The 1,096,932-nt window shown below is 42.2% G+C and overlaps 4 protein-coding genes, 1 long non-coding RNA gene and 2 other non-coding genes across 9 annotated transcripts; 5 read left to right on the forward strand and 2 right to left on the reverse strand.

Annotated features, from left to right (window-relative positions):
* Positions 1 to 543: 543 nt before the first annotated feature.
* LOC126419183 (putative fatty acyl-CoA reductase CG5065) lies at positions 544 to 275,035 on the forward strand. Of its 2 annotated transcripts, XM_050086314.1 has the most exons (10): positions 544 to 641; positions 72,935 to 73,006; positions 199,408 to 199,618; positions 202,202 to 202,450; positions 205,019 to 205,164; positions 212,585 to 212,694; positions 220,702 to 220,894; positions 229,006 to 229,245; positions 240,792 to 241,049; positions 273,307 to 275,035. In XM_050086314.1, exons 3-10 carry the CDS (start codon positions 199,418 to 199,420, stop codon positions 273,464 to 273,466), a joined length of 1,557 nt encoding a protein of 518 aa, XP_049942271.1. In that variant the 5' UTR covers positions 544 to 641; positions 72,935 to 73,006; positions 199,408 to 199,417; the 3' UTR covers positions 273,467 to 275,035. The 2 variants fall into 2 exon arrangements, with proteins under 2 accessions (XP_049942271.1, XP_049942272.1); XM_050086315.1 differs by lacking the exons at positions 544 to 641; positions 72,935 to 73,006 and adding an exon at positions 179,949 to 179,980.
* Positions 275,036 to 304,433: 29,398 nt separating this feature from the next.
* On the forward strand, positions 304,434 to 791,552 carry LOC126418705 (putative fatty acyl-CoA reductase CG5065). Of its 2 annotated transcripts, XM_050085603.1 has the most exons (11): positions 304,434 to 304,603; positions 556,688 to 556,724; positions 723,474 to 723,611; positions 743,651 to 743,951; positions 748,011 to 748,259; positions 753,080 to 753,225; positions 772,633 to 772,742; positions 777,088 to 777,280; positions 777,544 to 777,783; positions 783,717 to 783,974; positions 789,492 to 791,552. In XM_050085603.1, the coding sequence occupies exons 4-11, from the start codon at positions 743,664 to 743,666 to the stop codon at positions 789,637 to 789,639; spliced, it is 1,632 nt and encodes a 543-aa protein (XP_049941560.1). In that variant the 5' UTR covers positions 304,434 to 304,603; positions 556,688 to 556,724; positions 723,474 to 723,611; positions 743,651 to 743,663; the 3' UTR covers positions 789,640 to 791,552. The 2 variants fall into 2 exon arrangements, with proteins under 2 accessions (XP_049941560.1, XP_049941561.1); XM_050085604.1 differs by lacking the exons at positions 304,434 to 304,603; positions 556,688 to 556,724 and adding an exon at positions 660,120 to 660,366.
* Positions 466,109 to 466,183, reverse strand: Trnat-ugu (transfer RNA threonine (anticodon UGU)). Its single transcript has one exon. It is a non-coding gene; the product is annotated as a tRNA-Thr (tRNA).
* Positions 468,440 to 468,514, forward strand: Trnal-caa (transfer RNA leucine (anticodon CAA)). The gene has a single exon. It is a non-coding gene; the product is annotated as a tRNA-Leu (tRNA).
* Positions 791,553 to 883,364: 91,812 nt separating the features above from the next.
* LOC126418516 (uncharacterized) lies at positions 883,365 to 963,973 on the reverse strand. The gene is made up of 4 exons (XM_050085317.1): positions 963,815 to 963,973; positions 910,618 to 911,482; positions 910,319 to 910,481; positions 883,365 to 884,434 (listed from the first exon to the last, which is right to left on the reverse strand). Exons 1-4 carry the CDS (start codon positions 963,952 to 963,954, stop codon positions 883,602 to 883,604), a joined length of 2,001 nt encoding a protein of 666 aa, XP_049941274.1. The 5' UTR covers positions 963,955 to 963,973; the 3' UTR covers positions 883,365 to 883,601.
* A 380-nt stretch (positions 963,974 to 964,353) lies between these two features.
* LOC126418518 (gastrula zinc finger protein XlCGF48.2-like) lies at positions 964,354 to 1,053,684 on the forward strand. The gene is made up of 4 exons (XM_050085318.1): positions 964,354 to 965,203; positions 988,553 to 988,797; positions 1,021,683 to 1,021,949; positions 1,053,262 to 1,053,684. The coding sequence occupies exons 1-4, from the start codon at positions 964,648 to 964,650 to the stop codon at positions 1,053,592 to 1,053,594; spliced, it is 1,401 nt and encodes a 466-aa protein (XP_049941275.1). The 5' UTR covers positions 964,354 to 964,647; the 3' UTR covers positions 1,053,595 to 1,053,684.
* A 7,999-nt stretch (positions 1,053,685 to 1,061,683) lies between these two features.
* On the forward strand, positions 1,061,684 to 1,065,560 carry LOC126418519 (uncharacterized). Its single transcript, XR_007575857.1, has 2 exons — positions 1,061,684 to 1,065,049; positions 1,065,129 to 1,065,560. It is a non-coding gene; the product is annotated as an uncharacterized LOC126418519 (long non-coding RNA).
* The last annotated feature ends 31,372 nt before the right edge of the window (positions 1,065,561 to 1,096,932 follow it).

A 1,096,932-nucleotide genomic window follows, 5' to 3' on the forward strand; every position in this document is an offset into this window, starting at 1 on the left:
GATATTCACTGTGGTTTCCTTTTCGCGATCAATCGTAACTTACTTTCTGGACAGGCCTCGTATAATACCATGCTGATCCGTGGACATAACCTTCTCGGTCTCAAAAAATTTATTAAATTCGAAGTGAGAATATGTTCAAAGATTCTTTGTTCTACAAAGCGTAAATTTTTCTGTCAAAATATTGTAAAAATTTCAGAGCCATATTTGAGGACAAGTCACACAGAGCGTGCGTTTGACGAGTAATTGTGCCAGTGGAATCCTCAATAGATCGACAAGAGTCGAGAGCGAACGGGAAGAGGAATCAAAACAACAGCGGTCTGTCACACCACACTGTTGTCCTGTGGCATCGAGTGTTTGGTAATTGGTGCTGAGAAAGCAGCGAGGCAGATCCTCCGGGGTAAGCGGGACCGCGCTCTGACCTCGGGCGTCGCGCGCCCGCCCCCTCCCCGGCGCCACCTTCCTCCCCCTCCCCCCACCCCCGCCCCCACCGCCCGGGCACCGGCAGCGGCGGACGGCGCTTCGCGGCCGACAGTCGGCGACGCAGTTGTGCTCTCGAAGGCAGCCCGCAGCGCGTCCTGCCTCAACAATCGCCTGCGAGCCTCCCGTCGGCTGCGGCCCGCAACACGTGACCCGTCCCGCAGGTAAGCCGCGCTCGCGTGTCTCTGTGGCTCACAAGGGGAGGCCACTACGTTTGGAACGCGGATTTTCTGTAAACTCCGTACACTCGTAGTACTCCATGAGGACAACAAAATGTGTAAGCAGTAGCGCGTACTTCTCAAGTGTTACTGAGAAAATCGCAAGATAATTTCGCTCTTCAAATATATATCTGTACGTGGCCATTTATACCATGGAGCGGCTGTGTGTTGCCGGCACGGTAGCTCAGCGTATTCGATCAGAGCGCTAGCAACCCTTTCTAACAAAAAAAAAAAAAACTGAGCGAACGGATCAACGAACAAACTGAACGGGTGACATCGGACGTCCGTCCTGAACAAATTCAACGAACAATATAGAACAAAATGTTTCCTAAAAAACTTTTATTAAATTGACAATGTTATTTGGCAGTCTACTAATTTTTATTATCACAAATAATATAATATTCGTAGCTATCGACTAGTAAATGACCAAACGCATAATGTGATACTGAAAATGTATGCTTGTCCGTGTCTTCAAAACTGTTCGTATTTAATCGAAGGAGAACGAGAAATTGCTTCTCGGAAGACGCTATTAAAATACACTCGATACTGCATAACCAATTATCAGTGCCGATTTTTAGGGAAATATTGCGTTATGCATGGTATGCTTCGAAATTATCGTCTGAAAGAGAAGTTTTGAAAATCTTAACGAGGTTTGTTTTTCCACGGAAAACAAGAAAAGACCTTGCATATGCGGAAACATAGCATTTATTCAATGCAGCTGCTGCCGTTTAACTTTGTTTTTCCATGTTTTTACGAAAAATACCATCCTGCAACTTGTAAAGTCGAAAGCGACGATTAATTGCACATCTTTCGAAAGCCGTCTGTGCCGGTCAAAACTTGGAGGTAACAAGTCGTTGCGGGCTCCTCCCAGGTATAAGGGATTTCTCAAATCACGGACAAGGATACATTTTCAGTATTACTTTATGCGTTTGGTTGTTTACTAGTCGATAGTTATGAATATTACATTATAATCATATCAATTGTAATATAAATAGTAAAGAAAACGACTTTGTTGAAAATAAAAAAAAACTGACGAACGGAACACGATCCAGCAGCTTTGACGCCAACCACACAAAAAAAAAAAATTCTATATTGTTCGCTGTATTTGTTCAGGACGGACGTCCGATGTCACCCGTTCAGATTGTTCGTTGATCCGTTCGCTATGATCGAACACGCTGAGCTACCGTGCCGTCACCACACAGCCGCTCCATGGTATAAATGATATATATTTGAAGAGCGAAATTATTTTGCGATTTTCTCAGTAACGCTTGAGAAGTACGTGCTACTGCTTACACATTTTGTTGTACTCACGGAGTACTACGAGTGTACGAAGTTTGCAGTAAATCTGCGTTCCAAACGTCGTGGCCTCCCCTTGTCAGATAATGTTCTGTCTTCTCTTCCTCGTCTTATGTTAATTCGTCTTTTTTAAAGTTCCGTACCTCAGTCGGTGAAAACGGAACCCTAAATAGTAGCACCTCGTTGTCCGTCGGTCTATCTGTCTGTCCGACTGTTAAAAAACCTTTATTCTCACTAAAGGGTAGGCTTATCAAGCTGATATATATGTCAAAATATTAAACATGGCTGCGAAACAGCAACTGTGTAAATCTGAAGAGGTTGAAAAATACGCCAACCAGTTGCAAATAAAGGTTTATTAGCCCTTGACCTAGGTTTCGAAATTTGTAAAAATATCTTTTCCGAGGTAGTGGTATATGATATAACAGAGCCCACTAGTTCTCAAAAGATATTTTTACAAATTTTGAAACCTAGGTCAAGGGCTAATAAACCTTTATTTGCAACTGGTTGGCTGATTTTTCAACCTCTCTATATCTATGTCCCATACTAAGGAGTTCGGTGCCTTGGCGATGTAATCAACTCAAGTTTGTAAGGAAATGCAAATAAAAGATACGGCCATTCATGTCACACATTTTGATACTCGCAAACCCTTTGAACAAAGCAAGTAGAGTACTTCCCATTAACCTTATGAAATCATGAAATTTGGCAAGCAAAAAGATCTCACATGCTGATAAAGGAAAAAAAATCCGAAAAGTGTTAATATGTAATTATACCACACGAGAAACATTTTTTTATCTGACTGTCTACCCGTCTGTTAAGACTTCTATTCTCAGGAACGAGTAGACGCATCAAGTTGAAATTTATACCACACACTAAGATCTGTGGTCCCTTGGTGCTGTAAAAATGTTTCGTTTCTAAGTTAGTGCAATCAAAGAATACCACCATTTATGTCTCATATTTTGATAACTGGAACTCCTGGGACCGCTATCTTTCCACTATCAAAGTTTCTGACAGGTAAAAATCGTCGAGATTCCTGACTCTCTGGGTATATCCACTGTCAACGGAACCTTCAGGGCGCCAGTACTGCTCGTACCTGACCCTTCTTTTTTCTAAATCTACACTAGCACGTTTTATTGAAGATTCGAAGCCCACTATTTCATCTTAGTGTTTATAAATTATTATACTGCAAAGTGAATCGATGACCTGATAGGGGTGGCAGCACCATATAGCATGTGGCCCGTTTTTTATCCGTAAATGGTGAGAATTTCCTTCCCCTTAAGTCCAGGAACAAGAAACGATGATGTATTTGCCGTTGCGTAGCCCAGCACCAAGTTCCTCTGAAGTTAGCACATTGCGAAAGGTCCCGAGTTTGCACGTGTTTCTCACGCCATCCGTAACTCACGGATTCGAGATAACTAGTGTTTTGTGTGCTGTGATATATTTGAACTGCTTCTCCTATTTCAGAGTTTACACCAGTATTCATTTATAAAATTTGATAGCCTTTCATGTACTTTTTGCGTATTTAGTATTTTGACTATATTTTGATATTTCAAATAGTTACTACTTTCGCCTTCAAGTTTCTCCTGCGTTTAGAGATGGTCCTATTCAGAAAACGGGAGGTAATGAATGAATCTTAAATATTTTCGGATGTTTTTGACGGTGGTGGCTCAAATGGTTCAAATGGCTCTGAGCACTATGGAACTTAACATCTGAGGTCATCAGTCGCCTAGAACTTAGACTACTTAAACAAAAGTAACCTAAGGACATCGCACACATCCATGCCCGAGGCAGGATTCGAACCTGCCACCGTAGCAGTTGCGCGGTTCCAGACTGTAGCACCTAGAACCGCTCGGCCACTCCGGCCGGGTGACGATGATGATTCACATGTTCCTAATGAGAATGGAGATCCGGATGACTGCATGAATGAATGTTTTTATGGTTCTGAGCACAATTCCGATGACAGTGACATCATCAGACCTCTAAACAAGTGTAAGTTAGCGGTGTTTTCAAGTTATTTAGATAATAAGGGTGAAGCCAAATGATATGCCAGTTGCACGAGCGAGTCTCGGGCGCAGTCCCGAATATATTAACATAAAGTGGAGAGCTGTCAGATGCTACATGTCTAAACATGAAGGTCCTGCGTACAACAGCAATTAGTCATTGACCTACACTGTATGCTGACAATACTTCTCGGACACGTTATCACTTTGTCAGAAATTATATATTCATTATTTATGAATTCAGGTTTCGTCTAAATATATCACCGTCCGTTTTAATACTGATATTTTCTAAAAATCTAATATAGTTTGCTTTATTTGATACTATGTCGTCTGCTCCGCACTCGTTCATTCTGATACCATCTTAAACCAAACCCCAAAGACAAAGTAATTCACTCTTTTTTGGGCAAAAAAATATAATTCCAAAAATGATAAATGAGATAGTATGACTCTCTAACAAGAGCTAGTGACAACTTTGTTTGAGCAGAAGGGTACAAGCGTGCTTTGAACACTTTATTTAATCGTATTAGAAGCATGAAAATATTGTATGTAACAACAAACTACATTCTATGCGTGAACAAACATGTCACATGTCATATTATATACCTAGGTAATCTTAGACCAAAAGCTAGCCACATCTAACTCATTTGGGATAGCCTTCACGTGTTCCTCAACACTGCAGGTGCTTGGGCATAGTTCACACTTTATGAGATGGATAGTGCCTGCTCTTGTCCACAATCTCACAGCACCGATTCGTCTAATAATCGCCGTTTATTAACGATGCTTCTCCAACTCCGGAACTTAGTCTGTCCAACAAGCTCCAAATGTTCCACTACTCTATATGTCCCTAGGGTGATTTTTCCCTTTATACTATATTCCAATCTCGGAGGTGGACATTCTTTTCTTGTCACATGCTACTCCTTTTTTGTGGTGACTCGGCATGGTCCATTGAGTGGTATATCCACTTGTTCGGCGTGTTCGGAGTTATACCACACAGGGTATGTGCACTCCGCAGCTGAGTAACATAAGGCTCTAGCTGTAGTCCTTACCGTCCTGGGTTGTGCATCCCATGTAGTGCCAGCTATTTCATGCATGGTGTTGTTTCAAGCAGCTACTCTATGTTTCGTATTCATGCAATGTTTCCTATGTGAGTGCTCTATCTAACGTGACAGCAAAGTATTTTGGTGTTGGGCAATGCTGTATTAGTTTTCCCTCCCATGATACTTGTAGCGTCTTTGACTCCTATCTATTTCTCTGGTGAAAAACACACCGAGAACTTTTTTCATTATCTGGTTAAAATGCACAAATATGAGGGATGGAACTTTAATCATGGCAACTATTTATTTGCAGTAATTCTTCATTTTTTGCAGGTCGTACAAAATACATACGTGTTTCAAAGTTTTACTGACTTTCAAAGTAGTCACCAGCATTGTGTATAGCCCCATTGCCAGCGATGTGGAAGTCGTAGGATACTCTTAGCTGTGCCAGTTGTGTTGACAGTTGGAGCGGCGCGGTCTATTGCCCGACGAATTTGTAGCAGTTCTGAAGCGAATGCCGTGAAGTGTTTCCTTCAGTTAAGAAATCGAGTTGAACTCACGAGGACTTAAGTCAGGGGAGCGCAGTAGGTGGTATAGCACTTAGCAGCCCCATCAGTCAAACAAATCAGTAACAGCTTGCACTGAATGTGCTTGAGAATTGTTCTGCAAAATGATGGTCAGGTCCTCCAGAAAGTGTCATCACTTCTGTCTCTATGCTGTTTATTTTTGCAACACAACCTACGAGCAGCTTAAAGACAGAAGTGATGACACTTTCTGCAGGAGCTGACCATCATTTTGCGGGACAATGCTCAAGCACGTGCAGTGCAAGCTGTTACTGATTTGTTTGACTGATTGGGCTGCTAAGTGCTATACCACCTACTGCACTCCCCTGACTTAAGCCCTCGTGAGTTCAGCTCGATTTCTGAACTCTAGGAAACACTTCACGGCATTCGCTTCAGAACTGCTACAAATTCGTCGGGCAATAGACCGCGCCGCTCCAACTGTCAACACAACTGGCACAGCTAAGAGTATCCTACGACTTCCACATCGCTGACAACGGGTTATGCACAATGCTGGTGACTTTTTCGAGGGTCAGTAAAACTTTGAAACACGCATCTACTTTGTGGGAGCTGTAAATAAATAGTTCCAAACGTCGTACAAATAACCTTCAGGGAGAGTGAATGTCGCCTGTTAAATTCTAGGAATTCGAATCATGGCCTTCTTGCCAAACAAGGCCTTCTTTGCTAGCTTTGAAGTCTTGTGCTGTGCGACAAAAGCTGTGAAGTTTACGCAAACTTAACATTTTCTTGTATTTATAATCTGGTGTAAATTGGTGCCTAATACATTTATCCACATCGTCAGTGTGATAATTATTTGTGCACAAAGGTTCTCTCTCTTCTTCTTCTTCTTTGGGGTAGATGCACCAGCTCCATTCATCCCAACGTTATGTCCCTTCCTGCCATAATTTGTACATAATCGACTTATTAAACTCAATGTTTTGCTAGCAGCCGGCTGCAATGGCCGAGCGGTTCTAGGCACTTCAGTCTGGAACCGCGCGACCACTACGGTCACAGGTTCGAATCCTGCCTCGGGCATTGATGTGTGTGATGTCCTTAGGTTAGTTAGGTTTAAGTAGTTCTAAGTTCTAGGGGCCTGATGACCTGTTATGTTAAGTCCCATAGTGCTTAGAGCCATTTGAACCATTTTGCTAGCACGTTTACCGTCAACACCCTCACTCAATTCTCCCCGTCATCGTCAATGAATTTAATAACGTTAGCTACAAACCGCCGCGGCCGCCCGCGAAGTCTGCCCCCGCTCTCGCTTTCCATGCTTGCCTAGGCCTCGGTGCTGCATTGTGACGTAACATCACGCACTACTTTGAACTGGAACGTGGTGTACCTATTGAGGTGACCAATATAAATCATGCTACAACTGCGGCTACGGTTCGTTCTTTCTAGAATTAATACAGCCATCAGAATGCACCGTCTTAGGGTAAAAAGATTTCTGTTTTTCAGGTCTGTCTGGAGCAAGAAATGGCTGACGAAACGCTGAGAAAAATGACTTGCTGCTCTCTATATAAAACGTATGATGCTGCCTTTAGAAAAGATATGGCCTGAAATGCGAAACAGCGACATTTGATGATACTATGGCTGGTCGGAATATTTTCTCATTGTTCTACTGCTGTAGGGTCACTAAGCCCTTAGGCTATCATGATCAGAGCGGGGTCTCGTCATTACAGATGTGAAAGTCGTCAGAAACGGAGCAGCAGTTCATTTGAATGATGGGGAAGGATACATACATCAGGCTCGTGAAGGGAATTGAAATGTGTGTGTGTGAAATCGTATGGGACTTAACTGGTAAGGTCATCAGTCCCTAAACGTACGCACTACTTAAGCTAAATTATCCTAAGGAAAAACATACACACCCACGCCCGACGGAGGGCCTGAACTTCCGCCGGGACCAGCCGCACAGTCCCTGACTGCAGCGCCCTAGACCGCTCGGCTAATCCCGCACGGCAGGAATTGAGATAACAACATTCATTTGTAGTAATTTGGCGAAACCTTAGGAAACCTATGCCCTTCGAAGATTCGAACTCCACACGTCCTGAATACGAATCTTCATTACTACGTGTCAGCTATCAACATTTTATACCGACCGATATGATCTCACAAAATTCAAGGCCACACGTACTTATCTTTGTACTCATGATGGCCAACAGCTGAAAACCGGTTAGTTAAATAATAAATATTGTAGAATATTACGCAAGTGTTGTGTGTTTACCATTCATGACTTCTTATTGTCCTACATGGCCCTTACGGCATACTTTCGTATGTTTTGGCCTCCGAAAGATTTCTCCTGAGCTAAGCGAGAAGAATTAGTCTGGAAACCAAACGACGTCGGCTTCTTGACTCAAAGTTGGCAGCAGTCGTTTACAGACAGATGAGGATCTCGAAAATGAAAACTTGTACTGAAGGTCACGAGTATGACACTGCTCAAATTGTATCAACAACTACTGGAAAATGCAAGATAGCTGGAAGTATCTACGACGACAGTGGCTGACCATTTCGCCGTTGGTTTGTCGTATCCTTACCGGTACCTCCCGCAAGTTACTGCGATTCAAGTGAATTCACGATCAGTTGCTTGGAAACACGCAGAACGTACTTCTCCCGAACGTTTCGTACAAAGATTACCGAAAAAATAAATACCAAGTTCTTTTGGAAGTAAAATACGAAAATAAGTTATCATAATTGTGAGTGGCTTGTTACAACAGCATTAATTTTTGCTTTTTGCACAACCATCTTCTTGCGATTTTCTGAGTCCATGTAAAGCTTGTTTCCGTACTACGCATTTTGTCACATTTCATTATCTTATAGCACACAAAATCAACACAGAAAATTGAATAATAAGTACAGGAACATGAACCAACAAAATTTTCCATACACAAACGATGGGGGAAACATACAATACAGTAAAATAGGTATCGTAGGAAGCTATCACGTACCAATCGAAAAACAAACGACGCTAAATGAGACGAACAAAGATATTATGAAAACAATTCAAAGTGTCCAAGGTAGATAATGTACTGCATATAAATTGAATGTAAAACGGGGACAACAGCTATAGCTCGATTAGATTCCACAGGGAAAACACTTGTGCCCAGCGACTGTATTCATTTCAAGCAGTGACGGGTACAGCAATCAGCCACAGCTGATATTCATTGCATACCTTGATTTCTCTCACTGCGTGGCTATCTTTAAAATGCAGCAAATGTAATTTAAAATATTAAAACCATTTGTTTATGCACATAGTCCCAACTGGGCTGTTAATATCAGACTCAGAGTTGACACTGCGGTCGCTGTTTAGAATTGCAACGCAGTTGGCTGTAGTGTACGTCATACCAATCAACAGCTTTAACTCTGCTAATAAGAGAACAACACACGACGCAAATGTCGATTACTTCTGCATGCTGCTGTGAGTGAAATCAGTAATGAACAGTAGGACATGATATGGACCGAGAATAATTGCGTGTATTTCTATAGTAATACAAAACCTAGGAAAAGTGGACTGCTCTTAATACTCAATTTGTGAGATGCAAAATGAAAAGATATTACAGTTAGATATCAGAAGTTGATTTTTTAAATAAACAAAATAAAGAACTAAAAACTGCTTGAATAGTAAATTAATTTGTTGAAGCATCCATTAGGCAGTATATTCTCTAATAAAGAAGAAGAAACGTACAATATATTCCCTAATAAAATAGAAAGAAAGTAAAATTTCAACATTTGTGTTTGGAAGATGGCCCATCTATTAAATTTTACATACATTGTTTAATTTACACGTGTACCGCCCCTACATGTGGTATTATAGGGTACATATTTTCGCAAATAGTTGTATACAACGTTCTTTGTGCAAATACACCTCAATAAATCTCCATCGTAAGTACAATATATCGTGCCAAGTTACTGCAGAAACATGAAGAAAGTGATGCATCGGCATGACACTAAAAACAAAAAATATTCACATAAAATACCATGCATGTCACACCGACTGCACAAACTCATATTCACACAACAGATGAAAGAAGACTAAGGATCCAAAGTCAAAATCAAATATGTTAGCAACTACCAGAGGGTAGCGTTGCAGTGGTAGACACACAGAAATACAATCGTCACTAACAAAGCATAAGGCAGAAGTTAAATGCAGGAGTTCACAAAACAATGCAATATGTACAGTTTTGTACGTCATTTTATCAACTAGTAATCCAAACCAGAGTATACTGCAATAAAAAAAATCCACTCACACACATTTCAAGTATTTCGCTTATTGTTTCTGTATTTTTATCACCCAGACCTCGAGTGATCTTCTGTAAGATTGTTTAATGGCGATATAAGTTCCACATTGTACTTATAACTGTTGTGAATATATATGCAGTAGATTAGTACCATTGATGTACAGTACTGTCTTTCACATTTTTATAAGATTTTTAATTGTAAAGAAATTTTTAGAGAGAGTTAAAAAATTCTATAAGAATTTGTATAAAAAATTAAAAAGAAGGAATTTTTTGTTCCAATATACTCTGGTTTGGATAATTAGTTGATATAATAACATACAAAAATGTATACATTGCATTGTTTTGTGTATTCCTTGACTTTAACTTCTTCCCTATGTTTTATTTGTGACGATTATATACATCTATGTTTACTACTTCACTGTCATCTGGTGGTAGTTTCCAACATCTTTCCTTTGACTTGTGATCTTCTGTCTTCTTTCATACGTTGTGTGAATATGAGCTTGTGCAGTTAGTGCAATATGCATTATATTTTATATAAATGTTATTTTATTATTGGCATATCGCTGTATCACTGTCTTCATGTTCCTGGAATGACGTGTTACGACTTGACACGATACATTATACATATCGTGGAGATTTACTGAAGTGTATTTGCGTAAGGTATGTTGAATACATCCATTCGTGAAAGTATGTTTCAGAACTTATTATATCGAACCTGATTATGCTTGTATTTCCGATCTATATGTTTTGTAGATCAGATGAGGGCAACTTAGATTTGCCGAAACCGGTAATCATAAATAAAATTATAAATAGCAATCTTGCCTGTTGAAGTTTTTACTTCGGAATTCCATATTACTCTAGATCAGTATTTCCCAACCTTTCTTAGATCTTTACCCCTGAATGAAATCAGACATCAGCTAGTACCCACGTCCTCCCCCCTCCCCCTGTCGTCTGTTCCCCCCCCCCCCCCCCATTTCCCTACATTATCACCAACTTTAGCATCTAACTAAACTGTGGAATGAAAGACTTTTCTTGGTACACTTTTATTTTGAAAATGATGAAAGATAAATGTACTTTATATATATATGTGTTTGTGTGTGTGTGTGTGGGAGGGGAGGGGGAGGGGGGAGGGCGCAGTGGTGTTAGAACGAATGACGAAGGAATTCGTGGTGCATCGCAAGTGCTATCCACAACTCTTTGTCAGATAACAAAGCTAACTATCCACAGTGAGGATAGTCACTTGTTACAAAACATACTCCTCCTGCATTACTACTCTCCATTGTAGCACTTGTTTGACCCGCACATTGCAACCCCATTTAAAATCAACCAAACTACAATGTGTGCATGGTACTTACTGTTCAAAAATCACTTGATTGCTCTACTTCTTACTTCTGAAGTGGCAGAAACTGGAAGTCTTCAGGCTCTTACTGTTTTTTGTCTGACAACAGCCAGTAATAGTAATAATAATAATAATAATAATAACAATAATACTGTGTACAACACTATAGTAGCCGTTACGTAGGTACTGCTGTGTCGTGCTGTCGATTAATTCGTTTCTCTGTTTCGAAGCGAGTAATGAAGAAATTTCCGGACTACTGTGGGTACTATCTACAACTTGGAGAAGAAATTTTCTTGAGATACTTAGCATTTGTTACGTATGTGTCTCATTTTTATCATCAGAGATGTACGGGACATACTGCAACATATGTGTGTAGTGGGTGGACTATGTGAGGAATCTGTAACGTCCACCGCACTAATGCTACTAATTGAGAAAAAGTTCAAATGGTTCAAATGGCTCTGAGCACTATAGGACTTAACTTCTGAGGTCATCAGTCCCCTAGGACTTAGAACTACTTAAACCTAACTAACCGAAGGACATCACACACATCCATGCCCGGGGCAGGATTCGAACCTGCGGTCGTAGCGGTCGCGCGGCTCCAGACTGTAGCGTCTAGAACTACTCGGCCACCCAGACCGGCTGAGAAAAAGTGATTATTGACAACTTATATAATCAGCATTAGATTCTTACAAAATTTCGATAATAGTAATAATCTTCTGAAAATAATTTAGTTTCTTGACTGAAACTGAATCGAATCGTTTATTTTTACCCCTTAGAAAATTACATTTTACCCCTCACGGTATAATTACCCCCAGGCTGGAAACCACTGCTGTAGATCGTCTCTGTCTTTCGGCGATGCCACGCAAATGCAATACCGGAAAACATCCTTTTAGATGCTTCAGATATGATGTTTTTTCCGCGTGCGTGCAAAGTTTCGAACAATTCTAACAGATGGCAGAGCGGCGCTGAACCATCAAGTTGCGCCTACCCAAGACGCTCGTTATAAGCGTCGTGCTGCAATTTTTGGTGAAGAGAGTTACTGTTGTGTTGCCAGAAGAGCCAATAGTTACAGCGTCAGGAAGTGCAGAAACTGCCTTCATGTTCCAAGGGCGCACGTACGGTTGTTTGTAGGGGAGAGGCTGGACCTGGGGGGGATGGAGTACTTTTAATGTTTTGGAAGACGAATGGCCACTTGTAAGTAGCCATAATAAAGTTCCAGTTCCTATCCTGTTAAAAACCTATGTAATATCCATTTTTTGCTCATTTTCTTGAAAGAAAAATCCCGGATTACACCATATTTCTTCCATTCTGTAGAAGTATGGAGGGGGTACGTGCTCACCACCCCCCTCCTCTCCCCTCCCCTTTCCACCAGGAAGGAGCGCCCTTGTCATGATCGGCCACACTCAGGACATCCTATCACCCACTGTTCCCGACATGGCGAATGGCGCGAATTCCATTATTCGTGCAGTTCCGCGTTCGCATCAACTACCTGTGAGCACTCTAAGCGCGTGTGAATGATTGAGACTCTTGAAAATTCACAGATGTGCTGAAGATGCGTTCCACGAATGCTCACAACAGACCACAAGGTTAAAAGAAAAGCCATTTCTGTCACGGATCGTTATGTGGCAAAACATGAGTGCAGTACTTTGAGCGGAAATGAAAGTACAATCTCTGGCGTGGCACCTTCCGCAATCACCTAAAATGGAGAAATTCAAAGCAGCTCCCTCTGCCGTAAAAATCGTGATGAACTTTTTTGGGATAATGGGACACACGTTGAAGATGATGAGGGCGTAATTCACGCAGTGAAAACATGGCTACACTAACCAGGACAAGAGATTTTACCAACATGGCATAATGCTATAACACAAAACTGGCGTAATGCCATAGATTATGATGGAAACTATGAAAAAGAATACTAAATGCACAAGAAATATTGACTGATATTGTCAGCAAATTCGAATTCTTAAGAATAAATATGTCCTGAGAAAAAGATTGTGGGGCATTACTTATTGAATGACGCTAGTACAGTAACGTAAGATTCATACTGTACAAATATATGGTTCTAATTTTAAGATTTTATCACATACTTGTAACACGTTCAGTCAACATAACAGAGGGAACATATTATGAAACGTCCCCTTAGAAAAATTTATGAATTACTGTGCTGATAAACCTCTTACATTATTTGATTTTCAAAGAGCTGAGCAGAACTGAACGTACTCAGACATTTCGCTCTTTACCTATTCTGATCAACACTAAACTGATACACAATATTTTTAGCGCAACGCAATCTGACTTTGAAAAATCCCTACAAAAGAATGGCCCTGACTAACAATAACCTATACCTTCATGAATCACTTACCTCACAAAAATCTTCGTTACTCGAACTACTGAAATATAGCGAGCGCCACTATTGCCAGCTAAATAAAAGATTCGAACCACTGAAGGCACTAGCTACTGATAGGCATAGTTAGCAAATGAAATATTTTGATAGAGAACAAACAATGTATTTACCTTAATAGTGTTCCAAAGTCATAATATATATAGCAGTTCATGACATCCAGTCTTACAAATTTACTGTCTCTGATGGACGCACGTCCAGATCATCCGCTCTCAAAACTCCGCCATTTCTCCCCCCACGTCCACCACTGCTGGCGGCTCACCTCCAACTGCGCAACGCTACGCGCTGTTCACATCCAGCTGCCCACCACTACAATAGCAAATTCCAACAATGCCACCCAGCCACAGACTGCACACAGCACAGCCAGTGATTTTCATACAGAGCGCTACGTGGCGGTGGCGTTACCAATATAAGAACCTAAACAGCCTACTTACAATATTAATACGTTTCTGATACGTTTCATTTGATACATTATTGGCACTCTCTACAAATCACAGTTTCAGATCACATGCCTTGGGGATTTAAAGAGAATTTGTTAACAGCTATTGAACATGAATTATGTATCATAAAATTTAACGTCTGAGAACATTGTTAACGAAAGGTAAATCCTCCCCCAGTTTTCTTACGACTCCAATATACAATTCTCTTGTTCCTATTTTACACAAAGGTTTCGGTAAATATCATCAAACGGTCTGTATCAGTGTACTTTCATGGATTACCTACCGAAAATCATCACTGATTAACTGTGAGAAAATCCATAGTGACTGAGCACAAAATCCAGGCCTTGAATACCTCTCACATGGATGAATCCATATGATCTTCATACATAAAAGTATAGCTTCAAGCAGACTGTTTATATTATAAAATAGATTACGTTTTATTATTTTCTCTTGGTAACACTGCGAAACAATATAAAATGCTTGTTACGACAGCCAAATGATAGTGTTGTTTGTATTGTTTACTGACATTGGGCAACATACGCAAGAATCACGAACGACGTGTTCTGGAGTGTTGTTCCAGACTTTGGACTACAGAAAGAGAGGAGCAATTCATAACTTCGCTGCTAGGGTATAATTTACTGGTTCAGTTTACATAAAAATTATATAGGAATTCTCAGCATACACTCATGGGAATCGCTGGAAAAACGATGACATTGCTTCGAACATGTACAGTAGTAAGTAATACATGCAGCTCGGTTTTGACTTTGGGATAATTAAAGACCATATATGGGGGTATTCTTTTTGGTACGTTATTCAAAACTAGACAAGGGCATCAGCTAACGAAACAGGAAGGTGAGGCACATCCCGATCGAATCCGGACGGCAGTTTAACGCCCTTTGCTCTGGGACACCGGCCAGCTCGAGCGTGGTTTTTACGCGGTTTTCAACGCTGGGGTGGTTCCCAGTGTCCCACCTCAGAAAATAGGTACACAAACAATTAAAATACGATAACACATAGCAAAAAGCTTACGCAGTTCAGAGACAGATCTGCATACATACTGCCCTCATACTATGGAAGACAGGAAGGGCATTCAGTTACAAAATTGAAGGAAAAAATATCAAAATAATGAAAACATCTGCCCCGTATGACTGGATGAAACGCTTGGAAAGAGACATTCACCAGTGGAACAGGACAGGGAACGACTAATATATTTGCACGGACTTCGACGCCACTCGTTACGGACATGCGAAAGGCAGAAATAGTGTTTGAGAGGCCTCGGTCGTAAATTTACAATAGAGGACGACCATATATGGGACTTTTCTTTTCACATCACGTCATTCATAAAGGAAACAGAGAAGATAGCGAATATTATACCTACATTTCTAAAACTGTACGCTAAACATCGATTTAGAGACAGTCAGTTTACATTTAGGAAAATGTGGGAAAATGTGTGGGCAGGGCGGTGATAACGAACCCTTGGCCTCCCCAGTAGTCATGGCATTGACTTCTACTGGACCGTGTCATTCTGCCCACGTATTCCTGCCACATGTTTCTTCCATCCAGTACAGGGCCACTTAATATCCAGACGCGTCCCGTTCTGCGCACTTTGCTTGGCAATGGCTGTATTACAACCGCTATGGAATCCTCTGCTACTCTCCAGTTGTAACTGGCGTCGCTTCCTTCTCTTCGTATATCTTTTCCAGCGGAGCACTCCCGTTTGTTGAGTTTTCAATAGAATTTGCAGCAACGGCTTATTCTGTATCTTGGTAAATATGTCTACCACTGAGTACCTGCAACCGAAACATGACTCGTGTTGAAAAGAAACTACGTTCATTTACGTTTCTTGTTAGGTTCCGTATAACTTTAAGTGAGATACCAATATGCATAGATCGAAAAGGCTACAGCCGATTCGCGATTTCATTGCTGCATGGAGGAATTTCTCACGTCCACGAACCATCAATAGCAGAAAAATAACATCCGTGTTCTTTCATATGGAGAATCATATACGAGGTCCTTCAAGTTCTAAGGCCTCCGATTTTTTTTCTCCGGACTGGAAAGAGATAGAAACATGCGCATTGTTTTAAAATGAGGCCGCATTCATTGTCAATACATCCCAGAGATGGCAGCACCGTACGGCAGATGGAATTTTACCGCCAGCGGCGAGAATGAGAACTGTTTCAAATACTTAAAATGGCGACGTTTTCCTTACATGAACAGCGTGCAATCATTCGTTTTCTGAATTTGCGTGGTCTGAAACCAATTGAAATTCATCGACAGTTGAAGGAGATATGTGGTGATGGAGTTATGGATCTGTTGAAAGTGCGTTCGTGGGTGCGACAGTTTAATGAAGACAGAGCATCGTGTGACAACAAACCGAAACAACCTCTGGCTCGCACAAGCCGGTCTGACAACATAATCGAGAAAGTGGAGAGAATTGTTTTGGGGGATCGCCGAATGACTGCTGAACAGATCGCCTCCAGAGTTGGCATTTCTGTGGGTTCTGTGCACACAATCCTGCATGTCGACCTGAAAATGCGAAAAGTGTCATCCAGGTGGGTGCCACGAATGCTGACGGACGACCACATGGCTGCCCGTGTAGCATGTTGCCAAGCAATGTCGACGCGCAACGACAGCACGAATGGGACTTTCTTTTCGTCGGTTGTGACAATGGATGAGACGTAGATGCCATTTTTCAATCCAGAAACAAAGCGCCAGTCAGCTCAATGGAAGCACACAGATTCACCGCCACCAAAAAAATTTCGGGTAACCGCCAGTGCTGAAAAAATGACGGTGTCCATGTTCTGGGACAGCGAGGGCATAATCTTTACCCATTGCGTTCCAAAGGGCACTACGGTAACAGGTGCATCCTACGAAAATGTTTTGAAGAACAAATTCCTTCCTGCACTGCAACAAAAACGTCCGGGAAGGGCTGCGCGTGTGCTGTTTGACCAAGACAACGCACCCGCACATCGAGCAACAGTTTCTTCGTGATAACAACTTTGAAGTGATTCCTCATGCTCTCTACTCACCTGACCTGGCTCCTAGTGACTTTTGGCTTTTTCCAACAATGAAAGACACTCTCCGTGGACGCACATTCACCAGCCGTGCTGCTATTGCCTCAGCGATTTTCCAGTGGTCAAAACAGACTCCTAAAGAAGCCTTCGCCGCTGCCATGGAATCATGGCGTCAGCGTTGTGAAAAATGTGTACGTCTGCAGGGCGATTACGTCGAGAAGTAACGCCAGTTTCATCGATTTCGGGTGAGTAGTTAATTAGAAAAAAAAATCGGAGGCCTTAGAACTTGAATGCAACTCGTACGAAACAGGCAATCCATCTTCGCCCTTTAAGCATACCAACGTCAATCGTTGATAAGCTTCTAAGAACCTAGAGATATGACATGTTCACGGTAAAAATCTGATCAGAATGATAACAAATGTTCCTTCTGGAATTTATCGGGCGCTGAAGTAAGACTCCATGCTGTATAAGTACTGCTGATACCAAAAATGTTCAGCTAGAGAGGCGTAAACTCTCTTACCATAGGCATCGACACACGTCCATACTTAACGAAATAATATGACTGCGTTAGTGGGAAGGGTCTTTTCGTACGGGGGCGTGCTGAAAAGTATTACCTCTGATTTTTATTCTGTTCTTAACATCTACTAAGGTATTAAAGGTTGTAGATAGTACACGGTCAACTTTCCCGCTTCGCTGACCAAGCTGGACCCTCTGGCGCTAAAGGGCTCTGAATTGTAGTGTTTAACATGGCGGAGTGTAACATGTCTACGTAAGTTGGTGCGTGAGAAGCCCTTAGAAAACTGAAAGAAAGAATTCGAATAGTTTGTCCACAAATGGAACACCCTCTCCCTCAGCAAGACAATGGCACACCACTCACGTGCCCTGCGACATCTGCAATAATCTGACGTCTTTGGTCCACTGCCATGGATCATTCTCAATACAGTCCCCAGTTGCCCCCATCCGATATTCATCTGTCTCCGAGGATTAAAGAACATCTTTGAGGACTTCACTTTGATAGTGATGAGGCCTTGCAAGCAGAGGTGTAGTTGTGGCTCCGTCAACAAAGTGAAACACATCTACGAATTGGTCTCTCGTTGGTAGAAATGTGATCGTCGCCACGGTGACTAAGTTGAGAAATAAATACGTAGATATGAAGAATAAAGATGTTGAATGTTAATAATGTTTGTTTCATTTAAATGGCTTTAGGAGTTTTCACATTAAAAAATTGGAGGCATTACTTTTAGGCACGCCCTCGTACAATGATGATCAACGATATTTTGAGTGTTGTTGAAACGAAAGCGTGCAGAACTGGAATTATAACGTGGTCCTACATTATGTGAAAATGCTTGTGAATTGTCGTTGTCCTACTCACGTGCTGTCGAATTGTAGAAAACGCGGTGTTCGGCTGTCAATACTCTTTACATGTTGATGCGGACATTACGAGTAGTTTCTTCACGTGCTTCCAAGACTGATTTCGTTACCAAATGAAGGACCAGCTACAGACAGCCCGCTCAGAGTTCACGTTTGAGATAATGGATAATTACTTCTTATTCGGTAGTTCGTTTATAGTATTTAACAATATTGTCTGGAATACACTCACTGAAATTTTGAAGGGAATAGGGATAAGAGTGAAAAGTTTTCTGCAACTCATACAGAAATAAGACTATAACAATAAGAGTTGAAAAGCATCAGAGGGAAGCAGTAGTTGAGAAGGGAGTGAGACATTTTTATAGCCAACCCCGGTGTTATTTAGTCTGCACGTTGAGGAAGTAGTAAACGAAACGAAGGATAAATTTGCAAAGGAATTAAAGTTGAGGTGTTGTGACCAGACGAAATTACAATTGCCTGGTCATAACTGTGGGTTCTTTGAGTGCTTGGTGAGATGGCACATAGGAACTAGGATGCATGGAATATTAGTTCGCTATATTACATAAATGATAAAAAGTTTTACTTAACTTGACACAGTTGTTTCCACAGGAGTGCTTAATGATTTACAATTGTTAGTGATTGTTAAAACATCACTTGATGCACTAATTACAAACTGTTCTCTTGATATACATTTACGAAACTACAAGTCCATCTGAAACTGTGAACGGCTCATGTCCTAGTAGAACCCGTAATACCGGTACGTCAGGTGTGTTGCATACGTATTGGGCGTTATCTTATAACGATCGCGCCCTTTACGTATGCGATCAGTGTCTTACTGCAATCCACTAAAAACCAGAAGCAGTGAGTCGTCTAGAACCTGCGTGACGATACACAAAGAGCTAGGTAAGCTACAGAATGTTTTGTTGTACGTAGTTATCCTACTGCCTGTTACTTCGGAGCAAACAGTATGTATAGCAAAATTGAAATTGTCAGTGTGTAATAGAGATTTTATTCGAAAATTGTTTATTTGTAATGTGAAACAGGAGGATGTTTTAGCAAGAATTAAAAAAACAGTAAAGATTTACCACATAGGGATAGAATACTCCATTTCCTCAACAAAAAGGTAAAATAAAAGGAAAACGCAAATTACAAATATGGCAGACATCGCTTCAATACTTCGTCGAACTTATACATGCCTCAGTTACCCATAAACAACTTCAGCGTTTCTCAGTAACGACAGGAAACTCTTCCTGTTTAACCGACTGCTATTTATACTACTCGTAATCTCGCCGTTTATTATCTCGTTTATGTAGTGTAGCAAAACTACCATCCCGTAGCTTTGGTAGAGCGCAACTCTAGGTTCGCACCTTAATACCTCCATGTGATGACTTTTGTCATGAAGCAGACGCTTGTATCACGAGTTTCGGCATTAACATAGCCTTACAAATAACTGTTTAACAGCAATTAACACCGTCGGTCGAGACTAGTTTCGAATAATTGTTTATGTCCATTTCAAGTCTGTGATTCTGTTCTTGTGTCTTGGGTCCGAAGACTGGTTTTCATGCAGCTTTCAACGCCAGCCTACACTGTAGCAAACCTCTTCATCTCTGAATGACTACCGCGTACTCAAGCGTTGGTCTGCCTCCATAATTTTTACTCCCACACTTCCTTTCACTGCGAAACTGACGATTTCCCTCATGCTTCAGCATGTGCTGTCAGGCGATCTCTTTTTTGAGTCAAGATGTACCACAAACGTCTTCTTTGCTTCATTTCTACCCAGTTTACCGTTTATTAGTTACATTGCTAATATTTGCAGCCATTCTTACTCAGTTGCAACTCAAATTATATTTATCATACCGATACGGACAACCTGCGTTAGTCACATTCGTTGTTACCTACCCGATAAACATAGTCTTCACTACTTCTTTGGTCTACTCCTCGAATCCTCAGCATTGTTCTGCGGCAATTACTTCGAAAGCTCGTAGTCTCTTCTATCGTCAACGTTTAACTTCCGTACTAGACTGCACTCTACACAAGTACCTTCAGAAAAGACTTCCTAATATCTAAATTTATATCCTACCCTGTAATATATCACAGAAATGCTATGCTTCCCTGATGCTTTCCACCTATCGGCTGGGTACACACGCTATTTTTCTGGGAGAGGTTTGGAGCTGAGAGGACAGGTACAGAGCCAGCTGGCGACCCGAGAAAGAACTATAGTTTACCCCAGTGGCCTCATTTTGCCTGAGGTCGCAGTATCGGGAGAGCGGGAAACAGCAGCCGCCTCCTACCACAAATTTCGAGGCCAAGGTCCCGTAACGTGCTGGTCCATAATCTGCCATCTCACCTCTCTTTCGAGACTACCGTTGAGCACTCGTTACCGCTGATACTTCTTCGAATTTTGACAGGTTCAGGCAGCTGAGGCAGGTCACCCCAAATGCATTCATGTGCAGAAAAACAGAACACCTTGAACGACTAGAGATAGGACGTTCTAATTCACAGGACATGTACATGCGCGTGTTCTGCAGAAATGATTAGCATTTCAGTCACGTCGGTTCAGCATGCGTCCTGTTGCCTATTAGGTAGAGGACTCGCCATGGGCCCTGATAACTTGTTCCATACGTTATGGCATCGACGCGTATAAGGCGCGAATGATGTCCTGTTGTATAGCCGGCCACGCTGCGTTCACCTTGTTCCAAATTCATCTGTGGTGGTTGGCAATGGGTGACAACGCTCCATCCGTCGTTTCACCATGTCCCACACATTTTCGATTGGTTCGATTGGCTACAAGTCTGGTGGCCTGTCGGGTCAGGGCAAAAGGCTGATATCCTGTAACACCAAGAAGGCACGTGTTCATGCAGCAGTATATGGTCGTGCGTTGTCTCGCTGAAAAATGGCGTGTGGCGTGTGGCATGTTGTGCAGAAAGGGTATGAAGAGCGGTCGTGGGATGTCATTCACGTACGTCACACCTCTCACAGTACCCTGGACACGCAACAACTGTGATTTGAGGTTGTACCCAATAGCGTCCCACACCACAAGGCCTTGAATTGGCGATGTATGCTTGTGCGAATGCAGTCACTGTGATGCCGCGCCACCAGTCTTCGGTGATTCGTCTGAAAACACTGTTTGATATCATTCCTGTCCGCAGTAACGTCGTTCCATATACCATTGCCGTCTAGCATGTTTCTGCACATTCGTCAAAGACAGGGGGCGAAGTGGACGACGCGCACGTAAAAAATGGTTCAAATGGCTCTGAGCACTATGAGACTTAACTTCTGAGGTCATCAGTCCCCTAGAACTTAGAACTACTTAAACCTAACTAACCTAAGGACATCACCCACATCCATGTCCGAGGCAGGATTCGAACCTCCGACCGTAGCGGTCGCGCGGTTCCAGACTGTAGCGCCTAGAACCGCTCGGTCACTTCGGCCGGCAACGCTCACGTAACCCATACCGTAATAAACGGCGACGGACTGTCACTCCCGATAGTGGTCGATGTGTTACATTGTTGCGCCAGAGACGACGAAGACACAGATCTGTCCTGCAGTGCCATTCAGATGAAGTGTCTATGTTCTCGGGAGGGGGTGGTGGGGGGTGACCTGACCCATCTCGTGCTACCGAAACACTTCGTCTCACACGAGCAAGAATTTCCAGGATAGGTGCATCACATTCTCTCATGCCAATAATGCGCCCTCTTTCAAACTGACGTTCGCAACGACCAAACACAACGATCAACAACGACAACAACAAAAAATGGTCAGCGCGAAGGAATGTCATACCTAACGGCCCGGGTTCGATTCCCGGCGGGGTTGGAGATTTTTTTCCGCACAGGGACTGGGTGTTGTGTTGTTATTATCATCATCATTTCATCCCCATCGACACACAAATCGCCAAAGTGGCGCTAACCTGAAAGACTTGCACCAGGCGAACGGTCTACCCGACGGGAGGCCCTAGCCACACGGCATTTTTTTTTTATCTTCGGTGTAGGTCTACGACAGCGGGAGCCGCAGGCATATTTTACCCGTGGTTGGTGTTGCGCCGCAATATCGATGTTGATCTTGAACCCGCGGGCCGACATGGTTCAAATGTTAATCATTTCTGCAGAAACATGCTAATGTAGATGTTCTGTGAGTATGAACGTCCTATCTCTGGTCGTTCAACGTGGTCTGTTTTTGTCCGAACATGAGTGTACAAGGGTTGAACAAAAATGTGGAAACACCAAAAACAGAACCATTCCCGTGCCTACAAAAGCTTCCAGTCGTCTCAGAATGCATATGTATGAGTACTATGAACTTTTCAAGTGAGTCTTATACCATCCTTCCCGCAAAGTAATGGCAAGTTTTCCAAAGTAAACCATAAAAGTTGAAAAAGATTGAGATCTACTGACTGTGGTGGTCAAGGGACAAGCAACAGTTCATCCTCGTGCTCACAAAAGCAGTCCTGCACGATGCGAGCTGTCCGGACAGCGACTCTGTCGTTTTAGAATACAGCATCGCCATTAGGGAAGAAACATGGCACCATGGGATCAGCCAAAATCGTCAAATTATCATTGACAGTAATGCGACCTTGTAGAGTAATCTTCGGGACCATGAAATACCACGATATAGCTGCCCTAATCATCACCGAAGCGATGTCGTGTTTCACTCGTGTGAGGTACGTCGGTCGGTAGTTGCAAACAGTGTGAAACAAGTCTCATCTGACCAAATGAGTTTCTTCCATTGGTGCGTAGTGGTGGTTTTATAGCTTCAGCACCACATTTTATGTTACGGCCATTAGCATCAATGACGTGTGATGTTGGAATTACGGCTCGCCCTACTGCTCGCTGCTTATGGAGCTCCCTTCGTGTTGTTTTGGCGCTGAAAGGCTTCACGAGTGCGGCATCGGTTCTGCAGTGACTTTTGCTGCTGTCGTCCTCTTACTTTCCGTCACAATGTTCTTGAATGAGGGTCCGTCGCGATCGCTCAACACAATCTTTCGTCTGTGGTGTAACCTACCGGATGATGTTTTTCCGTTTCCCAATATATGCTGCAAATCTTCAAGACGTTGCCTCTTGAAGCATCAAATACTTCGCCTAGGTTGGTTACGGAAGCACGCACCATACGAGAACAAGCAATTTGCCCACCTTCTGATTCACTTTGCTTCGACACAGTGCACTCACAGCTACAAAGAACACTGTTCTGACCACGGCTGACACTTCCTACTTGTTGACGACATTGCACAAATGCCCTTCGTGGTCAAATACAACAGCGCGGCCGGGAAGCTTGACTAGCATCTGCATTTATGTCCAAGCATCCATTTCTATCGGTGTTACAATATTTTTGTCTAAACCTGTAACCTGTATATACTTCGCAAACAACGTCACGTCACGTGGCGGAGAATACATCTGGTACATCATTGCCGCGCGGGATTAGCCGAGCGGTCTGTTGCGCTGAAGTCATGGACTGTGCGGCTGATCCCGGCGGAGGTTCGAATCCTCCCTCGGGCATGGGTGTGTGTGTTTGTCTTTAGGATAATTTAGGTTAAGTAGTGTGTAAGCTTAGGGACTGGTGACTTAGCAGTTAAGTCCCATAAGATTTCACACACATTTGAACATTTTTGGTACATCAGTTTTCCCGTCTCTGTTCCACTGGCGAATGCTCCGAGTGGTGAACAATTGTCGATAAACATCCTTATGTGCTCTCATGTCTCTCATTTTCTAGTCATGGTCATTTCACGAGACATAAATGGGAGGAAGCAATATGTTGCCCAACTCTTTGTCGGCTGGGTCGGTGATTTTCTCCGCTCAGGAACTGGGAGTTGTAGTGTCTTAATCATCATTTCATCCCCGTCCGGCGCACAGGTCGCCCAATGTGGCGTCGAATGTAAAAAGACCTGCACCAAGGCGGCCGGACCTGCCCCGTAAGGAACCTCCCGGTCAATGGTGCCAAACGCTCATTTCCATTTCCATCGTGATTCTCAACCGCGCTCTTATAGAAACTGATATTCCCGTTGGGTGAGCACTTCAGCAACGCTCTCAGGATTACCAGACAAACATGTGACGAAATGTGCCGTTCTTCGTTGGATCTCCTTAATCTCTTCTAATTTTACCTGGTAAGAGTCCCTGGCTGATGAACAATACTCAGCAATCGGTCAAAGAAGTCTTTTGTAAGCCATTCCTTTAGTGAATGAATTACGTTTCCGTAAGATTCTCCCAATTAATAGCCTTAAATATATTATAGGTCGCTTCGGACAGTTACTCCTAGGTATTTTACGGTTGTTTACTTTTCCACCGACTTTTCATTAATAACGTAATTGGAAAGCAATGGACCTCTTCACCTATTTACGCCCAATATGTAACATATGTTTACGTTCGGGGTCAACTGTCATTTCCTGTGCCAATCGTCTATACTCTACAGATGACTGAGTTTCGCTACAGCCTTGCTGTGGAAAACGGTATCGTCTCCAGAAAGCATCACACGGCTTCCGCTGTCATCCACTAGCTCACTTACACGTATCGTAAACAGTAGCGGCCCCACAATTGTTCATTGGGGTTCTCCAGTAATTATCTCCACATCTGTCGACTTCATTCCATTATGAAAAACGTATTGAGTCATTGATGAATTCTTCTCGGGTTATCAGCCGAGTGGTGGCGTCGTCTTGTCGCAAAGTTTCAATGAGTTTCGTACCCATCATCTTCTGGCGAAGTCAGATGATGGGTACGAAACTCATTGAAACATTGGGACAAGACGACGCCACCACTCGGCTGATAACCCGAGAAGAATTCATCAGTGGAATACGCCGAGAAAGACTGCAGAGCGCATACGTATTGAGTCATGTCCTTGCTCTAGTCATAAATCTGGTCCGACACTCGGTAGGCTCGTACCTCGTTCGCTAAACGGCACTGGGGAAATGTATCGAACGTCTTCCGTAAGTCAGGGAGCCTTTCTTTATGATGCTCTAGATTTAGTGGACGGAGAAAGTGTGTTGTTTCTCGAAAGACCTCTGTTTACGAAATAGATGTTGGTTTTTATGCAGAATATTTTCTTTCTCCAGCAAAGTTCTAATGCGTGAGCACAGAACGTGTTCCACGATTTTACAGCAGATTTTCGTCAATGATATAGGCCTATAATTAAGTGTATCAGTTCGGCGACCCTTCTTGAAAAGGGAAATGACCTGTGACTTTTTTTCCAGTCGCTAGATATATGGGGTCCTGCCCACTCGTCTCGTATAGGAAGCCTAAAGGGTGCTGCCTTCTCGGAATGCTATACAACAATTCAAGCAAATCACATTAATAGTTCGTTTCATTAAAGCAGATTGACAATACCGAACTTTGTATTTATAGGAAAGTGTAGCAAGCGATGGGCGACACGCAAACAGTGCTGTATACAAGGTCCATGTAAGCAATTGATATGGATCACACGTCACTGCTGTCGTAGTGCTCTCTGCTAGAACTGTGCTAATATTGTGCTAATACGCAGTGGGGTAGACACTGGACTCGCATTCGGGAGGACGACGGTTCAATCCCGCGTCCGACCATCCTGATTTGGGTTTCCCGTGATTTCCCTAAATCGCTCCAGGCAAATGCCGGGATGGTTCCCTTCAAAGGGCACGGCCGACTTCCTTCCCCGTCTTTCCCTAATCCGATGAGACCGATGACCTCGCTGTCTGGTCCCCTTCCCAAAAACAACCCAACCCAACTGTGCTAATTCTGTTCTCGTCTGCGGGTTCCGGTCTGGAAGGGACGGCGCTTATATTCTCTTCGGCTAGAGAGCGCACCTGTCGTGGTGCGGTCTTTGTCAGCGGGCTTTTGGCTGATGTCTCAACGCCTTCTTTGCTCTTGCGATCTTCGTCTTCGTGCTGGCGCTTGACGATACCCCGGAACAAGATACCTTCGTTGCTCTAACAACCTGTGAAACATATTGTTGAAAGGGGAACACGTTCTTTCGCATAATCTCTGTACGATCTTCTAGGCACTTCATCCTGTCCAATTGCCTTTCCACTATCGAACGATTTTATTTGCTTTCGTATTCCGCGATAAACTATCCGAATATCTGTCATTTAGACATTCGTGCCATGACTTGAAAGCAGGAAGTAAATCACGATCTTTCGCGGTGAAACAAGTTTGGAATACTGAATTCAGTACTTCGGCAGTCCCCTTGTCTTCCGTTACGGAGCAATTAAGAGTGCTGAATAACTGTATAGATTATTTCTATCCACTTACGGACTATATGTAAGATCAAAACTTTTTATGATTTTCAGTTAGAACGGTTGGCAAAATTTTATTTTCGAATTCATTGGATGCTTCACGCTATGCTCCCCTTACACTTAATTTGGTTTCGTTCAGTTCTCACTTATGTACAAGACTTTGGTTTCGTTTAAATCTACACCGCTGGAAAAAAAATGCAGCACCCGCAAGGACAACTTCGTTTTATTGACAACTGATAGTACATGTAGTTCATCATTGTAGGAGTATATGATACCAAATTCAGTCCAAAAGAAACATATCTGTCACAGCAAAGGATGCCTAAACAGTCGCATCAAATGGCTCTAAGCACTATCCGACTTTTTTAACACATGAGGTCATCAGTCCCCTAGACTTAGAACTACTTAAACCTAACTAACCTAAGGACACCATATACATCCATGCCCGAGGCAGGATTCGAAGCTGCGACCGGAGTAGCAGCGCGGTTCCCGACTGAAGGGCCTAGAACCGCTTGGCCACAGCGGCCTGCACAGTCGCATCCATACACAGGATACCCACCTTCTGGTGCCAACGTAGGCGTGTATTCCCGCATGCGAACGATCATAAATGTGTTGAATGGCATTCTGTGATAAACTGTCCTAAGCTTCTTGCGCGTCTTGTAGTAATTCTGCGATTTCCGGGCGGGAAGGAGCGCCTGGTCCCCGGCACGAATCCGCCCGGCGGATTTGTGTCGAGGTCCGGTGAACCGGCCAGTCTGTGGATGGTTTTTAAGCGGTTTTCCATCTGCCTCGGCGAATACGGGCTGGTTCTCCTTCTTCCGCCTCAGTTACACTATGTCGGCGATTGCTACGCAAACAAGTTCACCACGTACGCGTACACCACCGTTACTCTACCACGCAAACATAGGGCGTTACACTCGTCTGGCGTGAGACGTTTCCTGGGGGGTCCACTGGAGGTCGAACCGCACAATAACCCTGGGTTCGGTGTGGGCGGCGGAGGGGTGAAGTGGACTGCGATAGTCATCGTGGGGTTGTGGACTATTGCGGCTGCAGCGGGGTCGGAGCCTCTCCGTCGTTTCTAGAACCCCGGTTAACATACAATACAATACAATTCTGCGATGGTTCTTGGAGGCTCTGGATAGCCAGTAAGTTCCCGCTTCATCGTGTCACATACATGTTCAATTGGCGGGACGTCTAGCGATATTGCTGGCCAAGGCAGTTCCTGTATAGCATGAAGAGCATGTTGCGTCGGATCAGGCGTATGTGGATCTGCATTTTCCTGCTGAAAAAGCACATTACCTTCCTGTCAAAGAAATGCAATAGCACTGGGATAATGATCTATGCAATGTAGCGGGCACTGGATACTTTACCCCGCACAATGTGACCACGAGTGGTAACTGACTGAAGGCTTCCAGACACCATGACGGTTGCTAATGGGAGTGGAGGGGGGACCTGTGTGTCGTGGGCGTAAGCACACCGGAATAGGCAGCTCACCAGCTCCATGCCATAAACGTGTACGTCCGTCACTCGCATACAGGCAGAACCTACTCTCATCACTGGAGACAACAGAATGCCTTTCCACTTTCCAATGACGTCTTTCACGACACCAGAGTAGCCGCGCTTGGCGATGTCGTAGTGCCAGTCATATCTCGGCCAGAGACAAGCTTGATCTTAATCCTGCTGTATGCAGACTGTTCCCAATGGCCCCTGATGAACAACAGGTGCAACATGTGGCCGGGTTGCGTCCCTGGATCATATTCAGCCGGCCACCGCTGCTCGCACAATGCGCCGATCTTGACGTGTGTCTGTATTATGCGGACAGCCAGAACCTCGTTTACAGTAGTGGGAATGTTCCAGAGATCACTGGTGACAGCAGCGACACAAAACCGATATATTGTGTACAACACGTGCAGCAGTCCATCGATACGTCTATCCAGCTTCTCGCAGGCCCACAGTGCCATCCCGTTCAAAAACCTAAAACTGTTCAGCAGGAGCACGTACTAGTAGGTGGGGCACGGTTGTCCCTAGAATGAATGTTGGAAACAGTGTTCACCTCTAAACTCAGCACAGCAACTGCTTGCACAGTCACAAGACAGGGTGCACATACAGGCTTCCTGAGCGCCGTCTGCTCGCCGATGACTCTCACAAATGAATCACTAGCACTACAACCCCTAAGTATGCACATACACTATGTGATCAAAAGTATCCGGACACCCCCAAAAAGCCGGCCGTGGTGGCCGAGCGGTTCTAGGCGCTTCAGTCTGGAACCGCACTACCGCTACAGTCACAGGTTCGAATCCTGCCTCGGCCATGGATGTGTGTCATGTCCTTAGGTTAGTTAGGTTTAAATAGTTCTAAGTTCTAGGGGACTAATGACCTCAGATGTTAAGTCTCATAGTGCTCAGAGCCATTGGAACCATTTGAAGCCCCAAAACCATACGTTGTTCATATAAGGTGTATTGTGCCGCCACCTACTGCCAGGTACTCCATATCGGCGGCCTCAGTATTCATTACACATCGTGAGAGAGCAGAATGGGGCGCTCCGAGGAACTCACGGACTTCGAACGTGGTCAGCTGATTGGATGTCACTTGTGTCATACGTCTGCACGCGAGATTTCTACACTCTTAAACATCCCTAGGTCCACTGTTTCCGATGTGATCGTGAAGTGGAAACGTGAAGGTACACGTACAGCACAAAAGCGTATAGGCCGACCTCGACTGTTGACAGAGACCACCGACAGTTGAAGAGGGTCGTAATGTGTAATAGGCAGACATCTATCCAGACCATCACACAGGAATTCCAAACTGCATCATAATCCACTGCAAGTACTATGACGGTTAGGCGGGAGGTGAGAAAACTTGGTTCTCATGGTCGAGCGGCTGCTCATAAGCCACACATCACTCCGGTAAATGCCAAACGACGCCTCACTTGGTGTAAGGAGCTTAAACATTGGACGATTGAACAGTGGAAAAACGTTGTGTGGAGCAACGAATCATAATGTGGCGATCCTATGGCAGAGTGAGGGTATGGCGAATGCCCGGTGAACGTCATCTGCCAGTGTGTGTAGTGCCAACAGTAAAATTCAGAGGCGGTGCTGTTATGGTGTGGTGTCTCTTTTTTCGTGGAAAAGGGTTGTTGTTTAGCGTGGCACTACCACAGCACAGGCCTACACTGATGTTTTAAGCACCTTCTTGCTTCCCATTGTTGAGGAACAATTCGGGGATGGCGATTGCATCTTTCATCACGGTCGAGCACCTGTTCATGATGCACGGCCTGTGGTGGAGTGGTTATACGACAAAAACATCCCTGTAATGGACTGGCCTCACAGAGTCCTGACCTGAATCCTATAGAACACCTTTGGGATATATTTGATCGCCGACTTAATGCCAGGCCTCACCGACCGACATCGATACCTCTCCTCAGTGCAGCACTCCATGAAGAATGGGCTGCCATTCCCCAAGAATCCTTCCATCACCTGATTGACAGTATGCCTGCGAGAGTGGAAGCTGTCATCAAGGCTGATGATGGGGCAACACCATATTGAATTCCAGCATTATCGATGGAGGGCGCCGCGAACTTGTAAGTCATTTTCACCAGGTGTCCGGATACTTTTGATCACTTAGTGTAATATGTCTTTTTGCAACTAAACGTAGTCCTTGAGGCTGTTGCATTTTTTTCTGCCAGTTACGATAAAGCTCTTCCTGGCTGGTCAGTAAGCTGCCGGCTTAGACAGGAGGTGAGCGCGCTTCGGTGAAAAACTCGAGGGGTCGAGAGACGAGTGATTTCGGCGAAGTGAGCGTCCGGGTGTTGCACGACCCTCGGCACGTACTGGGGCTGTCCCGGCGCAGGCACGACGCCCGCAGTTGCGACATCCGGCGACGGGCCGTCTGCAAGCCGATCACCGCGCCCCGATACACTTTACGTTTCCCTCTCTGACTCACGCACACACACGTATGTACGTACACATTAGCGGCTGCAATAAAGACAGTAGGAACATATATGGATCCCCAAGCCATGCCGCCAGAAGTAACACCACAATGCCACTTCAAAAAACATGGAAAACGGGATCCCTCCTCAGATTGCAGCCATACTCCCCAACGACTGTAATTGAGCAGCAGTGCAGAAACGCGATTCATCGCTGAACACAATACGGCGTCATTCATCAGCAGTCCACGTTTTCCCACTAACAGCACCACTCCAAATGCAGCCCATTGTGATGTGGTGTTAATGGCAGCGTACGCGTGTAACAGTAATTCCCTGCTCCGGCTTCTGCTAGTCTCTGACCAATGGTACGGGATGACACAGAGCGTTGTAGAGATTCCATTACATCATAGAATGAAAACTTTCACAAGCGGATGACATAGCTTCTGGTATGCCTTTCGGGATGTGGGGTCGTGATCCAAGAAACTCTTCTGTTCCTGACGTTTCGTCAAGGACTGCACTGGACATCCTCAGAGGCGCTCCTCCGCTGAGTCTTGCCGACTGACCGGTCGGACGCCCGAAAGTGACGTAAATACTGTAGGAGAGGAGGGGGGTGGGCGTGGTCAAAGTAACACGTGATTAGCAGAGGTAATCCATGTTAGAGATAATATGAAAGAGGAGGTAATGAAACTTAGCGACATATGGACAGTAGCTCTGGAGAATCACTACACAGTTTTATCTTTGACAAGGCGACAATCTATAGTTAAGTTTTATTTCTGACAAGGATTATCTCTGCTCATCACGTGTTACTTTGACCACGCCCCCTTTCCTACTGTATTTATGTCGCTCTCGGACGTCCGACCGGTCAGTCGGCAAGACGCAGCGGAGAACCGCCTCTGAGGATGTCCGCTGCAGCCCTGGACGAAACGTCAGGAACGGAAGAGTTTCTTGGACCACGACCTCACATCCCGGAAGGTTTACCAGCAGCTATTCCATTACTTGTTCTCCGGTGGCAGGCCAAATGCATAATCGGTTGGGCTCGGTGTACAATACGGTAAACCTAACTTGCGGTGGTCAGACGACAAGATGGTTCAAATGGCTCTGAGCACTATGGGACTCAACATCTGTGGTCATCAGTCCCCTAGAACTTAGAACTACTTAAACCTAACTAACCTAAGGACATCACACACATCCATGCCCGAGGCAGGATTCGAACCTGCGACCGTAGTGGTCACGCGGTTCCAGACTGACGCGCCTAGAACCGCACGGCCACACCGGCCGGCTTCAGACGACAAGAGCGTGTGATATTGTGCCCTTGCCAAATTCGAATGCCGCTCTGCATGTTCCTCGATTCGACCAGCCTGCCATACGAATATCCTCTATGAGACCCCTTCCGAACTCTGTCAGGTACTGATAACGCTGTCTCATACGAGTCTGTGGCTTCTCCGTATTCCTCACCGTGATCATTCAACATCTGACGCACTCGCGTCGCTTATACACCTACCAGGGCTGGTAACAACACTAAAAGCGAACAACACTAATGCACTCTGGCGGCCGTTCCGCCTATCACAGAGAATTGCAACTCTAATCTACTCTCTTTCAAATTCTGAAGGTGGCAGGGGTAAAATACAGGAAGATGCTATTTACAATTTGTACACGAACCAAATGGCAGTTACAAGAGTCGAGGGGCACAGAAGGGAGTGAGACAGGGTTGTAGCATGTCCCCGATGTTGTTCAATCTATATATTGAACAAGCAGTAAAGGAAACAAAACAAAAATTTGGAGTATGAATTAAAATCCATGGAGAAGAAATAAAAAATTTGAGGTTTGCAGATGACATTGTAATTCTGTCAGAGACAGCAAAGGACCTGGAAGAGCAGTTGAACAGAATGTGCAGTGTCTTGAAAGGAGGATATAAGATGAACATCAACAAAAGCAAAACGAGTGTAACGGAATGTAGTCGAATTAAATCATGTGATGCTGAGCGAATTAGATTAGGAAATGAGACACTTAAAGTAGTAGATGAGTCTTGCTATTTGGAGAGCAAAATAAATGATGATGGTGGATGTAGAGAGGATATAAAGTGTAGACTGGCAATGGAAAGCGCTTCTGAAGAAGAGAAATTTGTTAACATCGACTATAATTTTAAGTGTCAAGAAGTCTTTTCTAAAAGTATTTGTATGGAGTGTAACCATGTATGGAAGTGAAACATGGACGATACATAGTTTAGACAAGAAGAGAATAGAAGCTTTTGAAATGTGGTGCTACAGAAGAATGCTGAAGATTAGATGGGTAGATCACGTAACTAATGAGGAGGTACTGAATAGAATCGGGGAGAAGAGGAATTTGTGGCACAATGTGACTAGAAGAAGGGATCGGCTGGTAGGACACGTTCTGAGGCATCAAGGGATCATCAGTTTGGTATTGGAAGGAAGCACGGAGGGTAAAAATCGTAGAGGGAGGCCAAGGCACGAATACACTAATCAAATTAAGAAGGATGTAGGTTACAGTAGTTACTCGGAGATGAAGACGCTTGCACAAGATAGAGTTGCATGGAGAGCTGCATCAAACCAGTCTCTGGACTGAAGACCACAACAACAACAATCACTTACATGCCCGCCGATCGTGTGTACGTGTACGAAGTTATATTGACCTCAGGCTGTATCTTCAGGGTGCTTCATTTTTTTGTGTATGCGTCCATATAAAATGTCACCAGTCTCCCTTTCTTCCCGCCTAGTGCTAATCTCCTACAGCAGTACATTCACTACACCCAATATCCCAGACACAATGTTTATCTCTTCTTCCTAAGTAACCGTCTTCTGTGGACTGTTCTCTGCTGCCTTAGCACCTACCCCACTACTCCGTCACTTATTTTTCCCAAAATCTCGGCACAGACTTCTTTTTTACCTTGTCCTTTCCCCTCATCTTAGTTGCTAGTTTCGCAGGAGAACTTCTGTGAAGTTTGGAAGGTAGAAGACGAGGTACCGGCGGAAGGAAAGCTATGAGGACGGGGTGTGAGTCGTGCTTGGATAGTTCACTTGGTAGAGCACTTAGCCGCGAGAGACAAAGGTCTCGATTTAGAATCTCGATATGGCACAGTTTTAATGTACCAGGAAGTTTCATATCGGGGCATAATCCTCCGCAGAGCGAAAATTTCATTCTGGGTACGTGAGTAGTGTTTCCAAGACGTCTTCCTCAGTTCCATGTCAATATTTTGCACCAGTAGAGCTATATTGTCGAAGGAAACTGACTTAGTCACCGAAGACCTATATTTGGTATCTTCCTTGCTTCGCTCATGACGTGTCATCTTCCAGCATGATGGAATCCTTTCTTCTTCTGTGTCGTCCCATTCTTAGCAATTAGCGAGTCTCCTTTCTAACACTCTTCATCACTTCCGTCTTTGTTCACATTGAAGTCGATATCTGCGATAATGCTCTTTTCATTTAGCAGTTTGACAATCTTCTTTCGTTCTATTAGGTCCAACAGGAGCCTCAATCCGTATCAAATCAACATTTAGATGCTTAGCTTTGACAATCCATATTTCATTTAAAATATTTATTATTTTTTGCTTGACTAAAGTTATTGCGATGTTCCATCTGTTGTATCGTTCTTCTACAATGTAAAAGCACTAACAATTGTTAAATCTTTTATTTTCCGCATTTTACATTGGCCGCAAGACCTCTTAAGACCATACTAGTACCTTTCCCTAAGAAGTGCGACGCAAAAAATGAAAGAACCATTAGTCAGTCATGTTACAAAGTCATACAACGGAGAATTGAAAAGAAAATTGAAGAAAATACTAGGGGAAAATAGTTCGAGCTTAGAAAGGGTAAAAGAACAAGAAATGCAGTAGGACATCTGTAGAAAGACTGATATAAAGGAACAAGGATGTGTTTTGGCGACTGGGAGAAGGCATTCCATAAAGTAATCTGGAGCATACTGCCGAGAATTTTAAAATATGTTGATGCCGACTGGAAAAATAGAAGGTTTATAAAGGAGATGAACACAAAGCAGGAAGATACAGAGTAGCGAACGAGGAGACAGGAGAGATCAGCAGTGGAACGGTTGTAAGTCAAGGATGCTCACTGCATCCAAGCTTTTCAACATATATAGAGAAGAACTGGTAGCTAAGGCCATAGAGGACAAAAGAGGCGTTGTAATTGGAGAAGAAAGGATAAAAGCTATAAAATACACGGATGATCAAGCAGTGCTGATGGAATCAGGAGAGGAGCTGCAGATGTTGTTCAACCGTACTGCAATACGAGGGCGAGAAGTATGCAAGGAAGATAAAAACAGTAGAGACAAAAATGATGAAAATAAGCGAGACGTAAGCGCCGTATTCGCAGACGGAAAATGATGAAAGAAGTGAAATCTTTCTGTACCTGGGAATTTTACTGACATGAAACGGAAAATGTACCGAAGAAATAAGGAGGAAGATAGCTACGGGAAAAAGAACAATTGAAAAGGTGAAGCAGTTACTAACAGCTAGAAGAATTTCAGAGGAGCTGAGGAAAAGATTTGCTAAATGTTATGTCTGAAGTGTAGTATTATACACCAGTGAACCATGGACAGTTAAAAATGCAGAAGAAGACTATTTAGACTTTTTTAAAGTGTGGTTGTGGACAAGAATGCTTGGGTTGATTTGGATCCGCGTACTTCATAATGGAGGAATAATGAAGAAAATAGGGAAAGAAAGAAGATTATTGGAAGTAATAAGAAAGAAAAATCTTAGTTGGAACGTATAGTGCGTAGAAATTGACTGCAACAAAGAATTATAGAGGGAAAAGTAGAAGGTTTGGGAAGAAGCTGTAGGAAGAGAATTCGAATGTTGGGCGACATCATACTCGTAAATGGATGAACATACAAACAGATGAAGGAAGATGCTCAGGACATGACAGGACTGATAGCCTCCACTTGAAGATTATAGCTTCTTAACAGCTAAATCCTCAGCTGTCTATATGGAGATTCCCTGAGGAAGAGCAAACGTATCGTAAGCTTCAGTAGGTGGCATACCTTATTCAGTTTTGGGTATTAGATCCATCTGTATAAATTTCGATACGTTCAGATCATCTGGGATGTATGAAACTCATATCTGAACTACTGCAGGCGATAGCTGAACGTCTCGAAGAGCACATTGTTCCGAGTCGTGTCAACGTGTTTGGATCGCCATTACCTGTCTTGAGGAGTAATCGGGGTAGATGAGGCTGTCGGTATACAACTTTTCTCGGACGCATCCCAGCGGTCGTACTCAAACAGTTCAAAGATCACGCGCACGTTGTTTCGTAAATGCTCAAGGGCCGCAATGTACTAGACCCACGTGTAGCTGAGTTCCTTGACTCGCCGTGCGCCGCGAGCGCCACGGAACAGGTGCTGTGGGTAATGGTGTCCACCGCGCAGCTGGCTGGCTCTGCCTCTCCGGTACGGATGCCGCGCTTTCACGCGTGTTGCACCGGTGACGCCAACGGCACGTGAGTCTGCTGCTAACAGCGAAGTGAGCACACGCATTCTGCCCGTGTCGCGCTGTGCTGCAACACACCCAGCTTCTGTTTTCGCAGCTCACTCCGATCTTGGGCTCCCGCCTCGTCGCACTTCTCGTCCACCCCTATCTCTCTGCGATAACCTTGCTTAAATAATCAACATCCTCGCTAAAATAATTTAGAATACAGAGGGGTCCAAAAAAATGTATCCACTGTTTAAAAGTCCATAACTTGCGAACTAGCTGACGGGGTTGTCTCATTTTGGTGCAAGTGTAGCTCAAAGTCTAACTTAAATATATCACTGTTGGTATTCGAAATGGTCACCAGTAACAATCACACACAAACTATGCCGCCGAACTGCAGCACGAACTACTGACTGCAACGTGTTCAGTTGGATATTTGCACATGAATGTAAGATCGATTCTCGAAGTTCATCCAATGTGCGTGGCTTTTGTCGATAAACGACGTCCTTTAGTGTTCCCCGCAGGTAAAAGTCCAGAGGAGTTTGGTCTGGGTAACGTGGTGGATACTCCACAGCACCTCTACGGCCTATCCATCTTCCTAGTAGATTTTCGTCGAGATACGCCCTAACACGATTTTGGTAGTAGGCTGGGGCACCATCTTGTTGAAAGGAAACTCTTCCGTCTCCATACAAGTCTCGGATGGCAGATGAAATGGAAGTCTGAAGCTTCTGAAGGTACACCTTGCAACATCCCCTTAGAAAAATTAGTGAATTTCTATGCTGTTAAACCCCTTACGTTATTTGATTTTCAAACAGCTGAGCAAAACTGAACGTACTCAGACATTTCTCTCTTTACTTACTTTGATTAACACTAAACTGACACACAATATTTTTAGCGCAACGCAATCTGACTTTCAATAATCCCTACAAGAATGGCCCTGACTAACAATAACCTATACCTTTCATGAATCACTTCCCTCACAAAAATCTTCGTTACTCTAACTACTGCAGTACAGCGAGCGCCAATACTGCCAGCTAAATAAAAGATTCTAACTACTGAAGACACTAACTACTGATAGGCATAGTTAGCAAATGAAAGATTCTGATAGAGAACAAACAATGTATTTATCTTAATAATGTTCAAAAATCATCATATGTATATCAGTTCATGATATACAGTATTACAAATTTCGTTTTTCTGACGGACACACGTCCCGATCGTACGCTCTCAAGGTTCTGCCATCTCTCCCCCCATATCCACCACTGCTCGCGGCTCACCTCCAACTGCGCAACGCTACACGCTGTTCACATCCAACTGCCCAACACTACAATAACGAATATTTCAACAATGCCAACCAGCCACAGACTGCACACAGCACAGCCAGTGATTTTCATACAGAGCGCTTCGTGGTGTTACCAACATAAAAATCTACTTACAACCTCACCGGTAACTCTGCCGTCAAAGACGAATGGCCCAATCAAGCCCCGGTAAGACAACCCACACCGCACATTCAGTCCTGGCAAATTCACGGCTTTGTCTACATGGACGTTCGGATTTTCGGCGGCCCAGTAGATGAAATTGTGGCGATTTACTGTACCATTGAGTTTGAATTGTGCCTCATCAGACCACACAATCATCTCTGCAAATTCTTCATCGTATCGCACCACGTTAGTAAACGACTCGCAGTACTCCATTCTGCGACCTGGGTCGTTCTCGGTCATTGCGAGTAGCAATCGCAAGATGTAGCACTTCCATTTCGCTGTCTTCAAAATTCGCCGAATACTTGAGCGACTCACTCCAGTTTCAAGGGCGCACTGTCTCACAGACTTCTGTGGTGAGCGAGTGAATTGTTGTAACACACGACGGCAGTTAGATGGACTTATTACTGTTACAGGTCGTCCAGATCGTTGTTAGTGTACAGCTTTAACACAACCTTCGGCTTCAAATTTGTCTCGAATGCGACGAATTGTTAAACGTGTCAGTGGCTCTGTTTGATACTCATTTCGCATTACCGTTGAACCTCATTAATACTTTCGTACTTAAAATACCACTTCAAAACTGACTTCCTTTCATTGAATGTAAGCCTTGCACCAGCCATGTTTGCCCGCATCTCGTGGTCGTGCGGTAGCGTTCTCGCTTCCCACGCCCGGGTTCCCGGTTTCGATTCCCGGCGGGGTCAGGGATTTTCTCTGCCTCGTGATGGCTGGGTGTTGTGTGATGTCCTTAGGTTAGTTAGGTTTAAGTAGTTCTAAGTTCTATGGGACTGATGACCATAGATGTTAAGTCCCATAGTGCTCAGAGCCATTTGAACCATTTTGAACCAGCCATGTTTACTCGAGTAACTAGGTGTAACTAAGAACAAAACACTACCTGGTGACTGTAATCTGACAAAACAAAACAACGCAATACAACGCTTTTGTGGCGACTGCCGGAACTACAAACTATTACACTACCAAAGATGAGACAACTCCGTCAATTAGTTTGCCAGTTATGGACTTTTAAACAGTGGATACATTTTTTGGACCCCTCTGTATGTTGCATGGGGGCTTAATTAATAATATGAATGCAAATACTTTTTATTTTTTTAGTAGCTGTCTGTCAGGTTACGCAGTCTCGTAACCGGTTGGCCCTGACCAGTATTAGTACGCAATCTGACTGCTTAGAATAACAACAAAGAATGAAAGGAAATTTCCGTTAACACAATTAATTAATTAAGTCCCCAGCAACTATAAAACCTACGAAACAACAAGGCACAAGTGTCACTGTTCTGTGTGTGGAAGTGTGATTCAACGTACACATCTGGCACGGTTCTTCCTCAATACGACAAGATATTTTAAATACCATTTATACTGAACTAATTAAAAAAAACAGAAATACTATAATTGCTCATAGAAACCAGAAATACAGTCTAATACAAGAACACGAGCCAGATGCTTTGTTGACTGAACCTGTGACCAAGAGGCATTATTGTTTAAGACATTGAAATAAATTTAAAAAAAGGAATTTTTTTACCTTCATATATATTGACGAAAAGCACATTACAGCATCCCCAATCCAACAACATCTGGTGTCTAGCCCATCAAAACAATACTACAAGTTCTGAACAAGCACTCTCCATGGTAACTTCTCAATAACGACTCACCACCGCTACATCTCAACAAGCACTCTCCACCACGAATTCTCGACAAGAACTGCCTACTACGACTTCTCGACAAGTACTGCCAGTGGAAGCGGCTGAATAATACTCTTTGGCGCAATCTCTGGCGCTGTGGCTCAGTGTAGCCACCTTTCATATGCCCCTCCTCCACGGGCCAGAATTTGATGGTATTTTTGCCAGCATTGGTGGTGAAAATACCACCAAATTCGTCCAAAAAACACAAACAAAAATAAAAGATAATATTAATAATTAAATATCACATAACTAGCTAAAATTTTGGCTTTGCACTGACCATTCCATAATCTAATATATAAAATACAGTAAGGAATACAAATGCTTTCATACATGTGATTTTACATAATAGTTTACACAAGTATTATTCAATCAATGGCACCAGCAATGTCAAATAGGTGTAGGTAAGAGTCTCATAACATCTTATAAACAGTAAACACACTAAAAATCAGTTCTTACAAATATTCACATAAAACCCTTTCAATATATCAATAAACAAGTAGTTGACAGTTCCAGCAGTAGCACCCAGCAATGGTCAACAGGTGCAAACACCAACGAGTGACATTATTTCAGTAGAAACAGTTCTAACAGTGGCACCCAGTAATGTTGAACAGGTGCAAACACCAACAAGTGACATTATGTCAGTAGAAACAGTTCCACCAGTGGCACCCAGCAATGTTGAGCAGGTGCAGACAGCAACAAGTAACATCATTTCAGTAGAAGCAGTCCACCAGTGGCACCCAGTAATGTTGAGCAGGTGCAGACACCAACAAGTGACATCATTTCAGTAGAAGCAGTCCATCAGTGGCACCCAGTAATGTTGAGCAGGTGCAGACACCTATAAGTGACATTATCTCAGTAGAAGCAGTCCATCAGTAGCACCCAGTAATGTTGAACAGCTGCAGACACCAACAAGTTTGAAGGCACACACAATTGCTTTTACAAAATAATTATCAATGCTCTTACACTAAACATACAAAATATAATAAACACACAAATGACATCAGATAATTGTCATATTACACATTACAAATACACAAATATCAGTAAACCTATAATATTTATGGGTGTCAGTGCAAGCCACAACAAACAAGTAAAATAATATTTAGGAGATAGGTCGGTACCAATTATTTGGGATTAGGAAAGGAAAACACACAAAACACACTCACTCATCTTTCATCCACATTAAGTACTACTGTGTAATTGAATAGTGTTAACTGTGTAAATGCAATTCTGTCCAAAATTTTATGTTCAACTTGTGTATCAAGTAGTAGTGGCAACAATGTGTAACAGTCAATAATATTTAGTCAACGTCATAATCATCATGTCAAGCCCAATGTTTGCCAAGCCAAATCAAATGTACGGTTGCTGAACAACTGTCAGTGTGCCAAGATGTGCAAATACTTCCTCTCTCTAAAAAAAGTATATACTGCTTAGTGATTTAACAAAGTGTGTGTGTCGACAATCTTCCTTCCACTTGAGTGTTCTAGTCTGCCATCTTCATCCTACTTGTTCCATATAAATCAACAAAAGAATATGCTCCTCACTTACTTTACCTCTTATTCACCAAAACTCCAATAATCATCAGCATCACATAATCTTAATGCTTCAATAATACCTCTTACGTCGATACATATAAACCTTATCATCAATATCATTTACCTTACCTCTTGTCCACCAGAACTCCAATAATCATCAACTTCACACAATCTCAATACCTCAATAATACCTCTTCAATACGTCGACACATATAAACCTTATCGCCAATATCATTTCACTTCCGTAACAACTCTTTCCTCTAGTCAGTCTCCTCGAACAAGTACAGATAAAATCCTAGTGCAAACATCAATTCATCATCCCATGCAATCCGAAGACACAATGTCCACGCACAACCTCTGTGTAGTCCACCTGAGCCAAATCTTCTACTCATTATGAATTATAAAATACATTTTGGTTACTTTGTCCATCATAAAATAAAGGAAATGCATACATGACCTCTAACAGCATTTAGTTTCAATAACTCTCAGTAAGTAAGTACGAGTACGGAGTGTTAATGATAGTAATAATTCACAGTGTGTACACCACTTCAAGAAACATGGCAAAACAGAAGCAAACATGTGGAGTATTTCTTGTGACAAGTGTCACTTGCTATTTCAATTGCTCACGAAGAATGCAGTGTAATAACTGTCAATGATCTAAACCTTGTGTTGGTATTTCATGTCGTTAGCTTCCTTTCTCTTAGCATAAATTTATACAGCTTCCATAAAACCTCCAGCTCATGTGACTTCAACGAAGTTTCTTGTACCAATGTCGTTCGTAGAATAATAGCAAATCATTTTCTTATCTTAAAATATAAGGCACTGAGCGTAAGCAAAACATGCAATAGCGAGTAAATATACCAGTGGAGAACAGAATGTCAGCAAGTGGATGCAGCACAATTCCTACAACGAAGCTCTGCCAAACTATCAATCTATAATTAATACCATAGTGTGACCTAAACTCTATGTTCGTGCACAGTATATCAGCATTTCTATATACCAAATTAAAGAGTAGTTATGACAACAAAACAGAAATGTGTAAATATGTAATCCATACGCAAAGCAGCAAATATATATCTTACATAATAAACAGGTCATTAGCATCATATCAGCATAAGCAAATAAATGTTCATATGTAATCTTAAGAAGGCGCAAGCAGATAAATCACAAAGTATAACTTACATACATAACCATATCAGCACAATTAATCAGGTGACAATTATAATTTAAATAAATAAGCACAGCAGGCACATAATCAAAAAAATGTGACATCAGTAAAAAAGCAGTGCAGCCAAGCGATGCATAATATACATAATTAACAACCCTGTTCATTAATCAATCATTGTCAAAATCAGTTAATGTACGCAAGCACGTCGCTTCACAAGTAAATTCATAGAACATGAAATTTAGCACGAAGTATAAATCACGTAATCGCGAGCAACAAATTACGTCTAAAGTACGTACCTAAGCGGAAATATGTTACCTGAAAAATAAACTCAATTAATAGTTACCTTTTAGTTTATTAGTTTCTTCTTCGAAATTACATTCTTCCTGAAATTTTCTCGATAGCAAGTTCTCTTAACGTCGGACACACGCAGAATTTACCTGAAGTTCTTAAATATTTTATACAACCGTATCCTGAAAAATACTGAACGTTAAAACATAATTTATCAAGTCACTATAGCTTTGTACTGAATTTAATCGGAGAAATTCGACTGTGTATTTGTTTACGGCTGTCAGTGCATTCGCACTGAGCGCTCGATCAGTTGTAGGTACGCGTGACGTAGTAAGTAATTGTTTGCGGTCAACGACTGCCTCGTGCGCCGCGCAGACTTGACTGTTGCTTTGAGCATGTGCCGCCGCCGGAACACGGCGCGGTATCCTTGTATTCTCTGCGTGTTTACATGTAACTGTTAGTCTCTCAAAAGTATGTCATTCCACAAAAATTTTAACGTTCGATATATGATGTACTCTCTTAGAGCGCCGAGATTTAAGAGTTTCTACTTCGACAGTGTTATCATGAATAATTTTGCGAACTCTATATGGACCGTTATATAGCAGAAAAAATTTGCGACATAAACCTTTTCCTTTGTGAGACAAACGATGAGATTTAATTAACACCTTTTGACCAACTGACAAGGTTCTTAAACGACCAGGACGCTTAGCTGATTTCTCTCTTCTCGCAGCCGCAGATGCAATATTTTGTAGAGCCAGATTCACAACTTGAGAATGCCGCAGTTTCCGTGTAGGCGGAAAAGGAACGATTTCAGAAATGCGATTTGTCGGTGCATTATTTTTTAATATCAATATAGGCGGTAAAGAAGTTGAATCATTAGGGAGTTCATTCAGAATGTTTTGGAAAATATGAAGATACTGATCCCACGATCTGTGATTCTGATGACAATAAAGTCGACACAATTTATTGATTTCCTTCATCCATCTCTCTGAAGCATTAGATTGAGGGTGAAAAAGTGAAATGAAAATTGGTTTAATTTTACGACGCCGTAGAGTATGAAGCCAAATTTTAGAGCGAAACTGTGATCCATTATGTGATACAACCTTATCAACATGACCCACTTCTTTAAGAAAATGTTTGATGAAAGCATTAGATACTGAACGAGCTGTTGCTTTGCGTAAAGGTGTAAAACACACATATTTTGATGTCAATTCCACTGCTACCAAAATGTACGCAAAACCATTAGTAGAACGAACCACTGGACCGAACAAATCGACTGCAGCCATGTCCTTTAATTTCGCTGGAATGATAGGAAACAACGGTGCTCTGTGAGAAATAGTTGGCGGCTTAGCCTTTTGACATAATTTGCATTTGGCAAGAACAGATCGAATACGTTTTTCCATATTACTGAAGTAGCAATTTTCTCGTAATTTATGAAAGCATTTTCTGGGACCAAAGTGCGCATAACTGAAATGTATATACCAAATCAATTTATTGACCCACTCATCAGGAATACAAACAAACCAAACAGAGTTGTCAACCGATTTTCGTTTAAAAAGAACTTTCCAGATAGTTCGCAAAAACGAGGTGTGGCCAAATTGTCCAATCTAACAAAGCGTCTAAGAAAATTACAGACACCAAGGAAACTACGAACATCACGTTTTGTGGTAGGAACAGCATAATTACGAATAGCGTCTAGTTTCTCTGGATCAGGAAGAATACCTTCTGTAGAAATAATATGACCAAGAAATTTCACCTGAGAACGACCAAATTCAGATTTTTCCAAGTTCACTGTAATGCCAACTCTTGCAAAAATACGTAATAATGAATCCAAAATTTTGTTATGCTCACTCCAAGAACGTTTAGCAATAAGAATATCGTCAACATATGAAGTAATATTGTCACGAAGATAAACAGGTAAAATTTCGTTTAAACTACGAATGAAAAGTCCAAACGGTAATTTCCGAAATCTCTTTTGGGTAAAATAGTCATATCCGGTTATTCTTTACCGACTCTCTAGATAGATTGATAGTAGAAGAGTTGTTTTGATAGATGCAAAGAATAGTAAAAGAGTAGGCAACAGTGCAGAAAACTAAAAGGGAAATAGCACTACTACAGCTCGGGGCCCTGTGCACGCTACGGCACATATTCACTTAGTGTAGTGAATCCCCTGAGGACATTAATAGCTGCACATAAATTCCAGTTTGTGACTTAGTGGCCAATTTGGTGGAAGTGCGTACATAAATTGATCTAACCATGAACATGGATGTATGTCATTCTTAAAATTGCGAAAGATCTTAAATTTCCGAACAGTTGAGAAGTGTTTATAGTCAAAGTTTTCTCCTCGTGGCGACAAAGACCTACCACGTCAGTCCCAGTCCGAACGTCGATTGTCAAGTTCGCGCGCCTGGCGCTCTCTTGTTGCTTCTCGTAAATGAAATAAATTACTTTCTTCAAACCCCTCTGCTATCTGTGATTCTAAATTTCTTCTGCTGTCTTTTCCTACGATTTCGCCTTCAATTTGATTGACTTGCTTTCGTAATGCCTCAAATTCCCTTTTAACGCGTTCATTAAATTTTCCCTGATTTTCAACACGTTTATTAATGCTCTGGTACTCTTCGGTTTCTGCAAATGGCAATGGGGCTGTATCATCTGAATCCCTGTCCCCATTTAAACTAAGACTTGTCAGTTTACCTGAAATCTCCTCAACTCTTTCCGATGAGTCACCTATTTTTTCTTTCTGTTTATTTACGTCTTCCGTAAGTGTCGCGACTCGGGTTTCGGTATTGTCACATTTAGTAGTTAACTGCTCATATTGTTGTGTTAGGTTATTTATTCTGTCATTTGGTAAGGATTCCTCGATTCTCTCAAATATTTCTTCCTTATCGTGTGCACATTGTAAATTTAACTCTGAAAATTTTTGTACAATCACGCGATCTCTTTCTTCCTGTTCTCTGTCCTGTTCCTCTTGTCTAATTTCTATTGAAATTAAACTATTATTGTGAGCATCCAAAATCGGTTGTACTTCTTCTCTAATTTCTTTCTTTGATTCATCTTTCATGTTTTTGAAACATGTCCCTATTCGTGAGCTTAACCGTGTTGCCATTGCTTCCATCTCAGTTTTAATTGTTCCTATCTCAGTTTTAATTGTTCCTATTTGTGAGTCTAACCGTGTTTCCATTCGTGATCCCAAATTTAATATAACACCCATCAACTGCTCCATATTAACTGGTTCGAAATCCTTTTCGCCCCTAACATTTCCCGCAAAACTAACTTCCTTCGGCATAGCCATAAAGCTATCTGTGTTCGATACTATTCCAGAGTCTTCTGTCGTTATCTCGTATTCTGAAAATTTTTTGATTGTGAAAAATTTTGAATTGGTTCCGGACTATTTTCCCTGCTTATTAAATTGTTTTCAACTCCATTATTCACCATCCTGTTCTCCTGTGTTGGCGAGTTCGCCATGTTAACAATTTCGTCATTCTCACTATTCATCATTTATGCCTTTTTCATCGATCGCGTAATCATTTACAAAACATACAAAACTCGTCACTATACGAAAATTACACACAATGACACTTTATCACCAACAATATCATTCACATGAAATGCTTCCCTCAAACACGATTAACGAACAGTTGAAATCTTCATAATTGCACAAAATTGTCAACCCGTATACAAGACAACAAAAATTAAATTCTGTGCAAAAAATACCATTAGAAGAATGACAATTATCAAATCTACACATGCAATATAGACTACAATTACTACACTACACATTACTACAACAATATTACTGTCTGCTATTTTTACAATCAGAAGAATTCCGAGGGACGATCCGAAGCAGCGGTCGCGACGTGCATGGGGGCTTAATTAAATATAATGCAAATAATTTTAATTTTTAGATTTAGTAGCTGTCTGTCCGGTTACGCAGTCTCATAACCGGTTGGCCCTGACCAGTAATAGTACGCAATCTGACTGCTTAGAATAACAACAAAGAATGAAAGGAAATTTCCGTTAACACAGTTAATTAATTAAGTCCCCAGCAACTATAAAACCTACGAAACAACAAGGCACAAGTGTCGCTGTTCTGTGTGTGGAAGTGTGATTCAACGTACACATCTGGCACGGTTCTTCCTCAATACGACAAGATATTTTAAATACCATTTATACTGAACTAATTAAAAAAAACAGAAATACTATAATTGCTCATAGAAACCAGAAATACAGTCTAATACAAGAACACGAGCCAGATGCTTTGTTGACTGAACCTGTGACCAAGAGGCATTATTGTTTAAGACATTGAAATAAATTTAAAAAAAGGAATTTTTTTACCTTCATATATATTGATGAAAAGCACAATACAGCATCCCCAATCCAACAACATCTGGTGTCTAGCCCATCAAAACAATACTACAAGTTCTGAACAAGCACTCTCCATGGGAACTTCTCAACAACGACTCACCACTGCTACATCTCAACAAGCACTCTCCACCACGAATTCTCGACAAGAACTGCCTACTACGACTTTTCGACAAGCACTGCCAGTGGAGGCGGCTGAATAATACTCTTTGGCGCAATCTCTGGCGCTGTGGCTCAGTGTAGCCACCTTTCAATGTTTCTTTCTTTCCGTCTATAATCACAAACTTCTTTCGTCCTCAGACTACCGGTTTCGCTCAGCAATTACCAGCTTTAGACCTGTTTTAAAAACATGTCCTAATGTATAATGGAGCCATAGTGGCATCGTCAGAAATAAAACACAATATCAGCTTTTGACGATGCCGCTATGATTCCATTATATTAGGACATGTTTTTAAGACAGGTCTGAAGAAGGTCGTTGCTGACCTAAACCGGTAATGTGAGGACCTAACAAGTCTCTGATCATAGAGGGAAATAAATTTATTCTACACTTTCTGGATCACTGTTCGACCATGGCGCAGCTTGTAAAATAATTTACTTATCATTCATTACAACCTGGCAAGTTACCCATTTCATTCTATACAGCGTGTTCTAAAAAATTTCACGTATGCCGACGGGAGGTAGTTTGTTCAAAACGATTAGATTGGTGCATAAGTTGGTAACGTTTTTGTTTTGCATGTTATACTCCGATTGCTTTGTGTTTATTCATCGATAGCTATTTTTTACTGGTTGCTCACTGTTGCTATTTGAGTTAACATATTATCATTTGGAGATAATGAGTGGAGCTGTGGAAGTTATAAAATGGATACGAAGTGGAGAAAACGGAACATTTCCGACATATTCGCTGTTTGAATTCAACAGAGGGGCGACAGTAGCGAAGAGAGCGCCGTGTACGGGATTAATCCCATCGGGCAGAGCACGGCAAGAAAATGTTTTTCTCGTTTCAAATGGCTTGGTGGACAGGATGGGCAGCAATCTGCGGTTGTTTGCTGACGGTGCCGTGGTGCACGGTAAGGTGTCAAAGTTGAGTGACTGTAGGAAGATACAAGATGACTTAGACAAAATTTCTAGTTGGTGCGATGAATGGCAACTAGCTCTAAACGTGGCAAAATGTAAGTTAATGCGGATGAGAAGGGAAAACAAACCCACAATGTTCGGACACAGCATCAGTAGTGTCCTGCTTGACACAGTCACGTCGTTTAAATGTCTGGACGCAACGTTGCAAAGCGGTGTGAAAGGAACGAGCATGTGAGAACTGTGGTAGGAAAGGCCAAGGATCGTGATGTGTTGGCAAATGTGCCAACACCTTGTAGATAGAGGAGGCCGAAATGCACGCTATCCAACGCAGACGGGCGTGAATTCTGGAACAGGATAAGTATTGAATGCTAATAAGAAAAGTATGCAGCTCCTCGAATACTTAACTTTTATTTATCCTTGTTGTGAATACAACGTTCTTGATGAGACATTTCATACGATCACTATCAAACTATGTAAGGCTAATGGCGCCTTGCTAGGTTGTAGCCATGGACTTAGCTGAAGGCTATTCTAACTGTCTCTCGGCAAATGAGAGAAAGGCTTCGTCAGTGTAGTCGCTAGCAAAGGCATCGTACAACTGGGCGAGTGCTAGCCTGTATCTCGAGACCTGCCTTGTGGTGGCGCTCGGTCTGCGATCACACAGTGGCGACACGCGGGTCCGACATGTACTAAATGGACCGCGGCCGATTTAAGCTACCACCTAGCAGGTGTGGTATCTGGCGGTGACACCACAGATCTTCGCTTTATTGCGGGAATTCTATGAGATTGTGGTTCATCTGTAAATGAGACCTTATACAGGACACTATTCATGAGTACTGGCTCTGAGCACTATGGGACTTAACTTCTGGGGTCATCAGTCCCCTAGAACTTAGAACTACTTAAACCTAGCTAACCTAAGGACATCACACACATCCATACCCGAGGCAGGATTCGAACCTGCGACCGTAGCGGTCGCGCAGTTCCAGACTGTAGCACCTAGAACCGCTCGGCCACCCCGGTCGGCATTCTTGAGTACTCCTCGAGTGTATGGGATCCGTGCAGGGGCGGATTAAAGGAAGACATCGAAGCAATTCAGAGGCGGGCTGATAGGTTTGTTACCGGTAGTTTCGAACAACTCTAAAGTGTTCGGAGATGCTACGGGAATTTCACTGGGAGTGCCTGGAGAAAACGCGACGTTCTTTTCGAGAAACACAACAGAAAATTTAGAGAACGAGCAATTGAAGCTGACTGCCGAGCGATTCTACTGTCGCCAACATACATTGCGCGTAAGGACCACGAAAATAAGATACGTAAAATTAGGTCTGAAAGCGAGGCATATAGACAGCCACTTTTCCCTCGCTCTATTTGCGAGTGGAACAGTAAAGGAAATGACTAGTAGTGGTATAGGGTACCCTCCGCCACGCACCGCGGTGGCTTGCGCAGCATCTATGTAGATGTACATTTTTTGACACTAGTGACTGTACACGTTCAGGAAGACCTTCGGGGTGTGATGAAGATCGTTTAAACTCATTAATCCGCAATACTTCACGTGAGTGTAATCGCGAACTGGCATATGTGATGAAATGTGTTCATTACACCATCGTGCAAGATTTGCATGCAATGGGTAATGTTTAAAAATGGGATGTATGGGTACTGCATGCTCTATGCTAAAACCACAAAAATTAGGGGTTGGCCAAATGTCCATGAAATGTTTCAAATAGCTCTGAGCACAATGGGACTTAACATCTGAGGTCATCAGTCTCCTAGAACTTAGAGCTACTTAAACCTAACTAACGTAAGGACATCACACACATCGAGGCACGATTCGAACCTGCGACCGTAACGGTCACGCGGTTCCAGACTGAAGCGCCTAGAACCGCTCGGACACTCCGGCCGGCATATGTGCATCTCTGCTTGCTCGTCGGTAATTGGTTCGTGAACGACACCGACCATTCCTGTCCTGTATCGTAACTGGTGACGAGAAACTGTGTCTTTCTGCTACGATAACGAAAAGAAAGAAACGGTTGAGTCCAAACAAAGCAGCAACTACCCGTACAAACATCTGCACGCATCCACAAGAAATATTTTTCTTTATTAACAATGAAACTCCTCCAGCTGTACTTTAAGATTTCATATTTATTTGGCTACTAGTTTCGACGTTGCGTCAGTGCCATCTTCAAGCCCGTACACTTTGATGATATCAGTTGTGTGTGGCTGAGTACTAGACGTCCGCAGTGGGACCAATACGTATCACGTATTGGTCTCACCGCAGACTTCTAATACTCAGCCACACACAATTGATATCATCAAAGTGTACGGGCCTGAAGATGGCGTTGACGCAACGTCGATACTAGTAGCCAAATAAATATGAAATCTTATGTACAGCTGGAGAACTTTCATTTTTAATAAAAATTATACCAGCTGATTTCCCATCGTCATCCAATTTAAATATGGATGTACTAAGACAAAAAATAATGTTCTGAATCTCGTGCAACAACGTCGCTGTGGTGCACTGCGAATTGCTTTCCCGAGGTGTAAGCATCGTTACTGACATTTATTGTAAACAACTGAGAGGTCTTGCAGACGCAATCCAGGAACAACGACAAGGAAGACTGCGTGAAGTGACGTCACTCCACGATAAGACCCGCCCGCGTCTGCTAGACTGACAAAAAAACTACACAGGAGTTGCGTTGGGGCGTCATTCCGCTCCCAGCTTCTTCATCTGATTTTCCGCCCTCAGATTTTCACCTTCCTCGCTCTCTATCGGACAACCTCCATGGAACGTCCTTTTCGGGTGAAAATGCTCGACGAGTCCTTCGCCTCAAATCCACGTGCTTTCAACAATAGCGGCATCAAATGGCTCTGAGCACTATGGGACTTAACATCTGAGGTCATCAGTCCCCTAGAACTTAGAACTACTTAAACCTAACTAACCTAACGACATCGCACACATCAATGCCCGAGGCTGGATTCGAACCTGCGACCTTAGCGGTCGCGCGGTTCCAGACAGAAGCGCCTAGAACCGCTCAGCCACTCCGGCCGGCATAGCGGTATCAAACAGTTGTAAATACTGAAGGAGACTATGTTACTGATGATTAAAGTCTCTGTTACGTGTATCAGTTGCGTTTACTAAATTTATGGAAAAACGCTAAGAAGTTACGCACCAACACAATAGAAGATTACTTCATATACTTATATGTCCGGTAAGCAATATCTCTTGAGATTTGAGCCATTTTATTTGTGACGAGTAATCTGTATAGAGCATAGTAAGTTATCACAGTATTCATGGGCATGTAGATGCAAATCCTCTATTGTAGAAGTGAGGCATCGGGATCGCCTCAGTAACAATGTATGGGCAGGAATGGCCGGTAAAAGTTCCGGGGGCCATAAATTTTACCAGATTAAAGGCGCTGTGTATCATCGACTTACGCGCGATGAATTACCACCACTATTGGAGAAAGTTGCCCTCGCGGAAACACAACGACTGTGGTGTATGCACGACGGGAAACCAGCCCATTTTCTACGGATCTTGAACATTACGTCACAGAGTGTTTCGTAGGCGGCGGGTTCTTCGCGGAGGTGCGGTAGCATGGCCTTCCCCTTCACCGGGCTTGAATCCATTGTATTTCCGTCTATGGCGACATTCAAAGGAGATGGTGTATGCCCAACCCACCGACAATGTTCAGACGTTACAGGAATGTATGACCGGTGTATGTGACGAAATCCGAATGGCACCAGGTGCATTTGAAAGAGAGCGTGACTCATTGCGAATAAAGGGCGAATAATGGATCAGAGAGCGTGGTAAACGCATGTAGCACTGTATGTAGTGAAAGATTTTAGTTTCCATGCAGATCATTATAGGAACTTTGTTCCTTGTTTTAGCTAATACTACTTCCTGTAGTAATGTGATACTTTTCTTTAAACACTCTGCATTTTTTGTAACTCACGATTCGTCTTAGCTGAAGGACTGTGCGTACTGAAGTGATATTCAGCAATAAATAAATATCAAAATGGCTCTGAGCACTATGTGACTTAACTTCTGAGGTCATCAGTCGCCTAGAACTTAGAACTAATTAAACCTAACTAACCTAAGGACAACAGGCACATCCATGCCCGAGGAAGGATTCGAACCTGCGACCGTAGCGGTCGCTCGGCTCCAGACTGCAGCGCCTAGAACCGCACGGCCACTCCGGCCGGCAAATAAATATCGTAGGAATTTTTGTTTCGTCGAGATGCGTCTCTTTAAGAGTTAATTAAGCAGCAGGTGATCATAAAGTCTCGATACATTTATTATAACAATAGTATCGTCTGCAAAAAGTACCAGTTTTACTTGTTGAATGTTAAGTGGAAGAATATTCACATGAGCAATATAAGGAACGGGAGTGGACCCAAAATTGAAACCTGCAGGACTCCCTTTGTGATTTCTCCTCTGTCACTAAAATTTCCCATCTTTGCGGCTAGAAGCAGCGTTTGGGTAGTGGATAGAAACGATACACGATACCTGAGCAACTTGTGACAGTCATGTGGAGGGGAGGGGCGTGGGGGGGGGGGGCAACATGACGCGAGATAAACGATTTTGAATGTGGCATAATGACCGTGGGTCGCATCATATCGGACATTATACACAATATCTCGTGTTTCCGACGTATACAATATCTATGATCGTCTTGCAATGTCGCAGAAACAATGTTTCTGCAAGTATAAGCCACACCACAGGGCGACCTCAAGTTCTGACGAACTGATGTCAGGCCACTTGTGCAGAGCCACACGGAACAATCGGTTGTTTTCTGCGATTCAGATCGCCGTCTCTTTCAGTGTGGAACATCAGGAAGACATTTCTAGGAGGGTCGCACAGCATATGCATCAGCAGGCGACGATCGATTCCCATGGCTTTTGGCCTGACAGGCCAAGCACTTTATTGTCTCATTTGATTACCAACATTTGCTCGTAATCTTGTGATTACCTATGACTGAGACTCTACATTCGCTTGCGGAGTTCAAATCGTCGCCCAGCCATTTGGATTTAGGTTCTCTACGGTTTTTCTAAATCACTATGGTAAATCACTTAAGGCTAATAATGGGCTGGCTTCTTTGAAGAAGGCACGACTTCCTTGTGCTACCCGAACATTTACTTCTTCTGTATTAACCTCATGCTCGGCAAGACGTCATCCTTTAATCTCCCTTCCTTTCCTTTTGCAATATTGTAGTCTATCAGAAAATTCCACAGTTGTATTTAACAGCTACTTAATCGACACTAAATGACAGAGCGAAATTCAGTAACCTTAGCGACGACTTGCATGTAATGATAACGGTTTCAAACACGTAACTTTTTTCTCGCCACAATAAATCGTAACTGACCAGCCTGCCATGAAAATAAAAAACCTGTTCTGGAGGCGCCGTATGTTTTATCTTTTATCTTTTCTCATTGTTACCGTTAGCACGCCATCTATATCTCACTTCGCAACCGTCTCTGTCCGCCACGCTACTGTGAAAACTTAAAATCCGTGTCTGTGTGTTTTACTTACACCTGCTGAAGGCTCTTGCCACCGATCTTATATTCACTGACAACAAATCATACCAATACTGAAGATAGATAACATCAGTATTTGAAATAGTAAACTGAAAAGCCAAAGAAACTGGTACACCTTCACATTGTGGTGTAGGGCCCCCGTGAGCACAGAGAAGTACCGCAACACGTTGTGACATGGACTCGACTAATGTTTGAAGTAGTCGTGGAGGGAACTGACACCATGAATCGTGCAGGGCTGTCCATAAATCCGCAGGAGTACGAGAGGGTGCAGATCTCTTCTGAACAGCACGTTGCAAGGCACCCCAGATATGCTCATATCTGGGGAGTTTGGTGCCCAGCGGAAATGTTTAAACCCACAAGAGTGTTCCTGGAGCCACTCTCTAGCAATTCTGGACGTGTGAGGTGTCACATTGTCCTGCTGGTATTGCCCAAGTCCGTCGGAATGCACATTGGACGTGAATGGATGCAGGTAAGCAGACAGGATGCTTACATACGTGCCACCTGTCAGAGTCGTATCTAGACGCATCAGGGGTGCCATATCACTCCAACTGCACGTGCCCCACACTATTACAGAGCCTCCACTAGTTTGAACAGTTCCCTGGTGACTTTCGGGGTTCATGGATTCATGATGTTGTCTCCATGCCCGTACACGTCCATTCGCCAGATACAATCTGAAACGAGACTCCTCCGACCAGGCAATATGTTTCCAATCATCAACAGCCGAATGACGGCGTTGACGAGTCCAGGCAAGGCGTAAAGCTTTGTGTCCTGCAGTCATCAAGGGTAAACGAGTGGACCTTCAGCTCTTTAAGCTCATATTGATGATGTTTCGTTGAATGGTTTGGACACTGACAGTTGTTAATGGCCCAGCATTGAAATCTGCGACAATTTGCGTAAGGTTTGCTCTTCTGTCACGTTCAACGAATCTCTTCAGTCGTCGTTGGTCCGGTTCTTGTAGGATCTTTTTCCGGTCGCAGCCATGACGGAGATTTGAAGTTTGACCGGATTCCGTATCTCCACGGTACACTCGTGAAATGGTCGTACGGGAAAATCTCCTCTTCATCACTCTCTCGGAGATTCCGTGTCCCATCGGTCGTGCGCCGATTGAAACACCACGTTCAAACTCGCTTAAATCTTGATAACCTGCTATTGTAGCAGCATTAACCGATCTAATAACTGCACCAGACACTTCTTGTCTTATATAGGCGTTGCCGGCTGTGGCGCCGTATTATGCCTCTTTACATATCTCTGTATTTGGATACGCATGCCTATACCAATTTTTTTTGGCGCTTCAGTGTATATTCATAGCACATACGTTATAATATGAAACACACAATTACAAACTGCAACTGAAGCAACGAAATCCAGTATGGCGCCTCTTCAGAACTCGATACGACCACGAAGGTCGACAGGCTTTCAGAAGATTTACATTATGTGATCAAAAGTATCCGGACACTCCCAAAAACATACGTTTTTCATCTTAGGTGCATTGTACTGCCACCTGCTGCCAGCTAGACCATATCAACGATCTCAGTAGTCATGAAACATCGTGAGAGAGCAGAATATGGTGCTCCGCTGAACTCACGGACTTCGAACGTGGTCAGATGATTGGGTGTCACTTGTGTCATACGTCAGTACTCGAAATTTTCACACTCCTAAACATCCCTATGTCCACTGTTTCCCATATGATATTGAAGTAGAAACGTGAAGGGACACGTACAGTACAATAGCGTACAGGCCGACCTCCTCTGTTGACTGACAGAGACCGCCGACAGTTGAAGAGGGTTGTAATGTGTAAAAGGCAGACATCTATCCTGACCATCGCTCAGGAAATCCAAACTGCATCAGGATCCAAAAAAATGGCTCTGAGCACTATGGGACTCAACTGCTGAGGTCATTAGTCCCCTAGAACTTAGAACTAGTTAAACCTAACTAACCTAAGGACATCACAAACATCCATGCCCGAGGCAGGATTCGAACCTGCGACCGTAGCGGTCTTGCGGTTCCAGACTGCAGCGCCTTTAACCGCACGGCCACTTCGGCCGGCGCATCAGGATCCACTGCAAGTACTACGACAGTTAGGCGGGAGGTGTGAAAACTTGGATTTCATGGTCGAGCGGCTGCTCATAAGCCACACACCACGTTGGTAAATGCCAAACAACGCTTCGTTTGGTGTAAGGAGCGTAAACATTGGATGACTGAACAGTGGAAAAACGTACACAATGTGGCCATACGATGGGAGGATGTGGATATGGCGAATGCCTGGTGAACGTCATCTTCCAGCATGTGTAGTGCCAACAGTAAAATTCGAAGGCGATGGTGTTATGGTGTGGTCGTGTTTTTCATGGAGGGGGCTTGTACCCCTTGTTGTTTTGCGTGGCACTATCACAACACAGACCCACATTGATCTTTTAAGCACCTTCTTGCTTCCCTCTGTTGAAGAGCAATTCGGGAATGGCGACTGCACCTTTCAACATGATCGAGCATCTGTTCGTATTGCACGACCTCTGGCGGAGTGGTTGTACGACAGTAACATCCCTATAATGGACTGACCTGCACAGAGTCCTGACCTGAATCTTATAGAACACCTTTGGGATGTTTTGGGACGCTGACTTCCTGCCAGGCCTCACCGATCGACATCGATACCTCTCCTCAGTGCAGCACTCCGTGAAGAATGGGCTGTCATTCCCAAGAAACCTTCCATCATCTGACTGAACGTATGCCTGTGAGAGTGGAAGCTGTCATCAAGGCTAAGGATGGGCCAACACCATATTGAATTCCAGCATTACCGATGGAGGGCGCCACGAACTTGTAAGTCATTTTCGGCCAGGTGTCCGGATACTTTTTATCACATAGTGCAAACTTGTCCTGTACACGTCATAGTGACATCACGTAGATGTATCACCGTGATATGCTCTCAAAAGGAAAGATGTATCGACTGATTTGAAGAGAGTGACGCCTTGTAAATATCTACAAAAACAAGTATGTGTTGTTTGCAATAACATATTGAGAGTGGCATTAGTGGTAAGGCTCTGAAGGTAAAACACTTGCCCAATTTCCCCAGTACAGAGTTTTCTTCCCCAAAAATTTCCCCAAGATTTCTGTTTCCCTAAAGGTTCCCGCAAATAATATTTTTCCCCAGCACTGCGAAACAAAAACCAAATTGGAGTCACTGATTTTGACTACGCTAGGAGAGATAAGAAGAATACGCTTCTAGAACCTAAGTCCTTGTTATGGATTGACGTCATAATACGCAAGTCGCCAGGTGTTGCGAGTTGTTTACATTCTTTACCCTCAACTCATAATTGGTGTTGTTTATGAAGGGATTGTGGTGGTTCATGGTGTTTGCAAAAAGCCATTCGTATATCAGCTCTTTTTTTTCTTTTTAATCATTAGTATGTTGACTGCTCACATGGCTGTCACCATTTTCCTTTATGATGTGGCGTTCATTAATTCTATACTGTGTTGTGTACGAAAATAAGCGTTGCAGGAACTACATCCTCAGTTATAGTGTTCTTTTATTGGAAAAGGTAACCGATTCGGACAGATAACATTTTCATCACCAGTATTTGGCCGGAAACAGCAGCGGAGGGTTTGCATAAAAGTGCCTGGTTGTCAAACGTTCAGCCTAACAAACTTTCTGGGCTACAACGCAATGCTCTCCGGAGAAGGAGTAAGGATATACAACACATGTAGTAGTGATCCGGTCGTTGGAGGGGGACGTTAAGCCTAAAAGCCCCTTTGCGGCTAATCGAGAGGAGTAGGCTTTGTGCTGGCCCTTGGCTTCAACACTTCCCTTGGCAGCGTGGGATTAGGCGAGATGTCTGAGGCGCTGTAGTCATAGACTGTGCGGCTGGTCCCGGCGGAGGTTCGAGTCCTCCCTCGGGCATGGTGTGTGTGTTTGTCCTTAGGGTAATTTAGGTTAAGTAGTGTGTAAGCTTAGGGACTGATGACCTTAGCAGTTAAGTCCCATAAGATTTGACACACGTTTGAACATTTTTTTCACCACTTCCCTTACTTTCTTCACTTCCTAACCATCATCCACAGAAACATAACTCAGTATTGGCACTCACCACAATGGTACACGTTATACGTATTCACGTAGTAGGTATAATGAGGGCACCTCCTGTAGGAACCATCACGCAGTGACACGCACAGCTGTGTTACCGGTTCCAGTATCTATTCACATGAAAAGGCGCTTTAACTGGACAAGCGTCTCTTTGTAAATAACACAGCTGTACCGGAATGCAATCATCGCTCAATCCCAATTTACTTTCATCCACCATTGTCTGAGAGAACCACTTTGGGACAAGAGGGCAGGGATACACTGGACAATATCTGCGCGCTCACAGACTTCCAATGTCCGGCTGGCGCCTGACGCCTTCAGTAACAACATTGGCTGGTGTTCATTTCTATGCACTCCACCCCAGCCAGAGCTCTACGTGAGAAGCACCTCACGACAGGCTGTCTGCAGCTGCGCAGGGCGTGACCTAATCGCCAGCGAACACACCTGCCGGCTCATTTGCAAAACACCGAGTTTCCCCCTGTCCAGGATGTGGAGCGCCCGAGTATCTCTTCCGGCTTCATTTGTATCACTCTGCTCATTTTCGTCCATACTAGAACCGGATAAATCACTGCGATTCTGCCTTGCTGGGGAAGCCGAAGGTACAATAAAGCAAAAGAAAAACAGAAACAACGATTGATGCAATTCTGCTAGAGAGTTGTAACATCATATCCCCATACAGATAATGCAACATATTTATATATTTGCTAGTCGTCGTCATCAGCAACATCTGCAATTTCACATGAAATTTGGATAAAATTCTCCTCTAGATTTCTAATCAGCTACATGCACCCATGTTGGTCTTTCATCTTTTCTGACGTCGTCTACACAAATTCGTGTAGGTCTTCTCTTATCTTGGCTCTGAGCACTATGTCCCTCCTCTGGTTGATTTTCTTTACAGCCATAATTTTGTTTTCCATTCTAGTTTACTCCACTGCCTATTTTCTTATTTTCTTGCCCCCGTAGTAAATCCCAACATGCATATAAACGGCTTCTACGTTGAAAATCCACCATCATAAGACGGAGTGGAAGAAAAAGAGTACGAGAATAGTGTTTATTCTCCATAAAACAACAGGCCGTAGTTTCTTTTGTCATGTCACGACTGTGTCTTTCAAATGCGCAGCTCATATTCAGCCTACTGTCACACAGCCGACTTTGATCCGACACGGTGGGCTTTGTCAGCGAGAGGCGGTGTGAGGTGCCAGTAACCCCGCGCGCTCGTTCGTCACCTCATAGCCTCGGCTTTCCTACGGCTCCCGGCAGCGCGCCCTACCTTGACCTGTCTAGCTTTCACCTTGCTCCTCCGAGAAGGCTGACGCACGCGTACTTGTCTCAGTTGCGGCCGGTTCTAAGCCCTGCACCGCTGACACACTTTTCCGCAATTGCTCTTCCGCGAGAGATGGAAAGCGCGAAGTAAGTAACGAGGAGGTGACGTCTCGCGGACGTCGAGGTCATCAGAAACAGCGCGCATGCTGAGACAAGGATGGAATAGGAGTCACCACGTATACACAGGGCCTATCAAAATTAGTAGTGACAGGGATCGGTTGGGAGGACATGTTCCGAGTCATCAAGGGATCAGCAATTTAGTATTGGAGGGCAGCGTGGAGGGTAAAAATCGTAGAGGGAGACCAAGATATTAATACACTAAGCAGATTCAGAAGCATGTAGGCTGAAGTACATACTGGGAGATGAAGCAGCTTGCACAGGATAGAGTAGCATGGAGAGCTGCATCAAACCAGTCTCAGGACTGAAGTCCACAACAACTGACACGGGCGACACTATATTATAATACAAGCATAAACCTTCCAGTACACATCGGTTCGTAAACGATCCGTTTGATAGATAATTTCCCATGCGTGGTAGTACAAATGTATTCGAAATGTAAACGAAATAACAAGTATTTTTCTGTTTTCTACTGCACACTGATTTTATTAGGTCGTTGTTTATGTACGGCAAAACTCACTTCATCTATTTGCTATGTACAATTAATCTTGCAATGTACAATATATATTTTTTGTATAAAATTATAAAAAATATAAGTTGGATGGCTTACGTCAATATTGTAAGATATTTACCTTTTATGTGTCACAATATAGTGTTTTGAAGTGTCTGAAGTGTTGTACATCTCAGTTTCCGTGAAGTTTGTCAGAACTCTATATTGAATGGTGTGCACTTTTCGTGGGGGAGCACAATCCAACCCAATCAGAGATATATCTTTTCAATGCACTTAAAATTAATATTCGTGGAATTTCAGTGATAACAGCTATATAAAAAGACAGTGTTATTTTATGACATCACGTATTAAGCAAAGATATAGTTTGTGTTGAAAGTTCTCCTGTTTTGATTTATTTCTTGTCGTCGTGAGGCGCTGAAATGTATCCTTTTTCTTTGAGAAAGTCAGTTAAGTTTTCTACATATTGCTTGTACTTTAGATCTGTCTGTTCATTGAGAATTTTGACTGAACGTTAGTCTCTGAGGATATAAATCTCGAATTCCTCCAAGATATTCAGTATGGCTCCTTTTGGTACATGATATAGCATCTCACGATCTTGCAGTGTCTGTGTTGTTAGTAAGAATAATGCAGTGGTCCTTCGAACATGTATGCGTGTCCAAACAAAAAGGCACTGCGGGGACTAAAGCCGTCCGCAGTTGCGAATACAAACAGCCATGAGCTGTATAAGAGAATGACGACAGTGAAAATTTGTGTATGACAGGACCCGAAATCGGATTTTATGCTTCACGCGAGCGGTCGCTTAATCGCTTTGGCTGTCTCTAACGACTCGCCGCCAATACCCTATTTATCCGCCGACATTATGCAGCGACTTCAATTAAAATATCCTCCGCTGTAAGGGAATTACATAATGTGTGTACGAGTGCGGTTTATGATGCAGGAATGACGACGTATGGAAGTTTGGAGCTGGCAGTGGCCGTGCAGTATAGCCAAAGTGGTTAAAGCGACCGCTCGCGTAAAGTGGAAAATCCGGTTTCGCATCCCGATCCGGTACAAATTCAATACAGCAGGTGGTTGTTCGTATTCACAACTGTGAAAACATTTCATACTTAGAATTTTCATTGAATTTTCTATTTCTTGTGCCTTGTATTTATGCTTGCGTAAGTGTATGTAAAATGTGGAGTGACTTCTTTTACAATTTCGCGTGTGTTCTTTAAATCTAACTGAGAAGTACCTACGTGACTGTTCGATGCAAAATTGATTAAAATCGTCGTACGAGAGTTTATAAATTCTGGTGTTTGAGAAAATTGGGATTTTTGCTTTCTCTGACTGTACTGTCGTTTGTATAGTGTTACTGTTGTGGACGCCATTTTCACTTTCGTCTCTGAATATGGCTGTTATCATTGAAATTCCGCGAATATGAATTACAAATTCATTGTAAACGTATATACACTCCTGGAAATGGAAAAAAGAACACATTGACACCGGTGTGTCAGACCCACCATACTTGCTCCGGACACTGCGAGAGGGCTGTACAAGCAATGATCACACGCACGGCACAGCGGACACACTAGGAACCGCGGTGTTGGCCGTCGAATGGCGCTAGCTGCGCAGCATTTGTGCACCGCCGCCGTCAGTGTCAGCCAGTTTGCCGTGGCATACGGAGCTCCATCGCAGTCTTTAACACTGGTAGCATGCCGCGACAGCGTGGACGTGAACCGTATGTGCAGTTGACGGACTTTGAGCGAGGGCGTATAGTGGGCATGCGGGAGGCCGGGTGGACGTACCGCCGAATTGCTCAACACGTGGGGCGTGAGGTCTCCACAGTACATCGATGCTGTCGCCAGTGGTCGGCGGAAGGTGAACGTGCCCGTCGACCTGGGACCGGACCGCAGCGACGCACGGATGCACGCCAAGACCGTAGGATCCTACGCAGTGCCGTAGGGGACCGCACCGCCACTTCCCAGCAAATTAGGGACACTGTTGCTCCTGGGGTATCGGCGAGGACCATTCGCAACCGTCTCCATGAAGCTGGGCTACGGTCCCGCACACCGTTAGGCCGTCTTCCGCTCACGCCCCAACATCGTGCAGCCCGCCTCCAGTGGTGTCGCGACAGGCGTGAATGGAGGGACGAATGGAGACGTGTCGTCTTCAGCGATGAGAGTCGCTTCTGCCTTGGTGCCAATGATGGTCGTATGCGTGTTTGGCGCCGTGCAGGTGAGCGCCACAATCAGGACTGCATACGATCGAGGCACACAGGGCCAACACCCGGCATCATGGTGTGGGGAGCGATCTCCTACACTGGCCGTACACCACTGGTGGTCGTCGAGGGGACACTGAATAGTGCACGGTACATCCAAACCGTCATCGAACCCATCGTTCTACCATTCCTAGACCGGCAAGGGAACTTGCTGTTCCAACAGGACAATGCACGTCCGCATGTATCCCGTGCCACCCAACGTGCCCTGGCCAGCAAGATCTCCGGATCTGTCCCCCATTGAGCATGTTTGGGACTGGATGAAGCGTCGTCTCACGCGATCTGCACGTCCAGCACGAACGCTGGTCCAACTGAGGCGCCAGGTGGAAATGGCATGGCAAGCCGTTCCACAGGACTACATCCAGCATCTCTACGATCGTCTCCATGGGAGAATAGCAGCCTGCATTGCTGCGAAAGGTGGATATACACTGTACTAGTGCCGACATTGTGCATGCTCTGTTGCCTGTGTCTATGTGCCTGTGGTTCTGTCAGTGTGATCATGTGATGTATCTGACCCCAGGAATGTGTCAATAGAGTTTCCCCTTCCTGGGACAATGAATTCACGGTGTTCTTATTTCAATTTCCAGGAGTGTATGTCACTGGAGTGGATTGTGGCACCAAACGAACGTAAGTTAAGTTCTGCCAAACTTCAACAGACACTCCAAGGCATTACACAGTGACACGTAAAACGTAAATACCTACCGAAATAGATGTAAGACATTAAACCTAAATTTTTATAATTTTATACGAAAAACAGTATATTGTATACCCAAGGATTATTTGAAAATTGCAAATTGCTGAAACGAGACTCGTCGTATGTAAACGACGAGCTAGCAAAATCAGTATCCAACAGAAAACGGAAAAACACTCAATGTCATTCAATGACGTGATACATGTTGCTGAAGCATCTAAAAAAAAGCTTTGAAAATGTAAACTTTCATATTAAGCCCCCATCTAACTGAACTTAAATTTCACGCACGACTTACCTTAATAATAAATATAACACTGTTTCAGTACGTTACATGTTAAATTTACTGTGCACTCGCACCTATGAAAGGATGTGTTCTAGGTGTCACCCTCACATTTGGATACATCACTGCACTTGTCTCAGCAGTAACTTACGAGTTCTTTCAAATGCCCCTGGATCATCTCGTAAGTCTTGACAAGACTGTACAGTTCCTAGCTCCAATTTTGCAGCTTCACCAACGGTAGCACTGTCCGTTTCACCTCTGAAATGGCCCGGGCAGCAAAATCGAGAAGACTGAGGTCAGGTAATCTTGAAGGGAAATGTACAGGCCCCGCTCCATCAGTCCATCTTGGGCAATATTGTCACGTTACCATGTTGTCTCATGCGGCGGTGGTGATATAACGGGTGGGGCAGTAGATTCCGTCGCTGGAGGCCCTAGGTTCGGCCTCGGATAGCAGAGATTTTTCCTCGTTCCAGACCCTGCATGAAGGCCCAAGATCCACTCAGCCTGTTGTAAAATTAGTACCGGGGGTTTGTTCCCGGGGTAAAAAGCGGCAAGCTGCTGGTTTCGTCACCCGCCCCCACCTAGTGCCACGCCACGCGGGGTAGCCACGCTGTCTGAGGTGTTTTGTCGCGGTTCGCGCCGCTCGGCCCCGTCGGAGGTTCGAGTCCTCCCTAGAGTATGGGTGTGTGTGGTGTCCGTAGCGTAAGTTAGCTTAAATTAGGTTAAGTAGTGTGTAAGGTTGGGGACCGATGACCTCAGCAGTTTGGTCCCGTAAGATATTACTACAAATTTCCAAATTCCTAGTGCCACGGTGAAGAAAGGCTGTTCTCTACCTACATTTAAGCAGTGTCACAGATTTGTGCAACGAATATGTCGTCGTACATCAGCAAGAAAAATGTGCTGTTCCCCCGTTACGCATCTGCCATGAGTCACAGGTGAAATTTGAGCTCAGTTAGATAGGGACTAAATCGAAAAGCTAGTATGTTTAAAACTGTGTAGAAAAACCTTTGTCACTCAAAATATCTTCTAGTGGCCTCGGAATAGATAAATACAGTTTTCTTATGGTTTCCAAACGAATTTTGTACCATTCTACCATCAAAATAGTGGCGACTTCGTGGAACGGTGACATAGATGGGTAGCGATCACGCACCCAAAGAAGACCACAGAGGCTTAATAACTGTAGTGGCCAGGGGAGAAGCGGCAATTCATCCTCGTGTTCATAGAACAACTCTTGGACGACGCGAGACGTGTGAACAGGGCTCTGTCGTCCTGGAGTGCAGCATAAGCACTCGGGAACAAGCTGTCTCTCACGTGGTGGATCAGCCGAAAAGGTCACATAATCCTTGGCAGCATGCGATCTTTCAAAGTGCCGTTGGAGCCCATTTCATCAGAAGAGGCCAGCCACGTTTCACTCTTGGGGCGTAAACTCGGCCAGATGTTGGCAACTCTGTGAAAAGAGACTCATCTGACCAAATGACTTTCTTCCATTCTCAAACAATAGATCATCCGGAATGGAATGTAACAATATTGTGAAAAGGAAGTTGCTACTCACCGTATAGCGGAGATGCTGAGTCGCAGATAGGCGCGACAAAAAGACTGTCACAAATAATAGCTTTCGGCCACAGTCTTCTAGAATTTGAATGACTTATTTTGTACTTTAATATTGATTTTATACAAATTTTCGTCTACTGGTCGAAAGCTATTATTTGTGACAGTATTTTTGTTGTGCCTATCTGCGACTCAGCATCTCCGCTATTTGGTGAGTAGCAACTTACCTTTCCACAATATTGTTTCTTCCATTCTCCATAGTCTAAGTTTTGTGGCTTCGGCAGCACGTTTTTCTGTTACACGCCTTTGCATCACTGATATGTGGTTTTTAGACTCCAGCTCCACCTTCAGTTCCCACCTTACGGAGCTCCCTACGTGTTGGTTTGGTGCTGACAGGGTTCATGCGTTCGACATTCAGTTCTCCAGTGACATATGCATCTGCCGTCCTCTTTATTTTTCCTCCCAATCCTCTTCAATGACTGTCACGATCCCTCAACAAACAATTGAGTCCTCGTTGTGGCTTAGCGGACGATGTTTTTCGGCTTTCCCTGTTTGCGTTTAAACCTTCGATTTTTGGTGCCCCTTGAAAAAACCAAACTCTTGGGTTGCCTTGGTTGCGGCAGACCCCACCATATGAGCAGCAACAATTTACACACGTTGAAAGTCACGACACTCCGACGTAATGCACTCGTAACTACAAAGTTCTGAAAACGACTGTCACTTGCAACGTACGGAGAAAATCGCGCGGTTGCTATTCGTGGCCAAATAAAACAGCACAGCCTGCAGGCTGGCTCGCACCTGCACTTATGTTCAATCATCCATTTACCGCGTGGTTCCCACATTTTTGTCCAGCCCCTATACCTCGCAAATGAGTTGTTTGCGGATCCATGTTTACTGGGCCGTTCTTGCTCCTGTTATTTCACCCATGTCGGTCACGCTATTAATTGTGATACAACCTATATAAATGATCTGTTGGATAAAGCAGGAAGCTCTCTCTGTCCTTTCAGTATAGGATGTCGCAGCGGCAGAAAACTGTAGCTAAATCCAGGAAGAATAGCGGATGATTGACAGTTGACCGTCAACGTAAATGTAAAGCACTGTGCAAAGATAGTTGGTAGGACGCATTATTGTTTGAATTGACGGAGCTGTCTATCAAAATGACGCTTACATGTCGCAGAGTTGACCAAAAAAAAGCGAAACTTTGTATCCCTGATCCAGTCTCTGTAGTCGAAGTCTTTAAACAACACTGACGTGCTAATGTGCCGTTCAGAGGTAACCGGGTAGCACTCAGGAGCTGATAAATATTTCTGACAGTGACGGGTGTGTTAGCGGCGTACAGTGCATTAACCGTTGGAACAGTAATTGCGCATATCGATCGACTTGACGCCGAGGAAACTCTACTGGACTAGTGTTTAGCAGGAGTTGCGATGACACTGCTATTCGGGCATCCTCATTTATGTCGAATGAAATTAGAACCTCCGTAGCACATCAGTGAACTCATAAATAAGATCTCAGCAGAGCGGCCGATACATCGAGTTTGTAGGAAAAAAAGAAAGAAAAAAAAAACAGAAAGAAGGATAAGATTTAGTCAACAAGCAGTCCTTGACTATGGAACACGTCATTTTGATCATCCGGAGACGGTTGTGTGTCTTGTAATTATCGGAATGACTTACTTTTCGTCAGAATCATAGTTTCGCAACCCCCACGAAAACCTGCAGAGACACAAAAATTTCATTTACGCCTTCAGTAGTTTAAATCGTTTCGGGCTCTATATTAAAATTTAAAACAGTCTTGATCGCAATTTTAACAAATTTTAAAATCACTGACTATGTTTTCCAAAATTTCCAAAAAAATTCGGGCGATATACATTTGCAGCTACATTCCGCAAACTACCTTATGGTATACTGTGAAGATTACTTCACGTGTGCTTATCTTTTCCGCCTTTCTTGTCGGTAAACCTCATCGTAAGATTAAATATTATGGCCCTGGTCACATCGCGGCATACACACTACTTTTTGTGAGAACTGCAACACCAGGAAGAAGTCATGTGATTACAATGAAATTTATACTGTTGATTAGTAACATTACGATACACAAACGATTAGAATTACAGAACTACACATGCGCTTTGACGATGAGAGTCAATAAGTACCTGCACACGTTACTGGGGAATGCACTGCCATGCGATTGGTGGGCGCGTCCACAAGGCACCGACAGTGATTGCTTTAGGAGCAGAAGAACATGTTGGCAACCGACCATATCCCAGAATGTTCCAAGGGTGATGCCAGGCAAACGTAGAGGCTAGGGAAGTAGCGGTACCCCTCGTTCTTCGAAGAAGGCTTGCAGATTCCTCGCCGCTGGGCGTTTTCCAGCTGGAATATGCCATGTGGAGTTGCCACCAGAAGGGGCAGTGCTCAAGGTTCTAAAACGTCCACCGATCGTGGTGGTGTAGTGGTTAGCACACTGGACTCGTATACGGGAGGACGACGGCTCAAACCCGCGTTCGACCTTCCACATTTAGGTTTTACTTGATTTCCCTTAACCGCTTCAGGAATGCTGGGATAGTTTCTTTGAAAGGGCACGTCCGATTTCCTTCCCCATCCTTGACACAATCAGAGCTTGTGCTCCGTCTCTAATGACCTCGATGTCAACGGGGCGTTAAATCCAGTTTTCCTTCTTTCCTTCTAAAACCTCTCGGATGTAGCGGTTGCTGTTCACACTGCCTTCAATAGCTAGGGAGCGAAATCTCAACTTATATCCAATGGCGCCCCGAAACATCACACTAAGCGTCTGACCGCTATACCACTCTACAATGCACTCTGCCCGATTGCGTTCACCAAGGTAGTGTCTAATACGCACAGGTCCTTAATTGTAGGTCAAGTGGACATGGAACTCGTCCGGAAACACTCCTCCACTTTGCCCCACTTTGCCATTCAGCAGCCAGTGACGGCGTCCATACTTCCAGTGCAGTCTGAAGCAATGATGGTTTTTGGTCACTGGAAACCGACACGGTACCTTGCGTGGCCCTAGTACATCCCTCAGTAGATGGTGTCAAACCATCGAGACAGACACGTCCACATTCGTTGCCATAGTCCAACGTCGAGCCAACACTGTGCACGAAGCTGATTTTTGGGTTACGGCTATGCGGATAAGAGGGAACCATCCTGTGATGTGATCACAAAGTCTATTCCACTACCCGCTCGTTGCTGTATAATGATCCCCCTCTGTCCACTGTGTCCACACATGCATCACTATCGTAGCTTCATGCCCTGTGCCAGTTGCAATGTCTCTGTTTCCCTGAGTCCATTCAACCTCCCCTGTTCGAACCAACTGACAGGCTGATATTGCTCCCTTTGACGTCGAAGAGTTATCTCTACCTTGGTCAGCAAGGTTACCGGATCTCTCCACAACCCAGAACGTCCGGAGCATTATGGGCAGGGCTCTCCAATAACCTCGGGATTTTGGTGTAACGCGCCATTTGGACAGAATTTCGCACGATATTCCTCAGGATATGAGACTGTCAATGACAAGCCGAATAACTACTTGCATAAATGCTAGAGGTGGATCAGTGCGTTACTTACTTCGTCAATTTGTGAAGCTCTATCTCTTGAACAAATTATCCAATTTTTCTGCAGTTGTAATCATTTGTTTGTCTGTACATGTCAATCACATCTACCTTTCCGCCCCATTCGGTTAATTCCTTCGTGGTGCATTTTCTTTTCCCCTTAAGAGTGTATTTGCTCAGTATGCCTGCAATCGTACCCACCAGAGACCGAATTCCTCCATGTTATAATAATTACATACTACAGGCTTTTTAATAGTTGTAAAGGCATACTCATAGGTAAAAATATTATTGGGGGAACAAACCGAGTAATTCATAATCATATTATTCCACTGTAACAAGCGACAGAAGACCACCGTCGCCTTATACCAAAATACTAAGAAAATAGCCCTAAACGAACTCCTCCAGAACCTTGACTGTTCAGGCCAATGTCATATAGTTCTGTCGGTCAGACATACTCCAGGATCACACACATTGCTTCAGCCGGCGTTGTCTTGAAATCCTCTATGAGTATTTGGATCACACGTTATTGTGTTCGCCTCAGTGCGTCTTGCATCTATTCAGTCGCATCCGATAAATTAGGTCCAAACCTGGTTCGAGCATTAAATGGGGTGCTGTGATCCACATGCGCAACGTAGACAATATTTTACAACCTCCAGTGCTGACACCTGCAAACCCAACGTTTTTGGGCAACTCTTCTCAGTATATGAATAAAAGTTCATATAACGGTGTGGAGGCCAAGCTAAACTATTCACAGAGTTTACCGAACGGTTGAATAACGTTCACTCGGTTACCACTGGTGGACGGACTCCAGAGCACATTAATAACTTGAGGACAAAGAGCTTTTTAATACCAGAGAGGTCTGAGAAACAAGTCATGAACTGTAGTAAATGTAAAGACACACCTGAAACTAGCTAAAGAAAACAGAGAGGAACGAAGTTATTGATTTGTGAACGGTACGTTTATTATTAGATATACCAATATACAACAACATTGAGGAGAATAAACGAAAATGTTCCTCGTCTTCTATACCTGTATATACTTATCTTGAGCAGTTGTTAATGCCCATTTACGTCTTAGGTTCATACAGGCACATGTTTTGAGCAGCACAGTAAATTGGTTCGTTTACGAAACGCGGAAGCCATCGACCTGGAACGTGGTCACATTCGATTTGCTTCTGGTATATGGGTAGTGAAGTTGGTAACAATAATTCTCAACGTTCTTAGAATTTTGATAAGTACAATAGTTTTATATGTAAAACATGCTGTCGAGGAAGTAAAATGCGACCACAAAAAACCGTTACATCAGTCACGCGAAGACGCGCTCGAGTGCTCGCACACACACACACACACACACACATACACACACACACACACACATACACACACGCGCGCGCGCGCGCTTGCGCTTGCGCTTGCGCGTCCGCAGGCACGCACACACACTGTAAAATTATGCAAACAGCTCGGACAAACTGTAAACGAGCGGTTTCGCGGTTTCGAGGTTTCGCGTGTCGCATATTCCGAACACACAGAGACAGCAAATACAAAGGCGCTAACACATCTGTACACACAGGAAGACTCCACAAGAGGTCGACTCAGGGTTGTCACAAACCTCAAGTCGTTGCCTTGACTTTGCAGCCGTTGTTTTTCTATGGACGTATCGCATGTTTCAAGTTCTCTTCTGTCATGACTATTTGCTACAGTATCAGGTGTAAAGAGAGTCCAGTAACCATTATAACAGCCAAACACAATTACACGAGCCCAGTTTCCATCTGAAAAGCCTCTTCCTATTGACAGTTTGTTTCTACATTAGTAAACACGTTTATTTCCTTTTATACGCGGACCTATCGACTAGTGTGTGGGTAAATTACTGTTACTGGTTGTACGACAATGTCAGCATTGTACTGTTCATAAAGTGCTCTGAGGATTTATAGTATCGACAGTAATTTTGTACGTCACAACATTAACTTCATTAGTAAATGTAGAATATCCACCATAAATTAGTCAACAGGGTTGATTCATGTTAGTTATTATTATTATTTTTTTTTTTTATATTATATTTTTTTTTTTTTTTTTTTTTTTTTTTTTGCAACAGTATTATCCTTTCACAACTGACCCGTTCCGATCATCACCGGTAATCTTCAGATCATGGACTTTTCCCTAGAGAACCTGTCATTCATTCACTAGTTCATACATGCTACTCGATAAATACGGTCATTGGTCAAAGCAGAAAGTACAAATAAAAGTGATTTAGTGTCGTAGTTTAGTAAAGACTCTGTTTCTTGTAAAAGAACATTTGTTGCAGCCAGTCGCGATTTTTTACTATACATATTTTTTATATATTTCCCGCAGTTGATGCCTCGCAAATATAAAGCCTACGGATGTTATAGTTCCCGAAAAACCCACTTTATAATGCGAAATTCTCCCTAAATGCATCATGAGGAAAATAAACAAAGAAAAATCGTGAGTGGCAGCAGCAAATGTTATTTTACAATCAAAACCATTATTAAAATAGGGTAAAACGTAAAATCTGCCCGATCAGGCCGTCAGGGCACAAGGGGTACCGACCGGCCGCCGTGTCATCCTCAGCCCACTGGCGCCATTGGATGCGGATATGGAGGGACATGTGATCAGCACACCGCTCTCCCTGCAGTATGTCAGTTTCCGAGACCGAAGCCGCTACTTCTCAGCCAAGTAGCTGCTCAGTTTTCCTCACAAGGGCTGAGTGCACCCCGCTCGTCAACAGCGCTCGGTGATCTGACGGGAACCGGTGTTTCCACTGGCTATTAAAACAGGATAATAAATCAATATTCGTTGTACTTACTGTTTTCAGTTACACAAAATTTCCGAACTGTAGATGGAACGCATAGCCATACGCGCACAAAAACGAAGGGCACGATGTGAAATGATATTAAATGAGTGTCATAGCAGACAGCTACTTGGTATTGTGTCGAGCGCTCTGGCTATATCTATCAACAGCTGTGACCGCACACTGCAGCAACTGAGTCACAAATCATACACTTGGACGGACTGTAAAGTGGATGAAGAACAGTTTATGCCACAAGGGCATTCGTCCCAGGAAGGAAGACGGAACGTGCCTGTGTTTCAGTCACATCTCTGACCGGAGGTGTAGCTTCAACTTTCGTCACAGTTTTCATGGTAAAAAAAACTGATATTAGAAAAAGTAAATTCTCACTTTCACTAGTTTTCGAGGTGGTGCAGTCTTAACGAGATGGACACGCAGCGGGAGAACAGTGAAGTTTAGATTCCTGTCTGATTATTCTGATTAACAACATGTTAATGCTTATACTCTGTGCAGGGTATTTATGCGATAATTCTGTTTGACAAACTTATCTTCTTGTTGGGGATTCGAGCCTGTTTGTATGCAGTTCTCGGGCGTCTGTTTGTAATGCCCCATCTCTGTTCCTCTGGGTATAAACATCCCTCCCACGATCGCCGTCCGGAGTGGCCAAGCGGTCTTAGGCGCTACAGTCTGGAACCGCGCGACCGCTACGGTCGCAGGTTCGAATCCTGCCTCGGGCATGGATGTGTGTGATGTCCTTAGGTTAGTTAGGTTTAAGTAGTTCTAAGTTCTAGGGGACTGATGACCTCAGAAGTAAAGTCCCATAGTGCTCAGAGCCATTTGAACCTCCCACGATCAACTGAGGTGTGATGCTCCACACACTGAACCAAAATATACTTCTCCCTCTGCATCACCAATCTGCTTTCTTTCCGCTATTTTCCTATTATTCTACAAACTACTAGTTTTCCCCTAGGGGAATACGTAACTGTAGCGGAATTCGTCTGTGTAAAGCAAGTTCATTGTGCACCAGCTGAGGAGTGAAGGTCCTTATGCCTGAACAAACTACACATCTTTGCAGCAGAATCACGCCACTAAGTTGGACTCTTTCCACGATCTTCATGTTGCTATACCGAACACCATCCCTCCCCAGTCCCATAAGAATTTGCGACCAGAATCAGCCTGAAAACTGTTGTGATGTTGGTCAACTTGTTTACTATTGACGAGTTAGTAATAATACTGTAACTTACTTAGGGACGGGTTCTTTAGTAAGCATGACCTGAGTTACACGTAGTAACGATGGTGTTGCGGCCAACATTGCACATAGATACTGACTCTGTAGTAATCATGATGTGAGAGTGGTTATTAGTCAACTTCAATCGGTAATCAGCAAATCGTAATTTTATTTTTAGTGTAATCACGATTATTAATATTTTTAACAAGTGATATTGATCGCTGTTATCTCTTGTACCCGACAGTGTCAGATCTTACAACTAAAATGTGCCTCTCCGCACCAGAACCGCCAAAAAACCAAATTGGTCACTTTCCGCGATGTTTCTGTTGCTGTACCGGACGCCATTTTCCCTCGAGACGAAAATTTGATCTTGGGAGCTAACAACGGAATTCATCTGCTAAGAGAGAGTTCGCCCATTCACTAATGATCCAATACATGCACTGCTGACGAAACTGCTACCTCTCCCACCTCCACCCTACTGTATGCTGACAAATCCATACATACTACAAAAACGGATGTACGTGTATATATATATATATATATATATATATATATATATATATATATATATATATATGTGTGTGTGTGTGTGTGTGCGTGTGTTTGTGTGTGTGTATGCAGGTTCCACATCTCCTCCTAAGCTATTGGACCAATTTCAACCAAACTTAGTACCCATATACCTTACAGTCAGGCAACAGTAGCTGTGGGGGCAAGAACCACCTATGTGTCAAAGGGGTGTATGTTGAAAATGAAGCGCATTCTCAGACATTATTTACCCAGTATTTGAGAGTGAGAGCATTTAGCGATTGGCAACAAACTTTTCAAATAATTTCACACCTTTGCGAAATTTTCTCTCGTTGACAACCACTACAAAATTCTCATTACTTTTCCGCTGTTCATGCAGTAAGCGTACCGCATTAGGCATTACGTTATAACTTATTACTTCTTTACTACTAACAGTATTCGCGACACATTTTGAAGACGGTATACATGCATAGCATAGACTGAAACTGCAAAGTTATATCACAGTACGATACGTAGCTCAGGAGATATGACGCCGTAAACAGTGAGATGCGTGGAAAACTGCCGCATCGTGCATGATGTTTCAGTTTATTATTTGTGTGCAACGAGCTCCATTCACAATACATGTTGCAAACAGTATCCATATACACCGCTAAATGTACCTACAAAATTATAACATTGTCTGGCACATAATACAGGATATATCACGTCATGAACATTAAGCACAAGGCTGGTACGGGCGTGGACGCACAGATATAAATGAATACCTGGACAACACTGGATTTCTCTGCTACTACCTAATAAAAGGAAATAGTTTATTTTCTGTTTCCTAATAAATTGATACAGGTTTCAGAGTAAGTTTAAAATTAAATTTAAGAAAAACGTAACTCACAGTGATAAGTACTGATTGTTGTACAAACTGCTCAAAAATTGATTAGACATGCTACTTTCACATCTGACTCCTGGACTTTTGTTTCTGCAGGACCAGCTGGAGAGCGGCCGCTGACAACAGCACCGGTGCTGGAGGACTCAGCTGCAGACACACGTGTCACAGGTAGGTGGCTCCGGATTTTAAATCATCGCCGCCTCGTATGAAGCCGTGAAGTTGGCAGACATCATCACCGTGTAATCAGTAGTCCTGTGCTGAACATGACTGCAAGAGTGAGCATCGTTCCACCCCGTCCACTCTGATCCTCAAGCGAGCCTCATATGCAAACGTTAACGTGGTTTCAGATTTTTTTAATGAAATCTAGAGAACCCAGAGTGACAATGAGCGCTTAAATGTGATCGGATAAGTGGAAACCTAGAGCATAGAAAGCCAATACGGAAATTAACAGGCCTCTTGACACAGCCAAGCATCGTTGCATGCAAAAAGCTAAACTCTGCCCGAACAGGTCATGAAGGTCCAACGGTACCGACCTGCCGCCGTGTCATCCTAAGCCGAGAGGTGTCACAGGATGCGGAGATGGAGACGCGTGGGGTCAGCCCACCGCTCTCGCGGTCGTATGTCAGTTTACGAGACCGTCGTTACATACAAGGGGAAGCGCATTTCATTGATGAAAAAATGCGTTCCATTTCCATACAAGGCTGGGCCCCATATGTATAGTTTATGATATGATATTGCTATAAAATGTTATTCCTTATTACATCCGAGTACTGTGAGGTCGTTAGCCAAATAGTCATGACACAATTAACTTATAATTCTAGGGGAAACTAACACAGCTCTCCCTAGTCAATAAATAGATTTATAAGCAAACAAGACGAGTGAGTGCAATGCTCGTTACCTTCACTGAATAATAAGAGAAGGAGCCATAAGTTTGGTGACTGTGTATAACCGTAACGCCGTCACGATGAGACTAGCAAGCTTAGGTGTGCAACAGGTCCTATTTATTATCAGCAGGTCTAGCAGATGAAATAGACAGCCAACCAGTTGCAATAAATGGTGGTTTTCAATTAACCTTTACCATCGTTTCAACAGGTTTAAACCCGTCTTCCTCAAAAGGACAAGAAACTTGTATACAATGCAATGGTTGGCTGTCTGTTTCACTTGCTATTCTGTAGCCGTTACTGAAGTGCATCCATGTTCAAAATATCAGTGGGCCTCCTAGTTGTAGGACAATTTAAACGATATTGTAATTTAAATCAAGTCTGAGTATAATGAATATTTATTTGTTATAATTATTGGGCACTATACACAAGCCCGCATCTCGTGGTCGTGCGGTAGCGTTCTCGCTTCCCACGCCCGGGTTCTCGGGTTCGATTCCCGGCGGGGTCAGGGATTTTCTCTGCCTCGTGATGGCTGGGTGTTGTGTGCTGTCCTTAGGTTAGTTAGGTTTAAGTAGTTCTAAGTTCTAGGGGACTTATGACCACAGCAGTTGAGTCCCATAGTGCTCAGAGCCATTTGAACCACTATACACAAGTAGTTAAGAGATAGCAAAGTTTTCCAAAAGTATGTATCGAATTCACACAAAAACGACGCTAACACTGTGAAGACGTATCAACTCATATGGCACACTGCATGGAAAAAGCGCAACAAGTTATCCTTATCTTGACAGCTTGCGAGTCCATCACTAATGAGACAGAAAGCACAAATCATAATAATATGGGCAACTCAAGTTTCGTGCCAGAACAAATAAGTAGGGAGCTGCTCAGAGGACGAATCGTGCTGGTTAATTTCCGCAATATTTGCATAACGTGCGCCCCTCAGTACCAGATGGCGACTAGGAGACCAGTCGACGGTGTCCAGAACACGAATGCCACGTAACTTACTTCTCCTTCCTCAACTCTCTACTTTCAAAAAACTCTATATGGAGGGGACGACTCACTGCTATTGCCAATGGAAAGACGAGAGTATTGCTTATTTCATGAAAAAAAACCAGGGAAACACAGCAAAACCTTCCTCCCTTTTTCATAAAAAACGCACATTAATGAATTCGAGATTCGTACTGGCCTAGAGCAGCGTCTCCTTAATTCGTGGACCTCTTAGCGGCAGGGTGACTCATTTCGATTGGGTGACCAAAATTTTGGAGTGAAAGCACTGTCTGTCTCACACTGACCTAGCAGTAACGCTGTGTCTCGACGTTTGATGTTTGTGCAGGAATGCTATAAACGTCGTACTCAGTTATTGTCTGGGGATGGCAGTGGCGGCACAGCATCCCCAGCCCACGGCTAGCCCAAAAGCACAAAGCAAGCTGCAGCCTCGCTTCCGTGAAAACTGCCCATCTCTCTGGGGAAGCTCGCCTCTCCTAATGAGGTTCACTGTCTGTCTTCTGCCGACAACAGGACTCTGACACCACACCAGGAATGCGCCTTCCCCGTGCCAAATATGCAAAGCCTTCCTCCCAGGCCCAAATGTGACAAAATTAAACAACATCACTTAGCAATATTTGACATAATGTCTCAAGTTTTATAACCCTCTTAATGAATTCTGTGTCAACATTTGAGACAAGTGTATACAGTCTGCCATCTTTCCCTCTAAAGATGGCGAATGTCTTACGCTGCTACATTCGAGAACTTACGCATTTTAGTCATTCCAGCTACTTTTTGGACTTTTTTTGTACTATCATACCTGTAGCGATGCAAGGTTTATTTGAAGACTTCCTAGTTTTGTATTTAACTCTGAGAAAAATACTTTCAAATATGAATACTGTTATATTCACGAAATACTCCTGGTGTCAAACATACCGGGTGATCAAAAAGTCAGTATAAATTTGAAAACTGAATAAATCACGGAATAATGTAGATAGAGAGGTACAAATTGACACACATGCTTGGGATGACATGGGATTTTATTAGAACCAAAAAAAAAGTTCAAAAATGTCCGACAGATAGCGCTTCATCTCATCAGAATAGCAATAATTAGCATAACAAAGTAAGGCAAAGCAAAGATGATGTTCTTTACAGGAAATGCTCAATATGTCCACCATCATTCGTCAACAATAGCTGCAGTCGAGGAATAATGTTGTGAACAGCACTGTAAAGCATGTACGGAGTTATGGTGAGGCATTGTCGTCGGATGTTGTCTTTCAGCATCCCTAGAGATGTCGATCGATCACGATACACTTGCGACTTCAGGTAACCCCAAAGTCAATAATCCCACTGACTGAGGTCTGGGGACCTGGGAGGCCAAGCATGACGAAAGTGGCGGCTGAGCACACGATCACCACCAAACGACGCGCGCAAGAGATCTTTCACGCGTCTAGCAATATGGGGTGAATGGCTCTGAGCACTATGGGACTTAACATCTGTGGTCATCAGTCCCCTAGAACTTAGAACTACTTAAACCTAACTAACCTAAGGACATCACACACATCCATGCCCGAGGTAGGATTCGAACCTGCGACCGTAGCAGTCCCGCGGTTCCGGACTGAGCGCCTGAACCGCTAGACCACCGCGGCCGGCACGCGTCTAGGAATATGGGGTGATTCTAATAAAAACTCATGTCATTCCAAGCATGTGTGTCAATTTTTACCTCTCTATCTACATTATTCCGTCGTTTATTACGTTTTCAAATTTATACTGACTTTTTGATCACCCAGTAAGTGTGGTAGGAGGAGTAGTTGCTGTAATTGAAGTGGCTCGCTTCCACCCAGCAAGTATAGAGCCTCGTCACAAGGTCAATCAGGTTTAGGCTAACCCCGCCCAAATAATGACAACATATGCTAGAAACGATTTACAGTCCTTTACTTAATAAAGTTAACATTACGTAAATGGGGTGTGAGGATGATGTATGGCAATGTAGTTAAATGTTAACTTGCACTGATCTGTTATTGACCACTGGTCTAATCATGAATACAGCAAACGATGACTAATATAACTAGTAAAATATCTAGTTGAACCCTTTTGAGCGCCAATTGTAGGTAGGTGCTGAGGCACGAAGTTGATACTGTGGAACTAACCATTGACACTGTTTGAGAGAACCTGTACATCTGCTTACATCCGCATTTGGCGGATTGATGTCCACGTGGGAACTATTTGTGTGACATTATGCGGAAGTATGAAGAAGTCCGTGTTGTGTGCAGGCCCACATGCAGGGGGAAGGGTGGGCGGGGCAGGGGTCGGTACTCCCACACCGTTCTAGGCGCTTCAGTCCGGAACCGCGCGACTGATACGGTCGCAGGTTCGAATCCTGCCTCGGGCATGGATGTGTGTGATGTCCTTGGGTTAGTTAAGTTTAATTAGTTCTAAGTTCTAGGCGACTGATGACCTCAGAAGTTAAGTCCCATAGTGCTTAGAGCCATTTGAACCATTTTTTGAACTCCCACACCCCATCCCCGAAATGTTTGGGCTTATACTAGATACAATGGAAATTTTCTACTACCTAAATGCTTTCTGAATATTAGTCATTCTTGATTGTGACTGAAAGTCAAGTGAAAAGAGTTTCAGGTGTAAGGAAATTGATGAAAAACAGCAGAGGAAGATTCACAAAACTATATGAGGCTTCAACTCTTGTAAAGCAGAGTAAGTGGTGAACAGTTTCATAACATTACTAAATCTGTATTTGCTTAACACCCAAGGACGGATCTGAGCTAATAAGCTTCTTTTGTCTCCATCTCAGCGCCATATTTAACCATACAAGGAAAAACTTAGGTGCAGCATGGCTGCATCTGGGCAATTTCGGAACAGAACATATCCCCTCGCTGACCTGACTTTACTTTGTAACATTCTGTTAGTTTCCTTGAATTTCTCGAGGTATTTGTTTTTCTACTGCGTACAATACTTGAGGAACACTGCAGTAAATTAAACATTTATCGAGTAGTTTCGAGAAAATGTAAGCTATTGGCGCGTATATGAAAACAGAAAATCAACTCTTATTCGCTTGTCTGATTTGTCAAAAGGCTTAAGCGAATCCGTATTTATATTATAATATAAAAAGTCACACTAGGTAAAATTAGCCTTGCCCCCTCCCCTCCCCCAGAAAAATAATTCTGTGTGCGAACCTGGTTGTGTGCATCATGTGTGGTGTTTGACCACAACTACGTCGTGTTTTTCTGGAGGCTGGCTCCGCTGTGTGGCGCCCTCTCTTTGCATGACTGTGTCTCGTCTCTTCTGGAGGACACAGCAGATGCAAGCACAGTAAGATGTATGTTGAATTTAGAGCTGGCTCTACGTTCTTTGTAATTCACCTTAGTCAACGACATTTAAGGTTTGTTTAAAATGTCCCAGTCCTCTGTCATTAATCAACATCATTATTTTCTTCAAGTGTATTTAGACTATTGTGTTTAACCTCGTCTTAGAGACTTGCATACAGAGGTAATGTAGTATTAATAAGTAGCTCCAAACATAACTAATCAATATGACGTAAAGTAATAAAAAGTAGCTGAGGAAACAGAATTACATATTAAGTAAAGATATAATAGCTGGTCATAAGTAAGAAAATCATAAGGTTAGTGTTGCACTTTTGGTTCTAGATGGACTCACTTTCGATATAGTTGACCGCTTCAAGTGTGAATACTTATGGAGTCTTTTTAGTAACAACAATAGAACGGATATAGAAAGCGATGTCCTTCTAGCAACAGCGAACGAAACACATTTTAGTTTCATAAAAATTCTAAAGAAAAGATCACGTAGTACTATCATCAAAATCCGTTTCAATTAGTTCACTATTATACCGGCAACACTATACGGATGTGAAGCATAAATACTTAGAAAGCAAAGGTGAAGAAAAACTGTTTATACGCGAAACAAAAATACTAAGTAAAATTTTAGGAACTGTATATGACGAAAATAACATCTAATACGGGATGAGAAAAAAATGGAGAAGTAGGAGAGCTGTAGAAACACCGTAACATTGTCGATGAGCTAAAGAAGAGGAGAGTGAACTGAGTTGATCATTTTGCAAGAATGACGGAGAATAAACTACCTAGAACAGCATTGCGCGGAACAGTACACTGAACGAGAAGTGGCGAGATAACATCCGAGAGGGCACAGCTAGCATGAACATCAACAACCAGTTGTCAAACAGAGCACTCGACAGAAAGAAATGGAAGATACTCGCAGGGCAGCTCCTTGCCACATGTAAAGTAAAATAAGTTACGTAATGTGACTAACTGTGCGACATGAGGCAGCCAAACTTGGAACAGCGAGCTTCTTTCATTAGTGAAAGACGGTCTTCGTTCATTTTCATCAATTTCGTGTTCCTTTATACAAATTCCATGTCGATATTTGAAACCAAAAAGAGCAATCTGTTCTTTGTACTTTTCAAGATTTCAAAGATTACGCACTTTTATCTAGATAACGCAGTAGGATGTTTCGTTTTAGTGAACGATCGTCCTGAAAGTATCCTATTTTCTTTTATTCATCCTTTGGTTATTTAATCTAAGTTGAGAATAGTTTCTCTGACAGATTTATTGGTAATTTCAAAGAAGTGCCGCGTATCTAACGCGCGGGTCCTGAACTATATATATATCGAACGACGAAATACATCAAATGCACGGCTATCGTGGCGTGAGATGTGGGAAGTGTGTAGTGCGGTGCTAAGGAAACACCGTGAAACGTTCAGCGTTGCGAATAGCAATGAGTATAGTCTCGAGTCTCGATACTCTCACCTTGCGAAACTTAAATTCTATATTGTGTTGAGTGCAGTCTTGTTTGGATTTCTGTTGGGAATACGGATTGCTGCCAAATGACGATTTCAGAAATTGTGTGAAATGTCATGGAGACAGCTGTGTGAAACTTCGTAAGAAAAGCGCCGATGCTGATTTCCCATTTCAATTATAAATGTGCGGCGTGTCGGAAAAGGACATTGATAACGAAAATCACATCGTTCGATAATTTTAAGTTTATCATCGAAAATAGTATTATTCTATTCTCGTGTTAGGTGAGAGACTACAGCTACAAGCGACCGTTTCCGAAACTGAGTTATCGACAAACATCGTTTGTGAGTACTACAGATTCTTTCGAGAAGTCTGCTACATGATTATCATGAATGACAGTGTTCCTGTTGGTGTACAAAACAAGAGAGTTGGAATCGGATGATCACATACAGCCACTCGGAAATACAAGAAAGAAAGACAATTAAAAATGAGATTGAAGACATATGGATCTTCGGAGGGGCTGAAAGGGGGTCGCGTTAGTGCTTCATAGTTAGAGTACATTAGACGGGCAAGAAAACATTATTGTCTCTCACAAAGCACTTCATTTTACCAGGGACCAAAGCTACAACAGACGGCTTTACGCCCTACAGCACCTTGAAGAAATAAGAATCCCAATACGAATTTGTAAATCATTGTGTGCAATTTGTCTCTTCAGACGATCCATCCGTCCGCACATAGAATATAGAGCGATTGTGCAAACCTGTCAAATTGTCGATTAAAAGAGAGAGCTGACCGAAAGACAGGGACCAACTGTATCTATTCCCGCACTTGTATTTCCACAATCTGCGGCTGCGTCGGAAAATTGAACCTCCTGAGACTCTCGCAATATTCCTCAGAGACATATTTAGAGTACAGCACGGTTACGGAGCACAAGGACTGCTTCCGGTGGCGTATACAACCCGCGGTATAGTCCTTGAAGAACACGTGGCTGACAAATAAAGTAAGTGAAATGACTAGTTTCCTTTGTAATTAACGTTCGTCTTTTGTCGTCGCTCTAGTCACCAAAATAAACGATATCCATATTTGCCGCCACGAGAGTCTCGCTGTCGATACATAGCGTTCGGACCCGCGCGTTCGATAGGCAACACGTCTTGGAAATTGCCGTTTTATTTGTCCAGAAAACATGCTCAGGGGGGACTGCCCAGTAACTATGCGAAGAGAAGTCGGCACTTGCAATTTTCCGAGCGCCAGTAGAAAGTGAGCTGAGTCAGGCTGCGGCCTCGATACGGCTGGAGGCTGGAGCCGGTTGCGGCGGTCACGACCACGCTGGAGCCTCCGGTTCTCCAGCAGCTTAGGCTGCGTCACGGTCAGGGTCTGCTCGCCACGCCGCAGCGCGAGACGCCAGCCGAGGAGACTGGACACAAGTCGTCCCGTGCCACAAACTCCGCTGCGCTTAGCTTTCTTGGACAAATGTAGGTCTTATCGTTAGGTGAGTTACTATGTTACGCTAAATATAAATGCCGTATGACATTGTTGGCTGGGATACCCCACGGGATATGTTGCCGGTCGGAAAATGTGTTCTTCCTCCGCACTTATTGGTCCCTTTCCTTGAAGACATGTTCGCACATATCCTGTCGTGTAGTATGTGCATTTGTAGAGCGTAGGTAAAACTTTAATGGATTTGTGTGTAGTATAGTGTTATATATGGGATGTGTGATGATGATTAGAGAACGGAGAGAGTGTAACCTAGTGCCGGAAAATAGCATGCTCCTTTCAAACAGCACCAAGGGGGCGCCGAAGATAATTCAATAGTGTCACATGCCCTCACTTAATGAGGGACAGCGGAGAGGTTCGGAATTTAATCCAAGACGTTGGCGCAAAGATTGGCGATCAGGAACTTTACAGCACCACCTTTCCTCCCCTTGCCGGTTAATACTTGTAGCGAAATTTTCATCCACCGCCAGGATACGAACCAGCTTACCTCCAAGTCGAGCGCCACCACATAGGCGTGCGTTAGGGAACTTTTGTATTTGTGATAATTACAATTAGTAAACAGGTAAATAACACCGTAAATTGAATACAAGATCATGCAAATACACGTGTTTCCCATAACATTACATTTCAAACTTTAGGAAATGATATGACCTGTGTTCAAAAATATGTATGTATGAAATGGATGAGCGGAATCGATCAACAGATTAGGGAGGTCTTTTTTATGTATGTAGACTGAAGCATCTAGTGAAAAGTTTGTACCAAGGCCGCGAATAGAACCTGGGTCTCCTGCTTGCTAGGCAGGTGCGTCACCCACTAATCCACGTTGGTACAGTGGTTTTCAAAACTCCACAGATTATCCCGGCACGCGATTCCCGGCCTTGGTACAAATTCTCACACGCTGCATCAGTCTATATACAGTACATAAAATCGTATCTGAAACCCGAGGCCTAACTACGATTTCTCCCCCTTCCTGAAGTGCCCCTTCCTAATTTTTTTTAACATTTTATTTTTATTTTCTCCCTTCAGCTCCAAAAATCGCGATATAATTTTAATACAAGTTGTTTCTGTTACAGAGAAGATATTGCAAACAGTTGAAATAAAATAAACCACATCGGCATGAAATAAAAGTTAAGTATATTTACTTAATACGTCCGTCTTCCATCACACGGGAGAACTCAAAACAACCAAAAACATATAAGAGAATGGAAACTGCTGCAGTTATATTGCTTAGAAGACGACCACACGGTCGAAGAAAACCAGAATAATGTTGTAAACAAATTCTGCACGCCGTCCCACGTGTGTTTCCCATCTGCGGACAGCGTTCATAGGTAACAAGTCGATAATCACTTCGTCTCGTGTCAAGATACACGACGGGGGTCGTCCCCTACCCGGTGCTCCCCAACTGTGAGGGCGGGGGCGGGAGCGGAGGGGGAGGGGGATGGGGGGAGGGGAGATACGAAGACACTGCGCATATAATTTGCGAAGAGTTGTTGATAGTGACGTCGCCTTCAGAGACATGTGCCAGGCTACGCATCACGTCCAACATAACAGTCTGTCAACCGGTGAAGAAAAATTGCTAGATACAGAACACAATGTTTTTTTTTTTCAAAGAAAACGCCAGGTGATTGCTAAATCAAATGCTCCAGAAATCCAGAAGAAGATCAATCTGTCATACAAAGGAGACGATGTAGTACGCCATATGGAATTTGGAACGCCGTGGTTGGATTCTGCTTAATGAAGTCACTACGAGGCCTTGTGCAAAGTGGCTTAATACAGCTTGCTTCCAAGCTAACGTCCTGACACACAGCTTGCAAAGTAACTAGGTGGTAAGATATGAAAGACAAAAATATGCGAAGAATATAGGCCAAAAAACAGGGACTAAACGAACAAAGACGTTCAGGCATAGCATATCAAAATTTCAGTGAATACACAGCGTGTCGGAGCTAGAAGTGCACACACACAAATCCATATTACGAAAGAACTCCACATTTTAGTATGGTTAAAAAGGTAGTCGATAGAGACACATTCCAGGATGTGATCCCCTCCATTTCAGGAACAGCGCTAAGTCGCATGTCGCCTGTGCACCGATGAATTGGCACACCTATCTTGACATGTTGGCGAACTACGTACTTCCACAGATGCCTAATGCCTCCCGACGTCATTTTGCAACAGGATGGTGCCCCCCACTCTCCAGTATCATGGGAAGGCACCACATTTCTCCATCAGACGTTTCCAGAGCGTTGAACCGGAATGCGGGGTCCCACTGCCTCGCCTCCTCCGTCTCCCAATCTGGTCCACTGGATTTCAGTGCATGGGGATTTATAAAGGGCACTGTTTACAGAACGAGAGTTCCAGATCTCGTAGATTTGAGGCAACGGACCTATGACGCATCAAAGGACATAATACATGTCTCGCTTATGAACACGTGGCGAGAATAGAGAATCTTTTAAACTGAACCAATGTGCATGAAAAGGTATGCGCTCCTGTGCACAGTGTTAGACAAATAAACTTATAAACCCTAACAGATACTCAAATACCATCAAATGATTTTGTGTACCTCTAGCCCGGACATGCTGTATTTAAATTATCGGTGACATCACAATACTCTCTAAGAACTGAACTTCGAGAATTTTCTGTTAACCAGAGGAAAAAGTTCCTTCTGGAAGCCACTTAGTAATAACTCAGGCCGAAACGTAATTTTGAATTATCAAATAACATTAATTTTGAAACTATGCCAGGCTGTCACAAAAAAGAAATAAAACTCAGCTAAAATTAAAGAACTGAACAGATTAAGTGAAAAATTTCACTACTTAAAATCAATAATGTACTGGCTTACACTATACGAAAGTATCTTTTTAATATTATCCACAGTCATTCTCCACGGCTGAGATGCATATACGTAAGTACAAAAACAGTCTCATTAACTATAGCGTTTATGTGCTGCGCCATTTAGGATCCTACTCCCGTAACTTTAGAAGCAGGTATTTATGATTTGCTTTCAGTATTTTTGTTACATTGTTACCTCCGCAAGCATGAAACAACATATACAATAAAACAGCAGTTAACTATATGAACGAATAAACGAAAATAGTACGTTACAAACTCACGATTGCAAAATGCAGTGTCAGTGACTGCATTGTTTGCATATCATATCCAAAAGTAACTGTAAGACAGGCCACAAAAGACAAATGCACAATCCTGTGTTTATGTTTACACACAATAAAATGCACCTGAAAATTCTCTGTGTCAAAAGGCACCTAAAAAGCCATCCTACTTAACGTTCTATAAACCGAATTTAAAGCATACGCCCCTGATTTCTAATTAAACTAACCAAATTAAAAAAATTTCACCGCGGCACTAGTAGGGGAAGGGTGGTAAGCCGATAGTTCTGATCGCCTTTCGCTCCCGTCAAGAATCCCCGGCACTCATTCTGATAGCACGCTGAGGGGACCTGGGGCCGCCCTGGAGTGACAGGAACGAGGAAAAGTTCCCGAGGAGGAAGGGGAGGATATTAGTGTTTAACGCCCCGCCAACAACGAGGTCTTTAGAGACGGAGCACAAGCTCGGATTAGGGAAGGAAGGAGAAAGAAGTCGGCCGCGCCCTTTCGAAGGAATCCCCCTTGCAATTGCCGTAATTGTCTTAGGGAAATCATGGAAAACCTAAATCGGGATGGCTGACGCGAGTTTGAACCGTCGTCCTCCCGAATGCGAGTCCAGTGTGCTAACCATTGTACTGTGCAGCTCGGTAAATGGGATGGAACCGGCGCCCTTCAGCGGGGGAGTCTAACGCGCTACCCGTAGACTACGAAGTCACATTTCAGCGTCAGCAACTTCTTAGAATTGCATTGTTTCGCATGTTGTGAGATGTTGTAGGGGGCCTCTATAAAATTAACTATATATTATTTTAATGGAATCCCGAAGTAAATTTTAATTGCAATGTCGATATAAGTAATGAAAATGAATAGATCGCAACTTTCATTTACAATTTTTTTGCTGAATCGAGCTTATCCTGAAACAGTATTTCATATAGTCTAAGATTTCAATCGGTGCGCCTTTCTTGTACTATCCTTCTCCTCCTTTTCCTGTCTTTTACGGTCAATTTCAAGTGCGACCAGTTGCCAGTAGGTACGATAAAATTACCTTAACTGGCATATTCTTGATCTTTCCCCCCGTAATATTTATATCGCCAGTCCTCGATGCCTAAGCAGATCAACACACTTTCCAAGAAACAATCACAAATAGGTTTCACCTTGACCGACAGCTGGACAGACATTAAACGGCTCAGAAATATACGCCAGTGCATAAAATACTTGTTAAGTGCCTTTGAAAACCTGTAGTGAAAACTAAGTAAAAAACTCATGTCAGAAATTGCACCGCTTCGGTGATACTGCAGTGTACATTGCATCATAACACAGGGCGGTCTAAGGCGCTACAGTCATGGACTGTGCGGCTGGTCCCGGCGGAGGTTCGAGTCCTCCCTCGGGCATGGGTCCGTGTGTTTGTCCTTAGGATAATTTAGGTTAAGTAGTGTGTCAGCTTAGGGACTGATGACCATAGCAGTTAAGTCCCATAAGATTTCACATTCATTTGAACATTTTTGAACACAGGGCGGTTAAAAATAATCTCAGGTACTTGAGCCAGTGCAGGTGGAAACCTACTTACCATATGGGTGCCCAGCTTTATAGGAATGATGTTCAGGATGTGTGCTGCAAGATTTGCGTTGTTGGTAGTGTTAGTGTCACGATTTGCCATTAGGCGCAGGAACTGGTACTGCGACGTAGGGTTGGAACGTAAGCTTCAGTGTGCACTGCAGTTGCAGAACTCAACATGAGTAAGGACAAGGTGAGCTGAGCTTTTTGCGTAAAGCTGTTTTATCAAAGCAACAGCCATAATTCTGCTGCTCTTCGAGAGTATTGACGCATTAAAGGGGTACGAAGAGGTCCTCCTTCCACACAGTGATCGAAGAATATGTATCGGCAGTTCGAATTTACTGGCAATTTGGGAATTGCTCCTGGGAGAGGCCGACGCCCAGTTGAGCTACAATATGTCGAGGAAGCTACTGTTGCCGTAGATAAGAATGCTGGACATGTACTAGCTGTGTCACGACAGCTGAACATTCCGTGGTCCACGGTTCGAAAGTGCTGCGAGTAACTGTGAAATGATATCGGTAAAAACTTACAGGCTGTCATGGATGCGGATGGTTGTCATATTAACCAATTTTTGTAACCCGGCGTGTAAACATGGTACACAATTAACAATTGTTTCCATCTCATGTGGAAACTGAAATATTTTTCTTTCAGTGGTTTATTCGTTATTACTCTTCCGCATCTCCTTACAAATGATTCGGCGAAGTTTCATTGGCCCAACGATCACTCGCTTTTCTAGGAGGCCCTCTCAGGCAATTGAACATACCATGGTCCACCGTTCAAAAAGTGCTGCGAACAAGTGCGAAACGGTACCCTTACAAATTTCCACGCTGTGGTGGAACCAGATGGTTGTCACACTGAGCAACGTTTGTAGCCTGGAAAGTAAACTTGGTACGCAGTTAACAAATGTTACCCTCTCATGCGGAAATTAAAACGTGTTTCTTTCAATGGTTATTCGTTATTTCTCTTCATCATGTCCTTACAAATGTTTCCACATAGCGCCATTCTCCTAAGATAACTCATTTTAGATGGGGCCTTCTCAAGTGCCGAAAGTTTAGTTATTACCACGCTGTACATATCAAATCAACTAGCTGGTCATTAGAAATATGGAATTTATAAGATTATTTATGGCAACTGCCCTATCTTTCGATGATATCAGACTGCTACAAATTTTGTTTTAAGATACAGAGAGCATACTGAGGAAATAGCCCTCGCTACTACGATGGTGAGTCAAATGAAAACCTTAAATATTTTTTTAAATATTATTTATTGTGCAGAAGCGGTACAAAGCTGTATCACTTTTCAACATAATCTCCCCCCCCCCCCCCCCCGCTTAATGCAAGTCCTCCAGCGCTTACAAAGTGCATGAATTCCTTTAGAAAAAAAATTCTTTTGGTAGACCGCGCAACCACTCATGCACCACGTGACGTACCTCTTCATCATAACGGAACTTCTTTCCTCCCATTGCGTCTTTGAGTGGTCCAAACATATGGAAATCAATTGGGGTAAGGTCTGGTGAGTACGGTAGATGAGGAAGACACTCAAAATGCAGGTCTCTGATTGTTGCAACTGTTGTACGGGCAGTGTGGGGCCTTGCATTTTTATGTTGCAAAAGGACACCTGCTGAAAGCAGTCCACATCGCTTTGATTTGATTGCAGGCCGCAGATGATTTTTTAGGAGATCTGATGCACTGGTGACAGTGGTCCCTCTAGGCTTGTAATGCTCCAAAATGACGCCTTTTTCGTCCCAAAAGAGAATCAGCATAACCTTCCCTGGTTGGTTCTGTTGGAAACTTCTTTGGTTTTGGTAATGAGGAATGGCGCCATTCCTTGCTCGCATCCAGTTGCTGGAAGTGAACTCAGGTTTCGTCCCCAGTAACGATTCTTGCAAGGAAGCCACCACATTCTCGTTCAAAGCGCCGAAGAAGTTCTTCACAAGCATCAACACGTCGTTCTCTCATTTGAGGAGTCAGCTGCCGTGGCACCCATCTTGCAGACACTTTGTGAAACTGGAGCACATCATGCACAATGTGGTGTGCTGACCCATGACTAATCTGTAAACATGCTGCAATGTCATTCAGCGTCACTCGGCGATTTTCCTTCACTATGGCTTCAACTGCTGCAATGTTCTGTGGAGTCACAACTCGTTGTGCCTGACTCGGACGAGGAGCATCTTCCACTGAAGTCACACCATTTGCGAACTTCCTACTCATAGACTTGCTGCTGTGACAAACATGCATCATCGTACCGAACCTTCATTCGTCGATGAATTTCAATAGGTTTCACACCTTCACTACTCAAAAACCGAATAACAGAACGCTGTTCTTCCCTGGTGCAAGTCGCAAGTGGGGCGGCCATCTTTTACTGATACTGCAACGGTATGTGTGCATCTGAACTATGCTGCCACCCACAAGCCATTCTGCATGCTGTTTGTAGCACGCTTAGCAACTTACAGGATAACGGCGAGAAATTTCGATTTGTTATCACAAATTTAAGGTTTTCATTTGACTCACCATCGTAACACGGATATGTACGGCATTACATACATAAAACTAGGTCACATGAGGTTAGTGTACGTAGTTTCCTCGGCACGTGTCTTCCCAACGTTCTCTCGGTAAGTCTAAATCGACCATTTGTCCTCGGCACTAACGATTTTCTGTTCGTTTCACGTCATACAATTTCCTAAGGCTGCGCTCGGATATTTAATCAATGTGAGGAATCCACCGGCACACTACAAGCTTAGTACCTTAGCTTCCGCAATAGGAACGTTACATGCAATATAATGAATTTAGTACGAAGTCATTACCAATACTCCCTGTCCAGTTAATTTAGCAATCTGTCTCTAGCAATTTCCATAGCTGCTTCAATTAAATGCTCAACAATAAAAAAAAGAAAACACATCCTTTGACCAAGGAGCTATACAAACAAAGGTCTATACATCTTTTACACAACTAATAAGGTTCTTTTATCGACGTCGCTCACGAAAATTATTACAGTCCTTTTTCCTGGCCTTGGCAATGTTAGTGGTAACAGGTAGCCTGTTACCCTTCCTGTCTCCACCCCTTTCGCCACCTCTCCCTCCCCCCTACACCCCTCCCCCCCTCCACCTGAAAGGAATTCGTGCACTACAGCTGTATGCGTCTATTGCTATCCATGTGAAAGTGTGCAAACGGTTTCCAAATGTTACACAATTTATTACATTAATGCTCATAATTTATTATACAACGATACATATAAGATGGACTACATTGATGAAATTCAGGACAGCTCATTTAAGGAAATTAATACATGATAACTCTTTGAGTAAGTTACTGAGAACTCTGTGTAACAACTAGTTCTTTTCTCTGTCCTGTTTGGACATTCAGTGACGTTTTGTTGATGAAGTTATTTTATAGAAAATATAACTGATCCACCCCTGCAAAAATATCTGTTTGACTGTTTCCCCAATCCCTACATGTGAAATAAATACAACAGACAACTTTTAATTTTAATGCACCTGTTCACGTCACACGTAACTACGTTCTTCTATAAGGCAGAACTGACTAGCGATTTAAATGTAGAGCTTATTGCTGTCATTAACAAATTGAGCATAGTGGGAGTATATATACCTGTTCTTTGAATCTCTGGTGGGGAAGTGGCAGCCCATTATTGTCAAGAGTCGAAACCATAGTAGGCAGTAATGATGTTGGACGCTGGGGTATGCAGCGATGTCTGATTGACTGATTCCAAAGATTTTCCATTGGGTTCAAGTCGGACTCTGAGCAGACCAATCCATTTCGGGAACATTGTTGTCCACAAACCACTGCCGCGGCAGATAATGCTTTATGACAAGATTCATTGTCGAGCTGACGGAAACAATCATCGTCTCCGAGCTGTTCCTCTACTGCGCGCAGTACTCACTCCCGCCAAATGTTCTCAGATCATTCCATCACAGCCGGCCGCTGTGGCCGAGCGGTTCTATGGGTTTCATTCCAGAACCACATGGGTGCTACGGTAGCACGTTCGAATCCTGCCTTGGGCATGGATGTGTGTGATGTCCTTAGGTTGGTTAGGTTTAAGTAGTTCTAAGTCTAGGGGACTGATGACCTCTGATGTTAAGACCCATAGTGCTTAAAGCCATTTTTTTTCATTCCATCAGAACAGGTGGTATACAGGAGTCTTGATTTAGCTGTGGCTGTTCCTTCACGTTTCCAGTTCACAATCACGTCACCAACAATAGACCTGGGTAGCTTTAGAAGGGCTGAAATGCCCCAGATGGATTTGTCAGTCACCGATCGAGATGGGGCACTGGTTAGCCTTGCAGACGTCGTAGGACGACGGTTCAAATCCGCGTACGTCCGTTCTGATTTAGGTTTTCGGTGATTTCCCTAAATCGCTCCATGCAAATGCCGGGAAGGGTCCTTTGAACATCACGATCGATTTCATTCCGCATCCATTCTTAATCCGAGCTTGTCCTCCGGTTCTAAATACCTCGTTGTCGACGAGACGTTAAACCCTAATCTTGCTTATTTGTTTCCTTTTATACTGGCGGGTTCGCCTGTGGTAACATCTGTTGTTCAATACCGCATTACATAGAAGTGTACGGATACTTTTGATCAGATAGCATATTAATCTACGTATTTAAAATCTGTGCAAACCGAAATCTCTCTCTAATAGATTTTAGAAACAGAGTTGAAGAGACTAAAGTCAGCCGACACGGTAGCTCAGCGTGTTCGGTCAGCGAGCTGGTTGGCTTCTGTAATAAAAAAACTGAGTGGAAGGATCAACAAACGAACTATAACGGATGTCATGTGACGTCCGCAACGACCAAACACAACGAAAAAAAAAAAAAAAAATGTGGTCAGTGCGACAGAATGTCAAACCTAAGGACCCGGGTTCGATTCCCGGCTGGGTCAGAGATTTTCTCCGCTCTGGGACTGGGTGTTGTGTTGTCTTAATCATCATCATTTCATCCCCATCTATGCGCAAGTCGCCAAAGTGGCGTCAAATGGAGAGACTTGCACACGGCGAACGGTCTACCAGAAGGGAGGCCCTAGTCACATGACAAAAATGGTTCAAATGGCTCTGAGCACTATGGGACTTAACTTCTGAGGTCATCAGTCCCCTAGAACTTAGAACTACTTAAACCTAACCAACCTAAGGACATCACACACATCCATGCCTGAGGCAGGATTCGAACCTGCGACCCTAGCGATCGCGCGGCTCCAGACTGTAGCGCCTAGAACCATTCGGTCACACCGTCCGGCAGTCGCATGACATTTACATTTATTTACTCTAATATTTTTATCGACGATAAGTATCGATATCTCAAGGTATCGACACCTCTATAAGTCAGACACTTTTCTTCCTGCACTGGTGTGCAAATCTTAAGGACTAAAGTAACTTTCGCGTGATGTATCATTGCCAACTAAAATAATCGATGAAACTTGGATCATATGTAGAAAGAGCTACTGAAGTATACTGCAGAAGGCAGCTGAAGTAAATACGCAAGGAGATCAACAAAAATGACACTTTTATTCAAAGACAACAATTACACTGAAGTCACCGCGACTTATGATGGTCCCTGGACATTACAGATGGCCGGACATGGCCCTTAATACAATGTGTGATCAACATGGACAGCAGTGCATGCTCTGCAACGCGCGCCCATCCTGGCCACAAGGTTGATTAGGAGTTCTTGTAGTAGGGCGTTCCACACTTCCACCAGCGCGGTTAACAACTGCTGCAAGTGGACGTACTGTAGCACGTATCCCCAACGCACCCAGACGTGCTCGATGGGATTCGAGCCGGGAGAATGGGCAGGCCAGCCCATTCGCCGAATATCCTCTCGTTCCAAGAGCTCATCCGCCTTAGCTATTCGACGTGGTGGCGCCTTGTTATTCATAAAAATAAAAATGGGGAAGTAGTACAGTATCATAATAACGTTGGCCGATGCCTGTACTGTGTTCAAAGAGTTGGATATCAGTAAGCCCGTGCCGTATTATGACTCCCACACCTTAACACTTGGACTACCAAAACGATCATGTTCGACGATGTTCCTGGGTGCATTATGTGTTTTCATCTCTCTTCAGCCGGCCGCTGTTGTCGAGCGGTGCCAGGCGCTTCAGTCCGGAACCGCGCTGCTGCTACGGTCGCAAGTTCCAATCCTGCCCCGGGCATGGATGTGTGTGACGTCCTAAGGTTAGTTAGCTTTAAGTAGTTCTAAGGCTAGGGGACTGATGACCTCACATGTTACCTACCATAGTGCTCAGAGCCATTTGAACCATTTGAACCATCTCTCTTCATAGGCGGGTACCTCCGGAATCACTACTCAGCCTGAATCTGCTCTCATCTGACAAGAACACGCGATGCCTCTCCTCGCTGTTCTAGTCTCTATGCTGACGTACGAGTGTCGGGGAAAGTGACCACCCCATGAAGTCGCTGTGCCAGTGAGGAGCGCGAGATTGTGCGTCCTTCAGTCCTGGTCAATTTGGTTGGAATTACACTCTTGGTTGATGTGGGTTCCTTCTTGCCTGTTGCACACTGTAGCAATAATTTGCTGCCGTAGCAGACTGTGGCCGAGCACGTCCTCTCGTTCGGGCAGCAGAAGTGTGGTTCGGAACACTACCCTTGCACGTGAAACAGTGCTGTTGGGTATAACAACTCCTAGACTATACTAGTCCCACTTCGATCTTCTTCCAGTTTCCCTATGATTTTTCCCTGGGGCATATTGTAGTGCTTACGGCCTTGACGCAGTGGTAACACCAGTTCCCGTCAGATCACCGAAGTTAAGCGCTGTCGGGCTGGGCTAGCACTTGGATGAGTGACCATCCGGTCTGCCAAGCGCTGTTGACAAGCGGGGTGCACTCAGCCCTTGTGAGCCAAACTGAGGAGCTACTTGATTCAGAAGTAGCGGCTCCGGTCACGGGAACTGACATACGACCGGGAGAGCGGTGTGCTGACCACATGCCCCTCCATATCCGCATCCAGTGATGCCTTTGGGATGAGGATGACACGGCAGCCGATCGCTGCAATTGGGCCTTCATGGCCTGTTCGGGAGGAGTTTACTTTTAGTTTAGTTTTTACATATTGTAGTCAAGAACACCAGTGCAGTACATGTAACTTCTCCCGTTCCTTCAACTTCCTCGTGTTGTGAGACCAGCCCCGTTTGATGCTACTGTCACACTGACCTCACAAAGTGTGACGCCCAGCTTTCTGTGCACGACTGGGAGACCTGTTGTAATATGTTCCCTCACTTCCGTTCATTTCCACCGATTTGTTAATATGTTGTGTTACTTTATCCACCGCGTCCTTAAATTTTGCAGGGCAGTGTCTACTACTCATTACTGAAGTTTCGACGCTTTTCATTCGGTACCGCGTCCCTACAAGCACCAGCAGGAATCTCGAATCAGAGTGCTGCTGGCTGTAAGACGAGAAGGAGCCGCTCGCGCAGTCAAGACGCCACCCAGCACCTGTCGAGGTCGCAGAAGGAGCCCTTGCGAGGGTTAGGAAGGCCAGAACGGAGCGGGTGCCGTTGCATTGCGAGAGCAGCGTGTTTGTTGCCAGAGCGCGGCACGCAATGCGTGGCCACGCATTCCGGCGCGACGCACACCGCGGGGCTTTGCGTCACGCGAGCGGAGTCCTGGCACACCTGCCGATGCTATGAATGGACCGCCAGCCCAAATATCCAGCTCCCTTCGCATTTCCACGGAAGCCTTCCAGGCCACTTGCTGGCGAGAAAGTCGTCATCCATCCAGAAAAATACGAAAATGTCTTCATAATTCGTCCCTAAATATGCGTCGCATTGTTGGTTCACGAACGACGGTGACGACTTTGTGCTCTACTGTATAGAAACGTCATTGTCGTACCATGATGGAAGGAGAGGATTTGTTGATGTTTGTCATTGTTGAAGCAGCTATCGACCCCATCTCTCATCCAGTTGTCATTCTCGAGAGCGTTCTTTCCAAAATCTACGCTGGTTCTTTCTTTCGAAAGCGTTAGAACATGAGTATGACGAAACAGCACCTATTGAGATCAGAAGATTTGATGCTGTGGTATATCGAGAGGTTGTAACAATGGAAAATTGTACTGAAATGCAGAAGGATCTGCAGCGAATTGACGCATGGTGCAGGGAATGGCAATTGAATCTCAATGTAGACAAGTGTAATGTGCTGCGAATACATAGAAAGAAAGATCCCTTATCATTTAGCTACATTGTAGCAGGTCAGCAACTGGAAGCAGTTAATTCCATAAATTATCTGGGAGTACGCATTAGGAGTGATTTAAAATGGAATGATCATATAAAGTTGATCGTCGGTAAAGCAGATGCCAGACTGAGATTCATTGGAAGAATCCTAAGGAAATGCAATCCGAAAACAAAGGAAGTAGGTTACAGTACGCTTGTTCGCCCACTGCTTGAATACTGCTCAGCAGTGTGGGATCCGTACCAGACAGGGTTGATAGAAGAGATAGAGAAGATCCAACGGAGAGCAGCGCGCTTCGTTACAGGATCATTTAGTAATCGCGAAAGCGTTACGGAGGTGACAGATAAACTCCAGTGGAAGACTCTGCAGGAGAGACGCTCAGTAGCTCGGTACGGGCTTTTGTTGAAGTTTCGAGAACATACCTTCACCGAGGAGTTGGGGTTGGGGTTGGGTTGTTTGGGGAAGGAGACCAGACAGCGAGGTCATCGGTGTCATCGGATTAGGGAAGGACGGGGAAGGAAGTCGGCCGTGCCCTTTGAAAGGAACCATCCAGGCATTTGCCTGGAGCGATTTAGGGAAATCACGGAAAACCTAAAGCAGGGTGGCCGGCCGAGGAGTCAAGCAGTATATTGCTCCCTCCTACGTATATCTCGCGAAGAGACCATGCGGATAAAATCAGAGAGATTAGAGTCACACAGAGGCATACTGACAATCCTTCTTTCCACGGACAATACGAGACTGGAATAGAAATGAGAACCGATAGAGGTACTCAACGTACCCTCCGCCACACACCGTCAGGTGGCTTGCGGAGAATGGATGTAGATGTAGATGTAGATGTAGAAGTACTGGAAAATATCAAGCGGCACTTTGGAACTACAAGTATATCCAGCGAATATGTTCTGCGTGGTTAAATCAGTTCAGTGACCTGCAAACGTTCCTGCTGTTGCGTGATACGTTCATGTCAGTCTATGGTCGGCCACTGAGTTGGAAAACAAATTCAGCCGCTCAGTGCCTTACTTGGAACTCCATACGTGGTGTAAAACGTTATGAACGACACTAGCATTCTTGACATTACAGGAGAAGGTCTCGAAGTTCATCGCAACACCAAGAAGAAGTTGTGCGATGTAAACGAAAGTTGGTAGGCGTGTTTCTACATCTGCAAGATGATGTTTATTCAAATTACGTGCCACTGGAATGCCAGCAGCGCTAGTGGCCACGCAGAGAGCATGCTAATCAGGTTTGGTTTAAATACATGCTGTAACGGTCGTGAGCGTTAGTTACCTTTGAGGCTGGGCATGGAGAGTTGATGTTCGTCAAAAATGCCTTTAAGACGACGAAGATGCCATTATCAATACCTTATTGAATTTGAAAGAGATCGTGTAAAGCGTTACGAGCAGCAACGACACTGCAGAAAGACATGACAAGGATGTAGCCACTGAACATCATTGCAGGCAGCGGTGGTCGCGACAATGTACAGTCGCAAGATGACTGGGCTCATGCCGGCCAAGTGGCATTACCGACAGGAAAGACCATCGTGTTCGGCTCATGGCCCTGACGCATCGTACGAGGTGCATTCAAGTTCTAAGGCCTCCGATTTTTTTTTCTAGTTAACTACTCACCCGAAATCGATGAAACTGGCGTTACTTCTCAACGTAATCGCCCTACAGACGTACACGTTTTTCACAACGCTGACGTCATGATTCCATGGCAGCGGCGAAGGCTTCTTTAGGAGTCTGTTTCGACCACTGGAAAATCGCTGAGGCAATAGCAGCACGGCTGGTGAATGTGCGGCCACGGAGAGTGTCATTCATTGTTGGAAAATGCCAAAAGTCACCATGAGCCAGGTCAGGTGAGCAGGGAGCATGAGGAATCACTTCAAAGTTGTTATCACGAAGAAACTGTTGCGTAACGTTAGCTCGATGTGCGGGTGCGTTGTCTTGGTGAAACAGCACACGTGCAGCCCTTCCCGGACGTTTTTGTTGCAGTGCAGGAAGGAATTTGTTCTTCAAAACATTTTCGTAGGATGCACATGTTGCCGTAGTGCCCTTTGGAACGCAATGGGTAAGGATTACGCCCTCGCTGTCCCAGAACATGGACACCATCATTTTTTCAGCACTGGCGGTTACCCGAAATTTTTTTGGTGGCGGTGAATCTGTGTGCTTCCATTGAGCTGACTGGCGCTTTGTTTCTGGATTGAATAATGGCATCTACGTCTCATCCATTGTCACAACCGACGAAAAGAAAGTCCCATTCATGCTGTCGTCAACATTGCTTGGCAACATGGCACACGGGTAGCCATGTGGTCGTCCGTCAACATTCGTGGCACCCACCTGGATGACACTTTTCGCATTTTCAGGTCGTCATGCAGGATTGCGTGCACAGAACCCACAGAAATGCCACAACAGTCATTCGGCGATCCCCCAAAACAATTCTCTCCACTTTCTCGATCATGTCGTCAGACCAGCTTGTGCGAGCCCGAGGTTGTTTCGGTTTGTTGTCACACGATGTTCTGCCTTCATTAAACTGTCGCACCCACGAACGCACTTTCGACACATCCATAACTCCATCACCACATGTCTCCTTCAACTGTCGATGAATTTCAATTGGTTTCACACCACGCAAATTCAGAAAACGAATGATTGCACGCTGTTCAAGTAAGGAAAACGTCGCCATTTTAAGTATTTAAAACAGTTCTCATTCTCGCCGCTGACGGTAAAATTCCATCTGCCGTACGGTGCTGCCATCTCTGGGACCTATTGACAATGAACGCGGCCTCATTTTAAAACAATGCGCATGTTTCTATCTCTTTCCAGTCCGGAGAAAAAAAATCGGAGGCCTTAGAACTTGAATGCACCTCGTACAACATCTGCAGCAGCCTGAGCAGCAGTTGACGCCACAGTCACACAACGAACTGTTACAAATGGGTTACTTCAAGGACAGCTCCGAACCACACGCTCTGCAGCGTGCATTCTACTGACCCCAAACCACCGCCACATGCGACTACAGCGGTGTCAAGCGAGAGCTCATTGGAGGGCAGCGTCAAGGTCTGTTGTGTTTTTTGATGAAAATTGGTTCTGTGTCGGTACCAATGATGCCCGTGTGTTGGTCAGAAGGAGACCAGTGAGAGCCTGTCACTAACCTCTCTGCATGCTAGACACATTGGACCTACACCCGGTGTTATGGTCTGAGGTGAGATTTCGTATGACAGCAGGAGCACTCTCGATGTTATCCTAAGCACACTGACTGGAAATCTGTACCACAATCTGCTGATCCGACGTGCTGTGCTGCCATTCATGAACAGCATCCCAGGGGGTGTTTTCCAACAGGATAACACTCAGCCACATACCGCCGTTGTCTACCGAGTGTCGACATATTGACATAGCCTTCTCGATCACCAGATCTGTATGCAATCGAGCACATATGAGACATCATCGGACGACAACTCCAGCATCATCCACGAACAGCAATAACCATCCCTTTATTGACTGACCAAGTGCAACATGCATGGCACTCTATCCCACAAACTGACATCCGACACCTGTACAACACAATGCATGCACGCTTGCAAACTTGCATTCAACATGCTGCCGGGCACTTCAGTTCTTAATCTACCAGCATTTCGCATTTGTAATGGCTTATCTCGCGCTTGCATTAACCTGTGATCTTGCACTGTTAATCACTTAAATATATTATCTAGACAAATGCATCCATGAAATTTCATTACTCTACATTAATTATCCTTTGGTGTTGCGATGTTTTCTGTCAGTGTATTTTACAGTTTCCTTTACGAGTCCCACATTGAAATCATTCAGTTCTGTTGATGTGTTGCGATCTGGTATATTACACAATTTACATGGATATTCGCAAAATAGCTAGCGATAAAACTGCATATTCGATTTCTACTCTCGAGAGTACTGTCAGTCTTTTCCAAAAAAATTCCTGTGACAGGCCTTCATTTGAGTCAAATCATTAGTTTGATTTCTTACCTGACTACTCGGTTAAATATAGTTACCATCCTTGATTTACGAAAGGAAGTGTCTCAACAGTAGTCACTGTTACTATGGTACTCACTGTCGACGAAAGGTTAAACTCTGCTGCATAAATGACAGACAAGACGGGATCGCCTTTGTCGAGGCCGGCCGAGAGAAAGCTCTAGTTTTAAGCGAGGAAGGAATGAAACAGCTTTGGCCTCTTTGTGACACCATTCCAGCAAGAACATGGTCTTTCTTTGTCCGATCTGGCCAACGAGGTGTCACGTACAACAATTACATGTGGCTTTTTACTTCCAATGATGTTTCTTTTTTCCTTCTTCCCGATTTTTTTTTTCAAAAAATCGTAATTTGGCGCAATAGCTATATATACCTCTGTTCAACTACCACTTTCGGTCCAGCAACAGACCATCTTCAAGTAAAGAACAACATTAAATACATCTCATGCGTCCAAACATGATAGTTAGCACAGAGCTACTGTGACAGATAATGATTTTCCAAAAATTTTTGAAAGCTATAAATCCTAAAAGATATTTTTTCGTTATTTCACTTTGCTGTTTACCTTGATCCTCGTTGAGGTTTCTTCTGCATTTGCTGTTTTTATTTCTCTCGCCAGCCTTTAACTTAAGTTCTCAAGTGTTCTCTGTTGATGATATTTTCTTCATATATATATTCATTTTTAGTAGGTATTTCTGAGTTTCATTGAGCTTCTTATTGTAGTTCTTTTCATTGTCGAAATATTAGAATGTTAGTTTAGTTCGTGTGCTTTCCCTCATTGTTTTTATACAGGGTGTATCATAATTAATGGCGTAAACGCATCCAGTTGAAAGTACACGATACTAGAAATAAAAAAGTCTGAGTAAACATGGGGTCAAAAATGGATACCTTAAGAGCTACGAGCAATTTTTCATCTTCGATACTGTGAAGCAAATCTCTTCTACTGCAAGTTCTTTGCTTTCCATATTTTGGGAACTGGTAGTATGATCTAAAACAAGAAAAAAAAGTGCAGTAAACATGTGCTCTAAAATGCATTCCTTAAGAGCTATGAGCACTTGTTCATCTTTGCTACTTTGAAACACAAGTCTTCTAATGATCAAGTGCTCGTAACTTTTAAGGTATGCGTTTTAGAGCATATGTTTACTGGACTTCTTTTCTTGGTTTGGTCCATACTACCAGTTCCCAAAATAGGGAAAGCAAAGAGCTTGCAGTAGAAGAGATTTGTTTCACAGTATCGAAGATGAAAAATTGCTCGTACCTCTTAAGGTATGCATTTTCGACCCTATGATTACTGAGACCATCTTGCTTCTAATATCGTGTACTTTCAACTGTATGCATTTACGTCATTAATTATGATACACCCTGTATGTGGAAAACAGTGGCTCTTTTTTTCCGAATAGGTCTGAAAGGTACTGGGAGTATCCTACGTTTTTCTTTGTTGCTCCCGAGTATCTATTTCCCATATTCATCTCTCGGCCTGAGTATCTTTCTAAGGACTTTTCTCTCTTCTTCGCACATTCTCTCCATTTCTTCCATTTTGGATAAAGAGATGCATTCTGCTGCGTGGAGTGCTCGGCAACTCATTACAGTGGAATAATACCTGATTTTAGTGATTACAGAGATTGATTTTTTATTGTAGAAGTCATTGGATAGTTAGGTATGCAATCTCAATCTTTCAGACTCTAATGTCATTTGTTTCTTTTTTAATCCATCTGTTTCTATAATTTCTCCAAGACATATGAATTTCCTAATTTTGTTCATCCTTCAAGACTATTTCCGAGGAGTTCGGAGCATCCAACTGTGAGTCACATATTTCGTTTTAGATGTGAATAACTGTACACTAGTTTTCTCAGCAATTTTTCCAATAAGATTTATTTCAATCGAGGATGAAATTATCTCTAGAAAAGATCGCTGTCCCATTTGCGAAAAGAAGTTGATTCCTTTATTTCTTGTTCTAGTTTTGTTGGATGTGGGTCTTGTAGTGCTTTTCCCATTCGTTAAACATCACGGGTTACAGTCCGTCTTCCGCTTAATTCCTGATTTCGAACGGTTGCTAAATTTCATTGACGAACGTCACTTTACATGTAGTGTTTGTGAGAGGTTGTTTGATTAAATTTGATTACATTCACCTGCTGTCATGTGAATGTACAAGGAGTTTGTTATTCTCCTTTCCATGCTCACTTTTCTTTACAGCTCTGCATTTAACGACTAGAAAAAGATAAGGGTATTAATTGTTAATTTTTGTGGAGCCAAAATGACAGTAACACTCGTTTCGCTGCCATCTGTTAAGTAAAAGTAAGCACGCCACTCCCTGTTTTCCCAGTGAAAGACTCCACACTTTTTTCAGAGTGGACACGCCTTCGGTCGCTTCCGAGAAGGAAAGGAAGAGAAACTGGCTAGAGAGGGAAGTCAGTAGGTCTGTCGTGCCCCTGGAAAGTAGGCCAGGCGTTGGAGGACACGGCCGGTGGTCGATGCTGACACCATGTAACGTCACGCAACGAACAGAAGGATACAACAGCTGTTTACTTCTCATACCTAGACGACTGACTAAGCAGCGTTTCAAAACGTCGATGTACGAAATATACAAGAAAGCCTGGATACAGCCAGTTCATGTACTAGCCACGAGAATGAAAACGTATAGCTCACGTGACGGGCACGGTGTCAAGGAAACGGCGAGGTATTTCCGTGCTACCGTCATTAGTACGAATCGAAACTGGGCAAATGAAGGGTAAAATGTTTAGCAGACACGGCTTTGTGACTACATGCCTCTTGCAAGAGTGCGGACATAAGACACTTGCCCTTTCTGCAAATCCGAAAAAAGTACGATGTGTTGCGTGTCCAGTAATAGATTACAATGTCGGGGTGGGCACAAGTAGTTTGGGGTGCACCATCCGTCGCACGTTGCTACAGAAGAGATCAGCAGTAGATGAAATTGACCTCATTCATTCAACAATATAATAAAGTTCGATTAGAACTGTTCCGACAAAGCGATTGGACCATGCAACTCGTCAAGTTGCTTAACCAGATACAAGGAATTAATAATTTTATATCGAGTTGGTGGGGCATGCTGTTATGGAGAACGTCACTTGCTATCCTTAGACCTTGTCGATGTTACATAACTTGACGTGAAAGCTGTGAACTAGACCAGTATTACTGCTGAACCATTTCATACCTTGCTGGTTAATGTCATATGGAACAGAAACTGCATTGCCAATGGGGACAGCTATCCATTCCGAGAGGATACCTATGCTGCACAGCAAATATAATAGTACAGTGACTTCACGAGCATTCACACCACTAGAGGCTACCTATGCTGCATAGCAAATATAATAGTACAGTGACTTTACGTGCATTCACACCTCTACCTGCTCGGCTGATCACTACAAATTGCATCGCAGGGGGTACTTTTCATCGATCCGTTTGTTTATATTCCACTTCCATTCAAAAATGAAGGGTTAGAAGAATTATTGGATATACAGCTCTGTGCGAAGTGCTATTACTCTAATTATTTTTCGTTCGTCCTGAAAGCCGGTTCATGGAGTTTTAGCAGCATCCTTCGATTCTCTTCCAGTTAAGATTTTTCTGTTTCTCTTGTTCAAAATGGTTCAAATGGCTCTGAGCACTATGGGATTTAACATCGGAGGTCATCGGTCCCCTAGAACTTAGAACTACTTAAACCTAAATAGCCTAAGGACATCACACACATCCATGCCCGAGGCAGGATTCGAACCTGCGACCGTAGCGGTCGCGCGGTTCCAAACTGAAGCGCCTAGAACCGCACGGCCACTCCGGCCGGCGTTTCTCTTGTCATCCTAGCCAACCTGTGATCATTTTCTACACCTCGTTTCTTCGAGAACGTTATATATTATTTGTCTGTGCGATCTGATGAAGATTCCACTCACTTGAGCAGTAGTCCAGTACAAACCAAACAGAAGTTTTGCACGATACTACTCATCACAATCATCATCACCACCACCTCCTTCAAGGATTAGTTGTTGTAGCCACCTGTTCTGGTCTCTATCATCCATCCACCCCTTACGAGGTCTACCGAGTTCTCTCTTTCCAATCGGCCGTTAATTCTTTATTTTTCTGCAGTCTATTTCTACCATTTTTGAACATGATCGTTCCATTTCCTCCTATTCTCTTCTATCCTGTCACTAACTGAAATTATTTTTAAATCTGATCCCGTTTTTTTTTATTATTTCATCCATTTTATTACAGCTCCTTATACATCTCATGAACTCCATCTCTGCTGTCAATATATGTGATTTTTCTTTCTTTGTTATTGTCCATGATATTGCAGACAATCTGTTGTTTCCTGCTATCCTACCAGTTGATTGGAATGTGCTTAGCTTGATGCTAGGTGCTAGTTGATGTCGTAATAACCTCTCAACCCTCATCAAACTGTTTCGCATATCGATGACCATGAACGACATATAGACCGTAGTACAGTGGTTCCTAACCTTTATTAGACCATTATCCCTGAGTGGAATTAGACATTAGCTAGTACTACACCTCCTCCCCCCCCCACTTCCATCTGCCCCTCCCCCCCCCCTCCTCCTCCACATTATCATCAACTTTAGCACCTAACCAAAGTGTACAATGAAAGACACCTCTTGGAACACCTTTATTTTTAAAAGATAAAGGACGAATGATATTTAGTTTGTGTGTCTGTGTATGCGTGTGCGTGTGTGTGTGTGTGTGTGTGTGTGTGTGTGTGTGTGTGTGTGTGTGTGCGTGTGTGTGTGTGTGTGTGTGTGTAAGTGTGTGTAACAATGAATGACGAAGGAATTCGTGGTGCATAGCAAGTGTTACTCACAACCCGTTCTCTGATAAGTACTATCCACAGTGGGAGGACAGACACGTGTTACAAAATGTACGTAACCTGCACTACTCCTCTCCATTGCGGCACTTGCTTGGCCAGCACACAGCAACCCCATTTAAAATGAACCAAGTTAAAATGTGTAGACGATACATACTGCTCGTAAGTCACTTGATTGCTGCACTCCTTATTTTTGAACTGGCAGAAATGGGAAGACTCCAGGCTGCTAATACTTGGTGTCTGACCAGAGTCACTAATGGCAATAATAATAATAATAATGATACTGTGTAGCCCTTAAGTAGTTACTGCTGTGTAGCCCTGTCAATTAATTCATTTATCTGTTTCGAAGCGAGTAATGAAGCAATTTCTGGACCACTGCAGGTACTATCTACGACCTGGAGAAGTGATTTTCTTAAGATACTTAGCATTTGTTACGTATGTATCTCACTCTTATCATGAGCGATGTACTGGACAAAGCATAACATATGTGTGTAGTGGCTGGACTATGTGAGCCTTCATTGCAACTGCATTGCAACATTGAGACTGTAACCTCCATTGCATTAATGCTGCTTTTTGAGAAAAATTAATTATTGATAACTTAAGTAATCAGTATTACAATCTTACAAAATTGTGATAATAGTAATGATCTTTCGAAAATAATTTAGTTTCCTGTCTGAAACAGAGTCGAATCGTTTAGTTTTTACAACTCAAAAAATTTCATTTTGTCTTTCATGGGATCATTGCCCCCAGGTTGGGAATCACTGCTGTTGTACGTGAACTTTTTCCTCGTCATCTACTGAGGTTGAACGACCTGCATTTTGGCAGGCCATGCACTAGGATCTCCTACAGTTCACGTGACAGTGAATTGCAGCTGTTTTGAAATCTGTGGACAAACTCGCTAATATGTTTTATATTATTCTTGTTTGGCAATTCTTGTGAATTTCAATAGATATTAAAGGACTCGTAAAAGGACCGCACACGGTCATTGACGCATGTGGCTCGATACTTTTTTTTATATTTTTTTTTATTTTTTTGACTGGTTTGATGCGGCTCGCCACGAATTCCCCTCCTGTGCCAACTTCTTCATATCAGAGCAGCACCTGCCACCTACGTCCTCAATTATTTGCTGGATTTACGAAATATTAACGTCATCAGCAATCAGTTATAATCTGATTAAACGCAGCTCCAATGGCACGAAACCAAAGTGAAGTATAACCCGAGCACTCACGGATTTACAGCCTACCCCTGTTGTGGTAACTAATTACTGATCATTCGAGAATCGCCCATATGTTGAAATTGATGGTGACAATAAATACTGACAATGCTATTTAATCAAGCTGGTAACAGGAGTTGCGGGTGTCCATCTCCAAGATGAGAAGTGTTACTAAACGATATGAAGGACGATGCTGATTAAAATAAAACAGACTTTTCCAATCCTCGTCCCTCTGACCTTAGGCGACTTACCTTAATGAGTAATACTTAGTGCAAGGAAAAAGAGACGGAAATCATTGTTTAATATCTAGTCATTAGCGGTGAAGCACAGGCTCGGATTACGGAAGAAAGGGAGGTTCAAATGGTTCAAATGGCTCTGAGCACTATGCGACTTAACTTCTGAGGTCATCAGCCGCCTAGAACTTAGAACTATTTAAACCTAACTAACCTAAGGACATCACACACATCCATGCCCGAGGCAGGATTGGAACCTGCGACCGTAGCGGTCGCGCGGTTCCAGACTTTAGCGCCTACAACCGCAGGCCACTCTGGCCGGCGAAGAAATGGAGGAAGATACAGGCCATGTCGATTCTGAAAGAAACATTAGCCGTAACCGATTGAAACGAAAGGCAGAAAATTTAATTTTGGATGGCTGGACTCGGATTTGATCCTCTATAATGTGAATCCAGTATGTTACCACTGTGCCATCTCGAAGGGTGCTACTGGTGACGTTGAGCATTTAACTACGTTGGCCAAGTGTAAAAGCTGACAACAGAGTTTGTCGTGGATCTGATGTTCGCGTTATCTAATAGTGTTAGCTGAGGTTTCGATTACAGCCGTACAACGCAACACATCTTTTATTCTGAAGAAAGGACACGACACCGGTAAGCCGGCCGGTGTGGCGACCGCTACGGTCGCAGGTTGGAATCCTGCCTCGGGCATAGATGTGATGTCCTTAGGTTAGTTAGGTTTAAGTAGTTCTAATTTCTAGGGGACTGATGACCTCAGATGTTAAATCCCACAGTGCTCAGAGCTATTTGAACCATTTTTGACACCGCTAAGATGAGCAAGGCGGATCACGACCAATCATCCTGAGCACTGCACACTATACACGAAATTTTCAATCTGACCTCTATCCTAACTCAGAAGAATATCCGACTGATTCTCCACACCCCATCCAAATGCACCGTAGACAAACAATTTGGTGCGAAAACCTTTTTAAATGCTAAAATACTTACTAGCTAGATCTCTTGAAATTACATGTTTACAGGATTTCCTTTTCCCTTGTTTACATCTACACTGCCGCCTATCAAAATTCCGAAAGCAAGAGCTTAGATTAGCATAGATTTGTTTCACAGTATCGAAAATGAAGAAGTGCTAATAGCTCTCAAGGTACGCATTTCAGAGGCCGTGTCTTCTAGATTTCGTTGTTTCGAATGATAATACCTGCCTTGCTCCTGAATACGGAACATTCCTCCTGCGACTCTCTGTGTAGCGTAATGTAAAGGCTGAAGAGCGCCTGTTTGGTCACTGTCAGCTCGCCCAGTGGGGGAATGTAAAAATCTTTCGAATAAGAATGATAAGTACCGATAAAAAAATTTCCTAGACTATAGCTTCGTAGAGCCTGAGGTCATTCCTATCATCACTCTCGTGCAGGGCGCTAAGTGGTGCAGTTTGCCGTGGTAGCGGTGGACAAGAGCGTAGCGTACACCCGGTGCGGAGCTGTTGCGCCGCCTGCGAGCTGCCCCGGCGGGTCCCTCGCTGGGAATTAGCGGCCAGGTCGTTTCTGTGCCGGCACGTGCTGGCTGGCGCTGGTGTATGCAGGCCGCGGCGGCGTCCTTGCAGACGCGCCTTCGCCGCCGCCGCCGCCGCCGCCGCCGCGGCTGCCGCCTTCGCCGTCGCTTCTTGCGCAGGAAGTTGGGCACGGGCGCGGGCGCGGGCCCCGGGGTTACGCCACGGCCGCCGGAGAAAGCTGCTCGGCTGCTTTCTCGCTGGCCGCCCGCGGCTTACGCAACCTTGCGTCACAGCCGCCGGCAGCGGCGCGCCCGCGGAAGAGCACAGTGGCCCGGCCGGCCGTCAGGGCCGGAATGCGGCGCGCTTCCTGGACACCGGCGCCGCCACTTGCTCCCGTCGCCTGCCGACTTGCGTCGTTTTCGTTATCTTCTCTGCTGGTAGAAAACTACAATTTCTATGATGGACTGAGAAATTTACCTACTCCACATTAGGGCTGCTGAGAAAATGTCAGTATATTGACGCTTTACTAGAAAGTGTCGATTTATGGATACAATGATGGAAATATCGAGAGCTGATATTTTTATATTATATTTTTTCACATATTTCGGTAACTACTTTGAGTTGCTTTTTAGAAATTGTAGTAAACATAATTTTATTTTCACTGTGTGGAGAAGTCTTACCAGTTGCGCTTAAAAAAGAAAAATCGCAGCTACCATGCTATTTCTTCACGTCGGCATTCTTCAACAGTTGCTAAGAATGATGAACAAAATCTAAATGACGAAATTGGTTTACTGTGGACTGAGACGTTTGAAAGGACATGCCGACGTAGTCGCCGCTCGGCGATCCCTGCAGAAACTGCAACGCTCAGCTCCTCCATATAATTTTAACATTACAGGTGCTAGGTCCCTGGCCTTGGCAGAGAAGTCGGCACGAAGTGATTCGCACAAATCCAATATGTGACGAGCCGAACGACGGACCCATCGGGCACCTTCTAATTGCGCCACCTACATGCTGTTGCCATTGTTAGCAAAGTAGGTATTGCCAAGCGTGAACGTGCATCGTTTTCTTTTCAGTTCCTGCTCTAAAGCGGATAAGCAGACTGTTAGCTTGTTGATGTACAGAATTACTTATAATAAATCGGTACTTAAATATACGGCACAAAAAATGCCAGTATATTTACAATGTACTGCCGATATTTCTATAGACCGATACGTCGATATTTTTTCCGATACTTTTTTCGACATATCGCAGGTCTGTAATGATACATTTTTCAATATATAGACGTATCGGATTCCCAATTTTTTTTTAAATATCAAAAGTCAAATGGTTCAAATGGCTCAAATGGCTCTGAGCACTATGAGACTTAACATCTGATGTCATTAGTCCCCTAGAACTCTGAACTACTTGAACCTAACTAACCTAATGACATCACACACATCCATGCCCGAAGCAGGATTCGAACCTACGACCGTAGCAGTCTCGCAGTTCCGGCCTGCAGCGCCTAGAACCGCTCGGTCACCATAACCGGCTATCAACAGTCCTATTCCAGATATAGCCTAAATAATGACAGTTGTGAGGTCATCCACATGAGTACTAAAAGGAATTCGTTAAACTTCCCTTAGACGATAAATCAATCAAATGTAAAGGCCCTAATACCTAGGAATTACAATTACGAACACCTTCAATTCGAAAGAACACACAGAAAATATCGTGGGGACTGCGAAGCAAACACTGAGTTTTGTCGGCAGAACACTTAGAAGATTCAACACCTCTATTAAAGAGACTGCCTACACTGCGCTTGTCCGTCGTCTTTTGGAATAAAAAAAAATGGCTCTGAGCACTATGGGACTTAACTTCTGAGGTCATCAGTCGGCTAGAACTTAGAACTACTTAAACCTAACTAACCTAAGGACATCACACACATCCATGCCCGAGGCAGGATTCGAACCTGCGACCGTAGCGGTCGCGCGGTTCCAGACTGTCGCGCCTAGAACCGCTCGGCCACTCTGGTCGGCTTCTTTTGGAATACTGCTGCGCGGTGTGGGATCCTTACCAGGTGGGATTAACTGAATGCATAGAGAAGTTCGAAAAGGGACAGCATTTTTAGTGTTGTCGAGAAGCAGGGAGGGAGTGTCACGGACATGATACAGGATTTGGGATGGACATCAATAAAACAAAGGCATTTCTCATTGCGGCGGGTCTTCTCACGAAGTTTCAATCACCAACTTTGTCCTTCGAATGTGAAAATATTTTGTTGACACCGCCCTACATAGAGAGAAATGGTCATCATAATAAAGTAGCGGAAATCAGAGCTCGCACCGAAAGATAAAGGTGTTCGAGAGTGGAATAACGGAGAATTACTATAAACGTGATTCCATGAAACCTCTGCCAGACACTTAAGTGTGATTTGCAGAGTGGCCATGTAGATGAAGATGTAGATTACCCAATCCTGTATATTATTTAACCCTCCTAGTGCCACTGGTGTCAATATGACGTCCTGAGCACATTGGAAATATATATTTCCCGTTTTCAGAACTATTATTTTCAAAATTTATGAACTTCTCCGTCTGAGTAAATTGTATCCAATGATGCTTCATTCCTTTTTATATCTACAACACATTAAAATTCATTCATAATTTTTGCACTGAGTACCAGAGGGATCAATATGACCCCAACTTAAATTGTTTGTCAGCCGCACAGTCCATGACTGCAGCGCCTAAGACCGCTCGGCTAATCCCGCGCGGCTTACTTTAGTCGATTTGTTCCATCTTCTAACTGTTCTGCCAATGAAACGCACCATTTCGTTCAGCATCCCCACATTTCTATGAAATCACTTCAGTTTTTGTTGTTTGTAAGTGTACTCCCTGAACTGAGGCCATTAAATTGTGTGATTTATCGTGTAACGGAAATTTAACCGATTCTTTTTACCGCTCATGTGAATGATGTCACACTTTTCGTTCTTTAGAGTCAATTGCCACTATGCGCACAATAAATATGTCTTGTCTAAATCATCTTGCAATTGGTTTTGATCCTCAGATGACTTCACTAGGCGGTAAACAATCTAAGAGGGTTGTTCAGATTGTCTCCAAGTCGTTTTTATAGCTTTCGAATTATGGCTGTCAGTATGGTCGTGGAACCAAGACCCAATAAATAAATAAAAATACGAGGGCAGTTCAATAAGTAATGCAACACATTTTTTTCTGAAACAGGGGTTGTTTTATTCAGCATTGAAATACACCAGGTTATTCCCCAATCTTTTAGCTACACAACACTATTTTTCAACGTAATCTCTATTCAATGCTACGGCCTTACGCCACCTTGAAATGAGGGCCTGTATGCTTGCACGGTACCATTCCACTGGTCGATGTCGGAGCCAACGTCGTACTGCATCAATAACTTCTTCATCATCCGCGTAGTGCCTCCCACGGATTGCGTCCTTCATTGGGCCAAACATATGGAAATCCGACGGTGCGAGATCGGGGCTGTAGGGTGCATGAGGAAGAACAGTCCACTGAAGTTTTGTGAGCTCCTCTCAGGTGCGAAGACTTGTGTGAGGTCTTGCATTGTCATGAAGAAGGAGAAGTTCGTGCAGATTTTTGTGCCTACGAACACGCTGAAGTCGTTTCTTCAATTTCTGAAGAGTAGCACAATACACTTCAGAGTTGATCGTTTGACCATGGGGAAGGACATCGAACAGAATAACCCCTTCAGCGTCCCAGAAGACTGTAACCATGACTTTACCGGCTGGGGGTATGGCTTTAAACTTTTTCTTGGTAGGGGAGTGGGTGTGGCGCCACTCCATTGATTGCCGTTTTGTTTCAGGTTCGAAGTGATGAACCCATGTTTCATCGCCTGTAACAATCTTTGACAAGAAATTGTCACCCTCAGCCACATGACGAGCAAGCAATTCCGCACAGATGGTTCTCCTTTGCTCTTTATGGTGTTCGGTTGGACAACAAGGGACCCAGCGGGAACAAACCTTTGAATATCCCACCTGGTGAACAATTGTGACAGTACTACCAACAGAGATGTCAAGTTGAGCTCTGAGTTGTTTGATGGTGATCCGTCGATCATCTCGAACGAGTGTGTTCGCACGCTCCGCCATTGCAGGAGTCACGGCTGTGCACGGCCGGCCCACACGCGGGAGATCAGACAGTCTTGCTTGACCTTGCGGCGATGATGACACACGCTTTGCCCAACGACTCACCGTGCTTTTGTCCACTGCCAGATCACCGTAGACATTCTGCAAGCGCCTATGAATATCTGAGATGCCCTGGTTTTCCGCCAAAAGAAACTCGATCACTGCCCGTTGTTTGCAACGCACATCCGTTACAGACGCCATTTTAACAGCTCCGTACAGCGCTGCCACCTGTCGGAAGTCAATGAAACTATACGAGACGAAGCGGGAATGTTTGAAAATATTCCACAAGAAATTTCCGGTTTTTTCAACCAAAATTGGCCGAGGAAAAAAATGTGTTGCATTACTTATTGAACTGCCCTCGTAGATTAGCAACAGCGAAGGCCAGATATCAATTCTGTTTTACTCAACAACTTTCCCTTTATTACTACCAAATGAGACCTTCGTGGCAGGAAATCACGAATCCAAGTTCACAACTGAGATGATACTTCAAAGACACGTAATTTGGTTAGAAGTAGCTTATGAGGAACAGTGTAAAAAACCTCTAGCAATATAAAAGTATGGAATCAATTCGAGATCATCTGTCGATAGCACTTAGTACTTCGGGTGTATAAAGAGCTAACTGCGTTTCACAAGAATGATATTTTCTGAATCCGTGCTGGCTATGTGTAAAAAGGTCATTTTCTTCGAAGCAGTTCATTATGCTCGAACACAGTACTCTAAGTTCCAAAAAGCTACCGCAGATCGAAGTCAGTGATATTAGCCAGTGGTTCAAATGGCTCTGAGCACTATGCGACTTAACTTCGGAGGTCATCAGTCGCCTAGAACTTAGAACTACTTAAACCTAACTAACCTAAGGACATCACACACATCCATGCCCGAGGCAGGATTCGAACCTGCGACCGTAGCGGTCGCTCGGTTCCAGACTGTAGCGCCTAGAACCGCACGGCCACTCCGGCCGGCTGTTAGCCAGTAGTTCAGCGGATTGTTGCTATTTTCTTTATTAAGCACTGGTATGACCTGTGCAATTTTCCAGTATTTAGATATGGATCTTACGTCGAGCGAGAGGTTGTATATGATTGCTGAGTGTGGAGCTATCATATCAGCATGCTCTGAAAGGAACCTAACTGATAAGCAGTCTGGATCGGAAGACTTACCTTTATTAAGTGGTTGAACCTTCTTCGCTACTCCGAAGATATCTACTGGTAAGTTACTTACGTTGGCAGCTGGTCTAGTATCTAATTCTAGAATACTTCTCAGACTTCTTTGGTGAAGGAATTTCGGAAACACATGTTTAGTGGCAGTGTCATAGGTAACATTATCATTATTATTTTCAGTCATAATGGCTAAGTTTGTGGACCGTGACTGTGTGGGATAATTATTTATTTAAAGTTTCTGTTACCAGTCACTTTCCTTTTATTTTATGCTTAATCTAACATAATGCAACGCGTTTCGAACATGTTCTGTTCATTTTCAAGCTTTAATACATACATAGAGAAATGTTACTTAAAAATAAAATTTCATATCAGCGCACACTCCGCTGCAGAGTGAAAATCTCATTCTGGACCTTGTCCATTGTTTTTTAATTTTTTAATGTAGCTGCTGGTGTAGCATTTGGGGGGAAGGAGGGGGGCAGTGTATATCTAGAAATCGAAATCACTGATTTTGGCAGCGAATTCAGTCGTCCTTTGCCTAAGATTCAGCTCGTATAATAATTCAAGAAACAAAATCCACAATAATTCGCGTTGTTTTCTGGCGATTTGAAGCTTTTAATACTTCTTTCATCATTACTCATAGACCTAGAGTTCTGTTTATTGTACTTTCTGCATTTGTTTACTTCTCTCTGTGTTCCCGGTTGAAAAAGATTTTTCTTACTGCGAAGCTTTTCCAGGTTTTCATCTGAAGTGAATCGAATTGACGTCATGTTTTCCTTTTCCGAGACGATACTTTCTTCCCTGGAGTGGGCAAAATATCTTTGACAGCATCGTGTTGAGAAAAGGTACTGGATGCTGCTGTTACGGATTTACCGTGCTCTTCACTCACATCTTTAAAAGATATGCGCCCTTCGCCAGAATACTGGTAATATCCTGATTGGTGGGGGTTGAAGGAGCAGGAGCTTCGAATAACGTTGCAGGTACAAATTTCTGCTCGGCAACAACGTCTTTGCAAAAGTGCATTATTCCTGTGCGCTGGAACCCCTTGGCTGCACACCCAAAAGATGCAGTTTTGCTCCAGGCATCACAGAAAATAGTACAGGATCTTTGTTTTGTAACACTTTCGTTGGTGTTACGATGAATCAATCCACTCACTTTCATTTATGTGATATCGAGACTTTAGACACTTGAAAAAAGTTCTGTCTAATGGCTGCAGTACATAGGTACTGCGTGGAGCCAATCCCAGAAGCTTTATCCCATATTCCCGACAGTACGCTACAACATTCAAGCTGGTATGGCTGCTATGGTTGTCAATAATAAGAACTGTAATACTACCTACTGTTCTGCATTTCTTGAAGTGTCGAAGCCAGACCATGAACAGTTCTTCATTAATGTACCTCGATTCATCCATCTCCGTAGTGGAACCAGGAGGTAACTTTACAATGTTTAAAGGAATGTCCTATACTGCTGATGCATCTCGAAGGCTCAAATGTCCACCCACTACAATCTTTATTGCCTAATGTAAGGCAGTTGTGGATTTTTTCTTTTCTGGTCGTTTTCGGAGAATCTAAGAGAAAAAAATTAGCGTTTGCTTTAACAACTCGTAAGAGAAAATTTGTTTAAATATACAGAACTTTTGTGTAGTAACTGTATATAACATACCTAGAGATTGTACATTTTTCTGATCGAAAATGTACTATTGGCAAGGGTGAAATCATGACTAAATAGTACTGAAATGTGCCAAGAGATGACGGCACATGTACACAGTCTTCCTCAATAGATGCCTCAGAACACACAGGAGCAAAAAAACAAGTCTCTAACCTCACTAATATAGAATTTACAAACACATGGAAACTAGTCAGTTTATAAGAGCGCAGAAAACTAAGTAACTTCACTTACCTGTGAACAAGAAAACGTTTATACCTCTGTAGCACGAAGTGGTCTATTGAGGGAAAAGACAGGAGGAGCTGCAGAAACCTTCTGCACTGCAACGCACACAAAGCAAGTGCTACCACCACTACCACGGGACTCGCATTCGGGAGGACGACGGTTCAATCCCGTCTCCGGCCATCCTGATTTAGGTTTTCCGTGATTTCCCTAAATCGTTTCAGGCAAATGCCGGGATGGTTCCTTTGAAAGGGCACGGCCGATTTCCTTCCCAATCCTTCCCTAACCCGAGCTTGCGCTCCGTCTCTAATGACCTCGTTGTCGACGGGACGTTAAACACTAACCACCACCACTACCACCACTACGAAACTGGAAAATGGCGCGAAACCTTACGTTGATCGGCACTCTACCTATATCGAAACTATACCACCAAATTGTGTTTCTAACACGGCGTGCAAAATTAAGAAGTCGCGAGGCTAACCCCTGTGCCACTTCTTCAGCTGACGCTACAGTGCGGTAAAAGGCACATGCAGTACCTGCAAAAAAAACCTTTAAAACTTTGACCGTCTTTTTTAGATTGTCTATGGATAAGCAAAGAGATGGATTCACTTGTTTGGACCCCTCTCCCACTGAGCGAAGTTTCTGGGAATTCGTGTTATGGCTTTTTCCGTGTTCTCCTCGAAAGTGGACCACACCTTTCAGTATAGACTAACCGTTTTGAGTCCATGCGTCCACACTTCAACACCTGACTTGCTGCCCACGGGAAAATAACTATTAATGGCACGCTCTTGCCACAGGTACTTGGAGGTACTACTCAACCTAAACACATAGGACTTGTAGTAGCTACAATTACAGACCTTCAAATGACGTACACTCAAGCTCATAAATTAAGGATAATTGAAGAATGTGAGGCCACACAACGTGGCACTACACACAACTGGCGATAGTAGCATAGGCACATAGGGAACACACACGACACAGATCTTTAAGATCACAGTATTGGTGATAAGTGAGGAAACCGTCCCGAAACAAATGTGCCACAGAACGCCACTGTTTCCTGCGCATGTACCCCAAATCAATATGGGATATGATCACCATGCACACGTATACAGGCCGCACAACGGGTTGGCATACTCTGGATCAGGTGGTCGAGCAGCTGCTGGGGTATAGCCTCCCAATCTTGAACCAGTGGCTGTCGGAGCTCCTGAATTGTCCTAGGGGTTTGACGACGTGCAGCGATACGTCGACCGAGGGCATCCCAGACGTGCTCGATGGGGTTTAGCTCTGGAGAACAGGCAGGCCACTTAATTCGCCTGATATCTTCTGTTTCAAGGCACTCCTCCACAGTGGCAGCTCGATGGGGCCGTGCGTTATCGTCCATCAAGAGGAAGGTGAGGCCCACTGCACCCCTGGAAAGGCGGACATACTGATGCAACATGAAGCCCCGATACACCTGACCTGTTACGGTTCTTCTGTCAAAGACATGCAGGTGTGTACGTGCACCAGTCATAATCCCACCCTACACCATCAACCACGACCTCCATACAGGTCCCGTTCAAGGAGTTTAAGGGGCTGGTATCTGATTGCTGGTTCACGCCAGATGAAAACCCTGCGAGAATCACTGTTCAGACTATACCTAGACTCGTCCGTGAACGTAACCTGGGACCACTGTTCCAATGACCATGTTCTGTGTTCTTGGCGTCAGGATTTACGGGCTCTCCTGTGACCAGGGAACAGTGGAATGTACCTTGCAGGTTTCCGGCGAATAAACCATGTCTGTTCAGTCGTCAGTAGACTGTGTGTCTGGAGACAACTGTTCCAGTGGCTGCGGTAAAGTCCCGAGCAAGGCTACCTGAAATACTCCGTGGTCATCTGCGGGCACTGATGGTGAGATATCGATCTTCTTGTGGTGTTGTACTCTGTGGACGTCCCGTCCTGTAGCGCCTAGACACGTTTCCCGCCTGCTGGAATCGTTGCCATAATCTTGAGATCACACTTTGTGGCACACGGAGGACCTGTGCTACGACCTGCTGTGTTTGACCAGCCTCCAGTCGCCCTAGTCTGCTACCCCTCATAACGTCATCAATATGTGTTCTTTGAGCCATTTTCAACACACAGTCACCATTAGCACGCCTGAAAACGTCTGCGCACTTACTCGCTTCACCGTACTCTGACCCGCACCAACTGACCTCTGCATATGTGGACTGCTGCCAACACCACCGTCCGACGGTCGCAGGTCAAATGCAGCGCATCGTCATACCCCGAAGTGGTTTAAACCCGCAAACCGTCCACCAGAGCCTTGTTTCACCATGTATCAGCATTATCCTTAATTTATGAGCATGAGTGTAAATACTGACGTAACCTTGTTCAGTACACCGTCCTCAGTCACCAGCAGAAATATGTACGTGTATACCAATTACATCCTGTATAAGAGAGGATCAAAAACTATTCGTTCGAAGGCCGAACAGTCCAGAATCGATATGCCAATCAAGCAACATCGCAGTCAGCATTGAGGCAATCACCCAACCGATGCAGCAGTGTGAAGATACACGTTTGGTAAAAGACCGTGTCCAGCTGCAGCAGTAAGTCCGTAAATGTCTGCTGCACATCCTTGTCGAACAGGAACCGTCGATTAATCAAGGTTTTTTTAAAGGACCGAAGGCGTGATAATCGCATGAGGAGAGATTAGGACTATAGGCGGGAGGGGGGGGGGGGGGGGGAGGCACTCGAGTGTCTCACACTTGAGTCGGATAACTCCTGGTTTTCCGATATTTGCGATGTGGGTGTGGGGACGTGCGTCATTATGAAGCAGGAGCACCCCTGGTGCACCAGTTCACAACGGCGGTTTTCGACAGACACGCTGCCTATACATATTCTTCGTTCTCCGATGGATGTCTAACTGTTTGTACTTCGGCAGTCAACAAAAGAGTAACAGCACGTCGGCTCTGTCCGGACTCACTTGGTAATATCGTCGCCATGGTTCACGTTTTCTCATGCAGCGCACGTTTCGTCGGTAAGATACGAATGCCACATTAATTCCTTGCCTACCTGTCGGTGCTTATGTACCCCCATCGGAGTCGCGCTACATTACATACACGGTACAGCAACGCCCACAAACGGAAACTTTTTGATCGCCCCTTATATATTCCTCCATCTCATACAATCTCAGAACATCTCATTCAATAACTGTCTGCCGCTATGATTTAGTAATTACATAAAAATTTAACAAATTTACAGACAGCTCAAAGCCAACAGTCTATCAGACCTCAGAGCTGAGCAGGCACAGACGCAGCTGTACGAAGTAATCGGCAAAGTAAGGGCCGCAAGGCATGACCGCACTGCTAGCGTCGCCCCGTCTTGCAGAAAAAAAGGTTCAAATGGCTCTGAGCACTATGGGACCTAACATCTGAGGTCATCAGTCCCCTAAAACCTACAACTACTCAAACCAAAATAACCTAAGGACATCACACACATCCATGCCCCAGGCAGGATTCGAACCTGCGACCGTAGCGGTCACGCGGTTCCAGACTGAAGCGCCTAGAACCGCACGGCCACAACGGCCGGACGTCTTGCAGAAACTCTACGTTCATCCGCACTCAGTTACTTGCATAGATAATACGAAATCTCCAAGCAATATACGTGTTTAGTCGTAGTAGATCAACTAATAACAATTAATTGCATGTTTGGTCGTCATTATAAGTCGTTACTACAAATGTTATTCAGCACATCACTTCGCCGTACATGAATTCAGTCAAATGATGCCCTAAACGTGTAACAGTCACAACAAAATAGAAATAGTATTGAAGAAAACTATTTGTATAATCGAGTTAAAATAGTAAACCCTTAGTTCCACCACATGCTCATTTCCTTAAACTTCAAAAAAATAAAACTTTAAATCATGAACATGGTCTATTTGTACTAAGTACTCATTCACGAAGGTTCATTCTAAAACTTTTCCTTATATTTCAGACTATTAATATCAGCGCTCCAGGATAGCTGATAGTAATTACATATTTTATACACCATATTCATTAAAGCTTGCTATGAAACTGTCACTGAGCACCTTTATCGAACGTTTAGATTTTTGGTATTACTCCAGTTAGTTTCTTAAATTTGAGATGTAGCAATGATTTCTGCTTACATCAGTTGTACACCATTCCTACATTTCGATACGTGTTTGAACTAAGTACCCAGAAAGCTTGTAAATCATTTGCTTTTCTGGCTTCATGAGCTGTCGTGTACTTTTACGTTAACTCAACTTTCTTCGGTTAGCGCGAGTGCATGCGCTACGCCATTTTACCAGCCATTTTACCAGAAAACTAAACAGTTACGAGTAAACTACACTAATTACATAGACAAAATAAACCAAACCCGCCCCCCTAAGAAAGACTTATAAGCCCAGCTATGTAGTTCGACATAGCCACAAACTGTATAAACCTTCCCTGTATCAAACAATTAACAAGTGGGCCTCTTATTCATTATATGAAAAACATACAAAACACCGCCGTGCGGCCTAACGCACTGCTTTCCGGGCGCGAAGGCGTGCAAGTCCCCGGCACGAATCTGCCCGTCGGATTAGTGTCGAGATCCGATGTGCCGGCCAGCATGTGGATGGTTTTTAATGCGGTTTTCCATCTGCCTCGGCGAACGCGCGCTGGCTCCCCTTATTCCGCCTCAGTTACACTAAGTCGGCGATTGCTGCGCTAACACTTGCTCCACGTACTCGTACACTATAATTACGCTATCACGCTAACATTTGGGGTTACACTCGCCTGTCGTCTGGTTTGAGACGCCCCCTTTGGGGCCGAACCGCACAATAACCTTAGGTTCGGTGCGGGGCGGCGGTGGGGTGAGTGAACTGCTGTAGCCTGTTGTGGGGTTGTGTACCTCTGAGGGCTACGGCGGGGACGAAGCCTCTCCGTCGTTTCTAGGTCCCCAGTTCCATACAGCACAATACAATACAAATACAAAGCACCACGAATTGCAAAGAAATCTTCCCTGGCTATGCTCAAAGACTTGGTTACAATTTTTTGTCAAACCCAAATTTTTCAGGTAATTTCAAGTATACAGAACAGTGCGTAAAGTTTCGTTTGTCATATTTTTATTATGCTATGGCTCACCCATTCACTAGAGGAGTTACATGCTCGAAACCACTTGCAACCATTTCGTTGCTGTGAGACGTTTCATTGCTTACTTAACATTCCTTACACTATGGTACACCCATACACGCCATCAAATTACCATCTATATATATTTGACTACAGTAGCTCGGTCAATATGAAGCATCTTTCTACATCACACTCCATCTATCTATTTCTGAGGTTATCCTTTTAATGTTTAAAGTCCTACCTGAATTCTGAGCTTTGTAAGCAACCACTTCTGAGCTGTATTCCTCTATACTGGATATCTATCACCATTTATTACTATTGCTGCTAATATCGCTATTGATTTTAGCACTAAATCTAGGCTGGATTTTAGTGCATCATGCCTCATATCGGTGCGCCTTTACTGGAGCTCATACCTCATGTTCTGTTGGAGACAGACTCGTATATAACAGAAGGATTGTGTTACTGTAACTGTCCTACAGTACACAGTCAAAGTTTGAATGTTACAGTCTTGTTGCAGATTCGGCAAATGGAGCAGATCGGTTGGTCAATTGTCTTCTGATATGTTAAAGACAGATGAAATATATTTTTAATCTATTTTAACCTCAACGAGTAGTCTCAAGTGGGACATAAAGTATTGATTATCATATTTTTATAACCTTACTATCCACAGGGACACAGGCACTAAATTTCTAATATCTTTCAGAACAATGAAACTGTTTCGCGTCTCGGATGCTGTGAACACACTGACGATTTACATAATGTTGCCAATTATTCTCCAGAGTCAATCTACATCTACATCTACATCTACATGATTACTCTGATATTCACATTTAAGTGCTTGGCAGAGGGTTCATCGAACCACATTCATACTATCTCCCTGCCATTCCACTCCCGAACAGCACGCGGGAAAAACGAACACCTAAACCTTTCTGTTCGAGCTCTGATTTCTCTTATTTTATTTTGATGATCATTCCTACCTATGTAGGTTGGGCTCAACAAAATATTTTCGCATTCGGAAGAGAAAGTTGGTGTCTGAAATTTCGAAAATAGATCTCGCCGCGACGAAAAACGTCTTTGCTTTAATGACTTCCATCCCAACTCGCGTACCATATCTGCCACACTCTCTTCTCTATTACGTGATAATACAAAACGAGCTGCCCTTTTTGCACCCTTTCGATGTCCTCCGTCAATCCCACCTGGTAAGGATCCCACACCGCGCAGCAATATTCTAACAGAGGACGAACGAGTGTAGTGTAAGCTGTCTCTTTAGTGGACTTGTTGCATCTTCTAAGTGTCCTGCCAATGCAACCCAACCTTTGGCTCGCCTTCCCCACAATATTATCTATGTGGTCTTTCCAACTGAAGTTGTTCCTAATTTTTACACCCAGGTGCTTAGTTGAATTGACGGCCTTGAGAATGGTACTATTTATCGAGTAATCGAATTCCAACGGATTTATTTTGGAACTCATGTGGATCACCTCACACTTTTCGTTATTTAGCGTCAACTGCCACCTGCCACACCATACAGCAATCTTTTCTAAATCGCTTTGCAACTGATACTGGTCTTCGGATGACCTTACTACACGGTAAATTACAGCATCATCTGCGAACAACCTAAGAGAACTGCTGAGAATGTCACCCAGGTCATTTACATAGAACAGGAACAGCAGAGGTCCCAGGACGCTTCCCTGTGGAACACCTGATTTCACTTCAGTTTTACTCGATGATTTACCGTCTATTATTACGAACTGCGACCTTCCTGACAGGAAATCACGAATCCAGTCGCACAACTGAGTCGATACCCCATAGGCCCGCAGCTTGATTAGAAGTCGCTTGTGAGGAACGGTGTCAAAAGCTTTCCGGAAATCTAGAAATACGGAATCAACTTGAGATCCCCTGTCGATAGCGGCCATTACTTCGTGCGAATAAAGAGCTAGCTGCGTTGCACAAGAACGATGTTTTCTGAAACCATGCTGATTACGTATCAATAGATCGTTCCCTTCGAGGTAATTCATAATGTTTGAATACAGTATATGCTCCAAAACCCTACTGCAAACGTCAGTGATATAGGTTCGATGGATTACTCCTACTACCCTTCTTAAACACTGGTGCGACTTGCGCAATTTTCCAATCTGTAGGTACAGATCTACCGGTGAGCGAGCGGTTGTATATGATTGCTAAGTAGGGAGCTATTGTATCAGCGTAATCTGAAAGGAACCTAATCGGTATACAATCTGGACCTGAAGACTTGCCCGTATCAAGCGATTTGAGTTGCTTTGCAACCCCTAAGGTATCTACTTCTAAGAAACTCATGCTAGCAGCTGTTCGTGTTTCAAATTCTGGAATGTTCCATTCGTCTTCCCTGGTGAAGGAATTTCGGAAAACTGCGTTCAATAACTCCGCTTTAGCGGCACAGTCGTCGGTAACAGTACCATCGGCACTGCGCAGCGAAGGTATTGACTGCTTCTTGCCGCTTGTGTACTTTACATACGTTTCATGACCACTTCTCCCAGAGCACTGTCGAAATTCTTTACCTTGCGTGGACTGGTGTGTGACTCGGGAATTGGCGTCTTTCTCACGATTTCACATTGTTCCAGTGTTTTTCTGCATTCCGAAGTTGTTGTGAAAGCAGCCATACAACACCTCTTTGCAACTGCTGTCCCGCCGTGAGGCCTGGATAGACTCATGTTTGGGCCTCGTCTCAGAGTCTGCTGGCGTCTGTGATTTACGAGGGTCGTTCAGTAAGTAATGCCCCACACTTTTTTTCTCAGTACATTTGCATTGTTAAGAGTCAGAATTTGGTGACAATGTACATCAACATGTCTTGTCCATGTCCTACTTTTCTACGTAGTCTCCATGGTGTCCTATGGCTGTACGCCAACGTTGTGAAAGAGCATGTATTCCCTGCTGGTAAAAGCTCTTGTCCTGTAGGCGTAGCCATGTTTTCACTGCATGACTGACACTCTCGTCTTCTTCGAAGTGTGTTGCCATAGACAATTTTTAAGTGGCCCAAAGAGATGGAAGTCCCAGAATGCCAGGTCGGGACTGTAGTGTGAATGAGGCAATGATGTCCAACCCAGTTTGTCGATGTGTCCCCGGGTTCTCGAATTTGTGCGTGGGCGTGCGTTATCGTGTTGAACCAAGATTTCTGCTGGATTTTTGTCCGATCGAACGCTTTGGAAATGGTTCTTGAGTTTACTCAGAGTCTTCACGTATGCCTCTGAATTGATGGTTGACCCTTTCGGCATCACATCCACGAGAATGACGCCATCACAATCCCATAAGATTGTCACCAAGACTTTTCCGGCAAACTGTAGCAAGAATGGTTGCAGGTACACTATCCAATCAAAGGTGTCCGAACACCTCTGTGTAATGCGGAACTGACCAGTGGATGTCACGAGAGGCGGACCAGCCAATATAAAAAGGAGGGGAATTTTTTGTTGTCAGTAGTGAAGCAGTAACAACTGAACAGATCGATCAGGAGACTTCGAACGTGGACTAGTCATTGGATGTCACCTGAGCTACAAATGCATCAGCGACTTTTCATCCCTTCTAAAGCTGCCCAAGTCGATTGTCACTGACGTAATTGTGAAATGGAAACGCGAAGGAACAGCCACAGATGAACCAATACCAGACAGACCTCACGTATTGACGCACGGAGACCGTCGAACACGACGGACGATGGTATAAAAAGTCGCATGAAACCAGCGGAAAGAAACACTCGTGAGTTCCAAAGCGGTACAACAGATCAACTAGCGCAGTGACTGTGCATATAGAGTTTAAAAAAGGAGCACACTGGTCAAGCAGCTCCTCATAAGCCACATACATCAGTAGCCAACGCTAATTGACGGCTGACGTGGAGTAAAGAGCGACGACATTGGTCAGTGGATGACTGACAACGAGTGATTTGGAGTGATGACTCACGCTATACCATGTGGCTGTCCAATGAGAGGGTTTGAGAGAACAGCTCGAGAACATTACCTGCCATCAATGAGTAGTGGCAAGAGCAGGATACGGAGGAGGTGATATTACAGTGTAGGGGGATTCGTGATTGGGGTGTGGTTGCCACATTGCCCATGCGGAAGAATATGAACACATTGTATAGCATTAAGTATTGCGTACAGTAGAGGAACACTTCTGAGACGATTAATGGATCAGCATGAGAAAACACCCTATCATAAAGTAGTATATGAGTAACAATGGTTTGTGGACAGCAAAGGACTTGTAAGAGCAGCTGAACGGAATGGACAGTGTCTTGAAAGGAGGGTATAAGATGAACATCAACAAAAGCGAAACGAGGATAATGGAATGCAGTCGAATTAAGTCGGGTGATGCTGAGGGAATTAGATTAGGAAATGAGACACTTAAAGTAGTAAAGGAGTTTTGCTATTTGGGGAGCAAAATAACGGATGATGCTCGAAGTAGAGAGGATATAAAATGTAGAATGGCAATGGCAAGGAAAGTGTTTCTGAAGAAGAAAAATTTGTTAACATCGAGTATAGATTTAAATGTCAGGAAGTGGTTTCTGAAAGTATTTGTGTGGAGTGTAGCCATGTATGGAAGTGAAACGTGGACGATAAATAGTTTAGACAAGAAGAGAATAGAAGCTTTCGAAATGTGGTGCTACAGAAGAATGCTGAAGATTAGCTGGGTAGATCACAGAACTAATGAGGAGGTATTGAATAGAATTGGGGAGAAGAGGAGCTAGTGGCACAACTTGACTAGAAGAAGGGATCGGTTGGTAGGACATGTTCTGAGAAATCGAGGGATCACCAATTTAGTACTGGAGGACAGCCTGGAGGGTAAAAATCGTAGAGGGAGACCAAGAGATGAATACACTAAGCAGATTCAGAAGGATGTAGGCTGCAGTAAGTACTGGGGGATGAAGAAGCTTGCACAGGATAGAGTAGCATGGAGAGCTGCATCAAACCAGTCTCAGGACTGAAGACCACAACAACAACAACATTCCTGAAATGGACTGGCATGCCCGGAGTCCCGATCTGAACCCAACAGAATACCTTTCGGATGAGTAGGAAGGTCGACTGTGCTCCAGACACCAGCCTCCAACGTCAGTACCGTCGCCGTTTTCGGCTCTTGAGGAAAAGTGGACAACCATTCCTCCGCAAATATTCAGACACCTCATTGAAAGCATCCCTAGCAAAGTTCACGCAGTCATAAAGGCGAAGGACCGACAAACCCTACGTTAATGTCCACTAACACTTTTCTAGATACTTTTTGTGGGATCGTATATGTTTGACAGAAGAGAGTGCCACGGAAATGCTGAGTAATTTCAACCGACGGGCGCTTGAAAACAGACGCCAACCATTCCACGAAAGCCTAGCTACAAAATTTTCAAAAACCTGTATTTAGTGAGGAAACTAGGACTGTACTAAAAACTCCCTCAGTATCGCTCCCGTAGGGACTACAGAGACGAGATTAATTACAGCGTGCATTTTTTAGCGCCCTTCGTTATTTTTCGCACGTACACACAACTTGCAGCAAAAAATCACTGTTGCACGGTTGCTGCCCGTAATCTAAGAAAGTGCCATTAAAAGAGCACTCTTGAGTAAAGTGCAAGAAGCAACAGTAAAACGTCCGTGAATTGCAAATTCGTGCGCTAAGATTGCTTACTGGTGAATTTCAAAGAGTAGTGAATTATACATGGCGAGGTACGACGTCTTGCGCATGAGAAATCAGGTTTAGCCTTGAGAATGTTCGTGTCCCATGAGAGCACGCTTTGAAATGCAACGTACTTGATGAAACACTTTTAATCAGCTAGAAGGGTGGGATCTACAAATCTGAGCCGTCCAGCCAGTCAGAAAGCGTATAGACAATCATTGCCGACTGACATGCTGTTCCTCTTGATCCATGTGGGAGAGCCTTTGGTTTTGGAATCTACAGAGGGCGGAGAAAGTGAAGATTTTTGCACTTTTTTTTTATAGGACAGTTACCAAGGATGAAGATGAATCGCTTAGTGTTCAGTTCTTTTGCCTTCGGCGAGAGGACCCTGTAATATGTGGTGCTTGTGGCGTACAGATCACAGGGCCCCACATTTTACTAGACTGTGTTTTGTTTTCAGTTCAAAGGGCGGCAGCTCATTTGCCAACAGATTTGCCCTCTATTTTAACTAATGATCAGACGAATGTGACACGACTTTAAAAATTTTATGAACTGTCCGACTCTTTGCCTAAAATTTCAGGGCGACAAATTAATGTGTTATCAGGGTGGCTGTCACATCCGTATTTTTTTGTAAGTGGTCAGCGAGCGACATATTCCTGTGAATGTGTTTTGTATGTCGTATGTTAACCGGGGACCTAGAAACGACGGAGAGGCTCCGTCCCTGCCGCAGCCGCAGTGGTCCACAACCCCACGACGACTGCCGCAGTCCACTTCACCCCTCCGCCGTCCCACATCGAACCCAGGGTTACTGTGCGGTTCGGCCCCCGGTTGGACCCCCCCAGGGAACGTCTCACGCCAGACGAGTGTAACCCTATGTTTGCGTGGTAGAGTAATGGTGGTGTACGTGTACGTGGAGAACTTGTTAGCGCAGCAATCGCTGACATAGTGTAGCTGAGGCGGAATAAGGGGAACCAGCCCGCATTCGCCGAGGCAGATGCAAAACCGCCTAAAACCCATCCACAGACTGGCCGGCTCACCGGACCTCGCATTCGGGAGGACGGCGGTTCAATCCCGCGTCCGGCCACCCTGATTTAGGTTTTCCGTGATTTCCCTAAATCGCTCCAGGCAAATGCCGGGATGGTTCCTTTCAAAGGGCACGGCCGACTTCCTTCGCCGTCCTTCACTAATCCGATGAGACCGATGACCTCGCTGTCTGGTCTCCTTCCCCAAACCAACCAACCAACCATCACCGGACCTCGACACAAGTCCGCCGGGCGGATTCGTGCCGGGGACCAGGCGCTCCTTCCCGCTCCGGAATGCCGTGCGTTAGACCGATCGGCTAACCGGGCGGGCGAATGTGTTTTACTTTTCCTCTTCTTTTATTCAGTATCACCTGACAGGTTTAAAATCTCTGAATTATTTAACGCAATGTTCCATGGTATGAGCTATTGCGATTGTGCAGGTGATCATGGGTGAGACTGTGAAGGAGTGAGTGCGATTTTATCTCAGATTGCAGTTTACCTCTTCTCTCGCATTTTCTTCTTTTTTACCAAGTTCATTTCCGTTAGTAATGTATGACCCTGGTACCTTCGTTGTTGAGCACCTGTAACCCACTAAAACACACACACACGGTTGTAGTCGTCAAGTAATAAATCATCTAGAGAGTAATGACGCCTCATACTTATTTCATTGTATTCCAACTTCCATTCAATAGAAAATACACTCAGCATTAATCCTTACATTCGTCACGTCATCTTTATGTTGGACACAGCATCGCTTGTAGAAACTATAGTGTCCCAGTTTCCTAAATTTCTTTTACTCGTAGATTTCCTTTTTTATATTTATAAAGTCATTAGCTTGGTCAGTGAACGAATGTACAAAGATTTATGTCTCCTGTCCTCAGTGTCTCACAAACCGGATTCTGAATGCAGTGAAAATTACGAACGTGCTATTTCGGCTTCGTCTGCGATGAGTACAACTGCAATTCCAGTTAGCACAGTAAATGGAATTTCGTGTTTCGCAGTCAAACTTCAGACGACAGAACAAACTTCTGTTCCAAGTTCTCCGCTTCTGGCAAAGGGATTATGAATTAGTTGACTTCTGATGACATTCGGCATTCTGGACCAAAGAAATTCCTCAGCATTGTTCCTAATTAGGCCTACTGCTTAGTTGGCAAATCTCTACCTCATCGAAAATGATTGCAACACTTTAGAACCAGTTATCTGCTGGCAAGTAATGTCTTGATTGTATTAGATGTAAACGAGTCTCACAGAACTAACAGTGTAGTTTCTGTTCTGTTTTCTTACCGCACGTGACTTCGTGTTGTAATGAAGTATTCAAATGCCACGTCTGGTGAAACAAACGATTTCACAAGTATTACTCTCAGAAAAGTTTTCGTAGTTCAACCAGGTTGAAATACAATGAGTGAATATTAATTAATAGCAGTAGCGCCTGAATGAACAGTAAACATTACCTCCTGGAATTTAACGTCCTATCATCCTTTATAATGATCTATATTTTATGAAGTATGGCTGCTCCTTTTGCAACTTTTGTTGTTGAACACCAGAGCGAAAACAATACGACGCGGTTTTTCCAAGAATACACAATAAACCTAGTTATGTGACTGGAGTTTTAAGTCAGAAAATTACTGAGCAGAGTTCAGTCAGTAGCATTATACCTCTCACAGTACTTAGATCCACGGTTGCTCGCTTCCCTCTGTTCTAGAGTACTTTGTATGCTTGTCCACACAGCTGAGCCCAAAGGACGCGTCACTAGTCCTGATAATTCTAACCTGTCACAACATGATACGCTCATTTTCTGCGTTATATCCAAAACATCCGCTACACTGTAGCAAAATTTGCATGATACGATGACGAGTCGTAGCATTCTGTTCATGCTTCGACCTCTAACCTCCATTTTTCTGCACTCCAGACTACTGTAAGGCACTTAAAGAACATCAGCTTCATATCACTACAGAATTAGACGTCTTACATTCAACAACCTAGCAATTATTATATCTCTGCTTCTGAGAATAAAGTTGCCAGTACCTCTTTTTCTGACAACAAGTTACATCGGTATTTGAAGAAATGATGGCGCTCATTTTTTGTTTCATTTTTCTAATGATGATGAAATTTTCATCAACATCTTAGCTCGACTCCTTGATACGGTAACAGGTCACCCTAACAGGCTCCATCCTCCCATACTCCAAAGAATACTTCAGAGCGATGTCATACTGGATAATGCTCTACGCCTCCCGCCTGAAACCTCACAGACTCCTCTGGGAAGATTATGACCTGTTACCGCATCAACCCTTTCTTCTAGCAAGAGAACTGTAAGTCGAACAAAGACATCCACAGGAAACGCTACGAAGATATCCCCATACCATCTCCAGAATTCGCAGTTGTCGAGTAAGATTTGGTGACACATAAACAGGATTCGACCAGGACACGCCAGAACTACGGATGCAGTAAATATCGTCATTAGGCGTGAATGTGACAGTGGAGTGACAGAACGAACCGTTAGCCACATAATCCAAATTTGCTCACAGAGAAGGTGACGTGAGAAGTGGAATGAATCCTGGAAGTTACACTTGATGCTATTAACTGGATGTCTAACACTCATATAGATTTGTGAACGAGCGTCAAGTAGAATGTGTAATATTGACTTGTTATTTGTTGCTATTTTTAAATTGGAAATTGTAGATCTTATTTTACTATAAAACAAATAAATACAGGGTGTTTATAAATTAGTTATACAAAAGTAAACTTTAATTGTGAAAAGGGTAAATAAAATACAGAAATGATTGATACAGCACTGAATGCGGTATAGCTTCAAGTTTTATTCCAGCCTAACACTGTTAGTTCCCGCTAGGTGGCATGCGTGAATGAGTTATTCTAACAGTCATCATGGAGTCGCATAGCGCGCGTGCGCAGTGTTTTTTGTAGTTTCATGAACCCATATCCGCTACTACAGTTCAGACACATTTCGGGAAAAAATGATCGGATATGGGGTGAGCAGAAACCACGTCACATAATCGAACATAAGGTAAATGTTATTTGCGCTGTAAGCTGTAACAAGATTTACGGTCCTTTCTTTCTTACCTAGTCAGCTGTAACTGACATACCTTACATAGAAATGTTTGAAAATTATCGAATGCCTCAGTTACAGTAGGCTGTAGGCACAGAATTTGTTCAAAATTGTTAAGGCTTTCGCGGCCAGAATTTGTTTTCCAGCAAGATGGTGTGGTATCGTAGGAATGGAAAATTTGGAAATTTGTGATAAGTTCCTACTTAATCTAACGTAATTTAACTTACGCTAAGGCCAACACATACAACCATGTCAGAGGGAGGACTCGAAATTCCGACGGGAGGGAGCGTGAATCGTGGCAAGGCGTTCCAGACCACGCGGCTACCCCGCACTGCCCGAAGGAATGTGCAGAATTGCACTGGACGTGGTGGAATAACATCCTGGCCATCAAGGTCATCTGATGTAACGCCAATGGACTTATTTTTTCCTTTATTGAATTTCGATTCCCCCGAAGGGGGCGGGCTGACAGCAGCTTAGTACGCCGCTCTTCAGCCTACAGAATTTTTAAAACATAAGAAGAAGATAAGAAACAGTAAAAGCAGGCGATAAAACGGTGACTTGAATTATAAAACGGCGGAAAATTGTGGAAAGTTAAAACATAAAACAAAGGGTTGGCGATGCTAATAAAATACACAGGAAGCTGGCAGGTAAAATAGTAGACAGACAATTAAAAAAACAAGGCGACAGTGGATTTCTGTTCGCAAGAGATATAAAATTCATACCCAGCGAAAGTATGATTCCCGTTCGCAACATTTTGGAAAAAGACACACAACACTTAACACTCACTGGAAACACTGCACTAAAAAGTCGGCACGAAGATGGCACACCACAGCCAAGGGCAGATGGGGGGGGGGGGAACTGGACAGATGAGAGGAGCCAAAGGACTTATGTGTATTGGGTTTCATTAAAGACAGACTGTTTGTTCCTCCGCTTCCGGGAAACGTCGACGAGCTCTGACCAAGGATAACACAAGCAGATGCCACCACACGTTGCGAGTTGCTGTATAGAATTTGACAGGAAACTGATTAGAGACGAGACATTTGCTGTATTTCAAAATATAGCCACGTTCAACATTTATAAGTAAGACTTGATGATATACTGTGAGGTATCGTGGAATATTCCTGATTCAGCCCCTACAGTTTCACGAAGTTCCGACAGGTGGCAGCGCTATACCTAGACTTCAAAATGGCATCTGTAATGGAGGTGAGTTCCAACCAAAGGGCTAAGATTCTTTTTGCAGAAAACCAGAGCATCGCACATATCCATAGGGACTTGAAGAATGTCTACGGAGACCTAGCGACGAACAAAAGCACGGTGAATCGCTGGGCGAGGAGAGGTGTTTGTCATCATCGCAACAAGGTCGTGCAAACCTGTACGATCTCCCGAGTGCCGGCCGGCCTGCAATGTTGGAACGTGAGGACACTCTCATTCGAGGTGACCGAGGGCTCACAATCGAACACCTAACTGCTCATCTGGGCGTCTGTGTTGGTAGTGCTGACACACTCGTCCACCAATTGAGGTGTGTGCCCGCTATGTTCCACGTCGCGTACGGGAAGACCATAAAAAGCAACAAACCAACATATGTGCGGAATTGCTTGCGCGTTACGAGCCTGATCGTGACAATTTGTCGTCTATCATCGTCACAGGTGATGAAACGTGGGTTAATCACTTCGAATCGGAAACAAAACGGCAATGCCTGGAGTGGAACCACACTACCTCTCCCCCGAATCAAAAGTTTGATGCCGTACCCTTAGCCGGTAAAGCCATGGCGACGCTCTTCAGGAAATCTGGAGGGGTTATTCTGTTCGATTCCTTCTCCCACGGTGCAACGATCAACTCTGAAGCGTATTATGCTCCCCTCAGGAGATTGAAGAAATGACGTCATGGTGTTAATCGGCACAAAAACGCAATCGGACTTCTCCTTCTCCATGACGACGCCTCATACAAATCTGCGCACCAGAGACGAGCTCGCAAAACTGCATTGGACTGTCATTCCTCAGCCACCCTACAGCCCGGATCTCGCACCTTCCGACTTCCATCTGTTTGGCCTAATAAGGATATGTCCGCGGGAAGCAGTACGTGTGTGATAGGGAGGCTATTGAGACAGCGAGAGGTTGCTTCCGAAATCGACGAGTAGAGTGGTACCATACTGGAATACAGGCCCGCACTGTAAGGTGGTGTAAGACCGTCACATTGAATGGAGATTATGTTGGAAAATAGGGTTTTGTACCCAAGGGATTGGGGTATAATATGACGTATTGGAATCCGCTATAAAACCAACCTGCTTTCAAAAAAGGTGTCGCATTTCTAATTGAACGCCCCTCGTGCATACGCAGCCCTTAAATATATATATTGGAATTTATGGCGTTTCGGGAACTGTCAGGTACATACCCATGACACAAATTAATACTGGTTTCTGTTAATATGTAAACATTCAAAACGATTTTCTGTCCGACACTCGGCATGCATTTTCCAGAGAAGAGTGTGACGTGTAAACGCACCTAAATGACCTAGCTCCCTCCGTTACACGTCCTTACAGAAAAGTTATTTCAGAAGGTAAAAAGGAAGTTCTGCACTGTCCGTTCGTTTCTGAACACCGGTCACTGCGCACACTAGACAAACATTAATGTAAAAAGCTGGTGTTACACTATTCATTCATTTCTCGACACCACTGAATAGTTACACCTCTGTCTACGCCCACACTGCGAAGTGTATGGTGGACGGCACTTCTCATTGTACCACATGCTGTGTTTCTTTCCTTTTCTTTGAGCACGGGAAGAAGGCTTGCTTAAATGCCTCTGCACTCGGCGGGTTAGACAAATCTTGCCTTCTCGTGCCGGCCGCGGTGGTCTAGCGGTTCTAGGCGCTCAGTCCGGAACCGCGGGACTGCTACGGTCGCAGGTTCGAATCCTGCCTCGGGCATGGATGTGTGTGATGTCCTTAGGTTAGTTAGGTTTAAGTAGTTCTAAGTTCTAGGGGACTGATGACCTCAGATGTTAAGTCCCATAGTGCTCAGAGCCTTCTCGTGCCATACGGGAACGATACGTAGAGTATACTTTTGTGTTCGCAGAAGGGCCAACACCGTGTTACGAGTGGAGGCCGAAATGCACGCGTTTTAGCTCACGCAGGATGGCGTGAGGAGGGAAGAACTATACTGACGTGAGGTCTGGAACATGACAAGGAATGAGAATTCAAAAAGCGGACGTAATTAGTTTGATACTTAACTTTAATCCATTAATGATGAATGTCGCTCTTGGCGGTACATGAGTCACAATATTATCTGTTCAGAATACATTCTTGAAGTAATTATAGTAACTGAATATGGCGCCTTGCTAGGTCGTAGCAAATGACGTAGCTGAAGGCTATACTAAACTGTCGTCGCTGCAAATGAGAGCGTATTTTGTCAGTGAACCATCGCTAGCAAAATCGGCTGTACAACTGGGGCGAGTGCTAAGAAGTCTCTCTAGACCTGCCGTGTGGCGCCGCTCGGTCTGCAATCACTGATAGTGGCGACACGCGGGTCCGACGTATACTAACGGACCGCGGCCGATTTAAAGGCTACCACCTAGCCTGTGTGGTGTCTGGCGGTGACACCATAGATACCTTAAATAAAGATGGTTCTTGAATCTTTGTAAGTAAACTTTCATTTCGCGAGACAGTTGGTGTTTATCTTCAAGTGTATAATTTAAATATGAAAACAGATAATGCTATGGGAGAAGCGAACCGACTGCGTTTTACTGGCAAATTATTACAAGATGCAACAGGTCTACTAAAGAGTCTACCAACACTACGCTTGTCCGTCCTCTTCTAGAGTACTGCAGTGCGGTATGGGAGCTGTATGAGACAGGATTGAAATAGGACATCAAAAAAGGGCAGCCCGTTTTCTGTTATTGCGAAATATGGCCCAAAGTGTCATGGATAGGATGCGGCCATTGTGGTGTCGATCTTTAAAACGAAGGAGTTCTTCGTTGTGACGCAGTCTTCTCAAGAAATTTCAGTTACCAGCTTTCTCCTTCGAATGCGATTATATTTTACTGACGCCCACCTGCAAAGCGAAAACTGGTCGTCTTAGTAAAATAAAAGAGATCAGAGCTAGCACGGAAGGGTATAAGTGTTCGTTTTTCCAGCTTGCTGTTTGAGAATGGAACGGTAGACAAATAGCTTGAAGGTGGTTCAGTGAACCCTCTGCCAGACACTTACGTGTGAATTGCAGAGTAGTCATATAAATACAGATGTATTCGAATAACAAATCGAAGTAAGTCACCTGTTCCACCCACAATTTAACCCATTTGATCATTCCAGTTCATATCCCCATAAATTGTTACATCTAATCTTTGGACAAGTAGAGCCGTAATGTTACGTTTGCACTAGTGATTTGGTAGTTAAGTTTGAGATGCCCTCGGCTTAGAACTTTACATGATGGTCGTGCTACATTATATTTGTATAATTGGTGTACGCATGGATACCGCTGACACCACAGGTTTCATCAGTGAGTGGATTGTACAGGTCAGATGTACAAGGACTGTCACAACACGTAGGATATCCCTCTACTACTATTGATGTAGTGCAACACGGCATAAGCGCTGGAAATCGGATGTATTTTGTAGACTGACTTCAAAGTATCCAAGGATCACAGAGCATCGTGTGAAGAGTGAGCGTCTTGTCAGCAGCCTGTCCGCCGTCATGTAGAACTGCCGCAGAGAAGAGAGATTTCTTTTTATATTTTTGCCTGAATCCCATTGAGCCGTCTCTCAGTGTTTTGGAATTTTCTAGGATTTTACGGGGTAATGTTACAATTACTTAAAAATTTTGTAATTGATTTTAAAATGAATAGATTTATTATTTTTACGAACGAGAGGTACTATATTGGTAACGGTTGATGAGATCTGGTTAACTGTTCTATGAAATCAAATTACACGAAGTTTACATTCAAAAAAATTGATTGATAACTGCTGTTGTTATTCCCTCCCGTACACAATAAAGATTCGCAGACGTATATTTGGTGAAGATGGCCGGAGAATGATCCATGAGTAAATTTGCGAATTATGGAACTTAAAAACTTTTTAGTCGCCTTAACTGCTTGTAACCAGTGTTTCGACAGAACGTTTGCCTGTATTTGTCCTTAATATTTCCCTTTTCTGCGATCAGTGATTGATGTTCTTATTCCCATTGGCGCCTTGTTCTTCAATATAATGTAGCCCTTCAGGTCTAATGGCAGTAATAATATATTAATAAAAACAGTCATTGACTATTTCATTACATTTAATATTAATGTGTCCTTTGGTCAACATAAATTTTAACTTCCTTACAAGATTTTAGATTTCGTTAGTAGCTTTCGTAACGTCCATTGCAGTGGGTAAGTTTTCTTGGTAAGGTGTGGTATCTGCATATCTTGGAAGAAGCCTTTACAATCCGGTAAGATCAAAATGTTTTTTACGGTGAAGTTCTACAAGTAATTTAAAGCTGCGATTGCAGCTGTGGATTCTACAAAAAAAATTTAAAGTTTTACTCGAAAGTGAACTCAGTTCCTTGTAAGTTGTGCCTGGACTTAGAAGCGCGCAGCCCACCGTTCCATTAACTAGGGTTTTGGAGCGGTCAGTATATATCTGAAAAGACTCCGGAAAATTATCAGCAATGCAGATTTTCACTAGTTGCTCTACTCCGGTGTTTGTCTTTTGTCTGAAAGTAACAAGCTTCGTCTGCTGAAGTTTTTTCGATATACTGGTAACCGGAATTAGGACACGTTGGCGTTGCCCGGAGGTAAGGTAAAATGTCTTTTCGATGTGTGAAGCTTGTACCTAATTCTAAATCTTGGACAGTGTGTATTTTCTGTCTGTTGGTCGAGCACAGCCTTCCGACCCTACCTTCCCTGGGAGGAGACAGGCCTAAGGTTAGGTTAGGCAAGAGGCGCTGCTCGACGCATCGCCGTGGCGCGTGCTGACCACATTACACACTCCGAGGCGCCGTACCGGGCGAGGCAAAACAAACACCGGCCTACGTGGAAAGTTCCGGGCGCGTGTTTGCCTGCTAAAACAACCCCCCATTGCTTTTCTTGGAGAACCGCAGCGAGACGTCACCGCCGTGATGCAACCCTGAAGCGAAACTGTTGCGGGCCGTTCCTTCCTAATAAAGGACGGTCTCAATCGGCTGAGCGTACAGTATAACGCGCAGAGTGTCAGATTGCGAAACGCAAGGTGAACCGAAGCACAACCTAATCCTTATGCCTTATTAACTAGTCTCTGCTGGTACGCCGTCTGGCCTTAAGTTGACTTTCATGAGGTTTTCCGCATTCGATAGGTGAACGTTTCAATCATTTTCTCACTTCCACATCGGAAACAAAATCTCTTACACCAAGAGCGCGGGAAAACTTCATTGTTTTTATGAGCAGTATCATGATAATAGAAGATGGACTCTCGGAATCGATCTTCTGTGAGTCTATTGCGAAACAGATAGACTATGAATGCAGTCAGAGTAGAGTGATGAATGTTCATTGGCCGTTGCAAACTGTGTAGACCAGTATAGTTACTTCAACAAGACACCTCGTAGCTCATTATCTCTACAGTCCAAGTTCAAAAACTGCCTATGAGCACTATGGGACTTAACATCTGAGGTCATCAGTCCCCTAGAACTTAGAACTACTTAAACCTAACTAACCTAAGGACATCACACACATCCATGCCCGAGGCAGAATCCGAACCTGCGACCGTAGCAGCAGCGCGGCTCCGGACTGAAACGCCTAGAACCGTTCTACATGTAAATATATACAGCGCGGACCATCGTATAAATCTTTACATTAGCTATTTTCTTTCCCATTTACTTCGAACATTTAACGAGAGAAATTATCAGCATGTCTCTGCATGCGACCTTGTCTCTCATCTCATGATCCCTGCTCGTGGTAATACTTTACGGTAACGGCAGTACTGCAGCACGGCCTTTGCTAAAGATGCTTTCACGACAACACTACTTTTCTCGCCCGCAGCTCGTGGTGTAGTGGATGGCGTTGCTGCCTCGGGATCACGAGGTCCCGGGTGTGTTTCCCGACCGGGTCGGGGAATTTCTCTGCCCAGGGTCTGGGTGTTTGCGTTGTCTCCACCATTATTCGGGGTAGTGGCGAGACTGGAAGTGGGATGATTAGAACTTGTACGGGCGCTAATGACCACGATGTTGAGCGCCCCACAAACCACCATTATCAGTATCTTTCTACCGAAGATTCCCACAAAAATTCCCCGAAAATCACTGTGACACAGCCGTATGGGCTACGTCTATACCGAACTGTTATAATGATAGTAGTCCATCTCTGAATTCTTTCGCTTTCTGTTGTCATGCTTACTTGGTAAGGACCACAAATTATAAATTTACTCGTGGTAGCGTACTTAATACTTTTTTTAGATAGCTTTCCCTGAAACCTTGCAACAAATCCGTTTTCCATAGCCGCACCTATAACAGATCAACCCCTTTCGTATGACTTCTTAATATTAGTCCTCAGTATTTAAACCATATGACGTCGTCCAGATGTTCTTCTCTGGCCTTGTAATTGATCTTCGGTTCTACCTGTTCTATTCGTCTCCAGTTTAACCTAACTGTTAAAACTGCGCAAAATAACTGGTTTGTGAAATAGCCGATTTTCTGTTTTCTTATTGTCGTTGCTTCCAGTAATAATCGCGGACTTCGAGCAAAGATTGAAAAATTCTATGAGGGTGTAGGAACTGGAGGTCACAGTCGATATGGGGTTGACGCTGCGGCAGAAATCGGTCTCATTGCCTGCAGCAAAGACTGCGAAGGTGAAGGAGACGGGCGCGGCGACTGCGAGACTTAATGTGGATGTTCAAAATGTGCAAATGTGTGTGAAATCTTATGGGACTTAACTGCTAAGGTCATCAGTCCCTAAGCTTACACACTACTTAACCTAAATTATCCTAAAGACAAACACACACACCCATGCCCGAGGGAGAACTCGAACCTCCGCCGGGACCAGCCGCACAGTCCATGACTGCAGCGCCTAAAACCGCTCGGCAAATCCCGCGCGGCACTTAATGTGGACAAGTTGATGACTTCATCATGCAACACAAACAAAACACAACACTATTGTGCATCCATTCCACTTACTTACACTCCACAAATATACGTACGACACAACTCACACATCCGCAAGGGAAGTGGCCGTTGTGTGTGGAAGAAGACCACCCCTTACGACAGCCGGCTCAACCCCGTGGGACATGCCAGCCAACAATGCCTTACGTCATTTACATTGTCAAAGTCTCTTATGATAAGGGGATACTCCATTTGGGGCCCGTATCGTCGCATTGTCCATTCCTCTTTGGTCTACTTATATACTTTCCCTGCCACGTCAAGTGCCCACAATGCTACCAGTTGGTGATCATGGCTGGTTATTTAAGGGAGGGTACCAAACAGCGAGGTCATCGGTCCCATCGGATTAGGAAAGGAACCATCCCGGAATTTGCCTGAAATGATTTAAGGAAATCACGGAAAATCTAAATCAGCGGGTTTGAACTGTTGTCCTCCCGAATGCGAGTCCAGTGTGCTAACCACTGCGCCACCTCGCTTGGTAATTAGTGTTCAGTATCGCGGTGTACAGTGCTCATAATGTATGGGTCCGTAAGTGTATTGCCGGCCGGAGTGGCCGTGCGGTTCTAGGCGCTACAGTCTGGAACCGCGTGACCGCTACGGTCGCAGGGTCGAATCCTGCGTCGGGCATGGATGTGTGTGATGTCCTTAGGTTGGTTAGGCTTAAGTAGTTCTGAGTTCTAGGGGACTGATGACCTTAGAAGCTAAGTCCCTTAGTGCTCGGAGCGATTTCGTTCGTAAGTGTATTTCACTCCTTTTCGTCAAAAATAGTACATTCTAGATATCTAAATTAGCCATTCACAGTCGAATCGTTAGCTCAATTTCGACGTAGTCAAACGGTAGCACACTGACTCTAAGCATGTTATCAAATCTCGTAGTCTCCCTTTTCATTGATTACAAACGAGAGGAGAAAAATTGGGTTTTAACATACCGTCGACGACCATGACGTTAGAGGCGTGTTACTACCTTGGACTGTGGAAAGATAACGAAGGAAATCGGTCATGCCCCAAAAAAAAAAAAAAAAAAAAAAAAAAAAAAAAAAAAAAAAATCTTACCACTGCGCCGCCTTTTGCGATAATGTAGTTTTGGTATAATAGCTAGTGTCATTTACAAATACGAAACCACGTGCATTACTTTATACACGTGTATACTTTTCACTGTTACTAAAATTCGTAATTTTGTCACCAATAAATAATCGAGACGGCGTAACTTAGTACTTACACTTGATTATCGATCATTCAGAACGATACTCTTCGCTTGAGTATTGGTCACCACCAACATCAGATAGGGGGACGTCCATTAATTACGTGAGCTCAAAATAGGGGAGGGTCCGGCAAAATCTTACCAAATATCATGTAAAAGGGGGCCAATGAAACTCTCACGTCAACTTTTTAAGTCAGAGAATATACACTATTGTAATGGATAACATTTTGTTTAGTAAAATTAATTGCGAGCATAGACAATATTAGTATCCACCAGTCTTTATGGCCTCTTCGAACCGAACTGAATCCTTTACGCGAATACATACCTGGTACTCCCCGATTCGAAAAAAGTGCCTCACAAATGTCGCGTTTCATTTGGGAAGCTCCCTGTCTCACCGGTTGAAATCGCTGCGTCTCAGTCAGTGAGTAAGTAATGATTTTCTGCAACTTAGATGAGCCGATATTATTGTGTTCATCATGAATTTTAATAAAAAGATTTTACAGGGCATACATTAAGCGGCATGCTGACAAGTCGAAATACGCGTGCGAGGAATAAGTTAATCGTTTGTGGAAGGAAGCTAAGCTGAGTTCGCGACAAAAATTCCGTTAGCTATAATATGAATGAAGAGATTGAAAAGCAACGTAATCATATCGTTCAAAGGAAGGTACAAACAATTTTGTGTTTCATCTGTAAAGCAAGTAAATGTTCAGTGACATTTGATGTATGCCGGGTGTTCGGAAATTCCCGTTACAAACTTTTAGAACTTGTGGAGGCGAGTGAGTTCGTAACATTTTGGACAGGAACCCATGACTGGAAACGTACCGTTTCCGTTCTACGACAGTTTCAGTTCAGATGTTTAACTCATCCGCTTCTGCTTGATGAATTCAATTAGGCGTGATGCAGTTCAGTTATTAGATAGAAATTCAAAAGGAAAGCCTCACGGGATTAGCCGAGCGGTCTAACGTGCTGCAGTCATGGACTGTGCCGCTGATCCCAGCGGAGGTTCGAGTCCTCCCTTGGGCATGGGTGTGTGTGTGTTTGTCCTTAGGATAACTTAGGTTAAGTAGTGTGTAAGCTGAGGGACTGATGACCTTAGCAGTTAAGCCCCATAAGATTTCACACACATTTGAACATTTTTTTTTCAAAAGGAAACATAACGAAACATTAATTTATCTCTGAAGCATATTTGTTCGTATTAATACTTACACACTGCTTGTTTATAGTATCTCCCAAAAAACAAAAGAATCCAGCATACTGTACGTCTGTACGTACAAAACAGTACAGATGCATTACAACAGCGACTCGGTGTGGCGACCACCTCTGGTACACACTCTCTATCCCACCTGGTGCAGCGGCCAGAATTCTTCCCAGCAGATCTTCCGCGGTCTCTTCAGGAGTCTCGTAAATTTAACTTTGCACACGACCACACAAGAAGTAGTTCATAGGAGTTGAAGCCGGCGTTCGCGACGGCCACTCGGTTGGACTACCTCGGCCTATCCATCTTTCGCAATATTGTCTCTTGAGACGTCTCCGATCCTCACATGAGAAATGTAGTGGTGCAGCATAAGCACATTCAGTGGTGCCAGGTGACCGTCTGATGTTGTTCTCTTCATCCAGTCCACCTTACTGCATACCAGGAGAAGCAACTCTGAGACTTTTCTCCTTTCAAAAATGGCTCTGAGCACTATGGGACTCAACTGCTGTGGTCATAAGTCCCCTAGAACAAAGAAATACTTAAACCAAACTAACCTAATGACATCACACACATCCATGCCCGAGGCAGGATTCGAACCTGCGACCGTAGCGGTCGTGCGGTTCCAGACTGTAGCGCCTTTAACCGCTCGGCCACTCCGGCCGGCTCTTTTCTCCTTCCGTCAGCAGATGTCGACCCGTTACACATCTCAACTGAAACTGCCGTAGAACGGAAACGATGCGTTGCAGGCCACGGGTTCCTATTCAAAATATTATGTACTCACTATGTATACAAGTGCTAGAAGTTTGTAATGGGAATATCCTAAAACCCTGTATAATATATCAATAAAATCACAGTTTTTTTGGAATCCATCAAATCATTGAATACTATTGTCGTGCAATCGTTTTGACCGTGCCTCTGTCTGTCTGTCCAAACGAATAATACTCAGAATTGCCCGCCCAGAAAGCCGCTCGGTCTAAAAGCGCTGCTTACCGAGCGGGAAGGCGTGCCGGTCCCCAGCACGAATCAGCCCGGCGGATTAGTGTCGAGGTCCGGTGTGCCGGCCAGCCTGGGGATGGTTTTAAGGCGGTTTTCCATCTACCTCGGCGATTGGATTGCGGGCTGGTTCCCCTATTCCGCCTCAGTTACACTATGTCGGCAATTGCTGCACAAACACTGTTTCCATGTACGCTTACACCATACTTATTGTACCACGCAAACATTGGAGTTACCCTTGTCTGGTGTGAGATGTTCCCGGGGGGTCCACTAGGGACCGAACCGCACAATAACCCTAGGTTCGGTGTGGGGCGGCGGTGGGATGGGTGGACTGCTGTGGTCTGTTGTGGGGTTGTGTACCACTGAGGGCTACGTCGGGGACGAAGCCTCTCCGTCGTTTCTAGGTCCCCAGTTTAATACACACACACACACACACACACACACACAATGCACACACTAAGGATTAGCCTGTTTAAAATTAAGTGTTTTAATCACATGTAAAAACACTCCTTAATATACTTTCTAAATAAAACATGTTTTATTGAAATGTCTCAATGTTTGAAACAGAAAGATTTAATTTTTACGTGTTTTTGCCCGATTATGGGGTAAACCTCACAAGAAGAGAAAGAAGAGAGAGGGGTCCCACCCCAGCTCATCAAACCAAATCTCACCAAGGGGAAGGGGCAGGTTAAAAACTTTAAAAAATGGCTCTTGTGAGTAATGGACGTCCCCTAAAGTGACGCACACTCAAACAAACCCTAGTAAAAGAATGTTTGAGTGTGTTCCAGTTCACCCATACCCAGCACCACTTACGGAATGTCCCTGGTTTGTTTTACTTCCGTCTGTCCTTGGCTGCTATGAAAGAAACGGAAGCGCGAATCCCAGCTATGTCGTAATGCACGTGACAGTGCAGTGTCACAACACGAATGTAGCAATGTATACTGACCCACTTTGAAAAGTAGCGTAATACCACACGGTTTTACCGTCACTTTGGGAATCTGATACAAAGTGGTGAACCATACGCATTGCTCGGCTCTACAGTGTCCCAGGAGAGATAGCCATGGTCAGTAATCAGGGATATGGCAGGAACGACCATTCCGGGCACAATAAAGTCTAGCACACATGGGCTTTAAAATACATACCTTAACAGCTACGAGTATATGCACTTGTTCAGTAGAAGAGAAGTGCTTCACAGTAGCGAAGATGGACAAGTGCTCATATTTCTTTAAGATATGCGTTATAGAGCGCCTGTTTACTAGACGTTTTTGCGTCGAATAATCGTTTCTGTCATATCGATGAATACTGACCGCTCTTCCCGTGATACCGTGTGTAGTTTCGCTCACGACTTGCTTATAAAGCCCCCTTGTCGATTTTCTTGTTTAAAATATGTTTTTTAAACGAAATAACGCAATAAAATCTGCACTCTTGCCACTCTTGTACTGATGAAGATAGAATGCTTGCATACTTGGTGTGTGTGTGTTGGGGTTTATGGGCGCTCAACTTGCATACTTGGTTAATGTTTCTGATCTTAACGGGCCTGTTGTAGTGACCGAGCGGTTCAAAAAATGGTTCAAATGGCTCTGAGAACTATGGGACTCAACTGCAAAGGTCATTAGTCCCCTAGAACTTAGAACTAGTTAAACCTAACTAACCTAAGGACAGCACAAACATCCATGCCCGAGGCAGGATTCGAACCTGCGACCGTAGCGGTCTTGCGGTTCCAGACTGCAGCGCCTTTAACCGCACGGCCACTTCGGCCGGCGAGCGGTTCTAGGCGCTACAGTCTGGAACCGCGCGACCGCTACGGTCGCAGGTTCGAATCCTGCCTCTTGCATGGATGTGTGTGATGTCCTTAGGTTAGTTTGCTTTAAGTAGTTCTAGGGGACTGATGACCTCAGAAGTTACGTCCCATAGTGCTCAGAGCCATTTCTGACCTTAACCGAAGGGGTTCAATAATAGTGCGAAAATCCGATGTACTTGAATGAATTGCTCATCTCGTTGAGGTTTTTACTTACCTATTGTGACCGAGCGAGGTGGCGCAGTGGCTAGCACACTGGACTCGCGTTCGGGAGGATGACGGTTCGAACCCGCGTCCGGCCATCCTGATTTAGGTTTTCTGTGATTTCCTTTAATCGCTTCAGGCAACTATTGGGGTGGTTCCTTTGAAAGGGTACGGCCGCTCTCCTTTTCCATCCTTCCCCAATCTGAGCTTGCGCTCCGTCTCTAGTGGCCTCGTTATCGACGGGACGTTAAACAACTAATCTCCTGCTTCTCCTTACCTGTTGTACAGTTTATTGTCAGAAAATTGTTTTCTCGTTAGTATAATAGACATCGTAGTAGTAATGGGTAAAAGCGACCGGTAAAATATAACAGACATCGTAGTAGTAACGGGAAAAAGCGACCGGTAAAACCGATACCGGTATTTTAGTTCTGAATAACCGGCATTTTTCGGTATTTGTTTGGTCTCGGATATAAAAGGTTTTTCCATTTTTTATTGATAACTGTGTAAAAAACCGGTAAGTCAATCTGCCATAAGAGCAGTGGTAAAACTTTTGGTTTTGAAATAAAATTTCTTTTTTAAAAACGAGTAATGTTTATTTGTCGAATTTCCATTGCTTTGAAGTTCAAAAATGGCTCTGAGCACTATGGGACTTAACTTCTGAGGTCATCAGTCCCCTAGAACTTAGAACTACTTAAACCTAACTAACCTAAGGACATCACACACATCCATGCCCGAGGTAGGATTCGAACCTGCGACCGTAGCGGTAGCACGGTTCCAGACTGCAGCGCCTAGAACCGCTCGGCCACCATATTGCTTTGAAGTATTCGATTATTATAGAAATCGGGGAATGCAGCAGTACCTATATTTTAATAACAACGTCTGAAGATAGAAATTAGCAACGAACACGTAACAATCGGTGCAGCATTGCAGTGACGGTAATGCACCTGTTGCCGTGTGGCGTGGTGTCGCAGCAGTTAGCATGTCGGCCTCGCATTCTGGAGGGCGACTGCTCAAATCTGCGTCAATACATCCAGATTTAGGTGTTCAGCGACTCTCCTAAGTCGCTCCAGGCAAATTCCATGATCATTCCTTTGAAAAGACACGGTCGATTTCTTTCACCATCCTTAAAACATTCAGAGCTTGTGCTCTGTCTGTAATGACCTCTTTGTTGTCTGTACGTTGAATCTTAACGTTCTTTCCTTAATTTTGCCCCCATACGAACTATACTGTAGTTTCTTGCTGTCGTCGTTGGATATCGGTTATATTTCAGAATGGTGCCATATATAGTTTGGAAGTATTATACGGAATTCGGTAGCAACGAAATACGATGCTCCATTTGGTTTAAAAGATTAAAACCAAAGGAGGAACAGCTCACTTGCGACACAATGTTCCTTGGAAAAGAAAGTCTGCAATAAATTCGGAGTAGTAACTGTCCCCTTCGAAGTGAAAAATTGACACCATCCAGGGACGACATCAACTACTTGTCACATTTCGCTCTCGCTGTCGTGGCGCCCGTCTCCTTCACCTTACCTGTCCTTTCTGAAGGCAATTTCTCCGCAGTCTCAGCAAAATATCGACTGTGACCTCCGGTTCCTATCCCCTCACTAGATTTTTTCAATCTTTGTTCGAAGTCCGCGTTTATTAGTTGAAGTAACGACAATAAAAAAACAGAAAATCGGTTACTTCACAAACCGGTTATTTTGAGCAGTTTTAACAGTTCGGTTAAACTAGAGACGACAAGAACCGGTAGAAACCAAAACTGATTGTTTCTGCTACAACCGTCATCCCTACACCGTATCGTGACTGCTTTTTACAGCCCATAAACCTAGTTGAAGGATGTTGTGAGGTAATGTAACCCTGTTCCATCAGTAAGCAGATAATGAGAATCCATAAGAGCGAAAATAAGTAGAGACTGATAATTACCATGAACACTTTTTATTTAGCAGCCTGATATCGTCATTTTCCCATATTTGATCTTTTTCAAATTTACAAACAAGCTAGCCGTAGGTCTATCACTACATCAATTTATGAGCTAATGCACTCCATAAGTCAAAAGAATTTGGCAATCGTAGACTACTAAATAAAAAAGTGTCATTAATACAATGGTTGCTGTTACGTGCTGCTAAGTATAGGTTTAAGGAGACTAAACGTCTCACTTCATCAGTCTCCTACTCACCCCCCCCCCCTCCCTGCCCCCCCCCCCTCGACCACCCGAACGGAATCAGTGTACCCCAGCTATCTGGGTCAAAGGTAAATTCTGTGTGCAAGTGTGAGAAAGTATTTTAAATTTTTGCGTAACGTTTATCTTAGGCGGGACGTGGGTACCACCCCAGCATTCACCTAGCGGGATGTGGGAAATCGCCTAATAACCACATCCAGGTTGGCTGGCACACCGACCCTCGCCGTTAATCAGCCGGGCGGATTCGAAGCTAGGTCGGCGCACCTTAAGACGTATTTCTCTTGACATGATACGCCACAGTTACGTATACACCTGTGTGCAGTTTGCGAGCTTGACCTTCTAAGTGAGTTTCAAGTTGTGTAAACTGTTTTTCGCTTCATGCCTCATCCAACTGTAAAACTTGTTAGATGTTACACGAGATTTTACGAAGACAAGATCCGCCGAAAGACACACTTACAATCAACGGTAGACACATAAGCCAAATTTTCAAAACATGTTTACTACGCGAGGAGAATAACAAGAGTAATTAAGTGTTCCTACAAATCAGAAACTTATTATTACAGACAAACAGCGTTCTTTCTGCTAGACACAACATCCCTGCTTCTTACAAATGGCATTGGTTTATTTTTTGGATGCTGCTATTGTATCCTTGTGCTAATACTGCAAACTAGTTTTAAAATAACAATTAAATAGTTTTAATAAACATATTCAAATAATTAAATCATCCTCAGTGTCAGTAAAGCATGGTTCCTGATTCTCTTCATAGGACTGTGTACCTTATGGTTTTTTCCATCAATAAATTCGTTCCTCTCGGTACTACTGTACCTTATGACGTAATCTCCAACTGGTAGCAATGTTGACCCTTCACAACTTCTCACTCGGTTGTTATCTGCGTCATCATCGTTGCTTCTGTTAGACCGTGCATAACCATTTTACGATATTTACATCTCTCTCTCTCTCTCTCTCTCTCTCTCTCTCTCTCTCTCTCCCTCTCCCTCTCCCTCCCTCTCTCTCAGAAACATGAGCTGGTAGAATTGTAAAGATTACCCTGCACTGACGATCTCCACTTTGCATTTGAAGTTTATTTGCCCCGTAGCACTTTGAACACGGTCTCAACGCATCCGTGTTTTCACTGTACGTCGCACCGGTACGCGAAAGACTGTGCACCGTCAGCCTGCCGTTCGGATGCACGGTGTCAAGTATCGCCTGATTCGCGCTAAGCTTGCGTCAGCTACGACGCAGGCTCGGAGTATTTTGCATAACCGTCCACATTTCTATTACGTCGCGTAAGAACCTTAAAAAAGTCATATGATACACAAGATCAGTGAAACCATTTTACGTGCATTCTCCGAGCACCCCCGCAACTAACTCGTAAAGGCCGAATATGGAAAGCATACTACCCAAAGTCCACTCCACAGATGGGATGGAACCTAGTTATAGACAGTGTTCTACGATTATTTAACTGTATTAATTCGTTTTACTGTCGACTGTGTTAATGCATTTTACTACTGGTGGTACTTTCTGTAACATACCAGATCTATTTATTTGCTTATTTTTATGCCACAATAAGAACATTACCATACATGGTGATGTAAATTATTTTGTGTTACCTGATGATGGTGGGTTGATTCAAATCGGTGGTGAATACTACATCTACAGCTCTTGCTGATTGTTAAATATGATTTCCCGCAAATATTTGCAAGGTATGTAGCGCCACCTGCTCAAAAAAGAGTATATAATAGTAAGACAGAAATTTCAGAATCACATTTTAGGCAGAATAACATATACAGGGAGAGGACTGAATACAGCCATAATTTATTGGTTATGAACTGCTGATTAGAGCTGAAGAAATTCCAGAGAAGTAGGAAAATAAGATGGGACCTGGGTAAGCTGAAGAGAACTAGAGGTAGTTGAGAGTTTCAAAGGAAGCATTAGGCAACTATTGACGGAAACAGTGGCAAGAAACACAGCAAAAGACAAATGGTTAATTTTGAGAGAAGTAGTGAAGGCAGCTGGAAAAGAACTAGTGTTGTATCCAGTCCTTGGATAACACACGAGACACTGAATTTAACTAAAAATGAAACTGACATATAGTGCTAAAGAGTGAAGCAGGAATGGCTACAGGAAAAATGCAAAGCTTCACAAACACGAATGACTATGAAAGATAGATGCCGCTATTGTAAAATTAAAGAGACCATTAGTGAAAGCAGAAGCACCTGTATAGATTTCAAGAGGTCGGTTAGTAAGTCGGTAATAAGCAAAGACGATAAAGCTGGAAAGTGAAACAGGTATGTCGAAGGGATACAAAAATAAAAAAAATGAAGACGATGTAATGGAAAGGAAAGAATTGGACGAAGGTTACATGAGTAGTACGATACTGCCACATGAATTTGATACAGCGTTGACAGACCTGAGCAGAAACAAGGCTTCCGGAGTAGACGACATTCACTCGCAATTACACTCCTGGAAATTGAAATAAGAACACCGTGAATTCATTGTCCCAGGAAGGGGAAACCTTATTGACACATTCCTGGGGTCAGATACATCACATGATCACACTGACAGAACCACAGGCACATAGACGCAGGCAACAGAGCATGCACAATGTCGGCACTAGTACAGTGTATATCCACCTTTCGCAGCAATGCAGGCTGCTATTCTCCCATGGAGACGATCGTAGAGATGCTAGATGTAGTCCTGTGGAACGGCTTGCCATGCCATTTCCACCTGGCGCCTCAGTTGGACCAGCGTTCGTGCTGGACGTGCAGACCGCGTGAGACGACGCTTCATCCAGTCCCAAACATGCTCAATGGGGGACAGATCCGGAGATCTTGCTGGCCAGGGTAGTTGACTTACACCTTCTAGAGCACGTTGGGTGGCACGGGATACATGCGGACGTGCATTGTCCTGTTGAACAGCAAGTTCCCTTGCCGGTCTAGGAATGGTAGAACGATGGGTTCGATGACGGTTTGGATGTACCGTGCACTATTCAGTGTCCCCTCGACGATCACCAGTGGTGTACGGCCAGTGTAGGAGATCGCTCCCCACACCATGATGCCGGGTGTTGGCCCTGTGTGCCTCGGTCGCGTGCAGTCCTGATTGTGGCGCTCACCTGCACGGCGCCAAACACGCATACGACCATCATTGGCACCAAGGCAGAAGCGACTCTCATCGCTGAAGACGACACGTCTCCATTCGTCCCTCCATTCACGCCTGTCGCGACACCACTGGAGGCGGGCTGCACGATGTTGGGGCGTGAGCGGAAGACGGCCTAACGGTGTGCGGGACCGTAGCCCAGCTTCATGGAGACGGTTGCGAATGGTCCTCGCCGATACCCCAGGAGCAACAGTGTCCCTAATTTGCTGGGAAGTGGCGGTGTGGTCCCCTACGGCACTGCGTAGGATCCTACGGTCTTGGCGTGCATCCGTGCGTCGCTGCGGTCCGGTCCCAGGTCGACCGGCACGTGCACCTTCCGCCGACCACTGGCGACAACATCGATGTACTGTGGAGACCTCACGCCCCACGTGTTGAGCAATTCGGCGGTACGTCCACCTGGCCTCCCGCATGCCCACTATACGCCCTCGCTCAAAGTCCGTCAACTGCACATACGGTTCACGTCCACGCTGTCGCGGCATGCTACCAGTGTTAAAGACTGCGATGGAGCTCCGTATGCCACGGCAAACTGGCTGACACTGACGGCGGCGGTGCACAAATGCTGCGCAGCTAGCGCCATTCGACGGCCAACACCGCGGTTCCTGGTGTGTCCGCTGTGCCGTGCGTGTGATCATTGCTTGTACAGCCCTCTCGCAGTGTCCGGAGCAAGTATGGTGGGTCTGACTCACTGGTGTCAATGTGTTCTTTTTTCCATTTCCAGGAGTGTATTTACATGCTTGCGAGGACTAAGCATGACAAATCTGTCCAATCCGGTACGCAAGGTATGTGAGGAGAATCTAATGGTCCGCATTCCAAAGAAGACGTGTGCTGACAGGTGTGAATATTACTCAACCATCGATTTAACAGTTTATAGTTCCAAAATACTAACGCGAATTTTCACAGACGAATGGAAAGACTGACAAAAGCTGAGTTCGAAGATCAGTTGGTTTCCGGAGAACTGTAGGAACAGAAGAGGGAATGCCACCCCTTGCATTTATCTTAGAAAGTAGATTTCAAAGAGGCAGACCTACGCTTATAGCATTTGTAGATTTGGGAAAAGCTTTTACAGTGACAATTTATCTGCAACTTGTACAGAAAGCAGACTACTGTTCTACATGTAAAAATGCGTAAAATGGAGGAAGTTACTGAGAGGTGTGTGAGACAGGTTTAAAGCCTACCTTACATGTTATTCAGTCTGTACATTCAGCAAGATGAGAAACAAACCGAAGGGATATCCGGAAAGGGGATTAAAGTTTAGGTAGAAGAAATAAATGCATTAATCCTAGTAGTGTATACCTCTGAAACTGTCACACAAACTGTACACCAGTGGTACAGTGAGCCTCAATTATTTAATGGATAAATTGCCAGAAGATAGAATATTTTAAGTACTGGACTTATTCAGTCAATATTGGGTATTAATGCATCTAAAATTCGAGACAAAGGAAAAACTGTCATGGGTGCTTTTCAATGATGAAACTTGAAAGTGATCTGGATCGAAAGATTTTACTTGCAGTTTAGTTAGGTGAACATACAAGTATGTAATGAAATGAATGTAATGAAATGCAGATACGAGTATTACACGATTTTTTTAGATGTTCTCAGTTCTTAACAAATCCATTCATTCATTATTTCCACACTCTTGGAATGCGGACTGCGATGCTATCGACAACAGCCCAGCCTCTTCTATTAGGGACAGCTGTGTTCCAACAATGAGCATTCTTATCGTGGATGACTATATTTTTCTCATCGCGGTCTGAAGATTCGGGAGACCGATCAGTTTCTGCAGTGTCCATAAATGCAGCAGGAGCGTCAACTTCAGAAGTACTTTCATCAGAAAAATCACTTAAGTTACTTTCACAGTTGATTTCTTCTAACAACCTCGGGGAAGATCAGTTTGGATTCCGTAGAAATATGGGAACACGTGAGGCAATACTGACACCACGACTTATCTTAGGAGCTAAATTAAGAAAAGGCAAACCTACGTTTCTAGCATTTGTAGACTTGGAGAAAGCTTTTGACAATGTTAACTGGAATAATCTCTTTCAAATTCTGAAGGAGGCAGGCGTAATATACAGGGAGCGAAAGGCTATTTACAATTTGTACAGAAACCAGATGGCAGTTATAAGAGTCGAGGGACATGAAAGGAAGCAGTGGTTGGGAAGGGAGTGAGATTGGGTTGTAGCCTCTCCCCGATGTTATTCAATCTGTATATTGAGCAAGCCGTAAAGGAAACAAAAGAAAAATTCGGAGTAGGCATTAAAATCCATGGAGAGGAAATAAAAACTTTAAGGTTCGCCAATGACATTGTAATTCTGTCAGAGACAGCAAAGGACTTGGAAGAGCAGTTGAACGGAATGGACAGTGTCTTGAAAGGAGGATATAAGATGAACATCAACAAAAGCAAAACGAGGTTAATGGAATGTAGTCGAATTAAGTCGGGCGATGCTGAGAGAATTAGATTAGGAAATGAGACACTTAAAGCAGTAAAGGAGTTTTGCTATTTGGGGAGCAAAGTAACTGATGATGGTCGAAGTAGAGGGGATATAAAATGTAGACTGGCAATGGCAAGGAAAGCGTTTCTGAAGAAGAGAAATTTGTTAACATCGAGTATAGATTTAAATGTCAGGAAGTCGTTTCTGAAAGTATTTGTATGGAGTCCATGTATGGAAGTGAAACATGGACGATAAATAGTTTGGACAAGAAGAGAATAGAAGCTTTCGAAATGTGGTGCTATAGAAGAATGCTGAAGATTAGATGGGTAGATCACGTAACTAATGAGGAAGTATTGAATAGGATTGGGGAGAAGAGGAGTTTGTGGCACAACTTAACAAGAAGAAGGGATCGGTTGGTAGGACATGTTCTGAGGCATCAAGGGATCACCAATTTAGTATTGGAGGGCAGCGTGGAGGGTAAAAATCGTAGAGGGGAACCAAGAGATAAATACACTAAACAGATTCGGAAGGATGTAGGCTGTAGCACGTATTGGGAGATGAAGAAGCTTGCACAGGATAGAGTATCATGGAGAGCTGCATTAAACCAGTCTCAGGACTGAAGACCACAACAACAACGTTTCCCATATAACAACTTCGTTAGTAAAATGTCATTTATACATGCCATTTGCACGTAAGTGTACTTCACACTCAGCGACACAGTGGTTGCACAGTGTGTACTCCAGGGTCACAGTTATTCTTCAAAAATACTTTTGACAAATTAATTAAACAACAATGTTTCACAGCTTCGAACGTCCGTCCTCTAGTAGGTCTCACTTAACGCTGAACTTATATTGGTGGCAGCGGGCTGTGTTTGTCTGGTGGCGCATGCGCAGTAATAAACAAGACAACTCCTGGGTCAGACTGGCCCTGGCGTACACTTCCAGGGTTAAGGTAAGGGGATGCAGTCAAATTAATAATTAATGTATTTCATTTAAATCGTCTGATGCTGTTTAATAAACGAGGCACTCAAAGTATTAGACGAGTTTTTTCGTTTGGTGAGAAAAATAACTGACGAGAAGGAGATAGAGAGGACATACCAAATGCAGATATGAAAAAAAAGAAAACTTTTCCTTCACTGGTTCACGAGCGTCGCGTCGGATAATGATGTGGAAGCTGAACAATATTTCAAAGAGACAGCTAGTCGTCATCTTCACGTGCTTACTGACGTGTTGCTGCAATGGTTTGCCAGTATACACGCCGACTCGCTAGAAAAGTGCAGGCGCCAAGGGATGTGGTTATAACGTCATCGTAGATGAATCCTAGAGCACGGCAACATCTAACACTCCCAGCCGGAGAAACGGGCCGCGGTCTTGGCATTCACGACGCAGGAAAAAGCGCGGTCGCAAATCGCTGTCCAGCGCGCGCGCGGGCTGGGTGTTGGCGCCCAGTTTAAGTGTGCGGACTGCGATTCTCCGTCTGTGTTGACTCGGATTCGTTTGTCTTCAGCCGACGATGCCTTTGTACTGCCATTGCTGGTTCCCATGACTTGCTGAGTTGAAATTCCGTGTCTCTGTTGATTAGGTCATTACTTACGCGTACAGCGACTGCTTCTTTAATGATGGAGTCCCAATAAGTGGAAGCGGACAAAAGAATCGTTGTCTCTCCGTAGTTCATGCTCTGTCCCGTGTCAATACAGTGTTGAGCCGCAGTAGACTTTACTGGCTGACCCAGTCTAGTGTGGCGACTGTGTTCAGAGCGTCTATCCTTGACAGTGCGACACTTCTGGGCAATGTATGATTTCCCACACTGCGGTGGGTTTTTATATATCCCTGGTCTGCTTAGACCTAGGTTGTCTTTAACAGAACCCAGCATAGTTTGCATTCACGTTGGAGGGCGGAAGAAAAAAAATGCTTCAAATGGCACTAAGCACTATGGGACTTAACATCTGTGGTCATCAGTCCCCTAGACTTAGAACTACTTAAACCTAACTAACCTAAGGACATCACACACATGCATGCCCGAGGCAGGATTCGAACCTGCGACAGTAGTAGTGGCGTGGTTCAGGACTCAAGCGCCTGCAACCGCTCGGCCACCGCGGCCGGCGAGGTCAGAAGACAACATTTTCCTTTATGTTTCTTGAACAGCCTGTCAATCTTAAAGGACTCGCGACCAACATAGGTTAGAAAAACCATTCTCGTTGAATTCTCCGGTTCTTCTGGCTGTTCTTGAGCATTAGTGCGTGCAGGTTGAAATGCATTACGGATCTATTCATCCAAATACCGGTGTTGTACAAACACAGAGCGAAAATGGCTAAGTTCTACTGATAAGGTCCCTGCATCTGAGATAACTCTAGCCCTATGAACAGGAGTCCGTAATGCATCACTGCGTTGAGATGAGTGATGGCAGCTCGTAGCTCGTAGGTACAGGTCATTGTGAGTCAGTTTACGAAACGCGCTGTGACCTAAGGAACCATCTTCTTTTCTGCGGACCATGACATCTAAGAACGGGAGGTCTCCTTTTTTCTCCTCTTCCATGGTGAATGAAATGCTCGGATGGAGGAAGTTAAGGTGTTCCAGATATGCAGGAAGCCTTGCTGCTCGATGTTGCCGTACTACAAAGGTCCCGCTGACTGAAATGCTTTTTCTTCGAAGTCTACCATAAAAAGGTTAGCTACTATGGTAGACAGAGGGCTACCCCAACCAACACCGTCAGTTTGCTTAAAATATTGTTCATTAAGTAAAAAGTAAGTTGAGGTAAGCACATGTCTGAATAGGTGTAAGATGTCCTTCTCAAACTTAGTTCAGATAAGTTGTAATGAACCCACCGGAGGTACTGCTGTGAACAATATTTGTGAGCAATCTGACAGCGTCACTGTGGGTAACTCTTTGTCTTTCATAGTTGTCCTTCGTGGCGAGCCGCCTTGGGCTTACATTTCAGCAAGATAATGCTTGCGCGAACACGACGAGTTTCTACTGCTTGTCTTCGTTCTTTTCCAAACCACCTTTCTCGAGCAAGGTCACTGGATCTCTCCCCAGTGGAGAACGTTTGGAGCATTATGTGCAGTGCCGTCCAACCAGCGCCGGATTCCAACGATCTAACGCGCCGTTTGGACAGAATTTGGCACGATAGTCCACAGGAGGACTTCCAAGAACTCTGTCAGTCAACGCCCAGCCGAATAACTGCTTGCATAAGGACCAGAGGTGGACTAGTTAAATTTGTGAATCTCTTTCTCTTGAATAAACCATCCATTTTTTATGAAATTGTCATCTGTTTGTCCGTTCATGTACACCACATCTACCGATTTCCGACCCAGTCGGAAAATTATTGCTTGGTGCGGGGCGTAAAACATCATCGACGTATCGCAATGGTGGAGGAGGACATTAGTGTTTACGATCGCGTCGACAACGAGGTCATTAGAGACGGAGCACAAGCTCGGGTTAGGAAAGGATGGAGAAGGAAGTCGGCCGTGTCCTTTGAAAGGAACCATCCCGGCATTTACCTGAAGCGATTTAGGGAAATCACAGAAAACCTAAATTTGGAGGGCTGGACTCGGGTATGAACCGTCGTCCTCCCGAATACGAGGCCAGTGTGTTACCACTACGCCACCTAGCTCGGTGTACCGCAATGGTGTAAGGGTGCAGCGCATGGCAACCAACGGGATCGTGTTATGAAAAGAAATGGCACCTACTACTATCAGTCCTGGTTATCGGGCCGTATGACGAGCTACAGTTTAGTATGCCTTCGCTGTCCACGGCGTCTTCGGACACGGCTTCGCTGGCCATCGGGGCTCAGTTCAAAAAGGAACTCATCACTGAAGACAATTCTACTTCAGCCAGTGAGATTCCAAGCCGAAGTCATGTCTGTAGAAGGCCGGCCGCTGAGGCCGAGCGGTTCTAGGCGCTCCAGTCCGGAACCGCGCTGCTGCTACGGTCGCAGGTTCGAATCCTGCCTCGGGCATGGATGTGTGTGATGTCTTTAGGTTAGTTAGGTTTCAGTAGTTCTAAGTCCTAGGGGACTGATGACCTCAGATGTTAAGTCCCATAGTGCTCAGAGCCATTTGAACCATTTGTCTGTAGACGCCCTATACGCCTGACTGTCGCCCGCCTTAAGGCCCGACAGCCAGAAGTGTCAGTCTGTGGAGCCATTTCTTTTCATAGCAGGTTCCCTTTGGTTCTCATCTACAGCACCCTTGCAGCACAGCGGTACGTCGACGATATTCTACGTCCCGTTTTGCTGGTTTCCGTGGCAAGCCATTCTGGGCTTACACTTCAACAAGATAACGCCCACCCGCGCGTGCCGAAAGTTTCTACTTCTTGTCTTCGTGCTTGCCAAACGCAATCAAAGTCACGATCATCTACGACCAGCTTTGCGAAAGAAGCGGCGACACTTTCTGCGCAACCCACCCATCATTTTGCACGACAATGCGCGGGCGCATACAGCGCAAGCTGTGGCTGCTCTGTTCGGTCGATGGGTTTGGGAAGTTCTGTGCCATCCACCATATTCCCCGGACTTAAGTCCTTGTGACTTTGATTTGATTCCGAAGATGAAAGAACCACTTCGTGGAATTCACTTCAGAAGTGTTCCAGAGATTCGACGGGCAGTAGACCGCTCCACTCGCACCATCAACATAACAGGCTCTGCTAATGGTATACTACGCCTTCCACATAGCTGGCAACGGGTTCTACACAACGCTGGTGACTACTTTGAAGGACAGTATCAGGTGCAAACATGTAACTGTTCTGTATCGGTTGTGAATAAGTAGTTGCCACCATTTAAGTTTCAACCCTCGTAGGTCGGCGTCAAAAACATATTTGCGCATTCGGAAGAGAAAATTGGTGATTGAAGTTTCGTGAAAAGATTCTGTCGCAACGAAAAACGCCTTTGTGCATCATGTCCGTGATATTCTCTCACCTGTTTCGGAATAATACAAAACTTGCTGCTCTTCTTTGAACTTTCTAGACGTTCGGTTAATCGTATCCAGTAAGGATTCTAGACCGCGCAGCAGTATTCCGAAACAGGACGGACAAGCGTAGTGAGACAGTCTTTCTAGTAGATCTGTTACATTTTGTAAAATCAGCAATTCTTTCGTCAACTGAACGCGCACGTTTTGGTTGCTACCAGAGCATTGATGCGACTGTTTGTACTCCCTTCATTGTGACTTGTGTGCTTCATTTCCTCCGAATTTATTTTCGTATACTCCTACATTGATGAAATGCCCGTCATCTCGCTTGCCAATAAAATTACCTTATCCTCGAGGGTGTTGCTTTTTCTTCCGGCAGTGTAGTGCAGTGACCATTCTTCCTCCTGTGGCAGTTCAGCCTTTCTAAGTGAATGAGGAATCCATTGAGCTTCCGTGGCTGAAGAGAATATTTATTAGTCGCCGAAGCAAACTTTTCATAAAAACTGCCAAAAGCTGAAGATAAAAAAACTGAATTCTCCGACGACAAAAGCAAGTCAGAGCCATTATGCCATTTATGTAGAGACGCCAGAAACACAAACGACGACTGAACATTGTCGTTCGACGTAAAACACAGAAAACATAACTTCTTTCTCTTACAGCGTTTATCAAGTCACAAGGCGTCCACTGTTTTTCATGATTTGGCAAATCTATTTTTCATTTGATTTTAAGGTATGATACGCTGACAGTCGCTGCAGTCTAGCGTTAATTTAAGCAAGGGCAGTCGTGAGCGTCACCTATCGGTGAACATTGTAAGCTTTTGTTCGATGTTTTACAGTGTTTCAGTTATACATGTTTCGTATTTTTTGAGACAGATGATAACCAGTCCAAGCGAGCGTGGAAAAGCACGTAAGAGTGGCATTCAGGCTGGCGGGTTTATCGGAGCAGCTGTCGTCAGTAAACTGCGCGGAATCTATCCGAGTTTGCCTCGCCTCAGTCTGTCGAAAGCTTGTGCATCGCGGGTTACGTTTAACGTGCAGGTCTACGGAACGCACAAACAACTTACGTAAATAAAAACAAACTTTGTCGAAGGAGTTGGCAGAATATCTCGTACAGTGCATTTCCGAGTACCAGCCGAATTTTCCGCTACCGTTAACCGGGTTTCTAAGAAAATTGCCTGAAAACGTCAGTCTGACCAGGATCGGAGGAGCTCAGCGTGACACGGTGCTAACGATGCGCACGTTATCGCCGTCATTTTTTGTGTAAACTGCGTCAGCAGCTGCTTCAAAAGCACACATCAACACAGGTGCCCCATCGCCTTTCGCGGCAAACATGTACAAGTCATGTCAACAAGCAGATTTTAAAGAATGTACAGGATCCCTCTGCCTTCTGAAGATGACGTAGAGACCACTAACACCAATGTTTGTTTTGCCTGCTTTTCTCACTAGGTTGTTAGCACCTGTTTAGATCATTAAGGTGGGCATCACACGGATGTGACGTGCTCGTCCTGGTCACGACGACATTGCATTATTCTCAGATACACGTTTCTGACGTGAGATTGTCTGAATTGAAAAATGCTTTCATGTGGCGGACGTCGCAACTTCTTCCGCGAGGTCTTCCAGTGCTTTTTCATTGCGTTGCAGGTTCTTTTCCTACAAATCCTAACTGTGTTGTTGCTCTCGTAGTCCATTATGGAAGTGGAGTGCCCTTGCTACATTCCTCGTCACAGTCCCAAGTTTTACAAATTTCAGCTTCATTCGTCCCCTGTACACCAACTAAATAGCAGCTAAAACAAGGAACCGGAGATCTTAGTGCGCTTGTCATAGGTTTACTTACACCTGTAGTCGGAAGATGGATAACAACTTCGGTTGTTCCTGACAAGTGTTATGCAAGGGATATACAGTGAGGTGACAATAGTCATGGTACAGCGATATACAGATACACAGATGGCGATAGTATCGCGTACTTACAGTACAAAAGGGCAGTGCGTTGGCGGAGCTGTTATTTGTACTCGGGTAATTTATGTGGGATGATTTCCGACGTGATTATGACCGCACGATAAGAATTAACAGACTCTGAACGTGAAATTGTTGTATGAGCTAGACGCATGGGACATTCCATAGTTACGGAATTCAGTATTCCGACATCCACACCGTCAAGAGCGTGCAGAGAATACCACATTTCAGGCGTTACCTCTCACCACGGACAACGCAGGTGCTCGATCGTGTTGAAAGATGCAATCGCCTTCCCCGAATTGCTCCTTCAACAGTGGGAAGCAAGAAGGTGCTTAAAACATCAATGTAGGCCTGTGCTGTGATAGTGCCACGCAAAACTATAAGGGGTGTAAGCCCCTTCCATGAAAAACACGACTACACCGTAACACTACCGCCTCCGAATTTTACTGTTGCCACTAATCACGCTGGCAGATGACGTTCACCAGGCATTCGCCATACACACAGCATGCCATCGTATCGCCACATTGTGTACCGTGATTCGTCACTCCACACAACGTTTTTCCACTGTTCAATCGTCTGATGTTTACGCTCCTTACAGCAAGCGAGGCGTCGTTTTGCATTTAGTGGCGTGATGTGTGGCTTACGAGCAGCCGCTCGACCATGAAATCCAAGTTTTCTCATCTCCCACCTAACTGTCGTAGTACTTTTAGTGGATCCTGATGCAGTTTGGAATTCCTGTGTGATGGTCTGGATAGATGTCTGCCTATTACACATTACGACCCTCTTCAACTGTCGGCGGTCTCTGTCAGTCAACAGACGAGGTCGGCCTGTACGCTTTTGTGCTGTACGTGTCCCTTCACGTTTCCACTTCACCATCACATCGGAAACACCGGACCTAGGATGTTTAGGAAGGTGGAAATTTCGCGTACACACGTATGACAAAAGTGACACCCAATCACCTGACCATGTTCGAAGTCCGTGAGTTCCGCGGAGCGCCCCATTCTGCTCTCTCACGATGTCTAATGATTACTGAGGTCGCTGATATGGAGTAGCTGGCAGTAGGTGGCAGTACAATGCACCTAATATGAAAAACGTGTGTTTTTGGGGGTGTCCGGATACTTTTGATCACACAGTGTACCTCACACAGTGCCAACGACGCTACAAGCAGCGATATCCCGGTTGTAGAGAGGGGTAATGCCAGTCTTTCTTTTCGCGTAACATTCACAAATGCATCATGTAAGACAGTAGGGATACTATGTAACCTCTGCAAAACAAGGCATCGTGGTTTGCGGCGTACAGATATAGACATGGACCTTGGAGGGAAACCTTAACCGGAGCCATCCACATCATGAGCATCAGTTTGTACACCGATCCCCCCGGGCCTATTCCCAAACTTCTTATTGCCTTGTGGATATAAATGTGTGCCGCTATTGCTAGTAATCTGTCCGCTAGATGGCAGCATTATCCCCGTCTTGGTGTCATGCGAGAATAATGATGTCCCGACACAGAATATCGTCGTTTTCGTGTCTTTTCTTACTCATCCATGGGTGTCCGTAGAAATTTTTCCGGGGAGGGGTCAGGAGGGGCGGAGAGTGGAGGGAAAGGCTCTAAAATTACCATTTTTATATAAATAATTTGGTCAGATTCGAGAAATGTCAAGCCATAACGACTTAATTTTATAAATGACACAAAAATTTATTATATCCCAGATAAATGATGACTATCTACTCATTTGTAGAAATGTATGAGAATTCCGAAATGAATAAAAACTTTGTACTCCTACATGTGGGAAGGGTTGCGCTTCTTCACCCTCCTTTCCATCTTGTTGCCACCTACGTACTGGTCGATAATACCCTAATTAAAACACATCACTATATTTCATAAGCATGCGTTGTCCTTCACATAAATATTCGGTGCACTCGTATCAAGAAAATCCCTCGAGGAGCCACAAATTAGGTCACAACGTTCGACCCATCTCGGATCCTGACAGTCTAAGGTATGTAAATCGCTGGGCTTTGACCCATGAGAGGATGTGGTAGAGTGTAGATCCATCACTAGATCGGCCACTAACGTCTTGGCTTGAGTTGTGAAACTGTCTGCAATGTCTAACAGAATGTTCACTCGTTGCGCATCTTTGCATCCTGTCTGCCACCAATATCGGAATTATCAGATGATGCATAATTGTTTGGAAGCACGGCAGTGCTGCAGTACTGTTACCAAGGATACAGCGTAACATAGAAATTAAAACAGTGATTTAATTACAAAAATTGAAGATAATAATAAATACGATGTGAATACCACGGATGAAGTCGAAAATCCGGCTTCCGAATCGGGAAGAATGGTGAAAGTCAAAAATATTGTACTCTTGTTCACTGTCTTTAAAAACTCTCCGAGTTAGTGGAAAGAATGGTTCAAATGGCTCTGAGCACTATGCGACTTATCTTCTGAGGTCATCAGTCGCCTAGATCTTAGAAATAATTAAACCTAACTAAGGACATCACACACATCCATGCCCGAGGCAGGATTCGAACCTGCGACCGTAGCGGTCGCTCGGCTCCAGACTGTAGCGGCTAGAACCGCACGCCCACTCCGGCCGGCTAGTGGAAAGAGATGGAGTGGGTCATCAGAGACTTAAGAATGGAAACCAAGCTAGGCATTACAACCAGGCACTCAGAAACACAACCTCCAGAGTTATCTTAAAGTTGTAAATCTCACAACCGTTAGAAATTCAGACGGGAGTAAGATATGAGGTTGACTATCATCACTTGGGTTGCGTCCTGTAGAAGACCGTGAGAATTTGGAACTCGGAACATGACAATTAAGGAAAGAAAACTGAGTCTAGAAAGAAAGTCAGGAGAGTTGAAAGTGAACTGCGAAGCTGTTCTTAATAACGTTGCGGTGTAATCAGAAATCACAGAAGAAGCGACCGTACAAATCAGTCTCCTGGGCGAAAAACCAGAGCTCAAGATCTCAAAGAAAAGACCAAAGTAATGTTAGTACTACTGCCCGCAATGCCATTATTCTGTTACTTTTGTACTTTCCTGAAGGTTTCTGCTTTTTACATTAGATTAAATCAGTGTTCGTTCCATAGTCCCAAAAGTGAGATGATTCTCATAGATGTGGAATATGTCAGAAACTATAACATAAACAACATAGAACATTTGAATATGATACTCACTTTCCCGGTCATTTGTCAGGAGATTGGCAAGATATGTGAATACATTGCAGTAAACTGGAACTGATAAAATTTACTGTATTAACACTCTGTCAGAACGAAGCATAGTCAAGAACTTTTAATAAATTTATCATATACAGTATACCTAATCTTGATTGTCGTGACCAAGTGCTGTCAAAACTGAAATCTAACAGACATTTTTACTTAAGCTGGTCTAACAGTCCCTGTTGAGATGTTCATCTGTAGAATAGAAGGAGTTGCCTACCAATAGGTGGAGGAGGAGGAGATTACTGTTTAACGTCCCGTCGACAACGAGGTAATTAGAGACGGAGCACAAGCTCGGATTACGGAAGGATGAGGAGGGAAATCGGCCGTGCCCTTTCTAACGATCCATCCCGGCATTTGCCTGAAGCGATTTAGGGAAATCACGGAAAACCTAAATCAGGATGGCCGGACGCGGGATTGAACCGTCGTCCTCCCGAATTACCAATAGGTCTTCCAGCCTCTGTTTATACTGTGCTTCATCTGAAATCAAATTTTAATTGTTGCTGGCAATTTATTGAAAATGTGTGTTCCTGAATATGGGTCCCCTTTTAGGACCAAGTAAGTGATTGTAGGTCTTTATGTAGGTTGTTCTTATTCCTAGTATACATTATGTATGTCCTAGTAGACACTATGTATTGAGTTATTGGTTGGAAATAGAAACATATTATTTCCAACAAAGTTCATTAAGGAGAAATATACGTAGAAGCAATGGTTATAATACAATGATAACGTCAGAGCTGTTCCTAGATAGTAGACACAGTTTCCTTTTTGTCCCATATGACACCTTCATTGCTTGTGTAATCCACGTCTTATTTTTATACTTCTGTTTGATTTTAGTTATCTTTAGGGGAAAACAATCTTCAAATGAGAAAATAACTTTATTAATGAATGCATTGTATTTTCCATTTGAGTCTGAAGTATAGTAAACATCTATCCAGTTCGTATCGTTCAGTAATCTCCTAAAATTCCAAATTTTTGTCTGGTTTATTACCCTCCTATAAGTAGATGTTATATCCTGACAAGCTTCAACATTTAACATAATACGCTGCAAGTCAGGATCATATAGTCCATTTACTAATGGTTTTGTGATATGACTTGTTCCCTAGATTTGTCTTCAAAGATATTATCAATAGCAGTCTCAGAATTGGAATTCAATTGAATGGCAATGTTACTGATTGCAATAATTGTTCACTGACCAAGCTTTTCAATAAATCCACATTAAAATCACCAGCAACCATTATTTCCTTGTTTTTTACTGTGAGATGAGACAACAGAGCTTCCAGATTTTTTATGGAAAGGTTAGTTTCCTGAAGATGATGTGTACATAAGAGTACTTGATATTAAGAATGACTTATGAATTACTACTTCTGTTGTACAAGCTTCTAAGTGATTTTCTGAGAAAAATTTGTTAATATCAATATTCTTGAAATTAAAATAGTTTTTGACAAACGTGACAACTCCTCCTTTCTCCATGTTTTCTCTACAGAAGTAAGAGACTAACTTAAATCCTGTAACATTTAACATATCTATACCAGTGGTTACATGATGTTCAGAGAGGTAGATTATATCAACTGGTTTTCTCAAGCCTAATTCTTCAGCACACTCATTAAGCTTGCCTCTCAGTTCTCGGATATTCTAATGCAGTAAGAATAACCGATTTTGTACGCTGGCTAATTACAACCGTATATAACTAATGTGTTAGATGACGCTCAGTTCGCCTTTAGGAAAGATAAAGGCACCAGAGAGACAATTCTGACGTTGCGGCTGATAATGGAAGCAAGACTAAAGAAAAATCAAGCCACGCTCATAGAATTAGTCGACCTGGGAAAAGCGTTCAACAATGTAAAATGGTGCAAAATGTTCGAAATTCCGAGAAAAATAGGGGTAAGCTACAGGGAGAGATGGGTAATATACAATACATACAAGATCCAAGAGGGAATAATAAGAGTGAACGACCAAGAAGGAAGTGCTCGGATTAAAAAGTGTATAAGACAGGGATGTATGTAGTCTTTCCCCCCTACTGTTCAATCTGTACATCGAAGAAACAATGATGGAAATAAAAGAAAGGTTCAGGAATCGAATTAAAATTCATGGTGAAAGGATATCAATAGTAACATTCGCTGTTAACATTATCATCCTAAGTGAAAGTGAAGGAGAATTACATGAACCGCTGAATGGAATGAATAGCCTAATGAGTACAGAATATGGATTGAGAATAAATCGAAGAAAGACGAAAGTAATGAGAAGTATCAGAAATGAGAACAGCGAGAAACTAAACATCAGGATTGGTGGTCACAAAATAGATGAAATTAAGGAATTCTACTACCTATGCAGCAAAACAACCAATGACGGACGGAGCAAGGAGGATATCAAAACCAGATTAGCACTGGAAAAAAGGACATTTCTGGCCAAGAGAAATCTACTAGTATCTAATTATAGGCCTTAATTTGAGGAAAAAAATTCTGAGAATGTACATTTGTAGTACAGCATTGTATAATAGTGAAACATGGGCTGTGGGAAAACCGGAACAGAAGAGGTTCGAAGCATTTGAGATGTGGTGCTACAGACGAATGCTGAAAATTGGGTGGACTGTTTAGGTAAGGAATAAAAAGGTTCTGCGCAGAATCGAAGGGGAAATGAATATGTGAAAAACACTGACGAGGAGAAGGGACAGGATGATAGGACATCTGTTAAGATATTAGGGAATGACTTCCATGGTACTAGAGGGAGCTGAAGATGGCAAAAACTATAAAAGAAGACAGAAATTGGAATATATTCAGCAAATAGTTAGAGACATAGGTTGCAAATGCTTCTCTGATATGAAGAGGTTGGCACAGGACAGGAATTCGTGGCAGGCCGTATAAAACCAGTCAGAAGACTGCTGACTCAGAAAAAAGACCTAATTTTTCTGTCAATTTCTGAACACCTGTAGTTTCAATTAGGGGTGTTTTCATGAATTGTGGATATTAAAATTTGCTTTCTGGCTGCCTGTTTCATCAGTGTGAATGTCATTTTCAACCCGCCTCTGGACATCTATTGTTTCTACCCTCCCTACCCTAAAATGCTTTTCTGTCACTTGTAACAACTGGTACTTTACCGCATGTGATATTTCCCCCCCCCCCCTTTTCAAAATGGTTCAAATGGCTCTAAGCACTATGAGACTTAACATCTGAGGTCAGCAGTCCCCTAGAACTTAGACCTACTTAAACCTAACTAACCTAAGGACATCACACACATCCATGCCCGAGGCACGATTCGAATCTGCGACCGTAGCAAGAGCGCGGTTCCGGACTGAAGCGCCTAGAACCGCTCAGCCACGGCGCCCCCCCCCCCCCTTAAAATATCTGCTATTAGCCCAGACATGTTTCCCTTCCTTTTCCTGTTGAGGTGAAAGCCATGCCTAGTATACTAGATAGTCAACAGGAGCCACACCAGTATGAGACCCGTACCTGATCCAAGCAGCCGTTCCATCTCTAAATGAATACTCCTAGCAGAAGAGTTTAAATAAGACCGGCCATGGCTCCTCAGAACAGACACAAGCCCAACATCAGTATGTGTCGTTGCTGATGCTATCTTCATCAGGTCACCCTCTGTTAGGGTCCCTGTCTATGCTGTTGCCTGCTGCACCCACTATTACCATGGTATCTTCCTTTGTGAAGTCTTTTCACAGTGAACCTATATATTCTACCAGCTGGTCCAGACCCTCACTAGGTTTTAAAAAACTTGTGATCTGGTATCATGACCCTAGTTCATTATGCAACAGTTGGTCAACACCTCTACTGTGTGAACTACCTAATAACAAAACTTTCATTTTCTTCACAACTTTTTTCTGACATCTTACTTCTCAAACACTTTTTGAAGGTTTATTGTGTCCTGTCTACTACTACATATACTTGTGGTTCGTCAGTTCCAACTGTGACAACGGATTTAAATTTATTTTCCACATTAACCACAAAACTGTCTGATAAAGTCATGATCCTATTTCTTCTATCAACTGTTTCCTTTTCTCACTTCTCTTTTCCCTTCTCCCCCCCTTAACCTCTCTAGATCTTGTTTCGCCTTACTTAGTTCCAGCTGCAGGGCAAAAATCTACTCCTCCGTCATCTTCCTATCTCCTTAGAAAATCGTACAAAATATATGAGCCTTGTTAATTTCCCCATTTCCCACGTCACTACTGTCAGCCTTACGAAAGAAATTACAACAAACCTCACAGCACACCCCAGAACTGACAACCCTACGGCAAGTCATACACTTCTCACTCATGGCAAACCAATTAAACAAGAATAACTTCCTAGACTACTCTATTAATCTATTAACTTTCTTAGAAAGTTTAGGCCTAATGTTCGGATACTAAACCTTTAAATCTCTATTGTTTATGTGATGAAACAAAAGTAAACAAAGAACTGAGCCTTCGCTACACGAACTATTCACTTATTTCCGAACTTTTTCACTTTGGCTACTTACTAGAGAGTCAAATGGTTAGCATGTACGAAGACACTAACAACACAAACTGTACTTTATTGAAATAACAACGGAACGTATAGTATACGGAAATGTAAACAAAACCTAGACCAAATTCGCGCCTATGAAATGATTTTTAATCATCTTCTTGTTACAGAAGATCGTTGCTCCAAATGGTTTTTGCATGCATTTCTAAGATTAGTCTTTCAAGGAATTTTGTGTAAATATCAGGAGCAGCCTTAAATTATACGTTCAGGAAACAAATTTGGAGATCAGGTCTTCTCTGTATTTTGCGTGCTTGTATATGCCCCACCTGTGGAGTTGAAAATAATAGACCGCAAACAGAAAACTGTTAACAAAGCGACAGTGAGAGAGGTGACAAAACGCCGAGCGTCAGAAAACACTGGTCCCTACGCCTCACATTATCGCCTCGCCGAGTACAAATAGAAATTTGCATGTGTAAAGATATGTGCAGCAAAACAATAGGAGAAATCTCCTTGTGATGTACCTAAGAAATATCACTTCAACACTTTTCAAGGAAGCGACAAACGAAAACTGTACCCCTATTCGACACTAACAGCACGGTTATAGAGATATCATATAAATATAAGTCTGGCAATAACTACGTATGTGTTAGGCAGTAACTACGTACGTTATGTACATGTAATTGTGAAGAGAAGTTTTTAAGCTTTTCTTATTTAATGGTAATCAGAAGAAGTCTTCCGAATGTACAACAATCTAGCTTTTTCCATAGATTTCCGATTATAGTCTCGTCCCTGGTCGCGGAACTACAAATTCAAATACCGATTTGTCGCTAAAAACTAAACTTCCCGTGAACTCATCGTGCACTTCCGTCAGTCGTTGCAACTGACAAACTCTAGATGATTTACCCTCTTGTCTTCATACACCAAATGCATTTGCTGCAGTTGGAATTGATCCGTTGCTAACTGAGAGGCTTTGAAGTTTTTGGGACACTCGGTGCTGTTTCTTCTCAGGTTCGTACTGAATTTCTCCATCTAGCAGGGCGCCATAGTGCTTAATACAATGGACTCCTGTTCAGAAGGATCATATGATTATTCTCCAACCAATCACCATGTTTAAAATTTGTCAAGGTTCCCGTAAATTACTTGTAGCGAGTGTCAAGGTGCTTTTATAAAGTCATCGTGGGTATTTCGTCCCAGAGAGTACATTAATTGGGTTGGTATACTTCACTTCTGTATTGTCTACATTCTAGATGAGACGTTAAGCTGAATCCGATTGGTTCATTTATTTCGGTTAAATGGCCTAGGATGACCGCTTGAATGTGTCCTAAAAACTCACAGATAATTACTTATACTAAACAAGTCCCATTAGTTCTCCATCTCCGTTACCCTCGAAGTCGAAGTGGCACTAAACTCCCTCCTTCCGTTCCCCGTCCTCTTGCTCAGACTTCCTGTCGAGCTCCTGTTCACCAAAATTAAGCGCTTGTTAATTCGAACTTCTTATGTTGGCAGTAAACTGACTTTTCAGTAAGAAGATACGTCTCATACTTCGTAACTTTCCGTTCCATACCTGAGACTCACTCGCTTTCATCAAACACCTTTACGCAGAAAATCTGTACTTTGGTCCACAGAAATGAGGTTAAGGGGGGGACGTTGATGAAACTGACAAAAAATGTCAATTTTCGATTTATTTTTTATCTGTTAGTACAACTCATGGACAATAAGTTCCCAAAGTTTCAATGTTGAAATAGCATCCGAGAAACGCCTGAACATTAATTAAAAGTGTGACACGGCCTCCCTGGTACGCCAAGCTCAGAGGGATAATAACCCCTACATTCACAAGGAGAGGCTTCCAAACTGTATCTTGGATCTTGTCAAGCCCACTTACAGGTTTATGGACGACCCTGCACTTCTCAAAAAGTGTGTTCAGGGCAAAACCCAAAATCCAAATGAGTCTCTAAATTCTCTCGTATGGAAACGATGCCCTAAAAACACATTTGCATCTGCTACAGCTGTCAGAATTGCAACTTATGAAGCAGTTATTGTATTTAATACTGGGAATGTCGGGAGGACGAAGGTATTAGAAAGAATGGGCTTGAAGATAGGAAAATCCTGAGAAAAATAAATTTACAGCACGTCTCTGCAGCTGAAAAGTCAGTTTAAGACCTGGAAAAGGAAAGAAGACAGACAACAATAAACCAGAAGAGAAGCCTTGAAGGGAAAGACGACCGACAGTACAAATGTGGTGCCTCTAAAGAAGTGACATAAGGAAAAAAGTTACGTTCAATTTCAAATTGCGTTTTCCTGAAAAGCTTGATTTTTAAAGTTTATGTACCTTTTCCTCAGATGCTATAAATGCTAGAATTATGAAATTTTGCACCCATATTTCTGTAAACCTAATAGACGCTGTCTCAAGAGCAAATTTTGAAATTCTGATTGTAAGCTGAGATATTGGGCAAAGTGCGTGGAATTTTGCATGAATTTAAAATTGTACTTGTGGAATTATAATAAAAAAATTATGAAAATTCTCCTACTTGACCTATTTCAAAAACCTCATGAGAGAAGCTTACAACATATAAAGAGATGAAACAGAGAAATTTTTGTAGAAATATCTTGAATACTTTCTGAGAAAAAGGAACATACATTATTTTTTGAAAATAAAATTTCAAATTTCATTAAAAAAAATTGAATTTTTTTTAATGAAATTTGAAACAAAGGATTTTATATGTAAATGTGTTACTTTCCTGTAAAGCGTGGTACAAAATTTCATTGCCTTATCTCCAAAACTATGGATTCGTGCATTTTTGAGATAGTGTGTATTTTCCATCAACGTTCCCCCCTAAATTACATTTGTACAAATCCTTCGTGGAACCAATAACAAGCTATGCGAATGAGTGCTGGGAACTCACAGAAAGACATAACAAGAGACTTAGAGCATACAAAACTTCCTGACTTTACCAATTAAGAAATGAGGAAATAAGAGAAAGGACACGGTCTCATCACGGTATTACGGATACAATAGAAGAAAGACAGCTGGGATGGTTTGGGCCCTTCGAAAGAATGGATGAAGACAGATGGCCCAAGAGAGTACTTTCATGATAACCTCCTGGAAGTAGAAGAAGAAGAGGAAGTGTGACTAAGTGGTATACTAAAACATGGAGAGAAGAGGACTAGAAATGGTTGAGAAAGAATGCAGAGATCGAGACGATTGGCAACAAATATGCGGGTTGCGACGACAGCTGTAGGACCCCCACAATAAGAAGAAGAAGAAGAAGAAGAAGAAGGAAATCTTGTGTCTACAACTCTTAATACCATACACTGGGAAATGGCATGACATTGGTCACACGATCCAGCTCTGGCAGTTCAAACATACGTTGGCACAACCATATTTCAAACGTCAGACTATTTACGCACCAGATCAGTAGTGTCGAGGCATTCCGTCCATATCTGTAATAATTTGGAATACTTGTCTTAGAACTGGTAGCCGGCCGAAGTGGCCGTGCGGTTCTAGGCGCTGCAGTCTGGAACCGCGAGACCGCTACGGTCGCAGGTTCGAATCCTGCCTCGGGCATGGATGTGTGTGATGTCCTTAGGTTAGTTAGGTTTAACTAGTTCTAAGTTCTAGGGGACTAATGACCTCAGCAGTTGAGTCCCATAGTGCTCAGAACCACTTGAACCATTTTAGAGCTGGTATCGACTGGACGCTCCCCATTTTCCTGTGCAATTTGCTCCTTCCTTAATCTACTGAAAATTTTCTTCTTTTTTAATGTCATCCAGGATTTATTTCTTCCCTGTAATCTTCATTTTAACGACTGTTTTTAGCAGACAGTTTCTTCGCTGTGTATGTCCCAGCCAGGATGTTTTCCTCCTTCTTAACACTTTCTCTAGTTTTCTTTCCACTCATGTTGTTGGGAGTATTTATTCATTCGTCATTCTGTGAATCCATTTCACTTTCAGCATTTTTCTCCACAAACACATTTTAAGTCAATCAAAGGTTTTTTCCTCTTTCTTTTAATCTGACCACAATTCGCTGTCATACAATACTACAGTATAATAGTAACACTTTGCGAATCTCTATTTTAGTTCTACGGGATTTCTTTTTACTGTCAGCAAACTTTTCGGATTTTCCAAAGCACTTTTGCGCACAGCTATTCTACTTCTTGTTTCCTCCACACAGATCCCATTTTCTATCTCCAAACGTCGTAAGTCTCATACAGTGGTACTGCTAAAGCAAAGAGCTTCTCGACTAGCTCGCTTCCGCACTAATAAGGCACTTAATTCGCATTTGCGAGGACGGTGGTTCAGGTTTGGTTCACGGTGATTCGCCGCTTAAGGTGAATGCCGCAGTAGTTCCTTTGAAATGACATGGTCGATTTCCTTCCTCATTCTCCCATAATCCGAGATTGTACTCTGTTTCTAATGATGTAGCCGTCTACGGGACGTTAAACCCTAACCGTCTTTCCTTTTATGATTGTAAGTGAAATAGCTTAGTTATTTAAATCTTATCAGAAAAGAGTCAATTTCGTTTCGATACGAAATTTCTAACTAAAATAATTTATGGGAAAGTGATGGTCGTAATTTAATTCTGATACTGGCAGGCGACTGCAGAAACGCAGTGTTATAAAGCGCCGGGAGGAATTCCCAAGTCTGAGTGGTGGGATGGGAATGTAGCGGGGTGGATGGGGGGAGAAGGAGAGAGCAGAAGTTGGACTGCAGAGCCCACCACTTAAAAGTTTTGACAACCAGTTGGAGGGACCTTCCTGCAGACGCTTTCCAAACTGCACTAGCAGTCAGCAGCTGCAGAAACTATCCACTCCACTGAGATCACCGCCTTCATTACATTTCTTGTCACTCATTCGATTCTCCATGCCTTAGTCTAACGAATATTGAGGATTTTATTCAAGAAAAACGGGTTTCATTCCAGTGTTTGACTACACTGTGGCTACACAGGAGTGTTAGAATAACTTTGCATCCTATCACGGTTGCCAAATTTAAAATTAAGTAAACAGAGAAAATTAATATCGTAGTTACAATACAGTTTGCATCTACTTTCACCGAGTGATGTGGTAGGATGGCGAAAACCCTGTACTTCTAATTGGGAAGAGATTTAAGTCACCGTCCAGCCTCCCAGATTAGAGTTTACCACAATTTCCCTAAACGACTTCAAGACATTAGATTTTCTTTTCCATTTTTGTTCAACTGAGTTGGCGCTTCATCATCAATAGTAGTGCTACAGACGACATATTAAATCCTTCGTTCTTACCGTTATTTCTGTCCCCTTATAGGTAAATTAATATTACAAGTCCTCAGAGTAAAGGACTATGATGTACACTCTGAACAGGACGGTCGATCATTTGCACATAATCTAAATGAAGAGAGACTTAATATATACAAAGGCAGTATGTTCTGCAGACGAAGTCCGACACTTACTTCAAAAATTCGATACATGCTATATTAAGGCTTGTTTCATGTTTGATTATTTCGCGAGACTCTTAACTTTTAATCAGTGTTTACATCTTGTTGTTCTTCCCCTCTCTGTCTCCCACTCCCCCCCCCCCCCCTCTCTCTCACACACACACACACACACACACACACACACACACACACACACACACACACACACATTTCAGGATCTACGAAGAAAAATAAATTAATGTAATGGAATTATTCATTCTGGGACATGTGAACTGGCTTTCAACGAATAACCACATCGTTTTATTTTTCTGATCTTGTGAAGAACAGGACGAATTTTCCAGAGATGAAGGCTGCGACTATGGTCTCAAAATCTTACAGTGACGGAAAATCGAGGTACTAATTTTCAACAAAGCAAGGCTCAACCGCTCTTTAAAACCTGTGCCAAGCACATTAAGCAGTTTTCAAAGTAACGGCAATGCATTTTCATGTTGCAGAAAATGTTCTATGTAGTATGTGTGCTCCAGAATGTATGAGATGTTCTTTAAAGGGGGTGCAGAAAAGTATTACAGGCCTGAAACATGCCCAGCATCTATGCTACAAATTACTTATTTGGTATTTTGACAAAGAAGGGGGACACTTCATATGTTATGTAAATCTGTTCATACGTACTTTCGGTCTTTTACGATCAACCCACCTATTTCCTAAAGACCGCTGTCTAAATTTCACATTGAGATTACAGCGTTACAAGCAGTGAGTGACACTTTGCATTTAATGCAGCATTCTTAAGAAATTTCTAGTATCTTCGTAACCAATACGTCTAGTTGTGTAATTTAAAGAGCTGAACTTTGCAGTTCCATTTCCTTGTGAATATGCATTTCACAACTCGTTTGCTCTAGTGTCCCAGCATTGAAAGAACGAGCATGCATTTATAAGTGGGTATTTGGCAGACGCCAATGTTCATATCTACACATTACGGAAATTCATAGCAAAGAAGCTGAGGATGTAATGCAATTCATATTTGTAACAGGTTTTAAGCAAAACGGGTATCAGCTAAGCGTGCGAATCCACAACCTGCTACCTCGTCAAAGACCACCGCTTCCAAAGACTTTTGCCATTATGCTTCCTCTTCAGTTTCTATGTCTTCTGGGTCGTTATTTACATGGCACCCTCAGCTGCGTGTTAACTAAATCGATATCTATTTTAATTTTCATCCCACAAAGCTTTTACGAGCCATAGATAACGGTAGTATTACTTCGATACGAATTAATTTTCATTTAAATAGTGTCAAAAGTCTTCTGCTTATCTTCATTCTGGTGAAGCCGTTCTGGGAGGTAAGTCTTAAGCAAGCTTCACTGCTAAGTTCTGCTTTTCCGTTACACGAACTATATTTTCTTGTTTAGCTCATCCGAAAATGAAATATTTTCTCTTTGTGGTTTTCATGAGCTCACAGCCATCTTTTTTGTGTGGAGTTCAACAGAAGTACTTACATAGTCTAATGCAGCTGTTCCTCTAAGTTCTTTCTCTTTTGCCGACAGCAGAGGGACCGAGCGAAGTGGTGTAATGTTTAGCACACTGAGCTCTCATTTGAGAGGACGATGGTTCAAATCCCCTTCCGGCCATCCAGATGTAGGTTTTTCCGTGATTCCCCTAAATTTCTTAAGGCAAGTGCCGGGATGGTTCGTTTGACAAGGGCACGTCCGATTTCCTTCCCCAATTCGAACTTGTGCTCCCTCTTTATGGCCTAGTCAACAGAATGTAAAACTCTTCATCTATTTTTTTCCCAACAATCGAGACACTGGTCGCGTACACGGTAGACAGACGCGCAGATCTCAGTCCGAACATATTGATTTAGGTTTGCAGTTGCCTACGGAACCATGATTGTACCCAGGTTGCACCTCTTCGTCCTAAGCAAATCGTCGCCCACGAACGTCACTCTTCAGGACTCCAAAAATATGGAAATCGCATGGGAAGAGACTAGGACTGTATGGAAGATGTGTAACGGCTTTCCAGGTAAACTTCTGCAGCACAGTCGAAACAGTCTTGGCAACATGTCCGTTGGCATTATCCTACACATACGCCAGGTGTCAAGAGAACAGTGATTTTTTTTTTTTTCATTTATCACGAATGACGAAAGAGTTTCAAGCTCGTTCTGTAAGTTCGTTTTTATAAATAATACACAAGAACATTTCCATAAAAATTTAATTAATACTTTGGCGCCCGCATCTCGTGGTCGTGCGGTAGCGTTCTCGCTTCCCACGCCCGGGTACCCGGGTTCGATTCCCGGCGGGGTCAGGGATTTTCTCTGCCTCGTGATGGCTGGGTGTTGTGTGATGTCCTTAGGTTAGTTAGGTTTAAGTAGTTCTAAGTTCTAGGGGACTGATGACCATAGCTGTTAAGTCCCATAGTGCTCCGAGCCATTTGAACCAATACTTTGGCACTGGAAATACTTAATTGCTTGAAACAACATCCAACTTTCTTTTTGAAGTAAACAAAAATAAATTTATAAACACACTTCATCACACTGGGAAGCGCCCATCTACTCAAATAGACTATGAAATAATCATTTCTTAAAATTTTAAGATATTGCCAAATAAAGGGTTAAGAGCGTGTTCAGAAACACAGCGTTGCTGTAATCTCATGTAAACTTATTGCCAAAACGAGTGGTTCCACTATGTTTACGTCCATATGTATGAGAACAGACGTACTTTCACATATCTATGTGTAATAATTAGCTAACAATGACGTCATCGTAACTCCCCAGTCGTCGAAATGTTTGCGTAAGAACTTGGTCAAGGACTTAGGTCAAGAAGTATCGAAGCATATAACGCTGCTAAATGAGTCAGAGATTACCGACATTGGGGTGCACTACAATATCACTCTCGGAGTGATTTCAGGGTGTCGACAGTGGTATGTTCTGAACTGGAGGTTTAGTTTTTGAAGTTGAGCTGTTCTCAGAATAAAACTTTTGATCATAGCCTTGCTACATGGTATTTGAATAATGTGTGTACACTAGGATCTAGTCACCACTACATATGAAGGGCTTATTTCAATAGTGGTACAAGTCCATTTTTGTTCATTCTGAGATGCAGAGTCCTCAAGTTAAATGAGCGCTGAAAAATCTGCAGTTGACATACCAGAAATATTCAAGTACATGTACTTGACTATTTCTAGTATCTCAACTGTAGATTTTTCAGCGCTCATTTAACTTTAGGACTCTGCATCTCAGAATGAACAAAAATGGACTTGTACCACTATTGAAATAAGCCCTTCATATTTAACTGCTGGTAAATATTCTAAGACAGCTTCTTCAAGGATATAATGATAGACATTTGGATTATAGGGATCAGATATTCATAAACTGTCACATAACACAAGAAACATCTGTCGCAGTTCAAAGATATATTTTTAAAAAATCCACTTGAAATAAAACAAAAACTAGTCCGTTGTTAGTCTTGTCGAGTCTCTACTTCTGGGATATAATTCAACACGCCACAAACTCTGAGAAAACTTCAGACGACTTGAAGTACACATAAATGGTTGCGTAAGATACGTAGAAGGGGCAGTCTAATGTAAACCGATCATCGACCACAACGAGACAGTGGAATGGTTCCTTTCAAAAATAATCATCGTACGCATTAAGACATTTATCCCACTGGGCGACGAGACGATCAATTACTGTTTCATAGAGCGCGGTCGGTTGTCGGTGCATCCACAACCGAATTCACTCCTGCATTTCCTCGTCCGACCGAAACAGATGACCACGAATGTCTTTGTTCAGGTCGCCAAAGACGTGAAAGTCACACGCCGAAAGAGTAGGCTATACGGAGAATGTAACACTGTTTCCCAAGTGAAGTGCAGCCTTCGTCCGATGGGCAGTATGGTGGCGGATGTTATCATACAACAGGATGATTCCGCCCGACAGCATTCCTGGGTGTTTTAACTTGATGCCGCGTCGCAGTTTCTGCAAGGTGTCTTCATAGCACTGCCCATTGACTGTGGCTCCACGCACCAGGAACTCGATGAGCAGAGGAAGCTTCCTGTTGCACAATAACGCCCGTCCCCACACTGCCAATTGGTCGAAGGCTACACTAGCGCGATATGGTTAGGAAACACTGCAACATCCTCCGTACAGTCCGGATCTTCCACTGTTTTATTTTCACTTCTTTGGCGACTTGAACAAAGACATGGGTGGACGTCGGTTTCAGTCGGACAAGGAAGTGCAAGAGTGGGTTCGATTGTGGATCCGTCAGCAGCTGATCGTATTCTACGAAACACGAATTAATCGTTTCGTCTCCCAGTGGGATAAATGTCTTGACGCGTGCGTTGATTACTTTTGAATGGAACCATTCCATGGTCCCGTTGTGGTGGATGTTCCATTTTCATTTGACTGCCTGATATATATACCTCTCAGTTGTTTCATCCTGTTAAGACCCCTTACGCTCAGTTCTTATGGATGCGAACAAGCAAGGGGCTGAGTGTCACACATTCTTCATCGCTTCCTTAGACATTGGATTGTTCAGTGTCTCTTCTCGCATTTCATGTATCTACAATCATTCAGTAACTTCCGTTTATCTGATTTTCACCTCTTTCTGTACCTGTGCATAAATATCAATATTTTTCCAACTTCTATACCGTACACTTGTGGATCAGATCACCTAGTAAGGTGCATTTGATGGCAAATCATGCAAAATTCAAGGTGTTCCTCTTGTTACTGGTGCAGCTTTCATTTCAGCAGTTTTCAACTCTCTTTCTCCTTTCCAACAGCAAACCAGTGTCTCTTTCCCATAGTCATTACACTCCCAGCTTTCTCTTCTCTATTTTTATATTTTTCTTTTTCTTTTAACTTCTTCTGCAGATGTGGGTCTCCCAGTAACACTTCCATTATTGTAATAATTAATTTACTTACTCCATTTCAAGTTTCCTCATATGAGGGATGTAACAGTGATTAGTCTTCATTGGGATGAATGCGTCAAGCATTTCTGGTTGTGATCCATCAGACGGAGATTCCTCCTCAAGTTACAGCTGAATGTCATGTTGGCGCAAACCAGTTCGATGGAAACGTGTGAAAAAAAAATCGACCATGCTCATTAAAACCATCATCATAGAGTTCTCCTGGATGGATTTATGAAAATCCACTGACGATTCTAAATAAGAGTGTAGGACAGGGACTTTAACCGGCGTCTTTCAAATGTGAGATCCATGTAATAAACGCATTGACACCTCACCAGGTACGTCCAGCAGACATCAGGTGGGGAACAGCTCGTCAAAATAATTCAAGCTTCACTTCCTTCGCGTAAGACGAAGTCCGCTGTGTCAACAGCAACACCATGATAACTGTGTCAGTGTCACTTTGACACTTTTGTGCCTTCATCGTTCTTATAGATATTATTTCCAACAGTCCCCAATTACTTATACAAAATCACTCTCGGCAGATAAAGGATTTACGGATAGAGTAGTTGTCAAATACACAAGTGACAGTGCGAAGCCTTATAGGAATTAAAGCGGTGGACCCTAATCTGCGTAAGCTACATTAAAAAAAGGAACATGGTACTTAAAGCACGCGAAAAATAGGTAAGTTCATCAATCGAAATCACGGTAAATTCTCTTCAGCTACGAAAGTCAGTAATAATTTTACTGCAGAAGAGAGCTACGAAGAAAAAGAAAAAAAAAATAAACATTGACTTCCGATATGCACCTTATGTATACAACACATAACTTCTGCGAAAACTGTATTAACAGAATTCGGTCTTCCCAAACCATTTCACCGCGGACTATCGTACGAACCACGGAATAGAAAAACCACTACAGTCGCATAGTAGTGGAAAGGCGTTAGGACCAGACGAGATACCTGTAAGATTCTATAAAGATTATGCGAAGTAGGTTGCTCCTCTTCTAGCAGCAGTTTATCGTAGGTCGCTGGAGCAACGAAGGGTACCTAACGACTGGAAAAAAGTGCAGGCCATTCTCGTTTCCAAGAAGGCCTGTGGGACAGATACACACTGTTATAGACATATAACGTTGACTCTGTGTAAAATTATGGAACACGTTTTATGCTCAGTAATTATGCGTTTTTGGAGAACGAAAACATCCTCTATGAAAAACATGTAATTCGTAGACAAATGTCTTCCGAAACTCTTCTCGCGCTGTTCTTCTATGAGATCCATATCGCTGTCGAAAACGGCGCTCAGGTTGATGCCCTGTTCCTTGGCTCCAAGTAGGCCCTATCGTTTGGTGAAAATTACTAGCTTATCGAATATCGGGCCAGATTTGCGACTGAATTCAATACTTCCTTTCAGACAGAAATTAACAAGTCGCCTCCTAATGGAACAAAATCATTAGATGTAAACGTAATTCCCGAAGTACTGAGTCAGTGTGATAAGACCATTACTGTTTATAATGTATATAAATTATCTAGAAGAAAGCGCCGGATGCTCTCTAAGGCTGTTCACAGGTGATGCGGTTGTCTACAACAGAGTAGCAACGCCAGAAGACAGTGTCAATACGTAGAATGACCTGCAGAGGTTTGACGAATGGTGCAGGCTCTGGCAGTTGACCCTGAACGTAAATAAATGTGACATATTGCGCGTACATAGGAAAAGAAATTAATTACTGTACAACTAATCTACTGGTGAGAAATTGCTGCAAACAGTATTACCGTGAAGTATCTAGGAATAACTATCCGGAGCGACCTAAAGTGAAATGACACCATAAAACAAACAGTAGGAAAAGCAGATACCATACAGAGGTTCATTGGAAGAATCTTAAAGAAACGTAATTCATCCAGGAAGGCTTATAAGGCGCTTGTTCGGCCAATTCTAGAGTATTGTTCGTCAACCTGAAACCCTTACCAGGTAGGATTAAGAGGTGGGAAAGATCCAACGAAGAGCGGCGCGTTTCTTCACGGGATCGTTTAGTCGGTGCGAGACGCCCAACAAAGCCTGCTGGCAGACGTACGAAGAGAGGCGTTGTGCATCACCAAGATGTTTACCACTGAAATTTCGAGGGAGCGCTTTCCAGGGTTATGCCGACAATACATTATTTCCTCCCACACACATCACGCGTAACGACCACGACAAGAAATTGGAGCCAATACAGAGGCTTACCGACAAACATTCTTCCCACGCGCCGTTCGCGACTGGGTAGGAAGGATCAGTTAGTGGTACCACAAGCACCCTCCGCCACACACCATCGGGTGACTTGGCGGAGTTTGATGTGGGTTTATAATCACTCAGTGGAACGCAAATGCGCAAAACTATGAAGCACGAGCACAGTCATCCTCGCGACGAGTTACACATCTGGTGCGTCATTCTCTTGTCAGGGGAAGACAAAGGCATCTTTACTCCACTTTCAGCACGCCAAGTATACAACCAAGGTATGCAGCACGTTATGTGAGGACTATATTGGTCAGTTATATTTGTCATACGGTGTCTGTTTCTATCACTAAACGTTCCTCACCACTGAATTACTGCCGCTTCCAATTGAACATCGCTATACAATTTTCAGTCTCTTACAGACAGGATGCTCCACTGAGACAATGGAAAGTCCAGAAATGTATTTATACCACAAGCTGCTTCGTGAGACTGGAGAACTTTGAGAACTGGTAACTTCCACGAAATAAGAACAGATTATATTTCTTGTGTATCTTCAGAAGTGACGATTTCCAGCTCTTGTAAGGTTTTGAAACGTGCCCTTTGAAATATTAATGAATTACTGTGCTGGAAAACCTCTTACGTTATTTCCTTTTCAAACAGTTGAGCAAAACTGAACGTACTCAGACATTACTCTCTTTACTTATTCTGATCAACACTAAACTGACACACAATATTTTTAGCGCAACGCAATCTGACTTTCAACAATCCCAAAAAAAGAATGGCCCTGACTAACAATAACCTATAAGTTTCATGAATCACTTACCTCACAAAAATCTTCGTTACTCGAACTACTGCAATACAGCGAGCGCCAATACTGCCAGCTAAATAAAAGATTCTAACTACTGAAGGCACTAACTACTGATAGGCATAGTCAGCAAATGAAAGATTTTGGTAGAGAACAAGCAATGTATTTGCCTTAATAATGTTCAAAAGTCATCCTATATATATATCAGTTCATGATATCCGGTATAACAAATTTACTCTCTCTGGCGGACACACGTCCAGATCGTCCGCTCTTTAAATTCTGCCATCTCTCTCCCCACATCCACCACTGCTGGCGGTTCACCTCCAAATGCGCAACGCTACGCGCTGTTCACATCCAACTGCCCAACGCTACAATGGCGAATATTCCAACAATGCCAACCAGCCACAGACTGCACACAGCACAGCCAGTGATTTTCATACAGAGCGCTAGGTGACGATACCAACACAAAAATCTAAACAGGCTGCTTACAGTTTCTCAAGGTGTAACATGCAATTATTACGTTGGTACACAAGTCGGTAGCGTTTTTGTTTTGCAAAATGTTATTTTGGTTGCTATTGGTTTATTTTTCGATTTTCATTTTATTTGCAGTTTAATTTTGCTATTTGAGTTTGCATATTGTTTTTTTGTCATTTGAAGGAAGTGAGTGAACCCGTAGACGCTAGAAAAAGGAGAGGTAAGTAGATAAATATGAACATTTGCGACATATTCTACCATTTGAGCTCAATAGAGGAGTAACAGCGGCCAGAAACATTTGCGCCATGTATAGGGATAACAACATTGGACACAGCACGGCAAGAAAATGGTTTTTTCATCTTAAGGAGAATCGTTTTGTAATTAGTGAATCTCCACGTTCAGGAAGACAATCGGGTTTTGATGATGATCGTTTCAACGCATTAATCCACAATGATCCACGTCACTGTACTTCAGAACTGGCAGATGTCATGAACTGTGATCATCCCACGATGTCCGCCCCCGGTAGCTGTCTGGTCAGCGCGACAGAATGTCAGTCCTAAGGGCCGGGCTTCGATTCCCGGCTGGGTCGAAGATTTTCTCCGGTCAGGGACTGGGTGTTGTGTTGTCCTAATCATCATTATTTCATCCCCAACGACGCACAAGTCGCCGAAATTGCGACAAATCGAAAGACTTGCACCCTGCGAACGGTCTACCCGACGGAAGGCCCTAGTCACACGACATTTATTTATTTATCCCACGATCGTGCGACATTTGCATTTAGTAGGGAAGATTAAAAAATGTAGGTAAAGCATGCTCTAAACCAAAATCACAAAAATCTGCGAGTGAGCATGTTTGCATCTCTGCTTGCTCGTCATTAATTGGCTCGTGAACAACACCAACTATTCCTATCTTGTTTCATTACTGGTGAAGAGAAATGGTGTCTTAATGTTAACATAAGGAAAGAAAGGAATGGTTGAGCTCAAACAAAGCAGCAACTCCCCGTACAAATGTTGTTGTTGTTGTGGTCTTAAGTTCTGAGACTGGTTTGATGCAGCTCTCCATGCTATCCTATCCTGTGCAAGCTTCTTCATCTCCCAGTACTTACTGCAACCTACATCCTTCTGAATCTGCTTAGTGTATTCATCTCTTGGTCTCCCTCTACGATTTTTACCCTTCACGCTGCCCTCCAATGCTAAATTGGTGATCCCTCGATGTCTCAGAACATGTCCTACCAACCGATCCCTTCTCCTAGTCAAGTTGTGCCACAAGCTCCTCTTCTCCCCAATTCTATTCAATACATCCTCATTAGTTATGCGATCTACCCATCTAATATTAAGCATTCTTTTGTAGCACCACATTTCGAAAGCTTCTATTCTCTTCTTGTCCAAACTATTTATCGTCCATGTTTCACTTCCATACATGGCTACACTCCATACAAATACTTTCAGAAACGACCTCCTGACACCCAAATCTATACTCGATGTTAACAAATTTCTCTTCTTCAGAAATGCTTTCCTTGCCATTGCGAGTCTACATTTTATATCTTCTCTACTTCAACCACCATCAGTTATTTTGCTCCGCAAATAGCAAAACTCCTTTACTACTTTAAGTGTCTCATTTCCTAATCTAATTCCCTCAGCATCACCCGAGTTAATTCGACTACATTCCATTATCCTAGTTTTGCTTTTGTTGATGTTCATCTTATATCCCCCTTTCAAGACACTGTCCATTCCGTTGAACTGCTCTTCCAAGTCCTTTGCTGTCTCTGACAGAATTACAATGTCATCGGCGAACCTCAAAGTTTTTATTTCTTCTCCCTGGATTTTAAGACCTACTCCGAATTTTTCTTTTGTTTCCTTTACTGCTTGCTCAATATACAGATTGAATAGCATCGGGGAGAGGCTACAACCCTGTCTCGCTCCCTTCCCAACCACTGCTTCCCTTTCATGCTCCTCGACTCTTATAACTGCCACATATACAAAACATAGTGTTATGCTTCTAGTGGAACGGCGACGGTGAAGTATTCTACGAATTGCTTCCCCGAGGTGTAACTATCACCGCCGATATTTATTGTCAGTAACCGAGACGCTTTGCGGTCGCAGTCCAGGAACAACGACGAGGAAGACTGCGTGAAATTATGCTACTCGACAATAACGCCCGCCCACATTCTGCTACACTAACAAGAAAGATTATATAGGAGTTGGGTTGGGAAGTCATTCCGCACCCAGCTTATTCGCCTGATCTTGTGCCTTCAGGTTTTCACCTTTTACACTCTCTATCGAACAACCTGATGAAAATGCGCTTCGAACACGGCTCGACGAGTTCTTCGCCTAAAAACGACGTGATATCTACAGTAGCGGATTCGAAAACTTACCCCAGCGTTGGTAGACTGTTGTAAATAATGAAGGATAAAACTCATTGCTAAAGTCTCTGTTGTGTTTGTTACACTTATGGATAAACGCTACGAACGTATGCACCAACCCAATACTACGTGGATGAAAGTGTTTCCATCCTAGTAAAAGCTAGCTCTTTGTGTCGATGGAGGAAATTTTGTGACAGTAACGTGGCACGGGAGACACCAAGAATCACCAAAAAAACCTATCGTACTCCTCTTTTACTGGCGCCTTCTTTGAACACAAACGTGGCGACGACATCGAATACGATGACGGCGACAAATGTATGTTAGCTCAGGGCGCCTAAAAAATAAAAAAGTAACGGCGCGGCTGCAGGTAATAGGTCCCGCGCGGCGCAGGAGGTGACGTCACTGGTGCTAGAGACTTCCCCCACCCGCGGGTGATGTATAAATTGCGAGTACACATAGGCTCTGCCAGTTCACGTTCCGCTCGTGATGGATTCAGAGTGCACTCCGTCAGTGTCAGACAGGTAAGTTACAAGTTTGAAATACTTATCGGTACGTCAATTTCGCCCGTTTTGAAAACGATTTTGTACAATAACACACAACCAATCGACGAACCACATCCTCCGTTCCCTGGGTAAGGTCCAAAGCATACGGAATGACGAAGAAAGCATCGATACGAACGTTAGGTCGTAAACTACAAGAAAATGAACTGTTTGAGATAAGAAAGTGGAGGTGGCGATTTACCTTTTTTTTTTTAATCTAAAGTCGAAAGTATTAGAAGAAATTGAACTAATTTCGCTAGCTATAAGATTTGTAGCACTTTACATCATTGACGCATTGCAACAACAGCAACGGCTCATTTACGTCTTCGGCATTCAAACAGAACGTGCTTCTGTTGAGTCAGGACTGACAGACTTCAACAAAAATTCGTGGCATTTAAATGACAATTTCGGAAGCTTGTGAAACGTTAACAAGGTCTCCACATGTTTAGAATACATCAGTTTCTTTGCACGAGTCTACAGTGGAGACACACGTGGAAATTTTGGCTGGCCGTCAAACAAGTTATTCTCTTCGAAGCATCGTCTCATCAAATGGTGCCCTCAGGTCGTCTCGAACGTTATTATATTAACGTACTAGCTGACAAACTCGGCACTGTCCGGATGTTGATTTTGCCAATTTTCTATTGGTTGCGCATCTTAGTGTTTATGAAGTCATTTATGCTGAACTACGATAGGTAGGTGGTTCTTACCCCCACAGCGATTGTTGCCAGACAGTCACGGATATGTGTATCAGCTTTGTTTGGAATCGGTACAGTGGTATAGGAGGAGACGTGGAACATACATACATCCATTTTTATAATATCTGTGGCTTTTGGTAGTAGCACATGTTACAGAAGAATCAAGCAGTTATCTTTAGTCAGTCTGGTTGGAAGCATATACCGGATAATCAGATAATCGTGTACATTGCCTTGCCCAAACGTTCGCATTAAACCGATGCTTAATGGCACAGGAGAGTATCTTGCGTCGAAACATGACTGTTACTGTTGTAATATCCTTGTCTAGCGTCTTGTCTACTAAATAAACAGTATTAATTGCGTAAAAAATACTTATTCAGACACATTTGCAATCAGAACTGAGAAAACTGTTATCTGACAAGTGAGAGGAAAAGCTTCTGTGGCGCTGTTCTTGCAGGCAGCTAGGGTGCAACTGGTTCTAATTATTCTGTCAACGTGCGAAGAAGTTCGTGTTCAACATGCTGGGTCCTGTTCAGAGTCTGGAGAACTTGCTTACCGAATCAAGAAGTAGGTATCGTTCGCCACCTTCTAGTGTCATACCGCCATTTTCTCGCAGTTTTCTTTGTGTCGCAGCAGACGTTGGTTGCTCCAGAATGAGCAATCTTCGTAAATTATTATGGGCTGACGTTAAATGTGTCGTGCGGCACCAAAGACAAGTTGCACGTCTGAAATTTCTTGCCGGATAAGCAGTTCCAAGTTGACACTAAATAAAAATGTTGGTCGATAACAAAAAGTGATGATCTGCGTTGTAATTGATTGATAAATAGGGTACTACCACTGCGCTATGGAAAGAATCAAGTGGATTAGCCAATTTTCAGCGACTCTCGTGTAAGCAGGTCTATCTCTCAGGCGCTACTAACATCAAAGAAGTACGGTCTCTAAACAAATAACTAAGTTGTTCCCATCTGTGCTTTCGTTATCTAAAGTAGTTCGTTTTGGCATCCAGTACTTAGAATCTACCTTGCAGAAACCTGAGTGCTTGTCGGATATACTCGTACATCGCAGTTGAGTTACGCGGGTCAGACGCTAAAAGCATAGTATTATGCATCTGTCGTTTCTTCAGCTGAGCCTAAGTGTCTGTCAATGCGATTGTAAATTTTTAAGTGGTACATTTTTCTATTAAAATTTAGTCATCTGTTGTGTCAGTAATTATTCTATCTGCAAGAGAAAATGGGAATTTACGAAGTGACTGGTGTACTGAACTTTTCAACTCTAAAATTTTGATTATCGACTCCACCAGATTGGGATGACTGATCTGTACGTTCATATGAACCCTATCTGCGTGCGTGTTCATTCACTTTAAGAAAGGTATCCTTCATCCTCGTGGTTACGATGGGTTTTAATCGAACGGCAATCAAATAAGAAACGAAAAATGTTACTCTGTAAAGGGAACCTATATTACAAAAACACTAAACGACTGAAATGGACACACGGGAGAAAGGTCCCAAAAGTTGGTTGCCTATCCAACGACACCCAGGGCAAAAAAATTATTTTTCTCTCTATGTTATATAAAAGGAAATGTCCTGGTTGACTGAATCATCATCGCCTAACCCAAACCGCTGATACAAACATTAATTTCGAGAGGGTGTTGATCTTATACCGTAAGCATCGCTTAAGAAGGGATTTTTCTAAATTCCACCCCGGAGGGGGTGAAACACGAGACGAAAGATTTTTCAAAATATGTCGCTATTGAGCCAATTTTGAAGCTGGAACAAAGAAAAATGGTATTTCGTTTCTTAGTCAGAAATAAAGGAACATGAATTTCAGAATGTTTGGAAATTTAACCCCTCCTGGGGTGAAATAGTGGGTAAAAGTTTTTTTCAATAAATCATTATTAAAGAATTACTACAGCATTTTTAAAGCTAAGGCTATGAAAATTAGTATTTGACCCCTCGGCTAGAAATAAAACAACTCGTGTTTCTGGAAATTCAACCGCTAAGGGAGTGAAACAGAGGATGAACACTTCTATGAAAATGTTTCGTTATTTGAAAACATTTTAAAGCTAAATCTATGAAAATTGATATCTGACTCCTCGGTTAAAAATAAAGAAATATGTATTAGGGGATGAAAGTTTCTACGTAAATATCACCATTTGAACTCAAAAGGCAGGATTAACGAAAACTTCCGACTCCAGCTATCAGAATGTCTTTTTGGTCAGAAGCACATTCAGAAAATACCGTATGTCTATTTCCTCAATCAGCGTGAAAAGTGTAGGTGTTGCAGTTTGTAAACTAAACCAAAGGAAGCTAATTAACAAACACCATGACAAATCGGCTTTGTCAGCTCAGCATAGAAAACGAAGCGGCTCTTTAATACACTAATTATTCAGGCCTAATGTAAGTATATAAAGTTATTTTTGTTGTAGTTACTACGTTAATGCAAGCGAAACAGCGAGCGCTAAGCTAGTATTTCATATAGTAATTGACCAAATTTATACATTTAAAATGCTGTGTAAATCTGCTAATTACGTGGTATAATCTTACGACAAAGGTGAAACACAATAAAATCGAGTACTGGAGCTAAAAACTTTGTATAAGACTTAAGGCAGTGTGACTCTAGACCCGCAAATTCCACACTATATTCGGCCAGTATTTGAGAATGAGAGCACTTAGCAACTTCCAACAACCTTTGCATTTAATTTCAAACAATTTCGAATCTTTTTCTTGCAGACACCTCCCACAAAATAACGGAAGGAAAAAAGTTAATCAAATTGCTCTGAGCACTACTGGACTTAACATCTGAGATCATCAGTCCCATAGAACTTAGAACTACTTAACCTAATTAACCTAAGGACATCACACACATGCATACCCGAGGCAGGATTCGAACCTGCGACCGTAGCGGTCGCACGGTTCCAGACTGAAAAAGTTAATCACTTATTACACTTTCGCTATTCGTGAAGTAAAATTTCAGCATCAAGCATGACGTTTAATTTTGTTACATCTTCACTACTAACTCTATTTGCAAAACATTTTGCAGACATTATCCACATATGCCATTGAATGTACCTGTAAACTTATATCCTCATGCGATCATATACCTCAGAAGCTCTGACGTCATTGGCATTGAGTTACGTTTCATATTTGGGAGCTCGTTTCTTTAAGGAACGGTTAGTGGAGAGTTACTGGCGAACGTTAGAATGCACGGCCGCCATTGACATCATTAGACAAAACGATCATACTGATCAGTAATGTAAATTATTAAAACTCGTTTAACACTGAGTTTAAAACGTATTTTTTCGCGATAGCATATGAACTAACACTTTTCAGAAATATTCCAAAACCATAAATCGCCAAACAAAACCATTAAACTATGCGTTACACTATATAACCTCCAATGATTTAAGTGCTACTGAAGACAAATCATTATTGGTGGAAAATTAGCACCAAAATTCTAGAAGTAACTGTACAACCAAATCACCCCTTTCTCAGACTAAATCGAGGGTGCCTCTTTTCCCTCGGAATAGGGCAAGCAAACGATAGGACCCGCGACTGCCAAAGTTTTTCTCTCTCTGCCGCAGAAAGGATCTTAAAACTACTCAATCAGCAGAAGTTACTGTTCCTGGCTTACTACCGCACTTTCGTCCATCACGGTATAACTTGATACATGAGTTATTAAGAGAGTCATAAAGCTGCAGTTTCCTGGCCCGAAGCAGAGAAAACGAACATACCGGCGCAACTGTATTATGTATTGCAGCCAGGAAAGAGGTTGCAGGTCGGCTTCGTGCTCTGGACATCGCGCCGTTTCCGTGGAGCCGTGTTTTTGCAAGAGGCGAAAGAAATGAGGAAGGGGAAAAGATGGAAGAGAAGCAAGAGGACGGACGAAGAATTGCAGGAGAACGAGGGGAAGAAGAAGGAGACAAAGAAGAAGAAGTAGGGTAAAAATTGGAGATGTATGAAACAGAATCTTGACATGATACGGATTGGACTGTGGTGAGCAATAGTTCCATAAGATCTACTTTTCTCTGGCACAGAGACTATTGTTTCTTGTCCGCATCTCGTGGTCGTGCGGTAGCGTTCTCGCTTCCCACGCCCGGGTTCCCGGGTTCGATTCCCGGCGGGGTCAGGGATTTTCTCTGCCTCGTGATGACTGGTTGTTGTGTGCTGTCCTTAGGTTAGTTAGGTTTAAGTAGTTCGAAGTTCTAGGGGACTGATGACCATAGATGTCAAGTCCCATAGTGCTCAGAGCCATTTGAACCATATTTTTTTTATTTTTTTTTTATTGTTTCTTGTCTTCAGTTACTAGAGGGAGACTCTTGGTGCGCCAAGTAATCCAACACAACGAAAGGGTAAAAAGAAGATTTTGCGTCTGATGCTCTGATGGACAATGAATCAATAAATAAAACTTGCTTTTTGGGCATCAGGCCGTGGTCCGAAGCCTATTTCTCCGCGTAACGTTTCGTTTTCCAATGCTGGAGACATCATCAGAGCCTACAACTACTCCGAAAGCAGTTACAGTCTTCACCAAACTCAGCAAGGCGAACAGTTTATATGTATCAAAGCAACGACCGGTTCGCTGATGTCAGTTTATTGCGTAAGACCGCAGAGTCGCCCGGACGGAACTTTTTGTTTGGAAGAGTCGGTGCTGTTTGCTTTATTTGCTGTTCCGTAGATGCACATAAAAAGGACAGCTTGTTGAGCTTGCTTATAACTACTTTCTGGGTCGTTATAGCGTCTGAGGAGGTCTCTAGCGTTGGACCATGGCCAAATGCCCATAAAATAAAAATCGCCAAGGACACAAATACTGGTAGAAGCCTGCAGTGCCGAATAAAAAAATTTAGTAAGTGTGAGTACAGCCCGCGCACTGAGCGTTCCGTACAAACTTAGTTATGTACACTGACAGGTCATCCATGGGGGAATGGAGATTCTCGACGATTTTTTTCCTGCTATCGACATTGATACTGGCATCATACTGATCCCGGGAATTAAGACTGTCGGCAACGTTTTAATTTTAATTTTGAACTCGGATAACAAATGACGAAAGATATTTATACAGTGAAATTTTCACTCTGCAGCGGTGTGTGCACTGATATGAAACTTACTGGCAGATTAAAACTGTGTGCCGGGCCAAGACTCGAACTCGGGACCTTTATCTTCCGCGGGCAAGTGCTCTACCGACTGAGCTATCCAAGCACCACTCAAGACGCGTCCCAACAGCCTTAAGTCCGGCAGTACTTTGTCTCCTACCTTCCAAACTTCACAGCAGCTCTCCTGCGAACCTTGCAGTACTAGCACTTCTGGAAGAAAGGATATTGCGGAGACATGGCTTAGCCACAACTGTGAAATGTTTTCAGAATGAAATGTTCACCCTGCAGCGGAGTGTGCGCTGATATGAATTTTCCTGGCAGATTAAAACTGTGTGCCGGACCGAGAGTCGAACTCGTGAGTTCGCGTCCGGTCCGACACACAGTTTTAATCTGCCACGAAGTGACAATAGATATTACACTTCCGATGTTATAATTACAAATTAACCATTTTCTGTTTTTTCTTCTACTTTGGAACCTTGCTTCTTGCCAAATTTCATGACTCTTGGTGAATGGGAAGTACCGTACACCTTTAAATGAGTGAACTTGCCAGTATCAATATATGTGACATAAATGGCCGTATCTTTCGATTACATTGACTTAAAAGATTATACTTTTTGCACTGCCAAAAGACCATATACGTTAGTAATCGACAAATTTGAACCTGACATGTCCATCCGTTCCTGAGAAAAGGGTTCTTAACAGTCGGACAGACAGACAGACAGACAGACTGCAAAGTGATCATATAAGAGGTACGTTTTTACCGACTGAGGCTAATGCCACACTAGGCGATTTTGTCCTCTCGATAATAATCTTGGCTGAAATAGTCGCCTAGATTATAATCGCGGTGGATGAAGTCGTTCCGGCGAAACTGGGTGCCGCACTAGCGACAAAAATCGGGGTCTCCTGAAGTTGTGTTGCAACTAGCCACGAGAGACACCATGCATGATGACCTGTCATTCAAAATTGAAATATTAAGCTGCAGTAGCATTATATGAAGTTCGGCATTGCAGAAAGCGTAACCGCTAACGAAAATGGCGGATTCATCCAAATATTATGAATCGTCGAAGTGAAGGAAAGTTTGCGTTGTTACACAAGAAACTTAGGAGTTAACCGGAGAAATCCTTTGATTATTACCACATGTCCGTAGCATCTTTCGACTTACTGTTCTCGAATATAGATACTAACTTACAAAAGAAGGATACCAATTTATTTGACTGTGTTGGTGCGGAAGAAAAACTTGCAGTAACATTGAGGTACACTTTTAATTAAATAGAGTAAGTAATTTAAGGACATGAACTCACACTTAACATAACGTTAACATAAAGTAGGTTACAATGAAAGAGTATACATTACTAGTTCATGTCAGCTGCCTAATCACTTATAATATTCTTCAAATGACAAGATCGAGTCTTCATCCGGCAGTCCAGTAACTGGTGAAAAATAAGTGATCGGACTCTCAGGTGTAGGGCTTGTCGATGTCGACGAACCTGACGGCACAGTATTTATGAAGGAGTCACTGCTGCTCCCTACAGCCTTTCGGCTGTAAGATTTTATTAACTGTAATGTTTTTCAAATGTTCAAATGTGTGGGAATTCCTATGGGACCAAACTGTTGAGGTCATCGGTCCCTAGACCTACACACTACTTAAACTAATTTATGCTAAGAACAACACACACACCCATGCCAGAGGGAGGACTCGAACCTCCGGCGGGAGGGGCCGTGTAATGTTTTTATTTGAATGTCTAGTCATTTCTTTTAAGTAATGCAAAAGAGATGTAAAGAACAACTCATCAGGATCCTTTTGTGGTACAGCACAAGTTGAACTATGTGTCGAAACTCTTATCAACTCTCTTTCAAATGGGTCCTGAAGTTTCCTTTTATTTGCTTTAGCAGTGGAAGGCTTAGCAGAAGTGTTAGGTGGCGGTGCACTGTCTTCATGATGCTTTTCCCTTCATCATCCTCAACAATAGAGGCATCATTCATATCTCCTGAGGTCCTGAAATAAAAAGAAACGTTTTGAAAAAACCCACATGCCACTTTGTACTGTGCAAATGTGTGTGTGTCGGTATCCTCATAACTGTTTTATTTTACCTTTGGTAATATTGGAGTAAGATATTACTAAGAAAAAATTGTACAAATTCAGAGTATTTATTTTTCTGACTTTTTTTAAAATATTGAAAATAGTCTGAAAATACCTCTAAAAACATTATAGTAAATCATGCAAAGTTTCAACACAATTAATTAAATTATCTTGGAGCAACAGGTTTGTATGCATGTCAAACTATCAGAGAAAGATGGAAAAATAAAAATTAAATTACTGAGTTAATAGTTGTCTAGGCGAAAGTTAGGTCGATTGTCATGCATGAAACTTTGCATGCACCTATATACAATCCTAAGAAATTTTGGTCTTATGTCAAAGCGGTAGGTGGATCAAAACAAAATGTCCAGACACTCTGTGACCAAAATGGTACTGAAACAGAGGATGACAGCCGAAATACTAAATGTCTCTTTCCAAAGCTGTTTCACAGAGGAAGACTGCACTGTAGATATCGAAATAGACGACAGAGGGATAGAGAAACAATTAAAATCGCTCAAAAGAGGAAAGGCCGCTGGACCTGATGGGATACCAGTTCGATTTTACACAGAGTACGCCAAAGAACTTGCCCCCCTTCTTGCAGCGGTGTACCGTAGGTTTCTAGAAGAGCGTAGCGTTCCAAAGGATTGGAAAAGGGCACAGGTCATCCCCCAAAGAACTTGCCCCCCTTCTTGCAGCGGTGTACCGTAGGTTTCTAGAAGAGCGTAGCGTTCCAAAGGATTGGAAAAGGGCACAGGTCATCCCCGTTTTCAAGAAGGGACGTCGAACAGATGTGCAGAACTATAGACCTATATCTCTAACGTCGATCAGTTGTAGAATTTTGGAACACGTGTTATGTTCGAATATAATGACTTTTCTGGAGACTAGAGATCTACTCTGTAGGAATCAGCATGGGTTTCGAAAAAGACGGTCGTGTGAAACCCAGCTCGCGCTATTCGTCCACGAGACTCAGAGGGCCATAGACACGGGTTCACAGGTAGATGCCGTGTTTCTTGACTTCTACAAGGCGTTCGATACAGTTCCCCACAGTCATTTAATGAACAAAGTAAGAGCATATGGACTATCAGACCAATTGTGTTATTGGATTGAGGAGTTCCTAGATAACAGAACGCAGCATGTCATTCTCAATGGAGAGGAGCCTTCCGAAGTAATAGTGATCTCAGGTGTGCCGCACGGTAGTGTCATAGGACCGTTGCTATTCACAATATACATAAATGACCTTGTGGATGACATCAGAAGTTCACTGAGGCTTTTTGCAGATGATGCTGTGGTGTATCGAGAGGTTGTAACAACGGAAAATTGTACTGAAATGCAGGAGGATCTGCAGCGAATTGACGCATGGTGCACGGAATGGCAATTGAATCACAATGTAGACAAGTGTAATGTGCTGCGAATACATAGAAAGATAGATCCCTTATCATTTAGCTACAAAATAGCAGGACAGCAACTGGAAGCAGTTAATTCCATAAATTATCTGGGAGTAGGCATTAGGAGTGATTTAAAATGGAATGATCATATAAAGTCGATCGTCGGTAAAGCAGATGCCAGACTGAGATTCATTGGAAGAATCCTAAGGAAATGTAATCCGAAAACGGAGGAAGTAGGTTACAGTACGCTTGTTCGGCCATTGCTTGAATACTGTTCAGCAGTGTGGGATCCGTACCAGATAGGGTTGATAGAAGAGATACAGAAGATCCAACGGAGAGCAGCGCGCTTCGTTACAGGATCATTTAGTAATCGCGAAAGCGTTACGGAGATGATAGATAAACTCCAGTGGAAGACTGCAGGAGAGACGCTCAGTAGCTCGGTACGGGCTTTTGTTAAAGTTTCGAGAACATACCTTCACCGAAGAGTCAAGCAGTATATTGCTGCCTCCTACGTATATCTCGCGAAGAGACCATGAGGATAAAATCAGAGAGATTAGAGCCCACACAGAAGCATACCGACAATCCTCCTTTCCACGAACAATACGAGACTGGAATAGAAGGGAGAATCGATAGAGGTACTTAGGTACCCTCCGCCACACACCGTCAAGTGGCTCGCGGAGTATGGATGTAGATGTAGATGTAGATGTATGAACGCCTATCATCTTAACTACTGCATTTTGTGCATCCAGTGATAACGAGTTCCTCTTCTCGACCCCAACAACATCTGCACGCACCTTCGTCCATGCTTGTGTCTTCAGCAGACGATCTTTATAATCTTTTGATTTTATGGTGTAGAGACAGGCATATCAATTATTATCAGTTCACTGTCCAAATGATCTACTGGCACGACATTTACAGAGTTTTCGGACATTGCCACACACAGACGAAACAGAACTGATTGCAGTATCCTTGTGGCTGCTGCTCGACTGGCGATAATAACAGCCCAGTGTGGCAGGGAAGCCGACGATTATTGCCGCATGAACCTGTGTTCAGTGTATGCCGCCTTTAGCATCTTAAGATGGTCATTGTATGGCCGAAACCGGTTATGACTGTGTCATAAAAATGTGATTGTGTCTATAAATGGTCAAAAAATTTCTACAAGAGAACCAATCACGCACTCCATAGACAAAATGTCGTTTATTTCGAGATTATTGCCGCGCCGAGAACAGGCCCGGGCCCACTCGACAGCGACAGTCGCGCGCGCAAACTTAACGGAGCAACAATTACAGCCCATTGTGGAACCTACCATTTGCAACATGAAGTTCCATTTCCGGCGCGACAAAAATCGTTGACCTTCAGAGGATAAAATAGCCTAGTGTGGCATTAGCTTGAGGTGCAGAGTGGAAAGAAACGTAGGAAAATATTTTTCCTTAACGACAGTGACAGGACACAAATTGCAGTGTGTCTGAGTAGTTAACAACAAATATTCAGTGCAGAGCACTAAGATGTGGACTACAAATGAAAAAAATTCAAAAGCCACGTTCAATATGTCTTTGACAAGCATGTTCCGAGCAAGGTCTTAAGGTATGGAAAAGATCCACTATGGTTTAATAACCGTGTTAGAAAACTGCTATGTACACTAAGTGAGCTTCATCAAAAATTCAAGAGAAGCCCAAATCTAACAGACAAACAAAATCCTAAAGAAGCGAAAACGAGCGTAACTAGTTACTGCCCGCCATCCATGTGGAGCACGTATTGGTCTCACCGCGGATTTCTAGTACTCAGCACACACAATTGATATCATCAAAGTGTACTGGCCTGAAGATGGCGTTGGCGCAACGTCGAAACTAGTAACCAAATAAATATGAAATCTTAAGTACAGCTGAAGGAGTTCCATTTTTAATGAGAACTAGGGGAAGATCAGCTTGAATCCGGGGAAATGTAGAAACACGGCTTGACTTAGTAGATGCGTTAAGGAAATGCTAACCTATGCTTTTAGCATTTGTAGACTTAGAGAAAGATTTTGACAATGTCGACTGGAATACATTCTTTAAAATTTTGAAGGTAGCAGGGGTAAAATACAGCGAGCGGAAGGCTATTTACAATTTGTAATGAAACCTGACGGTATTTATAAGAGCCGAAGGTCATGAAAGGGAAGCAGTGATTGAGAAGGGAATGAGACAAGGTTGTAGCCTATCCATGACGTTATTCGATTTGTACATTGAGCAAGCAGTAAAGGAAACAGAAGAAAAAACTATTGAAGAAATTGAAGTTCAGGGAGAAGAAATAAAAGTTTTGAGGTTTGCCGATGACATTGTAATTATGTCTGAGACAGTAACGAACTTGGAAGAGCAGTTGAACAGAATGGAGGGGTCATGGAAGGAGGGTACAAGATGAACATCAACAAAAGCAAAACAACAGTAAAGAGATGTAGTCGAATTAAATTAAGCGATGCTGGGGGGATTACATTAGGAAACCATATACTAAAAGTTGTAAATGAGTTTTGCTATTTGGGCAGTAAAATAACTGATGGTACCCGAAGTAGGTAGGACATAAAAAGTACACTGAGAATGCCAAGAAAAGCTTTTGTGAAGGAGAGAAATTTGCTGTCATCGAATATAGATATAAGTGTTAGGAAGTGTTTTCTGAAGATAGTTGCCTGGAATGCAGCCTTGTATGGAAGTGAAACGTGGACGATGAACAGTTCACACAAGAGGAGAAAAGAGGCTTTTGAAATGTGGTGCTACAGAAGAATGCTGAAATTATATGGATGGATCATATGAGGGGATATTGAATAGAATTGGGCAGAAAAGAAATTTATGCCAAAACTTGACTAAAAGAAGGGATCGGTTGACAGGACACATTCTGGGACAGCGAGGTATCGTCAGTTTGGTACTGGAGAAAAGTTTGGGAGGACTAGGAGATGGAGACAGTAACCAGGTACAAAAGGATATGGGTTGTAGCAGTTATTCGGACATGAAGAAGCTTGTACACGGTAGAGTAGCGTGGAGGGCTGCATCAAACCACTTTTCGGACTGAAGACCATAACAACAACATGATTAATTAAAGTCCCCTGCCTCTTCTGTCAATATGGGAAGAGTAATCTCAGGAGCTGCTAAAGGGATTTTGGTATGGTCCTCACAAACAGACAGACTGATCCAAGACGGTGGTTTCTGTACATAATTTAAAAATCGTCCAGCTGTCCCGTGCGAAGCCCGGATTGGTCGCTAGTTTCAAGTAAATTTCACTTCATGTAACACAGTGCGATTTGTCGGAATGCGATTGTGAATGATCTGAGCGCAGTGACCGTGAAGTGGTCGGTACTAATAAAACTGGCACGGCCTGCGCCAGATGTTGTCTTTAGAAGTCGGCGTTATTGGGAAACCCAGGCCGCGTTCAGCTGCTAATCCAATTGTCACCAGGCGCGTGGTGGAAGTGAATTGGACTTCACGTTCTACGGAAAGTTTTACCGTTTCGCGCACCGAAGCCAACCGATGGATACAGTTTGTGAAGTGAATAATTGGTGTCTTCATTAGGTCACGCGACATTTCGAAGACCTTACAAGAGTACTTGTCAATCCATATCATCGTAAGAATCTATACAGTAACTGGAGTAGAACAAGACAATTATGTTACCTGCAGTGCAGTAGAAAGTAGAGCGCGCTTATAGACCACACGTCAGAGACGGGTAAGACTAAACTCTGTGTAAAACAATATTTAAGTCGAAAATGTAACACAAAGATAATTTTTTACAGTAGCAAACAAATACAAAGTGTTCTACAGAATAAAATTTAGTTGTCAGCTGCAAATACAGGGTGCTTCACGACGATATGCAAATATGTTAATATGTTACTCTACAAGTAAAACTGAAGAGAAAAGTTCAGATAAACATAGGTCCGCAAATGTTTGGTTACGGAGCTACGGCTAATAAAAGATTTTGCCTGAAATTTAGCAACTTCGCTAATATGAAGCCATCGCAAAACTGCACGAGGTTAAAGTAAAGCACGATTTCCATTTATTTTGTTGTTATTGGTCTGGTGAATCTAATAAAATATGTCCCAAACATGTATCTCTAGTAGTTTTCCAGAACATCCAGGGAAGCAACTGATCATCATGTTTTCGTGCGTGCTAATAACGAAAAAACTAATGAAAATGCAAGATTAGCTCTCGTTTTGAAGTTATGATAACTTCACGTTATTGCCTGTATAAGCTTATGCGTGTATTTACGTTGGTGTTACCCCTCGGAGGAAGGACACTACAAGCGCAAACGCTCTGCCTTGCTTTTGTAGTTTTCTGATGGTGATTCCCTGATTAGTGTCCAGCAGTAATCGGCTAGCATTGACGTACGCCACTTTCCCTTGTATCTCATTTTCATGTCTGAAATTTGCTTGTGGAAGCGTTCTCCGTGCTCGTCGGCTACAACAACATATATGTCAGGAAAGAAGTCCAAGTAGAAATCTAGCAAATGTAACTTTAAAGACAGATTGCACCCCAGTATACCGTAGCAGTGCAGAAGATTTGCCGCAAGAGCCTTATCGTTTTCTGCCCTCTTATTTCCTGAAAAGTTTTTGACACTCGAACAAAGGCATCCCAAGCTAATTTTTCGTCACCTGTCGGGATGATGTTGAAATGCTCATGTTTGTATCTGGGGACCCACGTAAACCCCTTTTTTATATTCACCTCACTAAGAAGTGGAAATTTCTCGCGTAAATAACGAAATGCTTCCCCAGTTTCGTCCTTGGCCCCAACGAAGTTTTGCATTAGGCCCAACTTTATATGAACAGCAGGGAGAATTACGTTCTTGGATTCGACAAGTGCTTCTTGCACAACATTATGAGATCCAGGTTCAAGTGATTGACGGTTAGGTCAATCTTTCTTTTAATAATGAGGTACATGGCGCGGCTATCCCAGAAGCCTAAGAAGCAAAAGAATTTGGTGTAGTCGGTTTGTAGCCCAAGTAATACGCCTATGACTTTCAGATTCTCGGCAATTTGTCATTTAAACTCGTCACTGTTCAATCGGAATAACAATTGTTTCATGTTACCATATGTTTCATTCATGTAAGGTGCATACCCAGTCGGAATCGATGGTAACACGTTATCATTATGTAACAGCACACACTTGAGACTTACATCGGAGGAGTCGATGAACAACCTCCGCTGATTACTTTTTTACTTAATACCCATAGCTGCCATTAGTCCCTGTACATCACTTTAAAATACAAAGTTCTTTTCGCTTTCGAAAAATGGAAGGCATGGCATATGGCTGTTACGGAACGCAGTCACATTTGTCGTATTATCAAGACAATCCCACTGTTGAAGTCTTGACTCCAACAGTTCTGCTTCACCTTTCTTCAATTTCAGACCTCTCATTAGGTCGTTAAGTTCACGCTGTGTTATTTAGTCAATCTCTTTACACTCGTCGTTACACATAATCTCAGAATCTTTCGAAGAACTGCGTTTTGAATGGAAATGGAAATGAGCGTTTGGCGTCATTGGCTGGGAGGCCCCTTGCGGGTCAGGTCCGGCCGCCTTGGTGCAGGTCTCATTACATTCGACGCCACATTGGGCGATCTGTGCGCCGGATGGGGACGAAATGATGATGAAGACAGCACAACACCCCGTCCCTGAGCGGAGAAAATCCCCGACCCAGCTGGGAATCGAACCCGGGCCACTAGGACGGCAATCCGTCAGTTTTGAAGGTGATGGTGCAGCACTAGTTTCACTCCCGCCTAAAGTCACTATCACAGTCAGGTGGAAGAGGAACAGGCAGCCCGTCTTCGTGAGGCATTGGTCGCGTGTCATACGGTATATTATGACATGTCACGGAAGACTTTTTCTTCTTTGAAATACCATGTGTTAATCGAAGTGCGATACAGAAGTAACAATCAATCACGTGGTTTGATGATTCTCGCCAGATAACGGGTATAGCAGAGCCCAAGCAAGATCTTTTGCGATTTAACCACGAATGAATGGTTCAAATGGCTCTGAGCGCTATGGGACTTAACATCTGAGGTCATCAGCCCCCTGAACTTAGAACTACTTAAACCTAACTAACATAAGAACATCACACACATCCATGTCCGAGGGAAGATTCGAACCCGCGATCGTAGCGGTCGTGCAGTTCCAGACTGCAGCGCCTAGAACCGCTCGGCCACTTCGCCACGAATGAATACTCGAGGCATAAGAGGCGCAACATACCTGAGTAGCCCAGAGCTTGTCCTGGTCCCCGATTTAATAGCCAAAGTACAGTCTGTACGCCTTCCAAATATACGGCGTTGTTGACCTCCTTTGCGATTTCATTGTTGCTTGTCCGGAAATGTAGCAAAAATTGTCAACACTATTTACGCATTTGCGATGTACATTGAATCACAGAAATTACGAGTACAATGACCACATTCACTGACTTCACTCCAGTAACATGTTCTTCCAGCGCACGATCAGAACAAAGCATACAACAGACTGAAACTACGCTTAAACGAAACATGCTCCGCTCCTCCCTCCTTCCTCTTCCCCTTCCCAGCGTCGCTAAGAGTTCGGGCTAAAAACAGTGATAAAATGGTTCAAATGGCTCTGAGCACTATGGGACTTAACATCTGAGGTCATCAATCCCCTAGACTTAGAACTACTTAAACCTGACTAAACTAAGGACATCACGCACATCCATGTCCGAGGCAGGATTTGAACCTGCGACCGTAGCAGCAGCGCGGTACCAGACTGAAGCGCCTAGAACCGCTCGGCCACAGCGACCGGCTAGCGATAAAATATACACAGCTATTTTTCATTGTCGTTTTGGTTGTTATCGTGGTCGATATAGTCAACAAACAGTTACTTCATCACATTTACATTTTCATAGTTTGCTAGTGTAGCTGCTATACTAAATATATAACCGGCAACACTTAAATCAAATTTACGTGCTCTTTACTGAAAAGCAGACCCGTATTTTCCTACAGTCAAACAGCTGCAACTACTCTTCGGAAACGGAACTACGTCACAGCTTGATCTTCTGTGGCGAGAGGAACATGCAGCTTAAGAAGACGTTGGGTGATCTATAGAACCCCGTGATGTGTACCTGAAGATGAACACACGTAACTACAACCTCACGTGTATGGCCACGGATCTACGCCCATCCAGCAGGGCACGGTTTTGAAAGTGGAGTTGTTGTAATTTAAATAAACGGTTGTGGTGTTCTCGCGACATGATCAAACGACTACAGAATGATAGCAACACAATACAAAATAACGCGCACCATTATCTATCTCCGACAATGGACAGACCTTAGCATGCCAACATTCTGTCGAAGGAAGGGATATTTCCTTTCCGACAGACCAGAGGAAAGACGCAGGTGGTAGCTCCGCAGAACTCATGTGGATTCCACGTATGTCAGCACAGCGATATGCTGAAGTTCCTGCGTGTTTGCAGAAATCGTCCTCGGGTGATTTCAAACGACTCGTTTACGATTTGCTTTACGTAAGCGACACTTGTCGCTTACTCGTACTCAAATTCCCTATGGAGACGCAAGATAAATATCTCATATAAGGGAATGATTCCACGAGCAAAATACCGAGGAAACACACTGAGCTGAAAAACACGCTGCGAAAACTATTTTGTCCTTTGGCAGCAACATGACGTAGGAAAAACCAAATACAACACAGGGGAAGATATTACATAGAATAAGATTATGTAAAATGAGGTGGAAGGGAATGAATACATTAAGTAATATTCGCGAACAGTGTAAAAGTTACCGACAGAGAACAGAAGGCAGGAAAAAACAACAGAAGTGAAATGTAATGATACGTGAACATGCGTCAGTAGCAGCTCAAATTCAATTGAAGAAAGAGAACTGAGAAGAGATGCAATATCTCAGATTATGTAAACAGTGTTACATTAATCTATTACATCAGAGTCGATAAACTGTGAGCCGGCCGCTGTGACAGAGCGGTCGTAGGTTCGAATCCTGCCTCGGGCATGGATGTGTGTGATGTCCTTAGGTTAGTTATGTTTAAGTAGTTCTAAGTCTAGGGACTGATGACCTCAGATGTTAAGTGCTAAGAGCCATTTGATGAACTGTGAACATTATAAGGGTATAATCAAAGAAATCTATCTCATTTTCTGTAATACTCCGTTGATAAAATAAACAAAGCATATGTAAAACACTTTACTTGTGACAATTATAAGACTTCGTACAGAAATTTATCATTTTCGGCTACATATCTGATAATTTGTCTTGTAATGGATAGAAAATAAAGGTTTGGCGTAGATGATGATGATGGTAATGATAATGTTGATAATGGTAATAGCGATAATTGTCACGTTTTGGGACTATGACGAAATGTAATTTAGTGTTCGTATAACGCAGTCGGCCGCTGATGGCTCCACATCCGTGCCCACACTTGCACTTCTTATCCAGTTGAAACCGACGTCCAAGCGTGACTATCTTCAAGTCTCCAAGGACATGGAAATCACACGGTGAAACATCCGGGCCGTATGGAGGATGTTGCACTGTTTACCAATCAAATCGCTAACGGGTAGCCTTCATCCAGTTGGTAGTGTTGGGATGTAAGTTATAGTGCAATATGATGCTTCCTCTGCTCGTCGAGTTCCTCGAGAGAAAAAATAAAGCATGTATTAAGACAAATTACACCTGATGATGGAAGTGTATAGTGTGATTAATAAAACACGAAAACTTGTGACTGAAGGCAATTTTTAATTCATACCTCCAGTGGAAAGGCTACACTTCAGCTGAGACAACTGTAGTGCACCACGGGCCATCGATGACAGAGGTGTGCGACTGCTGCGGAGATGTGTATTGGGGAACAGATATGCAATTGTTGAGCAACTAAAGGCCCAGATGAACCGAGGGGCTACCGACAGAACCTGCTCAACGACCGTCTAACCAAAGTCTCTGCGTATGAGCCTCCACATCAGTCGTCTCGTTCATGCACCCATGCTGACTGCTGTTCATCAACAACGAAGGCTGGAATTTGCACGCCACTATCGCAACTGTACGTCTGCTGAGTGATGAGAGGTAACTTTACAGATGAATCACGTTTTATGCTCCATCGGATGGATGGGAGGTTCTGCGTCTGGCGTGAAATGTCTGAAAGCAAAAAGCTTGCAACAGTTGTCGGAATGGGGGTTGGGTTGGGGTTGTTTTGGGGGGGGGGGAGACCAGACAACGAGGTCATCGGTCTCATCGGATTAGGAAAGGAAGTCGGCCGTGCCCTTTCGAAGGAACCATCCCGACATTTGCCTGGAGAGATTCACAGAAATCACGGAAAACCTAAATCAGGATAGCCGGACACGGGATTGAACAGTCGTCCTCCCGAATGCGAGTCCCGTGTTGTCGGAATGTTCCAGGTCGGAGGAGGAAGCGTTGTGTTGCGGGAAACGTTTCCTTGGCATTCCCTGAGTGATCCATCATTTTTAAAGGTACTGTGGATCAACACAAGTATGTACATGAAGGGCTTATTTCAATAGTGGTACAAGTCCATTACCTCCACTTTTCTGCCTATAATGCTTCTGAAATTAATGATCAAAACAAACAGAAAGAAATGTTCATCTCTAGCAAGAAGCCATATGCTTTAATATTTCTGGTATCTCAACTGCAGATTTTTCAGCGCTCGTTTAACTTTAGGATTCTGTATCTCCAGATGAACAAAAATGGACTTGTACCACTATTGGAATAAGCCCTTCATATATCCTTCGCGACCATTCAGTTTGTTTTTCCTCGGGTTGTTGGCATCTACCAGCAGGACAATGCAACGTATGACAGCTCGGAGTGGACATACTTGATTCGAATATCTCCAGAATGAGTTTAAAGTATTCTCCTGGCCACCAAACTTCCCAGATTTAAACCCAATCGAGAACCTGTGGGAAACACATAGCGAAACTGGCCATGGTACTGGGGTCTCCAGTTCCTGTCGGTACCTTCCAGAACCTCACTGACTCTTCCTGCGCATCACACAGGAGTCCGCGCTGAAAAAAATGGTTATTCAGGCTTTTGACAGGTGGTCACATTAATTGACTGGACAGTGTACCATTGCGAAGCGATTTCAGCTATGAACAAATAATTCCACAGCCACCACGAATAGAATATTCTATGCGTAGCAGCATTGCTCCTGCGTCTAGGACAGTGTTGTGACTGGTGTTTCTGTTGTCCTCGTTGCAGGTCCGGCAATATGAGCGAGGCGGCGGGCGCCATCCCGGATTTCTTCCGCGGACGGCATCTCTTGGTGACGGGCGCCACCGGCTTCATGGGCAAGGTGCTGGTGGAGAAGCTGCTGCGCTCCTGCCCCGAGATCAGCACCATCTACCTGCTGATGCGGCCAAAGCGCGGGACTGACGTCCGCACGCGACTCGACGAGCTGCTCAATGCCACCGTGAGTATTGTGCGATACTGTAGTGCCACTTGCAAAGTAGGTTAGAAATCAGATTAATAATGTTGCTCAAGCAGCTTTATCGGGCAACAAAAAAGTTATTGACTGTGGATGGTATCGTCAGAAAAGAAATAATGAAGTCACTGTAAAAAAAAGTCATTAATTTTGGCACTTATCTTGAATGGATTCCCACGTAGATTTCGTCGAAGTTGTTATGGCTCATCTTGTTGATTCTAGGGTGATTCCACTTTGACTGCTAGAAGGTCCAGATCTGTATTTTAGCAATATTTGAGGACCTAACAAACGCGTTTTTCAGGAAATTCTTAATGATCAAACAATCCCAGATCAGAACAATGGTATGGTAGAAATAATTTTTGACTTGGTGTTCACGATCAACATTTTTATTAAACTTCTTGTAAATTCACATATACTTCTTCTTAATTGTCACATCATCAAGAAAACAGTTTTGTATCAACCTTCATATATTTAATTTCCACTTTAACCAAACACAAGACTTGATTGTTCTTTTACAAAGCGAGAAAACAACTTAACTTCTGCAAAGTGAAACAAAGTCTGCCCTGTGCGCATTCGTCCCAAAACGGTTACAAGTAAGTCAAAGATTATGACAGTCTCACAGACATGATTACACACAAGAACCATATCACTGTAATATATCGATACAACGGAGTATCTATACATTAACAAAACCAGATGTGAATATTGTCACAAAAATGTGTCTGTTACTTTGCAGAAAAGTAGTACGATATTATTGGTATCGAGAACTGGCGTTGGAGTGCCGCAATGGTCACGTAAATAAAGAACCATCACAAGTGCATGCATGGCAAAAGGGACAGGCACTGCGGCCACTACAGCTGCGAATGTACCGGCGCAGGTAGAGGACACACGGACGACGAAGTTAGGGTCTGGTCGTGAAGTGTGCTCGGATAGCCGAAGTTGTTAAGGCGACCGCTTGTAACTGGTGGAAAATCCAGGTTCGACTCCCGGTCGGGAGCAAATTTTCAGTGTCGTCATTCCATTATACAGCTGAAAGTTGTCCGTAATCGCAAGTGCGAATACATCCATGCACAGTGAGTACTGTACGCAGCTCACGTGGAGACCACACAGCAATAGGAATTTCGTATGTTTTTATATTTATGGTGACCGAAGTTCAGAACTCAAATATCAATCCACCAAAGCAATCGATGCAACTCTCATTACTCTAGAGCAATTTTTTTTCCAATGGGCTGCGTGGCTGTGTGGCAGTATGCTCGCAAACCACTTTGGTGGCATGGGTTCGATTCCCAGGTGTGGCAAATTTTTAAATAAAGTTGCATGTTCCATGAGCTTTTCTATGAAGCATAAAATATATATGGATGAAGGTTTCAGGAATTACTGCAACCAATAGCCGTTTTTTCTTCAAGTTTTATTTATTCATAACCGGTTTCGAATCGCCTGGCGATTCATCATCAGATGAGGCAATTTAGTTTGGAGTATTGTGGGGGTCTTGCATCTGTGGAAAATATGGAGACGAAAAAGTGAGCACCGTATGTGGGAAGAATATTAAGATTGCAAGATTAATTTGATGGTATTACTCACTGTTTTTATTCATGTTGCAAACGCTGCTCTGAAACACACTATGTATGGTTTCCAGCATCGTTAAATATCAATTGAAACAGGCACTTTTCCACCGATAGCGACTCCCACATACTTAACAAAATATAAACAAACCGAAGAGTGTGGCTGTTGTTTTCGCCAAAGAGTTTTGTGGAGGCAGAAATTTTCTTTGCTCATTTTTCGTTTTGTGTGGCATTCGTAATAAAACATATGTTTATTACATTACTTTCTTTATAAAAATATGTTAACTATTTTACAGAAACACAGTAGAATATTGTTGGTATCGAGAGGTTGAGGTGAGGTGCCGTAATGGTTACGTAATTCAAGTACCATTACACCAGGCCACGGTTTACCAGACGTCTGCCAGGCGCTGCAGGCGATGTCGTACTGTTGGCAAAGAGAGTCGCGTTGGTCTGCTGCCATAGCCAACTAACGCCATATTTCGCCCCACTGTCCTAACGGATTCGTTCGTAGTAGGCCCCTCATTGATTTCTGCAGTTATTTCACGCAGTGTTGCTTGTCTGATGCCATTGACAACTCTATGCCAACACTGCTGTTCTCGGCCGTTAAGTGAAGGCCGTCGGTCACTGTGTTGCCTGTAAGTTGGTTTCCTCGGCACTCCATTCTCCCTGCGGATCTCGAAATACTGAATTTCCTAATGATTTACCAAATGAAATGTGCCATACATCTGGTTCCAACTACCATTCCGTGTTCGAGGTATGTTAATTCCCATCTTGGGACCATAATCACGTCCGGAGCCTTTTCACACGGATCACCTGCGTACAAATTACAGTTCCGTCAATGCACTGCCCTTTTATGCATGATACTACCGCCGTCAACATCTGCGCATACCGCTATCCCACGGCATATGTGTCTACGACCAAATCAAAGACGATCTTAGAGACGCCCTCTGGATACCTGCTACTGACGGTGTAATCTCCGAGTCTCACCGCCGTGTTGTGGTGCCCACAGCTGTTCGACCAGCTGCGGCGCGAGCGCCCGGACGCGCTGAACAAGCTGGTGCCGGTGTGCGGCGACATCACGAGCCCTCACCTCGGACTCAGCGCCACCGACCAGAAGATCCTCGCCGACAACGTCTCCGTCGTCTTCCACTCGGCCGCCACCGTCAAGTTCGACGAGAAGCTCAAGCTGTCCGTCGCCATGAACATCGTCGGCACCAAGCGCCTAGTCCAACTCTGCCACAAGATGGACAAGCTCGAGGTGAGTCCCTCGTTTAAACTTCTACGAGTGCAAATCTCCACTACAAGTTCCTGTCTCATTCGAGTTGTTTCCTGTGGCATATTCGTGCGGACAATCACTTTGACAATAAATGATCTGGTAGAGCAGGGATTCCCCAAGGGGTCGATATCGGTTTCCTAGGGGTCGACATAAACCAATGCTGATTTTGGAGGTCGACGAGGTCTAAAATCGACCCCTATTAAACTAACACAAGTTTTTATTTAAAACTTTCAAGGTAGGAAAAAACTAAAGATAGGCCCCCTTATTCATAATAGTCTGCTAACTTAAAGCATTGATAATTCTCAATCTGTCTTCTTCCATTGACCTAAGTCAGAATGAAAAATAACACTCTGTAGCAGGACCATTATGAATACGGGGGTTGATCTTAAAAGTAGGTAATTTGGCCATGGGGGTCTGAGGTAACAGTTCATTTTGGAAAAGGGGTCACTTGTCCAAAATAGTTTGGGGATCCCTGTGCTAGAGCGTCTGCCTGTTGATAATTACAGAGCTTTTCATATAGGGTGATTCAGCTGTCCTACCCCTGTCGCTTTATACAACCCGGAGTGTTAGGTCTGGCCTTCACAGAAACCACGCGCAAGATTTTCATCTCTCGCTCGCTACTCGCAAACTATTTGTCCTAGAGCAAAATTGAACAGGACGGTTTTGTAGGAAATCTGATGTAGTGCGTTTTCGCCAGCGGCCAAAGTTTTCTAGTTACTCGAGAAAAAAGTACAAAAGTGATCATCAAACGTACCCTCTCCTCTCCGTCCCCCACCTCCACTTCCACACTCAACCTCCACTGCTCAGTATTTCTAGCATATTTCTACCACTGTACAAAAATTTGCGACTGCACCACATTCGAACTTTTTGGTCTTTACTGATTGACCTCATTACGTCGCCGTCTTAGCTGAGGAATTACAAATTATGAAACTGACCTCTTTGTAAACTTTACCTAGATCTTTTGTGGATTTTAGCAGCGTAAAATGAACAATTACATCGTTGTATTGCTCAAGCCTTCTGACTATGAAACTAGTAAGGCTTAAGTTTGGATCGCATTGTCAACGTCATTAGCTTTAGCGTAATGTTTACAAATACCGTTTTTATTTCATTGCCCTCACAGGCACGTTTAAATCAGTAATGTTAAGGAAATAGTTGATTATGGTGGTGGCGTAACAGTCCAAGCGATAGAGACTAAATGTGATCGAATATCGGGAATAGTTGTTGAAGTCGTAAATTTTTGTGCAGTGGTAGGACGGAGCGTCACGAACAGTACTAGAAAGCCTGACTTACGAGGTATGAGTGTAGGAGTGGACGTGAGTTTGAAGGTCACTTTCGTAAATTTGTCTTGAATAACTTGGAAACCATGGCCCAGCCAAAACTTATCCCAGTACAAAATCTAACTAAATTGAATTTCCTTCAAAAATGTCCTGCCATTTTTTTTTTCTGTAGAGCTAATAATTTACGAGTAGCGAACGAGAGAATATGAAAATCTCGCGCCTGGTTTTTGGAGGCGAAGTGTAACGTTGTGGGTACATAAAACGACATCGCTAGGGGCAGTTGAATCACGGTGTATAGTATCACACAATTTCTTTAGCAATGGATATTATTGTTTGACTCTAATACAAGAACGTTACACAGTATCAGAAGTGGTAATGCAAGATACACTCCTTGGCCAAAAAAGTAATGTGCCAAAAAGGGGAGGAGCAACCGAAATGAAACTTCACGGGTTCAGAGGGAATGTGATATTGTTTCAATGATTACAATGTCGAGTCAGATTTACGAAGAACTTGGCAGTAGGAGTCAACTTATCAGTACGGCAGTGCACTCCCTCTGGTCTGCATGCACGCACTGATTCGCTTGGGGAGGGTTTAACAAAGCCATGACCTGTGTATCCTTGATACTGGGAAGGAGTTGACGTCCCAGTTGGTCTTACACATATTCCAGCAGGCACAGATCGGGGGAGCTTCCTGGCCGCGGGAGTACCTCAGCATCACAGAGACAATTCATAGACACACGGTCCATGTGTGGAGAGTATTGTCCTGCTGGTAAATGACACCACAGTACTGTCGCGTGAGAGGTAACGCACAAGGACACAAGATGCCCGTGATGTACCTTTGTATCACCAGAATTCCCTCAGTCACTACCAGCCAATACCTGATGTAGCCGATGACTCTCCGCACCATAACAGGACTTAACTATGCGGTTACTCTCCAAGACGTTGGATGAACGAGACCTTTGCCAGGGTGGCCAGTGTAGTCGCCGACGATGGCTGTCCGGGGTAGTGTTGAACCACCATTCACTGGTGAACACAACGCGACGCCATTCGTCAGTATTCCACGCTTCCCAGTCACGGCGTCACTGCAAAGGCAGCCGCTTGTGTTATCAGCGTGTTGGCGACCTCGCCTACGGAGGCAGGTGCCTGTGCATTGTTGCCGCTTCGCAGTGGCCAGACGCCGCACAATCACCATAGGGAAACACCCCACCGTTTCCAGGAGTGATGACGTGGAAGTGGCGGCGTTGTTGAGACGCTAGACGGGCGTCATGTTGCAGGCGCTGGTGCACGTGTCGACTGCGTACTGCAACTGTGACCGCAGCGAGGTGTCGGAGATGGTGTACCCGCCGCCCGCAGATCCCGAGAAGATCGTCGAGTGCGTCGAGTGGATGGACGAGGACCTGCTGGACGCAATCACGCCCAAGTCAGTACCGCTGCGCACCTCCCGCCTTATTTCGCTATAACTGCATTTGTCCATTGCACCGTCAATGCTACAGTGTTAAACAAGTTGCAGCCATTGTGTGGCGTCATCTTAAAAGCTTCCAGTTGTTGGTTACAGCGATGTTATCCGGCATGGTCTTTCTCAGAAAAGCTCACTGCGCCTGGAACTAGTTACGAACGCCTGTGTTCCATATGAAGGGCTTATTTCAATAGCGGTACAAGTCCATTACCTCCACTTTTCTGCCTATAATACTTCTGCAATTAATGATCCAAACAAACAGAAAGAAAGATTCATATCTAGCAAGAAGCCATATGTTTGGATATTTCTGGTATCTCAACTGCAGATTTTTCAGCGCTCATTTAACTTTAGGACTCTGTATCTCACAATGAACAAAAATGGACTTGTGCCACTATTGAAATAAGCCCTTCATATATTGTATCTGCGACGTTCGATTCTGGCTGCGTACAGACAAGCGCAGTGATTTTCATTCAGTCTATCTCCTCTGTTATCCTATCAACGTACACTGTCCATCATACCTCTCCTCGATCTTAACGCTCTTGTCTCAAGAACAAGGCAGAAACACCCTTTGCCAACAGACCAAATTCCTTTGTGTCGTGCTCCATCACTCAGTTGCTTTCTCAAAGTTCTTTTCAGTAGCAGGAATCCGACTCTGGGATGCGCTCCCTCATTGCATTAGAGAACTGAGTAAGATATCCTACTTCAAAAGATATGACATATCTTCTGAAGCAATAATAATATCATTGTCCTTGTACGCACTAGTTACCCCTTTACATCCTTCTTTCCAAAAATATTTTCATTTCTCAATATTCTTAGCTCGTGCAGTCTACCTATATTTCCCTTCCTATTAACTTGCTATATCGTTTCTATACACGTATAAATATTATTTGTATCTGCCACTATCTATTTTATATTATTACTGTTAATGACAGTAGCAGCAGCAGTAGTAGAAGTACTGCTCGTATTAGCTATCTATATTAGTTCTTAATACTATTTATTTACATTGTCCCTACATACCGGATGATCAAAATGTCAGTATAAATTTGAAAACTTAATAAACCACGGAATAATGTAGATTGAGAGGTAAAAATTGACACACATGCTTGGAATGAGATGAGGTGTTATTAGAACAAAAAAAAAAAAAACACCCCATATTGCTAGACGCGTGAAAGATCTCTTGCGCGCGTCGTTTGGTGATGATCGTGTGCTCAGCCGCCACTTTCGTCATGCTTGGTCTCCCAGGTCCCCAGACCTCAGTCCGTGCGATTATTGGCTTTGGGGTTACCTGAAGTCGCAAGTGTATCGTGATCGACCGATATCTCTAGGGATGCTGAAAGACAACATCCGACGCCAGTGCTTCACCATAACTCCGGACATGCTTTACAGTGCTGTTTATAACATTATTCCTCGACTACAGCTATTGTCGATGAATGATGGTGGACATATTGAGGATTTCCTGTGAAGAACATCATTTTTGCTTTGTCTTACTTTGTTATGCTAATTATTGCTGATCTGATCAGATGAAGCGCCATCTATCGGACATTTTTTGAACGTTTGTGTTTTTTTGGTTCTAATAAAACCCCATGTCATTCCAAGCATGTGTGTCAATTTGTACCTCTCTATCTACATTATTCCGTGATTTATTCGGTTTTCAAATTTATACTGACTTTTTGATCACCCGGTACATTCAAATCACTTTAATTCTATTAACACTCGTTTATAACTATTTGTCATATTAAAATTATTGTTATGTATCAGGTAAATAAGATGAAAATATATAGCATGTGTGAAAGCATGGTCTGATGTAAGAGAGAGCTTAAGGTAAGGGAGGGCCAAGACCCTAATCTGATCAGGTTAAATAAATAACAAAGTTAAGTAACTGTAGAAGAACACTAATAAACTCTGGCGCAAGAAGCAGTGACAGTGGAACGTGGCTGGACGTTGTGTGTATGTACACACTTAATGAAACCTTTAATAAGCATACACTACCCACAGCGTATACAGAAGAAGACACAACCAATTAACAAAACATCACTTAAGGCCTTATACAAGATAATACGCATTTACTTAAATTGCGCCACTGGAATCTACCAGCTTTACAATAAATGGGGCACAGATTAACGTAGCAAAATGACAACAGGACAGACCACAAATAAATCAGTCCCTCTTAACTCATTCAGCTTTTTGGTAAAAGGGGCGTGAATTAGCAGACACAAATAACAACACACAGTAAATCTTAAATTCCATCCAACCAAAAGCAACACATTACTTCCTATTATACAGGCAATACATGAGAGACAAAACCCGCAGTAAAATCTACCATGTGTACATTCTGCTTCATGCAGAAGATAAGACCTGTAAGACACTAAATACAGCAGCAATTGCAAATAAAATCATACTATACACACATCGACGAATTAGAATTTTTTCGACTGAATACAGTAGATCCATCAATGGCCTCGTTGTGTTTAATAGGCGGCCTAAGGAGGCCAGTTGTGACTCAGTTGCATGCACTACTAGCCAACACTGATCAAACCACACACACTCTCCTCTGGCTGTCGTACCTGAAAACAAGCCACATTAACGAAGCCTTCAGTCCCAGCTGCACCGTGTTCCCTAGCACTGTGAAGCCAAGTGTCGTTCGCTGCCCTAGCCGGAACGATGCTCAGTGTTCACAGAAAGACACCACCGCCCTCGTCCGCCCATCCACGAGGTAGGGGGGGGGGGGGTTGTTTCGGTAAGGAGGCCAGACAACGAACACACACTCTCCTCTGGCTGTCGTACCTGAAAACAAGCCACATTAACGAAGCCTTCAGTCCCAGCTGCACCGTGTTCCCTAGCACTGTGAAGCCAAGTGTCGTTCGCTGCCCTAGCCGGAACGATGCTCAGTGTTCACAGAAAGACACCACCGCCCTCGTCCGCCCATCCACGAGGTAGGGGGGGGGGGGTGTTGTTTCGGTAAGGAGGCCAGACAACGAGGTCATCGGTCGGGGGGGGGGGGAGGGGCAGGGGAGTTAGTGGTACCAGATATACCCGCCACCAGACACTGTCAGGTTACTTAAGCAGTATGGTGTAGTTGTGGATGTATCAATAATGAAGTACTGTCAGGAAAAAAGCTGAACAAATGTTCAGAGAGATCTTGATCAATTTTGAAAGTGGTGCAAAGACTGGCAACTTGCTTTAAGCATTCATAAATGTAAAACTGTGCACTTCACAAAACGAAAAAACGTGATATTCTCTTGATTACAATATGAATACGTCACAGTTCGAGCCGGTCAATTGACACAAATATCTGAGTGTAACAACATGTTGGGATATGAAACGGAGCGATCACATAGGCTCAGTCTTAGGTAAAGCAGGTGGCAGACGCCGGTTTATTGCTAGAAAACTGGAGAAATGCATACAGTCTACAAAGGAAAATGCTTGTAAAACACTCGGGCAACGCGTCTTAGGTTACTGCTAGAGTGTGTAATGCCCAGACGAAAGAAATGAAGTGGTGGAAGCTTGAAGACAGACGCAAACCATTCCGTGAGAGATTACTTCGTAAGCTTCAAGAACCAACTTTAATTGAGGAATCTCTTAATATACCAGAGCCCCTACGCACCGCTCCCATAGAGATCGCGCAAACATGATTAGGCTACTTAAAGAGGTGGTTAAGCAATCATTCTCCCCGCGCTCCACAACTGGCGCAGAGGGAAGTACCCGCAGCCATCCACTTACAGTGTTTTGCAGAGTATGGATGTAGATGCAAATGTAGACGTAGACAGCCCAGTATTCTTTCAGCAACCAATCAGAAGGCATGTGAGAGAGGGCGTATCACATCTCCCGTAACTGTAGAAGCATTATGAATGTCGCCTTCTTTATACTGGGTGGTAGTACATAAAGTGCAGTTACTCTATGAGACCCAGTGGGGGCTGTAATTATCGTATGGCAGCGAAACGTGGTAGATACGCTAATGCGTTAATGCAGAACCTATATATGCTGGAAAAAATTAGTTCCAATTTTTTAACACCAGGTGCAAATCTGGCGCTGTACACTGTTTGTATGACGGCATGACATTCATGCTGTCATTTGACAAGCCATATAGTGAGTGAACAGCACGGCTATCGCGAAGGGGCCATGCACTGTGAACGCCAGCCGTTGCGGTGCTCCATTGAGATAGTATCGCCGACTGAAAGGTCTGAGGAGAGGTCCAAATGTCATTATATGGTTTACAGAAGATGATAATGAAACATTGGTGAGTTCGGAGTGGCATCCCAGTGGATGTTATTGTCGATGTTGCTGTTGCTGTAACTGCCCCAGGTAATGCTAGTGCTTGTGCAATGTTACGAGAGTTATCCATCCCACGGCCAACAGTAAAGAAAGCTTTGCACTCTATATTACATTGGTACCCGTACAAGATTCAGACAGTGTAGCAACTGAAACCTCATGATCTGCAGCAACGTTCTGAATTTGCTCTTTTGCTTGTGGCATGAATCGAAATTGATGATGTGTGGCCGGGCAAGAGTCTATGGAGTGACAATGCCCATTTTACACTAGAGGGTGCAGTGAATACACATAACTGCCGAATATGGGGTACTATTAAATGACGTATTTCGCACAAAGAGCCATTGCACTCGCTTTGTTACTGTGTGGTGTGGATTCACAAGCACCTTCATTCTTGGTCCGTTCCTCAGAAGAGAATACATCCAGAGGGTCTTTCAGGTGTACTGTGATATCTGCACGTTATCAAGACCTTCTCGTATAGCATCTGATTCCTGCTTTCAAACAGCGCAACTCTGTGGAAACCACTCGTTTCGTGCAAGATGGTTAATAATAAAAATCATCATTATGCCTTTTCATTTGTTTGACCTTCTCTGTCCATGCCCCATTCCCATTCAACTGAGTATGGAAATATATATATACAGGGTGGTCCATTGATAGTGACCGGGCCACGAAAGAAGCGTCAGACGAAAAAACAACAAAGAACGAAACTCGTCTAGCTTGAAAGGTGAAACCAGATGGCGCTATGGTTGGCCCGCTAGATAGCGCTGCATAGGTCAAACGGATATCAACTGCGTCTTTTTAAATAGGAACCCTCATTTTTTATTACATATTCGTGTAGTACGTAAAGAAATAGGAATGTTAGTTCGACCACTTTTTTCGCTTTGTGATAGATGGCACTGTAATAGTCACAAACGTGTAAGTACGTGGTATCACGTAACATTCCGCCAGTGCGCACGGTATTTGCTTCTTGTTAAAATGGACCGTTAACAATTGCTGAAAAGGTCAATATCGTGTTGATGTATGGCTATTGTGATCAAAATGCCCAACGGGCGTGTGCTATGTATGCTGCTCGGTATCCTGGACGACATCATCCAAGTGTCCGGACCGTTCGCCGGATAGTTACGTTATTTAAGGAAACAGAAAGTGTTCAGCCACATGTGAAACGTCAACCACGACCTGCAACAAGTGATGATCCCCAAGTAGGTGTTTTAGCTGCTGTCGCGGATAATCCGCACATCAGCAGCAGACAAACTGCGCGAGAATCGGGAATCTCAAAAACGTCGGTGTTGAGAATGCTGCATCAACATCGATTGCACCCGTACCATATTTCTATGCACCAGGAATTGCATGGCGACGACTTTGAACATCGTGTACAGTTCTGCCACAGTGCACAAGAGAAATTACGGGACGATGACAGATTTTTTGCACACGTTCTATTTAGCGACGAAGCGTCATTCACAAACTGCGGTAACGTAAACCGGCATAATATGCACTATTGGGCAACGGAAAATCCAAGATGGCTACGACAAGTGGAACATCATCGACCTTGGCGGGTTAATGTATGGTGCGGCATTATGGGAGGAAGGATAATTTGCCCCAATTTTATCGATGACAATCTAAATGGTGCAATTTATACTGATTTCCTATGTAATGTTCTACCGATGTTACTACAAGATGTTTCACTGCGTGACAGAATGGCGATGTACTTCCAACATCATGGATGTCTGGCATATAGCTCGCATGCGGCTGAAGTGGTACTGAATAGCATATTTCATTATAGGTGGATTGGTCGTCGAAGCACCATACCATGGGCCGCACGTTCACCGGATCTGACGTCCCCGGATTTCTTTCTGTGGGGAAAACTGACGGATATTTGCTATTGTGATCCACCGACAACGTCTGACGACATGCGTCAGCACATTGTCAATGCATGTGCGAACATTACGGAAGGTGAACTACTCGCTGTTGAGAGCGATGTCGTTACACATATTGCCAAATGCATTGAGGTTGACGGGCATCATTTTGAGCATTTATTGCATTAATGTGGTATTTACAGGTAATCACCCTGTACCAGCATGCGTTCTCAGAAATGATAAGTTCACAAAGGTTACTACAAGACATTGGAACAACCGAAATAAAATGTTCAAACGTACCTACGTTCTGTATTTTAATTTAAAAAACCTACCTGATACCAACTGTTCGTCTAAAATTGTGAGCCATACGTTTGTGACTATTACAGCGCCATCTATCACAAAGCGAAAAAAGTGGTCCAACTAAAACATTCATATTTCTTTACGTACTACACGAATATGTAATAAAAATGGGGTTCCTAGTTTAAAAAAAAAAAAAAAAACAGTTGATATCCGTCTGACTTATGGCAGCGCCATCTAGCGGGCCAACCATAGCGCATCTGGATTCCCCCTTTAAGCTAGACAAGTTTCGTCCTTTGTAGTTTTTTCGTTTGATGCTTATTTCGTGAGATATTTGGCCCAGTCATGATCAATGCACCACCCTGTATATATGTGTCTTTCTTGCATTCACAGCGCCAGATTTTCACCTGATGGCTAAAAGTCGAATTAATTTACTTTCAAACTTGAATCGGTTCTGTGTTAAAGCATTAGCATATGTACCAAGTTTCGCTGCCATATGACAATTAAACCCCACAATGGACCTCTATGTGTATCTGCAATTTAACTACCCAGTACTTAGCATCTCCTCCAGAGGAGACGGCGTTAGGACATCTGCTCTTGTCTCTCCTGTAACTTGTGTCTGCCTCTGCCTCTCTCTATTAGTGTGCATGCGCCGTGTAATCTTCTCTAAAATCTTATAACTTCTGGCCACCCATCGCTCTCGCTTATGCAACTGGCATATGATAAAACTACACCCTTTGTAGATTGACTCAGTGTGAATGGTTGCCTGTAATAGATACAGAGAATGTCATTGTATTTAGCTCCCTGTCGTGCCTGACGGAAGCACCTCTTCCATCCACCCACATCCCATTCGCTGTCCTGTGCACTTGGCTAGTGTGTAAGAGACAGTTGCATTTCCTTCGCCACTACCGGTGAGTGTGCGCAGATCGGGATATGTGTGGGCTAACGAAGCGTTGCCGTGTGCGCAGGATCATCGGCAACCGGCCCAACACGTACACCTTCACTAAGGCGCTGGCGGAGCACATGCTGGTGGAGCAGAGCGGCGGCCTGCCCGTCGCCATCGTCCGGCCCTCCATTGGTGAGTCACAGCATACGTCACAACATGGCCGCCAGGCATCGAGCGCAGCGCCTCAGCCGTGGGCTTTAGTGGTACTCGAAATTCACGAAGTAGGACATCTTATACGTTGACTTTTTCTGTTCTTCACTTCTGTATTAGCAGTTTCACAAGTAATAAGGGAGCTACTTGATCTTCAGCGCCCGTAATAATGTCTTATGCCGGTCACATGCGTTTCACTTTTAATTAAAGTGTCGTAAATGGTCACAACAACAATTGCGATTTTGCTTACAAATCGATTTAACGAGATAATAAACAGTACCCATGTTTAGAAATACTTTCACTGGTCCCACTTTTATTGCTTCTACTTCAGTTCCTGATTAGCAATTAATGAGGAGGTACTGAACAGAATTGGGGAGAAAAGAAATTTGTGTCACAACTTGACTAGAAGACGGGATCGGTTGATAGGACACATTCTGAGACATCAAGGGATCATTAATTTAGTATTGGAGGGAAGTGTGTGTGGGGCGGGGGAGGGGGAAACAACGTTTAGGGAGACCAAGAGATAAATACAGCAAGCAGATTTAGAGGGATATAGGTTGCGGTAGTTACTCGGAGACGAAGAAGCTTGCACAAGATAGAATACTACGGTGAACAGCATCAAACCATTCCTTCGACTGAAGACAATAGCAGCAACCTCAATTACAAATGTTCTTCTACTCATAGGCATTACACTTTTTAGCACACTGCAACGCACTGTCACACTACATTTTCTGATTTTCATGTTATTATCTATTCACCTTATTTAAGTTCCCCTGTTTTCATCGCTCGGAATGCAAACGTCTTTTCTTTCGCTTTTGTTGCTGTAACAGCGCCTGATATCCATATATGTGTTTCTATGTATCCAATTTACCCTCCCCCCCGCTTTCTCTCTCTCTCTCTATGTGTGTGTTTGTGTGTGTGTGTGTGTGTGTGTGTTTGTGTATGCACACACAAACCAAATAACATACACAGTCCAACCATGTTATTGTGACCACCAGCTATGTTCGACATCAACGTGCAATAATCAATCACAGACAGCAGGTTGCGGTAGTAGCAGTGAAGGGTATATGAAGCGTGTCGGGGGATGCGGAAAACAATCCAATCGTTGTCGTAGTGTGGAAACGGAGAGATTTACCTGGCGTCAAAAGCGGCATGATCATTGGATTTCGGGTCAAGGGTGGAGGCATATTCGATACGGCCAGGTTTGTAAACTGTTCACACGCTGCCACGATTAAAGTATACCGTGCGCGGCAAAACGACACTATCCTAAAACGCCGCCTAGGCAATTGTTGTACACCACGGGCCATAGATGACAGAGGTGATGTGTGGGTGCGTACAGGAGAATAGACGTGCAACTGATAAGCGACTGGCGCCCAGACCAACCAAGGCGCTACCAGCAGTGTCTCCTCAACGACCGTTCAGCAAATGATTCTGCGTACGGGTCTCCACAGCAACGCCTTGTTCATGCTCCCATGTTCACTGCTGCGGGTCAGCGACGAAGGCTGGAGTTCGCACACCGATACCGCAACTGGATGTATAGTGAGTGACGACCGGTGGCCTTTCCAGATAAATCACGTTTTGTGCTCCAGTGGACAGATAGTCATTGGTGTGTACGGCGTGCAACATCCGAAAGCAAACACTCTGCAACAATCGTCGGAAGGTTCCAGACTGGAGGAATGCTTTAGTGGCATTTCCTGGGTGATCTCGTTATTTTGAAAGGGACACTGCTTCAACACAATTATGCATCTGTCCTTGGGTACCATCTCTACCCCGTAAATGGAGTTTGTTTATCCTCGACACGATGACATCTACCAACAGGACAACGCATCATGTCACATGGCTCACGATGTACGTGAGTGGTTCGAAGAGCACCAGGATGAGTTCACCATACTCCGCTCACCACCAAACTCCCCGACTTTAAACCTAGTCGAGAATCTGTGGGATCTCCTCGATCGGGCAGTTTGCGCCATGGATCCTCATCCGAGAAACCTACAGCAGCTGGCTACGGCACTAGAGTCGGCATGATACCATATCCCTACTGGTACCATGTAGAACCTCATTGACTCTCTTCTTGAAGGTCTCGCAGCAAGTTTGTTCATGTAGTGTGGCTGGGCAGTGTACATATAAGCTGTCCCTCCTACCAGAGGAAATGCGGAATGCGTCTGATGACTCTCAGCAAGAAGAGGGAGGGCGAGAGAGAGAGAGGGAGAGAGAGACTTCCATGGACAACAGACGCTTGCACAGCTACAAAAGTAAACAAAAGGCAATCGGATTCTGTGCGGTAGAAAACAAAGAAAACGAGATGAATGTGGATTGTTAATAACGTCAAAATGATAAAGTATTGTGTGTCAATGCAGTACGCTAAAAACAATCTAATACCTGTGTCTAGAAGAAAACACTGAAATAAATCGCAGTCAAAAAACCTGAGAAGTAAATGTAATTTTAAACATGGGAGTTGTTTATGATCTCGTTTAACAGACTTGTAAGCAAAACCACAATTGTTACCGTGATCACCAAAGGTGGTTTAAATAAAAAGCGAAACATGTCTGTTCCAAATAAGACTATTACTGTCACAAATGACGGAATAACACTCATATTACTGGAAAACATCTTGTCCGTTACGTCAATGATCTTATTATTAACTTCCACCGTTTTATTTTTACAGAGCTTCAACCACAACTAAAAGTTTTGCAGGACTGCCGGTTTCGTCTAATTGTAGCCGTCATCAGAACTATTTATTTCAGCATGTTGTCCATATCACCAATAAGTAAACTGGTCGTTGTCTTACGGCAAGGTAATCGTGCAAATATGATTGCTGCAGATCGTATTAACTAACAGGTGCAATGCCAAAAACACGCTCCTTGCGCATTAGCAAGCGACCCACGAAAAATACGGCAGTTAAACCACTGCAATAACCCATAGGCGCTTTCAGAAAAATTGCAGCATTATGACGAATCATTAATGTATTTGGAAGCATTTATGGGACATTACGGTGGTTTAACTACCGTATTATTCTTGGTTCGCTTGCTATTACGCAGCAAGCATGTTTTTGGTATTGCACCTATCACTTAATATGATATAAAACACCCATATTTTCAGGGTTATCTTGCCGTAAGACAACAGTAACATAATTTATTATGTGTTGTGCACAACAGTCTAGAAATATTAAAAATAAATTTGAAAAGTTTTAACACCTTCCTTCGTGCCACCTCCCAGACTTAAACATCATGGCACGCTGGTTTCTTGTGTACTACTGGTTCTATCATAAGTGGAATATTATTACACAAGTCCGCTAGATTTTTAATGGTCCGCTCATAGTGTACTATACCTCATCATCTTTGAACAATAATTTGCATTTTATGCGTTACAACAAGATTTGGCAAATGCTAATTTTTCACTATTTATCTTGAGCTGCATATTAAATACACACTCGTCTGTTGTATTCCTGTCCTTCTACTAGTATGTACTGCATGTTGTATATTATTTTATGTACTGATGATTATCTCTGCAAAACCGGCACATGCAAAATACCCTTCCTAGCATTTAGCGTGTACCTCTGTAAATTTTGTTTTTTCTTATCGTTGGAATACCAGTATACCGATTTCAACGCTTTTACACATGGATTTCTGGACATTAAACTACGCATATGTTGTAATTTATTATTTTATTGAACAGCTTTATGTTCACTTGCTTCAATTAATTTTGTATGCATTGGTGACATCTTGCGGTGATAATTTTCGCCAATCTCCTTGTACTAGATGGATATCTGTTAGATAATAAACTGAGTGAGTATTAGATATAATATAAAATAATTTGTGACTTAAAACTACATTCTATCAGTCGTTGTGTCAGTACTTCGGCATTTCAGAACATATAATTTTCATAAACGCCGTATAGTACTGCCATCTGGCGGCCTTTGTACGTAATACAAAGTACTTCGATGTGTACAGTGAATCAGTTTGCGCTCAAATGTCATCAGGTAATGTAGACCAGATACTTTGTATCTGTGTTTGACGAATTCATTTTCGTTTTACCTCAGAATGATATAGATGTTTTAGTGAGTCCTACACCCCTTCGTTGTTTTTACAGTGATCATTCTATGTACTTTATAAAGGTTTTTTCACCGAGTGCTTGCCTCTTCTGTTTTTACGGACAAATGGGAGACATTAGAGCACACGTACTATAGTCCTGGTCTCTCTCCATGCGAGTATCACGCCTTCGGTGCCTTAAAAAAGACCTTCAAGGGTCGACGATTACCCTCGGAGATTGTACGGCATTCGAACGGAAACTTTTTGATCGCCCTTACAATTAAAAGGGGGGGGGGGGCTGACACAGCCACAAATTCAGTAAAGAATCTGATGGCTATTGCATCGGCACTTGTAGCTATGTTCAGTTTTAACAATTTAAGCTGTCACTCAACACCCCTGACCCTAATATCTATTTCACTCATCTTTTCAGTGGAACAAGGATTAAATTGGGTCCTGGGTTTCCCTTTGGAAACGAACATTTGAAAACGGAACGAAGGGCGTAGTCCTATTTGAACGCATGTAAGATAGGGGATTTTCGTCAATTTTTCAAGTGAAATAAAAGGTAATGTTTAAACGGATCTTATAATTTTATTCACTACACTTTTATCTTTAATAACTCATTTTTGTTTCAACATCGGACGCTCCCTGTAACCGCTGCACCAGGCGGAAGAACCCCTTGCAACCGGAGCACTGGTCATCGGCGGGAATTGCCGAAGCCCTACTTTTGGATCTAACAAATTAATTTTGTATAAGTCATTTTCCAACATAATGTTTGTTTTCGAAATATGTCATTTTCTTCGCATACAATATCGAGACAAAAGCACGCACCGAAAATAGCTTTGAAAATATTGCAAACTGGATACGTAAGCAGACGGAAAATTAAGTTTAGAATGTCGTCATCAAGTGCGAATCAATATCAAATGTACTGTCAAATTGAAAAATATAATTTCGAGAAAACGCGTTTAGACTCGGGTTACATTTTTATATATAAGCTGAACATATCTCCACTCAGCTATACAGTAATCCCTTCAGATCCAAAAGGAGGTCCTCCTCCAACCATCTTCGCGGCCACGGTGGTCCTGCCGTTCTCTTTGGCAGCCTTTTTTCCCCGTAATCCAACAACGTCGTTGAAATCGTGTGTTGCAGCATTGGTCATGGTGTCGACTATTTTTTTCTCCCATTGTGAATGGTTTTCGGAGACGCTTTTTCACAAATCGGCTCACAGAGTGCAAAACGGGTAATGTCTTCGCTTCTTTTGTTCCAAAACCCACATCATTTCTCGTTTCACCAGCTCTCGATAGTCCTTAAAAATTACGTTCTTCCGTTGAAAAAGTATGAAATTAGTGGTTTAACATGGTAGACAATATAATAATCATATGGAAAAACACTCTCCTCTTTGTGGGCTATCATTTGTCAAAATCTCATTACGATATCTCAAACCATTTATGGAAGTACATGACAAGAGTGTTGTGGATTCTGTCTGCTCGCTGGCGCACGGAATCGCAAATGAGTGTGCTACGTCACATCAGTTTTCTCGAGACTGGTGGCAGATAGAGACCTTCACCGAAGTCTAAAGAGAAGTTGAGTATGTTAACTATCCTGCCCGGCTAGCCGCTCGGTCTAACGCGCTGCTTCCCTAGCGGGTAGGTGTGCGATCCCCGGCACGAATCCTCCCGGCGGATTAGTGTCGAGGTCCAGGATGCCGGCCAGCCTGTGGATGATTTTTAAGGCGTTTTTCCATCTGCCTCGGCGAATGCAGGCTGGTTCCCTTTATTCCGCCTCAGTTACAATATGTCGCCGATTGCTGCGCAAACACTGTCTCCTCGCACGCGTACACCATAATTACTCTACCACACAAACATTTGGGGTTACACTCATCTGATATGAGACGTTCCCGGGGGAGGGGGGGAGGGAGGGGGAGAGGGGAATGAACCGCACAATAACCCTGGGTTCGGTGTGGGGCGGCGGTAGGGTGGGTGGACTGCTGTGGCCTGTTGTGGGGTTGTAAATGACTGAGGGCTACGGCGGGACGAAGCCTCTCAGTCGTTTCTAGGTCCCCGGTTTAATACATACATGTTAACTAAATTTCTTATGCAGCAAAATCGATCTTTTTCGCATTTCGCGTAGTGTCTTACTTAAACGGAAACATGACAGTAACTATGACCACTAACGAAATTACGGTCATGTCGTCACGTAGCTGACATAAAAGCTACACTACTGGCCATTAAAATTGCTACACCACGAAGATGACGTGCTAGAAACGCGAAATTTAACCGACAGGAAGAAGATGCTGTGATATGCAAATGATTAGCTTTTCAGAGCATCAACACAAGGTTGCCGCCGGTGGCGACATCTACAACGTGCTGACATGAGGAAAGTTTCCAACCGATTTCTCATACACAAACGGCAGTTGACCGGCATTGACAGGTGAAACGTTGTTGTGATGCCTCGTGTAAGGAGGAGAAATGCGTACCATCACGTCTCCGACTTTCATAAAGGTCAGATTGTACCCTATCGCGATTGCGGTTTATCGTATCGCGACATTGCCGCTCGCATTGGTCGAGATCCAATGACTGTTAGCAGAATATGGAATTGGTGGGTTCAGGAGGGTAATACGGAACGCCGTTCTGGATCCCAACGGGCTCGTATCAGTAGCAGTCGAGATAACAGGCATCTTATCCGCAGGGCTGTAACGGATCGTGCAGCCACGCCTCGATCCCTGAGTCAACAGATGGGGACGTTTGCAAGACAACAACCATCTGCATGAACAGTTGGACGACATTTGCAGCAGCATGGACTATCAGATCGGAGACCATGGCTGCGGTTACCCTTGACGCCGCATCACAGACAGGAGGGCCTGCGATTGTGTACTCAACGACGAACCTGGGTGCACGAATGGCAAAATGTTATTTTTTCGGATTAATCCAGGTTCTGTTTACAGCATCATCATGGTCGCATCCGTGTTTGGCGACATCGCGGTGAACGCACATTGGAAGCGTGTATTCGTCATCGCCATACTGGCGTATCACCCGGCGTGATGGTATGGGGTGTCATGGGTTACACGTCTCTGTCACCTATTGTTCGCATTGACCGCACTTTGAACAGTGGACGTTACATTTCAGATGTGTTACGACCCGTGGCTCTACCCTTCATTCGATCCCTGCGAAACCCTACATTTCAGCAAGATAATGCACGACCGCCTGTTGCAGGTCCTGTACGGGCCTTTCTGGATACAGAAAATGTTCGACTGCTGCCCTGGTCAGCACATTCTCCAGATCTCTCACCAATTGAAAACGTCTGGTCAATGGTGGCCGAGCAGCTGGCTCGTCACAATACGTCAGTCACTACTCTTGATGAGCTGTGGTATCGAGTTGAAGTTGCATGGGCAGCTGTACCTGTACGCGCCATCCAAGGTCTGTTTGACTCAGTGCCCAGGCGTATCAAGGCCTTTTTTACAGCCAGAGGTGGTTGTTCTGGGTACTGATTCCTCAGGATCTATGTATCCAAACTGCGTGAAAATGTAATCACATGTCAGTTCTAGCATAATATATTTGTCCAATGAATACCCGTTTATCATCTGCATTTCTTCTTGGTGTAGGAATTTTAATGGCCAGTAGTGTATAAGCAACGCAAACAAATTTTTTTTTACCAAATTGTTTCTGTAAAATCGTCTGAGAATGACTGCAGAGTGCGCGCCTCGATTATATCGTCGCCGACCGGCCGAAAGCGTGCAAACGATGTCGGCCTCCCCTTCCGAACAAAGGAAAACTGGTCATTGCGTATCGGCGACCGTATCCTGCGCGGACTCCTAACTCGATAACGCGGTTACTGGCGAACTTGGGATGAACACTACAATAAAGTGGACATCAATGGGAATAGTTTGAGCGAAAAAAAAATCAGTTTTTCGACATTTTCAGAGAGGGCTATAGCTGAGGTGTGTTGTCGGTGCTTGTGTGCGCAGTGACGGCGGCGTGGAAGGAGCCGATCCCCGGCTGGGTGGACAACCTGAACGGGCCGACGGGCCTACTGGCGGGCGCGGGCAAGGGCGTGCTGCGCACCATCCTGTGCCACCGCGACATGGTGGCTGACCTGGTGCCCGTCGACGTCGCCATCAACCTGCTCATCGCCGTCGCCTGGTACACCGCCACGCAGAGGTAACGCACGCCCGCCGGTCGGCCTCAGCGCCTGGCACTGCGGTGGTTTTCATAAGAAACTAAAACTTAACAGACCATGAGGGCCCAAAGGTGCTGGCCCGCCGCAGTGTCATCCTCAGCCCACAGGTGTCACTGGATTCGGATACGGAGAGGTATGAGGTCAGCACCCCGCTCTCACGGCAATATGTCAGACCGGAGCCGCTAATTCTCAATCAAGTAGCTCCTCAATTTGCCTCACAGGGGCTGAGTGCACCCCGCTTGCCAACAGCGCTCGGCAGACCGGACGGTCACCCATCCAAGTGCTAGCCCAACCCGATAGCGCTTAACTTCGGTGATCTGACGGGGTACAGGCCTACCTCAAATCAGCAACGTCATCCCTTTAGGGATTAGCCTCTTCGGCCTGATCCGGCCTCAATCCACTTTTGTTCAAAAAATTGGTTGAAATGGCTCTAAGCACTATGGGTCTTAACATCTGAGGTCATCAGTCCCATAGACTTAGAACTACTTAAACCTAACTAACCTAAGGACATCACACACATCCATGCCCGAGGCAGGATTCGAACCGGCGACTGCAGCAGACTGAAGTGCCTAGAACCGCTCGGCCACCACGGCCGGCTAATCCATTTTTGTCTTGGTCTTTCTGGTTTTCTTCAGTCAATGGGTCTCTACTGTTTACTTCATCCTTCGTTCTCAAATCAGAGAATGTAAATAATATCGAATATTCATAACAAAGTCCCAGAACGTGTTAACAACGCTAACATGAAAAAAAAAATTTGCATGTGACAGGGTGCGAACCCACATTGAGGGCTTATATAGTCGAGGCATTATTAAACGACATTTAATTATAGTGGTGACGTGTTTGTGATGTTTTTTCAATGCCTTAAAACGACATGCTGCAAATTTTAAAACAAGCCTATTTCATGTTTAATTTGTAAATTATTGACGATAACAGCTCAGTCCTGAGAGAGCACTCTTATATTATGAAGGCATTAACCGTCGGTAAATCATTATGTTACATTTTTACACTGAAGAGCCAAACAAACTGGTACACGTACCTAATGCCGTGTAGGGACCCAGAGAGCACTCGGAAGTGCCGAATCCAGGTAGCGAGTATGCGTAACAGCACAGGTCGCAACGCACGAAAGCATACAACTATTTATTGTTAAACAGATGAAGAGTGTAAAATTAAACGGTCTACGTGACATTTTTTTCACAAAACGAATTTTCAGTTCCGTGGTGTCGGGTGTCCATAAACCATTCCTAAGTACGAAATCATAGAGAAAACGTTTCAGATATTCATCACTAGATGGCGCATGGTCTTTGCACTAGACAGTGCCTCCCTTTGGAGTTCGAGGGCCAAGTCGTTGTTCCGCCAGACTGAAACTAAATTATTGAGGCAGCTAAACCTGTGAACCCATTTCGCGTAATTCCACCGCATACAACAGACCTCTTTGAATTTAAAGATGCTGCTGAAACATTGTTCTCAGTCTAGTCGTGTAATCTCCAAATGCAGTATGATCAAAGAATTTACTACTCATCCGTATTAAATAGCTATTGAAAATTGTTGCTCTGAAACATGAGATTTAAAAATCGGATGATGTATGGTGTGCTTCATAAGACCAGCCACATCCATCGCTTACAAAATAGAAAGACATGTTGACAATGTTGCTAGTTATTCCTCTACAGCGTATGGAGTTCTACATTAAAATTTGAAACACGTGATCCGAAGAATAGACTGATGTAAGACAGATTTTTGCCTTAAGTTTACATAGTGTCTCAGTATTAATGACCTTTTTTTGTGGTTTTCAGTCCTGAGACTGGTTTGATGCAGCTCTCCATGCTACTCTATCCTGTGCAAGCTCCTTCATCTCCCAGTACCTACTGCAACCTACATCCTTCTGAATCTGCTTAGTGTATTCATCTCTTGGTCTCCCTCTACGATTTCTATCCTCCACGCTGCCCTCCAATACTAAATTTGTGATCCTTGATGCCTCAGGAAATGTCCTACCAACCGATCCCTCCTTCTTGACAAGTTGTGCCACAAACTTCTCTTCTCCCCAATCCTATTCAATACCTCGTCAATAGTTACGTGATCTACCCACCTAATCTTCAACATTCTTCTGTAGCACCACATTTCGAAAGCTTCTATTCTCTTCTTGTCCAGTAGTTCTAATGGAATGTTGTCTACTCCCGGGGCCTTGTTTCGACTCAGGTCTTTCAGTGTTCTGTCAAACTCTTCTCGCAAACCTTCCATACATGGCTACACTCCATACAAATACTTTCAGAAACGACTCCCTGACATTTAAATCTATACTCGATGTTAACAAATTTCTCTTCTTCAGAAACGCTTTCCTTGCCATTGCCAGTCTACATTTTATATCCTCTCTACTTCGACCAACATCAGTTATTTTGTTCCCCAAATAGCAAAACTCCTTTATTAATTTAAGTGTCTCATTTCCTAATCTAATTCCCTCAGCATCATCCGACTTAATTCGACTACATTCCATTATCCTCGTTTTACTTTTGTTGATGTTCATCTTATATCCTCCTTTCAAGACACTGTCCATTCCATTCAACTGCTCTTCCAAGTCCTTTGCTGTCTCTGACAGAATTACAATGTCATCGGCGAACCTCAAAGTTTTTATTTCTTCTCCCTGGATTTTAACACCTACTCCGAATTTTTCTTTTGTTTCCTTTACTGCTTGCTCAGTATACAGATTGAATAACATCGGCGATAGGCTACAACCCTGTCTCACTCCCTTCCCAACCACTTTCATGTCCCTCGACTCTCGTAACTGCCATCTGGTTTCTGTACAAATTGTAAATAGCCTTTCGCTCCCTGTATTTTACCCCTGCCACCTTTAGAATTTGGAAGAGAGTATTCCAGCCAACATTGTCAAAAGCTTTCTCTAAGTCTACAAATGCTAGAAACGTAGGTTTGCCTTTCCTTAATCTTTCTTCTAAGATAAGTCGTAAGGTCAGTATTGCCTCACGTGTTCCAACATTTCTACGGTATCCAAACTGATCTTCCCCGAGGTCAGCTTCTACCAGTTTTTCCATTCGTCTGTAAATAATTCGCGTTAGTATTTTGCAGCTGTGGCTTATTAAACTGATAGTTCGGTAATTTTCACATCTGTCAACACCTGCTTTCTTTGGGATTGGAATTATTATATTCTTCTTGATGTCTGAGGGTATTTCGCCTGTCTCATACATCTTGCTCACCAGATGATAGAGTTTTGTCAGGACTGGCTCTCCCAAGGCCGTCAGTAGTTCTAATGGAATGTTGTCTACTCCCGGGGCCTCGTTTCGACTCAGGTCCTTCAGTGCTCTGTCAAACTCTTCTCGCAGTATCGTATCTCCCATTTCATCTTCATCTACATCCTCTTCCATTTCCATAACATTGTCCTCAAGTACATCGCCCTTGTGTAGACCCTCTATATACTCCTTCCACCTTTCTGCTTTCCCCTCTTTGCTTAGAACTGGGTTTCCATCTGAGCTCTTGATATTCATACAAGTGGCTCTCTTTTTTTTCCAAAGGTCTCTTTAATTTTCCTGTAGGCTGTATCTATCTTATCCCTGGTGAGACAAGCCTCTACATCCTTACATTTGTCCTCTAGCCATCCCTGCTTAGCCATTTTGCACTTCCTGTCGATCTCATTTTTGCCTGCTTCATTTACTGCATTTTTATATTTTCTCCTTTCATAAATTAAATTCAGTATCTCTTCTGTTACCCAAGGATTTCTACTAGCTCTCGTCTTTTTACCTACTTGATCCTCTGCTGCCTTCACTATTTCATTCCTCAAAGCTACCCATTCTTCTTCTACTGTATTTCTTTCCCCCATTCCTGTCAATTGTTCCCTTATGCTGTCCCTGAAACTCTGTACAACCTCTGGTTTAGTCAGTTTATCCAGGTCCCATCTCCTTAAATTCCCACCTTTTTGCAATTTCTTCAGTTTTAATCTACAGTTCATAACCAATAGATTGTGGTCAGAGTCCACATCTGCCCCTGGAAATGTCCTACAATTTAAAACCTGGTTCCTAAATCTCTGTCTAACCATTATATAATCTATCTGATACCTTTTAGTATCCCCAGGAATCTCCCATGTATACAACCTTCTTTTATAATTCTTGAACCAAGTGTTAGCTATGATTAAGTTATGCTCTGTGCAAAATTCTACCAGACGGCTTCCTCTTTCATTTCTTACCCCCAATCCACATTCACCTACTATGTTTCCTTCTCTCCCTTTTCCTACTGTCGAATTCCAGCCACCCATGACTATTAAATTTTCGTCTCCCTTCACTACCTGAATAATTTCTTTTATCTCATCATACATTTCTTCAATTTCTTCGTCATCTGCAGAGCTAGTTGGCATATAAACTTGTACTACTGTAGTAGGCATGGGCTTCGTGTCTATCTTGGCCACTATAATACGTTCACTATGCTGTTTGTAGTATCTAACCCGCACTCCTGTTTTTTTATTCATTATTAAACCTACTCCTGCATTACCCCTATTTGATTTTGTATTTATAAGCCTGTATTCACCTGACCAGAAGTCTTGTTCCTCCTGCCACCGAACTGCACTAATTCCCACTATATCTAACTTTAACCTATCCATTTCCCTTTTTAAATTTTCTAACCTACCTGCCCGATTAAGGGATCTGACATTCCACGCTCCGATCCGTAGAATGCCAGTTTTCTTTTTCCTGATAACGACGTCCTCTTGAGTAGTCCCCACCCGGAGATCCGAATGGGGGACTATTTTACCTCCGGAATATTTTACCCAAGAGGTCGCCATCATCATTTAACCATACAGTAAAGCTGCATGCCCTCGGGAAAAATTACGGCTGTAGTTTCCCCTTGCTTTCAGCCGTTCGCAGTACCACAACAGCAAGGCCGTTTTGGTTAGTATTACAAGGCCAGATCGGTCAATCATCCAGACTGTTGCCCCTGCAACTACTGAAAAGGCTGCTGCCTCTCTTCAGGAACCACAAGTTTGTCTGGCCTCTCAACAGATACCCCTCCATTGTGGTTGCACCTACGGTACGGCTATCTGTATCGTTGAGGCACGCAAGCCTCCCCACCAACGGCAAGGTCCATGGTTCATGGGGGGAGCATGAAACAAAAACTTTCTGATTGGCACTTAGAATCAGTCAGGCCACTAGTATGACACCTAGAACGTTTTTAATAAATTATTTATTTCCTAATTTGTATCATTGTTTTTTGCAGTTATGAAATAAGCAACGCAATTCTATGGTATCAGAATACCTTCACATTTTATTTGGATGCGAGTAAGTTATACGTAGAAGGAAATATATTGTTTTTTTTTTTCATTCTGACAAATATGAGATTTGGCACTTAGAACGTATGACATTTCCACTCCTCAGTTACCTCCCATTTCTTTGTAGATCACTGAAGGTGCCTGCTACGATTATGTGAATCTTGTGTCACGAAAACAAAAACAATAATTTATTTTCAAAAGACGGATAATATTTATTATTATCTTCACTGTTGAAACAAAAATGGAGCATCCTAAAGCACAAGTCCATTTTATTGACAAGCATAGTGACAGGTAGTTCATCATTGTAGGAGAGTAAGACAACAAATTCAGAGCAAATAAAACAGACGTCACAGTATAAGGTGCCCAAACAGTCTTGTCAGTGGACAGTTACGGCAACGTAGGCGTGTATTCTCGCATGCAAAGGATAGGTGCCGAATGCGACAAGTTGTACCAAGCATCTTGCACCTTCTGTTGCAGTTCGAGAATGGTTCTTGCTGGCTCTGGAGAGCGAATAAGTTCCCGCTTCACCATGTCCCATACCTGTTCAGTTGGAGAAAGATCGAATAGTCTTACTGGCCAGTGCCGTTGTTGTTGACCATTAAGTTGTGTCTCGGCAACCGTATGTGGACGTGCATTGTCCTGCTGAAAAACCACATCAATGTACTGTCGAAGAAATGGCTGTAGCACGGGAACTACTTTTGCAATGTAGCGGGCCGCGGTTACTTTACTTTACAAAAACATCAAATGTGATCACGAGTTGTAACTGATGGGCCCCCACACTATGAGGCCTTCACTGAGACGTGTGTGTCGTAGGTGAATACACTCCAGAATAATCCGCTCATGAGATTTTCGCAATAGACTTATATGTCCATTATTCGCGTACAGAGAAAAGCTTCTCTGATCACTGAAGACAACAGAGCATCATTCCGCTCTCCGGTTAACCCTTTCAGGACATCAGAGTAACTGTGCTTGACGGTCTTGTGGTAGCAGTGATAACCTGGCCACAGGAACGTGTGACGTTAGTCCTGCTGCAAGCCGACGGTTTCCAGTAGTCCTTGGTGACAGGTCAGGTGCAACATGCGCCCAGATTTCATCCCTGGGTGATTTTTGGACGCCTCGGACAATGCGTCTATACTACAGGGATGTCCAGAACATAGTGTATGGGCATGGGAATGATCCAAAGACCATTGCTGAAGGCAGCGACACACCACCGATACATGTACAGCAGTCCACCGATATGTCCTCCAGCTTCTTGCAGACCTGCAATGCGACGCTGCTCAAATGGCTGAAGTTGTTCAACAGGAATACGTACTCGTCGTCGTACCCTAGAATGAATGCTGCAAGCACTGTTCGCCTCTAAACTCTGCACAGGGGGCGCACGGATAAGGCTCCTGAGTGCAATCCGATGGCCAATAACCGTGACAGAAAAGTCATTAACATCACTTGGTACGAGGTGTGTGAGAAAAGGAGTGAGGCTGATTTCTTACCTATCAAAGTTTTTATTTTTTTCAAAGAACAATATTGTCCTATTCAAAGTAGTTCCCTTCGCAGCTATACACGGGCGGAGTCGTTGTTCCCAATGTTAGTAGCAGCGCTGAAAGGCTGTAGGTGGTAGGGCCTTTAACATGTCGGCCATTTTCTTTTCAATGTTCTCCAGAGTCGCAAAATGACGTCCTTTTAAGGCATTTTTCCAATTTCGGGAAAAGAAAAAAGCCACAAGCACACAGGTCAGATGAATAGGCGAGATGCAGAACAACAGGAATGCCTTCAGAGGCCAAAAATTCCATGATGGAAGTGACCATGTGACATGGGACAATGTCACGATGGAGCATCCACTTGTCAGCAACGTCCGACCTCCGTCGATTTACACTTTTCCTGAACCTTTCAAGAACATCTTTGTGAAACACTTGGTTGGCGGTGTGTACTGGAGGAACGAATTCTTCGTGCACACTACGCCTACTGTCAGAAAGTAAATCAGCATTGTTCTAATATTTGATTTCCTCATTCGAGCTTTTTTCGGTCGGGGAGATGTCTCAGTGTTCCACCCCTCACTTTGCTACTTTGTCCCAGGATCGCATTCAAAAATCCAGGATCACACGACTGATCCATTCATGGTCAAATCTGATGTACGGTGAAAGTGGTTAACAGCTCACCTATCAGCCGTATTATTTAAACATCGGTCTGCCTTCACAAGATCATGCACACTTTCTATGTTTTCGCTGGTTTTTGAAGTTGAATGTCTACTGGGCGAAGTTCATCTTCACAGCGTTGTCGCCTTTCCAAAAATTATTTGTGCCAACGAAAAACTGGTGCTCTTGATAAAAGATGTTCCTCATAGGCATGTTTCAACTTTTCAGAAGTCACATTCGCGGATTTCCCGAGCTTAACACAAAACCTGATAGCATAACTCTGCTCCAAATTCCACTGTTCCATTTTCGTCACACACATAAATAACACAACTTCACGGATGGCGCACTCAAAAATCACGTGAACATACCGATATACACAATTAGAACAACACAGCGTCGCCAGATCGTTCGCAGTGTTGTCAGTCTTATTGTTTTTCTCACACACCTCGTATGCACATATTACACCCAGGTGCCATTGATCACAGTCCTTGAGGATGTTGCATTTTTTTTTTTTCAGGGTGTACAAGATGAACATATTTGAAGTAGCAACTGAAAAAGAATGGTTGCGGAAGGAAACACTAGTCGCATTATTAGACTGTAGACTGAATAACTCTCAGTTCTCGGCATCTGATACGAACTGGAACGAATCTCAATGTAGAAGATGTAGTACTTGTCCTGTGACGGTCCCTTGTGCTGTGCGCAGGCCAAACAGCATCCTGGTCTACAACTGCACCTCGGGCAGCACGAACCCGATCCGGTGGCGAGACGTCGAGGAGATCGGCCACGAGAACCTGCTGAAGAACCCGTTCAGCGACGTGCTCTGGTACCCCGGCGGCAGCTTCAAGAGCTCCAGGCTCGTCAACAACTTCTGCGTGTTCGCCTTCCACTTGCTGCCCGCCTACATGCTCGACATCGCAGCACGCCTCTCCGGGAAGAAGCCCATGTGAGTATAAAGCCTCCCTCCGCCTCTCACTTGTCATCTCTTCTTTTACGTCGTATACAGTTAGCAATGGTTAGCCGCAAGAATAACGTCGTTCGTTACTTGAAAACAAGTATTGCCTTTAAACCACGCGAACTTGAAGGAAAATGAAAGCAGGAAGACTGGGGAGAAACAACATTTTTGAATAGAGAGAGTTTAAAAAAAAGTGTCACATACACAGTCCGCCCCACAAGAAAGGTGACTGCTGTGAAATAAAATGCAAGACGTTGTTTATTTTTAGTTTACATGAGTTTTTATTCAAACTATGCTCCAGGTGAGTCAATGAACATCTGAAAGTTTTGGAAAAATTGTTCGAAACAATTCTGACACTCAACCTTTGGAATTGCCTACAGTTCAATGATCGTAGCCTTCTGGATACCTGAAATCGTGTCCAAACGCTTTCATTTCAGTGATATTTTCAGTTTTGAAACTAAACAGAACTCACATGGAGACAAGTCAGGTGAACAAGGAGGGCGCTCAAGCAGCACGATACAGTTTTGAGCCAAGAAATCGCGTACGACCTTGCTTTTGTACACTGGTGCAGTGTCCTGCAGTAAATACCATATTCCTTGATTCCGGTAAGAAAAATGGAAATGAGCGTATGACATCGTTGGCCGGTATTCCCCTAGTCGGGGAAGTGCGGCCGCCAAGTGCAAGTCTTATTTCATTCGACGCCACATTGGGCGACTTGCGCGCCGGTGATGAGGATGAAATGATGATGAGGACAACACAACACCCATCCCAGTGTGGAGAAAATCTCCATGCCGGCCGGGAATCGAACCCGAACCCGCTTCTTTGGGAGGCGAGCACGTTACCACCCAGCTAAGCAGGCACACTCTTGATACCGATATTCATGTCGAACTCGAAGAATCCTCGCCCACAAACGATTGAAAACAGACAGGTAGTAATCTGCATTTACCAGCTTTGGTGCTTAGTAAGTGGCTCATTCTGAAAACACTGTCTTTCATCACCTGTTACGATGCGAGATCCACAAGAAAGAAAGGCCTTGGCGCGTACGTCACAACATGTGACACTGCAGGTCTTGCGAGTGCCAGGAGCCGTCTCCGACAGGGAGCGAGTAACTGTTTCAGCCGAGTTTAATAATTCTTGGCCACGCGGGATTAGCCGAGCGCTCTAAGGCGCTGCAGTCATGGACTGTGCGGCTAGTCCTGGCGGAGGTTCGAGTCCTCCCTCGGGTGTGTGTGTTTGTCCTTAGGATAATTTAGGTTAAGTAGTGTGTAAGCTTAGGGATTGATGACCTTAGCAGTTAAGTCCCATAGGATTTCACACACATTTGAACATTTGAACAACAACTCTTGAGTGTGCGTTTAAATGCGTTCAAGCTCTCGATAGCACACGACGATGTTAAGACCTTTAGTGGGTACATTTTCAATTCAGTTTTGATTTCCAATGGACCCAGCATGGAGCCGAACATTTGTTTAGTGTGGCGGACTAGTCGGCTACTGTGACCTCACAAGTTTGTTGCGGGGCCCGTATTTCTCGTCGGCCCCGTTACGACGTAAGACATGAAGTTTCGGTCCATGACGGATGATCTTTTCATATCTCCGCTGTGTTCCGCTCAGTAATCCTTTTGATCGTCAGTGAGTGAATGGGACGCAAAACGACAACAGATCTTCTTTTTGGTTGGAAATTTTTATTTAGAATGCCTCGCATAGTTGTTTTAGAGGTTCCAGTGAGCTCCTCAATTAATCTGGCTGATGTACAACGATCATTTCAAAGAATTTCAGCCACGTTTGGAACATTTTCTTCGACTGTAACTGTCAATGATGCACTTCGACGTAGACCATCTACAGTGCTGTCTCTCCCATCACGAAACCTTGCGTACCACTTAAAAACGTTTTTACAATCATTACTTCACTATCATAAACAGACCGTACGAGATCAAAACTGTTATTGGCACTTTTACCCGATTTAAAACAAAACTTAATGTTCGCACTTTGTTCCAGTCCATTTTAACGACCTAAGTTCAAATCATATTAATTATTTCGGTTGTTATGAGCAGTATGTGATGCCAGATCTGTTAAATTTAAAACGGAAGGTAGTCGAAATACAACGCTAGTTAATTCGTGCATCCGTTCACAGATGACATTAGTTGTTACGCAAATATAAAATCAGTCCCCATTCCGGTGGGAAGAATTGTATTCCCCTACAGGAACTAGTATTGGTCAAAACTGAAAGAAAAGTTCCGATAATTATATGTCTGGAATGCAATACGTGTTGAGATATGGGCCGTTTTACTTGTGACGAGTAATGTGTAATATTCTGTGGTGTAAGCTCTCTCTAACTGTTGCAGTAGGTTGCTAGACGAATTACCAACGCCACTGGAGAACGCTGATCTTGCAGAAAGACGACTGTGAGTTATGCAGGATGAGACACCACGCCATTTTCTACGAATCGTGCGACAATACCTCTCCGCAACGTTCCGTGAGTGATGGCTTGGTCGACAAGGTCCGGTAACATAACCAGACTTAAATTTGTTGGATTTCCGGCTATGGCGATAATTAAAGGCATTGGTAAAGCCAAACCCATCTACAATCTACAGCCTTTGCAGGTGCATGTGGCTAATGTATGTGACACAGTCCCAATGGAGGCATATGTACATGAAACGGTGCCTAATTCACTGCCAAAAATCAATGAAAGATGTCCCTTTACGCGTGGTAACCACATGCACCACTGACTATAATGTCTCCTCGACATAATAGACACATAGGAATGAGAGGACAGACTGGCCCCTATTGTGAACATACTTTTGTTTCCGGACATACCGTTATTGGAGCTTTTCTTCTAGTTCTGACCAACACTACATCCTGCAGGAATACTTGACGTACACTGAGGTGACAAAAGTCCTATGACTTCATACGTCCTAAAACCGTGTAGGACCTCCTTTTTCCCAGTGTAGTGCAGCGACTCGAAGTGGCATGGACAGGATTTTCTGCACAAAATGACCTCTCGATTATCCCCCATGAATGTTAGATGGGATTCATGTCGGACGATATGGGCGGCTAAATCATTCGTTCGAATTGTCCAGAAAGTTCGTAAACCATTCGCAAACAGTTGTGGCCTGGTAACATGGTGCAATGTATGGGAACATGAAGTCCATAAATGGCTGCAAATGGTCTCCAACTAGCCGAAAATAACCATCTTCAGTCAATCTAGGTCCAGTTGGACCAGAGGACCCAGTCCATTCCTAATAAACTCAGCCCACACGATTAAGGAGCCGCCAGCAGCTTTCGCAGTGCCTTGTTGACAGTTTGGGTCCATGGCTGGGTTGGGTCTCCGACACACTGAACCCTACCACCAGCTCCTACCAGCTCAAATCGAGGCCCCTCTGACCAGACCACCGTTTTCCAGTCTCTAGAGGCCAACCAATTTCGTAACGAGCCCAGGAGAGCAGCTGCAGCCGATGTCATGCTGTTAACAAAGCCACTCGCATCGGCCGTCTGCTGACATTGCCCATTAAAGTCACATTTCACTGCCCTGCGCTAACGGAACGTTCGTCGTAGCCCCACGCTGATTTCTGCGGATATTTCACGCAGTGCTGCTTGTTTGTTAGCACTGGCAACTCTACGCAACCGCCCCTGCTCTCGGTGGTTAATTGACGGCCGTCGGCCACTACGTTGTTCGTGGTGAGAGGTAGTGCCTGAAATCTGGTATTCCCGACACAGTCATGACAATGCGCATCTCGGAATATTGAATTCCCTAACGATTTCCGAAATGAAATGACCCATGCTTCTAGCTCCAATTACCATTCTGCGTCAAAGTCTGTTACTTACCGTCGCGCGTCTATAGTCGCGTCGGAAGCCTTTTCCCATGAATCACCTGGGTACAAATGACAGCTCCGCCAATCCACTACCATTTCTTACCTTGTGTATGCGACAGTACCGTCATCTGAATATATGCATGTCTCTATCCAGTGACTTTTGTAGCTTCCGTGTACATTGTTAAACACCTCGTAGGTCCCACACTCGGGCAATCACAAACTTTCACACAACAGGCGCACTGCTTTAGTCTCCAGCCCCAGATCACACAGATGGAATTTTTCACAATACAGGCACTATGTTTCCCTAAGTCAGTATGCCTAGACTCTGTGAATTAGGGACTAACTTCCCGTCGAAGACTTTTGGTCTTTAGAGAAGACCAGAATATTAGACTGGGGAGCAGGCCGGGATGGCCGAGCGGTTCTAGGCGCTACAGCCTGGAACCGCGCGACCACTACGGTCGCAGGTTCGAATCCTGCCACGGGCATGGATGTGTGTGATGTCCTTGGGTTAGTTAGGGGACTGATGACCTCACAAGTTAAGTCCCATAGTGCTCAGAGCCATTTAAACCATTTTTAGATTGGGGAAGGATGGGAAAGGAAATCCACCGTGACATTTTCAAAGAAACAATCGCAGCATTTATCTATGGCTATTTCTGGAAATCACGAAAAACTTAAATCAGAATATCCTTGTCATGATTTGAGCCACTACGAATTCGAATACGAATCCAGTGACATCCGGTTTTGTCATAGTGACAAGGTATGTAATTCAGTGTCTACATTCCGGGATAACCCTTAAACCATATGGAGACACTACGAAGAAGGCGCATCTACACTGCACAACACAATTGGAGGATCGCCTTGTTGAAACCCCGTACATGTTTCCCATTGCGATGCGGAAGTTTGATATTTGGCACAAGCGTGCCGACAATCTTCTCCTATAATGCTGCGAAAGGAAGTCGCCCTGCGAGCTAACGACTTGGCGACGCTTTAAAAAGCAGGGTGCCGACAGATGCGAAAGAAAGGCTACAACTCAGAAGTTCATGTGAGGTGTAGGGTGGCTTAGAGATGTCACATTGGCACCACATTTCACCGCAATTCTGCCCAACGTGCCAGTAGGTGTGTCACATGAGAGCAACTTAGGCACACTTCCTCTAACACACATTTCACCCCTTCTTTCGCCGCCTCTGCGACAGAGGTCAGAACGGCGACGCCCAGCGTTGAAATCATGCGGTCTTCCTCCGGGTGGCCGAGGAAAGTATTCCAGTCACACCGCCGCTCAGAATCCTCATGAAAAGCTCTCAGGAGGTGGCATAAACAGCGTCAGTGAAACCAGCCGTTCCCTTGCGGAGTTGATTCCCACACATTTCTCAGACGAAAACGACAGTTCGCAGTGCTATGAGTAGCAGGACGGCATCCTCGACAACGTTCGGAACTGGTGACACCCCCTCCCAGGAAGGTTCAGCCTTTCTCTAAGGACATCGTGAACCAGCAACCCCATCGAAAGCGATCTGACTCCTTTGGAGTGTGTGCTGTCGTGTACAGGTTAGAACCACTGAACCATTCAAAACCATTCGACGACATCTGACCGTGATCCGAAGCAGCAAAGGGTGTTCATGCTTTTTCAATCCTCCTGTTTCACACCCTGCTGGCCGGCCGGAGTGGCCGTGCGGTCCTGGGCGCTACAGTCTGGAACCGAGCGACCGCTACGGTCGCAGGTTCGAATCCTGCCTCGGGCATGGATGTGTGTGATGTCCTTAGGTTAGTTAGGTTTAAGTAGTTCTAAGTTCTAGGCGACTGATGACCTCAGAAGTTAAGTCGCATAGTGCTCAGAGCCATTGAACCTTTGAACACCCTGCTGTGATGAGATCACGCTGAGGAGTAATACTGACAAATGCATGAATATAGCGGCAAAGAGTTCCTCTAACGCCCCCCCCCCCCCTCCCCCAGTTCAGCAACACCGTTGGTTCCCCTGCGCGCATCTGCTGAGCACTTCAAAAATGTACCTGTACAGTGGCAGACTCCCAATCAACTCACAGGCTCTCTACTGCTGTTCTAGCGCCTCAACGCACGCAATCCCTTCGATATTCCTCACATTCCACATGCCTGCAATCAGGCTTACAATTTGTCCGTTAAGAAGAGTGGATTATATTCATCTACATTCGAAGTAACCTATACCTACATTAATTAACCAATATGCGTAAACAAACACAAACATTTGTATTAAAAACGACTTAGTGGTAAACGTTGTAAGTAAAAAATTACTGATTTAAAAAAATTATTTATTAGCAGTTTCAATTCACTAAGAAGATAATTTAGTTCTTTTCAGGCCCAAAAATTTAATTCTCTTCTATCTGTGCGCCAGAATTCCGGAAAGCAATCATTTCCTGTCGTAAGAAAACTTACTTTTGATGGATGCCAATGAACTCTCCACTGTTTGAAGCTAACGAATGGTCAGCTGCCAGAACGCTGACCAGTCACATTGTTGTTTACTCCTGCAGATAACCATTTTCGATGGGCTGAACTAACTATATCACATTTGGTGACAATGGTTTTTATCTAACAAACAAATCGTAGGAAATGCTGAAAGTACAAGATGTGTAGCAGGGTTCTTTCCACACAAGTAGCAACATTGCGATCGCTGAGGGCGTTATCTGCTCACACATCACTGAACAGAACGATTATTGGCATGTAGTTACCTTCAACGTTATCTTTGACTCGTATTCTCTAGAATTGTAACTAGTGGCGGTTCTCCCCAGTTCAGTACGTCAGAGCCATTGACATTATCATTTATACATCTAGACATAACGTTCAACAAACCATCTCTCACCATTCGAAAACTGTCGAGCACACTACCGTGACTTGGAGCAAGTCATAATTTCGGATTACTACCTAACATTCTTTCCTATTATATAGGCTTCATTTGCCGATGCTAAAAAATAACACTCATCTGGAACAGATGAGTTACCTCCGAATCTTTTCATTTTATTCATTCTTAGATTATAAATTACAGAAGAAAAAAGAACAAGTTTGAATGTTGATGCATTGTAAAATGTTTCAATCTTCATGACCACTATCAATTCTCCAATTACACACAGCAGGAATATAAGGCATATACATCGTTATCACTTGCGGACATAACTACTTGTTTTAAAGATTATAATTAATAATTAATCTTTTGACGTGATGTATCTGTTTTCTAGAAATTTCTGGAAAGTTTTTCAGATACTTCTACGTTTCAGCAACTGACCAGACCGTATGGTAATGGTTGAGCTCTGGTTTATAATGATAGTACTGAAGATCCCACTATAATAGATGAATAACCTTGTGTTTTCATGAAAGGCGACAGATATATGTCTAGGCTGTATATATGCTATTACTGGTAGACTGAGTTTCTCAGTGCCTGTCACAAATAATTGACCTAACAGAAATCAGACAACACACTAACGTAAGTGCTGAACTGTGAAGACTTCATGTGAATCCATTCATCGGATACTGCAATAAAGTTCATTCATTAAATATGAAGTCAGGGATGAATGCACAGCTGAGATGATGCATGTGCAGGAGTACAGTGTACAATAATGTTGGCCATTGAATGCACCATGTTCAAAGATTTGGATATTAGTACACCCATGCAACATTATGCACCCCTAATTATCAATATATTTACAAATACCAACCCTGGACGGTTACGGGACAACTCACTCACGATGTAGAGGGAAAAAGCTCAATACTATTCCTGTACGTATCAGACAGCTAGGAATTCTTTATTTGTTGTAGGGGCTTCATTCCAGAAGAAAGGCTACTTTCAAAAGGTGGTGAAGTGATTTCTGGCCGGAGAATTATATTAAAAGCAGCACATACCAACAAATTAACTTTTTGAAGTTCTTCAGTCAATAAGTTTTGGAACTGATAATTTTTTCATTCATGTTATCTGAAAGAGTGAATGTTAAACAGCACTAAAGTCACTTTCTCATAGTTTTGAGAAAAGACAAACAAACTTTTTCCCTTGTGTGTTTACTTAATATTATTTGGTAAAGTTACATATTAAAATATACACATAGCCCTACAATTAGGTACACATTTCCACACTTAATACCTAATAGGAAGTCGGACAAAAATTATTTTATCTTGTTGATTTAGGTGCCCTTTAACATTCAATACAATTTAAAGTGTGGTTTTGCTTTAAATAATGCAGGTTTTTATTAAATAATGAGTACGATCTGTTAGCTCATATTGGAGCCACAAATCTTTAATGTTTAATGAATATTATTACATTATAAAGGCTTGTTTTTCTGAACCTTATGCATTATCATTGAGAGAAACAGAAGCTACTGACCACTGTAAAAGTTGATCGTCAAAGCCTTTCTGGTTTTTTTTTTTTTTTTTTTTTTTTTTACAATGTACAGGTTAATTTTCTTTAAGTCTTCAGTTTCTTAACTTTTGATATATTTTTTCGTTGTTGATAAGCTTCTTGACTAGGTGAAGATACTTCATTAGTTTTCTTGAAGATAAATGTATTAAGTCTTTGAAAACCACCTGGTCATGTATGACATATGTATTCAATCGTTTTTACAATACCTTTGTGTTCGTGAGAGAACTCAAAAATAGTGATAATTGGAAATACTAAAATGGGCTCTTTCATTTCTTGGCAGGTGTCTGATTTCAAGAGAGAGATTGACGACTTCTTGTAATAAGTAGGCCACCAAGTAGAACACCGATGATTATGTCGGTCTCGACCCGCATAACTGCCGCAGTATATTTTTTCTCAGCATTAGCTATAAACTCACAGAATTCACTTGGAGCGTAGAAACAGTGACGTTTCCAAGTGGAACGTTTTATTACCCTGAATTTTCTGTCGCATGGATTGCATGAATGTCCACGTAAAGGGACAAAAATGTTTAATCGTTTTAAACTTGCACGTATCAGTTAGAGCTAGACAAACTCTAGACAGTGCATGGTTCTTGCTTAGCTGGGAAAATTATCTGGAAACAGGTATAACTCGGCAACTCTCTCGGGTACATGGTTTTTAGTGTAGTCCAACGGGAACGAAGTAGCTTCATCGGGTCCTTTATGGGCCTGACTTTCATGGTAGATGTAATGGGCTCAATCTGTTTTAGTGTTGAAAATACAAAAAACGTTCACTGTGATATCCCTCAAGTAATAAATTTCCTGCCCGCATCTCGTGGTCGTGCGGTAGCGTTCTCGCTTCCCACGCCCGGATTCCCGGGTTCGATTCCCGGCGGGGTCAGGGATTTTCTCTGCCTCGTGATGGCTGGGTGTCGTGTGATGTCCTTAGGTTAGTTAGGTTTAAGTAGTTCTAAGTTCTAGGGGACTGATGACCATAGCTGTTAAGTCCCATAGTGCGCAGAGCCATTTGAACCTTTTTTTAATAAATTTCCTGAACAGAAATCTCTGGTAAACTTACATTTTGTTTTGTATAGCGTCAAATACAGGTCCTAAGGTGTTTTCATTTACTGTACTCTTTTTTAGTCGTTTCATAAAGAGCAGACGTGAACCGTTCAGCTCGCCTGATGTGCATCATCAATCACGAGTCTTTTCGCAGCATCCTTTAAGCGAGGATCACGTATTCGCATCTTCTCTTCCTCATAAAAGCAACAGGCGCCAATTTGTGGTTTCCGAACTTAAACCTGTCTTTGAAATGTGTATTAAAATACTCATACTTCGTATTTATACCAGGGCATTTTATATTATTCAACTCATACATTTTTTGATGGACAGTTCAGATGGCAAGGCAAATATGTGAGGCCTGTATCAGATGCACAGCGCATTTTGTACACAGGAAATGAGCTCATACATCCATGTCTCTTTAAATTTTGCAGTGTTGCCAACGTTTGAGTGTTAAAAGGGACCATAATTACTGACGTAGGTACCTTTTGACATTCACTTCAGTAAAAACCCTGCCTGTAACACGTAGAAATAAAGCTTGATAGACGCACTTTTTGACACTCAAACGTGCGTAAATCCCTATAGATAGCGAAAATGCAATTATCTCAAAAAGTGACAAATAGGACTTAGGTACCTTTTAACAATCACCTTTTCATCTCTGTTTTGAGTGATTTTACCTGTCTATTTTTTCGTATGCGTAGTATAACTTTTTTTAATTTTTTCCTAATTTTTTCTCTTTATATGTAAAATAATATATAATTAAGTCTGGCTTTTCTTGACTTTTTATTAAGTCATAAAACTCACTCCTCAAAGCTTAAAATAACATGGGCAGTTATAATTAACATGCATTTTAAAAGTGTATAACTGGCACGAATATGTCGAAATGTCAATATTTTAAATTCGATTAATTGTCTATATCGATATTCAGTACAGCGAAACGCGATTATATCGAATATAGATTGGTGGTTATAATTAAAGTGCAGCTACTCACTGATGTCCATTGAGGGCTGTAATTATCGTATGGCAGCGAAACTTGGTAGATTTTCTAATGTGGTAATGAAGAATCTAATTACACTGGAAAAAAATCAGTTTCAATTTTAGCCACCACGTACAAGTCTGGCGCTGTGAAAGCAAGAAAAAATGCAGAAATGTTTCCATATGTAATACATTAAGAACAGGACATGAATAGAAAAGGCCAAGCAAGTGAGAAAAGCATAATGCTGATATTATTATTACCTTCACTTACACAATTTGTTCAATATGAACACCGGAGACGTCTACGAGATGTTGTATGACGCCAGATTTTCACCTGGTGGCCGAAGGTGGAACTAATTTTTTTACCAGCGTAAATCGGCTTCGCATTAATGCAAAAGTATATCTACCAAGTTTCGCTGCCATACGATAATTACAGTCCACACTGAACTCCCGTGCGTAGCTGCACCCAGTATTTCGTTGCCCAATCCCTAGTGCATGCACCCTGCTGTAAACAGGAGAATAATATACACGGTGTTGTGAACATAGTTCCGCGTAGTCAGCACGTACACAACTTTCCCACTAGAACGCGCCCCAGTAAGCACAACAGCGCAGTCGCGGCGCTCGTCCGTCTCTGCACTATGAGATGGGGCTGCCATAGGGACGGACCAAATTCTGCTTCCGCCGATCCGCGTATTAATATGTAACGCAGCCAATGAAATTGCTGCTAACGTAGAACCTTTTCTCCTCGCGAATCACACTCGCGCAGCGATACATGAACGCACGAGGTATTATAACGAGTGTACAGACCTCCGATTAGTCAGTCTGCATTTGTCTGTACCAGTCGATAGTCAAGTTTCAGTCTGCGCCTAATAAGATTACCATATTCCTGTACATAGCCATGAAGATACTTTTGTCAAGTATCAGAGATATATGTGAGAATAAGATTAACGTACCAATACCAAAGGAACTTCAGAATGTCAATTGTAAATAGCATCCAGAAACAAGTTAAGTAATTTTTATGCTTGTTATTATTTTAAAAAATGTGTGTGAAAATTAATCAAGCTCTGTTTAAAGTTGGCCACCGTCAATCTGCTACTCCAAGCGTGCTAGTGGCATTTCTATCGTTTGACCTAACGGCAGAAGATAAAGACCACGAGACATATAGTGACACTCGCCTACTTCGTTAGAGTGACAATTCAAATAATCTGATTGTGTGTGTACCGAAGGTCTTACAGTACGCACACCACACACGGCCACCCGATTAGAAACACAGGGAAGCGGACTGGTTGTGACCCCGTTCACCAGTGAGGTCCGGCGTCAGAGCGTGACGGCTGTCGGTCTGTTGCAGCATGGTGCGCGTGCAGAAGAAGCTGTCGCGCGCCGTCTCGTGCCTGGAGTACTTCACGACGCGCGAGTGGCGCTTCTCGTGCGAGAACGTGCGCCAGCTGCTGGGCAAGCTGCGCGGCGCCGACGCCACCAACTTCGCCTTCGACGTGTCCGCCGTCGACTGGCGCCACTACTTCGAGCAGTACGTGCTGGGCACCCGCCGCTTCATCCTCAAGGAAGACCCCAGCACCTTCCCCACAGCCCGCAGCCACCTCAGGAGGTGCGTACCCACAAAACACTTACCGTATTTTACGGACTATAAGACGCTCTAAGCTAACACTTGGTTCAAGTTAGCTATTTACAATTTGTACAGAAAGCAGATGGCAGTTATAAGAGTCGAGGGACATGAAAGGGAAGCAGCGGTTGGGAAGGGAGTGAGACAGGGTTGTAGCCTGTCCCCGATGTTATTCAATCTCTATATTGAGCAAGCCGTAAAGGAAACAAAAGAAAAATTCGGAGTAGGTATTAAACTCCATGCAGAAGAAATAAAAACGTTGAGGTTCGCCGATGACATTGTAATTCTGTCAGAGACAGCAAAGGGCTTGGAAGAGCAGTTGAACGGAATGGACAGTGTCTTGAAAGGAGGATATAAGATGAACATCAACAAAAGCAAAACGAAGACAATGGAATGTAGTCGAATTAAGTCGGGTGATGCTGAGGGAATTAGATTAGGAAATGAGACACTTAAAGTAGTAACGGAGTTTTGCTATTTGGGTAACAAAATAACTGATGATGGTCGAAGTAGAGAGGCTATAAAATGTAGACTGGCAATGGCGAGGAAAGCGTTTCTGAAGAAGAGAAATTTGTTAACATCGAGTATTGATTTAAATGCTAGGAAGTCGTTTCTGAAAGTATTTGTATGGAGTGTAGCCATGTATGGAAGTGAAACATGGACGATAAATAGTTTGGTCAAGAAGAGAATAGAAGCTTTCGAAATGTGGTACTACAGAAGAATGCTGAAGATTAAATGGGTAGCTCACATAACTAATGAGGAGGTATTGAACAGAATTGGGGAGAAGAGGAGTTTGTGCCACAACTTGTCAAGAAGAAGGGACCGGTTGGTAGGACATGTTCTGAGGCACCAAGGGATCACAAATTTAGCATTGGAGAGCAGTGTGGAGGGTAAAAATCGTAGAGGGAGACCAAGAGATGAATACACTAAGCAGATTCAGAAGGACGTAGGTTGCAGTAAGTACTGGGAGATGAAGAAGCTTGCACAGGATAGAGTAGCATGGAGAGCTGCATCAAACCAGTCTCAGGACTGAAGACCACAACAACAACAACAACAAGGCGATCCTTCTTCTTTGAAAAATAGCCTCCAAAATTCAGGTGCGTCTTATACTCTAAATTAATACAAAAATGTCCAGAGTGCTATTTAAAATTCGCGCCAGTCTTAAAAACGGCCATATATTTGACACCGCGGTAAACATGTCTCCATCTGGCAACATTGGATTCAACTAGCAACAGCAGTGCACCGACGAGACAAACATGAGATGCGGAAGTTCACAAGCTTGCTAACACTGTTTCCCTTCCGCCCCACCATCGCAAACCCAGAACATTGGGTAGCGTGTGATACGTCATTGCCGGCCGGGGTGGCCGAGCGGTTCTAGGCGCTACAGTCTGTAACCAAAAAATGGCTCTGAGCACTATGCGACTTAACTTCTGAGGTCATCAGTCGCCTAGAACTTAGAACTAATTAAACCTAACTAACCTAAGAACATCACACACACCCATGCCCGAGGCAGGATTCGAACTTGCGACCGGAGGGGTCGCTCGGCTCCAGACTGGAGCGCCTAGAACCGCACGGCCATTCCGGCCGGCTAACAGTCTGGAACCGCGTGACCGCTACGGTCGCAGGTTCGAATCCTACCACGGGCATGGATGTGTGTAATGTCCTTAGGTTAGGTAGGTTTAAGTTGGTCTACGTTCTAGGGGACTGATGACTTCAGAGGTTAAGTCCCATAATGCTCAGAGCCATTTGAACCATTTGATGCGTCATTGCAGCCTACGGTGCCAGTGAACTTAAACTGAAAGTGATATACGTTATCGGTAACAGTACAATATTTTTGTTAGTAGCTAGTTCTGTAATGGAAAAAAATAAAAAGTATTCATATGATGCGGGCTATAAATTGAAAGTAATAGCATATGCAGAAGAAAGTGGAAACAGACCAGCTCAGCAGCATTTCGTCCCTCCACCAACAGGAAAAGCCAATCGCAATTAGCCGGCTACTAAAAAAGAAGTGAAGAAAAAATGAGAAAGACTAAATGTGCAAATAGAGGACTTCATGCAAGATGGCCAAAACTAGAAGATGATGAATTGAAATGGATACAAAGACGGCATCAAAATGGAAACTGAATTAATAAAAAGAGGTTCAAACATAGGTTCGTAAGCTAGCGCTACAGTGGAACTTAACAGACTTACTAAACTTAATACAGTGATCCTTTTCAAGCTCAAAACAATGAAAAAGCCTTCGGAAATACCGTCAAGTGTCGTTGTTCACGTACATGACAGTTATTGGATGCACGAGGCTGGTATGAGATTATGGATTTACCAAGCTGCGGGAGAGAAGGAAAGGTGCTAGATCATTTGAAAAATTCCGTAAAAGAGAAATTGGCACAGAAAAATACAGAGCTGCTTCTTATTCCCGCAGCACTTATTTCAAAATTGCAATCTCTTGAACTCTCGATGAATAAAACATTTAAGGTGTATATAAGAAAGAAATAAAACAAATGGATGATGGACAAAATCCAACATGAATAAATGCCGAGGGGAGCTTTAAAATGTCCTACAATCAAACACGTGTGTCAGTGGATAGAACAGTCGTGGTCTAGAGTAAGAGAAGACGTTATTATTAAATCTTTCAAGAAGTGGGGCATAAGTAACGCTCTCGATGGCAGTGAACAGTGAGTGAAGAGGACAACGATGACAATAGAGAGTAAGAAGAAAAAGAAGAAGGAAGCTCAGATGGCAATTTTCAGGGATTTTAAACTAAGAATGTTTTTTGAGTCTGGCTTTGTAATCTAACAATAAAAATTATAAAACGTTATTTCTTTAAAAAGAATTGCTTAAAAATTAAGGTACATGTTAAAGTCTGTAGCATCTTACTGTCCGTCAAATATGGTAAGGCGACCATCAGTCCTATTAATCACGGATTTTGATGTTTGTCTTTGATATTTTGTAGAGCGATCTGTCCCGAGTAAATGGATAGCGGATTTTCACGCTCCTGTCCCTAGTTTCGGAGAACATCGATGTCGAAATTTTATTCGTACCTCGTTGACTGAGGGATAAAAGTCATAGTATACCTCGTATCTCGTCGCACCTCTTTTTGACCGGCGTAGTGCAGCAACTCGATCGGACACGGACTCAACAAGTCCCCTGTAGAAATACTGAGCTATGCTGCCTCTATAGCGTCCATAATTGCGAAAGTATTTTATGTACGAACTGACCGCTCAGTTATATCCCATAAATGTTGAATGGCACTCATGTCGGACGATCTGAGTGACCAAATCATTCGCTCAAATTGTCCAGAATGTTCTTCAAACCAATCGCGAACAATTATGGCCCGCTGGCGAATTATTATACATAAAAATTCCATCGTCACTGGGAACATGAAGTCCAAGAATGGCTGCAAATGGTCTCAGAGGAGCTGAACATAAACATTTCCAGTCAACGATCGGTTCTGTTGGCCCAGAGGACCAAGTACATTCCATGTAAACACAGCCCACACAATTACGGAGCCACCACCAGGTAATACAGTGTCTTGTTAACAACTTGGGTCCATGGCTGCATGGGGTCCGCGCCGCACTCGAACCCAGCCATTAATTCTTACCAACTTAAACCTGGACTCAGCAGGCCGCGGTCTTCCAGGGGAGGCGCTGCAATCAATGTCGTGAAGTTAGGAAAGGTACTCGCGTCGGTTATCTGCTGATATAGCCAATTAACATCAAAATTCAGCGCACTGTCCTAACGGATACGTTCGTCGTACATCCCACATTGTGGTTATTTCACGCATTATTGACTGTCTGTCAGCACTGACAACTCTGTGCAGACGCCACTGCTCTCGGTGGTTTGATGTAGGCCGTCGGCGCTATGTCACGAACTGCGTGGCCCCTCCCGCCGGAGGTTCGAGTCCTCCCTTGGGCATGGGTGTGTGTGTTGTTCTCAGCATAAGTTAGTTTAAGTAGTGTGTAAACTTAGGGACCAACGTAAAAAAAAAAGTCTTGTCACTAGAGCCTCCCGTCGGGTAGACCGTTCGCCGGGTGCGTCTTTCGATTTCACACCACTTCGGCGACTTGCGCGTCGATGAGGATGAAATGATGATGATTAGGACAACACAACACCCAGTCCCTGAGCGGAGAAAATCTGCAACCCAGTCGGTAATCGAACCCGGGCTCTTAGGATTGTCATACTGTCGCGCTGACCACTTACTCATTTTGTTCTATATTGTTTGTCGACTTTGTTCGTGGCGGACGTCTAATGACACTCGTTCAGGTTGTTCGTTGATCCGTTCACTCAGTTTTTTATTACAGAGGGTAGCTAAACGCTGAGCTAGCGTTGCGGCACCACTCAACTACCGGGGGCGGACTAGGGACCGATGACCTCAGCAGTTTGGTCCCTTAGGAATTCACACACATTTGTACAGTTGAAGGCCGTCGGCCGCTGCGTTGTCCGTGGTGGGAGGTAATGGTTGGGTGTTCTCGGCACACTCTCGACACTGCGGATCTCGGAATATTGAACTCCCTAACTATTTCCGAAATTGTATTCCCATGCGCCTAACTCCACCTCCCATCCCGCGTTCAAAGTCTGTTAATTCGAGTCGTGCGGTGATAATCGCGTCAGAATGCCTTTTACATGAATCCGGTGACTACAAATGGCAGCTCCACCAATGCACTGCCCTTTTACGCAATGCGTACGCGATACTAGTGGTATCTCTATATGTGCACATCCCTATCCCGTGACTCTTGTCATCTCATTCTATACCTCTAACGTTAATCACGATTCTACCAAACAAGTGTAGCGCTGTCTTTAAAGTTCAGAGCTACCACGCAGTAGGTACGACTTCAAATAATGCCCCGTGTACATCTTTTTTTTTTCAGTTTCATCATACAAGATACCATTAAATAATATACGTCATGCAAAATTATCTAGAAACAATCGTTTTCGCCGTAGTAATTTCGTTAATAAATCAACTATAACAGCACACTTTCTTCAAATGTGTTTTCCGTTTGTGGTTCGTAGTTAAAATTCCAAATATTTTGACAACGTCGCTTTCTGCATTTCCTAGACTTGACTCCACTTTCTGTAGTCCCTTCTGCCGTTACGGAATTCCCAGTCGCTATAAAGCGCCAACTGGCTTTAGTCACTAGCATCAGTTGTGTTCCAGTGTGTGTCAAAAGAGCGCAGTGAAATGGATGAAGGAAGAGCTTGTACAGAGGGACAGCTGAAAGAAGATCCCTCAGGAAGTATAGTGCGCTGAGTAATCAAGGGCAAATTCACTACCGTCATCAAACAGCATGAAAAGCCGCTAGCCAGGTATTCAGGAGAGCTCCCTCTACATTGTACCTAAGCCTCATCAAAATCCGTCATTAGCAGATTTGGTGGTCCTCTTGTTAATTATTTACTCATCCGTGGATCATTTACGTTAGCAAATGAGAAGCTGACACTGGTGAGATGCCAAGCCACAAAAACAATAATACTTCATTCACAAGGAGAACGCATGCAATCAGATTTTTGTGATTTTTTTGTATATTTATACTGTGTGACGCTTAGAACTCATATATCAGTCCCACAAAGAAGTTCGATGCAACTCTAAAGTTCTCGATAAAATCGACTGTGAAATTTTCCGAGCGTCTTTAATTCTGTAATTCCCTGCCTATTTTGTCGTTCGGTCATTACAGCATTGGTGGTGGTGGTGGTGGTGGTTAGTGTTTAACGTCCCGTCGACAACGAGGCCATTAGAGACGGAGCTTATGCTCGGGTTAGGGAAGGATTGGGAAGGAAATCGGCCGTGCCCTTTCAAAGGAACCATCCCGGCATTTGCCTGAAGCGATTTAGGGAAATCACGGAAAACCTAAATCAGGATGGCTGGAGACGGGATTGAACCGTCGTCCTCCCGAATGCGAGTCCAGTGTGCTAACCACTGCGCCACGTCGCTCGGTACAGCATTGGTGGCCTGGGTTCGTTTCGTAAAATATATAAAGATGAAAAAAAACGGTAGCGCTCGAGAATGGTAACGGGAGTGTCGTTTCGGTCTCTCTTTGTGTTCAGATGTAATACTTCCGTCATTTAAATTTAAAACTAGCTGAAAAACCTGGTATTGCGCTGGTTTTCATTTTTCCAATTTTCTATTGGAAACAAAAACAAAACAAAAAATGATCCGTGTTTGTAGTGTAATACGGAAAACATTTCATTTCCATATTGCGTAAAAATACATTTAAAATTATGAAACAGTCATACAAAGAAATATGCATATGTACAAATTTGTTAGTACAGTATGCAAATCAAAAGATATGCTATGCAAAAAACGAATTCTCTGTAATGTTTATTTAAATGAGAACTTCATTACAAACTTTATTTCTAGAAACAAGTCCTGGCATCTGGGCGCAGCTGTTTCGCGATTCTACAAAACGATTTTGTTAACATCTGTGTGGCAATCCTCTTCAGCCGGCCAGGGTGGCCGAGCGGTTCTAGGCGCTACAGTCTGGAACTGCGCGACCGCTACGGTCGCAGGTTCGAATCCTGCCTCGGGCATGGATGTGTGTGATGTCCTTAGGTTTGTTAGGTTTAAGTAGTTCTAAGTTCTAGGGGACTGATGACCTAAGATGTTAAGTCCCATAGTGCTCAGAACCATTTGAACCATTTTTGAATCCTCTTCATAACACCATTGACGGCTATTGTTTACGCCTACAGTCCTTTGCGCTTCGCAGTTGAAAGCTGTCAAAAGCGCTGCCAGGTATCAGGGGTTTCCTTAAGTTGACTTGGTAGTAGTAGGGTTTCAGAAGTAAAGAATAAATGTGTTAAATTTTATGCATGTCGCGGCATTTTTTCCCGCATTTCGATATTTATGATGTCATGTCTCTTGAACTATGAACCGTGCAATGATATATTTTGTGCAGGTACATTCAGTGGCATATGTGGATACTTCTGACAAATTTACTGCGAATAGAACGAGTAGCACAGAAGTAATAAATTTAAACGTCACGCATGATGCCTCAGTTTTTGACGCATCTCACTGTTTATGACGTTATATCTTAAAAATGTTCAAATGTGTGTGAAATCTTATGGGACTTAACTGCTAAGGTCATCAGTCCCTAAGCGTACACACTACTTAACCTAAATTATCCCAAGGACAAACACACACACCCATGCCCGAGGGAGGACTCGAACCTCCGCCGGGACCAGCCGCACAGTCCATGACTGCAGCGCCTGAGACCGCTCGGCTAAACCCGCGCGGCTGACGTTATATCTCCTTAACTATGATAGGTAGGTGTTTTTACACTCAAAGTGATCGTTGCCTGATAGCAAGGGACGTGTGTACCAAGTCTGGTCGAAATCGGTCTAGTGTGTGTTAAGGGGCGTGTGGAAAGTTTGGTTGAAATCGGTCCAAAGGCGCACGCACACACATACACACACACTTTCGGCTGGCATTAGGAGCTAAACTACTATACTTTCAATCGAATCAGTCGTCGTCGTCGTCGTCGTCTCCCCCCCCCCCTGGCCCCACCCACGATTATTTGAAGAATCGAACTCTCATGTGTAAAACAGCTTAAAACATCTGATTACAAATCAGTTAATGTGTTAAATATTTGACGTTAAATATGTAAACGCGTTATGGTCGAAGACGCAAAACGCTAATTATGTTGGTTTTATTAGTTTAGGATGAGTGTAGTCTGGGTAAACTGCGCTCCGTTTAAGAAAGGCTAGTTTTACACGCATGTCAATGTTCATGGGCATCATATCTCCTTAGGTACGTGTCGTTCAACGATATAATCCCGCAGGTACATCCAGTACTCTCGAACACGGTACCAGTATGTTCCAAAATGCTGCGCACGAAAATGCGTTCTTCAGGGAGTCATGTCCTGGGTTCTATTAATCACAGAGATAAGGGATCAAGTGCTTTGAGTATCCCTTGATCCAGCGACAATTTGTATACGTATCGGAAGAACAAGCATACTATAGCTATGCTACAGTACAGGTTCTAAATTTAAACATTGCACTCTTCCTCCAACCGAGGAAAATTGGTTGCTTTGCGTTAAGTGTGGTCTAGGGTGGAGCTTAGGTGGCTTATAAAAGCATCATTTCTTCATGGACGACTCTGACAGAAAGTGAAATTTTGGAAAAACTTTCAAATTATGCGTAACATTTGTTGGGCGTCACCAAGTACTCTCTTCCTTAAATTATGGCTGAATATAATCTAGGTAATTCTAAATTCTTTTAGACTCTGTCCGGCTTATGTAAACAGATGTGCTGCTGTGTACTGTGTTTTTGTGATGTAACAATCATCTATGAGCGATATATTTTGGACATGATTTACGTTTTTAAATATTTTAATTATGATAAACCTTTTATAACGTGCTGATTGTTATCCACATGACAACTTGACGTGACGTTCATCTTAAAGTGAAACGTTTTCAGAACAAAAAGAATTTTATGGTCTGTAAAAATACAGTTCCGTTTCCGATTTTTCTAATGCTAAACTAAAGCTTTTATCTTAAATGTTACGTCTTACCTCATGTTGTGAGACATATTCCATGTATATGCATTTTGTTACAGACCTAAAAATGAAAGCACAGTCTATGGAAACCGGCTGTCTCAAATAAAGAGATATTTTATGCGATCTAGGCTGTTGAATGTTTTTAGATGAATTTGTAGCTGTCTTAAGTTTGACGTGAGATCATTGGTGCACTGGCACACCATGTTCAGTGGTACGAGATTGCTTCGGAGTTGTAATGCGATCCTTGACATTGTTTTCGGCTGTAATTGCCAGGGTAGTGTGTAGTTTGCGGATTTCGGTGGGGTCCGCATCAGATAGCATGCAGGGACCCAAAATGCTATGTACTGACAAGTACGACTCAGAAAGATGACTCACTTTGTGCATTTTGTTTCCAATTCATCATCCTGCAAAACAATTTTTATTCAGCTGAATTTTCTAAAATATCGTTAGTGCGTTTTCTAATCATTCTGCTTCACTGGTGTTTGGCTACCATTGAACCGAGGTCTGTCGTTTGCTTTAACTGCAAATGAAACTATGAGACGTTCCATTTTATATTCTCAAATACTGTTTATGTCACTGCTTCTACCCATGTTGTCAGGATCAAAGGCACGCTCCTGACAGGACGAACTTCCCGTTCGGTGTTAGCTTTAATCGCAGATGCAAGATGAATAAAACAGGCGGTACACGTCCTTCCCTAATAACATTGAAATGAGCGCAGCAATAATCTATTCCGCCCAATGCTATCAAGAAAGTCATTGGCGACACGCGAATAGCAGCATACTGAATATTTCGCATGATTTACTGAATTTTTTTGGAGATTCGCTCCGCTTTCGAGAGAATGATATATGTGTGCATCTTAACAATATGATCATTGTTCACGAATCTCGACGTGCATTTGACTTTCATGCTCTAGTTTTTCATACTGCTACCACATATCGGCTTCTAAAAAAACAGGCGCTCGCAAGAAATCGTTCCTACCTCCATAACTCAATCTATACTCCGTAAGCTGCGAGTGGCGTTCAATAAGTAATGCAACACATTTTCTCTGAAAGCAGGTTAGTTTTATTCAGGATTCCAATACATCATATCATTCCCTACTCTTTTGGTTACAATTCCCTATTTTTCAACATAATCTCTTCAATGCGACGGCCTTACGCTACATTACTGGGAGAGCGTGCATACCCGTACGGTCGACGTCGGAGCCAAAGCCTTGCTGCATAAGTAGCTTCCCCGTCACCCACGTACTGCTTCTCGCGGAGTGCGTCCATCATTGGCCAAAGAGATGGAAGTCGGAAGGTGCGAGATCCGGGCTGTACGGTGGACGTGGAAGAACAGTCCAATGAAGTTTTGTGAGCTCCTCTCGGACGCGCAGATTTGCGTGAGGCTTTGCTTTGTAATGGAGAAGAATTTCGTTTGCACTTTTGTGGCAGCGAACACGTTGCTGTCGTTTCTTCCATATCCTAAGGACACTAGAATACACTACAGAGTTGATCCTAGCACCAGGAGGGAGAACATCAAACAAAATAACCCTTTCAAAATCCCAGAAGACCGTCGCCAAACTTTACCTGCTGAGTGTACGCCTTTAAACTTTTTCTTCGGAGGAGAGATGGTGTGGCGCAACTCCATGGATTGGCGTTTAGTTTCCAGTGAGAAGGTGATGAGAAACACAAACCTTCTGAACAGAGGAACGATCTTCTATAAATCGGTGCAGATACTGGCCTACGCAGATTACATAAATATAATTGCAAGAACCCAAAAAGCAATGGAAGAGACATTTACAGCTCTTGAACAGGCCAGTAGGAACATGGAGTTAATTATTAATGAACAAAAAACAAAATATATGTCAGCTGGAAAAGCACATAGAGAAAATATGCCAAATGCAATAACAATGGGCAATTATACATTTGAGAGAGTTGAACATTTCAAGTATCTGGGCTCGACAGTTACACATCTAAATGATACCTCCTTTGAAATTAAGTAGAGATTAATACTGGCCAACAGAGCCTATTTTGCTCTAACAAGACTTCTATCCTCAAGGCTCCTAATTCGTACCACGAAATTAACTATGTATAAATCACTTATACGACCAGTGCTTACATATGCCTCTGAAGCCTGGACATTAACATCTAAAGATATTGAAACACTGGATGCATTTGACGGAAACGTACTTAGACGAATTATCGGCCCAATCTGTGAAAGAGTAAGATGGAGGAGGAGATACAACCATGAGTTGTATACGATATACAAAGACCAACCCATCAGGAGGATAGTGAAATCATTCAGACTGAGGTGGGTGGGATATGTGGCTCGCATGAATGATACAGAAGTACCAAAAAGAATATTACAAGGAGAGCCAGGGGGGCAGAGAGGACGTGGTCGACCAAGAGCCAGATGGGAAGGTGGAGTAATCGAAGATCTTAGGAAGATCGGCTATAGAAACTGGAGAGTATTGGCAAAGGACCGAAAGAGATGGAAGGAAATTGTAGAAGGGGCCAAGGCTCATCATGTGCTGCAGAGCCAAGAAAGAAGAAGAAGAAGTGATGAATCCATGTTTCACCGCCTGTGACGATGTTTGATAAGAAAAATATCACGATCAGCCTGGTAGTGCTCAAGCAACTTCGCACAGACGGTCCTTCGTTGCTGTTACGTTAGGCAGCGCGGAACCCAGCGGACAGACACCCAAGTGGTGGACGAGTGTGTCCGCACTACCAACTGAGACGTCCAGTTGAGCAGCGAAGTGTTTGGTTGTGGTTCGTCGATCACCTCGAATAAGGCTGTCCGCAGGATCCAACATTCCAGGAGTCACAGCTGAGATGAGAAAGGTTTGCGCTACCTTATTGCGATCATGACGGACGCCTCGCCCAGTGACTCACCGTGCTTTTGCTCAACTGCCAAATCTTCGTAGATAATCGCAAGCGCCTGTGAATATCTGCGATGCTCTGGTTTTCTGCCAAAAGATACCCAATGAAGGCTCTCTGCTTGGAACGCATCTCCGTTACAGACGCCATTTTGAAGGCTATGTATAGTGATGCCACGTACTGGTACTATGTGGACCAAAGCAGGAAAATGGGACGATGTCCCATAGCAAATTCTGCATTTTTTAGAGAACTTTCCGAGAAAAAAATGTGTTGCATAACTTACTGAACGCCCCTCGTACCTTAATGTGTACATTGTGCAGCGTACCAGAATCATATACTCCACTTTCCTGTTGTATTCGTGGTTGTTAAGCAGCCAGGACTGTCGGTACCACTCTGAAAACGCCAGAATTTCACGGTGATGTTCATTGTGTCTTGGAATACACTCTTTGAAATTCTTAAGGTTGCAGAGATGAAATGCAGAGAGCGAAAGGTTATCTACAACCGAAAACATTCTGTAGTTGTAAGAATCGAAGAATATGAGTCCAATAGTTAATAAGGGAGTGGGAAAGGGTTGTAGCCTATCCACCTGGTTATTCAGTCTATACACTGAACAAATGGTAAAGGAAACCAAAGACAAATTGGGAAAGGGAATTAAAATTCATAGGGATGAAAATAAAATCGTTATTTTTCCCAGTGACAATGTTCTTTAGTCGGAGACTGCGAAACAATTGAAAGATTAGTTGAACGGAATGGACGTGTCTTGCAAAGAGATTATAAAATAAGTATGAACGAAAACAAAAAAAAGTAATGCAATGTAGTAAAATTAAATCAGGTGATGCTGAGGAAACTAGATTATCAAATGAGACACTGAAAGTAGTGGACGTGTTGGGGAGCAAAATGACAAGATGGCAGAAACAAAAAGGGCTTAAAATACCAAGAAAACCCTCCGCAAGAAAGAGAAAAGAAAGCTTAGATCTCTCTCCTGTCAACTGGACTTGATAATGGTCGCAGATCGACGAATAGTATTTAGGAACAGATGGAACGAGAGTAAGCCATCACTTTCGTCGCTGAATTGCAGTTTTTAAGGATTCTACCAGTAAACCTGTGTCTGGTACATGTCTGCCTGCCCGTTGCTAGATTGAAGTGCCACCCCTAGCTCAGACGGGTACTCCTAGATACTTGACTGTTGTGACTGATAGCCGATGGAGCAATCAAACGATATGGGATCTCGATTATAGTCTTACAGTGTCTGTAGCCGAATCAAACAGTCGTCTTGACAAAATATTTCAGTGGTGCGTCTGGCCGTCGTCCTCGGGTGCGAACGCTGCTTACTAAATCTTACCGGAATTCATTCGTATTCACTCACTCACTCAACAGGTCTTGTTTATCCACATCTATTATTATGCATTGCATGCATCCTTGAGGTATTTGCTTGTTTTGACACCTCATGTGTTTGGAAAGTAACTTCTGACAAATACGAGGATTGGAACTTTAATAGTGGCAAGAATTTATTTACAGCTCGTACAAAATAGATACGTGTTTCAAAGTTTTACTGACCTTAAAAGTAGTCACCAGCGTTGTGTTTAACCCGTTGCCAGCGATGTGGAAGTCGTAGGACACTCCTAGCAGCGCCAGTTGTGTTGACAATTCGAGCGGCGCGGTCTATTGCCCGACGAATTTGTAACAGTTCTGAAGCGAATGCCGTGAAGTGTATCCTTTTTTTTAGAAATTGAGTTGAACTCACGAGGGCTTAAGTGAGGGGAGTGCAGTAGATGGTAAAGCACTTGCAGCCCCATCAGTCAAACAAATCAGTAACAGCTTGCACTGTACGTGCTTGAGCATTGACCTGCAAAATGATGGTCATGTCCTGCAGAAAATGTCATCACTTCTGTCTCTATGCTGTTCATTTTTGGAACACAACCTACGACAGAAGTGATGAAACTTTCTGCAGGACCTGGCTATCATTTTGGAGGCCAATACTCAAGCACGTAGAGTGCAAGCTGTTACTAATTTGTTTGACTGATGGGGCAGGTAAGTGCTATACCATCCACTGCACTCCCCTGACTTCACGGTATTCGCTTCAGAACTGCTACAAATTCGTCCGGCAATGGACCGAGCCGCTCGAACTGTCAACACAACTGGCACTGCTAAGAGTATCCTACGACGTCCACATCGCTGGCAACGGGTTATACACAATGCTGGTGACTACTTTGAAGGTCAGTAAAACTTTGAAACACGTATCTATTTTCTACGAGCTGTGAATAAATAGTTGCCACTATTAAATTTCCAACCCTTGTATCTTTCTAAAACCCCCGAAATTTTATGCAGAGGTTGTCAACCTACCTTAAATTACCAACAACTGCCGTCTACGGTAACGGTTTCATCTGTAACAGAGAATCAAAGAACCTGCGAAAGAAATTGTCACTGGTGGCCCATAACGTGACGTAGCTCCCGTAGTGAAAGCTGACAGAAACGATGAATCACTATAGGGTGTGCGCCCAAGCCGGGAAAGTCAAAAACAGTTTTTTTTTTAATCAGATAAAACAAGACCACATTTTATTTATAGGATAGCCCTTGTCGCTGTTTGTAAAACTATCCGCTAGCCCAATTTCAATCGCTTCCGTTAACACGCAGAGACAAATGCGAGACGCAGGAACAGCTGTCTATTTTAGTGTAATTCTTCAGACTTTCCGGCAAACTGTTGAGATCTTGAGGTGTCGGGTATGATGAAGCTAACAAGTCACGTTGTCGAAATACCGTGCCTGGACGACGCCGATATCAGGCAGGATACCCAGCACCCCAACACTTCAACTGTCTAGTGAAAGAGCGGCCCGAATCAAGTATTCGTGCGGCCCGCGGTTCTCAGCCATACTTTATAGAAACAATCATCAAGCAACTAACAGCCGAGTCCAAGAACGTCAACCAGTGTTAACAGCTTCTTAAGAGTGTAGCGCCGGCCGAAGTGGCCGAGCGGTTCTAGGCGCTACAGTCTGGAACCGCGCGACCACTACGGTCGCAGGTTCGAATCCTGCCTCGGACATGGATGTGTGTGATGTCCTTAGGTTAGTTAGGTTTAAGTAGTTCTAAGTTCTAGGGGACTGATGACCTCAGAAGTTAAGTCCCATAGTGCTCAGAGCCATTTGAACCAAGAGTGTAGCTTTGCTGTCGAGAACAAACAAAAATAGTTACAGGGGCAGCAAAATTTTAAGATATGATTAATTTTACTTGTCGTTGCTGAATTCGGTCATGAATTGAGCAAAGCTGGCCGCATATGTCGGGGGCAGAGTTGTAAGAAACGCGACCGCTGCGGGGTTAAAGGGTGTGAGAGGGGGAATGTCTCACTGTTTGACTTTCAGTACTGACATCTCACGGTCAAGGGAGCTTCGTACTAGGGCTGTTCATAAAGTATTGATATATCGATATTTCTTTAAGTAGATATTGATATTCGACGCTGACATTTTTCACACGATATATCAATATCAAATTGGCAAATATCGAATGCTGAAATTTTTATTGTATATTATTTTTTCACAATTTTCGGCAAATATTTAAAGTTGTTCTTTTGAAACTGTAGTAGCACGGAGCTTTCATCACGTTCAGTCTTTCTCTTTGACTGTGTGAAGCAAGTACATGTGGCACAAAAGAAGAAATCCAATTGGACAGGAACAGGGGATGAATGGAATAACAGTATTTCCAATGTGAAGAAATAGCACACCTGTGCGTTAAAAAACAATTTGTAACGCAACTAGTGTGCTATTTCATCACATCGGCGTTCTTCAACAACAGTTGCTGAATTTGATGAACAAAACTTTGAATGACGAGACTGGTCTTTGCGGTGGGCAGTGACGTGTGAGGGGAAAATGCTGACGTAATCTGCGCTCGGCGCTACCAACAGAAACTGCAACGTTTAGCTTCAGCACGCAATTTTGACACTACAGCTGCTAGCTCGTTGACGATGGCAGAAATGAGAAAACAGGGAAGACGACATGAAGTATTCCGGACAAACCCGATATATGACAAAACCGTCGACCGACCAATCGGACCTTTTATTGTGCCACTTACTCGTACATGCAGTTACCAAAAAATGGCTCTGAGCACTATGGGACTCAACTGCTGAGGTCATTAGTCCCCTAGAACTTAGAACTAGTTAAACCTAACTAACCTAAGGACATCACAAACATCCATGCCCGAGGCAGGATTCGAACCTGCGACCGTAGCGGTCTTGCGGTTCCAGACTGCAGCGCCTTTAACCGCACGGCCACTTCGGCCGGCCATGCAGTTACCAAAGCGGTTCTGCCCAAGCGTGAACGTGCATGGTTTTCCTTTCAATTGTTGCTCTAAGGGGGCCTGGGGGGTGGGAAGAGGCAGGCTGCTAGCTTGTTGATGTACAGAATATCTAAAAATAAGTCAATACTTAAATATACATTTCTAAAACCGGCAGCATATTTACAATGTTCAGCGGATATTTTAATGGGCAGATAAGTCAATAATTTTTCAGTCGATACATCAATATGTCTATACTTTTAACGATAAATCGAATCCGATAATTATGTTTTTTAAATATCGACATATCGGATTCCTGATATTTTTAAAAACATCTTCGTACCATTCAGATACATTTTGACACAGAAGAAACATGGATTCGTTAATGTACATTATAGAGACGGTGATCTCCAAAAAAGAATTGATTATGTCTGATGCTGCATAATACATTTAAATATAGTTACAATTACTGTTATTAATTAATCATCTGCGCACACAGGGAAAACAACATTTCGTCAGGCAATTACAGCCAGAACGAAATTTTCACTCTGCAGCGGAGTGTGCGCTGATATGAAACTTCCTGGCAGATTAAAACTGTGTGCCGGATAGAGATTCGAACTCGGGACCTTTGTCTTTCACGGGCAAGTGCTCTACCATATGACCTACCCAAGCACGACTCACGACACTTTCCCGCGAAAGGTAAAGGTCCCGATTTCGAGTCTTGGTCCGGCACACAGTTTTAATTTGCCAGGAAGTTTCAGGAAATTACAGAGTTACGGCTTCCGAGACGCTGACGGATGCGGCAATTTGAAACAAAACAGCCGACACGAAGTGTTCCGATCGATGAATTGGGGGCAGACGACCAACTTCCGGCTCCCTTACTGTAACTAGTCTGTTGGGGGCTCATAATGTACTAATTTATATAGCTTACTAATTAATATGTCAGTCCGGAACCGCGCTGCTGCTACGGTCGCAGGTCCGAATCCTTACTCGGGCATGGATGTGTGTGATGTCCTTAGGTTCGTTAGGTTTAAGTAGTTCTAAGTTCTTGGGGACTGATGACCTCAGATGTTAAGTCCTATAGTGCTCAGAGCCATTTGAACCATTTTTAATTAATATGGAGATCGGTACATACGAGGCCCACAGTCCCGCCTCACAATGTCAGTGCTGGCTTTTGAGCAAAGAAGTTTGACGACCACTGATCTAGCACCACGCCATACGTCAGTCTGTGTCACTTGGTTAGTAAGTGCTCTGCCACCGAAGGGTCTTTGGATTCTAGTGACTATGGTGTGGTGATCTTGAACACATCTTTTGTGAACAATGCGAATCGTCTGGCCATGTTTTGACACAGTGGCAAAGAATCCAGTAAATGCCGGACTTCTTTGGTGCTAGATCCAAGAGAAAGCCAAGGAGAGTTTTAATCTTGGCTGCTGGACAGAACAGACATCTAATATTCGTTCCTCGACAAAAGTTTGGAATATTATCGTTATAAGTGGTCTACGATACCAGAGGTCTCATTGATCCATGCACTTCATGCATTATCCAGTTTGAGCCCAAATATTGGACGGGTTTGCTACTGCCATGCTTTTTGGCTGTTTCCCAGTCATGTAAACGTACTGCTGCCGCAGCGGAACACGGCGAGCAGTCCAGTATCAACAACAGTCTCGTTCAGTTTGTGTTCAGCACTGCAGTAACATGTCACGTAGAGGTATACAGCACTTCTATAGAGCCAGAATACTGACTTCATTTTCATCAGATCATAGACGGCAAGATGTTGCCGATGGGTTGTATGTCACTCAAAGTGGTGTGTCTAAGGTGTGGAGAAAGTACAGAGACAAGGTAAATGTGACCGATAGACCTCGCAGTGGTCGTTTTCGTACGACAACACCAACGAAGGATCGTTTCCTCCAACTGTCGGCTCACGGACGCCCAACATCAACTGCCAGAAATATTGGAAATGACTTCTCCCGGTCTCCTCAGACCAAAAACAGTGAGTTGAGGATTGCAGCACAGTGGTCATCATTCGAGAAGACCAATGAGAAGTTTTGAACTGAACCAACGGAACCGATGCAGTCGAAGGAGCTGTGCTCTTGCACATCAACATTGGACCGTTGCAGAATGGAATAATGTCATGTTTGCTAATGAGACCAGGATTGCTTTGCGACCGGACGCTAGGCGTGTTAGGGTGTGGAGAAGCGCTAGACGGAACCAGGAACGCCGATACGATTTTGAAGTCCGTCCGTTTGCAGGAGAAAGTATAATGTTCTGGGAGGCAATAATGATGGGACGGCGGACCCCTCTAATTCCCATCTACGGTAATTTGACTGGTCCTGACATCTCCAAGAGGTCCTACAAACGATTGAAAGGCTCTACGGACGTGACGTCGCTGACAACTTCATCCTAGTCCACGACAATGCAGTACCGCACAGTACTCTTGCAGTGTCTCGGTGTCTTCAAAGATGCAATCAACCGAATGCATTGATTAACACAGTCCTCAGACATGAATGCAATTGAGCACGCGTGGGACCTGTGCAATGTGGCCATTGCACAGAGTCCGAATGGACCTGACAATCTTCAAGACTGGAACGAAATTTTCACTCTGCAGCGGACTGCGCGCTGATATGAAACTTCCTGGCAGATCAAAACTGTCTGCCAGGGCCGAGACTCGAACTCGGTACCTTTGCCTTTCGCGGGCAAGTGCCCTACCACTGAGCTACCCAAGCACGACTCACGACCCGTCCTCAAGTTTGGAAGGTAGGAGATGAAGTACCGGCGGAAGTAAAATTTTGAGGACGGGTCGTGAATGGTGCTTGGGTAGCTCAGTGGTAGAGCACTTGCCCGCGAAAAACAAATGTCCCTAGTTCGAGTTTTGATCTCCCAGGAAGCTTCAATCTTTAAGACCTCGCTGAAGCTGCCATTGACGGGTGGGACCTCATACCACAAGAGAAACTTGATGGTCTCATCCAGAGCATGCCTCACAGAGTGGAAGAACTCATCCGTTTGCGGGTAGGACGTACTCACTACTAAAGACTGCGAATCATAATCATGATAGAAAGATTTTCACCGTTTTTCTTTTCAAGATGTACACTTAGGAGAGAGCCTGCTTTGTTTCGTAATGATTTCTTGTAACTAACCAAAGTCGTTCTTGTTTTCAGAAGTAATTATGTTTATTTTGTTAGTAAAGTGTTGCACAAACCTCAACTGGTGTACTGTAAGAAGTCCTTGTGGTAAGCTCTATGATATTCCAAACATCCGTTGAAGTGTGTATATTTTAAAATCATTCCTATCGTTGAAGATACGCTTCCAGTTATATGGCAGGAAAACAACAGATATACAGGGAAACCCAAAAGTCCTTTAACATCCGAAAATACACTAATTCACAGAATAATGTAGTTAGAGAGGTAAATCTTGACGCACTTGCTTGAAATGACATGCGGTTTTATTGAAACCAAAAACGAGTGCAAAAACCAGTAACAGATGGCGCTGGACAACAACACGTCATTGACGTCGCATGAGAACCGTGTACAAAATGATCTATAGTGAGAGAGGGAATCAGAAGCACCAATAGTTGCGGCATGTTGACTTCACCAGAAAAGGCAAGCTGTGAAGCTTCACTTTGAGAACGCAGAATCCGCTACTGCACCTTTATTATCCTGTAGCCATAAGAAGGGTATTCGAACGGGTAAAGGTCCTGTGATAAAGTCTGTGTGAAGAAATTGATCTGTAAGTTCGAAGCCACGGGTTGTTTAGGTGATGAGAACCTACTGGCCACCAGACACTAGTGCCACTGCTGCTCAGGCAGTTCAGGAAGGAATGAAGGCGTTAGCGGGTTCATTTTCGCGTGGTGAAGTAAGTGCTCGTGAAGAAGCACGTCGCACCGGCATTCTACGCACTACTGTTTGGAGAGCACTGAGGGGTATACTCCGATCCTGTCCGCAAAAAATCCAGAGTCATTATGAACCGTCAGCTTTAGTTCTTGTGGCCGCGAAGATCTTTGCGGTGTGGGTCCATCAAAAAATGTGGGAAGATGACGTGTGGTTGTCTAAATTTTTGTGGACCAACGAAGTCCATTTCACACTCTGAAGGTCTGTCAACATCCACAACTACAGAATTTGGACTAACGAAAATCCTAGAACTATCATGGAAACCCCACTATATGACGAGAATGTCACGGTATGTTCTGAATATGTCACATCAGTTGTGATCTGACACGTTTCCTACGAGGAAATGCGGGGTGCTGCTTTTCAAATTGTCAGCGTGACGGGTGCGAGGTACGCCTATGTGTAGCAGAATCGCATCGTCCATAGGCCGGTTGATAAACACCTGCTGGAAGGTACGACTTTTGTGGAGGATGGCGCTCCACCCCATAATGCTACATGTGTGAAAGATCTCTTGCGAAAATCAACAAGCCGGCCGGAGTGGCCGTGCGGTTCTAGGCCCTACAGTCTGGAGCCGAGCGACCGCTACGGTCGCAGGTTCGAATCCTGCCTCGGGCATGGATGTGTGTGACGTCCTTAGGTTGGTTCTAGGCGACTGATGACCTCAGAAGTTAAGTCGCATAGTGCTCAGAGCCATTTGAAAATCAACAGGTGAGGATCGCGGGCTGAGCCGCCACTTCCGCCATGCTTGGCCTCACAGGTCCCCAGGCCTCAATCCGTGTGATTATTAGTTGTGGGTTTGCCTGATGTCTACCGCGATTGTCCGACTTCATTAGAGGCGCTAAAAGACAACACCCGACGGCAGTTATCAGTTTCTCGCAGTACCTACTGATGTGCTGTACAGTACATTGCCCCTCGTCTACAGGTATTGTTGAGGAAGGACGATCGACATGTTGAGCATTTGTTATAAAGAACATCGTCTTTCCTAGAATTCAGTTGTTACACTAACTACTGCTTTTGTATCTTATGAAGCGCCATCTGCTGCTCTTTAGTGCATTTTTTGTTTAAATAAAGCCCCATGTCATTTCAGGCATTTGTGTCAATTTTTACCTCTCTAACTACATTATTCTGTGAAGTATCAGTTTTTCAAATGTTAACAGGTTTTTAATCCTGTACATGTCTTCTACTGGTTCTGTTGAAGATACAAACTCTAAGGCATGATGGATCTGTCATCGATAAATTGCGCTCGAACACAAGCTTAAGGCGTTCTGGTTCTTGTGTCAACGTTTCCATGGCCCGAGGACTCCTTACTATTGCCCTCAGGACTACTGCGTGTTGATACGGTGTACGACAACTCATCGCATTTTTGTATCGGTCCATATGCGTTGGTTTTCTACAAGCACAGTGTCCCAGAGTCCCATCACCCTTCCTGCAGACCAGTACGTCCAGAAAAGGAAGTTTTTCATCCCATTCCACTTCCATTATAACCGTGATGCTGGGCTGAAGGCAGCTAAAAAGAAATGGTTGACAGCGTCTAGTCCACCTGGGCACACCACGACTGTATCGTTGACGTCCCCCTCTCCCCCCCCCCCCCCCCCCAAATAGGTAGGTTTTAAAAGAAGCCATCCTCAGAGCCCTGCATAAATAAGTTGGCAACCTTCGTGGATAGTGTACTGCCCATAGCCACTCATTTTGTTCGCAGAATACTAATCATTATTAAATAAAAAACTGGACAAGTCCAAGTAGGTCACTCGCTCTGAGGGTTCCGTAAAAATTTAATTATGTGTGTAGGTAGTCCAGCTAGAGGTTCTGATGAGTGCCAGATATGCCACATAAATGACCATACCTTTTGATCGCATTGAATTGGAAGCTTAAATTTTTTCGCGCGCAAAGAGAGCGAATATCTTAGCATTTTATATAAATTTCAGTTTGATACCTCTATCCGTTCTTGAGAAAAAGAGGTCTTAGCAGGCGGGTAGACAGATGAACAACAAAGTGAGGTACAGAACCCTAAAAACATGCCGACGTCAGCACATTATGTCAAAGCTCGTCATTTCCATATGCAGTTTTACACGAACTAGGATCAAGAACTATTCAAGAAGAACCCGGTTAAAAAAAAGACAGTGCATCAAATTTCATAAGCAAATCCAAGGGACCAAGACGTAAAGACTTCAAGCGCTGGATAAAAAGCTTTGAAATATGGTTCTGATAGTTCGCGGTGGGTGGGATACTAGATATTTCGCCAAATTGCACGTGGGCGCACCCAAATTACTGTCTATGGATCGTAGCAGTACCCCTTAATTGTGGATGTTTGGCACACTGTATAATCTCGGTGGAACGGCAGCATTAGGACGAAATTTTCTGAGGCACGTTTACCGAAAACGATCTCTTTCTCAAAAGCGAAAGTGTCTTCCGGTTTATTCCTTCAGTGGGATTGTTCTGCAACGTTCGGTAAGTCGAGTCCTTAAGTAAATTACCCATTTTGTCCACATAAACGTCCCATGAACGAAGAGCCGTGGCGTTACCTATGTCCTTTGGTATCCTCCGTATTATCGAAACCACTTTCTACCATTCCACGCAGTATAATTCCAGTCGATCTGTGTCAGGCCACAGGAGTAATTAACGCAATGACTGTTTTAGTAAGCGAGGTGGAGCAGCTGTGAGACAATGGACGAAAATACTGGTGGAAGGTGGATCAAATTTCCGCCCGGTCATCCATATTTACGTTTTACGTTTTCCGAGGATTCCCTAAATAAATTAAGGCAATTCCGGAATGATCCGTTTGGAAAGGTCACGGTTGTTTTCCTTCCCCATCCTTCCCCATCCCGAACATGTCTCTGTCTATAATGAAAGCGTCGTAGATGGGATGTTAGACCCTAATATTCATTCCTGTTTTAGATTGACTGTTTTCATTTGTACGGCAAAAGTAAATAATACACCACCTGATCAAAAGTATCGGGACACCTACTAGTGGACATTAAAATTGGGAGCGTCCATCCTTCGCCATTATGAAGGCGTGAACTCTGTTATTGACACTTTCAATGCTGTGTCTCAATGTCTGTGGAGAAGTTGTAGCCCATCCTTCTTCAAGAGCCGAAATCAGAGAAGGTATTAATTTTGGACGCTGGGGTCTGGAGTGAAGTCGACGTTCTAACTCATCCTTTGTCCACTGGGATCAGGTCGAGACTCAGAGTAGGCATGTGCACTTCAGGAACATTATTGCGCACAAACCATTGCCTCACAGATGCTGTTAAATCAAGAACAGCTGCCAACATTAGTAACTTTCAAGGAGCTACCCACAATGTAGCGAAGCAGCTTAAACCCCTTAATAAAGGTAAAGCCTCAGGTCCAGACTGCGTACTAGTCAGGTTCCTTTCACAGTATGCTGACACAATAGCTCCACTCTTAACAATCACATAAAACAGCTCGCTCGTCGAATGATTCTTACCTAAAGACTGGAAAATTGCACATGTCACACCAAAACCCAAGAAAGGAAATACGGGTAATCTGCTGAATTACGGACCGACATCAGAAATGTCGATATGCTGTGTTCGACCATTATGTATTACCTCGAAAAAAAACGATTTATTGACAAATAGTCAGCACGGATTCAGAAAATATCGTTCTTGAGAAACATAACTAGTTCTTTATTCTAACGAAGAATGAATGCTATCGACAAGGGATGTCAAATTAATTTTAGATTTCCAGAAGGCTTTTGACACCTTTCCTCAAAAGCTTCTTGTAATCAAAATCCGTGCGTATAGGGTATTGCCTCAGTTGCGCAAGTTGATTCGTGAGTTCTTACTAGAAAGGTCACAGTTCGTAGAAACTAACAGAAAGTCATCGAGTAAAACAGAAGTAATATCTGGTGCTCCCCAAGGAAGTGCTATAGGCCCCAGCTGCTCCTAATCTACATAAATGACATAGGAGGCAATCTGATGGATGTTTGTAGATGATGCTGTCATTTACCGTTTTGCAAAGTCATCAGATGATCAATTGAATCGCAAAATGTTTTGGACAAGATATCTGCATTGTGCCAAAAGTGGCAATCGACTCTAAATAATGAAAAGTGTGAAGTCATTCACATCAGTACTTAAAAAAATTTGTGGTTACACGATAAATCAACAAATCTAAACACTGTAGAATCAGTTAAAATACTTAGGGATTACAGTTACGAATACTTTAAATTGGAACTATCACATAGATAATATTGTGGAGAAAACAAACCAAAGACTGCGATTTATTGGCAGAACTCTTAGAGAATGTAACGGGTCCACTAAACAGACTGCTTACACTACGCCTGTTCGCCCTCTTCTGGAGTACTCACGTGCGGTGTGGGATCCGCATCGGATGGCACTGACGGAGGACATTAAAATGTTCAAAGGAAGGTAGCTCTTTTGGTCTTATCGCGGAATAGGGGAGAGAGAGCCACGGACATGATACGTGAATTGGGGGGAGGGGGGGGGGGCAATCATTAAAACAAAAGCTTTTTTCGTTGCGACATGACCTTCTCGTGAAATTTCGATCATAGACTTTCACGTCCGATTGCGAAAATATTCTTTTGGTGCCCACCTGCATAGGGAGAAATGATCATCATGATAAAATAAGAGTAATCAGAGCTCGCACGGTAAGATTTATGCTCTCGTTTTTTCCGCGCGCCTTTCGAGACTGGAACGGTAGAGAAATAGCTTAAAGGTGGTCCGATGAACCCTCTGCCAGGCACTTAATTGTGAATCGCAGAGTAATCTTGTAGATGTAGATGACGGAGTGCACTGCTATTCTGGCACAATCAATCATCGTTGCCGCGAGGGATTAGCCGAGCGGTCTCAGGCGCTGCAGTCATGGACTGTGCGGCTGGTCCCGGCGGAAGTTCGAGTCCTCCCTCGCGCATGGGTGTGTGTGTTTGTCCTTAGGATAATTTAGGTTAAGTAGTGTGTAAGATTAGGGACTGATGACCTTAGCAGTGAAGTCCCATAAGATTTCACACACATTTCAATCATCGTTCCCGAACTGTTTCTCTACTGTACGCAGTGCACTATGCTTCCAAATGTGTTCATGTCCTCCACATTTAGCGCTTTCCTAAGCACAATGAAGGGACTACAGCGTAACCATGAAAACCACCTCCTCCGTACTTGACCGTTGACATCATACATTATGTTCAAATGGCTCTGAGCACTATGGGACTTGACATCGGAGGTTCAAAAATGGTTCAAATGGCTCTGAGCACTATGGGACTCAACTGCTGTGGTCATCAGTCCCCTAGAACTTAGAACTACTTAAACCTAACTAACCTAAGGACATCACACACATCCATGCCCGAGGCAGGATTCGAAACTGCGACCGTAGCGGTCGCGCAGTTCCAGACTGAAGCGCCTAGAACCGCTCGGCCACACCAGCCGGCACACATTATGTCAGGTAACATTTACGTATTAGCCAAACCCAAAATGTTCCATCTGATAGCCACAGGGGATAACGTTATTCGTCACTCGTTTCCGGTCATCCACTGTCCATTGGCGTCACTCGAGTGGCGGAAACATATGGATGCGCGCGGGGCACGCGCCTCCCCCTCTCACCCACCCCCCTTGAGGGGCCTCACGCACTGCCACCTGCGCCGCCCTCGCCACTCAGTCCGTACGCTGTTCGTTCGTTTCTTTCGTCAGTCGGCTCGAATGAATCGTGTTATCGAATAGTTATACTTTCCTACGCAGCACGCGCGTCAGCGTCATCGTATTTTATACGTTCCTGTCTGGCACATAGGAGGTTTTTCCGTATCCACCACTCTTCACGCCTCCTCAAGCGTCGATTAAGAACTGACAAAAGAAATGTGTGGCTTATGATTAGCTGCTCCATCACTGTTCTTCATTCTTTCTGCTCCCTACCCACGATCGTTGTGCTAACTGGACATCTAGTAGAACTCACAAGCGATCCCTTCCGCCTGTTTCGTGCAATTTTTTTTATAGCCACCTTCCTCAATGATCGAAGCTCCCTGTCCATCTGCACAAGAGATCTGGCTGATCTTAGTTTAGCTGAGGTTGTTCCTTTGTGTTCCCCCTTCATAGCTGAAACGCCCGCTAAACCCGCAGGGCAGAACAGGTGATTAGGATTGTGGAAAGGGCCAAATAAGGTTTGGGTCAGTTTCACCTTAAAATTTTGATTTATTGCAATTTAATAACACATTTACAACCAAAGCGGCACATAGCCGAACTTTTACAACTACGAGTTTCCAAAATGCAATTCTTTCACGGCTGAAGGCCTTCAAACAAGAAATTTTAAAAATCAACAAGATAAAAAATGCAGTTAAAATAGCAAATAATATAATTAAAATACTTGGAAGAGTAGCTGAACGGAATGGACAGTGTCTTGAAAGGAGGATATAAGATGAACATCAACAAAAGTAAAACGAGGATAATGGAATGTAGTCGAATTAAATCTGGTGATGCTGAGGGAATTAGATTAGGAAATGAGACACTTAAAGTAGTAACGGAGTTTTGCTATTTGGGGAGCAGTAGAGTAGAGAGGATATAAAATGTAGACTGGCAATAGCAAGGAAAGCGTTTCTGAAGAAGAGAAATTTGTTAACATCGAGCATAGATTTGTCAGGAAGTCGTTTCTGAAAGTATTTGTATGGAGTGCAGCCATGTATGGAAGAGAAACATGGACGGTAAATAGTTTGGACAAGAAGACAATAGAAGCTTTCGAAATGTGGTGCTACAGAAGAATGCTTAAGATTAGATGGGTGGATCACATAACTAATGAAGAGGTATTGAATAGAATTGGTGAGAAGAGAAGTTTGTGGTACAACTTGACTAGAAGAAGGGAACGGTTGGTAGGACATGTTCTGAGGCATCAAGGGATTACCAATTTAGTATTGTAGGGCAGCGTGGAGGGTAAAAATCTTAGAGGGAGACCTAGAGATGAATACACTAAGCAGATTCAGAAGGATGTAGGCTGCAGTACATACTAGGAGATGAAGCAGCTTGCACAGGATAGAGTAGCAAGGAGAGCTGCATCAAACCAGTCTCAGGACTGATGACCACAACAACAACCACACAATTAAAACATGTTTTTATTACAGCTAGGCTGAAAGCCTCAAGACAAAAGTGGATAGACAAACATAAACAAGACGCAATACAAAGGCCGAAGGCCCACAATAAAATTTTGATGATTTTAAAATAAATTAGCATAACCTTTCAAAGGCAGAAGGCCGCAAAGTTTTGCTTAAATGGTAATTTTAAGAATAAGGTTCCAAGCGGCTGTGATAGGTTATAAACAGACAATTAAACACCGGTGAGAAAACAGTAAAGGAAACGGTACTCAGAAGCCTCCAGGGAGGTCGGTCTGCCCTCGTTCACTTGGGTGAGACAGGTGATGAGCCCAACTACACTTAATCCGTCGGAACCCAACCAGGGGTTAACTACGGACCGACCGACACCAATCAGTACCTGAGAACTCAAACACAAAAGGTTAGGAACGTGATTATCCACAATAAAATATGTATTATCTGTGAAAACTACACACCATGTCGGGCAGCGACAACAGGTGAGGAATGGACGCTGCCTGAAATTACGTTAGTGGCCAGGGCAGGTAACCAGAACACTAACGGCCACAATGCAGAAAATTCTGCTGGTACACTTGAATTGTAGTCAACCAGTATAGTTAATTCCACCGCATGGCGGCTAAATTTCACCAATAGAAGCACTCGGTGTTGCTCACAGGAAAACCTCCCCAACAGCGAACCACCGAAACGAACCACACAACATGAATGCACGTGGCTTGGGTAGTTGAAACCACTACTCAACTTTGTTGTCCTGGGTCGATGAATCACGAAGCTCGTAGCGATCGGACAGCTCCACACACGCTCCGACACTGCGCAGGGACCGCCAACGGACCCAGCCGATTGCACTGCGCGGAGATAACTTGCCTGGTCCGCAGCAACCGACCGACGACCCGCTGGTCCGTCAGCGACTGCTGCTCCGTGGCGACTGCACTGCTGGTGCGTCTCCCACTCACTTCCAGACACACGACGGCGGTAAAATACTGGCTCGGACCCAACCATGCAGAGGAAACACGCTCACTGGCTAAGAGACATCCCTGCACCAGGAAGGGATCGACCCAAGTTCCACAAGATGGTGATTGAAGGGGCCCAGAAGCGCTCGGAGAACCAGTTACCCGTCGCCCGACCTCTCAGAGGCAGTACGCCGACAAATTTTAAAATAACTTGCCAAAGGAAATAACGGCAACTACACACACAATCTGACAAACACTTGCCCGAAGACCTGAACGATACCCAATAGTAACCAAGCACGCACGAAGACAAGTCGGGAGTCGATGCACACACACACAGCCGACTCATGAACGATCGGCGAGCCAAAACGCGTCGATAGGACGACCGACCGACGATCCACCAAGACCGTGGCCTGGCTCTAGTGATGCGTGGGGGCAATGGTCGTGTGAGCCATGTCGACACAGACCTCACTGCTCCAACCAGACTACACTAGTGCCACATTACAACTTCCCGATTGGCAGGTCCGGACTGCGCTCCAGACGCGTTCCAACTGACTGGCAGACCCGAACTCGCTTACGACAGACAACGACCGGGAAGTAACAGCAGTCGAGCAAAGATACTACGAGAGGGGATATATCGATACGCGCTGATAGCGCCAGTCACTGTCTGGCAAAGCAGCAACTCAGTGTCAGTAGTAATTTAAATTAACGTAGTGAGGTGGAAGTAGGTTAAAACCAGGGTGTAAAATACATTATGGTGGGAACACGAGCCACGCACGGCTCAATAGTCACATCATCAACAGACCCCTTTAGAAGGGTTGTGAAGGGTCCCTGACGTATTTGTTACTTAGGTGACATTCAGTGACTAGTCCACTTTCGAAGTCGCTGAGCTTTCCTGATCTTTGCATTCTGCTATGGCTGCTTCCCCGCTGACGACTCAGTATCTCCGCCTCCTTTTATACTGGCGGATCCGCTTCTCATGACATCTGCTGGTCAGTTCCGCGTTTAAATACGGATATCGGGATGTTTTTCACAAGATAGTGTAAATTACATAGACTAACAAATGGACATCTTGTGTTCTAAACCTCTCGGTATTTTGACGATATATAGTCTAGCACGACTCAACTACTGTTATCCGATAACATCGACTGAGATACTGAATCTCCGATCGACTGCGCGCTGAGTGATGTCTCGAACACTGTCGATCTGCTCTGCTTGCGCACCAGTCACCTTGCGCGGCGCGCTGTTGGTAAACACTTTCACAACCGCCCGTCCAGACGGATCTCACACATGGCCGTCTCGAGTGTCGCGCCGTAAGCGAGAACTGACTCGACAATAGCTGCAGCGGCGCCCCAGTCAGGCTATTCTGCGAATGTGGCAGCTTGCGCAAGGCAAGCACTGGGAGGCGGCGCCCCTGACTCGTGCGCAGCGCGTCCTTCAGGTCACGTGTTTGCGTCAGGGGGAGCGTCTACTTCGAGGCTAATCAGAATTCCCGTAACATTACAAAGAGCTTCTGTAACTGCAATAGACAGCCGATGGGAAAATTCTACAGTAACTTTAAATCTTTCGTTCGGTATGCAGTTGGTACGTACTACGTGATATCGATAGAGCTGAAAACATCTAGATCAGTACTTCGCTAGCCACTTGACGATGTGTGGCGGAGGGTATTTCTGGTACCATTATCTGATCCGTCTTCCCTTTTCTACTTGCGAGTGACGCTAGAAAAGAATGATTGTCGGTAAGCGTCTGCATTAACTCCAATTTCTCGAATTTTCTCCTTGTGGTCATTTCGCGAGACGTATGTGAGAGGAAGTAATATGTTGTCCGACTCTTGTCCGGAAATATTCTCTCCAAATTTCAGTAGGAAACCTCCCTGCGATGCACAACGCCTTTCTTCTAGCGTCTGCCGTTGAATGTTGTTGGGCATCTCTGTAACGCAGTCGCGTCTCCTAAACGGTTCCGAGACGAAAACGCGTCGTTCCTCGTTGGACCCTCTCAACCTTTTCTATCAGTCCTACCTGGTAAGTGTCCCGGGTTTATAAACAATAATAAAGAATCTGTAGAACAGGCGCCTTGTAAGCCACTTCTTTAGTGGATGACTTTCATTTCTTTAAGATTCTTCCTATGTATCTCAGTCTGACATCTGCTTTTTCTTCTATTTCTTTTGTGTGCCATCATTACACATAAGGACGCTCTGAATAGTTACTCCTAGATATTTTACGGTTTCCGGCAGTTTCTCATCAAAGATGTAATTGTACAATAGTGGACTTCTTCTCCTATGTCTGTGCAAAATGTCACATTTATTTACGTTCAGTGTGAACTGTCAGAGCCTGCGCCATTCTTCAATCCTCTACAGGTCACGCTGCAAATATTGTCTTCTGGCGTTGCTATTTTCTTATCGACAACCTCATCATCTGCGAATAGCCTTACATAGCTCCAGACATTTTCTAGATCATCATTTACAGACACTATAAACAGTAACGGTCCTACCACACTTCTCGGGGGTAAATCAGATTGTAACGTTTAGAGTATCACAAACTGTTTCTGTAAAACATTTAAGTGTCACAATGCTTGTTCATAGAGAGGACTTGGGTTCTAATTAAAACAGGTGTCATGCGTCAGTAAGTAGTATTAGAGTCTTTGACATCCCAACCAGATTTTACACTTAGGAGAAAGTAATAACTCTAAAAAGACAGGATATGACAGCAACGATGTTACATGTAAGAGCACGTGACGATGGCAATATGCCGAAATAGGCTCATCGTGAATGATATAAAATATAAACAATTTACATAGTAGTGTAGCTGATTATTATTCATAATAATCATGTCATTAAAAGACATATTTTGCACTGCCGGCCCCAAAGAACAGAAGTTAAACATTTTCCCTTTGCGTGCAGTGACCTGTCCAGGAGCTTTCTTCAACATCACGAATTTTTTTGTTAAATATTCGGGCAGTTCATCTTATTTCGGACACCCTATAATGATGTCGTGTATTGCGTTCATTACCAGCTTATATGTCTCCCTTCTTTTTTCAAAGTCGATCTTTCTTGTACTTGTCTGTCGTTGAAGGTCTTCTGATTTTTCAAGGTAATACTATTCCTGTGTTGAAAACTAAATTTCAGTGCAGCGCAGCTGTAAACGCATTCCAGTGCAACGCAGAGAACTAGCATGCATTGTCGTCTAGTCGCAACGTTTCAATGGATCTTCGCCTGAAGATGACGGGTACACAATCCATTGAAACGTTGCGACTAGAAGACGACGCCACTCGGCTGACAACCCGTGAAGATTTCGTAGCTGAAATACGCCGAGAGAGCCTGCAATCGCATTTAATAGTGATTTCCAACCAAGCTGATTATTCCCTTTTTGTGCACAGTATTTCTAAGACCCTTCTAGTTGTCTTCATTGGGTGCCACCAGCTATGGTTTTAAATACGGTTTTTGTATGGGGCTCCACCCAGACTGGTAGCATACGTGAGGTCACTTACAAATAAAGAGACGGCTGACTCTGTCGCTGAAACGTAATGCGCAAAAGAGAGAACTTCAGCTAGTTTGGAAACCGTACTAGCATGCATTTTTTCTCTAACACAGTATCGCTCTGTGTGCTGTGACACACGGGTTGGCTGAGAGGATATGTACCATGCGTGCATAGTTGTATCTCGAGGATAGAATCCTTTGTCGGGCGTAGAATTTGAATAACGAGGCTCTGCACAAATGCAAATATAAACTCTGTAATGTCAAAATGCAGTGTAATTTTTCCCAAATACGGTGTTGTTTTTGCTAAATTTGGCGTTATTTTCTATTAAATTCGGTGTTATTTTCTGCCAAAGTCGGTATTACGTTTTTGCCTTACTTTTTGCCAAATATGATGTTATTTTTTGCCAAATTTATTGTTATTTTTTCCCAAGTTCGATGTACATTTTTGCTTGGTTGGATGTTATTTTTGCCAAATTAGACATTCCTTTCTAGGCAAATTCGATTTTATTTTTTAGCAAGTTTACAGGTACTTTTTAGTCAAATTCGGCGTTATTTTTTGCCGTATGTGGTGCCATTGTTTGCCATATTCGGTGGATTTTTTCGCCAAATTCGATGTTATCTTTTTGCCAAATTTGATGTCACTTATTTGGAAAACTCGACGTTACTTTTTATCCAAATTCTGTGTTAGTTTTTGCCAAATTCGATTATCATTTTTGCACAAATTCGGTATTTTTTCCAATTCATGTTTTCTGTAAAATTCAGTATTGTTTTATCTAAATTCTGTGCTTTTTTGCCAAATGTCTCGTTAGTTTTGCATACTATTGTGCTATTTTTGTCACCACATCAAAGTACTTTAGGCGGAAAATGAACTATCCGTTTACAACCGTGCGCAAACCTAAGCCTTCTGGAGCTTAGAAGTCAATACGCTGTTTTAACATTCAGTAACTTATCAGTTACGAGTATTAGTAAACTGCGGCCCTGAGGTTTATAACATTTTTATATGGCAGAATCAAACATATTGCGATATTTCGTAAAAATCGTAGATTTCGCGTTATTTCTCTAAAAACCGCTTATTTCCAGTCATTTTTCGCTTTATCGTTTTTCGGAAATTATCTTGTCCCTTCCAATAAAACTTAGGCTTGACTGATTTCGGGACTTTCGACAGCATGCTCCCTTCCTGAGGGTCTACTTCTGTTAATAAATGTGAATGAAGCAGAAAAAGTTTCCAACGCTTATCTTCCTTGTTTGTGCTCACAGTGTAACACGTGTGTGTCTGTGTGTGCAGGATGTACTGGGTCCATCGCGCGACGCAGGTGGCGCTGTTCGTGCTGCTGTGGCGGGTGCTCATGATGCGGTCCGAGGCGGCGCGCCAGTTGTGGCGAATGGCGTTCGCGCTCGTGCTTCGCCTCGCTCAGGCCGTGCCCGTCGTCGTCCGGCACCAGTGACCACTCGCGTGCCATCTATCGGCCGCGTGCCTCACCGTCGCCCCTCCAATGCCCTCTGCCGCCCGCCTCGCGAAATTGTCGGAGACAGAGGACAGTCTGGCCGTTGAGAGCGGCTCCCGACTCACACTTCGGGACTTCTGCGGACAACGTTTGCGTTCCTGAGAGATTGTTCGCCTTATTTGTGGTACTAGTGCCAATGTGAGCCTGTGAGGTTCCGGTTAAGTACGTTAAACTTCACACTACCACCTCCAACATCAATGAGCAACTGTAACATTACCAGATACACAATATGAGACGAGACATTCGCAGCTACTCTTCATCCTATATTCATAAAATTCCCATACATTTTAAAAATAATTAGAGCGATACATCAGAAACAATCTACCAAAAAAATTGAAACATCTTAAAATCCATTTTACTAATGTGCTACTTTTTGCTACTTTATGATTTTGACCATGCTTGTTTGACCATCTTACAAGCGAGGAGTTTCAGATCGCACGAATGTAGACACAATAGCAAACACAGATGATATCATAAAGATAGGCTCTGATAACAACTGTTACACACCTATAGTCACATGGCATAGGGAATAAAAATGTTAAATCCTAGCACTACACAAGTAACTGCCGTCTTTCAAATATCATTTTCATTGTGATGTTTAAAGCTTTCCCGGCGTACTGATTGTTCCATAAAAACACGGGAGAACTGCTGGATATCAGTAACGTCCTGCCACGATATTTCGGCGCAGAGTCTTCTGGCCATCTTCAGGTGAGTGCCGAAATATCGTGGCAGGACGTTACTGATATCCGGCAGTTTTCCCGTGTTTTTATGGAACAATCATTTTCATTTTTTCAAATATTTCGGAAGATACTGGCCGTGAGAGTTCACATGTTACAAGTGCGAGCACGCGAACTTGTTTTATTGGAACTGGAACGTTGACATGCAGTGCCTAAGGTGATCTTTTATTCACAGTATAATTCTCAATATTAGAATACACATAACGGACATCCGTACTACAGAAAAAATTTCACTGACGACAGCTGTTTAGCTTTCTGTGGTTCTTTTTTCTGTCAGCAATGAGCAGAAACTGTCAGCAGAAAACCCATCTTCATATGGCCATTTCAGACGCCGTACGAGACTTAAACAGCCAACGTTCACAACGGTATTCTCCATTCATATTTTTTCCTGAACGTCTTTCTTGCTTAAAGACGCATATCAGGATCAGCAGTCATGCAACTCCAAGTAGATGAATGTCTCCCTCTCACTGGACACAGTAACCAACGCTGCAATCGTTGTAACACGTGTTTTCATAGAGTGAAGAAGTCTTATTGCAGTCTAAGAGCTGCATTATGCATTTTGTATGGGGGCGTGGATTGTTTTTGGCACTGTTGGCTTAATTCAGTGTCATCGCCTCTCTATATATTCAAAAGGACTACGTAGAAATCGTTTCGATGTTATTTACAAACACATGTTTTATATTTTGTATAAGATGTTTTTATTGTACCTATTGTAAGTAATGCTAACTATGTTAAGAAAAAAAATGTAACTTAAATTTGTATCCACGTTTAATAAAACGATATATATTGTAAAAACTTACTAGTTGGGTTCTGTCAATGTAGCACCTGTTTGTTTTGTGAATAACACTTTACAGCTTAAAAGAAACAGCTGGAGCACTGGAATTGTCAGACTCCTCAAAAGTACCTCCAGCAATGGAGAGAAAGCTCACAATCGGAAGCGCTACAGGCAATTTGAAGATATTTTGAATGGAAAGTATTGTTTGGTGACACGCTATTAGACTCATTTCTGATGTTCTTTAACAAATAACCGCCAGAGTTCTTTAGTAGCCATAGTGTAACTGAAGGTGGTACTGTGTTGCCTTTCTCCAACTTACGAACTGATTTGCTCAACCGATTATAGGTGGACCTACGTTGTAGCATAGAAACCTAACTTCTTTTAGTCAAACTTTCCCCAACACGAACGATCGTCGGATGTCAAAGAGGCAATAAGTGATAGAAGAAGGCGTAGGAACGACGAGGAATCGAACGATGAATCTTTGAAATTTGACAACCATCCACTTCTGTCCCCTGTACTTTATTGTAATTCTAGTTCCTTTTTATATATACAGATATGTCGCAGATAGCGAGGTTCACAAGTCCATGAATATTTCTGTAAGCTGCATTTACACTGTGACAAAAGTCATGGGATACCTCCTAATGTGTAGGACCTCCTTTCGATCCGCGTAGTGCAGCAGCTCGGCAAGGCATGGACTCAATAAATCGTTGGAAGCTTCCTGCAGAAATATTGAGCCACGCTTTCTCTACAGACATCCATAATTACGAAAGAGTTACCGGTGCAGGACTTGTGCACGAACTGACCTCTCTCCCATTATGTCCCATAAATGTTCGATAGGATTCATGTCGGTGATCTGGGTGGCCAAATCGCTCGATCGACTTGTCCAGAATGTTCTTCATACAAATCGCGAACAGTTGTGGCCCGGTGACATGGCGCAATGTCATCCATAAAAAAATCCATCCTTGACTGGGAACCTAAAGTTCATGAGTGGCTGCATATTGTCTCCAAGTAGCCGAGCATAGCCATTTCCTTGCAAAGACCGGTTCCTTTGTACCAGGGGACCCAGTCCATTCACATGTAAATATGACCCACAACATATGGAGCCACCATCAGCATGCACACAGTACCTTGTTGACAATTTGGGTCCATGGTTTCATGGTGTCTTCGCCACACTCGAACCATACCATCGGCTCTTACAACAGAAGTAGGAACTCATCCAACTAGCCCATCGTCTTCCAGTCGTCTAGAGTACAAGCGGCATGGTCATAAGCCCAGGAAAGGCTCTGCAGGCGATCTCGTGCAATTAGCAAGGCACTCGCATCGATCACTGCTGCCATGCCGGCCGGAGTGGCCGAGCGGTTCTAGGCGCTACAGTCTGCAACCGCGCGACCGCTGTGGTCGCAGGTTCGAATCCTGCCTCGGGCATGGATGTGTGTGATGTCCTTAGGTTAGTTAGGTTTAAGTAGTTCTAAGTTCTAGGGGACTGATGACCTCAGAAGTTAAGTCCCATAGTGCTCAGAGCCATTTTTGAACTGCTGCCATAGACCATTAACGCCAAATTTGGCGGCACTGTCTTAACGGGTGCGTTCTCGCAAGTCTCACTTTGATTTCTTCGGATATATCACACAGTGTTGTTTTCCTGCTAGCGCTAACAACTGTATGCAAACGCCGCTGCTCTCGGTCGTTAAGTGAACGCCGTCGGCCACTGTGTTGTCCGTGGGAGAGGTAATGCATGAAATTTGGTATTCTCGGCACACTCTTGACGCAGTGGATCTCGAAATATTGAATTCCCCATCGATTTCCCAAATGGAAGTCCCATGTGACTAGCTCCAACTACCATTCCGCTTTCAGAGAGTGTTAATCCTCAACGTGCGGCCTTACTCACCTCAAAAACCTTTTCAGATGAATCACGTACGTACAAATGACAGCTCCCCCAATGCACTGCCCTTTTATACCCTGCGTACGCAATATCACCGCCATCTGTGTAAGTACATATTGCGATTCCATAGCTTCTGTCACCTCATTGCATATCAAATAAGAAACATTCATATAATTTATAACGTGAAATTAGGAAAGAATGGAAGTAACGGAAGTCATATAACCTAGCCCTGCTCACAATGATGACATGTGCCGCCTTAAGTACACAAATGTCTCAGGATTACAGCCTATCTTCAAGTGTTCAAACTTTTGGTTACAAAATTTGTATTCTGCTTTAATTCCAGAAAATGTTGTCCCTTAGCTTACTTCTGAAGTCTGACTTCTCATAGATTCCTGAATTGTGATTTTTAGGTTGTGTATGTTGTTTTGATTTGCAGTCCGAAGACTGGTTTGATGCAGCTCTCCACGCCAATCTGCACTGTGCGCGCATCTTCTTCTCCGAATAACTACTGCAACCCACATTCATTTGAGCTTGTTTACTGTCTCATCCCTTCGCCTCCCTCTACAGTTTTTAATACCCACACTTCCATCCAATAGCAGACTGACAATTTCTTGATGACTCAGAATGTGCCCTATCAATGTAGTCCTTTCTTATAGTCAAGTTGTGTCATAAATTTCTTTTCTTCCCAATTAGATCCAGTACCTCTTTATTTATTACGCAGTCTGCTCTATGTTCTTTTATACTACCACATTTCAAAAGCTTCTACAAGTACGAGCGGAGTTCAGTAAGTAATGAACCACATTTTTTTCCGAAAGCCGGTTGGTTTTACTTACGATTCTAATAAGTCATGTTGTCCTCTACTCTCTTGGCCGCAAAACACTATTTTTCAACATAATCTCCGTTCAATGAGACGGCCTTACGTCACCTTACTGGGAGTGCCTCTATGTCCGCATGTTACCACTCTGCTGGACTACTCTGGAGCTAAGGTCTTACTACATCGATAGTCTTCCTACCATCCACGTACTGCTTCCCGCGGAGTGCGTCCTTCATTGGACCAAACAGGTGAAAGACAGAAGGTGCGAGATCCGAGCTGGATGACGAAGAACAGTCCAAAGAAGTTTTGTGAGCTCCTACCGGGTGCCCAGACGTCAGTGATGCCTCGCGTTGCCATGGAAAAGAAGAAGTTCGTTTGCATTTTTTGTATCGGTGAAGAGGCTGAAATCGTTTCTTCAGTTTCCTGAGGGGAGCACAATACACTTCCGAGTTGACCATTACCTCGTTCGGTTCTCTGCCCTCAAAGAACCATCAGACAAGATCAACCACAGAGCGATGTGGCGCAGTGGATAGTACACTGATTCTCTGCGCTCAAAGAACTAACAGATAAGATCAACCACCCATCGAGCTGGCGCAGTGGTTAGCACACTGGACTCGCATTCGGAAGGATGACGGTTTAAACCCGAGCCTGGCCATCCCGATTTAGGTTTTCCGTGATTTCCCTAAATGGCTTAAGGTGAATGCCGGGATGGTTCCTTTGAAAAGGGACGGCCGACTTCCTTCCCCATCCTTCCCTAGTCTCCCTCCGATGGAACTGATGACCTTGCTGTTTGGTTTCCTCCCCCATATAAACCAACCAAACAAAATCAACCTTTATACACACCGACACACACGAAACTAAATAATTAAACAAAACCCTCAAACCTTCAGCTACACAAAGACACACACACAATAGAGATTCACCTCATAACGATTCAAAGCTTCCGCCCAGAACACATTCAGCTGTTCCAATTTCCGCTAATTTTTCGCAGTTTGTAAACACTGACAGTGAAAGTTACATAGTGCAGTTTTTCACAGTGAAAGTAATGGAGAAACCAGAAAGAATAAGTGAAATATATTGTCAACACAGCCACAAACACACACACACACACACACACACACACACACACACACACACACACATACACACAAATCATCCATAGGAAACTAAGTGATGTTCGGCCTAAGCAAAACATTCTGAGTCATAAAATTTCGAAGTAAATAACTTTTCTACATTAAGTTCTATGTTATTGTAGATGACAGACTGTAAAATGAAAGCAAATATAACGCAAAACATAGGAAACCAGGAAAACCACAGCATGTGGTAACAAGGTATGTATGTGTAAAACATTTTTTTTTATTTTTTTATTTTCAAAATACTTATAAATCCATATTGATATGTGTACAAGTAGTAAAGAGCATTTTTTTCTGTTTAATAGAAAGAAAATAAAAACACACTGATGACGCTGAAACGTTAGTGAAACGTTTCTGGGTAATAGGAGAAAATGAAAAAAATCGTGTTTTGCTCAAGACGGACCCCCTCCAAAAACAACATGTATCTGTGCGTATTTATTAGGTTACACTCTCGCATTAATGGACATTTCCTTTGTCTGAAACGATTGTGGTATCCTACCATCGATATGTTGCACTCGAAAGACGCCGAACGGTATGTTTACATGTTTACTTCTTTCGTTGAGCAGCCTAACGTGGACAGTGCAGTATATCAGGTAATCTGAATATAACGCAACATGTAACGTTCCCTGCATGTACTGTTGGCTGTGCTTATGTCAAGCGGGCGGCGAATTGTTCCATTGTGCTCGCCGTATTCCAGAATGTGCATTTTAGCGTTGTATATGGCGTGTAGACATTTTTTGGGCTAGAACTGATGTGTTGGTAAATGTGCCAACACCTTGTAGATAGAGGAGGCCGAAATCTAACGCAGACGGGCGTGAATTCTGGAACAGGATAAGTAGTGAATTCTAATAAGAAAAGTATGCAGCTCCTCGAATACTTAACTTTTATCTATCCTTGTTGGTACATCGCTCTTGATAATACAAATAAGACTATCTTCAGATACGGTTAATGGCGCCTTGCTAGGTAGTAGCCATGGACTTAGCTGAAGGCTATTCTAACTGTCTCTCGGCAAATGAGAGAAAGGCTTCGTCAGTGTAGTCGCTAGCAAAGTCGTCGTACAACTGGGGCGAGTGCTATTCCGTATCTCGAGACCTGCCTTGTGGTGGCGCTCGGTCTGCGATCACACAGTGGCGACACGCGGGTCCGACATGTACTAAATGGACCGCGGCCGATTTAAGCTACCACCTAGCAAGTGTGGTGTCTGGCGGTGACACCACAAGAACACCGGCACATTTCTGCCAATTTGAGAAAATTAGTTATGAAGACTGTTGTTGAACTTCAAATGGTTGAAATGGCTCTGAGCACTATGGGACTTAACATCTATGGTCATCAGTCCCCTAGAACTTAGAACTACGTAAACCTAACTAACCTAAGGACATCACACAACACCCAGCCATCACGAGGCAGAGAAAATCCCTGACCCCGCCGGGAATCGAACCCGGGAACCCGGGCGTGGGAAGCGAGAACGCTACCGCACGACCACGAGATGCGGGCTGTTGTTGAACTTTCGGCATGAGTTATATAGCTTACGAGTAAAAACAACTTACGGAAAAATAGACGGGTAACGTCGACGACAAATGTCATCCACTGCATTCCACTGAATTATCTGAAAATTGTATACACCAGGAAACAATAAGGTCTCACCATACGAGTATATTATGTGCACATTGGTGAGCCAAAACATTATGACTACCTGCTTAATACCTTGTTTTCCGTCTTTTGAACGACGTACATCACTGGCTCTGCGTATCAGGCATCAGACAGTTTGTTGGTAGGTTTGTGGAGATAGGTGGCATTAGATGTCTAGGCACGGGTCATTTAATTCGCGTAAATAACGGGCCGATGATTTGCGTACACGGTGATGGCGCCTGATAGCGGCCCAGATGGGTTCGATAGGATTTCCGTAAAGCAAATTTGGTGGCCGAGGCATGAACGTGAGTTCACCATAACGGTCCTCACACCACTGTAACTGGGTTCTGGTTCCGAGGTAAGGATCATTATAAAATTATAAAGAATGTAGCAACCAATCGCGGAAACATAATTTATTTATGTTGTTGCAAATCGATTTCAACTGATATCAGTCATCATCGATGCTAAAACAAATGCAAGAGACAGGGCATAAACAACAACTGCTTTAACAAACGAAAAAAATTGACAATAAAACATAGTTACATCAATTACAACATATACAGATGTCTGAAATTAAAATTCAGTCATAACATACCATTTTTCTAAACGATACATGCCACAAGTAGAAGTACTGTTCCTGGCAGATTTCTGTTGTGAAGTGACACATCATACGTCAACACTACAACAAGACAACGTGAGGTGGCGCCACGTTTCAATAAGTAAAATATTGAAGTAAAATATTGAAGTAATGTGAAATAGAAGCAATAAGGACCAGATCACATTTTAAAAAATTATACTGAAGGTAACTGATAATACAAATTTAAATAATCAAACAAGTGAAAATGTCTGAAGCAGTGTTTGTCAGATTATAATAACGAATTAAATATATACGTCAAAATTACGATCGTCAAAATTGTAAGAAGAGATAAACTCGCTAAAAATATGATTCCATTCATACAAATTTAGGAAATGAAACTTATTTGTCATAATGACTAAACCGAGTAGTGGTATCAATGGCCATCTGCCGTTCTAAATACGAACCACAGGTGCATCAAAAGGGACATTTACACTAATGGCCATTAAAATTGCTACACCAAGAAGAAATGCAGATGATAAACGGGTATTCATTGGACAAATATATTATACTAGGTCTGACATGTGATTACATTTTCACGCAATTTGGGTAGATAGATCCTGAGAAATCAGTACCCAGAACAACCACCTCTGGTCGTAATAACGCCCTTGATACGCCTGGGCTTAGAGTCAAACAGACCTTGGATGGCGTGTACAGGTACAGCTGCCCATGCAGCTTCAACACGATAACACAGTTCATCAAGAGTAGTGACTGTCGTATTGTGACGAGCCAGTTGCTTGGCCACCATTGACCTGACGTTTTCAGTTGGAGAGAGATCTGGAGAATGTGCTGGCCAGGGCAGCAGTCGAACATTTTCTGTATCCAGAAAGGCCCGTACAGGACCTGCAACATGCGGTCCTGCATTATCCTGGTGAAATGTAGGGTTTCGCAGGGATCGAATGAAGGGTAAAGCCACGGGTCGTAACACATCTGAAATGGAACGTCCACTGTTCAAAGAGCCGTCAATGCGAACAAGAGGTGACCGAGACGTGTAACCAATGCCACCCCATACCATCACGCCAGGTGATACGCCAGTATGGCGATGACGAATACACGCTTGCAATGTGCGTTCACACGGATGCGACCATCATGATGCTGTAAACAGAACCTGGATTCATCCGAAAAAATTACGTTTTGCCATTCGTGTACCCAGGTTCGTCGTTGAGTACGCCATCGCAGGCGCCCCTGTCTGTGATGCAGCGTCAAGGGTAACCGCAGCCATTGTCTCCGAGCTGATAGTCCATGCTGCTACAAACGTCGTCGAACTGTTCGTGCAGATGGTTGTTGTCTTGCAAACGTCCCCATCTGTTGACTCAGGGATCGAGGCGTGGCTGCAAGACCCGTTACAGCCATGTGAATAACATGCCTGTCATCTCGACTGCTAGTGATACGAGGCCGTTGGGATCCAGCACGGCGTTCCGTATTACCCTCCTGAACCCACCGATTCCATATTCTGCTAACAATCATTGGATCTCGACCAACGCGAGCAGGAATATCGCGGTACGATAAACCGCAATCGCGATAGGCTACAAAATGGCTCTGAGCACTATGGGACTTAACTACTGAGGTCATCAGTCCCCTAGAACTTAGAACTACTTAAACCTAACTAACCTAAGGACATCACACACATCCATGCCCGAGGCAGGATTCGAACCTGCGACCGTAGCGGTCACGCGGTTCCAAACTGACGCGCTTAGAACCGCACGGCCACACCGGCCGGCGATAGGCTACAATCCGACCTTTATCAAAGTCGGAAACTTGATGGTACGCACTTTTCCTCCTTACACGAGGCATCACAACAACATTTCACCAAGTAACGCTGGTCAACTGCTGTTTGTGTATGAGAAGTCGGTTGGAAACTTTCCTCGTGTTAGCACGTTGTAGGTGTCGCCACCGGCGCCAACCTTGTGTGAATGCTCTGAAAAGCTAATCATTTGCATAACACAGCATCTTCTTCCTGTCGGTTAAATTTCGCGTCTGTGGCACGTCATCTTCGTGGTGTAGGAATTTTAATGACCAGTAGTGTATGTTACTTCCAACAGATGACGCTACATTACTGAATGCAGAAATCCAAAATTGACAGAGTTCAGGTAAAAATGACAGAACAAGATAAACAATCGTATTACTTGAATAATGCGATTAACAAAGTGTTGCGCATGTAAAGAACCGTATATGTGGATAACGACTTAGATCTACTATGCGACTATAGCCCCATGTACAAATGTAGAATAAATAGACGTCACTCGATGTAAGGTGACATAGATAATCATCAGAAAGAGAACAACACAACATACTGTATTATATCGTTCTAATGTGAACAAATGTGGACCATCTTGTGATCACAGATCATCTGCTCAATGCAGCAAACGTATATTCTATTAGCCTAAAATATTCGTTGAAACAACGATTAACTACGTAAGTTCGCCCGAAAAATATAAAGGCCGCCATACATCGAGTAAGGAGATACTGATAACGGCATGTCAACCATTAGAAAATGGAAAAACAGTAACGACATAATCTGTTAATCTACTCATTCAGCGAACTAGATCGAACCACTGAGCCGGCTGCTGTGGCCGAGCGGTTCTAGGCGCTTCAGGCCGGAACCATGCTGCTGCTGCGGTTGCAGGTTCGAATCCTGCCTCGGGCATGGGTGTGTGTGATGTCCTTAGGTTAGTTAGGTTTAAGTAGTTCTAAGTCTAGGGGACTGATGACCTCAGATGTTAAGTCCATTAGTGCTTAGAGCCATTTTTTTCGAACCACTGAGGTCATCTAAGGGAAAAAGCGGATCATTATATTGCTGATAGATGACATCGCCATAGGGGAAGACATAAAGCATGAAGGGATGAGGTAGATCGCAGCTGTCACCGTGTGTTAGATTACTAACACAGGTCCCATGCAAGCGCAGATGAATGTCTCTCATAATACTGCTCCCGCCAGCCTGTGTCCGTGGTGCGCTGCACATTTTGAGCCGCTGTTCACCTCGGTGACGGCGTTTGTGGAGACGACCAGCGACTTAGTGTAGCAAAAATATGATTCAACTGAAGAGACGACACATTTCCATCGATCGACGGTCGAATGGCTATGATCTGATGCCATCTGCAATCGCAATTGATGATGTAGTTGGGTCAACATTTGAACACTTAGAGGTGGTCTGCTACTTAACTCCATGTTCAACAATGTAAATGAACGGCGTGCTCAGAAACACTTGTGCGTGCACCAGTATTTTCCTTTTTCGGCAGAGATGTCACAGATCACCATCTGTCCTCCTTTACAGAGCAGACAGGCTTCCAAACCGCAAGTTCTGTGAAGAGAGTGGACGCCCAACCATTTAGCGCCCACTGGCAGTTTCACTGTCCTACCTCTTCCCGTAGATGCTCACGACAGTAGCACGTGAACATTCGATGAGCTTTGCCGTTTTCGAGAAACTCATTCACAGGCTCTGCGTAATAATGATCCGCGCATTGTCGAAGTCGCTTATCTCAATGGACTGCCCACTTACAGCCCATATCGTCGCTATAGTGATGCCCCGTCCTTGTCTGCTCCGCTTATATTTTTGTTACCGCTTCACGCGCCGGCAACGGCACCAGGTGGCATCCAAAGTCGCGGTGGGCAGTGGTCATAATGTTTTGGCTTATCAGTGTACGTTATACCGGTTATCCCCCCCCCCTATGAATCGTCAGGTGCATTTTGGTTCAAGTGGCTTTGAGCACTATGGGACTTAACATCTGAGGTCATCAGTCCGCTAGACTTAGAACTACTTAAACCTAACTAACGTAAGGACATCACATACATCCATACCGGAGGCAGGATTCGAACCTGCGACCGTAGCAGCAGCGCGGTTCCGGACTGAAGTGCCTAGAACCGCTCGGCCACAAAGGCCGGCCAGGTGCATTTTCTTTAGTGTTTCTGCAGATATCTGCAATTTCCTTTTCTGCAAGCTAGAGTCAGCCCAAACAAACCACTTCTTTCATGATATGCCCAGCGTCGACGGAAAGCATCGATATGTTTCCCTTTCAAACAAAGCAATTTTTAAAGCGAAATTTTACATGCTCAGTCGTTAGAGCGCTCCCAAATTAGTCTAGTCCGAAATCCGTTTTATCGATATGTATTGACAGGGACAGTAAAACATGAAGAATAACAGTGCATCAGCAGCGACTCGTGTGCTACCCTGATCCGCGTTGGCTCAACAGCACCTGGACTATGTAGAAGCTGCCTCCTTGCAGCAGCGCTGTTCTGGCTATTCATCGTCTTTTAATGTTCCTCTTGACACATATCGATAAAAGGAATTCGTGGTAATTTGGGACCACTTTATCCAATGGGCGCGTAAAATTCCGCTTTAAAAATCGTTTTGTTTCTAATGGGAAGCAAACCTGCGCTTTCCTTCGACGCTGGGCGTCACATGATAGACAGCATGATCTGTATTTGAGCTGACTCAAGCTACGTACTGCAAATGCGAAATTGAAAATATTTATCGAAACATCAGATAAAAAGCGCCTGACTACTCTTAATACGGGCAGCCTGTTTAATGTGTAAATCTTAGTGGCTTTTAGCCTAAACTTTGTCTTGTTGAACTGCAGGTCTCCTGAAGATATTCATTTATAAGTAAACCAGTTGTGACGTAAGAAACGTTCCTGAAACAAAGGCGACGTGTTTATTGTTGATATTTAACTGTATGATTCTTTTCCTTTGTAAAATGGTTCAAATGGCTTTGAGCACTATGGGACTTAACTGCTGAGGTCATCAGTCCCCTAGAACTTAGAACTACTTAAACCTAACTAACCTAAGGACATCACACACATCCATGCCCGAGGCAGGATTCGAACCTGCGATCGTAGCGGTCTCGCGGTTTCAGACTGTAGCGCCTAGAACCGCTCGGCCACTCCAGCTGGCCCTTTGTAAAGTAAATAACATCCAGAGTAGTTTATTCCGTTGCGGTGGTGTATCTCTCTTAGTTTCTTCTGCAAAAAGCAAACGAGCAGAGGGACAGTATGCACTTCAGTTCACGTAATGGTATTGAGAACATAGTTTGACGTTTCGTCTCCGTCTATATCACTTTGAACAGAGCCCTTCTCCTATTGGGGGTGGATGGGGAAGTATCTGTCATGTCGTGTTAACGAAACGAAACGGCATTCGCCTAAAGTGATTTAGGGAAGTTGCAGGAAACCCAAAATCAGAATGCTATTCCTTCAGTTCACGAATGTACCTGCGACGTCCACGCCCTAATCTTGGTCCACTCGCTACAGTACCTTGTCTTGTATCGAGTGAAGCTGTATTCGGCAGTAAGAAAGAATGAGATTTAACGTCTCGTGGGCGAAGAGGTCATGGTAGATTAGGTAAAATCTCGGATTGAGGAAGGATTCTGAAAGGGATCGACCGTTTCGTTTCCAAGGCCATCTTCCTCGTATTTGCCTCAAGTGACATCACGGCAAACCAAAATCTGGATATATATGGTGATATGAACAGTCTTCCTCCGGAACCCCAGTCCGTTATCTTACCACTAGGTCGCCCCACACAGAGGATGCATTCAGTTCGTAGCCACAGGTCGCGACCATGAGATGAGCAGTTTATCAGTCGCTGACACTCACTGGTACTGACCAGTACTCAGCCCGCTGCAGCTGCCTCACCTCGGCTGCTACTTTTCGACTGACGTTCCTCCAATACGTGTTGCAAGTGTTCGCCTTAATTGTGTCTGATCGTTTTAAAAGACAAGGTCCGAGATGAAAATTTCAACCGCTATATAATGAACCTAATGATGTGTTCGTAGGCTTTCCCAGCGTAAACGCCGCATGTAAGTCTTTCGAGCCTCTGGCGTATTAACTGGTCATTGTGGAACGAATTTTCTGTGGCGTAACGCTTCATCATAAACAGCTTACTCCTGCTGACTGACGTCCTGAGCCTGAAAATAAGATATCCATTGCCTGACAAGAAAAGTGAAGCTCCCAAAAGGGAAGGTGGAAACTAACAGTAACTTCATAGGTTGATGGCGTAAGTGATGTTATTTGAGTTATTACAAAATCTAATCAGATCTGTAAAGAACTTGCCAGTATGAGCCCACTTATCAGTAAGGCGTTGGACCCCTTCAAACGTGGATGCATCTACTGCTTCGGTTCGGGAGGGTGTCACACATCCGTTGTATCCCCTCCTGTGGCAAGCTGGCTCACAGCTGTTGTAACGTGCCATTGACATTCTGGGTACTGACACTGGCATGGAGTTGATGTCCGAGGTGATCGCACACATTTTCTGTCTGGGACAGATCTAAGGATCTTGCTAGCCATAGGAGTATCTCTGGTTCACTCAGACAGTTCATTGAGACACATGCAGAGGAGCATTGTCCTGTTGAAAAATGCCACCATGATATTGTCACCTGAGGAGGCAGGATGTCCATAACGTACCGTTAGACCATCTGAGTCCCTTCAGCCAGCCATTACTTGAAATTATGCTTAATGGATTCCCGCATGATGGCACCAGAAATAACACCACTGTGCCTCTTCAAAGCATAGAAAGAATGGAACCTCTTCCCATGTAGCCGCCGCACTCGCAGATGATGGCACAGTACTGAACCTTGTTTCATCACTGAACACAATACAACGCCAGTCATCAGCATCCCATGCCGTCCGGTCATGGCACCACTCTAAGTGCGTCCATTTGTGTAAATGGTAGCCGGTTCACGAGCTGGTAATTCCCTAATCCGGCTGCTGCTAGTCTCTGAACAATGGAGCGAGATGAGACAGAATGTTCCAAGGAGTCCATTGACTTGTTCTCGGATGAAAGATGCAAATGTGAGAGGTTCATGATGTTCCTGGGTCACCCCTTGTGGTGGTCAGATGTGGTCAACCGGAACCTTGACTATGCTTGTGCATTCCATCACGTTCCCATGCAGTCCAACATTGGACCATTGCAATTTCCAAATGCCTGCAAATATGGGTACTGCACGATTCGACCAGCTACCCAACTGGAGACAAACAATGAGGCAGCTTTCAAACTCTGTCAAGTGCCAACAACGCTGTCTCACACTAGTGTGCGGCATCTGTATGTCCTTCACAATGATCCCACATCTGATGCTGTTCATACCACTTATGTACCCTACCAGGTCTGGTAACAACACTAAATACGAACGACACTTTGACAGCCAGTCTACCTGTCAAAGAGAACTGCAACTCTAAACCATTTATACAGGGTGGTCCATTGATAGTGACCGGGCCAAATATCTCACGAAATAAGCGTCAAACGAAAAAACTACAAAGAACGAAACTCGTCTAGCTTGAAGGGGGAAACTAGATGGAGCTATGGTTGGCCTGCTAGATCGCGCTGCCTTAGGTCAAACGGATATCAACTGCGTTTTTTAAAATAGGAACCCCCATCTTTATTACATATTCGTGTAGTACGTAAAGAAATATGAATGTATTAGTTGGACCACTTTTTTCGCTTTGTGATAGATGGCGCTATAATAGTCACAAACGTATAAGTACGTGGTGTCACGTAACATTCCGCCAGTGCGGACGGTATTTGCTTCGTGATACACTACTCGTATTAAAATGGACCGTTTACCAATTGCGGAAAAGGTCGATATCGTGTTGATGTATGGCTATGGTGATCGAAGTACCCAACGAGCGTGTGCTATGTATGCTGCTCGGTATCCTGGACAACATCATCCAAGTGTCCGCACCGTTCGCCGGATAGTTACGTTATTTAAGGAAACGGGAAGTCTTCAGCCACATGTGAAACGTCAACCACGACCTGCAACAAGTGGTAATCCCCAAGTAGGTGTTTTAGCTGCTGTCGCGGCTAATCCGCACATCAGTAGCAGACAAATTGCGCGAGAATCGGGAATCACAAAAACGTCGGTGTTGAGAATGCTACATCAACATCGATTGCACCCGTACCATATTTCTATGCACCAGGAATTGCATGGCGACGACTTTGAACATCGCGTACAGTTTTGCCAATGGGCACAAGAGAAATTAGGGGACGATGACAGATTTTTTGCACGCATTCTATTTAGCGACGAAGCGTCGTTTACCAACAGCGGTAACGTCAACCGGCATAATATGCACTATTGGGCAACGGAAAATCCACGATGGCTGAGACAAGTGGAACATCAGCGACCTTGGTTGGGTTAATGTATGGCGCTGCATTAAGGGAGGAAGGATAATTGGCCCCCATTTTATCGATGGCAATCTAAATGGTGCAATGTATGCTCATTTCCTACGTAATGTTCTACCGATGTTACTACAAGATGTTTCACTGCATGACAGAATGGCGATGGATGTCCGGCACATAGCTCGCGTGCGGTTGAAGCGGTATTAAATAGCATATTTCATGACAGGTGGATTGGCCGTCGAAGCATACCATGGCCCGCACGTTCACCGCATCTGACGTCCCCGGATTTCTTTCTGTGGCGAAAGTTGAAGGATATTTGCCATCGTGATCCGCCGACAACGCCTGACAACATGCCTCAGCGCATTGTCAATGCATGTGCGAACATTACGGAAGGCGAACTACACGCTGTTGAGAGGAATGTCGTTACACGTATTGTCAAATGCATTGAGGTTGACGGACATCATTTTGAGCATTTATAGCATTAATGTGGTACTTGCAGGTAATCACGCTGTAACAGCTTGCGTTCTCAGAAATGATAAGTTCACAAAGGTACATGTATCGCAGTGGAACAACCGAAATAAAATGTTCAAACGTACCTACGTTCTGTATTTTAATTTAAAAAACCTACCTGTTACCAACTGTTCGTCTAAAATTGTGAGCCATATGTTTGTGACAATTACAGCTCCATCTATCACAAAGCGAAAAAAGTGGTCCAACTAAAACATTAATATTTCTTTATGTACTACACGAACGCAGTTGAAATCCGTTTGACCTATGGCAGCGCCATCTAGCGGGCCAACCATAGTGCCATCAGGTTTCCCCCTTCTAGCTAGAAAAGTTTCGTTCTTTGTAGTTTTTTCGTTTGACGCTTATTTCGTGAGATATTTGGCCCGGTCACGATCAATAGACCACCCTGTATACCCGCCGATGGTGCGTGCGTAAAGAAAAAGTTAATGTAATGCTGCTCCGTTGCACATTGGCGTCAAGACCTTGTCAGACAGGGCAATGAGAAGCGACCAGATCTAGAACTGCAGCCGCCCTCTCGTGGTATCCATATCCAGTTCCGAAAGGATCCTGTTGCCTACCAACAAACTGCATCCTGTGTGGCTTCCCGAGATTGCATAGGTGGCATTCGCCTCGATTCCTGCAAAACGCCAACGTGTCATAGTTTTTCCAAATGTTCTCAGAGAAATTCGTGATGGTACACCTCGCCTGCCCATCGCTTCAACTAACGAATGGAATCCACAGAAGGCAATGCTGTACCGAGTTGAATTTGAAGCATCTGACTCAATCCTACTTAAGGGCACGAGTCAAACATTCAGTTTGAGCATCAGGTAATGAAAGCTTCTAGTGATTATAGGTGAACAAGAAGGACCATACTCTAGTCATAACCGTGGGATAAGACAGGGTTTGACTCATCAACTGAAATGCATTCTGCATTGAACATTTAAATAGAAACAGGAAAAAGAGTATCAATCACTGAAATCGAGAGGAAGAAGTACATTAGTATTCAATACAAGTTCCGTATGCGATCAGTGTCAGTTAAAAATAAAAGTTGAAAATGATACCAAGGGAGCCACAGTTGGCTTGAGATGAGCGACACAAAGGAATAGGAGATGAGGAGCAATAGTATAGCATGATGTCTTGTTATCCATCTGTAGGGTATGTACGCCAAGAATTCTGGACGCGTGCAGTGCTCTTGCAGGCCTGCAGAATCATGGCGTCTAGATGCACACTTACCTCACCGCTACGCCACGCTGTCGAAGCTGGGTGATTGTTGGGGGAAGGGGGGAAATTGCGAACACGTAGCATTTAGATGGCAATGTAGTTGTGCAAGTAAGATGGAATAGCTTGCATGAGACTTGACTTCATATTTCTCAACAATGTAGATCACAAACAAAACAAATTTTCGAAATTTTTAGTTATTTTTGGCGCGCCGAAGACATAATAAAATTTTTATCTCATATAAACTGTCGACGTATGGACAGATGCACACAATTTCGCGTATTTTCGTCACACAGGCTGCCATGTATTAGTGACTTATTGAGTTTCATAATCGAAAAAATCCTTTCACGCACATATCTTAATCTAAATATTGTATCAGGTTCGCAACCTCATCATGGAGTCGTGAAAGCTCTTCCCAAGGAATACAACGCAGGACTCCTGCACGGTTGTAACGTAAAAGAATTTGTCTTTTAAACGGGATTGCAGATCTCTTACGGCTGGTCCCGGCGGAGGTTCGAGTCCTCTCTCGGACATGGGTGTGTGTGTTTGTCCTTAGGATAATTTAGGTTACGTAGTGTGTAAGCTTAGGGACTGATGACCTTGGCAGTTAAGTCCCATAAGATTTCACACAATTTTTTTTTTTTTTTTTTTTTTTTTTTTTTTTTTTTTTTTTTTTTTTTTTTTGAGATCTCTTAGCTCCAACTGAAGCAACAAAAGGTCTAGAAAACTGCTCAGAAACAGATGTAAGATTGCCAGTGTCCTCAAAACGTTTAGGAAACTATCCTTGTAATTCTTTCCACGCCACAACGAATTCTTTAAATTCATGTTTACTTTAACGCCCGTGATCTTAGGGAAATGGACTGTATTTTTTTGTCAGAATTTGTCCCTTCCGCAACGCAATTTTCTTTTTAAATGCATCCCCATCAGATCAGAAATAAGTTGTTCTTGATCCTGTTTCGAACCAAGTCTTATTGTGGGCAGTCAGGTCAATTTAAATGCGAGTTCTGCAATTCTGCTGCTGGTTTCTTTTTCCTTCATAAATTCAACAATACCAGGTTTTAAATGAAAAAATCGTTCCTGGCATGCCCCTTGACTTAACCAGCGTACTTTGCAGTAATGTACATAGTCTCCATACTCATCGTTCAATTCCGTCAAAAACTGTTTCATTCAACTGTGTAACAATGCGTATGACATCAGAAAATTTTCTATTCGTACCATCAATTTCATCACGCCCTCCATGCCTGTAGATTTAGCCAAAGTGTTTCTTGATATACAAGACAATGAACCCCGTATAAATCGTGTGTCAGTCGTTGTAATTTTTTGCTTTTTCGTTGCGAAGTAAATGTTGCGAGTCAATCTTTGTAAATTTACGCTCTTTCATTGTTATATAAATACACTGCTGGCCACCGTAAATGCAACACCCTGAAGGAAGCATCCGAATCAAGTGAAATTTACACGATGGGTTTGCAGCGATGAGATATGCAATGGATTAGAATTTCAGCGCAGACGCACATCACGCGCGCCTGTGGCGCCACCTCATAGCGCCATTTAAGGCTTGGCGATTTCGACGAGTGTACGTTCGGCACGTGTGTTTACCTTGTGGTTGTTTCACAAGACGATCAGTTATGCCTCGTAGACAACAGCGAACATCGTTTGATCAAGTATCCGAGTTCGACAGAGGAAGGATAGTGGCTTACCGAGATTGTGAATTATCATACAGAGAAATCGCTAGTCTTGTTGGACGAAACCAAACAACTGTAATGCGGATATGTGACCGTTGGATGCAGGAGGGTACGACGGACCGACGTGGTCGATCGCATTCACCTCGGTGCACCACTGCACGTGCTGATAGGCAAATTGTGCGCATGGCAGTGGCGGATCGCTCAGTGACATCCCGAACCATAGCACAGCACATTGCGTCTGTAACGCATCATCCAGTGTCTGCGCGTACCATTCGACGCCGTTTACAGCAGAGTGGTCTGTCCGCAAGACGTCCATTGCTTCGTCTACCATTGACGCAGAACCACAGACGTCTCCGTCGCCAATGGTGTGATGACAGACGGATGTGGACGGCAGAATGGAATGACGTTGTCTTTACTGACGAGGCACGCTTCTGTCTGCAGCACCACGATGGTCGGATTCGAGTGTGGAGACACCGTGGAGAGAGGATGCTGGACAGCTGCATTATGCACCGCCACACTGGTCTTGCACCGGGTATTATGGTATGGGGCGGTATTGGATATTACTCTCGCACGCCTCTAGTACGCATTGCCGGTACTTTAAATAGCCGGCGCTACATATCCGAGGTGCTGGAGCCAGTTGTCCTTCCTTACCTTCAGGGCTCGGCCACAGCCATATTTCAACAGGATAATGCGCGACCACACGTGGCACGCATTGTCCAAAGGTTCTTCGTCAATGACCAGATTGATGTGCTTCCCTGGCCGGCTCGCTCTCCGGATCTTTCGCCGATAGAAAACATGTGGTCCATGGTTGCTCAACGAGTGACCCAGATTACATCCCCAGCTTCCACACCAGATGATCTTTGGCAACGTGTGGAAGCTGCTTGGGCTGCTGTACCCCAGGAACACATCCAACGTCTCTTTGACTCAACGCCGAGACGTGTGGCAGCGGTGATCTCCAACAATGGCGGCTACTCTGGCTACTGATTCTGGCAGGAACCACATGTCACAGACGTCTGTAAACGTAATCATTTGATACTTGGTCAACATGTTATCTACAAAATAAATTTTGTTGTGCTACCTCTTGTCTTTCTTGGTGTTGCATTTACGGTGGCCAGCAGCGTATTTAAATTGTTTCTGCATGGTGTTATAAAGTCCTCCATAGCCGATTGTTCCACTGCATAATAGGTATTGAGAATTCTCATCTTTCTCTTCCGTGATACATTTTTAAAGGCTTGTGACGATAGATCGCTAGGCTATTTTTGTATGTGCGACCTACCAGCTGTTTTAGGTTCTTTTAATAATTCTATTGAAAATGATTTCATTCCTCTATAATGACTTTGTCACATTTTTAAAAAATATATGTTTACTTTGTTCACTGCACCGAGAGCTGAGCACCAAAAAATAATTAATCCATTGAGAAACAATTTAAAACAAAACGCTTTCAGCTTTCCTGCGTACCACACCAGAATGACTTGTATGTTTCCATGGATGATCGGTGGAAGACTGACCTTAACTGACATTTGCTATAGTTGCAGAGCTGTCTGGCTCTCGTGTTTTCCATTATAATGGTTATAGCTCCCTTGCCAGAATGCTATAAAACATTGCGTGTTAAATTGTGACTGGTTTCGCGTAGTTGTGTTAAACCTGACAGCAATAAACTTGCGTAAATTTTATTACTATATGTAGAGAGCAGTACTGACCAAGGGTTAAATAAAATAATTTCGTTTTTTGTTGGGTAAATGGGTTTTTATTGACAGGTCCACTTCCAGTTGCTCGCTCCCTACCTTTCCTGGTGTATTTGACGGAGTTACTCTTCCGTACAAGTGTGTTACCCAGTGGTATCGTAATGGGTGCATCTCTGATGTTTGTGATGAACTCGATTTTGTTGATGGCGATCTTCAGTGCTACGATATGGCTGAGGAAGAGGAGATGGTTAGTATCCTCTCCACACAGGAAGAGAGAAGTGTTCAAATGTTCAAATGTGTGTGAATTGCGAAGGTCCCTAGACTTACACACTACTTAAACTAACTTACTCTAAGGAAAACACACATCCATGTACGAGGGAGGATTCGAATCGCCGGTGGGATGGGCCGCGTGAAATCCTAAATCCAGTCACAAATTTCGCCTGATATCCCATACGATCGTACTTTTGTTAATAAGCGGTGGTGTGGTACTGCGCCAAATGCTTTTCGGAAATCGAGAAATACTGCACCTACCTGAATGCTTTGATCCGTGGCTTTCAGGATGTAAAGTGAAAAAAGTGCGAGTTAGGTTGCACGTGTTCTGTGTTTTCGGAATTTTTGCTTGTTGGCGTGGAAGAGTCATTGACACTTATATATCTATTGACACTAATATCTATTTCATTCATCTTTTCAGTGGTACGAGAATTAAACTGGGGCAATAATCATGGCTTTTCCTTACTGAATAAATGTTTGAAAACAGAGTTAAGCATCTCTGCTTTTGCTTTTCTGCTCTCAATTTCAGTTCTGTCTTGTCCATCAGCGATTAGACGCTAACTTTGGTTCCTCTAACAGCCTAGACATACGACCAGAGTTTCTCTGGGTTTGGTGAATGATCTTTCACAATAATCTACTAAGGTAATCAGTGAAGACTTCACGCATTGTTCTCCTGACTGCCACGCTCGTTTCATTCAGCATCTCTCTATCTACAGTCCTATGCTTTGTTTTATACGTATTACGCAGTAGTCTCTATTTCTTTAGAAGCTTCCTTACAGCGACTGTATACGGTGGATGATCTCACATCATGAAATGTTCTACTGGGTACATATCTATCCATTTCCTGGTCAACTATGCTTTTAAACTTGTGCGATAGTTTTTTACATGCTCCTGTCCTGAGATAAAAGTTAAAATTTCCTAACTGAGATTTGACGCTACTGCATCTTTGTCTACTTTGCTGAATAAATAAATCTTTCTATTCGTTTTAATTACCTTTTGTACTTTGGTATACATTATTGCTACAATTGTCTTATGGTTCAAAAATGGCTCTGAGCACTATGGGACTTAACATCTGAGGTCATCAGTCCCCTAGAACTTAGAACTACGTAAGCCTAACTAACCTAAGGACATCACACACATCCATGCCCGAGGCAGGATTCGAACCTGCGACCGTAGCGGTCACGCGGTTCCAGACTGAAGCGCCTAGAACCGCTCGGCCACATCGGCCGGCTTGCCTTATGGTCACTGATACGTGTCGGTGTGCACATCCCCGAAGAGGTCAGGTCTGCGTGTTGTCATTAGATCTACTTGCATCATGAGTTGCGTAAAAACTATCTGTTCTAGGCGGTTTACAGAGAAGGCAATTAGTAATGTTTCACAGGATGTCTTCTCATGCCCGCCACTAACAAATCTACGAGTACAATCATCCCAATTTATTGTTGGATGATTAAAGTGTCTTCCAATGATTACATTATGATTGGGGAGCTTACGTGCACGCGAATTGAGGTTTTCTCTTAAGTTTTCGGTCACATCAGGACGACAGAAGAATCGTCTTATAACTCTGTTCCCACTCTTGATACTGAGTCTTGCCAAACAATCTGAAGTGCAGCTTCAGTTTTTCTGTGCCTAATGCTACGTGAGCTTCATTGTTTACCAGGTGCCCTTCAAACTCTGGCACTTTGTTGCGAAAGCTTCGACATTTAACCACTAGGATTTTAATACTCCCATCTGCAAGGTGGGGGGGGGGGGGTGGAGGGCTCTTTGGATCTTACACTGATACTTCTGGCTTTCCTACAGGTACCTGGATTGGATGGAGGGCCGCCTAAAAAAAATTTTTAAAAAAATTAAAAACAGTCTTTGATGTATAGTATACTCGTCACCCCATTTAGGGGGACCCTACAACTCTTAACCCTATGGTGCAACTGTACTGGTTATAACCTTGCTTGTCACAAAATCTTCGGAGCTCAAGCCTTACACTCGACTCAGAACTAGTAGGCCACGAATTGTTCTCGGACAATGCTGCCGATTGTTAGCTCCGATGAATCTCCGGGAGCAAGGCTGCTATTCTCAACCTTCGCTGCTAATCGCTGGAATGACCCAATAATTACCTCGAAACCCAGAAGACAGGCTCCAATGTGTGCCACAGGACCAACAGAATGCACATTCATCAGCGATGACATTTCTCGTTACATAGGTGAAACAATTTCACACCTCTTACGCTATTTTATTTATTTTTTCCTCGAAGTAGATTTATGTGTTCACGATAAAACATACATTGGCTGCATCTATAAACTTTGAGAATGTTCATACATTTTCGAGTCCAAATATATTAGTGCTTTTAGCTGTTCCACAGCTAAACTTTACAAAAAAAGAATTGCTTGAAAATTTCTTGTAATGTTCTCTTTTTCATCGTGACGACTGGCAATAATTTTCTTTCGGAAAGAATTGCCGTTACTTTAGACTAAAAATTTAAATGTGTGACAGTTTTCGGGATTTTTACTGACATTTGAAACTATCACCAAATGGAAATACCGCAAGACGGCGAGAAGACCTTGATCTGCCTGCTTTTGTGACGGCCACTGTCACTGCCGTGTAATCCTGATTATTAAGTTTCATGCTGCTATGTGGTCTTTGGAGGAGAAGTGTCTGCGTTGACTAGGGAAAGAGCATGCTGCAATTTGATAGTTCGATAAAAGTCTCTGGTGTTCTTCCTCTGGAAATTCCTCTCCACTTGGTCGTAGATGACCTTTTTTTACGTTCTATTGGTGTTTATGATGATCTTATATGTGGTTTTCCTTGTCTTTAGGGAGTCTGTGTAATTAGTCACACTCTTGTTACTGTTCTAGCTGAGGCAAGCTTGCCTTGAGAGTATTGTTATCGTTAGACACAGGAGTTGGACAGAAATATAGAAACAGCGCTATAAATGCATGCTCCAATAGAAATGCAGACCCCAGTCAGGACCGCAGGTTGCGCTGTTGCATTTGGCCATGTACAGCGCCTGTGCAACGTCCTCGATACGTTGCAGGCGTCAGTCGCGGTCAGAACATCGTGCTCCGTAGTTGTGAGGGCATTATGTCGGGGCTGTATGAATTCGAACGTGGGCAAATTGTTGCTGCTCGAATGGTGGGAGCTTCCGAAACCAAGGTAGCCGAAGTGTTTGGTGTTGCAAGAGGCACCGTATCGACTATTTTTACCGTATGCACGGAAAGCTGAGAAACATCGTGCTCTGTGTCACAACGCGGACGGTAACTGAAGAGCATTGTGACGAAAAATAAGAAGATGACAGCTTCAAAAGTCACCGCAGAAGTGAATGTCCCATTGGTATTCCCCCGTCGGCACCAAAACAAGACGAAGGGAGCTATATAAGCAGGGAACCGCGGAGTGAACTGAATTCCAGAACCACTCATCACTGACGTAAATGCCTGTACCCGGAAAATGTGGTGCTGAAGCTATAAAACCTGGATTATGGAGCAACTGGAGGAGTTTAGTCCCAATAGTGAATCATGGCGGGCCTTTGGTGATGATTTGGGCAGCCATAACGTGGTATTCCATGAGCACCATGGTTACTGTGCAAGGTCGCATTACTGCCAGGGATTACGTAATGGTTTTGGCTAAACAGGTCTGTTCCATGGTACAGCGTTTGTCTCCCAGTAGTGATGCAGTGTTTCAAGACGGCACAGTTTGCATCGTCCAGGACTGCTTTTGTGAGCATGAAGATATACTGTCGCGTCTCTCCTGACCAGCACAATCACCAGATCTCAATATTATACTACTGGACATTAAAATTGCTACACCACGAAGATGATGTGCTACAGACGCGAAATTTAAGCGACAGGAAGAAGATGCTGTCATATGCAAATGATAAGCTTGTCAGAGCATTCACACAAGGTTGGTGCCTGTGGCGACACCTACAACGTGCTGACATGAGGAAAGTTTCCAACCGATTTCTCATACACAAACAGCAGTTGACCGGCGTTGCCTGGTGAAACGTTGTCGTGATGCCTCGTGTAAGGAGGAAAAATGCGTAACATCACGTTTCCGACTTTGATAAAGGTCGGATTGTAGCCTATCGCGATTTCGGTTTATCGTATCGCGACATTGTTGGTCGCGTTCATCGAGATCCAATGACTGTTAGCAGAATATGGAATCGGTGGGTTCAGGAGGGTAATACGGAACGCCCTGCTGGATCCCAACGGCCTTGTATCACTAGCAGTCGAGATGACAGGCATCATATCCGCATGGCTGTAACGGATCGTGCAGCCACGTCTCGATCCCTGAGTCAACATATGGGGACGTTTGCAAGACAACAACCATCTGCACGAACAGTTCGACAACGTTTGCAGCAGCATGAACTATCAGCTCTGAGACCATGGCTGCGGTTACCCTTGACGCTCCATCACAGACAGGAGCGCCTGCAATGATGTACTCAACGACGAACCTGGGTGCACGAATGGGAAAACGTCATTTTTTCGGATGAATCCAGGTTTTGTTTACAGCATCATGATGGTCGCATCCATGGTTGGCGTCATCGCGGTGAACACACATTGGAGGCGTGTATTCGTCATCGCCATACTGGCGTATCACCCTCGTGATGGTATGGGGTGCCATTGATTACACGACTCGGTCGCCTCTTGTTCGCACTGACGGCACTTTGAACAGTGGACGTTACATTTCAGATGTGTTACGACCCATGGCTCTACCCTTCATTCGATCCCTGCGTAACCCTACATTTCAGCAGGATAATGCACTATCGCATGTTGCAGGTCCCGTGCGGGCCTTCCTGGATACAGAAAATGTTCGACTGCCGCCCTGGCCAGCACATTCTCTAGATATCTCACCAATTGAAAACGTCTGGTCAGTGGTGGCCGAGCAACTGGCTCGTCACAATACGCCAGTCACTACTCTTGACGAAATGCGGTATTGTGTTCAAGCTGCATGGGCAGCTGTACGTGTACACGCCGTCCAAGCTCTATTTGACTAAATGCCCAGACGTATCAAGGGCGTTATTACGGCTAGAGCTGGTTGTTCTGGGTACTGATTTCTCAGGATCTATGCACCCAAATTTAGTGAAAATGCAATCAAATGTCAGTTCTAGTACAATATATTTGTCCAATGAATACCCGTTTATCATCTGCGTTTCTTCTTGGTGTAGCAATTTTAATGGCCAGTTGTGTATTTAGCCTTTGTGGTCTGCTTTGGAGAGAAGGGTGCGTGCTCGCTATCTACGTCCAGCACTGTTACCTGAACTTGTCACTATTTTGCAGGAAGAAGGGTATAAGATTTCCTTAAAAACCATACAGTACCAGCATTTATCCATTCCGAGGTGACTGGAAGCTGTTTTGAATGGCATCGGCTTTCCTACACCGTACTCGGCATGGCATTGTGAGACTGGTATTTCCATATTTTTGTACAAACACTGTATGTACGGATGGAAGTGGCCGGACGCACAACGTTAGCGGTGTGAAGCCTGCCAACATCTACCGATTCTGAACAAAGGACCAGAGCGGCCCGGAAAAGATCGACAAATACAGTGTGTCCCATATAAAACCTGTCCGTAAAACCAGTACGCTTCAAGCCCGAGATACAAGTAATAATGAACTAACTGGAAAAGAATAGATAATGGTAACGTTAGAAAAATGTAGTTACGTGTTAATAAAATGTGCTGTAAGTGGTGGCCATGAGCATCCAGGAACCTCTGACTTTGTGAGATGGCAACAAGCTGTTCTCTCTGCAGGTTTGGCTTTGTTAATTTCTCTAGTAATGTTCTGTTTAAGTTAGTCTATTGAGCGAGGATTGTCAGCATACAGTTAGCTTCGTAGTAAGTCCCACAAGTAAAAAGCATTCCGTCTTCAGGCCACGAGTGACCTACCGGGACCATCCGACCGCCGTATCATCCTCATGGAGGATGAAGATAGGAGGGATGTGGGGGTCAGCATACTGCTCTCCCGGTCGTTATGATGGTATTCTTGACCGAAGCCGCTACTATTCGGTCGAGTAGCTCCTCAATTGGCATCACAAGGCTGAGTGCGCCCCGAAAAATGGCAACAGCGCATGGCGGCCTGGATGGTCACCCATCCAAGCGCCGACCACGCCCGACAGCGCTTAACTTCGGTGATCTAACGGGAGCCGGTGCATCCACTACTGCGGTAAGGCCGTTGCCACAAGTAAAAAGCACAGCATGTTAAGTTCAGAGACCTTGGGGGCCAGAGGCCTCTTCTGACAACTCTGTCTTCAGGGGCCACGTTGGTGACGGTGGCCATACTTTGGTTGGATGTGTGAGCGGTTGCTCCATCTTGCTGGAATGCTGCGTACAGCTTCTCTGCATCTGTTAATTGTGTAAAGGAAGTGTCAAAAATCTCTAGATATGTGGCACTGGTTAAGGAGTGATTGAAAAATATAGAGCCAAAAATGCTCAAGTAGGAAAAATATACAGCTCAGTGGATATTATAAACCCCATTCTGGTGGTACACAGCGTAGTGCGAAGAGAGCTGAGTATGGAAGAAGACACGTATCTACTTTTCAGATTAACGGGATTTGAAGAAACGAACTTCGTTTTTGCTGATATGTTGGGGAATTCAGAGTGAGCTTCGATAAGAATAGAAGCTGAAAAAATTAACTATTTTGGCCACTAAATTCAGCGAACCCGCAATACATATCCCAGAAAATGTAATTAAAATTGTTATAACTGGGTTTATATTTGGCTGAAACACATTAAAGTTATAGAAAAGAGACTTCCAAAACCATACTTTAGTTAGCGTTCCACTATAATAGACGTCTTCAGGTTCTTAATGCAAAGGTTGTCAGCTTTCAGAGATGGGTCTGCTTCTTATAGGAAACATGTATTAATGGTAACCTTGCGATGGTTCGAACTGAGAATGGCTAGTATTAGTCGAAAGAGGGTGAAGTTGCAGAGAAAAGCGTTCAATGGAAGTAAAGAAATAAGCCCGAAATATGCCGTAAACGAAAATAAAAGATAAATAAAATCCACAATTTTTTGGGCTACTATGACTCAAAATGAATGTATACAGTATATTGCGCATCGTCTTGCGATACTTGGGTAAAAAACGTTCGAACCATACTCGTAACATTATGCTGAAAGCGTGCACAAGCGTAACATAGCACCGTGGGAAGGCGGGCAGGCAAGCAAGATGCCTTTAGCCAGCGTGGGTTGGGCGCACCTTGGATTGGGAGTACAGCTGATAACGTCCCTGCCTGGCTAACAGGCAATCACGGGCACGTTGAAAGCGGAATGTGTACACCTCTGTGTTCCAATTCTACATCGGTTTAGTCTGAAGATGAATGAGCGGGTTGTAAAAATTAGCTTTGTACGGTTAACATTATAAACAACTACAAACTTCCAGGTTGCTGCAGGACAGATTTGATGGAAAAGCAGGGTGTCAAGTAGGAAAAGAATTTCATATGACATGTGTAGTGTACTGTATACCTATCGTTTAACGTGAAATTAACTGTGTGTCAATGAAAGCAAATGTACAAAAATTGTGTCATAGCGACAATACTTTTTGGTGTGAGTAGTGGGTCTTTGTTGTTCTGTGAGCTTACACTGTCAAGCGGAAACGAACAGTGAAAAGCCACAAATCTCCGGTATGTGTAAATACAATGATGATCACATACATATGAGTTAACGAGCACAAACTATCACCATCTCATTTCCATGTACGTACCTCTCAAGATATTTGGATTTTCAAAACAGAAGTAACGATGTGTTATGCAGAAGAAATCAATTATTTAATCGTTCTGTAAAAAGCTATGAAATTCGAATCTTAGCTGTTACAGCTTCTGGCTGCTACGAACAGCCTGCAGTTTGCATTTCTTTGGATGGAGGAATGAATTCACAATTTTCTTCGTTTTCTTATTCGTTTGTAACAATAATAGACAACCACTTCTTCCTCTGGGCTTGAATCTTTGCTCGACATGCCGATTGTAACTGAAAGATAGTCTAGTGCGACAAACAGTACTCCCTCTTCTCCAGGCTCGCATACGGCAACTGCAGTTTCTCGGTTCGGAGTGGCCCCGTGTGCGGAACTGCGTTGCCAGGTATTCGGCAACCAGTTGCCGATGTAAACCGCCTGCTCGTTGCCCTCCTCTTCAGTCGCTCCCCGTGCGAACAGCCGAAGACTGCCGAGCTTGTTTCTGGTTGCCTTGTTTGCCGTGGGGAGCAAAACACAGGTGGGAGGGAACACAGTACTTGTGCAACAGCTACGTGCATTTTTAATCTCAAAGCATCAATAACGGAAGTAGAAAACACATACACGTAACTAACTATTAAATGTTTCTTGAAAGACACTTAGTGGCATGTTCGTTTAAGTAACTCAGCTTATTTGCTGCAATTTTCGGATCACCTCTCGAAATGCAACATTCAGCGCCATGGTTAATTATTTTTCTTGCTTCATAACTTTTGTTAACAGAGTCTCTCCGAGGATTAGTTGGTGGCTTCCACGATGTATCCAGTATTACTTAAACACGCATTTCGCAACAAAGTACTACAGACTAACCCGAATGCACTGGCTTTTGCAGTGGCTACTACAACGCTGCAAATAGTACTGTTACATCTGCAATGGCAGTGCCTGTTGTCAGACACAGAACACCAGCGGTCCGAAGTCTTCCAACGCCTATCGTTTCAGAACTAGGAAGCCCAGTGATCAGAAAACAGTTGGTTTTCGTTTTTTTCTTTTTTTACATTCATGATGCTTAGTACCAAACAGGGTAGCGTAGTGTTACAAATATCGTCGATATCAATTAGAAGAGAGTTAAACAACGCGGGCTACAAAGCGATGAGTCCGCATAAGAAATTTATATCACAAAATCTGTGGGCTCCAGACCACTTTAATGCACAAAGAACGTTGAAAATGTGATCTGCTGATAATAATTGTGTAGTACTTAAGCTTGCAAATTTTTCGAAGCTAAATTCACTTTTACATACTTTATATCAGAAGAGATGATGTAGACTGCTATTATCGGCGACATATGACACGATACCATGCAAATATTAATGATTATAGCAGAAAATTTCCATCCCCTTTCAGAAATGTTTCAGGAAAGAGCGTAATTTTTCGCGTGGCCGTTGTTTAACTCCATCCTCTACTGGTTGAAGGTATTAATACTTCGCTTACACTAAAATTATTGTTTCATAAATTTTACTAAATGTTGTCGTTAAAGTACCGAAATCATCTTCATTCATTCACAAGGAAAGATAATGATTTATGACGGTTCTATTACATCGACACTGACTTCACAAAACGCATCAGCAACACAAAAATAGCCGTACTGCTACGTTTCGGAAGTTAAATTATCGCTAAAAAATATTTTCTTTTGCTATTACTTCGCACAATGCCAGTTTCATTCATTACACTCAAACAAACCGAAATTATTGGTCACGTAATAGATAATACTCACTATAAGTTCATTTTTTACCTTGGCTATGCAGCTCTCCCGATTTAAATCTGGCTCCAACTAGTTTCAACGCATGGTAGTTCAAGGACCTGCCACGAGAGGCCGACCAGAACGCGGCAGTGTCGTTGGCGCCCGCAGATTGGTTGTGACATCTAGCGGTCAAAGTTTGAAGCATTTGCGTCCGTTAAGATAGGTGACAAGGGTGTACAGATGTGCTTTATTTAGACCACGCCGACTCAAAAGCTTTTTATATCACTATTTCAGTTTTTATATAAAGCTTCCAATGCACTGTAATTCTATATATTCAAATATAGCGGTGAAAAATAATTCGAGGGTGTAGCAAAACATTGACTGGTGCTCGGATATCCTTGGAGAGCTGTAAGCATTACTTTCTTTGGATGTTCCGGGAAAATTGATCCCAACGCAGCGCGATGTGTGGTTGTCTCAGAGAGTGCGAAACATGGCTGACAGTGGTTTGGTGCAGTTTGGATTTAGGGACTTCTCATTGATTTGTTGTGTGTTATAGCGCTTCTGTGATACCAGTGTTAATTAGACTGCAGACTTAAGGAGTTTTGTATGCATAATAAGACGGAACCGCAAATCGTAAGTCTCTACTTGACATTAATTTTGAGTATCTTGCGGCTGTGCATCCGGCTTTTCAAAATTCTCTGCGGTAGTTCATCAGATCTCTCTATGTTAAAATGTGTAACAAAAAATCTACGTTGGGAAAAACCTAACCACTGCACCAACTTTCGTCATATGCTAGGGTTTTGCTTGTATTTTGTTTGTAGGTACCGGTACCACAGCTCTGCATATTTGCGGCAAAGGCACGCCCATTTTTGGTAGCCTTTCTATCAGGAAATGTCATTTACAAAATGCACTGTTACGACATACAAATTTTAACTACATTGATCGTACTGGTACCTATTTTTATTAATGAAAGGAGTAGGAACAGTTTCATTCTTGGAAGTAAATACAGTGTACGTGATTGAACAAGGCGAAATAAGGAAACCTGAACTCCATAGCAAGATTTAAACTTGTTTTCCGTCAGCTAATTGAATAGCTGTTTCTTTCTGTTGACAGTTACTTTTAAACCTGCTTGGCAAATTTTGAAACGGGAACAGTAGCTCTATCGAATTAGATAGAATAGTTTTTATAAAACTCATTTTGTTTCGCTTATTCTGACAGTTGCATTGTAGCTACGCGGTACTCAAGACCAGAGATAAAGATAATGAAGTAGAATATTCATCGTGTCTCTCTGGCTACGACATTGTTACAGAAGCCTCAAGCTTCAATTGGAGTTCACTACATTATGCTGAAAAATTGACTGTCGATGCGATTTTTTAAGTTTTTTGCAGTAAATGTGACTTACTATTTTACTTTAATTATTCATTTTGACATGTGGCAAAGTGATAACTTTGCCCAATATTAGGTTTAGCTTTTGTTTTTACTGCGTGTTCCGCTCTCCTTAAAGTAAACTTGTGGATTCGTGCCGTAATGCAGTACGCAAAATAACATTGGGAACGAACACAAGTAGGTGTTATTTTTCTGCGATCTGTGCATGCGGCGTATGTCCAATTAATAACGAACACTCAAATGCTTGACTGGCACGGTAGTTGTCGAAAGTAAGAACACGTTAGTTTTTCCGTCAACCGTTGTTCAAGTTTTAATGATGAAAGAGAGGTTCCGGATAAATGTAACCTTGTAACCAGTCTCGAGATTAAATTGTCTAGGGAATACAGGCTAATCATAATACGCATAGGTTTTATTTATTTATTTATGCATTTATTTTACCTGGCAAGATTAGGGCCTTCAGGCCCTCTCTTACATCTTACTCATCTCTTCTGCAATGAATATCAGTTAAGACTACTTGAGTGTGTTGTAGCAAAGAAAAACGCACTTTCACTGAGGCACCTCATTACTCAAATCAGCAGATCAGAATTTCTCCGTTATGGAATGGCGAATAATATGGTATATACAATGACAGGTCATATCTAAAGCAGAACCTATCGGCTGTCTTGTAACTGGCGTTGTAACACTTGTAGAGTAAAAGTCGAGAAATATTCATGTTCTAAAATCGTGCCTTATAATCAGGCACGTTACTGGTTAGAGGATACGCATTATAGCCAGGACAGAAAGGTAGCATTATAAACTGTCTATGCATTAATGTATACCGCCAGCCAAATCGGGCAACGAACTAAATTTAGCCGCGCTGCGAGGAACAGCCTTCTTTCTCACTGTTTCGGAAATGTTTGCAGCTCAGTAGTAGAATTGCTGAACAGATTTTTTGTTCTTTTTCATTTGGTTTTACGAGTACAATCCGCTGTCTGCAGCGTGGCGACCCATCGGCGGTGTTCGGTTATCGACCAACATGGGGAACTGTGTCGTCTGTCCCTTGAAGATTGTTTCATCGACTGTGTGCTCCGAGAGATGTAGTTTAACTATAGCCTACCTACCCTCTTTTCCCACCACCGCCGTCGCCCTGCTACCGTCCCATCTCTTTCTAGTAAAATAAAACGTACATAACAGCACGCCGGAAAGCCGAACGGACCCAGGACCTAACCTTTAAAAGCATGCAGGTTTCTAATCAGTATTCAGTTTTGTGTGTCCTTTGACTCGATTGACCGATTTGTTGGCAATGAACATACGAAAATTCTTGGCTCTGCCAATAATACGGTACGGTTACGAGATTGATACCCAACAAGGCATTTCAAGCGAAATATGTTAAGCGTCACCGATTAATTCTGCAAGTGGTCTCGGAGGTGGTCTTAATAATGCTTGTTTGAAAATGGTCAAATGAATGAAAGAGATACGAAATGCTTAGTTTACAGAGACTGTGTATACTAGCAACGGGTTTTTCATTTCGATTTTGAAGGGACTTGAAATGGTCTTGCTGCGTCTTCATTGAAAAATGGGACGTTTCCGTTGAGAATTATTGTAGGCAAAAACCCCAGCCTTCGGTATCGCTATCCCCAATCCCCATATCGTGCAGATAATTATTGTAAATCTAAGGACGCAAAGCTATTTTTTTTAAAGAGTAACAATGGCGGCACTATAATTTCTTTAGATATACTGAATTCTCAAAACACACTGCCTCGTATTATGCGGGAGATCTCTATGGGGCTGCTGCACGATACTGCCATATTGTTGTACAATGAGTCATTTGGAAGTGATCACCATAGCACGTCCCGTGAAGTTGAATACTCCGCAAAAATGAATTGAAATACGCAATCGCAACATAGTCATAATGATATTTTCGTATTTTATAATGAATTATTCTATTTACAGTATATGTAAAGCCGTTAGCTTACAGTTATTTTTTTTAAGTCAAGGATACTAAAAGAATATAAAAATATGAAACCTAAATTACCGAAAAAACTGAACTTGATTTAATTTTAATCATGTCCCCTCCTGAGCTTTCCGCATTTAAGCAGTAAGTGAATGAAATTTTCTGCTTCATGTTTTGTGCAGTCTCAATGTCAGTTCACGTGCAGTGGGAAATCACATTGATAATCAGTGTGACTAATCAACTCACTATTGGGTTGGAAATCTAGAGGCGATGTGAATATCTGTTTAAACTGAGGCGTAGAATTGCCTTAAGATTTGGTTATTGTAATGATTGCAACCAAATAAATTAACTTTGTTCGCTGAATGTTGGCAAAATTTATCGATGTACTGGTGTAATGGATGTGAACGTTGATATAGCGTATTTACACTGAGGTAAATAAAGTTATGGGATAACGATATGCACATATACAGATGGCTACAGAATCGCGTACACAAGCTATGAAAGGGCAGTGCATTGGCAGAGCTGTAATTTGTACTGGGGTGATTTATGTGAAAAGTGCCCTGACGTGGTTATGGCCGCACGACAGGAATTAAAACTTTGAACACGCAATGGTAGTTAGAGATAGACGCATGAGAAATTCTTTTTCGGAGATCGTTGGCGAATTCAGTACTCAGAGATCCAGTGTCAAGCGTGTGCCGAGAGTTGTTAGTGCTAAAAGACAAGCAACACTTCCTGAAATAACCACAGAAATCAATGTGGAACGTACGACGAACGTGTCTCTTAGGACAGTGCGGCGAAATTTGAAATGAAATGGCTATGGCAGCAGACGAGCGACGCGAGTGATTTTGCTGTCTGCACGACGTCGCTTGCAGCGCCTCTACTGGTCTCGTGACCAGATCGGTTGGACCCTAAACGACCGGTAAACCGTGGCCCGGTCAGATGAGTCCCAAATTCAGTTGGAAAAAGCTGGTGGTAGGGTTAGTGCGGCGCAGATCCCATGACATCATGGACGCAGGTTGTCTACAAAGCACTGTGCAAACTGGTGGTGTCTCCATAATGGTGTAGGCTGTGTTTACATGTAATGGACTTTGTCCTCTAGTCGAACTGGACCGATCTTTGACTGGAAATGGCTATGCTCGTCTACTAGGAGACCACTTGCCATGGAATTTTTATGGATGACAATGCGCCATAATAGCGAATAGTTTGCCCACCCAGATCGCCTACACGAATCCCATCGAACGTTTACGGGGCATAATCGAGGGGTCAGTTCGTAAACCGGTAACACTTCCGTAAGTTTGGACGGCTGTAGAGACAAGAAGGCTCAATGTTTCTGCAGAGGGCTTCCAACGATTTGTTGAGTCCATATCACGTAGAGTTGCTGCACTACGCCGGGGGAAAGGTGGGCGAACACTCCTTGAGGTATCCCACGACTTTTGACACTTCGGTATACGTTAGAGAACCGCTCTTACCCTTTCAGTCGAAGCAGTGTATTATATATCAGAGTACCGGTACTTACATAATATAAAATACCTTATGTGTCCAGCGTATCTGTATGTGCACCATCGTGTGTTTCATAAGAGATTTATGTCGCTTCATGTCAGCCTTTGAATCTTGCAGAGCATCTCAAGAGTTATTTAGAAAGGCTTCTTCGTTACTGTTGTACCGACGTTGAGCCGCGTGGGACTTCATTATTCCCAATAATATTTTGTATGGAGTAGTAAGGTCCGGGAATCGTTTGGGTCTTTTGAGTAAGACTGGAGACGTTGCTAAACCAGTTTAATCTAGCAGCTTCGTAATTATTCATCAAGTAACCCACACACCTGAATCGCAAAACGTGCTTTATCTCCTGTATCCACACGTGGTACACGATTACTATCCTTCTAGCTGACGTGTTAACCATGTTTGCAACATGTACAAACAAGAATTTCTATCGACGTATCTATCCACGCATGATACATGATTCCCTAGCCTTCTAGCTGAGATACTAACGTTTGCAACATGTCCAAATAAGAATTTCTGTTCACGTATCCTGTATAAAAAAAGAGTCCAGGTCATATCGTGAGAAGGGCACTTCTCCAGCTCTTGCATGTAATTGTGGTTTTAGTTTGATCAGCAAACATTCTTCCCGTCCGAACTGCGATGAGACATTCTTCGGAAAATACCGCTTCCGCGAGGAGGCATGTGGAACTGCAGCCAACAAAGCAAAGCATATTGCAATTCACGGCTCCATGTCGTCTGGTAATGCGTTCTGGAACATCAGTCTAAATCCTTTCATTTTAAAAACAATTTTTAATCTGCACATATATTGTTAACCGCGGTACTTGAATTTCAGCTGCTCTTTTATGAATGGATTTCTTTGGAGACTGCTAAACTGATTGAGCGACTGTAGCTCACGTGACTTCGGCTTGAGATACTGAGTAGGAAACTCGTGAAACGTTCCGACAATACGTCATAATCTAGCTGATAATTAGAGGTGCTTTCATCAGTGAAATTCACCGAGAAATCCTGCTTTTCCTTAGAGGACGCGTGTCCTCTCGTGGTTCCGTAATTTTGTTACGTCTACTACGCGGCATGTCTTTGGCACTGCCATAACGAAAGCACATTTCTCCTAATCAGGTTGGGTTGCTTTCCAAGGCGAGGCCTCCATAAAGCGACTAATAAAAGAACTCATTATCTTTGTCATTGTTTGCCCTGTCGGTGGACGGAATTCAGGTTCTCAGCAGCGTAGCCCTGAACGCCGCTCACATTAGTCATGGATTCACAAGTTAAACAATACGGTGCAGTACCGACAGCAGTGCTTTTCGTCAGCTTCAGGCAGGGATACCAATAAAACAACTATTTTTCTCCAATCGTGCAAAGTCAAGGGAATTACGGGGACAGGTTGATTAACAGACTTTACTCCATTCGACATTCGAACGTTTTCTTTTTTTATATGTAGATCCAGACGTTTTCGCAAATAATTGTTAATTCTGTCTAATTTTAGCACACGAGAGTTGAAAACGCCTTAGGCTGGTTGCAATAAGGGCGCTGCGATATTAGACTACTGGCCATTAAAATTGCTACACCAAGAAGAAATGCAGATGATAAAAGGGTATTCATTGGACAAATATATTATACTAGAACTGACATGTGATTACATTTTCACGCAATTTGGGTGCATAGATCCTGAGAAATCAGTACCCAGAATAACCACCTCTGACCGTAATTATAGGCCTTGATACGCCTGGGCATTGGGTCAAACAGAGCTTGGATGGCGTGTACAGGTACAGCTGTCCATGCAGCTTCAACACGATACCACAGTTCATCAAGGATAGTGACTGGCGTATTGCGACGAGCCAGTTGCTCGGCCACCATTAACCAGACGTTTTCAATTGGTGAGAGATCTGGAGAATGTGCTGACCAGGGCAGCAGTCGAACATTTTCTGTATCCAGAAAGGCCCCTACAGGACCTGCAACATGCGGTCCTGCATTATCATGCTGAAATGTAAGGTTTCGCAGGGATCTAATGAAGGGCAGAGCCACGGATCGTAACTCATCTGAAATGTGACGTCCACTGTTCAAAGTGCCGTCAATGCGAACAAGAGGTGACCGAGACGTGTAACCAGTGGCACCCCATACCATCACGCCGGGTCATACGCCTGTATGGCGATGACGAATACACGCTTCCAATGTGCGTTCACCGCGATGTCGCCAAACACGGATGCGACCATCATGATGCTGTAAACAGAACCTGGATTCATCCGAAAAAAATGACGTTTTGCCTTTCGTGCACCCAGGTTCGTTGTTGAGTACACCATCGCAGGCGCTTCTGTCTGTGTCCATGCTGCTGCAAACGTCGTCGAACTGTTCGTGCAGATGGTTGTTGTCTTGCAAACGTCCCCATCTGTTGACTCAGGGATCGAGACGTGGCTGCACGATCCGTTACAGCCATGCGGATAAGATGCCTGTCATCTCGACTGCTGGTGATACAAGGCCGTTGGGATCCAGCACGGCGTTCCTTATTACCCTCATGAACCCACCGATTCCATATTCTGCTAACAGTCATTGGATCTCGACCAACGCGAGCAGCAATGTCGCGATACGATAAACCGCAATCGCGATAGGCTACAATCTGACCTTTATCAAAGTCGGAAACGTGATGGTACGCATTTCTCCTCCTTACACGAGGCATCACAACAACGTTTCACCAGGCAACGACGGTCAACTGCTGTTTGTGTATGAGAAATCGGTTGGAAACTTTCCTCGTGTCAGCACGTTGTAGGGGTCGTCACCGGCGCCAACCTTGTGAGAATGCTCTGAATAGCTAATCATTTGCATATCACAGCATCGTCTTCCTGTCGGTTTGATTTCGCTTCTGTAGCACGTCATCTTCGTGGTGTAGCAATTTTAATGGCCAGCAGTGTATAAAGGTTCGTAAAATTTTAAAACTCGATTTCTCGTAAACGCTGGAGAAGCGCACTGTGCAAGAGAAGCATTTGTTACATCTAAATTCGTATTGAAATCTTGCGGAAAATGAGAAAAATTGGGACCTGTTGGGTAGATGCATTCCATGTCAGCAGTAAGTTTGCGTTAGGTCGTGCTCGGTTGTTCTACTCAACAAGTACTGCCCGCGGCACGCTGGTGTCCACGTTAGTCTTATTTCGGTAGTCAGTCTGAATCTGCCCGAATTGTGATAAGTAAACCAGCTGATGTCAGTTGTAGATTTGAATACTGCTTAACCTCTCCGAGGAAATAAGTTGTCGTGAGCATTTATTCTTAAGCTATCGAACCTAGCAAGAAATGTCAACACTGAAACTCAATTAGCAGATGAGAATGAAGTCAAAAGAGTAGCTTCACTTGAACTGCTTGTTCTCGAAAAGAGCGCACGTGTTATTTTTGGAGCTTTCATCTTTCCTGCGATGAACAAACTCTTGATCCAGACTCCCACTTTGGAAAGCCAGCGAGCCGTGCCAAGACGAGTGGATTCATTAATAAGTCTCTGCTTAGTCTCGGAAGCCTTGTCGAGTTTTCTCATCCTGGACGAATTTAGCCATGCAGCCTTTATCACTTGGGGTGTGAATACTTCGATAATCGAAACGCTTCAGTTCAAAATGTGCTTATTTTCTAACAGGGATAGTTGTTTAGGTCGCTTCGTGGCCCTCTAAAATGTTCTAATTTGTAGGGAATGCAGACGTTTTTAGTTAGTTCGAGGCCCAAACATAGAACATTGTTCATTTGATATATCTGCAGTGCAATGAAAGACTTCGTGTTGCTTGACAGATGGCGTAACTCGAGTTTGTAGAAAAGGCTATTTGATCCTCTCAGATTTGAACACTCTTCTTCTTCTTATCCTCCTCCTCCTACTCCTCGTCCTCTGCCTTCTTTAGTATTAAAATCCGAAACAGCTCCATCCAGTTTCACCAGCTTGTTCCGGCGTATGCATGACATGTTCTTCCACATAGTGTGATTCTATGAAATTTTAACTATCGTTACTGCTAGAACATCTTTCCTTGTACAACCATGTCTAATATATTTCAATCTTTTACTCATTAGACAAGCATCTTAGAGTTTTGCGTAAGCTTCATCATTTTTCCTTGTTACCACATATAAATTCATCTGGTTCTCTTTCGCTGCTTTCCATTTTAGAGTTTTGTGATTCGTATAATATACCTTTGGGAAGGTTATTAATCTTATATCTTTGCCATCTTAAGCTGTTGGAGATGACATCTGCTCCACAGACGGCGATCTTAGACTGAATGGCATCATTGTACGTGAAAGCTGTTACTTTACTTGTTGTGCTAACCATAGGACGCTTCACCAGTTTTTAAACCCTTCGCTTAATGAAGATTATGTAATATTTCGCTGATACCAGACGCTAAAACTTACACTGCAGATTAAAACAACTGAGTTACGCGTGTGTCGGCTCAAAACTTTTGGCAATGAAATTCAACAGAAGCTCCTCTGTAGACCTTGCTGAACTAGTTTCCTGTATAAAACTTTCTCTTAGCCGTTAAATGTACACTTTAAGGAATTTTCTTGCACACTAAAAGCGTGGGTAACAATGTTACATGAGCCGTCCCATCGCACTTCACGGCCCAGTTAAATGTTGGGACTGGCAGTAGGCTTTATTACCGCGCATCATCCACTGCAGAATGGAAGAATCATTGCCAAAGGTCGAGAATTACCGCCCTCTCTACTTTACGGCGCTAAGGTTTTTTCGTGTAGTCGCATTAATTTTTCGCATCGCGAGACGTAGTATAACTAATGACAAACCATCGTGGTACTGAAAAATATCAGAGATGGTCACTGGGGAAACTATATTTGAACCACTGCGTCAATAGTTAGCGACGATAATCGCTAGAAAACTGGCTTACGCGTTGTGTGATGTCCCAGATGCCTCATGCAAACCAAATGTGCACACAACAAAGGCCGCCGGTCCATCTAAAACTTCCATCCTCAACCCCCACCACGCACATTAGGTCATCAGGTTTAAATAAACCTATCACAGGGATGATTGCTATTACAATCCTGAAAGTTTATGTTCCGAGAAGTTGAGCCACATGCTACTTCCTCCCACATACGTGTCGCGTAACGACCACTACAGGAAAGTACACTGAAGGAAAAAAATCGCAACTTCAAAAAATAGTTCATGTAGAGTAATATAACTTCAGGAATACGTTTGTCTGGGTAATATATTGAAGTGATAGACGTTGCAAGTTCACAGGTTAATCTGAGCGCTAGATAAACTAGCTAACGCAAATGTGAAACGCTGGTACATTAATAACCGTTGTAACCGTCAGAATGCTGAATGGAAGCATACAAACGTACATGCATTATGATTTACAGATGCCAGATGTCACTTGGTGGGTTTTCCATGTCTGTCGCACTTGGTCAGTACAGGGGCGGTTAATGCTGATTGTGGATGCCGCTAAAGTTGTCGTTCGATAAGGTTCCTTACGTGCTCGATTGAAGACAGATCTGGTGATCGACCAGGCCAAGGCAACATATCGGCCATCTATAGAGCGTGGTAAGTTACAACAGCGTTATGTGAGCGAGCGTTATACTTTTGGAAAACACCCCCAGGAATGCTGCTCATGAATGAATGGCAGCACAACAGATAGAATCAACAGATTGATATACACATCGACAATCAGGATGCATGGGATTACCAGGAGAATCGTCCAGCTGCCATACGAAATCGCACCCCAGATCTAGGTGCAGAATGTTTACCACATAAACAGATTGGTTGGAGGCCCTCAACTGGCCTCCTCCAAACCAACACATGGCCATCACTGGCACCGTACCAACTCGTGGTCTAGTGGCTAGCGTTGCTGCCCCTGGATCATGGGGTCCCGGGCCACTCCATTCGCCGAACAATCATATTCGACAATGCTAGACGTACCCTTATACAGTGTGAAAAGTATTTAAACCGACAAACTCTGGGAGGTTGTAGGGGACATCAAAACAAATATTTTTCCCTAATGTCATTTTTTCCTATGAGGAGTATTTAAACCAGTACAGGTAGATTTTTCTGGCGGCAAATCAATTAAACCAACAAACACTTTTCCATTTTTTTATGACCAAGAAACAACAGATTAACACAACCCAGTTTCAATTACAGTAGATTTTCTAAAATGCCTCCTTTGGCACGTAAACAAAGGTTACACCGTCCGATCATGTTCTGTCTGACACGGGCTAAAGCCCCAGGAGTATCGTGAATTGTTCCTGCTGCTGCTACTATCCGGGCAACCAGATCCTCTTCTGATGCAACAGGAGTTGCAGAAACAAGGTTGCGCATCTCTCCCCACACAAAAAGTTCAGAGGGGACATATCTGGGGATCGTGCAGGCCATGGTACAGGACTACCTCTGCCAATCCACGTTTCTGGGAACCGTCGGTCCAGGAATCGACGCACACGACGGCTGAAATGTGCCGGCGCCCCGTCATGTTGGAACCACATGCGTTTCTTGTAGGGAGCGGAACATCTTCCAGAAATTCTGGCAATGCTCTGGCGAGGAAATTGTAATAGTGCCTGTCATTTAATGGCCTAGGTAGCAGATACGGCCCAATTAAACAGTCCCCAGTAACACCGACCCACATATTAACGAAGAACCGCACTTGATGAGCGCTGATAACTGTGGCATGTGGGTTATCCCCACTCCAAACATGTGAATTGTGGATGTTGAAGACTCCATCACGCCCGAACGTTGCTTCATCGGTAAACAACACAGAGAATGGAAATGTAGAATGCATTTCACACTGTTCCAGGTACCACTGCGAAAACTGTGCTCTGGGTGGATAATCAACTGGTTCCAGGTTGTGGGCACGCTGTAAGTGAAGTGGACGTAACAATTGCTCTCCAAGGACTGTTATTACGTTCGTCTGATTCGCCCCCATGTTTCGTGCAATTTTACGAATGCTGATTGAAGGCTCCCGCTCCACATGTTGCAAGGCAGCTTCCTCAAATTGCAGCGTTCTTACCGTGCGACGGCGTCTCTGTCCAGGTAATCTGCTAGATGACGCAGTCTCACGCAGACGTTGGTACACAGCAGCAAGGATCGTATGATGCGGGATACTGCGAATAGGATATTGTTGATAAACCCGCTGTGCCGCTCGTCCGTTGTGGTGCGATACGTAGTACGCACCAACCATATCAGTGTACTCACTCCAGGTGTATCGCTCCACTAGTAAACAGAGACAATGCACTACTACACTGGTGGATAGCAGTTGACCACAACCGAAGATCGTAATACGACCTCTAACAACTGAAGAGCGTAATACGGCCTCCAGCGGTTTAAATAATCCTCATAGGAAATAATGACATTAGGGGAAATATTTGTTTTTTGTCCCCTACAACCTCCCAGAGTTTGTCGGTTTAAATACTTTCCACCATGTATGGCGAGAGGTGAGAATGCGTAATGCAATCAGTACCATTGTCTAACATGATCGTTTTGTTGGTCCATTTGTTACGGTGTCGGGAGACATAATGTTACATGGGGGTACTGACCTCCAAATCTTTGAACGAGGTACACTCGGCGGACAATGTTATTGTGACACTGTACTCGTTCCCCACGTGCCTCTTTTCAGAGGTGCATTGGGCTCTTTCATTTTTATAGATGACAAATGCGCGTCCGGATCGAATTGCGCAAGTGGAATAGTTCTTGCAGTGAAAGGATGTATGGGGAGTGGGATGGCCTGCCCGTTCCTCCGACTTAAATCCCATCAACCACGTGTGGGATGTGTTCGGCAGGTGTCCTGCTGCACGTCCACATGCATCATCACACATCCAGCGGTTGTCAACCGCGCGTGTTGGAGGAGTGGAATGCCCTAGCGCAAGAACTCCTTACCAATCTTGTGGCCAGCCGTGGTGATCACGCACGCAATTCAGAATCATGTCCCACTGTTGGTAATGTCCAGGGGACTATAACGAATGTTTGTGACTTCAATGTAATTATTGTCTTTGAATAAAAGTGTCATTTCTGTTCGTCTAGTTGCTTATTTTTATGTTACCTTCTGTACTATGCTGTAGCAGTTCTATGTATGGCCCAAGTTTCATCGAGCTATGTTATTCAGCACTGACACATCATGCGAAAGTTACTTTCATCCATGAGTTTCGCACACCAGTGTAGTTGACCTACTAGTCTATAGCGGAGCGTACTATGCATCACAAATCACTGGTGATATATTCATTAGAGATGACAAAAAGTTTCCAGTTGAGGACGTTGCTGCAGCGCAACGTAGCGCGGCTCGGATGCGGCTTTGTAAGCACTGACATGTAGGTAAGCGATTAGTGTGCCAGCCGGGTCTTTCCGAAGTGCGTGGGGGAAATGCAGAAACGTGAACTATGGCGACGTCATTACCAAATGCGTCCAAACAGGACCAACATTCTGTTGTTGTTTTCTTGGCTGGCGAAAAACAAACACCGATAGACATTCATCGGGTAATGAAGCATGTACATGGGGCAGCCTGGCTGCCCAAAACCACCGTTGTGGAATGTTGTGCCAAGTTCCGTGTTGGTCGCGATTCGACACAAGACGCTTTCATATCGCGAATTTCGTAAATCAGAAGTTAAGCGATCTCAAGCGGGATACACTCTAAAAAAGGAAGTTAGGAAGACTGGGTTTAACGCCCCGCCGACGTTGAGGTCATCAGAGACGGAGCACAGGCTTGTATTGTGTCAGTCCGCAGCTCGTGGTCGTGCGGTAGCGTTCTCGTTTCCCACACCCGGGTTCCCGGGTTCGATTCCCGGCGGGGTCAGGGATTTTCTCTGCCTCGTGATGACTGGGTGTTGTTTGCTGTCCTTAGGTTAGTTAGGTTTAAGTAGTTCTAAGTTCTAGGGGACTGATGACCATAGATGTTAAGTCCCATAGTGCTCAGAGCCATTTGAACCATTGTATTGTGTCAACTATTGGGAAGGAAATCGATTGTGCCCTTTGAATGGAACCATCCCTGCATTTGCCTGGAGCGATTTAGTGAAATCACGGAGAACCTAAATCTGAATGGCTGGATGCTGGTTTGTACCGTCGTCCTCCAGAATGAGCGTACAGTATGCTAACCACTGCGGAGACAGTCCTGATATCTCCCCATGCATTATCATGCCTTCCTTCCCTGAAGGAAAAAAAAAAAGGCCTAGAAGGGTCGAAGATTCCTGTCGGACGAAAAGGACACGGTGTTCTACCAAATGGGTATCTTCAAACATGTGCAGATGATTGCCTTAATGCTCACGACGAATATGCCTGATTGGCGTGCCGATTCTGGACTGTACGGTCTTTGAAAGGAACTTTTCGGTCGTTCCTTAATATATTAATTTTAACTTGCTCCACAGTAGGGACAGTGTCTGTGATCTAGTACGATATTACAGGAAATTACCAAAATGTAGATCTGTAAGGAAATACTCGTACAAGACACGTATTATACACTCCTGGAAATGGAAAAAAGAACACATTGACACCGGTGTGTCAGACCCACCATACTTGCTCCGGACACTGCGAGAGGGCTGTACAAGCAATGATCACACGCACGGCACAGCGGACACACCAGGAACCGCGGTGTTGGCCGTCGAATGGCGCTAGCTGCGCAGCATTTGTGCACCGCCGCCGTCAGTGTCAGCCAGTTTGCCGTGGCATACGGAGCTCCATCGCAGTCTTTAACACTGGTAGCATGCCGCGACAGCGTGGACGTGAACCGTATGTGCAGTTGACGGACTTTGAGCGAGGGCGTATAGTGGGCATGCGGGAGGCCGGGTGGACGTACCGCCGAATTGCTCAACACGTGGGGCGTGAGGTCTCCACAGTACATCGATGTTGTCGCCAGTGGTCGGCGGAAGGTGCACGTGCCCGTCGACCTGGGACCGGACCGCAGCGACGCACGGATGCACGCCAAGACCGTAGGTCCTACGCAGTGCCGCAGGGGACCGCACCGCCACTTCCCAGCAAATTAGGGACACTGTTGCTCCTGGGGTATCGGCGAGGACCATTCGGAACCGTCTCCATGAAGCTGGGCTACGGTCCCGCACACCGTTAGGCCGTCTTCCACTCACGCCCCAACATCGTGCAGCCCGCCTCCAGTGGTGTCGCGACAGGCGTGAATGGAGGGACGAATGGATACGTGTCGTCTTCAGCGATGAGAGTCGCTTCTGCCTTGGTGCCAATGATGGTCGTATGCGTGTTTGGCGCCGTGCAGGTGAGCGCCACAATCAGGACTCCATACGACCGAGGCACACAGGGCCAACACCCGGCATCATGGTGTGGGGAGCGATCTCCTACACTGGCCGTACACCACTGGTGATCGTCGAGGGGACACTGAATAGTGCACGGTACATCCAAACCGTCATCGAACCCATCGTTCTACCATTCCTAGACCGGCAAGGGAACTTGCTGTTCCAACAGGACAATGCACGTCCGCATGTATCCCGTGCCACCCAACGTGCTCTGGAAGGTGTAAGTCAACTACCCTGGCCAGCAAGATCTCCGGATCTGTCCCCCATTGAGCATGTTTGGGACTGGATGAAGCGTCGTCTCACGCGGTCTGCACGTCCAGCACGAACGCTGGTCCAACTGAGGCGCCAGGTGGAAATGGCATGGCAAGCCGTTCCACAGGACTACATCCAGCATCTCTACGATCGTCTCCATGGGAGAATAGCAGCCTGCATTGCTGCGAAAGGTGGATATACACTGTACTAGTGCCGACATTGTGCATGCTCTGTTGCCTGTGTCTATGTGCCTGTGGTTCTGTCAGTGTGATCATGTGATGTATCTGACCCCAGGAATGTGTCAATAAAGTTTCCCCTTCCTGGGACAATGAATTCACGGTGTTCTTATTTCAATTTCCAGGAGTGTAGATCATTGTTAGTGTATTTTGATACACGGCATTTTCGGAAGGACGGTGAAAGGAGTTTAGAACTGTCAGTTGCTATTCTCGTAGCGAAGTTACTCGATGCTCTGACTAGTCTTTGCATCCGTGATTTCTGATTTCTTCAGTAACATACTGTTATGCCTAGTCATCATATACAATTTGTCTCCTCTGCAATAACAATATCTGCTCAGTGACTTTCCCACGTATGCACTTCGATACACGATGTACGTCACTCAGAACATTGCCTCTGTTCTTGGATTTTTGAAGTTGCTGTCATACACACATTCCCCATGTGTTGGCTCAGAAGAGTTTAAAGCTTAAACCTCCTCAGAACGGCATGGTCATTAGAGAAAGAAGACACAGACTTGTGAGAGAGAATTTTTCGTTGCCTTATCAAGCGTAACCATCTTGTCAGTCTCATGAAGTTGTTTTGGAAGACTACGGAAAATCTAAATCTGGACGGCCATACGGAGTCTATTGTAACCACGTAACGTGCTTCATGATAACGCACGTTCCCATATCGCAACTGTCGCAAAGCAGACATTACGCATACTCCTGTTAGAGACACTAGAGTTCCTAACCTACGTTTTGCTACAAGTAATAAACACAGTAAATATTACATAAACCCGAAGGTAGGTTTGAACACATTTGGTTTACTAGGCATGGTCCTATTCGAGGTGGTATGTCTTCGGCTTCCCGTGACTTCTGAAATGACTCACCCAGCTAGTCAAAGGGGGACCTGTAGCAACGTGGGCTCTGAACCATGGCGCTGCTCGGTATTTTTCCACATGAACAAACGTTGTCAGATGCGAAAGAAGTGATACGTGACATCTGAAACTCCTAAACTGAGTTGGTTTCGAATCCAAGACCACTCAGTTCGTAATCTGAGTTACCGAGCCCTGGGAAAAACTTCTCTCTCTCTCTCTCTCTCTCTCTCTCTCTCTCTCTCTCTCTCTGTGTCAAAAACTATATGATTTTTCACTTGGGCCTCGACTCTGTGCATCTAGGTGTGACGAGATCCACGTCCGTTGAAAGCTTTTCAGCTGCTCTGAAACGATTATCTGGCAAAATAGGTAAATTAAACCCAGATGTTCCGATAATGCACAGACGTTCCACGTACCAGTTGAAGAGCTCCAAGATCTCTGGAACGCCCGTACGTATTGCGAATCCTACCACCTTCTGACACGGACTGAAGTGAAATGGAAATCAGTCATCAGAAGGGCTAGTTGGTGAGGACGGGTGATTGGCACCACAACGCTTTATACACTGAAGCGCCGAAGAAACTGGTGTAGGCATGCGCATTTAAATACAGATATATGTATACAGGCAGAATAAAACACTGCGATCGGCAACGGCTGTATAAGACAACAAGTGACTGCGCAGTTGTTGATCGGTTATAGCTATTACAATGGCAGTTATCAAGATGTGAGATAGTCTGAACGTGGTGTTATAGTCGGCGCACGAGCGACGGGACACAGTATTTTCGAGGAAGCGATGAAGTGGGGGAATTTCCCGTACGACCATTTTACGAGTCCACCGTGAATATCAGGAATCCGGTAAAACATCAAACATCCGACATCGCTGCGGTCGAAAAAGATCCTGCAAGAACTGGACCGACGACGATTGAGGAGAATCGTTCAAACTGACAGAAGTGCAACCCTTCTGCCCTTCCTCAAATTGCTGCAGGTTTCAGTGCTGGGCCATCGAGTGTCAGCGTTGCGAACCATTCAACGAAACATCGACATGGGCTGTCGGAGCCGAAGGTCCACTCGTGTACTCTTGATGGCTGCACGACACATAGCTGTACACCACGCCTGGGGCCGTCAACACCGACATTGGACTGTTGATGTCTGGAAACATGTTGCCTGGTCGGACGAACCTCGTTTAAAATTGTATCGAGCAGATTGACGTGTACGGGTATGGAGACACCATGAATCCATGGACCCTGCATACACCATGAATCCATGGACCCTGCATGTCAGCAGGGGACTGTTCAAGCTGGTGGAGGCTCTGTAATGGTGTGGGGTGTGTGCAGTTGTAGTGATATGGGACCTCAACTAAGCCTAGACACGACTCTGATAGGTGACACGTATGTAAGCGTCCTGTCTGATCACTTGCATCCATTAATGTCCATTGTGGATTCCAACGGATATGGGCAATTCCAGCAGGGCAATGCGACACCCCACGTGTCTAGAATTGCTACAAAGTGGCTCCAGGAACATTCTGAGTTTAAACACTTTAAACACTTCCGCTGACCACCGAACTCCCCAGACATGAACATTAATGGGAATGCCTTGCAACGTGCTGTTCAGAAGGGAACTCCACCCCCCACGTAATCTTACGGATTTATGGACAGCCCTGCAGGATTCATGGTGTCAGTTCCCTCCAGCACTACTTCAGACATTAGTCAAGTCCATGCCACGTCGTGTTGCGGCACATCTGCGTGCTCATGGGGACCTACACGATATTAGGCAGGTGTACGGGTTTCTTTGGCTCTTTAGTGTATAATGAAGATATTACACAAATCAGGTTTGCTTTTTTAAATACTCGTTACAACGATATGGAGCGTAAGTTATCGTTGAGATTGAACATAATGAGTTGATGTTTGTCGAGAATGCCTTTAAGACGACGAAGACACCATTATCAACAGCTCACCAAGTTTGAAGGAGATCGGGCAATAGTGATACCTGATGCTGGATGAACCTTCCGCGATAGTGAAGAAACACTTACACCACTGACCATTAAAATTGCTACACCAAGAAGAAATGCAGATGATAAACGGGTATTCATTGGACAAATATATTATACTAGAACTGGCATGTGATTACATTTTCACGCAATTTGGGTGCATAGATCCTGAGAAATCAGTACCCAGAACAACCACCTCTGGCCGTAATAACGGCCTTGATATGCCTGGGCATTGAGTCAAATAGAGCTTGGATGGCTTGTACAGGTACAGCTGCCCATGTAGCTTCAATACGATACCACAGTTCATCTAGAGTAGTGACTGGCGTATTGTGACGAGCCAGTTGCTCGGCCACCACTGACTAGACATTTTCAGTTGGTGAGAGATCTGGAGAATGTGTTGAACAGGGCAGCAGTCGACCATTTTGTGTATTTAGAAAGGCCCGTATAGGACCTGCAACATGCGGTCGTGCATTATCCTGCTGAAGTGTAGGGTTTCGCAGGGATCGAATGAAGGGTAGAGCCACGGGTAAATATAACGTCCACTGTTCAAAGTGCCGTCAATGCGAACAAGTGGTGACCGAGACGTGTAACCAATGGCACCCCATACCATCACAATGGGTGATACGCCAGTATGGCGATGACGAATACACGCTTCCAATGTGCCTTCACCGCGATGTCGCCAAACATGGATGCGACCATCATGATGCTGTAAACAGAACCTGGATTCATCCGAAAAAATGAAGTTTTGCCATTCGTGCACCCAGGTTCGTCGTTGAGTACACCATCGCAGGCGCTCCTGTCTGTGATGCAGCGTCATCTCGACTGCTAGTGATACGAGGCCGTTGGGATCGCGGCCAGCGTTCCATATTACCCTCCTGAACCCACCGATTCCATATTCTGCTAACAGTCATTGGATCTCGATGAACGCGAGCAATAATGTCGCGATACGTTAAACCTCAATCGCGATAGGCTACAATCCGACCTTTATCAAAGTCAGAAACGTGATGGTACGCTTTCCTCCTCCTTACACGAGGCATCACAACAACGTTTCACCAGGCAACGCCGATCAACTGCTGTTTGCGTATGAGAAATCGGTTGGAAACTTTCCTCATGTCAGTACGTTGTAGGTGTCGCCACCGGCGCCAACCTTGTGTGAATGCTCTGAAAAGCTAATCATTTGCATATCACAGCATCTTCTTCCTGTCGGTTAATTTGGCGTCTGTAGCACGTCATCTTCGTGGTGTAGCAATTTTAATGGCCAGTAGTGTAGAAAGAATGTAGCCACTGTACATAGTTGCTGGCAGCGGTTGTCACGAGAATGTAGCTACGGTCGCAAAAGACGGACCCTGGACGGCTACGTGACGCTACCGATAGGATCGTGTTTGGTGTTTGGCTGTGGCGCATCGTACTGCGCCTGCAACAGAAATTAGATCAGCAGTTCGCACCACGATGACATGACGAACTGTTACAAATCGGTTACTTCAAGGACACCTCTGAATCAGATGCCCTGTAGCATGCATTTCCACTGACCCCAAACCACCGCCGTTTGTTACTTCGGAGGTGTCAGGTAAGACCTCACTGGAGGGCGGAGTGGGACGTCTGTTTTGTTTTCTGATGAAAGCTGGTTCTGCCTCGGTGCCAGTGATGGCCATGTGTTGGTTAGGAGGCGGCCAGGCGAGCGCCTGTAACCAACCTGTCTGCAGCCTAGATACAATGGATCTCCTGTTGCAATTACGGTCTGCGGTGCGGTTTCGTGTGACAGGAGGAGCAATCTCGTGATTATTCTGCGCAGCCCGACTGTAAACCGTAAATTTGTCATCAGTGTGATGATACGATCTGTTGAGGCCATTTGTGAACAGCATTCCAGGTGGTGTTTTCCAACAGGATTACACTCAACCAAATACCACCATTGTAACCCAACATGCTCTACAGATCTCTTCAGATTGTCGACATGTTGTCTCGGCGTGTACGGTCATCAGATCTGTCTCCAATCGAGCACTTGTGGAACATCATAGGTCGACAACTCCAGCGTCATCCAAAGCCTGCATTAACGTCCCTGAGCTTTTCCTCCACGATAACTGTGTTTACATTTTAGATGGACTAGATTTTAATCTGTCAAAAAGGTTCATGTGTGTGTGTGAATTTCTAAGGAACCAAACTGCTGAGGTCATCGGTCCCTAGTCTAAGACACTACTTAAACTAACTTATACTACGAACAACACACAGACTCATGCCCTAGGGAGGACTCGAACCTCCGGCGGGAGGTTTAATCTCTCAAGTAATGCCTTGTAACTCACGTCTGACATTGAGAATGGAAGGAAGATTTGGGGTCTACGTCCCGTCGACGGCGGGTTTTTAGAGACGGGCTGACATTGGTGTTCACAGAAAAATTGCTTGAGCAAAGAGAACCGTTAGCGCAGTATCACTCGTGCCTTCGTGTCTAAAAGGCGAAGGGGGTGGGAAAGGGCGAAGAATACGTGCTGAAGAATAGAGATAACAGAGCCTCAAAATAGTTCGGTATTCTTGGGGTGTTTATGCGATTTTATGCTCACCTAGCCGGAAGCCAAAACTTAGTTACTTCGTTCACTTTTCGGTTACTCCCTCAGTTAGACGGTCAAAATATAGCGCATAATAAAGAATTCAAATGTTTATTAATAGTTAGACAGCCCGCCTTGTTAGCCGTGCGAACTAACGCACGGCTTTCCGGATTGGGAAGGAGCGCCTGGTCTCCGAGACGAATCCGCCTGGCGAACTTGTCGAGGTCCGGTGAGGTGGCCAGTCTGTGGATAGTTTTTAGGTGATTTTCCATCTGCCTCGGCGAATGCGGGCTGCTTCCCTGTATTCCGCCTCAGCTACACTATGTCGGCGATTGCTGCGCAAACAAGTTCTCCACGTACGCGTACACCACCATTACTCTACCACGCAAACGTAAGGGGTTACACTCGTCTGGTGTGAGATGTTCCCGGAGAGGGGGGGGAGGGGGGGGGGGGAAGTCCACTGGGGGCTGAACCGCACAATAACCCTGAAAGAGTGGTTCGGTGTGGGGCGGCGGAGGGGTGAAGTGGACCACTGCGGCTGTGGTGGGGGCGGAGCCTCTCCGTCGTTTCTAGGCCCCCGGTTAAAATACAATACAGTACGTTAGGCATATGTTAAATAGGGAGAGAAGTTTCGCAGCTTTTGTCACGTATACGATACCAAAATACTGTTCCTCGCGGTTTGTCATTGTTACCTGTATATTATTAGTATTATTGTTATTATTATTATTTTAAAGGTATGCAGTTTGTTAGATTTCCGGTCCCTAGTGTTACAGATACTCATGTTTCTGCTGCAACCTTCAATTCATAGTGTATCCGGTCTGGGGCATTCGTTATGAAAGGATGGTTTGCAGTTGTAACTCACATCTCATGTTTAAAGACGTGGTGGTTATAGTCGCTTCGCTAATAAAAATGAAGTAATGTGTCTAATGACGGAAATTGGAATTGCTGCATGAAATCAGTATATCTTCTTATAACGCAGTAAGGGTTTTCAGAAGGCAGTTGCTTGTTACTTTTCCGCTGGTCTGGCATTTTAAAAAGTTTGGTGTATGACTGAATCACGAAATTTTGCTGTTGACGTCCTGATATTTACTAGCATGTCATTATACAAACGCATTATTTTTCCTTCTTCCTATTCAGTTTGCTTGTGGTGCGTGAGTAGTAGTCCTACCAGTAGTTACATCCGAACGTAGTTTAAAATTGGAATAAGTTTACGGTCAGCATTATTACGAGAAATGTGTGGGTGAGGGAGTAGTATCTTGCTCAATTGATACAGCAAGGAATTTTAAGCCGATATTTCGAAGTGATCAGCGTCCTTTCCCCTAGTTTCTTACCGGGGATAGTGAGCATTCTCGTCACGCTCCAGCGCCATCTTAACAAAGCAATCATGAATTTGAATCCAGCCCTTCCAACGTCTATCGCTCGCTCTCAGGAAGGCCAGCGGAGAAGCGATGCAGGGATTGGCAGTTTGTGTTGAAAAGAAATAAATGTTAACGTATCATGATTAGGCGAAAACAAGAACTTCTGTTCGGTTACGGTAGTGAAGGAAAATCGCTGGAAATAGTAACAGTCATAGAAACGTAAAACAGACCATTCCAAACGATCTAAGTGAAACGTAGTTATAGTAAAAGCAGATACCTGGCTGAGATTTACGGGGAGTGTCTTGAGAAATTATTTGTCCACAAAAAAAGTAACTAACAGATTACATCTTTGACCGAATCTTGAATGTTGCTTGTTGTAATGAGACCCTTACCACATCAGTTTCAAGGTAGAGAAGTTCCAACAAAGAGGGCGCCTTTCGCCACGGGATCGTATAGTAGGCGAAACTAGTTGTGAAGATACACTACTCTACAGACCGCAAACCATGGTGAAACCACCTCCTGACGTACTGGTGTTGGTCGGCCACCCCCTCATGACAGATGTCGGACGTCGTAGGCTGGGCCGACTAGCAAAACAGTACAGTCGGCGAATTATGGCGGTATTGACATCAGACTGGAATGCTGGACAGAGTGAATGTGTGTCTGAACATACAGGGTACCGAACACTCCTAACGATGGGCCTCCGCAGCCAACGAACCATGCATGTGCCAATGTCAACACCACGACACCGGCAACTATGACCGAAATGGGAACGTGACCATCAACACTGGACGTTGGCGCAGTGGCAGAGCGTTGCATGGTCTGATGACTCGCGATGCCTTCTTCATCATGCCGATGAGAGAGCGCGAATCCGTCGTCTTCCAGGGAAATAACTCCTTGCACTTGTACTGCGGGGCGGAGACGAGGTGGCGGTGGATGCATTACGTTCTGGGGAACATTCACATGGGCATCCATGGGTCCATTGGAGCTCGTCCAAGGCACCATGACGGCCAAAGAGTATCGTACGCTGGTTGCAGACCACGTGACGATCATGTTTCCCGACGGCTGTGGCATTTTTTAACAATATACTGCGCCATGTCACAAGGCCACGAATGTGTTGGAATGGTTCGAGGAACACAGTGTAGAGTTCCAATGATGTGCTGGCCCCTCAGACGTATGTCATTGCTCGGTTACAGGTAACATCAAGAGTTCCCAGTGATCAACACGGTGTTGCAAGCACACTTGTTACTACGTGGATTAATCGCTGACTTGGCTCATGCAGTTGCACTGTACGCAAATGCTGAGATGAAAGATTCGCATTTGATGTATGGATTATCTGACGGCAATGGCGCTCGCGTTCAACTTTTGTATCGGGAGGGAGTTCCAGGACGAAGGTTCCCCGATAGGAAAACGTTTAAAGCCATTGATCGTCGAATTAGGGAACATGGGGTATTTAAGCCTGATACTTGCGACCGGCGGAAGTTTAGAAGGCCGGTGACACAGCCACGAGAGGCGGCAATTCTTCATGAAGTTGACGACGATGCTTATGTCCGTACGAGACATGTAGATGCAACATTGAATATTGACGACAAGACTTTATGGCGAGTGTTATGAGGACAAACTGTATCCATACCATCTACAGCGTTTTCAGGCACTATTAGCAGCTGATTTCCCTGCATGGGTACTCTTCTGCGAATGAATTATTCAACAAAGTGTCAACCCTAATTTTAGTGCGACGGTGCTGTTCACAGATAGGCGTCGTTTCGACGATATCAGATTGTGAATTTTCACAATCGACATGTACGGGCAGACGTCAATCCTCACGCAACTGTTGGAAGCAAGTCATCAACAAAGATTTTCTGTCAGTGTTTGGGCCGGCGTTGTTGCTGACTTGTTTGGTAGGGCCTCAGTTTCTTCCACCCAGGCTCAACGGGCAAAGTTATCATAATTTCATAGAGAATGTTGTAACTGATCTGTTAGCGGAGATGCCGTTATCCGTGTGACAAAACATATATTTCATGCACGATGGAAATTAATGTCCATCGGCTTCTAAATAACAGATTCGGTGACATGTGCATAGGTAGAGATGGACCAACTGTCTGGCCTCCACGCTCTCCGGACCTAAACCCACTGGACTTTTATTTGTGGGTACATTTGAAAGCTCTCGTATATCGAAGCTAGAATTGCCACTTTTTTTAATAAGAAAAAAGGGACATTAGTCTAAAAATATGGGATTTTTCACAAAAATAAGGGACAGTTCATAAAATCTCGGAATTCAGTTACATTATGATTGGTTTCATTAACAGAATGAGATAATTACTGAAATACGCAAAAGAAACTTACACCCTTTTAACAGGACACACAGTACAGTGCATCAGGTACGACACAACATGCAGATAATACTCCATCTAGCTGACTTCAAAATTGCATTCTCTAACTGTATCATTCGACAGAACTCCCTACAAAACACGGTCATGTTTATAGTAATTAGTAGTATCTACTGAACCTCTTTCCGCTGTCTGACTATTTGTTAGGCATTCAGGAGAAAATGCGCTCAAGTGGCGGTAGTAAGTTCCTATGGGACCAAATTGCTGAGGTCATCGGTCCATAGGCTTACACACTACTTAATCTAACTTAAACTAATTTACGCTAAGGACAAGACACACACCCATGCCCGAGGGAGGACTCTAACCTCCGACGTGGAAGCCACACGAACCATGGTCAGACCGCGCGGCTACCCCGCGCGGCAATGAGTTCAACAAATGCATTTGACCCAGGAACGCTCATGGAAAAAACAAGTTTTTTCTAATTTTGTTAATTTCTGTTGTCCGTCATGTCTTGTAATCACTGACAACGGCTTGTTTGAGACATCTTCTGTTGTGTTGTCCGTCATGTCTTGTAATCACTGACAACGGCTTGTTTGAGACATCTTCTGTTGTTCCCGAGACGAAACTCTTCATATCAATTATTTCAGTTAATTGGAGGGATTTCACACCAGCTTCCAGGGAAGAATCTATGCTTCTGTTTAAAGCAGAAAATTGTAGCTTCGCTGCAACATCCTACGATTTTTGAACGTAGTTTAAGGCTCCTTGATAGAACTGCTTAAAACTTCCCTCCAGCTTGGTTCTTTCTGAAGGGGGAAGAGCTTCCATGGCTTTCTTACCTAGGCTTTTTTCCTTTGTTCCAGTTTTCTCTTTGGTAAGTACATTTCGTCATAAGATTCAGTCATAGAAATAGTGTCTCTTCCTAAGATCTTAAGGCACTGAACAAAAATCTTAGCTATATTGCTGAAGAATAGTAAATGGATGTCTAGAAATAGATCCTTAAGCTTCTCTTCTGTATCAAAGTACTTCTTCAGATATTTGGAATAGTCCTCTACCCGTGATCTGAACTAGCATGTGATGGCAAGCCAGTTGTGGATTAATCTTTCCACATCACGATATAGAGAAACCCAGCGAGTTATAACGTGTCTCAGTCTTTACCTAATCAGCATCTACAAAACTTCTTCGCATCTTCGTGGCGCTTCGCAGGCGTGGAAAAATGACACTGTATTTTCAGAATAACGTTTTCTATGTCTGTCAAGGCAATCAGTTGCATGCATTATTGTATTATGGACAACATAAGCTGAGCAATTTCATTTCAGAATTCTGCTATGTTCATCATGAAGCGGCTTAGAAACAGAATTGTGCCTACCGTAATTGATGTCACTGTTGTCTGCAGTTCAAGCAGTAACCTTGTCTAAAGGGAGGCTACTTTCACTAACTGCCTTAATGACGCACTCATGAATTGAACTTGAGGTTTCGTTGGCACGTTCATAAAAGTGCAGCAACTTCTTTTGTACAGTACCTCACACAGAGAGAGACATTTTGCGATTACTTTTATTGCTGGTATCTATTGCAATTGAAAAGAAACAGTTTTTAGAAACAAGTTCGATCACAACACCGTTTAGAGACTTTGGAGCCAATATATCATGCACCAAACTTTCTCTCTTCGTAATCCCATACGAAACTATGTTAGCAAAATTGGAATCCCAAAAAATGAGGCAACAGTTTATTAGAGCAATTCATGCTGGCGTAACTGTGGTTATGTTTTACAGTGTGAAACACGGTAGTTAGTTCTGATGCAGTCACTTCATCTTGCTGTGTTCGAGGACACTTGATTAGAAAAATACGAATCCAGATTTTTCGTTTTATTTTGTGATGTTATACTTCCTATATGGGTTTCAGTTCTAGCATTTCGCCTAAGATGAGATGCAGAGAATTCGCGCGCACAGATGGAACATCGGACTTTACAGCATTGTTTCACTCACGTGTGATGACGATTCCCAACTATTTTGATAGGACGTTATTCGTTTAAGTTTCTTCGTACGAGCTGTATTGATTGAATTTTCATCAGAAGCTGACATCTTAACACGGATGTCTTCGATAAGCTTTGATAGCTTCACAATTTGCGTAGAATGTCTCAAACAGCGTGAAAAATTACGTGGGAAACTGGAAGGGAAGACAACGGAAGTGCGCCACAGAAGACGAGATATATAACCCAGCATACTCAGCTTTACCAAAGAATGGCGAGACATCACGAGATTTCCTTCTTCTGAGGCCCCAAATATAAAAAAAAAGTACTGGAGCTACTTTGAACTTCAACGGCGTTCAAATCAAATATAGATTTTAAATTATTTGGAGACAAAATTGACAAACGCTAGTTTTTACGGGAGGGCATTTCATAAAATGGGACGCAAAATTTTCACCTCAAATGCGGGATGTCCCGTGCAGTACGGAACAGGTGGGAACCCTAATGGAAACCCTTTACAATATGTCCAGAGTTCGTGGCCGTATTATGGAAGGCTCCGAAACCATACGCAATGCTCCAGGAATACTCAGCGCATCCGAGTTTCAATACGAAGGCGGGTTCATACATGCACCAATGCCCACGGAGGGCATACTGAATACCTCCTGTCAGAAAGAGTTGCTGGTGCATTCTGTTATATTTCTCCCAACCCCTCAGTTCATCTTTTCTTCTCCCCCTCTCTAACCTTGGCCTTGTTTATTGCCATTGCAAACGAAACCATGATTGGCAATTGAAGTCACTTAAAATAAGGGGTAAATTGGCTCTGAGACATCTCCAGCTACTGGATGAGAGTATTTCGAATAGTTTTAATCTGTATACGGGTAGGATTACAAAGTTTCGGACGATTCCTATTCCGTAATTATTATTCTAATAATAGGCCGATAAGCAATAAATACCATCTGCAAGGAAGAAAACAGAATAGCTCATTGTTGTATACAAATTTTTGTTTAAACCTGTGTATCAGGGGAGAGAATATATTTGGGAGAAAAATTTTATCTAGTGGCTTAAATGCTATGCTATCGTAGTTACAACTGACTGCGAGGAAAAAAACTAAACTTCACATTTTCACAGCCCGTCGTTTCCTTTCTCGCAGTCACGTGTAACAGAAAACCTGTACATTGTTGTTCAATACAATATGCAGCCTATGACGTCTAAATATTTATTAGTGTCCTGTAAAAATTGGACAATAAATTTTCAAGGTTCCTACTACCAACGTTTGTTTAATAAACAGTATTATATACAGGGTGATAAGAAATACTCTATACCGCTTGTAAGGGTGTTGCGGGGGTAGCTTGTGACGAAAAATAATTGCTAAGAGAAAAATTTGATGCGTTGCGCCGTTTGAGTCACTTAGCATTGAAGTTAGTCTGCCAGTCAGGCCGTTGCCGGCGAAATTTCAAGCGGCTCGCCGTGTACAATATTAGTGTCAGTTGTTCTCATAGCTTAGACGATAGCGCACGAGACTGCTTACCCTTTGACACGGGTTCGATCCTTACCAACGTCCCATGTCCAACTTTTGTATCGCTATCTTGTTAGGTTTTAGGAAACCAAATGAAGGACATGTTTGGCGACGTCGTCTCTGTTGGGCCGCTTGAATTTGCGCGCGCCAAGGCCTCATTGGATAGCTTCAGTGCTAATTAGCGAGGAAGCGGCGTAACGTGTCGAATTTTTTTGTTAACACAACCTATCCTGCGACACCCTACCACGCTTTTCGCGCTATTTCTGACCACCTTATGCATGTTCATATGTTCCATATTTCAAAAGATAGGTAGCCTATGACTGTCTGAATGTTTATAAAAGTATTTCATTGAATTTGAAGTAAATCTCTCAACTTTAGAGATTTTCCGTAACAATGTTAAACAAAAACTGGTCTTCTTACAGTAGTATACAGTATAGATCACGTTGTATGTTCCATAGCTCTTGTGTACATCATGGTTGTCTCGTTTGCCCACTTCTACATTCTTATAAACAACAAACAAACCGAGTGCTTCTAAGCACACGCGCCGTCTTTCGAATTGAAGTGAAACAATATTGTTTCACAAAGTACATGACTTGGCACTGCAGTGCTATCGGCGTGGGAAAGAGGAAACAAGGCTGAGAGTGAGTGAAGCATTTATATGCAACGACAGAGGTGTGTGAGACTAGGCCATACTAAATATTCTCTACCGTTGGTAGACAAGACCTCAGCCACTCTTTGGCAATTCTGCAACAGTCTGCTCAAACAGCAATATCGCTGGACCACCGCGATATTGTCGTGCATTGCAGCCATATTGCAGGATGTTGACGGCAACCCTGTCGCGGCCACACGTTACCTTAAAACAGAGCCCGTGTAAACGCACCTTTATGTGCTAATGTGCTACAGCACACTGCAAATATCGCACTAAAATTACTTCGTTCCTCTTCGAATGAGTGCTGGTATGGAAACAAAGCTGATGAGCACATGTTTTGTAGAGTTCTTTCCACGATAATTAGAACCCATTGTGGAGTGCTGAAATTGTCAGCCGCACTACGATGATATCGGAGAAGGGACGCAGCCGTCAGTTTTCGACTGCGCATACTGTGATGTCACGTCATCCCTTCCGGCACTAGGAGTTCTACGTTGTTTACTGCACAAGGTCAGTATTTTTCTTTGAAAGTGCGTGTAACGTATTAGACGAGCGAAGAGTGCGAGAGAATCTTGAGGAGCGGTTGACATAACGGCGCCGCGCCCTTGTGGTCATTGCACTGACTGGCATTTCACTGGCTCTGGTTATATTCTCACTGCTACCATAATTTCTTTTTCATTTTATTTTATTTCTTCCAGTAGAAAGCGATTAATTTTAAAATTTAAATATATTTAAACAGTTCATTTTATGTACATAAAATTAATACATTAAATTTAGTTATGATTATGTGTAAGTCCAAAGGCGATAGGCTACCACATTGTAGAACACCGACAAAGTTCTGCACAAGCCACCACTGCCTCTTCCGACGACGGTTCAATCCCGTCTCCGGCCATCCTGATTTAGGTTTTCCGTGATTTCCCTAAATCGCTTCAGGCAAATGCCGGGATGGTTCCTTTGAAAGGGCACGGCCGATTTCCTTCCCTCACCCGAGCTTGCGCTCCGTCTCTAATGACCTCGTTGTCGACGGGACGTTAAACACTAATATCCTCCTCCTCCTCTTCCGACAGTGGTTCCTCCTGTGTACCACTTGCGAATAAAATAGGAAAAGGGTGAAATGATGGTGGTACTTCACGCTTCAGTTAGTGCGGAGTGTCGTAGATATAATCCTGCCTGGCTCTGAATGACAAATGTTGCCTTTTTAAGAACTAGCTTTATACGGAATCCACCATTTATTGATGTGGATGTATACTCTTTGATGCTTGACGGACGTAACTTAGTCCAGTGAATGCTGCGTGATAGTGTAGTTGAACTGTCTCGTCGCTTATTTACGCAAATTGAATTCTTTTATTATGTTGATAATCATTTGGCAGTACTTCGATCACGAATCTATCCTTCAGGTCTTCCTGCACTTCGCAACAATTGGACCTGCCTGCAGAGAACCATTTAAATTTTTGATGCTGATGCTGTTATGTGCTCGATGAACAGAGTTCTGAAGAGTCATATCAGAGTTCTTTTTGCTAAGTAGTCTTCCAACGACTTTATTTATGGTCATGTATTCATCAGCTAAGTGTTTTATTTATTCAGAGGCAAAGGAGAACTGCATTAAAGCTTTTCAGGTAGTAAGATAACTCCACCGACAAAGTTTCAGAGGCGGTACTATGGACAAAAACGAGTAACTAATGTCTGGTAAACTCTAAAATGCGTACCCTGAGAGCTATGAGCAGTTATTCAGTAAAGGAGATGTTGCACGTTACCGAAGATGAAAAAGTGCTCATAACTCTTACTACGGTATGCATTTTAGAGACTAGACTTTTCTGTTGTTTTGGACCATACTACCACCTCTGAAAGTTTGTTGTTGGAGCTCTGGTTCATCCTGTATACAGCCTTCTTGTTATCATTAACGACAGTAACAAGCTGGGCATCGCACAGCATTTGGTACAATAATATATATGGATTCCCGCAGAAGAGTTGATTGATCTAAAGAATGTCACACACGGGCATAATCAGCGCTCTATAGTTCTACACGAAATTGGTTTCAGTAATATAGATATTAAGTCTTAAAATCTCCAACCACCTGTTACTTTCCCTGATCATATGGGAATCTCCCTTGTTCCAGATAACTAATATAAACTACCGCTAAAACATAATAAACACAGGCAAAAAATCAAAGAGCACCTCAATAGGTCCAATGGCCGATCCCTTATCGTCTGACTATAGTTGCTCCTCATTTCTGCTTCCGTGCGACAATGGAAGTTCTCCAATGGACCTGCTTCAGACGAGAATTCTGTGCTTCGATCATCACTTTGTTGTCTTCTGTTTCGGTACCAGTATGGCAAACTAGTGGCTGGATGGGCGATTTCAGTCCATTGGCTGACTTTACCGTAGACAAAAACTTCTTCGGGCACTTAGACGGTTAGACCCACAATATTGTGCCTGAAAATTTAGTGAACGTATCTCGTGTTAATTGTGGTTAATCTCATTTTGGCATCTTTAGATTTTTGTTTGTTTTTCTAAGAAAAGTAGAAGAAATGAATATCACTTTTCAAACCAAATGACAATGGCTCAACAGGAGGAAGGAATTGTCTTGGTTTCTGAGACGCTGGCTTTATCATCAGCGTAGACCCCTACAGACTGCAGCTGTTTAGCCTAGCTAACACCGCTGCAAGTTATTTCCACAAGATAACTGTAAAATTATCTCGCGATCATAGAAACAGCCGTAATATCTAAATAAATTGAAGGTTGTCCGTATCGTTTACATCCCATACTGTAAAGTACATCAAAAAGTTTCCGTTTGAAGGGGTCGCTGCAGCAAATATGCAATGTTACGCGACTCCGATGCGGATGTGGAAGCACCGACATGTATGCGGGCGAAGTTATTACCAGATACGCTCGAACAGGACCAAAGTTTGTTGTTCTTTTCTTCCTGCCGAAGGATGAACACCGTAGATATCTATCGGCGAGTGAAGGCTGTGTATTGGGCAGCATATCTGTCAAAAACCACCGTTGTGGAGTGGTACGCCGAGTTCCGTGCTGATCAAAATTCAACACAAGACGCTGGTCGATCTGGAAAGCCAGCCTCATCCATTACGCCATCGAGCACCCGCCTTGTAGTCTGATCTGTCCCCATGCGATTATCTCACCTCCGGTCCATTAAAAAAGGGTCAAGGATTCCTGTCTGACGAGGATGTGCGGAAGGCTGTTACAGACCTCTTCAGGCAGCAGGACACGGCGTTTTACCAAAACGGTATCTTCAATCTGGTGCATCGGTGGGATGATTCAGTGCTCACGGCGATTCTGCCTGATTGCCAACCGGTTCTCGGCTGTACGGTCTTCGAACGGTAACTTTTTGATCGCCCTTGTATAATTCCTGGATGTCAATTTTGTAGCAAATACATTCAAGCAGGTAGAATACCTTTAGGCTAGAAAAGTCACTAGGTCCATAAGGGTGTTAACTGATGAAGTTCGTGTTGACCTTCGACCTTCCTCGACTCTGGACTGGATTCTTTCTTTGGTATTTATAGTTGACGACATATCTTGCTGGAGGGGAAAAAAAACGTTCGCATTAATTAATTCACTGAACACACAAGAGTTTTCTGTCTCCTAACACATCCTTAAATACAGAGAAAACAATGTCCATACCGTGTTCAGTAGGCTTTCACAAGAGTTGAATAGTTTTAGCGACAAGATGCTTTTTTTATATCCAAGTTGAAAACTTCCTTCAGGATAAGCAGCTGTATTCCTGTTACGCAATACTTTGTTTATGTTGTGGCAACGCTATCTACGGAAATTACAAATACAGACCTGTTGATGAGTTCAGAATAAGTTGGCTGTAATGTTGCTGTGTGATCATTTCCGCCCTCTCCTCCTCCTCCTCCATCGTGTAGCTATAGTCACTGTCGTTTGTTCAAAAAAATGTGTGTGAAATCTTATGGGACTTAACTGCTAAGGTCATCAGTCCCTAAGCTTACACACTACTTAACCTAAATTATCCTAAGAACAAACACACACACCTATGCCAGAGGGAGGACTCGAACCTCCGCTGGCACCAGCCGCACAGTCCATGACTGCAGCGCCGAAGACCGCTCGGCTAATCCCGCGCGGCCACTGTCGTTTGTCTATTTGCCATAGGTTGACGTTTATGCTGTTAACATTTGGGCATGCACATTTGCTCTTCCAAGCATTTATAAAGTTATGTAATTTGTTAAATTACCGTCAGCCACTTGAAAGAACTTTAGCTTGCCTATTCTTTCGTGGAAAAATAATTTTTCCTATAACTTCATTTCTACGGAAGTGTTGCCTAAAACGGAACCGCAAACGTCAATCACAGAATCAAGCTTTTGATTTTCGAAAATGGGTATGCGTCGAAGATTAAGTATATTATCGACCTGAAACAGTGTTCAACAGCTAGGCAGGTGCTTTTTTTTTTTTTATCTTGCCCCCGCATTCATGCCGCTGCGATATAAGGAGCAGCCCCCCTCTCAACATTACAGCAAAACACATTTTGCTTCGAGAATGATGTCCCACTTCTGAAGTTTTACTTCAGCATTTGTCACCGGCGGAAATCTGAGATTATCCCCGTTCCTAAAATGCAAAGTGGGAGACCGTGTACACGACTCGCGCAAACAGCAGGGAAAAATTTTTTGCCCGTGTGACTGTTTTACACATCTTTCCCAACGCGACAGTCCTGTGTTTGTGGGTCTCTGCAGAGAGATAGTTGTTTTCCAGACTTGTTTACCGCAAGTATTTTCAACGGGAACATCCGGGACAAGTTTACGTGGATCGTGTCTTGCTGGTGTAACGGTATTTCTACCATCAAGGGAGTCCTAAGCGTTTAGGCTCAATATTCTACATATGGCAGAGGATCCTTAACTGAATACGTTGTAATTAGAAACAAATAATTTAGGCGGTACAAGTCTTGAGGAAAGCGTGTGATGCACTTTTCTGTAAACTGCATATGTTTTCTTGACAAACTGCTTCTTGCTGCATCGATATTGCTGGTAGTACCCCAAAAAATCATATAGTCGTCTGTTGCATGTCCACGGAGGTGTTCACAACAGATTATAGTTTTTAACTAGTTGTCGAAGACACGGGATTACTTGTTTCAGTAACTTGGAGGAATTAAAGAAATAACCACCCTCTCCTCCACATTTTTCTTTTATCATCAATCTTCTGACTGGTGCCATGCGGCCCGCCACGAATTCCTCTCCTGTACCGACCACTTCATCTCATAGTAGGACTTGAGCCCTACGTCCTCAAATATTTGTTGGATGTACAGTACTCCAATCTGTCTTCCTCTACAGTATCCTCTAGTCCCTTGGAAACTATTCTCTGGTGTCTTAACACGTGTCCTATCATCCTGTCCCCTTTTCTCGTCGGTGCTTTCAATATGTTCCATTCGTCGCCGATTCGAAGAAGCTCTTCACTCCTTACCTCATCAGTCCACCTAATTTTCAGCACTCTTCTGAAGCATCGCGTCTCAGACTGTTCGAATCTCTGCTGTTCCGGTTTCCCTACAGTCCATTATTCATTACTATACCATACAATGCTATTCTCAGAAATTTCTTCCTCAAATAAGACATATGTTTGAGACTAGTAGATTTCTTTTGGCGAGGAATGCCCTCTTTGCCTGTTCTGCTCTCCTTCTCCATGCTGTCCTTGCTTCGTCCTCATGGATTATTTTGCTTCCGAGGTAGCAACATATCTTAACTTCTACTTCTTGATGATCAATTTTGGTAAGTTTCTCGCTATTCCAATTTTTGCTACTTCTCGTTACTGTAGTCTTTCTTCGGTTTACACTCTATTATCCGTACTCATTAGACTGTTCATTCCATTCATTGAGGGTAGCCGTGGCTTCCCTATACTTACTATCTCATTCTTGAATGTTTTATATTGCTGTATTCCTGTCTCTTCCTGAAAATTTTTGTACTTCGTTCTTTCGTCGATCAGTTAAAACATTTCTTTCAGTGTTTCTTTGTAGTTACCTTCCCAGTAACTATGTTTGACTTATCAACCTCTGTGGTTGCTGTTTTTATAGACATCCATTCCTCTTCAACTGGACAGCCTACTGTGGTATTCCTTACCGCAGTATCCACATCTTTGGCGAACTTCAAACGAGCCTGTCATTCCTTAGTATTTTAGTACCCCACTTCCAAACTGATTCTTTGGGTTCACTACACTCAGCTGGCGGCTACACGGTTAGCGGAGGCTGTGTGGCGTGGACTGGGCGGTTTTTTTAGGTTAGAAGGCCTCGGGAAAGTACGGGGTGGGCTGCAATCTCAAAGGGTGCATGGCAAATACAGGACGTGCTTGGATCAAGGAACAGTCGGAATTGTAGTTGTAAATTGTTGTAGTTGTGCTGGGAAAGTCCCTGAGCTTCAAGCGCTAATAGAAAGCACAGAAGCTGAAATCGTTATAGGTACAGAAAGCTGGCTAAAGCCTGAAATAAATTCTGCAGAAATTTTTACGAAGTCTCAGACGGTGTTCAGGAAAGATAGATTAGGCAGAATTGGTGGACGAGTGTTTGTATCTGTTAGTAGTGGTTTATCTTGTAGTGAAGTCGAAGTAGATACTCTGTGCGAATTGGTATGGGTGGAGGTTATACTTAACAGCCGAACTAAGTTAATAATTGGCTCCTTCTACCGACCCCCAGACTCCGATGATACAGTTGCTGAACGATTCAGAGAAAATTTGAGTCTCGTAACAAATAAACACCCCACTCATACTGTTATAGTTGGTGGGGACTTCAACCTTCCCTCGATATGTTGGCAAAAATACTTGTTCAAAACCAATGGTAGGCAGAAAACATCTTCCGAGATTGTCCTAAATGCTTTCTCCGAAAACTATTTCGAGCAGTTAGTCCACGAACGAAATGATTGCGAAAACACACTTGACCTCTTAGCCACAAACAATCCAGAGCTAATAGAGAGCATCATGACTGATACATGGATTAGTGATCACAAGGTCGTTGTAGCTAGGCTCAATACCGTTTCTTCCAAATCCACCAGAAACAAACGCAAATTAATTTTATTTAAAAAAGCTGATAAAGTGTCACTAGAAGCCTTTCTAAGAGACAATCTCCATTCCTTCCGAACTGACTATGCAAATGTAGACGAGATGTGGCTCAAATTCAAAGATATAGTAGCAACAGCAATTGAGAGATTCATACCTCATAAATTGGTAAGAGATGGAACTGATCCCCCATGGTACACAAAACAGGTCCGAACGCTGTTGCAGAGGCAACGGAAAAAGCATGCAAAGTTCAGAAGAACGCGAAATCCCGAAGATTTGGCTAAAATTTACAGACGCGCGAAATTTGGCACGGACTTCAATGCGAGATGCCTTTAATAGGTTCCACAACGAAACATTTTCTCGAAATTTGGTAGAAAATCCGAAGAAATTCTGGTCGTATGTAAAGTACACAAGCGGCAAGAAGCAGTCAATACCTTCGCTGCGCAGTGCCGATGGTACTGTTACCAATGATTGTGCCGCTAAAGCGGAGTTATTGAACGCAGTTTTCCGAATTTGCGAAGCAACTCAAATCGCATGATACGGGCAAGTCTTCAGGTCCAGATTGTATACCGATTAGGTTCCTTTCAGATTACGCTGATACAATAGCTCCCTACTTAGCAATCGTATACAACCGCTCGCTCACCGGTAGATCTGTACCTACAGATTGTAAAATTGCGCAAGTCGCACCAGTGTTTAAGAAGGGTAGTAGGAGTAATCCATCGAACCTATATCATTGACGTTTGCAGTAGGGTTTTGGAGCATATACTGTATTCAAACATTATGAATCACCTCGAAGGGAACGATCTATTGATACGTAATCAGCATGGTTTCAGAAAACATCGTTCTTGTGCAACGCAGCTAGCTCTTTATTCGCACGAAGTAATGGCCGCTATCGACAGGGGATCTCAAGTTGATTCCGTATTTCTAGATTTCCGGAAAGCTTTTGACACCGTTCCTCCCAAGCGACTTCTAATCAAGCTGCGGGCCTATGGGGTATCGTCTCAGTTGTGCGACTGGATTCGTGATTTCCTGTCAGGAAGGTCGCAGTTCGTAGTAATAGACGGTAAATCATCGAGTAAAACTGAAGTGAAATCAGGTGTTCCACAGGGAAGCGTCCTGGGACCTCTGCTGTTCCTGATCTATGTAAATGACCTGGGTGACATTCTGAGCAGTTCTCTTAGGTTGTTCGCAGATGATGCTGTAATTTACCGTCTAGTAAGGTCATCCGAAGACCAGTATCAGTTGCAAAGCCATTTAGAAAAGATTGCTGTATGGTGTGGCAGGTGGCAGTTGACGCTAAATAACGAATAGTGTGAGGTGATCCACATGAGTTCCAAAAGAAATCCGTTGGAATTCGATTACTCGATAAATAGTACAATTCTCAAGGCTGTCAATTCAACTAAGTACCTGGGTGTTAAAATTACAAACAACTTCAGTTGCAAAGACCACATAGATAATATTGTGGGGAAGGCAAGCCAAAGGTTGCGTTTCATTGGCAGGACACTTGGAAGATGCAACAAGTCCACTAAAGTGACAGCTTACACTACACTCGTTCGTCCTGTGTTAGAATATTGCTGCGCGGTGTGGGATCCTTACCAGGTGGGATTGACGGAGGACATCGAGAGGGTGCAAAAATGGGCAGCTCGTTTTGTATTATCACGTAATAGGGGAGAGAGTGTGGCAGATATGATACGCGAGTTGGGATGGAAGTCATTAAAGCAAAGACGTTTTTCGTCGCGGCGAGATCTATTTACGAAATTTCTGTCACCAACTTTCTCTTCCGAATGCGAAAATATTTTGTTGAGCCCAGCCTACATAGGTAGTAATGATCATCAAAATGAAGTAAGAGCCCGCATCTCGTGGTCGTGCGGTAGCGTTCTCGCTTCCCACGCCGGGGTTCCCGGGTTCGATTCCCGGCGGGGTCAGGGATTTTCTCTGCCTCGTGATGGCTGGGTGTTCTGTGCTGTCCTTAGGTTAGTTAGGTTTAAGTGGTTCTAAGTACTAGGGGACTTATGACCACAGCAGTTGAGTCCCATAGTGCTCAGAGCCATTTTTGAAAATGAAGTAAGAGAAATCAGAGCTCGAACAGAAAGGTTTAGGTGTTCGTCTTTCCCGCGCGCTGTTCGGGAGTGGACTGGTATAGAGATAGTATGATTGTGGTTCGATGAACCCTCTGCCAAGCACTTAAATGTGAATTGCAGAGTAATCATGTAGATGTAGCCTTCAGAATGGCGTCTGTAACGGAGGTGCGTTGCAAGCAGAGAACCGTCAGTGAGTTTCTTTTGGCGGAAAACCACAGCATCACAGATATTCGTGTTCACTTGCAGAGTGTCTACGAGGGCCTGGTAGTGAACAAAAGGACGCTGAGTCGTTGGGCGAGTTGTTTGTCGCCATCACAAAAAGTCTGCGCAAGCGTGTCCGATCTCCCTCGTGCCGGCCGGCCGCAAACGACTGTGACTCCTCCAACGGTGGCTGTGGTGGCCGTGCGGTTCTAGGCGCTTCAGTCAGGTACCGCGCTGCCGCTACGGTCAGAGGTTCCAATCTTGCCTCGGCCATGGCTGTGTGTGACGTCCTTAGGTTCATCTACATCTACATTTATACTCCGCAAGCCACCCAACGGTGTGTGGCGGAGGGCACTTTACGTGCCACTGTCATTACCTCCCTTTCCTGTTCCAGTCGCGTATGGTTCGCGGGAAGAACGACTGCCGGAAAGCCTCCGTGCGCGCTCGAATCTCTCTAAATTTACATTCGTGACCTCCTCTGGAGGTATAAGTAGGGGGAAGCAACATATTCGATACCTCATCCAGAAACGCACCGTCTGGAAACCTGGACAGCAAGCTATATCGCGATTCAGAGCGCCTCTCTTGCAGAGTCTGCCACTTGAGTTTCCTAAACATCTCCGTAATGCTATCACGGTTACCAAATAACCCTGTGACGAAACGCGCCGCTCTTCTTTGGATCTTCTCTATCTCCTCTGTCAACCCGATCTGGTACGGATCCCACACTGATGAGCAATACTCAAGTATAGTTCGAACGAGTGTTTTGTAAGCCATCTCCTTTGTTGATGGACTACATCTTCTAAGGACTCTCCCAATGAACCTCAACCTGGCACCCGGATAACCAACAATTAATTTTATATGATCATTCCACTAAAATTCGTTCTGTTCGCATACTCCCAGATATTTTACAGAAGTAACTGGTACCAGTGTTTGTACCGCTATCATATAATCATACAATAAAGGATCCTTCTTTCTATGTATTCGTAATACATTACGTTTGTCTACGTTAAGGGTCAGTTGTCACTCCCTGCACCAAGTGCCTATCCGCTGCAGATCTTCCTGTATTTCGCTGCAATATTGTAATGCTGCAACTTCTCTGTATACTACTACATCATCCGCGAAAAGCCGCATGCAACTTCCGACACTATCTACTGGGTTAGTTAGGTTTAAGTAGTTCTAAGTTCTAGGGGAGTGATGACCTCAGATGTTAAGTCCCATAGTGCTCAGAGCCATTTGAACTCCTGCAACGTTGGAACGTGCGGCTCCTCTCATTGGAGGTTATCTACGAAAGCAAACGAACTTCTCCTTCTCCATGTCACGGAAGGCCTCACACAAATCTGTACACGTGAGAGCAGCTCACAAAACTTCATTGGACTGTGCTTCCTCGTCTACCCTACAGCCCTGATCTCGCACCTTCCGACTTCCATCTGTTTCGCTCAATGAAGGACGTCGACCATGCAGGCATACAGGCCTTCCCAGTAAGGTGGCGTAAGGCCGTCGCATTCAACGGAAGTAAGTTGAAAAATAGCGATTTGTAGTCCAAAGAGTGGGGAACAATGTGGTGTATTATAATCCTGAATAAAACCAGCCTGCTTTAAGAAAGTGCTGTTCTACTTACTGATAAGTGCGTGTGTGGCGTTTGTTTTGGGACGTGTCCGAGCGAAGTCACCACTGTTTTTGGTACAACGGCCGTAATTAACAATATTTCGAAGGAGGTGCCGACGGCAGCCGCAATTGGGAATTGAAATAATTCAATGGCGAAAGTTGAAAATTTGTGACTGACCGCGACTCTAAGGTGGATTTTTGCTTTACGCTAGCGCTCGCATTAACCACTTCGGCTACCCGCCAGAACAGAATTCACATATATATGGTGTATCTGTAAACTTGGCAGCTCAGTGCGGATGCACAGTAGGGTCCGACCCTCAAGCGAGAATGCAGGAGATGCTGCGAACAAATTAGGTAAATGGACAGGGTCGTTACATAGTAGTGGGTAATAAGTTGAGAATTTGGGTTGGACAGTAAGCATACTCGGATAGCCGCGATTAAAACTGGACATACGAGTTAGAGACCCGGTCCGGCACAAATTTTCGGCTTTCACCGTTGAATTATTTCAGTGCCAAGTTGCGGCTGACGTCGATAACTCCTTCGAAATATCTTATTATTAAGGGTAACGACGAGCAATAATTACTGGTACAAGGATTTTGTAAGTGACTTCTTTAGTTTGTGAACCACACTTTCCTTTACCTCAGCCTGGTATCTGCATTCCCCACGCCTGTTGCCAGTCGTCATTAAATCGGCCCGGACAGATAATCCGAGGTACTTGAAGGTTATGACTTATTCCGAGGACTGGGTGCATGATCGGCGATCAAAAGATATCCGATACTTTCTCCTATTTACGCATAACACGTTACTTTTACTTATTATGGTTACCTCACATGACGATCAGTCAGTGCAGGAGGCGAAAACCAATTTATTTATTTGCCAGTATCGCTATGTTAACACAATTACTGGATTACTGGTTTCGGCAATATGTGTTGCCACCCTCAGATCCAGGAAAAACAGGTAGTGGTACTTGTATCATAGTGCTTAAACCACTCTTGTCGCATCAGGATTAGACAATGTGCATAAAAAAGTCGAGGAATTACATGTCAATTTCCGAGGGCGTGGTTATCAGGAGCCAAAGAACACAGCTTAAAGTGCTGTGAATGAAACGAGCAGCAGTCATATTAATCATATTGGATCTCACATATACAGGGTGAATCCCCTAAAACTTGCACTGCAAATATTGCGGAAATGGATAGCGTTGTTCATTCGCGGTTTTCAAACAGTGGATTGGTACCCAGGGGCTCGTATTGTTAGCCAATAATACTTACAAAGTGTATTTTTTGTGCAAACATACACGTTTTAACTGGGTCAGTGCCTATTGACATTACCAAACCAAGAGTGTGGTAAACTAGAATGTCAGTCGTCTTTGTTACAGGCTTCTAGTGACAGTCGTTTTCGAGATATCGTATTTTAAAAAATTTCCACTCTGTCACTTGTTCCTGCCATTCAACATGCATAGTTGCTAGGTACGATGTTATGGTTGCTTACTTATAGTGTGCTTGTGCGTTCCTTGAGTGCATTGCGCTTGGTAGTTAGTGGGTGAACGTCCAAACAGTACGTCGTGAGTGGACAATGGGATTTACAAGTGCAGAAAAAGCCGACTTGCTCGTAGTGAATGGAGTGTAGGAAGAACGCAGTCCGTCCTTGTACGGTGTATGTGGCAAGTCAACCAGTTACATGAAGGTCACAGAAAGAAACAAGTGACTACAGAAGAGGGGGAAATTAATGTTCGTGCTGCTGTTGCAGTTGATCCGCACGTTAGCTGCCGCGCAGTCACAGGAAGTGGCATGAGTCAGGCAAGTGTCCTACATATTCTCCATTGACGTAGGTTAGTCACATCTCTCTCGATCAAAATCTACATGGAAACGATTATGAGAATGGTGTTAACTTCAGTAAATGGGCATTAAGACAGGACATTCCAGATGTATCACGTATCTTGTTTAGTGATGAAGCTACATTTACCGTTCGTGCCCAGGTAAACTGTCGAGACACACTATTGGTGTGTTGACAGTCCCCCTTGGTTCCGTCACGTCGAACGTCCAGCGTCCATAGAGCGTAAACATGTGGCGTGGGATAGTGAACCACCATCTCATAGCCCCGTTTTTTATAGACAGAACACTGAACGCGCACAAGTATTGCAGCCTCTTAAATGACCACCTTCCACGGATGCTAAATGACGTTCGTCTGCAGACTAAGCAGTCAGTGGTACCAACATGATGACTGTACAGCCCATAGTGCACGAGGTACTACAGCATGTCCTCACGAATTGCTTGCAGATCGTTGAACTGGAGACAGGGAATCCGTACTTTGTCAGCTCCGTTCCCTGCATTTGACACCTGTAGACTTTTTCTGTGGAGAAAGCTGAAAGACGCCGTCTACGAGGACAAACCAACTACACCCGATGATATGCAGCGACGTATTACTGCAGCCTGCTCGGACTTCTCCGCCGAAATGCTAGCACGTGTGCAGCAGTCGTTCCATACCAAACTGGAAGCGTGTATTGCCGCTGCCGATGGTCATTTGGAACACAACCTGGGATGATCAGTTGTCTCCTTATTGATCAGAATCCACATGACTAGTGTATACACCTGTATCGCTCTTTAATGTGTACTACTACAGGTGTCATACAAATGTCAGTTGCGAACTTTTGAAAATACATCTCGTAAACTACTCGCAGTAGAATCCTGCAACAAACACCAGTGACATTCTAATTTACCCTACTTTAGTTTGGCAATGTCAATAGGCATTGTACCATTTGAAAAGTGTGTGTTTGCACAAAAATACTTTATAGGCGTAGGACTTTACAACCTGCGTAATAATACGTGCCCGTGACTATCAATCCATTCTGTGAAAACCGAACGTCAATAGCACTTTCCGATAATGCGATATTTGCGGCGCAAGTTTTACGCGATTCACTTTGTATTTGGCTGTTTCTTCCGAATGTGACAAGATTTCCAAGGGTGAGATTAGGCAGGAATCTATGAGGACATAGAGCGATACCAGAAATGAAAATCCTAAAGGAAAGAATTGTACAAATGTGCTACAAAAATGTGAAAAATAACAAACCATGAAATCTGCAACTAGAATTGACCCATGAAGGCGATTTGTTGCTGTCGAGTCCATATTTCTCTACTTTTGTGAATTTTCGTTGCGTGTATAATGAGATTTTTTAGGATTTCTGTCTTGATTTCCCGCTATTTTGCGTTATAATGTTATTACTACCTATTCCTGGCGGCTGTGCTCGCACATCAGTAGTTCTGTTGAAGGTGAGTGATGGTGAGTAAGTGAGCTATTGTAAGTGCAATAACGCCAGTTGCCCTCAGGTATTTGCCAGTTCGGATAAGCGTTTCACTCCTCTCTGCGTCTTCAACTGCCCAACGCAGGACGCATCTTCACCCACAGTGTCATTGCAAAGCAGTGCGTGCGGATGGGTGTGTATCTACACATCGCGCTATTGACGTAGCTGTATATTAGTTTTTTTATTTTCTAAAGTAGTGTACGTTCTTCCTCACGGTTCACGTGATATCCATACAGAATTTCATCGAAATCGCTTCAGCGGTTTAGTCGTGGAAACGTAAGACGAGTTACTTTCTCATTTATAACATTAGATTTATTCAGTTTTGCGGTTGCTGTTAGATTTTAATTCGTCCCCGCCCAAAAATACCACTTTCCCGCGGAAGTCCCTTCATATTCAGCATTTAGTGAATCGCAGTATTTCTTACTAATAATGTCATGAGTTTACGATAGCGAGTATTATAGTAGACATTCAAGGTTATCTACAGCTGTCATTCGCTTAAACTATGATTCTAATTTATTTGAAGTATGCACATTTCCTTTTCTTTCTGTCGTAATTTATCGATTTTGTGTGCGACATAATTCGTGTTAGTTACTTGCGTGATCTATGATAGTAATATGCAATATATTTGTGTATTACCTTTTGATACTGTGGTATATTCGTTTTTTTTTTTTACGAATAATCGTTGTCGTTTTCAAATCTTGCCTGTATATGAAATACCCTTGGGTTCGACATGACGTTACGCGTCAAAGCTGACGGGCGGAGTAGTACGCTAGAACTTATCCCACGTTCTCTTAAAAGACAAACTTCTACGCACTCTTCGCTGTCTGGCTATCGTTTTATGACCGTAGCTCTACAGCGGTATATTTCCGACCTATGGTTATCCGGAAAATCTTAGATTCCAAGTCCCCATACGTTGCTCTGAACTTATCAGGTTGTTCTTTTCCCATTCCGTGTACTAAAGCCCCGTAACTACCGCTTCCGTGTGGACCTCGAAGACAAGATTGCACTGATTACAGCGCGTGCAGATACATTGGAGTAGTCATGCTTCCCAGGCTCTTTACACAATTGGACCAGGGAGGAACCTTAATACGCGTTACAGTGGGAATTACCCTCTGCCGTGCACTTCCATGATTTTCAGAATACAGACGTAGATGGAGGAGCCCCCAGCGGAGCGTGCATGCCGCAAACGCAGTCACGACGCCGCCGAGTAGTTGTACGGCTGGCTGCATCGCTCGCGCTGGAAAACCCGCAGTGGCTGCGTATCGACTGGCGATAGGTCGACTTGGGCGGTTGCCAGGCAGCTGCAGCAGGCGCCGCGCTGCGACCCGGGCTCATCTCCAACCGCGTATCTACGCATTCCGCACCATAGCCGCCGGCGACGTACGCTGCTCTGCCGCGCAACTTCTCTCATTCTTCCTCTTCTGCATTCAGCCTCGCCCCCCTCCATTCCTTCTTTTCACACCAACTGCATAAGGCGCTTCAGCTCCGCGATACTATCTGATTTATGTTTCCCCGTGCCTACAGGTCGCTCTGCGCTTAAGCACAGCGTTATCCTGTTAACATAAATCAAGCGACCGGAAATACATTGGAGCTCTAATTCTTACATGGGCTGCAACCGCACAGCAACTAATTTCTCACCTTTCTAGGGTCTTCCTGAATGCTTCCTGTGTAACCAATGGAATAGCTTTTTGAAGCTCCCATTAAGCAGCGAATCTCCGTCCACCTATATAACCTTCAAATGTTCCAGGTTATAATCCAGGGTGCTAAATGAGTTGCTCACTTACTGCCTAGTCCTCTCCCAAGGTGTCCTTATCAGTTCAGTGACATTAATTTTAATTTCGTGCCCGCATCTCGTGGTCGTGCGGTAGCGTTCTCGCTTCCCACGCCCGGGTTCCCGGGTTCGATTCCCGGCGGGGTCAGGGATTTTCTCTGCCTCGTGATGGCTGGGTGTTGTGTGATGTCCTTAGGTTAGTTAGGTTTAAGTAGTTCTAAGTTCTAGGGGACTCATGACCATAGATGTTAAGTCCTATAGTGCTCAGAGCCATTTTTTAATTTCGTATTGACGATCTAGAAATGCGTCTATTTATTTGTTGTTCAATACGTTTCCAATATACTTTCATGTTCTTCCGGAGTTTTTCTTTCTTCCGTGCGTCTTACCTTTCATTATAGGATTCCGTGGCTCAATCTGTAAAACCGGAACCCTTAGAGGATAGCTTTCTTGCCATTTGTCCGTCCGACTGTTAAAACCCTTTTTCTCAGAAACGGGTAGGCGTAAAAAGTTCAAATTTGTCACACATTAAGACCTATGGGCCCTTGGCAGTGTAAATATAATTTTAATTAATATTGTGTTTATACTGGTTGCTGGTGAGGAGGAAAGTTAGTTATTAGTATTTTATTAATGACCTCATTCATAAGCACCCATATCACAGTCATCACAATCGCTCAAGAAAGTTATAATCAAGCTTTACTTGTTTAATCAGAATCGTACGATGACTCTCCTTGTCCGAAGTCTCGATAATTCGAAACGATCTGCAATCCTGTGTAAATAAAATGTCTTGGTTTTCTTGCGTTGCGTAGTCAGTCTGGAAACCTCAGATCGAGCGGAAAGTTTGCTTTGATAGAGTTTAATTATCCGATGAAATAATGGAGCTCTTGGACCTAATAATTGAAGGTTCGTTTCCAATTCATCGGAAGTTCCCTTCTGATTACCAACGAATCGACACCTCCGTGCAAATTTCCAATTACAGAATACATATATAATGAAATTCCTTACGCACCTTTGATGTAAATGCTCGTGTATATTTTCTTGAGTAGCATACAATATATTTTCAATTTCTTTCTTCCAGTAATCTCGATAGCAAAATCACAATTATTCAATGCGGCTATTCGGCACGGAGAAGATCCTAGAAGTCCTCTCAACACACCAGAGAGAATATTACAAAGAGTAATGATGCGCTCATGGAATAGTAGTAGTACTGTACTACTTTGCGCATCGATTCTGCGATTATATACACTCCTGGAAATTGAAATAAGAACACCGTGAATTCATTGTCCCAGGAAGGGGAAACTTTATTGACACATTCCTGGGGTCAGATACATCACATGATCACACTGACAGAACCACAGGCACATAGACACAGGCAACAGAGCATGCACAATGTCGGCACTAGTACAGTGTATATCCACCTTTCGCAGCAATGCAGGCTGCTATTCTCCCATGGAGACGATCGTAGAGATGCTGGATGTAGTCCTGTGGAACGGCTTGCCATGCCATTTCCACCTGGCGCCTCAATTGGACCAGCGTTCGTGCTGGACGTGCAGACCGCTTGAGACGACGCTTCATCCAGTCCCAAACATGCTCAATGGGGGACAGATCCGGAGATCTTGCTGGCCAGGGTAGTTGACTTACACCTTCTAGAGCACGTTGGGTGGCACGGGATACATGCGGACGTGCATTGTCCTGTTGGAACAGCAAGTTCCCTTGCCGGTCTAGGAATGGTAGAACGATGGGTTCGATGACGGTTTGGATGTACCGTGCACTATTCAGTGTCCCCTCGACGATCACCAGTGGTGTACGGCCAGTGTAGGAGATCGCTCCCCACACCATGATGCCGGGTGTTGGCCCTGTGTGCCTCGGTCGTATGCAGTCCTGATTGTGGCGCTCACCTGCACGGCGCCAAACACGCATACGACCATCATTGGCACCAAGGCAGAAGCGACTCTCATCGCTGAAGACGACACGTCTCCATTCGTCCCTCCATTCACGCCTGTCGCGACACCACTGGAGGCGGGCTGCACGATGTTGGGGCGTGAGCGGAAGACGGCCTAACGGTGTGCGGGACCGTAGCCCAGCTTCATGGAGACGGTTGCGAATGGTCCTCGCCGATACCCCAGGGGCAACAGTGTCCCTAATTTGCTGGGAAGTGGCGGTGCGGTCCCCTACGGCACTGCGTAGGATCCTACGGTCTTGGCGTGCATCCGTGCGTCGCTGCGGTCCGGTCCCAGGTCGACGGGCACGTGCACCTTCCGCCGACCACTGGCGACACCATCGATGTACTGTGGAGACCTCACGCCCCACGTGTTGAGCAATTCGGCGGTACGTCCACCCGGCCTCCCGCATGCCCACTATACGCCCTCGCTCAAAGTCCGTCAACTGCACATACGGTTCACGTCCACGCTGTCGCGGCATGCTACCAGTGTTAAAGACTGCGATGGAGCTCCGTATGCCACGGCAAACTGACTGACACTGACGGCGGCGGTGCACAAATGCTGCGCAGCTAGCGCCATTCGACGGCCAACACCGCGGTTCCTGGTGTGTCCGCTGTGCCGTGCGTGTGATCATTGCTTGTACAGCCCTCTCGCAGTGTCCGGAGCAAGTATGGTGGGTCTGACACACCGGTGTCAATGTGTTCTTTTTTCCATTTCCAGGAGTGTACATACAGCAAAACCCCAGATACCTGAGCCAACGCTAAATAAAGTAAGAGATGCAATTAACAAATTGAAAAACCATAAAGCACCAGGATCAGATTGCGTAACTGCAGAATTAGTTCAAAATGGGGGACAGAAATTGGTGGAAGTAGTTCACAAAGTTGTAACTAAAGTATGGAACTCAGAGATGATACCTGAAGAGTGGCAGGAGTCGATTCTGATCCCAATTTTTAAGAAGGGCGACAAAATGGATTGTAGTAATTACAGAGGGATACCGCTATTACCAGTATGTTCCAAAATTATCTCGAATATTCTGCTAAGCAGGCTTACACCATATGCAGATGAAATTGTGCGGGATTACCAAGGAACAGATCAACTATAGACCAAATATTCACCCTGCGTCAAATTTTGGAAAAGAAATGTGAATACAATAAACCAGTTCATAATCCTTTCATAGATTTTACAAAAGCATATGACTCAGTATTGCAATCAAAATTGTACAGAATTCTTTTGGAACTTGGAATGCCAAAGAAGTATGTTAGACTTATAGAAGCGAGTTTGAAAAACACAAAAGGTAGAGTACGCGTGGGGAAATTGGAGTCAGAAGAATTTGTAATAAAGAACGGACTTAAGCAGGGAGATGCCCTTTCTCCGCTACTTTTTAATTTAGTTTTAGAATATATTGTACGAATGGCAGCAGGTAACTCAGATGGTGTGGAGTTAAATGGAAATATTGAGATATTAGGGTATGCAGATGATCTAAAAATCATTGGCGATAGGAAAGAATCTGTAACAGCAAATGCGAATGCGTTAATCAAGGCTAGTGAAGATGTAGGTCTGACAAGGGAACCTCCCCATCGCACCCCCCTCAGATTTAGTTATAAGTTGGCACAATGGATAGGCCTTGAAAAACTGAACACAAATCAATCGAGAAAACAGGAAGAAGTTGTATGGAACTATGAAAAAATAAGCAAAATATACAAACTGAGTTGTCTATGTGCAAGATAGGCAACATCTAGGATAATCTGAGTTCACGAGCGCCGTGGTCCCGTGGTTAGCGTGAGCAGCTGTGGAACGAAAGGTCAACTGTTCAAGTCCGCCCTCGAGTTAAAATTTTAATTTCTTATTTTCGCAAAGTTATGATCTCTCCGTTCGTTCATTGAAATCTCTGTTCACTGTAATAAGTTTAGTGTCTGTGTTTTGCGACCGCACCGCAAAACCGTGCGATTAGTAGACGAAAGGACGTGCCTCTCCAATGGGAACCGAAAACATTTGATCGCAAGGTCATAGGTCAACCGATTCCTCCACAGGAAAACACGTCTGATATATTCTATACGACACTGGTGAAGGCATGTGCGTCACATGACAGGAATATGTTGTCGACCCACCTAACTTGTACACTTGGCAAATGGGTAAAAAGATTCTTCTACCTTGCCCGATTTAGGTTTTCTTGTGGATGTGATAATCACTCCAAAAAAACTGATGAAAACATAAGAGTCTGTCACATAAACTGACTTCCCCCATGAACCATGGACCTTGCCGTTGGTGGGGAGGCTTGCGTGCCTCAGCGATACAGATGGCCGTACCGTAGGTGCAACCACAACGGAGGGGTATCTGTTGAGAGGCCAGACAAACATGTGGTTCCTGAAGAGGGGCAGCAGCCTTTTCAGTAGTTGCAGGGGCAACAGTGTGGATAACTGACTGATCTGGCCTTGTAACGTTAACCAAAACGGCCTTGCTGTGCTGGTACTGCGAACGGCTGAAAGCAAGGGGAAACTACAGCCGTAATTTTTCCCGAGGACATGCAGCTTTACTGTATGATTAAATGATGATGGCGTCCACTTGGGTAAAATATTCCGGAGGTAAAATAGTCCCCAATTCGGATCTCCGGGCGGGGACTACTCAAGAGGACGTCGTTATCAGGAGAAAGAAAACTGGCGTTCTACGGATCGGAGCGTGGACTGTCAGATCCCTTAATCGGGCAGGTAGGTTAGAAAATTTAAAAAGGGAAATGGATAGGTTAAAGTTAGGTATAGTGGGAATTAGTGAAGTTCGGTGGCAGGAGGAACAAGACTTTTGGTCAGGTGATTACAGGGTTATAAATACAAAATCAAATAGGGGTAATGCAGGAGTAGGTTTAATAATGAATAAAAAAATAGGAGTGCGGGTTAGCTACTACAAACAGCATAGTGAACGCATTATTGTGGCCAAGATAGACACAAAGCCCATGCCTACTACAGTAGTACAAGTTTATATGCCAACTAGCTCTGCAGATGATGAAGAAATTGATGAAATGTATGACGAGATAAAAGAAATTATTCAGGTAGTGAAGGGAGACGAAAATTTAATACTCATGGGTGACTGGAATTCGTCAGTAGGAAAAGGGAGAGAAGGAAACATAGTAGGTGAATATGGATTGGGGGGAAGAAATGAAAGAGGAAGCCACCTTGTAGAATTTTGCACAGAGCATAATTTAATCATAGCTAACACTTGGTTCAAGAATCATAAAAGAAGGTTGTATACCTGGAAGAATCCTGGAGATACTAAAAGGTATCAGATAGATTATATAATGGTAAGACAGAGATTTAGGAACCAGGTTTTAAATTGTAAGACATTTCCAGGGGCAGATGTGGATTCTGACCACAATCTATTGGTCATGAACTGCAGATTGAAACTGAAGAAACTGCAAAAAGGTGGGAATTTAAGGAGATGGGACCTGGATAAACTGAAAGAACCAGAGGTTGTAGAGAGTTTCAGGGAGAGCATAAGGGAACAATTGACAGGAATGGGGGAAAGAAATACAGTAGAAGAAGAATGGGTAGCTCTGAGGGATGAAGTAGTGAAGGCAGCAGAGGATCAAGTAGGTAAAAAGACGAGGGCTAATAGAAACCCTTGGGTAACAGAAGAAATAGTGAATTTCATTGATGAAAGGAGAAAATATAAAAATGCAGTAAATGAAGCAGGCAAAAAGGAATACAAACGTCTCAAAAATGAGATCGACAGGAAGTGCAAAATGGCTAAGCAGGGATGGCTAGAGGACAAATGTAAGGATGTAGAGGCTTGTCTCACTAGGGGTAAGATAGATACTGCCTACAGGAAAATTAAAGAGACCTTTGGATAGAAGAGAACCACTTGTGTGAATATCAAGAGCTCATATGGAAACCCAGTTCTAAGCAAAGAAGGGAAGGCAGAAAGGTGGAAGGAGTATATAGAGGGTTTATACAAGGGCGATGTACTTGAGGACAATATTATGGAAATGGAAGGATATGTAGATGAAGATGAAATGGGAGATAAGATACTGCGTGAAGAGTTTGACAAAGCACTGAAAGACCTGAGTCGAAACAAGGCCCCGGGAGTAGACAACATTCCTTTAGAACTACTGATGGCCTTGGGAGAGCCAGTCATGACAAAACTCTACCATCTGGTGAGCAAGATGTATGAGACAGGCGAAATACCCACAGACATCAAGAAGAATATAATAATTCCAATCCCAAAGAAAGCAGGTGTTGACAGATGTGAAAATTACCGAACTATCAGTTTAATAAGTCACAGCTGCAAAATACTAACGCGAATTCTTTACAGACGAATGGAAAAACTGGTAGAAGCGGACCTCGGGGAAGATCAGTTTGGATTCCGTAGAAATGTTGGAACACGTGAGGCAATACTAACCTTGCGACTTATCTTAGAAGAAAGATTAAGAAAAGGCAAACCTACGTTTCTAGCATTTGTAGACTTAGAGAAAGCTTTTGACAACGTTAACTGGAATACTCTCTTTCAAATTCTGAAGGTGGCAGGGGTAAAATACAAGGAGCGAAAGGCTATTTACAATTTGTACAGAAACCACTTGGCAGTTATAAGAGTCGAGGGACATGAAAGGGAAGCAGCGGTTGGGAAGGGAGTGAGACAGGGTTGTAGCCTCTCCCCGATGTTATTCAATCTGTATATTGAGGAAGCAGTAAAGGAAACAAAAGAAAAATTCGGAGTAGGTATTAAAATCCAGGGAGAAGAAATAAAAACTTTGAGGTTCGCCGATGACATTGTAATTCTGTCAGAGACAGCAAAGGACTTGGAAGAGCAGTTGAACGGAATGGGCAGTGTCTTGAAAGGAGGATATAAGATGAACATCAACAAAAGCAAAACGAGAATAATGGAAAGTAGTCAAATTAAGTCGAGTGATGCGAGGGAATTAGATTAGGAAATGAGACACTTAAAGTAGTAAAGGAGTTTTGCTATTTAGGGAGTAAAATAACTGGTGATGGTCGAAGTAGAGAGGATATAAAATGTAGACTGGCAATGGCAAGGAAAGATTTTCTGAAGAAGAGAAATTTGTTAACATCGAGAATAGATTTAAGTGTCAGGAAGTCGTTTCTGAAAGTATTTGTATGGAGTGTATAGCCATGTATGGAAGTGAAACATGGACGATAACCAGTTTGGACAAGAAGGGAATAGAAGCTTTCGAAATGTGGTGCTACAGAATAATGCTGAAGATAAGGTGGGTAAATCACGTAACTAATGAGGAGGTATTGAATAGGATTGGGGAGAAGAGAAGTTTGTGGCACAACTTGACTGGAAGAAGGGATCGGTTGGTAGGACATGTTTTGAGGCATCAAGGGATCACAAATTTAGCATTGGAGGGCAGCGTGGAGGGTAAAAATCGTAGAGGGAGACCAAGAGATGAATACACTAAGCAGATTCAGAAGGATGTAGGTTGCAGTAGGTACTGGAAGATGAAGAAGCTTGCGCAGGATAGAGTAGCATGGAGAGCTGCATCAAACCAGTCTCAGGACTGAAGACCACAACAACAACATAAACTGAAAATAAAATATTAAACTTTTCACTGGAGGCAGGACTTGAACCAAGGACCTCTCGTTCCGTAGCTGCTCACGCTAACCACGGGACCACTGCGCTCCTGAGATCACGCTATCCTTAATGTTGCCTATCTTGCATATGGACTACTCAAATTGTATATTTTACTTATTTTTTCATAGTTCCACACACCTTCTTCCTGTTTTCTCGATTGATCTGTGTTCAGTTTTTCAAGGCCTATCCACTGTGCCAACTTATTATAACTAAATCTGAGGGGGGGGGGGGGTGCGATGGGGAGGTTCCCTTGTGAGGATAAGTGAAGACAAAACTAAATACCTGGTTACTACTAGAATGCCAACAGCAGTAGATCAGGAAATGTTAAGAGTTGGAGACAAGCAGTTTGAAAAAGTGAATGCATTTAAGTATCTAGGCGTGGACATCACTTCGAGAAATGAGATTGAATCCGAACTGAAGAAGAGATTACGGGCGGGAAATGCGTGCTACTTCTCACTAAATAGATTACTTTCATTGCGGATATTGTCTAGGAATTTAAAGATTAGAATATACAGAACTATTATTCTACCAGTTATGCTGTATTGGTGTGAGACCTGGCCTCTCACTGTGCAAAATGAAAAGCCGTTTCGAGTATTTGAAAACAAAATTTTTGAGGAAAATTTTCGGAGCTAAAAGGAATGACATTAGCGGAGAGTGGCGAAAACTGCATGACGAAGAGGTTTACGAACTCTATTCAAGCCCTGACATAATCAGTATTATTAAATCATGTAGGCTGCGATGGGTGGGTCACGTAGCTCGAATGGATGAGGGCAGGGCAGCGCGCAGAGTACTCGTAGGGCACTTAGAGGGAAAACGTCCTGTGGGGAGACCGAGGCGTAGATGGGAAGACAATGTGAAGGCTGATTTGAGGAGCCTAGTTATTGAAGGTGAATGGAAGGAAATAGCCCAAGACAGGGACAGATGGCGAAAATACGTTGCTGCGGTAATGGACTCTCGAGTCCGGTATGAGCAGTGAGAAAGAAAGAAAGAAAAAGCTAAGCATGCAGGTTATGCTGTTGTATTTAACCACAAATGACACCTGCAAACCGTTCTCAGTATGTTGCAAGCATCAGTCGTGCAAATGAGTGTTCTGTGTAGCTGTGAGTGCATTATGTCGGAGCTAAGTGAATTTGAGATTGCGCTTATTGTTGGTGCTTCTGTAACCAGGGTAAAAGGAGTGTTCGGTGTTTCATGAGGCACCGTATCGAAGGTTTATACCGCATGTGGAGAATCCAGAAAGTCATAACCGCTAAGTCACAACGTGAACGAAAGTGTGTATTGTGTGACGTGACAATTGAACATTAAAGGGCATTATGATGAACACGAAGAGTAAGACAGCTGCAAGTCACTGCGGAACTGAATATCGCACTCGCAAATCTTGTCAGCACCAAAATGCGACGGGAGTTTTATAAGCAGGGAAATGCAGGGTGAATGGTTCAAATGGCTCTGAGCATTGTGGGACCTAACTTCTGAGGTCATTATTCCCCTAGAACTTAGAACTGGTTAAACCGAACTAACCTAAGGACATCACACACATCAATACCCGAGGCAGAATTCGAACCTGCGACCGTAGCGGTCTCGCGGTTCCAGACTGCAGCGCCTAGAACCGCACGGCAACTTCGGCCGGCTAAATGCAGGGTGAGCTGGGATTTCAAAATCACTCATCAGTGATGCAAATGTCCGTAACAGAAATTCGTGGTGCCAAAGTTATTACATCTGGACTGTGGAGCAATGGAAGAAAGTTATTTGATTGGAAGAATCTTGTTTCACACAGTTTCCAGCTCCTGGTCGAGTTCATATGCCAAGAGTGAAACTTGTCAGGGGTTAGGTGATTCTGGCAGCCATATCGTGGTACTCCATGGCCCCATGGTTAGTCTGTAAGATCGCATGACTGCCAGGGATTGTGTTACCATTTTGGGTGATCAGGTCCATCTCATTGTACGATGTTTGTTTCCCAGTCGTGGTGCTGTATACCAAGACGATAGGACCCCTGCTAACACAGTTCACAGCGTTCATGACTAGTTTTGTGAACACGAGGATGAACTGTCGCAGCTCTCCTGGTCACCATTCACCAGATCTCAAAATTGTGAGCTATTGTTGTGTACTTTGGATAGAAGGATATGTGATAGCTGACCACCTCCGTCATAGTTACCAATACTTACCACAATTTTGCAGGAAGAATAGTATAGGATTCCCTTGAAAAGCATGCAGGACTTTTACTTATCCCTTCTGGGACGACTGGAAGCTGCTTTGAATGCCAACGGTTTTCTTAATCGTATTGGGCATGGTAATGTTGTGCTTTTGGTACTTCTGTATTTTTGTCCAACCCGTGCATATCCGTCTCGAAAAGAAAGCGTCGAGTACTAGAGCTCAGAAACGAAGTATTAGTCGAATGTTGAGGTTTGCATACAGTTGAACTCAAGACGCTGCTTTTACATCCGCGACAGACTGTCGGGATGAGATGATACCTAAGGAAGCTTTGTTTTGTGAGGCTGTGAGTAGTGTAAGGCGAAAATTGATGCAGTATATGCAGTTACAAATTTGTTCCGTAAGAGCAACAGTTAGTTCTACGAAAATATCCATGTTATAATCCACGCTTCTCACGAAAAGTAATCGAAGTTCGTTCAGTGCCAACAAAATGTTTTTATTCTTGTTTATTGCAAGTCCATCATGAGAAAACTTCTGTCCCGCAGAGGAACGTCAGTGTTATGTCCTCGCGACCAAAAAGAATGGCATTGCGTGCTTATGGAATATCGTCTCAGTTATGTGACTCGATTTGTGAATGTCCTGTCATAGAGGTGACAGTTCGTAGTAATTGACGGAAAGTCATCGAGTAAAACGGAAGTGATTTCTGGCGTTCCCCAAGGTAGTGTAATAGGCCCTTTGCTATTCCTTATCTATATAAACGATATGGGAGACAATCTGAGCAGCCGTCTTTGGTTGTTTTCAGATGACGCTGTCGTTTATCGACTAATAAAGTCATCAGAAGATCAAAACAAACTGCAAAACGATTTAGAAAAGATATCTGAATGGTGCGAAAAGTGGCAGTTGACCCTAAATAACGAAAAGTGAGGTCATCCACATGAGTGCTAAAAGGAATTCGTTAAACTTCGGTTACACGATAAATCAGTCTAATCTAAATTCAACAAATTACCTAGGTATTAAAATTACGAACAGCTTAAATTGGAAGGAAACATAGAAAATGTTTTGGGGAAGGCTAACCAAAGACTGCGCTTTAGTGACAGGACACTCAGAAAATTTAACAGATCTACTAAGGAGACTGCCTACACTACGCTTGTCCGTCCTCTTTTAGAATACTGTTGCGCGGTCTGGGATCCTTACCAGATAGGACTGACGGAGTGCATCGAAAAAGTTCAAAGGCAGAACGTTTTTTATTATCACAAAATATGGGAGAGAGTGTCAAAGAAATGATTTAGGGTGGACATCATTAAAAGAAAGGCGTTTTTCGTTGCGACGGAATCTTCTCACGAAATTCAAATCACCCGCTTTCTCTTTAGAATGCAAAAATATTTTATTTACACCGACCTAGATAGGGAGAAACGATCACCACGATAAAATAAAGGAAATCAGAGCTCGTACGGAAAGATATAGGTGTTCATTCTTTCCGCGCGCTATGCGAGATTGGAATAATAGAGAATTGTGAAGGTGGTTCGATGAAACCTCTCCCAGGCACTTGAATGTGATTTGCAGAGTATCCCTGTAGATGCAGATGTATTGTTCTGTCATAGCAACTTGCATTGTGGGCTAATAGCGAGATGTGTAGCTTAGCGTTTATTTCTGTAACTTTGTCTAAGACTGCTGTAAATTTATTTTAAGAGTTAACCACCATTTAGAGAACACACTAATTAACTGTGCCCAGTTTCTTCTAGTGTCGTCACCGTCTCAGCAATGTGTCGAGACTGTGTATCTATAAAAGTAATTATTGCATTCACTGAATAGAATTTACAGTAGTCTTAAAAACAATGATATACCAGATATACTATGTGAATATACTGGATGTATAAACAGAACAATATTCACTATTAACAGATCAGTCATTATATTGGTATATAATAATCGTCATGCCCAACAGTTGCGTATGTAGCGGGAATGCCAGCGAGGTTCCGTTGTGCTTGCGAATTCCTGTACTCGCTCTCTTTTCGGAGGGGGTATAGGCTACTTGTATTCGACGCCAGAATCAAGTGACGAATTCTCAATTAAATTGGCAACGCCAGAGACTGGCGACTGGTCTCAGAGCATATGGAAACGGCAATTTCGGCGATGACGTCACAGGACTGGCTGGCGAGTTTAAAGCGAGTATACGGGGCTCATTTCTGATCTCTGGCGAGTGCTGTACACTCTTTCCTCATTTATCGGTATAACCAGGCAAGTTTTACGAATATATGAAATGCACGTTTTGTTTGTACTAGAGGTGACTGTGCTGACGTTGAGAATCACTATTACAAACTATGGTTAACTTGAAATTAATTCAGCAAAACTTAAGTCAATGAATCTTCGGTGACTGATCATCCAGCCGATCTGTGGAACACAATCTTAAATTTTAGAATAACATACTCTGAATACCTAAAGCACTGAACAGTGGAAACACAGACACAAACACAACCCAAAGAAGAGCCTCTACAGTAACTTTAAGCATCAAAATTGACATACCCCACCTTTCTCATTTGAACACACAATTGTTTGAAGTTATAATATATGCTTAAAATTTTAGATACAGATTTGCCTGTGTTGCGCATGACACGTTGCATAAAGTACAGAACGGGGGCTGAAATTGATTGAAAACCACAGAACATGCGTAATGTATTACAAGGAAACGTTCAGTTAATTATATTAAATTGTGAAGTTATTTGAAATTGTGGTTTTCAGTAAAATAGCGATTTTACACCTCATATTCAGAGAACTACCTCTGTAATAGTATTTCTCGCCCTCAGGATGCTAGAAACTCCTTCTTTCTGGTACTAAACTTATAAAGTTTCTCGCAGTTCGTGTTTTGCTTGTGGGAACGTCTCCCGATTCGACTAAAGAAAAAATTCTACCCACCGTGGTCCGAAGTTTGTAGTTCCGGACGTTGAGATCTCTTGTACTGAGACCGCGCTCGTTCTGGTGTACTCTTTCGAAAGGATCGGCCGTCTTTGGCCGATGTCGGTCGTCGGTAAAATGCCCCGATGTCCTAGAGTCATCATTTAAAGCGGTTCTTGAAACTTTCTAAGTTGAGTTTCTCCGGAATCGTTTGCTTTCGAAATTTGCTAGTAACACGTCTATACTGCGAAATTTCTGCCCGGAAGCAAGAAACGATAAGATAATCAGCGCAACAACTGGCGTGACACTTTACTTCCTTGGAGTTAACAGCCCCTCCAGAGCACAACTTTGGTTATACAGGTGAGGCACCGACAAGTCAAGAGATCTTTTTTCTTCTGTTGGATACTTGGGGGTCCTATTTGTACTATAGCTTTCTTCTAGCCTAATCACTTAGGACATTGGAGTAGGATCATCCAACTGATTCTATACTCGATAAAAAAAAATAATAAACTGACTGACAGTAGACCAGCGGGGGTGGGAGGGGGAGGCGTGAAGGCGATGTCGATTTACGTTCGTCTGCGCATACAATGTGGATGCTGAAGCAACAGCTGAGCGTTATCGTTCAGGATACATTCACAAGCTGCCCGTTAAAGTGCAGTACTGGATTTGATAAACAGGGTGTTTGTCTTATTATGGGCAGCTTTAGTATATAGTGGCCGTCACGAAAACAGGCATGTCAGGGTCATCGCACCGTCTAACAGCGTTTCCAGGTAGTGATAATTTCAGATGTTAGTAAAATTTCGTAGAAATATATTACAAGTCTCTAGTTTTAGTCTTTCATATGAGAGAGTAATTTTCAAAAGAATTCTAGCCAGTCATAACGAAAACAAAAGACTAAAATCTCGTATTTTCAAGAAAAATGAGTCTTTACTTCGTGAAGAAAAAATAGAAGCACTAACATACTTGGTCGGAAAAACATTAACGTTCACAAAGTTTATAGATGCACATCACACGTTTTGTATTGTGAAAACAAAAGAATTTTGTGATAAAATAAAATAGCTTAAGAGGTGTGAAACCGTTTCATATGTGTAATGAAAAATGTCACGGCTGATGAATTTGCGTTCTGTTGGACCTCGTAGAAACCGACAGCGAGAATGTTGTTAAGGAAACCTTTTTTTAATCACACGCTGACATCTGACACCTGAGGAGTTGAGCGATACGCGAACGGTGGACAAAATAGGTGTGTGAAAGTTCGTTCTATAATTGATTGTTGCAATGCTAAAAGTCTGGTAGCTAACTGACAATCACCTTGTTATTATGATCTACGTCTAGGTATTTAGGGTCCAACGTTTAGTTACTCATTGCCACGATCCAAGGCCAGACATCATTTCAGACTTAATTATTTATTTTTAAAAGTAGCTTAAAAGATTACTTTCTGTTAATTATGAATTTCAGAATGGCTCCTTTAATTTTACATTTATATTTTACATTAAATTTTTGCTTTCTATACTTAACGTTGCTTAATTTTCTTAGGAAAATCAATTCGTATAGACATAATTTCTGCGATTTCCTTACAGCCTGCATGTTTACAGCATAACGAGAGAAACAGCTTTGCAGCACATGCATATGTGCGCATTATTATATTGTGGGGCTAGATTCAAGCGGAGCAGAGAATGAAAGAACAAGCAGTATGAAAAGAAAACTGTCGTTGTGAGTTAGACAAACCAACAAGCAAAATGAGGGCAGTCTGTTCGAAACTGCATATATTTGTACAACTCAATATTTCAATGTTTGCTGCTGAGTAACATTCAGTACCGTGTTGCTGCATCCCGTCCGTAGTAATAGGTTGGATCCTCCTTGGTGTGCTGTCCTGAAGTGATAGAGACGTTCCTGCTCACGCGAGTCTCGTCTTTAGACGGTGGCCTCAACCAGTAAGAGGACAATTCGTGCGAAGACTCGCCGCAATATCAACTGATCCCAAGCATGCTCAATCAGATTTGTGTCAGCACGTACAGCAGGCTGCTCCGTTCAACTTATTCCAGCTTTCTGGAGGACGTACATCCGTACTTGATACCGGCCCTAAACGCGACTGACTCACCTTCCTGTTGGATGTGTGGGAAATGATGATTTTCTGAACTCGTCAACGCCCTCGCCTGTTGCGTGTGGTTTGTAGGACCTAGGAATTTGAATCGGATAATTTACTGTGATGGTTTCTGAAGGATAGTTTGATGTAATGAAATAATAATTATTCAAACTATGCGCAAAATTGCATAGGACACAAACAACGAGTTTATAAAACAATTTCAGAAAGAATTTACGTAATTCAAATTGAATACTCATTAGATTACGATGGTGCCCAGATATATCAAGAACACAAATAACACTTTCAACCGTGATTGCTAAAGTATGCAATTACACAAAAAAGGAGTATGAAATCGAACAGAGCACACAACAGATCAATGAATAAAGGGCGAATCCGAAAGAATAAACACTAGGAGGATGAGCGTCAGCGAAACAAAAACTTAAGTGGTTACAAAAAAGATCACATTTGAAGCAAGAATTAAATCGCCGATAAACCTCCACGCCAGTGCGTAAGCGCTTAGATCGAGTTGGGAAGACTAAAAATAGGGACCAGGAATGAACTCCTCTTCCCTCAATGTATCGCGATTTCAGAAGTCGGAACTGCGCATTGCAAATGTGGTCTTACCGTGACTGCCGTCGAGGAGGTTGCGGAAGTCGCGGTGCACCGAACTGCGACCGTTGCTAACTGTTGCTGGACTGAGCCGATCTGATGTGACTGCGAATCGCGGATCTCATCCTCTGATTACTGGTCGCGGATGCGTGTAAGTTCCAAAGTGAAACTTCAAAGACTTTTCAGGAGAGCAAAGTCAAGAAAAACACGTACGGGCGCCGCGCGGGATTAGCCGAGCGTTCTAAGGCGCTGCAGTCATGGACTGTGCGGCTGGTACCGGCGGAGGTTAAAGTCCTCCCTCGGGCATGGGTGTGTGTGTTTGTCCTTAAGATAATTTAGGTTAAGTTCAAAATGGCTCTGAGCACTATGGGACTTAACTGCAGTGGTCATCAGTCCACTAGAACTTAGAACTACTTAAACCTAACTAACCTAAGGACATCACACACATCCATGCTCTAGGCAGGATTCGAACCTGCGACCGTAGCGGTCGCGCGGTTCCAGACTGTAGCGCCTAGAACCGCTCGGCCACTCCGGCCGGCTTAGGTTAAGTAGTGTGTAAGCTTAGGGACTGAAGACTTTAGCAGTTAAGTCCCATAAGATTTCACACACGTACGGGCACGTAGTCCAGAGTAGAATCACCAAGTAAAATTTCGAATCAGAATGCCTCTCTGTTTTGATAGCCTTGCGTCAGACATCGGAAAGGATCCGGCACAGTTTCTTCTGTCTAATCCCAGAAGGGGCCTAAGTGCTCTTCCAATCAGGGATCTCGACGTCCTTTCACTAACCCCTCCCCCCTCCCCATACAGTTAGATGTATCCACCAGTGAGGTACATGTATATGGAAACGGAAAAAGTGCTGCTCCGTTCCCTCATCCAGACTTGTTTGTCGGGAATTCTAGAAATTTTGTTGGGCGTCGCACAGCGTTCCTACTGGATGTGCAAAGATTGGAAATTTGCAGAAGCAAGAGTGGCTACATATTCTGCTTGAGGAAACGTGTCTGGAGATCACACACAGCAGGATGACTGCAAGTGGACAGCTGAGGACTCCACCGTAAATTTACTAATTAGTTGTCATCCCTTCCACCAGCGGTTTCCCGCTCTGCTGTTGAGGGCACCGGCCTTCTGTTTCACTGTTCACTGTCCGCGGAAGCTGAACCAGGAGGATAATCTTTAAAATGTTTGCCCGACAGTGAAAGCGGCCCGCTAGCGTGACACGCTGCACTCTAAATGCTAGGAAACTCTCCCAGAACGCGCATAAGTTCTGTCTGTTATCGGCCCAGCGAAACGGAATTACTCTGGTCGAGACTAGATGCTTTTAAGGGGAAAACTACTACAAGAAAGAGATGTTAGATTAGGTACAAAGCGGTGGGTGACTTACGTTACTCCAAGATATCCCCCAACCACTCATGTAACCAGCGCGCAATACGGGTCGAAATTCGACAAGCAGATACCGAATCGGTAAGTAAATAAACCAAGACAATCTCGTATGCAAATTCTGCCTGCACATAGGATAAAGTGTGAGGAGAAATGCCTCACAAACCCTCTACATATCTCTCCCACAAGGATCGTGTGGACAAGATTAGATTAATTACAGAGGCGTTTAAATATATTTTCCTAAGTGGCTTCATTCTACTGTCAGCTGTATTCGCTTCAGAGTTGTGACGAACAGCCTTTCTTTGTCCAGTCTCAAAATGGCTCTGAGCACTATTGGACTTAACTTTTGAGATCATCAGTCCCCTAGAACTTAGAACTACTTAAACCTAACTAACCTAAGGACATCACACACAGCCATGCCCGAGGCAGGATTCGAACCTGCGACCGTAGTGGTCGCGCGGCTCCAGACTGTAGCGCCTAGAAACGCTCGGCCATCCCGGCCGGCTGCCAGCCTCAATGCAGTTAGACATACATGTAAACAGGAAACATATATGTTCAGTTTTCTATAGGTAAAGCCAAACTGTAATCCTCTCTGGTGGCAGCATCGTTGCTTTCTATTAAATATTTGATATTAAGCGAGAAAAAGCTAAGAAAATGTTTGAAATTGTTTAAAGTTTGTTCTTAGTCGCTAAGTGCCCTCGTTTTGAAATACGACATGAGTACAGAAAGTTTAAAAAGGACTTTCCAACTTTAAAAATTCATATACATTTATTGAAAGAAGATATAGAGCTGAGTTTAGTGTTATTTTGTAGGGAAACACACAAAGCTGTTTGTCTTAAACTAAAGATGTTGTATGTGGCTTCCTTTGGTTATCCTGCACATATCCCATCTGAAATAAATTTCTTCCCATACTGGCTGTAGCATTGCAGGTGTAACTTAATCAGTGGTAGCGTAAATTCTTGCTCTAAGTTCAGGTAGAGAAGCCGGCCCAGCAGGTACGAACACGATATCCTGGATGAATCCCCATTTAAAAAAATCGAATGGTGTCAGGTCTGGGGAACGTGGGGGCCATGCAATTGGCCCATCACGGCCAGTTGCATGGCCCCCAACACTCGCCAATCCATTGACCTGGAAAGCGTCCACTGAGAAAATCCCGGACGTCAGCCAGCCAGCGAGATGCACGCCGGGTCGATTTCGTAGGGCTGTTGACAAAACGTTGAGTCCCATAGTGCTCAGAGCCATTTGAACCATTTTTTTGTTGACAAAAGTTTTCACTCGCTCAACGACGGCGTCAGACGTGCTTGGACGACCTGATGATTTCCCATGTCTTACCGAGGCCTACTAGATGGATGTTCAGCGTACTTGGCACGGAAATTACGCTAATCAGTTGTCGCCGACTTCAATTCTTGAAACCGAAACACGCAGCTAGCACATTTGGGTCCATTGAAGGCAGCCATCTTTAACGCAACTACCGCTAGCGGGCCTTATGGTGCGATTTGGCACTAGCAAACTACGCAAGACAAAAATTGGTGTACTTCCCTACTAATTGACACTACAATCACCTCTGTAGGTACTATGAATTAATTTATATGAATTTTTCAAGTTGTAAAGTCCTTTTTGAAACACACTGTAGTTTCCGCCCCGTTTCAAGCAGAAGCTAGTTTTTCACGCGTCTCATTATTTATGAAGTCATATCTCCTGAACTACGTGTCGTACATAGATACAGTCTTGCAGACACACTTAGTGGTATATGTCGATACTGTCTATAAAATGTGTTGCGAATAGTTAGTAGCAAAGAAGTAATAAAGAAAAACGTTACGCCTGATGCTGAAGTTTTACTGCGAGAGCAGTGAATATAAGCAGTCAGATTTTTTCCTTTCCTCATTGTGTGGGGGAACGTCAGCGAGACTGTTGCGTAAAGGTTTGTAATTGTGTGTAAAGTTGGTTCGAAATCACGAAGTACTCTCGTTCTCAAATACTGGATGAATGTAATCTGCGTTACTTGCACATCATGAGCTACGCTACCTTAAGACATATAAATAGTTTCTACCGTAATATTTGTCTTAGTGTGTTAAAGGTTTGCCGCGCGGGGTAGCCGTGCGGTTTGAGGCCTCTTGTCACGGTTCGTGCGGCTTCCCCCGTCGGAGGTTCGAGTCCTCCCTCGGGCATGTGTGTGTGTGTGTGTGTGTGTGTGTGTGTGTGTGTGTGTGTTGTCCTTAGCGTAAGTTAGTTTAATTAGTGTGTATGCCTAGGGACCGATGACCTCAGCAGTTTGGTCCCATAGTCCTTACCACAAATTTCCATATTTTGTTAAAGGTTTACAGTATTATACCCTTTAACAAATGACTGACAGCACGTGAAATTTTTAAATTGGGTCAGTAATTATATAGTAATATGGAACATTAAATTTTCGTTGCTCCTGAAATTCATTTGATAGGCAATCCGCAACTGAAGTTGGATGACCGTGTTCCCGGTTAGTGGTTCAGTACTATAAATGGGCGGAACAATATTTTCAAAGATGATTTTCGTTACTGATGTGTAGGTATCCCAAGTTTTGTAAATGTTGAGCATGTGCGTGTTGCCATAAAATACAAAATTGTGTGTGTTCTAGCAGTTCACCGGGGATTAAACATCACTGGTATATTGCATGTGCAAAAATGTTTTTATTTTATAACGCATACCTCAAATACAGGACGAATTCTCGTACAGAAACATCCTCTGCGTAAGTTTTCGACACATTTCATGTTTTATGAACGTGAATATCATTTGATGAGTGTGTCTGTGAAGGTCAAAAAGTCTCAACTTTACCGAACTACGATCGAAAAATGTTTTGTCATAGTGCATCACGCCAGTAACGAGTACAAAACGAGATCCCAGCATAAAAGAAAGGAAAACTGTAAGAGTCATCCGAAGCTAGATTTGTAATAAATTTGAAACATTTAATGATTTGAGTGAAATGAACTTTTGTAAACCATAGTTGGGGCTGGCAGCTGCTTGAATTATAAACCTTATAACTGTACTACAGCCACGTTTCTCAATATTTTTTTCCTATTTATGTGGCCTCGGGCTGCGCAGCTGTTTAGCCAATTACATTGTTATTAAATATATTTACGAGTATTCCATATCCTTTTTTTATATTAACAATGAATTTTCGATACACCTACTTCTTAATTACATATTATCACTACAAATAATTGGCACCTGAATAAATTTTGTGGGGTTTGCCATTCATAATTAACGGAGTAGTCACAAATATTGCGATTACTGTGGCTCGGTATCTTCTCATCTGGAAATTTAGAGATGAATGTCCGTCTCTTGACTGTATCTTGCATTGCGGACTTAGATTTTTGGCTGCCGGGTATTCTCAAATTTATTCGTCGTTTGCCGTTATTGACAATTAGCGTACGCAGCGAACGCCACGCGTCCCGATTATGGGAAACTTCTCATGAGAGGACGAAACTTTGAGAATACTGCCTTACACAGTTCGGTCTACTGACTTCGTAGTGTAGAATGGTCAGAACTTTCATTCTGACTGAGCGAGGTGGAGCAGTGGTTAGCACACTGGACTCGCATTCGGGAGGACGACGGTTCAATCCCGCGTGCGGCCATCCTGATTTAGGTTTTCCGTGACTTCCCTAAATCGCTCCGGGCAAATGCCGGGATGGTTCCTTTGAAAGGACACAGCCGACTTCCTTTCCCATCCTTCCCTATTCCGATGAGACCGATGACCTCGCTGTCTGGTCTCTTCCCCCAAACAACCAACCAACCTTTCATTCTGTAGAGACGTACAGGGTAACACTCGTGTCCATTTCACATTCTTATTTTTGATCTTTTTTGTCGTCTTTAAAGTGTTTAACTATGAATACGATTTTTTTAGGAATGAATGATTGTAAGTATTCAAAGTTTCGTCCTCTCATGAGAAGTTTCCCAGAATCGGGACGAGTGGCGTTCGCTACGTACGCTAGTTGTCAGTAACGGCAAAAGACGAATACATTTCACAATTCCGATCACCTTGTCGGTCGGCAAAACGTCCCGTTTGGCGACGTATATGTCTGAATACACAGAAATAATATTACATAAGATATTTATGTCTTTTAGCAAGTCTTTGTCTCATACCGGCCGGCCGGTATGGCCGAGCGGTTCTAGGCGCTACAGTCTGGAACCGCGCGACCGCTACGGTCGCAGGTTCGAATCCTGCCTCGGGCATGGATGTGTGTGGTGTCCTTAGGTTAAAGTAGTTCTAAGTTCTAGGGGACTGATGGCCTCAGAAGTTAAGTCCCATAGTGCTCAGAGCCATTTTGTCCCATACCGCGTGTTTATGCCCACTAACCGTAATTCAAATCTGACTCTTATTTAGGAGAAATGTGTCCAGCCTTCGTAATTATGATTTTCGAGGATTCCCTGATTGATCACGTAAGCGAATTGTTGGATATACCACTTCCTACTGCCCCTTCCCCCCCCCCCCCCCCCCTCCTCCTTCCCAAATATCGATCTCTCAATGTTAGTACTCAGTCTCTAACGACGTCAAATTCGACGCGAATCTTCCTTGTGTTCTACGCAGATGGTTGTGCAATGTTCGTGATATAAGCGTGAAACCATGCTAAGCATTGTCTCCAAGAGTTGGTGTTGCGAATACCGCGCCGACGCACGCCTCTGCGCTCGTCCTTGTAGCTGAGCGCCGAGCGCCCTCTCACTCGCGGCGAAGCTCTCAAGGAACGCTGGCGGAAGCGGTGACGTCACCGTCGCCATCCCACAGCCTGTCTGGCTTCTGTAGGACGCGCCGCCACTTGGCGGCACGCACGTGCGTGGGTGGCGTCGAGTTCTCTGGCCTGCTCGTGTGCCTACATCTGCATACGTGCCCAGTGCTCCAACATGCATGTGCGTAAACTGCCTGGCAAGTAACGTCTGCGTGGACATTACGGGTGACTGTTGAAGTAAGTGTATCGTCCTCAAGTCCTGTTGCTCTCCGGTAAGCGTGCACAGAATTTCTGTTCAAAAAGAAATTCAGTATTTCTTTAGCATAACGAATTGAAACTAATCTGCATTAGTAATGGGTTGGGCTCTCAAATAGAATCGTGCGTACGCTACCCACTCGTCACCGCATTAAACAGCTTTGCATGTTACGAAACATTCCATAAGTAATTTGGCCACTACATACCACATTCAAACACCACCTTAGTGCATTCCTAACTATATTCATTAAATAAGGATCATCTAATTACGGAAAGTTGGGTTTGTAAATGGAAGTCTATTTCACAAGTTATTAAACTTTTATTAAAATTTAAAAACCGCATGGAATGATAGTCTAATGTTATTCTTGGAAAACAGAAACACTGAAAATTAACATGAAAAATCGAAGCTAATAATTCGGAACTTCGTTAGGAAGACTGAAAGAACAAGAAGTGAAGAATTCATCTCTACAACTCACGTTTTCACGTAAATTCGGGAAATAACCCAGTGAACTTAGCGTGGGACGACTCCCAGGAATTGAATGATAAGAATGCGTTTTATACTCTGAACCGGAGCTCCGTTTGGAGGGGCGGCAGAAAACTTATAGCCAATGTGACGAATTTAAATGTGAGCAAGCATGAAAATAGAGGGGGCTCTACAAGTTTCCTCTGTTCCGGTGTCCATATACGCGTAAACAATTTACTTAGTTGGTAGCGATTTTGGATGGTCTTCCACTATTGGAGGACGTAGCACATAATGCCTAGAAGAGGAGGCAATACACTGGATTACCCAAACAGAAATATTGTTGAATTTGAGCTAAATTCTTCACGTATATTGAACGGAAAGACAGGATTCTTGTTGACACCCATTCCCTCCCTCCCCCCCCCCCTCCCGAATAAATATTTGATATATCACAAGTAGGCACTCGGGAGCTAAGAAACCGATACAGCCATGCGTCAGGGATTAACAATTTCATAATATGCCGAGTAGGGCCTTTGAATCACTCCAGGATCCCACCGAACTTAAAGCCTTCTTACTGCAACTGCACGGTAGGCTACGGCTATCTCTGAATTCGCAGTTTCGCGTGAGAACCCTTCAGCCACCTCACAAGTCATTACTGCCCACTTTGTTTATGAAATAAAATGTGATTGAACTTATATTCGAGAAGCGATCTGCACCAGTCATATTACAACATATGTGCGCTTCTGTGCTATGTTTCGTACACCTCTTTCATATTTCAGTGTAACACAAGTTTTCAATGAAAATAGTATTTATGCGACCTGAAAATTGTAATAGATACTATAAAAATCAGTCTTGATCACAATTTTTTTTTATTCTAGTAACCGGTTGCGACCACGCCTGTGATCATCTTCAGACCTAAAAGTCAAATACAACGTCTGATCAGAGGGCTACATACATTGAAGAAAATTATGTAAAACTGGAATGGCGTCTATACTTATAATGGCAACCAATAGCTTCCCAACAACAAGCCCAGAGAGGGCAACCCATGTACTGTCGAAACGATTTTTGTTTATCTCATATGTTTAATATTTTTACATACTTTATTTAACAATAGCTGTTGAACCAGCTAAGTTCCATGTTTTTCTCTTTTTCGTTCTTGTCATTGTTCTTTTAATTACGAAATTTTTAAGTTATGTGACTTTTAACCCGTTGGTTAGCGATTATATCATTCTGTCAAAAGTGCTCTATCTAGCAGTGATTTACCACCAGAAGAAGGCTACTGCTCATACAGCATTTTGGTAATTCATAGTTTTATAACTTTGTAGTTTTATATAATTTTCTTCAATGTATGTAGCCCTCTGATCAGACGTTGTATTTGACTTGTAGGTCTGAATATGACCACAGGCGTGGTCGAAACCGGTTACCAGAATAAAATAAATTTGTGATCAAGACTGATTTTTAATAGTAACTATTAGTAATAACATTGATCACTGTCTGCTCCCACGATATATTCAAAAGTAATTGAAAATTGTAAACCTAGTGCAGTGCAGAATGTGACTTATTCGACGGCTGTCTATAAAAATATTTGTCATGAGTGTACTTGTTATTATGTTTACACACGGATACATAGTAAGCAAAGCAAACCTCCGCCTTGTGGCTCTAATGGGCCGCCGTATCATCCTTAGTGGTGTCATCAAATGCCGTATGCGGTGTGGAGAGGCGAGAGGCGAGAGGTCAGTGCACTCCTCTGCCGGCCGTTGGCGGCTTTATTGACCTTGAAGCCACTACTTCTAAATCAGTTAGCTCCCGCTAGGTTGTGTTCACCCCGGTCCAGTCCTCACACCAAGGAAAATATCCGACAATACCGGGAATCGAACGGGGTCTCCTGCATAGCAGCCAGACCACTTAACTACAAAGGCGGAATATGTACTCAAAGACAAAAAAAAAGGCGCACCACGAAGGAATGAACAGAATGGGATGGAAATCGATAAATCTGATGTACATATACAGACAAACAAATGATTACAATGAAACTTCCTGGCAGATTAAAACTGTGTGCCGGACCGAGACTCGGACTCGGGACCTTTGCCTTTCGCGGGCAAGTGCTCTACCATCTGAGCTACCTAAGCACGACTCAGGACCCGTCCTCACAGCTTCAATTCTGCCAGTACCTCTTCTCCTACCTTCCAAACATCACAGAAGTTCTTCTTTCTTTCAGTAGTGCTAGTTCTGCAAGGTTCGCAGAAGAGCTTCTGTGAAGTTTGGAAGGTGCGAGACGAGGTACTGGCAGAATTGAAGCTGTGAGGACGGGTCGGGAGTCGTGCTTCGGTAGCTCAGATGGTAGAGCACTTGCCCGTGATAGGCAAAGGTCCCGAGCTCGAGTCTCGGTCCGGCACACAGTTTTAATCTGACAGGAAATTTCATATCAGCGCACACTCCGTTGCAGAGTGAAAATCTCATTCTGGAAATGATTACAGTTTCACAAAAATTAGATGAATTATTCGAGAGAAACAGTTCCACGAATTGTGCAGGTCTGTAGAGCGTAGGTCCACATCTGGCCCTTATCCAAGGAGTTATTCGGTTTGGAATTGGTTTATAGTTGTCCGATGTCCACCTGAGGGATATCGTGGCAAATTCTGTCCAATTACCGCGTTAGATCGTCAAAATCCCAAGATGGCTTGAAAATGTAAGTCCAGAATGACTTACCATGGAAAATGGAAATGAGCATATGGCGTCATTGGCCGGGAGGCCCCTTGCGGGCCAGGTCCGGCCGCCTTGGTGCAGGTCTTATTACATTCGACGCCACATTGGGTACCTGCACGCCGGATGGGGATGAAATAATGATGAAGACAGCACAACACTCAGTCCCTGAGCGGAGAAAATCCCCGCCCCAGCCGGGAACCGAACCCGGGCCCGTTGGACGGCAATCCGTCACCCTGACCACTCAACTATCGGGGCGGACGTGGCTTACCATGAAAGGTAACAAAGCGGGTCGTAGAATATCGTCGATGTACAGCTATGCTATAAGAGTGCCGGTGATAACCAAAGGGGTCGTGCTGTGAAATGAAATGGCACACCAAACTATCACTCCTAGTTGTCAGGCCGTATGGCGGGCGATAGTCGCTGTAGTATCACACCGCTGTCTGGGGCGTCTCAAGACACACCTTCGGCCTGCAATCACTAGGGCAGGAGTACAATTCTGTTCACTGATGAGTCCCACTTCAAACTGAGGCCCGGTGACTAGTGAAGAAGTGTCTGGAGACGCCCCGGACAGTGGTGGGATACGAACCTGACCGTCGCCCACCATACGGCTGGACAACCAGGAGTGATGGTTTGGGGCGTCATTTCTTTTCATAGCAGGAACCAATTGGTTGCCATAAGCAGCACCCTTACAGCACAGTGGTAGGTAGACGACATTTTACGTCCCGTTTTATTGCCCTTCACGGCAAGCTAACCTGGGCTTACATTTCAGCAAGATGATGCCCACCCGCAAACAGAGTTTCTGCTGCTTGTTTTCGTTCATCCCAAACCCTACCTTGGCCAGTAAGATGGCAGATCTCTCCCCAGTTCAGAACGTTTCAGCATTATGGGCTCGGTATATTGACGATATAACGCGGCAATAGGACATAATTTGGCGCGATATCCTCAGGAGGACATCCAACAACTCTCTTACCAATCAGTGCCAAGCCAAATAACTGCTGGCATAAGGGCCAGAAGTGGACCAACGCATTACTGATTTGCTCAATTTATGAAGTCTTTCTCTTGAATAAAGCATCCAAGTTTTTCTGAAATTGTAATCATTTGTTTGTCTGTATATGTACATCTTACTTACCGATTTCTGTCCCATTTGGATAATTCTTTCGTGGTGCTTTCTTATTAGTGTTATTTTAGATCTGCACTTTTCTTCCGCCGTTTTCCAGTAGATGATAGTAACGGCAAGTGGTGGTGCAAATGATAGATCGTGTCATCCAATACGCTTAGACATTTGTTAACATAACGCCATCAAAATATTAGTAGATTTGTGATTGCATCATAAAGTTATTTTCGAATTGAATATGTCAGCTTCCGAGCCAGATTCTCGTAATTTGCGAGAATATATAATTTTCTGGTTAAACGTGAAGAAATCTGCAGCTGAGACTTACAAAATGCTGCGTAGGACCTATGATAAGGCACCTATTAGCGGAAGAACGTGCAGAGAATGGTTTCCATGTTTCAAGAACGGTGATGTTGACGACAAAGACCGACATGGCGGTGGAAGAGAGATTTTCAGAGCTACTGAAAACGGCAGAAGTAATAACAGGAGATAGTTCTCGAAAGTGATTGATGCGTTTGAGCCTAGCACTGACAAACGGCCACAATATAGCCATATACATGAAAAGGTGATTTTGCAACATGACAGTGGTCGAGCCCACGTCGCAAAACCCGTCAAAAACTATTTGGAAACTTTGAAACGGCAAATCCTACCCCAGGACACTGCTCCTTCTGAATACCATCTTTTTCAATCAGTGGCACACGGCCTGGCCGACCAGCACTTCCGATAATACGAACAACTGCAAGGTGTTCAGTTCTTCCGTCGCGGGATTCATATGTTGTCCGAAAGATGGGGGAACGGAGTTGCCAGCGGTGGCCAATATTTGGAATCGTATTTTTTGTAAGCTTTTCACAGTAAAGCCTCAACCTTAGAGAACAAAAACGGCAGAAGCAAAGTTTTAGGTTTATTATGAGGTGTACATCAAGGGAATGTTATAGAGCAGTTACCGTTTGCAGTATAAATGATGCGTTTGATAACGTCGAAAGCTCCATGAGGATGTTCGCAGGTCATGCAGTTGTCTGAAGGAAGGTCGAAACGCCGTTTAAGACTGCAGGAAGCTGTGCGGAGGATCGATGATTAGTGCAGGAACAGGCAGTTGACCCTGAACGTAATTAAATATAACATATTGCTCATAAATAGACGAAAAGACCCGCTATTGTGTAAATTGAAAGGGGGAGGCGGGAGAAAGGAAAGGAATGGAAAGAACTGATGGTATCAGCTACATCAGGACTTTGTACGGTATCAGCGGCGACGAGTGAAACAGTGTGTTGGATCGAGACTAAAACCTGGGATCTCGTGCTTACTGGGCAGCTGCGTTAACCACTGAGCCACTCGGGCACAGTTTTTATCGCAAATGCGCGAACTATCTAGGCACGCTCCCGGCGGACTCACAATCCCACCTAGGGACTAGCATGTCATCCATGCTCGTTAATTTTAGATTCCCGATGGAGATCTAACGTAAATGTGCATCCTCACTGAAGTTTATGGATCCGTTGCCTATCGAGGCGAATCAATAGTATGAGTTAGTGGTGTCTGTTATTTCGGACAGACAAAAGACTCATTACTCTGACACTACTGGTGACAAACCACTCGGGAAACACTTCGTAACTTGCACTCACCGCACTTCTTACATACCACAGATGTGTATGATTCTAAGGGGAGTTTGTAGGGCCCCTGTGGTCAATGTTAAATAACCCAAGTTTATGTACGTTTATGTCTGGGACCAATGAAGATAACAATCTAATATATTTACGGGTAACTTATCGTTGTTATTTAAGTCTACTGAAGCAAAATTAAGAGAAGATACAAAAAATCAGAGATAGAATTTTTTATAATTATGCAATTTTTACCATGAATATTTGTACATGTAACCCTTAGATGCTTACCTATTAAAACCACTACCATGATTGTGCTCCAGTAGGTGTAGGATGTACAAAATTCTATGCAGCTGTCGCAAATACTCGCAGTTTTTGATATGTTGGTACATAAGGTGTTGAAAAAGTCATTTTGACAAAATCACATTTAAAGTTTAAAATGATGAAAACTCTCCAGCATAGTCCGCATCATCTTTATCAACGTCCATCTTCCTTGTGGATGACCTCTCTTCCTTGGTGGTGAACACGGCTGCACACTATGCTTTCGCAAGTCTCAATTTTTCTAATAATTTCAACCCCTTTACAGCATGATAGACTGTGGCGATGCTAAGCTGGATTAGAACTCTTTCTCCCCATATTTCCACTATTAAATGTTAATAAAGTACTACTATCTCCCCTTTTCAGTGTATTCAATCCTACAAACACATTTTTGGGTACTTGTCCAGTTGATATTACTGAAAGACTCATTGGGATTATGAGTCCGCCCACTTCCGGGACTCTAGGTGAGCGAGGTCCCTGTGAACTGGATTGATGACTTCAACAGCTTCAGGATAGAGTTCCTGTGTTCAAAACGCACTCCTGAAAACTAAAGCTTTCGGAATTTACATCATGTTTCAGGTCGAGGTGGGCAAAGTGAACGTATCGGTTTTCTGTCAGTTGCGTGTTTGTGCACGCATGAGGCCCAGATTGCTTTCTTCATACTTTCTAAATCATTTTCGCCATTCCCGATGGCCATTTCATTACAGTGAAATTTATCTATTGTGTTATCAGTCAGTCCACGCCTCGTTGGCTTACCTGCTGACCTTGTCGTGGTGAGAAGGTTTGTTTTCAATTTCTGAGCATGTGACCGTCCTCCTTTACACATGTTCAGCCTGTCTTTTCTATCGATTGGTGAAATCACAGCCTTCTATATGACAGCTTCCAGGATATCCACATATAGAGATGCACCTCTGGAATTATGTAGTTTGAGATAAGCAAGTAACATAATAAAATTAAAAATAAAATACTTCTGAACGTCGCTCAAAGATAATTTGTATGCCATTTTTTGCAGGGAATAAAGAATATTGTAAGACTTTTTTTGTAAAAGGTCAAAAATTTAAATTTTTGCCTGCAAACTTCCTTAAGTAAAAATATGAATAAATATTATAAAACGTATTATAAACACTTAAGTACAATAAAATATAGCCGGCCGTGGTGGCCAAGCGGTCAGTCGGCTCTCAGCCGTGCTAGCGTGCGGAGCCGCTCTCGGTGGTGTTTACTTCCGCGTCGCGGTGTTTGTGTCTATCGAGTCCAGTACTAACGTACACCATGGCGCACTCGTACCGCCGTGCAACGATCAAAGTAACGTTTCAGGCCGAACATCCACAACCCAGAGCTTTCGAAGTCGAGCAGTTCCCACGTGAGGAACTACGTTTGAACCCCCAGGACGTAATCGACATACATTTTTCCATCACTGGAAGTGTTGTCTACATCAATATGTCGACGTAGGAAATTTGCAATGACATAATTCACCGTCATGCCACCGGACTGAAATTTAAACACTCTGATGGACATATGGGTGCTGTGACGGTCGCCCATGCTGGATTCGGTCTCCGGACATTGCGGGTGTTTGAGCTTCCGTTCGAGGTGCCTCAGGATGTGGTCATTCCCGCTTTCCAACCATATAGCACCGTCTTGGGTCACGTCGCGGAGAAGTGGCAAACATTTACGGCCTACCCCGTATTAAATGGCGTCCGGCAAATAAAAATTGAGCTGACGAAACATGTCCCATCATACCTGCTGATTGGCGGTGTGAGGGCCATCGTCATGTATGATGGACAGCCACGAACGTGCGCAGGATGTGGCCAGGAGGGACATGTACGTTCCGAATGCTTACACCGCCGTTTAATACAGACGCCGTTACGTGAAGAGACCCAGGCTTCGACGGTCACGTCCTTACCCATCACCTACGCCAAGGTTGCACAAGACCCCGTCGTACCAATCTCGATTGCGCCAGCAGCATCGTCAACGCCACTCGCCGCAGCACAACGCGCCGAGGACACAAGCACGGCGTCACCTCCAGTGCTCGCTTCAGGACCGTCCGGTTTGCAGACCGAAACCGATGTTCCTGTTGGAACCATGGACGTCGACTTCGGTGTCGTGCCGACGTCTGCCTTTGTCCAGACGAGTTCGGCGTCAGACGACGGGCGACCACATTCTGATTCAGAAGGCCACATCAGAAAACAGCGGTCGCCTCGCAAACACAGGAAACGACGACGAACGCCTTCCGATGACGCCCTTTCTCAGACGGCCCCACGAGATGTCGACCTGATGTCTGACGGTGATCTCCCACATTGCGTCCAGTCACGCGATGTGGCAGCAACAGGCGCCCCTCCTGTGACGCCTACTCTCCCAGCCAGGGACGTGTCCTCGCCGTTGTCAACGAATGATGACGGCGGTCCCCCTGCCACTCATGTTGCGGAATCCACAACACCCGTTCCGGAAGTACGTGACCGTCACATGTCCACGTCGTCAGCTTCCTGGGCCGATGACGTTGAAGAAGAAGTGGAACAGACTCCCAGCGTGTCTGCACAGGAGTCTACCTCGGCGACACTGGGGCTGGCGCCCCGCCAGTAATTATCACCACGGCGGGACCACCGGCGGGTCTCTACCTGCCGGCTACATCTACCGCACGTTCTGCAAATACTGAGGGTGGCCGTACGCAGCAATATCGTATCGCCACGATGAATCTTGCCACCATTCGTGCCCCCCATAAACTGGCCATGTTCAGAGACACTATTTACTCTGCGGATGTGGATATAGCACTCTTACAAGAGGTGTTTGTGGCTGACTTCCTAGTTCCCACCGGGTACAACGCCCATGTTTCCCCCGCATCCGATACCGGTAGCGGCGTCGCCATCCTGCTACACGACGGACTCCCTGCAGAGGACGTCATCTACCTCCCCACTGCGCGAGGTATGGCCCTTACACTGTTCGGCGTGCGTATTATTAATATCTACGCTCCGTCCGGCACTGGCCGCCGTCATGACCGACAAACATTTTTAGCCGAAAGCGTCACACCCCTCTTCACCGGTCCGCAGGACGATTTGGTACTCGGTGGGGATTTTAACTCGACACAAGAGCCCGCGGACCAACTCCCGCGACATTCCCCTTGTGCATCTCTCTCAGTGGTCATCGACCGTCTCCGACTTGTTGACACATGGAAGAAGCTCCACGGAATTCAACCGGGCTATACATTCTACACCTCTCACTCGTCAAGCCGCATAGATCGCATCTACGTTACCCGCTCCCTTGCTGATGGCACACATCATGCGGAAGTCCGGCCCTTGGCCTTTTCAGACCATGATGCGTACCTCTGTGACGTCACGCTCGCCCGACAGCAAGTGTGGCATAGTCGTGGTCTGTGGATACTCAATATCGCTCACCTGACCTCCTCAGACTGTCGCCGTATGGTCGAAGAAGCTTGGGCACGCTGCCACCATCGTCGAGAAGCCTATGATTCCACCTTATCATGGTGGCTCTCCTGTGCAAAGCCGACCCTCAGGAAGACTCTGACGAGTTATGGGAAGGAATTAAAGGCGTGGCAAACTAATACCCTGCACTTCTACTACACCATTCTACGTGACTGTACGACGATGCCTTTCTCGCCAGCCCGGCAGTCGATAGTCCATCGCACGAAGGCGCAGATCTCTTTGATCATGCGGCGTAACTTGGAAGGCACTGTAGTCCGTTCTCGAGCTTCTAATCGAATCCCTCAAGAACGTCCGTCGATGTACCACCTCCTTCAGGAAAGACAACGACGACGACGACGACGAGCTCTGATCCAAGTTCTCACTGATGTGGAAGGGCGCCGGCACGACACCCAACAAAGCATCGGTCGTGCTCTCCATGCTCATTTTGCCGGGCTCTACGCGGCCGTACCGCATTCTGCAGCACTGGTCACAGAGGATGCCCTCTTTCCACGATTTTGTATCCTTTCGCCTTGGAACCCCTGCTCCAGGGCATGCGCCAACGTTTGGAAGGCATGGCTGTGCAAGGCCACCGTTTTTGTTGTACAGCCTACGCAGACGACATAGTACTATATCTGCGCAGTGAAGATGAAGTACGAGCAGCACTGACATGGGTGGCGACTTACGGAGAAGCGTCGGGGAGCTGCCTCAACGTGTCAAAATCCAAGGTCCTGCTCATTGGTGAGGGCTTGCCGGAGAGATGCGCTGCCCCCCTTAGTGTCGCCGCCACCATACGGTGTCTTGGACTTGATTCCACAGCAGACCTGCGCCGCTCAGCGACTATCAATGGTAGACGCTTGCTACAGACAATCAGAGCAAATCTCGCAGATCACCGGCTACGAGCTCTCGACGTTATCCAAACCCGCGCAATACGTGAACATGTATCATGCTTCCCGAATACCACACGTGGCTCAAGTACTACCAGTCCCAAATCTCCTGGCGCGACGACTGTTGATGGCTTTCGGCTCCTTCGTCAGCTCGGGGATGTTATTCAAGGTGCAGTATGAATCCCTTGCACTGCCACGAGATCGTGGCGGGGTGGGACTCATCCACGTGCCGACTCGTGTCAAGGCACTATACGTCAGCTCCCAACTAAAACTTTGGCATCGTTGCCCGCAGAGCCTTACTAGCCTCCTGCTTCACAACTTTGCACCGGCCTCCTTGTCCGCCCCAGTACTGGTATCGACCATTCCAACCCCCTTTTATTACATCCAACGATTTTTCCTGGAGTTCAGTTATATCTACCGGTCCTTACCACTTACACGTTTCTACCTCACGAAAACAGTCTCCGAATTGTTAAAACAGTGCCGCCCGTCCAACCCCATCGAACGTAAGTATCCACAGTACGTGTGGTGACACATATGGAAGGCGATCCATGCGCGTTTTCTCGAATCAGACGTTCAATCAGCGTGGTACATCACCGTGAATGGCAAACAAGTTAACCGAGATTGTCTGCACCGCATCCATCTCGCCGATTCATCCCTCAGCACCCACTGTGGAGTGGATGACACGGATGTCCACCGGTTCCACTGTGGCACAGCGCTAGACGTCTGGACACTTGCGCGGCGAATTTTGGCATTTCTTACTCGGCAGACACCGGCTCAGATCGACGTCCACATGCTTTTGTATCCCGATAAGACTTTCTACCCCTCCGCCAAAACTAACTCTGTGAATTGGATCAGTGGCCACACGATCCGCTATCTTTTTACTTCTGGCGACAAGTCTACGCTACGATATTGGACTTATCTCAACGAACGACACTGCGTCCTGATACGCAACCCACGCTATAAACAATATTTTTCCAAATTCTTACGGAGCAATTTCGATGATCCACCTAGTAGCTGGAACGTCCGAGCCCTGAGAAGCTGAAAACTGTATAAACCGAACCGAACTGAATAGATCTGCTACCCAGAACCCACGCCTACGCCATGAGAAGACACGTTTGGACGAGCTGGCATGCTGTAGGCGGATACACTTCAGGAGCTCCTGTAAGAACTGGACTTTAACTACAAGTCGCACGACGACTTAAAAAGCTTTTCCTTATTTATTCCTCATAATTTGTTCTTAAAGGAAAAAGAAATTTGATTTTGGCTTTCAGAAACTTTTTTTTGTTCCAAAAGATTGATACTTCGCCAACAAGACGAAGGAGACTCATTTTTGTTTACTGGACGGAGACACCAGTAGAATTGGAGTCTGTTTTCTTTTGGAAAAAAAACCTTTTCCTCATTTATTCCTCACAATTTGTTCTTAAAGGAAAAAGAAATTTGAGTTTGGCTTTGGAAAAAAAAAATTGTTAATGAAAAAAAAAATGGTCCCGTGGTTAGCGTGAGCAGCAGCGGAACGAGAGGTTTTTGGTCCAACTCAAACAAAAAAAAACAAAAAAAAAAGGCGGTTAAAGGCGCTACAGTCTGGAACCGCGCGACCGCTACGGTCGCAGGTTCGAATCCTGCCTCGGGCATGGATGTTTGTGATGTCCTTATGTTAGTTAGGTTTAAGTAGTTCTAAGTTCTAGGGGACTGATGACCTTAGAAGTTAAGTCCCATATTAAAAATAAATAAATAAAATATAAAAATTAGAGTTCTATATTAATACCTTCAGCTGCTGACGGGCGTTGATATATATCAGCGGGGACAGGTGAAAATATGTGCCCCTACCGGGACTCGAACCCGGGATCTTCTGCTTACATGGTTGAATGTAATAAATGCTACAAAGCCTTAAATGCCCGCATCTCGTGGTCGTGCGGTAGCGTTCTCGCTTCCCACGCCCGGGTTCCCGGGTTCGATTCCCGGCGGGGTCAGGGATTTTCTCTGCCTCGTGATGGCTGGGTGTTGTGTGCTGTCCTTAGGTTAGTTAGGTTTAAGTAGTTCTAAGTTCTAGGGGACTTATGACCACAGCAGTTGAGTCCCATAGTGCTCAGAGCCATTTGAACCATTTTTGAAAGCCTTAAATCCCGTGTATTCATTTTGAAACACCGTGTACTTCATTTAAAATATATATCAAGGCCCGTCAGTAGCTGAAGGTATAATATACAATTCTAACGTCATTCTAGACGGCTGCCGGTCATCAATGGTGTCTGCTCCTTCGGAACAGACACCATATCCACATAAGTATATAAATATAAAAATATTGGCATATAATAATTTCCTTGCAACAACTGACAGTATACTGCATTAGCACAATAGAGAAATTACACCTCCCAAAAATGTTGCATTCGAAATCCACATGTCCGAAAATACATTCATATAATTAATATAAAAAATATAATAGCAATAAAAACTCACAACTTTAACCAAAAAATTAACACAACAATATCAAAGTGTTCCCTTACCATTATTTCACTAGGTACGGAAATTGCAAACACTGGTACGTATACTATGACTAAACGATCTCGTAAATGAAGTACAGGGTGTTTCAAAATGAATATACGGGTATTAAGGCTTTGTAGCATTTATTACACTCAACTTGCAGTTATAAATAATACATAAAATGAAAGAACAATTCAACCACTTTTTCATGTGAGTGTTCAATATGAGCACCATTCGTCATACGGGACACAATCGATAGGCGAAGTCTTCCAAATCTTGATCAGTGTGTCTGGAATAATTGTTGCAACAACTGCTTTAATCCTGTTTCTTAAATCGAGTAGATCAGCTGTTAGCGGAAGCACACACACGATCCCTTATGGGCCACCATAGGTAAAAGTTGCAAGGCGTCGGATTGGGTGAACGTGCAGGCCATGCGAAACAAGCAGTCATGCGGCCCTTGAGGCCAATCCAGCGGTCGGATACAACGGTGTTTAACCATTCGCATACTGAGTTACGCCAGTGAGGCGGCGCTCCATATTACTGCCTAGTAAAGTTCTGTGGTTCAGCTTTCTTCCTACTGAGGAAAGAGCCAGAGTTCTAGCACATCAACATAAGAAACACTACTAACAGAGAAATGAAAGGCCCGTAAAAGTTTCGCCGGTACTGCCCAAGAAATATTCAGTTTGGGGCAGACTCGTTGCAACTGCTTTATCTTGTGGGGATTTGCTGACCCTCGATGCCCACATTGCTTGTGTTCACATTTTCGCTTACATGAAGTGTTCATCCAGAAAAATCTTCGTCATGCACCAACATTTCGTTTGCAAAGTTTTCACGTTAACTGTAGTGTGTTGGCTTTAGAGCTTGTAACTGTTGCGAACGATAAGGACGTAGTTGTTAGCTTCCACTTAAGTCTCAGCTTAGACGGCACTGGGATTGGTAATTAACGACTAGCCTTCCGAACTGATTTCATGGGGCTAATCTTGAAAGACTGTACTAGTTCAGCACGTTCTTCTGACACTATTGGTCGCTCCGGGCTCTTCCCTTTGCGCACAAGTATACAAACAAAACTGTATGAGTTGTATTATTCATAATTGTAAGTTGAATGTAATAATTGCTATAAAGCCTTAAAACCCGTACATTCATTTTGAAACACCATTAAAAAAGGTTTGAAACGTCAATAGACAGAAACTTTGGGAAATAATGACGAATCGCGGATATCCAAAGCATCTAGTAAATGCGATGAAAAGTTTATATCAAGACACAAATATCACACTAGATCTCAATGGAAAAACAACTAATGAGGTACCAACTAACAAAGGGGTGCGACAAGGCTGCTGCATCTCTCCAACTTCGTTCAACATCTACATTAATGAAATAATACATTATGGAAATCAGAATTTCAGAAAGGCGTCTACCTAGATGGGAACATACTTTTAAATAATTTACTGTATGCTGATGATGCAGTGATCCTAGCAGATAAGGAAGATGACCTTCAGAAAGGAATATACTTTCTAAAACAAATAAGTCCAAAATTTAACATGGAAATTTCAAAAGAAAAAACTAAGTCAACGGCCTTCATGGGGAAAGAACCAATCAGAACCAAAATAGTGATAGATCAGAAGATTTTAGAGCAAGTAAACCATTTCATGTACCTCGGATGTGAAATGACATATGGCTGCAGCAGAGGTTCTGAAATTAAGCTTAGCAAATTCAGTCAGGTATATGGAACAATCAACAGAAACGTAAATAACAGAACCAAGAAAAATACTAAAATTTAATTTTACAAAACTGTTTTAGTTCCCACACTGCTCTATGAAGTGAGACATGGGTGATTACCAAGAACCAAGAAAGCCGGATTCAGGCACAAGAAATGAAATTCCTTAGAGGTGTTAAAGGTTGCACAAGAAAAGACAGGCTAAGAAATCAAGATCTTAGAGAAGAACTGCAAATCTTTAACCTCAATGATAAAATTCGAGATTACAGAAGAAAATGGAATGAACATCTACAAACAATGGCGAGTGAGAGACTTCCCTTAAAGGCAAGAAATTATAAGTGCCATAGGAGAAGAGTCAGAGGAAGTCCGCGACAGAGATGGGTGCCGTAATAGGCAATTCCTGCCTAATACCTGTAGAGAAGATGAACACCATGTAATGCTGCTGTTTCTTTAAGTCGCTTCGGGCTACTTTCGGGAAGAAATTTTTGTTATTTTCTTCTCAGTGGAAGGTCTTTACCTTTCTGTTTTCCCTTCCTTAACATTTTGTGGTTTGGCGGTTATGCCTGTGGAATCGCGAACCGTGTTGAATTTGTTGTTGGCCGCAGGAACGGTCAAGCCACGAATGGGCAATTTTGCCGGGCTGGAATGATAACAGCAATTAAACGTCGCTTCTAAGTTACAGATTTCCTTGCCATTTGAGATACTTAGTTTCATGCCTCTATATTCTCTGAAAGTAGTCCGCAGCTCATGGTCTTGCGGTAGCGTTCTCGCTTTCCGCGCACGGGCAATTCCCGGCGGGGTCAGGGATTTTCTCTGCCTCGTGATGACTGTGTGTTCTTCATCATCATTGACTCGCAAGTCGCCGAAGTGGCGTCAACTAAGAAGGGTTTGCCATACGATTATTTCATTTCCTCTGAAATATGGAAATAGATGTATGTAAAAATATAAACACTTCTTTTAAAAAACAATTGCGGAAGGGGAGGAGGTCGGTGACCCGCACTATACCCCCCCCCCCTCCTTTCCCCGTCCTCCCTTAGATCCACATCTGTTCACAATCGAAGTTTGTGCTCAGTCATGTCGTCGATAGGCCGTTAAATCCTGAATGCGTGAGTGCGTGTGCGTGTGCGTGTAATTTCCGCTGTATGACGCCCGCGTCATCTGCTCCAGAATGCAGAGTTGGATAGCATTTAGTGCTGTGATAGCGAGACGAGACTGCTAGGTCGAATTAGAGACGAATGTACGGTGAACGACCAGTGGCAGAATCTATCCATGTGAAACTAATATACATCTGGATAGCTGTGCTTCTTTCTGTTGTTTGATGATGATATGTCAGCCGGCCGCGGTAGCCGGGCGGTTCTAGGCGCATCAGTCTGGAACCGCGCGACTGCTACGGTCGCAGGTTCGAATCCTGCCACGGGCATGGATGTGTGTGATGTCCTTCGTTAGGTTTAAGTAGTTCTAAGTTCTAGGGGACCGATGGCCTCAGATGTTAAGTCCCATAGTGCACAGAACCATCTGATATCTGTCGACAGGTTGGTCAAGGACAGCGAAGTATTGCCACGCTTCTTACTGTCATACATTCTAAGGCAGTGGTCGTCAAACTTATTTTGCTCATGAGCCAATACTGACACTGTAGGCGGCACCTCGGGTCGCATATGTACTGATATTATTAATTCTTAACGGACGTAAATTCGTACATTATGAACCCCAAATATACTACGTGTAACGAGGGCGTGATAAGTGGGCCGCTGGCCCCCAACTATTGATCGTTAAAAGTCTACACTATTCGGAACATTTTCTATCCACTGTTCTGTTTCAGATTGCTGCCACTCTCAGCAACCGCAACGTTGTTACACTGGAATAACCTGTCGAAGTGGTGTTGTGTCTGTGTGAGCGGATAATTACTTGATTAATAACAGTTATTGTACTTGTAATTAAATGCATTATGCAAGATGAGCGACGATTACAAATATTTACTAAATGTTTTGAATGTCATTGTGATTACCTGGCATTGTCAGCTATATTGGAGGCGAACTCATAATCTAACATGTTTGTTCTTCTTTACAGAAATTTATTCGCTGACATCGCACGAAAATACAGTGATTACTAGTTTGAGCGAAATTAAATCGCCATCTTCAGATCATCTGTATAGGAAAAAAAAAATTACAGGGCCAGTCCATTTCGTCGACTGCTCACATTAATGGGACACAACTTCATGTATATAAAGCTACAATTAGGGAAATTTCTAATGTCAAACCAGCATAAAATAAAAATTCAAAGTAAACATACCTTATGGCGATATTCCATAGTACTGTCTCTCGTCATAAAATAAAAGAACAGATGGGCAAACAACGCACAGTAGTTATACATAAAACACGTAAGGCGTGTATAAAATATTCTCATGTGTCCTTGTTGACATCTGAAAGGAAACTGTTATGGCGCTATCAACGGAATACAGCCTGTTCAAATGCGCCACCAGATGGCAGCAGTTTTTTACAAGATCATGTCTTCGCAATACAGTGTGAGTAGTTATACATTCTATTAATTTTTCAAGTATATAAAATCCATAAAAGTAAAAGGATTATATACCTAGTTTTCCAAATACATACGTCAAAAAATTGTTACAAAAATATTATTACTGTATCTTAAAGGGAAGAAAAGAAAAATTTGGAGTAGGAATTTAAGTCCAGGGAGAAGAAATAAAAACTTTGAGATTTGCCGATGACATTGTAATTCTGTCAGAGGACTTGAAAGAGCAGTTGAACGGAATGGGTAGTATCTTGAAAGGATGATATAAGATGAACATCAACAAAAGCAAAACGGGGATAATGGGATGTAATCCAATTAAAAACAGGTTTTACTATTTGGGAAGCAAAATAACTGATGATGGTCGAATTAGGGAGGATATAAAATGTAGATAGGCAACGGGAAGAAAAGCATATCTGAAAAAGAGAAATATGTTAACAGCGAGTATAGATTCAAGTGTCAGAAAGTCCTTTCTGAAAGTATTTGTATGGAGAGTGTAGCCATGTACGGAAGTGAAACGTGTACTATTAACAGATTAGACAAGAAGAGAATAGAAGCTTTTGAAATGTGGTGCTACAGAAGAATGCTGAGGATTGGAGGAGGTTGTGAATAGAATTGGGGAGAAGATGAATTCGTGACAACCTGACTAGAAGCGTGTGGGGGGGGGAGGGGGGCAAAAATCGTAGAGGGGGACCAAGAGATAACTATAGTAAGCATATTCAGAGGGTTGTAGGTTGCAGTAGTTACTCGAAGATGAAGAGGCTTGCACAGGATAGAGTAGTATGGAGAGCTGCATCAAATACTTTATTGTTGTGGTCTTCAGTGCAAAGACATCTTATCAGTGTTATGATCATTGTTACAACATACATAAATTAGAGCTATTAACATTACAATTAAAGAGAGAGAGTGAGATTAAAAATATGAAAACGGTGTTGTGCGACTTTACTATATGCGTGTGTATAATAATGTATCTTCAATGATCAGCTGATGTGTGCTGAGTAGCTCGAGATCTGGCTTATGGTCCAGTGTGTTAAGTCCTTTATCTGAGTCAACTCATGGCGTCGTGTTACGATAGCCTTAATATAATTTCACATTCTTTGCTACATCTGTGTATAACATTTGAAGATGATCGTCCCTAACGCGCATTCCGAATCCCTGTTACTTCCGTCTCAAAACTTATACCATAGCAGCTTATTGGTACGAGTCCCTCACCTCGGTGAGTTGTCAGCATTAGCAGACAGTGAAACGTGTCTTCTAACCATGCACTGATCGCGCCACTTACCGCTCTGTCCCTGAGGTAAGCGACCGATTTTACATAGCTCACTGTCGATTTCATCAACGTCAATTAAAATTAACCACATCTTAAAATATTACTGTGTTCGTAAGTATTTTTGTTTGTGACGGAGCAGGAAAACTACTCTCTTCAGAAGCTATGAACGTTAGTTGGCGTTTTTGGATTCGGCTGCTGCCAGATGCATGTTGTTAGAACATACTGCTCAGAACGGCGACCTGCTCAAATACTGTTTCGAACGTGGGTCACGACCACTGCTCTAAGGAACAGGACTGCCATTGTCACGAAGTTGAAGGCCGGACATTGTCCGTGCATACACCAGTGCACTTCGCATTAATATGCGCATATGAAAATTCCCACAGGCTAAACAATGGCGTCTGTGTACGGTGATAGAATATTGCACGCTCGAAAGCAGTTCCATTACGCTTAAAGTGAAGGATTGCAACTGCAAAAAAAAAAAAAAAAAAAGGAATACCATATTTAATTAAAACTATCTCTGTCCCACGTATTATAATTTCGCCTTATTCGTGCACTTAAAGACAAGATATCTCAAACCCAGAAGGGGGGGGGGGGCTAAACACGTCCATGGAAGGCTGCACTGGTGGTCCTAGTGTGTTATTGGGACGGAGGGGAAAGGCTTCAGGATGTAGATCTTAAAACATCTCTACGTGTACGATGATAGGAAGCAATAAAATTATAACTTTCCATTACTTTGAGCAGACAAACGCAAGTCGGACATATTAGTAATACTTGCTGTAAACAGAAAACGCTAACAGCTGACTTTCTTATAAGGTCAATGTCCACTTTCTAAATACGGTGACAGCGTTATTTTAATAAACATGTTCCAGCGACGAAGCGTCGAAGGGGGGGACTACGCGGACATTGTACGACCTTGATAATAGGTACGAAGTAAATAGGCCTACATTTCTGAGCCCTGCCTTGTCGCGAATGCGTTTTGATCGTGTCTCCCAAAGAGACCTTGTCTAAATCACCGTAAATGATGATTTTACTTCCATCTCCTAGCTGATTATTGTATTGCTATCGTATTTGTTGTACTCCCATCTCCTAGCTGATTCTGGTCGTACTATAGTATTGGGATGTATAATGACATAGTTATCTGTCATAATGGACTCCGCTCTTATAAGATATTCATTGCATTGAATAATCATTTTCGTTACTGACAGTTTTCTGTGACTTTCATTATGGAGGTATTGTATATATAAATTTTCTGTAAACAATCACAATGTTTCTTACTATTTACATTGGTTTCTTCTCGGCGGGAACTTAATATTGATGCTCATCAGGCATCAAATGTGTGAAAATTACTAAATAATAATTTTGATAATAAAGTACTGGAAAGTGAATTAATCTCAGAGCTGTACCTCAGTTGCGAAGGTTTCGTTGGAGTTTAGGATAACACCACACTGGATATAAATGGAAATTGTATGTACAATCTTTCTTATCACAGAAGATGTACTGATGCGTGTATGTTTGAAACTTCTTCTGGTGTGTCTTCTAACTTTTCCGTAGGTACTCCTTTGCTTCGAATTTTCAATACCTTCTTGGGGCCTTTATTAAAATAAGAAATACGCCAATTATCTTTTTTGCCGTTACCACTGTCGCCTTAGAAGTGTTCTTCGGAAGTAGATATTCTGGAACTGAGCGATTCAGCATAGCTCATTCAACATAGCTATATTCTTATAGATTATGCAAACGTATCATATCCGCCAATACTGACGGTACTTTCTTTAGAGCTTTATCGTGGTTCGACAGTATTCAGTATTACTTCTCTGTAACGTTGTTTGCTTGGTTACAACTATTAATATTTCGGTTAAGCGATTTTGCATAAAGCAGGTCGGCAACTTCTCTAGCCTCTTTAAGTAATATCTCATTTATGTGCTGTAAAGCATTTGATGGTATCGGTTAAACACTAGAAGTCTTTAGCTAATGCTTATTGCGTTTCTCTATTCGTTAGATTATTACTGCCTCGCCTCAGAATATATTTGATTTCGTTTTAACAAAACTGCTCTGTCTGAGAATAGCTTTCTGTAATTCATGGTAATGTTATCGCTGTGAGCAAAAGGCTTAATCCTCAGCAAGGACAATTCCATAAGTCTGCATTCTAATTTTTTAAATTTATTCTTTTACTGCAGGTTATAAGACATTCGTGCTTATAAAGGATGGTAATGGAGTTTGACACAAGAGAAAGAACTGCGGCGCTACAAAGAAGGAGACGAGTTCTTAAAAAGAATTGTGTTCTGGGTTATGCGCAGTGTCTTGCAGTAAAACGCGAATAAGAGAGAACAGTTTGCGCATCTCTGGCTGCAGCAGGTTATTGCCAAGTACGTACTGTAGCAGAGAGCACAGATGATAATAATCCGTAGACAGAGGGGCCGTGTGCCTGTAGCTCGAGAATAGTGCGGAAGAAAATTGACCTCGCTAATTCAAAGGAACGATTCCGACAATCTCTTGGTGGAATTTTATTTTTACGCATACCATATACGAGTCTGGTAACCTAACTACTACACGATCTCATTGATAGTGGTGAACGTTATCCTGTATGAATAAAAGATGCAAAAGAACTTTTCTTTCAGGAATCTTCCTCCCACCACAGTCCTATACTCAAGTGTGTGTACCTTCGACAGATAAAATAAGAAGAAAAGGTTGGATGTGGTATTACATTCGCTAAAATTGGAATCTCAATCGAAGGGATCTCGTTTTAAACCCTGGTCCGTTCTTCCATGTTAAAGACACCGTGGAATTCCCTAAATTTGTTCAGGCAAACTCCAGTTGATACCAGTTGGAATTTTTACTGAAGATTAATTGGTGTAACAGTGGCGACTTAAGATTCTAGAGACTATTGTTTACGTAGTTGACAACTTTCTAAATAACTGCAGTGGGTGTTCAGTGACTGTCACGTGATGACATAGTAAAATGCTGACAGCTTACTCTCATCTCTTCCTGCCGTCTGCATAATTTACAGAACTGCAACATACAAATTTTTGTGGTGGTTAGATATTCAGCCTGTGAAAAACTGGTATCGTTATATCCTCAAAAAATAAAATATACAATATTTCAATTTATAGAAAGGATACAGCCGATGAGTACAGGGGAACAGATTTGAAAATCTGTGTTCGGAATCAGTTTGTGTTCAGAAGCTCTCAAAACGAACTTGATAAGAGGGCGACACGTATTTCGCTCGCCTTCTCTGCTCATAAATTAGTTCTATTTTATTTTGAATATCATGAGAACCGATTAGTTTTTCTTCTGCTAATGTGATTTAGCGTCTCAAGAACTACTATGGACCATAAACGGAAGTTATGAGAGTAAACGATACAATAGTTTCATTACTGAGAAGAGATGTTGTGTCTTTCGTTCCACAACGATTAAAAATCGCACTGTACTCACAGTATTCTCGCCTGAATTAGCCGCATCAACAAACCTCTGCAGTGCGTACTGCGACAAGAGCCTTCGTCGCGTGACTGAATTCCTTGCGCCGACTTGTGTTTGCAGTAATCCAATTGTTACCTGTCGCCTACCTGAAACGAGGCAGCGCACTTCGTTGCGTGTCTGTTCCGCACTCCCTGCTTCGCTTGGATGAACTTCTAGTTTCAATAAACTTGAAAGAATGCAGCGCTAGAGGCAGTGGAATCGCGTTCTGAAATTGGTAACAAAGTAAGACTGTCGTTTTCTTCAGCTATCTGTACTTCAACTTCTAACGAATATCAATGGAGCTTCTGTAAATGAAACAGGTATCGAAATAATAATTTTCCTGTTACAGGTTGCCCATAAAAGCAATATCGTCTTAAAGTAGTCGGATTATTCTACCTGGTGTCTAAGAACTCATTCCCCACATTCAGTTTTGTGTTGAAACATGATATAATGGTTATCTACTCATCAGGCAGTTCAACCGCCCCTTAATGTTTCTCCAATAACGGATGCTCTGATAAGTGGCGGGGTGATAGGGGGGGGGGGGGGGAAGATGTATGTTCCCTCATTGGACTCTGCTGCTCCCTGCATGGGGCACATTGCCTGGCTTTCCTCTTGTGTCTTCCTTCCTTCCTTCTTTTTTCTCTCTTATCTCGCCTTCGTTGGTCTTTGATAGGTCTTGGGGTTTTCTTCCGATGGTTTTCGCGCCGTAGGCTGCCTCTGATGTACAGTCATGTAGACCTGTCTGTTCGAGGAAAAAGGAACTGATGACCTCGTAGTTTGGTCCCTTCAATCATCAACCAACCGATAACGGATACGTTAATTTTGTCAGCACTCTGGTTTTATGTGTCATCTGTTTCCAAGCAAAATGATTCTGAAAAGTCACTTCTCGGGTTTGAAGATCAGTTGATGCGCCCTATTTACTAAAATATTTCTTTACTACTATCACTGTCGAGTGATTTGGAACGTTCACCTTTTTGCTGAAGTCAGTTATTTTTAATCAAACCAGTGGTGAACAATGGCTGAGCTTCAAGGAAAAAATAAAAAGCTTTTCCTTGCAGTCAGTCAAATATGTCGATGCGGCAGACCATGTGATGTTGAATTCCCAACGCCTTTGTGGAGCAGCTTTTATCTCAGACGAAAGTAATGCACCCGTTGTAGAAAAACTTTAAAAGGTGGCTTGACTGCCTGAGAATGTGATTGCTCTTGTCGTTACGATGATTACAATACCCAGATAGCAAAATTTACCCTCCCGATATTATGAAATGTCGCAACACACGTACGAAGTTTTGTGATGCCATTGTGAACAGAATGTGGATGGTAATGTTACTAAAGTACAATAAAACGTGAATCACATGCCACTGTGTAAACACAATTCACGCAGAGCAAATATTGGGGGAAAGGTGTCATGGGAGGACGAGGAGGGGGGTGGGGAGAGGAGTTAAAAGAAACTAAATTCCTTTCCTTCAGTTCGAGGGGCGGTAGAGATGGGTTCTTCCCCTTGATGTCTCCAGTGCACACTGTTTTGAATTGTGTGTCCAACCGTAGTTCGTGGAAAAACGACAGTTATCCTGGAAAATGCCTTCGCACGGAGCTGCTGCGCTGCAGCTCACTGTTAGTGTCATTACATTTATTGACAATGCGAAGGAGAAAGGAGGCGTGGAATTAACGAGTTGGACTTGCGCTCTGAACGGGAGGTGGCGGGGTGTGGTTATGTGACATAAATGGCAGTATCTTTTGATTAATTGACTTAGAAGTTTGCATTTTTTTACACTGGCAGGGGTCCGTATGTGACACAAATTTGAACTTGGCGCCTCTACCTGTTCCTGGGAAAATGAGGCCGTAACAGACGGACAACAAAGTGATCCTATAAGTGTTCTGTTTTTATCAAAAACTCTGAGAAAATTTGTTCAATCCATTTTATTTATTGTTAAAATGTGCCTTTGTAAAGGAGCCATCACGTGTGAACAAGACGACTTAATTACAAATAGACATTAGAATTTTTCGACCAGGTGTGGCATCTGTATAAATGTAGATTCATACAGTTTTTGTGAATAACTCACAATCTGACAGACAGTCGCGACACTAGCGCACCTAGTGGCGAAAAAGCCAGCCATAAGATAGTTTATTTCAGTTACGTGATTTATGAAACATAACATATTTTTGTGGCACAAGCATTAGTAAGTAATCAAGAAACGGGAATGTTAGCGAAATAAATGGAAAAAGAGCAGAATCTCTGAATCAGTAAGCTAAAACATATTCGTGAAGAAATACTTTCGAATTTGTGTATAGTTTCAGCGTACTTTGTTAAAAGCAAGAAAATGTAAACACAATATTTCATGCATGATAAGCGTGCATTTCTGTTGCTATCTGTTCTTATTACGATAGGCATTTTCCTTGATACATAACAACTTTGCATTTAGTCTACGGATTTACGGATTCATATATTTTTACAGCTCACTAGACTTTCCAATACAGAATATTTTTGTGAAGTTACTTTTTTTTCCCAAAAGACGACTTCGTTGAAGACTCTTGCCGTTCGTGGTGCAGATTTAGCAGCACTTGCGAAATTGGTTTCTTCTGTGCGGAGAAAGTCTTTTATTGCTTATGACGTTCGTCACGTTTGTGTGAATTTTATCTCCACTTTCAGTTATAGTGATTTCTTTGATTCTTTAAGTAATGTAGGTATTGCATCCTTATAAGTTTCCTGTGTTCTACATTCACTGATTTGGCTGCAATTGTAGCGAACAAAACTTCACATTGTTACGTAGATACGTCTTTTTGCAAAAGATCAGGCCTTCGACTGCATACTAACCATTTTTTGTTCTTAAAAAAAGACGACGCTCTTAAGTGAATGCCTGCAGATTACAGGAGCATCGTAAATAAACTGTCAGTGTACCGTGTAATACTTCTGAGGGCCCTTAGAAAACCAGAGAAAGACAAATGTCGTGACATTTTTCTATTATTACCTTTACTAATTGCATTGCATACTCCCCCGTCCTTAAAAAAGTATGTTGGCAATCAATGTAAACGATACGATTCGCACTCATCCGGTTCTGTATTCAAAAGTATAGCTAACTGTCCGCTTGGAGCGCTGCTATCGTATTCTATAACAGTAATGAGCAGAAGTGTCCTGACTGTATGTTAGACTATGTGTACCACCGTACTCTTGCCAACCCTGTTTCTCTAGCGTAAGCTCGACGGCGCTGCCGGCCAATAAGTCGCAGTGCTTGTTTTCGTAAATACTGTTTCACTTTTTCCGCGATTATGAAACTGCGAACGTGGCAAATCAACATGATAACTCAAAGTTATGTTTCCTGTTAAGCAAATTACCTGCGATAATCGCCGTTCCGCCCCGCAGGTGTACAAGGAAGAATTATTGAGGGGTTGACACGTAGCTTACTAGTTTCAAAAGTTGATCGGGGTATCCGTTAAAGATGAACAGCGACCGTTATGTCCCTTGATTTCCAGAGTGAACGAGAGAACTGAAAAATCCTTGTTGCGTGTTAAGTAGTATTCGGTCAGAAATGGGTGAATTGTATAATATTCTTACGTTTGAATGTCATTTATTAAGTTGGTGGAATATAGATGCGGATACACACAACCCTGTATACTTCAGATAATACGTTGTTCAGTAAAGTGAGCTACACCGACTGTAGTTCGTTGTGGAAGCAACAGACCCCTTTTATAGTCACATTCATTAGATTCAAAGATGACGTGAAAATAGCTATACTCCCTCTAACTGTGTCTCACTAATCTCTTTCATGAATAGTTGTTGACGGAAAAAGCAAAATAGTCCTAAGATTACAGTTAAGACTGCACAAAGTTTAGAATATTTTTTCCGTATGAGAATTGGTGCACTTGCAGCAATTTCTGCTATTTGAAAATGACAAAACCCGTTCTAATTTTTGCTGTTCTTCAAACATACTTCAATTAGTCTGATGTGGCTGGCATGAGGAGTACAGCTGCACTGTTGCTGATTGGTGTGCTCGCGGGTGTAAAGCTCAGTTGTTGATACCATTTTATGCGCAACCTGGACTGTTAAGAGGTTGGCTTTCCGTTCTTTGTGCCCAGATTTTCTAGAACACGAATTTGTGACTAACCTCAGAAGTCGGATTTACAATAAATGAGCTAACTCAACTTCCATGTCATGGGGAATGACGCTGTTCTGGGGAAATCGTAAATGGCATTCACAGCTGAATTCATTGTTATTCGCCAATGAAAGCCACTGAAGTAATTACGTCATTAGCACACTAGCAACTCGCAATAAATAGACAGAGCTCAAAGGCCTGAGTATAAGTGGGGCCAGGCCTGCCTCAGCGCGCCCTCCACGTGACACAAGACGTTTCGAATAATATTCCACATTGTCCCGCACGGGGAAGTGTGTCGGCAACTGTAGAACCTGTAAGGAGTGTAGCTGTGCGGTGGAAATGCGTGTTCTTTCGAATGACGTTTGATTTCACAACGATAAGTACCGGGTGATGAAAAAGTCAGTATAAATTTGAAAACTTAATAAACCACGGAATAATGTAGATAGAGAGGTAAAAATTGACACACATGCTTGGAATGACATCGGGTTTTATTAGAAAAAAAAAGTTCAGAAAATGTCCGACAGATGGCGCTGGACAGCAAAACGTCAGTGACTGCGCATGACAATCGTGTATAAAAGGAGCTGTAATGAGAGAGAATCAGATGCGCCAGCAGTCGCAGCATGTTGACGCTACCTGAAAAGGCGCATTTAGTGAAGCTGTATTATCAGAATTGGGAATGCGCTAGTTCAGCGTTACGATCCTATCGCCATAGGAAGGGGATTCGAACGGGTAAAGGTCCGTTGACAAATGCAGCTGTGGCGAGAATGATTTCGAAGTTCGCAGCCACGGGTTCTTTAGACGATAGACCCCGTAGCGGCCGACCGAGCACGAGGCGTAATGCTGCTAAGACAGTTCAGGAAGAAATGGAGACTGTAGCGGGTTCGTCTATGCACGGGGACGTCAGCGCTCGTGCAGTCGCACGTCGCACCGGCATTCCATACACTACTGTTTGGTTGGCACTTAGGCGTACCCTCCGATGCTATCCGTACAAAATCCATCGGCATCATGAACTATTACCTGGCGATTTAGTGAAGCGGAGGGTATTTGCGGTGTGGGCGTTTCAAAAGATGGCTGAGCCTATTGGTTGAGAAGCATAGACTGTTCCTATTCATTGGTAATATTTCTAAGATTACTGTGATTCTCATTATCGAGAAGTAGCTGCACATAAATTCTACATTCGACAATACTAATCGTGTTCTGTTTCCCTCTGGTTTATCGTGTCCCTTACGTTCATAAGATTACTATACTGTGGAGTCTTTCTTTTTTTCCCTCCCGATGAAACTGTTTTTCCAAAAATGTTATTCTATGTTCCTGCTGATTATCGTTTCATATTTCTTATTAATGTGCTGTTAATGATGCTCCAGTTATCTATTAACTAATAATCCTTTCAGATATAAAGTAATTATTTTGGTACGTTGTGTAGTGCTTCATTTAAGTCTTTCCGGGTTTTTAGCCGGATGTCCGTATCTGACAAAAACTCTGTCCCAGACTTAAAGGTTCGAGGACAATATCATTAAGTTCTGTTGTATGTTAGAAATGTTTCCTCCAATTTTCAGAGTTTAATTCGCGCTATAAACGATGCACAAATATCCTGTTCAGCCAATGCGTTGTGCCACGCCGCCTTTTCTACGCGATTCTGTCACTGTTTGCGATATTGTATTATTTACTGCTATCAGAGAAGACACCTGTAGAGTATAGAAAGCTGTGAACCCATGTACGATGCGATTAATTTTTTTTAAAGAAATGCACACTAGTGGAACATAAAACCCGAACGAAATCTTTAATAACCACATTTAGAAGAGACGTCCATAGACAACATTTCACTCGTCTGCTATTGTTAAGGCAAACCTACATTTCTAGCATTTGTAGACTTAGAGAAAGCTTTTGACAATGTTGACTGGAATACTATCTTTCAAATTCTAAAGGTGGCAGGGGTAAAATACAGGGAGCGAAAGGCTATTTACAATTTGTATAGAAACCAGATGGCAGTTATAAGAGTCGAGGGGTATGAAAGGGAAGCAGCGGTTCGGAAGGGACTGAGACAGGGTTGTAGCCTGTCCCCGATGTTATTCAATCTGTATATTGAGCAAGCAGTAAAGGAAACAAAAGAAAAGTTCGGAGTACGTATTAAAATCCATGGAGAAGAAATAAAAGCTTTGAGGTTCGCCTATGACATTGTAATTCTGTCAGAGACAGCAAAGGACTTTGAAGAGCAGTTGAAAGGAATGGACAGTGTCTTGAAAGGAGGATATAAGATGAACATCAACAAAAGCAAAACGAGTGTAATGGAATGTAGTCGAATTAAGTCGGGTGATGCTGAGGGAATGAATTAGGAAATGAGACACTTAGGGAAGAAGAGGAGTTTGTGGCACGACTTGACCAGAAGAAGGGACCGGTTGGTAGGACATGTTCTGAGGCATCAAGGGATCACCAATTTAGTACTGGAGGGCAGCGTGGAGGGTAAAAATCGTAGAGGGAGACCAAGAGATGAATACACTAAGCAGATTCAGAAGGATGTAGGTTGCAGTAAATACAGGGAGATGTAGAAGCTTGCTCAGGATAAAGTAGCATGAAGAGCTGCATCAAACCAGTCTCAGGACTGAAGACAACAACAACAACTATTGTTAAAATTTCCTCGTATGGTGCTTATCTGTTGCTCAGTGATGGTAACACTGGAAGAATCAGGACCCGTACGAGACTAGTATTTGATGCGGGTTACTTCACTGAAAACCTATTGAAGGAGACTGATGATATTTTTATTCCTAATTATGAAATGTCTGGGAAGGATGTTACCAAAACTATACACCGGAAGGATCGGATTAGAAAAAAAAGAGGAACACCAAAATAACCAAATGTATGGTAAAGGCAAACATTAAGGTACTTGTTTCTGGCACAAATTCTAATAAAATCTTTTTATTGCATTTCTCGTAACTTTTATAATTCAGTATGCGAGGATAATTTTCGGGCGAATCATTGGAGATAAAGAGGTGCAGTTTGCTAAGAACTTTGTACATACTGTAACACAACCTCTTGTTGTACAAAATTTTCCAGTTGAATTACTGTCAAATTTATTTAAATGTTTGTGGAACTAAACTTACTATGTATCATAAACATAAATTACGCGAGAGTTTAAAGACTGATATTACGAAAACTGATACACAGATTTGTTTATCTAATTATTAACAAGCTACCAAATTTTGAAAGTGATAAGTACAGTAATCTTTGAGAAAATTTTCCCCATGTGATAGTATGTGTTGTTAAAGTATGCATCATCGTCCCGATAAAATTATTTGACAAGAAAATTGAAAAAAATACCGATTATATATGAAAACGTAGTGACATGTGCAAAGTTTGGTTCAATTATCTCTCAAACAGTAAAAGTTTCAAAATGGCTCTGAGCACTATGGGACTTAACTTCTGTGTTCCTCAGTCCCCTAGAACTTAGAACTACTTAAACCTACCTAACCTAAGGACATCACACACATCCATGCCCGAGGCAGGATTCGAATCTGCGACCGTAGCGGTCACGCGGTTCCAGACTGTAGCGCCTAGAACCGCACGGCCACACTGGCCGGCTGTAAAAGTTTCCTTAGCTTACATGTACCCTGTGTTTTCTCGTACCCCCGCCCCTCCCCCCTCCCCGTAAGGAGGTCATTGAAGTAAAGTTGCCGTATTATCTGATAAACAGGGACGCTGGCTATGGCTACCAACTCAGCAAGGCGTGGGATGTCATGCTCAGCTCGCCGAAGGAACAACGGAATCTGTACGCAGCAATCAGTCTGCGACCGTGAAAATGATACTAGAGCATTATTCTTTGCCAAAGAAAACATTTATCCGCTTAAAATGTTCCATAGCGAAAATATTTTTAATGTTCATCCATATTAAATGTCCCAGAAATGTTAAAAATATTTACTACTTGGGAGTTTGGCGCATCCGAGCACTCGAATACAACCGATGTAATAATTAAATAGTAACCGACGGAATAGGGATCTACGATAATGATCGAAACAGAAGAAATGAATTAAAATTTGTGCTGCGGCAAGTACTCATTTCTTCTGCTTCGATCATTATCGTAGATAACGAAGAGACTTAAATGTGTCAGGGAAACATTTAATTATAAGGAATAGGGATCCATTCAGTTTCAAATAGTATCGCAGAGGGCATTGGTATCAGTTAAAATATTATTCAAGGCACAAATGAATTAAAGACATTAGCTGCCAGTGGGCACCGAGTTATTGATATGGGGCAAACCGAAAATTGTGCCCGTCCAGGATTCGGACAGATCTGAAAGAACACGCATCACATATATGAAACATTATTCACAACAATATTAGTTTTCGTAAGATGATTCGTTTATGGTAAGCAGTCTGAAAGCATGAGCTTGTCTCATGTCTGCTTATCTTGTCATTTCGCTTGTTTTTTATGCGAAGTAAAACGTGAGAGCTCTAAAATGACAAATGTATTTATACGGATAAATGGTTCAAATGGCTCTGAGCACTATGGGACTTAACATCTGTGGTCATCAGTCCCCTATAACTTAGAACTACTTAAACCTAACTAACCTAAGGACATCACACAACACCCAGTCATCACGAGGCAGGAAAAATCCCTGACCCCGCCGGGAATCGAACCCGGGAACATTTATACGGATACTACAGGCTGGAAAAGTAACCCCAATCGTGCAAAAAACGCCTGGATTGGTAAATGGAAGCCAGTTAATCGATAAACAAAATTTCTGTTTCGATATAAGCGAAAATGCCAACTGTACGGTGCCGGCATTGTCGATTAAAAGTTTATTCAATTTTAGTATTATAAAACCCAAGTGGAAACTTAAAACGCTTGTTTTTTTCTTCTAAACAACATTTTTAAAGTTGGCGAGAGCTGTAAGTCATAAAATATACATGCAATTAATTATACCTTTTTGTAACTTCTGACTCGGCGTTTTTTCTACGTTAGTTCATAGATTTTTGCGATATTTTTTAATTTCGATTTTTGGTGTACGTTTTTGTAACGACTTCATGTCGAAAAAATGACTTCTATTTCAGTGTGCCGCCATTTTATCAAAAACATTTTTTAGATATCCGTACGTACTACGTCACACAGTATCAGTAGTTCCTGAAATTTTGTTCTAGGCTGAAAATTGAGGCGTTCAGACCTCCCAACAACAACGCAGTTTCTAGGATGTAAATTCTGACTTTCAGAGCTCTCACCAATCGCCCGCGCACTACACGAAGGCCTTTCGTCGATGTTGTTAGTGTCCTCTGGATGCAAGTATTTTTACTTAAAAAAATACATGATACAATATTAAGGGTGTACTATAAAGGTCTAAAGACAGTTTCGTAATTCGTTTGTTATTTTATTGAAAAAAATCTCGAATATCGGAAAACCGAGCGTCCCCAAGGTCTACACATCATTTGCCTTTAGTGGAACAAAAAAATATTTCAAATAGTTTAAATAGGTCCTAATTTTTTGCGTTTAAAAATGACAATCATCTAATTTGGTCTAGATCAAAGGTGGCTAGTCATAGGACTGAGAGTATTGGTACAAAAATAGAACGTTATAAGGTGTTTACTGATTTGCATTACAAAAACATTACATAATTTTTTACCTTATTGCTTTGGCTTTTTGGTTCTTGAAATGGCATTTAAAAACACTCCAGTATAAATCAGACAACTTACGACTAATAGAAGGCAACTGTACCACAACACTTCCAGAGGGTTAAAAAAAAATCAGTTTCTGTTGTTAACGTATCCAGGCAAGATATTCAAAAATCATTAGAAAAATACTAAAATCAGAAAAAAATTTTTTTCTAAGAACCACAACAATGCAAATTCATTTCATTGTAAACACTTAAGTGTAGTATTTTTGTACTATAACTTAGTCGTGTGATGATTCACATTTGAGCTAGATCGTTTTCGTCCATAAAATTAGGTGAAAATTTTTTTGTGATTCGTTTTGCAAAATGTTTCGCCAAGGATGCAGAATAACACAAATTTGATAGCAGCATTGTATCGTACTGGCAGAGTCGCGCTGTTACTCATTTAGATCGCTGGTGGGCAACCAGCGGCCCGCAGAAGTTTGTGGGAGTAAGAGCGAGGCGCTACCGATTTTTGCAACGAACGTTTGCAAGACAACTCTTGTCATACATCTTAAGCAAATAAACAACGATCAAGAGGCGTAAATAAATCTGAAGATAGTTGAACATAAAATGAATGTTATGTACTCTCAAAAATGCATATTTTTAGGCATACGTTGTCGCCGTGTCTTTTCGGAGAAGAGGTGCCATTCATATCGGTGGATTACCCCATAAACATTGTCACGGACGGTGTAGTTTCGTCTTTATGCATTAGGAACGCTGCTGTCGCGTAGCCACATGACGAAATGGCCCACGAGCTCAACTAAGTACGTCATTAAGGACCGCAGGTCACCAGAGGTCGCCATGCCTGGTTTATATACTTGCTATATATTTCAGTCTGCAATGTTAGTTATCAACGATACATTAAACTCTTATAATGTTCCTCTATTTACGTCGTAATCCAGATTACCCTTCACCACTGCCACAAAGTTATTTGTATTAAATTGTTAGTCCGGATTCTATCCTGCTGTGCTACAAAGTAATACATGCTTGACCGAAGCAACACTCTACTTTGAGTTGAAAATAGCTGGAGAATTACTGTCGACTCAAGATGCAAATGGGCACATTCTTTAGATACTATCCTACTACAGTCGAGCCATGTCGCAGATTTGTGCTAAACAAAAAGACTACTAAATTTCTTATTTGCAAAGACGTCCAGCCCCTCGCGTTACTAGTTTCTTTTTGAGCAATGTTCGGATAGAAAAAAAATGGCTCTGAGCACTATGGGACTTAACTGCTGTGGTCATCAGTCCCCTAGAACTTAGAACTACTTAAACCTAACTAACCTATGGACGTCACACACATCCATGCCTGAGGCAGGATTCGAACCTGCGACCGTAGTGGTCGCGCGGCTCCAGACTGCAGCGCCTAGAACCGCACGGCCACACCGGCCGGCTGTTCGGATAGAGAAGCCCTGCCTTGTTGGTTGCAATTTTACTGTTACCGCCCCTGTTAATTTCGCGTCTGTTGCAGTAGACTGAGGAAACACATAAGTGTGGATACTGAATTAACATTTTGCTATTACAGCATTACACTTATTGTTCATACAACTCACAGATTTAAAGCTCAAGCACTGTCCTTCCCAGTTTATGTCTCTAGACAGATGTCATTAAAAACCGATGACCAAGAGATTTAATGCATTTCGCACTTTGAGAACCCTTAGTAATAGTAAACAAAATATCTGTCTTAATGTTGCTCTACCAAGAACCGATGGAAGAGTCTTTTAACATAAAATTTTTGTCATTCATTGGTGTGAAAGCCTTCCATGTCAAGCCTTCGCAACAGTGTGAACTTCACACAGAGGTCAGTCCCACATAGAAAACTCTTTCGCAGCAACACCGTCTGTGCATTTGGGATATAGAGTGGAAATCAGTAAAGGGCTAAGTGCTATTTTTGTAGTAAGACTAAAAAAACCAAGTTCATTTCTAGTAGTGTATACGAGCCCCGGAAGATAGCATGAGCGGTATGTGTCGGCCCACTGTTGAGGCTAAGGCCGGTTAAGAGCCAGAAAGCTATGCAGTTGTTTGGAGAGTGTGGAAGATATTTTGCCTAGATTGAAAGATGTAGGAGGCTGGAAGAATGTCAGAGTGACAAGTATTTAAAAATGGTTCAAATGGCTCTGAGCGCTATGGGTCTTAACTTCTGAGGTCATCAGTCCCCTAGAACTTAGAACTACTTAAACCTAAGGACATCACACACATCCATGCCGCCAAGTATCTCATGACCTAGTAAAACTTACTGAGAATGTGGCACCTAACAGTCCATTTGTGGTTACCGTGCTCTAGCCTGAGAACCTCTTAAAAAAGGAAGAAGAGGCAGCCAGTAGCCATATTAACACAACGGTAAATGTATCCAAATTTACTTGGATTCAAGTGAACAAAAATGCACCTCGTAATGTCGAGACGAGAACAATGTTCAGTGAACTTTAAGACAGGAGCGCCTACACGATTTTCAAGAAAAGGTTACCACGGACATAATAAAGAACTTCATTTTACCGTTACAACAAAGTAAAAACCATTTTCAGCTGAATAAAAAAAAGAATCTGCAACTGATGAGGCCTTATTTGAAAGTAGGTAATATAACATTTTTGAACAATTAATCATTTAAAATTGTGTTTTGTGCACCAAAAAAGTAAAATAGGAATAAAAGTAGTGTAATTACAGGGTTGTGTATCTGTAAAATTTTTATTATTAAAAAACTGATAAATGCTTACCTAGTTTTTGCCGATATCGGTATCGCATGTAACATGTTCTGCGTTTTTTAGGATGAAATTTTTTCATTGATAAAAAGAAGGGAACTTAAAGAAACTTTTGCAGGAGAAATAAGTGACTTACTGTCGACAATAAATAAAAAAAAATTTTTAAGTTTTTCGTTAAAATACTTTTGTAAAAACTTGGAATCAGTGTATTGGCACTTAGTCGGTTATTGATTTTTCACTCTACAATTGTGCTGCCCACCGAAATGTTATTGACATCGGAAAGCATTAGCAGTATGTAGAAATACTATAAAAACTGCATCGACACCATAGGATCATCAGAATAGAATTTATTGTTCAGTTATAGAAGCAGAATCTTTTTCGAATTGTTTTCAGCATGTGACAACTCATAAAGGTATGTTTCCTCGTTCACACACATCGGTGTGTGCACCCTTAGTGGCACCGATGATGTCTAGTCGGAATTCCTTTTCTTTACACGTACAATTCAACATCTCCACGGTAACGTGTTCAAATCCATTGCATCTGCTTGCACTCGAGTCCTATAGGTCTCTCACCGTGGTTCGGTACACCAGATTCTTTGCAAAACCGCACAGAAAGAAGTATACTGGTGTGAGCCCAGGGGATCGTGGCGGCCATCGAATTGGACCATCTCGTCCAATCTACCTATCGCTAAAGCAGCTGCACCTTGCAAGGATATAACCGTAACATGTTATGCAAGACATTGTGCACTGTTGATCGTCTCATTTCCAACTCTCTGGCCGCCGTACGCACCGTTTCTAGAACACTACCTATTTCCATAAATGACGTGTGCCAATCCTGAAGAGTTGGTCGGGACGGTGGTTGCCTTCCACACCGTGTTCGAAACTTTCGCTGTACTTGGGTATCGGACGTCATCTGTATGAAGCAGGCCACATACTGAGGTTTCTCCTGTGGGTCCACATTTTATCAGGTTTTAAAGTTCACATCCGCTTCAAAAATTGCATCACCTGGAAGGTTAAAAAAAGAACTGAGTTATCTTATCACATATTGAAAACCATTTGTTAATATCTAGTCCAGTTTTAAAGTTATTGAAGTCTTAAGTGGTAAAGATAAGTTTTGGTCACCCTGTATTTCAGGGAACTAATTAGGAATGCTTACATTCAGTTCGCTCTACTCGTGACGAATAACTACAGAGTTCGCAGGCCATCTGCTGACGCCGCTGTCGCTAAAGAGAGAATAATGTAGGTGTTCGTTTTACAAGTCAGCACACGTGAATCGAATAGCTAGAGCAATTCTCATCTCAGACTGACGAAGGCTGTCCTTGTCGTAGATCGTACGATCACTTCTTGAGTGTGAAAAAGACGAGGTGATCAAGAATATGGGTAACCGTCACACTTGCAGATTTGCTTTCGAAAGAGCGACAGAATTCAACACAGTTAAGTGTTCTTGTGCGACGTCACTTATCATGCAGAGACAAATTTTTATTTCACTCTGACATTCTTAGTCCACTGTTGGCTGAAATATTTATGGACCATTTTAAGCAAAATTTTCTAAAAACAGAACCTTTGAGTGCAAACATCAAATACTGGTTTAGATATGTAGATGACGTCCTGTGTATGTGGACTGGTACTGCAAGACAACTCAACACATTCTTGAAAAACCTAAACAGTCAACATAAAAATATCTAGTTCACTATGGAAATTGGCAACAAATCCATAAACTTCTTAGATCTCACCATTGACATCAGTACACGCACATTGTTTCAAAATTTACAGAAAAACAACTACTACAGATACAGTAATACCTTCTTGCTCACAACACCCCATAGCTCACAAACATGCAGCTTTCCACTCAATGGTACACCGTCTCATATCTATCCCCATGTCCAGAGATGATTGTAAAGCAGAGTTAGATACAATAGAATTTATTGCCACAGCCAATGGCTACAATCCAGCTCTTATTGACCACATCTTGCACAGGAAACAAAAACGGAAAATTATACCCCTCCTCTATGCCCCACCTGCTTCCCCATCCACTGTCTGCAAGAAATGGTGTACACTACCATTTCTAGGTCAGGTATCACAGATTGTAGCCAAAGCACTGAAATCCTGCAAGTATAGGGTTTCCTACTATGTGTGGAACACGACAGCCCAGTGTGTTTTTAATAGCAAAGACAAGATCCAGTTATCAGCCAACAGTGGGGTATACAAAATCACCTGTTCTGATTGTGACAAATTTTACATTGGTCAGTCAGGCACACACACATCAACTAGGCTGGCTGAACACGAACGCAGCTGGAGGATGCATAATTCAGACTCTGCATTTGCTGAGCATGTACTGAGTGAGGGTCACAACTACCAGCCAGTGTCCCATGTACTTCACTTAGCAAACAAAGGCCATAAACTCAACCTGCTGGAAGCCCTGGAAATTAACAAACATCTTGCTCACAGTTCAGATCTCATCCTAAATGACCAGACACAACTCAACATTTCCCCTCTCCTAAACTTCATATAATCATCTTTGTTGTTCATTACTTCCCACACTCTCTCTTCCTACATATTCCCATTTTCCTGTATTCATTAAGTTGTTTTATTTGTTGCAATTGTCTTTGTATTCCACATAGGCTGTAGTTTCAATAGTTGAGGGTTTCCTTTTAAATTGTACTTGTATTACTGTCCATGTTTAACTCCCCTTGTAGTTGTCTCATCAAATACTGTTCATACTTTTACTTTGCTCATTTATTTAATGAAAACTGGTACACAGCCACTGCTTTGATTATAATGTTAATGTTAAAATGCAGTACCACTACACTCTCAAACTGTAGGTTCCCTCAAACACCTCAATTTTCCTGCATTTATTAATTTCTGTTTATCTTATTGATATTGCTTAAGTTCCTTCTGTACTCTGTATTTACACTGACAACTGTCTCTTCTTTTTTAAATGGTTGTGTATCACTCTCCATGTTTCGTACCTCTTGATGCAGCCTTGTCTATCTTATTTTATTAGTTTTGTTTATTAATAGAAACTGTTATGTAGGCATGCTATTCCTATTTTGTGCTAAAGGTTTTCCTGTCAACTCCATTGTTGTTTATGTACTGTTCAGTTTTTACTTTTTCATTGCAAAGATATTACTTACTGTATGTTTCTACTTCAGTCTCGATGTGTTACTTCTCTTCCTATGTTGTTCTGCTAACATTTAACTTCTTTGGTGATAATACTCAGTAAATGTCTGAAGATGGCCTTGTAAGCCGAAAGCCGGTTAGCAATAAAAATAATATTGTAGAACGAAAGCAAACTGGTGCTTTTCATTTATTATAATGTTGTTCCACCAAGAACCGACGGAAGATTATGTTAATATACTAGAAATTGCTGGATTATGCTTATCAAATTGCTCTATAATTATTCTCTGAAATATAACACTTGAAATGGAGCGCTTTTATTGTATTCAGCCATCATTAGTCGCGAAATAAGATACGTAATGATGACTAGCTGATGTGGCGCGATCTCGTGCGTTTTCTGTGTGTGTGAAATCTTATGGGACTTAACTGCTAAGGTCATCAGTCCCTAAACTTACACACTACTTAACCTAAATTATCCTAAGGTCAAACACACACACCCATGCCCGAGGGAGGACTCGAACCTCCGCCGGGATCAGCCGCACTGTCCATGACTGCAGCGCCTTCGACCGCTTGGCTAATCCCGCGCGGCAATGCGTTTTCTGTTAATGTCGTAATTACCCTGGTGACTTCTTCAGAAGCACAGCCTGTCCTGAAGTGACGTATAATGTTCTTCAATTGAGTGAAATTATAACTAGCTGCAGCATACGTGTCAACAGAGTGCATAGACTTAACTATCTTATCCCTGTAAATTTCGTTTATTGCATTAGGTCTGGCTGTAACTACTAAATAAAGATTTTCGAGTAAAAGACGAGGGGTGTTGGTAAGTATAACGCAGAAATTTTTTTTTCTCGGGCAACTTTGATTGAAAAAATGCGGAATTTGTTGTGGATCATCGCGAAACATTCCCGCTTTAGCCGGTATAATTCCATGAAGTTCCGTTACCTGTCGGCGCTCTATGTAGCCTCCTTAATGGCGAGTGTAAAAGGAGTGCATTCCAAGCAGAGAGCTCTCATGGAGTTTCTTTTTGCGGAAAACCAAAGCATCGCACATATTCATAGGCGCTTGCGGGATGTCTACGGAGACCTTGCAGCAACAAACGCGCGGTGAGACGTGAGAGGCTGGGCGAGGCGTCTGTGCAACAAGGTCGCGCAAACCTGTCCGATCTCCAGCGTACTGGCCGGCCGCGCACAGCTGTGGCTACTGCAATGTTGGATAGTGCGGACGCTCTCATTAGAGGTGATCGACGGATCACAAATACCTCGCTGATGAAATGGACGTCTCCGTTGGTAGTGCTGACATGGTTTTCCAGCAGTTGTGATCAAAGTTGTGTGCTCTCCGTCTAACAGAAGACCATAAAGAGCAACAAAGAACCGTCTGTGCAAAACTGCTTCCGCGTTACGAGGCTAATCGTGACAATTTTTTGTTGAACATCGTCACAGGCGATGAAGCAAGGGTTCATCACTTCGAACTCGAAACAAAACGGCAGTCCATGGAGTGGCACCGCACACTCTCTCCTCTGAAGTAAAAGTTCAAAGCTGCACCCTCAGACGGTTATGTCATGGCGACGGTCTTCTGGTACTCTGAAGCCATTATTCTGTTTGACGTCCTCTCTCATGGAGCAACGCTGAACTGTATTGTGTTACCGTCAGGAAAAAATGGTTCAAATGGCTCTGAGCACTATGGGACTTAACATCTGAGGTCATCAGTCCCCTAGAACTTAGAACTACTTAAACCTAACTAACCAAAGGACATCACACACATCCATGCCCGAGGCAGGATTCGAACCTGCGACCGTAGCGGTCGCGCGGTTCCAGACTGAAGCGCCTAGAACCACTCAGCCATATTGGCCGGCACCGTCAGGAAACTGAAGAAACAAATACAGCGTGTTCGTCGCCACGAAGATGCAAACGAACGTCTCCTCCATGATAACGCAAGGCCTCACACAAGTCCGCGCATCTTCTCATCCACCCTGCGCTCGGATCTCGCAAGTTCCGACTTCTGCACTCTGCGGGAAGCAGTACTTGGATGATGGGGACTAATTGAGGCAGCAAAACATGGGCCCCGACATCGACCAATAAAGTGATACCATGTGGAGCATACAGGCTCTCCCGGTAAGGTGGCGCAAGGTCGTCGCATTAACGGAGATTATGTTGAAAAAATAGGGTTTTGTAGTCAAGAGTGGGGAATAATATGGTGTATTGGAATCCTGAGTAAACATACCTGTTTCCAGAAGAAAAGTTTCATTACTTACTGAATGCACCTGTTTCAGAAACAAAAGTACGATTATAGTCCGTTTGTAATAATTAAGTCATGCGCAAGTGGACATATTTAAAGCTCCATCCAGAGTTTGAAACAAAATATACTATATCTCGTAGATTTGAACTTACGACTTATTATATAAACAACCAGACTTTTCATGAGTTAATAAGCAGCTTGGAAAACCATACGATGCTTAATGGTTTCGGATGCTCGTTCAGATCATCATTCGTCAAGTTTTTGGAATCGGAAAGTTCACAGTTACGACTGTAAAGCACGCCACACGGAACTTTCATCCTTCTAAAGGAAGTTTCACTTTTCACTAAAACATTAGAAATTCTGTAAGCGTCGTCGACAACTAATCAAATTTTCGCAGATTAACCGAATTCTTCATAAAAATCTTGTACAATCTTAAAAAATTGACTAGAGCTCCAGAGAACATGAACTCGCATCACCAAAGCTAGCCACGACTCGTCCGTCGAGTTACCGTAGCGGTATCAAAACGCATGAAAGAAATCCTCTTTGATTTCCCGTATAATACAGTAGCCACTCGCTTCCTTCTTCATTTCATACAACACGACAGTCTCTGTCTTTTGATCAATCTCAGTTCCAGAATCAGTTTACACAAAAATCCAAACTAATAAATGCCAAAAAGCAATAAAAATAATCCCTCTTTACTGATCTGCAGGACTGAAATAAACATTGCTGTACTATAGCACCGAAAGCTGATTACTTCACACTCACCATATTTCCACATGTCAAAAAAATGGTTCACATGGCTCTGAGCACTACGGGACTTAACTTCTAAGGTCATCAGTCCCTTAGAACTTAGACCTACTTAAACCTAACTAACCTAAGGACATCACACACAACCATGCCCGAGGCAGGATTCGAACCTGCGACCGTAGCGGTCGCACGGTTCCATATTGTAGCGCCTAGAACCGCTCGGCCACCCCGGCCGGCCCACATCTGTCATTCACATCAAGGTTGTAAAATGTTTTCTACGGTAACTCGCCGTTAATGTTCAACAATTCGTAATTTACATGCATGCCGCATTCATCCCGTCAGTCACTCAGATAATCCAACATATAAAGTAAAAGTTGCTGTCAGAAACTGAAAGTAATACCTAAATTTTAGACATTTACCCAAATTTCTGTTTACTTGGTTATTTAATGATGTACTTAACTTAAATTCTTCGCTAACTTACATAAAACATTAGCGTGTTCGCAAGTCATTTATTATGGAAAATCATAAATTCTGTGTTTCAGGCCATATGTATTTCAAAAGTTAAATATTAAAGTGAAATTAATATTATCATTAAAAAAGGCCAAAGTTTCATAATAATTGGGTTACTATAACTGTCTTTACAGTTCATAGATGTGTACATAATATCTGCTTTCTGTAAAGTACACGGCAGTGTGGTTTGACGAACCAACAAGTAGTTCATGTGTCGTATGGTACACCCGAAGTGCGAAACCGTTCTGGAGAGTAATGAGTCACTGTGTGTGGCAAGAGAGTTTTGGACAGATTCCCCTTTCGCTGATGTGTATTACTACGCCTCTTGACGTCCAACACTGCTGCAGGAAATGGATTCAGCGTCATTGCAGAGGAAAATTTTGCCATCCGACAGTCTCAAAAATATTTCATAGGACTGAAGTCCAGGACCACTAATTTATCCACCAACTGACTTCCATGGGAATGATAATCAGTACAACCACCGTGAAAAAAAAGACACGATACGTATCCCTATACGTTATTTATCGAACTTCTTCTGACATGGGCCGGCCGTAGTGGCCATGCGGTTCTAGGCGCTACAGTCTGGAGCCGCGTGACCGCTACGGTCGCAGGTTCGATTCCTGCCTCGGGCATGGATGTGTGTGATGTCCTTAGGTTAGTTAGGTTTAAGTATTTCTAAGTTCTAGGGGACTGATAACCACAGCAGTTAAGTCCCATAGTGCTCAGAGCCATTTGAACCATCTTCAGACATGCGGGTGCACAGGTTTGGCTGTTGTTCGCTTTCCATTGATGAGACTTCACTGTATTGACTCATTTGCCGACAAATGAGTGGTTGTTTTGTGTGCTACGCTCTCTTTAGATGTGATTACGCCAGTCGTGTGGCTTCACACTAAATATACTTCTCAAAGAAGAAACTTGTGTTGGTGCATAAGTTCGTACCGTTTTTTCCATAAGTTTCAGAGACTTTAGTCATCAATATAATGTATTCTCCTTCACTATTCACAACAGGTTGCCAACGGTGGCATAACTTTTCGATTCCGCGACTGTAGAAATCACTTGATTTTGATGCGAAGAACATGTGGAGCCATGTTCGGAGCCCTTTCGCTGGGAAGGAAGTTGCTTGAAGGTTGTTGGAGAGCGGAAAAGGTGAAAATCTGAGGCGCAAGATCAAGTGAATAAGGTGGGTGTGGAATAAATTCCCAACCCAACTCCTGTATAATGTTTTTTTGGTCAATCTAGCACAACGCGGACGAGTAGCATCTTTTCACGCTCTCTTCCTGGTAGTCGTTCTTTGATTGCGTCTGCAAGACGTCTTAGTTTTTGACAGTGTCAGCAGTGATAATACACCTTGGGGAAGCAATCGTAGTACACCATACCGTCGCTGTTTCACCAGATGCATAACATCATAAAACACCCTCCTTTTCAACTTTCCACATTGCAAGGAAATGTCGCACAACCTTGCACATTGTATGCAAATGGCCGGCCGCCGTGGAAGAGCGGTTCTAGGCGCTTCAGTCTGGAACCGCGCGACCACTACGGTCGCAGGTTCGAATCCTGCCTTGGGCATGGATGTGTGTGACGAACTTAGGTTTTTTTTAGGTTTAAGCAGTTCTAAGTTCTAGGGAACTGATGACCTCTGATGTTGAGTCCCATGGTGCTTAGAGCCATTTGAACCATTTTTGAGCACATCGTGGTCTTCGCTCTCAACTTGCCGATAGCATATTTTTGTACACTGATCGTTCCAAGTCCGCCCACGGTGTTGGCTGTGCTTTTGTCGTCGGGGATGATAAGTTTCAATACCGGCTTCTCGACCAGTGCACAATTTTTACCGCAGAGCTTTTTGCCCTCAATCAGGCTGTTCACTACGTCCGGAGGCACCAGCTCACTCGCTGCGTGATCTGCTCTGTGACTCCCTCAGTGCCCTTCAGAGGCTGGTTGATTCAGGTCCAGTCCACCCCTTCGTTCAGCGGATCCAGGACTGCGTGCGTTTGTTCCCGGATGGGGGAGCCCAGGTGATGTTCATGTGGGTTCCTGGCCATGTTGGTGTGCCAGGGAATGACGCTGCCGATGCTGCAGCCAAGGCCGCATCCATCTCCGTCGGCCCGCCTCTTACTCTGTTCCCTCGCAAGATATTCGTACTTTTCTCTATCGGCGTATCACGTCACTTTGGCATGACCATTGGTGCTCCCTTCATGAGAACAAACTCCGAGTAGTCAAACCTCTCCAAACAGCCTGGTCGACTTCCTCCCGGCCGTCTCGCCGTGAGGAAGTAATGTTAGCTCGGTTGTGAATGGAGCACTGCCGCTTTAGTCACCGCCACTTGTTGAGTGACGACCCTGCACCCAGCTGCCCCTTCTGTAGCCAGCCATTAACAGTCAGACATTTACTGATTGTCTGCCCCGATTTTAGCCACTTACGTCTCAGGGTCGGGCTGCCGCCTGCTTTGCCGGACAATTTAACGCATGTGCGAGCTGTGGGTCGCGTTTTAAGTTTTTTTTTTAAATCAGTAATATGACAAAAGAGATTTGATTTCTACTTGGTGACTCCGGTGTCTTGTCGACGTCCTTTAGATACTCTTCCGTGACGTCTTGATGTTTTAGATTAGTTTTTCCTCCCTTTCTGTATTGGACCTCGAAACGGTCCCAGCATTCTATGATTCTATACTGGGCGCCTATGACCTTAGATGTTTTGGGCCCTAAAATAAAAAAAAGCACATCGTGGTAGTACGTGCTTAGAGTTCACCTTCACGACGGTGACCACGAATAATTCCTGCTTCTGCTCTGCGTTCGTGTGCTACTTTCAAGACGCGCTCCAACTATGTTGCAGTCTGCAGCATAATTCGATGGCCAGAGCCAGAGTTATCGATCGGCTGATGGTGCCTGCTCGTGGACGACCTCTCATAATCTTCTATTATTTACAGTTGCTTTAAAGCACATCCATTGTCATGAAATTTCGAAGCACTTCCGTAAAATTTGCTGTCTAGTTCTGTGAGTGACCATCTGCTTTCCTACTGACTACGATTCACAGTGCAACACATTGCGGGAGAACAAAAATCAGCGTCACTCGAGTCTGAGTGAGCACGAGTACCCAATACCGCCGAATAACGACCGCAGTTGCGGTCTCCGTTTTGTTAGTCGCTTGCATAGTTTACAAATGTGTAGATGGGTGGACCCAGTCTTGTTCCTGTAATAATATTGAGCACATACATTGGACGGTATCGGGCACCAAAATTAGCCGCCTCCCTCACCCTCTCGTACAGGCTGCATCAGGATATCTCGACAGATCCCGTAATCGTTTCGGCGAGTGTAGATATTTTGCAGCGCAAGTCGATGTTTGCTGAAGAGGTGACGCAAACCAGCACTAGCACCGTGTCGCAGGAAGTAACGCGGCACGCTCCGTGGCACTCAGCGCTTCCGGCGGATGACGATCAGCCACAGGATCTGTACTCGGCCGCGTAGCCGCAGAGCGTCCAGCAGCTAGGCTCAAAGACGCTAATCACCAAACTGACTGCGGAGGCCATGCAAAGCAAGCCCTGTCATTGGGCTCCTTGCGGCCTGTCCAGCGCTTGGGTACCGTGAAGTTCAACCAGTCGCTCACATTGAACATTTATAAGGTTCTCGGTAAAACTGTTTGAGTTGCTCTTTCATTTGACATATAATTTATAACTAAGTTTAATGTAATAAATATTATAAATAGTTAAAACCCCGATATTTATAAACACCCTGTACCGTTTATTTACTGAACTCTGAAGTATATGGTGGTCCGGCCTAGAGCAGAAGAAGAAATGTGATACTGCATTCTGTGGGTTCGCAGTCTTATTAAAAGCTAGTTGTAATTTGGAAATTTGTGGTAAGGTCCTATGGCGCGCGCGCGCGCACACACACACACACACACACACACACACACACACACACACACACACACACACACACACACACACACACACGGGGGACACGAACCTCCGAAGGGGGGGGGGGGGGGGAGGGGGAGTCGCGCGAACCGTGACAAGGCGCCGACTACCGCGCGGCGAAAGCTAGTTAATCAGTGTAGGACAAAAGATAAGTTTTATGATACTACATCAGTAGTGCTCGGTTTTGTTTTCCCGGCATGTTGTACGTTAACAGTGAGTGATATACAACAGTACGGATGGGTCTGCTGGTACGAGGTGGCCGATATGCACCTCGTGTATGGGTTCATTGTACGCAGTGAAAGTGCGGCACAAAGACGCTGTGCTGACTGTTTCCACAGCGATGGCAACTCCATCACAATATTTTTGCACCTGTACATACATTGGGGGCCTACGAGAAACTGCATCTATATTAGTTTGGAAGATACTGACCGTGTTCCGTTCGCCTGAATTCCCGGTCTGGAAGACAGTGTTACACCCTGTTGGTAACAGTCGTGTCATAGTAGTCGGCACGTTTTAAGAGCTGTGAAGACAATCCAAAAAACTTATCTGAGAATCTTACGTGAACAAAAATCGGAACTGTATCATCCACAGTAGGTGCAGCCAACAGATTTCTCGAGTGTGGCTTGCTAATTGGTTTCTACATCAATGTGCTTTCATGTTCATAAACATATCCATGTTTATAAGAGGAGCATGTTCAAAAGCACATTTGGCATGTAAGTATTACGTAAACGTACAGCCACTGGTCTGTCGATACGTTCAATAAACGTTTGCTTTGAATGTACTGGCTGTTATTGTCAACCATTAAGTGGCCAAATCTTATGTACTTTTAGATAAATAGAACGAAGTCCTGTGCAGAACATTCCTCCAATATGAATATGTTCTCCCACATTTCCTAGAAGTAGTGTCGTTCAGAATTAGCTTACATAGTTTCAACATTACGGGGCGCCAACCCACTGCTCCGGTAAACATATTTTAGAGAGAGGACGCACAAATTCATCATGTGTATCGTCGTCAGCACTGATTTGTGGAGGTGACTGTAATACCACTGTATATTTTATTGTTTTGCTACGTGCGTGTTCTCGCTTAAATGTTAAACAGATCGGAATGGCTCAGGATTTTATACCATGACATAGGTGTATTGTTTCTGGGCCACGATCTGTTTAATTCAGAAAGATCGTATTTGAACACTAAGGACGTCTTTTATGGGTTGAGTTTCTGATAAATGCTGGTAAGTTCTGTATTTATCAGTGTGTGCCAAACGCAAGGCGGAGTAAACAACATGCCCCTCTTCCTTAACGTGATGCTGTAACTCCAAAAATTATGTACCTGATACAGTGGTTCTTACGTGAATAATAGTTTTTGTAGTAGTGCAGACGAATATGTGTTAGTTGATGTTTGGCCACGGTTCGCGCTTACCACAGCGCTATGCTCTCTAGCACTGTCACAGCACAGAGCGTTCAGTTGTATCTGGCGTGTGTAGTGTTAGCTGTAATCAAATGGTTCAAATGGCTCCAATCACTATGGGATTTAACATTGGAGATCATCAGTCCCCTAGACTTAAAACTACTTAAACCTAACTAACCTAAGGACATCACACACATCTGTGCCCGAGGCAGGATTCGAACCTGCGACCGGACTGAAGCGCCTAGAACCGCTCGGCCACAGCGGCTGGCTAGCTGTAATTCCTGTTTTTAATTCGCACCCGGTCTTACGATGGGACGACTATTATGTATGTTCACATATGGCGTGTAATATTTCGAAGATATGTCGTTCGGACGTGTCTGATATCTACGGGCATTGTAAGTAATGCTCCTTAAATTGCTCATAAAATATTATCATATTCCGTGCATTTTGTACTCGTACGTTTTATTGATTTCGGTCTTCTCCTTGCACTTGAAAATGGCTTTACAACCGAAATCACGATTGTAAAATAAATAAATAATAAAAAAGTGGCAGATGGCGATATTGATTTCATTTAAAGAGTATACGAGTATTATGACTGTGTTCTCCAACAAAGGAAAAATACTAGGGAATGTCAAAGATCCAGCAGCTCTCCTTCTTATACAACAAAAATATATTTGTTGCTTGACATTGGAGAACCGCTGTGCGTACTTCGTAATTTTTAGTGCGAGTGTGTATCTTGGCTGCAGGTAGAAAAACACAAATATACTCTTAGTGCTGCTTGGCAAGCCTTGGCCGGCTTGTTGGTCCGTGGTATGTAATGTACTCTTTCACGCCTGAATTTCAAACATTTCAGCCGAAATAAAGATTACTAGGGCGTATGTACACATGCAGACAATGTGATATGTAAGTAGCCAAATATTTTACGGTGACCTTGCGGAAGTCACTTTTGTACCTGTAGCTATTTACACAATTGTGGGAAAAGTTGAATTATTCTCGTATCTACGACGCAAAGTTATAGAAGTCCGAAGCAAGAAAGAAATCAGAAATATATTGGCGCAGGCGACGAAAACGTTTCTTCTACAAAAGAGATCTACAGGTATCACATAGTGACATGGAAAAAAGTTCTAGAAAGTGTACGTCTGGAGCACACCACTATGTGGACGTGAAACGTGGACCATCGGAAACCGGCAAAGGATGAAGCCATTATGGTGTGGTGCTGTCAAAATATGGTAAAAATTAATTGCGAAATGAATTGCTAATATGTGAGAAAATAAGTCCGTGGAAGACTGGAAAAGACGGTCAGCACTAAGCAAGTCGAATGCGTAAAGAATTTAAATAAAAGAAATTACAATATACTTAAAATTGCATATAATGCTTTTTCTGTACATGGTGGTTTCGCGGTGGTAGCAACAATTGTCTGTCTGGTAACGTAACAGGAAACAAATTTCCGGTTTGTATCAACAGCTATTACTAAATTCTGTGAGATAATGCCATATTTTGGAAAATAATGAGGAGGGGAACATTAACTTCGGTGCGACCGCAGACGTGTAATCCGACCCACACATAACGTAGACTCAACAAAGGTTTACCTATGTCCTTCGACGGAGTGTACAAATTGGTTTACAGGACCATTTTATTTACACTTGCTGTTCCTGTGACCGGTCTCTATATGCAGATGGTAGGTTTGTGCTTTGCCGCATTTATGACTACGAAAAAAAAGACATGTCGTCAACGATGAGGACGTCAGAAACTGAGCACAAACTCTGGTTCTAAAAGGATGGGGAACGATGTTCGGTGTGTCCTTTCAGGGATACTATCTCGACTTTTTCCTCCGGCGAACCACTTTTTCCGAATTAAAGTCCATTGTTTTAAGTACTATACCATTTCTCGCTTATAGTTGACGATGTGAAGAAGGTGGTACAGATGGAAACTCGATTTTACTCTTACTACCTAGACAGTTAAGATTACCGAAACATCGCAGTTTGACATCTGTTGTCTTGTACTTAGCACATAAATTGGGCGGATATTTGTCTGATATACCATTAGACATCGGGTCATATTTTTCAGATTTCTGGGCTATTTTTGCCAAATGTTTCACAGCTAACATTGGCGTCATTTGTATCACGACCTGTTGACGATGTAGAGAATTTTGTTAAAAGGGTACTATGGTTCGATTTGGAAACAACAGATTTAGGCATTACCATTCGTAAATTTAATAAAACTGAACGCTTGATAGTGTATTGCAATAGTATGAGTACTAGTAAAAGTAAAGAAAAAATGCCGAGTATTGTGATTTCTTGGACCGTTTATTAAATAATTGGTGTACACACGTTTGTTACATACTTGTAAATGTTGCAAATATCACAACAACAAAATGCAGCTATAATGCGTAGCATCTGGCGACACGGATTATGTTGTACAGGTAGCTCCGCCTAATGTGTAAGCACAGAACCTCGTAAGCCATATGTTAGCATGCGCGTTATCTGCATAAGACTACTTCCGGCAAGAGCTTTTGGGAAGGACGCTCTGTAATGGTACGCTGTGCACGGTCTTCGATCGAGTCCAGGGTTGCATCGTGGTCCTACGTGTCTCCGCCCTTGGCGAGGGTCTCAGGTTTAACTAAAAGGCGCTCCTTGAGGTAGCCCTCAAGTGCTCTCCAGCAGGTAGCAACTCGTGAGTCGACGTGATCGTTCAGAAGAACTTCCATGCGACGAACGGAGTAAAACCGTCATGCATGTAGTTCCATGGAGCATCTCACAAAATTTCTCTGAAGTTCGGGGGTGAGTCAAATGAAAACCTTAAATATTTTTTAAGTATTATTTATTGTGCAGAAGTGGTACAAAGCTGTATCACTTCTCAACATAATCTGCCCCACGCTCAATGGAAGTCCTCCAGCGCTTACAAAGTGCATAAATTCCTTTAGAAAAAAATTCTTTTGGTAGTCCGCGCAAGTACTCATGCACCGCGTGGCATACCTCTTCATCAGAACGGAACTTCTTTCCTCCCATTGCGTCTTTGAGTGGTCCAAACATATGGAAATCATTCGGAGTGAGATCTGGTGAGTATGATGCATGAGGAAGACACTCAAAACGCAGGTCTGTGATTGTTGCAACTGTTGTGGGGGCAGTGTGGGGCCTCGCATTGTCATGTTGCAAAAGGACACCTGCTGACAGCAATCCACGTCGCTTTGATTTGATTGCAGGCCGAAGATGATTTTTTAGGAGATCTGTGTATGATGCACTGGTGACAGTGGTCCCTCTAGGTATGTAATGCACCAAAATGACGCCTTCTCCCCTTAAGAGTCAGCATAGCCTTCACTGCTGACGGTTCTGCTCGAAACTTCTTTGGTTTTGGTGATAAGGAATGGCGCCATTCCTTGTTCGCTCTCTTCGTTTCCGGTTGGTGGAAGTGAACCCATGTTTCGTCCCCAGTAACGATTCTTGAAAGGAAGCCATCACCTTCTCGTTCAAAGCGATGGAGAAGTTCTTCACAAGCATCAACAAGTCGTTCTCTCATTTTAGGAGTCAGCTGCCGTGGCACCCATCTCTCTGACACTTCGTGAAACTGGAGCACATCATGCACAATGTGGTGTGCTGACCCATGACTAATCTGTAAACATGCTATCACCGTACTGAACCTTCATTCGTCGGTGAATTTAAATAGGTTTCACACTTTCACTACGCAAAAACCGAATAACAGAACGCTGCAAGTCGCAAGTGGGGCGGCCATCTTTATACTGATACTGCGACGGTGTGTGTGCTTCTGCACTATGCTGCCACCTACAGACCATTCTACACGCTGTTTGTAGCACGCTTCCGACTTACAAGATAACGGCGCGAAATTTCGAGTTGTTTTTACAAGTTCAAGGTTTTCATTTGACTCACCCTAGTATTAGCCCACAGTCACAAATCGTTTCATAGGGACTAGATCCTCTGACCCATCGATTCCTACGTGCTTCGGCATACCAGTCGGGACCCACTCGAAAGTAACTCCTGTGATAGAATTTACGTTACTACGCTTGCTTTCCCCAAAACTCCGATTTCCTCAGATGGGAAACATAGTTACCTCAACTTAGTAAGTCGTATTTAACTACACATACATACACAAGGGGTCCTATTTATCTTTACCACACTAAATAACTGTTTTTCCAGATGCGAATTACAAAATATTTCAAGCAAATGTTCTTTAGCCGTTAGGGGGACATCAATCAGCATGATTGCCTTCGTTGTAGCTTTGTTTTTTACAAAGATATGAACAGCGGTATGACTCTTTTAAATGGCACCCTGTATTTTTTATTCGGTAATTCATTTCCTCTCCTAAAGACCTATTCAAAAATGTATCACAGTGCACCATTCACTGGAACACAACATTATTAATTACATAACACAACACTGACGTTGAAGCTCCCAGCGCTTAGTGCAGGTACTCGGGGTAATGGAACACATCCACGTACTGACGTTGACAGAGGACAAATGTAAATATAAGTAGAATGCACACCCGTCATTCCGTCAACCATCGTCAGTTGAAGAGTTGTGTGAGTAGAATGTACACCAACGAAGAGAAGGTAGAAACGATAATCATCTGTGGGGAATGTATGTTAGCAAAACAGGCATTGCATTACTGTTTTCTTATGTATGGGTACATTAAGTACAGTAGTTAAGTCCTTTTAAATACTGTTGTGTAGAGCAGGCATACAGTAAAGGCTGTCCTTCCTACAAACTGCATCGAATAACGTTTCTTTTATTGTTGTTGTTGTTGTTGTTGTTGTTGAAGGCGAAATGCTATGCAGGCAGCGGAACTGTACAGAGAGCGATATCCTGACAAGACCCCACCTTCCCGACGGATGTTTCCTCGTCTTGTTGCGACGCTTCAGGAAACTGGAAGTTTCAATCCACGACAACGCAGTTGTCTTAGCACTCGCACAGACGAAGCTACCAAAGTTACTGTTCTCGCTTCCATTGCTGTGAATCCACATGTGAACACACGACAGCTTGAACAGGAGATTGGCATCCCTAAAACCAGTGTACATCGTATTCTTACACGTCAGCGGTTCCATCCTTACTATGTACACCTACATCAAGAATTGCATGGGAATAATTTCCAGCATCGTGTACCGTTCTGTCAGTGGACACAGTAGCAAATCCTCGCCAACCCGAACTTCTTCTCCAATGTTCTTTTTACCGATGAATGTTCCTTCTCAAACAAAGGACAGGTAAATACAAGGAACATGCATTATTGGTCCAGTTACAACACACGATGTCTTAGGTGGAACATCATCGTCAATGGAGAGTTAACGTCTGGTGTGGGATGCTTGATGCTACAATTATTGGCCCCTATTTCATCAGTGGTAGTCCAAACAGCACAGCTAAGCCAACTTCCTCAGACGAATTCTTCCCCCACTTCTGGATGAAGTGCCGCTAAGAACCAGAATGCTTATGTGGTGTCAACACGATGAATGTCCAGCGCATAATGCCTTGCGTGCACGTCTTGTTCTGAACCGAAGGTATCCTGCCAGATGGATTGGTCGAGGAGGAACAGTTACTTGGCCTGCTAGGACTCCTGATTTAAATCCTCTGAACTTTTTTCTTTGGGGATGCATTAAAGACGTCGTCTATCACGATATTCGAACAACTCCAGAGGACATGCAGGAACGTATCGTGCTTGCTTGTAATTCTCTTCAGCAGGCAACACTAGAAGCAGTAAATAATTCATTCAACGAGTGCACCAGTGTATCGTTGTGCAGGGTCACCCCTTTGAGCACCTTTGAATGTTATACTCCTGGGCAATGGTACAGGAGGGTCAGTCAATTTTGTGTTATGTTTTTACTTGGTTTTCATTTGTTTCCTGACAACTCCAGCAAGTGGACGAGTTTTGTGATCCTGGGCTCAAAGTCAGTGTTGTGTTACGTAATTAATTACGTTGTGTTTCAGTGAATGGTACACTGTGATGCATTTTAAAATAGGTCTTTAGGAGAGGAAATGAATTACCCAATAAAAAATACAGGGTGCCATTTAAAAAAGTCATACCGCTGTTTATATCTCTGTAAAAAAAAACAAAGCTGCAACGAAGGCAATCATGCTGATTGTTGTCCCCCTGATGGCTAAAGAACATTTGCTTGAAACATTTTGTAATTTGTACGTAGACAAACAGTTATTTAGGGTGGTCAAGATAAATGGGAGAACATATATACAGGGTGTTACAAAAAGGTACGGCCAAACTTTCAGGAAACATTCCTCGCACACAAATTAAGAAAAGATGTTATGTGGACATGTGTCCGGAAACGCTTAATTTCCATGTTAGAGCTCATTTTAGTTTCGTCAGTATGTACTGTACTTTCTCGATTCACCGCCAATTGGCCCAACTGAAAGAAGGTAATGTTGACTTCGGTGCTTGTGTTGACATGCGACTCATTGCTTTACAGTATTAGCATCAAGCACATCAGTACGTAGCATCAACAGGTTAGTGTTCATCACGAACGTGGTTTTGCAGTCAGTGCAATGTTTACAAATGCGGAGTTGGCAGATGCCCATTTGATCTATGGATTAGCACGGGGCAATAGCCGTGGCGCGGTACGTTTGTATCGAGACAGATTTCCAGAACGAAGGTGTCCCGACAGGAAGACGTTCGAAGCAATTGATCGGCGTCTTAGGGAGCACGGAACATTCCAGCCTATGACACGCGACTGGGGAAGACCTAGAACGACGAGGAGACCTGCAATGGACGAGGCAATTCTTCGTGCAGTTGACGATAACCCTATTGTCAGCGTCAGAGAAGTTTCTGCTGTACAAGGTAACGTTGACCACGTCGCTGTATGGAGAGTGCTACGGGAGAACCAGTTGTTTCCGTACCATGTACAGCGTGTGCAGGCACTATCAGCAGCTGATTGGCCTCCACGGATATACTTCTGCGAATGGTTCATCCAACAATGTGTCAATCCTCATTTCAGTGCAAATGTTCTCTTTACGGATGAGGCTTCATTCCAACGTGATCAAATTGTAAATTTTCACAATCAACATGTGTGGGCTGACGAGAATCCGCACGCAATTGTGCAATCACGTCATCAACACAGATTTTTTGTGAACGTTTGGGCAGGCATTGTTGGCGATGCCTTGATTGGGCCCCATGTTCTTCCACCTACGCTCAATGAAGCACGTTATCATGATTTCATACGGGACACTCTACCTGTGCTGCTAGAACATGTGGCTTTACAAGTACGACACAACATGTGGTTCGTGCACGATGGAGCTCCTGCACATTTCAGTCGAAGTGTTCGTACGCTTCTCAACAACAGATTCGGTGACCGATGGATTGGTAGAGGCGGACCAATTCCATGGCCTCCACGCTCTCCTGACCTCAACCCTCTTGACTTTCATTTATGGGGGCATTTGAAAGCTCTTGTCTACGCAACCCCGGTACCAAATGTAGAGACTCTTCGTGCTCGTATTGTGGACGGCTGTGATACAATACGCCATTCTCCAGGGCTGCATCAGCGCATCAGGGATTCCATGCGACGGAGGGTGGATGCATGTATCCTCGCCAACGGAGGATATTTTGAACATTTCCTGTAACAAAGTGTTTGAAGTCACGCTGGTACGTTCTGTTGCTGTGTGTTTCCATTCCATGATTAATGTGATTTGAAGAGAAGTAATAAAATGAACTATAACATGGAAAGTAAGCGTTTCCGGACACATGTCCACATAACATATTTTCTTTCTTTGTGTGTGAAGAATGTTTCCTGAAAGTTTGGCCATACCTTTTTGTAAGACCCTGTATAATATATTGTGTGTGTGTGTGTGTGTGTGTGTGTGTGTGTGTGTGTGTGTGTGTGTGTGATGCGCACACACGTTCCCTTCCAGCAATTTCAGGTGAAAAAAGACTCCGCATAGTAACAGCAGTGGATGCAGTTAACTCCACACGCGCTCGCAAAAGTATGGGAAGAAAATGTTTATCGTATGGGAGGTTTGTCATGCGTCCGATGGTGAGCTCTTGGAACGTCCAGTGCTGCGGTGGTATTCTAGTATCAAGTCGATGGGATACGTGCCGTAACAGTTGCCGGTAAAACAGTGAATCGGGCGAGGACATATACTTTTCAAATATTGCTTGAATATCGTATTGAATACCCTGCACAGTCGTTGGAAAAATAACATGGGTAGCACTCCAAAAGGTACGTTTATGTTATTTTTAACCGCTCTAATGACATATATAGCCATAAAACTGAACTAGTACCAATATAGTCCGAAATCGTTGGCTATAAAATTTCCTCTGCATGGCTCCAGTTATGTAAAATGATTTACGCGTCTTTTGTAGATGTTCATAATTTTTCCACCGTGCGGCAGTGCGGCACGGTAGACTATTATTTTGTAGTAATGCACAATTCTTTGCAGTAATGCCTAAAATTTTGGAAATTATTGTATATTAATGCGCAGTATTGTGAAACCTACAGTGCAATAAAGTACTGTAATTAATAGATTAACAACCAACTAAACAATTGCTTAATTACTGAATCGAAAATTAATCGATAAACAATGTATTGTGGATAATTCTGCGATAAACACTGTGAATGATTTCTTTTTCAGCAGCTACTTCCTATGCGAAAATCTGCACACATAAGCAAACATTCGACTTTCTGCGAGATGTATGTATGGCCAGCAAGTAGTAACAGTCGAGTCCCGGCTATACAGTCAAAATTGTCTAAGGCAGTCCTTTTCAGCTGACTGCTCTCGATGAAAACCGATTGCGATTAATTTTGTCGAAATTTTGGATGGGGTAGAATCAGGCTGAAGCGAAACACGACTGAATTGACGTAGCCAGTAAATAGTGGCTCGACGGATCATTTAAATTTGTAGCAAGTACGATCCGTGTTCGTGTTATTGTTCGTTGTAACACTTCGTGCGTTGTAGCGATAATGCCGCAAGCGCCAAATGTGACTACGATTTTGTTTGGAAACTGTAAAATATCGAGTAAAAAATATAAAGAAGGGCATTCCGACTTCTAATTCGTTATCAGCAACCTCGAATCCACAATTTTTTTTTTCTAACGAAATAACAGTGTCTGTGTTTGAAGAAGTACGGTGCCATGTTCCTTCGGACAAGACCGGGAGTGCATTTAACGCACGAGTGCAGGTTGTCGACACATGGTTGACTACATATGGAAGTTTGGGTCTCGCTGTGATTAAAGTGACCGCTCGTTCTAAGCGGGAAATTCCGGTTCGAGTCCCGGTCCGTTTCAAATTTTGATTGTCTTCATTCCAGCGCACAACTGATGGTGGTTCATATTCGCAATTTCCTGTAGAATTTGAATTTTGTAATCCTGACGTCGGATTCGTAATGAGCGACGCCAAAAACCATATAAGTACTTTGTCAGATTTTATACACTGCTGGCCATTAAAATTTCTACACGAAGAAGTAGTGCAGATGATAAACGGATATTCAGTGGACAAATATATTATACTAGAACTGACATGTGATTACATTTTCACGCAATTTGAGTGCATAGATCCTGAGAAATCAGTACCCAGAACAACCACTTCCGGCCGTAATAACGGCTTTGAAACGCCTGGGCATTGAGTCAAACAGAGCTTGGATGGCGTGTACAGGTACAGCTGCCCATGCAGCTTCAACACGATACCACAGTTCATCAAGAGTAGTGACTGGCGTATTGTGACGAGCCAGCTGCTCGGCCACCATTGACCAGACGTTTTCAATTGGCGAGAGATCCGGAGAATGTGCTGGCCAGGGCAGCAGTCGAACATTTTCTGTATCCAGAAAGGCCCGTACAGGACCTGCAACATGCAGTCGTGCGTTATCCTGCTGAAATGTAGGGTTTCGCAGGGATCGAATGAAGTGTAGAGCCACCGGTCGTAACACATCTGAACTGTAACGTACGCTGTTCAAAGTGCCGTCAGTGCGAACAAGAGGTGACCGAGACGTGTAACCAATGGCACCCCATACCGTCACGCCGGGTGATACGCCAGTATGGCGATGATGAATACACGCTTCCAATGTGCGTTCACCGCGATGTCGCCAAACACGGATGCGACCATAATGATCCTGTAAACAGAACCTGGATTCATGCGAAAAAATGACGTTTTGCCATTCGTGCAGCCAGGTTCGTCGTTGAGTACACCATCGCAGGCGCTCCTGTCTGTGATGCAGCGTCAAGGGTAACCGCAGCCATGGTCTCAGAGCTGATAGTCCATGCTGCTGCAAACGTCGTCGAACTGTTTGTGCAGATGGTTATTGTCTTGCAAACGTACCCATCTGTTGACTCAGGGTTCGAGACGTGGCTGCACGATCCGTTACAGCCATGTGAATAACATGCCTGTCATCTCGACTGTTAGTGATACGAGGCCGTTGGGATCCAGCACGGCGTTACGTATTACCCACCTGAACCCACAGATTCCATGTTCTGCTAACAGCCAATGGATATCGACCAATGCGAGCAGCAATGTCGCGATACGATAAACCGCAATCGCGATAGGCTACATTCCGACCTTTATCAAAGTCGGAAACGTGATGGTACGCATTTCTCCTCCTTACACGAGGCATCACAATAACGTTTCACCAGGCAACGCCGGTTAACTGCTGTTTGTGTATGATAAATCGGTTGGAATCTTTCCTCATGTCAGCACGTTGTAGGTGTCGGCACCGGCGCCAACCTTGTGTCAATGTTCTGAAAAGCTAATCATTTGTATATCACAGCATGTTCTTCCTGTCGGTTAAATTTCGCGTCTGTAGCACGTCATCTTCGTGGTGTAGCAATTTTAATGGCCAGTAGTGTATTCATTTTTCTGCTACGTGGAGGTTTCGAAACGAGTTGGCCCACTGTGCGTCGTCACGAGAGACTGGCAAACGCAGTGAACACGTGGCCAGGCGTGAGTCGTTTAGCGCGCCGTATAATGCCCCGACAGCCCCCACCCCCGGCCGGAAGGAGGCCTGTGGAGCCGTGGCGGCCAATTTGACGCCGTGGGGGGAAGCGCGTGGTAGTGGTAGTGCGTGTGCGTGCGCAGCCGCAGCTATCGATCGGGCTGCTGCTGTTGGGACGACAGGCGCCGCCGCTGTAGCCGCCGCCGCCGCCGCCACTTCATGGACTCTCCCTCCGGTAGCTGACCTGTCGCCACGTCGGCTCACTGGTCGCGTCCGCGAGCTGTACTACTCGCGCCGTGTAATGTCCTCGGCGTCGTGGCAGTTCTGTTGCGAATTACAGGATCGATAGAACTCGAACCAACTCGACTAGTATTCACCATTTTCTTATCACTTCCAACTTCAGCTAGCAAACGACTCTGTTTTAATGCGTCTACGACTCTACGTCCACGAAAGCAAAAGGGACACGCAGAATTAACTAGTGCTGAATTATGTGTAATTGTCTTGTATATTGGCGTATTACATTTAAGGGGGGTAGGACGTCAAACGGGCCGACTTGGAGCAGGAGAGGCACCACAGGACACTTTAATTTCCACTGTCTATACTTTCACAAGTAAATTCATAAAACTTTGTCAGCATGAGCAGGAAGGATTCAGGATTCACATTCATAGCAGTGGAAGGTAAAAAACATAACAAAATAATTTGTTTTTACATGTGACATTTCATCATTTTTTCACTTTTCATTAGCTGCATTTGTCGCTATTGGTACACTTTTCTTCATAAGTGAAAGAGATTCTTCGAGGAATTTTGCACAGCATACACACCATACTTACAGGTGTATGAAACTCTAGAGTTTACTTAGTTTACGAAAAAATGAATGAGCTCTTACATTTTAAATTTCGTATTTCGAAAAAACTCAAATTTTATAGTTAATTATCTCAGTTTTTACCATAGTTTTCAGTAGATTCGGAAAATTCTATAGCTTCATACACCTGTTGTTATGGTTTGTATGCTGTGCAAAATTCATCGAAGAATCTCTCTTACTTATGAAGAAAAGTGTACCTATAGCAACAAATGCAGCCAAGTAAGGGAAACAATGATGAAATTCCACAAGTAAAAGAAAATTGTTTGTTATTTTTGACCTTTCACTGCTATGAGTGTCAATCCTGAATCCTCCTTGGTCATGCTGACAAAGTTTTATGAATTTACTTCTAAAAGTATACAGAGTAGACATTAAAATGTCCTGTGGCGCCTCTCCTGCTCCAAGTTGGCCCGTTTGACGTCCTAACCCCCCCCCCCCCTTAAAAGGAGAGGTCCCCGGCGGTGGGATAGAGTTTTTGAAATCAAATACAGTATCTGGTGATGTAGGTTAAGATCCCAGGTATCATATCCTGCAGCGATTCACCCTCATTGGCCTTCCGTGCGAGTAACTGACGAAAAAAAAAAAAAAAACTCCGAATTTTGTATGGTGCTCAATACCGCTAAAAAAAAAAAGAAGAATTATGTAATGTGGCTGTGCGGTGTAGTGGATAATCGCGTCACATGGAATAGGATGCGGGTTCGATTCTCATCATGGGGAATAATATTTTTTAATCTTTCTCGAAATGACTTTCGTCATTATTTTTATTCAGTTAATTGGTTTAAATGCAACTTTTTACTTCTGTTCCTTTGTCACATTATTTTAATCATCCCACGAATTTTTTCATTTTTTCTTTATATCATTCCTTTTCCAGTCGGAATTTTTGTGAATATGAATGTAACTGTATCTATTGTAATATTTTCAGTTATTTGAAAATTCTGGTCTATCAGTTAAACAAAGGACCATATAATTTATTCATGTTGATTATGCAGTGATGTAAAAAACGTATTTTCGTTACCAGATCTACAAATTTTTTTGCATGGTAATCATCATGCAAACATTTAAAACATAAGCCAAATACTTATTGCACTATGAAAAAATAACGCAGATGAGGACTTGAATGAAAGAAGGGTTTACAAGTATAACGAAACCCAAAGGAAATGAGGAAAAAGATATAATGAACGCAATTGTGTGAACAAAAAAAACAGGGTGATAAAACAAAAGAAATTAAATCGAAATTAATACCTAAAATTAATTAAAAACACATGAACAAAGATTTCAAGTGAAAAAAGGACGAGAGCACTTGAAAATGTTGATATGAATAAAATGATGTGACAAAGGAATGGAAATAAAAAAAGTACATTTAAATCAGTTGAGTGAATAAAAATGATTATCAAAGTCATGTCGATAAAGATTTAAAAATAAAAAAATTACGGCAACTGGCGAGATTCGAATGCCACAACCTCCTGCATGTGACGCTACAATCATAGCCATAATACCACACAACTTACTGTACCTTTTTTAACGCTGTTGCGTGTCACACAAAATTCCAATTTTTTTCGTAACCAGGGTGAATGGCTGCAGAGTATGATACCTGTGATCTTAACTTACGTAACAGTGTAGATGGTTTTACGAAGTAGAGCCCACTCTAAAAAATGGCTCTGAGCACTATGGGACTCAACTGCTGAGGTCATTAGTCCCCTAGAACTTAGAACTAGTTAAACCTAACTAACCTAAGGACATCACAAACATCCATGCCCGAGGCAGGATTCTAACCTGCGACCGTAGCGGTCTTGCGGTTCCAGACTGCAGCGCCTTTAACCGCACGGCCACTTTGGCCGGCAGAGCCCACTCTCCTTGTTAGTAAACAACGTTGTCTGCTACTGAAATGTGACAGCAGTCGGAAAGCAGTCAATACCGACAAACTCAATCGATTTCAGCAACCTCCCAGAAAATCTTCTTACAGTGTGCATAAAGTTCAAGGAAAGCGTGCATAATGTAATGCGCAAGTTCTGTCCTGCAAGCATATCAGGATGGGAGCTGACCCTCTCTCTTGAGAATACGAGCTGGAATATTTTCAGATAAGGAAACTCGGCGGGGAAAAGGACGAGGAACTCTGAATAATAATTGAGACTGAACAACGAAGTAGGACTGGAAACTGCTGTCGAATCCTACGAGGCACTAACACATTGACTGTGTTGTGCTATCCTGTATGTACCCTGTGTCACGAGAAAATAAGGTCCGTCCCGGGGGCAGAGTAAAGCAGGTTCTGCGTTTGAGGAAGACTGAGATCTGAATCTGAATCTCCCCCGCTGTCCTCCTGACCTCGGCTCTTTCAGAAGCTTCTAAGCTGATGGTCACGTAGCTCACACTACCCTTATCACAGAAACACAGTTCCCCCTCCTGTCTAGCGTCCCTGCTCACGTTGGGTTACTCATTTACTGGCACACTTTGAGCAACTTATAACCTTGGCTATACACTCACAGTACTTCACGCTACTTATTTGCGAGGCATACGCGACAAAGTTCGGAAATTTAATGTGAAACCTGTGTATAGTTTCATTGGTCTGCGCAGGTTAGGTACATGCGCGGCAAATGCAATTCGTCACAGATGTTACACCGGTCAGAAATTTCTTAGGAGAGGTCCCTAGCTGTGGGATCAACTTTTTGAAGCCGTCTATATAGTAATGTAGATTAAGGACCCAAGTATCACATCCTGCAGCCATTCACGCGGGCGGGCCCTCGTTTGCTAGTACTCAACGGAATTTCGCCTGATGCTCTACAGTTATAAAAAAAGTAATGTTATACTGATATTTTCATTTTCAAACCTTTATTGAAATGACGGTGAAAATTTTGTGTTCGATTAGTTATTCGAAATATAACTCTGTTTTATTTGTATTTCATTGTCACACTTTTATCACAGTACTAAATTTTCATTTGCTCTCTTTTTTTCTTTCCTCTGATTCTTTTTCCAAGTGGAATCTCTGTTCGTGTGATTTTAATTATTTACATCTGTTAATTTCAGTATAACTTGCTCTGTTTTATCGTCCTACAATTTCGTCCATCTTATTGCGTTAATTATTTCTATACTATTTTCCCTGAATTATCTTTACTTATAAATCGTTTCCTTCTTTTAAATCGTCTTCTGCGTTATTTTGTTCATAGTAGAATAAGTAGTTGCCTTTTATATGAATGTATGATTATTGCCACCCAGAAAATGTACATCTCGTAATGGAAAACATGTTTCTGACAGCATTGCGCAGTCATTACAGATTACTTCGTCTTTTTTTTTCTTTTTCTTTTTTCTTTTTTTTTTTTTAACTGATAGATCGTCATTTTCAAGTATTTAAATTTATAATAGACAAATAAAATAATGAAATTCAATTCTCAAATATTCCAAATGGAAAAAGAATGACAGCAGAAAAATTAAAGCAAATGAAAAAGTCACTGTGGTGATCAAAATCTGTGAAAGGAATAGAAATAAAAAGTATTTAAACCAACTAATTGAATAAAAATAATGATCGAAGTCATTTCGATAAAGACTGAAAAATAAAAATAAAATTAATAGTCCCTGACAGGATTTGAACATGTAACCTTTTGTACATAAGGACTAAAGCTTAACCATTGCGCTACGTAGTCGCTCAGTGTAAAAATACTTTTTTTAAAGCTGAAGAGTATCACATGAAATTCCAAAATTTTTTCGTCAATTTCTCGCAAACGAGGGCTCACCAAGGTCAATGGCTGAAGGATGTGGTACCTAGGACCTTAACCTACATCACAGTGTAGATGGGTTCAAAAACTTGATTCCACCGGTGGGTACCTCTCCTTGTTAGTTGGATTTTTGTCTGTAGGGCATGTAAAAAAAAAAGTTACGCAACTGCAGTAGGATAACGTAATGGACTGATATGAGGGATGGATTCCTGACCGGAAATGTAGGAAAAAAGGATCTTATGAACAATTGTCGGACGGTGTGCGTGCAAAGACAACAAAAGATTCGGGTACACATTACAGAGCTGCATCACATCCAGGTCGCAATAAATGTTCAGAGTGGCCTCCACCGGATTCCAGGTGATAGGGATAATAGCAGTTGTCATACAGGGTACAGATAATCATACTTTAGCTTGCACCATGTTGGCGGGCCGCTTGCATGTAGCTTGTACTAGGGTTCGTCTCAATATCCTGTAGAACCCGGTCCTCCAAATATGGTGCACTCACAGCCCGCCGCCACCCTGCACGTTCGTCTGCCTGGAAAGACCTAACGCCCAAAAAGGGCTTGAAATGTTGTCTGATACGGTTGGTGTCTGTGAGGGTACTTGTTTTGGTGTAGCCGTGTTGTCTCGACCTTTCCCATCTGCCTGGCCGTACACAAACACCATCTCGAGTTGTTCCCTACATGTATACCGGACCATTCTGCTGCTTGCAGTACGCTGGCTTAGGCAACCAGTGACAGACCGCAGAACGCTTCTAAGACATCTTCGTAAGGTGAAGAAACAAATTTTAGGTTGGTTGGTTGGTTGGTTTGGGGAAGGAGACCAGACAGCGTGGTCATCGGTCTCATCGGATTAGGGAAGGATGGGGAAGGAAATCGGCCGTGCCCTTTCAGAGGAGCCATCCCGGCATTTGCCTGGAATGATTTAGGGAAATCACGGAAAACCTAAATCAGGATGGCCGGACGCGGGATTGAACCGTTGTCCTTCCGAATGCGAGTCCAGTGTCAAACCACTGCGCCACCTCGCTCGGTCAAATTTTAGGTCTCGTTCAAATACATCCAGGCAGAATGTTTTCCCCTCTCCCCATTTTCAAGTGGAACACGACAGCGAAAGACAGGAAACGATTTGAAGTACTCTCCGCTATGCACTTCATATTGGTAGTTGGGTAGTATGTAGGAGTATGTAGATGCACATGTCGCTGAACGGACGGAAGTTTGCAAACCACTCCTCGCCAATAAAAGTCCAATGTGTCGTTCTACGCACTCGGTACGCGGCCCACTCTTCTAATCTGCTTAAATGATCTTCCAATAATTTTCTCAAACCCCACACCCATGCAGTCAATCTCCAAATGTCTAATCATCGTAGACCAGGGGAAGGATAAATGTCAGAAAGCTAAAATATCTTTTTTTTTCTGCGCGTGTAATTTGAAACAAATACTGCAGAGAGTAAAAAGTCCATGTAATAGTGTTCATCGTCTTACTTTACCATTAAATAAAATAACGACGTTTACTCTTGTCTTCCTGCTTGTTTCGTATTTAACAGTAATCTCTTCACTTGCATGAGGAAACGTGTAGAATGTCATATAGTAAATGTGTGTGACCGTCAGATACTTGAAATAATATCGAAAATATAATAATAGATCTGTGCCTGTGTGTTCTGACACGTCACTCAGGTGACGCGCGATCACTAGTTTCAGTGAAATTCCACAGTTCATGACTCAAGTAATGTTTGTAGATCCGAACCTTCTCTACAACTGGAACAGGAGAAAGACACGGATTCGAAATTAAAGCGTGCGATGAAGCACTGAGTCGGATTACAATGGTATAGCGTTGCCTACCAAATGCAAGTATCTCGTTCTGCAACACAACTTGATTTGCCAGGAAGGTTCACCGTAATTGCAATGTTTTAAAATGAAATAACGTTATTTTGCTCAAAAATAGTACTGAAGGCACAAGTTTAAACACTGCAACCTGATGTGCAAGTCCAAGTGGCGCACATATCAAATGGTTCAAATGGCTCTGAGCGCTATGGCACTTAACTTCTAAGGCCATCAGTCCCCTAGAACTTAGAACTACTTAAACCTAACTAACCTAAGGACATCACACACATCCATGCCCGAGGCAGGATTCGAACCTGCGACGTAGCGGTCGCGCGGTTCCAGATCGTAGCGCCTAGAACCGCTCGGCCACTTCGGCCGGCGCCGCACATATCCCATCTGTTCAAAGATATCGTAATATTAATGATAAGCCTTCCTGATGCGTGTAATAGATGGTTATACGTTTTTTATTGTGTTAGCAAGTAGTCTTCCGGTAGTCTGTTTCAGTACATGTGGGAGAAAAAGAAAGAAAAATTATGACAGCAAAAATGTCACAGTGCTGTACGTATAATTCAATGTTTTCTTATGAATAGTATAACGAATCTAAATTTCTTATTAATTTCGAGAGGAACTGTTTCGTGATGCATTAAATAGGGGATTAAAACTGTTCTTGCGAGATAGTGGCATATTAGTTGTTTCATAACATCAGTAGTCCAGCACAACCTCCAAAAATATAACTGTGCCAACTACCTGAAAAAGGCGTGCTTCGCTTGATCTTATTTTTCATTTGTTTTCTGAATTGGTGAAAAATGGCTACATAGTCGTCTCATTTGTATAGCATCAAACTTATTCAAATTATATTCTTATACGCGATATTTGGTGTTTTGCTTACGGATACAAAGACGAGCAAGCTTTGTTGTTGTCCAGCACGGAAACACACTTCGTATAATTTTCCATGCGAGAACACAGTTCTTTTAAATTCACTCTGCAGCACTGGGATATTTGCCATTGTACTTAATTGATAGTTATTGTACGCTCAAATTAATACAATTTGTGCCTTTTAAAACAATGTGGTTATGTTAGTTAAAATGAGTGGAATCCATGATACGAATACTAACCTATCTTTCTTTTCGGCTTAATTTTCCGTTTCTGTGCTGCTTAGAAGCTTCTATTTTGCGACGGCAAGCCGAGAACATTGAATGAACTTAGTAATTCTGCTGGGAAGTTAACACTTTCATCTTCATTATTGTGTCAGTGAATTTAAATATTTTTTCTTCCTCTTGTATCCTATTCTGTATTCGTTGCTTTGTTTGTTGAGCTATGTCTGTTTTGTTCCTAAAATTGTTCGCTCACACAGTAATTATACTTTCTTTGCAGCCGGCCGGAGTGGCCGAGCGGTTAAAGGCGCTACAGTCTGGAACCGCACGACCGCTACGGTCGCAGGTTCGAATCCTGCCTCGGGCATGGATGTGAGTGATGTCCTTAGGTTAGTTAGGTTTAAGTAGTTCTAAGTTCTAGGGGACTTATGACCACAGCAGTTGAGTCCCATAGTGCTCAGAGCCATTTGAACCATTTGAACTTTCTTTGCGTAGTTTCTCTCCACAAGCGGGACACTTTTTGAACGAACTGTCCATTTGCCTTTACTACGTTCCACAACTCATTGGTTCGGACGATTTTGCTGGAGTGTGAGATATGTTCAGATACCATGTTGTATTCTAGAACATTCGAGAATATTGTAAAACATTGTAAAAGCATTTATTATCGCTTGAGAACATTCTTAAAGGGTCAAGAACGTTTTACTTTCGAATTTTTCCCTCTTGGAAAATGCATTGCCGGCCGCGGTGGTCTAGCAGTTCTAGGCGCGCAGTCCGAAACCGCGCGACTGCTACGGTCGCAGGTTCGAATCCTGCCTCGGGCATGGATGTGTGTGATGTCCTTAGGTTAGTTAGGTTTAAGTAGTTCTAAGTTCTAGGGGACTGATGACCTCAGATGTTGAGTCCCATAGTGCTCCGAGCCATTTGAAAAATGCATTGAAGCGAAGGAGAGAGAAATTTGGAAATTTGTGGTAAGATCTTATGGGACCAAACTGCTGAGGTCATTGGTCCCTAAAGGAGAGAGATGATGATGATGATCATCATCATCATCTAGTAACCACGTGGCACTTTCTGATGGCAACCAATTCAGACATTGTCTCCATATAGCCACAACCACATAATAGGGGAACCAAGCGTAGCACAATACACAAAAAGCGATAATGATGGTGGGTGGTGGTGGAGATATCAACAACGTGGCCCACAAATCGTGGGCCGATAAATTTGCTACGCTGTCAGCGTGACAGTTTTATGGGATTTTGTGGAGAATGAAGGGTTCCGTTATGTCTTTATGTATTTCACAAAAATGAAAGGGAATGTACTCATTACTTAAATACCCGGCGCCGCGCATTAGCAAATAGGGCAGTTAGTACAAGGTTTTGAGAGTTAATGCTCTCTTCCTCTTTGACATGCCACGATCATCATCAGTAAAGTTACGCAATCTCTGTCACTGCTTGATACTTTCTCATCAGTATTGTTATTTCGTGAACGTGGTGTCGATGTTCTTCCTATAACGAGAGAAAAGCACCACGCCACGGTAAAGTATCGGTTTCAGAATGGGGACAACGTGTCAAAAACGTCTACACCATCAGAGCTCATATGGGGGGGGGGGGGGTCCGGTTACAGATTTTTTGCTTGGAAAAACTGTTCTGAATTAGCTATCGATCAATTGAAAACAACGGTTCTGGGGACTCGGGGTTCTGTTTCCGTCCTGCTATCGTGATGTAGGTCCCATGCCGTATTTCAGAATCACCAGAGGCATTAGCTGGAATGTTCCATTCAAAACTACGACCAATTTTTTTTACCCCTTATTAATTTCCAAATATTGTTCCGTTTCAGATTACTTGTTCTTCGACGGGTCGTTAATTTGTAGCCTTCCTTTCATTTAAAAACAATTAGCAGGCTTTATGGAAAACATTGTCACAGTCAGCGAAACAGGCGTTAAGGGTAAGCCCATCCCCCCAAAACCTATGACAGTGCGTGGGATCAAATTTTCCGCGAAAAAAGAAGTCGCGTACGAAACAATTCAGAGAGAATGCAACCCTCATCGCGTTCTTTCAACGCGCTGCGCGTGGCCCGAGGGCAGACGCTCAATAGACTCTTGTGCAGAGATGTCATGGATCGATTACTGCTGCGCAGTGAAGGTTTTAGACCCGAATTTTTTTCGCGACCCTGTGATTAGTTTCCAACGTACGACACCGCTCGCTCGCAAACGGCAACTGAATTTTCGCAGATTCTGGCTGAAATCGGGTACTGCTTTGGCTACCCACTCTATTTAAACGTAATATCGTACCAGTAGTTTTCCTGGTCTGTCTGATCCTCGGGGCAAAAAGCTCAGCTATGGGCTCCACAATGAAAGACATTCAACGCAGTATCAGGTAACAACTAAATACTTGCAAAATAGGTTTTGCTAAAAAGTTACCGTCGCTGCATGCCCATTTTGTTGCCTGTAAGACGAGAGTAATTACTTTAAAGGGTGAAAAATAAAACTTACTTTTTTTTGTTAAATTGCTTTTTTATTACACAAATTTCCCATATCTACATCTACGAGATTGCTCTGCTTTTCACAATAAAGTGCCTGGCACAAGGTTCAATTAACCACCTTCAAGCTGTCTCTCTACCGTCCCAGTCTCGAACAGCACGCCGGAAAAACGAGCACTGAAATTTTTCTGTGCGAGCCCTGACTTCTCTTATTTTATCGTGATGATCATTTCTCCCTATTTAGGTGAATGCCAACAGAATGTTTTCGCAATCGGAGGTGAAAACTGGTGATTGAAATTTCATGAGAAGGTCCCGTCGCAACGAAAAACGCCTTTGTTTTAATAATTGCCACTCCAAATCACGTAACGTGTCTGTGGCACTATCTCCCCTACTTTGCGATAATAAAAAACGAACTGCCCTTGTTTGTATTTTTTCGATGTCATCCGTCAGTCCCATCTGATGCGGATCCCACACCGCGCAGCAATACTCCAGAATAGTGCGGACAAGCGTGGTGTAAGCAATTTCTTTAGTAGACCTGTTGCACCTTCTAAGTGCTCTGCCAATGAACCGCAGTCTTTGGTTTGCTCTACCCACAATATTATCTATGTGATCGTTCAAATTTAGGTTATTTGTAATTGTAATCCATAAGTATTTAGTTGAATTTACTGTCTTATCGAACACATTGTGTTAACTGTCGTGGCACTGTCAGGTGGGTTGTGCTACAGAGTACCGAGCGGAAACACCTGCGCGTGAAGCCAGGACAACTGTTGGGAATCTGTGAAGCATCGACGAAGATAGTAAAACGCTGTTAGAGTTCAGTTATTTATTCACAATGTTTACAAGTCGTCGTTCTATCGCACCAGCCTCGGCTGTTGCTCGAACTGCTGATTCTAGAATTAATAGAAGTATTTGTCCAATAATTAATAATGAAATTAAATTTATTTCTATGCAGTTACGTGATTGATTCTGACATCCGTTAGTCACCTTAGCGATAGCTCCCTGGAGATATCAGCAACCGTGGTGCCGTGACGGACTGCCGGCCAACAGGAGCGGCCGTTTCGGGTTGGCTGCTGGAATGTAGTCGGTCTCACTCCGAATTCTACGATGACCCTTGATGAAGCATCCGCGATGTAGCTGGTGTCAGTAGTCGTATGGTCGGTTGCTGTCCTCCCTACCTTGGTAGGTGTCAGCACCCTAAGGAGCCTGAGTGTTGAACAGGAACGGTGACCACACGGGGTCCTGTTGCTAGCTTTTGCGTTCAAGTCTGGTCTTGACAGCACTCTGCAAGGTGGTGGTGTCAGCAGACAGCTCCTCCACCAGTAGATGGTAGGCCGCGAGCAGCATGTACACTACTGGCCATTAAAATTACTAAACCAAGAAGAAGTGCAGATGATAAACGGCTATTCATTGGACAAATATATTATACTAGAACTGACATGTGATACATTTTCACTCAATTTGGCTGCATAGATCCTGAGAAATCAGTACCCAGAACAACCACCTCTGGCCATAATATCGGGCTTGATACGCCTGGGCATTGAGTCAAACAGAGCTTGGATGGCGTGTACAGGTACAGCTGCCCATGCAGCTTCAACACGATACCACAGTTCATCAAGAGTAGTGACTGGCGTATTGTGACGAGCCAGTTGCTCGGCCACCACTGACCAAACGTTTTCAATTGGTGAGAGATCTGGAGAATGTGCTGGCCAGGGCAGCAGTCGAACATTTTCTGTATCCAGAAAGGCCCGTACAGGACCTGCAACATGCGGTCGTGCATTATCCTGCTGAAATGTAGGGTTTAACAGGGATCGAATGAACGGTAGAGCCACGGGTCGTAACACATCTGAAATGTAACGTCCACTGTTCAAAGTGCCGTCAATGCGAACAAGAGGTGACCGAGACGTGTAACCAATGGCACCGCATACCATCACGTCGGGTGATACGCCAGTATGGCGATGACGAATACACGCTTCCAATGTGCGTTCACCGTGATGTCGCCAAACACGGATGCGACCATCATGATGCTGTAAACAGAACCTGGATTAATCCGAAAACATGACGTTTTGCCATTCGTGCACCCAGGTTCGTCGTTGAGTACACCATCGCAGGCGCTCTTGTCTGTGATGCAGCGTCAAGGGTAACCGCAGCCATGATAGTCCATGCTGCTGCAAACGTCGTCGAACTGTTCGTGCAGATGGTTATTGTCTTGCAAACGTCCCCATCTGTTGACTCAGGGATCGAGACGTGGCTGCACGATCCGTTACAGCCATGCGGATAAGATGCCTGACATCTCGACTGCTAGTGATACGAGGCCGTTGGGATCCAGCACGGCGTTCCGTATTACCCTCCTGAACCCACCGATTCCATATTCTGCTAACAGTCATTGGATCTCGACCAACGCGAGCAGCAATGTCGCGATACGATAAAATGCAATCGCGATAGGCTACAATCTGACCTTTATCAAAGTCGGAAACGTGATGGTACGCATTTCTCCTCCTTACACGAGGCGTCACAACAACGTTTCACAAGGCAACGCCGGTCAACTGCTGTTTGTGTATGAGAAATCGGTTGGAAACTTTCCTCATGTCAGCACGTTCTAGGTGTCGCCACCAGCGCCAACCTTATGTGAATGCTCTTAAATGCTAATCATTTGCATATCACCGCATTTTCTTCCTGTCGGTTAAATTTCGCGAGTGTAGCACGTCATCTTCGTGGTGTAGCAATTGTAATGGCCAGTAGTGGAGTACATCAGGTGAAGGCCGACATCTTGAGTACATCTACGGCTAATTCATAGACTGTGCTGGAGTATCTGCGACATAGATTCACTATAGTATCGTAATCATGGAATAGAGTGCTATTACTATGAATGCCATCGATCCCAATGATAAATTTATGATGAGAGCTGGAGTATTTGAAGGGAGCTAGCGTGTGGCTATGATGCAAGGCTTCGTGCGTAATGACCTAATGCATTCTCCTTGTTCTGCTATTTTCATTTAACAGGCTGTCAAATGTTGTGTCGTTCCCTTACTATGTGCTCTTATGAAACATTCTCTTGAAACGTGTCCCATGAGCTAACGAATATGCTGGTCGCTAGCCTTTAGATTTTCTGTCGCAGTCTACTTTCTGCTGAATGAGTATTCTTATTCGGCAGATAGTGTCATCGACCTGACACGTAAATTTCTTATATCGAAACAGTTGAACACATCTCCCTGTCTGTGTTGCTCTTTATTAAATCTACTTTGCGTTTCCACGTTACGTCATACATATTACTCAAAGAGCAGATAAAATTAGGGTGTGGCATTCGCATATTCATGGTCTGGCCATCTTCTTCCTTGAACTGACCAAGTGATATTCGTTGAATTGGTCTACATTATCTTCCTTGAATGGGAAAACTCCTGATCATAGTTAAAATGTAGGTTGGCTAAATTCACACACGTCTGTTAATATGATAGGAAAACGAACATTACGACCCCTTGGCATTGATTCGTGTTGACGTATACAGAACTCATCGGGCTGCTGGACCCTTGTCACACAGGTCTACATGCCACCTCTGAAGTTGCAGCGAATATCTTGAGAGGTCTGGTGTTCTTCCTACGTTGGTACTGGTATTGAGTAAATAAAAATCGACAACCGGAGGAAATCCAGACATAGAAGAGTCTGGGCGCAGTGCCAAGCAAAGCGTCAGTGATGAGATGCAGTCCTTCTGGGCCGCTACCTGTAAGCTCGATAAACTGTGTATGTATCGTTCATTACGCCGACCGTGAATATGCTTCAGCACATACGTTAATTGAGCTCGGTCCAACTCGTTATCAATTATTTTGACGTCGACTGTAGAAGTCTCTTGTGAGATCAGACTGAGGGAATTGTGAGGGTATGTGGGAAGATGACTATTAAATACCAATTTTTCGAAATTATGCAGGGTGACTCTTATTAACATTTAAAAAACTCCCAAGCGACGTAGATGAAATTGAGACATTTAACTAAACATAGTGCAGCAAAAAGGTGTTCGAAAAAAGAGTAACCTAATAGAGCGATGTGCGACACTCACCTATCGGCGAGGGAAGGATCGACAAGTCAACCTCTGCAGGGGTGTGGCAAGGAACGTCATCTGGTGACATCACATGTTCAACAGTTGTCATCCGCTTTTGAGGTATTTCCCGAAATTTGCATCCCTTTGTGTCTTACATCAAGTTATTTGTCTCACCTTTAGCTACGTGGCTTTGGTTTTTTTTAAACGTTAATATGAATCACCCTGTATATTATCGTACCACTTATTTCGGTTTATTCCTTTCACATACACAGGTACAGCGTGGGAAGTAAACTGCTTGTACGCCTCTGCAACTCCGTTCACAGGCCCTACTGGATCCATTGGTATCGACCGAAGGGGCCGTGTCTCCCTCCGCCAGGAGCGTCATTGGATGTGGTATAGAGAGGCGTGGGGTTCAGCACACCGCTCTCCCGGCTGTTGTCACGTTTTCGTGACCTGGAGCCACTACTACTCAGTGAAGTAGCTCCTCAGTTGGCACCGCGAGACTCTATGCACTCCGTTCCAGTCCCCTCACCGAGGAAACATACCTTGGCAGTACCGGGATCAAACCCGGATACTCTGTATTTTAGACAATCGCGCTGACCATTCAATTACGGATTGTACGCCTCTCTGCGGGCTGTTACTTGCACGAGCTAAAGAATATTAGAAGCTTCTGCTCTGAAAGATGAATCTTGCGGGCTTTCGTGAATTTCACTGCGTTTTTCTTAAAGTGTGTAGCGCCCCCCCCCCCCCTCTCTCTCTCTCTCTCTCTCTCTCTCTCTCTCTCTCTCTCTCTCTCTCTCTCTCTCTGCCCGTCCCCCTCACCCCATCTCCCTCTCCCCTCCTATTGTATACGCTAGACATCCTCTATTAGTCCAAGCATATATGGGTCCACATACTTTAACGCCTCTAAGCTGAATACTGTTAAAGTGTTTGCATGTAGTCTCTTTCATAGACTAACTGCAGTTTCTCAGTTTTCTATCCGCGTCGCGCAACTTGCAGTTCTCTTTATCTCCGACTGGGTCTATACAATCGTCACAATTCGTATCTCTGCACATTATCGTTCTCATATATTTGTATGCTCTGCATTAAGAACTGCTTAACAGTTTCTTTGAACTGGGCTGATATTTTTTGGGATGTAATTTGGTATTACTTATTGCAAAGGAAGAGAGAGAAACTCGATTCTGGCACTCACCTTATTCCTCTCAAAATATACCAACGAGTATGAAAAAGTTTTTCAGAGATCGGATCGTTACCAGTCACAGTTTTTTTTTAATTATTTAATAAACCAACAGGTTTCGAGGTACCAACCTCGTCTTAAGGCTACGGTGGCAATCTACAAAAAAATATATTTAACAGAAGTACGTATACATATTAACAATAGATTACTAAACCCTAGTGTAATTTACGATTGCGGTAGAGTATAAAATAGGATATTTTGTACTTAATTTTGTACTTAACATACTATTCGAGATATAATAATTGAAATTAACTAATGAATAACCTACAGATTATGACTGCCTTTGAATAAAGAATGGAGGAGTAAACTTCACGATGGTTCAGTGGCAGTGTAACATTTTCCCAGCTGTAGTGTTCTAGGGTTAAAGTTGTTCTTTACAGCCTTCGCATGTGGTGTGCTCATCCTGCAGAAAAAGAGGAGAATAACATTTTTCATATGAAATGGGGTTGTAAACACTCCCGATTCTTGACCACCGAAACTGTTCATTGCAGTATGGAGGCAGCCTAAACTTAGTTTAAAAAAATGGTTCAAATGGCTCTGAGCACTATGGGACTCAACTGCTGAGGTCATTAGTCCCCTAGAACTTAGAACTAGTTAAACCTAACTAACCTAAGGACATCACAGACATCCATGCCCGAGGCAGGATTCGAACCCGCGACCGTAGCGGTCTTGCGGTTCCAGACTGCAGCGCCTTTAACCGCACGGCCACTTCGGCCGGCAAACTTAGTTTGTGACCGTAGCTAGTGGATAAGTATTTGAAAATTGAAAATTTGAGGTAAGTTCCTATGGGACCAAACTGCTGAGGTCATCGGTCCCTAGGCTTACACATTACTTAAGGGGCTCCGGAAAGGCTCAAAATCATTAAAAGTTCAATTTTTACTTTTTTGCGTTTCCTGAATCTGCAGACTATTACCTTTTAATAGATATATAATTTATTCAATTCCGAAGACTACAACTATTTTTAAATTTTTTTTGAAATGTGTTCTACATGGGCGTGACCCACTGTGGCGCTGTTAAACTGCTGTCAAATGGTATTAATAATAACATCCGTGTTCATCAGGTACATTTTAGTGATGTGAGATAAAGTATGTGTTGTGGCTACCCTGTGATGGTTCAATATATATCACTGGTGTGATTGTCGATTGTTTCATGTTTATTTATTCTGTCGTTATCTCGAAAATATTCGTAATTAATTCTGTTTCTTGAGTCTCTGTTTTGTTGAAGTATAATAATGAGTAAAAGTAAAGTTATTAGAAATCCTCTGAAGGCTTTTAAGAAAGGGAGAAATGTTGGAAAGCCAAAGGTATGTGTTATTATTGTAAACAATAAAGACGATAACCAAGTGAGTGAACCTAACCTCTCAAGTACACCTGCCCATAGCAATCAAAGTAGGAAAGAAAATACCTCACAGAAGAAGCTTGGTTCAATGAGTGAAAACTATGAATGTTTTATGGGCGAATCGGATGTGAATGAAATATTTGATATGTCGGTTCTCAAAGGAATTTTTTTCAAACTGTGTAAGATGTATTCATTGTAGTGAAGTTGGTCTGGAACTCTCCATAATAAAGCACGCAGGACTTGCTAGTGAAATACAACTGAAATGTGATAAGTGTTCATACATGACCACCTTTTGGAACAGTGTTACAGTAACTGCAACTGAAGAAAATGGTAGCAAAATCTACGAACACAACAACGAGCGATGCTTGCTTTAGACAAGGAACGCCTTCGGGCTGCAGACAGGGCTGTAAAGAGTCTAGAAATACAAGCAAGAGTAAACAGGAGGAGGAACAAGAGGAAGCTGGAGGAGGAGTTTGCAGAGGATGAAGATAATCCGTCCTATGGACCTGGAATGCACTAAAAAGTTAATCCAATCTTTGTCGCTCGATTCCCAAAACTTTTATTTTCTCATACTAATTACATGTTTTCTAAGGATCTTCCAAACATATTTGTTTCAAACTTTCAGTAAATGTTACACAGTACCTTCTGCATAATTTAACACAGCCTTTTTCCAAAAAACTGTATATTTTTGAATATATAAATAAAAAATTGCAAAAAATGTTGTGAATTTTCATTACAATTGAAAAAAAATCATCTTTAATGACTGAACTAAAATTTTGTAAAATCCCTGTGTTAAGTTGTAGCCCATATTCCAATAAATAATCTGTAAAAAGTTCAACTTCCTACCTCAAATACTTTGTGAGGAAAGATGTAATTTATAAGCGTTATTTTAACATTGCAAGTATAGGGCGTTCCGGAGCCCCTTAATCCAACTTAAACTGACTTACGCTAAGGTCATCACACACACACACACACACACACACACACACACACACACACACACGCCCGAGGGAGGACTCTAACCTCCGATGGGGGGGGCGCCGCGCGAACCGTTGCAAGGCGCAACAGACCGAGCGGCTTGATAGGTATAACTGGCTTGGCACATTATTTTTGAATTAAATTTTAGGTTTCGTTGTAGTCATCGTTGAGTTTTCAATATAATCCAATATATTCCTTTTAAGGTATGTTTAAACGGTCCATAAAATTGCATTGCCCTGACAATATATCCCGACACTATTGTCCGGCAACATTACATACAGGCGAATTGGAGCCACATGTAGTACAAGGAAACTGGCCACTATTGCCCAGAAATTTTTATGGCAATAAATTTCCGGTACAGAAGTGTGTAAACAAAGCCTCACTATCGTCACAAAACGAACAAACGTGAGCTAGTGGAAGTGAATGCTGCTCTCCAGCTTCTACACACCACAGAGAATGAATTTAGAAATGGCCAGAGGAATCGGGCTTTGTGGTTACATTCTTTTTTAACTAAGCGATATGTTTTAGCTAATTTAGCTCGTTAACCGATGTTGGATGCATACCTTTTCCAGAACTTTATCAGAATGTTGAAACAAGATTTCGTTAACCTCGAACAAGCAATTGACCCAAGAATCGCCAAAACCGATACAAATAGGAGAGACTGTACCAGCTGCAACCCGATTTCTGGTCACCTACCGGTTCTTAGCTACTGTTAATTGGCACAGAAGTATAATGTACTTCTTGAAAGTGCAGTTTTCGTCAATAACTTTGATACCAGAAGTCTGAAACGCTTTAGTAGGACTAAAGAATTTCATAAAGATGAGGTTTAAATAAGAATCAATTTTTGTTTATAATTTATTTTTTTGCTCACCAGCAGACGGAGACACACGCGATTACGTCACAACAGTCAAGCGTGATTTCAGCCTCATCGCCAACAGCTTGTCAAGCGATACATTACTTTCGACGTGCCGTAGATCTTGCCGTAGATGAATCGCATTTACGAAATTCATTAGGTTTTCTCGTTTGTTCACTTCTCTACTGCTGTACACAACAAACTCTCTACAACAGACTACTAACAAAACAGGTGGCTACATGCACACGTGACTGCAACGCTTTCGGAGAGAGAAGTAGGAAACAAAGATGAGAGCGAGAGGGAAATTTACAGACAAGGGCAGATATACATATTGCCCTGCAGTAATGTTGAAAGCAACGCAACTGCGGTCAAATATTGCCGTGAAATATGGCCCCTGTAAACGCGGCTTTAGACACAAAAACTGAGACACGCTGGAATTTAAATACGGTTTTGTCAGTTGCCATTCTGATAGATACATACGTACATACATACATACATAAGGCTGTCATCCAGTCGCAATTGCAGTCCAATAACGACCGGAGCGGCAGACGCAAACACTGCCATAACTTTGGTTTATTCATGGTGGTCAGAAATAGTCTGAAAAGCTTGAAAGATTGTTGCAGGTTAGGTTGTGCTCAGAAATAATTGTTAACGTTGGCCGTTACCAATTCTTTCTCAGGACAACCTACTATGGAACACCCTTCTTAGCTTCCCAGACTACTTCTAACCACCCGGTGTACTATTCACACAACTGTTGTATTAACTCCTAACAGAAAATACTGTCTCACCAGTTACTGTAACGATAGCTATTGTTGAGGTTCTGTTCGCGCCAAAGGTTACACGCTCGACTGCTACTACCACCACCACCACCACCACCACCACTGGTTTCTACCATAACTCCTATAGGCGAAGAACTAAACGTCACTGACAGAGCTCTCGGCGCTTCGACCTCGATAATCGATATTTGTACGCACTCGTGACCTATGCAAATGCCTAGTTAATAACGCTGAGTAAGGAATGTGTATCCATTTCGGCTTATGGTGTGATAAACGGTGGAGTCCCGCTTCCGTAGCCTACGTCGTTAACACACGAATGTGCAGTAGCGCTCGACTCGCAGGTAAACCAGTTCGAATTTTTAGTGGTGGATAAAATTTTCACTGCAAGTAATTGATCAGAAAGTGGAGGGGGGGTCGTTGAGCCAATGTCCTGGTTTAAATTCCAAACCTCTCCGCGGTGCCTCATGATGTGAGGACATGTGACACTTCATGATTAGCCGTCCGTCGGATGGGGACTTTGAGCTCGGAGCCCTCTTAGTCTGGTTCAAGAGGATTAGGCTGTGTACCGGCACCAGGTTTCCCCCTCTCCCTTCTATCGCCATCGTCATCCTATACGAATATGACACTGGACTCTGATCCTTAGTCACAAACACTTAACAGATAGACTTAACATACACAGCTTTCACACTTACCGACGGAAACGTGCGTGCGGGCGCGTGTGGTAGGGAAAACCTTTGCAATTAGGTGGCTGTAATTGCCCACCTGTATCTCCCATCCATTCACGCCATACGACATACAGTAGAAAGGAGGGCCACCTCGTCTTCCGGCAGTAAAGCAGTAGTCTGCGTGTTACTTTATTCTTAACTCAAATCCAATTACACAGAATACCTATGGATTCGTTTCTTCAGTTGTCGCTGTATTAAGGATTTCGGTTATCGCTGAAACAACGTGTTTTTCGTCATATCGCTTTTCTTCGACTTCAATTTAACCTGACTGGTAAAAAAGCTCAAAATAATCAGTTTCTGATACTTTTATTTCCTGTAATAAATGTTTAAATCAAACATTGAAAATTTTGACCCTCTTATATTCAGGATACACGGATTCGAAGCATTAAATCACGTAGGTTCAAATGGCTCTGAGCACTATGGGACTTAACTTCTGAGGTCATCAGTCCCCTAGAACTTAAAACTAACTAAACCTAACTAACCTAAGGACACAAACATCCATGTCCGAGGCAGGATTCGAACCTGCGACCGTAGCGGTCGCGCGGTTCCAGACTGTAGCGCCTAGAACCGCTCGGTCACCCAGGCCGGCTAAATCACGTAGGCAAATAAAAGAAAACCTAGTACGTCCATCGTTCGCTGCTTTTGTTGAAAAGTGATTAAGTGGTTGAATGCTACAAGAAATCACCAGCATTTTCCTGTTGATTCTAATTTTTTGAAACTCTGCTAAAAATAATGTTGTAATTGGGATCATATCACTATTTTGGCGTTACGAATAGTCAGTGCTGAACGGTCAAGAACTCAGTTTTTCATGTTAATTTGTCCGTTTTCAAGAGCTACAAGCAGATAAAAGCATTTTGAGAAAAACGACATTTTGTCTATGGAGTGCGTGGTTTTTTTTTTTTTTTTTTTTTTTTTTTTTTTTTTTTTTTTTTTTTTGTCTATAGACACAATCACATGTTTGACACAGTCATAACCGCTTGACAACGCATGAACCTGTATTCAGTGTATGCCGCCTTTAGAATCTGAAGATGGTCATTGTATGGCCAAAACCGGTTATGACTGTGTCATAAACATGATGGTGTGTGTTTTTTTTTTTTTTTTTTTTTTTTTTTTTTTTTTTACCCCGTCTTAGTATCATGATCAGAGAAGAATTATTATAAACATTAGTTAAGTGATCTTAATTACGATATTGTAATTAATTTTTGTTCCCCAACAACGCTAATACGTGACTGTGTACTTTAATTGCGGGTCATGCGCATAATTAGATTAGTTCTCAATTACCGCGGATATTCGATATTCTACTGTACAGCCGAGGCCCAAAAAAGTACCGAAAAATGCCTGTTGTTCGGAACTAAAGTACCGGTATCTGTTTTAACCGTTAGGTTTTTCCCTTGCTGTGTTACGGGACCACAAGAACTTTGGGAAGCACTAGGTTGTACGTAATGTTTGTGTGGTGGCATTCTTTCTGTGTTCCGTTGGGGTTGCTGCGACAACCCACGCGAGCGATAATGTGTGTGAGCTGTGAGCGGCGAGGGTGCGCGCGTTTGAGGCGTCGTTACAAAGCGGCGCCGTGGGCGGCTGTGTCGGCGCCGGCGTGGCGTGGCAGCCGTTTAACAGCAGCAGGGGGGGGGGGGGGGGGGGGGGCGAATGAGTCGCTGGCACGCGACGGCCCGGCCAGCCACGCGAGCCGCCAGTCTCGCCCACAGATGCTGCCTTTGAGCGGCCGTAGAAAGGATGGTGCCAAAGTACACATCCTGTTCATACCTTGAATACGAAATATTAATGTTCCACAATAATATTTATTTAACACTTCGTTGTTGTGGTCTTCAGTCCTGAGACTGGTTTGATGCAGCTCTCCACGCTATTCTATCCTGTGCAAGCTTCTTCATCTCCCAGTACGTACTGAAGCCTACATCCCTCTGAATCTGCTTAGTATATTCATCTCTTGGTCTCCCTCTACTATTTTTACCCTCCACGCTGCCTTCCAATACTAAATTGGTGATCCCTTGATGTCTCAGAATATGTCCTACCAACCGATCCCTTCTTCTAGTAAAGTTGTGCCACAAACTCCTCCCCAATCCTATTCAGTACCTCCACATTAGTTATGTGATCTACCCATCTAATCTTCAGCATTCTTCTGTAGCACCACATCTCGAAAGCTTCTATTCTCTTCTTGTCCAAACTAGTTATCGTCCATGTTTCAATTCCATACATGGCTACACTCCATATGTATACTCGATGTTAACAAATTTCTCTTCTTCAGAAACGCTTTCCTTCGTAATGATACTAATTTTAGCTTACAAAAACCATCGTCAGATAAATTAATACTAAGCAGATAGTCCACGCAATTTAGCGAGAAGTCACAGCTGCACAAAGATTTCTTTACAAAGATGTGACACTTTAGGACTATAATGATATAAAACACAAGAATAATGTAATACGTAGAGAGACTGGACAAATAAATCGTACATTACAGCATATTCAGATATTAAAACTGTGTGAATGTATAAGTCAAAAATGTTCTACAAGTGAGCAATGGCACAGGCTGCTATGTCATATGGGGTCAAAGTGGTGAATGTGACGAACAGATCGAATAAAGGGAGGGGGAGAAAGAAGTCTATGGAATCTATGGAATATCATCTGGAGTGCCCCAGGGAAGTGTGGAAGGTCCGCTGTTGTTTTCTATCTACATAAATAATCTTTTGGATAGGGTGGATAGCAATGTGCGGCTGTTTGCTAATGATGCTGTGGTGTACGGGAAGGTGTCGTCGTTGAGTGACTGTAGGAGGATACAAGACGACTTGGACAGGATTTGCGATTGGTGTAAAGAATGGCAGCTAACTCTAAATATAGATGCATGTAAATTAAAGGAAAAAGAATCCCGTAATGTTTGAATACTCCATTAGCAGTGTAGCGCTTGACACAGTCACGTCGATTAAATATTTGGGCGTAACATTGCAGAGCGATATGAAGTGGGACAAGCATGTAATGGCAGTTGTGGGGAAGGCGGATAATCGTCTTCGGTTCATTGGTAGAATTTTGGGAAGATGGGTTCATCTGTAAAGGAGACCGCTTATAAAACACTAATACGACCTATTCTTGAGTGCTGCTCGAGCGTTTGGGATCCCTGTCAGGTCGGATCGAGGAGGACATAGAAGCAATTCAGAGGCGGGCTGCTATATTTGTTACTGGTAGGTTTGATCATCACGCGAGTGTTACGATAGTGCTTCAGGAACTCGGGTGGGAGTCTCTAGAGGAAAGGAGGCGTTCTTTTCGTGAATCGCTAGTGAGGAAATTTAGAGAACCAGCGTTTGAGGCTGACTGCAGTACAATTTTACTGCCGCCAACTTACATTTCGCGGAAAGACCAGAAAGATAAGATAAGAGAGATTAGGGCTCGTATAGAGGCATATAATATAGGCAGTCATTTTTCCCTCGTTCTGTTTGGGAGTGGAAAAGGGAGAGAAGATGCTGGTTGTGGTACGAGGTACCCTCCGCCACGCACCGTATGGTGGATTGCGGAGTATGTATGTAGATGTAGAATATAGAATGTAGGTGTGGAACTGTTATAACAAGTTTATTATGTAATGGTGAGAGGAATTATAACTGTCTGCTACTTAAATAGGGGTGAGTAATGAAAGTGTGTTTGGTCATTAAGGACCAGCCGAGGATTCTTTGATTGGTGTTTATTAATGGCTAGAATTTCAAGTAATGTTAGTTTCCTGCCTTCAGTTCGTTTATGGAGAACATCACATTTCACATCATATGAATGACATTCATTCATAGTTAGTTTCCAGGAAACTAAAATCCAGAAAACATACTCTAGCCTTTTTAAACCAGGAATACTGTTGCCCGCCTTCTGTTCAATAGTAAAGACATGATTCCACATTTAGAACAGAGTAGTATTTATAGAATTTGCTGCAATCTCTATGACAAATTGTATGTAAGTCAATCAGGTAGGGCTATAACTACTAGGCTGACTGAGCATGAAAGGAGCTGGAGACGAAAAGGAAAGAGTCCACCTTTGCCGAACTTGCTCCGAATGAATGTCATTCATATGATGTGGAGTGTGATGTCCTCCATAAAGGAACTAAAGGGAGAAAACTAACATTACGCCGGCCGGAATGGCCGTGCGGTTCTAGGCGCTACAGTCTGGAGCCGAGACCGCTACGGTCGCAGGTTCGAATCCTGCCTCGGCCATGGATGTGTGTGATGTCCATAGGATAGTTAGGTTTAATTAGTTCTAAGTTGTAGGCGACTAATGACCTCAGAAGTTAAGTCGCGTAGTGCTCAGAGCCATTTAGCCAACTAACATTACTTGAAATTCTGGCCATTAATAAACATCAGTCAGGACCCTGATCTGGTCCTTAATGACCAAACACTGTTCGAATACTCCCTCTTATTAAAGTAGAAGCCAGTTATTATTCCTCTCACCATTGGCTAATAAGCATCTTAGCACAACAATCTTTGTACAGCTATGAATTCTCGTTGAAGTTGTGTGGACTATCTGTTTAGTATTAAGTTATTTGATGATGGACTAAGAAGCGGAAAGCCTGTTCATAATGACTTATTTAATAAATGTTATTGTGGAACATTAATATTTGGTGTTTAAGCTATTAATATTTGTGAGTTCCTTCAAGAACAGACGGAATATTCTATAAATACACATCCAGAGTTCCTTACCAAAACAACGTCCTGGTCGCTAAACATACGCAATAATACACAAACTCTACAAGTTTCTCCAAAAGTTTAAGCTATGTCGTGTGTGGTTACCGAACTCGCGGTTAGAGAAATGGTTTGATGTGATGGAATTTTCACGAACACTTTGTTACAGTAGAGAGATACATAATGTGGACAAAAACATTTGAAACCAAATAACGCATTACCATGCGTAAAGGTCCGGTCACATGTATTCGGGCCGTACCAGGAGCGAGCGCGGGAAGAGTGACGTCTGTTCTGGCTTCCACAAGAACCGAGGGTGGTCCGCGCTTCTGTACTTCCTTGTAGTGACTTGGAAGTGGTGGCCTGTGTTTCTATTTTTGAAGGTTGTAACTATTTTCCCTAAGTTTTAGAAGAAAAAGAAAGAAAGCAAGGGGAAAACAAGACCAGTACAGGGAGAGTTCCGAACATTATTTCCTTATCTCATGAGTGATGAGACGAAATTTTATGAATATTTTAAGATGGCGCAGCACACCTACCAACTTTTAAACAAATTAGAACCAAAGTTGAGGCAAAGTGACTGTTCTTTATTTTTGCAAAGGTATTTTCTAAAAAGAGTAAACAGAAGATAAACAAAATGATCCGAAGAAGCATCAAATCTTCGAAACCTACCTCGACTTCTTGGGAGACTAGCAGATGCTCCATTTGCTTTACGAAACTAACTAAAAAAACCGAATTCTCCACAAGGAAGTGTGTAGTGCCAAAAACACGTCGCCTTGGCGATATCACTATGACAAAGCAAAAGATCCTATTTGTTTGCAAAATAAAAAATAAGTAAATATCTTTCTGGTATTAAAATTTAAATTTGCAGGCTCTTACAAATTTAAATTTTAATACCAGGAAGATATTTATTATAGGACAAGATTATTATGACCTTGAGTTCATGATACGACGATTATATCAGGAAAACAGATGGGGACTACAAATGAGTAATAAAAACAAAGTAGTCTATCTGGTGGAGAATAGTGATGCTAAATTTGAAGTACACATCTATGAAAACGCAGTTATGAGACAGGTAGAGAAATTTAAATATCTCTGGGCACATACTGATAAAAAGGAATTGGGCCATACAGAACTAAAATATAGAATACAGCAAAGCAGAAAAGTGTTAGGATGTATGAATTATTTTTGCTGGAATAAGAATACTTCAAACAGCAGTAAAAAAAGAGTAGGTAAGCAAATGGTCGAATCAGTGCTATGCTATGGATCAGAACTATGGATCTTAAATGCGGATCTCAAAAGAAGACTGATAACTGTGGAAACGCATTATTTGCGTAGGAGTGCCAGAATATCAAGAATCGAAAGGAAAACTAATGATGAAGTAAGAGCTAGAATGAAGGCAAATGATACAGTGATCGATAGAATTGAAAGAAAATCATTAAAATGGCACGGACAAATGATGTGAATTCGAGATCGGTGGCCAACGGTGGTTTATGAATGGAAACCACCCGGCAGACGTAAGCGCAGAAGACAACGACGTTCTTGAACAGACCACATAAATGGAGTGATGGAACATCGCAGCATCAGCAAGGAAGAAGCGCTGGATAAAGAGGCTTGGCGGAGGATAACAGGAATACAAGATGTTATTAATTAATCTTTGTATTGATTAATTTTGTAATAATAATAATAATAATAATAATAATAAAATTTTAATCTGAACTTTGGCTTTCAAATCTGTTGCAATTTTATTCCATACTCTGCAAAAAAAATAGTATTGTTTTGCAAATAAAGAGCTTTTCCTTTGTCATCGCCATGACGACGTGTTTTGCTATTCCGCACTCGGCTGTGGAGAATTTAATAAGTTATGTAGTTGGTCTCGTACAACAAACGCAGCATCTGCAGACTTTGTACTCGGCATTCCGGTATTTTTCATTTGTCTGTTCGTAAAGCACAGGAAACTTACGGACATCTTCTATTAGTCTTTCCACATCCATATTTTGTATACAAGTCGTACACATTTGTACGGCCTACAAAACGTTTCTACCGTCACGTGAAAATTAAACAGAACAAATTCCGCCCGGCACGCTCTCGGCTCGCTAACGCTCCTCGAACACGGCTGGACCATGTCTGGACCGCTACATTGATTTTAATGGTATATTTATTTGGTCCTCTGTGTGACGGTCTATACCCGGACGTGTCTCGGCACGGACACGGCGTGGACATGGGCTACCGGACCCTAATATGGTGTAGGAAAATAAAAGCATTCAAAACAGCTTACAGGTGTCTCAGAATTGATAAATATTGGTACTGCGTGGTTTTCAAGGGAGTCTTATACCTTCATGTAAAACAGTTGCAAGCTCAGGCAACGATAATGGAGGTGGATAGCGACCACGCGTTTCTCTCTCCAAGGTAGACCACAAAGGCTCAGTAATATTGAGACAGGTAGACTGTGATGACCAGGGGAGACGCGACCATTCATCCTCGTGCTCACAAAACCAGTCCTGAACGATGCGAGCCGTTGGGGGAACAAACATTGTATCATGGTATGGGCCTGACCAGCCGAAGTGGTCATACAATCCTCGGCAGTAATGCGACCGTGGGGCGTGAGGAATGCCGCGATTTGGCTACCCAAATCATCCCGAAACCCCCACCATGTTTCACTCTTCCAGCAAGCAATCAGCATCGCACGCTTGGGACGGCGTACGCCAGACGTGAACTCGGTCAGAAGTTGGATATAGTTTGAAAAGGGACTCGTACGACCAAAATATATTATTTAGTTCGGCCATTGTCGAGGTTTTATGGCATCGGCACCACGTTTTCGTGCTAAGGGCATTTGCATAACTGATCAGTGGATTGGAATTCCAACTTGCCCTGCAATTTTTTGGCTATGGACCTCCCTTAGTGTTGTTTTGGTGCTGACAAGGTCCGCAATTGCAAGATTCAGCTCTGTAGTGAATGTTGCAGCTGTCATTACTTTCCTTTTCGTCTCGGCCCTTTCCAATGACCGTTCCTCATGATGACTCAACACACACTTTCATCCTCATTGTGACTTAGCGCATGGTTGTTTCAGCTTTCCCTTATTATGTTCTTTCCACTTTCCGTGTATTCGGTATCTCTTGAAACACCAAACACTTCAGCTACCTTTGTTACGGAAGCACCCACCATACGAGCGCCAAAAATTTACCCACGTTCCAACAACTCCGATATAATGCACTCACAACGACACAGAACACTATACTGGCCACGACTGACGCTTACAGCGTATTGAGGTCATTGCACAGGTGCCGCTCGAGGTAAAATGAAACAGAGCAATTTGCGGTCTTGACTAGAATCTGCGTTTATGTTCAAGCAAGCATTTGTCGTGTTGTTTCCATAACTTTTGCTCAACCCCTGTAGGTTGACAACGCGTCAATTTCACGTAGACATTGTGTTGATACTTCGACGTAACTAATGAGAGGCCGAGCGGTTCTAGGCGCTTCAGTCCGGAACCGCGCGACCGCTACGGTCGCAGGTTCGAATCCTGCCTCGAGCATGGATGTGTTAGATGACTTAGGTTAGTTAGGTTTAAGTAGTTCAAAGTTCTAGCGGACTGATGACCTCAGATGTTAAGTCCCATAGTGCTCAGAGCCATTTGAACCATTTGAACTAATGAGGCGGGGAAAGAGGTAATTACAAAGTGGTTATAGCTAAACTTGAGATAGTATAGACGAAAAACTAATTACCATATCAGTACCCAAATTTATAGAAATAATGACCACACTGTGCGCCGCAATATTTCCGTCGTTAGGTAGTGTTCGTGTCATGATTTGCTGTTAGGCGCCGGTACTCGCACCACGATGTTGGTTTGAAACGCAATCATCAGTGCGCATTACAGTGGCACACGGTCAATATGATTCTGGACAAGGTGAGGTGGGCTTTACTCGTAAAGCTGTTTTATCATAACAGCAGCAATATTGCTGTTGTTCTTTGCGAGTGTCGACAAGCTAAATGAATCCGGACAGGTCGTCCTTCCGCACCGGGGTTGAAGAACATGATGCGGAAGTTCGAATTAACTGGAGATTTGGGGATTGCTCCTGGGGAAGACGGGCGGTCAATTCCGCCGCAAATTGTTGAAGTTAATGTTGTCTTGGCTAAGAACGCGGGACACAATGTGCGATCTTCAAGCAGTACACGAGCTGTGCACGACTACTGAACATTTCATGGTCCACCTTTCGAAAAGTGCTGCGAACAATTATGAAATGGTACCTCTAGTACGGTTCCGGGCTGTCGTCGATGCATATGGTCGTTACATTGAGCAACGTTTGTAACCCGGAACGTACTTATCGTACACCACTAACAAATGTTACCCAATGATGTGAAAATTAAAATGTGTTTCTTTCAATGGTTTATTCGTTATTTCTCTTCCGCACGTCCTTAAAAATGTTTTCAAGTAGTTGCATTTACCTACCATCACTCGTTTTTCGTAGGAGCCTCCTCAAGTAGCTAAATTATAAGCACCCAGTAATTATAGCGCCGACACTGAAATCATTCTTTTGTTCGCTGTTGATTCATGATTTTCTTCGTATCGAATATGAAAGCTAAAAGACATATTTGGGGTGGCAGACTGACCTGTAGCGTAGCCAGAGGTCTGTGATAGTTTGGAATGTAAAAGTTTCACTCGCAAAAAATGATGTATTTTTTCGTCAGTTAACTGTGTTTTCCTGTTATGTCACGAATTTCGAGGCTGTGGTTAAGTTGGGATCTAGCAGCAGAACTTAAATGTTGATAAACTTCGTTGTTAAAATGTTGGCGTCTTTCTTCGGAATGTGTTTAGAAAGATGGTTATATACGTGGAATAGGCCTGGAGACACTGGAAGATTTCAGATAGACTATATTATGGTAAGACAGAGATTTAGGAACCAGGTGTTAAATTGTAAGACATCTCCAGCGGCATATGTGGATTCTGATGACAATTTATTGTTTATGAACTGTAGATAAAAACTGAAGAAACTGCAAAAAGGTAAGAATTTAAGGAGATGGGACTTGGATAAACTGAAAGAACCAGAGAGTGTAGAAAGTTCCAGAGAGAGCATTAGGGGACGATTGACAAATACAAGGGAAAGAAATGCAGTAGAAGAAGAATGGGTAGCTTTGAGAGGTGAATAGTGAAGGCCCCAGTGGGACTGGTAGAAATCCTTGGGTAACAGAATAGATATTGAATTTAATTGATGAAACGAGCAAATATAAAAATGCAGTAAATGAAGCAGGCGAAAAGGAATACAAACATCTCAAAAATGAGATCAACAGAAGTGCAAAATGGCTAAGCAAGGATGGCTAGAGGACAGATGTAAGGAGGTAGAAGTATATATCACTACAGGTAAGATAGATACTGCCTACAGGAAAATTAAGAGACCTTTGGAGAAAAGAGAACTACCTGTATGAATATCAAAAGCTCAGATGGAAAACCTGTCCTAAGCAAAGACAGGAAAGCAGAAAGATGGAAAGAGGGCAATATTATTGAAGTGGAAGAGGACGAAGATGAAGAGATGTGAGGTATGATACTGCGTGAAGAATTTGACAGAGCACTGAAAGACCTAAGTCAAAACATGCTCCATGAATAGACAACATTCCGTTAGAGCTACTGATAGCCTTGGGAGAGCCAGCCATGACAAAACTGTACCATCTGGTGAGCAAGATGTATGAGACAGGCGAAATACCCTCAGACGTCAATCCCAAACTGTTCCCCAACTCGGTCGTTCATCTTCTAGAACAGTAGCCCCGGTCAGGGTGTACGATCGCGGTTCGCGTTCGGACTCTTCTCTCTGGGCTTGAGGTTTTCCCTCTCCCACCTCTTTTCCGGGCCCATATACGTTTACCCCCGGTGTTCTGTGCCCTGCCCTTGCCTTCGGCTGGATTAGGCACAGGGCCCGAAGGACTCAGTCCCTCCTGAGGCCCTCCGCCGCCGCTTTCTTTCCATCCTTCCCGCGTTTCACAGCTCTGACGTGGTCTATACCGACGGTTCGATGGTTGCTGGAAGCGTTGGTTATGCTCTTGCTCTTGGGGATCATTCTGAACAACGCTCATTGTCGGCTGGCAGCAGTGTTTTCACTGCCGAGCTGGTCGCCATCTCTCGCGCCCTAGAGTATATCCGCTCCTGCTCAAGCGAGTCCTTCGTTATCTATAGTGACTCCGTGAGTGATTTACGAGCTATCGACCAGTGTTTTCCTCGCTCTCGTCTGGTGATGGCCATCCAGAAGTCCATCCATACTCTTGCTCGTTGCGGCCGCTCCGTGGTTTTTGTGTGGACCCTAGGTCATGTCGGCATCTTGGGTAATGAACGTGTTGACACACTGGCCAAACAGGCTGTCGATGCACCGGCTTTGGAGATTGGCCTTTCGGAGTTGATCTCCGTTCAGTTTTGCGACAGAAGGTCCTTGGTACCTGGGGCGATGAATGGCGCACTCTGCCTTCACCCAACAAACTTCGGATCGTCAAGGAGACTACCGGTGTGTGGCGCTGCTCCTTGCGGGCCTCTCGCAAGGACTCTGTTGTACTCTGCCGGCTGCGCATTGGCCACACCTGGATGACACACGGTTATTTATTGCGCCGCGGGGACCCACCTCTCTGTCGCTGTGGTTCTTCATTGACAGTGGTCCACTTTTTGTTGGACTGTCCGCTTTTAACTGCGCTCAGGCAGACGTTTGCGCTGCCTAATATGCACCCTGCACTTTTAACGGATGACGCTGCCATGGCAGGCTTAGTTTTGAGTTTTATTCGTGCAGGGGGCTTTTATCGCTCGATCTCAGGGTTTGTCTCTTTCTTTTGTGTTGAGCCTGGCATTTGGCCTACGGTTTTAGATTGGGCTTATAGTGTGTGTCTTGGTGGTTGGCTTTCCCTTACTCCTTGTCATCTCCGTTGCTTGTTTTTGTTCCTTGTGGGTGTTACATGAACGTGGAAAAAGGGACCGATGGCCTTTGCAGTCTGGTCCCTTCAACAACCACAAACAAACCAACCATCTAATCCCACAGAATGCAGGTGTCGACAGGTGTGAAAATTACCGAACTATTAGTTTAGTAAGTCATGGCTGCAAAATACTAACACTAATTTTTCACAGAAGAATGGAAATACTGGTAGAAGCCGAACTTGGGGAAGATCAGTTTGGGTTCTGTAGAAATGTTGGAACAAGCGAGGCAATACTGACCCTACGAATTATCGTAGAAGATAGATTAAGGAAAGGCAAACCTCTTTTTAGCATTTGTAGACGTGGAGAAAGGTTTCGGCAGTGTTGACTGGAATACTCTCTTAAAAATGCTGAATATGGCAGGAGTAAAACACAGGGAGCAAAAGGCTGTTTACAATTTGTACAGAAACCAGATGGCCGTTGTAAGAGTGTAGGGGCGTGAAAGGTTCAAAAATGGTTCAAATGGCTCTGAGCACTATGGGACTCAACTGCTGAGGTCATTAGTCCCCTAGAACTTAGAACTAGTTAAACCTAACTAACCTAAGGACATCACAAACATCCATGCCCGAGGCAGGATTCGAACCTGCGACCGCAGCGGTCTTGCGGTTCCAGACTGCAGCGCCTTTAACCGCACGGCCACTTCGGCCGGCGGGCGTGAAAGGAAAGCAGTGGTTGACAAGTGGGTGAGACAGGGTTGAAACCTATCCCCGATGTTATTCAATCTGTATATTTAGTAAGCAGTAAAAGAAACAAAAGAAAAATTTGGTGTAGGAATTAAAAACCAGGGAGAAGAAAAAAAAACCTTTAGGTGTGCCGACGACATTGTGATTCTATCAGAGACAGCAACGGACTTGGAAGAGCAGTTGAACGGAATGGACAGTATCTTGAAAGGAGGATATAAGATGAACATCAACAAAAGCAAAACGAGGATAATGGAATACAGATGACTTAAATCAGGTGAGGAAATGAGACACAAAGTAGTGGATGAGTTTTGCTATTTGGGTAGTAAACTAACTGATGACGGTTGAACTAGACGAGATATAAAATGTGGACTGGCAATGATAAGTAAAGCGTTTCTGAAGAAGAGAAATTTGTTAACAACGAGTATAAGTATCAGGAAATCTGTTCTGGAAGGATTTGTGTGGAGTGTAGCCATGTATGGAAGTGAAACATGGTCAGTAAATGGTTTATCAAGAACAGAATAGAAGCTTTTAAAACGTGTTGCTACAGAGGAATGCTGAAGATTACGTGGGTAGATCACATAACTAATGAGGAGGTACCGAACAGAATTGGGGAGAAAAGAAATCTGTGGTACAAACTGACTAAAAGAAGGGACTGGATAGTAGGACACGTTCTGAGGCACCAAGGGATCAGCGGTTTAGTACTGGAGGGAAACGTGGAGGGTAAAAATCGTAGAGGTAGACCAAGAGACGCACACACTAAGCAGATTCAGAAGGACGTAGGTTGCAGTAGGTACTGGGAGATGATGAAGCTTGCACAGGGTAGAGTAGCATGGAGAGCTGCATCAAACCAGTCTCTGGACTGAAGACCGTAACAACAACAACATGTTCAGACTTAGGCGTTTGGGGTATACTAACGTGCGAATGTGACAATATTGGTTTGTTCTTGGTTCGAAATAGGTCGTCCGCCGCTGTTCTTTCACTGGCTGTTGTGTAGAGCAGATTATAACACGCTCCGTTTAGTTCCTATCATACCTCACATCGAGCGCTGACAACACTGCTGCACAAAACAAAGTACGCCACTTGCGCTTATCTAGACTTCAGTGTATCATATTGTAAAAGAAACTGTCGCTGAATAAAACACATGTTTCAGCCACGGTTGTAGAGATCGGTTCAGGGCCCATTAAATTTCGTCAGGACTTCTTTATCTGCATGACATAATGTCGCAATTTGAAAAACTAGATACTATAGGTCAGTGTCGTGGAGGGGGTGGTCATCTACTGTTGTCTATTGCCCCTTACAGCAGGTGTCATGGTAAGCTCATGATAAGTACGCGGCAGTTTTTCGCTGGTAACGTTCGCGTCTAAATTGTGGGAAGTGTTGGTGACGCGAAACTGCCGCTGTGCAACCCATGTCCCACCTGGGGAAAACAGGAATCTACACTCAGTTTGCCGATGACTCAATCATGACGCTTACTTCAATGCCAACCTGCTTCGTGCGACTGTACCTAACTTTTACTGCTGTGCGTAGTTGTTCTTCCTAAACAGCATCTCAATACGAGCAGACCAGTTGTATCTCTGCCTGCGGTTACTCGTACTTTAGGTACTGGGGCTATGCACGGCTTTGTTAAACAGACTAGCGCTATGTAATCATAGGCTCAAGCCACGCAAGTCTGCTTTCATGCCCTGCAGTTAATTCCCTCCAGATAATAACCTGTTGCCGTGATCCTGCAGTCAAGTAGCATTACTAGAATAACAAATTACTAAAATATGCAGAAATATAAGATAAAAGATAAATGAATAATTTAATAACAAGACAGACGACAGAGAAGTATGTTGAATAATGTTTATTCAAAAAGGGACATCCGAAAAAATGGGAAGTAGTCCTACGATATACAATTAAAATACAAATAGAAAACACCCTTATTAATTGCAGTAAAGTTACGTTGAGAGCAAACAAGGAATAGTAACTTATAATGTCTCTATTCTCGGTTCCGTAAATCAAGCGGCAAAATTTGAGTCCTACTGTCGAGCACATGCAGCCATATCGAAATATACACTACTGGCCATTAAAATTGCTACACCAAGAAGAAATGCAGATAATAAACAGGTATTCATTGGACAAATATATTATGCGAGAACTGACATGTGATTCCATTTTCACGCAATTTGGGTGCATAGATCCTGAGAAATCAGTACCCAGAACAACAACCTCTGGCCGTAATAACGACCTTGATACGCCTGGGCATTGAGTCAAACAGATCTTGGATGGCGTGTACAGGTACAGCGACCCATGTAGCTTCAACACGATACCACAGTTCGTCAAGAGTAGTGACTGGCGTATTGTGACGAGCCAGTTGCTCGGCCACCATTGACCAGACGTATTCAATTGGTGAGAAATCTGGAGAATGTGCTGGCCAGAGCAGCAGCCCGAACATTTTCTGTATCAAGAAAGGCTAATACAGGACATGCAACATGCGGTCGTGCATTATCCTGCTGAAATGTAGGGTTTCGCTGGGATCGAATGAAGGGTAGAGCCACGGGTCGTAACACATCTGAAATGTCACGTCCACTGTTCAAAGTGCCGTCAATGCGAACAAGAAGTCACAGAGACGTGTAACCAATGGCACTCCATATCATCACGCCAGGTGATATGCCAGTATGGCGATGACGAATACAAGCTTCCAATGTGCGTTCACCGCGATGACGCCAAACACGGATGCGACCATCATGATGCTGTAAACAGAACCTGGATTCATCCGAAAAAGGCGCTCCTGTCTGTGATGGAGCTTGAAGGGTAACCGCAGTCATGATCTCCGAGCTGATAGTCCATGCAGCTGCAAACGTCGTCGAACTTTTCGTGCAGATGGTTGTTGTCTTGCAAGCGTCCCCATCTGTTGACTCAGGGATCGAGACGTGGCTGCACGATTCGTTACAGCCTTGCGGATAGGATGCCTGTCATCTCGACTGCTAGTGATACGAGGCCGTTGGGATCCAGCACGGTGTTCCATATTACCCTCCTGAACCCACCGATTCCATATTCTGCTAACAATCATTGGATCTCTACCAAACGCGAGCAGCAATGTCGCGATACGATAAACCGCAATCGCGATAGGCTACAATCCGACCTTTATCAAAGTCGGAAACGTGATGGTACACAGTTCTCCTCCTTACACGAGGCATCACAACAACATTTCACCAGACAACGCCGGTCAACTGCTGTTTGTGTATGAGAAATCGGTTGGAAACTTTCCTCATGTCAGCACGTTGTAGGTGTCGCCACCGGCGCCAATCTTATGTGAATGCTCTGAAAAGCTAATCATTTGCATATCAGAGCATCTCCTTCCTGTCGGTTAAATTTCGCGTCTGTAGCACGTCATCTTCGTGGTGTAGCCATTTTAATAGCCAGTAGTGTAAAATCCCTTTAGAAGTTAGAGTGTGGTAGCAGCCGTTCACCGCCTAAGATCAAACACCTGCATGATCGAATATATTTCGTTATTACAGACATGTCTGTCTCCTTCCCAAACTCGACATAAAATGTCCAGAATCGCGTTCTTGATTTCTCCACTGGAAAAGTCCCAGTTTTCACTTGACTCCAACAGTATTCCACCACAGTCCAATTCTCATTGGCTGAAGGCCATCCCCATCCAAAATACATAGTTCTCAAGCTCTACAAACATGATTTGACTCACGTGAACGCTTCGCGGACTAAACTAATATATTACATCAATATTTAAATAAAGAAATGTTATAAACATTGTCACACTCAGATACCTTTCAGTAGTAATAAAGAAAGGTTCGTCCATAAGTAAATACACCAGTATTCTTGGGCAAGGTTGGTCATAATGAATAACAAGATATTGTCACGAGATATCGTTTAAACAATTATTTATGCCTTCTGGACAAAAGCCTATTTTGATTCTCTTTTCAGTTTTGGATTCCGATAACACATGCGATTGACCACTTTTAAATTAGCATAGTTTTTTATGGTACTTGCATCCAAAATTTAAATAAAGTTAACGGTACAATAGTAAACTATTCATGAATTGCATGAAGCAATTAAAAGTTGTTGGTTCACAGTGGTCATTGTAAAAATGTTTATTCGTTGTGAGATATTGACTGCTGTAGTTTTAAAGATATTGAGATATCGTTGTCTCACTGGATGCGCCTCATCTTTCTGAGATCGCAAATGTATTCAGATTGCATTAATATTTGATGTGAGTTATTATCAAATCTCAAAGAGCTGTAACTTGGCCATCTTTAAGATTGGCTGACACCACCATTTCTTGAAGCATATTCCGCACAAAAGCAATGCGAGCATCAGCCGTCCAAATTCCCAACTGTGGGATCTACCCGTCTCCGGCGACGCGCTCATTCGCTCTGCACCTGAGCTCTTCTAGGGGCGGCGGCCTGGGTGGTCGAGTGGTTCTAGGCGCTACAGTCTGGAACCGCGTGACCTCTACGGTCGCAGGTTCGAATCCTACCTCGGGCATGGATGTGTGTGATGTCCGTAGGTTAGTTACGTTTAAGTAGTTCTAAGTTCTAGGGGACTGATGACCTCAGAATTTAAGTCCCATAATGCTCAGAGCCATTTGAATCATTTCTTCCAGGGATGGCCGTGTGATGCCCTCGTCCGGCCACGAAGTACTCTCGGCAGTAGGGCCGCACAGCTGCGCAAATAAATTCACCTTACCGTGAATCAGTTCTAGGCGTCTGATTGCCTCGCCTACATACTCGTAACGTTACGTACGAAACCAGGTTTTCCGGTACCCTTCCGTCTGTCTCCGCCTGAGGCTTGTTAATAGCCCAACGCACATTACTTTCGCCTAGTGTGTTCATATCGTCCGTTGAGATAAATGGAAGATAGTCACCAAACTGAGACTTGATAGCTGATCAACAAGAGCAACCAGTTTTATCAAATACTAACTGTAATGTCTCTTGCAGCGCTCTCTCCGCGATATTTTCAGAAATTTTATAAATTATATAACTCAGTACATATCTCGAAATATCTCTTCTTATCTTAGCGTTTCCTAAACTTCAATATACGATGATTATCAATGCAAAGTAGTTTCAAGCCCTATTATTCCTTGGAGCGTCCATTTACTCCATGGAATAGCTTCTCTGCTATCTGTTTTCTCTTATGAAAAGAATGAGGCAATGCTTGCCGATTAGCCGTGAAAGGAGGAGGATGTATATGTATGTATTGTTGAGCTAGTTGCCATGTTGATGAGGTTCTGTATGTGAAGGAATTTAATACATGAACTAAACAAAAGTAAGTGTGTTCGCGTATTATTTAACTGATTATTGTTGACAGTGTCTGCTTACTACGCTGTGTTGCACGGGATCAGTGGGGAACGTCTGATTTACACTGGACGAACCTGCCGTTTTGTATGCTCAAGATATCCAGTTTCTTCAAATAAATAGGCTAACACGGTCTTACCAGCAGATCTCCCGTCTTCCCCATGTGATCACCGAAAGTTAATAATTATTACAAATGTTTTCAGGAGATCGACTGACAATTTTCGTCGCACCGAGACTTCGAAATTGCTTCACTGCCTTATGGAATTTAAGTTAAGCTCAATTTAATCAGGATAGAACAGTATTGAACTGAACTGTGTGAATGTGATAAGCCTGCTTTGTGAATGAAAATTCCCTTAACATACGCATGTTTTTACTATCCTGATCAGTGAAGCTAAATCAGGCCGGTGTGAGAGAGGTTTTTAACTTTTTTGAATACCACAAAAAAATATTAAATAACCACAGACTGACTCCTGAATCAAGGGCATCGGTTCGATCTTAAGTGCAAGGTTAAGCTGCAAATATTGATCGTTGATAGATTTCATAACCGTAAGAACGGTGACGATACCGGTATACATTCTGTTATTTGGGCTAGCGATGGAGAAAAAGTTGGGAACACTCGATGCCTGGAAAAAACTACATAATTGTTGATGAAAGAGCTTTTTATTAAAGGATGTTTCTATACACCATGAACCGCACTAGAAATGTTTATTTGCCACAACCCGTTTTCGGGTTTACAGCCCATTATCAGTGGCATCTGATACAGAGGAACAAACAATTGTATGTACGTAGATTTCTACACGATGATAACCGTACATATAGTAGCAGTAATATGTCTACATTCTATATCTGTGTAGCAGTGACATGCGCGTAAGTTAATGATATGATCTGAAATCTGTCCAGTAACAGAGTATTGAATTTTTCGTATACGTTACTGCTGTCAAATCTTAGGCAGTGACAATTTTTGATAACATTTGACGTAACTGTCTTACAGAGTAAACATGGAACAGACAGGTCAAAAAGGCTACATTACATGTCTTTTGTTATTTCTAAGATCATACTTATATATGTGACATACCTTGGTATAAGTAAACTACTGTTTTTTCAATGATTGGGATGTGAAGGTAGAGTACGTATATGAAGGCATGTCACAGATATATCTAATTATGATCTTAGAAATAACAAAAGGTAACCTAGACTCTCTTTCCTCTCAGTTTCATTTTTAGTCTGTGACAGTTACGTCGACGTTATCCAGAATGAAATTAGAATTCCATTAATACCTTCAGCTGCTGACGGGCGTTGATATATATCAACTGGGACAGGTATGCCCCGACCGGGACTCGAACCCGAGATCTCCTGCTTACATGGCAGACGCTCTATCCATCTGAGCCACCGAGGGCACAGAGGATAGTGCGACTGCGGGGACTGTCTCACGCACTCCTCCCGCGAGACCCACATTATCACCTTGTATGTCCACACACTACATTCGTAGTGTCCCACCCCAACACACTCATTACTACTGGAAGGCATTCTTACCGAGTCCCGTAAGAGTTCGGGTAATATGTGTGCATCCGCACAGAAGGTCATGGCCGGTATTGCCAGAACTATATATTTATATGGATTTGGTGTCTGTTCTTTCAGACATGCACGAAAGAACAGACACTATGTAAGTTATCAAGAATTGTCACTGCCTAAGATTGGCAGCAGTTACGTACATATTGCAGATCCTATCATATTATCTGAAGCGCAAGTCACTGTTACAGAGGTACATAATCTAAGTAGACTTATGTCACTGCTACTATATACACAGTTGTCATTTTGTAAAAATGGATGTAAATATAACTGTCTGTTCCTCTCTATGAGATGCCGCTGATGATGGACTCTAAACCTGAAAACCGGTTCTGGCAAATAAACATTTCTAGTGCAGCTCACGGTGTATTGAAAAAGCCTGCAAGCTGCGGAGCACCAAGAATTCCAGATTTGCACGAGCTGTGATTTGAAAAACTGCAGAAATCCGTTGGGCGTGAGAGGAACCAATGTGCCATGGTTTTAATACGCTCGGAGAGTTGCATACTGCAACTTGGACTGCAGCACAGTCAATCACGTCAGTGTTGCGTGGACTGCAGAGTCGGGTGCGGCATGAATGCTGGAATGACAAAGTGCGTGTGGTTTTTCACGAACTGTCACGAAAACGTAATTCTTTCGCTTTGCAGCTAAAATTTACTTTCATAATCAGGGGATCGTATTTGTCAGGTGTATTCTGCTCCCTAACTGCCTGTCTAGAAGTGACTTTGTTCAAATATGAAAGCCGTTGGCAATTTTCGAGTAGCCCGCATCAAAGTGTGCCCGGCGGAGCGTTCCATTCTACACTTAAGCTAGATGTGGATTTCAGCGGTCTCGTTGATCAGTCAGATCCATTAAATACCAATTTCCTCATCTGAAAGAAGAAAGCGTAACTTTTGTCCCAAATAATAGCGACAATAGAGTTGGAGAGCTCTCAGTTTGTTGTATGTGTGTGTATGCTTTTAGCTGATTGCTTCGTTTTGTGGATGAAGCACTCCAGCTTGCACATTTACTTGATGACAGCACTAAAGTTCGACTTCTCTTGTATCATATACAGGTTAGTATACTAATGGTGAGCCAGGGATACAGGTCCGTGATTACGTCCATGAAAAGTTCATTTACCCGTAAATGAGACTCATGTGAGATAGTTGTCAGGCGCGTCCGAAAAAAGGTGAAACGAAAGAAAAATCTCAGGGAATTTTTTTTAGATTAGTTACTAGTGAAAAGAGTACACCGGTGGCAGTAATGCTTTAAGCTTGTGTTACAGTATTATTAATTTTTGTGAGCTCGCTTCTGTGGGGTAGTGGTGACTTCGTTGCTTTTGTCTCGTAATGGATCGAATCCCGATGACCAACCCAACTTTTTATTTTGTGAAAATATATGGAATGAGATCAGCTTAACCACGCTGAGAAGCTGCTTCAATCGGGGATATAAACGTTGACTAACCAAGTGGCGAAGAGACGTCTCTCGGAAAAGCTTGGACCACGGTGTGTGTCATACGAGTGTGTTGAAACTTCCTGGCAGATTGAAACTGTGTGCCCGACCGAGACTTGAACTCGGGACCTTTGCCTTTCGCGGGCAAGTGCTCTACCAACTGAGCTACCGAATCACGACTCACGCCCGGTACTCACAGCTTTACTTCTGCCAGTACCTCGTCTCCTACCTTCCAAACTTTACAGAAGCTCTCCTGCGAACCTAGCAGAACTAGCACTCCTGAAAGAAAGGATATTGCGGAGACATGGCTTAGCCGCAGCCTGGGGGATGTTTCCAGAATGAGATTTTCACTCTGCAGCGGAGTGTGCGCTGATATGAAACTTCCTGGCAGATTAAAACTGTGTGCCCGACCGAGACTCGAACTCGGGACCTTTGCCTTTCGCGGGCAAGTGCTCTACCAACTGAGCTACCGAAGCACGACTCACGCCCGGTACTCACAGCTTTACATCCCCCAGGCTGTGGATAAGCCATGTCTCCGCAATATCCTTTCTTTCAGGAGTGCTAGTTCTGCTAGGTTCGCAGGAGAGCTTCTGTAAAGTTTGGAAGGTAGGAGACGAGGTACTGGCAGAAGTAAAGCTGTGAATACCGGGCGTGAGTCGTGCTTCGATAGCTCAGTTGGTAGAGCACTTGCCCGCAAAAGGCAAAGGTCCCGAGTTCGAGTCTCGGTCGGGCACACAGTTTTAATTTGCCAGGAAGTTTCATATCAGCGCACACTCCGCTGCAGAGTGAAAATCTCATTCTGGATGCGAGTGTGTTGTTAGTTTGTAGTCAGCATGCGACATAAGCTGGCGGTTAAAATAGCACTGAATATCTCTATGGGCCAAACAGCAAGTCTTTGGATTCCACATTAGGTCACCACACTACCTCCCCCACAGCATCCTCCACTCGCTACTGCCTGATGTAATATCATACTATATCATGAAAGAAACGATTTCTATATCATGATTTAATGCAAAATTGTGTTCGAATCACGTGTAAGATTGGACAAAGTACTGCACTGATGGTGGCACGAAACTCTTATTATGACTAGCAGAACGTGCACATCCCCATCCATGCAATTTCCGTTTTCCGTGCTGCTTTTTTTCCGAATTGCTTCAGGAAATTTATGAATGGGTTCCAGCAACAAGACAACGGCTAATGCATCCCTATCGGCATTCAGTGAACTTAGTGCTCTATTCATAAGTGCCATTACATCAACGGGACGTTAAAATCTTTTAAACTCGGAGCTCTGTCATTTCTTGTGTACATCTTCTTCTTCTCCTTCTTCCTTTACATCTTTCTCTTCATCTTTTTCTTCCTCTTCCTCTCTCTCCTGCTGTACGTGTACCTCTTCCTCCTCCTCTTCCTGTACCCTTCCTGTACCTCTACCTTTCGCCCTTTCTCCAGCTCCACCTATTCTCCCTCCACCTCTTCACCGTCCTTCTCCAGCTCCACCTATTCTCCAGCTCTTCTCCTTGCTTCCCCCTCGACTTTAAGATTCACTTCCAGTCATCCTGATTTAGGTTTTTAGTTCCCTTAATAACCATCAGGGAAATGCTCGGATGTTCCTGTAAACAAAGGCACAGCCGATTCCTTATCGTATCATTGTAGACCTGAGCTTGTGCCGTACCTCTGTAGTTATAGATGGGGCGTGAAACTCTGATGTGGATTCTCTCTCTCTCTCTCTCTCTCTCTCTCTCTCTCTTTCTTTCTTTCTTTCTCTCTGCCCCTCCCCGCCTCCCCTTCTCTCTTTTAAAACTTCCTCAAAAAATATTTATTGGATCATCGTGACGTGTGATAGGTTATAGCGACACGCCAGTGCGATTAACGTGGATACGATGTCGTGCCTGGGGCTTGCGACGCACGCTGGCCGTTTGCCGGGCCTCGGCCTGGGCTGGTGGCCCACGCGGTTCAATATACCCGCAGTGTCGTGAGAAGCGTTCATTCGCCTCGCCTCTGCTAGGCAACTGGGTTGCAAAAGCTGTTCCCCCTACCCGCCGGGCCAGCTCAAAGCCGCTTTTCAGCTTTGCAGTGCTTACGAACTCGGTTATGAGTGAGGTAGAGCGCTCTGTGGGAGCAGGAAATGCAAACAAGAAGGGGCAGTATACTCCAGAATAATACGAATCATAACAAGAACGCCTAAGTCAGATTCTATGACAGTAAAAAGGACTTCCGCAAGACGTTTGACACAGTTCCCCACAGTTGTTTAATCAACAAAGTAAGAGCATATCGACTATCAGACCAATTGTGTGATTGGATTGAAGGTTTCCTAGATAACAGAGCGCAGCATGTCATTCTCAATGGAGAGAAGTCTTCCGAAGTAAGAGTGATTTCAGGTGTGCCGCTGGGGAGTGTCGTGGGACCGTTGCTGTTCACAATATATATAAATTACCTTCTTGATAACATCGGAAGTTCACTGAGGCTTTTTGCGGATGATGCTGTAGTATATGGAGTTGTTGTAACAATGGAAAATTGTACTGAAATGCAGGAGGATCTGCAACGAATTGACACTTGGCGCAGGGAATGGCAATTGAGTCTCAATGTAGACAAGTGTAATGTGCTGCGAATACATAGAAAGATCCTTTATCATTTAGCTACAATATAGCAGGTTAGCAACTGGAAGCAGTTAATTCCATAAATTATCTGGGAGTAGGCATTCGGAGTGATTTAAAATGGAATGACCATATAAAATTAGTCGTCGGTAAAGCGGATGCCAGACTGAGATTCATTCGAAGAATCCTGAGGAAATGCAATCCGAAAACAAGGGAAGTAGGTTACAGTACACTTGTTCGCCCACTGCTTGAATACTGCTCACCGGTGTGGGATCCGTACCAGGGTTGATAGAAGAGATAGAAAAGGTCCAATGGAGAGCAGCGCGCTTCGTTACAGGATCATTTAGTAATCGCGAAAGCGTTACGGAGATGATAGATAAACTCCAGTGGAAGACTCTGCAGGAGAGACGCTCTGTAGCTCGGTACGGGCTTTCGTTGAAGTTTCGATAGTATACCTTCACCGAGGAGTCAACCAGTATATTGCTCCCTCCTACCTATATCTCGCGAAGAGACCATGAGGATAAAATCAGAGAGATTAGAGCCCACGCAGAAACGTACCGACAAGCTTTCTTTCCACGTACAATACGAGACTGGAAAAGAAGGGAGAACCGATAGAGGTACTCAAAGCACCCTCCGCCACACACCGTCAGGTGGCTTGCGGAGTATGGATGTAGATGTAGATGTACTATGTTATCCAAAGAAACCGAAAAAAATCTCAAAGAAATAACGATTGCTCAAAAAGTTGGAAGTCCAACGTTACGGAGCTTTGCCTGAAAGATCACATGTGACACGAATAAAACATTAAACATAATTCCAAACAAAGAACGTATGTTCATTTTTAAAACGTGAAAACTTATTTTTGTGAGAGATCACACAAATGTGACTATGGTGGTTTTTCTATGTTGGTTTAGTGTTCATAGGAACTGGTTATCATTTTAAGTGCACTGATTTTCTGACAGCGACAAGGGTCTGGAGAGGAGGATCGCGACCTTTAAGAGATCTAACATACATGTTAGTTAGATACCCCAGGCGCTGAATTTATTGGCGTTTAAAGATATTCGTGTTTGTGCTCAGCGTCTCCACCTAACATGGAGCTATATTCTCCTGTTGTTCACGGCTAAGGAAGTTCTTAAATATCAAGAAAATCATATCCGTAGTTCTTCAGTCAGTTATCTGCTGTAAGACCTGGAGCTCAGTGCACCCATCTTGTTACAGCCACTGAATCCTACTAAAGCATTTTCAGGGATGTTTCTGTGGTAACTTGTTCCTCCTCATCGACAGATACAAAATTTTTACTGTACCTTACCGCAACTCGGCTATGGAGAGACTAGTTCACATTGCTCTGCAGTCCTCATTAAGCACTGATGTGCATATCGAATAACCTTTCTGTGTTGAGGAGTGAACTGTATACGAAGACTATTAGGAAAGTAACGTGCGATCGGACGTGAAATGGAAACCACAGTGAAGATCCGATGAAGCTTTACACAGATATGCTAGGTAGTTTCTTTAGTATGCCCGTCGGTCGCGTCACGTCACTCTCTTCAGTTCTGAGCACATAGTGAGCACGTAACGATATCTGGGTAAATAGTGTCTCGCGAGGGATATGAGCGCCTGCTGAGATATTTCGCCTGATTTCATACAGTTCATACAACGCAACTGTCGTGCGTTTCCTTCGTCATCACAATTTTCGACCGCACTCTGCAGCGGCAATGACGATGCTCCTGCAGCGTTTTCGACGGGAATTGTTTGATCACCCGCGATAAAGCCCGTAATTGGTTCCCCTAGAGTTTCATCTCTGCTCACATGAATGGCTGGCAATAAAGATAACATTTTGGCGTAGTCAACGAGCTTAAGACCAGCGTAGAGTATTGGCGAAAAAGACAGGCGGCTGCCTTCTATGACGAGGGAACTGGAAATTTGGTACAACGCTTCGACAATTGTTAAGTCGGAGCGGCGACTATGTAGAGAAGAGGCTGGAAGGTGTAGCTAACTGTTGCAAATAAAACGTTTTTGCTTTTCACATTGATTTCCATTTCGCGACCGATCGGACCTTAGTTTCCGAATAGCCCTCGTTACATAGTGTCCTCCTCCGGCTTTATGACGTAATGCAGCCTTCTGCTTATTGTTCATGGTAAGACCCGCTCAGTGGTTTCAGCGAGAGCGATCCAATTCCTTCCAGTTTGTCACATTAAATACCCGTCACTGAAGCGCGGTGTGCCATACGCTGTTAGTGCTTGAATCTCGTAATTACCAAACCTGTATTTAGTAATTGATGTCGTAGCCTGTGAACAAGAGAACGCAGAACAGTTAACCAGTCCGCAGCTCGTGGTCGTGCGGTAGCGTTCTCGCTTCCCGCGCCCGGGTTCCCGGGTTCGATTTCCGGCGGGGTCAGGGATTTTCTCTGCCTCGTGATGACTGGGTGTTGTGTGATGTCCTTAAGTTAGTTAGGTTTAAGTAGTTCTAAGTTCTAGGGGACTGATGACCATAGATGTTAAGTCCCATAGTGCTCAGAGCCATTTGAACCATTTGAACAGTTAACCAACAGCTACCCTTCCCGGAATTTTACTTGCATCCAATCTGCCATAGACTCTGCGAATGGTTGTTAGCCCACAGAATGTGTCTGCGGTATTGGACCAAGTGGTTGTCAGATGCCTTCTCTTACTTTCGCACCATCAGCTACCATCCTACTCTCAGCCGTGCTGTTTTCTGCTCTCTACACATGATACAAATGCATTACACCAGCGCTTGTTTGTATATATAGTACTGAGCAGCAGAGCTGTAGTAATAAAATACTCCACATACCTATCAGTTTCTTAGTTTCTTTCCAAGTTACTCCCGTTTTTGTGACTTTCACCCCCTCATTTAGGAACGCCTTAGTAATTACTAGGTATACATTTAAAACGAGAATAATTTTGAAGACGTTAGTGTGTTACATGTTTAAAATGGAATGATTCGGTTGAAAATGACGTTCTTCGCGTTTGGGAAGCTGCAAACCCGAAGCTCTCAGTACTTTCCATCTTGTAAATATGCAATTAAACGTCCAGAAATGATGCAGATCTGCTGTAAACATGAACCTTGATGTGTCTTGAGGTGCTGAGACATGAGTAAAGGATAAAAGCGATATCTGTAGTAGTCGAATATGTAGCGCTGCTCGGCAAAAGTTGGCACCGATTGTATATTTCATGTCCAAACCGAGAGTGAGTGCTACAGCAATCTAGCAAGAAAGAAGACAAATGCGCCTTTATGCAATAGTTAGAAGGTTTTATAGCATTTCTGTCGGGCACGTTGAGTATTTTCGCCGAGCGAGGTGGCGCGTTGGTTAAGCACACCGTATTTGTTTTTCCAGCAAATTGGACTTCTTGAATTTAATGAAGAATTTATATAAATTTATTTTTTGTGGGTATTTTAAAGTATAGTATATTACTCGTGAGCGATTAAGTCCTTCCAGAGTCTGAGATACCAATAAGTGTTCGTATAAATGCATGTAAATGTATCTCTATATATTCTTTACAAGAGTGAAATGACGAGGCCTGCGTGGAGGTCGTTAATAGTTCTTTATCAAACTAACAAAAAGAGAAATCACGTGCCGTTCGGCAATACAGAGTTCTCGTGCAACCCGCCATCTACAGCCAATGAATGCATTAGAACTCTTAGCACTCGCACAGTGTTGTTATGAATCAAATTTTTCTTGGAAGCTACATTGTCAGTTACTAGCATTCGATAGCAACTGAGTTGAAATCCTCGTCTGGCGATCTCGGTTTAGGGTTACAATATATCCATCTCTGGATATGTAGTAAAACTGAAACACTCAGTAATCTGTTTCACATATTCTAATCTAAACACTTTTACCTTGACTTTTCCACTCGGTGGACGGATCACCATCAACAGTGTCACATGACATTACTCGGGGAAATACTGCAGGGATGTTTCTGTTATAAAGCCGGAGGTTGACGCACCTTTGTGTTTAGGAATTACGCCTTTGTCGACCAAATTCCAGTGATACTAAATGTATCCTATACGCATAATTCTCGATCTGCCTAATCTCCATATGGAGTAGATGTTCAATGTGAGTATTAAAAGCGCACAAAGATGAAAAACAGTTTCATCTCGAAGATTTGTTAGTACGCCACAGTGTATTTACGGAACATCCTCCAATTGGAGCCGGCCGCTATGGCCGAGCGGTTCTAGGCGCTTCAGTCTGGGACCGCACGCTTGCTGCGGACGCAGGTTCGAATCCTGCCTCGGGCATGGATGTGTGTGATGTCCTTAGGTTAATTAGGTTTAAGTAGTTCTAATTCTAGGGGACTGATGACCTCTGATGTTAAGCCCCATTGCTTAGAGCCATTTCAACCTCCAATTGGGGATGACATGCCCCAGCCTAGTTCCAACGTCAAAACAGGCTGCCACAGGGGGCTAAGAGTTTAGCATGCAACACGAAACAAGGTGCAACTTGACGTTTTTTTACGTAGATTACTGGCAGAGGTGAAAGTGAGATCACTCCGTAATGGGAGAAACAAATCTTACACCCAAACCCAAATGGGTTTAGCTTTAGATTACAATGGAGCGGCGCTGCTGAGCATTGGGTGTCATTTCGTATACTGGTACATATATTGTGGGTCGAGAGAACTATGCGACGCTTGTGTTCAAAGGTCACTGAAATTCCACGACAAAATGTTGTGTAGACTACCTTCATTTCCCCCTCAGTTCCGTTCTCTGTTATGGCTTTCCGGGAATTATTTATGACGATAAAGTGATACTGAGTGACAGAAAAAGGAGAAACTCAGTTTTTTTCTGTGATTCCAACAGTTCGTTGAAGTATGGGAGACTCGGAACGTAATCTCCCCACTCTTGATCTCAATGATTTTTTTTACCCTTCTTTTAAATCTTTCGAAAAGAGGATGGAAGGTTATTCATTTTATTGCATACACTCTGAGTCGCGTCTGGCTCCAAAAACGTCAGTTTTTCTATGAAGACAACGCTTGAATTCACACGATTCGTATATGAAGTTTGTTCTGTACTCTAAAGTTCGGCACGATTCTAGATGATGGCAAGAGCCTGAGGTTCAGGTGGCTGGAGACAAGAGTGTGTGAACAGCAAGGGGCCTAAAATTACAGGCATAAGTCCCCTCTTTACTCTCACAAAAGAAGCCTCTCACGCACAGGCGAGCGGCCCACCAGAACTAGGCAGTTGCTCCACTAATTGTACAGTTCATCGCTCAGACAAGACGTCACGTAGAAAGAATGGTGTGCCGGCCCTCTTTTGTCACACTGCAGCAGAGACTAAATTCCGTTATATCAGGTTGTCATGGTCAGCCTATGTCCTTGATAGTAATTCCCTGTTTTTCCTTTATTCTTTATTTTTTATTGATTCCTTTTCTGTCAGTAAATGACGTCAAAGCATTTGTACATAGAACGAAGACTAATGCAAGCTAATGTGTGTCTGTTATCCACAGATTACAAAGTACTTGCACTCGCAGTCGAGAGCCTGCTAGCCAGTTTAACCTGTTGCAATCTTCCGAGCTAGTCCAGCAACACGGAAATCGTAAGAGCTCTGTTACTGCGGATGCCCTTGAACTTGTAGAAGCGGCGACCTCTGTGAGAGGAAAGGTTGTGATCATTACTGGAGAAATTTTAGCTGCAGTGTTGCCGCACATGGCATGTTAAACATGGCTGGCGTCTGCAGTTCAAATGAGACAACGTTCTTTTATTCCTCTTATATTGGAGTTAAATGCTACGTGAAAGCAATTCTGTGCCCGTTATCAAAGCAGATAAGACACCTGTATAGGTAACTACACCTGTATATTCATGAAATATGCTGTTCCACAAGTGTGCTTCAAAGATAGGTTATTTCAAGAGGTAGAGTCAATTATCTTTGTCTAGTTTTTGATCGAATGTAAATTTCAGTATAAATGATTAGTGCAGATATTCTTATAGTTATTTTATTGATTGAGTTTGTTAGCTGAAATCTTGTCAACATTTAAAAAAGTTTGGTCGTTTTGCTTTCCATGTTTGATATGGGCAGCATACTTCCTATTAGTAACGTTCTGAGACAGAATTTTAAAGAAAAGTGATGAACATGTTTTACCAGAGTGCGACAACATCCAACTTCCATGTCAAAAATAATTTATTTCATTATACACGTTCACACACACGATAGCTAAAAACATGTGAGGGATACGAGCCTATTAAATGAATGAATTTTGAATGAAGTCTGTCTCGGAGTTTGCGGGGTCAGCGCAGCAGCCTGCTAACCGAAGGGGCCCGGGTTCGATTCCCGGCCGGGTCGGAAATTTTCTCCGCTCGGGGACTGGGTGTTGCGTTGTCTGGTCTGTATCTTAGTATTGTCATAACCTTTCCCATGTTAAGATGACTGATGGTTACGACCCGAAAGCCAGTAAATGAGGGGGAGAGGGAAGAGGGAGAGAGGGAGGGAGGGAAATAAATTTGTTTCAGCAATAAGAAGAAAGTGTAGGAGATTGAGCTTCCTTAACGTTCTAAAGATAATATTGGCATGAGGGTACTTCTTTTTTCTGTTAAACTCCCATGTCGTCGCTATGGGAAGCTGTAGGCATTAACTGTCAACGTGTCTGCTCGAACATTCATTTTCAAGGCGCAAGTTTTGTTTTGTGGTAGGACTGTTTTTCCTTCCCTGCACTGCATCAAATCCTGGCTGTACAGTTACAGGCGATTAGACACATTTAAATATTCATTAAACCAGAAAAAAGAGTAGTTCTGATACTTACTCTCTTGAAATTGTTACCAACTAGTTATCGGAAGCATGAAATGAATTCGTAAAGATCCACTCCACATAAAGCGTCTAGTTTATAAAGACTTAAGCTGCATATTTCCATTCGCTACCAGACGGTGCTGGTATTAAGAAAGTGGCTGTACAGGGTGTTTAACAATTCCTCTTACCGGCTTCTGGGTGTTTCTTAGTAGATGAAGTTTTCATAAGGAACCCATTTCTGGAAACGTATCGTATGGATATAAAATACGTTTGAAGATCGTATCACTTTCAAATTTCCCTCTTGACGGTACGCACGCAGCGGAGTCGGTGAGCCCTGACTTGTCAGCTACCCTTTGGCATGGGCATTGTTCGTAGTATTCGCCGTGGGTTTCTCTTCTACGTGACGAAGGCTGTCCTCTTCAGAATCAAGAGTGCAGCGCGTCCGTGGAACACCACAGTCAACCTTCCTAGAAGCGAACGTAGCTGTTTCTTGCAGCCATTATTGTAGTCGAACGAAAATGGTACGGGACGTAAAAATTACAATAGGGACCCACGGCGGTGCCGTTTTCTCATCCTCATTACTGTGAAGTGGGATATTTGAAATGATACCCTTCAAATTTATTTTATGTGCGAACGGTACGTTCCTAGACATGGGTTCGTTACCGAAAATTTGTCTACTAAGTCACCTCTACAAGGCCAAGAAGCCTGTAATAGGAATTCTAAAACATTATAGGAGGTCTGTTCAAAAAATTCCAGAACATTCGTCATTTCGCGCCAATGCTTCGTTGGAGCGAAATGCGGTTGGCATCCCTGTACATTCTTGCGTTTAATGTGTAACTGCTGGAAGTTTCATTGTCGTAATTTTGTTAGTTATTGTTCAGTACTGTATTGAGTAGAACGTTGTGTTGCAAAGTTTGCGAATTTCGAGATGCCAGATTTAATGGAGCAACGCGACTGCAGTAAATTCTGGTGAAACTCAAGAAAACATTTACAGATACAAACCAAATGATGCCGGAAGTCTACGGTGCTGAGTGCTTAAGCCGTACTCGTTGTTACGGATAGTTGACACGGTTTAAAAATGGACGGACGGAAGTTAAAGATGACCCGCGTTCAGGACGCCCTTCGACGTCTACCGACGACGCTCATGTCAGGAACGTCAGTGGAATTGTGCGTGCCATTGAAGACTTACTGTCCGAGAGATTGCGGAAGAATGTAACTTTCAGCGAGAAAATGTGAGAATGGAACGGCCTGAAATGTGGCGAGATAATTCGTGGTTCTTACATCACGATAACGCATACGCCCATTCATCCCTATTGGTGCTTAACTGTTGCACGAAAAACAAAATCACTGTGCTGCTTCGTCTTCCGTGCTCTCCAGACCTTGCCCCTCTTCCCGTTGAAAGGGTCAAGGTTTACAACGACAGACGAGATAAGTGTCCCTTCAAGAAAGTACTACCCAAGCAGATAATGTGATGTCACTGCCCATCCCATTACGTGAGGAGAATACCCTTCTAACTCCACTGTGTAATGGGAATTTTCTTGGGCCGAAACGACAATATTTCTAGCAATGAGCTGCAATAAATGGCACATTCTTCTGAAAATGCGTTTGGGAATTAAGTTAACAAAGCAAGGCCTGGTAAAATCCACTAATTCCGTTTTTCACCAGAAAAGTCGTTTATGAACTTCGGTCGAAAAGGTCTGACCTTAAAGGTCTTTTTTTTATGTGATCTGGCATTGTTGTTCTCGATATACGGAGTTCCGGAGCATATTAACGTGTCGACTTGTTTATTCGAAGCGAAGACTCCGGCACATGTTCTCCTGTCTTCTTCCTCCCTCTCCGCGGCCTGTCTTCAACAGTGCCAAAAGCAGAAGCACGTCTTTCCCAATCCAGAAGTCTTGCCTTTCGTCGCGGAGCCTTATTAAATCTTTCTCGGAATGCTCTCATAATCCACCTCATTGTCTGCCCCGTGTGTTGTTCGTGCACCCATACACTTGTTACTGAGTGCTCCTCAGTAGTGCAACTATGACCTACAAAACTAAAACTCGATTTCGTCTGCGTGAAAACATGAGTTCCAACAACAGATTCCAAGAACTGATAAGAAATTACGTTGCTACCAACATTTGATACTAAACAGAGTACGGAGACTTTTAACTCACCCTGTACAGGGTGGTCCATTGATAGTGACCGGGCCAAATATCTCACGAAATAAGCATCAAACGAAAAAACTACAAAGAACCGAAACTTGTCTTGCTTCAAGGGGCAAACCAGATGGCGCTATGGTTGGCCCGCTAGATGGCGCTGCCATAGGTCAAACGGATATCGACTGTGTTTTTTTTTAAATAGGAACCCTCATTTTTTATTACATATTCGTGTAGTACGTAAAGAAATATGAATATTTTAGTTGGACCACTTTTTTCGCTTTGTGATAGATGGCGCTGTAATAATCACAAAGGTATAAGTACGTTTTATAACATTCCGCCAGTGCGGACGGTATTTGCTTCGTGATACATTACATGTGTTAAAATGGACCGTTTACCAATTGCGGGAAAGGTCGATATCGTGTTGATGTATGGCTATTGTGATCAAAATGCCCAACGGGCGTGTGCTATGTATGCTGCTCGGTATTCTGGACGACATAATCCAAGTGTCCAGACCGTTCGCCGGATAGTTATGTTATTTAAGGACACAGAAAGTGTTCAGCCACATGTGAAACGTCAACCACGACCTGCAACAAATGATGATGCCCAAGTAGGTGTTTTAGCTGCTGTCGCGGCTAATCCGCACATCAGTAGCAGACAAATTGCGCGAGAGTCGGGAATCTCAAAAACGTCGGTGTTGAGAATGCTACATCAACATCGATTGCACCCGTACCGTCTTTCTATGCACCAGGAATTGCATGGCGACGACTTTGAACGTCGTGTACAGTTCTGCCACTGGGCACAAGAGAAATTACGGGACGATGACAGATTGTTTGCACGCGTTCTATTTAGCGACGAAGCGTCATTCACCAACAGCGGTAACATAAACCGGCATAATACGCACTATTGGGCAACAGAAAATCCACGATGGCTGCGACAAGTGGAACATCAGCAACCTTGGCGGGTTAATGTATGGCGCTGCATTATGGGAGGAAGTATAATTGGTCCCCATTTTATCAATAGCAATTTAAATGGTGCAATGTATGCTGATTTCCTACGTAATGTTCTACCGATGTTACTACAAGATGTTTCACTGCATGACAGAATAGCGATGCACTTGACGGATGTCCGGCACATAGCTCGCGTGCGGTTGAAGCGGTACTGAATAGCATATTTCATGACTGGTGGACTGGTCGTCGAAGCACCATACCATGTCCCGCACGTTCACCGGATCTGACGTCCCCGCATTTCTTTCTATGGGGAAAGTTGAAGGATATTTGCTATCGTGATCCACCGACAACGCCTGACAACATGCGTCAGCGCATTGTCAATGCATGTGCAAACATTACGGAAGGCGAACTACTCGCTGTTGAGGGGAATGTCGTTACACGTATTGCCAAATGCATTGAGGTTGACGGACATCATTTTGAGCATTTATTGCATTAATGTGGTATTTATAGGTAATCACGCTGTAACAATATGCGTTCTCAAAGATGATATGTTCACGAAGGTACATGTTTCACAATGGAACAACCGAAATAAAATGTTCAAACATACCTACGTTCTGTATTTTAATTTAAAAAACCTACCTGTTACCAACGGTTCGTCTAAAATTGTGAGCCATATTTTTGTGACTATTACACCGCCATCTATCACAAAGCGAAAAAGTGGTCCAACTAAAACATTCATATTTCTTTACGTACTACACGAATATGTAATAAAAAATGGGGGTTCCTATTTAAGAAAACGCAGATGATATCCGTTTGACCTATTGCAGCGCCATCTCGCGGGCCAACCATAACGCCATCTGGTTTCCCCCTTGAAGCTAGACAAATTTCGTTCTTTGTAGTTTTTTCGTTTGATGCTTACTTCGTGAGATATTTGGCTCGGTTACGATCAGTGGACCACCCTGTGTATTAGGTTATAATATGAAGCGCAAATGTATCTGCATAGTGTGCATTTGATACGTGCGTTATTTGTTTCAAAAAGCTGGTAGTATTTGTGCAAGTGATTCGGATAGTGTGCGCTTGTGTGTCCATCCGTTGCACGCGGACACACAGACCCAGACAAGGCGGTCTACACGGGACACACGGTTTCTGAGTGACACAAATAGTGGTAACGAGGCGTGCTAAGAGCCGCCGCAAAGGCGTGTGGCGGCAACGGGCTGCGAACAGCGGCTTGCGTGGCTTCCTGTCTGAAGTAATCGAGTTAGCGAGCATCCGAAGGCGCCGCTCTGTGCCGCTTGCAGGCGGGCTCTCCACCCGCTCTCCCGCCGGCCTCACCACGTGGTCTGCGGCGCCCTCATTCAGTAACGCCCACGCCTCAACCACTCTAGCTCTGGAATCGTTTATAACGATACTAGCTTAGCGCCAGCTCCTTCGCTCACATAGAATGTATAGTCAGCACAGTTTTCTTTTTCCTTTTTCTTTAGCCGAATTTTTGTGTTGTTCACAAATTGCAACACCTTCTAAATCTTTCACGTTAATTAAGGCCGCAGAAGCATGGTCTTTTTCGAATGTACCAAAAAACGATTCTGGTAGCTAAAGTCGGAGGTGTTTGTTAATTCTGCATCTTGAGTTCTTGTGGTAATACTCGCATAGAAACTATCATTCCCTAACATACATTTCTTTAGAGGCCAAATACCAGGTTTCATGGACGTAGATTAAAACGCTTTAGTAGAACTTTAATAATGGTTTATTTTCAAAAAAATATTTCAGCCACTATTTCATCACCTTAGTGGTTGGTTTTCCAGAAATTCTGAAACATGAATTTCTTTATTTTTGGCCAAGAAACCGGGTACCAATTTTCATAGTTCTATCTTAAAAATTATCTTAATAGCGACATATTTTTAAGAAAACCTTTCATGCCCAATTTCACCCCTTTAAGGGTGTAATTTAGAGCAATGCCGTATTAAACGATTCCTACAGTACATAAGGTCAACGCCCTCCCCGAATATCAAGTTCCTATCCTTAGTGGTTTAGGCTGGGCAGTGATGAGTCAGTAAATCATTCAGGCTATAGTTCACCCCCTTGGTGTTTGAATCTCCAAAAACACTGAAATACACAATTTTTTATTTCTAACAGGGAGGGCAAATATAAATATTCGCAAATATGGCTTCAAAAATACTGTAGTAGAATTTTAAGAATGGTTTATTTTCAGAAAAACTTTAACCCTCTGTTTCACCGCTATAGGGGTGAAACTTCCAAAAATGCTTTGCATCTGACTGAGAAACCAAATACCATTTTTCGTAGTTCTAGCGTCAAAAATTGCCTTAATAGCAAAATATTTCCAAAAAATTTATAAATCGTAAATGGGGAAATTTATGTTCTCAAACAAACATAAAGCGTTCGGGTATGTGCTTGCAGTTACCTGCACGTATTTCAGTTGTTTGTTGAGTAAGTAAACATAGTGATCACCGGCTATAATTAAAGTTAGAAATATTCTTCAAAGCAACCTTCGTCAGGCAGAAGACATATCGTTGCATTTTAGATAGTGCTGGACTTAACCTAATGGCAAAGTGTGAGAACAAGCAATGCATTCTGGGATATTATCGAACATGATCGTTTTGTCGGTCCAGGTGATACGCTGTGGGGAGGCATAATTTTGCAGGGGGGGGGGGGGGGGGAGGGAGGGAATGACCTTCAAATCTTTGAACACTCAACGATCAACGTTATTGTGACACTATAATCCTTCGCCGTGTGTGTCTTTTCGGGGCTGCATTTGGGCCTGACTTCATTATTATTGATGACAATGCTCGACGGCATCGAACGGCTTAGGTGGAAGAGCTCATGGCACGAGAGGATATTCGGCGAATGGGCTGGTCCATCCGTTCTCCCGACTTAAATCCTATCGAGCACGTATCCAGCAATTGTCAACCGCACTAGTGAGGAAATGGATGCCCTGCCACGAGAATCCACCGACCACGAGACCAGCGTGGGAGCACGTTGCAGAGCGTGCACTACCATCCACATAATACCACGAGTCACACTCGTGGAAACAAACGGATCTAAACGTAAACATTACGAGTCACACTCTGGGGGAAGGATGGTAGCGTCGAACTTATTTTTTTAATGTCGGATGTGTCTATGTTCAATACGTGCATTATCTATAAAAATATTCGATAAGAGAAAGAAAATATGTGTTGACTACACTACGAAACGCTTATTAAGACTCCAGGAGCAATATTGGGTTCATTCGATTCATATCGATCCGACTCGAAATGTGCATAAAGCACGAAGGACGAAGTGAAACGATATGGGAACACATGTACGTAATTGTTTCGCTCTACCACATTGATTTCAAAACAATTGTGCCAAGCAGGACTACTAACAAGTAAACCTACCCAACGGACGCATTTCGATTTTTGTCGGATTTCAGTAAAAGTGTAGAGAAAAGCAAGAGAGACACGGCAGCTGTTGTGTAAGAGCACACGAGCATGTGAACACCGTAACGTTTGACACTTTGCGAATTTGTTGGTTATATTTCTTTGAATGCTGTTAAATGTAATGCAGATGTAACCTGAAATACACGGCACTAAATCTTTTGCGCTATGCTACATTGCTACTCCTCTAAACTACGTGAAACTTTGGCATCAGAATCGCGAGCACACCTTCAGTTGGGCGCAGCTCGTGTGACGTAATTGCCTTACATGTCAAATACATGCGGATTTGATACACAAGGTGCACTTTCGCGTTGTGCACTGCTAGCCCTTATCATTAAACTACATATTTACGTCATGGCACCAGTTGATAGCACACTGCAACAGATTATATCTCCGTTTTCTTGGCGTAAATCTGGCTGAACGATAGCACACTCGTCGGATATGCCAATTCAATCACTATATACTAGAATTAGATCGAACATCAGTATATGTTATAGTTATACTGATAGAAAAACCTATTTTGTGGAATTCTGAATGAGATACAGTATATTAAGTTTTGAATTTTATCATACAACAACCCATTAGAGGCGCTGAGAACCGAAAAGCGCATCATCATCGACTATGAGACTCTGGCATTTATTCATGCTCCTGATATTTGTTGATCTTATGGTGGGTCAGATTTGTCTGTGCTGTAGGCCCACATTGTATATATGAACATTAACGTAATGTTGTCTCACTGGTTTCTCTGATATTCCCTTAAATGTGGGATCGAAGACGGTGTGCTTTTGGCTCTTTTAGTTCCCAGTGCTTCATTTGTATTCTAGTAAAGCGACCATCTTGGTAGACAGTTGTTTTTGTTGTTGTTGTTGCTGTTGTGGTCTTCAGTCCTGAGACTGGTATGATGCAGCTCTCCATGCTACTCTATCCTGTGCAAGCTTCATCATCTCCCAGTACTTACTGCAACCTACATCCTTCTGAATCTGCTTAGTGTATTCATCTCTTGGTCTCCCTCTACGATTTTTACCCTCCACGCTGCCCTCCAATGTTAAATTTGTGATCCGTTGATGCCTCAGAACATGTCCTACAAACCGGTCCCTTCTTCTTGTCAAGTTGTGCCACAATCTCCTTTTCTCCCCAATTCTATTCAATACTTCCTCATTAGTTATGTGATCTACCCATCTAATCTTCAGCATTCTTCTGTAGCACCACATTTCGAAAGCTTCTATCCTCTTCTTGTCCAAACTATTTATAGTCCACGTTTCACTTCCATACATGGCTACACCCCATACAAATACTTTCAGAAACTACTTCCTGGCACTTAAATCTATACTCGATGTTAACAAATTTCTCTTCTTCAGAAACGCTTTCCTTGCCATTACCAGTCTGCATTTTATATCCTCTCTACTTCGACCATCATCAGTTATTTTGCTCCCCAAATAGCAAAACTCCTTTACTACTTTAAGTGTCTCATTTCCTAATCTAATTCGCTCAGCATGACCCGACTTAATTCGCCTACATTCCATTATCCTCGTTTTGCTTTTGTTGATGTTCATCCCATATCCTCCTTTCAAGACACTGTCCATTCCGCTCAACTGCTCTTCCGGGTCCTTTGCTGTCTCTGACAGAATTGCAATGTCATCGGCGAACCTCAAAGTTTTTATTTCTTCTCCATGGATTTCAATACCTACTCCGAATTTTTCTTTTGTTTCCTTTACTGCTTGCTCAATATACAGATTGAATAACATCGGGGAGAGGCTACAACCCTGTCTCACTCCCTTCCCAACCGCTGCTTCCCTTTCATGTCCCTCGACTCTCGTAACTGCCATCTGGTTTCTGTACAAATTGTAAATAGCCTTTCGCTCCCTGTATTTTACCCCTGCCACCTTTAGAATTTGAAAGAGAGTATTCCAGTCAACATTGTCAGAAGCTTTCTCTAAGTCTACAAATGCTAGAAACTTAGGTTTGCCTTTCCTTAATCTATTTTCTAAGATAAGTCGTAGGGTCAGTATTGCCTCACGTGTTCCCATCATTTCTACGGAATCCAAACTGATCTTCCCCGAGGTCGGCTTCTACAAGTTTTTCCATTCGTCTGTAAAGAATTCGCGGTAGTACTTTTGCAGCTGTGACTTATTAAACTGATAGTTCGGTAATTTTCACATCTGTCAACACCTGCTTGCTTTGGGATTGGAATTATTATATTCTTTTTGAGGTCTGAGGGTATTTCGCCTGTCTCATACATCTTGCTCACCAGATGGTAGAGTTTTGTCAAGACTGGCTCTTACAAGGCCGTCAGTAGTTCCAATGGAATGTAGACAGTACTACTCGAATTTAATCATTTCCACAAACGGCAGTTTTTGTTTGGAGTTGGTTGTGTACTGTGCAGGAGTCGGCTTTTCTGTGCAGTGTCAGCATGAACTCTGTTGAATCTGTTTTAAATGCTAACAGAAAAGAAAATTTCAGGAAAAGTAGGCGCAAAGGAACTAGGGCCTCTCAGACCAGATACGTAGATTGAGAAAGTGACGAAATCAAATACGATTGACTACAAGCGAACATTTAACATAGAAGTGTATAATAAGCGCAAGTTGCTGTGTGGGTGCAACGTAAGAATGTCTGATTTTCAGCCCGGAAGTTAATTCGTTAACTGAAACGTGTATTGGGGCTCTTGTAAATTTGTTCGAAAGAATAAAAAGCACAAAACGCCCACTTAAACAAAAATGCGAAACGGAGAGTAGTGAAAGCTTAAACATTATTTCGTGCTTGCCCTTAATCGTACTTAATAATGAACAAGACAACAAAATCCCACAAAAAAATTCTGTTTTCAGACAAGTTATACATATTATTAATATTATTGTTAGTATTGCTGTTATTATTCGCTATGGCTCTAGTTGTGTAAATATGTTGATAAGCATAACTATCATGCAGCAGATGCTATTAATCTCAAAGTCTCATATTATCTGAATCTAAAAATTTGTGAACACCGAGAATGTGAACTCCTGATCTGCCACTGAAAAAATGAGTTTAATATTTCTGGATGAATATCGTTGAAACGATGACGATATATAGAAAACTTCGAACAAAAGTTCTAACAAATGATAGAGCACAGCAATCAGTCGTCCTTCTCTTTCAGGTTTTATTAGGCAAATCTAGATTTCGGCTAGAGCCTAGCCATTATCAGTGCACTATTTTCGTGGTATCAGTGCATGTCCCAGTACGTCAGTCCCCCGTTGTTCGGGCTTCTGTCACAGTTCGTTCAGGACTGTTTAACGAAACGTGACAGAAGCCCGAACAACGGGGGACTGACGTACTGGGACATGCACTGATACCATGGAAATAGTGCACTGATAATGGCTAGGCTCTAGCCGAAATCTAGATTTGCTTAATAAAACCAGAAAGGGGACGACGACTGATTGCTGAGCTCTATCATTTGAAAGCCACATCAGTCATTCGGTGCACCCACGTTCCTAATGGAAGGTAACTTGATAAATGTTCTGTGGTTTTTAATGTAAACGATGGTGTACCCATGTTTGTCAAAGAAGTCATTTTTCGAAATCCCCTCCCATTCAGCATTTTTTTGAACTAAACAGTTCCGCACATCCTCATTATTTCACAGATTTATAGCAATCTTACAACAATAAGGTACAAATGATTTCAAATACAACAAAATTAAAGGTTGAAAATAAAAAGTACCCAATGTAAAAAAAAAAAAACGCGAATACAAGATATTTTATATGCCATAAAATCAAAAGCAATATATACATTTTTTTTATCGAGTTGAGACTCTATGGACTGCATGGTAACAACCAATTTCATTTCAGTGTGTAGTCTTGTTCTAGTTCCAGCTTTTACTTCCTGCCGGTATCTTTTGAGCCCACCAAGAAGTGCCTGTTTATGCTCTTCAGACAAAGGTCCTCTTCGTCTTTTGGACGTTGATGTCATTTTAAAACCTTGGTAATTGTTCACCAATGTTCTAAATTTGTTCCTGTCAGGATTTCTCTGAGATACCAATTTGCCTAAGATCTTTTTACATTTTTTCGAACCGTCTCGGCCTTGTTTTCTTAAATTGGATGAAACTCCATGTTCTTTTTGTTAGTCGGTCACCATCCATCCTCATGAGATGACCGTAAAATAACAATCGTCTCTTCTTAATGGGTGCTGTGATAGGTTCTGTCTTGCTGTACAAGTCCTCATTTGCTCTCATTCGCCATTGTCCATCAACCCATCTATTACCTAGGATTTCCCTTAATATCCTACACTCTCGCTTTTCCAGGCGCTCAACTTGACCTTGGCTATTCATGGTCAAAGTTTCGCATGCATATAAGCCCTCAGGTTTTACAACACTATTATCATGTCGAAACTTGGCCCCTGTACGCACACACTTTTTGTTATAAGCATTCTTTGTCTTTTGGTATGCATGGTCTAACTTCCCCATCCTGACATTAATTGCGGCTTCTTCTAATCCATTGTCGGCAATTTCTGACAGCCTATTGATCTTGTTGACTGCTGACTCTGTTGTTAGCAAAAAATGGCCAGTTCATCCGCAAAGGCCAATCAGTTTTTATGACCAAGTCTGAACCGCTCTTCATGTGTTTTTTCTTGGGCTAACAACTTTCTCCACTCTCGAATGACCTTCCCCAAGACGCAGTTGAAAAGAAGTGGGGAAAGTCCATCTCCTTGTCTTACTCCCGTTCTGATTGTAAAGGGTTCTGAAATCTCACCCATATATTTTATTTTTGACGCTGTGTTACTGAGAGTTCGTTTGATCTGCTTTCTTCAGGTGTCATCCACCCCAAAGTCTTCCAAAATATTCATTAATTCCTCTCGGTCGATGCATTCATATGCCTTCTGAAAATAAAGAAACACATCAATATATATTTATAATATATTTTTCTGGGAAAGACTTATTAAATAGCCCATGATGTACTGGCATTGAAGAGGACACCTCGTGAGCATGTACAGCGATATAGAGATATTTCTTTGAACATCACTTCATCGTATATGATTGAATTTGGTATTAACCATGCTATGCGTTTTGTCATTACAATAATGTCCAAATGAAAAGCAAAATAGTGTGAGGAAGGAACTTAAAAAAAAAAGATTCCTGCGATAAATGTGGGTGAACCGTTGCTACCTGCATTAAAAACAATTGTAATTTTATCTGTAGTTTTTTAAAGTATGTTACCGTATCGAAGGTATTAATTGAGAAATGAATTTTTTTCAATGGCATGTTTCACCATCTAACTGCCGTATGGGCAGATTTAAAAATTACGCCTTTCTTATTTTGGTCTGTACTAGAACTTATTCAAAGCTGATAAAAATCAAGGTGTATACCTTCGGTAGGTTTACTTCTAAGTTGTAGGAATTTTCCCCTTAGTAATTCGTTAAAAGGGATCATTTATTATTGTAATTCAATCTTTTGTTGACAATATCTACTTTCGGGCGTTCCTTCTGAAGAAGTCACACTGGAACACGCCCTAGATTATAATTTACGAGTACATTAAAATAGTGTTTATGTAAAAAAATGTATTGTTTGAAATATTATATGTGAGGAACAAGAATTAAATTAGTGTTGATATCCGTGCCGGCCTGAGTGGCCGAGCGGTTCTAGGCGCTACAGTCTGGAACCGAGCGACCGCTACGGTCGCAGGTTCGAATCCTGCCTCGGGCATGGATGTGTGTGATGTCCTTAGGTTAGTTAGGTTTAAGTAGTTCTAAGTTCTAGGGGACTGATGACCTCAGAAGTTAAGTCCCATAGTGTTCAGAGCCATTTTTTTGTGTTGATATCCGCAAGAGCGGTATCGTGTGAAACAAATAAGCCCATAGCTACATAACAGGTATCCGATGTCGGCTTGTATTGCGATTTTCTCGCACATCACGCTGGGCCGGTTAGCACGCGCCGTCTCCAGCCGCTTGGCCACAGATTTCGTCGAACTAAATGGTGCGGCAAGGGGTTAAGAACCATGTCTCATATTTTTTAATGTTCAGGGAACCACCATAAATTGCGGCGACTTCTGTGTAATTCTTGTCTTTGGATAGAAGTGTCATTTCTGTCCGTCTCATTGCGTATTTCTTTCAGTCACCTTCTGTGCGATACTGTAGCATTTCCATGTATGGTCCAAGTTTCGTCTAGCTGTGTTATTTGACACTCAGACGCTGCGCGAAAGTTACGTGTGTGTGTGTAAACAAGGACTGAGTACGTATGTGTCCCGTGGTGCCTTGCCTGGTCTGAATGTGGCTCGTTGAAAGTGCATTCTCTGCATTGTTGGCGCATCAGTTGTTTGCTAACCTGTATGCAACTGGTCGTGAAAGTCCACCAGCATGTGCACTTTCCAGCATGCGTCTCAGCCTTTACGCTTAGGCATACCCGCCTTTGCCAGTGCAGTTTGGGCTGTATACATGTCAGGGGAAGCCAGTACTGGTCTCTTGACTGTCGCGATGTGCTAGACAACTAAAATGACTCGCGTAACCTTGGTGATGTAAACGAACTGGTCGTCAGCCTACCAGTAGTCTTCGAGATTGTTTCTCATAATGTTGCCTGATTTTTATCTAATACTGAGCCACTGCGGAACATCATTGTCATAAAAGTTGAAAGCTCATGCTTTCGTTGCTGTATTGCTGTGCTTCGTACTTATAGGATATGTTTCCTGCGCTTTCAATAAATCGCGTAGGGCGAATGTCAGGATTGATTTCTAAAAAGGAAACAGGCGATTTCTTTGTTAATCCCTGGTCCAGTTGGAGCATATCCACCGACTCTAACGATCTTGTCGTCGACGCAACGTTACTGTTAACTTCCTATCTTAAGAACCGTTGGCATTTGTAATTGGTCTTATAACACTACTTTAAGACAGGTTAATAATAATAATAATAATAATAATAATAATAATAATAATAATAATAATAATGCTGGTTTCACTTGTTCCTTGAGGCTAAATTTGAATGATTTTCCGAACAGTGGCGTTATATCTGTAAGACTGACGGAAATGACTGATCTCTGATGTCGCTGGAAAGGAATTTCCTTTTATTTTTCAATTTGAACCGATTGCCTGGTTATTCATTCGTCTCATCATATTTTCTAACTTCGGATATTAGTTTTTGCAGTTTTTTCTAAGTCCATGCATTCATGATTCAGTACCGGCAGGTCGAAAATATAAATAGAACGAATGATATTAAATGTGAAAAAATAATGAAAGCGAAAGGAGACTACAGATTATGCGTCACTTTCTAAGATATAAAATAGTTTTACGAGGTGCATTTGAGCCAGTGGCTGGAAACTGTCCAAGATGATGATGATGATGATGATGATGATGATGATGATGATGATGATGATGATGATGATGATGATGATGATTTGAGAAGTAAGGGCCTTTTGCTTATATTTAAATATTGGTAGCTGGTAAAGCACGAAAGCATCATCCATTGATAGTTTACTAAACCACAAAAGTCATTGTTTTGTTGCTGTGGTAGTCTGGCTCTGAGCGAAACCAAATAATAGCTTGCCACTTGTCATTACAAAATGAGTGCTACACTTATATTTTTGGGTTTATATTTATCAAGACCTGTGCGCGTGGTTTGTGGGCCTGAATGAGAAATGAAAGAAAGAGTAGACATTGGTGTCGAACCTTTAATAGTAGCCATTGAAAGGTCCTCGATGGAGATCGGAATGGCACGCCCAGGAGACAAGACGAACTGTTATGATCTGTGGTCTACATAACGGTAGGTTGCATTTACTCGCTAGTAATAAAGTTGTTTCAAAGTTACTGGTTTGTTTCGTAATACCGTTGGAGGCAGAAAATAGAGATATTGCAAGAAACTATGCAATGTTACGAAAAGTGCTTGGAAATGAAGGGAAATGACGTGAAGTTGGTAGGTTACCTAACAAAAGCTTTTTGCAACTAATAAATGTATTTCACTATCGAACGGCCTTTTTCCTATAATACGCCTTTTAATTGTGGTGCAGAAGGTTTTAACAGGTTGTCGCCAGACAGTTGCGAAATTAATTTGAAGTAACACTTCACTTCTCGAACTTATTAAACAGGTGTTAACTTTAGCAGTACACAGATAGTTGAAAGCGTTGTAAGTAGTCAGATGAACGCTTAGTATCAAATTTTCGGTAGATACAGTAGTTAAGTGGTGTAGCGGAGGAGCAGGAGTTTTTTCAAAGTACCTGCCTTCCTGCTAGAATACAGGATGTCCCAGAAGAAATGGTCGGTATTCAGAGATGTGAGAGGAACGATCTTTCGAAAGAAAGAAAAAATAGGAAACATGGGCTCTAAAATGTTTACGTTAAGAGCTGTGAGCACTGTTCAGGAGGAGGGATGTGTTTCACAATAGGAAGATGAAATAGTACTTTTACCTATTTAAAATATGCGTTTTAGAGGTCATGTTTACTAGACTTTTTGCTTCCAATGATCGTTTCTGTTACATCCCTGAACACTGACAGTTACTCCTGGAACATCCTGTATATAGTAACAAAATAGTTAAGAAGTAATTTGCATAGTTCTCAATGTAAGTGGTCAATAGCTGTCACAGGCCGTTTGTATAATGCACGCAAGTTACCTGCAGTTATTCTTATACCATTTAATATAATTTGACTCATCCCACAGCACTGAAGCCTCTGCTTCATGGCTGGTTTAGTGAAACGATGTAAAGAAAGACAAACTCACTTGCATTATAGGCAGCATTCTGGAGGACTAGAGTTCCCCGAACAGCCGTCCAGATTTAGGTTTTCTGCTGTTTCCCAGAATCGCATAACGTAAATGCTGGGCTAGTTCCTTTGAATAACAGCATGGTCTGTTCTTTCTCCTATCCTATTCAAACAGAGGTTGTGCTCCTTTCCTAATGACCATATCGTTATGAAACCTGTTTCTAATGTTGATTTCTGCTATTTCGTAAAATAAACTTCAAAGGGAAGCAAGCACTCAGAGGGTCACAGATTTTTCTCGTCTTTCGCACGATTGTAGTTTTGATCTGGTAGGATGCTCTTCTCACGTATCCTCTAGATATCTAGGTTCAAAGACTGTTCTGTGCAATATGCGAACAACAGTAGTCGAGCAGCAACAATGGCGCAACCCGCTAAGGCGGCGGGTGAGAGTTCTGGCTGTAGTGCTTTAGCCTCGACGTTTTCTTACCTCTTTGTAACCTTCTGCCAAACACTTGTATAACTGCAATAATAGTCGTAGTGATGGCGTATTGAGGAATAGTCATGAAATTATCGTTTATTTATTGATGCTTCATGTGCGTGTCAAAAATATTATGTACTTTATATTACAAACGTATAGCCTGGTTTCATTTCACTGCGATACACATCTGAATGTATTGATAAATAAGAGATCATTTCGTCACGAGTTCTTATTCTATCTTGAATATACCTCGCCACGAATGTACGCTAGGGTCATCATTATTATCGTTGGACCTTTCAGGAGAAGCATGATTCGTTCTAGCGATACAAGTATTTGGCGAAAGGATAGGGAAAAATAACAATTACGAAACCCCAGCGTACTACAGGCCATTTTTTTTCTATTCTGTCACCTGAGCCAGTTGCGCTAACGCCGCAGCATGACATCTGGCGCCTCAAATTAAAAAAAAAATGGTTCAAATGGCTCTGAGCACTATGGGACGTAACATCTGAGGTCATCAATCCCCTAGAACTTAGAACTACTTAAACCTAAATAACCTAAGGACATCACACACATCCATGCCCGAGGCAGGATTCGAACCTGCGACCGTAGCGGTCGCACGGTTCCAGACTGAAGCGCCTAGAACCGCTCGGCCACATCGGCCGGCTCCTCAAATTCCTGAGAGTAGTATATACAGGGGCTATACAAGGGAAATGACCATGAGGGCAATTTTATAGCAAGAGAAGAGGACGTAGATGAATACGAGAGATATGATACAGCGAGGAGAATCTGATGGAGCATTAAAAGACGTAAATCGAAACAAGCCCCTGGAGTAGTTGACATTCCCCCCAAATTACTGATATCCTCGCGAGAGCCAGCCATGACAAAACTATTCCACCTCGCGTTTAAAATATAGGAGACAGGCGACGTATCCTCAGGCTTCAAGAAGAACGTCATAATTCCAATTCCAAAGAAAGCAGGTGCTGACATGTGTGAGTTTTACCAAACGATCAGTTTAATAACTCATGGTTGCAAACTACTAATACGAATATCTTACAGAAGAATGGAAAAACTGGCAGAAGCCGACCTCGGCGAAGATCAGTTTGGATTCCAGAGAAATTAGGACCATTCCAGGAACTACTGACGCAATGACTTGACTTAGAAGAGATGTTAAGGAAAGGCAAACCGACTTTTATAGATTTAGTAATTTTAGTGAAAGCTTTTGACAACGTGTACTGGAATACTCTCTTTGAAATTTTGAAGGTTCAGGGGTAAAATACAGGGAGCGAAGGCTGTTTACAACTTGTACAGAAATCAGACGGCAGTTAAGACTTTGAAGGGCATGAAAGGGATGCAGTGGCTGAGGAGGAGTGAGAGAGACCGGGTTGTAGCGTAACCCGGTGTTATTCAATCTGTAAATTGAGCAAGCTGTGAAGGAAATCAAGGAGAAATTTTGAAGGGGTGTTACACTTCAGGGAGAAGAAATTTAAACCTTGAGGTTTGCCAGTGACGTAATACTGAGAGACACACGAAAGGACTTGAAAGGGCAACGGAGTGACAGTGTCTTGAAAGGAGGATATAAGATGAACATCAACAAAAGCAAAACAACAATAACGAAATGTAGTCGAATTAAATTAGGTGATGCTGAGGGAATGAGATTACGAAACGACACACTAAAAGTAGTAGATAAGTTTCACTATTTGGGCAGTAAAGTAGCTGATGGTGGTCGAAGTAGAGGATATAAAATGTAGGCTGCCAGTGGCAATAAAAGCGTTTCTGAAGAAGAGAATTTTGTTAACATCGGGTATAGATTTAAGCGTCAGGAAATCTTTTCTGAGATTATTCATCCGTAGTGTAACCGTATGCGAAAATGAAACGTGGACAGTAAAAAGTTAAGAAGAGAAAAGAAGCTTTTGAAATACAGTGCCACAGAAGAATGATGAAAATTAGATGGGCACATCACGTAACTAATGAGGTGGTACTGAATAGATTTGGGGGAAAAAAAGAAATCTGTGGTAACCATGACTAGAGACACGAAGTTATCCTAATTTAATATTGGAGTGAAGTGTTGGGGGCGGGGGATAAAGATTGTAGGGGAGACCAAGAGATAAGTACGGCAAGCAGGTTCAAAAGAATATGGATTACAATAGTTATTCGGAGATGGAGAATTGCACAGGATAGAGTATTATCGAGAGCTGCATCAAACCATTCTTCGGACTGAAGACCAAGACCAGCATTGCAGCAAGAAGTATGTACTACAGCTATGTGAAATATGAGGAAAATTGGTAACCCGATGGTTGTATGCTTCCCCAGTCAGTAATGAGGCATTAAAACCCAACCGATACCGGTGTCGGAAGCTAGGATCGGTCGCGCAAAAAATAAATAAATAGATAAATAAACAAGCTGATCAGGCACAGTGTAGTGCGTTTTCACTAGACCCGTAACAATGCCTGATAAACTCGGTAAGCTTTGGCAACAGAATTCTACCGCGTGGATAGGGAGAGCGACCCAAAAGCAATACGAATTTCACTGTGAGTGTAAAATCCACTCACGTCGGAATCGCGGCAAAAGGGATACCAGTTCACAGAATACATAATTAAGCGACACAGTTGGCACGGGGTCGAGGTCATGACGCGGGCAGGCGAGCACGAGTAGCGTAACGAAAGCGCGCACGCGTGAAGAGGGCGTGCCCGACCCAGTCACACGTGGCGGCGGCGGCTCGGCAGACGTCTGCCCGAGACGGGCCGAGCGCGGTGGCGACGGGAGCCGAGCGCGTATGGATCGGTGTGCCGGCGGCGCGTGACGTCACAGCGAGGAGCGGGCCAGCCCGGCGGCGGCGGGCAACTGGCAGCAGGCTGTCGCGGGCGAGCGACCGAGATAAGCCGCGCTGGCCGCGCACCGGGCAGGCCCTCGCGTGACGCCTGCTCTAGTCGGTTGCAGTACAAAAAGCGAAGTGCCGCCCCGCGTTTTCACACCGCCGAGTTGGCAGGCTTCAGCCCCTTTCTTCCTCTGCAACTTAATGGCCCTGAATGCAATCGCTTCCTTTTAAAATTCTCGGTCAAGTGCTATATTTTGGGTGTAGAGGTTTGGAGATGCAGATACATGATTTTTCTTGTCTGATGATGCTTTGAAATCAGGTCCGGTCTTATATGAGGAGACCCATTTCTCCAATATTGTTGAATTCAGTTTTAGGTCAGGTAGACAAGGAATACCAAAAATTAAACCCAACTCGAATAAGACTGGGTAATAACACAATAAATCGGCTTGCATATGTGGACGATATTGTTTAAAAACGTGATAGGAAACAGGACTTGCAGCTCATAAACAGTTTTTACGGAAATACTCTAAGGAAAGCAGGGTTACAAATTAAAGTGGGAAAAAACTGAGCGCATCATCGTGAGCAGTGGCGGCTCGTGCAAAATATTACAATGTGGTGGCCTATAGCCTGTTCACGTACAAGAGTAGCTATCGTGAGTTGAATGTATTAATTTTATGCATTTAAATATATTTAATATTTAATAAGTAATAATAATAAATGTATTTGTGTTTAAATATACACTACTGGCCATTAAAATTGCTACACCCAGAATAAATGCAGATAATAAGCGGGTATTCAATGGACAAATATATTATACTAGAAGTGACATGTGATTGCATTTTCACGCAATTTGGGTGCATAGATCCTGAGAAATCAGTACCCAGAACAACCACCTCTGGCCGTAATAACGACCTTGACACGCCTGGGCATTGAGTCAAACAGAGCTTGGATGGCGTGTACAGGAACAGCTGCCCATGCAGCTTCAACACGATACCACAGTTCATCAAGAGTACTGACTGATTGCGAAGAGCCAGTTGCTCGGCCACCATTGACCAGACGTTTTCAATTGGTGAGGGATCTGGAGAATGTGCTGGTCAGGGCAGCAGTCGAACATTTTCTGTATCCAGAAAGACCCGTACAGGACCTGCAACGTGCGGTCGTGCATTATCCTGCTGAAATGTAGGGTTTCGCAGGGATCGAATGAAGTGTAGAGCCACGGGTCGTAACACATCTGAAATGTAACGTCCACTGTTCAAAGTGTCGTCAATGCGAACAAGAGGTGACCGAGACGTGTAACCAGTAGCACCCCATACCATCACGCCGGGTGATACGCCAGTATGGCGATGACGAATACAAGCTTCCAATGTGCGTTCACCGCGATGTCGCCAAACACGGAAGCGACCATCATGATACTGTACACAGAACCTGGATTCATCCTAAAAAATGACGTTTTGCCATTCGTGCACCCAGGTTCGTCGTTGAGTACACCATCGCAGGCGCTCCTGTCTGTGATGCAGCGTCAAGGATGACCGCAGCCATGGTCTCCGAGCTGATAGTCCATGCTGCTGCAAACGTCGTCGAATTGTTCGTCCAGATGGTTGTTGTCTTGCAACATCTGTTGACTCAGCCATGCGGATAAGATGCCTGTCATCTCGACTGCTAGTGATAAGAGGCCGTTGAGATCCAGCGCGGCGTTCCGTATTACCCTCCTGAACCCACCGATTCCATAGTCTGCTAACAGTCATTGGATCTCGACCAACGAGAGCGGCAATGTCGCACGCGATACGATAAACCGCAATCGCGATAGGCTACAATCCGACCTCTATCAAAGTTGGAAACGTGATGGTACGCATTTCTCCTCCCGTCACGAGGCCTCACAACAACTTTTCACCAGGAAAGCCGGTCAACTGCTGTTTGTGTACGAGAAATCGGTAGGAAACTTTCCTCATGTCAGCAAGTTGTAGGTGTCGCCACCGGCGCCAACGTTGTGTGAATGCTCTGAAAAGCTAATCATTTGCACATCGCAGCATCTTCTTCCTGTCGGTTAAATTTCGCGTCTGTAGCACGTCATTTTCGTGGTGTAGCAATTTTAATGGCTAGTAGTGTATTTAAGTTTCATAATCAGTAATTTAATATTGTGGGGAATAAAATAAAATAAAGTGGAAAAAGTTTGTGAAGCACGAATCGAACCCGAGTTGACTAATTACCAGTCCTTGTGCTAGACCACTCAGTCACGGCGCCGTTACAACGCGGCTCCTAAACGCAGTTTCAAGGAAAAATACAGCCCTGGTGGGGAAGCAACGTCAGCATTCGTAGTGCCGGAAGGGATGATGTGAAATCTGAGCACAGTCGGAAACGGGCAACTGCGTCCCTTCTCAGAGTTCATCGTAGTGCTGCTGACGACCATTTCAGCACTCGTCACTGGTTTCTATTTATTGCAAAAAGAGTGCTACAAAATAGGTTTTTGTCCGTTTTATTTGCATACCAGCACGCATTCCAAGACAGGTGGCGTAACATCACTGCGATTTCCGGGTCGCATTCAAAGAGAAACGGCATAATTGTAGTGTGATGTTTATAGCGTTACGTAGCACATTAGCGCATAATCGACCGCCACTGGTTGTCAATAAGGCACCCAGTGATTCAACATCGACAGTTCATGAAGTAACTTTTAAAAGAAAAGACATTTCAGTTTTGCGAAGCATTTTAGTGAGCAGAATGGAATGGGAACTGAGATTAAGTCAAGGGTTGCAGCGGCAAATAGCGCATATTTGTGCGAAAGAGACGTGCTGTGCAATAGAGCAGGGTCGAGAAGTTCTAAAATCAGACTATACCACAGTGCAATTCTCCTGTTAGCTCTGTGTGGGCCTGAGACATTTACATTAAGGAAAACATTATCAAAAACTGCTAGTCTCCAAAAGAAAAATATTAAGGAAAATATTTTGCCCCATGAGGGACACCCAGTCACAATATTAAAAAAAAAAAAAATAAATAAAAACAAGCCGATACTGAATAAATGATGAAGAAAAAATTAAAAATTTGCGTGTCCAGGACGCCTAATTATCGCTCGCAAGAGGGAAGACTACCAAGGGTGACACTCTAAGGATACCTGAAGTGCAGAAAGGGCTGAGTAATGCCACAGACTAGATTGAAAGATTGTGTACATGGGAATACGGAAGCGACGGGGCTGAGAAAAATGGAATAGATCACGAAAGTCAGGAGTAGAAATGATTAGTGGAGAAATGCAGAGAACGCATATCGTCTCCCAGGCAAAAATAACACTGGAGAGTAAAGTTGTCGTCAGCACGAAGGGTCGTCCATAATAACCAGACCGCCGGAGAGAACGACGAGCTAGATGATGCGTTCCTCGCAGGCCGGAAGGCATTCGACACATACAGTGTGGGCTTCCACAGCCAGTATTTGCGATATTGCCGACATTTAGTTTACGGGCATAAGGCCATGGTCCAAAGCGTAACGTTTCGTCTTCCACTGCTGGAGACGTCATCACATACTACGACTCGGAGAGCCGTTACAGATTCAAATCAAGCTTAGCAAGCCGAACTGTTTGTATGTATCCACGAAACGGTCCGTTCTTGACGTCATCGCCGGCCGTGGTGGCCGAGCGGCTCTAGGCACTACAGTCTGGAACCGCGCGACCGCTACGGTCGCAGGTTCGAGTCCTGCCTCGGGCATGGATGTGTGTGATGTCCTTCGGTTAGTTAGGTTTAAGTAGTTCTAAGTTCTCGGGGACTGATGACCTTAGAAGTTAAGTCCCATAGTGCTCAGAGCCATTTGAACCATTTGACGTCATCAGACCGCTGCCTAAGTCGCAGTATCGCGCCGACGTATACTCTGGAGGTTGTAGAGGGGCAGGTGCGCCCCCCCCCCCCCTTCCTTCAGGCAGAGAATTATACTTTGGACCATTGCTCCAGTAAATCAAAAAACAGCAATATTGTATTCGATAGAGTTTCGTACTGTCGTTTGGTGAATAAAATACGAGCTTTGAGAGTATCGAACCAAATTCTTCACTGGGTCAGGGTTTCCTAGCGATAGAACTCAGAACCTCATTGAGAACGAGACGAATTCGACAAATGAAAATATAGCTTCTGAGGTACCCGAATGTAGCGTTAGATAGCCGTTAAATTTTTCCATATACAGGGTCATTCTGTGATGTTACACACTTTCAGGGACGATGGAGAAGGATGAGTGTATGAATTTTGAGGTAGGAGACCCTGGTCCGGAAACTACATAGTCGAAAGTTAAAAGCGAAAATCGTTCTGATATGTACCGGTATTGTTGCTGCTAAGATTGCAGGGTAGGCAACTTTCAGAGATGGCAGTATATGCCAAGACAAGAAAAACGTGTCCAGTAAACATGGACATTAAAGTGTTCAAATGTGTGTGAAATGTTATGGGACTTAACTGCTGAGGTCATCAGTCCCTAAGCTTACACACTACTTAACCTAAATTATCCTAAGAACAAACACACACATACACACCTATGGCCGAGGGAAGACTCGGACCTCCGCCGGGACCAGCCCGCGCGGCTAAAGTGCATACCTTAAGAGCTATGAGCACCTGTTATTCTTTTCTACTATAGACACATCTCTTCTATTGAACAAGTATGAATTTTAGAGCCCATGTTTACTAGACATTTTTTCCTTGATTTGGTCAATATTACCGCACCAGAAAACTGTCTACCCTTCAGTCTTAGAAACAACAGTTCCGGTGCTGTATTCCATTGTCAGAGGTATCAGGACGAGTTTAGATTATAACTGTCGACTCAGTTGTTTGCCGACGAAGGTCCCACACTCTACATCGATACATTTACCCTTCTCCATCATTTTTGAATGTTTATATCATCACGGAGAGTCATCCTGTATAGGGAGAACCGGAACTCTGCCAACAAAATTTCTAAGCCTGTTCAGGGATGTTTAGTGAGTTCTGTGGTATAAGCTATCCGTCGCCTCCGGTGGCTCGTCACAGAATAATAATAATGTAAATATTATTTATTCTATTTGTTACCCAACTGCCTGCTTTTCTGTGAAAATATTCACAAAATTGAAAAATAGACAATCACAGAAACCTACAACGCCACACACAGAGTAATACAGTAACCCTCAGATGCAGAAGTACAATGATGAGGTCGTCGATATTGCGGGAACAGCTCAGCATCGAGTCGTTGTGTCGCCCTTCCACTGGATTCAGTAACCCATACTATTAATCAGTAAATCTATTCATATTGCTAATTATCATTGGTAACTCACGACGAACAACGTCAGTAAAACAAATACGGGAGAAAACCGAGCAATACTGAATGCAAGCTTGAGGGCGAAGAGTAAAGTGGGCGTCACTATTGCCAACAAGATACTGTGGGTGAATGGAACAAGTTTGTTTACGAACAAGAATGAATTTTCACTCTGCAGCGGAGTGTGCCCTGATTTGAAACTTTTTGGCAAGTTAAAACGGTGTGCCGGCCGGGAACTCCAACCTGGAAATCAAATCAGCCCACACTCCGCTTCAGAGAGAAAATTTCATTCTGGAAATATTCCCCAGACTGCGGCTTCGCCTTGTCTCCGCAATATCCTTTCTTTCAGGAGTCCTAGTCCCGCAGCGTACTCAGAAGAACGTCGGTGAAGTTTAGAAGGTAGGAGATGAGATTCTGGCGGAAGTAATGCTGTCAGGGCGATTTGGATTACTCTGCAACAAACCACGGTTAAAAAGGAGTCTCTTACACCAAAATAATCAGAACGTATTCCTGAGCAACCCCTGAAATGCAGTCCGTCGAGTTTAGGATAATCGTGTATATGACAAACGTAGCTGATAATTTCGTTGACTATGGGAAAGCTGCAACGCCATAAAACTGTGGCGAAATGTACAGGGTGTTTAAAAAAGAATGACCTTAATTTGGACGGTAATAATTATGAAACATGGTATGTGCTACCAAGCAAACAAGTATAGTTTGAATTGGCGTGGCCTAGAGTTTCAAAAAATCGCAGTAAGATGTCCGTCAGGGGCCTTGCCAGTTTGCAGTCGGTCAGAAATAAGATGGCGCCTACCCAAAAGGCATTTTGTGTGCTGCAGTTTGCAAATGGTAAGGCAGTGATTGCCATCGACCGTGCCTTTCGTCGGCGTTTTGGCATTGATCCGCCTGTACCCAAAAATATTCGTCGTTGGTATCTCCAGTCTGAAGAGACAGGATGCGTGTGCGAAGGTAAGAGTACAGGTCGACCTCGCACTTCTGATGACATGGTGCAAAGAATTCGACAAACGTTTGAGCGGAGTTCACGAAAGTCTACTCGCCACGCAAGCAGAGAACTGGCAATGTTACGTCGTCGGTTGGTCTATAAACAAACTGACTATTATTAGTGAAAGCTCTTCGGGTTGGTGATAAAAGGAAACTGGTTGACTTCAGCAGTGCTCTGCTAGAGGACATGGAAGACGATACATTTTACCACTTTCCGATCTTCCTGTCCCTCCGTCAGCGTTGCTCCCCCTGGAAGCTCGCCCAGGTGGGTTCAACTCTGCTGTCGTCCTTAGCCCACCATCGTAAGGCAGTATCGATGCACCTGTTCAGCATACAACGGCAGTCATTCTTTTGGCAGCCAATCTTCCTCGGCATCCACCGGTCGGAAGACTGTACCCTGCTAGACCCCAGAGATTGCTGCAGCCATTAGAGATCGTAGGCGGGCTCTCCGTCGCCATAAGTGGCACCCTTCACTGGGCCACATCATTGCCTTAAACAGCTCCGTGCCCACGTTCGCTGCGTCATAAGACGACGAAAGCAAAAATCCTGGGAACGGTACGTTTCCGCCGTTGGGTCACGTACGGGTATGGGCAAATACCAGACTACTCTACAGCTTGCAGCCCCCTGCAGGTGCAGCGGGTTTTTTCTTAGACAGTGTCGTCTCTACTGATCCAGTTGCTGCCGGCAAACGTTGTGCTGAGCATTACGCACGCGCTTCTGCCTCTGAGAACTACCATCCCCCTTTCGGCTCATAAAACAGCGAGTGGAGCGAATGCGCTTACCTTTTACTACACACCACCTGGAACCATATAAAGCTCCACTAAGTGAATGGGAACTCTCCAGTACCGTAGGCCATTACCCTGAAACGGCCTCAGAACCAGACCACATCCACGACCAAGTGCAGTAACATCTCGCAGTAGATTGTCAGCAGCATATCCTTGCCCTCTTTAATCGGATATGGATCAAGGGTCAGTTCCCATCTCAGTAGCGAGAAAGCGAGATAGTTCCGGTACTGAAACCGGGTAAGAACCCCCTCAAGACGGACAGTTATCGCCCAATCAGCCTTACTGTTGTTCTCTGCAAGCTGCTGGAACACGTAGATAGCAGGTGTTGGCTCCTTGAGTCTGAGTCTTCTGACCGCATCTCAGGACGGTTTTCGCGAAGTCCGCTCCCCTGCTGATAATTTGGTTCACCAGGAGTCCGCCACCCAGACAGCCTTTGCACATCGCTGTCTTTTTCGACCTACTTATGGCATGACATGGTGTCACCACATCCTTACTACGATATATGAGTGGGGTCTCCGGAGTCCACTATCGATTTTTGTCAAGAACTTTGTCACACCATACATTCAGGTTAAAGTGGGCACTTTACTGAGTAACCCCCATAACCAAGACAACAGGGTCCCGCAGGACTCTGTACTGACTGTCCACCTCTTTCTGGTGACCAACAGTGGTCTACCGGTGCCTGTGGGGTCTTCGTTATCGGGCTCCTTATATGCTGACGATTTTTGCTTTTATTATTGTTCCGCTAGTATGGTTGTTGCTGAGCGTCGCCTACAGGGCGCCATACAAAAGGCGCAGTCATGGACTCTCACCCACGGCTTTCGGTTTTCAGCCGCCAAGAGTCGCGTCATGCACTTCTGTCGGCGTCGTACTGCCCACCCACACCCAGAAATTTACCTAGATGATCACTTACTTCTTGTGGTTGAGACGCACCACTTTCTGGGACTAGTTTTAGATTCCCAGATGATGTGGCTTCCCCACCTTTGCCGTTTTAAGGAAAAGTGCTAGTGACTCGTCAGTATACTTTGCTGCATCGGTAACATGAGCTGGGGTGCAGATCGCTCTACCCTTTTGCGCCTCTACAAAGCCCTGATTCAGTCCGATCTTGACTATGAAAGTCTTGCGTATGGTTCAGCATCACCCTCAGCATTGCGGGTACGACACCGCATTCATTATTGTGGGGTGTGACTAGCGACCGGAATCTTCCGAAACTAGACCTGTGAACAGCCTACTAGACGAGGCTAGAGTCTGTGCATTCTCTCTCAGGCGCCAACAACAGGTGCTGAATTGTGCTATATACGTTCGTAGCTTCCATGAATGTCCTTTTGCCCTATAACGGAGCTGCACGTCCCACAGAAGTGACCCAGAACTAGGTCCACAATTCCTGCATGCCTCTAGTGTCTCTGGTCAGAGAGACATCGCATCTGCCCCCATGGCTTGTACACCGACCTCCGATTTAACTCGAAGTCTCTTTTGGTCCAAAAGATTCCGCAGAGTCCACGATTTTTCGCCGCCTCTTCTTGTGAATATTGCGGTTCGGAAGTTGTATTCATAGATGTCTACGGTGCACCGCTGAACTGATGGCCCTTAAATTAGTCCTTAGCCATGTTCGTTATTGTTCTGTGAAGAGTATCGTAAACTGTAGTGACGCCCTTAGCAGCCTTTAGGCTATAAACCAGTGCTACTCTCCTCACCCACTGGTTACCCAGGATCTTGCCTCTAAGCTCCATCAAGTTGGTCGGCCAGACGTTTTCTTTTGGACTTCCGGTCATGTTGGGATTTCAGTTAGTGGTCTAGCTGATCGGTTGGTCAAGCTGACCACCAGGATGCCGATTCTGGAAGTGGGGTTTCGAGAACCAGACCTCTGATTGTTTATATGCCACCAATTGCTAGAATTTTGGGACTCAGAATGGTCTGCTCTGATCTCCACAAATAAACTGAGGACATTTAAGGAGCCTGGGCAATATGGCAGTGTTCCCTGCATGCTTCTTGCAGGGAATCCACCGTCCTCTGTAGACTCCGCATTAGCCACACTTGGTTGACCCATGACCACATTCTCAGACGTGAGGATCACCACCAGTGACGATGTGGAGCCCGTCTGACGGTGGCCCACTTACTCACAGAGGCGGCATCTTAATTTTTCTGACACGCTGCCTCTGGTGCTAGCAGATGACACCAACCCAGCTGACGTGGTGTTACATTTCGCCTGCAAAGGTGGTTTATATTCATCCCTGTAAGGTAGGGCTTTTTGGCGTCATTTACTACCTATGGGGTTAGTGGGGATCCCTCCCCAGCTGTCCCCCCCCCCCCCCCCCCCCCACCCCACACCACCACGGTCCACTTGGCGGCCCTTATGGGCGGCCCGGCCTGAGCTCTGCCTTTTCCACCTTTTTATTCTCTTTATTCTTTTTCGTTTCTTGGTTTTTATTCCTTGTCTTGACTGATCTTTTAACGACACGACCTGCCTGTGCTGTCTTTCTTGTGGACTTTATCTGTTTTTTATTGTCTTATTTACTTGTAGGCTTTCCAGGATTTGCTTTTCGCCTCCTGCCTTTGACGACTACTCCTGGTTTGCCACTTAATGGGTGAAGGGACTGATAACTTTGCAGCTTAGTCCCTTTCACTCCAAAGAAACCAACCAACCCATGATAAATTTTTACTATGGTTAATTTTCAGTGATGAAGCAAAATTCCATGTTAGCGGTAAAGCAGACCGACCTAACGTGCACAAATGGGAACTTTACAACCATCATGACATTACTGAGCACGAAAGAGACTCGCCTAAAATGAACTTTTTTGTCCCATTTCTCGTGAATAAGTGTACAGTCCCTTCTTTATTGTGAAAACACGACGATCAGAATGAGCTGTCTTCAAATTCTGCTGAACTCCCTTTTTTTAATTTTTTTTTTACAACTTCAGGACGACTCCGATAAATTCATTTTCCAACAGGATGGAACTCCATCACGCCGGCACATCAACGTACATCAGTTTCTCAGTGACACTCTGCCTCAACGCTGGACAGGGCCCACAGGACCCCTGAACAATGCCCTGCATCTGTGGCTTCCAAGATCGCCAGACATGTCGCCATGTGATTTCTGTGGAGGAAATTATGTTCATCTCATGACTTAGAAGTGAAAAACTTCTGCTGGTGGACACATGGAACACATGCTCGTAATAGCATAGCTGAGAATTTTAAGATTTTGTATTTTCCGAAGTATCCCACGTTTATATTATATTTTTATTAATAAACATGGAGTTTTGAAATCATGTGATTTTCTATGATACACACTGTACAAAGACCAGCAGAGTACTGACGACTAGTCAGTGAACTGACTCTTGACAATGAACGTAAATAAAAATGGTTCAAATGGCTCTGAGCACTATGGGACTTAACTTCTGAGGTAATCAGTCCCCTAGAACTTAGAACTACTTAAACCTAAGTAACCTAGGACATCACAAAAATCCATGCCCGAAGCAGGATTCGAACCAGCGGCCGTAGCGGTCGCGCGGATCCAGACTGTAGCACCTAGAACCGCTCGGCCACGCCGGCCAGCGAACTTGAATAAATGTAACTTATTGCGCAGAAGTAGACGAAGAGATCCATTATAGTTAGATTACTCTGCTGATGACTCATTAACAGAAACAGTTGTTGTTGTTGTTGTGGTCTTCAGTCCTGAGACTGGCTTGATGCAGCTCTCCATGCTACTCTATCCTGTGAAAGTTTCTTCATCTCCCAGTATCTACTGCAGCCTACATCCCTCTGAATCTGTTTAGTGTATTCATCTCTTGGTCTCCCTCTACGATTTTTACCCTCCACGCTGCCCTCCAGTACCAAATTGGTGATCCCTTGATGCCTCAGAACATGTCCTACCAACTGATCCCTTCTTCTAGTCAAGTTGTGCCACAAACTCCTCTTCTCCCCAATTCTATTCAATACCTCCTAATTAGTTATGTGATCTACCCATCTAATCTTCAGCATTCTTCTGTAGCACCACATTTCGAAAGCTTCTATTCTCTTCTTGTCCAAACTATTTATCGTCCATGTTTCACTTCCATACATGGCCACACTCCATACAAATACTTTCAGAAACGACTTCCTGGCACTTAAATCAATACTCGATGTTAACAAATTTCTCTTCTTCAGAAACGCTTTCCTTGCCATTGCCAGTCTACATTTTATATCCTCTCTACTTCGACCATCATCAGTTATTTTGCTCCCCAAATAGCAAAACTCCTTTACTACTTTAAGTGTCTCATTTCCTAATCTAATACCCTCAGCATCACCCGATTTAATTCGACTACATTCCCTTATCCTCGTTTTGCTTTTGTTGATGTTTATCTTATACCCTCCTTTCAAGACACTGTCCATTCCGTTCAACTGCCCTTCCAAGTCGTTTGCTGTCTCTGACAGAATTACAATGTCATCGGCAAACCTCAAAGTTTTTATTTCTTCTCCTTGGATTTTAATGCCTACTCCGAACTTTTCTTTTGTTTCCTTTACTGCTTGCTAAATATGCAGATTGAATAGCATCGGGGAGAGGCTACAACTCCCTTCCCAACCGCTGCTTCCCTTTCATGCCCCTCGACTCTTATAACTGCCATCTGGTTTCTAAATGGCTCTGAGCACTATGGGACTTAACAGCTATGGTCATCAGTCCCCTAGAACTTAGAACTACTTAAACCTAACTAACCTAAGGACAGCACACAACACCCAGCCATCACGAGGCAGAGAAAATCCCTGACCCCGCCGGGAATCGAACCCGGGAATCCGGGCGTGGGAAGCTAGAACGCTACCGCACGACCACGAGATGCGGGCACCATCTGGTTTCTGTACAAATTGTAAATAGCCTTTCGCTCCCTGTATTTTACCCCTGCCAACTTCAGAATTTGAAAGAGAGTATTCCAGTCAACATTGTCGAAAGCTTTCTCTAAGTGTACAAATGCTAGAAGCGTAGGTTTGCCTTTCCTTAATCTTTCTTCTAAGATACGTCGTAGGGTCAGTATTGCCTCACGTGTTCCAACATTTCTACGGAATCGAAACTGATCTTCCCCGAGGTCGGCTTCTACCAGTTTTTCCTTTCGTCTGTAAATAATTCGCGTTAGTATTTTGCATCTGTGACTTATTAAACTGATAGTTCGGTATTTTTCACATCTGTCAACACCTACTTTCTTTGGGATTGGAATTACTACATTCTTCTTGAAGTCTGAGGGAATTTCGCCTGTCTCATACATCTTACGCACCAGATGGTACAGTTTTGTCAGTACTGGCTCTCCAAAGGCTGTCAGTAGTTCTAATGGAATGTTGTCTACTCCCGGGGCCTTGTTTCGACTTAGGTCTTTCAGTGCTCTGTCAGACTCTTCACGCAGTATCATATCTCCCATTTCATCTTCATCTACCTCCTCTTCCATTTCCATAATATTGTCCTCAAGAACATCGCCCCTGTATAGACCCTCTATATACTCCTTCCATCTTTCTGTTTTCCCTTCTTTGCTGAGAACTGGGTTTCCATCTGAGCTCTTGATATTCATGCAAGTGGTTCTCTTTTCTCCAAAGGTCTCTTTGATTTTCCTGTAGGCAGTAGCTATCTTACCCCTCGTGAGATAAGCCTCTACATCCTTAAATTTGTCCTCTGGCAATCCCTGCTTAGCCATTTTGCATTTCCTGTTGATCTCATTTTTGAGATGTTTGTATTCCTTTTTGCCTACTTCACTTACTGCATTTTTGTATTTTCTTCTTTCATCAAGTAAATTCAGTATCTCTTCTGTTACCCAAGGATTTCTACTAGCCCTCGTCTTTTTACCTACTTGATCCTCTGCTGCCTTCACTATTTCATTCCTCAAAGCTACCCATTCTTCTTCTACTGTGTTTCTTTCCCTCATTCCTGTCAATTGTTCCCTTATGCTCTCCCTGAAACTCTGTACAACCTCTGGTTCTTTCAGTTTATCCAGGTCCCATCTCCTTAAGTTCCCACCTTTTTGCAGTTTCTTCAGTTTTGATCTACAGTTCATAACCAATAGATTGTGGTCAGAGTCCACATCTGCCCCTGGAAATGTGTTCCAAGTTAAAACCTAATTCCTAAATCTCTGTCTTACCATTATATAATCTATCTGAAACCTTTTAGAATCTCCAGGGTTCTTACATTTATACAACCTTCTTTCATGATTCTTGAACCAAGTGTTAGCTATGATTAAGTTATGCTCTGTGCAAAATCCTACCAGGCGGCTTCCTCTTTCATTTCTTAGCCCCAATCCATATTCACCTACTACGTTTCCTTCTCTTCCTTTTCCTAATATCGAATTCCAGTCACCCGTGACTATTAAATTTTCGTCTCCCTTCACTACCTGAATAATTTCTTTTATCTCATAATACATTTCCTCAATTTCTTCATCATCTGCAGAGCTAGTTGGCATATAAACTTGTACTACTGTAGTAGGCATGGGCTTCGTGTCTATCTTGGCCACAACAATGTGTTCGCTGTGCTGTTTGTAGAAGCTTACCCGCATTCCTATTGTTTTATTCATTATTAAACCTACTCCTGCATTCCCCCTATTTGATTTTGTATTTATAACCCTGTATTCGGCTGACCAAAAGTCTTGTTCCTCGTGCCACCGAACTACACTAATTCCCACTATATCTAACTTTAACGTATCCATTTCCCTTTTTTATATTTTCTAACCAACCTGCCCGATTAAGGGATCTGACATTCCACGCTCCGATCCGTAGAACGCCAGTTTTCTTTCTCTTGATAAAGACGTCCTTTTGAGTAGTCCCCGCCCGGAGATCCAAATGGTAGACTATTTTACCTCCGGAATATTTTACCCAAGAGGACGCCATCATCATTTACTCATACAGTAAAGCTGCATGCCCTCGGGAAAAATTACGGCTGTAGTTTCCCTTTGCTTTCAGCCGTTCGCAGTACCAAAACAGCAAGGCCGTTTTGGTTAGTGTTACAGGGCCAGATCAGGCAATCATCCAGACTGTTGCCCTTGCAACTACTGAAAAGGCTGCTGCCCCTCTTCAGGAACCACACGTTTGTCTGACCTCTCAACAGATACCCCTCCGTTGTGGTTGCACCTACGGTACGGCTATCTGTATCGTAGAGGCACGCAAGCCTCCCCACCAACGGCAAGGTCCATGGTTCAGTAACAGCTGTAAAATACGTAGAAGCAACCATCTGGAGGGACTTAAGATCACATAAAGCTGTTTGCAGAAAAATCTGATACCAAGCTGGTATTCACTCCTCAGGATAGCCAGTTTATGCATGACAGAAATGGCTTACAGAACACTTGTTCGATTCTTGAATATTTCTTGTTAGTCTGAATACCTTACCAGGTCGGGTTAATAGAGAAGGATACAAAGAAGAGGGGTCCCCTTTTTGCCACAGGTCCGTGTAACAAGTGTGAGAGCTATAAGATATGCTCATCAAACTCCAGTGGTAGCCGCTGTAAGATAGGCGTTGTGCGTCACGAAGTAGTTCACTGCATAAATTCACAGTGCGTAAGTTCCAAGAAGAGTCGGGCAACATATTTCATAGGGTGTATATGAGAGGAAGTAATAACTTCGGCGATAAAGAAAACGGCTTATTAGGGGGTTAGCGGTAGTCATTCAAAAATGACTATGGGACTTAACATCTGAAGTCATCAGTCTCCTAGAACTCAGAACTACTTAAACCTAACTAACCTAAGGACATCACACACATCCATGCCCGAGGCAGGATTCGTAGCAGTCGCGCGGTTTCGGACTGAAGCGCCTAGAACCGCTCGGCCACTCTGGCCGGAGGTAGTCATTCATTGCACATATCGTTTGCAAGGGTGTGCCAAGTACAAATGTTGATAATTGTTTCAACAGTTCTGTTTTTTGGAAGTGGCTACGATGTTTCAACTCACTTACCCAGCCAGTTACACGGAGATTTCTCAGGTACACATTATGATTAGTGGAACTGAAAGTAGTGACAGAAAAATCCTCTGAACGACTTATCATTGTAGTCTGACACTCACTCAGCCACCAAGCCACAAACTCAAATGCTTTTTGAAGAAGATGAATGTCTCGTGTTTCCTTGATTTTTTTGAGTAATCAGTCCTCTGACCGGTTTGGTGCGCCTCTCCACGCATTGCTCTCCTGTGCCAACCTCTTTATCTCAGAGCAGCACTTGCAACCTACATCCTCAGTTATTTGCTGGATGTCCAGTCTCTATCTTTCTCACTGTTTTTTGCCCTCTACAGTTCCTTCTAGTACCATGAAAGTTGTTCCGTGACGTCTTAATTGATGTCCTACCACCCTATTCCTTCTTGTCAATGTTTTCCATATAGTCCTCGCCTCGCAGATTCTGCGGAGAACCACCTCATTCTTTACCTTATCAGTCCACCTAATTTTCAAAATTCTTCTGTAGCACCACACCTCAAATGCTTGTATTCTCTTCCGTTCATATTTTTCCTACAGTCCATGTCTCACACAGCCATACAATGCTGTGCTCCATACGTACATTTTCAGATATTTTTTCCTATAATTAAGACCAATGTTTGATACTAGTAGACTTCTCGTGGCTATGAATGCCCTTTTTGCCATTGCTAGTCTGCTTTTGATGGCCTCGTTGCTGCATCCGTCATGGTTTATTTTGCTGCCTAAGTAGCAGAATTCCTTAACTTCATCTACTTCATGATAACCAATCCTGATGTTAAGTTTCTCGCTTTTCTCATTTCTTCTACTTCTCGTTACTTTATTTTTTCGATTTATTCTGTCAATATTCTGTATTTATTAAACCGTTCATTCCATTCAGCAGATGCTGTAATTTCCTTCACTTTAATTAAGGATAGCAAATTCATCAGCGAATCTTATCAGTGATATTCTTCACCTTCAATTTTAATCCCACTGTTGAACATTTCTTTTATTTCCGTCATTGCTTCTTCGATGTATGCATTTAACAGAAGGGGTGAAAGACTAGATCCCTATCGTACACCCTATTTAATCCGAACACTTCGTTCTTGGTCTTCCACTCTTATTGTTCCCTCTTGGATCTTGCACACAATGTATGTTACCCTTTTTTCCCTCTATCTTACCCCAATTTTTCTCAGAATTTCGAACATTTTGGAACATTTTACATTGTCGAACGCTTTTTCCAGGTCGACAAACCCTATGATCGTGTCTCGATTTTTCTTTAGTCTTATTTCCATTATCAGCCGCAACGTGAGAATTGCCCTCTGGCTGATATGAATTCCTTATTTGTTGCAAGTACCTTGCTAAACTGAGTGGCTAGGTACTCAAATCAGGCTTAGCTTCTTGACCTGTAAAGTAGTACCTTCTCCTATGTGTGCTATCACTGCATTTAGCTAGATACATGGACAAATTTAATGCATAGTAAATCATAAAATGTATAAACACACTAGAGTTAATAGAAATGACAGTTAGTAGATTTCTTTAGTGTTGAATTTGCTATGTTGCCTGCACTTTTCCTTACAAATGTTGAACCCAGTGTGCCGTATTTGCAAATTCGTTTACCGGCTGTAATTAAAACTGTGAAGTTTTCGGAAGTCTACAACGGCAAATGTGTGCCAGGTGCTGATCATGAGCGAAGTGCAGCTGGTATTAAAAGAATTGAAGAATATGACGAACGAGGTCGCGCTGTGGTTAAGACACCGATCTTGTATTCGGTAGTAGGATGGGATTCATATACTCGCATAGGCACCCAGTTTAGATTTTATCTACTTTCTCTAATACGCCTTACATATACCAGGTTGTTTCCATTATAAAATCGCCTTTCGTTACTTTCCCTCGTCCATGGCAGAATGTGATAGTTTTCCTTCTCTGACAAGAGAAATGTCGACAGCAGTCACTTTTCTTTGCTTCTGACATTCGAAAACTGTTGTTGGATCCCAACTTCGAATACGAAGTTGCTGCGAGTGAGATCGGGGAGGTTTTGGGGTATCATCCACGGAGGATGTTTATTTCCAAGTTCTTCATCGATGAAAAGGATTAGAATTATATTTATATTGTATCCATTATGTTAATAACTTTTTAACGACGAAACTATAGTCGATAAAAGAAACTGACCGTACACAATAGGAAAAACTGAGGCCGAGTATGAATTCAGTGTCCACAAAAGCACATGATTAAACTGTTGCTGAACAAAAGGAATCATATTGTTTCTTACGCTTGTGTTTTTAACTAATGCCAGAGAAACAGTGTCAGTCCACTATAGCATTCACTTGGATACATTGTCAGTCGGGATACGGTGCACTGAAGGACACTTTACCATTTGTACCCGTATCAGTAGGGAAGATGTTTACAGTGTTTTATTTAATCCCTCCTTCCCTGTAAAGCTTATATGGCACTTGTACGAATGACAAAAGAATAACTTCTGAATGAAGTTATACAACTTGTGTACACTTTTCGCATGGAAATGGTCTTCCGCTATTCTGATCGAATCGTACAATATGAATTCAATAAATGAGTTAAAATCTCATTGGACGAAGTGTATCAGCATTGAGAATGACTACTGAGAAAACCAAAGACGATTTATCACATAAAGAGTATTGATATCAAGAATCCCTTTCTTGCCTGTGTAATTAACGACCTGCAAACTGCATTTAATTGAACCTAGGGAAAACTTAGGGATGTATAGAAACTAGCAGAAATTTTGTTACGAGTTAGAGATCACGGTGATATTATGTGAGAAGATGAGCGATGATTGGATGGTTCGTGCTCGCGTCAGATAGCGAGGGGGGAGGAGGAGGGAGAGCAAACACCAGAGGTCGAAAGTGCTTGCCGTTAAGTGGCAAGAACAGAGCAATCCACTTAGCTACCCCCTATCTTCTGTCGCAGCTCTCTCGCTCAAACCCTGAGACACAGATAGTTATTTCGCTTTTTAGCGTGTAACTGTAAAGGTCCTAAACGTTCGTCATTTGTTCTGACGAACCAGTCAAGATACGAACGTTGTCAAAGGCAGCGGTCTTCGTAATCAGACAAGAAGGCTCTTTATTCTGGTAACAATAACACTCCAGCAATAAGAACAACTTCAGAAGCTGAAGTCGTCTAGATACACCGAATGTTTATTGTACATTGCACGTCCCTGACATTCGAGTACAATGTCGAAGATTCGATCATGAAAGTGTACATGTCGTTCAGTAATCTCTCACTAACAGCTGCTGGACATAACAAAAGTTACTCAACACGTTCTTGAAATGCGCTGAACGTGTAGCCTAAATACTTAGGAATTACGAGTAACTTAAATTGGAACAACTATACAGAAAACGTTGTGTGGAAAGCAAACCAAAGACTGCGATTTGTTGGCAGAACAGATAGAAAACGCAACAGGTCTACTAAAGAGACTGCTTACATTACGCTTGTCCGCCCTCTTCTGAATATCGCTGTGCGGTGTGGACGCCTCATGAGATAGGATTGACGGAGAACATCGAAAAAGTTCAAAGACGGCAGCTCGTTTTGTAGTATCGCGAAATAGAGGAGAGCGTGCCACGGATATGATACGCGAATTGTGCTAGCAATTATTAAAACAAGACATTTTTCTTTGCGGCAGGATCTTCTCATGAAATTTCAGTCACCTACTTTACCAGTGTTTGCGTGCCTACATAGGGAGAAATGAGCGTTACAATAAAAGAAGAGAAATCAGAGCTCGCACGGAAAGAATTAAGTGTTCGTTTCTCTCGTGCACTGTTAGAGAGTGGAACAATAAAGACGTAGCTTGTAGGTGGATCGGTGAAACCTCTATCAGGCACTTAGTTGTGAATTGGAGAGTAATTGTATTATTTTAGTAACGTTTCCGAAATTTTTCCGCCACAGAAGACAAATTATTCCGGAATTCGAATCTATACCAGCTGCCAACAGGAATACTTAGAAGAAGATATCCTCGGTGTAGCCAAGCAGCTTGAATCACTTAATGAAGGCAAGCCTTCCGATCCAGATAGTATTTCAGTTAGGTTTCTTTCATAGTATGCTGACACAGTTGCTCCATACTTAGCAGTCATTTACAGCCGCTCACTCAAGGAAACATTTCATTCACACGAAATGATAAGTACTGCTGATGGGGGATCTCAGAATGCTTCCATATTTCTAGATTTCCGGAAGGATTTTGACACAATTCCTCACAAGAGGCTCCAATTGAAGTTAAGCGCCTGTGGCATAAAGTCCCAGTTCTGCGACTGGATTCGTTATTTCCTGTCAGGAAGGTGACAGTTCGTAGTAATAAACGGAAAGTCATGGAGTAAAACAGAAGTGATACCTGGCGTTCCCCAAGGAAGCGTTCTGGGCCCTCTGCTGTTCTTGATTTGCGCAGACGATTTAGGAGAGAATATAAGCAGCCCTCTCAGATTGTCTGCAGGTGAGGCTTTTATTTACCGTATAGTAAGGTCACCAGAAGATCGAAACAATTGCAGAATGATTTAGACAAGATATCTGTATGGTGTGATATGTGGCAGGTGACTCTTATAAGGAAAAGTGAGAGTTCATCCACATGAATACTAAAAGGAATCCGTTACCGAATAGGACTGAGGGAGGAGATGGTAAAAGGCCGTTTTTTTACTATCACGAAATAGCGGAGAGAGTTACGGATATGATAAGCGATTTGGGGTTGCAATCATTAAAACAAAGATGTTGTTCGTTGCGGCGAGTTGTTTTCATGAATACATAATTGATTAACAACTCATACAGTACAGCATATTTATAAATACAGGTGTTAAAACTGTTAAAATATAAAATTGAACGAAAAGTCCAATTGTCCGCTGTAGCTGTATTTATTTAAGTCGATTAAAGACCCACTCAACCGGTTTCCCAACTTTAAAGTTGCGTCTTCTGATGCGTATGAATGCTGGTTAATATGGTATAGGGAGTTACAGAATGCCGCGTTGCTAGGCAAAGTTCTCAGCCCTCCTCAATTGATAAAAACCATCAATGATGAATGTCCGGTCCGTGCTAAAATCACGAACTGTCATCACTTTACTCATTAAAATATGTCCCTATCGGCCTGTGTCAAGCAACAGACAATGCCCCTCGTGAATGAATCCAAGAAAGTGTTGGCTCCCAAAGTTACCAACATAAAAAAATCGTAGCAGCTGACAACACAAGCTACGAAGTGTCCTGTGTGTTGTCGGAGCTTGTGCAGTGGCTGTCGTCCGGGTACGTTTTCGCGAAATTTCGATTACCAACTTCCTCCTCTGCATGCAAAAATACGTCATTGATCCCATCCTACATAAGATGAAATGATCTTCGTAATAAATTAAATCGGAGCTCGTACGGAAAGATGTAAGTGTTCAATTTTTCCACGCGCTTTTCGAGAGTGAAACTGTAGAGAAATAGTCTGAAATGTTTCGATAATCCAGGTGCTTAAGTGTGGTTCATTATAATATATTGGTTATTAGACGAGGTAAGATAAATTATCCTCAAAAATGTAGCACAATCTATTCCTTTTACCTGTAGGAAAGCATCTTAGATTTACTTGGTGGTACCATATCTTCCACTTAGGATCTGTTTACCTCTTTTTGACAATCCTGAAACATTTTGAACAATCTATGACCTTGTGCAATAATCTACAACCAAAAACCTACCTTTTAATGTGAAACTCCAGTTTACCAATGTTAATGTTAAAACATCTTCCGGGAACGTACCAGGCTGATGTCTTCGACAATTGTCGAACAAGACACCCGGATATATTCCAGTAAGTTGTTTAAACATATACTTTTTATATATGTGGTGTCTGTTCTAGCGGACATGTCCGGAAGAACAGACACCATACATATAATTAAGGCGAGGCTGCCAATAACTCCATTAGTGTAGATGCACAACAGGCTCGAACTCTTACGGGAATGGACGAAACGCCATGAGTAATGAGGATCATGGACAGTCAGAAATGTGTGGTTAAGTTGAGAATTTGGTTGTAAAGGGAGGCGTGCCAAAATAATCCGTGCAGTTGCGATGATCATCGTGTCGGGATGGCTTCGTGGTCAGTCCGCCTTTAGCCGTGGAGCAGCTCGGACTTGTTTACGTCCCGGCTGCGAACGTTCGCGGAAGAAGCGGTGTTTACACCGTCGTCACTCGCGTGTGTTACTGTTTGAATCGAACGCAATGGCACACAATTTCCGAAAAACCACAATACAGTTCATGTTCTGTAACGAGTATGGACGACCGAAGGCTTTCGAAATCGAACGTTTCTTGAGGGACGAAGTGCAACTTAATTACACGGAGATTATTGGAATTCATTTATAAATCGTGAGCAGCACTCTTTACGTAAAGATGATTGACGACGCAGCATGCGATAGGATCATTGAAGCCGCCAAACGAGGATTCCAGTTCCGACACTCCGATGGTCATATTGGAGAAGTTTTAGTCGCTCATTCGGGCCTGGGCGTGCGTACGATTCGAGTCTTCGAGCTGCCTTTCGAGGTACCAGAATCATTGGTCACTGAATCGCTCCAGCCATATGGCAGAGTTATCAGTCATACGGCCGAACGTTGGGCAAGTTTAAGCACGTATCCAGTGCTCAATGGTGTCCGACAGGTGCGAATTGCCCTTACGAAACATGTGCCATCGTACATCAACATCGGCGGCTGTCGAGCTATTATCATCTATGATGGACAGCCCCGGACATGCTCCGGGTGTGGTCGTGAAGGACATCTTCGATCTGCGTGTATGCAGAGGGGACTCGTGCAACTCCCCAGCGGAGACCTCCAGAATCCGACTACACCAACGTCACTGCCGATGACTTACGTGGCGGCGCTTCGCGGGGAGGTGACGCCGAGGTCGGAACGCACTATCGAACCGACGCCGCAGTTGATTGAGGCGCCTTCGGACCCCACTGAAGAAGGAATGGCAGCGACCAACCTCCAATCCCAGACATTACAGGTGGTGCAGAAAGAGGATGACAGCATCACAACAGGCATGGAAGCTGAAGTGGAACGGCCCCAGGGCGTTGTGGCGGCGGCGAGAACGCAGGTGATGCAAGATTCGCCAACACCAGAGGCCGAGGTTATGGCCCGCAAACAGCCTCGCCAAAGCGCCGCAAGAAGCGCCGACTAAACTCTGCGGAGACGCTCCCTTCTCTTCTTGGGAGCCCAGATGAGTCTAACACTATGGACCTGTCTGATTTGGAACCACAAGCTTCGGATGTCGCAGACCATATGAACTCGGACAGTGAAAAGATGTCATGTCGTTCAGACGACGCATCCGCTCAGGGGCCTGCTATCCCTTCTGCGGTGGAGTCTAAAGCTGCGAAAGAACAACAGATGTCACACATCAATGCCGCACAGGAAAATTTGGAGCACCCCAATAATATCAGCTGGTATGAGCAGCACGACGAAATCACTGATGCGGACCATTCTACTGGTGGGGACTCGCATCCGTCCGCATCTCAAGAAACCTAATGCCGCAGGGACACGTCCGTCGGGCGACCCTCTGCGGATGTGCAAAGGGACTATCGATACGGTGAAACTTTATCATTTTAACATCATGTGGAGATGACAGCTACTCGACCCCAGGCATACAGAATAGGGACAGTGAATGTAAATACCATTAGATCGCCCGTGAAACAGCAGTTGTTTATGGACATGATATACGCGTCGGATGTGGATATACTGATGGTGCAGGAAATTTACATTCCTGAGTTCCAGGACGTCCATGGATACATCTGCTACACCTCACCGCACTTGAACAACGACAGTGGAACGGGGATATTGGTCCGGGACGGGATTCCGGTTCGCGATCTGACTTATCTACCTTCGGCACGAGGACTGGCGTTAACTGTTAATGGAATTCGCATTCTCAATGTTTATGCCCCTTCCGGCACAGACAACAGACGGGCGCGTGCGAGATATTATTCGGAAGAGATTGTGCCCTTATTTACCGGCAGATTAGATCATTTCATTATAGGTGGTGACTTCAATTGTGTTTTAGCCCAAGAAGACCAGACTCCACATTACAATACCTGTCGTGAATTGCATGTGCTATGCCGGGATCTGAAGTTACGCGACACCTGGGACATGATTCATAGGAACCGTGAGGGATATACTTTTTATACCAGTCACTCGGCGAGCAGACTCGATCGAATATATGTTTCGGTTGGCCTACAGGATAAGGTGGTCGACGCGGAACGATGGCCTGCGGCATTTACTGATCATCTGGCTTACATTTGTACCATATCACTCCCTAGGCAAAGTGTGTGGAGAAGCCGCGGGACATGGAAGCTCAATTCGTCACTTTTGGCGGACCCCGAATGTCGTCAGAGAGTCGAGGAGGTGTGGGCCACATGTCAACGCAGTCTACCAACATATACCTCCGTGCTTCAATGGTGGCTCGAGTGTACTAAGCCGCCAATAAGGAGAGCTCTCATACAGTATGGTAGGGATAAGACGAGATGGCAAAGAGGCACTCTTGATTATTATTACACCATGCTTCGTGAGCTGTCCTTCCAGGTGCCGTCTGCAGAACATCATGCGGAAGTTCATCGTGTCAAGGCACAAATCCTATCGATCACGCGACGACGACTGGGTGGCATCCCAATACGGGCAAGATGTCTCGACACCATCACTGGGGAACGCACCTTGATGCACCATGTGTCGCGGGAGCATAAACGTTACCGCCGGGCATTGGTAACAGTGCTCCACGGTTTAGATGGTCGTCAACTGACAACATAACAGGACATTGCAAATGAATTTTTAGAGCATTTCCGCCACCTCTATGCCGGTACACCGACGGACCGTCTTGTGGGGGAAGAGATACTGCAACATCTGCAAACGACACTGACAGAGACGGATAATGCAGCGCTTATGGAGCCACTCACAGAAGACGATATAAAGGTGGCTCTCACAAAAAGAGCGGCCCATAAATCACCAGGGCCAGATGGGATTACGCTAGAGTTTTATCGAGAATTCGTGGACATGATGATGCCACAGTTGGTGTCGATGTACAATGAGGCGATGCGTCCGGACGTGCGCCTACCGTCGGATTTTGTGACGGGCTTTCTTCTTCCCATGCCGAAGATGGCGGGGATTCGCAGTGTTAATCAATATCGGCCTCTCACTATGCTAAACACCGACTATAAAATTATAAAATCTTTGCACGACTACTAGCGTCTCGTCTCAAGCTGGCGATATCCAGGACAATATCCCCTGATCAGGCTTGCCTAGGGGTGCGAAGCAACATCTCCTCGGCGTTAAGTGAATACCGTGACGTTATCGCCCTTGCGAAAACGTGTAAAATGCGAGCAGCGATGATATCTGTGGACTTCGATCGTGCGTTCGACAGGATCAACCATGACTTCTTGGCGTCAGTCATGAGCCGAATGGCGATTCCACCTGTTTTCATCTCCATCGTTATGAGGCTAATACGAGGGGCTACATCGAAGGTGATTGTAAACGGTCGGGAAGCGGCTCGATTCCTATTAACAGCTCAGTCCGACAAGGGTGCCCACTCTCCATAATGCTGTTTGCGATAGCGCTTGAGCCGCTGATGTGTGTTATGAGGCGCTCAGTTACTGGGATAGCGCTTAATGAGAACTCTTTCGTTTGTCGCGCATATGCGGACGACCTGATCCTTCTTGTCAGATCAGGACATGAAGTGCGTCAGGCTGTTGAACATCTAGACTCTTACGGGACGGCGGCAGGCAGTGTCGTTAACATGGCGAAATCCAAAATTATGCACATTGGACGGGGTCTGGAAGACGTACCGGGACCGTTTCAGACGGTGGAATCGCTGAGATGTCTGGGGATTACATTTACCCGTTCACTACGGCGGTCAACGGCGGCGAGTTCTCGGTGGCTTCTGCAGAATGTTCGTCTGATGATACGCAACAACTCACTGAGAGCCTTTGACATGATCCAACGTGTGGCATTCACCAACGTACACATAGCGTCACGACTGCCCCATTTAGCGCAGATCCTACCAATACCGAAGGGTACTGCCGACCGCCTCATGGCTGCCTTTGGTTACTATGTTAGTACTGGGATTTTATTTAAGATCAAATATGATACGTTAACGCTACAGTTCCGGAACGGTGGCCTCAACCTCACAAACGTCCGAAACAAAGCTCTGGCGCTTTACATGCGAGCGATGATACGAAATTGGCAACAAAGAAAGCATACCATAACGTCAGCTCTGATAGAAGTACTTGTTCCGCCTTCGTACGAACCCCCTATTGCGGTGGGCAATATTTCGCCTTCTCTTGCACACATTGCCTCATTTCTTGTTGATTACAGTTATGTTCGTCTGAAAGTACCTTCGACGAGAATACCCACGACTCGGGAGATCTATAGATGCTTGATGGATCACCATGGCCGCACCATAATGGAATTCAAATACCCGTCGAGAGCGTGGAACCACATTTGGTGTGCAGTGCATACTCCATTACTGTCAACAGCAGCGAGATCGATGTGGTACATTCTTATAAACCGTAAACTTGTGACCAGGAGTCGATTACATACAATTCATATGGTCGATTCTCCTCTTTGCACAAACTGTGGGCTGTTAGCAACGGAAGAACATGGTTTAGTGTGTGGCGCAGCGAGTGACGTCTGTATGCTGACGCGTCGAATACTGGCCTTCCTTCGGCGCACTAACTACACAGAAATCACATCAGATGTACTTTTTCTACCGGACAAGACCTTTTTTCCCAAACAAAAGACGTATGCGGTCAATTGGATCGCTGGACATGCGACGAAATATTTGTATTCGTACGATAATAAGTCCGTGATGGATTATTGGATGTATTTACAAGAACAACAGGAGCTCATACGGAATCATACGAAATACAGGACTTACTTTTCCAATTTTTTAGGAAGTGTTTTTCACAATCCGCCCGACAGCTGGGGTGTCCCAGAACTGAGAAGACTCCTGCAGCAGAACGACTAGAAACAGTACTGCACGGTTCAATTATATTGGCATATAGCACACTGACAAGAAAACTGGCCCCTACCTGTTGGCGCCAATTATGACTGGATTACGTTAACGTGAAAAAAAAAACACAACGATGGTAAACACCGAAACCGCCTCAGATAATGGTCCTTCGAATGGTCGACGCAGGAGAAATACATACCGCCCACACTGGCAGAAATGGTCAAGATTATATGGCTTTCTGCCAGATTTATGATGCGACACCGCGTGCTGCAGGGATTGTAATGCAGATGATAACTTCATTTTCACTCCTGCCCGTGACTAGGATTGTCATTTACTTTATTCCTGTTAAAAAAAAAAGTGGTCAGAGCATCTACCTAATGAGCAGAAGACCTGAGTTCGAATCCTGGTCTGTCAAAAATTATGAACTTTGCTCATTGATGTATATCGATGACCACTAGCAGCTAAGTGACATTATTTCTTGAACTAACTGTAGTGTGATGTTCTGTAATTTTGCGTTTGAAATTGTATGTATTTTTCTTTATCGGCTTCTTCGGTTAATTATTTCGACTGCTAGCAGTAATTTACAGAAACGTGTGGTAAGGTCAAGTGAATGTAATGCGGTTTGAAAAACCGCTGAAAAAAGACCTAAGCGGCAAGAATCAGAACAGGTTTTTTGTAGAAAACCATACAGGTATTATTTACCGCACAAGATTATAAAAGTAACTTTGTAATAGTTATTTAGAATGAAGGATGTATTCTGGGTCATTCGAACTTATTCTGTCGGATGTAGTGTTGTTGCTCGTTGCTCGTGGTCGGTGATGCACACTGACGGGAAAAATTCGCAACACAAAAAATAATTAATGTAGAGTAATGAAATTTCGGGAATACATTGTCTAGGTAACATATTTAAGTGAGTAACATTTCAAGATCACAGGTTAACGTAAGTACGAGATAAGCCATTGTAAATGTGAAATGCCGGTGCATTAATAACTGGTGTAACCGCCGTAATGTTGAATACAAGCATGCAAAAGTGCATTAATTGTGTTGTACAGGTGCCGGATGCTAGTTTGTGGCACAGAGTTGCATGCCAGTTGCACTTGGTCGGTCAATACAGGGGTGGTTAATGCTGTTTGTGGATGACGCTGCAGTTGTCGTCCGATGATATTCCGTACGTGTCCCATTGGAGACAGATCTGGTGATGGAGCAGGCCAAGACAACATGCCGACACTCTGCAGAGCATGTTGGATTAAATTAGCGGTATGTGGGCGAGCGTTATCCTATTGGAAAACAGACCCTGGAATGCTGAATCACCAGATTGACGAACAAATTTAGTCAGGGTGCGTGAGATAGTGAAAAGAACGCTGTTCCTGTCATACGAAGTCGCGGCCGAGAGCATAACTCCAGGTGTAGGTACAGTGCGTCTTAGCATGCAGACAGGCTGGTCGCAGCCCTCAACTGGTCTTCCCCTAACCAACACATGGCCATCACTGGCAACAAGGCGAAACCAGCTTGCATCAGAAAACACAACAGACCTCCACCCTGCACACCCCCCAGTTAGTTCTCACTTGACACCACTGAAGTCGCAAATGAGTTAGGGCTCTGTGGAATGCCCACTACAGGCCATCTGGTTGGGAGCTGTCCTTGAAGTGACAGGTTTGTAACAATTCGTTGTGTCACTGTGGTGCCAGCTGCTGCTCAAACTGCTGCTGCAGATGCCAGTGTGATGCACCGGAGCCACACACCGAACACGATGGTCTTCCCTCTGGGTACTGCCACGTGGCTGTCCGGAGTCTGGTCTTCTTACGACCTTGTGTTCTCGTGACCACTGCTGCCAGCAGTCCACGTATAAGTGGTTACATTCCTGCCAAATCTTTCTGCAATATCGCAGAAGGAACATCCAGCTCTCGTAGCCTTATTACTTATCACACGACCTCGCCCAAACTCAGTGAGGTGTTGATAATGACGTCTGTGTTGCCTTAGAGGCACTCTTCGCTAAGATCAACTCACCACGTCTAATCTCAAAGGTAACTAACGCTCACGACCGTTGAAGTGTGTATTTAAAGCAAATCTGATTTGCGTCCTCATAGTGGCTTACTAGCGCCTCTCTTATGCGGCTGGCGCAAAATTTTAATAGACCTCATCTTTCAGATGTAGAAACGCGCCTACCAACTTTCTTTTACGTCTCTCAATTCCTCCGTGGTGCAGAATTTTTTTCCGTTTTTGTGTTCAGTGTCACAAGAGGAGATGTAATATCGTTGTTCGTGATCGGTAATTGATTTCCTAATGTAGTCTAATTCGTTGGATGTACTGCATGTTCGCAGTTGGCCATAATATGTAGTGTGTTCCGCATTGCTGTTTGCCTCCCGCATTATCATTACAATAGCCATTAAGGAAGCGAGTGATAACGTCTATCCAAAGAACTCTGGAAACACTGGTGGCAAAATGAACTCCCAGCAATGCAACCGTCGCTGCTCAGAATGTAGGTTAATATACACTGCCGCGAGCGGTCGTTAGTGAGCTCTGGCTAAATCACCGTGCTGGCAAGCCCTTGGCTCCCGTGCCAAGAGGATTGGCATATGGTGTAAATAGACTGCCCGGCCAGTGTTTGGCACGTCCCGCCAACAGCGCCTAGTCTTTAGATGCCTGCTTAAGAAATTGAGAGTCGGAAGAGACTTGTCACGCTTGCAGTTCTCAAACAAATATGCAGATTGAAGTAGAACGCAGGAGTAATCTGACTTTTCACGATTAAAACTATAATTTTAATTGAGCCCGTTTAATTGATTATTTAGAGCAAGTAAAACAAATTGAAGAAAGGAGGAAACATAAAAACGCAGTAAATGAAGCAGGCAAAAAGGAATACAAACCTCTCAAAAATGAGATCGACAGGAAGTGCAAAACGGCTAAGCAGGGATGGCTAGAGGACAAATGTAAGGATATAGAGGCTTATCTCACTAGGGGTAACATAGATACTGCCTACAGGAAAATTAAAGAGACCTTTGGAGAAAAGAGAACCAGTTGTATGAATATCAAGAACTCAGATGGAAACCCAGTCCTAACCAAAGAAGGGAAGGCAGAAAGGTGGAAGGAGTATATAGAGGGTTTATACAAGGGCAACGTACATGAGGACAATATTATGGAAATGGAAGAGGATGTAGATGAAGACGAAATGGGAGATAAGATACTGCATGAAGAGTTTGACAGAGCACTGAAAGACCTGAGCCGAAACAAGGCCCCGGGAGTAGACAACATTCCATTAGAACTAATGACGGCCTTGGGAGAGCCAGTCCTGACGAAAGTCTACCATCTGGCGAGCAAGATGTATGAAACAGGCGAAATACCCTCAGACTTCAAGAAGAATATAATAATTCCAATCCCAAAGAAAGCAGGTGTTGACAGATGTGAAAATTACCGAACTATCAGTTTAATAAGTCACAGCTGCAAAATACTAACGCGAATTCTTTACAGACGAATGGAAAAGCTGGTAGAAGCCGACCTCGGGGAAGATCAGTTTGGATTCCGTAGAAATATTGGAACACGTGAGGCAATACTGACCTTACGACTTATCTTCAAAGAAAGATTAAGGAAAGGCAAACCTACGTTTCTAGCATTTGTAGACTTAGAGAAAGCTTTTGACAATGTTGACTGGAATACTCTCTTTCAAATTCTAAAGGTGGCAGGGGTAAAATACAGGGAGCGAAAGGCTATTTGCAATTTGTACAGAAACCAGATGGCAGTTATAAGAGTCGAGGGGCATGAAAGGGAAGCAGTGGTTGCGAAGGGAGTGAGACAGGGTTGTAGCCTCTCCCCAATGTTATTCAATCTGTATATTGAGCAAGCAGTAAAGGAAACAAAAGAGAAATTCGGAGTAGGTATTAAAATCCATGGAGAAGAAATAAAAACTTTGAGGTTCGTCGATGACATTGTAATTCTGTCAGAGACAGCAAAGGACTTGGAAGAGCAGTTGAACGGAATGGCTAGGGTCTCGAAAGGAGGATATGAGATGAACATCAACAAAAGCAAAACGAGGATAATGGAATGTAGTCGAATTAAGTCGGTTGATGCTGAGGGAATTAGATTAGGAAATGACTCAAATTAGTAAAGAAATTTTGCTATTTGGGGAGCAAAATAACTGATGATGGTCGAAGTAGAGACGATGTAAAATGTAGACTGGCAATGGCAAGGAAAGCGTTTCTGAAGAAGAGAAATTTGTTAACATCGAGTATAGATTTAAGTGTCGGAAGTCGTTTCTGAAAGTATTTGTACCGAGTGTAGCCATGTATGGAAGTGAAAAATGGACGATAAATAGTTTGGACAGGAAGAGAATAGAAGCTTTCGCAATGTGGTGCTACAGAAGAATGCTGAAGATTAGATGGGTAGATCACATAACTAATTAGGAGGTATTGAATAGAATTGGGGAGAAGAGGAGTTTGTGGCACAACTTAACGAGAAGAAGGGACCGGTTGTTAGGACATGTTCTGAGGCATCAACGGATCACCAATTTGGTACTGGAGGGCAGCGTGGAGGGTAAAAATCGTAGAGGGAGACCAAGAGATGAATACACTAAACAGATTCAGAAGGATGTAGGTTGCAGTAGGTACTGGGAGATGAAGAAGCTTGCACAGGATAGAGTAGCATGGAGAGCGGCATCAAACCAGTCTCAGGACTGAAGACCGCAACAACAACAACAAGAAAACAAAAGCTTAGGTTGCTTGGAAGTGTTATGGTCGTGTTACCTAGAATAAAATCTTTAATGTCTACGAAACTTTTATTTTAACCCCGAAACGTATTACAAGGAAATTTAGAACACTACTAAAATTGAAAGACATAAGTTACTTATTTTTTAACAATACAATAATATTTTCTTTTTTCCTTTATGTCAGCTGCACTACTAGTAAAATATGCTTTAAAGATTAAACGTGCATGAAATCTATAATACTTATCTCAAACTTTAAGTGACTCGAATTCACATGCACTGAGTATAAAGTCCAGGATGACCTGGCACAGTGTGAGGATTTAATGTTGAGTGATTTTTTTTTTTACGACAACTCTCAAGTAGTAAGTTTCAAAAAACAGCGCACATACGATAAAATTTCAAAACAAATCTTAATCTCTACGTTCGATTCAAGCAGTACAAAAAAGGAACAAACGTAAAGGCTCATAGACACTGGGCAGGTCAGCAATTGCTGACACCCGTAGTTAGGTCACGATAGTGTGAGAACGACCAGGAGTTAACGAGGAATCGCTGGCTCACACTGTTATACCCTTTAAGCAGAAATCTTCACCGTAAGTAACGACCGTGGTGCAGTTCAACCGGTGCCGCTCAAAGCATCTCGTTTGACGGCACCCTTACACAGACTAAACGATGGACTCGAGACCCTCAAGGGCGTCTTCAGCAGAAAATTTCCTATGCAGAACTCCACAGCCAAAGTACTGGCCATATATGCGTTGCCGTGTCTATCTGGTCGCGCCCTGACTCTCGCAGGACAGAACTGGACAGTCGTGTGCTCTTCCTCGTGCAGTCCCGGAAGGTGCTTTAGTTTCTCCCGACCACCTTACTGCTCTTCTCGGTGAGTAAGGAACAGCGCCTCAAGGCCCAATGAAAGCTCTTCGATGTCACAAGATCGACTCGAGTCGACCACGGCTCTTCGTGTTGGGATGTTACTGTAACATTTGCTGCTGTTGAGTCCGAAGGCCCGTCTGATGCAGCCCTCCATGCTAGTCTATCCTACGCAGGCATCTCCATCACTGCATAACTACTGAAACCTAAATCCATGTGAACATTCTTCCTGTATTTGAGCCTTGGGCCTCGCCTACAACGTTCACCCCCTCATCCTTTCCTCCATTAGCAAACTGGTGATTGCCGGCCAGGGTGACCGAGCGGTTCTAGGCGCTACAGTCTGGAACCGCGCGACCGCTACGGTCGCAGGATCGAATCCTGCCTCGGGCATGGATGTGTGTGATGTACGTAGGTTAGTTAGGTTTAAGTAGTTCCAAGTTCTAGGGGACTGGTGACCTCAGAAGTTAAGTCCCATAGTGCTCAGAGCCAAACTGGTGATTACTTGAAGCCTTAGGATGTGTTATTCAACTGATTTATTCTTTTAGTCAAGTTCTGCCGTATATTTATTTTTCCCCCAGATCTTCTCTAGGACAACATATCAAAAGCTTCTGCTCTGTGTTTCTCTGAACTGCTTATCGTCCGCGTTTCACTTCTGTACAAAGTTACTCAATACATACACTTTCAGACTTGACTTCGTAAAACTTAAATTTACATTTGATGTTAAAATATTTTGTCTCTATTCCACAAACTCTGTTCGTGCCGTTACTTTTTATTATGCTTTTTTTTTTAATTTCATTCCCTCAGCATAATCTGAAGTAAATAAACCACACTCCATCACTCTTGTTTTATTTTCGTTCATTATGTTGTAAGGCCTTTTTAAGACACTGGCGTGAGTCCTATGACAATTGCAATTCCATTGGCAATATAAAGTTAGAGTAAATTTTTCTCTGTTATGAAGCTCGCCCTTAAAAATATCTTAGGGAACTATAAATTACAAGACAGAGTTAAGAAACAAAAGTCTCTTAAAAACAGAATATATGCTCCCTTTCCATTATTTTTAGGTAGCTGAAATTGGCCAATAGTGATTTGACACTGTTGCGAGAAAATCTATAGGATATACGAAAGTAACATCTTTCAAAACAAATTCTATGCTGTGCAAAAGTTGCAAGACTACCACTTACTTGGTAATACCCTGATACCCTGGAGCAGGGGTGGACAGACTTGCTAGACCCGCGGGCTGCAAATCGTCACTGTGAATAAAGTAAGTGCTGCAAAATCTCAAAACCAAGCAGGAGCTATGCGACATAAACGAAAGTTGGTAAGCGTGTTTCTACATCTGAAAGAGGTCTATTAAAATTTCGCGTCTGTCGCCCAAGAGTGGCTCTAGTGGCGCAATTATGGGAATAAAAGTCTGGTTTGCTTTAAATACACACTGCAACGGTCATGTGAGTTAGTTACCTTTGCGATTGAACGTGGTGGGTTGATGTTAGTCAAGAATGCCTGTAAAGCGAAAAAGACGCCATTATCAACACGTCACTGAACAAGGTCGTGTAACAGGGCAACGAGAGCTGTGTGTTTCTTCTGCAATATTGTAGAAAGACTTGGCAGCAATGTAGGTACTGTACATGATTGCTGGCAGCGGTGGCCCTTAGAAAATACGGTCGCAACAAAATGGGCTACGGATGGTCACGTGGCGCTAACGAGAGGGAAGACCGTCGTGTTCGTTGTATGGCTGTGGCGCATACTGCATCTGCAGTAGCAATTTGAGCAGCAGTTGGCACTGCGGTGACACAACGAACTGTAACAAATCAGTTGCTCGAAGGACAGTAACGAGCCTGACCTTGTTTTTTCCACAGTTGTACATTTACAAGTTGTACGGGTTAGTTGTCGTCTTTAGTAACTGTAATAAGTCTTATTCAGACCAGACGTGTTTCTCGTCAAAATAAAGCATCTTCGGTGGTCCTGGTTTTTTGTTGTTTATTCCAGTCTTTGTCGTCTTTCCCGTGTAAGTGTTGAGTATTTGCATTTGCTCACAGTACTTCCACTGCACGTAACACATTTTCACTTCTGTGCACTGTCCTCTCGTCATTTTGCGTGGTTTCTTTTGCTACTGCGGAATGCGTTCGTGTTGTGTTTGTTTTGATAGTGGTGGAGGTATGTGCTATCCATTATATTTTAGTGTTTATATTTTCCGACGTAAATTGACAGTGCAGAGAAGTGTAAATGTGTAAAGTGTAGTGAAAGTGCTGTGTGCAGATGCAAATACTCGACACATACACGTGGAAGACGTAGAAGAATTGAAAAACAACAAAAAACTTGACCACTAAAGATGTTCTATTTTAAATCGAAACGCGTCTGGCCTCTATAAGACTTTTATTACAGTTGCTAAACACGGCAATTAATCTATGAGACTTGTTACCTACACAAAATAATCATCGTAATTTGATCACTTTACATTAGTTATTTTTTTGTGTTGAGATTTTTTTTCCTTAGAGTATCTTTAATGATACATTATTGAGACAATCTGAAACGTGATACACCACGATTTGGTAATTACTTAATGTTTGGCTCAGTTTTTTCCTTCACTAAGCGAAAAATTGGTTCTGAATTGTTAAAAGAATGAGGCGCCTCGCGGGTCGCGTTCTGTGTGTCCCTGCCCCAGACGATTCATTTAGTAACGCTGTGGAGAGATGGAACTCTAGTAGGTTATTTTACGTGAACGTTTGATCTAGTGTCAGTTAAGAACTGCTATTTTTGTTATGGTAATATTCATAGACAATGGTGGCTCCAACTTTTCTACTGCAGTTTCCTTTTCTTTTTTATTGTGCTTATCGTTTCGGATATTGGGGTACATTGAAGCAAAGAACCCACTGCATTTATGAGTTGGTGCGTTCACAAAGAAATGTGGGTGACATGATCCATACGGTGACAGTGTGACATCCTTGTCCATGGAGTGACCTCGCTGTTGAGGCACAGCTTCGTTTATCCGTGGAAGAAAGAGTTGCTGACAGCTAGTGATAAGTTGTGGTTTGCGGAACAGACTACAGTCGTAGGGGGCATGTTCTATTTAGGGTCTGATAAACTGCTGTTAAAAAATCTGTTAGGCTCTGCTCTCTTCCATTCATTACTCCTCTGGCGAGAAGATCTACCAGTATACGGTGCTTCAGATGCAAAATCACTGTGCCGCGAGAGGATGCCCCTTAATTTAGTTAATAAACTGGGTCTATTGTAGGTGTTGACGCGAAATGTGAGGCAGTTTATTGTTGGCCGCTTCGTATTATGCATACGGCTTGACGCAAACATCGATAACATCGAAACTTATTTTAAAATAGTAGTGATAGATTTGTAGATCGTTGGAGGACGAGTATTTCGGTTCATGAAAGATTTTTGTTGTGGCGCTATTGTTTGTAATTTTATAAAAATAAAATATTTCACAAGCAAGTCGTTACTGTCGAGGTAATGAGCGGGAGAGCTGACTGTGTTCGTCAGTCAGAAATTTAAATTTCTGAATGTGTGCTGCTTACGCCTGGCAGTTAGGTGACCGGCTGAACGCAGAAGTGTGCTGGGTGTACTACACAGCCGTGAGCAGGCGCAGTCCAGGAGCAACCTACAGCGAACATGAACCGCGTTAGAGTATTTTCTGTCAGGAAGTAACGCTTCACAGAGCACTTGCGTTCTACTGTAAAGTTTTTGTTCTTTTGTAATGTTTTTGTGTCATCAGTCTACAGACGGGTCTGATGTTATCTGCTACAGCATCCTCTTTTGTGTCAGTTTCATCTCAGAGAAGCACTTATTTCCAACGCCCACAATTATTTGTGGACAGACAACTCAAATCAGATGTGAAGATCTTAAATAAATTTCTGAAGAAAGTAAACAAATACTAATGTAGTACAATAACCTATGGCAACGGGAGTCTGATACACGTTAAAATAACAATCGCAATGGCCGAAAAAACAATCAGAACTGAAAGTCATTTGTTAACAAACAAAAAATTAATACAGAAATTGGGAAGACATCTGAGAAGACACTTAGCTGGAGTGTTTACAGATGTGGTTGATGGGTTTGTGATCTACATACGTCTTTATTTTTGGCAAATAAACGAGACGCCATGAATACGCATTTGCAGATCCCGATGTCCACAAATTCCATGGATGTTTGTGTATTTTTTGTGCCAGCATTTTTGTCCAGAGATGCAGGTCCACGGGTTCTTGACATCTAATGTTATTTTGCCAATTAATGACAAGAAAAACTTTACTTAATGTTTATTTTACACTTGCATTAAAAACACATGAACAACAACAGGGTTAAAATTCAAGAATGGCTAATAGTGTTGCCACCATTAAGTCGTTGACATACGAAACTACTGACGCAACACATGTAGCACACGTTTCATACCATTTTCTCCCTGACGATTACCCCTATCAGTAACTAATCTCTCGCCGCCGACCTCCCCCCCCCCTCTTCCACCCCCTTCCTCCCCCCCCCCCCCCCTCCCCCCCCCCCGCTGACCACCAGTACGAGTCTGTCATCAGACTTCATAAAAACAATGCATTTCAAAAGTAAACGGCGTATCCTTGTTCATATTTTAATTCTTATTTATACAGAAACATCGTCTGTTACGTGGAACTTGTCAGTATCGTTTTAGCTGACCTCTTGTTTCGATAGACTGCTCAGTTCTTTCTAAAGACCTCATTTAAAAACTGTCAAACAAGAGTGGTATTACTTTCATATCAAGTTTAGTGGAATTAACTCAAGGAAAATTCTCCCCAAAAATTTGATCTCAGTCCCAATAAAAGTAGGCTCTGACTTTCTATAAATGTTTACGATCTTAGGCATAATTTCTAAAAAGCTAAATTTTAAATCGCACAATGATGTCTGATAGTGATCATATGGGTAAAATGATTGATAAGAAATTATTGATAAGAAAAGATACGGATATTGTCAAGCGACATCATGTTGAATCAGAAAGTGTCTGCTAGGTTACTTCAAAAGTGTCTTGTAATAAATTAAAATTTAGATTGAAAGGTACAGAGGCATTTGACAGGGTGAACCACAATATTCTCCTAGATAAACTGCTGAGAAGGGGTATACTTTCAGTAGGCCATTAAAACAACAAAATGTGCAAATTGTCAGGTGCACTACCGTGACAGTTTCGAGAAAATCGCAAGAGAAGTATAGGGTGTTTAAAAATGAATATCGGGGTTTTAACGCTTTACAATATTTTATTATATTAAACTTACAGTTATAAATGATATGTCAAATGAAAGAGCAACTCAAACAGTTTTATCAAGAACCTTGTAAATGTTCAAAGTGAGCACCATTTGTCACACACCACACACAAAGCCTATAGCGGAGTTCTTCCCAAACGTTGATGAGTGTGTCTTCAGTGATTGTAGCAACAGCTGCTTCAATTCGGTTTCTTAATTCAGGGAGGTCTGCTGGTAGCGGAGGCACGTACACACGATCCTTGACGAAGCCCCAAAGGAAAAAATCGCCTGGCGTTAGGAGAGGTGAACGTGAAGGGCACGCTTTCTGTTCACTAGTCGCCATCTTCGCTGCTACCGCTGTCTAGCGGATTGCGGCGGAAACATTGCGCGCTGCACATGCGCACTGGTGCCAAACACAACTGTTTTGAGTTGCTCTTTCATTTGACATATCATTTGTAACTTGAAGTTTAATATAACATTATAAATCGTTAAAACCCCCATATTCATTTATAAACACTGTGTATTACCCGTCTATTATGTAACGGATGTATCTGTGTGTAGGAGCTGAAAGTTTGAGTTCACGATGGTGAAGTGGTTAGCGTTAGAGTTCCGTAAGACGAACGTGTGTGAGGCGATGGTTCGTCTCCTGCTCAAATTTAATTTTTAATATTTTTTCCATCACTGTTCATATTATTTACTTTATATGACATTTGAGAGGTGATTTAATTAAAAAAACCTCGCGTATTTGCATGAAGTCTTAGTGAATTTCATGTTATTTGAATGCTTACTATTTTTAATTAAATTTAATTATTGGGATTATTAGAACAAACATATTTATAACTACCGACAAGGAAATGAAGAAACGCAATGAGTTTTCCTGAAAATGTATGTATGCCTGTCGTGATTTACGAAATCCCTTTTACTATGTACAATCAGGTAAGGTACACGGAACTACTTTGCACCTCGATGGTTAGAGCTGCAGACACACAGGCAGGCCCCGTTTGGCAGTTAACATGCTCAGCGATGAGACGTTGCTGATGTACGAGTAGCAAGAACGAATCGGGAAGTTGCAATTTTTTGAATGTCACAGATTTTACACTTGTACTACAAAAACTAAAGTGTGATCGGGAGTCGAACCGTCGCCTCATACACGTTCGTTTTACGAAGCTCGATCGCTAACAATTGACCACCACGAACTCTTGAAGTGCAGCACCTACGCACAGATACATCAGTTACATAATAGATGCGTAAAACTTCTCTTGCGGTTTTCTCAGAAATGCCAGAGAAGTACGCCTTAACACTTGCACATTATGTTGTTTGTAATGGCCTTCTAGAGGTGTACAGAGTGTGAAGTAAATCTGTGATCCCAATATCTTGGCCTCCCCTTGTGAGATTTTATGAAATTCATGATATAACCAACCAATGGGTAATGTTACATCTAATCAAAAGAATGCATCAAGCTGTTCTCAATAATTCAACCAATGTAAATCACGGAAATTCTTGTGATTGACGAGAAATCACTTCTGGGATTCCACAAGGCTCATTCCAAAGTCAACTAATGTTTCTCATTTAAGTTAATAACCATCAGTTTAGTAAACAAGCAGAATTAGGTATTTTTGCGTGTTACACTAGTATTGTAAACAGTACAAACATACGTACAGCAAGATAAGAAATGGTAAATAACGTTCCAAAAGTACAGGATGGGGCAACTAAACGGCCCAGAGAAGAATTCTAGGGTACAAAGAAACGCAGTAGAGGAAAGGAAATACAGCACTGCCCTGACTATAGCAGATGTTGAAAGTGACCCCCATTCAGCTCTTGGCATTTCCGGGCCCTGGTCAGCAAGTTGATGAAGGCGGATCGAAGCTGAACTGCTGGAATTGCTGCAGTCTCAGCCGAAATGTTCTGCTGCAGTTCTTAAAGATACATTTTGGACCAGAGGGCTCCCCACACAAAATAATCGCTCACTGACAGGCCAGCAGACATTGGTGGCGATCTAGGGCCTCGACCAGATTAACCTCTGCTAATAGCTGTGTCAGGCGTGAAGATTGTGTAAATGTGCTCCAAAATTCGACCTACCGTTTGGGCAGTTGCTCCATCCTTTCGGAAGTAACTGTTGATCTTTTCCTCCTCCGTTACTGCTGCCACTAACGGTTTCAAAATGTTGGCAATGTGACGCGGCGAAGTCAGCATCTGATGAAAGAAGTGTTGTTGTTGTTGTGGTCTTCAGTCCTGAGACTGGTTTGATGCAGCTCTCCATGCTACTCTATCCTGTGCAAGCTTTTTCATCTCCCAGTACCTACTGCAACCTACATCCTTCTGAATCTGCTTAGTGTATTCATCTCTTGGTCTCCCTCTACGATTTTTACCCTCCACGCTGCCCTCCAATACTAAATTGGTGATCCCTTGATGCCTCAGAACATGTCCTACCAACCGATCCCTTCTTCTGGTCAAGTTGTGCCACAAACATCTCTTCTCCCCGATCCTATTCAATACTTCCTCATTAGTTATGTGATCTACCCATCTAATCTTCAGCATTCTTCTGTAGCACCACATTTCAAAAGCTTCTATTCTCTTCTTGTCCAAACTATTTATCGTCCATGTTTCACTTCCATACATGGCTACACTCCATACGAATACTTTCAGAAATGACTTCCTGACACTTAAATCAATACTGGATGTTAACAAATTTCTCTTCTTCAGAAACGCTTTCCTTGCCATTGCCAGCCTACATTTTATATCCTCTCTACTTCGACCATCATCAGTTATTTTGCTCCCCAAATAGCAAAACTCCTTTACTACTTTAAGTGCCTCACTTCCTAATCTAATTCCCTCAGCATCACCCGACTTAATTAGACTACATTCCATTACCCTTGTTTTGCTTTTGTTGATGTTCATCTTATATCCTCCTTTCAAGACACTGTCCATTCCATTCAACTGCTCTTGCAAGTCCTTTGCTGTCTCTGACAGAATTACAATGTCATCGGCGAACCTCAAAGTTTTTATTTCTTCTCCATGAATTTTAATACCTACTCCGAATTTTTCTTTTGTTTCCTTTACTGCTTGCTCAATATACAGATTGAACAACATCGGGGAGAGGCTACAACCCTGTCTTACTCCCTTCCCAACCACTGCTTCCCTTTCATGTCCCTCGACTCTTATAACTGCCATCTGGTTTCTGTACAAATTGTAAATAGCCTTTCGCTCCCTGTATTTTACCCCTGCCACCTTCAGAATTTGAAAGAGAGTATTCCAGTCAACACTGTCAAAAGCTTTCTCTAAGTCTACAAATGCTAGAAACGTAGGTTTGCCTTTCCTTAATCTTTCTTCTAAGATAAGTCGTAAGGTCAGTATTGCCTCACGTGTTCCAGTGTTTCTACGGATGAAAGAAGATGGGACCCATAATGCGGCGTGCAGACACTGCACCTCCAAACGCCGACCTTCTGCCCATCTAACGGTGTTTCGTGGAAGCTATGCGGATTCTGCGCTGCCCACTACCTGTGATTCTGTGAGTTGACATAACCAGGCTTCATCAGACATACAGGAGAGATCCAAGTCCAAACCGTTCATTGTTGTCTCAGTAACAGCCACTCACAAAACTGGAGGCACTGAGGAGCATCTGCTGGTTTTAATGCATGAACAACAGACATTAGGTAGCGATGAATGTGCAGGTCAGGGTGGAGTATTCATCCACGTGATAGACGTGATATGCCAGTCTCTTGCGACAGGCGTCGAGTTGATTTGGTAGGACTCTCAAGCATTTTCTGGTGAACTGCAGCCTCATTTTCTGCTGTGCGGGCACGTTTCGGAATGTTTTTGACTAGTTCAAAACAAATCCTGTCTGACGCCATTTTTGGATAAAGCTACGCATGGCACTCTTTGCTGGCACTCTGACACCATTAAACTTCTCAGCAAACAACTGACCACACCATTTCCACGACGTTGTTGTCACGTAAATTTCCACAATGAACACCCACTGTTCCACTGTGAGTACCGTCGTCCCCTTTACACTGCTACATTCTCACTGACACAGAGCGCTCTGCGCTCTGAACCAATATGGATACGTGGCGGCCGTACACGTGATGTGCGCGTCACGGGCTATGGCTATATGTATACATTCACGTCCAATTGGATTCACACTTCTTTGCGACCCCCTGTATCATCAAGTTGTTTTCTAGCATCTTTAGTTTGTAGTGCACCCGTTATTTTTCTAATAATCAGTCTAATAAGTATCTCTATTGTGTCGAGCGTATAGTTCATCGTTAAACATTCAGAGCCATATAAACATTCTGACCGTGTAACTGTAGAATAGTGTGTGTTCTCTGGGGATGGACTTCTTGTTGTAGTTATCTTTTGTCGAACCATATGCTCTCTTATTTTATTAGCAGTTACATCTACTGTAATTTTTCCGCTCCATTCTGCTCTATAGTTTCTCTGAGATATTTAAATTTATTAAAAAAATGGTTCAAATAGCTCTAAGCCCTATGGGACTTAACATCTGAGATCATCAGTCCCATAGAACTTGGAACTACTTAAACCTAACTAACCTAAGGACATCACACACATCCATGCCCAAGAGAGGATTCGAACCTGTGAACTGAAGCGCCTAGAACCGCTCGGGCACACTGGCCGGCTAAATTTATTAACTCGCTGTATTGTACCTATTTGTGTTTCTATGCATTTTGATGATATTTTTTTTTTTTTTACATGGATTTTGTGCTTTCAGATTTTTGTATTTTCAGCTGAAATTTTGAGGCCAGTTCTAATCACTGTTTTTTTTTTTTGTTTCTTCAGACTATTTTAGTAACAGCTTATGTCAGGTTTCTGATCTCGTCTGCGAAGGTCTTATCTTAATTTCATTTGTTTTCCTTACCAGAATTATTGGTTCAATTTTGTGATTGTTTTTTAGCTCCAAATTCCAGAGCGTTATATTTATTTTCTAAAATGCTTTTAAACAGTAAAGGTCCTCTGGCCTATTGCCAGTATTAATTTCAAATAGCAGAGATACTTCTCCCATAAATTTAGCTTTGCACATCGTATTTGTTATAACTTCACGAATTATGTTTGCCAATTTTGCTTTATCACCAAATTCGCTAATGATTTTATCTATGTTTATTATCACTGTATGTGTTGTTATATTAGTTTCCTAATCGACTGGATAAAAGAAAACAAATTTTAGTAACAGTTCGGTTTCAAATGTCACGCTAACTCGAAAATTAAGACATTACAATGGAATGGACTGATCCTTCTCTTTCGTGTAGGATTGGGTAGTGACGCACTTTTTAAATTACGAACGTCATCTTCAAGGCGAATGCTATACTAGCAAGGAATTGTGAAAACATGTATAAACAATAAAAATTGTGTCAAACATAGGATTTAAATCCTTGTAATGCTAGACAAGATAATGTACAAAAAATGGTTCAAATGGCTCTGAGCACTATGCGGCTTAACTTCTGAGGTCATCAGTCGCCTAGAACTTAGAAATAATTAAACCTAACTAACCGAAGGACATCACACACATCCATGCCCGAGGCAGGACTCGAACCTGCGACCGTAGCGGTCGCTCGGTTCCAGACTGTAGCGCCTAGAACCGCACGGCCACTCCGGCCGGCTGATAATGTACAAAGTCCCCCTAATTCACAGCTCTCTGGTTGGTGAAAGTGTTCCGTATTCTAGTTGGCGACAAGGAAGCTCCGCAGCTCGTGGTCGTGCGGTAGCGTTCTCGCTTCCCACGCCCGGGTTCCCGGGTTCGATTCCCGGCGGGGTCAGGGATTTTCTCTGCCTCGTGATGACTGGGTGTTGTGTGATGTCCTTAGGTTAGTTAGGTTTAAGTAGTTCTAAGTTCTAGGGGACTGATGACCATAGCTGTTAAGTTCCATAGTGCTCAGAGCCATTTGAACCATTTTTGACAAGGAAGGAAAAAAATGTTAAAATTAATGCCGCCGTGCGCATACGAAATAAGTTCATTTAATGTGGTTGCCAGCAACAGGAAAAAAGGAATTAGCTCTCCTGGACGCTGCATTGTTATGTACATTAAGCAGCCAGTTTCTGTTTGAAGTAGTTACTTGCACTGGATTGAAAATAGTTCATGAGGTAGTTGTTGTTTCAGAGTGAGTAATTCGAGCTTTCTTATTACTTCACCGACGTGTTTAATAGTTCATTTAATGCTGAAAGTACGTAGCAGCATGTGTAGTATAAAAGCATTTGCTTTTGCACTAGCGTACTAACGTTGATTCTGCGTTTGGGAAAGGGGCTGTAATGATGGCAGGTCCGTGGAAACTAACAAAGTGGCCCACAATTCGCCGCTGAATCAGGGCAGAGCAAACTGAAGTGAACTGAACTGCATCACTGAGCGAATGCGCTGCCTCTGCAGGAATTGCGATGCCAGTAATTGGAACAACATCGTTAGCCACAAAGGGCGTGCTGCGCTGCGGGGATCCACCACTGGAGAAAGCGCCAGCCTCCACTAGTATGTAGGCCGGCGGGGATAAGTTCCCGTGGTTGCGCTGTACCGCTATATCCGATTGCATCGCGGGCCGCTGATGCATTCTGTTACTAGAATCATGCGGGGCACCCCCGTGGAACTTCGGTCTGAGCCGGCGCACCGTAGTAGCTCTATCCCTGTTAGGCCTTGTACGGCAGCTACTATTGCAGACGTACTGTCCGCCATGCAGTGAATGTGTAACAGAGAAAGGTATTTCATTGAAGTGGGGGAGATTTTATGGGCTCCAGCAGTGATGCATATCTTCCTCCGCCTCTCCTCCTTTCAGTACCTCCAGAGTCCGTCAGCACTCAGTGGCCTCTGGAAACATTGTCTGTCTGGCAACGTTCGAAATGATTCTTGACGAAGAGAGAGAGAGAAAAAAGAGTTAAAGACTCGTAAATGAGGAAATGTATTAGGCCTTCAATAAAATTGGGAAACTGATGCACCCGATTTATTTATTTAATTCTTGGTTTTTTTAACCTGACCACTTCACGGCTTTATAGGGACACGCCCCTGAACTGGCTGCATTTTTAGCATCACCTTCACCCTCATAGTGCAACTAATCTATAAATGAGAAATAGCTCAAAATATTTCCACACAATTAGTCAAAGCATTTTCCATAAAATCATTGAGATGTTTGTTGTATTTTGGTACAGACAACAACGAACACTTCGACTGCGGTACCAGTTTCTTTGGAACCACTAACTGCACAGCTTGGAAAAAGAGAGTATAGACAACATTCACTTAAGTGTTTTACGCCTCCAATTTCCTTCCCTGATTGTGATCAGTGAAAAAGACAAGTAATTTATTTTACTACAACAAAAATATTTAAAAATGTAGCTCAAATATCATCGACATCATCTAGCTATAAATTTTTCAGGAAGTAGTAGGCAAGCGAGTTAGAGGAGGTCATTCTAAATATCTGTACCAATTTTTGTGAGTTTAACTTCCGTCATTTAGGAGAAAAGTGTACCTGAATTATGAAAATTCAAGTTTTCGGTAGATAGCAAAAGAAGATTTACAGATTTATTAACTTACCACTGTGCTCGTTTAGAACATTCCAGCTGCATACTCCATGTGTCCTCCTGTTTCCTTATCCTCCATACTCTTTCTCTTCATTCTCTTCTTTACCCTTCACTCCTTGGTAGCAGCTTCTGCAGCTGTCCCTGCTTCTGTTACCTGCCGCTTATCAATAGCAGTTAGAGCTGAAGCCATATTCCTTCGCTTCTAGATGTTAAATTTCTTCATGAGATTGATCCTTTCAATTGCGCCATCATCGAATGTTATTTCTGCATCCATTACACCAATCTTCAGCACTGTCAGCCCAACAAATACAGTTTTGGGTATTCTCTCAGATATACAGCTGCTGAAGCTTTCATGTGCATTCTTAGACAGACCATGCATACATTTCCTAAGTAGATTTTTATTTGCCAGATGCCTATATATAGGCCTAATTGCCTCCATTACAGCAAGTGGCAAGGAATGCTTGTGGGTACATAGTATGCCTGTAGCATTGCTCATCCAGTACTTGCACCACGAATCTTCCCCTTTTGGACACACACCATGCTGTGGGGTTTCATCTGTTGACACTCTGTGAAACCATGTTGCCCAAACAGTTCGTCTCATGTTCTCCAAATCTCCTACATTTCTCCTTATTTCTTGTCCATAATATTGAGTCAAAGAATCAATTTCACTTTTTGTAAGACGACCTGGAACACATGTGTTTTCCGTCTGACAGTTTTTTCCACTGAAGTCTTTACATAATTTTCTCAGCCGAGCTCCCATTCTTTTTTGTACTTGCCTAACACAGTCAGACTTTTCTATCAGTGTGTCCTCATATGGTCTGTCATTAACAACAGTAGTGTGTTCTTTACAGTCTCCATCCCCAAGGTCGCCTACATTCCTCACACCACGACTAACCTCTGATCTTCTAAAATTGTTTAGAACTCCTTTTGTTTCCATGTTTCCACTTGGGCCATCAAAGTTCTTTACATAAACATGGGTGTCAATAAATTTACTTGAACAACCCTGGCAGTGACTTTGTTAGACATTTATAATCTAGTATCTTACCAGTTTCAATAAATGTGACAGTTACAACCCCAGTCACAGGAGTATGACTTCTCTTCTGACAAGATCCATCAAATGCTACTACAATGTCTGTATTCTCAGACAAGGCTACTACTTCCTCTGCTGCTCTTTTCACTGAATGTTCACATACACCATATAAAGCGTTATGTATTAATTTGTTGCGTCTGTCAAACCTCGGTGGAGGTGGAGGCAAATCCATCACTGCACTAAAAGTCTGTGCAGCTCTCCTTCCCCTTCCAATACATCGCATTGCATAAGCAAGTTGAATACAGGGTGGTCCCGAATTCATGGTACAAACTTTAATGGTAGGTGCAGGACATTGTAACAAGGATATATTGTATAGGAATGTATAGTCCCAGGTGACGCGGTGAGGCGTAAACAGGGGAAATAACGGCCGAAAGGAAAACGAAAGATTTTATTGAAATCGTTGTTGACAAGTGTCATGTTTACAGTAAGTGTTCAAAATTGTGTCCACCATGAGCGATACATGCTTGACAGCGTCGGTGCAGCGATTGGCGTACACGTTCAAAGATGCCTGGTATTTCACGCACACCTGCAGCAGCTACAGATATGCGAGCAACGAGATCCTCATCTGAGTCAACTGGAGTCTCATAAACAAGACTCTTAAGATGTCCCCATAAAAAGTAATCGAGGCAAGAGAAATCAGGAGATCGGGGTGGCCAAGGGACTGGTCCACCACGCCCAATCCATCTAGCACCAAACGTGGCATTCAGGTAATTCCGTACAGCAGTGCTGAAGTGTGCTGGCGCTCCATCGTGCTGAAACCACATGCGGTTACGAATGGCGAGCGGAACATCTTGCAGCAGTTCTGGTAACACTTCTTGCAGAAAAATAAGATAGCTTTCGCCACAGAGTCGCGTGGGTAGTAAGTATGGCCCAATCAAAAAGTCGGTCACAATACCAGCCCACACATTAATACCGAAACGTTGTTGATACGCATGTGGACGCGTTGCATGTGGATTATCTGTTGCCCACACATGGGAATTGTGCGCATTAAAGACACCCTCGCGTGAAAATGTCGCTTCATCTGTAAATAGCACATGACCTACGAAATCCGGCTGCAACGCACATTGCTGCAACAACCACTGGCAGAAGTTCACGCGAAGAGGATAATCTGCCGGATTCAATGCTTGTACTTTTTGAAAATGGAAGGGGTGTAAGCGATTTTCATTTAACACTCTGCATACAGTCTGATGACTCACATGTACGTCACGCGCAACAGTTCTTGTGCTTGACTCGGGTCTATCAGCCACTATGTTCAAGATGCGTTCTTCCAGTCTTGGAGTGCGTACAGCTCTTAATCGACCAGCGTCATGTCTGTTGACGTCGAACGTACCTGTTTCACAAAGTTGACGATGTAACCGTTGAAAAATTCTATGATCCGGCATTCGTCGATTAGGATACTCCGCGCGATACATTCGTAACGCAGCTCTGGCGTTACCATTTGCACGGCCGTACATGTAATGCATGTCTGCTTTTTCTGCATACGTAAAGTCACCCATCGTCTACGGCAGCACAATTGTGAATGGCGCTTGTCCCTACTGCGATACATCATGTTCATCTACTGCCCTCTACCGGCAGTGGCACCAACCGATCACTCCATTTCTCTTTCCCCTGTTTACGCCTCACCGCGTCACCTGCGACTATACATTCCTATACAATAAATCCTTGTTACAATGTCCTGTACCTACCATTAAAGTTTGTACCATGAATTCGGGACCACCCTGTATTTATACTGTAATTTCGACTATCAGTTACTGGCGATGTCATAGTATCACTGTGCATCTTACACGTACAGGCAATCTCTGACCGTCTTGAAAGACCCTTCCTTGCTGAAATGTCCTCAGAAACGTCAATTCTATCTTCACAATTCAGAACTTACATTTCACAGCACTCTTCAAAAGTCTTGACAGCATATTTAGGTTCACAATAACTTTTCCGTCGTTATTGCTGCTCACAGTACTGCTAGTCTTGTTCTTGTTACATTCAGAAAGCGGAAGTTTACGTCTAGAAGCACTGCCTGTAGACACAGTTTCCGCGGGCGACTTTTGAAGCAACTGATGTGTATTATTCGGCTGTTTGGAACTGGTTGCCGCGAAACTTTCGTTTGTGGCTAAATTTCTTTACTCTCGGCATTTGTATCACAGGAAACTCACACACAGAAACAAAACAAAACAACACACAAGAAGTACAAAACTACACGCGTATGAAATTCCGAAATCATATATTCTCAAATCTTTGTTTACGTTCGAACCATAGCCTTCTAGACATGCCTGTACTTCGGTTCCGGGAGTCAGTGCCTTTTAGAATACTGCTGTGTTAACGATTCGTAACTAACGATGGAAAAAACGGAAGAACAAAATAAAGAATCAAGTATTCTGACGCACTTCAAACTGACAGATGGGCGTGGCCCCTGTGCAACATTACGTACAACCTCAATTTTAGAACGAACGGAAAATGAAAATGCCCATATGCTATACATTTTTGTAATCAGCGTGAAATGCTCATTTCTAAAGACTAAGAAATTTTTTCAGATTTATGGTCATTTTCACGAGCATTTCCCTTAAGGCACTTTCTCAAATCTGAGCAGGCACAACACATACAAAAAATACTACGTAACAAGCACAATAATAATTCGCCGCGCGGGTTAGCCGAGCGGTGTCGGGCGCCTTGTCACGGTCCACGCGACTCCCCCCGTCGGAGGTTCGAGTCCCCCCTCGGGCCTGGGTGTGTGTGTTGTCTTCAGCGTAAATTAGTTTAGGTTAGTTTAAGTTAAAGTAGTGTGTAGGCTTAGGGACCGATGACCTCAGCAGTTTGATCCCATAAGACCTTACAACAAATTTCAATTTTTTCAACAATAATTCGCATTATTAATAAAAATAAGAGTTGATATGAATAATAATAATAAATGGAGGAATTAAGAATGATATTAATTAGTTTGGCACTTTTGAAGCCTTGTTTTGTATTAAAAGTGGAAGGAATAGTGAATTAGGAGAGGACTGAAATTAAAATGACTGTGGCTGCTAGGAAAGAAGCGAATTTAGCTAGAGAATTTCCTAGACAAGTGGAGGAAAAGTGAAGGGGGAGGTATGATTGACGAGAGTGAGCTGCAAGAAGATAGCTAATTTAATAGAGGGTGGGCCATTAGCTGTCTTCTGAAATTTGAAACAATTTAAATTTCTCTAATATTTTAGGGAAGATTGTTCCAAAGTGGGGTTCCTGATACAGAAAATGAATAGTATGGCAGTGTTGTGTAGCGGAACAGAGAGGATTTTACTTCGTTAAAACGAATGTTTCTGCTCTGTTTTTCAGATAGTAGTGTAAGGGTTGAAGATATATAGGAAGAAGTGTAAGGGTTGAAAAGACGACACAGCAAACACCGGGTATGATGATTTCTAGCTTATCGACACGGAGCCATGATAATTGTTCATAGGCAGGCGTGATATGATCGAAATAGCTTGCATCACAAATGGTATCTACGAAGCATGTTCTGGTACACACACTCCACCCCACCTGGCCTCTCTTCGATTTCTAGTGCAGCGGCCGGAACCCGTGCCAGCAGATTTTCCTCTGTCGTAGAACGGAAACAATACGTTCCTATTCAAAATAGTATATACCTACTTCCCTCTACAACACCTAGAAGTTTGTAGCGGGATTTTCGAACACCTTGTATTTCTGTAGTGAATGAAATGATTCTGAAACCACCTTATAGACTGCAGTTGGAGTTCAGTGCAGTCTAAGTGATGGTCCACAACTGTCCCCAAATGAATGGCAGCTCTCTTTAAATGTCGGTAAATTCAAGGTAATGCCTGTAACAAAGAGAATGAACCCGATAGTATCTGATTACAAAATTCGTAACGAACATTGTGAGCACGTCGCATCTTGTAAGTATTAAAAGTTTTCGAGTAATACCAACAAATGTTAAGAAATAGGACACTCACCTATAATTAGTGTTTAGAAAGGCGAAAGAATTCCTTCAGTTTATTGGCAGGTATCTGGGAATTGCATACAAGAAGTTAGTGCGACCAATTCTAAAGTAGTGTTCTGGTGTTTCACAGCCCTTATCAAGTAGGCATGACAATAGACATTAAACAGTTCAGAAACGTGTTGTTAGGCTCGTAAAAGTACGGAATGGTCCTTAAGAAAGTGTAGCAGAAATGCTCAGGCAACAAAGTGGGAATCCTTGGAAGAAAGACGACGTACCTTTCGCGAAACGCTAGTAGGTAAATTTAGAGAACCAGTGGTCGACGGCTCCATTCTCTCGCTACAGCCGAATATCTTGCGGTGGGAATCACTAGCATATAATGAGAGAGGGCGCTTGCAGAGGTATACTACTCGCATGCGGTCACTTTTCCCATGCTCAGTGCGCGAATGGGGTAGGTCGGACAGCGACTAATATTGGTAAGGAGTACCCTCCGCAATGCACTACACGATGACTTGCCGAGTATACAGTTGATCCAGCTAAGCAGTTACTCAGCTGTTTCATGAACCTTTCTAAGATACGGTGATTCCGTTTTCACTAAATGAATTGTGAAAACGTCCTCATTAAATCACTTAGTCTCTTTTGGGGTATATTAAGTACAGAGATACCGTCAACAACGATTTTTCGAATGATAATATAGTAATATCTGCTGCTAATATCGTAGTTCTAAAGAGACGAATTCAACGCCATTTCACTCCTCAAAATTCGATTAGTAGTTTCGAAGAAATTGCACCATATAGAAATTCAGATATACCTGTTTTGAACATGAAACATTGCTTATGCGGAAGTGCGTGTTATATACGCAACTGTCGCCTCAGGCTGATGGGGTGCCCTAGCTTGATGCAGTTATCAGACTAATTACAAAAGCTGAACAGTGGTCTACTGATGCTAATCATACTAGGCACATGCGGCTGGGCCGACACACCAACTCAGTCAAATGGCTTGACGTCTAAGTAAGATTCACCAGTTAACTACGATAACATTCTGTTCTTATTTCTGACAGAACCTTGGCAAGATGCAACTCAGCTACAGAATGGATCTGTAAACCTGGATTTGAGGTATAAAATTGTCAAATAATAACTTTGCGGCATGATTTTAATGTCAAAATACACACTTTTATTCCAAAATTACATCGGCAACATCAACAAAAAGAAAATCACACAAGAATGTTGTCATAAACACTTCTTACAATCCTGTTAATATTATCAAGTGTTAGAAATAGCCGGCCGCGATGGCCGAGCGGTTCTAGGCGCTACAGTCTGGAACCGCGCGACCGCTACGGTCCCAGGTTCGATTCCAGCCTCGGGCATGGATGTGTGTGATGTCCTTAGATTAGTTAGGTTGAAGTAGTTCTAAGTTGTAGGGGACTGATGACCTTAGAAGTTAAGTCCCATAGTGCTCAGAGCCATTTGAACCATTTTTGTTAGAAATACCCACCGTCTACTGCAATACATGTTCGCAATCGTACTGTCGTCAGGGTGAAGAGATTCCTTAGGTAACATTGCTCATGCTGCAACAATGCGGAGTTTTAAATCTTCTTGGGTCGTCGGAACTAGTACACAGAGTTCATCTTTAGAAGTACGATTCTAGCTGCAGAAATTATTGTGGTTCCATCTGGGGGGGGGGGGGGGGGGGGAAAGAGATCGATACCGATGTACGTGTAATTAATGTAGTTGTGAAAAGGGGGTATACTTAGTTTGGGGAAGACTGTCTTCGAATTAATCTGGGTGAAAACAGAATTACAATGCCTTAAACTCTTCCAGAAACATGTTAGGTGAACAGCTTAGTTGAATCGCGCTACATATACGTATGTGTCTACAGTAGATGGAGGAAAAATATGGAAACACCAAAGAGACATCCCGTCTTCTCAGAGTGGATAAGTACAAGTCCTGTGTGGGTTCCAAGGGATTGTTGTGCCGTTCTTTCTGCAAAATAGTGGCAAGGTCGTCAAAGTAGACCACAAAGCCTCCATAACATTGAGATCTGGTGACTGTGGTAGCCGGCCGGGGTGGCCAAGCGGTTAAAGGCGCTACAGTCTGAAACCGCGCGACCGCTACGCTCGCAGGTTCGAATCCTGCCTCGGGAATGGATGTGTGTGATGTCCTTAGGTTAGTTAGGTTTAAGTAGTTCTAAGTTCTAGGGGACTAATGACCTTAGAAGTCAAGTCCCATAGTGCTCAGAGCCATTTTTGACTGTGGTATCCAGGGGAAATGAGGCATTCATCTTCGTGCTCATAAAACTAATTCGGGATGATGCGTGCTGTGTGAACAGCGGCCTGTCGTCATTGAACACGGCATCACCATTTGGGAACAAATATTGTACAATGGGGTTGACATGGTCAGCCAAAATGGTCATATAAGCCTTGGCAGTAATGCGACTTTACAGAGTAACTATGGGGCCCATGGAATATCACAGTAAGGCTGCCAAAATGATGATCGAACCCCCGCCGTGTTAAACTCTTGGAACGTAAACTAGATTAGAAGTTGGGAACAATGTGAAACAACGCTCGTCCGGCTAAATAACATTCTTGCATTGTTCCATAGCCCACGTTTTATGGCGTGGGCACCATGTTTTTCTGTTGCGGGTATTTGCGTCACTGATGAGTGGTTTTAGAATTCCGGTTCGCCTCGCGATTCCCTTCGTTTTGTTTTGGAGCTCATAGGATTCGCAATTGCAGCATTCAGTTTCGCAGTGACTTTTGCATCTGTCGTCAATGACCGCGTGTCACTTTGACTCAACACATACTTTCGTCCATCATTGGGCGGACTGTGTTTTTTCTTCCGCCTTCGCTATATGAGTATAAATCCTCGATATGATGCTTCTTGAAACACTATACCTGCAACATCAGTTTGCGCACTTTCGAATTCACTTAGCTCCTACAAAATTTACTCACAACGGGACAGAACACTCCTCTGACCACGAGTGACACTTTCAACGTACTGAGGACATTGCACAGATGCCGTTCGTCGTCAGATAGAACAGCGCTACCTGCGGACTTAGCTGCCATCTGCATCTACGTTCAAGCAAGCCTCTTGCGGTGTTCTTATATTTTTGTCCAACCCCTGTATGTCCTCCTGCGGAAGTGTGGTGCGCAAAATTGGAGAACACTGGAAGCCATTTAACAGCAGTTGACAATATGGTCTCACTGATGAAATTCGAAGCTTTATTTTTACGCCTGCCAAATCTATACAATACGTGCTTCCTGTAGCCTAGTGGTGAATAAGAGTCCAGAAAGAGAAAAGGAGCAAGTGAACTTCCCCAAAGCGTGGATGTACGTTTCCAGAGGCATATCCGACAGCTGCTTGACAGCGTAAACTACCTCTAGGAGTTGTCTTGCAATGTTACTGAAGTGATAACAGAGTATTAGTCTTCGATCTAGAAAGACTCCCAGAGATTCTGGGGTCTCATTGCGCTTCACTGATTCGATTGGCCTAAAACTTTGCCGTGTTTGATGGGTTGTCTGTTGGTTTGACAAATAAAAACAGCATACTTACGTTATATTAGGACTGAGTTTGAGTGGATATTTTGGTAATTAGACAATCTGTTCGAACTCGTTAGCTCATTTCTGCGGTTATGAAAATGCATGTTTGCGTATTCGAACTTGTTACTGACTCTCTCTCTCTCTCTCTCTCTCTCTCTCTCTCTCTGTGTGTGTGTGTGTGTGTGTGTGTGTGTGTGTGTTCCCAAAACATCTCTCCCCTTACCACCTAGGTTTTCCGTGGAGTTCAATGTTTTCATGATTTATTTTTATTGCACTTAGTGTCCAGACGCCCTTACTGTTGCCATGGTCGTCAGTTAACCTAGAGGAGAGATGTTATGTGAGATATTTGTTTGTGAATCGTGTATGTTTTGTTCTGAGTGTTCAAACCGTCTTTGTATCTTCTGAGGCAGCGAGTGAAGACCAGCCCAAGCATTTGCGCAAATGTTCGTGGAGAATCGCTTGGAGACCACTGTTGGGTTGGCCAGTGTTCCAGCCAAAAATTCAAATCCGGCCTTGCTCGTATTCCCGTCCTGTAAACTAGCGTCCTGCACTTTCAGCTGTACGAGCGGTTCAAACTTGCGGCAAGAGTAAGTTACTTAAAGGTAGACTGTTACAAAAAGACACAGGCAATACGCGCTCCAAAAGTGACTAAAAACCAGAAAAAAATGGTCAGTGGTCAAACTTCAAATCTGTTCTTTTTTTGGCTGAAACTAAGTTAGTACGCCACCAAGTCACGCACACATTTCAGTTAAAACGCGCATTCAAAGTAGAGGGGCCGACATTTTTTTTTAATATCTCGTTTTGCTCTGAAGAAGGATAGTAGATTGATTATGGCGGGATGGTGGAGAGGGGGGAGGGGGGGGGGGTGGGAGACGGGCGTCGCGTTGGTACGGCGTTGCCCTCGTGGTGCATATCCTCCCGAAACAGCCGTGGAATTTCATTAGAAGGAGGCGCAAAACACTGGATTGGCCCTTCAGCAGCAGTGCCTCCCCAATTTCACTGCGCTATAGTTCGCCATTGAAAGCAAAATAGTTGTATTTTACTACTATCCTTAGCAGACGAATTAGGTCAGTTGCTCGCTCATCAGAAATGCCTTTTTTAAAAGTACTTTCTTTATTTTTTTCAGCAATGTCAGTGGTTGTTTGGACTGGTAATTTAGTGTATAGATCCGTAATATTTAATAAAATAAATTTAATATCACACTGCAGACCTTTGATTTTACTGAGTAGATTTTGACTATTTACGGAAGAATAATTATTTCGAAAAATAAAGGATTTTTGTATTTTATCTTGAAGAAACCTTGCCAACTTACGATATGCACTGTTCATACTGTTCACAATCGGACGGATCGGATGGTGACTTTTATGTACTTCAAACTGTTTGAAAATAATTTCAGTGTGTTAGGATAGTTCAGCACGTTAGGTTTAGAATACCAAGCTTGACACCTGTCAGCGCTCAAAGCTGAGTGTTACTTCTGTACATAAAGCTGATAAATGTTTATTAGTTTACTCATTTCGTGTTGCTCATCTTGTGTGTTTTAGAGCCCTCTGTTTGCATAAAGTAACGGAGCGTCCAGGCCACCCTCCTTGCCCAGCAACAAGATGTCTGCTGAAAGTTCGCTTCCTGCTTCCTGCTACCCGTGATGTTGGACATCATAACGTTGTGATAATAAAACAAAAAAACTGGAATTACTTGAGAAGGAAAGAACAATTTTAAGGATGATTTTCGTGCCGGAAAAAAAGAAATGATTGTGCATTGAAAACTAGGGAAAAGAGCCACATAAACATGTGAAGAAGATCAGAGACATTGTATGCAGGAGAAGGCTGAAGTTTTATGGGCATTTCTTCAAAATGACTAATGCAGGTTGACAAAAAAATCTTTACCAAACTAAAGACGACGCCAAAATGGGGCGAAGAAATAAGAAAGGATATGCAGTAAGATATTTAGGACAAAGATATTTCGATCGAAGTTTGACAGATTCAGGGGGTTGCAGGAAAAAGCCAAGTACAAGGACCAGCGTCATTTGAACAGTGGAAAACAGATGAGGAACCTCAGTGAAAGAATGAAGAGTTTCTGGGAAGCGAAGAAGACTAACAAGCCAATTGTTTCGCGTGGTCCAAAGTAGGTCGAAGTCGAAATCAAAGAACATAAAAAAAATCCTAAGCCTGTGCACAACCATACTCTTATTGCTGCTATCTTTTTTCCTTGATAATTTTGCCTTTTCTTACCGCTAGAATGTGTTGTTCTATTTTCTACTGTGAAAGTTTGTCTTTGTTTTACCCAAAAATTTCCTTCAAGCATAGTTATTAAGGAGCTGATACATGTGGAGAAATGAGGTTTGTCCACATCTCGCCTTCATTAATCTTAATAGAGTTCATTCGAGTGTGCGACTAGTTGTTTTCCTTAAGGTGTCAGTAAACGTAACAAACACGAACGGTGGTTTCAATTTAAATAACGCTTGCGGGCCTGTATTCAATTTATTATAAACTCACCGGCTTGTCACGTCCATCAGAGTTGGTAAACCCTGAGAGAATTTGCGTTTCACGGAATATCAATGCGAGTTGTAAAAACCGAAAGAGCATCAGAGGCGTAATGGGCGTCGGGAATCGAGCTCAGCTATAAATAGTCGCGTGAGACCAACAATACTTCAGTCTGGTTGGAATCCAGGCAGAGTGTACTCACAACCTGTAGAACTTGGAGCAGCTGAAGACGACCACTGAGCAGGTCGTCCAAAAATTGTGCAAACAACAACTCAGGAGGACACTGAGAAGCACGCTATTAATCAGTTGCGCCGAGAAAACGTGAGAGTTCGCTTCAGTGATCTTCTTCACAGATAATATGAAATTAAAAATAGTAATGCAGTGAGACAGAAAGAATGAAGTGAATCTTGAAATTTTCCAGTCATACTGAACACACCCTGTTTCGGGAGAGTAGCACGTCGTCGTTCATTACCACAGACGATATCTGAGATGGTGACACGCAAAGGCGAAGATGTCCCCAGTATATATAAAAAAAGGGGTGCGGAATAGAATGGTGTATTTAGGATAAGCAGACGCCAAATAATTCGCGCAATTTAAGTGAAATCGAACGTGTGCCATGATAAGCTATATGACCAAAAGTATTCGGACACCCGGCTGAAAATAACTTACAAGTTAATGGCGCCCTCCATCGGTAATTCTGGAATTCAGTATGGTGTTGGCCCACCCTTAGCCTTGATAACAGCTTCCACTCTCGCAGGCATACGTTCAATCAGGTGCTAGAAGGTTTCTTGGGGAATGGCAGTCCATTCTTCACGGAGTGCTTCTCGAGGAGAGGTATCGATGCCGGTTGGTGAGGCTTGGCACCAAGTCGGCGTTCCAAAACATCCCAAAGGCGTCCTATAGGATTCAGGTCAGGACTCTGTGCAGGCCAGTCCATTACAGGGATCTTATTGTCCTGAACCACTCCGACACAGGCCGTGTATTATGAACAAGTGCTCCGTCCTGTTGAAAGATGCAATCGGCATCCCCGAATTGCTCTTCAACAGTGGGAAGCAAGAAGGTGCTTTAAAACATTAATGTAGGTCTGTGCTGTGATAGACCCATGCAAAACGACAAGGAGTTCAAGCCAATTTCCATCAAAAACACAACCACATCATACCACCACCACCTCCGAGTTTTACTGTTGGCACTACACACGCTGGCAGATGGTGCTCGGCGGGCATTCGGCATACCCACACCCTGCCGTCGGATCGCCAAATTGTGTACCGTGATTCGCCTCTACACACAACGTTTTTACATTGTTCAATCGCTCAATGTTTACGCTCCTTACACCAATCGAAGCGTTGTTTGCCACTTACCGGCGTGATGTGTAGCTTATGAGCAACCGCTCGACCATGAAATCCAAGTCTTCTCACCTCCCGCCTAACTGTCATAGTACTTGCACTGGATCCTGATGCAGTCTGGAATTCCTGTGTGATGGTCCGGATAGATGACTGCCTATTACACATTACGACTCTCTTCAACTGTCGGCGGTCTGTCAGTCCACAGACGAGGTCGGCCTGTACGCTTTTATGCTGCACGTGTCCCTTCACGTTTCCACTTCACTATCACATCGGAAACAGTGGACCTAGGGATGTTTAGGAGTGTGGAAATCTCGCGTACAGACGTATGACACAAGCGACACCCTATCACCTAGCCAAGTCCGAAGTCCGTGAGTTCCGCGAGCGCTCCCTTCTGCTCTCTCACGATGTCTAATGACTACTGCGGCTGCTGATATGGAGTACCTGGCAGTAGGTGGCAGCACAATGCACCTAATATGAAAAACGTATATTTTTGGGGGTGTCCGGATACTTTTGATCACAAAGTGTACATGGTTCAGAGCAAACACGAATTCCAGTCTCGGTCAGAAGTTCTCCCCCAGAAGAGCTGTTAGCATCAGTTTGCGCTTTTGTGCTCCCTCGTAATAACATTGCATAGTACTAATAATTATTATTAAGAGGGCACAGGTACTTACCTGCTGACTGTATTTTCGGCACAGTAGAGAAACTTCTACGGAAAAGTCCAACAATTGTAAGAAAAGTGGAATATAATGAGTTGTACCAGTCTGTGGGTGAAGTAAGAACCTTGGTGAAGACTGGAGAGTGAGAGATGTGAAATTATTATCCAAATGCAATTGGAATTTAGATCACATAAGTGAAATGAAACTAATTTCAATATCAAAGGACGAAGCTATGGGAAACTCTCTCACCGATATGGAGGCAACTGGATTCTAGAGGTCCCAGCAAGATGTATGAGACCGGCAGTCTTAAAAAAGAAACGCGAATGGACCATTACAAAACTCTTTCCTTAACCCCGTGCTGAAGTACTTCTCGGCTATCCAGTTTCATATGACAAGAAATAAGAAGTTGACGGTTTATTGTAAACTATTTACGGAGAACACTGACAAAATCGAGATTACTAAAGTTGGTATACCTCAGTCATTGACGGTACACCCATGTTGTTCACCACGGAGGTAGAGGAAATTGCTTGTGATTGTTCAGAAGATACTTCTGGTTTGTATGTTTAAATATAACAGTTACCTCAAAGAATGATCCTAATTATAAATAATGCCATTGTTAAATCACTGTGTTCTGTTATGATAATTCGAAATTTTTTAAGTAATTGTGAAGCAACAATAGGATCACAACTTTCGGTAAAGCCCTGCATATCAATGTTAGAGATGTCGATTTATAATTTCTTTTATGATACCTCATACTAAATTGTGAAAAATATGTAATATGATGTAGTATAACAAGCATTATACAGTAGGATGTTTGTTGTCTTCAGTAAACAAGATTTGCTTTTAAAAATCATTCAAAGCCGAACACGTCCAAATGGTTCATGCAAATGAGAACATGTCCATATTTAAATGTGCTTTTTAAAGGAATACTTTCATTGTAGATTTGATTTACAGACATGAACTGCCTCTGGCACAATAGTAAAGGCGTTTGCATTGCAGTATGTTGTTTTCATTCGTATGTAAGCCTGAAATAAGTTTTATGTTCATTGTGAAGAACTGCATTTAGTAGAGTAGTTCATCGTAGCTTGTTATCACCCCATTTCACCTGGGTACGTCGGAAACATCTGCAGATGAGTCGTCGAAAACGTGCGTTGCACTAAACAACGGCCAGTTGGACTTCCGAAACATTATTGAGTAGAAAGAACGAAATTACATAGTACGATGGCTCGAAACCGAAGAATGTACCGTTGGATTTTTCCCTTCGATGTTTTGTTATTGGCATCACACTTACTACGAGGGAAGCGTAAATATCGTGTCATTGGGTTGATCCACTATCTCAAACGTTGTTTGATAATATATTCGTCAGCGGTGTTTAATCTTGCTGCACTGGAGAAATGCCGCAGCTGTAATAATTGTAATCCGAATTAAGCTCTCGGCGTGCTGCGTTGTGCAGTATTAATTTACACAGTCACTCTAATTTTGCTGTGGATTGCATAATTTCAAGTAGAGCAAATAGTCATACACCTACGTCTGCATCTACATGAATACCCTGCATATCACTTAAATGCCTGGCAGAGGATTCATTGAACCACCTTCACAATTCTCTATTATTCCAGTACCCTACAGCGCGCGGTAATAACTAATACCTATATCTTTCCTTACCAACTCTGATTTCCCTTATTTCATCATGATGAACGTTTCTCCGTATGTAGGTCGCCGTCGACAAAATATTTTCTCTTTCGGAGGATAAAGTTGGTGATTGGAATTTCGTGAGAAGATTTCTGCGCATTGAAAAACGCCTTTATTTTAATGATGTCCATCCCAAATCATTGTGTCATGTAAGTGACACTGTCTCCCCTATTTCGCGATAATACAAAATCCTGTCATTCCTTCAACTTTTTCAATGTACTCCGTCAGTCCTATCTGCTAAGGATCCTACACCGCGCAGCGGTATTCCAAAACAGGACGGACAAGCGTAGTGTAGGTAGTCTCCTTAGTAGCTCTGCTACATTTCCCAAGTGTCCTGCCAATAAAGCGCAGTCTTTGGTTATCCTTCTCAACAACTTTTTCTGTGTGTTTCTTCCAATTTAAGTTATTAGTAATTGTAATTCCTAGGTATTTAGTTGAATTTACGGCATTTATATTTGACTAATTTATCGTGTAATCGAGGTATATCGGATTCCTTTTAGCACTCGTGTGGATGACCTCACACTTTTCGTTATTTAGGTTCAATTGCCAAATTTCGCACCGTACATATATATTTTCTAAATAGTTTTGCAGTTTGTTTTGATCTTCTGATGACTTTACTGGTCGATAAACGATAGCGTCATCAGCAAACAACCTAAGACGGCTGCTCAGATTGTCTCCCAAATCGTTTATATAGGGCCTATAACACTACCTCGGGGAACGCCAGAAAACACTTTCGTTTTACTCGATGACTTTCTGTCAATTACTACGAACTGTGACCTCTCTGACAGGAAATAACAAATCCAGTCACATACCTGAGACGATATTCCATAGACACGCTATTTCACTTCAAGCAGCTTGTGAGGTACAGTGTCAAAAGCCATCCACAAAGCCAGAAATACGGAATCAATTTGAACTCCCTTTTCAATAGCACTCAACACTTCGTGCGAGTAAAGAGGTAGTTGTGTCTCACAAGAACGATGTTTTCTAAATCCGTTCAAATGGTTCAAATGGCTCTGAGCACTATGGGACTCAACTGCTGAGGTCATTAGTCCCCTAGAACTTAGACACTGAACTCGCATTCGGGAGGATGACGGTTCAATCCCGCGTCCGGCCATCCTAATTTAGGTTTTCCGTGATTTCAATCACTCCAGGCAAATGCCGGGATGGTTCCTCTGAAAGGGCACGGCCAACTTCCTTCCCCATCCTTCCCTAATCCGATGAGACCGATGACCTCGCTGTCTGGTCTCCTTCCCCAAACAACCCAACCCATCCTACTACCTTTCTTGAATATTGGTATGACCTGTCCAACTTCCCAGTCTTTGGGTACGGATCTTACGTCGAGCGAACGGTTGTATATGATGGTTAAGTATGGAGCTATTGAATCAGCATACTCTCAAAGGAACCTACTTGGTATACAGTGTGGACCAGCAGACTTGCTTTTATTAAATGATTTGAATTGCTTCACTAACCCGAGGATATCCACTTCTACGTTACACCTGTTGGCAGCTGTTCTTGATTCGAATTCTTGAATATTGTCGCAGCAGAAGCTGAGTAGCACAGTCGCCGAGTGTAATGGTTATGGAACTACACTGTTGCATGGAAGGTCGTGAGTTCAAAACTCACCTGAACCGTAAAATTTTAATTTCTATATTCGGTTCGAGTACATTTTAGAAGTATCCACAAATGGCAAGAATCATTGTACTGGAATGTTCTGTAGTTGTATATATACCGTATGTTTTCTGGCCGGAGGCAGTTCGTTTCGCACTCTTGTATGTGCAAGTGCCGAATAAACCTTTAAGTGAAGTTAGTGTTCGTCATTCATCTACTTACACCTTCCTCTACGTGACAGTATTTATTTCGTCTTCTTTCGTGATGCCATTTCGGAAGGCTGTGTTTAGTAACTCTGTTTTGAAGGCACAGTCGTCGATAGTATCTCCATTGCTATCGCGCAGAGAAGGCACTGATTGTGTCTTGGCGCTAGCATACTTCACATACGACCAGAATCTCTTTGGATTTTCTGCCAGGTTTCGAGACAAACTTTCGTTGTGGAAACTGTTATAGGCGTCTCGCACTGAAGCCCGTGCTAAATTTCGAGCTTCTGTAGAAGAATGCCAATTTGGAAATCTTGCATCCTTTTAAATTTGGCGGGTTTTTGTTGAAAATGAAGTGCGTGTTCACTACAGCTCTTTTTTTACATTTTTGATTGAATTTACAATTACATGTGCAAATGAGCCTTCATATTGCTCTACATGCGTGTTGGATTTATCCCGTGCGTAATTGATGTGTTTGTTTGCAGGAGAGCGGCTACTTGCGAAGGACGAGTTAACCGGGAAGTGAGTACCCTTCAACGTACTTGTTTCTGCAAAAAGGTTGATTATCATTCACCTGACTAATCTTTCACTCAGTAGCAGATTGTGCGCTGTTTTGAAATTTCTTGGCAGTACCGGACCGAGATTCAAACCCAGAATCTTGTCGAACGCCAAGTTCTGTGTTAAGAGTCCCGTCCGACACACAGCTTTAATCTACCAGGAAGTTTCACCAGTGGCCTAATATATGGAATTTCATTTAGTAGCTAAAGTTTGAGTGTCTTGTGCGCGTCAGCATATTAAGAACAGGAGCATCGCATTACATTACTTGCAGTCTATCGATCTTTAGCTCGTAGAATGAAGTCCACCACGTCTATTTTATTAAAGGGCAATACAGTGACGTGACTTGACACTACGAATGACTATTGTAGTACAAAGCTAATTATAAAATAAATTAAAAGATTTAAGTGTTCCAGTGAATGAATATAAGAGTTCAGTGGATTACGGGGAGTTGTCCTATGTAAGTTCTGTAATCCAGTCGTATTCGACAACATGTCTGATGTTGAGTCCAGCTTTTAACCTTCGTATATGCCTTTTTTTCCTGTACTAATGAGAAGCGGTTGCAGTCTTCCCAAAGTTATTCGGTCCTAAGTATTTATCAGGACACAAAGTTTTGTTAAGAGGTCTCTGCAAATTGTCCTAAAGCTAGTACCAGATATAATGATTACAACACGCTTCTGTGTTTCGAGAATAATGCTCCTGCATGTTGCGTTTCACAAAAAAAAGTTACGTAACCCATAAGTGAATGGAAGTGAGCAAAATAAAGTTCCTTCATTTTTAAACCACCTGTAGCAGTAATATTGCGTAGTGCAAACTTAGCTGAATTGAGGCGCTTTATTAATTTTCTGAGTGATATTAATTCTAATGTAAAATCAAAAACAGAAACAATGTCAGATTTAGTTTTTGTATGTACAGAAACTTACAAAACCCGTCGGAACTTTATAGTACAAAGTGTACAGAAAGCCCACTCACCCGGATACATACCGTCAAAGAAATTCCAATCACAGTCTGAAGCAGAAAAGAGGAGTGATCGGAACGTTGGTGGAGCGGGCTAAAAGAATCTGTCAACCAGTGTAACTTTAGCTCCAAGCATTTAAAAACTGCCGACAGAAGAAAAGGCCACACTGTTAAACAGGTAAATAAAGCACTACGGCATAAAAGACCTGTTGTTATAATGAAATGAACCAACTATAGGAAAAGTTTTGCTCCCTTTCGTAAAAACAGTTACAGATCGCATCAGTGGAGTACTCAGACAGTATTAACGGTGTTTAAAGTAACAAGAAAGGTGCGTGAATCTTTCAACACAGCAAAGGACATACGCCTGCCTGTTGCCACAGCAGACGTATATAAAATTCCTTCCATATGCGGTCAGGTGGGCGTTCGAACTACGAAAAGAATCATAACACCCGCCTTAAGGAAAAAAAAGAGGAATTGTCGGCTCGGCAACACTGATAAATCAACAGTAGCGCCGGGACTGGGAACCACAAAAATCGTTTCTCCAATACTGTTGTTCAAAAAATAGCTCTGACCACTATGGGACTTATCATCTAAGGTCATCAGTCCCCTAAAACTTTGAACTACTTAAACCTAACTAACCTAAGGACATCACACAACACACATCCATGCCCGAGGCAGGATTCGAACCTGCGACCGTAGCAGTCGCGCGGTTCCGGACTGAAGCGCCTAGAACCGCTTGGCCACCGCGGCCGGCCATACTGTTGTTATGACAGGATCCAATCATAACTATGCTAGGATGTTTAGAGGCCATAGAAATTCAGAAGCACTAAAACAATTTAAACAGAAAAGGAGGATTGAAATTAGAGAAGTTGTGGGACTTGGCGCCGTTTGCTTTATTCAGCACTAACTCTTTCTCAATAAAAGCTACAGGAGACAAGCAGACACGACTCAGCTGTCTTAGGCAGCTGGCTGATGATGCCATGAACAGATCATTGCGTGGATACATGTAAACAGTTCGGCCTGTGTAGTTCGTTCCAGATTGTAACTCTTTTCTAAGTGGTTATAGCCTCTAATGTCTCCAGTCTTTAACATGCTCGGCAGAGAAATATGCCTAGGACCACGGTCTAATGCCCAGAAAACAAAAATTGTCGTGTCCGGTTAACAATCAGAAAAAGATAATTTAGAATTCTTGGCAGAATTAACGCCAAATTCAAACAATGCGTATAGACATGCACTGTGGTGATAAGTCATGGGATAGCTATATCTACACACAAAAATGGCGGTGGTATAGCATCCACGAGGGCTGCGCTTTGGCGGGGCTGTCATTTGTACTCAGGTCATTAATCTGAAAAGGTTTCCGACAGGATTAAGGCCGCACGACGGAAATTAACAGCCTTTGATTGTGGAACGCTAGTTGGCGGTAGATTGGTAGATGCATACGACATTGCATTTCGGAATTCGTTAGAGAATTCAGTATTCCATGATCCATAGTGTCATGCGTGTGCCGAGAATACCACTCTTCAGGCATTGCCTCTCACCACGCACAACGCAGTGACCGTCGACCTTCACTTAACGACCGAGAGCAGCGGCGTTTGCGTGAAGTTGAGAGTTGTCGGTGTTAACAGACAAGCAACACTGCGTGAAATAACCGCAGGAGTTAATGTGGGACGTACGACGAACGTATCCGTCTGGATAGTGCGGCGAAATTTGGCGTTAATGGATTAAGGCAGCACACGATCGACGCGAGTGCCTTTGCTAACAGCACGATATCGCCTGCAGCATCTCTCCTGGGCTCTTGATCATACCGGTTGGATCCTAGACGACATGATAACAGTGGTTTAGTCAGATGAGTCCCGATGTCAGTTGGTTGGTAAAAAGAACTGATTGTAGTGTTAGAATGTGACGCAGACCCCACGAAGCCACGGACCCAAGTTGCCAACAAGGCACTGTGCAAGCTGGTGGTGGCTCCATAATGGTTTGAGCTCTGTTCATATGGAATGGACTGGGTCCTCTGATCCAACTGAATCGTTCACTGACTGGAGTTGCTTATGTTCGGCTACTTGGAGACCATTTGCAGCTATTCGTGGACTTCATGTTCCTAAACAACGATGGAATTTTTATGGGCGACAATAGGCCGTTCACATGTCGTGGGGCCGCAGTTGTTTGCGATTGGTTTGAAGAACATTCCGGACAGTTCAAGCGAATGATTTGGTCACCGAGGTTGCCCCACATGAGTGTCATCAAACATTTATGGGACGTAATATAGAGGTCAGTTCCTGCACAAAATTCTGTGCCAGCAAAACTTTCGCAGTTATGGACGGCTATAGGGCCAACATGGCTCAGTACATCTGCAGGAGACTTCTAACGACTTGTTGAGTCCATGCCTCATCGAGTTGGTGCACAACACCGGACAAGGAGGTCCGATGCGATTATTAGGAGGTATCCCATGACTTTTGTCACCTTAGTGTACTTAAATGGTGGTGGTGGTTGCTTGGGTTGGATAATGCTTCGTTTGAGCTGTTACAAACGATTAGGGTTTGGAAGGAAGGGAAGTGCTGCCGTTATTGAGGTTACTCCTCTAGAATATGACGTAGGAAGCCATCGAGCTAAACGCCTTTGTCTACCGGACAGTTCGCAGGTAGTGTCATATGCGTCTGAAATGGGAAATTAAAAATTGGTACAAAGAATACTGGAACATGAAATTCTAACTTTCCTTGAGCAGTCCTTTTACCATTAGGCTATCCGTAGAAATATGCTCAGCAAAATTAAAACTCTTCTTAACGGCTTGGGCGACTTCGTGTCGCCCATCTCATGGCTAGGAGATAATTTTTACTAAATTTCGTACTGGGTACTGTCTTTTGAACCATCGTCATTTGTCAAGCCCACGATCCCGCACCACTTCACTGTCATTGTAACGAACTGCTGACTATACACCACTTTCTGAACCAGTGTCAACTTTTTAACTCATTACATTTTAATGTTCGTTTGTCATCTAAGCTATCAAAGGTTTTGTCAGATTTAGCCCATGCTGTAGACATGGCGAAGGAGGTCTACTTTCTTAAAAACTCTTACCGAAAGGCCTCTAATGAAGCGGGTCGTTTAGGTTGTTCATTTTACCTTTGCACTATGTTGATTGCTTTTTGACTAACGGTCAGTGTTCATTGTCACTCTTCGCTAAAGTTTTATCCACCCACTACCCGTTCAGACTCCTGTATGTCAACTAACTTTAGGAACCATTGGTGGTTTCTCTAGAATGTGACCCTTTTTAAGTCTTGTTTATGACCTGAGCTTATTTGATCCGTTAAGTCCGAAAAAAACTAAAAAACATCGCCTGGTCCGTCTTACATTCTCAATCTCACTCAATTTTTTACGTTGTGTTTCATACGCATTACCATATACTCTACTTTCGTGTGACACTACGGAGAGATTCGGCGTTCAAATGTCGTTATTAGTGAATATTATTATAACCGTAGGCTGTTGACAACCACATTTCTCCCTGTGCTGGCCACGCACTAGTGATGAAAATTTCTCCCTTCGCAAGAACTCAACATTATACCTCACAGCCGAGCATCGTCGCTCTGTCTTGCATTTTCAGCGATGGCTTCACAGGTGAGCTTGAGTCTTAGAATGACTTTTAACTTTTACGATTTATCTTTCTCAAGCTTATCATTTACGTAAATGTCGAATGTTGTCATATGATAACATTGTCTGAAGTGGGTATTCTCCGAAATGTAGCTTCTGTATACTTCTTAGACTTCCGGTGAATATGCCTGACTTCCTTCAGTTTTCTTACTTCTAATGTTTATCTATTATAATTGATACAGGTGTTAAAATAAGTGTCAGTTTTTCTGAGTACCCATGTCGTCCGGCCTACGCATATTTTGAACAGTCACTCGTTGCATAAGAGATTTATCGCGGTGTGCCGATTACTTCAGACTTTCAACATGATTCGTGCAAAGTTCACATCTGAAGATAATCTGTAATCAAATGGGTGTGCTAATTGAAAATTATGTATAGACTGAGTCGCGTGAAAGAAATGAGTTTTCGATGACATGACTTCGAGGTGTCGCATCGGTTTGAGAAACTGTGTATTTACTGGTACCGTTGGGTCCTCGTAAATACTTCAGTCAATTTCATGTTTTAAAGCTCTTACAAGTAAAACGGTACACTGCGGATTGAACCAGCCGCCAGTTTGCTATTTTGGTCTTGTCTTAACAATTTTTTGGTTCGCAGTGTAGCTTTCACCGTAGTTCCAAGAAATGATAATAGCAGTAATTTGATGTGAAGCATTCAGGTGAAGTGGAGACTGGCAGCAGATAGAACTTTTTTTTTTTCGATGAACGCGTGAATGATAGTAATACAAGCTGAGATGTTAGCAATACCTGCCTTTTCAAACTGTTTGTTTACTACAAAATAATTCAGTGACGTTAGTATTACTGATTGCGTCAGGGGCAAATGGGTGTCGCAGGTAAAACAAGATTTCCATCTATTAAAATCATGTACCCAGTATATCACCGAAGATCTCCAAATACTCTCATTTCAGCGAATTAGGTGCCCATTGGCGAGAGAGCGTGATGGTGATAAGCGATCTCTGTTGCCAGTATTTAGGCTAAGAGCGAAGTTACGTCTTACAGCCGTAGTTATCAGACAGCGACACCTGTTGCTCGCAAGTAGCAAAGGTCAGGAGAAGCTTTAGATGAAGCGGGCAGCATGGATTGCTGTTCGACGGGAACATCACTTTTTCACCTAGGCAGAATCACTCCAGACGATAGAGTACAGCCATTGTCCATCCGCCCATAACTTTGCTAAACACAGTGACCATTCCTCTAAGGCAGTGGTTCCAAACCCGGGGGTAATTAACCCTGAACGTTACAGTGAAATTTTCTGAGGGATTAAAAAGAAAACGATTCGATTGTGTATCGGTCGGTTCGTAATACTGTAAAACATTTATTTTTAAATACAGTACTTGTATTAAGATGTGAACCTGTGTGGTGGAGGTTACAGCTTCTGTAAAGAATTGTGAACGTCGTCTCCGCATAGTCCACTCACTATACACATTCTTTGTACCTTGTATCGCGCATCTGTGGCGCTAAAATTGACACACATATGTCTCATACGCAAAAATATCTCATGAATACGCCATTTTCGAGTGTTAAGTAGATCTCACAATGGATCAGAAATTGCTTGCGTGCGTATTTACTTCGCAACTGAAAGCACAACACAACAGTAACTACAAGTATACTACTGTACGGCTCACACATTATTATTGTTATTATTATTATTATTATTATTATTACTATTATTATTTTTATTATTAGTAGTAGTAGTAGTAGTAGTAGTAGAACTTCCTGAGAGATTAAAACTATGTGCCGGACCGAGGCTCGAACCCAGGACCTCTGCCTTTCGTGGGCAAGTGCTCTACCATCTGAGCTACCCAAGCACGACTCACGACCCGTGCCTGACAGCTTCAGTTCTGCCAGTACCTTTTCTCCTACTTTCCAAACTTCACAGAAGCTCTTCTGCGAACCTTGCAGAACTAGCACTCCTGGAAGAAAGGATATGGCGTAGACATGGCTTAGCCACAACCTGGAGGATGTTTCCAGAATGAGATTTTCACTCTCCAGTGGAGTGTGCGCTGATATGAAACTTCCTGCAGAGTGAAAATCTCATTCTGGAAACCTCCCCCAGGCTGTGGCTAAGCCATGTTTCCGCAATATCCTTTCTTCCAGGAGTGATAGTTCTGCAAGGTTCGCAGGAGAGCTTCTATGAAGTTTGGAAGGTAGGAGACGAGGTACTGGCAGAAGTAAAGCTGTGAGGACGGGGCGTGAGTTGTGGTTGGATAGCTCAGATGGTACAGCACTTGCCCACGAAAGGTAAAGGTCCTGAGTTCGAGTCTTGGTCCGGCACACAGTTTTAATCTGCCAGGAAGTTTCATATCAACGCACACTCCGCTGGAGAGTGAAAATCTCATTCTAGTAGCAGCAGCAGTGGTCGGAAATAAAGCATTGGCAGTCTGAAGTCTCCCAATTTCTGCCAGATCAGAAGTAAGGAGTATAGCAATCATATAATTTACAAACAGCATCTTTAGCGCACACATTTTAAATTGGTTGATTTTAACTGACGGTGCTAGCGTGTGTGTGAAGCACGTGTCGATAAGGAGAAGAGGGCTGCAGAGAAATCAGTTTCTGCAACAAGCCTCTACTCTCAATATGGATAGTTAGCTTCCTTTTCTGAGGAGTCGTCGTAGGTACCACTCGAGATTCACTGACAGTTGCTTCATCATTCTCCAAAAAAAAAGATGTTAGAACAAGTTTGTGGTTTAATTAGACACGTACAAACTGTTAATATCATATATCTTTCATCATTTTAAAAATAAACTTTTCCGAAGAAAATTTTTTCTTTCTAAAATTTAAGTGCTAACGCTGATGGTGGCGGGTGGAGAGGGATCGATGGAGCGGGGGGTACCAGCTAATATCGATCGGATTGCACTCTGGGGCTATGATCTCAGTAAGGCTGGGAACCACTGCTCTAAAAGGATACACACTTAAGGGGGGGGGGGGGGACTGAACCGTATTAATGTATCGCGTTTACTTCCTTAAATGCTGCTCATAGTCTAGACGGAGACTGTGAGGTGAGACAAGAAAATATAGCTCCTGCAGAAATCATGCACGTGTTGAAGCCGTCTTATCGTATTAAAACACATTACTTCACCAGTGCTCAAGCTTGGTTTTCCATCAGCGGCAAATACTCCGTCCGTTGAAACGTTAAGAGCTACGTGATTGTTGTTTACTCTCCTAATAAAGTAGTGATGGAACCGAAACCTTGTTTGGGCATGACTGTGTTGTACTATGCATTGTCGTATTGGAGCAGTTGTACACTAGCCTTCCTATAAATCGAGAAATTAATAATTAATTCAATATGGTATCCGAAACACAATTTAATAAATATTTTTCACTTGCGCAAAGCATTGTCAGAAGTAAGGCAGCTCGAGTAGAAAGCTACGAGGTAAACTGGATCTAAAAATATGATATCTTTTTGTTACTATACGAATACTTTGTCCTCAGTTAGCCTTTTGAGTCACCTTTATAAACTGTTCGAACGTATGATTCTGAATAGAATCCTACCAGTAATAGACCTTCTCCTCATAGCCGAACAAGCAGGATTTCGACCAAATAGAAGCTGCACAGGGCAACTTCTGAATTTCACTCAGTTTATAGAGGATGGTTTTGAAACCCGTCAAGTAACGGGCGTGGTCTTCGTGGATCTCACAGCAGCGTACGATACTGTCCATCATCGGTTACTCCATGCAAAACTATACAATATGATCAACAACGCCCACCTCGTTAGACTACTTAGCACCCTCCTCTAAAACCGCAGGTTTTTTGTTGAATTTCAAGGACAACGCAGTCGCTGGAGAGCGCAGAAAAATGGACTACCTCAGGGAAGCGTCTTGGCTCCACTTCTTTTCAACATCTATACCAACGACCAGCCATTGACCCCAGGCACAAGGAGATTCTTATATGCAGATGACATAGCCCTTGCTACACAAAGCTAATGCTTTGAAAGAGTGGAAAGAAACCTGACAACAGCACTTAGAACACTGTCAAGCTACTACAATCGGAACCAACTCAGACCAAACCCTTCGAAGACACAAGTGTGTGCCTTTCATTTAAGGAACAGGGAAGCTAATCGTGAGCTACATATTGCATGGTCAGGCATCCAACTCCAGCATCATCACGCACCTAAATACTTGGGAGTCACTCTGGACAGAACTCTATTCAAAACTCACTGCAAGAACACCAAAATGAAAATCTCCGCTCGAAACAACCTAATTCGCAAACTAGCGGGGACACAGTGGGGATCACATCCACAAACTATTTGCAGTTCTGCAATGGCACTGTGCTTTTCTACTGCTGAATATGCTTCTCCAGTCTGGTACAGGTCATCTCATGCCAGACAAGTAGACATTGCTCTCAACGAAACCTGCAGGTTGATCACAAGTTGCTTAAGACCTACCCCAACTGCCTGGCTAGAATAGCGCCACCATGGATACGCAGAACAATGGCTGCCAACAAGGGGAGACTGAAAGTGGAACAGGACAGTGCCCATCCACTGCACGGGCATAATCCACCACAGCAAAGGCTGAGATGGCGAAAGAGCTTCCTGAGAACATCCGAGAAGCTCACCATTTGACCAGAGAAGGCAAGGCTGGAGTTATGGAAGAAGTCGACGCCTCACTTGCAGACGCCAGAAGCTGAAGAACTACCACCTGGGCACAACGAGAGCTGGCTGGTGTGGAAATCTTTAAACAGATTACGATCAGGAGTTGGACGATCCAGAGACAACCTGAAGAGATGGGGCTTCATAACAGAAGATACGTCCTGTGATTGTGGAGAAGAACAAACCACAAGCCACGTGCTCCAGTGTCTTTTGTGCCCTACATCCTGCATGAAGATTGATCTCGGGCAAGCCACTCCAAGCGCCTTGGAGGTTGCAAAGTACTGGGCACATGTAATATAAATACAATTTGTGTGTATGTATTTATTGATGTGTATGACAACTGTAAATTTGTATGTTTCTGATTCGAGAATAAAGTCCTCAGCTCGTACATTTGGCGTTAAGCACCAAACATGTTTAAAACACACACACACACACACACACACACACACACACACACACACATACAGGGGTAGGGGGGGGGGGGGGGGAGGCGCGAATGATGTTAAATACTGTGCACGTAAAGCGTTTATACAGTGTTTACCGTAGTAAAAAAACTAATCAATGCTATTAACAAGTGTCCCTCTCCAGTTTTCTGCATACTTAGAGGAATTTGAGGGTCAGTACGCAGACCTTAGTTTCATAAATATTGTAATGCAGTGCGGTGAGATTGGAAAAACAAACAGAACTAATCGTTTTGCAAGATTTCATGATTTCAGAGTGCTGTTAAGTACGAAACACTTGAAGTTTATTAATACAATTCATCAGTAGCTCAGTGCGCAACGTAAGCGGATTGTAATTATGACGTCGATTGTTCAACACTCGCTAGTAACATTTTTTTATAATTTTTTATTTGCCTATTTATTTAAAAATGGAAATGTTAAGTATGGAAATGTAATTTTTTAGAGCAGGAAATTTTTAATTACTATTCGCTTGACAATTCGAGTATTAACGATAAATTGAAGTTCAGTACAAAAGTGCCAAACATCAAACAGAAAAATCAATTTTTTTTTAGAAACAACAGTTTTATTGAAGCGAATAATTTTTTTCTTTTAACAGAATGACATTTCTCGTGTATGTATCAAATTATAATTTATTTTCGTACAACCAGCAATTAAAAAAGTTATTTTTATTAAATAATGATGATTCAGTATTTGTTAATTATCGTTTCTGTTTTTTAATAAACACAGAATTTAAAAATGAGTTCAAAGAAAGTTAGCTTCTAACAAGATTCGAACCAGCGAATTCGATTACAATCTGATTACACTACTCTCTGAGCTGCGGACGATTTCGTTAAAAATAAATGTTTCATACTTAACAGCGCTTAGAAACTATCAAATCTCCAACGGCGATTTTGTCGTCTGGTTTTGAGAATTCGTAGTATTGCTTCAGGAATTCGATGTCCGGCGCCATTCGTCACATCCTGTTAAGTATCAAGAAAGTTAAAGCAGGGCAGTTCTTAAGGTCACCTTGTAAGATCCTCCAAACGTTAACAGTTGGCCCAAGAAAACAGTGTTGTAACTTTATCACTTATCACTTCGTGTATTGCAGACGGAGAGATAAAACATCACGCGAATAGGTCAAAGATTAGAAAGAAACTGATTGTAAGTCTGGGCGGCAAAGTGTTGTGCCATTATGTTTTACAGTAATTACCGAAAGCCACTTAAAAATGCTAAATCGTATGGGTCTTGCTGCGTTACAATTTTTGTTGTCCGTAGGCGGCACAATTTTCTTCTGTCAGTACTGTTTGATTACAGCACTTGAAGTTATGCTTGAAATTTTGTCACTCATTTCTCAAGGAAACTGATGTATATTTTGTTAACATCCTTTTTAACTTTCTATTCTTTTTGTAACAAGTTGCTTTGCTGCTTGAGAAGCAGATGTATGTGTGTTACTTATTGCGAATTTAAAAGCCCCCAAGAATCCGCCTCTACGGCATGTGCAGTCGCTTTGCAGTGATTTTGTAAACGGCGGTAACTGTGATGTCCTAGCGGACCTATTACATCGCCATGTGAGCCACTATTATCCACATCGTGTACAACTACCACCACCTCCACAACGTGCTACTCTTCTTCTGATAACAGTAGTTTCCGCTAGTTTCGTATCGTATTTTCTGCCTTCACAATGTATGTAGAACTGTCATCCTTTAAATCGCCTCAAGGTGACGAGTTACCCGTGCACAAATCGCTTCAAGAGTAGTCAACATCAACAGAGTGATTCGCATTCACGTTTAAAAACACCCGAAGCGACGTAGATGAAGCTGAGACAAGTATTTTAATGTAATACATATGGGGTTGCAAATGTCGATAAATACTACAAAAGGGATGACAGATTTGAACATGTGACGTCACCAGATGACGTACCTCGCCGAACGTGCAGCGGTTGAGGCTGTCGGTCTGATCATCCCAATCAAAGTGAAGTATTCAAGTCGGTGTGGATTCCGGCCTACGTGCGCGACTTCTACGTACGGGGCTCAGTGTTAGTCTTGCGTCTGGCAAGCAGTATATATTTTTTTTCCTTCATTGAATGCGACAGTTGCGTGCTTACATTGCAGTTTGGATTTATTAATTCATTTACTCGTCTCACGGTCTCCGCTGGTTTATTGCAAAGTATAGCACAGCAAAAACCTGCCGTATTACGTCACAAGTAACTCTGTGTAAGATGCGTCGTTACCAGTAAAGGACGCATGTTTTCCTTATTTACTAGATAAGGTCAGTGAATAAAAAAAGAAGGGACAAAAGGAAAGAAACACAAAATAAGAACAGGTTTTCCTTGATGACAGAGAGAACAATACTTTCGCAACTTCTACGTTTACAACAGATCGTTTTTACGAAAGGTGGTCGTAATTTGCACCGTTTGTTTGAATGCAATTATTGCACATCGCACAGTTGTCCCTTCATGCACGCTCTCGAAAAACCCTCTGTATTTTGGATGTGACGTCACATGTTGAACATTCATATCCACTCTTCGGGTATTTCACGAAATTTGCGGCCCCCATGTTTCTTATATGAAATTACGTGTCTCAGTGTCATCCACATCGCTTCTGGAGAAGGGGGGCGGGGGGGGGGGGGGGTTGATCGTTCATAGCTATGTACTACGCCCTACGGTGTGTGGCGGGGAATATTTCGGGTAAACTGTTATTTCCGTGTGCGAATGCGTCGTGGAAAGAACAGCAGTCGGTAAGATTTCCCGGAATTCGAATTTCTCTGATATTACGCCAAATATTTGTGGAGGGATGTAATGTATTGCAGGACTCTTGGTGGAAAGTACGCTCACTGAATATGACAGTAATCCTCTGTCCGGTGTATAACGCTGGTCTTGCGGCGGCTACCAGTGGAGTTTGATTAGCTCTTTCTATCTACTCGGTTTATCCTATCCGGTAAGTTTTCCAGAAAAATAACAGTCGAGAATCGATCGAAAGAGTCTTGTAAGCCACTTCTCTCGCGGGTAAAATACATAGTCTTGTTTCTTCCAATGAATCTCGTCCTGGCATCTTTTGTTGTTATAACTACTTGACATTGACTTCCCAGATTGTCGCTTCGTAGGGATACTGCTATATTTTTATGGTTGTTAGTTTCCAGTGATTGATAGACAGTCGTGTAATTGAACAATAATTGATCTTCCAGCTTATTTATACGCAATATGTTACCTTCTCGGCACCAAATGTAGGTCCTCTGCGGACCATCCCGCATTTCTATACAGTGACAATAACTTCTGACATACATAAATTGTGTGTGTGTGTGTGTGTGTGTGTGTGTGTGTGTGTGTGTGTGCGCGCCATCAGTCTTCTGACTGGTTAGATGCCGCCCGAAACGAAATCCTCTCATCCTCTTCACCTCACAAGGGGATCGCGCCTAATCGTATCACCTACTTCGTCCAGATTTATGATATGTTAAGGGCTTGACCAGAAAATAAAGCGAAAGAAGTGGGAGCTCCAGATGGCCAAGTGTGTAAAATAGAGTTTTTGCCGTGGGTCGCGTGAGACATGAGCCATTTGTACTAGGTGATTAAAAAAAGAAAGCACAACTATCGGTTGTTTATTACCGGCAAACTATAAAAGAAACACATTGCGCGTGTCACTCCGTTGAGGAAAATTCGACGGTTCTACACAGCTCCCCTATTGTTTGTAGCAACATGGCGACTACACCACAAGAGAAATCATTTTGTGTGCTGGAATTTGCGTGAAGTCAATCCATTTTTCAAGTGCAACGTGCATTCCGCCTTCGATTCAGCAAGAAGTTGCCTCCGCACAAGCAGATTTGTGATTGGTATACTAAATTCTTGGGGGGTGGTTGCATATCCGAAGGGAAGAGCACTGGACGTCTTGCACGTCTGATGAAAATGTCGAGCTTATCCGAAATGCATTCACACGAAGTCCTCGGAAATCTAAAAGACGGGCAGGCCAGGAACTTCAACTCCCTTAAACAACGGTGTGACGTGTTCTGAAACGACGCTTGTGTATGGAGCCTTACAAGTTGCAGTTATCTGGTGACTGCCTCCCGGCGATTAGAGCAGAAGGTACACAAATTTCGCATTTCAGTTCTTTAGGATGTAACAGAGATCATCTTCCCGAACGACTCATCTTTACGGGCGAATTGACGATTCATCCATCGGGTTAAGTTAACAGCCAAAACGTAAGAATTTGGAGGGTCACAAAATCCTGGCGTCGTCGTCGAACGTGAAAAAGACTCGCCGAAACTGAACGTGTTTTCTGCCATTTCTGTTCACAGTGTTTATGGACCTTTCATTTTTGCGGAGGAAACTGTGATGGGTATGTTGTACCTGGACATGCTGCAGAACTGTTTATTCCTCAACTTCGCGAAGATTCCAGTAGCTGCATTTTTATGGATGACGGCGCCCCGCCTCACTTTACGTTGAGACTTGGCTTTATCTTAACAACATCCCACAACGTTGGATTGGGAAAGGTGCACAACAAGATCTTGTTTATTGCTTTTGGCCTCCCATGTCACCAGACTCCACGAACTATTTCTTGGGGCTACATAAGACAGTCTCTGTCCCACCTGTGGCAGCTACTCTTAAAGAGCTGAGAAACAGGATAGTTGAACCTGTCGATACAATAAACAATACATATCTCTGTATTTGAATACGCATGCCTATACCAGTTTCTTTGGCGCTTCAGTGTATAATGGTGAGACAGAGATTTCGGAACCAGGTTTTAAATTGTAAGACACTTCCAGGAACAGATGTGGACTCAGATTACATTTTATTGGTTATGAACTGTAGATTAAAATTGAAGTACGACATGAATTTAAGGAGATGGGATCTGGATAAATGGAAAGAACCAGAGGTTGTAGAGTGTTTGAGGGAGCATTAGGCAAAAACGAGGGAAAAGAATACAGTAGAAGTAGTATGGTTACTAATAGTGAAAGCAGCAGAGGATGAAGTAGGTAAAGAGAGGAGGGCTAGTAGAAATCCTTTGGTAACACAAGATACAGAACTTAATTGATCAAAGGAGAAAACATAAAAATGTTGTAAATGAAGCAGGCGAAAGAGAATTCACGCATTAAAAAATGAGATTGATAGGAAGTGCAAAATGGCTAAGTAGGAATGGCTGCAGGACAAATGTAAGGATTTAGAAGCATATATCCCAAGGGGAAAGACAGATGCCGCCTACAGGAAAATTAGAGACCTTTGGAGAAAAGAGAGCCACCTGTATGTATATCAAGAACTCGGATGGAAAACAAATCTTAAGCAAAGAAGGGAAAGCAGAAAGTTGGAAGGAGTATATAGGAGGGTCTGTACAAGGGAGATGTACTTCAGGGCAACATTATGGAAATGGAAGAGGATGTAGAGGAAGATGAGAAGGGAGATAAGATACTGCGTGAAGAATTCGACAAAACACTGAAAGACTTAAGTCGGAGGAAGACCACGGGAGTAGATAACATTCCGTCAGAGCTACTGACAGTCTTTGGAGAGCCAGCCATTGCAAAACTCTTCCATCTGGTGAGCAAGATGTATGAGACAGGCGAAATACCCTCATACTTCAAGAATAATATAATAATCACAGTAGTGAAGATTATCGAACTATCAGTTTCATAAGTCGCAGCAGCAAAATACTAACACGAATCCTTTCCAGAAGGATGGAAAAACTGGTAGAAGCCGCCCTTGGGGGAAGATAAGTTTGGGTTCCTGAGACATGTAGGCACACGCGAGGCAATACTGACCCTACGACTTATCTTAGAAGATACATTAAAGAAAGGCAAACCTACGATAATAGCGTTTATAGACTTAGAGAAAATTTTTGACAATGTTGACTGGAATAGTATCATTCAAATTTTAAAGGTGGAAGGGGAAATACAGGGAGCGATAGGCTATTTACAATTTGTACAGAAACCAAATGAGTTACAAGAATCGAGGGGCAAATAATGAAAGCAATGGTCCAGAAGGGAGTGAGACAGGATTGTAGCCTGTCCCTGCTGTTATTCAATATGTACATTGAACAAGCAGTAAAGGAAACCAAAGAAAAATTTGGAGTAGAGCTTAAAGTTCAGGGACAAGAAATAAAAACTCTGACAGAATTACAATGTTATCGGCAAACCTCAGAGACAGCAAAGGACTTGAAAAGCAGTTGGACGGTGTCTTGAAAGCAGAATAGAAGATGAACATAAAAAAAGCAAAGCGAGGATGCTTGAATGTAGTCGAATCAAATTAGGCGATGCTGAGGGAATTTGATTAGGAAACGAAACACTTAAAGTTGTAAATAAGTTCTCCTATTTGTGCAGCAAAATAACTGATGATGGCCGAAGTAGAGAGGATATAAAATGTAGACTGTCAATGGCAAGGAAAGCGTTTCTGTAGAAGAGAAATTTGTTAACATCGAGTATTGATTTAAGTGTCAGGAAGTCGTTTCTGAAAGTATTTGTATGGAGTGTGACCATGTATGGAAGTGAAACATGGACGATAAATAGTTTAGACTAGAATAGAATAGAAGCTTTCGAAATGTGGTGCTACAGAAGAATGCTGAGGATTAGATGGGCAGAACACACAACTAATGAGGAGGTATTGAGTAGAATTGGGGAGAAGAGGAGTTTGTGGCACAACTTGACTAGAAGAAGGGATCGGTTGGTAGGACATGTTCTGAGACATCAAGGGATCACTAATTTAGTACTGGAGGGCAGCGTAGAGGGTAAAAATCGTAGAGGGAGACCAAGAGATGAATACACTAAGCAGATTCAGAAGGATGTAGGCTGCAGAAGGTTCTGGGAGATGAAGAAGCTTGCACAGGATAGAGTAGTATGGAGAGCTGCATCAAACCAGTCTCGGGACTAAAGACCACAACAACAACAACAACATTTTATATTCGCGAAGATGTAAAGCTGGTACTTTTCGCCGACGATACAGATATAGCTATCACACCCAGCAGGCAAGAATTAACTGATGAAATTGTAAACGATGTTTTTCAGAAAATCATTAAGTGGTTCTCTGCAAATGGGCTCTCATTAAACTTTGACAAAACACAGTATATACAGTTCCACACAGTAAATGGAATGACACCATTAATAAATATAGACTTCGATCAGAAATCGGTAACTAAGGTAGAATATTCAAAATTTCTAGGTGTATGCATTGATGAGCGGTTGAACTGGAAAAAACACACTGAAGATCTGCTTAAACGTTTGAGTTCAGCTACTTATGCTATTAGGGTCATTGCAAATTTTGGCGATATACGTATCAGTAAATTAGCTTACCACGCCTATTTTCATTCTCTGCTCTCGTATGGCATCATATTCTGGGGTAACTCATCATTGAGTAAAAGAGTGTTCATTGCACAAAAGCGTGTAATCAGAAAAATTGCTGGAGCTCACCCAAGATCATCCTGCAGACACTTATTTGAAGAGCTAGGGATCTTCACTGTAGCCTCACTATATATATCTCCACTTACGAAATTTGTTATTAACAATCCGAACGAATTCAAAAGTAATAGCAGTGTACGTGGCTAGAACACTAGAAGAAAGGATGATCTTCACTACTCAAGGTTAGATCTAACTTTGACTCAGAAGAGCTGCCACAAAAGTCTTTGATCACTAACCTAATAGCATCAAAAGTCTGACAGATAGCCATTTCGCATTTTAAAGGAAATTAAAAGAATTTCTGAATGGCAACTCCTGCTACTCATTAGATGAATTTTTGGATATAGTAAGTGGGTAATTTCCCCACCCCCACAAAAAAAAAATGTCATGTAATTTTTTGTGTAATGTAATATGTTGTATAGACACCTTTTATTAACCTGACACGTTCCACATCATTACGAAATGTCGTATTCATTATCTATGGAACAAGTACTAATCTAATCTAGACAGAAGGAAACTGCGAGACAGGTAGATACTATAAAAAAATCTTACCTCAATGTAAACGCACAATCGTCTAAGGCATTGCAAAAAAAAAAAAAAAAAAAAAAAAATATACTGCCTGCCAGCTGCAAGAATCGAACCATGAGCCCCCGTACGCAAAAGTCACACACGTGGGCCCAAGCCACACAGACGTGAATAATTGACTAGTGTTGGGATGACCAGTGTGACGGACTGAGATTCAACCACTGCACATTCGGCGAGGTATGTTATCTGTTGACGTCACATGTTCAACATTTCTCATCCACTTCTGAAGTACTTCCCGAGTGGCTTGTATTAACTTACGTGTCGTCTTGGCGTCACCTACGTCGCTTCAAAGGTTTTTAAACGTTAATAAGACTCGTTCTGTACAGAATATCGAGTCTGCCATATCCACAATAAATACTATTTCTTTCACGGTTCGCTGTTTGATCAGAAATGTTCTCAAACTGGACGTAAACCGGGCGAGGTAGAGTAGTGGCTAATACAATAGATTCGTATTCAAGAGGAGTGGAACTCAAACCCCGTCTGACAATCCGTGTATAGGTTTCCTGTGGTTTCCGTAATCCATTAAGATGAATGGTGGAAAGATTCTATTGGAACGTCCACGGCTGATCCTCCATGGCTTTGTTTTCAGGCTTTAATTACCTCGTCGTATATGTAAAAAAATTTTCTTCCCTCCTTCCTTCGGTCGAACATTCGCTCAGCTACAGAACAATACGGAAAGTTTTGAAATATTTTAAAACTGTCATATTACCACCTTGAGCTGCTGGTTAAATATTTTATTTGTAAAACCAGTTCTGTCTTCTGATAATTATCAGGTTACTGTATACCAAATAAAATAACACATATGTAACATTAAAAGCTTAAATTGTACAATCTGTTAACCAATGTAAATGTTAACGACACACACTAAATGGAATGTCATGTACTGATATAAAGGTATTCGTAGCATCACTTTGTACGAAAGATAAAATCGTTATCGTCAGATGATAAAACCTTGAATAATACACTGAAAATAAAAGTATACCGTAACACAGTGATGCGATTTATTGCGAAAGTCACATATCATACATACGTAAATGGTTCATTTGTACAGAGTTACCAGTTATCATATCGTAATAAAATTTACGTCTCAATCTGTAAAAAAACTGTGCTAGGGTGTGCACTCATTCATGTTAAAACCGTAATCGGCGTTAACGCTGGGAACAGATCCATACTTCAGAGGCAACTGAACCGCCGATCACTGTTTACTAACAGAGCCAAAGATGGCCTTAGACGTCCACATACACCAATAGTGACTAGAATCTCAAGATGTGCGTCGTCTACGACGGTAAGGAAATGTGGAAGTCAAAACAGGTGTTGTATATGTTGCAGCTAATAGATGTGGTGACAGAAAATAAAATGCATAGAAGTAATGGTTTATTTGTACTCATAGGCACTAGAGTGAAACGAGTTATATTCACATTGACATGTACGAGGCCTGTTCAAAAAATTCCGTAACTTAGTTCACAACATTTTTCTACGCTTACCTTTTACTTATTGTACATAGTCTCCTTCGAAATACATCTACGTGATTACTCTGCTATTCACAATTGTCTGGCAGAGGGTTCAATGAAACACCTTCAGGCTGTCCCTACCGTGCCACTCTCGAACGGCGCGCGATAAAAACGAGCACTTAAATTTTTCTGTGCGAGCCCTGATTTATTTTGTCGTGATGATCATTTCTCCCTAAGTAGGTAGGTGCCAACAGAATGTTTTCGCAATCGGAGGAGAAAACTGGTAATCGAAATTTTAAGAGAAAATCCCGTCGTAAAGAAAAACGCCTATGTTTTTATGATTGCCACTCCAATTCACGTATCACGTCTGTGGCACTATCTCTCCCATTTCGCGATAATACAAAACGAGCCGCCCTTCTTTGAACTTTTTCGATGTCATCAGTTAGTCCCACCGGATGCGGATCCCACACAGCACAGCAATACTCCAGAATAGCGCGGACGAGTTTTGTGTAAGCAGTCTCTTTAGTAGACCTGTTGCACCTTCTAAGTGTTCTGCCAATGAATCGCAGTCTTCGATTTGCTCTACCTACATCATCTATGTGATTGTAATACCTAAGGATTTAGCTAAATTTACAGCCTTCAGATTTGTGTGACTTATCGCGTAACCGAAATTTAGTATATTTCTTTTAGTACTCCTGTGAATAAGTTCACACTTTTCTATATTCAGGGTCAATTGCCTCTTTTCGCACCATACAGATATCTTACCTAAACCGTTTTTGCAATTCGTTTTCGTCATCTGATGACTTTACAAGACGGTAAATGACAGCATCATCTGCAAAAACTCTAAGACGGCTACTGAGATTGTCTCCTATGTCGTTAATATAGATCAATTAATAGAGGGCCTAAAACACTTCCTTGGGGAACGCCGGATATTATTTCTGTTTTACTCGACAACTTTCCGTCTATTACTACGAACTGTGACGTTTCTGACAGGACATCACGAATCCAGTCGCAAAACTAAGGCGATACTCCATACGCACGCAGTTTTCTACACCGAAGATATCTACTTCTGTGTTTCTCATCTTGGCAGTTGTTCTTGATTTGAATTCAGGAATATTAACTTCGTCTTCGTTGGTGAAGGAGTTTCGGGAGAGCATGTTTAATAACTCTGCTTTAGTGGCACTGTCATCAGTGACTTCACCGTTGTTATCGTCCAGTGAAGGTAGTACTGATTGCGTCTTGCAACTGATGTACTTTATGTATGACCAGAATGGCTTTGGATTTTCTGCCAGATTCCGAGACAGAGTTTCGTTGTGGAAGTTATTAAAAGTATCTCGTATTGAAGTACGCGCTATATATTTCGAATTTCTGCAAAACATTGCCTCTCCTGGAGATTTTGCGTTCTTTTAAATTTGGTAAGCTTTTTTCGTTGCTTGTGCAACAGCGATTTGACTCGTTTTGTGTACCATGGGGGATCAGTAACGCCACTTATTAATTTATGTGGTATATATCTCTTATCTACCGTCGATACTATCTCTTTGAAATCATTCCACATTTTTTCTAAGCTTACGTGATCAGATCGGAAGGAGTGGAGACTGTTTCTTAAAAAGCATTAAGGGCATTTTTAGCAGCTTTTTTAAATAAATGTACTTTGCGTTTCTTTTTGATAGTTGTGGGTGTCACGGTATTCAGCCTAACAGCAACTGCCTTGTGATCGCTAATCCCTATATTCGCCATGATACTCCATATTTGTCCAGGATTATTTGTTACTGAGAGGCCAAGTATGCTTTTGCAACCATTCACGCTTAGAGCGGGCTCATGAACTAATTGTTGAAAATAATTTTCTGAGAAAGCATTAAGTACAATTTCGGATGACGTTTTATCCCTGCCGCCGGCTTTAAATGTATAATTTTTCCAGCATATCGAGGGTAGATTGAAGTCGCCACCGACTATAATTGTATGAGTGGGGTACCTATTTGAAATGACTCATGTTTTCTTCGAACTATTCAGCAGCTATATAACTATTGCATGGAGGCTTAATTAAAATGCAATAATTATAGTTGCTGTGTGTCCGGTTACGAAGTCTCGTAACCGGTTGGCCATTAGTAGTATTACTACGTAATCTGATTGCATAAAATAACAATAAAGAATGAAAAGAAATTTGCGTTAACACAATCGATTAATTAAGTCCCCTGCAACTATAAAAGCTACGAAACAACAAAGCACAAGTGTAACTGTTCTGTGTGTGGTAGTGTGGTTCAACGTACATGTATCTGGCACGGTTCTTCCTCAATACGACAAGATATTTTAAACACTATTTACAATTAACTAATTGAAAACCATAAATACTATAATTGCACATAGAAACCAGAATTACAAGTCTAATACATGAACACGAGCCAGATGCTTTGCTGACTGAACCTGTGACCAAGAGGCATTGTCATTAAAGAAATGTGAAATAATTTTTTTTACCTCAATATATATTGACGAAAAATACACTGTGATCATTGCAACATCTTCCATCTATACATTACACCAACCGAACAGCATCTACTCGCTCGCCCAACAGAACAACAACTGCACTCTACATCCTCTGAACTAGTACTTCTCGCGACATCCTCTCAACAAGTACAGCCCACGGCAACCTCTGAACTACTACTGCATCAGTGGAGGCGGCGGAATAATGACCTTTGGCGCAGTCTCTGGCGCTGTGACTCAGTGTAGCCACCTTTCACTATATCTACTGAGTCGGGGGGGGGGGGGGGGGGGGGGTTCCGGTAAAACGATCCAGTTAACAGTTTAGTCCGATTGTCAAGTATTACCTCTACCCATACTATTTCCCAGGAACTATCTACTTCAAATTCACTACAAGGTAAACTACTTCTGACAGCAATAAATACCCCACCACCAACTGTATTTAATCTATCCTTCGGAACACTGTTAAGTCGTTTGAAAAAATTTCGGATGAACCTATTTCGGACTGGCCGAGCGGTTCTAGGCGCTGCAGTCTGGAACCGCGCGAGCGCTACGGTCGCAGGTTCGAATCCTGCCTCTGCATGGATGTGTGTGATGTCCTTAGGTTAGTTAGGTTTAAGTAGTTCTAAGCTCAAGGGGACTGATGACATCAGAAGTTAAGTCCCATAGTGTTCAGAGCCATTTGAACCATTTTTGAACCTATTTCCGGCTGTAGCCAGCTTTCCGTACACCTATAACTATTTGAGTTTCAGCGCTTTCTACTAGGGCTTGGAGCTCTGGTTCTTTCCCAAAACAGCTACGAAAATTTACCACTACAATACCGATCGTTTCTACTGCTAATTTTCTGTATTTTTATCTGCCCCCTTTGTAGACGGACGCCCTTTGTGTGAAACTTCCTGGCAGATTAAAACTGTGTCCCCGACCGAGACTCGAACTCAGGACCTTTGCCTTTCGCGGGCAAGTGCTCTACCATCTGAGCTACCGAAGCACGACTCACGCCCGGTACTCACAGCTTTACTTCTGCCCGCGAAAGGCAAAGGTCCCGTGTTCGAGTCTCGGTCGGGCACACAGTTTTAATCTGCCAGGAAGTTTCATATCAGCGCACACTCCGCTGCAGAGTGAAAGTCTCATTCGCCCTTTGTGTGGTTTCCTGAGACCCTCTAACCTAAAAAACCGCCCAGTCCCTTCCACACAGCCCCCGCTGCTCGTGTAGCCGCCTGCTGTGTGTAGTGGACTCCTGACCTATTAAGCGGAATTCGGAAACCCACCACCCGATGGCGCAAGTCAAGGCCTCTCTCCTCCAAAATTGTTACACCGCTCCAGCGCCATCTGCGAATTCTCTTTTATTCCTTCTATCTTTGCAAATCTTCATCCATTCAATGGAATTTTTAACTTTGGGAATAAAAAAGAAGTCCGCAGGGACCAGGTAACGAGAGTACGGAGGATGACGCAGCACAGTGATTAAGTCACCCACCAACAAGCATGAATATGCGGGTGCGTTTCCGTGATGGAAGGGTCATGGATTGTCTCGGCACATTTCAGACCGTTCCCTTCCCACATTTTGATGGAGGCGTCACAACACGTCCCGATAGTATCTTCGATTAACAGTTTGTTCCTGTAGCGCGAATTCATGATGAACTAATCCTTCAAAGTCAAAGAAAGCTACCAGCATGGCTTTGACATTTGACCTGACCTGGCGATCTTTTTTTTTTTTTTTTTTTTTTTTCTCTCTTGGAGAACCTTTCCCGACTGATTGTGAGGACTGAACCTTGGTCTCAACATCGTAACCGTAGACCCACGTCTCATCACCAGTTATGATTCTCTTAAGGAACATATCGCTCTCATCTGCGCGATCCAAAAGCTCTTCACAGATTGCGAGGCGAAGATCTTTCTGGTCTTAACTCATGAGTCGTGGGACGAACTTGGCGGCAACACGATGCATTCCAAGAAGCTGTGACAGGATTTCATGATATGATTGAACTGAAATGTTACATTCTTCTGAAATCTCTCGGAGAGTCAGTCTTGAACGGCACGCATAATTTCGTCGACGTTCCTGACGTGAGTGTCGTCGGTAGACGTCGAGGAGCGTCCTGAACGAAGGTCATCTTTAACTTCCGGTCGGCCATTTTTAAACCGTCTGAACCATATATAAACTGAGTACGGCTTAAGCACTTATCACCATAGGCTTTCTGCATCATTTGGCGTGTCTCTGTAAATGTTTTCCTAAGTTTCACGCAAAGTTTACTACAAACGAGCTGCTGTTCGAACTCTGCCCTCTCGAAATTCGCAAACTGTGCGACACAGCGTTCTACTCAATACAGCACGGACGAGTAACTAAGATACGTACAACAGTTACACATTAAACACAGGCGTGCGCAGAGATGCCAACCGCATTTCGCTCCAACACAGCACTAGCGCGAAATTAAGCATTTTCCAGAATTTTTGAACAGACCTCGTATACTGCTTCCATCGTAGTTAGTTTGATGAGACAAGCCGTATAGAAAGATACATTGTACGCCTAGAAAAATTGTCTAAACATATACGGCGTAACAGACGGAACACGCTCAGTTTCAAGGGCAAATAATTCCAACGACTTAAACCTGTTGTGTAAATAAAGTATTTTGCCAGCAGCTCAAGACGGTAATAAGATTTCTTACACAGGAGCTATAGGGCACCTCCTCCTGAAAATACTTTTGAAATAACCTTGTGGCAACCGTATGTGCATGGCGGCGCTGCCGGCCTCTGTGACCGAGCGGTTCTAGGCGCTTCAGTCTAGAACCGCACGACCGCTACGGTCGCAGGTTCGAATTCTGCCTCGGGCATAGATGTGTGTGATGTCCTAAGGTTAGTTAGGTTTAAGTACTTCTAAGTTTTAGGGGACTAATGACCTCAGATGTTAAGTCCCATAGTGCTCAGAGCAATTTGAACCATGGCGGCGCTGGGGATCTGAGGCTGTAAGCTATTGCCGACATGGTCATTCAGTAACCTCAAAAATCGGTTTCTTTTATGGCGTGTTAGTGCGTGAAATAACTGTTTTCCGGCACTAGCGAAAATTCGTTTCTTAAACGAGGACACTAGACGAGGTAAAACAATGAACTGAACGCGGAATCTGTGACACCTCAGGTGAGATGCTGCAGTAAACAATTAGGAACCAGAACTACCAGTGCGATTCTTGTAGATATAGAGGAAATCACGATTTATTGACAAAATTTTCAGCCATTGATAAATTGGATAATTGTTTCTTAAAAGCAAGTCGTAATGTTCATGAGCTGAAAAACACACAATTTATTCCACTGGCACTTGTTGGTTACAAACTGGTTTTCGTCTTTTTAGACCACAGACGCAGTGTGCAAGAAAGATAAACTTTTAAAACTAAATACTTAACAAAGTGCGTGTTCTTATGTCGTAGCATATGCAGGACATTAGTCGAAATGCCTTAAGTAGGGCTTTTTAAACATGTTAAAAATAATCTTCACACACCTATATTTAGCATATGCTTACTACAGTGAGATATTTAAAAGAGAGAAAAATAAAAATTGAGGACATATATATTGAAAAGTAGCAGCTCATGGTCTGTTGTTCCTACCTCTAGTACGCGAAGATTCCAATTTTGAGGACAATGGAAACGCAAATAACTTTTATTTCCCATATAGCATTATGGTAACCTAATGACATTGTTGGAACATATGGGTATTAAATTAAAAGTGTCTCATTGAATCGGAACTGTAATAATAATGTATACACTTCATTACAGTACACAGAAACATGAAAACTAAAATTTTAGTGAAAGGAAAGGCTGAACTTTACAAAAAAATACAAGTATAAAGAATTATAGAACAAAAAAATTAAATGAAAAAGAATACAAAGTATAATGGTTTCTGTAAGTAAGTGTTGTTGATGGTTTTCTGCTTTAATTGGGCACTGTAGTCTGTTTTTTCCGCCATGTATAAGATGATCTGTTAAGTGGCCTGTAGCGTGTAGCATAGGTAGCATAAATTTAAAGTCTGCAATGATTCTTTTGATATTTCAGTCTTTATAATCACGATCCTTTGTACTTATGATAGATTATTTGTTACATTATTCTACACTTTTCAAGATGTATGTAAACCTGCATTAGCACCTTCATTTAAGTGGGCTTTTAACGTATGCATTCAAGTGTTTTAATCACATTCGCAAATGTCAATAAATCCATCAGAAGCAACTGTTCACAATTCACTGACCGATTTCTTTCCCTCGCGCCAATTCTTGTGTTTCTAGCGAATAGCTGATGGAGTTCATTATACCTTTCAGGGATTGTCGTTAGCAAATCTTCCTCCTATGACTAACTTTACCCGTCATATCATGACATAATTCGCGCCACACTGCCAATCGAAGCTGACAAGTCTGCGGGAAACCACGTCAGTACGTTAGCTGAATGATGGTCGAGGGAAGTGTGAGACAGTAAATAACTAGCAGACGTTCACGTGCGGTTCTCTTCAGACACATATTTGGACAGACCCATGTGTCGCATCCTCGCTAATAGGCACTGTGTGCCGCTCCTATTATCCAGCCCGTTGTTTTCTTTCACGACTTTAGGTAGATATTCCAAGGCTGCTCCAGTGCAGCTTGCTCAACTAGATGCTCTTTCAGAAAAGTAACTCACGAAAAGAATCGACAGCGGGGGGGTGGACTGGTCCATTTGGTCGCTCGCACCATCATGGTGTTATCACATCACGCATAATAGAATAGTTAAGATCAAATTATTGGCTACTATAAAAATTCATTAATATTTTCCTTGACCAAGCCCTTTATGAGCGCTGCATAGGACAGTTACAATAGTGGGAGGCGAAACTTGTAATGAGCCTAACAAGAAAAGGACTCTTCGGTTTCCCTCCATACCTCTAATGGCGTCCTTTTTGCGAAGGCAATACTTATAAATAACTACTGGTTTCAAAGATAAGCGCTCATCCAACTCATTACATGGCCTGTGTTTAAGAGAAGATTGGCAGAGATTCCGCTCTTGTTATAGCGGCGTAGAGATTCTGAACTTTCGTTACAAGGTGCTCTCTAAGCTGAATTAGAACATACTAGTGCCACTTACAGTTATCTGTAAAAAATAAAAAAATAAAAAGTGGTTCAAATGGCTCTAAGCACTACGGGACTCAACATCTGAGGTCATCAGTCCCCTAGAACTTAGAACTACTTAAACCTAACTAATCTAAGGACATCATACACATCCATGCCTGAGGCAGGATTCGAACCTGTGACCTTAGCGGTTGCGCGGTTCCAGACTGAAGCGCGTAGAACCGCTCGGTCACACCGGCCGGCGACTGTAAAATCTTCTGACTAAGATATACACTGCAAAATATAGTAACAGTACATGCTATACCACCACATACTATTAAAGCGACAAAACCACTGAACGGAGTGAATGTTATTAAAATAAGTTCACTAAAACTGTCACAATAGCGAACACAGTACAAGCAAATGGGCTGATGCAAAGCAGCAGATGAAGCTAAAATATTCATGTGTAGTATGTGAAAACACCAACGGAAAAAGTTAAAAAGAGACCTTCAATGACTGAAACGTCTAATTCAGTAAAGTAATTGTTCACAATTAGATCATTGACACTTTCCATGTTCGTACTTCGGGATACCTCTCCGTGGGTCATCGCCTGATCATAGTACTGACAGTGCGGGCAGAGAGGTTTACGAGTTCACGTGAAGCTGGGAGCTATCCTGCTGTAGGATATCCTCACAAGCTGGACGAAACCCAGCAGATGAATCAAAATATGTCCCACACTGCCCTCTCAGTCCTACGACCCGTACTGTGTGTCCTCTGATGCTGCAGGCTCACATGAGCGATCTCTTAGCCCTCTGCAACGTCAACCCCAGTGAAACTGTGACTTGTATCACACACACAAGCTCGGTTTACTGCAAATTTTAATTTAACCAAAGTTAATAACGGTTTCAAGGAGTCGACCTTTCTGTTTCAACGGGTACGTCAGTGTGTGTGGGACGTCTAACCTGAGACGTCGAGACACAGTTTTTACATTGTATCTGTAAAGAGTAATACGTATTATCAGATAGAAATTATAACCGTGCGTATAGCACCATAATCCAAAACGCGCACACAAGCTTTATATGTTCCACCTTTTTCTCATTCTTTCCTTTCCTAACCCCTTTAATAAACATGAAGAATATTAAATGATAGAAAGTTCAATTTCACCTTTGTTTTAATTTTAACTTGTTTAACTATTTTAACTTTTTACTTAGCTTTCAATTGTTATTAATATTTTTATGTATTATCGTAAAGTTCAGGATCCGCTCCCATACGTAAAGCGTTGGCTTGCGAGATCCGGATTGAATCGGCGCGACGGATTAACGACCTAGACTGGTATGCCGGCCTGTCTCATTGCGGTCTTTAGGCGTTGTCTTTCGCTCATTCAGGCAAATGCTGGACATGTCTCCCAACTTGCACCTCAGAGAAAACGACACACAAACAGAACAAAATTTACAAGATTCAGGGAAATGACGCACTCGACTTCCCTCCCTTAGGTTACCTCGACAAATGTGGCGTCAAGAAGGGAATCCGGTCACAAAATTAAATAATAAAAATAAAATTTGCCATAAATGCGGGCAACGTACCAGATGATAAAAACGCTATGGAAAACAAGTAGTAGAAGTAGAAGAAAAAATAAGAATATTATGTAGAAGTTTAGCTGTCCTCGATAGGAAATTGGTTTGAACGCAGCAAACATTTACTAGATATGGCCCTATTGGAGATCAATGCCATTTCCTTTTCAAGCCTCTCTCAACTGCCTTAAACAGTTATTATCGGGAGACATTTAATTAAGTGTTGACCCTGAACCATGGTGAACTTAGCATTTTCCACATTTACATATAACTGTGAGTTGTGAAAAAAGTGGTGACAGAAATTATCTTAGGACCTGTCGAACATTGAACCCAGTACCTTGTATCTGTAATTGACATCCCATTAATCTTAACAAGTAATGTAGTGTTGGGACATATTCACCAAACTGTGATACACAAAATTCCGAACTGGGGTGAATGAACGCGAAGCAGGGTACCCATGAACATAAAAACCAGTACCCTAGATACGCACATAATAAATTTTTTGTCTGTGGTTTCAGTTTTGATAATCATTGCTTCAAAAGAAAAACATTTGATCCGATCATTTGTAAGCTGTTGACTCCGCTCATCTCTGAAGTGTTGAAAGAGAAAAGTCAACCGTTATTAACTTTGTTGAATTAAATTTCGCAATAAACCGTCCAAATTAAAGTTTTGTAACAATGTGGTATTTCATTTCATCTGCTTGAACAAACATTAAGCTTACATTAAAAAGATCTGTAAACAAAACTATCTCGTAGGTCAAACTCGCTATTAAATAATTGTGCGATGTGCACCAGCGTAAGGAAAGCACAGATGCATTAATATTAATAACATTTCTGTACCTGTTCGTGAACTTTCCACTTAGCCATTTCTGGGCTCAACAAATCTTTTCCCGAATGGTTAGGTTACACTCGCTAAAAAGTAAGCCCATACGAGGAAACTCTTCCTCCACCTCATTCCTGGATCCGTATTGCACCAGGGCGATGCCCGCCTGCAAGTTGCAGTGAATGGTCAAGACTAGTACTTTTGTATAACATCAGCCGTTTCTTCGCTGGCATACCCAGTCGTCTGACGTGATAGTGGAACTCGATTCAAAGTTTTTCTTTCAGCTTTTCTCCTGACTCTAAGAAACATTTCTTTAATCTCATTTCTCTGTAACCTTGTCAAAACGTGATTGTTTCTTATCCTTATCGTTTTGATACCGTAATCGAACAGCGCCGTGACTTCACTAAATACACTGTGGGCGTTTAACACCATTGTGGATGTTACGCTTCCCTGGCAACATAGCGTTGACACTTGCGAAAATGGTACTGTCTTCTCCCATGGTGAGCGATGGCAGCATTGGTAGTTCAGCCGTACTGCTTCAAGATTACGTGGCTCTTCAAAGCATCGTTAAGGGCGGAAGACTGAAGAGCTGACGTAAGCTCTTTATGACAACTGTTATAAAAGGATTAAATAGTCTCCTGTGTAAATTTCCGGTGACTTAGAAGATATTTTCACGCAAGTGACAATTAATAATACTTGTAAGCCTTAGTGACGGAGCCGCCGTCCCTCCCCCCCCCCCCCTTCCCACCTTCCCCCAACTCCCCCCCCCCTTCCCCCAACTCCCCTCCCTACCCCTCCGCCCCCTCACCTTCCGCTTAATAGTGTACATTTAAAAACGTAACTTTGCCGAAAGTACGCTTGCCTGCTTTGTGTTACTCCAGAAAAGAGCATACTTCTGTAAATAAAAAAAAAACTTGTAATCATTTTATAAATCATTCATTCTTCGGAATGCAAGCGTATCTCCTTGGTAATTACGAGCATGTGTTTACGATGGATGTTCTTTTCAAATGTAGCCATCTATACATGAGAACTGTATTTAAACATATAATATCCTTAGTTTAGAGTGTGCGACTACTTATTGATTTCAGAATGATGTTAATTCGTGCAGATTTCTGCGTAGATTCACGGATTGATCGACTTAGAGACGTTCACACTTTCCAAGCTGCTCTGCCAAGATGCGGTAGGTCACACCCAGAACAAAAATTCGCCATCTTCTGCAACGTACGGTCACATAGGAAAGTATGCAGTACACGTTGCAATTTGTGGCCCACTTCTGCAATCAAGGCTAATGTGTTTGTAACAATAGGGCCGTATTATCTGCCTAGTCTCACGGGCTACGAATGTCTAATCAGGCTTACTGTGATAATGGCTGCTCATTTAAATTCTTTGCCCTCGAAAGGTGCTTGACCTACTGGGGTCACCAGTAACGGCCCTCTCTAAAGAAACCACCCTAAATTCCCCTGGATGATTTGTGAGAGCCAGAAAATTCAGGGTACTGATTGGAACGGATTCTCAAATAGTTTCCATATTAGCAGTCAATCGTTTAGTTGTAGCAATTCGCATGTTACCGTCGTGTGACGTGTGATCGGCACCATGTGAGCCCTCGTGTGTTGGTACTCAGCAGTTGGACACTCAAGACTTTCCCATCTAATCGGGCTGGCGTACGTTCTCGAGGACCAACGCCGAGAACTCGAAAAGCACAACCGAGAACACCACCTCGGTTTTCGTTGCGTTTTGACTCGTGACGGCAGCAATAGGGATCAGAACGAGAACCATTTTTGGGAAACTCAAAATTCTATGTTCTCGGCTCGTAGACGTGCATTCGCTTCCTTATCACGGGACCCTGAGTAACACTTTCACTTGTTATACAAATTAGGGTCATGCATTAAAAGATGTATAGACCATTAATATTGGACACAGGTGCTTTATATCTACTTGAACACAAATCTATGGAATTCCGCTACGAATTGCTAAATTAACTATTAAAGAGAGTCATGTATCTATCATAAAACATAAAAGAATTTGCTAACTACAATGCAATTAATAAAGGTTCTGATCGTAATGCAGCTCTTGAACTAATTTCTCGAAAATTTCTGAACTTATATCGCAACAGATTGGATTATACGATTATAACGGGGCACGAGTGCTAATTTAACAAGGATGTGTAAAGATATCGGCCATGTCCTTTTCAAGGGAAACGTCCAGAAATTCGGCCTAATAGATTTACCGGGGGAACCTTGAAATTTCCCGTAATAGATGTACGGGGAAACTATGTTCTCGATGGCCTGACTGTATCTCTACCCCATGCCACGGAATTTTACTCCACGTACCAAACCATTGCACCATCCTAGTACAGTCAGTACCCGAAGATTGTAAAGCTGTCCTATTTGTCACAAGTATTGCTTGGTACCTAAGTTCTACAAAAAGTTTGTTTCTGCTTTCTCATTGGCAGGAATAAATCCATTTACTGACGAACTTCACTTCGATATATTCAGTTAATGAATAAGACTTACATGTGACCTCCTACCTTGTATTCACTGAATTTTTGTTCTGGGGAAAATTTACAGCAACTTAGTTTATATTATTAAATATCTGTTTTAACAAAATGTAAAACTAATCTAAGGAATTTTCATTCGACTTCTGTTCTTCCTTCAGAGGACGAAAGCCTTATGTATATCAGTTTCTTTCGTGGATTAATAAAGCAAACTAGATACAGAATCGATACACGTGGTCTAAAATACAGATTTTGTTCCTACTCAGTGGGAGTGATTCTCGGGGAACTCAATTAAATGTGCCTTTTCATGGATTCCCGCTAATGCATGATTTCAGGAATGAATTGGTGTACTGATAACTATTAACGACGGAAGGTAATCATAAGAGACTCTTTCCTTGTAACCGTTGCTAGGAAAACACCTTACACAATGTCGTCCTAATCCTAATATGACTCGCGTGCCTAGAGTACCGAACTTCTATATGTGTGTGAGTAGCAGCAGGTGCTGCACTGTAGAGACACGCATCCTGTTTCATATTGCATAACGCAGGTTCAAAACTTATGTCTTTATACCGCAACCACTCCCATTGTTTGTGGGTTATGACTTTGTAACTGATGTATTTGCGATGCTTTTCAAGTCACTGGTGCTCATTTTCAGGCATCAAGCAGTACAAAACACATGAGTACAACTTACATGACGCAGACCCTTATTAACTAAACTATCGCTGGTTTATTGTCCAGCTGCAAGTGTCACGATTACTTGGAGATCGTATCCATCCTCATACGGAAGGAGAATATATTGATATATGTATCTCTCTCTCTCTCTCTCTCTCTCTCTCTCTCTCTCTCTCTCTCTCTGTGTGTGTGTGTGTGTGTGTGTGTGTGTGTGTGTGTGTGTGTGTGTTTTAAATAAAATATTTCCGATCAGTTACTCAACGCATTAGAGTAACGATAGCAGTATAACTAAATGTCTGTTTAATGTTCATATTGTACCGGTGCTGCTGCGAAAATTGCTTGAAGGAAAAAAAGCAGCAGTCTTAGATTGGTACTGTTAAATGCAAGTTGCTCTCGCGGTGAACCCGAACGCAGTGTTAGCGACCAGAGCGTTAAGAATAAAAGCTAATAACGTCGTTCACAACTTCTGTCCACAGTCGCTTCGGTTTCTGAGAATGCTGACAACGAGATTTCCGGTCGGGAAAAAAATATTTAGGAGAACTGCGCGAACACTGGTTACTCGCCTCATTCACGGGAGGGTAAGACCGAGAAGCACCAAGGCTCGTTCTGCACTTTGATACTGCGTCGTCGACGGTCCCCAGAGGTACGTAGAACACAGTGCTTCTGTTTCAAGGTGCGGCAGTCCAACAAAATGCTTTCTATTATCGTGAGGTTGAGCATTGACTAAGGTTTCAAAAAAAAGGCGCATAGCGAGTTGCTACATTAAAAGCATACGTAATGTACTTCAGTTTCAATAAATACAGGGTGAACCAGAACTCCACCGACAAACTTCGAGGCCGTTCAGGGTTACCTTCAGAGTATTTTGGTACAATGGGCGCACAGTCCACAGCGTATAATTACTGGGTACTAATGTATTTATGATTTATTCGGTTTGTTCAAAATGGTTCAAATGGCTCTGAGCACTATGGGACTTAACATCTTAGGTCATCAGTCCCCTAGAACTTAGAACTACTTAAACCTAACTAACCTAACGACATCACCCACATCCATGCCCGAGGTAGGATTCGAACCTGCGACCGTAGCAGTCGCGCGGTTCCGGACTGAAGCGCCTAGAACCGCTCGGTCACCGCGACTGGCTCGGTTTGTTACCCCAGTCACCTTTGTTTCTGTGAAAATAACTTCATCCAATGAAAATGTCTGTACAATGCAATCATTCTAACACGAAAGGATGTTGTTTCTCGTAGGCGCATATGTGCAGATGCAAAAGTACTGTATTGAGGTCCCGCCTTGGTAGGAACAGCTCAGCATGGCTCCTTGTGCCGTTGTTCCACTGCTTGCAGAGAACCAACGCACGGGGGCTATTCATCACCACCACAGCTATCCGTACTGGTGTGTATCACTGTTAACGTACAACTAACACTGCCGGAAAAACGAATTGAAGTGGGCGTTACTGTTGTTACAGCAAGTACCTGAGGGAATCAAACAACTTTGTTTCCAAACAAGAAAAATAACATATCGTCGACATTTGCTCTGTTGTGCACCATTTTAAGAGCAATAGAAGTACTAAGCCACTTGGGGATATAAACCAAACGAAATGCAATAACACTGTAACGAGCCGCCGCATGCGATGGGTCTCTTATACCAAAATACTCACAAGGTATTCCTGAACATCCTCTGAAAGTTAGTTCTGGTTTACCGTGTATTCCTCTCATGTACTCATAGCAATAGCGCAGCTTTAGAGAAGCTGGACTCTTGAAAAGTGGAGTTATGTCTCAGTCAAGCCGTCTAGATCTAGCTTTGCCGCGGATTCTTGAAATTTATCAAGACGTGGCTTCTGTAATAAGGCTATGATCGGTTCCCATCCCCACTCTTGCCGAGTATCAGACTGTTCTCCATGTGGAATCTACCACATGTAAGCTCCAGCCTTTATTTCTCATGCACACATCAACTTCCTTTTTTTACACTCGGAGTTCAAACTTTGTGTACGAGGTCTGTTCAAAAAATTCCGGAACATTCGTAATTTCGCGCCAGTGGTGTGTTGAAGCGAAGTGCGGTTGACATACCTGCACAATGCCTGTGTTGAAAGTGTGGCTGCCGAAACTTTCATTGTTGTATGTCTGTTATTTTTCAGTGCTGTATTGGGTAGGACGTTGTGTTGCACAGTTTGTGAATTTAGATAGGGCAGACTTAAAGGAGCAACGTGTCTGCAGTATATTTTGCGTGGAAGAAGAAAACCTGTACAGACGCACACCAAACGACGCAGGAAGCCTATAGTGAAGAGTGCTTAAGTTGTGCTCAGTGGTGGTTCACACGGTTTAAAATAGCCGGACGGTGGTTAGATGACCCTGGTTCAGGACGCTCTTCGACGCCTACCGACGATGCTCATGTCAGGAACGTCAACGAAATTGTGCGTGCCAATCGAAGGCTGGCTGACTGCGAGAACGTAACATTTCAGTTGGAACATGTCGTGAAGTCCTGACACAGCATCTTGGAATGCATCGTGTTGCCGCCAAGTTCGTCCCACGGCTCATGAGTCAAGACCAGAAAGACGTTCGCCTCACAGTCCGTGAAGAGCTTTTGGGTCGCGCAAATAAGAACTAGATGTTCTTTAAGAGAATCATAACTGATGTTGAGACATGAGTCTACATCTACATCTACATGATTACTCCGCAATTCACATTTAAGTGCTTGGCAGAGGGTTCATCGAACCACAATCATACTATCTCTCTACCATTCCACTCCCGAACAGCGCGCGGGAAAAACGAACACCTAAACCTTTCTGTTCGAGCTCTGATTTCTCTTATCTTATTTTGATGATCATTCCTACCTATGTAGGTTGGGCTCAACGAAATATTTTCGCATTCGGAAGAGAATGTTGGTGACTGAAATTTCGTAAATAGATTCGCCGCGACGAAAAACGCCTTTGCTTTAATGACTTCCATCCCAACTCGCGTATCTCATCTGCCACACTCTCTCCCCTATTACGTGATAATACAAAACGAGCTGCCCTTTTTTGCACCCTTTCGATGTCCTCCGTCAATCCCACCTGGTACGGATCCCACACCGTGCAGCAATATTCTAACACAGGACGAACGAGTGTAGTGTAAGCTGTCTCTTTAGTGGACTTGTTGCATCTTCCAAGTGTCCTGCCAATGAAACGCAACCTTTGGCTCGCCTTCCCCACAATATTATCTAAGTGGTCTTTCCAACTGAAGTTGTTCGTAATTTTAACACCCAGGTACTTAGTTGAATTGACAGCCTTGAGAATTGTACTATTTATAGAGTAATCGGATTCCAACAGATTTCTTTTGTAACTGATGTGGATCACCTCACACTTTTCGTTATTTAGCGTCAACTGCCACCTGCCACACAATACAGCAATCTTTTCTAAATCGCTTTGCGTCCGCAGCTCGTGGTCGTGCGGTAGCGTTCTCGCTTCCCGCGCCCGGGTTCCCGGGTTCGATTCCCGGCGGGGTCAGGGATTTTCTCTGCCTCGTGATGACTGGGTGTTGTGTGATGTCCTTAGGTTAGTTAGGTTTAAGTAGTTCTAAGTTCTAGGGGACTGATGACCATAGATGTTAAGTCCCATAGTGCTCAGAGCCATTTTTTTTAAATCGCTTTGCAACTGATACTGGTCTTTGGATGACCTTACTAGACGGTGAATTACAGCATCATCTGCGAACAATATAAGAGAACTGCTCAGATTGTCACCCAGGTCATTTATACAGATCAGGAACAGCAGAGGTCCCAGGACGCTTCCCTGGGGAACACCTGATACCACTTCAGTTTTACTCGATGATGTTACGGTTATGGTGTTGAGACCAAGGTTCAGTGTGCACAGTGGGTCGGGAAAGGTTCTCAAAGAGCAAAACAAGGTCAAACGTCAGAGCCATGCTGGTAGCTTTCTTTCACTTTGAAGGATTAGTTCATCATGAATTCGTATAACAGGGACAATCTGTTAGTCGATGGTACAATCGGGCCGTGTTGCGACACCTGCGAGAAAATGTAAGAAGGAAACGGCCTGAAATGTGGCGACGCAATTCATGACTCTTCTATCACGGTAACGCACCCGTACATCCATGCCTCTTGGCGCTTGACTATTGCACAGAAAACCTAATCACTGTGCTCTCTCGTCCTCTGTACTCTCCAGACCAGGCCCCTGCAGACTTTCTTTATTTCCAAAGTTGAAAACTGCGTTGAAAGGACGGAGATAGGCAGGTAGACCAGATAAAAGAAAATTCACAGACGGTGTTTGGTGCGATCCAGCAAGAGGCGTACCAAGACTGCTTCGGGAAGTGGAAATGGCGTTGGGAGCGGTGTATCAATTGCGGGGAGAAAGTTTCGAATAAGACTTTTCACAATAAGTAAAAGGTAAACGTAGACAACTTTTGTGGACAAATTTCCGGAATTTTTTGAACAGACCTCGTATTCTTCAGAATATTTTACTTCCTAATACCTCCTTGTAATTGTCGTCGTCCGAAGACTGGTTTGCTACAGCTCTGCGCACTAGTCTGTCCAATGCAACAGCCTCATCTCTTTGACTACTGCACTCTACGAGGTGCATTCAAGTTCTAAGGCCTCCGATTTTTTTCTCCGGACTGGAAAGAGATAGAAACATGCGCATTGTTTTAAAATGAGGCCGCATTTATTGTCAATACGTCCCAGAGATGGCAGCACCGTAAGGCAGATGGAATTTTACCGCCAGCGGCGAGAATGAGAACTGTTTTAAATACTTAAAACGGCGACGTTTTCCTTACCTGAACAGCGTGCAATCATTCGTTTTCTGAATTTGCGTGGTGTGAAACCAATTGAAATTCATCGACAGTTGAAGGAGACAAGTGGTGACGGAGTTATGGAGGTGTCGAAAGTGCGTTAGTGGGTGCGACAGTTGAATGAAGGCAGAACATCGTGTGACAACAAACCGAAACAACCTCGGGCTCACACAAGCTGGTCTGACGACATGATCGAGAAAGTGGAGAGAATTGTTTTGGGGGATCGCCGAATGGCTGTTGAACAAATCGCTTCCAGAGTTGGCATTTCTGTGGCTTCTGTGCACACAATCCTGCATGACAACCTGAAAATGCGAAAAGTGTCATCCAGGTGGGTGCCACGAATGCTGACGGACGACCACATAGCTGCCCGTGTGGCATGTTGCCAAGCAATGTTGACGCACAACGACAGCATGAATGGGACTTTCTTTTCGTCGGTTGTGACAATGGATGAGACATGGATGCCATTTTTCAATCCAGAAATAAAGTGCCAGTCAGCTCAATGGAAGCACACAGATTCACCGCCACCAAAAAAATCTCGGGTAACCGCCAGTGCTGAAAAAATGATGGTGTCCATGTTCTGGGACAGCGAGGGCGTAATCCTTACTCATTGCATTCCAAAGGGCACTACGGTAACAGGTGCATCCTACGAAATTGTTTTGAAGAACAAATTCCTTCCTGCACTGCAACAAAAACGTCCGGGAAGGGCTGCGCGTGTGCTGTTTCACCAAGACAACGCACCCGCACATCGAGCTATCGTTACGCAACAGTTTCTTCGTGATAACAACTTTGAAGTGATTCCTCATGCTCCCTACTCACCTGACCTGGCTCCTAGTGACTTTTGGCTTTTTCCAACAATGAAAGACACTCTTCGTGGCCGCACATTCACCAGCCGTGCTGCTGTTGCCTCAGCGATTTTCCAGTGATCAAAACAGACTCCTAAAGAAGCCTTCGCTGCTGCCATGGAATCATGGCGTCAGCGTTGTGAAAAATGTGTATGTCTGCAGGGCGATTACGTCGAGAAGTAACGCCAGTTTCATCGATTTCGGGTGAGTAGTTAATTAGAAAAAAAAATCGGAGGCCTTAGAACTTGAATGCACCTCGTACATCGACTTTGAACCCGCTTACTGTAGTAAATTTCAATCCCTATCGCCCCGGCCACACTCATTTCCCTTCATTAGGGAATTACCTATTCCTTGATGCTTCTGGCTGTATGCTATCAGTCATCCCTTCTCTCTCAAGTTGTACTGTATATTTCTTCCCTATATGATTAGAGGCAGTATCTCCTTTTTAGTTACCCAAAGTACCCATATAATCTTCAACATTATTCTCGAAGTCCTCATTTCAAAATTTGTTTTCTTGTTTGTGCTGTTCCACGCTTAACTCCCATGTAAGGCTACACTCAACACTATCAGGAGGACTTCCTGACATTTACATTTATATTTAATGTTAACGAATTTCTGTTCTTCAGAAACGTTTCTCTTGCTACTGCCAGTTCGCATTTTATATCCTCTTTGCTTCGCAAATCTTGACTTACCCCCTTTTGCAAACCCCATCTACTACTTTCAATATCTCATTTTCTAATTTAAATCCTTACCAGCGATCTGATTTAGTGTAGCTACACTCCATTAGTACAGTTTTACTTTTGCTAACGTTCATCTTACAATCCCTTTTTTGTACATTTCCTGTTCCATTCAACTTTTCTTCGAAGTTCCGTAGAATTTCCAATGATATTGTGATTTAAAGATGTTTTTGCTTTCCTCTGAACTTCAGTTACCTTTCAAAATGACGTCTTTGTTTCCCTTTCTTCTTTTCTATACAGATTTAATAATGTGAGCCATTGGCGACGAACCCTCTTATGTCCCAATTACTGACTTCCTTGCAAATGGACTTTGCTTTCTGTACTAGTTGAAGATATGGAACGAAGGCCAAATTTTACCTCCTGAAAATTTCAGAATTTCAGAGTGTATTCTTCACAATGTCAAAAGCTATTCCTAAATCTACAATGGTTGTAATGTGGGTTTGTCTCTTTGTCCTCTGTTCATCAGCCCTACTCCTGCATTACCCCTATTCGATTGTGTTGATGTCCCTGTAAACACCTGACAAGAAGTCATGTTCCTCCTGCCACTGCACTTCATTACAATGTATCTAACATCAACGTATCCATTTCTCTTTTTACATTCTCTAATGCACTAACACGATTCATGGAACTAACATTCCACGGTAAGGGTTAGAGAATGCCAGATCTCTCTCTCTCTCTCTCTCTCTCTCTCTCTCTCTCTCTAATCACAGCATACTCCTGAGTAGTTCCCGGAGATAAGCAAAGGAACTATTTTACCCACGAAGATATCAAATAATACAACAGAACTGCATGTTCTCGGACGCTGTAGTTTCACTTTGCAGTCGGCCTTTTGCTGTACCAAGATATCAAGACCATGAAATGACATTATCATGTGGCATTATAGGCCGGCAGACGGCATCTGGAGTTGTTCAACCGCCTAATGGATGTCTTTGACGACTTGGGCGTCTATGATTATGATCTTGATGATAAAACAGCACCCAGTCTCTGGGCAGATAAAATATGACCCGGTTGGGAATCTAACCCGGGACAGCGTGATCTAGAAGCAGCGGCGCTAACCATTTGACCGCGGACATGAAGACCATGTAGACTATTATTAAAGGCCAGATCTGTTAATAGTTCAGACTGTTGCCCCTGCAACTACTGCTTCTCTTTAAGAACCATGTTCGTCTAGCCTCTCCACAGATACCCATCCGATGTGGTTGCACCTACGATATTGCTCCCTTCTTTTGAAGTTCAAATGGTTCAAATGGCTCTGAACACTATGGGACTTAACATCTGAAGTCATCAGTCCCCTAGACTTAGAACTACTTAAACCTAACTAAGCTAAGGACATCACGTTTATCCATGCCCGAGGCAGGATTCGAACCTGCGAGCGTAGCAGCAGCGCCGTTCCGTACTGAAGCGCCTAGAACCGCTCCGTCACAGCGGCCAGCTCCATCAGAACAGCGTGGCGAAATTTGGCGTTAATGGTCCATGACAGCACATGACCGACGCGAGTGCGTTTGTTACAGATTCCTAAGCCCGTTCAGTAGACCTGAAAATTTAGTGTGAATTTTTAATAGCTATGAAAATACTTGTAAGATTTAGAACGGAAAACGTGGGGCACATGCATGAGATAATAGCAAGAAGGCGAAATATCCATGCATCTATTACGTATTGCAAGCTTCCCACGTCTTTCGTTTTAAACCTTACAAGTATTTTCATAGCTATCATAATCTGTATAGGGCAGGAGAAATTAATTTATACGTTTTAGTCCGATTTAAAAACGTGGTATATTAAAACTTGATTTTTATTTCAATAATTATTTTCTGATCTATAGTTTAGGGTGTACCATGTTTTTCAATCGATTTTAAACATTTTGATGAGATTACAAAAGAGGCATGTGTAATAAATTTCAGGTTCATTCCAGTTTCCCTTCAGCTGAGTCAATCAGTATATCGCTTCCTCTTATGTATATCACACGAAAAGACCGTGAAAGTAAAAATTACAGAGATCAGAGCTCAGACGAAGGCTTACAGCAATCGTTCTTCCCGCGAACCAGTCGCGACTGCAAATGGAAAAATGGGAAACGGCAGTGGTAGGCGGAGTACCCTCCGCCACTCACCAGACAAGGAAGTGATTTGATAGTGTCTTGTCATCCAGTTCTGATCTATGTTGAATGTTTGGTCTATGTCCCTCATCGGTTAGTACGTAACAAACACAGATAAGATAATGACCTAATGAAAACGTGGTAAAAATTTCAGCTGTCTGCCTCAGAGCTTTTTGGGTGGAAATTCCATTTTCTAAAAAATTGTATAGTATGTATTTGTTTCACATCTTAAACAAAATAACTTTTTTAATCAAATAGTAACCGACATAAAATTCTTGAATACGGCGAGTTTAATAAAAAAAAAAAGGCGGGAAGTGTTAGGGGATGTTTCCAGAATGGATTAGGTACATTTAATTGTGACGAAAGAAAATGGTAGGTTTTGTTTAATACGGTGAATATTGGGAGAAGTGCGGGTTGTCTGAAAGGACTTGGTTGTCAAGTGCTTGGACGGCCTAGGAAATTTATTCAGCGCGCAGAGGATTTCGTCGCCATGAGGCACTAAATATCAGAGCATATACGAGTAAATTTATTGTCCGTCGCTGTTCTGTTGTTTGAAGGATACTTAGTAGCCGCTCCTTAACATAGGGCAAATCAAGTACGCTTTTATTTTTAGTATTTTCTTTTCACAGAAGCTGCCTACGTACGTCTAGAACAAATCTTTGACACATTCGCATGCTCAGGGAGAGACGTGTTGAGAACCCACCGATAGGACACAGAATATTAAGTTGAAGCTGATAGGTCTACGTCGGCCTGTCTAACGAAGTGAGTGAGAGTGTGAGTGTGTTTGAGCAACATGTTAAGGGAACAAGGGTACTTGAATCTGACTCCCTTGGCCATCTCGCGTCTCTGGTGTTCTTGCGTCAAACATCATAAGAAATAAAAACAACATACTTGCTGAAAAAGGTATCGAAGGATTTACTGCACAAAGTGAGATAATTGCAAGGCACTTAAATGCAATGGTGTATCAAGAACGTAGTTCGTAAAGTTCTTAGACCGAAGAAATACATTTAAAACAGTATCAAAACGGAAAACCACTTCGAAAACAATAATACAGTTAGTAACAGCTATACTATACGTCTGGTGACGATGTGGAAGGCTCTCTATGAAGTCGTTCCAGAGAACTGCTTCGTAATTCTGAAACAGCTTAGCGAAAGTGTAGAAGAGTTCCAGCTGCTGTGCAGCCTTCCATCTCCTCAGTGTATGCCCTACAGGATTAAGGTAGAGGCCTCGTTGGCCGCTCCATGTGATCGATATTTTTAATCGTGATTAATTCATCTACAAGAGTAGCTCTATGTGAACAGGGTTTATCGCGGCGGAAATGGGAGTCTGCACCAAATGCGCCTGTTGAAAACTTTCGCAGATGGCGGCAGTACCCTTTCCCTGGGTCTTAACAGTATTGTGATTACCAACGAAGGTGAAGCCCGTAAATCCATCCAATATGGTACCTCTCCATGAAAGGATCCCACCTAAGTTGGACGTTCCATTGGAGAGAAGAAGTGGTCTTACTTTGTGAGCAGCTCGTTTCCTTTGGCTTGACCCCCCTCCCCGCATGATTTTTGTTCTTAGTTGGTTGGGAGAAGAGGGAGAGGTTTTTCGGAGAGGGAAGGGACATAACCTTATGGAAAGACGTGTATACGAGAAGTGTGGCGATCTTAACTTGATCTCCTTGCAAGAAATCTCTGTGCCTTGACCGTATACGAACAACGCCGAGGGTTTTCGAATGGTTACAACAGATGTTTCTGCGGTGTTGTTACAACTGTGTGAACCTGAGGTACACCACTTCAAACGACTGTTGTGGAATTAGTACATTGCGCAGGCTGTGTTTGTGTAATTCATCAGCTGAACAACAGTAATTTTGGAATATTCTCGTTGTCCCTTATAACTTGTGTGTGTGTTTCGCGACTGGGTTTCCCTATCTGCAGTTGATAAATCTCCACCATACCTGAAATTTGGACCATCACGGAAACTGCCAGTAAAAGAATAACATGTTGTTCGCGAGACATTACTCAAAGTCTCCCACAGGCTATGACTGTAAGTTCTAATAATTTACGAGTATATGTCTTCACACTATGTGGAACTAAATGTCTCATTGTCGTACCATCTGCTGCAGGTTTTCTTCATGCTGTTACTGTGTACCTTGACTACGCTGACAAGTGCAGGGAAGTACCGTGATGATTCTAATGAGTTTGTGAGTGAGGGAGAGAGATTCACTGGACGACCATAGTGCTCTCCTTGTCATTAGTTTCGGATTTCGAAACAGAGGTAACTCTCCTGGAAATACACTCCTGGAAATTGAAATAAGAACACCGTGAATTCATTGTCCCAGGAAGGGGAAACTTTATTGACACATTCCTGGGGTCAGATACATCACATGATCACACTGACAGAACCTCAGGCACATAGACACAGGCAACAGAGCATGCACAATGTCGGCACTAGTACAGTGTATATCCACCTTTCGCAGCAATGCAGGCTGCTATTCTCCCATGGAGACGATCGTAGAGATGCTGGATGTAGTCCTGTGGAACGGCTTGCCATGCCATTTCCACCTGGCGCCTCAGTTGGACCAGCGTTCGTGCTGGACGTGCAGACAGCGTGAGACGACGCTTCATCCAGTCCCAAACATGCTCAATGGGGGACAGATCCGGAGATCTTGCTGGCCAGGGTAGTTGACTTACACCTTCTAGAGCACGTTGGCTGGCACGGGATACATGCGGACGTGCATTGTCCTGTTGGAACAGCAAGTTCCCTTGCCGGTCTAGGAATGGTAGAACGATGGCTTCGATGACGGTTTTGATGTACCGTGCACTATTCAGTGTCCCCTCGACGATCACCAGTGGTGTACGGCCAGTGTAGGAGATCGCTCCCCACACCATGATGCCGGGTGTTGGCCCTGTGAGCCTCGGTAGTATGCAGTCCTGATTGTGGCGCTCACCTGCACGGCGCCAAACACGCATACGACCATCATTGGCACCAAGGCAGAAGCGACTCTCATCGCTGAAGACGACACGTCTCCATTCGTCCCTCCATACACGCCTGTCGCGACACCACTGGAGGCGGGCTGCACGATGTTGGGGCGTGAGCGGAAGACGGCCTAACGGTGTGCGGGACCGTAGCCCAGCTTCATGGAGACGGTTGCGAATGGTCCTCGCCGATACCCCAGGAGCAACAGTGTCCCTAATTTGCTGGGAAGTGGCGGTGCGGTCCCCTACGGCACTGCGTAGGATCCTACGGTCTTGGCGTGCATCCGTGCGTCGCTGCGGTCCGGTCCCAGGTCGACGGGCACGTGCACCTTCCGCCGACCACTGGCGACAACATCGATGTACTGTGGAGACCTCACGCCCCACGTGTTGAGCAATTCGGCGGTACGTCCACCCGGCCTCCCGCATGCCCACTATACGCCCTCGCTCAAAGTCCGTCAACTGCACATACGGTTCACGTCCACGCTGTCGCGGCATGCTACCAGTGTTAAAGACTGCGATGGAGCTCCGTATGCCACGGCAAACTGGCTGACACTGACGGCGGCGGTGCACAAATGCTGCGCAGCTAGCGCCATTCGACGGCCAACACCGCGGTTCCTGGTGTGTCCGCTGTGCCGTGCGTGTGATCATTGCTTGTACAGCCCTCTCGCAGTGTCCGGAGCAAGTATGGTGGGTCTGACACACCGGTGTCAATGTGTTCCTTTTTCCATTTCCAGGAGTGTAGATCCTCACAAGGACCATTCTCTATTCCCTCCCACGTAGGAAGGGATCAAACGCAGCATCTCACGTGGTTTCCGGCAGCCTTGCCATCGCAGCCACGGATACAGACTAAACGACGCACAGCGTTACGAACCTTAGAAGATTTCACCGAGATTCATCAAATGGAATCTGGAAGGCTGCCCAGACTTGTCTGGACAGATGCCTCGCAGACGTGCAACGCATCTTGAGTAATCTGGCAGCTCCTGGCGGAGTCGACTTTCTTGGCAGTCCTGAACGTTGGTTCGGCCCAAGGCTTTTGCCTCTGCCACTGCATTCACGTCAGGGTTTGCCACGAGCTACGTAGGCCACTTTTTAATGCACGCGAAAGAATGGTTTCTTGACTGAGACTGAAATAAGATGCACCTGCATTAATTTGAAGCAAACAACGTGCAATTAGCTCGGGAGCAAGATCTCGCGGCTACACCAGTATATACACTATTGGCCATTAACATTGCTACACCAAGAAGAAATGCAGATGATAAACGGGTATTCATTGGACAAATATATTATACTAGAACTGACATGTGATTATATTTTCACGCAAATTGGGTGCATAGACCCTGAGAAATCAGTACCCAGAACAACCACCTCTGGCCGTAATAACGGCCTTGATACGCCTGGGCATTGAGTCGAACAGGGCTTGGATCGCGTGTACAGGTACATCTGCCCATGCAGCTTCAACACGATACCACAGTTCATCAAGAGTAGTGACTGACGTATTGTGACTAGCCAGTTGCTCGGCCACCATTGACCAGACGTTTTCAATTGGTGAGACATCTGGAGAATGTGATGGCCAGAGCAGCAGTAGACATTTTCTGTATCCAGAAAGGCCCGTACAGGACCTGCAACATGCGGTCGTGCATTATCCTGCTGAAATGTAGGGTTTCGCAGGGATCGAATGAAGGGTAGAGCCACGGGTCGTAACACATCTGAAATGTAACGTCCACTGTTCAAAGTGCCGTCAATGCGAACAAGAAGTCACAGAGACGTGTAACCAATGGCACCCCATATCATCACGCCAGGTGATATGCCAGTATGGCGATGACGAATACAAGTTTCCAATGTGCGTTCACCACGATGTCGCCAAACACGGATGCGACCATCATGATGCTGTAAACAGAACCTGGATTCATCCGAAAAATGACGTTTTGCAATTCGTGCACCCAGGTTCGTCGTTGAGTACACCATCGCAGGCGCTCCTGTCTATGATGCTGCGTCAAGGGTAACCGCAGCCATGGTCACCGAGCTGATAGTCCATGCTGCTGCAAACGTCGTCGAACTGTTCGTGTAGATGGTTATTGTCTTGCAAACGTCCCCATCTGTTGACTCAGGGATCGAGACGTGGCTGCACGGTCCGTTACAGCCATGCGGATAAGATGCCTAACATCTCGACTGCTAGTGATACGAGGCCGTTGGGATCCAGCACAGCGTTCTGTATTATCCTACTGAATCCACCGATTCCATATTCTGCTAACAGTCATTGGATCGCGACCAACGCGAGCAGCAATGTCGTGATACGATAAACCTCAATCGCGGTAGGCTGCAATCCGACCTTTATCAAAGTCGGAAACGTGATGGTACGCATTTCTCCTCCTTACACGAGGCATCACAACGACGTTTCACCAGGCAGCACCGGTCAACTGCTGATTGTGTATGAGAAATCGGTTGGAAACTTTTCTCATGTCAGCACGTTGTAGGTGTCGCCACCGGCGCCAACCTTATGTGAATGCTCTGAAAAGCTCATCATTTGCGGATCACAGCATCTTCTTCCGGTCGGTTAAATTTCGCGTCTGTAGCACGTCATCTTCGTGGTGTAGCAATTTTAATGGCCAGTAGTGTATGTGATGGAGTATATCGTGTCAATATTATCGAATTACTATCGTACTCGATTGGCGTATTTAGCGAGGAAAAAATTACTGTCTATATGGCCCTCTTATTCTCATGACCCCTACACGAAATAAAAATCGTGGCATTAGAATGGTCGCGTCATCTTCCTCGAATACACGTTGTCTAAATTCATCAAACGGGGTTTCAGGAAATTTATATCGTCTTTTTACCAAAGATTATCATTTAAGTTCCCTGGGCATTTGTGTTACACTTTCGTATGGATTATACCGGCCTGTTATGATTCTAACAGCGCGAGTCTGAATCCGTTCGAGGTGTGTTGTCATACCTTCTTGATAATGACTGATCAACGCTCTAGAATTGGTTGCATTACTGTCTTGTATGCGATTTCCTTTACAGATGCATTCCATTTTCGTAATGTTTGTGTGCCGACAGTCTCTCACGTAATGCATTCTTCACTAACGTCAGCTCGCCACGTCCAATCTCGAAGGTAACTAACTTTCACGACCGTTACAGTCTGTATTTGAAGCAAACCTGATTTACATCCTCTTAGTGGCACTGCTAACGCCACTCTTATGCGACTGGCGTGAAATGTGAATAGACGTCATCTTTCAGATGAAGAAATACGCCTGCCAACTTTCGTTTATGTCGCACAACTCCTGCTTGGTATTGGGATTTTCTTTTACCGTCGGTGTATATTGAGGGCTTGTCTCGAGGGCCGTCCGGTAGGCGGCTCGCGGGCAGGTCTGTCGCCGCGGGAGCCCGATACATGGGCGGCCCGTCATGTTCTGCAGAGACTTCAGTTGCCTTACCTATTACAATAAGGTAGTACAGTGTCCGTGTTATTCCGAAATACGATGCATGCATGTCCAAAGAAACTTCCTATCGTAATTCGTAATAACTCCGATATCGTATTTATCCGCTCACACCGGGCAGGCGACTCTAAAGTACGAGGGTGAGTCAAATGAAAACCTTAAATATTTTTTTAAATATTATTTATCGTGCAGAAGTGGTACAAAGCTGTATCACTTTTCAACATAATCTCCCCCACGCTCGATGCAAGTTCTCCAGCGCTTACAAAGTGCATAAATTCCATTAGATAAGATTCTTTTGGTAGTCCGCGCAACAACTCATGCACCGTGTGGCGTACCTCTTCATCAGAACGGAACTTCTTTCCTCCCATTGCGTCTTTGAGTGGTCCAAACATATGGAAATCACTTGGGGCAAGGTCTCCTGAGTATGGTGGATGAGGAAGACACTCAAAATGCTGGTCTGTGATTGTTGCAACTGTTGTACGAGCAGTGAGGGGCCTTGCATTGTAATGTTGTAAAAGGACACCTGCTGACGGCAATCCACGTCGCTTTGCTTTGATTGCAGGCCGCAGATGATTTTTTAGGAGATCTGTGTATGATGCACCGGTGACAGTGCCCCCTGTAGGCATGTAATGCTCCAAAATGGCGCCTTTTTCGTCCCAAAACAGGGTCAGCATAATCTTCCCTGCTAATGGTTCTGTTCGAAACCTCTTTGGTTTTGGTGATGATGAATGGCGCCATTCCTTGCTCGCTCTCTTTGTTTTCGATTGGTGGAAGTGAACCCAGGTTTCGTCTCCAGTAACGATTTTTGCAAGGAAGCCATCGCATTCTCGTTCAAAGCGCCGAAGAAGTTCTTCACAAGCATCAACGCGTCGTTATCTCATTTCAGGAGTCAGCTGCCGTGGCACCCATCTTGTAGACACTTCGTGAAACTGGAGCACATCATGCACAGTGTGGTGTGCTGACCCATGACTGATCTGTAAACATGCTGCAATGTCATTCAGTGTCACACGGCGGTTTTCCTTCTCTATGGCTTCAACTGCTGCAATGTTCTGTGGAGTCACAACTCGTTGTGCGTGACCTGGACGAGGAGCATCTTCCACTGAAGTCACACCATTTGCGAACTTCCTACTCCATTCGTAGACTTGCTGCTGTGACAAACATGCATACCGTACTGAACCTTCATTCGTCGATGAATTTCAATAGGTTTCACACCTTCACTACGCAAAAGCCGAATAACAGAACGCTGTTCTTCCCTGGTGCAAGTCGCAAGTGAGGCGGCCATATTTATATTGGTACTGCGACGGTATGTGTGTATCTGCGCTATGCTGCCACCTACAGGCCATTCTGCACGCTGTTTGTAGCATGCTTACCAACTTACAGGATAACGGCGCGAAATTTCGATTTGTTATTACAAATTTAGGATTTTCATTTGACTCACCCTCGTGCACGGAAACATACAAAATGGTTGTACGTGTACAGGTTGTAGACGCATGCTTGACGACATAGGGAAGTTCGGGTCTGGCCGTGAGATGTGCTCGGATCGTCGAATTAAAAGGCGACCGCTAAGGTAGTTAGATTAGGTAGTGTGTAAGCCTAGGGACCGATGACGTCAGCAGTTTGGTTCCACAGCATGGGATATCATCACAAATTTAAAATTTAATATATTTAATGCCTGTCTGTTACTACCTGTAGTTTTAGCACACTCATTTTCGAAGCGTTCTCATACTTTTTTAATTTAATCATCACAAATAGAACATTACATGTCAAACAACAAACAAAGAACGTATCATATTCATTAATCATCTGTTAACATGTGCACCCTGATATTTTCAGGGTGTAATAATTGATCCTTTAAATTTTGAGAGTGCAGTCGTATAAACTGTTTCTCTTCTAATATTTCGGCAGCATTTCTTGCGGCCATCTTCAGAGTCAGCAGACTGACTAGAGCGACGAGTACACTACCCATTTCGTCGTTTCAGACTCAAATTGAATCTGTGGGTCGGCGGGCGATCCATTCTCAGCTGTCCTATGTATCATCATTAGCTGCACTGTAGCGATGTCTTTCAGAGTTTATTTAAAAAAAACGCATTCCACAGTTTATCCAGGTTGAAACCGCTGTCTCTGTTCATTCAATTCTTCGCTAAATGAATTTAAACTGCTTCTTTCACCACAGAGTTCCAAAAAGGTTACGTCGACGCTAGAATTTCGAAGTTTTCGTACCTTAAAGATCAGTGGTGCTCAAACTGCCATCCGCGGACCATATCAAGTATTGGGGCGGCCCGCGGTTCTCTGTCATATTTTATAACAATATGAATCTAGGAACTAACAGCTGAATGCAGAGACGTCAACTAACATTAAGAGCTTCGAAAGTGTGTTATTTCCTGCTCACTAAGAAACAAAAAAATGGTTCAAATGGCTCTGAGCACTATGGGACTTAACATCTGAGGTCATCAGTCCCCTAGACTTACTTAGAACGACTTAAACCTAACTAACCTAAGGACATCACACACATCCATGCCCGAGACAGGATTCGAACCTGCGACCGTGACGGTCACGCGATTCCAGACTGAAGTGCCTAGAACCGCACGGCCACTAGCGGCCGGCAGTAATAAACAAAAATACTCACAGAGACAGAAATAATTCCAGATGTGCTTAATATTAATTCACTTTGGTGAAACCGTCCGTGAGCGGAATTAAGTTGGCTACTTGCCTCAGGGGTAGCGGGGTAAATACACTCCTGGAAATGGAAAAAAGAACACATTGACACCGGTGTGTCAGACCCACCATACTTGCTCCGGACACTGCGAGAGGGCTGTACAAGCAATGATCACACGCACGGCACAGCGGACACACCAGGAACCGCGGTGTTGGCCGTAGAATGGCGCTAGCCGCGCAGCATTTGTGCACCGCCGCCGTCAGTGTCAGCCAGTTTGCCGTGGCATTCGGAGCTCCATCGCCTGGTAGCATGCCGCGACAGCTTGGACGTGAACCGTATGTGCAGTTGACGGACTTTGAGCGAGGGCGTATAGTGGGCATGCGGGAGGCCGGGTGGACGTACCGCCGAATTGCTCAACACGTGGGGCGTGAGGTCTCCACAGTACATCGATGTTGTCGCCAGTGGTCGGCGGAAGGTGCACGTGCCCGTCGACCTGGGACCGGACCGCAGCGACGCACGGATGCACGCCAAGACCGTAGGATCCTACGCAGTGCCGTAGGGGACCGCACCGCCACTTCCCAGCAAATTAGGGACACTGTTGCTCCTGGGGTATCGGCGAGGACCATTCGCAACCGTCTCCATGAAGCTGGGCTACGGTCCCGCACACCGTTAGGCCGTCTTCCGCTCACGCCCCAACATCGTGCAGCCCGCCTCCAGTGGTGTCGCGACAGGCGTGAATGGAGGGACGAATGGAGACGTGTCGTCTTCAGCGATGAGAGTCGCTTCTGCCTTGGTGCCAATGATGGTCGTATGCGTGTTTGGCGCCGTGCAGGTGAGCGCCACAATCAGGACTGCATACGACCGAGGCACACAGGGCCAACACCCGGCATCATGGTGTGGGGAGCGATCTCCTACACTGGCCGTACACCACTGGTGATCGTCGAGGGGACACTGAATAGTGCACGGTACATCCAAACCGTCATCGAACCCATCGTTCTACCATTCCTAGACCGGCAAGGGAACTTGCTGTTCCAACAGGACAATGCACGTCCGCATGTATCCCGTGCCACCCAACGTGCTCTAGAAGGTGTAAGTCAACTACCCTGGCCAGCAAGATCTCCGGATCTGTCCCCCATTGAGCATGTTTGGGACTGGATGAAGCGTCGACTCACGTGGTCTGCACGTCCAGCACGAACGCTGGTCCAACTGAGGCGCCAGGTGGAAATGGCATGGCAAGCCGTTCCACAGGACTACATCCAGCATCTCTACGATCGTCTCCATGGGAGAATAGCAGCCTGCATTGCTGCGAAAGGTGGATATACACTGTACTAGTGCCGACATTGTGCATGCTCTGTTGCCTGTGTCTATGTGCCTGTGGTTCTGTCAGTGTGATCATGTGATGTATCTGACCCCAGGAATGTGTCAATAAATTTTCCCCTTCCTGGGACAATGAATTCACGGTGTTCTTATTTCAATTTCCAGGAGTGTAGCTCAACCATTGCGGTATTAGAGGATGTGATACAGGGAATGTTTTATTATTTGCGACTCATACCGATTAGCTGCTATTGTGGAAGTAACGTGGATTCATGAACGCGCATTACGGAGATGGTCATCTTCAAATGCGGTATATATTTGTAGCAGTGCACATTAAATTAATTAAGGCTGTTACAACTCAGTGAGTGGACGAAAAGTGACATTTACATCGCTTAGCAAGTTTTAGTGTTGGTGTCTCATATTCAATAGTACATTTAAATAAAAGCACAAATATTATTAATAGTCAAGGTAGTTCGCAAATGTAGTAAATCAAAAAGCTTCACTTGCTACTACAGTGTTAGATAGGTTTGATCGCTGAAATTTGCAGAAAACTAAAACAGGCCACAGTCAACAGGAAGTGTTCTGAATTCCGCCGACATGTAGCGATCAGTATTTAACGGCCCCCGGCGACATTCTTGCATGTCAACTATAGAAGGAATATAGGCCTACAGAGAAATGAAGGCTAATGTAATGTAACGCGGTGCGTAGAAGAAAAGTGACATTCACATTAGTTAGTAGCCTAAAACTTTGTGATCGTGTGTCGAAATAATCAGCAACCAGTTGCATAAAAGAAATTTTATTTCCTTACACGATTTCAGGTACTTAGTGCCCTTCTTCAGAAGATTATAACTATCATATTATTTGCGAGTGCATCATATTGCTGTGCTCATGTGGTTCATAGTGCCTGTACAACAGTGGTGTAAAGAAGCCAAACAGGAAGCGATTGATTCTGATGATGTCTCATACTGCATAATGCATTTAAATATATGTACAATTACGGTTTTTAATCAGTTAAATGATTCGCTTGCACAGACAACAGAGCAACACTTCTTCCGTAACCAGAAACAGGAAACAGTCAACAAGAAGTGCTGGCCAACTTAAGTCACCCACCACTGCCCCTTACTACATCTAGTCTGTGGCGTGCTGGCAATATACTAATATATAATATAAAGATCGGTACATATGCGGCCCAAAGTGCCGCCCCACAATGTCGGCATTGGCTGATGAGCAAAAAATTTTGGCGACAACTGGCATACAGTACCCGTGCCGATTCAGTGTTCTGCCCCAGCTGATTTATTGGGCTGCAAGAGCCTGGTGTACCTATGGCGTTCCATACATTTTTCATGGAGTGTACAAGTTGTCTGCTCGATGTACGAGAGGCCACACTTGGAGGGGCTCCTGTAAACCCCAGCCATGCGGAGAATAAAGTCATCTCTGACGGAATCCAGAACTACTGATTTCTTCGATGGATGTCGAAAAATTACTTTAACTTTATGTTTGGTGAGAATTCGATCAATTTTTAACTAAAGGTTTCTCGTATATAACAGAAAAGCAATGTATTTAAATCTGTTCCTTCCTTATTCCTTATATCCACTTTAGATTTTATTTGTAGCTCCTTAATATGGTTTGCGGAAAATGCTCGTTTGCTTCGAAAAGTCCCTTTAACTATAGAAGCTCATAATGATTGACGATAGCTTGGATCGCCCGCTTAGCCAGAGATTGCAATTACGCATAGAGTCTGTTGCCGATCAAAGTCTCTGGCGCTTGTATATCCGTGGTTTGCAACGACGTAACGAGTAGTGTAGTTTGTGTATCAGCTCACTCTAAGGTGGCCGAAAAGTATGCGGCCAAAATATTATTATTATCTTCTTTCCTTTCTCAGACCTTACGTCTGGTTAAAAATGGAAAGTGACGCGGACCTTGATCAAGTGTGACTTCCTTTTAACTGTACGGTATATGTTACATTGTATTTAGGAACTTTCGGGTTATTGAACACGTATCAATAATAACAGATTTCTGTTGTTGTATATATACATTTGGATGTAGCTCTATTGCATTGATGTACTGGTGGATATTGTGTGATATGACTCCTGTAGCCGGCCGCGGTGGTCTCGCGGTTAAGGCGCTCAGTCCGAAACCGCGCGACTGCTACGGTCGCAGGTTCGAATCCTGCCTCGGGCATGGATGTGTGTGATGTCCTTAGGTTAGTTAGGTTTAAGTAGTTCTAAGTTCTAGGGGACTGATGACCACAGATGTTAAGTCCCATAGTGCTCAGAGTCATTTGAACCATTTTGACTCCTGTAGTTGATAGTATAATCGGTATAATGTCAACTTTATCCTGATGATACATGTCCTTGACTTCCTCAGCCAGTTGGATGTATTTTTCAATTTTTTCTCCTGTTTTCTTCTGTATAGTTGTTCTATTGGGTATGGATATTTCGATTAGTTGTGTCAATTTCTTCTTTTTATTGGTGAGTATGATGTCAGGTTTGTTATGTGGTGTTGTTTTATCTGTTATAATGGTCCTGTTCCAGTATAATTTGTATTCATCATTCTCCAGTACATTTTGTGGTGCATACTTGTATGTGGGAACGTGTTGTTTTATTAGTTTATGTTGTATGGCAAGTTGTTGATGTATTATTTTTGCTACATTGTCATGTCTTCTGGGGTATTCTGTATTTGCTAGTATTGTACATCCACTTGTGATGTGATCTACTGTTTCTATTTGTTGTTTGCAAAGTCTGCATTTATGTGTTGTGGTATTGGGATCTTTAATAATATGCTTGCTGTAATATCTGGTGTTTAATGTTTGATCCTGTATTGCAATCATGAATCCTTCCGTCTCACTGTATATATTGCCTTTTCTTAGCCATGTGTTGGATGCGTCTTGGTCGATGTGTGGCTGTGTTTGATGATACGGGTGCTTACCATGTAGTGTTTTCTTTTTCCAATTTACTTTCTTCATATCTGTTGATGTTGTGATCTAAAGGGTTGTAGAAGTGGTTATGCAATTGCAGTGGTGTAGCCGATCTATTTATATGAGTGATTGCTTTGTGTATTTTGCTAGTTTCTGCTCGTTCTATAAAGAATTTTCTTAAATTGTCTACCTGTCCATAATGTAGGTTTTTTATTTCGATGAATCCCCTCCCTCCTTCCTTTCTGCTTAATGTGAATCTTTCTGTTGCTGAATGTATGTGATGTATACTATATTTGTGGCATTGTGATCGTGTGAGTGTATTGAGTGCTTCTAGGTCTGTGTTACTCCATTTCACTACTCCAAATGAGTAGGTCAATATTGGTATAGCATAAGTATGTATAGCTTTTGTCTTGTTTCTTGCTGTCAATTCTGTTTTCAGTATTTTTGTTAGTCTTTGTCTATATTTTTCTTTTAGTTCTTCTTTAATATTTGTATTATCTATTCCTATTTTTTGTCTGTATCCTAGATATTTATAGGCATCTGTTTTTTCCATCGCTTCTATGCAGTCGCTGTGGTTATCCAATATGTAATCTTCCTGTTTAGTGTGTTTTCCCTTGACTATGCTATTTTTCTTACATTTGTCTGTTCCAAAAGCCATATTTATATCATTGCTGAATACTTCTGTTATCTTTAGTAATTGGTTGAGTTGTTGATTGGTTGCTGCCAGTAGTTTTAGGTCATCCATGTATAGCAAATGTGTGATTTTGTGTTGGTATGTCCCAGTAATATTATATCCATAATTTGTATTATTTAGGATGTTGGATAGTGGGTTCAGAGCAAGGCAGAACCAGAAAGGACTTAATGAGTCTCCTTGGTATATTCCACACTTAATCTGTATTGGCTGTGATGTGATATTATTTGAATTTGTTTGGATATTAAGTGAGGTTTTCCAATTTTTCATTACTATGTTTAGGAACTGTATCAATTTAGGATCTACTTTGTATATTTCCAATATTTGTAGTAACCATGAGTGGGGTACACTATCAAAAGCTGTTTGGTAATCAATGTATGCGTAGTGTAGCGACCTTTGTTTAGTTTTAGCTTGATATATCACCTCTGCATCTATTGTCAGTTGCTCTTCACATCCTCGTGTCCCTTTGCAACAGCCTTTTTGTTCTTCACTTATAATTTTGTTCTGTGTTGTATGTGTCATTAATTTCTGTGTAATGACTGAAGTTAATATTTTGTATATTGTTGGTAGGCATGTTATCTGGCGATATTTAGCTGGGTTTGCTGTGTCTGCTTGATCTTTAGGTTTCAGATAAGTTATTCCATGTGTAAGTGTATCAGGGACTGTGTATGGGTCTGCAATGTAACTGTTAAATAATTTAGTTAGATGTGAATGTGTTGAGGTGAACTTCTTTAGCCAGAAATATGCTATTTTATCTTTTCCAGGGGCTTTCCAATTGTGCGTAGAATTAATTGTTCGGGTGACTTCATGTTGCAAAATTATCACTTCAGGCATAGGTGGTATCATCTTGTATGTATCTGTTTCTGCTTGTATCCACTGTGCATGTCTGTTATGTTGTACCGGGTTTGACTATATGTTGCTCCAGAAGTGTTCCATGTCTGTTATCTTTGGTGGATTGTCTGTTTTAATGTGTGTGTTATCTATTGTCTGGTAAAATTTCTTTTGGTTTGTGTTGAATGTTTGGTTTTGTTTCCTTCTATTTTCACTTGTTTTGTATCTTCTAAGTCGTTTGGCCAATGATTGTAATTTCTGCTTCTTTTCATCTAATTGCTCTATCGCTTCTTGTTGTTGAGATTTTACCTAACCTTTTTCGTTTTTTTTCTGACGTTTCATTTCCTATAAATTGTGTTAGCTGTCCGATGTCTTTTCTCAGTTTTTCTATTCTGATCTGTAGCCTGCGTTGCCATGCTGGTTTTGTGGGTTTCTTCTGTGTGTGTGTTGGTTCTGATCTCTGCCTAGTGTGTACATTTAGTGTAGCGAGTGCTCCTATATAAACCAGTAGTTGTAACTCTTCCATAGTTGTGTTTTCATTTATTTTGTTGTGTATGATTGTGTTGATAGTTGTTATTGTTGTTTCGACTTGTGGGTTATTTGGGGGTCTATGCAAGAATGGTCTAATGTCTGTATTTGTGTCTTTGTATTCTATATATGTCAGCTGAAATTTCTCTTCTATATCTAACATGTGTGTCACTTCGTGTTCTATTTGTGCTTGTTCTGGTGACTGTGTTAAGATTTCGTTTTCCTCTGATTGTTTAATTGATGCGTGTTGTTCTTTGTTTGTTTGCTCTGGGATTTTTGAGTCCATTACTGTATTTTCTTCTTCTGATTTCACATTATTTTGTTCCAGTATTTGTTGTACTTGTTATTTGATGTTTTCTAATTCTGACTGGGGTATCCTGTTATTTTTGATTATTACACGGATCTGATCAGCTAGTCGTTGTTCTGTTAAAAATTTTAATTCTGGGTATCTGGTAGTAAGTGTTGTGTATACTTGTGATCTGTATCCTGTTGTGTTGGTTCCTAAGTTTGTTGCTTGGTAATAACAGAACAAGAGGTGCTGGTTAACTTCATCTGAGCATCTCATCCTCTGTCTTTGTTTTCCTTCTAGGGTTGTTGCAGGAAGCATATCCTGCAAAACACCTCTATTTGGATTTAAATCATTTTCCAGTTGGCTAGCAGTGTCGTTACCATTGTGGGCGGGCATAGTGTTCAAACGTCGTCCCCGACCATGACGGCGCTTGTCCGAGGCTTCTTTAGTTCTGTCCTGAACCAACTAATCACACTATAAGGGGGGTTAGCCCTATTAGTGGTTTGTTCTTTTCGTCGCCTTTTACGACTGGCAGAACATACCGGAGACCTATTCTTTTCCCGGGCCTCCACGGGGTTTATTATTATTATTATTATTATTATTATTATTATTACTAGGCAGGAGAAGAAGAAACATTTTATTTAATCTCGCACCGAAGTGTAAAGTTCTCAGCAGAAAAAGATATCATTTTTTGAAGAGTCATCACTTTGACGCTTCTAAGTCAGTGCAATCAAGATGCAGCCATTTTTGTCATATATTTTCGTACTCGGAAATTCAATGATTAAAACATCTAGGGTGCTTCCCGTTAATGTAGAATTAAGAAATTTGGCAAGAAGAAAGGATTCACAGTAAAAGTAAAGGGAAGAAACCAGAAAACTGTTCATAAATTTTTGTCATATGTTGTCCGACTTCAGACTTCAAATTAAAACCTTTTCCTGGAACCCAGTATCCATCTCGATAACTATTAGTGTGTTGATCGAAGTTCAACCGTCGATGTTCCCATTCTCGCAAGTGTATCTACTACAGAAAGTAATATCTTACACCGAACGTACAGCATAAGTCGATCTCATCTGCGAAGTAGACTAGCCGGTTACAGAAGGAACAATGGTGTCTGACGCTTGATACCAGCCGGCTAGAGACAGCAATAAGACGTCACATGCCAACCACAGTGAGTTAAGACTAGGTCCTGACGAAATATGTAGTAGCAGAAGATTGGTGATAAGATTACTAAAGCGCGTTAGCAGAGCCTTTTCATCTTCATGCACAAACCTTCGTTGCTCTGAGGCCCAAATGCAAGCAGGGATCTGACCTGAAACTTCCAGTTAGATTAAAACTGTGTGCCGAACCGAGGCTCGAACTCGGTACTGTGGCCTTTCGCGGACCGGACAAGTGCCTTACCGACTGGGTTTTAATCTGCCAGGAAGTTTCATCTCAGCGCACTCTCCGATACAAAGTAAAATTCATTCAAGGATCCGAGTGATCGCAAAGGTACAGGCGCACAGCGGGGCGCAGCCGACGAAGAGCGGGTCAAGGCAGCGCAGAACAGCGAAACGAAGGAAATACTTCGCAACACACTGTGTGCGAAAAGTGCGAGGCAGTTCAGCCATTGGTGCGAAATTTTTCCCTGTTTACCCAGGGCACAGTCTTTCCTTGTGAAGGTGTGGCTGAACTCATGGATCTTGGTTCAGAGTCGGATTCTGATGGTGAAAAAGACATGCTGATGATATATAATCACATAAAAACAGAGGATGTCAGAATGGAAAAGAGGATACATGAACGAGAGAAATATTCATGGCGATTTCGCTTTCTCACCACAGTTTTCTGATAAACAGTTCACGAATTACTTACGTGCTGACCGCAGTGAATTCCACTATATTCACGAGCTTGCGTGGAAATCTATATTTTCTAATGGCTTTAATGCCCAAAAAACCGACTAGAAGAGAAGAAAAACTCTATTGTTCATATAAGTTGTATTGAAATTCTTACAAAGTAAAGAAATAAACAAATGTTCCATAGATTAATTCGGAAAATTGGGAAAATTGTTGTTAGTATTCACGAGTTGAGAGTAAGGTCCAGCACCTGTAATTAAAGGCACGTCCACTGAGACCTGTCAAAGACATACCGCTGGCTTTCGACTAGTATGATGATTATGTAGCACTTGCAGCGTCGTAGTTTCGGCGTGGTTCGAGCTCTTGTGCTGGAAGCTGCGAATTCCTAGAAGAGATGCCGCAGCTTGCGAAACCACTTCAAATATTTTACCTCTGGTGAAATGTTGACTTGTTATTGGCATAGTTTTAGTAGCTTGGTACATCGGCGTGAAGAAATGGTAGTGTGTCATTGGCAGATTTTGAGTCTTGACTCTTTTTTACGTTCAACGGCCCTTTCCTTTATTTGCTCTATGCACGCTGCGCAGTGGAATGTTGTATAGTCTTGGAAACATAGTTTCTTCATTTTCTTTGGCTAATCTTTATAACATCGATGCTTGATTAATGAGGAGATGCCCAAATCTGCAGACCTTCAATTTGAGATGTAACTTCTCCTTAACTATCAATACTTCAAATAGTTTCACATTCGTTGTCATTTTGAGAGACCACTTTATTATATGTCATCGCTTTCCTGATAACTGGCCCAGTTTTGGTTTGTCATATATGGCAATAAAAATTGAATTTCTTTTTGAAATTGTCATTGCTTCATTTCCTTAATTGGATCTCCAGTTTTGTAACACTTGCTTTGTCAGCTGTGTGCAACTCTGTCACAGTTCCTTAAACTAATTGACTTCGGCATCTGAACTATAATAATTTGTAACTTCATAACGATTTAACATTCATTGTGACCTTCTCTGTAAAGGTCACAGAAAAATCGCTTCCAACGTAACGAGCCACGGATAGGAATTGAAAGTTTGCTTAGCTTCAACCGTCCCACCCTTTCCTGACCTTATCAGTTTTCTTTTCTGCAGCCTGTATACAGTGAGGTGACAAAAGTCATGGGTTACCACGTAATATCGTGTCTGACCTGCCTTTGCCCAACGTAGTGCAGCGACTCGACGTGGCATGGACTCAGAAAGTCGCTGGAAGTCTCCTACCGAAATATTGAGCCATCCTTCCTTTATAGCCGTCCATAATTGCGGAAGTGTTGCTCATGCAGGATTTTGCGCACGAACTAACCCCTCGATTATGTCCCATAAATTTCCGTGGGATTCATGTCGGGCGATCTGGGTGGCCAAATCTTCGCTCGAATTGTCCAGAATTTTCTTGAAACTAATCGCGAACAGTTGTGGCCCTATGACGTGTTTGGGAACGTGAAGTCTATAAATGGCTGCAGATGGCCTCCAAGTAGCCGAACATAGCCAGCTCCAGTCATTGATCGGTTCAGTTGGACCAAAGGGCCCAATCCATTCCATTTAATCACAGCCCACACCATTGTGGAGCACCGCCACCTTGCACAGTGTCTTGTTGACAAAGTGTTGTCAATGAAAATATTTAGTCATGGGAATATCTTTTCAAGTAGTTCGTTGGCTAAGAAGTTAAAGAACCAGTTTACATGTACCTCCACTGTCTGATTCTGAAAAACGGCTCCCGTACGTCTATGTGGCAGATAAGGCCTTTCCTTTATTAGACAGTTTAGTTATGTCGTGTTCCGTAGATCATATTCACGATTATTTTATTGATATGATATGGAACAAGTCAGATTACAATATATATATATATATATATATATATATATATATATATATATATATATATATATATATATATATTGTAATCTGACTTGTTCCATATCATATCAATAAAATAATCGTGAATTTTTTTTACCAGTTCTGAAACAGAAACTCGTCCATGGAACAGAAGTTGTCCAAAAGAAATGATTTTAAGCTAGATTTAAAACTTTATCTGCTACCTGCCAGACACTTTATGTTGTTGGGCAAATGATTTTGGCTACTGAATAGTGTACTTGTTTTTGAGCAACTGACAGCTTCAATGACAATTTAATGAGACCATACCTAAACAGAAGCGTTACAGATAATTATGAATACAAAGTTTTCAGCTACAGAATTTCGTGAGCCAGGCAAGTAGCTGTGGTTCATGGTGTGGGTTCCTGTAGTCATGTCCTAGTTCATGAACCACGGGCAACGTATGAGTGGCCAAGTAAGTGGTCCCGACAGTCGGGATACCAGTTACTTTGGAATAAGGCCGGGCATCTCGGACATATTCTGAGGCGTGGTCACCTTTGTGCTCATACGGCAAAGACTACCAAATCCACCGGTTAGTCCCTCAGCCGTTAGGGGTAAAACCCAATGGGACTCGGGGCAAGTAAGGCTAGCAACCTGCTTCCCTGGTACTTTAAATATGATGCTGGCAACAATCAGAACAATCAGGCAAGTAGCTGAATGCTCCTTTGGAATACTAGCATCACGATTCTCGTTATCGGAAAACTATTTGACATTAAAATTGACAGTGTTATCATTGTGTTTAGTTGGCGTGTCTGCTACACCACTACTTCAGAACTAATCTTAATGTTAATAGCAATGGACATGATGATGATGATGATGATGATGATGATGCAGTGTTGCCCAATAATCGACTGCTTCCATTGATCCAAAACAATAGGAGTGCCGTAAGTGCTTTCGTTGTAAGGGAGAAGTTTACACTACTTGAAGGCAGTTGAATGTGTGCCTTGGCAAGCAGACAGTGCTTCAAAAGAAAAATACTTGAGAAACAATTACCATTATTTCGACAGAAATTTAAAAAAGTTGTCGTTACTCTTTCTTTGATGTTTAACATGATAAATTTGAACTAAACAAAAGTAATAAAGCGTGATACTTATTATGTAGGCTGAGGTGACAAAAGTCATGGTACAGCGATGTGCATATGTATGGATGGCAGTGGTATCGATAAAAGAACAGTACACTGGAGGAACTGTCATTTGTACTGCCTTCACTTAACAACTGAGAGCAGCGGCGTTTGCGCAGAGTTGTCAGTGCTAACAGACAAGCATCACTGCGTGAAAAAACAGCAGAAATCAATGTTGGACGTACGACGAAAACTGTTAGGACAATGATCGAAGCAAACGAAATGAATTAAAATTTGTGCTGCGGTCAAGTCTCGAACCCATTACACTACCACAGCACGACGGTCAACATTGCTGCACGAAATACCTAAGCTTAGTGCCCTCCCCAACACAAACTTCAATTCATTTTTCATTCATTCATTTAGTTCGTGCAGCAATGTTGACCAACGTGCTGTGGTAGTGTAATGGTTAGCATTTCTGCCTAGCAAACAAGAAGACTCGAGTTCGAGTCCTGGTCGCAGCACAAATTTTAATTAATTTAGTCTGTTTCGATCTTAAATGTCTCAGGGTAACATTTAATTATAAGATTGTTAGGACAGTGCCACGAAATCTGCCGTTAATGCGCTGGGGCAGCAGACGACCGACGTTAGTGCCTTTGCTATCAACCTGACATCACCTGAGCGTCTTTTCTGGGATCTTGACCATGTCAGTTGGACCCTAGGTGATTGGCATTCCGTGGCCTGGCCAGACGAGTCTTGATTTCGGTTGGTAAGAGCTGATGGTAGGGTCAGAGTGTGTCGCAGATCCCACGAAGCCATGCACCCAAGTTATCAACAGGACACTATGCAGGCTGGTCGTGGACTGTATTTATATTGAATGGACCGGGTCCTGGATATGTTCGGCTACTTGGAGACCATTTGCAGCCGTTCAGGGACTTCACGTCCCCAAACAGCGACGGAATTCTTATGGACGACAATGTGCAATGTTACCGGGCCACAATAATTATTGTTCGCGATTGGTTCGAAGAACATTCTGGGCACTTCGTGCGATTGATTTGGCCACCGAGATCGCTAGACGTGGATCCAATTAAACATCTATGGGACGCAATCGAGAGGCTACTTCCTGCACAAAATCCTGCGGCAACACTTTCGCAATTATGGACGCCTATAGAGGCAGCATGGACCAATATTTCTGCAGGGGACTTCCAACGACTTGTTGAGTCCATGACACGTCGAGTTGCTGCGCTACGCCGGGCAAAAGGAGATGAGACACGATATTAGGAGATATCACATGGCTTTTGTCACCCCACTGTGTATTCAGATCTTTCGCGGTAGCATCCCAAATTTCTTGTTTTAATTTAATTTTTATGTAGTCACAATTATTGGTATCATACAAAACCAAGGAACACGTGAGGCAATACTGACCCAACGACTTATCTTAGAAAATAGATTAAGGAAAGGCAAACCTACGTTTCTAGCATTTGTAAACTTGGAGAAAGCTTTAGACAATTTTGACTGGAATACTCTCTTTCAAATTCTGAAGGTGGCAGGGTAAAATACATGGAGCGAAAGGCTATTTACAATTTACACAGAAACCAGATGGTAGTTATAAGACTCGCGGGGCATAAAAATGAAGCAGTGGTTTGGAGTGAGACAGGATTGTAGCCTATCCTCGATGTTATTCAATCTGTATATTGAGCAAGCAGTAAAGGAAACAAAAGAAAAAATTTGGAGTAGGAACTAAAATCCATGGAGAAGAAATAAAAACTTTGAGGTTTGCCGATGGCATTGTAATTCTGTCAGACACAGCAAAGGACCTGGAAGAGCAGCTGAACGGAATGGGCCGTGCCTTGAAAGGAGGATATAAGATGAACATCAACAAAATCAAAACTAGGATAATGGAATGTAGTCGAATTAAATCGGGTGATGCAGAGGGTATTGGACTAGGAAATGAGACGCTTAAAGTAGTAAATGAGTTTTGCTATTTGGGGAGCAAAATAACTGATGATGATCGAAGTAGAGAGGATATAAAATGTAGACTGGCAATCGCAAGGAAAGCGTTTCTGATGAAGAGAAATTTGTTAACATCGAGTATAGATTTAAGTGTCAGGAAGTCATTTCTGAAAGTATTTGTATGGAGTGTAGCCATGTGTGGAAGTGAAACATGGACGATAAATAGTTTAGACAAGAAGAGAATAGAAGCTTTCGAAATGTGGTGCTACAGAATAATGCTGAAGATTAGATGGGTCGATCACATAACTAACGAGGAGGTATTGCATAGAATTGGGGAGAAGAGGAGTTTGTGGCACAACTTGACAAGAAGAAGGGGCCGGTTGGTAGGGCATATTCTGAGGCATCAAGGGATCACCAATTTAGTATTGGAGGGCAGCGTGGAGGGTAAAAATCGTAGAGGGAGAACAAGAGAGGAATGCCCTAAACAGATTCAGAAGGATGTAGGTTGCAGTAGGTACTGGGAGATGAAGAACCTTGCACAGGATAGAGTAGCATGGAGAGCTGCATCAAACCAGTCTCAGGACTGAAGACCACAACAAATGTTTCAAATGGCTCTGAGCACTATGGGACTTAACTTCTGAGGTCATCAGTCCCCTAGAACTTAGAACTACTTGAACCTAACTAACCTAAGGACATCGCACACATCCATGCCCGAGGCAGGATTCGAACCTGCGACCGAAGCGGTCGCGCGGCTCCAGACTGTAGCGCCTAGAACCGCTCGGCCACCCGGCCGGCGAAGACCACAACAACAAACAAAACCATGTACGGTCGAATTGCTTCAGTTATATTGTCCTTCATTTTCAGCTCAGACTGCTGAGATTGCGCGATAAGTAGCTGGAAAGGATTTGCAGCCAGCGGACAATGGGCCAACAATCCGACCGTTCCCACGCCGCTGGAGCAGGGTCTGTTATGCCGGCCGCCAGCTTCGTGGCGCTCGCGCAGTAATCTTGTGTCCCGGACACTCCGCGGCGAAGGCGGAAGCAGGCACTGTGCTTCTCTGACGTGCCCCTCAATTTGCGTTCTTGTATTTACATCTATGAGTCACAAAACTTTGGCTGCCCTGCCCTTCGTCAGCCTGGCCTAAACGTGTAAGACACTTTTCGTGGCAGAGGTGTGATTTCGTACGTTCACAGAAGTTCTCCTGCGTACCTAGCGGGACTATCAGTACTGGAAGAGAATCTGTTGCCAAAAGATTGTGTAGCCTCAGCCACGTGGATTGTTACCACAGTCAAGTTTCAATCAGCAGTTGAGAGTGCGTTGTTTTGAAACTTCGTTGCAAAACAGCGCACGCTCCATTGCAGAGGAAAGGTAGTTCGTTCTGGAAACAACCTCCTAGGCTGAGGCTAAGCCATTTCTCCGCGATATCCCGGGAGTGTTATCTCCACGAGGTATGCAGGAGAAATTCTGCAAAGCATGGAAGACGAGAGGTGAGGTACTGGCGAAAGTAAAGCTCTGAGAACGGGTCGTGAGTCTTGTTTGCACAGCGCGCTAGGTAGAGCACTTGCTCAAAAAAAGCTCCAGTCCCATGTTCGAGTCCCCATCTGCCACACAGTTGTAATTTAACAGCAGGTTTCAAATCTTCGCATACTCGGCTGCAAAGTGAAAATTCATTATGGAACGAATTTATTGTTAAAAATAGTTCTGGATTCAAAATGTAGACAGATGTTGTCACCTACATTGACGGAAAATAAAATACTAGCACCAAGTAATAACTAATGTAGAACAATGAAATTTCGGCAATTAATTTGTCTACGTAATATAATCTGAAAGGAAAGCAATATGTGGAAAACACTGATAAGGAGAAGGGACAGGATGATAGGACATCTGCTAAGACATGAGGGAATGACTTCCATGGTACTAGAGGGAGCTGTAGAGGGCAAAAACTGTAGAGGAAGACAGAGATTGGAATACGTCAAGCAAATAATTGAGGACGTAGGTTGCAAGTGCTACTCTGAGATGAAGAGGTTAGCACAGGAAAGGAATTCGTGGCGGGCCGCATCAAACCAGTCAGTAGACTGACGAAAAAAAAAAGTATACGATTCCCGTTGCACGTTCTCAGGTTAATGTGAGCGCCAGAAAAGCCGTCGCAAATGTGAAATGCTGCTATTTTATTAACTGGTGTAACTGCCAGAATGTTAAAAGCAAGCATGAAGATGTGCATGTGCCAGGTGTCAGTTTGTGGGACGGAGTTCAATGCCTGTTGCCCTTGGTCCTTCCGTACTGTTTGGTGGATGACGTTGAAGTTAACGTCCCATACGTGCTCGATTAGACACAGTTCTGGTGATATAGGAGGCCGAAGCAACATGTCGACACTACGTAGAGCATGTTGGATTGCAACTGCATATGTGGCCGAGCGTTATTCTGTTGAAAAACCCCTCTTGAATGCCGTTCATGAATAGCAGTACAACAGTTCGAAACGCCACATTGATATACGAACTTGCAATCAGAATGTGTGGGTTAACCGTAAGAGCGCTCCTGCTGACATACGAAATCGCAACCCAGACCATAACTCCAGGTGTAGGTCTAGTGTGTTGTAATGACCCTCCCGTGGCCACTAGAAAAATTTAATATTTGTGATAAGAGCAAAAAGAACAGACAGGCAGCCTCGAAACTTTTTCCGCTGCAAAATTAATTATAACTACTGTTCCCTACTCTTACCAGGTCCTCTTTCCTTCCTAGCGTTAAATGATTTAAATAAATCTGTCCTTTGGTGTTACTTTTGAATATGAAAACTGAAATTGACCTTTTCATCAAAAATAAAATATTTAGTGCTGTGGATCTTAATTACTGTCTTCTTGGCTGAAAAAGAGTAAATTATTAATTTTGCAGTAAGCGTGGCATCTCCGGAGTGCAATCGAGCGCACCCAATGTTAACGTTCTTCTTAACAGCCAGCGTGAGAAACAGCTTCTCAAGCTCTGCGTCGTAATGTAGCTCTGCACTATTTTTGTTGCTGTTATTGAAAAGCAAGTCAGACGAATGCGATTCTGAACAACTATGATAGTCTGTATCGGTAGGGCAGGTTCACAAATCTTCTTTTTTCACCGAAGAGATTCTGTTCATTTAAAAATATTGTGTTATTAAACAGGGAACACTCATTACTACCTAACATTCAAAATCCTAAATCTTCCTCTTGCTTGCCCTTTGCATCATAATTACTAGAAGAGGAAAGATGAGCATAATATTCACTTCAGAAATGAGAAAAATTTTACCTTTTAAGGTAATTATTATTTCGTAACAGCGTTCTTCTCCGTGCTCAACTATTATAATATATATTCAACTTCTTACAAGACCGTATATTGACAGAAACTAATATTTTCTTATATCTCGCAGCAATAGCGGCTGTCTCTTCTTTTTTAACAATAGTGCACGGCCCTTCCGAAGTCAAATCTACTATCGGAAAAAATCATTAGTAAAGTCACGGAATACACAAGTTTGTTAAAAATCACAGAACGCTAACAATCCAATGCTGTGATTTACAATGCTGCGCTCTCGCAGGCGGAAACGATAATTTAGGCTATTTACCACTGAGAATTACTCTGTGTCTTAGTATGTTCCACCACATCAATGAAATCGCACCCTTGTTTCACCGAATAGATACTCCTTCAGCCCCCGATCGGATATTACGGAATCGCTTGGTGCACCTTATTCTCTGTTAATGATTTCGAGCATCATTCAGAGGCACGTAGAACGTTTCTCTGATCTACTTATTTCTTTTACTCAAATCATTTCATAAAACATTTGACTCATATCTTTCATTTTTTATTTTCAAGTCTTATTCAGAACGCATGATCTTCCTGACTCCTCGTTTACCTTCCTAACGCACTTGATTCGAAGGAAGCCTTTTTGACATTTACATACCGCACCAATGTATCTTTTCATGTGGAAAATAGCTAGGCCTTGAACAGATGAAATTTTTTACGCTTCATTTACATAGCTTAGCAGCAGCTTTTCGTAAGTATTTCAATTTTTCCTCAACTCATTAAGTTTTCGTTAATTACCCTGATGACTTTCAAGCAGTTAAATATTTTCCTGCAAAACTAGACCTCATGCTGGCCACATTGGTACCCCGTTTCCTGTATCTCTCTCCCTTTGTTTGGCTATGAAAATTCGGACAACCTCATGGTGTAATTTGTAGGGAGTCTTGTTTTCTCTCCACTCGCGCATTTACAAAAACGCATCGAGTGTTTTCCAAAAATCGTCCTTTCGATATCTTGAACCTTTTATGAGATACGACGATTTTTACGACCACTTGATTTCCGAAGCGCAGGAAAGGTTCGGACGCGCCGCGAGCGACCCATCCGCGGATATAACTAATATCTCAAGAATGAAGAGAGATATCACTCCGGTCTCAACTTTAAATAAAATTTAGATATATTGGTTACATTTCATACGCAATAATGTATGGCCTTAAATGAACTATATGGAAAGTCTACGCGATGTGATTTTTACCTCTGCGAATTCTTAAAAATTTCGTGCATCCATGTACTCAATTTCGTGCAGCACAGTAACTATGACGAATAACGAAAATAAATTCAGACCTTTATCGTTTAAAGATATCAAGCTATAAGACGAGGAAGAACCAAATTTTTTCACTAAATAGCTTTCTTAAAATCGAATAAGTGTTTCATAGCTGCCGTCCCGTCCACTCCACTGCTTTGCCGAGAAGACGCGTGGCTGTCGCCCTCTGTCGCGCGTGCTGCAGCGACAAGATTCAAACACGTTTGAATTCAAACGTCGCCAGTTGCAGCGGGAGACAGACTGCGACACACATGTCGCTACCTAGGACACTTCCGTAACAGTACCTGCGGTTGTGTTTTGTCGCGTGAAGCTGTCGCGCGCTGTCGGTTGCTTCTGTCGCTTACGTAGGACGTGGCTAATGTCACAGCCTGCATTACCTGCTATGAAGTGATGCAATAATTTCTGCTTTTGTCAGAAAACACAACAGACCTTTATTCCTCCCTCAAATGAGGCCTCTTTTGACAACACTGAAGTCGCAACGAGCGGTGGTTTGGGGTCAGTGGAATGCACACTACCGGGCGTTAGGCTCGGAGCTGTCCTTGGAGAAACACTTCGTTGTGTCACTGTGGTCCCAACTGCTGATAACATTGCTACTGCAGAAACAGTATGATGCACCACAGCCGAACGACGACAGTCTTCCGCTCGGTAGTGCGTGGCCCTCCGGATTCCGGTCTTCTTGCGACCGTACCTTCCTGTGATCGCCGATGCCAACAGTCATGTGCATTCCTGCCAAGACATTCAGCTGTACCGCGGAAGTAACATGCAGCGGCTCATAGCCCTGTTACACGACCTCATTCAAATTCGCCATCTTCGTCGTCTTAAAGGCATTCTTGATCAACATCAACTCACCACGTCCAGTTCAAAGGTAATTAACTTTTACGACCGTTAAAGCGTGTATTTAAAGCAAACCTGATTTGAACCTTCATAGTAGCGCTGCTAGTTCCACTTTTATGCGACTGGCGCAAAATTTGAATAGACGTTTTCTGAAGGCGTAGAAAAACGTGTACCAACTTCTGTTTATCACACACAACTCCTTCTTGATGGAGGGAATTTTTTTCGTTAGTGTATTTTTGTTTTTAATTCATTGCTTAATGTAAATAATTCGAAGGATGTATTAATACACAATTGTGTTACACTGTGGTTCCTTGTATTTTAGCACATAGAAACAGTTTACTTTAACAAAAGATAGCCGAGATCGCTAATGGACGGACACATGTGCGGTCACGCTCGATCCCGAGACCGTTCAAATACTGGTGTCGGAAGAAATCTTCATAGCTAACACTGGCCGATAAGGGGACTTGGTGTACAGCTCTTCGTCACCTCACTTTTGCGCTCGTATCCTTAGTTAAGGCCGGCCGGGGTAGCCGAGCGGTTCTAGGCGCTACAGTCTGGAGCCACGCGACCACTACGGTCGCAGGTTCGAATCCTGCCTTGGGCATGGATGTGTGTGACGTCCTTAGATTAGTTAGGTTTAAGTAGTTCTAAGTTCTAGGGGACTGATGACCTCCGCAGTTAAGTCCCATAGTGCTCAGAGCCATTTGAACCATCTTGAACCTTAGTTAAGTTCCAGTCCTCTCCGAAGCGTCTCATGAAGGATGACATGCGACACTGTTGATAGTGACCAGTCCGTCGGATGGAGAAGTAAGGTCGGCGGACCCTTTGGTTCTATTCGGGAGGAGTACGCCATATGCCGACACAAACTTTCACCATCTCTTTCCCCTCCATCCTTAGCTCAAAATGGTTCAAGTGGTTCTGAGCACTATGGGACTTAACATCTGAGGTCATCAGTCCCTAGAACTTATAACTACTTAAACCTAACTAACCTAAAGACATCACAAACATCCATGCCCGAGGCAGGATTCGAACCTGCGACCGTAGCGATCGCGCGGTTCCAGACTGAAGCGCCTACAACCTCTCGGTCACACCGGCCGGCGGACCTCAGCTCACCCTATATATTGTTCAGGATCAATTTCCACTTTTCTCAGCGAACAAATTCATGTCTAAATCATATTGTAATTAGCTTTGATCTTCTGAAGACTTTACTACACGGCAAACTACAGCGTTATCTGCAAACAGTCGAAGAGAGCTGTTCTCATTGTCTCCCATATCGTTTACATAAATGAGAAACAGCAGAGGGCCTATAAACTCCCTTGAGGAACGGCAGATATGTTACTTCTCTCTCACTGACTTCCCGTCGGTCACTACGAACTTCTTGACAGGAAATCACGAATCCAGTCGCACAACTGAGGCGATACTCTACAGACGCATTATTTGATTGGAAGCCATTTGCTAGGAACGGTATTCAAACCTTTTGGGAATCAACTTGATATCCCCTCTCATAGGAATTGCTTCGTAGGAATAAAGGTTCAGTTGCGTTTCACAAGAACGATATTTCCAGAATCCGTGCTGAAATGTGTCAGTAGATAGTTTTCTTCAAGGTCTTTCATAAAGTTCGAACGCAGTATATGTTCCAAAATCTTACTGCAGATAGGCGTCAGTGATAGTGTCTGTAATTCAGCAGATTACTTCTTTACTTTCTTATGTATTAGTCTGACCTGTGCAATTTGTCACTACTTAGGTACGAATCTTTCGTCGTGTCGAGCGAGTGGTTATATTTGACTGCTAAGCATGGAGTTACCGTATCAGCATACTCTGAATCTACATAGTATATAACCTGCATCGGAAGACTTGCCTTTATTCACTTAAGTTGCTTCGCTACACCGAGGATGTCTACTTCTAAGTATCTGTCTCGGCAACAATTCTCGAATCGTATTCTGGAATACTTAGTTCGTCTTCTTTGGTGAACGCATATTTGAAAACGGTGTTTAGTGACTCCGCTTTAGTGGCGCTATCATCGGTAACGTTATCATCGCTATCATGCAGTGAAAATATTGAATGTGTTAAGATACAAAGGAATTACAGACAATGGCTGCGAGCGAGCATTGATTGAAATAAATGGGGAAAGTTGAAAATTTCTGCCGGACAGGATTTCGAACCCGAGTCCCCTGCTTAATGCGCAGATGATCTGACGACTGAGCCATTCAGACAAATTTTCAACTTACCCTCACACTACTAATGTAGTACCCCTTGTCCGTTATTTTCATTAGTCGCGGGATTTCGCCGATTCCCGTAAGAGTTCGAGCCTGTCGATGTCTGTAATTCCTTTGTGTCTTAATTCATAAAGGCTACTGGACCAAATCGATGTTTCACCACAAACACACACACACACACACACACACACACACACACACATATATATATATATATATATATATATATATATATATATATATATATATATATACACTCCTGGAAATTGAAATAAGAACACCGTGAATTCATTGTCCCAGGAAGGGGAAACTTTATTGACACATTCCTGGGGTCAGATACATCACATGATCACACTGACAGAACCACAGGCACATAGACACAGGCAACAGAGCATGCACAATGTCGGCACTAGTACAGTGTATATCCACCTTTCGCAGCAATGCAGGCTGCTATTCTCCCATGGAGACGATCGTAGAGATGCTGGATGTAGTCCTGTGGAACGGCTTGCCATGCCATTTCCACCTGGCGCCTCAGTTGGACCAGCGTTCGTGCTGGACGTGCAGACCGCGTGAGACGACGCTTCATCCAGTCCCAAACATGCTCAATGGGGGACAGATCCGGAGATCTTGCTGGCCAGGGTAGTTGACTTACACCTTCTAGAGCACGTTGGGTGGCACGGGATACATGCGGACGTGCATTGTCCTGTTGGAACAGCAAGTTCCCTTGCCGGTCTAGGAATGGTAGAACGATGGGTTCGATGACGGTTTGGATGTACCGTGCACTATTCAGTGTCCCCTCGACGATCAGACGATCACCAGTGGTGTACGGCCAGTGTAGGAGATCGCTCCCCACACCATGATGCCGGGTGTTGGCCCTGTGCGCCTCGGTCGTATGCAGTCCTGATTGTGGCGCTCACCTGCACGGCGCCAAACACGCATACGACCATCATTGGCACCAAGGCAGAAGCGACTCTCATCGCTGAAGACGACACGTCTCCATTCATCCCTCCATTCACGCCTGTCGCGACACCACTGGAGGCGGGCTGCACGATGTTGGGGCGCGAGCGGAAGACGGCCTAACGGTGTGCGGGACCGTAGCCCAGCTTCATGGAGACGGTTGCGAATGGTCCTCGCCGATACCCCAGGAGCAACAGTGTCCCTAATTTGCTGGGAAGTGGCGGTGCGGTCCCCTACGGCACTGCGTAGGATCCTACGGTCTTGGCGTGCATCCGTGCGTCGCTGCGGTCTGGTCCCAGGTCGATGGGCACGTGCACCTTCCGCCGACCACTGGCGACAACATCGATGTACTGTGGAGACCTCACGCCCCACGTGTTGAGCAATTCGGCGGTACGTCCACCCGGCCTCCCGCATGCCCACTATACGCCCTCGCTCAAAGTCCGTCAACTGCACATACGGTTCACGTCCACGCTGTCGCGGCATGCTACCAGTGTTAAAGACTGCGATGGAGCTCCGTATGCCACTGCAAACTGGCTGACACTGACGGCGGCGGTGCACAAATGCTGCGCAGCTAGCGCCATTCGACGGCCAACACCGCGGTTCCTGGTGTGTCCGCTGTGCCGTGCGTGTGATCATTGCTTGTACAGCCCTCTCGCAGTGTCCGGAGCAAGTATGGTGGGTCTGACACACCGGTGTCAATGTGTTCTTTTTTCCATTTCCAGGAGTGTATATATATATGGTGTTACAAAAAGGTACGGCCAAACTTTCAGGAAACATTCCTCACACACAAATAAAGAAAAGATGTTATGTGGACATGTGTCCGGAAACGCTTAATTTCCATGTTAGAGATCATTTTAGTTTCGTCAGTATGTACTGTACTTCCTCGATTCACCGCCAGTTGGCCCAATTGAAAGAAGGTAATGTTGACTTCGGTGCTTGTGTTGACATGCAACTCATTGCTCCACAGCACTATCATCAAGCACATCAGTACGTAGCATCAACAGGTTAGTGTTCATCACGAACGTGGTTTTGCAGTCAGTGCAATGTTTACAAATGCGGAGTTGGCAGATGCCCATTTGATGTATGGATTAGCACGGGGCAATAGCCGTGGCGCGGTACGTTTGTATCGAGACAGATTTCCAGAACGAAGGTGTCCCGACAGGAAGACGTTCGAAGCAATTGATCGGCGTCTTAGGGAGCACGGAACATTCCAGCCTATGACACGCGACTGGGGAAGACCTTGATCGACGAGGACACCCACAATGGACGAGGCAATTCTTCGTGCAGTTGACGATAACTCTAATGTCAGGGTCGGAGAAGTTGCTGCTGTACAAGGTAACGTTGACCACGTCACTGTATGGAGAGTGCTACGGGAGAACCAGTTGTTTCCGTACCATGTACAGCGTGAGCAGGCACTATCAGAAGCTGATTGGCCTCCACGGATACACTTCTGCGAATGATTCATCCAACAATGTGTCAATCCTCATTTCAGTGCAAATGTTCTCTTTACGGATGAGGCTTCATTCCAGTGTGATCAAATTGTGGGCTGACGAGAATCCGCACGCAATTGTGCAATCACGTCATCAACACAGATTTTCTGTGAACGTTTGGGCAGGCATTGTTGGTGATGTCTTGATTGCGCCCCATGTTCTTGCACCTACGCTCAATGGAGCACGTTATCATGATTTCATACTGGATACTCTACCTGTGCTGCTAGAACATGTGCCTTTACAAGTACGACATAACATGTGGTTCATGCACGATGGAGCTCCTGCACATTTCAGTCGAAGTGGTCGTACGCTTCTCAACAACAGATTCGGTGACCTATGGATTGGTAGAGGCGGACCAATTTTATGGCCTCCACGCTCTCCTGACCTCAACCCTCTTGACTTTTATTTATGGGGGCATTTGAAAGCTCTTGTCTACGCAACCCCGGTACCAAATGTAGAGACTCTTCGTGCTCGGATTGTGGACGGCTGTGATACAATACGCCATTCTCCAGGGCTGCATCACCGCATCAGGGATTCCATGCGACGGAGGGTGGATGCATGTATCCTCGCTAACGGAGGACATTTTGAACATTTCCTGTAACAAAGTGATGTCACGCTGGTACGTTCTGTTGCTGTGTGTTTCCATTCCATGATTAATGTGATTTGAAGAGAAGGAATAAAATGAACTCTAACATGGAAAGTAAGCGTTTCCGGACACATGTCCACATAACGTATTTTCTTTCTTTGTGTGTGAGGAATGTTTCCTGAAAGTTTGACCGTACCTTTTTGTAATACCCCGTATATACTGAAAAAGAGCCAAAGAAACTAATACATCTGCCTAACATCGTGTAGGGCCCACGCGAGCACGCAGAAGTGCCGCAACACGACGTGACATGGACTCGGCTGATGTCTGAAGTAGTGGTGGAGGGAACTGACACCATGAACCCTGAAGGGCTGTCCATAAATCCATAAGAGTACGAGGGGGTGGAGATGTCTTCTGAACAGAACATTGCAAGGCATCGCAGATATACTCACAATATTCATGTCTCTGGAGTTTGGTGGCCAGCGGAAGTGTTTAAACTCAGAAGAGTGTTCCTGGAGCCACTGTGTAGCAATGCTGGAGGTGTGGGGTGTCACATTGTCCGTCGCGATGCACAGTGGACATGAATTGATGCAGGGTGATCAGACAGGGTGCTTACGTACGTGTCACCTGTCAGAGTCGTATCTAGACGTATCAGCGGTCCCATATCACTCAAACTGATCGCGTCCCACACCATTACACGGCCTCCATCAACTTGAACAATCCTCTGCTGACATGCAGGGTCCATGGATTCATGAGGCTGTCTCCATACCCGTACACGTCCATCCGCTCGAAACAATGTGAAACGAGACTCGTCCGATCAGGCATCATGTTTCCCGTCCTCAACATTCCAATGTCTGTGTTGACGGTCCCAGGCGAGGTAAAATTTTGTGTCGTGCAGTCATCAAGGGTACACGAGTTGATTTTCGGCTCCTAAAGCCCATATCGATGACGTTTCGTAGAATGTTTCGCACGCTGACACTTGTTGATAGCCCAGCATTGAAATCTGCAACAATTTGCGGAAGGGTTGCACTTCTGTTACGTTGAAAGATTCTCGTCAGTCGTCGTTGGTGCTGTTCTTGCAGCGATATCGGATATTTGAATTTTTTTTTATTTTTTTTTAAATTTTTATTTTTTTATTTTTTTATTTTTTTGCCGGATTCCTGATATTCACTGTACACTCGTGAAATGGTCGTATAGGAAAATACCCACTTCATCGCTACATCAGAGATGCTGCGTCCCATCGCTCGTGCGCCGACTATAACACCATGTTCAAACTCACTTCAATCTTGGTAACCTGCCATTGTAGCAGCAGTAACCGATCTAACAACTGTGCGTGACACTTGTCTTACGTAGGCGTTGCCGACCACGGCGCCGTATTCTGGCTGTTTACATATGTCTGTAACTGAATAGCGTGTGTGTGTGTGTGTGTGTGTGTGTGTGTGTGTGTGTGTGTGTGTGTGTGTGTGTGTAGTGTCGATTTGATCCAGTATGCGTATGGCCACCGGTGTACTTTACGTACGACCAGAATCTCTTTAGATTATCTGATGTATTACGAATCAGATTATTTCGTTGAGTACACCATTAGAAGCATCTCGAATTGAAGTCTGAGCTAAATTTCGAGCTACTGGAAAACATCGCCAGTCTTGCCGATTTTACATTCTTTTAAACCTGACATGCATTTTCGTTGCTTCTGCAACAGTTTCCTGACCTGTCTCTTACTGCAAATTAAATACAGAATTGAAATAAAGCCTACATAAATTTGCAACAACTTGTTATCCACGCAGGCGCTTTGTCGCAATGAAAATAAATGTCTGCATCACAGACGTTGCGTAGTGAAGAAGTCCGCATTCCGGTACAAGCAACATTCACTCGACAACCCGTGTGGGAATAATTAATTCTTGAATTGTCTGTAACATCCAAGGTTATACCTCCATTGGCGTCAGTATCCCACGCCATTTATGTAAGTAATACTCTTGAGAAATAAGAACGTCCTCCAGGTCGGTAAAGGTCAGAGTTTGTTTATAACAACGAGTAAAGGATGCTGTCGCTCTAAGGAATCTCTGCAATAAAATCCTGCTTGCCTTGATTTTCCATCAGACTGACTATAACAAACTTAACCCTGATAGAATTTGGTTTCCCAGTAAACATAGTTTTCACGAAATATTTGCTTTTATAAGTTATTTGCTCGTACTACCTATACTACAAACGTAATCTTACTAATCAAACTATAGAAGAGTTACATTAACTAATTTAAAATTTTACCTCATACAGGTGGCCTCATTACACTACAGACTTTTTGCAGAGTGCATTGTTGTTTTTGTGGTCTTAAGTCTGAAAACTGGTTTGATGCAGCTCTTTATTCTACTGTATCCTCTGCGAACTTCTTCATCTCCAAATAACTATTGCAACCTACATCCTTCTGAATCTGCTTGCTGTATTCATCTCTTTGGTCTCCTTTTACGATAGTTACCCTCCTCACTTCCCTCGAGTAGTAAATTGGCGATCCCTTAATGTATCAGAATGTGTCCTATCAACCGATTTTGGTTAAGTTGTGCCACAAATTTCTTTTCTTCTCAATTCTATTCAGTACTTCTTCATTAGTTACGTGATCCACCCATCTAATTTCCAGCATCCTTCTGTAGCACCGCATTTCGAAAGCTTCTGTTCTATTTTTGTCTAAACTGTTCTGCAAAAAAATGTGCTTGACTACTTGACATATTGATATTAAAAAGGATCTATGTGCATAATTACGTGTGAGGTACGTGGTGGTGTTCTTAAAAAGAAAACACTCCATCTCGATTGGCAGTATACCTGCATATTTTTGTTTGAAAATGCACTTTTCTTCATGTTAGTCAGCTTTTAAGTAAACAGAATTTCTAAAACTTTTCCCCAGTGAGTAAATTTCATAATTGAAATGCTGTTCTGCAAGGTATGCAATATAAACATATTTTGCAATTTTTTCCAGCTAGAAATTACTTTGTATATTGGAGTATGTAGACATCATAGTGTCAAAGTGGTGAACGGGCTAAATGTTCCAACAGTTTGTACTTCAAATATTTCAGTTTCCCCATCGCCAAAGCACGTTTGTGGGTGGGTGCATTTTTCTGTAAAATATTTTTTCTCTTAAAATTCAGTCATGTCTCTCACGTATTTTCATGCAGTTCGTCCAGAAAACATTTGTGTCATTTACCACATGGTGTTTACCCTTTGCAAGATAACTGAAAAGTCGCATTAGTTTTGGATGCCAAAAAACACACTGTGCATTTCCATCAGATGAACAGTAACTTATATAGCACAAAATTGTGTTAAAGTAAATGGAAATGTCGTGTTGCTAGGGCCTCCCGCCGGCTAGACTTGCCGCCTGGTGCAAGTCTTTTGAACTGACGCCACCTCGGCGAGTTGCGTGTCGATGGGGATGAGACGATGATGATGATGATGATGATGATGCAGACGATAGAACACCCAGTCCGTGAGTGGAGAAAATCTCCGACCCACCCGGGAATTGAACCGGGGCCCCTTGGCATGACAGTCGGTGGCGCTGACCACTCAGCTGTTGGGGTGGACGTTGTGTTAGTGTCACCCTGTTCGTTTGTTACACAGCATTAAACTACTTCGAGAGTAACTACCTACAGTTCGAATTCTCCATACAGTGTGACACTACATCCATGTTTCTGTGCAAGAGAACTAATGCAGGTGCCAGTAACGGAAGATCAGACTGCAGCTCAATTACTCATGAATGGCATGGCTAAAACTAGAGTACTTGGGAAAAACTGGAACGAACGCAAGATCGGAAAACAATTTCCTCAGAGAGCTCTTGTCCTTCAGTGAACTTGAATCTGCGATCTCCATTTTGGAACTGAATAATGCTCCTGGTATGGATGACGTCATAGCAGAACAGATCATTAAGTTCAGTAAGACCACACTGCAATGGCTCCTTAAGTCGATGAATGAGCGCATAGCTAAGCTTCACATTCCCAGATTCTGGAGGAAAACTGAAGTGGTTGCATTGTTTGTGTCTGCCAAGGTTCCAAGCGACCCTGAAAGCTTTCATCCATTGTCACTATTGTGCCGCTGTCTTAGAACGTCTTCTTATCCGTATTAACAGAATTAACAGAATAATCGAAGGAATGCTCATTCCTTAACAAGTCGGTTTTCGACCTTTCATGCTGCTGTCAGATACTGAACTCATTCAACACATTGAGGATGATTTTGATTAAAACCTCATCATTGTCCTTCGTGTGCATAGGAAGACAAAGGACAATAAGGTTGCTAGCAGACCCTTCATCTTGGCCTTTGAGGACGATTCATTGCTAGAAAATGCCACGGTGATGGTATTCCGACGTGATATGAAACTACATGTCCGCCCCCCCCCCCCCCCAATCCCCGTGGGGTTTTTCAAATATATGATGTTCGAGGACATATCTTCTCATTGCAATGCTAGGCCATTCTCTCGGGATTGTGGACGACTGTTGCACATGAATGTTCCTTGTGCCCCTCTGCATCAACCGTGGAGAGCACCACTTTCTCTGGCCACCAGAGGCACCGTCTTTCTGTGTGAGAAAAAAGATAGTAATATAAAGCTATGGATAAACTAACATACCAAGAGGCCAAGAAAAAGTGAAAGCATCTAAATTCTTCATGCATGAAAATGACGTATGCTACAGCTATGATGATGTCACCCTCTCTGATGGCAGTATTCTTGGCCATTACGACTACTACAGTGTGCCCTCAGGGCCACTCTACCATGCCTGCCCCTGATGGTTGGGAGTTCTCCTCCTGCTGCTTCCTCCACCCCCACATTGGGAGCAATGGTTTCCTACCTGCCAGGAACACCGATCTCCCCCCCCCCCCCCCCCAACTGGAGATGGATCACCATCATCTGCTTTCTCATGGCAGCAAGGGATCCTTTGGGACACTCCCCTCCAAAGTTTCTGCTGGTGTGCAACCTGATACCAGCCAGTGGTTGAAGGAGCCACATGCTCCTGGTCATGGGGCTTTGCGATTTTCTGCAACACAACAAACTGCTTCAGGGAAGCCCTCGAGCCATCTAAACCCCAGTAAGAAGAAGAAAGATAAAAATAATTCGAAGATGAAGACTCCAGTGGCCCCTGCAGTGCAGACGCCAACCCTTTGTAGCTACCAGGGATATTTTAAGAATCACAGTGTCTATGATAGGGTGTGGGGTGGTGTTTGCTCATATGTTCTAGACTCTGTATGTAGCAAACTTGAGTGTCTTGATACAAGTTTGGAGGCTGTGGCTGTTTGGGTGAGGAGATTTCAGGATTTTACCATCTGTAATATTTATCCCCCTGCACTTTTGCCGAGGTTGTACTGTTCATCCACAGTAAGACCTGTACCTGGATGACTAGTTACTCAATGTGGTGCAGACTTAAAGCTCAGTGGGACTGGGCTTTGATGGCCATTTGAAGTGGCATCTTCGCCAACTTAAGCAAAAGTGCTGACTACAACTTAATACATTTCACTGCCTCAGTAACATCAATTGGGGTGGAGAATGCACTACCTTTCTGCAGCTTTACAAAGCCCTGATCCTGTCTTGCCTTGATTATGGGAGTCTTGATTATGGGAGTCTTGATTATGGGATGGGAGTCTTGATTATGGGATGGGAGTCTTGATTATGGGATGGGAGTCTTGATTATGGGATGGGAGTCTTGATTATGGGATGGGAGTCTTGATTATGGGATGGGAGTCTTGATTATGGGATGGGAGTCTTGATTATGGGCTGGGAGTCTTGATTATGGGAGTCGGGCATTCAGTTTGGCATAACCCTCAGCATTGTGGCAACTGGACCCCATTACAGCACTGTGGCGTCAGACTTCCAACAGGAGCCTTTCGAACTAGCCCTGGGAACAGCTTATTCACAGAGGCTGGGGTCCCTCCTATAGACCAGGCACCAACAGCAGCTACTCAGTTATGATACACACTCTCAGCTCCCGTAAGAATCTGAAGTACCGTGTCCTTTTTCCTAGAAGGGAGATCCACCTCCCACAACAGATTGTGAATTGGAGTAACAACTCCGACTACAAATCTGCTCTTAGCTCCAACTTCCCCCACGGTCGCCTCGTCTCAGGGAGCAGTCATGTACCTCCACCCCCTCCCCCTCCTTCCTCCATGGCGTGTGTTCTGACCTCGGATCTGGATTTATCCTTTGGAATGAGAGATTCAGTTGACCCCATTGTTTTTCACTGTGTGTTCCTGGCTTTTCTCGATGCATTTCCGGGTGCAGGAGTGGTTCACACAGATGGATCAACAGTCGATGGACAAACCAGCTTTGCACACACACACACACATGGTGCAGTGAACTAAGCTCCCTGTCGAATGGGTGCAGTGTCCTCTCTGCTGAATTGTTGCCCATAAAACGAATCCTAAGCCATGCTCGTTCTTGCACTGGCAAGATGATTCTAGTCTGCAGAGAGTCCCTGAGCAGCCTTCAGGCTATAGAACAGTGTTACCCTCGTCAGTTATTAGTCACAATTATCCAGGATCTTCTTTCTGAGCTCCATCAAGCTGATCGGTCGGTCGCCTTTGTTTGGACCCCTTTACTGGTTGACAAATTTGGCAACCTGGATACCAAACTTGGAAATGAAGGTCCCAGAACTGGACCTACGATCTACGCTATACCATCAATTCTTGGAAGTCTGGAATTCAGAATGGTAAGCTCTGGACTCCCCAAACAGACCGAGGGCAATAAAGGAGATTGCGACCATGTGGCCTTTCACAGCGAACCGATTGTCATTTGTCAGCTATGCATTGGCCACACTTTGCTGACCCAAGACCACATTTCCGATGTGAAAAACCACCTTACTGTCGATGTGATGCCTGCCAGATTGCGTTCCACATCCTACTAGACTGCGTAAATTTGACTTTTTTGCGGCAACATTTTAAACTTCCTGATACGCAACTCTGGTGCTAGTAAATGAAACCAAAGCGCTGACCTGGTTTTACATTTCACCCGCGAAGGTGGTTTCTGTTCGTCTCTGTGAGTTGGGGAACTTTGGCCTCATTGACTGCCTGATGGATTGGAGGGGGCACCCCTTGGTGGCTGCTTTCTCCCGGGAAACCCACAGTGGCCATTGGTCAGAGGTCTGTCGTGGCACGAGTCCTGCGCTTCTCATCTTTTTATTCCCCATACTCTTTTATATTTGCATTTTTTAATGTTTTGTATTTTCAAAAATTTTATGCTCTTGTCTGTACTGCTCGTTTGCTTGTGGTAATGGAGGATGAGGTAGTGCAAGTCGGATGCAGAGGGTGTATTTCTCACCACACACCAAGCTCCAGGTACTTCGAATTGCATTGTGGGCAGTGCAGCTCACCCATCTTACTCTCTCTCACTCCTCACCTACTTCTCCTTGTTTCTATCTCCGTCTTATTGGATCTTGGATTCAGTTGGTCTTACCAGACTATACTTTTTGTATCCTTCGTCTGAGGATTATTCGGATTCTATAACGTATAAGATGAAGGGACTGATGACCTCGCAGTTTGGTCCGTTTAACTCAACGCTCAAAATACGAACAGTCTCACCATTTACCTCCCTTGCTTCTGGTAGTGTCACCAGGACACAGTTCAGAACAACACGTCTTCTAAACTTTCCGGACATCACACATGAATAATTTACCAACAGTCAGTATTCCCACGCGTCATTCGCCAGAGGAACAGGAAAGGGGCCATTAGTTAGTGGTACCAGAAGTACACATCGCCACATTTCGTCAATTGGCTTACGGAGTATTGATGTAGATGTAGCTTTAGCAATATCACCACTTAAACCGGCTTCTTATTCGATGTAGAAAATTGCCAACTGTCACGCTACATCGACTTTCAATCCAATTATCTTAGTCCAATTAGGTTTTACATTGGGTTCAGAGGTACTTCAAAATATACATATGTACTGTTTTGCACGCGTCCAAACTAATTGAGGAAACTTTCCCCCCCACTGTGACGTTGGTACCTTAATAAGAACAGATTTTGGAATGATTCAGCATCATCTTGAGGTGACGATAATCAGTTCCACACATTGTTCTCTGCGACATACGGGAACGAAAAGATGTCATTAGGCGATAAGTCAGGTGAATATTGGCAGTAAGACATTAAGCAGATTTTTGTTCTTGAGATAATCAATTGTCTGGCGTACTGCGTCATAATGAAGAATGGTGTAATGTTTGCATATATTCTGCTTGGTTTCATCGCTGACTTACGGCAAACCAATTATTGTATCAACTTTTCGATCCTTCAAAGTAGTTATCACAAAATTTCTAGTGTACAAAATTGTAAACGGGTGAATGATTGGTACCTCAGTCTCGAAAAGGCATAAGACTTCCACATGCGACCACGTTATCGTCCTCAGGTGCGCTGATGCACTGACCGCTTAGGGTAGGCGCAGCGCTTTTCTCTTATGTCCCCACCCACCCATCGCATCCAACCGATATTGCCGCGCTATTCACTGTCTGCGCCCATGATGACCTCCCCCAGTCCTTCCGCCACCTTGTTTCTCTGCCGTGGGTTCGTGCTCAGGTATGTGTGCTGGTGGCACCTAGTCAGTTCGTTGTAGGATATCTCCTTCATCTTCCAAATCAGAGTAATTGCGGTTCCAGGCCTTACTAAAGATGCAGCTACTATCATGACTGATCTGCTGTTTTCTTATTTGAATCTCTATAGATTATTTTATGACACGGCCCCAGAAGTTAGACCTCAGTGTCAGAACCTTAGTATGGTCGTAATCCATCCAGTGTAATTCCAGCAGACTATGCTCTGCGACTGCCGACTTGTTAGGCTGCTGCATTCTGGTGTTTCGTTGGTGTTCTTGGCAACGAACTTAGTACACACCATCTGACCTATATATGTATTGGCACATTGGTCAGAATTTCTGTAGTCAGAGGTCGTCTTTGATACTACCGAGCAGTGCTCGTGTTTTAGCTGGTGAGTGGACGACTTTCTTCACTTTGTGTTTCCGGAAAATGCGCCCTATCTTTCCGGCTAATGCGCTAAAAAAAGGAATAAAAGCAATTGCCGCCTCTTCCTGTGATTCATCTTCTGTTTCCACCAGTTGTACAGTAGGTATACGACGCAGGGATCTCCGAATTTGCCATTCCTTTTAGTCGCTCTTCTGCAACACCGTCCTGTTATGATAAAGTTCTTGGCTGAGACATTCATTGTCTGAGAGGCAGCGAGCCCTTTGCGTCATTGTTTTAAGCATCCAATTCCCTTATACTGTGTGGTGGCAACTGTCTGCGTTCATGTATAGGTCACTCTGTGGTCCAACGTGCCGTCCGCTCTTCTCTCTACCAGGACACACAGAAAAGGAAACTCTCCATCCGCTTTGACTTCCGTGGTGTAACTGATGTGGAACTGAGATGTGTGAGGAAATCATTTGGCATGTCTCTTCCATGTGGCCATATGAACAAGTGGGCTGATTCCAGAGCTTCCTCCCCGAACTGTTCCATGTACATGTTGGTGACAACTAGTGATAGTCAACTCCCCATGGCTACTCCTTCCGTCTGCTCGAAATAGCACTCATTTTCGACGTTGGCTGCTACGAGCCACGTTATCACTTGCCGAAATATTGTGCCTGTTAGAAAGTGACATCCGTCCGTTCGCCCGTGGGCCATTTCGTGATAAAGTACGCCGGGAGAAGCTGAAGAATCTCATTTTTAGTGTAACCAAGAAATAAACCATCGTTTTCTTGGAATGGCTTCTCGAACGAAACCACTATCACTGATATCGGCCCATCGTGGAGCACCCAAACAGTGGATTGCGTTTGGTTTCAGACTTGTACGAATATAGTCAATTTTCGGCTCTTGTTACGATGTTATGTATGGATTTCGCATTTTTCGTCTGTCGAATTATTTGGTATTTCCTTGCGCCAGCTAACACGGCCTACTTTGGGCTTTGGTCAAATTGTGCGCAATTAATCGGGGACATACTTTCTCAAAGTATTGTGTTCATGCAGAATGTCTCCAAGCTTACATACCCTTAAGGGAGCCACCCTTTCCCGGTAAATCACAAGCAGATCCTCTTCAACCATGTTGCGCCCAGTATCGATAGTTTTGGATACGACTGGTTTACAGAATGAAATTTCACTCTGGAACTGAAGGTGCGCTGATTTGAAAATTGCTTGTACATTAAAACTGTAGGCCGGAACAGGACTCCCAACTTGTCAAAAATGGTTCAAATAGCTCTAAGCACTATGGGACCTAACTTCTGAGGTCATCAGTCCCCTAGAACTTAGAACTACTTAAACCTAACTAACCTAAGGGCATCACACACATCCATACCCGAGGCAGGATTCGGATTCGAACCTGCGAACGTAGCGGTCGCGCGGTTCCAGACTGTAGCGCCTAGAACCGCTCGGCCACCACGGCCGGCCAACTTGTCACTTTTGCCTTTCGTGGTACAGTGCGCTATATAAGCACGACTAACAAACCATATGGATAGCCCCACTTCCGCTAATAACTCATCTCCTATTTTCCAAATTTTGGAGATGGTTTCCCGCATAGATTGCGGGACTTGCACTCCTGGAAGAAAGGATACAACGGCGAAACGGCTTATACACAGCAAGGCTGTGAGGGCTGGTCGTGATTCGTGCTTGGGTAACTCAGCCCGTGAGCACTGTGCAGCGAAAGGCAAAGGTCCCAGATTTGAGTCGGATCCAGTACACAGTTTTAATCTGCCAGAAGTTCCAACAGCTGATATAGATTGATCTTTAAGAAAGTCATCGCTGACCGAATCAAGACTTCAACGAAATTCTACAAATCGAAAGTAGTGTGTCTCTTCAAAAGGTGATTGAATGCCAAAAAGTGTGTCCAGGCGTCCTGTTTACATCACAAATATTCAAACAATAGTAGTGTCATATCTCAATAGCGTTACATTCGTAACTAAATCCTGTATCGATCTGAAATTTTAAAAAAAATTAAGAGGTTTTACGAATGTCGATGTATAGCTTAGCCATTGTCAGTAAGTCCTTCAAATTATCGACATTAGATAAGAAATTAACAATGATGATAAAAAGGCCGATTATAGCAATGAAAATCTTGTATCCGCAGGAACATGCCTTTTTAACGAGAGAAATTATTTGTAGTTGTTGCAGACGTTTTCTTTACGCTATGTTATGTTTTGTTTGAACTAGTGTTAGATGTAAATTGGCGAAAATGAACAGCATAAGTGAAACAATTGCTACAGGATTTAAGCTTTTTTCTAAAATAAGAATGGCACGCTTATTACAAGAAAATGAAGAAGCGATGTTTGTATTTTTTTAGGCGAAAGTGATCTGTCCCTTTTTTGTTAACTGTAGATTTAGATATGGAATGGTAGGAAAGAATAAAACAGTTCCTAAAAGCACCTAGTGTTAGCGGCACGTTACGTTCCCGTTCTGTTGTCAGTAATGTTAGAGGAAATAATAGAGGGAAGTCCAGATTTTATAGAGAGAGTGAAATTTTCTCTTTGTCTGTTCACCCATGTTTGTATTCAGAAAAGTGCGACCTCTACTTGCTGAGACTTGGTATCGCTGATAACGCAACGGAAACGGTACGTCTCCGCTTGCAGCGTGTACCTGTAGGTATTATCTTAATCACATTATGTATATAGTTGTGTAGCGGGTGTTAAGATTTGATACTGCTTCTTTGTCTTTTTATCCATTGACAGTATGAAATAGGGATGGAGAAAATCAACCGTTTAAGACCAATATCGGTATTTTATTTCTGAATAATCGGTGTTTCTTAATTTTTTACTAATAACAGAGTGTGGAAACCGAAATATCAATTAGCTATAGCAGCAGTGCAAACATTTTTAGTCTTTAAACAAACAGTTTTAAAAAATAGAAGCAGTTTTTATTCTTAAAATTTGCATTGGTTTGAAATATTGCGTTACTATAGAAAATCAGAAAAGCGATCAGTGCCATTTTAATAACATGCCTTCAGAAGCGAACAACAAACTCGTAACTTAAGAACTGGTACAGCCTTGCGGAGACAATGTCCTTTTTGCCGCGTGAAGTGACTTGAGGCACGTGGGTACGTACAGTGTGGAAACCTCACCCCCCCAATTGATCTACGCGGCAGTTTCTCGCTGTCGTCACCGGACATACATTGTATTGCACTGTGGCACCAATTCTAGTCTGGAAATATTTTTGCGAATTGAACTAGCAGTGAAATACAATGCTTTAAAAGATTAAAGATTTGTCTGCCATTTCTATGAAATAATAAGAGGAAGGAAATTATGGTAACAGTAATAAACTTAAAAATTAACAACAGTTAATTCTCAGTAAACAATAAAAATAATAAGTAGCTAATCTGCTGGCTATGTCTAATGAGCCTTTATCTGGTCGTATCCCTTCAAAACGGACGAATTAACACGAAAAACTGTTCTTCAGTTCCTCAGTTTTCACCCTTTAGTACTGACTACTCGTCATGCTTAAATAGTGGTATGGTCACAGATTACAACATAATTCTAGAGCAGAGTTTCAAAAAATTAGTCTGTAGGATAATATTGGTAATTTTTTTTGTAATGTAACGACTTATCACTTTTCGGGAAAAACACCGAGCGGTGGACGGACTAAGTTTTCTTTTATTTGTCTGTTTAATATTGTCATTCTTGTATCTTGAAACTGAGTCAGAATTTTTCAGTCTGTTAGATTTCTACTTTTTTTACAGGACATAATAGTAATAAAAAACCGCAAATAGGTTATTTTAGAAACCGGTTATTTTGAGTGGTTTTAACAGTCAAGTTCAACTGGCGTGGAAAAAGGATATAACAGAAAATTTTTTGTTCGGCGATAACAGCTATCCGTAGCCTGAAGACCACCAGCTGGTCGAAACTGGTTGCGAGATTCTGATTTGTTCACGCGATTGATTATAATCTTAAGTGGTATGTTTTTGCGACACGAACTACAACACATCGCAGGCCAAACGACAATACCATGCTGCTGCGCGGAGTGAGGGAGTTGGGCCGCAGTCGGCAGTGGTCGCTTTCGGTCTACATGGCGACTGGCCCCTAACGGGAGCCAGCGGTAACGAAGTGAGACGCGACTTGGGCCGTCTGGGATGGCGGAGAAACACTCTGCCCCAGATACGCAGGCATGGATGGCCTGAAGCGCGCTGTGTGCAGCACTGCCGATTACCAGAGAGCCACGTAAGGAACATTATGCCTCTACCGGTCTCAGATGCCAATGACGACATTGCGTGCCAAATACAGCGTCTAGGAGTAATTTACACCACTAAAAATAGTGTTATAAGCGATAGGAATAGAACAGCCATTGGCTTCCAGTTATCGATGCGTAGTCAGTAATCTTACTTCCTGAATCTAATCTCAGACATTTCAGATGTTTCACATGGAATAAGGTCACATGACATTATTATTAGTGGTAGATAATGAACGGAAAAAATGGTTAACTGCGAGTAGGATTCACGCACTGAGGGTTCTGTTCAAACTAAATTAAGTATGTTGATCGTTCATCCATTCCGGGAATAGAAAATCGCGACCATTTTTGCCTGTTATCGACACCGACACTGCCAAGATATCGCTCCCAGGAATTCCACGATTATCGATGATGGTTTAATTTCAGTAATATAAATGTGACATGAAGTCATGCTGTAGGAGGAAGGCAATCATTAGTATAACAAGCAGTAGTTCTCCATTCATGCTGACTGGGTCGCAATGGTAAAAGTCAAACATCAGGCAAGGAATGACTTTATTGCTCATATGAGGCATCTCAGAATTCATCGACCACCAGAAATCCAGGAGCCATTATTGTATATGGATATGGTGTTTAACTAATCTGTGAATGTTTCTTTCACATGCAGCTTGAAACGCCTTATCTACATGCAGCAATCACTCCTGGACATTTGAGGTGATTGATAAATCCCGAAATGCGTCAAATGAGCAATGAAGTCATTCCTTGCCTGACGTTTGACTTTTTACCACTGCGACCCAGTCAACATGAATGGAGAACTACTGAGTGTTTAAATTTAAAGTCTCACGTCGGATAACAAATGACGAAATAAATATTTTTTCGTGTGATATAATCATAAATTAACAAATTTCGTGTTCGTTCCTCTACTTGTACCCACCTTGCTTCATGACTCATTTCGTGATTCTAGACAAACGGGAAAATATCCTGTAGGTTTGGGTGAGTGATTTTTGCGACTATCGAAATATGTTACATAAATGTTCGTATCTTTTTGACCGCATTGACTTAGAGTTTCAATTTTTTGCACCACCGAGGGGACACAGTATACGGTACAAATTTTAACGGAATACGTCCATCCGTTGCTGAAGAAAAGGGTTTTTGACAGACAGACAGACAGAAAACAGATGGTCCTATAAGGGTCCGTTTTTACTGACAATTATGTGGTATTCTACAATATTAATATTTTACAAAGCTGTTTCCGACGTTACGCAATCGTCAGGTACAAAGGTATAATATGTGGAGCTGTGAAGTTTTTGTGCGCTCAAAGATTTAAAAAATGTTCATGTGACCACTGATATCAGCATTGTTGATAACTGACGCAGCACATCCAGCTTGTGTGGCAATTCTCCGAAAGGAACATCCCGCAACTCAGAAGGCTACAATTTGACCGCTTTCAAAATTGCTCAGTTGGCTGTAAGAAGCACAGGTGCGTCTCTGTTGCATAGTTGCCCGCTTGCTTCACTTGTCTGCACCACTGGCCGTGAGCATTCCCTATTGTAGGGTAAACACATATGGCGCTCTGGTGTAGCTTTGTCACTGCACTATCTATTGGCGGACGACGTTGAAACCATTGTCAGTACATCTACTATCTCTCAGGTAGCTTACGCCGTCATCGCATCAAAATCGACGTCGTCTTTCAAGACTATCCCCGGCATACAGGGAGCAACAAAAATTTGATTTTCAATATTTCTTTCAAAATGGCTCTGAGCACTATGGGACTCAACTGCTGAGATCATTAGTCCCCTAGAACTTAGAACTAGTTAAACCTAACTAACCTAAGGACATCACAAACATACATGCCCGAGGCAGGATTCGAACCTGCGACCGTAGCGGTCTTGCGGTTCCAGACTGCAGCGCCTTTAACCGCACGGCCACTTCGGCCGGCTAATATTTCTTTCAGTTATCGACCGAATTTAAAATGTTGCCATAATCTACTCATAAAGAGAACTATAATCTTTTGTTAAAGCTTCAACACGTAAGTATTATGTCTTGAGACAGTGTGACTCACGGCGCACAGTTTACCATATATTCATCCAATATTTGAGAATGAGGGCATTTTGGCACCTTTTAGCAAACTTTACTCATAGTTTGAAACCTTTACGAAGTATTTTTTGTGAAAGGAAAAAGTTTATCGCTTACTACATTTTCGCTGTTCCTGCAGTAAAACTGCATCAGATATGGCGTTTTAATTTATTGCTTCTTTACTTCTAACACTTTTCGCAACACATTTTGCAGACGGAATCTACATATACAAATGACTGTATCTGAAAAATTATGTTGTTGCACAACACTCAGTTCAGGAGATACGGCGTCATAAACATTGAGATGCGTGAAAAACTTATTTTTTTCTCAAAACGGAGCGCATTGTCATCAACAAAAGTTCCATCCTTGTCTGGGAACAGGAAGTCCATAAATGGCTGCAAGTGGTCAATGATCGGTTTAGTTGGATCAGAGGACCCAGTACAAACGACGTAAACACATCCCACACCGTTAGGGACCCACCATCACCTTGCATTGTGCCTTGTTTACATCTTGGGTCTTTGGCTTTGTGGGGTCTGCACCACGCCAATTGAAATCTGGTTGCATCGGACTGGGCCACGGTTTTCCAGTCATGCAGGGTCCAACCGATACGGTCACGAGAGGCGCTGGAGGCGATTCGTGGTGTTAGCAAAGGCACTCGCGTCGGTCGTCTGTTGCCATAGCGCATTAACGCACTGTCGTAACGGATACGTTCGTCGCACGTCCCACATTGGTTTCTGCGGCTATTTTCCGCAGTGTTACGTGTCTGTTAACACTGACAATTCTACGCAAAGGCCGCTGTTCTCGGTCGTTAAGTGAAGCAGTCGGCCACTGCGCCGTTCGTGATGAGAGGTAATCCCTGAAACTTGGTACTCTCGGCACACTCTTGGCCGTGTGGATCTCGCACTATTGAATTCCCTAACGACTTCCGAAATGCAATGTCCTATGCATCCAGCTCCAACTAGCGTTCCGCGCTCAAAGTCTGTTCTCCCGTCGTGCGGCCGTAATCCTGTGGGAAACCTTTTCAGATGAATCATTTGAGAACAAATGACAGCTCTTGCAATGCACTGCCCTTTTATACCTTGTGTACGCGATACTAGCAGTGTAAAGTGGGACACTGAACTTCTGGAGTCTCCTGTACTGTTACAAATTCGGGACACCTTGTGTGGCTGCGCTGAACCGTGTCAGACAAGGCTCTAGGAACGTCTGGCCTTCGCCACATTTCAGAGGCCAGTTAGGCAGCATGCGGGATGTATTTTTTTCCCGTTAAGTACCGTCACTACCGGTTTCGAATGGCAAGTGCTCGCAGTCGGCACCAGTAGCAGCCGGCTGTGTGCAGTAGCAGCCGGCGTGGACACGATCTGCGCATCCAGTCGCTGAACCCCTCCCCTGCCCTATGGTTGCCGACCCACACGCGAGCCTTCCCTTGCAGCTCAGCGCAAACTGAGGTTTCACATAGGTTAGAGTAGAAAATTACAAGAAAAGCGTCTTGTAAGTATAAAGGGCTCTAAACGTAGGGTTGAGTCTCGTAGAGGTACCTTGCTGTACTTACGTCAGCACTGATAACGAAGAAACTAATTTGTCTAGCAAACATGTTCCAAATGTGGTCGGCAGACTGAAGACTTTACATACATTACGTAACAGGTTGTGTGTTGCCTGCATGTTTCCTCCTCCAATGTGGCTACTGATTGGATTTCTACTAGATTCCACATTGAATGCGCTGCGAAAATAACCCCCTCCATACCTCATACCTGCCGACAATCTTTTGCTCGGTAAATACTACGTCGTCACTGGTTAAGAGCGCAGGCCACGCCCATTTATTAATTTAGTAAAAGAACGTACACACATATGGTACCTCATTGTTGCTTCTGTCAATTTGTTGCGTGATTCTATGTTAGAACATCATGACTTCCCTGGACAAAACAGATTGATCTTAAAGAATTTGTGTGGTTTCAGGAGAAAAAAAACTGACGGGAAACTCACGTCTTCGTTTCACAGACGATATGATATTAGATGCTGTTTAACAGGTAGTTCCGATTATCCATGATTTCCGTAAGGTGCTATTTATTGTACCGCACAGTCAGCTTAACTAAGGGGACAAAATGTGCCCATTAGGATGGTGAATGTTCGGAACGAATGTTTGATGGCTAAATCGATTGGTACCCAATAAGGCATAAGCGCTCCTCTTTAAGAGCTCAGTACATCTAAATTATTATCCGATCTGCTGTACTATCAAGCTATATGCTTACGATGCTGTTGTCTGCAGGAAAACACCGTTGCTGGTCATCATAAGGAGATGCAAAGCAATTTAGACAGAATTTCCACTTTTTGTACCGAGTAACACCTCACTGCAAATTGGTAAATGTAAGAAATTCCACATAATAAAGAGATTATAATATTGGAGCTCAGCTCTTAAAACTCTCTCACATCTAAATATCTAGGGATAATGATGAGAAATTTGTCGAGCCTTCGAATCACCAGTAGGAAAATCGAAGGAAGACAAAATTGTTGGGAATGTGACAAGTCTTTTGCGGTAAGAGTCCGTATCAAGTAAATATTGCAGCAGATGGGGAACGAATTCAGAATCCTGAGGCGCGTTTCTAGAGGCATAAAATCCTTCAAGAAGAATGCAATAATTACAATCCCAAAGAAAGCAGGCGTTGACAGATGTTTACCGAACTATCAGTTTAATAAGTCACGGCTGCAATATACTAACACGAATTCTTTACAGACGAATGGAAAAACTAGTAGAAGCCGACCTCGGAGAAGATCAGTTTGGATTCCGTAGAAATATTGGAACACGTGAGGCAATACTGACCCTACGACTTATCGTAGAAGCTAGATTAAGGAAAGGCAAACCTATGTTCCTAGCATTTGTAGACTTAGAGAAAGATTTTGACAATGTTGACTGGAATATTCTCATTCAAATTCTGAAGGTGGTAGAGGTAAAATACAGGGAGCGAAAAGCTATTTACAATTTGTACAGAAACCAGATGGCAGTTATAGGAGTCGAGGGGCATGAAAGGGAAGCAGTGGTTGGGAAGGGAGTGAGACAGGGTTGTAGCTTCTCCCCGATGTTGTTCAGTCTGTATATTGAGCAAGCAGTAAAGGAAACAAAAGAAAAATTCGGAGTAGTTATTAAAATCCATGGAGAAGAAATAAAAACTTTAAGGTTCGCCGATGACATTGTAATTCTGTCAGAGACAGCAAAGGACTTGGAAGAGCAGTTGAACGGAACTGATAGTGTCTTGGAAGGAGGACATAAGATGAAAATCAACAAAAGCAAACAAGGATAATGGAATGTAGTCGAATTTAGTCGGGTGATGCTGAGGGAATTGGATTAGGAAATGAGACACTTAAAGTAGTAAAGGAGTTTTGCTATTTGGGGAGCAAAAGAACTGATGATGGTCGAAGTAGAGAGGATATAAAATGTAGACTGGCAATGGCAAGGAAAGCATTTCTGAAGAAGAGAAATTTGTTAACATCGAGTATAGATTTAAGTGTCAGGAAGTCGTTTCTGAAAGTATTTGTATGGAGTGTAGCCATGTATGGAAGTGAAACATGGACGATAATAGTTTGGACAAGAAGAGAATAGAAGCTTTCGGAGTGTGGTGCTACAGAAGAATGCTGAAGATTAGATGAGTAGATCACGTAACTAATGAGGAAGTATTAAATAGGATTGGGGAGAAGAGAAGTTTGTGGCACAACTTGACTAGAAGAAGGGATCGGTTGGTAGGACATGTTCTGAGGCATCAAGGGATCACCAATTTAGTATTGGAGGGCAGCGTGGAGGGTAAAAATCGTAGAGGGAGACCAAGAGATAAATACACTAAGCAGATTCAGAAGGACGTAGGTTGCAGTAGGTACTGGGAGATGAAGAAGCTTGCACAGGATAAGGTAGCATGGAGAGGTGCATCAAACCAGTCTCAGGACTGAAAACAACAACAACAACAACAACAACAACCCTTTGCACTGCATGCTGAAGTGTAAAGATGATACTCAAACAACTGAAGTGTAACTTTGGAAGAAAATTACTGTTATTCTCGAGATCATGTTGGACGTAATTAGAGATAAAATATTCAGGATGATTGTACTGCCACTCTCGTACTTGTCTAACGCGCGTAGTGACCACGAGAATACACAGAGAGATTACGGCTCCATTTAAAGGAAGGACGTTTAGGAGCCAGACATACATACGTTTTCTTCTAGCTCCGTACACGAATGGAGTAGGACAAAAAGTCGTCCACATCGATACGGAGTACTGTCCGCCAAGCACTGTGTAGTGGCAGGCAGAGTATAAAGTTTTTGTATATATACAAAGGTGTTCCCGCCTTATCCACAATACCCAAAAATTCATTTCCTGCCGACCTTGCAATGATATCAGAAAACGATGGAAAAGAGAAAAGGAAAAAAATGCAAACCCCGCGTGGTGGTATTCGGCTGACAAATGAAAATTTGGTGAACGAGAAATGTTCGTAGATCGTGAGTTTTCTTAACATGGACTGTCTTCTAGTGAAATTCCGAACCGGAACACCTTGTTTGAATGGATTTTTATTTGTAGCAATCATATGACGAACGACACCTTTGAACATCTCGAAGTATAATAATACTTAATCCAGCTGGAGACGGTATCGTCCACTCTTAGACTTGGGCAGCCATTTGTTGCCATCGGTACGTAGAATGAGAGTAAGGCTTAAATTTCTCTGTCCTCGTGCGCCGTACCTGAACAGTTGCACAATGAAAATCACACAATTCCTGCTACTAAAAACAGGAATCGTATTTGAAGTTGCTATTTAGCCAATAAGACGACAGAGCTACCAAAAGGACATTTTGTATGCTGTAATGGACATTAGTTGTCACATGAGTGTCAAATCTCAATAACATACCATAATAAGAAAGTCGATGTCCTGCGCTGTAGATAGTAACGATGTTTGTATCAATACTGTTCTTTTTTATGCTTGCAACATTTGTTAGTAAACGTGCAAATGACCAACACAGTGTGTTGAATATACTAATAATTTTTTTCCTACCATATAGCTTTGTTAGTTCTATAAAGTTAGAGAAGCAAGAAGTAATTCTTATAGTGACTTAGCTACTCTGAGCGAATGTTGAGATCCTGTAGGACCATCTTCGGTGTCCTTTTTCTTCCTAAAACTGAAAAACATAGGAATAAATGCCCTGCGACGTATTTGGGAGTTGGCACGGACGGACGTGGAACGTTTTCCTTAATACGACTGTTCAGTGTTACAACCATTCCTGCGGTTCCTCAATTGTCATTTGTCTTTTTTTTTTTTTTTTTTCATTGTCTTCGCCTCTCCGAGCGACCGCTACGGTCGCAGGTTCGAATCCTGCCTCGGGCGTGGATGTGTGTGATGTCCTTAGGTTAGTTAGTGTCGCATAGTGCTCAGAGCCATTTGAACCATTTTCTTCGCCTCTCCCAATGTGTTGCACCGTACATTCTTAACATTTTGCATCAAAGGTAATTATGCCTGTCTGGCAGTAACAATATTACTATTTAATGTTTTATTGGCACACGTAATTATTGTATCCATGTATTTCATACTCTTAATCTCGTAAGAAAGGAAGCGTAACTGTTCTGGTTATCTTGTTTGTTTTAATACCGTAACTCCTGCTCGAGTAGCATTCTCTCCTCTTTGGAAACCCACGCAGCCACAGATGAGAATGAGGAGGAGGCGGTTATTTGTAGCTCCATGGTTGCAATGTTAGGCGCATTATGCTTCCTTGTAGTGAAATAGCGTCACTCGGTGTGTATCGCGGGAGAAATCGTCTTACAGGTGCAAGAGACCATCCCGGCAGCAGTGGGGACACTGGATGCGGCCAGCTACTCGTTGTCGCTCACGTCGTTTGTCGCCTGGGATCAGAGATCATTCTCGGTCCTTCGAGGAGGAGACTGGCGGAAATGGTGAAGACAGCTAACCACACTCACGAGGTCTTAGCACAATTGTAATTCCGACGTCTGATCAGGGTTACCTGGTTTGGTTTCGGGTGTTCGTTTAAACCTGAGACTTCGTCCATTCTGTAACATCAAGAGTGAACCGAAAGCTGCAGTAGACCTGTAAACAAATACGCAATGAAAATCTTAAAATATTAGTAGTTAACAACCGGAGCGTTGCAGCAAAGTCCTACGACTCACATGCCTTCTAAAATGCAGTCGCTCTCACATCATAGCAGATGCTCAGAGTTGGTTGAAATCCGAAGTATAGTGTAGAGACATATTCCCAGCAAGTAGAGAGTATATTAGAAAGACAGGTTGGACTCCCTAGGAGGTAGAGGATTTACAACAAGAAGCAGAAACATTTGCTTTGGCTAGATCGATAGTGAATCAGATTGCGAACTTATATGGACAAGACTAACTGTGGTCGATGAAATAGATTAATAATTTGATATTTCTACCGGTTACCATGTTCGTACTCAACGGTCGTAGTCATTCACAGATAACATAAACTCTATAGCATCGAGATACCACGAGGTCGTAGTAGATGATGACTTTAATTTGCCCAGTATCGATTGAAAACACTACGTACACGATAAGCACAATTTGTTTTGCGGAGTGTTGTTGAATACACTCTTTGATAAATTCCTTCAACAAATAGCTAGATTGATCACACACTAAAGAAATAATTTTAAACCCTCTGGTTACAAACGCTGGCTATCTGCAAAGTGGAATAGGGATTACCGATTGTTATACTAATAAAGGACGAGCGTTACCAGAGCCGAAAGGCTCGGGGGCTCATACACTGTGTGATCAAAAGTATCCGGGCACCTGGCTGAAAATGACTTACAAGTTAATGGCGCCCTCCATCGGTAATGCTGGATTTCAATATGATGTTTCTCCACCTTTAGCCTTGATGACAGCTTCCACTCTCGCAGGCATACGTTCAGTCAGGTTTCTTAGGGAATAGCAGCCAATTCTTCACGGAGTGCTGCACTGAGGAGAGGTATCTATGTCGGTCGGTGAGGCCTGGCACGTTGTCAGCGATCCAAAACATCCCAGAGGTGTTCTATAGGATTCAGGTCAAGACTGTGCAGGCCATTCCATTACAGGGATGTTATTGTCGTGTAACCACTCCGCCACAGGCTGTGCATTATCAACAGGTGCTCGATCGTGTTGGAAGATGCAGTCGCTATCATCGAATTTCTCTTCAACAGTGGGAAGCAAGAAGGTGCTTAAAACATCAATGTAGGCCTGTGCTGTGATAGTGCCAAGCAAAACAACAAGGGGTGCAAGCCCCCTTCATGAAAAATACGACCACACCATAACAACACCATCATCTCAGAATTTTACTGTCGGCACTACACACGCTGGCAGATGACGTTCACCGGGAATTCGCCATACACGCACCCTGCCATCGGATTGCCACATTGTGTTTCGTGATTCGTCGCTCCACACAACGTTTTTCTACTGTTCAGTCGTCCAATGTTTACGCTCCTTACACCTAGCGAGGTGTCGTTTCGCATTTACTGGCGTGATGTGTGGCTTATGAGCAGCCGTTCGGCCATGAAATCCGAGTTTTCTTACCTCCCGCCTGTCATAGTACTTGAAGTGTATCTTGATGCAGTCTGGAATTCCTGTGTGATGGTCTGGATAGATGTCTGCCAATTACACATTACGACCCTCTGCAACTGTCGGCGGTCTCTGTCAGTCAACAGACGCGGTCTGCCTGTACGTGTCCCTTCACGTTTCCTCTTCACTATCACATCGGAAACAGTGGACCTAGGGATGTTTAGGAGTGTGGAAATCTTGCGTACAGACGTATGATACAAATGACACCCAATCAGCTGATTACGTTCGAAGTCCGTGAATTCCATGGAGCGCCTCATTCTGCTCTCTCACGATGTCTAATGATTACTGAGGTCGCTGGTATGGAGTAGCTAGCAGTAGGTGACAGCAAACTTCACCTTATGTTAAAAGCGTATGTTTTTGGTGGTATCCGGATACTTTTGATCACATAGAGTATGAAAAATCCGTTGACGGATCCACTTTCCATTACATATCTGTAGTTACATATCTGTAGGATCAGCCTGGTACTGAAGTCTCCTTGTAAAAATGTATTCACACATGAGGGTACTACCATAATAATGTTCGGCCACCACACACACACACACACACACACACACACACACACACACACGTAATTGAGGAATCTTGTAAGTATCCACCGGTGCTGAACAGCAATTGAGACAACTCAAAGCGAATAGGACACCAGGCCTGTGCTGTATTCTGGTGGAACAGTGTTCACTCTATCCTGAAACTCCGTGCGAACAGGCCTTGGAGTGCCCACCGGAACCTATCGACCGTCGTGTCATCCTCAGCCCGTAGGCGTCAGTGAATGCAGATATGGAGGGGCATGTGGTCAGCAAACCGCTTTCACGGCCGTTGTCGTGTTCCGTGACCAGAGTCGTCACCTCCTCAGTCGGCTTCACAAGGGTTGAGTGCACGCAATTCGCCAACAGCCCTCGGCAGACGAAGAAGATCTCCCACCCCAAGTGCCAGCCGACACCGACAACGCTTAAATTCGGTGATGTGATGAAAACCGTTGGTTATCGCGATTTGGTTTCCATAAATATCTCGTGGGAATATCCGAATAACTTCTTTGTTTTTTAACGTGATTTTACTTCCCAGATAAGTTCCTGTAACTACCTCTGTTGCTTCTGTCGTAGTGTGGATGTGTCTAATTCGCATTGTTTCTGTATGAAATTTGTTGTTTCTTCCTAGTAACCAAGAAATGAGAATTTTCCATGAAGTGAAACATCTGTATCCTCTTCACACATTTTCTTTCGTTCTGAACGTATGATTTACCTTGTATCTTGTATCAGTTGTAAGCAGCCCACGAGCATTACCTCCTTTGTGCGTGTTTCTTCCTACTGTCCAGTAGAGTTGTGGCGATTCGTGAGTGAATCGTTCATTTGAACGATTCTAAATAAAGAATCGTAAGAATCGAATCGTGATACGGACGAATCGTCGTGACGATTCCAAGTTCCAACGATTCATCGATTCTTAGTATGCTATGCTTCGAAGGCAACTTCTGAATCATGCCGAGTCGTGCCGAATGATAACGACCGCCAGATGGCAGTCAAGCCTTATTAGAGAGAATATAGGCTCTCTAACCAACACCTTTCTTGGCGGATCGCCGTGTAATACCGTCTTTAAACAAAAGCTTTTTAATTAATGTCAAGTTCGAGTTTTCGAATGTTATCGTGTTCAGATTCATATTAAATTTTAGTGAAGTGATGTCGCTGTATACGATTGAATCCTACTGTTTAGAAGTATGTCGTCTTCTCACGTAAGAGTTCTTTGACAAATTAAAAGCAAAATAACTATGCTTTGTATTTAGAAGAAATGAAAGTTAAGCTAAATTTGTTGTGTGGGAGGGCTGTCAGCTGCTTTATGAATTACAAGGGTGATGTGGACTTGGAAAGACATCTTAGCACAGAGAAACATAGGATGATATGAGCCAAACCACGTCTGCCTCACTGCTAGATTTTGTTACTATAAAACAGACGTTAGTAGTTGCATACGTTCAAGCGACACAGCCAGATTGGCATACCACTTAATTTTGCATCGCCTTTCGCACAAATCGACTCCTCTTTCCTGGAATACTGAAATAAAACAATAGATGCAATCAAATCAAACGTGACCTTTCATCAATTAAGTTATTACACGTATAAATCGAGAATCACACTTGTAACGTCATATGCATGTTTCCTCATAAATAAACAATTTCTGGCATATCTTATGATACAGTTCGATTCTAACCCCATTGACAATTTCAGACATGTCCTGCCATCTGTGAGTAAGACTAGAATGAATCGTGAAAGAATCGTGAACGAATCGTAGGAATCGATTCGCAATGTGAGATTGAATCGTAGGAATCGAATCGGGAAAAAGAATCGTGTTGCCCAACTCTACTGTCCATTTACTATTGTACTGTTTTGATGGCCTGATGGCCACATGTAAAAGCTGTAAGAATGGTTGTCTGTCAGTATGTTCTGTTCTAGACCTTTTATGGCCCAACATCTAATATTCCTTCGTGAGTTTCCTCCAGTGTCATGGCTGACTGGATGTTTTTAATTCGCCGTTTCATATCTTTCAAGGAAACATCACCAACTTGACCTCATATTTTAACGAGAGAAAAATACACTTGCATTATATCAGCGCGAAAATTTGGGTGATAGTACTTATACGGGATGTTCAAAAAGTCTCTCCGCAGTGCCGTGTGATTGTTAGCCGTGCGTGCCGTATGCCGTAGTGAATATACCGAAATGAAACTCAGTGAAATACAAGTTATTAATGTATTGATTATTCATTTTTACTTTCAGATTTTAACATTAAGCGATACTACTGACACTGGCTGAGATAAACGAAACAGTGGAATGTTGGGAGAGTCCACTTGTAGGGAAGTAACCCAGGCAGGCGAACAATCATCCGCGGCTAACAATCATACGGCACTGCGGAGATACTTTTTGAACACCCTGTAGTATGCAGTTACCACCTTCTGAATGTTCAGCTTTTAAACTTTGGCGCGCACCGGTTGTTAGTCACTCGCTCCGCACCACTGCAGCCGCCTAATATCCGAGCTCAAAGCACTGCATGAAGGAATGACAACCAGATCTCCTATTCACGAGATTTTGAAGGTGAGGGAAGAGGAATGTTGTTGTTGTTGTGGTCTTCAGACCTGAGACTGGTTTGATGCAGCTCTCCATGCTACTCTATCCTGTGCAAGCTTTTTCATCTCCCAGTACCTACTGCAACCTACATCCTTCTGAATCTGCTTAGTGTATTGATCTCTTGGTCTCCCTCTACGATTTTTACCCTCCACGCTGCTTTCCAATACTAAATTGGTGATCCCTTGATGCCTCAGAACATGTCCTACCAACCGATCCCTTCTTCTGGTCAAGTTGTGCCACAAACTTCTCTTCTCCCCAATCCTATTCAATACTTCCTCATTAGTTATGTGATCTACCCATCTAATCTTCAGCATTCTTCTGTAGCACCACATTTCGAAAGCTTCTATTCTCTTCTTGTCCAAACTATTTATCGTCCATGTTTCACTTCCATACATGGCTACACTCCATACAAATACTTTCAGAAACGGCTTCCTGACACTTAAATCTATACTCGATGTTAACAAATTTCTCTTCTTCAGAAATGCTTTCCTTGCCATTGCCAGTCTACATTTTATATCCTCTCTACTTCGACCATCATCAGTTCTTTTGCTCCCCAAATAGCAAAACTCCTTTACTACTTTAAGTGCCTCATTTCCTGATCTAATTCCCTCAGCATCACCCGACTTAATTAGACTACATTCCATTATCCTTGTTTTGCTTTTGTTGATGTTCATCTTATATCCTCCTTCCAATTCACTGTCCATTCCGTTCAACTGCTCTTCCAAGTCCTTTGCTGTCTCTAACAGAATTACAATGTCATCGGCGAACCTCAAAGTTTTTATTTCTTCTCCATGAATTTTAATACCTACTCCGAATTTTTCTTTTGTTTCCTTTACTGCTTGCTCAATATACAGATTGAACAACATCGGGGAGAGGCTACAACCCTGTCTTACTCCCTTCCCAACCACTGCTTCCCTTTCATGTCCCTCAAATCTTATAACTGCCATCTGGTTTCTGTACAAATTGTAAATAGCCTTTCGCTCCCTGTATTTTACCCCTGCCACCTTTAGAATTTGAAAGAGAGTATTCCAGTCAACATTGTCAAAAGCTTTCTCTAAGTCTACAAATGCTAGAAACGTAGGTTTGCCTTTCCTTAATCTTTCTTCTAAGATAAGTCGTAAGGTCAGTATTGCCTCACGTGTTCCAGTGTTTCTACGAAATCCAAACTGATCTTCCCCGAGGTTGGCTTCTACTAGTTTTTCCATTCGTCTGTAAAGAATTCGTGTTAGTATTTTGCAGCTGTGACTTATTAAACTGAGGAAGGGAAAGGTGAAAGGTGGCCTCTCTTACACTCACACACACATATATATATATATATATATATATATATATATATGTATATAGGGTGAGTCACCTAACGTTACCGCTGGATATATTTCATAAACCACATCAAATACTGACGAATCGATTGCACAGACCGAACGTGAGGAGAGGGGCTAGTGTAATTGTTTAATACAAACCATAAAAAAATGCACGGAAGTATGTTTTTTAACACAAACCTACGTTTTTTTTTAAATGGAACCCCGTTAGTTTTGTTAGCACATCTGAACATATAAACAAATACGTAATCAGTGCCGTGTGTTGCATTGTAAAATGTTAATTACATCCGGAGATATTGTAACCTAAAGTTGACGTTTGAGTACCACTCCTCCGCTGTTCGATCGTGTGTATTGGAGAGCACCGAATTACGTAGGGATCCAAAGGGAACGGTGATGGACCTTAGGTATAGAAGAAACTGGAACAGCACATTTCGTCCACATGCTAACACCTTTTTATCGGTCTTTTTCACTGACGCACATGTACATTACCATGAGGGGTGAGGTACACGTACACACGTGGTTTCCGTTTTCAATTACGGAGTGGAATAGTGTGTGTCCCGACATGTCAGGCCAATAGATGTTCAATGTGGTGGCCATCATTTGCTGCATACAATTGCAATCTCTGGCGTAATGAATGTCGTACACGCCGCAGTACATCTGGTGTAATGTCGCCGCAGGCTGCCACAATACGTTGTTTCATATCCTCTGGGGTTGTAGGCACATCACGGTACACATTCTCCTTTAACGTACCCCACAGAAAGAAGTCCAGAGGAGTAAGATCAGGAGAACGGGCTGGCCAATTTGTACGTCCTCCACGTCCTATGAAACGCCCGTCGAACGTGTACGTCACCCCTCATGGTAATGTACATGTACGTCAGTGAAAAAGACCAGTAAAAAGGTGTCAGCATGTGGACGTAATGTGCTGTTCCAGTCTCTTCTGTACCTAAGGTCCATCACCGTTCCCTTTGGATCCCTACGTAATTCGGTGCTCTCCGATACACACTATCGAACAGCGGAGGAGTGGTACTCAAGCGTCAATTTTAGGTTACAATATCTCCGGATATAATTAACATTTTACAATGCAACAAACGGCACTGATTACGTATATGATTATATGTTCAGATGTGCTAACAAAACTAACGGGGTTCCATTTAAAAAAACGTAGGTTTGTGTTAAAAAGCATACTTCCGTGCATTTTTTTATGGTTTGTATTAACCAATTACACTAGCCCCTCTCCTCACGTTCGGTCTGTGGAATCGATTCGTCAGTATTTCATGTGGTTTACGAAATATATCCAGCGGTAATGTCAGGTGACTCACTCTGTGTGTGTGTGTGTGTGTGTGTGTGTGTGTGTGTGTGTGTGTGTATATATAAACTTTTTAAAATTTTCTCTTATTAATATACGCCTCAAAATGAAATTGGAGAGACCTAAGCAAGTGAGGAATTACTATGAAATAAAGCTAATAATTCTAGATATAAAATTTAATCATGCCAATCACGATGAATAATGGCACATCTCCTGCAAATATAATTCACATTGACAGAGTCAGCTTTACAAGCCAAAGAAAATAACGTACAACGGCATTGTTAACAATTATACAGTGCTGCGCTACTTCTTTAATGACGCACTCATTCGTTTCATTCATTTGTCAGTTGCAACATAAAAATGTTCGAAGCAGAGAGATCTGTTACCAGTTGCAGGTTAGAAACAGTGCACTTTAACAAAGCGTGTTACCAGTGTCAAAACAGCAGTTCACAAACCTCTTACGCACTCCGGTGTACAGTACTTCGTGCTGGGGCAGTAAGCAACTCCAGTGGGATGGAGCGAGTGACAACCGGTCTGATCACAAATTTAAAAGCTATACGTTCAGAAGATCATAACAGCGTAGCATCAGAATTATTAGCCCAAATTTTCGCGTGAGAGCAATAGCTGGTTCAAAATGGCTCTGAGTACTATGGGACTCAACATCTGTGGTCATCAGTCCTCTAGAACTTAGAACTACTTAAACCTAACTAACCTAAGGACATCACACACAACCATGCCCGAGGCAGGATTCGAACCTGCGACCGTAGCGGTCACGCGGTTCCAGACTGAAGCGCCTAGAACCGCACGGCCACAACGACCGGCCAGAGCAATTGCTGGGACTGATATCTTACAAGTGTGCGTGTATGTTTTTTTTTCCCTCGTCAGAATATGAGCTCACGTTGGTGATGTTTGCTTGTTAAACTAATTATTTAGTATGTTTGTTAAATTTTGTATAAAGATAGCTAAATGTGCAGGCGAAATTTTACATCCCGGAATCGCGAGCGGCAGTGCGTTCGTTCATCCACACCAAAAGCGTTGAAAGTTGTGTGGAGCTTGCGGTAAAATGAGTTGAATACAGCGGGGCAGATGCGAGCGGAAGACTGTCAAAGGCCGCGAGGAAAGCGCGTGGCCGCGCCTCCACGACGCTGCGATTCGGACGTCTTCGGACGGCACCGGAACGCGCCGAGCGTCGGCTCCACCCACGTGGTGACTCACGCGCAGCGCGCCACTTTGCCCACGCCGTCGCTCGCAACGGCGTTCAGTTGCCGGCTGGACGCCTTTCGTGCATAGGCGGACGCACACCTTCCTGCGGCGTGGTCCGTTAGTTCCGGTCACTGTGCTGTGGTGCTACCGACTTGACCCAGCACGGCAGTCGTCTCGTACAGTCAAAGAATTCTCCAACTACCCGGCGATATATTCAGTTACAGTGAACGTGGCCCGTAAACTGCATACAGACCATCTGTTGTCAAATTTGTGAAGTAGATTTTTCTACGTCGGAGGCAGTGCATTTTAGAATTTCAGGTAAGTGTACATGATTTTAAGGTGCAGTTACAGATGCTTTAAGTACCGCGAAATATCTGTTCCAGTAATGCATATTCACATACTAGTCCTTGCATTTAACATAATGAAGTATTTGTTTTTCGTTCATGATTGCCATATGTACAGTTTTGTATGTATAAATATTTGGATTATATGTGTGACGTTGTTACTTCTTAAGATAATGGTGCCCACTTTTCTGTCTTTGCATTGTTGCGTGGGATACCCCAAGGGGCAGTTCGACCGGCAAACATGAAAGACACCGTTACACAAGTGGACTGTTCCCATTGCATAGCCAAATTATCGTAGGAAATAATCTGAGTGCGCGTGTGGTGTTCCTGAGGGTCGCGCAGGAATGGAGCTGTCAGTCTGAACGGTACTATCCGATGGATGGCTCAGTCATCAGTAGCTTCATTCCATAATAACGAAGCGAGGTGATGCTGTGGTCAATACACTGGGCACATATTCGGTAGGGACGTGTTTCTAATCCACGTCCTGCCAACCCGATTTTGGTTTTCTGTGAACTAACTAGCTCAAGGTGGTTGCGTTTCCAGTTGAGTAAAGAAAACCACGCCCAGTTCATTTCCCATCCGTCGGTGGTCAGAGATTCTGTTCTTTCCAATATCCTCTGTTCCTGACTGGACGTTACTTTCCTGTGCAAACCGTTATATCTCAGAGCAGCAGTTGCAAACCTGCATCCTCAATTATTTGCTGGATGTATCCCGATCTCTGCCGGCCGAGCGGTTCTAGGCGCTACAGTGTGGAACCGCGCGACCGCTATGGTCGCAGGTTCGAATCCTGCCTCGGGCATGGGTGCGTGTGATGTCCTTAGGTTAGTTAGGTTTAAGTAGTTCTAAGTTCTAGGGGACTGATGCCCTCAGAAGTTAAGTCCCATAGTGCTCCGAGCCATTTGAGCCATTTATCCCGATCTCTGTCTTCCTCTACAGTTTTTACTTTCTACATCTCCGTATAGTACCATTGAAGTTATTCCCTGATGTCTTAACACATTTCCTGTCATCCTGTCCCTTCTTCTTGTCAGTCTTTTCTGGATATTCCTTTCCTCGCCGGTTCTACGAAGAACCTCCTCATTCCTTATCAGTCCATCTAATTTTCAACATTCTTCTGTAGCACCACATCTCAAATGTTTCTCTTTTTGTTCCGGTTTTTCCAAAGTCCATGTCTCACTACCATACTATGTTGTGCTCCATACGTGGCCAGTGCTAGTCTGCTTTCTGTGCTCCTTTCCCCGTTCCTCATTGGTTATTTTGCTGCCTAGACACCAGAATTCCTTAACTCCACCTACTTCGTCATCACCAATTACGATAAGTTGCTCGTTTTGTTCGTTGTACTCATTTCTGCTGCTTCCCATTATTTTCGTCTTTCTTCGATTTACTCTGTCTGTATTCTGTACTCGACTGTTCATTCCATTCAGCACATCCTGTAATTCTTCTTCACTTTCACTGAGTATAGCAATGTCACCAGCGAATCTTAACATTGGTTATAGTGGACATTTTATCAACAGGCTTTGTGTGGACCATCTCAGGCCGAACTGGCTTGCGTGAGATTTGGACTGGACTGTAGAAGATAATTGAAGTAGTGTACAGGTATGTCACTCGTTGATATTGATAAGGTAGCAGGGAGAAAATAAAGGGAGGGGAAATTTTTTAGAGAGACCGGCCTGCGGTTAAACGAGTATGTGTCGAAACACATGACAGGCAAGGAGATAGTTTGACAAGACTGTAGCATATTCAATTTTCACGTTGAGCAAGCAGTAAATGAAACAGAGGAGAAAGGATGACAGCCAAAACAGTTGAAGGATAAAAATTTATTAAAATTCTTGACCATGGTTTCGGTACATATAAATATACCTTCATCCTTTATCGTGAAGAATTTCAACAGTTGCTGTTGCAGCCATGTTTAAAATCTTGAAACAGAGGAGAAATTTGATAAAAGAAGTTATGTTCAGCGAGAAGACGTAAAAAAATGGTTGAAATGGCTCTGAGCACTATGGGACTTAACATCTGAGGTCATCAGTCCCCTAGAACTTAGAACTACGTAAACCTAACTAAATGAAGCGCCTAGAAATGCTTGGCCACCGCGGCCGGCAGACATAAAAACTCTGAGGTTTGCGGAAGACGTTGTAATCGTCAGAGGGCAAAAGACTTCGAAGAGCAGGTGAACGGAATGAGCAGTGTCTTGAAAAGAGGTGAAAAAATGAATTTCAACACAAGTAAAACAAGAATAATGGAATGTAGTCGAATTAAACGAGGCGATGCGGAGGGAATCAGATTCGGAAATAAGTCGTTAAAAGTAGTCGATGAGTTTTGCTATTTGGGTAGCAAAATAACTGTCGGCGGACAAAGTAGTGTGTCTGTGAAATGCAGACACAAAGGCAAGGAAAATAGTTTAGAAAATTAGAAGTTTATCATAGAATGTAAGTTTAAGTGGTAGGAAATATTTTCTGAAGATATTTGTGTGGAATTTAGCCTTGTACTGAAGTGAAACATTGACGATAACCGTACAGACAGGAAGAAAAGGGAAGCTTTCGAAATACCGAGTAGCAGAAGATAAAATTTGTAGATCGGATATCTAGGTACTGAATAGAATTGGGAAGAGATGAAATTTATGACACAAGTTGATTATAGAAAAAAAGTCGGTTGATAGGGTAACTTGAGGCTTCACAGAATAGTCAATTTGCGAGGAAAAGTGTGAGAGAGACAAGGCTTGACTGCAGTAAGCAGATTCAACTGGGTGTAGGCTGTAGTAGTTACGTAGAGATGAAATGACTTGCATAGCGAGGAGAGGTATATGTTAAGTCTTCCAAGGCAACCACAGTAATTGTATATATGGGATTTTTAGCTAAGTTGATTTTGTAATAGTGGGTGCAGAACTTGGCCCGCCCATACCGAGCTGTGTCGGGCAGTAGTTAAGACAGTAGACTCGTATTTTGGAGGAAAGGTATTCAAATTCCGTAGATATAGGTTGTCGTAGTTTCCATAAACCACCTACCCAGCGGCAGGTTTTACTCCAGTTAGCATCTCATCAGAGCTGTTCGGTTTCAAATGACCTCGCTGACCATTGATCATTAAGGTCTAACCTTTTCTCCTATCTTATCACTGTCTATAACAGTAATCCGCGTCTGGAAACTGATAGCCTCTTTTGCCTTCATTATTGTGATGAATTCCACAATTAGTACGACCTTTGTACTAGACAGGCACAGACATTTGGCTGTTAATATTTCGTAAACAAAGTACTTGAGATACAGTGGATTAATTCCAAGCTACTGCAACAAATCCTGAATCAGCCAGATGTAAGAAGACTAATTTTGGAACCCTGACACTGCGAAGAGGTACCGATACCTACATAATAACGCATTTACCACTGACAGTAAATGGAATAAGGGATTCGCATGTGAGTCAGTTCAGAGTGCTTTAACCTTGTTTCACCTGGAGACACTGATTCAGCTTACCTAACATAGCAACGGCATGTCTTATCAGGAGTTGGAAAGCCTCCGACAAAGCCAGCCGGGCGCCATTTCGGCCCGGAAAACGTCTCCTGTGTCAGTAGTCTGCAGGCCCTTGCTGCCATCACAACGTGGTTATGAGCAAGCTTTTTGTGCTCGGTGCCGCAATGGTTGTGGAGCCACAGAAAAGTATTCTTGCAGCTCTTGTTTTCTTGGCTGCTCGTAAACTCTTCGCAGGTCGTCTCTCTCTTTTCAGTACCTGGGTTACTGTACGTCATCACCTCGCCGTTTGGTGCAGTCAAATGTCTCTGGAAGGAAGAGGAGTGAGAGATAATAAGCCGAGTTTAATAAAAGAAAGTTATTGTCCATGAAGTAGTTCCTTGCTGCTAAACAGAAATTGAATCCTGTTGATATTCCTGTATATTGGGCACGGACACCTGAATCGTTTTCCAGCGCGAAGAAGCACCATATCAGAATATCACAATCTTCAAGACTGCACCTAGTTGGTAATGAGGACATGTTACACCTACATGATTACTCTGCAATTCACAGTTAATTGTTGGGTAAAGGTTTATTAGAACCCCTTTCAGACTATTTGTCGACCTTTACACTCTCCAACAGTACGTGGGGGAAAATGAACACTTAAATCTTCCTGTGTGAGATCTCATTTCCCCCTATATTATAACGATGATCATTATTCCATTTGTAGGTAGTAGTCAGCAACATATTTGGGCATTCTGAGAAGAAAGCTGGTGAAGGAATTACGTGAAATGATCTCGCTGGAAAGAAATACGCCTTTATTTTAATGATTTCCACCCCCAACTCGCATATTATATCCGCAACTACCCCCCCCCCCCCCGCCTTTCTATTCCGCGATAATTCCGCGCAGTGGTTAGCACACTGGACTCGTGTTCGGGAGGACGACGGTTCAAGTCTGCGTCCGGCCATTCTGATTTAGGTTTTCCGTGATTTCCCTAAATCGCTTGAGGCAAATTCCGGGATGGTTCCCTTGAAAGGGCACGGAAGATTTCTTTACCTAATCCGATGAGACCGATGACCTCGCTGTTTGGTCTGTTCCCCCAAACAACCCCAACCAAAACGAACTGCCCTTCTTTGAGCTTTATCGATGTCCGTCGTCAATCCTACGAGTAAGGATCTCATAACACGCATCTGTACTCTAGAAGAGGATAGAAAATCATACTTCAGGCGATGATGATGATGATGATGATGATGATGATGATGATGATGATAGGTTTGTGGGGCGCTCAACTGCGCGGTCATCAGCGCCCGTACAACGTCCTAATTTTTACACAGTCCATTTTTCACAATCCAATCTAGTCACTCTCAAAAATGATGATGATGAAGATGATGACACCAACACCCAGTCCCCGGGCAGAGAAAATCCGCAACCCGGCCGTGAATCGAACCAGGAACCCCGTGATCCAGAGGCAACAACGCTAGCCCCTAGACGACGAGCTGCGTATTACTTTAGGCAATGGAGAGTATTCGTCACACCCTCTAAATGTTCTGCCAATAAAAAACAAAGCTTTCTGTTTGATGGTTCCAGTTTAAATTTTTTGTAATTTTAATCCCTAGGTATCTAATAGACTACTTTTAAATTTTTATGATTTATAGTGTAACCGAACTTCAACGCATTTTTTTAGTACTCATGTGAAGGATCTCAAAATTTTGTTTAAGGTCAATTACTATCTTTCGCAGCGTACATTTATCTTGTCTGAATCATTTTTTAATTCGTTTTGATCTTCTGATGACTTTAGTAAACGATAAACGACAGAATTATCTGCATAAAATCTTAACAGTGCCTCCCAGATTCTCTCCTAAATTGTTTATATAGCTTAAGAGCAGCAGAAAGCCTGTAACACCCTATTGAACGCTATATATAAATTTGGTTTTATTAAATGACTTCGCGTCAGTTACTACAGGCTGTGACCTTTCTAACAGGAAATCACGAATCTAGTCACCCAACTGAGGCGAAAAGTGTAGTCCCTGGCTTGGCAGTTCACGTCCTTCATTTTTGGATTTCCTAATCATCACTTTCTTAAATGCGTCAGAGTTCCTAGTTCTTTGTTCTGGGTGGACAGCGATTCTAGCTGACGGAGAACCCAATGATTTTTCGTTGGTCGAAGAACTACCACGGAGCCAATCAGCTTTTGAGGGCAAACGAGAAGCGACTTTGGCGAAAAGCCGATTTGAAGTCTGGGAGGGCTGCACGATAACCGAACACGCGCTCACTACTGTTGCCCAGTACAGCTTAATCAGAAACAAGTTGACCGGGCTAATTCTGGAAGGTGAAGGAATGTATAGACGAAAATGTGAATACTAACCTTTCTGTCTCTAGGTTAGTCGGTGTTCTGCCGTACAACAGGAAACACTTCTGACGTGGAGACTACTGCAAGATGTCCTCCAGTCTGTCTACTGAATTGGTTGAACTAATCGGAGATCGCAGTTACTGATAGAGAAGAGTCACCAAATTGTAAATAATGGTTGACCATAGTACTGTCCCTACTAAAACGTTAAGAGTATATTGGATAGGGTAACCTGCATTAAGTTTGGCACATGCCAGTGCAGAGTCTGCGTACCATTTGCAAAAATTAAACTTGAATATGATGTAAGGCAACCTCTCAGTAAACTGTAAATGGTAATCTCCTTGCGAAAGTTTCCGTATGTATGCAACATTACGCTGCTGTCCACTACAATTGCAACACGAGAAATGATTGCAAATAATGAAATTTTATTTATTGTGCGTATACTGTATAGTCGGAAGAATAGATTATTTAATTCGTAGGTGATGTAGGCATGTACAGGGTGCGAAATTTCGTACACGGAGCTTCACCTCTAGCAGAAAAACCAGCTCTATCCCGGCTGGCATAGTCGGATTGAGCTTCGATGACAGGTACGGGAACTTGGCTGGATGCTGCTTCAACTGCAAGCTAAGTCAATCGTAGTGGCTGCCGAGTGGTGGTTTGCCAATCTCGACAACCCATGACTAAATCTTGTCAGTAATAGAGCTCTAGGGAACTTGCTGGCAGAGAAAAGTCAGATTTCACCTGTATCGAGGGTGACCTGAACAGCACGGGCAACGTGCGGTCTTATGTTATCTTGTTAAAAGATAACGTGAACAGATCTCAAAGTTTGGGCACAGCCACTACCTTTAACACGTCAAAAATGTAATGGCTACTGTCTTCATTACCGACTATGCGAACCAGTGTTGGTGGTGTTGCGTATCCCACGGCATACCATACCATGATGCCACGTGGACATGTACGGCGATTACAAATGAAATCCAGCAACTTTCGACCTCTCCAAGAAGGGACACGTCCATCGCAAAATTGGGGCTCGTCTGAATAGATGTAATGCCAATACTATGTCCAGTGTTTTCGTTGACCGCCACACTGTGGGCATGACTTTCACTTTCGCCACATCATGTGAAGCCGCAACAAAGGTCGCCATGCTGACAGGTAGTGATCCGCCACACCTCGTCACACTGCCCTAGTGGATACTTATCTTGCTGCAAACGAGACCTTTCCTCACTAAAGGTATGTACTTTGGCCTTACGATTGTGGACGGCCGAGTGAACGTTGTGGGTCTTTCGCGCACTAGTCACTTGTGGCCATTGAGATCCTGCATGGCGTTGAGTATGGCTTTCCTGAACCCATCGCGTGGCAGTCGTGGGAATCTGGCCGACGCGAGCAACAGTATCGCTGAATGATAACCCCACAGTCTCAATAGGGCACGATCCTTTCGCTGTCGAATTCCGACACGTGGTAATAGACATTTCTCGTTCTTACACAAGGCGTGATAGTCTTCTCACAAACAACAAACATTCAAATGCGATTTCTGGAGGAGTAACATACTACAGAATGTATATGGCGTCATTCGTAACTAGTTTGTGTGATTAAACTGAAATGCTGATAATTTACTTATCCAAGCAGGTATTAATGTTCATGTGATTTAGACATTTGTTACACAGAGGTGACATTTCATGGGATAGCGATATGCACTTATACAGATGGCGGTAGTATCGCATACACAAGGCACAAAAGGGCGCACTGCATTGTCGGAACCATCATTTGTTTTCTGGTGATTCGTGTGAAAAGGTTTCCGACGTGATTGTGGTTGAACGACGGAAATAAAGACCTTGAACCCGGAATGTTAGTTGGTGCGAGATGCATGGGACACTCCATTTCGGAAATCGTAAGGGAGTTCAGTATTTCGAGATCCACAGAGCCAAGAGTGTGCCGAGAATACCAGATTGAAGGCATTACCTCTCACCACGGACGACGCAGTGGTCGTCATTCTTCACTTAACGATCGAGTGCAGCGGCGTTTGCGTAGAGTCGTCATTGCTAACAGGCAGGCAACACTGCGTGAAATAACCGCAGAAATCAATGTGGGACATACGAAGAACTCATACGATAGGACAGTGGGCGGAAATTTGGTATTAATGGGCTTTGGCAGGAGTCGAACGACACGATTGCCTTTGGTACCAGCAAGACATCGCCTGCAGCGCCTCCCCTGGGCTCGTGGCCATATCGGTTGGACCCTAGACGACTGGAAAACCGTGGACTGGGCAGATGAGTCTCGATTTCAGTTGGTGCGATCTTGTGGTAGGGTTAGAGTGTGGCGCAGACTCCACGAAGTCATGGACCCAAGTTGTCAACAAGGCTCTGTGCAAGCTGGTAGTGGTCCCATAATAGCGTGTGCGGTGTTTACATGAAACGGACTGGTCTTTTGATCCAACTGAACTACTTCTAGACCATTTGCAGCCATTCATGGACTTCTTGTTCCCAAACAACGATGGAATTTATATGGAACACAATGCACCATGTCACTGAGCCACAGTTTTTCTCGATTGGTTTGAAGAACATTCTGAACAATTAGATCGCCCGACGTGGATCACATGGAACATTTATGAGACGTAATCGAGAGGTCAGTTCGTGCACAAAATTCTGCGGCAACACTTCTCAATTATGGACTCCTACAGGGGCAGCATGACTCAATATTTCTGAAGGGAACTTCCAACGAGATGTTGAGCCCATGCCACGTCGAGGTGCTGCGCTATGCCGAACAAAATGAGATCCTGCACGATATTAAGTGGTATCCCTCAGTGTATATGCTGACTTCGTGCTGTTGCAGTTTTAAGAGCTAGAGTTTGTTATGATTTCAAATCTAAATTCGAGCATTTACTTGGGTATCAGCATTCAGTGATAATTATCTCTTAATATTTATTCCCTGACCTCGTAATTGTTTTAACTGTTGTTTGGTGACTTGATTGCTGCAAAATAGTGAACTTTGAAATGTATGAAGTTCGTAAAAATAAAATAATGCAACTCCTAAACAGTGAGCAATATTGTATAAACGTGTTTCATTTGGCTGGGAAAAACTGTCGTTTGGCTGGGAAAAACTCTCCATAGCAGTCACCTCGTTCACGCTGTGAAATATATTCCACTCAGCGACTCTTTCATTGCAGAAGAGGAATCATTATTATTGCTGAATATGGAGGGTAGTTTCGTAAGTACAGACTAGAAGAAATGACCGATGGATGGGATTTCGTGTAGGGGAGTATTCGAATCCCTGTCGGTGTAATTTTTCTCGCGCCCGTGATCACTCGATGGATCTTTGTCGTAATATCTTGGTGATACTGCCTATGCATTGCTTTAATGTTTTGTCCTTTACAAGCATATTTCTTACAAAAATGTCGCTGCAGTCATTAATGACAGTCAGTAACACTTTCCCCTATCAGGGAGGGACATGTCTTTGCGTAGGATGCCAGTTTTTAATTACATCTGACCCTGTTTCATTTGTGGATTGTAGTAGTCGAACTATGATTAATAAATAGTGATCTTGACTGTAAATTTTCAACATTTATTTCACGTATTGTTGGCTGCTCCTATGAAATGTGTATTAACCCAAGTGGGGTGTTTGGGCTGATGCTTTCGAAATGAGCATTTCACCGTGCCGGGTGTTATGCACAGATCCTGAGCTAAAGTCACCCTCTCATGTGATATATTGGACGACTATTAACATAATGTTTCACATTAGAGTACGGAGCGCAATTACTTCCAGCTACTGTTCAACGGATTATTAGAAATCATCATCATCTGTACTTTAATATTGGCTGATACTTTGTGTTCTCGGAAAAGTCAAGGAGTTGAGAGATTTTTTGCAGTAATTATTGCGTTAGATTTGTCAAAATACACAGGATGCTCATTTGAATAAAATAAGCGCAGTGGGTGGATAGTTCCTGGTTGTGCCAATCTGAAACGTGAAATTTAAATTTAGTCGCGAAGCCGGTCAGAGTTACGTTGTGATGGATCGCAGTTCGACTGCGCTTGTTTTTAAATTTATTAGCGTTTGGCAACTACAATTTATGCAGAGAAGTGAGTAACCACAGATTTGATATACAATACCATATACACAGCATAGGCATTAGAAATTACATTAATCCCAGGTAACATTCATGGTACACTTTGTAGACTCACACACTCAATACAATCCATGTATCACAACTTCGTATGCTGTAACTCTTGTGTCTGACACAGAACTGGATACCCGCTTCTTGCATAAATCATGCAATACTGACATAGTCCGTTGTGGTCAGCTGTCGAAACAGGTCCGTCACAGACATAAGTTATGAAATTCGTGCTCTGATCAAGGCCTTAAAAACCGTGTGGCATTGTCTGTCATTGTGTGCACACCCTAGTATCACATGTTTGAGATCTGTATTCTCAGTTGGGTGGAATTTTATCCTGTAAAGATGTGAAGGATAACAGCCGTGACCCAGCCGGATGCACGTTATAGTAGAGTTATGACGTGTGGTTAGCTTGATTTGGGAGATCAGGTTTTTCGCGGGATACTCGGCTGTATTGCGGCAGAAAGTCTTCATTTAGGCTGTTGTGAGACCTCCCACATCGGTGACCATTTTCGTTGGACTTTTTTCATTACAGCAGCAACAAAATCTGTATGCGGGAGGCAAGTGTAGTAAGGATCAATCACGGTCTGCGGTTGGTTTGTTCACGGAAGCCAAGCCGGACCTCAGACGCTTGCGCCCTTTCCTAGCTGTTTCTTCATCTCTCCCGTCGCAGTAGTGACAGGGATGCGATTCATCAGTCAGTGCCGGGACATGACGTCTGTCGACATGTGTCCCACCGCGCAGCATCATCTTCATCCTCTTAAATGCCTGCAGAGATTTTATTCACTACACCACCTAGGCGAGTATTAAGTTCCAATATCATGGAGCAAAGTGTGAGAGACCTCATAATAAATAATTATCAGCTGTTGGGTTACGGCAATGGCTCGGAAACTGACCTCTCACTCTTGAAAAATGGTCGTTGCGAAAGGGCTACCCGCGGATAAAAAGGTATTTGTTGATCATATCTTAAGTGTAAACCTACTCTGACTTCCTCCTCCCCCCCCCCCCCCTAAAATCCCCTGTGTAGTGAAAGAGCGAGTGGAGGAAGAAGGAACACTTCAGACACATGAGGATTTGCTGTGGCAACTGAAATTTCATTCATCCTTAATTCAACTTTTAGGTTAAGTAAAATGTTTTCATATAACTATACTATTAGCAAACACAACTGTTCAGTGTCGAGGCAGAACTACCACAGTGTCATGTGTCAAAAAAATGGTCTGTTAATTGCACGTTATATCCACAGGAGTTTTTAGTGCATAGCCATAATGTGAGGTGCTATAGAATGGTTCGTGTGCCACTTTTGAACTGGAAGTGGCCCAGAAACCTTGGTCATTCCCATCCTCAGAATATGAGCTTTGAACTTTGAGTGCAGATATGCGAGTCCTACATTGCCTCTGTGCAAGACACTAATGGAGATGGACGAGATGGGCAGATAGCGGCAGCAGGAGATGGACAGGATGGAGGAAGAGATGGACAGAGAGAGGCGGGAGATGTAGGAGGCAGGTGGAAGATAGTGTGGAGAAAGGTGGCAGGTAGGTGGGAAAGGAAGAGGGAGGAGGTGGAGGAGGAGAAGCGAGATAGGCAGAGGGTGGAAATGTAGGCAGCTGTAATGGAACTGGTGGTTGAGGGAGATGGGTGAAGAAGGAGGGGAATGAGGACGATGGAGAGAGGGGTAGAGGATGAAGATGAGGAGTGAGGGAGAGATGGAGGATGAGGAGGAGAGATGGAGGAGTGGAGGATGAGGATGACAGGGTTAGAGGCATGAACAGAGAGGGTAGGGGAAGGAGGAGATGTGTACAACATATGTGACATCCGTGTGCGTGGGCGAAGCCGCATGCAAACAGCTCTCTCTCTCTCTCTCTGGTCCAAGTATTGTATTCGTCAAGACTGCATTTCACTATTAAAGTGAAATGTTAAAAGTATTTTTGTTAATGGTTCCTTCATTTCCTGTTTACTAGCAACTAGGAGTTTGTCAGGTAAATAACTATCTACAAAGTAAAGTAGAGGCTATAAAGGGTAGTAATTCCCTCCTGGATCTGTCATTTTCCGCCGGCCGGTGTGGCCGAGCGGTTCTAGGCACTTCAGTCTGGAACCGCGAGACCGCTACGGTCGCAGGTTCGAATCCTGCCTCGGGCATGGATGTGTGTGATGTTCTTAGGTTAGTTAGGTTTAAGTAGTTCTAAGTTCTAGGGGACTGATGACCTCAGATGTTTAGTCCCATAATGCTCAGAGCCATTTGAACCATTTTGTCATTTTCCATTCTATCTTGCTTCTATCTTACAATGCTGTATTCTTCTCTGTTTCATATTTAAACTACATATTCGTTTTAGACATGTAACCTGGTGGGAGAAATCCTATGATCTGGCGCGACATTGCAGATTCGTCAGTTACAGTTATTGTTGTTTCTTTGTCTTGTCTTGTTTGAGATATATCGAATTATGTTCGTGTGCCGTAAAATATTGCACATGAGCATTGAGGATAGAATGTACTTAAAGTGACTTTTTTTCGGCGCACTAAGAATGAGTTGATAGCAAAGAACTTTTTGGCTGTGACTAATCCATTCTCTCTGATAGGGTTCCTCCGAATAGTGCCAGCGCAGCTTTTGTGGGATTTGGAAAGCAAGAGAGGTTATTGACTGTCGTAGGGTGTAAGGCATATCTTCAGTCGGGGCCAGATATACTTGTTTCCCAGGGAAGAGGTTAGCGTAATCGGTAAAAATCATTGTCCACAAAAGGCAAGTGTCCGAGTCTAGTCCCTGTGCGCATAAAATTTTAATGGTATAAGAAATTTGTGGATATGTGCGTTAGCCATACAAGAAGTAGGATGTGTCAATGGTTTGAAAAACATTCTTTAATGACACTCGGTAACATTACGTCGCAGAAGTATACTACTTGGGGAATATCGAGAATGACTTGTCGATTGTATAGACTGACGAAGAGATTTCCTTGGCTCTACTACTGAATATTGCCAGTTCCCGGCGCATTCAAAAGTATAGAAACAGAAAACTCGTCGATGAGTATTGTTTTCTCCGTTGTTCGCGTGTTCCCATGGAAGTGCACTCTCTATATCCTCCCATTTTCCCCCCCCCCTCCCCAACTGAAGGGCATATTTCTGTGTGCAAATGACTGCTAGGTCAGACGATAACGGAAATATGTCGGCAGCAAACTTCTAATTGCTCTTGTAACGGGCTATTGTTTTGTAAGCTACACTGTCTGAGGAGTGAGTACTTCAGCACTGCTCCCACGATCATCAGTGCGTGCATTGCCCTCTGCATTCATCGACAGCCTTTAGAGACAAATAAAAGCCAGCTGGGCATTCCGTCTTTCCTTCTCCCCACGCTCGTATCGTCAGTTTCACGTTGTACAATCTTGGTTGCATTTTGTCAGTGTGCGCTGGTTTTTCTGTAGGACAACGGCCAACTTGTATAGTCAGTAACCAACATAATTTTTCCCTAGTAAAGAGGTTAATAGCTCGTTCGACCTGCTCTTTCTTTCGAAGGATTCCCGAGGTATTTCACAGTAAAATTTAGGGATTGTCGCTAGGCTCGATTGCATCGTGTTCCCGCAGTTGCTGCGGAGATGAGCACTTGATATCGAGTGAGCTCCTCAAAGAAACTCTCGTTGGGCACTAGACTGTTGTTCCCTTTGCCCGATTGGCTTCCATTGCCCGTTTTGCATTGTAACTGCCAACTATTACTACTGCTATCCCATTCTGTCCGTCTTAACATGCCAATACGAGAAATTTGTCCCACTGACCTGGATTTAAAGTCATCTGTTACAGGCAGCAATTTTAAGAGAATGTTTTACCAATAACATTGTGTGGCTATCAGGAAGGGCTTACGTGTGGATATTACATTCATATGTATGTTACGTTTCAACATTATCACCGTTGCAATTACAACATTTTTCGTGATGTGGTACGCCTGCTTTCCTGATCGCTCTGCCAAAAAGTTTGACGCTCACTTGTCGAACCATGTTATCACGGTGCTATGCATTTCATCATTTAAGGAAATTGCAAGACGACATGTCGCTGAGGATAATAACCAATACTGCTGCGTGTTATAAAGCACACCCGGCACTTGAAGGTTCCGAATGTCTGCGTTCTTGTTTGGTAGGTCTCATCTGGTCCACGTGATTAACTTTTTGCTACGTTGGAAGGGTGAAAAGATGTTTATAGGAGCATAGTGCATTGTTTCATATCGTCTTGTAGTAAGCTACGATCTGTTTTCTCCAATATCATATGATTTTCTCAAAAGGAAACATTAAAATTATTGTTGTTGTGCTTCATATTTCGTGCGAAAGTGTTATTTTGGACTCCATATGATCTAGTGAGGTACACAGTGGATCTCTATATTATATGAACTTCTAGAGAGTATGTCGCCTTCGTTTGCACGATACCTTATCATGAACTGTCATAAAACAGCTGCGCCCAGAGCAGATCTGTGGTGTGCAGCATTTGTCGATGCACTGCGCCGGAATTCATCTGACAAAGAGAACACTCTCTCTCTCTCTCTCTCTCTCTCTCTCTCTCTCTCTCTCTCTCTTCAATTTTCTTCATAAAGATGACATTTCTATTTTTAATTACTTATCACCTGAAAAAATTAAAATTTGGTATACATGCGAAATGTCATATTGGGAAATGAAAAGTTATATACATTAATATTACCGCTCAATCTCTAGAAATAAGAACGTATGTGTATTACTAAACCGCTATTCCGCACATTGACAGTTGCCGGTTGTGTGTCTAACGCCTTCCAGGGCGACAAATATTTGATTTTCAATATTTCGCATAGCTATTGATCTTACTTAAAAATTTAAAATGCCGCCGTAATCTACTCATTAAGAGATGTAATCCTACGTTAAATTTGTAATACAATAAAACAAGTGTTACACGTAGAAATGGTGTGTCTATCTTGAGCCAGCGTAACTAACGGCATGCAAACACTCAGACTAAATTCGTCCGGTATAAGAGCACGAGAGCACTTAGCGACTTGCAACAAATTTCAATTTTTTTCTAAAATTGTTCTCGCTTACATGCTTAAAGTCAAATATTTAACACAGTAACTTATTTGTAAAATAATCCAACGTTCGAAGCTGTTCCCTACATGGGATTTAGAGTCTTTGAAGAATCGTTTTAGTCCGATGTTTCCCATTTTCGTTCTAAATTTTACTTCATTGGGAATACTCGTATTTTCAGTCGATTAATTACTAAAAATAGAAAGATGTTACGTTTATTAAAAATTATGATTGTTTTTAAGTAACGTTCTTATTTATTAATAAATATGAAATTTAAATAAAAGTTGCTATCATTGAGATTCTAGACTTTTTCTCTAAGCGCTGAGCTACCGGCAACTCTATTAATAAAGCTCTGATTGTTTCGTAGTTAAGTGACCGGAAATTATCTAATGTTCGAAAGCATTGTTTCCTAGTTTTCATGATGATTGCGTCGTGCCGCTTGAGGCACTTGATGTCGGAGCACTGTACATCAAATCCTGCAAGCACAAAAAAAATCTGAGGAAGACAGTTTGTAAAGTCCCTTGTGGAACAATCTCACAGGTATCACTGTCTCTGTTCGCAGTCGCAGTATTCAAGGTACACAACAACCTGGTACGAGTTTATGTCGCGAGTCAGTGGAACCTACCACTGGGATTTTCTATCGTACAGTATAAGACACTGTGCACGCGTAGTGGATGGGTTCTAAATTAAAAGTAAGCAACGGAAACGTCCGAAAAAATTCTGCAGTAATGGGCCTGTTCCTTTCAAAGGCAGTTTACGAACTTCCCCTGACCAATTTGATTCATACTGACAGTATGTGTGTGTGTGTAGCACGACTAGGACTTCAACATAAGTGAATGGGAAGATGCAACTCTCGAGCGTTTTTGAGAAAATCGAGTTTGAAAATTTTAGGCGTGCTAATGTATTGCGTATGGTCGCTAGCACTCAAGGAGACCACAGCAGAGCGAGTAAGCGCTTAGTAACTTAAGCATGAGGTCTCTGAATCGAATCTCGCTGCAAGCACCTTTTTTCATTCTCGCGTAATTCTAACAACATATTTATTATGATGTGGAAATTATCAATATCTAATGAATCATTATTACTTTCAAATTCTTTACCCAGAAAAGTAGAATTTTCCTCTACAATTTTGGAAGTACGAGTAGTTTCCCATATTAACCGTATTCCGGCAGGTACGTTTCGTCTCACCTTGAGCCCATTTTCACTGTATTCCTGCTGGTAGATTTGACCCGCGAGAAATAGCTGCATGTGCAAAACGATTTTCCGTTGGTGTAGAGCACAACGTTCATTCGTATGTTAGACCCCGAGGTAGAGCAAGAGAAGATAAACAGATTGTGAAGTGGAATCGCTTTACTGTGAAATTTCAAAAGTGCGTTTAAAAACGGTGCTCGTATACACCGAAAAACTTTCTCCAAAACAATCTCATCTCTTATAGTCCTTCTGCAGAACACATGAAAATTGGAGAAGAAATATTTCGCAACATATCTGAAATGATAGCGGTGAAAGAATTCGTGTTAGAAGACGAACTAATTGCCCACCAAGGAATTGACAAATAAGGTCTGGTTGAAGAAACTGAAGAAATCGCTTCACCAGCACCACCACCACACGATTACGAGTCCGAAAAGAGCCAGACGAAATGGACAACAGCCGGCCGAAGTGGCCGTGCGGTTAAAGGCGCTGCAGTCTGGAACCGCAAGACCGCTACGGTCGCAGGTTCGAATCCTGCCTCGGGCATGGATGTTTGTGATGTCCTTAGGTTAGTTAGGTTTAACTAGTTCTAAGTTCTAGGGGACTAATGACCTCAGCAGTTGAGTCCCATAGTGCTCAGAGCCATTTTTTTTTAAATGGACAACAATTGTGTTCCATTGGATTACAGGATGAGAATCGCCAGTCTAACGAAAGAGCATCCAGGATGGAGTTTATTTGGCTGCTCCTCATAATAAATGTGTTAGTAAATGATGATAATCTGCACAGTTATAATAAACCTGATGTTAAAATTACATGGCAATGAGAAAAATATTGGCATATTTAATCCAGAGACCTTGCGCTTATGAAACGAAGCGCTTACTCGTTCCGCTGTGGACTCAATACTAGCAGCCATGCGAAGTGTATAAGCACTACTAAAAATTTGATACTGTTAAGCTCCTGCTCTTTTTCTACAGCTTGCACAACTTTCGTGATTTATACGCCCAGTAGGTCCTTCAGCTGTAACGCCACCCTTTTTACCGACCTATCACTATTTAGTCGCAAAATATTCCGCGAAAGTCTACTTTTACTGGAGCCAGTATTGAGGATTCGAAGAATATGCTGCAACCCATACTGCCCCTGTAGAGACTGTATAGAGAAGAGTACACTAATTACTACGCGCGCAAAGATATTTAGGAGTTTTTTTTCCGCGCTCCACACGTGAATAGAACGGGAAGAAACCCTAATGTGTTGCAGTGGCGAGTACCCTCATCCATGCCCTTCAGTGATTTACAGAGGATCTATATGAATGTAAAATTCTAAAAACGAAAACAGTCTTTCCAAAGATAACATCACATGAAAACATCATATAAAAACAGTACCTTATATTCTAATCCTTTCCTGTGTAGTGTGTCCCAGCAGGAGTGGTCAGTATTCACGCATATGGCAGGAACGATCATTCAGAACAAAAAAAGTCAAGGTATACATTTTAGAGCCGTTGTTTACTAAACTTTTTTGCTTCAAATGATCGTTTGTCATGTCCTGACCGCCGGCCGAAGTGGCCGTGCGGTTAAAGGCGCTGCAGTCTGGAACCGCAAGACTGCTACGGTCGCAGGTTCGAATCCTGCCTCGGGCATGGATGTTTGTGATGTCCTTAAGTTAGTTAGGTTTAACTAGTTCTAAGTTCTAGGGGACTAATGACCTCAGCAGTTGAGTCCCATAGTGCTCAGAGCCATTTGAACCATGTCGTGACCGTTCCTCTTGGGGCACCCTTTATACGTACTGTAATATATATTTGCCACTCTCACTATCGGTATTGTTCAATACCAGGCTTGCTTAACAAGTTGTTCCGTAGCCGACTGCGCCAAATACAGTCTAATGACTGAATAATAGAAACATGTTACAAGAAAGTGATAGACGTATGTGAATAATTTATACATTTCTTAATGTTATAGAAGCTATTAGACATAAGAAAATTTTTCAGTTCTTTATTAAAATAATATTCAGTGCATTACTTGCAAAAATAAAATACACAAGAATCTAAGCTTATTTTTGTTAATTTAGCATAGTTATCTGATGTAGGACCTTGTCAAGTGCTCTGTCACATGACAACTGATAGCGATGTGGTGCACATTTGCAGATTGATCGTGAATGCCCCTACCAGCATCTACATCAAACACATCGTTACAAATTATGCGACTGTTCTGTTATTTCATAAAGGCATATTAGTTTCTCTTTAGAACCGATATCCAGACGGCTTATCATCTAAAAATATATCAATAAGGATATGTTGCATAGCTGGCAAGTTGTATTTTGGAGATACTTGCGAAATTTGAAGTGCGCTTCAATTTATTCATTAATTTTATAGCTGTAACTGTGACAGTACGCATGACGTTATTGGATCGCAATTCGGAGAAGTGTTCCGCAACAGTTATAACGGCGTGCGTGGCGGTGGACATGAATCACTCTACGTGAACTGCATTGAGGGTTGCTATATGTCCCCTGTTCGCGGAATGCGAGGTGGCTGGCGCTCGACGTCGATGCACTAACGGACGTCAGCTGCTGTGCTGTTTGGAAGAAATGTTCAATATGCTATGTGACAGGAAGTGCAGGCCCTGCATTTCGTGCCCGGCTCGTGAGCTGTTGTTTCAACGACATATACAGGGCTATTACAAATGATTGAAGCGATTTCATAAATTCACTGTAGCTCCATTCATTGAGATATGTTCACGACACACTACAGATACGTAGAAAAACTCATAAAGTTTTGTTCGGCCGAAGCCGCACTTCAGGTTTCTGCCGCGAGAGCGCTCGAGTGCGCAGTGAGACAAAATGGCGACAGGAGCCGAGAAAGCGTATGTCGTGCTTGAAATGCACTCACATCAGTCAGTCATAACAGTGCAACGACACTTCAGGACGACGTTCAACAAAGATCCACCAACTGCTAACTCCATTCGGCGATGGTATGCGCAGTTTAAAGCTACTGGATGCCTCTGTAAGGGGAAATCAACGGGTCGGCCTGCAGTGAGCGAAGAAACGGTTGAACGCGTGCGGGCAAGTTTCACGCTCTCCCGACTTAACCCCATGCGATTTCTTTCTGTGGGGTTATGTGAAAGATTCAGTGTTTAAACCTCCTCTACCAAGAAACGTGCCAGAACTGCGAGCTCGCATCAACGATGCTTTCGAACTCATTGATGGGGACATGCTGCGCCGAGTGTGGGAGGAACTTGATTATCGGCTTGATGTCTGCCGAATCACGAAAGGGGCACATATCGAACATTTGTGAATGCCTAAAAAATTTTTTTGAGTTTTTGTATGTGTGTGCAAAGCATTGTGAAAATATCTCAAATAATAAAGTTATTGTAGAGCTGTGAAATCGCTTCAATCATTTGTAATAACCCTGTAAAGTGTTTCGAATAGAACAGGATATGTGACGCGACAGAGTTTTCTTGTTGTACGATTTTTTATCTCTGCCGGAACGAGGTCGGACTGATTTTTGCAGAAGTGGTGACAAAAAGGACCATTATGTATTGCTTAAAGAGGAGAAAGGAGCGTCTGGGGTTTGAAAGTTTGTTGAGAAAGCGAAACTATTCAACAGTGATCTACACTTGTGTAATAACCACAGGTAGAAAATTAGAAAAAAGAGTATTTCACAATTATCCATTGATACTGGGCAAAACTAGGATTTAGTCGCACCGCTAACTTGAACTTTTTATCTCTTGTACCTCGGGGAATCGTATTTCTTGCTAAAAGCATGAAGTGAAGTGTCGCTTTAATCGTTTTTAGCGTCGGCGCAAGTCATTCGTAGGCGCAATAATAACTTCAGTAACGTCTATAAATCTGTCCTGATTTAATGAGAAGAGGAAAAAAATCAGAAGTTCTCGCTGGTGTTCTCCCACTTGCTTCACTTCTGAAGTAATATAGGGTGCTTCCATAATAATGTTGCAAACTTTCAGGGGTGATGGCGAAGGACAAGTGTATGAATTTGAGATAAGGGATCCGGATCCGGAAACGACTCAATCGAAAGTTATAAGCGTAAATCCTTCTGATACCTCTGACAGTGGAATACTTGTACCGGTACTGTTGTTGCTGGGATTGTAGGGTAGGCAACTTTCAGAAGTGGTTGCATGGACCAAAAAATGAAATAAAAGCCTAGTAAACATGGGCTCTAAAATGCTTACCAAAATAGCTATGAGCACTTGCTTGTGTTATTGCGAAATACATATATTTTACTGGAAGCTTAATGTTTTCTGTATTTTTGGAGGAGGTAATATGGACAATAACAAGAAAAATACCAGCAAATACGAGCTCTAAAATGGATAGCTTAAGAGATATGCTTCACGTTAGTGAAGATGAACAAGTGCTTGTAGCTAAGATATGAAAATTAGAGTGCATGTTTACTAGAAGTTTTTCCTTGTTTTGGTCCATGCTGCCTCCTCCGAAAGCATCATACCCTACAATTTTGGCAACAACGGTACCGGTGCATCTGCGCCGATGTCAGAGGAATGAGAACGATTTTAGCTTACAACTTCTGACTGTTGTTTCCGGACCAAGGCCCCTTGCTTTAAATTGACACGTTTACCCTTCTCCATCATCTCCTAAAGTTTGTTATATCATCATGGAATCACCCTGTGTAAAGAGCATACACTAGTGCTGTCACACAACATGCGTACTGTTCAGTTAGCTTCTGCCCAGTTTTTCATGACTTGCCGAACGCTGTTCGCTCTATTAACAGTGATCATAAACTTACACGTTTGGTCGTGCGTGCACCAATTTTTTTTATTTATACAAAAGAAGCAGGGCTATACCGGATAAGTGACAAGATAATGGAACAGGGTTCAGAAATCAAGGAGTAGCTTCAATAGTGCCGGATGATGCCATAAAAGACGAAAGGTGAAAGCAGAGATTGGAATATATGCACAAATAATTTAGGCAGCATGTGTAAATGCTGCTCTGAGATCGAGAGATTGTCACTGGTGAGCCTCACCAAACCAACTGACTGATGACAAAAGCAAAATTGAAAAGAACACTTACATCAGTTAGTACAAAACTTAAAACAGTGGTCACAGGCCGAAATCACTGTATACCGGAATTGTGTAGCACAGTGGTTGCGAATGATGTTACAGCTCTCATTCGGAAATGTTAAAACACTTATTTCCGGAAGAAGTGACACCTTGATTGCACGAGATATTCGCTTCTAATAATATTTTTGTATCAAGGGAACCAATGCGATTACCGGTTACTTATTCGTACTGATTGTCGCCAGGTAGCATACTTCTGTTTGCATGTTGTCGGAACGTAATTTGAATAGTATCATTGCTTGCAAAATACGATCGGTCAGCATAAAACTACGCATCAAATTAGGAATGTGACCTATTTCTTGTTTGGGTAGTAGACATCTGACTATTTAGCAGTCCTCTTGAGGCGAGGGAGCTTTGCGACCGAAGCTCTGGACTCGTATTCTGAGGGAGAAGGGTTTAAATCTTCGTTCGTCCCTCCAAATGAAGGTTTCCCATTAATTCCCTAAATCATTAAAGATTCGACAATAAAAGATCCTGGCATTTGCCTGATGTTGTGATCAGTCTCTGATGACGACGACGGCCACAAAGTGTCGAGCACTGACCCTATTTCACTAGTCCCCAGTACATATATATATATAATTGGAATAGAAACATCGAAAACAGGATTGCTAGGTGAAACACGTACTCTATGTATTTAAAGCAAACTAGACACCACAAGGCGTTCGATCCTGTTCAGCACTCCGCGTTAATCGTGGGTGAGCAGCATGCAGTTCACAAAAACAAGGTGAATCAACATATTTGTTACCAAAGAAGGCTACGTTAGCAAATAGTGCACATAATGTGTACATATCCCAGTGTCACGAACTAAGGAGCAAAAAACGTTAGTGAAATTTATGAAACTGACGCTTGGCTTTCGAGGTATCATAGAAGTTTGGTTTTATACTGCTGCATCCAATCAAGAGAACTGCTTTAAAGTGTTCATCACTCAATCTCGTTCGATTTGCTGACTTCACATACTCTATTTTTGAAAATATATGATCAGAGAAATACCTTCATCCAAATACTGATGCCATATAGCAGCAAATTTCTTCAGTGTCGGAATTTCAGGAACAATTAAGCAACGGTAAAAAAAAAAAAAAGGTTCAAATGGCTCTGAGCACTGTGGGACTTAACTTCTGAGGTCATCAGTCCCCTAGAACTTAAAACTACTTAAACCTAACTAACCTAAGAACATCACACACATCCATCCCCGAGACAGTATTCGAACCTGCGACCCTAGCAGTCGCGCGGTTCCAGACTGTAGCGCCTAGAACCGCTCGGCCACCCCGGCCGGCAAGCAACGGTAAAATTCAATACTTTTCCCTTCTTTGTTTTCATTTTTTTTTTCGGAAGTCCATTTGCTTACAGATCAGTGAGTCCAGCTGTAGTTAAACTGGCACATCATCAAGGTTACAATCAGATTGTTACTCCAAATTCTGTCAAGATTTGAAAATCTCAACAAAAAAAAAAGCTTCTGTAAATCACGAAGGTCTTTCTCGGAAAATCAAGGTTGACGTCTTTGCGGATTGTAACACTTCACTATTGAAACAGTGAACGTGGAAGTTTCTCCTTCCAGGTGTGGCCGGCCGCGGTGGTCTCGCGGTTAAGGCGCTCAGTCCGGAACCGCGCGACTGCTGCGGTCGCAGGTTCGAATCCTGCCTCGGGCATGGATGTGTGTGATGTCCTTAGGTTAGTTAGGTTTAAGTAGTTCTAAGTTCTAGGGGACTGATGACCACAGAAGTTAAGTCCCATAGTGCTCAGAGCCATTTGAACCATTTTGAACCTTCCAGTTGTGCTTCAAACAATGACAGATTTCACTGAAATCGTTTGCTGAGTCTGTAGAGATCATCGACGAGGTTAACCATTCTCTGAAGTTCCAAGTTGAATTATTTCATGTGAAAGGTGATGTCAACAAAAAATAACAAATTTGACAGCCGAACAAGATCTGACAGTTGTGGATCAGAGCTATCTTTTTGATTGCTGTTTAGTTTCGGAACTTGTAAAAATTAAACAGGACGTTGACACAGCTGAGCCACCTCACTGTTGTGTGATGAGCCAAGTCAAGGAATTCAGAATAAGTTTTTCTTCAAGGAAAGCCTATTTTCTTATATTTTTTTATTTTTTTCCTTTTCTCCGCAGAACTGATATTGCCGCAAGGCTGATACTCCAAACAAACAAGCTCTCTTTTCATGTGTTACTTCAGTCACGCACTATTTGATGACGCTACCGTCGGTAAACGGTTTCCTTCGTTGTGCCATCTTGTGCACTATTTTGTAACTTACACGAGTGACAGATTCATTTCCAGCAAACTTTCTCGTGAAGATACTTCGCTTGGTTTCTAAATTAAGTTTCATGCACGCGCATTTCTCGGAGCGTAACTTTCCTGGAAACTTTGAATGTAATAGTAATTTCATAGTCACGCCGAAATTGTGCTCTTTCAGAACGGCAACACTTTCGCTGCATATTACGCAAGTAGTTTTCTGGATCTTCGTTTCCACAAGGGAGTACTTTACTCCAATTTCTTCATTGAGAATGCTACACTCGTCGTCAATTATTACTAGTAGCCATAATGAAAAGTGAAGTAAATGCGATCTGAAAATTAACAAATCTTGGGCTTGCGCGAAATAGTCAGTCATAATAAAGAAGAAATTCTAGACACAATAATTTAAAATTGAACATAGTAAATGCAAGGCACTTAGCAGCCAGGAGGTCTCACACTCGTGAAGCTTGTCTAGTAGTCTAAATGTAAATATTTAAATTGTATCGCAATGTTCTGTTATATATTTTTTATCAAATAAATTCAGGTACCGTCGGCGAGCAGGATGGAGACACGTCCCGGGTCGCATGCGGCCCGGTTCCCGTAGTTTTGCGACCCCTGGTGTATGGTATGACCTTGTATTGCTGAAGGCGCAGCGCGCTACCTTGCGGGACGGAGGGACGCGGGATGCGTATCAAATCAGCGCGCCGGATTAACGGCCTCTGAGCTGGTGCTCCGGCCAGGTTGTGTGTGGTTTTTAACTAGTATCCGTCTCACGTTTAGGGTAAACCAGGCTCGCCACCAACCTCTGCTTCAGAAAACACGGGAAACAAAGAGTGAAAACCTTCCGGCTAAGGAAGGTCTACGACCGCATAGTTACAATAACTGTTTACCAAATCACAAAGACATTAAAACATACGATGAGAAAATTTTAAAGTATCGTGCAATTTTATATCAGGCATTCTACAGGAATTTCAGGCAAATGACGAGTTAGTAAATGCTTCAATTTTTTTTCATATTGTCTAAATCAGGACTTCCCGATCTTTTCAGCTGGCGGACCCCTTCTTCAGTCGAAAATCCATGGCGGACCCCTAGTCAGTCAACAGCACAGTAACTTCAAATTTCAGAGCGAAACCCATGGGAATTGAAAGCTTCTTAATGCAGGTGCCATGTTCCCTTGACCCCCCCCCCCCCGATGTATCAATAGTCTTTGGTTTAGAGATGAATGAAAACAATTTGAAATTAACGATCCAATTTGAATTCCCACTGTATACAGACACTTACTAGTGGATCTACTCTTTGTTCAACACACTATAGCCTGATTGAAATTACTTGGTAATTGAAATTTCACACGATGGAGCTTTCTTCCTCCAAGAGCAATCAACGTCACGTCCAAAGTCTTCGCTGTTAACAAGCTGCCGCTTATGGTCTGTTCACCTCGACTGTTTGGCTACTGTTGTGTAAGTAGCATGCATATTCCGTAACAGTCGTGTGTGTGTGTGTGTGTGTGTGTGTGTGTGTGTGTGTGTGTGTGTGTGTGTGTGTGTGTGTGTGCTTTTTCGTGAAATCCGAAGAAAAATGTACAAATGTATGTAAAGTCTTCCTTTGGTCGTCCTCCCTCCTCATTCATTTCAACTGGAAACTTCCCTTGTTGTGAAGGCGATGGAGAAACTGCAGCCTTCTTCAATGATCCTGACTTCAGGCACCGATCCATGTTAGAAGTAATAAACTGGTCAAAAATCGACTTATGAAACAGGTAGTGCACTGACAAATCAAGTTTAACATTTAATGATGCCTGGGGCCGCATACGTGCCAGCGAGAGATGTGATTGGTCGACGAAGTTCGCTCCGCGCATGCGTATGTTCCAGCGCATCTAGCGCCGTGAGCCAGCGCACAAACGACCCCCTATTGTTGCTAAACAGTCGATTAGAGAAGCCGCATTCTCCGACACTAAACTATGTATACGTTCTCACTTAGGAACCGCAAAGGCTGCTTGGGGATACGACCTGAAGTAAAAGTACACATGTTTTTCACACGAAAAAAAGTAGTGATGAATTTGATTTTCCCATTTTTATTCAATAATTTTACTCATTATTTTACACGATTTGGTGAAAGGTGGCCGCGGACCCCCTAGAAAGATCCGGCGGACCCCTTAAGTACTACTTTGCGTACTTAATTGAAGGAAAAAAACTCTGAAATTACCGTTCCCGCTGAAAGATTATAAAATGAGCTCCGTTACTTTGCACACGGGGGATACTTTAATCTGATGGTACAGAAGAACGTCAGAGAATGGGTGAGTAGATAGTTACTCACCAAGAGGCACTGCATCGAAATGGGGAGAAAGAATTTATGAAACAACTCGAATAAAAGGAGGGATAGTTTGGTAGTGCACATCCAGAGCCGCAAATAAATATTAATTCAGTAATTAAATGAAGTGGGGCGGACTAAATGGTTCAAATGGCTCTGAGCACTATTGGAGTTAACATCTATGGTCATCAGTCCCCTAGAACTTAAAACTACTTAAACCTAACTAACCTAAGGACAGCACACAACACCCAGTCATCACGAGGCAGAGAAAATCCCTGACCCCGCCGGGAATCGAACCCGGGGGCGGACTAAACTTGACTATACAGTAAGTAGGCTTCAGTGGATGAAGGTTGCGGTAGTCATGCAGAGAATAAGATGCTTGTAACTGATATACTGACACGGCGAAAGTCATGGGATAACGATATGCACATATGCAGATAGCGGCAGTATCGCGTAAACAATGCGTTAGCGAATCTGTCATTTGTACTCAGATCGTTCATGTGAAAAGGCGATTATGGCCGCAAGACGGCAATTGGCAGACTTTGAACGCGGAATGGTAGTTCGAGCAACACGCAAGGGACATTCCATTTCGGAAATCGTTACAGGATACAGTATTCCCCGATCCAGTATCAAGAGTGTGCCGAGGATATCACATTCCAGGCATTACCCATTATCACGGACAACGTAGTGGCCGACAGCCATAACGACCGAGAGCAGCGGCTTTTCGTAGAGATGTAAGTACTAACATACAAGCAACATTGCGTGAAATAACCGCAGAAATCACTGTCAGACATACGACGAACGTTTCTTTTAGGACAGTGCGGCGAAATTTGGCATTAAAGAGCCCTCTCCTGGGCTTGTAATCATATAGGTTGGACCTTAGGCAATTGGAAAACCGTGTCCCGGGTTCACGTTTCAGTTGTTACGAGCTGATGGTAATGTTAGAGTGCGGCGCAAACCTCACGGAGCCATGGAACCAAGTTGTCAACAAGGCACTGTGCAAGCTGTTAGTAGCTCCATAAAGGTGTGGGCTCTATTTACATGGAACGATCTAGGTCCTCTGGTCCAAATGAACCAATCATTGATTGGAAACGTCTATGTTCGGCTATTTGGAGACCATTTGCAGCCAGTCATGGACGTAATTTTCTCAAACAACGACGGGATTTTTATGCATGACACTGCGCCGTGTCACAGGGCCACAACTGTTCGCGTTTTGTTCGAAGAGCATTGTGGATAATTCGAGCGACTGATTTTGCCACGCAGGTCGCCCGACATGAATCCCTTCGAACATTTACGGGACGTAATTGAGTGGCCAGTTTTTGCACAAAATCCTGCACCGGCAACACTTTCATAATTATGGACGACTATAGAAGCAGACAGGTTGGCTCAGTATTTCTGCAGGAACTTTGAGTCACGCACGTAGAGTTGCTGCGCTAGGCCGACTTTTGTCACCTCAGGGTATTTCAAACGGTTCACTGCATGCTTGTGTTAAATACTGTGTCTTGTTATTAACATGACACGTAGCATATCGCTTTCTGTTGGCTCGATGAAACCGTGTCGCTAGGACAGGTGACGGAGCTGTCGGCTGTCACATCCTGCTCCGGCTAGCATGCGTGGCACATGCCAGCGGCCAGCTTTCTGATTTCTCGCTGGAGTAAGAGACATCGAACAGAAATTACATACTCCAAGGTCCCGTTTATCTGCCTTCAATACAAGCTCGAGAGAGCCCGAATAACCGACAAACACGGATAATCCTAAGTACATGTTTTTATCGGTAACTGCGATATACTGTATATAAAATCGTGGTACATGTCACTTCCCTCCATCCGCTGTTCTACTTACGCGTTATTCGTTGGAAACAAAAAGTATATGCAAAATTATGCTTTAAACATACTGTATTTAGTATTACTTGCTTTCAGTTCACTTTCGGAAAATAACGGCCCGATATTTTTTGTTTCTATTGTTCGTTGATTTATTCCCTGACGACTGTTCTCGTTTTTACACAGTCAAAATATCAGTACAGGCAAACAAATTTTGTCCTTCATAGACCAATAAGAGATAATGATAATTGAGTGCCGGGTTCCACAATCCTTTCGCTTTCTTCGTCTACCAAAAACACGTTGTTAATGATAGTCCCGTCACTTAGCTGCTCAAATCCTTTTCCACAGACATCGCTATTGAACCACTCTCCGATATTTTCATCTACGTCTTCACAACCAGAAATTCTTATCATAAACATAATGCAAAATATTGTGATTTAATTTTTTATTTTTTTATCGTAAACGTAGTATAGAATATTGTGATTATTTTTTTTTATTTTTTATTTTTTATTTTTTTTGTTCGAAGAAGCAGCACCGGTAACCTGCAAGCTCGATATTCCGCTTGCTGCATACAAGTATTCCGACAACAATGTTAAGAAACTTCCTGGCAGATTAAAACTGTGTGCCCGACCGAGACTCGAACTCGGGACCTTTGCCTTTCTTGCAAGATTCGCATGAGAGCTTCTGTAAAGTTTGGAAGGTAGGAGACGAGATACTGGCAGAAGTAAAGCTGTGAGGACCGGGCGTGAGTCGTGCTTCGGTAGCTCAGTAGGTAGAGCACTTGCCCGCGAAAGGCAAAGGTCCCGAGTTCGAGTCTCGGTCGGGCACACAGTTTTAATCTGCCAGGAAGTTTCATATCAGCGCACACTCCGCTGCAGAGTGAAAATCTCATTCTGGAACAATGTTAAGTGTTGTGTCTTCAGTGGATAAAACTTTTTTTGAGTTACGTTGTGTATGTTGTATATTGTTTAGTCATTGTTTATCTGGAAAGTACAGTGACGGAAAAAACTCGCAGCACCAAAAAGTAATCACTGTAGAGTAACGAAATTTCGAGAGTTCATTCGTCTATCTAACATTTAAGTGAACAATTTTGCAAGATCACAGGTTAATATAAGCTCTAGATAAGCCATTGCAAATGTGAAATGCTGGTACATTAATAACCATTGTAACCGCCAGAATGTTGAATGCAAGCATGCAAACGTGCAGGCACTGTGTTTTACAGGTGTTGAATGTCAGTTTGTGGGATGGAGTTCCTTTCCTGCTGCACTTGGTCGGTCAATACAGTATAATTTTCGTTTTGCTTCCGAGGTCAATCCTTCTAGCGGGCCGCGCGGAGTGGTCGCGCGGTTAGAGGTGCCATGTCACGGATTGTGCAGCCCTCTCGTCGGAGGCTAGTCCCTTAGGAACCCTCACACACCTACTAGTGGCTTTATAGAAGATAGTTTACTACTTCCTCCTTGGAAAATTAACACAGTTCTGTGAGAGTAAAAGAGCGGAGAATGATACACTGCGGAATATCAACTGATGACGGCCCATAATTCACAAAGAACTCCGTTGCTCATGCTTTATTGAGAACGAGGGACGAAAGCCATAAGCAGTCGGGAAACTAGCAAGCCAGCAGTCAGCATCTTCGTGGACTGTTCCTCGTACCATTCTCGCACAGTTTGTAATCGATGGTCTTGTTTAATTTTTCTCAGCTGTTAAGTCCCGTTTGGTGTGCTGCAGGAGAAATCGACGAAAGTATACACTCCGACTGTAGGTTACTGTCTCGTTCGATTGTGAAGCACATCGGCTTATATCGCCTCATTTCGTCCATTCTAAGCATTCGTCACACGAGAAGACTTCTGTCACCTGCCTGTCCAGTACGCTATTTGCAAGCGGGATCCTGAGATTCATGTCGTTTTCGACGTACTTGTAATCTGCCGTCGGCGTGCCTTTTTCCTACACTTCAAGCGCCCAATGGCAATGTTCTTGCGCTCGCAGTAACATATTTGTCTCTTGGCTTGCCGTGAACAGAATTACACTTCTGGGATGGAGACTCCTATACCCTAAATAGAGGTGGTTGTTGCTGATGACCACTATTGTTGTTGTTCAGCGCTGAACTGACTAGAGATCTGCTTCACTGCGGCCGATGAGCCACTGTTAAAATTCGCAGTGGTCGACGGCGACACCGTTTATCAACACGTTGTTGCGCAAGGCAGTTGACGATGGTGGACATGGATTTCTCCGAATAGACGATGTACCAGGTACAGGGCTGAGCACGTGATGTGTGAAAAAAGCGATCCTTATTTACCATGTATTGAGTTGTTCAAATGGCTCTGAGCACTATGGGACTTAACTTCTGAGGTCATCAGTCCCCTAGAACTTAGAACTAGTTAAACCTAACTAACCTAAGGACATCACACACATCCATGCCCGAGGTAGGATTCGAACCTGCGATCGTAGCAGTCGCGCGGTTCCAGACTGCAGCGCCTAGAACCGCTCGGCCACTGCGGTCGGCTATTGAGTTGTAATTTTGATGGTAATGTAAGAAGGTGAATTGAATCTCACTTATTGGATGGAGTGAATGAGAACGAGAAGTTAATTTTCAGGAGCTTTATGTGCAACCTGTAAGCAGGCGAAGTCTGAGCCAAGTTGGAGGAAGAAGGCACACAGATTCAGGGCACAGACTAGCTGGACCCTGATTAATACTACTTATCGGCGACCGAATATTCAGTAAGCAACATTAAGTATTTTTCAGATGGCAACCTATTTTAGTGTTTTGGTGCATGAGGTGAAGTACACACATCAAAAAAAGTTTTGCATCACCCCAGTTCCCAGAACTCCTGAACATAGGCTTTGACTGTGGATACTGTATCACAGACACAGTCTCTTTGACTGTTCAGAGATGCCAGTAAACCCGCCCAAAGATGTAAACAAGCATGCGTGAGCAGCGCCTGTTAGACGGAGAGGGTCCGACAGCCGATCAGTACCAGTCATTCCACTAGGAAGGAGGTACACGGCTCGTGTTGTCTGTAGTTCAACCATGCCTAGACGGTCAATAGCGCGGTTCGATCGCTTCGCATTGTTACTTGTTCCAGGAAGGGCTCTCAACAAGGGAAGTGTCCAGGCGTCTCGAAGTAAACCAAAACGATGTTGTTCGGACAAGGAGGAAGTACGGAGAGACAGGAACTGTTGATGAGATGCCTCGCTCAGGCCGCCCAGGAGCTACTACTGAAGTGGAGACCGCTACCTAGGATGATGGCTTGGAGGAACCCTGACAGCGACGCCACCATGTTTAATAATGCTTTTCGTGCAGCCTCAGTACGTCGTGTTACGACTCAAACTGTGCGCCATAGGCTGCATGATCGGCAACTTCACTCCCGACGTCCATGGCAAAGTCCATCTTTGCAACCACGACATCATTCAGTGCGGTACAGACGGGTCCAGCAACATGCCGAACGCACCGCTCAGGATAGACATCACGTTCTCTTCACCGATGAATGTCGCATATGCCTTCAACCAGACAATCGTCGGAGACGTGTTTGCAGGCAAGTGTCAGGCTGAACACCTTAGACACACTGTCCAGCGTGTGTAACAAGGTGGAGGTTCCCTGCTGTTTTGGGGTGGCATTATGTGGGACCGACGGCTGTACGATATGTGAACGCCATTCTTCGACAGATAGTGCAACCATATTGGCAAGTTTAGAGATGCCAGTAAATCCGCCCAAAGATGTAAACAAGCATGCGTGAGCAGCGCCTATTAGTCCTCATGTGCCTACGTCGTGCACATCTTGTGAATGACTTCCTTCAGGACAAACGACATCGCTCGACTAGATTCCGCCTTAAGCAATTTCTTCTTTCCTTCAGTTGACTGCATTACGAAACTACATCAACTTGCCATTAGTTTCTTACAAAATTTACTTACATTCAAGAGCAGAATAAAAGTGAAGCCCACTGATGGTGTAGGATAAACGAAGAAAAACATTTATTTTTGAGGCTTCCGGAAGGCGTTCGATACAGTTCCGCTCTGTCGCCTGATAAACAAAGTAAGAGCCTACGGAATATCAGACCAGCTGTGTGGCTGGATTGAAGAGTTTTTAGGAAACAAAACACAGCATGTTGTTCTCAATGGAGAGGCGTATACAGGCGTTGAAGTAACCTCTGGCGTGCCACAGGGGAGTGTTATGAGACCATTGCTTTTCGCAATAAATATAAATGACCTAGTAAAAAAATGTTCAAATGTGTGCGATAGCACAGTGACCAGCGTCGCGGCCCGTGCTCGAGATAGGTTTTTTTTTTTTTTTTTTTTAAAAATCTTGTGGGACTTAACTGCTAAGGTCATCAGTCCCTAAGCTTACACACTACTTAACCTAAATTATCGTAAGGACAAACACACACACCCATGCCCGAGGGAGGACTCGAACCACCACCGGGACCAGCCGCACAGTCCATGACTGCAGCACCTTAGCCCGCTCGGCCAATCCCGCGCGGCAAATGACCTAGTAGGTAGTGTCGGAAGTTCCATGCGGCTTTTCGCGGAAGATGCTGTAGGATACAGAGAAGTTGCAGCATTAGAAAATTGCAGCGAAGTGCAGGAAGATCTGCAGCAGATAGGCACTTGGTGCAGAGAGTGGCAACTGACCCTTAACATAGACAAATGTAATGTATTGCGAATACATAGAAAGAAGGATCCTTTATTGTGTGATTATATGATAGCAGAACAAACACTGGTAGCAGTTGCTTCTGTAAAATATCTGGGAGTATGCGTACGGAACGATTTGAAGTGGAATGATCATATAAAATTAATTGTTGGTAAGGCGGGTGCCAGGTTGAGATTGATTGAGAGAGTCCTTAGAAAATGTAGTCCATCAACAAAGGAGGTGGCTTACAAAACATCCGTTCGACCTATACTTGAGTATTGCTCATCAGTGTGGGATCCGTACCAGGTCGGGTTGACAGAGGAGATAGAGAAGATCGAAAGAAGAGCGGCGCGTTTCGTCACAGGGGTATTTGGTAAGCGTGATAGCATTACGGACATGTTTAGCAAACTCAAGTGGCAGACTCTGTAAGAGAGGCGCTCTGCATCGCCGTGTAGCTTGCTGTCCAGGTTTCGAGAGGGAGCGTTTCTGGATGAGGTATCGAATATATTGCTTCCCCCCTACTTATACCTCCCGAGGAGGTCACGAATGTAAAATTAGAGAGATTCGAGCGCGCACGGAGGCTTTCCGGCAGTCGTTCTTCCCGCGAACCATACGCGTCTGGAACAGGAAAGGGAGGTAATGACAGTGGCACGTAAAGTGCCCTCCGCCACCCCGCCGGGTGGCTTGCGGAGTATAAATATAGATGTAGATGTCTGTTTGACTATGCAATTTCGTACCGCTGAGAGCTGTAAGCAGCGCATTGTAGACGTCCTAGTGCAATCACTTCGAACCCGAGGCGGTACAGTGCGCAGCCAACGGGAAGATGTTGAACGGTGGGGTCCTTGTGAAAGTTGGCCACGGCCAAGGCAGGCCCGTGAAGCTGCGGTACCGCTAGCCGCAGAAGTGGGCCACTGCCAGTGGCGGTGACCGGGTCACGCGGCCAGCTTCTCCACTGTCGCCGGAAGCGCGTGCCGCCGCGTCCACTAGCCTCAGAGGCGCGCATACATTGGTGCTCGCTCGCTGCCGCTCAGTTCTCCCACAAGCTAGGCACAGAGGCTACAAACCTTCACGAATTGCTGATACAAAAACACTTACATCTACATAATACATTCTTCGCAAATATGTAGAGAGGAATGACACCACCACCACCAAGTTTCGTGGTTGCAGTTTGATTTTTTTTTTTTTTTTTTTCTTCTTCTTCAGGTGATAGTGAAGCTTTATGACCATCCCTAGCATTGCTACAAAGTACCATCCGTGATAACATTGCATCAGAAAGGATACTTCGTGACAATACGAGAGATAGTCGTAAGGTCTTTTATTTATCATCTTGAAAATATCAGGCTGCGACCACCAAACTTGGTGGTGGTGTTGTTCCTCTCTGCGTATTCACTATTCAGTGCAACACATTTTTCCCGACGACGGATGACTTGGCGTAGACTTTGGTTGTAGAAGTGAGCATATTGGCTGACGAGTAAACGTTTCACCTCGAAAATAATCTCGTCATTCTGTAAATGCCTGCCACGCAATTGTTTCTTCATCCTGCGAGGCGAACATGGCAAGTGCCGTAATCTGATTTCCAGGAGATTTCCTCAGTGGTAGAGGAGTCAAAATAAACTAACACGTGTCTCGTTTTATCCGTAGGTCTCGATTGTTTCAGAGGAAACGACCGTCATAATGTGCGAGGTACTTTGTGCTATTTAGCGTGTAAATAGCCCATCCTCAGCGATAGCACAGTGACCAGCGTCGCGGATTCACAATTTTGCGGCCCGTGCTCGAGATAGGATTTTTTTTTTAATCTGATGGGACTTATCTGCTAAGGTCATCAGTCCCTAAGCTTACACACTACTTAACCTAAGGACAAACACACAAACCCGTGCCCGAGGGAGGACTCGAACCTCCGCCGGGGCCAGCCGCACAGTCCATGGCTGCAGCGACTCAGACCGCTCGGCCAATCCCGTGCGGCTCGGATTATTGCTATTATTGTTTTTCGTTAATCTGCCCATGTCCGTAAAAGATTACTACAAGATTGTTTTGCATTGTGTATTGAAATAACGTTTTTGTTATTGATCTACTAATGCAAATCTCGTGAGCGAATTTTTAGAAAAGTAAATGACTTTTTTTTAAAGTTGTTATCTGTGAAATTCCTGTAGTGTGTCGTGATTCATAATTAATTGCAAGCGCACATTTGGTAAAGTGATCCGTTATGTGTGGTTTGCCGTGAAATTATTGCCAATGCGTGAAATCTTCAGCATTGTTAACGACCTCTCTATTCCGAGTGAGATTCATACGAAGAACTGTCACTGTGGCTAACCTGCCTTCGAACGAGTGTTGTGCTGATCCGAATTTCTCTGTCTCGAATGTTCCTACGATCGGTATCTGCCAAGGGAATCCTCCAAATATTCCTAAAGAGTAAACATAGCAATAAAATATACATATAAATATAGGAATTGATTTAAGAATGAAATATAAGAATCTGAGAATTTAAAAATACCATGTACACATGTATTACATAATAAATGTGACAGTCCTTGCGAAACCCAACTGTAATTTTACAGTTGATATAACGGCCTTGTATCCCCTATCTTAAAAGAAACATCCCTGCAGTAACCTTTTACGGACATGTGTAGATAAACGAAAATAAATAAATAATACGGTTTCGAACACGGGGCGCAAAAGTAAGAGGCCGTGACGCTATCTACTGCACCACCATACCGGCTAAGATTAACGCGTGCTGAATGGTATCTAAATTACGTCGAAAACTTTCACTATCGTTTCCTCAGAAACTGTCAAGTATTTTCGGATAAGTCGAGACATTTGTTCGTTTACTTTGACTCCTCCTCCACCGAACGAACTTTCTGGGAAATCGGATAATGGCACTTGCCGTGTTCTCCTCGTGAGAATAGAAAGCGGGAGGCACTGGGTGCCATGTCAACTGAGTACGAGGTAGAGCAAAATTTGAGAGCCCAAAGAAATAAGTTGCGTATCTATTTCCTGTGATAAATCAACTGGAGCGTTGTACAAAAGAAAAAGTCCTCTTGGACGACGCCTCGAGACGCTTCTTTGGCATCCTCGTGCAACCTCATCGTGAAATTCCGATGGTATGCTCCTGTGGGGATTTGCCCACATACGAACAGAATCTGTTAGTATCACACCATGGCAAACGTAAAAAGCACTCATTATCTTCTTGCCCGATGATACTTGGATTTTCTTTTTCGGCGGTTAAATCCACACATTTGCACTGGTTGCTTTGTTTCTTTGTCTCGACCTCACAGTAATACACTCGTCTATGGTGATTACGCGGCTGTATGAACAATCTGGGATGGGCTGCACAGCTGCAAACATGTCCGCTGCTCCCTCGTTTCGGCGTGCTTGGTACATGTGTGTGAGCAGTCGTGGAACACAGTGGACGACGATGTTCGTCATGTTCAAAATGTAGCGGAAAGTGAAAGCTAATTCACAACTAAGTTTTCAATTTTTATACACAACCTCCTCGATTGTGGTGTGAATGTCTTCTAGCACCAGCCGGCCGGAGTGGCCGAGCGGTTCTAGGCGCTACAGTCTGGAGCCGCGTGACCGCTACGGTCGCAGGTTCGAATCCTGCCTCGGGTATGGATGTGTGTGATGTCCTTAGGTTGGTTAGGTTTAAGTAGTTCTAAGTTCTATGGGACTGATGACTATAGCAGTTAAGTCCCATAGTGCTCAGAGCCATTTGAACCTTTTTTTTTTTCTTTTCTAGCACCAGGGCAAGCACTTGGTTCTTCACACGGAGATGGTGCGCTTCCACAGTCTTTGTAAAGTACAAGTTCAGTCAATCCTCGAATATAAAAGCATCATCCTTCAGTTGTGGGGCTACCATTTTTACCGACCCATCGCAATGTTTACAGGTTTGTTTGACTCACGGGAGAACGTCACAGAAATGTTGATAGACATGAACTAGTAAACACTGAAGTTAAGACGCCAGTTATCCAGCGAAAATCTGGTTATTCGAGAGCTAGAACTACTACATATTGGGTCTTTGTCAGTTCTTTATTAAAATAATACTCTGTGCATTACCTGTTACTCACTTATTTGTACGCACTCGAAGAGTCTTATACACTGACGGAGAGAGAGATCCCGATAACAAGAAACAATTGATGTAGGGTAATGAAATTTCGGGAATACATTTGGCTGGATTACATATTTAAGTGATTAACATTGCAGGATCACAGGTTATTGAACGCGCGAGACAAGCCATTGTAAATGTGAAATGGTGTTAACGTCAATAACCTGCGTAATGCCCAGAATGTTGAATGCAGATAAGCACATTTGAATTCATTGCCTTATGCAGGTGCCGGATGTCAGTTTGGTAGATCGTGTTCCATGCCTGTTGCACTTGATTGGTTAATATAGGGGTGGTTAATGCTGGTTGTGGATGACGCTGGAGTTGTCGTCCGATGATGTTCCATATGTGCTCCACTGGACACAGATCTGGTGATTGAGGAGGCCAGGGCAACATGTCGACACCCTGTAGGGCATGCTGGGTTGCAACAGCGGTATGTGGGCGAGTGTAATCCTGTTGTAAAACACCCCTTGGGATGCCGTTCATGAATGGCAGCACAACAGGTCGAATCACCAGATTTGCTAACAAATTACCAGTCATGGTGCGTTTGGTAACCACGAGAGTACTTTTGCTGTCACAAGTAATCGCACTCCAGACCATAACTCCAGTCGCAGGTCCAGTGTGTCTAGGCCGCAGACAGGTCGGATGCAGGAGCTCACCTGGCCGCCTCCTAACCAACACGTGAGGCAGAACAAGTTTCATCAAAAAACAGAACAAACCTCCACCTTGCCCTCCAATGAACTCCCGCTTGACGCCACTGAAGTCGCAAGTGGCGGTGGAATAAACTCTATAGGGCAGCTGGCTCGGTGTTGTCCTTGAAGTAACTGGTTTGTAACAGTTCTTTGCGTCACTGTGGTGTCGACTGCTTCTCAAATTGCTGCTGTAGATGCAGTACGGTGCGCAAGACCCATACGCCGAACACGATGGTATTCTCCCTCTGTAGTACCACGTGGCCGTCTATAAGCCGGTCATCTTGCGACCGAACAGTCTCCTGACCACCGCTGCCAGCAATCTTGTACAGTGGCTACAATTGCTACCAAATCTTTCTGCAATTTCGCGGAAGGAACATTCAGTCCCTCGTAGTCCTTATTATATGACCTCGTTCAAATTCAGTGGGGCCTTGATAATGGCGTCTTTGCCGCCCTGAAGGTATTCTTGACTAATTTCAAATCACCACGTCCAATGTCCAAGGTAACTAACGTAACGAAAGTTACAGCGTGTTGTATTTAAAGCAAATCTGATTTGGATCCTCATAGTGGCGCTACTAGCGACACTCTTAAAAGAGTGCCGCGAAATCTGAATATACGTCATCTTTCAGATGTAGAAACATGCCTACCAACTTTCGTCTATGTCGCACAACTCCATCTCGGTGACGCCATTTTTCTTTTTTCGCCAGTGTAGTAGTATACTCTCGGAAAGGCGGGGAAAGTAGGGCTACTTTCACGACACGTAACAACATGGTGATATGTCGTCTAAAAGATAGACATTTGCAATGAAATTATACAGCCTTTAACAGTCGCGGAAAGTATTACTATTATATCCAAGTGAATCAACAGCTTTAACCCTTTCGTGAGCCATGGGAAACATGCTTCCCACTACAGTGAACTCGCTCCTAGTCCCGTGGGATTCACAGTTCCCACCTCTGTACGGTGTTACCACCTAGTGAACAGTGTAGGGTACTACTTCCAATCGGAAGCCGGCCGCGGTGGTCTAGCGGTTCTAGGCGCTCAGTCTGGAACCGCGCGACTGCTACGGTCGCAGGTTCGAATCCTGCCTCGGGCATGGATGTGTGTGATGTCCTTAGGTTAGTTAGGTTTAAGTAGTTCTAAGTATAGGGGACTGATGACCACAGATGTTAAGTCCCATAGTGCTCAGAGCCATTTGAACCATTCATTCCAATCGGAAGTTCCCGCCGTTTTTGCTGTACCTTCGCGCAGAGGCATTGTATAGCTGAGTGTTGCTCTTCAACCTTTCAGTGCTGTTTGCGTGACATTTTATATTTTTTTTTCCTCAAGGTAAATACTTTTGATTTCCCAATTTATGAAGAAAAACGTAAAATTGGAACGAGGAGAATTCCACTTTGAAACAAAAGGAGCCATTTCTGCAGTAAAATGGATGGATAACCGTCCAGTCACTTTCCTGTCCTCAATTCATGATCCATGAGAAACAGACACAGTGAAAAGGAAAAACATGGATGGCACTAGTGCAGAGATTTCTTGTCCTGAAGTTGTGGCAGAATACAAGAAAATAATGGGTGGTGTCGATAAGTTTGATCAGTTACGAGAAAGGTATGCTATTGGCAGACGTTCCGTAAAATGGTGGCACAGAATATTTTATTTCCTAGTGGTCGTTGCTGCAGTGAACAGTTTTATCCTGTGGAAAAGAAGTAAAAGAGAAAGTGGACAGCATGATCAGCTCACATACAGGATCCATCTAGCCATACAATTGATCGCTGGCTTCTCATCCCAAAAAAGGCGTGGACAAAAACCTGTCTCTCTGGCAAAAAGGGGTAAAGTACCTGAAGATTTTCGTCATGTGGTTGTAGGGGAGCATCAACCCATTTTAGGAGAAACCTACTGGATGTGCCGTCATTGTAGCACCAAAGCTGCGGAAAAGAGCACTCGCTGTGTTTGTACGTATTGTCAAATACCACTTTGCATAGACCCATGTTTCAGAAAATTTCATAGCACGTAATTGTGTACAATCATTGTAACAAGAGAAGTAAATTTATCAAATAAATACGACATATACTGAAAAAGTTGTTTTTGTCATTTAACTCCAAGGAAGGGCAGTGGGAAGAATACTTCCCACCTTGTTGTGTGACCTCACTTTCACAGTTGGAGGAAATTTGATATTCTGTATGAGAAATATACCTATCTGTTAACTACTATCTGCTCTCCATTCATTAAAAAAAAACTGCTCAATAATTTTGCCCACGAAAGGGTTAAGATCCAGGGCCTGCCACGTATGTTGTAACAGGTAAATCTTTCGAATGAGAGACGAAATGGTTATTATTTAGGGTTTACTCGCGCTGTGAAAGGACAATTATTAGTAGTCGTTTGAACAAAACTGTCAGTAGTACCTGACAGCTACAATTTTGTGAAAATGGTACAATGAAGTACAGGGATAAAACTACGTAGAAGTTAAAGCTGACTCTTATACAAGCTGACATTAAATACAGATAATATAAGTGAGCTAAAGAGTCTTTTACACCGCCAAAAATATCACACTGAAGCCACGAAGGTGTAACAGTTTCGTAGGGGATTTGCAGAAGAACGTTATCAGTGACGTCGGCAGACAGTGGATTATGAAGAGAGAACACAGGAAACGTGACGCACCTGCAAGAGATATCGTTAACAAATCTTTTGCGCTGCTATCGCCTGCTGTCTGCCGCTGACACGCGTGACGTTTCTTGAATTAACCAGCTCTGTCTGGATCTTCTGCCTGATGTAACTCCGACTTCTGTGCTATGGGATCGGCTTGAGTACCCATATAGAAAGATACAGAAATACAACTGTGTTAAGTCGTTGAAGCGTACTATCAAAATCCCAAACCGAGTCTTTGATTGTGGAGCTGAGTTTTCGTTAGTGGGAAACTTCCTGGTGGGATCAGGACTCGAACTCGTATCGTAGCCTTTCTTAGGCGATGCTCAAGCTATTGCCCGCCGTAGCGTTTCTCCTAGGTTTGCTGCTCCAGCACAGGATGCTGAAAAGTTCGTAAATCAGTAGACAGCTACCAACACATTGAAGCTGTGAGGTCGCGGTCACAAGTCCTGTCATTTCCCTCAAGGGTCTTTAGAACACTTACAAATCATTCTACACAATTACACACGGGAGGCTACGACATGAAGTAAGGCAAGAATCAAAGACTCGCACCTGCGAACTTGTGATTGTGAACTATTGGCCAAAGCCTTCCTACTAATGGGACTGAGTTTATTAAATCCTTCAAAAGAAGAAATATATATCTAATTTTTTTCCAGATAGATTACTGGATCTGTGAGCTTATTTCAAAGTGACACAGAATAGATGGCATGATATTCCATTGCCTGAAACACAACATTCAGTTCCAGTTCAAACCAGTTTTTGAAATATCATATAGATGGGAAATAGACAGTCTAAAGGTTCACACTGAACAAACTAAAATTTTGGTGCGAATATTTAGTGCAATTTTTTTTTCTGAAACATTGTTCATTACAGTTTTGGTAACACGTACGATAAAAGGTAAATATTTTCAGGTATAGCCTAATCCGTTTTAATGAAACGCTACTTCAGTTCGGTGTGGCACAGTATTCTGTTTCAAACTTTCTAACATCAAAAACTTACCGGGCGGCGGCAAACTCATTAAGGACAAAAATGGCTACCCTCGCAAAGGGTCGCGGTAATGTGACCTGACCTCACTGTATATACCTTAAATAAATTAAATAAAATACGGGGGAACGTCTAAATATTGGAACTTAGGGGATAGGTACCAATAGAAATGAGACTGTGAAGGAAGGTCGTGGGTCGTGCCTGGCTATCTCAGTTAGTAAGAGCATTTCCCACAAAATGTAAAGTTTCGTGCTCGAGTCCCCGACCGGCACAAAATGTTAATCTGACAGGAAGTTTCAGTGAGATCGCACAGCGAGAAATCATCACTTCTCCCGCGAGTCTCTGCTGACGTAGGGGACAGGCTAGTGCTTGTCTCGTCCGTAAGCGTAATATGGAAGAAAAAAAATTAGTTTGTCACGTCGATAACAGGTTATTAGAGACTAAGTATGGGCTCCTATTGGAGTAAATGGGGGACAAAGTTGGCCATGTCCTTTTCAAAGTAACCCCCCCCCCCCCTGCCAGCCGAGCGAGGTGGCACAGTGGTTAGACACTGGACTCGCATTCGGAAGGACGACGGTTCAATCCCACGTCCGGCCATCCTGATTTAGGTTTTCCGTGATTTCCCTAAATCACTCCAGGCAAATTCCGGGATGGTTCCTCTGAAAGGGCACGGCCGACTTCCTTCCCCATCCTTCCCTAATCCGATGAGACCGATGACCACGCTGTCTGGTCTCCTTCCCCAAACCAACCAACCAACCCCCCCTGCCACCAAATGGTTCAAATGGCTCTAAGGGACTTAACATCTGAGGTCATAAGTCCCCTAGACTTAGAACTACTTAAACCTAACCAACCTAAGGACATCACACACGTCCATGCCCGAGGCAGGATTCGAATCTGCAACCGTAGCAGCAGCGCGACTCCGGACTGAAGCGCCTAGAACCGCTCGGCCACAACGGCCGGCCCCTGCCACCATTTGCCCTAATAGATTTAGGAAAACCACGGAAAAGCAAAATGAGGATGGCCGGGCGAGTTTTCAACATCACTTTTCGCGAGTGCGACCGTATTGCGTTAACCACGTGCTACTCACTCGGCCGTAACCGTGATAAATCTTACGCGACTTGCAGCTCGTGATGTCTCACACAACACAATACCGTCTTCACGTGTGTACGTAAGCTTTTGCCCTTGAAGTTAAACACAGCACGTTAAAACAAACTAGTAACTCAGATACGGGCATTCTCTCAAGTAGTTATCCGGTAGGTAGAATCGACGAGACGTTACGGACCAGACAACCTATAAAAACTTATGAATTCTTAAAACTGCGGAGCATATATTCTTACATTTTTAAGTTAGTGTTGCCCATAGCTAGGCTTCCATCGGCAACCCCTACATGGTACATTCTCGTGACATGTTTTACTATACGTTTCATTAATGGCAGTACCTTGTTTGCATCTACACCTACGTGATTGCTCTGCTATTCACAATAAAGTGACTGACAGAGTGTTCAATGAAACACATTCAAGTTGTCTCTACCGTTCCATTCTCGAACGGCACGTGGGAAAAACGAGCACTTAAATTTTTCCGTGCGAGCCCCAATTTCTCTTATTTTATCGTGATGATTATTTCTCCCTATGTAGGTGGGTGCCAACAGAATGTGTTCGCAATTGGAGGAGAAAACTGGTGATTTAAATTTCATGAGAAGATCCCGTCACAATGAAAAAATCCTTTGTTTTAATGATTGCCACTCCAATTCACGTATCATGTCTGTGACACTATCTCCCGTATTTCGCGATAATACAAAACGAGCTGACCTTCTTTGTACTTTTTCGACGTCATCCGTCAGTCCCATCTGATGCGTATCCCACACCGCACAACAATACTCCAGAATAGGGCGGACAAGCGTGGTGTAAGCAGTCTCTTTAGTAGACCTGTTGCACCTTCTAAGTGTTCTGCATATGAATCGCAGTCTTGGTTTGCTCTACCCACAACATTATCTGTGTGATCGTTCCAATTTATGGTGTTTGTAATTGTAATCCATATTTAGATGAATTTACAGCCTTCAGATTTGTGTGACTCATGGTGTAATCGGAATTTAGTGGATTTCATTTAGTACTCATGTGAATAACTTCACACTTTACTTTATTTAGGGTCAATTGCCACTTTTCCAGCCATACAGATATCTTATCAGATGACCAAAACGAATTGCACATCGATTTAGATTACTTTGCAAGACGCTAAATGACAGCATCAGGTCTCGCAGTTCTAGGCGCTCAGTCCGGAGCCGCGCGACCGCTACGGTCGCAGGTTCGAATCCTGCCTCGGGCATGGATGTGTGTGATGTCCTTAGGTTAGTTAGGTTTAAGTAGTTCTAAGTTCTAGGGGACTGATGACCAAAGATGTTAAGTCCCATAGTGCTCAGAGCCATTTGAATCATTATTTTGACAGCATCATCTGCAAAGAATCTAAGACCGCTACTCAGATTGTCTCCTATGTCGTTAATATAGATCAGGAACAATAGATGGCCAAAACATTTACTTGGGGAACGTGGGATATTACTTATGTTTTTACTCAATGACTTCCCCTCTTTTACTACAATCGTGACCTTTCTGACAGGAAATCACGAATCCAGTCGCACAACTGAGGCGATATTCCATAGGCAGACAGTTTGGTTAGAAAACGCTTGTGAGGAACGCTGTCGAAAGTATTCTGTAAATCTAAAAATATGGGATCAATTTGAAATCCCCTGTCGTTAGCACTCATTACTTCATGTGTATAAAGAGCTAATTGTGTTTCACAAGAACGATATTTTCTGAATCCGCGCTGAGTCGGTAAGTAGTTTTCTTAAAGGTAATACATAATGTTCGAACAAAGTACATGTTCCAAAACCCTACTGCAATCGACGTTAGTGGTATGGGCCTGTAATTCAGCGGATTACTCCTATTACCCTTTTTGAGTATTGGTGTGGCTTGAGTAATTTTTCAGTCTTAAGGTACTGATCTTTCTGTGAGGAGCGGTTGATTGCTAAATATGGAGCTATCGCATCAGCATACTCTGAAAGGTACCTGACCGGTATTACAGTTTGGACCGGTGGTCTTGGCTTTATTGATTCAAGCTGCTTTGTTACACAGAGGATATCTGCTTCTATGTTCCTCATCTTGGCAGTTGTTCTTGATTGGACTTCAGGAATATTTTTTTTTCGTCTTCTTTGGTGAAAGAGTTTCGGAAAACCGTGTTTAATTACTCTGCTTTAGTGGCACTGTCATCAGTGACTTCACCGTTGTTATCGCGCAGTGAAGTTATTGATTACGTCTTGCCACTGGTGTGCTTCATGTATGACCAGAATGTCTTTAGGTTTTCTGCCAGATGCAGAGACAGTTTCGTTGTGGAAATTATTAAAAGCATCTCGCATTGAAGTACGCGCTATATTTCGAACTTCTGCAAAACTTTGCCAGTCTTTGGGATTTTGCGTTCTTTTAAATTTAGCATGCTTTTTCGCTGCTTCTACAACAGCGACCCGTTTTGTGTACCGTGGGGGATCAGTACCATTACTTTTTAATTTATGTGGTATATATCTCTCAATTGCTGTCGATACTATCTCTTTGAAATCATTCCACAACTTTCCTACGCTTATGTGATCAGATCGGAAGGAGTGAAGACCGTCTTTTAAAAAGACGGTAAGAGCGTTTTTATCAGATTTTTTTAAATAGATGTAGTTCGCGTTTCTTTTTGATGGTTGTATGTATTACGGTATTCAGCCTAGCAGCAACTGTCTTTTGGTCGTTAATCCCTGTATTCGTCACGATACTCACTATTTGTCTAGGATTGTGTGTTGCTAAGAGGTCAAGTATGCTTTCGCAACGATTTGCTCTTCGAGTGCTCATGAATTAATTGTTGAAAATAATTTTCTAAGAAAGCATTCAGTACAATTTCTGATGACGTTTTATGCCAGCTGCCGGCTTTAATCGTATAATTTTTCCAGCATATCGAGGGTAAATTGAACCCGCCACCGACCCTAATTGTATGAGAGGGGTACCTATTTGAAATGAGACTCAATTTTTCTTTGAACTGTTCAGCACCTAAAACTTCTGAGTCGATGGGTCGGCAAAATTATCCAATTAATAGTTTAGTCCGATTGACAGGTATAACCTCTACCCATACTATTTCGCAGGAACTATCTAATTCAATTTCACTAAAAGGTAAACTACTTCTGATAGCAATAAATACTCCACCACCAACTGTATTTAATCTATCCTTTCTGAACACTGTTAGAGCGTTTGAAAAAAAATTCGGCTGAACTTATTTTCGGCTTTAGCCAGCTTTCTGTACCTATAACTATTTGAGTGTCAGTGCTTTCTATTGGAGCTTGGAGCTGTGGTTCTTTCCCAACACAGCTACGACAATTTACTACTACAATACCGATTTTCTAAAACTACCTTACTGTGTTTTACCTGCCCCATTTTAGACGGGCGCCCTTTCTGTGGTTCCCTGAGACCATCTAACCAAAAAAACCGCCCAGTCCTTTCCGCACAGCCCCCACTGCCCGTGTAGCCGCCTCCTGTGTCTAGTGGACTCCTGACCTATTAAGCGGATAGGAAAAAGGGAGTACATCCATCAACGGAACTACCCTTGAATTCGCCTGGAGTGATTCAATGAAATCCCGGGAAATCGAAAACAGTATGATCGGACAAGTGTTTGAACATTGGCCATGGCAAACGAAAACCCAGTGTGCACCGTCTTGCTTGCGAAAGGCAAAAATCGCATACGTCGTCTGGATCGTATCTACGAGGTACCTTCAATAAGTAATGCAACACATTTTGTTCTCGGTCAGTTTCGGCTGAAAAATGAGGAATTTATTACGGGACGTCGTCGATTACTTACGCTTCAGACTCTATACTTTCATGAAGTTGCGGTCGGTGACAGCGGTGCAGGTAGGCATGAAAATGGCGTCTGTAACAGAGGTGCGTCCAAGCAGAGAGCTGTCATTTAGTATCTTATGGCGGAAAACCAGAGCATCGGAGATATTCATAGGCGCTGACAGTGGCGACTGTCATCATTGCAACAAGGTCCGCAAACCTGTCAGATTCCCCGTGTGCTGGCAAGGTGCACAAAGCTGTGACACCGGCAACTCTGGAGCGTGAAGAAACGACTTCAGCGTCTTCGTCGCCACTAAAATGCAAACGAACTTCTCCATGACAACACTAGGCCTCACACCAGATTGCGCACCGGAGAGAAGCTTCCAAAACTTCACTGGACTGTTCTTCCTCAACCACCCTACAGCCTGAATCTCGCACCTACCAACTTCCATCTACTTGGCCCAATGAAAGATACACTCGGCGGGAAGCAATGCGTTGGTAGGGAGGTTCTTGATACAGCAAGATGCTGTCTCCGTCTTCGACCAGTAGAGTGATACCATGTTGGCATGCAGGCCCTTCCAGTAGGGTGGCGTTAGGCCATCGCATTGAACAGAGATTACGTTGAAAAGTAAGGGTTTGTAGCCAAGACAGCGGGGAATAATGTGTACTGTAATCCTGAATAAAACCAACCTTCCCAAAAAAAAAAAAAAAAAAAAAAAGCCTTGGATTACCTATAGAATGCCCCTCTTATATTACCAAACGACTAACGTGGTGCACGGTCACTCGGTCCAAGTTGCAGGTTGTCTACGTAATGGGTTTATGGGGTAATAATTTTATTTTCAGTATTTCATATAATTACTGACCAAAATTAAGAGCTATGATCTTACGTTAAAGGTTCCAAACGGTAAGACAAGTGTTACAAATTGTATTCCTGCAGTAGTTGAGAATTAGAGCACGTAACGACTTTCCCCGAAGTTAACACACAATTTCAAACGTTTACGAAACTTTTTCTCGCTGACTTCCACCCACCACAGAATGATGAAGGAAAGTAAGTTTATCGCTTATCACAACTTCGTTGTTCATGCAGTAAAATAGGCATAAGCAACATTTGATTACCCGTGGGTCTGATTCACATACTGAATCTCACGTGCCACACCGAGCGAGGTGGCGCAGTGGTTAGCACACTGGACTCGCATTCGGGAGGACGACGGTTCAATCCCGCGTCCGGCCATCCTGATTTAGGTTTTCCGTGATTTCCCTATATCGCTCCAGGCAAATGCCGGGATGGTTCCTCTGAAAGGGCACGGCCGGCTTCCTTCCCCGTCCTTCCCTAATCCGATGAGACCGATGACCTCGCAGTTTGGTCTCTTCCCCCAAACAACCCAACCCAACCCTCACGCGCCACAACGTCAGTTGGAGCGACATCAACGCTCTTAGCGCATGAAACCAAAACTACAGCGTTCTGATGTTAAATTTTTATGAGTTAACACATCTGTGTTAATGGCACCCCTTTCCCCACACCCCACGCCAAGAAATGATGCCTCAAAACACACGTTTTTGTGAGTACATACGTTTCATGTTCAGACCATCTTCAGATGTGTACATTTATTTACGCGTCATGCACATTGTTTCCTTACGACGTTTACAATAGTTGCAAAATTCTGCAGCGCCTATCTCGCTCGCCGACGAATTTCTTCCGCGAGCCGGATTGAAACCAAACACGGGCTGGATCAGGTCGCGGGCCACCGGTTGCCCACCCGCGCAGTAAAACTTCAGCACGACGTTGTAATTTATTGCTTCCTTACTGTTGACTCTACTCGCAACACATTGTGCAGACAGTATCCACTTATGCCACTGAATGTACCTGCAAAATTATATCGTTGTACGACACACATTTCAGGGGGATGAAGTTATAAACATGGAGATGTTTGAAAAATTAGCTTTTGCTTGAAACAGAGCGCAAATTACCCAGACTAATTCATCCAGAATTTTCTTAATGAGAACAATTAGCGAATCCAACGAAGTTTCAACGTAATTTGAAACCTTTCTAAATTTTCTCTCGTTTCATGTTCAACGTCAAATATTTAACACATCAGTTCATTTGTAATCAGACGTTTGAAGCTGTTTCATACTGTAAGTTAGATTGTTTAAAGAATTGGGGGGGGGGGGGGAGGTGGTCGCTGGTTCGGTATCAAGCGGGAAAAATTCAGTCAGAATTACGGGGCTTTTTTTTTTTTTTTTTTTTTTTTTTTACAGTTTTGCTAAATGTGAGATGATACAGATAACCGAATTTAGAACATTCTTCAGTGATTGAATATGCGTTAAGCTTGGACTATTAAGGAAGTCAATTAAAAAATATGCACTATAAAACTAACATTTGTAGCTCAGGACATCTCAGCAGAAAGGAAAGAAGCAAATTGAAAAATAAATGGTTACCAGGTGCAACCGTTATGTCATACGAACGCAGTGTAAATACAGCGAAGGTCAAAGATAACAAGACAAGTACACTTCAGAAGTCTTAATTCGCGGCATCAAGTACCCACTGCAATAGCTTACTACCCTTGGAGACTAGCTCAAAGTTGACTTCAGACCTACGTAAGTACTAGCAACAGTCTAGAGGAGGAGGACAAAATATCCCGGAAAGCCTAAATTACTTGGTTATACTACGAACAAAAACCAAGTTTCTTATACTCGTTATCCTCTAGCCCTGAAACCAAAAATCTTGGTTATTTAATATCAATCTTTTTTATACAACTGGACATGTTTTTTTCTTCATCATTATACGTATTCGCTGTCGTCGACAGAGATACTCAAATTTATTAGTGCAGTATTTTCACGGTGTACCCGAAATAATGATGGACAGAAAGTATATGCTCTTCACTAAGTTAAGTGCAATTAGAAAGCTATATTCTGAAATATCACTACTCCTGTGCTGGCCATAAAGTGCCGCGGATCGGAGGATTTAGCCGCTAGCTGGCTGTAAAAGCGTGCGTCCCCGGCACCGGAGACACGGTGTACAGATAAATAATCTGTGCCGCAGTGATGTAACTGGCGTTACCTCTGTTGTTATCGCATGCCAGATAACGCAGGTGCACTGCTTCTCGCCCTATCAATGGCTCTGGATCGCGACAGAGTTTCTGCTCCGTCCCCGTTTGTAAAATCTTCGCCCGACGCGAAAGTGTAAACGCAAGTAGAGAATCTTTTGCTCCTAGGAAACGAGCAATCTGTTTGGTCACGTTCATGTCGTAATTTCTAGGAGTGCACGCACAAAGAAAGTAGTTTGAACCTTACGAAACCCATTTTATTCTTCGTAGAACTTCATCCTTGAAACTTACTGGTGAATAACGAACGAATTCTAATTACTTTCATCCAGTAGATACCCAGTTGACATTTTATAAAGTATTCACAAGGATGGTTCAGGTCTCTGGCTCCTCTTCTTCGTAAAGTGAGAATTTTATGTGTATAAATGTACCTCTTCATTGTTGAATTCTTCGTGGTTGCAATGAGTTCGTGGAGAGTTCAGTGATCGCCGTGTTGGTAACAGAGGAATAAAGTGAAACCCCGGTGCCTACACATATTTCATTCCTCTCGATAACTTCAAGGAAACATCCGAAAAAAATGGCTCTGAGCACTATGGGACTTAACATCTATGGTCATCAGTCCCCTAGAACTTAGAACTACTTAAACCTAACTAACCTAAGGACATCACACAACACCCAGCCATCACGAGGCAGAGAAAATCCCTGACCCCGCCGGGAATCGAACCCGGGAACCCGGGCGTGGGAAGCGAGAACGCTACCGCACGACCACGAGATGCGGGCGAAACATCCGAATTTGAAGTCTTCACCAAAGAGTCGGATCACCGTTAAAAGTTAATGTTCCTGTTAGATACTGTGGAGAGGCACACAAAATAACCAAATACATTCATATATAGTTCGTTGATCAATAGTTGTAACACACAGCTCCTACTCGCCGGCCAGCCAAATGTTAATTAGCTAAAACTTTCTACCGCCATCAGGATTCGTATATTCCACTTCTGTCTAGACCTTGCGATGCCTGCCACTGAGCCGAACTGAAATATATTGAAGGGATAAATATTAATGTATTTCTGAATTGCAACACCTGTTAGAACATTTATTTCCACAAACTTCCATTTTCCCAGGTCAAAATAGTGTGAATATTATGCATATTTGTGTTTGTTTGTGTGTGTGTGTGTGGGGGGGGGGGGGGGGTGCGTGCGTGTGTGTATTTTTTATGATGATTTCTAATATTCAAAAGACAGAGAGTTGCAGTCTTAACGCCTTCATTGTCACATTCCTAGAGATATACTGCCACTCGTGATTTGTAGTATTGGAACAAATCAAATATAATATTTGGGAGGTATTTTAGTTACATATAAGATCTACTAACAGTACGCAAATTTAAAAATCGATGTGTGCCATTTTACTTTTAACAAAAGACAAAAAACCTATACAATTCGAGGAGCATGCTGCGTCACTAATTTTTTTGCTTGCGTCAACGTACTTACCTGAACTTTCAATTCTAGTTACATCTGCATTCCAACCAAAGCAAGTTATTTCAAGCCTCAAAGTCGATGGTGAACTTTTCTCCAGTCAAAAAATTATTGTACAAGTAACACGTACATGATTTTTATACGTCACGAGATCTGAAATCAGATTGATTTTAGTGCTAAGTGTACATTTGTCTTACAGTTATAATGAAATGAAGCCATTTTGCTAAAGAATATCGGCCTAAAGAATTATGAATATGATAAAACTGGCTAAACGTTTCGTCTCGTTCTGCCTCACATTCAAGTAAGTTATTTTTATAACTCTCTAAGATAAACAAAAAGACGCATTACGAAGGAATTATCCGAATGGGACGGAAATAGGTGGATGTGATGTACATGTACGGACAAACAAATGACAACAATTTTGGGAAAAATTGGATGATTTATTCAAGAGAAGGAGCTTCACAAATTGCAAATTTCAATAACGCGTTGTCTACCTCTGGTCACCTCTGCCACCCAACTAGATGCAGTTAATTTTAGTTTTTAGCCCTTCGCGAACGTAATAATCTGGTGAATAGAACTATCTCGCTGGTTCCACTAACTGAAAAATGCACTGAGAAGCTGCCATACAACACATGTGAAAAGTGTCGTCTCTTACTTTTTATGATAGAATTTCGCCGAAATGTAGTCTTTGGAACTTTCTAATCTCCCGTGCGGCGTAAGATAGCGAATGTTTGCCGAGATGGGTGTGTCCTAATGTGATTACCTCTTCACTTGTTGACCGTATCACTGACGTGTGCGCTACAGTGATTGAAAAAGAAAAAAATGTCGGAACAACACGAATTAGAGGTGTCGAATGATCAATAAATGAATAGAAAATTTTAGGTTTCTGCCAGTACTCCGCATTCACGACGCTTAAGTAATCTCTATAATGTCACACTGTACTCTCGAAAGAAAAGTGTTAAGGTAAAGTCTGAATAATGGGTTGTGGTCTGAAATCTAGCAACGTTACGGTGTCATACGCCAAGATAAGCAAAAGCTAGTTTTTCACGCATCTCAATTTCTTTTTGTGACGTATCTCCTGAACTGTGTGTCATACAGTGATACAGTTTTGCAGGTATATTCAGTGGTATAATAACCGGACACTATCTGCAAAATGTGTTGCATATAGAGTCTTTAGTAAAGAAGTAATAAATTAAAATGTTGTGCTGAAGTTTTGCTGCGCGAGTGACCTGAATATTCATGTGGTGGTATTTAATAATTACGAATTTCCCCTCTCCCTTACTCCACACCCCGCCGCTATTTTCGTTTTTCACGCAAGTTTGCTAACTCGTTCACGCTAGATTTGACATTTCTTGATGCCATACCATCACGTCCATCTGAGATAAAGACGATGGTGTTCATGAATCGCGTTTATTCCTGTACTAGGCCAGTAGCTGTTAACCTGGGGCAACTAAGTTATTAGTTGCACGGGCAGGTACAAAGTGAAAAAGTTAGCCTCAATCTTATAACTGACACAAGACGTCTCAGTGATATTTTGCTGTATGAAGACGGGAACGCAGCAATTAGGGGGAAACAAAAATCAGTTAAAATCTTTTAGTCGTCTCTTGATTCCGAATGCAGTCTGTTTGTTAACAGTTAATGGCTCGCCATTATCACTCACATATGAGAAATTAAAAGCGTTTTATATTTACCTATTGGGAGTGCAGTTGACAAATTTCCTTAGTGTCTACGCATATCAAACTGCGAGCTTCGCATACGAAGGAGCAGCTTGGGTACAACAAAAATAGAGGTTTGCATCGAAGCAACTGAGAGAAAGCAAGCCTGTTCCTCGAAAACACTATCGTTTCTTCACATAATTGCATGAAGCAATACAGCTGCAGCGAATGTGATAGACTTCTAGGATGTGAAGGAAAGTGCTAGTTTCCATTTGACGATAAATTCTCGATTAGCTCCTCAGCGGCACATTTGGAGTGGGTGTTGCGTGCAGCACTTCGCGGTCGCGGGCACTGACTATGTAATAGATATGTTTTTTCTTCCGCTTTGCTTAGCGGCACTAGATTAATTCTCGTTTTTTTTATGTCTCTCTCTCTCTCTCTCTCTCTCTCTCTCTCTCACACACACACACACACACACACACACACACACACACACACACAGGAGTGCGCGCAGCCTTGATTTTTCATACCGAGGCAACACTACAAACCCACTTCTGTATAGTCACGCTTTAATCGAAAGGCAGAAGGGCAGCTAATGAAAACTTGCTCACATTTGTCAACCACAAGTTAACCTGGTCTATGTGATTGAAATTACGTAATCTTACTTTTTAAGACAGGCAGGTAAAGAATCAAAACTGTCGATAGCACAGTTAGAATCATTATAAAAAAAATTGAGGCTATGTGATGGTTCACACGTTTTCCTGTGGTGAAGATGGTATTCGAGCAACTGTTTCGAGCGAATTTTTTTGTTGTTCCTGGAATATAAGTTAATAAGAGAAACATTTGTATATACACTCCTGGAAATTGAAATAAGAACACCGTGAATTCATTGTCCCAGGAAGGGGAAACTTTATTGACTCATTCCTGGGGTCAGATACATCACATGATCACACTGACAGAACCACAGGCACATAGACACAGGCAACAGAGCATGCACAATGTCGGCACTAGTACAGTGTATATCCACCTTTCGCAGCAATGCAGGCTGTTATTCTCCCATGGAGACAATCGTAGAGATGCTGGATGTAGTCCTGTGGAACGGCTTGCCATGCCATTTCCACCTGGCGCCTCAGTTGGACCAGCGTTCGTGCTGGACGTGCAGACCGCGTGAGACGACGCTTCATCCAGTCCCAAACATGCTCAATGGGGGACAGATCCGGAGATCTTGCTGGCCAGGGTAGTTGACTTACACCTTCTAGAGCACGTTGGGTGGCACGGGATACATGCGGACGTGCATTGTCCTGTTGGAACAGCAAGTTCCCTTGCCGGTCTAGGAATGGTAGAACGATGGGTTCGATGACGGTTTGGATGTACTGTGCACTATTCAGTGTCCCCCTCGACGATCACCAGTGGTGTACGGCCAGTGTAGGAGATCGCTCCCCACACCATGATGCCGGGTGTTGGCCCTGTGTGCCTCGGTCGTATGCAGTCCGGATTGTGGCGCTCACCTGCACGGCGCCAAACACGCATACGACCATCATTGGCACCAAGGCAGAAGCGACTCTCATCGCTGAAGACGACACGTCTCCATTCGTCCCTCCATTCACGCCTGTCGCGACACCACTGGAGGCGGGCTGCACGATGTTGGGCCGTGAGCGGAAGACGGCCTAACGGTGTGCGGGACCGTAGCCCAGCTTCATGGAGACGGTTGCGAATGGTCCTCGCCGATACCCCAGGAGCAACAGTGTCCCTAATTTGCTGGGAAGTGGCGGTGCGGTCCCCTACGGCTCTGCGTAGGATCCTACGGTCTTGGCGTGCATCCGTGCGTCACTGCGGTCCGGTCCCAGGTCGACGGGCACGTGCACCTTCCGCCGACCACTGGCGACAACATCGATGTACTGTGGAGACCTCACGCCCCACGTGTTGAGCAATTCGGCGGTACGTCCACCCGGCCTCCCGCATGCCCACTATACGTCCTCGCTCAAAGTCCGTCAACTGCACATACGGTTCACGTCCACGCTGTCGCGGCATGCTACCAGTGTTAAAGACTGCGATGGAGCTCCGTATGCCACGGCAAACTGGCTGACACTGACGACGGCGGTGCACAAATGCTGCGCAGCTAGCGCCATTCGACGGCCAACACCGCGGTTCCTGGTGTGTCCGCTGTCCCGTGCGTGTGATCATTGCTTGTACAGACAGCCCTCTCGCAGTGTCCGGAGCAAGTATGGTGGGTCTGACACACCGGTGTCAATGTGTTCTTTTTTCCATTTCCAGGAGTGTATTTAAATTGGTAGTGTGTTACTTCTTTAATTTTTTAAAGAAAGCAGCATTATTGTATTTGAATTTCTTACTTTACACTACATCTCCGTAGATTTCTACGGGAAATGGGCTCAGAAGACGTGTGGGAAAAACATGCTTAAGTATGTATCTCCATGTGAAACAGATAGAACTACTCGTAAAATTACGAAGACTTAGGCAGAAATGTTTCCTTATCGTTTTCAGTATTTAACAATCTTAGATTAACGAGCTTTAGATACAATGAGTCACGATCAAGATTGCTATTCAGGGAAGAGGACAGCACTTATCAACAGGCACAGGATTTCCGTAGGCACGGTTCTAGCAGAATAATCTCATAATTCTGTGACTTCGTAACTCTGCACCGATTAGATATTGTGGCAAACGGGACCTAAAGCACGTTTTACCTGTCTGACTATGCATTGCCTTTTTATACTGGTGAACGTTATAAAAGACGCCTGTTTCCCTTATTCTGTGAGTACGTTGCAAAAGGAGATGCGCTATCAACCTGAAATAAATATATGAAGTATATTTCTGGAAATAAGTTTCATAGTTACATTTTTTTGCTACTATTTCTTTCTTCCCTGTTAGTTTAGAAGTCGCAGCACTAATCTGTTGCGAAATATGCAATAATAAAGAGAGATGCGGCTGTGGAACTGCTGTTTCCAAAATGAATGCTGTTTCAGCTACGGACCAATACAGGAAGTTGTCCTTTACGATAATGAAGATCGTGGAAAAGTAAAGTGTACGTATTGACGTTACATTGATCTCATAACGAACGCTATATTGGTATCCATGTTGGTCAATGTGTGTAATTCCCAGCAGAAATGACAATAGATTTTTGCGTACAGTTTTACGTAGTCTGTTGAGCATTGGTGTTCGATGCTTGTAAGCAGGCAGTTGAGCAGACATAAAACCACGCTAGTGTCTCAGCTCTCGAGAAAGCGACACTTGAGTCTCGAAATAGTGTGAGAAACAGGGATCGTTAACTTGGCTAAATACCAGAAGAGACGTTATTAATAAATCAGGCAACTACATTGTGTGTGTCACGTACCTGTTGCGTAGCTAGACCGACAAGAAATTATCAATTCGTAGCTCTGCCACAAATACTGCCGTTGTTTATTTTGCGCTATTAAACCTCTTCTATGTTTTCTTTCGTTTTCATTTTTATGGAGTGTTTAGTAATCAGCGGAAAAATGCACCTACCGGAGCAAAAAGAAAAGAGATTATGTTGCTGCTTATGTAAAAGACTGACTGGAAAGTTGGGTACCAGCATGCTCATTCTACCTTCCTCAGCACCTCTAAAAATTTTTGACATGCAAACATATTCGCACTCTTTCTAACATGCAAATCTCCCCTCACTTCCACAAGCTCCCTTACTGTAACTCGTATCCACTAGTCCCTCATACTTAACCACTCCCAGTTGCCCAATCTCACACTCTGTTAGCCCAATTCACTGTCATTCTCTCTTTGTGTCTCTCTGCCATTGTCTCCTGTGTCACAGCAACAGTACCCTTCGTTCTGCCCTGCTATTACAGTCTCCTCTCACTTTCGTTGTCTGCCTCTTGCTGCTAGCATCTTATTCCTTCCTTCCTTCCTTCCTACTGCTGCTATATCCTCTCTCTCTCTCTCTCTCTCTCTCTCTCTTGTTCATTTTCATCGTAATATACTCTGTCTCTTATTATAATTGTCTTTCACCCTCTTCCCCTTTTCCTTGCCTTTGTCTTCCTCCTCCCCCCCCCCCCCCCCCTCGGGCCCCGGGCACTGTCTCCTTCACTCTTTTCCTAGCACTGTTCTGTCACTATCAACTATGTTCTACGGTCACTGTCTCTCTCTCTCTCTCTCTCTCTCTCTCTCTCTCTCTCACACACACACACACACACACACACACACACACACACACACACACACGCACACACACACACTACCATGCTCTTCTTCGTTCTTTCTATAACACAACCACTGTCCGCCATCTTCCAGTATTTATCACTTTTCCATCTCTTTGCCACTACCTCTGTCTCCTTCTCTATAGCATAAAAAAGCGCGAATATGTTCACATGACAATACTTCTACGAAACTTTTTGGAAGTGCTGAGTAAGGCAGAATGAGGCACTGGTGTCCCACATTTTATTCAGTCAATTTTTCGTGCGTAATTTCACGTCAAAAGTACGGTGACTTTGAACCTCTGTATCTGGTTAAAGATACCAAGAATATTTTCAAGGTTCTTCGGAATCAGGATCTTAAAAATACATCGTAAAAAAAATTCAATCATTTCTTGTGCCTAGCCATCTCGGAATCGTCGGCTGGGTTTTGGTCCGCTGGTGATGGCCAAAATATAGTAAAAAACCCTTTTTTATGGGTTTTCCGAGGAACCGCCCATGAACTAATGGTGCCTCCATAAGTCCTGTCAAGCTCTCCGCTTATATCAAATGCAAAAAGAACGAGCCGATTTACTCTATTTGGCTAAGCAGGAAGAAGAGTGTAATATTCATACTTCGACCTAGTACTGTAGGACAGTGACACTGAAGCGATCCTTCTGTTGGGTATGCAAGTGGTCCCTAGACCAAGGGCCGGCCGCGGTGGTCTCGTGGTTCTAGGCGCTCAGTCCGGAACCGCGCGACTGCTACGGTCGCAGGTTCGAATCCTGCCTCGGGCATGGCTGTGTGTGATGTCCTTAGGTTAGTTAGGTTTAAGTAGTTCTAAGTTCTAGGGGACTGATGACCACAGATGTTAAGTCCCATAGTGCTCAGAGCCATTTGAGCCTAGACCAAGGGCTATCCGGAACACACGACCCTGCGTTTTTATTACCTACAGCACCCGGAGAATGAGCAACGGAAAATCCCGTTTTTATGTGCAGGGGTTTGAAACATATTAGGTTTTGTTGTTTCTCCAACAGTTCTTACATACACAGACTACATCCGTACTGCATGAGGAAAACTCCGTGACCGTCATGTAAAATTTTATTGTTCTATATTTCAGCTTCAGGTGAATCAAACGATATCACTATTTATTACCATGTCACCATGGAAATATCTCTTTCAAAAAAGAAAAAGGGCGATAGTAAAAGACTAGGAAACTAAATTACAATTCAGACTAATCTCTATAAATAACTGTTCGTACTTCAATGTAGATTTGGCGAGTTATTTTGTAACTCATTCAAGTGTGTACAGTTGGGTATAAGAGTTAGTTTGGTTTATAATTTTTCTTTTTTTTTCTTTACAGATCTGTTGATAATTTGGTAATATGTCGAAACCAGTAATGGTACCATATGAGTGACCTGTGGTTGAAATATATGATAAAAAGTTCTTATGTAAGTGTGTGTTTTATCGAATTTACACATGAGACAATTAATCAGACTATGAATCGTGGCATAATTGTATAAAGTTGCACTATGTTCTTTACATTAATAGTAGTCCGTAATGACATCTATCGTAGTTCTAGAAAGCAGACTATAAACATGCTGGACCAAGAAAGTAAATGATTTAATCAGAAGTGATGTTCCTTTCTCTCCTCCGACCTGCCTTACTCAGCATGTCATGCGGCGCTATGTATCTTCCATGCACAAAACAATGAAAGAGTTTCAACCCACGCTACCTGACAGTGTACTGGAAATGAGGTTGAAACACGAACCTTTGTATTGGTAGTCTCACATCCAATCAACAGCTGAATCGACTGGGAACCATTGGCGAATGTGCACAGTTGATAAGCTGGTGTAAATTCGTAACTCCTAGACATTCTCCTTCTTTTTGACCCTCCCCCCCTACCCCCCCCCCCCCCCAATAATCACGAATCGACGATCTCTTAAAATGCTTTCTTGATGGAAACCAGAATCACTTTCCTCCACTGTAAAACAATCGAGGATCGTTGATTCTACAAGAAGGAACTTGACTTTGACTTCGAACAGCGCCTACGTGTTATGTTTCATTCACACACGTCAGCACAGAGACACCACTGCCAGACCTGGAGATAGTGGAAGAGACTCAGCGCGTGGCGCCAAAGAACCGATTACATAAGCTCACAAAGGGCGGCGCGGAGGCCAGCCGCTGCGGTTCATTCACCAGCTGTCCTCTGCTGTGCCTGTGAACGGATCTCTTAGCTATATGCTCTTACCGTCGATTTTGCTTTTAAAACCGCGAGATAGGTACTGTAGTTTCCTTGAAATCAGCCCACATTGGTTGTCTTGTCGGAGGACAATTACTGTACGCCCTAATTCAAAGTAAAGATTTGTAGTTACCGAGTATAAAATGTTTTACGAACACAGTATGCTAAGACAACGCTCTCCAACAATACTGCCTGCCTAATCCAGTCGATCGAGGACCGCTGTAATACAGTATCTACGAAGATGGTTTAGTTAGTGTGGGAAAAAAGAAAGAAAAAGTGTTTGTTTCGTATACAACTCACCTTACTTTTCGACATAGTTTCCTTTGATGGATATACACTTGGTTCAGCGATCCTCCACCTTTTTCATCCCATCGAAAAAATAGGTTCTGTCAAAATGCAAAATATTCGTTGAGTGCGACTATCACTTCCTCATTTGATGAAAATTTCTTCCCAGAAAGCCAAAGTTTCAAGTTAGGGAACAGGAAGAAGTCTCTTGGCGCTAAGTCTGAATAATACGGTGGATGAGCGCCCATTTCATACACTTTCGCCATTGTTATCGCTGATGTGTGGGATGGTGCACTATCCTGGTGAAAGAGCAATTTTTTGCGTGCCAACCAAGGTCTTTTTTTTTTTTTTTTTTCAGCCAATGCAAGTTTCAAACGATCCAGCAATGAAGCATAATAGAGTCGAGTTACGGTTCTGCCTTTTTTCAAGTAATCTATGGCGATTATTTCGTGGGAATCCCAAAAAAAAAAAAACAGTGTCGTTTCCTTAGCTGCTGACAAAATGGTCTTTGCTTTCTTCGGTGCACTTTCACCTGCCTTTGTCCACTGATTTGACTGCCGTTTTCACTTTGGCGTGTAATGATGGATCCAGGTTTCATCAAAAGTCACAATTCGACGCAAAACGTCTTGCAGATTGCGATTAAACATCGCTAGAGATTGTGTTGAAATGTTATGGAGGATGCGCTTTTGGTCGACTAAGCAATCGCGGCACCAACCTCGATCGCTGCTTCTTCATAGCCGGTACTGCGTGAGGGATATTAAGCACTCACTCGGTTGATCTGTCTACAGCCTCGGCAAACTCACGCATTTTTATTCAGCGGTCTTGCTTTACCATACCATGGATTTTGTCAATGGTTTCCTTAGTGGTGACCTCAGTTGGACGCCTTTAGCGCCCTTCGTCTTCGGTTCTTGTCCGACCACGTTTAAATTCATTAATCGAAAAATAAATGGTCTTTAATGGTGGTGCAGAGTCCGCATGAACTTCATCCAATTCATTTTCGATTTTTGCGGCAGTGCTACCCATCAAATGAAAATGTTTAATAACTGCACGAAACTCGGTTTTCTTCGTTTTAAAACACAGTCGACACACTGACCAGTGCAGATAGCAGTCAACATTGTTGAAATTCATTATATGATCCTTGGAATTAACAAGCTTACCAACCATGAAGGTACAGCAAAAATGTTCCATTCGTGCATGAAAATTGAGTGGACTTGTCAATCTACTCTCCTAGTACGTAAAACAAAATAGTATACACATAACTATAGCGAGCGTCTGCAAAGTTCGGTGAATGGTCAAACCCAAATAATGGAAACAAGAATTGAAAAGTAAATACCTCTAGTGGCCTGTCAGCAAACACTTCTTGTGGAATCGTTCGAAGCACCTCGGCCATGCGTTGTTGGATATCCGCAACGTCTGCTAATGTTCGTGAACAAGGATGCTTACACTGTCTTTGCTTATCTTCAACTCTTCTGCTCTCATTCGCAAAGATAGCCTCAAGCATCCATCGAACTCGTGTCATTGCGAAACAGAGCACAAAATGGAGCAATGCGTTAACCTGTTTCACTTGAATTTACGGAAAACGATGGCGGAGTCTCATCGAATGTTAGTGCAAGGGTACGATGTTGAAGCAGTGAGCAAAATGTGTGTGTTTGGGTGGTTCAAACGCCTTAATACGGGAAGGACGGTGTCGAGGATGAGTCACGTTCGAGGCAACACGTACAACCTCAGCAACAACGAAAGAATGCAACGAATGCTTGCGGAATCTTGGCAGGTGACATTAGAATGAGAGCAAAGGGATCGAAGATAAGACAGTGTGAGCACTATTGTTCACGTGCATTCACAGACGTTGCGGGTATTCGACCGCGCGTGACCTCGGTGCTTAGTGCGATTCCAACAGAAGCGTTTGCTGACCGTTTCCAACAACTTCACAACGGATGCCACAAATGTGTTGTAGCTAATGCTGATTACATTGAAGACCAGTAAAGGTATTTTATGTGTAACTTTTGTTTCCTTTAGTTTCGGAGACCATTCACCGCACTTTTCAGCCGAAACTTGTATGTTCATACTCCAGTGCACTCATGGTGCCGTTCAAAGAATAAAGGCAAAATATGTATGACATGAAGTAATTGGTTTTATTCTGTTCTAAACAGACAGATGTAATGTAACATTAATAACATAATATCCTCATTTAGGCTTTGCCAAATCGTTTGTTGGGTGCTACCATGGTTTCCCTTACCCGACCCCGTCTGATTTTCTGTTCAGTCCCCTGATGACATCGACGAAGACGGGACGGCGAACGTGAACCATCTTTCCTCCATGCACTCCCAGGTTCAGGGAGGAATGGGAAATCAGTATCTTCTCTTGTTCTTTCTACATCGAGTCGGCATGGTTATTACCAGACTTGACATCGTTAATGTCAGTGTGCGCCCTTCCTTTCGCCACCCTTTTACCCCCTTTCTCTCTCCTCTCCCTCTCCCCAGCTGTCCGCTAGTAGTATGATACATTCGAAAGTTTTCTAACTGTTAGTGTATCGTGTATCTGAAGCGAGGCGTGGGTACCAGCCCGGTGTTCATCTAAACAGATGTGGGGAAACGTTCTAAAAACCACATCCTGGCTGCCGGATTCGCCTGCTGTCGCCGTTAATCCACCTGGCAAATTCGATCAGAGGCCGCGCGCCTGCATGAATGCCGTCGGCGGCGTGCTGACAAGCCTGGCTATCCAATCCGGTGTAGGAAGTCAGTATCGTGTAAAAATAACCGAAAATGGACGGTATTTTGGTGGCTGGGCTGAGTTAGTAACCCTAACGAGATATCTTTCTTCTATTTCACTAAACTTTGACTTAGAACTCTTGTTAAACCGTCTACGATGACTAGAATTGCAACAACTATTTTTCCCATTCCTTTGTGTTCTACAAAATTTTGATGAATGCCGAACGCTTGGTAATTAGGTAGTATTATTAATAAAAAATGCTCGCCTTTCATTGTAACTGTACTTGCGGAAAGCATGTGATTAATTATTCCGCAGTCCACGTACATAATATTTTCTGAATAGATTTCTGTTTGGCTTTGCGGATTAAAAGTGTTAGACGTCAGTTTAGAATGTAAAGCTTCAAACACGGGCCGTCTGTTGAGAAATCTTATACTGTCGTTAAATTTGATTTTCATCTTTAGCAAGGCTTCATGTAAGTGAAAATTTTCCAAGTTTAGACACGCATCTGCGGTGAAGCGGAAATCATCCTATTGTAAAACTTTGAACATAGCTGCTAAGGTTCAGTGACCGTGTCAGAATTATATTAGAACAAATAAGCCCTCGGTCACAAATATTAAGCCAAAATTGACCAGGTTTCGACGCTACTACGAGTTTTGTTGCAACCCGTGTTCACTCAGGTACGAGCAGCCCTTAGCGGCTCGCCATCTTATCTTATTCACAACTTTTCATGACGTCGCCTTTCCGGCTTAGATTTTTTTTAGAATGTGACTTGTAAGTACTGCACCTCTTTCCAGTCAGTACACATTTTAGTTTATTAATGTCTTATACACCTATTATGTTTTAGAACAGTTGGTTTAATTCTGAAGACGACGCTCATAGTAGCGTCGAAACCTGGTCAATTTTGACTTAATATTTGTGACCGAGGGCTTATTTGTTGTAATGTCATCCTATTGTGTCTAGGAACTAGACGAGACGACACCAAGATTAAGATGGTGGACAAACCCACACACAGCGAGCATAGACACGTGTTACCTTGTAAGTTTGTAGACAGAAACAACCGTATTTTCCTTGAGAGGTTGGAGGGGTGGGGGTGGGGGTGGGGGGGGGGCAGTAGATGCCTCTCGTCTTTCTTAAAATGTGACGCATCTGGATACTAAGCGATAATCAACTGTGTCAGAACTGATAGGAGGAGGGTGAGGTCTTAGCCAACGGCCATGTCGCAGGGGGACACCGATTCCTGTCAGATCACCCGAAGTTAAACGCTGTTGGGCTTGGCTAGCTATCACTTGGATGGGTGACCGTCCTGGTCTGCCGGCCGCTGTTGGCAAGATGGGTGCACTCAGCTCCTGTGAGACCGGTTGAGGAGCTACTTGATTGAGGAGTAGTGGCTCGGATCACGAAAACTGACAACGACCGGGAAAGCTGTGTGACGCTTATCGGTTGAGGATGACAAGGAAGTCGATCAGTACCGTTGGCCCTTTCTAGGCCTGTTCGCGCGGAGTTCAGTTTAGTTTAGGTTAGGATGACGGCTTGGCTGCAGTGTATTTATAGACAGGTCTAAAAATATGGAGAAGCCTATTGTGATGGATGGATGGCTGTATGGCAGCGCCCAAACACGAGCTGAAAGATAGTGTGACTTGTCCTGCTAGAAATGTTGAAAATATTGTAATAAATAATATGCTTTATACAGAACTCGCCCGATTCTCACTGCTACGCATATCCTTAGGCTTGAAATGTACCGAAAGCGTGGCTCACGTTATCTATGGAGCGTCTTACTAAATGCTCGCACCGAGCGAGGTGGCGCAGTGGGTAGACACTGGACTCGCATTCGGGAGGACGACGGTTCAATCCCGCGTCCGGCCATCCTGATTTAGGTTTTCCGTGATTTCCCTAAATCGCTCCAGGCATATGCCGGGATGGTTCCTTTGAAAGGGCACGGCCGACATCCTTCCCCGTCCTTCCCTAATCCGATGAGACCGATTACCTCGCTGTCTGGTCTCCTTCCCCAAAAACAACCCAACCCAACTAAATGCTCGCACTGTGGCTTAGTTTGTGCCCTCTGGGGTATTTTATAGTTCGAGTAAGCAGTAACTTCACATAGCGCATATTGTCTTGTTGCAGGTTGGGGGAATCATGAAGTACAAACAGCCGCTCGGAAGTGATATATAGCAGGAGGCAGCGAGCCCGGAACAGCTGCGACGAACGCGCAGCTAATGCCACAACTGCGACAACGCGACTTCACCCCGAGCAACGCAACAGGTATGCGCGCGCTACTCGCCAACGTGACAGGCAGGAAGAAGGGCCCGTAATTAGGTGCGCTGTAGCTCAAAACGTCCAGGCACCGGCGTCACGACGAAAGCGCGAGCAGTGCGGACTGTGCGTGGGAGAGTCTGTGAGTACAGGCACAACGCGACAACTTCACTGCGTGTTTTCTGCCAGAATCTGTCAACGGAGAGAACTGAGGGAGATGGCTTTAGGGTTCCACAAGTTCGGTAACGCTACCAGAAATATTTCGTAAGAGTTCCAGGGATCCTCTGTCGACCATTTATGACGCCATTTGAAGCTTTCATGTGGGAAGCATTTAAAGCCGCTAACTCCCGTTTAGAGCTAAGGAATTATTACCACTAAATGGTAAGGCATTCTATAAATGACTATACAAACCTATTGTTTCAATGACCTACTTCTGTATCAATGGTAACGGTTTGATATTTGATCGCCTATTTAAAGCAGGGTTCAGTGGATCTTGATTAGGGAAAATCTGACGGATTTACTGGACTGGCCTGTTCAAAATTACCAATTCTTTTTACTTGACGATATAAGCGTCATTTTTGTGACATGTCAGCCTAGAAAAAAATGGAAATGAGCGTTTGGCGTCATTGGCCGGGAGGCCACTTGAACCTGGCAGCAACTGTTCATTATACATCAAAAAAGTGGACAGGATTACCGCCTTCAGTATATAAGAGCTTAACATCTTCACAGTTTCGACAACACCGGCAGGTGTGGCCGAGCGGTTCTAGGCGCTTCAGTCTGGAACCATGCGACCGCTACGGTCGCAGGTTCGAATCCTGCCTCGGGCATGGATGTGTGTGATGTCCTTAGGTTAGTTAGCTTTTAGTAGTTCTAAGTTCTAGGGGACTGATGACCTCAGATGTTAAGTCCCATAGTGCGCAGGGCCATTTGAACAATATTAATATTACACACTTCCTTCTTTTAGGCAAATGGAACAAATCGGTTGGTTCTTTTTGCGTTTGATGTAGTCTACAGTGGGCTTGATGGGACTTACGAAGGCGGAATTAGTTTGTGGGCGGTTCCTAAGAAAACAAAAAAAGCGTTTCTCGCAATTTTTGCCGTCAGTGGCAGACCAAATCCCAGGTGCGGATTCCAAGACGACCATGCACAGAAACTGACTGAAATTTTTACTATATATTCCTAAGATGCCGATCTCGCACAGCCTTGAAAATTTTCTGGATATCTTTATCCCTTTCCCACATACAGAGGTTCAAACTTACCCTACGTATACACCTAAAAGTGAAAGGCACTGACTAAAAATATGGGATACCAGCTGCCTCATTGTACCTTCCTCAGCACCTGTAAAATTTTCACAAAATTTTTGGCATTTGAACATAGTCACGCATTTTTGTGCTGGGAGAGGAGGAGACGGAGAAGTAATAAATACTGGAAGGCAGTAGATGGCGGTTGTGTTACAGAAATAACAAAGGAGACAATTGGAGTGTGAAGAAGAGTGAGACACAGTGGCAGTGTAACATAGCTGATAGTGACAGAAAAGTGCTAGGAAAAGAGTGAAGGAGACAGTACCAATGGGAGAGGGATAAAGAGCAGGAGAAGTGAAAATGAAGGTGGGTGGGAGCCAGTGAAAATGAGAGAGAGAGAGAGAGAGAGAGAGAGAGAGAGAGAGAGAGAGAGAGTCTATGACGATGACAGCGAGGAAGAGAGAGATAATGACAGTGAGAAAAAACGGCAGCAGAGTGAGGGAATGAATGAGATAGTAGCAGTAAGAGAGAGCAAGAGGGAGACAGTGACAGTGAGAAGATACAGTAATAGTAGGACAGAACGAACGCGGCTGTGGCTTTGAGACAGGAGACAGTGATAGTTGAAGAGCGACAAAGATATAATGACAATGAGATGAGCCGAATAAGCGAGAGAGAATGGGCAAGTAGGAGTGGATGGGTGTGAGCGACTGAGAGCGATGGACTAACATGTGTGAATGAGTTACAGATGGGGTAGCTAGTGGGGGTCAGAGATGAGGTGCATGTTAAAAAGAGCGCAAATATGCTCCCGTGCCAATATTTCTGCGAAAGTTTTTGAAGAAGCTGAGGAAGACAGAATAAGGCAGCTGGTATCCCACTTTTCAGTCAGTCTTTCGTGCTCCGATAGAAGCTCCTCTGGCTTCCTTATAGCTGAGTTGCGAGTGACACTTGTTCCATCGTCACCACAAACGTCTGACTTGATCGCAGTTTGTATTTCGTTTTACGGAACGGAGCGAAGTGGCACAGTGTTAAACGCACTGGATTCCTGTTGGTGGCAGCGGAATTTAAATTCCCGTAGGCTGTCCAGTTTTATGGCTACCGTGATTTCTCTAACTCACTTAAGGTCAATGATAGGATGATTCCTTTTAAAAGGCCACGGCTGAATTATTTCAGTGCCATTTTACAGTCTGAGTTTGTGATCAGTTTTGTGATAAACTCGTCGCCACAGATCTTCCTTCCTTTTCCCGTTCCACGCAGGTTTGGTTTCTCCAGTGGACGAGGTTTAAGTGGGACGCGCTGCACATGCGGTAGGAGCGGTCACACCAGCTATCCAACCACAAGTGTAACAGTAGATTGTGTTGCCTACATGTAGTCCAAACTACAAATTGGTGCTATTGAAGAAGTCCACTGTGGGCGATATTTTTCTGTAGCGCCGATGTCGAGAGAATTGCTTGAACAATAGAAACTTCCTGGCAGATTAAAACTGTGTGCCGGGCCGAGACTCGAACTCGGGACCTTTGCCTTTCGCGAGCAAGCTGTGAGGACGGGGTGTGAGTCGTGCTTGGGTAGCTTAATTGGTAGAGCACTTGCCCGCGAAAGGCAAAGGTCCCGAGTTCGAGTCTCGGTCCGGCACACAGTTTTAATCTGCCAGGAAGTTTCATATCAGCACACACTCCGCTGCAGAGTGAAAATCTCATTCTGGAGCTAGAACAATTACCCTCATGCAGCGGCCCAACTATTGTGATTTACACTTGCACTTACATGACTGCTCGGCAGTTTACATTTACTGGCCTGGCAGTGTGTTCATCGAAGCACCTTTACACTATTTCTCTACCGTCCCATTCTCGAGCGCCACATGGGAAAAATTTAACACTTGAATCTTTCCGTACGAGCTCTGATTTCTCTTATTTTATCACGGTGATCATTTCTCCCTATGTCAGTGGGTGTAAAAAAAATTTTTCGCATTCGAGGAGGACGTTGGAGATTGAAATTTCGTGATAATATCTCGTCACAACGAAGAACGCCTTTGTTTCAACGCTTGCCACCCCAAATAATGTATCATATTCACGGCACCCTCTCTCCTATTTCGCGATCACACAAAACGAGGTGCCCTTCTTTGAGCTTTTTCGATGTTCTCCGTCCTGTCTGGTACGAATCATATATCACGCAGCAATGCACCAGAAGGGGAGGGACAAGCGTAGTGCAAGCAGTTTCTGTAGTAGACCTGTTACATCTTCTGAGTGTTCTGTCAGTAAAACGATCTTTGGTTTGCCTCCTCCACAACATTATCTATGTGATCTCTCCATTTAAAGTTTTGCGTAATTGTAATTCCTAGGTATTTAGTTGAATTGATATCTTTTAGATTTGTGTGATTTATCGTGTAACCACTTTTCGCATCATACAGATATCGTGTCTACATCATTTTGCGTGTAGTTTTGATCTTCTGATGAATTTACTAAACGTTAAAGGACAGAATTGTCTGCAAATAATCAAAGAGGGGTGCTCAGATGGCCGCCTAAATCGTTTATATAGATTAGGTACAGCAGAGGGACTTAATCATTTCGCCGGCCGGTGTGGCCGAGCGGTTCTAGGCGCTTCGGTCTGGAACCGCGCGACCGATACGGTCGCAGGTTCGAATCCTGCCCCGGGCATGGATGTGTGTGATGTTCTTAGGTTAGTTAGGTTTAAATAGTTCTAAGTTCTAGGGGACTGATGACCTCAGATGTTAAGTGCTCAGAGCCATTTGAACCTTAATCATTTCCTTGGGAAAGGCCAGATATCATTTTTAGTTTACTCGGTGACTTTCCGTCGATTACTGCGAACTGTGACCTATCTGACAGGCTGTGTAGACACACAATTAGAAGTCGATGGTGAGGAACGATGTCAGAAGCTTTCTCGAAATCTAAAAATATGAAATCAGCTTGCATAATTACACTTGTACGAGCGTTTCCCTTGCCTCACGGCAAATATCAACCTTATTTTTATGAGGGAACTCTGATGGCGCCGACAAGATGGCTTATCACTCACCGCCACAAAGACACCCCTAGCACTAATCGCTATTCCCTACGATGACAGCAAAACTGTATCGTTTGATCGACAAGGTTGACAAACTGGGGACTGAATCCCAGCGGCGATTGAGAGCCAAGGCGTCGAATGCTCAAGAGAAAGTACACACGTGGTATTAAAACAGTTGAAGTGCATCAGCACATGCGTGCAAACTCCAACGCTAACATGGCACAGGCTTCAGAGATACGATCGGCCATTGTTTCCAAACAGTTCACTCCTGTAATGCCTGATTAAGGTTCATGGGAATATAATGAACAGGAAACTCATTTACATACGCGTCATTCTGTTCGCCCGTGTCATCCCCAGATTTATTCAAGGCAGTTTGCATCTGGCAAGGACCTCGAACTTCTGGACAGTCTAAGGAGAACGACCTTGGTTGCTAACCGGCTGGTCATCGCGTCCTTAGACGTAAAGTGTCACGGCGGCCCCGTTGAAGCAAACGGAATGCGTCGGGCACCTGGCCAAACGCGCCGCAAGCGGCAAATTGCCAGCAGCTGCGTGCCGCGCTCAGTGAACCCTTCGTACATATTTGAGGAGGAAACACATACGGGAGCTTGATAACAATTGTCGGCTCACACGCCACGGTATTTTGTGGTTTTTCGTACAGTGTTAGTGGTATTTCATTGGACTACTATATGGATTAATTATATACATTGGAAAACAGTAAAGGAACGTCTCTAAAGATGTAACATGGAAACAGCTTATATGCACCTGGCACCTATAGTGAGGGCAATTATAGGGTGGTTCAAATTGTTGGATATGGGCGGAGTATGAACAAAGTCCGGAGCATGAAAACACTGAGATTATAACAAATATATTGAATTTCATGAAGTGGTCTGTTCAGAGCATAGCAAGGTGTTAAATGAACATCGTCTTCCTAGAACAACGGCGTCAACTAACACGATCCATCAAAATTTGATTTCAGCTATACATTGTCCTTGCGAACTCGGCAGTGCTTTGCAATTGCTAAATATGTATGGGAACTGAATGTACATCTTAATCTGTGTCCTCTCCCTCTCTGTCCATCTCCTCCTCCCTCTCCCTTTCTCCATCTCCCCCCCCCTCTCTCTGTCGTTCTCGCCCCCCCCCCCCCTCTCTGTCGTTCTTGCCCACCCCCTCACCTCCCGTGTCGTTCTCCTCCTTCCTCCCCTTATTTCTGTCATTGAGCCTTGTTCATTGGTGTAGCAAAGGAAACCTTGATTGGAAATTAAGTCCATCAAAATGAACAGGTAAATCTGTTGGGGTCATTGGTGTATGGTATATGAGAGAAACCTCTCTAGCTGCTGGATTTGAGGATAGTTGCTTCAACGACAGCATTCCGCATACTTTTAATCTGCAAACATGTAGGATTACAAAGTTTCGGATGAATAATTTCCATAGTAGTATTCTAATCATAAGCTGGTAAGCCATATACGCAACTTTCCTGTTTTCTGTTAAAACCGACTGTAGGGAATAAAACGAAAGAGCACATTGTTGTGTATTCTCACTGTAAGTTTTAACAGAAAATCTTACATTGTTGTTTAAAGAAACATATAGCCTATGTCCGTCTGAATGTTTGTTAGAGTATTGTGCAAAAATTTGTTTGCTAACAACGTTTGCCTATTGTATCTTATATTACATACTCCTTATATTTGAAAAGTATGTAGTCTGTGGCTGGTCCATATTTTATTACAGTATCGTGCGAAAGTCTGAAGTAAATATGTAAAGAATTACCAATAATGTATGATTCGAATGATGTATGTATAATGTAAGATATGTAAGGTGGGTTTATAATTGCATATTTGACTTCCGTGAACATGGTCCTGACTGAAACCGGTCGCTAAATAAATTGCATTAGTCAGCATTTGCGTTATACGTTTCCTATATTAGGAGGGTAATCACAAAAGTAAGGTCTCCTATTTTTTTATAAGTACATAGACCTGTTTATTTCTACAATGGTTTACATCAGTTTACAGCTTGAACATTTAGCTATTTTTCGACATAATCACCATTTCTGTCATGCATTTTTGTAGACGCTGTGTCAGTTTTTGCCTGCCCATGTCATACCAGCTCGCCGCCATGCTGTTTAGAAAGTTATGAACCTCTTCTTTCACCTCGTCTATGTGCTTATAAAAAAATAGGAGGCCTTACTTTTGGGATTACCCTCATATAAATGGGACACACCATGTGTGTATATTAGAAATTAGATGGAAATAAATTCGCTGAATGCGAATGGCTTGCATCAGCTAGCCGTATTAGGTGTAGATTTTCTGTCTGTCAGTGACATGAAAATTTGTACCGGACCGGGACTCGAACTCTTATGTCCCGCTTTCTTAGGTTATACGTGCACGCCTGCAAGACCGACTCAGAAAAGTTCCATGTGTCACACTCGACATCCCTGTACCGTAGTCTCCTACATTAGTAAAGTAGTATCTGCTTCTGTAGCTGACTGCCCGCAGTGTGTTATGTCACACGCCGCACCAATCCCATCTCCAGGATGACCAGTCCCCAGCCACAAAAATCTTCGTTTTCAACCCTTTCGGTAGCAGTACTGGACTGCGACCTTCGTAGCGTCGAGAGAAAAATTAAGTAGGTGTTTAAAGAGGAACTGGCGAATTCGGTTTACATGCTGGCATTAACAACTTGGATACGATGTGCCGACCAAATGTGCACAGCCTTAAAACGACGCCTTAGCGAGGAGGATGAAAAAGCTGATCAGCTTGGCGAGGTGTCCTTAGGCTTGTCTTTCTCGCAACTGTGCACGTTTTCGTTACGATAAATATCCTGTATAACTGTCAGGAAGTCTAGTTGCTGTGTTAATAATAGTTACTGTTTCGATTATATGAAAGATTTAGTTCGTCAGTTTTCAGTTGAACTGTCTGGTACTTAGGTAGCCCATTTGTTGCGTATATAAAGAGCATCTGCGGGTTTATTGTTTTATAGGATATCCACGTTTTTATTCCGATTTTGATGAAATATGCACACTTGTTGATCAAAATAAGAGAAAAATTACTACTGTCTACATCTGATCAAAAGGTAGAAACTACCCCTCTTTCCAAATTCCCTCGCAAAACACAATGACGTGCTCGTTTATTCTTTGTAACTGTATAAAACTTCTAAAGGTACTCTTGGCGCCGGAAACAACCAAAAAACAGAGCGCATAAAAATTGCTCTTTCTAAAAGTTTCAGCGAATATTCCGAAAACAATGAAAAGGGATTTTTCAGAGATTTCACAACATTTCTTACGAATTTTATACGACTTTTCGCTTAGTTTACACTTCATAACAAATTAAAGCATTTCAGAATGGTATAAGACATTTCAAAACAGTGTTAACGACTTATTCAATAGCAAAGCATAATTCTTGCTGCTCCAGATTCCACCGAAGAAAACAGAGTAGACCTATTGCTCTGAAAAATCGTCCAGCCAAAGACGAGAATCTATCCGGGTGTCAGAAATAACTGAGAAAATGGAGTTTCGTTCACAACAGGAACGTATTTGAGCCTCGAAAACTAGGGCAAGGAAAACTTTGGCGGAGAGAGTGTTGTATGCGGAAGGTCGACGCAGGAAGGGAGGATCAAGAATGGTGAATCTACATTAAGATCTACGGAACATTTAGTTAAAAATCGGATTACAATGAGAATAACCACTTTAAAGACCATGACAGCTTCTGTGGGAGGTGTAAAGGCCATAGCCGGCCCGTGTGGCCGAGCGGTTCTAGGCGCTACAGTCTGGAACCGCGCGACCGCTACGGTCGCAAGTTCGAATCCTGCCTCGGGCGAGGATGTGTGTGATGTCCTTAGGTTAGTTAAGTTTAAGTAGTTCTAAGTTCTAGAGGACTGATGACCTCAGAAGTTTAGTCCCATAGTGCTCAGAGCCAATTTTTTTGTAAAGGCCATAGCCTATTATCTGGCTTGATGACGAGCAGCACGCCGCTAAGTTTGCTTACGCTCCTGACGAACAAACTGAAAACATTATATATGCCCCCTTATCGTTGCAATAAGAGGTTCTGTAATTCATGAAAAAGGAAGTCTCTTTGGTTGTGTTCCATCTAACCAAAATCTGTGTTCCATCAGAGCTAGGTAAAGTTTTGCACGTTTGATGACGGATCAAAATAAGAGGAACTTCAGTTTCTAATATTGCGAAAACATTACCGCCAACCCCCTAAATGAAATCACTTCGTCTAGTGTTAAGCTCTGGGAGCAATGTGTATTTGTCTGTATTTGAACGCCAAAGCGAAACTCGCCGAAGTTACCGCACTTTTTATCGTCCTCGGTGTCGCGTCTAGGACACGTTTGCTGCCGACGTCACGGTGAGGAAGCACAGCAACCTGGATCCCTATATTGGCCACATGCTGGCTGCCTGCGTTCTTATTGACCGCGACGGGTGCAATAGAGCGGCAGGGCACCGTATCCCTGGCAACGCTAAACTCTTGTTTTCCCCCTGAAAAGAATGTTTTCCTTAGTTCTTGCGTCTTTGCAAAAAGTCTCATGATTAAGTTTAAATCCTGAATTAAACTGCCATAAAATGAAATGAAAGTGAATCAAAATCTGATGCACTCCAAAACATCACTAACAAACTTCGAGGAAATTTGGGTCACAAATAATTGATTAATTTTTGATAAGGAAAATGTGCTACTTATTCCTTCATGTGGGCATGACGGATATATCCGTCAATGGCCTGTGCGTTCTCAGTGGGTTCGACGTGTATGTACGTCCGTATACGTCCGCAGCATGAGAAGTTTCGGTCCTGGTTAATCCTACCACCACTAGATAGCATCTCCCATCATTCAAGTTAATGTATTCTCAGCCAGTTTCAAGTGTTTCGTTGGCTGTGCTGGAAGGGACACAAATTACGGCAGTTATTATCCCGAAGAGGAACTAACTTCAAATTCTCCTGGCTGGGCACCGCAGCCTCTATAAATCTTAAGAAAGTAATGGTTGTACCAGGCTTTATTTTAAAACTGTGCTTTATGGAGCACTACTAGCTTCCAGCACGATGCATTCTCAGCTGTATTTAAAAACGTAACAAAGCCTAATTGAATGAAGTCAAAACATAAAAGCCTATACTACTGCATGGCATTCAGTTTTTTCTCAAAAACAGTGATTACCGACCACAGACGTCGATGTATCATACTCATCAGACAGAAAGTATTAGACTGTGCGTCTAAGTCATGACTAGGAGAGTCGTCCGAGTGCACGATGTGAAATATAAAATGCACAGCGTAGCAATGGTTGTAAGAACTACAGCAATAACACAGTTCAAAAGCCACAGTATAACCTATAAAAACGAGAAGACAAAACCTCACGCTATATAACCACAGAGCACACCTACCAAACAACTATTTATGGTCTCGTAAATGCATTTGTCGAGGCTTTTGTATTTTAACTTTCACTCAGTTACGGCGTGTAATGTTTTTAGATGCCCCTGAGAATGAGCCACGCTCGAAATTAATAGTGTTTAATAAAGTATAAATTAAAAATACAGCCTGTTGGAACTGCATTTCCTCAAAAACAAAACAAAAAAAAACTCGATTTGTTTTGGAGCTTGCTCATGATTTGCCTCGAAAGGATTATTGTATTTACATCGACAACTGGTACAGTAGTCCAAATTTAGGACAAACTAACGAATGAGAACACAGACCTTGTCGGCACAAGGCGCCGAAACAGAGGTGTTCCCAGAATACAAGAAAAATGAAAAACTGAAACAAGGCTAACGCGTAAAGGCATACAGAAATCAGCAGATGGTGAAACAGACTGCCCAGGAGGGACGCGATGGCCAGCGCTTTCTGCGACGATACGTTTTAAGAAGGAATAGCACTTCGAAAAATCATGTTGTCATGGATTAAAACAAGAATATGAAGAGATAGGAGCGATTGCCAGTTGCACAGCTACCAGTAGGACAGGGTGATTAGTCCAGCAGAGCAATGGCCGTATTCTCTTTACAATAAGGGTCATCATTTGGACACCTACCTCGAACACCAAAAGCGAGTAGCAAATAGCCGGGCATTTACCAGAATTTTTTCCAATCACAACGAAGAAAAGACCAACAAGGACATGTGGAGTACGCATAAGAAGATGCCTTCGTAAAGAAATCTTATTGGTTGCAGTTTATGCAACCAAAGAGCGATGACACATCACGCTTCCTTTTGAAACATTACATTTTCATTGAGGTGCTCTAATGCCAGAAAGGAATGCCGATGGTGCACAAGAATGTTCACGTAACGTGCACATAATGATGGATCTCGGCGGCCGGACAATGGGGAGTGATTGCGAATGAGACAGCCCAAGCCATAACTGAGCCTGGACATAACCTTGGCAGCTTCGTCAGGCATACGCACTCTACATTCCCATCAGCTCGATACTATTGAAATTGGGTTTCATCGGCCTTTTCTACGCGCCACCACTGTTCCATATTCCAGCGACGGTAGCACGGGCCCATGCCAAGTCGTGGTGCTCTATGTCTAGATGCCAGCAAAGAGACAAGAGTTGCTCGTCGAATGCTGAAGCCTGTCCGGTGCATTTGTTTAGGCACAGTCCTGCTAGAAAAGAGTTCATGACAACGACCCACTTTCAATTCGCCAGCTATCTGATTCCCAGTAAACCGTCGATCGCCCACTTAGGCTCTGTGGAAGTCTGTTCGTCAAACACTTATCGTCCTGTTCGCGGCCTACGCGTGTTGAAACCTTGTCTCTCCTGTATTGAAGATCTACCCTAGACACTATTGACCTCCGAAACCTCAATTCTTATTTCATCCCAGATACACTTTGATGAGTTTCCACTGGTTATCATCCCACGTTCAAAATACAAAATACGAGGGTTGTCCAGAAAGTAAGTTCCGATCGGTCGCGAAATGTAAACCACACTGAAAACCAGAAACGTTTTATATGCAACAATTAGGTACAACTTCCACCTACTTCTCTACATAGTCGCCGCTCCAACTTCGAGGCCGGCCGAAGTGGCCGTGCGGTTAAAGGCGCTGCAGTCTGGAACCGCAAGACCGCTACGGTCGCAGGTTCGAATCCTGCCTCGGGCATGGATGTTTGTGATGTCCTTAGGTTAGTTAGGTTTAACTAGTTCTAAGTTCTAGGGGACTAATGACCTCAGCAGTTGAGTCCCATAGTGCTCAGAACCATTTGAACCAACTTCGAGTGTTGTCGTAGTGTTGTAGCAACTTCCCAACATCCGCGTCATAGAAAGCAGCCGCCTGTGCTTTCGGCCAGTTATCTGCACCGGTCTGCAGCTCGTTGTCTGTGGAAAAATTTTGTTTTCATAGCCAGCGATTCCTGTGGGCAGGGATGAGACACGGGGGGAGCCAATTACGGACTGTATTGTCGGTGATCAAACACTTCTCATCGGAAACGCTGCAGCAGCGTCTTATTGTCCCTGCAGTGTGCGTCCGAGAATTGGCATGAAGAAGGAACTGCTCGACAGTTGTGTTATGTGGGCTGCATGACACAGGCGAAATCTCGAACCAGGCCCTCATACTTGGCGGGAGACGCTGTTCCCTATGCATATTTACGTACTCACTGTTCACTCAAAACTGATAAGAGCGACGCGACACGATCAACGGGCATACTAGAGACACTGCCCAACACATTTGTGCAAAGCTTTATCGGATTTTCCCGGTGATTTGCATTTCGCGACCGATCGGAACTTACTTTCAGGACAACCCTCGTAAATAAGCGTGCGACGTGCTGCAGCGTTCATAGCACACCTCTCTGTGAAGGGCTGCTCAAATACCGTGTCTACATTCACGCCAAACGTCGCATCATTCAGGGGGCGTACAAGGGTCTGCTTCAGGTCGGACAACCTTTCGCGTGACCTTTCAGCAACTCATTTTTAAATTAATATCATCATCATCATCCATCCATCCATCCATCCATCCATCCATCCATCTCTCTCTCTCTCTCTCTCTCTCTCTCTCTCTCTCTCTCTCTCTCTCTCTCTCTCGCACACACACACACACACACACACACACACACACACACACAGCGTGTTAAGCATCTTGCTTCAATCTCCTAAACACTCTCAAATCTTAGCTCCTAAAATTTGCGCTCTCGTAAATGGTGGACTAGAAACTACGGACGTCTTGTGAAAATCTTGTATGTTTGGTGTTCCGCAACTTGTATGTATTTGATGGACACTATTGCACATCATAAACTGCACTTCAATTGTGTTCGGACATACAGCACATCACCAGTGGCATTTGATACAGAGGACAGACAAACGCCTGCATATCGAAGTCAATAACACAGGAACATTCTGTATACGCCTGCACTAAAGAAGAACATAATGTTACATGCACACTGTGGACGTCTACACTAGACTACTTGTCTATCAAGTATAAAATCTTTATGGTTGTTAAAAATGACATTACTCTTGAAAACGTAGAAAAAAATGGCTCTGATCACTATGGGACTTAACATCTGAGGTCATCAGTCCCCTAGAACTTGTTGTTGTTGTTGTTGTTGTGGTCTTCAGTCCTGAGACTGGTTTGATGCAGCTCTCCATGCTACTCTATCCTGTGCAAGCTTCTTCATCTCCCAGTACCTACTGCAACCTACATCCTTCTGAATCTGCTTAGTGTATTCATCTCTTGGTCTCCCTCTACGATTTTTACCCTCCACGCTGTCCTCCAATGCTAAATTTGTGATCCCTTGATGCCTCAAAACATGTCCTACCAACCGATCCCTTCTTCTAGTCAAGTTGTGCCACAAACTTCTCTTCTCCCCAATCCTATTCAATACCTCCTCATTAGTTACGTGATCTACCCCCCTTATCTTCAGCATTCTTCTGTAGCACCACATTTCGAAAGCTTCTATTCTCTTCTTGTCCAAACTGGTTATCGTCCATGTTTCACTTCCATACATGGCTACACTCCATACAAATACTTTCAGAAACGACTTCCTGACACTTAAATCTATACTCGATTTTAAAAAATTTCTCTTCTTCAGAAACGATTTCCTTGCCATTGCCAGTCTACATTTTATATCCTCTCTACTTCGACCATCATCAGTTATTTTACTCCCTAAATAGCAAAACTCCTTTACTACTTTAAGTGTCTCATTTCCTAACCTAATCCCCTCAGCATCACCCGATTTAATTTGACTACATTCCATTATCCTCGTTTTGCTTTTGTTGATGTTCATCTTATATCCTCCTTTCAAGACACTGTCCATTCCGTTCAACTGCTCTTCCAAGTCCTTTGCTGTCTCTGACAGAATTACAATGTCATCGGCAAACCTCAAAGTTTTTACTTCTTCTCCATGAATTTTTATACCTACTCCGAATTTTTCTTTTGTTTCCTTTACTGCTTGCTCAATATACAGATTGAATAACAAACTACCTAAACCTAACTAACCTAATGACATCACACACATCCATGCCCGAGGCAGGATTCGAACCTGCGACCGTAGCGGTCGCGCGGTTCCAGACTGAAGCGCCTATAACCGCTCGGCCACACCGGCCAGCGAAAAGTAGAAACCCGCGAATATTTAAAATATAATCGAAACACTACAGCTAGTGGATCAATCACGACATGTAGATACGACGACCTGTATACTGGAAAGGTAAGGTTCATAATGGACATCGTCGTGGACTTGCAGGCATGGTTGTATTGTATGGAACTGGAGACCTAGAAACGACGCAGAGGCCTCGTTCCCGCCGTAGCCTGCAGTGGTACACAACCCCGCATCAGGCTACAGCAGTCCACTCACCCCACCGCCGCCCAGCACCGAACTCAGGGTTATTGTGCGGTTCGGCCCCCAGTGGACCCCGCCGGGAACGTCTCTCACCAGACGAGTGTAACCCCAATGTTTGCGTGGTAGAGTAATTATGGCGTACGCGTGCGTGGAGACAGTGTTTGGGCAGCAATTGCCGACATAGTGTAACTGAGGCGGAATAAGGGGAACCAGTCCGCATTCGCCGAGGCAGATGGAAAACCGCCTTAAAAACCATCCACAGACTGGCCGGCACACCGGACCTCCACATTAATCCTCCGGGAGGAATCGTGCCGAGGACCGGCACCCCTTCCCGCCCGGAAAGCAGTGCATTAGACCACACGGCTAACCGGGTGGGCCTCAGTCATGATTACTTGCAGGGGTATTAGATTTCAAGTATTTACGTGGCTCCATATCTTCTAGATCCACATTCTTAACGATCATTACAATTTTTTACCAGACAGACACGAACTTGGTGTAGCCGTGCACAGCATGTATGCAATACTCTGCTTCTACTGTAGTGTATACAAAATGTTCTTGTGCTACAAACAGCTATATGCACGAATTTGTCTGTTTGTTCTCTGTACAGAAACCACTGATGATGGGCAGTATGTCTGAATACTAATCCAGCAAATAAATACCTCAGAAGCGCCGCTCATAGTGTACAGCAAGATATCCTTTATCAAATTATGAAGTCGTACTTTTAGCAAGAAACATCGCAAGAAAAGGAGGGAAGTGGTACACATGACATTATTTCTTGACTCGGTGAAGCATTCCAGTCAGTCATGCCGTACTCCTTTCTCCAGTCACAATTAAAGTCCTCCCTGAAATTCCTTCGCTGATTAACTCTATTTGTTGAGTGACCAAGAGAAACGAAATCCTTGTGAAAAATTATGGCAGTATCTAAGAAGCCAATCAGCAATGACCTAATGATCTTCATTTGTAAAGATTTTTTTTCTGCCGTATAGAAGGCGAGAACTGCCTAGTTTGGGAGTATAACGATAATGCGACTTTAATCATCAGTGACAAGCTTCGAAAAATGGGTGTATTCTCCAAAAGGTGTTTTTATGAATCCGTGCAGGCTTACAAGCGGCGGTGCTTCATTTTCCTGAACAGCAAGTGGTGATATGATATGAACTTAGACGCAATCCTTCTGACGTTCAGATTTGTCAAATCTCGTTAGCATATACTATAGCATAGTCCCGAACTGTTAAACAGGCATCTAATATGTGTCGGAAATCTTTCTTCTATGACATTTTGTTTGACAACAACAGTTAACCGACGTTCCGAATTAGTCATCAATCGACGTTAGTTCATATTCGATATGCGTGCGCGGATCGTGCGTTTTTGTCAAGCCTAAAGCCGAGTCACCAAAATCTTACATCCACGTTACGTCCTTGAAATAATCTAGTTGCAACGAGGTTCATGGCCCAATAAACTTCTTGAAAGAAATATGTTACCGGTATCGGATGTTTATCATATCCATTTTATTTTTATTTCCCTCACAAGAGTGAGTGGTTTGGCTGTGTAGTACTGTTTGTAATGAACGGAAATCATGGCTACAGCTTTCAAGCCCAACCTTGAAAATCAGTATAATCCAAAACGTAGGTAGCTGCGGCTTAAACATTTTACCTGAGACGGCTCCACAGCCAAAGACGTCGTAGTAAACCGAATAAAAATAAAATGGAATTGATAAACAGTCGATGTCTGTGTGAGGCTATTCGTGGACGAATCGACGATTGGAGCAGGGAGTGGCATTTTACCCTGGACGTAAATAAATGTAACGTACAACCCATAACTAGGTGAAGAATCCACTAATGCTCGATTACGCTATTAGCGATAAATCACCGAGAGCAGTTACAGCAAAAAAAAAAAAAAAACCTAGAAATAACCGTTCGCAGCAACCTTAACGTAGAATATAAGGGTAGGCATGTTTCTGTAAAAAGATTCAGCACCTATTAGCCGTTTTCACTCCTTTAGCACTAAGAAAACGAATCAAAGCGCGTATTTCACATTCGGTTGGATTCTCAATCGGAGGAGGCATTTCAAATACTCCCAAATAAACGTCAATACGGCGAATGACTCTGTGGCTTGCCAACGGAGTGCGGCACGCAGCGGGCATGCACAAAATGGCGATCACGTCGCTGCAGTGGAGGAATTTCTAAAAATAACTTCCTTTAAAAACACTCCTTGTATTACACTCTCTGTATCCGGCAGTCATCGCCCATCTTCAGATATTTTTCATAAAGCGTTAACTGCATCGATGTGAGTAGCTGCCTCAACATTCAAATAATGTATTTTAATGCAGGGGCTGCTGCATACGGCGGAAGTTGACATTATAACCATCTGGAAAGCTAAGAATAAAGCCAGTAACTGCCGGAACCGGTAATTGATCCACGAAAGAAATGGCTTATGAAACATTCGTCGACTGAGTCTTCATTGTTGCTCATCAGTCTGGAATATTTACCAGGTTAGATTAAAGGACGAGATAGGGAAGGTCGAATGAGGAGATGTACGTTTCGTCATGGGATCGGTGAGTAAGCGCGACGGCTTCATCGAGTGGGTCAGTGGCGGACGCTGCAAGAGACCCTTTGGATTACGGAGAAGTTTGTCGTTTAAAATCCGAGAGCGTTTGTTCTAAGAAAAGTCGGGTGACATGTTATAATCCTCCCACATACATCCCACGAAATACCAGCAGGGGGAAAACGAGAGAAATTCGTGCTCATTCGGAGACTTAGTCACAGTCATTGTTGCCACTTAACATTCGCGGGGGCGGGGGCAGGAGGAGGAGGAGGGGGTTATCATTAGCACACTCAGCCCCATACTGTATGGTGTCTTGCGGAATATAGCTTCGATCACACATGCTGATATTGTACCCTTTCACGTGGAGGAGACACCCCAGTACATTCGTTCACGTTCCCACTTCACTGTCTGTCTTGTCATACCACTGACTTCTCTGGTCAGAGAAGACAATGCGTCGCTCAGCTTATGCATAGACCATCTCTCTCCAGTCTGTATCGCTTTTTAATGGTACACTGTTTTATACATTTTCCGAATTTGGATTCAGTAGCGATGTTACAATATTACAAACTCCCGCGTAGTTAGTTCTTGCTACACTGCTAGATGAAAATACGGTAGCTAGCTTGAACAAAATACTGTGCCTAGTGATTCGAAGAAAGCCCAGATACTCCCGTCTGCAAGAAGGGTAGCAGAAACTATTCGCAAAAATACCCCCTCCCAAAATTTATTAACGTCTCTCTGTTGTAGAATCCTAAAGTATATTATGAGCTCAAACGTAATGAGGTCTGTATCTTGATCTACATGATTACTCTGCGGTTGTCACTTAAGTGTCTGGCAGACGGTTCATCGAACCACTTTCATTCTTTTCCTCTATCGTTCCAGTCTCGAACGTTGCGTGGGAGGAACGGACACTTAAAAATTCCCATGCGAGCTCTTATTTCTCTTACTTTATTACAATTATCATTTCTCCCTGTGTTGGTGGGTATTAATAAAATATTTTCGAGTTTGGGGGAGAAAGCTGGAGATTAAAATTTCGTGAAAAGATGTCGCCGAAACAAAAAGAGCCTTTGTTTCAAGGATTGCCACCCAAATTCGCATATCATATTCGCGACAAGTTCTCCCCTACTTGGCGTAATACAAAACGAGCTGCCCTTCTTTTAACTTCCTAGATGTCCTTCGTCAATCTTATCTGGTACGGATCCCATGCTGCACAGCAATACTGTAGCAGATTAAGGACAAGCCTAATGTAGCGAGTCTCTTAAATAGATTTGTTGCGTCTTTTAAACATTCTGGCAATAAAACGTAGTCTTTGGTTCACCTTCTCCACAACATTATCTACGTGATCATTCCAATTTAAGTTGTTTGTAATTGTTATCCATAGGTATTTACTTGAATTGGCAACATTTGGATTTGTGTGATTCATTGAGTAACCGAAATTTACAAGATACCTATTAGTCTCATGTGGATGACCTCACACTCATTATTGAGGATCAGTTGCCACCTTTCGCACCGTAGCTCAAACAGAACGACCTCTCCCAACTTCTGCGTTTCTCACATTCATCCTGGAATTCATGAATCAAAAACTAAAAGTTTGTATGGATGTAAATGGAATGATCGCACAGGCTCCGTCCCATCCAAGGACATTACTCAAATGTGTAGGACCCAAACCAAATAAAACTGACCGGGAAAACTGAACACAGACAAAGAAGGGCGGTACGAATTGCCACAGATGTATGTTCCTCATGGGAGTGTGTCACGGAAATTGTTTGGGCGGGGGGGGGGGGGGGGGGGGACTAAATTGCTTGGCTCTGAAGTATAGATGCCAGTAATCTCGCGAAAGCCTATTTACAAAATTTCAAAACCCAATATTAAGCCAAAAATCTAGAAATAGTCCTCGGCACCCTGCATATCGTTCCCACAGAGCCCATGCAGGTGGGATTAGACTAATTACGGAAGCATTATTTAAGCAGTAATTCTTCCTGCGCTCCATACGCGATTTCAACGTGAAGAAATCTTAACATGTGGTGGCACGCCAAGTACCCTTCTGCTGTACACTACACAGTGTATTTGCAGATGTAGATTAGGGACGAGCAAAAAAATAACCATATGATAAAATATACATGTTTTTTCGTGATTATATCGATATATATATCTCCTGCGCCTAAATGATCGACATTCGATTAATGGGTGTTAAATATTCAGCATCGAAAGTAATAATCTTTATTGTCTATCTTGTCTTGACTCATCGGCGCTGTAGTTCTCACTGGCAGACTTCTTTCCCATTCTAGCTACTCTTACTGTAAGTGTCTTACAGTGGGCTCAATTTAATTTCATATTCAGTATTACAAATGATCAACATGAATGTATCTACACTGCATATTCATGAAAGTTTGCAACTTCCGTGTGTCATTTCTACCACTGCAAATGTTAGCAACGAGGTGCAAAATGAACACGTTTGGTGGCAGCATTGTATTGAGAATGGTGGAAATTACTACTCGCTGCTCCCAACTATGAGGCAGAGTGTGCGCTCTCCGTACGTCCCAAGTTTCTGGATCAAGAAAAGATACGATACGATATTGGAGTGCCTGTCTTATTCTGATCACGATGCAAAGTTCCTTTGGGCATGTATGCCAGTCCTACGGAACAGGCACTGCGGCGACCACAGCCGTTACGAAACACAGCAAATGAATTCGCAATTGGGAATAAGGGCTTCCAACAGCTGTAGAATGGAATGACGATAGTTAAAATTTGTGGCGTACCGGGACACGAACCGGATTTCCCACGTATCGCGAGCGCATTTGGTTATTCGTCCACGACTGATGGCCAGGCCCAAACTTCCGTATGTCATCAGCCATGCGTCTGATAGACGCACTGTAAAACTGAAGTAGACTTGGCACAAAATCACACGCATTACTGCACTGGTATTTAATGGAAAATACGTTCCTGTTGTGTGAAGTTTGTATGGTCCCGAGACTTCTCAAACCTGGGAATGGGCCAAAAATATCGCTATTTGAAAAGTATTTTTGGCTCGATAATATCGACACCTTTTAAAAATATCGATACAACATATATGATCTTTAGTGTAGATGCTTAGTACGTGCGACCTCCTGTGGAAATCTGAGTAGCGAACATGAAGAAAATGGACAAGGACTGGGGATTGGTGGCTCTCGATGGGAGTGTGGGTCGATCATGAGGCGTGCCGAGACAGTCCGCGCAGTTGCGACAACACTGTGTCCCCAGATGGCTCAGTGGTTAACGCATCTGCCTAGCAAGTAGGAGATCCCAGGTTCGAATCCTAGTCAGGTACACATTTTCGCTCGTTGCCGTTGATTCCGCATAATGTCCCGATCCAGCTGACATCAGTAATCCCTTCCCATCCCTTCCCTCCTCATCGTCTTCAATTTACGTGCAACATATACCGATATTTTTAAAAATTTGCCAGTCCCAAACGTAGATGTAGCTGTTGAAAGAATGTGATCAACTTCTTCCAAAAACTTGGAAGGTCTAATGTGTGTTTGGTATTCAGTGTAGCAGGCGAGATGGCGGACGGGGGCGGAGGAGGCGGGGGCGGCGGCGGCGGCAGCGGCAGCAGCGGGGGTGTCAGTGTTGCGCTGCCGACGCCGGCGTCGGCGTCGACGTCAGTGTCGGTGTCGCAGTTCTTCAGCGAGCGGTCGGTGCTGGTCACAGGCGGCACGGGTTTTATGGGCAAGGTGCTCGTTGAGAAACTGCTGTGGGCGTGTCCCGGCATCAAGACCATCTACCTGCTGGTCCGGCCCAAGCGCGGCCATGACGTGCAGGCGCGGATCGCAGAGCTCCTCAGCGGACCGGTGAGTATTACCATCTCTCCTATATTACAGTTGTCATACGATTTGTTGACAATTCGCGGTCCCCAGTAACCATGTTGCCGAACGTGGCGTACTGTAGCGGCAAAAACAAAATGCACAACAACATGCGGGTCGTAACTATAAGCGTAAATTTACTTACAGTGACAAGCTGCGATATTTAAACCCGAAAAACTGCAACGGATTATTCAGTATCTGAGAGGCAGTCAAATGGATCATGGAATCTAATGTGTGTTTGGTATTCAGTGTAGCAAGGGATCATGGAATGGTTCTGTTCACAAGTAATCACAACAAACATTCAGACACTTATCCCACTGGGACATAAGACACTCAATTCCTATTAAGTAGAATGTGATCGGCTGCTGACTGATCCACAACCTTCTTCGTTGATCCATTATGGATCGTGGGACAACGGCTGGCATGAACTTCTTGATGCAATAATTTACCAACAGCCATATGTATTGTAGAAGTTTATTTTATTTTATGAACTTCTATGTGCTACCAGTTTCGGCATTACATTGATGCCATATTCAGGCAGTGTCAGTCTGTGTCGCCTGGCCACCAAGAGCTGTTGCAGGACGATTTGATTCACGGATCCAGTTAGATGGCTCCTTCCGTGTATAGCGATTTTACGACTATGACGAGTGGGGCCTGAAGATGCCTCAATGTAATGCCGAAACTGGTAGCACATAGAAGTTCATAAAATAAAATAAACTTCTACAATACATACGGCTGTTGGTAAATTATTCCATCAAGAAGATCCACAACCTCATCCACTCTTGCACTTCCTCGTTAGACTGAAACTGACGTCCACGTGTGCCTTTCTGCAGGTCGTGAAAGAGGTTTAGGATTTTGGCTGTACGGAGGACGTTGCAGTGTTCCCAACCAAATTGCTGAAGCGTAGCCTTTGTCCGATTGTCGGCGAGGGGGCAGGCATTATCGTGCAACAGGATGATTACCTCTGACAGCATTCCTGGGCGTTTTGACGCAGGGCACTTTGCAATTTCTGCGGAATGTTTTCGTAGCGCTGTGCACTGATTGTGGTTCCACGCCCCAGGAACCCGATGAGCAGAGGAAGCATCCTGTTTCTGGGAATGCCATTTGGGCTGTGCTGTGCCATACAAACACTCCAGTGGATCATTGACAAAATCAGTCAAGAATTCGATTTCTGCTGTCTACGCATTAATGATCCACATGTGTCAGCTATGGATGTCTGGTACCTTAGTCACCTACAGCAGATACTCAACAGTTTTTGACAACACATACCTTGTATTGCCAATTTGAGGTACACAGATGCAATTCCTGAGAGTCGTGAATGCACAAGGAATACTACCACCAAAGGAAAGAGTGGAAGTTCCTTGCAGATTTGTACATGTCACAAGTTGCATTGGGTTTTAAGATTAACAAACTTCCAGTGCAGATTGGTCCCTGACTACCTAGTATTGCCAGTGTCAATTAGCGACTTTTTAAAATGCCGCCAAAATCTGTATATTTATTGCAATGAATAGATGCAGCAAACACTACTTCCTCTAGGTTGAAAAATGATGTCCCCATCTCAGAGAGTCCCTTGCTGTAATGGACGACAGTTCCGCAACTGCTGCAGGAGCCACACTACTAATTGCACTCACCACAATGTGGATGCCTTTGGAATTTTTTATCCAACAGGTGGCACTCACTCAAGTGATTTGGCCTACGTACACTCGCAAACTAACCTCTTCTTACACAGCCAATAAACGTTTCTTGCATATGCCTGAAGGCTGGCAGTTCGAATTCGTCACAGGACCACAGTGAAATTAATTTTCTGTCAAAGGCCTGGCAGTGCTCAGCACATCAGCTTACAGAATTAGTATTGTACTGCACAGTTCACAAGCAACAAGAACCATTGTGATGGCAAGCAGACTGTACCACTGGATTTACTCTCCTATATTAATCCAGTAGTGTCAAAGATCTATTACGAGCTCTTGTTCATTTTCAGGAGCAAAATAATGAGCTGAAGGCATGCATTATCAATTCAGCAGATGTATTACTCTAATGCTTTAAAGTACAACAGTCAAATAAAAAGCTATGTTACAACCGTTCAGTGTTGCGCATACGTCCATTCATAATAGCGGGCTTCTGCCAGCGTGGCACCCCATCACTTCACAATTGTAAAAGTGAGTAATGTAATTGGTTAAAAAACCTTTTTTCTGGCCGAATATGTAAGATGGTTGCAAGAATTTTGTTCATCTGCGCATTCCCTGCCAACATAAAGCTGGTACATTTGTTCCTATATGAGTCCACTGTCAAATAAGATATATATTTCATGACAGAAAACAATCATTTCTTGTGCTACCCAAATTACTTACCCACATAAAAGCAACTAGTTATATTTATTCAAAGGATGTTCCACCCAAGGCAGCATTTAAGTTGAATACCTGGTATGTACAACTGCCAATCATCTTGCATCAGACAGACTGATGTAACAACTACACAGGCATCTACACTACATCTTGAAAGTCATCCATGTGAAAACTGGGTTAGGACATAACCTGTTGGTTTAGTGGATTTGGGAATAGCATTTAGGGAGGACCTCAGCTTAACAATGGCCAAAACAGTCTACAGTCAAACAATGAATTTCCCATTGAATCCCTTGCCAATACAATGAGCTCTGTCACTAAAGTGCCAAATTTAGTGCAATATCTGTGAGGCGAGTTATTATGCACACTACTAGAAAGAGAACTGCATGTTCAATTCTTCTTGTTTCTCTGAAACTCCAATTGTTCGAGTAAGTTTTCAAATGCCATGATGATATCCAAAAACCACTGCAATGTGGATGAACCAAAGACAGTGGTTTAATCTAATGACAAAACTTTTGTAATTGATGTAAATGGCATGCCACCTAAGGTCTTGACAACTGACTCAATTGAATATTTGTTGTAACAAACATTAAAGCCCATAACCAGTAGGAAATGTGACTGAAAGTGCTACACGTGTTCGATGTCGTAGGAAGATGGTAAGCATCCACTTCACAATCTGTATCTGCAACAAATAAGCAAGTGTGGATGACTTTGGAATGCAGAGTGAAACTCAACCCAAAATATCATTGATATTTAGAGGGAAGTGATAGATTTATTATCTTTACATGGGTTTTTGTGCTCCCAGCTGTTTCCGTGCTGTAGAGTATTTTGTTGTAAAAAGTAAGACACTATGGGTTACTATTATTATTGCATTCCTTGTCACATTTCAACAGTTCAATGTTGTCATCATGTTTAACGACAGCTACAATTAACACAGCAGAAAGCATAACATATAAAGATACTGATTCATTAGGTTTCTCTTTTTAACCTCATGGTGATTGTCTAAATTATTGTAAATATTTATCCCAGTGTGACTCAAGCGCTTTAAATTGTAAACCAATTGTGGAGTTATTGGCCATTGTTCATTGTGTTTGGTCTTTATGTCTAATGTTGAAGATTCTTCCAGTTCCCCCTCATCTTTCTGACCATCTAATTCTGTGGTACCAAATGCTGACACTTCCAGATCATCAAAGTTTCACATGGAAAAACAGTTGGTTGATTCTGCGCATCTGAGATGCATTAGCATCCTTCCATCAGCAAAAGTGATGAAATGTGTCAGTTTGTAGCATTCTGCAAACTCTAGGTCTCCGCTAAGTTGAATGTAACTTACACATTCAGTGTGCATAAAACTGCAGCTGCAACTGTTAATCGTGGCATTCTGTGTAAAACTTTTACTACTTTCATAGTGTATTTCACTTTAGACTATAAAATGGCAGTGTGTAAATTTCATACAAATATCTAACCTTATATGACTAACAAATGTCTTAAACATCTCATAATTTTGGAGGTAGAATGATGCTGCCAGGACTTGTAGTTGAAATGTAAATGACAGAAGTTGTCTCCCACCAGAATTCGTACCTGAATGTGCAGGAATTATACAAACTGTTTATATTTTAAAAAATTGCCATTTTTAGAGAGAGAGAGAGAGAGAGAGAGAGAGAGAATGATATTTACATTTGTAGCTAATGATATCTGTTAATAATTTCAGCTATTCGATCGCCTGAGGAAAGAGCGTCCGCAAGAGCTGAACAAAATTGTGCCAATTCAAGGGGATGTTACAGAACCTGAACTAGGAATTAGCCAGTCTGACCAGAACCTGCTGATCCGCACTGTTTCTGTTGTCTTCCATTCAGCCGCTACAGTGAAGTTTGATGAAGCCCTGAAGCTCTCTGTTACTATTAACATGCTAGGCACAAAGCGCCTTGTCGAGCTGTGTCATCGTATGCTGGGCCTTGAGGTAAAAATTATCATTCACAGTGAAGTGTGTGTGTGTGTGTGTGTGTGTGTGTGTGTGTGTGTGTGTGTTTTTTAATTGATATAATTGGTACATATAATTGAGGAGCACACACAATCCATTGCTAATAAAGCCATTACTTCAGCTCCAGTTTGGCAGTGTTAAATTTTATTATGAGTAACCAATATTTTAATTGTCATATACTGTTATGAAATGGAGTTTGTTATAGCCTTTATGTCTTCTTTGTCCACATAGCTCTAAAAGATTTTTCATTTTCTGGACATTAAACTTTTACTTGTACTACATATCCATGTATTTTCTTGGAGAAAAAGAAAGTTACTAAATCAATACATTGTGATATTAAGTGTATGTGTGATTTTGTTAATTATGAAACAAGGAAGTTTGTATGTGGTGGTGGTGGTGGTGGTGGTGGTGGTGGTGGCATGTTTTATAATTGTAAATTACACAATAATGTCTAGTGAGCTTTTTACAGGTTCTGAATCCAAAATAATTTGGGTAACAATAAGTGTAAAAGGTACATCAAACATTGTCATTAGATGCTCCTCATAGGTACTCCTTATTATCCTGCTCCTCAGGAGCAGCACTGGCCAAATACTTCAGAGTACAGAAGCTGTGGCATGGTTGCAAGTAGAACAGCGATCCAAAAAGTGAAGAAAATTTATTTATTTCCATCTATTATCATAAACTTGTCGGGTACTCGAACTATCGGTTTTGGTCAGCAGTGACCATATTCAGATCTGCAGCAGACATGGGAAACACACAAATACAATGAGTGGTAAAGCTTAAGGTAATAAAATAGGCCATAAAGAAAAGTATTACTGACATACATGTGAAAATTATGCACCTACCTGTTTTGAAAACATGTCCTAATGTAATGGAGACATAGTGGCACTGTTAGAAGATAAATGCACAATTAGCTTAACATCATTACACATGTATAAAATGTTGTATGATATAGAATAAAAAGAAAAATACACTTGTTAAAGTCTGTAGTGGCTTACCAGGTGTATAAGTCAACAAAATTAATAAAATACAATAAATTGCTAAAAAGAAAAAACAATGAAAAGCCAAAGGAACTGGTACACCTGCCTAACATCGTGTAGAGCCCCTGTGAGCATGCAGAAGTGCCGCAACATTATGTGGCTTGGACTTGACTAATGTCTGAAGTAGTGCTGGAGGGAATTGACACATGAATGCTGCAGGGCTGTCCATAAACCCATAAGAGTGTGGATGGGTGGAGGTCTGTTCTGAACAGCACATTGCAAGGCACCCCAGATATGCTCAATAATATTCATGTCTGGGAAGTGTTCCTGGAGCCACTCTGTAGCAATTCTGAGGTGTCGCATTGTCCTGCTGGAATTGCCCAAGTCCGTCGGAATGCACAATGAACATGAATGGATGCAGGTGATGCTTACGTACTTGTCACCTGTCGGGGTCATATCTAGATATATCAGGGGTCCCACATCAATCCAACTGCACATGTCCCACACCATTACAGAACCTCCACCAGCTTTGAGAGTCCCCTGCTGACATGCAGGTTCCATGGATTCATGAAGGTGTCTCCATACCCAAACATGTCCATCCACTTGATACAGTTTGAAATGAGACTCGTCTCACCAGGCAAAATGTTTCCAATCATCAACAGTCCAATGACGGGCCAAGGTGAGGCATAAAGCTTTGTGTTGTGCAGTCATCAAGGGTACACAAGTGGCCATTGCACTCCGACCACCCATATCCATGATGTTTCGTTGAATGGTTCACATGCTGATTCTTGTTGATGGCCCAGCACTGAAATCTGGAGCAATTTGCAGAAGGGTTGCACTTCTGTCATGTTGAACAATTCTCTTCAGCCGTCGTTGGTCCCATTCTTGCATGATCTTTTTCCAGCCGCAACGATGTCAGAGATTTGATGTTTTACCAGATACCTGATATTCACGATACTCTTGTGAAATGGTCACATGGGAAAATTCCCACTTCATCGCTACCTTGGAGATGCTGTAACCCGTTGATCGTGCACCAACTATAACACCATGTTCAAACTCGCTTCAATGTTGATAACCTGCCATTGTAGCAGCAGTAACCGATCTAACAACTGTGCCAGACGCTTGTTGTCTTATATAGGCATTGCCAACAATAGCACTGCATTCTGCCTGTTTACATATCTCCATATTTGAATACTTATGTCTATACCAGTTTCTTTGGTGTTTCAGTGTAGTTAAGTGACAATAATCCTGATGCGTTCTTGTGGTGAATTTTGCTTAAAAATATAATTATATACATAAAAGCAAGTTTACGTAGATCACAGAATATAAAAATGATAAAATAAAAAAGGAAACAACCCAAATGAATGAAAACGGACTTAAGCAAATAATCAGCACCTTCTGTTGATTTGACTGCCAGAATGCAGCATAGGCAAGATGTGGTCAAAGATTTGTAACAATCAGAGGGGCGCTCGTACCTTGTGACGTGACATTCCAGGAAAAGAGTGTTAAAACACTGTACCAGTCTAATTTATCATGAAGTTAAATGCAAGATGCTCTTAATAATTTCCACAAGGAAACACTCATTCGAAATCTGACAAAAGGCCCAAAGAGATTCTGGTCGTATGTAAAGTACACCAGTGTCATGATGCAGTCAATGCCTTCACTGCACAATAACAATGGTGATGTTATTGATGACAGCCTCAATAAAACAGAGTTACTAAACACAGTTTTCCAAAATTCCTTCACAAAAGAAGATGAAGTAAATATTCCAGGATTGAAATTGAGAACAGTTGCAACATGAGTAACTTTTACTGACTTCAGAATAACTTTTAGATTTCCAGAAGGCTTTTGACACAATTCCTGACAAGCAACTTCTAATCAAACTGTGTGCCTCTGGAGTACTGTCTCAGTTGTGAAACTGGATTTGTGATTTCCTGTCAGAAAAGTCACAGTACAAAATAGCTGATGGAAAGTCTTTGAGTGAAACAGAAGTAATATCTGGCGTTGCCCAAGGAAGTGTTACAGACCCTCTCCTGTTCCTGATATCCAAAACAATTTAAGAGATAATCTGAGGTGCTCTCTTAGTTTGTTTGCAAATGATACTGTCATTTACCATCTTGTGGACTCATCATATGAGTATAACCAATTGCAAAATGATTTAGATAAGATATTTTATGATTCAGAAAGTGGCAATTGACTCTAAATAATGAAAAGTGCAAAACCATACATATGAGTAGCAAAAGGAATCCACTAAATTTCAGGTACAGGATAAACCACACAAATCTAAAGGCTTTAAATCCAATTAAATACTTAGGTATTACAGTTATGAATAACTTAAATTGGAACGATCATATAGGTAACATTGTAGGGAAAGTAAACCAAAGACTGCAATTTATTGGCAGAACACTTAGAAAATGTAACAGGTGTATTAAAGAAGCTGCTTACACTATGCTTGTCTGCCCTCTCCTGGGGTATTGGTATGTGGTGTGGGATCTGTATCACACATAAAGATTTAAGTTTTTTTTCTTCTAGCTGATTGAGAGTGAAATGGTACAAAATTAGCTTGAATCTAGTTCAATAAACCCCCTGCTAGGCATTTAATTGTAAATTTCAGAGCGGTCATGTGGTAGATGTAGATGTAATTCATGTAATGACTGTGAGGACAGAATTAAAGAATTTAGGGCATATACAGAGATTACCAGCAGTCTTCCTTCCCACACACAATTCGCAGAGGGACAAAATGATTCTGGTGCACCATGGTAAACACACTGTACATCATCATCATCATCATCATTTCCTTCTGGCGAGCCGGGTAGGAACTTTGTGAACAATATGTCTCCATTGGTTTGTGCCCTGGTATAGCTTTTCCCTGTCCACTACGTCCCATGTTACTCCTCTCCTTTTGAGATCTTCCTTAACCTGGCCTGTCCATCTCTTTCTAGGCCACCCAATTGGTCATCTTCCTGGTACCTCCATCTCCAAATACTAGCGTGAAGTTTGAGTCAGGTGCATTCGCTTCACATGACTGAACCACTTCAATCTCAATGCACTCATTCTCTCCTCTATAGTTGATGGCACCTGCAGGTCTCTCCTTACATAATCATTCCTGACTCTCTCTCTCCTAGTTTTTTGTAGTGCTGACCTAAGGAATTTCATTTCACATGCTTGTATTTGATTCTCTTCTAATTTATGACGCAGGCCTCTAGACTATACATCATGATTCGCAGGAGATAAGTTTTATACATGGTCTGTTTGGCTCTTTGGGGGACTTCCTTGTCCCAGATTAGATTTCGTACTTGATGGAAGAAGCTAGATCCTTTTGTTATTGTATTTAAGACTTCTAGTTTGGAACTTCCATCGTGTGATACGGTGCTACGCAGATAATTGAAGCTTTTCACACATTCAATCTTCCCCCTCTCCAGTAAACACACTGTACAGATGCTTGTAAACTATGGATGGTAGATGTTTTTGTAGCTGAAGTCATTAAATTTATAAAAATAAATTGCAAGGCATAATATTAAATTTTTGAGTTTAGTTTATTTCTCAGTTTGATTCTTGTATTTTGTAATAACCTTAAAACAAAAGAAAAGACCAAGTTGTAACCAACAATTACTTCAGTCAGAAATAAGTGTGTTTGCCATGATTATCTGTAACAGTTAGGGAACTGATCCATTTTATGGGAAATAAAACTTCTTCTCTTGTTATAGTGGGTATTTGTTATGTTACATTTATATGTACTGTTTTGACTAGTTCTTGAAATTACGTTGAATTTCAAATGTTTAAGTAACCTCTTAATATAATAAATTTTCCTTTTTTCAGGCACTAATCCATGTGTCAACAGCGTATTGCAATTGTGATAGAGAGGAAGTGAATGAAGTGATATATCCTCCACCCTACGATCCTGACAAGATAATCCAATGCATGGAATGGATGGATGATGATCTCATTGATGCCCTAACACCAAAGTAAGACTTTGGCACTATTTTCTATTAATAATATGCAGATATCAATCTTAAAACCATTTAGTTAAGAGAGAATAGTAGCTCAGCTGAAAAGTCACTTTATTTAAAATATTTTTGTTATGACTGCTGAATGTACAGAATACTGCAGGTGCCATTTGTTTAAGTACCTGTGTGGTGGAAGCCCTCCTGACCACATGGGAATCGCACTGTTAGTGCATGAGCTGGAAGGGGTTCCAGACAACAATTTACTGGCCAAATGTGGCTGGGTAGTACCTGTGGAAAGAGCCCTCATTTGGACTGGGTGGTGCCATAGTGGAAGGTTTACACATGAAGCAAATTAAACTCTCTCCCGCTGACAGCCACAAGGTCCGAGCAGTTTCTTCAGTTGAGCAAGATTATTATATTGCAGAGAAATATGGCCCCATGATGTCCCCCCCCCCCTCCCTCCAGCCACTCTTTGGGAAGAGGGACAAGCCATATGTCTAAGAGCAAAATATGTCGCCCAATACTTGGTCTGTACCATGACTGAAGGGGATACTTTTACTGCAATGAAACCATTATTTTTTGTCAAAAACATTGAAGACAAACTTGAGGAAGTGGAGACTGAGGAAAATGCAAAATGGGTTATTATTAATTAAATCTTCCTCTGCTGCCCAGTCTACAGCTCAGCAGGGAAGTGATCATCTAGGTGACACACTTGTGACCATCACCCCACACAAAACTTTGAACATGATCCAAGGACTCATCTTCCTCAAAGATCTTGCACTCCAAACAGATCAGAAACTGTGGTCTAATCTCCAGAGGTGAGGCATACATTTTACCAGCTGTGTACAAAAAGAGCCCAAGGATAATTGTATGGATACAGATACCTTTATCTTAACCTTTGGAGGGAGTGTCCTCTCAGAGAAGGTTAAGATCATGGTGTACAGGTATGTTGCAAAACTATGCATCCCACCACCTATGAAGTTCTTCAGATGTTTGGGCCTCAGGCATACGTTATCCCATGCACTGCGGGTCCAAAATATGGCAGCTGTCAACAATCATGCCATGAAGATGTCCTTGTGAACATCCACATTTATGTGGCAACTGTGCAGAACATCACCATCCATGTTCACCAGTTTTCAAAAAAGATCAGATGCTCCAGTAACAGAAATCTATTGATTTTCAATCATATACTGAGGCACAGAAGAAATATTAACACCTACATCCTGTTGGATTTGACAATTAATTACACTATCATCATGACTCTGACCCCTCCCCCCACCCCCATCTTGGTCTTCCTCAAACCATATCTCCCATCTCCCACCAATCTCCACACCCATGATTCCCACAGCAGCTTCTCCGGGAAACAATTCCCGCACACGACCGTAGAAGTATTCTTCTTTGGCATCTACCTTTGGCAGGGCTCCCTCTCAGGAGGCAACCACCAGTCAAAGGCCTGACATCAAACAATCCCAGGGCAGTCCACTCTTCATCTGTCCTTGCGCTCAGTATGAATAGCCCCTTAAACAAACTGTACCCACCAAAGGGTATGAAGGAAGAGAAGGAGAAGAAGAAGAAGAAGAACTGGGAAAAGGCTCCTCCATTGCTCCTGGAGGTGCCATATCCCCCTCCCTCCATGCAGTTGGATTCTGAGCAGATGTTTGTGGTTGTGGTTCCATCCTCACTGGTGACAAGCATTGATCCTGCACCGTGTCCAGCCCTCCTGGCGACTTCATGCCTAGCTTGGACACTAGCCACATGGCCATTCAGAGGAACTGTAATGGCACTGCTGTCACCTGCCAGAACCACAACACCTTATTGTCTCCTCTTCTGTGATTTGTATTGCTCTACAGTAAATGCACTCCATTGGTGGCCATTTTTTCTAATGCTCCACAGTTATCGAGTGTTCTGTCACAAGTCTGCTGGTCCCGAGAAGTCATCTGGAGGGATCTGTACTCTGGTTCGTACAGATGTCGTCGGTGAATGGATTCTCATTCGTATCTCATTGGAGGCAATAGGGGTGTGGGTGCAAACAAGCTCAGCAATTATAATTTGCAATGTTCACCTACCTTCAGGCAGACCATATACTTACAGTGAGTTGACCACATTAATCTAACAACTTTTCCCCCTTTTTTCCTGTTTGGGGACTTCAGCACACACCACTCCATGTGGGTGAGTGCTGCTTCATATGGTAGGGGCCTTCTAATTGATGATCTCTTCCCGTAATCTTGTAGCTTCTCTACAGTGGTCATTACACAGTGACATTGGGACAGTGATCACTTTCTGGTTGTTCTGTCATTTCCTTACTACTGCCAGACTGACCAAATACAACACTGGGCACTTCACCAAGCCAACTGGCCTTTTATATCTTTGTTGTCACATTTGCCATCTCTATGTTGGATTATCTTCATGAGGTTGTGCAAGGCATTTCAGACATGATGATCCACACCACTGGAACTGCTACTCCCCTTTCTAATTCTCTCCCTCACAGTTGACGAATGCCATGGTAGACCAAAGACAATGCAATAGCTGTTCTAGGATAACCGCTGAGCCCCACATTGATTCAAATGACATCCTTCCTAAACCAACCTTATCACTTTAAAGAGACCGCACATTAGGGGTAACTTTTCAATCTAATGCAGTAAGAACTAATGCTGGGAGCACTACATCTCCTCTCTGTGGATGTGTGCCTCTTACTCTTGGGTGTAGATCAAGCTCCATGGTCTTACAGGCCACCAACATTCAAAGTTGTTCTGGGTCTTGTCCCACATATTGGTCTTTGTACTGATTTATTGGTTCTTGTGGAACACCTTGTGACGCACTTTGTAACGGTAATAGTATCCTCTTCCTATCCAGCTACCTTTCTACTACAAAAGTAACAAGTTGAAGCCATCTCCTTATGTTTCACTCCCCACCAAGCTGAATCCTATAACAAACCTTTCACTTCAGATTCTTGCCTCTGCCTGCCCTGATTCAGTTCAGTCGTATGATGCAGCACCTGAATGTTCACCAAAGGCAACATGTCCTCAGGGTCTTCATCCACCACTGGCTTAAAGGTGCCTTCCCCTTGCAGTGGAGAGATAGCACAGTTATTGAATTCTTAAGCAGGCAAGAACCTGACATGTCTCCACAGCAGCCAGTTGATTAGCCCAACCAACGTACCCTATGCACTGCTTGAAAGGTTGGCTGTCCACAGATTATGCTGGTTTCTTGAATCTTAGGACCTTTTATCCCCCTGTCATTGTGGTTTCCGGGAGGGACATCCACAGCCAACTATCTGCTTAGATTGGAAACGACAATCTGACATGTTTTTTATAAATGCCAATACCTTGTCACAATATTTTTCGACTGTACAAGCTGTATAACACTGCTTGGAGCCATCACTTTTTACTCACTCTCCATGACTACGGCTTTTTAGGTCCGCTACAAATTTTTATTCATCAGTTTTTATCCCACTGGTTGTTCAGAGTTACTCAGCACTTCAGTCTCCCCATGAGTCCAAGAGAAAGTCGTCCCACAGGCCTCTGTCTTCCTCATCGCCATTATGGGTTAGTGACCTCTATTGGGCTGCTGGTCACCACTGGGTTGCATGTTGATGAGTTTTGCATTTGGTACAGCCCCCACTCTCGGGTCTGTGCTGAATGGTAGACCTAAGGTACCATTCGGCAGGCTTCCGCATGCACTCTTCCACACAGTTTCCAGTTCTCTCCTACAAAAACACATGCCATGCATTTCTGCCATCGTACCATGGTCCATCTTGACCAGGAACTCTAGTTAGGTATGCAGCACCTGAATATTGTAGCATAGTCCCATTTCTCTGGCCTCCTTTTTGGTTAAATGGTGCCCACATTCATTTCCTGAAGGCTATCTTCATGCAGAAGCTGCTCTCCATATCTTTGCTCACCCAGCTTGAGGTGCAGATCATGCTACTCTTATCTGTACTTACCAGGTCCTGGTTTCAACCTGACTGGACTATAATTCCCAGGTTTATGACTTGGTGGCACCTTCAACTTGAAAACTGTTAGGCCCAGTCCCCCATCAAGAGTGCATCTGGCCATTGGAGCCGTTCAGACTAGTCCTGTAGACAGTGTTCTTGTTGAAGTGGGGATCCTGCCCCTTCAGATTCAACAGTACAAGCTCTTGGTCATGTATACAATCAAAATTCAACAATTCTCTGATCATACAGTGTTTCCTATTCTCTCTACACATGAGGGGTGTTTTCCTGATACCTCCGGTGAAACTAGCAGTTGGAATGTGCCTCCCTTCCCTCTGCCAAGATCTCCATCTCCCCTTCCTGAATTGTGCTCACCATGTTTTCTCAGACACTCATCCTTGAATGGTTCCTAGGCCACAGATTAGGGCCGATCTCTTCCAGGTCGTAAAGTCTTGGTCATTGCCATGACCTCTAGGTATCTGTTAGGTCCATTTCTTAGAGTTCCAGTATGGTCCCATCTTTTACATCAAAGGCCATAAAACTATGGCATTGTACTTACAGCAGAGCTGACAGCTATTAACAGCGTCTACATTTTAGTAAACAGACTTCCCCTGACCATTTTTTAATATGTGCTGACTCAGTGGGCAATCTCCCGTCTATTGACCGTTGCTATTCTTGCCACCTTTCGGTCTCTGCTATTCATGATCTTCTCACTGGCCTTCATTATACTGCCTGCTCAGTTGTCTTTCTCTGGGTCTCAAGTCATGTGGGTATCCTGGGGAGGAACTGGCCAATCGTTTGGCTAGAGGAGCACCTACTTGCTCTCTGTTTGCCTGTTTGCTTTGCTGACACCAGGTGTGGATTTGAAGGTGCAGATGAGATGTGTTCTGTGAAGAAAACAGTTCCTGGAGAGTTACTGTGACCATGAATTTGTAATCAGAAAATGTTTAAAGAAAAACTGCAGGAAGAAAATTAATATTGTGTAAACCCCACGAACCTGTTTTACTTCCGGAAATGTCAAAAGCACACCTCTATATGAGGAGTTTCCGAATCCTGTTAAACTCCTGATAATAAAATCCTTTGATAGCGGAAAACAGTAAAACAATCTGAAGCTAATTTGATAAATAATGATACAGTGTACTGTAATTTTGCTTAAAAGTAACTAACCCAGATAAATTTGCACCTAAACATGAATTAATGGGAATATGACATTAAGTGGCATGTAAACAAAGATTGTGTACTTTAACAACTGTCAGATTCAAAATTCCCTCCAATATGCTAAGTTGAATCAATGGTGAATAAGCTAGTTCTTTGTAATTGGTTGGTGTAAATAATGTCAATGGCAGATGCTTCAAATCACATGTTTAGCCACGTTTTGCAGTGCAACACACAAATTCTCCTGTCTAAATTACTGCAGATACACATCAAAGCAGGCCCTTCCAAAAGACGCATACAACGCATGCAACGACTAATGCAAATACTATGAAGAACAGAAACAAATAAATGATGGCAATAACTACTGTTAGGGTGGGGTCAGCAATCACTGAAGGAAGGTGAACAGTCTTTACAATACACTACTTTTATTTATAGAGAGAAATATTGAGAGATAGTCTATTACGAAGCATAAAGGAATAAAATTGGTTACAATTGTGTTTCTCGAAGAGTGGAATGTTTTTAGGTGTTAGCTGTTCTGTGCCTGGGTAAAGTGGTGATGGCGGTAGAAGCAGTTTGAAGTTGCTGATATGAATGAAGTTTATCCAGTCGTGTCCTTGGCATTAAACTGTCCTCTTTCCTTACATCTTGTTTGGGCTGTCAGTGGTAATAAGTGGCGTAGCATCCATTTGTCGTAGGCCAGAAGAAAGTAACTGCTTATGCAGCACCTGAAGGTCGTATTAATGCAACTGCAACTTTCACACACGACAGTTGGGCACGGTCCACATGATGTGTTTAAATTATACTTCACCAATTGTGAAGCTAGACAGTCCATCTACTATTAATATTCATGGTTCACAATAATACTATTCCTGCGAATACAGTCACTTACGTAGCAACACAGTTCAGTTTCCACATTGGCAGTTAGTGTTTTAGCACACATCATATATCGTAGTCAAGAAAACGAGCAATATTAAATTCAGTTTATGTAATGCAGTTCAGTTCTAAAACGATGACAATACTGTCTGTTCACGAGTGCCTTGTCACCACCACAGGCATCATTCTGCAAATACCAACAGCGTTTGCGTAATACAATGTCCTTTTAGAATATCCATCATAAAGTTAAATTCCTAACCGGTCCAGCACAAACACGTCAGGTATTAATATTGCATTAAACACACACCATTGCTACTCACAGTAGTCAGTACTTGCTTCCATATCACCATGCTTTCACACCAACCCTCTGGTCTGTTCCACACTGTTCGACCCGACAACTGCCGATACCTCTCTCGCTCCACAGTTCTTAAAACACTTCTGCCTATTGCTTTCTGTTTCACACAATACATTTAATAAAGCTATTTGAAAGATCCCCAGAAACAAAATCCAAGTCTTTACATAAGGAACTCGTACAGAAAATAGCACAGCAATGTGCTTCGACAGTGTGTGTAGATCGGTGTTATGTACGTTGTGAAAACGTAACCGTCGACGACGCCACATTTATATACAAAAAAGGAAACCCACAAGTGAATAAAGAAGCCTCAACAGTGGACAAAGTTCAGTGCTTGATAAACAGTGATAATTCAAATAACAAAAACAGTGCACCTAAAATTGTAGTAGACGGCAACACGTGTACACAAAATACTCGTGGTTGCGTAAGAAAAAGTTCCAATCGCCTACGTAAACAAACACAATGCAAAAATAACGTAAAAATATTTGGAGACAGTCATGCTCGCAAAATTTTGACATGCATGTCGAACTCTGCTCAAGATGGTTCGTGTATATCAGCAATTGTTAAACCAGGAGCAAAATTCGTGAATGAGGTAGAAGACATATACACAGAATGTGCTAAATTCACGGAAAAAGACTGTGTTGCGATAATTGCAGGAGCAAACGATGTTTATTGCAACGAGGCCAGCACTTTCATTAAAAAGCTTCTCGTATTGCTGCAGTTATTACAGCATACAAACATAATACTAACAACTGTGCCCACGAGATATGACCTGGCAGACTGGTCTTGTGTGAACAGAGAAATTCGCCTAACGAATAGTAAACTGAAACACTTTTGCACTAAGTTTACGAATGTGACACTGCTGGATACTGACAGGTATGAGAGACACTGCTTCACAAAGCATGGACTACATCTAAATCAGTTTGGCAAAAATAAACTAGCAGCAGACATTGGAAAAGCTTTTCATGAAATAATAGGCCTAAACAATAACGACCATGAAAGCAGACCAGTCATAGCCCTAACTAACGAGGGAAACTAGTGAGCTGGGCCAACTCTAGCAGGATTTGGTCCAGTAACAAAAATCTGCAACAAGTAATTAATACACAAACGAAAGTTCACTCAAACAGCAATACAATTAAAGACAAACAAAAGTTAACAGTGTTTCATCAGGCCTATACTGCAAGCTGGATCAGTTCACAGCAAATATAGAAGACACAAAAGGTATAAACAGTGCCCACATTCTGTGTCTAACAGAACACCACATCACTGCTGGTATTGAAGTGGTCCCTATTCCCAACTATGTTTTGGCAACGTCTTATTGCAGGAACTATATGGACAAAGGAGGAGTAGCTGTATATGTAAAAAACAATGTCTTGTTCACGGCAATAGATGTACAAAGATTCTGCTTTGAGCTACATTTTGAAGTATGTGCTATAGAGGTGCCAGACACTGTCTCCAGATTAACAGTTGTGGCAGTTTACAGGGCACCATCTGGTAATTTTAAAGTGTTTGTTAAACAATTAGATACTCTTTTGTTGTACTTAAGTAGAAAAAATAGGGGCATGGTAGTTGTTGGGGATTTTAACATAGATTTCTTGGTTAATTCTCCCTGCAAGGTGGAGTTTGAAAATCTCATGGGCACGTACAACCTTGTTACCGTGGTTAGCTCGCCCACCAGAACCACAACCTCCTCCAGTACTCTTATTGATAACGTTTTTGTTGATCAGAGTAAAGTCAACCATATTAATATTGAAATGGTTATAAATGGTCTGTCTGACCATGACGGACAACGAGTTACTTTCAACAGCATGGGAATTCCTCGGAGTGACACCTCACTTAGATGGAAAACAGTAAGGAAAATAAGTGAGGAAGCTATTCAAATGTTCAGATCATGTATTCAGCATACTGACTGTACACCTGTTTATCTAGCAGAAACTGCTAATTCAAAACACAATTTATTCACAAATGAGATAGCAGGTACCTTTGAAAGTGTATTTCCAAAAAAGTCATACAGAGTCCATCCTGCTAGGTCTGCAAAAAAACCATGGCTCACTAAGGGCATCAAAGACTTCTAACAACCCTGCCCAGCTAAAACATTATAAACTCTACTGTAAAATTCTTGCCAAAGTAATTAAAAACTCTAAAAGTATGAGTATAGCATCTGAAATTACTAATTCTGAAAATAAAATTAAAACAATCTGGAATGTGATAAAGAGAGAAACAGGGACTGTAAACTACACCAAAGACAAAAATATTGTTTTAACTGTTGACAACTCAGAGATAACTAATAGTGAGGAAATTGCTGAAATCTTTAACCAACATTTTTTAACTGTCCCAACACAGATAGGTTGCCATGGTTCTGTAGATAAAGCTGCCTGTATAATGAAAAATAATTTTCCAGAACCTTTCAGTCAAATAAGTCTGCTTCCCATTACTGCCAATGAAATCAAAAAAATCATACATTCTGCTGGTATCGACGATATTTCAAGCAAGCTGTTGAAGGCTTGCTGTAGTGAAGTGGCCAAAGTTTTGTCTCACATCTGCAACACATCCATGCAACAAGGAGTATTTCCAGACAGAATGAAATACTCTGTTGTCAGGCCCCTGTACAAAGCAGGGGATGCTACAAATGTGTCAAACTATCGCCCTATCTCTCTATTAACAACATTTTCAAAAGTCCTAGAAAAAGCTATGTACAACAGGATTGTGGCACACCTTGGTGACCTGAACATCATTAACAGTCAGCAGTTTGGTTTTCAAAAGGGAGTTTCAATAGATAACGCAATTTTCTCATTCACAAATGATGTTCTAGAGTCTATAAACAGCAAGAGGCTGCCAATTGGTGTCTTATGCGACTTATCAAAGGCATTCGACTGTGTAGATCACCAGATACTCTTCAAGAAGGCCTGTCATTATGGAATTACAGGACCTGTAGGGAACTGGTTAAAATCGTACCTCGAAAATAGGAAGCAGAAGATTATTCTAGATGTTTCAGATAGTGTATCACAATATATAGTGGACTCTGAGCGGGGAATTGTGCAGCATGGAGTGCCACAGGGATCAGTGCTTGGGCCCTTGCTGTTCCTCATATATGTTAATGACCTGCCTTTATCCATCAATAAGCAGTGTAAATTTACAATGTTCGCTGATGATACGAGCATTGTGGTGGATAATGTGTCAACTACTGACTTAGGATCCGAGGTCAATGATATCCTTAAAGAAGTTATGGGTTGGTTTAGTATTAACTCCCTTTCAATAAACCTGAAAAAAACCAATTTTATCCAGTTCCAGACAACCCACAAAAACCCAAAAGAAATAGTTATCACACAGAATGATCAGATGATAAAGCAAGTGTACTTATCAAAATTCCTAGGCGTATATGTTTACAGTAGGCTGAACTGGGAACATCACGTTCTACAAACACTAAAACGGCTGACGTCGGCAACATTTGCTTTACGAATTTTGTCACGCTTCAATGACATTACCATCTCAAAGTCAGCTTACTTTGGCTATTTTCATTCAGTCATGTGTTATGGCATCATCTTCTGGGGCAATACACCTGCCGCAAAGAAAATCCTCACAGCACAAAAAAGAGCAATAAGAATCATTTGTGGTGTACCCCCACAAACCTCATGTCAAAATCTTTTTAAACGACTTGAAATACTGACAGCAACATCTCAGTACATATCTTCACTGATGTGCTTAATAATAAATAACCCCACTCTGTATGAAACGAATTGCCTACATCATGAACATAACACCAGAAGAAAAGAGGATTTCCACTGTGAGTTAAAGAACTTGACACTTATTCAGAAAGGGGTAAAGTACGCTGGAACGAAAATTTTCAGTTCCCTACCCAACAGCATCAAAAGTATAAGGAGTAGTACATCAGTATTTAAACGTAGCTTGAAAAATTATTTACTTGAGACCTCACTTTATTCACTAGAGGAATTCTTTCAGAGAAATAAGTAAAACCCAGATTGGAAAGAGGTTTTTAAATTTTTTGACACTGTTTACTGTTAAACTAATGTAATAATGCCCTAATGTAAAAATTCCTGTTCTTCTCATTTCCATTTTTGGGTCACTTTTAAACCCAAAGTGGGAAGTTTTGATTACTGTTCAAGGTTAAAATAAATGCAATAATGCCCTAAATATGAAACTGCTATCTTCACATTTATGTTGACTAGTTTTTAAGCTAATAAGTATGACTTTTGTGCACTGATATTAATACTATAACAATGTCTTTATTCTATATATTTTATTGTGTATATTGACACGTTCCACATCTGAGTGACTTGCTCACATGTACAGATCTATGGAACAAGTATATAAATAAATAAAAATAAAATAAACACACACTTCATGTTCTACACTGTATAACCAAATGAAAAATATTCTACGTCATCGGCAATATGTCCATGGAGTACAAGGTAGTAAAAGAAAAGAAAAAAATTATATCTCATTATTAGCCATGGCATCAAAGTTCTCTCTAGGAAATGGAACGACGTCTGGTAGGCTATTGCCCCACGTAATAATCACCACACAATCAAGGAGACTACTGCAGCATGGTATGCTTCCTTCCATTTCCACCAGAGGGAATCCATAGTCCTATGTTGTCTCCACATCGATGTTACCAGGTTAACCGATGGTTTCCTTTTGTGTAACACGCCACACCCACATTGTGGTTGTGGAGTCTTACAAACAGTTACTTATATCTTGGTGGGATTCCTCCTCCTTTTGGTCCTCTGTGCTAAGTATGCACTTCCAGATTCATTGCCTCTAATATTGGCAGATGTATTATTATTGGATGATTCGTGGATTGTTGAACTGGCTTACAGTTTTCCATGGAACTGGTTTAAGATTTCAGTGTACCTCTGGAGCAGGGCCAGTGTAATTGGGGATGGGGCGTCTCCAACTTGTAACTCTCCGGTTTAATCTTACTGACTTATCCCGCTCGATCGGGATCTGATAGCAGCCCAAATAGATAATAACTAATGTGACCGTGTACCTAATGGGGCTGGCAATCGGATTGGACTGCTACAGAGTTGTTACATTCCATTTTGTCCTTTTCGAATGCTGTAATAATAAAATGTCTGGCGGCAAGAACAACAACAACACAGCTTCATTAATCAACGACCTGTATTTCATCACAGAAACACAAAGTAAGGAGACAGCCACTGCCTTCGTCGTACAGAATTAATAACGGCTAATCTCAGCACAGGCCCTTTTGTTAATCATTATCGTCACACGCAATTTCAACCATTGTAATCCAACACTATAATCCAACACTGCTATCCAATGATGCCGGCGCGGTAGACGCGTAATTACAAATATCGGCACAAAAATATCACTGATCACTCTATTAATTATACTTTTCCACTTTCCCGTATATTTCTAACACAAAAGGGGTTAAACCGCGGCGATGGCCACCCTCTTTGTCGGTACGGCCTTGCATTACAGCCACCGGCCGCCCCACGGCCCGGCCCGCAGCCCGGGTCCCACTCTACTATCTCTCTCAACACTCGCTCTCGCTCTCGCAACCCTACACACACTATCGATTGTTTGTCCTGTCGACCTGTGCTGTCGCAAAACTTATAGTAAGGGCCTACGGACCCCTTATACCCTGTGTACTAGGTTTGAACAATCCCTGACTCTACCTCTTTGACCAGGCCACTCTTTCAACCCTCTTTTACTCTGTTTTAATCACTTTTAGATTCAGTCAGTCTCCTTTCTGCTACACCCAATTTTCTGTTCTGGGTATCATACTCTTTTGAATAGTGGATGCTCTTGGCTGTAATGGATCAGGGGTGGTGGGGCAGCTGCAGATGGGACATTCCCTGATGCAGAGCCCTGAGGATGCTCTCCTGCTGACTCCCCTATCCCCTTCGTCTTACTTTTGTAATTGACACCACAAAAGATGTCCATGATGATTTCTACTTCTCTGTGTCACTGTTATGAAGCTCATGACTAGATTAGAAAACATTCGTGGATGTCTCTTCTCTTTCTATGCACCATTCCTGGATGGAAGGACTGATGACCTTGTTGTCAGGTTTCTTCCCCCCCCCCCCCCCTGACCAACCCTAATCTTTCTTGAAAACTGGAGTTACCTAGGTTATTTCCAATGTGTCTGAAAAACTTCCTGACATTAATATACTGTTAATTGCAGTGGAAATATATCCCATCAGTTCAAAAAGCTTCAAAATTGTTCTACATAGCCATCATCGTCCACCCCCCCCCCCCCCACACTCTTCTTGAGAACCACACAAACATCATTCTTACAACCATATGAAACCATCAGAAAAGTATTCTTTTGGATGTTGTCCAATTTGCACATCGCATTGGCTTGAATGTTGGGTATGTCATCAAAGCATTAATTTCTGCAGCTTACCATTTTGTTGTAGGTCCTTATTTGTAACACCAAGACTCTTTCCCCTTTATGCTTTTTTTCCAAAAAGGAATTGTCCACATTTCAAATTTTTATCAAGTCATTGCAAGAGTCCACATGTCACTGTTTTTATTTGGGAGTCAAGTGAATCAGAGAAAAAAAAAAAATGCACACACTTTTCTGTCCTTGAAATCACTCTGGATGCCTTGAACACTCGATTTAGAGATGTTGCAATTTGTAAGACGACAATGTTTAACTTATTGTGCAACTTAACTCTGTCTTTTCCAACTGATTCGTTGAATGCCCATTTGTTGTTTGCAGTTGTTATTTCAAACTGCCACCATAGTTACTTTGCTGACACCAGAAATAAAATAAGTCTCGCAACTTCTTGAATGGTCTATGTATATCAGAAATGATGTATCTACTATGCTTTTTATTTCATTTCTACCAGTTGAGGTGATGTAAGAGTACATGCTGTTGGCATTCTATACTGGCATTGTGGTTTATTATGAAGTCATTAATGAAATTATCCTTTCTTATTTTGAAGCTATTTATGACATTCCAAAAACACTAGCAGCAGTGTTGTTTCCATTATACAATATGTGAGCTACAGGATCACCTCCAACTCTTATAAGTCCCTGCCGTAATCATGACGTGCTGTGAAATTTTCAGAAAAGCTTTATCTTCATATTTCCCAAGTTAATACAAGCAGACAAAAGTTAAAGATATGATGTGATATACCTGTTATCTCACACTTCTTATCCTAGTAAGCTATTTAGACCAACTGCCTCAGTAAATGTAAAGAAAGGCTAGAAATAGTTCTGACCATACACATAACAACAAAAAGAAGATGCACAAGAAAAGAAACCAAATATGTTCTGACATTTTGCAGGCTTAAAGAAAACCTTTCACAATAATGTAAAATTATGTGACATTTCCAGAAGTGTAAGGTAAATAAGGATGGGATATGAGAACAGAAAATTATTTTACATATCAACTCAAATATAAGTGCTTGCAATAAAACAAGAGAAATTTGGAGGGGGAAGCTCATGTTATAGAAGAAAAGTAAGTGATGTGTAGGTTAGTATTTATATTTTATGCTCTAAGTGTTTCTATAGGCAGTACTAAGACTTTGGTCTCCTGTAGGTTCACACTGGCTAGACAGTTATGTCTCCGTACAATAAGGTACTCTTCTACTCTCTTTCCTCCCCCCTCCCCCTCCCCCCTCCCCCTCCCCCCAACACCCCCTCCCTCCACCCAACACCTGGAATTTTCAATCTCCTATCAGATGTTTGTCAGCAGTATGTTACAAAATTCAGTACCAAATATGAGTCTTTTTCTAGGCGCTATACAGGTATGCATAATCCGTATGGAATTTTGTTTTCTTCGTAGCTGTTGATTGTGAATTTTACAGTTGGTTATAAATTCACCCACATTATTTTCAAAATGTGAAATTAGAAAGTGAAGGTATTGGCATAAGTGTGCCAAGTTTCTGCAGATTGTCCATTATGAAATTCCTTAGTTCTGTGGAATAAATACTTTCTTGACATCAGGTGCATTGGCCCAGAAGATTGTGCTATAGGAGTTTTGAGTGAAAGAATCGCAGTAAAACCATTTGTAGGTCTACACAACTAGAAACCTTTTGTAAATACAAAACAGGTTGAACTAAACTTCAGCCTAATTTATCAGTGTGCTGGTATTGCCTCAGTTTGTTATACATTAGGATATTAAGGAATTTTACACACATTGTCATTTAGTGTGTGCCCATTGATGTCTTTTTTTTTGCTACCTGCAATCCGTTTTCTATTTGTCTGGAATTGTGTAGTTGGTTTTTGTAATGTCAAGATTTCAGTAGTTTACTGCAAACCAGTTGTATGGCTATTCAAATGTTCTTCAGGCAGTGCCTGGTACGGATGTGGTTGGGTATTTATCACTATACTTGTATTATCAGCAAACAACACAGTGTAGTGTTCATTAGATCATAAATTGCTTTCTTTGTAGAAAATTCTCAACAGAAGTCAAAGTGAGCTGTTGTAAGTTAGCTTCTCAAAAAGAGAGAGAGAGAGAGAGAGAGAGAGAGAGAGAGAGAGAGAGAGAGAGTTCAGAAAGGAGAGGAATAGGATTATAATTAAAGGTAACTTGCATATCTCCACATTTATAAATGAGTATTGCTACTGTACATTCTAATCTAACAATGGAAAATCCAGGTTGGAATATCAACAATATTAGGAAAAGGATAGATAGCTACTCTCTGTAAAGATGACCCACTGAGTTGCACACACACACAACAAAAAAGACTTTCACATATTATAGCTTGGCCAGTGCCTTCTTCAGCAAAGAAAACACACACACATTCACACAAACATGAACGTCTGCTACCACCGGTAGCTCCAACCAGTCAAAGCTGCTTTAGGCTTTGGCCTAAAGCTATAATGTGTAAGAATCTTTTCTATGTGCCTGTCTGCAACTCAACAGGTCATCATTATGGTGAGTATATTCCAATGTTTCATGAAATATATCTTGACTCATTGACTGATAACAAAGGTACCTCAAAAGGTGTTATCAAGTTGTTCTGTGCTTTTATATCTCTAGATATATTACGGAAATATAGTATTCAGCATAGTGAATGCATTATTGTAGCCATGATAGACACAAAGCCCACACCTACCACAGGTAGAAGCTTATGTGCCAACAAGCTTTGCAGATGATGAAGAGATTGAAGAAACTTATGATGTGATAAAAGAAATTATTCAGATAGTTAAGGGAGACAAAAATTTGATAGTCACAGGGGACTGGTGTATAAAAAGGAAGAGAAGGAAAAGTAGTAGATGAATATGAACTGGGGGGTAAGGAGTGATAGGGGAATGGAAATGAGTGTTTGGCGTCATTGGCTGGGAGGCCCCTTACGGGGCAGGTCCGGCCACGTTGGTGCAGGTCTTATTACATTCAACACCACAAAGGGCAGCCTGTGTGCCGGGTGGGGATGAAATGATGATGAAGACAACACAACACCCAGTCCCTGAGCAGAGAAAATCCCTGACCCAGCCGGGAATCCAACCCCGGCCCATAGGACGGCACTCCGTCACACTGACCACTCAGCAATCGGGCCGGGTATGATAGGGGAAGCCGACTGCTAGAATTTTGCACAGAGCATAACCTAATCATAGCGAACACTTGATTTAAGAATCATGAAAGAAGGTTTTATACATGGAAGAGGCCTGGAGACATTGGGAGGTTTCAGATAGATTATATAATGGTAAGACAGAGGTTCAGGAACCAGGTTTTAAACTGTAAGACATTTCCAGGAGCAGATGTGGACTCTGACCACAATTTATTGGTTATGAACTGTAGATTAAAACTAAATAAACAGCAAAAAGGTACTAATTTAAGGAGATGGGACCTTGATAAACTGAAAGAACCAGAGGTGGTAGAGAGTTTCAGAGAGAGCATTAGGGAATGATTGACAAGAACAGGGGAAAGAAGTACAATAAAAGAAGAATGGGTAGCTTTGGTAGATGAAATAGTGAAGGCAGCAGAGGATCAAGTAGGTAAAAAGATGAGGGCTAGTAGAAATCCTTGGGTAACAGAAGAAATACTGGGTTTAATTGATGAACGGAGAAAATATAAAAATGCAGTAAATGAAGCAGGCAAAAGGAATACAAATGTATCAAAAATGGGATCGACAGGAAAATGGCTAAGCAGGGATGGCTAGAGGACAAATGTAAGGATGTAGAGGCATGTATCACTAGGGGTAAGAAAGACACTATCTACAGGAAAATTAGAGAGACCTTTGCAGAAAAGGGAACCACTTGTATGAATATCAAGAGCACAGATGGAAACCCAGTTCTAAGCAAAGAAGGGAAAGCAGAAAGGTGGAAGGAGTATGTGGAGGTTCTGTGCAAGGGAGATGTACTTGAGAGCAATATTATGGAAATGGAAGAGGACGTAGATGAAGATGAAATGGGAAATACGATACTGCATGAAAAATTTTACAGAGCTCTGAAAGATCCAAGTCGAAATAAGGCCCCACGAATCGACAACATTCCATTAGAACTACTGATAGTCTTGGAAGAGCCAACCATGACAAAACTCTACCATGTGGTGAGCAAGGAACAGGCAAAATACCTTCAGACTTCAAGAAGAATATAATAATTCCAGTCCCAAAGAAATCAGGTGCTGACATGTGTGAGTATTACTGAACTATCATCTTAATAAGTCACGGTTGCAAAATACTAACACAAATTCTTTACAGACAAATGGAAAAACTGGTAGGAGCTGAACTTGGGGAAGATAAGTTTGAATTCTGTAGAAATGTTGAAACACGTGAGGCAATACTGACCGTACGACTTATCTTAGAATATGGGATGAGGAAAGGCAAACCTACATTTCTAGCGTTGTAGACATAGAGAAAGCTTTTGACAATCTTGACTGGAATATTCTCTTTAAAATTCTGAAGATGGCAGGGGTAAAATGCAGGGAGCAAAAGGCTATTTACAATTTGTATGGAAACCATATGGCAGTTGTAAGAGTTGAGGGGCATGAAAGGGAAGCAGTGGTTGAAAAGGGAGTGATACAGGGATGTAGTCTATCCCAGATGTTATTCAATCTGTATACTGAGCAAGCAGTAAAGGAAACAAAAGAAAAATTTGGAGTAGGAATTAAAATCTATGGAGAAGAAATAAAAACTTTGAGGTTTGCTGATGACATTGTAATTCTGTCAGAGACAGCAAAGCACCTGAAAGAGCAGTTGAATGGAATGGACAGTGTCTTGCGAGGAGGATATAAGGTGAACATCAACAAAAGCAAAATGAGGATAATGGAATGTGATTGAATTAAATCGGGTGAAGCTGAGGGAATTAGATTAGGGACTGTGACACTTACAGTAGTAGAGGAGTTTTGTTATTTGGGGAGAAAAATAACTGATGATGGTCAAAACAGAGACGATATAAAATGTAGAATGGCTATGGCAAGGAAAAAATTTCTGAAGAACAGAAATTTCTTTATGTCGAGTATAGATTTAAGTGTCAGGAGCTGGCCGGTGTGGCCAAGCGGTTAAAGGCGCTACAATCTGGAACCGCGTGACTGCTACAGTCGCAGGTTCGAATCCTGCCTCGGGCATGGATGTGTGTGATGTCCTTAGGTTAGTTAGGTTTAAGTAGTTCTAAGTTCTAGGGGACTGATGACCTTAGAAGTTAAGTCCCATAGTTAAAAAAAAAGTGTCAGGAAAGAAGTCTTTTCTAGAAGTATTTGTATTGAGTGTAGCCATTTCTGTAAATGAAACATGGACAATAAATAGTTTAGACAAGAAGAGAATAGAAATTTTGAAATGTGGTGCTACAGAAGAGTGCTGAACATTAGATGGATAGATCACATAACTAATGAGGAGGTACTGAATAGATTGGGGAGAAGAGGAACTAATAACAAAATTTGACTAGAAGAAGAGATTGGTTGTTAGGACATATTCTGAGTTATCAAGGGATCATCAGTTTAGTACTGGAGGGAAGGGTGGAGGATAAAAATCGTAGAGTGAAACCAAGAGATGAATACACCAAGCGGATTCAGAAGGATGTAGGTTGCAGTAGTTACTCAGAGATGAAGCAGCTTTCACAGGATAGAGTAGCATGGAGAGTGACAGCAAAACAGTCTCTGGACTGAAGAAGAAGAAGAAGAACTGAAACTTTGTTTTTGTGTATATGTGGTATAAAGTATCTGATCAGTTTGTGTGACTTCCAAATGATGGTCTCTTATATATAACACATCTGTGGAAATACCTATTCAGTTTCTTGCAGTAATATGAGCTCGTATATTTGCTGTTTGTGATGCTTTTTAACTGTTGGTTAAAGGATCTAAAAGTACTGGTATCTTAATTTTTTTACAATCTGTGCTTTCCAGGATGGAGTTCTTTCCTATAAATTATTTCTGCTCTGTTATTCCACAACCTGGTATTACAGAAAAAGTACCCTAAAAAGGGCTCATTCAAAACATTAGAAATCACAGGCATTGAAAAGCCCAAACTGAATGCTGTGTAAGAAATTAGCAGTATTTTCACAGAAATGCAGCATCAAAGAAGTGGCTGACTGCATCACTGTTATTGGTAATACTGCTGATTATTCCACATCAAAGTCCTCATCTTATACTGTATAAAGAGACCAACCATATTACATACACTGCAAACAGGGATAGGTAAATGGCAGTGTAGCAGCTCAGGTGCAGACCAGCAGCATGGCACCAAGCGGCATTCAGTATTGAGGGGGAAAAACTAGTGTCCTTGAATTTCATTAATCACTCTACAGAGGCCACAAAAATGTGAAAACATCGAATAAGACTCTTCATAAAAGCAGGCATACTAAATACGGAAGAGTCGTTGACTTCTCTCCGATGTATCTGAGGCAGTGGTGTAATATTTTTTTTTTTTCCATATCATAAAACAGAAGCAAGAAAACCTAGGAGGAAAGTGCTGTGAGATATGACAGTCCCACAATTTTCCTTATTTGTATTGATATCTTTACTTATGTTTAGAATCTTTTTCAGCACCAGCATCTCAATAGCAAAGACCAGGCTATTCACTTAATAGCACAGAAGAGCAAAAATTTCTTAATGATACAAGGTACAATTTGTAAAAGAAGTGGTCTTTGTCAGTACATCAGATAGACTTTCTTAACTGTTGTGTAGTTAATATGAACATGCAGTGACATCTTTAACAATATGGCTTTTTTTCCAATTTTTCAGACTGATAGGCAACCGTCCAAACACATACACTTTTACAAAGGCTCTTGCAGAAAGTATGTTACTTACAGAATGTGGGAATCTTCCTGTGGCCATAGTTAGACCTTCCATTGGTGAGTTCACTTCTGTTCTCTATAAATAAGTTTCGGCATGACATATTTCTTTAAAATTTGATATTCCAAAATGATTTCTGCCCAGCTGTATTCTAAAATTAACCATTGATTATGTTCTTGGGTGACAGCACCATTTATTTGTTTTGTATATGTATTTGACTTTCTCACAGCTTTCTATCCTCTCTTCGTATGTTAGCACGTGAAATATGGCCCACTAGTCAATACCCTCTACATTTTGCCATGAAATTATTGTAAGGCATAAATGTGTATAAAGTTGAGTTTTTTCAAAACCAAATTTTGTCCTTCTCTTTTTCTGATATCAAGCAAGTAACAATTCACCTTAACAGGGTGATTTTTTAGAGATTGCAAAGTTAGAAATTTTTTCCATAAATTTTGTTGGTTAATAAAGAATAGTGCTACATCCTCATTTGAAATTTTCCCTACACCATTGTAGCATCAGTGTACACAATTTTTGTGAAGTAAACAAGTTACAAAAATGCTTCATAGAGTTTGTTTTATATTATACACACACCTTGTGTTGTATCTGTTGTGTTGTTGAACACCCACAGAGGGTTTGGTGTAGATTTCTAGTGAAAAATATGGATTTTTCATTATAATGAGGTCCACTCAGTCTAGTAGTAGTAGTAGTAGTAGTAGTAGTAGTATTAGTAATAGTTCAGATGTTGCATGAAGTAAGTTCTGAGTCAAAAGAACATTGTTTTAACTACCTGTCATTTCTGTACTTTCCATTAAGTGGGACCATGGTCAGGGATGAAACAGCAATCAGTCAGACCAGTGTGCAGTGTACAATGTCACTATTCTGTATGGTTTAGTTTGAATTGGTACGCTACTTGGATTTGGATTTTACGTTTATAACCCACTGGTTTTCTATCTCATGTCTGTGAACAGAGACTCGGAATTACAGTACAAACCTGCAATTTAAAATTATGAAACTAGGAATAATAAGTAGTCGGTGTTATAAAAAATGCTATACATATAAACTTAAAATTGTTAAACAATATTTTACATGATTATAAGCATTTTAAAGAAAAACTGTGAAATGCTATACCAAAAGATTTCAAATTTAGGGAGAATGTTACCAAACAACTAAAAACAAGGTCATGCGTTGTCATACATATATTTATGTGCAAAACATGAGTGTGACTTTGGGCCCTGTCGGGATATAATCATCATATCTGTTCAGGTGAATTACTTAGGAGCATTTGTGGAAATAGATTATGACACTCAAAATCCCCCATAAGTGTCCTTTCACATCAGTAGGACTTGCAAACTTTAATGACATAATAAACAACACAGGGGTACATCAGTCTGTCTTTAACTGCCATCTGTGGTGGGGATATGTTGAATTACCACAGCCAGAGTGTTTCCTGTGCTCCAGCAGAGGGACACACTGTAAAAGGAGGAAGGAACTAGTATGTGCCATCCTGTATGAAAGGGTTAAGGTAAAGGAGTCCTAGACTCAAAGGTTGCTTTCAGTACCAAAGTGCTGTGCTGGGCATGGCATTAGGGATTGTATGCCCTTACATTCTTTTGATCTTTGAACTGACTTACATAAGTAGTCATAGGGGAATGTACAATTCAGTGTTCACTCTGAGTCATGGCATAATGGTTCAAATGGCTCTGAGCACTATGGGACTCAACTGCTGAGGTCATTAGTCCCCTAGAACTTAGAACTAGTTAAACCTAACTAACCTAAGGACATCACAAACATCCATGCCCGAGGCAGGATTCGAACCTGCGACCGTAGCGGCCTTGCGGTTCCAGACTGCAGCGCCTTTAACCGCACGGCCACTTCGGCCGGCAGTCATGGCATAACCTGACAGTTTTCACATTACTGAATTACAGCTAGAGGTGAAATAAACAATAAGCAACAGAAAAAAGCTAAAATTGCCTGCAGATTAAACCCAGATCTTTTTATTTGTAGTCAGGTGCTTGCTTGCTTGCTTACTTACTTACCCATGAAACCACACATGATATGTTTATGCTCATTATTTAGCATCTAGACTTAAGAGTAAAATATTTGCGATATTACAAGAATATGCAGATTATGAAAACTGTTTTTGCACCAGTGTTTGAAAGTTGAGCATAATCAAAAAACAAGAGCACATTACTTTTACAGGATGTTAAGAGTGTTAAGGATCAATGTAACTCTTAATCACAAGAAGTTTGAAGTAAAACAGTGTCCTGAACAACTAATCAGGGAACTTCTCAAAATGAGAATGTATATTGCAAAAGCAAAACTAGAAAGTCTCTCATGCAACAACAAAACTAACATGCTTAGTAGTGACAAGGCATGCTCTCTGTGAGCTGATATGAGAGCTCTGTTAAGTCAGTCCATTTCCTGGAAAGAACTTTGCATAGGTTTGGAAGAGTCCTTGACAGCAGCCACCATTGCACCTCTAAGGTCCTTTTACATGGAGACACTACATTACGAAACTAAGTTTCAAAATGGTACTGGTAGCCACTGTGAATGCACAGTGCGCAGTTTTGAAAGTTATAACTTTCCAACTTTTAGAACACACAGCTGTCAGCTGTATGTGATTACTGGTTTGGCACCGATTTAAGAAATGCAGCATGAAGAGGGAAACAGAACATAGTTGGCTTCTGGGTAGTTACGGTATGCATGGGGTTTGTGGGACATTAATGATATTTATTACAAGAAAGAAGGGGCAATAAGACCAGAAATACAGTGTTCCATCTGCCCCACAAGGTGAACCCTTGACAAACTATGGCTTGAGAAGAGAGAAACACTGGACTTGGCCCAACATTGGGCTGAAAGGCTTTGAAACAAATCTCCGGACACAAAAAAGTAAGGTAAAGTAAGTATTACAAGAAGAAAGTGTGATGCAGTATTGCAGTTGAGACAGTTCTTAGTGATACGAATGTTGGTGGATTGACAGTGTCATATTTATTGACCAAAATACATTCAGGAAGAAATAAGAAGACATCCAACATCAATGAAGATCCCTGTCTGTAGAAAGTGCTCTTACATCAGTATGAAGCCACTGAAGATACTGACCAAATAGCCAGCTTTGTTAAAAGCACAGCTTTGCAAATACAGAAGTTAGCCAAAGAATAAAATGTGGAGTTAATGGTGAAAGTCCAGAATTTAATATGTTATGAAGTAAAAAACTTTCATGTGCAAAAATTGGAAAAATACGGAAGCATCACAAGTATCTGGAACGAACTTAGGCTGTGGAGTTTGCAGTGTGATATGGATATTCTAAGAGGCAAATGAGAATAGACACGTGCCAAAATAAATGCAATGTGATCTGCAGTTTCAGTGTTGAAGATAATGATTCTCACATTCCGTATTTTAATTTTTGAGTGCATTTTGAACTCTGTTAAGAAGACTGATGAGTTCTTGTGACATCATTCTTAGGCAGTTGATGTAGCTTAAAGGCTCTTGCACAACAGTTTGTTTCAACAAGGTTTATGAACACCAGAACTGACGTCTTATCTTCATCCAGTCAAGAATCTAAACATTTTCATTTTTTCTGTTTTGTACCGATCTCATGTAGGCAAGAATGAACTCTGCCACTATTAATTTAACTGCCAAATCATCATTTCTGGTAGGACTATGGTACTTAGGCTCTCATAAAATGGAATGTCACAATCCTCCAAAAATTTTTGCTATTTCTGGCTCCATAATAAATGGGTCCATCTTTATATTATTGTCAAGAGTGGGGATTTGAAAATTGGTCCTGTTGTGTGCTAGTTTGCAGTGATTATTTGTGTGTGTTGGAATGATTGCCTAAGCACCAAAATAACACAACAAAATTATTTGGCTTAGCAAAAAAGACATTTTTGAAAATTGTTGTCTTCAGCAGGGGACTACCCATCACTCATGGTGACATTTTGAACATTACTGAGACACTGTGGATTTTCAGAATTACTTTTTGTAAACTTTGAATGATATGCATATTGTGGGCAAGAAGCAGTTCTAACCTATACTGGCAAAGTAATAATTCTGGTTTGTGGGAAATCTTGGTCATTTATAGGAATTACTTATCCTTTCTCTTTTTTGTCATTCATATACTAAATTCAGGTGTATCATCTGTAGGTTTCTAGTTAGTTCAAGGATTAGTGAATGACCATTTGTTTATACTGATCTAAAAGTGTATTTTAATCATGAGAGATGGTACACTTGTTCACGTCACATGTTCAAAATATCCTCTAAAGAACAAGAAACATTAATCGGAATTTACTGTAGTTTCCAGTAAATTACAGTTTTTGTTTCATATTAATTATAGCAGTGGCAAACATATTCACTAGCAGTCAGTTCATGAGTGATAGGAGACACATTTTTTCGTCTTTTCCATAGTGCTGTCAGCTCTGCGTGAGCCGCTAGCAGGTTGGGTGGATAACTTGAATGGACCTACAGGATTAATAGCTGCTGCTGGTAAAGGTTTCTTCCGCACAATGATGTGTTCCAATGACAAAGTTGCTGACTTGGTACCTGTGGATGTCGTTATTAATTTGATGATATGCGCAGCATGGAGGACAGCATCTGTAAGGTAAAAGTAGTTCTCCTTTGCTTTATTAAAATCTATTCATTTCACAACTTCCAAATTTTCAAAAATTATGATTATATTCTGTTATATTATAGATCTTTGTCAAAAAGAAATGTAAGTGAGACACAAATGTTTTAAACTGGAGATCACTGAGCCAGATGTATGTAAACCTCATCTTAGAACATGATTTTTGTAGGCATACATGTGGAACTAACTGTAACATTTGAAGAGTTGAAATGTAACGATGTTCAACTATAATTTTTCAGGCCTGATGGCATTGCTGTATACAACTGCTGCACTGGGCAGAAACAGCCAATTACATGGAAACGCTTTGTTGACTTGTGCTTCCTGTACATGCGTTCACATCCTGTGAATGATGTCTTGTGGTATCCAGATGGCACCTGCCATACGCATCATGTTGTTAATGCCATTTTTCGTTGGACACTTCATGTGTTACCTGCATATGCCATGGATTTTGCTAGACGGATATCTGGAAAGAAGCCATTGTAAGTTTTCTTGTTATTAAATTTAAAATTTTGTTGATTTTATTTAGAAAAGAATACTCTAATGAAAGTGTTTTACGTTAATACAAAGTACAGAGTTTTGCTTCAATAGGTTACTACTTGTACAGCATTTCTGTTGCATCCTATCACCAGAAGCTACTGTGACTCCTATGCAGGAACATTACACTGAGTTTCCTTCCTTTTGAGAATCAATTTTTATTTGTATGTCATGTCAGTTCATGCGATTTTAATTTTGAAAAAACTCTCATCTATTGGCTTTTTCATTTTAAGTATCAGGCTGAATTTTAGTACAGTAACTCAAAAGCTGACAGCTAAATACAGATACACACATGCTGTTGTTGTGGTCTTCAGTCCAGAGACTGGTTTGATGCAGCTCTCCATGCTACTCTATCCTGTGCAAACTTCTTCATCTCCTAATACCTACTTCAACCTACATCCTTCTGAATCTGTTTAGTGTATTCATCTCTTGATCTCCCGCTACAATTTTTAACTTCCACGCCGCCCTCCAATACTAAATTGGTGATCCCTTGATGTCTCAGAATGTGCCCTACCAACCAATCCCTTCTTGTAGTAAAGTTGTGCCACAAACTCCTCTTCTCTCTAATTCTATTCAACACCTCCTCATTAGTTATGTGATCAACCCATCTAATCTTCAGCGTTCTCCTGTAGCACCACATTTCGAAAGCTTCTATTCTCTTCTTGTCCAAACTAGTTATTGTCCATGTTTCCCTTCATACATGGCTACACTCCATACAAATACTTTCAGAAATGACTTCCTGACACTTAAATCTATACTCAATGTTAATACATTTCTCTTCTTCAGAAACGCTTTCCTTGCCATTGCCAGTCTACATTTTATATCCTCTCTATTTCGACCGTCATCAGTTATTTTGCTCCCCAAATAGCAAAACTCCTTTACTACTTTAAGTGTCTCATTTCCTAATCTAATTCCTTCAGCATCACCCGACATAATTCGACTACATTCCATTATCCTTGTTTTGCTTTTGTTGATGTTCGTCTTATATCTTCCTTTCAAGACACTGTCCATTCTGTTCAACTGCTCTTCCAAGTCCTTTGCTGTCTCTGACAGAATTACAATGTCACCGGCGAACCTCAAAGTTTTTATTTCTTCTCTGTGGATTTTAATTCCTACTCTGAATTTTTCTTTTGTTTCCTTTACTGCTTGCTGAATATACAGATTGAACAACATCGGGGAGAGGCTACAACCCTGTCTCACTCCCTTCCCAACCACTGCTTCCCTTTCATGCCCCTCGACTCTTATAACTGCCATATGGTTTCTGTACTAATTGTATATAGCCTTTTGCTCCCTGTATTTTATCCCTGCCACCTTCAGAATTTGAAAGAGAGTATTCCAGTCAACATTGTCAAAAGCTTTCTCTAAGTCTACAGATGCTAGAAATGTAGGTTTGCCTTTCCTTAATCTATTTTCTAAGACAAGTCGTAGAGTCAGTATTGCCTCACGTGTTCCACCATTTCTACGGAATCCGAACTGATCTTCCTGGAGGTCGGCTTCTACCAGTTTTTCCATTCATCTGTAAAGAATTCATGTTAGTATTTTGCAGCCGTGGCTTATTAAACTGATAGTTAGGTAATTTTCACATCTGTCAACACCTCCTTTCTTTGGGATGGTAAAGTTTCGTGAGGCCTGGCTCTCCCAAGGCTGTCAGTATTTCTAATGGAATGTTGTCTATTCCCGGGGCCTTGTTTCGACTTAGGTCTTTCAGTTCTCTGTCAAACTCTTCACGCAGTATCATATCTCCCATTTCATCGTCATCAACATCCTCCTCCATTTCCATAATATTGTCCTCAAGAACATCGCCCTTGTATAGACCCTCTATATACTCCTTCCACCTTTCTGCCTTCCCTTCTTTCCTTAGAACTGGGTTTCCACCTGAGCTCTTGATATTCATACAAGTGGTTCTCTTTTCTCCAAAGGTCTCCATAATTTTCCTGTAGGCAGTATCTATCTTACCCCCTAGTGATATGCATCTCTACATCCTTACATTTGTGCACTAGCCATCCCTGCTTAGCCATTTTGCACTTCCTGTCGATCTCATTTTTGAGACATTTGTATTCCTTTTTACCTGTTTCATATACTGCATTTTTTACTTTCCCCTTTCATCAATTAAATTCAATATCTCTTCTGTTACCCAAGGATTTCTAATAGCCCTCGTCTTTTTACCTACTTGATCCTCTGCTGCCTTCACTATTTCATTCCTCAAAGCTACCCATTCTTCTTCTACTGTGTTTCTTTCCCTCATTCCTGTCAATTGTTCCCTTATGCTCTCCCTCAAACTCTGTACAACCTCTGGTTTAGTCAGTTTATCCAGGTCCCATCTCCTTAAATTCCCACCTTTTTGCAGTTTCTTCAGTTTTCATCTACAGTTCATGACCAATAGATTGTGGTCAGAGTCCACATCTGCCCCTAGAAATGTCTTACAATTTAAAACCTGGTTACTAAAGCTCTGTCTTACCATTATATAATCTATCTGATACCTTTTAGTATCTCCAGGGTTCTTCCATGTATACAACCTTCTTTCATGATTCTTAAACCAAGTGTTAGTTATGATTATGTTGTGCTCTGTGCAAAATTCTACCAGGCGGCTTCCTCTTTCATTTCTGTCCCCCAATCCATATTCACCTACTATGTTTCCTTCTCTCCCTTTTCCTACACTCGAATTCCAGTCACCCATGACTATTAAATTTTCGTCTCCCTTCACTATCAGAATAATTTCTTTTATCTCATCATACATTTCATCAATTTCTTCATCGTCTGCGGAGCTAGTTGGCATATAAACTTGTACTACTGTAGTAGGCGTGGGCTTCGTGTCTATCTTGGCCACAATAATGCGTTCACTATGCTGTTTATAGTAGCTTACCCACATTCCTATTTTCCTATTCACTATTAAACCTATTCCTGCATTACCCTTATTTGATTTTGTATTTATAACCCTGTATTCACCTGACCAAAAGTCTTGTTCCTCCTGCCACCGAACTTCATTGTTGTTGTTGTTGTTGTTGTTGTTGTTGTGGCATTCAGTCCTGAGACTGGTTTGATGCAGCTCTCCATGCTACTCTATCCTGTGCAAGCTTCTTCATCTCCCAGTACCTACTGCAGCCTACATCCTTCTGAATCTGTTTAATGTATTCATCTCTTGGTCTCCCTCTACGATTTTTACCCTCCACGCTGCTTTCCAATACTAAATTGGTGATCCCTTGATGCCTCAGAACATGTCCTACCAACCGGTCCCTTCTTCTAGTCAAGTTGTGCCTCGAGCTCGTCTTCTCCCCAATTCTATTCAATACCTCCTCATTAGTTATGCGATCTACCCATCTAATCTTCAGTATTCTTCTGTAGCACCACATTTCGAAACCTTCTATTCTCTTCTTGTCTAAACTATTTATCGTCCATGTTTCACATCCATACATGGCTACACTCCATATAAATATGTTCCGAAACGACTTCATGACATTTAAGTCTATACTCGATGTTAACAAATTTCTCTTCTTCAGAAACGCTTTCCTTGCCATTGCCAGTCTACACTTTATATCCTCTCTGCTTTGACCATCATCAGCTTTTTGCTCCCCAAATAGCAAAACTCCTTTACTACTTTAAGTGTCTCATTTCGTAATCTTCACTAATTCCCACTACATCTAACTTTAACCCATCCATTTCCTTTTTTAAATTTTCTAACCTACCTGCTCGATTAAGGGATCTGACATTCCACGCTCCGATCCGCAGAACGCCAGTTTCCTTTCTCCTGATAACGACGTCCTCCTGAGTAGTCCCTGCCCAGAGATCCGAATGGGGGACTATTTTACCTCCGCAATATTTTACCCAAGAGGATGCCATCATCATTTGACCATACAGTAAAGCTGCATGCCCTTGGGAAAAATTACGGCTGTAGCTTCCCCTTGCTTTCAACCGTTCATAGCACCAGCACGGCAAGGCCATTTTGGTTAGTGTTACAAGGCCAGATCAGTCAATCATCCAGACTGTTGCCCCTGCAACTACTGAAACGGCTGCTGCCCCTCTTCAGGAACCACGCGTTTGTCTGGTCTCTCAATAGATACCCCTCCGTTGTGGTTGCACCTACGGTACGGCTATCTGTATCACTGAGGCACGCAAGCCTCCCCACCAACGGCAAGGTCCATGGTTCATGGGGGGGGGGTGAGGGGGGTGTACATGCATATTCAGGTAGAAATGTACTGCTTTTACAAACTGCATACAAGGAGAAAAGCAGAACACAATTTTAAAATTGTAGATGTAGGTATAAGTGTTTGACTTCTGCAGCATGTGCTTTCATGGTCTGAAAGTTGAAAAATTTAGGATGCGTTGCACTCGTGCACACTACCAACTGACATTAAAGTTGGTCTGATTGAATAATTAACTTATTAGCTGTACTCGTCATATGTTTCCTTTAAAAAGAAAAAGCTGTCTCCCAAGTTTTATATTTTACAGCTTAGCAAGTGTTTTAACAACTATAAAGTAAGGTAGTATCTGTTCCGGAAAGAACAGTTACCATTGATGACTGTGCAGCTTTTGTTAGAATGAGATGATAATTAAATGGGCACCCTAGCTGCAAACAGGCATTGATATGCTTCAGATTCTACCTTCCTATATAGTTAAAATATGGCTTCCCAGCCATTGACCTTCTTGTGCGAACGCACACGCTATGCCCAAACTCATACGGTACTTGGTAGATTAATCTGCCATGAGTAATGAGTATGATGGGCAAACAAATATTAGGCGCACTACGAATGTAGTGGTGTGGACATTTTGGGAATGTGAATCTCACGGGGAGCATGCAAGGGATAAGGCCCTGCAGGTGCACTATCCTCTGTGACCTCGGTGGCTCAGATGGATAGAGCGTGTGCCATGTAAGCAGGAGATCCCGGGTTCGAATCCCGGTCAGGGCACACATTTTCAACATGTCCCCAATGAAGTGTATCAACGCCTGTTTGCAGCTAGGATGTCCATTTAATTATCATTTCATTGTTTTATCAACAGCCATGTACTTTGTGAATATATGTGTGTACTATAAAAGAATAAATGAATCCATATAGCCTGATAAAGGAATTTATATCAAAATGGAGGTATGTCCAAATTCTGGAAGACCTGTTTACTCCATCACTCCACCTCTTGCTTCCTTCCTTACATTATCCATCCACCTGTTGTTTCCCTCTTTACTCTCTTCCCTCCCTCCATGTCAGGTCCGTCCTCACTCTAAACACCCCACCTTCCGTCGGCCGCGGCGGCATTGGTCCTCTCGTCAGCCGTGGCGGCGTTGGTCCTCCCGTCGGTCACTTGTGTACTCTTCCCTCCCCTCCCCCTGTCTTGTCAATCCCTCCTGTCTCCCTTCCATCGGTACCTCGTCTACTTTCCTCTCTCCCTTCCGTTGATACCTCGTCTACTTCCCCCTGTCCCCTCTGCCCCTCCCTTTATCCACCCTCTGTTTGGATACCTTTTCTAACCATCCAATGCATCTCCCCTTCCCCAGTCAAACTGATCATATGCATAACTGAACTGACTGACCACATGCTGTGTTAGCTCATTTAGAATATTTTTATTCTGGCTCAACATTGCAATATTTGGGAATAGGTTAATAAACTTGTATCCACCATAAAAATAAAACCATTCCTACTTTTATTTTAATTCTTTGTGCATCTGCTGTAGTTAGTCATACGTTAATAGAAAATGATGTTTGATGATGAACACTGTCACAGGATTGTGACTGGATGCCTTTGCTCAGAGTATTTGCTATAATCATGTAATTAGTGGTAAACTATATACATCAGACTATGTTGTCGAATGTTGCGTAGTACAGTATCTATTGGTCTGTACTTTGTGATCAGCAAAGCATGGTACAAATTTCTGATCTTCCTCTTTTCAGAATGGTACGAACCCAAGAAAAGCTAGACAAGGCAGCATGTTGCTTAGAATACTTCTCAACCCAGCAGTGGCAGTTCAAGGATGATAATGTTCGTCAGCTTTTCAGTGTTTTAAGTGCTGAGGACCGAAAGATATTTCCATTTGATGTGCAGCAGATTGACTGGTCATCATATGTTGAAAGTTATGTGCTTGGCATACGCCACTTCATCTTCAAGGAACGCCCTGATGACCTGCCTTCAGCACGAAGGAAACTCCAAAGGTGAATGCTAATTTGTGCACTTGCTAATTTTAGAAACTTGTATTACAGTGATATTTTAACACATATCCTCCCCTCTTGATTCATCATCATCATCATCATCATCATCATCATCATTATTATTATTATTATTATTATTATTATTATTACATTTTTTTATTTTTTCATCCAATAGTTGCTCATTTTGTGTGTTCTGTATTCATTATATGTTGTAGTTCATAATGTGTATGAAAGTATATCCTCAATGGAATGTAACAATATTATGAGAAGGAAAGTTCCTACTCTCCATACAGCGGACATGCTGAGTCACAGATAGGCACAACAAAAAGACTCTCAGAATTAAAGCTTTCGGCCGTGGGCCTTTGTCAACAAGACGACAACAACAACAACACACACACACACACACACACACACACACACGCACACACACACTTGACGAAGGCGCACGCTTGCGCCCTTTTTGTTGTGCCTATCTGCGACTCGGCATCTTCACTGTATGGTGAATAGCAACTTTCCTTCTGATAATATTGTTACATTCCATCCTGGATTTTCCATTGTTTGATTAAAGCATATCCTCACATTCTCAAATGGCACACTGAACGCCAGCCTTAAAGATATACCTTGTGAAGTTAATGTACTATTTGCATGTTTTATACAGGAGAGATTATATGCTCTAAACAGAAGTAAAACTACTTTCTTGTAATATGGATCCACAGCTTCTACAAATTTTGTAAATGATGCTGTCTTGCTTTCAGATGTTAGCGTTTTATTTTACTATTGCAATTTTGGCATTATGCCATTTTGAACACCTACAAATCATAATGCAACATTATGTGAACAATGTAAAGTGGTATTAACAGTACATACAGCCAGTTCCGTCATTTAGAAGAAGGAAAGTTGAAATGATACTGCCTTTGCTTTCAAAATATTAATTTCTTGCTTAGTATTTTAGAAGAAGTAGCAAGTGAAAACAGGCTTTGGCAATGTGCAGGGTATGGATAGGAGGGATGGGCGACAGGGGGTTGCAGAGAAGTTGGCACTATCTGATGGAGCATGCACAAACTAGACGACAACAGGATAATGCTGTCAGGCACTGCATGGGGAGGCTTTGGGGGAGGGAGGGGAGGAGAGATGGGGAGCAGAAAAGGAGAGGAGCAGTGAAGGGAAGAAGACTGGTGGATGCATTGACAGAGAGCAGTGAACAAGGAAAGTGAGGGGATGTGAAGTGGGAGGAGGTAATCATACTGAGGGGACAGAAGCTGTTGGGTGGAGGGAGGGTGTGGGCACAGTATGTTGCCTTAGGTTGAGACCAGGATAATTTTGGTACCAGTGAATGTGTTACAGGGATAATTCCCATCTGCACAGGTCAGAAAAGCTGGTGGTGGGGGGGAGGATCCATGTGGCCCGGGTTGTGAAGCAATCATTGATATCAAGCATGTCATGAACAGCTACATGTTGCGCCACAGGGTGGTCTACTCTGCTCTTGGCCACAGCTTGGACCGTGGTGGCCTTTCATCCTGAGGACATCTGGTTGGTCATCATAATATTACAGGGTGTTACAAAAAGGTACGGCCAAACTTTCAGGAAACATTCCTCACACACAAACAAAGAAAAGATGTTATGTGGACACGTGTCAGGAAATGCTTAATTTCCATGTTAGAGCTCATTTTAGTTTCGTCAGTATGTACTGTACTTCCTCGATTCACCGCCAGTTGGCCCAATTGAAGGAAGGTAATGTTGACTTCAGTGCTTGTGTTGACATGCGATTCATTGCTCTACAGTACTAGCATCAAGCACATCAGTACGTAGCATCAACAGGTTAGTGTTAATCACGAAAGTGGTTTTGCAGTCAGTGCAATGTTTACAAATGCGGAGTTGGCAGATGCCCATTTGATGTATGGATTAGCACGGGGCAATAGCCGTGGCGCGGTATGTTTGTATTGAGACAGATTTCCAGAATGAAGGTGTCCCGACAGGAAGACGTTCGAAGCAATTGATCGGCTTCTTAGGGAGCACGGAACATTCCAGCCTATGAATCGCGACTGGGGAAGACCTAGAACGACGAGGACACCTGCAATGGATGAGGCAATTCTTCGTGCAGTTGACGATAACCCTAATGTCAGCGTCAGAGAAGTTGCTGCTGTACAAGGTAATGTTGACCACGTCACTGTATGGAGAGTGCTACGGGAGAACCAGTTGTTTCCGTACCATGTACAGCGTGTGCAGGCACTATCAGCAGCTGATTGGCCTCCACGGGTACACTTCTGCGAATGGTTCATCCAACAATGTGTCAATCCTCATTTCAGTGCAAATGTTCTCTTTATGGATGAGGCTTCATTCCAACGTGATCAAATTGTAAATTTTCACAATCAACATGTGTGGGCTGATGAGAATCCGCACGCAATTGTGCAATCACGTCATCAACACAGATTTTCTGTGAACGTTTGGGCAGGCATTGTTGGCGATGTCTTGATTGGGCCCCATGTTCTTCCACCTATGCTCAATGGAGCACGTTATCATGATTTCATACAGGACACTCTACCTGTGCTGCTAGAACATGTGCCTTTACAAGTACGACACAACATGTGGTTCATGCACGATGGAGCTCCTGTACATTTCAGTCAAAGTGTTCGTACGCTTCTCAACAACAGATTCGGTGACCGATGGATTGGTAGAGGCGGACCAATTCCATGGCCTCCACGCTCTCCTGACCTGAACCCTCTTGACTTTCATTTATGGGGGCATTTGAAAGCTCTTTTCTACGCAACCCCGGTACGAAATGTAGAGACTCTTCGTGCTCGTGTTGTGGACGGCTGTGATACAGTACGCCATTCTCCAGGGCTGCATCAGCGCATCAGGGATTCCATGCGATGGAGGGTGGGTGCATGTATCCTCGCTAACGGAGGACATTTTGAACATTTCCTGTAACAAAGTGTTTGAAGTCACGCTGGTACGTTCTGTTGCTGTGTGTTTCCATTCCATGATTAATGTGATTTGAAGAGAAGTAATAAAATGAGCTCTAACATAGAAAGTAAGCGTTTTTTGGACATATGTCCACATAACATATTTTCTTTCTTTGTGTGTGAGGAATGTTTCCTGAAAGTTTGGCCGTATCTTTTTGTAACACCCTGTATAACAAGCTGTGCAATGACTGCAGCAGAGCTGGCATATGATGTGGCTGCTCCCATTGGTGGCCCAGCCTCTAATGGATAAACCTGTGACTGGACTGTGACTTGGTGTATTGGGCAGGTCTAGTGCCCGAGTTGTCCACAGGAATATGATTCCTGTGGCAAGGGGCTTGGATTGGGAGTGACAGGAGGATGGACTAACATGTTATGGAGCATTTCCTATCCCAGTCTTCTCACAAGCTTATCCTGTCACATCAGAGGCAGGAATGCCATATACCAGCTATGCTGAAATCATTGCACAACTCTTTATATTGGTATGAATACTGACCAATTGTCCACCAGGATGAATGGCCACTGCCAAGCTGTGGCTGAGAGCAAAGCAGACTGCCCTACAGCACAACATGCAGGGGAACATGCTGCTTGACAATGTGGGCCATCTGGAGCCTCCCCTCCATCACCATTGTTTCTGAACTGTACAGATGGGAGTTAGCCTTAAAACACATTCTGTGCTCTCAAAATTATCCTGGCGTCAACATCCACCCAACAGTTTCCGCTCTATCTATCCAATCACTTCCCCTTGATTCTTGTCCCCTCACCCTCATTGTGCACCCCTCTCGGCCAGCGCACTCATCAGCCCTTCACACTCATCAACCCATTCCTGTTCTCTGCACCTTTTCTTTTCTGCTCCTCCCCCCCCCCCCTTTCCCTCACAGCTTTCCAGAAGCTGAAGCTGTGTCTGGCAGCCTTGTTCTGCCATCATCTAGTCCTCTAGTCATCATCTAGTCCTCTAGTCACCGAGTCTGCCAGAGAGCAGTCCTCTCTCCGCCACCCGTACCCTGCTATCCTTCCCCCTTCCCTGCCCCATTCCACATTGCAGCATTTATTCAACACAATAGCTGCATTCTGGGTGGAGAAGATGGAGATAGTGATCATGTGTGTGAGGTATGCTTTCTTGTGAATACTTGTGTGATTGCAAATAATGTGTGAATTATATTTTCACATATATAATGAAGAGAGCTTTAATGATACAGAAATACTCTTGGGTAGCAACAAAAGAATCCAATCTCTTAAATATCTGAAAACTCTGATTTTGGTTCTACATTAAGTACTGACAAGATACATATGGAGTGAAAACAGATGAATGAATTAATGAATTAAAATTGTATACTGTGTATATCACTTTGTGTTATATGACTTTGTATGTTATTCAGTTGTGTTCCTTCTCTAGAGATGATGATGATGATGATGATGATTGGATTGTAAATCTTAGTTGTGTGTCCCAGTCTTCATTTTCTTGAGTTCCTCTGAAGTTCAACACAGCATTGTTCTGCTGAAGTGACCAGGCATGCATGTTAGGTGGGCTGTAGATAAACTTGTACATACAAATAATTACATTTTAATGAAGAAAAATGATACACCAAAAAGCACTTTCTTCCATTACTTTGTAGAATCTTCTTTCTTGTAATTTTACAGTTCCTGTCTATTCCTTTCTTTACTAACCACTGAAGTGTCTGATGTTATCATTACTTTCAATGGGGGTATTAGTGATGCAATCTCCTACTAGGTGCTTCTCCTAAACACTCCTTTGAATCAGTTGACCAACTATCATTGATGCAGAAGCATCAAATAGACTGAAGTATTTGTGTTTTTAAATGCTGTTATGTTGGCCACTTTTGCTTCACATGTTGTATATTCTGGAAGCACTTGTCTTATACATCAGTTAATTTTAGAGAAGGGGGTTAAAGCATTGAGTAGGAAGGCTGCAAAACAAAACTGCCCCACATTCAGTATTATTTGATGTTTAGTGCTGTTACGGTGAAGGATCTAGTCTTTAGTCAGTAACAACATCGTCTGTTTTTTCTCAGTGTCTTGTTCAGTCTTTCAGCATATGAAGGTAGGAATGCTGATTAACTGTGTTACCCAGGGGTAACAAATTCATTATGGACTAACGCCTTCATGAACATGAAACATTTATTTCATATTGGTTCTTACTTGTATATAGTGGTGATCTTGTCTCCAACTGGTTTATTTACTTCTTGGTGTAAGAATTTCAGTTATATATCATGTCTCATTGCTCATAGTGATTTTGTGATCAAAACTTTGTTAGCACATTCTGTTGTGTCCAAAACTGCAAAATCCCTGAACATGTGAAACAGTTTTTATGAAAAAAAAAAAAAAAAAAAAAAAAAAAAAAAAAAAAAAAAAAAAAAAAAAAAACTTCAACTTGATTGGCACTTCCCCATAAATGAGGTAGGTCAATAGATCAAAAATAGTGTGTAATGGAGGCACCTTAAGTAATGCACTTCAACAGACAGGAACTGAATTCTAGTTAGTTTCGCCCTTCCCTTCGTTAGACTTATGTCAAGTAGTTAACCAACTCTCATGTTTACAGGATGTTCTGGATTCATCGAGTGACACAGCTTTTGGCAGTACTGGTGATATGGAGGATGTTGATGATGCGATCCCAGACAGCTCGTCGTGCATGGTTCTTCATTCTCGACTTCATTCTGCGCCTGTCTCGCATGGTACCATATGTATGAGGTTTGGACAGAACTTGCCTGTGAATTTGTTAATCAATGGAAAGAGAATGCTCATTTCATTTCCATTTTGGGCTTCTGGAGTGAGGAAACTGCCAGTTATGGATAGGCAGCACCACGTCATTGTGAAACTGTGTTCTTTCTGGCTACTGCTACTTTGGCCCGTGGTTGTTACTGTTAAAGTTTTTTTTTTGTGCATTATGAAAATGGTGTGATGATGGACTACTACCACAGACAAGTGAAGTTATCTCAAAGATTGGAAACTCATTTTGCACAGCTCGGTTTACCTCTAATTGTAGTATTGTCTCTGAAAACTCATTGGTCCTTCTTTTAGTTGCTTGTCACTTTGGTTATTACATTACACAATTTTGTGCTGTTTTGTGTGAGTGAAAAGCAGTGCTTTGCAGTTGTCTACTTCACGTTTCTGAGCCGTGCAAGATGTTTGGAGACTTGCTGTGCTGTTCTGTGAAAGAGTTGATTTTGGACATACTGAATACAGAATAACCAGCTTAGTGTATCTTAAACTAGTATGTTGAGGGCAGTTTGAATAAGATATTTATATCAACAATGTCTTTCCTGTATAGTTTCTGAAGTTTTTTATATAATGGAAACTAGTCTTTGTTTACAGCTTATTAATAAGCAGAAAAATGTTTAAAGGCAGTTCCCAATAAAGTGAAGAATTTGTGTCCATTTTTTTTCCCACTGTTTGTAAATAAAGATGGAGTGCAAGAAGATGATATGCAGGTTATTACTCTACTCTGTGATAAAAACTGCACTGTATTTTTGTATTGTAATTTAATTGTGGGAATAAGTTATGGCTGAGTCACTTGTTTATAGTAAGCAAATTATGTGTCATTTTAAGATGGATTTTAAACATGTTTTTTCTGTTGCAAATTTAACAGTGCATTTATGCTGAATTTACTAGAAGTACGTTTATTTCCCCCGTTTTTTTAGTTCTCTCTTTATATGCCATTTGGCTCTGGTAGATTTTTTTTCTGTCTGCGAACACAACACAACACAACTCAACTCTCTCTCTCTCTCTCTCTCTCTCTCTCTCTCTCTCTCTCTCTCTCTCTCTCTCTCACTCACACACACACACACACACACACACACACAGTGTGTATAATCAAAAGTTCCCAGAACCTACCGCTGTAATAAGCATTGTATGCTAGGTGAAGCAGTAGGTCTACACATGCATGCCTTTTTTTTTTTAAGTCATCACTGGAGTCATAGTGTGTATACTTAAATTTGCACACAGTTTCTCTAATCTGCCTTATTAATATTGAGCCATTGTTTCCTAATTTGTGCAATATCCCAGATGGTGAGTGAAACTCAATAAACATGTGTACCCGTAAACTTTAAAATCTTTTGTAATGCTCTTGAATATTACTTGCACCCAAACAGTGTATTGTGTGGGATAGTAATGGAATCACAAGGAAGCCTGTAAAGTTCTAAGAAAGCTGTGCTACGCTAACTTTTGGATTTCAAAGCTACTTCATACTTGCTGCTGAACAAAGTGTAAATTTCATAAAACGATAGTGTTTATGGATCAAATTGGTGGTGTTCTTTGTTAAAAGTATGTTGCAGTCATATGTTGTAATATGTAAAACTCTTGGTAAACAGAAATGCAAATATAGAGATGTTGCTTAAAAATTAAAATGTGAAAGTTACAATATGGTGACATGATATGTCTGTTTTGTCCATACCATTGAATATTGCTCATGTTTATTATGTTCCAGCATATATTATGCAGCCTCAATAACAGTGGCTCAAATAAACTTTAATTTGATAATTAGTAATATATTGTAGCATTCTTATTTTACAGTGAATGGTATGTAGCTGAAGATGGGCACTTGAACGTGTGATTGCTATATCTGCTTCATAAAGAATAAAAGAGAGACTCATTGCAATGCTTATTTCATTTTTCATTAAGAAGGAACAAGTGCAGTAAATTTTTAATACATTTTTTTTTACTTGCACCGTTATTTCTGTTGTCAAGGTAGTTTATTTTTGGAGAACAGCCCTCATTAGTGCACAGTTCCAAAAATAACAGGTTGATGCATTTAATACATTACATAAAAACATTCTGCTGCACTAATTATGAATGAACAGAGAACACTGAAGGAAGAATATCTTGAGATAAATAGCTAATATATGAAATTTTTCCTTCGGCAGCCAAATATTTACTTTGTTAGGAACCAATTAAAACAAAAACTTTTCTTAAAATTGTGTGAGAGTTGGCTTGTTTCTGAACTATTCTACTATTTGGTCAGAAACCTGAATAAATCAGTGTTATTGCACAATTTGTATTTATTCATTTAAAATCAACTTTTAATATAATTGCCAATTTTATACAGGATAGTTAATAAGTTGTATATTTTATTATTGGGCCATTTCTGTGGTTTTCATACCTCAAGGAAATGCATTCATAATTTTATATTTTCCTTCATTTTATTGACATATACTTCCAGCATGTAGGTGAATTCCATATTTTTTCTAGTGCAGCTGTAAATGATGTAAGGTCAGTGCATCTCGTGCTGTAATATTTCAAAAGCATTTAACTTATTTAATGTGAATTATTGCATGACATTTTTGAATCTGCAGATTTTAATTTTACTCTGATAATTTTTCCACCCTGAAATGACAGTCCTCAGGTCAGACAGTAAAACTGTCAACAGAGCAAAGAACACAAAGCAGCCCTTTCTTAGAAGGTCTGTTTTTCTTTTACAGTGAAAAAATCCTTTATATGTGTACAGCCCAAATCTCTTGCAATTAGATTTACTTTTTATTAACTGAACACTATGACACAGGATTGTAGAACATTATGAAATGTCATTGCTTCTGTAATTGTAATTTTACTAGTGTGGTGACAGATCTGAATACTGAGAATATATGAACAAATTCAAATCTCCTCAGCAAGAAAGATTTTTTAAGTAGTGTGCTGGTCAGGGTATTATGCATTAGGCCTACAGTCTGTGATCTGCTAATGAGTGATCAAGAGCTGTCACCCACAGACTCATGTCATGTAAACCTGGGAACAATAAATTTGTGTCTAATTTGCAGAACACGAAATTGTTTGCTTTATCCAAACCCATAAATGTTTCTTCATTGTAGATATTGTATAACAGCATCCAGGAGTTGTAATGCTAGTGGTGACAGAATTCATGTATGTATCAGTACTGATAACAGAATGCTATGTTTGTGGCCTCATTAACTAGGACTTCACAAATTCTGTTTTTTATCCTGTTTTCATTTACATTGTCTCCAACATACACCACAAAAGATAAAACTGTGGAAATTATTGCAGCAGTTAAAAATATAGCTGCAAATCTCTCTCTCTCTCTCTCTACCCCCCACCCCCCACCCCTTCTATTGCTCTCTGCCCCCCCCCCCACACCCCTCCAGCCCTTCTATTGCTCTCTGCCCCCGCCCCCCCCCCCCCCCCCCACACACACCCCTCCAGCCCTTCTATTGCTCTCTCTCCCTCCCCCCCCCCACCCCTCCAGCCCTTCTATTGCTCCCTCTCGACCCACCTCGCCCCTCCAGCTCCTTCCATTGCCATTGCCGTTACTGTTTCATGCAGAAGTGTTTTGTTACAAAATATCATGTGCTCATTGATAAAGTCTTCTCAAGAGATCAGACAAGTGGCAGTGTCATATTAAAACAATCCTTCAACAAGGTTCCTACTAGTCATTCTTCAGGGGAAGTGTTTGTGTTCTCATGGGAGTTTGATTTTTTTTCTTTTTTAAACTGCTGGACCACAGTTTCCTCAGCAGGGTATATCCTAACCTGAGTTGGAGGGTCTGGGTGTTGCCTATACTGCCTTCACAGCTCTAACTGAAGCATTCTTGATGAATTCACACTAACATACTGTCCCATGCAGAACTTAATTGAAAACTGTATCCAGTTGATATCATTACGCACTCGTACTTCCACTGCTTCTTCGAAGAGACTCCCAGAGTCCACTGACATGGCACGAAAACTATGACCATTCAAAATGCAACATATCTCCTTAGTTTATACTGTGCAGTGCCCTGAAGACTAGTCTTATCAGAGGTGAATACTTGTTAAGTGCTCCACACAGCACTGTGACATATGGTACTATATATGGCCAGTGGGTTACATGCTGCACTGGCATTCAGTTCTGTAAATTCCAGGCATTCATATCTCCAGCTAATTTCTGATGGTGCCCATTGTGTGTTCAGTGTGTGGCATATTGAGTGAAAGGAATACGAATTTTGTACCATTTCTCTGGCATCTCATTTTGGCAGTGTGCAGTTCTGCGTGCGGAAGAAATGTCAGACACTTTTTTTGTTCTGGTTTCTTCTTCTTTTCTATATTATTATTATTATTATTAATCTGGAAAACACATGTATTTGCTTTTCAGAGTAACTCTTCTTACAGAAGGTTTTCTCTGAATGTTGTAACTTGGCAAGCAGGCTTTTCTTGTTGCAAATGACTCAAATACTTTGTACAAAGGTGGTGAGCACAGTATTGCACTTAACTGGATGGCAGGAACTTGCAGCACTTAGATCTAGACCTATGTATGTTTTCTTCTTGTAGGTGGAATTTCCCAGTGTACCATCTGGTTTCTGTCATTATCAAGATTTCAGGGAGAAGTAGACATCCATTTTATTTTACATCCATGATATACCTGAAGGTGCCCTATAAACCTCCTGAGGTGATGCAGAAATTTCTACAGATTTTCTTTATCATGTGACCAAACCATGACAGTTCCCCACATACCTGTTGGTAAATTCTGATATCAGATGCACAGTTTCCGGAGAACTCTTTCCTTAAAGTGCTAAATATACAGGTTAATGATTCATGAAGTTACAGGAGATGACATAGCAGTCAGTCAGTTTGTTCGTAGAATTTATCAACATTAGAATAGATTACTACTTACTGTGTAGAGAAGGGGTTGATCTGCAGATGGGAACATTTAAAGTAGACAGTTGGATATTATTTAACTTGCACATGCCCACTGTCACCTCCGAGCGCTGTGTGTGTGTGTGTGTGTGTGTGTGTGTGTGCGTGCGTGCGTGCGTGCGTGCGCACGTGCGCACCTTCTGATGAAGGACCTTGTCCCATAGCTAAACAATATCCAGCAGTATTTTTAGTTTGTTACATCTTGCATACGCATTTGACCAATTCTCCTATAGAAATGATGTGGAATGAATCAGTTCACATGATGTGTGTACATGATAGTTGTTACATTAATGTACATATTTTTAGTCCTGCTTATGCAACTACATTTGAAAGCTGGGGTCCTTTTTTTCAGTTTACTAGTTTTTAAATAAAAATTCATCCATGGAATAGGAGTAGTTCTCGAGGACAAATTATTTTAGTTTAGACTTAAAACTTGTTTTAGCTATCTGCCACACATTTTGCATTATTGAGAAAGTGATCAAAAATTTTTTTGTTGCTGCATATTGAACCCCTTTCTGGGCCACAGACAGCCTTAACAATGGGTAATAAAGGTTTTTTTTCTATAGTGTTGTAGGTATGGATGTCCCTATTTACAATGAACTTCATTAATGAACATACGTATTGTGATAGTGCAGTTAAAGTCCCCAGCTCCTTGAAGAAGTGCCTACACGAGAGATATGAGTGAACACCACACATTATTCTTACTTAATCAAAACTTTCTAAGTGATGAGCTACCAAAGAAAGTTATTCCATCCAATATTACTGAGTGGAAATACGGAAAATAAATCAGGAGCTTGAGCTGTTTGTTCTCAAGACAAGCAATGTTACTAAGAGCAAAAGCAGCTGAACTTAATTGTTTGAACAGCTCAGTAAAATGCTGCTGCTTCCAGTTACAGCTGTCATCAATATGTAAACCAAAAGTTTGGAGTATTCTGCCCTGTTTACAGACTACTGTTGATGTGTTATGTCAATTGTTGGTATGTCATTCTTTGATGTACAGAACTGAATGTAGCATGTTTTCTAAAAATTTAAAGAGTGTCCATTTTTAGAGAACCACATAATAATTCTTTAAAAAAACATTGTTAACAATCTCTTCTGTTGCTTTCTTTCTGATGGGACTTATTATTACACTGGTATTGTCTACAAAAAGTATGTGTTCAATGTTATGTGGTACATCATTTACATATACAAGGGATGGGAGTGGATCCAAAATTGAACACCATGAGACTCCCTTTGTAATCTCTCCCCAGCCACTATAATTTTCTCTTCTTCCACATTGTTTGAATTATGCAGTACAGCTGTTAGGTCTGTGCATTTAGTATGATTCAAGCCAGTTGTGTGTAAAGCCAGAAAAATAAGTTTTTCTAAGAATGTAACAATAATAATATTATTTGTCCACAGTAATTCTGATCTTGGACACTGCCATTTTTGGTACATTTACATCATCGTCATCTTCATCATGCCATACATATAATGAATATGTATATACAATAAGTAGCACATCACATGTTATTACATAAACTTCCACCACCATTGGTATAATGCAGTGTACAAAAGTAGAACTGTCAATAATGGAGCTCAGAAATTTTTGAGCATAGACATCCTTCAATTAACAACTGTTTCAGTTTCTCTCTTAAAAAGACTTTTGCTTGGTTGCATAATATCATTTGGCAAAATATTATAGCATTTTCATCCAGTTTCAGTTGGACTATGATCTGTAGCCCTCTCACCAGTTAGTATCCTACGATAATCACATCTGGGTTGTGTGTTGTAATTGTGAATGTCTCTTTCCAGTATGCCTAGTTCACCAGTCTCTTTTTACAAACATAATATTTTTAAGTTGTATACATAGAAGAATCCCGGACATACTAGAAGGTGTCCGATAGATTACATAATGGTAAGACAGAGATTTAGGAACCAGGTTTTAAATTGTAAGACATTTCCAGGGGCAGATGTGGACTCTGACCACAATCTATTGGTTATGAACTGTAGATTAAAACTGAAGTAGTGAAGGCAGCAGACGATCAAGTAGGTAAAAAGATGAGGGATAATAGAAATCCTTGGGTAACAGAAGAGCTGCTGAATTCAATTGATGAAAGGAGAAAATACAAAAATGCAGTAAATGAAGCAGGCAAAAAGGAATACAAACGTCTCAAAAATGAGATTGACAGGAAGTGCAAAATGGTTAAGCAGCGATGGCTAGAGGACAAATGTAAGGATGTAGAGGCTTATCTCACTAGGGGTAAGATAGATACTGCCTACAAGAAAATTAAAGAGACCTTTGGAGATAAGAGAACGACTTGTATGAATATCAAGAGCTCAGATGGAAACCCAGTTCTAAGCAAAGAAGGGAAAACAGAAAGATGGAAGGAGTATATAGAGGGTCTATACAAGGGCGATGTACTTGAGGACAATATTATGGAAATGGAAGAGGCTGTAGATGAAGATGAAATGGGAGATACGATACTGCATGAAGAGTTTGACAGAGCACTGAAAGACCTGAGTCGAAACAAGGCCCCGGGAGTAGACAACAGTCCATTAGGACTACTGACGGCCTTGGGAGAGCCAGTCCTGACAAAACTCTACCATCTGGTGAGCAAGATGTATGAGACAGGCGAAATACCCTCAGACTTCAAGAAGAATATCATAATTCCAATCCCAAAGAAAGCAGGTATTGACAGATGTGAAAATTACTGAACAATCAGTTTAATAAGTCATAGCTGCAAAATACTAACGCGAATTCTTTACAGACGAATGGAAAAACTGGTAGAAGCCGACCTCGGGGAAGATCAGTTTGGATTCCGTAGAAATGTTGGAACACGTGAGGCAATACTAATCTTATGACTTATCTTAGAAGAAAGATTAAGGAAAGGCAAACCTACGTTTCTAGCATCTGTAGACTTAGAGAAAGCTTTTGACAATGTTGACTGGAATACTCTCTTTCAAATTCTGAAGGTGGCAGGGGTAAAATACAGGGAGCGAAAGGCTATTTACAATTTGTACAGAAACCAGATGGCAGTTATGAGAGTCGAGGGGCATGAAAGGGAAGCAGTGGTTGGGAAGGGAGTGAGACAGGGTTGTAGCCTCTCCCCAATGTTATTCAATCTGTATATTGAGCAAGCAGTAAAGGAAACAAAAGAAAAATTTGGAGTAGGTATTAAAATCCATGGAGAAGAAATAAAAACTTTGAGGTTCGCCGATGACATTGTAATTCTGTCAGAGACAGCAAAGGACCTGGAGGAGCAGCTGAATGGAATGGGCAGTGTCTCGAAAGGAGGGTGTAAGATGAACATCAACAAAAGCAAAACGAGGATAATGGAATGTAGTCGAATTAAGTCGGGTGATGCTGAAGGAATTAGATTAGGAAATGAGACACTTATCTAGTAAAGGAGTTTTGCTATTTGGGGAGCAAAATAACTGATGGTGGTCGAAGTAGAAGAGATATAAAATGTAGAATGGCAATGGTAAGGAAAGCGTTGCTGAAAAAGAGAAATTTGTTAACATCGAGTATAGATTTAAGTGTCAGGAAGTCATTTCTGAAAGTATTTGTATGGAGTGTAACCATGTATGAAAGTGAAACATGGACGATAAATAATCTGGACAAGAAGAGAATAGAAGATTTCGAAATGTGGTGCTACAGAAGAATGTTGAAGATTAGATGGGTAGATCACATAACTAATGAGGAGGTATTGGATAGAATTGGGGAGAAGAGGAGTTGACAAGAAGAAGGGACCGGTTGGTAGGACATGTTCTGAGGCATCAAGGGATCACAAATTTAGCATTGGAGGGCAGCGTGGAGAGTAAAAATCGTAGAGGGAGACCAAGAGATGAATACACTAAGCAAATTCAGAAGGATGTAGGTTGCAGTAAGTACTGGGAGATGAAGCAGCTTGCACAGGATAGAGTAGCATGGAGAGCTACATCAAACCAGTCTCAAGATTGAAGACAACAACAACAACAATATTTTTAAGGGCATAAAATAAATACACAGTCAGTAAATTATAATTTTTGAAGTAGTCCCTACATGACTCGTGTTTGCTTGTATTAGCAATTATCGTAACTGCTCTCTTTTGAAGCCTGGATATCCTACCCATGTAGACTGAGTGTACCATCTCAAATTTCAGTCCCTTATTGCAGATGTGAGTGGATTAATCTGTAGTACACTTATTTAAGGGCAGGAGGAGTTGTCACATTTGAGAGATATTTCAGTAAGTAAATGTTGCAGCTAATATTTTTACAGGTGTAACTGGTATGCTCTTTCCATGTAAGATGTTGATCAATCACAGTGCCTAAAAACTTATTTTTATCAATTTTTTCAAATGTAGACATTGGTTCAGTATGAGACTGGATATAATTTAAGGAGAACCTCATGACAACAGGCTTGTCCTTATTCAGAGTAAGTTTATTTATTGTTAGATATTCTGTGATTGGTCAGAGTTTGCCTTACTCCTATGTAATACTAATGGTTCAGTGTGTCCCCAGCTAGTAATGTATCATCAGCATAGTTCACTAGCTTCGAGTTTTGCATCTGTGTTATGTCACTAATATATACAAGAAACAAGATTGCCCCCACAAATACTTCCCTGGGGACTTCACAGGTAGTTTTGTAGTTGATTTTACTGCTAGGATTTTACTTTTATTCTTATAACATAATTTAGTACACTATCTTCTATTTCGGAGATACCAACTTACAAAGTTTAGTGCTTTTCCTCTTGTACTGTAAGTTTTTAATTCATCTAATATTACTGAATGCACAGAATCAAAGGCCTTAGACAAATCTAGAAAAGTTCCAATGACATTGTTTCCTTGATTGAGTCTGTTTAGCAGTTCATGGAAAGAAGGTGCTACTTCTGTTATTGTGGATCACCCTTTTAGAACCCATGCTGCAAGTTGTTTAATAGGGTGTATTTACAGAAGAAATATTCAATTTCATCTAGAATTACTCTTTCAAACCACCTTAAAAGCTGTTTTTGTTGTTGTATCTGGATCCCGCTCTAGCTACTGCTGGGTCTGGGTGCTGACGAGTCCTCTCCAATTGGCTGTCCTCCCACCACTTTTCTTCCTCCATTTAGTGCCAGGTCACACCTCTCCTTTCCACAGATATTCTCACTCCCATTTTCCAGAGTGTTCTTGGGTGCCCTCTAGGTCTTTTTCCATACAAGAAAAACCTGACAAGTGTTGAAGTTAATGAATTTGGCTCGTAATTATTCATGTCGGTGATTGCTCCCATTTTATACGCTGGTCATATCTCAGCAATTTTTAAAAGACCAGGAATGGTTCCCTGTCCAGTCGAATTGTTTAGTAAATGTGTTATTGGTTTTATTAATTCATTTTTGCATTCCTTAAGTAATATAGAGGATATGTCACCCAAGCCAGTAGATGGTTTTTATTTTGAGATTATTTTTAGGGTCTCATGTTCTATTACACTCATTAGGAAAAACGAGTTGCTCATTTTAAATAAGTTTTTTTAGTATTTGTTCAATTTTTTATTTGTATGCTTACTAAACTGTTTTATGAAGGCCTCACTTGCTGTTTTCGGATCACTCACCAACATTCCATTTTCTTCTAGTGCCATATTACAACAACTTGGATTCTCGTTATGTTCACATTCTTTGTCTATTGTATTCCAAACTGTTTTACTAACTTTACTGGATCTGTTCAACATAATAGTGTACTTTTAGAGTCTCTAGGACTTCCGTGTATTTTTCTGGTGCTTTTTTACTTCTGTAGGGAGTTCTGCAATTTTGTATCTCCGAACAGCACATATAGGTATTCCATAGTTTTCTTTAATTTGTGGATTTTTGGGGAATTTTAATATTCTTTGTGTAGTTAGATTTCCTCTTTTTTTTAATATTGAATATGACCAATTAAAACTGTATTTAAATATTTCATGTAAATGGCCTCAGTTTTCATTATTATCATCAGATTTGTACATATTCTGCTATCTCTGTGTACAAGGTACTCCGTAAGTTTATTATGGTCAGTTTCACTTTTTCAACTGAAAGAGTCACTATGCAGAACTATTTTGTGGTGTATATTAATCTCTATGGAGAGAGCAGTATGGTCCTAGACATAGTTTTCAGTGGTTCTTACCGCTGACTATTCCCTATTTAAATTTTTAACAACAACGTCAATGCAAGATTGTGAGTCAGGTGTTATTCTGGCTGGTAACGAATTTAACTTGGATGTGGTTACAGCAATGTAACAAGTTGAAATACATAAGATAATTTACATTAAGGAAATTGGAGTCTATGTTCATGTCTCCTATTATTGCATCCTGTTTTTGTATGATCTACACAATCAGATACCTTGGAAAGATAAAAAAAATACCAGATGTCAATATTTTATTATTTAAATATTGTAATACTTAGTAAGAGAATGCATAAATGCAACCCTTCTTTAATCTAAACAGTAATATAATTGTTTCTGTTTAAATGTAAGGCTACCCTTAAATACATTGTTTATCAAATATTTGGAAAAAGATGTCAGCAAGGAAAATTATCCATGATTATTTAAGTATATCTTGTCACCTTTCTTCTAAAGCAGTTTAACAATTCCATATTTTAATATGGAAAAGTTCGCTGTGCCAGTGATGTGTTAAATATATCAGTAAGAGCATTACTTATTAAGTTAGAACAACTTCTTCAAAACATGGAAATTCAATCATAATGATAAAGGCTTTTGTTCCTTAGAATTTCCATAATTCTATTAATTTTAATAATGTGGTGCTCCTTTTAGTTGCATAAAGTTTCTTGGAACGGCATTTTTAATATATTCTCTTCATGGGCGCTCCAGAGATGTCAAGTCGGTAGGGGCAAAACCATTTATGCCTACATGTGATTTAGAAATTTTTAGGACATTGTTATCTTTTCTTTATTTTCTGCTATTGGTCACTACGGTGGATCTGGTCAATGTTATATACATAAACAAGCTAACAGTGTAATTGTACGAGGGGCATTCAATAAGTAATGTGATACTTTTTTTTCCCCTTGGTCAGTTCAATTGTGCAATTTCTCGCTTCAGCCCTTACAGTTTCTTGAAGCTCCGATAGGTGGCAGCACTATACATAGGATTCAAAAAGGTGTCTGGAATGGAGATACATTCCAAGCAGAGTGTTGTCATTGAGTTTCTTTTGGCAGAAAACTAAAGCATCACAGATGTTCTTAGGCACTTGCAGAATGTCTACAGAGACTTGGCAGTGAACAAAAGCATGACGAGTCTTTTGATGAGATGTCTATCATCATTGCAACCACGTCAGCAAACCTGACCAATTTCCCATGTGCTGACGAGCCATATACAGTTGTGACTCCTGCAATGTTGGGATGTGCAGACACATTCATTTGAAGTGATCAATGGATCACAAACAAACACCTTGCTCAAGTGGACGCCTCTGTTCGTAGTGCTGACACACTTGTCCACCAATTGGGGTACTCAAAGATGCGTGCCAGCTGGGATCCTCGCCACCTAACAGAAGACCATTAAGAGCAACAGAGGACCAACTGTGGAGAATTGCTTGCATATTACAAGGCTGTTAGTTACAATTTTTTGTCTATCATCATCACAGGTATGAAGAATGGGTTCATTATTTCAAACCGGAAACAAAACATCAATGCATGGAGTGGTGGCACACCACCTTTCCTCTGAGAAAAAGTTCAAAGCTGCACTCCATAATCTGCCCCTCCCTCATTTGTTGATTGTCACTGACTTCATAATAAACACTTTTAATAAGCTTCAAGAGGAGTAAGATTTATGGTATGGTAAACTTTTGAACTTATCTTCTTTTCTCGTAGTTGTCTCCAGTTCTTCGCGTCTAGGGGTTGATTCTTGAAGCTGAAATTTTTTGATATTATGGGTTTTGATATTATGGGTTCATCCCCCCGTGAACCATGGACCTTGCCGTTGGTGGGGAGGCTTGCGTGCCTCAGCGATACAGATAGCCGTACCGTAGGTGCAACCACAACGGAGGGGTATCTGTTGAGAGGCCAGACAAACGTGTGGTTCCTGAAGAGGGGCAGCAGCCTTTTCAGTAGTTGCAAGGGCAACAGTCTGGATGATTGACTGATCTGGCCTTGTAACAATAACCAAAACGGCCTTGCTGTGCTGGTACTGCGAACGGCTGAAAGCAAGGGGAAACTACAGCCGTAATTTTTCCCGAGGGCATGCAGCTTTACTGTATGATTACATGATGATGGCGTCCTCTTGGGTAAAATATTCCGGAGGTAAAATAGTCCCCCATTCGGATCTCCGGGCGGGGACTACTCAAGAGGATGTCGTTATCAGGAGAAAGAAAACTGGCGTTCTACGGATCGGAGCGTGGAATGTCAGATCCCTTAATCGGGCAGGTAGGTTAGAAAATTTAAAAAGGGAAATGGATAGGTTGAAGTTAGATATAGTGGGAATTAGTGAAGTTCGGTGGCAGGAGGAACAAGACTTCTGGTCAGGTGACTACAGGGTTATAAACACAAAATCAAATAGGGGTAATGCAGGAGTAGGTTTAATAATGAATAGGAAAATAGGAATGCGGGTAAGCTACTACAAACAGCATAGTGAACGCATTATTGTGGCCAAGATAGATACGAAGCCCACGCCTACTACAGTAGTACAAGTTTATATGCCAACTAGCTCTGCAGATGACGAAGAAATTGAAGAAATGTATGATGAAATAAAAGAAATTATTCAGATTGTGAAGGGAGACGAAAATTTAATAGTCATGGGTGACTGGAATTCGAGTGTAGGAAAAGGGAGAGAAGGAAACATAGTAGGTGAATATGGATTGGGGGACAGAAATGAAAGAGGAAGCCGGCTGGTAGAATTTTGCACAGAGCACAACATAATCATAACTAACACTTGGTTTAAGAATCATGAAAGAAGGTTGTATACATGGAAGAACCCTGGAGATACTCAAAGGTATCAGATAGATTATATAATGGTAAGACAGAGATTTAGGAACCAGGTTTTAAATTGTAAGACATTTCCAGGGGCAGATGTGGACTCTGACCACAATCTATTGGTTATGACCTGTAGATTAAAACTGAAGAAACTGCAAAAAGGTGGGAATTTAAGGAGATGGGACCTGGATAAACTAAAAGAACCAGAGGTTGTACAGAGATTCAGGGAGAGCATAAGGGAGCAATTGACAGGAATGGGGGAAATAAATACAGTAGAAGAAGAATGGGTAGCTTTGAGGGATGAAGTAGTGAAGGCAGCAGAGGATCAAGTAGGTAAAAAGACGAGGGCTAGTAGAAATCCTTGGGTAACAGAAGAAATATTGAATTTAATTGATGAAAGGAGAAAATATAAAAATGCAGTAAGTGAAACAGGCAAAAAGGAATACAAACGTCTCAAAAATGAGATCGACAGGAAGTGCAAAATGGCTAAGCAGGGATGGCTAGAGGACAAATGTAAGGATGTAGAGGCTTGTCTCACTAGGGGTAAGATAGATACTGCCTACAGGAAAATTAAAGAGACCTTTGGAGATAAGAGAACGACTTGTATGAATATCAAGAGCTCGGATGGAAACCCAGTTCTAAGCAAAGAAGGGAAAGCAGAGAGGTGGAAGGAATATATAGAGGGTCTATACAAGGGCGATGTACTTGAGGACAATATTATGGAAATGGAAGAGGATGTAGATGAAGATGAAATGGGAGATACGATACTGCGTGAAGAGTTTGACAGAGCACTGAAAGACCTGAGTCGAAACAAGGCCCCCGGAGTAGACAATATTCCATTGGAACTACTGACGGCAGTGGGAGAGCCAGTCCTGACAAAACTCTACCATCTGGTGAGCAAGATGTATGAAACAGGCGAAATACCCTCAGACTTCAAGAAGAATATAATAATTCCAATCCCAAAGAAAGCAGGTGTTGACAGATGTGAAAATTACCGAACTATCAGCTTAATAAGTCACAGCTGCAAAATACTAACACGAATTCTCTACAGACGAATGGAAAAACTAGTAGAAGCCAACCTCGGGGAAGATCAGTTTGGATTCCGTAGAAACACTGGAACACGTGAGGCAATACTGACCTTACGACTTATCTTAGAAGAAAGATTAAGGAAAGGCAAACCTACGTTTCTAGCATTTGTAGACTTAGAGAAAGCTTTTGACAATGTTGACTGGAATACTCTCTTTCAAATTCTAAAGGTGGCAGGGGTAAAATACAGGGAGCGAAAGGCTATTTGCAATTTGTACAGAAACCAGATGGCAGTTATAAGAGTCGAGGGACATGAAAGGGAAGCAGTGGTTGGGAAGGGAGTAAGACAGGGTTGTAGCCTCTCCCCGATGTTGTTCAATCTGTATATTGAGCAAGCAGTAAAGGAAACAAAAGAAAAATTCGGAGTAGGTATTAAAATTCATGGAGAAGAAATAAAAACTTTGAGGTTCGCCGATGACATTGTAATTCTGTCAGAGACAGCAAAGGACTTGGAAGAGCAGTTGAATGGAATGGACAGTGTCTTCAAAGGAGGATATAAGATGAACATCAACAAAAGCAAAACAAGGATAATGGAATGTAGTCTAATTAAGTCGGGTGATGCTGAGGGAATTAGATTAGGAAATGAGGCACTTAAAGTAGTTAAGGAGTTTTGCTATTTGGGGAGCAAAATAACTGATGATGGTCGAAGTAGAGAGGATATAAAATGTAGGCTGGCAATGGCAAGGAAAGCGTTCCTGAAGAAGAGAAATTTGTTAACATCCAGTATTGATTTAAGTGTCAGGAAGTCATTTCTGAAAGTATTCGTATGGAGTGTAGCCATGTATGGAAGTGAAACCTGGACGATAAATAGTTTGGACAAGAAGAGAATAGAAGCTTTCGAAATGTGGTGCTATAGAAGAATGCTGAAGATTAGATGGGTAGATCACATAACTAATGAGGAAGTATTGAATAGGATTGGGGAGAAGAGAAGTTTGTGGCACAACTTGACCAGAAGAAGGGATCGGTTGGTAGGACATGTTCTGAGGCATCAAGGGATCACCAATTTAGTATTGGAGGGCAGCGTGGAGGGTAAAAATCGTAGAGGGAGACCAAGAGATGAATACACCAAGCAGATTCAGAAGGATGTAGGTTGCAGTAGGTACTGGGAGATGAAAAAGCTTGCACAGGATAGAGTAGCATGGAGAGCTGCATCAAACCAGTCTCAGGACTGAAGACCACAACAACAACAACATGGGTTCTCATGTTTCTAATTGACACAATAACTTTTGAAAGAATTGCCTGTGAAGTAATTTCTGTTTCTGTAATTTTTATTCTTCCACATTTTTCTATATCACCCTCTTTCCAATTTCCACGTCAAAATCTAAAATCACATTGTTATTGGCAAACATAAAAACGCATCTAATCACATCAGAGGCACACCCACTACTACTGTTCTGCGGTACTAACAATACTGCAAAGAGTTTACAAATTTTCTTGACAAATGAATCTTCACCAGTTTATATTATTATTTTATAAATGAATCCAGAAGTAAACATAACAAATATTGTCAGATTGCACAGTTAATAATAGGAATTTTAAATGTGCTGAATATTTCATAATTTTCAAATGTTTCTAAAAGAAAAGTAATTTTAACTGTATATTCAACGCAAATAAAGTGGTTTCATTTTATGGACTACAGCTTGAAATATACTACATCTTGTAAAAATCATATGAAATTATTTTAGTTGAACAGCTGAGATAATATTAACCTGTTTAAAAGGTAGAAAGTATTTTTGGTATTGATAATTTCTGTTGAAGAAAAGTAATGGTAGAGGAGGGTGTCCCTTTACAATCCTCAGCCAGTAACGTCATGGTGATAATCATTTGGGATTCTGAAGGAACAATTCTTTTTGACGACCTCCTGCATAATACAACAATCAACTCTGAACATTTTGTGCTATCCTCAGGAAATTGAAGAAATGACTTCAGTGTGTTCATTACCACAAAAATGTAAATGACAATGCAAGGTCTTGCGCAATTCTGCACACCACAGGGGAGCTCACATAACTTCTTTGGACTCTTCTTCCCCATCCGCCCTATAACCTGGATCTCGCACCTTCAGACTTAATCTATCTGGCCCAATGAAGGCAGCACTCCTTTATAAGCAGTACTGGAATGATGGGGAGGTTATTGATGCAGAAAGATGTTGGCTCCAATGTCGACCAGTACAGTAGTGGTACCATTGAGACTCAGACCCTACCAGTAAGGTGGCTAAGGCCGTAGCCTTGAATAGGGTTTTGTAGCCAAAAGAGTGAGGGATAATATGGTGTACTTGAATCCTGAATAAAACCAACCTGTTTTCAGAGAAAAATATTTTACATTAATTATTGAATGCCCCTCATAGTAATGCTTGTTTTTACATCCCCAGATTTTGTGTTTTCCTCCCATTTGTCATTTCCTGTTGATGCTGTTGTAAGCCCTTTCTCTCAATTAATTATTTTCCTTCCATTACAATTTTCAGATGGATAACATCTTCAACATTTTGCACTTTTGAACCACTACCACATGCTTTAACATTGCTTTTAAAATCAATTTATGTGGAAGTTACATCATGTTCCCACTTGTGTACAACCTCCAAGATAATGCATGACACAAGGCTGTGCAGTTTGTTTCAGAATCTAAATTATTTGGGGTATGTGAGAAAACTAAGTGGCATTTTTGAGGGGCACTTTCAAAATGTTTCTGCAGTGTATTGCCATCTGACTCTTTAAACTGTAATAAATTATCAAGAACTGTATTTGAATTTGTGTTTCCTCTTAAAGGGAAGGTGTGTAATTCCCAAAGCAGTGTGCAAGAAACAACTGATTTCAGCTTAGTGATTCATTTGTATGAATTTTGCAGGATTCTCGTTGAATTCTTCCACAGTGTACAATCTACACTCTGGTTTTCATTTTTCATACTGTTAACAAAATTGACTTTTCTGCTGCATCTTTGTGCCTTTTGGAATTCATACACATTTTTTCAGCTTCCTGAAACTTCCTGACATGGTGAAAAGACGACTTATGTTTGCACCATGATTTTTGTTTGCCCTGCGTGATACGTGGGTGGGAAAGCACACAATGTATAAAGTGCACCTTCAGCTGCTTTAGAATAAACTGATGGATCTATTGACAATCAGTCCCATTGAAATGTTCTCTTTAATCATCTACTTCACTCCTGAAATTAACAATGTAGGAAAAGATAGATTGCTACTTTGCAGTAAAGACACGTTCATGCTATGAAATTAATGAAATGAAGGCCGTTGTACAACACTTACTCAACGAGCACCACCCACTGTTAGCTCACTAAGGTTGCTAGTAGTTCCAATGACAATGACCTACTTTACTGGCACATGCCGATCAACGGCCACACACTAAAAGTTAACACCCCTTCAGCAAATGAAAAGAAATATAACACATTATGCTACTTTGAATCAGCACCTAACAGTTGCTAACCATTTGAAGCAGTAGGGACAGGGTGGGAGAGTGGTAAGGTGCTGGGCCAGTAAAGTCTTAATCAAGTTAAACAAACTTTATTTCCAAAAACCCAATAGGTAACTTTCACAAGATGTAAATAATAAAATTTTATTGAGGCATTTACCAAAATGATAACGCAATTTAATCAACCAAAACTTTGGCAATATAGACATTACAAGACATACACAACTGTTTGAATCAATTGAGAATTTATTACAGCTGTCCAACTGTCACCAAACACACAAGCAATTTGAAGCAATTACTAGAATTCATGAGTAAGTTCAGACAAGTTGGCCTTTAACAAGAACAGTTACATGAGAATACTGTGCCAGGCAGTAGTGAAAAAGTGGAAGGCCATTAACCTTCACCTCAAAGAACACACACACTACTACTAGTGGTGCCAGAATAAACTGTCACACACATCAGTACCTACAGAAACTTTTCGAAGCAGTAGAAGAAGAAAATAACGCTTATGCTTCGTGACCAAAAGATAAAAATTAACCTAACTCAGGTATAGCAAAAGCAGATAAATGAAAGATAGTTTTACATTACATCTACATCAGTACTATACAAACCACCATGTGTTACATGGCAGAGGGTATCATGCTTCCCTCCTGTGTATACGTTCAATAAACCCTTTTAGTTTTATGTGGTATGGATCCCATACACTTGAGCAATATTCTAGGATGGGTTGCACAAGTGATTTGTAAGCAATCTCCTTTTAAGACATGGATTGCACTTTCCCAGTATTCTACCAATAAACCTGTTTTTCCCAAGACTGAGCCTATGTGATCATTCCAGTTCATGTCCCTATGGAGCTTTACTCCCAGGTATTTGTATGAGTTGGTCTATTCCAACAGTGACTCATTGTATTGTACTCATAAGATACTATGTTGTTTTTTTTTTTTCATTTTGTGAAGTGCACAGATTTACATTTCTGAACATTGAAAGCAAATTGCCAGCCTCTGCCCCACTTTAAATCTTATCAAGAGCTGACTGAATATTTGTGCAGCTTTTTTCAGGCAGTGCTTCATTATAGATACTGCATCATCTGCAAAAAGCCTGATTTTGTTATTAACATCTGTAAGAACATTAATATTCAAGGTGAACAGCAGGGGTCCCAACACATTTCCCTGGGGTACACCCGAAGTTACTTCTATATCTGACAATGACTCTCCATTTAAGATAACACACGGTGTTCTCCCTACCAAGAAGTCCTCTCAATCCAATCACAAATTTCACTTTATACCCCATGTGATCAAACTTTTGATAATAAGCATAGTTGAGTAAAGATGCCTCAATTTGAATCAATAGTGGTCGCCATCAATGGCACGAATCCGTCATGAAATAAGCACATTAACCACTAGACACACAAACAAGTTGTCTTAACTGAAATAAGTGATAGAGATAACAATTAATTGACAGAAAGAGCAATGATGTTTTAACCTGTAAGATAAATCAATATTAGAATGCAGTGCATGGATGACATGTGTTGCCTTCAAGCTTATCAACCAATCTTGAAGACAGAAATTTTAAAGCTTATAGTTTCAATGGCCAGGGACAACTCTGTTCCACATTACCAATCAAATGCAGAATTTAATTACACTTTCTTTTACACTATAAAAATTAGCTTAGTAATGACCCAAAATTTGCAAATTGTAATTATATAATTCATAGATCAAATAATACATAACTGTTGGCAATAAACAGCTTAATGAGTCAAAGCAAAAGTTCGAAAGAAGGCAGGTCACATGACGCTAGCAAGCAGATAAATTGCAAACACCAAAGCAACTAAACTTTTGGCTGCTAACTGCTTTACATTGTTTAATGAATAACATATACTGACAGCTGTGTTAAGGTAAGGTGTTTGCTAAAGCTAACAATCTAGTCACCATCCCACAATTAGGCACTAGGCACCCATGGTAGTAAGTTACAATCCACATAAACACTTGAAGTTCACCAAGAGAAGCGTGCAAGGGATAAGTCCCTGCAGTCACGCTATTCATCTGTGTCCTCAGTGGTTCAGGTGGATAGAGCGACTGCCATGTAAGCAGGAGATCCCGGGTTTGAGTCCCGGTCGGGGCACACATTTTCAGCTGTCCACATTGAGGTATATCAACAACACCTGTCGGCAGCTGAGGGTTTCAGTTAGTCATCATTTATTCCAGGGAAAAGCTGCACGGTCATCAAAAGTATTCTGTTCTTTCGAGAACAGTTACTGTCTTCATATATAAAGTTGCTCACTGTTAATGTCAATCGGTGACAGCTACGGCAGTGTCCTACTAATGGTTCAGTGTTCAGCCATTTCGAATGGTAGCTACTGTAATGATATGCACTAGCCTCAGTCATGGCTGCCACAGTTCTGATATCTCCAGCCATGGCCCAAAATAAACATATCCACCATAGCCATGGAAACCAAGCATTGTCTTCTTACGTCAGGCAGCACCCTCCATTCCATTCCGCGCAGAACCCCAACTCCCCTCATACAGCTCGTGTCTCTCTCTCTACTGGTGCCTTGAGTTACACTGCCTTAACCTGGCTGGAGCATCTCATCTCCATGAAATATATATATTATCAAAGATGCTGTAACTTACCAAACAAAAGCGTTGGTATGTTGATAGAGACAATAAAAAACACACACACAAATTTCAAGCTTTCGTAACCCAAGGTTGCTTCATCTGGAAAGAGGGATGGAGAGGGAAAGACGAAAGGATGTGGGTTTTAAGGGAGAGGGTAAGGAGTCATTCCAATCCCGGGAGCGGAAAGACTTACCCTCACACACACACACACACACACACACACACACACACACACACACACACAGGCAGACATATGAAAATCCAAAGAGGTTGGGCAGAGATGTCAGTCAAGGCGGAAGTACAGAAGCGAAGATGTTGTTGAATGACAGGTGAGGTACGAGCGGCGGCAACTTGAAATTAGCGGAGGTTGAGGCCTGGTGGGTAACGGGAAGAGAGAATATATTGAAGGGCAAGTTCCCATCTCCAGAGTTCTGATGGGTTGGTGTCAGTGGGAAGTATCCAGATAACCTGGACGGTGTAACACTGTGCCAAGATGTGCTGGCCGTGCACCAAGGCATGTTTAGCCACAGGGTGATCCTCATTACCAACAAACACTGTCTGCATGTGTCCGTTCATGTGAATGAACAGTTTGTTGCTGGTCATTCCCACATAGAAGGCTTCACAGTGTAGGCATGTCAGTTGGTAAATCGTGTGGGTGCTTTCACACATGGCTCTGCCTTTGATCGTGTACACCTTCCGGTTTACAGGACTGGAGTAGGTGTTGGTGGGGGGTGCATGGGACAGGTCTTACACCGGGGGCTGTTACAAGGGTAGGAGCCAGAGGGTAGGGAAGGTGGTTTGGGGATTTCATAGGGATGAACCAAGAGATATATATATATATATATATATTATATTCTGAAGGAGTATGCTTAGGTGAGAGTATTTTGTTGTCCAGCTGTTTTGTTACACTGATAACCACATGAGAGTTACCAAAATTTACGCATCTAGTCACGGGGGAATTGGGAGGGTAATTTCTTTATCCCTAGGACAGCAAAATTTCCAAGACAAATATCATCACGGACATTCTCACAAGAGAACTAGCAAGAATGGGGAAAGATTGATAAGCTTGTGCAAAAATTTCGGCCTCGTTATTATGTCAACACAACTCAAAAAACCCAACAAGAAACTGTATACTTGGAAGTCGCCCAACACAATGTTGGGTGAATTCCGGATAGACCATGTGGCCATCTCCAAGAGTAACACAGCAGAAATTCTGAATGTGAAAACGAGAAGAGGATTTTTTGACTCAGACCACCATCTTCTACAGATAAAGACCAGATTACAACCCAATAGAAAAAAGCCAAAACTAAACAAAGTGCTGAGACCAGACCCCGAATACATAAAACTCAACAAGGAAAACATCTTACAGGAAATTAGTCAGACAAACACCACAAACTGGACAGAACGATGAAATTGGGTCAACCTCCGAGAAGGAGAAAACACAGGTGGTGGAATATAATATGTGACCAAGCAATTGAACAAAGGACCAATGCCTGGAAAAACTTCAATAGTCAAAAAACATCAGAAAAATGGCAACAATTTCTAGTAATCCGAAAACAAACATCGAAAACTATTCGGAGGGAAAAAAGAAATTATGACAAACGGTGACTAGATGAGATAGAACAAGACTTTAAGAAGAACAACACCAGGAATTTTTATAAGACATTTAAAGAACGTATTGCAGGATACCAGCCACCCAATCTTAGTTTCAAGAAACCGGATGGTTCACTAGAAACTAACACGAAGAATAACTGCCAAATCCTTGCAGACTATTTCAACAAACTTCTCAACTGCGAAAGACCTACAGAGGATATTCACTACGAGACGTCTACACCAAATCCTGACGCTAAACTGCCAACCATCAACGAAATAGTAGAAATTATCAAGACACTGAAAAACAATAGAGCCCCAGGAGACGATGGAATTATTGCAGAACTATGGAAACTAAATGATGAAAGATTAACAGGAAAAATTCACAAAATCATATTAAACATTTGGGAAACAGAACCAATCCCTTCTGAATGGAAATGCGCACTCATCCATCCACTCCACAAAAAAGGGGACAAAACTGAACCAAATAATTACAGGGGTATCTCACTCATACCGGTCACACATAAAATCCTATCGAAAGTTCTCATGAATAGATTAGAAGAACAAGCTGACCCACAAATAGGAGAATACCAGGCTGGTTTTCGCAAGGGACAATCGTGCATAGAGCAGATCTGGAATCTGAAAATGATTCTCCAGATGAGAAACACCCGAAACACAGTGGTTACTTTTTAAAAAGGCCTACGACTCAATAGACAGAGTAGCGCTCTGCAAGACGCTGGAAGAATTCAGCATTGACAGAAAGACAAGAGCAATCATTCGGGAAACATTAACTGACACAGTCTCCAAGGTTAAATTTATGGGGGATATCTCGGAACCATTTAAAATCCAAACTGGAGTGCGACAGGGTGACGGACTTTCACCATTACTCTTTAATATCATTCTTGAAAAAATTATCAGGACATGGGAAAAAGAAGTCAAAGGAATCCAAATTGGCATTAGAAAAGATAATAGATTCAATGTGAAGTGTTTAGCTTTTGCAGATGACCTTGCAATCCTCACAAATAATAGAAAAGAAGCCACTAACGCCATAGACAAGTTACACGAAATTGCACAAAGAACAGGCCTGCAAATCTCATATGAGAAAACCCAGTACATAGAAAGAGTGCCACAAGAGAAATTGCCTATTGTGACAACCCATGGGAAAATCGTACAAGTACCACATTTTAAGTACCTGGGAGAAATCATCCAGCCATCAGGGATCAACCTAAAGGCCAATGAGGAAAGAATAAAAAAACTACAGAAAGCATATAAACTCACGTGGAACTATTACAACAAAAAGTCCATATCCATCAACGCAAAATTGAGGCACTACAACAGTGTCGTACTTCCGGAGGCACTGTAGGCATCTGAAACAACACAAATAGGTGGGCAAACTAAAATCAAAGAAATAGAGAAACAAGAAAGGAAAATTCTCGGCCCGATACAAGAGCAAGGAATCTGGAAGAAGAGAGCAACATCAGAATTATATAAATACACAGACAAGATTATGGATACAATAAGGAAAAGAAGAATGCAGTTCTATGGACATATCCAGAGGATGAATGAAAACAGAATTTCAAAGCGAATTCTTAAAGTCATCAACTCAGGCAGGGGAAAAACAAAATGGATAAAAGAAGTTGAAGAGGACCTCAGACAAGCACACATAACAGTAAACGATGCAGAAAATAGAACTGAATTCAGGAACATCATCAAAAAACATAAATTTGACACCACAGCACAGAAGAGACCAGGATGCAAATGGACAGCTGAGCGAAAGAAACAACACAGTGAACACATGAAGAAAATTTGGGCTCAGAAAAACATAAACAATCATAAAGGAATTCAAGTTCAAACGCTCTGTTAAATGGGAATAATCGAAAATAATAATAATAATCACGGACATTCTACATAATTGGACAATGTACAGTTGTAGTAGTTTTGTCACTCATGTGCCTGGCAGCTTCATTTCATTTTATTATAGCTTATTAGTAATGCTCAGAGTTTGTTGACATGTTGCCATTCTGTATTTATGAGTTACAACATTGTTCACAAATACTAAAATCCTGAATATTATGTCTATCAGAGTCAAAATAGTCCAGTATTCATGGGCAGAGCATAGTGGACAAGGTGCACAAACCCATTGCTGTTCTAAGCAATGTCCTAGTGCAGGTGGTTTGCCATCGCTTTCCTCAAACTCATGAAGTGCCAGGAATGCATCTGTATCATGCTGGTGGCTGTGATGATTGCTTTTTCAGTATAGTTTTTGGTTTGTGTTCTTGTGGCTGAAAGGAAGGGAGAGGCTGAAACTCGGTTCCTACAAATAGCTTACTCCTCACGGAGAGAGCCAAGGGGGCTACCAACCTTATCGACCCATTTGACGGACAGGTCACCATCGACACTGTCACATGCTCTCACTTTATAAGATACAGCAGAGAAGTTTCGAATTTAATCCAGGACACTGGCACAAAGACTGGTGGTCAGAAACCTTATGCCACCACCTCTGTTCCCCCTTTCAGCCATAGACCAGCCGTGGAAATTTTCTACCACCAGTATTTGTGCCAGTTTGTTTACCTCAGAGTCAAGCACCACTGCACAATCATGCGTTAGGGACCTCAGCTGTAGAGGTAGACCATTCTGGCTACAGAAATGTAAATATAAGTTTGCACTTTTTGCCATACAGGTAATCTACTGTACTTGAGTTTTCAAGAATGATGCAACACTTGGCCTGCCTCTGTAGCTGATTGGTCAGAGCATCAAACCCTGATGTGTACCAGTGATTTTTCTTTGGTGTGAAAACTGTTACAGGGTACACTCAACCTCATGATGCGAAGTGAGTGTGAGCATTAGCAGCTATAAGATCTGAAAAAATTAAAATAGCTGGAAGAGTGACATGCTGACTGCATGCCCCACCATACGGCATATTCATAACATGACCGTGCCAGAGTATGACACAGCGGTAGATCAACATAGTACGGTTTTCTGGAGTTCAGTTTTTAAGATTTTACTGAATATTTAAATGTTTATGTTTCATGTCCCTTTATAACACAACAATTCATTCTTTTAATGTTTTCAAGAATGAACAGTGCTCATACCTCAAAGTAAAATGCTACAATGTTGCTTAAGAATTCACTGCTACATGCTGAAAATAAATTGATGGTTTATCTGCTTACTATCATTATCGCATCACTTAGTGTTGTTAATTTGTACCAGTTACGGGTATTAAAAAAATATAGATATTGTATCAAATGTAAGATCCATTTGTGAAATAAAGATATTCATGTTTCGTTATTTGGATTCGTTTTTAAAACTATAAGAAAATATTAATGAGTGTATGTCAGTTGTTTCAGTAAATGATGAAACATATTTTTTATTGTGTTTTAGAAATCTAGACTTGGGCTATAAATATCCATCTTCAGTGCTAAAATACAAGGAAAAATTACAAGATCAAAATTAATTTACTTTACACAGAATAATAAGTAAACACCATGTTATCCAATAGCAGCTACCCTCTTGTAAACGTACCATTTTTGTTACAAATCAACAGTCATGGCACTTCTTACAGTGTATAGGCAGAAAGACACCGAGGCGGTTGTTTACGTCATGTAGTATAAGTAACGCCCTCTATGTCACAAATTAACTAACTGAGTTTTGTTCCAACACAGTGGTTCAAAAAGCTTTTTTATATAATATCTAAAAATCAAAAAGTATATTTGCATCTCACTTTGAAACATTCAAGAAATGCTGAATTCCAATGTACTTGATTATGTCTTACTGGTGGAGCAATCCATCCAAACCTATGCAAAGGATCATTATGGGGTCACATAACTATGTTGTACAAAATTATTACATCACTTTAGAAATAAAAATTAACAAATTAAAAAGATGTGTTGAAGATCATCTTGATAAAATACTGTTACATAGAAACCGAAATTCATCAGAAACTAAAACGTAGTACAATCACTCATATCATAGTTTTTATGTGATTCACTAAATATTTAATATGAAAGAAATAAAGTCCTAACAAACAATTTTTATGAAGACCTGTTAACATCATAGTAAAATAAGAAGATACAAATGACAAGGCTGATTTAACCAAACACATTTAATAAAACATACAAATGACCTCTATTGACAAAAAAGTTCATACATAAATGTACTGTCTTAGTTGCAACTACTTTGCACTGTTTGCAGAAAGATGATCTCTCAAACTGCCATTATACCTATCCTTCAGACTAAAACTGAATAGTAATTTACTTGTTTCACAGTAAAATAGACATCACATTGGATAGTACCAACAAAGTGGAAGAAAACATGATCCTCTAATACTAATAAATTATGTTTTCACATACTATCATGCCAGGTGTTGTCTTTTTAAAGGCATGCTGAAATTCCCATATCAACTCCCTCCTGGGTCGCAACTTTTCTTGCCATGAAGCAGAAGATCGTTGAAGAGCTCCCAAAATTAGCTGCTCTTCATCAATACCTGCTCATTCAGCTAGTCGATCACAGATGATCTCAGATGGCAGTATATCTTCATCTCCTCTAGGAAGTCCATGAATCTGCCTTTCTCAGCCTTGTGCAATAACTTGATATCCAACCTCAGAGAAGGTGGGGTGTGTCCACTCGCAACCAGGTGAGCAGCAAATTTTGATCTCTCAACTATATCCCACCTATCCAAAGCTACATGCTCACCAAACCTGACCTCAATTCTTCTACCTATCTGTCCCATATAACAGGCATCACAGTCTGCAAATTCTATTCTGTACACATTCTATTCATGGTGTATGTTTCTTTTATCAACCCCATTAGCCAAAATATCTCCAAGGCCATTTGTGGTTGAACAGAAAACCTTCATTTTTTTTGTTTTTTGAAAACTGGTTCTATTTTAGTACTAAAGGTTCAATGGGTTACATCAAAAAATGAAATTCACCTGCAAAATGGAAACCAGTGGTTCCATTAACTCCTTGAACTTAAACATCAGAAACGATGATGGGAAGGATGGATTCAGAATTTACAGAAAAAATACTTATACTAATATTATTACTGACTACCATTCAAATCTCCTGAATCAACATAAGAATGCTTTCTTTCCTTTTATATTAAATGTCTTCTTAAGATCCCACTCTCTCCAGCTGAACATGAAAAAGAATTAGGCACTATTCAACATGTTGACAGGGCAAACAAATACCCCATCAATACAAAGATAAAATTTACAAAAAGATTGTAAAAAAATACCAAAATGTAAGAGAAATAGCAACAAAGTGGAAGATGCAGATAACAAATACATTTGCTTGCTGTACTTTGGCACTTTTAGTTCTAAAATGGCATTGGTTTTCAAAAAACAAAACATAAAGGTTTCCTTCTCAACTACAAACAGTATTGTGCATATTTCGGCTTAATGTTGTTGATACAAGAAACATACACAACAAATCGAGTGTGTACAGAATCTAATGTCCAAACTGTGACGCCTGTTATGTGGGACAGACAGGTAGAAGACTTGAGATCAGGTTTGGTGAGCATGTAGCTTTGGATAGGTGGAATATAGTTGAGAGATCAAACTTCGCTACCCACCTGGTTGAGAGGGGACACACCCTACCCACTCTGAGGTTAGATATCAAGTTATTGCACAAGGCTGAGAAAGGCAGGTTCATGGACTTTCTAGAGGAGACGGAGATATACTGCCATTTGAGATCATCTGGGATCGACTTGCTTGATTAGCAGGCATTGGTAAGGAGCAGCCAATTTTGGGAGCTCCTCGATGATTTTCTGCTTTGTGGGAAGAGATGTCGTGACCCAGGAGGGAGCTGATATGGGAATTTCAGCATGCCTTTGAAAAGACAACACTTGGCATGATAGTATGTGAAAACATAATTTATTAGTATTAGAGGACCATGTTTTCTTCCACTTTGTTGGTACTATCCAATGTGATGTCTATTTTACCATGAAACAAGTAAATTACTATTCAGTTTTAATCTGAAGGATAGCTATAATGGCAGTTTGTTAGCTCATCGTTCTGCAAACAGTGCAAAGCAGTTGCAACTAAGACAATACATTTATGTATGAACTTTTTTGTCAATAGAGGTCATTTGTATGTTTTATTAAATGTGTCTGGTTAAATCAGCCTTGTAATTTTTATCTTGATTATTTTGCTATGATATTAACAGGCCTTCATAAAAATTGTTTGTTAGGACTTTATTTCTTTCATATTAAATATTTAGTGAATCACATAACCACTATGATATGAGTGACTGTGCTAGGCTTTAGCTTCTGATGAATTTCAGTTTGTATGTAACAGTATTTTATCAAGATGAGGTTCAGATCTTTTTAATTTGTTTTTTATTTCTAAAGTGGTATAATAATTTTGTATAAGATAGTATGTGAACCGATTAACGATCCTTTGCATAGATTTTGTTGAATTGCTGAACCAGTAAGATACAAGAGAGTAAGTTGTAATTTGGCTTTTGTTGAATATTTCAGAATGAAATGCGAACAGGCTTTTTGATTTTAGATATTATATAAAAAGGCTTTTTAAACTACTGTATTGGAACAAAACTCTGTTTGTTAATTTCTAACATAGAGGGCATTACATATACTATGTTGTGTAAATTAAGGGTGTCGTACTTGCTGTAAACAACCAGATCAGTGTCCTGCCTATACACCTGTAAGAACATATGGTGATGCAAACTGCTGTGAATCTGTTGAATTGTAATGAAAATGGTATGTTGACAAGAGTGGGTAGCTGCTATTGGATAACATGGTGTTTCTTATTGTTCTATGTAAAGTAAATTTATTTTGATCCTGTAATTTTTCTTTGTACTTTAGCACTGAAGATGCCTATTTATAGCTGAAATCTAAATTTGCATGCCTAATAAAAGCTAACAGAATTGCAGCTGACTGCTGTGCACCTCTTCTTCCTTTCAATCTACGGTTGCTGTGCACAATGGTTCCTGTTGGAATCAAAGTTGGTTGAAAAATATTTATAAATCTTTAACATAGTGCATCACTTCAGCAACCGTGAATTGTCCAGAAATTAAGAAATGCAGCCTTCAGTTGCAAGGTAAATTTTTTTTAGTTTACCCAGGTTTCGATGCCAGTAATGATATCTTCTTTAGAACCTATAAATTGATCCATATGGACATATTTTACACATTGAAATACATCATCAGTCTAATGATTTTGTAATAAAGAAAATCGTGGTACTTACAAAATTTAAATTATTTTGAGCGCCAAACGTTGGCCACGTCACAGAGTAAAATTAAAACAATAAAGACGCATAGTCATAAGAGTATGTCTGTCAAAACTAAAAACATTAAAAAGAAACGTAGACAGAGCTACACCAGCCAGGAATAAGAGCCACACATAAGCAACAAGGAAACTAGGCGTCGCGAGCAGTTCCACGGCGAGGCTCACCCAGCGGCCAAGTGCATGCACAAGTGCAAGCACAAGCACAAGTACAAGTGCTCGAGACAAGCTGTCTCAAAATTACTTAGAGCAAATGTAAATTATAAACAAATTGTGATGGGAAGCAGTCCTACAAATGGACAAACCTACATATTGGTACAGTACATTAAACAATTTACCTGAGAACTAGCTACAAAGTCAGGGCATGAAAATTTACATTCAAATATTATAATAAGAGGTCAAAGCCCCACTACAGTAGCTAATAAATTAGTATGGGACACACAAGAATGCAAAGCATAAAGTATCTTGAACATAAAATAGGCAAATTAAGAAAAACCTTAGCAACTAGGTATCATTACCAGTATAATACAAAATACATAGACACACAATGTACAATTGCACTATAATAAAGAGACAAAGCAGATAGGAAACAGCATCGGCCTTTCAAAGCAGACTATGGGTCAACTCCATTGGAGTAAATGTTGAAATCCTTAGAAATAATTTCTATTTTTTAGTTGCAGCTGATAATTAAGTACATTTTCTCTATGAATAATAAGAGGTTTAAAAATTTGAAATTCTTCAAGGCTGTCTAATTTACATCCTTTGACTTCATTATGCAGAAGTTCTGCATCTTTTAGAGGCTTGGGAGCATGGGGCATTTGGACAAGATGTTCAGCAAATGTAGATCCTCATGTTCCATCACCAATTTTAGTTGGCAGATGCTCATTAAACCCAACAGACAGAGCCCTTCCTGTCTGCCCAATGTAATAACAGGGACATTCAGCACAAGTGATCTTATACACACCTAACAGAGATGATTTATCTCAGTATCTTTATGAAGAGAATGGACTAAATTCTTTTTAAGGTGGTTCATGGTAGAGTATGAAACTTTACACCCTAGCTTTTTTAATACACGACCTACCTTATAGGATACATTACCTATAAAGAGAACTGATATGTATTTCGTTGCCTGGTCTTGATTGTGCGTACCTGAACTGGAAAGGGTGGTATTTTTCTTTCGTGTTTTTTTGTTAAACAACTGTCTCACTGTACTGGGATTATAACCATTATTCTGAGCGATGTTTTCGAGGACCTTTAATTCGTTCTGTAAATTGACTGGCGAAAGCTGAATGGAAAGGGCTCGATGAATACTTGAGTGAAAGAAGGCCATTTTATGGGCCTGAGGATGGGTGGAATCAGTTGTGCCAATAATGGATGTTCAGATCAAGATAGTCTAAGGTTCTATCAACTGTCTCATTTTCTTGTGTGAAGCTGATTTTTTCATGGAGGTTATTGAAAGTGGTAAATAACAGTTCTAGGTCTTCATGGCGACCTTCAAACACAAACAGCAAGTCATCTGCATATCTCGCATAGAAAACTACATTATTTGCCAAGTCTGGATAATTCTGAAAAAACATCTGCTCCATTGAGTTTATAAAAATCTCTGACATGATACCAGCTAACGGGCTGCCCATACAAATACAGGGTTGTGAATATAATTTTTTATTAAAAGAGAAGTAATTGTATTTGAGGGTGGTGCGTAACAGAACCATTAGTTCATCAATCTCGGGGACAGATAATTTTTTATGGTATCACAAATTGGTTTCTATAACGTCCATTGTCTGCTGAACAGGTACATTAGTATACAAACTTTTAATATTAAATGATACTAGTTTTGTGATGTCAGAACAAGCTAAAGTTTTGAGTTTGTTGGCCAGGTATACTGAATTTTTGACGGAGTTTTTTTTTAACGTCTTATTATTGATAGAGAAAATTTACTTAATGATCAGCTGCAACTAAAAAATAGAAATTATTTCTAAGGATTTCAACATTTACTCCAGTGGAGTTGACCCACAGTCTGCTTCGAATGGCTGATGCTGTTTCCTATCTGCTTTGTCCCTTTATTATAGTGCGCTTGTACATTGGGTCTCTATGTATTTTCTATTATACTGGTAATGACACCTAGTTGCTAAGGTTTTTCTTAATTTGACTGTTTTATATTCATGATATTTTATGCTTCACATGCTTGTGTGTCCCATACTAATTTATTAGTTACTGTAGTGGGGCTTCGCCCTCTTATTATAATATTTGAATGTAAATTTTCATGCCCTGACTTTGTTGCTAGTTCTCAGGTAAATTGTTTAATGTGCTGTACCAATAGGTAGGTTTATCCATTTGTAGGACTGCTTCCCATCACAATTTGTTTATAATTTACATTTGCTCTAAGTAATTCTGAGACAGCTTGTCTCTAGTGCTTGCGCTCATGCATGCGCTTGGCCGCTGGCTGAGCCTCACTCCGGAACGGTTCGCGACACCTAGTTTTCTTGTTGCTTACGTGTGACACTTATTTCTGGCCAGTGTAGCTCCATCTATATTTGTTTTTAATGTTTTTAGTTTGACAGACATAATCTTTTGATTATGCATCCTTATTCTGTTTTAATTTTATACTGTGATGTGGCCAATGTTTGGCCCTCAAAATAATTTAATTTTTGTAAGTACCACAATTTTCTTTATTACGAAATCATTAGATTGATGATGTATTTCATTGTGTAACATATGACCGTATGAGTAAATTTATAGGTTATGAAGAATATACCATTATTGGCATCAAAACCTAGGTAAACTAATAAAATTTTACCTTGCCCAACTGAAGGCTGAATTTCTTTATTTCTGAAAAATATTTTCTGAGACTCTCTGCATGCTGACTGTCATATGCTGCAACAGCTCCAAAATCATTATAGAACAACTTGGTACATTTTTAAAGAATGACATTTCTTGAAGAAGAACATTGGTATTTTAGATTAATTAACTTTTTTAACAATTTAATTAGTTAATTTTTCATTGCTCTAGTTCATTTCATAATTGACTTCACAAATGTCTCATATCATTTTTACATAAAATTATCTATATATTCAAGGTATTTTAGTGATCACAGGCTCATTTTCATACTCATAAACTAAATGATTTCTTACAAGGGGCAACTATCCACTCTGGACCACCTCTGTGGGCACCCCCGATTATCTTGCTGCTAAAACTGAACCATTTAATAATGTATTTGCTGCTGCATGTAGAAAGTGTTTGTCAAAAATACCCACAGCGTATGAATTATCGTTCACAAAATCGTCATCTAGTTTAACTGTTAAAGTATCTTGTACACTGACTGATTGTCCTATGTCTTGTTTCACAATATCTCATATAGTTTTAATCTTATTATCAGAATTATTAATTTGTTAGGATGTGCATATTTCTCAACACTTTAAAGACTTTATTTAAAATATTACAGTATTTTTTTTAACACAGGTAACATTGGATCTTGACTTACTGTAGCCTTTATGTAAACTGCTGTCCCCTTACTTGTGGTTTCAGTCCCTTTACCAACACATGACCTACTTTTCTTTTTAAATGGACTTTCTGGATTACTTTCTAGGAAAGCTGCTTTCAAATATTGAAATAAGTTTACTATGGAATATAATGAATTTCACATTAGCAAGTCTTTCTATATATACTTCATTCCATACCACCTCTTCTAACTTATTTTTAAAAAACTGTAGTCTCTTCTCATGAATAAAGCTCAGGGCTTTATATGTACATATCTCTGAGGTCTAAGGCACTCCAAAGTTTACTTTTATTAATTGATCATCATGTTAAAATAGTCCATTAACAGCTGGGTAAACATTAATTGTTTTGGACGGAGCACAGTCTATAAAAATGTTATCAATCAGGTCCAGCTATCTTGCTACAAGCATGTTGGAAAATTACTTACTGAAATCAGAATGAAACACCCAAATACTGATACCAATTCATTTTTTCTGTCAGTATCTCAAAGGAATATACACTGAAACCTCTACAAACTTATAATTGTTTCTTCATGTCTGGCAGGTAGCTCACCAAAGCATCCAGATTTCTCATAAACATTTGACAGTTTCCTGGAGGGTATCTGTAGGCTATTATAATTATATGAGAACTTTACTGCAGTAACAGCTCAAAATTACATGCTTCTAGTTTCTGATCTGTGCTAAAACAGCCTCTTTCAATGTTTTTTGTGTGTATCAAATTTTTACTCATGTTGTAATGACACAAGTCTATGATACATGATACCTAACTTTTCTATATCTGTGGTTACATGGTGTACAGTGAGGGACAGAACATCCATCACTTCAGAATATTCCAGATCTTCTAGAAGAAGCTCATCCGACTTGTTTTTCAGCCCCCTTATATGTTGATGAAACAAACTAGTTTTACTTGTCTGGAAACAGTTACTTTTGTTATGGTCCTGTTCTGTTCTAATTTCTTTAAATTCTGTCTGTATAACCTGACACTAAATTAAAAAATGCGCCCTCTGACTCTGCTAATCACAGGGATTCTGCCTGTGTGCCTGCCCCCCCTCACTGTTTCTCCCCCACCTATTCAGGTGCATACCATGATTTATGTATCCTCACCTCCAAATTGCAGCAATAAGTACAGCACAGATATGAGACTTGTTTACAGTCAAAAGCAATCCACTCAGTCCTTTAACACAGTCAAAAGTTGTGTTAATCCAAGGTTGGTCATAGCACTGAAAAACCTTCACAAATTCCACCCAGGTGCATGCTGTTGCTGCTCCTTTTTCCTCCAGGCTACCTTTCATACATCTACATTTACATCACTACTCTGAAATTCATATCCAAGTGCTTGGAGGAAGGTTCACTGATCACTTTAAAACTATTTCTTGACTATTCCACTCTCAAATAACACATAAGAAAAATGAACGCTTAAATCTTTCAGTGTGAGGTCTGATTTTTGTTATTTTATTATGATAGTAATTTTTCCCCACGTAGGTGAGAGTCTACAAAATATTTTCACAGTCAGATGTGAAAGCTGGTGATTGAAATTTTTTGAAAAGATCCTGCCATAAATGTCTTTGTTTTAATGAATGCCACCTAAACTTGCATATTATATACCCATGACACACTCTCCCGTATTTCACAATAACACAAAATGAGCTTCCCTTCTTTGATGTACTCTGTCAATCCTGTCTGGTAAGACCTCCATACCGAGCGAGGTGGCGCAGTGGTTAGACACTGGACTCGCATTCGGGAGGACGACGGTTCAATCCCATGTCCGGCCATCCTGATTTAGGTTTTCCGTGATTTCCCTAAATCGCTCCAGGCAAATGCCAGGATGGTTCCTTTCAAAGGACACGGCCTACTTCCTTCCCTAATCCGATGAGACCGATGACCTCGCTGTCTGGTCTCCTTCCTCCAAACAACCAACCAACCTAAGACCTCCATACTGCTCAGCAGTATTGTAGGAGAGGATAGATGTGGAGTGTAGACAGTCCATTTAGTAGATTTGTTGCATCTTCTAAACATTCTGCCAATGAAACACAGTCTTTGTTTCACCTTCCCCACAAACCGCTCCGATAGCTGAGTGGTCAGCGTGACGGATTGCCGTCCTACGGGCCCGGGTTCAATTCCTGGCTGGGTCGGGGAATTTTCTCTGCTCAGGGACTGGGTGTTGTGTTGTCTTCATCATCATTTCATCCCCATCCAGCATGCAGGTCACCCAATGTGGCATCAAATTTAATAAGACCTGCACCACGGCAGTCGGACCTGCCCCTCAAGGGGCCTCCCGACCAATGACACCAAACGCTCATTTCCATTTACCTTCCCCACAACAATTTCTGTGTGTTGGTTCCAGTTCAAGTTGTCATTAGATACTTAGTGGAATTGAGCCTTTAGATTCACATGATGTGTAGCATAGCGAAAATTTAATGGATTACAGACACACACACACACACTCACACTTTCCATTATCTGTAATCAATTGCAGCTTTTCACACCATACAGATATCTAAGTCATTTTGAAATTTGTTTTGATCTTCTGATGAGTTTAAATGACTGTAAATGACAGCATCATCTGCAAACAATCTAAGAAGGCTGTTCACATGGTCTCCTATGTCATTTATATGGATCATTAATAAATGCCTTCTCTGAAAACTACTTAGAACATATAGTTAGGAACCCTGCTCATGATGGAAATATATTGGATCTAATGGCAAACAAATAGACCTGATGTCTATGAGGATGTTCACATCAAAACTAGTATAAGTGACCATGATGCGTTTGTGGCAACAGTGATTACCATACTACAAAGTACAACTAAAACAAGCAGAAAGATATATATGTTCAGTAAACTAGATAAAAAATCAGTAGTGTCAAATCTCAATGAGGAGCTTGAAACTTTGACCATAGGGCAGGAGCATCAGGAGGAACTCTGGCTCAGGTTTAAAAGAATAGTTGATTATGCACTGGATAGATATCTATCCAGTAGAACAGCTCATAGTGGGAGGGAACCTCCATGGTATACAGTCACTATAAATGGGAATGAAATGAGTGTATGGCATTGTTGGTCAGGAGGCCCCATTCAGGGAAGTTTGGCCGCCAAGTGCAAGTCTTATTTTATTCAATGCCACATTGGACAACTTGCACGCCAGTGATGAGGATGAAATGATGATGAGGACAATACAACACCTTCCATATGAGTGGAAAAAATCTCTAAGATGGTCAGGATTCAAACCCGGGCCTGCTTACATGGGAGGCATGCACTTTACCACCCAGCTAAGCAAGCAACACAGTCACTTTAAAGAAACTTCTAAAGAAAGAGAGATTACTGCATAATGGGTGTAAAACAAAGCGTAGGGCTATAGATAGAGAGACGCTGAATGAAATATATTTCGCAGTCAAGAGAGCAATGCAAGATGCCTTCAATGACTACCATAGCAGGATACAGTCAAACAGTCTTCCACAGAACCCAAAGATATCGTGGTTGTACATATTTTAAAGGCTGTTAGTGGCACCAATGCTAGTGTCCAGTCCCTAGCAAATGAGACAAGAACTGAAATTGACGGTATCAAAGCAAAAGATGAAATGCTTAACTTAATTTTCAAATGTTCCTTTACAAAGGAAAACCCAGGAGAATTTCTGCAATTTAATCCTCTTACCACTGAAAAGATGAGTGAAATAAGTATTAGGGTCAGTGGTGTTGAGAAACAGCTGAAATTGCTAAAATTGAACAAAGCTCCACGCCCTGATGAAGTCCTTGTCAGATTCTATACTGAATTTTCAGCTGAGTTAGCCCCTTTTCTAAGTATAGTCAAATGTAGATCCCTCAAATAAAAAACTGTACCCAGTTCTTGGAGAAAAGCACAGGACACACCGGCCTACAAAAAGGGCAGTCGAAGTAATCCACAAAACTACCGTCAATATCTTTGACATCGCTTTGTTGTAGAATCTTAGAAAATATTCTCAGCTCAAGCATAATGAGGTATCTTGAACACAATTATCTCCTCAATGGCAACCAACATGGATTTCAAAATCATCAATCATGTGAAATCCGACTTGCACTTTTCTCACATGACATACTAAAAGCTTTGGAACAAGGCAACCAGGTAGCTGCAGTATTTCTTGATTTCTGAAAGGCATTTGATTCCGTACCACACCTACGCTTATCGTCAAAAGTATGTTCATATGGATTACTAAGTGAAATTTGTGACTGGATTGAGGACTTTTTGGTAGGGAGGACACAGAATGTTATCTTGGATGAAGAGTCATCATCAGATGTAGAAGTAGCTTTGGGTGTGCCACTGGGAACTGTGATGGGATCTTTGCGGTCTGTATAATATATTAATGACCCTGCAGACAATATAAACGGTAAAATTGGGCTTTCTGCAGATGATGAGCTATCGATGATGAAGTATTACCTGAAAGAAGCTGCATAAATATCAGTCAGATCTTGATAAGGTTTCAGTGTGGTGCAGAGATATGCAATTTGCTCTATATGTTCAGAAATGTAAAATTTTGCACATCACTAAATGAAAAAAACATAGTATCCTATGACTATAAAATCAGTGAGTCACTGTTGGAATCAGCCAACTCATATAAACATCTGAGTGTAACACTTTGTAGGGACATGAAATGAAATGATCACATAGGTTCAGTCATGGGTAAAGCAGGTGGCAGACTTTGGTTTATTGGTAGAATTCTGAGGAAGTGCAGTCAGTCTACAAAGGAGATTGCTGACAAATCACGCATGTGTCCAGTTCTAGAATATGGTGTGTGGGACTCGCACCATAGGACTAACAGAGGAATTTAATATAACCAGCCAATGGGATGTACCCTCTGCCATGCACCTTTTAATGGTGATTTTAAATTATTATTTATTTTATTTTTTTATTATTTGGTTTTGAAATTATTATTTAATTTTATATTATTCTGGCTTTGGCTAATTGAATCTTCAATTAAATCAAGAAAAATTCTGTTTTCCATTGACAACTTACCATTTTCTCCTGTTGGTATGTGTCATGTTACTTACAAATGTGGTCAAAGAAAAATCCCACAGTTTATGTACTATGTTGTAGGTACTAACTGTATGATTTACATAGTGTTTATGTTCTATAGCTTTCTAACTTTTTGCCTTATAATTCTTCGCAACATTAATTTTGTTGTGTGGCTGTTTGTGGTAGTGAAGCCTAGCTTTACAGTGTTTCTTCAGTATGTAATGCAAATTTAGTCATTACTACTGGAGCTAAGGACATCACTGACTGTTTTTACCTCTCACAAACTGGTGTGTACCATTGAAATTAGTCATGAGACTTACTGCAGAATACGAATCTACTTATGGCATAATGTTGCCATTTCACTACTATCACAGTAAAATCTCAATAGTTTTATCACTTCACTTCACTTTAAAAACACAATCCACAGTAGCCTGCTGTTTATGTTTGCAAACTACATGTTAGGCATAAACAGAAAATTATTTTATACTACAAATCATTGCAATTGTAGAAAATTTAAAATCTACTGATAGAAAAACTTTATCACCTGTATGACTCCTGCCTTTGTTTCTTTACTTAGAATCGCATAGCAAAAGAAATGGAATAATTGCGTCCATGCAAATATTACTAAGATAACAACAAAATAAGTTTCTTGTTACTTTTCTCTTCATAGTATTAATGAAATGACTTTACTTAAAAGATTATTCCTGAACTTCTACTACTAATGTGAAAGATTGTTGTTCAGCAAAAGGTTTACTTAAGATCTACTTATGCACAAGAAGAAAATAAATTTGTCTTAAGACTACTATGTACACTGTGAAATGTCTTACATACTAACACATTTACAAATTCATATAATATTTACATAGGTCCATCCACTCTAGGAAATTTTCACTCAGTAAAATATTTCTTTATATCTTGTTGTAACATGTGATGGATTTCATTTGATACAGCTCCTCTGTTGGCTCATGGGACAGAACAGGTAGATTGGCAAAATGTTTCGTGAGGCTTCACTTGCATTGTATCCACATATCCTTTAATTATACTGGGCTTTTCATCAAAAACAGATATATATTTGTTTAAAAGGTCAGTCAGTCCGTTTTGTTGTACAGTGTTTAAATAAACTGATTCATAGACTTTGCTTTGTATTTCTTGTCAGCAAGACTGTACATCATATTGCTGTTGACTGGGCTGTGATTGATCTGGCTGCATAGGAAATAGATTGTCACATATAATTACACTTGGTTTTATGTATTTGATTCGGACTCCTTGACATAACTTACTGTGAACCAGCTTACTTTTAATGAGTGGTAGGGCTATCCCCTTCCCATTCACTTTTAATACACATTTGCCACAAGAAAGGTCAATTACTGCATATCTTTCTTGAAAGAAATCTACTCCCCATATGCAGCTCACTGATAAACCTTCACAAACCAGGAATGTGCTCTCTATAGCTCCGTTACCTGCCTCAACTAATACATGAGTCTGCATACGTACTCCGTTTGATTTATTTCCAAACACACCAATGATCCTACAATTGTGTGCAGGCAGCGTATATGGTGTCTGAAGTTCACAAATCTTATTATAGAATTCTAAAACCATACAATTTGTAGCAGCAGCAGTGTCGACAGTAACTGTGGTTGGTATTCCACCTATTACTGTGTGAAATGCAGCTTGGATTGTTTCCTTTTTGGTTAGTTTACACAAATGGTTTTCTTTGGAAAGTTCATCATTCAGATTTTTGCCCTGATTATATGTTATTAAATACAAGTTCTCACAACATTTGCTCCCCCTTTCTTCTGCGACTGCCATAAGAGGGCTGTATGAGCTCGCATTTAGTTTAACGCCGCTGAAGTGCTGGGCGTAGTGTTGCCCACCACTTTTACAATTCTTACTGGTGGCTGTTGTCTCCAGGTTTGTCCAGAACTATTGTATTCAGTGGTATTGTTCGATGGTGCAGAAGCACCAGCTGATTGTGTATTGGTTCCTGTAATAGGATGCCGATTACTGTTTGACTGCTGCAGTATTGGTTGCCAGTGGTTTGGCTGATTATTGTTATTACTATTGTAATTACTGTACCCTGGATGATATCTGTTGAATTGCCTATGTCTCTTATTAAAAGGAGGAGAATTTCTTCCATCCCTTTGTCCTAGGTTATTATTACCATTGTAAGACTGAGGCGAACTATTCCCATTTTAGTGACCATTACCAGTTTTATTGTGATATTGGAAATAGTTATTACTGTTGTTGTTTGATACTTGAGCATTACTGCCCCCACTCAGTTTCACTTCTTCATGCAACAGGTCAATACAATCAAGCATTGACATGAAAAGTTCTACATCTGAATCTGGCACATGAAGTAGTTTTTCTTTTATTCAGACTGGTAATTTTAATTTTAAAAGCCATATGACTTCTTGTTTGGGCATTGGTTCATCCCAATATTTCGTCTTATTTATATACTTCTCAAAATATTTATTCAATGTACCTGCTTCACTATCATACATCTCGGGATTATACACCTCACACCTTAAATGTTCTTGTGTTTTTGCTGACCAATACTTATTTGGAAAAGCTTTCTTGAATTCCTCATAAGTATGGCAATAATTAATTACTTCACTTGCCCATAAGGCTTCATCACCTTGAATATAGGTAGTAACAAACTGTATTTTCTGTTTATCATTCCATGATTTTGGTAGTATACCAAGTAAGCTATTGATAAAAATAACAGGGTGTGGTATTTTGCGATCTGGTGTAAAACTTTGGAATTGTCTGTATTTTAGTAAACTCTCTTCCACAAGTATGTTAGAAAGAGCACTGGCCACCCCCTGTTCACAAGCTATGTGAACAGGTTGCAGACTAGGCATTGTTGCCGAAAGCTGATTGATGTCGCTGCTCGAGATGTCACGGTCTGCATCTCTGGCAACTTATTGACAAGCCAATCAGACTCACCTGCTGCGTTTTTTTAATTGCTGCAAGCTCCTTCTTTAATGTGTCTACTTCTTGTGTAAGTGTCTGTTTCCATTCAGATACCTGTTCAGTGTTTTCACCTAACATGTTTGCTGCAGACAAAGTTTCATGTGTCGCTTTCTTTACAGTTACAGGCAGTTCATTCCATAAACATTCTTGAAATTGGTTATCCTTAATGTTCAACCAGTTTACAAAGTCAAGAGTAAACTGATTGCCTTTCTCTACAAACTTCACTTCTACAGATTTCTCTTGTTCAGTACTTCTGTACCTGTGTAACTATTTGCTACACATAATTTTCTAATGTACTTTGTGCTGCATTAACTTGTGCGACCTGCTTGGTTACATCATTGACAGCTTCGGTCAAGAGCTTGTATGTTTTTCGCATTTCGTTAAATTCATCACTAATATTTTTGAAGTTAGTTTCAATTTTACTGAATTTTCTATTAAGGTCGTCATGAATATGTGTGGCAACATTTTCTTGTATCTGATGGGCTATGGCATTCAAATTTTCATTCGCTAATGTGGTTATATTATTTTTAATTTCAGTGGCCACAGTTTGAAATTTTCTATTTAAACTGTCAGTCTGATTTTGAAGTTTTGTGTCTAAACTGTTAGTCACATTTTTTAGTTTCACATCTAAACTGTCTATTACATTTTTCTGAACATCTATTAAGTGTGCATTTTGTTCATGAACAACGCAATGTAAATCTTGCATCTGTTCTTTGAAAACTGTGAACAGTTCTGTGAACTTAGTAGGTACTGATTCACTCTGGGTGGGTTCTTCAGTATGTTCAGCCATAGGTGCATTTTCACCCGCCATTAATTCGTTACTCTGAGTTTTGTGACTTGCCATATTTTGCTCGTCGCTGTCTACGTCTGACTCTACTCCGGGCAGTGTAGCCATTTTAAAGTTTATTCCAACTTTGCCTATGAATTTAAAAAATATGTCTCACTGAATTTAATAAATATGTGTAGCAATTTATGATAAAACACTCTAGCGACGATTCTCAGTCATTCTAGAAAGCGGCCAACTTGCTGACATTTCATTTTGCAAAATTTGACAAAAAATTTGCAAGCTTTGTGAGCAACTTTTCTTTCCCCTGGAATTTAACATTCCTTAACTGACTTTACACACCAAGTCAAAGGAAAACAGTAATGTCCTTACCTCCTTCCTTACTGCGCTTCAGCAACGTCTCGAGTCGTGGTTTCTTCTTTTAAGGATCATGCTCCAATCTCATATTACCTGGCTTGTAGAAATTGTCTCGTATCTCGTTACAGTGGTTTTTCATGTAACAGAAATATACAATTTTTTTTATACCAAAATTACAGTAATACATATACATACAAATGTACATACATAAATAGGTCCTATCGTGACTGCCATTTTTAATGGTGATTTTAAAATAATTATTTATTTTTTATTATTCGGTTTTCAAATTATTATTTAATTTTATGTTATTCTGGCTTTGGCTAACTGAATCTTCAATTAAATAAAGAAAAATTGTTGTTGTTGTTGTTGTTGTGGTCTTCAGTCCTGAGACTGGTTTGAAGCAGCTCTTCATGCTACTCTATCCTGTGCAAGCTTCTTCATCTCCCAGTACCTACCGCAGCCTACATCCTTCTGAATCTGCTTAGCGTATTCATCTCTTGGTCTCCCACTACGATTTTTACCCTTCATGCTGCCCTCCAGTACTAAACTGGTGATCCCTTGATGCCTCAGAACATGTCCTACCAACTGATCCCTTCTTCTAGTCAATTTGTGCCACAAACTCCTCTTCTCCCCAATTCTATTCAATACCTCCTCATTAGTTACGTGATCTACCCATCTAATCTTCAGCATTCTTCTGTAGCACCACATTTCGAAAGCTTCTATTCTCTTCTTGTCTAAACTATTTATCGTCCATGTTTCACTTCCATACATGGCTACACTCCATACAAATACTTTCAGAAACGATTTCCTGACACTTAAATCTATTCTCGATGTTAAAAAATTTCTCTTCTTCAGAAATGCTTACCTTGCCATTGCCAGTCTACATTTTATATCCTCTCTACTTCGACCATCATCAGTTATTTTGCTCCCCAAATAGCAAAACTCCTTTACTACTTTAAGTGTCTTATTTCCTAATCTAATTCCCTCAGCATCACCCGACTTAATTCGACTACATTCCATTATCCTCGTTTTGCTTTTGTTGATGTTCAACTGCTCTTTCAAGTCGCTTGCTGTCTCTGACAGAATTACAATGTCATCGGCGAACCTCAAAGTTTTTATTTATGCTCCATGGATTATAATACCTACTCCGAACTTTTCTTTTGTTTCCTTTACTGCTTGCTCAATATACAGATTGAATAGCATCGGGGAGAGGCTACAACCCTGTCTCACTCCCTTCAGAACCACTGCTTCACTTTCATGTCCCTCGACTCTTATAACTGCCATCTGCTTTCTGTACAAATTGTAAATAGCCTTTCGCTAATTGTATTTTACCCATGCCACCTTCAGAATTTGAAAGAGAGTATTCCAGTCAACATTGTCAAAAGCTTTCTCTAAGTCTACAAATGCTAGAAACATAGGTTTGCTTTTCCTTAATCTTTCTTCTAAGATAAGTCGTAGGGTCAGTATTGCCTCAGGTGTTCCAACATCCAAACTGATCTTCCTGGAGGTCGGCTTCTACCAGTTTTTCCATTCGTCTGTAAAGAATTCGTGTAAGTATTTTGCAGCTGTGGCTTATTAAACTGATAGTTCGGTAATTTTGACATTTGTCAACACTTGCTTTCTTTGGGATTGTAATTATTATATTCTTCTTGAAGCCTGAGGGAATTTCACCTGTCTCATACATCTTGCTCACCTGTTGGTAGAGTTTTGTCAGGACTGGCTCTCCCAAGGCTGTCAGTAGTTCTAATGGAATGTTGTCTACTCCAGGGGCCTTGTTTCGACTTAGGTCTTTCAGTTCTCTGTCAAACTCTTCACGCAGTATCATATATCCCATTTCATCTTCGTCTACATCCTCTTCCATTTCCATAATATTGTCCTCAAGAACATCAGCTCTGTATTGACCCTCTATATACCCCTTCCACCCTTCTGGTTTCCCTTCTTTGCTTAGAACTGGGTTTCCATCTGAGCTTCTGATATTCGTGCAAGTGGTTCTCTTTTCTCCAAAGGTCTCTTTAATTTTCCTGTAGGCAGTATCTATCTTACCCCTCGTGAGATAAGCCTCTACATCCTTACATTTGTCCTCTAGCCATCCCTGCTTAGCCATTTAGCACTTCCTGTCGATCTCATTTTTAAGACGTTTGTATTCCTTTTTGCCTGCTTCATTTACTGCATTTTTATATTTTCTCCTTTCATCAATTAAATTCAGTATACCTTCTGTTACCCAAGGATTTCTACTAGCCCTCGTCTTTTTACCTACTTGATCCTCTGCTGCCTTCACTATTTCATTCCTCAAAGCTACCCATTCTTCTTCTACTGTATTTATTTTCTCCATTCCTGTCAATTGTTCCCTTATGCTCTCCCTGAAACTCTGTACAACCTCTGGTTCTTTCAGTTTATCCACGTCCCATCTCCTTAAATTCCCAGCATTTTGCAGTTTCTTCAGCTTTAATCTACAGGTCATAACCAATAGATTGTGGTCAGAGTCCACATCTGCCCCTGGAAATGTGTTCCAATTTAAAACCTGGTTCCTAAATCTCTGTCTTACCATTATATAATCTATCTGAAACCTTCTAGTATCTCCAGGGTTCTTCCATGTATACAACCTTCTTTCATGATTCTTGAACCAAGTGTTAGCTATGATCAAGTTATGCTCTGTGCAAAATTCTACCAGGCAGCTCCCTCTTTCATTTCTTAGCCCCAATCCATATTCACCTACTATGTTTCCTTCTCTTCCTTTTCCTACTGTCGAATTCCAGTCACCCATGACTATTAAATTTTCATCTCCCTTCACTACCCGAGTAATTTCTTTTATCTCATCATACATTTCATCAATTTCTTCATCATCTACAGAGTTAGTTGGTATATAAACTTGTACTACTGTAGTAGGCGTGGGCTTCATGTCTATCTTGGCCACAATAATGCATTCACTAAGCTGTTTGTAGTAGTTTACCCACACTCCCATTTTTTTAATTCAATATTAAACCTACACCTGCATTACCCCTATTTGATTTTGTAATTATAACCCTGGAGTCATCAGACCAGAAGTCTTGTTCCTCCTGCCACCGAACTTCACTAATTCCCACTACATATAACTGTAACCTATCCATTTCCCTTTTTAAATTTTCTAACCTACCTGCTCGATTAAGGGATCTGACATTCCACGCTCCGATCCGTAGAACGCCAGTTTTCTTTCTCCTGATAACAATATCCTCCTGAGTAGTCCCCACCCGGAGATCCAATTGGGGGACTATTTTACCTCCGGAATATTTTACCAAAGAGGACGCCATCATCATTTAATCATACAGTAAAGCTGCATGCCCTCGGGAAAAATGACTGCTTTCGGCAGTTTGCAGTACCACAACAGCAAGGCCGTTTTGGTTAGTGTTACAGGGCCAGATCAGTCAATCATCCAGACTGTTGCCCCTGCAACTACTGAAAAGGCTGCTGCTCCTCTTCAGGAACCACACGTTTGTCTGGCCTCTCAACAGATACCCCTCCGTTGTGCTTGCACCTATGGTATGGCTATCTGTGTCGCTGAGGCATGCAAGCCTCCCCACCAACAGCAAGGTCCATGGTTCATGGGGGGGGTGCAAGAAAAATTACGTACTTGAAAAATAATGTAAAAGTATTTTTTAAATATTGAAATTGGAATTTAAATACCAGCATCATGCTTCTTTTTTTTATTCTCAGCTAGGGTCCTCTACTGGGATTGTCTGTAGGCAAATGTAATTTTGGGACATGATTTATGCCTAAAAGCTATCGGACTTTGCTTTGTGAAACGTGAAACTTGAGATTCAGGTTCTATTCTGAAAGCAAATAAAATGTATTGCACTGATTGGTGCCATTAATATGCAATCATTCACTAACAGGCATCCCCATACAAAGTAAGCCACATCTGATTATCAAATTCACTAAAAAAGCTGAGGAAGAAAGGTATGATTAGTCGTAATAACAAACACAATGAAATTAAATAGCTATTATTATGCAAAATGAGCACAAATAACAAAACCTCTAGATAACATTGAGCAAGCAATAATTTTTATCGACCATATCAGACAACGGCTGACCATGAAGAGAGAGAACAAAACCTTGCCGGTCCTTGTTCACTTAAAATTACATAGATAATACAATTACAGAGATATTAACTTCATTGTAATCACAGAGCCTGTTAAGCAGTTATTGTATCTCTTAAAAAATAATGTAACTATTTATTTAGAGGAAACACTCTCCTAGTAAATTTGTTTGTCCTTTGATTTACCATGATCTGTTACTGATTTTTAGTGAAGTTAGTTTTTACGTTTAGCTTAAAAAAAAAAAACAAAAAATACAAAAGAGATATAATAAGCAAAATAATGAATTTCATAGGTTGCCAATTATGTATTGTATCTGGTTTTACCGAGCGCCAGGCTCCCTACAAATTACTGTAAATGCAATAGCGTAGTATTACTGAGCTCTGAAATTATTACTATCACAGAAAATAGACAAGTTTGAATAAAATTATTTCACTGGATTCCTTCAATTAATCTCACTAAATATTTTAACATAATTTCCTCTGCTCCGGCTATCAGACATTGTGCTGTGAAAAAATATTTTTAAATGCACCGCCTAATGGCGGCTAATTGTTAACAGTCAGAGATCACTGTTACTCGCTCTGCAGCAGCTGGAAACACGCTAAATAATTTTCATTAAATATTCTTTTCATAAGATAAATGTGGCGTAGGTTCTTGAAATAACACACGGAGATCACTTTATACTAATATATTCTTACTAGGACACAGTTTACACCATTAAATATTTGCAATTACCTTACGACAGAAACAAATGCTAGTGCAGCACAATAGCTCTCGTACCTTATTCCAGCTAACACCAGAACGAACAGAACAAAACAGACTAGACAGAAGAATGAGCATTGCATTGTATTTTATACTCTTACAAAGATAATAATACTTCTTTTAATTACTTACACATTATAATCTCATACACTAAAAATTATGTCTTTTTTGCATCTATCGATCTATATTGTATATTTTTACAGTTAGTGTTATTATCTTTCGCAGATAAATCGATGTTTGCAGCTCATTTTGAGTCACATACAGTCATTTTTATTATGTTTCACCTCAATAAGGGTGAATATTGCAAAAGGGACACTACACAGTGATTAAATCATCTCAGCACTACTGTGTGAAAACACAGTCACGAAATCCACTAACACTTGGGGGAACATTACAACCTCACAGTGGTTTGCAGAGTATAGAAGTAGATGTCATTTCATAGACTTGCTGGAGAAACAAAAATTACATCCTGTCGGCACATAACTTCACAGATATGAAACCTGGTCACGCTTCTGCTACCTCATAGTCTACCTGAGATTAAAAATAGATAAAACCGTAGGGAATGTGTGATATGCGCACAGTTTCATAACAAAATATCAAGCTATCATCTGGTACCAAATTCGTGTTTCAATTCCAAACCAAAGGGGCTAAAGCCGTGCACAGTTTTTCAACCCCCCTTTACCAATGTATGTCTTTACATTTAATTTTATTAAAAACTCTACATATTTGTCACCTTATTCCTTCAGTGGTATTATAGGGGACCCTATGAATTGCTCGCTTGGAGGCACCGATCATCTCACATTTAGATAATTATATTTTAACTTGGACAAAGTTTCGAATTTTTGACAGTGCCTATGTTATCACTTCACCCAGTTCATTTTCTGTCAAATTGGCAATGGTCTTCGAATTGTGATTACTGACATTCTGCAGATGATACACAGGTAGTTACTGGAACTTGGTGCACCGCATTGTATTGCAGCAGCTTTCTGCACACAGCATTGGCTGCAAAGGTGTTTCCATCTACTCACTCCCATGTGCTGGCCAAGAGACTTGAGGCAGGTTGCAGGTAACAGGTTAGCAGAGTGTGTGCATCCGAGTAAAGCATCTTGCCTGGTATATGTTCTCATAGTAATGTAAAACTGGCTAACAGTAGAACACATTTTGTCCTCATTGTATTGACAGGATGCTGCAGTTCAACAAAATGCAGCACCTATCCCAACACCTTATTACAATGGTCAGCATTATGAGCAATCTCACCTTCTTGATTCACAGTTTTTGCAGTATCTTTAATGTAATTTTTGAACATGGTGTTTCAGTACAACATTTCTTAATTCATAAACTGTTATTGCTCCCAATGAGATGGGTGTACTACATGGGAACAGAACATTCAGTTAGCAAAGAGGACTTTAGAATAATAATTATAATAGTAATAATAATAATAATAATAATAATAATAATACTCGAAAGACACGATGATCATTTCAAAAGGTGCCACTATTTTATAAAAATAAAGCCTTATAATGCATTAATGAAAGAACTGCACAAATCCTCATTTCTTACAATAGTGTTTCCTTCTGCAGTGATGTAATGAGTAAGCTGCAGAGGAAGCTGAAAGAGTAACAGACTTAAAAGGGAGCTCGATAAGATACCTGCACTCATATTGGTGTTCAATTCTCTGCCACTGTTGAGTCATGTAACAATAGGGTCTCTTTGTTGTATGGAGCAAGGGCTCTAAATTATCCATCCAATGCACTGCTTGTAAATGCTCATCCACAATAGCTTACTCTGTGTTCCCAGGCTTGGCTGTGAATTGTAATTTTATGAGTTTACATGAATAACAATTGGATTCCAAAAACCTGTCATCCAGATACACTGACCTGTAAAGCAAATAAAAGAAATCTTTATGATAGAATGTGAAAGATATGATAAACATTCAATGAAGCGGATGTTATTTTAAGTGATACAACTAATCTGTATTTGCACACACACATCCTGAATGAGGCATAAAACAAAATTTTTAGTTAAGTGGCTTTTTACGTGGTGGCTTTTAAATGTCTACCAAACTGCTCTTTGCACATTTAGTATAGTATTGTCTATGCAAATAACCATTATGCTTTTAAAGAAATACAGTGGAACTTCGATTTTACATTCTCTGATTTTACATTTTTCATGATTCTGCATCATAAATTTGTAAGCCCTGTAAAAAGTCCATAAGATCAATGCTAAAGATTCCCCAATTTTACATTTCTTCCTAATAAGATTTACCTCAATTCTAAATCTTACTCAATGTCCACTTGACTTCTTCTCATTTTATTCCTATTGACATTTGATGTGACTGAATGAGTTATAAGTGGCACAAAAGGCAGATGGTTCGCACCACAGGTGGTGGTGGAGTTAAGGGAGTATTTTAGGTCATTGTGGAGAGGAGAGACATGAAAGAGGAAATGCTGATGTGATCCACAATTGGTGTTACCAACAAAACTCACAACATTTAGCTTCACCATACACTAATGGTACAACTACTTCTAGGTTGCAGCAGTGATGGAAAAACAAGAGTCGACATGAAGTGTTCATGACCGAGCCAATACTTGATGAAGGGGACCAGCCCCACCTTTTCTTGTGGCACTTATAACTCAGTCTATCGAATCAAACAAAGGAAACGCCAGGTAGGAATATCAACAATAAAGGGAAAGACAGATTGTTATTTACCATAAAGAATACACGTCAAGTCACAAACGGACATGATCAAAAGACACTCACATAAAGCTTTTGGCCACAGCCTTTGTCAGTTTCTTTTTGCATGTATTTCCAATGTACTGTATTCAGTAACAGTGTCAATCATCAACCTTTTAAATTCAGACACTGAATCTTGAAGAATATGCTCAGTCGTAATCAAGGAAATGTTGCCCAGTTTTGGATAGTGAACTCTTATTGGCTGGTGACTTGTTAAGTCACCCACTAGCCAGTGCAGCCACCACACCACATTAGCATACATAAAATGAGCTGGCCTACTGGATGTGTGGAGAAGGGGCATGTTCCTTCAAAGATGGGAGTGCAGGTAGGGGTGAAATCATTTTCTGAAGTGCTGAAAATACACTTTTTGTGCAGATGATGTGCTGTGACAGAGATGTCACATGGAAATAGAACAAGGGTTTTGTGATGGCACATTTTAAAGACTTTCATTTTCAAATCTAACACAATACAGTTGTAACTACTACATATACCACTCACGTATATGCTTTGCACCACATACACCACACAATGTAGATTGTAAAGATTGGTTGGTTGTTGGTTGGTTGTTTTTGGGGAAGGAGACCAGACAGCGTGGTCATCGGTCTCATCGGATTAGGGAAGGATGGGGAAGGAAGTCGGCCATGCCCTTTCAGAGGAACCATCCCGGCATTTGCCTGGAGTGATTTAGGGAAATCACGGAAAACCTAAATCAGGATGGCCGGACGCGGGATTGAACAGTCGTCCTCCTGAATGCGAGTCCAGTGTCTAACCACTGAGCCACCTCGCTCGGTGTAAATATTGGTAGCAGTGATAAAGGGCATGAAGTGAAACTGTAGCACCTGAGCTTTCTTACAGATTTACATTTTATACAGTGTACAGAAATTCAGAGAGCAGACTTCTAATCATCTTGTAACATCAGTTAGGGAAGTAAACTCATTTTTTCATGTCTCTGTTTCTCTCGTCAAGCTTAAAATAACACATTTAATGGTGGTGAGTATATGAAGTGCATCTTTTAAGAAAAGTATTATACAATAATAGCAATGGTTACAAAGTTTGTCATTAAGCAGTTGTCTGCATTTATGCTTATAGTTTAACCACTTAGCTGCTGTGTTTTTGGTTTAATTCAACATGTTCATCAAATTTTACTTTTTTCTGGGCGAGCACAAAGGATGAGCTCTCACAAACGCATGTTTTAGACATATAATTTGTGATTGTAGCATGCTGGAAAATGGCTTGATTACCTTGTACCCAGATACCGACTGCAGTTCTTTGATTAATTTTTACTTGCTGTTACACATCTGCCATTTTTTAAGAAATGATGAAATTTATTACTGCAAATTATTGTATAAACATTGTATTGTACATTTAATTTACTTCACTTAGAAAGATTTTATACAAAGTAATGGAGAGGATTGCAATTTTTAATCATATATGGCAATTACATGTGTTTTTGCTTGTTTTTTGGGAGTTTTAATATTTTCCTCAATTCTGCATTTTCCTCAGTTTTGCGTTTTTTAAGTCTGGACTTCACGAAATGGCAAAATAGGAGTTTCGCTGTGTACAGATTAGGGAATGTTCTGCTTAAGACAAGAACACATCCAGTAAGTATCCAACTTCAATAACTGTGTATTTCAACCACCACTTCCACGAGCCATATTCCAGTGTGACTAATTCTGTTCCTTTCATTAGCACTTAACATTCAACTTACTTGTTGCTGGAAAAAGGTAGACCAATCCCTGTAAGTGATAATTGTCATCATGTGCACTAGCCTGCGATGTGACGCTGCAATGTCTCAATGTACACTGCCATGACTCAATAATTTAAAAAAAAAAAGTGCTACATATGGCGTTGAACTCTCACTATATTGGAATATGAAGTTCTAATGAGCCTGCAGATTGGACACTTCTTCACACTTCCACCAGAAAGAACTATAATCTCAGTCCTGAAAAAAGTCATCATATAAAATATGACTACCACTGTGACATAATGAAGAAGCAAGTAGTAATTTTTCTAATTATGAGGCAGAGGGAAAACTAAGCCCTCATCATTTGTACATTCAAAAAAATACATGATCCAGCCACATTAATATGACCACCTATCAAAAGCATGCATAACCACCTTTTCCAGTGCGGACCTGCACAAAGAGAGCTAGTGAGGTTCTGGGAGGTACCGATGGGGTGTAGAGTCATACGAACTCCAGTGTCGTGGCCAGCTACACTAAGTTACATGGCTGATGATCCATGGTGCGAACAGCCAGGTCAAGGTGGTCCCACAGATTCTAAATTGGGTTTAAATCTGGAGGGGTTGGGGGGGGGGGGGGGAGGGGTTGGTGGGCACCAGGGGAGTTTGATAAATGGATCCTGGTGCTCTTTGAACAATGCACATACACTGTGAACTGTATGTAGATGTGGACGTGGCCCCCAGGTATAGATGTATACTTGTGTTTATCCATTGTGACCTCCAGAATGATGATATCACCCATAAAATGCCACCAAAACATTGTGCAGGGCATAATACTCCCTCCTGGTTACAGAGGTTTTACTTTCAGTCATTTCACACCAATGGCCATCTGTCCGATGGGGCATAAAATATGATTTATCTGAAAGGCCATCTGTTGCCTCAGTGGATGTTCTTGTTTGTGTTCTTGTCATGCAAATCCGAGGCTTGGTCACTGATGAACAGCAGTCAGCATGGATGCATGAGCCAGGCATTGGTGTGGAGGCCTTTACACATCAACATTCACTAAATGGTCATTGAGGAGACACTATTTGTAGATCCTTGGCTCATATGGATGGTCAGTTGCTCAACAGTTGCATGTTTATTAGCCAGTATAGATCTCCATAGCCGTCATACACTCCTATAATTTACAGTATGTGATGCACTACAATTGCCTTGGTGCCAGTTTTGGATAGCACCATTTTGCCATTCATGTTATACTTTAGCCATGCTGGCATGCAAACAATATACAACATTTTGATAACGCGTGGCTCATGCCCTTTTGGATGTCAAATAAATCACTCTCTTCCACATTATGATGACGACTGCACTGTTTTCCACATCCCCCAACATGCTTTGCAGTGGCACGGGTTCAGTCGTTCATTCTTTCGTCTCCTTACTCTCTCTGTCATTTTCATTGAACTGTTCACCTACCTCTATATTTCTTCCTTCTAAAGTCCTCTCACTCTGCAGTAGTAGATACACGCTAGGCAGTGTAAAGCAGCATTGATAAAACCACTACCTAATACCTACCACACAGAGGCCACGTAACTCAAGTTCCAAATCAGTTCCTGTAAGTTAATTTTCACAAATTTTGGGCAGTACGAGAATGCACTTTTAATTGTAGTAAGCATTTGAAAATTCTATTAATGTCTTTTTATTCATAAGAAAGCACATGAAATGGCTATCGAGTCTGTATTTAATAATGCAAATTCTGTATTCATTCCAAGTTGACCGTCTCTACAACATATTTCACATGAAAAAGCAGCCAGAATTCCTGCAAGTCCGACTCGATTAATTTTCCTATCTAACACCCACCACTATTAGAAAGTTGAACATTTGGTTGTTTCAGTGGTCTTCTGTGTTAGATGTGCTCGCCAAAGTATTCCATAAAGAACACAGAATATGCCACTCAGAATTGCCACTATGACCAAAAATTTCACACACTCATAAAACTTCAAGTAATTAATTCAGAAATATCACACTTTCATCAAAATGTTCGTAACTTAAGCCGTTTTAGTCATGACAGGTTCTAAACTTTATGAACTCTCTAGTTCTTCATTTTACATATTGTTACCCTTGTTCTATTTCACGGAGACATCTAGCATGGGGTTACCCCAAAGCAGGTTGGCGAGCGACTCTCTCGATGCTCGTCTCCTCTCTGCCTATCTAACTATCTGCATGCAGGAACTGCTTAGTTCTGATTGGCTATTGATCTGAATGACCAATCAGAATGATCCTTCCAGATCATTCTCACAACAAAAATTGTCTTAGCCAACCGCTAATCAGATAGTCATTTATGTCATTTATGTCATTACAATTTCAATTTCTAATATATTGTTTAATAAAATAGAACAAAATGCAAGATATTTTTTAAATTAATATAGGAACTTTTTACACTTCAGACTTTTATTCTGGACTGCTCTCTTACAAAAGCAAGCACACATCGACATATGTCATCAGCATTGTGGTTGCAACGCAATTTTCCCACGGTTCAATTTTATAAGGTTTTACATAAAATGACTTAAGTTTTAACCTATGTCCTGCATACAGTCTCTCATTCATTCCCATGTATTCACACCAGAAAATAATAAGCAAATTATAATTTTGAATGATTTTTATACTACATAATGTAGAGTAAGTAAAGTTTTGAAAAGAAAATTCCAATTAAGTGATTTTATATACTGCAAGCTTCGTTATGACTTCAGATGATAATAAAAGACATTTAGTTATTGTTCCTAACTGAGTTTTGAAACATAATTGTTGGTTTTAGTGTATTTAAGTAATTTTCTCAATATCTCTAACTATAATAGATAAATATCTGAAATTTTGAAAGGATCCCTTCCTTAATAACAAAAGTTTGCATACCAAGTTTGAACAAAATTGGATGATAATTACTATAGTTTATTTAGATTCATAGGGGGTATGAATTTGTGTACTGACTGAATGTTACTTGAGGCCGTTCTCACAGCTGGTAATGTCAGCTGCACTGTGAGTCAGAGGGAAGAAAAAACATAGCCATGCTGAAGCCACCATGCTACATAGCTGCGTGCCTTACTGCATCGATTGTTATTTCGTAATAACTTGCTACGTTACAGCTTTATATACTCTCCACTACTAGTGCTGTCAGCTGAAATCTGTGAGTAGTTATTGCGCATTGATGTCAAACATAATCAGCGGTCACATTAATGTGTCTGGACCATGCATAATGCAAGCAGAAGATTATTAAAAACAAACTATGTAAAACAATTGCAGTGTAATATTAATTACATTATTTTTATGACATAGTTTTATTAAACTGTGCAGAGCCGCTCTGACATTACAATTAACATTAATCTTCAACAATAAATATTTCCTCTAACAAGACGTGCATGTCATTAGCTATTGAGCTCTTCCAACAAAAAAGGGGGAAACTGGAATGTTAATGATCCCTAAATACATTTCATCATAGATATTATTCTGAATCTAAGATCTTAATTTTTTACATGCTAATTGTAACTGCATGCCATTTCGAAACATGCACTAAAATTAATCTTTGATCTCTTCCTTTACCAGTCCACTGTGGTTGGGTAGTGTTGTCATCATTTTGCTGCTAAGCAAATGATTAATTGGTGTGTCTTTCACTTTTCCTTTCCATCTGTATCAGACATTTTAAATATGCAAAAAAAAGACATACAATTAGTTTTTCCTTCTTTCAATTCATATTCAGTTTATAATGGAAAGACATCTAATGTCATTTGCATCTCTTATGTGTGTGAGGAGAAAAATATCCACATCTTCTACAGAAAATGAATGTATTTCTTGAAATTCAAAATCTCAAAAAAGAGAAACCTCACATATGATTGCCCAATGCAGACTAGTTCAAAGTCCATCCCTTCAGACAGTCTGAGCATCATCAAAAGTTCTATCCAGTAACCAAATTGACACCATTTCCATTGAAGGAGAAACTGGTGATACAGAAAACTGCAAGGAGAAGGCGTCAAAAACCATGAGACCCTGTTGCAAATGCCTGAGTGACAGACCGGAGATTGATCTGAATGCTGATATTGAAACATCAAAGTCTGCCTGACTGAGCCAGTACGTTCCACAACCATCACATTATCGCCACTCTGGTGGAAAGATCTTGGGAAAGACATAACATAATCTCATTGGTAATATGAATCCAATTTTATAGTGGAACATATAAAAAAGGTTCAAGTTGCAAGTTAAAGACATTGGATTTCTAACACAGGATAAACCTTTGTACTTATGCTTGGACTCCAAGGTAAAGACACTGTTAGTGGAAAGAGGGCTGAAGGAGATATAGCCATTTTGTAGATGATGCATATCATTCCACTAGCTCTAACTGCAACCACTAGCCTGCTAGTAATGGCTACAACAGCATAAGCTCCTAAGAAGATAACTGTATTATCATCCTTTTGTACACTCATGAACAAATCAATATGTGGTGATTTTAATATATATCTAATTCTAATTATGCAGATTTAAGTTTTATGTGGCTTCTAAGGTGTCTGGAATAGTTTCTTTGTATAGAACACTGGTGATTTTATTTCCTTTCCTTGTTTTATGCAAGCTTATACTCCATCTCTAATGACCTTGTTGACAGGATGTTAAATCACATCTTCCTTCTCTCTATTGAATACCACATGCTATTGTGTTCTGCAGCATCAGGGGTAGAGCTGTTGAGTCTCTTGTTGACATAAAATTTAGGTCTTCCAAACATGAAGCAAAGCAGGTAAGTATCAGCTACAGGTTTGTCTCTGTTGTTGATGTTGTCACCATCTCTTGCTCTCAGATATTCTGATCAACAAGAAGTGATTGCTAATCTGTACTCCAATGACAGCTTCCTGATTTGGCACAATGCAATGGCAGTAAGTAACGATAATGGTGTAGGCTGAAGCAATGAATTAAATTTGTACCAGTGCCAGGCTTCGAACCCAGGTCTGCTGCCTACTTGGCAGATGCACTAATCTTTGCACCACACTGGCACTTCAGCTACCACAGCTGCACGAACTGCCCTAACAGATCTCCCTACCTGATACAGATTCCAATCCACGCCTCAGCCCATTGCTGTTCCCCATTCTAAACTCGCATAAGTTTTGTTGAAGCTCTCAAATTAATTCATTCCTCCAGCCTGTATCATCACCGTAGATAAAGGCAAGACTCAACATGCCTCAGGAACATCAACCGTATATGATTAATATATCGCCTATGCCAGTAGTAAGAAAGCTGCTCAGAAGGTGGTTCAACAAGTCAGACTGGACACTTTCAAGCAAACTAAGCTGTGTTTGAATTTAGAGACAGAGTCCTGGATCAGGTGGATAACTTCAGCTATATGATCCACCACACTACTGACACATTGTGCTGAAGTTTTCCAGGCAGCTAAAGAGGCAAGAGATGCCACTATATAACCAATAAAAGGCTTATTGTGATTTTTTTTTGTGAACTGTAGTTTATTTGTCTCATAATGTACTTAATCTAAATCATTTGATTCAGGTACAGGAGACACGTCAAATTGTGGTAAAATTACACCACATACAAAGAACAGCTGATGTTAACAGACAGCATAATAATAATAATAATAATAATAATAATAATACACTTTGTTATACATACATACATACAATAAAATATAACAATTAATTACCCCTTGCTCAAATGATCATTTCATCCCCTATGAATTCTTCTGTTGAATAGTAGCATTTCTCCCACAGAATCTGCTGTAGCCTCATTTTTAAAATTTCTGGCTTCTTATTAAATATGTTTTTGCTCATTAACTTGTAGTATATTGTCAGCCCTATATACTGTGGAGTCCGTGCCTATAATGCCAACTGGTGTGTTGGTAGCATAAAATTATTTTTATTTCTTGTGTTATATGTACGGTTAAAACGATTCTCATCAAATAATTTTTCTCTGCTGTGTAGGAAGATTATGTCATACATGTACATAGAGAGAATAGTTAGGATTTGCAGTTTCCGAAATAATTGGTGGCAAGAGTCTGTTTGCTGTGCAGTACACATGTATCAGACGATTTTCTTTTGCAGTTTCAGTATTCAAGATACGCTACTTGAACTTCCCAAGTGAATTATCCCATATCTACTGACAGATTCAAAATAACTATGATACGCAATTTTTCTCATACTCAAGTTGGTGGAATTTGCTAGTACGAGGGTGGTTCGAAAAGTTCTCAGAATCACCACGAGAAGTCAGGGCTAGTGCAACGAGTTGCTCACAGAATATTCATTGAACTGTTGCCTGTAAACACATGCCACATCAGTGTTCTTGGAAGAGAGCTGTGGCAGTGACATGGCTCTGTTGTTTTTCCAATGTAGTGATTTCCATAGATGGAAAAAAAAAAAAAAATCAAGATTCGAGCGGTGGCTAAGTACTTTGTAAAGAAAGGTATGAAAGCAAAGGACATTCATGCCGATTTCCAGAGTACACTGGGGGCCTCTGCTCCTTCATATTCAACTGTTTCCAAGTGGACAAATGAATTTAAATTTGGTTGGGAGAGCTTAGATGATGATCCGTGCAGTGGTCGGCCAAGATATGTCACTACTCCATAAATCATTGCAAAAGTGCACAACATGGTCATGGAGGATTGCCTATTGAAAGTGTATGAAATTGCTCATGCTTGCCAAATGTCATCTAAAAGAGTATATCACATTTCAACTGAAGAATTACAAATGACAAAATTATCTGAAAGATGGGTGCTGCAACTCTTGGTGCTGGATCAAAAATGCATGAGAACGGACATATCGGAACAATGTTTGGCCTGTTTTAGGAGAAACGAACAATATTTTTTGTGCTGGTTTGTGACCACAGATGAAACTTGGGTGCACTACTATACCCCAGAGACAAAACAAAAGTCAAAGCAGTTGAAACACACTGATTCTCCACCACCAAAGAAAGCAAAGACAATTCCTTCGGCAGGAAAGATCATAGCATCAGTGTTTTGGGACGCAAAGGGGATTCTGTTTTATGATTATCTCACCACTGGGCAAAACAATTTCTGGAGAATACTATGCTAACCTCTTGGAAAAATGACAGTGAACTGGCTATGAACCACTTATTAATGTCGATAAAAATTTGATTAGCTGCCCTTTCTAAATTGATGTTTGATTTACTATTTATTGCAATGTTTGTATTATCTGCAAATAAGACAAACTTGGCATTTGGAAATGTAAAAGATGAAAGGTCATTGATATACACAAGAAAGAGCAGTGGACCTAGGATGGAACCTTGGGGGAACACCACATGTAATTTCTTCCCAGTCAGATGATGTCTGACGCCCTACCACTGAAGTGTTACGTAATGACACACTTTGTTTTCTATTATGAATATAATAGAGGGAAACATTCCACGTGGGAAAAATATATCTAAAAAGAAAGATGATGAAACTTACCAAACAAAAGCGCTGGCAGGTCGATAGACACACAAACAAACACAAACATACACACAAAATTCTAGCTTTCGCAACCAATGGTTGCCTCGTCAGGAAAGAGGGAAGGAGAAGGAAAGACAAAAGGATATGGGTTTTAAGGGAGAGGGTAGGAGTCATTCCAATCCCGGGAGCGGAAAGACTTACCTTAGGGGGAAAAAAGGACAGGTATACACTCACACACACACACATATCCATCCACACATACACAGACACAAGCAGACAAAATGTCTGCTTGTGTCTGTGTATGTGTGGATGGATATGTGTGTGTGTGCGAGTGTATACCTGTCCTTTTTTCCCCCTAAGGTAAGTCTTTCCGCTCCCGGGATTGGAATGACTCCTACCCTCTCCCTTAAAACCCATATCCTTTTGTCTTTCCTTCTCCTTCCCTCTTTCCTGACGAGGCAACCATTGGTTGCGAAAGCTAGAATTTTGTGTGTATGTTTGTGTTTGTTTGTGTGTCTATCGACCTGCCAGCGCTTTTGTTTGGTAAGTTTCATCATCTTTCTTTTTAGATATATTTGTTTTCTATTAGTAAGATATGACTGAAACCACTTTGCAGCACTACCAGTGATGACATAATATTTTAATTTACTTAAAAGAATGCTGTGATTCATGCAGTTAAAAGCCTTTGACAGGTCACAGAATATGACAGTTGCCTCTAATTTGTTGTCTAATGAATTAAGGACATTTTCACTGTAAGTGTAAATAGCCTTCTCAGTATCAGAACACTTAAGAAACTCAAACTGTGACTTTGACAGTATGTTATTTACAGCAAGGTGCTTAATTAGACACTTGAACGTAACTTTTTCAAAGATTTTTGAAAAAGCTGGCAAAAGTGATACTGGTCGGTAATTTGATGGCATTTCTTTGTCCACTTTCTTGTGGAGAGGTATAACTTCAGCATATTAAGCCAGTCCAGGAATGTTCCTGTGATAAGTGATTGATTACACAATTAACTTAAGATATGACTAAGCTCATATGAACACTCTTTTATTAACTTTGTTGGTATGTTATCATAACCACTAGAATGCTTTGATTTCAAGGACTTTATGATGGATTCTGTTTCTTTGGGTGAAGTAGGTGTCAATTCCATTTTACTGAGATTGGTTGTGTGGACTGGTCTCAGATATTCCATTGCATTATTTACTGAACCTGACAACCCCATGCTATCAGTAACAGAGACAAAATACTTGTTTAAATGGTTTGCAACACAACATGCATTTGTTACCAAGGTTTCATTTATTTTTAAAGCTATTTGTTCCTCCTCATTTCTGGTCCTATCTGTCTCCGACTTGACTATATCACATATTGTTTTTATTTTATTGCTGGGTGTATTTATCTTCTTCTCATAATGCAGTTCAGAGTTCAGTGGAAGAAGCTGATGGATATTTTGAAGAGGAAAGGAGTTGATTGGAAAGAGAGATGACTGATACAGAATCTATACTTAAACCAAACAGTAAGGATAAGGATAGGAAATGAAATGTCAGAAGGAAGCAGCATTGGGCAAGGTATTAGACAAGGTTGTTGCCTTTCCCCACTGTTGTTTAATGTATACCTTGAAGAGATTATTACGAAAGACTTAGATGGGAAAAGAGGAATATGTATTGGTGGAAAGAGAATAGAATGTAAAAGATTTGCTGATGACATGGTATTAGGAAATTGTTTTCTCCTAAAGGTAACTCAAATCACACGTAAGTCAAAAAATAAACTGTGGATTACGCAAGGAATAAAGATATCATGTAGGACAAAAAGGAGACTGTATGCACTATCTAGGAACAGCTCTGATGTTAGACTTGTAATGTATTACAAAGAATATTGCAAAATATTGAAGCAAGTAATCCAGAAATCGAAGCAGCCTTATTATGAGAAAAAGATAATTACATCATGTAACAAAATAAAAACTGTATGGGATATTGTGAAGACAGAGACAAGTGGGGCCAAAAAGGAAGAGAAACAAATAGCTCTAAAAATAAATGAGACTTTGGTAACAAGTACAAGTAGTGTTGCAAACCTCTTAAACAAGTACTTCATTTCTGTTACTGACAACTTGGGGTTATCAGGTTCGGTGAACAGTGCAATGGAGTATCTGAGACCAGTCTTTAAAAATATCTACAGTAAAATGGAATGATACTCACGTCTTCCAAAGGAGTAGTATCCATCATAAAATCCTTAAAATCTAAATATTCCAGTGGGTATGATAACATATCAACAAAGTTAATCAAAGAGTGCTCAAGCGAGTTGAGTTCTATCTTAAGTTATTTGTGTAATCAATCTCTTATCTGCGGAACATTTCCTGACTGGCTAAAATAAGCTGAAGTTAAGCCTCTTTACAAGAAGGGGGATAAAGAGATACCATCAAACTATTGCCCAGTTTCACTTTTGCCGGCTTTCTCAAAAATCTTCTCCTTTAGCATCTGACTACAAATAATATATTGTCCAAGTCACAGTTGGGATTTCTTAAGGGTTCTGATATAGAGAAAGCTATTTACACGAATGTACTTAATTCATTAGATAATAAATAACAGGCTACTGACATTTTCTGTTACCTGTCAAAAGCCTTTGACTGTGTCAACCACAGCATTCTCTTAAGTACATTAGAATATTATGGTGTCACTGGCAATGCTGCAAAACGGTTTGAGTCTTATCTAACAGGAAACAAAGGGTGTCATTGCAAAACACCTCTGCAGTAAGCAGTCAGACTTCGCCTGACTGGGAGTTAATTATGTGTGGTGTTCCTCAAGGTTCCATTGCTTTTTCTTATGTACATTATTGACCTCTCATCTGTCACATTGTCAGATGCTAAGTTTGTTTCATTTGCAGATGATACAAACATTGCAGTAAGTAGCAAGTCAAGTACAGATTTAGAAATAGCTGCTAATCAAATTTTCACTGACATTAATAAGTGGTTTAAAGCTAATTCACTATCATTAAACTTTGAGAAGACCCACTATATGCAGTTCAGAACCTGTAAGAGATTTCCTTCCAGCATGAGTATAACATATGAAGACATGCAGATCGAAGAGGTTGACAGTGTTAAATTGCTGGAATTACAACTTGATAATAAATTCAGTTGGGAAGGGAAACCTAGAATTGCTTAAGTGCCTAAACAAGTCTGTATTTTCTGTGAGAATTATGTCAGATGTAGGAGATATAAATATAAAAAAACTTGCATACGTGCATTCTATTATGTCAAATGGGATCATATTCTGGGGCAACTCATCACACCGAGCAAAAGTTTTTAGGGTGCAAAAGTGTGCGATAAGAATCATTTGTGGTGCAAATTCAAGAACATCTTGTAGAAAGTTGTTCAGGAAACTTTGTATTCTAACCACTGGTTCTCAGTATATTTATTCCTTAATGAAATTTGTTGCAATTAATACATCTCTATTTCCAACCAATAGCTCAATACACAGTATCAATAATGCGAATAACAACAATCTACTTACAGGCCTAAAATCACTTACCTTGGTCCAGAAAGGGGTCCAATATTCAGGAACACACATTTTCAATAAATTGCCAGCACCCATTAAAAAACTTGGTTTCAGATAAAGCATAGTTTAAACAGAGTTTGAAAGAATTTTTGATAGGCAATTCGTTCTACTCCATGGATGAATATCTTAACAGAGACTGTTAAGTGAGCTTAAGTAAAAATATCTGTTAGATTTCAGTTTTGACAACTCTTGGTCACAACAGTCAAGATTAGGTATTTTGTGTATGATACATTTATTAATAATGCATAACAGTGTTCATTTGACAGTGTGTTAATTCTGTAAATATTAGATGTTCCAGTCTACTACATTTTATTAACCTATTTTGACTATCTCCTGACAAATGGTCAGGGTAGTAAGTATTATATACAAATGTTTTATGTTTTTATGTTATACTTTCTGACATGTTCCACACCCAAGCGAATCAGCTCATTTTTTGGGTCTATGGAATGAAAACTGAATCTAATCTTATCTAATCTCTAATCCTCTTAATGTATTGCATCAAAGGCTTGTAGATGGGACAACCAATCAGAGCTGTATATCTTGCAATCACAATCATGTTGGGGCCATACAAGGGTTATATGAAACTGTAACAGAATTCTTGGCTGCTCCCAATGTCTGTTAGTGAAAATGCTGTGGTGCTTTGAGCAGCTGTGTATTTACCACATTGACTGCTGCACATGTAATGATGTATGTTCTTTCGCTGTGCCAAGCAAGGCCATGGTGTCATGTGTAAAGGCTCTGCTGTGTTGGTGGCAGCACCTGGCAGTGTTAAGCAGTTTCAGCTGTAACATCCATTGAGGTTTATCATTAAAAATACTGACTTTGGCATACTTCAAAACATTGGAAAAGCATCCCTTTTGATCTGCATAGGTTTAACTGCAGACCATCTGCTGGGAACCTCACAACCTTTTGGATATGCCATTGTATAAGTGAGAAGAAATATTGACAATAGTACCTGAATGCAATCAATATTACCTACACACCAATACATCAGATACTAACTCAATGATTTCATGATGAAGTGCAAAGTGCTCAGTTAAGTCTGTGAAGAAGAATTCTGGGATTCTGCAGACAAGCAAAGGAGGAGACATAGCCCAGGGATTAGTAGAGTCCTTTGCTCAAGTCACCATACCCATCCTCAGGATTGAGCAGTAACATAGAGGAGCAGTTAGGACTACCGTTCTATAAACATCTAAGTCTACAACTGGCTTTCTTAATGTGACAATTGGATTTGCACTGGTCTGCAGCACATGGGAAGTTAGAAAAAAAAAACACTACAGCATGTGGTGTCACAATAAAAATTCTATGGAAATCCTCCACATTCTTTTTAACTTTATACATGAAAAGGATGATTTCCTACTTCATGAAGAAAGTATTTTAAGTCTCCTCCTCAAATCTGGAATCTCAGAGTAACTTTTGTAGTATTTCACCCACTAGCTGCCTGGGAAAGACATCGCAATGGGTTACTAACCACTGTCTTGGCTGGCCCTTAGAATCCAGTCAGCCACTTTGATTAAGGAAACACCATTTCACTGTCGGTAACCTGATCAAGCTGTAAGTGGCTGTATGAATGGTTTCCCGGTGTATGACATAACGGGCATTTTATTCAGTCTTAAGAAAGGATGCAATACTACTTGGAGGCAGAAGGCATCATAATTCTCATGCAGCTCCGTGTATTTGGTTTCCAGGAATGCTGGATGATGATTTTGTTTTATGCTCCTCATTTCCTCCCTGAAACCAATTAACAGTTTTAATTAATAATTGAGAGACTGAAAACAATAGTTTCACACTTATCTCTGAAAAATGAATGTATGTGGGTTTTTGTTGTGTGTGTTCTGTGTATTGTGTGTGTTTTGTGTGGTATTATTGTGTAGTGTGTTGTATTGTTTTGTTAAGCTTCCTGGTTTGGAATGATAGCCACAAGAGGTGTGGACACAGTTTTTAATAATAACTTTAAATGGTTGCTACAGCTGAAACAGCTTAGCACATTGACTGCCAGGTGCTGCCGCCTACAAAGCTTTTATTCTTGATGTCATGGCCTTGCTTGGCATGCTGATGAAACATACATCACTACATGTGCAGCAGTCAACTTGTTAAAAACACAGTTGCTCAAAGCGACCACAGCATGTCCATCAAAAGACTTTGGGAGCAGCCAAGAAGTCTGTTTCAGTTTCATATAACCCTTGTATGGTCCCAACATGATCGTGACTGCAAGATATACAGGTCTGCTTGGTTGTCTCATCTACAAGCCTCTGATGCTGTACACCAAGAGGGACTCATTCTGTCACAAAGGCTTAAATATCCAGCCTCACCTGCAGCTATGTGTGATGAGCTACCACCTTCCAACATTAACAGTGAAATGTTGTTGTTGTTGTACAGTTTGTTAACTTTCAGTTGGCAGACTGCTCCCTAGTCCAGAATCAGTAGAAGTTGGCAGATGTCAGAAGGGTCCAGTCGGCAGTCATTTGTTTTTTTTTTGTCTGCAGCCAACATTAGGTAGCTGACCGTATTGTGTGTGGTACTTATTGTTGCCTGTTTTTGTTATTGTTTTGCATTTAATTTTTTGAGTCTTTTTTTATTTGCAGTATGTTATCAAAACAAGTGATAAGACAATTCCTGGCCATCTCAGGAGTCACCCATAATAAATCAGTGCTATATAGTGATGCTCACAAAATTGTATTGAATGCAATTAGATGCTGCAAAATGGAAAGGGAGTGGAAAAAATTGATCCAATCCATTTACAAATCTTCTGTGAGAAATGCTACATGGACCTACACAGGACAAAGCATGCAAAACATTGGGAGGTTCAAACAGTTACTAAAAATCATCCTGGCAAATTGCTGGTAAGAATTGATCCAATCCATTTACAGATCTTCTGTGAGAACTGCCATATAGGCATACACAGGACAAAGCATGCAAAGCATTGGGAGGTTCAAACAATTACAAAAAATCATCCTGGCGAATCGCTGGAAATGCCTCTTAAGAAAAGATGAGTCTCAATTTTAGATCTTTTGTTAGATATCACTTTGAAGAAGCCCTTTATTTTGTCCAAAGTGCTTTGTATTGTACCTATCATTACTGCCATATTGCTTCATATGAAAACACAGCTGGTTACTATATTATTTCAAAATACACTGATATTACAGTACAGTCCCATTGTTGATGAAATTATCTTTAATACAGCCACATCAGAAGTGAGGGAGAATCAAAGACATAAAGGGAATATCATGACAGTGGAAGCAAATGAGCAAATGGTTTGAAATAAACATGAAAAACTGCCACTCAGTGTGTTGTATATTTTATTTCTATTTCATACTGTTCCCCTTCCTTTTGATAAATTATCTTAATTGCTGCAGTTAGAATGTTTTTTAATGATGTTCATTTACAAACAACATTTAAAGTGATTTTTACTCGTATGTGAGACTTCTGCTGTTGCAGAAGCATAATGTGCAGTTTATGGTGCCAGCACTGCACAGGCCAGGCATGGCTTGCCCCCCCTCCCCCCTCCTCTCCGTACAGTTCCTCGACCCGCTTCAGCCTATCTTGAAACCCCCACACACTGCTGCTCCCTCTACACTCTGCTGCCTTAAAGTCAACACGCTGTAGTAGTAGTAGTCGTTATCCTCAGTGCAAATACTGGGTCAACACAGCTCTCAATGTGAGTCTATCCTTTACAAGGCCTCTTCATTTCTGAAAACTACTGCAAGCTACATCTAAACAGCTGTGCCCCCCCCCCTCCTCCCCCCACACTTCCCTCCTTTATCAGTTTGACTATTCCTTGATGTACAGTGAAATAGCCCATAAAATTTATTTAGTACCCATAGCGACCTGCGAAACATGCATAGCTTGACAACCCATGGAACAAACTTTTAATGCCCATTTGCAAATGATGGAGCATAGACAGCTGAGAAAGGAGGAGAGGAAGGAGTAACACCTCATTAAAAAAACCTTGGTTCACTTGGCCTGGGTGATAGTACCTCATGACGGTCCCTTGCCAGGATATGGTGAAGACTTCAATGGCAGCAAAGACAGGGAATGTGGAATTCAGAACTGCAGAGCTTGCAGAAGAGGCAACCTATCTTTCTTGGGCTAATATGGATGGAACCCATTGTCTTTTAGGATGAGGAAGGATCCTTGAAGGCTAAAGGAGTAAACCCTGACAGAAAATTCTTGATATACTCTTGGTATAAAGAGCCCCTCTACTACACCAATGGGTTCCTAGGAAGGCAGATGAGCTGATAGGGGGTCCTGAAGCCCTCAACAGCAGACCAGACACAGGGACAACCAAACTTTCCTCTCTGGTTGGAAAGATGGATGAAGGCTGCAGCATGTTTGGAATATCAAAATATATATGGAAAGAAATTCATAGTGTTGACTTTGCTATCACAAACAAACTTATTGCTCACCTTGATGAATTATCTTCTGGCATAAGTGAAAGACTCTTGAGCTTATGCCTCAAACTCACCAATAACCTGTGCATTACAGTTACCAGTGCATACATTCTGACCCTTACTTGTGAAAATGAGAAGGAAGCCTTCTACTACCAACTTGAAATGCTTCTAACAAGAATAACCCAAACTGACAAGATCAGTCTCTTGGGAGGCTTCAGTGTACAAGCTGGCAGCGACTCAACACTATGACCAAAGGTAACTGGAAAAGAGGGGGTATGGAACTGCAATTCTAATGGAACTCTTATGCTCATAAAATGCTCAGCACACAACTTAGTTATCACTAATAACATCTTCATGCAGAAGGATAAGTTTTAAACCTTATGGGAACATACACAGTCAAAATACTGCCACATAAATTTTTACGTAATTGTGCACACGGAGACCAATGTGATGTCATTATCACAAAATCAATGACAAGTTCTGATGACTGCTGAATGGACCACTGACTGATAGTATGTGATGATCCTTCACATTTACTCACAATGAAGGAAACAAAGAAACCCTGCAAGATCTAAATTGAATGTGGACCATTTTAAGGATAGTAGCAATAAAGAAAAATTCCAGAAACTCTTAAAGGAAAGGCTACTGGGTAAACATCCTGAAAGCACTGAAGAACATTTGGGGGGGGGGGGGGGGAGGGGGAGCACTGAATGCTGCAATAATGTCAGCTGCTGAAGAATCAGTTGGGTACTGCAAGATCAAATACCAAGACTGATTTGACAAAAATGACCAAGAAATTCAGGCACTACTAAACAAAAAGAGAAAGGCACACCAGGCTTGGGAGAGCAATCCTAAGCCAATCACCAAAAAAAGAGACTATCAAGAAGCAAAGGTAGAAGTGCAGAGAAAACTCATTCTCTGAAAAGCAAATGGTGGATGATGATATCTCAAGAAATGCAAACATCTAGCAGAAACTAACAACACTCCAACTTCTTTCAGCATGACAGAAGCTATATATGACCCCTTAACTCAAGGTCTAAACCCACTTGAATCTAGGGATAGCTCTACCTTCCTGAAGGACAACTCCTTTAACACAATATGGAGGGACCATTTCCAAGAACTCTTGAATAAAGACCCAGATATCAATGAAACAATATTTGCCATAGTTCTGCAATAACCTACAAAACCTCATCTTGGTGAAGTCCCTTCACTACAAGAAGTTGAGGTAGCTATTTAAAAAACAACTCAAAAATGACAAAGCTGCTGGATCAGAAAGAAACACTGCTGAATTTTTCAAGAAAGGTGGACATGTCGTCACTGAAAGTATACTAATTCTCCTTATCAAAATATGGAGCAGTAAAGCCATTCCTCCTCATTTCAGAGATGCATTGATAGTCACCATCTCCAAAAAAAGGCGACTGAACCGACTATGGTAACTACTGTGCACACCCCTTCTATCTGCTGCTGGAAAAAGATTTGTTCAAATTCTGTCCAACTGCCTGACACCTCTCACTGAAGTTTGTTTACTTGAATCACAGTGTGGATTTTAATCTAATTGCAGTACCACAGATATGATTTTCTGTGCCAGACAAATGCATCAGAAATGTACAGAACAACATCCTCTGTACAATGCATTCATAGATCTCTTCAAGGCTTTTGACTCAGTCAAGGGAGATACCTTTATGGAAGATCTTAGTTAAAATAGGCTGTCCTGTGAAGTGCATTGACATTCTTAGACTACTGCATGATAACATGAATGGCGTAGTTCTTGTCAACAATGACCCTGGAGATAATTTCAAAATCACTATGGTTGTGAAGCAAAGTTGTGCGATAGCTCCCACTTCATTTTCAGTATTTGTTGGAACTATACTTCATCTTGTCAATGGGAAGCTGCCAAAGGGCATAGAAATAGAATACAGAGCTGTTAGTGGTTTGTTCAGTCTCAGTAGACTATGGATCAAGACTAAAGTATTCACTACAGTCATCATTGAACTGCAATATGGAGATGATAATGTCGTCCTTTCCAATTCAGAAGAAGTTCTGCAAGCTATCTTAAACATATTTGATAAAGTATATATGAGTATTGGTCTAAGTCTTAACAACCAGATGGCACACATCCTACCTCAATTTGCACCCAACTCTATTGCCTTAGCCCCTGCCCACACCCCAAAATAAAAATAAATAAATAAATAAAAAAACATAAATAAATTAAAAAAATCACAGCCCAAGGCAAAGTTCTGCAAAACAGAGGATACTTTCCATACCTTGGCAGCCGTTTTTCAGCAAATGCAAATATTAATGCTGAAATACAATATCGCCCCAAATGTGCCAGCACAGCTTTTGGTCGTCTATGGGTAAGGGTCTTTGATAACAATAACATGAGCATTAAGACCAAGCTCTACCTCTACCAGGCTACTGTTATACCATCTCTCACATGTGGGTGCAAAGCTTGGACTACATTTTCATTACTACATGGATATTCTGTTAGTAAAAGGGTAAATGGGCTATCAGACCATGATACACGTACGTTAACACTAAAAGGTTTTTGTACTCAAACAAATGTTATATATAATTACAAATGCTAATCCAATTGCAACAGAGAGTTTTTTAATCATCATTAATGAACAAGAGTGGCAGGATGTTTATAGTTCGGGGCAACGTGACTGAGATGCTGCAACTTTCCGCCAGGCAGAAGGCACAGGCAGACATCAAGTGAAATAATAAAAATCAAACTTTACACTAATAAATCCATTCAGTATCAGCCCTCACTGTACATCCTTCTCCCCTCCACAGGAGTGAGGCATGGGGGGATGGTAGATTGACAGTTACTAAGAGGCTCCTGCAAAAGACGGCCTTACATAATTTTAACAATACATCTTGATTATTCGTGTTAGATTTGTATTAAAAAATGACAATAATTAGGTGATTAATGCTTGCTTGACAAAATTTGGACGACGGCGGATGGTGCAGTGGTGGTGTGGGATGCTGCGAGTAGCGTTCTGGTTCTGGCGATCAGCTGTTGGCGGTAGCAGCAGCGGAGGTCACCGACCATGGCAGGCAGCAGCGCGCTGTGACACACTGCAACTCCTGCCGAAGCATATAAGTGGGGGTTCCAGAAGGGGCGATGCACAAATCACAAGGGGGTGGGGGAAGGGGTTAACACTGGTGGAGCACTTCACACACATATTTTGTTGCTTACATCTAAAGGAGAGCCGTACCTTTCCTTTTGGGTAGCATTCCATACACCGTACCCTACTCCGTAACAATCATGATCATATGTTACGAATACCTTCGAGAAACTCAGCCCTACCGTGTGCTACTTAGGGGTAGCAGTTTACTATTTAATAGCTCTCACTGCGATATCAGTACCCCCACCGAGGAAGTGTTTGCACACTTATCCTATGCCCAAGATGTGCGACTCCCTCCTCTTCTGTGGTATTTACCAGAGCAAACGATGGTACTACCGTCACCTGACAATTGGCCATCTCTCCCCACTCACTCACATTCCCAGCTGGTCCAGTCTTTAACCGACCTGGTAAACAAAGAGTTGGGGCAGATTATGCTAGATTGTGCCACTGCGCACATCACGGATTGGTACCACCACCAGTATCTCAGTCGTGTAGTTATTCCTAGTTCCGTGTGTACCCCTTTAGTAATTATCTTTATTGGTTTATCGCTATGGGTAGCATTTAGAAAAGGACTTTTTGCGCGACTTGGGTCGACCCCTCCTGTTGGCCCCGAGCAGCAACCTCCTGGGGAATACTATGCTTAAGCTAGAAATGGGAGCAAGAGTGTTCCTTGCTGCCCCCATACTGTAGTCGTGAGTAAAAGATAGTAGTGAGTAGAAAAGAATAGGAAATAAAGCAACGAACTGAAAAGGTTTTGATGCCTCGGGAAGAGATTGTATGAGAATTTTGATTCGTGGGGGTGATGCTCTTTGGGCACATGGTAGGCAATTTTTTATGTACTTAGCAACATTTCGCCATCTGTTGTTGTCCCACCAATATTTCGCGGAAATGCGGCCGTTTATGGCTCATCGTCCACTGTGGCAAGCTTGGATGCTCTTATGGCACTGGGCAATAATTCTTGATTGCAAATCCTTTGGTATTACTACACGTTTATCCAGGGGGTCTTACGATATAAAATTCCGCCCTCTGTAACAAAATCTGGATGGGTGCGATACTGGCAACATTTTGCATCATTTTCTGGGGAGTCTTAATTCATCAACTAGTACATCGCCTATTTGAGCTACTCTCACCTTTCTACTAAGTGCGTCAGCATTCTGGTGCAATCTTCCAGCTTTGTGTTGTACTTGGTAATCATACTCACTCAATTTCAGGTCTCAGTGAGTGAGACGACTGCTAGGATTTTTTAAATTTAATAGCCATTGCAGTGCTGCATGATCTGTTACTATTGTAAATTTTCTCCCATAAAGGTAGCACCTAAGGTAGTTACCTCCGAACATTAGTGCCAGTAATTCTTTCTCTGTCGTATTGTAGTTAATTTCTGCCTGGTTCAGTTGACGGGATGCGTAATCAATTGGTCTTTCCTCACCGTCAATAATTTGACTCAGAACAGCTCCTACAGCAAAGTTGGATGCATCACATGAGAGAATGAATGGTTTTTCGAAACTGGGATAGATCAACAAGGGGGAACTGGTTAGAACATCTCTAAGATGCTGCACGGCAGATTCGCACTCAGTGGTCCATTGATAGGGTACCTTTTTTTTTTCAACAGGTGGGTAAGAGGTTTAGCTATTGTGGCATAGTCCTTTACAAAACGCCTATAGTAATTGCCGAGTCCCAGAAAGCTTTGCAATTCTTTTACATTCTTAGGGGAAGGGAAGGTTCTAACTGCTTCAATTAGACGGGGGTCGGGTTTTACTCGGGGGTCGGGTTTTACTCCATCAGCACTAATAATGTGCCCAAGGTACTGCACTTAACTCTCAGCAAAGAAACATTTTTTTCTATTTTTAAGCTTAAATTGGCACTTCTTAGTCTAGACATTTCTTAACTGGGTAACATGCTCATCTATGGTCCTGGAAAAAACAAGAATATCATCTAGATAGACTAGGCACATTGTGGGTTTCAGTCCTCTAACTAATAGGTTGGCAAACCTTTGGAAAGCAGCTGGCATGTCGCGCAACCCGAATGGCATTCTCAGAAATTCATATAGACCAGAAGGAACTACAGACGCTGTTTTTCGCCTGTCCTGTGGTGTAATCGGTATTTGGTGGTACCCACTCTTCCTATCCAGGGTAGTGAAGTATTTACAAATTCCTAACCTGTCTAGTGTCTTGTCGATACGGGGGAGAGGGTAAATATCTGGAGTCGTTACCTTATTTACTGCTCTCATATCGATGCAAAGATGGTACATCATCTCCCCATTGATGGGGACCACAATGATTGGGGATGACCAGGGACTGGCGGAGGGTTGTATTATCCCTGCTTCTAGCTGTTGTTGGATAGTTTTTTCCACAACAGGCTGGAGGTGGTACAGAATTCTATACAGTTTCTGTGCAATGGGCCTTGCATCTCCGGTGGGAATTTCATGGTAAACGAGGTCAGTAGTCAGCAGATAATGCCTTTCCTCAAATAAACAGGAGTGTTCTTCCCAGACTGAGTACAATTTATTTTCGTCAGCCACAGGCAGATGAGCTAACTTATCCTTAAATTTGTCTTTGAGCACGGGAGTGATATGACATATGTTACGTCCCGGGAGCCAGTGTTTTTGGTTAGATTTTGGCTTCTCTTGTACAGGGTAGTCTTTTTCAATCTCGTGGCCGTTAGCTATAATGGTACCACTAGGATTCTCTACCTCCTTTCTTTCAAAATTCTCCAAACAGACAGGAACATAAAATTTCTTCCCCTGGATTTCTGCTATTGTTAAACTGTATTTAACATGGACTTGTAATCTGTTGAGGACATCGTTTTGACAGAGAGGATCCACCAATACAGCTATTCTTGGCAGTTTGCAGGATTTGACCCCAAGCCAAAGAATTTGTCCCGTGCCACCACTGATTCTAACAGAGGTAGTTGTACGTAACGCCCATGTTCATGTGGAAGGAACCTGTGGAAGCGGCCGTGTTTCACAAATTCATTGTGACAGATTGACATGGGAGCCGCCAAAATGGTGGGTTTTCTCACCGACACGGACGGCTTGCATTCTGTAATCGACTACACTCTGGTAGTGGTGAAGAAAATCACTCCCCAGGATGACATTGAAATCTTGCCTTCATTTCCAAAGTACACCTATGTCAAAAGGGTAGTAGCTGGCTACGATTTCAGCTTAACTTGACGATACCCAGCGGGTACGATTATCTCATCACTCAGACCATTAATGTGGTGACGGGTTGGTTTTAACACTTGTTTATCCCCATGCCCTCATTTGTGCTCCCATGTCAATAAGTACTCTTACCCTCTTTCCTCTAATTTTACCCTGGAGGAGGATACTCGCCACCTCATTTACGACACTGTAGCGGACTGGATGCATAAATTTTACAGGGGGCACAGTCTGGAGGCGTGACTTGCCCCTCGACAGTTTCCCGATTGTCTTCGGGGTTGGGTTTGATTGTTGGTGAATTGTTCCCTCTGCTGGTTATACGAGGGGCACCTGTTTCCTGAGTTCTGCAGGCAGTTTTCACTCATGTGCCATATGATTCCACACAGAGCAATAAGGTGCATGGCACTGTGTGGCAGCATGACCTGCCTTTTGACATCGTTGGCATGCCTGCTCGTATTTGAAAACTGGATGCGGCTGTTTGTCCAGGCACGCCGAACTAGCAACAAAATGTGCTACCTCCTCTCGCATCATTGCAAGTGGCATCACGCAATGAGGCAGGTGACGCTATTTTGACCTCCCCTCCCACGTACGGGTCGTATGTATAAATTCATCAATCGAATGGGCTTCTGCTTACTCAATTAACACTTCGTTACATGCGAGACCAGAACCCAGCATGCAAGTGTGGCAAGCCACAGTGCAGATTTGGTCAGCAAATGCTTCTACGTCCTCTCCTTGTTTCTGGCGGATAACTTATCCCTGTAATAGCGCGCGTCGCATCATTCCAAAAACCTTTCTTTCAACTCAGCATCTAATGTGGCAAAAGAGATAGTGTCCCTAGGAGTGTGCACTAATTCAATATAGGTATGGGCGTCACCTGACAATTTAAGGCAACGTACATTCACCAGGAAATCATCTGGCCAAGCGCAAGCGCAGCCTACGTCTCGGACAGTTTGCAAAAAGGAGTTTATCTGTTCAGTGCTCCATGCTCCACCACCAGACAGTGTTTTTCTCTCCCTTTCTCCTCACCCCCCCCCCCCTCCCCGCCCCCATCCCTCCCTGTGCCCTGCTACCTCTTCCCCATGTTAATTCTGATTGCTGCTTTCATTCCATGTGAGATTTGCATTCTGGTCAGAGGTGCGAGAGATAGCAGTCACAGTCTCTCTCTCTCTCTCTCTGTGTGTGTGTGTGTGTGTGTGTGTGTGTGTGTGTGTGTGTGTGTGTGTGTGAGATTGTATAAAAGGTGGGAGAGGGTGGTCTGATTTGTTAAAGAGGACCTTAAAAAGACTCATGAATTTCATTTATTCTGAAAACAAATATATATATATATATATATATATATATATATATATATATATATATATGTATATATATATGAGAAATACTCAAACACACAAATATTTCTCCATTTGGCAATATGATAACTTAACTCTATTACCAAAAGAATTAAAATACAGTCTTTGGTGCTAATAAACTCCTCTACAATATGCAACATATATTGTCATTTATTTACAGGTACATTAGAGATGTGACGGTTGGACTCACTGTTCCAAGGATATTATGAATATGACATTTCACAGTAAAACAGCGTTCTTGTAGCAAAACTTGAAGGCATATATCAACATTCCATTTTATGCAAAGATAAATAGTTCCAAATGATGATCGGTAACTGCCTTCCATTGTAAATATCACTGAACTACGCATATTGTCCAAATCTGAGGCAAAACAACATTAAAATTAAAGACTCTGCCCAAGAAATAAATAAATTTTCCCTAAATCAAAGTAAGTCCTGCTAGAAAAGGAACAAAAAATAATTTTTATATCATTGCTTCTACAACTGAAAACTGCTACAGTTTGAATGTGACAACACATCATCTGAAAAAAATTTAAACTACTAAATGAAAGATTGAGTAAAAATAATTATTTTGAATATTTTTAAATAGATTAAGAGTACATAATACGTAGTTCACTCATTGAAGTCATTATGTGAATATCTTTTGCATGACAGCAACAGGCATATTATAAACTGTGTTAACCAATTCAGCTGAAAATACACTCAAAACACAATGCACCATGAAGCAATTATTCAAATGGCATGGAAATTGGTAGATGTGATGTACATGTAAAGAAAAACAAATGATTACAATTTCAGAACAACTGGATGATTTATTCAAGAGAAAGAGGTTCACAAATTGAGCAAGTTAGTAATGTGTTGGTACACCTATAGCCCTTGTGCAAGCAGTTATTCAGCTTGACATTAATTGACAAAGTTGTTGAACATCCTCCTGAGGGATATCATGCTAAATTCTGTCCAAATCGCGTGTTAGAACATCAAAATCCTTAGCTGGCTGGAGGGTCCTGCCCATAATGCTCGACATGTTCTCAATTGGGGAAAGATCCAGCGACCCTGCCAGCCAAAGTATGGTTTGGTAAGCATGAAGACAGGCAGTAGAAACTCTCATCATGTGTGGGAAGGCATTACCTTGCTGAAACATAAGCCGAGGGTGGCTTACAGTGAAGGGCAATAAAACATGGAGTAGAATACCATCAGTGAACCATTGTGCTGTAAAGGTGCCATGAATGACAATAAAATATTTTTCAATTTCATTACATGACAACTAAAGCATTCTTTGCAGTGGAATAAGTTTCACAGATTTGAACTGTGTGTCAAATGTTACAGACTGTATTTGTTGTGTGCAGCACACTGGTGACCGAGACACAGATCGATACATCAACTGTGAAAAGAGCCAGAAGAGTGACTAAATTAGTGCTCTGATTAGTTATTGCTGTGATAGCTATCCAATAAACACCTAGTTGTCAGTCACTATGTTATTTTGATCCAGGAGTAGTTACATGCTCAGTGTGTTGACAGCCACAGCAGAGCCTCATACCTGAAACTGTGGCCTGCCCTGGCCTGAGAGAGCCTAGCAATGAAACATCCAATATTAAAATTTTATTATGTAAGTAACGTTAAGAACTTTCAATATAAACATAAAGTAAGGTCAAAAATAATGACTAACAACAACATAATTGAAAAGGAGTCAGATTTTATATATCTGGGCTGCGAGATATGTAATGATTATGACTGTGATTATGATATTACCTGAAATCTGTGCAGCTTTTCATTTACAAGTGCAACAGTTAACTACAAAACTTGAAAATATACAAAAATTAAATTTTAAAGAACTGTAGTGATACCGTTACTATTGTATGGAAGCAAGAGTTTGAGAAATAAAAAGTATGAAAGTAAAATACAAACAGCAAATATGGGATTCTTGAGGAAAGTGAACGGCTGCACAATGAAGGATTTCATTAAAAATGGAAATGTTCAGAATGAGTTGAGTATATGTGCTGTTAATAAGAAAGGCCTGACTCAGCATACAGAAAAGTAAAAAAAAAAAAAAAAAAACCCTGATGAAATTAAAAGCAAGGAGAGTAACTTTAAAGAGTGCAATGGGAATTTCACTGTTAAAAACAGAGAAGAGATCGGATACGTAGAAAAATGCTGAGGAGAGATCAGATAGGTGGAAAGAATACGCTGAAGGTCCTATGATAGGGAGGACTTATTTGATATGATAGAAGAAGAAATGAGAGTCAACAGGGAAGAGCTCAGGGACCCTGTATTAGAATCAGAGTTTAAAAGAGCTTTGAATGACTTAAGAGCAAATAAGAGATAAGGAATAGGTACATTTTATTGGACTTTCTAAAATCATTGGAGGAAATGGCAACAAAATGACTATCCACATTGGTGTCTAGAATATATGACTGGTGATATATGATCAGAATTTCAGAAAACCATCATCCACACAATTCTCAAGATAGCAAGAGCCAACAAGTGTGATAATTATTGCACAATCAGCTGGTAGCTCAGGCATACAAGTTGCTGGCAAGAATAATATACAGAAGAATGGAAAAGAAAATTGAGGATCTGTAAAATAACAATCAGTTCAGCTTCAGGAAAGGTAAAGGCACCAGAGAGGCAGTCCTGATGTTGTGGTTGATAATGGGAGCATGACTGAACAAAAATCCAAAGACATTTATTGGAATTGTCAACCTGGAAAAAGTATTCGACAATGTTAAATGGTACAGGATGTTCAAAATTCTGGGAAATATAGAGATAAGCTGTAGGGAATGAATGGGTAATATACAATTTGTACAAGAACTAAAAGGGAGCAATAAGATTGGAAGACCAAGAATGAAGTGCTTGGATTTAAAAAAAAGAGTATAAGACAAGGATGTATCTCTTGTGCCTACTGTTCAATCTATACATCAAAGAAGCAATGATGGAAATAAAAGAAAGGTTCAAGAGTGGGATTAAAATATGACGTGAAGGGATATCGATGACAACATTGCTACTCTCAGTGAAAGTGAAGAAGAATTACAGGATCTGTTGAATGGAATGAACAGTTTAATGAGTACAAAACACTGACTGACAGTAAATCAAAGAAAGACAAATGTAATGAGAAGCTGCAGAAATCAGAACAGTGAGAAATTTAACATCAGAATTGGGGATTACAAATTAGATGAAGTTAAGGAATTCTGCTACGTAGACAGCAAAACAACCCATGATGGGTAGGGCAAGAAGGACACAGAAAGCAGACTAGCATTGGAAAAAAGGACATTCCTTGACAAGAGAAGTCTACTAGTATCAAACAGAGGCCTTAATTCGAGGGAGAAATTTCTGAGAGTATATGTTTGGAGCACAGCATTGCATGGTAGTGAAACATGGACTGTAGGAAAACTGAAACAGAAGAGAACTGAAGCATTTGAATGTTCAAAATCATGTGGACTAATAAGGTAAGTAACACAGAAGTTCTCCACAGAATCAGAGAGAAAAGCAATGTGTGGAAAATGCTGAAAAGAAGAGACGGGTCAATAGGACGTACGTTAAGACAACAGGAAATAACTTCCACGGTACTAGAGGAAGCTATAGGGGCTAAAAACTGTAAAGGAAGACAGAGATTGGAATACATCTAGCAAATGATTGTGGACACAGGTTGCAATTGCTACTCTGAAATGAAAAGGCTGACACAGGACAGGAATTTGTGATGGGCCGCATAAAGTCAGTCAGGAGACTGATGGAAAAGAATGAGGAAACAACTGAATAGTGTTGGAGGAAACATGAATAGAATACTACTCAAGAAAATTCTGAACTCCAATCTGAATAGGAACAGCAACAGGTCAACGTTTAATAATGTACATGAATTTTACAGAACATGCAAATGCCTAATCCCAGATGATGACAAAGATAGTTCATCAAAATTTGAGAACAGTGATGTCTACAGCAACATGACTGGAAGAAAAAATTATGTGCGTTACTCATTACTAAAGATGTCAGTGACCCAAGAAGAAATTCAAATGAAGCCACAAAAATCTTTGATCATTTGCCCAACAGTGTAAGATGCCAGGCAGTGTAAGATGTCTGACAGATAGCAAAGCAAATTTAAATCCTAAAAACATTTGTTCTAGACAATTATATCCATTCCAAATATAGGCATCTATCAAACAGTGGAAACTCCAAGTAGGGACATTAACAATGTACGAAAAGACAGATTGCTACTTACCATAAAGAAGACACATCAAGTTGCAGACAGAAACAATTAAAAGGCACTCACATATAGCTTTTCGCTACAGCCTTCATCATTAAGAGAGACACACACACAAGCAAGCACACCTCATACACACGACTGCCAACTCCAGAATCTCGGGCCGGGATGCCTGTGTGTGTGTGTGTGTGTGTGTGTGTGTGTGTGACTGAGTAGCAATCTGTCTTTTCCTACATTATAAATACATACATCTGTTGCAGATTGATAGCATACGAGAATTAATAATAATAATAATAATAATAAAGTCAAGCATATCAATATCCACATGAGAGTAATATTAAAGACTAATGTGTTTGTTCTAATTAAATTTAAACCAGATTGCAACAGAGTAACCTGTACATGGACAGCATGTAGCTTACATAAACATGTAGCCTGTAAACTGACTCAGTAGACATCATTTTGTTAAAAATTGTGCAAATGATCAACAGAACATGTAACTAACTAATCAAAGAGCTGTATTATTTATGTATATAAGCTGCAATATACTATCAAAGATTGATTCAATGCCTTGTTTCTTCTGGTCTGTTGATAAAAAATTAGTTGAAATCAAAATCAACAGCATTTGAAAAAATATGACTTCTAGGAAAAGTGGTGGTTTACATTCATTGCTCTATTTCATCATATCATTCAACATGCAAATGGCCCACTGTGCTACATCTACTCTCAACATCAGCTTGTTCCTTCATTATGATACTGCAAACAACAACAAAAAAAGGGCGCGATTTTACTTTCTTGCACACACACACACACACACACACACACACACACACACACACACCACTGGATAAACACTGAAAACATGTCTTGTAATCATATGTGATTAATTTTTAATACTAAACGCTATGCACAAAATCAGTAAATAAGGAAGAAACATGAGTTCACAGACGAGTTAACAAAGCGACTGGTCCAAAGACTCTGGAAAGTCAGAGAGCGCACACTTCACTGAGGTCAATATCCACCACAGAGCCTTTCCCCCCTCCTCTTGGAATGGGGAGCGCAGCGGACAAATGAAGGGGAGGTGAGTCATTGCTCGAGGGACAGCAGATAAGTGCAAGATGATATAGTGCCAGGTCGGAAGGAACAGCTGATGATTGGTGCAAGTAACAGGAGGCAGGAAGCTGGGGGAAAGGTCATCTTGAAGACACATTGATGAAGGGTTAGACTAAGGGGCGGTGGACATGGGTGAAGAGCGTTATTTGACAGACCCTGCTAGACATGGAATGACATCTGCAAGCAGTGTCTCATCTGCAGAGATACTGTCTGAAGTTTGCCATTCAGGAGTACCCCTATCACATTTAGACCACAACTGCTGAGGACCTCACATGTGCCCATATAAGGCAGTCAGAGTGCTGTTTGGACTGTGCCATCATGAGCATCATAAATTTGAATATAGTCAATGGATGAACAAGCTAGGTTGAGTGTGGGGCCTTGGGGGAGGAGTGCAAAGATTGCCTATGTGAGAATGAACATGCTTAACAGGAGCAGGTAGGTTGTCAGATGAAAGGGGGGAGGGGGTATCCTTGATGAACTCAGCTGAGATGACCACAGGCTCATCATATAAGTAGTTCAGCAAAAGAGGCATCAAAATTGTCTTAGTGGACTGAACGGATGCTCAGAAAGACACATCGTAAAACCTTGGACCAGAGGCCACCATGGGACATTAAAGCCATTTTCAGTGTTCTGTGCCATCATTTGGTGAGGCAATTGCTTTGTGCATCATAAGCAGTGGTGAAATTTGGCCACACTGCATGAGGCACAGAGGCAAGTAAATAACTGAGACTCAAACTGGCAGCCCTGATCAGTCCTGAGAGAAGCGAGGCACCCAAAATGAGTGATCCAGGTTGTGTTTTCAAATCATGTCAGGGTCACCACTGTGGTTAATTATGTCTATGACAAAAGACAGTGTACACAAAATTGGTACAAGAGAAACATGACTTAAAAGACAAGTTAACATCTGACTGGTCCAAAGATCTCTGAAAATCAGAGAGAATACACTTCACCAAGATCGATATCCGCCACACAGTTCCTTGAAAGTTCATCAGTAATTAACAATTTGTAAATTGGTATGAAATATTTGTGAATACTCAATCTAAGTTTAAATGCTCTCCTCAGCCACAAGTCTTAACATGACTGAGCATTTATAAGTATTGTATTGGAAGTGGGATGACCTTGCTTTCCTCCAACTTTTGATCTGACTTATCCAGCCAGTTATAGGAGGCTCTACAGTTTAACATTTAAGCATTCACCACCGGAGGCACTGCAACTCTTTTTGCACCAGGAGGCAGCAGGAATGATGGAGCGCATGCGTACTGTATCTACCACAGGCATGTTTGTACTTCCGATGCATATAAAGGTGCAGTCATTTGTGAATGGAAACAGTTATTGCCGAGAGCAGCATAGCTTTTCTCACCTGATGATAGCGGCCAGGTGGACCGCTGAAATATTGTGCTCAGATGGCAGTTTGATCTGGCTGGAAACCCGACAAGAATTTTATATATAAATACGCTGGGAAAGTCTACATAGTCACATAAATTTGATGTATTTTTTCCCCCTATACCTTCACCACTTCATCAATTATTTTGCTGCCAAAATAGTAAAATTAATCTGCTACTTTTTGTGTTTCATTTCCGTATCCAATTTCCTTAGCATCCCCGATTTAATTCAACTGCATTACTTTAGCCTTGTTTTACTCTTGTTGATGTGCTCCTTAAAACATATTTTTAAGACACTATCCACTCCCCACAACTGCACCTATGACAGAATTACAGTGTTGTTTGTCAGCAAACATTCTAAGTTTTTGTTTCTTCTCCCTGGACTTTAATTCCTTTTCCAAGCTGCTTCTTGGCTTTCATTATTGCTTGCTCATGTACACATTGAATAACATCAAGAAGATTAGATTAGATTAGATTAGATTAATTCTAGTTCCATGGATCATGAATACGATATTTCGTAATGATGTGGAACGAGTCGAATTTTCCAATACATGACATGATTAGGTTAATTTAACAACATACTTAACTTAATATAACAACTTTATTTTTTGTGTTTTTTTTTTTTTTTTTTTTTTTTCCTTAATTTATATCTAAAAATTCCTCTATGGAGTAGAAGGAGTTGTCATTCAGAAATTCTTTTAATTTCTTCTTAAATACTTGCTGGTTATCTGTCAGACTTTTGATACTATTTGGTAAGTGACCAAATACTTTAGTGCCAGTATAATTCACCCCTTTCTGTGCCAAAGTTAGATTTAATCTTGAATAGTGAAGGTCGTCCTTTCTCCTAGTATTGTAGTTATGCACACTGCTATTACTTTTGAATTGGGTTTGGTTGTTAATAACAAATTTCATAAGAGAGTATATATACTGAGAAGCTACTGTGAATATCCCTAGATCCTTAAATAAATGTCTGCAGGATGATCTTGGGTGGACTCCAGCTATTATTCTGATTACACGCTTTTGTGCAATAAATACTTTATTCCTCAGTGATGAATTACCCCAAAATATGATGCCATATGAAAGCAATGGGTGAAAATAGGCGTAGTAAGCTAATTTACTAAGATGTTTATCACCAAAATTTGCAATGACCCTTATTGCATAAGAAGCTGAACTCAAACGTTTCAGCAGATCATCAATGTGTTTCTTCCAATTTAATCTCTCATCAATGGACATACCTAAAAATTTGGAATATTCTACCTTAGCTATATGCTTCTGATTAAGGTCTATATTTATTAATGGCGTCATACCATTCACTGTACGGAACTGTATGTACTGTGTCTTATCAAAATTCAGTGCGAGTCCGTTTACAAGGAACCACTTAGTAATTTTCTGAAAGACAGTATTGACAATTTCATCAGTTAATTCTTGTTTCTCAGGTGTGATTACTATACTTGTATCATCAGCGAAGAGAACTAACTTTGCCTCTTCATGAATATAGAATGGCAAGTCATTAATATATAATAAGAACAACAAAGGACCCAAGACTGACCCTTGTGGAACCCCATTCTTGATTAGTTCCCAGTTTGAGGAATGTGCTGATCTTTGCATGTTACGAGAACTACTTATTTCAACTTTCTGCACTCTTCCAGTTAGGTACGAATTAAACCATTTGTGCACTGTCCCACTCATGCCACAATACTTGAGCTTGTCTAGCAGAATTTCATGATTTACACAATCAAAAGCCTTTGAGAGATCACAAAAAATCCCAATGGGTGGTGTTCGGTTATTCAGATCATTCAAAATTTGACTGGTGAAAGCATATATGGCATTTTCTGTTGAAAAACCCTTCTGGAAACCAAACTGACATTTTGTTAGTACTTCATTTTTACAGATATGTGAAGCTACTCTTGAATACATTACTTTCTCAAAAATTTTGGATAAAGCTGTTAGAAGGGAGATTGGACGGTAATTGTTGACATCAGATCTATCCCCCTTTTTATGCAAAGGTATAACAATAGCATATTTCAGTCTATCAGGGAAAATGCCCTGTTCCAGAGAGCTATTACACAGGTGGCTGAGAATCTTACTTATCTGTTGAGAACAAGCTTTTAGTATTTTGCTGGAAATGCCATCAATTCCATGTGAGTTTTTGCTTTTAAGCAAGTTTATTATTTTCCTAATTTCAGAGGGAGAAGTGGGTGAGATTTCAATTGTATCAAATTGCATAGGTATGGCCTCTTCCATTAACAGCCTAGCATCTTCTAATGAACACCTGGATCCTACTATATCCACAACATTTAGAAAATGATTATTAAAAATATTTTCAACTTCTGACTTTTTGTTCGTAAAGTTTTCATTCAATTTGATGGTAATACTGTCTTCCTCTGCTCTTGGTTGACCTGTTTCTCTTTTAATAATATTCCAAATTGTTTTAATTTTATTATCAGAGTTGCTGATTTCAGACATGATACACATACTCCTGGATTTTTTAATAACTTTTCTTAATATAACACAGTAGTTTTTATAATTTTTGATAGTTTCTGGGTCACTACTCTTTCTTGCTGTCAGATACATTTCCCTTTTCCGGTTACAAGATATTTTTATACCCTTAGTAAGCCATGGTTTGTTACAAGGTTTCTTATGAGTATATTTAACTATTTTCTTGGGGAAGCAGTTTTCAAATGCATTTACAAAAATGTCATGAAATAAATTATATTTTAAATTGGCATCAGGTTCACGGTACACCTCATCCCAGTCTAACTGCTGTAGGCTTTCCCTGAAATTTGCAATTGTTAAATTGTTGACTGAACGTACTACTTTGAAGGACTGTTTAGTATTGCTGAATGGAGCTATGTCATATATTGTAACTAACTGTGCACCATGATCAGAAAGACCATTCTCAACAGGCTGAGCATTTATCTGGTTAAACTTATCTTGGTCTATAAAGAAGTTATCTATCAGTGAGCTGCTATCCTTTACCACCCGAGTAGGAAAATCAATAACGGGTGTCAAATTGAAAGAACCGAGTAATACTGCAAGGTCATTTTTCCTATTACCCTCTTTCAGAGAATCTACATTGAAGTCCCCACAAATAATAATTTGCTTCCCCCTGTCTGACAGATAGCACAACAAGGAGTCCAAATTTTTCAGAAATAGATGAAAATTTCCTGATGGGGACCTATATACAGTTACAATTATAAATGTGCCTTTATTTAATTTAAGCTCACAGGCACATGCTTCTATATGTTTCTCTACACAAAACTTTTTTGTTTCTATACTTTTTGCACAATGATAACTTTTGACATATATGGCAACTCCTCCTTTCTCCATATTTTCTCTCATTACATGTGCAGAGAGCTTATAACCACTTACATTTACCTTATCCATATCAGTAACAATGTGATGCTCAGACAGGCATAGTATATCTATTTCATTCTCAGCTTCTAAATCTTCCAAACAAACCAGAAGCTCATGTACTTTATTCTTTAAACTCCCAATATTTTATGAAATATACTTACATTATTTTTAATTATACTTTTATGAGAACCTTTCCTTGTTCTAACATTTGCAGTACTCTCCTGTCTGAGTTTCTCATTGTGCTTAGGCCTAGTTCCTATACCAGTGGTCACATGGTGTTCAGAGAGGCAGATTATGTCAATTGGGTTGGGTGACTTTAGTTCATCAATGCAATTACCTAGGACTGAGATACAACTTGGTGGAGATAAAATTTCTGGTGATTGGTGAAAATTTATAATTGATAGCTGTGATTGGTGATCCAATGTGCTAGAATTGTGCTGTTGAATTTCTTTCCTAAACTGAAGATTTGTTTCAATCCTGACCTCTCGTAGAACTTGACATCTTTCTGTCTTACCTATCCTAAAAAAGGTGCTGCTCCAACACCTGTAACCACTGGTATTTTACCATTCATGGCAGTGCCTCCCCCCCTTAAATTTCCTGCTATTACCCCAGCCAGTTTCCCCTTCCCTTTCCTGTTGAGATGTAGGCCGTGCCTGGTATAGTCCCACCTACTGAGATAATCAACAGGAACCACACCAATATGAGCCCCCGCACCCGACACAAGCAGCCGTTCCAACTCCAAATTAACTCTCCCAACAGAAGAGTTCAGATGAGGCCGGTCATGGCGTCTCAGGACAGATACAAATTCAACATTGGTGTGTCTCGATGCCGACGCAATCTTTACCAGGTCACACTCTATACTGTACCCAGGATCTCTGTCGATGCTGTTCCCTGGCCCTCCCACAATAACCACGGTGTCTTCCCTGGTAAATCCTTTACAGAGTGAACCTAAATCCTCTGTCACCTGATCCAGACTAGCACTTGGTTTGAAAAAATTTGTGACCTGGTATTCTGGTCCTAATTCCTCCTGCAGAAGTTGGCCTACACCTCTGGCATGAGAACTGCCTAACAACAAAACTTTCTTCCTTTTCGATGACTTTCCTACATTCTTTTTCAATTTCCTATTGAAAGTTTGTTGTGTCCTGTCTACACCTACCTCTGCTTGAGGCTCATCAGTTTCTAACTGAAGCAACAGGTCAAACTTATTTTTGACATTCACCACAAAACTGTCAGAGGCAACAGACTTGCCTCAGTCCCTTCTCAACGGTCTCCTTTTCATAATCTTTGGCTCTTACAACTACAGTCTGGTTCCTGTAGAAGTGGTAGATCACTTTGGCTCCTTGTATTTTATCCTTGCTATCTTCATAATTTCAAAGAGTGTGTTCCAGTCAACATTGTCACTCATTTGAGATCTACAAATGCTTTAAATGTAAAATTGCCTTTCTTTAACTCATTTTCTAAGTCCAGTCTTACGGTCAGTATTGCCTTGCATATTTCTACATTTCTCTGGAAATCCAAACTGAACTTCCCAAAGGTTATCTTCCACAAAATTCTCCATTAATTTGCAAATAACTCATGCCATTTTACCACCTTGAATTACTAAAATGATGGTATGGTAATAATTACACATGCTTCTTTGTAACTGGAATTATTACATTCTTCTTGAAGTAGGAGAGAGTTTACCTGTCACATTTATCTTCCAAACCAGGTAGAATAGTCCTATCATGGTTTACTCTCCTAAATATGCATTTACACTTGTGTGCCTTGCACTTGTTTGCCATGTCCTAGTTTGCCAGGCATGTGTGTAGCTCCATCCGTATTGTTCAATATGTGTCACTTCATTTACACGTAGATAGAACTACACTCACTGTTCCAGTGATCAAGCTGTCCACATTGCTAGAAGCAACTGTCACCACAGCAGTATATTTTGAAGCAAGGATGAAATCACAGAAAGAAGTGCAACACTGGGCTAATTAATACCTTTTGTGAAACACGTGTGAACCCTGTGAGACAGAATGATGGCAAGGAGTATTCTGTTTCATAATTGTATTCGTTCATGATTTCAAGGCAATACTTCATTCTTTTGGACCACTGATAGTAAAGAAAAATACAAAGACACTATACCACTAGCGACAAGATTAGCTCTGACACTTTGAATTCTTGCTATGGGAATAGTTACCTCAGTTTGAAGTTATAGTTCAAGTATAAAAATCTATCACAATCCAAGTTCTGTTCAAATCTCTGGAAAACTATATCAAGCCAAGTTGTTGACCGCTGAATGTGTCTTTCTCTGAAAAGCAAAACACTTATTTGATGTTTAAATCTTACAGTCAAGAGTCCAAGAATATTTGAATATTTAACACTGTAGAGGAATATGGAATGGAAGCACTTACGGGATAACACATTTCTTTCCATTTTCAGTAGTATGTTTTTGTTAGTGCATGGCAGCCTTTTTTTTGGGTGTGGTGGGGATAGATTTTTTTTTTGTCTGAAGTCTTTAGTTTTGTTTTTGAGTTTCTTTTAAGTTTAACAACAGCCTCCAAATTATAGACAGGGATGGTTGAACGTAGTGGGAGATTTTGAACTGAGCTGGAATTTCCTGCACTGTTTGATGGCTTTGGGTGGCAAACATATGGTTCTGCAGCACCTGTGCAACTGAGGAAGCCACTGTTACAATTATAAGAAGGATTTTAGGGTTCTTTTATTTATTCTTCTTGATGAAAACTATTTGTGAATAAAGCAGCTCGTAAAGGAACAAGGACTGCTTCGGCACAACAAGAGTCACGCAATCACTCCTGCTCTTCTTCAACACTTACGAGTTAGAAGTAGGAGTAGGAATGAAGGCTTCTTATTTTGTTCAGGTTAGCCATTGTTGTTTCTAAATTGTACTTATTTGTGAGAAACTGCTCATAATTTTGTTTCACAGTGTCTTTATACATTACAAAATTAATTTAACACAAACAAGGAAATGCACAGTTATGCTCTTCAAATTGTAAAATCATTTGACCAAAGTGATAATGCAAATGCAAATTTGAATGTGTGCAAAGTACTGTCTTTTAATAGTGAGATTTAGTAAAACAAAGCACTAATGGTGAGGACTGTGGACAGGCATCCAACTGTTTGAAGTGAACCAAGTGGGTTTTGTTATGAAGTGTTCCACTCCATGCATGATCTGTCATCCAGTTGTTAGGTGTGCTAACTTTTACCTTAAAAATATCTTCATCTGCACATGCATACATGCTCCACAAACCATCATACAGTGCATGGCAGAGGATACCTTGTAGCATTACTAGTTATTTCCTTTCCTGTTCCTCTCGCAAATAGAGCGAGGGTAAATGATTGATGAGAAGCCTCCGTACAAGCCTCAATTTCTCAATTTTTATCCTCATGGACTTTACACAAAACATTTATTGGCAGCAGTAGAATCGTTCTGCAGCTGGTCTCAAATGCTGTTTCTCTAAATTTCCACAACAGTGCCTTGCCGAAAGAGCATCATCTTTCTCCAGGAACTCCCATTTGAGTTCATGAAGTGTCTCCATTATATGTGTGTGCTGATTGAACCTACCGATAACAAATCAAGCAGCACATCACAGAATCATTCTGATGTTTTCCTTTAATTCGACCTGGTGGTGAACCCAAGCACTAACAGTACTCAAGAATGGGTTATACTACCATTCTATAATGCTGCCTCCTTGATGTATGAGCTACATTTTCCCAAAATTCTCCCAATAAAACAAAGCTGAGCATTCACCTTACCTACTAACAATCTGATGTGCTCATTCCATTTCATATCACTTTGCAACATTGCGCATAGATTTAATCGATGTGACTGAGTTAAACTGCACCCTCCTCATGCTATATCCAAACATTAGAGGGTTCTTTTTCCTACTCACCTGCATTAACTCCCATTTTTCTACATTTAGGGCAAGCTACCACTCATCGCACCGACTAGAAATTTTGTCGAAAACATTTTTATACTCCTAGAGCCATTCACCGATGACACCTTTCCATAGACCGCAGTTTCATCAGCAAAGAGCTATAAATTGGTGCTCATCCTTCCCTCCAGGCCATTTATGTATGCAGACAATAAAAGTGGTCCTATCACTCTTCCCTGGCCACTCCTAACAGTACCCTTATCTCCGACGACCGCCCACGGTCGAAGCAAATGTACCGGTTTCTATTACTTAGGAAGTCTTCAAGTCACTCACATATCTGGGAACCTATTCTATATTCTCATACCTTCCTTAAGTTTGCAGTGGGGCATCATGTCATACGCTTTTTGGAAATCTAGCAATATGGAATCTGCCTCCTGTTGCCCGTCATCCATGGTTTGCAGCAGGATCTCCTGTGAGAAAAGATCAAGCTGAGTTCTGTATGACTAATGCTTTCTAAAACTACGCTTATTTGTGGACAGAAGCGTTTCTGACTCAAGGAAATGCTTTATATTCAAAATGAGAATGTGTTCAAGGATTCTGCAGCAAATGGATGTTAAGGATATTAGTCTCTAATTTTGTCAGATAGTTCTTTTATCCTTGTTATATACATGAGGCACCTTTGCTTTTCTTCCAGTCAGTTGGGACTTTGCACTTGGCGTAAGATTTGTGCAAGTGCAAGCTACGTAAGTGGCCCATGGCGAAGAATAATCTTTATAAAACCAAACTTAAATTCCATCCTGACCTCGTTACTTATTTGTTTTCAACTCTTTCATTCAGTTGCTTCTCAATGGCAGCAATGCCTATTTCTGTCTCTTCCATACAAGAGTCTGTATAATAGTCCAATGGTAGCATGTACGTACGATCCTCCTGCATGAATGATATTTTCAATGTGAAAATTAATGCTCCTCCTACGTGGATGATATTTTGAATGTGAAAATTAAAACTCCAAATTTACTTTGGGTATATTCTGTTGCCAAACCAGACTGGTCAATGAGTGACTGAATTGAAACCTTCAAATCCACTGAGAAAATTTTACTTAGGTCCTTAATTTTCTTGGTTTCTCAATGAGATCCTTCCCTAGTATATGCGGTGGAAGTTGTCTGCTTCGCGAATCAGTCTTTTTATAGACACACAAATGTTTACCAACTTTCCCCTGATGACATTTCTGCGTTATTTTTTGAACCTAGAATGCAACAATCTCTCATTCTTCAGTATTGTCTGAATTTTGTTCTGAAACCATGTTGGATCTTTTCCACTAATCCACTTATTTGGCACATATTTCTCCACAGAAGGTTTTAAAATCAGTTTAAACATTGCCCATACTTTTTCTATGGCCATCATACTGGAATTAAGAACAATGCGAACGGCTGCTAATTTGCTCTTTCCTGAATAAAATCTCTCCTAGTCTTCTTGATGGATTTATTAATTTCAGTAACCACAACCTTAGGTTGGTGGCATTCTACAGAACCATTAATGCAGCTCAAGGAAGATAGGACCACCTTCCCAATCATCCACTAGGGTAATTCTTGTGTAGTGCATCCACACTGCAGTGTTGGGCATCATCCACATGAGTAGGCCGGTGTGAAATGATGTCTAAGTTCAGGCAGGGTCCCAGTGTCAAGGGGCATAATGTGGAAGCCATGCCCATGGTTATGGGCGAAAACCTTAATGGCACCTTTGGCAGAGGAGACTTTCAGAATGGCTGATGAGGCAACCCATACTCCCTGGGGATAATTAGAAGAGGACACTACTGCCTCGTGGAGAAGAGGGGCCTTCAAAGCCTAAGGGAATAAACCCTGAAAGAAAATCCTCATCTGTGTTAGGCTTTGTCAACTGCTGAGCAAATATATACCGCTTTCATACCTAAACCAAGCCTCAGATGGAAGAATGAATTAAACAAAATACGTGACAGTTCTTCTAATACTACTTGAACTAATGAGGAAAAAATGCCTGTTGCTCATTGAAGATACCGAAAGACCCAAAACCCTCCCAAAAAGAAATGACTGAAAATTGGTACACTCAATATCCTCATTCTCACCAACAAATGTGAAGAACTAGTAATAAAACTGTGGGAAGAAATCACTGAGAAACAGATGTCTGCTGTACTGGAGTAGTAACAACAGTGACTTAAAACATGGAGCCAGCCTCACCCTCCATAAAGATATAGAAATACAGACATATGTCAAATACGTGAGTGACAGGATCATTCAGATGAGACTAAGGGCTGGTAATAAACAGCGTGCTGTTTTGCAAGTATATGCATCACAGACAGGATGTACCATGGAGCAGAAAGAGCATTTTTCTTAATGAACTTTAAGAAAAAATAACAGAGAAGGAGATAACCTAATTGATTTCTGTGTGCAAAACAACTTACCTGTAATGGGATATAGCTGGAAGGGCGAGTTACAGGCTAAAATGGACTTCATCATTACAGATAGAAAAAGTGGTCGTACGTTAAAGATGTTAAAGTCATACTCAGTGAGGCCTAGATGGCGACCACTGGCTATTAATTGCTGACCTAAAATGTTCAAATGCCAAAATTTAAACAAAACAGAATGCCAAGGATTAAGACTTGGCTGTTGAAGGCATGGAAAAGAAAAGAACCTATGAAGCAAGAATAACAGCCAAATTACCCAAAACTGAGAAAGGTGGAGTAGACGGAAAAAATGAGTGCCACATCATAAGAGAAGGAAACATCTTAGGGAAAGATCAGGCGAAGACAACAGAAAAAGATAGGAACATACTGAAAGAAAATTAGATCATGAGAAACAAAAACAGATGACAGCCAAAATGAATAAGCATCATGCACAGGAATACCAGAGAAAGAAACTAGTTGTAAAAAGACTGATCCAGAAAGAAAAGGAAAAGTGCTGGGAGGACTTTACTACAAGGATAGAGGAAGACTGTCGGGGAAGTAGGAAATTACTATACAACATACTAAAGGGTTAACGAAATGAATCTGTAAACATCCTTGCACTGGAAACAGATGACAATAACTTAATATGAACAAATGAAGAGGTTGGGGTTGAAATGAAAAAGTACTTCAACATGCTGTTAAATGGAGATGGTAACAACACAACCATCAACAACTATAGAGTAATTAATGAAGTCCAAATCAACAGACACCTGTTAATATGGTATGAGGTAGAAACAGCATTAAAGAGCATTTGTGTAGTGTAAAGTCGACAAGGTTTGATGATCTCAGATCAGATATGAACAAGGAAGCTGGAATATATGCTTAAATTGGCTATACAGAGTGATTTGTGAAGAAAACAAACACCCACAAGTTTGGAGTAAAGGAGATCATTCCCCCTCTGCTCAAAAAGGGCAACAGACAAAAATTTGGAAATTACAGAGGCATCATGCTGCTGTCACATACCCTAAAGCAGTCAGAAAAGATCGTAGAAATGAGACTTGGAAAGATAATAGAACCTTTGCTTGAGGATGAACAACATGGATTCAGGAAAGACCAAGGCACTATGGATCTTATTTTTGCAGTATGAATGCTGACAGAGAAGTACTGGGAATATGGAAGAAATCCTGTGATTGTATTAGTTGACATGAGATATGGGAATGTCTGAACGACCTAAAGGTGCCAAGGTACCTAACTGATTAAGTCAAGATGCTATACCCAAAGTGTTACAGCTGTGTCCAGATATGCAACAAATGATCAGAATGGTCTGAAACAAAGAGGTGTCCAACAAGGAAGTGTCTATCGCCCCTCCTGTTTATAGTAGTAATGGACAAGATCATAAAAGTTATCAAGAAATAGACAGCGAACCAAATGCACTCGTTTTTGCTGATGATTTGATAGCTTGGGGAGAGAGAAGCTGAAGTGCAGAAGCAACTTAATGACTGGAACACCACATTAAAAAATTTCGGACTACAAATAAACAAAACAAAGATAGTAAAAATGAGCATCAACAGACAAGGAACAACCTCAAATACATATCTAGGAGGAGTCAACGTAGAATCTTTTTCGCATTTCGATCACAAAAGCCATCACCAGGAAGTACTCAGCAGGATACAGAAAGCATCCAATTTTCAGTCTAATCAGAAATCTTCTCTGGGATGATAAAATGCCACAAAAAGCAAAAGTGACCGTGTACCACATTCATTTTGTACCAATGCCTACATATGGTTTAGATACACAGATCCTACTAAACAAAGCCTTCAGCAGAATTCAGGCAGCAGAAATGAGATTCATTAGAACTATGAATCAAATAACTAGAAAGGACAAAATCAGGAATGTGGTGAATGGAATAACAGGTACTGAAGATCCTGTTACCTGTGTCATAAAAAAAAATGCAGGCTTCAGAGGTATGGGCACATAATGAGAATGAATAGCAAAAGACATAGCAAAAGACCTGCCAAAAAGTATTTCAACCTGAACCTTGCAGGAAAAGACCATTGGGAAGACCAAGGAAAGGCTGGATACAGACTGTAAGATCAGATATGGAGGAGAAAGGACACAAATGGGAAGCTGTACTGTAACAGAAGATGGATAAAGACAGAAGGAGATGGCAAGCACTTTTACACCACACCCAGGAAACTGGAGTAAAAAAACAATTATGGTGATACAAGAACTATTGTTATGGCGATATCATGATCATTAAACCATCTTTATACTGACACTGCCGGTAAGGTCAGGCCTGTTTGTAGCTATTAGGTCTAAAATATTTCCATTGTGTGTCTCTATTCAAAAGACAGTTTTCAGAAAATGTGTTCAGAACTGTTTCACAAGACTGTCTGTCCTTACCATCTGTAATGAATCCATAGAAATCCCCATCTACACTCAATAGGTTAATTTGCTTCCAGTTAACACTGCTTGATTGTGGCACTTCTGCACTACTTATGTTGCATTTTGTTTGAATTATTCTACAACAGCTACGGTGGAACAATGTCAACATTGTTACAATGGAAATAATAATGCTGTTTTATTAAAAACTGAAACTGCTGCAAAATCTTTAGTAAATTAGTGAATAACAGTCAAAGTATATAGAAGACTGTTGTATTGGATGAATTTCTCAATGTTTTGCAGTACTGCTTACGTCCATAGTATAGAAAATTGAATGTTTGAAAAACATTTTGACAAGTAATTACATTATTTAAATAATATGTAATATTTATCCACAATTAGTAGAATGCCATTGCACTAATGGCTGAAATATAATACAAATGAAGAGTACAATTTCTTTAAAAAATTTTACAGACAAAATACACTTTCCTGACTTATCATAATTTCTTGACGATGTAAAATGTTTGCACAAAAATTTGATTTGTATAATAAAAATGGCCTATTTAGTTAGTGCCAATACACTTAATAAGAAAGATTTATAATGTCTGTTATACTATATCAAATACTATTATACACAGCAGCAGCACATATCTCAGCACACTCCTTTCTGATATCTAAGTGCCAATGAGTTAACTGGTGCAGGTGGCCTCACAACATGTACTGGTGGTCCTGAACCAATTGTTACTGGATCTGCAAAAACCCTTGATTTTGGAGGAAATGGACCTAAACGTTTACTCCCAGCATTGGTAAGTGGTACAGTCACAGAAACTATGGACTTATTTAATTTTGGTTCTTGTGATTGCACTTTGTCCAACCTAACCATAGGACACTTCTGCTCTTTGTGAGAAGCATGCATACAATTTTTTTCAACTGGCCTGTTAAAAAATGATGCACATTTAGAACTAGTTTTACCAGCACTGACACTCCCCAACAGAGTTTTAAGAGATTTGTCACAGTCTCCAACACCTTTTGCAGATTTAGAATGGCTGGGCATCTTTTTCCTCCTTGCAAAATTTACATCCACTTGTCCACTAGCAATATCCATGTCCATTCCACCACGAAGTCGAGACTCATTCCCCTGGCCTGCGTTTTTTGTCTGTTCTGTCTCTTCCTTAGCACTATTTATTTTATTTTCTCCCCCATATGCTTCACTATACAAGTTGCTTGGCGTGATGTAATCCACTTCCCCATAGTCTTTCTCACCTTCCTTGTCATTATTTTGGCGTGATGTAAAACCACAGCTATTACTTTCTGTAAATAGGACAGGTGATGTAATAATTGGTTTTTTATAACTGAAAAAGTCCTCTGCAGCTGGTGGTTGGGGTGGCTCTGATAGCAAGCATATTTCACATCTACTGTGACCTTCATGATCTTCTAGGACTGGCTTTGCCCTGTAGCGGCTGTTCACAACAAAGCGATGAACACCTGTATAAAAAGAAAATTATTTAGTGAACCGAAGAATTAAGTTCAATGATTATTTTAAAGAAAATATAACATTTTCTCTTAGTTCTTAATATACTCTTCTTAAGCAAACATGTTCTGTGCCAACATCAACAACATATTTTAAAGTACGCGATTAACACAGTCATCTGTTAATAAACTTTGATTTCTGATTTAGAGAAGATCTCACTTGACAATCAAACTCAAAACTTTGATACAACAGACAAAACAGCTGCCTCAAGAATAAAGTAGCAGCAGCAGCATGGGAAAGCTATGTTACAGAGAATCTACAAAAAATACAAAATAAAAAGGTGAGTGCAAATAATAATAATAATAATAATAAACCCCGTGGAGTCTCGGGGAAAAGAATAGGCCTTCGGTATGTTCTGCCAGTCGTAAAAGGCGATGAAAAGAACAAACCACTAATAGGGCTAACCCCCCTTTTAGTGTAATTAGTTGGCTCAGGACAGAACTAATGAAGCCTCGGACAAGCGCTGTCATGGTCGGGGACGATATTTGATCCCTATGCCCGTCCACAATGGTAACGACACTGCTAGCCACACGGAAAATGATTTAAATCCAAATAGAGGTGTTTTGCAGGATATGCTTCCCGCAACAACCCTAGAAGGAAAACAAAGACAGAGGATGAGATGCTCAGATGAAGTTAACCAGCACCTCTTGTTCTGTTATTACCAAGCAACAAACTTAGGAACCAACACAACAGGATACAGATCACAAGTATACACAACACTTACTACCAGATACCCAGAATTAAAATTTTTAACAGAACAACGACTAGCTGATCAGATCCGTGTAGTAATCAAAAATAACAGGATACCCCAGTCAGAATTAGAAAACATCAAACAACAAGTACAACAAATACTGGAACAAAATAATGTGCAATCAGAAGAAGAAGAAAATGCAGTAACGGACTCAAACATCCCAGAGCAAACAAACAAAGAACAACACACATCAATTAAACAATCAGAGGAAAACGAAAACTTAAGACAGCCACCAGAACAAGCACAAATAGAACGCGAAGTGACACACACATTACATATAGAAGAAAAATTTCAGCTGACATATATAGAATACAAAGACACAAATACAGACATTAGACCATTCTTGCATGTACCCCCAAATAACCCCCACGTCGAAGCAACAATAACAACTATCAACACAATCATACACAACAAAATAAATGAAAATACAACTATAGAAGAGTAACAACTATCAACACAATCATACACAACAAAATAAATGAAAATACAACTATAGAAGAGTAACAACTATCAACACAATCATACACAACAAAATAAATGAAAATACAACTATAGAAGAGTAACAACTATCAACACAATCATACACAACAAAATAAATGAAAATACAACTATAGAAGAGTAACAACTACTGGTTTATATAGGAGCACTCACTACACTAAATATACACACTAGGCAGAGATCAGAACCAACACACACACAGAAAAAACACACAGAAGAAACACACAGAAGAAACACACAAAACCAGCATGGCAACACAGGCTACAGATAAGAATAGAAAAACTGAGAAAAGACATCGGACAGCTAACACAATTTATAAGAAATGAAATATCAGACAAAAAACGAAAAAGTTTAGGTAAAATCTCACAACAAGAAGTGACAGAGCAATTAGATGAAAAGAAGCAGAAATTACAAGCATTGGCCAAATGACTTAGAAGATGCAAAAAAAGTGAAAATAAAAGGAAACAAAACCAAACATTCAACACAAACCAAAAGAAATTTTACCAGACAATAGATAACACACACATTAAAACAGACAATCCACCAAACGTAACAGACATGGAACACTTCTGGAGCAACATATGGTCAAACCCGGTACTACATAACAGACATGCACGGTGGATACAAGCAGAAACAGACCTATGCCTGAAGTGACAATTTTGCAACATGAAGTCAACCGAGCAATTAATTCTACGCACAATTGGAAAGCCCCTGGAAAAGATAAAATAGCAAATTTCTGGCTAAAGAAGTTCACCTCAACACATTCACATCTAACTAAATTATTTAACAGTTACATTGCAGACCCATACACAGTCCCTGACACACTTACACATGGAATAACTTATCTGAAACCTAAAGATCAAGCAGACACAGCAAACCCAGCAAAATATCGCCCCATAACATGCCTACCAACAATATACAAAGTATTGACTTCAGTCATTACACAGAAATTAATGACACATACAACACAGAACAAAATTATAAATGAAGAACAAAAAGGCTGCTGCAAAGGAGCACGAGGATGTAACGAGCAACTGATAATAGATGCAGAGGTGAATAATCAAGCTAAAACTAAACAAAGGTCGCTACACTATGCATACATTGATTACCAAAAAGCTTTTGATAGTGTACCCCACTCACGGTTACTACAGATATTGGAAATATACAAAGTAGATCCTAAATTGATACAGTTCCTAAACATAGTAATGAAAAATTGGAAAACCACACTTAATATCCAAACAAGTTCAAATAATATCACATCACAGGCAATATGGATTAAGTGTGGAATATACCAAGGAGACTCATTAAGTCTTTTCTGGTTCTGTCTTGCTCTGAACCCACTATCCAACATGCTAAATAATACAAATTATGGATATAATATTACTGGAACATACCAACACAAAATCACACATTTGCTATACATGGACGATCTAAAACTACTGGCAGCAACAAATCAACAACTCAACCAATTACTAAAGGTAACAGAAGTATTCAGCAATGATATAAATATGGCTTTCGGAACAGACAAATGTAAGAAAAATAGCATAGTCAAGGGAAAACACACTAAACAAGAAGATTACATATTGGATAACAATAGCGACTGCATAGAAGCAATGGAAAAAACAGATGCCTATAAATATCTAGGATACTGGCAAAAAATAGGAATAGATAACACAAATATTAAAGAAGAACTAAAAGAAAAATATAGACAAAGACTAACAAAAACACTGAAAACAGAATTGACAGCAAGAAACAAGACAAAAGCTATAAATACTTATGCTATACCAATATTGACCTACTCATTTGGAGTAGTGAAATGGAGTAACACAGACCTAGAAGCACTCAATACACTCACACGATCACAATGCCACAAATATAGTATACATCACATACATTCAGCAACAGAAAGATTCACATTAAGCAGAAAGGAAGGAGGAAGGGGATTTATCGACATAAAAACCTACATTATGGCCAGGTAGACAATTTAAGAAAATTCTTTATAGAACGAGCAGAAACTAGCAAAATACACAACGCACTCACTCATATAAATACATCGGCTACACCATTGCAATTTCATAACCACTTCTACAACCCTTTAGATCACATAACATCAACAGATACAAAGAAACTAAATTGGAAAAAGAAAACACTACATGGCAAGCACACGTATCATCTAACACAGCCACACATCGATAAAGACGCATCCAACACATGGCTAAGAAAAGGCAATATATACAGTGAGACGGAAGGATTCATGATTGCAATACAGGATCAAACATTAAACACCAGATATTACAGCAAGCATATTATTAAAGATCCCAATACCACAACAGATAAATGCAGACTTTGCAAACAACAAATAGAAACAGTAGATCACATCACAAGCGGATGTACAATACTAGCAAATACAGAATACACCAGAAGACATGACAATGTAGCAAAAATAATACATCAACAACTTGCCATACAACATAAACTAATAAAACAACACGTTCCCACATACAAGTATGCACCACAAAATGTACTGGAGAATGATGAATACAAATTATACTGGAACAGAACCATTATAACAGATAAAACAACACCACATAACAAATCTGACATCACACTCACCAATAAAAAGAAGAAATTAACACAACTAATCAAAATATCCATACCCAATACGACAAATATACAGAAGAAAACAGGAGAAAAAATTGAAAAATACATCCAACTGGCTGAGGAAGTCAAGGACATGTGGCATCAGGATAAAGTTGACATTATACCAATTATACTATCAACTACAGGAGTCATACCACACAATATCCACCAGTACATCAACGCAATACAGCTACATCCAAACGTATATATACAACTACAGAAATCTGTAATTATTGATACATGTTCAATTACCCGAAAGTTCCTAAATGCAGTGTAACATATACCGTACAGTTAAAAGGAAGTCACACTTGATCAAGGTCTGCGTCACTTTCCATTTTTAACCAGACATAACGTCTGAGAAAGGAAAGAAATAATAATACTTTGATAAATGAATAAAGTGCTGTTCAGGAAATTGTGATTACAATCTGACAGTGATCAGAAAGACACATGTAAGAACTTTTAATAAAAGCTCTGTTTATCATACCATGAAAGCTCTGTTTATCATACCATGAAAGCTCTGTTTATCATACCATGAAAGCTCTGTTTACTTTATCATTGGGTCCATATACAAGCCTGTAAAATAATGTCAAGTAGCCAAGCACAATTTACATAACAAAATTAAAAATATCATATAAAAATGGTGCCACAACAATCGTTGTTTTTGCATTATCTATACGAGTTCTCGTGCTCCAGGTTAATGAGTACAACTTAGATTCACATACATAACTTAGCAAACTGCAAAATTTAAGTAGCAGCTTGTACTGAACATCTGTATAATATGCAAGCTGCAGCACTACACAACTAATTTTAATCAGAATATAATTTTATTTAGTGAGCACAGGCATTGCCTTGCACGAGGTACAGAAACTGCTGAAAATTAAAACTGTAGAGCAGCCTTAAGTCACATGTAACTCTCCTTTATTTTGACATGTTCCACTTGATTAACACAAGTATTTTCAGATCTATGGAAATACTATATCTTATACCATGTTAAAATGAAATAAAATCACAGATTCAACTTACATTAAGCAGCCAAGAGCCACAAGTTAAAAACATTGGGCTTGTATAGCATCGTCATATAATATACCATAAAATGGAGTAAGTTGGTTGTGTACAGTTAACAAACTCTCTGGTCAGGTACATTTTATGACTAAACAGAAAAACATATCAATCTTGTCCAGCAAGTCTGAGCCCTACTGGTGCATGTTTCGGAGGAAACTACCTCAAAAAGCCTAATGCAATACAAAAAATGATAATATAAAATGGTGGAAAATATCCGTCACTTTTATGGGTGTTATCATACAAGTCTAAAATTCTTAACCAATATTAAAATTACCCTATATTGTAAATAAGTGTGGATTTAACAGACCACTCAGCATAACGATACGATTCCTCTTATGTTTACAATTCATTAGAGTACAATATATGGAAAGGAAGATATGCTGTGACTTACCAAACGAGAAAGCGCTGGTAGATAGACACAATAAAAAACACACAAACACACACACAAATTTCAAGCTTTCGCAACCCACGGTTGCTTCATCAGGAAAGAGTGAAGGAGAGGGAAAGACGAAAGGTTGTGGGTTTTAAGGGAGAGGGTAAGGAGTCATTCCAATCCCGGGAGCGGTAAGACTTACCTTAGGGGGGAAAAAGGGACAGGTATACACTCGCACGAACACACATATCCATCCGCACATATACAGACACAGGCAGACATATGTAAAGGCCTTGCCCTTACATATGTCCGCCTGTGTCTGCACATGTGCAGATGGACACGCACGCGTGTGTATACCCGTCCCTCCCCCTCCCCATGGCAGGCCCCCCGCCCCCGGGAATGGAACGACTCCCCCCCCCCGATGAAGCAACCGTGGGCCGACGTACGTGTGTGTGTGTGTGTGTGTGTGTGTGTGTGTGTGTGTGTGTGTGTGTGTGTGTGTGCGCGCGCGTTCGCCCCCCCTCATTGTGTCCATCCGCCAGCGCCCGCCCGCCTGGAAGTCACAATCTCTTTATTTTTTTATATATCCTTTCGCCTTTCCCTCTCCTTCCCTCTTTCCTGATGAAGCAACCGTGGGTTGCGAAAGCTAGAAATTCGTGTGTGTGTGTGTGTGTGTGTGTGTGTGTGTGTGTATCTACCAGCGCTTTCTCGTTTGGTAAGTCACAGCATCTTTGTTTTTTAATATATTTTTCCCATGTGGAATGTTTCTTTCTATTTATGAACATAATACATTTCAAATTGCAAACAACTTTCATATTTAAACAAGATGCAAATAGTAAGAACATTCATGTTGGCACTGCTAATGTACATGTAGTGAAGAATCACCTCATTTTACCGTCTGTAGAGAGAGTATCTCCTGTTCCCAGTCAATCTACTTCAGACAACGTAACTCACTCTCATGCTGGTATGACTAATTGCTGCATCGTATGTCAGTGTCTATGCAGTAAGTGCAAAATTTTTCTTTTTTCTAGCTATGTTACTGCAAGCTGATGTTCAAATTGAGCATGAGCCTGGATTGCAGTTGGGAAAGTGGAGGCAATTCCAATGAAGGAACATCCTGTGTGCCCACCATGTTTTGTTGCCAAGTTATGCTTGTCCACAATAATGTGACAATGTTACAGGAGCTACCAGAAGTGGAGAAAATCAGCACTAGCTGAAAGATATCTATCTCAGAGCGCTGCCACCATTAATCTGCACCTAGATGCAAAGTATTATTGTACACATTGTTAAGGATAATGGCACCAGCAGTGCAGCAAGCAGCCAATGTTGCATTCACTTCACCTCTCCCCCCTCAGCAGTCCTAATCCCACCTCCTGCCATTCCCGACAGCCACGATGCAAAATGTCAACTTGACATGGACGAACAATATGCTACCTGCCTACTGCATACATTCTGTGCATGAGGAAGCTGCTAAGCCAACCCTGCTCACATGTGCTCTGCCAGTGTAGTACAATCATGTGCGTTCTGCCAGTGCACTAGAATCAAGTATGCTATGGACCAGCTGTAGGACTGCCTGTGCATCAGTTAGCCCATCCTTGCCCACTCAAGTTGAAATACCCTGACGTAGCTCATCGCCTTCATGTAGGATCCAATTCCTTTACTCTTATCATGGAGACATCTTTGCCAACACTAGTAAGTAATTTTAAAGCCGTCAAAAGCCCTCGTAGTTTCTTGACAGTGTATTAGGAAGTTTTTGGATAACATTCAAATTCTTTAAAAGACTGAAGTAATTCACTACAGCATTGTGCAGGACGATGGCAGCTTGTGGCCTGCAAATATAGATTCTGTATGTGTTGACTTGCAGCAGACACTGTGTTCCAAGGTTCCATCTGCTTTCCTTCGTACTAAAACATCAAGAAAAGATGAAGTACCAGCTTTTTGCACTTCCACTGTGAAGTTTATATTCAGATGGGGTGAATTTAAATGCTGAAGAAACGTACGTAGAGTATCAAGTCCATGTAGCCACATCACAAATGTATCATCGACATACCGCAGAAAACGAGAGAGCGAGAGAGTCAGAGTGGCTGATAGTCGTGCTTTTTCTTTGAAGTCCTCCATAAAATAATTGGCCACCACAGGAGACAGAGGGCTTCCCATGGTGACTCCGTCCACTTGTTCAAAATATTGGTCATGAAATAACCAGTAAGTACGTTGAAGTAAGCATGTGTTTAAATAATGCCACCATGTCCTCCACTAACTTGTTGCTAATGAGCTATAAAGAGCACTACAAGGGCACCTTTGTAAAAAAAAAAAAAGAGGAGGGACTGAGGAGAGAGAGAGAGAGAGAGAGATTGGGGGGGGGGGGAAGAGAGAGAGAGATGGGGGGGGGGGGGGGAAGAGAGAGAGAGAGAGAGAGAGAGAGAGAGAGAGAGAGAAATCAAAACTTAGTAAGAGATCCCACAATTGCTAAGAGTTTTCAGGCGACCTATGAAATCTTAAGCATTTCAAATATGATGGTCACATTTGCCCATGAGTGGTCTCAATAGTTATGTCAGATATTTGGCAACAAAATAAGTAAGTTATCCTATGTTATTTACAATGGGACGGAGAGGCACCCAACTCTTATGGATCTTGGGTAGGTCATATATTCTAGGAGGAACTGCAGCCAATTGACACAAACCATTAGTGATTTGCACTGGAATCGAGCTCTTCCTAATGAGTTCCAAAGTCTTTCTCTGGATCCTACCCTTCAGATCACTTTTTAATTTACTGTACGCTGGATCATCGAGCAATTTGTATAGCTTGCTAATATATTTTGTGCAGGAGAGAAGCACATTACCATTTCCTAATCCAATTCCCTCAGCATTGCCTGATTTAATTCAACTGCTTATGATTACATAGTTTTAACTTTTTTGATATTCATCTTAGAACCTCATTTTGAGACGCAATCCATTCTGTTCAACGGTTCTACCAAGTTCTTTGCTATCTCTGACAGAATTACAACGCCACCACCACCAAACCTTAAAGTGTTTATTTTTTCTCTCTGAACTTTAATTATTTTTGCAAATTTCTACTTGGTTTCTTTTACAGCTTATTCAATGTATGGATTAAAATAAATGCTGTATTACTCAATTGAATGCCCTTCGTATGCTGGAGCTGCATTCTGGTTTCTGTTTAAGTTGTTGATTTCTTTGCAGTGCCTTTTTTATGAACATTCCTAATAACTTCAGAATTTCAAAAAGAGTATTCCAGTCAACATTGGCATATGTTTTCTTTACGTTTATAAATGTAGGTTCGCCTTTATCAAATTAGCTTTTAAGTCTTAGTATCAATATTGCCTTGCACATTCTTCATTTCTCCAGAATGCAAACTGATCTTCCTCAAGGATGGCTTCTACAACTCTTTCCATTAGTATTTTGCAACCACGACTTATCAAAGTGATGAAGGTGGTAAATACCACTTTTGTGTATTTTGGCAGTATTGGTATTGGAATTGGAATTTCAACACAAGTGCGACACTTGTCTTTAAATAATGTACTTGTTTACTGTTAATAGGTATGTAATACCGACCTGTCACAACTCTGTGCACCAAAAAGCTAAATTCCGGATCTCGGTCCAGACAATCTGCTAAAATAATTCTCAAGACTGAGTGATGCAAATTATTTCAAAGAAGAAAAATCTCAGCTGACTATGAAACATCTTAGTTAACAATGAAAATTCCCAGATTGCATAATAAGTAAAATAAAGGAAAGGAAAGGAAAGGAAAGGAAAGGAAAGGAAAGGTAACTACTCGCCTATAGCTGTCTGATGTGTGATACTTAGAAACACGCAATAGCAACTCACTTGCATAGTTTGTCCGCCCCGGTAGCTGAGTGGTCAGCGTGACAGACTGTCAATCCTAAGGGCCCGGGTTCGATTCCCGGCTGGGTCGGAAATTTTCTCCGCTCAGGGACTGGGTGTTGTGTTGTCCTAATCATCATCATTTCATCCCCATCGACGCGCAGGTCGCCGAAGTGGCGTCAAATCGAAAGACCTGCACCAGGCGAATGGTCTACCCGACGGGAGGCCCTAGCCACACGACATTTCCATTTTTACTTGCATAGTTCAGAGAAACTTGTGCTGGAAAGGAGTATCCAAATGGCATGTGTAGTGAAGCAGTTGTTGAAATCATTCGTGTTGTGGTGCACACCATGTTTTGCTAACTGGACGCTGAAGACTGTAGCTTGCCACAGTTGGCAGTGGTCATTCATGTGAACAGACAGTTAGTTACTTGTCATGCACATAGAATGCTGCTCATTAATTAAACCTTACAACCATGATCCCACCCCAGAAGTCTAACAGAAGCTGCTGAACTGGACCTCCAGCAGCACCTCAAAGACTTAGGTCAACACCACAAACCCAACCCTACTGCTCATCCCCCTTCTGGCTGTGTACAATACTCCCACAGAATGAACCACTGCCTTTGTTGAGCAAACCTCCGAACTATTGCCCATTACCTGTCATCCAACATTCAAGACACTGTTCACTTCCTTCATTGCCTTTCCACAGTTCCTGTTCCATTACCACCACACTCCTTGTTGGTCATCATGGATGCATTCTCATACATGACACTCCCCTTGCCTGACTGCACAAGTGGTCCCACAATCACAATTCAACTAGTCAGAGTGCAGTGCAGACCAGTCTGAGGGTACAACCTTGCATACCATGTCCAAACTGCTGAGTCTTTGTGCAGGCGGACAGTGTTCTTAACTCATTTGCTACACTAGCATTAAGGTGTGGCTTGTACATTCAAGAAACTATCATTGTGCTTGGTGTCAATCCTTATCAGATCAGGACAGTCTTTAGTAGTATTACCTCAGAAACTGTTTTCTGTTGTACTTGTTTACGGTACCATGTAATAAAATCCTACTTTTGGGGGGGGGGGGGGGGGGGATACCTGGGCGGCACATTTATTCATTGTAGCGTGCACATCCCACAATGGGACTGAACACTATTCTATATGTTTGAGTTGCAATGAAGATTCACTTAAGTGACATTGATAGGCCATAAACTTTTTTAGACACAATAACAAAAACGATCAGTATTGTTACTGCAGCATTGTTGTGGACACTACAGTCATTCCTGCAATTCAATCAGGTACACAATAATCGGGTTATCTTACTTCCAGGCAATTTATAATCTTGAACATCAGTTACAATGAAAGTGTTTTGTTGTTCTCATTAATATTAATTTGTGTAGAAGCTGAGGTTATTTGCCAATATCAGTGACCTATCATGATGTAATCTGTGACACATTTTGCAACATTTTAGCACACCCAATTATGCAGTTTCTGCACAGCTGCAATTTTTGCAGAGCTACAAATTACACACACATTATTATGGTGCGTGGGTCACTGTCTCAAAAGGAAGAGTCATGTTTGTTGATTTCACTAGCTCTAATCCTGACTGAGGAGACCTAAAAGCTGAATCTTTAATTCTGAACATTATTGTTTGTTTGGTACCATATTTGAAGTGAAAGTGTTAGTATTTAAACTTAAACCCAAACTCTTGCTGATGTACTCAACATGTAGTTTTAGAGTCAGCCAACTGTCAGAACTATCATAATGAAAGAGATGCAAAACTGCATTCGCTGATAAACCAAAACATTATGACCTCTGCCCACCGTGACCCTGGATGCTGCTTGGTGGTACTGCGGGCATGTGATGCAGTAACAAAAGTATATAAATGGGGCAGAAACGGACATGGGATCACCCTAGCAAAGATACGGGCTGCAAACAGGGAAATCCACCGAGATAAGTGACTTTGACAAAGAGCAGATTATTATTATGCAGAGATTGTGAATGAGTATTTCAAAACTGCATCTATGAAAAGAGGTAGAAGTACTGTGAAACTACCACTAGGCACTAAATGGCTGGGTGTCCAGGCCTTTTCACAGAATGTGGGGTTTGGAGGCTTGTCTGCTCTGTAAAGTAGGACAGATGGTGATCTGTGTCCTCTATGCTGGTGCATGCACAAATGTTTTGGAGCACACCGTTCATCGTACATTGTTGATTATGGAGCTCCGCAGCAGACCACCTCTACACATTCACATGTTGACTCAATGACACTGTCAATTACGATTGCAGTGGGCATGGGACCATTGGAATTCTACTGTCGATCAGTGGAAATATGTTGGCTCTTCAGGTGAATCACATTTTTTTTAATACTAGGTCGCTGTTCCTCTCCACAAATGCTGTCATCGAAGTAAATGGCAACTAAAAACATGCAGCACATCATGGACACAGGCTGGTGGGAGCAGTATTATCCTGTGGGAGACATTCTCCTGTGCTTGCATGGGACCGGTGGTAGTATTCAAAGACACGCTGACAGCTGTGAACCACCTGGATCCCTTCATTCTTTATATGTCTTCCCTGATGGTGATGTCGTCTTTCAGCAGTATAATTGTCTGTGTTTCAGAGCCATAACCATGCTACACTGTTCTGAGAAGCATTATAGTGAACTCTTGTTGATGTTTCAATGACCTAATTCGCCTGATGTGAATCCTATGAAATCTATTTGGGTCACTATTGGGTGTCATTGCTGCATACGCATATCAGCTGCCCATCATTTACATGAATTACATGACCTGTGCATAGACATCTAATTCCACACACCTCCACAAACCTACCAACAAACTATCGGATCCCTGATATGCACAATCAGTGATGTATTTCATTTCAACAATTGACACACAAGCTATTAAGCAGATAGTCATAATGTTTCGGCTCATTAGTGTACATTTCTAGCAATGTGGGGAATAACAAAAAGAACTATCACCCACAAAACCTGAAAAGTTACAAAATCAAATATTATAAACTATGGTGATTAATTGCTGTTGTGTTGTAGTGAAAGTTGGATACATAAAAACAATGACGACAGTAAAATACAAGCAGCAGAGAAGAGATTCTTGAGGAGAGCGAAGAGTGACTTAAGAAAAGTTTTTACTTAAGAACTAAAAACAAAATATTGATAATTATGAACAAGCTGCATTGTGGTCTTCAATATGATTCCATTCTCTGTACTAGTCTTTCCTGTGCAAATACCTTCATCTCTGCATAGCTACTGCAACCTACATCCACTTAAACCTGCCTGATTCGCCTGAAAAAATTTTATCAGCCATCTCACACTTCTCTCCATAGCTAAATTAACTATTCTTGCTGCCTCAGAATGTGTCCTATCAGCCTTCTATCTATCCCTTCTTCTAGTCAAATTGTCCCATAAATCTCTCTTCTCTCCAATCTGATCCAATATCTCTTACTCTATCTACCCAGTTAATCTTAAGTGGCATTAATTTTCAGAAACTTCTTTTCTCTTCTTATCAGTATTGTTTATCCTTGGTGTTTCACTACCAAGTAAAGCTATAGCCCAGACAAATACTTTCATAAATGGCTTCCTAACACTTCAGTTTCTATTAGAAGTCAAAATATTTCTCTTTTTCAGAAAAGTTTTTCTTGCTTATACCAGTCTAAATTTTATATCCTCTTTACTTCAGTCATTCATAATTTTCTGCTCTCAAATAGCAAAACTCATCAACTAACTTTAGTGTTTCACTGCCTGATTCCTTCAACAACACCTGATTTAGTTTGCCTACACTCACCATTATTCTTATCTTATCTTTGACGACGTTCATCTTATAATCAGTTTTTGAGACACTATCATTTTATTCAAACTGATCCTGTGTCTTACCATTTCAGACACAATTACAATGTCACTGGCAAATCTCAAGATGTCAAAGCTTTTTTCCTTCTCCCTGAATTTTTATTTCTTTACCAGACTTCTCTTGTTTGCCTTTACTGTTTCCTCAGTGTACAGTAAATAGAGATAGATATAGAGATCTACTGCTCCATTTCACTTCCTTTTCAATTACTGCTTTACTTTCATGTCCTGTATTTTGTCACTGATAACTTTGCAATACCAAAGAGTGTATTCCAGTCATTATTCTCAACTGTTTCTTTCTAAATCTACAAATGCTGATGTGGAGTTGTCTGTTTTCTAAGATAAGATAGAGCTTCAGTATTGCTTTCCTTATCCCTATATTTCTGCAGAAACTAAAATGCCCTTCCCTCAGGTCATCGTCTAGCAATCATTTCATCCTTTTGTAACTAATCAGTGTCAGTACTTTGCAATCACGAATTTTTAAACTGATGGTTCAGTAGTTACATTTGTATTGTTTGTTACTGAGTTTATTATATGCTTCTTGAAGTATGACTTTTCACATGCTTCATATATCCACATTCGATGTGGAACAGTTTTGTCACAGTTCTCCGAAGGATTTCAATAATTTTAAATGTGGTCACAACCCTAGGTGCCTTTTATTTTACTTAGCTCTTTCAGTTTCAGTTTTCTGACTTGTTTTATGTCTGCAGTATTAACACACCTATTTGAAGGGTTAGAAATAGCTGTGCAGGTAAAAACAATCTTATTATGCTCTTCTTATAACAGTAGCACATCCCATCTTATCTTCAACTTTCTCTTCCTTTTTCACAATAATGTCAAATTTTATTTCCTTTACATAGCCATTCTACATTTTATTTCCACTTTTCTGTCTTTCTCTCCTTAATCAGTACTGGTTTTCCACCAGAACTGTTTAAGTTCAAACATCTCCTCCCCCTTTTTTCCCCCTATAGGTGGCATTTACATTCCCACAGTCAAGCGACTTTACATTTGTCTCATTTTAAAATTTTTAACACTCTTTGGTTGTTTCTCCTTGGCCTATTACTATGTCCTTAATTTTCTATTTGCCTGTCCATTGCCACCGTCCCCGAACATTTACATTTATATCTACATCTCCATCGACATCTACATGATTACTCTGCAATTCAAAATTAAACGGCTGACACAGGGTTCAGTGAACCACCACCAAGTTATTTCTCTACTGTTTCACTCTCAAACGATGCGCAGGAAAAAAACAAGCCTTCACTCTTTCCATGAGAGGTCTAATTTCTCTTATTTTATCATGATGATCATGTCTCCCTTTATATATGGGCGTCCACAGAATATTTTCAGAATCAGAAGAGAAAGTTAGTGGTTAAAATTTCAAGAGAAGATCCTGCCACAACAAAAAATGCCTTTGTTTTAATGACTGCCACCCCAATTAATGTATGATGCCTTGGCACACTCTCCCCTATTTTGCAATAATACAAAACGAGCTGCCCCTCTTTGAACTTTTTCGATGACTTCCATCAGTTCCACATGATGCGGATCCCACACTGCACAGCAAAACTCCAGAAGAGGACAGACAATCATGGTGTAAACAGTCTCTCTAGTAGACATGTTGCACTTTCTAAGTGTTCTGCCAATAAATCACAGTATTTGGTTTGCCTTCCCCAAAAGAGTATCTATGTGATCATTCCAGCTTAAGTTATTCAAAATAATTGCTAAGCATTCAGTATAATTCACAGCTTTTAGACTTATGTGGTTTACCAAGTAACCGAAACCTAGTGGATTTCTTTTAGTATCCATGTGGATGACATCACACTTTTTATTATTTAGAGTCAACTGTCACTTTGCACACTATATGAATATCTTTTCTAAATCATCTGATGACTTTACCAGATGGTAAATGACAGCATCATCTGCAAACAATACAATAGGGCTGCTCAGATTACCTCCTAAATCATTTATGTAGATCAGGAACAGCAGAGGCCATATAACACTTCCTTGGGGAACACCTGATATTACTTCTGCTTCACTCGGCGACTTTACACAAATTACTAAAAACTGAGACCTTCCTGACAGGAACTCATAATCCGGTCACACGTGCAATTTGATTCGAAGTAAATCATGAGGAACAGTGTTGGAAGCCTTCTGGATATTTAAAAATATGGAATCAATCTGACACCCCCTCTTGATAGCACTCATTACTTCATGAGAATAAAGAGCTAGTTGTGTTTCACAAGAATGATATTTTCTGTATCTGTGCTAACTATTTGTCAATAAATCATTTTCTTTGAGGTAATTCATAATGTTTGAACACATTATATATTTCAAAATCTTACTACAAACTGGCGTTAGTGATATGGGTCTGTAATTCACTGGATTAAACCTATTTCCTTTCTTGGGTATTGGCATGACTTGTGAAACTTTCCAGTCTTTAGGTATAGATCTTTTGACGAGAGAGCAGTTTATATGATTGCTAAGTATGGAGCTATTGTATCAGCATAGTCTGAGAGGAACCTGACTGGTATAAAATCTAATACAGAGGCCTTGTTTCAGTGAGTGATTTAAGCTGCTTTCCTACACTGAGGATATCTACTTCTAAGTTACTCATGTTGGCAGTTGGTCTAGGTTCACAGTCTCGAATATTTACTTTGTCTTCTTTGTAGAAGGAGTTTTAGAAAACATTGTTTAGTAACTTTGCTTTAGTGGCAATGTAGTCAGTGACATCACCATTGTTCCCTCACAGTGAAGCTGCTGATGTACGAGGTCTGTTCAAAAAATTCTGGAACATTCGTAATTTCATGCCAGTGGTGTGTTGGAGCAAAATGCTGCTGGCATCCCTGCGCATCCTGTGCTTAATGAGTAACTACTGGAAATTGCATTGTTGTATGTTATTTAGTTACTGTACAGTGCTGTACTGAGTAGAACGTTGTGTCACACAGTTTGCAAATTTCGAGATGGCAGAATTAGAGGAGCAACGCATCTGCATTAAATTTTGCATAAAGCTCAAGAAAACCTTTACAGAGACAAACAAAATGATGCAGGAAGCCTACGGTGGTAAGTGCTTAAGCCATACTCTGAGTTATGAATGGTTCACACAGTTTAAAAATGGCCGGATGGAAGTTAAAGATGACCCACATTCAGTATACCCTTTGACGTCTACCAACGGTGCTCATGTCAAGAACATCAACACAATTGTACGTGCCAATCGAAGACTGACTATCTGAGAGACTACCGAAGAATGTAACATTTCATGTCACGAAACCCTGACACAGCAACTTTGAGTGCATCGTGTTGCTGCAAAGTTCGTCCCACGGCTCACAAGTCAAGACCAGAAAGACTTTCACCTTGCAATCTGTGAAGAGCTTTTGGATCGCACAAATGAGAACAACATGTTCCTTAAGAGATTCATAACTGGTGATGAATGGGACATGGATATGCTGCTGAGACCAAGGTTCAATCTTCACAGTGGGTCGGGAAAGGTTCTCCAAGACCAAAGAAGCTCGTCAGATTGCAACCTCCTCTAGGATGATTTACCGCTTTGTAACATCCCCTCTGCAGAATGACAAACCCAAACTTATAACTTATGGGCCCTTTGAACTGTCTGGTACAGTAAGTGGTAGATTTACAGGGGTGCGTGGCAGGTCCTCTTTGTGCCTTACCTGTGTGGCAGCAGTGTAGTCAGCCTCCGCACTTTCTTAACCTGTAATCTTACCTGCCCTTAACTGCAGTTCAGCTGCTCGTACGTCATTTGGCACCCTGTGGATTGTGGACTTAGCAAATACAGGGTGTTTCAAAAATGACCGGTATATTTGAAACGGCAATAAAAACTAAACGAGCAGCGATAGAAATACACCGTTTGTTGCAATATGCTTGGGACAACAGTACATTTTCAGGCAGACAAACTTTCAAAATTACAGTAGTTACAATTTTCAACAACAGATGGCGCTGCGGTCTGGGAAACTATAGTACGATATTTTCCACATATCCACCATGCGTAGCAATAATATGGCGTAGTCTCTGAATGAAATTACCCGAAACCTTTGACAACGTGTCTGGCGGAATGGCTTCACATGCAGATCAGATGTACTGCTTCAGCTGTTCAATTGTTTCTGGATTCTGGCGGTACACCAGGTCTTTCAAGTGTCCCCACAGAAAGAAGTCACAGGGGTTCATGTCTGGCGAATAGGGAGGCCAATCCACGCCGCCTCCTGTATGTTTCGGATAGCTCAAAGCAATCACACGATCATCGAAATATTCATTCAGGAAATTAAAGACGTCGGCTGTGCGATGTGGCCGGGCACCATCTTGCATAAACCACGAGGTGTTCGCAGTGTCATCTAAGGCAGTTTGTACCGCCACAAATTCACGAAGAATGTCCAGATAGCGTGATGCAGTAATCGTTTCGGATCTGAAAAATGGGCCAATGATTCCTTTGGAAGAAATGGCGGCCCAGACCAGGCTTTTCGGTTCCCCATATGCGCCAGTTCTGTTTATTGACGAAGCCGTCCAGGTAAAAATAAGCTTCGTCAGTAAACCAAATGCTGCCCACATGCATATCGCCGTCATCAATCCTGTGCACTATATCGTTAACGAATGTCTCTCGTGCAGCAATGGTAGCGGCGCTGAGGGGTTGCCGCGTTTGAATTTTGTATGGATAGAGGTGTAAACTCTGGTGCATGAGACGATACGTGGACGTTGGCGTCATTTGCACCGCAGCTGCAACACGACGAACGGAAACCCGAGGCCGCTGTTGGATCACCTGCTACACTAGCTGCGCGTTGCCCTCTGTGGTTGCAATACGCGGTCGCCCTACCTTTCCAGCACGTTCATCCATCACGTTCCCAGTCCATTGAAATTTTTCAAACAGATCCTTTATTGTATCGCTTTTCGGTCCTTTGGTTACATTAAACCTCCGTTGAAAACTTCGTCTTGTTGCAACAACACTGTGTTCTAGCCGGTGGAATTCCAACACCAGAAAACTCCTCTGTTCTAAGGAATAAACCATGTTGTCTACAGCACACTTGCACGTTGTGAACAGCACACGCTTACAGCAGAAAGACGATGTACAGAATGGCGCACCCACAGACTGCGTTGTCTTCTATATCTTTCACATCACTTGCAGCGCCATCTGTTGTTGAAAATTGTAACTACTGTAATTTCGAAAGTTTGTCCGCCTGAAAATGTACTGTTGTCCCAAGCATATTGCAACAAACGGTGTATTTCTATCGCTGCTCGTTTAGTTTTTATTGCCGTTTCAAATATACCGGTCATCTTTGAAACACCCTGTATGTAGAACTAAGGTTTTGGAGAGGAATTTTGGTGCTACTAAATATTGCAACACAGATCTTCTAAAAGCAATTACATTCTAGAGACATGTTGGCCTCAAAATCCTTTGATACAATTTATTACAAACAAATTGCAAAATCATAGTTTACACACCAGAATCCTGCCACTTATAGGTCAGACAGATATGCCCCTCTAAGTGGGTTCAAGACCACTGTTGGAAACCAATTGCATTTGGTTGCTGTCTCAATCAATTTAATCCCAATTGTGATCATATTAATACAATTCACTCAGCTGCCATGAGGGTCTTTTAATGCATCGGGCCAGGATCTTGTATTACTGGATGCCACAGAACTCAGTCTTTACTTACACTTGATACCCCACACAAAAATAAACAGGATCATAACCAATTGGTAATAATGATCATTGGCAGAAAACAATTGCAATAGCAGGAGTGAGCACAGCAGCTGACTTACCGTGTTCATGTTGTCGAATGCAATAAGCTTTGCTCAATTAACTATTTGCATCTATACCTCAGTAATTGTCACATATTAAGATAAACATTCATTCACGGTCTAAATAACTTCACCACCCATGCGAACATTACTTTGCCACCGTCTTATTCAGACTTAGCCAAAAAGCAAAGCTTAGTTTGTAATCCTGCGTGAGCGCAGCTGCTGGCCATCTGTGCTGCTCCCCAGTCGAACAGTGAGTCCCCAACAGTGGCGTGCTGTGCGCCCTTCTCCCCCACTAAACAACATGTGACATCAGCCACCATCTTTTCCCTTAAAATAGACACATTTTACCTTATACTTCCCCTGTCGCTTTCTGCAGATATGCACTTTTGATTTACACTCTTCTGCAAATTTTACTCGGGCCTCTGCTCTAATTTAAAGTTTTTTTTTCAAATGAACTACTTTTTTACCCTTCAGCAGCCTCTGGTCAGACCAGGCCACCTTCTCCATCCCAAGGGGTGTTCACCTGTGGATACTGTGTCATATTTCTAAGCTACTCCTGGCTTTTCTGTGTCCTTCTGCCTTCATGTTCTCACAATTCACTGTGCTGGCCTACCACGCCTGACTCGGCTCTTATCATAACCCTCCGGCATGCTACCTCCGCTCTGGCCATCCGCCTCTCTGCTATACCGCTGCAGTCTAAGCAGCACTCACTCAATTAAAAAGGCTACACCTTTAGTTTCATTGCCCATACAACAACCGGGTTTCTTTCTGAAGCCACCTCATATTCTTAGCTATCAAATGAAGTTCTTAAAATTATTGCTTATCTGAAGCGTGGTCATTCGTGCACAGCACCTTGCCACATTTCAAGGTCAGGTCAAATGTCAAAGAGATGTTGATAGTTTTTTTTTTGACTTTGAAGGAATTGTTCTTCATGAATTTGTGCCACAGGGGCAAACTGTTAATCAATGGTACTATCAGGACGTGTTGTGATGCCTGCAAGAAAATGTGAGAAGAAAATGGCCTGAAATGTGGGGAGACAATTCATCGCTCTCGAATCACAATAACTTGTCCCTGTTGTGCTTGAGTAATGCAAATAAAAAAAAGTAATTACTGTGCTGCCTCATCTTCCATACTCTCCAGACCTGGCCCATTGAAAGGACAAAGATTTCCAATGATAGATGAGATAAAAGACAATCCACAGATGGCACTTCGTACCATCCAGCAAGAGGCATACCAAGACAGCTTCCGGAAGTGGAATCTGCATTGGGAGCGATTTATCAGTTGTGGAGGAGAATATTTCTGTTCTCGCGTAATAGTCAAGTGCAGGCATGATGGTCAGGAATGGTAGAGCAGAGAGGGCTGTGAAGAAGATGTCAGCCAATAGTACACTGACCGACCCTTCTCTAGGACAACACCAAGACAGCAGTGGCCTCTAGGTGAAAAGAACATAAGCACTGCGCCACCTAGATGTGGCACAGTTGAAGACTAGCTGTTATACGAGCTCTATAGCAGTGACTTAGGAACTGCATTGTTTTGCTTGTATTAGGAGTTGTGTATACAGAAGAGATTTTCTTATTTTGTCTGTCGCCTATTGCTTATGACACACCATTTTAAATTCTCAAAGTTAAGTATTGTCATTATCTTTCTGTAATAAAAATTCATCAATACCAATTGCTTGAATTGTTGTCTAGCAACCTGAGAAAGAAGGTTTCCTAGGCACCCCATATTCGGAAAGTAGGCAAAACACAATAATCTCGAAGGAGATCATGCACAATAAGTAAATGGAATACACAGAATTATTTTATGGACAAAGTTCCAGAATTTTTTGAACAGACCTTGCACTTTATATATGACCAGAATCTGTCTGCATTTTCTGCCAGATAATAAGACAGGGTTCCATTGTGGAATATATTAAAAGCATCTCACACTTGAGCTCAGGCTAAATTTTGAGCTTCTGTAAAACTTCGCCAGTCTTGGGGATTTTGCATTCTCTTAAATCTGGCATTCTTTTTCCATTGCTTCTGCAACAGTTTTCTAACCTGTTTTGTGCACAACGGGGGATCAGTATCATCACTTATTAATTTATATGGTGCATATCTCTCAACTGCCACTGATATACTTTTTTGAATTCAAACCACATCTCCTTTATGCTTACACAGTCAAATAGGAAGGAGTGGAGATCACCTTTTAGAAAAGCATCAAGCAAATTTATATCTTCTTTTTTATACAAATGGTTCAAATGGCTCTGAGCACTATGGGACTAAACATCTATGGTCATCAGTCCCCTAGAACTTAGAACTACTTAAACCTAACTAACCTAAGGGCATCACACACATCCATGCCCGAGGCAGGATTTGAACCTGCGACCGTAGCCGTCGCGCGGCTCCGGACTGAGCGCCTAGAACCGCTAGACCACCGCGGCCGGCTATACAGATGTAGTTTGCATTTATAATTGTTTGATTTTAATGTTATAGTATTCGGTCTCTACAACAACCCTGTGGTCACTAGTCCCTGTATTCATCATGATGTTCCCAATTTCTTAAGGATTATTTGTATATTTTTGCAACTGTTTACACTTCAAGTGGGCTCCTGAACTAAATGTTCAAAACAATTTTCTGAGAAAGCATTCAGTACAATTTTGAGTGACTTTTGTGCCTACTACTGGCCTTTAACACACATTTTTCCCAACATGTCGAAGGAAGATTGAAGTTGTCACCAACTATAATTGTAGTGGGGTACGTATTCGAAATAAGACTCAAGTTTTCTTTTAACTGCTCAACAAATGTACCATCTGAGTCAGGGGTTTTGTGAAATAAAACATTACTTATTCCAGTTGTCAACTATAACTTCTACCAATGCTAACTCACAGGGACTACCTACTTCAATTTATGTAAAAGGTAAACTACTTCCGACAGCAATAAACACTCCACTAACAACTGTATTTAATCTATCGTTTCTGAAAAAGAGTTAAGTCCTTCATAAAAATTTTCGTTGAGTTTATTTCCGGCTTTAACCAGCTTTCTGTGCTGATGACAATTTGAGATTCAGTGTTTTCTATTAGCACTTGGAATTCTGGTTCTTTCCCAACACAGCTACGACGATTTACAACTACAACACAAATTGTTTCTAGATCTACCTTCATGTGTGTGTCCTGTGCACTTTTAGAGTGTAGTTTCCCAAAGAGCCTCTAAACTAAAGAAGCACCCAACCCCTTCGCACAGCTCCTGCTATCTGTCTAGTCACATTCTGTATGTAGTGTCAACCCTGACCTTTTAAGCAATGAACACAAAACTGTCCATTCCAGACTTATGAGATTTTGCTCAACACTGTAGAAAGTCACACCTACCTTTCATAAGATCACCCAGGCAATGAAACAATATGCCGTCTTCTACACATTTGACAAATACATCAGCACATCTACCTTGATTGTCTTCAAATCTACACTCCAGAGGCACAGGAGTTTACCTTCTCTCATTATCACCACCTTATACTTTGTGCAGCATTCTTCTCCTCACTAAGAAATCTGCAGCTTATCAACAGTCATTTCAGAACCCCTTCAATGCTGCAACTGCTCAATTCTTATGCAGATGAACAGAATGAAGGTGTTGGTCATTTGATCCAGATAGATGCTGACAGAGCAGCTGGTGCACGACTGGCATGTGGACAAGATCAGGTCATGTCCTCTCAGCATTTCTCAGCCTGTACCACAGAAGCATCCTTTGGACTGTATTTATATTGGGTATTTAAGTCTATTCTTGAACTGCTGGTGGCTTGCAGCCATCAACACTTTATCAAGCTTCCCTTTGCATTAGCTATGGAAGTAGCACTATTTGTCACTAAAGGAGCATTCTACAACCTTATGCAAAACAACAGTTCTCAGTTCAAAGAAGACTCGTTTACCTCTTCATGCAAGTGCAGTACACACGTCCATCTGATTACTATTCCATTTCATCCTGTAGAAAATTGAGCAGTAGATTAGACACTAATAATCTTTTTAAGCCTCAGATACACAAATTACACAATGTGCAACATTAGAAGAAGCCTGATTAGTGTGTTACTGGACACTGTCTGTTCCATGTTACAGCTCCGATGAGCTCAGATGTTTTAGATCACTGACATTACACACTCCTTGACTTGCTGCAGGCACATCCACGGGATCTGCCACTGCAGCAGCCTCTCTTTCGCAAGAGCAACCTAGTCTCACTGCATACCTTCTTCACGTGCAAGATGGACTGTAGGCACTGAGCACTTGTCAGCAGCGACATGTTTGCCGTCATGGCTGTATTACTCAAGGTAAAAAATAGCTGCAGTCTTGCTACCCTAAGATGACCGTCTGGTACCGTAGCTCCTCTGCCTCCCCAATTTTCTCTATGGAACTGCCGCTGCCAGAAACTCAACAGCAGCAGTAGGAGCTTTGTCCTTAATCAGCCCGATCACAGCCATCGGAATGGGCTAAACAGATGATTCGATAGCGGTGGACCCAGATGAGAAAATTGAAGGTAGATTAAACTCTAATGTCCTATTGAATTATGTGGTCAGTAGAGACAGGGCACTAGCTCAGATTAGAGGAAGATGAGGAAGGAATTAACTCATATCCTTCTCAAAGGAACAATCCCGGCATTTTCTTTAAGTGATTTAAGGAAACCACTGAAAACTCAAAACTGACTGTCTGGATGGGGATTTGAACTCCAGCACTCCCAAATGTGAGGCCAGTTCCTTACCACTGCAGTACACCACCTCGATTAGAGACTTTGATGGACACTGACACTCATTTCCAACTTGCCTCTAGTCCATGTCTGGAGCTGCCACCACTGAACTCACCTAGCACATCATCACTGTCATGAACATCAAGCAGTTGGCATTGCTGCAACACCTGACAAATGGTCTGATTGTAACCCAGTCCGTTAGTAGGAACACTCTTGCATAACTCCCTCAGAGTGCTCATGCTGTGGCATTGCCTTGGAGGTTTTTGATCTTACAACTGAGGGATCTACTGTTTCTTCTAGGCATTAATAAAAAGTCTGCTGAGGAGTTGACTGTTGTAGTGTGGGTGGCATCCATGGAGGGTGCCATGCACTTAGTTGACAATTAACTCTGTGTGTGTTGTTTACTACTTAAATTAGAGGCAACTTAGTATAAGCATTGATAAATAACAACAGTAACTAAATTTATTTACATTTGGCTGGGTCTTCGGGATTCAGGGTGTGGTTAACACTTAACAACAGACATGAATTACAATTATCTGAAGCTTTTTTTATTTTCTTCAACCAAGGAGGCAGAGGAGGAGAAACGAAAGGAAATTAGGCCCTAATGCTGCCGAAGTCATTAGAGATGAAGCACAAGCTCAGGGTGGGGAAGGATGGGGGAAGATGACTGACTGTGCCCTTTCCAAGAAAATGGAGGAAGATTGGGTTTAATGTCCTGTCAACATTGAGGTAACTAAAGACAAGCACAAGCTCAGGTTGTGTCAAGGATGTGGAAGGAAATCGGCCATGCCCTTTCACAGGCACCATTCTCGCATTTGCCTCGAGCAATTTAGGGAAATCACGGGAAATCTAAACCTGGATGGTCAGACGTGGTTTGAATCGTCATTCTCCTTAACACGAGTTCAGTGTGCTAACCACTGCACCACCTTGCTCGGTGCCCTTTCAAATGAACCATCCCACCATCTGCCATTAAGTGATTTACGAAAATCTTAATTTGGCATATGATGCTGCGGTTATCTGTTCCTCCCACAGAAACCAGTTCTTCTTCTGTAGTCCAGTCCACACATCTGCCCTGTTAGAACCCAATGTTTCTCTGCTGGAGAGCTGTAGTAGAACCAGTACATTACACGTTTCTACAGGTTGCCTTGAAGGTTTTGGTTTTAGTTTAAGTGCTATATTAGAGGATAGATAGTGCGCGATTGAAAACTTCAACATTGTTACTTTCTGGATACAAAAACACCATCAAGCCCGTGTTAATCTTAAGTTACAGTTTCAACAAACACGCACGGGCACGGGCACGCGCACACGCACAATAGAGGGAAACATTCCACGTGGGAAAAATATATCTAAAAACAAAGATGATGAATTTTGTGTGTATGTTTGTGTATCTATCAACCTGCCAGGGTAAGTCACATCATCTTTGTTTTTATACACACACACATTTGAATTACAAAAAACAAATACTAAAAGAAAAGGTTGCATGGCGTGAGATTCGATCCGGCGACCTTCGGATTACAAACCCGAGCGCTTACCGCTGCGCCACGACGCTGTAGAAAATTATTAATCGTAGAGAGTATTTCACCGCAATGGTTGCTTTTAACTGTCGATTTTCTCGACAACGGCTGAGAAGTGCATCTTGGTGCATTGCCACATTACACCTCTGGCCATGAGGTTTTATTATGCGCAGTATGAATCGAATCTGAATTTCACAACTGGCGGCCTCCCCTTGTGAGTGTGCTACACAATAAGCAGCACTGCGAACAACACACGCAGTCTGTGACCTGCACCACAGCATCTGTGGGTGTGTGTCTGTTGATTTTTTGAGTCTCTTCCTAAATTCTTACTGGTTGTTGGTTGTCTATGCTTCCTCAACATTTCTGTACGTTATCCATTGTCCTTCCACATCAACTGTGTTTACAATTCAGGCCCTCTCCAAAAAGAGAGAAATTTTTATTTAATTTAACGATTTTCTTACATGATTGTGGCAGATTAATGTCCACAGTTTGTCTCTCAGACCTTCCGTGATTTCTGTGCCCATCAAGACATTCGTTACACGACTGCTGCTCCACTCCCAATCTAATGGCGAGGCGGAACAGGTTGTCTGCACGTTCAAGGTTCAAATGAAGAAGCAAGTTGTGGACTCTTCTGCAGATGACACCTTGATGTGCCTCTCAAGTCTCTAAAGTTTTACACCAGTGTTTTCATTGGTTAAGATGTAATGCCTTAAAGGACTGTCAGGAAATGAAACATAATATTTTGAAGGCAAATGTGGAAATACTGTATTACAATGCTGTGGAAAGTAACAGATCTTATTTTTTAAAAAAACCACTAGTTCTTATTTTAAAAAATACATAATTACCACACTCACAATTATGATTGAAGGCCAATCGTGGATTTCGTGCATAAAAATCAGGGGTTTCTGCATGGCAGTCAAACCAATGCATCCGGCGATACTTGCCAAGATCTTTAATGCGTAGCTGGTCCCCATAATTATGAACTTTTACCCTTTTACTAACAGTATCTGGATGCTCCTGCAAACATTATTTGAATGAAAAAATTAATTTTAATTCCTTGAACATATAGCTGTATCATTTACCAGTTACAGTCAAATGACTCACTAACTTCCATGGAAACTACTGAAATATAAAATATTTGCAAATCACTTACCTTTCTTAAGGGTGTTTCTAATCCACAACCAGCACTCAACTGTTCAGATTTATTCCTGCACTTGCATTTCTTTAATTTAACATCGTGTTTAATTATATTCTCTTGAGAACTACTTCCATCCTCATCTGAAGTTTCTGCACTGTGTACAATGCCACCTTTCTTTGTTTGGGTTGCAGTGTCTTTAAACAGCACATTTCTAATAGACTGTGATTGACGCCGCAGCCTACGTAGGAAAATTGATTGAGGAGAATAATTTATCATATCTCTAGCACTTAACAATGACTGAAGATCTTTATCTGTAACTGATTTGCCTTTTTGGACTCTTCTCCCATAGGATTTCTTGGGGTGGTTCATTCCAACATTCGTTGCCTCTAATCTACTGGAATGTGGTATTTTACATCGACAGCTTTTAGAACATTTATGAGTAAAAATGTTTCTGATGTAACAGTTATGGTTTTCAGAATCACTCTCATCTGACAGAACTATTCCTGGACAGTAACACTCAGGACAAGGTTTAAACACTCTTTTCTTGGCACTGCCTGACTGTTTCTTGTGTTTTTTGGGGCTTCGCCCATGTGACTGACATAATTTCTTTTTCTTATATGATGAGACAATAAGCACAGGTCGCCTAATTTTCTTAGCTGATGGTGGTGTTGCATATTTGGCAACATGTGACTTGTTTGCTCCCTGCTTTCTTACATGAGTAAAATCTTCATCTGAACTTCCTTCAGTGTGTTGCTCTCTGGACATACCAAGGACACAAGCAATATTTTTTGAGTTATTTCTAGTTTTCCATGCATCATATTTCCGCCTATTGGGAGAGGCACTTGATAAATGTTTTACCCTCTCCAATGGTCTAGGTGTTCTGTAAGTTGATAAGAAATAATTTAAGAAGAATAATAGGAAAACTAAGCAATACATATGAAAATAAATATGAGTGACTATACTTTTCTGGGAGTACTGGAAGAACTATTTTTTTTAATATAGGCATAACATTACAATACACACAAATTATTTATATTATTTCTCTTTAAAATGTATTATTCCGTTGTTCCTTGGTTTAGTTTCCACATTAAATTGTATGTTTCTTGATAAATGGTTGGGAATGCAAGCATCACCCCTGCCCCTCCCCACATACCAAGCAAAGCAAGCAAGCAGTTTCCACAGAAACTTAAAAAAACACTCTTATCTGCAAACAAAGAAATCTTCTTTTGATCTTTAACAATAATTTCCAATTGCTACTGAACCATAAGTTTAATGTCGCTTGCACTGTTGCCATATTTTACACATAGCAACCCTTTTTGTGCTCTACATTATATATAATTTTGTTATTGTAGATGCTTAAATTAAATTGATAACATGGTGGTGAGTCTGCAAATCCAAAGTGTGTTATGACGATTTTTTTTTAAATGTTGAAAGTGGATGCAGTAGAAAGGGGGACGGGGATTGAAAGAGACTGAACCTTTGAGGTCATAAGACCCTTTTTTCCCTTTGATAATCTAAGCCTTAATTTCAGCCTCCCCCCAATTTACTGGAATGTGGTAGTTTACATTGGCAGCTTTTGTGAACATTTATGAGTAACAATGTTTCTGACATAACAGCTATGGTTTTCAAAATCGCTCTCATCTGACAGTACTATTTCCGGACAGTAAAAAAAACACACACACACACACACACACACACACACACACACACACACACACACAAAGCAATTATTGTGTAAGCACCACTGGATTGAGGGGAGGTGGCTGGGTAGAATTTGGAGAATGATGGCTGTGTTATGTTCTACACTCTAGAATTAGTTGGAGTGCCATTGTTTAATAAACATAGGTCAAGATCTGTGATTATTCACTCAGAGCACTTCAGATGTCGTACCACCTTCTCACAACGGGTTTTGGGCCTTGAAACTGCCTATGGTCTAAGGCACATGGTCATGTGTACATAAGAACTATAAAATAATGTATAAATATTTGGCTTAAGGAACACTAGCACAATTATTGCCTGAGAAACAGAGATAAATCAGTAGTAGCAAATAAAGCAAGGACACTTATTTTCATCGAATACTACGATTTTATCAAGATCCAATTGTTGCTATGCTAGGTTTTGCAGAGAGGTCGTAGAAATCCAAAAGCCGAAAAACAATTATAACAGAAAAGAAGAAAGAGTGAAATTAGACAAATTGTGGATCTTATTGCTACATAAAGTAGAGTGTTGAGGAGTTCTTTTTCACTGAAACGAGTGTTAAATGGTTCCGAACATTGCGTAGTGAAAGGCAGGTTCTTATCTTATACCAATCTGTCGCCTTTATGGAACGATGAAGGGTAGTTGCCGGATGCAGATGCTTAAGGGTAGTGTGCTGCATAGTATTCTATGATAACAGTACAGTCAGAATGGATGTTGCCATCTTCGAGGAAACTGGAAATACTGTTGTTAGCTGGTGACAACAGATAATATTGGTCCACATCTGTGAAAAAGAGGTATGGCTCCTTATGATAGCAGCATACCTTTCCCAACCTCCTTACTTTTGGTGGGTCATAAGGCAGTGAGCCACGTGTACAGCCTTTTAAAGGTAAAGAAGTTTTCCCACTGACGATGATTCTCATGTTGGAGCACCCAACTTTGATGTTTGTTTGCCTAAGCAATTTCATGTTTCCATCATCTAAATAGTTTCCAATGAGATGTTCCCGAGAAAAGGGGAATTACCTAGTCAGTGCTTTTAATACTAAAGTAGCTGTGTCCTGTGTCCTATATCCTGTATTAAGTCTGTGATATCCCCTTGTAGAACAGCTTTGGATGACAGGGTGGCATTGAAAATATGCCCATCAGCTCTCTCGAAGACCCATTACTGATGGTGTTTGGTTGGGTATCAATGTGGGAGGGTTACAGCAAATAAGAATGGTTGCAGATCATACTGTTTCCACCATCTGATTGAGGAGAGGCAGCTGGGGGTACAAATCAAGAGAATTGTGGCAGTATATGTTCCATGTACCACACCAAAATGAGATGGGGTGTCGCTGTTTAGCAAACATAGGTCAAGGTCTTTGATTAATTGTTCAATTAGGGCACCTCAATTTAGTGTCTTATGACTCTTTCTCACAATGGGTTGTGGGCCTTGAAACCACTCACGAGGAGAAAAAGTAAAGGTAGCTGATGGATCAGGTTAGTTATCTCTGCTGTCGGTTCCCTGTCCAGAGGGAGATAGGCGTCTCAGAGAGTAAAATCCATAGTTGTATGTACAGGGTGACAATTATTGAACTGTATGAAGTAAAATTGTCATAATTTCTGCGTTAGGATGTTCAAAATGCATGGTTGCCCACGTGGCATGATGGGAATTAGTATGCGCAGTACAGTTTGGTTTCACGACAAAGCCCACTTTCATTTGGATGGGCTCATCATAAACAAAATTGGTGCATTTGGGGGACTAAGAATATGCATTTTGCGATTTAGAAGTCTCTCAATAGGTGACTGTGTGGTGTGAAACGTCCAGTCACAGAATAATTGGTGCGATATTCCTTGATGGCACAGTGACTACTGAATGGTACATGAAGGTTTTGGAAGATGATTTCACCCCTATTATCCAAAGTGACCCTGAATTCGACAAGATGTGGTTCATGCAAGATGGAGCTCAACACCATCGAAACATGAGAGTGTTTGATGTCCTGGAGGAGCTCTTTGGGGACCACATTCTGGCTTTGGGGTACCAAGAGGCCACTGGCATGGACCTCAATTGACCACCATATTCTCTGGATCTGAACATATGCAACTCCTTTCTGTGGGGCTATATTAAAGACAAGGTGTACAGCAATAACCCTAAAATCAGTGCTGAGCTGAAAACAGCCATTCAAGGAGGTCATCGACAGCATCGACATTCCGACACTTCAACACGTCACACAGAATTTCGCTATTTGTCTGCAGCACATCATCGCCAATGATGGCAGGCACATTGAACATATCATAACCAAAATCTGAATATCTGTAGTGACATTTACATGTTGAATAAAGTGTGTACATGTCATGGTTTGTAACTATTGTATGTTTTTCTTCATATAGTTCAATAGTTGTCAGCCTGTATGTGAACAGATACAGCCTGCAGCACTATACTGAGCAGAACTTGACCAATAAAGGTCTCCACAAGCACCAATGTGAAGACACCACCTGAAGCTCATTCAGAGCCAACTGTATTTTTGAAGTAGGCACTGAGATTACATAAGGTAAAGCTATATGTTGCAAAGAATCAAGTTTCCTTGAGGGCTATAGATATTGTTGGTAAAAGTAAAGTAGGTGTCAGAGTTCTGCTAGGTGGTGAAAATGACCAATACAGTTCCACTGGATGATGGTTTTAGGGGTACCTAGGTATGGCAGTAAGGATACTAGAAGGTGGGGCATTTTTAGCCTCTGCCTGCACCACCTGTTAAGTAGGAACAGTGTCAACATGCATAATTTCAACATTTAAGTGTGAGTTGGTAGGCTGGTTGAGCACTGAGGGATTAAACAGTAATGTCATCACTCAATAAGCAGCTCATCTGAAGTTAGTGACATCTGCCAGAAATTTGATCGTATTATGAAATTATGTAGGAGTGGTAAAACTGAGACACTGAAAGCAGTATTGATGCCAGAGTTGAAAAATTATTTAAGGAGAAGTATAGATAAATGTGCTGTCAGCTAGTCTCTAGATCACAGCTGATGAGCGGTCTCACAAAACTAGTGTCTGGCGATCTGGTCCCCCCTCCCACAAATCCAATTATGTGACAGAGTAAGCTATGTCTTCTAGTCAGGAGAGTCATAATAGGGTAATTTCACAGAAAGTGAAGTTTTAATTGTCTGTAACAGTCCCTACACCTTTGTTTGGCAACAAATCAACACCGCTGGCATCATCAAATCTTTCCTGTATACTGTCATTTCACCTATCTGGTTTTTTGTTTGTTTTTTTTTCCTTCCACATTAAATCAAACAATGGAAAATCCAGGATGAAATGTCACAATATTATGAAAAGGATATTTGTTCACCATATAGTGTGTGTGTTGAGTTGCAGATAGGCACAACAAAAAGACTATTGGAAAGTGAGCTTTCGACCAACAAGGACTGTCGAAAATAGACATCCACATTCCTCCCAAACCACAACACCTTCTCCCCCATTCACTTTACCTCGTCCTACTCAACCCAACAAGCCACCCTTCCTCAATGCTGACCTCCACCTTAAAGATGGCTACATCAGTACCTCTGTCCATATCAAATCTACCAACCTCTAGCAATACTTCCACTTCGAAAGTCGCCACTCATTCCATACTTAGAAGTCCCTTCCATAGATCCTAGCCACCCATGGCCATCACCTCTGTAGTGACAAGTAGTCCCCCTCTAAATGTACTAAATCCTCCCACAGTGGTATTCCACCACCCACCGAACCTACACAATATCCTTGTCCATCCCTACAAAAACCCCTTTCCCAACTCCTTGCCTCATGGCTCATATCCATGTAAAATGAAATGATCGTATGGCATTTATTGGCCGGGATATCCCCTTCAGGATTCGGCCGCCTGTAATAGACCCAGATGCAAGATCTGTTCCATACATCATCCCAACACCACCTACTGCAGTCCGTCACTAACATCACCTATCCCATCAAAGGCAGAGCTACCTGTGAAACCAGTATGTGATCTGCAAGCTACGCTGTAACCACTGTGCTGCATTCAGTGTGGGCATGATAACCAACAAGCCATCTGTCCACATGAATAGCCGCCGACCCCATTGCTGAGAATGCCGTCCAACACAACATTCTTCATTTCAATAAGTGCTTCACAGCCTGTGCCATCTGGATCCTTCCCACCAACATTAGCTTTCCAGATTTGTGAGATGGAAACTCTCCCTGCAATATATCCTACGTTCACGTAACACTCCTAGTCTCAAGCTTTATTAGTCATTGTCCTTACCCATCTAGTCCCTTTCCTGTTCCCATTCCAGCACTACACAGCCCTCTATTTCACCAACACACCCTCAGCTTTTTTCCTTTTCCACTAACCTCCCCCCCCCCCCCCCCTTCCCCTCCCATCCGTCGAATCTCCCATGTGCAACTAGCTGCCCTACCTTCTCTCCACCTCACCCCTGTACACTCCCACACGTGTGTGTGCGTGTCTGTGTGTGTGTGTGTGTGTGTGTGTGTGTGTGTGTGTGTGTGCGCATGAGAGAGAGAGAGAGAGAGAGAGAGAGAGAGAGAGAGAGAGATTTTGTTCTGCTTTAGGGCACAAAAAACAACTGGGGTCATACACGTCAAAGTCAAAAGTACGTATCTAAAGGAATGTTTCCCTCTATTATATTAAAGTCAAAAGTATAGAACACGAAGACAGAAGAGTTAAAACATCAGTCCCAAGTGACATTAGAGAAGACAGCTAAAAACAGGGACATGGAGAAAGGGCTAAAAGAGACACCATACAGAAATGGAGGTCCAAAATTAAATATTAAATGGCCTTTGTCATATTGGTTTGGCGGATAAAAAGTAAAATGTGGTCAACAACCCGCGTTTCATTTGCTAAAATGGCCGATAACTCAAGACGGCAAACCCAAGCGGGAACGTAAACGGTTAAAAAATGGTGCACAAAGTGGTGCAGTAGTGCCACTCATCAATTGATGATAGCTAAAAAGGCAGTGCCCAATACGCAGCCCAGTTAAAATGACCTCCTCCCGCCAGGGCTGAGAGGAGGCCGTCCAAGCCGCTGGGAGAGGCTTAATAAGCCAGAGCTTATTCCCTTGAAGGAAGGACCATTGGCGATGTCAAAGGGACACCTCTTGACAGACAGAAACACAGAGATCATCAGAGGGAATATAAGAACTAGTGGGCTGAGGTACGAGGACTGCAGCCTTGGCAGCAGCATCAGCAGCCTTGTTTCCTGGCAGACCAACATGATCAGGAACCCAGATAAACATCACAGTGGCTCCACCAAGACTGAGCAAGTGACAGTTTTCCTGGAGCTGCTGCACTAAGAGATGGGCGGTGTACAGTGCACATAGACTTTGAAGGGTGCTGAGAGAGTCCGAGCAGAGGACACAACTGAAAAATCTGTGTTTTGCAGAATGCACTCCGTGGCTTGATACAGGGCGAAGAGCTTGGCTGTAAATACTGAGCAGTGTGCCGGAAGCCGATATCAAAAAACACAGGTGCCAATGACGAAGGCACACCCAACCCCACGGTCAGTCCAAGAGCCATCAGTGTACACAAAGGTACTATTGTGAAGTTCCATGCGAAGGTCGTGAAACTGAATACGATAGAGCGAGGCTGGAGTAGTGTCCTTAGGAAGCGAATGAAGGCGAAGGTTAACATGGGTTGCTTCAGGACGCCAAGGTGGTGAACAATTCACACCCATTGGGAAAGTTGCAGGAAGTGTGAAGTTAAGCCGCCATAGCAAGTGCCAAAAGCGGACTCCAGGAGGTAACAGAGAAGAGGGAAGCACCCCATATTGGCAATCAAGGGAATCATCAACGAAGGAGGCATAGGATAGGTGGCCATGCATGGCAGACAAATGGCATGCATACCTGCTGAGGAGAAAGTCACGGCAGTAGGAAAGTGGTAGTCCAGCAGCTTCAGCATACAGACTCTCAACTGGGCTAGTGTCAAAGGCACTAGTGGCAAATGGATGCTAAGATGGTGGATAGTGTTGAGACAGCATAAGAGGGATGCATAAACAAAGCACCCATAGTTCAGTTTCGAGTGGACAAGGGACCTGTACAAATGGAGGAGGGTGGTTCGATCAGCACCCCAGGACGTACCATTGACGACATGTAGGACACTGAAGAACTGCGTACAGCGGGTTGCCAGGTAAGACACGTGGGAGGACCAAAAGTGTTTCCTATCAAGCATGAGCCCCAGGAATTTTGTAGTTTCAATGAACAGTAGGGCAACAGGCCCAAGATGAATAGAAGGTGGGAGAAACCATTTGCACTGCGAGAAATTCATACAGACAGTTTTGTCAGTGGAAAAACGAAAGCCACTGTCGACGCTCCAAGAGTAAAGACGGTCAAGACAACGCTAAAGACACCACTCAGTGAGACAGGTCCGTGGAGAACTGCAATAGGTGACAAAATCGTCAACAAAAAGGGAGCTGGAAATGCCCAGCAGGAGACAGGCCATTATAGGGTTAATGGCGACAGCAAAGAGGGTGACGCTCAAAATGGAACCCTGAGACACATCGTATTCCTGGATAAAGGTGTCCGACAAGGCAGCACCTACATGCACCTTGAAAACTCTGTCCTTTAACAATTCCTCAAGAAAACAGGGTAGGTGGCCACGGAAGCCACACGTGTAGAGAGCATGAAGGATACCAGTCCTCCAGCAGTTGTCGTAGGCCTTCTACAAATCGAAAAACATGACCACAATCTGGGATTTCCACAGAAAACCATTCATGACATGGGTGGACTAAATAATTAGGTGGTCAACTGCTGAGCGCCGTGCTCGGAATCCACATTGTGCATTCGTTAGTAAATTGCGTCACTCGAGCCACCAGACCAGCCGGGCATGAATCATACATTTTATCACTTTGTAAATGCAGTTGGTGAGAGAGATGGGGCCATAACTAGAAGGAAGGTTTGTATCCTTACCAGGCTTAGGTATGGGTATGATGGTGGTTTCACACCAAAGTCTGGGAAATGTGCCCTCTGCCCTGATGCAGTTGTACATGTTAATCAGAAAGTGCTTGCCTGCAAGAGAAAGGTGCTGGAACATCTGAATGTGGACAGCATCTGGCCGTGGGGTGGAGGATCGGGATGAACTGAGAGCATGACCTGCTCCCTCATAGTAAAGGCAGCACTGTAGCACTCACAATTTTGAGAAGAGAATAGTATCATCTGAGCCTCCTCCACTCGTTTCTGATGGAGGAAGGTAGGGTGATAGTGGAAAGATCTCGAAACTTCCACAAAATGGCAGCCCAAGATGTTGGAAATAGCAATAGGGTCCACGATAAAATCGTCTGCTACTGTCAGGCCGGAAACTGGCGAATGGATCTTGGTCCCAGAGAGCTGTCAGAAGCTGGCCCACACGAAAGAGGAAGAGGTGGAACTGTTAAAAGAACTAGTGCATGAAACCCAGCTAGCTTTTTTGCTATCCCATGTGTTAAAACAATGACAGTGTTTGTTCAACATGTACCGCAATATTCTGCAGGACTTGTGAACTGTGTGGTTAGGATTTTACTGCTCGTAGATGTTCAATAGTTAACTAGTGTAGCAGTATGTGGATGTTCACCTGCAAACTATTAACGACGCTTGTCAAAAGTTAAACAATAGTGCACAGGCCATATTAAATGTGTATATGGAGGCTTGTGAACAGTTAAAGTAAACAACAGCGAAACGCAAATGTGCACCTGTTGGCTAAATCTTTTAAAGTAGTCCGTGTTCGACTTCCATCCCCCATTTTTCAGCTAGTATAGCAATGCAGTACGTCGACATTGAGGACAACAAGCAAAGAAATAGAGCAGGCGAACGTCACATATCAACAAGACGTTCTAGTGTGGTTGAAATGATGACACTTGTAGCAGCGCATCGGGTTCGGAATGTACGGCCGGACTGTGATAATTTCATTGCCTGCTTTGATCTTGGACAGAAGCACCACTCTATCAAAGGTGTGAAAAAGAGTGCGGGTGGGCACTAAGGAGGAATCTACCATTTTCATTACCCAGTGGACGGCAATGACACCCTGATCAGAGAGGTAATACTGGATTTCAGCCTTGGTTACACAGTCGAGCAGCCTTGTGCAAACAACACCATGGAAAGAATTCAGAGTTCTATGGGCCTCGACATGAACAGGGTAGCCATTGACAAGCAGTAGCTGTGCTTGAGAATCAGAAGTAGTCTCCAAAAGCAGAGTGCCATTCTGTAAACGAGAGCAGGATTTCACAGGGCCAGCAATTGCATCAACATCTTTCTGAATAATAAATAGATTTACTGTGGCGAAGGAATGACCGTCTTCAGTGTGTGAGACCACAAGGAACTGTGGTGCAGCAGGAAGGGTCTCTGAATCATTGGTCTTATTACATTTACATTTCGTAGACACTAATTGTGAAGATGATTGACTCCTTGCGAGAGAGTACCCCATGATTGCCAGTGTCTTCGATAGCACACTCCTTCCAACTGGGGGCCCCTTTCACAAGGGGGCGCACCCGCCTTAGGTGATTGTTCACAACACCTGACAGAAGGACCAATCGGCAATATGGGAATGTTGTAACTCAGGCAATTGCCCCTCCCTGGGCTTGGCCTGTAACGGGGTACATGCGAACCCTACCTGTCGACCCGGGGCTGGGTTACGCAGTCACCTGTTACACGTCAGACGTGTAGGCTGGCCTTCAGGAGTGCAAAGGGAGGAAGAAGAAGAGAAAGAGGAACCTCAAATGCCAAAGCAGAGGAACGAGAGGGGAAGGGAAACAAAGTAAGGAAACGGGAGCGAAAAACAATGGTGAGAGTGTTCTTACATCATAGACAGACAATGCATTCCCAATAACACCCCAGACATGTTACCCAATGGAGGGGAAAAAGAATAGCAAAAGGCTACGACAGACATGCAGCACAGAAGGGAAAAATGCTGCAAAGGCTGGGGCCCTGTGGCAGCCAAGCACAAACCCACCAAAGAGTCGCGAGCCCTCTGTGTGTGCGTGTGCGTGTGTGTGTGTGTGTGTGTGTGTGTGTGTGTGTGTGTGTGTGTACGGCACACTTTGTCCATCTTAGACAGGTTTGTCAAGTTGATAAAACGAAGAACGCAAGCAGCTGCTCCTGGGTCATCCGCTAAAATGGCATCTAGAGTACATGGCAGGCCAAGATCAAGACGCAGTGTATTAAAATCCGGACAGGATGTTAAAATGTGGCGGACCGTCAGCAATTGCCCACATGGGCAGAACAGCGCCAGCACAGCCGTCAGCAGATGGCGATGGCTGAACCGGCAGTGTCCAATTCGCAACCAGGCCAAAACTACCTCCTCCCGCCGAGAAGGGCGTGAGGAGGACGTCCAAGCCGCGGGAAGAGGTTTCAAGGCCCGAAGCTTGTTGTCCGTAAGTGCAGCCAAATCGGCATGCCACAGCGATAAAATGTGCCGACAAATGACCCTGCTACAATCTGATGAAGGGACACAACAAGAAGCTGTCTGAGGCTGGAGGACCGCAGTCTTGGCCGCGGCATCTGCAGCTTCGTTCCCAGGGATACCGACATGGCCAGGAACCCACATAAAGCTAACCAGAGAACCGTCGTCCACCAGCTGCTGAAGAGAGCGTTGGATCCTGTGCACGAAAGGGTGAACCGGATACGGAGCACTGAGGCTCTGGATGGCGCTCAGGGAATCGGAGCAGATGACATAAGCAGAATGTCGGTGGCGGCAGATGTAAAGAACAGCCTGGTAGAGGGCAAAGAGCTCAGCTGTGAAGACCGAACAATGGCCATGGAGCCAGTATTTGAAACTTTGTGCCCCGACAATACAAGAACACGCGACCCTGTCATTGGTCTTAGAGCCAGCTGTATAAATGAAGGTCATATTAATGAACTTCGAACGAAGTTCGACAAAACGGGAGTGGTATACCGAACCGGGGGTGACCTCCTTTGGGAGCGAGCTGAGGTCAAGGTGAACGTGAACCTGAGCCTGGAGCCAAGGTGGCGTGTGGCTCTCGCCCACTCGAAAGGTTGCAGGGAGTGAAAAATCAAGGTGTTGAAGGAGGCGACAAAAGCGAACTCCAGGGGGTAGCAGAGCAGAAACATACAACCCGTATTGACAGTCGAGAGAGTCGTCAAAAAAGGAACGATAAGACGGGTGGTCGGCCATTGACAGTAGCCAACAGGCATACCGAAAAAGCAGTATATCGCGCCGGTAGGTGAGTGGCAATTCACCGGCTTCAGCATGAAGACTCTCGACGGGACTAGTATAAAACGCTCTGATTGCAAGACGTAAACCCCTATGTTGTATGGAGTTGAGGTGGCGTAAGATGGACGGCCGTGCAGAGGAGTATACGAAGCTCCCATAATCCAGCTTGGAGCAGACGATCGACCGATATAGGCGAAGTAGGATGGTTCGATCCGCTCCCCACAACATACCACTGAGAACACGGAGGACATTTAGAGAACGGGTACAACGGGCAGCCAAATAAGACACATGTGGAGACCAGCTAAGTTTCCTGTCAAATGTAAGACCTAAAAATTTTGTCGTCTCCACGGATGGGAGAGCAACGGGACCGAGTCGTAAGGACGGTGAGAGAAACTCTTTGTAGCGCCAGAAGTTAATACAGACCATCTTCTTGGCAGAAAAACGGAAGCCATTGGTGACACTCCAGGAGTAAAGATGGTCAAGAGAACGCTGAAGACAGCGCTCCAGGAAACATGTACGCTGCGCGCTGCAACAGATGGTAAAATCGTCCACGAAAAGGGAGCCTGATACATCAGCTGGGAGGCAATCCATTATTGGATTGATCGCTATGGCGAAGAGAGCGACGCTCAAAACTGAGCCCTGTGGCACCCCATTCTCCAGGCGAAAGGTGTCTGACAGGACAGAACCCACACGTACCCTGAACTGTCAATCCATTAAAAAGGAATGAATAAAAAAAGGGAGGCGACCGCAAAGGCCCCATGTATGCATGGTGCGGAGAATACCCGCCCTCCAACAGGTGTCGTAACCCTTCTCCAAATCAAAAAACACAGCCGCGGTCGGGCGCTTCCGGAAGAAGTTTTTCATAATGAAGGTCGACAAGGTAACCAGATGGTCAACAGCAGAGCGGCGCCTACAAAATCCACATTGTACATTGGTAAGTAGGCGTCGAGATTCGAGCAGCCAAACCAAACGAGAGTTAACCATTCGCTCCATCACCTTACAGACACAGCTGGTAAGCGAGATGGGTCGATAACTGGAAGGCAAGTGCTTGTCCTTCCCCGGCTTAGGAATCGGTACAACAATAGACTCACGCCAGCATGCGGGAACATGTCCCTCAATCCAGATGCGATTATAAGTACGAAGAAGGAAACCTTTACCCGCAGGAGAAAGGGTCTTCAGCATCTGAATATGAATAGAATCAGGCCCTGGAGCGGAGGACCATGACCGGGCAAGTGCATTTTCGAGTTCCCGCATGGTGAAAGGGGCATTATAACTTTCACGATTCGAGGAGCGGAAGTTAGGTGGCCTAGCCTCCTCTGCCTGTTTTTGGGGGAGGAAGGCAGGGTGTTAATGAGCGGAACTCGAAACCTCTGCGAAAAAGCGGCCGAAGGCATTGGAGATATCCTCAGGGGCCACAAGGACGTCATTCGCGACCGTCAAGCCAGAAACTGGTGAGTGGACCTCAGTGCCAGATAGCCGGCGCAGGCTACCCCAGACAACAGAAGAAGGAGTAAAACTGTTGAAGGTGCTTGTGAAAGCAGCCCAGCTGGCTTTCTTGCTTTCTTTAATAATACGACGGCACTGCGCACGTAATCGTTTATAATTGATACAATTCGACACTGTAGGGTGGCGTTTAAAGGTGCGTAAAGCACGTCGACGAGCACGTAAAGCGTCTCTACATGCTGCGGTCCACCAGGGCACCGGTACGCAACGTGGAGAAGAAGTTGTGTGAGGGATGGAATATTCAGCAGCAGTGAGAATGACTTCCGTGAGGTGTGCTACCTGACTATCACAGCTTGTGAAGGTTTGATCCTGGAAGAGAAGAGCCCCCAGTCTGCTTTGGAGATGTTCCAACTAGTTGAGCACAGAGAGGGGGTATGATGCAGGAGATGGATAACACATGGGAAGTGGTCGCTCGAATATGTATCAGAAAGTGCATCCACTCAAACCGGCGTGCAAGTTGGGTAGTACATATAGAGAGGTCTAAATGGGAATAGGTGTGAAATGTGTCCGAAAGAAAAGTGGTGGCGCCAGTATTGAGGCAGAAAAGATTGAGCTGGTTGAAAAGGTCTGCTAACAGGGAGCCCCTCGGGCAGGATGCTGGAGAGCCCCAAAGGGGATGGTGGGCATTGAAGTCTCCAGTTAACAAACATGGTGCAGGTAGCTGAGCAATAATTTGCATCATGTCTGCCCTGGTAACGGCAGATGACGATGGAGTGTAAACGGTACAAATGGAAAATGTAAAAGTGGGGAGAGTAATTCGGACGGCAACTGCCTGCAGGCCGGTGTGCAATGTGATGGGATCGTAGTAAATATCATCCCGGACCAGCAACATAACCCCTCCATGAGCCGGAATACCTACCACAGGGGGTAGATCAAAACGCACAGAGGTGTAGCGTGCCAAGGCAATTTGATCGCATGGGTGTAGCTTCGTTTCCTGGAGGGCTACAACGAGCGGACGATGCAAGCGGAGCAGCAACTTCAAGTCCTCTCGGTTGGAGTGAATGCTGCGAATATTCCAGTGAATAAGTGCCATCGTGAGAAGAAAAGGAAGAGGAAAGAAGGGGTCACCTCGAAGGCCGCTGAGGGACTGGCTTTGAGCGAGCACTGCCGCCGCTATCAGTAGCCGGACAGTCATCGTCCATTGGATCTATAGGTTCATCGGCCATCTTGTTAAGATGGCCGGGAGGGGGAGCTTCCTCTGCAGGTGAACAGCCAGATGTTCGGCTACCAGCGGTGCAGCCAGGCGAAACGGATGACGGCCTGGGGCGGCAACCGCTGGGTGGCGCAGGAGAAGAAATGCGCCGTGGCGGAGAAGGAGAACTGTGCTTCCTATGAGCCTTCTTGGAAGGTCGTTTAGTGGAAGTACTGGTCGACGGCTGGGAGTTCGAGGTACGTAGGAAGTCTGCACGGGATGGTTCCTTCTTGAAGGCCCGTGCATCTGACTTCTGGGTCTTCGTCTTGGCAGAAGCTGAAGAAGGTGCTTGTGTCTGAGGTGTGATGGGAGGAAGAGGAGACATCGACCGTGCGATCTTAGCACTGGCTGAACGGACGACCATGGTGCTGAAGGTCAGATCGCATGTCTGCGTCGCCACCTCCCTGGTAGTCCGAGGAGAGGCGAGGACAGTACTGTATTTTCCCGCTGGGAGCAGCGTGGGCTTCCTACTAGCAAATAGCTTCCGAGCAGCCGAGGTGGACACTTTCTCTTTGACCCGAATTTCTTGGATACAGCGTTCTTCCTTGTAGATAGGACAGTCGCGGGAGGATGCTGCATGGTGTCGCGTAGGTGTCGGGACATAGGGGCGAACAGAAATAACCTCGCAGCCCGCTTTGATACGCGACTGCAGCTGAACATTATCAAAGGTCAAGAAAAGTGTCCGGGTTGGTACAAGGTCATTGTTGACCTTTTTCATGACCCTATGGACAGCCATCACGCCCTGCTCAGCGAGGAAAGACTGAATCTCTTCGTCAGTCAATCCGTCAAGTGATCGAGTGTATACCACACCACGAGACAAATTCAAAGTGCGGTGAGCCTCCACCCGGACAGGGAATGTGTACAGGAGTGTGGCCCGAAGCAGTTTTTGTGCCTGAAAGGCGCTCTCAGTTTCTAGTAACAAGGTACCATTACGCAACCTGGTACACAACTTGACAGAGCCGGCTATGGCATCTACACCCTTCTGGATAACGAAAGGGTTGACAGAGGAAAAATCCTTGCCGTCCTCAGATCGAGAAACTACGAGGAAATGTGGGGCAGGCGGTAGTACTTTTGTCACTGGTGGCTGGTCAAGTTTCCGTTTATGGGCAGAAGTCAAGAGAGAAGAAGAAGAGAAATCCATTGCGGAGGAATCCCCCATGATTGCCAGCGTCTCTGATGGTGCGCTCCTTCCTTGTGGGGACCCTCTCAGAGGGCACTCCCGCCTTAGGTGAATGTTTACACCTCAGGTCACACCTCCCAAGAAACAGACGGAGGGACCAATCGGCATGGTCAGAAGGTATCAGCTCAGGCAATCACCCCTCCCCAGGCCTGGCCTTTACCAGGGGGTACGTGCGTGCCTTACTTGTCTACCCAGGGTGGGGAATTACGCGTTACCCCGTCACCGGCTACGCGTGCGAACGTGTGGGTCGGCCTTCAGGCGCGCACAGGGAGGAAGGAAGAAGAGGAAAAAGGAGGGAGAGAGGGGACAGACTGTCTCAAACGCCGAGGCGGAGACCACAGAAGGCAAGGACAAGAAGGCAAGGACAAGAAGGCAAGGACAAGAAGGCAAGGACAAGAAGGCAAGGACAAGAAGGCAAGGACAAGAAGGCAAGGACAAGAAGGCAAGGGAAAGAGTACGGAAGACAGTGAGATGGAGAAGAACAAAGACAGGAACCAACCAAAGGAAGGAAGAAACGAGAAGAAGTGAAAAACCAAAATGACCGCAAATATAGGTCGTGGAACCGTCCGTCTCTGGACGCAGGCGCTAACTACCCCCATGAGGGGGAAGGACTCCATTTAGTTGCCTCTTACGACAGGCAGGAATATCTCGGGCCTATTCTAATCCCCGAACCCCCAGGGGGGTGACAGTCTTTTTGTTGTTCCTATCTGCGACTCACCCATCATTCTGAAATGGAGTTTAAGCTGGCTCACAGTGTCACTGTCTTGGACAATATTAAGAAGAAATTCAAATTACTGATCATCAAAAATTAGGCATTTTCTTTGGTTTTCTTATAATAAACTGTTATCACATGTTTGTTTGGCATTCTGTATCAGAAATAAGTTGTGATGATCCAATGAATATTTCATTTTATTTGTTGTCTCTATGTGAAGCACTTGCATGTAGCACAATATGTAACTGTCTGTGAAATACACACATCAAACAAAGTTTTGCATCACCTCAGTTCCTGAACCTGTACAGAAAATTGGAATAGAGAACAACATAAACATGATTTCCGCCCTTTTGATTGCTCATGAAAACCATACACTGCATGTTGTACCACTATACAGCGAGACCTTCAGAGGTGGAGGTCCAGATTGCTGTACACACTGGTACCTCAAATACCCAATAGCACGTCCTCCTGCATTGATGCATGCCTGTATTTGCCATGGCATACTATCCACAAGTTCATCAAGACACTGTTGGTCCGGATTATCCCACACATCAACGGTGATTCGGCGTAGATCCCTCAGAGTGGTTGGTGAGTCACGTCGTCCATAAACAGCCCTTTTCAATCAATCCCAGGTGTATTAACACAATTCACGTTGTCCGTCGCACTTCACATAGTGTAGACCGGGAACTGTCTGCTAGGCATGCCCGATGTAAAACTGACTGGGCATGCCCCGTGCTGCCTGAGTTGTTGTTGTTCCGCCGGCAGAGGGCGCGGCTGAATTCTCGCGTGCCCTCTGGTGGACGGGACTGACTTGCAGCAACTACTGTCTGTGACGCACCGTGCCGATGTGCGCCTCCCGCAATCTTTCTGGTGGCTGCTGCACCAGGCATATTCGATAGGGTGCATGCATGGAGAACATGCTGCTTACTCTAGCTAAGCATTATTCTGAAGGAAGTCATACAAGATGTGTATGATGGGGGTGCAAACTGTCGTCCATGAAGACAAATGCCTCGCCAATGTGCTGCCGATACGGTTGCACTATCAGTCGGAGGATGGCATTCCTGTATCATATAACCGTTACAGCGCCTTCCATGACCACCAGTGGCATACGTCAGCCCCACATAATGCCACTCCAAAACAGGAGGGAACCTCCACCTTGCTGCACTCACTGGACAGTGTGTCTAAGGCATTCAGCTGGACTGGGTTGCCTCCAAACAAGTCTCCGACGATTGTCTGGTTGAAGGCATATGTGACACTCATTGGTGAAGAGAATGTGATGCCAGTCCTGAGTGGTCCATTTGGCATGTTATTAGGCCCATCTGCACTACGCTGCATGGTGTCGTGGTTGCAAAACTGGATCTCACCATGGTTGTTGGGAGTGAAGTTGCGCATCATGCAGCCTGTTGCGCACAGGTTTGAGTCTTAACACGATGTCCTGTGGCTGCACGAAAAGCATTAGTCATCATGGTGGCATTGCTGTCAGGGTTCCTCCGAGCCATTCTCCGTAGGTAGCGGTCATCCATTGCAGTAATAGCCCTTGGGTGGCCTGAGCGAGGCATGTCATTGACTGTTCCCGTCTCTCTGTATCTCCTCCATGTGCACTCCAAGACTCCTGGACACTTCCCTTGTAGAGAGCCCTTCCTGGCACAAAGTAACAATGCAGACGCAATCAAACTGCGGTATTGACTGTCTAGGCATGCTTGAACTACAGACAACATGAGCATAAGCAGTGTACCTCCTTCCTGGTGGAATGACTGGAACTGTTTGGCTGTCGGACCCCCTCTGTCTAATCGGCACTGCTCATATGTGGCTGTTTACATCTTTGGGAGGATTTAGTGACATCTCAGAACAGTCAAAGGATCTGTGTCTGTGATACAATACCAATAGTCAATGTCTATCTTTAGGATTTCTGGGAACGAGGGTGATGCAAAACTTTTTTTTGATGTGTGTATAACTGTTAAAGTTATCCAAATTAACCTTTGGGAAAATACACTAATAACTGTCATAAGCATGATTTGCATGGTGTGAGAGATGGTGCAGTTTTGGGTGAAGGAAATAGGAAGCAGGACATCTCGAACTTGTCAGCTGGAACTGTGTGGCTTGGTCCAATATGATAGCAGAGTCCATTGACAAGCCTACAAAGTTGATGGAAATGGTATGCTTCGAGTTATACAGAAACAGTACACCCACAGAGTTTTTATCCATGTCGGATAAAGAATCTTGTTGATAAAGTGACAACTATCGTTACAGTTGTTTATGTAATACCACTAAACAAACAGAACCAACATTCATAGTGTTCTTTCAGTTGGTATTGTTTCAGCTGGTCTGGTTTAATGTGGACACAATCTAACAGGAGCTACAGCAGTCACTGAATGGTAATGTATGAACACTGTGAACATGCTTGTAACTCAAAATACCGGAGGGCTAACAAGTCTTAACCCTTAACTACATTTGTGGGGTAGTTTATTACCCGATGCATTACACTTTTGTTTACAATTCCATTCGTACTGAAACGTTACTGTTATGCCAGAGCCAAGGTTGCCCCCGAGGGCCAGCAACCCATATTACACCACAGAGGACGAGGTTGTCTATGCCTAAGGCATACCAAAGGCACCATGGTAAACACTGGCTATTTACATACAAGATAATGGAAACAGACATTCCGAGCACTACTTCCTGCATGGGGAGCTCGAGCCATGGCCTGCAGGAAGTATCACTGCGCCAAAACCTGACCTTGTGTACTTCGACCGCTGAAGATTACATCTTCGTCTCTGAATTGGACTCTATAGTGTGTGTGTGTGTGTGTGTGTGTGTGTGTGTGTGTGTGTGTGTTACCACGAACCTTTGTGGAAAATCAGAAGTTAACTTTTGTTTGCCTCACTTAGGAGGCTTTTACTGGCATCATTATTGTTACCTTTCGTTTGTTGTTCAGTCATCAACCTTATAACTTACATCAATAAAAGTTGTGTTTGTGAAAAATTGTGAATTGTCAGTCACAATAGTTGCCACTCTGCTTCTATGCAATATTAATACCAGCTGAGCTTTTGCACTGCACAGGCGCACACTAACCAGTGACTACACAGACACGTGCCAGATGACGTTGAAATCTACGCCAAAAAGTTATTACTTTTCTTATTTGTCATCACAAATTGCTTTAGACAGAATGGAGTGAAGTTTGAATGATAAGTTTTGGAGTTATTACTAGTGAGTGAAGACTGCTGACTTATTGGATACATCAGATTCTTTTCAAGATGCGGCCAAGATTGGTGACAAGACGATGAAACAGAAATACCTGATCATGAATTTGACAGTAAAATAGAGTATGAAGAAGAGCCAAAAAAAGAGAATGTTCATGGAGAAAACCAACAAACAGTAAGACTATCTGACTTTTTTTATGGAAAAAAACAGTTATTTATAAAAATAGAAGATTGTGCATCGCGAGATGTTATAAAACAACTTGACCAAAGCAAATATCAAAAACAGAAAAATGAATCCCATAAATTTTTCTTGGGACTTGCAGACTGCAATGGACACAGTTCCTTGCAAAAATTTTGCAAATGACAGCAGAGTCAACATATCTGTAGAAGTCCAAGTGGGACCAAGTCAGCCAAAATTGACACAATGACACATATGTCAACACCTCAAAGATGCAAGAAGTACCATAAACATATTCTAAATGACAAAAATATGAGCACAAAATACATTCCGCTGAGAAAAAAGGTTATGCCTTGATTGAGATGAGTGAAAATAAGTGCTTAGCTGATACATTCATTTATCTACTGTTTTTTTTTATTATTATTTTTTTCCCCCCAGAACATTGCAAGTAATATTTTAAACCTTAATTCGCTACACATTGTGCAGTTGTAGGCTTTTACAGGTGTCACATTCTTTCAAAAGATTCCTTGTGATAATAATCTTATCATTAAACAAACAGACAAATGGTCATAGAAAAAAAATATTGAAAATGGATGTATTTATTTGTAGTTACTTTGACCTCCACCTGGTGTGTCCATAGTTTTCAACTAAGAGAAACATATCAGTGACTGGTATATTTTTCTAAGTCCTTACACATGCTTTACATGAGCAAGTAAATGTGCCTTCCATTATCTGCTGTTATCAGTTTAATATTCACTCTTCAACTGCAGTAGGCCTATTCAACTGTTACCCTAAAAAGAAAAGGAGATTGGTAGTTCCTTGGCAGTGTGTCAGCATATTCTATTGGCAGCTGTAGTATGCGACTGGTGAAATCTCACCACAGCCTTTTTTTTATCACACTGCAACTGTTTCATGCTTTATTTACTTTATTGTATTTTCTTTTTTCAATATTCTCGTCAGTGAGTAACTGATTATGGTTTGTGATTTGATGTCTAAAAAGATCTTCCTTGGAAGGTAATATTTAACTGACCTCCCATAACAATAAAAATAATTATCCTTTAAGGGTGATATTCACTTGACCTCTCATAAAAATAAAAATCATCCTTGGAGAATGATATTCACCTGTACTCTCATAAAAATACAAATAATACACTAACAAGTAGATTTGTACTTTGAAATTAATACTGTTGACCTAATAACTATGTAGGTCTTTTAGAGAAAAATGAAATAAAATAAAATGAAAGGTAGGCTACGTATAGCTTCCGTATTTTGTCCACATGCCATTGGCATCAAGAACAGCTTGGATGCTTCAAGGCATAGAACTGACAAATCTATGGAATAAGTCCTCATAGATGATATTTCTCTCCCATGAAGGATGGACCAAATCCCATAGCGCTTTCACAGTACCCGGAGGAGGGTTGGCCCAGGTGTCCCGCAGAGTCTTTTTAACATGAGATGGGATTGAGGTCAGGTGAATTTGGAGGCCACAGAAGGCATTGAATAATATTCTCCCTCGTTTGAAACCAGCTCTGAATCCTTACGTTGATGCGTGATGGATGATTATCATGTAGCTAAGCAAGACATCCTTCGTGATACCAAAGTCGAGCTCTAAGGATGATTACATTTTCACAGGGATGATTACATTTTCAAGGAATTGTTCATAGAACGCTGAACTGAACTCACCCTGGATATATTCCAGAGTTCCTGGACCCATGTAAGACATCCAGCCTCAACATTTCACACTTATGCATCCGCCTCTGGCCCTGTGGCCACGAAGTGCATGTCATATCGTTGCCCATCTGTGCGGTAAACAAGAGTGGGACTTCTGCTCATGGATTCAATTGTGCACTTTTTGGAGAAAATAACTTTCCTCCACTTGACATCTTCTCAGGAACTCACAATTGCTAGTCTATCCATAGTGTGTTTGTCAAATAACAGTTCTTTGATAAGATCATGACTGGACTTGATTCCCTGGTCCTTTAATCTCCTGAGAGCAGTTCTTGACAAGCCCAGCAAATGTGAAACTCTCTATAGTTTCCGGATGAATGACGAAGGAGCACTCTGGGCCATCCTGCCCGATTCTTCTTCTTGTCTCCGTGTAGAGACTCGTGGTCTTCCAGGCTATTGGATGTCTCACTACCTCACCATTATCTCCAAACTGTCTAATCCATCTCCTTGCTGTGGAAACATCAAGACCATAATGATGTCCTGCCTCAGATGCACTAACACCATCTTCAAAGAGAGCAATTATTCGCTCACAAATATTCACATTAGCCATTTTGGTTGGACTGGCTGGATTAAAAGAGGGGGAAAGGGACCAAACTATGAGGTCATCAGTCCCTTGTTCCGAATAAAACAATGCCACAAGGGTGAGAATAAAACAAATGAGACTGACAACTCAAAACAGAATGAAAGCAAAAACCAGAAGAACGATGAAGGGCAACATACATGTAAATGGACAAAAAGGGTCAATAAAACCACAGAAATGTGATGAAGAGATTAAAACAACAAAACAGATTACAATGGCTGGCTGACCATGAGAATAAAAAGGAGAAGCCAGCCACTCTGCAACACATTAAAGTCTCCACCTTAAAAGCACTAGGGTGGAGGACACAGAGGGACAAAGGACATGCATTAAAACTTAGATCAAATGATAAAACCCACCCTCATGAATAAAACGTAAAACTAAATCAGCCGATGAGGCATTGTAAGATAAAATTAGCAGCAATGAGTCTGGTAACCCAAGATTTCGTCACTGGGCAGTCAAAGTGGGACAGTACACCAGAATATGGGCAACTGTCAACTGAACGCCGCACCAGCATTCAGGTGGGTCTTCATTGCGCAGGAGGTCACCATGGGTCACCCAAACGTGGCCAATGTGGAGACGGCAGAGGGCAACTGATTCCCTGCGAGATGCCCGCATGGAAGACTTCCACACATTCATAGTCTCCTTAACACGTAGTTTGCTGTGTGTACTGTTACGCCATTCCGTCTCCCTAAGCCGAAAAACCCTATGGCGTAAGTCAGAACGCAGGTCAGGTTCATAGATGCCCATCTCCAGAATCGGTTTCCGCGTAGCCTGTTTGGCCAGCCTGTTGGCAAGTTCGTTACCTGGGATGCCGACCTGTTCTGGGGTCCACACAAACACCACTGAACGACGAGACCGGTCCAGGGCATAGATGGACTCCTGGATGGATGCTACCAAAGGATGGCGAGGGTAGCACTGGTCGATAGCTTGTAGGCTGCTCAAGGAGTCAGTACACAGAAAAAACAATTCCCCGGGGCAGGAACGGATATACTGAAGTGCGTGAGAGATGGCCACAGCTCTGCTGTAATACACTGCAGCCATTGGGCAAGGACTGCCATTCAAAATGGCGTCTGCAGACATAGGCGAAGCCAGCTTGACCATCAGCCATCGAGCAAAACACTTCAGAGCCCTGGAGCACATCAAGAATCAAGAGGAAGTGACAGCACAGGGTGGCAGGAGTAACTAAGTCCTTAGGGTCATGCGAAAAGTCTAGACAAATCTGCAGCCTAGGTGTACACAATGGAGGTGTATGTGGACGGACCTGGATGGGAGGTGGTAAAGGGAAGAACTCCAGTTCAGACAGAAGGGATCACATGCGAACCGCAATCGTTAGCCCTGACCTGGGCTGCCGATGTCGGAATGAACTGTCGCAGGTGGAAAAAGGAGTTGATAATTGGGATGCTCAGAACTATGAATGTGTGCAACGTAAATGGTGAGCTGTTCTGCACAGTGGATCTGCAATAGAGGGACTCCAGCCTCCATCAGGACACTGGTAACCAGACTCCATCTAAAAGCTCGCATCGCTAGGTGAACGCTGCAGTGGTGAACTGGATCGAGTACATGCAATGCTGAGGGCGCCGCCAAACCATAAACCAGACTCCCATAGTCAAGGCAGGCTTGAACAAGGGCACTGTAGAGCTGCAGCAGCTTAGAGCAATTTGCATCCCAGTTAGTGTTGCTCAAGCAGCAGAGGGCAGTGAGGTGCTGCCAGCACTTCCACTTAAACTGGCGGAGGTGAGGAAGCCAAGCCAATCGGGCATTGAAAACAAGTCCTAAGAATTGATATGTCGCCACTACAGTGAGTGGATCGTCATGACGGTAAAGTTCTGGTTCTGGATTAACAGTACGATGCTGACAGAAGTGCATGACACACGACTCAATTGGCTGAAAACTGGAAGCCATGGGCGAGAGCCCATGACTTCGCCTTGTGGATGGCTCCCAGTAGGCGCCGCTCAGTAACACCAGTACTGGTGGAGTAGTACAAAATGCAGAAGTCGTCTGCATACAGAGACGTACAGCCCTACAGCTGTTGCTAGACCGTTAACAGCCACTAAAAACATTGATACACTCAATACAGAGCCCTGCGGGACCCTCTTCTCCTGAATATGGGTGGGAACTATGGGAGGCACCAACTTGGACACAGAAAGTACGGAGCAATAGGAAATTCTGGATAAAAATCGAGAATAGGCTTCCGAGACCCCACCTGTATAATGTGGCAAGGATTTGATATTGCCAGGTGGTATCATATGCTTTGCGTGGATGGCAACAAGGTGTTGGCATCTGGAAAAGGCTGTTCAGAGGCAGACTCAAGGGACACAAAATTATCAGTGGTAGAGCGCCCCTGGCGGAATCTGCCCTGACATGGAGCCAGTAGGCCACGTGACTCCAAGACCCAACCCAACTGCCGACACACCATACGCTCCTGCAGCTTATAAAAAACGTTGATGAGGCTGATGGGCCGATAGCTATCCACATGAAGCAGGTTTTAACCCGGTTTGAGCTTCAGAACAATGGTGCTCTCCCGCCATTGCGATGAAAAGACGCCATTGCACCAGATCTGGATGAAAAGGATGAGGAGATGGCACTTGTATCCAGATGAAAGATGTTTAATCATCTGACCGTGGATCCAATCCAGACCAGGAGCAATGTGCAAGTGCACTGAGGAGCTCCCACTCCATAAGCGGGGCATGTAGTGAACGACAGGACTTTCCTTTCCATCCACCGTTTGAGGGTGCGAAAGGCTGGGGGTAGTTCTCCAATGCAGAGGCTCGAGCATAGTGCTCAGCAAAGTGCTCGACAATGGCGTTTGTGTTGGTACATAGCACACCATTGATGGTAACACCAGGGACACCTGTTGGGGTTTGGTACCCAAAAAGATGTCTGATCTTCGTCGAGACTTGGGAAGGTGACGTATGGCACCCAATGGTCGAATATACCTCACCCAACACTCCTGTTTCTGTCATTTTATAAGCTGGTGTACAAGGGCACAGAGCCACTTAAAGGCTATCAGATGCTCTAGGGAAGGGTGCTGCTTATGTCGCTGTAGAGCTCACCGACGCTCTGCAATTGCCTCAGCGACTTCCGGCGACCACCAAGGGATTGTCTTTTGCCAAGGGCACCCTAAAGAGTGTGGGACTGCACTTTCTGCCGCAGAAACGATTGTGGTAGTCACCTGCTCAACCAGCACATTGATGTTACCATGTGGGGGAGAGTCAATGGTGACAGCAAAGGTGAAAGTTTACCAGTGCACCTTGTTTAAAGCCCATCTGGGCAAGCATCCGCGGGCCTAACAGGGCACTGACAGGAGGATGGGGAAGTGATCACTACCACACAGGCCATCATGCGCTCTCCAGTGGATAGATGGGAGAAGTCCTGGGCTGCAAATTGATAAATCAATGGACGAGTAAGTACCTCGAGCCACAATGAAATGTGTAGCGGACCCAGCATTTAAGAGGCAGAGGTCGAACTGAGACAGTAAAGTTTCGACATATCTGCCTCGTCCGGTAAGCACTGTTTCACCCCACAAGGGGTTATGGGCATTAAAATCTCCCAAAAGTAGGAAAGTGCAATCAGTGCAGCTAACACATTCAGGGGTGCTGCACTATCTGGAGGGAGATATACATTGAAGACAGTTATTTCCTGCATCGTACTTATTCTGAAACCCACAGCTTCAAGACGGGTTTGAAGGGGCACAGTTTCACTACAGACTGAGTTTAGGACATAAGTGCAAACTCCAACAGACACTTGATTATAGTCGCTACAGTTCCTGTAATATCCCTTATAACTGTGGAGGGCAGGGGCTGCATTGCCGGGAACCAGGTTTCCTGGAGGGCAATGCAGAAAGCAGGTGTAAAGCTTAACAGTTGCAGTAGCTCAGCCAGGCAGTGGAAAAAATGCCTCAATTCCACTGAAGGATGACATCATCGTGAGACTGGGAAGGCATGGAACATTCAATGAAGCAGTTTACACCTCAGTCACCTGCTGCCAACAACTTATTGCCTGAGCAGTCTATATCCATTGTGTCCGAGGGTCCAGCGAGATCCCGGTCCTCAGCAGATGCCAGAATCTCCAACCCATCTTCAGACGCAGAGCTTGTAGGTAGCGGTGGTGTGGATGCCACCACAAGTTCCTTGTTCTTGAGGGTTTTCTTTTTTGATTTTTTGTGCTGTTCCTCGGGTTTCCCTGGCTGGGAGGACTTCACTGAATTAGTCTCCGGGACTCAGGATGGGCGTGAAGCCCTATGACCTGCTGCTTTTGGGCTCTTCAGCCACTGGCGGGTGTCATCTTTCCCACTAGCAGAAACCTGGGAAGGGAGTGACCCAAGGGACCCCTTCCTAGTGAGAGGAGCTGAAGAAGACTTACGCTTCTCTGGCTCAGAAGTGGGGACTGAAGGGGGAGTGTTGCTCCCGAAGTAGGTGGTGTGGGAGCAACAGGGAGGGAAGTACCACCCCCTCCCCCCCCCCCCACCATCAAGGGGGCAGGTGTAGTCTCATTGTTCTGAGAGGCAACAGGAATTCGAGGAGCTGATGGGGCAACAACTATTCTCATAGCGGCGGCTTATGAGGTGGTCTCAGTCAGGATGTAGGTGCTCAATTTTCCTCATAGCTTCAGTGTAGGTCATTCAGTCCAGGGTCTTATATTCCATGATTTTCCTCTCTTTCTGAAAAATCCTGCAGTTGACATAGATGGTAGACGGGGCGCATGGAGTATTGGGATGCGATGGACGTCCACAATCTCGACAGTTGGGGCTGGAAGTACAGTGGGAAGACATATGGCCGAACTCCCAGCACTTAAAGCATCGCATGGAAGGAGGGATATATGGCTCACCATCACAGTGGTAAACCATCACCTTGACCTTCTCGGGCAACGTGTCACCCTCGAAGGCCAAGATGAAGGTACCAGTGGCAACCTGATTATCCCTTGAGCCCCATTGGATGCGCCGGACAAAATGAACACCTCACCACTCTAAATTTGACACGCAGATTGTCATCAGACTGGAAAGGAAGGTCCCTGTGTAATATAATACCCTGGACCATATTTAAGCTCTTATGGGGTGTGATGGTAACAGAAACATCCCCAAATTTGCCACAAGTGAGTAATGCCCGTGACTGTGCAGAGGATGCTGTTTTCATCAAAACTGACCCAGAGCGCATTTTGGACAAGCCTTCCACCTCCCCAAACTTGTTTTCTAAATGCTCTACGAAAAACTGAGGCTTCATTGAAACAAAGGAGTCCCCATTAGCACTCGTACATATGAGGTACCGGGGCGAATAAGGTACACTGCCATCCTTTGTCTGGCGTTCCTCCCATGGTGTGGGAGGGCAATAATTTAGGGTCTTACTTCCTTGAATTGTAGTGAGACTTGGAACGCTTAGTGACGCTAGTGTTTGATCACCAGCAAGTGATGACGTGGTACGCTTCATTGCGTGTCATCTGCCCCGATCCCACCCACTCCGACCAGGGGCCCCATGGGCGCCATCCAGCCGCAGCAAAGGCCAACTGGCAGGCCAATGCTCCATGGTGATGGGCATCTACTCCTTGCCATATATGGGGAGTTAATTGCGCAGGCATCGGCAGAGCGATCCCTGTGTGGTCAGGGGGCTACAACCAAGTGGGTAAATGGCGGCCCCAGATGGGCTACCACACTGGATATGAGGTGCGAAGAAGTCCATTCTCATTGACGGCGCAGAAAACGACACTGCATAGTGGATGGAGAAAACCCAGGAAGGTGCTCTCGCCTAAGAGATGGAAGATGATGAGTGGGATTGCAATGCCACGACGAGAAAGTGGGCTTAAGATCTCAAGGCATGATTGACATGATGCACCATGCAAGGCACCCTTCCCCAATTGGCTCGCCCTTAGGAAAAATCTGGAAGAATGGAGGTCAAACCCGACAGGAGACCATCGCATTAAGGCCGAAACATGTGAGACTCCTTTTAGTCGCCTCTTACAACAGGCAGGAATACCTCGGGCCTATTTTAACCCCCAGACCCACAGGGGATTGCCCAATTTAAAAGAACATAAAATCTCCAATATTGGCAACAGTTATCGGATGCATGAAACATAGTGCAGATTTCAATGCGAGATGCTTTTACTAGCTTCCACAATGTCACTCTTGTCCTGAAATCTGGCAGAAAATCCACAAAGGTTCTGGTTGTTTGTTAAGTAAACCAGTGGCACAGTACAATCAGTATGTCATTGTGTGATGACAGTGGTGGTGTTATCAACTATGGTGCAACTATAAAGCAGAGTTATTAAACGCAATTTTCCAAAATTCCTTCAACAACAAAGTAAGTGTTTCAGAATTCAAATCAAGAACAGCTGGCAACATGAGTAATTTGGAGGTAGATACTGTCAGCGTAATGAAGCAACTTAGGTCACTTAATAATGGCACCTCTTCCCATCCAGACTGTATAACAATTAGGTTCCTTTCAGCACACATAGATGAAATATCTCCATTTTTAGCAATCATTAACAACCACTCACTCTATGAAAGATTAATACCTAAAGACTGGAAAGTTGTACAGGTCCTACCAATACACAGGACCCCTATGAGAGCTTTGCTTTTGTTTGTGGAGATTAACCCCATGAAAAAGTAGGTATCTCCAAAGATGAAAAGGATAAGTACTCTCACTTGGGCCATCTCATTCATATTAAAATGTGTATGTGCCAGAATCCTCACTTTTTTTTTTACAGTTAACGGAATGTTTAAGTTCCAGACAGTGCTTGGTGACGGCTGATCTAGTTGTCTGTCTACCTGGGCATGTTTCCAATGTTCTTGGCATCTGATGTCTACAGTCCAAGCTGGCCAATTTATGACATGCCAAAGTGGCAAAATGCAGGGTGATTACAATTAAGGTTCTAGTTTAAAAATGCTGTAAAAAAAGCACTGTTCAGAATGACATCAAATTTGACCAGATATTATCAAAGAATGGGGAAATGTTATGGAACCAAAAAATTTAACGAAAATCTAACCACTATAGGACACTATTAGTGGCAGAACATGCAAAGAAAAAAAAAATGCGGAGTACACGGCTGTTCTTCAGTTCACATCGGAGACACTCCACCCGAGTGTCTCAATGCAGAATTGCACACTGCTGGTAAAGCTCTGCCACAGGAACAGTGACTGTGTGCCACTATCTCTGCAGAAGTACCGGACACTCAACGGTATGAAAAACAGTGTTGGTCCAATGTCTTCCAAGGATCTGGAGAAAATGATTACTAAACTTCAAAAGGCAGTTTCTTTTGAAGTGCAATAAGCCAGAGGGTGGAGAACACCTGATTCAATATCAGCAGCAGATGTGGCCACAGCATTGCAGAATAGGTCTAGGGATGGTGTGCAAACATGCAGTGCACAGGGAATTTTCCGAATTTTGGACATGCCTGTGAGCACTGTGCATAAAAGTCTAAGAAACATCATGCACTTCTATCCATACAGAATTAGCCATGTTCTGGAGTTGCTTCATGCTGACCTGCCAGTAAGACAAATGTTTGCTCTAGAATTTCATGCTTGCAATGAATTGGACTGTGCAATACATTCTGAATGTGACCCCTGAGGCACTTTGATCTGCTGTGGAACATGCTATTTCTTGATTTCAATTTGTTGCAGAAAATGGTGGATAGCATACTGAACATGTCTTGTACCAATCTCATTGATTTCATTGTTGCTTTTCATGCAGCTTTTGGCCTCAGGACAACTAAATATCGACTTCATTGTTGTCTTTTTTTTACAGTTTTTGGCCTCAGAGCAATTAAAATCTGATATCACTGTTGCTTGTTATGTGGTTTTCAGCCTCAGGACAATTAACCAGTTTTCCCCATCTGATGTAGTACAACTTTACTGTGGTGGGCGGGCTTACCTAACTAACAGTGCCCCAACAGTCGAGTGCCAAACTTGTGTGGTCATGCACAATGCAAAGTACTGTTTTGTTTCATGTGCAACTCACACCACAGCCATCATATTGTGATTCTTCTGTCATTTGTAGCCAAATCCATTTACATTACAACACTTACAGCATCACCCAGTGGGAAAATTTTTATTAAAGTCTTTTTTATCCACAATATTTCCCCTCCTTACGTAATATTCTGTTCAAATTTGACATCACTTGGAGCAGTGGTTCTTTTTTTCAGCATTTTGAAACTGAAACGTCAATTATAATCACCCTGCATATATCAAATTCCTGGTTTTCATAAGCCCAGGCACTTTCACATATCCCAGTAATCACTCCATGACATGTGAAAAAACAATGGTTCTCGCACAGAAACATAACATTTTATGATAGAGTCAATAGAGGTAAAGGTGGTGGAAAACCTCAAATTGTGACACTGGGTACCAAATCAGAAAAGACTGGGACCTCCATTGCCGCTGCTGAAAACAAAGTTGGCAGTAGCAGAATCCAACAAAAAGAAGAACTGAGAATGTAGACAGGGGAACAAACCCCAGACACAGCACCAGGTGCGCTGTTCCAAGAACGGAACCCCAATTCGCTGTCATGTGCACTGGACCAAAGACAGAACATCAGCTTCTGGCCAGGTGCAGCAAACCAAAGATGAAATGTCTCAGGACACTTCTAGTTGGAACAGACCACAGACAGAACATCCAGAACCAACATTGGATGGGGGAAGTCAGTTGTTGTAGATACTCACTCAACTAGCAGTCACAGATAGCACCTGAAGATAGTGAATCATGTTCTCGAAATATTGTGGACGGATGGCACTGATATCCAACACCTCAAGATGTCTACAATATTCCTTTTAAGCAAGTCAAATAATCATTCTAGAAGATAATCTGTGAACAGGTGGAACGTGTAACTGCTGGGGAATTCCAGGAGGCAGACTATGGAGGGATGATGGCGATTATATTAGGTCAGTGCATGAGATGCTAGAAGTGCCTCACAAGACTCACTACCCCAATGCACTCTGGCAGAAGATATAGACAGAGATTCAGCCCTCATGAGGCACAGTTAACCAATGGGGGACCTTGGAATCTGTCACGAACTGTGTGGATTTTAAGAAAATTCAGTGGGTGATGGAAAAGTTTCAATCGTTCAAATCACCAGGTCCAGATGGCATCTTTTTGGCTCTGCTGCAACAAGCAGAACAACGGTTAATCGGACTCCAATTTCACTGCTGGAGTCATTCCTAATGTGTGGACAGTGGAGGTGGTTTTCATTCCAAAGCCAGGGAGAATTGATCATGCTGTGGCTAAGGATATAAGGCCAATCAGTCCATTTCTTTCAAAGACATTTCAATGAGTGGTTAACGTGCATGTTAGGGAAAGGAGGTTAACCGATTTTCCTCTACACAAAAACCAACATGAAACTCAATCAGGCAAATCATGCGAAACAGCACTTTACTGACTTCTTGGGAAGGTAGAAAAAACATTTAACTTTCAGGAAATCATGCTCAGCTCTTCAACATTTACATCTACATACATACTTTGCGAGTCACCATACGAGGTGTGTTCAAAAAGAAACCGAACTTTTGAAATAGTGTGCAAATCAGCAGAGAGAGTGCACTGTGACTGCTGAGCACACCTAGTGGCAGGTTTAGACAACAAACTCCCATTTGCCTCATGTCACTTAGAAAATTAGCAAGCAAACCACAGCCACTGAAGTAAGCACATGTACAACCTACTCGTCAGATTAGTACAATGAAGGAGCTTGAAGAACAATGCGTGTGTGTGTGTGTGTGTGTGTGTGTGTGTGTGTGTGTGTGTTTAATTCTGCTACAAACTTGGCAAAACTTTCACAGAGACATTTCAAATGCTTAGCCAAGCATACGGGGAGGACTGTATGAGTCGCACACAGTGCTACAAGTGGTTTACACATTTCCAACAGGGTAGAACGTCAGTCTGTGACTATTCCCAGTCTGGACATCCTTCAACATCAACAGATGATGGCCATGTGCATGTGTTCGTGCTTCGATTCACGAAAATCGCCGTTCAACTGTCCGGGCAAATTTTGAGTGAAAAACGTGAGATGCACTGTATCAGTGCAAAATTCATACCACGTTTGTCGACTGAAGATCAAAAACAGACCTGTGTTGAAATGTATGAGGAGCTGCTTCCTGCTATTGACAGTGAAAACTTCCTTAAAAACATCATAACCAGCGATGAGACATGGGTGCACGGCTATGATGCTGAAACGAAGTTGCAGTCATCACAATGCATGGGCAAAGTGGTCACGTCATCCAAAAAAAGCAAGCATGATTTGGTCAAAGATCAAGGTGGTGGTGATTGTGTTTTTTGACTGCAAAAAATCCATCACAAATTTGTGAAACGTGGTCAGATGGTAATCCTAATGCACATGAGGAATGCTGTGTGCAGGAAGAGGCCTGAAGTGTGGGAAAACCAGACTTGGATGTTGCATCATGGCAATGCACCAACTCACGCGTCACATTCTCATTGTGCCCCATCCACTGTGTTCTCCAGACCTACCACCAGCAGCCTTTTTCCTGTTTCCCAAACTGAAAAACATGTTGAAAGGACATCGTTTCAAACCATAGATTATTATTATTATTATTATTATTTGAGGTGAGGGGCACTCGACATCAAGGTCATCAGTGCCCAGACGAAAAGTCAGCAAGCTAATGTCATGGGTGAGGACAAAGCCTGTCCCCACATGCAGAGCCATTTATAATGTATTTAAGTTTGCCTTCCTTCTCCACCAATTTAGGAATGAGGCCTGACAGTTCACAAAATTTCACCACTCTTGTAACATTGGAGTTGGTTGTAGTGTTTCGGAATATTTGTAAACATTCCAACACGCCATTGAAAAGCCATCGACAAGAGATGCTTGTGAATAAATTCAATAAGGACAAATGTAGTGGGAAAAGGAAACTGTGTGTTTTCCTTTCTTTTATGCAGTGAATGTGGAGCAGTGGAAGAGCCGGCGAGAAGGGGATCAGTAAAAATGGTATTACAACCCAGTTATATTGGCCAGCGACGCAACTTCCCACTAGCGCTGGTATCAGACCCACCACAAACCCTACAAAACATACATCAGCAGGAGAAGAGGGAAAAATATACGCCATGTGGTGACCCTGGAAAATGCAAACAGACAATGCACCAGCAAGTAAGTGCAGAAAATTGATTCGAGTCAGAATTATGACTCCAAAGAATAGAAGACAAGAGAAGTTGCCCCTGGCAACCAGCGAACAACAACAGTGCCTTATAATGCATGTAACTAGAAATCAAAAATAATTCAGAGCTTCTTTTGAATGAATTGTCTGAGAAAGATTAGTAAATACATAATGAATGGAAACTATAATTTACTGTTGGATATCTGAAGCAGAAAAAAAGAAGACAGTGGCAGCAGAAAGTGCACCAATATTACAAGCAGTGAGTGCATGGAATTAGTTCAAAACTTAACAAAATCCTTTCAATGGGATAACGCATACTGCAGATGTCGATCCAGTGGGAGCTATCAACGCAGAGCGGCGAGAAGTTACACGAGTACGGGGTGCTGTATTGTCCAGTCAGCAGCAATGCGCAGCATGAGAGCAGACGTCAGCTTCAACTTCAGTGCTGGCTTCGACTGTTCTACAACCAGCAGCAATTCACAGTTCCGCAGAAGGGCGTGCCATGAACATTTAAAAAAGTAGACACATTTCTGTGAGTATAGGGTTCAATATTAATATTTTCAATTGGTAAAAAATAGTGTATGCCGATCACAAGACAGATGGCAATGCAAAACGAGGAGTTAAGATTAACGCTAAAAGGTATAATTACAGAACAATCAGAGACGGATAAGGCGATACTAGAAGGTATAATTAAAGAACAAGCAGAGAAGGATAGGGAAGGATGGAGAGCAGAACAGTTGAGTCCATTAAGGAACAAGTTACTGAATCAGTCTATGACATACTCAATCACAAAATACAAGAGGTTAAAGCCAACTTAGAATCTAACTTTAACACACAAATTAATGATCAAAACATTAAAATAATGGAAATAAATTCTAGAGTTAATGAATTATGAGAATCAGTGCCAATAGAGGTACAACAAGTAGCTAAACAAGTGTTAACAGATCATTTACAGGAAAGTGTACATTGATTATCTACATAGCCTGTCCACAGTTGGGTTGTTAATGTGAATTCCCAATTCCAAGCGGTACGAGCTAGTATTTCAGACACAAATAAGCATATCACATCCACAGAGGAAAATGCTGTAACAGGAACACCTGATGCTATAAAACATTTGGAAAAACATTAACAATTATTCACAGAAAAAGTAGTAAAAGACAAAATAGAAATAAATAATGACAAAATCACTTCTAGGGAAGGTACAATTAACAGTAAACAAGAACTTGGCAGAATATGGAAAGAAATAGACGATAGTAAACAGAAATTAGAAAATAGTAAACCTGAAACGATGACAGGCGTAACTAAAGATGTAATAGAGGGTATATCTATAGGTAACGGGTTTAATTTAGCAAAGCAATTTCCAAAGTATAAACCAGATCGTGATGTACACCCAATTTATTTTTTTACGAGTTTTTGCCAGATCTTTACCTAAAAATTTGGATGACTTAAAGAAAACAGATTTCACATTAGGATATTTGATGAGAGACATGGCATAATGGGGAAATGCTCATGCAGAAGAATTTGTGTCTTGGAAAGATTTTGAGGAAAGCTTTAAGGGGAAGTGCTGGTACTCAAGAACTCGGGAAAAATTAATCTTAAAGTTATTAGTACCTACTCCATACAATGATTCATGGGGCACGTATAAGAAGTACATAGAATGGCATTTGACAAAATCAAAGAACTTAGATGATCCAATAGATGAAATGCTCTTAGTAAAAGCACTCATTAGACGTTTACCATACCACGCTAGAGAAGGAATATTGTGTAGAGGGCGGAAAACTGTGAATGAGTTATTAACGTTTATTGAAGGTTTACACACACTGAATAATGAAAGAAATGAAAATTATTCAGTGAATGACCGAAATACAGGAATAACAAATCATTTCCAAACTCCTTACCACAGACGAAGGAATCCAATTATTGTAGAGTAAGCAGTAATGAAACTGTTCACAGCAGGGATAATGGTCTAAATCACAATAACCCTAGAGGGGAAGAATTCAGACTGATAACACAACTCTCAGGTGTTTACACCTCAAAACCAACAAATAAATATACAATGAAATAATGACACAGGGGCAAATCAGAATACTGTTGAAGTAAGTTCCAACCTGTATCCGGTCTTAGTGACGGAAAACGAGAACAATCCTGGGTCAAGAGCCAGAATCCAGGATGTCACAGAACAATACTCGGCCCACATATAAGTAAAATGATCGTTTATAGTAAAATATCACCTATTAACGATTGGTTATTAGCGGAAGAAGAAAATCTAGAAAAAGTGCAAGGCAGACCAACTGTAATTGGAAGAGTAGGAAATAAAGGAGTGGAAATTTAGATTGATTCAGGAAGCATAGTAAGAATAATTTCAGAGGAATGGCTATTAAGTGGAAGAATAAAGGAATTTCCTAAGTTACCTGTTACGGGAGTACTTATTGTAGGTATTACAGGTACTAAGAGCAATGTAGTGAAATGGGAAACAAGGATTACATCTGAAATAGATCAACTGGTGTTTGAACAAACCATGTCAATTGTCCCTAAAATTAATATGCAAGTATTATAAGTAGTAGATTGGTTAATGAAATATGCAGTGGTAATAGACTTTCAAAGTGGTTCTTTTATGTGCAATCTAGACAACAATAATAAAGAGATCTTGTTTAAGATAGATCGATGTCAAGGACTAAATGGGACTAATAATTTACGGTTAATAGCGAATATGAGTTCAATGGAGATGGATATAATAATCTGCAACAAACTGCAAATAAAGCTGATTTGTACGCAAAGGCTTACAAATCTGAACTGTTAACCCTTACTCAAAAGGAAGAGCTATATGGAATATTATGCACATATTTAGATGTATTTTGAGACAAACCAGGGAATATAGGAGATTGTGTGCGTAGTTTTAAAATCAAAAGCAAGGAACCTTTTTTTCTATAGACCTTACCCTGTACCTATCAACGTAAAACAGGAAGTACAGGAAGAAACAGATAAAACGCTAGATAATAATGTTATAGAAAGAAGTACAAGCTATACAACAATCCAGTGTTAGTTGTCAGAATGACAACAGGAGGTGTGCATCTAGTACTAGACGCGAGAACCTTGAATCGTCCCATATGCATAGACGAACCACTTGCTCATTTTGCAAAAGCAAATTATTTTAGTTCCATGGATCCGACAGTGGGTACTGGCAGGTGAAATTAGCTAAAGAATCTAGACCTTACACTGCATTCCTATATGACGTAAAGTCTTACCAGTTAAACACATCAGTATCAGTGTTTACAAGAGCATTAGATCAAACATTAGGGAGAAATTCGTTACAAGATGCATTTATGTGTGTAGATGATATACTGATTGTCTCAGAAACCTGGGAGGAACATTGTGATTTACTTGCAAGAGCACTAGAGAAATTCTATACCAATGGAATAACTATTAAGCTTGCTAAATCAAATTTTGGGTGAGAGGAACTGGAATTCTTTGGACATCTCGTAGGAATAAGAGGAATTAAGCCAGATCTATAACACATTAGAGCGATTAAAGACTGTCCACATCCACAGAATGTGAAACAGTTACGTTCCTTTTTAGGATTAGTGGGATATTATAGACGGTATATACAAGGACAAGTCATGAATAATAAACACCTACTATTGCTATTAAAGCAATAGGTGAAATGGATATGGGATGAAAATGCAGAAAAGGCATTCCAGGAAGTAAAGGATACCCTAGTCAGTGCTCCTATTTTAAACCATCCAAGTCTCCATGAACCATTTGGCATCGCAACAGATGCATCAGAATATGGTATAGCAGCAGAAGTATTTCAAGGGAAATGGGACCCAGAAGAGGGAGAACATAAAACCATTGCTTTCACTAGTCACAGCCTAGACATACATGAGCTGAATTATACAGCAACGGAGAAAGAATTACTTGCTGTGGTATGGAGCTTAAAGAAATTTGAAACACTGATTTGGGGTTAACATATAATTATTTATAAAGATCACCAAGCACTGACATTCTTAATGGAAAGTCGTTTATTACATAGGAGGCTCATGAGGTGGATATTGTTTTTACAACAGTTTCAGATACAAATAGTATCCATCAAGGAAACATTAAATTGCATACCAGATGCTTTATCACAATTGCCATTTGGAATGAGTAATTATCAGAGAACTACTGGACCAGGAACGATTTTTAATATAAATTTTATGAAAATAAGCTATACGAAAGGCAAAGTACTCGTGTTAGCTAATAAAATCAGGCAAGGGATGAAAGACGAAGAAGAGTTAAATCTTAAAATGTAAAAGTATGAGAAAAATGAGTTACTGCCCACAGAGGACAAACTTTGGACAGTGATCAAGTGTTGTTTTGGAGAGAGAATACAAATACATCATACTGGAAATTGTGTATACCTGAGTGTGCACAAAATGATTTAATTTGGTTTATACATAAAGGTTATGGCTATTTTAGAATAAGGACATGTATAAAACATATGATAAAGTTTTACCATTTTAAACACCTAGGTAATAACTTTGTTAGATTACTACAGACATGTCAAGTCAGTCAAAAATTGAAGGAAAATAATAAAGGAACACATTACACAATGTATCCTGTAATACCTAGAGCTTTACATGATTTAACAGCTTCGGATTTTTATGGACCACTACCATCAAGTCAAGGAGGTGTCAGATATATTTCACATTCTATTAGAGTGTTGGTCTAAATATATTATTACATTATATCCAGTTAAACAAGCTAGCACAGAGACATTATAAGCTGTATGCAGAAATATTTTGTAGAGGTAGGGAAACCTAAGAGATTATTAACATATAATGGTTCACAGTTTGTGAGTCCATCATTTAAAGAGTTTGTAGTGTGGGAGAAGGTAAGGCATGTCACAATATCAAAATATAATCCAAAATCGAATCCGTGTGAAAGAGTTATGAAGGAGATAGGACGTTTATGCAGAACTTACTGTTCACCAAGACATACAACTTGGGCAAAATTAGTGCCAGAATTTCAAATGGTTTTGAATTAACTACTCCATTTGTCTACGGGATTGTCTCCCATAGAAATACTACAAAGAAAATTCAAAGGGGAACCACTATTAACATTCTTCAAATAGCCAGAGGTACAACAGGAAGATAGTTCTAACTTAGACAAAATAGTAGAAAATCATTTGCGTAGATCTGCTAATAAAAGATTATAAAATTATAATACGTCAGCAATAAACATAACGTTTGAAATAAATGATCTTGTGTTGCTAAAAGAAGAACATCACAGTTCTAATCTTAAAAAAGAAAAGCAGACTTTTTTTGAGATTTGCAGGACCATTTAACATTGTGGATAGTCCACACCCAAAAGCATACTATTTAATTGACCCACATACTGGTCAGGGGGAAGGTTTATATAATGCCAACAAATTCAAGTATATATATATATATATATATATATACACACACACACACACACACACACACACACACACACACACACACACACACACACACACACACTTGAATATATATATTTATTTTGTGTGTGTGTGTGTGTGTGTGTGTGTGTGTGTGTGTGTGTGTGTTAGGAGGGGAGAGAAGACAGGCAACCAAATACCAAACAGTATTTGATGTGACTATAACAATAGGATGACAAATAGAATGAAAGGGTACAGGCACAGAAAATGGATTAATAGAAGATGGCAGTAGAAACAGTAATTTTTTAAATTGGTAATCTAGCTGGAGCTTGCGTTTTAAGAAAAGTTTTACACTGTTATAATAATTACCCATGTAGAGGTGATGCCACTTTCCATAAGAAGGTGTCAATAGTTCCATCACTGTTTTTGCTAAAGGTTGTTGAGTGCTGGAATATACCTTGAATGAGGAAATGTATCCTGTACTCGAATCACACAGCATCCGAATGAGTTTGCCGTATTTCGTAATAGAGTGCAATTAACAGTTTGCCGTCAGCGCTTCTCATACAAATTTATTCGCTTGGCGCCGGCAGCACTAATTTGGATTACTATTTTTTCCTCAATATCCCGTTCTCGCTCTCCCAGCGCCAAGGAAAGGAAAGGGGTTTGATACTTCTAGTACTCGGAATGCCCCAATGGCAGGAGGATCCTCGAATAATGCGCCTAAATAGTTCGATAGTCGTGTGCGGTACAATGGGTGCGGAACGCCTCATGAGTCGTCGTCAGGTGGACCCACAAGTCCACAGCATTTTCGGGAGCGGCTTGCAAATGTAATACAGCACCATGTCCTTCAGCCAGTTGATAGTGTTCGTTCTTGTAGTGGGAAAGTAAGTGGTATGTGGGTGTAGGAGTTCGTCCAGCATGACAGACTCTGGCTGTCATCGCAATAGGAGCACCAGCATGTGTACAAGATCCCAGTATCTACCTATCAAAGCACATGTCAGGTGGTGCGCATCTGAATCGACGACAGCACAGTGCAGACAGAAAGGGTCTTGGCTTGTCACCGGCTGCTTGTCACCTTTCTGTTGATGACAAGTTACAAACACATTGACTTTTGCGCGCTTTATTTTTTCCGGAAATCCTCTATTTTGCCATATCATTCCACAAACTCTCATTTCCTCTTCAAGTAAACTCTCTGCAAGTTTTACACTGTTATAATAATTACCCATATAGAGGTGATGCCACTTTCCATAAGAAGGTGTCAATAGTTCCATCACTGTTTTTGCTAAAGGTTGTTGAGTGCTGGAATATATCTTGAATGAGGAAATGTATCCTGCACTCGAATCACACAGCATCCGAATGAGTTTGCCGTATTTCGTAATTTTTGACAGATTGTAAACTATAAAATTTAACTTTCCACATCACAGTATCATTCCTTCATCAACTGAGATGTTTTGATTTAGATTAAACATTTCTTTAAACATTTTGGAAAAATAATCAATTACGAATTGCACTTTGAAAAGGTGGTCGGCATTATCGGGTTTATTGCAATTGTCGGAAAAATGTAAAAATTATAATATTTGTCTGAATCGGTTGCGGGACTTCGTTTTGCAAAATATCGGTGTGTCTATCAATGGATTTGTTGACCAGCAATCATCGATCCTTGCTTTTTTTTTTTTTACAATTCCCATAAGGATAGCAAGTCCAAATCATCTCCTAAGTTCAGGTCCCGTAATGTCGACAAATTTGGCATTTTTTTTTATCCAGTTTCCTTCTATTGCAATTTCGACTGTAATACTTGTGGGTTTTGTTGCCGATATATTCAAATAGATTGTTTCCATTATATAATTCTACGATATCCATGACGCTCTGTGCATCTTTGGGAAATATGTGTGGACCCGGAGATCCTCCAAATTTATTATTGGTCTCAGGAAACCATAGTCTGTCTTCTTTGTCTGATTCATCCAAATTAGTTGGCAACTGTAGCGCTTGCTGGATTCTTCTTGGACGTATTTCACTATCTTCCGACGATTCTGATTCACTTTTGGATTGTCCCTTTTGTCTGCCATGATGGAAGTGCACAAGTACTTATAAAAACAAAAAACTTGTTGACGTGTGTAACTTATTGTTACCTAAACAAAACACCAACAGAATGAAAAAGATACTAAAATGCTGTCACCGGCCACTGCGCGATACTATGTTTATGACACCACTGAGGTGTCGCCGGCCGCTGAGCGATACTATGCACTTGACACCACTGTGGTGTCACCGGCCATTGACCACTATTTCGCACACGACACCACTGTGGTGTTGCCGGATGGCAAAGTGTTAAGAATACTTAGGCATGTAGTGTCAATAGATGAGCTAAGATATGGAGAAGGTAGTAAGCAAAAGACTTAACACCTGAAATAGAGTGCAGACATGGAAATCAAAAGGGAACTTCAGAGTAATATGGGATAAAGTAGAAGAAAAAGCAATGAAAGATATAAATGTATCTGAAATAGGCTGGCCTATACTGTGCAGGCACTACCACACTGAATAAAATAGATATATTTTACTGTACTAAGATGCAAAAGTGGTCTTTGGTGGAAGGGGGAATAAGTTTTGCTAAAAGGATAATCCATAGATTATTCTTAAAATTGGTAATGAATAATAAAAGGTTTTTCCAAATGGTTTATAGCAAAGAGGTGAAAAGAACTGAGTGCAGTAGTGGAGAGAATTTACACCTCCACATTATTGCGCACAAAGGCTTTGCAATACAAGTCCACACTCTTGGAAGGTGGGATATTAAAGAAGTTAAGTTCTCTAAAAAGAGAAGACTTAGATGTCAATACAATGGAAACTCAGAAAGTTTATAATAAGTAAAATTACGAAAGATGAGCTACATATGCAAAGAAGGTTAATATTCCTTTACCTATTTAAAGACGAATAATATTATGATGTCTAAGCATATCAGAATAAATGCCTCACAAGTATCCAGTAGATAGATCGTAAAATTGTCTTAAATCAAAAACGAAAATGGTTAAATGGTTACGAGGTCAAGAGGATCACAAATTAAAAGGAACTTAAGAACAAAATTAATGACAAGTAATATGTTTGTATCACTATGCATGTCCTCAGATACTTCGGGTGATCTAGAACAGCTAGCCATAGTATTACAGAAAGTAATAATATATGAGAAATAATATTACAAGTATCAAGAAAATGAATGAATCTGCCAAACAGGAACAACGTAGTTAAGTAATTAAGTGAACTTAGTCATGATTGATAATTAACGATTATAAAAAGTTATGTTGGAGAGATTACGTAAAGGCAGCTTTAAGATTTAAGAGTTGGATGATAATATAATAATGATGATGATGATAATAATAATAATAATAATAATAATAATAATAATAACAGAACTGTTAGTAAAAATGTATATTTAACTATAGACTTAAGCACGAGATCTCTTGTCTGAGTGGTGGGATATGTAGTGTTTCGGGATATTTGCAAACATCCCAACACACCACTGGAAAGCCATCGACAAGAGATGCTCGTGAATAAATGGAATAAATTTCCTTTCTTGTATGCAGTGAATGTGGAGCAGTGGTGAAGCCGGCGAGAAGGGGATCAGTAAAATTGGTATTACAACCACTGATCATCTGGGAGTCATTTGTGTCATGGTACAGCAAGTGCCTGAGTCCGAGAGCCATGGAGTAAACAACACACCAACAAGTGCATAATGCACAATTGAACAGCAGTAGTTGTTTATCTGGGTTGCTCTCTCAGGTCCTAAAGTATGCATGTATGGACGTTTTTGAATGTACTCAAGAGTGGTATTACCGTAGCAATAGTTTATTGTGTTGTTAAAGGAAATAGTGAAAATGTTGGGCAAAATATGCCCCTGTTTGTGACAAGTGTGGCTATTTATTTAGTAGTGCAGCAGAGAGAACTTGCGGAAGCATTCCAGGAATCTTCACTGAAGTTGGATCAATAGGGAGGTGGCATGGAAGGATCCAGACCACCAAACAGCTGCTCTGAGAAGAGAGGATAAAGGTAATACTACTTTCATCTGGTGATGTGTTAGGGTCGGCAAAATATTGCCCAGTTATATCGGCCAGGGACCCAACTTCCTGCTAGTGCTGGTATAAGGCCAACCACAAACCCTACAAAATATACGTCAGCAGGAAAAGAGGGAAAAATACACCCCACGGTATCTGCGAGGATGGTGGGCAGATCTCCAGCGAGACTGAGTGCTGCCCTAATATCAGTATATAGGACATATGTTGCCACAATATGCTGAACTGAAAGTGGCACAGCACAAACTTCACAGAGTGGTGGATCCTCCCACTGGAGGAGGACGCCACGTGTTAAAGGGCTATGTCTGCTGTGCTGTTTGGTAAGCAGAACCTCCTTCCAAAGCATAGAGGAGATACAGGACAATGTGAAGTGAATCCTGAAGACCGTTCCACAAAATGTGTTCCAGAAGGCGTTCCAATACGGGATGAAATGATGGGAGCGGTGTACTGCCAGTAGAGGGGACTATTTTAAAGGGGACAGTGCTTAAAATGTTGTACAATAAGCAATAAAGCTGATTCAGCAGAAGTTTGGTTTCTTTTTGAACACACCTCATATGGTACATGGCAGAGGGTTCCTTGTACCACTACTAGTCATTCCCTTTCCTGTTCACTCGCAAACAGAGTGCAGGGAACGTAATTGTCTATACGCCACCATAATTTCTCTGATCTTATCTTTATGGTCCTTAACAGAAATGTACATAGGTGGTTGCAGAATCATTCTGTAGTCAGCTTCAAATCCTGGTTCTCTAAATTTGCTCAATAGTGTTCCTAAAAAAGAATGTCTTCCCTTGAGGTGGTTCCAATTTCAGTTCCTGAAGCAGCTCTGTAATATCTGCATGTTGATTGAAACTACAGGTAACAAATCTAGCAGCTTGCCTCTGAATTGCTTCAATGTCTTCTTTTAATTCAACCTGGTCAGGATCCCAAACTTACGAGCCATACTCAAGAATGAGTTGCACTTATATGCTATACGTGATCTCCTTTAGAGATCAACCACATTTTCCTAAAATTCTCCCAATAAACTGAAGTTGACCATTCACTTTTCTACTACAATCCTTACATGATCATCACATTTAATGTCTCTGCAACATTATGCCTAGATATTTAATTGATGTACAATAAGTGCTTAAAAAGTGAATGACATTCTACTTATACACTATTGTTTGGTAACTTTCCATCCGAACAGGTGTCTGAAGCAGGCTCAGTGGTACTGACCGACTGGCGTATCATCCTCGGCCAACAGACGTCAATGGATTGCAGATATAGAGGGGCATGTGGTCAGCACACTGCTCTCCAGGCCATTGTCAGTTTTAGTGGTCACACTTATTTGGTACGGTTCTCACCAAAAATTTAAGTACAGGATGAATAAATATTATTTATTTTTATTTCTTTATTTGAATTTTCAGCCTGAATCTGATATAGAGAGCTTACAACAAACAAAAGCTTCCTGCTTCTTAAGACTGTTACCTACATGATGTATTCTGTGATAGCTATGTTTTCAATTGATATATTTTTTGCTTTAAATCATTAAATCTCTCATATGAAAATATGAGAATATGAGTACTTCTTACACTATAGCAAAATGGCTCTTGCAACTTTAGTTTATCCTAGATGTTTGGGTAGGTTATATGAAACTTTTCTGACACTTCAACATACAATGAGTGCTGCAGTGCAGTTGCAAACATGGCACACGGGGCTGAATGTTGCGGGCTGTATCTGGTCAAGGCCAGCAAGCTACAGTGTGGCCGGGCCAGCCCTGTGTCACGATGGGCTGACAGACTGCAGAGGGTTTGCAGGCTAGCCCACTAATGGCAGGCTGCAGTGGCCTAATAGTCAGGAGGGGATGGATCTGCTGGTGGAATGAAAACTGACAAAAATCCATAGGAAGCCTCAAAAGTTCCAGTCATGGAGAGGAAGTAAAATGTTTGGCACCAAGTGGTGAAGTGTGCCTTATGTAGGAGGGGAAAAAAATTGCAATGCTGTGCTGGTGTTTAAGAAGGAGCCTATAGGGTTGCTGTTTCCAATAACTGGTAGCTGTCAATAGTCACTGGGTTTGTGTGGCTAAGGACTGAGACAATGACACTATCCCCTAACTGTAATCGAAAAACACCTTCTACCCAAATGTGGCTGAAGACCCTGAAGAGATGCAGTCTTTGAGTAGCAGTCAGACATTGAATCATCTGATTATGAACCAAATCAGAGCCTGAGGCCGAATCGTGATGAATCAAGAGCCTGAAGGAGTTTCCTGTTCGTGGAAGGTTCATTATATAATTTGGCATAGCAGGGATTGAAGGATATGGAGATGTCTTTGTCATTTATACACTTGAAAGAGGGGACACTAACAAAAGTTGGAAGGTGTTCCACAAAAAACGACAATTTGGTACAAACACAACTCTGAACGAAGGTATCCAGAACAGTTTTGATCTTTGGTGACTTATAAGGTTAAGGAGCTTATCCAACACTTGAGATGATGAGGCGTATGTTTTCAAGGAGCTGCCTTAACACTCCCATAATTCCTTCTCACTGTGTGTAATTAGATTGTGAGCCTTAGAGTGAAGCCATTTAGAAGTGATGAGGATGGTACAAGAAGGATTGTACTTGAGACATTGTAGGGGCCTTCAACAATCCTAAATAGCTGTTGCAATATCTTTGGTCCACTATGGCATCAGCCGGCAGCAGTGGATGCCCATACAAAAGAGAACTACAGTACCAGTGATGGGTCTCCCACACCTTTCCCCACAGATGCCATCTGACAGAGAGGGGGTGAAGTTGACAATAGAGGTATATAACCATCATTGGGTCTGAAGAGTCCAAAGCATTAACTGGTCTGTCAGGCAGTGAAATGTAAGTGACAGGATCTCCAGAAAGTGGTCACTGGCAGAGATAATTGTGTAGTACTATAGTTGTGAAGCCACAAGATAGGGGAAGCAACTGTAAAGCTGATAGCACAGTGGTTGTAATTTAAACTGATGGGAAAAAAACTCAGTAAAACCCAATTACATTTAATGATAAAAATTTAATTAATATTGTGGTTGAACTTTTATTACAATATAATAAAGACAGTTAAATGACATTTAACATCCAAAAAAAGCTTTAACTTAATGTAGGATCTTACTGACTGTAAACTACAATTTTGATGTTTTTGGAAGCAAACAGAAATTTATAGATCTACACTAACTAGTCTGCTCCCTCAGTTGATGCAGTACTGACAGGGCAAGAAATGAGGCTTTTCACAAAAGTAATAAATCCAGCTGGATAAGTTTCCTTTTTTGATATTTTCAGCTCCATTAACTTTCACCATGTGTGTGGATATAACTGCATTACAATCACATCAGAAAATATAGCAGCAGGAAAATAACCAGAATCAACAATCCTAAAAGACATAAAGCTTGCAGTCCACTCTGTACGAGCCAGTTTTTTGCACTTTCTTCTTTTCCAGCATTTAATTTTCTCCCTCTGAATCTTCAGTCTAACATTAGTAAGGTAGTGAAAGGGTTCTAATGATTGTTCCTTTTGTGTTTTTATTATGTTCTTGTAAGTCCCATATCAGGACTTTCTACAACATAATTCCATAGTTCGACAACTTATGCAATATTTGTGCTGTCTGTCTCAAGGAGGTCAAGGACTCTACAAAATTCTGATAACTGTCAGAGCAGATGAGTGACATCATAAATTATAGTATTATCAACAGTTTTGCTAACATTAGCCAGGCTTTCTTCAAAATACTCTGTTGCAATTTCTACATCTTTAGAATAAAGTAATTAATTGCAAGAATTGATTAGCATTATGAATAAATTAATCATATGAATTTAAATCTAACTACTTAACTGTCACACTGAAAAAATTACAAAAACCATAAAACCCATAAAAACACAATTTAACCCATAGGGGTGGGTTTTTAAGAATTACCCAGGTTTTCTCAACCTTGGTGGATAGCTGAGAAAGTGCCATGGGTGGCACTGAGCTGGGTAGCAGTTCTGTCATTGGAGAGAGAGACATACCAAGATCTGAAAGAAGCTGGTAAATCAGAAAGCCTGTGCCAGACAAATTGTTGATTCTCGAAAAGGAGTTTGCACTCTGAAATTCTCAAGTAGGTGAAAAGCGGAAGAGGTGTTGAGTCAAGATGGTCATGCAAGGCAATAAATACCCTGCCTATAGGCAAATAAATATTACAAATTGTGATCGCTGATGATCTTTTGCACTCACATGTTTCCAACGTGGTATGGAGGGGAATCAACTTGCTGATGCCATCTGTGTGAACCGATGTACAGACACCCCCACATGCTCTCCCAGGGCCAGTACAATTCAGACAGATCATGCAGTAACCTTGAATGGTTGGGAGTGAAGTGTGTTTTTGGAAAGCAACACAAATTATAAAACAAGACAAAATTAGTTGTTGTTCCGGCAGGTGACAGTAATATCTATTGCAGTTTCATTGGATTATCATGCTGAGGGTGTCCTGGTTAGGCGTGGAGGGATCAGGAGGACAGGTCATGCCCCAGGATCAATGTCAGTCACTGGTGGGATGGAAACACATCAATGAAAATTGGTTCCAAGACTGACAATGAGGAGATATCTGTAACCTTCATATAAGCCTTCTCTGGAGATTTCTTCTTCTCTTTCACAATCTTTTGCAGTCAAGATTCCTGTGAGGGCTGTAGGAATGGAAGAAGAGTTGGCAGCTCTGGGTCTCATAGCCCACTGCTCCTTCAACCACTGGCTGATGCTGGGCTCTGATTTGCGCATTTCCTGGGAGAGAGTTCCAAAGAGGGAGCTTTATCATTGGTATACATCAGATGAGGAAGCTGCTTGTCTGTCTGGGGAAGGGAAGTGGTTCCCAAAGATTGTGCCACAGGAGCGAGAGGGGAGGGCCTATCACCCCCATGAACGAATTTATCTGTGCGAGTACCAGATGTTGATATTGGAAGGGGGGGGGGGGGGGGAGGAGGGAGAGAGGGAAATCATATCATTATCACTGTTTACAAATGATCATATTTTTCCAAGTTTCAAAATATGGGGAAATATCTGTGACCTTCAATTCCTGGATTTTGCTTTGCTTGAGTAGTTTAGCACATTTCGGGGATCAGTAAGGGTGTCTGTTCCTGAAATTTACAAAGAGAGGTGGTAGTGTACACCGTTAATTTTCATGAAGGGGCTGGCCACAATCTCTAAAAATCAGATTGTATGTACACCAGGATGGCATAGAACCAAAACACTGCCATTTAAAACATGGCATCAGGGATGGGAAATACTGCTTCACACTGCAGCAACAATACATAATTCTGACCTTATCCATAAGTGAATCCCTCTCAAAAGTGAGGATGAATGTGCCAGTGTCTACCTTGTTATCTGGTTGCCTCAATATATAGCACGTGTGAAGTGGATCCCTTGCCTCTCACCTGTTTGCAATATTAGGTCCCAGTGAAAAATTAATCTCTGTACCAGTCAGGCTTCAGCTCTTGGTCGATATATGAATATGAGCACAACTACAGAGCAGCAAGTTGAGTTTTTATCTTTTTTTGTGTTTTCCTCATAGTGTATTTATTAAATGTTATGCGTGTTTTTCTGTTCAAGGAGTTTAATATCGTGTTTTTGTAAGTGTAAATTCATTCAGTCCATAGTGCAATAGTTACTGAACTGCCAGGTATGTAGCTCATTAATGCATCAGCATCCACTGGTGACACATCAGGAGGGTAGTAAGTTGCTTATCTAGAATTGTCTGCTTTCATAGTTCACTTCAGCAGTTACTCTTGTTAGGATGGCTAGAATGTGTGCATGCTGTGTATATACGCAGGAGACACTGGCCACAATTCGCAAACAGCTGAAGACAGTTTTGGCTATGGTCAGTCACCCTCAGGCTGCTGCCTCGGGGTGCAGCAGTGGCAAAGAATCTGGCGCTTCGCATGGGATACCTCAGATATTATTTGTTTTGCACATGGGCTCTGCTTCCGAGGCACCTTCTAGTGAACCTGATGCGGTGTATCTGCCCTCACAGCAGGGTGTGTAGCACTCGAGGCAGAGGGCCAATGTGGAGACTGGCCACCTGGCCTCACCCATTCACCATTCACCTGTGAGTGGACAGGTGGCTGCTCCTTCAGCAGTGTCCAAGCAGGCACGCAGAGGGAGGGGTTTACAAGTGACATGGAGCTGGGAACTCCAATGTTAGACATGTTCTGAAGGCCCTTAGGGGGATAGTGTTCAGGCCTCAACAGAAAGCCAACGTCTACTCAGTAAGTCTGCCAGAGGGCCTCATCCAAGATGTGGAGGCGGCCTTGCCTGTCATTATCGGGCATGCAGGGTACAGTCATCTGCATGTTGTGACTCATGTTGGCACCAACGAAGCCTTTCACATTGGTTCTGAGGTGATTATCAGTTTGTATAGGCGACTGGCAGAGGTGGTGAAGACTGCTGGCCTTGTGCATGGCATGCTTGCAATTTGCACCATCGTTCCCAGAGTTGATCACGGTCCTTTGGTTTGGAGCCAAGCGGAGAGTCTCAACCAAAAGCTTTGTCAACTCTGTGACAGTCTTGGCTGCAGATTTCTAGACATGTGTTATTGTGTGGTGATTTGTAGGATTCCCCCAGATAGATCACCATGTGCACTACACAAAATAAGCAGCTATTCAGGTAGCAGAGTACCTGTGGAGTGCACATGAAGGTTTTTGAGGCTAAGCAGTAGTTTGAGGTGCTCTGATGAACACTCACCAGTGGATATGCAGCAGGGTAAGACAAACAGTGATCAGAATAAAGAGACTTGGACTGCACCATTTTATCAGTAAACTGTTGAAGTATTCATAATAAAGCTCCTGAATTTACTGCCCTCCTGGAAAGTTCTCACACTCAATTTATTCTTGGAACCAAGAGATAGGTGAAACCAAAAGTGGAACGCTCTGAGATATTTAACGAGTAATGGAACATATATCGGAAAGACATTAGAGGCCATATGAGGGGGAGTGTTCATTGCAGTTGGCAAAAATATTCTCTCTATTGAGGTTGAAGTTGAGTGAAGTCATATGGTCATGTATGACAGGTGTAGCTGAAACCAAATTAATTGTTGAATGTTTTTACTGGCCAGCCGATTCTGCTGTGACAGTTCTGAAGTCATTCAAAGAAAGTCTACAGTCAGTAGCACTTAAATACCAAGGTCATGAAATATTAGTTGGAGGCGACTAACTTGCCAAGTACAGACTGGGATGTCTATAGATTCATCACAGGGGTACTGACAGACAGATGTGCAAAATACTTTTCAACACATTTTCTGGACATTGTCTTGAGCAGCTAGCTCAGCAGCCCACACACAATGGAAATATCTTAGACCATGTAGCTTCATATGGGCTGGACCTTATCAACAATGTTAGTATAGAAACAGATTAGTGATCATGATGCTGGTATGGCAACTATGATTGTTAAAGTTAATAAATTAGTCAAGAAGGCTACAAGAGAGTGTCTGCTACATACAGCAGATAAGTAGTTATTAGCATCTCAGACAGTGAGCTGGCACCACTTAGTTACAGTAAGATGGATGAAGAGGAACTATGGGCAAAGTTTAAGCAGATTGTAAATTATGGTCTGGAGAGTTAGGTAAGCACATAAAGGATGGAAAAGACCCACCATGGTTTAATAATGAAATTTGGCAGATGCTGAAGAAACAGAGGCTGTTGCGAACACACAAATGACAAAAAGTGAAGGTTACTAGAGATTATCCGTCTGTGAAAAGATCTATGCATGAGTATGCAAATACTACCACCGTCACATCTGAGCAAAAGATCTGTCAAAGAACCCAAGAAAATTCTGGTCTTACGTAAAATCACTAAGCAGGTCAGGCTTCAGTCCCTTGTTGACCAGTCTGATGTGGGAGTTGAAGATATTAAAACAAAAGCCAAACGTTATAAATTCGACAGTCGAGAAACCATTCACACAGGAGAATCGTACAAACATACAATCATTTGACAATCTGACAGACGCCTGTACGGATGACATACTAATAAGCATACCTGGTACATAGAAATAGCTGAAAGATTTGAAAGCAAATAAATCACCAGGTCCAGATGGAATCCCAGTTCAATTTAGCCTAACAAAAAGTGCTCTATGGCATGGCCCTTACCTAGCTTGCATTTATTGTGAATCTCCCACCAGAATAAAGTCCTGAGCAAATGGAAGAAAGGGCATGTAACGCCAATATGCCAGAAGAGTAACCGAACAGACCCACAAAATTACAGATCAGTGTCCCTAAATTCTGTTTGCTGCAGAATCCTTGAACATATGCTCAGTTTGAATATAATAAACTTTCTTGAGACAGAGAAGCTTATGCCCACGAATCAGCATGGTTTTAGAAGGTATCGGTCATGCAAAACTCAGCCTGCCCTTTTCTCACAGGACATACTGAGAACTATGGATGAATGGCAACAGGGAGATTCCATATTTCTAGAGTTATAGAAAGCACTTGACACGATGTCCAATTGCACGTTGTTAACGAAGGTATGAGCATATGGAACAAGTTCACAGATATGTGGGTGGCTCGAAGACTTCTTAGGTGATAGAACCCAGTACGCTGTCCTCAACAGCGAGAGTTAATCAGAGACAAGGGAACCACCTGGAGTGCCCCAGGGAAGGTGTTGTTCTCTATACACAAAAATGATTTGGTGGACAGGGTGGGCAGCAATCTGCGGTTATTTGCTGATGATGCTGTGGTGTGTGGTAAGGTGTCAAGGTTGAGTGACTGTAGGAAGATACAAGATGACTTAGACAAAATTTCCAGTTGGTGTGATGAATGGCAGCTAGCCCTAAATGTGGAAAAATGTAAATTAATGTGGATGAGTAGGAAGAACATATCTGTAATGTTCGGATACAGTATTACTAGTGTCCTGCTTGAAAAAGTCAAGTCACTTAAATATCTGGGCATAACATTGCAAAGTGATATGAAGTGGAATGGGCATGTGAGAACTGTGATAGGGAAAGCGAATGGTTACATTACGAGAAACTTAGGAAAGAGTGGTTCACCTGTAAAGGTGACCACATACAGGATGCTGGTGCGATCAGTTCTCGAGTACCGCTCAAGTGTTTGGGATACGTGCCGCATAGGATTGAGGGAAGAGATTGAAGGAATTCTGAGGCAGGCTGCTAGATTTGTAACCATTAGGTTTGAACAACATGTAATTGTAATGGAGATGCTTTGGGAGTTCAAATGGGAATCCCTGGGTGGAAGATGATGTTCTTTTCAAGAAACACTATTGAGACAATTTCGAGAATGGACTTTTGAAGTTGACTACCAAGTGATTCTACTGCCATCAACATGTACTGTGCATAAGGATCACAAAGATATGAGAAATTAGGGCTCATGTGGATGTATATAGGCAGTCGTTCTTCGCTGTACCGTCCACCATGAACCGTATGGTGACTTGCGGAGTATCTATGTACATATAGATGTAGATGTTGAGATTCTTATGGAGTGTAGTGGTAGCTCGTGCATCACTAAACTCTACAGAAGAGTAATGCCCCAGACTGGATAGGATTTGCCATCTTAACTAAAATGGAAGCACATATAATAATATCATCACTCTGCAGTACATAACACCAATTAGAATCCTAGACGAGGGGGAAAAAGTATAAACTGTCTGCATTTTGACAATATGTGCACCTCCAGTATTGAAATGAGGCCCAAACCAGTTTCTAGTACAGACTGTTAGCTCAAGGTTAAGATTTGGTTGGAAGATATAAGTGGGATCCTACAGTTGGCCAAGAGTGATACACATCCCCACTCAAAATCTTTGTTATGATTTTCAAATGTTCCTTTACAAAGAAAACCCCAGGAGAACTGCCCTGATGGAATCCCTGTCATATTCTATACTGAATTTGTGACTGAGTTATCTCCTTTTCTCACTATAATCTATCATAGATCCCTCGAACAAAAATCCATGCCCAGTTCTTGGAAAAAGGCACAAGTCACACCCATCTACAAGAAGGGTAGTAAAACTGATCCACAAAATACTGTCCAATATCCTTGACATTGTAGAATATTAGAACATAATTCTGAGCTCAAATATCTTTAACAGAATGATCTCCTAAATGCCAACCGGCATGGTTTTCGTAAACATCAATCACATGAAACCCAACTTGCACTCTTTTCACATGACATACTGAAAACATTGGATCAAGACAACCAGGTAGATGTACTGTTTCTTGATTTCCGAAAAGCATTTGACTCAGTATCTCACCAACGCTTGTCATAAGTACAATCATATGGTGTATCTAATGAAATTTGTGAAAGCAACTCCTGTTGGCTCTTAAGTGAAATTATACTGCTACATTTCAAAATTCCATCGCCGAAAGTAGATGGCGCTATTGAAAAGGACGATAAGATCTCAAGTTAATCGTGAAGAAAGTATACTCCCCTTATACTGGGAGAGCTTTAAAAGGAGTTGGCGAAGACAAAAATAAGTGTTTTCTTTTTAACGATACAATAACAACGGCATAGACATCACACAGATCAAAATTATTATAACTCGTTGCTCAAAGTTAATGACACAATTAAATTAAAACAGAAAAACTGACAACTATCTTTCCCGAACCTTGCTTCCTGGCGAAGAGCTTTTAATCGTTTTTCTAGCAATTCCGAATTAGTTTCTAATTGCTGCAGTAAGTACCGATTCTTCCTTCGCAAATGCTCCATGCGTGGGCTAATATTATACTTCATAACTTTACAATTCATTCACAGTTCCTGGTGGCTGTCCGATTCGGTTTTTAAAATCTCGGAACGCACACAGATTAGGTAACATGCAGCCACTGAGCATACATCACACAAACGAGTTACAAGTGAAACTTCTCTATTCAAATAAACATAGCTCACAGTAAATTATGCAGAAAATATTTATTGAAATACAAACTGACTGTATATTTAATCGACAGTGTATATTTTCTATAAAGAATTTTTGAAGACGAATTTTACATGCGATCCTATTGGTAACCATGGATAATCCGCCATTGCAAAAAGAAACAATACGCTATCGGAAATGCTGTGTTTATTGTGGAAAGTGTTTACAAACTTGCGAAGTGTGTGATTTATTCTAAGAAGTTCCAGTGCAGAGGTTCTATTTTCACCAGCATTAGAAGCGGACTCATACCTATATTTTTCAATCAATATTATCGAAATTAATGTTAAGCTTAAAAATACATATATTCGAGAACTGGATCAGTCTTTGTTCCTGAATGTATAGCAAACGAAAAAAGATCACATTAGACGCTCTAACAGAAAACATAAACTTTCTCAAGACTAATGTGAACCGGTGTACGAGTTTCCCATCTTCAAAACAATTTATTAACATTAACGTTTTTGCGCATTCTATTTCTTGTGACCAACTAACAAATTCGACGATTTTTAACCATCTATTCCACACATTTCGAAATGAGTATTTCAAGTTTTACTACTCAGCCTGTGATACAGCAGCAACCCAAACTCGAGACTGAACAGCTCCACTGCAATGCAGCCATGCACGTCTCTAACCCTCAAGTTGAGCCTGTTTTTATTCATCCCACAAACGGATCAAGTTTGTCTTATGGAGGGAGTTCTAGTACATCAGTTGAGTCAATGCCTGCAGGTGCAGCGAACATTCAGCAGCCACCAGGAATGTGTTCTGAGTCCAACCACTCAGAGCATCTGTTGCCATCACAGAAATACAGCAACGGTGGTACTGCACTTGTGAATATGGGGGACATCCCGACTGTAATGCAGCAACAACTGGGTGATAGAGGAGCTCTTGCAGCAATCAACATCCCATACCCAGCGGCAGTAACAAGTGGGGCACCAACAACACTTTTGACATTTCAACCTGCAGGGCGAACATTTGTGGCAGCTCCAGCAACTGGAGTTTGGCCAGTCAAGATCATGCAGAATGCCTCAACAATGACAGAGGAGTCAGAGCTACAAGCAATGCCGAAAATAGGACCAGTTCATGTTCCAGGTGAGTAATTACTGTTCAAGGTCTACGTGAATTGCTACAAAACTCCTTTGGTGAAAGTCGGCTTGGTTTGGGCGACATAAATAGATTTTACCCCCACATGTTGATTGAAACTATTGGTAACAAATCTAGCTGTACGCCTCTGAATTGCTTCAATGCCTGCTTTTAGTCCTACCTGGTGTGGATCCCAAACACTCAAGCAGTACCCAAGAGTGGGTTGCATAAGTGTTGTAACTTATATGTGATATTCTTTGTAGGTGAGCTACACCATTCTAAATCTCTCCTAATAAACTGAAGCCTTCCCTACAATCATCCTTACACGCTCATCCCATTTCATATTGCTTTGCTGTGTTGCACCTAGATATTTAGTCGACATGATTGTTTAAGCAGCACACCATTACATGATTGCTTTTCCTACCAATCTTCAATAACTTTCATTTTTCTGCACTCAACACATCGAATAGAAATTGTATCTAAGTTATCAGTAAACTGCTACTCACACTATCCATCAGATTGTTCTTTCCTACACACTTCCCTGGGGACTCCTAACAGCACCCTTGTCCCTGATGAACACAAGCTGTGGAGGACAAAATATTGGGTTCTGTTACTAAAGAAGTCTTTGAGCGACTCACATAGCTGGGAAGCAATTGCATTTGCTTGGATCTTGGTTAAAAGCCTGCAGTGGGGCATAATGTCAAACACTTTCCTTTAATCTAGGAATATAGAGTTTAACTATTGCCCTTCATTCATGGTTTGCAGGATGTCATGAGAAAAGGAAAGCTGAGTTCGGCATGAGTGATACTTTCTAAATGTGTGCCGATTTGTCCACAGAAGCCTTACTGTGTTGAGCAAAGTTATTGTATTCACACTTAGACAATGTTCAAGGATACTGCAGCATATGGATGTTAAGGATATGGATCAGTAATTTTGCGGGGCCATTCTTTTACCTTTCTTATATCCAGGAGTTAGCTGCACTTTTTTTTCAGTCTCTGGGAATTTGTGTTGCGTGAGAGATCTGCAATAAATTTGAGCTAAATAAGGGCCAATGCTGTAGAGTACTCTCTGTAAACCCGAATTGTGATTCCATCTGAACATGGTGACTTATTGGTTTTTAACCCTTTTAGTTGCTTGCCTATGCCAGTGATGCCCATTTTTATGTTCTCCATATGGGAGTCTGTGCAGTGGTCAAATGGTGGTAGGCTTTGTCTGTGTGATCATCTTGCATGAATGACTTTTAAACATGAAAATTAAAACTTCAGCTTTCAGTTAACGAGGGACTATCTTTTATTGCTACACCAGACAGAGCAGCAAGTGACTGGATAGATGCTGTTCACCTGCAGGTGGGAGGCAGGGGAGTATACAATATCTGTCTGCCAATAATGTAATTCTAACAGTGTGTATGTTTTGTTTCTGAGCTGGAGAAAGAGAAGCGCTTCACCATGTGCTTACATTCCTAAAACTCGCACTTACACTGGCCAATGCAGTAGAACAGCAGACCTTACTATGGGTGACACAGGTCTACATGGACATGCTGTAATATGACATTGAATCTTATAATTTACAGTGTCACATAAGCCGGAATTGTAATAGCACAGTGAAAACAGTTACAAACGAAAACAGAAAATGTAATCATATAAAGAACGTTAGTCCTTCATCCTTCCAAGTCTTAGCCTCGTTTCCCTTGAACGTCAAGACAATACTAAAGAAACAGAGATGAGTTGGGAGATATGAGACTGTGAGAAGAATTTGACAGAATGGGAGATCTAAGTTGGAACAAGGCTGCTAGAGTACACCATGTTCCCTCAAAATTACTGAGGTCCTTGGGAGAGCCAACTGTGACAAAATTACTGAAATTTACTTTAGTAAAGCAAAAGCAGTAATGCTGAACTCTGTTTTAAAATTTTCATTTACAAATGAAAATCCAGGTATTTTGCCCAGATTTAATTCTCTCACCAATGTTAAATTAATTGATATAAATATTAGTGTCAGTGGTTTTGAGAAGCAGCTGAAATTACTAAAACTCAACAAAATTCCAGGGTGCAATGGAATCCCTGTTAGATTCTATACTGAACTTGTGGCTGAGTTGGCCTCTCTTTTAACCACAATCTACAGTTGATCCCCCAAACAGAAAATCATGGCCAGTAGTTGAAAGGAAAAACAGGTCACACCCGTCTACAGGAAGAGATTACACCTCAACAACTATGTCAGTTGGGGGAGGGCATGTCATAGAACTGCTGAGGCTCCTAAACAATTCTGTATTTGCAATACCACTGATGTCGGATGTGGGCGTTATAAATAAAAATACACTTGCATACTTTTCTTACTTTCATTCTATTGTGTCATATGGGATCATATTTTCAGATAACTCGTCAAACTTAGCAAAAGTTTTTATAGTGCAAAGACAAGGAATTTGGTAATCTAACCATGGCTTCTCAGTATATTTATTCCTTAATGAAATTTGTTGCAGATAATATGTCTCTGTTTCCAACTAATAGCTCAATACATAGTATCAATACGAGGATTAAGATCAATGTACATAAAGACCAGAAGTCACTTACCTGGTCTGAAAAGGGGTCCAGTATTCGGGAACACACATTTTCAATAAATTGCCAGCAACCATTAAAAACTTGGTTTCAGATAAAGCACAGTTTAGTCAGAATTTGAAAGACCTTTTGGTGGACAGCTCCTTCTACTCTCTAGATGGATCTTAACAGGGAATGTTATAACAGCTTAAGTAAAAATGCCTGTTAGTTTTCAGTTTTGACAGCACTTGGTCACAACAGTCAAGATTACATACTTTGTGTATGATAAAGTTATTAAAAGTGCATAACTATGTTTCATTCTGACAATGTATTAATTTTGTAAATAGTAGAAGTTCCATTTTACTGTAATGCATTCACATATCTTGACAGTCTCCTTCTGGACAGTCTCCTGAAAAATGGCCAGGGAAATGAGTATTACATTCAAACATTCTATGTTTTTTATGTTATGCTTTCTGACATGTTCCACAGCCATGAGAATCATCTGATTCTTGGATCTATGGAACAAAACTAAATTTAATCTAAACTAATTAAAATGGTAGCAGACAACTATTTGTCATATAATCTTGGAACTTATTCAGATCTCAGACATTATAAGGTATGTCTAACAGAATGGCCTCCTCCATGCCAAACAGCATGGATTCCAATAACATTGATCTCTTGAAATCCATCTCATACGTATCACCCATGGCATTCTGAAACCTTTCGAGCAAGATGAAGAGGTAGATGCAGCATGTCTCAATTTCCAAAAAGCATTTGACTCAGTATCACATCTTCACTTATTATCAAAAGTACAGTTGTATGGCATATCAACTGATATTTGTGTCTGGATTCAGGACTTTTCGGTATGTAGAACAAAGCATGTTATCTACACTACTGGCCATTAAAATTGCTACACCAAGAAGAAATGCAGATGATAAACGGGTATTCATTGGACAAATATATTATACTAGAACTGACATGTGATAACATTTTCACTCAATTTGGGTGCATAGATCGTGAGAAATCAGTACCCAGAACAACCACCTCTGGCCATAATAATGGCCTTGATACGCCTGGGCATTGAGTCAAACAGAGTTTGGATGGCGTGTACAGGTACAGCTGCCCATGCAGCTTCAACATGATACCACAGTTCATCAAGAGTAGTGACTGGCGTATTGTGACGAGCCAGTTGCTCGGCCACCATTGACCAGACATTTTCAGCTGGTGAGAGATCTGGAGAATGTGCTGGCCACGGCAGCAGTCGAACATTTTCTGTATCCAGAGAGGTCTGTACAGGACCTGCAACATGCGGTCATGCATTATCCTGCTGAAATGTAGGGTTTCACAGGGACCGAATGAAGGGTAGAGCCACAGGTCATAACACATCTGAAATGTAATGTCCACTGTTCAAAGTGCTGTCAATGGGAATAAGAGGTGACCGAGACGTGTAACCAATGGCACCCCATGCCATCATGCCGGGTGATACCCCAGTATGGCGATGACGAATGTCGCCAAACACAGGTGCGACTATCATGATGCTGTAAACAGAACCTGGATTCAAACGAAAAAAAAAAAAAAAAAATGACGTTTTGCCATTCATGCACCCAGGTTCATCATTGAGTACAACATGGCAGGCACTCCTGTCTGTGTTGCAGCGTCAAGGGTAACCGCAGCCATGGTCTCTGAGCTGATAGTCCATGCTTCTCCAAATGTCATCGAACTGTTCGTGCAGATGATTGTTGTCTTGCAAATGTCCCCATCTGTTGACTCAGGGATCGAGACGTGGCTGCACGATCTTGACTGCTAGTGTTACGAGGCCGTCGGGATCCAGCACGGCGTTCCGTATTACCCTCCTGAACCCACCGATTCCATATTCTGCTAACAGTCATTGGATCTCGACCAACGCGAGTAGCAATGTCGCGATACGATAAACTGCAATCACGATAGGCTGCAATCTGACCTTTATCAAAGTCGGAAACGTGATGGTACCCATTTCTCCTCCTTACATGAGGCATCACAACAGTGTTTCACCAGGCAATGCCGGTCAACTGCTGTTTGTATATGAGAAATCGGTTGGAAATTTTCCTCATGTCAGCACGTTGTAGGTGTCGCCACCAGCACCAACCTTGTGTGAATGCTCTGAAAAGCTAATCATTTGCATATCACAGCATCTTCTTCCTGTTGGTTAAATTTCACATCTGTAGCACGTCATCTTTGTGGTGTAGCAATTTTAATGGCCAGTAGCATAGCATGAAGAGTCAGTAACAGACGTAGAAGTAACTTTGGGTGTGCCCCAGGGATGTTAGGTGGGACCCTTGCTGTTCATGTTGTATATTAATGACCATGACCTGGCAGACAAAAACGGCAACCTTAAACATTAGTCAGAGATGTAGTTATCTGTAATGACTTATTGTGAAAAAAGCTACATAAATATTTAATCAGATCTGAACAAGATTTAAAAGTGGGACAAAGATTGCAAACCGTATGTTCAAAAATGTAAAATTGTACACTTCATAAAATGAAAAAAAATAGCAAACATACCCTGTATGTTAAAAAATGTAAAATTGCACACTTCATAAAATGGAAAAAAAAATTTTATCTTCTGACTGCAGTATCAGTGAGTCACAGCTGGAAACAGTCAACTCGTTCATATACCTGTATGTACCAGTTTGTACGGTTGTGAAATGGAACTATTACATAGGCTCTGACATGGGTAAAGCAGGTGGCAGACTTCAGTTTGATGATAGAATATTAGGGAATTGCAGCCATTCTACATGAGAGATTGCTTACAAGTGACTTGTGCCACCCATCTTAGAACATTGCTCAAGTAGATGAGTCCCTTACCAAGTAGGACTAAAAGACAATATTGAACCTATACACTGAAGTACAGTACAAATAGTCAAAGGTTATACAAATACATAGTTTCACAGTGATGTATAATGATAAAATTCACTTGGGCTTTGAACTGCATCAAATGGTTTGAAATCCACGAGCGTTTGGCCGAGCACTCCTCGGCCACTGTGAAGTGGTGACTGTTGAACAGTTGCTCATGTCACCCTTATACAGCCACGCTACCTTCAGTGACATCACTGGTGTTTGCTCCAAAGCCATAAATGGTAATGTTGTTTCACACATGCCGCCCCCACTTCTACGTTCCGATGGCTGGGTTCCAAACTGTGCTTAGCTGCAGTCCACCATCTTTATTAAGGATGTTATCAGGAATTTTTATCTCAGTCACTTTTTTTATAATGCTGTCCCATAAACTAATAGTCTGTGTATTAACAGATGTCTTGGCAAATGCAATACAGTGCCTGTTTTCTTCAGCATGTTCCACTACTACTGATGTCGCAGGATACCATGAGCAAAAACATCTCTTGTTTTCTGGATAGCATTGTTCAGTAGTAAGTATAGTCTGTCCAACATATAATTATCCACACAAAATTGTCTAAAAACACCAGGAGTATATAAGATACTGTGTGGGTGTGGACAGTTTTATGTCAGACAGACTGTATGTACTATTGAACTGTGCCATATAGAACATGAGAGGTGTTTTTGCCTCAGGTATCCTGAGAAATGAGCACTAGCAGAAGATACTCTAGAAAACATACTCTGTATTGCATTTGCTTAGACATCTGATATTTTGTAGACTAATGGTTTTTGGCAGAACATCATAAAAGAAGTGATCAAGATAAAAATTTCTGAAAACATCCTCAATAAAGATGGGGGCCTCCAGTTAAGCACTACTTGGAACCTGGCCATTTGAAGGTTGAACTGAGCGCTGCAAATTTGTAATAAAAATATTGTTACATTCCATCCTGGATGTTCCATTGTTTGGTTAATGAAAACTTTACCATATGTGGCACTGGATCGAGCACCAGTGATGTCACTGAAGGCAGTGCGACCATACAAGGATGGCAACAGCAATCCTTCAGCTGTCACCTCTTGACAGTGGCTAAGGAACACTCGGCCGAAAGCTTGTTGATTTTGAACCACATAATGTGGCTGGAATCCCGAGAGAATTTTGTTGGTCACAAGTTTGTTTAACCATGGGAGAGTGTCACAAGGTGCTGAAGAAACGTGCCATGTGCTTCACAGAGAGTTGCTGAACATTCATGTAGATGTAGAACCATTCCAACAGGTGTATAAGATATACGAGATAAACAAAATACCCTCAAACATTAAGAACATTGTAGTAATCTAATTTATGAAGAAGATAGAAGGTACAAGACGACTTAGACAAAATTTCCAATTGGTGTGATGAATGGTAGCTAGCCATAAACGTGGAAAAATATAAGTTAATGTGGATGAGGAGGAAGAACAGACCTGCAATGCTCTGATACAGTATTACTAGTGTCCTACTTGACACAGTCAAGTCGTTTAAATATCTGGGCATAACATTGCAAAGCAATATTAGGTGGAACAAGCATGTGAAAACTGGTAGGGAAGGCAAATGGTCAACTTTGGTTTATTGGGAGAATTTTAGAAAAGAGTGGTTCACCTGCAAATAATTACGTATATAGGACACTAGTGCGATCTATTCTTGAGTAATGCTTGAGTGTTTCGAGTCTGTACCAGGTCAGATTGAAGGAAGACATCGCAGCAGTTCAGAAGTGGGCTGCCAGATTTGTTACTGTTAGGTTCGAACAACATGTAAGTGTTACAGAGATGCTTTGGGAACTCAAATGGGAACCCCTGGTGAGAGGGCAGCATCTTTTTGAGAAACACTATTGAGAAAATTCAGAGAAGCTGACCACTGAACGATTCTACTGCCACCAACATATATCACATGCAAGGACCCTGAAGACAAGATATGAGAAATTGGGCTCATACTGAGGCATACAGACAGTTGTTTTTTCCCTCACTCTGTTTGCACCCTTCACCATGCACCATGCACCGGCTTGCAGAGTGTCTATGTAGATACAGATGTAGATGTAGACAGGTGCTGAAAGGTGTGAATATTTTTGAACGATCAGTTAAATAACTCATACTTGCAAAATACTGACACAAATTTTTTAGAGAAGAATAGAACAACTTAAAATGACTTTGGAGAATATGATTTTGGGTTTCGGAAATTTACTTAAGAGAATGCTGTGGTTCATACAGTCAAAGGCTTTTTGACAGGTCACAGAAAATGCCAGTAGCCTCTAATTTATTACGTAACAAATTAAGCACATACTCACTGTAAGTGTAAATAGTTTTCTCTATATCAGAACCCTTAAGAAACCCAAACTGTGCCTTGAATAATATATTATTTGCAGTTAGACTTGAACAATATATTATATAGTGTCGGAAGTTCCATGCGGCTTTTCGCGGATGATGCTTTAGTATATAGAGAAGTTGCAGCATTAGAAAATTGTAGCGAAATGCAGGAAGATCTGCAGCGGATAGGCACTTGGTGCAGGGAGTGGCAACTGACCCTTAACATAGATAAATGTAATGTATTGCGAATACATAAAAAGAAGAATCCTTTATTGTATGATTATATGATAGCGGAACAAACACTGGTAGCAGTTACTTCTGTAAAATATCTGGGAGTATGCATGCGGAACGATTTGAAGTGGAATGATCACATAAAATTAATTGTTGGTAAGGCGGGTACCAGGTTGAGATTCATTGGGAGAGTCCTTAGAAAATGTAGTCCATCAACAAAGGAGGTGGCTTATAAAACACTCATTCGACCTATACTTCAGTATTGCTCATCAGTGTGGGATCCGTACCAGATCGGGTCGACGGAGGAGATAAAGATCCAAAGAAGAGTGACGCATTTCGTCACAGGGTTATTTGGTAACCATGATAGCATTACGGAGATGTTTAGCAAACTCAAATGGCAGACTCTGCAAGAGAGGCGCTCTGCATCGCAGTGTAGCTTGCTCGCCAGGTTTCGAGCGGGTGCGTTTCTGGATGAGGTATCAAATATATTGCTTCCTCCTACTTATACCTCCCGAGGAGATCACGAATGTAGAATTAGAGAGATTCGAATGTGCACGGAGGCTTTCAGACAGTCGTTCTTCCCGCGAACCATACGCAACTGGAACAGGAAAGGGAGGTAATGACAGTGGCACGTAAAGTGCCCTCCGCCACACACCGATGGGTGGCTTGTGGAGTATAAATGTAGATGTAGATGTAGATTTGCAGTCAGATGATTAAGGAGATGCCTGAATTGAACATTTTCAAATATTTTTGAAAAAACCGTCAAAAGTGAAATTGGTCGATAGTTTGATGGTATGTCTTTATCCCCCTTCTTATAAAGGGGCTTTAGCCAGTCTGGAAATGTTCTGCTGACAAGAGATTGATTACAAAAATAACTTAAGACAGAACTCAACTAGCATGAGCACTCTTTGATTAACTTCATTGATATGTTATCATACCAACTAGAATACTTAGATTTTAAGGATTTTATTATGGATGCTACTTCTTTGGGAGACATGAGTGTCATTTCCATTTTACTGAAGGTATTTTTAAAGACTAGTCTCAGATATTCTATTGCACTGTTCACTGAACCTGATAACCTCAAGCTGTAAGCAACAGAAATGAAGTATTTGTTCACATCTGCAACTGAGGATCTTATTAACTGAATTAAAAATCTGCTTCATTTGTAAATAATGTCTTCATTGTACAACTAGTCCAGAGTTACATGACAACACAGGTAAAGCTGTGATTAATGGCACTACTCACTTAATTTGTTAAGTCGTGGAAATCTGGTGGGTGGACCAGTCAGTCACGTGGGATCAAAATCATGTCCATGCGACACATGGGAGTGTAACAGAAATGTAAGGTATGGGGAGGGACACAAATAAAATACAACATAGAAAATAAATAAGATGAGCATGCACATTTATGCGTAAATACGACAGACAATAAACTAAATGATGCAGCTTGATGGCTTACCAGCTGAGCATAGCAGACCTATGTAAGATCTAAATACATGAGAAAATAAGGAAAACTTTGTATTGACTGTGTAGCCAAAAAGATACGCATCTGGTGGAGAGTGGCAAAACATCTGAAGCCTGTGTTCAGCAGATAAAACACAATGTGAACAAAAATTATAGATATCACCCTTGCAGGATCATAAAATAAGCACAAAACAGAAAAGTGCATGAGCAGGTGGCAAATAAATAAAACAGGGAACAAACTAAGACAACCGAGATTAGATACAAATACAAACCTAATAAAAAAAATTTCTTTTACATATTGCATGATAAAATAAGATTCCGGTACATTAGAGATAACAGAGGAACAAGAGGCATTGGGTTAAAATATAAATGTGTAAAGAGCGGAAGTATCATTGTCGTAACTACTTCTATAATACTGGAGATTACGGAAGCTTGAAAGACATAGGCATGAGTGCATCATTATGTTGATTAAGTAACTCATAATTACTTAGAATAGTTGTATGTTTGAGTGTGGTTTACTCATTTAATGTAGAGTCAGGATTATGATTAAGACCGTAAGGGATATCTCTTTCTTCTAGAAGGTTGAGGATATGTCCTTTAGGTTGTAGGTGGAGGATGCCAAGGGTTTTATTGTTATCAGTTAATTGTTATCCTATATATGCAATATCTATTTTATTCTTCACTCCTTTATTTTTGTTCACATTACTTTTTATCTCATGGATGCATGCTTCAGATGTTAATTGATAACCAAGCCGGTTTCTGTTTTTGCCAGAGTATACTAGATGTGTAGCTTTTTGTCTGTGCAATCCCCACAGACAGTGTGTTATACATTTTTCCATACCCTGTGTTACTGCCTTGTATGTCTCTTATTAATTTTGCATTAAACTTTTGTATATTTGTCCATTTTGTCTTGATGTAGAAGGCTGAACAGTGCTCGCATACTACCAGTGTTTACATACTGCCACCAAATTATCAGTTAGGATGAATGGGCATAGGAAGAAGGTGTATACTGGCAACTCTCAATATCCTGTTGCAGAGAATGCTTTACAGCATGACATTTGTGACCTCGCACCTGTTTCACCACATTCACCATCTGGATTCTTCCCCCAGACACCAGTTTCTCAGAACTCCGCAGTTGGGAACTAGCACTGAAAGAACCAGAGGTTGTAGAGGGCTTCAGGGAGAGCATTAGAGAACGATTGTCAAGAATGAGGGAAAGAAATACAGTAGAAGAAACCATTTTTACATGTATAATTTTTCGGCACTTATTCCCATTTTATTTACCTGTGGCTTCATTTGCCAGGACATTGGATATTGCCGGTTGCCAGTATACATCTCTGCCTATTCCCATTCATCCTAATTGATAATTCGCTGATAATTGTGCTGATGTAGAAGTGCTTGCATACTACAAGTGTTTAAATACTAGCACCAAATTATCAGTTAGGATGAATGGGCATAGGAAGAGAGTGTATACTGGCAACTCGCAATATCCTGTTGCAGAGCATGCTTTACAATGTGACAAACGTGACCTCGCAACTGTTTCACCACATGCACCATCTGCATTCTTCCCCCAGACACCAGTTTCTCAGAACTCCGCAGGTGGGAACTAGCACTACAACATGTCCTTTGTCCTCGCCACCCACCTGGCCTTAATTTACATTAATTTCTTAGGTCTCAACATTTCTTCACTGTAACTACTCCTTTCTTCACTCCGTTTTAGTTTTCTACATGTTTCATTGTCTTTTCCGTCTATTTTCCACCGCCCCTCTCCCATCTCTGTTATGTACAGTTCACTTAGCTTTTCACTCTTATTAACTCATGCTGTTTAAAAGGTAATCTATGTCTGCATATTACCCTGCCTTCCACCTTTAAGCTCTCAGGTTTTCAAATCTCGTCCGATGCAGTCCCCCAACAATCAATCTTTCCTTCTCATCCCCTACGATAAGTCTCCCCTGACCTGCAGCTCTGGGCGACTTCCCTGAAATCTGCTCATTTTCCTAGACATCTCCAGTCCTTTTCCTTCACCCTTCTTCCTTCCACTACAGCCCTTCTACATGAAGGAGTCACTGGCTCCAAAAGCTTGCCAATTACAACCATCTTTTATGTGTCTGTTCTGCCACCACTTGGTCAGTAGGTTTTTTGTCTATCCAATTAAATAGTTTACATAATGTGTATCACAGCTACAGATTCCACAGCCTACCACAGTAGTACAAGTTTAAATGCCAACTAGCTCCGCAGATGACGAAGAGATTGATGAAATGTATGATGAGATAAAAGAAATTATTCAGATAGTGAAGGGAGACGAAAATTTAATAGTCACGGGTGACTGGAACTCAACAGTAGGAAAAGGAAGAGAACGAAACGTAGTAGGTGAATATGGATTGGGGCTAAGAAATGAAAGAGGAAGCCGCCTGGTAGAATTTTGCACAGAGCATAACTTACTCATAGCTAAGACTTGGTTCGAGAATCATAAAAGAAGGTTGTATGCATGGAAGAAGCCTGGAGATACTGGAAGGGCTCAGATAGATTATATAATGGTAAGACAGAGCTTTAGTAACCAGGTTTTAAATTGTAAGACATTTCTAGGGGCAGATGTGGACTCTGACCACAATTTATTGGTTATGAACTGTAGATGAAAACTGAAGAAACTGCAAAAAGGTGGGAATTTAAGGAGATGGGACCTGGATAAACCGAAAAAACCAGAGGTTGTACAGTGTTTCAGGGAGAGCATAGGGGAACAATTGGCAGGAATGGGGGAAAGAAATACAGTAGAAGAAGAATGGGTAGCTTTGAGGAATGAAATAGTGAAGGCAGCAGAGGATCAAGTAGGTAAAAAGACGAGGGCTAGTAGAAATCCTTGGGTAACAGAAGAGATACTGAATTTAATTGATGAAAGGAGAAATAAAAAAAATGCAGTAAGTGAAGCAGGCAAAAAGGAATACAAACGTCTCAAAAATGAGATCGAAAGGAAGTGCAAAATGGCTAAGCAGCGATGGCTAGAGGACAAATGTAAGGATGTAGAGGCTTATCTCACTAGGGGTAAGATAGATACTGCCTACAAGAAAATTAAAGAGACCTTTGGAGATAAGAGAACCACTTGCATGAATATCAAGAGCTCAGATGGAAACTCAGTTCTAAGCAAAGAAGGGAAACCAGAAAGGTGGGAAGAGTATATAGAGGGTCTATACAGGGGCGATGTTCTTGAGGACAATCTTATGGAAATGGAAGAGGATGTAGATGAAGATGAAATGGGAGATATTATAATGTGTGAAGATTTTGACAGAGCACTGAAAGACGTAAGTCGAAACAAGGCCCCTGGAGTAGACAACATTCCATTAGAGCTACTGACAGCCTTGGGAGAGCCAGTCCTGACAGAACTCTACCATCTGGTGAGCAAGGTGTGTGAGACAGGCGAAATTCCCTCAGACTTCAAGAAGAATATTATAATTCCAATCCCAAAGAAAGCAGGTATTGACAGATGTGAATTACCGAACTATCAGTTTAATAAGCCACGGCTGCAAAATGCTAACACGAATTCTTTACAGACGAATGGAAAAACTGATAGAAGCCGACCTCGGGGAAGATCAGTTTGGACTCCATAGAAATGTTGAAACATGTGAAGCAATACTGACCGTACGACCTATCTTAGAAAATAGATTAAGGAAAGGCAAATTCTAAAGGTGGCAGGGTTAAAATACAGGGAGCGAAAGGCTATTTACAATTTGTACAGAAACCAGATGGCAGTTATATGAGTCGAGGGGCATGAAAGGGAAGCAGTGGTTGGGAAGGGAGTGAGACTGGGTTGTAGCCTCTCCCCGATGTTATTCAATCTGTATATTGAGCAAGCAGTAAAGGAAACAAAAGAAAAATTTGTAGTAGGAATTAAAATCCATAGATAAGAAATAAAAACTTTGAGGTTCGCCGATGACGTTGTACTTCTGTCAGAGACAGCAAAGCACTTGGAATAGCAGCTGAACAGAATGGACAGTGTCTTGAAAGCAGAATATAAGATGAACATCAAGAAAAGCAAAACGAGGATAATGGAATGTAGTCGAACGAAATTGAGTGATGCTGTGGGAATTAGATTAGGAAATGAGATGCTTAAAGTAGTAAATGGGTTTTGGTATTTGGTGAGCAAAATAACTGATGATGGTCAAAGTAGAGGGGATATAAAATGTAGACGCAATGGGAAGGAAAGCGTTTCTGAAGAAGAGAAATTTGTTAACATCGAGTATAGATTTAAGTGTCAGGAAGCCATTTCTGAAAGTATTTGTATGGAGTGTAGCCATGTATGGAAGTGAAACATGGACGATAAATAGTTTGGACAAGAAGAGAATAGAAGCTTTCGAAATGTGGTGCTACAGAAGAATGCTGAAGATTAGATGGGTAGATCACATAACTAATGAGGAGGTATTGAATAGAATTGGGGAGAAGAGGAGTTTGTGGCACAACTTGACTAGAAGAAGGGTTCGGTTGGTAGGACATGTTCTGAGGCATCAAGGGAACACCAATTCAGCATTGGAGGGCAGCATGGAAGGTAAAAATCATAGAGGGAGACCAAGAGATGAATACACTAAACAGATTCAGAAGGATGTAGGTTGCAGTAGGTACTGGGAGATGAAGAAGCTTGCACAGGATAGAGTAGCGTGGAGAGCTGCATCAAACCAGTCTCAGGACTGAAGACCACAACGACAACAATATAACATGTATCGTAATGTGACAGGGTGTTGTAGTTGACCGCTTTTCCTATTAACTGCTTTTCCAAGTTCTCTAAGTAATCTTTAATTTTTAGTAAGCATCACTGATGAAGTATGTTTTAGCCACCTTCTCGAATAGATGTAATGTATAAATGTTTCTCATCTGCTTGTTGTTGTTGTTGTTGTTGTTGTTGTTGTGGCCTTCAGTCCTGAGACTGGTTTGATGCAGCTCTTCATGCTACTCTGTCCTGTGCAATCTTCTTCATCTCCCAGTACCTACTGCAACCTACATCCTTCTGAATCTGCTTAGTGTATTCATCTCTTGGTCTCCCTCTATGATTTTTACCCTTCACACTGCCCTCCAGTACTAAATTGGTGTTCCCTTGATGCCTCAGAACATGTCCTACAGACCGATTCCTTCTTCTAGTCAAGTTGTGCCACAAACTCCTCTTTTCCCCAATTCTATTCAATACCTCCTCATTAGTTATGTGATCTACCCATCTAATCTTCAGCATTCTTCTGTAGCACCACATTTCGAAAGCTTCTATTCTCTTCTTGTCTAAACTATTTATCGTCCATGTTTCACTGCCCTACATGACTACACTCCATACAAATACTTTCAGAAACGAGTTCCTGACACTTAAATCAATACTCGATGTTAATAAATTTCTCTTCTTCAGAAACACTTTCCTTGCCATTGCCAGTCTACTTTTTATACCCTCTCTACTTCGACCATCATCAGTTATTTTGCTCCCCAAATAGCAAAACTCCTTTACTACTTTAAGTGTCTCATTTCCTAATCTAATTCCCTCAGCATCACCCGACTTAATTCGACTACATTCCATTATCCTCGTTTGCTTTTGTTGATGTTCATCTTAGACCCTCCTTTCAAGACACTGTCCATTCTGTTCAACTGCTCTTCCAAGTCCATCGCTGTCTCTGACAGAATTACAATGTCATCTGCGAACCTCAAAGTTTTTATTTCTTCTCCATGGATTTTAATACCTACTTCGAACTTTTCTTTTGTTTCCTTTACTGGTTGCTCAATATACAGATTGAATAGCATCAGGGAGAGGCTACAACCCTGTCTCACTCCCTTCCCAACCACTACTTCCCTTCTTTCATGCCCCTCAACTCTTGTAACTGCCATCTGCTTTCTGTACAAATTGTAAATAGCTTTTCGCTCCCTGTATTTTACTCCTGCCACCTTCAGAATTTAAAAAAGAGTATTCCAGTCAACATTGTCAAAAGCTTTCTCTAAGTTTACAAATGCTAGAAACATAGGTTTGCCTTTCCTTAATCTTTCTTCTAAGATAAGTCATAGTGTCATTATTGCCAAACGTGTTCCAACATTTCTACGGAATCCAAACTTATCTTCCCCAAGTTCGACTTCTACCAGTTTTTCCATTCGTTTGCAAAGAATTTACATTAGTATTTTGCAGCTGTGACTTATTAAATTGATAGACTTTAGCTAATTTTTAGAATACTAGGGGATGCAATCAATCTGCAAAGAAGATTGCTTGCAAAACACGTGGGCCACTGTGTGTGGAGTATCGTTCAAGTGTGTGGGACCCTTGTCATACAGGAATAATTGAATGCATAGAGAGAACAGCAGCATGAATATTCACAGGTGTATGATCCATGAGAGAATGACATGGAAATTCTGAAGAAACTGAAATGACAAAAGCTTGAAGATAAACCCAAACTATCCCAAGAAAGCCTATTTACAAAATTTCCATTGCCAGTTTCAAGCAATGTACAGCTCCTGTAGGAATCATGAGGACAAGATTAGACTAATTATGGTGCGCACAGAGACCATTAAGCAATCATTCTTCTTGTACTCTATATGTAAATGGACAAAAAAGAAGCCATAATAACTGTTATAGAGGAAATACCCCCTGCCATGTTCTTAACTGTGATTTGTGGGTTATGGATGTAGATGTAGACATTTAATTGAACATATGTAGGAATAGTATAGTTAGCACAAGAAATAACTCTTATGAACCGATTATAGAGTCGTAACAGTATAACATGCTCCCATTCTTTCTGCTAGTATCTTTGTGTGTTCATTTTATGTTAACTGACAGTAAGCGTTCATCTCTAAAAACTTTGTGTTTGTTACACTATTTATAGGTTTATCATCTATACTTAATGTGACGACAGAATTTTTTTTCCCTGCTGAAGTGCACGCTATATTTTTTCTTTATGTTCCCTGTTAATGTATTACATTCTGCACAATTGTAAACATACATGAAGGTTTAATTTTCCTCCTGTTTTAGGAGTTCTGGTGTACTATCAGTGACTCTAATGTTGCTGTCACCAGAACTTTTACTTAATGTCAAATACTGTCAGGAAAGTGAAGCAATGGAAAATCTAGGATGGAATAATGACAATATTATGAAAAGGATAGAAAGCTACTCATCATATAGTGGAGATGTTGAGTTGCAGATAGGCACAACAAAAAGACTTTTAAACAAGTAAGCTTCCAGACAACATGCATGAATATTATGAAAAGGATAGAATGCTACTCATCATATAGTGGAGATGTTGAGTTGCAGATAGGCACAACAAAAAGACTGTTAAACAAGTAAGCTTCCAGACAACATGCATGAATATAAGGGTGTGTGTGTGTGTGTGTGTGTGTGTGTGTGTGTGTGTGTGTGTGTGTGTGTGTGTGTTGTCTAATTTGGAAAAATGCCTTTTGGCTGATATCTTACTTGTTTAACAATCTAAATGATCAATGGAAAATCTCATATAAAGATGTGAAACAAATACTAACAAAGAGATAGAGGGGCTGGCCAGTACTTACCTCAGCTCAGTACAGCCAATAGATACACAAAAAACAGAACCAAAAATTTACGTTCCTAGCTTTCGGAACAAATGTTCCTTCATCAGGGAGGAGAGAGGGGAAAGAAAGGGAAGAAGGGAAAGTAGATTCAGTTACTCACAACCCAGGTTATGAAGCAACAGGGAAAGGAAAACAGGGAGGGTAGCAAGGATGGAGGCATGGTTGTCAGAGGGAAGCCAAAGATATTCTACTGTAAGTACTGTGCCAGCTTCAAACCAAAGAGGATGCATACAGAAGTAAAGAGGTATATAGTATAAAGATAAACACAACTATGTAAGATGAAAAGATGCATGAATGGCTAAAGAGGAAAGGGAAAGAGGAGAAGACTGAAGAGTAAATGGGAGTGAGGTTGTTTAACGTAGGTTCAGTCCAGGGGGATGGCGGGATGAAAGGATGTGTTGGAGTGCAAGGTCCCATCTCCGCAGTTCAGAGGGACTGGTGTTGGGTGGGAGAAGCCAAATGGCACATACAGTGTAGCAGGTTCCTAGGTCCCTAGAATTATGCTGGAGGGCATGCTCTGCTACTGGGTATTGGACATCTCCTAGGCGGACAGTTCGTCTGTGTCCGTTCATGCACTCAGCCAGTTTAGTTGTTGTCATACCGATGTAAAAGGCTGTGCAGTGCAGGCATGTCAGTTGATAAATGACATGTGTAGTTTCACACGTGGCCCTGCCTTGAGTTGTGTATGTTTTACCAGTAGCGGGGCTGGAGTAGGTGGTTGTGGGGGGATGCATGGGGCACGTTTTGCAGCGGGGTCCGTTACAGGGGTAGGAACTGCTGGGTAGAGAAGGTAGTCTGGGAATATTGTAGGGTAACAAGGATGTTACGGAGGTTAGGGGGGGGGGGGGGGGCGACGAAAGGCAACTCTGGGTGGTGTGGGGAGAATTTTGTCAAGGGATGATCTCATTTCGGGGGTTGACTTGAGAAAGTCATATCCCTGGCGGAGTAATTTGTTGATGTTTTCGAGGCCAGGATAATATTGGGTGACAAGGGGGATGCTTCTGTGTGGTCTGGGGATAGGAACATTGTTGTTGGACGGGGAGGAATGTATTGCTCGGGAGATCTGTTTGTGGACAAGGTCTGCAGGATAGTTGCGGGAGAGGAAAGCACTGGTTAGGTTATTGGTGTAATTGTTGAGGGATTCGTCACTGGAGCAGATACGTTTGCCACGAAACCTAGGCTGTAGGGAAGGGAGCGTTTGATGTGGAATGGATGGCAGCTATCAAAGTGAAGGTACTGTTGTTTGTTTGTGGGTTTGATATGGACAGAAGTGTGGATGTGAGCTTCAACAAGATGAAGGTCAACATCCAGGAAGGTGGCTTGGGTTTTGGAGAAGGACCAGGTGAAATTCAGATTCGAAAAGGAGTTGAGGTTATGGGGAAATTAAGGAGTGTTTCTTCACCATGAGTCCAGGCCACAAAGATGTCATCTATAAACCTATACCAGGCCAGGGGAAGCAGCTGTTGGGTCTTCAGGAAAGCCTCCTCCATGCGGCCCATGAAGAGGTTGGCATAGGACGGAGCCATCCTGGTTCCCATGGCCGTTCCCCTGATTTGTTTGCAGGTCTGGCCTTCAAAAGTGAAGTAATTATGGGTGAGGATGAAGTTGGTAAGTGTGATAAGCCTCATAGCAACAAACCTAGCCTAGCCACCCTACTCAATCTCCCCATCCCAGCACATACCCCACACAGACCAAATCTCAACTATAACCACAGTCAAATGCCACATATCACCAGTCCCAATTCAGTTCTAAACCTCTCATCCAGATCCCTCTCTCCTCCAGAGACATCTGTTCTATCAAAAGGCTTAACCTTTAGCCCCACACCTAAATTTAACCACACTGCCCTGGTTAAAGATCTCCTCTCATTCACCCGGAACCTCAACTGGAAATATCACTTCACTACCCAAACACAGCCCCCAAATACTAGACCCAGTGTTGAAACCTGTCTAGAACAGTTCCGACCGCGTTCTCAAAGGGATCCTCCTACCCTCCCCCAAAACCATCCCTTGCAGACATTTCAGGAATTCCTCACATCCAGTGTTGCCTCCCAGTCCTTCTTGAAGAACATCCTGACAACCCCCAACATCACCCCAGCTGAATCCCGTGCCATTAAAGAGCTGAAAATAGACCGCTCTATTGTCATCCTCCCGGCGGATAAAGGCTCCACAACTGTCGTACTTGACCGTGTGGAGTATGACTTTCTCAAGTCAACCCCCGAAATGAGATCATCCCTTGACAAAATTCTCCCCACACCACCCAGAGTTGCCTATCGTCGCCCCCCTAACCTCCGTAACATCCTTGTTAAACCCTACAATATTCCCAGACTACCTTCTCTTCCCAGCGGTTCCTACCCCTGTAACCGACCCCGCTGCAAAACCTGCCCCATGCATCCCCCCACAACCACCTACTCCAGCCCCGTTACTGGTAAAACATACACAACTCAAGGCAGGGCCACATGTGAAACTACACGTCATTTATCAACTGACATGCCTGCACTGCACAGCCCTTTACATCGGTATGACAACAAATAAACTGGCTGAGTGCATGAACGGACACAGACGAACTGTCCGCCTAGGAGATGTCCAATACCCAGTAGCAGAGCATGCCCTCCAGCATAATTCTAGGGACCTAGGAACCTGCTACACTGTATGTGTGTGCCATTTGGCTTCTCCCACCCAACACCAATCCCTCTGAACTGCGGAGATGGGAACTTGCACTCCAACACATCCTTTCATCCCGCCATCCCCCGGGACTGAACCTACGTTAAACAACCTCACTCCCATTTACTCTTCAGTCTTCACCTCTTTCCCTTTCCTCTTTAGCCATTCACACATCTTTTCATCTTACATAGTTGTGTTTATCTTTATACTATACACCTCTTTACTTCTGTATGCATCCTCTTTGGTTTGAAGCTGGCACAGTACTTACAGTAGAGTATCTTTGGCTTCCCTCTGACAACCATGCCTCCATCCTTGCTACCCTCCCTGTTTTCCTTTCCCTGTTGCTTCATAACCTGGGTTGTGAGTAACTGAATCTAATTTCCCTTCTTCCCTTTCTTTCCCCTCTCTCCTCCCTGATGAAGGAACATTTGTTCCGAAAGCTAGGAACGTAAATTTTCGGTTTTGTTTAACAATCTTTTTGTTGTGCCTATCTGCATCTCAACATCTCCAGCATGTGGTGAGTAGCAATCTATACTTTTCATAATACTGGCAGGAAAGTCAATGATATGTATTGGGAACAGATTTGTACCCGATATACTACCCCGAGGAATGACTATGTTTGTATGTTTCTGTCTGACAATTGTTTTACTATAAATTTATGATCATCAGACTTGTGAACTATCTCTGATTTTTGACACCATATTCCAGGTACGATAGGAACCACTATTTTTCCTATTTGTCTTACAGCTACTGCTTCTGGGTATTTAACAGAATAAAAATTATGTTTTTGCAAAAAGACAGACTCTCATTAATTCATTATTTTTTTCTACAATTATGAGAACAGAGCTTAAAATTCCATTATGCTAGTGCTTCTAGTTTGTTTAGTTTTATTTTAGTATTATTTTATGGTCAGCAGCATCAAAAGCTTGGGACAAGTCTAAGAATATATCTGTGACACAGTCGTCCTTGTCAATAGCTTAAAGCACCACTTTTGCAAACACTGTATTTGCCAATATTGTACTTCTCCTACTTTAAATACCAAATTTTACATGGCTAAAAGGATTGTACCTTTCTTTCATTTGTGATGAACAAAAGGACTCAGTTATTATGTTTGTTAATGGGTTTGTATGCTGTCTGTGCACACTTCGAGAACAGAGAGTGCTGCATCTATGCCTGTCTGGCTTCTTATTTTTTAATTTCTGTATTGTCCTCCTTTGTTCAAACTCTGTTGTGGGAGACATCATTATTGTGTTTGCTGTGTAATGCAGTTTACATTCTCTTAAAGGGAATGATGACTGTCAGTTACTGTGATATTTTCGTATTCTGATGTGAGGGTAGCAGTGATACTAGTGGGAAGAATAGCCTGAACTCAACTAATTTTTGTTCAGTTTGGTGGTTTTTTCCAAGTTTGAATTCTTTGCAGATTAAATTTGTCTGCCACAAACTGCCATTGAAAATACAGGGCAATTCGAAGGAATATAGCAGTTTCAAATGGATAAAACTTGTAATGTGGTGTGATACTTCAATAAGAATCACAGAGAACGTACAAGAAATTTTTTAAAAAATTCTGCAGTTTTAAGGTTCCAGTACGACTCTCCTTGGTCAGGTAGACAATTTTTAAGCCTTACTTCATTTCACTCCGTATATTTTGAAGCACACGCAAACTCTTTGATGCCAGTTCATTTAGAAATTTGCATTTTGAGTTATGGAATTGTTTTCAGCAAGAGAGGTACATACATAAAGTCTTTTATACAACTCTATAAAAAGAAACTGACGGGTGTCAAGAGATCTAACTGACTGAGATCAGTACACAGCATCATCATGTCCAGTATGACCGATCCAACTGTTTGGAAGAATATGGGTGTGCCCCATCTTGTTGACAGATGTAATCTGTAGAACCCATATCAAGCTGTGGCAGGCAGGTAACTGATTTTTGAAACCCTTAGCTCAAAGAAGAAAAATGGATCACACAATTTTTGTGCTGATGTCACACAGATTACATTACCTTCCAGTGAGTCATCTAGACATTGAGTTATAGGCAAAGATTTTTCTTTGCCATATTTTCGAATTTCATGCTTGTTAACCTTGCTACTTGGTGTAATGTTGCCTCATTGCTAAAAATTAAGCATGCAACAGATATTTCTTTCTCCATTGCTTTCACCATTGCTATAGCATAATCAATATATTTGACATAGTAAAATTTGAATTGTGTGTGCAAGGGTGCCCATATGATAGTTTCTGGGCGGGGGGACGGGAGCTATAAATTTTTTTTTTCAGATCTTACCATGTTAGAACTATGTGATACTGACTTTTAAATTGTTTTCTTGAAAGAAAAACACCTTAATATAATATATTTTTTCCTTTCCCAGAGAACTAAGGGGGAGGGGGGTGGCGTTCCCTTAACCATAGGTATGGGCGCCATTGTATGCATGGATCCATTCTAAGCATCCTTTTGAGGACACACTAAATCACTGTGGCACATCTAGCCCAATACTGTCTTTGTACATTGATTTCGTTGGACTATGTTCAAACAAAACATGGATTCTTTCAACTTTTTATGCTGATGCATATGGCCAGCTGGCACTGTTCCCTTTGAATGAATATCTTATTTCTTCAAACTGCCAATACCATCTCTGAATTTGGATGTGCTTTATTTTTATTTGATTTTAGTCTCTAGCGTTTATTTACTGGTGGTCAAGTCGTGGTGAGACAGTCACAGGAAGGCTGAATGTGGTTCACTGCAGCCGAATTGTCCAGGGATACCTCACACAGTTCTACATTTTGTATTTATTCTAACCTTGTGGCACAATGCCTATCCAGTCAGTACAGTTCTCAGCTAGGGGAGGGAACTATTTTCTGAGTCAAGGTTGTATACCAGCCTAGATTCTGTCAAAACTAGTGTGGGAAACTGTCTAAAATCTACACTAAGGCTAGATTGTGTATCATGCCAATGGTTGCTAATCTTCAGTTCGAATTCAATCCGGGTCTGTCTTTCTTATTGTCTTGCAAGATAGCTTGCTGTGCATTAAGCTATATAAACAGGCTCTGTAGATGTTAAAGATATTGGTAACAGATAATTCCAGTGGAAATAGAATATGGAAGACAGCTTTCCAAAAGGAAGAACTGTTCTAAGGTAGTTGTACATGATATCCCAGACATTAGCATGGTATTTTGAATGATAGTTGGGAGACCAGCCTGAGTCTTTGGATGCCACTAAAGTTAATGCTGTTGATAGGAAATTAAATATGTGCCAGAAGATGGATCTTGAGTAATTATCACTGTTTACAATACAGGTAGTTGGGTCTTTTATCAGCAGACAAAACTGGTAATGAAGGAATGAAGTATCAAATTAGATTTCCTTGTTTGCAAAAGAATATAATGGTGGAAACAAGATGATGTAAGATTAGAAATTGCTGGGAGACTTTGCAGAGGCAGAGGCAATTGGATGTGACAGGAACATGTGAAGATGTTGGGAAATGTATTGGGTGAGGTATCATTATAATTTCATTTGTGCAAAGAATAGCAAACCAAGTTCAATGTGACTTTATACCTATTCCATTATCTATAAAGCACAACCCATATTGCCCCTTTAGATGTATTAGCAATTTTTTTGGACTCAATGCCTAGCTCAAAGTCCAATTATAATATTAAATTTGACTTTCAAAATAAAGTTACAGTACTCTCTGACATTTTGCTGTCACAAAAATGCAGGCTTTTTATTTACTTTTTCAGACAAGTCGAAGGAACTCGGCAATCATACATGTGCTGAACCCCAAAATGGACAAATAAAAGGTACAGCAGTAGAATCAGTAAAAGGAAATAGACATCAAATCAATGGTGGTGTTGACGATGATGTTGATGAAGAAGAAGAAGATGATGATGAAGAAGAAGAAGACAGTGGTGACACAGATGATAGCAAATCTGATTTACACAAAGAAATGTTAGCAGAGTGCCAGCAAATGCACCTGGAACAACAGGTTAGTATCCTACTGCATAGGATGGAGTGACTAACGTATTGATAGGTCATTATAACTATTTTTTGCCATTTGAAAGAGTTCTCGAAACTGTTTTGACATTGATTGAACTCTAGTAATTTAGAAAATTTCTTATAAGTAGGTTTTATGACTAATTTTACATGAATTAATTCACCTGTTTTCTTTACAATGTTGGCTATCATGAGAGCATTAACAATAGTTGGCCCTAGAAATTTGTGATAGATGTCACATTTACAAGTTCCTATGTGGGTATTCATCAAGTATGGGAATCTTAGTGCATGTAGAAGCAATTGGACTGTATTTTCCCATGTTTTGTCTATTGGAAATATATGAGTTTACATTGGAAATATATAAGAGTATACATTAGAAACAAAAGAGATGTTTCACTTTAGGAACTAGCCCAGTGACTACATTTGTATACCTTTCCTTCTAGAATTGTCAGCACAAATTAATGTAGTATCATTATTGTTACAACTTTGGTTAAATGGTAAAGCCTGTGAGTGAACTTGCCTGCTAAAAATTTCCATTATATTTATAGTTGTTGTGAAACACCTTGAACTGTTTTTATTTTTTATCCCCCAGTGAAAGCTCCATAACTTGCAATAAATGTGGGATTGTCATTGTAGATAGAAAGAAAGAGTGCACTCATTAAATCTAGTCAAGCATACAAGTGATGCTGTATTTAAAGTTTTCACCACAAAAATACTTCAATTGCAAGGGAATGGGGAAAGAATGACTGTTTAGTCAGATTACTTATCAAGAGAAGTGCGCCACATGAAGGATGGAAAGCAAGTTTAAACAAACAGAAGGATGTGTCAGAGAAGTTGCTCAAGAGAGCAAAAAGTCTAAGTTGCACTGATAGATTTACACTTCGTATGAAACTAATTAATCACAGAGACATAAATCGTGGATTCGAATAAATTTATCAATGATTAATGTGTAGGACAAGATGGACTGCATCTAAACAGGTTAGGGTCGGCAACATTGTGCAATATGTATAGTGGTATCAGTAAGATCATACTTAATAAGGGAAACTAGTATGCTGAGATGGGAGTGTAAAAAGTGATAATGAAGTTGAAACGAAAATACACAAACAGCATTTCAAAACAGATGCCATTAGGAATATTCAAAAAAGTAACAACACGTTCGTAATGCAATTGAACATAAATGGGTTAAGTTCAAACTACACAAATGGCAGAGAAACAAAACTTAATGACTTGAAAATCATTTTGTCAGAAATACCAAATATCAAGGTTGTATGCTTGAATGAACACTGGCTTACAAAGAATAGTATCAAAATCTTAAATAACATTGATAATTTTTATGTTACCAGCAGCTTTTGTAGGAATAATTTAACTTGAGGAGGATCGTGCATACTTGTGGAAAGATCAGTGGAATATATAGCAAGACTCGATTTCAGTTCCCTTAATGAAGAATGTATATTTGAAAGCTGCTGCTTGGAGTTAGGGCAAAATATTGTAATCTTATCTGTGTATAGAATTCCAGGCACAGAAATAATAAAACCTTTTTTTGAAATTCCACTGTCTATTGCAAAAACTTCAAAAAGAAACCAAGAAAATAGTCATAATAACTACTGATTTCAACATAGATCTAGCAAGTGAAGCCAATAACTCAACAAAATTCATTGATACGATTCAAATTTAGAATTTTCTGATCCTTGTGCTCTGTTTAAAGAGTTGCCAGAAACAATAGAACCTTGCTCGAAAAAAAACCTACACCAAATGCCAGTTCAGCAAAGAAAATATGAACTTATTCTATCATAGATTAAACAAGGTGGAGTGGGCTATAGATCATAGTATTTCATGCTCTGAAAATTGTGCTACTTTCTTGGCCTACACGTTTTTAATGTAACTTTTCCCCTTACTGTACATCATAAAAATGTAGGAAATAAAGTAAAGTGGATTACTGAAGGAATAAAAATTTCAAGTGCAAGAAAAAGACAGCTACATAGGGAACTAAAACATAGCAAATGTCCTGATTTTGTTGCCCATGTAAAAGATTACAAAAATATGTTTAAAAATGTTGTAAAGGCAGCTAAAGAACTGGCAAATAATAGATTTATATTGGATAGTGAAAACAAATCACAAGCATTATGGTCAGTGATCAAAGCTGAAACAGGTGCCACAGATAGAGGCCATGATATTTCTGAAATCAATATAGAGGATAAAACTATTGTAAAACCTGCTCAGATTTTTGAATTATTTAATGAATTTTTTATAAATTTAAACAAATCTGATGTCAATGTAGCAGAGTACCCAGACAAAGTAAATTTCTTCAACAGTGAGCAGTTTGATGGTGAATTTTTCAGTACTTTTCCAAAAATACTGTAAAAGATATAGAAAATGTGATCCTATCACTAAAATGTAAAACATCAGCAGGATGGGATGGGATACCAACAAAAGTGTTAAAAACAGTCCCTAAAATAATTGCACAGCCACTAGCTACAACAGTTAACCAGTCCCTTCAAGAAGGTTATTTTCCAAACACACTGAAGTACGCAGTAGTTAAGCCACTATTCAAAAAAGGCACAAAAGAACATATGGGAAACTGTCGCCCAGTCTCTCTTCTTCCATCACTATCAAAGATATGTGAAAAGGTAGTCACCATACAAATTCAAAATTTCGTAGAAAAATTTAAAATAATCTCAAAAAATCAGTATGGGTTTCAATCAGGCAAAACCACAGTATCTGCTGTAAATAATTTTGTTGATAAAATTAGTTCATCTCTAGACAACTCACTGCATGCCACAGGAATTTTTTGTATCCTATAAAAAGCCTTTGATAGTGTGAATCACTCCCTGCTACACTGTAAACTGGAAAAGTATGGAATTAGGGGCACAGTATTAGAATGGTTTAAGTCCTATCTAACCAGCTGAAGACAAAGAGTGGTTATAACATGAGAGAGAGGAACTTATACTTTGAAATGGAAAACCATTTCACATGGAGTACCCCAAGGTTCTGTCTTGCGTCCCATACTGTTTTTGTTTCACATAAATTACCTGCCACTTAATATTGGGTGTCACAGTTTTATTTGCAAGTGACACATCTTTAATCATTGAAAGTAACAGTACTGATCAAATTCCACAAACTGCTCTAAATACTTTAGAAAAATTAGATACCTGGTTTGATTTAAATGGGTTAAAGTTAAACATGGAAAAGACTCAGTTAATGCAGTTTAAAACAAAACAAGCAAAATTAAATTATATTCAGGTCAGACACAGAAACCAGGATTTGCAGGAAGCTAGCTGTGTGAAATTCCTAGGAATGCAACTAGATAAAAATCTATCATGGGGATCACGTATACAGTACCTTCCAAATAAATTAAATAGCCTAGTAGTTGCAATGAGAATATTGTACAATGCTACCAATATGGGCATAAGAAAAGTAGTATATTACAGCTGCTTTGAGTCAGTAATAAGGGATGGAATTGTATTTTGGGGTAACTCGAATCATATGTGTCGAACACTAAAATTTAAGAAAACCATCATTAGAAATATGCACAATGTAGGGCGAAGAAAATCATGTCGCCCACTCCTGTTGATATTAAGTGTTCCCTCACTATACATATATGAGCTGATTATCTTTGTACTCAGTAACCCTGATTTATTTGTAGCAAATCATTTTCAACATGATTACAATACCAGAAAGCAAAATAATTTTATGCTGGCCACCCACCGTTTGAAACTTTATGCTCAAACTCCACATTATATGGGTATGAAAATTTATAAAAAAGTGAAAGGAAGAGAATTGCTCAGCATAAATTTAGAAACACTGAATAAATCCTTATATGAAAAACTAGTGCAGAAAAGTTACTATTCAGTAGAAGAATTCATAAATGACAACCTGAAAATTTGAGCAGGAGAGAGCAAGCACTTAGCACTGTTAATGTTAAAAGTCTGTTACTTTTTAAGGAAAATTATTAACTGCTTAGTTAAGTAATTATTCAGAACTGTATATTATATTACTGGTATTATAAGGAAAATTGTAAACCAGTTTTTGGTGTTTTGATGAGTCTTCTGTACCTTAAGTCAATGGCTTGAAATTGTATGTTATGAGACAAACTTCTACTTCCACTTCTACTTCTGGACAGAATACAAAGAACTTGATGAGGGAACTTTGAGAATTTATGGAAACATGGTAATACCAGTGATGATTATTGAAATTTCTATAATTAAGGCCTAATGGAAATGCATAGGTTTGTGTTAGGGGAAACTGTGTTAACAAAGGGGTCAAAACGAGGAAGAAGAGACATTATAGGTCAGATGAGAAGGCTGAATGGAGGAGAAGGACAATGGTGTTTTTTTGAGGGTGGGGGCGGGGTTGAGAGTCAAGACATTACACAAAATATGACAAGAAAGAACAAAGGGGGCAGATTTAAGGAAAAGGAGGAGAAACTATTTGTGTATTTAAAATAGAACTAGAGTGGGCCTGTGGCAATGAGATGGACTGAAAGTTCAAGATGTATAAGGAGTAAGAGAAAAAATAACATATTTTGTCAGGAAAAGGAGAGGAGGAGCAAAGAAGTAGAGGGATATGCATGGAAGGAGTAGAGAAACAGCATAAACCTCCTGGTGGTAGGTTAAAACAATGGTTATAGGAGACTGAGATGGAAGATGGGCACTTGGAAGACAGGTATGGTATGAGATGATAGCATACATTTTGAGAGAAGTCTTTATTTTTAAATGTAGTGATGTCCCTGTGGATTGGAGGGTCCAGATGATACAGGAGAAATAACACTTTCAACCTTTGTTCCATGTTTCAGTACATATTGCCACACAGTCAGCTGATTCCTCAAACTGGGGGGGGGGCTCTATCAGGTACAGGGTCCCACAGGGTTCGGTCTTAGGTCCTTTACTGTTCTTGATATACATTAATGACTTACCATTCCACATTGATAAAGATGCAAAGTTAGTTCTTTTTGCTGATGATACAAGTATAGTAGTAACATCCAAAAACCAAGAACTAAGTGATGTAATTGTAAATGATGTTTTTCACAAAATTATTAAGTGGTTCTCAGCAAACGGACTCTCTTTAAATTTTGATAAAACACAGTATATACAGTTCCGTACAGTATATGGCACAACTCCAGTAATAAATATAGACTTTGAACAGAAGTCTGTAGCTAAGGTAGAATTTTCAAAATTTTTAGGTGTGTCCATTGATGAGAGGTTAAACTGGAAGCAACACATTGATGGTCTGCTGAAAGGTCTGCGTTCAGCTACGTATGCTATTAGGGTTATTGCAAATTTTGGTGATAAGAATCTCAGTAAATTAGCTTACTATGCCTACTTTCAATCACTGCTTTTGTATGGCATCATATTCTGGGGTAATTCATCATTGAGTAGAAAAGTATTCATTGCTCAAAAATGTGTAATCAGAATAATTGCTGGAGCCCACCCACGGTCATCCTGCAGACATCTATTTAAGGATCTAGGGATCCTCACAGTAACCTCACAGTATATATATTCACTTATGAAATTTGTTGTTAATAATCCAACCCAGTTCAAAAGTAATAGCAGTGTGCATAGCTATAACACCAGGAGAAAGGTTGATCTTCACTATGCAGGGTTAAATCTGACTTTGGCACAGAAAGGGGTAAATTATGCTGCCACAAAAGTCTTTGGTCACCTACCAAACAGCATCAAAAGCCTGACAGATAGCCAACTAACATTTAAAAATAAATTAAAAGAATTTCTCGATGACAACTCCTTCTACTCATTGGCAGAATTAAGGGGGGGGGGGGGCAAAAACAGCAACAACAACAACAACTTAAACATTAGTGTCATGCAATATTTTGTGTAATGTATTATCTTGTACAGACATCTTTTATTAACCTGACATGTTCCACATCATTACAAAGTGTCGTATTCATGATCTATGGAACAAGTATTAATCTAATCTAATCTTAAACTTCTTAATACCCTGATGAAAGTCTATCCATAACCTCTGTTACCACTCCTCATCATAACTCATATCATTTATGTCCCAAGTTCTGAATTTCTCAATTAAACATGTAGGTAAATCAGATAATGAGGTAACTTGGTTATATGTTAATATGTTATTGAGTACATGGAAAAATATTTTGGAATATCAGAACTGGCTCATTTTGGACATAGTTTCCTCTGCACTCACATTTGAGGAGGAGCTGTTTACATCTTCCAGAAGAATACCTCTTGATCTTGGTCATTACACAGACCTTAAGTAGACCTCCACAAAGTTAATCTCTGTCTTTTTGACATATGTGGTTCCCCTAGCATCAACATGTCCACTTTCTGTAGGTAATGCTTAATTGACAGAAAAATTCCTCAGACAGTGAATATCTTAACCAATGCACCAATAACTGTACAAATGCTTTAATAGCCTATTAACCTTGCCCATAGAGATATTTCCTGTTCATTTTTACCTCCCTTCATCACACATTTACTACATATGTATCTTAGCAATTATCCATTCTATACTTGGATCTACACTGATTCACTGTTTATACAACTGTAGGTACAATTTACTGAAATTCTGTTTTAAAATGAGAGCCTTATAATTCTTGACTTTGTTCATAAAGCAAAGGTTATCTGTAGTTTCATAAAGTACACCACATCATATGGAGATGACTGTGTTTGCTGTGATTGTTAAAAGATTTTTATTTATGGACACAATCAAAACTATGTACCCACCTGTGTGGCAATGTCGCTAATGCATTCTTGTGTGGTGGTGCTTGACCCAAGGGTGAGCCGGTTGAAATTCTGGTAATGGAAAAAAATTTCAATGCCAGTATTTTGCCAGCAAAAGGGAGAAGAGATGGTAATGTAAAGTTCCTGATCACCAGACTCTGTGCCAGTGTGCTGATTTAAATATCTAACCTCTCCTCAGTGTCTCATGAAGTGATGGCATGTGACACTGTTGATGGTGATCTGTCTGTCAGATGGGAAAGTTAAGATTGTTAGCCTCCTTGGTGCTGTTCGTGAGGAGTAGGCTATGTGTCAGCACCAGTTTTCACCCACACTCTTCCCTCATGATCACTGCCACCAACTTAGAAGATGTTTTGCTGCACTTATGTACTTAATTAGTGAGCAAGTATATAGAGTTGAATATGGAATGGAAAACTGGTGAGATACCTACGCAGTAAATATGTGATGAGAAGAGAGGTAAAATAAAAACCATTCATAAGCATTAAAAGGTAATGAAAATCATGGTGAAAACAAGTTATGTAATGTGTGCTAAACTGGTTTGTTAAAATGAGGAACATAAAAAATTAACCTTCTTTCCTTGCAAGATCATATACAAGATTTAGTCTGTCATCCTTTCCACATAACTGTTATATCCTAATACCAACAGACTAGTAGACCTTGTCTGTAGCACCCATTTGAAAGGAATAATTCAGTTTCTGAACTCTGCCAGTTATTAAAGGGACCATTCTGTCTGCATGTTTATGGGCTCAGTTTCTTAACTTAATATACAGTATAATGAGTCCTAATTGCAATTTTAATTAAATGTTCTTTATTTTTGCTATTTTCAGCCTCATGCTAGCATCATCATGAGACGCTATCCAAAATTATCGTAATCAGTGACAATATATACCACACTACCAATAAAATCACACATTATGTAAGTTGGTAATCACAGTTCGGTGACATCAGTAGTTACATAACTGTAAAGTGGAAATGTGTTATGAGTGAACAATAACACTTTCATTACTGTATAAGAAGGGAAGGAAAAAATTAATGACTCAATAAAACCATAATGAAGTTGTTTTAGATGCTTTGTAAATACACTTGATCACAAAGTACTGCCTCGAAGAGCTTTGTCTAAGTTGTGTACAAAAACACGGTAGTAGATATGAAACTTTTCTATATATCTGTTCATTTACCTCATATTCTGTCTGTCATTACCTCTAGAGAGATATAGATGATTTATCTACATCTTCCTAAAACTAATGGCAGTCAGAATAGCTGATTTAGCTACGTCTCCATAGATGTAATGGCAACCAGAATATGAAATAAATGACCAGATACTTCTTGTGCTTTACTGTGTTACAAGCCACCATCTCTAAATTAAGTCTCAGGAAGAGAAGGTGAAGTAGTAAAAGAAAAAGTGCAGACTACTTTAAAAAATGTAGGATATGAACAAATTTGTGAAACTGAATAACTTTTAATTATTAAATGTAGTGCACCTCAAAAACACCTCCAACTTCAAAGCAAGTTGCTGCTTTTCACCATGCACGCAGAAGTTCTCATAAGGTAAGGGGATGTTTTTCACACTATACAAACATTTCATGAAAACACACACACACACACACACACACACACACACACACACACATATTTAGGAGACATTGCGTGTCAACTTATTTCACTGTTTCACAGCTGTAGCTGGGAGCCAACCTTCAATTCATTTATATCTTAAAGCACAAAAATGTGAATATTCTACAATCATTTCTACGAGAAAGAAATATTTATTCAGCAGTGAAATGTATGCTACAATGAACTGTTTTGACAGGGTAAAACGTTATGCCCAGTCAGGAGAGACAGAGATCTTAATGTCTTCCCTAGTGTGGCACTCTGATTTAATCTGTTAGAAAGCTTTGCGCTCTGTATTCTGTACTATACAATTTTTACCTTTATGTGGTTTTCATTTATAAGTTTCTGTTCAATAGCCCTGCCTCTCCCAATTTTGCTATTAAGAGCTGAAGGCAATAGCAAGAATGTGGGAATTTTTCATACTTGTAATACATCTCAGTGGCACCATATAAGCCTAGTGCAGTAACAGAAAGATAAGAAATTCCCGTTCCTGTATTCATCCAGGTGCATTTGTATGGTCATTATTGGCAGTTTCTGTATATTTAGTGTGTACTTGGTTTTAAAAGAAAGGATCACGTATAACAAGTCTGTTAAGAGGACATCTAGACTAACACAAATATTCATGCTTGCTTGCCTCCTGAATAGTGAACATGTGCAGTAAAATGGAGCTGTCGTGCATCATTATGTAGTGCAGGGGAAGTGCAAAATGTGCAGTGTCTTTGGAGGAATGACCATGTGTTAAATTCACTGTGTCTTAGGCACAAGCTTATATGTTTAATGGCCCCTGTGCTTAAAAGTGGAGAGTAGCTCTTTTTAAATCAATGAAAGGCAGCATTACGACTGTGTTAGGAACTGCAAAGCATAAGTCAGACACACCAACATCAATTTAAAAGACATCAGAGCAGAATATCTAGCTACAGTTAGCAATTATAAACATATAGTGTGACAGTTAGTTGCATGGTGCTGAATTTCATAAGAAAGTAATTCTTGTAAACTCGTATAAAAATATTCCTCAACATAAATTTCCATGACTTCACAAATACGCAGCTATGATTACATTGATGTTTAGACCTACATACTTGTGCAAGCAGTTTTTTGCCTGCAGTGAAGAGAATGAAATCTACAGAAGCTAACTCACAGACTGCAATTTAAAATCTTATCCTGAGATTAGCAGTGCTCAGAAACTGGCACCAGACATCACTGTTTTAATGAAAAGTAAAATAAGTAATGTTAATTGACATCCTGTGTTTATATGTTTATTTAATGTGTGAATAAAATAGTCACAAAATACAAGTTGTCAATTTAAACTTCACCCAAAAATGACGTTCATCGTGTGGCTGCATAAGTCATAAGAAATACCACGTTCATACTTAGAGGCCCCATATTTTTTGTCTCGTCAATAAAATGAAATGTAAGTTTAATTTTATTGTCATTTTGTATCAATGTAATCTTCGTAGAGCTAACATAAGCTGCTGTAGAATAGACTCATTGGCAATAGTTTTTCTTGATGAGCTTTTTGTTCTGATTCCTACTCCCGTACCCACCTTTCCTCAACTGTTACTCACGATGAGCCAGACAGTTGCTGACTACTGACATGTGAGTACGAACCAGCTCTCACAAGCAGATCGGTGAACAGGCCTGGTGTATAATATGCATTGACAAGGCGGAGAAATTATGATTTATATATATGTGGTTGCACTAGTTTTATTTGTGGCTTGATCCAACAGAATTTTTGCTGACCTTGTAGATACGAGTTCTTATAATTCGTAAAGATGATAAAGTTCCTTTAAAGAATTTTATTTGAGCAAATAAGGCAGCACTGTTATAAGAATTGCATAAACAATTGCACTACTTCTACTAACTTCAGAGAGTATTAAATCATACTACTTGTAAAGAGTTTTTGTCAAAGCAAGGAGTAATTTTTTTAAATTAGAAAGCCAGTATAACTCTAACACTTTCCTTTATTTATTTAAAGTGAAATTAAATCGTTCCTTTAACTAAGTCCAATTTTACCACTTAAAAATAACTCTTGGTCTCGTGTAAATAGTTAAGGAGTAAATGAGACCATTCACTGTATAGCAGAAGTGTTGAGTCATTGAAAGGCACTTGTAAAATAGAAAGAAAACTTGCTAGCTTTTGGAATAAATCCCTTGTGGAGCTACAGTATGAGTTACACACAAAACACACACATGCACAGGCACATCTGTGGCCCTACATTGTGTCAGCTGGACACACAGTTGGTGAATTGGAGCTGGCACAATGTAGGGCACAGGTAGGTGTGTGTTTGTGTGTGTGTGTGTGTGTGTGTGTGTGTGTGTACTTACATTCTACTTTACTTTACTACTATACTTACTCTCTTGGTTAGTCTTGTCAGATATTGTGTCATGATGGCCAGTAATTGATCCTGTGTTGAAATTTATTGAACGTTCAGTGCCCTTTTCTTCGGGTTTAGATATACTTCGCCATGAAATAATGCTACCAGTATGTGCAGTGACAATTCCTGGTGTTGAGTGGCCAGTCATTGTACACCAAAGTTCGGGATGGAATAGCGCCATTCCAGTAATTCTCCCCTGACCTGGAGTTCCGGGTGACTTTTCCAAACTCTACCACTTTTTCTAAACCACTGCAGTCCTTTTCCTTCACCCCTAATCCTTCCCCTTCAACCATACTGCCAGAAGAGGAGCCACTGGCTCTGAAAACTTGCATACGTAAAACATTTTTTATATGTGTGTTCACCTGCTGCCACTTGGTGAGTAGACTTTTTATCCATCCAGTTACATTATATTATCTAGAGGTATAGTTTGCTAGTCACCAGGGACCAATGACCTCAGCAGTTTGGTCCCATAGGAACTTACCACCTACTCACCACATAGAGGAGTCACTGACAGGCCCAATGGAAAGACTGCAAAACATTTAAGATTGGTGTTTTCTAAGAAGTATTTTTTTTTTGTCCAAAAGCTAAATGTACAGCAGTCTATTCAGTTCTACCTGTCTTTGACCCAATGCCTCCACTATGTGGTGAGCATTAGTCTATTTTTTTCGTAATATGTTTTCATAATATAGTTGTCATCTGCTTACTGTTGTTGTTGTGGTCTTCAGTCCTGAGACTGGTTTGATGCAGCTCTCCATGCTACTCTATCCTGTGCAAGCTTCTTCATCTCCCAGTACCTACTGCAACCTACACCCTTCTGAATCTGCTTAGTGTATTCATCTCTTGGTCTCCCTCTACGATTTTTACCCTCCATGCTGCCCTCCAATACTAAATTGGTGATCCCTTGATGCCTCAGGACATGTCCTACCAACCGATCCCTTCTTCTGGTCAAGTTGTGCCACAAACTTCTCTTCTCCCCAGTCCTATTCAATACTTCCTCATTAGTTATGTGATCTACCCATCTAATCTTCAGCATTCTTCTGTAGCACCACATTTCGAAAGCTTCTATTCTCTTCTTGTCCAAACTATTTATCGTCCGTGTTTCACTTCCATACATGGCTACACTCCATACAAATACTTTCAGAAATGACTTCCTGACACTTAAATCTATACTCGATGTTAACAAATTTCTCTTCTTCAGAAACGCTTTCCTTGCCATTGCCAGTCTACATTTTATATCCTCTCTACTTTGACCATCATCAGTTATTTTGCTCCCCAAATAGCAAAACTCCTTTACTACTTTAAGTGTCTCATTTCCTAATCTAATTCCCTCAGCATCACCCGACTTAATTTGACTACATTCCATTATCCTTGTTTTGCTTTTGTTGATGTTCATCTTATATCCTCCTTTCAAGACACTGTCCATTCCATTCAACTGCTCTTCCAAGTCCTTTGCTGTCTCTGACAGAATTACAATGTCATCGGCGAACCTCAAAGTTTTTATTTCTTCTCCATGGATTTTAATACCTACTCCGAATTTTTCTTTTGTTTCCTTTACTGCTTGCTCAATATACAGATTGAACAACATCGGGGAGAGGCTACAACCCTGTCTTACTCCCTTCCCAACCACTGCTCCCCTTTCATGTCCCTCGACTCTTATAACTGCCATCTGGTTTCTGTACAAATTGTAAATAGCCTTTTGCTCCCTGTATTTTACCCCTGCCACCATTAGAATTTGGTTGAGAGTATTCCAGTCAACATTGTCAAAAGCTTTCTCTAAGTCTACAAATGCTAAAAACATAAGTTTGCCTTTCCTTAATCTTTCTTCTAAGATAAGTCGTAAGGTCAGTATTGCCTCACATGTTCCAGTGTTTCTACGGAATCCAAACTGATCTTCCCCGAGGTTGGCTTCTACTAGTTTTTCCATTCGTCTGTAAAGAATTCGTGTTAGTATTTTGCAGCTGTGACTTATTAAACTGATAGTTCGGTAATTTTCACATCTGTCAACATCTGCTTTCTTTGGGATTGGAATTATTATATTCTTCTTGAAGTCTGAGGGTATTTCACCTGTTTCATATATCTTGCTCACTAGATGGTAGAGTTTTGTCAGGACTGGCTCTCCCAAGGCCGTCAGTAGTTCCAATGGAATGTTGTCTACTCCGGGAGCCTTGTTTCGACTCAGGTCTTTCAGTGCTCTGTCAAAGTCTTCACGCAGTATCGTATCTCCCATTTCATCTTCATCTACATCCTCTTCCATTTCCATAATATTGTCCTCAAGTACATCGCCCTTGTATAGACCCTCTATATACTCCTTCCACCTTTCTGCTTTCCCTTCTTTGCTTAGAACTGGGTTTCCATCTGAGCTCTTGATATTCATACAAGTCATTCTCTTATCTCCAAAGGTCTCTTTAATTTTCTTGTAGGCAGTATCTATCTTACCCCTAGTGAGATAAGCCTCTACATCCTTACATTTGTCCTCTAGCCATCGCTGCTTAGCCATTTTGCACTTCCTGTCAATCTCATTTTTGAGACGTTTGTATTCCTTTTTGCCTGCTTCATTTACTGCATTTTTATATTTTCTCCTTTCATCAATTAAATTCAATATTTCTACTAGCCCTCGTCTTTTTACCTACTTGATCCTCTGCTGCCTTCACTACTTCATCCCTCAAAGCTACCCATTCTTCTTCTACTGTATTTCTTACCCCCATTCCTGTCAATTGTTCCCTTATGCTCTCCCTGAAACTCTGTACAACCTCTGGTTTAGTCAGTTTATCCAGGTCCCATCTCCTTAAATTCCCACCTTTTTGCAATTTCTTCAGTTTTAATCTACAGTTCATAACCAATAGATTGTGGTCAGAGTCCACATCTGCCCCTGGAAATATCTTACAATTTAAAACCTGGTTCCTAAATCTCTGTCTTACCATTATATAATCTATCTGATACCTTTTAGTATCTCCAGGGTTCTTCCATGTATACAACCTTCTTTCATGATTCTTAAACCAAGTGTTAGCTAAGATTATGTTGTGCTCTGTGCAAAATTCTACCAGGTGGCTTCCTCTTTCATTTCTTAGCCTCAATCCATATTCACCTACTACGTTTCCTTCTCTCCCTTTTCCTACACTCGAATTCCAGTCACCCATGACTATTAAATTTTCGTCTCCCTTCACTATCTGAGTAATTTCTTTTATTTCATCATACATTTCTTCAATTTCTTCGTCATCTGCAGAGCTAGTTGGCATATAAACTTGTACTACTGTGATAGGTGTGGGCTTCGTATCTATCTTGGCCACAATAAAGCGTTCACTATGCTGTTTGTAGTAGCTTACCCGCATTCCTATTTTCCTATTCATTATTAAACCTACTCCTGCATTACCCCTATTTGATTTTGTGTTTATAACCCTGTATTCACCTGACCAGAAGTCTTGTTCCTCCTGCCACCGAACTGCACTAATTCCCGCTATATCTAACTTTAACCTATCCATTTCCCTTTTTAAATTTTCTAACCTACCTGCTCGATTAAGGGATCTGACATTCCACGCTCCGATCCGTAGAACGCCAGTTTTCTTTCTCCTGATAACGACATCCTCTTGAGTAGTCCCCGCCCGGAGATCCGAATTGGGGACTATTTTACCTCCGGAATATTTTACCCAAGAGGACGCCATCATCATTTAATCATACAGTAAAGCTGCATGCCCTCGGGAAAAATTACGGCTGTAATTTCCCCTTGCTTTCAGCCGTTCGCAGTACCAGCACAGCAAGGCCGTTTTGGTTATTGTTACAAGGCCAGATCAGTCAATCATCCAGACTGTTGCCCTTGCAACTACTGAAAAGGCTGCTGCCCCTCTTCAGGAACCACACGTTTGTCTGGCCTCTCAACAGATACCCCTCCGTTGTGGTTGCACCTACAGTGCGGCTATCTGTATTGCGGAGGCTTGCAAGCCTCTCCACCAACGGCAAGGTCCATGGTTCATGGGGGGGGGGGGGGGGGGTCTGCTTACTATAGCACCTTAATATTTTACTGCTAGTATTTGGACCATTAATTATTAATCAGACTCATGCAATCCTGAAAAATTACACTACAGGCAAAATTAGTCTTGTTCCAGTCATCAGATATATCTTAGCTCCTACTTCATGGTGATAAGGGGGATCACTTTTATCTGTTCCAATGACTTTTTTTTTCTAAATCTGGTTCTTTTAACATATGTGACACAACAAGTTTGCATTCCTCAAGACTTCCATTTCAGTAAATTTATTGCATATGCTTTCTGACTTATTTTTATTGCACCATCCTCAAAAAGTTGAGTTTCAAAACTGGAATAGTATGATGCTGTCTTTGAAATTGCCTCAAAATTAACTTTTTTATCATCTTGTTGATCTATAGATAACTAGTCCATCATCAACATAAGAGTAACAATAAGCTTTCTCTCATAAATGTTATTAATGTGCAAGAATGGTTCTGATTCACATGCTGTAAACACTGTTGATAACAGAAAAACATGAAATGCTGCAATGTTTTGGAGCTTGTTTGGACAAACTTTGTTTGAGACTGCAGACAAAGTAACAGTATTATGAAAAGAATAGTTGCTACTCACCATATAGCGGAGACGCTGAGTCGCAGAAAGGCACAACAAAAAGGCTGTCAGAAACTTAGCTTTCGGCCAACAAGGCCTTTGTCAAAAATCCGGCTCCAGCTGTCTGGATGTGGTCATGTGTGTGTGAATTACCTTTGTGTGTGTGTGTGTGTGTGTGTGTGTGTGTGTGTGTGTGTGTATGTGTGTTGTCTATTTTTGACAGAGGCCTTGTTGGCTGAAAGCTAATTTTCTGACAGTCTTTTTGTTGTGTGTTTCTGTGACTCAGCATTTCTTGTAGTATCCTGTACAGAAATGCAGTAGATACATCAGACTGCATGCACATTTTCTCAGCTGCACCAGCACTGAACATTGAGTGAAAAGTGCATTAATTAGCTGCTACACTAAATGTCTTGTGTATTCAGTGCCATGACACTGAGTACGTCCTTTAATGACAAGAGATGCCTTATACTTCCCAGCACTACCGCCTAATTTAAAATTTGTTCAAAAAAACTCATTCACAAGGTGTGGCTTTTGCTCCATTTGGTAAACCAATCAACTCTCAAGTCTGATTTTCTTTCAGTGACTTCATTTCAATGTCCACAGGCTTTTTCCAGTTGATACTGAATTTGTGTTAGTGTTCAAAATCCTATGTTTAACACATTTTTAGCAGCATGGTAAAATCATTTAGCTGTAATGGTTTCTTTAATCTTGAGAATCTCTTAGTTGCCCATAAAGTGGTTTAAGAAAAGTCTTCAAAAGTTTCTTCCTCTCCCTATTTTGAAAATGTTCTGAGATTTTTGTGCTTGGCATCATATAATGGCAATCCCACGTAATCATCATATTTACCTTGTTTCCTAAAAGGTTACATCTCTGCAAAGAATGATTTTACTTTCTTCTTTTATTCATATTTTATAGTTTTCATCTCGATTGTACTCTACTAAATATCCTTTGACTGTCTTTTTCTCCATTTTACTACACCTTTTAACTGAAATATAACTATGGTATATCACATAGATCCTGTAATATATGTCTTATTCTTGTTCTTGTTCCTTGCCTATAAAGTTAATTTGGACTATCATTTTCAACAGACAATTTGTCAGTTTGATTCACTATATACTGAAACTACTACCAGTTTTGCCCACATTGCTTCTGAGAAATTGACTTCTTTCTTTGAATATTTGAAATTTCTAGGCATTGTAATTATTTTACACATTTCACATGCCCGCTGCTGCCTTTCTGTCAAAGTGTGAATTTTCAGTCTTTGGATTATTCTACCTTTGTTTTGTTTCTCCCCCTGTACCAACATCCCCCATGTACATGGTCTGTGTGCTACTGGACATTTCCTCAGTCAATACCCACCTTATTCCAAACCTATGACATCCTTCTTGCTCACCTTAATCAACTTTATACATTCCAATTACTTCCCTTTTGAGAGGCAGACATACAAACAGATCAGGGGTACAGCCATGGGAACCAGGATGGCTCCTTCCTGTTCCAGCATTTTCATGGGTTGCTTGGAGGGGCTTTCCTGGGATCCAAAAGCCTTCAGCCCGTGGTTTGGTTTAGCTACATTGATGACATCTTTGCCGTATATACACATGGTGAGGCTGATCTGTTAAAATTCCTGGAATCACTAAATACCTTCTCTCAATTAAATTTCATATGGTCCTATTCCGAATCCCATGCAACTTTCCTTGATGTTGATCTCATCTTCACTGAAGGCCAGCCACACACTTTCGTCCACATCAAACATCTCTAAAAAACAACAGTACTTACATTTTGACAGTTGCCATCCCTTTCATGTTAAACGTTCCCTCTCATACAACCTTGTCAGTTGAAGCAAATGTATTTGTTCAGATGCAGACTCTTTATAGCAATACACCACACTCTCACTTCACCCGTCACTGGACGTAATTATCCCAACAACCTAGTTCAAAAGCAGATTTCCCGGGCCACCACATCCAATCCCGGTACTTCTGATCCCTCCAAAAAACAACTTCAGTCCACACCACTTGTCACCCAGTATTATCCTGGTCTTGAATGTATTAATCAGCTACTTCGTTAGTGCCATGACTTCCTAAAATCATCCCCTAAAATGAGATTCTGTCTGAGATTTTGCCCACCAGACCTACAGTACTGGCCATTAAAATTGCTACAACAAGAAGATATGCAGATGATAAATGGGTATTCATTGGACAAACATATTATACTAGAACTGACATGCGATTAATTTTCATGCAATTTGGGTGCATAGATTCTGAGAAGTCAGTACCCAGAACAACCAACTCTGGCCGTAACAACGGCCTTGATACGCCTGGGCATTGAGTCAAACAGAGCTTGGATGGCGTGTACAGGTACATCTGCCCATGCAGCTTCAACATGATACCACAGTTCATCACGAGTAGTGACTGGCCTATTGTGACGAGCCAGTTGCTCGCCCACCATTGACCAGACATTTTCAATTGGTGAGAGATCTGGAGAATGTGCTGGCCAAGGCAGCAGTCGAACATTTTCTGTATCCAGAAAGGTCTGTACAGGACCTGCAACATGTGGTCATGCATTATCCTGCTGAAATGTAGGGTTTCGCAGGGACCGAATGAAGGGTAGAGCCACAGGTCGTAACACATCTGAAATGTAATGTCCACTGTTCAAAGTGCAGTCAATGGGAACAAGATGTGACCGAGACGTGTAACCAAGGGCACTCCATACCATCACACCGGATGATACGCCAGTATGGCAATGACGAATACACGCTTCCAATGTGTGTTCACCGCGATGTCACCAAACACGGATGCAACCATCATGATGCTGTAAACAGAACCTGGATTCATCCGAAAAAATTACGTTTTGCCATTCGTGTACCCAGGTTCGTCATTGAGTACACCGTCGCAGGCGCTCCTGTCTGTGATGCAGCGTCAAGAGTAACCGCAGCCATGGTCTCCGAGCTGATAGTCCATGCTGCTGCAAATGTCATCGAACTGTTCATGCAGATGGTTGTTGCCTTGCAAATGACCCCATCTGTTGACTCAGGGAGTGAGACATGGCTGCATGATCCATTACAGCCATGTGGATAAGATGCGTGTCATCTCGACAGCTAGTGATACGAGGCCTTTGGGATCCAGCACGGCGTTCCGTATTACCCTCCTGAACCCACTGGTTACATATTCTGCTAACAGTCAATGGATCTCAACTAACGCAAGCAGCAATGTCACGATACGATAAACCTCAATCATGATAGGCTACAAATCCACCATTATCAAAGTCGGAAACATGATGGTACGCATTTCTCCTCCTTACACGAGGCATCACAACAACGTTTCACCAGGCAACGCCGGTCAACTGCTGTTTGTGTATGAGAAATCGGTTGGAAACTTTCCTCATGTCAGCACGTTGTAGGTGTCGCCACCGGTGCCAACCTTGTGTGAATGCTCTGAAAAGCTAATCATTTGCATAGCACAGCATCTTCTTCCTGTCGGTTAAATTTCGCGTCTGTAGCACGTCATCTTCATGGTGTAGCAATTTTAATGGCCAGTAGTGTAGAATAGTTTTTTGGTCACCCTCCCAGTTACTACAGTATCCTTGTCAGACCCTATCTGTGCTCCTTCTGCACCCATCTCCCTACCGTGTCACCAACCCCACTGCAAGACTTGTCCCGTGCACTCTTCTACCACCACCTATTCCAGCCCAGTAACTGGCAAAACATATTTATCAAAGAAAGAGCCACCTGTGAAATGATACGTCATGTACCAGCTGTTATGTAAACACTGTTCGGCCTTTTACATTGGCATGTCTACCAGTCAGAATGAGTGGACACAGGCAGAGGATGTATACAGGCAACATACAATATCTTGTTGCAGAGCATGTTGTACAACATGACAATCTTGACCTCAGTGCCTGTTTCACCACACATGCCATCTGGGTTCTTCCCTCAGACACCAGTTTCTCAGAATTCCACGGGTGGGAATTAGCACTACCACATGTCCTTGCTTCTCACCACTCACTTGCCCTTAATTTATGTTAATTTTTTCCCTCTCAGCATTTGTTCACAGTGACTACCATTTTCCACTCCATATTCCGCTCCATATAGGGAGCGAAAAGCTATTTACAATTTGTACAGAAAGCAGATGGCAGTTATAAGAGTCGAGGGACATGAAAGGGAAGCAGTGGTTGGGAAGGGAGTGAGACAGGGTTGTAGCCTCTCCCCGATGCTATTCAATCTGTATATTGAGCAAGCAGTAAAGGAAACGAAAGAAAAGTTCGGAGTAGGTATTAAAATCCATGGAGAAGTAATAAAAACTTTGAGGTTTGCCGATGACATTGTAATTCTGTCAGAAACAGCAGAGGACTTGGAAGAGCAGTTGAAAGGAATGGACAGTGTCTTGGAAGGAGGATATAAGATGAACATCAACAAAAGCAAACCAAGGATAATGGAATGTAGTCGAATTAAGTCGGGTGATGCTGAAGGAATTAGATTAGGAAATGAGACACTTAAAGTAGTAAAGGAGTTTTGCTATTTGGGGAGCAAAATAACTGATGATGGTCGAAGTAGAGAGGATATAAAATGTAGACTGGCAATGGCAAGGAAAGCGTTTCTGAAGAAGAGAAATTTGTTAACATCGAGTATTGATTTAAATGCTAGGAAGTCGTTTCTGAAAGTATTTGTATGGAGTGTAGCCATGTATGGAAGTGAAACATGGACGATAAATAGTTTAGACAAGAAGAGAATGGAAGCTTTCGAAATGTGGTGCTACAGAAGAATGCTGAAGATTAGATGGGTAGATCACATAACTAATGAGGAGGTATTGAATAGAATTGGGGAGAAGAGGAGTTTGTGGCACAACTTGACTAGAAGAAGGGATCAGTTGGTAGGACATGTTCTGAGGCATCAAGGGATCACCAATTTAGTACTGCAGGGCAGCATGGAAGGTAAAAATCGTAGAGGGAGACCAAGAGATGAGTACACTAAGCAGATTCAGAAGGATGTGGGCTGCGGTAAGTACTGGGAGATGAAGAAGCTTGCACAGGATAGAGTAGCATGGAGGGCTGCATCAAACCAGTCTCAGGACTGAAGACCACAACAACAACAATTAGTTTTCTGCATCTTTCATTTTCTGACCTGTCTATTTTTCACCATTCCCCCTCCCACCTCTGTTACATACAATGCACTTAGCTTTTCCCTCTTATTAACTTGTGCATGATGTTTTAGTAGTAATCTCTGTCTTGCATATTACCCTATCTCTCATCTTTAAGCTCATGTTTTCAAATCTCGTCTGGTGCAGCCCCCAACAATCAGTCTTTCCTGCTTATCTCATCCTCTAAGTCTCCCCTGACTCAGGATTCTGTGTGACTTTTCTGAACTGTACCCCTTTTCCCATACCTCCCCAGTCCTTTTCCTCCCCTCTTTGTTCCCTATCAACTCTCGTGCAGAAGTGAAAGCCACTGGCTTCAAAACCTTGTGAAAGCTAAACCCTTATGTGTGTGTGCGTTCCTCTGCCACCGCTTGGTGAGTAGATTTTTTATCTATCCATTTACATAATATGAATATAATAGAAAGAAACATTCTACATGTGAAAAATATATTAAAAAAAGATGCTGTGACTTACCAAATGAGAAAATGCTGGTAGATAGACACAATAAAAAACACACAAACACACACACAAATATCAAGCTTTCGCAACCCACGGTTGGTTCATCTGGAAAGAGGGAAGGAGAGAGAAAGACGAAAGGATGTGGGTTTTAAGGGAGAGGGTAAGGAGTCATTCCAATCCCGCGAGCGAAAAGACTTACCTTAGGGGGAAAAAGGGACAGCTATACACAGGCGCGCGCGCGCGCGCCCCCCCCCCCCCCCCCACACGCACACACACACACATATACAGACACGGGCAGACGTATGTAAATACAAAGAGGTTGGGCAGAGATGTCAGTCGAGGTGGAAGTACAGAGGCAAAGATGTTGTTGAATGACAGGTGAGGTACGAGTGGTGGCAACTTGAAATTAGTGGAGATTGAGGCCTGGTGGGTAACGGGAAGAGAGAATATATTGAAGGGCAAGTTCCTATCTCCAGAGTTCTGATAGGTTGGTGTCAGTGGGAAGTATCCAGATAACCCGGACGGTGTAACACCGTGCCAAGATGTGCTGGCCGTGCACCAAGGCATGTTGAGCTACAGGCTGATCCTCATTACCAACAAACACTGTCTGCCTGTGTCCATTCACGCGAATGGACAGTTTGTTGCTGGTCATTCCCACATAGAAAGCGTCACAGTGTAGGCAGGTCAGTTGGTAAATCACGTGGGTGCTTTCACACATGGCTCTGCCTGTGATCGTGACACCTTCCGGGTCACAGGACTGGAGTAGGTGATGGTGGGAGGATGCATGGGACAGGTTTTACACTGGGGGCGGTTACAAGGGTAGGAGCCAGAAGGTAGGGAAGGTGGTTTGGGGATTTAATAGGGATGAACCAAGAGGTTACGAAGGTTAGGTGGACGGCGGAAAGACACTGTTAGTGAGGTGGGGAGGATTTCATGAAGGATGTATCTCATTTCAGAGCAGGATTTGAGGAAGTCGTATCCCTGCTGGAGAGCCACATTCAGAGTCTGATCCAGTCCCGGAAAGTATCCGGTCACAAGTGGGGCACTTTTGGGGTTCTTCTGTGAGAGGTTCTGGGTTTGAGGGGATGAGGAAGTGGCTCTTGCTATTTGCTTCTGTACCATGTCGGGAGAGTAGTTGCGGGATGTGAAAGCTGTTTTCAGGTTGTTGGTGTAATGGTTCAGGGATTCAGGAATGGAGCTGATTCGTTTGCCACGAAGACTTAAGCTGTAGGGAAGGGACTGTTTGATATGGAATGGATGGCAGCTGTCTTAATGGAGGTACTGTTGCTTGTTGGTGGGTTTGATGTGGACGGATGTGTGAAGCTGGCCATTGGACAGATGGAGGTCAACGTTGAGGAAAGTGACATGGGATTTGGAGTAGGACCAGGTGAATCTGAAGGAACCAAAGGAGTTGAGGTTGGAGAGGAAATTCTGGAGGTATTCTTCACTGTGAGTCCAGATCATGAAGATGTTATCAATAAAACTATACCAAACTTTGGGTTGGCAGGCCTGGGTAACCAAGAAGGCTTCCTCTAAGTGACTCATAAATAGGTTGGCTTACGAGGGGGCCACCCTGGTACCCATGGCTGTTCCCTTTAATTGTTGGTACGTCTGACCTTCAAAAGCGAAGAAGTTGTGAGTTAGGATGAAGCTGGCTAAGGTAATGAGGAAAGAGGTTTTAGGTAGGGTGGCAGGTGATCGGCGTGAAAGGAAGTGCTCCATCGCAGTGAGGTCCTGGACGTGCGGGATATTTGTGTATAGGGAAGTGGCATCAATGGCTACAAGGATGTTTTCCGGGGGTAACAGATTGGGTAAGGATTCCAGGCTTTCGAGAAAGTGGTTGGTGTCTTTGATGAAGGATGGGAAACTGCCTGTAATGGGTTGAAGGTGTTGATCTACATAGGCAGAGATACGTTCTGTGGGGGCTTGGTAGCCAGCTACAATGGGGCGACCGGGATGTTTGGGTTTGTGAATTTTAGGAAGTAGGTAGAAGGTAGGGGTGCGGGGTGTCAGTGGGGGTCAGGAGGTTGATGAAGTCAGGTGAAAGGTTTTGTAGGGCCCTAAGGTTCTGAGGATTCCTTGAAGCTCCGCCTAGACATCAGGAATGGGATTACCTTGGCAAACTTTGTATGTAGTGTTGTCTGAACGCTGACACAGTCCCTCAGCCACATACTCCTGATGATCAAGTACCATGGTTGTGGAACCCTTGTCAGCCAGAAGAATAACGATGGATCGGTCAGATTTCAGATCATGGGTAGCCTGGGCTTCAGCTGTGTTGATGTTGGGAGTAGGATTAAGATTTTTCAAGAAAGATTGAGAGGCAAGGCTGGAAGTGAGAAATTCCTGGAAGGTTTGGAGAGGGCGATTTTGAGGAAGAGGGGGTGGGACCCACTGTGATGGAGGACGGAACTGTTCCAGGCAGGGTTCAATTTGGATAGTGTCTTGGGGAGTTGGAGCATTGGGAGTAGGATTAGGATTATTTTTCTTCATGGCTAAGTGATATTTCCAGCAGAGACTACGAGTGTAGGCCAGTAAATCTTTGATGAGGGCTGTTTGGTTGAATCTGGGAGTGGGGCTGAAGGTGAGGCCTTTGGATAGGACGGAGGTATCAGATTGGGAGAGAGGTTTGGAGGAAAGGTTATCTACCTGAATTGGGGTGTTGTGGTTTCAGATTGTGTTGACTAGAATTTAGAGAACTTTAAGTGTGAGGCCTTTGGGGGTAATGCCAAATGCCAGACATGCCTGAGTGAATAAATTCGCATGAATGGACACAGGCAGACAGTGTTTGTTGGTAATGAGGATCTCCCTGTGGCTAAACATGCCTTAGTGCATGGCCAGCACAGTGTTACACCGTCCGGGTTATCTGGATACTTCCCACTGACACCAACCTATCAGAACTCCGGAGATGGGGACTTGCCCATCAATATATCCTCTCTTCCCGTTACCCACTTGGCCTCAACCTCCGCTAATTTCAAGTTGCCACCCCTTGTACATCACTTGTCACTCAACAACATGTTTGCCTCTGTACTTCCACCTCGACTGACATTTCTGCCCAAACTCTTTGCCTTTACATATGTCTGCTTATGTCTGTATATGTGCAGATGGATATGTGTGTGTGTGTGTGTGTGTGTGTGTGTGTGTGTGTGTGTGTGTGTGCGTGAGTGTATACCTGTCCCTTTTTCCCCCTAAGGTAAGTCTTTCTGCTTCCGGGATTGGAATGACTCCTTACCCTCTCCCTTATAACCCACATCCTTTCGTTTTTCCCTCTCCTTCCCTCTTTCCTGATGAAGCAACCGTGGGTTACGAAAGCTTGATATTTGTGTGTGTGTTTGTGTGTTTTTTATTGTGTCTGTCTACCAGCACTTTCCCGTTTGGTAAGTCACAGCATCTTTTTTTAATACATTTACATTGTTGTTGTTGTTGTGGTCTTCAGTTCTGAGACTGGTTTGATGCAGCTCTCCATGCTACTCTATCCTGTGCAAGCTCCTTCATCTCCCAGTACCTACTGCAACCTACATCCTTCTGAATCTGCTTAGTGTATTCATCTCTTGGTCTTCCTCTACGATTTTTACCCCCCACGCTGTCCTCCAATACTAAATTGGTGATCCCTTGATGCCTCAGAACATGTCCTAGCAACCGATCCCTTCTTCTAGTCAAGTTGTGCCACAAACTTCTCTTCTCCCCAATCCTATTCAATACTTCCTCATTAGTTATGTGATCTACCCATCTAATCTTCAGCATTCTTCTGTAGCACCACATTTCAAAAGCTTCTATTCTCTTCTTGTCCAAACTATTTATCGTCCATGTTTCACTTCCATACATGGCTACACTCCATACAAATACTTTCAGAAATGACTTCCTGACACTTAAATCTATACTCGATGTTAACAAATTTCTCTTCTTCAGAAGCGCCTTCCTTGCCATTGCCAGTCTTCATTTTATATCCTCTCTACTTCGACCATCATCAGTTATTTTGCTCCCCAAATAGCAATACTTCTTTACTACTTTAAGTGTCTCATTTCCTAATCTAATTCCCTCAGCATCACCCGACTTAATTAGATTACATTCCATTATCCTTGTTTTGCTTTTGTTGATGTTCATCTTATATCCTCCTTTCAAGACACTGTCCATTCCATTCAACTGCTCTTCCAAGTCCTTTGCTGTCTCTGACAGAATTACAATGTCATCGGCGAACCTCAAAGTTTTTATTTCTTCTCCATGAATTTTAATACCTACTCCAAATTTTTCTTTTGTTTCCTTTACTGCTTGCTCAATATACAGATTGAACAATGTCGGGGAGAGGCTACAACCCTGTCTTACTCCCTTCCCAACCACTGCTCCCCTTTCATGTCCCTCGACTCTTATAACTGCCATCTGGTTTCTGTACAAATTGTAAATAGCCTTTCGCTCCCTGTATTTTACCCCTGCCACCTTTAGAATTTGATAGAGAGTATTCCAGTCAACATTGTCAAAAGCTTTCTCTAAGTCTACAAACGCTAGAAACGTAGGTTTGCCTTTCCTTAATCTTTCTTCTAAGATTAGTCATAAGGTGAGTATTGCCTCACGTGTTCCAGTGTTTCTTCGGAATCCAAACTGATCTTCCCCGAGGTTGGCTTCTACTAGTTTTTCCATTCGTCTGTAAAGAATTCGTGTTAGTATTTTGCAGCTGTGACTTATTAAACTGATAGTTCGGTAATTTTCACATCTGTCAACACCTGCTTTCTTTGGGATTGGAATTATTATATTCTTCTTGAAGTCTGCGGGTATTTCACCTGTTTCATACATCTTGCTCAGCAGATGGTAGAGTTTTGTCAGGACTGGCTCTCCCAAGACCGTCCGTAGTTCCAATGGAATGTTGTCTACTCCGGGGGCCTTGTTTCGACTCAGGTCTTTCAGTGCTCTGTCAAACTCTTCACGCAGTATCATATCTCCCATTTCATCTTCATCTACATCCTCTTCCATTTCCATAATATTGTCCTCAAGTACATCGCCCTTGTATAGACCCTGTATATACTCCTTCCACCTTTCTGCTTTCCCTTCTTTGCTTAGAACACATTTACATTATATTGTCAATAATTGATCATGTTTGGTGTTATATATTTCTTTGTTTAGTATTTTGTAACCCTCTTAATTGTCAAATTTATTGCTATTGTCACTGAGCATTACTTTAGTTGTATGTCTAAATTATATGGGTAGATCACGTAACTAATGACGGGGTACTGAATAGAAATGTGGAGAAGAGGAATTTGTGGCACAACTTGACTAGAAGAAGGGATCGATTAGTAGGACAAGTTCTGCAGCATCAAGGGATCACCAATTTAGTGATGGAGGGAAGCGTGGAGGATAAAAATCGTAGAGGGAGATCAAGAGATGAATAAACTAAGCAGATTCAGAAGGATGTAGGTTGCAGTTGTTATTTGGAGATGAAGAAGCTTGCACAGGATGGAGTAGCATTGAGAGCTGCATCAAACCAGTCTCTGGACTGAAGACCACAACATGTATAAATGCTTCTGAATGTTAAAGAACATTTTTCAACATAACTTTATCTTCTGACTTTTCCCTCGTGAGATAACATTAATGGAATTTCATGAAACTGTCTTTAAAGGCAAGTAACTGTACTTTCTTCTAAAAGGATTTATCAGAAATTCCACAAACATCAGTTGGCATCTATTTACATGGATTGGCTGTTCTTTCTCTATGCTTTTCCGTAAATAAGGGTCTCACATATTTCATTTTTCGAAAGAGCTTGCACACTTAATTAATTTTGCAGTTATCTTGTTTCTTGTTATACAGATGTAGTAATGAGGGAGTATCACTGACATTTATGTCAATGATTCCATTTGATTGAATTGGTTCTAGGTTTGCTTTCTACAGTGTTCCACATGTTCCATGTAGTGTTATTTCATTATTGATTCTAAGCTACTACACTTTTACTGATTACTTGAAATAACTATTGTAATTCCTATCTTGAGTGTTCAGCACTGAAAACAAATTTCTACATTCTAGTGGAACATGCCAAATGTCCACTAATCTTATTTCTTTGCCAGTTATTGATGACAGTATTCAAATAAAGCATTTTCTAATGCCATTAAGGGTTCCTGTTTTGTGTTCCTGACAAAGTTTCTGTCAAGCATACGTAGTTGAACAGATAACAACAACAGAAATTCTTGGATGGAATAATAAATAAAATAAAGGAAAGGCAACCACTCGCCTATAGCTGACTAATGTGTAGTTCATAGAAACACTCAACAGAATACAATACATCTTTACACTAGTGTTTGAGTTGTTGCTCAAGCAAAAGTACACACATTCACATGCACATGCATGCATACAACCACACAGACACAGATATGCTAGCACCTGTACGGGTGAGTGTTGGGTGTCTGTGTAGTTGTGTGTGAGTGTGTGGTAGAGAAAGAGTAAGAGCTTGAAGGCTTGCGTAAAAGCTATATTCTGTTCATTGTGTCTGTGTTTCACACAGCAGTCGGCTATAGTTCAGTAGTTAATTCATGAAATGTATTACTGTCATTTTTAGTTAATAACCCCATCTAGACTGTAAAGTTTCAAATATGCTTTGCAAAATATGTTACACTTTGCTAATTAGTATAAGCTGGGGGAAAGAATTTTCATTCCTACTTTTTTTCCCCTCTCTCTCTTGATTTTCTGGCAACCCATCACAACTTCTTCTCTTGTGCCGACCTCTTCATTTCAAAGTAGCACTTAACCCAGCAGCCTCAATTATTTGTTGAATATATTTCAAACTTTGTCTTCCCGTACAGTTTTTTATGGCTCTGTCTACTACCATGGAAAGGATTTCCTGATGTCTTAACACATGTCCTATCATCTTGTCCCTTCTTTATGTCATTGTTCTCCGTATGTTCCTTTCCTCACAGATTCTGCAGAGAACCTCCTCTTTTCTTATAAGTCTACCTAATTTACAACATAGCACCACACCTCTAATGCTTCAATTCTCTTCTTTTCCAGTTTTCCCACAGTTCATGATTCACTTTCGTACAACAGTCTGAGAAATTGTGACTGATGTTTGATACTGGTAGACTTATTTTGTCCAGGAATGCCCTTTTTGCCTGTGTTAGTCAGCTTTTTATGTCGTCACGTAGTCCATCATATTTTGTTTTGCTTTCAAGGCAGCAGAATTCTTGACTTCATCTACTTCATGGCCACTAATTTTGAATTTAAATTTATCACTAACCCCATTTCTGATACTCATCATTACTTTTATCTTTCTTTAGTTTATCCTCAGTCAGTATTTAATTCAACAGGTTCTGTAATTCTGCTCCACTTTTGCTGAGGATAGCTGTGTCATCAACAAATCTTATCATTATTATCCTTTCACCATGAGTTTTAATCCCACTCCTGAACCTTTCCTTTCTTTCTGTCATTGCTTCTTTGATGTATATTTTGAACAGTAAGGATGAAAGACTGCCCTGTCTTATACCTTTTTTAATGTGAGCAGTTTGTTCATGATCTTTAATTCTTATTGCTGCTATTTGGTTCATGTGTATATTACGTATTACCTCTCTTTTCCTTTAGCGTACATGTGTTTTCCTGAGAATTATGAACATTTTGCACCATTTTACGTTGTCAGACGGGTTTCTGGGTTGACAAGTCCTATGAAAATGTCTTATTTGCCAAAGATTTGATTCCATTATCAATTAAAATGCGAAAACTGCTTTTCTAGTGCTTTTACCTTTTTATTGGCAAACTGACTGTCACATAACAGATCATCAACTTTCTTTTTCATTTTTGTATGTATCACACTTATCAGCAAATTTGATGCCTGAATTGTTAAGCTGATTGTAAGATAGTTTTCGCTCTTATTTGTCCTTGCTATCTTTGGGATTGTGGGGATGATATTTTTGCAAAAGTCTGGTTGTGTATCACCAGTCCCACGGATATTGCAAACCAACTTTAATAGTGAAGGAATGTTATCTGTGTCTTTTACATCATTTGATCTCCCATTTTCCCTTTTTCTATCACATTATTGGACAGTTCCTTCCCCTTGTAGAGGCCTTTAGTGTACTCTTTCCACCTATCCACTCTTTCCTCTGCATTTGTCAGTGAATTTCCTCTTGCACTCTTAATCTTGACTCCTTTGCTTGTAATTTCACTGAGGGCTGATTTGACTTTTCTATATGCTGAGTTTGCCCTCCCAAAGACCCTTTTTATTTATTTTTTCAACATTTATCCTGCAACCATTTCAATTTAGCTTTTCTGCACTTCCTATTTATTTAACTCCTGAGTGACTGATAGTTACATATTCCTGTCTTTGTCTGAGAATTTTTGTACTTCCTTCCATTGATCAATTGAAGCATGGGTGCCCAAACCCAGGTGCCTGGGGACCACACCACCATTCTCCCACTTCCCACCAGCTCTCAGCGAAAGGAAGTAACATAGTGTAATCAGGTGGTTGATTTAAAGTCGGTATTATGCAGGTTTTTAACAGGGTTGGAGCTGGAACTTTTTTATGACTACTTGCAAGTCACAATTTGTCTTCCAAAATGTTAATAGTACTCCGTACCCCCAGGTCTAGAGTGCCTTTGAATTGAAGTATTTCTTCTGTTACCCAGGTTTCTTTGCAGTTACGTTCCTTGTTTCTATATCTGTCTGTCCAACTTCTGTAATTGCCCATTTCAGGGTGGGGCCCCCGACAGTGCTGTCAACTTTTTGAAACCATTTTTACCATGATGTAGGCTAACATCCCAGGCTTCATGCCCTGCTGCCATTCATCCTGGTGGCCTCTGACAAAAAGAATTTTGTGCGATGGTCTAACATTTTCAAAAAGGAATGTTACATGGACTGTTTGCGTAGTGTAATGGTTGAAGTACAGACCTCGCATGCAAAAGGCTGTGGGTTTGAAATTGGCCAGCTGCTCTGAAATTTTTTATTTTTAAATTTTTATTGAAATGACTTTGATCATGATTTTTATTCAGTTAACTGCTTTAAATCTAATATTTTTTATCATGTCATTTTAATCTTTATATTAACTTTTCATTTGCTCTCATTATTCTTCCTATAAATCTTTTCCCACTTGGATTCTTTGTTCATGTGATTTTAATTATCTTTATGTATTAACTTTAATTTAATTTCTTCCATTTTTATCATCCTATATTTTCATCCATGATATTGCATTCATTAGTTCTGTTCCTCATTTTGCTTGAATTATGTTTCACCTATAATTCCTTCTTTTGTTTAAATCTTCTCCTGCAGGATTGTGTCCATAGTGCAATTACAATTTATGTTTTAAATGGTTGTATGTACGTCTTGTAATGAAAAATACAGTCTTGACACCATTGCACAGTCAGTATAATGAAATTTCATCTTTTGCTTTTCAACATTTCCAGGTATTTGAACATAATGATAACAACAATTTTAGGAAAAGGATAGACTTGCTGAGTTGCTGACAGGCGCAACAAAAAGACTGTTACCATTATAGCTTTTGGCCAATGTCTTCTTCAGCAAAGAAAACACACACACACACACACACACACACACACACATTCACACAATAAGTGCATGTCATGCACACGTGACTACTACCACTGGGAGCTCTGACCAGAATGCGATAATGTTAGATAAACAAATAAATTCACATTCACAAAGATTCTGAGTGTAAAAAGAATGATATGGAGAAAAAGAGAGCAGTTGAAAAAATTAGTGCTGTGATTAAAGTGATGTGGCAAAGAAATACAAATAGAAAAAATCACATTTCAACCAATTACAAGAATAAAACTAAAAATCTAAGTCATTTCAATAAGGGTTTAAAAATGACTTCGAATTCACACCTTTTGCATGTGAGAATCATACTGTAACCATTAGGCTACATGACCAGTTTGTGTAACATTACTATTTTAAAGCCTAGAGCATGACATGATATTCAGGAACATTTTTTTTTTCCTTTCATTCTATTACTCACAAATGGCTGCAGGGTGTGATACATGCTATCTTAACATATATCATTGTACCGGGTGATCAAGGAGTCAGGATAAATTTGATAACTTAATAAACCATGGAATAATGTAGATAGAGAGGTAAAAATTGACACACATGCTTGGAATGACATGGGGTTGTATTAGAACAAAACAAAAAAAAAATATCTCTTGTACGCGTCGTTTGGTGATGATCGTGTGCTCAGCCGCCACTTTCATCATCATGCTTGGCCTCCCAAGGTCCCCAGACCTCAGTCCGTGCGATTATTGGCTTTGGGTTTACCTGAAGTCGCAAGTGTATCGTGATCGACCGACATCTCTAGGGATGCTGAAAGACAACATCCGACGCCAATGCCTCACCATAACTCCGGACATGCTTTACAGTGCTGTTCACAACATTATTCCTCGACTACAGCTATTGTTGAGGAATGATGGTGGACATATTGAGCAGTTCCTGTAAAGAACATCATCTTTGCTTTGTCTTACTTTGTTATGCTAATTATTGCTATTCTGATCAGATGAAGCGCCACCTGTCGGACATTTTTTGAATGTTTGTATTTTTTTGGTTCTAATAAAACCCCATATCATTCCAAGCATGTGTGTCAGTTTGTACCTCTCTATCTACATTATTCCGCGATTTATTCAGTTTTCGAATTTATACTGACATTTTGATTCAAAAAGTCAACCCACACCTGGGGACTTTTCCGTGAGACACATGTCCATTCATCTTCAATTGAACTACTTTGGTTTTCAGTAGTGTAGTATCTACAGCCTTAAAGAGCTTTAAACACATATCACCATTACTCTGTACCTGGGTATCCCACTTATTTCCATAGTGATTGAAACCATTACTTTCTTTCCATTTCACGTCACTGACCTCCATTATATCTAAGCTGAGGATTTGCATTTCCTTTTTCATATTTTCCCACTTCCCTACCACATCCTGACTTCTGATATTCCACATATGAGTCATAGGATGTTACCCTTTTGTTGTTGTTTAGCCTTTTTCTCATTGTCACCTTTCCCTTGGCAGTTCCCTTCCAGAGATCCAAACCAGGGAGTAATTTGGAATCTTTTGTCAATGGAAGGATAGTCATGCCTCTTTTTTTCCCCTGGTTACAGGCCACACATATCTGCATCCACATGTCACTGATCATCGCTGATTTGCTTTTTCTTGGGATCAGTTTCCATCCTCAGGGGAAAGGTGGTGCTCCCAGACCTCTGTCCATTCCTGTGCCATCTTTAACAAGGCCATTTGTGGATTGAGGGTGACGCCGTACACCAGAAGTCTTTGGCCACCATTGCTGATGATTTTTGTTCAACATATAAGCAGTATTGAGAATCAAACCCAAACCCCTGGTCATTTTGATTACTAGCCAAATAAGCTATATCAACATGACATCTTAATTCCTGGATAGAAGGCCATTATTTAACTCATTCCACAAACTTTTCAGTCTTGCTGTACAAGTTGTATCAGTGAAAATCTTAAACAGCTGGTCTCTTTAACTGGATTCAAACTCTCTGCTTTAAATTCTGCATCACTAACTGTTGCCTTGCCATTATTTTGTTGTAAACAGCATCAGTAATAACATTTGTTATCATGGACTTCATGAAATTGTTAGCCTTATGCTAAAAAGCAGACTTTTCATTTTGCTGCCTGGTTTCTTCTTCCATAAGCCCTTCAACCATGATGGTTTTAATAACCTCCTGTCTATGAACCAACAAGTTGACTATTTTTCTTATACATATTAGCCATTCTGCTTCTCCTGTTAAAGGTTTTATGTTCTTAAACATCCTTCTCTTGCTCCTATTCACTGCTACTTAAATTTTACATCACTTTATCCATAATTTGTTCAAGTTTCTTAAACTCTTATGTCTCAAAAAAGTACATAGCACTGACTGCAATATTCTTACTGATTAGAATGTAGCACTTGTAAAGAGTTTGTTTTCTCATTTTCCAAATCAAGGAATAACTTTTAAGTAGAAACCATTTTCTAGCTGTAACAAAAGAGCAGGATTTGTGTACATAGCTACATACATATGCTCGTGCTTTTTAAAATATCGTTCACATTTCAGGGTACTGCAATGGCGGATTATTTGTCAAGGTTGCAACCATTGCAGCCTTTAGCAATGCCATTTCAGCACTTCCTGAGTTACCAAACTGATGAAGTCATGGAAAATGGGACGTCACCCAGTGCTGTTAATAATGGAAACAGTAAGCGGTCTAGAGGGCGCCTAGGAGAAGTACGGCTTATCACAGCTGCAGATGGATCGACACTCTTCTCTTGCCCAGAATGCCAGACTGTCCTCCCTGATCGGAACCAACTTGATGTTCATATGCAGGTAAAGTAATGGATATTAATAATTCCATTATGCTCGTTGATTTCTTGCTCCTTCATGAGGCAAGAATGTAAGTTTTATATGTAAATGCCCATGTTTCTATTAGTTAAGAATGTTATAAAGTTGGAAAACATAATCAGTAGGGCTTATGTTCAAAACTGGAGTTAATAGACTTATAAGTTCTGATGTAATTCTCACTCTAATCATCGTTGAAAAATTTTACTCATATATCAGGAACAAAAACTGTGGAATAATGTTGATATTTTGATTTACATCTTTGAAGTTCACCACTTAGAGATCTGGGTTATTCACAGCTTGTGTGGTACAGAATCCTGGGCCTTTTTAGTACATATTTCTCATTCTGATATCTGAAGAAATCTAAATGGACTTTTAACAAAGAAATGATCATCTTTATATTTTTGCAATTAGTACTCATAAACATTACTTTAACAAATTACAACTTCCATGTTAAAAAGTTGTACAGTGATGTTATTTATTAAATTTCATTTTTGTATGAGGTTGTCTCAAATAAAACTTCTGGTTTTGACAACCATAGCTTTTTAAACTTTTCTTATGGTTCGCAGCTTTCACCTCTTAATTTCATTACAAAACTAAGACTGATTGATGTGCAAGAAAGTAATTATTGGAATGAGAATATCATGATCATCACTTTGTTAAATGTTTCTTTGTAGAAAATATAGTGGCATATTTCCACTATTGCTACTTGCATAAGCATCCACCTGTGTAATGAAGATAAAAGTAGTCCTGCATTCTCAATACCCTTCAGAAGAGCATGCATTGTCTCCAACAATGAATGGGACATAGTTGCTTGTGTACACATTCAGTTTGTCATTATGTCTTAAGAGTCGTTCTAAGCTTACACCACGTACGCATTGTCACTTTATGATAAGGAATATTGCCAGCATGGGAACTTTCCCTCTGAACTGTTGTACACCTCAGCGACGTCTTTTGAACATTTGGCTGCTGTTATGAGATTTTTTGAAAACCTACCTTGTAGTTGTTGCCTGTGGTCAACAACTCCAACCAGTGTCTGCATTTCATTTGTGGAGGTAACAAAGGGACTACTGTTGACAAAGACAGTGTGCATCTCTCTTTACATAATCAATTTGACACCTAGACATCAATTACAAACAACAGAACAAATCCTCTAGCACAATTGTGTGCAAAGCAGTTTGGCAAGGAACCCCTGAAATGGATCCTTGATTAATGGTGTCAGGTCCTCTTCACCAGTGAGTGCAGGATTTGTCTGTAACCTGATGATCATCATAGAAGAATATGGAGACATTCACGTACCAGTGCATGTCTCTGTCATGTAGTTCCACATGTTTAACTTAAAGGTTGGTCAGCCATTTTTTGGGCTGGATGTTCGTTGCTTCTTATTGCTATTGTGGGTAATTTGAGGGCTATGCAGTTTCATGACAGAATCCTCTATCCCAATACTCAGCTTTAAAGGCAATAGAAGGTGGACTGGTTGCAGCAACACTGCTCATTCGTTCAACCACACACACTTTGGAGTTCAATACCCCCACAAGGAAGAGCATAAGTGAAGTAGAGAAACAAATCATCACTTACTTGAACAAATGAAACAGCTTTTATAAATCACTATTCCATACAACAGTAACTGCAGTTAGTATTGACGATAGACCTTTATCAGTAAAGCAGGAAAAAGCGTAGATGTTGGTTTGAACACTACAACACTTTCTTAGGTGAGAGTGAGATTTTTAGATCTTGGAGTATGTGATCACCACATGTACTCATCTATTTACCTATGTTGTCACACATTCTCATGACTGTTTTCAGTTCAAACCAGAATTTATGCTGTAGGGAAACTATCTTTATTCTGCAGGTAGTGTGGTAGTCACAGCTCAGAACACGTGCACTCAGGAATACTGTCAGAAATGTGTTAGCAGTATGTAAACCCCCCAGAATCTGTTCTTATATTTATTCTGTTAATAACAGGTAGCTCAATTTTTAGCAGCAATTGAATTTGTTTACATCAAATACCTAGGTGGCTGTTGAATTTTACTGTGTACGTAAACTGACATATGTGCAGCTGCTGTGTATGTAGGGATCTATGCTTAACAACAGTTCTAGAATGATAAGTCACTCTATTTTAACACAGCTTCTTTATCGTTGAAAAAAAAAATGTGGTCTCTAGTCCTCACATCACCCATTTTGTCTAGCTGCAATGGAAATATTCACTGTATAATTTACATTCAGATAGATTTAACTGTTCCTGTACTGCCTCGGTGTTATATCACTTATATCCAATTTCGTTGATGCTCATCTTTCCAGTATTCAAGTTTCCATGCAGCATCAATGACTGTCACTCAAGTATTATTCTGTTCTCCTCTTTTAGTACTTATAACTTTTGATGCTTGACTTATATATTAATAAAACTGCATCCACATGTACGTAAATACATCCTATATTCACAATAATTTCGGTCAAACTAGTATTTCCCCAATGATACTAATTTTTTCACCACACCTTGCTCCTCAACTTTGGCCACTCATAACCCACTGAACTGCCTCTCCAGTATCTCCCAAGTGCACACAGTCTAATAGGATACTCACTGACCATTGTCTCGAAACTGCCCATCTGGAGTCTTCTAGAAAGCCAAATATATAGTAGTCACCAGAGGTAGATCATTATTATCAGTTATTAGTACTGCCATCAATAATGATACCCTTTCACCCCAAACCTTCATTTTTTCACAAAATTGTAAATTTTTGACAAAATAATAAAACTTAAATCCTCAGAAAATCCATCCCCTCAACCTAAAATTTCTGGCTAAACCCTCACTCATGGCTTTAAACTATCACAATCTTTTCAGCAACAGTGCACTCCAGCTCTTTCATACTACAGTATTTTATATAAATATTAAATAGTTTGGCTTGAATTACTTTTTTATAGAAGCAAACAATAAGCCATCAAAACACAATACCAGTCAAATTTAAGCACGGTACTGATTTAAGTATGTCTAGTTAGGTACTTTCTATACTCAAGCAAAAACAGATTCATTCATCAAAAGGTTCACATGTAAATCACTAAGTTGTTAAAATATGAAATGTCCATGAATGCAGGGGCAATTCTAGAAGTCGGTCAAGGTGGGGGCTAATGGGGGGGAGAGGGGGGAGAAGGGGGTTGGGGAAAGGAATATCACTTAGTGAAAGGAGAGTTGGGGTCCTCCACCGACAAATTGGTAAAATTTGGTGTTGCTTTAAGTAGTTTGTGGTAACTGTTTTGGAGTTCAGGGTAAAAAATGTGTATTAATAAATAATTAGACACCCATTTTAAGATAAATGATATTTATTAGGTTAGACTGTAAGTTATTTGACACTCTTATTCTTTTGTTAAAATGTGTTTGAAATACATTGCAACCTATATTACTACATAATTATAAAAAAAAAGATTGAATCTGTTGGAGTAATATATTCGTTGATTTCTAAAGTCATTTTATCCAGTGTAATACGATACTCCAACTGGGGGGGGGGGGGGGGGGGGAGGGGGGCTATAGCCCACAAGGCCACCGCGCCCCCCCTCTCCCCTCTCCTTGCAATCGCCCCTGTATGAATGTTACAAAATCGTAGTTACATTCCACAAAATGTAGATATACCAACACTTGTATTAATATTGACAAGATACACAAGACACAAGTAGACAAATATGACATTTAAAAATTTTAAATAAGTTCCCCCTTAAGTGAAAATCCTTTTTCAGAACCTTTGAATTAGCAATTTGAATAATAATGAAAACGTATCCCTCTAAGAACCCCTTTTTCGAATCAGACATCAAATAAACTATGCTAATTCGGTAGAACCTTGGCATTTATATACAGGGTGATTATAATTAAACTTTTGCTACATGAGCCGGTGTAGACAGAAAACTAGTTACTCTATGAGTACCAAGCTTTGTAGGAATGGAAAATAAACAATTTTTTCAGCCTTCAGTTGCAAGTTAATTTTTACTCGTTTACCTAGGTTTCAATTCCAGTAATGGAATCTTCTTCAGAACCTATAAATTAAACCACATACGGACATATATTACTCACTGAAATGCATCATCAGTCTAATGATTGAATAATAAAGAAATCGCGATACTTACAAAAAATTAAATTATTTTGAGAGCCAAACACTGGTCATGTCACAGATTAAAAATTAAAACAATAAAGACGCATAATCATAAGATTATGTCTGTCAAGATTAAAACCATTAAGGCGAACGTAGACGGAGCTACGCCGGCCAGGTTCTGAAGAAGATTCCATTATTGGAATCGAAACCTAGGTAAACGAGTAAAAATTACCTTGCACCTGAAGGCTGAAAAATTTGTTTATTTTCTATACATATACGGTTGCTGACCCGCTGCATTATCTTAAAGATTTGTAAATTTGTAGGAATGATGTTCAGATTGTGCACTACAGGATTTGCGTTAGAGAGGTCTCTCTTCTGCACTGTGTTTGAAGAACTTGATTCAGAAGTTTGAATTAACTGGTGATTTGGAAACTGTTCCTGTGAAAGGCTGATGGCCTGTTGCACCACAAATTTTTGAAGACATTGTTGTTGCAGTGACTGAGAATGCTGTATACAATGTGTGATCTTCAAGCTGTGAACAAGCTGTGTCATGACAGCTGAACAATCTATTGTCCACTGTTCAAAAAGTGCTGCAAATGATTGTGAAATGGAATCTCTAGTGGGATTCCAGGCTGTCGTGGATGCAAGTTGTCACCACATTGAGCAATGTTTGTAACCTGGAATGTAAACATGGTGTGCATTTAACAAATGCACACTCTCATTGGGAATTAAAATGTGTTTTTTTCAATGGTTTGTTTATTATTTCTTTTCAGCATGTCCTTACAAATACTTCCACAAAATTTCATTGCCATACAGTCACTCATTTTTCATGGTGGCCCTCTCAAATAGCAAAAATTTAATTATAACCACCCTGTACGAAACAAAATGTATGAAATTTATTCTTTATAGTAACCATTTCTTTTGTTGGCTAGTCTCTAAACTGTTTGATGATGAAGTAATAATCCAAAACAGAACATCATAATTGCAAGAGAGAAAAATTTATTCGATACAGCAATTTTTTGAGTGTTTGCTGAAAGGAAACACACGTCTACATATAAGTGACTCTATGAACTCTCACTTAATACGATATTTTGTCTTTTAGTCTCTTAAGTGAGCTTTTAAAAGCACAGCACAAACACTTTTGCTAATTGTTGCATCAAACCTGAGTATCTCTCCTGCAAATGCTTGGCTGTTGTCTCACCAGCTGGCTTCCTCAGTGCAATGACATTGTTCCCCACTGGTCATTGGTCTCGTACACTTCGCTGCATGTGCGCCATAGCCGTTACAGCTCTGGTCAACTACTCTCATAAATGAAGTCATTTGTCGCCATACATGCAACAATTGGGTCTGGCCTCAGCATTGATTCTCACCATACAGCTCACTCAGGGGAAAGTTAGTCAGACAAAAGTGTTACACCCATTATTGTTATCAGCCACTATTAGGCGTCCGCAGCTCGTGGTCGTGCGGTAGCGTTCTCGCTTCCCGCGCCCAGGTTCCCAGGTTCGATTCCCGGCGGGGTCAGGGATTTTCTCTGCCTCGTGATGACTGGGTGTTGTGTGATGTCCTTAGGTTAGTTAGGTTTAAGTAGTTCTAAGTTCTAGGGGACTGATGACCATAGATGTAAAGTCCCATAGTGCTCAGAGCCACTATTAGGCATAAAGCCATTTTTTTGACACTTGGCCTAGGTATTGCTACTTAAAACTAAACACAATAATTTTAGAGTGCGATATTGTTGTGGTTAGCATTCATGAATCAGTTCACTACAAAACAAACATTAATCATTGTCACTGTTTTTGTCGCAGCTACTGCACTGATCATCCATTCTATTATACCTACAGACAACATCTCCTGCTGTTCCTTTTCTACAGCTTTCTTTACTTGTGGTGTAGGGTATGGACAGCAATAGAAAGAAGTTTTATGTGATCTGATCTTTATCCTATATGGTGGTCCTTTAATATTGCCCAGTGACATCGAAAAACAGATTTTCATACTTGAACAGCATATTACATAATTTATCTTTTACATCATCTCCTACTGATTTTGTTAACAATTTATTGTCTTATTTAACAAAACATCATCTGAATGATTTTGTACTCTGATCCCTTCACCTATTTTGTCTTGTCAGTAATTTGCAGCTCATCTATCCTTACTTCACATATTGTGGCAAAGTTAGCATCTTTCATAGTACTCATCTTTCTATTAAACAGGATTGTCTCTTTAGTAGTTTCATTATTTATTTTCATGGCTTCACTACCAATATTCAAACTTACTACATGCTCTGACATCAAATTGGCGGCTCTAATACTCACAAAGCTGCAGATTCGCTTTCACATTAACATTATATGTAGACTCTCCAGCTTCAGCTTCCAGTAATGTTTTCTTCTTGAGAGGCTTACTTTGCCCTTCTGTAGCTCCCACAGTCTTGACTCCACCATCTGGTAAGTCAGGAATGTCTGTGTCTTTCTTCAAAGATTTATCATAGAAATTCTTTCAAACTGCTATCACTTGACTTCTATAATCCAAAGAATACAAGTTTCTTTTCCACACACATTTTCTTCAACAATATGGGTAATGGCTTCCTGCTTAACTGTTCTTTCTTCTTCATAAAGTAATTCTTCCTTTTCATCACTTAGACCTTCTGCTTTAATCACAGTGACTCATTTCTGTTGTTGTCTCCAGTCTCTGTTGAATAATTTGCAGTGTTGTAGCTGTTTGAAAACAATGACCCTTTTTGCAAAGTTCTGAACAGAGTCCTGTTGCAAACTACAGCTCATTTTCTGACACTTCATGTATTTCTTGTTTCTGTTGGTTTGGGGGCCTTCGTTCATCAAATAGTTCATGCTCCAAATTTGATAAGTTATTTTCTCTCCACTGAAGAAAAAGAAAAAAAAACCATACTGACTGTCATTGAATCTTCTTCCTTGAAATAGTGGTTGATGATTCCATTGCAGTCTTTGTGTCTTCCTTTACATCAGTATGTTGTTATCTCTATGCCAATTTCGTTCTGGCTCACTATTATTGTTAACTTGCTGCAGTGAATCTCTAAAAGTTCTGTAGTTTTCTCTTCTATGTTCATTCTCTGTCTCTCTGCAAATTTGCCTTCTGATCAGCTGTTTCGATAAAATTTTCTGCTACGTGCTATTGTATCTCAGAAAGAAGATGCCTTACAACCTAATTGATGACATCCTACTCTTCATGGGGTTTATCTAAGTGCCAGTTCTTACCTACTTCCTTTCCCAAGAATTCTGTTAGTGTTCCATCAGCTTCTTGTGACCTTATTTTATTGTACAACCCATCTATAATGAAAGCCTGTGTGCTTCAACCAGTACTTTGTGGAAAAGCTTGCTTCAAATTCAGCACACATCATTTTTCTTTTATCTTGTTGGATTCCCCTGTCATATGCATCTCCATTCAAGTGTTTAACAACATACGAGATATTCTCAGCTTTGGTGCATGCCGGTGGCAAGACACCTCTAAAAGTTGTAATGAATGTTGCAGGGTACATCTCCTTAGGTTTGAATCTGTTTAACAGCATGCTATGAGGGAAACACATCTACATTTGCCCACCATTGCTTATGTCACAGCTGCACACCCACGGCGGGCTGATACATGTATTTGTTTAAGGAGGTAACCTTCATACCCTTTCAGGTTGCATCTGAGTTGACTAGTCTGGCTCAGCGTGCTGCTTTTGCTGAAGGTCACACCTCAGCTGCTTTTCTCATCAGCTCAGTAATTTCGGTCACCAGCATCAAAAGCTTTCCTCATTTCATGACCACTTTCCTGCCCGTTCAAATCAAGAATTGGGATGTCCACCTCGGCAGCTGTGTGGTCAGCATGGAAAATTGCTAACCACAGAGGCCTAATTTAATTCCCAGATGGGTCTGAGATTTTTTTTTTATTTTTATTTTTTTCCAGGGGCTTTATTAACTACGCCTTCATAACGTTGAGTAAGAACTTGCCTTTCCCCTTTGATCTGCTAAATTATTTTATTCTGCATTTCCTTTAACTGTCCATCTGTACTATTTTTACTTTCTTTGGGTCTAACAACAAAATCTTCTTGATATTTTTAGATTTATTAGCAAGATTACCTTGACCCTTCTCTATGCTTTTTTATTACTTCGTGCAAATGTTTGGATTCTGTGAAAGTAATCACATCACACTAGGAAAATCTACTGCCAGTGGATGGTCCCTTTCTGTTTCCTGTTTAGGCTTTAGAATTACATCAGTTTTGCTATATTCCATGTAATCTGAATCTACCAACATATTTTCCTTTGTATCCTCTACTTACGCTATGTCTATGCTTGTCATATTAGCCACCTTATGTTTGTCATCCATCTTGTATTTTTTACGACACAACATAAAAAATAATCCTAACACAGCACAATAGATTAGCCACACAATATTGTTTTTGATACTTGCACTACGTTGTTCGCACTATTAGCATCAATACAGTGCCATGGAATACTACAACATTGACCTAATCATATGCCACACTTACCTTGTTACGGCCATGGTTGCATAATATTGCAGATGTGAACGTTCTGCAACTGTTCATTCTTGCATACATCCAAATGCTGTGAAAATACTCCTCACGTATTTACAGTTATACTGTTCATGTTTGAGGTCTGTTAAAATAAAAAAAACGGAACGTTTGTAATTTTGCACCAGTGGTGTGTTGGAGCGAAATCAGTTGGCATCCCTGCACATACCTGTGTTTAAGGTGTAACTGCTGGAAGTTTCACTGTTGTATTGTCTGTTAGTTATTGTTCAGTGGTGTGTGAGTAGAAAGATGTGTCACACAATTTGCAAATTTCGATGCACAGAGACACACCAAATGATGCAGGAAACCTATGGCGATAGGTGATTAAGCTGTGCTCAGTGTTACAAATGGTTCACATGATTTAAAAATGGCTGGACAGAAGTTAAAGCTGACCCTTGTTTAGTATGCCCCTTGATGTCTACCAATGGTGCTCATGTCAGTTACATCAATGAAATCGAGCATGCCAGTCAAAGACTGACTGTCCAAGATATTGCAGAAGAATGCAGCATGTCAGTTGGATCATGTCGAAATCCTGACATAGCATAATGGAATGCATCATGTTGCTGCCAGGACCTTCACCTTGCAATCTGTGAAGAGCTTTTGGATCGTGCAAATGAGAACGAGTTGTTCCTTAAGAGAATCACAGCTGGTGATGAGACGTGGGTCTATGGTTATGATGTTGAGACTAAGGTTCAATCTACACAATGGGTCGGGAAATGTTCTCAAAGACCTAGAAAAACTCATCAGGTCAGGTCACATGTCAAAGCCATGCTGATACTTTTCTTTGACTTTGAAGGAATAGTTCTTCATGAATTCATGCCACAGGGACAAACTGATAACTGATGGTATTATCTGGACATGTTGTGATGCCTGCAAGAAAATGTGAGAAGGAAATGGTCTGAAATGTGGCAAGGCAATTCATAGCTCTTACATGACAATAATGCACCCACACATTCATCCCTGATGGTGCATGGCTACAGCACAGAAAATGAAATCACTGTACTGCCTCATCCTCTGTAATCTCCTGACCTGGCCCCTGCAGACTTTTTTTCCTTGTTTCTAAAGTTGAAAACCACATTGAAAGGATGAGGATTTGTAATGATAGAAGAGAGAAAAGTAAATTCGCAGGCAGCACTTCGTGCAATCTGGCAAGAGACGTACTAAGACTGTTTCCGGAAGTTGAAATGACACTGGGAGCTGTGTATCAATTATGGAGTAGAATATTTTGAGGGAAACCATGCACATTAAGTAAAAGATAGGCACAGAAAAATTTTGTGGACAAAGTTCGGGAATTTTTTGAACATACCTCGTATATTGTTCCAGTTCACTTTTGTGGCATATTTGTCTTTATTCATTGTCCATGATTACTTCTTCACTAAAGATTACAACCTTTTCACATGCGCCACATATAAACCCCCTCTTATTTATTGTTAAATTTATTCTCTTAATGACAGTTCACTCAGTTTTTTAGCAGTAATCGGACAAAAGAAAGGAGAGGTGTTTACATTACATGCATTGGTGACTGTTGAGTTTTACTGACCAATGCACAGCTTCCTACATACATAGGGAACCATGCTCAACAACAATACTAGAATGATAAAAGACACTCAGTTTTAACACAGCTTTTTGTTCTTGGAACAAGTATGTGGCCCCCAATCAGTCTCACATCACTCATTCTGTCTAGCCACAATGAAAAGGTTCACCATGTAATTTACTTTCAGAAAGATTTAACTGTTGCTCTAGCTCCATCAGTAAGTTATATGACTTCTTCCGGTATCCTATTATGTCGACAACATGCCTCACAATTTCCAAGTTACCATGCAGCATCACTGCCTGCCACTCTCATATTACTCCGGAGTTTTTTTTTTTTCTTACTTACAATTTTTGATTCTTCACTTACAAATTCACAAACCTTCCCCCATATGTGCATAAACACATCCTGTATTCACAATAGTTCACATAACATCAACAATATTAACTTTTTCTGCCTCTAAACTCTACCTCAACTATCACCTTTGGCCACTCGTAACACATTGAACTGCATCTCCTAAGCTCCCTGACCATTGGTGCGAAACTGTCCCAACTGGAATGTAGTCACCACAAGTTGGTGTAATGGTTGTAAGGAAATGAATCTTTCTCCACTTTCTAAAGCTGGAGAGAGATAAAGTTCAGAGAATTCAGTAATAACAGTAACCAAAAAATTTAGATTAAGATCCCAAAGTACTATAGATAATGAGCTGTTGGTAATAAATATGCTACAGATGGTGCTAAAAAAAGGAAAACAAATAGAAAATAAAGGCAGATAATTGGAGGGGGGGGGGGGGGGGGGGGAAAGTGTGGGTTGTCTGTGAAGGAAATAAAAGGGGAAACATGAAACAAGGAAATCAAAAATAAAATATTTGTCTTATGAATCAAGAAACCTTGTTGCAAACTATATGTTCCAGACACATTTCGTCTTCTTCAGTGGATATAATAGTATTTCGTTTCTCCGATCATAATCTGCATTTCCTTTAATCTGGTCACAGATTAGAAGTCAGTCACCTCACTAATAAAAACATTGATATATTTTTGTGTCACAGTCTCTTTATTTTGTATTTTCATATTTTGTAAGAGCCACTGTGAAACATCACTACTGGTGTGACAATAACTGCAGATTTTTCTTATGAGAACTATCAGTGATTTCTGTTTCAACTCTATTCACTTGGTATCCTACAACCCCTTTCCCTTAAATCTTCCGTGATCCACTCCAAATAAGCTGTAAACCAAAAATCCAATTGTCTGAATGCCTAGAACTCTTTAGTCACTCCCTAACAGCTATTAATATTAATTTTGTAACAAGTTTCCTGAATTAGGGACACAACCATCGAATGGAGTGCAGAGAGAGTGATAACACAGAATGGAAATAAAATATGGGACAAACAAAGGCTGTATAGAGAATGGGGAAGACTAGTGTATGAGCGTGCTTCAGAAGTAATGAAAAGAAATTATCTCACAAGATATTTGTCTTGTATAAAGCAGAAGTATATTGTTCATTGTGGCCAACAAAAATATTGTCTCTATTGAGATTGCAATTGAGTGTAATGGTGAAGTTATCTGGTCACAATTAACTGGCTTAGGTGAACTTAAGTCAATCATTTAATATTTTTACCAGCCACCTAATTCCTCTGTAACACTTATAGAATCATACAAAGAAAGCCTAACTTCTTAGTGAAGAAACATCCTAGCCATGCAATATTAGTTGGTGGTAACTTCAAACTGTCTAAGCATAGACTGGGACGTCTATCGATTCTTTGTAGGTGACATGGACAGAACAGTCTTGAGAAGCAGTTCTGAACCTGTTTTCCGAAAATTGTCTTGAGTAGCTATTTCAACAACCCACATGAAATGGAAATATGTTAGACCGTGTATCTAAAGACAGACTTGACCTTGCTGACAGGATCAGTATAGAGACAGGGTTTAGTGATTGTGACATCATCATACTGATGTTGGTTATTTTTATAGTTAATAAATTCATCAAGAAGGCTAGGAGTGTATTTATACTGGAAAGAACAGATAAACAGTTGTTCACATCCTACTTAGACAGTGAAGGAACATCATTTACTTCCAGTATGATGAACATAGGGGAATTACGGGCAAAGGTTAAAGTGATTGTAAATCATACTCTGGAGAAATAACATTCTCGGTAAATGGATTAAGGTGGAAAAAATCTACCATGGTTGTACAACAGAATTCAGAAAATGTTGAGGAAGCAGAGATTTTTGCTGTCATGGGTCAAAAAAGAACTTTGAAATGTCGAGAAGGAAAAGTTAGTAGAAATTCATGTGTCTGTAAAAAGATCAATTTGTAAACCGTACATTAATGTAGTAAAGGATCTTACTGAGAACCTAACAAAATTCTGGTCCTACATAAAACCGCTTAGCAAGCTGAAGGCTTCTGTCCAGTTAGTCATTGACCAGTTTGGTGCAGCAATAGAAGACAGCAAAAGGAAAGCTGAGGTTTTAAACTTCATGTTTAAAAATTATTCTTGCAGAGGATCATACAGACATATCATTATTTGACTGTCACACAGACTCCTGTATGGAAGAAGCAACTTAATGAGTTGAAACAAATAAATTGCCAGGTCCAGACAGAATTCCAGTTCGGTTTTACAAGGAGCACTCTAGAGCATTGGCCCCTTAGTTAGCTTGCATTTATTGTGAATCTTTCATCCAGTGCAAATTCCCAAGCAACTGGAAAAGGTGGTTCTTGCATATAAGAGAAGAGTAAAAGAAAGGACCTGCAAAATTTCAGGGCAATATCTGTAACATCAGTATGCTGTAGAATTCTTGAAGATATTAAGTTTGAATATAACAAAGCAGAAAAGATTCAGCACACAAATCAGCACAGATTTAGGAAACATTGCTCATGCCACTCAGCTTGTCCTTTTCTCACACAATACCCTGCAAACCATGAATGAAGGGCAAGAGGCAGATTCCATATTCCTAAGTTTCCGGAAAGCATTTGACACAGGGTCTCACTGCACTGGTAATGAAAGTACAAGCATACGAAATAGGTTCCCAGATATGAAAGTGCCTCGGACTTCTTAAATAATAAAACCTAGTGTGTTGTCCTGACGGCGAGTGCTCATCAGAGACAAGGCTATTGTCAGTAGCGCCCCAGGGAAGTATGATAGGACCACTCTTCTTCTCGGTATACATCAGTGATCTGATGTATCAGGTGAGCAGCAATTTGCAACTGTTAACTGATGACAGTGTAATGTACAAGGAAGTGTTATTGTTGACTGACTGTAGAAATGACTTAAACAGAATTTATACTTGGTGTGACGAGTGGCAGCTTGCTGTAAATGTATAAAAATTTAAGTTAATGCAGGTAGGTAGGAAAAACAATCCTATGATGCTTGATACAGTCATGTCAATTAAATATCAAGGGGTAATGTTGCAATGCAGTATGAAATGGAATCAGCATGTAAGGAAGGTAGTAGTAAGACAAATGTGTGTGTGTGTGTGTGTGTGTGTGTGTGATGTATCTGTTATGACAGTGTGACGAAATTTGGCATTAATGGGCCATGGCGGCAGTCGTCCATCGCAAGTGCTAACAGCACGACATCGACTGCAGAGCCTGTCCTAGGCTTGTGACCATATCGGTTGGATGCTAGACGACTGGAAAACTGTGGCCTGGTCTGATGAGTCATGAGTTGGTAAGAGCTGATGGTAGGGTTTGAGTGTGGCACAGATCCCATGAAGCCATGGACCCAAGTTGTCAACAAGGCATTGTGCAAGCTGGCGGTGGCTCCATAATGGTGTGGGCTGTGTTTACATGGAATGGCCTGGGTCGTCTGGTCCAACTGAACCAATCTTATATTTGGCTACTTGGAGACCATTTGCACCCACTCATGGACTTCATGTTACCAAGCAATGATTGAATTTTTTTGGATGCCACCAGGCCACAGTTGTTCATGTTAGGTGTGATGAACATTGTGGACAATTTCAGTGAATGGTTTGGCCTCCCAGATCGCTCAACATGAATCCCATTGAACATTTATGGGACATAATCGAGAGATCAGCTTGTGCACAAAATCCTGTACCAGCAACGCTTTTGCAGTTATGGGCAGTTATAAAAGCAGCATGGCTCAATATTTCTGCAGTGGACTTCCAACATCTTGTTGGGTCAATGACACATGAGTTGCTGCACTACACCAGGCAAAAGGAAGTCCGACACAATGTTAGGAGGTATCCCATCGGTGTGTGTGTGTGTGTGTGTGTGTGTGTGTGTGTGTGTGTGTGTTTATGTTTGACCTAATGATAACATTGGAAGTTCCAAGTTCCCTGATGCTCTTCATGGATGATGCTGTCTTATACAGAGAAGTCACAATGCTAGAAAATTGTAATAAAATGCAGAAAGAGATGCAGATGATCGACACTCAGTGCGGCGAGTGGAAATTGACCTTCAACATAAAAAAAATGTAATTTATTGCAAATAAATAGATAAAAAAAACCTTCATTGTATGATTATACATTTGCAGAGAAATCACCGGAAGCAGTTACATCCATAAAATATCTTGGGAGTTCACATACTCAGTGATTTAAAGTTGAATGACCACATAAAATTATTCTCAGGTCAGGTATATGCCAGAGTGCGAGATTCATTGGAAGCATCCTCAGTAAATGTAGTCCACCAACAAAGGCAGTGGCTTACAAAACACTTATTCAATCAACACTTGAGTGTACTCGTCAGTTTGCGATCCTCATGAGACAGGATTAAGAGAGGAAATAGTGAAGATTCAAAAAAGAATAGCAGCACATTTCATTAAAGGTTGATTCAGTAAGTATGAAAGCATCATGCAGATGCTATAAGAGAAGCATTCTGCATCACAGTATGGTCTACTGCTAAAATTCCAAGAGTGTACGGTCCTAGAAGAGTCAACCAGTATATCCTTCATTCTATGTATATCTCACAAAAAGACCATGCGGATAAAGTTAGAGTGTTTCCAAGTCCACACAGGGACTTATCGGCAATAGTTCACCCCACAAACTAACACTCTTAAGACGAAAAAATTATGCACAATGAAGGAATTATCCAAGTGGGATGGAAATCAGTAGGTGTGATGTACTTGTAGAGAGAAACAAAATGATTATGATTCCAGAAAAATTGGAGGATTTGCTTGAGAGCAAGTCTGTAACACATTGATGCACCTCTAGCCCTTATCCCTGCAATTATTTGGTTTGGCATTGATTGATACAGCTGTTGGATGACCTCCTGAAGAGTAGCTGGTAGTAGTGGCCTGCCCATAATGCTCCAGATGTTGTCAATTGGGGAGAGATCTCCACACATCTTTGGCCTGGAATCTTATTGACTCTTTGAAAAATCTGTAAATTTTACCCCAAGTTTTCCTTTCATTAATTACACAAACCAATTTCTTGGCTGTTGTAGCTTCAGATCTAAAAGAGAACTTGCAATACTTGTTGCATAAGAAATTTTTAAATTGAAATAGTATCAACACATTGAGTTGCAGATGGGCACAATGAAAAGACTGTTACATATAAGCTTTTGGCCAAAGGCTTCAGAAAAGAGAAACACACACTGCATTAGAGGTGTGCTTGCTTGTGTGAATGTTAGTGCGTTTCTCTTTTCTGAAGAAGGACTTGATGGAAAGCTTATATGTAACATTCTCTCCATCATATCTGTCTGCAACCCAGTGTGTCATCTTTATGGTGAGTAGCCATCTTTTCTTTTCATTGCATTATTTAGTGCTCAGATAAACATTGCACCATTAAGAATGAAGCCCCACTGTGATTGCTGTTCCTGGGCACAGTATTAGTTTGTTGCTGTTTGTAAGCAGCTGGAAGTTACTCTGGCGACTTTCAAGCTGCTTCGAAAGGGCATGTTGGGGGAAATACCAAGAGATTTGCACCAGAGATACTGAAGGTAACTCAAGTACCACCATTTCCAATGGATACTGTCTCATCTGCAGGAAGTACAGGATCTATCACCACCAGTCCACTTGACTGTGAATGGCATGTTATTGGTATGTCTAGAGATCCTGTACAGAGGAAGCAGGGACCAAGGAGAACTCGGTGACACCTAAGGACTGAGGATGACATGGTGGCTGATCGGTACCATTGGACCTTCAGGGCCTGTTCGAATGTTGAAGACACCCATCCTCCTAACCAGTGAGTCTGATGTGCTGTTCTCCACTGAAACTGAACCTGAGCCTATGAGACACAATTCATCTGTTGAGAAATCTGCTGTGTCACATATGAAGGGGAAGCAAATGCAAAAGATAGGAGTCTGTCAATCATCGGCAGTTCATAGTGTGCACTCTGCATGGGTGCATTGAGATCCCATTCGACATGTTGAACAGGCTATTCTGACAGCCACTGAGGGAACAAAGTACAATTTATTTTAAATTAGATGACTCTCCATCCATTCCAATTAATGATAGCTGCAAGAGATGCTGAAATATTAGCATAGAATTCAAAGATGGTGCCCACTGTTGAAATGATTAAAATCTTAGTGTTCACAACAAACTCCAGGTGTTTGCATCAGTCCTAAAAATCAGTGGAGTTCATATCATACTAGGTGGTTAAAACTTGAAAAAAAAATTAGATGTTCATGTAGAATTACTGGCCAGGAGATTCATTCTGGGGTTGTTCGGATGCCTAGTGCACATCTTTTTGATGCAACTTAAGCAACTTGCACATTGAAGCTAAAACTTGAAATTGACAGCCTGTCAATCTAAGCGACCTTGGTAAGATAGGCAAATGGGGAATGCAGGTTCTAAAGCCATCAAGGAAGAAGTTGACACTCTATTTCTGCAACCACAGTCTCACAGTTCTCTCAGCGTCTTCATCAGAAGCATAATGATGTTCTCGCAGATTGTCTTTCATTATCAGGAACATCTGGAAGTCAAACGGTGCTAAATCTGGACTGTATGGAGGATGCCGTGTGGTGGTGAGATTCAGTCTCTGAAGTTCTGCTGTGGTGCCATGTGAAGTGTGTGGTTTGGCAATGTCATGCTGCAGGAAAACATTTCCCTTTTCCTTTTGGACCCTTGTTAGCCATCGTTCCAGAGTTCACAGCGTTGTGATGTAACACTCTGAATTTATTGTTTTCCATGATCAAGGAAATCAACATGGATAACACCATCTGTGTCCCAGAACACTGTGGCCATGATTTTTCCAGCTGAGGGCTGCGTCTTGAATTACTTTTTCTGAGGTGAGTCTTTTTGTCGATATTCCATAGACTAACATTTCATCACCGGATTGTAATGGTGTACCTATGTTTCATCTCCTGTCACAATTGAATGGAGAAAAGTGTCCCCTTCATTCTTGTAACACAAGAGGAGTTCCTGGCAAATTTCAAGTCAGCAAGCTTTCATTTCAGGAGTCAGCATCTGGGGTACCCATCGTACACAGATCTTACAATAGCCAAGCAAAGCAATAATCTGACCCACATGTTCTTGTGATATGTTGATTGTTCTTGCAGTTTCTCTCTAAGTGATACGACGATCATCCTGAATCAGTCTGTCAACATTTTGCTTGTGAAACTTGGAGGTTGCTGTCACAGGACGTCCAACTCTTTGTTTGTGACCTGGGTCAGATGTTCCCGCCTCAACATCTTTAAACTTACTCACCCAATGAAGTACAGTACTCACATCAACACAATAACCATAAACTGCTTTCACTCTCTGATGAATCTCCTTTGGGGTGACACCTTCTGCTGTCAAGAGTTCAGTGACTGCACGTTGCTTAAATTGCATTGACTGAATGTCTGCGCAGGGTTCCATATGTTACACTGTAACAACACAACCATTCAAAGCTAAGGCTTCCCACCAACTGAAGCTGTAGAGAAGAGGCTATGGAACAAGCCAGTACATGCCTCGTACCAATGCTGCCAACTGTTGAAGAGTTACAAAGGTGGAGGCAAGACTCAGTATCAAGGGTGAGCATAAATTTGTAATTGCAATATCCACCAGGGTTTTGACTATCTCTTGTTGTGCCCTGTCCTTCCCACCCCTCTCATAGTGGTATCCCATTGCCTGCTGAACCCACACAATATCCTCGTCCATCCCTGCTCCACCTCTGCTCCTAACCCATTGCCTCATGGGTCATATTGCTGTAACAGACTTAGATGCAAGATCTGTCCCACACACCCTCCCACCACCACCTACTCCAGTTCAGTCACAAGCATCACCCATCTCATCATAGGCAGGGCTACCTATGAAACCAGTCATGTGATCTACAAGCTTAGCTGAAACCACTGTGCTGCATTCTATGTGGACATGAAAACCAACAATTTGTCTGTCGACGTGAATGCCCAACCAACAAACTGTGGCCAAGTAATAGCTGGACCACACAGTTGCTGATTGCATTGCCCAACAAAATGTTCTTCACTTCAGTGACTTTTTCACCGACAGTGCCATCTGGATCCCTCCTACCAACAGCAGCTTTTCTAAATTGTGAAGGTAGGATCTCTCCCTGAAATATGTCCTATGCTCCCTTAAACCACCTGGCCTCAACCTTATGTTAGTCACTGTCCTTGACCCGCCTATCCCCTCCCCTGTTCCCACTCCAGCATTACAGAGCCTTCTGTTCCACCAATACACTCACAGTCTTTTTTATGTCTTTCCTTTTCCACTCCTCTCCCCCCACGCGCACGTGTGTGTGTGTGTGTGTGTGTGTGTGTGTGTGTGTGTGTGTGTGTTATCTGCTTCAGATGAAGGCCTTCTGGCCAAAAGCTTACTTGTTTAGCAGTCTTTTTGTTGTGTCTGTGTCTATGTGGTGAGTAGGATTGTATCCTTTTCATAATATTGTCATTAAACTTACAATTAAATTTTCCTGTAGACTACCAGACTCACCCCCGGATATAAAGAAAAACTTTAGAGAAAACCTCAGTTCTCTTGTATGTATTTTCCCCCGTCATACTGTCATTATAGGAGGAGACATTAACCATCCAACAATCACTTGGGAAAATTACAGCTATTAAGTGGTTGGTGTGACAGGACATCTCGTGAAACATTATGAAATGCATTCCCTGAAAACTACCGAGAACTGGTAGTTCGGAAACCCACTCATGATGCTGGAGATATATTAGACCTAATGGCAACAACTAGATCTAAACTCTTTGAGAATGCCTACATTGAAACTGGCATCAGTGGTTGTAAAGCAGTTGTAATAAGTATGATTAAATAAAGTACAGAGGGCTGCTATGACAAGTAGAAAGATTTAAATGTTGAGTAAACTAGATAAAGAGGCAGTCATGATACATCTCAGAGAGGATGTCAAAATATTTACCTTAATGCAGGAGCATGTTGAAGAACTGTGGCTCAAGTTTAAAAAAATATTTGACCATACACTGGATAGATCTTTACTTAACAGAACAGTTCATGATCAGAGATACTCTCCATGGTATATAGCCACTGTAAAGAAACTTTGAAAGAAATCGTGACTTCTGCATAATAGATGTAAAACAAAGCGTATAGCCATAGATAGAGAGATGCTGAATGAAAAATATTTGGCTGTCGAGATGGCAACGTGTAAAGCTTCCAATGACTGCTGAAGCAGAACTTGTGGAAAATCTCTCACAAAACCCAAAGAAATTCTGCTCACATGTAAAAGTTATCAGTAGCATGGAAGTTAGTGTCCAGTCACTCACGGAAGTGAAATTGAGAGTGAAAAGCAAAAGCAGATATACTGAACTCCTATTTCAAATGTTCCTGTACTGACAAAGATACAGAAGTACAATATACTTTTTGCACCATTACAAAGATGAGTGATACAAATTACAGTGTCAATGGCATTGCAAAACAGCTAAATTGAAACGAAGCTCTAGGGCCTGAGAATTTGGATTCCACTCCCCATGACCATTGAATTTTCATCTCTCTTAACGATCTGAATAATTTTTTTTATCTCATATACATTTCTTCAATCTCTTAATCATATGCAAAGCTAGTTGGCATATAAATTTGTGCTATTGTGGTGGGTGTGGGCTTTGTGTCTATCTTGGCTACACTAATCTGTTCACTATGCTGTTCAAAGTAGCTTATCTGTGGTCTTATTTTCTTATTCATTATTGAACCTACTCCTGCATTATCCCTATTTGATTTTGTTTATATAACCCTGTATTCAGCTGACCATAAGTCTTGTTCCTCCTGCCACTGAACTATATCTAACTTTAACCTATCCATTTTCCTTATTAAATTTTCTAACCTACATGCCCAGGTAAGGGATCTGACATTCCACACTCCGAACCATAGAACCCGAATTTTGTTTCTCTGGATAACGACATTCATAGTCCCTGCCCAAAGATCTGAATGGGGGTCTAGTTTACCTCTGGAATATTTTATCCAAGGGGGTGCCATCATTATGTAACCATACAGTAGATCTCCATGACTTTGGGAAAAATTACAACTGTAGTTTCCCCTTGCTTTCAGCCATTCATAGTACCAGCACAGCAAGGCTGTTTTGGTTGATGTTACAGGGCCAGATCAGTCAATCAACCAGACTGTTGCCTCTGCAACTACTCAAAAGGCTGCTGCCCCTCTTCAGGAACCACACATTTGTCTGGCCTCTCAACAAATATGCCTCCATTGTGGTTGCATCTATGGTATGGCTATTTGTGTCGCTGAGGCACGCAAGCCTCCCCACCAACGGCAGGGGTCTCATGAAGAAACTGCATGCTGTCCTACTTCTTGTGCCTTCATATTAATCCTTGTTTTAGTTGCTCAAAACTTTCTGTCTTATCTACTGCTTCATGCATCACACAAAGGAGTTTGCTTCTCCTGAAAGGTGCAGCCTCATTACCCGCAACAACCACTCGCCCAATAAACCTCCTCTATCAGCAAATGACAATATATATTCTCGGATGCCCTACCATAAAAAGGAATGACAAGGTTTGCAGCAGCTGAATTTAATTCTAAACTCGTGTGATCTTAGTAATCCCAACTCCTCATTCATCACTGTAAACTCATTATTTACAAACTTATTTTGTGCTCTAAATTGTGCTACTTCATTAACTAGCAATTGTACAGCTTCCACAACAGATTCCACCATTGCACTACCTCTACTGAGATTTTATAAACCCAATAATAACAACAAAAGAATCTGTAATCATCAACACTACAGTACTTATATTTTATGTCTATTCATGAGCCACTTGGACTCCCTGCATTGTCTCACTATATGGCCATAACTATCACACATAAAACAGACATCTGCCACAGACCCAGCACAAGGGGCAGAATGCCCAAGAAAATTATTTACATGGTGTACATACCACATGTTCTAACCACTGACCCCTACAATTACCCCTGAATTGAGAAACATCCACAAGTTCTTCTGGCCACACAAAAATAACATTGAAGTTACGATGACCCTCAATTCTCAATCCCACACGTCATAAAACACAAACAACAGTTTTGTTCACCCCACAATGAAGGTACTGTAGACTGCAGCATGGACATCTTGCTGCGGGGGTTGGAACACCTTCTGATGTCTGTTGGCCACTATGTCAGTTCTCCTGACACCACTCTGTCGGGGGACGCACCACTCTGTAGTACCTGGCTGTTCAAGGCTGAGGCTGAGTGGTGGACCAGTAGATCCACTGACAGACTGGTGGTTGAGAAAACAATTTATTACTTTTAATTACAACATTTCTCTGTTGTCTGTAAGAGGCAGACATACCCCACTCCAGCATTGCTGGTTGGCAACGGTCAGCGGCAGTTGGTCTACGAACCAGCAGGGCGGTACTTGCGTCAGCTGCCAGTGATGCAGACATCAGTCCTTGGCAGCAAGCGGGTGGCCCGTCAGTAGGTGAAGACTCTGACATCAGTGGCACACTCCTTCTTCTTGCTATGTTGGCTCTCTGGTGTCCGACGCCCGTGTCCAGGCGACCCGGGTGTGGCTCCCATCTTCCATGGTGACAAATGGTGACAAGGAGTCTTTCCCTCTGTAGTAGTGTGTACAATGATTTGTAGTAGAGTGTACAATGTTTTGAAACATACTTGCAAATGAAAACATGATATTTTCACGTAGAAGAAGGCGTAACTAGATGAATGACGAACACTTAACTTCACTTAACAAAGTGTGGGGCGGCGAGTGAGTTTGTTGAATAATCTTTTACTGTATAAATGCTTGCAAGTTGAATCAGTTTCTGGCTTTTAGAATGTTGTTAATGCTGTCTTTCGCCGTTCTCAACACTGGCTCTCTATTTACTTTTTGGCACCCAGAAAGTGATTTAATAAAACATGGAACCAGTAATAGAGATCCTAGTGCCCACTTCATTTGAGATACAATTATAGCTGCAACTTATAGCTCTGAGGAATTAGGAGATTGTCCGGGATTTCTAATCAAAAATGGTTTTCCAAAATAGTTGAGTATATTCTGAAATTCACTGATAAAAAACACAAGTATCCCTACAACCTAATTAACAGAGCAATTCAGAGTCTAATGCGCTGATGCAACTACAAATGTCCGAATTAAATGTTAAAAAGAATGCTCGCCATAATTTGATGAAAATGTTTCATCAAACGCCACGCTAAATATTTGGTAGAATGTCTGTCCCGCGACGGCACGTGAAAATACGACAATACGCAAACTGAAGCTAGATAATGAAAATCATTCCAGAATTAACACTTCACATAAAATGTTTTCATGGTTCCGCGTATCTCTAGTAACTTAATACGGCACCCGAGGCTGTTTGTAGCAGTGACACTGATCCGACGCGGCTCCCGACACAGATGGTGTGTCATTCAGCGTCTGGAGAGAACTGGGGCCTTCCTTTCTCGCGTAGCGTCCCTATATATAAAGCCGCGGTGCGGACGGCGAAGGGAACGCCTGATCTTTTCGGCTCTCTCGACTAGCCGCTGGGCTAGTAACGCACCACTTCAAGTTACATAATAATTTATAGCTTCTTTTGCTGATGGCCGAAGAAGCTCTTAATTTAAACGTGCATTCAGCACGCAGGTAAGTATTGATAATAAAATTTTGACGTGGCTAAGTTAAATATTCTGGGCGAGAGAATTAATTAAATTACACTGTACGCAGTAGATGAGCTCTGAACTGGCCCTTTTGAGATCCGCTATCGCTATAATTTTATAGGTATTCAAAAGAAACTTTTCACATCCTCATAGTCATAGCGGACCTCCAACCTATTTAAATCTAAACATCCTAGCCTTATGTACTAGCCTACTTAATCTATCTTGCTTCCTTCAGTTTTGAGACGAAAACCACAAAATCATGAATTTCCACTAAAATCTTAATATGTGAAATCCAAAGTACTGTTTTTATTAAATCATTATGAAAGATGAATCTAAATATAAATTTTGAAGTCTCTAGCTCTTTTCTGTTGCGCCAATGATTTTTTCAGAAAAACGTCCAAATTTCGAAAATGACTGAAGTTATCGAAATGATATTCAACACACATTAATTTAGTATTATTTCTGACATGCTAGAAAAGTTTTAGGTCATTTGCTTGATTTTTAAGGTATTGCGCAATATTTATGACGTCAGAGCTAGTTACAGAGTTACAGCAGACTGGCTGGCACACAATGGAAACTGATGTGAATTTACTACAGCGTGAGTAGGCTGCTTCCCTACAAAAGGTTTATTCATCACTTGCACATACAATAGTGCAGAGCAAACTGCCTCCGGCCAGGGCACATACAGTATGTATACAGCTACAGAACATTCCAGTACACTGATTCTTGACATTTGTGGATACTTGTAGAACTGAATATAGAACTGAATATAGAAATTAAAATTGTACAGTGCAGGTGAGTTTTGAATTCATGACCCTCCATGCAACAGTTTAGTATCATAACCACTACACCACTGTGTTACTCAGCTTTTTCTGCGACATTGCTCTCTCCTTAAGAGAACAGCATCTCGGTGTTACATCCTCCTAGTCCAGAAACGAGTCATCGGTCCTGCATACTTCAACTCCCGATGACTGATGCTCGCGCTGGCGGTGATCTTCTTAGAACTTCTTTTGCCGCTATGCCCTTCATCGCCTTTCCGGTTGTTGCCTGTCGCTGGAGCTTCGAATTTACCCTGGGTTGCAGGATCCTTACAGGGATTCATTCAAAGGACGTGGACCGTATCTCTGATCTTTCATCATGTTGTTTCTGGGTCGAAATCTTCAGCTTCATAAGTAGCATCAAACAACTGTCTTACAACCTTATAAGGTCCAAAGTAGCGCCTGAGGAGCTTTTCAGAGAGACGAACCTTCCAAGCAGGAGTGAAGATCCAGACAAGGTCACCAGGCTGGTAGACAACAGGGCGGTGGCTCGCATCATACCTTCAGTGATCATTTACTTGAGTCTGCAGCTTGCGGAGTTGAGCTAACTGCCAAGCTTCCTCAGTTCTGGTTAACACCTGGCTGATGTAGTCATCGTCCACATCATCAGGATGTAACTAAACACAGTGTCCATCGTCACAGTCGCCTCACGCCCATGCACCAGGAAAAATGGCATAAATCCTGTGGTGTCTTGTTTGGCGGTGTTGTAGGCAAACGTCACGAAAGGTGACCCAGTTGCTCTGCTCAAAGTTGACGAACATTGATAGCATGTCAGCCAAGGTGTTATTAAGGCACTCAGTAAGCCCGTTAGTTTGCGGATGGTAGGCACTCGTCATGTGATAGGTAATGTTGCACCGACGGTTTATCTCTGTCACAAAATTCAATTGAAAAACTTTCCCTCGATCCATAATTAACAACCTCAGGTCACCGTGTTTTAATACAATGTCTTCTACGATGAATTTGGCTACCTCGAATGCTTTGGCTGTTTTCACGGCTTTCGTAATGGCATATCGTTTCAGATAATCAGTGCAAACAGTAATCCATCTATTGCCACTAGCAGACGTTGAAAATCGTCCGAGGAAGTCAATCCCAACATGCTGGAAAGGCATTTCGGCTGGTGGAATTGGTATGAGTTGGCCAGGTGATTTTTGAGGAACTACTTTTCTCCTCTGGCACTCTCGACAGTGCGACACATAGTGACGGACACTCCTAAATAAACCATCATCATCATCATCATCATCATCATTTAAGACTGATTATGCCGTTCAGCGTTCAGTCTGGAGCATAGCCCCCCTTATACAGTTCCTCCATGATCCCCTATTCAGTGCTAACATTGGAGCCTCTTCTGATGTTAAACCTATTACTTCAAAATCATTCTTAACCGAATCCAGGTACCTTCTCCTCGGTCTGCCCTGACTCCTCCTACCCTCTACTGCTGAATCCATGAGTCTCTTGGGTAACCTTGCTTCTCCCATGTGTGCAACATGACCCCACCATCTAAGCCTGTTCGCCCTGACTGCTACATCTATAGAGTTCATTCCTAGTTTTTCTTTGATTTCCTCATTGTGGACACCCTCCTGCCATTGTTCCCATCTACTAGTACCTGCAATCATCCTAGCTACTTTCATATCCGTAACCTCAACCTTGTTGATAAGGTAACCTAAATCCACCCAGCTTTCGCTCCCGTACAACAAAGTTGGTCGAAAGATTGAACGGTGCACAGATAACTTAGTCTTGGTACTGACTTCCTTCTTGCAGAAGAGAGTAGATCGTAGCTGAGCGCTCACTGCATTAGCTTTGCTACACCTCGCTTCCAGTTCTTTCACTATGTTGCCATCCTGTGAGAATATGCATCCTAAGTGCTTGAAACCGTCCACCTGTTCTAACTTTGTTCCTCCTATTTGGCACTCAATCCATTTATATTTCTTTCCCACTGACATTACTTTCGTTTTGGAGATGCTAATCTTCATACCATAGTCCTTACATTTCTGATCTAGCTCTGAAATATTACTTTGCAAACTTTCAATCGAATCTGCCATCACAACTAAGTCATCCGCATATGCAAGACTGCTTATTTTGTGTTCACATATCTTAATCTCACCCAGCCAGTCTATTGTTTTCAACATATGATCCATAAATAATATGAACAACAGTGGAGACAGGTTGCAGCCTTGTCTTACCCCTGAAACTACTCTGAACCATGAACTCAATTTACTGTCAACTCTAACTGCTGCCTGACTATCCATGTAAAGACCTTTAATTGCTTGCAAAAGTTTGCCTCCTATTCCATAATCTTGTAGAACAGACAATAACTTCCTCCTAGGAACCCGGTCATATGCCTTTTCTAGATCTATAAAGCATAGATACAATTCCCTGTTCCACTCATAACACTTCTCCATTATTTGCCGTAAGCTAAAGATCTGGTCCTGACAACCTCTAAGAGGCCTAAACCCACACTGATTTTCATCCAATTGGTCCTCAACTAATACTCGCACTATCCTTTCAACAATACCTGAGAAGATTTTACCCACAACGCTGATTAAAGAGATACCTCTGTAGTTGTTACAATCTTTTCTGTTTCCATGTTTAAAGATTGGTGTGATTACTGCTTTTGTCCAGCCTGATGGAACCTGTCCCGACTCCCAGGCCATTTCAATTATCCTGTGTAGCCATTTAAGACCTGACATTCCACTGTATTTGATGAGTTCCGACTTAATTTCATCCACCCCAGCCGCTTTATTGCACTGCAATCTATTGACCATTTTTTCCACTTCCCCAAATGTGATACTCTAAATAAACCTGGCCAGAAAAATCTCTTGCAGATCCTATTGTATGTCTTAATAAATCCTAAATGTCTGGCCTCAGGTGTGTCATGGAATTTCTGTAGAACATCTAAGCGCATGTGTTTAGGAATCACTGGTAGCCACCTCTTTTCAAATGGATCAAAGTTTTTCTTGTAAAGTAATCCATTAACTACCTTAAATTGTCCTTTCACATCCTCTGACCGATTTAAGGCACGCATAATTTGAGATATCTTGGCATCCTTCTTCTGCTCAGCAGAGAGATCCTAGAGTGCAGCGAGACAGTCACTATCTTCATCAAAGTCTTGATGGTCTTGCACAGGGTTTCTTGAGAGACAGTTGGCACCTTAGTGTTTTCTTCCACTTTTGTATACTATGGTAATGTCATACTCTTGAAGACGTAGTGCCCACCTGGCAAGTCGTCCTGTTGGATCCTTAAGACCTGTCAACCAACAAAGTGAATGATGGTCTGTAACAACTGTGAATGGCCTTCCATAGAGATTCTGTCGAAATTTGCACATGGCCGAGATCACAGCAAGACACTCTGTTTCTATAGTTGAGTAGTTTCTCTCAGCCTTTGTAAGTGTCCAAAAGCATGGCGTTAACCTTCTCATTTCCATCTGAAATTTGCATCAGAACAGCACTGATCCCATGCCCACTGGCATCTGTGTGTAGTTCTGTAGGTGCTCTCTCATCATAAAGACCAAGTCAGGGTCAGTCATCAGAGCTTTTCACAGCACATCAAAAGAATCTTGTTGAGCACCACCCCAGATAAATTTAGCATCGGCCTTTAACAACTTCTGGAGTGGCCTGGCTTTAATACAAAAGTATTTGATAAAACGACGATAATAAGAACATAATCCAAGGAAGATTCTCACATTTCTAATACTTTTAGGAATAGGAAATTCCGTTGTAGGTCTCACCTTTTCTGGGTGTGGCCACACACCGTTTTTTGACACAAGGTGACCAAGTATTTTGATTTCTTTTGCTCCAAAGAGACACTTTCTTGGATTAAGTTTCAGTCTGCCTTGTTGAAGACACTTAAGAATGGCCCTCAGTCTTTTTATATGTTCATCAAACATCTCTGAGAACACTATAATGTCGTCTAAATAACAAAGACACATTCCCCACTTCAGGTGACGTAGAAAATTATCCATCATCCATTCAAAAGTTGCTGGTACATTACACAAACCCAACGGCATTACCTTAAACTCATGCAGGCCCTCAGGGGTGATGAATGCAGTTTTCTCACAATCAGCCTCATCTACTTCGATTTGCCAGTATCCCGAGTACATGTCCATGGTTGAGAAAAACTTAGCCCCCTTCAGACAATCTAGTATATTGTCAATTTGTGGAAGGGGGTAAATGTCCTTTTTAATTGTCTTATTAAGCTTCCTGTAATCAACACAAAAGTGCCAACTGCCATCCTTCTTCCTGATGAGGACCACTGGTGACGTCCATGGGCTCTGCGAAGGCTGAGTGATGTCATTCTTCATCATTTTCTCTACCTTGTCACGTATTACTCGACGTTCCGTTGCTGACGCATGGTACGCTCACTGGCTTATTGGTTGATGGTCTCCAGTGCTAATCCGCTGCTTCACCGTCAATTTGTCTAATTTGCTCTTTACCTGTGGATTGAAGCATTCAGAAAACTCTTGAAGAATGGCAAGTAGCTTCTTCTCTTGTTCCTTAGTGAGGTCTGGTGATAGTTGAGCTAGAAGATCTTGTCTTCTAGTGGTAGCGCTAATTTCGCCCACAGACTCAGTATGGGAGGTTTCTGTTCTTCAATTAACGGCTCAGCGTTAGCTAGACACATGCGTCCTGGAAGAATCTGCGGTTCTCGGTGGCAGTTAACTATCCACAGTTCACTGAATCCGTTTTCAAACGAGATGACAGAGGCCAGGATGACCAAATTATTCTTCAGTGGTATGCTTCTCTTACATTCCACTACAAGATCCATGGATTGATGCTGGGATGGCCCGTGACAGTTATCTTTCTAGTGCTGACAGCAGGAATGATCACTTCATCCAGCACACATAATCTCCACACACTCGGATGCGCATCTTCCTGTTCACTGTGTCTCATCTCATCTAGCATAATCTTCAAGTGACCACAATCTATAATTGCCTGAGAAGCTTTCAAAAAGTCCCATCCGAGAATGACATCATGACTACACTCTTGTAAGATGATGAATTCTAAGGGCTGTGTATGGCCACATATACGCACATGAGTGGTACATCTTCCTGTAGGTTTTACATATTTCCCATTAGCCACCTTCAGCAGAGATGTTTTGTTGTCGACAAATACGGTTTTCTGCAACTGGTGACAGTACTTCTCTGAAATGACTGAATATGATGGTCCAGAGTTCACAAGAGCTTGGGCTGGTCAGCCATCCATGAGGATATCGACATAGTTTCCTATCATTTTTGTAGTGATTGACGGCGGAGGATTTTTCTCTTCGGCGGCCTCACCTCCTTTAGTTTTCTAGGTTGCGGCAGCTAGGTGATCAGCTGGAGCTTCTAAACAGCAATGGAGACCTTGATCGGTGTGTTGGGGAGTGTCCTCTCCAGTGGCTAGCTTGCGGCGATGGTGACCTACGTTGTTCTCCACCCACATCTTCTTGTTCATCTTTGTCATCCTGGAGTTGGCGGGCGTCATCAAATATCCACTGCCTTTCTCAACAATAGCGCACCACATGTCCCAGTCGTCCACTGTGGAAACATACTGGTTGGTTATCCTGGGTCCTTCATATGTCAGTCGTCCTTAATGCCCATACAGGTTCCTCATGTGGCATTGTAGGAACGTAACTCCGCCTGGGTCGCGACTTTTTCACCTTTCTAAAGGGAAATGAAGGCCGAGAGATTGGGTTCAATGTCTGTTCCACTTCCCCCCGTATGACCTCTTGGAGCGTCTCAGTTTTTTGCATGCCATGCAATCCAAGTGCCTTCTGAACTTCCTCTCTCACTATCTGATGAAGAACACTTGTGAAATCAGTTTCTTCCTCCATCACAGACATCAATATGACATTTGGAAGCCGTTCAAACTTCTTGCATGTAATTCTTTTTTGATGCATTATCTCGACATACTGGCACCATTTTATGAAGCCGTCTGGTGTTGAAACCTCCTTCAGGAGTAGGGCTTGATACATATCCTCAGCAACACCCTTCATGCGATGTGCAACCTTATCTTCCTCCTTCATTTTAGGATCCACTATTTTACACAGCTCCAAGACATCCTGAATGTAGGATGCTGTAGTTTCTCCTGGACGCTGTGCCCTGCGCTTTAATTTATCTGCAGCCTTGCACTTGTGTTGTGTGTCGCCGTAATACTTGCGCAGTTCCACCTGGAATACTTCCCAGCTTGTGAACTTCTCCTCGTTGTTCGCATACTATTGCTTGGCAGTGCTCTCCAAGTAGAAAAATACATTAGCCAAACACACGGTGTCATCCCATTTGTTAAATTTGGCTATACACTTGTATACCTTCAGGCACTTGTTTGGATCTTGGCCATCGTCACCAGAGAACCCAGAAGGATGTCTCATGTGGTGGCACACCGTTGCTGTCATCGTAATGGCCTCTTCCTCTTCTGTCTCCTATAGATTGCTATCTGTTGAATATGGCTCAAACTCGGCCTTCTCCCCACGTAAATGTCAGCTCTGTCTTGGTCTGATGGGAGCCACGGTGTCATTGATAATGTGTGCTATCACAAATTCCAATACCCGGTGCCTCCACCAGAATAATGTCACGTAGAAGGAGGTGTAACTAGATGGATGACAAATACTAACTTCACTTAAACAAAGGTTTATCCAGCACTTGAACATACAAGAGCGCAGAGCGAACTGCCTCCGACCAGAACACATACAGTATAGATACAGCTATAGAACATTCCAGCACAATGATTCTTGACATTTTTGGATACTTCTAGAATGGACTCGAACCGAATATAGAAATTAAAATTGTACAGTCCGGGTGAGCTTTGAACTCACGACCCTCCTTGCAACAGTTTAGTATCAGAACCACTACACCACTGTGTTACTCAGCTTCTTCTGCGACAATATGATAAACCATTAGTAACCCTTTTCACAGAGCAGTTATCCGTTAATGAAACATCAATGATAATGGTAGTTTATACAAATATGGCTTCTGGCGTTTATCACAAGGAAATTATGCATGAAAGGAATGGACTAGAAAAAAGTGGAGACTTAGAAATTAGAGGGCCAGAATAGGGCTTACATTTAAAGAGAACTACATCGGATACAAGTGAAATATGTGTTGACCTACGTTTTTAATTAACAAGGACGATCTTAAGGCTCAGTAGATAAAAGAAATTAGCAGAATTATCTATTTACTTTAGACAATTTGTGCTAAACTTTGAAAAAAATTTGTATATAATTAAGGTTGTCATTATACATAAAATTATTTTAACTTTTGTATGCAAGAAGTTATATGGTTTCTTTTGAGTTCGATTAAATAATGATGTAAAATTATTGTAACCTCTTTGAGCAGTATTTTAATTTTTGATGAAATAAGAACTGTGAAAGAATATTTGTCTTGGCAGTCATGCTAATGTGTATCTTTCTAATACAGGGTCACCGTGCTGAGCGACGCTTTGTTTGCAATGTGTGTGGAGCATGCCTAAAACGCAAAGAACACTTGGACCAGCATAAAAGAGGTCACAGTGATGAGCGACCATTTGTATGTAGCATTTGTCTTAAAGGCTTCAAGAGAAATGAGCATCTCACACGACATATTGTCATTCATTCTGGGGACAAAGAGCATGCGTGTTCTGAATGTGGAAAGCGTTTCAGTCGTAAGGATCACCTACATAAACATGCACAAACACATATAGCTCGTCGTATGCGAAATCATTCGACCAGTGGAAGTGGTGTTGTAGAAGCAGTGGGTCCTGTTCCACATTAATGTGCTTGTTTTTTTGCACATTTATTTGTCACCATCTAATCATTTTAACTGACATCATCTCTGTTGGTGGGACTCTCATTGTTTCCTCAACCCAACAGTAATTTATAGCATATAAAAGACACACACTGATGCTTTACATTTTCTACTTTACAGAGAAGGGGATGTTTATTGTCATTCCTTATTAGGTAGTCATTTAGTGGATCGTAATTTTAAACCGAATTAGCCTTTTATTATTTTTTTTTTTTAATTTGAAAATATGAGCACAGAAGATGCAGTATCATTGTGATTTCTTGATCTGTGGCCAAGTATGGCGCTTTCCATATGACAAAAACAGGTTGTATGCACCACAATATTTTTATTTGTAATTTGCAGAAAATGTGTTTTAAATCATATTTCATACGTTACAACATTTCTGTAAAACATAATTGAGAAACCTGTAAATAACAGTTTCAGAGCTAAATGCAATTAGCTTGAATGCTTTTAGTCATCAGTAGTAAAAATTGTAATCTACTACACAGAAGTATGTGTTCCTATGCCCTGAAGACTTGATTTTGGACCTAATATTAGCTGTTTGGGATATATGGTGAACTGGTTGAATGTGAAGAGCTTTAGAAGTTGTTAGTGAGAAAAGTATGTCTTAAGACACTTTCCTTTACAGGAGATAGAATCAAACATGACAGGTGATGTAATAGGCACTAAATAATAATTGGAGTAGATATGATAACTTGACCAGAAAGTAGCTGTTGTTAGTTAACCACCAGGAAGGACCAAGCTGGAATCACTTATAAGTGTATAAAGAAGTAGGATAGAACGAGAGATTATAAAGGAGGCAGAATTTGAGTGGGAGGTATATGCAGGAAATTAAATGAATTAAAATAGCATGCCACAGTAGGAAAAATTTGGTTAGGGATACCTGTTAGGTTTTGTGACGGTGGACGGAGGTGTATGGCAAATGAGCTATGACCTGGGTAGAATGGTTGTCAAAAGCATACAAATAAATTATGGGGGATGGGGTATAGGAATATTGGAGATAAAGTTACCATTCAGAGTTGGAAGGTGTAACTTTTCAAAGAGAAGCTATCTAATTTATACAAGATGCAGGTAACTAATAAGACAGTGTGCATAGTTTTTCTTGGTTGATTTTAGGTGATAGAAGCCCTGCTTGGTGATACAGAGGATCAGACTGCTGTGAGGAAAGAAATAGTTTAAGAGGAAACAAACATCCCCGACCCACACTCCTGGCATTGTTGAATGTAATGGCATGTTTATTAATTGTACTCAGTGCTTGGTTTGTTTTTTTTTTTTTTTTTTTTAAAAAAACTATTACTGCGACCTTCTGGGGGAGGGGAGTTTTTGTTTAATTTAAACATTTTAAAATGTTATTTTAATGCCATTTTTTCATCGGAGATATTGGTATGGCATACCGCCACGTACATTCACAAATAAAGTAGTGATTATACTTCTTGCCACTAATTACTTATCAACTTAATAAAACACAGTATTCAAAAGTGGTTACTACAGTGGATCATACACAGTATTATTTGATTTCTAAAGTTGGCACTGACATAAAAATAAATACAAAATTTTTCCTGTTTGTACCAGTTCAGAATTAGAGAGCACAAGCATCAAGGAAAACTGCACACAATGTTAGCACATTGCTGCAGTTATGTTATAGACCCGATTTTATGACTGTATATTGTTACAACCAACCAATATGGGCCATTTTTCTTTACCTTTATATATCGAAAGTTTCATATTGGTAGTTTTTAACGTGAGTGTTTCTCTATTTATTTGATACTTACAGGGCAAAATTCCTCAATGATGGGTTTGGAAATCCCCAGGGAGCAAAAGTACAAAAAATACGGTAGTGCACACCTAATGTCAGGTTGGATTTAAGTGTATTGTAGTACATTGAAGAACGTAATAATTAATGCTGATTATTTCTTTTAAATTGTATTATTAACTATTCTGTCATTACTTGCCCATAGTTTATCTTTTATACCTCTAGCCTTTCTTAAAATTTGTATTAGATTTCATTGTTAGACCACATTTTGAATCAAAAAGCAGCAGATGTGTTTGAATGGTAGAATTGACATATTCTGGTGTGTAAGAATAAATTTAGGTATGAGGGAGCCGTAGTGCCACTACAGTCATGAAAATAACTGACATAATTAAAAGGCAGCAGGGAGATTATTTGTTTTGTTACTGTATTGGTTCTAACATAATTTTTTGTGTAACTTAATGAAATGTTTAAGAAAACATAAATCTTGTACAATTATTCCCAAGTTAGAAAGGAGAAAACCATAGCCATGTGTTGCATATCAACTAATAATATAATGGCACAAAGGTGACTCAAAATAAAATGTTAGCCGATTTGCTCTCTTGAGAATCAAAATGAGAAAATTATTTTTATAGGCAGAAATTATATTCAAACAGTATGTCCTGCAACTTACAAATAGTACTGTGTGTAATATGCAGCCATTTTATATTTGAAAGAATATATATAGTATTTATGCTAATATGAAATTTGAGTCTATGTATGTGCAGAATGACACACTAGTTGTATTCATTGTAGGCTGAACCATTGTTTTAGATATTTTAGTATTTGTGAAATGTTTATGATTAAAATATTTGCAGTAAGCTGCTGCACGTACAAAAAGCCTCTAAAGCTTTTGCATAATCTAAAATGACATTTTTAGTAGTATCATGTAATATAAGTCTGTGTTCATCTGGCGGTAATATAGGATAATCATGATGAGAATTATGTCCAGCAGAGCAGGTGGGTGTGCAGAGAAACAATTGATGTAATATAAAGAGGCAGATGACAATGTATAGGACAATTTAGGGAAAATCATCACTAATCAGGAAGATTATATTAGTCATGGTCCTAAGCATGAACGGTAGTACAAACATTTCATTCCTATCATTACTGTCATTGTAGTTGTAAGATGTGCATCCCATGTGAACAAAAGTTATTATAAGTTGAAGATTATCGAAAGTGTACATCCTGCGATGGTATGTTGACGTCCTAATTGTATTTTGGATTGAACAATTTTTTCCACTGTGCAGATATTAGTACAATAAGCTTCTGTCTTCATTTTGATTTATATCCATGAAGGTAGAACATGAGTTCTAGCAAATTATACGGTTTAGGAATATGGTTATTAGATGTGACATTACAGGAGTGATGAAATGGTGACTCACTAAGCTGCATACACATGTCCCTACCCTTCCGTGGTGTACTTTTGTCTCATTAGCATTTTTTGTCATATCAGTAGTTAAGTCCTTACAAGCATTGCACTCATTCAGTTTTGGCATATACTGAAATACAAATTTCCTTATCTTCATTCAGAAAATTATAGCCTCCCCCTACTCTTCCAGTTAGTTAGGACTTAAATGAAACATGTACCTAAAGTTCCCTGTTGTGCAGGAAAGGCATCTACTCAAAAGAATAAACGAAATGTAGGTGCAATTATAACTGAATTGCCAATGCTCAGTACTCCCAACAATGGCAACAAGAAAGTAAAACTCGGTTAAAGTAAATGAGTATAAAACTGGGCTGGATGGAATTAAATTTTGAAAATATTATAAATTTAATTAATGAATCAGTGACAATTAATGGTTGCCAGCTCACTATGTTGCTAAAATTAGTTTTTTTTAAAAAATACTGTTTGTTAATACTTAGAAGCTTACATAAGAATACTGGTTTTGTTGCAAGGCGAAAATAGCACAAAATTGATAAGTATTGCTCTAGCGTGATTTCAAATCAATATGTCACAGTGAACAAATACCTTTCAGTTAATTAGCAACTCATGTAAATGAATTTTTTCCCCACACTGCCTTACGGCAGGTCTTATCATGGGGGAAGTCTTGTCAGAGAGGTCCACCGCATGAGCGTCTAGGAAAATGATTCCAGTGGTGGTTTCCCATTGCCTTCTACTGATGATGATGGAGTGACAATGAGGACAACACAAAACCCAGTCCCTGAGCGAAGAAAATATCCGACCCAACCAGGAATCAAACCTGGGCCCCTTGGCGTGACAGACTACCGCGTTGACCACTCAGCTATCGAGGTAGACATAAATTAATTAGTAATAATCAAAGAACAACAGAATCCCATCAGTAGAAAATGGTTACGTAAATGCAAAAATTTTGTGATGTCACTCACTGTATTGCTTACTGTCTAATTTTACTCAAACATTATTTATGTTTATTCATTACTGAATGCTGTTATTTAACTTGAAAATTATTGTTATGATATAATGTCATTCAATAATCACTTACCTGTGAGTTACTGTTACATAATTTGCAAAGTCAGAATTTCAGTTTTAAAAGAATGGCTAAGTTTGTGATATGATGTAACTGACCTATTGGTTTCATGCAACTCTTACTTTTGTTACTATTACTATTCATTAACAATTATTGCTAATCTTTTGTGCAATTACTACTATTATTTGCTCATGACTTCCACAAGCATTCCTGTCTAATTGCAGTTGCATAAGACAGAAAACTTATTTATCCATGAAAAATACACAAAAAATGTCTTTTACTGAATCTTGCTCTGTTAAGTGCTGTCTTTAAAATTACTGTTTACTAGACCTGAGCGCTTCAGTTTATTGTAGTTTTTGCAAATAATTGAAATTTTAATTGCTATTATTTCTTTCATAAAACACTGCGGTAGTCATCAGGACTCTCGGATCATCAACAATGGATAGGATGGATCCTGCTTATGTATTTTGTCTTAGTTAAAATTGAAGGTCAACACTTTTGTATAATTCAGTATTATTCAAACACAAAATGAACTTTGATGCTGGCTAGCCATATACAAGTCCGACCAAGTAATTATCTGGATCTCATTTCAGGTTAAGATGATGTCAGTGCAATGTAAGTCATGGTTTGTTGACAATGTGTGACACAGGCTCTTCATCTTGTAACTCCTTAACAAATGAAATTGGGCCCACAATACTCTTCATGTTGATTTGCATCCTCTTGCAGCAATTATACTGTGCCCATTTAATGCCATATACTTCACCTGTCCACACCAAATTAGTCACCGAACCATTACATACTTCGGCACCACTGTGTTACAACCATTTCTCAACAGAAGAGCCTCGGTTGACTCAACTGTCTCTCAAGACTCTGCTTTCTCCTCTGCACTGTACTCAACTGCTGGCACACTTGCACTTCCAGATAATGCAGTTGCCAGTTCACTGCACTCTCTGACAATATTGTATCGCCCTGACTAAGCCAACTTCACTACTTCAATGAGGAAATATTTCATTTCACCATACAAGCATTAGCATACTTATTTACAAACTTGGATTCATAGGAAAGTACATCGAAAAGTAAAACTGCAAGGAAAAATTTAGTAGCCCATAAGAGTTGTGTTAAAAATCGTTTAGCAATTTCCTTCAAGTGATTTTTAGAGATTTGGATATGAAAGACCTGGGGGGAATAATGATGAATGTCACATTTTAATATTAGTGAGATATTTGAATTTTTAAGTTTGAAATGCTTTGTTACCCATGATCGACATAATAAGAAGGCAGTATTAGCAGTAAGCAAACCTCAGGGTTCTAACAATGTTGTGAAAAAGTTTCAGGAATGTCTGACCCATAACAATGGAGAAAATGCGACAATGTGATGTCAGTGACCAACCAAAGCAGGAAGAATGATGAATCTACTCCAATTCGTTTACACGTAACTTTCACATTTTACTCCAGTTAACACCACTGAACTCATACGTCTTTAAAACACAGGACCTCAATTTAACACTGACACATAACACCACAATTTAAGTCTCTCATTCACCCCTAGTGCTGAAACTTCTTATAAAGGACTTGATTCTTCTTTTGTGAGAAGTGCGGACAGTTCCTGAAAGCCATTACAAAGAAAGTTTGTAGAGTTTATCGTTGCATTAGTAGTAGTAGTAGTAGTAGTAGTAGTAGTAGCAGTAGTTACTAAAAGTCTATAAAATATTCATTAGACATACCTGCAAATCTTTCCATTTTAGGAGCAGAATGGGCAAGTCCATCAAGTGGACTGTTCCCAGTAGTGAGAAATTTTGTTCTGAGAGATTTGATGAACTCTTCTTGTGCACCTTTATGATTATCACTGTATCCCACAAACTGTTTCAGACCTCAGTGACATAATGCATGGCTGATTAGCCTCTACCTTTACTTCCTTAAGTGGTCTCGAAGGTACAGGTGATCTCCTTTTGTACAATCTGTTAAATAAAAAGAATGATGTCCACTGTAGAAACAGTGACTGATCGCATTCCACAACTTGAAATGGATGTGGTTTTAAGCAACTGTGACGTATGATGTCACACCTGTCTTATAGTAACTCCGTGTGAGCAGTTTTTGATGTGAACCCCATATTTTTGTCACACTCTAGGTAGGAGTGCCCTCTTTCTGGAAATATCATCATAACTTTTTCAAGGCACTGGCAAATTGTCACAATGTAATGAATATATCTGAAAACAGGAAAGTTCTTATTTTGTCCAGCACATGAATCGCAGAATATGTACAGTTGTTTTACATCAGGTGAAAGAATATGAAATATAAAATGGTGAAGTATCGATACAACTTCATCTGCACCTTTCTTTGCTACAGTCTCATCATAACAATAAAATGTTGACTCCCCGATGCTAAAACGTGGATGTTAAACAAATGTACCATCAGCTAAACAAATGTACCATCAGCTGATGTTTGTTGTATACCGTGTTACTTGCTATATTTGGGACTGGCACATTCCTTTGAAAATACATTGCAATAGCATCTTCTTCTTTGCTTTTAGCACATTGTCGCCTGTGGAGACATTTCTTATCATTAAACATGTGGGCTGTCCTTAAATGAAGTTCCTTGTCTGCTTTGAGCCTTTTCAATTTCTTAGTCAGTTATTCTTTAAATACGGGATCATTCATATTGTTTCTAAACAAGCCAGTCGTTCTTGTATTTGAACCCCTTATGCATTCATGGTATCACACTGATTGATTGGGGATACCCAAATGAAATATTTTATTGCACATTAAAAAATTCACAAATATGTGTCATAAGACACCTGACTGTTGGGGTATTTATCCATGTGCATATGATTGGAGCTTCTTTCTATTGAGATCTTCTGGAAGGTAAGTTTCAAAGAATAGTACAACTGCAGCCTTGGAGTGACTGAATGTGCTCATCAGTTGTATTTCTTATGTCATTGCTCAAAGCAAGAGGCCGATTTTTGTGCTTGCCCTTCCGTATGATACAACTCTGAAACATTCTTTTAACTTTTCGTGGATAGTCTACAAAATTCTAGGCAATATCCCATGAAGTGCCAGGGAAGCTTTATAACAAACAGGAATTTCCCTCATAGTATTATCTTTCTTCATTCTTCCTTTGTGTGTGTATGTATGATCATGAAGAAGAGCTTTGCTAGGACTTTTTCAAGGATGCCTTCTCTGTATAAGTTTCATTTCAACAAAACCACTTAAATATATCCTCAGTGCATCACATTCAGGTGAGGCATTGGACTCTATAGTCCTCACCTGTTTCATGTGTTTGTACCATAATTCTTTTTTTTTTATGGCCGATAATTTATTGTGCTTTTGCTTCTTCTTAGCATTCTGAGTCAGTTATGGACTTGTATCTTAATCCATTTTTACAGCAATCGTCACACATTGTGACTACAGATGTTAGTAACACAGCTTCACTAACAATTATCAAATCAACAGACCTTTCATTGAATTCAATAATAAAACAAAGGAAAATCACCAACCAGTCACACAATCCATAGCTAAAAGATTCTATTCTAAGAAAAGAAAGAAAAATGGACCATCATCATTTTCTCATCAAAACCAAGGACTCTTATTGGTTTTCCATCTTCCCAGGTATTTTTATTTGCAACTAGTTAACAAAACCAGCTTTTCCCTGATATTTATTTATTCCAGTCTTCTATTAGTCCATCTCCTCCCTCCTCTTTATGTTCTATTCTCCCCTCTCTCTAACCATCTCCTACTCAACCCTGTATCCATACCCCATGTCTCCGTCCATCTTCTCCCCCCCCCCCCCCCCCCGCCCCTCACCCCTCACCCTTTCCCTCTGCCTCCTTCTCTCCCTCTGTCTCACTTCATCTTTTCTTCCCCGCTTCTTCTTTCCCTCCCTCCCTCTATCGATCTCCAACTCACCTTCCCTATCCATCGCACCATTGTCACCCCCACCTCCACACCAGTGGGAGGTTGGTAGTTTTTATCCATATAGTATTTCTTTCCACATAATAAAAAATACGGGTGCTGAAGACCTTGCCATCATGTGCCCATACAAACCTCTTCATCCCATCCCAATAGTAGACTTTCTAATCATATGTCTGTCTTCAAGAGTCTCTCAGTTCAGTTTCTTCAGCATTACCTTGATACTCTCTGGATATTTGGTACAGGTCCCAAACACATGAGCAATAGTCTAGAATGGGTCACATGAGTGATTTGTAAGCAATCTCCTTTGTGAACTGCTTGCACTTCCCCCAATATTCTGCCAATAAACTAAAATCTGCAACATCCTTCAACCACAACTGAGCCTATGTGATCATCCCTACAAAATCTTGCACCCAGGTATTTGTATGAGCTGGCCAAATCCAGCAGTGGCTCATTGATATTATAGTCATAGGATACTACATTTTTTCATTTTGTGAAGTGCACAGTTTTACATTTCTAGACATTTAAATGTAGCAATGAAAGGAAGTATTGATAAACTCAGAGCTGAATTACATTTTTTATTATATATTTCAGACTTGATTCATACAATTAGTATTATTGCTGTTTTGACTTATTATCAAGTCATCAGATGATATGTTTAGAAATGCCATTTGCATAAATTTCAAGAGCTTGAAGTTTTTACTAATTTTATAAAAAGTACCCACATCACTTATTTAATGAACGAAACTATTACTGTAACAAAGCCTTTTTCGAAGTATTTTCTTGTGTGTCGATGATGCCTCTTCTCCTTGTTTTCTGCCAGCTCACATCTGTCTAATGGTAGCTTGTTTTATCAGTTCTTTCATACCAGTTGTTTATCATGCACTTGCAGCTGCCAGATACTAGTTTACTAATTGCACCCACAGGCGAGAATGTGTGTCTGGTTTATGTAACACCATTAGTTAAGTAATTTTTTTACAAGTTTTCATTTCAAGTGGTCTTTATCACACATTGTATTTTACAGTGTAAGTATTCTTAATCTTACGTTGGCAGTGCAAGAGTTACCAGCTCTATATTCTTCCACAGCCAACTTCAGCATCAAGTTACAACAATTGGAGAGAAGGTATATTTACGTAGAGAGCGCTTTTCCAGACCTTTTCAGTGGTCAAGTTACTGTACAGCGTATTACAATATGTGTTTTTATATGTAGGGATTTGCAGCTTATGATCCCTAGTATGTTACTACCCCCTTTTTCCTTCCTTTTAAACAGATCCTCTAATGACGACTTGATATTAATGCAAGCTTGATAGTGATATCACTTGTGTGCCCTGGGTTTGAAATGTATAATGAAAAAAATTTACGAGACAGTCATTTTGTGTTTAAGGTAGTATTCCTAGTCTGTATGAACTGTGTCTACATATACTTCTACATCTGTGCTCCACAATCCGTCTTCTGGTGGGCAGTGGATGATACAAAGTATCACTATCCTTCTCTCTTTCATTTTCCAGTCGCAAATGGTTCCACTGAAAGGACAATTTTTAGTAACTCTCTGCGTGAGCTTAAATCCCTAAAATTTTACCTTTATGGTCTTTTCATAAGATACTTGTAGGATGAAGCAATATATTGGTTGACTCTTCCAGGAATGTACGATCACAGGATGTTAACATCAAACTACACCGTGATGCACAATGCCTCTCTTGGAGTTGCCCGAGCATCTCAATGATGCTTTTCTGCTTACTAAACAACCCTGTAACTAAACTCTTTACTGGATCTTCTTTACTTTCTTTTCCAGTCCTATCCAGTACAGATCTCCGACTGATGAGAGGTGTTAAAGTTCCTTCAGATGAGGGCTTTGTGAGCTTCCTCCTTTATAGGTGCTCGACTACATGTCCAGATGAGTCTTCCAGTGAATCTCAATCTAGCAATCTGCCTTACCTGCAATCAGTTTTATGTGGTCACTCCACTTTTAAGTCACTCTGTATACATACTCCTAGATATTTTATCAATGTGACTGCTTTCAGTAATTGTTCTGCATAAAATGATAGGCCTCTCTGCATATTTATGCACAATACATTACACTTGTTTATATTGGGGTCAACTGCCAATACCTGCACCAAGTGTTGATCCTCTGCAGGTCTTCCTATATTTTGTGACAGTTTTCTAGCACTGTGACTTTTTTGTATAAAACAGCACCATTCATAAAAAGTCTCATAGAATTTTATCCATTAGGTACTATGAAAATTAATGATCCTATATCTTTCCGATGTCATGTACCCAAAACTATGTTTAATTCAAAGATTTCTCTCCTTCAAGAATGGCACACTGTTTTCTGTTTGCTAGGAACTCATCAGTCCAGTCACACAGCTCATCTGATATTCTGTAAACTTGTATTTTTTCCCTTTGGAAAAAGTACACGACTGTGTCAAAAGCCTTCTGGAACTAGGCATTAACCTGGGTGCCAGTCTGACTTTAACCCAGACAATTTTTAAGAATTCTGAGCGTGATACGGATAACAGTTAACTTTTGTATATTTTTAAAATCATTGCGCACACCTTGGACAAATTGGCGATGGGAGCCATTATGTTAACCAATTATCAACATCACTAAAAGTGAGGTCAGAATAGGCTGGCAAAGCTCTTTCATGTACATTACCTAACCTAAATAAAAACAAAATGAATTACATTTATTTTTGCACAGAAACTGTATCAGAAACTTATTGTAGCTTCATCTGCACATTGGATGCTTCAACATTTTCAGTCTGTACATCTTAGTGACGATGTACTGCTGGGCAAAAATAAGCAGTATAGTTTTTAAAAAATTAACCAAACATCTTACTCTAGATAATATTTTTGAAACTTAAAATATTTGTACATACAAGTAATTTTTTATTTATATGTATTTATGGGTGTGTGAGGTTCAGCATTGTTTCTGCTTTTCATGTATCCACTCATAATTTGCATTGGCTGCTTTGTCTAAATAAAAACTCAAAATTATGTTTTTATTCATATGAATGCAGGAATTTTGTCTGTGATATTGCATGTACCAAAACGTAACGGTCCATTGGTTATTGCTAGAGTACTAGTCCAAAGTGAAGTGTGATGCTGTTGTAGCAGCATAAATTTATGTACCTTTCTTTGATTTTTGCTCCTTTGACAGTCCTATTATTTCATTGTTGATTTCGGACAAACAGCTGTCAAAATGAAGCTTGAAAGAATCCTATGATTCATATAATGCATAAGTATGTATTTATGTGCATATATGTAAGAGCATACACACATACAGGTGTGTGTGTGTCCTATGATTCATATAATGCATAAGTATGTATTTATGTGCATATATGTAAGAACATACACACATACAGGTGTGTGTGTGTGTGTGTGTGTGTGTGTGTGTGTGTGTGTATATCTCCTCAGACTGTGAACAGTTTTTTGTATTGTGGTGCAGATGTGGCTCTACTTTCCTAACTATTGTTTACATCTTAAGTCCTACGCAGGCCTCTGCAGAATGTCGTGCCTTTATGGAAATGTGTACTTGAATTAGAAAAAATAATGTACTGAAACTATTTATTTTTATGCATTGTGTGAAAGCTATATTTTAAAATATGATTAGTAGTAGTGATATTAAGAATTGTGTGTATGTATTGTCCTTGTGGACCACCAAAATTCGTTTCAGGGCAATACACAAGAAATGAATTATGGAAGGTGAAAAATATGACTAATATATGAATATTATTTAAGTCTTTGTAGCCATTGCATTAATGCTGCAAATAAATGAGATTGCATTAGTTTTAAAACCTGTGTTTTTCTCAAATAATTCTTACAAATTTGAATTTTACTTTGTATAAAAACAGCACAACAGCCATAACTTGCATTAAATATTATTCAGAAACACTATCCAGAAGACAGTATTTTTTGGCTGTCACGTGAACAGCCAGAACATTGACAGAACTTTCAGAGCCATGGGGTAGAACACACAAGAGACCAATCTCATACATTTCACAAGCCATTAACTGATGTCAACATATGTTTCTAAAACCAAATTTTTCTCATAATACAGTTCTATGGCTCAGAACACCACCTACTTCAATACTGTCAACAATATTGACACACACATATATATTATATGCCTGATGACAGCAGTATGAGCACAACAAACTACATGCTGAACCCAAGCTAAATAACATCACTACATGCCACTAGAAACTTTAGTTGCACCTGGCTCTCTGGAAAAAATACTGAGTGTGACTGGTGATACACAGGCCACTACGCAAGTCAGAGGTGATGCACAAAGTATTCCAAGCCACAATCCATATTTTTGGCAATATACCCTATTAATTATATGGTTACGACACTTCTGCATTCATAAGGCTAACTAAGCATAGTAAAAAGCAAAACAAAGCCTGGTCTAAATAAATGTGAATAAGTTATAGCACAATGTTGTAGCCATGCACCTCAATCCCACTCACATAGAAAACCGTTCTTGAGCATACACCGAGGTGGTGAAAGTTATAGGATACCACCTAATATCATGTCAGATGATCTTTTACCCAGCATAGTGCACTAACTCAACGTGGTATGGACTCAAGTCGTTGGAAGTCCCCTGCAGAAATACTGAGCTATGCTGCCTCTACAGCCGTCCATAATTGCGAAAGTGTTGCCGATGCAGGATTTTGTGCATGAACTGACCTCTTGGTTATGTCTCATAAATGTTCTTGGGGATTCATGTCAGGCAGTCTCGATAGCCAAACCATTTGCTCGAATTGTCCAAAATGTTCTTTGAACCAATCATGAACAATTGTGGCCCAGTAACATACACATTATGATTCATAAAAATTCCATCACTGTTTGGGAAAATGAAGTCCAACGAATAGCTGCAAATGGTCTCCAAGTAGCTGAACATAACCATTTCCAGTCAACAATCAATTCAGTTGGACCAGAGGACCCAGTCCATTCGATGTAAACACAGTCCACACCATTATGGAGCTACCAATAGCTTGGACAGTGCCTCATTGACTACTTGGGTCCATGTCTTCTTGAGGTCTGTGACACACTCTAGCCCTATCATCAGCTCTTACCAACTGCAACTGGGACTCATCTGACCAAGTCACGGTTTTCCAGTCGTCTAGGGTCCGACCAATGTGGTCATGAGCCCAGGAGAGACGATGTTGTGCTGTAAGAAGTTGTGAGAGGTAATGCATGAAATTTGGCATTCTCAGCAGACTCTTGACACAGTGAATCTTGGAATACTGAATTCCCTAACAATTTCTGAAATGGAGTGTCCCAAGCGTCTAGCTCCAACTACCATTCTGCATTCAAAGTCTGTTAATTCCCATCATGTGGCCATGTCATTTGGACTCAGGTGATTTATGTGAAAATGATAGCTGAGTACAAATGACAGTTCCGCCAATGCACTGCCCTTTTAATACCTTGTGCACATAGTACTACTGATATATATATATACAGACACAAGCATGATATGTCTGCTTGTGTCTGTATATGTGGGGATGGATATGTTTGTGTGTGCGAGTGTATACCTGTCCTTTTTTCCCCCTAAGGTAAGTCTTTCCGCTCCAGGGATTGGAATGACTCCTTACCCTCTCCCTTAAAACCCACATCCTTTTGTCTTTCCCTCTCCTTCCCTCTTTCCTGATGAAGCAGCCGTGGGTTGCGAAAACTTGAATTTTGTGTGTGTGTTTGTGTTTGTTTGTGTGTCTATCAACATACCAACGCTTTCGTTTGGTAAGTTACATCATCTTTGTTTTTAGATATATTTTTCCCACATGGAATGTTTCCTTCTATACCATGACTTTTGTCTACCTCAGCGTACGCTATATAAGATCAAACAATAAGAAACACCCATAACACGAAAAGATAAAAACAACAGCAATACAATTAACAGAGCAATAAGTATGCAATGTTATATACAACTTCTACTATGTGCCAAAGGAATATAATTTGGGGGAGGGGGGGTGGGGGGGGGGGAGGGGTGGGGGGGGAAGCACTAAATCCAACAAGAATGTGTGTTGCCCAGAAAAGAGCTGATTTTAATAAAGTCTGTTTCTTGTTGTGAAACAGCACCTACCATGTAATAAAAGACATAAATGTGTATATTGGTTGCTGTAGCCATGAAATAGCAAATTACATCCTATGCCCATGGTCTGGGACAGAGCTATCTGAAAACTGTGAATATATTGAGTTCTGTGTATTTCACTTTAAACAGAAACCTATTCAGAATTGTTCTAATTAGCACTGAAATACAGTTTGAAACACTTAGCACATTAGAGGTAGGATCGTCATAGTAATTCTTATTTTCACGAGCTAAAATTCTCGTCGCATCTTGTGCATAAATGTTAGTCACACTTAGAAGAAATCGACAGTTCATCTTTTTGCTTTCGTCATATCTGCAGTAGTTCTAGGTAGATGATGTAGTTTGTAGCCTAAACATAAAAAATATATTTTTTTTTAACAATGTAGATCACAGAACAGGCTTCAATGCTCTCTGTAATTATGATAGTAATTTTTTCCTCAGTCAGCATCTGAGTAAATCATATAGTTAGTTTTGTTTTTCTGTACATGTTAAAAATAAATTATAGTTTCCTTGTTTGGTCATGTCAGTGTTTCCAAATTAACGTGACTGATTGGAAATAGTTTTGCTAGTGTCTAACACACTGACTGCCATGTGGCCAGCAGCGGTGCAGCAGAGTCAACATGCTAAATAGTTTCGTCTGTCTCTAGATAAAAAAACTTTTTTAAAAAAGTGCAAATTGCGTAATAATTTTATGTTAATGATACCTGTAATCAAACTTTAGTCTATTCCCACAATGAATGAATATTTTGTCATTTGTAAATGGAATGTACCTTTTCTATAATGAAATAATCAGAAATCCAGGATGGAATAATGACAGAGATGGAGAGAGAGAGAGAGAGAGAGAGAGAGAGAGAGAGACGCAACTACAGTTCACACACGACCACTGTCTGGCCTTGACAGTCAGAGAGAGAGAGAGAGAGAGAGAGAGAGAGAGAGAGTTTTATGTTGCTAACTTGGAGGAGGCCTCTTTGTCAAAAGCTTAATTATTTGATGGTCTTTTTGATGTGCCTGCCTGCAACTCAAATTCTCTATAATGAACTTCTTAGTCACACGAACTGCAGTTAATTGGATAACTGGTCTTTTCAAATCAAATCAAGCAATAATGTTGAAATGTCAGTTATTATATGTTTTAAGTGAATAAACAACAGTGGCCATTGGGGGGGGGGGGGGGGACAGAGTAGACGATTCTTATGTTCAGGTCACAGAGGAAGTTATTGCAAACATTTCCTTGCTCTTCCAATGTCTCTTTTGCCATTCAGTCTATGATAAAACTTTTTGTGGTCTTCCTTCATTCAGTTGTTGAGAGCCATCTTTCCTTCTTCTTCTCTTTTTTTTTTCTTTTTTTAGACTCTATCTGTAGTTTCAAAAATATTAGGTTTTCTCCACATATTGCCATTTTTAAGTCCATCCCACCTTGTTCAGCTTTTCACTGATCTCAGGCCCTCATTTCTGATATATACATCATATTGATAAGTTTAGCACTCATCCCCCATGTCTCCGAGCTGTAAAACGAAGATAGCAAACACATCACTTTATAAAATCTCTGTTTTTTTTCTGGTTTTCGTAGATAACAATGTCTAGACTGTTGCACAAATGGCCTGGTGCTTTTTCAGTTTTTCACCAAGTTCGACATGAATGTCATATATTATGTCACAGTCAAGATATTGCAAGTGAGGTACTTGCTCAATACATCTATTTTCTAGGTTTAATCAAACAAGGGAAGTCTAGGATGGAATAACAACAATAATATGAAAAGGATAAATTGCTATTCACCATATAGAGGAAAAAAGTCACAGACAGCACAAAAAAGGCTACTACACATTTAAGCTTTCAGCAAAATGGCCCTCTTTGTGAATTGAGTACACACACATTCACAACTCACATAAGCATGATCACTGTATATGGCCACTGTTGGCATCAATCTATTATGGGTGGTGGGGTCAATGAGTAGGAGGAATGGGGTGGGGAGAGGGTGAGATAGCACAGCAAGAGTGGGGGAGTGTGTAGTGCTGCTAATCAGGAACTGTCATAAATTTAAGAACATAGACATTCATAAATTTTGCCTAGAACAGCATATGGAAGCATGTGCAACAGAATTAGATTTTCACAAAAAATCTTTCATAATATTAAGTGTATATCGAGCACCTGCAGGTAACTTTAATCTGTTTGTAAACCACCTTGAAGCTGTACTGGCCCATTTAATAACCAAAAACAAAGAAATAGTGGTTGCTGGTGATTTCAATGTAGATTTCCTTAAAGACTCTCCGAATAAGAACTTATTTGAGTTAGTAACACTATCATTCAACTTAATTCCCACAGTAAAGTTCCCCACTAGGATAGCCACTTGCTCACAAACAGCCATTGATAATATCTTTATAGAAAAGTCCAATGAACAAAATTATATTACAAAACCAATAGCCAATGGCCTCTCAGACCATGACATGCAGTTCCTTCTGTTAAATGTTAATACTGAACAGGATATAAAATCTGTTAAATCTGAGCTCAAGAGGGTAATCAGTAAGCCAAAAATTGATTATTTTAGGACACTCCTCAGAGACATTCACTGGACTGATGTTTACAGTGCTCATGGCATGAATGAAAAATATAACATTTTTGCTAATAAAGTGCTTACCTTATTTGAACACTGCTTTCCCCCAAAACTTACCAAGGTTAGAGGAAAATCTACAAAGAAGCCATGGATTACTCGAGGAATAAGGGTATCTTGTAAAACAAAAAGAAAACTGTATCTGTCAATCCGAAACATTTCCAATGTTGATGCTATAGCACATTATAAGAAATACTGCAAAATATTAAAGACTGTAATATGGATGTCAAAGCAAATATATTACAAGGAAAAGATAGTCATATCAGATAACAAAATAAAGACAATATGGGATATAGTGAAGGAGGAGACCGGTAGGACCAGACATGAAGAGGAACAAATAGCATTAAGAGTAAATGATACATTGGTGACAGATGTGTATAGTGTTGCAGAACTTTTTAACAAACATTTTATAACTGTTACTGAAAAGATGGGGTTGTCAGGTTCGGTAGATGCTGCTATGGATTACCTTAGACCAGACATTTCAAGTAATTTCCATAATATGAATTTGACCCTCACTACCCCAGCAGAAATAATGTCCATCATAAAATCTTTAAAATCAAAAACATCTAGTGGGTATGATGAAATATCAACAAAGTTAATTAAAGAATGTGATTCTGAGCTAAGTAACATATTAAGCTATCTGTGTAACCAGTCGTTTATCAGTGGAATATTTCCTGAATGGCTGAAATATGCTGAAGTTAAGCCACTGTTTAAGAAGGGAGATAAAGAAATAGCATCAAATTTCCGTCCAATTTCACTGTTACCAGCATTCTCAAAAATTTTCGAAAAAGTAATGTACTGTCGTCTTTATAACCATCTTATCTCAAATAACATACTGTCAAAGCCACAGTTTGGATTTCTAAAAGGTTCTGATATTGAGAAGGCTATCTTCACTTACAGTGAAAATGTGCTTAATTCATTAGACAAAAAATTGCAGGCAACTGGTATATTTTGTGATCTATCAAAGGCATTTGACTGTGTAAATCACAATATCCTTTTAAGTAAACTAGAATATTATAGTGTAACAGGAAATGCTGCAAAATGGTTCAAATCTTATATCTCTGGCAGGAAACAAAGGGTGTTATTAGGAAAGAGCTTGATACATGTCTATCAGGCATCATCCAACTGGGAACTAATTACATGTGGGGTCCCACAAGGTTCCATTTTGGGCCCTTACTTTTTCTTGTGTATATCAATGACCTTTCATCAGTAACATTACCAGATGCCAAGTTTGTTTTGTTTGCCGATGATACAAACATTGCAATAAATAGCAAATCAAGTGTAGTCTTAGAAAGATCAGCCAATAAAATATTTGTGGACATTAATCACTGGTTCCTAGCCAATTCTTTGTCACTAAACTTTGAAAAAACACACTACATGCAGTTCAGAACTTGTAAGGGGTGTCCCAAGAGTATATGTCTAACATATGATGACAAGAAGATAGAAGAAGTGGACAGTGTTAAATTCTTGGGATTACAGCTTGATAATAAATTCAATTGGGAGGAGCACACCACAGAACTGCTGAAGCGTCTTAACAAATCTCTGTTTGCAATGCGAATTTTGTCAGACGTAGGGGATATAAAAATGAAAAAGCTGGCATACTATTCTTACTTTCATTCCATAATGTCATATGGGATTATTTTTTGGGGTAATTCATCAAGCCAAGCTAAAGTTTTCCGGGCACAAAAACGTGCAGTAAGAATTATATGTGGTGTGAACTCAAGAACATCCTGCAGAAGCCTGTTTAGGGAACTAGGGATACTAACTACAGCTTCCCAGTATATTTATTCCTTAATGAAATTTGTCATTAAAAATATATCACTTTTTCAAACCAACAGCTCAATTCATGGAATCAATACTAGAAATAAGAATAATCTTCACAAGAATTTAAAGTCACTTAGTCTTGTACAAAAAGGTGTGCATTATTCAGGAACACACATTTTCAATAACTTGCCAGCAGCCATAAAAAGCTTAACAACCAACGAAATTCAGTTTAAGAGAAGCCTAAAGGATTTATTGGTGGCCAACTCCTTCTACTCCATTGATGAATTTCTTAGTAAAACCAACTGATTTGTATATAAGTACAACATAACTTCTGCACAATTTCAGTGCAGTAATGTGTTCACTGAAAATTTGTGTGTGTGTGTGTGTGTGTGTGTGTGTGTGTAAGTATAATCTAACTTCTGCACCATTTCAGTGCAGTAATGTGTTCATTGTAAATAAGTATTACAGTAGTTGTATTACATGTTTATTACCTTATAAATAAATAAAAAAACGTTTTTTATTTTAAATTCAGTGCATTAGTATTTGTAAAATGACTCTTAGTGTTCATTAAAAATGACGATCATTCCACTTGGGACCTGTGGAATGGTACATTAGTTTATTTGTTTTAGTTGTAAATATTTGTCATGTATTGTTGTTTTTCTGACATGTTCCACATCCAGGAGGACCTCCTCACTACGGATCAATTGGAATGAAAGTAAATCTAATCTAATCTAATCTAATGGGTGCATGCAGGATTGTGTCGGGAACAGGGCAGGCCTGCTAGGTGAAGTAAGGAAGAGGAGACAAAGGGGAAAATACTAGTGGCCACATTGGCAGAATAGAAGGATGTGAAGTGCTAGAGTGGGAGCAGGGAAGCGGATAGGTTAGTGGAGGGCAGTGAGTAGCGAAGGTTGAGACCAGAAGGGTTATGGGAATGTAGGGTACAATGCTGGGAGAGTTCTTACCTGTCCAATTCAGAAAAGCTGATGTTGGTAGGAAGAATCCAGATGGTGCAGGCTGTGAAGCACATAGTGTCAGTCAGCATGTTCAGCAACTAAGTGGACCAGCCGTCTCTTGTCACATTTTGTTGGCAGCCATTTATACAGACAGGTAGTTTGTTAGTTTTCATGCCCATGTAGAAAGCAGCACAGTGGTTAAGGTGAACTTGTGGGTCACATGGCTGCTTTCACAGGTAGCCCTGCCTTTGATGGGATACGGGATGCCTGTGACTGGACTAGAGTAGGTGTTGGTAGGAGGATGTATGGGACAGGTCTTGCATCAATGTCTATTGCACAGATATAGCAATGAGGCAAGGGTTTGGAAGCAGGGGTGGAGTAGGGAGGACAAGAATAATGTGTAGCTTTGGTGGGTGGTGAAATACCACTGTAGGAAGGGTGAGGAGGAAAGTGGATAGAATATTCCTCATACCAGGACAAGAGGAGGGGCTGTCAAAACCCTGGTGCAGAATGTGATCAGTAGCTTCAGTCATGGGTGGTACAGAATCATGAGGGGAATGTTCCTTCCCGGCTGGATGGTGAGAATGTGGGAGGTGGTGGGGGACTGGAGAGACAAAGCACAGGAAATCTGTTTCTGTACAAAGTTGGAAGGGTAATTTCAGTCTGTATATTTGGAGAGGGACTGTTCACCAATACATATGCAACAGCCATGTGTGGCAAGGCTATATGGAAGGGACTTTTTGTATGGAATTGGTGACAGCCATCGAAGTGGAGGTAATTGCTGGTGGTTGGTAGGTTTGATGTGGACAGAGGTACTGATGTGGCCATCTCCGAGATGAAGAACAACGTCGAGGAAAGTGGCTTTTTGGGTTGAGGATGACCAGGTCAAGCAAATGGAGGAGAAGATGTCAAGGTTCTGGAGATATGTAGACAAGGTGCTCTCTCCCTCAGTCCAGATCATGAAGATGTCATCAACGAATTTGAACCAGTTGAGGTGTTTAGCACTCTGGGTGGTTAGGTAGGATTCCTCTAGGTATCACATGAATAGGGTGGTGTCATGCAGGTGCCCATTGCTGTACCACAAATTTGTTTGTAGGTGATGCCTTCAATGGTGAAGTAATTGTGGGTGATTACATAGGGAAAGGAACAGGAACTATGGATAGTCTGTGAAGGAAATTAGGTTTATGGGTTTTAGGAAGAATGTAGAAGGGAGGATTGCAGGGAGTGCCAAGGGGGAGGGGGAGGGGGGGGGGGGGAGAGAGAGAGAGAGAGAGAGAGAGAGAGAGAGAGAGAGAGAGAGAGAGAGAGAGAGAGGTTCTGTGATGGACCTAAGGAGAGACTGGGGATCCTGATGGATTTCTGGAATGGGGTCACTGTGGCATGACTTGTAGGCAGACAAATCTGAAAGCTGGCCGAGTCCCTCAGCCAGGTAATCACTTTGGTTCGAGACCACAGCAGTGGAGTCTGTGGACAGGTAGGCTTATAAGGTCAGGATTATTTTTTAAGTGGTGGCGGTTCTTTCTGCATATGTAAGGTTAGTTTCCATTTTGAGGAATTGGGGAAATGATGATGAAGCAAGGTCTGAGGTTAGGACCCATGGAATGTTACTGTAGAGTGATTTCGTGGCAGTGGGGATGGATCACAGTTGGATGGAGGAATGAACTGCAACAGGCAGGGTACAATATTAGTTTTGTGTTGAGTCTGATTGACAGCGTTGGTGGCAAAAAAGTGTTTCCACTGTAGGGACCTGGAGAAGGAGAGAAGATTGTTAACAACTCCAGCATGATTGAATTTGGGAGTGGGACAGAATGTAAGGCCTTTGGAAAGGAATGATACTTTTATGGGACTAAGGCTTTTGGAGGAAAGGTTCACAACAATGTTTTGGGTCTCTTTGGGCTCGGGAATCTGAATGGTAGTGAGAAGGAGTTCTCGGATACGTGACAAATGTAGTAGTCTGTGAGCCAAGATTTTTTGGCTATGAGGAGATGTGGATTATGGAGGCTGTTGTAGAGGTGATGAACAGTGATAGTCAAAGGTGAGAGTAGGAGCTTAACAGTTTGGAGTTTTTTGAGGTGGCATTGTGTGTGCTGCTCTAGTTCCTGGATGGTAAGTGTTTTAGTATGAGAAATGGGATGCAGAAATTTTGGATTGCAGAACAGGAGAATTTTACGAATAAAGAAGAGGTATTGCAAGAAGGTTTGGGCCTGATTTATGTGGTGTTTTAGGGCTAGGTTGGTGAGGGCTATGGACTGGTGGAATTTGAACAAATAGAGGTCATTGTGGAAAGAGGGGTTGCAGCCAAAGATGGGTAATTGGATGGCAAGGCCATTTGGGGGAATTCTACGAGCTAGGCAACAATGCAGGAACAGTATGTGGGACTTGATTGTGGCAAGAGATAAGGCAGCTCTTCTGTATTGGTGCAGACTGAAGGAGCAAGGATACGTGGTGGTTGATAAAAACATGTGAAAATGCATAAATTACATAAAAATACGTGCAAAACAAATTCATAAAATACACGAGAAAAATCAGTCTTCAGTATTATATGTATTTCACCTGGGCCAAAATAGGAAAACTAAAATGGGATATTTGTGACGATCTTCAGTATATGAAATACTACAGGACCAATTTATGCTCAGCAAATTCTTTGAAGTTTTTCTCTGTAAGATTTGTAGTGGCTTCCTTCACAAATTGACCTTTCCAATGGCTGTTTACTACCTTTTCATTTCAATGATGAAAGAATTTTTTATGGCTGTTTACCACCTTTTCATTTCAATGATGAAAGAATTTTTTATCAAGATTAAAAAAGCTAAAGATATAAGAAATATGTCACTTCTGTTTGGATTACTGTCAATGAAATTGTTAATATACCTTTTCTGTTGATTCTTTTATACACTCCTGGAAATGGAAAAAAGAACACATTGACACCGGTGTGTCAGACCCACCATACTTGCTCCGGACACTGCGAGAGGGCTGTACAAGCAATGATCACACGTACGGCACAGCGGACACACCGGGAACCGCGGTGTTGGCCGTCGAATGGCGCTAGCTGCGCAGCATTTGTGCACCGCCGCCGTCAGTGTCAGCCAGTTTGCCATGGCATACGGAGCTCCATCGCAGTCTTTAACACTGGTAGCATGCCGCGACAGCGTGGACGTGAACCGTATGTGCAGTTGACGGACTTTCAGCGAGGGCGTATAGTGGGCATGCGGGAGGCCGGGTGGGCGTACCGCCGAATTGCTCAACACGTGGGGCGTGAGGTCTCCACAGTACATCAATGTTGTCGCCAGTGGTCGGCGGAAGGTGCACGTGCCCGTCGACCTGGGACCGGACCGCAGCGACGCACGGATGCACGCCAAGACCGTAGGATCCTACGCAGTGCCGTAGGGGACCGCACCGCCACTTCCCAGCAAATTAGGGACACTGTTGCTCCTGGGGTATCGGCGAGGACCATTCGCAACCGTCTCCATGAAGCTGGGCTACGGTCCCGCACACAGTTAGGCCGTCTTCCGCTCACGCCCCAACATCGTGCAGCCCGCCTCCAGTGGTGTCGCGACAGGCGTGAATGGAGGGACGAATGGAGACGTGTCGTCTTCAGCGATGAGAGTCGCTTCTGCCTTGGTGCCAATGATGGTCGTATGTATGTTTGGCGCCGTGCAGGTGAGCGCCACAATCAGGACTGCATACGACCGAGGCACACAGGGCCAACACCCGGCATCATAGTGTGGGGAGCGATCTCCTACACTGGCCGTACACCACTGGTGATTGTCGAGGGGACACTGAATAGTGCACGGTACATCCAAACCGTCATCGAACCCATCGTTCTACCATTCCTAGACCGGCAAGGGAACTTGCTGTTCCAACAGGACAATGCACGTCCGCATGTATCCCGTGCCACCCAACGTGCTCTAGAAGGTGTAAGTCAACTACCCTGGCCAGCAAGATCTCCGGATCTGTCCCCCATTGAGCATGTTTGGGACTGGATGAAGCGTCGTCTCACGCGGTCTGCACGCCCAGCACGAACGCTGGTCCAACTGAGGCGCCAGGTGGAAATGGCATGGCAAGCCGTTCCACAGGACTACATCCAGCATCTCTACGATCGTCTCCATGGGAGAATAGCAGCCTGCATTGCTGCGAAAGGTGGATATACACTGTACTAGTGCCGACATTGTGCATGCTCTGTTGCCTGTGTCTATGTGCCTGTGGTTCTGTCAGTGTGATCATGTGATGTATCTGACCCCAGGAATGTGTCAATAAAGTTTCCCCTTCCTGGGACAATGAATTCACGGTGTTCTTATTTCAATTTCCAGGAGTGTACATTGTTAACATTAAACAAACTGACAACATATTTTACTTTCATTCCCAATTCACACTTCTGAACAGCATCAGTGGTAAGTGGTGTCTAAGGAAAGTAGGACCAGAAACTTACACTCCTGTACTCAAATACATTCCTTAACTTATCATGGGCAAAGCTTTTACAACTGAGCTTTCTGAGCCTAACCCATAAGCAGTCTCCCCACTACAATCATGTCAGCATCTCTTCTCTTCTTTCCTAATCCTACAGAAGATATGCATACCTTCCTATACTAGCACTCCTAAGAAAAAGGAAATTATGGAAAATAGCTCTGCCACAGCCAGGCATTAGTTTCCGGAATGAACCTTTCACTGTGCTGTAGAGTGAAAGATTCATTCAGGAAAGATTAACCTGTTGCTTCATTAGTCTTATCACCTGATGCCAGGCACCTAAATTTCTTTCTCTACTTTGGTGGGTAAAGTGTTATGTACAGTAATCTACTTAACATCAAATAGATTCTAATCAGAATTACGTTATTTTAACAAATTTCACATGAAACTTGAGTATTTCAAAGATTCCAACAATCACTACTAAAACAGTGTAATGAATGTAAGCAAGTTCAAGGTTATCATTTTGAATAATGTCTGACACCTGTCCTCGAGGTCATTTTAAGAAGAATACATAATACCCGCATTTTATTTCATTATGTAATTTAAGACCTGACTGTTCTCCAATGTAATTTTGCTTGTTAAAGAATAAATCAATCAATGTAAATACCATGACAAAAAATATCCTCAGTTCCAAATTTTAAGCATGAACTGATATACAGGGTGTACATAAAGTCTGGGAACACTTTCAATTACTTATTGCACAAGAACCAAACATTGTACAGATATCAAACATGTGTCATTTTGACGAGAAAACCTGAAAGTTTTTTTCATGTATACTGCCACAGAGTAGTTTGGTAATTTGCCGATAGTCAGTTCTAGTCGCTAACATAGTGAGTTCAGGTGTGGAGCGAGCTTTCTGTGTATTGGAGTTAGACAAAATCAAGTGTGCTACACCTCTTCAACAGATGTTTAAAACCCAGTACTTTAAGAAGCCACCAACAAGCAAGGCCATTTACCACTGGCACAACAAATTTGTTATACCACTGGCACAACAAATTCGTTACGATGGGTTGCTTGTGCAGGGCAAAGAGAAGTGGATGTCCCAGTGCGAGTGAAGTGAACGTGGAGTACATACAAGAGACATTCATAAGGAGCACAAAGAAATCAGTGTGTCATGCATCCTATGAACTCAAAATGGCTCCAATGACAGTGTGGAAAGTCCTGCGACAGAAGCTGTCGATGAAGCCATTCAAATTGGAGCTAGTGCAGAAGCTCAATGACAACGACAAAGACAAGCAACAGTTGCAACAATTGAATGAGGATGGGGATGGCATTGTTGATTGCTTAATTTTTAGTGACGAAGCCACTTTTCATACTATTGGGAAAGTGAACAGGCTTAATTGTCGAATCTGGGATACAAAGCATCCATACGAATGCAATGAATTTGAGCGTGATTCCCGAATGGTAAATGTGTTTTGTGCTTTGTCACGTTGAAAACTGTTCGGGCCATTCTTCTTCACCGAGAGCACTGTCACTGGATATTCCTACTGGGACATGTTGCAGCAATGGCCGATACCTCAAATGCAATCGGACTCTCCATTCATCTTTCAGCAGGATGGGGCTCCACCCAATTTTGATAGAGAAGTTTGTGGTACCTGAACACAGAGCTGCTGCATCGATGGATCATCTGTGCTACAGAGGTGGACAGCTGTTTCATGAAATGGCCTCCCCAATCACCAGATCTCACTCCGTGTGATTTTTTTCTGTGGGGACACTTTAATGATCTGGTGTATGTACTGCCTCTACCACGTGATGTAGCAGAGCTCGGGGAGAGAATATGGGAAGCGACTGCCACAGTCGATGATGCCATGGTGGGACTGGTAATGGCAAGAATTCGATTACCATATTGACGTCTGCTGGGTCACTCATGGTTCGCATACCAAATGTTTGCAAAAAAAGCCTTTCAGAGTTTCTCTTCAAAATGCAATATGTATACCATCTGTACAATGTTTAGTTCTTGTGCAATAAATAATTGAAAGTGTTTCTGGACTTCATGTACATCCTGTATAGTGCACTAGCTATTTCTAACCTACTATAGCCTAATAGTGTGATTCAGATTGGGTCACAATACTACTACACAGTGTTTCACAATACATGTGCCCATGGCACATTGTTTCTCTGAGTATGTCAGTAATCCTGTAAATTAATGTGTTCACACTATATGTTGGTCAAAAAATCAGTAATATTTATAGTACTTGTTGCAGTGCTTGTTTGCAAGTGTTGAAAATTTGTGAATGAGGACACTTGTAAAGAATTAAACAAGCACTTGTCTGCAAGTGTTGAAAATTTATGAATGGGGGCGCTTGTAAAGAATTAAACTACAATTATGAACTACTGTCAAATGAAACATATATTGTTTATCTGTTTCCTGGTGAAATAACTGTTACATAAGGGATGAATGAAGCAGAGGGTGGATGGGAATGTGTTTTCTCTGGAACTGAGGTTTAATACATAGAACAGATAATTTTGATACATGTCAGTGGCCAAATAACTCAATATTTCACAAAACAGCATAAAGGACTTGGGAAATATCACCTTTAATGGTGGTATCAATTTTTTCTGCTAAACAATAGGCTATGCTACATTTATACCTATTACTTACAGAAATTGCCATAGATTATATCAAGCTCTGTGGCACGGCAGTTGTGAAACGTCAGTTTTTTCAGTAGCTATATGTCACACACGACTGAGTGTCTTGAACACCACTAACTAGCCAATAGCAATTTCTTTGAAAGAATAGACTTGGAGAATGCAAGTAAGTGATATCTGACTGATAGCTCTAAACCCAGAAGGAGTGGTGGGGGTTGGTTACACCAAGCGGAAGGCTCTCAGGCGTTGTCCCAGATGGTGGTGTTAGAAACTGCACAATGTTTCTACAGAGTGACTGTTTCTCATCTTAAGGTGTGACTGTGGCTAGTTGTTTTGGCTCACCAATTTATAAGTTGGTTTGCTTGAAAACCCAAGTGCCAAGATACAAGGCTATAATGCCATTGTAGGGGACATTGATATCCAATGTCACATGCTGAAGAAACATTCCAGACGCTACATGCACATCACAGGAAAACCCACTGCAAGCCTCAGACCCCAGTTTATGCAAATAGACAAAGTGTTGGAGCCCAGCTTTGTCATCCTGGCGTCAATATCCCATTGGTGTGATCTAGTTGAATTTGTTTGTCTGTGTTTGACAATACTTTAGTGCTGCCAAAGTGACTCCAATAAGTAGATTTGCCAAGCATTTCGACTAGCAGGCATTAAACCTCAATACTAGCCAGGAGACAGGGAGAAGTCCACTAGCATGATTTTCCCACCTTCTTATAAATCTCCTTGAGACATAAGTAGAAAGCATGGCATATGCGAAATTCATCTTGCCCTTTTCTCATGATAACCTACAAACCATAGACGAAGGACAACAGGCAGATTCCACATTCCTAGATATCTGAAAAACATGTGACATGTTGCCCCACTGCAGACTGATAATGAAGGTATGAGCATACGGAATAGGTTCCCAGATATGTGAGTGGCTTGAATACTTCTCAGGTAATGAAACCCTGTATATTGCCTTTGATTGTGAGTGTTCATCAGAGATAAGTGTATTGTCAGAAGTGCCCCAGGAAAGTGTGACAGGACTGTTCTTATCCTTTATATACATAAGCGATCCGACAGAGTGAGCAGCAACCTGCAGCTGTTTGCTGATGACACTGTAGTTCACAAGAAGGTATCATTGTTGAGTGACTACGAGAATACAAGATGACTTAGACAAAATTTCTAGTTTGTGTATCAAATGGCAGCTTGCTCTAACTGCAGAAAAATTCATGTTAATGCTGGTGGGTAGGAAAAACGACTTCATAATGCTTGAATACAGCATTAGTAGCATACTGCTCACGATAGTCACGTCAATTAAATAGTAAGTTGCTAAGCAATATGAAATGGAACAAGCTGTTCAGGATGGTAGTAGGGAAGGTGAATGGTTGACTTCAGTTTATTGGGAGAATTTTAGGAACGTGTGGTGGTTCTGTTAAGGAGACCATGTATAGAACACTAGTGTGACCCATTCTTGGTTACTGCTTGAGTGTTAGGGATCCCCTTGAGATCAGATTAAAGGAAGACATTGAAGCAATTCACAATTCAGAAGCACTGCACTACATTTTTTTTTATCAGTCAATATGCAAGTATTACGAAGGTGCTTCATGAACTCAAATAGGAACCCCTGGAGGGAAGGTGACATTCTTCTTGTGGAACACTATTAAGAAAATTTAGACAACTGGCATTAGCTGACTGCAGAATGATTCTACCGCCACCAATGTACATTTCACATAAGGACAACTAAGATAGGAGAATTTAGGACTCGTACAGAGAGTCACTTTTCCCTCGCTCTATTTGCGAATGTAAAAGGAAAGTAAATGACTAGTAATGGCACATGGTATCCTCCACCATGCACCACATGGTGGCTTGCAGAGTATTTGTGTGGATTTAGATTTTGTCAGAGTATACTTCAAGATTAGCTGGCTCTTCAAAAAATACTGAATACAATGTGTCTCCCATCGTCTGTCAAGAATGTAAATTATGTTAAGTTCTGTAAAGGATAATCTAGGTCTAAGAAGACCAGTACTACCTGTATATACAAGGTTCTGTTGTATATACAAGGTCCTGTTACCGAGAACGAAAGTGTGGCGGGACCGAACATGAGCGGCCCGCGATTAAACAAAATGGACAACGGGAAAGGATGGACACGAACAACGACTGACGACCGAGCAAGACCCTACGAACAACAACACGCAAGAAGCAACAGGGTCACAAGCGAAAAACCTTACGAATCAACAACATCCACTCATACACGGAAACAAGCAAAGTAAATGCGCTGTCTGTAGGAAAGATGTCAATAGACTCATGCGAATAAATACATGATAGGGTACATCGCTACTGGCCGCTGGGACCACGTGCTCCATTGTGGCGCCCTCACATTATACGCGGGCCTGCAGCACGCGCAGCCGCGGCTTATGCCATGTTGGCTGCAGAGACCTCTAGTGGTAATCGAAGTCCATGTCGTCTGGCACAGATTCGAAACCCGCAGCACTTGGTACCAGAGTTTCCATGTCAGTGTGGGAAATAACACAGTTTGTCCATCATGGTCCTGACAGTAGCAAAGAAATTCGACACTAGTTGAAATATATTCATCTCTGAGCATTGGCAATATTACTGTACAGTAATATTGGCAATATTACTGTACAGTAATATTCTTGACTGCTCAATAAAAATGTGAAATATTAAGTCTGATTAGAATTTTGAATGATCAAGATGCTGATGCCACGGGAATTCATATATTTTCTTTCTTGCAGAAGGAAAAAAGATGAATGAAAAAGTGGTATAATGAGCATCAAAAATTCACTCACGAAATGCATTGAGAAAATTGAGGTTGAATGAGATTAATAATTATAATATCTTTTTTATGTTTTTGGTGAGCAGCAGAATCGTCTTACTTTTCCAATTTTTAAATTCACCTATACTAACATGCCACAGTGTTAATAATGATTTTTGTACATTTCACTGCATTCTAATATCCATGATCTTTCTTTTGTTTTGAATTCATTTTTGTAGATAAAAGTAACTGCGAACGCAGAGAAGCCAAGAGGGTGTGCTTTAATGAAGGACGTGAGCAACTGGCCAGCATATTCTCAATACATTTCATTAAATTCATTGATTGTAATGGATAACCTACTTCCATTTTTCATTGTTTTCAATAAATGAATAACACATAATTTATAGGTAAAATTATCTTCCTTGAATATGTCAACAAACAAAGTGATTTCCTTTCTGATACACATATCATTTAAGCAGACAGTATTTCCAAGTTTGTCACCCTCACTTTTGTATCAGCACAAAATACGGCTACAATGCCAGTACTGTGGGGAAGAGACAATGCTTACCTCCCCTCACTGCTTCTCTCTTCTTAGCAGTCCTAATACGGAGCTACCTCATGGCTGTTTCTGACAGAATGTAGTGATTCTTTTTATGTGTTGTTGTTGTGGTCTTCAGTCCTGAGACTGGTTTGATGCAGCTCTCCATGCTAATCTATCATGTGCAAGCTCCTTAATCTCCCAGTACCTACTGCAACCTGCATCCTTCTGAATCTGCTTAGTGTATTCATCTCTTGGCCTCCCTCTACGATTTTTACCCTCCACACTGCCCTCCAATGCTAAATTTGTGATCCCTTGATGCCTCAGGACATGTCCTACCAACCGATCCCTTCTTCTAGCCAAGTTGTGCCACAAACTTCTCTTCTCCCCAATCCTATTCAATACCTTCTCATTAGTTACGTGATCTACCCACCTAATCTTCAACATTCTTCTGTAGCACCACATTTCGAAAGCTTCTATTCTCTTCTTGTCCAAACTATTTATTGTCCATGTTTCACTTCCATACATGGCTACACTCCATGCAAATACTTTCAGAAACGGCTTCCTGACACTTAAATCTATACTCGATGTTAACAAATTTCTCTTCTTCAAAAACGCTTTCCTTGCCATTGCCAGTCTACATTTTATATCCTCTCTACTTCGACCATCATCAGTTATTTTGCTCCCCAAGTAGCAAAACTCATTTACTACTTTAAGTGTCTCATTTCCTAATCTAATTCCCTCAGCATCACCCGACTTAATTCGACTACATTCCATTATCCTTGTTTTGCTTTTGTTGACGTTCAACTTATATCCTCCTTTCAAGACACTGTCCATTCCGTTCAACTGCTCTTCCAAGTCCTTTGCTGTCTCTGACAGAATTACAATGTCATCGGCGAACCTCAAAGTTTTTATTTCTTCTCCCAGGATTTTAATACCTACTCCAAATTTTTCTTTTGTTTCCTTTACTGCTTGCTCAATATACAGATTGAATAACATTGGGGAGAGGCTACAACCCTGTCTCACTCCCTTCCCAACCACTGCTTCCCTTTCATGGCCCTCGACTCTTATAACTGCCATCTGGTTTCTGTACAAATTGTAAATAGCCTTTCGCTCCCTGTATTTTACCCCCGCCACCTTTAGAATTTGAAAGAGAGTATTCCAGTCAACATTGTAAAAGGCTTTCTCTATGTCTACAAATGCTAGAAACATAGGTTTGCCTTTCCTTAATCTTTCTTCTAAGATAAGTCGTAAGGTCAGTATTGCCTCGCGTGTTCCAACTTTTCTACAGAATCCAAACTGATCTTCCCCGAGGTCGGCTTCTACCAGTTTTTCCATTCGTCTGTAAATAATTCGTGTTAGTATTTTGCAGCTGTGACTTATTAAACTGATAGTTCGGTAATTCACATCTGTCAACACCTGCTTTCTTTGGGATTGGAATTATTATATTCTTCTTGAAGTCTGAGGGCATTTCGCCTGTCTCGTACATCTTGCTCACCAGATGGTACAGTTTTGTCAGGACTGGCTCTCCCAAGGCCGTCAGTAGTTCCAATGGAATGTTGTCTACTCCGGGGGCCTTGTTTCAACTCAGGTCTTTCAGTGCTCTGTCAAACTCTTCACGCAGTATCGTATCTCCCATTTCATCTTCATCTACATCCTCTTCCATTTCCATAATATTGTCCTCAAGTACATCGCCCTTGTATAGACCCTCTATATACTCCTTCCACCTTTCTGCTTTTTGTGTATTGGTATTTATATGTTATGAGAAGTTGGAGTCAGTGTTATTCTGGCTGCTTCACAACTGGAAAATTATTTACGTCAGTGACTCAGTTGTGGTACTTCTCGCAGTTAGTTGGCCAACATGATGTTTTCATATTGAAAGGGGCCACCAACACACAAAATTCGAAATATAGTTTGTTACAGAAATTAACCTTTGATAATCATTTAATTACTTTTATGAAAATGCAACGCTAAGGAGATTTTCGCAATTTCGTTAAGCTGGGATCAAAAAAATTTACTTAATGTCACTTTACTCAATTATGATTCAATATTGGAAAAACTGATTACTTTTACTGTTTCAAAGGAAGAACCACTAATCAAGAGTAATCTCCTACATTTACATTTATTTGTATTTGTCAACAATAGTGAATACTAATATATTTATTACAACTCTGGGCCATCATCATTTAGAACAATGGCGCTGACCTTTGCACCAATGTTCCCCTATAAAATTTGCATAAAGCATTTAAGTCACTCACTTCATGAATGTAGGATCTGTTACAGTAAAACATTAGCAATACTTTAAAGTAATATTTGATTATATTTAAGCTAAATATTACACGAAACTTATACGTTTTCATGCCTCATCACAAAATGGCTTGTTATACTAGGCAGAAACAAAAGGGAAGAGAGAGCGATCCTTTTGTAAAAGGAACAGAGATTGCAATTACATTTGCAGATCATATTAATTGATTACAGTCTTTGTTATTTTTCTGCGATAATATTTATTTCATTACAATGTCAGTTTTGTTACATTTGGGAAGTTATCAAAATCATTTTTATCAGTTAAGTAGTGTACTGCCACAAGCATTGCACAAAGGGTAAACTCACTGAGGCCAAACTGTACACTGTCCAGATGTGTCACACTGTGCAAGACTGATACAATGAACATAGATGTCACATTAGTGTGGTCAGCCAGCTGCTACTGACTGATGTCTTGATACAGGACAAAGCATTAACCCATGAGCACTCGTGCTGTGAGCATTTTGCTCACAGAAATTTTAAAACAGTTGGCATTTTGTCAACAATGCCTACATGCTTCTTGTTCACTCAGTAGCTTGTATTATACGTCACCTCATGGGCCAGTCATCGTGACAGTGGGCGGGGCTACAGCTACCATCTTGATGCCATAATGTTTCTATGTACTGTACACAGTGGTTGCAGCATGTGGTCTGTGTCTCTGCTACTTTGCTTTCTGTGATGTGTTAAAATGTGATATGCAACAGAAAATCCTACCACTTGTGAAGTGTATTCTGCGATTAAGTTTTTGTTGGCAGAAAAGTGCAAACCAACTGAAATTTGTGGTGTGTATCAAAAAGGAATAACGAATTATTGCCGAGTGAGGCAATGGTGCACTGATTTAAAAAAATTGCTGTACAAACATTTTCACGATGAGGACTGGAGTAGTAGACTTAGCCTTGTAACTGAAAAACTGGTGATGAAAATCAATGACAAAATTCATGAAAATCGTCATTTCATGGTAATGGAACTCTCACAATATTTTCCCCAGATTTCATGGAGTTTGGTGTATGAGATTGTGGTGGAGAAGCTTGGTTATTACAAATTTTGTGATAGATGGGTTCCCAAAATGCTAAAGGAAGACCACAAAAAAACAAAGACAGGCTGCAGCACTGACCTTCCTTGAAGATCATTAGGAAAATGGCAACAAAGTTATCAATCATATCATAACTGGGTATGAGACTTGGTGGGAAGCATGGAAGTTGTGAACGAAAGAGCAGTCGATGGAATGGGGACATACAAATTCTCCCCAGAAACCAAGGAAGAGATTGCAAACATTGTCAACAAGAAAGATCAAGGCTACTATGTTAAGGGACTCCTAAGGGAGTGATTCTCATTGATTTGGAAGTGATTCTCATTGATTTCCTTGAACATGGCACAACAGTAAACTTAAAGAGGTATTGTTAAACATTGACAAAGTTAAGGTAGGCGACATAAAACAAATGTTGAGGAAAAAATTAGCTCAAAAGTTTTGTTTTTCCACGAAAATGTCTGTCCAATTGTACCGAACAGCACCTATGGTGTTTTGAATGGGAGGTGTTTGATCACCCACCAAACAGCCCAGATTTGGTGTTGAGCAACTACCATCTCTTCACAGCAATGAAGGCATGGCTTGCTACACAACACTTTGATATTGACACTAAACTGCATGCCAGTATAACCAGCATTTGCAACTGCAGGCAGCAAATTCCTACAGAGATGGTATTGAGAAATTTGTGCTGCAGTATGATAAGTGCTTCATATTCAATGGCTATTATTTAGGAAAATAGCTTAGGAGTGTGCCTTGAAAATGTATAAAACAAAATTTGATTTTTCCATATTGTTAATTTTTTATTTCACAATGTCTGTTACTTTCTGGAAAGCCCTCATAGTTAATCGCACAGGTGTCGACCTAAGTAAATATTTCGCAGGTCATATTTTTTAAATGTCATTTTGTGTGTACTGCTCTTGTTTTTTGTGGTTTTTTAATTATTTATGATGGCTAAGTCAATTTAATAAGTCACAATTGAAAAATACTAACAAAAATTCTTTACAGATGAATAGGAAAGCTGGTAGAAGCTGACCTTGGGGAAGATCAGCTTGGATTCCACAGAAATGTAGGAACATGCGAGACATTACTGATACTATGACTTATCTTAGAGGATAGGTTAAGGATAGGCAAACTACATTTACAGCATTTGTAGACTTAGAGAAAGCTTTTGACAATGTTGACTGGAATACTCTCTCTCTAATTCTGGAGGTGGCAAGGGTAAAATACATGAAACGAAAGGCTATTCACAATTTTTACAGAAATTAGATGGCAGTTATAAGAGTAATGGGATACAAAAGGGAAGCAGTGGTTGAGAAGGGAGTGAGACAGGGTTGTAGACTATCTCCGACATTGTTCAATCTGTATATTGAGCAAGCAGTAAAGGGAACAAAAGAAAATTTGGAGTAGGAATTAAAAACCAGGGAGAAAAAATAAAATCTTTGAACTGTGCCGATGACACTGTAACTCTGTCAGAGACAGCAAAGGACTTGGAAGAGCAGTTGAACGGAATGGACAGTGGCTTGAAAGGAGGATATAAGATGAACATTAACAAAAGCAAAATGAGAATACTGGAATGTAGTTGACTTAAATCAGGTGACGCTGAGGGAATTAGATTAGGAAATGAGACACAAAGTAGTAGATGAGGTTTGCTACTTGGATAAAGTAACTGATGATGGTTGAAGTAGACAAGATATAAAATGTAGACCGGCAATGATAAGAAAAGCATTTCTAAAGAAGAGAAATTTGTTAACAATGGGTATAGATTTAAGTGTCATGAAGTATTTTCTGAAAGTATTTGTATGGAGTGTAGCCATGTATGGAAGTGAAACATGGACAATAAACAGTTTAGACAAGAAGATAATAGAAGCTTTTGAAATGTGTTGCTACAGAAGAATGCAGAAGATTACATGGGTAGATCACATGGTACTGAACAGAATTGGAGAAAAAAGAATTTTGTGGGACAACCTGACTAGGAGGTGGGGTTGGTTGGTAGGACACGTTCTGAGGCATCAACGGATCACAAATTTAGTACTGGAGGGAAACGTGGGGGATAAAAATCATAGAGGGAGACCAAGAGATGAAGACACTAAGCAGATTCAGAAATAGTTGCTCGGAGATGATGAGGCTTGCACAGGGTAGAGTAGCATGGAGAGCTGCATTAGACGAGTCTTTGGACTGAAGACCACAACAACTACAACAACAACAAGTACATATGAAATGAGTAAACTATTTTTTATAGATGGATGGACAAGAAGAAAGAATTTTGGTTTGGCTGGACGAAGATGACTAGAATATGCTGAAGTAGCATCTGTTAGAGCCAATAATATTGAAAGTTACACAGACAGTTAACATGGCGGCCACAACCAAAATGGAACAGTAATCAGAAGCAGCCAAATGGCTGATACAAATCCGATAACACTGCATCTGTTGTCATCAATCATTTGTCTCAAGATGTATTGTGTACTGGTAGAAATATAAAGACTGATAATTATTTAACTCCATTCCACTGGTTGACGAATTGAGGAACAAACGAACAACTTTATTTTTTACTCTCAGCAAGAATAAAAAAGAAATCCCTCCATTGTTCCTAGATATTAGAAAAAGACCAAAACCCAATAGTCTCTTCGGTTTTCATGTAGACAAGGTTCTGGTTTTCTATATATCACAGAAAGAAAAGAAAGAAAGTTATGGTTTTAATTAGTATGCTCCACGACAATGACCAGATTTGTCCAGCTACTGGGAAACACGCAAAACCTGAAATCATCACATATTAACAAAACGAGGTGTTGATGTCGTGCATCATCTGAAAGAAGAATATTCTGTGGCGTGAGTAGAATACAGTTGGCCACTGAGATTATTTTTTTTTATTTTAAATATTACTGGCATAAATAGTCAAATAATATCAAAAGTAAATACAAATGTGATTATTATTAGGAGACAATACCTGAAAATGCTAGCCCTGAAGCTAATAAGGTCACAAATTGTGTGTAGGAGTACAATGCAAAATCTGCTTTATCCTCAACAGCAAGTTATAACTATTTACCAATGAAACTGAAGTTTCAGAGACTGAAGAACCCAGTGGAATATGTCAAGTCTGTCCAAGACAAAAAAGGGCATGCATTCATTGTAAAAAAATTTTGTCTGATGGACATCCTGTAACATTATATTACATTTACAAAGCTCAGAAATATGACGAAAATTAAGTCACAGAAGTTCAACAATATGATTTTTTTTAAGTGTCTTAGAACACTTGCGATTTTAATTGTTCTAAGATCATCACCAACAATACAGATACACTAATGAAAATAATCAGATATTGATAATATAATGTAAATGGACAGATAAAAAAGATCTACTCACCAAGTGGCAGCAGGAAAACACACACACAAAATGATTTAACTTTCACAAGTTTTTGCAGCCTGTGGCTCCTTCTGGCGGAAGAGTTGAAAGGGAAGGAAGAGGGTTGAAAGAAAAGGACTGAAGAGGTTTAGGGAAAGGGGTACAGTTTAGAAAAGTCACCCCGGGTTAGATGATGAGAAGGGAAGACATTGATGAGAAGGAAAGACATTGATGGGGACTGCACCTGACAAGATTTGAAAACCTGGCAGCTTACCTGAGTTCTGAGAAATTGGTGTCTGGGGGAGGAATCCAGATGGCAAGTGTGGTGAAACAGGCAACGAGGTCATGACTGTCATGTTCTATAGCGTGTTCTGCAACAGAATATTGTGTGTTGTCTGTATACACTCTCTGCATATGCCCATTCATCCTGAGTGATAAATGGGTGGTAGTCATGCGGATGTAAAACGCTGAACAGTGTTTACATACCAGCTGGTATACAGCATGTGTCGTTTCACAAGTGGCTCTCCCTCTGATAAGTGTTTTGCCAGTTACAGGGCTAGAACAGGTGGTGGCAGGAGGGTGCATAGTGCAAGTCTTGCATGGGGGACAGTCACAGGGTTAGGAGCCATAGGATTTGACAAAGATATTGCAGAGATTGGAAGGGTGACAAAGGGTTATTCTAGATATGGTGGGCAAAATCTCAGACAGAATGGATCATATTTCAGGGCAGGATTTTAAGAAATCGTGGCCTTGTCAAAGTAGCTGATTGATACATTCAAGACCAGGATAATACAGGGTGACAAGTGGTGTTCTCTGAAGTTGTTTTTTTGAGGGATCAACAGTACCAGGATTGGATATGATGTCCTGGGAAATCTACTTTTGGACTAGGCTGTTGGGATAATTGCACCTAGTGAAGGGTGAAGTGAGACTGGTGGTGTATTGCTGTAAAGAGTCTGCATCCAAACAAATACGTTTGCTTCAAATGCCAAGGCTGTATGGGAGGGAACATTTGACATGGAAGGGATGGCAACTTTCAAAATGTAAGTACTGTTGTTTGTTAGTGGATCTGGTGTGGATGGAAATGTATAGCTGGCTTTCGGTGAGGATGTGATCAACAGCAAGGGAACTGGCATGGGATTCGGAATAGCACCATGTGACATTTAATTTGGAGAAGGTATTTAGAGATTCCATGAATCAAAGGGGCAATCTCTTACACTTACCCGACTAATCTGTGACCTACGAGGGTTGTTTTTTAAGTAAGGGCCGTTTTTATTTTAAGAAAAAGATACAAATACTTTTGTAAAAAAAACTTTTATTTTCTGATTCTACACGCTTTTACCTATTTTTCTATATAGTTGCCTTGTTTATTTAAGCACTTGTCATACCGTACAACTAAGTTTTTAATTCCCTCTTCAAAGAATTCGGCCGCCTGCTCCGACAGCCAAGAGTTCACGGCCGCTTTCACTTCATCATCGTCATTGAAGCGCTGCCCGCCAAGATGATGTTTCAGGTACCGGAAAAGGTGAAAATCGCTTGGAGCAAGGTCGGGGCTGCATGGTGCATGGTCCAAAACTTCCCAGCCAAAAGAACCAATCAAATCCCGAGTCTTTCGAGAGCTGTGAGGCCTAGCGTTATCGTGCAGGAGCAAAACTCCTTTTGTCAGCATGCCGCGCCTTTTGTTTTGAATTGCTCTGCGGAGCTTCTTCAGAGTTGCACAGTAGGTATCTGAGTTGATTGTCGTTCCTCGTGGCATAAAGTCCACTAGCAAAACACCGCGCCGGTCCCAGAACACAGTTGCCATAATCTTGCGCTTTGACAGCGTCTGTTTGGCTTTGACCTTGAAGGGTGAGGTTGTGTGTCGCCATTCCATCGATTGTCGCTTGCTTTCGGGAGTGATATGGGATACCCAAGTTTCATCTCCAGTGACAATTTGACTCAACATGTCATCCCCTTCTTCCTCGTAACAAATCAAAAAGTCCAATGAAGTGGCAAATCTCTTCCCTTTGTGGTCACTCTGTGAGGACTCTGGGTACCCACCGAGAACAAAGTTTCTTAAAGTTTAGGTTTTCAGACACAATTTTGTACAAAACCGATCTTGAAACTTGTGGATTGTGAATTGTCTGTCCTCACGAATCTTTGTTTCAACTGCAGCCACCAAATCATCAGTGATCACAGAGGGCCGGCCTGAGTGTTCTTCGCCATGGACATTTTGACGGACATTTTTAAACTCTCTAACCCATTGATGCACTTTACCTTCACTCATTGCATTCAAGCCATAAACTTCTGTTAATTGACGATGAATTTCTACAGCTGATAGGCTTCTTGCGGTCAAAAAACGTATCACTGGCCGTATCTCACACGCGACGGGCGATTCAGTAATCATAAACATTATAAAGTAGCACAGCGATGCGTACACGTCAGCTACAGAGCTGCAACTTGCACCAGTGTGAACGGGAAGGATGCCGGCAAGTGGCGCGGTGGCTTGTTGCGGCGTCCGTGCGAACTACGGGACTATACGCGCGAACGGCCCTTACTTAAAAAACAACCCTAGTATATGCCTCATCTGGCAATTTCTACCCCACCGGACTGCTCTCCTTCTTCAAGATCCTGCGGATTATCTGCCTCTCATATTTCCCTGGATGATATCACAAGCCAACCTCTGACAACAACAATATGCCAGACTTCACCTCAAAAAGCTATCCCACATTTTCCTAAACTACTTCAACAGTGATGTTTCTCTTCCTGTACCTCTACAGTTCCTCAAATAACCACCTTATCAACCACCACTCCTCTCCTACAAACTGAACATCACCAACCTCCTTAACATCCCTCAGCCTGCACCACTTCCTCCCAGACCAGTAATAACTCATAATCACAAGAACCAGTCACAATAGTACAGTGTTCTCAACCTCCCGCCCAAAACAATCTCCTCCCTGAATTATCCAAGGGTCTCACTTTCAGCCCTAAACTTGCATTTAACTGTGCTTTGGTGAAGGACCTACTTTCCTTTACACGTAATGTGAACTGGAAATATCACTTTGCAACCCAGTCCCAAAACCTTTCCAACAGCAAACCTGACATTGAACCCTCCCTTGAACAGTTCTATGATCCCAACTCGATCCACTGCCACTACCTCAAAATCATCCCTTAGAAGCCTTCCAAGAATTCCTCACATCCAAAATTACTTCACAGCCTTTCCTCAGGTCCCTACAACATGACCCTAATCTGTCCTCTGCAGAACTCCAGGCTCTATGTTCCCTAAAAGCTGATGATGCCATTATTATCCTCCCAGCAAACAAAGAAGCTACCACTGTGGTACTTGACCACCAGGATTATGTTAGTGAAGGTCTACACTAGCTGTTCGACAGCTCTACATATAACATCTGCCACCAAGATCCCATCCCTGTGATTTAAACTGACCTGCAGTCCCTCCTAAAAGCCTCAGGCCCCTCACAAGGACTTACATCTCAATCCCCAGAATTTCTTACCCTGCCCAAACCAAGAACCTCCACCTTTTACCTTCTTCCTAAGATCTACAAACCCAATCATCATGGTCCTTCTATAGTTGCTGGCTTCAAAGCAGCCACTGAATGTATATCTGCCTTAGTTGATCAATACCTGCAACCCATAGTACAAAGACTTCCCTCGTGTATTAAAGATGCCTACCATTTCCTAGATCATCTGAAATCTATGCCCATCCCATTCTCACCACACACCTTGCTTGTCACCATTGACACCATCTACCTCTATACCAACATCCCCCACACACAGTACATTGTCTATACGGTGCTGAGCATTTCCTCAGTCAACGCTCACCTGATTCCAAGTCTATGACATTCTTCTTGCTCACCTTAATCAACTTTATACTTACCAACAATTACTTCACCTTTGAGGGACAGACATACAAACAGATCAGGGGTAAGGTCATGGGAACAAGGATGGCTCCTTCCTATTCCAACCTTTTCATGGTCAATTGGAGAGGGCTTTCCTGGGATCCATGTCTTTGGCCCTTGGTTTGGTTTAGACACATTTATGACTTTATCGAATCACGGTGAGGCTAACCTGTTAAAATTCGTGCAATATCTAAATATCTTCTCCCAATTAAATTTCACATGCTCCTATTCCAAATCCCATGCCAGTTCCGTTGATGTTGATCTCATCCTAATTGAAGGCTAATTACACACCTCCATCCACATCAAACCCACTAACAACCGACAGTACTTACTTTTAGACAGCTGCCATCCTTTTCATGTCAAATGTTCCCTCCCATACAGCCTTGGCATTCAAAGCAACATATTTGTTTGGATGCAGACTCTTTACAGCAATACACCACCAGTCTCACTTCACCCTTCACTGGATGCAGTTATTCCAACAACCTACTTCAAAAGCAGATTTCCCAGTCCGTCACATCCATTCCTGGCACTGCCAATGCCTTTTTTTTAAAAAAAAGACAACTTTGGAGCACACCACTTGTCGCCCAGTGTTATCTTGGTCTTGAATATATCAATCAGCTACTTTGACAAGGCCCCATGACTTCCTAAAATCATACCCTGAAATGAGATCCATTCTGTCTGAGATTTTGGCCACCACCTAGAATAACTTTTTGTCACCCTACCAATCTCCACTATTTCCTTGTCAGACCATATGCTCCTTCTGCATCCATCTCCCTGCCCTATGGCTCCTACCGCTGTGATCATCCCTGGTGCAAGACTTGTCCTATGCACCCTCCTACCACCACCTATTCCAGCCCTGCAACTGGCAAAACATATACTAACAAAGGGAGAGCCACCTGTGAAATGGCATATATTGTTTACCAGCTTTTATGTAAACACTGTTCAGCCTTTTACATTGGCGTGACTACTGCTTGGTTATCACTCGGGATGAATGGTCATCGGCAGACGGTGTATACAGGCAACACACAATATCCTGTTGCAGAACACACTATACAACAAGACAGTCAAGACCTCAGTGCCTGTTCCACCACATGCGCCATCTGGGTTCTTCCCCCAGACACCAGTTTCTCACAACTCCGCAGGTGGGAACTAGCACTGCAACATGTCCTTAGTTCTTACCACCCACCTGGCCTTAATTTATGTTGATTCCTTCCATTTCAGCATTTATTCACAGTAAATACTACTTTCTTCACTTCACTTCAGTTTTCTACATCTTTCATTTTCTGACTTGTCTACTTTTTACTGTCCCCCATCCCACCTCGTTACTTAAAGTGCACTTAGCTTTTCACTCTTATTAAATCTGCACCGCTAACAGTAGGGTGTTGAAGTTGAGTGATTGTAGGAGGGTACAAGATGACTTAGACAAAATTTCTAGTTGGTGTGATGAATAGCAGTTAGCTCTAAATGTAGAAAAATGTAAGTTAATGCAGCTGAGTGGGAAATACAAACCCGCAATATTCGGATACAGGATTAGTAGTGTCCTGCTTCACACAGTCATGTCGTTTAAATATCTGAGTGTAACATTGCAAAATGATATGAAATAGAACAAGCATGTGAGGATTGTGGTAGGAAAGGTGAATGATCGGCTTTGGTTTATTGGGAGAATTCTACCTGTACAGGAGACCACACGTAGCACACTGGTGTGACCTACTCTTGAGCGCTGTTTGAGTGTTTGGTGTCCGTATCAGGTCGGATTAAAGAAAAACATTTAAGCAATTAGCAGGCTGCTAGATTTATAGGTTTAAACAACACACAAGTGTTATGAAGATGATTTAGGAACTCAAATGGGAATCCCTGGAAGGAAAGCAACATTCTTTTGTAGGGAAACTGCTGGGAAATTTTAGAGAACCATCATTTGAAGCTGATTGCAGAATCATTCTGCTGCCACTAATGTACATTGTGCGTAAAGACCACGAAGATAAAAGAAATCAGGGCTCATATGGAGGCATATAGACAATCATTTTTCCCTTCTTCTATTTGCAAGTGGAACTGGAAAGGAGATGACTAGTAGAGGTATGGGGTACCTTCCACCACACGCCACAGTGCAGATCGTGGAGTATCGATGTAGATGTGGATGTATTACAAATGGGTACTCTCCCACATAAACAGAGACTGCATTACGTAATAAATCATGAAACAATTGCTGGCCAGAAGGGGAAGGTTAAAAAGAGGGTAGGGCAGGTCATTGAAACCCCAGGTTGAGGAAGTTCCATCTGTCATGAGGATGAGGGTAGAACAATCTCAACCTCAGTACAGGTAAGTCTGTCTCATCCTGGAGTCTGAGTGACCTGCTCTTCCTTTTTAATCTAGATGTTTGCTAAGTGACCTGCTCTTCCTTTTTAACCTAGATGTTTGCTAATGACAATGTAATCCTCTCTGAGGTAGCAAAGGACTTTTAAGAACAGATGAATATAATGCCTAGTGGGTCTAAAAAGATACTACATGATGAGCATGAACAAAAATAAAATAAGGGTAATGGAATGTAGGTGAATAAGGTGATGCTGAGGAAATTAGCTTAGGAAATTTACACTAAAGGTAGTAAACAAGGTTTGCTATTTGAGGAGCAGACCAACAGAAGATGACACAAGTAGAGAGGATATAAAATGCAGAGCACTTTTCTTAAAGTATTTACAGGTTAACCTTTTAAGGAAGTGAAACATGGATGATAAATGATATGGACAAGAAGACTATAGACGCTTTTGAAATCTAGTGTTACAGAAGAATACTGTTAAAAAATGAGTATACAGGACAATCAATGAAGAGGTGCTGAACTGAGTT

Source organism: Schistocerca serialis, chromosome 9 (assembly GCF_023864345.2).
Source record: "Schistocerca serialis cubense isolate TAMUIC-IGC-003099 chromosome 9, iqSchSeri2.2, whole genome shotgun sequence".
NCBI lineage: Eukaryota > Metazoa > Arthropoda > Insecta > Orthoptera > Acrididae > Schistocerca > Schistocerca serialis.

What these genes read in the sequence shown, in the direction of transcription:
- LOC126419183 (XM_050086314.1), top strand. Translation starts at nt 199,418, where the DNA reads ATGAGCGAGGCGGCGGGCGCCATCCCGGATTTCTTCCGCGGACGGCAT. An exon ending in ACAAGATGGACAAGCTCGAG is followed by an intron (nt 202,451 to 205,018) that starts GTGAGTCCCTCG and finishes GTCATGTTGCAG; the next exon opens with GCGCTGGTGCACGTGTCGAC. An exon ending in GCCCGCAGCCACCTCAGGAG is followed by an intron (nt 241,050 to 273,306) that starts GTGCGTACCCAC and finishes CTGTGTGTGCAG; the next exon opens with GATGTACTGGGTCCATCGCG.
- LOC126418516 (XM_050085317.1), bottom strand. Translation starts at nt 963,954, where the DNA reads ATGAATTGTAAAGTTATGAAGTATAATATTAGCCCACGCATGGAGCAT. An exon ending in TAGAAACACCCTTAAGAAAG is followed by an intron (nt 910,482 to 910,617) that starts GTAAGTGATTTG and finishes TAATGTTTGCAG; the next exon opens with GAGCATCCAGATACTGTTAG. An exon ending in ATTGGCCTTCAATCATAATT is followed by an intron (nt 884,435 to 910,318) that starts GTGAGTGTGGTA and finishes CTTTTTATACAG; the next exon opens with GTGTTCATCGCTTTGTTGTG.
- LOC126418705 (XM_050085603.1), top strand. Translation starts at nt 743,664, where the DNA reads ATGGCGGACGGGGGCGGAGGAGGCGGGGGCGGCGGCGGCGGCAGCGGC. An exon ending in ATTGATGCCCTAACACCAAA is followed by an intron (nt 753,226 to 772,632) that starts GTAAGACTTTGG and finishes CCAATTTTTCAG; the next exon opens with ACTGATAGGCAACCGTCCAA. An exon ending in GCACGAAGGAAACTCCAAAG is followed by an intron (nt 783,975 to 789,491) that starts GTGAATGCTAAT and finishes TCATGTTTACAG; the next exon opens with GATGTTCTGGATTCATCGAG.
- LOC126418518 (XM_050085318.1), top strand. Translation starts at nt 964,648, where the DNA reads ATGAGTATTTCAAGTTTTACTACTCAGCCTGTGATACAGCAGCAACCC. An exon ending in AAATGCACCTGGAACAACAG is followed by an intron (nt 988,798 to 1,021,682) that starts GTTAGTATCCTA and finishes TTCACATTTCAG; the next exon opens with GGTACTGCAATGGCGGATTA. An exon ending in AACTTGATGTTCATATGCAG is followed by an intron (nt 1,021,950 to 1,053,261) that starts GTAAAGTAATGG and finishes TTTCTAATACAG; the next exon opens with GGTCACCGTGCTGAGCGACG.